Source organism: Vanessa atalanta, chromosome 19 (genome assembly GCF_905147765.1).
Source record: "Vanessa atalanta chromosome 19, ilVanAtal1.2, whole genome shotgun sequence".
In the NCBI taxonomy this organism is placed as follows: domain Eukaryota; kingdom Metazoa; phylum Arthropoda; class Insecta; order Lepidoptera; family Nymphalidae; genus Vanessa; species Vanessa atalanta.
The window spans coordinates 7,241,770-8,395,202 of NC_061889.1; the positions used below are offsets into that span (position 1 = coordinate 7,241,770).

Genomic DNA, 1,153,433 nt, shown 5'->3' on the forward strand with positions numbered 1-1,153,433 from the left:
CTATGAGTAACTTCTAATTAACCTAATTGCTAAATTTATGTATATTAATTTTTTTTTTTCATTTTGATATAATGACAATGGCAAAGGCATACCAAAATAAATCCACAAAAAATGCTAAAATATAAACAATGATTGTATAAGCACATACATAACACAAAGTTTTCTATTTCGTAAAGTTAATGTTTATTTTATGGGACAAGGTATTCGCATCTATAATAAAATTCCCGCAACAATTTGCCACTTCATAAAGATATATAATGTGTTAATAAATAAAAATTCATTAAGAAAATACACTTGATAGATTTTTAATGAATTTTTATAACGCAACTTTCACTTCAAGTAATATAATTTTTAATAGTCTAAGAATACATTTAAATTACGCCTGAAACTTAATATTTAGTATATAAGCAAACATATAATTTTAAAAAGTTAACATAATACAGGAATAACATAACGTATCTTTAAAAAAAAACTGATGATAATACTGTTGGACACGAAATAAAATAACGTTTCATTAAAAAAAAAACTGATGATTGTTTATTAATAATGCATTTTACTTTTTGTACCTGGCAACATCATAGTTGTGGGAATTTAGGCGACCTATGTTTTTATAATTCCTCGAGTATTATTCTCTCGATTTATGCTCGATTTTCAGCAATAACAAATCGGAAAAGTTGGTTAAAAAATGTTAATATTGTTGAACAGTACTGGCTTGTTACTAAGCCAGAAAACCTAATGACGATTGAATTAAATCGTCATTAGGTTTTCTGGAATTGAATTAAATCAAAATCAAAATATACTTGATTCAAGTAGACTTTTACAAGTACTTTTGAATCGTCATTTAAAAACTATATTAAGTAAAGCTACCACCGGTTCGGAATGTAGATTCTACCAAGAAGAACCAACAAGAAACTCATGTTAGTTAAATACAATTATATATGTATGTTATATATCCTGCCTGGAAGTCAACAAGCATTAACTCCACGCCTTTTTATCATCTATGTAATCTTGTATTGAATAAGATGCCCTCTATACCAATGATTTTTTACAAATGATACAAAGTACATATTATTATCTTCAATCATCATCACATACCCTTAATTATATATATCCGTTTCCCATACTATAAGGATTAGTTTAGAAGCTATCATACACATAATATAAATCGAGATAAATTTTCCTTTAATATTAATTTATTTCTCTACAAGCTTTAATGTCCTTGCCTTCTTGATATTCCATCTTGTAACATCTCTATCATGGGTACGTTAAAATCTTATTACCTTTATAGCTGCCAGTCCTGATTCCTACAATTAAAATTCATACAAAGTTACAAAGCCCGTTTACCTATCCTGAAATTTTCAAAGGTCCCTTACTAAAGTTATTTAAACCTATGTTCCAAATTTCAACTTTCATAAATGTTAATTACAAACATGACTTTTATAATATAATAACATGACAACAAAAAAAATCAAAAAGTTATTAAATTTGAGTCTTTTTAAAATATTTTGAAGGGCAATAAAAAAATAGTTTCTCCGAATTGAATTAAGTGTAATCAGAAAAAAGTTTATTGATTTCTTAGATTTATTATTTTCTGATTGTGTAGATTACCAGTCTTTGTCTCATTCTCGAATATGAAATGATGATTTCTGCTTAGATTAATTAATTATTAATTATGTCTAGATAGTGTTGCACTAAAAAAGAATTAAAATCGAGTTCCCATTGACGCGATCTGCGTGACAGCTACGTTTGACATTTACAAAACGTCATTTTACATTACAAGTGTGTACAAGAATAAAAATTACGAATTAACAAGGAAATTACTACTACTATACTTGGCTTTAAAATTTAATTGAGTTTGTTATCTCAACCATACCGATCAATCTCATTCGTGTCTTCTCCATCCTACGTGACATTGGCGAAATAATATTCTACTAATTTAATAACTAAAAGCCATTAAACTAAGAATTTAATTGAATTGAAGAATAAAAATAATCACCAAGAGTTGCCCACTTTTTTCGACGCATTCTAAGATTTGACAGTCTATCATATATATCTATAGGATATAAATAATCTAAGGATGACAGAAAGAGTGCGTAACTACCCACCCAAGTTTCTTAGGAATACAATTATATATATAATTATTAAATAGTACCTATTCAGAATTGTATGTTATAAGGTGTTAACAAGATCTATGTTCAAGATATATTACAAGATGTCGTGCAGCACTCCACGTTGACATACAGTTTCAATCATCACTCATTTACCTAAGATTTACGATTATCCTATTTAGCTGCCACGATTAAACATACAAATCATAAAATATACAATCAAATATGTACTTTAAATACAAGTAATACAGTTCATTTTTAATTGGAGCTTGAGTTCTAAGGTTACTTCAATTCAATTCGCGATGAGCTCATAAATTTGACCTGCCTTCTAATCAGTTGTCAACTATTAGTAAACTTTGACTTTGACTGAAAAAATATTTTGTGGAAAATGAGTATTACTGATCTCCTTCGTGTCTTCTTTGCCCTAAATGGCATTGTGAATAACAAAAAATCTGTACCTTTGGCTTAAAAAAAAGTTGTGGCAATTTTATAATAATTAGCATCTGTGATTAGTATTCTGGTTTGTATGAACCAGTGTAACTACAGGCACATAACATCTTAGTTCCCACGTTTGGTGGCGTATTACTGATGTAAGGAATGATTAATATTTCTTGAGGTACCAATGTATATTGGCAGTGGTGACTACTTACCGTCAGGTGGCCGATATGCCAGCCCGCCTACCTATCACATAAAGATACAATAAAATTTATGACGGGCAATGAAAATGGTATGTAGGAAAAAGTCTTAGTGATCGCGAACATTTAGCCTGTAAAGAGGTAACATTTTTTTCTAGAACAAAAAGTCTTATCGAAACAGCGTGGTTTATACAGATGCTTAGAGAAGTAGAATATTTTATTTATTATGTAAAACAAATTTAAAAAAATAATTTTTCGACAAGAGTTATATTTTTTAGCAGTTATCCATAAGTTCAAAACAAAAGCCAAAACTCCTGAAGTCAAAAAAAATATTGGGATTTGTTTCTATAAATTATCAGTAGCTCCTGGAGTCTGGAATTTGATAGCGTTTACCATCGCGTGCCGAAGGCATGATGCTCAACGCTGACGTTGCGCGGGGAGCACTGGCGCTTGAACTGTTACTAGTAGTATCGGATTTGTAGTTCCGTATTACGAGAGTGACGGAATTGTAAAATGATAAACATTATATTATATCTCTCGCAATTGGAAATTGGTAAGCACTTAATTAAGGAACATATAAGAAAAATTAACCATAAATGTCAACATTATTTAATAATATTATATACTAAACCTAAACCTCTACAACTCGTAGCTTCTTTTTTTAGGTTGGCGGACGAGCACGTGGGCCACCTGATGGTAAGTGGTCGACACCGTCCATAGACAATGGCTCTTTAAGAAATATTAATCAATCCTTACATCACCAATGCGCCACCAATCTTGGGAACTAAGATATTATGTGACTTGTGCCTGTGATTACACTGGCTCACTCACCCTTCTAACCGGAACACAACAACACGAGTACTGCTGTTTGGCAATAGAATATCTGATGAGTAGGTGGTACCCAGGCGGGCTTGCACAAAGCCCTACCACCAAGTGAGTAAATATAGTATTCTTTTAATGATTTCTTCATTTAGGCATTGCATAAAATGTTCTCCAAATTTATTAGTATAGATTTTTTTATAACTTTAAGAAATATGCCCTTGCGTAAACAGTCAAACGAACATTCATGTTTTATGTATAACGATTATAAAGGATGTACATTGTATTTGGAACGAATGTATCGTGATTTTGTTACGTTGATTACTGAATATATTTTGAAATCAGCCCGTCTCAATGCTCAGAGCGTATCACGAAAAACAAATAATTATATTTCGAAATTATTGTGAAATTCCGAATGAAAATAAGAATAGTTGATAGATATACTGTATTGTATGTCCTTACAACAATTAATTAAAAAAAAAAAAATGGTGGACACTTTTGCGTCGTTGTTGAATCATAAAATAAAAAGTTAATACAATAGAAACTTTTCTTCGACATAAATAAAAAAAAAACCAACCAATCACAGTCAAAATCACACAAACTCGTGAGTGGACATAGGTACCTATTACGCATTATGCTGCAAGACTTAAACATTTCTCAAAGACATCCCAGGAAAACATTAAGTTCTCATGGAAAATATATTCATACTATACGATACGTTATTATATATTTTGTTTCAAAACTGTAGATTATTTTATCATTTTATTGTCTATTTTAAATTATTAGAAAAACATTGTAACTTTTTTTTTATTATTCTTTAGTTCATGGTAAATCATCTCTAAATCATAAATACCAAATGTCTTCGATACAATAATGTAATCGTAAATAATTATCCAATCTGCAACAGATCTACAATCGATTGTCATCTTTCACGGAGCTGCGCAGGCGCACCACTGAATTGCGTTCACTAACACCTGATTAAAATACAATATCGATTATTTAATTAACAGCTTTGTTAAAAACTCTATACTCAGCCTGAAATAAAAAAAATATACCTTTTTGTAAGGCAATATTATGAGGAATACGTCTGACTAGTTAAAAAGCAGTAATTGTTTATGGTATAAACAATTATTAGATATACGCTTTACAAAGTAAAGTGTTTGTTTTGTTGATCCTGAGGGTAAAAGCTATGGCACCTCCTTGCCTTCCAAAATCGAACTGTTTTGGATTAAATGAGTGACTTTCACACACACACTTTGGAACACTATAGTATCTACTTTGTAATTGTATATTCTCCAAAATTGCTGCCGTGACTGAAATCATCCAGAAGATATAATTTAAAAAAAGAACAGATTTTTAACACTATCGGAACTAAAATGACGGAACATCGGAATTGTTTTACATAGGCAACGAACTTAAAAATTTTCATACGTATTTGGCAAAATAAGTCTGATGTCTACATCGATTTGAATGGATGACATATCTAAAATGAAACATCAGAAATGATTGTCGCTTGGAACCGTGCTCGAGCTTATGTAATATATCGTTACTATTATTATAGATTTATTATGAAATTGTTTACTTATAAGTATTTATAAAGATATAATATTATTAAATCTAGATTTAAATATATAATAATATCGATTTAAATATCGATTTTGTTAAAAATATAAGAATTGGTTATGAACAAATTAGTAAGGATATGGTCCAGTAAAAAACTGTCTAGCGGCTGTCAGTTCAATTTTCATTTCAGTAAATTAAGTTTAACTTTTCTAATTAAGTAAAATTTTTCTTTTGTTTTTTAGTTAGTCAGATGAGTACATGGAATATGGTAACCTTCGACACAATACATACACTGCAATATATAAAAAACGCTCTCTTATTATATTTGCGAATGTAACTTTGGGATCTTTGATGTTATGTCTAAGCCTATAATTATCCGACTAGCTCATACGCCAATTCATTCAAACCCTATTAAGTTTCCTCACTCTTTCAATTCGATATAAAGTCAATCCGACACGAGTGGACTCTCTCCACTCACTAATATTTTTTTAAGTCCTAATTGCTACAGATAATATATAGACAATACTAAACGTCGACTTCTGCAATTATTTATAATCTACCCACTAGACTAACGCTTCGCCAATGTCACGTAGAATAAAGATGACAAGATACGGCGACAAGAGCATTTGGTTTCTTAATATCCATCTGTCGAATGTATTTTTATTTATCGCTTTCTTGCCTTCTGTAACATTGTGCATTGCATGCACTTTCAATACTTATACTATCTGACACTTGAAGCTGATGTATGTCTCTATGATTGAACCAAATCAAATCCATTGTTTCAATGATCTTGTAATAGGAATACGATTGCTTGCGGAATGTTTTACAAATTATATTATTTCAAGCAACAAATGTTTTTATAATTTATTTAATTACTTTTGGTAAAGTAAAGTAACAGTCGGTAAAGTAACACACCGCTGGGCTAAGGTCTCCTCCCTGAGAAGGTTTTAATCAGAATTAAAAAAAAAATTGCTGTCAAAAAAAAATTTATCATTCTGCCCGTCCTTAAATCAACAAAATGATTAAAGCTACATCGCGTAATTAACCTACTATTCAAATATGTTATATTAAATAATTGTATTCTACATATATCGTATAATAATACGTACGATCATAGTCTCATATTATAATTTGGAAATTCAATGTACTATAATTTTAAGTATGAATAATCAGAATTGTTTATCTATGTACATTATAAAGCGTCCTCTACATTGAGCAAGCTAATAAATGTAAACTCTAGCTTAATTTATTATCTCAATGTATAATACCTACACTTTAAGATGTACCTTGGTTCATCTGTTAATAATTATATGCTTAAGCCACGTACAAAGCATAAGGTACCTGACCCAGTTATTTTGCAAAATCGCTTACATTTATTTCAAGTGCCATCCATCCCTTTGAGGTGGTGGTGACTATTGCAAATACATATAAGCGCGAGTAATGATACTAAGGTACAGTTTGCGCAGACTCGCTCGCGCTTCGTACGTACGGTGAGTTTAAAATGTGTTCCAAATATTAAAAAAGTTAAGTTTAAATATTGTGTGGTAAAGAAATACACTTAAGGTTATAATACGTTTTTTTCAGTGTTATGTGAATTTTAAGTGATTTTATTAATTGTTTTTTTTTTTGTTTAAAACATAGTTAATTTTAAATTAAAATGCTAAAAACATTTTTATATAATTTAAATTTGTATGACTTTAACCAACGTTTTAAATTAAATAAATGAATATCACTTTCGCAAAAAATATCCGCCTCCGTGAATTATTAATTTTTGAAAAATCGGATACAGACCAGAAATGTTCGTTTTTTTTTTTAATTTTATATTGGAAAACAATCTATATTTTATACAAACTGCATAAATATAAAAAGAAGTAATGTCTTTAAAAAAACCAAAGTCATTATTAATATTTTTAATAGGTACCGTTAAATTTTTTGAAACATTTAATTTACCTTATTAGTGTAAATAAGAAATAAATATAATCAAAAGAAGTAACCATTTGAGAATAAAACAATTATCACCTTTATCTACATATTTTCAAATAAAAAAAAAAGAGTTCTCAGCAATTCCGCGTTCAATTTTCTCAACACAAAGATCCAACAAATACATCTCCAATCAATTCAATGATAGTAATTGATGATTTCCATCACTTTTCTCTTCTCATTCATAATGTGAACCAATTTAAGTGGTAAAAACTTGCCATTATGTAATCTCATTAATCTAATCTAATCAAACACTTAATTTTAAAGCACTGGAAAACTCCAATAGCGGATATCGATAGTAACGACAATATATATATATATGCATATATTTAAAATTCATTTTAAATTATCCAATCGCTTTCTTTTAAAACAAGTACTTTTTCTTCTTGGTAGGTACTTATTTTTCTATTTAATCCTTCAATCAAACGTGAAAAAATCAAGCGGTCAAGATAGAACCTGTGGTTTTTACATTCCGGTTCGCTTAATATTTAGTTATGACTTTTAGATTTAATAAAAAGGCGTAACATAGGTATATATTAAAAGGAATTAACTCAATAGTAATATTTTCTAAGATTATTTTATTAATATTTATTTTAAATACATATTATTTGAACATATTAGTTCTATTACAAGGAATATTATATAAGCTTTTCATAGATATGAATGATTAAGTTCTTTAGATTCTTACAAGTTACAAAGAATCCTTACAACATATGAATGGATCACAATATAAGCTAATGGTCGTATTTGTTTAGTGCACTACGAGTATATTATTTTATTCGTGTTCCAACTTTTATGCTACAATATTTTCTGTTCATATTTTATTAATAAAATAAATAATAATTTTAAAAAAACATTATATTGTTCACGTGACCCAAGGGCATCACTATTATAAGGTTCATTACAAAATATTCAATATATATATATTATAATGGTAATTGTCGATATATTTTATTTTTGTTCATAATGTATCGATATTTGTATTTCTAAATGATTATCATCTATTTCATTTAATCAGTATAGTTTTATTAATGGAACTCTGCTGCACTTTGTTTATTTAAAAAAAAAAGAAGCTAATACCAATGTTTTTTTTTACAGATTTAGTTTAGGGTTTCCAAGCGACACCAACAACATGCTACGTTTGTCAACGTTTTGCAGTAAGTATTAAAAAAAAATGACACTTCATAACACACAAATGTAATACCGCCTAAAATAGTTCCACATATCTTATATCGAATTGATAGAATAAACAAAACATACATAAACGGGTTAAATTTCTTTTCGAGTTTTGTATGTCGTACTTGAATCGAATCGGACCAATCAGGCGACAAACGGATTTTCCCGTAAGGTTTTAATATTTTTGTAACGTCTCTTAAAGTTAGGACACTAAAATGATCGAAAAGATATAGAAGATTAATATTTCTCAAAACTAGCCCGTTCGTTTTAAATGATGAATTTACTACTGAATCTCTAAAATTAAAGAACTCTTTATGAGTTTGACGTTCTTTTATTATAACGCATTACTTCGATAATTTTGGTTAATTTTGTATAAATCAATAAATAAACGATATTAATACTAAAACATAAATAGCAATTTTCTAATTTTACTTTAGGTACATTCCGAGATAATGCTTGACAAAGAAGTCCGGCAATGACCTTATAAGCGTTCCTTTTTATTCATCCCGATAAACTCAATCCTAAAAATTATAACTTTATAAATGCATGGATTTTAATAGACCTTTTAAAAGCATCAACGTTGTTTAGCAAATAATGGACGTGCACACATTTATTCTTTTAAGATTAAATGATATATCTTAAACGAAACACTCAACAGGTCCGCACCTGTGAACCATTTTTTTTTAAATTTTGTATATATAAAAGCAAATGCCATTTTTATCAAACCAGCTCAACCTGCGGTTTTAGCCGCACAAAATTTATAAAAGATACATAGCCACATAGCCACATATTATAGCTCACAAACCGTCACTAGATTTAAATATCTTTTGAATTAAAAAGTAACCATCTTTCCTTTGACTCAAACTATCTCTATACCAAATTTCATCTGAATCGTTTCAGCGGTTTGAGCTTGAAGAAGTAACAGACGGAGTTACTTTCAGATTTATAATATTAGTATAGATTATCAACTAGTGTCTTCAATGCTATATGCTATGGGATGCAGGTCACTGCACGTGTTCCCTTTATGTATTTACATAACATAATTGGCAATTAAACCATGCGTGTGATGAACATAATTGCACCTTTCCAGCCTTTACTTTAATATCCAACAAAAGTTAAATTCTATTCAAAATCGTCATTTGTTAAAATTGTAGATGGACCAATGGTTAGAACATGTGTATGTGAGTTCAAACTCGGGTACTTTGAAATTAAATATGTCTAATTTGTTAATATAAATTCGTCTCATTTTCGGTGAAGGAAAAGATAGTAACTTGGTGGTAGAGTCTCCAATCCGTGTTCTCAAATTAAAAGAGGAGGATATTTCCAAATTGGTGCTCAAGTTTAATTACGTATTGTTAAATGTTACCTCCTTAATTTGGCAACGTAACCCTGAATTGAGTTTACTTACTAATTCATTGTGATTTTAATCTTCACTGGGCAAAAAAATCTTACAAATTGTACATTTGCTTTAAAGTTCCAACTTAAATTAAGTTTGTTTGTTTGTGGTAATCTTTCAATCTAAGTGATTTTTAAGCTGTTGTGTAAAAGTTAATAAGGAGAATTGTTAGTACAATTAGGTATATTTAAATATTACAGCTCAGGTACTGAGTCTACGTTTAAAATTATTTATTTATTTACAAAACTGGAGGGAAGGCTCAATAGTAAGAACGCACATAAACATACAGTCGCGGGTTCAATATCAAACAGCACCACTTAAAACTTAGATGCTTGCCCGATGGTACCACATTTATCAAATCTCCAATAAACAATAAACTCCAAACTTTGACCCAATGAGGGGAGGAACGAGGTAGTATGCGTAACCAGAAATCCTGGGGTCTCTACTAAAAAAAAGGTATGATACATACAATTCGAGGAATGTATTGTACCCTACAGCACAACATAAAAAAATGATAACTTTGCGTATATTTAAACCAATTCGAAAATATCTTCAATTGTTTATGCATTTATCTTTCATTAGGCTCGAATTAAATAAATACCTATAATATTTGTCAATTGCATCTTCAACGTCAATCTCAATCATCCAATCAAAATCTTCTCTTTTTTCGAAGAAACAATGTATGTATAAATACACCAATAGCTAAGTCTCATCGTGTTAGCAATTAACGCTAACGATCAATTTATTATAATCATTTAATCGGACGACTAAATGCCTTTGACTAAAATATGAGACATGAAACGCCTGATCTCTGATAATACCTACTAACTTTATATAAAGGGAATTCATTAATTTAATGAATTACCTTTATATATACCTCGGCGGTGAAGGAAAACATCGTGGGGAAACCTGCATGTGTCTCATTTCAACGAAATTCTGCAACATGTGTATTCCCCCACCCGCATTGGAGCAGCGTGTTGGAATATGCTATAAACCTTCTCCTCAAAGGGAGAGGAGACCTTAGCCCAGCAGTGGGAAATTTACAGGCTGCTAATGTAATGTAAAATTAATTTAATTATTAAGGACAACTACTTTCATGTTATCCAGTTTAAATCCCAGGTCAAAAAAATATCTAATCTAAAAAACATCACCACGTATCGATTACAAACTTGATTAATATGATTGATAATATTACATTTATAGCAACATTTTCGTTATAACACTATAATCAGTATGCTAAATAACACGGTATAACGTTACATTCTAGTATTACCTGTAACTACACGTAGGTAGCCCTTTCGTAAAGCAATGTAATATGAATCCACAAAACGTCCAAAGTTCTAAACTGTTAATCATAATGTCCAATTTAAAAATAAACGTAATAAATATTTGTGTTTGATAAATTGTTATACGATCACCTCATCTTCAAATATGTATATTAATATTTATTAACGGTTTTAAAATAACTTTAAAAGTTAAAAGGTTCACTGTTAAATATTATTTTCCGAACCGGTGCTGATTACTAGTTAGAATATATACGTTTACAATACGTTAGAGTAATATTAAGTCAGGATTACTTATAATAAAAAATTAAATAATAATTTGTGTAATATTACTATCAGACAAAGTAAATAATATATAGAACGAGTATAACATTAGCTTCGAGTAGGTCTTCTTTGTTCTAAACAAACGGTGGCCGCCTTAAGAAACATCGGCATTCACGCTTTTTGAAAACGAACTAACAAACAAGATACGCAAACGCAAATGATTGAAGCGTCTAACAATCTTTTGTGTACTGCCGACTATTTTGAATAAAATCAGTAGTAATGGATTTAAATTGCATACATTGATTACTACACTCACAGATTATAAAATAATTGGCAGTTAGAGCTGCACGGAATATTATAGTAAAGCATCAAATGTATTCTCTATATAAATTCGAAAGCGAAAAAGAATACCTAGGGGTCAATTTTTCTTCTTTTCGATTCAATTTCGACTATTCCTCACAAAAATTAACCTCAGTTTAATCGAAACTGAAGAAAAATTTCACTTATTTATATCGTTTACGATACGATCTCGATTATACTCCGATTCAACTTTGATCGAACCGCAACTGGTTCGTTTGTAGAATAGGAAAATGGTTGAACGTCAATAATAATGTTTGCGATAATCCGACAATTTTTTAGCAGATTTGGAGCTCTGGCAGCGCAAAATGATGTATTTTTATTAATAATTAAAGTCATAGCAGTTTTGACGTAATAACAAAACGGGAAACGCACTACAGGGAATTTGAATTCGCTTTTGATGTTTCATTTTAATGTACTGCGCGCTCCATCCAACTTTTGTTTTAGAATTTGAAACCGATTACATTTCTGCTTAAATCCGAATCACTCCCTGTGGCAGTGACTAAAGAAGCGTATTTTATGTCAACATAAGGAACTGTCAACAAATTAATAATTAAGTTACGTAGAAGTCCAGAAAAGGTGGTCATAAATACACATTTAACACTAAATTAATTTATGATTATTAATGAATACTCCAGGCTTCTCAATGAGAAATGTGTTGTATAATAATTCAAGTAACAATAAACATTCATCCTTAAGAATCATTTCAATAAGCTCAAACAGACGCTCAGTTTCTCAAGAATACGGTCAAATCATTTTCCAGTCTGAAATAAATGTGGACCCGATTTATACAGTTCTTATGCTTCCTAGTGCATTGTTCTATATCGTGAGCTCACAGCACGAGTATCCTCTACGTGAGAAACTATAGACTATAGACTTCCCTATTCTAACTCTATTTACTAGCAAATATACGAAACAATTATGAATCATGTCAATTTGGAATCGTGTGAATGTAGCTTTAATTGAAAAAAAAAAACAAACATATACAGGTTAAAGTTTCAACGTCCATTTATCGATTTTAAACATAATGTTAAACCTAATATATATATATATAATATATATATAGCTCTGACTTTGGTGAAGATATTTATGTCATGAAAAACATACAATGACTGACCTAAAAATATTTAATAAGTAATTGCAGGCACAAAAACACTTAATAATATTTACATAAATATAACTAAATCAGGCTAGATTTCACTGGTATTCTATTTCAACACGTATTCTGTACAGTATATAAAAAAATTCGAGATGAGTTTATTTTCAAGAAAAAGTAATGGAAGAACGCTGAATTAAACTCTGATACTGAATTTATTAGGCCGTTTAAATTTTATTTTTTCATATGACGTAGCGAGTTTTAATTGGACTATTGGTGTAAATCTATCTGCTATCTCTATGATATTCTCTATCAACGATTATATACCTAACTATAATATATTATACCATAAAAATAGACATCTATCAAGTAGATTCTATAGCATCGTAATTCCCTTAAGGTATTCTTGCTAAATAAAACCTGCAATTAAGGAATATAATTGAAAAATATATAGGCATAGTTTAGAGTTTAGAAACAATCTAAATAATCTTTTTTTTATATTTAGGCAAAACACCAATTAAAAAAAAAAAACAAAAATAATACGTAAACTATAAACAGAAATTTAAACTAAGGAAAATTTAATTATCTTCGTATAAATTACTTGAAATTAAAAAAAAAAAACATGATTACCTGTCAACGTGCAGTATAGTAATAAAGTTGCAAATTCTTATTATGATAAGTTTAAGGCCTTTGCCTAGACGGGAAACATTTAATAATAACTGTCAAATATTACTATGATGTAGAAATAATCAGTCACCAATTATTTTATTCAACATATACAAATTAAATTGAAACGAGTATCCATCGTATATTTCATTAATTTTAATGATAAACATTTACCGTGAATCCTTTCTTAATATTTATTTTATATCAAGCCTAAATTATAGTGATAACGATAGCTGTTTTTTTATTAGAAATACGTTTGCATATAACAATATTTTCTATTAATAAAAAAAGGTTTTATTACTTTTTTTGAAAAATGTGTGTCTTTGCATTAATGTCATATGATAACTAGGTACTGGGCGGTTACCGAAAGACGTTCATTACGATTACAACAATTTCCCCATTATACGTGGCTTGCGCAAGCGCCGAAGCCGGCCGGTCCCACGCGATGTCATCTGCGGTCCATTGTGCCAGGGGGAGGAAATTAGATAAAACGTTAATAAATACTTAGTCCATTTAACTTATGTTGAAATCAACCTAAGCATTTTCTAACAACTTTGCAATTGACCTTAAGCAGACCTTGAAATCTTACGCACATTTAAATTATTTTATCGTACATAAACAGATGGTGCAATAATGGTGGACCTTACAGACTTTGTCTGACTGTGCCGATGTGCGCTTTCAATTTACTTCTCTCAATAAAAAAAAACACTACATAGCATTCATTTGTAATAACCCTTTTATTAACAATATTACCAGTGTATCAGGAGAATTTATAGCCTTCTTCTACAACGCTGCAGAATACCTATCGCATCATATATATATATATATATTAAACATGTCTTATAATTTATTAAGGCACATCGATTTTATCACGTTATCCTTTAATTGCTGAAAATGTATACATTATAATAAAACCTTTTTTTTTTTCAGTGTTACTGTCGATAGCAGTCGCTCAAAGTGGATATGAATATAACAAACCAAATAAACCATACAGTCCCTCGACGCCAAGTGGCCCCGGCTACCAACCAGGACCCACAAGTGGATATCCTGGTACACAAACCTCTCCATCATACCCAAATACGCCACAGCAAAATGGATACCCAGGAGTCGGTTCGGGCACAACACCAAGTTACCCATCTGGACCTTCAGGCTACCCTTCAAATAATCAAGGCTATAATCGGCCATCAACGAACTATCCTGGTCAATCTTATCCAGGACAAAGTCCAGGCGGACCAACGGGTCCTTCTGGTGTTCCAGGACAGGGTTCAAATTATCCTGGACAGAACTACCCAGGGCAAGGTTCAAATTATCCTGGACAAAACTACCCAGGTCAAGGACAAAACACCCAACGTCCGGGATTTGGACCCGATACTTCCAATTTTGGCACAGATGATAATAGTGGTTCTGAAGGTGGAGATTATTCAGCAATACCCGGTGAGCCAGATAGAGATTATCCCATACTTTCAGTCGTCCCCGAAACATCGTTCAGGTGTGACGCTCAATCTTATCCAGGTTATTACGCAGACGTCGAAGCTCGATGCCAAGTATTCCATGTTTGTGCCAATAATATAACTTACGACTTTTTATGTCCCAATGGAACAATATTTTCTCAAGAGTTTTTCGTCTGCGTCTGGTGGAATCAATTTGACTGTGACTCTGCCCCTAGTTATTATGGACTTAACGCAAATCTATATGATTATTCCATAATGGGATCTAATCATGGTGGAATTCCTCAAAGCCCTCAAGGATCTTATCCTAGCAGTTCTGGACCACAAAGTCCATCAACAAACTATCCAGGAAGCACAGGACCTCAAGGATCTTACCCAGGCAATACAGGTCCGCAAGGACCAGTATCTGGCTACCCCGGTAGTACAGGCCCGTCAGCTGGTTTTCCCGGAATTCAAAAACCAAGTTATCCAGGATCTTATCCTGGTGCTCAACAACCTGGATCTCGTCCTAGTGGTCCTGGAACACAACAACCGGGCTCATACCCCGGAAGCCCTGGTCCGCAACGGCCTGGATCTTATCCTAGTGGACCTGGAACACAACAACCGGGCTCATACCCTGGACGCCCTGGTCCGCAACGGCCTGGATCTTATCCTAGTGGACCTGGATCACAACAACCGGCCTCATACCCCGGAAGCCCTGGTCCGCAACGGCCTGGAGCTTATCCTAGTGGACCTGGAACACAACAACCGGGCTCATACCCTGGAAGCCCTGGTCCGCAACGGCCTGGATCTTATCCTAGTGGACCTGGATCACAACAACCTGGCTCATACCCTGGAAGCCCAGGTCCGCAACGGCCTGGAGCTTATCCTAGTGGACCTGGAACACAACAACCGGGCTCATACCCCGGAAGCCCTGGTCCGCAACGGCCTGGATCTTATCCTAGTGGTCCTGGAACACAACAACCGGGCTCATACCCCGGAAGCCCTGGTCCGCAACGGCCTGGATCTTATCCTAGTGGACCTGGAACACAACAACCGGGCTCATACCCTGGAAGCCCAGGTCCGCAACGGCCTGGATCTTATCCTAGTGGACCTGGATCACAACAACCGGGCTCATATCCCGGATCTTATCCTACTCAGGGATCTCAAGGTCCGAGCTCAACGAACTATCCAGGATCTCAAAGTACACCAAGCTATCCTGGATCAGGTAACCAAGGTTATCCGTCGGGAAAACCTTCTGGACCGAGCTTCCCATCTGGTACTGGAAGACCTCAAGGACCCAGCGATAATAATTATCCAAGTTCTCAACCTAACAGAGAATACCTCCCACCTAGAAACTGAATTTTCCACTTGGATCTAAATAATGAAAATCTTAGATTTATTCGTTAGTTTTAAGTTTCCAAAATGCCACTTATAATATTTAACAAAGAATGTTTGAAAATTTCAAGAGAAAACGTTGACAAATGTGAATGTTGGTGTAAAAATTCTGAATCGCTTAGTCTGTATAATGTCTTTACATAAACTCTCTATCAATCTATATAAAACTGTACATTTAGAAGAACGTGACCTTGATTTGGAATACATTGTATCATATATTTTAAATTTTCATAAATGTGGAAGTTTGTTGCAAAAATAAGTGTTCACAAAGTACAAATACTATTTGATTAATGTTTCACGATAGTTTTATCACTATTTAGTATGTAAAGTATTAATAAAGCATTTCATTTTGTAAATAAAACAAAAAGCTAATAATAAAGAAATATATTTCGAGCAACATATTTATATATTTTTATTTAAAATAAACATCTTACTCTTTCTCTATTTTATAGCCCGACTTCTCCGACGAAGTAAATCTAAGTTCTCACCAGTTTGTCCGGTATTTTTCGCCATTAAATCATTTATGTCTGTCATTTCTGTGCAACTTATAGGCATATTGTTCCCATCAACTACAACCTTAACGAGACCACCATTTATTCTATTTCTTATTGAATTTTGATAAAGTATAACTTTATATAATTTTTTTATTGTAATATATGATAAATTATTATATGCCAAGTTTAGTGAAGCAAGCGTCATATTGCCGAAGCAGTATTTGTAACCATCAACATTCTTTGTATAATGTGGATGAAATGGATCTTGAAAAGGTCCCATTACTTCGGCAAGCATCATTTCAGCCTTTGTTTTAATAAAGTCTTCAATTGCACTTCCGCTGCTAGGTCTCTCTTTTTCTTTTCTAGCACTGGATTTACTTTTTAATGTTGTCGTCGATGTTTTTTTTCTTTTCGACGAGATACTTTGACTGATTTGATCATACGATCTTTTACAATATCCCTCTAAGTATTTTGAATACAGAGCATTTCTACATTTAAAATAATCTAACCGCCTCCGACGCATATTTAATATTTCGTCATATGTTAGAGGAAATTCAATTAACACGTCTAATAAGTAACAGGCACCGTCGTCGGTGATGTGGTTGTCGGCCAAATTTAAATACCGCAAATGTCTATTAGTTCTCAACGCACCTCCGAAATATTTCGCTCCCTCATCTGTTATGTGGTTTGAGGATAGATTTAAAAGCAATAAATTATCAGCAGCGGCGGCGTGGTGTAGCTTTGAAGCGATTATTTCGCAAGCCTCATCATTTACCTTACATCTGCATAATGAGAGATTTCTGAGACTGCTTCTCAATAACATACTATAATCGCAGCTTGCTAAAGGTGATCCGTCAAGCAATATTTCTGTAATTGTTGACACATTAAGCATTTTGCCCAATTCGTGTATAATGTACATATCAATTCCACAATTGGTAATACTTAATGGCACTAAATTCTTGTAATATGGTACTAATAAGCCGATTATCTTTAGCAGAATATTCGGTACTTGTGACACTTTAGTTATTTTGATTTCTGTTAAAGTATGATAATTATCATATACAAATGTCGTAGCTATGTTATTTGTGTAAGACACAGAAGGAGCCACAGATGAAGCTTGATCCGAAGGTGCTGGAACGTCAACGGTTGATTCCGGTACCTTGTGCTCTGGCATTAAACTTATTCTTTTAGACTTAGTTTTATTATCCGCCTGTTTCAATGCCTTATAATAGTCGTCTAAAAATTTACATTTTTAAATTACTTTTTTTACAAAATTCCTAAATTGTCGTTGATTGTATTTAATATATTGAATGATGTTATGAATGCGAAATTTGTATGAATTACTGAAAAATATTATGTAACACGGTAAATTAAAAAATAATTTTGAACGCGGATATGGACGTGAAATAATTTCCAAAGATGATATTTTTTCCTTTAATCTTAAAAGCAAAACAAGCACTCATAATGAGTGTCAATTTGCACGTTTAAATATTTTACAGATTCTCAGGCGAATCCATACGATAAAAATCAAAAATAGATAAAAAACAACAAAATTAAAAAGTATACAGGTATGCCAAAATTATGTTTCGATTTGATTGCAATAAACTGTAATTTTGATACTTTTTCGCATCATAACATCATTTCATGTCACAAAATCAAACATTAATATGGGAACAAGCATATAAAAATAACACACCTTGTCTTATTTCCTTTTTCACACTAACTGCATATGGACAATTAAACTTTGCGCATGCCATAACTAGCATATTATCCAAGTCACAAACATCGTCGTGAAAAATGTTTTCAGTATTTCCAGACCGAGCCGACCTGATTGACCGCAAGCTCTTCGTTGATTTCGGAGATTTCATGTTTTATACAAAATTATTAAATAATATTATATATAAAAAATACAACTTTAAAAATAATAAAATATAATATATAAAATATAATAAGAATCGTAACAATAAATAAATAAAAATACTAGAAATAAAGTATTTTCATTTTCAAAATAAGCAACCTTGTCAAAAAGAAGCCAAAATGTAACATTGACAATAAACAAAAGTAAAGATTTGAATGCCAAAGAGAATTGTGTGATATAGGACGGTAGAAAAACAAAAAAATAAAAATGGTTTTACAATATTTAACATTTATTTCAAAACTATTCAATGAATGATGATGATATCTTAACCAAAACTCTTTCAGCCGGGTCTTTCTCTCTACCTCACACAATTGTGTGTAACCAACTTTACCCAGAAGATATAAGCACATACATGTACGTGAAGATAGGCTTGGCTATTTCAATATCATAATTAGTAATTAGTTATCGTAAATATTAACTGTAGAAAAAATATATAAAACCGTTAAGATTAATTTGTCAGTTATTCTCAAGACATTTATTTCCAAAACACAAAAAATTATCAAAATTGTTTAGATCATTTGGAATGAGTTGGGTGACATGCATACTTACAGAATATTTATTAATATATAAAAATTTTGGTCGTATAGTGTATAGAAGCATCACGGAGCAAAGTAAGTATTAGATATTTGAGGCAATCGTCTAGAATACGGCATGAGAAATACATACTCACATATGTTATTTGATGATGGCAAAGATTTTATGTTACATAATATGTACATTGATAAAATCACAAATAAGTTGCCTAGCTAATTCATAGGCCAATAATGTTAAATAATATTAACTTTCACAAACCCTTCTTGATCAACTTCCCGAATTTTTATTTATTAAAATCGAACATCAGTCGAGATAATATTACACGAGGAATTGGAAAAACGTCGTCTACAGCCCAATAAGGTAAACAGTGTTAACATAACAATAATACGCTGTTAATATTTCAAATTACATTTATTAAATTTTTAAAAGACAAACTAGACTATCCGTAAATTAACAATTGATACTTACACATGATCCAATCCTAAACCTAAAATTAGCTTGGATTTGTATCCGGATGAGCAGCACTAAATTTTCATGTGCTCATTAATTAATCTTTATAGTAAATTAATTAATTATGAACGATTGCACTTATGACAATAACTCAAAAGAAAATTAACTGTTGTACTTATTCTTAAATCATAACTAAAAACCATATTCCTTGATAAAAAAAATGTAATAAATTAGTTTTTTTAAGCTGTTTTAAATTTATTTTAACGTCAAAATAAAATAATTTAATAGTACTTAATTTATAGGCTAATATGAATTATATAAAATAAAGGTACTTAATTTATACACTCCTTCTGAAGAAATAATAATCATTCTACTTCTTAGCGGTTCTACCCAGAACTTCTAGAGGGTGATTAGTTAAACAATAATAACCGAAACACCTGTGATACTTAACGTTTAACTGAAGCTAAACTAACCTCTGTTAAAGATATGAAGAACATTTAATCTACTTAACATATTTATCTTATATTAGAAAAAGTTATATAGTGGTTAATTAATATTTAAATTAATATTAATTAACCACTTAGAAAATAGTTTTAATGAAAGTAAAAAAAAAAAAAAATTAATTATGTAAATTTTCTTTTTTTTTTCTATGACTGATTTTATGTGATTCAGAAAGCGGTATGTTGTCTGTTATTGCTGCCTTCAAAAAATATTCGATAGCAATCAGTTCGTTGCACGATTCGGGTAAATTATTTCCTTCTAAGACGAGTTTTAGTAATCCTTTACACTCAGCTGGTTTGTTTATTTTGTTTTGATATTTCAATACATCGTATATTTTTCGAATTGACCAATATCCTAAATTATTATAAGCGATATTAAGGTAGCATATCCTTAAATTACCGATGTCGTACGTTTGTCCGTTTTCACGTACTATATTTTGATCATCAAACACGTCCTTAAATTCACCAACTATTTCTGTAGTCATTTTCTCTGCTTGTTGATTTATCGACGAACCTTCGAAATGAACAATAAGTTTCTTCATTTTGTCTATATCCTGTTCTCGACCTAGCTTTGTCAATCTTCTTATATACTTTTGGTTTTCTTTATTTTCCTCCTCTTTCAATTGGTTAAGGATCGTGTCTTTACATCTATTGAATACTTCTACTCTCTCGGTGAAATATTTAAAGTGTTTAAAATTTTTTGCAATTTTTTCGTCTTTTGTTAAAGGAAATGAAATGAGATGAGTCAGAATATAATTTGCGCCAACATCGGTAATTTTATTATCAGATATATTCAAATATAATAAAGTACGGTTTTGTCTCAACATCATACCGAGACACTCAGCGCCTACATCGTTAATACAATTCGAAGCTAAATCTAAAGTAAGAAGTGTCTTAGACGCTGGACATGCAAAACACAACAAATCAGCGATCCGTTTACATACTTCGTCGTTAATATGACACCTTTTCAATGAAAGATTTCGAATACTATTTAGTTTTTCTAATAATAAATAATAATTTCCTTCGGGTAAATAATTATCATCTAAACAAACATCCGTGATATGTGAATGGGGAAGAAGTTTACTTATTTCATAAAGCACCGCATGTGTAAGGCCACCACGTTTTATTTTAAGACTGTGCAATGTTGTATGAAAAGGTAAAATTAGATTAATAACCTTAATTATTTTGGTATTAATGTTAAACGAACAATTTATAATAGCTATTCCCACCAATTGTCCTTTATAATTATAGTAAGTCGATACAGGAATGTTTTTTTCATTATTATTTAAAGCTACGCTACCTAAAAAGCTATTTTGCGAGCCGTTGATCACATCAGCACATTCTAATCTCATTTTTGATTCTTTTGAATTTGTTCTGGTTGAACTTGTTCTTTTCGAGCCATGTGACGTATGATCTTCTGTAAAATCATTAGAAAGATGGATTATAATGACTAATCTATACAATTATAATAAAAAAAAATGTTTACCTTGTTTACATCTTCTAGTAACAATTATAGGAATATTAAATTGCAGGCAAATCCAAGGTAAAAAAATGTCCAAATCTAATGGAGTCAGTTTTGTGCTTTCATGCGAGTTCTTTGAATTTGTTCTATTTTCTTCAACAATCGGGGACTTAAATATAATATTTTTCATTTTTTTCAGTATACCGTAAATATATTATGGTACATATTAGTAGTAATAGTTCAACAATTCAGATTATGTCGAAATTATCTATACAATATATATGTTGAAATGTCAATATTTTTATCCAAAGAGGTAAAAAGCCCTAAAGGATTAAGTTTTTTTTAAGTTTGTCGGCTTCATAACCATTCCGTAAAAGTTTATAAGTTCTGTGAACTACAAAATATTTTATTTATAAGAACATGTTTTTATACTAAATTAAACTTCATATCTATAATTTATTAAACAACAGCAACATCCATATACAAAAATATACAAAAGATAATGAAAACGAAGAAACGTCCGAATACCTGAAAAAACAATTTTAAATCTTGTATGTAACCTTAATTTCTTTAATTGAATTATTCATTTTCTTTTAATAATTTACACTAGCAGCACTTAGCCTTTGAATATTTGCTAGTGGCAACTATATGTAAAATTGTCAGTTGTCAGTCATGAGTGATGTCATTTGTCATGTTCAACCTCAAGTACGGTTGTTTTGCCTTTTTTTCTCAGTCGTAATGGTTTTTTTATGAGGATCTATAGTTTTAAGTTAAAAGCAATACAAAACATCAATAATATTAAAAAAGATAGTGTTTTATTAGTGTAAAAGTGTTATAAAAGTGTCATTGTTCAGTGTTTTAGACGTAATTCTTGTTTATGAGTACTGCGTATCATGTAACTCTTTGATCTTGTGGTTTATTTTGTGGCTGCTGCATCTATTTCCGACCAAGCATTCTTCCATAACGTACGTGCACTCATGTTTCTAATCCTAATATGTAGATATTATAATATTAGATATATCTTTTCTGGCGTCGACGGGACGAACATCTGTAAATTGAGAAATTTTGTAATGTCAAGGTCCAAGAATGTCCTTACGATAGTGATGACATGTTGCTTGTAGGACGAAATATTTTTTCTGAATCATAAATAAACTGACAGTTGAAATTAATAAAAAAAAATGTTATTATTAAAAACTAAATATTTTTTAAATCATAAATAGTTAAAAATACATTTAAAAACAAAATGAATAAAAAGTTAACAAATGAGGTTTCACTGTTCTATTATTCTGCATATTTTCACACAGGTTTTATCAGATGTACCAACAATACAATGTACTCATAACTGTGGAGTTCTTGTTTTGACAGATAGTGAAAGTTCCTATCTATTCAAGCTATTGTAAGACAAACCAATTACAAATAGATATAGCTTGAATCATAATATTATTTTTTATATATTCCATCCTTATCAATATTAGAAAAAAATACTAATCCTACTAATCCTCATCCTGTTTATTAATATACCTATATATTATAGAAATATCCTTTAATGCTAGAAACCTTAAGAAAAAATTTAGCACATTTGAATATATCTTGTTAAGCTTTCATTTTATTAAAGCAATGAAAAAATAATACATTATTTTTCTTGACAAAACAACAGATACTCTACTACTATAAATTAACAAATGAATATTATTTTTAACAAGTAACAAAATATACTTTTTTTTAGAATAATTAAAATCAATGAAAATATTCATATGTAAATTATATTTAATCATCAAATATTCCAATGCAAGTTATCTTATTTGCCAAGTTTGGTGGTGCATTGGCCAAGTAATGAATAGTTAATATTTCTTACAGCACTAATGTGTATCTGCAGTGGTGACCACTTACCATCAGGTGGCACATTTGCCATCTGCCTACCTATATCTAAAAAATACTGTAGTCCTTAATTTTTCTGAATCCATTAATCAACTATCATTAGGCTAAATTTATAAAATTTAAATATGAACACTTTCTGGGGCAGTGAACACCTGTGTCATTATACAATTACTTATCTATTGTAATCTTAAGTCCTGTCATGTAAGATTTATTTAAAAACCGAGTATGCATTGTCTGCATTTCTATTTTAATTTAATTTATAAATCAAATACATACTTGTTTAAAAAAGAAACTTTTAATGCTAAAACTTATTTCTTAATGTTTAATTGAATTTGCAGGATACCATGAAATAATTAAGCAAGATGAGTTGGCTCCGGACAACATCATTGACACTGGCACGCCAGTTGTCGCGGACTCTCGATCCTCGTCATGACTATGAGCCTCAAGCGTGCTATAATTCATTTTGCAAACACTGGCAACAGGCTCATGATATTATTATAAAATCACAGGTAATTTATTTCTCTTATAAAAATAATGAAATGAATAAAGTTCACAGAGGGACAAGAAATGGCAATCCCTGTTAAAAAACTTATGTTTATTTTTTTTTATTTTTGAAGTCCTTTCTTTTTCTAACTACTAATCTTAAAGGCTCGAACAACGCAACTTCAGAAATGTATTAAGCTTGATGAAAAAAACTTGTCAAGTTGTAATTGTTAACAAGTCTGAAGTAATGGATATTAAATTATATGATAATGAGTTGTCCTGTAAGTGTTATACTTTTGATACTAATGATAAATTAATTAGTCCCTCTGGTAATTAATTATATCATAAACAACACAAATAAGCAACACTATTATACTTAAACTAATTATAGTGTTTTAACAAACAATTTCATTAAGCAATAAGTAGGATTTATTATAGTAGGCAATATGCATTACTGCTGAAATCCAGAATGATTACATAATCATAATATATATATACATATATATATATATATATATATATATATATATATATATTATGATTATGTATAATATATATATATATATATGGCGACATTGTTAAGAACAACATATCGTTTATAATGACCAAAATCAAAGGTCCCGGCTGAATGCTATATAACTGTCTTATAAAAAGTATTGCTTTTTACGACATACCGCATTAAACGACCTCATTTGGCTAATGTTTTCGAAAAATTATATCTGTAGAACAACCAGCTGATCCGTATTGTAAACAATTTGAATAGGCACAGTGTAATTATTGATCAATGGCTATTATCGTAAAAGTCGTAAAAGTAAACACGTGTCGAATTTAGCACAAATTAAAGGTTTAGGGTCTTTTGCAATTCTTAGAAACAAAACACACGCATTTGTACACAAGTCGCACCAAAACACAGTGTTGAGTTAATTGTAAAACTGTCAACATGTCGGGAGCAAAAAGAAAGCAGATTAATATCGAAGAAAAGTCGCGTATTATTTCAAAGTTAAGGAGCGATATTAATTTTAATAAACGTTTTGATTGAAATAAACAAAATATAATTTAATTACATACATTAATATATTTTGCCTATCAATACCTATGACCTACAAATTAAATAATACCACTTCATTAAAAAATAAGCTACACCGGTTGTTACGACTATCGGTTTTTACGACTAAATATGAGTAGTACCTTCAATGTCGTTATAACAAATTTTGACTGTATATATAATGTATATATATATATATATATATATATACACTACAATATTTTACATATAAATCTTAATTTTTAGCCTCCTAGAGCATCGCTACCCTATTTTTTATTCATGACTTATTATTGCGTGGTATTTGACCTATGAAATTACTCTGGATAACACTTTTTTTAAACATACGAATAACTTGTCAATAAATATTTTTACATATCATTAACATAAAATAACCCACTAGTTCACGGAAACATACTTATTACTTACCATAAGGAATCGCTGCACTAAGTCAATGCGACTCTGCGTTAGAACATGCCGTATTACATAAAAGTTACAATATGGATACATATATCAATATTTTTCTATCGCTTACAGCCTCAACATTTACACGATGATGTTCTCGGTGTAGTGAATCATCTCGAACAGTTGACCACACTCTTGGTGTTAGAAGCAAGGGCGCGGGAGATCAACCGTATGTCAAGTCCAGCGACATGCCTCGAATATTTGCTCAGTGAGAACCTACTGGACAAATTGTATGAATGGGCGATATGTACGGGCAAGTGAGTATAATCCTACATTATGAAATAAGCAATAAGCTTTACAAATGTAAGAGAAGAATATTAATTTTGTATTAGATACTTTGTAAAAACTGTATATAAAAAGTTTAATATTTAATTATAGTATATAATTTTTTTTAGCAAAAAATGTGCAAATATGTCGTCCCTTTTCTAAACTTCAAATAATAATTCAATAAAAAGGGTCAGTCAACATTATACCTAATCGGAAAATTTGTTGCCTGTAGTCGTACAATAATTTTATTTACAATAGGCCTAAAGACTCAGAAATTCGATACTCGCTTAATACAATTTTGAAACATTTTGCGTTTCATTCGGTAAAACGACATTTCGATCTATTTTAACAGTATATAAAGTAGCCTACGTCACTATCTACATACTACATAGTATCTCATACTCTATCTTAAAGTAAAAAAAAAGTCGATTCATCGGTCCGTTGTTAGCGAACGGTCAAGCCAATAAACACACTTTCGCATCTATAATCTATATTTATATTATACAGCGACTACGCCACTAAACAGCGGAGCATTAATCACAAACGTCAACTAATATGGCGTATGAGACGAGCACGTGTAATCCAAATGAAACTCGTTTGAAATAGGCTATTAGTGGTAAATAAATTAGCAATAACGCGTGACTCGTTTTTGTCGACATACTCAAACCTAATGCTCAGTCTATCCAGCAATGTATTACGATTGCCTGGTCACTCTTTTTCGATTTACCTAATGAACCATCTATTGTTAGTCACTATTAAATTATCACATTTAAAAGAGTAGCTACTGAGTTTCTTGCCGGTTCTTCTCGGTAGAGTCTACATTCCGAACCGGTGGTAGCTTTACTTTAAATAGTTTGTTAAATGATGATCCAAAAGTGCTTGTAAAAACCTACTTGAATAAAGTATATTTTGATTTTGATGATATTGATCACCGAGAAATAAATTTCTTTAAACCGACTTAATGTTGACAACTAATTAACGCTCGGCCAATGTCGCATATGACTTTGAGTGAGTGAGTTCCAATTCCGGTCGTTTTTACAGTATAGGTCTATAAATACAATTACAGTAAAACCTCGATTATCCGAACTACATAATTGGGACTGAGACTTGTTCGGATAGTAGATAGATAGTACAAGTTCGGATAAGATATTGGGACAAGACCAAACAAAAACAATACCTTTTATAAAAACATATAAAACGTTGCAATCTAAGCACCTTTATATTAAAATATAAAACGTTGTCATCTAAAACACCTAAAAAAAGTCAAAAAGGAATATTTTATAAAATCGTCATTTCTTTATTAACGCGCCAACGTTCGGAAAAACTAAGTCTGTGTTCGGATAACCGAGGTCTATTCCACCTTACTATATAAATCTGTAATAATTAATATTTAAAAAAAATCTTATGAACATAAATGTTTATATATTGTTTAACTTGTGATATCATTTGCTTCCTGCGTGAATCATTCAACCCGAAGAATTATATTCTGTATATATTATGTTCGACTGATAATGTATGTTATCAAACGAACCAGACTTGGTATAATTATAATTGGTTAGGCGTCCTAGAAATAACTAGGCTATCGTTACTTAAATTATCACCTCACGCATCATTAACGTTATGCTTATGCCCTTGATAACTACCTCAAGATGATATATGCACTATTAAATCATACAGGGATACTATAATAACAGATAGTATTTATTATTTATAACGATTATTTAGTCATTTAATTGATATTTTTTAATTTTATTACAATCACAATGTTTTATATTGAATGAGCGTATTAATTTATTTAGAATCAGCGGGTTTATGTAACGATTCTAACGACATCCCATATATCCAAATCTAGTCTAGTCTTAAACAAATTGTAATAGAAAAATGCACGCAGGAGGCAGACATACATGCAGGGCAAACTTTAAAAAAAATACTATATAACTTAACTCAACAGTATATGGACTGTCTGTTGTGTGTATGTAAGGCACAGGTTCGATCCTGACACCTTGTGACTAAGATAAGATGTATTAATCTCTCTACTTTTTTAATGCGTTCTTCATCATCATCTTCACCCAAAGTAACTCGATAAATATTAATACTATAAAGTAAATGAATTGTTTTTTTATGATATCGGTAGACGGACGGGCAGGGTTGTCACCAACGTCCTTAGACATTGGCGCTGTAAAAAATATTAACCATTTCTTACATCGTCAATGCATTATCAATCTTGAGAACTAAGATGTAATATCCCGTGTGTCTGTAGTTGAACTGGCTCACTCAAAATATTAAAGTTATCGTGATTTTTTTTAAGAAAAAGTGTTTACTATGGCTATTAAAATTAAGATATAATCCAGTCAAGTTAGATAGATATGTTGTCGTGGACTTCTTGGTTGATACTGACGACAAATTCCACGTGCAACATTTTTTGTGTGTATTATAATTGACAATGTTCGCTTCGATAAATTTACAATCATATATTATTTAACACTAGTTGTCGCCCGCGGTTTCGCTCGTTTTGGGGGTTGGTTGGTTCTACTGATATAATAATTATTATAATATGAATATAAAACAAATATTTCATAATCGGTCCATTTGTATATGAGATAATGATTACAAGTAATATAAAAACAAATAAGCATTCATAAATGGTCAGTGCCAATACGATTGTCAGAGGTTTTCGAAGTGATTATTATCGAGTTATTTCGCTCACGTCTCACATTACACGCGGTAATAGCTAAGTGGCAACAATGTAGTACGGCAGACTTAATCAGGAAAACTCTACTATAAACACTATGCATACTAACTACACCTATTTAGGTTATCTGTATTTTATGCAGATACATTTATGGCATAGAAAATTGTACATTTTGAATTTGGAAAGTTGAAAAATTTGAATTACTTATCAACAATCTATACCATTTGAATATATACAAACCTTAACTACATACAAAGTTTTTTGTAATGAATATGGACAAGATTATGACTTATATCGGTCCTGAAAATATAACCTATGAAAATGTATAGTTCCATATGAATTGGGCCAGTAAATTTTCCGTGATCTTGCATAGTACAAACAAACGATACATACGAATTAATAATAAAAATAATATAATTCATTAAATATTTATTTGATTATTATTTACGTCATGAAACCACTTCATAATGCAGAATCAATATCGTATCATTGCTCTGTGGGAATTTTATCAATTAATCTATATTTAATCAAACGAAATATTATAACAATAAAAAAACAGTGGCAGATAGATAATAATCAATTTATCAGTACTATTGTAATAAATGCAAAAGTATGTACGTTTGTTTCCTCATCACAGCTAAACCGAGTATAATGAGTTTTGACATCAATATAGGGACCTGGAATTGGAGGAAGACTTATTTGAAATTACGGGATCAGTAGATTAAACGCCTACGGACTTAACTAGTGAAAGCATAAAACTATACAGTGGTTTTTAAATGACGTAAAATACTTAGCTCTAAAACATGTATTATAATATATAGGATGATATCCAAATAAATGCAATAAAATAGTTATTAAAAAACAGTGTTATGAATATTTTAAATAAATATTCAATTTAAAACAAATGTATTCTATTCCATATTCTATCTATTCCATGTTTATTTTTTTTCTGTAAACGTAAATATATTTAATGTAATTCTTTTCCTTAAAAAACGGATATTATTTGGAAACGTTCATATGATTCGTTTCTTTTGATATAAAATATATTAAAATCTATTTGGAGACGTTTTTTTTATGACTTCAAATTTAATACTTTATTTAATGTTAATTATATTTTATAGATATTTTTTTGATGGATTGATATACCTATGTACATAACTAGATATGTTATGTTAGTATTGTACACGTGAAGTGCCTACATATTTCACACTGTAATCGGATATATACATTTAGTAGTAATTACTGAGCTATGCCGGATCTTCTCGGTAGAATGTACATTCCGAATCGGTAGCATTAATTTTATCGCGTTAATTGGTACAAAAGTGCTACTAAAGATCATTCTTGAATAAAGTATCATTTGATTTATTTTTTGTACTATACGTATGATGTTGAGCAAGTGGGCTACCAGATGGTAAGTGATTACCACCGCCCATAGACATTTGCCCCGTATAAACATTTCTTTCATTCTCAATTTGTGATCTTGGGAATTAAGTAGCTACAACAGCTTAAGTAGCTAAGTTTTACTGTTTGGCGGTTAAATTTGATATGAATGTGTGAACCTACCCAGACGGCGTCGCATAAAATCCTACCACCAAAATTTCACCATACCACTACTACTACTCCTACCATCAAAATTAAATTGATTTCTCAATTATTATTTTTCTGTTTATTTAATTCTGTATTTGTTTTAGATACGAAAATGCAGTCCGACTGGAACAGCTTAAATTATTTGGTAACCTAGTCGGCCATTACGGTTCACAGGTAATATAAATAAAAATAAATCAATACATACAACTATATATCGATAAATGTATACATGTATTTTTTTTTCTGACAGGTTATAGCTGCTGAACCATTTCTTCGGCCATTATTAAAACTTCTCAGTGGTTTTAGAAACCAGTTGCCCCCACCTAATCTGGAAAGTAAGTAAATGATGTTAGATCAACAGCGACTACTCTTTTTTTAACTCTTTATGTAAACCATGGCAAAGATACAAGATTATTCAGCTCTATGGAATAATATATTTTATAATATTATTATTTTCCTATTGTTGTAATACCTTCATATATATCTCATTAACTTTTTGTGTTTGAACTTTTTAATTTTGTAGATCAATAAAGTATTTCATCTAAATAAATACCGATAATTATTATAACTTTGCCTGTTAAATTTTCACTTATAATTATATTAATATAAATTTATGAATATTATTTATTAGAAATGTATCATGGATTTTATTCATATGTATTTACAAATAAACATTTGGATGTATATATTCTGTATAAACATCTGTTTTGTTAATAACGTTGTAACAATTTCAATAACGCTTCAACTGTGATAATTACAAAATATTTTTTAAAATTTATTTATGAAAGAAATAAAACGCTGTATGAATTATTACTATAAAAGATGAAGCCAGCTGTGATCATTAAATCCATCTCTAAGAAAAAGTAATAATAAGTAATAATTTTATTTTTAGGTCAATTGGTAGCTGTACTAAACCAACTATGTGTGGTACTGATGCAGAATATGAAATTCATAGATCTCTTCTTTCTTATGACGCACACGAAAAACGGTTCACAAGCTGAGTGAGTATTTATTTGACTTCATAGTCATGTTTCCATTTATTTATTTATTTAATTAACGATTACATATCCAAGTCAGGAGACGAAAGTTGCAAAAATTATCATTTGATAAATCGTAATTCGTTAGGTGTCATCTTGGAAAAGATTAAGGTCGTAATACATACAGAATTTCGTTAAAATTAGACACATGCAGGTTTCCTCACGATGTTACCTTCAGCGCCGAGCACGAGATGAACTATAAACACAAATTAAGCACATGAAATGAATGAAAGGAGCTTGCCTAGGTTTGAACCCGAAAGCATCGATTAAGATGCACGCCTTCTAACCACTGGGCCATCTCGGCTCGTTGTAATAAGATCTGCATTTATAAAGACAAACATTGAAAGTCAAAACTTAAAAAGAGAAGATAATTTTAAGCCTTTCCTTACCGATAAGCTTGATCTTGTAAAAAAATAGTAATAAATGTTCCTCTACAGATTTATCATCGGTCGTCTTCTTCTGTCATCCGTGCATATAGAAGGTTCCGCAGGCTCGGTGGCGCGTGATGCGTTTCTACTCTGCGCTAAGATGTCCGCAAAATGTCCACCTCTAGCGCACTGCTTGCTTGCGGGGAACGCATGTCCTATACTGGCGACAGGTATTAATCTCAATCTAGTAAAAATAGTGTTATCGACTGATGCTATCTATCTATATAATAATGACATATCTATCTATATAATAGATTGTTATTATGTCGACACTAAACTCTTCTTCTTCTCTTAGTCTTCTCTTCGTCATAGTTTGTTAAATTTTAAACCTGTTTGCTTACGGCAAAAATCTCACGGACAAACTTTATCACAAATGGCGTTCCTGTCAGCACTTCCTAAGTTTGACTAGGATTTAATGCTTTTATCATTAAACCACCAAATTTTACAATTTACTTGGTGGTAAGTCTTTTGCAAATCCCTCTGCGATGTTCTACCGCCAAACAGCAATGTTTATACGAGTTCCGGTTTGAAGGGTCAGTAAACCACTGTAACTACAGATATAAGGGACATAACATATTAGCTCCCAAGGTTGGTTATGAATTGAGATGAAGGGAGTAAACTTTTAAATATTTCCTACAGCGCTAATGTCTATGCGCGGTGGTGACCACCTATCATCAGGTGGCCCAAATGCCCGTCCGCCTACCTATTCTTAAAAGAAATGTAGAATAGACCAGTCCCGCGGCTCTATGTAACGAAGCGTGGCGCAAGTCAACATTCTAGAACGTCGGCAGGTCTGAGCGGGCTGTACTCGCTGCTGCCGCGCTCGCTGGGCGTGGCGCGCCTCACTCCGGACGACGTCAATCGCGTGCACAAACTCACACTCTTCATCGACTCGCTCGAGTTCTGCAATGCAGTCGCTCAGGTATGAAAATACTCTCCTTCGATTTGAATAATGTGGACTATTATAGATTGTTATACTGCATTTATATAAACAATAAAAATGTTCAAAAAATTATAACACTAAAGATCGAAAAATAACAAAATACAGACTCGATCCAAAAGACTACAATGCAGGTATGACTTTTAATTTATTTTTTTACTATTTAATGTAAATTTATGACTAATTTATAATGATAATAATTACTTCAATAAAAATTATTGTTATTATACACGTGGTTACAATTTTCAACCAATTAATTATATATATTAAAATTATTCTGACAGGTAGCTCACCCATCCATCAAGAAACATCTACTAGACCTACTGTACCAGGGCTTTCTGGTACCGGTGATGGGTCCGGCACTGTTACAGGTATTGTTTAAAATTGGGCAAGGGTTTGTTTGAATGCATATTTCATCGGACTGTGTGTGTGTGTGTGTGTAAATTGCATGTCAATAATCGTATTGTGTTTTTTTAACATATTATTAAGTGGAATTCAAAATCTAATTATACAAAACGCAAAAAAATACAATATGTAAACAAAACGTGTGTGTACTTTTGTGATAATAAGTAATAAAATTTACAGAATTATAAAAATATTGCATAGTACAGATAGCAAAAAAAATGTGTAATTTTTTTCTGACAAAGAAGTTAGAGATCTTCTGAACTGAGCAGAAAGAAAGTATTGTCGTTCCTCCCAAAATCATGGTGATGTTGATGTTTATAATATATATATATATATATATATATCGGCAAAAAGCAAAAGAATGATTTATCATGTTTTTAACTAATTGTAAGCTAAAATCACATGGGGTTCGTGACATATGTGGTAATGGCCAACGATGAAATCTCTCTATAACGTTTCTCTAATTAATTTTCATTTAATTTATGTTGCGAGGTTGTTAAAAAAACAACTGATCTAGTATTGCCAGTGACATTACAGTTGCTCAACGACAATATCCTCAATTTCATGAACAGATTTCTGTTCGATTGTTATAACACTTAAACGTTCAATTCTGTAGTCAATGATAATTAATTAATCATATCAATCGTAGTAACCTGAGATTGTTTTGTGATATTGTCGCCTGTAATATTAAAACTATTCAACTATGAAAATAACTTCGCAACACACAACGAAAACGTGTTCCAAGTACTATACATGAAAATAAAAAAATAATAATCTATGGTTTGATATATCGTTATAGAGAGTTTTCTTTGTTATTCATACATTTATTAGTTTCACGGTTAAGTGACAGTGTATTGTGAACCTTTTGCCAATCATCCTAGAGTCCTTTTTCATTTGTCATTTTCGCTTCCATCAAAACAGCCGTGTGATACTGCTTATATGGTTAAAGGTGTCGTGTAAACGGTAAGCAATTACCGTTTTGTATAATGCTTTCTTTAAAACTTAATTAAATGTTGAATAGCATCATAAGTTGTGTAATTACAAACTCAATAAGACTAATGTAACATCGTCACGGTTCTTTAAAACTAATGTAAGATTATACATTTTAAAGAATGATCGTAATTAAATTGAAATATATCTTCTAACGTGTTCTTAACATGCACTGATTGTATGAGCAAATATAACATCACGCTTCGAAAATACAATAACAAAACTTAACCACATAAATAAACTAACTTTTTAAAACAGTTAAGGTTAACGACCTTAGTTCTACAGACACCACACTTCTACCCTTTAATTTACTACCAGACCCCTGTAATATCCCGAGCGATTAATACATCCAAGTCCCAATAACTGTCACTCGACCGCCATCTACTCGTGACACGAACCACGATAGAAGAGAGCGGCGCCCTTACAGAGCGGAGCGGGGGAGCAGGCGACGGCCATGGCCTACCTCGAGCTGTTACTGCGCTGCGTCACTTCCGGGGGACTGTTGCGGGTGATCTTACACTTCCTGTTCGCGTACGAGTACGATGGTGTCAAAGTTATTGATGTACTACTCGGTAGATTGGAAGGGAATGATCAAGTGAGTAAAAATCAAATCAAAATATACTTTATTCAAGTAGGCTTTTACTAGCACTTTTGAATCGTCATTTAAAAAAACTATTTAAAGTAAAGCTACCATCGGTTCGGAATGTAGATTCTACCGAGAAGAACCGGCAAGAAACTAAATTACTAACATAATTTATATCCTTAATAGTCAACTATTTCATTTTAATAATTCAATGGATTCTAAGACTATATATTTAATTGAACAAATGTCACAGTTTTTACTTATTATGCGCTAATTGTAACCGTGTAATCTGAACTAGGAAATTGCTCAAGATTAATTTAGTTGACCAAAATATACGCTGGTTTTTTTAGAAAATTGGAAAATGAGCCTTACCAAAGAAAGTGTACCAATCTTTACTCTATCGTCGTCAGTGACATTAACTGAGATCTTAGTTCCCTTGTCCATATAATTACAGCTCGCTCATCAAATTGCAAAATATTCTTAGCATCCCATAATATTTTACGTCCAAACAACATTTATGTACTGCGAAGTATTGCCGTTTGTTGGTAGAATATTTTATGAGTGAATGGTGTCCCAACTAGGTAGACTTGTACTATGCCTCACCTTTAAAAAATCCGAGCTAGGAACATTGTCTTATTAACATGGGAACTTTTATAAACTTATTTGTATATAATTTTCGTTACTATAATCTTCTTATAATCTTTTCAGCTTTCCTTAGTAACTTTATCTCTTATTGAAACACTCATCGACCTGAATTGCGAAGATGTTATGATAGAACTAGTCTACAAGTACCTCCTGAATGGCAGCCATTTGATGGCGATGTACAGGCATAAGTTATCCAACCCGGAACTCTACAGAGATTCAGCAATGGCCTTCATAGGACTAAGTCCCAGGTGTTGTACGAGACCCGTAGAGAAGACCAGGGAGTGGGTGGATGAACTGGCCCTGAGTGGAAGGAGAGTGTTGGATTTTAAGAGAGATGATGATAATAGAAGAATGAATGGAGTGCACGGTGATATTGCCATGAACAATCTAGTCCATGAAGTTAACTTTGATTACGGGGTAAGATTTTCACTTTTATGAAACAAAAGATAAGAAAAATATCTTTTTACTGCAAATAATTTGATAAATAATTTTACGGTGAGCGCGAAAAATCCCTCTCGGCTCTCACTCGATGAGAGCTGAAGTTTTAGTACGTATTTTTTGTCACGTCGTTAATGTAAAGTTGTCTTTTTTTTCAATAATAGCCCGGAGGTGATACTTTTGTTCCCAAGGTAATTAGACCTAATCATCTAAAATATTGCTACTGTCAGTTACAAAGGTTTTATGTCATTAAATAATGTCTATTATAAAATTTGATTCTACAGTATTTTTATTCGAGTTGAATGTAAAGTATTTCTATATATCATTCATTATAATAACGAAGGCTATACTACCTATAATTTTGAAGTTATCATTAAAATGTATCATGTACATACGACCTTTGTCATAAGCAGATGCGCTTGTTTCTATATTATTCATTATAATTTTACCTTTTTTTTCTAAATTTATGTATTTGACATAATATTTAAATCTTATACGTCACATAGAAACTTAATCATTACTTTCAGAACCCAAACGAAACACTTTATAACAATTATCATGCATACCTCTGCGACGCGCGATTCGAAATAGTATCACGTTCGATAGCCTGCGCAAACTGGAGCTACAAATACGACGCAATCCCACCGAAACGAGAAACTAACAACAACTCAACTAAAGAAACGAAAGAGATAGATGCTCAAACCCCTTTGCGAGAGCAGGACAGCCTCGTCTCAGTATGCACGAGCGGCTATGATACTCTCAAAAACAGCGATACTTCTGAAAAGGAACCGCATAGTTTGAACTCCTTGAATGAAGTCGCTGAAAGCAGTAAAGTTAGTGAACAGCAATGCAACGAAACAAAAGATCCTGATAGTTTAACATCGTTCGGTGAAAGTAGTGGATATGATAGCTTTATGTACAGAATTGATGAAAACGAGGACGAAGGTTTTGCTGAGGATTCGTTCATGAAGAGTTTTGTGAAAAGTACAGTTACAGTTACAAGGGAGTACGATGAAATGTCGTCCGTGAGGAATTGGCGTGCCAGTGCTGAATCAATTATCGGTATGATTTTATTTATTTTAGTTAAATATTAAACTATTTTGTGTTAAAGGACTAAAAGCTGGAAATCCTTATCTTACCTATTTTCGTCTCATTAAAAAAAAATTAAAGCTGAACACTACCAATTACTATACAGTCTCAGCTTTATTAAAAATGGTGAAAATTGTAGAAATCTGATATCTTTTGTAATTAATATCTATATTACTTACCTCGTCTGAGTGAGTGAGCCAGTACATGCAAAAGGATCATAATACATTATTTCCCGTTATTAGCGGTGGATTAACGATACAGCATACATTTATCTTTAAATACCAACGTCTATGTTGCACTTATGATATTATAATAAATAATTGTTTATTTCAGGCCCCCTTCTGCATAGTCTTCTAAAAAAAGCCGCTAATTTCCTCGAAACCGAAGTAGCTGTCACGTGTCGAGTATCCAGCATATTGAGTAAGCTCGCCTCTCTGCCGACGCCGCTGTTGACGGCGCTATTGTTGTGTCCCGGCTTCGTGTTGCAGCCGAATGTGCCTTCATTGTTTCAGGTAAATACTTCAAACAAATTAAGTTAAATATTTTTAATGCTATTAAGAATTTACCGTCTAATTCTTTTCCCCACCAATTAAGCGTAATCTTGTGTCTTAATCAATGTCAAATGAAAAATCTTACAAAATTAAATTCTTTGCAGATTCTCTGCAGGTTAAAGGAAGAAATCGACGAATTGACGAACGGCCTGGACAACACGAGCGAGTTAGTCGATAAGGCGAGAGTGTTCCTCATACAAAGGGAGATGACGTTGGTCAAATCGCGGGCGCAGACAAACGAAGATAGTGAGTATAAAGAAAAATCAGAATTCGCTACAAAATAGGCGTAGGGAACAAAATGGTGGGAACATTTGCTGATAACACTGCACGCCTTATCAATGGTGTCGGTAGTTGACAATTCAAATTCTCAATAAGTTTCAACGCAACTGCGATTCGTGTTACGTACAACTGCAAAATATACCAAGCATTTCAATACTAACCAGCCATGTGTGGCGTGGCGCATGCAAATGTTGATAAGGTAGTTCATATTTTCACACATTCTGATATCAACTTTTATTACCTATTGTAAACTGATAAAATATTGATTATTAATATCAATTAATATCATACAAGATATATATTATTTTGTTCAGGTCAACCGCGGTCAAACTCTCCCGCACAGAAAGGAGACGATTCCCCTTTCCGACGAGTGGAGGCCAAGCGTCGTAGCTTCTCGTCGAGTATATCAAATATGTTCAACAGGAAAACTTCATGTGAGTATATCGATTGAACGAAGAATTTATATAAGGACTTTCATGTCTTATAAGATACTTTCAACAAAAGGTAAAGGAAGTGCAGCAGAGTGCATAGTGTAAACATTTTATTTTCCTCGTAAAGTACATATAATATTGACTTATGATTGTTAAGTCCGAGTCTTCTAAACGCGAGACTTATCAAACCTAGCACATGGTACACTTGTCTTGCGAATCGAAGTTATCGTATTCAACATAAAAAATTATTATATTTCAGTATCACCGACACAAAACAACTCTCACAACCTACAAAACTCAGTCCATACTTCCCCCGCACAAAGGCATCCGATCTTCACACAAGAAGCCTACTGGAACCAGTCCATCACACTCCGTTCCGTCCTAAACGCAGTGATATTAGACGAATGGCTCAAGGAACTGTCCTCGCTATGTGAGGAACAAGCCTTACGATTGTCAGCAGATTGCTACGAAAACGACACTTATATACGAACTGTGGCATTATGACTGTTAGCTTTCGCCTCTGAAGGCATATTTAAAAATAATAAAGTCGTAACTGACACATTTGTATGAAATGCCTTAAAACGTTAAATGTAAATAGCAATCATATTTTTATAAAGAATTTTTGTCTAAGGCCAAGGCAAAATTTAGTACAATTATAAGTTCGGTAAGTATCATTTACTCTATTTTCGGTTAGGTTACATTGTAACACTGACTTTATACCTTATTTTATAGTAAATAATCTTTTGTCTAATACTTTTAATTATATCGGAAGAATATGCTCTACCTTGGCCTTAAAAATCACGTTCAAATTTTTTTTATAAAAACAATATTTCTCCTAAAGTAAATCCTAGACTAGATGCCTTAGATGTACCTAAATATCACATACTTAAATCTAAGTACCTAACTTTATATAAGGTTTAAGTGTAGTTGCAATCGTATTTTTAATCATCGAATGCCATGATCGTAATTTTGAACTGTGATTTATAATGTTCAAAAAATTAAATTGGAATATAATTTATTTTATACAAATTTAAACTATTTTTTAAATTAGTATTTAAAGTAAGATGCGTTGTTTGAAGTGTCACCTTAGGCTGTGGAGAGTACATCATAAACTCGATGCTCGTGAGAAAGAAGAAAAAAAAACGATCGACGATAGATCAAGAAATGTTCAATCCGAAAGTTTCATAATTTTATTGCGTGTTTTTTTTTACTATTACAAACAAAATAGTTTTTTTTAACACTGAACTCGCATTATTTATAATTATATTTAATTTCATAGATTTTATTTCTGAATTTAGGACAATTTTAATTATTCGTTTTTTCTAGAACAATAACATTGCTGTGTTAATTTTATTAATATTTTAATTTTTAATTTTCGACTTAATATGTAATTATTTTACAATTTAATATTGTTATGTTCGTGCAACGATTATTATGTTTTAATTTGTAAGATTAATGAAAATTTTAATTGATTTAAATATGCATTTTTTATTAACAATTTTAGAATATGTATCATAACATTTTGATTGAATTTTTAACTTTATGAATAATATTTTTTGTAATTAATAGTATTAAACGCGGAAATATTTGAACAAAAAAGTCTTAATAATGCGAAAACGTCCTTATCCGTCCACGGGATGAAGCAATTCGATATTTATATATTATTTTGCTACATATATTAAGTATCAATTACAATATTTAAATTTCAAAGCTTTTTAATGGACATATTTTTAATATCATAAAATTTTATACAAGTACTCATAGTTATGTATGTAGAAATCAAATCGCGTGGTCAATTATATTTCAAAAAAGGTTTTTGATAATCAATTATTATTAAAAAATTATAAAATTTTTTGTATTTTACCTGAAATTGTCTACAATACTAGTGGTTTTGCAATATATCAATGAAGCGAAGATTTGCAAAATTGGCAACATACTCAAGTTCACAAATATCCATACTCATTGTTAAAAAAACGATCATATCGTTAGCTTTAAAAATAAAACAAATCAATCAATTAAAAATGGTTAATGATGGTCAGTATGTAGAACGTTAATTTTAAATTAAGGACCATTTCAATTTTACCAGTGTATTGACAATAATATATAATTTATACGTCAATAGCTTACCACTATATATCTATTCAAAAACACAGGTTCCACCCGGACCCCTTGGACATAGTACAGGACAGAAATTAAAAAAAAAACTGGAGCCTAGATAATAGGAATATAAGTAATTATTTGAAAACAGGCATTATGTAATAAATCAATAATGCAATGCCGATTTGAGTAAATTTTTAATAATTTAATTTATAAAACTGATATTATTTATTTTAATCCGACCCAGTTATTTATTCAAATTCCTCTAAAAACCAGTATGAATACATTTTGTACAAAAATTGTACTATTAAATTACTTGCCATAGATTCAGGTCATATTGTAGATATCTTGTGTAAACCTTTTCTACTAACTATATTTAAAAAAAATGGAACAATTGGATCCATATATATTATTATTATTAATTAATCAATCTAGTTTCACTGAAGTTATTTTTGAATGCTCTATTCACAAAAAGACTATTGTTGACTTTAGTGAAATGGATAATTTAATAATAATAATAATAAAAGAACATTTGATTTCTTTTCTATCAGTGACTAACAATGACAACTTATTATGTTGTATTTATTTTTTTAGCGAATTATGTCGATATAAAAAGGTAAACCAAAATATGAATCGGTAGAATTAAAAAACGATAAATCTACAATATGTACCAGATCATCTCTATAAAGCAAATTCTGTAAATATAGAGATTTTTGTAAACTTTATTTGCACAATTTTAGTTGTAAAATCTTCAATATACTTAAATAAAGTTGTGAATAGATATTCGGCTTTTTCTTTCTATACCTTTTTTATATATTTAAATAGTTGTCATATTACAGAAAAACAATTATAATGATATTACACCAATCCTTATTGAAGCAGCTGGTTAAACAAGCTCCAAAACCACCTGAATTTGAGAAGTCCTTAGCCCAGCGGGGTCATTTACAAAATGTTAGTTATATATCAGATAGGTGGTAGGTTGAAATAACTAATACATGCGTGGTCCTCTTTCTGAACTAACAATAACAAATAAAAAAAAGCAATCTAATTGATAACCTATATTTGAAGCGTCGTAGCCGCGCTATATCTTTAACGAGAGACTGCGTACGTAGAAAATTTCTACTAGAAAATAGTTTTGTGCATGTGTGGCACGCGACATCGTACGATACATCCTCGTATCCAATTTCGCGTTGCGTTTCAATGTTGATAGACAATTTTGAAAATAAAACCAGTAAATTATAATTCATTGTAATTTAAATAAAATCATATATTTTATTTCGTAAACGTAAAGTATTAACTATTTAGTTTCGTAGATATAATTTTGTAGCATAAGAATGTGCATTTAGCTTGGTTTTCATCACTTTTTTAAAAAAATATAATAGGGATATAAATATTTTTTATTAACACATTCTAAAGAAGGCAATCTGAAATTCTGAACGAGCGTTCATGTAGAGTTTACAGAAATAACTTACAACTCATTTCTTGGGTAAAACAGCGTTCAAATCATACAGAATTGTAGTTTGTTTTAAAACATATATATTTAACAAATAATCTATCAAATATTAGTATTGTTTATTTAGGATTTTTTCAAAAGATTCTGTTAATTAAAGAGTAAAATTTTGTATAGTATTTTTTTTTTTTTTATTTAAATTAGTAACAAGCTATGAGATATTTAATTTGATTATTGCCAGACAATATTGTTTAGTAAATTATTACATTTTTTTTAATTATTCAATATGACTTTATTTACAAGGTTATAAAACATTGACTTGAATATGAAACTAATAAAAATAATATGTATTGAGCTAATTTAAATATTTCAAGAAAATTACAATATGTAAAATTGATTCTGAATTGAATATTCAGAACGTCAAACTCACATTTTAGAAATGTCAAATGTCATCATTTACATTTTAGTGTTGACTTAAGAGACTGGTTTCTGTATTATTTCTGTAGAAGGCTAGTAGCGCATCAAATAAAACTTCACGGTCGATTTCCGTCATTACATCACTTGAAATGCGAAATTAAACCAATTTTCGTAAAAGTAAAAATGTCGTCGTTTGTAAATTACCGAAACGACAGCACAGTGAATGTCGTGGAAGCTTTATCCAAGGATAATGTAACATTTTATAAAATTGTTGTTAAAGTGGGATCAGTGCAATGGGAAGTTTTACATCGGTACAATGATTTTGTGGAACTCCACGAGACGTTAGTGAGTGACCATGGTGTGGCGAAAGATTTATTGCCACCGAAAAAAGTTATACGCAATAAAACACCAAAATTCGTGGAACAAAGACGTGAAGCGTTAAACGATTACCTTAAAAATGTCTTCAAATATTTATTGCTCACGATGCCATCAGAGTTCGCGCATTTCTTACACTTCAACTTGTATGATATATTTTTCCTCTTACAAGATCTGGCTAAAAAACTTTACTTAGAAGGCGACAAGTTATTGGAAAATGAAAAATCACATAAATTCAGCATACTTGAGGTAAATTTAGTTTTTCCCTACTTGTCAAACAAGGAAATTAAATTCAAATCAAACAAAATTATATAACTCATGATACAGCAATTGAGGCAACAAATTAAGGAATAAATTTATCTCATCCTCAATATCTGTAATACTTAATATATTATTTGGAATAATATAATAAGTATTTAAATATATTATACATATTTTAAATGTTATTTCAGTTACATGCTATAAGTGAAAGATTTAAAATGGCATGCCCACCGACAGAGAAAGTGGATCAAATGTTTGACTTCAGCCACATACTGGATTTCTGTTCTCAAGTGAGATCACTCAGCATTGAAGGGAGCTATGAGAAATTGGGAACGAGTAATATTATACCTAATGAACTGTACTTTGATCTCATATCATTTAAATCATTGATTGATTTAAAAGTCCTCGGTGTTCCCATGGGATGTATACAAAGTGTGGGTAAGTTAATGGCTTAGTCGCATTTATTATATATATTCAAATGAATAGATCTACCCTTACCTATTGACTAATTACTACATAGAAATAACAAACTACTGTTTCTAGTAATTTGGTAAAGTGAGTGCTAACTTTGGTGTAACTAGTGAAGTAGGCAGTGAATATCTCTTGTAATGGCCACTGATAAATGCAAGAAGATGATTATGATGATGACCAATGTCAATAATACAACGAAAATATTTATTAAAAAGTAAAAATTGATAATCAACATTATGTATCTATTACTATGCATTTAATTTCTTATGATGAAATTAAAAAAAAATCAACTATGTTGTGTAATAATACATGTTTTTTAGCAAAGATTTACATGTTTATTATATAAATTATGTAAGTATCATAAAAGGAAACACAGATATTTAAAAATGTATATCAGAAGCCATAGATAAGATAATTAAACAAGATTAGGCAGTTTACACTAAAAATACACATTTTAAACTTGACTTTTATGCAATCTGCAACAATATGTTCTGAGACAAATAACGAATAACTGCTCGGACGGGGTTATTAATTAAACCATTACAAATTATATAAGTACTTCAAGTCGTAATATTAATTAAAACTCGTAATCTTATAATTTTGTATAGTAATATTAATTTTTATAATATTTTGAGCTGTCATATAATTATGATACTTTTTAGTATCAGGGTAGATCTACCTATATACAAAATGTGTTTATATGTTGCATATATTTGTAATATAGTTTATTCATGTTACTGTAATATCAGTAGCTGTATAGATAATTGTTGTTTGAAATAACATAAAATTATAATAAATTCCTAAATTTAATAATAATAAATCTATAATCCATATTTGTAATAAAATAAAGATAATTATGAATTTTTGTTTCAGGGTGCCTGCGTGATTCACTTGTTAGTCTGTCTGTGCATATAGCCAGTGTTGTGACTTTGAATGAGTTTCTGCTCGTTGATGTTCTACACAAGGATCAGTCCAGTCTCGCTGACACTGTGGTATGTGAACAATATTTCTTCTTACATACAATCAGACTAATATCGTAAATATGAAAGTAACTCTGTGTTTGTTTATGGTCATCAATTATAGGCATATAAATTTTCACGTAAATTATTTTTTTATAGAAGTGGAGTCACCTGCTAGTACATACATACATGTCTATGTTACATATAAACCTATTTATACTGATACTCACAATTTCAATGCTTAATTATTTAAATTAGAATTTTGTGAAATAAGTCATTCTTGTATCAAAGTCGATGACAAAAATATTTATTTGATATGGAAGTGTTACACTTGTTTATTGATAGTCAAAAATCTAACACCGGTTCGGATATTAACATCTCGGACCTGAGAAGAACCGGCGAAAGAAACTCAGGGGATATTTTTTCTTTTTTAATTTCATTTTTACAAGTATTTATTTCGTGTACAATAACAATAAATATATTTTCGTAATTGGAAACAGTCTGGAGGCGATCATCTCCTTCAATCATCAACTAAGAAGTCATTGTCTTATAATTGTATGCTATTGTCAGTCCCAAAACAGAAAGTGCTTATTTTGTTAAAACTCTTGAAAGTTTCTTGTATGATATGATTGCTTATATGTAACTATTAAGCTTATATAAAAATTGAAAAGTACGTATAACTTAGCAAATGTGACAAAAATAAAAGATTTTAGCTTTAGAAGCGTTTCGCTCGTAAGTTACACATTTAAACGTTGCACCTAAAGTTCGAAGTTTCCATTGTATATCATTAGTTTTGACACCACTGTTTTCTGTCTATTTTTTAGCTAAGCAACAAGTCCTCCAAATCTTACGCATGTCTAACTATATAATAGACCAGTCAGTTGTGTCAACAATAAACGACTATCGTTTACGACAGTGCTTCTCAATCATTATAAAGTGGGGAGCACTAAATTGATGATTTGCGGAACAGGATACATGTAATTTAATGAAGGATTAATTTTTATTAACTTAAAATTATGTAATGAGGAAAAAACATCTTAAGCAAAAAAAGTTTCCTTGTGAACAAGGAAAAGGAAAGCATATCGTATCGCACCCATTGCAAGTAATGATGAAAATAATGTTCTAAAATTAACCTCTCCAACTTTTTTTTATTGTATATCCATTCATTTATTACGTATGACGATGTCTTATGTTTTCTTATAAGGGGGTGGGAAGGAGACTCGATAGTTCTTACGTAATATCAAAAAAATGCGCAAAGTTAAAATCATTTGAAAAGGGTTCGATTGTCGAGGTTCGCTCGGATGCGTATAGGTGTAAAACAATATTTCCAATTCTATGACAACGGGCGGGACAAACAATAAAGATTATTAGTACCTTTGAAATTATAAATAAATACTTCTAAAAATTGAATCCTTGAAACATTAAAATAAACCAAACGTGTATTAATTTTTCATTTCCTTACGTAATAATGGAATGAAAAATAAATAAGTATGGGGCATACTTATTTAATTTTTCCTTAAACATTAGTAGTGAATTTAAGGTAAAATAGGATTCCACGGACAACAGATTGAGAACCACTGATCTACGTAGCTGTACTATTATCTATTGAATATTATAAACGAACAATGTTGATTGCAACAGACATATTTAATTAAATATATGAATAATAAAATAAACATTACCATCCTAGTTTATGACTAGGTTATCGGACATCTGCTTAGTCATTTCAATGATTCAGATAACATTTGTTTTCATTATGAATTAGGTTATATCACCATTTAATAGGTTACAAGTTAAAATAATTTTATATCTAATATTTGTTATACTATCGATTTATTCCGCCTTTACTCGTATAATTAAGTATGTATTTATATTTTCATTTTAATAATTTTATTGTACATAGTTTTCGATTATTTCGTTGTATTTGGAAGGTTTACCAAGTATTCCTATGCGGTCAAATCAAGCTTCCATTTAAAAGTTACCTCTTTGCTCGTTTGACATTTTAAATACAGTAGTCTAATTATATCAACTGTGTATAGGTGTATTTAGTTACTTAGCTATTTATTTTAAATCGTTACTTTATCTATACATAAAATAAAATTGATGTGTCTGTTTGTAATATTAAAATAACCGCATTTTACTAAATGCATATATAGGTATACACGGTACATATTTACGAAAATAACATTTTGTCTGTCTGTCTGTTTCGGCTAATCTCTGAAACGGCTGGGCCGATTTTGACGGGACTTTCACTGGCAGATAGCTAATATAATGAGTAACTTAGTCTGCAACCATAACATTTTTGTTAAATTCAAATACGCATGAAGTCGCGTTCACAGCTAGTTCATGTATTTATATGACGTGTACAATATGGTAATATTATTAAAAGACGTAATATAAATGTGTTTTACATTGTAGTTATTTCGTAATTTATTATATGTGTAAAGATAAGTTACATGTGCTGTTTTTAATGAGAATTATATAATTTTATTAAAAGCTCCTATAACTGATCATTCAGCAGTTTTAACCTGTTTGAATGCTAATTATAAATTTACCTCCAAAGAAAATTTTATTAAAAACAAACTAGATTACGAAGCATTACTAACTGATATAAAAACCTAACCTAATTTCAATTTTATTTTAAAAGCAATTAGTAAATCAACTCTCTACTTACCTTATGAATCATACAATCAGGGTCATAGTTCCCAAAAAATACCAATATCTAAAGCCTTGGATAACACCAGGACCCGTTTGTTGCATACAAAATTGTATTCGCATGGACCTTAAGTGCAAGTCTAATCCTTACAACGAAATATTGATCATCTCTGACATGGAAAAAATATTCAGTTAATTTCAGAAATAACTCTGAAACTAATTTAAAAGTTATTAAAACTGTATATTATGTAACTGTATATTAACCTAACCTAACCTATGCATTAGCGCAATCGATTCTAGTGTACTGCTTTATGCCTTGGGTTGGAGCCAACGTGCTCTTAAAATTAATGACTTTTAAACATTTTTTCATTTCCTACAAGCGAGTTATACTCCCAATGTGATGTTCTTTGTGTATGACAACATTTTGTTTTGCAAAATATCCTTGCACAAGACAAAAATTAACCTTTAATCCGTCACAGACAGTTACGCGGAGAAACAACAGAATATGTCCGATGTTAGGTTTTCAAACTGCCTTCATTAAACGGTTCCCGTTTTTTATCGATCCAGTCCTATACAATAGAATAAACAAAATTTTGAACATATCTATCTTAAATCATTATACTTGCAAGCATAAAATGAATAATTTGTTTAAGTCATAATCATATCAAATTGAAAATCTCTATGAAATATCAAAATAAAAGAGCAGACCTACTAAATATATTTGTTTTCGTATTTTCTTAATATTAACCTCAAATCAACATGCATACACAAACGCACACATACACAACCGCACACATACACATTTAAAAAGTGTAAGTTGTGACTTATAATTAAATTAATCATTAATATATCAAATAATTGTACTTCTATTCTGGTAACAAAACATACAACCTACTATCTCTTAAGTAAATAGCCTGATAATAATAATAAGGAAATAAATCAAATACCTACGCTTATCCTTTATATAAGAATTGCTTTATCTCAACATTAATTTAGATATTCGGAAGGAATAGTAGCTATAGTACTGGCTCGGCCTAGTTAAGGTACTAGTGCAAATTGTACCTCTTCAAAAATATTTTAAAAAAAATCAACTAATGAAATAAAATTTGTAAAATAATTTTAGTTCATAGTTTTATTGGATAATGTAACATACGATGTAATATCCGCATGAATTACTCTTAACACATATATTTATATATGTTAGTAGATATATGGTTGACTGACAAAGTGACACTGATAACTATTAATCTAATACTAGTTGGTAACCGATTTTACAAATTTCCGAACATATAATAGGTTTTGTTTTGATTTATTGTTATTGTAAACTCACAACGTCTGTTCGCACTTTTACATTTGTATTTTTTTTTTTAATTTATATTCATAGCGCCTCTCTCTACCCGGCCAGTAACTCATTCCGCTCTCTAAAATTAATCTTTGTTAAATCGTAACAATTTATTAACTTGCAATTAAGAATTCTCTTTAATTTTTTTACATATCTACGCCTGTATAACCGATATGTGCAGCTATCGTCCCGTAATTCGCTATGAATATAAAAAACTTACGTAGTAATTATTACGTAGTATGTAATATTAAAAACTTATTTTTTACAGCCCAGTACATATAATTTCTTTCTTGCTCGTTTGCCACCTATGACATAAAAAAATTTAAAAAAAAATATATATAAGCAACGTGAAACAGAATTATATGAATAAAATTTACATGCTAAATGAATGTAGAAAGTATATCTAAAATTCCATTTCACAAATTACGGTATGTCATCTGATGGTAAGTGGTCATCAGTGCTCGTAGACATTTTAACAGTAATGTGTAAGAAATATTAACAATTCCTTACATCATTATTGTTATATCGTTTCATCATCGTTTAAACTGGAACAAAACAACTTAGTATTGCTGTTTGGTGGTGAGATGACGTATATGTGACGAGAGCGTGGAGAGACCTATTCTAGAGTCTACTAATAAACAAATTCTACTGACAACGATTTGAAATGAGATTTTCATTAGCTCTATTTCATCCATTTTTAGATTTGTAGTTTCTTGGTTACAGTAAATTATATTAAATGGAATGATAATCATAAAATAACTTTTTAGCTATAATGAATATACTATTTATTACCGTTATTAGTTATTATTATTATATAATTGTTGTTTTTTTTTCAGATATGGAAGAAATTGACAGTTATAAACTTTGCAAGCAACAACATTGACAACGTCGACTGGGCAATTAGATTAGTGCCAAAGTTACAGCAACTGAATCTGTCTTCAAACAAACTGACCGAGTTATGTGATATATCGTGCCTTCACGATTTACAAGTACTCAACTTATCTATGAATCGATTCTCGATGTGTTTGAACTGGCACGCTAAAATAGGCAATATTGTTAAAATAGATCTTTCACAGAATAAAATCGAATCTCTACAAGGTTTTTCTAAGCTTTATTCACTAGAAAGTTTGGATCTCGGCTGTAATCTTATCGATGATGTTGAAGAAGTACAATACATATGCAATCTGCCGTGCTTAGAGTATCTGTGGTTAACGGCTAATCCGGTAGCGTCATCCATAGACTATAGAGTCAAAGTCATCGAACAGTTTAACGCTCGTATGTCAGAAATTTGTTTGGACAACGAGAAGGCTTCGGAAAAAGAATTGGATACGGCTAGGGTCTTACAGGCTTTAAGAATAGTTAAAGAAGGTAAGACTCCAAGTTTCTTGCAAAATAATAACTCGAGTCATAGTTTTAATAGAAGTTGACGATATCTGACTAATTTTATAAATTAATTGCAAGTAAATGGAATTTTATTAAATTATATAACAAGCATGTTACATAGTAACACGTCTTATTAATGTATTTTACATGTAATGATGCAGGACATTCCATAAATGGGTGCTCAGTTATATTTAGAATAGTTTGTAGCGTAAGAGACACGGTGAGATGTGTTAGAATTCTGGTTAAATATATTTGCCATAATTTTTAATGAATGGAAAAATGTTGTATGACGAATTCATTTTATAAATAATAATATTAAATTATATGCGTCGTTGGTTCTAGTAGCTTTAAGAGACGAAGGGTTGGGTTTAAATCATGAGTGATTGTAACACGAAGTAAAAAATATGGAAGCATTTCACCGATGCCACGGCGACACGCACGACCTACACCTGATTACTTAGTAAAGTGATGTTGCGCACCCTCTCTCATTGCTGTTCATCTAGCTAAATCGGTTACTAGAACCAACGATATATTTAATATTCTTTTTGTTTTTGTACATATCTGCTATAAAATATTTAATTTTTAAACACTTTACAAATAAGTGGTAATTTGACTTAAATGAATAAAGCAAGTTCACACGCAAAATTTTCCTAAGACACATCTCATGGTATTTCTTAACAGTCATGGAATTGACTCTGTATTTGTATTGTAGACTTACATGTCGTTTTGACCCTTCGATGTGATAATGATAAGCTTTATATGTGATACTTATACTTGTAACTAACTATTGAAGCTAGAATAATACATGTGTGATGGTTTACTAAAATATTGACTGTGTTTATTTTGTATTTATACTTTTTTGTTACTAATTTGACAAAACTAAATGATTCACTATCTCTTTTTAACATTATATATGGGAAAGAGATGACACCTATTTCAATCGAAGTAAAAATAAAGATTTACATATTCCAAGCAATTTCTAATAGCTCTACTGTATGCTACTTTCACGAATCCATAATGAATATTAAAGTTTATTCAATCAATACTAATCAGTTTATTTCCATGTTGTTTATTTGTCTGTACCCCCCTTTATTGAAAAGACTAAAGTTTAATGTTACTAAATAAAGTCAAAATTGTCTATTGTCGTATCCACTCCTATTTACGCTTAATTGGAGATGAAAATATGGTCATTCTTTGAAACATTATTAGTGTAGAAAGGATACTGATTTATTTTTAGTTCTGTCAAATAGTCTAGTTAAATTCTAAACCTTAGCACCACTGATGATCATTGTTCAACCAATACTGGTGCAAGTTTGTTACTCTAGAGTAATTTATTTATAAGTTTTTCAATAGTATTCTTTATTTAAGTATTATTTTATGGCTGTATTTAAAAATATAGTACTATGAATTAATCAACGATACACTTATTTGTAAGTTTAACTTTATTTCGAGATATAATATATAAAAATAAAAATATCAAACATTTTGTTAACACTATTTATTATGAATTATCATATAACCTATTATTATAATACATTAATCGTCATAACATAGAAAAAATAGTTTCTACTGGACTATGTAGAAATAAATTTACATCTTTTCACCTTACACATTAAAAAAATACAATGAAAAATAGCGCTGACATACGTCTTAATTCTTGTATATAATATTTGGGTTATTTATAATTATTAGTTATGTATGAATAATTTTTCTCGTGAAAATGAAATATTAAGATGATATGAAACTCATTCAAGACAATAAATTATTCAAATAAATTTTTTACGTTCATTCAATGAAAATAGTTTTTCAATTCAATGATTCCTTAAGTTATAATATAGTATTTATTTTAATAAAAATACAAAACCCTTCCAACACCGATTCCAGTCTTTTCCATAATTAATACTTAATATTATTGCTTTAACAATCAAATAAGGCAATGAGAAAGCCTCAAAAAAACAATCTTATTAATATCACTGGCTTTTTGTCATTACATTATTTAATATTACTTAAAACTATTTGACTTTCAATGAATTCCACATAGCTCATACATATGAAATGCTTTTAGTGTACAGTAGAGTCCTGCTGATTCCAATATTGAACGGTAAAAATTTCTGTTAATCCAGACAAATTAACAACAAATTATAATTTGTTAAGCTCTAGAAGAATCATCTTACACAGAATTCTGTTTGATTCAGATATGCCTCATCTTTTTTTGCCTTTTAGTTGTGTTAGCAATAATTTATCTTGACTTCAATGTGTGCCGATTCTACAGAACTTCTTTTTCTTTCTTTATTACTATTAGCAGCAGGACTCTACTGTACTTAAATTAAGTAAGTTTTCTTGCAATATGTATTAATATAAACTAAAGTAACAATTAACCTGTTTATTTCATTGTTTACTATTATTTCTTCATGATTGGGTTTTTCAGAAATTTATTTTCTATTTTTAATATTTTTTACTTTTCTATGAGTTGAGTTGAGTCGTTATCTATATAGCAGAGGATAGTTAATTACATTTTATTTGTAATTATTTTTTTAATTCATTTTTGGTTCCAAATATTTGATATAATTATATAGTATTTATTAAACAATATATAGAGTTGAGATTAGATATAGTGCATATTTTTATAAATGCATATTTAACATATTGCATATGGAATGGGTAAAAAAAAACTAAGAGAAATTATAAATAAAAAATGTTTAAACCATTAAAGTACGTTATCATGTGATGAGAGTAGACTTTTTTTGGTGTGAGAAATATAATTTCCGAACCATAAGTAGCCATTGATTTAATATATAAACAACACTTGTTTAATTAAACCGGCTCTTTTAGAATAAAAAAAACCACTATATAGTTACCATTATAAATGATGGATGTATAAATTGCATCAATAATCATATTAATCCATCATTATTAATAACAAAATTATATATAAAAGTACTAAGGTGTCAGTCACAAAAAATAATAGCAATATATTATGCTATAGAACAAGAGCCTGGATAATTCATATTATTAATAGTACTTTGGAAAAGATTAAATTTTAACCTTTAAATTTTTTATTTCAGATATATATTTTTAATTTGGGGCGAATAGCTTGAATGATTACTTTTAGTAAAAATATATATATTTTTTTACAGATTAATAAATTTAACTTTTTCATGATTAGGTTAAGGAAGTTCAATATTTATAGATACACACGTTAATTCATAATCAACTTTTAAAAAGTCATAAAGCGGTTCAAACCTAAAGGCAATTTATCATATTGATAGATTAGAGTTTTCTATAAACTGAGATTTTTTTAATGTCTTTTATAAATTACACACTTTAATCATCCATTTTATATATTACATTCGGAATTTAACCCAACCCACTGACCCACCTCATGCAAAAAGAGCAACTCTAAATGTCGAAAAAAATAATAAAAAAGTACGATTGTGGTCAAAAACCAAATACAATATATAAAAGCTATAATTTTGTATGTACTCTGTAGTAATTTTTGTATCAGAGATCACTAGCGATACGTCACAGCGCCGCAGTCAGCAGGAGACGAGGGTGGGCAGCGTGAAGTGCCACTGCTGGTCCGTGCTCTGGTACAGCGGCGCGCGCGCCCGCACCCCGCTGGCCGTGGGCCGCCGCCTCGGCTCGTCCGACAGCATCAGCTTCAGCACCTCCGTCTGGAATTTGTTTTAATTTATTACCCTGCGTCACTCGTCAGACAATAACCGATGCGCACCCGTAACCGTTACTAGTCTTTTTATTTATATATATTGGTAATATTAAGAAAAAGTACCTCATTAGGATAATTCTGCTGGAAGTTATGTGGGTAGTGTCCATTTCTTGCTCGCATGAGACAGGCCACCCTCTCCGACTCCGTACCGAATGGATGTAACAACTCAAAAAGAACCAGCCCTAGCGAGTAGATATCAACCTTGTAGCTGTATGGACGACCGAGTAATTGTTCCGGAGACATGTACAAATGTGTCCCTGAGGAAAGAAACAAGATGTATTGTGAAATTATATTCATACAATAGGGTTTTATACATTAATAATAATACTTCTTATTTTACTATTAACGCTTATTAACATAGAAGGAGTGCTGGTAAATGAACAACCATGACATTGAATTGGCTGTTACTTTACTAGTTAGTAAGGGAAATGTTTTCACACATAATCATGATCATGTATTTTGTTAGGTATAGATAGACGTACCATAAAACTTTTGATTGTAGTATTTGTTTAGAATTACTCCTCCTGCCATTATAATGGACTATATTATGAAATTGCATGCACAATTACTTCATAAATGAAACATAATTAATTGAAATCGAAGAATTTATGTTTGGATTTTTGTTTAGAACAATTGAGGACTAAGAGGTATAACGAAATTCTACTAACTATAAAATATCTATTCCTTAAATATTGTACTCTGCATGACTCTCGCACAGTCGCGAGATACTGACCGACTCTGTGCGTGTGCCTGGCGTGCACGTCGAGCTCCTCAGCGGGTCCGTCTTGCGAGTTGTCCGTCATTGCGGTGACTAGGCCGAAGTCTCCGACCTTCACCTTCCCATCCGGTGCGAAGAAAATATTGCTCGGTTTTAGGTCACGATGAATAAGTCCCGCGAGGTGTACATACTCCACCGCGGAGACTATTTGGCTGAACAGCGTCTTCACCTGGGACGAGATAATGTCTGACGTTGCACCGTCGTTACAATTTATAGGTCTATTACACCAGGCGATATTCAGACTATCTAATTCTGATTAAGAGTAGTCTAATGGCACGTACCTGGCATAGTACACGGCCAAAACGTTTTTAAGATATGTATGTATATTATTCGCTAAATGTTTTGGCGGTAGGGTTTTGTGCAAGCCCATCTGGGTAGGTACAACCTAATCATCACATATTCTACCGCCAAGCAACAATACTTAGTATTATTCCGATTTAAAGGGTACAAGCACAAGGGACAACATCTTTGTTCCTAAAGTTGGTTGCGCACAAGCGATGAAAGGAATAGTTAATATTTCTTACAGCGTCAATGTCTAAGGCCAGTAGAGACATCTTGTCCGTCTGACTAATTATTCCTCTGAATATATATCGTATTATATAATAGGTCTTATATGGAGATTTATGATTATTGTATGGAAGTTATATAGAAAAATTAGAAGTAAAAAGACCTTTATTCAAATTAATACTACCATTGCATTGTTAAAGGTATTTTTTTTTCTTATTGCTGTTTATTTAAATTTCTTTACAATGCATAAAAAAACATATATAAAGTTTGATACCTGGTCTCTCCTAGATTCCCAGGTACGGTTGTTCCTCAACCAGTCGTGGAGGCTGTCCCTCCTGCACAGCTGCATCTGTATGTAGAGGTACATCTTGGAGCCCGCCGCGCCCTCGTCTGGCGAGCGGACGCACATGTCCAACGACCAGTGTCGGGTGTGACCCTTCTGGAATTGAGATTTGTTTATGTACAGAATTATTTCATTTTGAAATGCAATAACTTATAAAAATGCTAGTCTAGTCACTGAAGAATATAAAACAATACTATATTATTTTTATTAATAGAAAAAATTCAAGTAAACTACTTCGACCGTCAATCTAAATGTTTTATTAGAGAAGGAAAGTACTAAATAAGTTCATCGAATGACAGAAATTAATTTTAAAATTAATTCTGTCATATTTTTTAGAAGAAAGTTTAAGAACATTTTATTCATTATTTTCTTTATTTTAATGTAGCAGAATTATCCGAAATAAATAAAAATATTCACTTTTAAGTTATTTAAATTGGGGATTATATAGTTATATTTTAACTTTACAAATATGTTTAAACAAACTTACCTTTTTTTTCTTATTATAACTTTGGCTATCTTGAAACGTATCGCATTCTTTAATTTTCTCCAAAATCTTGTTAGACACTTCCTTCCTGGCCTCTGAGAGTCCACTGGAGGGGTCCCCAGTATTCGCGAATACAATAAACGAGTCATCGTTGTCCCCGCTGCCGTTATGTTTGGAGAGGGTACTTGGTGTGACGTCACTGAGCTTAGGGGTCTCAGTGGTCGAGTGGGGGTCTTTTGAGGCGTTTTCGTCGAAGATGATGCTAAATGAGTCGTTGCAACTCAAGGATCTGAGAAAAATATGTATATTATAATAACTTGACCACATCTATAATGGTTGTATTTATTTATTATCCTCTTTCTATATTTAAAGGTTACACTTACGAAACGTACAAACATTTTAAAATTAAAAGAAATAAAAGAATTAATGTTAAACTTTATACATTTTAATTAATTTAGTGGCTCCATCTCTGTAAGTAGAATTTAGGTATATTATTTGGAACATAATAAAGGGTGCTACTATATATTTTTTTTAATTTATTCAATTTAGAACATGTAATGTGAACAAAAATATATTTTAGAAAAATTACGTAAAATACAAGTTTTCTATGTGAGTTTTTAATGTTAAATAATCATCAATTAATAATATCCATTGTTACATACTCGAGTCATATATTTATATATGTATAAAAATAAATAAAATACCTATGTCTCCTAGGCTCGGATAGCTTTTTCTCGTAGTCGAGAGCGTCAACACATTCGTCAATGGACTTATGCAAGTTCAACATCACACTATCGCCCTTTGCGGGGGACTTTTCTGGAGGGGGAGATATGGGCGTGGGTGACGTGTAATCCTCGGACATCGCTACTGATATCCCGCCTAGTTCTCTGAAACACAAAACAAAAGTATTGGCAAGAAAGTAACGCTATCACTAATGGGTTCTGTGCATGTAGTCTAAGTGGGTACTACTCTCACTACTAACATTTCATCACAAACCAATGATACTTTTTAATTTTACTTCCAAAGTTCGAATAAAATATGTAGTTCCGAATATCATAGATTATTCAAGCTCTCTACCAATGAGATCGCATCAATTCAAGGTCAAATGTCGTTTACTCGTCTTTCATCCTCCTGCGGTTGGAATAGACCATAAGAATAATGTTTGACTAGTAGCGTTAGAGGGAGCGGGCGGGCAGGCGGGCAGGCAGGCGGGCGTCACCTCATCCAGTGCGCGTCGCGCTGCTCCTGCCAGTGCGCGGGCGGCTCCTCGAGCCAGGCGTTGAAGTAGCGCACGATGTGCTCGTGCTCCAGCTTGGCCAGCGCGCGCACCTCGCGCAGCACGCGCTCGCGCCGCGACTCGCTGCGGACGCGACATTAATGCATTGTGAATGCTGAACACATAATATTCATGACATTGACGTCCTATGGAAGGGTAAACCGGTGCGCTACGTAACGCGTTACGGTGCCAGTCTGCCTGGCTTCTCCTTCTCTTACTTAGACGGTAGAGGCAGGCAGGCAATAACGATACTAATTATGTACATATATACACAAAATTATAATGTACATGTTCAAGAATTGTGACTTAGAGTAAGAATAATTTATTGATGACTCAAACCAAATTATACTAAAATCCTAATTCAATATCGATTCATTACACTTACACATCCATAATCAAATTAAAAACTATCATTCTAATAAAACAAAGGTAAATTAAACTAACATACCGTTTCGGCAAAGTGATTCTCTTCACAGCATACGAACAGTGATCTATATTGTTCCTCGCCTCGAAAACGACACCAAAGCCACCTTTACCGAGACACTGTAGAGGTGTGAAATCGTTTTCGTATCTCCCTGAATACTCAGTATTATTATTCGACGGCGGTCTCTCGTAGTGACGTTCCACGACGATATATTCTTGGTTCATCGGTAATGGCGTCGGAGGTCGGAGTTTAGGGGCGAAAAATCTCGGCCAGATCATTAGATTCATGAGTAGGGCGGAACTTATCGCTATCAATAGAACCTCCTTCCACCAAAACCATAGAGAATAGACGTGGACGTGCACGTGGTGGTGGTTGGGTTGGTCATCACTATTGTTGGGTAGAACTACCTCTGGTCCCTCGATGGAATCTTCGGTTACTTGGACGGCTTGATCACATGTGTCTTGTAGGTAGAGGAAGAAGCCGTGGTTTTCTGTAATAACAATATTTATTTGAATATATTTAATAAGTTATCGACGAAAATTGTATGTACATAAAAATTTCAGTACTATTGCATGGGATTTGCCTTAAAAGTGTAATATCGGTTGAGTAATTAGCATTGCTTGCTATTATATTGATTTATGAATCTCCTAAGTTTTTAAGAAAAAATATTTCCAGATTTATACACCTGACCTGACTTAGTCTAGCGCTCTCACTGCGTTGATGTACTAAATTGCCATATTGAAATTTCATAATTACCAGGATAATATTACTTTTAAGCACTTCTTAACTTACCCGTCCTGCCAGAATTTCCGTGCAATGTAATCACAGCTAGAGTTCTAGGATCTTCAACTGGTTGTGATATAGCGGTGCTACCGTCGGTGATGAGAGGCATAGACTGTTTCAACTTCCACGGCACCGGCTTCGTTGAAACGGATGTTTCAATTTTTTGTGCGTACAAAACACTCTCTTGAATATATAGCTGAAGTAGAAAAAAAAAACATTAAATAATAATACATAATTGTTTATAATTTCATTAAATTTTTATTACTAATTAAATTAATCATATATATTAATAGTTATAATAGTTATATGCCACAACCACCCGTTTGATGGGAGTCAACATTCTTACGCGGTGCATTTATGTTTATAACTTATTAAATCGTTTCATTGCATTTGACAAAGCTATATTTTAATTGTTTCATAGTATAAATAAGCGTATTATCAAAGAGTGTATCAAAAACTCGTAGATTAGTAGTTGGTCCTTCGAGCCGGAAGTTCAAAGTTGCAACACTATTTATATTATTTCAATAAACGAATGTCTTTATAATACAGCCATGAATTCCGCCATCGTTTTAAAACGCCATAATTTACCTGTGTATTATGAACTCCCAAATACAATGAGGGTGTACTTTGAGTATTCGAATCGGTTAAAGCTCGCGCGGCTTCCCACAAAACGTCCATGTTCTCGAGCGAACCGTCCTGGAGCCTCCACATGCCGGCCACGGGCGCTTCGAGCTAAAATTGTTATCATACATTATCAAAGCGGAACAAGAATATAAAAAATAATTTCAACCTTGAATTAAAAACTATTAATTAAAGTTTTGTTAATTATCTATATTATTATATAATAATAAAATTAGCCCGTTTCTCTGAACACGTTAATCTCGGCTTATAGTAGGGCTTTCTGCAAGCCCATCTAGGTATGTATCACTCGCTCATCAGATATGCTATCGTCAAACAGCATTACTTAATAATTATAACATCTTAGATCTCAAAATGGCGCATCGGTGGTGGCACCAATGTCTATGTCAGTCCGCCTACCTATTTAATAGAAAATAAAAAAGCCGCGTTGTTTTCGGGCGGATAATTTTATAGGGGGCCATACGAAGTTTTGAATAAATATGTTAGCGGAGTGTTCGGACCTTGTGCTGCCACAGCGGCGCGTGCGAGTCCTTGGAGCGCACGAGCACGACGCCGTCGGGCAGCGACACGCCCAAGGCCAGCGCGCGCCGCGCCGCGCCCGCGCCCGCGCACTCGCGCCGGCTCAGCGCCAGCTGGTGCTCCGCCACGCTGAAGTTCCATCTGCGGAATACCACCACACCGTCACACCTCCCACTCTAATATTCGATACATCACCGCCTAAAGAAAAACTACCAGTGGGCCATCGACTATCGAAATCTCGCGAAATGCCGCTTTTCGTCAAGGCCGCAGGATTGTCAAACGTACTTATTATTTATTATGCTTAGTATGTTCCGTATTTGTTTATTGGCAGTCCTTGTATGTAGGGTACCAGCACCAGGCATAACATTTAATCAATATTTATGTACACGTGAATCGTCTTGTTATAAATAAAAATATAATACAAAAAGGTAATCAGAATATTTATATAACACGATGATCCCGTTTCGTAAATTAAGGTTTTTATACCCTTGAACGGTATGTCCATATCGAGAGTATGACAGATTGGGCTCGATACCGCCCTCTCTCGCCCGGATCACACACGATTGAGCTGTCTAGACGCGTCAACTGTTCCAGTGATCGTTTTGCTTTACCCTGTGATATTAAGTCCTGGGAAGCGAATGCATTCCCGCGTCAAAATCGCGAGAGGTCACGAATTTTATGAACACGTTGTCAAATCATTCATTAATGTGGCTTTACTTTGGGGGACTAATAAATAATCACCGATATTCGTTGTCTGATTTGTATGTAATAAACAATATTGAAACATAATGAACTATATGACTGAATGATTTTGGAGCAGTGCGGCCATCTTTAAGTTCGTAATTTTGACTCGTGGGTTTAAAGTAATAACTAATTTCCTCAATCACTTTACAATTTACATTAATTTCATTAGCAGCCTGTAAATTTCCCACAGCTGGGCTAAGGCCTCCTCTCCCCTTTTGAGGAGAAGGTTTGGAGCATATTCCACCACGCTGCTCCAATGCGGGTTGGTGAAATACACATGTATTTAAAATTTAATACACATAATTTCGCTGTAGGCTAATTCAACTAATTTGTAACGATTACGATAAGATCCCGATTTTATTTCGATAAAGTGACAATTCGTTAGTAGAATTGGCACCCTGATTATCAGTAATTTAGCCGCCACTCTGAACTATGTATGCCTTTATTTATCTCATATTAACGATAGAGATGATTCAACGTGGAAAAATGAACCTTATTACTAATAGTAATAAACCAAAGAATAGCTCTACAACTCACTTCTCGGTTCCGGAACGTGGGTCCAGCGCTCTCACTGTGTTGGAGTGTCGCCTCAACACGATGATGTCTCGTCCAGCGGTAGCTGTTTGCTGTTCACTGTTACACCCACTGGACGAACACTCGTATATAACGGTGCCGGTTTGCGCGTCCAAACCCACCCATAGGGTCTCTCGAGCACCTAACAGAGAGCAATAATAAAATCATAAATTCATTTTTTTTTTAATAAACCTTAAATAGGCAAAGGCCTAAAGTGTGAGTCAGATAAAATTAAAACCAACTTATCTTTGTTTTATTATTATAATTAGAAACCATATTGATACTTGATGTTTTGTTTGTATTTTAAAATGATAAATTATAATATAGATAAGATAATTGTACTACACAATAATTAGACCTAAGATTTTTTTTTATCTGGTATCCAATAAAAAAAAAAGAATAACAAATTAAATAAACATTTTTAAAGACTAAAAAGTCAAGGCTGGGTGAATAGCTTTGGACATTTTTATGTAATAATAAGTGCAATCGATTCGCGTTCAAGGTGTTATTATTATACAAATAATTTCATTAAAATTCCTTTTAACAAGCTACAATTTGTATTGTATATAATAATCAGAGTAAAAACTACCACCGCTTTAGAAATGGAATTACCATCACATAACAAGAGGTTCGCATTGCCCATTAGACATTGTACCATTAGATTTTAAACCAAAAATTTCTCTCTCTCTTCTCTAATTGAAAAGTGATACCTCCGTAATACCATAAAAAACATCAGAATACACTCCTTCTAGTGATACCTTCGTAATACCGTAAAAAAACATCAGAATGTTAAAAAGGAACGTTGTGCTCTAGGAAAGAACACGAACCAAATAACCCCCCTCCCCCCCCCCGAACGTGCTGTGACTGTAGGTCTCGACATACGTAATCCAGCCCTGTCTAAGAAGATGCAAAAATAGCGTAATGATTGCAATATATTGCATTTCAATTGTAGATTTGAAAAACATGGTATAATAATTTAATCAATGAGTATGTTTAATAGATAAGATATACGAAGGTAAATATGACGAATGTTAATTACGCATGCCACTTCAGTATTGTTAATTTTGAGATAAAACATTTATCAGTTTTAGTTTTGTATTAAAATTATAATTTAACTTGACACTAAGTATATTTAAAATATACGTGGTATTTATAATACTAGTAGTACAATAATAGATATAAAATATATATACATATAAAAATAAAAAATACTCGAACTATCATATAACTTTTGTTTTACATACAAACACATTCACGAATTCAAATTAAGGTCTCATCAGCCCACTGCTGTCCAACCTAACCTAACTTAACATGTAAATCCTAAGATTAACCAAGTGAATGATGGTAAAAGTTTGAATCCCAAAGTTTTATGGACATTTACCATTCATAATCGGTAAATCTTAGGTTTTGCTGGAAAATCTTAAGATTTACCGTTGTTCGAGCTTTTACAGTAACATATATATAGTGTTATGTAATTTGAGATAATTTTAGCACATATTTTAAATATAATTATGACTGATTGTGGATATTGTAATTACTTGAAATCAGTTTGTAATACTTTGATTGTTATCAATAAACAACAGTCAACTTTTTTCTATATGATATATACATATATATGTAACTAAACTATTCTAGGTAAACATTGTGATTAACAACTCAACAGGTCGTCTGGTGACGAGAAACCAATAATATAGCAAAAACACTCCACGATGTATAGCCAGCCATAAAAGTATGTCAATCCTAATTACTAGTGTCACAAAATACACTGTCTATTCCAACGACAAAAAGGACAAAAGCCAAATAAACAACATTTGCCATCGAATCGACGCGATAACATTGGTGGAGAGATATAATCTATGATATTTATTATGGTATACGAAAAAACACTTCATTTCCAAATGTTAGGAATGATCACCTTTTTCTATGGTGGTGACCGCTTACCATCAGGCGGCCCATGTGCTCGTCCGTTGTCGGAACTTTGGAAGTAAAATTGAAGTGGATATATTTAGTTAAATGGAAAAGTGTTAAATAATAACTATTTGATACTTCTTCGATACGAATACGAATATGTTATAAGATTTTATGATGATTTGGTAAAGAAATTCATGTAAAATCCAACTTACCAGCTATCACCAGGTCATCCGAGTATTTGAACGATGAGGACAGTAGTTGCTCCGCATCAAAGGGCAAAGGCTCTATGGCATCTCCACTCAAACTGAACAGAGTCCCACGAAGGGATGGAACTAGCCGAACCCATTTGCCGCCTGACGTGAGCTGTGACATATTGTTTTTTTTTTTAAATAATTTGTTTATTTCTTCTTTCTAAGGAGAAATCTATAAGATCAGATAAATATTCTTCAAATTATTTTCAAGTGAAAATTTTGTGATACATTTGGTGGCAAGTCTAAGTATCATTGTACTTCTTGAATAGTTTTTTTTTGGATCGGTCCAATGTTGTTTATTGCGTAAGTTTGCTTAATTAAATATATATAATATATTATTAGAGCAACTGTAATCTTTAACAAGGTTTGAAATGCATGTGCTTGTGCAGGACAGTAGATAAGAAGCTTGTATTTCCGGAAGTATAAGTACCTGCACTTCTATTGAAGTACATACTGTACTGTAAAGTCATTTTTAAATTTTTAGCTGCATTCTAATTAACAGCATTGCATACAGTCAAAATAATTAAAATAAAATAATTAAATATTAAAGTAACATTTGTCAAATAAATAAATAAGAGTTATATTTAAGAAATAAATTAAAAAAGAGAGACACAATAAAACTCACACTAACATATTTATTACAAATACACATAATTCAAAACAAATATTTTATTTGAGTATCACAATAATGAGGAAATAACAAGGCATTAGACAGAATTATTAACGAATATATTATGAGTTCTAGTAATTGTCTACAACCATCATGACAAGTTCAGACATGTCCTCGTTTGACTCTGTTATAAAACCAGATAGTATGCCACAAAGCTTTGAAATAATTGAAAGAATTTCAATATAAAAATACATTTAAAACATCTTGAATATATCCAATGACTTAACAACAAAGTTATGGATGCAAAACTGAACTGAAGTTAGTGACAGATTTGTATCTATCTTTTTATCCCCATAGTTATTCATTCCATAGATATTAAGTCATTTACTATTGCGAGATGTGAGTTGTGAGAGCAATACTAAGCATACTATGGGTCTTGCTTATAACCACATTAAAAAGGATGAAAGCCAGCAACAAAGTCAACTTGAGAAGCAGGATGGTTGTATACCTTTAAATTTACTTAACAGAACTTGTATGTATATAAAAAATAGGAATTCATACAAAAAATATTCTAAGACTTGGATAAGATTAATACACATTTTTAGAAGGCATGAAAGAAATTGAGAATGAAAGTTAAAACAAATTATTGACAGCTTATATCAAATTATATTTTTTTATTGTATCTAGTTATTGTAAACACCTAACATTACTCACTTCAACATGATGTAAATTAGAAGATAACAGTGGCTGAGTGTCCAAAGACCATGCTTTGATGCCATTCTCTGAAGAGAACGCTGTAAGACGTCCATCCAGAGTGCTGACTATTATCAAGCTGAAAATATAAGTTGCTTCAATGAATGACTATGACACAGGAAGCTAGAAGTATAACATAATGTATAAAAAAACATTTACAGCGTATTCATACATACTAAATAAATATGCTTTAAGTTGACATTAGTAAAAGAATTTGGTGAATTGTTTACATAACCGACTTTTTTGTACATAAAATTTGTGTAGGCTTCAACTTTCGAGATATAAAAGCAAGGTCGTGATTAATTGGATTAGCAGTACATAGCCACATTCATTCTAGAACTATCTAGAACTAATGTTTATGACATTTTTTTAGTATGGCGTGTTTATGTAAATGAAGCAAACATATTTGTTTACAAAATATATAAAAAATAAATATTTTGTTTATACCATTAAAAACTTTATATGAATGTTGTATAAAATATTGATATTAATAAATTATAATAACTTACTCATTAAAAGCAGTATCCTTAGATGCGTGAGGATTACAAAACGGTAACTTCTGAATAGTATCATCAGTCCGAATATAAGATACAAAACATGTAAGTACAAAAGCCGCTTTCAAAGCAATCACCCGCCAATACCAATTCGACATATTATTTTTGCAAAATTATAAGTAAACATCTCAACCCCCTTAACTCGGGTTTTTATTAAGATTACGAAATTTTGACAAAAAATTACAACTCTAAACAGAAACGGTAAAAAGCAACAAGAATAACCACAGATGATCACTACCACTAGTTAGTTGCAACTCGCAGACTTCCACGTAAACTGTCAAAAATCAGACAAATGTCAATTGACCAATAGAAGTCAGTGCTGCCAATGTAAACTATTTATTCCCTGGAAAATAGAAAATTGCGGACGCTTTTCCTTACTGAAACGTTTTTCACTACCTTTCTTTTCACCGAACTTATTGACTTATAAATCAAATTAAAGAAATAAATTTTAGTTTTTTAATTTAGGCATAATTGTCTTTACTAATGTTTTAAAAGCATAAAAAATTATTGTTATGTCTTTTTATCACGTAGTTACAATGGATTACTAATTATCTTGCTTAATATCTCAAACTGTGAATTTCGCAGCGCACGAAAGTCACTCTGATCAAAAATATTACTATATCGCTTCACAGTCTCAAAACCGGTAGCAGCAAATAACGCCTCTCTTCAATTTGGGGTCTTATTTCAATTTGGTTTATTTTCGTTTGCGCCAATCTGTTAACGTTTGTCTCAGTGTGTTTTCAAAAACTGTAAAATTAACTATCAAGAAATATTTATATCGGACCGAGTAAGTATACTTTCGGTAATTAAAAGCATATCATTTTAATTAAAAGAATAAACTACCCAACTATTTTAATGAAACAACATTTATTTCAGCTAATTAGCCAATGTTTGGCCAACACATGGTTGCCTTAGAACTATTAATCTATAGAATAGTTTTATACTTTATATATATTTTTATTTATATGTTTTTTTTTGACTGCACTGTTGATGTAACTGACTGCGATAGCGAGTGTAGTGGATTCGATGCCGCGGCAGGCAAATATTTGTGAGATGAATATTTGTATTTGCCTTCAGTCCGGGTGTTTTCTATGTATGCAGTGTATGTAAATCATTAACTAATATAATGAGGTCATAAATTAGTAACTTTTGTTAATAAAAAATAAAAAAGGGATAATTTTATGTATTTGTACCATGTATGGACAACACTAAAATACCTATCGTCCTTGCGACCCCAAAATAAAATGTAAAAATGAAAAATAAAGTGTTGTGCAATTAGTGTGACAAGAATGAATATATATATAAAAAGTGGTCGAGAGCTTGATTAATCTATGATATTCACAATGGATTTGCGATTTTTAGCGTTTTGAACGTCGACGAAACTGTTATCGGTTAAGTATGCTGATACTCGGCGATTATTTTTCGAACAATTTTTTTAATTAATGCAAGGTATTAGGGACAAAAGTATTATAGATCGCGACAAAATCCCAGTTCTTAATAATGTTGTATCCGAATTTGAGCCATTATGTAAAGAATAAACTATTGATTCATGGATTCATAAGATAGAAGATTCGGCTCAAATAAACAAAAAGCAAATCGTTCACTATGTTTTGCTAAAACTTACAGGAATAGCGAAATCATCAGGACGGACTGGAAATTTAAACTAGGTCATTTCCATCGCGAGAAAATTGTGACGAACTTGTTACCTGTTAGACAAAAAAGCTCGTTATTACGTTGGGATATTAAAGGTAAACAAGCCGTTGACTGTTCAATTAGCGGGACATAACTTCTTCCGTTTTCCAAAACCCAAAATACAATAATGTACTAACTTTTATTTAAGGGGCCATATTTTTTCGAATTGTCCAAAGAAAAATCGAAGTAGCCCTGATGATACATCATCATCATCCTCCTGCCCTTGCCCCAATTTTACTTGGGGTCGGCGCAGCATGTCTTCTTCTTCCATACTTCTCTGTCGGACGTCATCTCACAAGCAACATTCTTTCTAACCATATCGTCTGTCACATATCTATGCTAATATTATAAAGCTGAAGAGTTTGTTTGTTGTCTGACAGTTTGGTCGTTTGTTTGGTCGGTGGAAGCAGTCTTCCAGAAGTTCGGGACGTCGCCTAATGCGTAGGATCGCCGGAAAAGACACGTTAAGACCATGCCAACTCGAGAGCACGTGACCGTAGCACGATAATATCCACGGAAAGATGTGCTTTACAAACTGCACTTTGCCGGAATTTAACTTCCGGCATCATGGTATCACTCCGCGTGATAGGGGTTTCCTCGGTCATCGTCCCAGTGCAGAGATGGAAAAGAATGCTGACAGAAATTCACTAAGATAGCCTTTGCAAGTGACCAGAACGCACGTGTTCCTTAAGGAAGGCGCATCAGTCTCTAGCCAACTCTGAAAATATACCCCGATTTCCCCTTAGCAATGACGTTTTTGAAGGGCCTAGAGGCAGAGTTATATTCCTTTCTGAATGCGCTGGTATTTACATCATAAGACGCCGATGTGTTAGCCCAATCTTGGTAGCGTTCCCATTTTCGGCGTGAAGCCGTTTTGCAGAAGCGACCAAACCAGGGCTGGGACAATTTTAAATTACCAGCTTCACCGGCAGAAAGTTAGCATAACACTATTTACTAACACTAAGCACAAGATTATTATTTAGTGTTTTTCAACGCGATACTGCAAACGAATTCGTTTTAATTAAATAAAATAAATAAATTAAATAATTATTTGCTAACCATATTTTTAGCAAGATAAACCAACTGTTAGCGTTCGGCTTTAATTTTTTCAGGAATAACGTATGTTTATGACGTAGATACTAAAAATGACAATACAAAATGGCTTTAGGTTACAAAGACAAACACTTCAATTTTATTAATATGTTTATATTTTAATACTAAAAATATATTACAATTTTATTTTAGGTATTATATTGTTGTGGTCCACCGATATTTTCACACGACTATCAGCAAAACGGCGAGTCTAAATGCACACTTTGAATGCGAAAAAGAAGGGCAATTTACTTTTCTTAGCATTCCTTAACAGTCCGAAAACCTCCGGGTTTTCTAATTGGAGTAAATTTCGAATTTAAATTTAAATTACTTTCTCGGTTATGGTCACTATCGTCAGCATGTAAGATTTGCTAGTAGGTATTCTAGAAAAAAAAAATGTTATAAATAAAGTTGTTTTATGGTTGTATACAAATTATTTCTTCGCTAATCACACCCGATAACAGACCAATACAAATGTGATATTAAATTATTGTGAAAATAACATAGGATTTTAGTAAAGTTCGCATAAGTATAACATAAAAAATCCATGGTCTACTTTTTTTGTGCGAAGGTTTGGAACTTTTTTGCCACGGTTTTCTATGCTGTACGCCGACATTACATTTAAGGTAGAATTTCAACTGACACGTGCAAGTTTAATTTCACCATCGGATGTTTTCCATCACCAGGTGAACAAATAGGCGTTTACAATAATTTACTGTTAGGACATGTGTGTTAAATGAGGATGAGGGTAAATAATATGTATATAATACGAATTAACAAAATAAAACAAAAGTCTAATAATTTATAAACATAAAACTCACTCATGAGGCTTATGGTGTCGTTGTTTGTGTATTCGTGATTATTTTTGTGGCCTTACGGCAGCATGTCTTCTGTCCCTCACAGATAGCGTCGTTATCAATGTCATCGCAAAAAAATGCGTTAAGAGTGGATACACATTCTCCTGTACAATTCCAACTGGAACTTTTTTCAGGAATCGGTGTTGTTGATAACTGAAAAAACGTTTTATCACGTTAAAAATGCTGAAATGCAGGATAAAATAAAAATAATATTTTATCTCTTTTAATGAACTCACCGTCTGTATAGAGTGTTTAACTGTTGCAGAAGATATTCCTTTATAGGGCACGACAAGGTCTGATGGAAGGCTATCTCCATACGAGGAAATGGGAACGCAACAGAACTTGCCAGATTTACAGAGTTCGGTGGAACTAAAGTACGCCTCACAATATTTAGTAAGACGTGACTCTATGCATACACCGGAACAGGATATATTATCTGAAAACCACAATGATTTAAAGTATTATCTGTTGAAAATGCTGTTAGGATAAGAACTTCAAAAATGGAAGATTCGAGTTTTTACACATCATTATGTTTTTCACTACTCCGTGCTTTAAAAAACAAGATGTGGTGAACTCTGACAACTCGGAACTTTTTATATCGTCAAACATTCCTACCCTAACAGGGTCTGTAAGAGTTAATTGTCATTTTACCTCTGCGATACTCGTTCTGCGTTCAAGTAAGCCGCATTGATTAGAATAAAAATATCAGACTTAATAAATGGGATAGTATTTCTGTCTATGTGTGTGTTACTTTAAAAAGATAAACTACATAAGCGATCGTTATGATCGTGCAATTTGAAATATCTTTATTTCAAATTTCACGATTGCACGATTGTCTTAATTTGGGTTTCGCTGTCTTCAGCGAAACCCAAATTAAGACACAGATATCGTAATTACGAATAACAAACGCTTCATGAGTATATTGTTAAGCGAAACTAATTATAGTATAATTATTTATTTACGGAGATTATTTGATTAATATAAGCATATTATAGTAGAGTATAGCCAAGTTTTCACTTTCCGAACTGGAAAAAACAGGAATTTTTCTTTTTATGTTTTTATTTAATCTAATGAGCCGAGATGGCCCAGTGGTTAGAAACGTGCATCTTAACCGATGACTTCAGGTTCAAACTCAGGCAGGCACCACTGAATATTCATGTGCTTGATTTGTGTTTATAATTCATCTCGTGCTCGGCGGTGAAGGAAAACATCATGAGGAAACCTGCATGTGTCTAATTTCAACGAAATTCTGCCACATGTGTATTCCACCAACCCGCATTGGAGCAGCGTTATGGAATATGCTCCAAACCTTCTCGTCAAGGGAAAGGAGGCCTTTAGCTCAGCAGTGGGAAATTTACAGGCTGCTAATGCTAATTTAATCTAAAAGTTGTATATAGATCTTTGTGTGTGTGTGTGTGTGTGTGTGTGCGTGTGTATGTGTATGTGTGTGTGTGTGTGCGTGTGTGTGTGTGTGTGTATGTGTGTGTTTAAGGTGCGTGTGTGTGTGTGTTAAATGAATAAAGAATACCTTGTTCGTCGTCTTTCTTCTCGATTACAGCCTCTGTTTTTTCTAAATCCAACGCGTAGATCGTTTCGTATTTTGTAGATGGTATATTTGTTGTTGTTATTATTATATCATTCTCTGAAAGTTTGATTAATAGAATAAGATAAGATAATCATTGTTATCCAGTTGAAATATTATTGCCATATTCAATGTTGCCATAGTCATAGTTGGCCTGTAAGCCTTTGCGCATATGAGGCTACGAATCGAAAGGTCTTGATTGTTATGAAGCTGAAATACCGAGTAGTTTCAAGGGCAGTACACAACAGTAAGCGTTATGTCTATGGGCGTTTACTGTGTGTATTTTGACACGTTTTGGTGTCAAAATGTTTTGAAGAATTAGTTCGTGTAATATTTCGTATACTGTTGCTGTAACTAATATATAAACTCAATAGTTACCACTAGACGTTTGTATATCTTTTATAGTAGTATCTTCCGGGTTTTTCACGGTAAATTGGAAGTCCGTTAGAGTAGTGGACTCAGTTGGGTTTGGCGCTGAAAACATCATTTTTATTGAATTATATTTTAAACAGGTGACACGTATTATCGAATTATATTAAAATATATAAATGAATATCAATTCATATAAATGAATAATTTAATATTAAATTAAAACCTGCTTAAATAAGATTTATTTATTTTGGTTTTATACCTAACGGTTATACGATAACCTAGCACTTTCATTTAATAAGGATGATGTCTATCATACAATTTACCTCCATTAGTCTCATTTTAAAATTAATTAAAATATAAATACTTTATTCAACACTCACGAAAACTGAACTGGGTGATCACGCGTAATCATATATTTACTCCAAACAAATTTATTGACATTTCATTCTACATTATTGGCGTTATATTTTAAAACAGCTTTCAAATATTTGCCGCCAAACAGCAATACTTAGTGTTATTATGTTCCGGTTTAAAGGGCGGGTGAGCCAGAGTAACTACAGGCACTATGGGCATAATATCTTGGCCCGAAGGTTGATTGCGCATTGATGGGATGTAAGGAAAGCTTTTTTATTTAGCTTAGCTCAGTTAGTCCATTTAATAATAATGATAATCTAAAAAAACGCTTTTTATAAGTCTTAAATGGTTTTTTTTATATACATATTAATTTCAGAGAACTTGTTTTTGGTTAAATTGTACAAAAGAACGGACAAACATTTTGATTTTTTTTTTGTATTGAACAAATTTTATTTTATATAGAACACCTGAAGGCTTTTTTATATTAGGTTTGTTTTTACACACCATTTATAAATGATAAGATATTAAAGTACTTACAATTTAATTCAACACGCACTGAAAACACGCAGCAAAGCTTAGCCATTGGGCATCCTCCATTGTCGTATACTAATGGACACATGTGTCTAATTGTTGGTGGAAAACAAATTCCAGGGCAAGTTGGAACAGAAAATTCTTCTAGGTGACGGTTTAAATAACCTGAAAACACAATTTTAAATTTTAATATTGTATGTTTCTTTATTCCGGTTGCATTTGAATATGTTTTAATTTATTAATTTATAAGAGTAAAAGCAGAGTAATTTTAAAGTAATGTTTTACGTACCGAATCCAAATAATTTAACGTAACTTAAAAAGTATAGTAGACCATGTGCGACGCCGAGATCTGCAGTTACGAGAATCAAAAAAGTAACACCTAAGATATTTTTCATGTTAGTCTATGTGACTGTACTTTTATCTCAAACTCTATCAACTGTTAGGAGACGAAGCAACGACCGATCGGGGAATGATCTCTAAAGAAACTGAGAAAATAAAATTCTCATGATTGCTTGGTGGTGATAATAACAAAGATTATGGAACACTATAGAAATGGCTAATGGATGAATATGTATTTTTTAATTCTCTTAATTATTAAGAAGGCGAAGCAACAACTGATCGGGATAATGATCTCTAAAGCAACTGAGAAAAGAAAAAAATATCATGGCAACAATTATAACAAAGATAACGGTAGAAGTCGATATGGCAATTAGAGTACTATGATGCCTATGTCCACTAGTCGTAGTAATACAAAATTATAAATTCAGTTACTTATAAAGTCTACAATATGCCACTACTTGTGACTCACCTGGCTTCGCACGGGTAATATTTTTTAATAGAGAAAATGAGAAGTGCACTTAGCAAAATTAAGTTACTATATTTATTTAATAACTTTTATGTATTAGTCTATATGAGTAGTAATAATGTGAAATATGGCTGTTAATATACAAATTCCGAAAATTATTCGACCACCAGTTTCGTACCATTGGTTTTTTTTTTAAAATTGGAAACGTACATTCTCTTGAAATGAAATGTGTATATGTGATTTGGTACTTCAAAGAAGTTTTAAGGTGTTGCCAACAAAATTCAATTACAACTTTATCTCCGAATTTCAAACGCATAATGTAAAAATCAATACATACAAATCTTACGATTGTATTTATTTCTTTAGTCGCACATAAATAAGAATGTTATCGAAAGTTACTTAAATTAACGTATCAGCTCCGCCCGCAGAAATAATGAATTTAATAATATTAATTTTTGCATGACACGTTTCTCGGACTTCTTCAAAAAACCTTCAAGGCATTACCCCCTCGACCTCAATGCCTTTACCAATGACCGTGGAGAGAAAAAAAAACATTATAGCACGCTCCAAGATTTCATACTTACCTAGATCATCATCGCCCCAATCTGCCAGCAAGGTCAAGATAGTCCAAGCAAAAATCAAATCGAGCAATTGCGGAATTACTTCAAGCGGCCAAATAACGAGGAATCGAGATAGCCTTGTAGTAGGTTGCGTAGGGACTCTATGTGGGAAGTATATAACTTTTACATGGTTCTAAACCATAAAGCAATATCCAAGCACATAAAGCGTATAAATTAGGATTACCCTAAGGATATCACTGCATTAACAAAATTAATCAAAGAAAGTATATGTACAGCAAACCGCACAGTGCGAGCAACCAAGTCGCCACTCATCCAAGTGCAAACTCTTACAGGTCATGTCCAGTGCGTCCAAATGATCACAGAGTCAACTTAGCGAAGAAGCGGAAGCCACCATTTACACGGGTGACACCTCAGAAGTCTTAAAAGGGTAACAGAACAGATGATTTATCGTATGCTAGCCTTTAGTGCCACCGGAGACATCATAACCCTGGACGAAGATGAATCAAGCCACTCGGAAAAATCAAATTCCACACCCCAGAAAACAATTTTATCATAGTCACAATCGAAGTCACAGAAATTTGGCTGTAACCCTCCATCTAGCAAGGCTAGAGCCAATCGATGGATAAAATTAGTACCAGGGAGCGTAAAAACAACTTGGATCATACGCAACTTTAATATTAAAGAAGACAATGTAGCTATAACCACAACAGTGGCGAAGGAAGACTTAAGAGATACGATAACCAACTGGGTAGGAGCATTCGTAGCGAAGAACTTCCTTTTCAAGCTCTTGAACCAGTTTGGAGCCATCCTGATGATAAATGATATAATCAAAGCTCTTACTCATCGGAGACGTCAATTCAATACATTGAAAGATAGAATCTCTTTAAGGAAACACATATTCGTCCAAATTTCGTATCGACTATATCAGAAGAACTGTTGTGGACAGACATATGCCCAATAAATGTGGCGTAACTTTAGTGAAGTCTGCGGAGGCGTATATTCATTCAGTAAAGTAATAAAGTTTCTACGTCTAAGCATATACAAACAAGTAGAGACAGCGATGGAGAAGAATCAAACACTCTCATAAAACATAAGGTGCAGGGACTGGATAACGAGACGGACATCCTTAAATATACGACTAAAAAGCGACAATTGCGGGGATTGCAATATCACGTCACAGGAAAACATTCGTATTTGTGCCCTCTTTACCAGTGTTTCCAATGCATTTCGCTGTCGTCGGTGAAGGAAAACATCGTGAGGAAACCTGCATGTGTCTAATTTCAACGAAATTCTGCCACACGTGTATTCAACCAACCCGTATTGGAGCAGCGTGGTGGAATATGCTCCAAACTTTCTCTTCAAAGGAAGGGGAGGCCTTAGCCCAGCAGTGGGAAATTTACAGGCTGCTAATGTAATGTATGTAATGTAATGTACGGGATGTCTACAGAGATACAAATTTAACAAAAAAAATGTTTAAATTTCAAAAAAATTAATAACGTTTTCATCGTTTGAGTTAACCCAAGACCTGAAAACAAAATTTTCAGACCGTTCAGACCAATTTTACAAAATGCTTTACGCATTAGGATTAAGAATATATGAAACATCTCTAGAATGGCTTATTTTTCATTTCTGTTATTATAAATACTCTTTGGTAGTGACGCTACAATAACGGCACATTACCACACAATGTTCTTCGGCCTCTGTTTTTTTACAAATATCCAAAACTACATTTGTTTATTTATCGGGTTTTCCCGTTTGAAAACCAGTTTAATTAGTTTCGCCTGTAATATTGTAAAAAAAAATACTACATACTTACTTTTGTTAAAAATGACAGATTGAAACTTTGGGAGCTTTGCAAATCTGGTGATAATATAGTTTATGTTTATTTATTTTTCAAGTATATTCCTTTAAACACCGTTTACAATAATAATTGTAAAATATTATGAACAATCGTATAATTTCTATTTGTCTACATATTGTAAAAAATGTACATGTTTAACAGGAGGTAATTTTATTTAAAATTTAATTATAATAAACATACTGCATACAAAGATATTGAAGCGCAATTATTATGCATTACATACACTACATACATTACATACATTAAATTAATTTGTTTACAGACATTCCAGAAATATCTATCATACAAGAAAAATTGTAGTAAGTTACTCTACTACATACTCCGGCAACTTACAATGGATCAACTAGCATAATATATGCGGGGTCTTCATAATCATTCACAATCAACTATTGAAATTACAGAGCGGGATCTTATTAAGCGAGCAAGGCAGATTAACATCTTAGACTTGAAACATTTCTATGATAGCAGAATATTTAAATTAAACAGCTTCAGCGTAAAGTCATTAATCATACACTTCATTTCATTTTAAGCTTTCTTCGTTGCTTAATCATTGACAATATTGACATATTTTTTCTTATCATTTATATTAAGTGTATATTCCCACAGACGACAGTATTCACATTTTTTTTATATATATTAATGATAGTTTTAAGCATTAATTTTAAAATTTGGTATATTCGCATATACTTTTTTTTAATTAAAGATTTTCGAATAGCTTAAGTCTGATCTGAATCGGTTTTCAAGGTATTCGGTAGTTTTCTTATTTTAATATAGTCCAATTAAGTTGGTAATACACGAGGTGTCTGGTAAGGTGGAAGATAGTAACAAGGACCTTTCAATGGATTACTTCAGTTAAAAAATAAAAACTACTTAAAAGTTGAACTAAATATAAACATGGAAAATTATCGATGTCCATTGCAAATGCAATTCAAAATCAGGACCTTCCATTTCCAAAAAGCCAGAATGAGGAGCTTTTAGGTGCTAGCTAGTTGCTAAGTATAAAAATTTGGGCCTCTAAAACCTTAACACTGCGTAGGTAATGTTAATTTTTCTTATGGTCACAGAATTGCTATCAATACGCTAGCGTATGGTTAGCAATAGTATAGTATAGTTCAATATATCTACATCAAATATTATTAGAAAGGACTGAAGTCCTAATAAAGTGCAACAGGTATAGATATCAAAGGCACAAGGTAGCCCTTGTAAAAATGAAGTCGTTGTTCAAAGCAATGCAAATGCAGAAATTGAATTTTCCGGATATAATTGTTAATTAAGTGCTAATAAGGTTTTTCCAAAAACACAAAATAGTAAGAGAGATAATAAAAGTAGAGAATAATAATCGGAAACCCCGTATTACACTAACAGTATTGTGAGCTAGTTTTAACATTGCCGTTTCATAATTTAAAATCATTTGCAAAAAATACATTGGTAAAGAAGGCATATTATTCGATACAAGAATATATAGCGTGTTAACTTCCAGGCAGGATATATTACATACATATATAATTATATTTAACTAATACGACTGTATTTTTAGATATTGAAAAAGAGTTACTAATGAGTTTCTTGCCGGTTCTTCTCGGTAGAATCTACATTCCGAACCGGTGGTAGCTTCACTTAATATAGTTTGTTAAATGACGTATATTTGGATTTGATTTGATTAATAATACATTATTTATCTTTTGCCTGTTTTTAAATAATTATTAATGGAGTCCACATCCAAAAAGTTTTAGATTAAATTAGTTTTACGAATTATTTCCTACCATAAGAGTCGAACTGCTAAAATCACGTCCTTTTTTTTCAGCAAAATATTCGAAATATCTCTAAATTTTAAACTGATTTCCGAAAGCTTCTAATATATCAATAGTTTATTCCAACCACAAGAGGACAAAAAAATAAAAAACATTGACATCGAAATAACATAATATCACTGTAATCTAGAGCTCAAATAAAACATGATATTAAAAAATGGCGTTATGAATATCAACGAAACTTTCCAAGTTTCGATAACAGCTCGATAAATTAAAGTGGATCAGTACGAGTAGTTAAATTGCTGTTGTATAGTAAAAAAATATATGTAACTAAGGTTAAAGTGAGCATTACATCTGAGCTATTAACAAAACACTTGAATTACCTTAATCTAAGGTTTGATTATCTTTTTATATTTCTTCTGTGATTGGAATAGGCTGTATAGTATTTGCTAGAAGGTAATAATTTTAATATATGATTATTATTATTTACAGAACGAGATTAAATTTAAAGGAAATTACAAAGATTAGCTGTTTGTCATATAGGCACAAAATTAGATTTCATATGTGCTCCGGCATCGCCGATATTGTAGTAGTAGGCAAAAAAAAAATCCGAGCCAATATAAAATTATTTATTTTTAAAATAACACTATCTATTACTTAAAATATCTTACAATTTTAATATACTAGACGCATTCCACTAATATTTTCACAGAACTATTAGTAAAATGGCGTGATCACTTATATGCACACCTTGAACGCGAAACTGAAAGGTAATTTTCTTATCTTCAGTCAGAAAACGTGTTATATAATCGGCTGTTCAGATAGCCAATTCAGATTTAGGTGAATGTACTCTGTAAAAAAAAATATATTCAATTAGATAAAAATATTTTTGGATACATCTTGTTGTTGTTTTATTGTAAATAGTAACAGGTCAAAACAAACATAGTAACTATCATGTTCTTGACGGTCTCTTCCGGTAAAAACTTTTATCAGAATGAAATCTTTTATGGGGCCAGCGGGAAGTGTATCCTCCCAAAAAAAAATAATTTTACAAATTCTGTTTTTAAATGAATAAACAGCCAAAGTGGTAACCTCCTCCTTAAGTCGGTTCAGATCAAATGTCCCTTCTACTAATTCTTGATGACAATAAACGTAATACTTACTAATTAGGCTTTCTATCTCGTTATTGGTCATCTCGTGGTCACATTTGTGGTCTTTTAGTCAAGACAACATTTCTCCTGTGAGGGACAATTACCATTTGTATCAATATTTTGACAGAACATTGAGAAAAGACCGAAGAGACATTTTCCTTTACATTCCGGACTGGAACTTTGTTCAGGATTAGATCTTACTGATGTCTGAAAATACGTTAAGAAAGTTGAAATCCAGGGTGAAATAAAATTTACATTTGATTATTCCTTCTAAAAAATTACCGTCGTTGGAGACTCTCCTGTGGGGCGTACAGTGGTAGTGGTTTCAGGGATAACGATGAGGTTCGATGGTAATGGATCTACAATCGAGGTTATATTGACGCAACATCGTTTGGTTGAGTGACAAAGGTCGATGGAATTGTAGTATGCCTCACAATCATGGATAAGATGATACTCAACGCATACACCGGGACAGTATATATTATCTGAAAAACTAATTTTTAAGTATTATCTTTTGGAAAGGCTGTTAGGATAAGGCCTTTTAAAAAAGGAGTTCCGAATTCAACTTACATTTGAAAAAAATCAAAATTCAAGCATAATATTTTTGCGTTGAAAACTTTTAATATTTTGGCAAAAATAAATGCTTTTATTTAAAAAATGAGATGTGCTAAGTTTCAAAAGATCATATCCTAATACATTTTGGCAATCAGTTTTGATTAGAAGTTTGAACAAAACTATGATATTAAAACATAAAATAGCCTGGAACATAATGTACAAGAATTCTTATTTTACATTAGACTACATTATCGACACGTGGATTTTAAATACCTTTGTCGTGTTCGTCGTTTTTGTCTTTGATTTTGCCATTTTCTTCTTCGAATTCCATCACATCAGTCGTTTTATTAGTCGTAGGATGTATATTTGCTGTTATTGTTAGTTTATCACCTGAATCATGGATAAAATATATGTAATTATAATTCACTAATAATATTAATACTAGTATATTATGAAGATTAATTATGAATAGCACAACTTATTAAATTAAATCAAATCAAAATATCCATTTATCTTCTAAATAGGTATATTTTTTGTTCCTACGTAAAAACTAACAAAATTTACTCACTATTCATCACCGTACATACTTAGCCAAAACTTTTTTTTTAGTGGTGGAATCTTCCTTGATTATTATTATGAATTTTATTTATATTATACAATTTTCTCTATTAATAAATTGCACCCGTGTAAAGTCGAGGTGGATCGTTAGTTATGTATTTAAGCATTTTTAGTATAACATTTGAAACACTAAGTATTCGTTCGGAAATACATAAGGAAGAGAGGAAAACAAATGAGATAAGAATTTAAAAAGGAAAGATAAAGTGACGAGGAAAATTCAACACATTCCGTTAAGTACGATAAGTTTCTCCATCCAATAACTTTTCATTTAGCATTGACCTTTTCGTTTTAAACGTTCTACAAGTGAAAAAAAAGTTTCACGTATGCAGAGAGCATGTATGAAGAGAAAAATAGGATATCAATTACAGAGATCAAAGGTTTCGAGAAACAGATCCAAATTTCAAAATCGAAATCATCTCTAAGCCATTCTTACTTGGTAATTTACCCATAAATAATACCGTATATAATATGATTGTGTTAAATAGACATTTCATTTTGAACTACTTATATTAATTTTATGAGGAACTCAGAATTACATAGTACTATTTTTACTAGATACGTTGAGAAGTGTGTTACATCACACACATCAAAAACGCTATAATTTGGCATCTTTAGGCGATGATAAAATTTATGTATTAACTTTTTTCAGAACGTGTTGATTTAATACCAGAGTTACCAGATCTTCGTCACATTAGCTAAATATAAAAATAAATAGGACAAACTTGCTTTCGTCTAAGTCAAACGCGATTAATGTCAATAGTCCAAGCGGTTGCAATAAAATTGAATAAGCGCTTTTCGTAAGCGGTTAAGCGCTATGGAAGCTATGAAACGAGAGATCATACTATCTTGAAAATTACGCTTTAGATTAGCTATTAGATATGGATAGGTTGTTAAAATTTAAATATAAACTTAATATTTACCAACAAATGTTTCTATATGTTTTAACGAGATGTCTTCTGGGATATTCAAGGTTAAGTGGGTAACCTTCAGAGGAACGGGCTCAGTTGCATTAGGTACTGAAAATAATACTTTTATTAAATAAAACATTTAAATGCTTATTAAAAAGGCTATATGAATGCTTGTCATAGATAAATATATATGTCTTGTAGTGATTTGTACGCGATATAATGATGAGGATTTATTGCAATACTACGGATCTTTTTACTTTGGTTGTATACTGAACTGTACACAGTTTTATTCAATTTGGATACTAGCTACTAGCCCGTACACGCTTTTATGCTTTTTATCACATCGTATAACCGTTTGTTAGCCTCATGCCAAAATATATTTTATTTAAATGAATAGCTTAATTTAATTCTCAAAAAAACTGTCAAATTAATGATCGCGCATAATCTCCATCACAAGAATCATAATTAATATTAAATCTATTGAGCGTATTTAATGTGTACCCGAGAGGACCCACAATGAACTCATTATTATACACCTATATCCAATACATAGTGGAACGCATAATATAGAAACGTTATGCACAAAATTGTCGAAAAACAGTATATTATATAAAGTAAGTACTTACAATTTAGTTCAATGTACATAAAAAACACGCAGCAGTGCCTCATTGCTGGGCACCCTGAGTTGGTATATACTATTTGGCACAAATTCGATACGGTGTGTGATAAACAAACTCCAGGACATCCTATATGAAAATAATCTTGTGCCCAGCTGCTTGCATAAGCTAAAAACATATTACAATATTATTGTATGTCTGCAAATTCCGTTCTATGTAAAAGAAACGATAAGAAAGTTAAAGATGTTTGTATTGTGATCATGTTAATAATTCATGCAATTTAAAATAACACGAATGTTTTACGTACCAAACCCAACTGATGTAATAATACTATATAAGTCATATGCCTGTGAATTTCCGAGATGGGCGGTTACGAGGATCAAGAAAGCGACGCCTACTATATTTTTCATGTTGATCTGTGTGATTGCACTTTTACTTGAAACTCTGTAAGCTGTTAAGGAGGTGAAGCAACGACCGATCGGAGAATGATCTGTAAAGGAACTGAGAAAATAAAAGTCTCATGATTGCTTGATGATGATAGTAACAAAGATTATGATAAAAAGTAGATGTGACAAATATATTTTCAATAATCCAAAATAGTAAATTATTTTACTTGTAAATTTAAAAATATAGGTATCTTATTGCCATTTTAATTTCAAATATATTATAAAAACTTAAACGTTGTTTTATTTTTAAACTAGCTGTTACCCGCGGCTTTGCTCGCGTAGAAAATGAATATATTTACAAATTAACTTAAAATTTTACTTTAATGTAAGACCTCTTTGTATACATTGGTGTGTATTTCAGCCCTCAGGGTAGAATATTCAAAAACGCTTAAATACGTATCAACTCATTTTTAATCAGTGGCACAAAAATAAAATTTCATATTTTTAGCTTAAAAAATGACGACTTCCATAAAAACTTTCAACCCTTATATCACCCCCTTAGTAGTAGAATATCAAAAAACACTTAAATACGTATCTACTCATTTTTTATCAGTACCCCAAAGTAAAGTTTCATGTTTTTAACTTATAAAATGACTGAATCCCATAAAAACTTTCAACCCTTATTTCACCCCCTTAGTGGTAGATTATCTAGAAACGCTCTATTACGTTTCTACTTAGTTTTGATCAGTATCGCAAAAATAAAGTTTCATGTTTCTATCTTAAAAAATGACGGACTTCTATACAAACTTTCAACCCTTATTTCACCACCGTAGGGGTAGAATTTCCAAAATTTGCTCTATGGTGGGTGTCATGATATGTTAGTTTATAAGTGTACAGCCTAAAAATATAGGTTTTATGCTTCTAGTTCTAAAAATGACCATACTTTGAACAATTTACAAAATTTCATCCCCCTTTTCAAACCTTTACAGCACTTTTTCCAAATAAAAAGTAGCCTATGACCTTTCTCAGGCTCTAGACTATTTGTGTACGAAATTTCATTTAAATCGGTCCAGTAGTTTTGGCGTGAAAGCGAGACAGACAGACAGAGTTACTTTCGCATTTATAATATTAGTATAGTATGGATTATTTTTGATCGCAACTCTGCAGAATAAATAAATATTTCCTTCAGAATAAATAATTCCTAGGTTAGAAATATCGTACTTTCGGAACTTTTCTAGAAAAAATGTAAAGAGAATAAATAGAATAAACTAATTGCTCGCACCCCTTCTTTTTCCGGTCAAGACAGATTACCTATCGTATTACGAGAGCAAGGGAATTATGAGCGCACCGTATTTGTGCACACAAGAGAAATATAGTCATACCAATGTGTTTCGGCGTCGGCCTTTGTCAAATACAAAAAACGTTGACAATAATATTTATTTATTTAAACACTTCCATCGGGTACGTTAGTGCCTCTTTAAATCAAATAGAAAAAAATTAGGACTGAGCCTTATGAAACGCCTTTATAGCTCTAGTGCTTCGTTTCTGTTATTTTAAATAGTCTTTGACAAATAGAAGTGAAGCTTCCAACGGCACTTGGCCGCAGTTACTGTTCTTTGGCCTCTGTTATTTTTTATAAATATCCAAAACTTTGATTGTTTATTTTTCATTTTTACCCGTTTGAAAACCAGTATTTTTATTTTCGCCTTTATTAATATTTTAAACAAATTATAACTTGCTTAGCTCTTTCGAACTTTGAAACTTTGCAAGCACGGTAGTAGTATGAAGATAGAGAGAAACAAGTACTCCTTAATTGATTATTTGTGTCACTAATAAATTTATATTGTTGCTTGAACATTTGAAATAAATTGACCAATTAATCTATATATATATATTTATATTTATTTTATTTTATTTTAGGGATCAAAACAATGAGATGACACTTATGACATAAAAATATACAATTTTACATACATCACCTAAGTTTGCACTGACACAAATTACACAATTACTTATTAAAATAAAAAAAAAGACTAACATAGATAAAATCAAATAGGTAACATTATACAATTAATAAGATCAATAAACGCATACTAAGGGAAATCTTAAACAATTATGAACAAAGTTAAATATAATTAAACGAAACAAAATTAAAAAATTAAACAAAATCTAAGGCATTAATGGCTACATTGGTTAATTAATTAACAACAGGCTAAATATTTATACATGTCAGAGCATATTTTATAAATTAATACATAAATTTATCTTATTTACTTTATTTTTAAAAGAATACATTTTATCAAATAAAATATCAATATCTGTATTAGCATTAGCAGCCTGTAAATTTTCCCACTGCTGAGCTAAAGGCCTCCTCTCCCTTTGAGGAAATGGTTTGGAGCATATATTATAATTTTGGCAGCTACGTTATAAGAAGATATTATTCGTACTTTTTGTTTTACAAATCGGCACATTAAATAATGCCATATATCTAGAATTCATTCGTGGACAGTTAAATTCTATATTAGACAATAGGAAAGGTGATTCTATAAAACTTTTACGTTTTTAAACGTTAATTACTTTATATAAGAAAAGTTGGTCTCTAGCTTGTCTACCTAAAATAGGAGGAGACAAAAGATGTATGTTAGCAGAAAATCCAGCTCTATAATACATATGTTTTTAGAATTTTCTTTGTATGGAGTCTAAATCGTTTATATAAGTTATATACTGAGGGTTCCATACAATAAAGGCGTATTCAAGAGTAGACCGAACATTTGAGTTAAGAGCAGAACCAAAGTTGAGCACTGTCTGAAATCCCTACCAACTCTTAAAATAAATCCAAGCATACGATAAGCTTTGGATGTTATGTAGCAAATGTGAGAAGCATAAGTAACCTTGGAGTCTAAAACTACGTCAAGGTCTTTAACTTCATACACCCTTTTTAAAGAAAGTTTATTTAAATTGTACACATAGATTTGTGGAATTATTTTCCGGTTGAATGATATAGTGTTGCATTTTATAACATTTAGAGTGAAAAAATTCTTATTACAATAGTTCCAAAAATTATTTCAGTCATTCTGTAAGAAAATACAGTCGTTGATGGAATTGATTTCTTTAACAAAATTTAAATCATCAGAATAAAGGATATTACTATGTTGAAATATTAAACTAACATCGTTTATAAAAATATTGAAAAATAAAGGACCAAGGATCCTTGTGGTACCCCGGATGTAATTGGTACGAAAAATGAGCAGTAACCTTTGACAGTTACCGCTTGGTGACGATCTCTTAGGTAAGATTCAATCCACTGAAGCAAATCACCGTGTATACTTAAATTTTTAAGTTTTTTTACTTATGAAGTATGAGTGATTTATCAAACGCTTTAGACGATTTAAATATCTATATATATAAACAAAATAACGACATTTCTTCACAAGCTATATGCTGTGAAGCCGCCGGGCTCAGCTAGTGTTTAGATAAACGGTTCAACATTAAAAACGCTCCCAAAATAAGGGCTCAATTTCGGAGAGAGATTCTAAAACGGAAATTAAGTCAAATCAAATCAAAATATTCTATATTCAGTTTATCATAAAAGCACTTTAGAGTCGACATGTTGCTATGTTAAACGAATCGGAAAGTAGATACCGAGAAGAACCGACAAGAAACTCAGTAGTTATTCTTTTCCACCATTTTAATTGACGCCATTTTTATATTTAATATTGGTATTCTTGTATCGAGTATTGAGCCTTATACTTAGTTTATCAACGTATTCATTTGACATGAGCTTTTAATTTTTTAATCGGCCAAGATGAAAATAACAGTGTCATTTTATTATATTATTTCTGGGTGCTTCTATATTACGTACTATACCTATTATAAGGTCATATAATTTTATATATGGTGAAATCACATGAATTAGAATCTGTCTGCCATGGGGCAGAGCAGTCTTAAGGAAAGATAAAAACGGTTATTTCATTTGTGAATCGCGGATGGGTTAGATATTAAACAAAAAATCTGAGTTCAATAAAAAAAAACATTTATTTCATATTACAAACATATATTTGAATTTGATTCATATGTTTATCTATTAATGCAAAAAATATCTTACAATATTACTTAGTACTTTACGCAATTCGCTGATAATATATTCACGCAACTATCAGCAAAACGGAAAGAATCTTATACACACACTGACCGCAAAACGGAAAAGTATTTTCTTGTTTTCCATTTTTCAGTCAAAAAACCTTTGTGTAGTTTTCATTTCAATTGAAGCATATTCGAATTTAAATTCCGAAGACTTCATCGGTTGCGGTACTTTCGTCAGTTCAGTAGATTTGTTTGAAGGCACTCTGTAAAAAGTAAATAATAAACTACATTAAAATTAATCATTTTACACTTGGATACATAATTCCTATAACTTGTTTGTCTTCATAGCCGTTAACATTTACCCTTGATCGATACGATCTTTTTAAGTAACAAAAAGAACATACTACTTTTTATGAGATAATTTGGAACAAATACAACACGCTGCTTCACACAACCGTACACGGGTGCCCATAAGACAGAATTTCATCCTACACATATAGATTTACTCACGATGTCTTCCTTTACCGCTTTTAGTTCTTCACGGCGTATTTCAGTCAAGGACAAGATTATTTATTATGTGTGCTTAACCAGATTTTTAGCCACACTTTTCCAATATACACATTTTCTAGCCATCAGGCTATTTCGCCTCTTATTCTCTCTCTATCTCTCTCTGTTTATTATCTCAGCAGCAGTTGTCAAACATTTATTGCGTTCAAATAGGGTAACAAGCTTGTGCTTACAATTGATATTAACTAGACTTGTTTGCTAAAATAAACAAATACATAGCAAGTGAAAAATATAACAATTAATTTTAGGGGTACTCTTTCTTGATGACAACAAACGTAATACTTACTGATGAGGTTTTCATTCTCGTTGTTGGTCAACTCGTGGTCACATTCGTGGCCGTGGTCTGAAAATATGTTAAGAATGCGGAAATCCAGGGTGAATAAAAATTACATTTAATTATCCATTTCAAAAAATTACCGTCGTTAGAGACTGTTCTGTGGGACGTACAGTTTCAGAGGGCACGACGAGGTCCGATGGTAGGGTACATGCCTACATATGAGGTTATATTGACGCAACATCGTTTGCCAGACCTACAAAGGTCGGTGGAGAGGTTGAAGTACGCCTCACAATTATTGGTAAGATGATTCTCTACGCATACACCGGAACAAGATATATTATCTGAAAAAACCAATTTTATGTAATATCTTCTGGAAAGGCTATTAGGATAAGACTTTTTAAAACGGAGTTCCAAAATCAACTTACAATTCAACAATTCAGGCATATTATTTTTGCGTGGAAATCTTTTAATATTTTGACAAAAAGGAGTGCTTTAATTTAAAAAAACGAGATTTACTAAGGTTCAAATGATCGTATCCTATTAATGTTTGGTAATTAGTATTGATTAGAAGCTAGAACAAAACTATCATATTAAAACATAAAATTGCCTGGGACGTTTGATGATCTAGTAGTAGGCTAGTATTTTTGTTAAACCAGACTTTTTATAATGAACAATCATTTTTAAACTTTATAGCGTGCATTTTAGCTACCTTTATCTTTTACGTCGTTTTTCTTCTCGATTTTATTATTTTCTCCTTCTAATTCCAACACGTCAGTCGTTTTATGAGTCACCGAAGGTAAATTTGTAGTTATTGTTATACTATCATCTGAAAGTTTGATAAATGGTATAAGATTGTTATATAAACTGAAAATTATTATTATATAACGAAGTTTGACATTAGTAGAACAACGTAAATATTCAAACAAACATTTATATAAAAATACACCTCTACGAGTGTTGTTAACGTTAAGCATATTTTGCTATTACATTTTATATAAATTTACATATACTTATGCATGTTAAGTAAATTTATATTTAAATTATAGAGTAGTAATAATAAAACCTTTGAGATTATATCATAATCTGAAAGGGTAATAATAACGAGGAAAAGTATAAGACTCCATAGCGTACCGAAGGCTTCTCCACCTAATGAATTTACACACGAACACTGACATTTTCCTTTTGAAAGGTACTTCTTCAAGTGACCAATAATGAACATTTCTTACAGGCAGAGAATTTAAAAAGAAGAAATTACAAAATATTAAGTTACACGTGTAATTTAGATAGAATTTCGTAGAACATGTTGCTGTTACAAATATAAAAACTCAATACTCACCAAGAGATGTCTCTTTATCTTTTACTGTTATGGTAGTTTCTTCTGGAACGTTAAAGGTCAACTCGGAATCAGTTAGAGGATAGGTCACAGTTCTGTTTGGTGCTAAAAACAATACTTTTATTAAATTATAATTTTAAATGCTATAACAAATTCTAAAAATTATTAAAAAATTAAAATCAATTTAACACTTCTATGACAATCTTTAGAACATTTACTAATAATTTATAGTTATACAGATTGTAGAATGCGTTATATGATCGACCATGCAAAGTCATGGAGAGTCGTTTAGATATAGGGACCTATTTATATGCATTTCATTTTGTCCAAATAACAAGTCCAACTTTAAATATAAGGAATGTATCAAATTAGTTACAAGTAGTAAAATCGTCTATGTCTAATCTCATTGTCTTTGAATAGTATCTATTATATTTGACAGTACGCCAGAATCCTATATGTAGTAGGTTTTATGGCGAATATAGGTAATAACAGTCAAGCAAGACTTACAAACTTATTAGAGACTTCAAAACATTTATGTACTTACTATTTATATGAATACGCATATTATTCACGCAGCAACGCCTCGACGACGGGCACCCTGCGTTACTATATATTATTTGGCACACGTACGATATAGGTTGCGGTAAACAAAGTCCAGGGCAATTGTCATTAAAAAAATCTTGTATAAAGCTGCTTACATAATCTGAGAACATATTACAATATTATTGTATGTCTGTACATTCCGATGTACGACAAAAAAGCACATAAGATATTCTAAGATATTTATATTGTGGTCATATTCTGTAACATCCCATTTTATTTAACTGATAACATAATAAATATAAAAAATGAAAAAAAAAATCGAACGTTTTACGTACCGACTCCAATTGCTTGAATCACATTAAAAAAAGGCACCGATTCCTGCGCGGTGCCGTGATGGGCAAATACGATGATCAAGAAAGCGATGCCTTCTAAATTTTTCATGTTGGTCTGTGTGACGGCACTTTTATCTCGAACTCTATCGACTGCTAAGGAGGTGAAGCAACGACTGACCGGACAATGATCTGTAAAGAAACTGAGAAACTAAATTCTCCTGATGACTTGTTGATGATAATAACAAAGATTATGGTACAAGATAGAAATGGCAAATGGATGAATGGAAATGCCTATTTTATTTTAAAGAGAAACTATCGCTACTCATTTTTAAGTATTATGATAATATATTCTAGGGTTAATATACTTTTGTCCCCCTCTTCGGTATAGTCAAGTGAACCAATTTTCCTGCGCCTTATTTTTGTTTAACTAGTGATATCGTTTTGAAAATGACTCTTGTTTCGTGTCTGTTTTTTTTTTAATTCTCTTTGAGATATGAAACATGCTCTTATGACCAGTTATATTTTTGTTTACACTGAACACAGTGAATCTATAGACCCTAATGATTACGGTCATTGTTCTTTGACCGACATTAGCGCCCGGGGAACTTTTGAAAACCCAGTTTTAACTGCCCGCAACCAATCCAGTTTTAAGTTTCTTCGTTCATCGTTATACAAGTAAAAGCTTCACCTGTGAAAAGCAATAAAAGATATATTATCATCAGCTATGTATAAACATTTGGCTAGTTCTTACTCTAAAAGGAATAAAAATGAACGTTTTTGTCCACAGATTAATCTAATAGATTTAGTATAGAAAGTGGTCAGAGATCAAGGTTTGGTTTTAACCATAAAATACAAGCTTGTTTTGTAGCTCATATTGGTAAATATTTAAATTATACTCCTTTTAATTATATTTTTTAAAAACATGTAAGTTATATATGGCGTAGGAAAATGAAAGTCAACTTTAATCATGCAACTTTTGCATACACGATAACTTACGATTATATATTACGATAATATACATTTTATGCATCGACTGAAAATTGCTTGAAAATATTTAGATTTGAAAGTTATTTTTACTGTCAGGATATTGAGAAATAACAGAAAAAGTGAGACTATTTAACAAAAATTGACAAATACATGTTTATTTAGATATAATAAATAATAAAATTTAAACAGTAAGATACTTGGAATCACCACAGTTTTAAACTTTGTAATTTTAAATTTTGTCTTTGTGTCATGATAATATATTAATATCTTAAAGTAATCACAAATCTAACAGCCTACAGCAGTGTGTATTTTTATAGTATATAATGGTTCCTTACAATAAATAAATTTGCTTATACAAAAAAATAAAGGTATTGTAAATTAATGGTTGGTATAAGGTCAAACCCAAACGCTCCTACCGTCGAAGAGATCCTCATCTCAAGTACCTGGTTGCTTGACACCTGAACCGACATTGAGGACAAGGAAAATGTTCTCAACGTGTTTTTAGGTGACAGGAATGTGGTGTCCAGCCAAAGGTCGATTTACACCATTGGCATATGTTATTGGCACCATTGGATTATTTTATCTGAAATTTATGTAAAATCGCATATCTATACAGATAACCCACAAACATCTGAGCAATGGGGAGTGTTTGATAAATAGGGCGTGTATGGCGTAATCTGTGCTATGGGCAACAGGGTTTGGAAAAGTAAACCAATTTGAAACGGTAATGCTTTATTCGTAACGTGGTGGACAATGGTTCCAAAATGGTCAATGAGCAAAAACTTCACGCTGATCCTACAAAATTATCATATTTAAAAAAAATATGTCAAATCATCTTATTCATTTTTGTATTAATAGCATTTGCCTTTCGGTTTTACTAGAAGTGGATCCGCCAAATATTACGATGCGTGGTTAAAATCATGTAGTCATTTTTCTAAAGCATTCGATTGTGTAACGAAACCCTTTTGCATAAACTGAAGCACTATAGTATTAAAAGTAAAACTCTTGATAATATCTATGTCAGAGAACCCAAGATGTTTTTATAAAAGGGATAAAGTCTGCTGGGTCTGGATTAAAAATTCCTTTCGGCGTTCCACAGCGATTAATTTGGGTCCTTTCCTATTTTTGGCATACATAAATTATCCCCTATTATAACAGGGGTCCTTGTGATATTGTATTATTTGCTGATGATACAACATTACTTTTTCAAGTGGACAGTAAATAACCATTAATGGCGATGTAATCAATGTATTATCACGATTGCAGAATTGATTTGCAAATAATAATTACGTCTTGTATGTAAAAAAAAAAAACGAAATATGTTGACGTCGTCCAGCTGATATTAGATAATAAAGATTTCGCGGTAAATGATACTACGATATGTTTAGGAATTACTTTATATTCAAAGTTACACTGGAATTATTATTTACCATCCCTCAGCAGCATACAGCCTAATTATTAAAGTTAGACGACTAACTGAACTTCACTTGAACGAGTTACTGCTTTAGATATTATAAAGGTAGTAAGTCGCATAAAAAGAACTAGAAGGTCAATAGGGGTCTTTCCGTGCACCTCTTCAATAATATTATTTATGATATCGTTCTGTATATAACCTTAATATTTAACAAGTGTTTGGAAATGTTTTTTTTTTTTTTTATTTATTAAAATGTTGTAAAATATTACCAGTTTTTAAAAGCGATTCCTGTATTTATAGGCCTATTTCTATGTTGCCGCCGTTGAGCAAAATATTTGAAAAAAGTTATGTTAAATCAACTTCTAGACCACTTTGGTATAAATATTATTTTTCATAGTGAAAAATTTGGCTTTAGTAAGGGTCACTCAAAAACTGATGCTAGAATAGCATTACTTAAACATATGTATGTGATATATTCAAAGCATTTGATCGAAATTATTCATACTTGAATCAAAGATTTCAGCAGGTGTCTATTAATGGAAAAAGTCTTTTGGATCTGTACTAAGATGGGCGTTCCACAAGGAACGATTTTAGGTCCCTTTCTATTTTTATTGTATATAATTGTATGATCGTTCTTTTTATGTTAAAGGTATTTGTGATATTGTATTGTTAACAGGCAACAACCTAATGATGATTATGTAAACAGTCATACAAAATTGGCTTACAAAGCATAATTTAGTTCAAAATGCTGTTAAGACAGATGCGTATTTTTTGCCTTACTTAATGTAAGAAAACAAAATTTCAAGATAACTTTAAACAATAGTGATCTGACTATAACCAACACCACAGTATTTCTAGGAATCAATTTAGACCCAAAACTTCAGTGAAATCCTCATATATCGTCCCTGACAGAGAGACTCAACCTCGTACCATACGTGGTTAGAAAAGTTATACAACTAACTGATGTTGATACTGCTCGATTAGAATACTTTGGTTACTTTTATAGTATTATGTCTTACGGCTAACCTGTTATCATAAACCTATTTTAAACCTATTTTATCATCAATTATTGTATTGAGACGAGGAGGAAATATAAACTATTAACACCTAGTTTCTGACTTCGCAAAGTTAATACATTCCTCCTCTGAATGGTATTCGTTTCTATAATAAGTTTGCACTGTTATTTTTAACTGGGCTTATTAAAAAATTTAAGGCTCATGACAAAAAATAAACATCGATAAATAAAGCATATTATTCAATACAAGATTATATTATAAATAAAAAAACGTGGACGTACTATTAATTATTGATTTTTAGACGGTATGCATAAGACTTAAATGTATTTTTCGACATACTCTGTAATTAAAATGGTGGAAAAGAGTAACTACTGAGTTTCTTGTCGGTTTTTCCCAGTGGAATCTACTTTCCGTAAAGGCAGTAGCTTTATAATTAATTGAACACTGTAAAATGATAATTCGAAAATGCTATTATAAGCCTATTTGAATAGAGAATATTTCTTTTATTTCACTAAATTTAAGTCTCCTTGAATAACCAATTTTTGTGTTTGAATTTGACTTTTGGAATGAACGTAAGGTGTTTCTTTTTTTTTGTTTATTATTATGACTAAAACAGCAACGTCCTAACTTATAGAATCTTTAAAACAGGTTCCTTTCACCCGCATTGATTAATCATTATTAACAGTTAAGGACACCGTAATATCTGTATTACGTCGTCAAGTACTTTTGCATGAGGTCATTGACACATATCTAACACAAAAAGATCCCATTTATATAAAAGGTAACGGTATCCGACAGCGGCCTTACAAAAAATATGTACCGAGGCAACTTCGCAAAAATGTGCCTGTCAGCTTTTTTGATACGCACCGCTCTTTTTAATTAATATAAATTCAGAGTTCAGGTATGACGACCTCCGTGGTCAAGTAGAGTATACCGGTTTTCATGGGTACTCCACTCCGAGGCCCCGGGTTCGATTCCCAGCCGAGTCGATGTAGAAAAAGTTCATTAGTTTTCTATGTTGTCTCGGGTCTGGGTGTTTGTGGTACCGTCGTTGCTTCTGATTATCCATAACACAAGCGCTTTAGCTACTTACATTGGGATCAGAGGAATATATGTGATGTTGTCCAATATTTATATATTTATAGGTTCGCTTATAAACTGCTTTTTATAATAACTTAATAAAGTACTAATAGTATAACATTTATTGATTTTTAGGTGCTTTTTTAACTGTTTAACTTTATTTTTTGTACATGATGAATATGAAGTCATCTATGTTAACGGTCATAACATTTACCATTAATGGACCATTTATGGTAAAAGTCACTTAATATTCTACTCTTAATACAGGAAAAATACATGTGTAAACTACTCCAATTTCAAACGGTGTAACGCACAATAAACAACTTTGATTTTGAATTGCCTCAATATCATTGGTCGAAATCTTCAATAATAATCTATGGCTATGTTTCGAAAATGACGTTTTGAAAGTTTATCGGCAAAGTTGTTACAAACTTTGGAAGTATTGTAAAGTGTACATGAACGGAATGCTGTTTTGTTTTATTTAAAATATATTAATTAATAACTGTCTTTAATGCATAATATAGTAGAGCTAAAAGCAAATCGCACAAAATACTTAAATATAAGATTTTTTATTGTGGGATATATCTGATTCTTTGTTATTCTCGAATTATGATTTTTTTTTATTACCTGATCGCCACTGCTCATAGATGTTAGCACTGTAAGAAACATTAACCGTTCTATATATATTTATATTCATATCACCAATACGTCACAAAACTAAGGAACTAAAATGTTATGTCCTTTAATTACATTTAAAAAATATTAGGTTTTTTTCGAAAATTCCCCACATAAATTGGCACTATTTTCCCGTGCCAAGGAAAATACAGCAAGTCCAGAGCCTGAATTCTTTTCGTTTGGATTTAAGAGGATTGAGTACACAAATTGTTTTCGCACACAATTATGTCTTATATGTGAGAGTTAGCTAGTATAGTCAAAGATCTTTATTCAATATGAAAGTTTTACAGTTGCTTATTGATCGTCAAAAATGTACCACCGATTCGGATATTAACACCTCGAGCCTGAGAAGAACCAGCAAAAGAAAATCATCAGGATTTTTTTTAATTCCTTTTTTACAACTAATGATTTCATCTACAATAACAATAAACATATTTTCGTTATTTAAACATCCTGGAGGCGATCATCTCATTCCCAAGAAGAAGTCATTAATGTTGTAATTACCTTTAGCAGGCAAACGCTCTTTAACAATTCTTTTAAATTTTAGAATTGAATATTTTTGTACGTTGTCTGGAATCCTGTTGTAAAAACGTATACATTACCCACAAAAGAATAACTCACTCCTAGTATTAATAGTATGTATGTCAAAATTTTAGGAAAACTCATTTATATTTTTACATATTATCAAAAACAAATTGAGAAGCGAGTCATTATTTTAATTTCTTTAAATTTACATCTTAACGAATCTTTTGGAATTATAGTTTATGAATGAGTGCCATGGCCGTGATCTCTCAGGAAGACATCATCATCAGTAGTATTTAGTAAATATATTTCGATATAAATAACATCCCCATTACGTCACCGACCTTGGTACCTAAGATATTATTTCCCTTTTGTCTGTAGTGACACCAACTCACTCAATATTGCTACTTGGTAGTAGAATATAATTATGAGTGATCAGTACCTCCCCAGAAAGCTTTGCACAAAGCACTACCACCAAGTAAACATTTAACGAAAGCCATTAAAATTAGAGGTAAAATAAACACAACACTACAAAATTGACCTTTATTGATAACAAGATAAGTTATCCTTAGTATTAACACAGTTACAAAACACAACAAATGGTTCTAGCGTGAATTGTAAATGAAATAAAATAACTGCAAACTGATAATCTCGTAACATAACACTACTAAAATTACTAATAGTTAGTCATTTCCACCCTATAGACTATTCCACCAAGGACTGAAGACAAATAAACAACTATGACATTTAATTGACGCGATTTCATTGGTCGTTTTGAATAATCTATGATACTAATTAGGGAAACACAAAAAGTGGTGTCTTGGGTGTCGGCTATGTTGTTATCGGGATAGCCTATTCCAATGGAAGTAGAACTAAACAAACCTTAGATTGACATATTTCATGCGATCTGCTAATAAATAGGCTATATTATGCACTACTATGAGTTTATCATTAGATATCTTTATTTATAATACAACACTATTACACTTACTTCCACAATAATTTTACTTCCAAATTTCCGATAACAATTTCGTCGACGATCAAAACGTCATTTTCGTAAATCCATAGTGAATATCATAAATTAATCATGCTCTCGACCAATGACATCGTATTAATGTGCTGTCAAATGTTGTTTATTTGGCATTTCTCTTCTTATCGTTGGAATAGAACATACGTTTGAAGTTAAAAAATAGAGTGGAAATAAATAGTACTCTATTAAAAATAAAGATATATTAATAAAGAACAATATGAAGTACCTATATAATATACCAATAAGTAAACTAAGGTTTGCTTAAATCTTCTTCTTCTCGGTTTGGATTAGGCTATATTTGACAGGATGAAAGAGTGTGGTTTGGAGAAGAGCGGAACCCCCTCCTGCAAGTTATTCTCTGCCTTTACGCGCCCGTTGTGTTAACTTATGCTTTATTTCTATAACACGAGGAGCAAATATTTAAATGTTACTTACACATTCCATAAGATTTGCTATAAACTACTAAACGATTCTTGATTAAATACTTATATCCATTAAAACTTCACTTCCAAAGTTCCGATTCAAATTTCACCAACATTTAAATTTTTTTTACGTATTCATAACACCATATTATATTAGTTTAGATCTCGACCGATTAATCAGTCAGTTATTATTATTAAATACGACCTCTTTGTTAATGTGATATACATTTTTTTACACTATTTTGATGTATTTTGTATTCCAATAATTATAAACTCGTATGTTTATATATATATATATCTTGGAGCTTAAAATCTCAAACAAAATGCAGATGGAACGCGCGTCCTCCAGTAATTGGAATAGACTACAGGGATATTAGTACACTCAAAATCACACATGCATAGTTACTATTTACAAATTTATCACCGGTTTCACATTTGTAACGGAGTGTCTTATATTATCACTAATTAAAAAAAAAATCTTTTTTTTATATTTTATTTAATAGAGGTAAGTAAATGCAAGCAAAACAATGCAATATTTTGCAATAAATGATATAGGAATTGACTCAACGTTAGTATTTCTTACACTCTGTAATAAGTAAAATAAAAACAACTGAGCATATTTATTTTTGCTGAATTATATTTTTAAGACATCTTAATTATATGTCGAAGTCCGAATTCCGAAGTCTCAGTCAAATGTTCATTTAATTTTAAAATCTGTTAAAATCTTTAAAATGGAAAATCAAACTTGTTGCTTTAATTATATTCACACTTAAACAGCAATAGATAAAAAAAATAGAAAAGCAATTTAGTTTAAATGTTTGAAAAGCGGCCAAAATTATAAAAAAAAATTACTTCCTCTTTCTATCATCTTAGTTCGACATTTGAAAGAAGATAACACAGGTGTAACTAATAACTCTCTGAACAACATTAATTGACCAATCTGTTATTATCGCATGCGTTGTCGTATCCAAAGAACCTGACAGTTTAGTACTCAAAGAGAAACCAAAATAGTTACAAACATTAAAGAAAAAAAAAAAGAGTTATTCAAATGTTAATTAATAATTACGTCCTCGTAGACATTGATTTATATATTCTTCTTGTATTTTTCAAATATCGACATTATGACAACACTATAACAAACCAATAATATCGATATGATACTGTAACTAATGTATTTTCGAACGAATTAAAAAAGGAACTTCGAATATTTTACCTGCTCTTTGTAACGGATTTAATTTTATTTATTGGGTTCATTTTAATCTTAAAAAAGTTATTACAAGAGATGTTTCGATCATCAACATTTACTATTTCCCATAATTATCTGATCTGACTAGTGATCATTCTTTTATCGTTATAGTAAAATATTTAGCTAGTTAGAATAATATCTAAGCAAAAAGCCTGTAGGTATGACCTTGAACAATACTATAATAGCAAGTCCATATTAGTAAATTTCAATGATCGTAATATCATTTTTTAACATTATTTTGTTTGTTTACGTATCATTAAATGTATAATAATGGACTGGATGAGTTATGCTTAATATATCACTTTGGTCAAGAATGTGCACTACCCGTGAAAACTGTTTTTGCTACATCACTGAACATATAACTATCTCTTTCTCATATGTGGAAATGAAAAGGGAAAATGAAAGTGAATCGTAAAAGCGACTGAGGTGGAAGCATCAAATAACATCAAAAACTTCAACTCTGGGGCTTTTAAAAGATTTATCCAATGCAACATGAGACCTTCATTTATAAATATGAAACAATGACCTTACACAAAAAATTCACAGCCTTTATTTCTTCCTTGACCAAGAGGACTGTCCCTATTCTTAAAAACAGACTGCTATTGTTAAAATTCAAATTTTTTAATGTTGTATTTTATTTTCAATGACGAGTAAGTATAATTACTGGCACAAGAATGATCCAATGGTTGGCATTGCGTAAAAATGACAAGAATGGTTAATACTTCTTAAGATGCCAATGTCTATGGACGGATTAGAAGCCCTTTTATTAAAAACAACTAGTTATATATACCTGATATACAAGACTTTGTAACAGAATGAATCTAATACACAAATAGTACAGAAGATGATTATGTTATATAAAACAAACAAACTTGTTATTCTGCCTTCGTTCGTTTAATCTTTTAAATATGTTCACTCATCTGCTTAGCATACAGATAATATATTTATAGCAAAAACCAATTCACTGGATCATGACCTTAAAATTAAAGAAAAAAAAAAACGATTACTAACAAAGTAACATTCAATCATGTATCTGTACCTGGTTTTACATATTCCTACTTTAATCAATTTAACACAACAATAAATTGAATCAACATCAAAAATTTATCATTAATGTCTTTAAGTTGGACAAACTTTTGTAACAAAATAGAAAATAACATAAAATTGTTTTAACACTATATTCCACAATTGTGAGAATAATCTGCATGTCCACATATCACACACATATCTCTGTTACTCAAGGTCCATTGCATTCTTCATGTATGTGTCTAGTTCCTTGTCGAGAGCAGACTTTGTGCTTGCCATGTATTGGTCAAGTTGCAAGTCTAGCTCTTCCTTAGTTGGAACAGTTTTTTGCTGCCTAGTTACACCACCTGGAAGTTGAGAAGGTATCGATTATTATACTGAACGGAGATCGAAGTACTGAATAGATACACCATGTAGTAAACTTTGCTATTGACTTGTTTAGTCAGACACACGTAATCTTGACTGTCTGGGTTTCCTGTTTCAGTTCTGTGTTTCCATTATATATAACCAAAATATCTATATCTAATTTATTTGTAGTCATGGTCATGGTCAGTGTGTTAACAGGATGAAAACGATTTTACAGATTTGTAAGGTTGGTCACTTATCACACACTGACACAATTCAAGGAATGCTTTAAATTATAGGTTGTTTCCCCATATAGGGTGATTGATGTGTTAAAATTTGAAACATTGGCTGAGATAGTTTGGCTTTTGGATAGTCAGTAGAACTTTATGTATTATATGATCGTATCACAATACCTCTGCCTCGTCCCCTATTTGGCGTCACCGTCCGTGACCGCGACATCACCGGCCGCCCCGCCCGTCCCGCGCGCCCACCTCTTCCTCTGTGGTTAAGTACAATATTAAGGAGATGAGAATTGTACCTAGATAAGTAACCTACAATATTCCACAGCAGCTCAAAAGCCTCTTCTGCCAACAATTTTATTGAGATTAATTTATTTAATTGTTTGTTTGAATTGCCATTAATACAGTTGTGTGCCTTAATATAACTGTCATACAAATACTGCTGTACAATTTTTCATTGGAAGCCGACGGTATTTAAAAAATTGGCAATGTAGCAATTCTGTCATACAGCTTACAGACTATTCTAAAACCAGTTGTGTCTGATTAGTCTCTCTCTTCTCTCTCTGGCTCTTTGGAAATGAAAAAAAATAATTAAGAAAGAACATTGTGTAACAGCATTCATTTTACATCTTGGAATGAAAATACCTAGTTCTAAACTACATCATTTGACAAATAAAAAACTGAGTTTTATTTTATTGATTCTTCTTTAGTTTGGATATATTCTTTTCCATTTTCTGAAATGATATTAATTTCTACTGTAGCTATCATTTATGTATAGACTTATTCACTCCGGAAGGTACAGACTGTGTCAGGCTAAATTATCAGCGTGCATGTTTGAATGACTCTCCTGCTCACAAGTAACTGTAGACTATGAATATAATATTATAAACTGTTTATCATAATAAATACCTCATCCTTCCTCTCATGACACCCATCCTACCTCCGCGACGGCGGAACCCACGACCGCGCCAAACTCCCTGTGATAAGTTACTAAATGATGCTGACCGACTGCAAAGAAAAATAGTATAAACTACTGGTATCAATTAAGAATTAAAATATACTAAATATTTTAATGGACTGGACAGAGGCCTTAAATCAGTGCCTCTTTTCAGTGATTCAGGAAGGCCTTAAAAATTATTAGCAAGTCCAAATTAACATATTTAATTAGTGTAAACTACTTATACTATTAGTCCTTACTAATAGTATAAATACAAAAGTTTGTTTGTTTATATGTTAATTGATTATTACATCTTGTCACATCTGGGTTAGAGAAATTGACATAGGATCCTTAATACAGGTATGAAGTAACCGGCCTTCTAAATACCCCCACAATACACGATGCAAGCAGACTCATGGGTCGAAATAAACAAATAACCTAACTCACTTGTAAATTTACAATATTAATTAAGATCTATCTAAATAAAGTATTAATTGTTTTTGTACATACTTGAGATTCATGTTTGACTGTCTCCATGCTACTCTATTCTTAATGCTGTTTTGATTTAGGTTATTAAAACTATTGGAGCGCTGAAGGCCTATAAGACTGCTTTCACTGCCAAAGCGTCTAAGCCCTGGCATGCCAAGACGTTGTTTCACTGCTTGCTGTAATGTAATAAACAAATAATACCATTGTAATGCATAATTTCATATTTATTATAAATATTTTAAATAAGATACAACATAACTTATATTTTAGCTCTATTTATTTATAAACTCTATTCAAGATAAACACATTAAATAGCACAGGATATTGCAAGTTAAAAACATGCAAAGCAGCTTTTTTTGTAACAGAGGTCCCTTTCAGGTAACCTTTGACACGGTAACTGCACTAGTAAAGAAACGAATTATTGTATTATTGTAGCCTACGAGATTCGTGTTGTTAGCGTTTGTAACTTTAATTAAAATATCAATCTTGAATTCAAATAGGCAACCATTGCAAATATTTGTCATTTCAAGTTTAGTTGCAGAGCATAAGTAAATTTGTACATAATTATTACCTTTCTTGATTGCTGGCCTAATCGGTACGCTATTTGGTCCATAAGAACTCTGTTATTAACATTATGATTAAAAGAGAACAATCCAGAAGGACGCCTACGAGGCTTCATAACATGAGCTACGGTCGCTGCAGATGCTAATATTGTAAACCGATCGTTGAGACTTATCCTAGTGGCTTGTAGACCGTGCACTTTTTCAATCACCATCTTACCCACACAAAATCGCACTAACTTTAATATGTAACATAAAATGTAGTAGTTAACCAAAGTAAATATTGCATTATATTTAATATATTACAATAAGTATGTGCCTTTTTTCCTATATCTAAGCAAACCAAAAATCTAGTAATAGATTTTTTTACGGGTAAAACCGCTTAAAATTCTAAATCACAAACGCGGTTAGGATTTGTTCTTGAGATTTGAGCTTGACGTTTATTTCTTTTTTTTTGTAGTTTTTTCTTCTTGGAAATGGCAAAGGTGTTGCACCAAACAGCTATGATGTATTTTTTTTATCACTAACTATTTTTTACGAGCGAGGGCTCGTACTATACTATATATAATTTTAAAAAATAAAATAAACAACAACTAAGAAGTTGAAAGGGGTTTTATAAAAGGATATTATTAGTGTCCGACCGAAAGTTCGGTTTCGGTTTCGGTCGAGTTTCGGCCAAAAATCAAGTTTCGGTTTCGGCCAAAATTGGCCGTTGAATTCGGAAGTTGTCGTGCACGCTCGCCTAACTTCGTTTCTCGAAACCGAAACTACATTCGGGAGTTCTGAATATTAATAAGACATAAAAAATACAGATTGCTGCTTGAAATGATTAGAATCAAGTCTACGCGTTTTGAAATATTATGATTAGTTTATAATTTAGTAGTTTAGCTATAGTTATTTGTTGAAGTGTCATACAAAATGACGAATTAAGTTTAGAAATAGTTTATTTGTTTTAAAGATAAATGTGATTTATATTGTTTTATTTATTACTTAAATATTAAGTAGCTACCTATAACTATTGAGATATTAGGTAACAACTTAAATAAGGATTTAAGTTATTATTTAACGCATTTTTAAAACTATGTGAATTTAAGAAAAAAAATAAAAAAGACTGATTATTTTCATTATGTTTTCTCTGTTTTCCCTCTAAACATAATTCTTGTAAAAAAGTTTCGGTTTCGATTTCGGCCGAAACTGAGACCGTTGCCGAAATTCGGTTTCGGTTTCGGTCGTAAAACCAGTTTCGGTCGGACACTAGATATTATATATAAAACACTGGTTTATATCAAATTATATATTGGAGAATTTTAAATTGTCAAATAAAATTGTCTTACAAAATGAAATATTTAAAAAAAAAATGACAGTATCATATAGTGTGATGTTACATCCAATAAAAACATTTACAATTAACTAGACTTACGGGTAATACCTCATTTGTTCTAGTTTTTTTTTGTTGTCTTTAAAGTAAAAGATTGTAATTCACTCGATTATTTTGGTTACAAGAAATTTAAACTTTATATCAAAACCATTAAGACTAAAATTGTAAGAACTGAGTTAAACCGCTATCAAAAATATATGTTTTTAATATATTTAATGAATTGTTGTTTTTTTTAATATGACCTTCAAAAGTTAAATATAACTAATTGTCATTTCTAAAGAGTGCAGCATTATCATTGTTTTAAGTTTCCAGGCCTATAAAGTTCAAAATGTATGTCGCATGATTCAATATTGTGTATATTATATATAAATGTTGTATTTATTTATTCTAACAAATTGGACAAATTAGTAGGTAACTAAGATATTATTAATTTAATATACACGAATAAACGTTTTGATCAGAATCGTTCCCGAAAATAGTTTTGTTTTGTTTTGTGTAATATTTATTTCTTTATGGGGTTTTAATTTAGAGTGTCATATAAAACTTGTAAACTCATCGTTTTTGTTATGTATCCATAAAATATTTGACAGGAAATCTGCAGTCAGTCATGTTATTTTACAACATAAAACGTGTAATAAGGCGGATCCCAATTAAGTTTCAGTATTTATAAAACCAATATCTTATGACAAACATTGGTTCAATTTTCCATTACATTAATCCTTACAGAAAAAAAGAGAAAGTAGAAGTAGAAGTTGTATTCGTTCAGTTGTCACAACATATACTAACCTAATTGAAGCTGAAGTTAAAAAAACGTAGTACAAATACTTATTGATTTCCAGGCAGGATACATTATATACATATATAATTGTATTTGCAAACATAACTTTGTATTTTAAATTTTGTAAAAGAGTAACTAATATTCTTGCTGTTTCTTCTCTGTAGAATCTACATTCTCTACCGGTGGTACCTTCGCTTAATATATTTTGTAAAACGATGATTCAAAAGTGCTTGTCAAAGCATACTTGAATAAAGTATATTTTTATTTCGATTTTTTTTTGTAAGTCGACAGAACTTATTATAAAATTGATTAATGGTTTAATTTCTGGAAACTATAATTTCCCCATCAATTGGGGAAATTCTTAGGGGAGAGGCAGTACTTTTTATTAATGACATTTATTGAAGGTGAACCCTTCTGACTGTTTGTCAAATCGATTTTATAATCGATATATTTATGCAATACAAAACTTCCTTCCTACTTTCCTAGATAAAAATTAGAAAATGTCATGTTAGAAATTTCAAAAATCGAAAGTTGTTTACAATCAAGTAATGTACTTAAGTTGAAATTATTAAGTAAGTCAATTAAATATATTTTTCTAAGAGAAATCAAAGGTTTTTAAATAATAACTAAATCATTCTCTTAATCTTACATCAGTCAGATGTATCAAGTGTAATGTCAATAACATCTTTTATACCTCACCGGCGCTTGCAGTGTTCATGATTCACGAATTACACAATTTTTTGAATGAAACCTAAGTTTAAACTGTCTTACGTCTATCATTTATAGGAAAAGTGATAATTAGTTCGAAAGTTTTGAAGATACAAGAAATAGTTTCCGAGTTATATATTTTATAGTTTCGTGAAGGCGAAGTGTTTGCGCAACGATGTTGGACTGCCTTATAAGAGAGCGCAGCTTTAGCTGCGGATTCAGTTCGATCCAACCAACGATGTCGGAGGTTGCTAACGAATTCAAAGTGGACGAAAGCTGTTTGTTCGATATGGACGCCTGCTATGAAACTTTTGACAAGGATGGGTACGTGATGAGATTAGTTGATGCTACTTCATCCGAAATCATTATTAAAATACTACAAAATAACAAAAAAATACTTACTCAAAGAGTTTTTATCATATTCACTTAAGTTTCCTTGAACATTGAATATAATGATAATAAACTAAATCAACCAACAAATATTATTAATATTTATGAAACTTATGTATTTCATTTATTCATTAATCATTTAATAAGTAATTAAAACAAATATATAATTATAGCAAACAATCATACTTCTAAAAGCATTACTCTGGTATTTTTATGCGAGTGAAATTTCAAATCACATTCATACTAAAAAAATGTCTCGAATCAACAAAACTTTTTAATTAATACTGTTAAGCTATTTAACAAGATTTATTTTATTCTATGAATACTATTCAAAAACTGGTTACATTAGTTATGATGTGTCGCTGATTAAATCAGTTTTATTTTTTGACTGATTTTCAAATATAGAATAGATTATATTGAATTATAGATAATATGAATTAAAAATTTAAAACATTTTCACAACCAAGTGGAGATTTTTTTGTTTAGAGTTTTCGAAAATAAGAACAATATTTAAAAACATAAGTTTCTATAATTTGTGGTGTGACTATATGGACTGGCTATCTGAAACTGTAATTTTTTGCTAAGTTTTTAAATAATAATTTATTACAAATATTACACATTTGAAAGTTGTAATTAGAAATAATTCTTTTTTTATAATATGTTACATTTTAATTTTTTTTGAAAAATAATAGAACCTCTACTCTTGTATGATTAATGACAATTTTATATATGCACTATTAGGTAGGCTTTACATAGAAAACAAGTTAAAGTTCTACATTATCAAAATACCTAGTCAGTCTTTTGAATTAAAAAATATTCTAGTCATATAATCATGTTAAGACTCAAATGGACAAATAATTATTTGGTAAAAATATTTTATTAGTGTCTAACCTAAATTGGTGTATTATTTTATGTATACAATTTATAGATAAAGATATAAAAATAATCAATTTAAGTTACATACAATATAAAGATGTAATATTACCTATTAAAAAAAAAAAACATGAATGCATACAAAATTGCGCGCAAAAAGATTTACCTAATATATATTTTTTTTTTTTGGGTTTTATTTGTGCAACGATTTTATAAAAGTATAATGATACCTATTTCGTTTGTTAAAAATTTCATTGACGAAAATGCTCTAATTTATAATTAGTGTTTACGATAATCGATGACGTTAATCATATTTTTAAATTCGTATACGTCAAAGAGCAAACACATACTTTATTAAAAAACCTATTCCATATTCAAATTTATGTGATTAAAGAAAATTATTATGCAATTATTTTAAAATGATAATTGCACGTTGTTATATCAGCTGTAATTTTATTATTTTTTATTAAGACCAAGTCATTCCAAAGAATAATTACTTGTGAAACCATCATAGTCTTTCTGAACACGGGGATTTTCTTGCACATTTCAAAACAATGTAACTATTATTATCACGTAGGTATGCCCTTCAACTTACTGAAGTACTTACCTAGCCTTTTATAGGTAATCTAGAATGTTAGTTATTGAGTATAATTATTTTCTATCTATTTGAATCATTTAGATATTTTTGAAGCTTACTGTTACGTAAAAGATAAAACATAAGTACCTATTACGTCAATACAAACATGACGCTTGCGAAAGTTTTCGAGGAAAAGAGGTCTGAAATAATCATTCCTTAAAATAGTTATAAATTTATAACGCTTTAGTAAAATGAAAAATATCGGAAGATATATTTACACAATTAAACTTAGGCCTTAGCCCAACAGTGGGAAATTTACAGGCGGGTAATGTAATGTTATGTAAAATTAAACTATTTCGTATAGTCAGCTTTCAGACTATATTACATATCTTTTTAAATAAGTTGCCTTTCCATTTTATCTGATTAATCACGAGCTGAGCAGTCGGATTTTTCGGTGAACATAATACATAAATTCGATTAATACGTACATCGCGAAAGCTTAAAGTACCTACATAAGACTTAGTTACGCGTTTAAAGCAGAATTTATGATTACGATGATGGAATTCATCCTTCCTTGGGCAAAGTGTTCGCTTCTATAATAAAATTACACAAATATTTTTAGCTTTGCCAATTAATAAATTTCAATCACATGTTAGAAAAATTTTAATGAATTAATAAGGCGTATTATACGATAAAGGATTATGTAGATGATAAAAAGTATGAAGTTAGTACTCTTTGGTTTCAGTAGTAATAACTCAATAATTGTATTTAACAAGTAACTTAACCTTGTGTACAAACATTTTTATCAAAATCGAAATGTAATTCAATTAAAATAAGTACATACATACGAGTAAAAACTACCATAGGTACCTAAAATACTAACGACTCTGAAGTCTGAACGTAACCAGATTCGTTGGTATTGTCAAATAGCTCTGCCATATTAGACTTCACATTTATAACATAATATGACAGAGCTATTATGAATACTCAAGTAATCTAAGGTTTGCTTATTTTTACTCCTGCGATTAGAAAAGGCTTTACGTACCTATATCATTATTGCTGGTTCTCAGATACGGCTTAATAAATATCTGTTAAAAAAAGAACCAAATTTACTTGTAAAATCCTGAATCGATCAACAATTTTTTTTTAAGCTAACTTGTATCTCCGGTTTTAAGGTAGACTTCTTAAATATATTTTTTATACAAATTACGATACATTTATTACCTACTTTTATAAATATATAAAACCTCCACGTAATTAACGTACTATTTACTAATTAACTAGGTACTCCGATCCTCGTAAATATAATATTAAGTCTTGTCTATTAAGATTATTTTTTTGCGTTCGATGTATGCTGTAGCCCCTTTTTTCAACAGGGATGGTCTATTAAACCTTGACGAGTTCCGGTTGATCTGCAAGGCGTTATTCCGTAATGATAAGGGTCACATTTACCCAATATCGGAAGAGAAGGCTCGTCACGTCTTCCAGGTGTTCGACAAAAATGATGACGGCTTTATTGACAAAGAAGAATTCACCTTCTGCTGGAACCATTGGATCAAAGTGGTGAGTAAATGGATAATATATCCCTCCGCTAGTATTTCTATTCTAGCTTTTTGTCCGGTTACAATATTCAAGAAACTATAAGTTTTGTCAAGAATGTTAGGATTGTCTACGCGGCATACATAATTCAGAAGCTAACAATGTCTTCCTAAGAGATACGGCTACAAATAACATATGCATAAAGATGACAGATACTAGAATTTCAATAAAAAAAAGTAAATGCCACTAACACCAATTCGTAATCAAAACGTGTACTTTTTTAAGTATATAAAAGAGGCTTTAATAAGTCCGTAGTAGTCTAATTATTTATTGTTATACTTATTAGAATATATATCCAGAATTCTCGTGTTGTATTTGTTTTCTCATCCTTAATTATATCAATATATGTTGGAACAGATAGTGCGTCCAGTGAGCGCCTTCCTGATAGTAGACGTGCAGAACGACTTCATCTCTGGCACTCTAAATATCAGCAAGTGCAACGCACAGCAAGACGGCAGCGAGGTAAGATTAGTTGTCATAACGCATGTTCTACAAGTATTAGATATTCGAATTACGAGGCAGTCACGGGAGTTTTCGTATGAGGAATGAATAGACTGCTTAAATTACAGCATCAATAGATGTCAACCGAAGATCCTATCATTTGCCAACAAGGTGAAGTCACTGCAAAAAAACTCGATGCTTCTTCACATATATGCCAATAAAGTGAAAACTTATTAGCCCATTATGTGAAAAACGAAAATTGGCGCCGATATATATATTATAAAAAAAACCAATGCCCCCATTATAAGGAATTACTAATATTCCGATTCAACCTTCCAATTAAGCTTAAAGTTTGTGTTAGGAGTTGGACGACAATAGCCAAGGGGTCAGGAACGAACCAACGGTCCATAAACAATTGCTATTGACGCCTAATTTTTACTTTTTTTCATGTATTTAAACATCATAAATGTATTGAAAAGGTTTTTATTTTCGTGGGGCGTAAATCACCCAAAGTGCTGATAAGGTTAATGTTTATATTCAAGAATTTGTTCGCATTAGGGTTTTATGGCCTCGCGATTGAAATAAATCTCGATAAAACGGCATAAAATATCAATTGTTCACTCTTTAATGCCGAACTTTCAAAATGGACATCAAGTATTTATCCGACGATGTGACAGTTCGTGTCTTGAACCAATATTTCTGATATTAGCATAAACCTCTGCCGCATTGACTTCATTATTGTTAAATTTAGACTCCTGTGTACGTTGAAATATAAACAAATAGTTGTCGCGCGGCTTCGCTCGCGTTTGAGCAGTTAGTTTTCAGGTGTTAAGTAAATAAAGTAGCCTATGTCCTTCCTTCGAGTACAACTTCATACCGAATTTCATCAAAATCATTTCAGTGGTTTGGTCATATAAGAGTAACAGACAGAGTTACTTTTTTATTAATAATATTAGTATACATTGATTGATTGTCAGCTTTTCTTGCGTCTTTTATGTCGATAAATAAAATTCTAATTAATATTATAAATGCGTAAATTGATTGTTTAATTGGTGGATCACCCACACATCATATATTCTACCGCCAAGAATTTGAATTATTGTGTATCGGTTTGAAGGGTGACTGAGCCAGAGTGTTTACAGGCACAAGGGACATACTAACAATTCCCAAGTTTTTGCCGCATTGGAGATGTAAGGAATAATTCAATTAAAAAAAAAAAATCGCTTTAGAGTCTTAACTAACCAATTGATTATCATGAAGTTTAGCCCACACGTTGGTTACGGTTCAGGATAGGATCTAGGGTACCTGACACCTGGGCGTACGCGGGTGGTGAATCTACCGGAAACGAGTTTTATACATTTTGTATAGTAAAATTTTCGATCAATCAATTAAATTGACTTTTGCACGAAAAATACTAAAATAGCATTAATTGTTGCGAACTCATTGTTACACGTAAACAATACGAAAAATGCTGATCCACAAAAATCGATTTAATGAAATTATTGTTGTGCCGTGTGTGTTGAAATACAACATGGCCGACTATTGTTTGGTGTTTTGAATAGCCTTTTATTTGTAATAAAAAAAGTTTAATCAGAATGATAAAAGATTTCGCAATGGCAATGGCAATAAACAGATGAATATCGCACATCAATATAATTGGTACTCGCTTTATAGAATTACCTAGGATTTGTATCAACCGCACATACAAAAGGTATAAATAATTCAAAAGTACTTTGAGCCAACTTAAATAAAGAATATTTTGATTTGATTTGATTAATAAACAATCTTATATATTAATAGCGTAAGCCGATTCTTATGAATATGGGACGTACCGTTCGTCCCAGTGAATATGGGACGAACGCTGTCCGTTGAAGATCGGTTATGGTCTTATTTTGAAGAGCTCTAGCCGTAGATGTGCAGAAAATTAAAGAGGATTCTTAATTGCAATTGCTACTAAATTGTTACGATTTAAAAAAATAATAATTTTAGAGAGCGGAAAAAAGTTACTGGCCGGGTAGAGCAGCGTTATGGCTGAATATATGAAAAAAAAAACAAATGTAAAACGTGCGAACAGACGTTGTCCGTAATGAAATGAAATAAAAACAAAACCTTAATATTAAATTGCTGTTCTACTGCTCCGCGCAATTCAACCAGCATTAAACGAAATGTCCGCAAGGGTCATAGCGTGTTGAAATATTTTCTATACCTTTCTTAATAATCAGTTTATGCATTTTTTTAATTAACGCTTTCGAACAAACTAATTTAAATATTGTTTTGTATAATAAAGCATAGTACATAACGTACTGTTGTTGCTGTAATTTTTTTTTAATCACAGTTTTCCTATAGCAAATAATTTCTTAATAAATTGGTTTGCCATGCGATCCAAAATCATTTATCCGATGAAATGACGCTATCGATAGTCTTTCCTTTATGTGTGTTCGTCATTGAATAGAAAAATTTTACGTAAACCCTTATTTTACTTAGTGTTCAGGGCCGGATTTACCATATGGCGTTTTGGGCTCCAGCCCATGGCCCCGTGGCATCAAGGGGCCCCCAGCTAAGTCAAGTCAAAGTGAAAAATAGACGATATTGCGAAAGAATCCATATCTTTATTAAATTAAACAGATCGTATCGTATGTAAGACCTGCGAGTCCTGCAATTAATCAAACCCATTCAATTAATTTAATTCAAGTCTACGTTCAGATATGTCTTAAGTGGGTCCCTAAGTAGTGATAGACCAGGGCCCCTAAACTTACGGTCCGGCCCTGTAGGTGTTATATTTGAATATTATTGTTAGAAATATTAACAACCTCATGAATTGACTAATGGACGCTAAGATTTCAATACGCACACCGATAACATAACATTTACCGAATAAAAGTATTCAGAATGACTTGTTAATTTCGATCGCGAGTCTTGATTAACATCAGCTGGTTGACGGTACCAAAGCGATCGATATTATAATCGTGTTTGTCTATTGCAACATGCCCTATTGTTGTGTATAGCTGAATGCGTGTATCCGTATTCGCGTCATCATGCATCGTTACGACGCCCTACGTTACGTTTGATCGATTGATAGCACGTTATCTTAACGAGAGGCGGGATCATTTGTATTTTGTGTTACGAATTTACTGGTAAATCGAATTTTGTTAACTATTGTATCGTTGAAAATCGACTATTTTATCGATAAAGTAACGATTATTTGTTATGTAGGCAAGTAGAATAAGAAAATTTAAAAAAAGAACCATTAACTGACTGAATTCCGATTCGAATGAAATGAACGAATACATTCTTAATAATGACAAACATATCAATGCTTAATTAATAAACTTATTTAAATTTAAAATCGTACAATTTCACTCCATAAAACTTGATTCCACGTATGTACATAACTTACATAATAAGAATACTGAAAACGCTCATGTCTTTTATAAATTATTTCGTTGTTTTCGTAAAGCTTTGCAGATTTCATTACAGTCGAATATAATTATATGATTACTAACTTTATACAATAGTAGTTCTTGGCTGCGGCTTCGCTCGCGTTCTAGGGTTAAATCGATCGGAATTCGGTAAAAAAGGTACCCTATATCCTTCTTTGGAGTTCAAACTTCCTTTATATATTATTATATGTACATACAACAGCCTGTAAACCACTTCTGGAATCTCCTCAATAACCAAATCCTTTGGGTTTGTTAAGTGAGAAAAAAATACTTATTGTATTTTTAGTACATAAAAATAAATATACAATAATGACCCAAAACTATAACCAAAAACGATTTTATAATTAAAAATAATTTCTAAAAACAAAACGTACAAAAGTGCGACGCATAATATGCAAATGAATAATAATAATAATAATTGTTTGCAATTATCATTGAGCTGTTTTACATCATACAAAATGACCGACAGTTTGAAATGTCTAACGATTACAGTTTCAATATTTACGGTCCTGATTTCAACATTCGCATCTTTTCAATAATGTTGCCGTTTTATCCGTATTTTTTTTGTCTGTATTTATAAGAAAAAAAAAAAATAACAGAAGTACTTCAAATACGCACATTAACAGCCTATCAATTTCTCTCTGCTGGGCTAAGGCCTCCTCTCGCTACGAGGAGAAAGTTTGGAACATATTCCACCACGCTGTTCCAATGCGGGTTGGTGGAATACACATGTGGCAGAATTTCGTTGAAATTAGACACCTGCAGGTTTCCTCACGATGATTTCCTTCACCGACGAGCAAGAGATGATTTATAAACACAAATTAACAACATGAAGATTCAGTGGTGCTTGTCTTGGTTGGAACCCGAAATCATTGGTTAAGATGCACGCGTTCTAACCACTGGGCCATGTCGGCCCAGTAGTACTTCAAATACGCGAATGTTTTCAATTTCACAACACACGAAAGGCTCGAAAGTCCGCGAAATGAAAGAGTTTAATATGACAACGAAACTATTTTTACGCTGGAAATCAATACTGTTAGCAGATCTCTAACTTTATTAAAATTCATCAATTTTAATTTTGTATGTCTCAATAATTGAACTCCAAAGGACCTCTCCTAGGAAGATGAATGCGGGGCTAAATTTTATTTTTGTATGTTAAAATATAACGAAAAAAAAGGATATTAATCGTTACTCCACAAGGACAGCAAAAAATAGATTGCAATAGCAAATTAGTTAGCTACTTTTGGAATCGGATCAATCAAAGCAAGGATAAAAATATGTATCGATACTATGTATTCATATATGTAAATATTTAATTTTGCTTTCTTTTGGCATGAAAATAATGGTGCAGTATACGAATGAAGATATTGCATGTTTAAATAGAGCTGCAGTAACCACAGATAATGAAGTAAGTTAACCGATCGTTCGGAAATTCACAAAAGGTTTGAAATGTTTAAAAAAAATATATATTTTGGCTCATTTCCAAACACTTCATTTCTTTTACAATGGCCTAAAAACTCTAGTTGAGGCCGTCAGGCTTAATGCAGAAGAAATATCGACTCAATCGTTTAGAAGGATTTACAAATATCTCTAAATCTAAATAAAACAATGGCCATGAATATAATAATATTATATCTTAAAAGAGATTACTTCGACGAATGTACTTGGTGTGTTAACTGTGTCACAGTCAACAAATGTTTTGTATTAATGATTTAATAGTTTAATCATTGCCGTCTATTAATCTACAAAATAGAAGAAATACTACGAACTTCATAAGTTCCATTGAAACGGATGAATAAGTCAATTTAATTACGGGGACAAAGGCTAGGGAGAGGCAAGACTGCGATCGTGCAAGGCGGTCTCAGTTTTTTGATAAACAATTTTTTTTTTTAGTAAGGCTGATATATTCGTCTGGAATACTAAATAAACTTGTACATACTTAATAAATGTTATATTTAGAATGTTTTCTCATGTTAGTAAATTAGTATTGTTAATTAGAAATAAAGATTTACTAAAAAAAAAGATTACAATTCTATAGCAAACATTTTTAATAATTTCCTTTACCAAAGACAAGATTATCTGCAGAGGAAGCAATCAGTTTATCCAAATCTGTATGGTTTCGCTTTATATCAATAATAGTTGCAGTATGTGAATAATAACGTAAAAGATGCAATTTTCCGGGGATTCCCAGTAATACAGGAAAATATAAGATCGATTCGCACATTGTTCAGTAATAAATATATAACTTCTAGGAGTAACATTGAATCTCAAACAACGTAGTCTCACAAAATGAATTTAAAATCGGACGTTAGTTGTCTAATAACTTAGTTAATAATTAATATGTAGTTTTTTGCATAATATAGGTCATAATTATGTTTTAACAGATGCCTATGCGTTAGGGGCCCTATCTTTTATTCCCCCTAGCTTTGTAGTACTGAGATATGATTATACAAAAGTAAGAGAGAGTCAGAGATATTTTTTATTGATGTTCCTTATAAATTTAAGTTCCTTATAAGTTTTTCTTCCATGTAATATCCTTGTTAGAATTTAATTAATTAAATTGAAAACTTTGCTATCCATATCACATAGGTATAGTTCATTATTCAATTTACTTTGATAATGTTAATTTTATAAAATATTGAAATGAAATATATTTTATTGTACACCACAAACAACACGAAACACACAGAAAAAAAAACAAACCAATATTATTGAATACAAAAACGAAAAATAAATAAATGTTGATTACAAGTGTTGTACAATGGACGGACTTATGGCTAATTAGTACATCACTTCCAGACAACCCAATCTGAGAGAGAATTTTTAAAACCATCAGCGTAGGCGGTGCAGTCATAAACTTACATCCAAATATTTACACACTAACACTTATACTTACTACGTATATACATATGTATATGTAATGTATATCTCTATTATACACTAATACATATTTAAAATACTAAAATGTTATATATAAAGGAAATTAATTAATAATAAAAATTATAAAATAATAAACTATGTTTATAATTCGAAAAATTAAGTCTCAATTTTGTAGGTTTAAACATAGTATACATAACATATTAAACATATCTTATGTTTAATATAAAACGAAATAATAATTTCCTTATTTTAATAATAAACACAATACATAAATTAATGTTATTATTAATAACCAGTTTTGATTTGATTAAGAATTTCTGAATTTGACTGATTTACTTAGTGGTTGGGCTTTGTGCAAGGCAATCTGGGTAGGTATCACCCACTCATCAGATATTCTACCGCCAAACATTAGTACTCAGTATTGTTGTGTTCCGGTTTGAAGGGTGAGTAAGCCAGTGTATAGGGAGAGCAAATGCGTAGTTGGCTGGTCTTCCTTGAAATTCGCCGTCGTGACCGAATTCCAGGCCAGGAAGACAGCACCATAATTTTCTTTGTTGTTGACATTGTTTATATTTGTGATAGAAAAGAGATCGCAGACGAAATTCACTCAAGAGCATGCTATATTTTTGTGCTAAGGACAAAAACAATACGCCCCACGCGCTTAAATAAGAAGAACAAGTTTACCTATTTTTTTTTAATTTTATGGTATCTAACAGCGGCTTTAGAGGGTGGCGAACGGGGCAATCGCCCGGGACCTCGCTCTTGCAGGGGCCTCGCGCAAAAATCCAAGCAAAATTCAAATAGATTTTTTATTTAAAACGTTTGTTTTTGATCTCTAGTTATTTATTAAGGTTATAAAATAACAGTAAATTAAAATAAATTTAGTTAACTAATTCATTAATTCAGAACGTAATATATCGCGCCTCGAAACACTTGAAGATCGGTTTTTTAATCGCATAGTTTCGGCCCATGCTTTAATTAAAGATTTTAGTCAAAGGAAGACGCCAAAAACATCAATTTAAAAAAATATAATTTCTTTATTTGTTTTTTTGTTAGTTTGTTGTTTTCTTTCGATGTAAAATATTTTAAAAGTACACAATTTTTATTTATTTGTGTAACTTTATCATCTCTCGTCAAACATAACAAATACCTTAACCAAACAACCAGACGTACTTTCGAATCACATATATACTTTTCACCGAGGACAGGGGGAGTCGCAAAGATCTACCGCCCCGAGCCTCGCAATGGGTAAGGCCGCCGCTGGTATCTAATGATGTGATATTTGATAAAGCCTGGTTGATGTAGTTGTTTTATGGTTGGTTTATGAATACAGATCTCGAAGTCCTGTCTCCCTACCAAGAAATTCTCAGTAGCCTAAGGTACGAAACCAATTGAAACTGCTTTAACTGTGTCTGACGGATTGCCATCCCGTCAGATTACAATAGACCATAAAACGAACATCTATGTTTACATTTAAATTGGTCAGAATAACATCAATCAGACGCATATTCATATATCAACCAAAACCTTAAGAAGAAGTTGATTTATGTGTTTAACATGTCAAGTAACAAAATATTTGTAATATTTAGCTATCTGTGGTTTTTAATAAAAAAAAATTGCATAGACATTAATCCTCCATGACGTAACCTCCAACAACTCACACGTCCAACACAAATAGAACCAGCATTCCAGTTTTGAACTTAATAATTATTTTTACCAGACTATTGAAATGGGCTGTCAAGGCATTCAAAGTGTTCAAATTAGATTTTCTTCGAACATTCACACGTAGAGGTGGCAAATTCCAATTAGGCCATCGAAACGATAGTACCAGGCACCACCGCGGCCGAAATGGGGTGGTAACTTTGCGATTTGGTACCGTTTCAAATCAAGTTTGAAGTTGTTTTAATAAGTTTTACCGGTTAAGCAATTCAATTGAAAATTAGTCTTAAGTATGAGAATGCGGTTATCATTACGTACAGTAACGAAGGTACTTGTAGAAAAAATTACCACATACAATAATTTGAATATTAAATGCTTTAAATTTATATTTCATTTAGTTTGTAATAATCTATCAATCGTATTTTGTTACTGTAATTTCAGTAGTTCGGGATGGCAAAATAAAATTAAGTTGTACAATAATGTTTCAATCTCTCTCTCTATATTTTTACAATGATCCCAATCATCCATTGTTTTCCTTATGACAGCTCAATCACTTTTAAAATAAGAAATAGTGTTACATGCCAGTATTAAATGTTATTCCATATAAAATAATATTAACTAAAGTTGTACAAATTATTGATCAATTAATTACAATAATAATTGTATATATTTATAATATGTAATAATAATAATAATGTGATATTAATAATGATATAATTAATTATGATATCCTATGACGTAGCACCGTATTGGAGGCTAGGGCTAGTCTCTAACATTACCTATTTTTTTGACAAGGAGTTTTTTTACCGATTGCCCTGATTAATGTTGCATAATCGGTGATTCGTATAATCGATATTCTTGTATTTGCATTGGCGAATGTCAAGGTCGAGATTTTCGCGCGCAAAGTGCATAGCTTCAGGATAAGACACGAACAGTATTATACTGACAATGATTAAAACTTTTTTATTTTTAAAATATTTTGTTGTTTTTTTTTTTAATACAGATATATTGTGGCCAGTTTTTTTACTATCGACTTTTCATTTTTCAATAAAGATGCTGACTCTTAATGTATGTTGTTTATGTATAGTATCTTAGAACTGGGTAAGGCTGGACCTTCGTTTTTCATGCGTCATTCTTTTTATACACAATGGTTTGATCAGACTATAATAGCGCGTTGGCACAATAGCTTCGCGGTTCAGCGCTCATGAGAATCGGATTACTACAGTTGTGGTGAATAGGTAGTTTGAAGAGGCATTATATATTGCTTACCTAGTAACTACAAACCTAAATCCAAGGGGTTACGTGTAATTTTTTTTTTATTGTAGATAGCCCTAATCCTTCGTATGTTACACAGGATCTGAAAATCAAATTACATATAATTATAGCTTATTGTTACCTTCTGTATATAAATATGTATCGAAGCGTCAATAGCGCAATGGGTTACGGGCCGCCTAGCGATGTAAAAAGTCCCAAGATCGATTCCGACCCATTGGGCTATCCCAGTCGTCCCCACTCATAAAACGAGTGAGCTTAAAAGGTGGGATATAAAAAAATATTAGTACTTCCTTAATTTATTTATTATTCTTTAAAAAAAAGTTGCCTCAAACTTTGACCTTTATTTAGGATGACTAGTACGTGAAAAACACACACCCGAGTCCGCAATATAGCTATACAAGTTATAATCGAAAATGTTTTCCATTTCTAGGTGGTAGATCCGATCAACAGGTTGCTGGAGACGGTGCCGTTCGACTGCGTGTTCTACTCTCTGGACTGGCATCCACCGGATCACGTCTCTTTCATCGACAACGTGCATATGCGAGAGCTACATCCTTCTAGTCCGGTTCGTCCATCACTTTATCTTAGTTGATTTTCGATGAATTTAGGAATTTATTATCATTTTAGTTTAATTAATAAGCACACATTCACACCGAAGGTCCGTATTTATAGGATCGTTTTTAACAGATACGGTGTTAACTGCTATTGGAGGCTATATTTGCACCGTTTTTGATACATCGGATTGCGTGTATTCGGGATCCGGATACTAACATCTGTGTAAACTTCCTCCTACAACTATATATGTACACCATCGCCGCCGCCGTGTACGATCAAACAAAACGCTCTGTGAATGTAGCCTAAGATATGTTCTAAAAAAGAGAAAAGATTTCATTTGTGTCTTAATAAACTATAAATAGCGTAAGTGCGATGTGTATTTGCACTCTTTATCTTGTTTATGTATTTTAAAAAAGGTTTATAATAAATGAACTAGAGACACGTACATATTATGCGTAAAATTTTCCCTCAATTTCACGTGGGTTGGATAAAAACCGATTCCCTTGAAAGTAATGAACCCTTTTAAAAAAAGTTCGTTTGTCAATTGCACAATATTTTTCAGCCAACAAATGCGTAATTTTATTTACGCCGCGTCATTTGTTTCGTATAAATAGAAGCCTAATTAATATAACGTTTGAACATTACCTAATCAATCCTCAATCCTGTATGCAAAAATTGTTTTCGTTCATAGTAAGTTCTAGTAGAGATCTATTAACTTATGAAGGCATTTAATTTATAATGGCGTTTTAATAAAAAAAAAAAAATAATATAAACAATTTTTTTTGCTATCTCCACTCTTAGTCGTCTCTAAGAGATCTCTTAAGCACGAACGTCACTCACTCATATTAATATAATAATATTTTAACGTGCCGGGTCGCGCTTTCATACAAAGTTGGTGTACGACTATGCTTGCCACTCTATGTTACCTACCTTTTTATTACTTGATTTTTTTTATATATGATATTATCCATCTTAAATTATGTTACATTAATATAACTCTCGATACTTTCCAAAAAGGTTTTTATGTATATATACATATGTAATAAATATGTGTAATAAGTATTTATTAGATATAGTATTCCGATAGTAGTTGTTTGAAGTAAGCTGTTTTTATATTAAGTCCCAAAAATGTCCTTAAAATAAGTATTATTTTTCATTCCAAATTTTCGTAACGTTGTTCACAAACGGTTAGTTGAAATAATTGGTATCAACAGGTTTCAGCTGATAAAGCGCAGGCCTACGACACCGTGGTTTTCGCTGGCCCTCCTCCCATGAAGCAGAGGCTCTGGCCGCGTCATTGCGTGCAAGATACCTGGGGAGCTGAACTGCATAAAGAACTTAAGGTGTAGTCTCAGTATTCTTCTGTATCCCTAGTATTTAATCTCTGCGTAGAAGATAAACGCTTGATAAAAGTAGCTACCAATCACATATGTCGCCGTTTCGTGTTTATTAAAGTTATCCCTACTATTTTATATCTGTGGTATCTTATAATTTTTACTTATATTTCCCTTCAAAATCCAATCGGATATTATAATTAGAAACTTACACTGTGATAAAATCTTGAAACTTTTTGCGTCAAAGTGGAACGGCTGTTTCTTTCTGCAATAAAACGTAAGAGCCTGTAAATTCTCCTGCTCGACTATCGTTTTGTAAATGAGCTTGTGGTCAGGTGGTGGAGAAGGCGGTCAAGGTGTATAAGGGCACCAATCCTGAGGTGGACTCGTATTCCGTGTTCTGGGATAACAAGAAGCTGACGGACACCAGCCTCAGCACGCAACTTCGTTCACGAGGAGCGACCGACATCTATATATGTGGACTGGCCTACGACGTATGTGTGGGTAAGTCTAAATCATCATTCCAGTGCCCTCGCCTCAGCAATCATCTTTATAATCCGATAGGATAGGATTCTTATCCCACATAAACGAAAAGAATACAGACGCAGGACCAGTGACGTTACGTGGTTTAGTTTGCACTGGATTGGTAATACTTGATAGGAAAACCCACTAACCTGAGATAGTATCCATAATACGATGCCTGTGCCCCCAGGAGCAACAATAGCGGACGCACTCGCTATAGGCTACCGCTCGGTGTTGGTGGACGACGCCAGCCGGGGAGTCGACCTCCAGGATATCGAGAACACCAAGCGAGCCATCCTCGATAACAACGGGGTCATCGTGGACTCGCATCAGGTACATCTCGATATTACCTATTATATATATTACTGGCAAATGGACCACCTGATGGGAAGTGGTCACCACCTGATGTCCCCTGAACTGATGTCCCTTGTGCCCGTTTCATGTAATCTAATAAAAGGCTATCCAACTAACCATCAAGTTGCAACGTCACTTTCATGATCTAGTCTAACTCTATTATCTATTAACCAATATTGATAAAGCTTAAACATTTGAGCAATAATAATCATAGAAATTCAAACAAAAAGTTACATATTATAATATTATTACACTAAATACCATTACAATAATCTCTTATAAATTTGGTCATCATTATATTCGCTTGCCCTTCAGCTATTCATGATTTGTGTGCTATAATTCTGCTAGAAAAAGAAGTATGCCACTCACCATCCCTCATTTTGAATGCTTTTGGTGTTCACGTGTTACTCTAAGACCATACAGGTTATTGAAGAGCATAATGCTAATGCCAAACCCTTAAACAACTTTAAGCACTCTTCTCTTCTCTGTCGGAAATTTCACGATGTTTATTTTATTAGTATAAATATTGTTACAGGTGCTAGCCATGGTGGAAGGTCGTGATCGTCGACCGGAACTCGGCTACAAGCTCGCCATGGAGCTGAAGGACGCTTTGGAAGATCAGTAAACAAACAATTACATACAAAAATTCAACACAAAAACAAAACATCTTTTGGCCAAGGCAATATTGGAAGCGTATAAAAGCCAGTCCCGTCCAGTAGTAAGACATTAATCGGCTTATACTAGTGTACCTATAACGATAGCTAAGATATCAATACCTTTTTGCCCATTCGACAAAATGATCTTCGTCAATAATCTCTTAACTTAACTTATTAGGCAGAACTAAAATACTTGCCATATCTTCTTTCTTTCAAATCCCATACACGAGAAAGAGATACCAATAGGTTAGAGATCATATACGACATAATCGGTAATATCTCTTAACATATCATGACATGAACAATATAATTAGATACGAAAATACGATCTTAATGCACCATAGAGTTTAAAATATTTTAGAAATCTCACCCAAGGTCTGTACAACTACAGTAAACAAACAAAAACAAAGACGAAAGCACCATAAGTACACAAATAAAAAAAAACTCTATAAGTAAATATATATAATTTGGGGTGACCCAAGGGGATTTTGGGATTTACTCGAGCTCGGTAGAATAGCATAAGAGGGATTCCTTGCATTCTATATCCTATATACTAGGCATGCGCGATATCCGAATTTTCTGACATCGGTTGTAATACGGAAATTTGGATTTAATATCGATGCTGACATCTGATTTCAGATGTCGTGCTGTCTTTGTTTTACTTTAAATTGTACGGCCTGTAAGAAAGAGATGAAAAGATGTGATGTGAAATATGTTTCAAATTCGTCTCATCTCTTTCTAACAGACGGGTTACCGTAAAGTTGAGAAGAGACAGGACGAATGTTTCATGCGTTTAATGTTATCGTACTTAGAATACATTGATGTACCAAAACGATATACATAGTTTTGAGTTCTGATATTCCGACGACGTCCGATTTTAGATTATTTTCGGTATATCGGACACATGCCTAAAATATATTATATAAATCCTCAATTATCAACATGGGCTCCTCTTTTAATGCGTGTGTCGCAATCAAAACTCTTCCTGTGGTAGCCCTTCCTCTCACTTTACCTTCTTCCCTCCAAATACCAGTTACTAGTTTTCAAACTGTTTTTGTCCGGAGTTTTAAGTTATGACCGAATAAGAGTCTTGATTGTAAAATATAGATTCAACATATCGTAGGAAAAACTCGTCGTTAGATATATACATATATATAATAATAGACCAGTCTATTTTATTAATAATATTTACTTTAAAATAGACAGCGGGCATTGAGACTTCATTTTGAATTCCCAGTAAATTATTTATTCTTTAGTTAATTTATGGTTATAATATATACATATGTATTCCAAATTAGAAAGCGAGTTAAGATCTCAAATATTATTTGAAGTTCCTGTAAACTTTATTTGTTTGTCTCTACTTTTAGAAATAATAGAGCTTTTATTCAAATTACAAATTAATATTAAGGTAGAATACAATAAAAATAATTAAATAGATTTAGAATTGAGGGTAAAAATTAATCAAGACAAATAACATCCTTATATACCTATATAATTTTCGATTTCAAATTAGATATTATATCGATTTCAAATTAACACAATTATATTTATTATAACTATATTTACTTATAATTTTAGTAACAACGACGAAGTTATTACTTTTAATTTAGATTAATATTATATTTTATTTTCAGTGAAATATCTATTGATCACGATTTCATGCTAAACTACTTGATTAATTTTTATCCCATAGATAATAAATATCAGAAATAGATAATATAAAAGATAGTTATTTGATTAGATCAACGGTAGTATGTAGTTTATACGATGACAATATTTAAATTATTTATTTATTTATTTAGATTAATCGAAATAAAAACCTATTTACTTAGCCATTCGAAATACAAATAATTGGAACAAAACTATTCAAAACGGATTTGACATATATGAGAAAAATATTTTTAATTTAGTATAAGCACAGCCGTAGTTATAAAAGTTGTTTTAAGTTCATTTCTCTATTTATGTCATGTTTAGTTTAACATAGGAAAGAAAAAGACAGCACTACTTAAAAAATCACCTCATAATCAAAAATGTACAGAATAAGGCGCCTATGATTTATTAATATGCTTAACATATTTATTTCTAATAATAATAAATCTCATATTCATGACATTATTTAATAAAAGACGGGTCGAAAGTATTTATCACTTTAATCTGTACTTAATTACATACATAGACATATTTTAATAATTATTATACAATTTAAATTTCTTTCAAAACCAACGTCAATATTGAAATCACAAATATTAATTTCGCTTTTATTATTTATTAATAATGTTATCCTAATTAAAATAATTTTCATAGTTTTTGTGGTATGTAAAGGTTTTTAGGCACGTAAATAATCATTCCTATTAGAGGTAAGAATTAACTTATTACACTTAGTGAGATGTGGTTGTTATAAATTATATTTTGTAGATGTCTTCTGTCTATGGTTGCATTTTAAATAACTTACGCTCAACTCTTGATGAAAGCAAACATGGCTCAGTGAGCCTGTTAAAATCCGGACGAATATATCTGAGTTAGATGTGCTTTTTTTGTATTTAATCCTATAGACGAAGAAACCCATCGTGAAAAAAATCTGCAGTGTCGTATTTAACTCTGTCTAGAGAAGTGTTGCCAGATGTTTGGTGCATAAAAATGTGAGAGATTTTTAAACTAGCAGGAGGCTCACCTGATGGTAAGTGATTACCACCGCCCACGGACATCTGCAACACCGAGGGCTTGCAGGTGCGTCGTCGGCAGAAATGTGTACGCTCTTAAAGGTTCCGGTGAAAGCTTGAAAATGCCTTAAATAAATCGGATGAAACTTCGAATTTTGGTGCGATGGTCGAAGGTGTAATATAAAGGATTAGAAACTCAAAATAAGCATGTGAATATTCAGTGAAATTGGTGCGGAATTTAACCCAAAATCTCCGAGTTAGATTCACGATCTAGCCGCTGGGCCATCTTAGCTCTTATTCTGCTTTATATATCTTGAATACCTAATAGACTAGCCTCTAGTTGTGATAGCCAAGTTATTGTTTCTATTATATGACATGTTCACAAATATATGATTTAAAAAATATGGATTTTTCATTTTATTCGCCTTTTACAGAAACCTATACTCGTGTAAAAAATACTCACAAACTCTAGTTTAATCTGTAAATGTATATAAGAGAGTATCTACTGAGTCTTTTATTGATTCTTCTCGGTAGAATCTAAGTACATTTCGAAACGGTGGTAGCTTCCCTTAATATAGTTCTGTAAAATGATTTATAAGCGCTTGAATAAAGTATAATTTGAATTTGATTTTAAATAGTAAAGACCAATACCAAAAATCAAATATTTCTATGGATTGTAGATATATTCAGTCACAAAGGCGCGTCCCTCTACGATAAATTATTATCATGATTTCGATCATAGCGCCTCATAGCGGCATACATTAGCATGATTAAGTATCTGCGTAAGACGATGAACAGAGCAGTAAATACAGCATAAAGTATATAAATTAGATTAGTTATATGAGCCTAACCTTCGTTTGAAGTTTTTGGAGTAGTTTAACGTGGAAGAGCGCACCTTCGTAAGTGAAGATCTATAATTCGTTTATGAGTCACGATGCAGGAATATTTATATTAATAATAATAATAAATATTTTTTGACTTTACTATCTAGGATTATTTTTAATTATTCTATTACATTATCAATAGTTGTCCATGTTTCATCGAGAAAAGATGTTACACATCAAATATATTGTAACACTGATAGGGAAATAAAAAATAATAATAATAAAAATATTTTTAATAAGTTTCAAGCTTTACAAAAATGGTATTAAGCTAAAATCGTAATATCATTACAGTACCTAATAATATAAATTGAGCAAAACCAATAAATAATCACATGTCACGATAAATTCGTAGAAAATAGGAACAAGCATCTATACATACTAAAATGTTAAACAAATAGTAGTCTAAGTGACATGCTCTTGTAAGTAAGTGCATTTAAGGAACCCATAATCAATTAACTATAAAAATTTAAATTAATCTATTTACTAAAAGAGCCTACTGTAATAAATTGCAAAAATACATTTGATACAATATTTTATATATGTATGGAATACTTTATACAAAATTTTGGTGTATTTTTTGTTAAGCCCATTTCTACTCACATAGGACGGATTGATTACCCTATTCTTTTAGAAATATACACATTACAATATTTTATGTTACAATGAGTATTGTAAAAAGTCATATCTTATACCCTAACCTGTATTAATATCATAAAAATATTAAAAATCACCAGACCCATTTTTAAAAAACATAAAATTCTTGCATCATCCTGAGACAGATGAACACAAAATCAAAGATTCAAGCCACAAATTCAAAAAACATTTCAATAAGCATAATATAAAAAAAACATTTCCACTACTGCAAAAAAATTAGATCATTGAATGCACAGTGCACACAAACTTTTTGGTACTAATAAGATCCAATGACTATAAAGACAATTGAGTTACATTTCATTAGCATTATTAAGCAGCAGTGATGCTAGATAATACTTGACGTCCTAATTTATCTGCAATAAAGTCAAGAATTGTGAATACAAGTTCCCTACGGCTAGAGGTACATGCCATTAGAACTTCTATGGCCCGAACATAATCTACTGGATCTAGTCTTCTTAGGTAATTAAATACAATATAAATAAGTTCATTCAATTTCGATTTAACACTTTCCCAAATATCTCTCAGGTTAATAAAGGCTGAAACAATAAAGAAAATTATTATAGTACTTAATATTATTTATACAGTATAATTATACTGTATAAAAGAAGTTATAAAAAAAGGTTTATTGGATAAGTTTTTATTTAATTTTTCATGGGGACAAATTTATAGGATATTGACCTTTATGGTAAATGAATACTCACCTCTAAAGGTGTCATAAAACATTTAATAATTCAATGAATATAATAAATTTCTTATTACTTTTTATTAAATGATACAAGTTTAATAATTACACTTACCAACTCCAGCTGCTGCACCTATGCCAGCACCGATAGCTGCACCTACCCTTCCTCCTGCATAACCACCAACAAGACCACCAGCAACAGCAAAAGCTCCGGTCAGAATGACTGTCTCTTGATCCCATGATATTCTTATTTGAAATTCATCAGCTACAAATAAAAATAAAATTTTAGTATAACATTTAGGAATTTTGATGTCTATATTTAATATTAAATATAATATGATTTAAAGCAAAATTCCTTTTTTTCGCCAATATTATAGTCCGGTTTCCAAGGCCAATTTTCCAATCGTGTATAATTTCGTATGTATAGTTGATAATTATAGTAAAAAACAATATGAAGAAATATTAAATGCGTCGAAGATTCAAAACCATAAAAAATTATATTATATGCATGATTATTTATAAAGATAACTTACCCAGATCGAATATAACACTCTGTATTAATACTTGGTCGAAGCCCGTTTCTGTTGGCATATTATAAGGCTCTAGCATCAATGAAGACATGATGAAAAATTACAGAACTATTTCTTAGCGGGCAGATAGTCGTTAACCATTTGATATTTATTTACTGTACTTTGATTTAACGTCGTCAGTCGTCACATTAAAAAGGCGAAGTTTCGTATTTTAGGACAAATGCCAAGCAAAACGTAATAATTTTACGTTTCGTTAAACTAATGTCATGTAATAAAATTTGTAAACAAGTTTGACAGCAAATAATACAAAAACAAACGGTTTGAAATTATTGTGGAAACATTTTATTTGTCAAAATTATAATAAAAAAAGCAAAAATATAGTTATATCTATTTATTTGATTTTAAATCTTAATGTGTAGTTAATATTTTAATCCTTAGTAGTCGTTGATATTTTTTTGTCTAATGCGTTAAAATTGTAGAATTATATCGATTATCGATGGAACTTTTCTTTGTACAAGACTACAAGTGCTAAAGTGGCGTTTTCAATTTTCATTAAAGAAGTTACGGTCGCCAAAAAAATATTAAAGGTAGAACATAATAAAGTAAAACGACAGTGCAGATCTTTTAAAACAAAAAATCTAAATCTAATCAGCTTAATTAAACAACTCAAGACTAAATTATAAAGAAGTTCCTGTAGAAAATTTAAAAGAAAATGAAAACAAGCTTTTGCAACAAGCTGTAGTTATTGAAACATACATGAATGCATTGAAAAAAATAAAGCAACCTTAAAACTCATATAAACTCGCATACCCCTTATGTATTCGGAAGTTTTCACTTACACTAAATTATTATTCACCATGCCTATATGTTTGTAAGAAAATCTTACAATAATGCCTTACCACACCCTAAGGCGGAGCCCGGTTTCACTGAAGAAGCTTTTAAAACTTTAAAATAAATGTCTAAAAAATCTACATCAGAAAAACCCGTTTTGTGTTCGCTTGTATTTGATAAGATAGATATTCGTCAGGAAAAATTTTTTAAAAATAAAAAGTTCGGCTTTGTAAATTTTGGTACTGGTCCTCAAGAGGAAAAGGCTACGCAGGCATTAGTATTTATGTGTGTATCCTTGATAGAAAACTTGAAATTTCTTATTTTTTTTTAATTTATAGGGGGGATATATTATTTAAACGAGCAGGAGGTTGACCTGGTGGAAAGTGATTACTACCGCCCATGGACATCGCCAACACCAGGAGGGTTGTTGCCGGCCTTTGAGGAATAAGTACGCTCTTTTATTGAAGGTTTCCAAGTCGTATCGGTTCGGAAAAACCGCCAGCGAAAGCTGGTTCCACAGAGTGGTTGTGCGAGGCAGAAAATGCCTTAAAAAACGCGCTGTTGTGGATTTTCGCACATCTAGGTGGTGCGGGTGAAATTTAGAATTTTGACGAGATGTCCGAAGGTGAAATTCAGCTGCCAGGATTCATTCAAACAATTCCTCGAAACATTCCCCGTGGAAAATTCGATGGAAGATGCAGAATGATCCAACATCTCTACGCAGACCCAAAGGATTAAGCAGATCAGAAAGGGCTTGATCGTCAATAATTCGAGCTGCTCTACATTGGATACGGTCAAATGGAAGGAGCTGGTACTGGGGAGCATCCGCCCAGAGGTGAGAGAAGTACTCCATGTGAGGCCGAATTTGCGCTTTGTATAATCTTAGGCGATAGGCCGACGTGAAATACTGTCTTGCCTTGCTGAGCACACCGAGCTTTTTTGATGCCAATTTGGCTTTGCCTTTTGACCGCGGAACTAAACGAGGCTCGAAATATCAACGCCAAGTATTCCGATATTAGCTGTGGCGACTATCGGAATGTTCACAAAACGTGGAGATACGACGAATGGTGTTTTTTGGCAGTTAACGCGCAAACTTGCGTCTTTTTGGGGTTGAAATGGACTAGGTTTAGCCGGCACCAGTTCGATACTTTTTTTAGCGAAAACTCGATTTCAGACACAAGTTTGTTCCCGTTTTCTTCGACGTTTTCCCAAGAAATATTAGCACGGCCGGTGTATGAGGTGTCCACGGTACTTTCGTCTGCATAGCAGTGAATGTTCCTGATTTGCAACAAGTCATTGATATGCAGAAGAAACAGTGTGGGTGATAGAACGCAGCCTTGTGGAACACCAGCATTGACGAATTTTTGGTTGGAGCATGCACCGTCGACAACGATCTTGATGCTCCGATCTGCCAAAAAGCTGGCAATCCAATTGCATAATTTCCCGGGAAGCCCATAGGAAGGAAGCTTCGAAAGAAGCGCTTTGGGCCACACATGATCGAGGGCCTTCGCTATGTCCAGACGGGCTGCTGATGCCTCCCCCTTACTCTCAACTGCTTCCGCCCATCTATGAGTAAGGTAAACTAGAAGATCACCGGCTGAGCGACCCCGACGGAAACCGTACTGGCGGTCACTAATTAGCTGCTACTCCTCTAGATACCGCAGGAGCTGGCAGTTTACAATGGACTCCATTACCTTGGAGAACAAGGGGGTGATGGGTGATGGCCTATAATAATTGGACGGGTCTGAGCGATTACCCTTTTTAGGAATCGGATGCACCAAAGCAGTCTTCCAGGAGAACGGGACGACGCCTAATGTGAAGAATTGCCAAAGGATTTCCTGTTGGATATTTCTTGACAGCTGATGTTACCGCTGAAACTACAGCTACTTTAATTAAAGTTTGTTTGAATAAGTGTCACAAAGCAAGAGTAAGAGTCATTAGCTTAACATTTGATGGAAGCAAAACAAATTTGATTTCTGTTTGGAAACTAGGCTGTCAACTTTCTGATGTAGCCAACATGAAGACTCATTTTTCCCATCCGTCAACATTTGAAAATCTATGTATGTTTTCGTTGATCCTTGTCACGTTATAAAACTTATAAGAAATACATTTGAAAACAAGAAAATATTTTTCGATAAAAATAATAAAAAAGTCAAATGGCAATTGCTTGTTAATTTAAACAAATTACAATTTAATGAAGGATTCAGATTTGTAAATAAACAATCACCCAGGCATATACATTTTCGTAATCAGGTCATGAAAGTTAGGCTAGCTATTCAGTTACTCAGCAGAAGTGTAGCTTAAAACCCTTAAGCTATGTGATGAAATGTTAAAATCACCGCAATTTTTTGACAGCGCTGGTACTGTTAATTTTATCACTTTGATGAACAATCTCTTTGACGTTTAAATTCTAAAAAGTGTCACATTAATGGTAACAAAAGCCCCATATGCTGCGAAAACAAAACCACTATTTTTGAATTGTTAAACGAAGTAAAACGCTACATTATTTCATTACAAATTCGTGTCAAACAAACAAGGGTTATCAAACGACCAAACAGAGATGCCAGAAATGTTATAAATATTTTGAAAAAAAATGTTATAGAGTACCAAAGTTACACTGGGTTTGATGGGGCAATAATATGTATCGAAAGTTTAAAAAATATGTATAATGAGATGGACGAGGTAAAAAAAAATTGGCTTATATATCTACATACCGTCTAAGCCAAGACAATATTCATCTGTTCTTTGGATTTATCAGGAAATACGGCGGGAATAATAAAAATCCCAACGTTATTCAATTCCAGGCAGCGTACAAGAACATATTTAGCCATCTCGAACTGAGTTCCTCATTCACAGGCAACTGCATCCCACTGGATATTTGTTCCATTTTAACAACAACATCAGTCAACATCATAAACAGCACTAGTGGAACTAACCGACTCGAAGATGAAGACTATCAAGTTCATGAAAACGAAAACCAAATTTTAAACTCTGCCTATCGAGGCCAGCATCAATTGTGAAATTTTGAAAAACTTAACGACGAGAACTTTAAAAGTGCTTCAAAACAAATAGTTGTTTACATTTCTGGGTATGTATCGCGCAAATTGATAAAAATACTGAAATGCGAAGAGTGTGTCACAAATTTAAAGACCAGTATAAAATTGTCGTACCACAAATTGATAACTCTAAAAGACATGGGCGGACTGTGCTACCCCAGTAGAAATGTTTTTGAAATTTGTTTAAAGACTGAAGCATTTATATGGTCATTGATCAGAGAACATAGAGGACAAAGTATACCCGCAAAATACAGTAATACAAATTACATAGTTGCTAAGACGTTGAAGGTTTTTATAGATTCAGATATTTTCAGTTCTATGTGTTTCCATTCCTTGCAACATTTAATCTTCAATCATCAACAGAACATTTAATACGAGCTATTATTGAGATGTATTCTGTTATAAGGTTACGCCATAAAGCTAGTACTGACCTAGAAATATCTTTTATCACGAAACGTCAAAAGTTAACTAAATTGATTTTATTTGATGGAAAATAATTTTGTAAAATATTTAAGTTTTTTTTTCTCGAGCCTTCCATCGAATATCACCCACATAATTGCCTTAAAAATGCCTCATATTGGCCTATTCTATTTTATGCCTTCGTTATGTTAGTTAAGTCAGAAATTATTTTATTCCATCAAGTAATATTTACTTGTTGCAATATTTAAAAACTTAACACATCTTAAGAGAAACTACATTGACAAGCAATGAGGTAAAAAAAAGTCTCGCCAAAAATTCCACATTTTATTTCAATAATCACAATAAATGAAAGGCAAGATAATTATAAAATAATTATTTTCTTATATTATTTGATTAAAATTCATTTATTTCATTAAGACATATTTTATATATTGAAACATTTCAAAACATTAAGTAAAATAATTTCCATTTTATATTTACTAGTACTACTATACTAATGATTACTGTATTGTTGATTATATAATTATAATTTGAGCAAGAAAATATACAGAAATAGAAAATAATAGTGGAAAAAAAATGACAAAAGAAAAAATAGACAGTAAAAAAAATATATTAGTAGAAGTAGTCCAAAAAGTATAAGTTACTGCATTGAATGTATCTTACATCTAGAATAAATATTAAATTATTATAACATTAACTAATCCTATGTCATGTCATACATTAGTCACAAGTAATAGTCTAAACTCAATAGTCATAAATAAGTCTACAACTCAGTAGTAGGTACGTGTGAAGAAGTCACGTAAACTAAACAATATAAATTAAAAAACCTTAGCCTACAGTTAAACTGGACAAAACTTTTTTTCCAAGAATATCCGAGGTAACTTGAAGGACAACCATAGCGAGTTGAGAGCTATCACCGCTGTGTTGCATTAAAAATTTAGCAGCTTTCTTGTAGTCGTTGATTCCTAGACCCGCCAGATAATCGTAGACGATATCGAATAACTCCGACAATTTTTCTCGTATATCCTTCCATATATCACGCATCGATACAGCTGTAACATTTATTTAAAACAATTATAATTTAGAATATGGGAAGGTAGGTAGTTTTAAATTTGATGTAGGTACACATATCGACATTATTATATATTACTAGATGAACCTGAGGCTTTACCCGTGCGAAATTTATATAACACAAACTTCCAAACCTGCCTTAGTTTTACCCCCTTAGGGGTTTAGTTTCGTAAAATCCGTTCTTAACGGATGTCTAAATTTAATAAAGTTTTCAAATTTCTAGTTTGTACGTGTTATAGTTTCTGAGATTTCGTGATTACTCAGTGAGTTTTATTTCGCTTTTATATATATAGATAGATCGATTTAGCCAGATTATAATTTACTTTATAATTCGTAAAGAAACGAAAAATGACTACCGCCGTAATTTACAGGCATATATGATATAAACGTTACTGTTTAAGCATTTTGAATACTAAAACCGTTATAAATTATAATTTTGATTTTGGTGTATGTTTATAAATTTTGATATGTGTTGGTTATTAATTTGGAAACAAAAGTTAAATGATCTAACTGTTCCAGTAATATTGCTTACCTACGACTCCAATACCACAAACGCCACCTACTGCGCCTCCGACAGCTGCACCAATCTTGCCTCCATAATGTTTGCCAATCAAAGTTCCAGCTAGTGTTAATCCCGTAGTAACAAGAAGAGCGCTTTTTGTTCTGCTATCGTTCAAGAGTATACGAAAATTAAATTGGTCGCTTATTGTTAAAATAATATTTTCAAGGGACGTTGGATCGAACGGTAGACCACAAAAATTAGATTCATTTCTAGAACAAAGGTCGTACTCATTTTCTGACTCTGAATCGGAGTATTCTGAACTGGAGCCCGCTTCGAAATCCATTTTGACTGAATTTAGTATGAGGAAGTTCTCACTGCGCGGTTTTAATAACGACTATCATGCAATTTGCCGAAAGCCCTTTTGTTACGTGTCGATTATCTTATTTCTGTAATTTATTAATAAATACCCTCAATTTTTATTTTAAATTTTTTTCTTCGGGGTCTAAAGTGTCTATGGATTTTATTTTAATTTGAAATGACAGTTACCCTTAACATTACATATAAATTATTTAATAGATATTATATTACTGTATTAGTTTCATGAAATATTTTTCATTATATTTCCATTAAAATATTTTTACCACCTAATGCATCAATACTTTATGTAGGATAAGACATTAAAAGAAAAGGAGCCCGTGATCACCTGTCTAGAGCCTAGATTCTTGTGTTTACTTTTTGGTGCGAAGTTTGGGTATTTCGGATATACAATTTCCGATTCATAGAAAATTTGTCAATTTAGTTGGCTTTTGTTTTTATTTAATATTCATTTAAAGTAACTAATGGTATTGTTGATTGTTATTATAAAGTCAGATAGTAATTAGTATTTTTTTACTAGTAAAATATTTTTATTAGTAAAATAGTTTTAATCTGCCATCTGTTTTGATAACTATATGACATCTGTCATTAACAGTTGATTCTTGTTTACGGCCAAAGTGTATTTTGTAAACATTATACTTTATGTTCTTATTTATAAAAATATTTAATTCAATTAGATGTTAATGAATATTGGAATATAATTAATACTCATGACGCATAAAAATGTTTATCAAAAATTGGGATATCGTGTATCAGAAGAAGTTCAACTTTTAGCCGAAGAGAAATGGATAGTTGATGCTTTAACGAAGATTAAAAATCAGCGTAATTGTTTACAGGTAAGAGCAATAAATATTTTTATTTTAAATAGTGATCATGACATATTACTAAATGTATTGGAATATTTTTAACTTATAAGGACAGAGTAAGACTAATAATTTGTAATTTTTGTAAAAATTAAGATAGAGAGGCTGCACCTCGAAAGTTTAAAAGCAAAACTAAAAGGCAATACAAAAAAAGATGTTCCGGGAACAATCGTAAAAGACAATGAAGATAGTATAGCCACAACTTCAGCAGTATATATGATGCAGCATGTGAATACAGGGAAAAGTGATGTGGAAACAGAACAAAAGGTTTTCTCAGTTAACGAAACTTTCTGCAATGATGAAGAACTTGATTTGATGGTCACCGAACCATCATTGAGTATGTCTTTTTCTTCTAATTTTGTTTTAAAATGATCTTGTAAAAATAAATTAATTGTAATCTTGCAATCAATCAATTAATCTATGTAATTTTTATGTAGTGAATAATGTCATGATGCTTATTTGGCTTTTAAGACATAATTTAAACCATTGTTACAGTGCCAAATCCCAACTCAACAGACTTTAATATGGAGGAAGACGAAGATGAAAGTGATGATGACATGTTTATTGATATGAACATGTTGATGAATGGGCAGACTCAGTCTCGCAAAAATAAATAAATTATTATAAAATATTAAACAAATTTCTTTTATTTAAATTTTGACAATAATTTAGGTAATTGAAAATATATTTTATAAAAGCTGTTCTTGGTATGTTATATTAAGTAAATATGTAATTTTTTTATGATTTCCCTTCAGAAATTATTTATAGGATCCATAATCTGTTAGGAAAATACACATTAATTAAAATAAGCTACTTAAATGATTATATTTCTATATTGTTAATGTAAAATAAAATATGCCACTTTGTACTATTTGATACAAAAAGATTATATACTGTTTTTTATATCTAACTAGCAAAAGAAAATTATTATCACATGTTTGAGTAAAATTATAACAGACTTATAAATTATTATGAGACTTTCTCATATTTATTTAATTAGAGGATGAAATAAAAAATACATATATAATAACAAAGAATTTAATAAAGTTTGTCTTACATTTACACAATAATAATCAATTTTAAGTATGTATGTACAATCATTTCATACAACAACATTTATAAACAAAATATTCATTCCCTTTTTCTTATCTTAACAGAAAGGTTTCAGCGAGATGGCACTAATTGATAATACTTGGCGTCACAAAAGCCCACAATAGTTTTCGCTTCAGGCACTAAAATTCGTTATTTAATGTAATAATTAGCGACACAATATCCATTACAGAGAAATAAACCAATACACACATACAAATAGTAACCATATAACTTTTGAATGAGATATACTTTACAAGAATATGACAGATTCAGATTACTTCCAGATTTCCATAGATACTGATTTTGTTGATACATTTAAAAACTTTAGTAATGAACAATTGTGATAACTATGGTTTGTTATATATAAAGTAATTGATTGAACAGTTTTGATATTACCAGCTGTAATTTTTCTTCTGTATGAATTATCAAGTGTGCTGTAAGAAATCTTTTGAAAGGTATGGTATGAAGTATGTTTATTATTTCTTGTGAAGAAAAATATGTCTGATTAAAAGAATGCCATCTTTTCATTTGACATATTTTATACTATCCTACTGTTACTGGTATTATATAGAAATGTGACAAAACATTCGAATACGAGACCATAAAGACCGATCACTTAAGTTTACTTTACTGTCAAACAATACCATATCAGTGCAATGATTTGATTGTTATGGAAATACCAATTTTATTATGTAATGTTGTTTCTATTGCTATTTTAATAGTGAAAATAATTATATTATTTCATATGAACCAGGAGTAGAAATATAATGTTTTAAATGCTTTTCAATAATTTTGGGTGCAATTTCTCTCCATAATAAGGACTTCATCTTCTAGAATATCATGTCCATATAGCACTTAGACCAGTGGGGTTATTACGGTTAGAGCATAGCAATTGTTGCTGTCAAATATTTGCTGCGGATCGATATCGAATCAAATCAAAAAAATAATTCACTATTATGGACCTATGCAGTAGCATAATACTCCATAATATTGATTTATCGATTGCAACAAATATTTGATGGTAACAGTTGTAATGTTATAACCGTTATAGCCCCACAGGTTTATATAATGAATTGTTTTTGGTCCATTTCTCTTTTCTTTTATACGATGAAATTTGCAATAAATACATTTATTTCGAGTGTTTTGCTATAAATTACCACACACTACTCAGTCTTTCTTCTTACCATCAGAAATCTCGCATACAGTTAAATTATATTAATAATAAATAGTTTTATTAAATGGGAAAAGCATTTTATACAGCCAATACTTTTACGAAATACAAAAATATTTATTTGCTTCTAATTTTAGAACAAGCAGATATTCATACAAATTATAAATTTAAATATACTGAATTTACATTATGTATAGATTGTAAGTTTAGGAAGACAAATATTAAAATCCATCAATGAATTTGAAATTATTTGGTACGGTGTGATACATTTTATTTCGAACAAAATATATGAATTAAATAAGAAATAAAAAAAAAGATAATTAAAAATGTAACGCAAGCCTATTCATACTCATGCTAGTCAAACTTGATACTGCCATTACGAAATAATTAGCAGTTTTATTATACATGAGTATGTATATCCTTAATTTTAAAACAAATATTTATATTAAGAAAGACTAATAAGTAACTCGCATCACAAATAAAACCAAGCGAATAAAATAACTATTGGTACTTATTTAAAAACCAAATGAAAATAACGGTGTGTATATTACCTAATGTAATATATATTGACTCGAATATTTGTCATAAAACTATTTGGTTTCATAAAAGAATCGGAAACAGATTAGTTATGTTACAGTTTAAACTAATGAATTGACTAAGACCCATAGATAATAGAAAGATGATAGAGGATAAGGCGGCAGTTGTATAACCTAAATGTTGAAAACATTTTACATCAAATCACAACAAATATTATTATATGGTCACGATACGTAAGAAATTACAAATTATTAGATCACAAATACGTAGCTTAGAAGTTGTTTAAAATTTGAATAATGTCGTTGGTTGTGTAGTAGTCAAAGGCATAGACAACGGACTGCACCGATACTGATCCTCTAAAAAGAGAAAAAACGACTGTGCTTTATGCCGGTAACCATATTCGCACTAAAATGCGAACCTACGAGTGAAGCGTGTCGTTTGCAAATGTATGTAAAGGTTTTGCAGCCTGTGTCGGTAATTTCACGCGAATCTAGAACATTCGCGTAGTGTCGGTACTGTAAAGACGCATACAAAAAATGCCCGAACGTTTTATCTCCGTTTCCCTCACACTTAACTCGAGTTATGGGTAAGGTACGCAAATTATTCATTGACAAATTGAATTAGTCTCACATTTATATATATGTACGTCATGGCCTTTGATAATACTCAATACCAACTATGTACTTGAAGTTCGTATTCTTAGAATGTTTGCATTTCAAGGTCATATCTACATCAACTAGATACGCATGTTGAAAAGTGTTAACAATAAACTGCATATTTAAAATTGTTCTATTTTGGTATTAGCGGAATTACCTAAACAAAAGGGCGACCGTTTTAAGAATCGATGAATTTCATTACACATTTAAAAAAAAGTAGTAACCATAGACTCATCCAACGTATTAAAAGTTAGTAATTCTTCCATCATAAATGCAAAAAAAAATGTCGATCATTTTAATACAATTTACGATATTCGTTTCCCATATAATATATTAATCGAGTACCCCTACAAGTGGTGATCGAGAATCGGTCGTGTGAGTGCGTCTAATGTGAGGAGGGGGGATCACGACCGCGTACACGACGTGTAGAACAGGATGTAGGCGGCGCTGGAGCGGACCTCGCTGGCTGGGATCTCTGTCACCAGGTGGTCGTCGTATTTGTACCATCTGGGAGTGACGACAGCATGAATTGGTTACATGTTTCTTATAAATATTTATACATTTATACGTAAACACGCGGCGTCGCTCACATTTTAGGCGATTGTCATCAGGTATTGGGTATAAAAAGGTAGCCTGTGTCCTTCCTTGGAGTCTAAGCTTCATAGGAAATTTCATCAAATTCGGGACAATGGTTTATAGAGCAACAGACAGACCTACTTGTGAAATTTTTAATATTAGTTTAGATGGATGTTGGTTCGAGATATATTGACTTTGACACCATGACAGTTTATAACCATACAAATGGCAACGTAATTTTTTCAAAGAGAAGGTTTATATATTATTAGCTTTGTAGTAACTCGCCAACAGAGAGCGCTGCAGCATTTTAGCTTTCAGTAATTAATACTAAGATTTTCGTGATGTATTTTGTCAAAAGGACGTTATGAATATTGAATAATTGTAGCATACTTACTTTCCGTATACGCTGCTCTTGCAATACGCTGTGTAATGCCCCCCCTCCATTGACCCGTAATGGTTCGACACCGCATATAGATTATACAGCGGATTTCCTGGACAATCCAGTGAGAACTGCCTCATATCCAGGTCTTCCAGTGGAAAGTCTATATATGTCTGTTTCTTTCTATACGCGTTGCACATGTACTCCTTGGGGTCGACGTAGAATCGCTTAAAATGTATAACCAGTACGGGGGGCAGTCGTGATATGTCGAGTTTTTTTACTGCGTCACGCTTCTCCTTGCAATTGGGACAGTTCCAGCCTGGTATCGTCTCGCCGTTCAGGTAGAGGTTGAGACAGTCCTGGGATTAAAGAATACAGTTACATATTATAAAAAGATTAAAATATATGCTTGTCTTCTACGTTCTTAAATTATTAACAGATATTCTACCGCAAGCAGAACTGCTGTGTTCCAATTTGAAGAATGAGTGAGCCAGTGTAACTACATGCACAAGGGACATACCATCTTAGTGCCCACGGTTGGTAATGCTTTGGAGATGTATGGAATAGTTCAAATTTCTTACAGCGCCTATAACGCCTGTCTATAGGCGGTGGTGACTTACCATCGGGTGGGCCATTAGCCCGTTCGCCTAGATTTGCCATGATAATACTAATATTCACAGGTAAGTTTTGTCGTTTGCCTCAAAAGCTCGTAACCCGAGTGTGAGTCGGGCGTGACATTGATTAAGCTATTAAGCTAACTCACGGCGAGCGTGCAGCGCGCGGAGTGCGGCGGCAGCTCCAGCGACAGGTTGGAGAAGGAGTCGTACGTGGGCGAGTTGGCGAGGCAGACGGTGCAGCGCACGGTGGAGCGGATCTGGCCGTAGAACAGGCGCAGCACCAGGCTCTCCTTGGACTTCGTGTACTCGTGCCACGCGCGCTCCGACGCGCCCAGGGTCTCCTGCGGGGATAGTGCGTCAGTCGTTGCTGCGGCTCACGGTTCGGTTTGCGTGAACGAAGCCGGATTTACAGGGCTAGAGTATCCCTTTGTATCAGTTACTTTTAAAACAGTAATTCATAATATTATTATAATTTGACTATATCTAGATATTTCAACATATAATAACACCAACTTTGTCAACTCTTGGAAGTCTCCCCGGTTGCCCTCCCCTAAATCTAGCACTACGCATAGAAATTGGACGCACAGGTAACTCTTTAACTCCCACTTCCCTATGAACCGACTCATTTTTCTAAATGAAAACGACGTGAATATGTTTGTACTGGTGTAATCGTTTCAATGAATTTCATACAGACAGATAGATAAGTCGACATGTAAATATTATAGTCAACACATAAATGTTCTCACCTTGTGTGGCGGCTTGATGGTGAACTGCAGATCCAGGTGGAGCCAGTCCATGAGGATCGTGAGGAACTCGTGCGAGTCCTGCTGCTCGCTGCCACGGAACGCTCGCTGATGTTTACCAACCTCGTTCTAAATAGAGGAACATTTCATTAATGTATTTAACTTCCCCTCTAACAATAGTGCTTGGAGTTTTGTTGTAATTTTTTACCAATAAATGATGTGAAAACTAATATAGCTACGATGCATCGCGTTTCGGAGAAGTTAGCAGTTACCAGTTTGACACGACAAACGTGAATTTAATTTCTTCATAATAAATAGGGTTAAGGTAACCTTGTATTCAGGAGGTGAGAAACTTAACCGAAGATTAAAAAATTATTACCCGTTGGGTTAAAAACCACAGGTTCATCATAAGTGTTCGTCGGTGTAAGAAAATGTCTTGATCAACTTGTCTCAAACCGTGTGGAGCATTTACAGAATCTTAGCTTGTGAGGCTATATTAGTAATAGGCTGTTTAAACATATATCGAGCGAGGAGTGAAATGTACGAATAAAATTGAAAATTAAATATGAAAATCCGTACCCGTAAATCTTTAGCAGCGATGAATCGGTATTGTCCGGACCACAGCGCGCGGACCACGGCGGCTAATTCTTCCGCTATCGCACCACGCGTACTGTGTGACCTGAGGAATTCATTATTTCTTTCAATTTTATTTGCGATCACTTAGCAAGCAATTTGCAATATATCGCCAGTCACATTCCGCACGAACCTAGACTTAAAAACAGATAAATATCTTATATAATTTGGCTCCAATTAATATACAATCTACAGCCTATTACAATGGAAGTAGGAAACAACGTAAACAAACCTAGATTAGACCTAGACAAACCTTGGTAGATTTACGTATTTCATGCGATTTGCTAATAACTCGGCTATATTATGCACTACTAAGAGTTTATGATTAATATATCTTTATTTATAACACAACACTATTACACTTAACCAATTATTTCCACTTTAATTTAACTTCCAATATTTTGGTAACAGTTTCGTCGACGTTTTGCAAATTCATAGCGAATATCATTAATCATCTCGATCAATGATATCGCGACAATTTGCTGTCAAATGTTCTTTATTAGGCTTTGCTCCTCTTGTGGTTGTAATAGAGTATAGATTCCCTTTAGACGTTAAGATACTAGATAACTATCTTATATACTTTGAATGATAGAAAACTAGAGGTAATAAATTACAAAAGTCATTTTCAATGTACTTTTTACAGAAATAAAGAATACGTAGGTGTGTTTTTATTTTGACCAAATATTTACATCAGTTACTGTAGCGTAAACGAAAACAATTTTATCACTTTAAGACCTTTATTTTATTGACCATGTTGGGTCATATGAGACTAGTTTTGATTAGAATTCTAAGTGTGACATAAATTATGATACATGTAAATAAATATCTTCTCTGGGCTGTATTTCTTTCAACTCTCAATGTGTTCAGATTTACAAACATGTTATTAATTAGTGTTTATTATTTCGTTAATATTTATTTTGTAATGTGATATTGCTTGCTGAGACTATTTGTAAAAAGTAGCAAATTCGCCAAGATAATTTCTAAATGTATTTTGTTTTTTCATGTGATATTGTGTCCGCTGTTGGTTGTCCTACTTAAAATAAGTAAATAAACGTCTCTATAATTCTAATTTTCTACATTACATTACATTAACAGCCTGTAAACTTCCCACTGCTGGGCTAAGGCCTCCTCTCCCTTTGAGGTTTGGAGCATATTCCACCACATTGGAGTAGTCCAATGCGGGTTGGTGGAATACACATGTGGCAAAATTTCGTTGAAATTAGTCACATGCAGGTTTCCTCAAGATGTTTTCCTTTACCTCCGAGCACTAGATGAATTATAAACACAAATAAAGCACATGAAAATTCAGTAGTGCTTGCCTGGGTTGAACCCGAAATCATCGGTTAACAGTAGCGTTCTAACCACTGGGCCGTCTTGGCTCAATTCTAATTTTACGTATAAAATCAGCTTAAACTGACCTGTTAATATGTTCAAGGTATTGTCCGTTGCAGAAATACGTGAAAAGTATAGCCGTATTGTTCAGGCATTGAATTATCGAATTCATATAACACGTATTCCCAAGATTCTTCAGACCTGTCAGCCCACGACCCTGGAAAATTGTCAGTAATATTCTTTATTAACTCTATTTAAATGTTTTATAGGATATCATTTTGTGTGTTAAGATATATTCAGTGTGCAGTATCGTTGTGTAAGTGTGAGAACCTTTTTGTTAGATTTCTAGAAGTATAGCTAGGTAGATATAAATTTAAGCAGAATTAAAGTAAAGCGTAATTCGTACAAAAGTAAAAGTCAAAATAAGATTTAATATTATTATTAATTATTATAACATCCCCATTGGTATACTATTACCATAAAAATATATTTTGGTTAGCTTTAATGTCACGTAGCAGGAGTTTGGAGGAAAAACCAAATCTTGATAGATTATTTTTATTTTTGGGCTTAATGATAACACCAGATAACGCGGACGGTTCATGCAGCGAAACAAGCGACTTTATAAACAATACCCATTAACTGGTTACAGGTATTCAAAATTTTCTCAAAGACCATTCATTTCGTTGTAATGCAAATGGTATTATTATTATAATCAGGAATCAAATCGCAATCCTATAAGACTAATTTTCTGTCGAATTGCTGCTGCCAGATACTAAAGTCAACCCAGTCTTTGAAACTAGTAGAATCCAGTTTGGAACTTGTATTCGCGGGAAGTTTTTAGATTTTGCAAGGGAAAAAATATTTTATGGCTGTTTAGTTTAGTATATAGGGTCGTCTGCTTGTTCCTCCCAAAAGGGGCCAGGTGAAATATTGCGAAAACTATATTTTGTTAACAAAGCATTACCTAACGACACGCAATATAACGGTGCGTGTAATTAAAGCATGGAAGGAAATTGGAGACAATTTCTAAAAAATTTTTCTTTATTAGTTTTTACAAACAAAATAAATCAAACGTTGTCGCTGAAAGTTGGTACGACAATAATAATCGGTGGGTATAAAAGCTTTGTACTACTACGATAGTCGAATAAAAACGATTTTCGAGTTCGAGATGCCGAAATTTTTTATCGTTTTTTTTAGGGTTTAATTTATACATGAAAATGAAAAATATTGTTGAGTGTTAGTGTTGTGTTAACTTATTGAGTTGCAATAAATTAATATAAATAAAAACTCACTCTTTTGAAAAGCCATATGATGTGATTTTGCGAGTACTTGAGCCTGACCTTGACCTTTAACACCATAGTGGCCGCGTCCAGCGGTATACATTTTTGTTCGTAGCGGAGAATGGTGGAAGGTTCTTGTAATATTGCGTTTAAAATTCGACCACTCTTTATTTATTTTTTTCCAAATAACAATTGACAGTTGCTCCGTTCGAAAATAGAACAGCTTCAATGGCAAGGTCTTTCCTATATTTATTGTTTATGCGTTTCAACTTCTACTAATCTTATTAAAGTTTATTAAATTATTTTAATTATAATTTGTGATATCATACGCGGAATAAATCAGTTTTATAACGGTTTCGTTTTGTATTTTGACAAAGGGAACACCAAAACTATCAACACTATTAAATATATCATGAAAATTGTTGAAATAACCGTCGCCAACATTTATTTACGATTTTGTTTTGTTAAATTTAAAATGAGTACAACTCGCACTTTTAATTATAAATTAATTTGAACTTTGGGGACTAATATTAGAGTTTTTTTATCAGGTAAATATTATTTGTTACATTTATAGAGGCAATGAAACAATTCTCGACTGTGTTAACTGATCGGACGAGTTGCTGTGACCATAGTTGTGGTGGAACTGAAGCACGTGTCTAATGCAGGGATAACTAGTAAGTGGAGTGGGTGGCAGGGCGTTAGGGTGACTATGTTTAAATGTAGATTTTCGCACTTTCATAAATATATTTAATTAAATTACTTTTTGCTTTTATTTAAATGCACTTAAATATTTAAACTTCATTATACTCAAGTAATAAATTTGTATTAGTGACTTTTTATTGCTGGTGTAACTAAAATGTGATTAAATGCTTATTAATTTACAAGGACTGTCGTGAAATGTTGTTACCCTATTAAGGGGTAATTGTTCACTGTGGCGCGTGGATTACAGGGCTAAATAGGTTGTCGGTTCGTTCCTCTTTTCAAGGCACTCCTTGTTTTCTTACCGTTCGCTAAATGTATTTGACTTTTACGAAAAGTAAAAATGGTTATCTAGTTTTATTATGTTAAACGTATAATTAGATTGTTAATTAGTTCGGTATTGGTTTATCGAATTGTTGCGAAACTAATCATTGAATTTTGAGAAAATTCATAGAAATTAAGGAGCGCTTTTATTAAAATAACATCTAGTTTTTGGATTGTTTCAATGGAAAAATTTAGTTCGTATCACACGTGTTGTATCATAAAGTAAAAGGACTTTAAAAAAATATTATATTTATTTAAGACGATTGTTAGCGTTAAACAATAGACCCTTATTAAATTAATAGTTAAGATATGTTACATATTATATATTTATTAAAAAGTTGTGGTTGTAGTTGAGTTTAGTATTTTTTGTTAACTGTGTATTTTGTTTGCGATGAGTTACTACTAAGTTTCTCTCCGGTTACACAATGAACCGATGGTAGCTTTACATTCAACTGAATGTGACTCTAACGTGACAAATCAAAAGTTCTTATAGAGCCTTTATGAATAATGTATGTCTTGAAAATCTTTTAATACAAATCGAACTGTTTTTAAAATTTTGAATTCTTCTTAGACTAAATAATAAATATAGATATCATTATTTAGTCAAGTTATATTATATATATTTTTTCTTGGTGGTAGGGCTTTGTGCAAGCCCGTCTGGGTAGGTACCACTCACTCATCAGATATTCTACCGCCAAATAACAGTATACTGTATCTGTGTTCCGGTTAGAAGGGTGAGTGAGCCAGTGTAATCACAGGCACAAGGGACATAACATCTTAGTTCCCTAGGTTGGTGGCGCATAGGTGATGTAAGGAATGGTTAATATTTCTTACAGCGCCTTTGTATATGGGCGGTGGTGACCACTTACCATCGGGTGGCCCATATGCTCGTCCGCCAACCGATGTCATAAAAAAAAAAAATATGTATTTAATTTCACGTTTATTTATTATTATTTAAATACTTACTTACTCTTTGTTTTGTTGGTATAAAAACATTTATTTATACTTCTAGACAATAATTCTATAATATATATTAATTTCGTGAACGTTTAAAGCTGAGTTTGATTTGTTAAATATTATTTGTTATAAATAACTTGAAGTTTTTAACGAAAAATGCAATGTATACCTACCGAAATAGTTGGCAATTCTTGTGTTGGCAACTTTAACAGAAACACCGAAATGGCAACATTATCCTTAGTAACGTACCCATAAAGCTCTTTCGAATTTACATGTTATTCTCTTGTTAGATTAACGATACAGTTATGTTCGTGTGTTCGCGTGATAAAAGTTCATTTCATTAATACTATGGCTGTGGAAGAATTTCTTTCATTACTACGTCGGTTATAGTCCATTAGAACAATTGACTTTTTTATTTGTAACTTCAACTTTCAATTAAACGTCGAATCAATAAATGAAAGCATATAGGAATTATAATAGGAAAATGTTTATTATTATATTTTAATAAAATAAACAGTGATCCCACAGCTGGGCTAAGGTTTCCTCCGTTTGAAGAGAAATTTATTCCACCGAGCTGTTCTAATAAGGATTGGATTCACGTGTCATCTGAGACACGGAAGCTTCCTCACGATGTTTTCCTTCATCGAAAAGCTTGTGTTGAATACTTTCGTTTTCCGGGTTTGAACCCGCAATCGTTCATCAAACCATAAGGACACCTTGGCTTAACAATAACAGTAATATTATTACTAATACCCAGTAATACTAACTAGGCTACGTCAAAATGTTGATCTGTGCACATTCAGTAGGCTTTAAAACACCACGTGCTTGTACCTTTATTTGTACGGTTTCAGTCGCTGGCTTAACCGGACACGGTCAGTTACATTTGACTAGTTCACGGCTTCGGATACGTTTGTTATTATTTAGAAAATATTACAATTAGGAGATGATGTTTGGATTTCATTTTTATTTTCCGGATGCTCTACGATTAAAGTTTTAATCGGATTGCAAGGCGAAACCTCGAAATAAAATTGTACTACCGTAAATTGGCAGAATTTATATATCAATTTTATTCTGTTATGTCACTATGTGTATTGAGCTTCGAAACGTCAATAGCGCAATAGGATATGGAGGCCGCATAGCGATGTCAAAAGTTGCAGGTTCAATTCTGACCCCCAGGGCTATTATCGTCCCCACTCTTTTAAGCTAAATTGGAGGAGTACATAGGAATATTAGTAATCCCTAAGATTGTTACTACTCTTTTAAAAAAGTATTATTTAATGCAATTGGTTTTTATTAAAAAAAAAAAACAAAATTGAATTTAGAATATATTTGATAGACAGTAGAACTAATCAATGGACGACAATGCCTTTTACATGAAATAAAGTTTCCTATTATTAATCAGTCGCCCGGCACTTAACTGATAGCTCAAAGGTTTCATACAAACAAACATATCACATACATACGTATTATAATACTCAATACTACATTCACGAGACCGACAATGTGACTAAGCAGCAATCTTTTCGACATATCGCTGCGGCATGTGGCCACACGTGCACTAAAATTACAAAATTCGCTTAGTTTATTGGTTTAACGACGAAACAAGAGATATTTACTCATTTCCATTTGTGATTTCTATTTTGGATTTTTACTATTTCAAATTAAAAATGGAAATATTCTGACTTTTTTCTGGAGACACTTGTAATTGATGCAAAACACTATCGCGAATTATAATTATCGGCTTAAAGTTGGATGGAATACACTATCGCGAATCATGTAAACATTTTATTATAACTATTGGTTTAAAGTTCGAATTTTTATGTTTTTTTTTGTACGAAGTGATGTTGATTTAGTCACTTGTTTGTTAGTATACATTAGCCGTTTTTGTAATGCATTTATTATCATAGAAATTGCCGTTATGTTAATTACTAATTTGATAATTATTATTCTCCGATTCAGTCTTATAGGCTCATGACCATCAAATGTACCACTCTCGAAATGTCAGGCAGTTTTATAATCAGGACCTTTTTTATGGCATTGGTTGGCGGACGAGCATAGGGGTCACCTGATGGTAAGTAAGAAGTATTAACCATTCCTTACATTACCTATGCGCCATCAACTTCGGAAACTAAGATGTTATGTTCCTTGTGCCTGTGATTACACTGGCTTACTCACCCTTCTAACCGGAACACAGCAATACAGAGTACTGTTATTTGGCAGTAGAATATCTGATGAGTGGGTGGCTTGCACAAAGCCCTACCACCAAGTAAATCATCGATTGTGCTTTTAATCGTCATATTGTATACTTTTATTAAGTAATATCACTTGGTAGCAGGGTAATTGAGTATTAATATTAATACATCAGATGGTTAATACTCTCAAAAAACAAACTAAAATGACAGATTTTTTATAATTAACATTTTTTTTCCATATTTGTATAAACTTGCTTAAATATTTTTATTTTTTAAGTAAGGTAATCTGAACGTTAAAAAAAATTAACGAGAGAAAATGAAATTGTCAATCTAATCACTTTGTACGAGCCCACCTGGGTACTACTCACTCATCAGTACTACATATTTTAATTTTATGTAGTTAGACTGTATTTTTTTCGAAGTTTAGGCCATTATTATTAATATATATAGATTTCATTATAAAAAATATACACATTGCATATGTATAGAGTACTGATTTTTCTTATTAAGTAATATATTATATTAAATTTAAAAGTGTTTAAGTATTATTTAGTAGACAGCTACAACATTGAATCTAAGTTGTAAATATGGATGAATAGGATTATCCGCAGTGTAAGTTGGGATTAAAATGTTAAAAGTGTACATTGCATTTACATTTGATATGTGTATAGAACATGTGCCAACGGTTCTGCTTTTAGAAATAAAAAAAATAATTAATTCATTAAATCATTAATTTTCCCGTCGAAACACGTGGTCCTTATTACGTCACGGTGTGCGTACCACAAACAATGTGACGGCTTGACGGCTTGTCTCGCTTTATTTGTTTCTAACGCCGTGACGCAACGTGCTCCGATCGTGTTCGTAATAAATTGATACTAGGCATCATTTTCAATCAGGGAGGCATCGATACGCCTTTTTGCCGATACAATACCGATACCGATACTCTTAGAAAAATATCGGCGATACCGATACACTCGTTTGCAACGAAAATGACAAGACAAGAGGCGCGTTTACATTACTTTTTTTACTTACATTTTTTTAAAACATGTAATTTGAACAGTATCGTTGTATCCGCCAGAAAAATATCGCCGATACCGATATATGGTTACAACGCCGATATATCGGTATCGGTATCGGATGCATCCCTATTTTCAATATATACTTGGAGATATGGCTTTGTCTAAGCAGGTACCACCCAGTCATCAGATATTCTACCGCCAAACAACAGTACTCAGTATGGCTGTGAAGAGTGAGTGAGCCAGTGTATTTACAGACACAAGGGACATTATATCTTAGCTCGCAAGGTTGGTGGCGACTGGTGACGTAAGGAATGGTTAATATATAACCATTGTCTTTGGGCGGTGGTGACTATTTGCCCGCCCGCTTCCCTATATCATAAAAAAAGATTATTTGATTATGTTTATTTAAATTATTACGCACTACCTTGTTCATTCCGTACGGTAAAATAGGCTAGCTCATAATAATTTGTTATTATTGCTGTTATTTTAACGCGTTAGAAAAAATATGAGCGTACATTTTTACTATGCGCGCGCACAAGATGACAAGAACACTGCGTGAAGTTTGCTCGCTGAGCCGCCAATTAAGTGTCAAATCGTTCAAAATAGACAACTTCAGACCTTATCTTACCTTACAATGTTTATTCTACTACAAATTTAAATTATGAATGTTTAAATTTGTGATTGAGAGAAATTACATTTATCAAATTATAATTTTATTATAATTAATTATTTGTTATTAAAACTTCTCACGCGTGTATGTTAATACAGGCATATAATTAATTATTATAGTTAATTTTATTCTGATCCTATTATTATATAATTCTAATTATTATATCAAATGTAAACGCAATGAAAACTTCAACAATTTAATCCCGACTTACACTGTGGATAATCCTATGCGGACATATTTAAAACCAGATACAATGTTTTAGCTGTCTACAAATAATGCTAAAATATATTTACAACTTAATATACTTAATTATTTAATAAGAAAACTAAATTTTCCACCCATACAATACATTACTCGTAATTAAATGTATTTTAATAAATCCTACGTTATGAACGCGCAATGAAAATTTAATTTATTCGTTGCACCTAAAACAAGCAACTAATTGTCTCCGGGTATGCGTACGATACACGGCATAATACAACTGTATTATTGGAAAGTACCTATGTGTGTGTTCTAAAAGAAATTCCCACGCTTACAAACTACTCTCTTAAGTGATATTTGTTCAATATATATGAATGTTATGAAGTTGGCTAGCTTGTATATTCGTAAATTACCAATCCCATATTAAAATACTTTTTTTAAACATTTATTAATCAATCTTATGGTGTCCTTTCGCCACTATTTTTCGCCATCGTGCTTCTAACTTTCGACTTTCCATTAGATCATTTCTCCATGCAAAGCGGAATATATATAAAGAGAATTGTTGGTATATAGCAGACCAATCAATGAAGTGACTTTTGAAAAAAAGTATAACTAAAAAAATAATTATTTTTTAAAACCAAAACGAATACGTTTGTGCGTACATTATTTTTTTTTTTTTCAGCCGAATATGTTTGCGGAATATAGGTCATATTGAGTCTAACAATAATTATGTCCATATCGTTAATTTCACTTGGGTTGTTTATTATAAAACATCTACAGAAAAACTAAGGCTACCTGCAGATGAACCGGCCCCGGACTGCCAGTTTATATTACGTATTTAAACAAAATCACCTACAGCACTGCCTTTAAGCGAGCGCGTTTGTAATTTGTGTGAAGTGCGTACGTGTGTAGTCACGATTTGCACGTGAGTGTGTAACCTTGTGTCGAATGCTCACGTGTGTAGTCATGTGTTGCGTGCGTGTGTGCGTACTCACCACGTCCCCCCACACGGGCTGGAAGTCCCGCTGGTGCAGCTCGCAGGAGGGTGCCATCTTGGGCGGCGGAGGCTTGGTGCTGCGGTCGAACTGCGGGGCGGCCGACTCGTCCTCGTCCGATGACACCTGTGACCGAGCGAGGTCACTATTATTATGTATTCATTTTAGTTCTTTTAGATTGACAGCGGAACAATGATTGATGATATAGAATATATTAATAATATATTCGGGGTCAAAGTTAAACAGGTTCACAAAATTAATAGTTAAAAGGAAATAGTATTGTGAATTGGATATACCTGATAACTAGTGCGAATGGATGGGGATTTTAAAATGGAAGCCATTCCAATAGAATGTACCAAAATTCTAAAGAATAGTTCATAGAAGAATAGTCACAAAATATATTTTTTGTATTCAACAATCCTTTAGGATTATCGTTGAAAATTATGCCCCTAGAAGTAGTTTTCATAAAAAATATACACGATTTTTAAAGGAATGGTTTCGTTGAGAAATTAACTTTCGTAGATTTAACTCTCACGAACCTTGGCGATATTGGGCGACGACTGCGAGCGATTCAGACCGGTGGCCCCGGGGCTGTCCGTCGGGGAGCCCATGTAGGCGTCGCCGTCGTCCTCCTGGGGGTGAAATCTTAAATATACTCATCAGAGAGGCGAGCCCCGCGCCGGCCCGACGCGAGTCGCGCGAGTCCTTACCCGGCCCGGCTTCCGCTTGGCGCGCGCCTCGGCCAGCTTCCGCTTCCGCTCGGTCTCCAGCGCCTCCCGGCGGCGGTCCAGCGCGTCCCGCTGCGCGCGCACGGCCGCGATGCGCGCGCGCGACGCCGCCGCCGCCACTGACACACACACACACAGCCCGTCAGCTCCCAGCGGGCCCAAGGCCGGCCCCGAGGGTGGCGGAAAATCGAAATATACGGGACGTGCTCATTATGTTACTTCGTCGTGATTTAATTGTTTTGTATGTTTGTTTATTATAAAAATACCCTAAATGTCCTCCCAATAAAAAAATCGAGACGGACTAAGTACTGAAAATAATAAATATATGTGACAGCGATGACGAGAAGCGGCATTTCCCGAGACTTCGAAGGCCATCGCCCGCTGGTAGTTTTGCTAACTTTACGCTGGGCTACAGTTGTCGCACACGCGCATAGTGGACGTGTTTTCGTTTATTTATATTGTTTATTTCGAAAACAAAACATTACTTTCAGAAACATAGGATCGTAGTTCCTACGTTTCCACGTGACGTGTGCGAGCTCCTAATTTAAATTTGAAGGTGAATTTTATTAATTATTATGTGGGATAAATGCGATTAGAGCACTAAATAAAAAAGAAAAAAATATTAAATTAATATTCCTTTCGGAAAACAATTGGAAAATGCATTTGACTAAGTTTAATCGATATTTTGAAAATCGATATTTAAATACAATCATAATTACCCTGTACGTCGTCGTCCACGGGAACGTCCTCAGACGCCTTCACGATACTCTCCGCGAGTTTCTCCGCCTCTTCTTTCTCCCTCCGCTGATACTCTTCGAGTTGCTCGCGGAGAGAAAGATTTTCTTGTTCCTTAACATTAAACGTTATTTTAGTTGAATTTTCAAAACTCGCCCGTAAATCTTCAAATGCTTGACAAAATTTTAATAAAAAAAGGACTTTCCTTATCAGCTCTACATATAAATTTATATCGATTTTTAACTTAAACTTTAAATCAGTTCACGACGGCAGCGTGACAGAATACGATCATAGATGACAGAAGGTAAGGTGCGACAATGATTATAATACAACATTTTGAGGACGCGACGATAAGTCGGATTTCAAGATAATCCAGTGCTAAACAAAAAGTACTACTGTTTAGTTTAACAGTTAGAATTTAAGGGTTACCGAAGCCACCAAAAATCATTCAATTTAGAATAAAAAGTAATAAACAATACCTCTAAGAAATTAAATATTATCGAGCACCATGTATAAGATCGCTGTCATAATTTTTATGTAGCGAAATGGTACAAGTATAAATTGGATATAGATAGATAACACTTAGAGATGTGTAACACTCACACGAAAACACAGAAATAGTTTACGAATAACACGCATAAAGACGTACATACCATGTCGTATTGTTTGTTCTCGAGCTGCATGAGCTGTGATATGATCTCCTGCTCCCTTAGCTTGTACATGGCTCGCATCTCATCTCGCTGTTCCACCTCACGGTGCTGGCGGACATCCTCCCAGTCCTGCGAATAAGTCGATGGAATGATTATATACATTCATATTCTTTTTTATTTCGAATTAGCTGCATTAAAATAAAAAATCGATTCATTTATTTAAATTTGTCGTAATGTTGTATTAATTGTAAACATTTCAGTACAAATGCGAATATTTATTATTTATTTGTGATATGATATCATACTCCTTGTAATAAACAAACATTACATACATAATATAACATCAATTAATTTTATTAATAAAGTAATTTGACCGGTTTCTTTCAAGTGCGGCCTCATAAGGCAGAAAATAGTAATGTGGTTCTACCATCAGTCATTGCAAGTTTAAAAGAGCAATGTGTGCAACGATATTATTATTATTTTCCATTTATCAAAGATGCCCCCCCCCCATGCTCCACGGCACGTACCTGCTCGGCCTTGAGGCGCTCCATCTCCAGCGTGAGCGAGGTGTCCTCGATGCGCTCCTGCTGCTCCAGCAGCGTCTGCACGCCGCGCGCGCGCTCCGAGTACAGCGCCAGCGCCGCCGACTGCCACACACGCCACACGTCAGCCCGCCCGTAAGGTTATTGTATGCGAATGGACCACCTGACGTTGGTGGTCACCGCCGCCAAGTATTAACCATTCCACCCACGATGCCACCAACCATGGGAACTAAGACGTTATGTCCCCTGTGCCTGAAGTTACGCTGACTCACTCACCCTTCAAATCGGAACACAATAGTACTCGGCCCTGCTGTTCAGCGGTATAATATCTGATGAGTGGGTGTAATATAAACAGACGGGCTGGCACAAAGCCCTGCCACCAAGAAAAATCCAATATGGAACTCGATAATATTGATCAATTTTCATTTATTCAAATTAGGTAGACTGACTGGCAAATGGGCTAGATGATGGTCATCACGGCCTGTATAAATTTTACCTATCCTTACGATCTATCTTTTATGTATTTTCGTTTTTTGGTGGAATACGGAAATTTATGACGTAACATGGAAGTTACACATAATTGTGATCCCGTTACAATAGGCTAGTTGACAAAATTTGGAAATTAGTTTAAAACTATAGCTTAGCATCTATTTCACCCCAAAAATATACTATTTTAAGAAAAATAGGTTTTTTATGTTAGTATTTTGAGTTTTTAGAAATGAACTTGAAATTGACCGCGAAAAAGGCCAAGACTGTCATGGCGTCTTGAATGACGTCACACCTCGCGAAACAGCCGTGTTTGTGTATGACAGTCAATTGTGTTTTTTAATAAATAATGAATTCCTCGTATTATAAATACTGTATGGTGCCCCAATGTGAAAGTACAATGATAAAAACGCCAGACAAATTATTCATATACGTACCAAACAATAAATAAATACGAATAAAGTGCTTAAAAATGGCATGGAGGCAAGATGCTCTTATTTTGTCAACTAATTCCACAATTTATTTCTGTGAAGATCATTTCGATGTAAGTATTAAATACAACTTTATATATCTAGTTATAAATGTATCGTAAAAGAAATGAATTTAGCAAATATAATATATTACACATAACCTATAAAATGTTAGGACTAGAATAGGACTTTATGATTTGTTTGAGTTAAAATATTATTTTCGTTTTATAAAATGTAATAATTCAAACTCTTCTTATGTTTTTAGTTGCCAAATGATATGACTAATTATACAGAGTATCATATTATGGGTAAAGACACAAGTGCGCATGAAACCAGGTTGTATACCAACGAAGTTCGAATGCCAAGAAGATATATGTTGAAAAAACAAAGTTTGTCAATAATCGCAGAGTGTTTGAAAGATCCAGAACCAAGTAGTACCCCCAGTTTATCTGCCATAATGATAATTGATAGCAACAACGTAGCGTTCCGCGCTTGTTTCGCGAGGTGTGACGTCACGCAACTCTGATTGGTGTTTAATGTCACGTGATTAAATGCCTCATTTTGTCGATTTTATTTTCCAAAAATATAATTAATCTTTTATTATTTTTGTAGAAAAGTTGTTTTTTTATTTACTAATTATCATGGTTAATCATTAGAAACTCAAAGCCATCCGATTTATTATTAGTGGAAACAAGCCTATTGCTTCTAATATAACGTTTACCTTGCTACTTCGGTCTACGGCTGGTTCTCCAGGTTTGTTGACCCGACTAACGGGAGCCGGCGGTGGACTCAAATCCGAAAAGTTAGGATAGTCGATTCCGTCTGAAATGGCATTATTCCGTTTATGCAATTTCATTATATATATAGTTCATTCCATCTTTACTCGTATTATCTGTCATTGTTTTATATTTAAAACATATGCAGGTACAGAGTTTATGTGCTTAAGCACCAGATTCAATTTTTTCTTATGGCATTCAAAAATATTACTTTAAACGTCATATACATAATCTTATCCTAAGTATTATTAAAATCGTCAAGCGATACTGCTAGCATCGCTTGTTCTTGTCCTAATAATTTGGGATTGTCCCCATTATTACCATACTATGTGAGCCAAGATGGCCAAGTGGTTAGAACGCGTGCATCTTAACCACTGAATTTTCATGTGCTTAATTTATGTTTATAATTCATCTCGTGCTCGGCGGTGAAGGAAAACATCGTGAGGAAACCTGCATGTGACTAATTTCAACGAAATGCTGTCACATGTGTATTCCACCAACAAGCATTGGAGCAGCGTGGTGGAATATGCTCCAAACCTTCTTCTCAAAGTGAGAGGAGGCCTTAGCCCAGCAGTGGGAAATTTACAGGCTGTTAATGTAATGTAAAAAAAATGTAATGTGCGGCACAGCCTATTCAGCTCTGTTGAAACCACGCGACTTGGTATAATTTTGTCAAAATTGGATAATAATGGCAAACATATTACCTAACATAATATCATCAAGCATGCTCTCCTGTGACGGGGGTATCACTTGCGGATTTGTTGTGAACGCGGGATACTTCAAAAGCCAGTCTTCGTATCCGCCGCTTAAAGCGAGCGGTTGTCTTGAATATTGAACTTTAACATCCCACTGAAATATAAAAAGATAAATATGATCACACTCACACAGTGTTATGGACCAAGAAGATATTAAGCAAACTTTGACCTGAATTTACATTACATCATTGGTTGAGATCTTTATAATCTGTGGTATTAGACTGAGTTTGGTAAGGTTTTTCAGATAAAACAAACATCGAACCTAACCGTATCTATTTATTTAGATTTTTACAATAGTGTTTTAGCTTCACTACTCCTACATAAATTGAAGTTCCCCTCCTCTTATAACCTTCATACAAGGCGTGAAAAGACTTGCCGGTCGGCATGGCGAGGGCGACTAGTGCAGTTCAGTCTGACTGCACTGGTCGTCTTCGCGTTTGTACTCCACTACTACTTACCATCTCTACCAGTGGACTGGGGTCATATGCCTACGCGGAAAATATATTAAAAAAGAATTCTATTTTATAAAACAATCTTATTTTTATTTGCTTATAGCCTTTTATTTATAACCTTTGAAAAAAAAGGTAACTTAGTATGGATTTTAGTATTACCTTAAGTAGAATAGTTTTCAACAAATGGAGAGTCATTCCTGGTATGAATGCAGAACTGTTCCAGTCCAACATAACAATGATGTCCATGGAGGCTCGTTCAGCCCACACTGGTTTTGAGGCCGCTGGCAAGCTTTGTTCCAATACATGTGCTGATTGTCTAGTAAAATAAAAAAAAATGTTGTTATATTATTGCTTAAAAAAGCCAAACAGGAACCAAAAAACCAATGAGCAATGATAGACAAAAATATTAAATTCCTCCACATCTGTCTAACTTTTTTTATATTATTTGATCTCCACATACTAAAAATCCATTGTTTAACTTGATTGCTAGATATTGATTAATTTGTTACTTCTTTCTTTATTTTTTTATATCATATACTAACAATAGCAATTGTTTTCCTACTTAAATATATTTTCGAAATGTTTTTTTTGTGGATATGATAAATTCTAATAATCACAAGTATAATTACCCGGGTGATATACATTCCTGTGGTACACTGATGCAAGCTGGGTGGTTGATGTGGGACTCAATGTAGTCCTTTCCAGGCCTGGCGTCCATTATCATAACCTTTAACTTGCCACTTTTTAGTAAAGTGTACAATTGTTCACTTTTTATCGTCACTTCCTCTAGACCTGGGGATAAAAAATAAGATTCTAAGATTCTCATAAAAAGATTTTTGTAGCAAGAGTATTGATTAAAGGAGAATCAAAAATGATTTATAACAGTCACAATTTACAATTTGAAGGTGACTTCAATTGCTATTGTAAACAACAGTTTAGAAGTAAAATTGTCCCATAGCTAGGGTAGTATGAAAAATTGTAATATCAAAATATCTGGGTTTAGCTGAAGAGTATTCAAACTAATTGTTTATTTAGGACAGCCAGGTGAATAATGCAACATATAACTATGCTCCATAATATATTTAAATACATATCAAACAAAAAAAAATGCAATAAATTATCTTAAATATATTCTATAGTAAAGTAAATTAAAGAAACAAAATAAATGATGCAATGTGTCCCAAATAAATATACTATTAAGATTGGGCTTGGCACCCAACACACTACATTAAAGCCATTTTAATGTTTCTCCTCCACTTCCTTGTATGTGAGGCATAATACCATTAAAGAATCAATACTTATTAAGCAGTAATGATTTTATATTACATTCAAATTACATGATTTTTTTATATATAATAAATGTGTAAGTAAATTTTTAAGAAAAATAAAAATAAATTATAAAATGATTCATATTAAATTCCCAGATAACACTGAAGACATATTACAGAGTTGTTTCTGTTATTAAAAATGACAATTTAAAATTGTTTAATACTTTTTTGTTATAGTAAGTAAAATATTTATATGGCTGCTGCAGTTAATCATATTTAAATAACCATAGAAGTGCTAAAATAAAATAAATATCAACTATACGTTGTGAATGTTTAAAAAATTGATGGGTAATATTACTTTTTTTTACTAGCAACTTATAATTAACAGATAACTCTCAAAAATTAGTTGTTTAAGTTAAGAAATAAAATAGCCCCCTAAAATGGTTCTCATTTTCTGAATATGGTGATCTAACCATTATGTTCAAAGTAATGTTAAGACAAATATGAATAGAGTAATATTTCATTTTCTACTCATAAAAAAACTATTAAACTTAATAGCTCAACAGAGCTGCCAAGTGTGATGTAATGTCCTTAACTAAGTTTTGTATAGAATGAAGTCATATGATAGTTTTTTAATGAAGTTTTATAAATCATTTAGTGTAAGTATTGAAAGAAAGATATTTATTTAAATGACAATTCATATTAAAAAATATTTCATAGACTTACAAATGTAATTTATATTTTTAAAGGACCCTTAACAATGATTTATTAACACACTTAAACTTAAATAACATGCAAAGAAAATATTAATAATAATAATCATGAAGTACTTTAGCTCAACAGAGCTCCCGAGAGTGATGTAATGGGTTTAGTTAAATTTTGTATAGACTTAAATCATATGATGAGTTGAAATACAATTGATAAATGTATTATTATTAAAGTGTTACCTGGTACACCATGTGGGTCACTCACTACCACTGTTTCCATTGCTTTCTTTCTGTTTTCATCAATTTTTTGCTTAATCAATTCATTCTCTTTTATGTCTTGTAGGCGTTGCGCTTGTTCTTCTTTTTTATATCTGAAAAATTAGAATATAATCTAGTTCTTTAAATAAATTCAATGTCATTGAAATATTGGAAAATGAAATCTTATTTTTTGACACTTTTTCATTGTATTATGAAAATGAAAAGCTTTTAAGCCTTACATTGTTATTTATATTAAATTTTATAAAATTGTACCTTTTAATAATTTGCTTAATATTCAGTGTAATTGTATAGTAATGTGTTTATTAAGTTAAAAATTTACCTCACAATTAAGCTATTTTTTAAATTCTCTGCTGCATCTATTGCTTTGTTTGGATTTTTTGTTCCAATCATACTGTTAAAGTAAGTCTTGTCTTTTGTATAATCTTTATCTTTGCTTATATATGAAACTACTCGCAGGTATTTCATGTATTGTACATAGGAATACTCCTCATCGCCCTTTTCACGGGCCTCTTCTGCAGTTTCAAAAAGTTTTTGAGCTGTTTTGCATAACCTATAAATGTAATAAAACTTTGCTATTAAAATTGACAAACTTTTTATGAAAATATTTTAAAATAATTTAATTAAAAACTTACATTGTAGCTCTTTTAGATTTAAAGTCAACATTGTGTAATTTATCTAAATCTTCGATACATTTCCCCAGATGGAGTTGTAAACGACGCGTCTCAGTCATTTTAGAATTTAATTAGCGAACACTGCGATATAATGAAATTTTAGAATAAAAGCCACCAGGACCTTAAACATCACATTTATATCGACTAATAACAGGTCCTCAATTTTAAAGTACAAACAAAAATTAGGAATACAATAATAACTCTTCTGAAAACGTCACTATTTTTACATTAATGTCATTTGTCACTTTGTCAATAAAATATTTTCACTCTATGGTCACGACTATGGTCATAACATTTGTTCAATTTTATAATTAGTTTAATTTTTTGTTGAAAATAGTTTTTTTTCTAAAAAATATCAATTATAAATTATATATAATAAATTGAAATGTGTCGACTTCTAAATAATAAACATTATTATATACGAAGGTAAAGTAGTACAGTCGTAAAATTAAAAAAATCTGTCAACGTTGAAAAATAGTCGATCATGTACAACCCTGATATATATATATATGTTATCTATAGTATAGGATTCTAATTTGCAAAATAACAGCGCAAGCTGCGCAAGTTTTCATGCGCAATGAAAACTTCCCTAAATTCACTGGTCGATTGCGGTGTTCCATTTAGTTTTTCAGCTGATCACGCTTTCTACGGGCGCCTCGCAGACGACGCGTGTGTCATGTGCGAAACTGTCGCAGCGTAGTAAGAAGAGTGCTCGTGTACTGTGTAGTTGCTAGCTTGTGGCAGTGAAAATGTTTTCAGGACTCACTAATCAGGTCAGTTCTTGGATGGGAGCAGCTAAAGGCGAGCCCCAAGACGAAGAAGTGCCAACTCCCACCAAAGATGCGACAGGCGAGACTACGGCGGAGGGCGAAAAACAAAGGTTTATAGATCCTTTGTTTACATTTTTATTTTATTTTAAATATATAGATATTGTAATGTTGTAAGTCCGAAATAACTGATTTTATCTTTTATTTTAATTTCGAAACTTCTTTTTTCGTATGAGTATGATTTCGTTCGGGAATGTTTCAATATGAAATTTGGTGTTTAATAGGGTATCTGAAAGCGCAATAAAGGGTAATAAGTATCAGGAAATTGAAAAAAAACCGTAGGGGTAACTTTTCTTCCTGGGTGTTGCACAATGTACTTATTGATCCAACATAGGGGATGTAAAACAAGATATTTAGGTCAAGTGGTATATACCTGATTCAATGCCAAGTTACATTAATCAAAGATTTCTTTATTTTTTTTTAAATTATTTTTAGTTATTATTCTTTTAATTCCAGACCATTTCTAATTTACTTTACAATTTTAATTTTTTTTTAAATGATGCAATAATTTTTTCAAATTGATTTTTTTTACAGCCCAACCAAAGGAGCAGGCAAACTTGATCTCATCACCAATGTGAAGTCACAGATGACCGGTTGGCTAGGATCAGGCATTCCTATTCCAGGTCTTAGGAAAAATGAATCAGCACCTACAGACCCCAATGAACCAGCCCCAGTAGAGCAAACTGAAGTTGCTGCTGAACCTAAGCCAGAAGCAAAAGATGATGATGATAACTCTAGGTATAATAGGTACGAGGGATTGACAGAAGCAATGAGTTTGCTTATGCAATTTTTTTCAATATGGTGTGTCATTTCTGATCCAGTTTCGATAAAATCTATTAATTTCCTTTCATAAGAGGGTTATCTATTTTCTCAACCAAAAAGTTATATAACAGGATAAGAAATTACATACCAGTTAAATTTTACTGTCTTTTCCAAATTTAAACTTTCACAAATAGAGCACAGAAAAATTTAATGCATAAAATAGTGTTAAATGGAAGCTTTTTGTCATCAATTTTTATTATTTTATCAGCTTATGGCACACTATGCATCTTATGACTCTTAATTGGCACACCCAGATCTTGTTTTTTGTCACTTATGTAACCTATGGTTATCATTTTACTTGAGTAAAAGAAAAACTACTCGATAGTTTTCACATTGTTTCATAAATTAATTTCTTGATTTCTTTTTGGATTTTTTTATTAAACAGAATCATGTCTATTTTATAAAAATAGTTTTTAAATCATACTTCTGTGATTCTAATTCAATAGCTACCTCATAAAAGGTTCTATATTAAACATTAAATTAATTTTTATGTGATATTAGCATAGATTTTAAATAGAATATTTGAATGGGATAGTAAACTCATTTATTCTGCTCAATCCCCATTTTTTATCATTTTTATGCATTGTCTTGTATATACTATATTTTATTTTCTTCAACATCTATAGAGCAGTGCATAGAAATTTCTGGAATTTCATTTTTCATTTCATTTTACTAAATAATATAGTGTAAAGTTGTATGCAATGCTCCTTGATGTTTTTGATGTATGCGGATATAATTTAAGCTATATATTTCTATGAGTTTTATGAATTCTCATTAAAATATATGGTTATGCAGATGTTAATGTAGTCTTCAAAAATAATTGTTTATTTTTATGGTAAGAATTTTGTCATATAAGGGGTTATACTTGGGAGGGACCTTATTACATAAGGTTCTAAGAAAAATTTGGTTCTTTAAAAATATCATACATTTTCATTGTGAAATATAATAAAAGTAGTCCAAATATATAAACTTAATATGTAAAAAGTACCAAAAATGGAAGAATATTTGAATAATTTGGTATTAATGGCTACCTACATTACTATTACCTTTTAGTATGGAATTTGTTTTATGACAAAGATATTGCATCTGTCAGCCATTGTTGATAGATGGAACTTAATCCTTTCTAGTAATAATTAAATTTAAAAAAACTATAAAAATTAAATGAAGTAATTTCAACTAAAAGCAAGTTCGTCTTTATATATCTAGTTACACAACATTCCATGTTCGAAAAAGGGCGTGGTCTAAATATCACGTTGGGAATAAAGAACAGATTCTTTAAATTTCGGTTGGATTGGAATGTGGTGACATTTGTATTACGTCATACCGTTTCATTGACGATTTAAATTTGTCGATTGTTTTTGTTTATGGTGAAATTTTGTCGTTGAATTGAGGTATATAGTGATGTCATATAATTCAACGCGTTCTATTCAGATTACGTTTTATCCAGTAATAGTTTGCAAATTGGCCGACTAACCGTATAATGAAACGTTACGATGCCTTCAAATAATGAACGAAGTTACTATCACGAATAAATCGATATTACTACCGCGAACTATTTAACGAATTTTGACGAATACGCATGTCTGAAATTATGAAAATTAATGCAGTTTAAATAATTCCATTGTATCGTCAAATGGAGCACACATTCGTACCAAGTCGATAAAATCATTTGACTTCGAATTTATTCTTTTTTGTATAATAAAATAGACTTTTTCGTAACAGACTGACGCTTTTAATTCGGGAAGGTATTAATTAATTTGCGTTTTCAAGGTTAAATACCTTTTTCGTATCTTGTTGCTAGCGCGACTGGAGGCGCTGACAGCAGACCTGGATCCACCGGAGGCACTCCGACCGAAGAGCAACCCGCCGGTGTTGGTAACGGTAAGCTTATAGATGCATATTGTTAAAGTAGATTTAAAAAAAAATGCAAGTAGATTATTATCGAATTCACCATACATTGCCAGTACTTTTATTTTTTGTTTTATTTCGACAATTCAATAATTATGCTTTTTTCCAAAGAAGTGGTTCTTGTTAGTCGATTCTCCCCTCTTAGTTAACAGTAACGATTTTTGTTTCTGTGTCTGTTGGTTTTTATCATTACGTCAATAGAAAAGAAAATAAAAACATTTATTTATATATAGACAAGGTAATATGATTATTCATAGTTTTTTTTTGTTTTGTAGTTTGCTAGTTTTTACCATTTTTTTCGTTATGCACATTTTCAGGTCCACAGAGTAAAAAGTTATTCAATGTAGACGCCATCGACGTACCAGATATGCAAGAGTGTTAGTAAATTTTATTTTTTTAGAGTAAGTTTTTTTTTAAAATTACATCCAGCTTTTCTTTCGCATGATTTCGCTTTTTATTCTATACGTCATTGGTGTATAATGTTGAGGCTTAAAAATGTTTATATAATCCCTCCCTTTACCGGTTAATACTTTGGAATGGTGTAAGGGGTGTTTACGGTGAAAATTCACTAGGGTGTTTAAACGACCGTGTAAACGTTAAAAAGGGTTGAGGCTTACGTATATTTGTCACAAAGTGACTGAAGCTGGTTTATGATTTTAATTTATATAATTACTTTTTTTCCACCTAAATTTGCTAATTTTGCTAAGTGCACAAATAATGGTCTTAACTCTTAAGTATTTTTTTCATTTTTAAATTCAAAAGTTTTAAATAATATTCAAATTTTTTCATTAGTTATTATATTTATTTCAATGTAATTGAGTTTTGCATTTCAAATTTTATGAATATATTTTTCAAATCTGCGTCATTTTTCTATTCGTTTCCAAGAATGTAGGACAGGGTCTATTGTGCTTGATCGTAGCGACTCTAAAATGTAAAAAAAAAATGTATATCGTAAAACGAAACTTCTTACTTAAACCATTCATTGTGTGTGCTTTAAATAATTATATATGTATATATAATCTAGAGGTGATATGGGTGATATCCGACACACTCTAAAAGATGCCACTCGAGTGAATAATGATTGCTATGCCAAATGCCATTATCCTACATTGTTGAATTGGTTCATTAATTAAATCACTTGACAGATGATTTTTTATTTAGTAGTAAAAAAAAGTTACTTGTAAAATGAATAAAAATAGCTATCTGATATAACCGTGAATTATTTGTGTACATATTGATACCACTTCATATTATATATGATTTGTTACTATCTTCAGCAAAAATAAAAAAAATTAACACAACGTAACCGATTCCATAATTTCTCTTCAAATTTAGATGCGACCAAACGGGAACTACATATATTCCCTAAAAAAGGAATTTTCCAAATAAGTTCATAAACGGAACTCTGTTAGGTAACCGAATTTCTAATGTACTTCGTTGTCTGAAGTCGCTCAAAGATAAGATATACCCTCGTTTAATTGAAATAGTTATATCACAATTCATATCTCGGCAGTGACCACAAAAGCTGTGGCCGGTGCCAAGTCGCTGGGTAACTTCCTCTACTCGGCGGTGAATAAGGCTGGTGCTAAGGTCAGCGAGGCCAGTGCGAAGATCAAGAAGACGGTCGAGGAGAATGTGAGTAGTAGATTAAGCTAATTATAACATTTAAATACTTTTTTTATTTTTTATATAAAACACGGGATTTTTATACATACTCGGACCAAGATATTTAATTTAAATAAAAAAAAAAAATAGTTTCTTACTTATGATTGAAATTTTCTTGAAACGTTTTAATCGGTAACTCCGACAATAATTACATCATTTTTGTATGGAATATAATTTAAAATTGTGTTCCTCAGACTGTTATATAGATATGAGGAAATTGAGTCAATTTATTATTACTACGTAATTCTTAAACACAGCTATAAAATAATATAACATATATAATATACTTCGCCTTAAATGAATCGTCATAGTGCAGACAAAACAACAAAATTTGCAAGATCCGCTCCGCAACGAATACCCGTTAGTTTAATATGAAATAGGTGAAACGCCTTACTTTACTATTCAGTACCCTTACTTTGGTTTACTTGTCTTCCTGCCTAGAACTAGGCCGCAAAAACGCCACTCGGATATTCAGATTGTACCTAAAAATGGTAAAATTTATATTAGTAACGAACCCTCGAGTTGATAATTAAAATTTATATCCTTACTTTATTTTTGGAAATTAGAGTTTCATTTTATTAGACTTTGACTTATCACTTCATTGAAACTAGGCTAGAATCGAATCTCTGATTTATCCCATCCCGTACGTTACGTAATGACGCTTAAACCGTCGCCGTTACATCCCACAAGGCATTTCCAGTGACCATTGTCAGTCGTTAATTACTTACACATAAAAGGATTTGTGTATGTTCATCTAAAGCTAAAAACCTCATTGCCTTCATTACTCGGGTCTTCCCGACGAGAACGGATAATTCAGTTGCTAGTCAACGCTTTAGCACAAACGGAGGAAATTGGATTATTCATTTCAACGTAGTTAAGTCTGTCATTTAGGTGATAATATACACCAATGAAATAGTTTGTGAAAAGTATCATTGTTATTCAATTGAATTAGCGGATGTTTTATAGATTTTTTACTTTAAATTAGATAACTGGATATTTGGACGAACGCATATAAAAGGCGTGGCCCTGTCGTAAGAATTAATATATGTTGAGTACAATCGAATAGATTACTTTATTTAAATCGTTATGTTTAAAGAAAACTCAAAGTATAGTATAGATTTAGATGCGCAGTTATGGGTCAGAAGATAGAACCAACTTGATCTTAATAGAAGATGCCCATTTCATATCTTGACAAACATCTGTGAGACTCAGTTTTTCTTTTATCTTCAGTTATAATTGATGATACGTAATATAATATGATACAAGAACGTATAGACGTGTCAATTTTTTTCTTCATCCATCATGAAATTTAAGTTACCCAAGTTCAAATTTTAAGGCGACTTGGTATTCATATCAAATTTAAGGGCACTTTATATATAACTTCTGACAGAGCTTCTGCTGCTGCTGTTATTGTGGTAGAGGTGGCTGAAATTTTGGTCATTTTAATTTCCTATAGCTGATGTTTTTTATCAAAAATGTAAAATCATATTTTCTCTATGGAGTTTGTACGGTGAATTTGGGTATTTGGTAAAATTTACATATTAGTCAAAGTGGTGCCGCGTCTAGAACCTCTTACTTTTAGTCTCTTCTGTAGGCTTTTGTCCGGGAGTGTAACATTTACAGGACTAATTCATCTGGATATTTCCCAAATGATTTTTGCTACTTTCTATTGATAGCCCAAGACATGTTATTTGAATCGTCAGATAACGTATCCTGGGCTATTGTAGTGTTATAATATCTCCTCGTGTAATAAAAAAGGTAAATGTTATTTGACGTAAATAATATCGTATACAGAATACAGACGTTTTGAGGTACATATGGTAGAAAATGAATTGTATTTTATCTAAGCCTTTCAATTTATTATCCAAACATTACTCGAAATAAAAGCGGCTATCTAAAGGTTGATAGGGAGAAATGTTTCTGGAACAGCAGCTTAGATTTTATTGTCGTGATTTAGAAGAAGTTTAGAGGTCATTCAAGGGTATATAGTTGAGTGGATGTCGTTTTTGCTTCGGTTGATGGGAAATAAGGGAATGTATACGGAACTACTTAATGTTGTGTTACATTACTGTTGTATGTGCATAATAAAACTGCATTAGGTTCGTGTGATCGTATAAAATGTTTTAAGGTTTCATATATATAGGATACATACATTAACAGCCTTTAAATTCCCACTGCTGGGCTAAAGCCTCCTCTGCCTTTGAGGAGAAGGTTTTTGGAGCATATTCCACCACGTTGCTCCAATGAGGGTTGATGGAATACACATGTGGCTGAATTTCGTTGAAATTAGACACATGTAGGTTTCCTCACGATGTTTTTTTTCACCACCGAGCTCGAGATGAATTAAGCACATGAAAAATCATCGGTTAAGATGCACGCGTTCTAGCCACTAGGCCATCTCGGTTTAATCAATACAAAGGCCAAAATTGTTCGTGCGCTTGTACCAATTTATTATGTACATGTAAACGGAGGATGAATTTTAAAATATTGCCTTTTTCAATAACTGTAGGACAGTATTACGTTCATTTTATACTACATCACAAAAAAGTATTAGATAGGCAGACAATCAAGTGGACCACATGATGGTAAGTGGTCAAATACTTGTTACAAATATTCACCTTCTCTTACATAGCCAATGCGCCACCAACCTTGGAAACTACAACGTAATGTCCGTAGTGCTTTCAAACCGGAACACAATGATACTAAATATTGCTGTTTGACGGTTGTATATATGAGGAGTGGATCGTACCTACTCAGATGGACTTGCACGAAGCCTCTTTTACCATGTCATTAGACCACCATTTGGTATTACCTATTATCCATTTTCAAAATATTACCTATCAAATTTGTTTGTGTAAAGGGTACGTCTTCATTGATTTTTTTTCAAATAATCAGATTACAATTCCTAAGTGAAAATGATTTATATATACACTTAAAGCGGTAATGTATTTAGTGTAAAAGTATAGGTATATTCATTTAATAAGTGAATTTGAGCGTGTAGCGTAATGGATGCCACCCGTGGCGTTATTCATGTTTGTGAAGTGGCTGGTAGGTTGTATAATATAATTTCTTAACGAAATGCGTTGCAATTTATATAATAAAAACATTTTAAGACAAACAGACAGTTGCTAATGACAATATCTTATGTAACGGTTGAAGCTGTTGATGTATAAGGAATTGTTCTCTAGTATAAAAAAAACTCCTTTTTCGCTGTAATGTATGGAACTCAACCTTGAAGGTTTACTTAGTAGATATGAATTCTACAATAAATTTACTTCCCTCCGCCTGGCTCAATCATCAGATAAGCCTGGTGATACCCATTCATTAAGGTCATATAAATTGCATATACTTTTCAAATCGATACGACAGTCAAGTCAATTAAAATTGATTGCTGAGATTGGTATACATACATACTGACTAACCACATACAAGTAAAGTTAATATCGTGTTTGAAAATAAAGGTTAAAAACACTCGGAAAGTGTTATTTTATATATATTTGAAAATAACGTGATGTAGAAATGTAATTACAGTCAAATAAATTCAAAGCGTTCGGTTGGATTGACCCAATCAAAATCAACTATGAAAATAAAAACTTGGCGAGAATCATTGTGAGCGTTCCATATGGTACCGGTTTTTCGCAATTTTTGAGGACACTTTTTGGCAACATTAATTCTTAAATTTAATTTATATATAGACTTATTATTTTTAATGTGTAAAAATTTTTCGTAAAAGGATCAAAAATCTTATGGAATAATACATATATGTAGGTATAGAATATGGCAAATAGTATATTTTTGCCTGAATGAAATAATGTTTATAATAACAGTTCTTATTGGTGTTGAAATAAGGACGACATTTGCTACACTGTTGAGTCTTCTAGTCACATTCTATTATAGCTCTTATGTTTACTGGCATAGAGGTGTCTATGCGTCGCAGTTGGAATACAGGCCAATAGATATAGATAGATAGGTTTGCTTCTATTCGGAACGGGTTTCTGGAACGACTTTTAACATGATTAAAGGCATGACGTATGGAACCCGCATTGTTCTTTTGGCATGTAAAATATTTTGTAAGGCTGTTTTTTATAGATAAATAGTTCATACCTATTGTAATACATATATTTAATCGATAAAAAAATATTTTAAGAGAATATATGAGACATAAGTGGGGGGGGGGGGTTGTTGTTGTTAATTGTTGGTTCTACAGTAAAAGTAATATTTTGGTGAATTAAAATGGCCGCTTTTTTCTCCAAACATTTATCACAAATTCTGCCACTAAAAAGCAATACTTGGTATTGTTGTGTTCTAATTTCAAGGATGAGTGAGCCAGTGTAACACAAAGGATATAATATTTAAGTTCTCGTGGTAGACGGCGCTTTTCGTAAGGTATGGTTAATATTTCTAACAGTGCCATTTCTATAGTCAATGCTGTGAACCCTTATGATCCGTCCATCCATCTGACCAAATATATAATTAAAACAAAAGAATATTTTATATGGATTCAATTTAGTTTATTTCATACATTGCACAGTTGTTTTTAAAGCTTGCGTGAAGGCCTCTGACATGTCAGTCGTATCGGATAATTGCTTAGAATAAAATAGAAGAACACATCGCTACACATCATAGTCATTAGCTATGGTATTAAACAGACTTAATAAGGTAATGTGTTCACCGATTAGTCGGAAACGGGACGAATCAGATAATTACACCTTTAATATATCAATCAATTTAATATATCAATCAATGAAAATCAATGATCATATGAAAACTTTGAATTAGCTTCCGTATTTAATGCTGGATATATAAATTCAATTGTAAGTAATTACACGTAGAGTTAAGTGTAGAAAGCCGTGTTGAGCCGACAGGGTAGAATTAAGCCTCCCCGTCTTAACCTGTGGGTGTCATAAGAGCCTAAGAGATTTTTTGTGTTAAGAGCATTTGGTGATTAGTATAAAAATTTAGCGTAGTTTTATTATGCTATATTTCAGTAGGATTTACGTTGAAATTAAACTTGTTGCAATTTGTTGTAGGTTTATGTTTTTTATTTATTAATTTGGATGAATAGACAGTGACGCAATATAACTCTGCGATCAAATTTTACAATCTTTATATTTATTTCCAAATATATTTCGTCTTATAGGAATAGTATCATTAGTGATAAACTAATGATAGAATAGAATAGTCGGAAGTACACCGAGATACATCAATCGATCGCGGTGGATGTGGATATGGGTCGAGTGTTTGGCCAAATGGTTACAAACAATCAATGCCGCTAGTGACGGATTTACATGGAGCAGAAACCAAGTATTATTCGTCACGCAAACGATCAAACGATATACACGTTAATAATACACTTATTAACAGTTTGGCCGGGTCATAGGAGTTCGTAGTTCTTAGCATCACGGTATTAAAATAAACTGGTAAAATTACCTTGAATTTTTTTTTGGCCGTTTTTCTATTTTGTCGCACTTTTTGCTAGATTGGTCGGTTTTTGTATTTCGTGAGTATAAATCTAAATCATGACCCCGCTCATAGTCAAAACAATCTCCGTATAGTTGGTTACTCAAGTCAACAATTAAATTAAATGTTTTTGGTCTTTCAAAATTGTGTGATCGAAATCAGTTAGAAACCACTTTTTAAACACATTCAGAAATCAAACAGAAAAAAACAGACTTCGTTTGTTTGTACAACTTGTAAAGAAGCTTTTTCCGACAAGGCTTTATGCAAATTTGAACTTATAAAAAGTGATCAAAACTTAACTATAAAGCCAAATCAATCGATAAAATTACCAATTAACTCATAAAAAACTCTCTGGTCTTTATCAAATTGAATCGAACTTTGTTTAAGATCTACTATTTAAACGCCATACGATAAATACTAAGATTGTAAGAAATTTTAACACTGATACCCTTTATTTTACTTTACACTGATACGCTTCTATACATTCAGTTACACTGTATGTATAGAAGCGAAATATTACTCATTGATTGACCACGAAATCTCAGAAACTACAACACCTACAAACTTGAAATTTGGCAGGTAGGTTGTTTATAAGGCGTAGACATCCGCTAAGAATTTTACGAAACTCCAACCCTTAAGGGGTAAAACGGGGTTTAGATGTTTGTATGAAAGTCCTAGGTTTTTGAAGTAAGATACTTTGAAAATGTGTGCTCTATAGGTGGTATGGAGGTGTACTAATAATGTGTCCCTAGAAATCAATCCCCTCTAGGGGGTAAAACAGGCGATGGTTACAGTTACAAAATTAAAATAATCCGCGGGCACAGCTAGTTGCAGCAGCTTGTATATTTGATATGGAAATGATCGTGCAATTAATTAATTGCCCTTAACTTAACCTTAATGCACAAAACTTGAATTGTCGCTTTGAGATCTTTGGAGCATTTGAAGAGTTAAATGCTAAGTGCACTTTGATATTTAGGTCAAAATACTAATAATGGAGGTGAGTGAGGCAAGCAAGGGATAACACTAAAAGCTTTGCTGGCTTTCTCTCAGGATATTGCTAACTATTGTAAGACCTTTTGTCAATATAATTTGTAAATATAGCCTATGCTTGATAAGTTGATCGTGTTAAATATATTGATATAAGTTTAAATGTATCAGTTTACGATTTTTTTCCCCACAATAGCGTATTTTTGGTACCTACTTACTGTTACTTTATTTGAATTTTAATATGACGATATTGTTTTGAATTTTGTCTGATTTCATTGAGACAGTTATTTGATATTTTTCGAAGTATTTTATTTATTTTATTTTAAACATGCTAAGAAATCATTGGAGGGGTATATAAATTTGTTTGTAAATTTTGTATATCTATAAAATAAATGCTTTTGGGAGTAATTTGTCAATACTGATCGTAATTTATCATTCGCTGGCCTGTATCTCATGTATTTGCGGTTGGCGCAACTTGTAAATTGCATGGAAAAAATTTGCCAGTTGGCCTATCTACTTTTTTATTGGTTGGATGGTTTTACGTAACAATGCGGTTGGTTGTAGTGCTTATTTACTCGATTGCTATTTGCTGAATGCACTCAATATAAAATTCCGCAATCGGCTTTTATGATACAAACAGGTTGAGATATTTCTTACTTTGTCAAATCCACGCGGCTTAAATTGTCATTATTGAATGTAGAAAAATAAGATGGCATAGGAATGCGACTAGACTCTTACAGACGGTAATTTAATATCTTGGAAGTAAACTCAATTATTGAATCTGAGAATATTGGTATCTATCGGGAAAAATTGAATTAAACTTGAGTACAGGAAAGTAATCCAATTTCAATTCGGTATTCTCAAAGGAATTCGTTTCGCAGAATTATTAAACTTGTTTACACTTTATTCTTTTTATATTTATTGAGAAAAAAAAATATTCTTGAATAATATTAATTATTTATATATACATGTATAGCTACGTTTGAGAAATTTAGCAATTATTAGTTTCGTTTGATCTTTTTTCATCTATTTAATCTTAAAGGAGGAAGTAAAACTTCTTTAATAGATGCATTATGCACGATTAACTCGATCGAACTTCATATTAGAGCGCCTGTTTGAAACTATAAAGCTTCTCCGCCTACAGTAATCAAACTAGCATCCTCGTATTAAGAGGCTTTGAAGAGATTGTAAAATATATTAAGACATTTACTCAGTTTTTAACCGGTATTTTGTCTGCGTCAAATTTCAAACGTTGAATTTATGACGTCACATATACTGTCATGTTTTTGATAATTGTCCCTTATTAAAAAAAAAAAACTTGTCCTTATTTATTGTCACTAATATTTAATTATATATTTATATTTTTTTGTCAATGACGTAAAAAACATTTTTTAAACGACAACGATGCTCAGGTTATAAAAAATATAATTTAACTTACCAAATAAAACCATACATACACATGTATTAAGCCTTAATATGTCCATATAAACTTCTCATTTCCTGACTTTCGTCTCGACATAATTGCTACCTACGCTACAACGAACCTAACGAGATTGAACTACATTAGATAGAGTTAGTTTCAAACGAGGCTGCAGACTCTCGGTCAAAGGATATCATCTGACGCCACAACTTCGTAGCATGCTTGAAGTTATTCAATCAGCTTCAATTTAAAGCTTAAAAGTATTATGTTTCGACACTATAATTAATTAATGTTTATTATTCTGTTATATATATTTATTAGTCACGTCTTCGCTGGGGAGAATATAAGGTTCTATAGAAAACGTTTATATCTTAATGTTCTATTGGTGTTCGCTAGTCTAGTTTTACTTTATCGCACTACAGACGACGACTCCTGTTTCAAACTGTTTGATCGAACAAGTCCAAATGGATATGCGAACATTTCTACGACTAGCAATTTATATTATTTTGTTTATAGATAATCTAAATTGGCATCAAATTTAGGTCATTTTATTTTTAATAAGGTAAAGAACAATTTCAAACGTTCTTCGGGTCTAACAGTAAAAGTCGAACCTGACTTGACAACAACTGGTGAAAGAAACTCAGCAGAATTGATTTTTGTGTTTCAACTATAATCGAAACGATATAAACTCACGTTGTCACAAACACCGAACAGCTAGGCGATAACATACATATCCCTCATTTCTATCGAAGATTCGAATCTATAAACCTTGAAAGATCCGAGCCAGTATTCAATTGAAAAAGGTAAAAAGGTTTTTCAATTAATTCTCTCCGGCATCCGACCGCTATTGGTATCGCATTGACCTAATTTCCTCTCGCCACTGACCTTTCAGCGTTTTATGCAAAGCGTTTTAAATTGCCCTCTCTTATTGTCTTTATTTCAAATTGTCTTTCATTATTTTATAGTGAATCAATTATATACGATTCGGCTATAATTCATTTTGTTCATCGTCATCGTCGAGTTCATTGTGTCACGTGACAAATAATGTTTCATACCTATTGGTTATTATTTTGCAAATTAATATTTGTTATACAAATATTCTCCTTAGTAAATTGTGTTTGAATTTCGAATTAAACTTGAGCTGATAAATTCTGTCATGCATAGACAACATATTCCATTACATGTCAAGTTTTATACACGGTAGCAGTAATAAGAATATTAATGGAATCGTGCGAGCGCAATATTCGTAGGCTCACAAGATCATCTATCATATCAGCAATGTGATGAATATCAAACGGTATTGGATTGAAGGAGATACTGTAGCTGTACTGTTCATAACAAAGTCTTCGCGATTACATTTTCAACAATTTTGTTGAATAATGCCTTTATTTATAATATTGCCCTTATATATATATATAATTTATGAAAACCTCCGAAATGTGCTACGTCATCTGTTATAATTTGTGTTGTATTTTTATTATAAAGAATTACAAAAAAATAAAAACGTCTCTTCATCTATTTATGTATAGATAATAATCGTATTGGGTAATGATCTAAAACCCGTTGTTATAAATTATTCGTATTCACATTTTTTCAGTCTTGTCACTGTATGATGACGGTGATATATATTCACGTTTAATGTCTTCTACATTTATCACTTCGTCGAACTGCTGAATATTCTATTCTCTCGCATCATTGATTCCGAGTAATGGTATATATACTGACTACATAATAACGCTGTAGCTTGTTATAACGTATTCTGCAGTATTGTTTCATTATTATTTTCTGTAATAAAGTACTGTTCGTTACATACATTGTAGAAGTTTTTCAAATGTTATTTTTTATCGTTTTTATGATATTGCAAATTTCGAACAACATAATTATCGTTGATGAATTGTGTTAGTTTTGGGTGTTAAGATATAAGTTATTCAGTAAAAATGCTAGCAGTATTTGTCCATAGAAGCTTGACCTTGTTTCACGAATGAGCCCGTTGGTAAGTTTGAACCGGGTCAAGTGTCTTTTTCGACTCCACTTGGAATACATCAAACTTTCAGAAACGTCCTTGAATGGTATCTCTTGGCATACCGACAAAAGATTAGCTAATATGCACTAATTCCTTTTTTGGTTAAATTTAGCTATTTTTGGTAACTCCTTAAGTATTATGTTTAAAATTAATAATTTTTAAAAAGCTTCTTATTTAGTTGCAGTAGAGTGCGATATCTTTGTCGTTATCATTTTTATTGTAATCGTTTAGTTATCTTGTTACGTGGTATCACTTTATTCTTAAGTTCCTGTTTTAACTATGTTACGTGCCTGTTTAGCTTTGTTTATTCCATTGCTAAAGAGGCTTGTTTCAATGTAAGCATGTTTTTACTATCTTTTCTTTTTCATTTTTAATCTTCAGTCCGTTTTTCTGCCGGATCGTTAATGAAGGTAATGTGCTGTGGGTAACAAATGACTATTGTGTTGTGGCATGAATTGTAATGGTATCATCATCCATTTTCTTCACTGTGTTAAATGTCACTTATTTTCAGTACTTCTGAGCTGTTTTATATGAAATTATTTTAGTGTTATCTAAAATAATTTAAATCCCAAGATTATTAATAATAATTTCAGTTAGATTTCATAATTTAATTAAATTTAGTTGAGGTTTTAATTTTAATTTTAATAAATATTCTTGTATTCATTTTTTACCATAATCAAGTTTTTGTTTTTTTTTTTACATTGTTTATTAATTTATGATTTAATTTGTCAGTTGTTATTTATATTTTTTTCGGCCGTTTCATGAAATTATCCACCCACATACTGGCCTCAGAAAGACTGTTTTGAATTAAATTATTAATTTTAGAAATTATATTAAATAATCGCACGTCTGTAAAAAATATAGATTTATCTATTTCCCTTGAGTTGCAATACCAATCAACATTCGAAACATCCTATACAGGGGAGACATAGATTGGTTTTTATTATAAAACTGCGTAAATTTTCTCCGAAACAGAAATGACTTGTGAACATGAAAATTTACTCGCAGCTAGAATATGTATATAGAGACTCAAGGTTCTCGTATATATCGATTTTGTGTTCCAGATTCGCGGAGTAAGTCATAATCCTAAGTTGTGAGATTGCTTAATCCACTTTATCAATATCTCAGCTCCTATAACCTCGGTGAGAGTATTGATTGATTTGATATATTTATCCTTATTTATCTAACCAGCAGTGCAATTCTATACGAATTCACTTCGTGAAATGTAAATGGTTTGACTTACTGTGGTACGCCATTTTGATTCGTGTATCACATAAATATAAATATAGTCAATGTCATATGATCACGTTCTGACATTTCACGTCCGTGTTCTGCGGTGTGTTCTTTCGAGTTTTTCCTAACAGATGACCTCTAGGGGCGAGTTTTGGCAAAGTTGAATTTAGTGTAAATATTCTTACATATTCATGTGATAAAACTTGTGTTGACGAAATTCGTATTATATTAAAATTTCGAAGCTGTTGTTTCTTTATAATAAGAAGTTATGCGCGATAAATTGTTTAACATCATAATATCTTTGTCGACGGTTTCTTATTATAGGAATGGTTTTACTATTTTAATATGAATGCATGAATCGGTTACTGTATTCAAGAAACGGTTCGTTTTGTTTTCGGATGGTAAAACTGTCTACGAGGCGTAATGATTTTATTGGCTTGTTACTCACGGATCAGTTAGTTACGAATAATTGATAGTAGGGTAATTGTAAAAAAAATATTGTAACATGGTTGTAGATAGCCACGAAAATAGGTTTGTAAAAAATACTTTTGAAAACTGGCGTGTACAAAATTAATAACACCTCAGCCGAATATATACTTTAATTTTCATTTTAATTCTACTAAATCCATATTAAATTAGTTCGTTATTATTTTTTTAACGTTCGACCGTCTGTTTTTGTAGCAATAGGACTTATAGGCAATACGGAGCTTGGTTTATTTGTTTAGTCGGCAAGAGTTTTATTTATTGCGTTTCACGCAAACACTCCCCTGTTTCTAAAGAATTTCTTTATCGACTGTACGATTTCTTTGGATATTTTTCTTTTTTTAATTTTGTCAACCTTTCATAATAATTATTGTTTGAATGAACAATGATTAATGTTCTACTAGTGAATGTACAAGCATAAGCATAAGCAATAAATGCTTGCATTAATAATTTAGTTCTATGGTAAAAAATATCTTTATCGTTTAAATTATTATTTGGATTTGTTTTTGCATTAATAAAAAGGACATTACATTTAACATTAACAGCCTGTTAATTTCTCAATGCTGGGCTAAGGTTTTGGAGCATATGCCACCACGCTGCTCCAATGCGGCAAAAATTAAGCACATGAATATTCTGTGGTGCTTGCCTGGGTTTGAACCTAAAATCATCGGTTAAGATGCACGCGCGATGGGCCATCTCGGCTCTTAATAATTAAAAGTATAATTGTAAATATATATATGTATATATATAATGTGAGAAAACTGTCCTTTCTGAATGTAGCTTTTTAGGGAACAGTACTCAGGATTTACTTCAGTAGTATAATTTTAAAATTCAAATGTAAGATCATTAAATATCCACATGTTCAGAACACTAAGTTAGTATCTAAATATATTTTCATATAACCAGGAAATGTTTTACGTCACTTTATATGTTATACTTCACTGTGACCGATCACACTTAAGTTTGAGTATTGATGCGATTTAAGAAGAAGTGGAAGAATGCCTATCCACCCGTATCTTGTACATAACGCTCAATGAACTCTCGGAAATGCGAAATGTTCAAAGGGCTGAAAAATGCGTAATAACCTCGATTACCTTCAGGATTCAGGAAGGATCAATTGATTTTGTTATCTTGGAATCTTGCTGTTAGCTGATTTTTATTTCAACTGACTTCTTTTTTCAAATGAAAGATCTTGAGTTGAAAAGCAATTGAACAGAAAATGTTTTCCTATAACTTGTTTTGTAATGAATGTCTTAATATCGATTACTATTTACGTTATGTAATGATGTTGTCTATGATGGAGCACTTGCTTAGGAAATGCCTATTCAGTCTTATCTCGTCGATAAAGCTCAGTGACTATAGTCGTAAATGCGAAGTGTTCAAGTGTCTGCGAAATGCGTAGGTAATAATCTCTATTACTTAACTTGGATACTTCTTGTTGTTTGTTTTTTACTTTTTTTTTTGTTTTTAGATGTATATTTAAACGTATCCAGTTGCCAAAACTGAGCTCTCATTCGCTTAATTACTAACATCGCTTATTCATGACCTCCCTGACTTGTATAAATGTCTATTGTAAGCACTTTAGATAAATGCTCCTAAAGCTTTGAAGGTGAAAGCTTTTCAGATAAATTGAATATAATTTTTCGCTTTCAGTGGAATAAATTTGTAAGTTAAATAATTAAACCAATTAGTATCCTTAAAAATGTTAGTTAATACTTATTAATTAATTGTCAAGTTATGAATATACAAATCGTTCTTTCGAATGTGGAGCTTTTCGATGCCCTTAAGTTATATACATTTTTTGACAATACTTTGTACTTAAATTATGAATAAATTTTTCGTGGTTGAGCTTACAAATATAGTGTACGTTTTAATTCATAATAATCATTTTAAGGACTATGTAGTTATATATTTATTTGGGTTTCCGGATATTGGATTTCCGAAGGTAGGTCATCTGTAAGTTCGTCAAGGGTTAGACAAATTGACCCTCGGGCTTCACCTAAACCAAACTCAATCAACATTTTAGCTTATAAATCTAATTACGAATTTTAAATGAAATATTCCTGTAATAAAATATATACTCCATTTGAGATCTTATCAGCTTTCTGGAAATGGGGTATGGACGTCTCATCTCCAATGGATGTAATTAGGAATGTTATATTTACTACTGTTTTGCTGGAAAATACTGTTCCATATATAAAAATATTTTTCTCTTTATATTGTTAAATCAGATAAACTAAGCGAATAAGGCTATAATAAAAATTACATAATCAGATTGAATGACTCAGACTGTAGACTGAAATTAGGCGCCAGTGTGGGCGTTGCGGTGAATTGCGACTTATCAATTCGAGCCTAGATGATGATGGTTTCATTACTTCCTATTATAGTCGTGATTTTACTTTATTTTTATATCTGTAAAACCTAACCTAACCTAAATGATGTTATAGTGTTTTCTTCTTGCGCTAACACCGAATGATTTTTGTATAATCATGGATTACCAATGGATACTAATAAATGCGCCGAGATGGCTCTGCAGTTGCATAATATCTAAGGTGCTATTCTCCATCATAGAATCATCTACATCATAACTGCAGACGTTTAAGAAGCTTAATATACAAGTATTTTTTACGAATGTCTGCCTTTAAGAAATTGAAACGCTTTGAGGCTCTTTACTGTAATAACAAAGGCAGTTGGAGTAACTTCGAGTTTCTGATGTTTCAAAGTTACAAGTTACTGTGAATTTCGTTTATAGAGATGTAAATATAAAAAGTTTAGATCGTTTTAATATGGTGATCAATAATAATTGTTCATTACAAGTACTTATGGTAAGTTTTGTTTAATTATAGAAATTACTATGTATAATACTAGTAAAAACAGGTTAAATGTGTCGTATTGAGTGTTCGCGTGTTTAATAAGCGTTAACATTAATAAATTATTGCTTGTTAGTTTTACAATTTTGCACGCAATAATTCGATATAGGTTGTGGTGACAAAAGTAGGATAAAATACGACAACAAAGGATTAAATTGTACGTATGTATATTAAAATACGTAATGATACGTATTCGCGTAATGAGCTGACGAATCGGGCGACGCGCGCTTCGAACGGCTATCAAATTAAAATTAAATCCGCCTCCCTGATTGGTCGAGCGCCGAGTCGCTCGGTAGGGACGGGTGGGGATGCGATCAATACGCCACGTTACGTAAGCAGTCGGCGCCTTTCAGCCTCTGCACGCACTGTTGACACTGATATAAAATAGCAATAGGTGTAAACGAACTCAAATACCTTACTTAAGATCTATATGTTTTTTGTAAATATGAATGTAATATGTTAACTATGTTAATATTATTTAAAAAATAATAACACTGTTTCATATTATTCAAAATTAAATATATGTATTATTATAAATATTTATCGTAAAAAGTAATTCATATGTACTATATATGTACATACAAGGAGATATATATTTAGCGAAGCATTTTCTTCGACGATATATTTCTTATTATTTTTTATTTTTTTTATGGCATTGATTGGCGGACGAGCATATAGGCCACCTGATGGTAAGTGGCCACCACCGCCCATAGACAAAGGTGCTGTAAGAAATATTAACCATTCCTTACATCACCTATGCGCCACCAACCTTGGGAACTAAGATGTTATGTCCCTTGTGCCTGTGATTACACTTGCTCACTCACCCTTCTAACTGGAAACAACAATACAGTGTACTGTTATTTGGCGGTAGAATATCTGATGAGTGGGTGGTACCTACCCAGACGGGCTTGCACAAAGCCCTACCACCAAGTTAAATGATCTGACGAATTCTTTCGTTCCTGAGATATTATTAGGCTAATGTTTTCATCACAAAAATATAAGTTAGCGTTATCGATTTATTTTTAATGGCCACTTTTAACCTCTTGCGGTCCTCAGATCGCATTACGCGATTTAATTTACGATCTTTGCAACCGACCCCTTTGTTCTCTAGCTTTAAGGCTGTTTTACGAGCTCGCTCGGATTTATTACTATGGCATGTTTTACATATATTCATGATCAAGTATATAACATTGTAACAATGTATTAGTATAATTTATTTATTGTATTAATAGAAAGTACAAATCTAAAATATAGTACGGATTTAATTATTATTAAAATATTCTTTAATCGTGCCCCATTAAAGGTTTTGGGTAATTTAGCGAAGTTAGCGTATAAAACGCCTCTGGGTTTGGACTATGCTCATACAATTCTTACACATTTAGAAGAGTTTTTATTTCTTGTGCTAATGTATTCTATTACTATAGGAAAAAAAAACTCGTCATCGTATTTTATCCTTATTTTATTTATATGAGGCAGTGTGTACACGGCATGGAATAGATTTGGGAAAAAGGTAACTTTTGAATTCATCATGACACTCATGAGTGAAAATGAAGTAAGTACCTTCCTTCCACCATACGGGTACGAAGCGCCTTACGACCTTTTTTGTTAGCGCACAATATAAAATACTTTAATCGTCCTTTTACAACACCTACGGCTTGTCATGGGTCCTATCTTTTACACTTTGCTAGTACCACACTGCTTATATAGGAAAATTCATTTTTTTTTCTGAATATGGAGTAATAATATACGGTAAGTTACATAAACACCTCTTGCTTAGGTATAATAAGTCTATTCAAATTATTCGTTTTAAGATAATTTTTAACAGATTTTCCTGCTTTTCGCCAATATGGAGTCATTTATATTCTGTTATTTCCGGAACAAGATACAGTCCAAATTACTTAATTTTTGTTATAGACGATAATCAAATATTTAAAAAGTATAATAAAAATTCTAGTTTATAAATTGTCTAAAGAAATGAATAAAATTAAAAGTTTCACGGAGCCGCTTTTACATTTATAAATATATTTCGGGTATAACGGACTTTTATTAAGTGTTCTCTAACGAGTTTCCTAAGTCGATAAGGGACTTTGTACCTTGACAAATATACCGCTCGGGTCGAATTTTTTTCTTACAGGCTTTTATAACAAGTAGATATAACTTTTTCCTAGCAGTTGAAACATTATTCTCTTAGTTATGTCGTTATTATTTGTATATTTCTGTATGATGTATATGTCGCAGCATGACTCCTTCTTCCATACGTCTCTGTCTGATCTCAACAAGTAACATTCTTTCCAGCCATATCGTCTTTCACACAATCCATCCAGCGTTTCTTTGATCCTCTGTATATATATATTGAACCTTATATCCCAGGCGCCTATAAACTGGTTGGACGTCTCCATAAATCTCGGCTCCATAAATACCGACGGAAATATTTATGACTATCACTGGTCTAGATGTTCTATTATATCCTACCGAAATCGAGCCAACAAAATACTTGTGACACGAGGGTACTAATAAATTTTATACTTTCTTTTTTGTATTTGATTTTGAATTAGGCCAATTTTATAAAGTACCTTTGACGATATTAGATTAGTCCTTTCATTTTGAACGTGTAATATTTTAAGCGTTTTGAGTGTTTTTAAAAACTCGGATTATAAAATCTTAACTGTTTGTGTTTTAATTCTTAAGAACAATATGATTAAACTTTAACTTGAAAATTATAAGCAAGAGACAGGACAGTCTAGTGTATTACTTTAACCAAATAATTCATTTTCGAGAACTCTTGATCAGGATTCAAGTAGGGCGCCATCTTGTGTCCGATAGGTGTAAGCTGTTAATAATCTGACACACTTTTCAAGTAAATTCCACTGACTAGACGCAATAACAAAAAAGTAGTAATTGTACTGGTACTGCGAATCAGGCGGACTAGAGACGGCTTTATATGGTAATATATAACATATTTATTACAATTACCTATTTTCTAAAATATAAAGAATTAAAAGTGTTGGACAAAATTTATATTGTTTATATAATTTTATTTAAGAGCCGAGATGGCCCAGTGGTTAGAACGCGTGCATCTTAACCGATGATTTCGGGTTCAAACTCAGGCAGGCACGATATTGTACATGCTTATAATTCATCTCGTGCTCGGCGGTGAAGGAAAACATCGTGAGGAAACCTGCATGTGTCTAATTTCAACGAAATTCTGCCACATGTTTATTCCGCCAACCCACATTGGAGCAGCGAGATGGAATATGCTGCAAACCTCCTCCTCAAAGGGAGAGGAGGCCTTTAGCCCAGCAGTGGGAAAATTTACAGGCTGGTAATGCTAGTGCTAATAATAATTTTATAGTGCTTAGAATGAGAATTAAAACAGGCTAACATATTAATTTGATATTGAATTAGGTTGAATCTAATTCAAATATGTTTGTTTGTGATAATACTTATATGAATAAATGAGAAGAGATTCTTTTGTAATGTTTTAACTGAAACTACTATGTTTAGTAGCTTGAACCAATATACTTACATAAACCTTATATCAGAGGGCGTGTTTCCAAGAAAGATTTAGTATATAATTTAAACAATGCCCTTCAGTTTCACTCGCTTTGTATTTAGATTATTGACGTGACAAGCGTGAATTTCATTTTCTCGTGAACGATCAAAAGAAATGGCTAAACTTAGCTAACTTAATTTTCAGGCCCTTTATACGCTTAAGAACTTAATTCGATGTTTCTCTTTTATCCGTGAATACTTCTCGGTAAACTTACTACTCAATTAAGTTTATTTGTGTATTGATTACATTTCTTTCAAGTAACTTTTATTTTAGCGTATCTTAAGAATTGGCAGGAGGAAAAAAGAAGTAAAGAAGGAGAAAGTCGTATTACATATATGGTTTATTAAGTTATTTATACTTAAGACCAGGTAGGTATATTAAAATGTTTGAGTATTTGTATGATGTTAAGAATCTTTTTAAAGATTATTTAAAAAATACAAATCAGAATGTAACAAAAAATCGTAATGATTATTATGAAAGGCCTAGGGCGCCTATCGGGTAAATACGCCACTGAACTTTCTTAGATGTTATTGAAGTTAGATGAGCAATCTTGGCTATCGATCCTGAATCTCAGATATGTTAATAAATATGTTTATAGATAAAATAAAAAAAAATATATTTAAGTTTTTGTTTTATGTTATAATATTTATTTAAGTGGAAACTTATATTTATGAAAAAAAAATCGTCGTGTTCAGATCACCTGAAATATTAAAATTCATTAAAACGATCCGTTTTAATTGACAACCTTGATGATTGTATTTTTGTGACAAATCAGCAATTTTATCTGAAACGCAGTAAAATCGGATTTCCGTTTTATAGGATCGTTACAATTTTTATATTAATTAATTGTCATGTGTACGTAGAACTTTTAAAATAATTAATCTGATAAATCAATTAATCGTTAGTTTTTATTTATTTTTCTTTTTTCTTGTTGTTAGGGCTTTGTGTGTGCTTGTCTGGGTACTCACTCATCGGATATCCATCCACCGCTAAGCCTTAGCATTGTTGCGTTCCATTTTGAGGAAGGCCATTGTAAGTAACTACAGACTCAAGGGAGTCCAAAGTTTGCGATGTAAGGAATAGTTAATATTTCTTTCAGCACCAATTTCCATGGGTCGCGCTGACCACTTGCTATCTTGTGGCGTATTTATTCATCCGCCTATATCATAAACAAAATATTTTTCGTTTATCGATGTATGTGATTGTTAAAAAATTATAATCGATTTTATATCGAGAATTCAAATTATTTTAAACAGCATATTCGGTTTATATGTTACACACACTAACGAATACACTTAACGAATAGTAATATATAATAAAATCGATTACGATATTTTACGTTATTCAAAGCTTAATCTTTTCAAGGTTACAGGAGTTTATAAAGCCCGTTTGGCCAATGTGAATGTCTTTCATAACCTAATATATCTTTATTATTGTACAAATTTCTTGAAAGAAGATACATGTTTGCCGGATCGTTTTTAATAATCGACTTATACAAAACTGACACTGGTTCTGGTTCCGAAACAACAATTGATATAAATGGGGAAAGTTTTATAATGCCTTTTAAGACTAGCGCCGGTTCTGCTGCTAGTGGAAAGTTACGTATAACTTTGTCAGTTTGTTTTGGAGTTATATCGTAATGGCTTTTACTCTATTTCTTATTTACGGTTTTTATGTATAACTTTATGTAAATTGATTCATTTCAAGGTATATATGGCATATATGGCGTAACATATTTTTTTTTAAATGTCGTTACGATGTTTTTATTTTAAGTTGGCGTGGTTGATTTTCTTATTGTTTAAAGCTTCACATTCTATGAGATGTAGTTTCTTTGAATAAATTATAATTTTATCATCTACACAGAAGTTACATTGAAAGGGATTTTATCGAACACCGTCAAAAATATGTTCGATTATGCTCTCGAAATGAGATTTAAAGTTGATTAAAAAGAATCGTCGGAATTTTGCTCGCTCAGGACTCGTTCTATGCTTCTTATATTTGTATGAAAATAATTTTGTTCAGAAAGTACTTGAAGCATTTCGATAAATAAAAAAAAATAATGTTTTGCGAATAAAACTATTAGGTACGATTACTTGCTCGAATAAAACTTGGGTCGAATAAAACCATATATCATTCTTGCTAACACAATTGGCCTCCACAAAATCAAGTCCTCCTTCAGTTTATCCAGTTCGCAAATTGGCAGCGAACCAACTACCAAATTTAACAACATGAACTGTGACAGCATTATTTATGGTTGCAGGCTATTGAAATAAAAGTTAATTGCTTATGTATTCGTATGGTTTTATATTCATTGATTATATTTCAATTCGTTTTCATTAATTCCATTACATGATTTCAGTTTTCTGTAGTTTCCGATTATAGAAAAATATAGTCTGTAATTTATAAATATCGTGTATTTATTGATACAATTTTTAAAGGGTGTGATCAGCTGAGCTAAAGAAATTTGATACACTTTGACACACATCCTGGCAGTCAACGCATGCACACTTAACGAGAACTTTTAAAAAGAATAAAAAAAAAATACGTTACAAAATTATTAAATATATAATAATAAATTTTGTAGGACTGTGCGCAAGCCTGTCTGGGTAACTACCACCCTCTCATTAGATATTCTACTGCTAAACAGCAGTACTCAGTATTGTGTTTCGGTTTGAGGGGTGCATGAGCCAGTGTGTTGATGTAAGATCACCAATGTGCCACTAATGGTTAATATTTCTTACAGCGCCATTGTCTCTGGGTGGTATGACCACTTACCATCAGGTGGCCCATTTTCTCGTCCGCCTACCGATATCATAAAAAAAAATACAAATTCATAAATATTTCTAAATTGGTGTGCATTTTTTTTGCAATACAATGCAATACAAACATAATATTATTTTATTTTAATTAGCAAATAAAGGAAATTACAGTAGCTTTTACCAGATAGGTACATGCGTTTGTTGACAAGACAAGTAGTCTATTTAGCAAAATAGACTACTTTTATTTGTTTCACGTTTATTGTAGATATTCCTCTAGATACGTGATGTCCAATTAAAGGTGTTTGTTGGTGTGAATTGCTTGTGAAACTTTCCTTCAATGTGCACAATAATTGCTTCTGAAACAACGCTTCTACAATGGCGAATCACTCAAAGTAATTTGAACAGTATCTTTTGTTGTGCCAACTCAACCATTTTAACGAGTTTTCCGACATTTCAGAAGATTTCAACAGAACTATTGTTCTTTTAAACGGTATTCGTCAAGACTTTATTGAGCTTCTTGTGTAAATCGATGGCTAACCTTTCGTTATTACATACGTCTTAACATAATGCAGTAATGTTGGTTTACTTAAATCTTAGGCCGATTGGAATGGTGCTATTCTTAACTTGCAGCATTTTAGATTTTTTGAATGCATCAGCCTTCTTGCTCCTTTTCACCATTGGAAATAGTAAAACTATGTATTACGTGCTAAATTAAAACATATTAGATATTATTTTGCTATCGCTTTGTCTTATACTTCTTACAGTGCCATTGGATATGTGTGTGGTATGGGTATATCAAGCGACACATTTGCAAGACTGCCTTCCTAAAATCTTAAAAATAATGGATATATTTTTTGGTAAAATAGAAATGTTTAAATAAATTAGTTTTAGTAGCCTTCATATTTTCGTTTCATTTGTGTTTATAAAAACGAAGAACTTTAAATAATATTTGCAGCTACTGAGCCATTATTGCGGTCCAAGAACATAAAGTTTTACGAGTCTCCTCTAGTTTCTAGTGTTATAGAAGTGCATTTCGAGCTAATTGTGGCTGGAGGTCGGACAATGCCATAATACTGTGATAAAATCCGTCATCCTTTTTAGCTCTAGTTAATCGTAGTTAATTTACAATTCTGTTACAAAAATGTAATTCATTTTTTTTATTATATTAGTTGATGCGTAAGGTTATGTACTCGTAAATATTGATCTAAGGTCCCAGATATCTAAGAGATCCCAGATATTTTAGTAAAAGTAAGTTTTTCCTAGACTAATGTGTAATGTGTATTAATGATACTACGGAGTTTATTAATGATCTCTTTGTATAACAGATATATGAGAACAAGTATACTAAATTTTAATAATTCAAAAAGTACATGCGGACATCAGCACGTTACTGTACTGTTTTACAATGCGCGCAAATCGGTGTGAAAGAAAATTTATCGTTCAACGTGAATATAAATTATACTTCATATGGATCATAAGAAAAGATTTTCTGCTGCTTTGCCCAAGGGTCGTATTTTTATTTATACTATCTTATTATCGTATCTTTTGCGCATTCCAACTTGCAAGTACTCATATATTTTTACCTTCATATTTAACATTTACTGAATAAAAAAAGTACTAAAGTTCCATGAGCTTACAGTACTAGGAGCACTGACATCTTGTCTACCTAATTCTGTACCGTAATTTAGCCATTTCAAAGCCAATAATAATTGGTCTCTCGAGTTTAATCTGAAGATAAGACGGAAATATACTGCGGCTCATTTTCTATCGAATTCACTGAATATATTTTACGATAAAATAACCCTCCAAGCAAAGGTTATAATGCGTAAACTAGATGATACATACATATGTATTATGCAAATGAAGGTTTTACGCTATGGGTGGATGTGGGCTTTTGAAAATATTCATGGATATGAACGTTGGCTTAATTCTGATGTATGATAAATTGCTACATATTCGAAATAAGCTGTGTGCTATGTATACGTATACATAAAATAGGGAATGTCGTGACTGACTGCTGCTAAAGCTAATATACTGTTGAAATTGAATTACAAATACGTACTATTGCGTTGCGTTGCATTTTGAATCGGTTTCATTCACTTTTCTAACATTAAGTCCTTAAGTATATACAAATATGAATTAAAAATAGTTACTGTGTAAATCTTGACGGTATGGAATGGTGGCAAGAATTTCATTCTGTCGAATTGTAAGAGTCATTATTTTTTTGGTCAGCAAGTCAAGCAAAGTCTTAATTACGACTGTTACCGTTTTGTAATTACCGTGTCGTGCCGAAAATGTCCTAATTTATTAAGTGGAGCTTCCCCTTAATGAAATCGCGCTGGCAGGTTTTAATATTTTATATAATTAATTATATGTTTTTATTTATTTAAATCCCGGTTCGTTTTCCAAAATAATTCCAAAAATCTTATATCAGTCAATTGCTATAGGTATAGCTGTTTTAGTTTTTTTTACATATCGACCTATAGCCACGAATTATTGTACAATGATTTTCTGATGTATCAATCTAAAATCGTTAAAGAAAATTTACCTGGAATTCTCGATAATTCAGTCATTTTCGATAAATCAAAACTCATAATATAAATTTTGCATGATTGTGCTTAAAAAAAGGTACTTACACTTACTATAGTTCTAGAAATAGACTCATTATTAAAACAAAGCCGTTGGCTTTATAATTATCAAAGAATGTAATATATATATATATATATATATATATATATATATATATATATATATATATCTCCATAAAATTGTAAATACAGTTAAATTACAATCTATCGCGCGAGATTGTAAGCTGTCGAATAATTGTAAACGGTGATTCAACTTAATAAACTAAACTGACTAAAACGAAAAATTTCGATAGTAGGTATATAATTTTATTGGTTATTAGGTTAGTGTTTATACCTTAACTGAAATTAATTTTGATAGATTATAATCTACTGAAAAAACATGCGTTTAATTGTAAGCATTATGCTACGGGTCACAATCTCGCCAGTTAGATTATAATCTAACGGAAATTACAAATTTGACTGTGACATATATATGTATGTATATTAAATAAAAAAATCCATTTAAGTTACGCCATTCCCTTTACAACCAAACAAAATAAAACTCTGAAAATAAAATATACCTAAAGCGAAATGTGATGAGTCGATAGAAGCGGTAGCTAACGACGATTCTACGCTCGCATTAAGGCTGACAGATTTACCACGTGACCAGCAGCTTTACTCCTTTAACGGTTATGTCTCTTTGATGCTAGGTTTTTGTGTTCTGTTAGCTTGGTTTATGGATTGAAGTTATATTATGAGGGAAAAATTATTGTTATCAACCATAGTATAACCGGTTATGTTCTTTTAATAGAACAAATTTGAATTCAAGGCGGGAGTTTGAACACTCTTTCAGACTGTGCTCCATTAAAATCCATTTTAAAACCTGGTCTTCGGTGTCTGCAGCTTTATATACATATATACATTTATATTAAAAATATTAAAACTTTTATATATATAATTTGTCCATTGTATATGCTCTAGGAGTCGTTGTGTTGCTTCTCGTTTTGTCAAAAGAAAATCAATGAAATATAAACGAACATATTACTAAAGTCATAAGAACTCTTATGATGCCCTGCATAACTAAATAATTATATAAATGTATCCCGCGATATAATCGAATTATATGTATATACCAATTTTAAGTATAAGCAATCAAATAAACGTCTGTAGTATACGTGAGATTGAGACAAGTATGATTTTTCGTTTAATAATACACGTATATTTTTATTCACTAATCTATATATCTAATTTTAACATACAAGCAATGAACAGTCTGGAATATTACCCATTCGGTACTCTCATCGATTATTTATTTATTCATCACATAGCTTAAAGATTTGACCCAGATTTATTATTTATCAACGGTCTGAAACTTCGTCAGCGTGGATTTATGGATTTTTAGCATGGTGAAAGAGTTTTTTTATTCCTTTTATGCGCGAAAAGTATTATTGGATTCGGTCTGGATGCAAGATTTACTTTGCCAAGTTTTATTAAAATTCGCCATCAAAATGATTCAACGAAATGGCTTTTTGACCGTATTTATATAAATGGCAAATATTAAATTTATGACCATGTTCTTATGACAGAAGACTGTCTTTACAACTTTTATATAATAAGGATATGGAATTTTATTCTACTATGTATACATATGTATGTACATTTTTCAAGTGATCGTGAAAGTACAACTCCGAAGTTCAGGAGTAGTACGTCGCATAAATTAAACCTATAGCGACAAGTGATAGCTTAACAAAATATTTAATGATTCAGTATTAATTAAATTTAAATCGGCCTCTAGATCGTTATGTCTTTGTTCTCCTCCACTCATCTGATAAATTATAAATATGTCTTTTTTGCGAATTTAATTCACATTTCAGCTAATACCAAACATTAATAATTTGTAACCATTACATTGGCTATAAATGTCACCATTGCAGTGTTTATCGACAGCTTTATGAGCTATCGAGATCAATATCTTGAACCATATTCATTTTATTGGTCTTGCAGGCTTGACGTTAACTAAGCTACATACTGTTTCACATAAAAATATGAGAATAAAATGGAGCGCCAAGATTTGCCCTAAAAGTTGTTTTTGCCGAAAACATTTAAATGATATCGAATAAGAAACGAACACGTTACTATTATTAAATTTAAATTTGACTCAGCAACAGTCAGAAACATTTGATTGGATCTGTTTAGATGACTAAAGCGCTTTCGAATTAGCAGTTTATCGATTAAAATAGAATTTAGGTGAACGGCTATGTTACAATATTTTGAGAATAACGATAAGTGATTATTTCTGCGTTTTAAAATTGAACTTTCAAGAAGTAGTAATTTGGTACTTTATTAAAATTCTTAACTTGTACAGATCATCTTATTGTATAATTTATTATTTATTTGAAAACAATGTAGTAAACACATCAAAGTCTAATATTATAATGATATGTAAATTTTTATGAAATTGAATCAAATATTCGAACGGGTCGGGTTGACTCAGTGTCAATTATTTTATCATCCCTTCGTTGTGAAGCGACGTTTTTGGTGTGAAAATTTACATTAATATGGTATGAAGCCTTTGGCTTGTTTTCTAAACTAATGACTATATTGCTAATTGAGTCCCTCATTACGACGAAGATGTTAATCTTAGTAACTTAATAAGTTTAAAATATAATTATTATTTTATAGAATTCGAGATCTAATATTATTTTATATTCATAACGTCGTATAGCCGAATCTCAAATACTCTCTTAATGCATGTCATATATTGGTGTACCCTCGATTCCCTTAATTACATAATCGATAGAACGAAAATCAAGCACAGGACATACGAATACGGACGTTCTCTCCAAATAATGGCAATTATCTAAATCTCGGTTGCTATTGAGAATGTTTTGAATTAAAACCTATACTATATCTCAGAGTGAGTTAGGTTAGTCAACTCTTTCAAGGGGGACTGCGGAGGCGTTATATCGCCACGATCCCGCAGTCTCGCCGATCCGTGCCGAGGACGGGTATCGCAGTGGTTTTAGTGAGTATGAATCACATAGCCTGGTTAAGGGGATGTCCCTTTAGTGTTTTATCTTTTTGGGAAATTTACAGGCTCTTATGTCACTTTTTTTTTTAATACGCAGGTAACCTTTATTTGAATAATCGTTACCGGTACCGTTACAGCTCGCTAATTAAAAGACTTTATTAGAATTAGACTAAAACCCAACAAATCTTAATGAAAATATAAGATTAACACGATAAAGAAAATTAGGCGTCCGTTGTTAATGTTATTAATAAAATAATCTTATTATTTCAAGGGATTTATTTAAAGGATTCGCTGAGATTACTTTGCATTCATTTTAAACAGATTTACGATGAGACAATTGATGCTCGAGTCAAATTTAATAACTGTTTAATCTTAGCTAAGTTAGCTGCTAGGAAATATAAAGCTAAGCAACGGTTTTAGAAGATTAAAATTAAGCGACATCGTACCAAACCTTGGATATAAAGGAATGTCACACTTACTTTGTATATAGTGATAAAAGAAGAGTATCGTAAGAGTCTTATGAGGGATTTTGATTTTGATTCAGTCGAGAACGTAAGCGCCTCTACAACCCGTAGCTATTTACTGATGGATAGGAAAATAATACCCAAGGACGGTTGGCATGTGGTGAGTGTAGTGTCCCAAATTGTATCCTTGCAGTTATCATTTATAGAAGCACTAGCAGAACCTACTAGCGAAACGACTAGCGGACTCCATTTTCACGTTCATAATGCCTATTTCAATTATAAACATAAAATATTGCAAAAATAAGAATGCTTTCTAAAAAAAGCAAATCCTAAAATCTTAAAGAGAGTTATTTTGAATTCGCAGATAATGTGTAGGTGTGGCATTAGGTTCACAAAGCCTGGTCAGAATAGCAATTAAAAACTTTTTGTGTTTTACTGTTGAAACTAAATATTAATAGATGAAATATTATTTAAGTATACAAAGGGCTGCATACTGAGTATACTACAATATATTCAGTTGAAAGTTTGCATGTCACAAACTAACGTCACTGTTACACATACAACGCAATGGAAATGCTTTTAAAAATATAAATATAAAATATCTCTCCATTGCTTTATAACGGCAACAGTGTTGGCGTGTAACAGCCCGGAGACAACGCTTTAAATGTTAAACTCCCTTTGTTAAAAAGCTATTGTCTGAACTATTCTTTTTCTGGTCTGTATTTATTTATTTTTTTCAATGCCACGCGCGGTATATATGTGGAAAGGGTTTTACGTTTATTTTATTATCTGGCGATTTATAATTAAGATTAGATAATTAACAAGCGTTTAGTTCAAATCGAATATGTCAATAATATAATCTAAATTAAGTGTCGACAAGAACGATTTCTATATGCCCTATAACTTTTCTAATAAGTTAAACGATATCATCATCAATCATCAGGCTTATATTTTTTAATGTCAAATTTGTTCTTGTCATCTTGTTCTTCTAGCTTATAGTATCAGAAATTACATTGGTGGCTCTACTTTATAGTAATTATACTCAAAGCATCCGTGCATATTTCCCTGTTATGGCTATAGTTCTAAATGTAAGTGGTCACTACTGCCAAAAGAAACTGATGCTGTAGGTTTATGATGAGAACTACATGAGCTATAAATTTTTGATATTAGGATTTAAACAGTGAAGTCTTTATGAGAAGGCGTTTCTTTTTATCGAATCGCAAAACAGCACTATGCGTTTAAATATTGAAGCAATGGCTCTGAAAATATTGTGTTTTGATCATAATAATTTATCTATAACTTTCATTTTATGTATCTGTAGACGATTTTTTATATTTTCACACTTATATATATCAATTCACATGCTACAACAATTGCATAAATAAGATTAAATTTATAATACTGAATTAGTAAAAATGTTTTAAAATTAACTTTACCCCGCTGTTGTTTCGAGTTACAAGTGTATAAAAAGATAACAAAATAACAGTCTCCTCCAGCTCGGTTTGAGCACTTGACATGGGTCGCAGTGATAGTGTGGCAAATTTAAAAGCTTTTGTTCACTACCCTTTGTGAATCATTTCTACGACATTTTTACCGGATCGCCTTTTGCAGGCGTTTAACGTTTAAGTACGATCACAACTTAACATAAAATTTCAACTCCAAACCAACGTAAAAACAAATAAAAATTTGAACTTTGAATTGACGTAATATACGGTATTAGAAAAATGTATGTAATGAAGTTGTAATCGGATCTTTCTAAGTAAAACTAAAGCATATAAGAAGTTAAGTGGAATTGTGTTGTATCATAAATTACAATATATGAATATTAAGGTCTAAAATTTGTTTATGTTTACTCTTTCGCTTGGAGAGCATATTCAAGGAACAGGGTTGTAACGAATAAATGTTGGTGTTGGTCTTGGTCGTTTGATTCTTTTGAATAATTGTTATACAATTATCACGTTAATTAAATGGCAAATAGTATAATATCCGGCAAACTTTGACCAAGTATTTGCAGTAGGAGCTGATGAAATTAGCCCAATGTGAATATTATCCGATAGTATTTGCCATGTATCAGTATTTGGTATCAACTGTATTCGTATTGTCAATAGCACTATTGATATTGCGACCGTTTTCCCGGACCGCAATATTATTGATAACCGTTGAACACGCTCGGAGCGCATATATGTACAGTCAGAGTAAGAAAACCTTTGTCAGTTTTCAAATTCAATTCTTTATCAAGTCGTAAACTCTTATTTCATTTTGAAACTAAAGCATTAAACAGAAAACTGCACATAAAATTAAACTAACGTAGTATGATAACTCGGTTCAAAATAGTGTAAATTGCGTTGACGTCATACTCAATCGGTAAAGCAGATTATCGCGCATACTGAGCACACAAACATAGACCTTAAGGTGACGAACCTTTTCTTACCCCGACTGTACATACATACATTGTTATATGCTTTGCTGCATGTGAAATTATTTTAGTTTTTCTGAACGTATCTGATTTAAATAAACCGCAAAAACATTTAAAAAATATTTTTGTATTATCTATACACGTTGCATTATCTGGTTCCGATAAATAAAAGTTTTGTACGTTTTAAAATATCGCGACGTATGTTATCCATTCCATGCATTATAATCGTTTTAATATACGTTTCTTTATTATATTTTTTTTTTTGACGTTTCGACAAAGTCGTTATACTCTACTCGTTTAAAAACGGTGAGCATCATTAATTGTTGTGAAATGTTGAGAACAAAGCTTTATTTATCTCCTTACATAAATTAATGTAGGTATATATTCACTGTTCGGATCTTCCGAATCTTTAGGTTTCTTTCGGCTGAGTAAGGATTATCTGGACTTTTGTCGCCGATAAGTTGTTATTGTCTACACTTTCCCCAAGTTATATATCACGTACTTTTACAGGATGAAATAGTATATTTATATTGATTTTTTAAGATTAACTTGAGAAATATATATTGAGCTTGGCAATTGAATTGTATATGTACCTCAGTTTATCATTATTAGAGGTGACGGTCGGTGGTAGCGTGATGATACATATTATATAATATTTTTCGATAAATAGGCTATTTATTATTTGCATATACAAAATATAGAGATAAGATTTAGAGTCTGTATGCATTGCTATATATACTATATGATTAACTAATCATAAATACTGATTTGATTTGATTTTGTTGGAAGTAGGTTGATCGATAAATGGGCCACCGTATGGTCATTGATTACCACTAGTGGGCCCACAGACATATTAAGCAGCACTTTAAGATATATGAACCATACCTCAAATCGCCAATGCGTCACCGATCTTGGAAACTAACGTTAAAAAGGAAGATAACATTTTGCCTGTAGGTAAACTGACTGACCATCTAAACTGGAACACTTTAATACTATTGCTGTTAGGATATATAATATGTGTGTGGAGATGGTAAAAGTACCACCGAGTATATAAAAACATGCATTAAATAACAAAAGTATAAATGAATAAAAAAATACAATTTATTTCATAAAACCTCATTCCTTAGTCACATATGTGCACATAACTCGAGGAAGCGGATGTTCCGGCACACATCCGGTATGGGAATTGTCTATCAGGAACTGAATAATGTATTGAACGCAACGTTCTCACTTATGTGTAAACTTATATCTAGCATAGCTCTAAGCGTTTACAATAGATATTTATTTCCAGTTATTATATGTTTGTAATGTTAAAAGTTGTTTTTAAACATTTTTAATTTGAAAGAATATACTATAACATTAAATCGTGATAGAATATTTATAAATGAGGTTTACGTCCTTAACGAATATAAGATATTCAAAAATATTCTTTTTTTAAAGTTTTTATGTACATTTGATACATGATGATTTTTATTTTATAAATGTATGTAAATCACTGATGTCTTTGATATCGATTTTTCGTTGTTGTTACAGTATCGCCTTGACAAGAAAACCATTTTACTTATAAAGATTGAAAGGATTTTTTCTGAACCGCTAGAAACTAGAGCATTTTTTAACGTTTACATTTTTTTGTAATGAAGTATATTATGTATATATTATATATGGTTAATTATTTAATAATTATAACAAATAGTTGAATTGAGAGAGCATACCTCATGGCATGTACGATATTTAAAAGAAGATTAACCCAATAAAATGATTTAGACAAATATAACTTATAAATCGGAGAAGACCTACGTGTGACGTCGACTTTAATCTCCAATAAGTATGCGCACGTGACTCGTCAGACTTACGGACTAACCCGTAAGGGTTAAGTGAACTCGTGTCATCGAATTATATATTAGAACTAGCTGTGCGCGTTGTTTGAATTTAAGTTATTTGGATATTGTAGCGTGATTTTATTTTTATTCTATATGTAATTCTAAAAAAAAAGTAGCCCAAGTTACTCCTTATTACATCCGCTATCTGCCAGTGAAAGTCCCGTCGAAATCGGTTCAGCCGTTCCAGAGATTAGCCGGAACAAACAGACAGACAGACAAAAATTGTAAAAAATGTTGCAGACACTCCTATTTTAATATATGCGTAGATTGAAAATGTTATGAGATACGTCATACAACAAGTAATTATTTTAAACTGGCTGGGGTTTCCCGTGGATAGGTCTAAGTAGATAGAAATCTTCGCGGACTGTGTACGTACACTATACTATATTTATTTTTATTGATTTAAACAGCGCACGCTATGTAAGCTTTCAACCAGCACGGCTTTTATTCGATTTACAGCACGAAATGCTCGGAAATTATATGTACAGACGTTTCTCGTGAATCAATGTGTTTATTGGTGGAAACAAATTCATATTCATATTTTACCTTCTGAGAAGTTAGAAGTTTAAAATGTTGTTAGAGTTAGGAGTGTGCTTTGTTTCTATCAAAATATTAGTGGCTTAGCTCTGATAAGTTGCAAATGCTAAATGGTCACCACTGCCTATTGATAATTGCGCTAATTAAATTGTTTAATTATTGTTACATTGCCAATGCACCAACCCGCCACCAACCCACCACCAACCTTGTACCCAATACGTTATGCTTCTTGTGCCTGTATTTTAACACACTCAGACTTCAAACCTGAACAAAACAATACTAAGTATTGCTGTTTGGCTCTAGAATATCTGATGAGTGGGAGGTACCTACTCAAACGGGCTTGCACTAAGCCCATCAATTGATATTATATTGTTTAAAGTAATTACTTTAGACATTTAAACTCTTAATTCTGCACTAGTGCAACTGTTGATATAAAAAAAAATAGTAACATACTCTTACAATAGCGACGGGTAGGTGGCGCATACGACCTAGCGGATGTTCTTTTCGACATTTCAAAGATAGATTACAACGCCTGCCCGGGATTAATTGGGGTGGTGCAAATTGTATTAACATTATATACACGTTTAGTGCGAATAATTATTATACCTTTGTTGTGACAAAACGTATGATACAAAAATATTATTTACTTATAATTTGTTAACAAAAATGCTTAGAATAATTCATGTTAAATTGTTGCTGATCGAATTGCACACAGTGACATTAATAGAAGTTATCAATACTTTCAGCGAAAACACATTACGACGACTTACAAGTGACTTAAAATACTGCAATATATTTGTATTGGCTTAACGACATAGAGCATGAAATAAAGCTATGTACAGTAATTGAATGGAACCATTCAATTGTTATTGATATATTTTCAGTGCACGGTTAATGACCTCTGTGATACGTGATACCATTGGTCCTCGGTGAAATTTCAAACACATCCATCTCTGTCACCCGTTTATCCGGAGTGTAGCGGTAGACGAACAAAAGACGGATGACGTATCATTCCTGTAGCTATTGGAAATGTAACTGTTTAACTAACCATATACATTGACAAACAATGATATTGTACATTTTTTATTGATAACTAGCTACCCGCCCCGGCTTCGCACGGTGCAATTTATTAATGTCACAATATAAAAATAATTTATACTCTTAGCATTCGACCAGTGAAAACTAATTGAATTGGTAGGTTATGTCTTTGGTTAAAATTGTTTTGGTTTTAGAGTTGTACGCTCGTGTTATAACGCTAATGGGCGTAGATTACAATGTAGTTATATTTATTCTAATTTCTATTCGACTAAATAAATTAATTATGTTATCTGTTGTTCTGTAAGTGTGATTAAAGGACAATTTTCCAAAGAATACCTATACCTTCATATTTTATATGATTTAAAACGTACGAGTTACGCAAAATTTACGTGATGGTTAACGAGCCGCAAAGCAATGTAAAAATCGCAGGTTCGATTCATCCCGTTGAACTATTGTCGACACACTCCTACCACAAACTTGAAGTTTAATTGGAGGGTTGAATATAAATATTACCTACTAATTCCTTAAATTGGAGGAATTAAATTGAAAATAACAATATCCGATGTAACTATGAATGAGACCTTAAAATCAGTATAAAATAAATACAAATGAAAATGTTGATTTATAAACTATGATACAGTAAATAACAAAGTCAAAGATTACGAGACTTTAAGCAAATATATACGAGAAACATTAGCAAGTATAGTTCAGCAGAGGTCAATAGCAAATTTAATCCCTCTTGGATTAGACATCCTTATTTATTTATCCGGGATGCACGGGATATGCAAAGGATACGGCTTAAGTGATAACAATGTTGTGTTTCAAAACTCAAAGATCAGTCTATCCGTTTAAAAATAATAATTAGGGATTATTACTTGTTTTATAAACGTAATATGATAATAGATATTATATTACAGAAGTAAATAATACGGTTTTTCAAATAAACGAATATAAAGAAGGAATAGCTATTAATAATAAAAATAAAAGACATTTGCGGAAAATGAAGTCTGATAAATGTCAATTGCTTGTTCCTTTCTCGAATGTTCTCGAATTATTGCCGAAGATCCTCTTATTTCTGTACTCAATTGCCTTAAGGTATTTATAATATGATATCTTTTAGTCACAATAAAATACAGTACAAAAAAATCTGGGAGACATCTTATTATTGAAATAAACATTTTGTTTTTTTAACGGTAACGTAACGTAATTCATAATTACAAAAATAAAAATATGAAAGTCTCTAAATGTTTCTGGCCGGGTGGATATTATATTATTCATAAGGAGTACTTTAAAATATAATTTATTTAAAATTTGAATACGATAAACAAAAAAAAGCACCAAGAAGTATTTAATAAAAAATATTTTATTGTGATTCGACCGTTTAAATAAAATGTGTTTGATTATTGATTTAATGTGAATATCTTGTCAACAGAGCATCCTCGGTGAATTCAACCGCGAGCAAGATGCTTTTATCAAGGGGCAGGAAGGTCGCGGTGGCGCCGCCGCTCCACCATGGGTCGGAGCACCCAACGAGGCTGCACTCAAGGAAGAGTGCCTTTCTCTTTCTACCGTAAGTCTATCGATTAACATTTCTTATACAATATCTTGTATAGCATTTCCAGGGCGATATAATTTCGATACTAAAACTTATTTTCACCGCCTCAAATATGACGACGTTAGCATTACATTACATTAGCAGCCTGTGAATTTCCCACTGCTGGGCTAAGGCCTCCTCTTCCTTTGAGAGGAGAAGGTTTGGAACATATTCCACCACGCTGCTCCAATGCGGGTTGGTGGAATATACATGTGGCAGAATTTCGTTGAAATAAGTTACCTCACGATGTTTTCCTTTACACCGCCGAGCACGAGATGAATTATAAACACAAATTAAGCACATGAAAATTCTGTGGTGCCTGCCTGGACCCGAAATCATTGGTAAGATGCACGCGTTCTAACCACTGGGCCATCTCGGCTCTGACGTGTATACGTTCTACATCAATTCTAAATAATGATCATGAAATCTCACCTTTTCATTTAATAATTACACCTTATGATGCGCTCATTGTTTATGAATATGTCAACGGTGCACAGGATACGCAGAGTCAGCACTGTTTCGTAAAGTCGACTTTAACGGAGGTTTTGGATGAGGTTCGCTTAAATTGTTCATTAGTGAACTGTGCCCGGCTCATAATGAGCGAAGTCAACTCGACCGAACTAGCGGTGGGCTTGTTGTATTGTTCTATTTTTTTTTCTATCGTGAACTTTATTTAGGTATCGTATCGTTGTCTTGTTAACTATAGTTTTAAAAAAAATGTTTGTTTTTTATCAACTATTATAATAAATATAAAACACATATATTTGAAACGGAGTACATATACAATACAATATTAATAACATTAAAAAGTTAATGATAAATAAACTTGATTTTATCTTATATGAGTTTAAAATTTAAAGTCAGATAATTCTCACTTTTTGTTTTGTTAGTTGAAACGTTTTTGAGAGATCTCTATCATAGGTTTTTCGATATATCTTCTCTTGTAGAGGCTTGGCTTAAGATGTTATACATCTGGCAAGAGAGAAGGTTCTAATTCAAATCATTAAATTGTAACGGATCTTTGAATGTATGTCTTTACGTCTATTGCAAAGTCTTAAAGTTTTCATCTTAGATATCAATGTGTCGTTCTTAATATGGAAATTTGATTAGTCTATGGTTTAACTCTATGGTCTGGCTTAATTTATTTGTACTCGTACTGTTTGATGGCCTTATAAAAAACGGAAAAAAAATGAGTATGATTGTCGGCAATTACCAATAGAGACAATAAAAAAATTGGTTACAATAAAGTCTTATATATAGTCAGACCAATCTTTCTGCACTAGGATGCTTCGGTAAAGCATCAAATAATATTATTCAATAGAGTATTGCTCAGCATCGTGTATTTAAGTGTGAGAGTATTATTCAATAGATTGAAGTAATCTAAATTTCTTGTCTTTAGGACCGAAGGAACTTCGTCCGTGCACCGCCAGCGGGCGTTGAATTTGACTTCGATTACAACAAGATGTACCCAGTGGCTGTTTCCATCATGAACGAAGATCCTAACCTCTCTACGATGCGCTTCGACCTGGTACCCAAAGTGTAAGTTTCCGTTACATAGAATTTATTCGATATAGAATTGTACACATTCTTATATTAGTATGTTTTTATGATATTAACATATAGTAGGGCCGAATTGACCAACTGATTGGCCATACCTTACACCGCTAATGCGCAAACAACCATTGGAACTATTGATAATTCAATGGCTTACTCTTCAAACTGGAACACCACTATTACGTTAATAACACTAAGTGTTGCTGTTTATCAGAAGAATATCTGATCAATGGGTGGTACCTACCCAAACGGGTTTGCACAAAACTCTACTACCGATTTTGAAATAAACATGCTTCACACCTCAAACCTGAGAAGAGGAATCAAAAGATACTCGCCGGGATTTCTTTTTATTTCTAAAATATATAAAAATAATAAATTTAAATATTTATTTGAAATGGTTAAGACGCGAACATTTTATTCAGCGTCCAATACGAAAATTAAAAACTTAACAATTGATCTATTTCTAAGTAGATCTACAGGATTGAGTCAGTAAAACTACAGGCACAAGGGACATACCATCTTAGTTCCCAAGTTAGGTTAGTGACGCATCATCAATGTTGCAAGGGATTGGGATATTGCAGTTCTAGTATCTTTGGGCGTTGGTGACCGCTTACCATCAGGTGACCCATTTGTTGTCGGTCTACTTTTACATATTAATTAAATATTATAGTATTATAATTGCATCGTCACTATTCTGTTGTAATAATGCTTATTATTATTAATGCTAGTTTAAACATGATCGATTCGAATATTTTGAAATTGTTTGAAGAAATTATAATCGGTTATACGGTTGTCTTCAGTATCACGGAGGAGAACTTCTGGCGGAACTATTTCTACCGCGTGTCGCTGATCTGCCAAGCCAACGAGGCCGACGCTGCTGGCGGACGCCAGTCCAGCGCTGAAGATTCCCAAGGTTAGTTGATTCGTTACAAGGAGGTCGTTGATTAAAGTTTGATTGTATTTATTTACAAAAGAATTCGAATGCCTTATCAAACATTTCCCACCTAACATTGCCTTATGTAAATTCTAAATTTGCGTCAAGGACTTTTGTTGAGTTATAATGTTTATTAGTTTGGTTTATATTGATTGATCATTTCTTGATTGTAAAGGTTACAAATGATCGCATTGAACTCTCAATTTAACATTTAAATTATAACTGTAAATACTTTCATATTCATTCTGATGAAAGACACGACTGTTCAGGAAAAATTAAAGTCTTAAATGATTAATAATAATACCATAGGTGTGTTATCGTAACTAATATTATAATTGTGAAAGTGAGTTTGTTTGTTACGAATTCACGTCTGAACACCTCCCTCCCCACCCCCTCACATTGGCGAAGTTGTAGGTGGAAACGAGACATAACTAAGTTAATACATTATTTCATTGTACGTATAGTCGAAGTAGGTCACATCAGATTTTGGATCATAGTATTTATGACGCTAGTGTAATATCAATCGCTAGATATATTTTTTCGTTTACAATTTTATTTTATTTTTTATTTGTAAAATCGTTTCATTTACTTTCATGTTTTTGTTTTTTTTTTACCGTATTCTGTTTTCCCCGAAACTCCCAGAGTCAGCCAGCGAAATTCTGATATCTAAAGAGAAAGCGTCACAAGATGCAATAGCCGATGCGAAGAAACGAATAAAATCTCTAAAAGTCGATAGAGAAAATACCGATGGTAAGATGCCGTGACGATTCTCCGAACTAAACAAATATATCTGAATAATAAAAATTCCAATTAACAAAACTAATTTCCTATATTTATTTCGTTATTTTTTTGTTTATTTTCATAATAAAGCTTTTTTAGTTCCTAACTCGTCTTAAACGCGATCTATCACGTTTACGTTAACGAAATATATGGAAATAGAACGATCAGCGCCCCTAGCGGATGGTTTGGGAAGCGGTGTCTCCATACATTTTTCACCGTAGTAGCGCAAACGTGATAATATGCGTTCGCAGTACGGGTATCGATTAACGTTATTGTTTGTGTATTTTTACGTCCAGAGTTATTTTGTCTTATCATTTATTTCGTTTATTAGTATTCATTGTGTTGTCGAAAATCATTTAAAATTATATACGAATTAATATAACTTTATTTCACTGAACCAACTTTGAGGAATACATGTTATTTTTTTGAAGCATGCATTTCTTATACGCACTCGTTGAATAATGAAGTTTACTAAATAATAATTTCAAACCCAATGATATTTATTTTGATTGATTTGAAACAAATGTTTATATAGATTGTGTTAATGTATTTCTTTCGTTTTCGGAATGCAGCTTAAGCCAGGCACGGACACCAAGGAGCATCGTATCACTATTCGTATACTATAACACCTCGGTCGCTTCTACATACTATCCGTTTAAAACGAATGCTTGACATTTATAACACAGCATCAATAATGTTATATTTAACAGTATCCCTGTTGCCGTCATTCGAAATTGAAATAATTTCTTTAATAATGTGATTTTGTTTATTGGATGGTATTCGAAGCTGTCCGATAATAGATGCTTGCATTCATTATCTAATTCCCTTTAACGAATTGTTTTGATCTTGATAAGGTAATGCCATGATAGTATTAAATTGATGAAATATTAACACCATTTTATCACAATTGATAATCTATGTTAATCTAGAATATATTTGGGTACGAGTATTAATGAAACCAGTAATAACCGGTTTCATACACAGGATGATGTCTTAACATTTGTGAGTTGCAGCGTGTGACGTCATCAAAAGTATTATGGCGGCTCGTAATGGCGTTATCAATTCAAGTGTCACTGTTGATCTCTTTATATTTATATATTGTTTTAAATTTTTTATATATATATGTATAAAATTTATGCCTCTCGTGGCCTATTGTTTATTTTATAAATTTAAAGTTTATGAGCTATACTATCATATCCACATTCTTGTTGTTATATCGTGTGTCGTTTAACTATAATTGGATGTTACATGACAATATATAACTTTTTATCCTAATATCAAGTTACATGTATATATATATATATATATATATATGACGAGTTTTATTTTTTAATATCTTACTCCTGTAGCTTTACCGTAATAGCTATTTTCATAATGTTATTAAAATGAGAGGTAGCCTCTGTTGTAACATTACTCTGTGTGACAGGATAGATATATATATATAACAATGTCATTTCAGTAGCGAACGTTTATTTTTCAAAGTGACTCTAAATATATAGTGTTAAAATTATTCTCTATGGAAAGTACTTCAATGTAAACTGAATGTTATGTATATGCATAAGTAATTAAGATCATATAAAAATAACTTCACATAACACTGTTCTGTAGCTACAAATTGTTATAAGTGGTTTTAACATTGCTACTACGTTTTTGAACTTTATGCCCTCCGCTTAAGCGTGCTTTATGATATAGTTTTTATTTTTTTAATTTGTTCTCGTATTACTCAAAGTTGGTTTGAATTATTTCAAGGCTAATGGTAATTTGTTTTTTTTTTTTTTTTTCTATTTTTTAACGTAGCAATGTTGAAACTATTTCCTTCATACTGTGTTGTCAGAATTTTATCTCCGTTAATATTAGGAAAATATATCCGAGAATTGTTGGTGTCTTTTTTGAATTCAAGTAATTGAATATAATTTGAAGAATGACGGCAATTATGAAGATATTGATATGCCTACTTTGAGTAAACTTTAAAATTGATTGCCATTAACAAATTACAATATTACACTTGACCAGTATTACTGAATAAAATTGCATGGCAATTTGATTGAATTTGGATTTTTAAACGATATTGTACTATGATCGAAAGCAAGTAATTCAACTTTGATAAACAATGGAAGTAGAGAAGTAGAGTATCGCATAGTTCAAATAAGACTTCAACAATGATCAAATTTATAAAGAAATATTTCCATATGTTATAACCGTCACATATCCACTCATGGGTGACAGTCAATTAATACACCAACTGCCGTCTCAGCCGCGTTCTCAATCACATCTGACAACACAATTCGTACTTCTTTTATAATTATTTACAATTTAGGACTCCATTATATGTCTAATAATCCCAGTGTTTATAATGTTGTGTAGATTTAGTTGATATAATTAAGGTGGTAATGTTATTTAACGATGACAGGTGATAATGGCAGGCCTATTTACCCTAGCCGGCTTATCTTCTTCGTTCTCTTTAGCTGACACGTTCGTAGCAATAATTGATGGTTAAATTGTTTCGATATTTAAAAATTCGGTGTCTTAAAAAAAAAAAAAATATTGAATAACAAAAAATGTCTTTATCTTTCGATGTACCTTTTTAGAGATAATTGAAGTTTTTTTAAATAGCAAGTGATAAAGTAGACACCAAAATCATTTTAAAATGCTCAAAAAATAATAAGCACTCGAAAGTCTCGGCGTGTTAATCACGGACGAGACTTGGGTGTTTTTAAATATTTTTGCAACGATATAGAATGTATAATTTTTAAATTTTGAAAATTCCCGATATTTTATCCGTGGAAGTTGTCGTAGATGTTTAGGTAAATCCTCATTCGATGCTTCCTGTCTTTATTCCAATTTTTTTTTAAATAAGTATATTAGCATTTCAGCTGATAAACCCCGCATATAATAGTGACGACATAGGCGTAACACTTTCTATCGTCAATAATTAAGAAATGTTTAGTGAAATTATAACATTATAGATATTAATGGCATTTATAGTTAGTTATTATGAATTGAAATAATTATATTATTCTAAAATAATATTGGCCTTATTATTTTATATCACACAATACTATAATAGGTCCCTCTATCTGAGATTAAGCAAGAATTACTATATTTAAGCTAAAGTATATAAACAGTACTTATATCTTTGTCATTTTATATCCAAAGTCAGATTAATAATATACAATTTTCTAATAATTAGAAGTTAGTTCGAAGATTTTAATATTATTGGGAACGATAGAGAAGACAAAATAGCTCTGCACTTAAAGGTACCAATATGTTTCTTACGAAATAATACTGAAATATGTGGTTGCAATATTTGTGGTCACAAGCAAAATTTATTGTGAAATATTTCCAGGAAATATTCTCTGTTAAATATATTTGCAATATTTGCTGATGAAATGATAAGAGAGAGTAGGGTTTATTATATAAAAGAATAATGGGTTCGACTTAACTTAAATAATATTAATAAAGTATAATAGTTATTATTATAAGAAATTATATGAATGTCAGAAAGTGAGCGAAGTGAGAAATAAAAATATAGCAATATTTCAATCAAATGTTTTGACAGTGGATCGATTTTCTGGCAACACTCAACTGCCAAAGAAAAATGTTTCAAAGGTACTTAATATAGGCGAAATAATCTGTGCCCTCTTGGCATAAATAAAAGCCAAAACTAAAAAAAAACTTAATATAATTCGCTAGTTTGGTGTATGATATAAATGCTTTATATTGTAAAGTTGCTAGCAACACTATTCCAGCCGCATATTGAAGTGAAAAAGAGACACGTTTAAAGCCACATTTACAAATCATAATGCTTAAATATTGCAGAACAATGGGAGAAGGAGTTAGAAGCTGAATTGAATGAATACGAAGTGGTCGCTGAAAAGACCAACGATGATAAATGGGAAAAGGAATGCGAAGACCTGCTCGGTGATGATGTCGATCTCAAATAATTTAAAATACAGTCAGAAACAACAGAATATCAGAGAACACACCTTGACCTCAAAGCATATGTTATCATCATTATCATCCTCCTGCCCTTATCCCAATTTTATTTGGGGTCGGCGCAGCATGTCTTCTTCTTCCATACTTCTCTGTCTGACGTCATCTTACAAGTAACATTCTTTCTAGACATATCGTCTTTCAGCCAATCCATCCAACGTTTTTTTGATCTTCCCCTACATCTGTGTCCATCCAAGTCCATGCTCAAGACCTTCCTTACAACATGGTCCTCATTCCTCCGCATAACATTCCCATATCATGACAGCCGGTTTCCAAATTGCTTTTGCAAAGTTTACAATTTTATGTGTTTAAAATTTATAATATACAATGAATGCTATTTAAATTATAGTTTTTATTGAAATAAAACTAGTTTTTAACGGATTTAATCGCGTATATTAATTATTTTAACATCCCGACGTTTCGAGCACTTTGCAGTGTTCGTGGTCACGGGCAGACTCTGCCCGTGACCACGAACTAGTTTTATTTCAATGTGTAATAATCGCGAAAATCTAAGACAACATTATAGTTTTTATTCCAAGTAAGCATGTACAGTTGTTTCTGAAGTTTGACGTCATCACTGAAGTATTGTTTAACAAAATGTAATTAATGTGTCAATTGTTTGTATGTTTGTAAATATTATGTTTTATAATTGAGGATTGAAGTTGCGTTTGAGACGTTGCATCATCCATACATATATTCATGATAATGTAAAATTATATATATTTATATAAATCCAAAATTGAGTTCCATATTTAAATTACGTTACAGATTAAAAATTTGTAATAGTCTATTAACGTAAAACATTTTTAATAGTGAAACTGAGAAATGTTTCATTTGTAGAATGTTAGTTTACAGTTTAAATAAATCGTATTGATATTATATATAATTAACACTTCTCACTTATTACAATAAAATTGATTATAAAAATTACGCAAAATAAACTTGTTGTTATGAAAATAATAATATAGGTATATTAGTATTATTATTATATATTACTAGTATATTGTAATCAAATCGAATATAAAAACTTCTTATAAATACTTGATATTTCCGCTTGACTTCTACGTGTTTCATGTTATATTAATAAAATAAAAAAAAATTAAAATAATATATAAGATCGTTTTTAGCTTATTGTTACTGTTGTATAAAGTCTGACAGCAGCTTGGACTCTATTCACAATTTTACTAATGCCAACATCACTTAGCTTTCTTTATTCTTTCCAATAAAATTTTTATGAAGGATATTTTTCTACACCAACTTGTTTTTCTCGTCCAAATATATAAAAAAAAAAAAAAACAAAATTCTGCTCTGATAAAAGTAAAAATAATATTATTTATTTGCCTAATTTACTCTACTTTTTAAAAACGTTAAATATGGTGATTTTTACTTGTGACAGGTGAACACAGATTATACAAATTTTAGTTATTTTATTGTTAGCATAAAAGCTAATTATTTTGGTATCTTCTTCCAATTTTCTTAGAATAATTCTGAGCATAATATATTGTTCTAGTTTGTAAGATTCTATTGTTTATAAACATTCCTTAAATGTGTGTGTAAATGTGAAATAAAATGTTTGTCAAGTTTATGATTTTTTTCTTACTTTAATATAAATTACATACGTCGACAAGCTTTAAAGGCTAGGCTGATTCAAATGAAAGAGATGCTGATTTAGATGACGCCATGGATAGATGATGTGGATTTTTTCCAAAGATTTCGAGTTAAAATCTGGGCATCACCATTTACTGTTCATGTGCTTATTTACGTTAATTCATCTCGTGCTTAGCTGCAAAGGAAAACACTGAGGTTGAATTCAGGTCTCGGAGAATTCTAAGACACTATATCCAATCCTCAAACTGAAGTTGAGCCTCATCGTGGAATAAGTTCCAAACTATTTCCTTGAGAAGCTTACTTAGTTCTTTTTGTCATTAACCATAATATACATAAATGACGTAATCATTACATCGAATTACATTTATATAGCCTGTATGGAAAGCAAGCAATTCTCAAAAAAAAAATCAATGACGATAATAATGAAAAAAGTTATATTATGAAATCAGAGGTTGCTGACTGGAAAGGAGTAGAGTTTTGTGTAGAAGACAGCCCCGTCTTAAGCTCAACAACGCCCGGGTGTAAGCAGTGTTCTCCCCTCTTCTGTGTCTTAACATAATATTTTAATATGAACACAGTATACTATTTATATTCATATATATGTAAGAATTGTATAATATTACACGATATAGTAACCATATAACGCAGAATACAAATTACGTAAATTAATTTTCCATTAATAACGGTTTAAGTATTAAACATATATAGTATTTGTTGAACCTTTTTTGTCAGGAATATGCCAAAAAAAGGAACCGCCATTAATACAGTTTTTTCATCGCTTAATTAGTATGCATGAACGATCCGACCTAGAGTAGCCTTTTGTAGCCTTCTGTAGAAAACTCGCAGGGTTCGATCATGGTCTGTTCAAATTGCAATCATATTACGTTCGATTTATGTATGTTCGTTATTTTACAAGATAAATTTAATGTTATCACATATTCTGAATATAGGCTCCACTGATAAGAGCCGGAAAGAAACGCAGTAGCCATTTTCTTGGACAAAAAAAAATTACATAGCCGAGTGGTATTCCAGCGAATACCTACTAAAAACTTACGGAAGTCACTCTGTCTTTTCGGGTATTATCACTGGATCGTTTGCGCTTTTTGTTTGCCTGACGTCTAGACGGTTCGCCCGCCTACGTGAAGCTGTGTGAGAGAACCATCCTAGTTCTGGCGAAGCTTACGGTGGCGGAGAAGGTGCATCTCCTACCCGGTGTTCTTCGTCGGAGCTGATCAGGGAAGACACACTCCTGACTCATAAGAAGCAATAATAATTTGATTACAAGCTAAAACATTAAGGTGTGAATGGTAAAGCACTTGATCTAATTGCTTCAACTTAACAATCAAAGAATTCAACAAGTGTCTAGTAATGGAATAAAGTTTTCTGGATCTGTACTAAGAATGAGCGTCCCACAAGGATATAATTTGGGTCCATTTCTATTTATGTTGTATATAAATGAATTTCCTTTTTATATTAAAGGTATTTTTGATATTGAAATATTTACGGTATATTTTAAAATTGTCATGAAACAATCTAATTATGAAAACGTATTATTACTGATACATACAGTTGGCTTACAAAAATTAATTTAGTTCTAAACGCTAAAAAGTCAAAATGCGTGCGACGTGCGTTCGACTCAAACCTCAGTGAAATCGTCATATATCTTTTCTGACTTTCCTCCGTATGCTGCGGAGTTGAGTCTCCCTCATACGCGGTTAGAAAAGTTAGACATCTAACTGATGTTGATACTGCTTGATTAGTATACTTTTGTTGCTTTCATATTATTATATCTTATAGTATTTTGCTCAGTTATAACTTATTTACTACTTTACTATACTTGTAACAAATTTATTTGTACTTTACTGACATACTATGTAATGAAATTGGATAAGAGTTTCTTGTCTGCTTTTCTCGGTAACTATTTTCCGAATCGGAAATGTAGCTTTACATTTAATTTAATACTTACATGACCATTCAAAAGTACTTTTATGAGCCGTCTTGAATACAGAATATTTTGATTTGATTTGCTTTGATAAATTGACTTTATCGGTGCTGCAAGATTTTCTTTATTTGTATTTGTACATTGTTCAATTAAATCATCAGTGTTGTTCTGGATACGTAATATTGAGAAAACTGTAACGCCACAATTTTTTTTTGTAACTGTGCCATCGTACATACATACATACATTAGCAGCCTGTAAATTTCCCACTGCTGGGCTAAAGGCCTCCTCTCCCTTTGAGGAGAAGGTTTGGAGCATATTCCATCACGCTGGTCCAATGCGGGTTGGTGGAATACACATGTGGCAGAATTTCGTTGATATTAGACATGCAGGGTTCCTTACGATGTTTTCCTTCACCGCCGAGTCACGAGATGAATTATAAGCACAAATTAAGCACATGAACTTCAGTGGTGCTTGCCTGGGTTTGAACCCGAAATCATCGGTTAAGATGCACGCGTTCTAACCACTGGGCCATCTTGGCTCCGTGTGCCTAGGGTGCCATCGTATCTTTGTTAACACATCCCGAAGGGAATGCTACGAGATTCTAAATAGCCCTAGCAGCGTTATACTGTGATGATTTAAAAACCTTGACCTTAAAAAACCGTGGTAAAGAGTTTTCTTTTTATAAATATTTAACTCTTTTTGTTAAAGCCAAATCTAAATAATAATTTAGTTTTGAAAAATTAAATATTTTTATATTGATGCGCTGTTTTAAATAGAGTTGTTTTTTGTTTTTAAATAGAATTAAAATTTGAAATATATAAAAAAAATAATGCAATGTTACTTCTCGCATTTTTTCTGAAAATTGTTGACGTAGGTGTTTATATTTTTAATGTTAAAATTACTGAATATTCATCCTTAATAACGTCTTATACAATGTGAGACAAGTGTATCTCTCTCACTTGCGAAAGGTGTTGAGAAATATATATTTGTCTTTTTTTAACTACAAGGGCATCACACTATAGCAGCGATTTTATTTCTCTGTTTTATTTTTTTAATTGTAATACAATATGATTTGATAACACTTTTAATTACATTTTGTAAGGGCATAACGTGTTATGTAACGTTTAGTTAAATGATTAATACATTTTTGTTACTAAAAATAGCATAAGAATAAAATTACACTGATTATTCTCTTAGCAAAATACCTACAACAATTTATAAAATTATTATTGTGAAAATGAATGCGAAATCTTGTTATATTGTGTTTTTCTTAGCAGGTACGTATGTATATACATTTTTCATTAGACTTTTTACCTACAATATATGAACAGACATTGAAATTTGCAGTTGCAGTTCGTTATATATAAAAGTTATATATATTTTATAAGTTCTTAAGAAAATTTTAATTGAAAAACTGTAATAGCCTGTAAATCTCCCACTGTTGGGCTAAAGTTTCTTCTTTTTATAAAAAAAAGATTTCGAACTTTTCTCAATATCCTATTCCAATATTTGGTAGTGGACAGATTTTCATCCCGTGGGTTACGTCACGATGTTATACTTCGTCAGGCAAGAGATGAATAATAAACCCGAGATTAGTAATAAGTATATGAAGATTCAGTGATGCTTGTTATTTATTTAATTTTGATTTATTAAGATTTTAATGCAAGACAAGTCAAGAAAAACTAGCTATAGCTAGTTTTATTTTTATATAGTTTTATTTTTTTTCATATTTTTAAATATGGTCAGATAATTTAAATTATGTTACTTTAGTGGCTTAAGGTATTAATCGTAGTTAGGACATATGCTTCTATAATAATTCAATAGTTAATATATTATTAACGAAATTAACCATTACTAGTTGAAGTCTCGAAGGGCGATAGCAAAGCTGTTAAATACCTTGAGTTATAGAGTATAATAATAATAATAATAATAATATATATTTTCTAAGATCAGATATTGTCAGCAATCATTTCGTAAATGACACATTTTCAATCCAATAATTGGCTCGAATCTGTAATTACTTTTATGTTATAATATTGAAAACAAAATATATTAGATATTTAGTTACAAAAATATTTTTACAAGGTTATTTTTCATGTTTATCAAATAAATAATTTTAAGATTTATTTATTTAGATTTAATTTATGAATAATAATTTTTATTTTTATAGTGTTATTTTATTTGAATATTTGGATAGCTGTTCGGTAAGTTAATGCAGGTAATATGTATTTTCAGGGTTAGGGCCGGAGGCGGATAGTTACCGAAGGTCGGGCCTTCAAATACGGCCATTGTTGAGTTCTCATGCGTTTAAATTTTTTGATTTTAATCTGGTTCTTGGTGTAATTGAGTACACAGTTTTCGAATTCAGTTCGAGTAGAATCTGTATATAGTAAGTAGAGATAATGCAGTGCTGTCAGGAGATCGTTAATGTATACGAGGAACAAAAACGGTCCTAAAATGCTCCCTTGTAATACGCATTGTCCATTGATCTCTTATTCTTTTTATTCTCCTAATAATTATATTTAGTTAAACTACTTAAAACATGAATATATTATTAGACTAGGACTTTGCATATTATTTTTCCTCGTCTAGCGATGCAAAATGATAGATATACTTATATCTACAGACAATAATTAAGTCTGTATACAAACGGAACGATATGAAGTGATTCATATTGTTTTTTGTAATATTATCCACACAAATATTATAAATACGAAAGTAACTCTGTCTGTCTGTGTGTCTGTCTCGCTTTCACGCCAAAACTACTGGACCGATTTAAATGCAATTTGGTCCACAAAGAGCTTGAGAAAGGACAAAGGCTATTTTTTAATTGGAAAAAAGTTCTGTAAAGGGTTGAAAAGGGGGATGAAAGGTTGTATGAAAGTATTGTCATTTTATATTTAAAACTTATTTTTTAGGCTGTACACTTAGAAAATAACATGTTATGACGCACACTAAGGAGGGAATTTTGGAAATTCTACCCCTAAAGTGGTAAGATAGGAGTTGAACATTTGTATGGAAGTCCGTCATTTTTTAAGTTGGAAACATAAAACTTTATTTTTAGACTGATTAAAAATGAGTACATAAATATTTAAGCGTTTCTGCATATTCTACCTATAAGGGGTTCAATAAGGGTTGACGTTTTTTATATAGGTTAGTACAGTCTGGAAGTATGGTGTCATTTTTGAAGTTAGGTGCTAGAAGTTTTATTTTTGGGATAACGATTAAAAAAATGAGTTGATACTTATTTAATCGTTTCTGGATGTTCTACTCTAAGGGCTGAAATACACATCAATGTGGTATACAAAGAGATCTTACTTTACCGTAAAATTTTAAGTTAATTTGTAAATATATTCATATTCTACGCGAGCAAAGCCGCAGGTAACAGCTAGTATAATATATATTATAATACGCAGTATTTGTATTGTTACTAATGTCGGGTGTCGGACACGTTTTATGTATATTTTTATTTAAAATGAAAATTGTATTGTATTTTGTTTAAAATATGCTTACATGTGTGGTTATTCAAATTTTAATTAGATTTTTCCAAACAACATGTAAATCCATAGAGATAGCGTATGTTTGTTTAAAACAAAAGATGGTTTCAGATGATCTTTTGTTGTATTTATCAGTAAGGATGTTAAAATTGTAAATCTCTGGAATATGGGTTGAAGGGCATAATTAAAACAAATGATACATCATTAATATCGGTTTATTTTGCAGTATCTATTCTTATCAAATGCCGGGCTAAGACAATTCTGGCTTTGTCTCAGAATAGCTTTCGTCAGATATTGCGTAGCTTAACGCCTGGTAAGATTTCTTGTATTATTTTCTTATAAAACATTGTTTAACTGTAAATAATCACATCACAGATTAACTCGCTAATCTTCGCGCAGGCCTATCCTCCCCTAAGAGTACGATTATGAATATTGAGTATATAAATTTATTGATTGTCAAATATTTCTAGTTCCAGACGGACGGACATCGAACTTAAGTGATACAAGAATTATTTATGTTAAGTAAGTATACAAGGTTCTATATAAAAAAATTGTCAAATGTCGTATCTTAAAAATAACGTTAGATGTTAATTCCAAGCTGCTAATGTGGGTTGGTGGATGGAACCAGCGATCTTTTTACAAAGATAAATAGATTAAAGCATTATGGATATTTCCCTTGCAATGAGAAAAAGCGGTTACAGTAAAATATTTGAAATTTAATACTCGATAACTACTGGTAGTTCTATACTAATAAATTAAAAAAAGAAACAGCCAGATACAGAACTGACTGACTTTGACTTCGACTTTGTAAATAATTTACAAGACGAATAAAACAAAGGGAATCTCTCCTGGGGTAGACATGCTTTGTTTTGTATTTACTTCTCATTTATTGTATTTTATTTGTTAGTACGTATTTTACAAGCTATAACATAATTCATAAAATAAAGTACATGCCGTGACAGTTCCTACTTAAATAAAACAACAGAGAGATAAAAAAGACAGACGTCGAGGGAAGTGATGATCTCACGATGTTGCACTATTCGAAAAAAGAATAAATTGCTTGACATTTCAATGATAATAGGGAAGCCCCCGGCAATAACTAGTTTACAATATGTAAAAAATCAGATAATAAGTTATTTGTGACCTTACTGAGTTCATTACAAGGACTCTCTGTACCTTACCCCATTAAAATTATTAAAATCGTTAGTAAATATTAAAATTACAGAGTATGTAGTTTTCTAAGCTTAATGACTTTGACAATGACCAATATATTTTCGTACAGGGTTTTTTTACTTCAAAAAGTTTTTTCCATATGGTACTGATAGAACCTAAGATTATCAAACGTAAACAAACGTTTCAATTTATGCCATTATCATCGCAAAATATTAAAAAAGTAGAGACTAATTTATCGATAAATAATTTTTGACATTTGAAATATTATAATTCATGGTGTACTTAATACCGAGGCTCAATTTTGCTATATTTTTAGCTTCATATAAACTAATCTAAATTCAAGGTTATTCAAGGTTTCTACCAAATTTTGAATAGTTTTATTTTGTTTAATATTAACTATAGCTTTATTGTTTTTGGTATTTTTAGTCGTTCCGTTCAGCAACAGATTTCATTTCGCTTTGAGAATATAACATCACTATTGGATCACCCTGACTTTGACCTTCAGAAACCGACAGTGTTTTATATTCACGGGTGAGTAAATTACATGTTACTTTTTGCTTACATTTGAAACGAAAAAATGGATTTTGATGATGATATGATAAATACCTCGGAATAAGCGATTAATTATGAGAAGTATTATAGGATAAATAAATATTAGCGAATAATATAAATTAATTAATAAATTCAAGGGGTATAAAGGCCCTTTGAATCTATAAAAAAATCTCGTGAGTAGTCTACAATTAGGGAAATTGATAATGTTACAGTTCTGTGCTTTGGAAAGCGCGTAAAACACCTGTTTATATATCCTGTTGGGCTATTGTTCCGTTGGACTATAACAGTGTAAATATTGAGCGCAATAAAATAACTTAAATATAATGAATCTTTACTTTGCTTAGTACTTTATTAGTAGTGTCTAGTTTTTGTAGATGTCGGGTACGCCCAAGTCGCCTATTTATGTATAAGTTACTCAATAGTATTTTAATTTAAAGTTACGTCGAAATTGCCAGCGATGCGAGCGTTTTGCACGTGATGGACGCTTATGTCAAACGCGGTGATCACAATATATTGGTGCTGGACTGGGCGAACCTTGCGTTCGGAAACTATTTGAAAGTTGTGTTAAATGTTAAAAAGGTGAGTGTGCTTATTATTTATACATATCACACACACACATACACATACTATAGATTTATACTATGCTACGATGATTGATAAATCATTTTCTTACGACTTTTTGTTTTCTTTTCTCTATATTTTTTTAATAATATTTAACATGATTGCATAGTTTATATTTAGTATATAGGGCAATATATAGAGTAGAAAACGTACAGAGTAATTAGAAAAAGGGATTTTGTACAGTGGTATGATAAGTTAGTTTCAAGATATGATATGACATTAGATCTTATGAATTAAACGATAAAACCTTGGACGTGCCAGGACATTATGAAAAAAGTATTGACAAAAATTGTCTTTCTTTTGTCGGTTTAGCTTATATTTATTTTTTTGCCAGAACCGATTTTGCATTTGAATGTAACATTTTTTAGAATTGTTACTGTTTGTATTGAGCCACGTCGCACATGAATCATGTCGAATCGCAAAACATTATTCAGATTTTATGTACTTTCGGGTATTTGCTATGTTAATAACATGTTAAGTTTTAGAAATAAACTTTTCAAACTAAATTCTTCATAACTTAGACATGAAAATTGTATTTTACAAATTTACACAACGTCAGCAAAAAACTAGTAAAATTATCTATTATAACATATTTTGGATACTTTGGAACATCATTTGTAGAATTATGTTGTCATTGGTAAAGAAACAAATTGCCTTTATTTTTAGGTAGGAAAAGAGTCAGGAAAAGCTTTAGGCAAGTTGCTGAATAACGGCTTGTCTATCGATGGCTTACATGTGGTCGGGCATTCAGCTGGCGCCCATGTAGCGGCGGTTGTCGCGAGAGTTTTGAAAGAAAAGGGATTGACACTTCTTAGGTATAGACGTTTTATTCATCGTTTTAAAGTAGAATTATTTAATCGTTATGGCAACTCTTCACTTGGGGCGGAGTGTTCTCGTTTTCGCATTAATTGTCCGAACATTACAATTAGTCGTCCTACATATCTGATTATATTTACTTTATTTGCACAAATATGGCTAATAATTACCCTTTTTTTACCCATGTCAGGCATCAGTTAAACATCAGAGTCAATTGAGGCAAATATTTGCATTGATCGTTCAATTTGCTGTAGATATTTTTTGGAATATTTGAGTTATTTGCGGGATCAGTTTCGGTATAGTATAGGAATAAAATAAATAAAATTTGTTATCATTACGTGAACACACTAATCGAAGTGAAGTGTTGTAAATAAAAAAATAACAAGTTCAAAATTTTGGTTTCTTTAACATTTCAAGTTCAATATTTTTGTAAGGAGTTAGCCCATTTAGCGACCCTTTGCCATCGAGATATATACAGTCATTGTTGTAAGTAGGGTACTTAGACATCTGAGCTTATATGTTTAATTTATGTTCTTTGTTTTCTATCAGACCCTTTGTCAAATTATATTTATCAGTATGATCACACAAATAGCGAGTGTCTATTGAGTTTCTATCTTCCCCTCTTTGCATGATCCATATTTTGAAACACTAATAGTTTTACATGGAACTGTTATGACATATTAGTCGTAATAAATTCAGTAGTTACTCAATGTAAATTATTATTATAATTTTCAGGTTGACTGGTCTAGATCCTGCATATCCCGGTTTCTATCCAGCGATCGATACACATCCTATCTCTTCCAAAGACGCAGTGTTCGTGGACATCATTCACACAGACGGTGGCAAGTATGGGACTCCGTTTAGCACAGGACACGCAGACTTCTGGCCGAACGACGGCAAATCCCCGCAACCAGGCTGTCCGACAGTCACTCTTATTTTAACTAAGGAAAGTGAGTTATCTTTTTAATTTTTAATAATCGAAGTTCATGGCAATGGTCTACATGTATATGATATTTTTTTGGAAATTTGCATGTTACTAAATGTTCTCTTTCACCAAGATATAGTATGTAATTGTTTCAGATTTCTGCAGTCACTGGCGTTCATGGCAATACTGGGCGGAATCAGTAGTCGGTGGCAACTTTGTCGCTAGAAATTGTGCTAATTACAATGCCTTTCAAAAAGGGAACTGTAGTGGAACAGCTCGCATGGGTCTTCAAGCTACACCGGAGTAAGAATTGTCTCTTTTATTAATATATTATCGAAGCATCGACGAAATTGTTATTTCTGAATATATCGGGAAACAAAGTAAAAGTCTTACGACGATTTTTATAAGGCGCGGACGAAGCCAAATTTCAAACGTAACTACTGCCCACATTATTTATTATAATAACAGAAAGGAAACTTCATATTTTACGAATAATCTCAAACGACTCGTATCATAATTTTATGTATTTATTTTAAATTATTTTATATGTCTTTCAGATTACGTGGCGATTTCTACTTGCGCACAGCATCAAAAGAGCCCTTCGCTTTAGACGATACAGGAGTTGCATGATAAAAATCAATCAATAGAATTATAGGTATTGCATCATTAAATAAACGCTAAAAGACAAAAAATATGATAATCGTTACAATGTTTATGAAGAAGATTATGAATGGCCCATTATCAATTCTAGCCATAATTATTTTTAAGAACTTTTAAAATAATGAAGGTATATTCTTAAAATAATCCGTTCAATAAACCCTATAGCGTATGATTCGGACAAGGCATGGATGGCAACCAGCCTTTGCAACAGATAATGTAGGTATAAATAATTTCCTCATCACGAACGGCGCCATTTTTTAATATGCTCTATACGAGAAATATTTGCTATCTTAACTTATCAATAGATATACATTTTTCCTTAAGACGTAATCGTTTAATATCATTTTAACTCAAAAGTGTAGCCAAAGTCGAATAATATAATAAAGAAGAGAAAATATCAATAAAAAAGCTGATACCATTGAAGTATCTAATGCGTATGCGTCTTATGTAATGTGTGGGTCATGTCTTTGCTTGTAATTCCAGTGACTCGGTCGTAATTCCAAAAAGAACATAGCAATACAAAATGTATGTGATAGAATAAATAATTAACCCACCCAGCTGACCTACATAAAAGCCTGACTTGCTACTATTAATATTAGTGTTAGGAATATTTATTTATGCAGTTATATTCATATTTTTATTTAATAAACAGATATTTTGTTATTGTATCCGATTTCATAAAAAAATTGTAATCGATTTCAGAACGTTACTCGTTTTTTAAAAATGAATACAATAATTTATCCCGCGTAAAATTTCATATTAGAAATAAAATGACGGTCATCATTTTAATGTAACATTTGTCAATTTTGATATTATTAGAATTAGGTATAAGGTTTATAAAATAAAACAAATAATTTAAAAAGAAAACCGTGTACGGGTGTATTTATTATATTTACTTATTTATTATATTCTAATTACTTAGTTCTTAGTTCTGAACGATTAATTTAGTATAATTTTTAATGATAATCCTGTTCATACATATATCACGCAAAATTAAAGCGTTATTTTTTTTTTTTTATGTCATAAGGTGGCAAACGAGCAGGAGGCTCACCTGATGGAAAGTGACTACCACCGCCCATGGACATCTGCAACACCGGGGGGCTTGCAGGTGCGTTGCCGGCCTTTCAGGAAAGAGTACGCTCTTTTCTTGAAGGTTCCCAAGTCGTATCGGTTCGGAAAAACCGCCGGCGAAAGCTGGTTCCACAGAGTGGTTGTGCGAGGCAGAAAATGTCTTAAAAATCGCGCTGTTGTGGATTTTCGGACATCTAGGTGGTGCGGGTGATATTTGGAATTTTGACGAGATGTCCGAAGGTGAAATTCAGCAGCCGGGATTAATCCGAACAATTCCTCGGAACATTCCCCGTGATAAATTCTGTAGAAGATGCAGAGCGATCCAACATCTCTACGCAAAGCCAAAGGATCAAGCAGATCGGAAAGGGCTTGATCGTCGATAATTCGAGCTGCTCTACGTTGGATACGGTCAAATGGAAGGAGCTGGTACTGGGGAGCACCCGCCCAGAGGTGAGAGCAGTATTCCATGTGAGGCCGAATTTGCGCCTTGTATAGTCTTAGACGATGGGCCGACGTGAAATACTGTCTTGCCTTGCTGAGCACACCAAGCTTTTTTGATGCCAATTTGGCTTTGCCTTCCAATTGACCGCGGAACTGAACGAGACTCGAAACATCAACTCCAAGTATTCCGATACTGGCTGTAGCGGCTAACGGAATGTTCTCGAATCGTGGAGATACGACAAATGGTGTTTTTTTAGCAGTTAACGCGCAAACTTACGTCTTTTTGGGGTTGAAGTGAACTAGGTTTAGCCGACCCCAGTTCGAGACTTTGTTTAACGAAGACTCGATTTCAGATACAAGTTTGTTCCGGTTTTCTTCGACGTTTTCCCGAGAAATATTAGCACGGCCGGTGTATGAGGTGTCTACGGTGCTGTCGTCTGCATAGCAATGAATGTTACTGATTTGCAACAAGTCATTGATATGCAGAAGAAACAGAGTGGGTGATAGAACGCAGCCTTGTGGAACACCAGCATTGACGAATTTTAAGTCAGAGCATGCACCGTCGACAACGACCTTGATGCTCCGATCTGCCAAAAAACTGGTAATCCAATTGCATAATTTCCCGGGAAGCCCATAGGAAGGAAGCTTCGAAAGAAGCGCTTTGTGCCACACGCGATCGAAGGCCTTCGCTATGTCCAGACTGGCTGCTAATGCCTCCCCTTTGCTCTCAACTGCTGGGCGTTAGCCCAGTCTTGGTAGCGTTCCCATTTTCTGCGTGAAGCCGTTTTGCAGAAACGACCAAACCAGGGCTGGGACTTGCCACCGATGGGGACCGCAGAATACGGAATGAATAGTTCCATACCCTGAAGTACCACATCGGCAACAGAGTCAGCAACAACACTCGGATCATCCGGCGAGAAACAAACCTGCCCCCATGGGTAGGATGCAAAGAAGGACCGCATCCCATCCCAATCTGCTGACCTGTAGTGCCACACTCGGCGGCAGCCCACGAAACGAGGTCGTGAGTAACGCGCAACCGGCACTGTACTTCGGACGAGACAGTGGTCCGACGAGCCCAGAGGGGGTTCGACGATAACCTGGTAGCCGTCCGGATGGGAAGTCAGCAGAAGGTCCAACAGGGAAGGTGTATGATCCTCCACGTCTGGTATTCGCGTTGGCGAGGGGACTAGTTGTGTCAAATCATATGCTAAAGCGAAGTCGAGAACAGATCTACCCGCATGATCGGTAGTGCGCGATCCAAGCCATTCGGCATGGTGGGCATTAAAATCGCCAAGAATAACGATCTCTGCGGATGGGATCTGCTGCAGCACGGAATCTGTAGCCATTTGGACGTGCTCAACCAGTCGGTCGGTTTCGGCATTACCGCTATGGGACCTATAAAGGCACGCGTAGATTCGCGGATGGTCGTCGCAGTCTACACGCAGCCAGATAATCGATAGGTCCTGCCCTTCAAGGCTGCCGAGGCGTCGAGAGCAGATATCATCTCTGACGTAAACGCACACTCCAGCTCGTGGTACAAAGGAATGTTCCAATTTGTACCCGGGGTAAGAGAGAAAAGTCGTATCGGCAGGAGAGGATATCTGGGTCTCGGTAAGAAAGAGCAAGGCCGGCTTAGCCGTCTCAAGGTGAAAGTGAATGGCGTTCAAGTTGGAGTTGAGTCCCCTTATGTTGCAGAAGTCCACGGTGAGGGTGGTAGGGGTTGCCTTATGATGCCTGCTCCGCTTGCCCCGAACAGTGGCGTGCGCAAAATTGCCCCCCCCAGAATTCGGAGGGCAGCCTGGGCATCCCTGCTCAGGTTGTGTACGTCCTGAGCATGGATGCCCAGAGAGGGATTCTCCACCGCAGTCACTGATGGTACCCTCCTGGGGTAATAGAACCAAATTCTGCACAACCATTATGATTTGGGGGGGAGGGGGATCGGGCCTCCGGGACTCTCACATACCGGACGAAACGCAGTAGCATAGCTACCACTTCACGCCGATTTTAAGTGAGAGAGTGGTACTTCCCCGGGCGTGCCGGCCCATTCGGCTGCAACTCGAAAGTATGCAGTGTGGCACTACCACTTTAAAATAAAAGATATTTTCGGTGTTTAAATTTTATTTGTAACATATATTTTTTAAAACATTTAACCTAAATTAATATAATTTAACTATATACACATAATCTTAAAACTATTTAAATCACAACACATATAATTTATAATATCTATTTGAAAATAATAAATTTTCTCTTTCGGTTTAATCAAACAGATAAACAATTTGTTCATAAATCAAGATTGAATCTCGTAATACCATTTATCTCAAATGTCACAATTATGTAATCATTGTATATAAGGTGGAGTATAATCTGTGAATTTGATGTCAAACGTGTAAACGTGTGTTTTAATATGTTCAGATGTTATGGAATTATACTGGCTCACTCACCCTTACAATCAAAACACAGCAATAAAAAGTATTAATCTTAACGGAGCGTGAACAAAACCTCACTATCTGTTAGAATATTTATTTTGACCTTGAATACTGGCATTATCGCCCATCTACCGATATATGGAATGGTGTTTTGGACAACGTAACTTTAACCTTTATTCCAAGATCGGTCTGAAGCTGTAAATCAATTCCGTGTCAAAGGATGATGACGTTAGATGCGTTAACGAACTCAAAAATGTCAGCCCTGAACCCTCCAAACATCACAGCTTGTAGGTGTCAAATGTTAATTGCAGAGAGCGTATAGATGTAATATTAATGAGGTACAGCGAGGCCGCATCGATGCCATGATTATGAAGTTCGTAGTTAGCTCTCGCTATCCGGTGGGTCGGTATGGAACAAGGTCTAATTCTCTCAAGTTTGAAGTTCTTTTCAATGTCATCTGAGGTGTTTTATTCGGAAACAAAACCGCATCTGCCAGATTCCCATAGCCCAGAAAAATAGGAGGGGAGATATTTACAAGTATCGATTATTTTAAAAGTTAAAAAAATATTTAAAAAGATGTTTTGCAAAAATAAATCCAAGGTTCCTTTAATATTAAATTACTTAATAATCCGATGTAAGGCGTGTCGTCTTCGCGGTTTAAAATACGGCATGTGCTAGGGGCTCAGTAGATATTAGGATAAAAGACTAATGACGACGAAATTCCGGTAAGGATTTTGCAAGCAAAAAGCAACGTAACTCAAATTTTGCTATTTCACGTATAATTTCAATGTCACCTCTCATATTTAAGATTTCGAATTAATTTAATATTGTTTGCCATAAAAATGGTACAAAATTCCATGGTGATTAAGGAATAAATTGATGGACTTACCACCAGGCAGCTCAGCTGCTTGTCCATTTGAATATATACAGTGGAAGATTAAGGAACGCTATTATTAAGGAGTTTCTATAGTATTTCATTTACGAGAAAATAACTTTTAAATTTATCACAATCATTGAGATAAATTAAAAACTATCCATGTATAGAACCAAACTATTTATTGTATTTTAAAAGTATTATGATTTTGCATTAATACGTTTCAAATACAACTGAACTTTTTAAGATGCTAAAAGTCTCTTTCGTGAACTTTGGTCTTTTTTGGTAGATGTATTATAGATGTAGAGCCACCTGGCTGTAAGTTGTCATCAACATTTCAGATATTGCTGCTGTTGCTGTCAGAAATATTAACAGTTGCAACTATTTAGATAAAAATGTTTTTGTTTATCATTGAACCTAAATTACATAACAAGATATACTGATAAACACTGTGATTGGTTTTAGCGATATGGTCCAGTACAACCACAAGTACATCTTCACCTAATACGAGTTCAAATTGTCAGGATGTGTCAGTGTGTATGTACCTGCGTTATCAAGTTTATCAGCATTTGTTTATAATTTATCTCGGTTTTGATATCGGTTACATGATCGAATAAAATCGGAGGAAATCGTCACATGTCCGTATCCTTCCTCATTTAAAATAATAATCGCTATTGTTTAATTAATGAATTGGTATTTGGCTATTATTATAGGTAAGCTGTTTACACATTCAGGACTATAAAATTTAGCATTGAAGTCGAGGTTTGTTACTATTTCTAATATCACTACTGGCTTATTTTATTTACGCGGTATCTTTTACTTCCTTTAAACTATCAGGCAAAGCCGTACCTTTAGTCTCTGGGAGCAAAAGACAAATCAACGCGGCGACAATTGGCGCCAAACCAAATATAACATTCGGCATCCATGGTACGGTTGTCGATAAATTTGAAACAAATGGAGCTATCATAGATCCCACTCGCATTGAAGTTGAACAAGCACCCATTCCCATGTTCCTAACAACAGTTGGAAACAATTCTGACGTATAAATATAAATGCATGTAGTGACAAGTGATACACAGCTGATGCCGATGCATCCCAATGATAAAGTCACCCAGAAGGTATCTGGCATTACGCCTAACGCTAAAACGCAAAGCCCTCCCAAGATGAAGAAGCCGATGACTACCAACTTGCGCGCAAAATGTCTTAGCAGCCAAATAGATACTAAAATCGATGGCACCTGTGAACAAAACAATTATTATAGAATTCAAAGGGTTATCAACGTGTATATTAAGTAATAATATTTTTTTACTTATTTTCCCTGTTCTGATTTTAATTATATCGTAATATATCGTTTGTAAGAAACAAAGTGGTTATTTTAGGAACAGGTGCAAAAATGCAAGATGAAGATATTTATTTTTATTGCAAAGCGAAATAAATATATATATGTAGGATTTTGTTTATTCTTTTGACCATTTAGGTTTGGCGGCTATTATCTAATTTTATTGCGCACCAGTACGTGACTAAACACACATATAAACCGACGGAATGATAATGTGACTTAAGACAAGATTATTTAAATTGACAACATCCAGGTTTCAAGTCGCTTATTTATTGGCCCGACCCAGGGTTTTTTTTTTATGACAGAGGTGGCAAACGAGCAGGAGGCTCACCTGATGGAAAGTGACTACCACCGCCCACGGACATCTGCAATACCGGGGGGCTTGCAGGTGCGTTGCCGGCCTTTCAGGAAAGAGTACGCTCTTTTCTTAAAGAACAACCATTATGTTTTGGGGGGGAGGGGGATCGGGCCTTCGGGACTCTCACATACCGGACGAAAGGCAGTAGCATAGCTACCACTTCACGCCGATTTTAAGTGAGAGATTGGTACTTCCCCGGGCGTGCCGGCCCATTCGGCTGCAACCCGAAATTATGCAGTGTGGCACTACCACTAGTAGAAGGGGTTTGAACCCAAGATCTCGGGTTCTGAAGTATTATAAGATAGGTACAAGACCAACGAGGTAGACAAATAGATATTATATAACAATGTAAACAATCAACATTTTAGATTACCATAACAAGTGTACTTGAGACTTATCGATTTTAATCTTACCTGAATAACTCCCATCGCCCCCACAGTCAAGAAAGGGTCTGGACTAGTCTGGCTAATATACTGGTTGAAACCATAGTACGTCAATCCTGTGATCATCCAAATAATACATGAGGTCACGGTCTTTATCAGCATAGAGCCTTTGAATAGGTCACTATAGTTTGGTTTTACGGCAGTCGATTCCTCTTGGATTTTTTCAGACATTTTTTTCAATGTCTCTTCTACTTTAGAAGTTGGAAGACCATTTCTGAAATTATTGAGGTATTCTTAAGCAAACTCAAATATTATCAACATCATATATAAATTTAAACAGTCAGAATAAGCAATTCGGTAGTAATTATGTGATTGAAATAATTTAATGTGAATTACTAATCTAATAATATGATAATTTAATTAGAATTAGATCATTTTTTTTCGAATATAAATTATTTTAATTGTTTAATATCCGCTAAAACTATCTTGTTCATGTCCATAGCATTGTCCTTATTTTATTTTCCTCTAAGCTTTATTTTCTTGATTTCCTCTTGGGATTTATTTATATATCTATAAGAATATCAAAATTTCACATTTTTTTTAAAAATAATATTTAAATTAAGGTATACTTACAACTTAGCAGCTCTTGTCACTAGTTTAGTTGCCTCGTCGACTTTACCAACGCTGACGAGCCATCGTGGCGATTCGGTCAACACGAAAAAGTAACCCAAATAAATAACGGACGGTATCGCCAAAGCCAAACTGTAATCGTTCCAATTTCTATAGAAATATGCGAACACAGGTATCAATATGAAACCAATGATGAATGGCATCTGAAATAAACAGCCGCATATTTCCCTGTAATTCGATCCAACCGTTTCCATTACGATCACGAATGATATAACCATTGTCCCTGCCGTTGCGATTCCCATAAGAAACCTTAAGACAGTAAAGGTTATGTAGTTAGGTGAAAATGGAATACCGAATCCAAATGCGACAAGTGCGACGACTGATACTAGAAATGTATTTTTTCTGCCGTATCTGAAAGTATAAATAAAACTTCAATTACAGAAATCCTATAGCTAAATTGAATCTTAACTAGTTTAAATTGCTTAATGTTTAAGATTTTTTTTTTATGGCATCGGTTGGCGGACGAGCATTGGGCCACCTGATGGTAAGTGGTCACCACCGCCCTAATATTAACCATTCCTTTCATCACCTATGCGCCACCAACCTTGGGAACTAAGATGTTATATATCTTGTGCCTGTGCTTACACTGGCTCACTCATCATTCTAACAGGAACGCAACAATACAGAGTACTGTTATTTGGCGTTAGAATATCTGATGAGTGGGTGGTACCTACCCAGACGGGCTTGCACAAAGCCCTACCACCAAGTAAATTACGATGTTCTTTGTTAACAAACAGACTAGAACTAAGAGAAATTCATCATCATAATGAATTATTATAAGAAAGTAAGGTATGTTAATCTCTCATCGAATTCAATGAATTTGTTACCGCTAAGAAAGGTTTTATTCATAGTTATTTTGGGTTTATTATAGTTCTTTTGAATACTTTCTAAAGAATCGAACCCAAATGGGACTATGTCGAAATTGACTGAATTCAACTGTTCATCACTTATTAGAACAGTGGTTCCATCTTCTCTCACTTCTGTTTGTGATAAATGTATATAGCATCGCCTTCATTATCTTTATCTAAGTATTGAGTATTTGTTAAGTATTTAGTATTAGTTTCAGTCAGTCTGTTTTCTTATTAAAGTATTTTCCCTTTTGCTCACGTGTGTATAGGTTTCAAGTGCCAATTTTGTCTTATCAATGAAATGTGATTGTAATCTCTCAATTCAATTGTCAAAGTTAATCTTTTGTCTACGCAACAAATTTACCACTTATCATCCTTATATCTTACATATCTTTTACGTTTGTTTATATTATTGATATATCTTATATAAAATATAGTTCGATCGATCAAAAATAAGACACAGCGTGTAATACACGTGAATTTTAATCGTAGATCGAGTTCAAATTCAGAATTTGCATTACTTTTATGTGCTTAATATACGTTTGTATTTTGTAAATATAAGACCTTGTGTGTGGAAAAATGTGTCACCCGAAATGAAGTGGCATAGTAGAAGACCGAAAATCCATCAATGGGATCTTTCAATCAATCCAGAAATGGGATTTACAGCCCTTTAGAGTTCCTATTAATTGACCATGAAAATAAAGGTCACCGTAATTAGATTTTCCATATGTTTGCTTCTTAATATTATCGTCATCGAATATCATCATCAAAATTCACAGATATCTTTTTAAATCCAACGCCTCGAGTATGTATGAGACAACGAAAATATTTATCTGATACGTTTGACACCTGTGGAGTGCTTATCAAGTTTTCGTACAATATCAAAAATCTAATCTTTTACTTGTATTTATAATACAATATAGTAAATACCAAATACGCTGTTATGCATCGTGACAGTGCAGGATGGAAAACATGAAAACATGATGCTAGCGTCTGAAGATTTCTTGGTACAAAAGTGGATATTGCGATCCTTTATAAGACCTAAGACCTACTTAAGCGAGTGTTACACTATCTGAAGGGTTTCCGCAACTGAGTGGTTATACATATACTTATTTTTAGTATTGGAGCATGGTATTGACATTCTTAATTTATCTTTGAATGTTGAATCTTTTGGTATGATATAATTTCTCAAATCAAAGATACTAAAAGATTATCCCATTGACAATTGGTACTTTATAATTAGTAAGACATATTATTTTTATTTTGCAAGTAAAGATGGCTGAGAGGAGAGGATCTATGAAGATTATCTTCTTAATTATTAGGTTTCCACAAAAACTAAAATATAATTTCTTTACATCCGAGAGAAAAGCATGCTGCAAGGTTCAAATGCAGGTAATTACCATGAAGATTTGTTGTGTTTAACTTGTAATTATAATTTATGCATGCTCAGCGGTTATTTTTTTATTATACTGGTAGGCGGAAGGGGAAGAGACCTCTGATGGCAAGTGACCACCATCGCTTATAGACATTAGTGACGTGAGAAATATTAACCATTCCATAAAAAACTAATGCGCCACTATCCTAATATGTACCCTTGATTGCATGGATGATTGGACCTACCCAGATGTTACAAAGCTCTATCACCAAGTGCTGGGTATAATCGCAAAAAACCTGCACGTTTCAGATTCAATTCCGACGGTTACATTTAATAAACAAGGGAATACCCAATGTACTTCGAGTTATTATAAAAACAGTTGATCAATAAAACGTTCAATTAAATAATCTTTATATTGTTTGCGTGTATCAATAGAATACACACACCTGTCACGTTTATATACGTTTTAATTTATGTACGAATGATTTAGATAACTTATGATTCGACGTGTAAGTGTATCTATTGCGATTATAGGAACCTGACAGGATGTTTTTCTATAAGCCAGGTGATTTATCGATCCGATTACTCTAAGAAACATCATAATTTTATTCCTGTGCTCTATTACAAAAGCTGACGCAATATTTAATTTTTTTTTGGCAGTAGAGCAGATCAGACAAGCTTAACTATTCAAAAGTACTTTAATAAAATATGCTTATTTTTTTACCATACAACACTCCATCGCAGTTAAGATTTACATATATTGTAATAATAATTACTTACTTGGTGGTAGGGCTTACTTGGTGGTGGAGCTTTGTGCAAGCCCCTCTGGGTAGGTACCACCCACTCATCAGATATTCTACCGCCAAATAACTGTACCGTGTACTGTGTATTGTTGTGTTCCGGTTAGAAAGGTGAGTGAGCCAGTGTAATCACAGGCCCAAGGGACATAACATCTTAGTTCCCAAAGTTGGTGGCGCATAGGTGATGTAAGGAATGCTTAATATTTCTTACAGCGCCTTTGTCTATGGGCGGTGGTTACCACTTACCATCAGATGGCCCATATGCTCGTCCGCCAACCGATGCCATAAAAATAATAAGAATAATAATATTTACCTGTCAGAGAGAAATCCGAACAGTATGCTGCCGATTAAGATTCCAAATTGCAAGACCATTTGGGTGAAGCTCGCCAACCATGCTCGATCGCATACCAAATCCCATTCTGATATAATCGTATTCCCAAATGGAGATGTATCATATGAGTATTCAATACAATCGTCATAGCATGTCATATTTTGACCAGTGCTGGTCGTATTATCACCGAAGTTCGAGCACCAAAATGTCAAATTGGGCGTGAGAAACAGAATCGCCATTTGCGACCATGCTGAGGATAGCTTCACGATCGAAACCGTCGCCAGAACTATGAACTGCCATTTTCCAAATTGTCCGATTAAATCTGCTAAGCCGTCTTCTTTCTTGATTTGGGCAGGTTGTGTGATAATTCTTTGGACCATTTTTAGTTCTTTTATGTGTTGTTTTGTTATGCGGTCATCGTTGGTATCTGCAATGGTAAATATTTATCTTAAATTATTTATATATTCGCGCACGAGACCATAAACATCAGATAATGTGTGATATTACTAATCTCGAATGTGACTTATATAATATTTTTGGTCTACTAATAATAAAAATAATTTTAATGATGTAACTCTTAAATTTTAATTTTTAACATCATCATAATTTATTACATATATACGATGATTTATGCACTACATATATGATGATGATATATGAATTAGATTGTGCATATTGATAGAGTCCGCAAATTTATTCACACTCGAAGTTAAAAAAAATACTTTTTTTTTTGCAATAAACCTCAATTGATTGAGTCTCAGTGACAGAATAGGAGAATAAAAAACTGAGTGAATAAAATTTATGAACTTTTGGAAATAACTTATATAAGATTTTGATTAGCAAATCTCGAGTTTCGATTTCACAAAAGTTTCGGGACTTCGGGTCATGAGAGTCCAGAGACCTAAACACTAAATGGGAAGCATTGAACCTCAATTTTCTACATTGTTGAAATAATCACCTAAAATATTTGTTAAAGAACAAATTTAAGGTCATGAGTTTTACAGAAAACTAATTCCTTTTTATGTAAACATATTAATCTTATTTGTAAATGTGGCTGCTTTTCTTTTAACAGTAAAGGCATTCGCATAAAGGTTTTTTCTTCAAAACTTTGGTTACATTCTAAATATTATTTTAAAATGTTTAATTATAATTAAGGATAAATGTAAGAACCTTTTTGCATCACACAGATAAATTCAAACAAAGTCATTCGGCATTTAAAAATCGAACAACGCCAGTTTAAAAGAGTCTATACACTAAACCCGGCGACCTGCCGACAACATCAAAACCATCTTTCTATAGGCGGCTGGACATATCCAACTCCTTTGTCATTAGACAGATTAATTACGAATCGAAAAATTTGTTATATTGTCGTATTATATTGTCGAGTTAGTAATTTATTTTATTAAAGTATTTATTTTAGATCTAATTTGAGTATATCTTAAATAATCAAATCAAATAAAAATTCAATAATAAAATATAATAATATCTAATGATAAAGGTTGATATCTAAGTGCAATTTTGTACAATTATTTATATAACGGCTATATAGGGCTTTATGTTTATGCCATTATTGAAGTGGAAACTACAGCGTCACTACAGGTCGGCTTCTAAAGATATGTCAGTTCAAATCATCGACAGGTGATCGCCACTTCAATGATAAGGTTGCAAAGAAATACTACAGTAATAATATCCCACATAACAAATCATTTTGTGTAAGTATATAATATGTTTTGGTTTTGACTTGTCTCGTTGGCCGACTTATAAAAGTCTTATAGGTCAGTAAAAAGTTATTCGTATTTTTCCGTCAAGAAATTCTAAGTAGTAGTCCCAAGTTTGAAAATTGGGAGTGTTAACATTTCCGTGCTACAGAAAGCATGTGAAGCCGATGCTCCTCCCCCCGAACTCTCTCTAGTCGTTTCAGATCGCCGTTAAGTCAGATTATGGGGATGAGGGATTGAACAGTGCTTTTGGCAGACGCGCAATTCGCAGACGCTTGAACGTTTGAATATATAATATTCAAACGATCAAGCGTCTGCGAATTTATTTAGTCTCCATTATGATTTATAATGACATGTATCTTATTTCTAATACCAATAGTCATATATTAAACATGAAACAAATTGAGATTTAAACATATTTGAGTCTTTGAATAAAAATTTACATAATCATTTAAAAAGTTAATTAAGCGCAGTGCAAATATTGTTTTTTTAATTTCCTTATTACATTAACATATTCATTGTCTTCATTAATCCGGGAATTAAATGTATTAACTCAATAAATGTTATTATATAAATAATGTCTGTGACGTCTCATTTAAGTATCTTTAAACAAAATCACACAATCTGAAGATTGTACGCTCAAATGACTGAATATTAATATATTTACAACTAATTGTCGCCTGCGGCTTCGCTGGCGTTTAAGTCGTCAACCGTCAGGCATAAAAAACTAGCATACCCTACGTCTTTCCTTGGAGTTCAATCTTGCTTCGTATCAACTTTCATCAAATTCTGTTCAATGGTTTGGCCGTGAAAGAGCAATAGACAGACAGAGTTACTTTCGCATTTATAATATTCGTATAGATATTGAAGTTTTTAATTTTTTGACATTTTTTTTTTACAAAAATCTGAATTAATATATCGTGACCATAATCGTGACTATAATAAATTGAGTATTAAAACTTGGAGGCTTTATTTGCATTTATTCACACTGTCAATCTCTTTATCATACAAAGACAAACAAAACGACAATCTTAGGTTTTTTGCATAAGCTAGACGTATCACGCCGAAAATGCATATATTTTTATTTAAAATGATTAAAAGTCGCATTGAGTAAATAGTAAACAGTGCTTGTTATATATTATAGTAAAGTTTATTTTTTAGTGCAGGTAATAACTCCTGTTTAGAACAAATTTTTTCAAGTTGTCGTATCCCACGCTGTTCTAAGTTGGTAAGATCAGATGATATATAGGCTTTGTTAAGATATTTTCCTTCTCTGTTGAGCACGAGATGTATTATACCCATAAATAGCGCATAAAATCGATGGTTCTGGCCTAGGTTTGAAGTGGTAACCTTTGCTCTAAAATTATAACATATCTGTAAAAACAATGTCGCGGTAAGTGGTGTGCAAACTAACCTACAACTTCACACTAAAACCGCTAAACCAATTTAGATTAAATTTAGCGTGACGATAGATTGAGTCTCGGGGAATAAACTATGTTCTGCCCGGGGACTCAAACTATCGCTATTTTTTTAATTCACCTCTCGAGGGGTAAAATTGGGAAAATTTATAAATTTCGCGCGGGTAAAGCCGCAGGTTCAACTAGTAATACATATAAATTGCATCAACAAAACATTTATTACTTAATGTTTTGCTATTTTATTATGCAAGTACTAATGAATTGCCCATAATGTTTTCTTACTCTCCTTGACTTCATTTGCAACGAGAGACTATGCAGAGAAATTGTTATAGAAGCATATGATTTGATCGATCCAAAGGCTTAGGAAAACTTATGAATCGCCAAACTACAGAAATAAATAATCTAAAATTAAAGCTATCAATTGTGCGGAGTGTACGTATTACCGAGAAGATCCGGCAAAAAAAATTATAGTTAGGTACGTCTTTCAACTGACAAAGTAATAAATCAACTAAGATTACTATTACATTTTATATCCTGCACGATAATCAACAAAAACTAAGTCTAAGTTTATTATCAAATTTATTATATTGTATAGTTATTATTATTAGTAAATAAATAAATAAATATAGTTGTAAACTACTACTTATACTATCACTGCGCCGCTAATCATCGAGAACTAAGATGTCATGTGCTTGTAATTACACTGACTTAATTTTCCACGTGAAACACTGCAACACACATTACATATTTGGCAATAGAATAATTATTTAATGATACCCAGGCTGATCTAAACAAAGCTCTACCACTAGTCTGTCTCTCAGTTAGTCTAAATTAAATAGACAAGATAGATTTTATAATCTGCAAGAATCCATTTTATTTCGATTGGTAATCGAGGTTCACTAACGTGCAATCTTTAATACGTTCGATATTTAAAATCAATTACTGGAATAATTTTATAACAAGATTTTGGTAATCTTATTCTCAGTAATTGTTTGAAGACAGACGTTTTAATTGGATATTTAATTGGTTGTAACGGGGCAACTCTGTCAAAAGATATTGGTATGATAGAGTGGTAACCAATTTATAGATCTGTGGTTGTGGTTGTTATTTTCATAATTGTAGTGGTTCATTCACCTTTTAAGCCGGTATACAATAGTACTCAATATTGCGTGAGTGCGAACTCTAAGACGTTACATAGCAAAATAAGCAAATGTTGTTTCCAGATTTTCGGCATTTAAGGTCTCATAAGGCCCTTGGTTCGCGAACAGTGCGACAGATTCTCTGTATTGGCCTCCTGGAATATGAAATGAATTTGTTTCGACATGTCGTATTTAAAATGACTTTATTTTAACAATTATGTTTTTATAATTTCTGTACCCTTTATTTAAACGATTTTTATGTAACCCAGCAAAACATTTTTAAGAAAGATTAACGGCAGATCGTGTTATTTATCTGTCATGTCAATTCCATGATTGTAAATATACATTAAAGTATTTTGTTTATTTTTTGTGATATAGTTTGTATATGGGCCAAATGATGGTAAGTGGTCATCATCGCCTTTCAGACAATGGCGCTGTAAGAAATATTAACCATTATTTTCATCGCCAATGCGCCACCAACCTTGGGAACTATGATGTTATGTCCCTTGTGCCTGTAGGTACCAGTGTGGGCCAAAGCTCACTCACCCTTCAAACCGGAACATTACAATACTGAGGACTGTTATTTGGCGATAGAATATCTTATGACGGGCTTGTACAAGACCCTACCGCGAAGTAAGTATTGATGTATGTCGTGTGATGTTAGTATTAATTTCGCAATTCTCTTTTCGTCTCTCCAAAATTCAATTTGTTTTAACATTGAACATTTCATAAACAGATATAAATTGCATCACTTCTCTGTATATGAACTTAACGTTGAACTTCTAACATTTAGGCTCTACATGGATTTAACATCGGATCCTTTTACGTCAACTTTATTCAGAAACACAATTCTTATAACTTAATTCTACGATCTTGACCTGCAACGACAACGATTACGTTATCGTACTATATTCAGTGAATATAACCTTATAATTATTTCATAACATTCATCCAATATCTTATTTAATAAACGTATTAAGCGCAATTTCGTATGTTTTAACGATCGGTTAATTATATTTTGGTAATATTGAACTGGGGCAAGATTTTTTTATGTGATTGGTAGACGTGCGTGGCGTGTGGTGTGGTCACCACTACTCATAGACATTGTTGCCATATAAAATTTTAACCATTTCTATATATCGTTAATGTGCCACAAAGGTACCTTACGATAGATATGTGTTTTATTTTATAATAATTGATGACTGTAATAGGTTTTAATGTAATCCTAAATTTAGATTGTAGCTTTGTTTGGTTATAAAAATGTGCAGACAAATTAAAATATAGTAAATATAAATTATTGATAAGATCCACCGAAGCGACAGTCAACATGTCTGTGGCAATACGTAATTAAAAAATATATATATATTGGGTTGAGATGTATCCATTCCACGCACATTACGCAAAACATTATTTAAAAAATACATTTAACGACGTCACGTTTTTGGGACCCAGCAATGAGTACATGCTCTACTGGTTTACTTCATTTATTTTAACAAAAGACTTTGAAATATAAACTAGAAATAATAATATTAGTATGATGACAGACCATTTATTTTATATAGATGCTTCTACAATAGATGCTTACTGTAAATGTACTCGGCTCGGATCCTTTCCTTGCGGATTTTGTTGGGGTAAATCATTGAAACAGAGGGCTTTATAGAACCAATCACTGTGAGTGAATGATGGTAAGGCGTCACCTCTACCAAAAACAAATTGTAACCTTATACACGCACCTTGAAGCCTGGGTATTAATTCATTATATTATTAAGAATTAACTAAATGAACACTTTCTTGTAATCTTATCTGATTTATGACATTCAAATACAAGTTTTTATTTTCGTTTACGCCATAACCGAGTCGTTACAAAAAAATATAACTTTATTAAACATAAGGGTCGATAACCGGTCAAGTGTAATGAGTTATATGATATTAACAAATAAAATTTGTTGACCTTATATGATAGAATTAAAATATAATATTTTAATTTATAAAGAAGAACAGAGGTAAACTACGAACGTAAAGTCTCGGAAAAGCCTTCACACAGCGATTGGTCCTGCATCCGAATTATTTCCAGTCCTATCAGATTTGCATGATTGTGCTCTATCATAAGTCCTTCGCAACTGTCTAGATCTTGACAGTTGCGATCATTTATAGGTCATTGTTAGGTAATCTATGGCCTTTGACGACCTCCGTGGTCGAATAGTGTACACCGGTTATCATGTTTACGCCACTCCGAGGTCCCGGGTTCGATTCCCGGCAAAGTCGATGTAGAAAAAGTTCATTAGTTTTCTAAGCTGTCTTGTGATTGGGTGTTTGTGGTACCGTCTTTACTTTTGATTTTCCATAACACAAGTGCCTTAGCTACTTACATTGGGATCAGAGTGATGTATGTGATGTTTTCCAATATTTATTTATTTTATATGACCTGTCCTGACGTATATGCAAATTTAAGACGATCGATTGGTTAGTAGTATTACGTAAAAGAGAAACAAACAAACATATAAACATACTACTTTATCATTTACTAGGAATGTCCCTGATGATGAGAACTGTGATTTTCCGAAACATGTAAGATTAACCGACAAAACATATACAAATTAATAAAGAACATTTAAACGATAGAAAAATATGAGTAGTTTTAATAATGTTTTTGCCAGTATTTTATAACACTTTATTATATATTCGTTGTAAATCAGTAAAGAAAAAACAAAAGCGAATAGAAACTTTTATCTTATTGTAAATAAAGGATATGAAAATTTTGTGTATTATTTTCCTTAGCTGGTTTGAATGACCAATCTGTACGTAACCAAAGTTTGCAAAAAAAAAACTTTATTGTCTGAGAATTATCATAATATACGGAAATACTTAAAAAACATCCAGTTTTATATCTTAGCAGAATAACTACAAACTTAACTACAAATACGACCCGTATTTGTAGTTAATAAAGTTAGTATGAAAATAAAAATGTATTTCAAATAGGAATAAAAATACGTCCTAGTTTTTGACTGATCACATCAGGTCGACATTTTTTTTTTTTAAAAAGTTACAGCATCAACTTATCACTAAGTACTTAAAATTAATATCTAACGTGGGTAACATTCAAAGTGATACGTCTTTAAAGGTGCAATTTGACTGTGTTATTTATGACTGTGCCTTTTTTGTATTCATTATTTTATATTGTCATCATTTCTATTAATATATTTTAATTTAAAATATTTTAAGTTAAGATTTTAATTCATAATATAATAAAGAAAAAAAAATATGATAGTTACTTATTACTCAGTAATACGTGAGAGCGTAACAAAATAATAAATAAATTTGAGCGAAAATTAACAAAAAAAAAGAAAACGATTTTGCAACTTAATAAAAAAATACTTACAGAAAATAAATAATTAAACACTACGAAGTAACAGTTAAAGAGGAAGCCTTCCGAACAATCCGGCCACAACACAATCACTGAGCTAAAGAGTCGTTTTCAATTCAAGAATATGTTTTTGCTACGGCTAAACTAATATCACTGACTAATTCTTAAACGTCCAATTCGTCATTTGACAATGATGGAATTAAATAAGTCCTTAAAGAAGTATATATTTCGACAGATTTTACTCTAAACGACATAAAAGTAGGATATCTTAATTCGTTTGAAAATTATTAAATTTCAAGGCAACCTTCTGTGATAGGTACGAATAAAAATATATACGATAAAAACGGTAATGAAACTTTCTCTGAGTTATATTAACAGTGTTGAGACTATATTTCGACGGCGAAAAGTCAGCGCCATTTTGTGCCGAGGGATATGACTAGTCATAAAACTGAACCCTGATGAACCCCAGATCTAATACACTACCAAAGTAGAGTTGGATGGGACACCATCCGCAGAACTTTCTTGTCTTTGAGGTATGGCTCCAGCGGTTAGCTCAAAATGGCTCAAAAAGGTATTTAGATCTAATAATTCTATGAAAGCGAAGTGCTTCTAATAGTTTATCGAATGAAAAAAATGTGCCAAAATTTACCATAATTCATTTTCTACGCATATATTTTCAATTCCTCTATACTAACACGCCACACTCATTCAATAATATTATCTTACGAAGATTTTTGATATCCTGTGTGATTATTTCTTACTTTATTTCGTTACATTTTATAAACTAAATCTTTTGGGTAATAGATAGCATCCCCGGTGACTTCCAAGATTATCTTGCGCTCGTGCTAGAAAACTCTAGAAATTTAAAATCCCTTTAAATCCCTTTAAAATCCGGTGAATTACTTTGCATTGCTTGTGTACTAGTTTCTTTTTCTTTTTTGTCTTTTTCCTTTCGATGCTTAGACTATTTCATAATTAGGAAGCCGGCTGAATATTGAGTAGTAGCCGAATATTCGTGGCGCCTCTAATAAAGATTACAAGGTAAAAAGTACTTTGCGTCAATGTCATCTGCTTATAATCACTCAATAAATTGTGATTAGTCCTTACTATAAAGTTTTCCGGGTATATCGTTAAACGAATGGTTCGGCTGTTCACCAGTAGCATAATAATGAGCAACTTCTCGCAAGGACGGACAGTTGACGCTGATAAGTTGTGAGTTTATATCCAAAACGCTGAAATATTTTTAAGAATTATAATAATACATTTGTATTTATATTTTTATTATTATACTTTCTTAATTTTTTTTTAAAATTTTGTGACTTCGTACTCCAAGAGACTTATTGGTCCTTTTATCCTTCGCTATATTTCGCTCGTATCTATGTCTTTCTGAAAAAGACACAATTTTTCCCACAAAAGGGGTGCTGTTTGTCGGATCGTCAATGCCAAGATTACCTGGTGCGCCCTAACAGACTGGGATATTTATTAACAAAGCAGCGTTACCAACTTCTCTTCGGGGGGCATCACAGGATCGCTTTAGCATGACGCGGCGCTATGACGGTAAGTCCACCTATATGGTATAGAAAACCTTCCTACATCCAGGCATGCTTACGGCGGGAGAGTAGACGCTTTTAGCGCCGACGCCATTTCCCCGATTTTTTTCAGCGGACCGGTCAGCGGGGCCTTCTCCTCGCGCTCCCGCTCCTCGTGCTCTTTCTGCGACGTGCTCATCATGATAATCACGATCATCTACCCAACAGCCCTCCATTCCCATGTGTGTGCGCGTCAAGTACACTAAATACTTTGCTATGTATTGATAAAATAATGAGAAAAATGCGATCATTTCACAAACGATATTTTATTATTAATTTTTTACTCCATTTTTATTAATTGTAATTTTTTTTAATTATAAATTGTCTTAATAACTATTAATTTTGATGTTGTATGATGATATACACCAGCCGTTCACAGTGAAATTCTTCATTATTTAAATTTTCGAATTATCTACTAGCTTTGTAAACATGAAAAATCACTATTATCGATTATCGAATTTGCCCTAGTCCGAATATCGATTGGGACGTCGTAAGTCATGTCGTTTTTGTTTGAATTTAAATCAAGACAGTACCTATATATTGATTTAAAGTCGAGATATTAAAATAAGTAAAATAAAACAAGGTATTTATTATTTCAACTGGATTATATATGTAATATATTTACTTTGACCTACATTTCTAAGTAAATACTGATTTTAATCATTTGTGTATGATAAATTCTAATCGCTTTAAACTAAATATTTGGACGAGACTAAATATTATCTGTAGGCGCCTAAGCGTGCTTAAAACGTGCGTGACAAATCTCTGTAAACACTACTTTGATTATTTATATAGTATTAAAGATTAGAAGAGGTTTTTTTAAAATTCATAATTAGACTTTTAGTTTCTATTACAACAGTAAACGCCTGTAAATTTCCCACTGCTGAGCTTAGGCCTTTTCTCCCTTTGTGGAGAATGTTTTAGGCATATTCCACCACGCTACTTCAATGCCGGTTGGTGGAATACACATGTGGCAGAATTTCGTTGAAATTAGATACCTCACGATGTTTTCCTTTACACCGCCGAGCACGATATAAATTATAAACAGAAATTAAGCACATTAATATTCTGTGGTGTTTGCTTGGGTTTGAACCTGCAATCATCGGTTAAGATGTACGCGTTCTAGCCACTGGGCTAGTGTAGGTAGTATTTAATATATACATATATGCCACTTGATAGTACGTGATCACCTAAAGTCCCTAGTGCAGTATGTGTTCCTAGTGCTCTATTAACCGTGAATCGAGTGTTGGATAGAGTCCATGGGAGTTTGTAGGAGACCCTTTTTTGTTTATCATTTACACAACCCGCAGTGGAGCAGCGCGCTAGAATTAGTTTCTCCCCAAATGGAAGATGGATCTCCTTAGGTCAGAAACAGTGGGACATTAACAGGCTGCTACTATTACATCTCAAAAAATTTACTTGAATGGAAAGTTGCTTATGTACAAAATCCTCACAATTTAAGACTGGTTATTTTATAGGAATGACAATGAAAAAGAAAAAATGTTCGAAATACAATTTATTTCATAATTATATACAGCGTGTATAATTTGTATTGCTAGAAGATTTAACTGTACTGATTAAAGGGGAATACCCATTCTTCATAGTGTCCTGGATTCAGCATGTTTTAGTTTCCCAAAAAAAAAAATTAAACCGAATTCAAAATAATATAATTTTAGACTTTTGTATCGACTTTATACAAGAACATAATAACGATACAACTACCTAACTCCTTTTTTTTACGAGTAATTTACCTACATCTCTGATTCCACTGAACCGATTTTAATGAAACTTACACTTCCCTAAGTTAAATTGTATCTAACTTTGATTTGTTTTCGAGAAAATCGTAAATATACATACAAACATACACTTACGAAATTAAGCACCCACGCTTGAAAGCCTAAATACTCAAATATAATTCAATTGAACTGATAACCTCCTTCTTTTAGAAGGCCCCAATTTTGTGGAATAGGAGAAAAATTGTTTTAAAAAAGTATTTATTAGGTTATTTTACAAAAGTAGAATATGACAATATAACTGCAATGAATCAAATATGTCTCCTTTTTTATATGTTTCACGTGTTAAAATATGAAAAAATATAATTGTAGGTATAAGGAGGAATATGTAGATATTGTTTACATTAATTATTTCACAAGGTTTTACAATTTTAAAATTGATACATCTGTCTGAGTTGCCAATTCTTATCAATTCTTGTTGAAGGGTAACGAGGCTAGCTCAAATCCATAATTTGTGATAAACATGAAACTTACCTTAGCAAGGTTAAAACTATAATGTTTGAAGTCTGATTACAAATAAAATGAAAAAAAAAATCATTAAATAGATGCATCGAATTTTAGTTTAGTAATACATAGCAAACAATTTGGTCTTTCGGTTGCTTTAGGAAGTTCAATAAACGCTTCCCCTAAACACACATAATGTAAATGTCTTCGATGCGTAATAACTAATATTAGTTCCATGTCTTTCGCTATTTATATTAAAAAATATCAAATAAATATCGTTTTTTAAGAACTATTGCTTGCGTTGTAAAGTGGCGGATGTTTAATTATATATACACTTCGTATATATATTTTGAAAATAAGATTAATGCATAAGATGGCTTCAGATGGCAGTGTGGGCTCAGAATGGGCACTCCCTATTATATTTCGTGGTGATGGATAATTTCCCGAGGATCATCGATCTATTTTCTGAAGACCAATTTATTATTTTATCACATACGGTATTGTATTGTTGTATGCTGTTTTACAGATTGGGTAAGGTTAAGACACTAGGTCCATGACGGCGTGGAAAGTGTTTTTAATTCAGTTAGAATGGATAAGAGTGGAATTTACTATAGCGTTTTTCCAATCAAAGTAGGAATAAAGATGAGTAAATCTTAGATTTACGCTTTTCATGCAAATAGCTAGTAACTCGGCGATATTGTGTACTAAGATTTTATGATTAATATATCTTTATTTATAATACAACACTATTACACTTCTTAATTCCGATAACAGTTTCGTCGACGTTCAAAATATTTTTTTTTTGCATATCCATCGTGAATATCATAGACTAATCAAGTTGATCAAGCACCAAAGTCAAAGTCAAAGTCAAAATTTCAATATATTATAGAAATGTTTACACTTTCTTATTGATAGTCAATAATCTACCACCGGTTCGGAATTTAACACTTCGGACCTGAGAAGAACCGGCGAAAGAAACTCAGGGGGATATTTTTTTTTTCACCAATGATATCGCGTCAATTTGCCGTCAAATTTTGTTTATTTGGCTTTTCTAATGTTACGGTTGGAATAGAATATACGTAGGTACTATATGGTTGACTATTTAATTATTTTAATTCAAAACATGATTTTAGCGTGTAACACTCACAGAACAGCATAAAAATGTTTTGTAGGTATATATTTTTATACGAAGGCTAAATGAGCCAGAATATTTAAATTCACAAGGAAAATAACACGGATCTCATGGTTGTTAACGCAAAGTAAGTAATTAATAATTTAAATTGGAAAGAAATATCACTTGATTTATACAAGATTATATTATATGTAAGATAAAATTAAAAGGTTGCAGGAGACAAATCGTAAATAGTTTTTAATAATAATTTGTGAATATGCCGATGGTGTTTCGAAAATCTATAAATAAAAAATAAAATAAATAAATTGTCAGAATTTTAGCTGTCTATGTCATTATTGATAATAACACTATTTTTGCGTACAGAAGTGCAATAGACTGAAAAAAGCAAGAATTTTAATTACTTAAAACAATTTACTAACAAACCAAAAATAGTTCTAACTTCGAATTTATCTTAACATAAATAAATCACCGAATCATACACATTGAAGTAAACTACTTACTCAATTGAGCTTAAAAAGCCAAATAAAACACAAGGAACACTTTTAACAAATTAGAAGTCGAGCCAATATCGACCTTACAGTCCGCGCCCAAAAAGAAAAATTAATGGCGGCTTAATTCAGTTTCGCGCGCTTTTGTTGTTTTTTTTTTTGGTCAAGTTATATGGATAAAGGAATCTTCTAAATCTATATACTTATTATTATTATTACAGATTACTTCGGCATAGATACTAGTCATACATAGCCTTCTGGTGTACCGTCCAATCTAATGGATACTGCTCAAAGACAACCAGATTTGACATAGACAATTTCTATTGTTGTATTCCTTGCAGTCTTTTTTTAAGTATAATTATTTTGTATTGGTTATTTTAAAATTTGTACTTTTTAAGATATATAATGTTTTGCGAGTGATGAGTTCACACAGACCAAACTATTTCACAATGATCTACGATTTTGTAATAGGCGTGTAAATTTATTGTTGGTGTGCAATAATATTAAACATAATGGGTATAACGATCGCTTAAATATGACCTCAACTGTGTATGACTTTAAAAAATCGCTTAAAATATCGAGGGTTCATTTGTGACGAATTCACCAACCTGTTTAAAACATTCTATTCTGATTGTGAGTTCACAAAGTACTAAATTAATAAAAGATTATTAAACAGTTTTAATTATGCAAAAATAAACGAAATAAGACCAAAAGTCAATCATCGGATGATTATTAACATCTGACTAAACTTGAACTTGTTTGAAAGTTAAAAATAGTTTATCAACACATCAAATAGTATTGCCCAATGTGATCTTAAACTAAGAACCGGTGTGTGTTGAAACAATAGCCAAGGTCAATGTGAAGCTGATCTAATTTAATGTCGTTTCTAAAGTAAGCTGGTCTGCCCACTTTTTATATTAACTAAACATATAAATACTTTTTGGTAGAGCTAGGGCTTATAGGCGTCAAAACAATTACTTAGTTACTTACTATGTACGTGTTTAGTAAGTTGTCCTTAAATTAAAACAAAATTATTTCATTTGTATTAATTAATTTTCATAATACTTTTGTTTGTGATTTCCGATTTTACAAATGCTTCATATTTTTTAATAATAAATACAGTTTCAAATATGGTCAATCACTATTGAGTTTTAACGTGATTTATTTATTTTAATAAAACATTCATGTTCAGCGATAATGTCGTGAAAAAACGTGCATGTGTAGGATAAAATTGGCCGTCAATAGATTCCAAAAAATTCTTTACAAGATGAGACATTTGCTAACTTGACTATGATTTTTTACTAACTACTTAGCTTTGAGTAATCACAAGAAAACTTTATATATTTACTATTGTTGTGTTTCGGGCTTGCAAGGAAGGTGAGCCAGTATAACTACAGGCATAAAGGACATAACATCTTAGTTCCCAAGGTCGGTGTCGCATTGACAATGTAAGCGATTTATATTTGTTGCAGTGTGAAATAATAATTAGGCTAAATAATAGAAAAAATATGAAGTTAAAATGTATATACCTACCTCGTTAAATAGTGACCAAAACAGTTAGCCTTGGTTCTATTTATAAGTGTGATCATAATATGTCGGGTATCTCAAAAAAATAATCTGTTAAATAAATTTAAATAAAGAATAAAAAAATACTTTTGTTCGACAATAATGATAATAAGTTACGTCGTTCATATTTTTAACGCTTTCTGTGACAGTAAACGTCAAAAGAACTGTACCTTAAAGTGTTTACCAGATTTTTTACTATTTTAATTTACGAGGAAAACACAAGACTTGCAGAACTTTGAACAAACGCTAAGGCCATAAATTATAATAGCAATCTGAATTGATCTGCTGAATAGGCAAATAAGATATACTTAAATCGGTATAAACCAATTTATGTTGGGTTTATAACTTCAATTACATTAAAGACAGATGGATCTTATGATATTTTCTAATGACCATGACAATATTTTCAAGATTTTTAATTTCCCCCGTACACAATACTAATATGTTTCTTTTCCACAACTGTCGTCCAACGATATGGTTTTAATGTAATATCAATATATATATATATATATGTGTTCAAATAATACAGTATCGTCCCCACTAAGTTAACTACACCGAGATATTGGTATAATATAGGATTCAGATTTGCGGATAAATTGATACTATATTGGTTTAGAATACTCATTTCTTACTGAAAGAAAAAGACCAAACATATTTCACAAAATGTAATGGGTATATTCGTCATAATAAATAGTTACCCAGAAGAGACACTATACGTATACAGTATTGATACTATATAAATGGCTAGAGGAGGGAGGGAGGTTGTTTTGATGACAGTGGGTACTCGTGCCTACGCTGGCATTATGTCAATGACGCACGTTCACTCTCAATTACCTCACTCCTATAATCCGAGAGGACAGCAATCCGACATAAGACCGGAGGTAGATCAGGTATAGAAACTTAAAGTACTAAAATCACATAAAAATATTGTAGTATCAAATCGAAACTAAAGATTAATAAAATTAAGGCACCTGCAAGGGCAGATGTCCATTTGTGGTGGTAGTCACAGTGGTAGTCACACCAGGTGAGCCTTCTGCTCGCTGGCAACCAATTATATAAAAAAGTTAAGATACCCTAGCACTATCAATTTAGTTCTTTTGGAACTTAAATTTAAATTATTTGCTAAACACAAATTATGTATTAGTAATAATACTTTGATTACAGTACTATATCCATTTTTAATTCTTTTAAATTCAAAACGTACTTAACCTTAACGTCAACAAACAATACAACATATAAAATACCAAAAATATCATTTAGATATACCAAGAATAGAAAAGGACCTAAAATTGTTCCTTGTGAAAAGAATTTATGGTGTAGGATCTAATAACCATTATAGTATTGTCATATACGTGCTCATTGTCACTTTTTATTATATATCCTGTTGTACGCCTAATCTTAACACACACGTACCTTATAGGGCGTTTATATATTTAGAAACGCCAAATGATATCATACGACTTTCTATATTCACGGAAGAGTGAAATTTTTGCGACATTTGTGTTTTTGAACTTATAGTGTGAAGACTTTGCAGAGGTAAGTTTAAGTTACGATTTTATAAGGACTTGTTTTCTTAGATGGTGATTAAACTATGTTAATTGAACTCAAAATGAATATTCACATATGTACGTTATATTAGTGGAGTTATTACGTTAAATCAGATCCGTTTTTTATCAGCCTTTTTGCATTGATGAACATTAAAAACATGAATATAACTTAATATAATTCTACTAAACCAGCCGTAAATACGGCCGAGAACTACTTTGCAAACTTATGATACAATAAATTAACTATTGCTGGGTGACATATAAAACCTTGAAAAGACACAAATTCAGGTCAAGATCTATTCAATGAAAAAAAGATTAGAAAATTATAAAAAAATATAAAGAATTTTTTTAATCGTATAAAGAAGCAAAAATAAGCATACCGGTCATATTTAAACAATCAGTTCTACGTTAAATTCTTCATTTGATTCACCTTTTTTTCTTAAAATATCCATGATAGTTTTTTTATTTATATTAGTATGTTAAATAACACAATACTAGGGGAACCTTCGGCTCATCGATCACCTAATAAATCAGTGCGGGACGGGACGTTGTGCTGAACGGATTTGGTGCACTTTTCGTCGCAATTACATGGTACAGGATGTCTGTGACGCCCAATCGAGCAATGTCCAAAACGTATATATGCAACCTTTTCATTGCATTTGTGTCACAAATTGACATTATTTGATTAATTTGTGTTTAGGAGAACATGTTTGTCTTATCAAATAAAATGTAAAGTTTACAATAATCATTGTTGAAAACAACAATTTCTTGCGTTTTTAATGATTACGAATGTGTCTTTATTTTATAACTTTTTTTTTTATTATTGTTGGTAGCAAAATTTTTAAATTGCAGGAATAAAAGTCATAATAATGGGTCGATTTATTTCAACATTTGCATTTTTGCATATATTAACATTTGCAATTGGTAAAGCGCCTGAAAATAAAACTATAGCAAGTTATGATCCAAGTGAATTGCTAGCGTAAGTATTTGAAGGATTACTTGAGGTTGATAGTATAAGCAATACCAATTATGGGTAAATCCTATATTTATTTCAGACAAATTTTTAATCACAATGATTCCATCCCTCGAGCTCGATTTGGTTCAGTACAATTTGAAGGTGACAATGTTGACGACAATGATCACTTCTATAAAGGGACTGTGAAGTTTAAAGATGACTCAAACATTAATTATTCTGAAGACAGCTCTGATCAAAACGTACAAAACAGTTTTGTTAATTTTCAAGATTATAATAAAGAAAATTCAAAAAAAAGGCGACGCAGGAGAAGGAAACCTAAACAGCAATATTACGGCCTACAAAACCTACCTATACGACCTGATTTAGCGCAGAATAATGGTATACCGAATTCTGGTTTTGGAGAGCATTATTATAGTGAGTACATTATGTATTTACGTCTTTAAGAATCATAGTAATCATATATTAATATTGTTCTTTTATAAATGCTGAGATTAAATATGGAATGGAATGTTAGTGATTTTCCTTTTTTATGAAATCATAATTATTATAAAAATTATAATATAAGTTTTTCGTAACATAGATTTGATATACCTATTTTTTATACTTTTAATGATGGTAAACATTTTTGCTGTTACTTTGAATCAGGCGCTAAAAGACTAAATATTTTCCAACATTGATTGTTTAAAATTATTAAATTAAGTTTTTTATTTTGTAATATCTGTGATTATTAACGTTTTATTAGGACCACCACGACCTAGACCTTCTATAGCATCTGACGCTCTATCAGCTGTAGCAGATGCATTAACTTCCATAGCGTTGTATGACGATCAACAGTGTGTATCGCGACTTTTATGCGAAGCAGCAGGTGGAGGAGGTTTGGGCAGCTCGGGAATCTTACAGACGCTGACGGGAATACAGCCATTGTTAACGTAAGTGATTTGAGTGTATCTTAAAAAGTAAATTATGATAAAGAGCATATAGATTTGTCAACACAGTTATAATACGATGCTTTTATAAACAAATTATATTTAAACAGTCTTATTAACTTGTTCAAAGTTTAATGTATCATATACTTATCAATAATACTACGATAATGATGAAAATGAACGTCGGTGTGTTTAACTATTCTATTGTTTAACAAGTTTTTGACACACATATATAATATACTAATAATTTTGAACATCCATGAAATAATTTAATCTGTAATAATGTAATATTATTTATATTAATAAATCAATAAAAGCTAATATCTATTGAGTTAGTGTTAGGTTTACCTGAATATAAACAGATTGTCTTGAAAAAATTGATTTATCTTATATAGCTAACTATCACAATCATTCTATTTAACTATAAATAAGAAAAATATCGGTAAATTTATAGTTATTGACACTCAAAGTACTTAAAGGTAGAGTATTTTATCTGCCACTAACAATTATCATTTGTTTTAGACTACTGTCGGCTTATAATGGTATAAGTTCGAATCCACTTTTTGTATTTGGACGGGCCGTTTTTCTGGGGATGTCATCGAACGGTAACACGGCCTCCTGTCGTTACGCGTATCCCTTATGTCCTACTGATCCGGAACAGCTTGTCTATTATCTAAATAACCATAATGGAGGTTTCTTCAGGTATGCCTTCAAAATATTTCCAAGCCTATTTTTTAATCAATAAAATATAAATGATGATGATTTTGTAATTTAATGCGATTTTTTTTTTTAGGTTCTTTAACTCACCTCAGCAAGGGCAGCAGAATGTTGAACAGTTTTATAACCAACTTACGCAGAACTATGGTCTCTATCAACAAGGTCAACCACAAAATTATGGATTTTATAATCCTAACCCTGCTCAAAATTATGGTTTTCATAAACCTAATCTTTATCAAGGCCATAAACAAGGTCTTCAACAGAACTACGGTTTGGCTTTTCCTTATGGAAATAATAATATTCGATTTAAAAACTCTCATAATCTCGAAATATCAAAAGATACAGATAAAGTCCAACGACGTATACAAAATAACCCAATATCACAAGACTTCGTTCATTCCGGAGATTTTAATACGAAATGGATGTTTCCAGAAACTGTTGAGAATAGTAACACGTACTATGTTAATAATGATTTATATAAATATAAAGATTTTTATGAAGATAATGTTAATTCCGGTAGAGATGTTAATGTGTTAAAATTTCCTGATAGTAATCAAGACAGTGTAACGGAAATACAAGGATATGATAGAAAAATAAGAGGCTTTACATTTCCTGAAAGCAGCAACAGTAACACTCATTATAATGATTATAATAATGTAAATTCAAATGAAGCTTACAATGATAAGTTTACATTTAATAATAAATATTATGAAAATAAGTATGTCTATAATGAAAATAAACATGCTGATGATTTAAGAGGTGTTAGGACAGTTTATATAGTTAGAGGTAACGGCGATCCGAGTAATCCCGAAATAATTAAACTAAGGTCAGGGGAAACAATACAATAAAGTTTTTTTGATGTTATATATGTAGGCGGGCTGACAAATATGGGCTGACAGGTATGGCACCTGATGGTATGGTTATCGCTGTTCATAGACATTGGTACTAAAAAATATTAATCATTCCTTATATTACCAATGCATCACCAACTTTGGGACTCAGATGTTATGTTTCTTGTGTCTGTAGTTACACTAGCTTACTTACCCTTCACACCGGAACAGAACAATTAAATTGTTTACTTACTTAGACTTATACTGTTTGCCTGTATAATATATCACCTGGGTAGGGTGCAAGCCCTTGCACAAATTCATCAAGTAATTTACGTTATTAAATTAAGGTAACAAAGTACGCTTTGTATTAACAAGTTTATGGATACGATTGTAATATTATAACGTGTCATTTGTTATTTTATATAAATTAATTTTATGTTTATAATATGAATAACAACACTATTATTTTGTAAGCAACAATATCGATGTATTGTTTTGCTGCGATTATATTTGAGATTGTTGAAATGTCTGAGACTCATTTTTTAAATATCGTTCGATGACAATATTATTTTATACATTTAACTAATTCATACTTAAATAAGTGTTGCAATGCAATGTACCAGACCGCTTTTGTTCCAATTATGGCTAAATGCGTCTTCCCCTTAAGAAAAGAGGGTTTCACGTTTCGACAATGTCGAATTGTCTGCAATGTCGGAAATGTCTATTTACATGTGACAGAATTTTATGTGAAATATGTTTGTTTTAGCAGTAAGTCATTCATTTTATTATGAATAATAATTTGTACATATAGAGATTGGAATTCAAATATATATTTCTTAATATTGTATTTGTTAGGTATTGGTAACATATAACCTGTACTTTGTGTCTCGATTTAGAAAGGCTCGCTAATGATGGATGAGGTTTGAGTCATGAATATCATGCATTATTAATATTAAAAGTAATGTATATTTAAGTTATTTATGCTATGTATTGAATGTAGCACGAGCAACAATGATAAGAAGTTCAATTATTTAACAACCAGTATGGTTCTTTATACGATAAGGAGTTTGCTCTGAACCTAAAATGGTTAATATTTAAAAGGACTAACGATTAACGATGTTTAATATATGCAATACGATAATTATAAACCAACAATACTATATAATGTAAACGTTTACAACGTACACTATTATATAATCGTTTAGTAAATAATATCTAATGATACAAATAAATAATGTATTTTTTTTTTATTTATCCATTTATTTTGTTAAAAATTTATGCAGAATTAAATGATCATATAGTCCTGTCAAACAACCTGTTCAGGGTTGATTTCACAAATTTAGTTACTTAGAACGAAAATGTATTTTTTTTTTCTATATATTAAATGTAATGTTTATTAGTATTTGTCTTACGATAATCACTCAGACGGATATTTCCAATACGTCAAAGAATAGATGCAATAATTTTGTTTCTTTGAAATGCTCTTTTGATTGCTATTTTAAGAGCGATATCGTACCTATTATAACATTTTCTTATAAACTTTAGGTTAATGATGTAGAGGTATATTTTGCTGCAGAGGTATTTTCGTATAAACGTGGATGTATTTTGCCATGAAAAAGTCCTCCATATAGATTTATTCTATTAAATTATCATACTAATTTTACAAATTTTGTATATCTTCTTTACAACCATATTCTACCCTCCAGTTTTTTGAAAATATAAATCTAAAACTGCAGCTGTGATAAATGTATAAAATTCTCGTTGATAACATCATAAGAATAGGATTTAGACTAAATATCTCATAAAAGTTTATGTACGGGGACACTTTTTTCGATAGCTCTCGTATCTTAATCACAGAAGTTGAACATTAACATTGTCAATCGAGAGTATTTTACCTTCGTTTATTCGAATTACTTATATTGTACCTCAGGGGTCATACCTGGGTCCCTAATTATTCATTGTTTTTATAAATGTCGTCCACAAAGTTTTTAGTCTTTCATGTGCACTACTGTTTAATAATTACATGAAAATCTTTAGACTAATCATTATAATTACGGTATTTAGCCTCTTACAAGACTATTTCGACAAGTTGTGTAATGATTGTCACGAAAATTTTCAATATTAATAAATATAGCATAATTTGTTTAAGGCGAAAGCCAATTAGAATAGTAACATTATTAGTCGAGCAAATGGGGCGAGAGGCTTGGGTATATATCTTGACGATGAATTAACATTCAAATACCGTATAAATTAGTGTCGCAAAGGCATATTGTATGCTCGGTTGGAAAGTATTTTATGACACCTTCAATACTCGTAATTGCTTTGTCTGATTCTTGATTAAATAAAAAATCTAAATCAAAGTATACTCTATATAAATATATTAAACATTCAGGTTTAAGTAATTTTACAGGATCTTATTAAATGTAGAGCTACGACGGACTTGGAATGTTGACTGTACCGAGAAGAACCGGCAAGAATCTCGAAGTGGTTCCTGTTTCAACTAATATGCTAATTAAAATACAATTTTACTCAAAATTCCTGCTCATACTTATTTATTTTTAAAAAAACTAATTTTAAATCTATGTCGTCCGTTCCTAAAACATTACCAATACTTGATTGCTTCATTGAATGCAAATTATTTTTATTTTATGTCGTTTATTTTTTATAATTATATTGTGGCTACTTTTTAACGACTATAAATTCATCTCTTTAATATCTTATTCAACTTTAAATCTTCTACTTGAGGAACTTTCTAGTTAGAAAGAGATCACTCGATAAGTTCGTTTTTTTATACATACTTTGTTACATTTATTAAATCTTTGTTTGTTATTTAATCTTGGGTGTACAAAAAAGGATATTTGTATTGTATTGTAAAATATTCTAAGTATTCTTGCTATGCAACTTATTACTTCTAAATGATAAATTGAATGGCTTAGGTTCAACTTAATTAACATTTTAATGCATATTGTTTAGACCGTTCGTTTCCTTAAAAACAAAAAAAACGTGTCTTAAGCATTGGCATATAATATATTTTTTTCATAGACATTTTTGATATTATTGTTTACTGTTACGATTTATTCTACAGTATTCTCTGAGGAATGTTCTATTGTATACGATTCTTGGAGACCACGGATTGTTCATAACTATTTTTATTTTACTAAAATAATTGTATTTCTTACGATAACTTTAATCTCAGTTTCGTACATAAGTAATAACTTTAATTAAAGTGAGTATAAAGCAATATCATAAGTCATGGCCTTCGTTTGTATTAAACTGGTCACCCTTTGAAAAAGTCGAAAGAGACACGACGACAAGTCGCATAGTCTTTACGACTTTTTGATCTAATGGGATAATCTTCTGATTCATTAAAATACTTTAATTTATTTGCGTCCTTTGAATCGAATTGTTACATGTTCTATTTAATGTAAATTACCACCAGTTCGGAATTCTCCATTCTTCTTCTCTTGTCTCTTCTGTTCTCGCTTCATCTTCATTCTCCAATGACATACCAGTATACTTTATTTTCTTTTATTAAATCCACAAATGAAACGCTAGTATTATCGACTTGTGTTACCTAAAAAACAATAGTCTTATATCACTAAGTTCCTGCAATTTGAGTCTTAAGTTCTTTCGGAAAAGAGTATAGATATTTTTATTTTTACCGTTTGCTTCTGCGCTGTAGTCGTTTAAGCCATTAAGAGTTCAGTCAGTTCGATTTCTTCTAACCTGTATCTCGCATCAATATCCAGTGCCCCTGTCCAAAGAATTATTATCAGTTGTTTAAGTTCTTGGTCATTACTCCAACAGCAAGAAATAAATCCAAATGCAAATAAAGATTTTAAGATCCTATCTGTACACTCTTTTCTAACTCATTACATAGCAAGTAAATTTTTTTACCAATTAATTTAATTATACATACATTCTTATTTATGTAAATTATCAATGAATATTTTCGTAGCATGTATTCTTTTAGAGAAAAAGGGGTAGTCAAAGCTCATTATGTAACCAAAGTAACACGTTATCTTTTGTGTATTTATGGCCTAAGTAAGCATGGAGATCAAGTGATGAATGAAACAGGAAGGAAAATTGATCATTAATCTCGGTTGGCTTTATCTTACCTAGACGATATAAAAACCGAGGCGACTTAGATGATACATGACAACTGACATGGGAATTGACAAGCGCCATCATCATACATACATTCATAAATCAGACATAAGAAATAGATATCAGATTGTGATCATGATTATGATTTTATTACAGAAAAGATAATATGATCGACTGTCTATTCAGCTATGCACATAATACTGTATATGAATAAATGCATACAATATATTAAAAAGTATACCATTCTACATAAGCAAATTCTACTCGAATTAAGGTGCATTAACTCTAAGTTGATTATTTTTCCAATAAATAAAGTCGTAGTTTCAAAGGTGGGTGGCGTATTGACTAAATATATTTTTTTTTTTTAGTTTTGCCTTTTATTTGTGCCAAGAGGGCACAGATTATAAATATTTCTTACATTGTCAATTGACTTGATGGATGGTGGGGACCAGGTGGCTCAGCCTGTTAATCATATTTAAATAAAATTTTATAAATATAGTCTTGAACTGACTTTAAATTGTAATAAAATATTAAAATATGATTGAAATAATTTGTAATAAGTTTATTTGTAACAGTTTTTCCTAGAATATACTCGTATGTTCTTGTTTTTGTTGTGTTGTGTTTGTTTTTTATTGTAAACCACGAACTCATAAATATTCAGAACATTTTATTCGCTAAGTAAATTTCCAACTTTTTGCGCGAATTCACATTCCTTGATAATTAAATCTTAGTAAGTTAGTTATTTAATGCAGCTAGTGATCGATTATTTATTGGTCGAAAGTGTACAATGGTGCAGAATGATGCAGTATTTCATACTTCTTCCTCCGCTTAATTTTCGAAAAAAGGAGTACAGAATTTTTGTTTCACGTATGAATAAATATATATTATTCATATTATTTAAAAGCTGTTTAAATATACGTGCACCCGAACACTATGTTGTCTCCTTCTTCCTAATGTCAAATTACTGAAGACAGAAAGAGATAAAGGGTCCGCGTGTTTGAAATCAATGTCACAAAAAAAATACCTTGCCTTTATCATATCCTCAAAAGTTTAAATAAAAAAACATCGAGACGACGAAAATATCGCACAGTATAAAAGACTACGTTCATGACATTCGCCGTTTTTGGGGAAGCAAGGATTTATAAGGGTTCACCTTGAACTTTAATTACTTTATGTTGCTCTATTACGCTTATATTTACAGGAATTATGAACAGGTATAATAAGAATACTTAGGCTTTGTAAGTAATTAGTTCTTATATAGTTACACTGTTGATAGATTATTTGACATTGAAATCCACGAAAGAAAAAATGGCAACATTTGTGTTGTTACCATAAGTTGGACATCTGTTTTTTTTTAATTGTTTTTATAAATATATTTGTATATAGTATGATGATTTAATATAAAAATTCTTCAAACCATTATCTACTGAGCCCCATTTTTATATATTTTTTTAATAATTTATATTTTTAATGAATACTTTATGGAAAATTCAAATGTAAGCGATATTATCAATTTTTTTTATGTTATACAATTGCCGTTAATCGTGTTTTTATAACTTTCTTCTCTTCAATCATATTGGCTTCGAAGAATTGTTCAGGCTAATATCATGAAGTAAAAAGACCAGCTTGTAAACGTTCCAGGGCAGGCCTGAGACCTTCACGCCTCTCGAGGAGAATTGGAGGGGCTATGAGGGGCATCATGGTAAAAACACATGTGGCAGATTTTCATCCGACATATCCAACTTTACTCACGATAAATTCATTCACCGCCAATCACGACATATAACACCTTTCTTCAAATCAAATCAAATCAAATGTATTTTATTCAATTAAACTTCACAGTGAAGCGTTTTTGAATCGTCAATATTCAAACACTACCACTGTTTCGGGAAGCAGCTTCCAGCAAGAAGAAACGTCAAGAAACTAACACTCGAACTCGACCTGTTTAAATATATTTATTAAACAGTAATTCTTAGTTAAAATGCCAGTACGTCTGTCTAAATGTGCTATATACTTATTTAATCATCGTGACTCAATACCTATAGAATAATAGACAGATAAGCGTAGGTAACTAAACTATTTCCGTTGACAAAGCGTATGCAAATTGTAAGGTAAATATGCAGAAAACATAGTTATATAACGCAACGCGTCCTGCATTGTAAGGAGTAGCGGAGTTCGCATTCTTTACACATAAAAGCGGTCTCTCTGTTCGTTTGCGTGTATGATTTGTCACATCGGAAAACGCGTTGGAATTCTTTTATGTGTTTCCGCGTGGCTTATTTGGTTCTTGCTATTTAAAATATTTGAATTAACTACTACCTAAACCGTACGTAACTACGAGTGAACCAGTGTATCTAAAGATACATGGGATATAATTCTGATGATGTAATCGATGGTTAATATTTTGTATCAATTCCAATGTCGCTAACTTACCATCACTTACCACCAGCTGGCTCATTAACAATCAGACTAACGAAATGAATAAAAGTTATACTTATTAAGCCATTGCATGTATGATAATTGTTTAATACTTTTCTAATTAATGAAGTCTATTGAGTTTCTTGTTTTAATACATTCAAATTCGGTGTAAGTTTTAACAATTGAAATTCTAAATTGACGATTTAAAAATCTATGTAATAAATAATTTGAATAAAGTATATTTTAATTATCATTTAATTAAATTCTTCATTCATACTTCTTTGTTTTTGTTTTTTTTTTTTTTAAATATTTTTAATTATTTTGTTAGGCATTTGGTATACGATGATCTTAAAAAGAGGTATTAGTTTTAAAGATATATAGTTTGAACTTTATTTGTTATTAATGTAGAGCGTACTAATACAAGATAATCTTATTTGTACAGTACGTTAGTGTCGAGTTATATTGGATTAACGAGTAACTTCGTTGCGCAAATGGCGCTTAAATTAATTAGTGCATGCTGATTATAATTTAGTTTAAAAAAACATCTTCAGGAGACCAGGGTGCAAACTCTACTAATGCAAAATGGTTACGATAGATTTTTGATTCTATTTTGAGCTAACTACGAACGAATCGCAATTGGATCGTTGTGTTAGTAGAATATGAAAACTGTTAAACTACAACAATTACGGTTTGATTCGGTTGCGAAAAGTTGACAATTTGTTACTGGAATAAACCCACAAGTATTTGTCAAAAAATTAGGATGGATATACCTGGCAGCTTAGTGGTCGCTCGGTGCAATCAGAAATACTCCAAAATCGATAATTCCATCCACAGGACTCACCTTAGAATTCTTCGATTGAGTTTGATATTTAAAGTTATTTACTTTAACTACTTCGTTGGTTAAGTCTTTAGCAAAATGTCACCAGTTTTCGATTTCCAGATTTGTAATCCGGGTTAAGTTACCGTACTCCCGAAATTACGATGTTGGCAGCGACAAAGCCGTGTCCCGGAAAACAGGTAAAGCTGAGGTCGTGCGCCTGATCTCAATATGAGTATGGGGATAATGTAATGTGAGTGCAGGCGCCTGTGCACTATAATGTCACATGTGCTAGGCTTGTATTTAAAGTGGACTCATACGAGTAATAAATTCATCGTTGGATATCGATATAGATTATTTCTTTCTATCTTCTGTTTTTGATACCATTACGGATGGGTCCCAGCTACACTCAGTATTATACATAGAAGGCAAACATTTTACACGAAATGTGTGTGTTTAATAATTATAGGTAAGTAGTTGTCGTCTAGAGTTCGCTTGCGTTTTAGGGTTGTCAGGTGTTTGCCATAAAAAGCCAATTTGCCATCCTTGCTTATTTCTTAGATTTTATTCAATGGTTTGGCCATGAAACAGCAACACACAGACAGAATTCCTTAGAGTTCAAGCTTCATAACGATTTGATTTGTTTGGTCGTGTAAGAGCAAGACAGACATACAAAGTTACTTTCGCATTTAAAATATTAAGTATAAATGTTCGATATTTTTCCTTTTTATTAACTTACATATCACGTTGTTTACTAATGATAGATATAGTTATTGACTGTTTCGTATTGACAGCTTAATCTTCATTCAATTATATTTTAATAATACAAATAACCACGTCTAAATAATGCTAGATTAGTTCATTGAGTTTCATCCACTTATAATTTTATGCTTATAAAATACCATATATATATTGGACAACATCACATACATTATTCTGATCCCAATGTAAGTACCTAAAGCACTTGTGTTATGGAAAATCAGAAGTAACGATGGTACCGCATACACCCAGACCCAAGACAACATAGAAAACTAGTGAAATTTTTCTACATCGACTCGGCCGGGAATCGAACCCGGGACCTCAGAGTGGCGTACCCATGAAAACCGATGTACACACAACTCGACCACGGAGGTCGTCAATATCCTGATTATCTATCAGTGTAACTTATAATCAGATATATTATGGAGCTCCGTAACCGTAACCGAAACTATCGGATATCCGGAATAAAATCAATCCGAAACCGTATCCAAATCCGGTATAAATATAAAATGTTGTACTTCAAGAGTATTCCTAATAGCAAATAATAACCGACAAATAAATGCTTATAATATGTAGACTAAATATAGGTCTTGATTTTTTTTATTTTGACAACCTAGTATGTAAAGCGCAACTAGGAAATAGTACTTCAAGAGTATCTATATCAACTTTAAAAATAGCTACATTTAATATTTATAAAACGGGATACCAATATAAATAAATAATGTTACTTTTATAAGTTTTTGGTAAGGACGCAAAATATTTTATAGTTCACAAGTGTGAGCACAAACACAAGGAAAGCCTTAGTGCTAGTTTATAATAAATTGTTGAATCAATTAATCATAGTTTCAAACACCCAGGTTTCGCTGCAAAAATTAAATGGTACTTAATATGTCATAGTGATGATGATGACTTTCTCTAGAATCTCAAGGGAGATGCAGGACATATTATAGTGCACAAGTGTGTGCGCAAACACACAGGTGAACTCTCTATTGCGTCACTCTCATAATCCGATGAGACAGACAATCCGACCATAAAGAATTCAGGCACAGGACCACAGGCTTTACCTGTTTTTGTGGTGGTTCAAGTGATTATAATAAATAACATTAATTAATATTATTATAGGCATAAATTACCCCATTTATTTTAAGAGATATTTGAGAAATAATCTTAATGACTCAAAATAACGAAAAACTTCTAAACTCAATGCCTAACTGAATAGAATACTATTTGTTAAAATATTTATATATGTAATTACTTATGTAATTCATTGTCAAACTACAATACAAACAAAGCAGGTCCAATTAAATTCCATCACTTCAATTACTTATAACAATAACAAAAAAAAAAAATTAACCTAGGCATTCAGACCGCGCCTAAGCTAAACTTAACTTAGCACTACAACTAAGTATTATCGTTTAGACGGCTATAGTGAAAGTCGAAGGACGCGCGTCAGTGCGCTCACGACGTTCGAACCGTGTGCATGTGTGTCGAGAAAAAAAATAAAATCGCGCGGTAAATTTGACATTTGATGACTTTGACGTTACCGAAAATCTTCTGATTTAAGTATGTCACTTTTGTTTTTATTATATAAGTTTCGGAATACGGATGTCAGCGTTTGCCTGAGTTTTAAATTATGACCGTTACAAATTCGCGCCATTGATGTTTCTAGTGTGAATATAATTTTGTTTTCTTTTTGACTAGTGTCCTGCGCTGAAGTTTAATTTTTGAGATGTGTTTATTTATTTATAAGCAATTTTAAAAATATTTCTATTGGTACAGGAATTGTGAAAAATATTAAGCTCCATGTTGTGAGTTGCAAGATTTTTATTTTTTTAAATATATATTTTTTTTAAATATGTGTACGTGAGTAAATGACGAAGAAAGTATTTGTCACCGTTATATTAATTTATCAATAGATAATGTTTTGTCAAAAACAATCTATCGATGTAAGCCTAAAACGTTAGATAGCACTAAAATATAATAAAAATAAAACAAATTCAAATTTCTCTTTTGAATTCATATTCATTTCAAAAAATATATTTTCCAAATTCTTTCATAAATGGCGAATTTATCGACCTTCGTTTTATTTTAAAATGGTTGAAACATACAATTAACTAAATTAAAATATTTAATTAGATAGTCTGTCTTTTTTCGTGGTCTAGTTTATATATTTAAAAAAAACGTAAATACAATATTCTTATATTCTAAATTTATGCACATATTTGAGTATAATTAGAACATTTAATAATTAAATAAATCACAGTAAAATCACCAACTGACAACAATAGTGCCGGTGTACAGTGGGACTGTGTTTGTAATTGTCTATTATAGATATTACGTCTCTACAATTTAATAAAAATACATAAATATTCCTAATTAATTATAGGATAAGTGTATTATATAAAATAGCGTTTAATTTCTTGTAATTGACAATAAAGATAGCGATAAAAATGTTTTCAGATTTGTGTACACATTACCCGCTATCAACTGATAAGGTAGTTTATTTAAAAATCTGATACGAACGTAATGGCTTTTTTAGGATTATCTTAATTTTTTTTTAATGTGTACTTTACTATATTTGGTAAAGATACGAGACATTCTATCATATTCATAAAAAAATATCCTGAGTGACTATTAACTCACAACCAAAAATTATGAATGTAGAAATTAAAAAATTTGGAAAATCGAAAATTTGGATTTTTGGAAATTTCATTTTTAAAGGTGGAATGATAGCAGTGGTGACGGGAGATCAGTGACTGTTTTATGGGGACTGATCGGATTTTGTAGTTAATTTCTGTTTTCCTATGTTAATTTTATGACCCTTAAAGTGCGTTAGTTCGAACGAAAACGATCCCAGATTGCGGATGTTATTATACGACTGCTATAAAACTCTAATCATTAGAAGATAGAGCTTTTGAATTTATTACCATAACATGTATGCCAGTAATTGAGTAATTTGAATATGATTGAGAAAAGAGGCCTGAAAATAATTAAAATAAAAACATGCACACAACTAGATAAAATAAGATTTAGTGATTACAGTGAGAAAAAAAAGAATGTGTTTTTTTTTTCTAAATTGTTTTTACTATGAGGCTGGATTGACAATAATAATGTCCCACTGATCGGATAAAATTCGACCCCGGCAGTAAATCACAACGGAGGCTAGTTAACACAGGATATATTGTAGTGGTGCACCACTACAGTGGTTCGTTCGGTAAACTCAAGTGCAGCCGCTTTTCAAGTGCAGCAGTTGTCATTTATGGCAAATGGTCCGATGCCGAATCGTACATTCTATTTTCAAAAACCTGTCCGAGAGCTAGAGTAATTGTCAGTTAAGAGTTCATCTCCTATATACGATTCTCGAATGGTATGAGTCTGGATTAATGTATTCTATTTTCAAAATACTGTGTGGCTATAATCTCGCCCAATTGAGCGTCCGGTTTTACAATTCGTAGATAACATTTTAATCGAATATGAACCAGAATATTGCATACTTGTAACTTGAAGAGGATTATTGAATGGTCTCTACCAATTCAATATTGCAATAATTATAATATAATGTAAGTAAGTAGAAGATTGTGATAAATGTGAGGACATTTTCATTTTAATTCTGCGACAGGTATTTGAGATTTGTTATCTCTATAAAAGGTATATGAATTATTTTTGGAATTGCGAAATATAATTAATTATTTCATATTTCAATCAATCAAGCTCTAAGTGACCTTTACTAGTCCTTCGTTGCTCTCAGCAGTCAGCTGCTGTACTGGATTTAAATCATATGATTTTTTTTTATATTTAATTAATATGAGATTCTTGCTGGTTTTCTCGATAGAATATACATTCTGAACCGTTGAATAATATTATTTAATACTGTAAAATTGCTTATAGGAGCCCAATTGAATTAAGGATATTTAGATTTGTATTAAGGGCAACATGTCCAAATGTGTTTGTAATGGAAATCACATTTTCGCCACAACGTTAAATTGATTCATTATAACTTATTATTTTTAAATGACTTTTTTATATATAAAAAATTGGCAGGCGGTTGGGCCTCCTGTTGATCAACACTGCTTATGCACCACCAACCTTGGGAACTAAGTTCTTATGTCAACAGTACTTGTAATGATTACCCAGATTATGTAACACGAAGCCCTACCACCAAGTATATTAAATTAAATTATTCAACATTTTTCACAATTATTCTTTATGAATCTTTGGAAAAAAATTATAAAACAGTAATCTGTTTCATATACTTAAGCTCTATATATAATGAAATAGTATTTTTTTTTGTCCATAATAATTATATGCATATACATATAACCTATAATTATTAAAAGTGAATTATAACTATGTAAATTTTATTTATATTTATTTATAAGTATTTAACTATTGTGTGGGTGTGTTGTATTGATGTTTCTGATTTTTAAAACCATTAGAATCGAGGCCATCAATTTTGGCAACTGTTAAACTGGATTCAGAATAATAAATACATAAAAACTTAAACTGAGAAACAATATTTTTAAATTAAGGCACACCTAAACTTTTTTTCAAAAGAGTTGGTAAATGGTCACCATCAATTACATCGCCAATGCTTCACCAACGTTTGGAATTAAGATGTTGTGGACCATGTACTTGTTACACTAGCTCATTCAGCCTTCAAAACCGGAAAGCAACAATACTTCGATTAGGATTGTTGTTTGGCGGTACTATTTGATGAGTGGGTGGTACATAATAAGGCGGGTTTTCACAGAGTCCTACCACCAATATTCTCATCTCTGTTGTATTGATTCGATGTGTTAGTGACCGAACACTGCGATCCACAAATGACAACAGGTTTCGTGGTATGGATTGCTTGAAGATTGATGTTGAATTTCCTAATAACTTTCCCACCGCTGGACAATAGCCTTCGTTTATGTCAAAAAATACATCAAATGAGGCAGTTTCTGTAACAATTAAAATAAATCGGTGCGTGGGTAAAATTTTAAACTGGTTTATCCATAGGCACGTTCGTGACAGTCAATGTCAGTCTTATAATAATAATCGGACACCTACATTTGTACAACTGTTTGTATATTTTTTTATGTTGTTAAATATTACTATAGCCTTTAAATGTAATGATAAAATTGTTTCGCTGTACTTCTGAAGTACCAAATTTGAATTATTAAAAAGATGGGGTTAATTAAAGTCATTAGTCACATGCCTTGGAAAGCCCGTCGTGTTCCTGTTGAGTTATGGCACTATTTGAGTAAGGGAATAAAGACTGCACCCTTGTTTGCACACACAGATGCAAAGGCTAATCTTCGCACATTTTTTCCTACACCACTTTTATCTAATTTCATTACGTCCGGTTCAGTGATTTTATTATGAGACAACAGTCAGACAAGTCTGACTGAAATAGACTGATTTTTTTATCGCTTTTATAATATTAGTTTTATAATATAACAAAAATTAATTCGTAATATCCTACCGTCAAGCAGCTATGCTTAGTATGAGTAAACTAGTATAACTAGAAGCAAATTTTAGTGGCTCGTTGAAGATTTTAGGGATGTATCGTATTTCTTATAGTAACCCCGTAACATCAGTGGATTAAATGCCAGTCTGCCTACCTATTTTTAGTTAAATAAGAATCTGTAAAATATATCAGAGAACTTACATTAATAAAAATCGATTGCCATCACTTTTAAAACGAAGAGAAATTAAAAGTTAACCAATTTTGATAAACGATCGCACGGGTACGTCGAACTAGGCCATAAAAAACAGATGCATCTTTGACACAGTTAATACTAGTTCCGTAAAACTTTACCATATCCAAAAGCAATTTAAAATGGTCACCATTAAGTATCGTACTGTCATTCAAATTCATCGGATTTTAATGGTGAAACGATTGATCTCAATCGAAGGGCTTCATGAATAATTCAATGGCTATTTGTTTCTCTAAATGTTTTAGGTTAGCAGGTCGGAAGGTTTTGAAGATTTGGGCCAAATTGTTTGAGTAGAGATCATTAATGGTTTTGTATATACCATTAATAACAAGAAGACGATTTCAAATTACCTCCGTATTGATAACGTTCGAAGTTTGAACTATTCAATAGATTATAAATTACAATTATTGGATTTAAGAAATCCCTCATGCATATAAGTACTTTATTTCACTCCAGTGTCTATTCCACCAGAATTTGACATTGTAAAGTTTGATTATTGGGCGGAAGAATAACTGATTGTTGCTTGTAATATACCCATACGAATTTTGACAAAACCCGTACTTCGCTGTTATTGTCTTTATAAATTTAAGATTAGTCAAATCAAATCAAATCAAATGTATTTTATTCAAGTAAACTTCATAATGAAGCGTCGATATCTAAACACTACCGTCGTTTTACACATTACACTACTAGTGTTCAATCATTTATGTGATGGAACCCCAGGCCAAATTCAAGCGATTTTGCTAAAAAGAATTATTTGAATAAATAATAAGATTTATTGATTAATTAAGTCTTAATAAACTTTTTAAAAAAATCTGCAATAAAGTACTGATAATATAAATGCACCTTCAACAAAGTAACATAAATTTCTATTGTTAGCAAAAGTTTCTCCTATTTAGAATAGGTGTATTTCCTAAGGTTCCTTATTAAAATTCCTGAGGGGAAAATAAAAATGGATTGTAACGACGGATGTTGGTCACAAACGGAAGGTGTTCGTACGTTTCGCTACGTGGAACAAATATAGCTGGGTCACATTCTAAGGGCCATCGCTTCCTCGTCGGGAAATAGATCAAACGGCGCAAGCTCAGCCAAATATTAATTTTCACCACAATTACATTGATAACGTCGTTAAATTACGAAATTTACCTTCACGTTTGTGACATAAAAACTTTTTAAATTAATGCATTACTATTTAATATTACTTTCCCGGTGTGTTATAATTTTATTTATTTTAAGGGGGTGAAAGTCTTACCTATAAAATGTGATGTACTAAAAATAAAGTTTATGAGTTTAAGGCGTACATACTTACTTATACTACATAAAAAATACAATAACATACATACATATATAAATATAATTGTATATAAAATAGGAATGGCATAAAGCTCCCCCCCTCCTTATGTAGCATATTATGATGTACTTTTTATCAAAACCAAATCTTAAATAGACTTAATATTTATGTATAAATATTCGAACCTCATAATCTTAACTAGATAGCCGTCCCCGCTTCGCACGGGTACAACCAAGATCTATTTTCAACTTTTATTTTCAAAACAAACATTAAAAGAAAAATTCTGATTTTTTTCGGCTAGGAAAGGTGAAATTTCCGGCTTTTCTCGACTGTGATACACATTTATACCTTGCTCTTGAATCACAGTTTATTGATGAAAACCGCTTTAATCCTTTGCGTAGTTTAAAAGATCTCAGCGTACAGACGGCGGGAAGCGACTACGTTTCATACTATGTTGTAAAAACGACATATATAAACTGAAGTTTTCGTATAAAATGAATATTCTCCATTATTCAAAGATGGTTTTAAAATATTATTATGTGTATTATGTTGATTGATTATTGGCAAACTTTAATTCATATTATCTAGATTAGATTTTAGATTTTAAATCTAGATATTTTAGATAAGGTTGATTATTTTCTGATTATTGATCTCGAACATAACTAGACCGAATTGCTGTTGCGCAATGATTTGGCGCCCTCTTCAATATTCTGTAGGCTTTTATGAAGGCGGCTATTATTATTAACATAAATATATAATGCATATTATAATATCTCACATTAAATCATTGATAACATTTTATTTTCAAATTTATTTTTTGAACGATCGCGCTGTGTTTATACTATTACTAATATGCGATAAATTGTGACGCTTTTATTGCCGTTTATTAATTCTTTTGTTTTAAAAGATTCACTATTATATTCTATGTAGTTCTAAAGAATATAATGCTATTATTGGTACTTTAAAGAATACATCATAAAATTACAACTCTACAATATTTTAAGGTAAAACAGTATAAGTTTATTTGGTGGTAAGTCTACCATCAAACAGCAGTACTCAGTAGTGTTGTGTTCTGATTTTAAAGGTGATTGAGCCAGTGTAACAGGCACAAGAGACATAACATCTTAGTTCTCAAAGTTATTGGTGCATTGGCGATGTAAGAAATGGTTAATATTTCTTACAGCGAATCGTGTTCTTTGAGGACCACAGAGTTGTCTGAAGGTTCATATCTTACTGATATACAGACAGATATGTGTATCTGTATTGAGAGCATGAGCTCTAAGTACTTAGTAAGGCTTTTTGTATCTGACCGTCTGTGTCGGAATATCACTGACATCTATTTCATGAATATCTGTACATAATAAATAATGACAACGAACTCCAAGTGAGCAAGTAAGCATATGCAGTTGATATGCTATTCTAAGCTATAACTTTCATCAATCGAAAAGAACAGGTTTTAATAATTCGTTCAAATAGATAAAATTAAAAAAGAATTACATCGTTTTATTATTATTGTATGGTGTTAATGAAACATTAAGTAACTCAAATTTCACAATCACACTAAAGATTCCAGTAGTGTATAAATATACAGAAATCTTTTTCTGTTGCGTTTCCTGATCCAATGTTGGGAACTATAATGGTAGCTATCAAATTCAACGACGACCAAATTTCAAACTTATTATTACGTGATAGTGATCACTTTTGCGTATTTTTAAACTTTATCCATGGTAACGCGCGACATATTAAACTGTTGGTAATGTATATAATAATAGCATTCTTATTTTTATATTATTAGGGATTAGAATTGTGTAAATATGATTTAAAAAACGGTAAAATTGTTTGTCTTCGAACGGATGCGTTTCAAGTATCGAACGTGCGGAGGGTTTTTAATTGTTTCTTTTTTATTTATTATTGACTGACAGTTATTGTGAGTCCAGAGTTTTATGTTATGTGATATTAAATTTAAAAAGAAGTATCAATTATGAAAGTATTTCTAAAAACGTTTTTACGAAGTGATTACCGATTTGTATAACAGTTATATTCATTAATAAAAAAAAAATTGTCCGCAAAGTAAATGTAAAATTTTGAAATGGATGGTTATTGAAAGATTTTGTAATTATAGAAAACTTATTTTATTATTAAATACAAATAAAGCAAAGATGTATATAATATACAATACACTAAGGATAAGGGGTAAGGTGGAGGGGGCTATAACGGCAAATTAGATCATTATGCCGTTTCCCGTCACGGCATAAAAGTCAGCCATACCCCCAAGGAGCATTAATACATATATATTTCAAAATAATAATTTTGAAAATAGAACACTTATAAAATGGAGGATGATTATTATTATTGATATTTTGATAAAATTTATTTTAACGCTGGCAATAAAATATAAATAAACAGGGAAATATTTTTAGTAAAATTAAATGACTAAATTTCAAATAAAATAAAAAGATTTTACTTTATTTGAGATTTAGTCGTTCATTTAAAATTTTATTAAAATAATTTATTTATTTTGCATTGTATTAAATATATTTTAGTAACCAATTTCAAATAATACAATACGAAGCTAAGCTAATTCTAAGAATCAATCGTAGCTGTCATACAATTATAACCTTTAACATTTAAATAATAAGGAGCATAGTTAGTTTATCTGTTTATACGTGTGTTCGTTTAAGGCGTGCGACCGTGAGCATTGTGACTAATGACGAGGCTCTGACCTTAGTCAGGACTAGTTGCTAATCGCGGCTTTTGTTGAGAAGTTAAGATGAATACAAAATTATATAAATTATATATTAATAATAGATATTATGTACTTGTTAATATAATGTACATACGTAAATTATAAATTATACTGATATTATAATTGTGTGAAAATTTGGGTTTTGTTAGACTATCGCGTAAAAACGGCTAGACGGATTTGCATGTAATTATTTATTTGGCTATTTGCACCTGCGACACTCCGAGCGAGCGAATCTGACGGAAGCAAATATGTTAATAATTTACGAAATAGCCGAGCCGAGCAAATTATTATAAAATTATTTTTTAATATGTTTCTTTATAATCTGTTATGAAACAAAGCGTCCGTATTTTTTTTTAAAATATTAGTGCTAAATTTTATTAAACTTAATTTATGTATGGATGGATTCAAATTGTTTTATAATATGCTAAAGCTGTTTATAATTTTTGTATCGTAAAAGGTTTAAAATTATATGAGATTGACTATCTTTTAACATCCCGTTACATTAAATGTTTTTTTTTTTTTTTAAATATTTTTTGGCATTCTGTACACGTACGCCGTCGTCAATTGTCATTTAGTACTAAATTAAAAAAAAAATAACATATAGGTAATCTTACGCATAATCGATATTTGAGAAGGGATTAGCTACTAGCTGTCGTCATCGTAATAACGTAGAAATCTTAAAAAGACCATGTTTTTTGACATTACGATTAACACTTATAATTATTTTATTTTTTTGAATTTATTTCGTTTTTATTTATAGGATCAAAAGTCTCTTGGGGACCACATGAGGCTAAAACACTAGATATATCTTAAGAAATTTAAAAAATATTCATTATACAATTTGACACTTAAATAATAATGATAATCAGTCTGTCAATCTGTCTTTCATAATAAGTACACTGTGTACGTAACGATGATATAGATGAAGTATGACACTAAGTAGTCGGACTGATTGCCTCTTGACGGATGCAATGATTTACTATTTTCTTTCTTTATATATATACATATATATACCTACCGAGCTTTATTTGTCTTGTCTTTTGATTAAACTACTATTGAATTTAAAAGTTATACATTAATATACGACTAATTTATAAATTATACATATGAGTGCCTATATGTATAATAACATCTGTCATGTATTATATCGATATCTCTGTTCTTAAGGGCTAGTTTTATATCCTATTTAACTATATCTTTATATTCAGGTTATCGAATTTTTAGTCAGTAATAAGGCATAATACCAAGTAAGAATGACATGTCGAAATTAACTTTATAACTTATAAACAAAACCTTCAATGAAAGTAAAAGATCTCGAAGGGCGTTAACAAGTGAAATCACGACCTTGCCTCGCTAACAACTAAGTTTATTACAAAGTAAACGGTGTTCGCTTATCATACTTTCGATTTGGAGATATACAAAATATAAGTATTACATAAACTATTCTCAACTGCGTAGAAAGTATTAGGAATTAATTTTTAATTTAAAAAAAATAATTAAAGAACTGAATCGTATTACTTATAATACATTGTGCGAAAATTTTGTTTTTAAATTTCGAACAGTTTGAAGTAAAATTATGTATCTGTGTAATATGTATTAATTGTATGTATGTATGGATGTCTGTATGTGTGTATATATGTATGTATGTATGCATGAGTTCTATTTTTTTTTGTTGTTATATTAATTTACATTTTTTATACACGCCCACATGTATACCTTCTTGCACTTTCTAAGGTTGTAATGCTTTTAGCATTAAACCTGCCTATTGTACCATATATGTTTTGATGTGTGTGTGTTGTGCAATAAAATGTTAAATAAATAGATTTGCAGGTAAATTATATTGTTTTAGAACGTATAATATTACAAATTTAATTTAGTTTTTTTCGATTGTTGTAAAACCATAATCCGGACGTGAGAATACTTTCAGCTTTAATTTTTGTCATCTTTTACAATTGATCAAATTAATTCCATCACGGTTTGACAAAATAATCTGTTTATTTCACTCTTATTACGTGACAGTTAACTCAATTGCATTTGTATAAGTGTATTTCAATCGATTCATGAGATCAAGGATGGCTGTCAGTTGATATTCTGACGTTTTGGTTCGAATAGTCTGTGGAGTGAAATGGAAAAGGAACATTAAAATTAAAAATTCAAATTCATTAGTTTTCTTTTACATAAGCGTAATAATTTTACATATTTTGTTTACATAATTATGTAAACAAAATATGCTCGCAATAGTTTTTTCTTTTTTTTTTTGCCAGATAATAACTTTAATAAATCCTTATGCAAAAGGTGTCCATTGGATTTTAATTCGAACGATAAGATATATTTTCGATAATTATTATGATTCACACTTACCTTATTCGAAGGTTGTCTGGAGAAATAATTGATTAGATAAAAAGGGTAACTGTTCAGATCGACCCTTGTTCTGGTTATTAAAGATAAAATTATACTAAAAATTTTGATAACTGACAGCAGATTTTAAGGTTTGGTTTCAAATTGCGGGTTGGGTTTTTTAAAAAAAAACTCAAAGAGTTTTTACGTACTCCGGAGACGTTGGTTCAGCGACAATTTTTCGGGTCAGGTTAAGGAATACTTTTGTCAGTGCTCACGGGTCTTGTGCTCTATAAAATATCTGACGCAGTTGGACGATATTGAAATAGAGCTGGAAAGTAAAACTTTGGCGAACGACCACCCAAAGACAACGGCACTGTAAGAAATATTAACCATTCCTTACACCCCAATGCGCCACCAAACTTGGGAACTAAGATATTATGTCCCTTGTACCTGTAGTTAAACTAGCTCACTCACCCTTCAAACTAGTAGTACTACTGTTTGGCGGTAGAATATCTGATGAGTGGGTGGTATTTACCCAGATGGGCTTGCACAAAGCCCAAGTAAATCTTATTTAAAACACCCAAAAGATAACTTAGCAATGTTTTTCAAAACACAAACTTAAAGAATGAAGTATACTTATTTACACTTTCAAATCTTTTTCATAGAAAGTGTTAAATATTAGTAAAGTTAGAGCGATCTCGGAAACGCGAGTGTTGGCGGGCCAAGGCTACGCGTGGGATGCGCTGGCGCACCTTACTGCTTGAATATCGGAAACTTGACTAACTTGTTAAATTTTTATGTTTCCAAGTAGCTATAAATTTATAATATTTATTTTGCCATGGATTCAAAGTTGCCATTTTGACCTTTTCCCTTTTCAATATTAAGTAATATGAATGATTATCTAAATATAATAAAGATAAAAAAAAACAGAAATTATATTAAGTATATATAAAAAAATGTAAAAGATTAATATCGATTTAAATATATTTAAATATGGAATACGTTTCGGTCGTTTATTTTTAAATACATACTTTAAAGGATTATATTTTGTTGATCTAAATAACATAGATAGGCTATAAATTATCAGATTGGGTTTTATTAGTTAGCTTAATGAGAAACTTGTTATGAATTTGACAATTTATTGTATTGCCTTTTGCTATCTTTTTTTTTTATTGAGACAGTTGATTTCTTCGAAAGATATCTAGACCCTGAGGGTTATGGGGGGATTTTAAAAGATTATATAAATATAAAAAAGGATATAATAGAAAACGGTTCGTGGATACTTATGTATAAATTTTCCCTACCTAGGGAATTGTTTCTATATAGTAAGCCGGTTTGAGTTTGAGCCGGTCTAATAAGACAGATCTTTCGTGATGGCCTTTGGTTTGTTATAAAGCAAAGAGTGAAATATCTTCTAAAAAGCACCTATTACACACATGTGTGAGAATCGAAACAGATTATAAATATAAGCCACTAAATGTGAAGCCAAAAATTTTAGGGGTTGGTCCTTAGGTATTAAAATAGTATTATAGGTATAAAGTAATCCTATGACCTTCTTTGGAGTGTGAGCTTACTTTTACATTTATAATATTCGTATTGATAATATTCAAACTCAAACAATTGTAGTTTAGTTAACGTTATTGTCATTTGTCATTGGATATTTTTTCGAATCGGTTCTAATTTTGAAAATACAAATTATGTGAAATCTCTCCATTCAATGATTGATTTTGTATTTTTATCTAGAACATGTGTGTTTGTTCGTATATTCGTTTCGCGTTTGCTGATTATAAATTACAATATTGCCTCCAGACGTTCGAAACTAATTGGATGTCTTTAATAATATTGTTTTTTTTTTTTTATATACAAAACTGATCAACAACCTAAGATATTATCTTAGGTTGTCGGATAAAAAATATGTGTCTTTGTAATTAAAGGCAAGCAGTTGAGATTATTTTTTACATTATCTTTTGATAGGTTTAACTTTTTAATATATCGTTTTATAAGAGCCAGTTTAGTCGATAGGATAATGATAGTCTTGTAATCATTTGAACGTGCTTATTCGGTAGCTTATTTAAAGTGAGATTAGTGCTCGTTATGGAATAAGGAGCGAACGTATATATTTGATTTAATTTTCGAACAATTTCATCCAACAAATCGATTCTGGAACAGATTAATGGGGTATGTCTCAAACCATATCCTGAATGGGATAGACCTTTGCCTTAAATAAGATATTTACAGGCATTCGTAAAAGTACCAGACTGTATTAATTTAACTGTTTGCAACCCGTGTGCACATGTTTAGGAATGTAATCTAGCTCAAAATTGTGTTAGTTCGTAATTTTATTTATTCATTATTGCATCATAACTTAAAACTAAATTTTACATACGGATTAAACAAAAGTTGCATTAGTGCGAAAGGCGGACTTATCGCTAAAGCAGCGATCTCTTCCAGGCAAATTTTTGGCATGAAACTGGTTGTAAAATAAATACAATGTACGTTCTAATGTTTGTGTACCTATGAATAAATAAATTAAAGTTCCATAAATTATTTATTACAAGCTTCTTTATTCCGTTTCCGAGCACAAGTGCATCGATTATCTAAGAAATGTCGCCTCTATGTCCAATCATAAACAACACTTCCCATACCATAAACGATAAAACGCGTAACGCGACAAGTAAACATTTTTAATTAACAGTATTTATCGGAGAACTTCATACTTAAAAATAACAGCGCTTTATAGAAGCCGCAGTATTTATAGAAAGCTGATAACATCCATATGGGTCGGTGCATGGATAAAGAAAATTACTATATAGGCAGAGATATTTAATGGTCCGGCTACACAAAACTACTTCGGAATTCCGGTTTGCGCAGTCAAGTTGCTATAGGAATAACGTTCTTTTTTTAAATTCTAATAGGAAAATAATCATTTACTTTTTTAAAACTTAGCTATCGTTCTATATTTTTTTATTCAGTTTTGGTATTTTGATGTACCTGTTGATATTTAATTACGATGTTCTTATTTCCAGCCACTATCATAGTCGAAATTTCATGGATTACCATTTTAAATACATTGTATGGTTAATAAATGCAAAAGTTACTTTGTCTTGTGTCTGTTTGTTTGTTGATATTTTATCGGCAAACCAGTGAACCAAATTTGATGAAATTTAGTATGAAGCAAGCTTGAAGTTCAAAGAACTACATAGGCTACTTTTTTATGGCGTAATCCTGACGACCAATCACTAAAATGCGAGCGAAGTCACGGACGACATCTAGTTTTTAATAAATGGTTTATCAATTATGATATATAGATCATACTCTTCAAATTATCTTTAAACAAAAACTCTTTAATTAATTTTAGTCGATTGCAATTTTTTGCTTTTATCGACACGAGAACCTAACTAGTTACTGCGGACTCCTTACATACACAGTAGGGATATATATTCACACACTTACACACACACACACACACACACAGTTTAGACAGTCATCGTCGTCAAGAGGTCTTTAGGCTATGCGTGAGCTGTACTACAGTTCACAGACGAGCTTCGCTAAGTAAACTGTCATCAAGTCAGTTGCTTGCTTATTGTAAGTGCGAAAGTTTACGCGGGTACCCGGGTATGAGGTCGAGACACACATATACATATTTACCCTGATATATAATATGATAAATGTGGGAGTTATAGATAAATATAATTATGATACACTTAGTTAACATTTAACAGCCTTCTCACTTTCTTCTTAAGAGAAAGGGTTTTTGCCCATCTTAGTTCCCAAGGTTGGTGGCGCATAGGTGATGCAAGGAATGTTAATATTTCTTACAGCGCCTTTGTCTATGGGCGGTGACCACTTACCATCAGGTGGCCCATATGCTCGTCCGCCAACCAATGCTACAAAAAAAAATGGGATATCAAAAGCTGTTTCTAAGATATGCTTTTGTAAAGATAAATTTTATATTTTTATCTTGTTTTAATAATGGTAATATTTTGTTTCAGGTTACGAAACAACTTAAATACAGTGTCAGTGCTTCAAACTCGATTCGATATGTATAAAAAAAATGTGTGTGCCGTGCGTGTGTCCATGGTGACTTTAACGGTTCAGTGAAAATTATTGAAAACGGTAAGTGATTTTTGTCTTATTGAAAAACGTTTGTATATATAATACACGTATATTTCGATAAAAAAATAATGTTTGTAAATTACGTAAAGCCTTAAAGTAAAACGTAAAGGTATCATATCACAAAATCTACCGCCAGATAAGAACACTCTGTTGTGTTCCAGTTTTAAGGCTGAGTGAACCAGTCTAACTACAGTCACAAGAGACATAAGTTTGAAGAGTTGGGGGCACATTGGCGATGGAAGGAATTGTTAATATTTCTTACTGCGTCAATGTCTACGGGCCGTGGTGGCCACTTACCAAGTAAGATGACATGTGACATTATTAGGTATTCGTGATTGGGTAATCAGATTAACATGTTAAAATTAATCTTTTATATTGGTCTAAGAATCATCCAGACAAGAACTTGTATACTCTATTCCAACCTTAAGAGGAGAAAATCCAAATAAACAAAATTTGACGGCAAATTGACGCGATATCATTGGTCTATAGTTTGATTAATCTTACATAACATACATAAGCAGCCCGTAAATGATTAATCTTATTAATGAAAAATTTTGAACATCGGCGAAATTGTTATCGGAATTTTGGAAGTAAAATCAAAGTGGATATAATTAGTTAAGTGTAATAGATTTGTATTATAAATGAATATATATTATTCATAAACTCTTAGTAGTGCAAGATAGCTGAGTTATTAGCAAATCGTATGAAATACGTAAATCTAAGGTTTGTTTATCTTTTTTCTTATTGCGTTCGGAATAGTCTATAGGTAAAACCATCTCTTAATCGTATAGTTGCAATAATGGCATTGTTTGTATAGTCACGTTATGATATGAAGAATGAGTGAGACATCGTTACTTTATAAGGGACACCATCAATTTAATCAATCAAGTATACTTCACTCGAGGTCCTAACAAGCACTTTTTCATATCAATTTTGTAGTTACATGTCACGTTCCATTATGAAGAAATTGCGAAGAAATTATACTTTTCAATTCATTTCTAAGCTGACAGTACACTAATATATATATGTTTATCTTAATAAATATCATAAATTATTATCTGACTAATATAATAAATAAATGAGCCGAGATGGCCCAGTGGTTAGAACGCGTGCATCTTAACCGATGATTATGGATTCCAACCCAGACAAGCACCACTGAATTTTCATGTGCTTAATTTGTGTTTATAATTCATCTCATGCTCGGCGGTGAAGGAATGTTGTTAATCAATCACCCCAGAATATTACATAATACTTAAAATTAATGAAATAAACTGTATTAATAGGAAAATGTAATACTCTTAATAAAGTCCAGGAAAATGTTTCGAACAACAAACATCGCAGATTTGTATAATTCGCCAGTAACATTTGTAATATTGGCATTGACCCAGTAAACGACAAGATGTACTTAGAATAGCAACTCGCCGACAGCGAGAATCGAACTTGCGGTCGCTCGATTGATAGAAATGACACAATTGCTCTCACTTAGCGATGGTTGACCAATTTTCTAATCGAACAAGTTACGAGCGAAGGCGGATTTTTTTTTTTTGTAATTAATATCATAAATACTCAAATTCAGTAAATTCAGTACTCTAATCATATATTTTTATATTGAGGCTGAATAAGGGTTTACATTTTTCTTTGCGTTATATATCAAACAAAAGCTTTTTGTTAAGACAAAAGATAATAAATTCGATATTTACAGAGTTGTGATAACAGTGAGATTTTATCAAATGGCAATTGCTATTTATTGTAACGACTTTTTGGTGTTATACTTTCGGCACGTTATGAAAAAAATATAAGTGATTTTTCAAGATGCGCGCGGTCAGGGTGATATAAAAACTACACGAAGTCGCTCGTTTGCCCGCCATATTACGTGTCAAGTCAAATAGATAACTTTATCTTATTTTAGAATGTAAGTGATTTGTGATAGTAAGTGTAGTGGTGGTGAAGTAGTGCTGAAATAGGAAGAAATGACTGAGACTATGAATTTATCACAATAATAATAATTTTATTATTATTAATTAATAATTTGCATTCAATTAAAAAGTTTTTTTTTATGTTTATTAAAACGCTCTCTCTTATGTATTGAGCCGCTCATAAATAAACAATTTAGTTATCAGTGAAGAAACAAGCCTGTCAAATACTAATTGAGTTATTGCTTACCGTTCATATTTTAGCTTATTTTGTTCGTCTTTGTTTGTATTTAGATATCTAGTCTATACTGTACTAGATACCCGTCCTGGCTTCACAAGAGTTCAAAATATATTTTTTTTAAGAATAATAGAAATGCCCCAAGTTAATTAAGGAATTACTAATATTCCTATTAATCCTTTTAAGCTTATCACTTGTGTTAGGAGTGGTTACGACAATAGCCCAAGGAGTCAGAATCGATCCTGCGACTTTTTTCATCGCCTGTAAACCATTGCGCTATTATATATTGTCGCTTTACTTGTTAATTGTCTATAACCAACATAAAATTGATATTTTTCCGGCTAGAAAAGTTCAAATTCATGGCTTTATATATAAATCTTTCTCTTGAATTATTCTGTTTATTGATAAAAAAATTAAAATCTGTTGCATAGCTTAAAAGATATAAGCGTACAGACGGTAGAGACTTTGTTTTATACTATGGAGAGATGATATTTATGTACGAATATGTTATAAGTTTAATGGCAAACATTTCTTAACTTTGTTGATTTAAGTGACATTTGTTTTGATTGAAAATTATAGAACCTGTGCCTTTATTAAAAAAAAAAAACAAGACTTTTGAGTAAATAAGATTTTCGATATTTCAGCTCAATAATTGATTTAATATTTTTGTCATTTTTATATATACTTATCTTGAATCTCAAAATATTTATTGGAAGTGACTATCAAATATATTTACAAGATTACAAGTATCTTTAAGAAACGTTTTCTTTGAATTTGATTGAATGAAAAAAAAAATAAGCCTAATCAACCAAGTAGGTAGTAACCTTAACGAACATCTGTTCGCGGGAATGTTAAGGTGGGTTTTCGCAACCGCGTACGTATATGGCGAAAGGGGTCATTGCTAGCCAAACTCGACCTTAAGATACGCGCCTGATTCGCGATCCTGACAACATTGTACGTAATATCATATCTCTGTATGTGTTTAAAAGATCCAATTTACTTCAAAGTTACATTTTTTTTTATATTTATTTGCACACGTTACTTAAAAAAGAGACGAGCGTGATCGTAGAGGGGGTAGGTGAAGAGACGAGGTAAGAAGACATGGGTGGAGTGTATAAGGAGGGATATGAGAGAGATGGAAGACACGGGCAGGGAAAATGAGATTCATTGCACGGAGATAAAGATTGTCTCTTTAGTAAATATGAGGTCAATTTCTATGAATCTTAAATAGCCGCTTATCTTAATAGTTTAACGCTTTATTGATTGAATAGCGATGCAAAAGTCGCCAGTTCGATATTTCGTTGAACCACGCTGACCTTACACAAAGGTCGTCGTTCAAGTCAGGGCAAGAAATTCCTACGCTAAGTGTATTTAACTCTAAACAATTTTTAACTGATTTTCACACTCGGCTTTCTTCTGTTTGTGTGCAGGTGTTACCATATTATGTCCTTTCGTGTACCCCTGATATTATGAATGCAAAATTTCGGAATTGTTATGACGTTTAAGAATAACAAACACACATTAGAATTTATAATATTAGTTATGATTTTTGTTGAAGCTCTAACGACGCAGTGATATACGGATTGCATGAATGTGATCCCAGGGCGGGTCGAACTTCTTGCGATATCGCCGTAAGTTAGTTAGCACTGAAAGAAGAAATGTTACTTTGGAACATATTGTTATGCTAAGTTTATTCCACGTGACATTATAAAAGTGGTAAAAAATATCACGTAAATATTCCACTGCTATGCAAAGGCCTACTCTCCAACGGAGAAGGTTATGAGATACAAACATGGACACATGCAGGATTCCTTACGCTGTTTCTCCTTAGCCGAGCACGACTTAACATATAAACAAATTAATTATGTGAAAATTCAATTCTATATGTCCGGTCTTGAACCCATATTATTCTTTTAAGATTCAAATGTTCTCTCAAATCTTTTATATTTATTTAATTGGATAAAAACACAAACAACAAAATTCTTCATTTTTAAATAAGACTCGATACGACCTGGGAACCTTTAAGTAAAGAGCCTCTTCCTTCCTTAAAGGCCGGTAACGCACCTGCAAGCCCCACGTTGTTGCAGATGTCCATGGGGGGTGGCCACTTTCCATCAGTTGAGTCTCCTGCTCGTTTGCCAGCTATGACATTAAAAAAAAACTTGAATCTTTAAATATTTTTCACGAATATAGTATCAATAAAGTAATAAAATTTATACTAATAGCACAAAACTGAAAAGTTCATTAATTGAGAATATAAAAATGATTGTTTAATAGTCTTCGTTAGGCTATAAAACAACACGCTATGATTCATAAGGTCGGAGTAACATTACGAACACGAATACAACAGATCGCTTAACATATAAATTTACTGAGATATCAGTCAATAAATTCTCAGTAGCAGTTCTCAGGAGCTTGTAGGGATTGCCATGCACGTGAACTTGTTGGTCCTGTGACATCATTTCCGCTCCTCGGATTATGACTTCGAATGAAAAGGAGTGCACTAGTGTTTATGCACATCCATGTGCACTATTGTAGTATTTTATCCAGCTAGAAAGGCCGCCCTTTGATAAAGGCCGAAATTATCACACAGTCAAACGTCACGTCATAATACAAGACTGTAAAAAATGTTAATAAAAGCCTACTTAATAAAAAATAATTTGTAATAAAAGACTACCTACTTAAAGTATAATTTTACTTGAAAATTGAACCTTATTTATATAGATTCGTGGTGTTAAGAAAAATATAAAGAACTATTAATTATGCCAAGGAATCGAATGTAATACTGAGCCACAATTCACGATAAAAGTAAATTTGCCATATGGTGTTACGTGTAAACATTTCGATGAGACCTTGACCTAAAAGCGAACTACATACTGTGACCTTATATTGAGGAAAATTAAATAATAACATATAATTTTGTTTACTTGTTTCATAAATATATATATATTCATATCGATATGTCAATTATATATTTGTGTACGTTAAAGTTGATCGAATTCAGTTTTATTGACATTATTCTTTTAAATCGATGAAACAAAAAAAAAACAGTGTAGTGTGTAGTGTTTTGCAGTGTGGGGATTAAACACATACACATATAATTTAAAATAAACTCTACAATTGTTATGTTCATCCCTTTGGTATATATTTTTATTATTTTGATTGATTTAATTTTTTTTGTTTTTATTTCCAAGCAACATAATTGTATTATTACTGATATAAATGTTATATTGGATGTTTTTGGTAGGCTTTGTCATACACAAACCTGCTTGGGTACCACTCACTCGTCACCTATTCTACTGCCAGACTCTCAGTATCGTTGTGTTCCGCTTTGAATGTCATATAGTCTGCCCGACTAAGTCAATATATACAAAAATAAAATTTTATTTTTCGTCTGGTCTTATTTTTTTTTATTTTGGTGCAATTTAATTATTGACTCAGATGTTTTCTGTCATTTGTCTTCATACTGTATCATATTACTTGCCCGTTTTGAATGTTTTTTTTTGATTCACAGTAGAGTGAACTGGCAGAAATTATCACGTAAGGAGATCAGATTCATCTCCAGGCGACATTTCCCGCTCCTTCTCTTTTTAGTTTATACGGTTTTATTTAATATTATTTAAATTAAATTTTTGTTACTGTCGTTAAATTATATACCGAAAGCAAGTTCGTTTCAAACGGGTGTCTCACGGCAACTTTCGTTTTTTTATTATTAATATATTTAACTCTTAATTATAAATACCAGAAACAGAATAAAAAAGAAGGATGAAAAATATAAATGAATAATATATATGAGCCGAGATGGCCCAGTGGCTACAACGCGTGCATCTTAACCGATGATTTCGGGTTCAAACCCAGGCAGGCACCACTGAAATTTCATGTGCTTAATTTGTGTTTATAATTCATCTCGTGCTCGGCGGTGAAGGAAAACATCGTGAGGAAACCTGCATGTGTCTAATTTCAACGAAAATTCTGCCACATGTGTATTCCGCCAACCCGCATTGGAGCAGCGTGGTGGAATATGCTCCAAACCTTCTCCTCAAAGGAAGAGGCCTTTATCCCAGCAGTGGGACATTTACGGGCTGCTAATGCTAAAAAAATGAAAAATATCCCTTAAAGATGTCCTTTATTCGCGAGCATTTATTTTGTATAAAATAGAAACATAACAGCGTAAAAACGATTTTTCGTTAGTCGATAAGCTATTTTTATGCGCATATCCTTTAAATGTTTTAATTATAAAAATGTTAAGCCAATGACGCACATCCGTTCTGAAGTGAGTTTCGAGTTTGTCCCTGCGGAATAGCTTTACAGTAGTGAGTTCATTAGCTCGCGTTTACATTGAGAGTTGTAATTGTAATGACAAAAGAAGAATCAATTAATGATATTAAAAATTATTTCATGTCCTAAAACGTAATCGGACTTCTATTCCAAAGTTTACCGACTGAGTGACACAATTACTTCCATTGTCTTTTGAAATTTCGAATAAGTTAATTGCTTATGTTTTTTATAAATAAATATTTGAATTGAACTTTTCTATAATTGTAATTTTATGAATTTATAATTGAAGCCGCTGATTTAATTCAACTTAATATAGTATTATAAATTATTTTTTTAATGTCATAATACGAATTTTTTTTTTCTGAGACAATTAAAGATAATATACAATGTGTATGTATGGTTTTCAAATTATTTTTAATGTATCGCTAAACAACAAATTATATTTTCAATTGAGCTGTTTCCTGCAGAGAATGCTGCTACCACTAGAGAGAGAGCTCATTCAATTCGTGTCGGACATATGAAAGAAAAATAATTAATAATAAATTTCAGTCATTTTTATCTAAATAGATCGATATTACGGAACGGTGTGTTAATTAATTATAATTTAATTATCATTATTAAGTAACGATTGATTTAACATTGGTCAATATTTATTTGGATGACCTAGTGGCTTTAACGCATGTGTGTTAACATGCAACCAATCTGCATTGCAACAGCGTGGTGGAATAAACTCCAAACTCTTTCAAAGAAAGAAGACTTCAGGCCAGCAGTATAAAATTTACAGGCTGTTTTACTTTCCTTTGTTTAAGTTTGAGAAGCTCTGTCGTTATGCGACATTTGCATGCGTTTCTTCAGACACTACAGTTATTTTATCTCGTGTAATATAAATGTAGATGCTTAATAAATCATTGTTTGATAGGCATAGGAAATAGCATATTATTTCCCCGGTGGTAGAATCTGGTCAAAGTCTACATCACTACTAACCATATAATCCTATTAGATATATAAATATTAAAAATAAGTCGGTTAAAGGAACTTATATTTACTCAACATATATTATATATGTAAACTTTATTATCCAAATATGAAATTAAATTAAATGGTTAACTTGTCTGCCATCTTAATATTAAAAAAACAAATCTCAACTCATAAAGCCAAAGAATGTTAAGTGAATCAGCAAGTGCCCCGGCACATTGTGGCTTAATATAGAAGCAAGTGATTCCGAGAATATTTGTCATTTTAATAATATTTCGGATTGAAGGATAATTTAATAGATTCGTCATAATAACATTTAAAAAAAAATAGATTTTTAATGTGATAAGAATGAGTTTTTAAGATTAATGGATTCGATGTTCTATTACGATTCTGTTTCTTTCGTCGGTTTTTCTAATGTTTGAAATATTTCCCTCCGAATCTGTGGTAGATTTTATCATTGACAATCAATAAGTAATGCTTCTATATTGAATAAATATTTTTGACTTTAGCGAATTTTGATTGGCTCAATGTTATTGCAACTTCATTTTTATTGGCTCAATCTTCTTATGCGTCAATAGTACAAATAAATGTGTATGAATTATTTCCTTTACTTAAAGTATAATTCTATCGTTTTAAGACTTTTAGAATTCAGTAGCTTTAATTTATTTTTATCTCTTCTTAAATTTCAATTATCTAAAACGATCAATTTTATTGGTTGACGTTATATTTTAACTTTAATATTTTAAATTGTAATCCTGTTCATTAATTTCACAGTGTGGTTTATTTTTAAAGACATTCGGTTTTATTTAGCCAGTAGTAGTCGTTAAATTTTATTTAAATCTAAGTAAGACTGTTATAATTAAATGAAATAGTCACTGTAATTGCACATAAACAAAATATTTATTTAACAAAAAAAAAAACGCAACGAAATAAACTCGATTTTTGCTTTGCTTTTGTTAAGACCGAGAAGTTCCGAACCGATGGAGCTTGACGATTCAAAAGCACTTTGTAAATGTATATAAATAAAATTAATTTAATTTGATTATAATCCAACCGTAAAATATTTAAACAAATTGATGACAGATGGTTGAATCATATAAATAAATCAACGTTAAGTTCCACTACGTAACCAGATCGTTAGTTTTTTTTTTATACATCGTTACAGCCATTTCACGTTTTTTTATTAAAACCATATTTGGTGCAACGCCAACACAGTTTCAAAGAGAGAGATGTTTTGATCAATCTTAAAACATGTGTGAAATAAATATTAGCGAAGGTTCCCACCTTATAACAGGTTCCACCAGGTTATAATTTAATTGAAAAAAAGCCTGGAGTGATACTATCAGGAGAATAAATTGTAATACGGAATTTTATTTAACTGACACAATTTTGTATTTCAAATCTTAGAAAACAGTAACTGAGTACATCAGCTGTCTGTAACTCTTTCAACCCCAAGGAAAGATGGTTATTTTTTCATACCCAAAACCTACGACACCCTCTCCTCTAAACCAGTGTAAACTAGTTTTATATATTAAGTACAAAAGGAATAGTTTTCTTGAATTTAAAGTTCGAAGATGTCAGCTCCGTATGTGTTACGTCCTCAACCAATCCCAAGTCTAGTAACTTAATCGTATTTGAACAACACAAAAGTTTCAATATCCAAAATAACTACTAATGTTTTTGTAAGACACCTGTGTTCAAAATTTACACAAGACTAAATATATATTTCGATTCCCGACCTATCCTCACGTCCCTTCTGTACCCAATACGAGGATTATATAGGATTTACAATATTTAATCCGTACCAAATAAAAATAGACAAGGATAGTTATATTAATAGTGGTATGAGGAAACGAGAAGGAATAATATTGATATTTTTACGCTGATTTGTTCCTGCAATTAAACATTTTATGGGTAAATATGTTTGAGGTCGATGACTTGGATTGGTTCGTTTTTGTTGATTTTATTCTATTTAAATATTTAATTTATTAGTTAGTAACGCTTGGTATATAGTAAAGCCAAAACGCATCATTACAAGTAATTTCGAGCCCCCATCAGTCAAAAACGGAATTAATTCTCAAGTAACTTTTTAAATATATAATACCAATGAAAGTTACAATACCCATATGTTTTTAAATTAATTACGTTTAAGTAATTACGTCATATTGGTAGTAAAGAAAATATTTACATAGTAAAATAAAAACAGCGAGGGCTCCTTCTACAGGGAATATTCGCGATGTTAATTATAAAACGATACTTAATAATTTATGATTATACCAAGTAATTGTAGGCGGCAGTTTATCCTTTTTTTGTCAATATATTAATTAATTGTTAATCTTTTTAGTGTATTAATACTATTTTTTTCTTTCATAAAACGCTACACTGATATCAAACATGCGGTTATATATCGTTCAACACTCAATAAACATTTCACTCACTAAACCAATCTCTGAAACGCTCGTTATAGTAAGATTAACTAATTTGACTTGAATCTTGATAGTGATTGGTCGGTAGCAGGTAATGACGCAATAGGCAACCAATCAGCGTTCAATATTTACATAGATTAGAAAATTTAGCTTTAATTACAATTTTAGGTGTTATATTTATAAATGTTAAAATCTAATTACAGATGTCGACCCCTTGTAATCAAAATATTGTATAGCTCAATTATGTAGCTTGAAATTACATCATCGCCATTCCGTACCTAATGCAGTGACATCAATACGACTACAAAAATAAATCACGGAGCCCTATTCTAAGAAGTATGGCGTGGAATGCACTGCGATGATGGCTTCTGATCGCTACATTCCAAGAGTTTGATCAACTTTATTATTATTTGAGTCAATTTGATTGTCTCTTTTAAGCTACTGCGAAATATTCGAATTGAAAAAAGCATGTAAATTACGTGATGAATGTTATTGTAAATAAATTATGACCGATAGAAAAATATATTGCATTTATTTCTTCCAAACACAACACCTTTATTATTTTCTTATATGTTAGGGTATAACTTTTTTTTTTTGACAATTCTTCTTGTTTGGGTTCAGTATAGTTCCAATGTAACAAATCAATTTCATTTGTATCAGACATTGCATTTTTATTTAAAATGATCATTCAGGCAAAATTTTGAAGACGATTTTTAATTTTTTGTCCAAAATATTTCAAAAAACAAACTCTCACTTTGACAATCAACATTCCTATGTTTGGAGCTATTATATATTTTATAGTTTTAATATATCTACATTTGAACATTATTCGGTACATTTAGTATTTATTAAGTTACTTTCAATTTATATTTAATAAGTAAAATTCAATTTACATTCATAGTTAATAACCCTTCCTACACTCTTATTAAAATTAACTTCGGACAAATAGTTCACTTATAAATTTAAAATAAAACCGTCAACAAATTTAAACTGGCCAACAAAAGCTAAATCGAAAAAAGAGAGTAATCGTACTTAAATAAGTCTTCTAAGAAATGCTTTAATGGAGAGTTATTCATTGATGTATCGCTTATAGGTCATGGGTTAATTCGACGAACTGTCGCGTAATATAATAGCATTGGCATATTGGCATAAATTTATCCTGTTCAAATAACACGAGTGTTTTGTCTAACTAGACGGAAGGATAAGTGGCATAAACATAGTGACTTGATGGTAAAACTTTGGTAGGTAACATCCACTCATCAGATATTCTGTCGCCAAACAGCAATACGTACTACGTACGTGTTAAGATTTGAAGGGTGAGTGTCAGTGTAACTACACCCAGGGGAGATAACAATATAACCAACGAGGTTGATGGCGTGCTGGCCATTTAAGGAACGGTTAATATTTTTTACAGCATCAATTTCTATGGGCAATGGTGATTTACGGTCAACTTTATTCACAGTTTCTATAGATTCAGAAAGAAATATAGAAGTTTCTCTTTGTTTAATATTTGCTATGGCTTATGTCTTAATACTTTTTTAAAATAACTTAACAAAATAACCTTTAATAATTTTTATTTATGCAATTTGTATTTATATATTAATTGTTACAGTCTGTGGTCGATCTCCATTCATTAATTACGAAACAATTACATTAAATCCTCATTTCTGTAACACAGATACTTAACGAATGTACAATTTCCGTTCAGTTCGTTATATATCAATATACAGAGTGTGAAGCTTAATTAAAGATATCAATTTACGCTCAACAATAGCTGAGATATAATACAATATTTTAATCAATTCTGACAAGTGTATGTGTGTCTGCGTCGCATCATATGATATAGCTTCTTGTCCTAGACAATGGCGCGCAATTCGTTAAGTATTAGGGTTGACAAATTCATGAATATTTATAATTAGCACAATACTTAATATCAAGAAGAGCTTTTTTTGTTTAAACTAGGTAGGCAGGCTGGCAAATGTGCCAACTTATGGAATATTAACCTTCCTTTACCTTACATTGCTAATGCCCCAGATTTTATAATAAGTGAGGAGTAAGTGGTACCTAGACGAACCTGGGCGTTATTGACTTGAGAATAGTAGAAAACGTAAGGAAACCTACTTGTTTTTAATTTCAATAAGATTCTGCTACATGCGGATTACCAAGGAATTAGCTCCAAACCCTCTTGTCAAAGGTAGAGGGCCCCACTTAACTTAATCTTTACTTTCTAAGCTATTTTGTTATAATTTCGGCGTCTACAATCCGTGACAGCCCTAAGTATAACAAATGTCAGTTATCTCAATGTGTCGTTGGAAGCGGGCGTCCTTGGTTCGATTCCTAGTACGGACAATAGATTAATAATACCCCGCTGACATCTTGTGTATAACGATCCTTTTCGATACCTATATTTTTTACGCTTGAATGTTTGACGGTTAAACATTAGATCATGCGTATTTGTCAAGAATTTCTCTTAAAGAACAAATAGACTATCTGTGCCCAATCGGCACGAATAAAAGACACAATTACAAAAAAAAAAAACAAATAGACTTTTAATTTACTTTCGTTAAGAAGTTTTTGTAGTAATACTAAAAATCAGACGGTGTATATTGTTACTTATATTTAAATCAATGTTTCCTTATTGGTAATATATATGTTGTTACCATACATCCGGTTGAGTTGGAACTTTTTACATTAAGTTGTCTCTGGCACTTGCGTGACATTTGCTATCATATTGGTTATTTAAAAAAATAATGCGGTACCTATCTTGTCGCCGAATATTTGCTTAGTTAATAATGTGAAAATAGTTAAGTTAATAATTTAAATAAAAAAATAAAATTATGGACTCACGCCCACAGCAACCAGTCGAAGCCCAAGGGTGGTCTTAAGGATTGGACTTGTTGTTATAATGATTATACATATTAATAATATGATTTGATTGATTCAATAAAGATTACAATTGTGTGATCTATCTTTTTTTATGATATCGGTTGGTGGACGAGCAAATGGGCCACCTGATGGTAAGTGATCATCACCACCCATAGACAAAGGCGCTGTAAAAAGTATTAACCATTCCTTACATCACCTATGCCCCACCAACCTTGCGAACTAAGATGTTCCTTGTGCCTGTGATGCACTGGCTCACTCACCCTTCTAACCGGAACACAACAATACAGAGTACTGTTATTTGGCGATAGAATATCTAATGAGTAGGTAGTACCTACCCAGGCGGGCTTGCCCAAAACCCTACCACCAATTTTATACTTTATAGAAAAGCATACGCACACACGCATATATCGTTTTTTAAAATACAGACAATAATAAAATACAATATACTGGGAACAAATATAAACTCAAAAAGATTATTGTAGTGATATATGAGCGAAGTTTGTGTGTCGTTGCATTAAAAATGGCATACAGTACTTATTTTTACCAGTTTTGTTTATAGATTGAAAAATAAGATTATAATATCCGTTGGTTCTAGCTAATCGGCGGTTCTTATGAATTTTATTACAGTTCATTGACTCTAACGGTCTTTATAGTTACGGTGGACATATTGTGTGAATATTAACACCATAACAAAACATTGTATTACTTTAATTGGCAACACTGTCGTGACAGTGTGACGTCTGTCTTTAATAAACAGTAATATAAAAAGTAGGTTAATATTGTATTATTTACTTAGAAAACATAAACTACCTTTTTTTATTTTGCGTTAAATGTAACAAATGTTAATCATATTAATATTCATTGTAATACTCGTTACCGGAGTTTTATCACAGATCCCATGGTTGGCAATGCGTTCAGTTTACGTGTGGAGGTAATCGCTAGCCATAAAGATACGCCTGTCTACCCATATAAAATAAATAACTTACATTTGCATTTCTTATATACAAGTGCTTTAAATTAACTAACTAAATTTCATTGGAATATATTTGAAATTGTACTATATTTAATATAATATTAAATCAAACCGTGTCTAGTTGCGAAAAATTTAGTACATTTTTACAGTATGAGTTATAAATAGTCACATATAATTTTTTTATTATAACCTCAGCGCGAAACTTCACAAACGTACCTACATTAAATAGTTTTAAATAAAGAGGTTTCTCGTTAACGATTTTGTATTTCCCACCCGTATCCTCAAAAAACTAGTAATTTATTTAGTTGGTAGCCATCTTTAATGATAACACATGTGTAACTAAGTTTAAATTAGTTTTATGTAGCTATAACCATTAAGTTTGTAAGACATGCTTCACCAACTCAAATTTCCATCCCGTTGTAAGGGTCTAGGGCACAAGCTACCTAACCATTAATATATTTGCTATGGGTAAGCAAAACTAATTTCAAGACAAATGTGACAAGTTATAGGTCTTCAATTTTGGCAAACAAGACGTAATCGTTTTCAAAAAATAAATCATCTCAATGTATAAGAATAAACCAAGAATATTTGTACAGAAGATTTATGTAAATAACCTAAATTAGCAAAGGATTTCTTTTTCTTACTCATAATTGTCTTATTTAAATTATATCACAAAGAATGACGTTATACAACCATAATTACGAAATGCCCGTTTTCGTATTTGCTATTGCTAACATAATTGGCTCCAACATTTGTTCCAACATACCAGAGACAAAATAGTTTGATTGGGAGCAAGTGTCAGTCGGCTGAATGGGTGGCGGCGTTATATTCGTATAAAAAAAGACGATCCGAAATAGTTGACGGGCGCCGCGTGCCGCGCGTGGCGACGCGCGCACCTGTCAAGAGTGCGCCATTTTGAAAAAAAATAATTGTTGGGTTTTGGCGGGAAATGTGACGGCTTCTTTTTCTAATATTTTTTTCTGTGAAGTGGAATCGCGACAAGATTATCTTTATCTGTGTTAGTATATTATCAAAATATATTTGTTTTAGACAAACAATATTAGATGAGAATATTTTTAAATAAAATATGAAAAAATAAATAAAAACGCTATTTACTTTTTAGAGAATACAATATATAAAGTTAGCCGCAAATAATATCTGTTATCTGTTATTTATCTGTAATATTTTTATTCTACTCTTTTTACTACTCTATACTCTTTTAGTTAGTAGTCCCCCATAACAGATTATAACAGGAAGAGATACAGATAATAGCTAACATTAAGATTTATTTGACAGGCTGCATTAAGGGTCAATTGGATAATGCTGGACAATGCCCTTGCACCTTTAACTGTTTTGCAATGGATTTATATATTTTTCATATATAGACTATTATTTACCAATGTAATTTACCAATATACTATTTTCTAGAATGCTTTCAACATTAGTACATAATTATGATCTAGAAAAGCTTAACTTTTCGCAAAAAATTTTTTATTGGGAGATTTATTTAAGCATACAACCTGTCTTACATTCGTGGACTTGAATGATATAAGCGATACTTGTCTACTATAATTGCTGTTTTGTATGTTTTAAGCGTAGCTTTAATAATAGTGCAAAGATTGACAACTGTATCTGTAAAATCCACATTGCTATTCGTGAGTCCGTTCGTATCTGAGCTATCTGTTTCAATACGAGAGACAAATTAATATTTATTTACATTACTTACTATTATTCATTGATTTTGACTTTATTCTTTTTTTTTAATTGGTTTCAATGTATGGAATGCCATTATGGCAATGTCTATGATAGACAATATATTTTAGTATTGTACCAGAAATATTAAACGAAATGATCGTTGGATTGTATGCAAAAAATAAACATTAACCTCATTACCGGTCTGCTGAAATATTAATCAGGATGTGGGTACTTACGAGTATGTGAATGGACTGATCTATAACTGGGTCAGTTTTCACGATATTCGGTTAGACCGTGTGCGCATACCATTGCTTGCACCAATATTTAAAAAAGTATCAACTCATGATGGGCTTTTAGGTTCAACGCGATATTTCTTTAATTGAAAATACAAATTACAAGTAAAAAGCAATACTTCTAAGGTAGAAAAATCCATACAACAATTTGGTTAAACTTTTGTAGGTAGTTATTTTACAAGTTTAGTTGCTTACCAATAATATGAATGTAACTTTTACCAAAACTGAATTATAGTAGTAGTATTATAGTAGTCAACGAGGGAGTATTTACATATTTTGCGTATACAAAGAAATGGATGCATCGAATAATAACTTCTAAATAAAACTTCTAACTAAATAAAATTTTTACTGTTTGAGATAATTAAAATCTCATAGTTTCAAAGCTAATTTTTTCCCTCCATTAGCCCTCGGCCAAAACTCCAGTTAATAATTTAAATATATCGCTATGATAGAATACACATATCACATTTCAACCACTGCGGTTAAACCACTTACAGTTAAGAGGTTTAACCGCTCGGCTACTAGTTGTAGTTAGTTATCTTTATTACAAGAACAATCCAATATACCATTAAATGATTGTAAAAGATTTATTACAATAATAAAAGATCACTTGTAACATTTAGCTTCGAAACCGTTACGCGTGGGCAACATATATGAAATATTATAATACGTATGGTATCTGTGTTGATTGACATATTTTGTTTGATAGCTTTGTAGTTTTCAATAAACAGAACAATATGAAGATGAACTGTAAGGAAAATGAAATGCTATTAACTTCACTCCAAGTCGTTGGTGGCTTTTGTGCTGGCTAGGGAGGGCCCAAAGTTCTTGCAATTTTGATCTTTTTCTAGGCAGCGCCAAATTTAAAAGCGGGTTGTGTCTACCCTGTCTGTCTGTGTGTGTATCGGGCTGTTGATTAGTATACTTTCATTGAACTGCTCCTTAATAATTTAATGAAGCATTCAAATCTATTCTTAAAAAACCGTCACACTCAAAACAAATTAATCTAGAAAGCTAACATTTGGGACTTAAGATTTTTTTATTACGTAAGCATCTAAAAAGGATAAAATCTAACAAGAAAATTACACTGAGTTTCTGTCGCCAGTTCTGTTCCGAGATTTGTTTTTCGAATAAACTCGTCTGTATAAGATTTTTTGTTTTACCAATGTCATCTGAAAGATGTCTTAGTGTTGAAAGATCAAATGATACCATATTAAATAAAGACATCTGTTACATGAGGTTTTTTATACTTAAAAAGAACTGGGCTTCGTTTTTATACTATTTCATTTTTTGTACCATTATTTTGTCAATTCAATTTATAATTTATTTCCGTCAATGATTCATTGATTTGAAAGCCAATTGCTTGTTTGAGATCGCGAGCTTCATTTGTTATAGTTAAATTGATTAATGGTACAATAATTGATTTTAGAGCGAGTTACAACTAACCGCTCTATTATGTGATATAGAGAGTGTGGGAACGTAATGACTGTCGAGGTATTGTAACAAATTGATTGCTTATTGTTTATGTGTAGATAAATGTTTATTTTCTACATAATTAGAATTTTAAGATGAAACTTTTATGTAATATGTAAAAAAGCATGCTATTGTAAGCTGAACTCTCGCATTCTAAGCGACGAATTTTTTTTTTTAAATATTGGTGACAACCGAGCAGGAGGCTCACCTGATGGAAAGTGACTACCACCGCCCATAGACATCTGCAACACTGGGGGGCTTGCAGATGCGTTGCCGGCCTTTAAGGAAGGAGTCCGAATTTTTACTGGTATCACATAAATTATACTGCTGTTTAATTGCCTAATTAGTCACTAGACTAGAAACTGGATTCGTATAAGCTAGCAGATTCTGAGGTCAAGTCATTAAAGAAGTATAAAGCCCGGTGTCTTGACTGTGGTTACCTTCCATCTGTCCGGCTTCGCCTAGCACGTAGAGTATTGGTATTGGAGTATTGACTTTTGCCTTACTATATATGTCCTGCGCTGCTGGCTCTGTTAGAAAAGGCTGGTGTAGTTGAAATTGGTCACCATTTATGTACGTACTTACACTTTGTAGAGTTACGTATGATAAGGGTCAACTCGTTGTGTATTTTACTGGAATAATACCTTGTATCGCTGTGTTTCGGTATGAACTTTGAGTGACTAATAGTGTCATTACACGCAAAAGGGACATCGACTAAGAAGTGGTTCCTGTGGGGCGCTGATGACGAAATAGTATCGTGAAGTTTAAAAAATGTAAACATTTCCTTATAACTTACTAAACACTGTGATTGTGACATGTTACAAATGTAACATGTGTAACTGAATAAAAGTTTGCAAACAGCAATTTTTTTTTAATAACGTTTTCATCAAAGCACATAAATTCAAATGAAACAACGTATTTGATAATAAAAATCATGACTCATTTTGCGCCATCAAGCGAGACGTAATAACAAATTCATTTAAAGCATTTATTGTTAAAATCGCATGTTTTATATCTTCACGGGTAAGTGGCAGAACCGTGAAATCACAGTCACGCCAAATTATGCTGGAGTAAGAACGCAATTAAGGTCAATTTTGCTTCCTTAATCAATTCGACCCAAACACTCAGTCTGCAATAGCTACTCTTGATACACTTATGTATCACTCCATTTTGTAAAACATAGAGTAATTACGTAATGGATGTTTATGTTGTGAAAGCATGCTGTTGCTTTGTTCTACAACGGAATGTTAATATTGTTAAACTTTGCAAATACATTTAAATCGTGCCCATTCAATGTATACGAAATAATATTTTACTATTATTATTTTTAAGCCATTATTCGTTGTCGCCCGTGGTTTTGCTCACGATTTAGGGGTTGGTCGTTTTAAACATAAAAAGTAACCTATCTCCTTCTTTGGAGTTCAAACTCGCTTCAGTGTTTAAGACGTGAAAGAGCAACAGACAGAGTTCCTTTCGCATTTATAATATTAGTATAGATTTTGCATTTTGTTTAAAAGAATCAAACAAGCGTATATGCCTGGTGGTATGTGGTGACCTTCGCACAGATACTATAATCTCAAGAAGTACAGACCACACCTTACATTTTTATACATCTTTACTGACCTTGAAAACATTACCGGGAGTATTGAGATTCAACCGAGTTAAGGTAAAGCTACGGACACATATCTCTCTGAGTCCTCGGTTCCGACTCACACACGAATACAACCCTTATTTCATGTGTTTTGATCCTATGGGTGAATACTCTGGAACTAAGATTATTGCCTTTCAAAATAATTTAATTTTTACACAATGCCATTATATTTTAGTTTGAAATAATATTTTTCGTATGATTTGATAAAATATTATCGATAGCTATTTATCGTTTGAGACTTCACCTTTGCGTCTAAGATTGTAAATTTCCAAAATGTCTGCAGAATTATTCACAACAGCATATTCTTATTTTTATTACATAACTTCTAGTTTTGTTTATAAAACTGGTAGCAAGTATGAAATTAAAAAAGAATTAAAAAAGAAAAGAATTGGGTATGTTATACTTACTATGTTAATGTTGACCAATAGCTTAAGAAATATAACAAGATATATAAATAAACTAGTCATATAAATTCGTCTTGATAGCTGAGCAAAGTTGGGTATAAAAACAAATAAAATTTTAATGGACCAATTTGTATTAATGAATTTATAGAAAAACACGAACAGTTGCCAATGAACTTATTCAATAAAGCTTCTTTTGCTCAACGCCATAGAGTCTAGCGAGATAAAAGTTGCAATCTCTGTATTTTTTTATCTTTGTACATTTATATGAAACTTAATACCAAACATAAAAATTTAAGTGATATTATTAATTAATTTCTCTATACATTAGTTAATCTATGCTTAATTGAGATGAGTTAATATACATGAGTAATACTGATCGAAATGGCATGACGAATTGTATCTGAACCGGTAATCTAAGAGCTGTTTAAATGATCACTGAAATACAGGTCCAAAGAACTTATTATATCGTGTGAGTGTGTCATTATGTATTATAGAACATATATATACTAGATGTTCCTGACCAGCGTAGATACAGTAATTGGTGTTTATTTATGGGTTAAAACCTCTTTGGTCTAGTTTGTTCAAACCTGAAAAATGTTATTGAAAAATCGGGATCTGTTATCTCGTAAGCCCGCTTATGTGATCTTATAACTAGAAACCATCTATGTGTAATAAATTAAAAAGGCAGTTATCTCGGAACTGGTCAGTAATCTATTAAGTTAATCTATATAGAAAACTGAGCAGCCCGGAGTGGGAAAATGTTCTACACTCGGGCCTCGGAAACCACGTAAACCCGTTCATCCTAGAACTAACTCTATCTTGTCAAATTATATTTTCATTCATCGGACTATGAAAGTATGCGAGAGACTGTAATTGTATTTGGGGACACATATGTGCACGTGGTTCTTCGTTTCGTGGCTAATCTCAGAACGTCGTCATAAAAAGTATTACATCATCATCAGCCCGCTTTCGTCCACTGCTGAACATAGGCCTCTCCAAATGCACGCCACTGTAGTCTTTCTTCGGCAACTCGCATCCAGCTCCAGCTAAAGTATTACGTAGGCCTTTAATTCATTGACAATTAAAATCGGTGAAAATTACGTAGCGATAAAATATTCATATCGTGATAACGTACGACCTTCTCGCATACCGTCGTGATATAGTGTTGATGAAATCATTGATAGGTTGATTGATAATATTAAATAATTGCCGTTATGTTTCTACTGTTTTCTTGTTTGTTGATCAATTGCTAGAGGAAAACTTGTGAATTGGCATTTTAATAATTCAACACAGAATTATACTTATTTGGAAGTGATCATTGTTTTACAAAGTAAATATATTTACTTTTTTGCAAGTAGATCTAACCTTGCTTCATGATTAAAACTATCGTGCACAGATAACGATTTTTGTATTTGTTTTGTATCTTTGTGTTGCGTGAAATATTTTATTTAAATTTTCTTCTATAAGTTATACTTACGTACAGAATATATTATATTTATTATTACCCATAATTTTGGCATATTTTTTTTACTTGCACAGCTTTGCTAATATACGGTTACATATGTATATATTTATGCGATAATATTTCAAAATAATTTAAAAGTATTCCTTACTCGGCGGCAAAGAAAATATAACGAGAGAAAAAACACTGAACCTTATCTAATCCTTTGGCGGTAAGGTTTTGTGCAAGCCCCTCTGGGTAGGTAGCACCCATTCATCATATATTCTATCGCCATAGTATTGTTGTTAGTATTGTTGTGTTCCGGCATAAGTAAGCCAGTATAATAAGGACATAACATCTCGGTTACCAAATTGGTGGTTTAATAGTTATATAAAAAATATTAAAATTACAAATGGCGCCAATGTCCATGGGCAAGGTGTCCACTTCGCATCAGATGGCTCATTTGTCATCCGTCTACAGTACAAAGGCCTTTTCCCATGAGTGTTAATATAGTCGTTAATAAAAAAAAAAACTTAAAAATTCTATCTCATTCTAATTTGCTTATTCATTTAATTTTATTACATAATAAAATTATGAATTTTAATAACCAAATTAAGAAACTGTCAGTCCGTCTTTCGGTCAATATGACACGCTTAACATGTAAGTAAGCATAGATTAACATAATTTTAGTTGAATTATTGCAATTTCTAAAGCTATTACAAATGTTTATATTATATACGTAAAAGTATATTAACTGCCTCTTGGTCTCGTGGCTCAACCACGAAGTTCTCGGTTCTCGGTCCGGGGTTTAGTTCTACTATTATATTTTATCAATGTCATTTTTTAAATCAATTTTTTTTAAATATTATATTGCCTAAGTGCCATCAAGCTTTGGAGCTTAGATACTATGTCCCTTGTATCTTTAGTTACATTAGCTCACTCACCCTTCAAAACGAAACATAAAAAAAAACCCAGTATTGCTGTGTAGCGGTAGAAAGTCTGATGAGTGGTTGATACCTACTCAGACGTTCTTGTACAATACCCGATACAAGGATATAAGGATTTTTTATTTTTTTTCGACGCCAATGTCGATGGGCAGTGTAACCATTATCATGAAATAACCACAAGAGGTACACACACCATGTTTAAATAACTAACAAGATAACTTTTTTTTATTAAAATCGCGGGTGGATTATGACCATAGCATAAAATTAGTTTTGTAATGATATATTAAGCCGTATATAAATAGAAAGAGAAACAGATAAGAAAGGATCGCCTAGAGGGGGCATAACGTTTTTTCCTTACGTGTTGATTTCGAAAAACAAAAAACGTCTAAAATTACTGGACTGTTGTTATACCGCCAAACAACAATACTTAGTATTGCTGTGTTCCGGTTTAAAGGGTGTGCCTGTGCACAGGGGATATAACATCTTAGCTCCCAAGGTTAGTAGCGTATTAACGATGTTAGGAATGGTTAAAATTCTTACAGCGCCTTTGTCTATGGGTTATATATAAAATAATAATAATAATAAAGTCTATATTATTTTGTAAACAGACAGACAAGAGATCGGTCCGTTTAATCTCAGCCATTAAATCACCAGATTAATAACTTTTATACTTATATATCTACCAGTATTTTAATTTTGAAATACTTAAAGTTAAAGATCAACAGATACAACACAACTATTAAATTTTAATATTACGTTATTTATTACAAACTTTGAATATATAATTCGCGACTACCGCCTTATCTTAACAAACGATGACATGTGTTTTTTTTAATTGAATCAATTAATTATGTTTTAATTGGTTAGGTAGATTAATATGCATATTTGTGTTAATTAGCTCTCTTTATATTTATTTTTACATGTAATATAATAATCCATTATAAAACTATAATTGTTTTATATACATACATATATGCATAGACATTAGACAATGAGTAAAATCATTCTATTTTTTTCAGATAAAAAATTGTGTTATTTTTTTAGTCTCTATTAAAAGTCTGGGCCAAGTCTTCCAAGAAGACGACAAGCTTGAAGTCCAGCGAAAATCTGCTGATTTTCAGTAAAAATATAAAATAACGCCAAAATTTATAAATGTAAAATGTAAAAAAAGGCACGGACAACTGTGAGCCGTGGATGTTGTAAATTAAATAAAAAAAAGTCTATTAAAAATATCTGATATGATGGTTTATTTCTAATTTTCAGTACTTTTATATTTCAAAGTATTATTTTAAAAATTAGATGAAAATCCGTTTTCTCGGGTAAAATAAATAGATACAACTAAATAAATACGGCTTATCGTAAACGTCAAACAAGTTGAACTTCATGTCATTGAATTTAAATTTTGACACTGTTTAAGGGTACTTAACTTAATAAAGAATATTATCCCTCATCGAAATCTGACCCATGTAATTACATAAACTAATTATGTATATACATTAAAGTTATTTAAACAATACGTTACGCAGCTGCAGTATGAGTAACTCGTTGCAACGAACAAGTGATTCAAACAATATCGGGTTAGTACTTCATCGCACAATGAGTGTATATGACTCAAGCTTTCTTTTTATTTTATTTAAACCACAGTTATTTACGAAGAATCATATAACGTCATGCTTATGTTTAATTACTGTAGTTAAACTATAGTTAAATATAATTAAGCATACAATAATATATTTTTTCATTTAAATCATAATTGGAAACGTTTAAGATGGCCATCCGATGGTCAGTGGTCAGTGGTCACCTTATTTTGATAACCATAAGTATATCTCGACAGAAAAATTAAGGAGTGAGTTGGCTATCATTGTAAGATTTATTTTGACAGTTTAAAAAAAAAACGTACTATGATAAAATGCTTTACTTAATATTATTTATATTTATTTGCTAAATCACTATTAACAAATAAATAATTACAATAGAACAGTTAATCTGACAAATTCTCAAGACATTATTTAACTTTATTAACATAATATATTTTTTCATCCAATCGATAAATAATAAAATTCAAACATTGAAAAATATGGCTTTGTTTTAATTTTTATAGCAATTAATTTAGTTGCTAAATTAAAGATTCAACCGTATTAATAATATATCGTAATATCAAAACATCAGATGAACGATGCTTAAAGCTTAATCAGATTATCTGCACGAGTTAAACTGTTGTTAACTATCAATTAGCGCCATCTATTGGTATTAGATTAAATAGAAAAAATAACACAGCTTTAAAACTAGAGACCAGATATTTATGTAATAATACCTATGTTTATTATTACTAATAATTTCTCGTGATTTCATTATTGTCTAGAACATTTGTTTATCAGCGACGTCAATAAACAATACTTAAGTTTAGACTTTTGCCTTGACACAAATGTTGTAGGCAGTTCGATGTAGGGCAAGCCCGTTTGGGTAGACCGTACTACCTACTCAACACATATTCTATCATCAAGCAAAAAAACAGAAAGACGCGAACTACGTTTCATACTATTTAAAGATACTATCGCGTAATCTGAAAAACAGCTGTGTATTATCTAATTCTTGCCTTGTTTACACTTCCTTACAAACCGACACCGCTAACATTATCATAAAAACACCAGAAACGTTCGTGACAAGCGTGTCGGTTTAACTAAATTCCATGAAATTATTCCGCCTTGCATAATAGAAACAACCATTGTTCTTTGAACTTTCATTCTCACATGCTTCTTCATAAATAATACTACAGGAAAGTTCATAATTGACTGGATGTATGACGTGTGATCCCTACATTTTCACGTCCAATTTGTGTTGAGCCGTTTTTGCTTAGAACTTTAAATGTGTTCGAATAAGTTAAGGGGTTCAATAAGAAAAGCTAGAAAAACCATTTTTAATAGAACTACAATATTATATGGTGAAATATCAGAATGAATAATAGGGTGAGTTCAAGTTATATTAGTTGACGTGGTAGTGTTATGCACTTAAGCATGCGTTCTGCAACTAGGTATTTATCGCGATGAAAAGCTAGACACGCGGAGATGGAATAATAATTAGTGGAGATCGACTAAGCAACTGTTTGCGGTTGTTGTTGTAACATTAATTTTAATTTAAATATGTTTTGCACAAAGTACACCGTAAAGTAATGTAAAAAACTGGAGCATTACCCACTCAGCTCCATTGTTCTCCATGGGTCTCCACTACTCTCTTGCCCAGGGCCTTCTTACCTTTGTGGTCCCAGATCCTGCAAATCCATACAAGTCCTGAGAAGTTAAGACGAGTTAGAGTAACAGACAAACAGATAAACAGGCACGTAGTTGGAGAGCATAAAATTACAAGTTCACAAGTCAAACCTCATATCTTCATGTGTGTAATCAAATGAAAGTTTGAAGGTTAACATTCGGAGGCTGACGAGAATATTGTAGGGAGTCGATAGCTAAATGATCGGTCACGCTGGTTGTGCAACCGTCGCTACTGCGGGATTACAAACCTATACTTATTATTACACGACGAATAATTGCCGTTTCGTAATAGTCCTTACTATATGAAAGCAGATATGTCCTGCGTTCACATTTTAACGCTTCAAGATATTTTGTATTGTTTACTAATAATAAATTAAGTAGAGTTAATAATTAATAAAATTAAATTTATGTTACTGTCTGCAAACGTTCTGTTGTTTTAAACCACGGATCTAGTAAGATTCTGAAGAGGTTTGTGCAAGCCTACCTGTTTAGGTAGGACCTACTCATCAAATATTTAGCCGCCAAACCGTAATACTAAATACTAATGCGTTTCCGCTTAATGGATGAGCGAGTGCAACTGGGATAAAGAATACTGTTAGTGGTCTCAAGGTTATTGGCGTATTGATTTATATCTTATAGTGACAATGGATGTGGTAACCACTTTAATTGTAGTACTTAATTGTTTGGTTAACTGAATGTCATTTAAGCTACTGAATGAACGGCGCCACTTGGTTAAAAGGCTAGGCTATGAACTGCAAGATATATGTGTACTAATTAATTCCTAATTACTGTTACATTTGTATTTTCTAAAAAATAAATTTGAATTAATTTCATCGTTCTATTGTCATTGCGTTACAAATATTCAAACAACATAAGTACATCTTTCGTATTTATAAATAATAAATTTCAAACAATAGTAGTAGTTTCATGTTTCAAACGTAATATGTTGTTTCTTAATAATATTGTAAATGCGGAGCGTATTTGCTGGTTTGTTCTTTATTAACGTAAAAATTCAGCAACTGATCGATATGGTATTCATAGAAATTACTCTATGGGCCATAGAGTATCATCGGACTTTTATTGAACGAACAAACACAAAATTAAGTTTATAATAATCTAATCAGTAATAATATTATTTATATGATATAACACTTAGATAAAATAAACACAAAAAAAAATGCAAAATCTACCGTCTGCAATTCTGAATTCTAAGTCACGTGTCTTAAAAAATAAATATATATACTTTACTTTGACTTATAGTAACTACATTTTAGACTTAATACAATTATGTACAAAAATAAATGCAATGCAACTCAAAACAAAAACCTCTGAGTTTCCTTAACCGTTTCATCTCAGACCCGATGGTAGATTTTAGTCTGTCAATAAGCAAGTGTAACAATTCTTTTATAAACGAAGATTTTGACTTTGACTTCGCGTAAACAAATGACGATCATCATCGTTTTATATCGATCGAATAAGAAACTGAATCGACCTTGAACTTTATGCTTTGAATAATTGCGTAACTTGATTTAAAAAATAATATTTTCAAATATATTCAATAGTACTTAAAGTAACTTTTGAAAGAGAAAGTAAACGTTAATATTAGTTATACTGGAACATAATGTATGCAAATTTATGCCTTTTTAAATTTACAATACGAACTGTTTTTCTATAACGATACGTTATTTAAACAGTTTGAAGTATTACTCTGTAAAATGTGACATTTTAAAGTGCATTAAATATTTATTAACATATGACGAAAAACTTATTCAAATATGTACAGATGGAAATTAATAATCATTATTTTTCATATTATAATCGCGTTGAACGGTGGAACGAACGGTAGCTTCTCCATTATCATTCATTAACCAATCATTCAACAGCCATCTTGGAATAAGAATCAAAGAAACTTTAGTTTATACGAAGCTATAGTTGGCCAATTTATTTGTGCTTATAAATGAGATGTTTTTATTTTATGACTAACAGAAAAAACAACTAAACTAAACATTTTTTTTTTATTGAGTATCTAGTATAAGTAGTTGCAATTTCGACTGCTTTTAATTTAGACTATTGACGTGATGTTTCTTTTTAAGATACAATATATCGATAATTGAAAATTGCATTATAAAAAAATTAAAAAAAAAAAATATTACTAAAACTGACACTAGCGAATACTAGTTTGTATAAGGAACGTTTCGTTTCGAAATGTTGCGTTCAAATTCGATCTTCAATGATTAACACTAAAATGTTATGTAGGTACTCTTTTATGACCTAGATTTATTTTTACATTCGTTTACACATAAAACAATTTATTAGACTCTTTCGTCGAAACATGTGATTAAAACGATGCAATTGGAATCGTTGCACCAGAAGATTTGCTTAAAGACTATTACATTTAATAAGTATTTTATTTAAGTAATTCACAGTAACTAATATGTAGATTTTAAGAAAACGTCTAAATGTCTAAACTTTTGAGAGTATATAACTCATACAAACTGAAATATTAAATAGGTGTGAGCTACAGGTACAAGAGACACAGCATCCTAGCTACCAAGCTTGTTGGCGCATTGGCGTTGTTTCCATTTCTATTTAATAATAAGTATATGGATGATCATGACCACACCCTACCAAGACTAGCATTTGCCCGTCCGCCTACGTATATAATAAGAAAGAAAAATCTATATATATATATCGAAACCAGCATTGAATTAAGCTCCTACCATTACCTACCACACCTACCCTCAAGCAGTGTGAAATTTTTGAAAAAAAATTTTCTCCAACTAACAAATATTTATAAATTGTTGCTAGAATTTGTTTATTGCCTCGATATTGCAATTTTCGCTTAATTACACATACAATATTTACAAACACCATAAACACTGTCCGAGGCATGTTAATATCTAAACATTGTGAAAGTGTCTGTTTGTTTGTGCCGACCGCGTGACCCTAATGACCTTCACAGTCCCACTGAAGTCGAGCTACCGTGAGAGGGAACAGACGAATGCATAAATTCGAGTAAACATGTATTATAACGTCAATTGACTAGAGTTAATATTACCCAACTTAAATGTCCACTAATTTGTTTGGAATCATAAATCAAATATTGTAGTAATAGAGCGGTTCTTAGTTGTTAATGCTTTTGTGATAAAACTTTAAACTTCATTGGGCACGATGAAAGTAAAATTTCAAGGTCGAATTTTTGTAACGTTTCTATACGTAACGTCTGTGTTCTACGTTTCTATGTGTATGTGTTCTACGTGTGAAGCGTTTTAGTGTATTTTTTCATGTGTAATATTACATACCATATTACATGTGTAATGATTGCATGCCAGTTAAATGTGACGTTTGAATGCAACTTTTATAAGTATCATTTACGTGGCATCTTTTGGCTAAGCAAAAAGTTTCTGATGAAGAATTGCTTGTTTCTTTCACATGTATGTAATATTCACATACTCCAATTTTCGAAATCGAAATAAAAATAAATAAGTAATTGATATGTCACATGATCAAAGAGTTGGAAAAAGAAAGAAAAGAAGAAAGACTATACAAAGAAGATAAGAAAGACGATATAGATTGCTTCGACTCCTATCGAATGCATTTGTCTAACCCCGGACAATTTTTAATCACTTAACCCATCTTCAAGTCTTGATCTTACATATCTTGGTTATCGTTGCATTTTAAAGAACAATCATAATTTAAATTAGGCTAAGAATGCCCAGTATCGACCTTGTAACGCTTTGAGCACAACTCAACTTCACATGCACTTAATTTGAGCTTAGAATTAAGTTCATGTTACTCTGCCATTCATTTCTCTACTAACGAAATGGACAGCGCATTGAAAAAAGCTCTAATTCTTTTCCTCGAAGGAAGAGGAGATTTTTGCCCAGTGTTGGGACATTTAGATTTACTTCACTTATTACATTAGTATGCCAAACAAGATTGTTGTTCCGCTATTATTTAATAACTAGTTGTTAATGTAAAAAGCAAACATTCATCTTATTACCAATATAGAGTTATTGAAACTTGTACATATTTTTTACATTAAATGAAAAAAAGTATGTTAGTTTTACCTGTATGAGAATCACATATTGAACAAATACAGAAAGTCGATTTTAATCTACTTCCCATTATGGTAAGACTTGAAACCTGCTAAGAATATGAATTTCGGACGACAGTATAATACTAGGGTAAAACTCTCGAATTTGGGTATATTTGGTATCTTTCGAAGAGTTCCGTACATTTCACTGGTAAAATAGAGAGTTTTAGTATGGGTTATAGTGATGATGACATGATCAATGACTGGCGGAAGTATAGGAATAGAAGACGATAGGAATCTCTTCGAATCGAATCGAATACATTGTAATCGTCGATACGCAAACATCGTATCGAAATTCCGCGATAAACGAGGACCATGTATACATATATCTGCGCTATTTTTCTTTTGTGAAAAAGTATTTTCATCCTGTAATTTGTCACTGTCAATTACCTAAAAACTACGGAACTTATCGGTTTGAGACTATGACCAAACGACGTGGAATCGTCCGTAGATGGTTATACGAGTCCTGAGTACCATTCATTGTCTGTTTTATTTTTGTCTGGAAGAGATAGCTGGGAGCAATAAGACCGCCTTGGACTTATATTCATTGTACTATATTCCAATATGAAGGTGATCTGTGTCACATCTAGATAGAACTTGTATCGACAACCATATTCGAGACTAGCCAACTACGCAGAACATATTATAGTGGCCAACTCTTTATTCTTGCACTTCTTTATTCTTGCACAATTTTCACACTCCTGGCTCCTACAGGTTGTCGACCCCAAACCCATTAACTTTTTAGCCCAGGAGTCTGTGTTCTTATAAATTTTAGTATCTAGAACAATGAAGCAGTCAAAATGTAATTATATTTATTCTATGACTAATGAAATAGAATGAAACGTTTTATTGGTATCAATCAAAACGCTACGGTCAGAGGCATTGACCTCAAATCTGTATTGAATTACATTATAATTGTAAGACTAGTGACGTGCGACGAGGAAACTGCCACTTGACGTTTTAGGGCTGCTGATGTAGAGAATTTGTTTTTATTTTTAACGAATATGCTTAATATTTAATATATATATATTGATAGATACACTTGATACTCTTTTATCTTTAAAAATCTTTCTATAATAAGGCGGCCATATTACTTAGTGATGATTTCTGACATACAATTTTTAAGTGGGAATTATACAAAGAATAATACGGACGATATAAATTAAATCGTATGTATTTATACATATTACGTATATACGAAAACATATACAGTGCAATTCCACATGAATACATTCATACATATGAATTAAAGTGAATAATATATTTGAAGGGCAAAATAGTACAGATGATAAATATCTGTCTTTTACCACTTAAACCGCTGAACCGATTTTTTTTTTTTTTACCGCTGAACCGATATGAACCGATATTGATGAAGTTTGGTATGGAGTGACGGTTTGTGTGTTATAGGTAAAGTTTTATGAATTTCTCGGGTAAAGTCGCAGGTTCAGCTAATATATATAACATACATAGTCGTACTGACCGAGTATCGAACAGGACAACAAATTTTGAAGGGCGGAAATTAGCAGCCAGATGACATTATAGAGCACAGATGTATTGGCAAATACATAACGATCTCATAATTCGACGGAACCACGATCTACATAAGTAAATAATTATACATGACTAGCGACCCGCTCCGGTTTCTTAAGGGTGCAATTTTATATATTTTATAAGCTCACAGACCCTACTAGAAAACCCGCTTAAACTGCTAAAGGGGCATAAACCTAACATAAACCTAACCTAACTTTTCTTCCCGTAAGAAGCTATTACAGAGCATTAGGTAAACTTTAAAAATAAATATGAATGAGATAGGTAAAGTCGTTTTTTAAGTTATAGGGACTTAATTATATTTAAAATGAATACTATACTTAGTCAAGGAATGTTACAAAATTCAGGTTTTTCTTTTTTAACTTAAAGAATAGAAACATAAATAAAGCAAAGTATTCTTAGCTTTACCTATATACCTTTTATTCTGTTAATTCTATATTTTTTAAGTATATGTCACATATCTTAGATCCCATACTTAACGGCACATCGACCATATGAGTAGTTTATAATTCTAAAGCGACCGCATCTATTGGCAAAGTGGATAACTATTAGAACATTAATCTCTGTCGACTGTCCGAAAATATTTATAAAAATTTTTCGTCAACCCTGCCGTACGCGTATGAATAAATATGGAAATCGAATTACATATAACAGTTCGATGATGCGTCAGTTTGTTAAATGTACCAGTACCCTTATAACGCCTTCATTCCTGTTGCCATTGTATGATACACATGGCTTAAATATCAACGCTATTGTAAGTCTTGTATGCTTTCTTATATATAAAGGAACACTCTGTTAATATCCCACTGCTGGGCGATGAGGTTTGATGGATAGTTTTCTCAAATATTTTCTACCACTGCTGATCTCGAGAGTAATATAATTAAATTAATCACATAAAAGTTCACTATTGCTAAGGCAAACTAAGGTATGATATACATACATATAAAAATTTAATTTAACTTTACTGAGATACTATGTAATTAAAATGGTGGAAAAGAGTAATCTATTACCGAAACGTTAGTAGCTTTATATCTAATTCAACATTGTTACATAACGATTCAAAATTATTTGATAAAATCAAATGAAAAGAATTTATTCAATATAGAAGCATCAAACTTACCTATTGATTTTTAAATTAAAAACTACCATCATTCATATGAAAATACATTTATATATCTCATTGGGTTTGTTTATTTATCCGTTTATTTTGTGTTTCTGTTTATGAAATGACAAAAACGTCGTTCAATTTGCATTTTCTTAAAGCGATCTATTGTTTGTGACCTTTGATCCTGTGTTTAAAATACAAATACATATTTAAATACAAAAAAAATATCTTTAAGTTTATTTTACTTAATGTATCCCACAGAGTTGCTATCAATCTATTTATAGATATATATGTATATAATATGTTTAATCTTAAAACATGAGGTTTGAAAGTGCTCTTAAGAACCGTCTCGAATAATTTACCCGGGCGAAATTGATAAAATTTTACCGATAGCACACAAACAGTTACCCCTCATTTAACATTAATTGTTATCCTATTTGTTTATCTGGGATTCGAACTATTTCCATAGGAAATTTCATCTAAATCGGTTCAGGCGGTTTAAGCGTGAAAGGGTAACAGACAGACTTACTTTATCAGTATAAGTTGGATGACGTATATTTTAGAAACTTACTTATATTTAATTTATTTATATTTAATACTAGTTGTCGCCGCGGCTTCGCTCGAGTTTTTGGGGGTTAATTGTCATGTGTTAAGCAAAAAACGTGCTTTGGAGTTAAAGTTTGATTCATACCAAATTTTGTCAAATTCGGTTCATCGGCAGTGAAAGAGCGACAGACAGACAGAGACAGAGTTACTTTCACATTTATAATATTGGTATAGAAATATGTATTTTTATATAGATATATATATTTTTAATATAATTATTATAATTCCAATATAAATTTGCTTTTTAGCTGAATGTATACAAAATTTGCTTATTGTAAGCGCATCCAATTTCCATCATACTCGGAATCAAACCTGCAACATCTGTTTATTTTTTTTAAATTCTATGGACTGGACAGACGGTCCAGGCCGCTATATGTCTAATAAGTAAAGATAATAATTGACATTACTTAAACATTTATTCAACTTAGCAGGAAGTTAAGTTGAATGGAGCTCATTGTCACTTCGCATGTGAATATATACTTGTTTGTTGTTACAACTAATGTAAAGCATATAACATGTGCTTGTTAATGCAAGAGTGCATGTCAATTTGTTTGTAAACACGTTTAAGAGTTTAAATTGCGTAAATGTGATTTTAGTTGCAACATACTACGCTATATACCATAAAGCTATAATTGTTCAATAAATACCTCTCAAACTTCACAGATTTTTCTTGAGTGAGTTTCGTGTTTTTTTTACAAAAAAGCCTTTACTCATTCGAACGAAGAAGCAGTAAGGATAAACCAACTTTAAATTACGATTTTCTAATAGCTCTACTACATTATGCAATGAAATAGTTCTTGATTTATAAATCGTTATTTGTTATGCTATTCCACTTAAATATTAATAATTTTTTTTTATGATATCGGTAGGCGGACGAGCAAATAGGTCACCTGACATTATCTGGTCATTACCGCCCGTAGACAATGGCGCTGTAAGAAATATAAACCATTCCTTAAATCACCAATGCGCCACCAACCTCGGGAACTAAGATGTTATATCCCTTTTGTTTGTAGTTACACTGGCTCACTCACCCTTCAAACCGTAACGCAACAATACTGAGTACAGCTGTTTGGCGGTAGAATATCTGATGAGTAGGTGGTACCTACCCAGACGGGCTGGCACAAAGCCCTACCATTAAGAAAATATATATTATGCACCACAAACACGGTTTCTTATATACAAACACATCCACGTGCACAATAAGATGTACATGCACACACACGCACTTATAAAAGCGTCAAGCGCTTCGTTTATTAATTTGCAGTCATTTATTTGTAAGTTGTTAAATACAAAAGTCTGCAATGTTAATTCGTAAATATGTGATATCACAGAATAGGTCTGTCAAAAATTATTTAAAACAATCACGAATTTAAAGTCAGTAACAATAATATTAACATACAATGAAGCGGTCGAAACGAACTGACGGACAAATTGATTAAACACAATATCGTGTTAATGAATTAACATACGGTTTTATAGCGGCCTGCGGACATTTTGGTTGCTATTTGGCTCTCGTTTCGTACCATGGACTATTGAAAGCGCTATAAACGTACAATAACAATAGTATTTAAGTACTCGTCTAAGTCAAGTCAAAGTCACAATATTTGTTCAATATAGAAGTATAACACTTGCATATATATTGTTATAAAAATACCAATGTTCGAAATATAAATACTTCAGATGTGAGAAACAAAACTCCTTGATTTTTTTTTTCTCTATCAATTGTTTGTTTTTATAATGGCCTGGGGGTTTTTGTTCCCAAGTCGTGTAGTAAAAAAGACGATTCTTCTCAATGACCTATGACACACAAACGTTCAAAGCCTTTTTTATTCAAAATTTATTTCAGGGATTTAAAAAAAATACTGCGCGTACTTATTTTCCTTCTTAGAAAGAAGTTAAATTTCTTCAGTATAATCTACTTATTAATAAATTATTATTGTGATAAATTATATTTCTTCTGTTTTCACCACAATTATGAAACTCACTCTCGAAAAGCATTCATTGTTGTCTATGACGAGCGACTTGGCATCTAACTTCCTCGTGTAGTTTTTCTGTGCGCTTATCATAAGGCCTCATTATTTTATACGCGCCAAAAGAAGTGTAGTTTAAAAAAATTAAGAATTAATCGCGAACAGAAACTTTGGTAATATCGTGCCGAATAAATGTTGTTTATCTTGAATTTTGTTAATTTATAACCTGCCTGCGAATAATCTCAGATAATATAGACCAGTTATTGTCTCTGGGAATGCTGTATTTGAAAGCAAATTACAATGTGCTTTGCGAAATTAGTTGATTTTTTATTAAGTTTTTCATTTAAAATAGGTTAGTTGTTTTTTTATGAGACTTAAATATAAAATCGAATAAAAACTTTTTATCTATTTAGTTTTTCTTATGATCACTATTATACTACAATAATAATATGTTTGTATGTGTTGTAGTGCCAAGTACAGACTGGTACTGAAATTGTTTTGGCAGTAATATCTAAATAACTTCAATTGGTCCTATTTACTAATCATGAACCTCATGATTTACTGTTGAAAATATAGCCACAAACATATATGTTTAGTTATGTTTACAAGTATAATAACAGAGACAAAACACATAAAATAGTAGCAAAAAGAAAATAAAGCGTATTCAGCGGCTTAAGTTAGCAGCAGTAAAAATATTTACAAGCTGACCATCTAAAGCTACCATCATTATCTATGATAATATTGTAAACGCGAAAGTAACTCTGTCTATCTGTTGCTCTTTCGCAGCCAAATCACTGAACCAAGTTTGATAAAATTTGGTATAAAACAAGCTTGAACTTTAAGGACCTAACACCTGACGCCTAACCGCAACGCTAGCAAAGCCGCGGGCGATAACTAGTTCTTTATAAAAGTCAAATAAAACAACTAAAACAATAAATATGTGCAGTACAAATAAATGCATTACTAAATGAGATAAGCGTAGCCTTTCATCATCCAAGTTTCATAATATCTGGACCGCCTTCCTGTTATCATTACAAGTTTTGAATCTGAGTAATATTGCGTCTCTGATAAGAACTAAAATAGGACATTGAACTTTATTGTGATTCGTTCGAGACTTGTAACAAATCCAATTTTATAGAAGAATAAGTATTGTTCGTCAAATAAAAACTACGAAATCGTCTGATTATTTTTCATTGGCATGTCTGGGTACGTACTCGTCACATACTTCCTTGCCAAACAGCAATATTGAATATTATTCTGTTCCGGTTTGAACGGTGAGTGAGCCAGTGTACAGCCACTAAACGCCCAAGATCTCAGTTTCCAAGTTTCTTCCAAGTTTATTTAGTAAGCGAATTGGCGATTTAAGAAATATTTTACGTTTTGGGCGGTGGTGACCACTCACCACTAGATAGCATACGCTTGTCTAACTACATTATAAACAAAAAATAGTTTTAGGAATGATTTTGTACGATTCAAAGTCCGAGTGTTCAAGTACAGACGGAACATTTGTATACATTTCCGCTTTTCGTTTATATTTAATCTCGTTAACGTCTACATATTTAAGGTCTACGGTATTTTAGATATAACATATGTATATGTAAATATATGCAATTTGTTTGAAGGATACGTTCTTCCTTTTATTTATCTTTTAAGGTAGCAGATTGCGTTACCTTACAGTGGAGGCCAAGATGTTGCCTTGTAGTTGTTATTCTAAACGTAATTATGCTAGAGAGTTTTCACAATTATAACATCACATTCGGCCCGAGATGGCCCAGTGGTTAGAATGCGTGCATTACTTAGCCAATGTGCGGGTTCAAACCCAGGCAAGCTCCACAGATGGTTATTTATGGGTGAACACTTACCATCAGGGACGAAAGGACCTATTTTTAAATTTAAAAATATGGCTGTATATTGCTGGTGACTTGATTTTGCTCTTGATTGTGTTGAGAAGTTCACGGCTCAAATTCTCTTAGGACATCCGCGGGTTGAAATAAAGATGCGTACCGTGGACAACTACCAGTCCAAAGTTTATTATAATTATTATCGTAATTGATTGACTATTGAGACTTACATTACTCTTAATCTGATATATGAATATACAAGTATCGTTAATGCATAATCGAATATTACATAAAATATATTATATTATTAAATATGAATATAGACAATTTAATAACAAGAGGCGGCCGTGAGACGCGTTTTTGACCTACATGTCCACATCTGGCACTTTATAAAGACTATGTGTTCTCTTCCACAGAGTAAAAGCTATATTAAGATATAATTATAAAACAACGTAAGATATTTTTAAAATATAAAATCGTTAAAATGTTCTTGTTACATAACATGTTATTTTAATAATAGTAATCACACCTACTAAAAATATATATACAAATAAACCAGTATTACCACGTGTCTATGGAAAGACTATCGCGTCTGTGGTAAAGAGGCGGCCATTCTGATTAAGAAGATATCGGAAAGTCACCAGCGCGCCATGTTAGCTAATAATAATAATAATAAATATTCGACAACATTACATACATTACTTTGATCCCAATGTAAGTAGCTAAAGCACTTGTGTTATGGAAAATCAGAAGTAACGTCGATACCACATACAACCAGACCCAAGACAACATAGAAAACTAATGAACTTTTTCTACATCGACTCGGTCGGGAATCGAACCCGCAACCTCGGAGAGGCGTACCCATGAAAACCGGTGTACACACTACTCGACCAAGGAGGTCGTCAAAGCTGCAATTAATCATCTTTTGCTTAATTACTAGAAGATTAATATGTTTGTTAATAACCGTAACTGAAAAATTGTAATACTTTGTCGTGGAAGGGTATGTTTAACAGTTTTGTTAATTTCACATACATATGTACTATGACAGTATATCTAGACATAATTAAACAAAGCCTGCGCCTTTATATTTTTAAATGTAGTTTATTCATCATTTGTTGCGTATTTAATGTTTATATAGCTGTCACTGGACACAGACTTTATACTATCATTAAGACAGTCTCTGTTAAACAATTTGCTTTTATGTTTAGCATAGAGTTTAAACATAGTCAATACTGTATACCAACAACTCATAAATGTCCTCCTCCTGGATAAAAGTCTCCTTTACGTTAAGGAGGTATTTGAGCTTATTACATAACAGTAGCCCAGACCAGTGAAGTCTTTAATGTCCAGCGAACCGGCTAAATTATAAACGATAATAATAAGTAATAATTTCCGGATTTGAACCTGTAATCGGTTAAGGTCCAAGTATCCTACAGAGCGATCATACTAGTTAAACTTTCATTTTTATGGCAAACACGTTAAATATAAAACTCTTCATACTTATTTAACCTACTTTGCCGCAATTAGAGGTACAAATTAAGCGGAAGTATTTATTTGATGTCTGTCTGTTTGCTTCGACCTAGTAAACTTGAAGGTTGTATTTTGCATATCATCCGTATGTTTGTCTGTACAATGTCACTTGTATAATTCGTGTTTATTTTTAATTTGTTTTATCTAACATAATGTAATATGCATGAATGTATTATGTACATTTTGTAAATTTAATCGTATACAATAAGTTATATATTTTGATTATATATTGATCGTGTATCCAATAACTTTTATGATTATTATAAACAATTTCACATATCATTTCACGATCGTATTCTGCGGTGAGTTTCGAGCTTATTATTACAGAATCTCATCTCATAAATCTCTTTGGTAGACCCCTTCTACTTCTAGTTGCTCTTCGACGAGAATGACTGTCTCGTAATTTAATCTTATATTTATGCTTATTAATATACTTCTGATATTAATTGCAAGGATAACGTAACATAAAAAAATATAAAGCCCAATTTGTAACTTAGTTAAAAATAGGTGATTACCTAATATTACACTTTGCTCACCAAGAATCATGCAGATAAGGAAAATTGGTGAAAGTTTCGTAAGTCGTTGTATCCAATAACGTTGGAGTTAAGATAAGCAGAAAGTAGATTTTTGGAGAAATCAGTTCAACAAAACATAACGAGAACATTTTTGTAAAGTAAAGTAGGAAACTATAAATGTTTTACTTGTGAGTTGAGGACCATTTGAGGAGTAAGATGGAAGCTTTTTCCACAATGCTGTTCCAATGTGGATTGATGGATGTGGCAGGTTTACAAGACATACAGATTCTATTACGATGTTATCCTTCAGTACCAAAACCGAATGATAAATATATATTGAGCACATTAAAATTCAGTGGTACTTGCCCGGGTTCAAACCCACAATTTGGGGATGGGATTCGGATCTTCTAGCTACTGCTTTATCGCAGTTCTCATCAACGTTGTTTTACAAGTTTATATTTGTAACAAATAAGTACATAGTACATATTAACAATCATCACCATCTTTTGGTCTTATACCATTTTTTATTTTGGCCAATAGACATTGGCATCGAAAGAAATATTAACCATTCCTTGCACCAAAAATTGCACCACCAGCTTTGGACTGACTTCTGACTGGACTGAACTTCGAATCGAGACACAAAAATACTGAGTATTGTAGTTTGGCGGTAGAATACGTGATGAGGGGTAGTATCTCTTCAGACGGGCTGGTACAAAGTCACTAAGTTACAGAGAATTTGAGCAGAATATTATAAAATATTCTTCAGCGAACTTGGGCAGCTAGATCAGGCTATGCGTATTTTTTCAAAATAAATTATAATATTATTTTAAATAAATGACTGATTCAAGATTAATGTGTTTTTTTTTTGTTACAGACTATCTCTGGGACATGATATAATATAGGTGAGTACAAAAAATAACTTAGAATACAAAGTTTCTAAACAAAGTATTCATTCATTCATCATTCATTCAAACATACTATATTAAATTCCACACATATATTTACATTTGCTAATGAATAAAGCTTATGATAGAAAAATAATAAATAAATCTATACAGGCTTGATACACGATAAACACAGCGAAATAATAGTTGTTTTTTTTTTAATGCAAAATGTATCCAATTAATATCAGCATATTTTCAACAGCAAAATAAATTACCACAAAGTTTGCTGGTCGTTCACAATTGAATCAATAACCGATGTTAAAGATTTAATTGACGCAATAGACTAAGTTCTACTACTATTTCATAAACTATTTTAAACCTACTTGATTTTTCATAATATAATTATTTTTAAACCACTAAAATATGGGTACTATACAAGTTGTCTAAAATATAAGAATTTTTAATTCAAATAAAGATATACATATATTACTAATAGAAACGAATGCGCGACTGATACCAGCTATTTGCGAAGTATTTTGGATGCTATTACCCTGGAAAGGAAGCAATTTTACAAGCGATCGATTATACGTCGGTGATTCCATAGAAGTAGTAATGTTAAATTTGACAATCAATAAGTAAATGTAATGCTTCTATATTGATTAAAGGAATTTGATTTGATTTGAAACAATCTTTCTTCAAACATAATATTCTCTCTAGATGTTTTTTCAACACACGATTCAACGAAACTAAAAGGTGCTAAGAAACAAAACAAATTTAAAATTAATCCTTAATTCAAACCAAAAGATAAGTATCAAACTGTTTCGAATAAAGCTGGATTGATCGAAATATTTAAAATAGCTCGTTACAATTTATACAACTTGACAGGAATTCCATTTCATTCCAACTTGCAATGCTGAATAAAACAAACATCAACTAATATGATATCCTTCTTTTGTTATAAATGACACGTTACTCGAGCGTGATTGATATCTAACATCAATGTTTAACTACTTAAATGGTAAATCTACGCATTTCTCGCCATAATTACACACAAGGCCCCCTCCGCCATACCTCAAATGGTGTTCACTCCATAATTGGTCATACCATGCTTCCTACATTGAAGATTGTTGGTCGAGACAAAGGCTCCGGGTATCCTTTTAATTTTTGCAACGCCATCTGGTTGGATGACAAATTTAATTTTTGGCAACTTTTGCATTGAAGAACAGCTGTGACAGAATATTTAAAGTTATTTGTTACAAGGAAGCGATCGTAAGTATGTTATCGTTTGAAAGCTGTTATTTATCCGATGAGTTAGATTAAACTCCATAAGATTGAGACACACAATGCTGCGACTATTAAATTTCATAAATTTCATGACTCAACCCCTAAACGGTCATCATACTTACGTAAATGTCTGGGCAAGTTCTAACTTAACTTCAGGTCTATAATGTTCTAAAAAGTACAAGACAAAACTTGATCTAAGTTAAAGAACACATTTGATATTTATTTCAAATAAAATTAATTCAATACCTATGATTAAATATATTAATGACAACATTAATCAAAAATTTATTTTATGTCAAATACGATATTACTTGATATTACCTGTAAAAAAAGCGTCCCTTGAATTTAATTATCAAATTGCATATCTATTTTGTTGTACGTACCAAATTGTATCAAGTTGCCATTTAACTTACTTTGTAGAAATAAAAATAATAAACAGTATACGGCTTCAATGTCTTGTCTACTTCTGAATGTCGAAAGATAAAAACGTTTATAAGCACGCCCTTTAGTTAACAATACTAGGCTTCATCTGCCTATTAAGGTTTAGGTTTAAAAAGTAGTCTATATCCTTTCTTGGGGTTCAAGCTTGCTTCATACCCAATTTATTCTTTGGTTTAGTGTTTTAGTTCTGAAAGCATAACAGACAGAGTTACCCTCGTTTATGATATTAGTATAGTTCCACAAATGACTGCGGCTTTGTTTCAAATTAAAATAGGAACACTAAATCAATTGTAAGTGTAATGGCGGATTACGGACGATAGTGTAGGTCGTCCACATCCGGTCCATGCGAATGCAACGCGCGTTCGATTCAAGTGTACGTTTCCGGTCATGTTTAGGGTTAGCTGTGATCTTGAAAATTTATCGTACTAATTAAAATATAATTTATTATATGTTTGTATATTTTTATTAGTCTTTAAACGAGCCAATATTATTAGTTACTTAAAATTTTTGATCTTTAACGAAGGTCGTGGTTTAAGAGAAACAGCCATGAGTTTCAAATACATGATATAAATATCGATAGGAAAACCTTTGTGTGATAATGAAATTATTGAATATTCACTAAAATTGTACTGCAGCAGTATTCAAAAGCTCCAAAACTTATCCTTAACATGAAGGACGAGTTACATATATTAGCAATGGGACACTTACTTAAACTTAAACTTAAGTAAATATTTTCATATTGTCAATGGGGGAAAAAGCTCAACCAAAATGTTACAATTCGTAAATGAGGTTTAGAGAATTTATTTTAAATCTCATTTTTCAAAAGTACCAGTACGGCGTTATAGCTTTTCTTTTTCTACTGAAGATATGTATACAAATATTATCTAGGTATGTATCATGCGCATTATATTTGATGGACATTGAAAAACCTCATTATTTAAGTTTATTCTTATATAAATATTAAGAAAGTCTGCTGTAGATATCTTAAGTATGATATAAATATCTAGTACTAACTCTTTTCTACCTACATATATATGAGTATATTTTGAATGTTCAAATGATATAATCGACTTCTATGCCATGAGTCCATTAGAGCTTAACAAGTATCGTAATATTTTCTTTCGGATCTACCACAAGACATCAAAACAAATAGTTGTATAAAAAACATAAATCAAACATGAAACTATAGGACTTGTATTTTAGTCACCTGTCCTTGTATCAATATATACATAAAATAATGAAGTGTTAAATCACTATGAATTTTAATAACAGAGTCTAGTCAAAAATGATTAAAAGGAAAATAAAAAAAATTGGCTTGAAAATATACTATATCATAACATCACGCTACGACTTGGGCTAAGCAGAAATGCTTAACGTCCTCTACGTTAGATTAGCAAGAGAGAACGTGTGTTACATAATTCTTATTTTACGTATTTAAGACGATTCACGTCGTTAATTTTAGAGAAGAAAAAGTCCCTTTGAGAAGAACGGAACTAGACACCAATAAAAGTAATAGTCGAATCAAATCCAATCTAAACATTCTTTATTTAAAGCTCATAAAATCACTTTTGAATCGTCACGATACACACATGTGTACGGGATTGAATGTAAAGCTACCACCGGTTCGGAAAGTAGTTTCTACATAGATGAGCCAGTAAGAAGCTCAGTAGTACTCTTTTCCACCATATTCCTTACAGAAATTATGATAAAAAAGTACAATTAAATTTATCGTTATAAATTTAATCTTATCAATATCTTATACTGCTATATTGAGTAATATTCCTATATAGTATATATAATGTTTTTTTTTAAATGATATTTCATTTTTTTTTGCAAAAATGCCAAGCTATATGATTAAATACAGACGTAATTTGATTGTTTAACATTTAAAATTTTTTTTTTAAAAATAATTATATTTGTATAAAAATATAAAAATATAAAACTAAACCAAAAACTAGGAATGAATCAGCGACCCTATGAGCACGTTCCGTTTCATTAAACATTTGATATACAGCATCATACTGATACATATTAAAACTCGCTGATCGATTAACAAGTATTTTTGCAAGGCAATTAGTCTATTTGCATACCTGTTTGGCTTGTAATGTGGCGTTAAATGACTATTAATGATATCACTTAACAAAGGATTAAAACGTGTACCATAATGTTAAGATAAACATTTAGTTTGACTGACTTACTTACGCGGAACTCACAGTTAATATATTCCTGACTAATATTCCTAACACTGAAGACTGAATTTCGAGCAAGCTCAAACTTGTACGTGTTTAATTAAACTCGTGCTCAGCGGGGATGGAATCGTCACACGTAAAACCTACACGTCGGATGAGAAATCAGCTGAATATGCTTTTAAAACGCATGAAGTGTGGTGGAAACTCGAAAAGAGCAAACTTCAACTCACAGAACTATATTAAAATTCGGTTACTTTTCTATTGTAAAAGGAATTATTATGTTATTTGCCGAGATGGCCCAGTGGTTAGAACGCGTACATCTTAACCGATGATTTCGGGTTCAAACCCAGGCAGGCACCACTGAATTTTCATGTGCCTAATTTGTGTTTATAATTCATCTCTTGCTCAGCGGCGAAGGGAAACATAGTGAGGAAACCTGCATGTATATAATTTCAACGAGATTCTGCCACATGCGTATTCTACCAAACCAACAGCAGCGGAGTGGAATATGCTCCAAACCTTCTCAAAGGGAGAGGAGGCCTTAGCCCAGCAGTAAGAAATTTACAGGCTGCTAATGTAGGTTAAATGAATAAAATGCAATACTTTTTATTGAAACACAGATTTACATGTTTAAACTCCGTAACCGGTTGTGAACAATACATGTTATAAACAAATTATACGTTTATGGTATATTGTTGTCTCGTTGTCGTGAAACTAACCCATCAACGAAAATATCGCCAATGAAAATTTGCTAACTACTTGAATAACTTTGAAATCCTCTCCATCGCAGAGTTTAAAAAAACTGCGTCGAAGATTGGTTATGGGGCTTTTTGCAAGGCCTTCTGGGTAGGTTAAACAGCAATGCTCAATATTGTTGTGTACCGGTTTGATCTTGATCTAAGGAATGGTTAATATTTCTTATACCGACACTGTCGGTGGGGACCACATACCAGGTGGCCTATGTGCTCATATATACATAATAAAAAAAACTTATTATAATTTTTATATTTATTTTGATTATAATTTTTAGCTCGCATTGTATAAATAAATATGGCATCCAAAAAATAAAGTTTAATAATTAATAAAATACATTCAATAGCAGCCCTATTCCCTCCCTAGTAGCAAAACAATGGGCTCTTGTCCATCCAAGAACCGTTAAACTCGGAGTGCTCATTGACCGCGATGCGTCACTTCGCTGATTATGGTCAAGCCAAACGACCTCTGGCTGAGGTTTCGATTTTACTGATAAGAGATATCGGCGCCATTGATAAAGACCTAGTTTATATACAACATAAACATATAATTTATACACTTATCGTCGTATCTGTACAAGTTTTTTTCTATTAATTGTTGATTTATTATCTCTACAGGAGTTATAACTTAGTTTTTTTTTTTATTAGCTTCATAAACATTCGTTCTTGTTTGTATTTTAAGTAACACGTATATGTCAATTATTCTTCAGTTAAATATTTTATTGCTGTTAATCGTTTAAGGGTGAATGAGTCTGTGTGAGAGTGTCAGACTAACATTTTATATAGATCATTACTAGCGCAAAACAAGGACAGCAATAGCTTATATTTAAAACCGTTCAAATAACCTGTGGATAAATTACTCGTCTGATTTATTGAGAGAAAGAATAACAATTCGTAGTTCGTCTATCATCTGGCGTCTCGATCAGCGGTTCAATTCGTCTGGCAAAGACCTTGGCTACCGGTTCGTTATGCAACTAACCCACTTTACGATGGCCTTTGATGGAACCAGTTTAGGGGTCCATATGAAAAATGTTGAATATTGACGTTGTTTGTTTAGACGTTGATTTATTTTAAGACTGACAAAGCTAGATGTACTGTACTAAAGTTGATTTTATATTTGCGTATACTAAACTGATTTTGATATAGTTTCTCGTTATAATTAAGATATGCAATGTTTGTTACAACAGAGCCGAGGTGGACCAGTGGTTAGAAACGATGATTTCGGGTTCAAACCACTGAATTTTCATGTGCTAAATTTGTATTTATAATTCATCTCGTGCTCGGCGGTGAAGGAAAACATCGTAAGGAAACCTGCATGTGTCTAATTTCAAGGAAATTCTGCCACATGTGTATTCCACCAACCCGCATTGGAGCAGCATGGTGGAATACGCTCCAAACCTTCTCCTTAGAGAGAGAGGCGGCCTTAACCCAGCAGTGGGAAATTTACAGGCTGCTTATGTTGTAACAACAATTCAATATAATTAAAATTAATCAATTGTTGATTTATATTGAGTATTAACATTGTAGAAAATAAAAATATTTGTATACCTAATTAACACAAGGAGTACACTTACTTTGTAATAGTCAAAGTAAACTTTTTCACCAGTTTGTAAAAGAAAATATTCTTCTTAGGTCAGGGTATTTTCGTTATCTACGTCTTACAACTCAACTCTGCAAGCTCAACAAATTATCAATATGGTATATCTACGTCTTATACAACAAAGTCGCTTCCCGCCGTCTGTATGATCAGATATTTTAAGCTACGCAACGGATTTTAATGCGATTTTCATCAATAAACAGAGTAACTAAAAATTAAGGTTTACAGGTATATTATAATGCAGTAGAGCGGAGAATTTCTACTTCCCTAGCCAAAAATAAATGATTTTGTATTTTTTATCATGACTTATCAATTCCCTGGTATTTTAGGTAAATGAGTAACACTAGAAAACACTATGAATAAACTTGCGTTTCATACGAACTAACATTAGCGTATGTTCCGTCGGAAAATCCCTTCGATAAGAATACTTAGAATAATTTTACACTAGAAATAGCGTCATTAACATCGTTCTATTATGTGTCATTGTTTTCACTTAGTTCAGACTAAGGAGTGAGTTCAGATTTCGTCGTATTTAAGCTGCACTTATAATGTAATTCTAATTTCAACGAAATTCTGCCACATGTGTATTCCACCAACCCGCATTGGAGCGGCGTGGTGGAATATGCTCCATACCTTCTCCTCGGAGGGAGAGGAGGCCTTAGCCCATCAGTGGGAAATTTACAGGCTGTTAATGTAATGTAATAATAAAATATGTCAGACAAAATATTGGGCATGGCAGTCTATCCCAATGATTTATTCGGTGGTAAGTCTTGGTGCAAGCCCATCCACCACCAGGGTAGATACCACTTACTCATCAAATTAGCCTCCGCCAAACAGCAATATTTAGTATTGTTGCGTACTGGTATAAAGGGTAAGTTAGACAGTGTGACATGACATCTTAGTTCTCAAGGTTAGCGGCGCATTGGCGATGTAAGGAATGGTTAATATTTCTTAATGCACCAATGTCTATCGGCAACGTTTGAGTAACGGTGATTTACTATAACTTTATATCTATATTAACTAAATAGAAATCCTATAACTTCTTTAATATACGGCTTTCTCCTCATACCAAAAATTTTAGATCAATGTCTCTCGCTAGCCATGTTTACATGCAAAATTGACTCTCACATACATAATGTGATGACAAATAAATAAATAAATTTGGAAACCTATATCAATATCCAATTCTAGCAATCCATAAAGATAATATTGTTATCTTTTACAGAATTTATCATGTTTCATATGTAACTCGCATAATACAACTATATACTCCCAATATGACATTAAACTAAGCCTAAGGTGTCCATTGGTTGCGTTCACTATCTGAAATACCAGGTGACCATGATATATACAGTAATTATTTTAATTTGTTATCTAGTTGCGCGCCTTGGGGGTACGCGTATGCCGTCATACTCCCTATCCAGCGCCGCGTTCAACTCCCTATCTGAGTGCTTGGCACGTATACTATTAAAATACATTTCTTATACTAACGAAGCTCTTCGTATTCATCCTGCCGAGCGTCCTGTGAAGTTCACTTTTTTAATTATAATACCATATAAAATTATATATTATTAAAAAAAAAAATTCACCACCATTCACCCGATTGCGATGTAACTTTTGGGATGGTTCTGCACCCGTGAAAGTTCAAAGACAAAAATATAATAATATTTTTTTTAAATTAACGTTCTATGTAGTAACTAGCGTTATCACGTAATAACGTTAAACGCTACAATCTCCCTGGAAACATAAGAGGTAAATCTGATCTGTCTTCCTCGATGTATCGTTGCAATCCTCTGTATTTGCGTCAACGAGCTATTTCCTCGCTACAGTCAATGTATTAGTTACAAGATAGTCTGTCTGTACGTAATGAGCACTGTGGGCAGATGAAACTGATATCATATAAGTTCAATGATCCGAATAAAACACATGTTAAAGATATTTGTGTTATTAAATATATGTAATTGTTATATTAAAAATCATTTTTAAGGCTGACTGACTGACTGATGCATGCAAAGATTAAACTATAAGATTTAGATATTTTAAATTTTAAAGATAACTTTATTTAAGGGGATAATATAAGTATTAAGAATAAAAACAAAATTAAAACGATCACTATAATTATATATGTTATTTTTCTAAAATCTAAATATTGTTTATTTAAGGCTCGGTTCGGAATATCGATTCTGTTCAGAAGAACCGGACACAACTCATAACTCATTTCCAACAATTTACATGTAATTAAATATAATTAAATTATTATTATAAATGAAACAGCAATGATATATATAAATTCGGATTACCTTGGGGTGATTAATTACGATAAAATTGTATTAAGTCATGCGGAAGCAAAACATTACATAACTTTAAAAATGATGGATACAGTGTCAATCAACATAAAAATTCAATTTAAAATTAACATAAAAAAATAACGTTATATTTTTTTCTATCCATAATAACGATAAAACGATTACAGATAACGGTAGTTATTTTTATTGTTAATATCATTGTGATGGATGTTTCATATTATGCATTGTATCAAATCCTAGCTTAGACAAAAATCAAATTTCAATTCGATGTAATAAATAGGAAAGAGATGTATTTAATACAACACATTATCGTTAAGGCAATCAGGACACTGAGCACGAGAAGAAGCATGTTTGAGTAGGTATATGAGTAGGTATGTAGGTCTGTTTGTAATATTAAAATAACCACGTTTTACTAAATGCATATGTATGTATACACGGTACATATACCTAAATAACATTTTTTTCAAATTTTTGTCTGTCTGTCTGTCTGTTTGTTCCGGCTAATCTCTGGAACGGCTGGACCGATTTTGACGGGACTTTCACTGGCAGATAGCTGATGTAATATGAAGTAACTTAAGTTAAACTTAAACTTTATTTTAGAATTATATGTAAAATAATAATCACGCTTTTTTATTAAATTCAAAAGCGCACGAAGTCGCGGGAACATCTAGTATAATCTATATCCTAATACGAAACAACAATACTTTAAATTATGGTGGTCCGGTTTGACGGGCGACGGTCATTGTAACGACAAGGGACATAACGACTTAGCTCCCAATATTAGTGGCGCTTTGGCGATGTTAGCAATAATCAATATAAAATAATTCAAACAACATTAATATCTATGCTAAATGATGACCACTCACATCAGCCCTGATAACCTATTTTCAATACTAATAAAAATAAACATATATGATACAGTTCAGTTAATAATCATATTTGAACACGAGTAAGTCTCATAAACAGGCAATTTAATTTCGCTCATAATAATATTCATTTATTAAAATTACAAAATACAATTTCCAGTCCTTCTTAATACGCTAATCACAGATATGGAGGAAGTATAGTAGTGTCGTGTGACCAATAAGGGCATGTGAGTGGACCTGTCGACCCCACCAAATTTGGGGGACCTTGTATAAAGGCCACGAAATATAAAAAGGGGTATAGGGCCGTGTATCACTGACTAACACTGGCTTTGTTAAATTTAAACGAAATATTAATCTTTCTACTTTTAAATATATTCTATTTTTAAATAGCATTCTAATTTTAAATAGAATTAAATATATTGTGTATTTCCTTGATTCAAATGTCATCTTACAAATATGTATAATTCTACTCACACAGAAAGGCGCGCCCCTCGTAACATTATCGGTATGCATTAGTCGAGTGATGCATGTGTTTACAATATGTCTTAGTGTGTGTGAGTCGATTAAAATGAAGTTAAAGTAAGCAAAAAATACAAATTTGATTTTATAATTAAGATTAGTATGATAATTCAACGTGGAGGGGCGCGCCTTCGTGGAGGATAATACTATACTGTGAATCGTAATTTTGCAATTTGTACGTGAACTTGTACGCCAATTCTACTAACAACTTCTGTTACCTACGGACAAATACCAACGCAGCAAAAAACAATTCTATATTGGCTTTTGTTTTTATGTTTGCTGTTGTAGGTTAGGTTTTTTTTTTAATATGTTATAAATAAATAAAACCTAGGTTACGTATCTAATCTATAGCCTATTGAAGTAGGAAAAAAAATAAGCAAACTTTAAATTCACGTTTTTCATGCGATTTGCTAATAAATGAAGTGTTTTTTATAGAGTAGCGTTGCTCTTATGTAATGTATATGTGAGTAAAATCGTAAATAAAACGCATTCATTCAATAATTCTTAGTAAACTGGTATTAGGAGCGACCACACATGGCGACCTTGATAGACTTGACTATCGATCGTAGCTGTGGTATAATTATACGAAACTGGCGCCACGGTAGCAGTCGATTAAAGTACTGTTAGCAGCAGGATAGAGAACGGAATATGCGCCGGAAATTCCATAAAAATTACGAATTGTATAGACTGTAGTAATGAAGACTTTTTTGTATGTCCTTCTCATTTTTTTTTTATATTAAAGTACTAATCTTAGCTAATCATAATTATTGAATAAATGTACGTTGATTTTATTGTAGTGATCTATAATTGTGTTTTTTATAATAATTTACGTGGGCAGAAAATGGTACTTATGTTTTTTTTAGTAGGTAGGCGGATAAGCAAATAGGCGACATTAGCGCTGTAAGATACATTAGACATTCCTTACATCGCCAATGTCCACCAATCTTGGGACCCAAGATGCTATATCGTCTGTGCTCGTAGTTACTCTAAGTCATTCACCATTCAAATCGCAAAAAAATAATACTAAGTATCGCTGTTTAACGGTAGAATAAAATAGTTTACTTATGAACTTTTACAAAGCCCTAGCAAAAAGTGCTACAAACAATAGACTACTCATTTTTGGCAGCGGCTTTATCTAGGTATGAGGTAGAAGTCGAGGTAGCATGCTAAAGCGATCCTGTGGTGTCCGCTGAATAGACGGAGAAGGTACAGCTTGTGTTTGAGTGAGTATTCTAGTGTGCTAGGGCGCATTAGCCGTCCTGGGCACCGGCGAGCACCCCCATTTCACGTGGGGGAATGGGAAAACAAAACATGAGGTAGAAAAAATATGAGGTAGAGAGTTGTTGCTTTGTTTGCGTTTCCCAGTGTAACGTAAAAATTCTCAAGAAGAAACTTTGTAATTAACTTTACAAATAATAGTATTGTCTACAGTACATATTAATTAACTGCTTACGATTCCACACCGTAGTCGAAATAATAAGAAATCTCAGCAAATGCGTATATTAGACGTTTACTAATGACCTTATAGAATTAAAATGAATATTTATGAACGTCTCCTGGTCAGGTGTAGATATCAAGTGTTCACGAGCATGAATACGAAACGCTATTACATGAGTCAGTTTAATTGTTATAACATCGCCTTATAAGGCATCGGATCTGAGATTTCAACGAGAAGATTATTCAAAAGCAATTAATTTATACTTTATGTCCTGTAACGGACGTTTTAGATGTTCTTTTTTTAAATATATTATCGAAAACTTTAATGTAACAACATATGCTTAATAGTGATTAAATTTATTGTTTATTATTAAATAAGAAGCAAATGTGTTAATGGACCACCTGGTAAGTAGCCACTTTAGACATTACATACATACTAATCGCGTTGCAGGTGATAGGTAGTAGTTGATACCTGCAAAAATGAGCAAAGTATTAAAATATAAGATAAAATTAATACCCGATCTGCTAGGATAGGTCATAGTCTAACCGATACGTTCAGTAGTTTTCTGGTGATTAGCGAACAAAGAAAAATAACTTTATATATATTTATATAGATTGATAGACCACTTCTTATACAGTCCATACATTTACAAGTCATACATACAGCTTTACAATACAGCGATACAAGGTATTACTCTCCAGCGAAAAGAGTGTTAAGGAAAAGGTTCCTCTCTGTAAGGCGTACAGGACGTATTATGCAGATTTACTCGTAATGTTGTCCATCTTCCCCGAACACGGTGTGAATAAATTCAAATAAGTACCGACAATATCCAATGTGCCGTAACGACTTTACCTTTTAAAAAATAAAACTTTATATCAATAAAATATTCTTATTAACGCTTGACACGTAATACGTTTTTTGTTGTGTGTAAAAACATCGAAACATACGAAGCTTCGGTGGAACAAATTGAATAATATGAAATTAATTGAGGCAATAGTCCATAGATCATAATATTCTATACACGAACATACATGATAAATAAGACCTAAGAACGTAACTCCGTAGAGGTGGCATACGCATTAATTGTACGAAATAATAAAATATTTTATACTGAAGACTTTTAAATTATGGAAAGATCTAATGCCTAAAAATGAAAATCGAGTATCAAAGCTATAATTTTAGCATAGTCTGTTGCATTTGCCACTTTTTCCAAGTAGAGGAAACCTTCATAAAGATAACTTGACCGTGACCGTTTTAATTCGAATTATTTATTTAAATCTTCCCCTAATACTTTAATGACTCTAATATACATTTATTCAGTACAAATAATAATAAACATGGAATTGAACGAAAAGGGAAATGTTAGTAAACAAAACGTTTCACTCCACGAGCGCAGGAGTGGAGGGAACAAACAAACGTTGACCTTTCTCTTTAAATTACTGCGACGCACTGATTTGTATTTTTAAATTTAGAAGGAACTAACGCGGGAGGAATGTGTTTTCGATTCGCACTGGACGTCGTCGCATTCGTTTGGGCCTTAAGGGTGGCAGGCTAGGCATGGCATTCTATTCTCACGACTATACGCGCGATCAAACCACTTAACCGAATTTGATGAAATTTGATATGATGAAATCTTAAGTTTTAAGTAAGGAGTTTTATGCCTAATACCTGAATACCAACCCCCTAAAACGCAAGATCTACCAAGCGACAACTAGCTATTTATATTTGCATCACAACTTATCACGTGCTAGTCCTCCATGCAGGGGCAATTCTACTAACATATAAAGCTTATAAAACGTTCACGATTCTATACCGATCTAAGGTAAACTTTTCTTTTTTTTTAAATTAACCTGAACAAAATCGTAACTGTGGGCCGATTCTACTTATTAATACTGTTATACAAACCCGATTGGTTTGAGTAGGTTTTAGGTATGAAAAGTAGCCTATTTCCTCGTTTGGAAAACAAATTTATTTCATATCGACCTCCGTGGTCGATTAGTGTGTACACCAGTTTTCATGGGTACGCTACTCTGAGTTCCCGGGTTCGATTCCCGGCCCCGGTCGACGTAGAAAAAGTTCATTAATTTTCTATGTTGTCTTGGGTCTGGGTGTTTGTGGTACCGTCGTTACTTTTGATTTTCCATAACACAAGTGCTTTAGCTACTTACATTGGGATCAGAGTAATGTATGTGATGTTGTCCAATATCAGATTTTGATTACAATCAGTTTAGAGATTTAAACGTGATACCGTAATTAGACGGATAGACAAACATAGGTATTTCGAATTTATTATATTCATGTAATTAAATAATTTATTTTCTTAATTAACAGTAGGAATAAATCTGAATGATAAAACAAAAATTATATTCGCTAACAATAACCAGAAGTTCCTAAGAGTTTTTAAGGTTACGAATTAAAGTCACCAGCCCCTCAGTACGAAGACATTGACTAAACATTACCCAAGCGTGTAGGCGTTGATTAATTTCCTCAGAGTTTTTATATAGTCTTTAATTAATGTGTTACCAACCTTGATGGGTAACGTGTCACGCAAAATGTTTGTTTTTAAACGGTTTTAAAATACTATTGTTTTTGACTTGTCTGTATATATAAATACATTGTATTTAACTAATTTAAATAGTAAACAAATTAGTCAGTTAGTGGTGTTCATTTGGTATTCGAACTAGCAATCTTCTTAAGATTCTCGTGTTTTGATCACTGGGCGATTGGGACTGAAAGCTTAAACAAAGCCTCCTTTACCACGAGGTATACGGTGGGACACTCAACCACCACAATACAGAAAATGTCTCGCAATATAATAACAAAATGTATGTTTTGTTGAAGATTACTACCGAGCTCATCAACTTTGTCTTAAATGATATGCTTCGGGATGACTACAGATTCACTCATAATTTAACAGTCAGACGGTGACGCGATTTTGTGATGAATCATCCTAATTTCATACATACGAAAGTAACTATTTTGGCAGTGGGACTTTGTGATAGGTAACAATTTATTATTCACATATTATATCTCAAAACAGCAATATTTAGTATCGTTGTTTTGAAGGATGAGTGAGCCAGTGTAACAACAAGTACGAGATACATAACATCTCAGTTACCAAGGTTCGTGGTACATTGCCGGTTCGAGGTATAGTCAATATTCTGATACATGTTATGTGCAGTAGTGCTCGTTTTTTTTTTTTTAATTTACATTACAGTATATTTATTATAAAAGTATAAAGTAGACATGTTAACAAAATACATATTAGAGTATTAAACATTAAAACCTTAATTTTACACAAATAAAAATTAAAAAATAGTTACAGATCACTTTATATCAGGTGGCCGTTGAAGTAGCTAAAGCACTTGTGTTATGGAAATCAGAAGTAACGACGGTACCACAAACACCCAGACCCAAGACAACATAGAAAACTAATGAACTTTTTCTACATCGACTCGGCCGGGAATCGAACCCGAGACCTCAGAGTGGCGTACCCATGAAAACCAGTGTACACACTACTCGACCACGGAGGTCGTCGTTAATAATAATATAGTTACATGAGACACCTATAATATATCCTCAATATTATCTTGAAACTTTGATTATAAAATAACCGAGTTAGTGGAGTTTAGTAATAGTGTTTAGTAAGTAAATGGACTCGACATCTGTCAGTTAGTTACGCTTGCGAAAATTATTTAAATTTTTGTTAGGCAAGCATTCGGTTCTCATAGTTATATACCAAGCCATTTACCTTATTATATTTTTATATAACAGTAGTTAACTGGTTGGATATATCTAATATATCTTATCTATTCTAAATCTTGGATTACATAATATATAATAATTAATTTGTGTGAGTCGCTGGAAATTCTATCTATATATATAGTTGTTTAGTTAGTATATGTATAGTGAGCTGCATTGGATGGGCAAATAGGAATATTAGTAATCCCTTAAAATGAGGCATCAAAGTAGAAAAAAGTTAGAAGCACGAAAATTAATTTATATTGTTTCATATAATTTACTTCGTAAGGCTTTGTGCAAGATTGTCAGGGTAGGTACCATCCACATCACATGATGTTGTCCTGACCAATTTCGTTAACGCCAGCCAATCTCAGGGAAGACCAGCCAACTACGCAATAGTACCTACACGAGTGTGTCAGATTAAGTAAGAAATAAATAAATAATTAGACGTTACAAACAAGGCTTACACTATGTATTGCATGTTTTAATCAATTCTGTAAAAATAATATTTTAATTTAAGTTATTTTTGAATTGTATTGATAACATTGATATTAAATAAGAGGGTACTTTGACATTTCTGTTCAATATTGTGAGTCACGTGATTCGTAGTGAGGTCTATATAAGTGATGGAAGCTCGGTTCAGAACACTTTAGTTGGGACTACGACTTTTTACTATTCACTTTGATCCTGGACCAGCAAGGTGTTAACAATTAAGGTACGATATAATTTTGTGATATAATATAATTGTTATTGCTTGTTAAATTATTGATGAATAGTTGAAGTGTCTTTTTGTAATTATCAATATCAATATACAAAGTTAGTATTATATATACAAAGTTAGTATAATTGTATTTAACTAACATGATTGTATTTTTGGATATTGGAAAAGAGTAACTACTGAGTTTCTTCTCGGTAGAATCTACATTCCGAACAGGTGGTAGCTTTACCTTTAAATAGTTTGATAATTACGATTACTACATCTATTATAATGGCCAAATAAATATTTGTGTTTCATATATAATCTTTTATTGTCTTATAATCTTAAAATATATTAAAATAAGAAAGAAAGAGAAATTATTCTTAAAATATCCTGACATAATGTATTAAGGCTGTTTCTCTTATAAAAAAAATCTAACAAGTGCAAACACAAGTGCAGTACCTATTCCCTCAATCTAATAATCCGATAGGACGGCAAGTCCTATACGACCGGATTGAGTTCAGGTGTTCAGTTCAGTCCAACGGCTTTACAAGCTCTAAATATATAAAAACATTTTTATTTACAACTAAATAGACCAATAAAAAAACAGATCGGTGCCCTTTTCTCCTCTGCTTGTCAATTGTTTACTTTTTTTATTGATATTTTTGGACTATATATTATAAAATTATATGTCATAATAAAAAAAAGTGTGTTACCATCCAGCTCCATCATCAGATCAGCACCATATTGCATTGTCACGGGATTTACACATGTATGCAAAATTTCAGCTCAATCCGTAACTGGGATGTTAATCAAACTTATTTTACAAGATATGATGAGAATCGAATCGGGTCAGGCGAAACTAAATAAAATTAACGACTAACTTCTATTATTTCATACCCTAAATATTGATATACCAAGTAATAAAAATTAATTAACAGTTGATATTGACTTATTAAGCAGAACGCTTACTTCAAACATTCTAGGTATTATATGGCTTGTGTTACATTAGTCGGTATAAACAATTATGAGTAAGCGTACTAATATTATGATAAGTTTTAGACATCTGTCCGTCTGAGAGTTGCAAATCAATATTATATATATAGTAGAGTAACTAAAGTCTCCTCTTCTTTTAAGGACATTTTGCAGTACTCCGATCCAAGTTGGTGGATAAACATGCAGCAGAAATTTATTGAAATTAGACATGTGCAGGTTTCCTAACGATGTTTTCCTTCACCTTCAAGAAGGAGATGAATTATAAACCCATAAGTATACGTTTTAATTAGCTAGATAAGTTAAATGATGAACTAGGTAACCGTCACGATTTCGTACCTGTAAAATTATTACAAAGTTACTGAACGATATTGTGTGAAATAGTTTGGGTTAAGATTTATTAAATTTAATCATTTTAATTTTATCCTTATTCATGTACCTATGGCCAACTAAAAAAGAAAAAAATCCAAATAAACAACTTTTGATATCGAATTGCGCTATTATTGGTCGTGGGGTGGACGAAGTTGTTATCGTTACTTTGGAAGTAAAATGAAAATGGATATAAGTAGTTAATTGGAATAGTGACGTATTATAAATAAAGATGTTATAATCAAGAACTGTTAACAGTGTATAGCAGAACTTTTAGCAAACTGCATGGAATACGTAGATCTAAGGTTTGTTTATCTCAATTCTTTCTTTGATTGGAATGTAAGATGCATTAAAGTAACATAACCTTACTTTTATTGAAACCATAAAGAGCTGAGTGTTAAAAGATATTTATGCTATGAGAGGAAATATTTTTTCGCGTATTATATGGCGAAGTACAGTAAGTCGGGTGTTGGCATTCATGGAACGCGTGGGCCGACAGCCTTCTCTAAGAAATGCGGTCCAAGTCATAAGCGTACGAGTTTAAAACGACAAACGACTTTTATTTTTAATACGAATTTTTAAACCGAAATAAAGTTAGTGATTATTATAAATAAATTACCTACTGTTTATATTTATAAAGTTGTTAATTGAATAAGTTAATTTAATTATAAATGTCCACGCCGGTACGGACGACGCTACATAAGCCCTGACGCACATTACCTCTTAAAAGATTATTAAATACTGTTAATTGTATTGCTAGTTTGATGATAAATTCAATTAAAATTAATATACCATCTTATAGTAAGAGGTTACCGCACTACAAGATATGTCCCTCGTTCCTGTTTTACCAAATTGGAGAATTGATATTTGATTGGATTGGGGTCGTTATCCCCAGGACGTACTTGCACTTAGCGCGACTACTGAATAAATGAAGTGACAAAATTTACACTTAGCTAAACCGGGTAATATATTAAATAATTATATTATGAGGTAATTTATATTACATATCTTGTAATATATGTATGTATGCTTCTATGTGTGCTATGATAGTGCTATGATATTAAGTTGTACTGTGTACATTCAAGTAAAGTACGATATATTTTACCCGCTTACGTTTACGCCTTGTAACGGATAGAAAGAATCGTTATGTTGCTCGCATTGGCGGTAAGGACGACCGGATAGCGAAACTACGATGAAATTTAAGAATTTACGATTATTTTGTAACAGGAAATAAATTGTTGTCTCAGTTTATGTAATTATTTAAATCTAATAGCATTTATCGACATAAAATTATAATTAAACAGTAATTATTTGGAGTTAGGGCACCTTTGATTAGATATTATATTTTATATACTACTGATCTGTACATACATATATGAGCTTAACACGGATTCGTACTATTTTTTTCGAGATGGCTATACGTAAACAATTACATATTTCGATATAATGAGTATCATCCCAAATAGTCTCGCTTCCCAATAATTGGTCATCATCCATAGTTTTTTAAAATAAGCATTTCAAGGTCATACCGAGCTATTTACAGTAACTCGAGGTCTTATTTATACGTCGCAGGCAACAAGTTTAATTAGCCTTTTAATTTAGTAAAATGGCTTTTAATTAAAAGGCTAATTTAACTAGTTGACTAGGACATATACAAACCTATTAGATTACTCAGCTTATTACGATTATGGAGGAAGCAATTATAGACGTTTTTTAACTGATGATTGTCAATTAAAAAAAGTTTAATTTTATTTTTATGATATAGTAAGTGGACGAGCAATTGGGCCACCTGGTGGTAAGTGATTACCACTTCTCTACAGGCAATGGTGCTGTTCGCAATATTAAACATTTCTTACAACGCCAATCCGCCACCAAACTTGGGAAATAAGATATGTCCCTTGTGGCTGTAGTTACACTGGCTCACTCGCACACTCAATACAACAATACTGGGTACTGCTGTTTGGCGGTAGAATATCTAGAATATCATTACATTGATATATAAAAATCTGAATTGTAAAAATATTAAAAGTCTCATTAGCAGCCCGTAAATGTCCCACTGCTGGGATAAAGGCCTCCTCTCCATTTGAGGAGAAGGTTTGGAGCATATTCCACCACGCTGCTCCAATGCGGGTTGGCGGAATACACATGTGGCAGAATTTCGTTGAAATTAGACACATGCAGGTTTCCTCACGATGTTTTCCTTCACCGCCGAGCACGAGATGAATTATAAACACAAATTAAGCACATGAAATTTCAGTGGTGCCTGCCTGGGTTTGAACCCGAAATCATCGGTTAAGATGCACGCGTTCTAACCACTAGGCCATCTCGGCTCTTAAAAGTCTCAATGTGTTTCAATATAATATATATTTTATTTAGATAACTAGACGATATTGCTTTAAGAAATACGTTGTTAGATGAGTCTCAATTAGAGTAATTATTTAAATCATCGAGCAATGAAATGTTCCTCAAAATGAACAAAGTATGCGAACTTAAAAAGGTACACGCAAATGTAACTGTTGTCTTTTTTGTCTGGAGGTTTACTTTGTTCTAACGTGGCCATGTCCGTTCTGCTCATGAGATCAGATATTATTTAATTATTATGTTTTTTTTATTTTATTTTTATTTATAAAAATACAAATTTCTAGATGTAAGTATTAGTACGTGAATGGATACGTGATTATTTAGTTACTAGCCGAACATGCGGCTTTACCTGCGCGAAAATTATAAAATTTAACGGTACCGTTGTGAACTGTCAATCGTTGTTATACACTATAAAATCGGGTAAATGTCGTAAATGTACAAAATAAACTAACGGACAAAATAACCTTTTTTTATCATATCAGTATCAAAATATACACTTTAAATTTCGTTGTGTAATAAAAATTTTAACACCTTATTTAACGACCTGCCATTTTTAAATGTAAATTTAAACTGATAAAGTCAATTTGTAAATTGAAACATTTTTGGAAATGTAGCGAGTCCTTATCTCAAAATTGACATTCAAATAGTTTTTATAAAACATCCATAAAATACAAAAAAAAAAAAACTTTATCAAATGTGTCTTATACACATATAATGTCGCTTCGCTTAGCATAAATTAGATTTTATTGTATTTTTTTTTAACGTATCGATTGAGTATTACGAGCTGAATATTTCGAACGAAACAATTTCGAATTTGTACTTCGTCTTTACTATTAGAAAGATTTTGACTAAAATATCTTAATAAGTATATTGATTTGATTTAATATATGATAAAAATTAAGTATGACAATTAGTTGATTATTTTATGTTTGCAATTCTTCAGAAAGCATCATTTCAACCATCGGTGTAGAACTTAAAGCGGCGTTATAAAAATTTTTGTAAGCAAAATGGTCTCACAACACGAACGTTAGTTTGGTTAGCAACTTTATTAAGACTTAAGGAAGCAGTATGACATTTACAAGCTATCATCATAATCCATACTAATATAAATGCGAAAGTAACTCCGATTGTCTTTCTGTTAGGCTGTAACGCAAACTAGACCAATGTTGATGAAATATGAATACGAAGCAAGCGTGACCTCTAAAGTTGAACGAAGTTCTGGAAGATATTTCGTCACAAACTGAATATAACGCAAACGATCCCGCGGGTACAGCTAGTATCTAATATTTATTCACACCAGCATTGCAGAACTATCGATAGTTTGAATATCGATAGTTGACCTCGAAAACTATTCAGGATATCGAGATTATTATCGATAGTATCCCTAGCTCTCTGTAAGCAATACTACTACTACTACTTGGTAGCAGCGATACTATTGATACTATCGATATTATCGATAGTTTTGGACTGTCAATAGTTTAAGTTAAAAGTAATGGTTTTTGCAATACTATCGATGGGCAATACGCTCATGGGGCTACACGTTGTACAGCTATCGATTCTATCGATACTATCGCTAACACCTTAACTATCGATAGTCTATCGATAGTGGACTATCGATATGCAACACTAATTCACACGTCTACACTCATTGAAATCAGAACTCTTTAGTCATTTTGCATTCATGCTTCTCTTCCGTCATTCAGTCATTCCTCGGTATCATAACCTTTCATTCGTCTTGTCATAATCAATCATTCTACCACATAAAAGTCAGTGAAGCATTTTATGTATACAGTATATTAATATTATTTATTGACTTTAAAATTGTCTCTTGACATTCTTTTATATCGTGTTAAGACTATCAGAAAGTTACAAATTCTGCGTATCTTTCGTATGTCTGTCCGTGACTTAAAGTCTATACGTGGCTTCTAATCTACTTGACCAAAAAAGTTTAAAACGATACGTATATTGTGCGATGACCTTATTGAGGATATAATTAAATGAATTCTAGTTTAAGGGGTTCACACAAATTAACGAAAATTTATTTCAAAATGGACGAGTATGCCAGTGTAACTACATGCACAAGGGAACTAACATCTATACTCTATTGCAACGATAAGAGGAGAAAAGCCAAATAAACAACATTTGACAGTAAATTGACATGATATCATTGGTCGAGAGTTTGATTAATCTATGATATTCAATATGGAGTTGCGAGAAATATGGTTTTGAACGTCGACGAAACTGTTATCGGAATTTTGGAAGTAAAATTAAAGTAGAAATAAGTAGTTAAGTGTAATAGTCTTGTCTTATAAATAAATTAATCATTAACTCTTAGCTGAGTTATCAGCAAATCGCATGAAATACGTGAATCTAAGGTTTGTTTATATTTTTTCCTACTTCCATTGGAATAGGCTATAAGTTCACAGCGCCCGTAACGCCCCGACGATGGCTGGGTTTGCGTCTAAGTTGGATACATAACGTCATTACATAATATGTTATATCAAAGGGGAATATTAAATTGATACACTTTCTTTAGAAAGTCCATACAAAGGGACGTTGCATACAAACGAAATACTAACGTCTTTTGTGTATTGCGTGACGTCGCACTGCGCCAAGGGATCAGCGTTACGGCCGGTTGTAAAAATGAATTAATTTTTGTTATTCAACATAACAATGGTAGAGCGGAGATGGCCCATTGGTGTAAACACGTGAATCTTAACCGAAGATTTAGGGTTTAAATCCAAGCAAACTCCACTAAATTTTTATGTGCTTTATTTATATTTTCTTTATCGCAAGACTTAATAACGTCGCGAGAAATCGTACATGTGTCAGATAAAATTTGCCACGTGTGTCCAACATGTAAACAAAATAAATTCCAATCCAATGCAATGTATACTCTGTTGGTACATAAATAAATAAATAAATAAATAAATTATTATAATTATTTTATAAAAAAAAAATAAAAACTATATTTGAATTAACAAGTTCAATTATCAAGAGCAATTAATCCAACTATAATTCTAAACAATGAATATTTTGTTCACAGAGCAAATATGGAGAGTAGAGTGGGTCTGGACTATATCGTGGAGCACGCTGAATATGCTGGGAAACTTGCAGCTGCTCTCACATCGCCCACTGCCGCTGTTAAAAAACAAGTAAATTATGAACGATTTATTTGTTAGATAAACCTTCAAACATCATTCTTTTTCTCTTATCCCGTGTATTTAAAGTCAGCAGATAGTGAAAAGTGCACGAAAGTAATTGGCAGATTTATACGGTAGGCTGCTTGACGTCATCCCTTCTGGGTTTTGCTATTGGATGTTTAGCCGCTATCAAACGTGTATCTGGGCAGCTAACGTGCTGGATTGGTCGATAAGATTAGCATATATTTCCTTACTTCGTCACTCACGGATTAAGTTGTAGCTTTATGCTGACACCACAACTCATCCAGATACTTTTTTTTATCAATAGTTTTTGTCTTATTAAATTTTTGAGTCTACAATAAAATTTTATTTTATTTTAATTATCAAATATCTTATACCCATATATATTTTACATTAAAAGTTCAAATCGCCTCATACGTTTAAAATGTCTTATAATATTGTTATAAAAATTAATTTCTATCGTTAAGGTTTTTTCAAATTATATATAATTTTCCAGGTTTTCGAACTCCTGTCAGCTCTGTGCGTTTATAACGCTGATGGCTACGCAAGAGCCGTGGACACTCTCGTCAGATACAAGGTTAGATTGATTTTGTAATATTATCAATAATAAAACAGAGCACTCTTGGTCGTTGGAAATTGTTCAAGCCCGTCGTGGTACCACCCACTTGTCATATGTTCCACCGCCAAGCAGCAATAAATAATATTGTTGAGTCTGTAACTAGAGGTACGAGGGACATAGCATCTTAGTTTCCTAAGGCATTGGCAATATAAGGTACGGTCTCATACGGCGCCAATGTGTAAGGGCAGTTATTCACCTTAGCTATAAAGAAATAACTATAACAAATAGAAGCTAAAACATGTGAATGTTAAGATAAATATCACAGTTTCAAATGCCCAGACCAGCACGAGGAAATAAAGTCACTAATTCCTTGTTTTCAAAGAAGTATCTTATTTTATTATTTAACTTTGCTTTTTTATTCCTCTGTATATTATATTTAAGTCAATGTTATAATAATGACGTGTGATTTATCTTATATAGGTTCTCAAAGGTGACCGTTACCGCCTCAGTGTGGTGGTAGAGGAACTGAAGAACGCTACCACCATCGATTACAAGACCGCACTCGTGGCATTCATCAACTGTCTCATCATCTCCGCCCCTCGCTTACCGGATAGGATTCGAGTGAGGAATGAGTTTATTGGTGAGCATATACCGTGACTTAATTAAGTATTTTTAACTTTTTTCTATGTAACTTACACTCAAAATTAGTATCTTGTGTTTTTGAGTGAAGAACATCTAGAGACATTTGTTGTATAAAAGTAAAATAGAAAATTGTTTTACAAATGACTTAATTTATAATTATTGATTTCGAACTATTTTTTTTCTTACAGGACTTGGACTGCTTCCAACACTTAGTAACCTAAGGTAAGACGTGAGTCCAGTAACTATTTGTAGCGATGAGTGCAAGAGGAAAGCACACTGACCCAAAATAAATAGGACTGAGAAAATAATGTTGATGACGATTGAACTACTAAAGTGACTAAATGTATTTAGTATTAAATTATATATATAATATTATGTAGAGTGAATTACATTTTAAACCCCAGCACGACCATAAAAAGTAGAATACAAAAACAATCCGACTCTAACAGTAATATTTCATTGTTTTTTGCAATGAAATTCGAATACATCGTCTTGGTAATTTAAAACAAGATGGTCGTGACTCAAGTACACTTTTGCTTCATCATTATAAATACGTTTAAATAACATAACTAATGCGTTGTTACTTTCTTGAAGACTATAAATCAAAAATAAATTCCGATTAAAATGCCTTAAAAGTATTTTAGGTGGTAGATTTTTTTCTACCAAAAAATTTGCAGAATTTAAATTATTAGTATTAAAACAGTTTCGGTATTCATAGTGCATATAGCTTCGATATATTAAATAGAAACATATGGTCTTTATATATGTATATAGTGGACTTCATTAGATTCTGTACAAAGAAAAGTAATTTAATGGTAACTATATAAACTATCTAAAACAAATAGAAAATTATTCTGAATTTTAATGATAATATGTGTTGCGGATTTTAAGAAGCATATGTCATGAGTGCTTGACCGTTTTTGAAGAACATTTCTTTAATATGTGTACTTAATCCCAAATTTCTTAATTTCCTTTTATACCGTTGGCTAAACGATATTTGTACGGATAGTTCGCTTTCACAGAAAAAAATATCTGCCATTCAATTTTAAAGGAAATCTAATTATTCGGGTATCTGTCGTTATTTTCACCACTTAGACGACGTCTAAGACTAATTACGAAATGTACCTGAATTATTCAAGGTATACTAATAGTTAATAAAATAATGGCGGTGTATATATTTAATATATTTTAAGAAGTTGGAGCTAATGGGCCACCTGTACTACCTTCGCCCTATTTCAAGTTCCGCTATTTGCGGCGAGTAATTGACAAATTATTTTAATAACGTTGTTATTCTTAATGAAATGTTTGAAGCAAATCGAACATCAAATAAAATTAGACGTATAATCAATCAATGATCTCAAGTCTAGTGTTTTGTAAGAGAACAAGTTAAATAAAGCAATCACTAACTGGAAACTTAACTAATAGATGCAGCGGCCCACCGAATTATTTTAACGAAGCAGACCTATTAGTCAACTGAAATCTTAGTCCAGTAACGAAACCGATGTTTTGCAATGAAACATGTTTCTGATTATCCGTATTACAATTTTTAAACGATAAAATTATCAATAAAAACGACTCAACTGATAAATAAAGAAATTTATTTATTTATTATAAAATTAAACAAGATGTAAATTTTATAATCATGATATTCGCCAAACATTTGGATCAAACCCGTTCACATTTAGTTACTTGAATATTATTTTAACTAATTACAACATTTATGCTAATAATTATCGAATTATGTTATTTATAAAATTATAATGGTTATAGTAATGATTATCTTTCCACATTTCCTTTCAATTAAATTATATTATATTAAACTTGCCAATTACTTGTTCCGGTCTAAAGTCTGAAGCTCTGTGTCCAGCGAAACGACAAAAAAGGTTGTGCGTGGGCAAATCTGTCTCGAACCAAATATGGCGAGTTGGAATTATGAATAATCTTACGCGGATAACAGAGCATGATTCGTTTAATAAGCATTTTATATAATATGTAAACATCATCAGCGTTTATTTAAATAGATCCATTGATTAAACTGAAACTACCATTTAAAATGGTCACTAGATTTTATAAAAATCTTATGCTATGAATTTTTGGTGTCTTGGTTAAATTGTGGGTATTTTTGATTTAATCGATGTAGTAAGTTTAGAATTTTCTGTTTTCAGGCATGAAGCTGCCAGTCATCCAAACCTTGGCGTGCAACTCGATGTTTTCGAGGAGCAGAGAGAGAGCGATGAGGCGCAAGGCCCCGGTGGTATCAACCTTAACTCACATTTGGATGTTTTTTACGCTATATTAAAACAGGTAAAATAATCGATATATTTTATATTTACTATATTGTTAATATGAATAAATATCCATACTATTGTGTTTTGCTAGTTAGTTGTCTTAATTGTTAAAATGACTTTATTTTCTTGTTAAGAAAAGTTATCTTTCTGGTATCAAGCGATTATTTTCAACTGCATCACTTTTAACATACTAATACCCTGCATACAGACTACAGCAGTGTTACAGACTATCTCAGTTCCCAATGGTGGCATATTGGCGATGTAAGGATTGCTTAATATTTCTTGCAGTCAATGTCTATGGGCAGAGGTGACCACTTGCCATCAGGTGGCCCCTTTACCAATAAAAATAACATAGAAGCTGTTTAGGTTTAAATGTACAGTGCGATTTTATCTTAACTTTACCTTATTGTAACCATTTTTTGTCCAGGTATCAGACACACCCCAAGAGATTCCATTCTTGAGCATACTCCAGCACTTACTTCGAATAGACCCCAAAGAGCCAGTCAGTGATATAGTTTGGGATACAGCTGAAACATTAGTCCACAGAGCAACACTTCTAGAAACGAGGGAAGATGCTGCGAAACTCCTGCGAGCGCCAAGTGTCCAGGTAATTGTGAAATTTCAGCATTTTAGTGACATTGATAGATTGTAAACAAAATTCCATAACAACTAAATTCACTTATTGCTTAAACGACAATTAAAACAAATAATCAAAAAAAGAATGAACGATCTTTTCAACGTTTTCAAGGTGTATCAAATATATTGTTTTGTTGAATATAACTTTGCCCATTTCATTGAAATTTAAATAACGGCTATTTCAGGCTAAAATGGGCTGCACTTGTCAACATAGAGATATGGCAGGATCGAACCGTAAGCAAAGCTTGCAAAGAGCGTTATCACCACCACCACCACCGCCACCGCCGGCCCCTGCGCCGCCACCTGGTAAATTGCTTATTATATATTTATGTATATTTTATAGTTATTTATCAAAAAAATATTTTTTGAAGTCATTAATTTCTACTGGCGTAGTATATCTATAATAATAAAAAAAGCGTTAAGTAAAGTAATAATATTACTTAATTTTTTGATTATTCATAATTATTTACGATTCTCTCTTTTAAATATATTTATTTATTTTTCATATTATATGAATAATTTCATAATCAATGAAAATTACAGCTATACCTCCACCGTTACCACCAGCTCCACCAGCTCCTCCAGCCCCACCGATACCGCGCGGTGCACCCCCTCCACCGCCACCAGCAGCCCTCTCACCGCCACCACCCCCAGCGCAAAACATCAAGTTACCACAACAAGAGATACCACTACCGAAGACAAAGATGAAGACCATAAATTGGAACAAGATACCAAATAACAAAGTTAGTTTTTATTACAATTGGGAATAATCACTCTTAATTTATAGAGCCGATATATAAAAGGCCTTGATAATAAGAACAATTGAATTAGAAACAACGGGCCCAATAAATTCCTTCCATTAAACAAAGCTTGTGTTTGATGTAGCGACGAGAATAAACCCAAGGGGACAGGATCGATGCTGAGATTTCATTGCGAGGCAGCCCACAAATCATTGAGCTATTGCCGCTATGATATATTTTTTAAAAGTTTTGCATAGTGCATAAAATGTCAAAAAAACATTTACATTGTACGACAACAATTTATATTATATACATTTGAGGACCTCATTGAAAAGTAAATTAAATGGTATTAAATTAAATAGATGCTTAATTTCTTTTATATCAATAATATATTTTCAGATTATTGGCCAAAACAATATTTGGTCAATCGTAGCGTCGAGTCACAAGCATTCACCAAAGTCGGAACTAGACTGGAGCGAAATTGAAGGACTATTCTGCCAGCAGGTATTTATTTATAAATCTTTTTTTGTTATTCATAAGACTTTACCTTTAGGATTCTTTCAGCAAAAAAAACTAACATGTATTATGATTTAAAAATTAATTACGGTAATTTCAGGTACAACCTCCAGGTTCCGCCGGATCATCCCCACGTCTCGGGCGAAGTCCTATATGTGACAGTTCCGGGGAAAGGAAGCCGAGGAAAGAACCTTCTGAAATCACACTTTTGGATGGAAAGCGTAGCTTGAATGTCAATATATTCTTGAAGCAGTTTAGAAGGTACTATAGATTTCAACTGATTCATATTTTGTTGTTGTTTTGGTTTTCCTAGCTTATATTATATACTTTATTATTGACGACCTCCGTGGTCGAGTAGTGTGTACACCGGTTTTCATGGGTACGCCACTCCGAGGTCCCGGGTTCGATCCCCGGCCGAGTCGATGTAGAAAAAGTTAATTAGTTTTCTATGTTGTCTTGGGTCTGGGTGTATGTGGTACCTTCGTTACATCTGATTCTACCCAACACAAGTGCTTCAGCTACTTACATTGGGATCAGAGTAATGTGTGTGATGTTGTCCAATATTTATTTATTTTATTTTAAATAATTTATTTTTCTTAGTTCCAACGAAGATATCATACAATTAATCCGCGAGGGGTCTCACGATGATATCGGTACCGAAAAATTGCGTGGTCTTCTCAAAATTCTACCCGAAATTGACGAATGCGAAATGCTGAAAGCTTTCACCGGTGACGTCACGAAGTTGGGCAATGCTGAGAAATTCCTTCTGCAACTCATCCAGCTGCCCAAGTAAGTGACTTATTTGACTTTAACTATTTAATGTTTTATTAATAAATGTCATTGTAAATAACTTATTTTATCGAAATAATATTTTATTGACCTGTTCCATTTTCTAGCATTGCTTCAAATTATTTTAAGATTAATAAAGAGATAAGAATATATATTCATAAAAAATCGTAATTTTATTGCAGTTACAAATTAAGAATCGAGTGTATGCTTCTAAAGGAAGAATGGTCATCTACCGCTGGATATTTGGAAAGCGCTATCAATGCCATCCTGGTAGCTGGAGACGATCTTATGTCTTCCAGAGCTATACAGGTAATTTCACAAGCATTTAATGAAATATTTAATTCTTGATATTATATCATTGTCAATATAATTGTCTCTGTATTCTTTGGTCTGGATTTTTGGATTTGCAAGTGGATATTTTCTTCGGTTGATTAAATAAGAAGTTATTTATTTAGCATCTTCAAATTAATTTCAGATTAAGTATTTTCTAAAACATCCAATAAGAAACATAATACTTTTTTACAGGAAGTACTTTACATAGCTCTAATAGCTGGTAACTTCCTGAACGCCGGTGGATACGCGGGCGGTGCTGCGGGAGTTAAGCTATCTTCCCTGCAGAAACTCTCGGACATTCGCGCAAACAAACCTGGCATGAACTTGATGCACTATGTCGCTTTGGTAAGGCTAACCTTATGAAACTGATAACCTTTGGTTGACATATCTATCATTTTTTAAATAATTCTTTATCTTATACTTACTTTATGTGATAACATAATTCTTCTTATTTTTACTCATGCTGAAGGTCGGCGGCCGAGCAAATGGGCCACCTGATGGTAAGTGGTCACCACCGCCCATAGACCACAGCGCTGTAACAAATATGCGCCACCAACCTAGGGAACTAAGATGTTATGTCCCTTGTGCCTGTAATTACACTGGCTCACTTAACCTTTAAACCGGAATACAATAATACTGAGTATAGCTGTATGGTTGTAGAATATCTGATGAGTGGGTGGTACCTACCCAGATGGGCTTGATCGTGGGATTAAAAGAGTGTCAGATAATTGTTATTGTATTTTGATTGAGATTGAGAAAATTGATGATTAAAGCAGATTTTACAACAAATATTTCTTTAAGATTTGCCATCGTGAGGTTTAGTTGCAAGGAAAATAACTATAATACGGAATAAAAACAATGGAATATATATTTATCGTGTGTTTGATGATCTTTGTTACAATAAATGTCTGTTTTCAGCAAGCGGAACGCAAAAACAAGGAGCTGATACACTTCGCTGACGATATAAGAGTTTTAGAAGAAGCGTCTAAAGCAAGCGTCGAACAGCTCCACAATGAGATCAACACACTCGCTCAGAGGATCAGCAATCTCAAGAGAGACATACAATCAACTCATCAAGATATTAAGGATCAAATGGGAGACTTTTTGCAGGTAACTTTCTCATAATTATTATCTCCAAAGACGTTCACAAACATGTTTTTTATAAATATTTAAATGTTTTCTTACATGATATTTCTATACTGACAAAATAATCTCGTAGTTATTTAAAAATATAGTTCATACAAAAAGAAATAGCTAAATTATAAAAGAAAGTCTTATTTCGGTAAATAATTTTTCTTATCTTTAAATGACTGAAAAATGACACAAAATTTTGTACGATAAATAATTCTTTAAAATGTTGTGTTTATAAAGAGATCTAGAAATCAGCCATCTATTTGTAAAATTTTATTTCCAAATCGAACAGGTCGCAGAAAGGGAGGTATCAGCTTTAAACAAGGACATGGAAGAAGTCGAGAGCATGAGGAAGCAACTCGCAGAGTTCTTCTGCGAAGATCCCGTCTCCTTCAAGCTCGAGGAGTGTTTCAAGGTACCTCATGACAAGACATTATAAAATACTGTAAATCATTTCCGTGGCTTATCAAAAGTAGAAGACATTCCTGAAAAATGTTTTCAATTGAAATATTCTCAATGTAATTCGGAATGAATTTGAAAAATAATCTTAGGAAAACAATCGCGAAAGGATCGCTCAGATACAGAGTATTTAGTATAGAGATATCACGTCGTATGCACTTTCGTTTCAGATATTTGTGACGTTCTGCAGCAAGTTCCGCTCGGCGGTCAACGACAACGAGCGGAGGCGGGCGCACGAGGAGCAGGCCGCCGCGCGGCGCCGCGCCAGGGACCTGGCCGCCGGCAGCGCCGCCGGCAGCGCCGCCGGCAGCGCCGCCAGGGCGCGCGCAGGTGCCTCTTCACCTCAGTTTTAAAGATATTAAAAAAAAATGATATATAAGCATATCAACATTCGAAATTTATCGAGTATATATATAGTATATACTATGTTGTGATGTACAGCGTAAAAATTGACATATTTTTATTGACTTTGTTAAAGGAGGAAGTGTGTGTAGCACCCCAGCATCAGATTGTGAATCTCTAATGGAGTCACTTCTTCTGGACATACGCAATGGTCTCAGTAGAAGATCTTTGAGGAAACCCCATGATTTATCACCGTCACCGGGTAAAGATACCTAAACTCTATATACACCTAAAATATTGTAAAAACTGAGTATGATTATAAAACTAATACGAGTCATGGAATTTCAGATGTTACTCCAACCGGAAGCTTAAGAAGACGAAGCAGGGCGAGTCCGGGTGACGACGAGGACGGTCTACTCGAGTTCCTACGGCATTCTTCACCTGCGGCTAATGAGATGCGCGAGCGGAACGCCTGGGGAAGCTTGGGTATGGGCGAAAAACAGATACTAATTAATTTAAAATTTTGTAAAAAAATATTAATTTAAATTAATTTACAACATTAGCCGTAATTCCAAAAAAAGGAAATTTGTACTAGAGTTCTGTCCCTAACTCGCTGCCTTCGGCTAGATACTTTGAGTGCCCTATGGCTATCACACACTAACCCCCTCCCCGCGCCGCAGACCGCTCGTGGTCGCGGCGCGCGCCGGTGCGCGCTCGCCTGGAGCTGCCCGAGCGCGAGCGCGCGCCCTCCCCGCGCGCCTCGCCGCCCGCCTCGCCCGCCGCGCCCGACGCGCCCGACGCGCCCGACGCCGGCCCCAAGTGAGTTCAGCTCTCTATTTTTGTAATATTAATCCGACATTTTAAATGCTTATGAAAGTATTTCCGTCCTGTTTCGATCTTCAGCTGCGATATAAAAGGATGTTACTGGTTGAGTTTGTTACTCGATTAAAGACGATCAGGGATCCCGAGTCGAATTCACAGTGGAAACTAGGAATGAATATATTTCGAACGGGGCCTGTACGAGATATGCTACTTACAGGGAGTGGCGACAGAAGATCGAGTCGTGGTTGCGCGCCAGCAGCGAGGAGGAGCGTCGCGCGCGGCCCGCGCACCCGCGCCGCGCGCACGCACACGCGCGCGCCTCGGAAAACGACTCCGGTCGGTACACGCGGATACGTCCGCTTTCTGCTTTCCCGTTTACTTCCCTTACCTGTATAACTCAAACCTAAATGCTCCATAAGTGATTGGGACTGTCTTAAATGTCTTTAAATATTTGATCTATGGAAGTTGTCCTAAACTAGAAAAGTATTTTTATTAGTAAAGATTAAGTCTGTCGTATCGCTGTTCCGATTTGAGGGGAACTGTAACTGTGTATAGGCACGAGGGACATGACATCTTAGTTCCCAATTTGTTGTGCATTGGTAATGAGTAATGATTAATATATTAGCGATCACCTGCCTAAACGACGTAAAAAGACTTGTTGATAATTAAAACTGGCCTACAGAGAGCGAACGTAGCGCGGCGCTGGACACGCTGGCGGAGTCTCGTGCGGAGTGGCGCCCCGCCGTGCCGACCGACACCGACCTCGTGCGGGCCATCGAAGCCGTCGAGGGTGAGTGACTACATACTTACAGTGTCACATTTGTGACTGCATGAGCATTGGCATAAGAAAGTATATATGTGTCTAAATCGGATTTGAATTGAAGTATGCATTAATTACTCATTTTATATTTTATCATTTTCAGACGTCCAACCAAAAACGAAAGATAACAGGTTGCCGTGGAGAAAAACGGAAGAAAACGAAGAGATGAGACGACTGAGAAGACAGAGATCACGCCAGCAAGTGGATTCCCCTCAGCTACTAGTATCAATAACCGAGGAGGAAAAACGAAAACTACCCGACATAACTGTTACCAGTGCTAAAGAGACTAAAGCTGCGAAATCTGATAGAGTCGAAATTGATTCTGACAATATAGAAACACCACCAGTACAAAGGAAAATGTTCCAACCTCCTCCAGAAAGGGAACCATGTCGAAAATACCAACCGTTTGTTTCGAATTCTAGTGCTAACGATAAAGCTACGACTGAAATGAAAGATTTGTGTCAAGAAATTTTGGGAGATGGACAATTCGATAGATTTTCTGCAGCTAGACGAACGAGAAGATATAAACGTAATGCAGAATTGAGTTCGCCAGAAGAAGAAAAGAAACAAGAGAGTCAACCAGAATTAGTTGCAGAAACACAAGTAATGAGACCGTCTAAATTAGAGATTCAAGCTTCGTATCCAGTTGACTCTCCAAAAGAAATAACCGTAGCCAAGCCTGTGGAAGAAACGGTCAAAGAAGATAAAGATTTTAGATTAAAACGTTGGCAGGACAGATTAAAAAGTCAAAGCGTAGGAGGCGCAGAGAAGATGCCAACCAAAGATAACAAATCGGTACCCTACTCGAGAATGAGGAGACAAACTTCGATCAACCAAGAGGATGTTCAAAAAGCCATCCGAGAATTAAAATCTCCAACTCAAACACCAACAGGGGTGTGGTCAAGGAACGCGTATAGAAAATCTATGAATGCAAAGTTGGAAAAAGTGCCCTCCACGACGGAAAGGACAACGTCACCTCGAATCCCCAAAGTTAAAAGCGAACACGAATTAAACGACGAAGGATTCGAAGAAACGCAAAGCCTTAATTCGGAAAGTGCGTCACAAGGGGCGTCGTCCGGATGTAACATGGACTGCGAATCTCCAATTCCGAAAAAAGTTACAGAAATTCCAAAGAAAATTTCTACCAAAGAGACACGGACGCCACCTCGGACACCCTTAGATCCGAAACGTGGTCTACCAAAACGAGCCAGCTCTTTAAGAGTTGAACGATCTACGTCTCGTGCGTCATTAAGAAGTTCTCGAAGTTCTTTGAATAGTTCTGCGTCAGTGGCAACTGTGAAAAGGGCACCTTCATCTTCAGTCAAAACCACCCCTAAGCCGATTCCAAAGCCAGTTTCCAGGATGCCTGCATCACGGTCCTCATCAAGTGGAAGTTCAGTAGGCATCTCGAGACCGCCCGTTAAAACAACTAACAGAACTTCTGGATTTATGAGACCGACCCAAGCCTCCAAAGGCAGAGGAACATCTCTTCAACCTGGCTTAAAACCTTTTGTTAAATAAAACCAAATATTGGAATGAGAGAATTTTTCGGCGCGTAATCTACCATAATTTAAACATATAAAAAATATTTGTGATTATTTTTAAGTTGTACCAGTATAAAAGTTTATAAATGAGATAGTATTAATGTAAGAAATAACAATTTAATGAAAAAAATAAATTATTGGAATCTTCAGATAAATCAGATAAATAAGGTGCTCGAATCTCAAAATATTATCTGAAGTTTTCAATGACTGAGTTTTGTTTTAAGTCTAACGTCTAGATCTGTTTAGAAATGGAAAAAAAAACATCGGTCTGGTTTATCGTTTCGGCCCGTACGTTACTTTTGACGTCATTTATAAGTTTTTTTTTTTTAATATTAATAAAAAAAATATCCAAATGAGAAAACAAATAATTTTACGTTTTGTAATTATTGTGCCACGATTTGTACGGGTAATTTAATCTTTTTAATGTTAGTTTAAACCAGTTTCTTTTTTTTTTAATATTTTAGTGTGATTTTGGATATAAAATTTCAACATTTATTTTTTCAACTTTTGTAATGGTCTTAAAAATTTTTCAAAATTTTTCCGTCCAAGCACCATTTCACAAGATTACCCTCTATTTATATTAGAAGTGTATAAATATATTTTTACGTACCAATTTTGCACAAGTGCTATTATATCTTAAACTACTATTTTCACGTAAAAAAAATAAATATAAACGATCTGATTTTTATACGTTATAGTTATTTTTATAGATCTTGAATTATTTTATCGTCACAAAGTAAGCATGGCTCTATTGAATAACTCTAAGTTAACACCAATGTTTTATTTTATGTGTTTATTGTTTACTAAAATGAATACATTAAATTTATATCGGAAGAGATATTACTTGTTATTTCATTTCCTTCCATCTACAAATAAACCTCAATCAAAATAATTTACTGGCACGCATTTTATATTTTATCTATAGCCAATTCCAACCTTCGAATAAATAAATATAAACATATCTTAGATTTACGTATTCCATGTGTTTTAATAAAAGTTTTACTATATTATACACTAAATAAAAAAAATAGTTATATATACAAATTTAATACATCTTTATTTCTCATTGAAACTCATTACAATTTTACTTTTAACTATACAATGAATATCATAGTTCATTCAAGCTCCCAATTTGATGTCAAATGTTGCATAATTGTCTTAATGTGGTTGAAATAGAATAACACATCATAATTTCCAAAATTTTGCAACGTCTAATATTATATTTTATATTTTTATAGACACATTTTATACACTATGTAGTTTGGATAACAATACAATAATTTGATCTAATTATGGAAACACGAAGTGGATAGGCTTTAATAACTATGAGACAATAGTTTATTATTTAACCAATTCCAAGTTCTTTTACGCGGCTTACAGTCGAGTGCACCGATAGAAATCGTCACGATAGCAAAAGTTATCACCTCTTTTTCTCTGTCTCTTTCTACTTTACTGATATTATATAATATTAGTTAAAGCTATTTTTTTATATGGTTTTAATTTAAGCTGGATCCTTCCTAATAACAACTTTGTCATTGTCAGTAAACTATCTACAGGTGTCGTTAATTTATTTCATTGTGTTTATTATTTAATACTTAATATTGCGAAAGCAACTTCATTCCAACCGGGTATCCCAACACCTCTTGCTTCTGTAATATACCGTATAAGCAAAAAAATCGCATTGAATTTCCGGACACCATTTTTTCATAAATACGAATAAATTTGAATTAGTAGACTAATTTAAGTGATAACACAATTTCTATAACAGAAGTTTATTTAATAAATTCACTTTAAAACGTTTAAATATAAATTAAATACAGTATTATGTCGTTAATATAGTTATATTAGTCCTTCATCAACGAGTTCAATAACTAAGTCGGTCATCTTCTTCCTGCAATCAGCATTGGATGTCCATACGGGCTTGACGCAATCATGAGACGGAGCAACTTCACTCTCCTGGCCAAAAAGAATAAATTAATTGTATTTTTTTATGGAAAAAGCAAATGCATTTGCATCACTTATCAGCACACCTTTCATCAAATCACTGAATTTAATTTTATGAAGCCAGCTTTAACCTCCAAGGAAAGACTATTTATACCTAAAACCGACCGCCTTTATAACAAGTGGGCGAAGCCGCAAGTGAAAACACTAGTCCTATTTAAAGATGAAGGTATTTCATATTGGTTCTTGATAATTAGGTTATTTGGTGATACTATACGATAGATAAACTGAGTTCCAAAATAAAAATGCATCTATATCTGAGATGAAAATGAATGTTGTACCTTTTCTTGATAAAGATTTGGTGCTTCGTTGCTATCGCACGTCATAATGGGGTACATATCCAGAGCTATGCCGAGACCGAAGCGACTGCTTCTCTTGAACTCGTCTTGCAGCCTGAAGATGAATTAGAATAAAAAGTTATATTATTTCTTTGACTTTTTTTAAATAGCGTAAACCATTCTCGCTTAAGAATAAATATTGTACAACATAAATACAATACGACATGAAATATAAATATAAAAACTATAATTAAATAACTAGTTTTAGCGTAGATTTCACTAATTTTATCTGTGGTCTTCGGTTATGGTAGAACACGTCTTTACGTGGGTATGGTATTATTATTAATTTATTAATATTTTGGCGTGTCGCTATAATTATAATTAGGAGATCGATTCTCATCAAAGGTATTTGTCAGTCTATCTCACATGTCAAAAAGTGTATCTCTGTCCAATATATTTCCGTCGCCCATCTCCATTAATCTGGCGTGTAGCTCATCCGCGTAGTACTCTAACAGGGCCGGTGCGTGTTCAGCTCGCTGTTGCCGTTCCAAGCAAAGATAGATGAGAAATGCAAGATCCAAAGCTGGTGACGCGTAGCGAGCCAACTGAAAATCTACTATATACATCTGAAAATAAAAATATACCAATTTTATTTTAATATACATATTGTATAAGAAGAGTACACATCAAAATTGGATTGGATTGGACAATGAAAGCCAGGCCATTTCTTTGCCAATCTATGAATGTGTTTTACACCATCATGGATCTTAATCCGAATAAAGATTTAAAGTTCCGATTGTACAATTTCATACTTTTTACACAAATCGGTAACTATTGATTTTTAATCTCGCATCCCCTAAATAAAATAATATCAGAAGAGATCAGGTTACATAAGTTTTTTAAAAATCAAAATTGTACCAAAATAAATCTATTTTATTTCTTACTTGAAATTTATTGTTATAGAAATAAACATCAAAGTAATTTCCGATATTTTAAGATTATTGTTGCGGAAACATTCAGAAATATTCTTACCTCAGCAATATCGCCATTTACAAATTTAAACAGCATATTGTTTGTCCAACAGTCGCCATGACATATGACTGCTAATGGTTCCTTTGGAGTCACCATATCAACCATGGTCTGGAAGAAGGTATCCTCATTGCAAAACCGTTTGAAAGGACCCAAATATTTCTCCTTATCCTTTGATTCTTTCAGCTCTTCCTCCACCATAGCTATCGCGTTACGAGTTGCTTCGCTGTAGTAACTTCGATAGTAGTCTTCGTTTTCAGCGACGAAAAAGACTTTAAAGAAAAGTAAAAGGTACAGACTACAAATGCACCTATACTAATTTTGCAAACTTTAACGCCTTAAAGAGTCTAATAGGTTAGACTTAAGTTAGGACTTAACCTAACCTCTTTTAGATCTGTTATTAATATGAGATCCGCACTTACAACACACAACATGTAGCTGTTATTAATAATAAAGAATAATAATAAGAAATCTTTACTTTCAAAAATGAGATAAGTACACCAGAAATGTTCTTAACACTAATGCTAACTTGAGTATTATATATAACACAGCGTTTGCAGCTGTGGAAACTAAAACTGGGAGTACAAACTAAGAGACCTGTGCATCAGCTGTCAGCGTCTTAACCCCACGGTCATTAGTTACATATTTCCTTATAAAGGTTTGTTTCAAAACAGAATAAAGAATTGTGTAAAAATAATTAATAAGCGTCCATCTTACCCTCAGAAATTCCATCTTGTATATTCAGTAGCTCGTAGAACCCTTCAGGGTCGTAATATTTCATAGCCAAAGAAAGCGCGTGGAAGTGGGACAAATGCTTCAAAACAAAATAACACTGTTCTAAGCTCAAGCCTTGCGTCCTATCCGGCATCACAAACCCGAGTGTCTTCAAATCTTTCAATATAACCAAATCATTTTGTGCCAAGTAGCATTTCGGTATAGATCTGAATGGATGGGTAACCTTTTCCCATTGACTCTGAAATTTGGACAGAGCTGGCCATATCTTGGTGTAAAAAGCGACTTCATTGCAGAATAACTCGTCACTTTTGAAAGCTTCTCGGCGTAAAATGCTTTCTGGTAAGCATTTGTATATAATAGATCCTTCCCAGGGTTCAATGATCTCGGTTGTGCCATCTGAGTCCAAATGTTTGCGAGAGCCCTTCAAAGTTATTCTATAAACCATTGAAGTGTAGTTGTCTCCTCTTTTTGATCCTGGAGCTCCCTAAATAATTATTACTAGTATTAAAAAAATACACATTATTCAAGATATTATAGGTTTTTTAACGCACTTATAAAATATTATTTTACAAGATTATATTCAATGAAAAGCACCGTGAAGACACTGATACACTGATACGATACACTAAGTATCAATTATATACTCAGATATACCATTAAATTTATGAATCCTGTATGAACTAACACCCAAGCTTTTTTATCATATATATAATCTAGCACCTTTTAACGTGAGTTATACTCCTATATTAGTTATACTTGTTTGTAAGACTAATTCGCACGGTACGGACGAATTTTATTTTATCTACTATTTAAATAAATAACTAAAATATTTTATACATACTATGATAGGCCTATGATCAATGAGTCTAAGTAGCAAAAAAAATCTCCGCCGTTCGTTCCGTTCGTTCGCCGTTCCGCCGAAGATAAAAGCAATACTCGGATTTCAAGTTTAATATTGCGACTTGCGTTATCATTTAGGAAAGAGTACTGATAACACACTATATAGAAATGTGAAAATATTAAGGGGGACGGCGCGTACGCAGTCCCCACTACCAAAAATTACGCGTCCGAGTTATCCGCATTAGGGATAATCGCAGAGGTCAACCCATTCGCAGTGCAATGAATAGGCCTCGCTCTGGGGGAACCGCCTTCATGATCACGGTGTCCCCTACGCCAGGTAAGTATGCTTTCATTTGGTTATCGGTAGGACGTCATTAAATGGCAAGAAATTTAGCCAGCGCGATTTAGATTTTGACTAAAATAGTACAGCGACATCTAGCGTATACCGTCAGAACTATGACAAACGAAATAAACATTTAGTGAAATGAAACGTTATTATTAATTTATATTTAAGAAAAACATTTTCATATTCCTATTATTATAATTTTACTAATGTACTATGGTAAGATAATATACTTTGAATTGCTTAATTTCAAAATATTTTAAAACCAGATATCGTAGAAAATTTAAGACTTATTAAAATATTATATTTTTTAAATTTTATACTAAACTTAAAATATTTATAACTTACCTCAAAATCCTGAATGGTAACATCAGGATATTCATCCTTCAGAAGATCCTGAAGGAATTCCAGAGTAATGTATGACATGTCAGTGATGGTGTCGTTCTAGATTTAGGATATCAACTGAATTGCCTGGATGTGGAAGCGGATCGCTACACTACCGGTTTGAGTTGCAATCATTGTTTATTAGTAATGGGTAACAAACTGTAACAATAAATTGAAAAGAGTTCGGACATTATTCAATTTAAAAAAAAAACATTTTTCAACTGAATTACCCTTGCAAAATTTGCTTCGCTTGTAAAATTGTTTTTATTAGAATAAAACTTTCTCTAAAATACATACATTGATATCTTTATTTTTAATTAACTATATAAGTTTTTCAATGTATAATATTCGTAACATATTTGTTTTTTAACTTATTAAGGTCATAATTTTTAAATAAAGTTTGAATTTGTGTTTTGTAAAAAATAAGTACCGAAATGTATATTTCCAAATTTATAAACATAGTGTCTCTACTCAACAGGGACTTATTATTGAATTGTTGCAACAGTGGGGTCGCTTAGATTGAATAATGTTCGTTGCCGCGTCGTTAGCGAAGTTTACCGGGCCTGTTTGTGTATAAGTGTTTCCGCACTTTTATTGCTTATATAAACATTATAGCTTATACTGATTAAGTATCTACATCTGTAAACTATAGCTTTCTTGAAATATAATTACTGGTTTGCATTCATGCACAAAATTAAAACGAAAAGTGTTTTTTTTATTGTAATTTTGTTTTACAAATTTATATTTTATATTTTTCTATGTAAAGTAACAATATATAATATCAATATATTTGTAACATAAAAATGAATAAATACATTATATAATTAAATTATCTGTCCTCATCATAATATAAGCTTCAATTATTACATTTAAAAAAAAAGTTCTAATTGGTTAAGTTCACGTTATGATAAAATGAATACATTTACAACAATACATTTTTGAATATGGCAATAAATTTTTGAGCGCCAATGTTTTGATTATTTTGACAGATAAAACAGCTGGGAAGAAAATCAATTGCACCACGTACGATAGAGAAACACGCATTTTGTCTTATGAAATAGTCATAATTTACTAATAAGCGTATTTGTTGGAATTAAACAGTGCTTTGTTTGAATATATTTGATTTAAAACATGCCAGTAGACCAGATACAGTATTCAGAAAGGTACAACGATGATGTTTACGAATATAGGTAAGATCTTCGTATAATTCAATTAGTCCTTGTTCAAGACAAATTCTGCTGAAAATGATATGGTAATAGACATTGAATTACATTAGTTTATTTTAAAAATGTTGTCACAAAGTCATATATTAATATCACTACGTTTACATATATACAGAATACAATTCTTAGTCATTCGTTTAAACCATGTGTCAATATAGCTTTAAAATACTTTTATTACGTTAGATCGAGATTGTATAACTTTTATCTTAAAAAAGTAGGTATTTATTTAACTTTTTTAGGTGATAAAACATGCAAAACACATAGCAACTAAACAAAAAATCCAGGATAACAAATATATTGAACCTTATTGTTTAGGTAATTAAGAACTAATTTCTTGAAATTTTTCCTCATAGGGTATTATAGCGAAATATCCACTGTTACATCATTCAATCTTTTTTAGGATATACTAGTCATAGTATTAAATATGGGTTTATAATGAATACAAATATTTCATAAGCTGTGTGGCTCTGGTAAATTTGATAGAATAATTTGTGCTTCGGTTCATTAGAGCTGATCATGGAAACTTTTGTTACATACAAACATCGAGCCTCAATCAAAGACTTGATGTAAACAATAAAAACAATTGGTAAATGTATCACTAAGATTAGTGTAATGCAGGTTGACAATAAATGTTGTAAGGGCAAGAATGAACATACTGAATTCTATTTGCATAAGTCAAAAAAAATAATATTAGTCTTAAAAATACTTGACAATGTTGACTCTGTAGGGTCTAAGATGATCAGATGGTATTTATATTACAAAAATGATCAATGCATACTTTGTTTAAATGGTGTAACCACAGTAATAAGGAAGTCGGTATTAATTCGTTATTATCAATCTATATAGAAATAAGTATTTTATTTACTATATTAATTTTTCAGACATGTAATACTCCCACCGGACATAGCCAGACTAGTACCAAAGTCTCACCTTATGACAGAAACAGAATGGAGAAACCTCGGTGTCCAACAGAGTCCTGGCTGGTTACACTTTATGGTGCACAACCCGGAGCCACATGTCCTTTTATTTAGACGACCTCGAACCGACATACCAACTCCTGTTAATGGCTTAGATGCAAGTACTTCTTCTACAGTAAGAGTCTGATGAAGTGGATTTCATAGCATATAGGCCACACCTTTAACTTATTATCTAACTCAAGGAACACATTTATAGTTATGATAATGTAAATTTTCATGATAAATATAGATTAATAATTTCTTAATGAGAATAAGTATTCGCGTATAACAGCAATATGCAGTCTTATATTATCTAATATAGATATAGTTAAAAAATATACAATATGTTGTATTTTGTGATATAACAAACGTAATTCAATTTTAAATTTGAATTGCATTGAAAAATGTCAATAATTGTTCCTAATGTTAGACTTGTTGAACACGTATGTGTTATTCAGCTCACGATTGCTCACTGAAGTGCTTGTTGAAGAAAATGTTTATTACAATGTCGTTGAATATCATAGACTAAAAGGTGATATTAAAAGTACTAGATGTGATATTCTTTAGCATACTTAATCAGTTATACACACGTATATTTAAAGGTGCTTAAAACTAAGTAAAGTGGCCTTCGACTGATGTACCATACCTGTTATTAATGCTAAGCTCATACACAATGTATAAATACAAATTATATTTAAAATGCAATGGATTTATTTAAGAACATTATAAACATGCTTGACATATTGTTAACCAAATAAAAATTATTATGTTTCTTTTATGTGTTGTGGTTTTTTTTTAATTTAAATGTTGGGTATTTGTTTGATACATTTTTATACACTTGACAGCTTTGGCTTCATCTGTCTTGTTCAATATTATGAAATATAATACAAAATTTAATCAAGGCAAAATAAAAAAATACGTAAATTTTATTGTTATAATCCTTTTGTCACGTTCTATTACAAAACTGAAATTTTAAAATGTTAGATTATTATTATTGAACCTGTCATTACAATTTACATACAATTAAAACAATGTTGACGCGAAATTATTATAGGCGTGCACTAGTGTGAGTAGGGTTGCCAGGCGTCATGATAAAGCCGGCCATAGTTAGACTTTTCGATTGCGTGTCCGGCTAAAATAAACGGTGTCCGGTAAATCCAGCTAGTGTTGTTTGTTGTTTATTTCACAGACGAGATACATTTGATTTTATTTATATTTAATTAGAATTTAATAAGATTTATGTTAATAATCAGAAAAGCTTGATTTTACAGATACATTTATTTATAGTACCTATTAATACTGAGACATAAAATATTCAATAATGTAGAATGTCCAGCTTATTTACCCAAATGGCCAGCCAAACTGGCTGGTCTGGTCGGCTATTAGTTTTGGCGACCTGGCAACCCAAAAGTGTGAGTGGGTGAATTAGTGTGCGTGTGACGACAAAGAGTAACGAAATCAAAAAACTACAAATTAGATTATGTTTGTTAAGTTTATTTGATTAAAATATATTTAACGGCGGTGGATATCAGTGGCGTAAATAGCCTTTTCGGGCTCCAATGAAAAAAAAAAACGGTTGAGCGTTGGACGAAATGTTAGTCACCTGGCAGGAGCACCTAAAAGCTGGGTTGTATAATTAAACTGAAATTGCAATTGTTTTATATTTTCAAGTTGTAGTTACACTCAGTACAACGAAAAATAGGGCTTGCGGCTATAAAATTATTAAGTCAATTTTAATTAGAAACGTAAATACAATTGCGTTGCTTTCTCGTTCTCTAGAAATGTTTTTTTTTTTAGATTTTTGCTCATAGTCAGCGATGAATTTAAATACATCCATCCTTTTTGCTTTTTCAACCTCGATGCGCAGGAATTTCGAAAGTAGTTCTTTATTATTTTGAGATTTGAAAATGAGTGTTCCGCACGAAAACGGAATGAAAACGCATGAAAACGGTGACCGGAATCCTAAAAAAACAGAAGCAATAAGGAGTGGACTTCGTAGAAAATCGTGATCATGTGTATGTACATACACAGCAAAACCCGAAGGGCAACGCTTCTGATATATCTGTTTGATATTTTAATTGCACCTAAGAGCCGAAATGGCCCAGTGGCGTGCATCTTAACCGATGATTTCGGGTTCAAATCCAGGCAGGCACCACTGAAATTTTGATTTTTCATGTGCTTAATTTGTGTTTATAATTCATCTCGTGCTCGGCGGTGAAGGAAAACATCGTGAGGAAACCTGCATGTGTCTAATTTCAACGAAATTCTGCCACATCTATATTCCGCCAACCCGCATTGGAGCAGCGTGGTGGAATATGCTCCAAACCTTCTCCTCAAAGGGAGAGGAGGCCTTTATCCCAGCAGTGGGACATTTACGGGCTGCTAATGCTAATAGAGCATTTGTTGTAGTTTCTTCATCGGTCGCAAATAGTAATCATGAAGGAACCACAAGCGGGTTGAGTAAATATTAGTAAAAAAATGTAAACTTAGAGTACCTACCATTCGTCATTTTTTATAACATAGGTGCGGTTCAATTCCGCGGATTCCCTGTAAAAAATAGTGCAGTTTCAAAAGCATTTGCCGAAATTTAGTACACTTTTTCTTTGCGGTTATTTTCATTTTTATGAGGGTCCTCCTCGAAAAAGTATTTTGAAATATAAGTAGAATTTGTAGCCCGCCACTTGCACGCCACCGCATAGCTACGTCACTTAATTTTAAGTGCACAGATGATTTTTTAAATTATCTGAAACTACGTGAAATAGGAAAAGGAGGAAAAGGAAAGGAGCTTTTGGTAATCGATAAAATCGATTTTCATGGCCGAAATTCAAACTTGATTTTGGAAAAAAAGAACAAGGACGTGTGTATATTCCTCGTAGTTGCGGACCAGTTGAAAAATACCTATTCAGGGCGAGTTGAAAAATTAATTCTGTATATAGTAATGTACTGAGAAAATAATATGCGTATGAAATGTTTGGATAAAAATCAAAATGAAACAAATATTACTATGCAGAACGTTTATTTGGATTTAACTTCTAAAACATTATAAACACAGTAAAATATACAAATAAATGCGGAAGTAGTATATTTTATATAACTTTGCCAATATTAAAGAAACAAAAAAATAAGACTCGTCCTACACGTTAAACAAATACATTAAAATTATTAACAATATATTAGTGTTGATTTAATAATAATTTTCCATTCGATAAGTAATAAATTGTGCTTTTCGTATTCTTAAAGTCTATATTAGCCAAATTAAAACTAGGATTATTCGTCATAAAACGAAACGGAATAATAACGAGTTGCCAGTTAAAAAAAACATAAGTAAATAATTGTGGTCACAGATATAATAATCCACAATAGAAATATTTCATACATAAAAATCGTAAAATGGATTATTAAAATCGATGAACGATATAAAGAATATTGGCCAAATTTAAACGAAACTTGATATGGTTAATTGGAAGTACTTATTGTAAAGTTAGCGTCAACAGTTACTTAACATTCGTATAAAAGTCATCTCTCCAATATAATCTTATCTAAAAAGGTAGGCATCATCTTATAAGTAGACACATTACAAAATATCCAAACGTACGAATGGGACAGAAAATGTCACATTCCATATAATAACTAGAAAGGAAGGTCAAGTGTTATGCCTTTGTAATAGTGAAAAAGTTTGGTTACATGTTTTCATATTCGCTAAGAAGAGTTCCTACAATGTCAGACCTCAATACGTAACAGAAAATGACTAATGAATAGAAGCTGGATTATTCATATTTTCATCTAACGATACATTTTTTTTGATAACTCGATATAATTATGTAACATACAATATGCACATATATAACATGCTCGTTATTTATTTGGCTACATCTAATACTACTGTAAAAACCGTTTAACGAATTCTTTAACTACCGTCATATTGTAATGACATAATATAATACGTTGATAACGGGGACTTTATCTAATAACGATACACTTTCCACTAGAACGTAGGCCCTCTCGTCGTAACGGTAAAAATGTTTACCGGATTGCATTAAACATGTCAACGTAGGGTATATTAAAGCTAACTTTGTGATATACTTAAAGCTTTAGCCCTTTATAAGCTGCCTTAGAAAAATTTCGATATCAAATTCTGATTAAAAATGGAGGCGTTCGCGCTTAAATTTTTTTCGTGACATTTTATACATATGTCAATTTATTTTTTACACAGCAAAAAATGATATGATAATTTACAAGAAGTGATATGAAATGGAAATTGTACTAATAGATATGTACTTAAATAATTAATAAAAAGTTTTTTTTTTATCAAGTATTGATAAATTTGGTACAATTTAATAAAGTGTAAATGCTCTTTACATTGTCTTTTTCGTTGAATCGCTTCGCTTCGACAGCAGTGCTGAGTTACCATATACAAATATAATATTAGAACAAGGTTAGGACTCAATCACGATACGTACTGCAACAAAGGCATGCCCTTATCTATACAATAAGCGTTGCATACGAATATCGTCTCTACGAAACCGTAGCTATCATTAATTGTTCAGCTTAGGAACTGATCAACTTGTGGCTCCGATCCTAAGGATTAAATTCCCGTGACCCGTTTAATGCCAAGTGTAAATAGGAAGCTCGGTTCGATATTAGTGTTATGGTAATGAAGTTAGCTCTTGTATAGTTTGTACAGATAAGCACGTGCAGGTATTGTTAGTGATGAGTCGAAAATTAGTAAACGGTTACCGTAATTATCGGTAAATATATTTAAAATTAACTTGAGAAATAAGATCTTATTGTGCATATAAATATTAAAATACAGGTGTACAGTAAAGCAATCTTTGGTAAGTAATTCAACAGTGTTGCCGAAGCGATATAAGAATCGGTTACAAATTGTTATCAATATTTAAATACTGGTAACATTTGTCCGCTTCAGCACCATAGCGCGTCGGATCGAATGTTTTCGAAGGAGAAACCTATTTGTCTTTGTCTTCTTGTTTCCCGTTGGTATATTGAGGAGGTGCGTTGGAATTCTGATTTTGATCCTCCGTCATAACTGATACTAATTCTTCAACAGCTCGGCCAAGATCATCTGTGTACAAAATTAACAATATAAATAAAAAATATTACACTTAAATTGATTGGAAACAATCAGATCCTAAGGGATATGTCAGAATATAATTATACTTCATTTAATTTTTAATGTCCAAGCGTTACTGTATGTATAGTATATGATTATAATGTTTACTTATATCATAAAAAGATTAATTTACCTCACGGAATGCGTCCTGTTTGGTTTGCATTAAGAAAAATAACGCAAAATTAATAATATTATATTTTCATTAACATAAAAACCATGCATAGCTCATGCAAAACATCTAAGTATTAAAAAAGATTAAAAATTGACATACAAATTAATAAAATACACAGCAAATAATAACGAAATACATGGGTCACGTAAAAACATCAATATCATTTGAGTGTCTGAAAATAAGCAAAAATAAAAAAACAACGACTCTCCTAATTATTACACACTTGACGACAATTGCTCAAACATCAGTAATTATTTAAAAAAAAAAAAAATGTACTTATTTAATTTTTAAATTTGAACGAAGCAATTGATTTTTTTTAATAAAACCTTGTCAGAAATATGAATTTGTTGGATGTCAAAAAGAAATGACAGATTCCGCTTTTTTTTAGTACTGTTATTGTTGAGCAATGGTCTGTCTCAGCCGACTCAGCTGACCTGCGCAGTGCATGAGCGAATGCACGGCGTGCGGCGGCGGTGGCGGACGCTCCAGTTCGCGCGTCTCCCTCTCTGCACGACCGCCATCTTGTTTTATACAATAAGTCAATGTCGGACATATTCTTGCGTAGCTTTTTATTTTATAAATCCTATTTGTATCCTATAAATCTTATAATTATAGAGGTCACTCTAGGTTTCTTACTTTTCTATAAAAGTATAATTTTGATATATTTTCAGTCTAGACTTGGATTTATATTATATAGACTTAGACTGTACCTCTGCGATTAAATTTTATTTTTATATTTTTATTTCATAAATATAATATATATATATATATATATATGCGTATTATACCGTTATTTAATTAAGTTCGAATTTTACATTGGAACAAAGTAGTTAAGTTTGGGAGTAAACATGTTACTCAAATTCACTTTAACAGTAAAAAGGTACAAGTCATAGGTTGCACGGTAAGTAAGAGTATTTTAGTACTGACTGGTGTCGTGGTAGAGGCCGTTGTGCAGCTTGGCGGGCGAGTCGGTGGCGAGCTGCGAGGCGGTGACGGAGCGCGTCTGCAGCGTGCCCGTGCGCGCGCCCGGCGAGCCCTGCGCCGCGCCCGGCTGGGGGGGGGGGGGACGTGGGTTCACTTGGGTTCACTTCTTATTTTATATACTTAAAAGAGCAGACAAGCTGTTTTGACATCTTCTGGTAAGTCAATACCAGTCATTTAGATTACGAAGATTTGGGAATCAGATTCACTTAACTTGGCGGTATGAGTCTATGTGACCTAAAGGGTATACTTCCCGCATCACCTTACTGTAAGCTACAGCCAAACACTGGAACTAATCCAGCGTACGAATTGTACATTTTTCAATTCAACCCATAATTGATAGTTATCGTACCTCGTCCAGCAGTCTACGCAAGCGTTGCAGCTGCGCCTCCAGCTGACGGTTATGTTCTTCCAAGATCTGCATGCGAGCCTCCAGTCGTCCCTTATGCTGTCGGAGGAGACGAGCTTCCGCCATCATATCCTGAAAAAAACGTTTATTTATGATCTTAAGTATTATATATCGTGTGAACAGTAAATATAAATTTAAAAACTAATATTTTTAACAAATTGTTTAACTTTTTGGACAAACTAGTGTCTGATCTTTAGAAACGCTCTAATTACCTGATCAACAGGCGCATTCCTGTTGTCGGTGACCGCATGCTGTTCTTCAGGAGTGGAGCCTGGTGTTTGTTTGGCCTTAAGCCGTTCGTACTCTGCTTGAAGACTAGCATTTTCTTCTTCAAGTTCTCTGCAATTAAAAAATAATTAAAACAGTGAGAATACATCGACCGCCTTAAAAATACCGGTGTTTTAGTACAGTGAGTGTCTTAAATATTATTTCATTACATATCCTCCTATAATTTCTATTACACATTACCTGATCATAGCCTCCAGTTCGTGTCGTTGTTCCCGATGGATGACCGACACGACGTGCACGGGAGAGCGTGGCGCATCTTCGCCATCACCTTCTCCATCCACTCCCTCCGAGGCTCCGTTTAGCGAAGCGCAATATTGAGCGATGAGGGCGTGCTCCTCATCGCTGTAAAAAAATATGATTTATTTATGTATAATTATAGATCCGGCTCGAAGGACCGAAGTCAATAACGGTATTCTGGCGATTTATTTGTAAATTTATCAGGTCACCTGTCGGGCGTGTCGGCGGCGCGCGCGCCCAGCTCGACCTGCGCGAGGCGCGTGGCGTACAGCTCGAGGCGCGAGTGCATGTCGTCGGCGCCCGCGCCGCCCGCGCCCGCGCCGTGCTGCGGGGACGGCGCGGGGGACTCCAGCGCGTCTCCTGTGACAAACGGGGGTGTTGATTTAGTGTTTGCGAGGTAGCCGGAGCGTCGAAATCACACGGACCGATAATATTATTCTTTGTAAACCTTTAAACATTATCACGAAACCGTTACTTTGTAACTTTCTTGCTTGGTTTTTATTCAATATGGCAGGTTTTCATAAGTGAATTTACCTTCGAGTACGGTCTGGACCGGCAAGTATCCAACTCTGGGGTGTTTCTTGAAGTATCTCGCAGATTTGAATTTATTACGGAGAGCCCTCGTGAAGTCACGCACGTCTTCACCTGATGTCGTCTGAAATGGAATTTTGAATTTTTATGTTGGTATAGAGTAATTAATGAATTTTTTCTCGGTAGAATCTACATTCCGAACCGGTGGTGATACTGGATATCGTTTTGAAAAAGACGATTAAAAACTGCTTGTATTAAGTATATTTTGATTTTTCATTTTAAGCAAAGGTAGGAAGAAGAAAATTATTATTTTAATCCATGTTAGAGAAAACCGACCAGCAAATTGACCTGTTTGTAAGTGGTTAGAACCACGAATAGAAAGAGGCATGAAATATAAATTCCTAATATCAAACTCGAGCTGAAATGTTCAACCTCTGGTCTTCATCCTTCAAATCAACAGTTATTATGAAAAACTTTGACTCGTCTGACTTGCACAATAATTATTTAGGTACACCAGCACTTACAGCTGTGCAGTATTCTTGCATAGGATGTGTCAGCTTGTGATTTTTGGCTTTGCGACCGTTGAAGAAGCATTTCTGACACATATCGAAGTTGAAACATTTTAAACAGCGGTATCTGAAACATAAAACCACAATAAGTTTGTATCTAAAGAAATAACTAAATATACATACACATTATATAAGTAACAATTCATTTAGAACTAGCTACTAGATCCGACTTGGCACGGGTAGAATATTACATAAACGCCATACACTATTGATCGTCATTGTCGTCATTTTAAACAATTTATGTAAAATCTTAATGAATCTATCTAATCTAGTTAAGCCTTCCTCATTAATTACTCCATTAGTGAAAGCCGTATTAAAATCCGTTTGGTAGTTATCACATAGACTCGCCGGGCGGACTTTCTCTTTTAAGCAATTGGGTTACAAAAGATTCTTACCTAAATCCAACAATTGGGTATTCTTTACAAATATTGCACTTGGCCTGGTGTTTCGCACTTTCTGCAGCAGCAAGCCTGTGTAGTACCGGCAGCCAGACCATGGACTGTGGCTCCTTCTGTAGCCATTGGAGGAAGTGGAATGCCTCTATAAACTGAAGCTGGCCATCTGCATCTCTCTCTAACGTCTTCTCTTTGGTGTCTTCTTTTTCCTTCTCTTTTTCCACTAAAATAAGGAAGAAATTTTATTTTTTAACACATTTAATTAACTGTTTGTCTTATGCAAATGTTTTTTGATTATATCACACAGTAAGAAATTTAGATATATATTTTTAATATTTTTATTCCTTCCGATTGTTATCTTACCTGCTTTTCTATCAAGCGTACTTCCTCTGTTACCCTCCTTGGTGGCAACAGATGCTTGTTCGAAGCAGCTCCTCACTGAGGGTTCTATATTAGAGCCGCCAAATGCCGCTACTTCTCCTAACTGTCTTGGAACCTGGGAATTAGCGGAAATGTTTTTGTCAAAACATTGTACTCGTGGTTAGACTACTAGAGCACTAACATAATTTATAGTTTAGCATATATCTTCTACAGCGAAATAATACTCTATTATTGTCCTTTTATTTTAATTTTCTTTCCTATATTCGCTTCAAATCGTTTAATTACCGTAGTAGATTTTTTTAAACTATTGAGGAGATCCGATGATTGAACTTACTTGTATACAATCGTGTAGAAGTAATCCTAGTTTTCTTTGGTCAGCGCGGCAAGATGGGTCAGCAATCAATCGGAATAAATACCTGTAAAATATATTAATTATATTTAATTATATTTAAGAATGCTTACATCGTACCAAAGTTAACGCACAGAAAGTTAGAAAATTATTATTAATTTAAAAAATAGTGAATCAAATTTACAGGCCAAAATTGTCAGAAAGATAAATATATCGAGGGCTAAATAAATAAATAAAAAATGATAAAATTTACATATAATAATTTATCTAATAAAGGAAATTACCTATATTTCTCTTCCAAATGTCCCTTACAGAGCAACACCAACCCGACCTTGAAACTCAATACCCTGATCTGGCCGGTTCGCTGGCTGTCATACACATTAAGCAACCAGTTGATGGACAGGTCTAGACAAAGTGGAACATTCACTAGACTTGGATTTTCTGCTGCAATGACCTGAAAATTCAAAAATATACAATGAGACGAGGATTTTGGAGATTTAAAGTGAATACAATGGCATTTAAATTAGCATTCATAACGGCCACTTGGTTTTGATATTCTGCGAAATAAACTATTGGCGCCAATTGTGTATAAGTATTATTAAGTCGGCATACCTCATATAAGGATGTTAGCACGGTGATCATATCAGGAATATCGATGAGGCGATCGTTTTGCGCTCGAAGTCCGTGAGAATCGAACGATTCGAGAGCCGCGGGTAGTTGCAGCATATGCACTAAAAAAAGGACACAATTTTTGGTCAATTTAAGTATATTTTCATATTAAGGAAACTATAAATACAATATCCTCGTATATTTTTTTTTATCGGTATAAAATAATACAAGGAATTTTCGTCGTCGGACTTTATTTTGTTTTCAATTATTTTAACCACTTGTTATTCGACGTCTAGCCGCAGTATCATAAACTTGTTGCAACGTATCAAATGGCAGAAGTTGCGGTCGCCGCTGCGTTGCTACTGTGAAACAACTCGAGTAAATTCTATAATGTTTTTACTTTCTTTTTTCTCGTTAGTCGTCCAGTAACAACCCACAGAGCGACTATAACACTTATATAAAATATATTTACATTAAATAGTAACAAAAAGGTATTTAATGAGTATACTGTAAAAATAATAATTAAATTATTTAAAAAAAAACTTGAACAGTAAGAATTTAAATTAAATTAAAATATGATGAGTAAGATATCGATACAAATTTATCGATAATTTTCTTTTTTTATGTAAAGCTCCTTCTTTTTGAATTATTTTCGTACCTACTAATGCAAACTTAGTGCTAAGAGGCAAATTGGGATATAAGTTATGTAGTGAGAGATATAACCGACTGCCTCCTGATCTAGTGATCTAGTGGTTAGATAGAAAGGTCGCAGATCTCGAGCTCTTGGGTACGAACTCCCGGTCGTTATAAAAAGTTATTGGCACTTTCAGGTAAAATTTCTCAGTAGCAGCCTGGAATCTGATGCACATTAAGTCGTCGGCTATGCGTCTGGACTCATTCCGTTTGTATCAGATTTGCCGTCCCATCGGGTTATGAAAGTGAAGAAAAAGAGATGTCATATTATAATTAACAGATAGGCAAAGAGCTATGTCACTTACTACAAAGAGCTGTCTGGACAGTTCTCAGTTTGAGAGCTGTTCTGTAAGCTGAGAAGCGCACTTCGTTCAGATCAGCCAGTGAGTTCATCAGTTCGATCATCTTTGGATGGTCCCAGTGCGTCGTTTCCAATTCATGGCTGAAAAGTAGATAACGTTAGTGAATTTATATGGATAGCTTACTTTTACAGTGTATGGATATTTGTAAGTTAAAACAATCAATACTTTATTTGCTATCATAACACTAATAACCCATTTTACAATTTTATAAGTAGAACATTAAAGAATATTTTCACAGGTAGGTGAGCCGAGGTGGCCCAGGGCTTAAGGTGTTCAAACCTTAATACGAATCCCGAATCAAATGCTTCTAAATTAAATTCAACTTTGTCACATGTGTATCCATCAACGAGCATTGGAAAAGAGAGGTGAAATGTCTTCCAAACCTCCTTGAAGAGTGAGGCCGTCATAGTCCCGTACTTTTTCTTCAAAATCTATTATTACACGTATTGTCTGTATTCATTATCAAATCACTCACTTTATATAATACGGTACGTTGGCTGGTGTGACAGCTCGCTCCCAGGGTGTGCGGACAGAGCCAGCTAGGAATCCTTGAGCTGCTCCCGCTCCGCCATCCCTGGCTACGCCAGCAAGCTGGCGCGCGCGCTCTTCTCCACCGGCGCTTAGACCTGATACTCTGAAATTTAGATTTTACTTATGAGACACGTTATATGAATCCGAAATAATAGGGATTTAGTGAAATCAAGTTAACGATACAGTTTTTGTCTAATATTGTTATATAACGTACCTCGTGTTCAAATCCTCAAGTCTCGCAACTAAATGTTCAGGCAATTGGATATTATCCCTCGCCATCGCCTGAGTTTGACCTCTCAGCTCGTCTACCAATCTCTTCAGCGGTGGCAGCTGTGCCCGCGCACGCGAAACAGCGTCGAGCTGAGCGCGCGCATCCCGGGCGTCGCCGGGCGCGCGCCATGATGCACGCGCAGCCTCCGCTGTTTGCACACGCGAAGCTAGCTCGTCGAGCGATGTTGTGAATGTTCGGACACGCTGGAAATAAAAATACAAATTATTAATGCTGTAAATCTAATTACAATAGTAATACATAATTTATATAAAAATTAAATCTTAGTTGAGAAATGATTATACTTTCATTATAATTTTTTTCAATCGATGATATGACTCGTGATGTCCGTTTAATGTAAGGCCAAGGAATATTTATTTTTGCAAACTCGGTCGATATACATCATCGTTTGTCTATTTAAAGTTTAGTGTTTCGGTTTTACGATGATAGAAAACGTAAAACTCCATCATAAATTTACTCAAAATATATACTATATAATCTTATGTAAACAGCAATATTTAATTTGAATTCTAAATGTTCAAGATTATTTTTAATAATTTAATTAACAATACTTATTAAATACTTTTTCGTTACTATTTAATTTAAATATTTATTATCTATTATACCTATTTAAAAAAAATCAGGGCTAATGATATTGTACAGATTCCTGTTTCCATTTTTTTAAAAATGGAAAAAAGATGTGTTAAAAAAACACCATATTGCTTTGTATAGTAAGCGTGGTTGTTTAAAAGATTTAAAATTCCCCGGATCGTTAGGACTCCCGGCAGTAACCTTGCGAAGGAACACGACAACCTTGGCAGGACGACTCTGGTTACCAAGGTTGTTCTACTTGTAATACAGGTATCATGACGTATGGCAAGATAAATTTAGAATCATCTATTCATTATCTATAATATTTGTTTCGAAATTAGTTTATTAATATGAATATATTTAATCGTTAAAATAGTTTGATGCTAATTTTTTTTTGAGGTTGTTATAAATGTGATTTATTTTGTTGTTAAAAAAAGCCCATAAATGTACCGTTAGTAGAAAAATATCAGTTTTATCATTTAGGTTACAACACACACTGCTCCAGTGTGGGTTGGTGTTAAAATTTTATCCAGCAAATGCAGTCACCTCCTGCTCAAAGATGTGAGGTGTCTGTGTGTTCTTAGCCCAGCAATGGGCTATTTTCTTTACTTTACTTTTTATGCATAAATACCGCTTGAGCTCTCGTTCCACCGTAAAAAAAATACATGATAATTTTAACTCTTAAATACGTAACTTATTAATAAAGTTATTATGTAACGGGCGATTAATGTAACTGGCCAATGGGAGAATAAATTGCCGCCTTCCTGTTGCAAAAGATATTTGTTAATAATTAATGAAACGATTTTAATTACGTCACTTTGTGTTAATAAAATCAACACGTAAGGAAATTCCATTGTCAGGGTTGTGGGGTTTCTTTAATATCCGCGAATCACTAAAAGTGAGATTTGGTGAACTGATTCTTTAGACCGAGTATACAAAACAAAATAATATAGATCTATTCGCCCATGGATTTTATAAGTAGAGATGATATGAGTTTTAAGTATAATTTCGTTATACATATTGGTATGGTAATTGTATAGAATGAATAAAATCATAAAATATTTTTTTTATATATTTTAAACCGACATTACATTAACGGTATATCTTCGAAAAAACGCCACCATAGCGGTACTTTCGTATTTTAATAATGACATAATATTTAAACTATTTTCAAGGTAATATCGCGAAATAGAGTTAACTTCAAGGTAATTTCGCGACAATACTTTTTTATATCCAATAATCTTTAATTTCCTAAAAAATTTATTAGTATTTTTCGTATGAAGCCAAAAGTAACAATAAAAATAAGTACTATCGTGTAAGTTAAAAAGTATACGCACACAAAGACTGGTCAATATGCCAATAATTCGTCAACCAATTGGTCAACATTTATATCCAGATAAAGGCTATGTGTATATTATACAGAACCGCCATTAACTGTCAGATTTGTTTCAACGGAACCCGAATAGACTTTTCTCTTACGATTGCCTCTCACGTTGCCATTACGGCCGTAATCGACGCACTCGACTTGCGTTACCCGCATACCATAACAGACAAAGATATAGATTATACGGTATCAAGAAAGGACAAGATAAGATGAAACTGCAGTGTTTATTAACGATTTAGTATTTGTTAATAAATATATATTTAATTATGTAATGATTGACCTAAAATAAATTATAATAGTTCATCTTAAAGTTTTATAAACTGAACTTCCCTCTTTTTTTAAAACAATTGTAACTTAAAAGTCACAATTATTATAAATCTTCTATTATTATAATATCTTTCGTTATAGTGAGAAAATGGAATTAAGTTTAGAATGTGGATTCCAGATCGAGCCGCTTACAGCGTCAATATAATTTAAAAAAATGTTTTAGTACCTATAGAATAATAATTGCTACTTGGTGGTAGAGCTTTGTGTAGAGCCCATCTGGGTAGGTACCACCCACTCATCGGATATTCTACCGCCAAACAGCAGTACTCAGTATTGTTTTGTTCCGGTTTGAAGGGTGAGTATGCCAGTGTAACTACAGGCACAATACATAACATCTTAGTTCCCGAGGTTGGTGGCACATTGGTGATGTAAGGAATGGTTAATATTTCTTACAACGCCATTGCCTATGGGCGGTGGTGACCACTTACCATCAGGTGGCCCATTTGCTTGTCCGCCTACCGATAACATAAAAAAAAAAATTGCGGATATCACAGTTGATCATGTTAGAATTGTTGAACTAAAAATCTTGAAGTTATTTGTTGTACGCAGACACGAGACACATCCAGAAAGCATATAGCAAGTATCTTCTTAAAATTCAGGGTTGGATCGCGTGTGACGGATTGGGACTTTTATACATCGTATTCGAATATACCTTGTACCTTATTCTATGGTAATAAGGGTTATTTTTCTTTGAAATATAATCTCCCTAAAACGATCCAGGTCCCAATTCTCGAAGCAATAGAATTATATCGTTTAGGGAAATTCTAGCAAACTTTGAGTTTAACATACTTCCATTGTTAGACGGATTAAAATATATCTTAGTATAAATATTTTATTATCCAAACTGAGTGCAGTCTGCTATTCATTATATTTATCATGAATTCAAAATAACAGGCAAATAGCCTACCTGGTGGTCCATCACCGAGAAGTCCAATCTGGGTAGTACGACATCAATACTTAGTATCGGTTTTTGTTCCGGTTTTAAGGGTGAGTTAGTCAATAGACCAAATGCTTTTATCTAAGATCATTTTTATACGAACAGGTTGGAAGTAAATTGGCCAATTCGCGCTCCCTTCGAACATAAATGCAGTGAAGCAATTAATTAATTTAAACGATATTTTAAAAGGGTGTCAACGCGTCTCTATAAAGCGGACAAGCTATAATTAAGAGGTAAAGGAACTGTCTACAGTTTAACGAAGTAATTGGTACGTATTCTGGAGCAATTTACAAAAGGGACAGTACTGTGAATCGAGTTACGTACCGACTTTCGAACATTAATTGCTTTCAATAGTAAATTGTACAGGAAATTGAATTTTATTTAGTTAAATTTGAAATACGCTTATTTATAAAAAAAAGAACTTTCTTGAAATAAAAACAGTTTATTCAGCCACGCTGTTCAATTGGTAGATGTATGTTCAGTTCCTATCCCCCAACTGGGTAATCGAATTCGACGGTCTTTTCGGTTTCTTATCATGAATCAACAGATATAATTTTAATTAGAGCCGAGATGGCCCAGTGGTTAGAACGCGTGCATCTTAACCGATGATTTCGGGTTCAAACCCAGGCAGGCACCACTGAATTTTCATGTGCTTAATTTGTGCTTATAATTCATCTCGTGCTCGGCGGTGAAGGAAAACATCGTGAGGAAACCTGCATGTGTCTAATTTCAACGAAATTCTGCCACATGTGTATTCCGCCAACCCGCATTGGAGCAGCGTGGTGGAATATGCTCCAAACCTTCTCCTCAAAGGGAGAGGAGGCCTTTATCCCAGCAGTGGGACATTTACGGGCTGCTAATGCTAATGCTAAGATATAAAATAAACAAGGTTATTTAAATGTCCAATCGACTCTTCATTGAATTGTGATTTCTAAAATATAACTCCATCTTTAGTATTTCGTTAAAGCGTCGTTCATTGGTCGAATTTCAGGCAAAAGAAAAAACTAGTTCTATATTATTAAAAAAAATCGATTGTGGATTAAGTAGGGCAATTGTGTATACAGGATGGACGAGTGTATATGCAAACATTGCGGGACTTCCTAATCCATTTCCCTCTTCTAGCAAATCAATGTACTTTCTTCGAGTACGTTCCTACAAGCACTCAATCGTTATTTAACAAAATAAAATTAAATGATAAGCTACTAACAGTTCGGAATTTAGATTCCACCGAGAATAACGCATTCAGTAACCGCACTTTCCACGAATTGAGTCCGATGGAACGATTATAAAGACCAGGGAAAGACCGTGCGCAGGACCAACGGCTTTACTCGCTTTCTGAGACACTGGATCGTTACACTGGCAGCTTTCTAACTCCTTTATTTTTTTAAGTAATAAAAAACACTTATATAATTGTATAATGTTCTATTTTTAAAAAGTAACCTCTGTATTTAAAGAAATAACAACAATCTTCTTTGACATATAGAGATTTTTTTAATTTTCTGAAATAGGTAAGCGAAAGGGTTAATGGGTCTAATGGTAAGTGGTCACCACCGCCCATACAAATTATCACCGTCAATTTTTTTAATCATTTTTCATCTTCTTTCATTCATCTTCAATGCGCCACTAGCCTTGGAAACTAAGTTATTACCTCGTGCCTGTAGTTGCACTGGCTCACTCAGCCTTCCTGAATATAATAAGGCCGCTATCACATAAGTTTAAGATATATTAAATCACAGATCATCTAAACGAGTTATATATCTTAAACTTAACAATGGTTAGTATATTTGTTTGTGATTAATAAACTTCGACACGAATTCATCAAATTGTTTTAATTCTCCAATACATGGCGCAGCGAGACATCAATTTCTATAGCGTTCAACCGATCGCCATGACAATTATTATACAGCACGGACATATTCAATTGCAAATCGATTCAAACAAACTAAAAATACACAGTAAAGACACGCGCTGGACATTAAGCTGGTAGATTAAAGTAAACACGCTATCAAAAACGAAAGTCACCCGCAACGTTGATTTCACCTCTAACGAGGAGTTCTTTTATTCCCAGTAACGTGATCGTTAGGAATAATTTCTAAGAAAGCTCAGTCTTTTGTTGAATTGCACTTTCATTGTTTTAAGGTTAAACTGTTATAGGTATGCCATATCATTTAAGGTTATGTGTATTATATAAGGAAGAGTTTGTTTATTAGCAGGGGACAGTCTCAAAAAAAAATGCTTTCGTTATTTTGCTGCTAGAGGTTAAAAAATAAAACTTATCGACTACTTCTTTCTCCCTTTTTAATATGATTTTTTGATATTCGAAAGAATAAGACGGCATTGTTTATCTAATAAGGCCGTATACGATCATAGGAGAAGAGCAGTAACGTTAAACACTGAAATTGCGCGAAGCAATTAGTTTAAAGTCTATATAGTTATAAGATTATAATTTAAAGTCAATAGCGCAATGGTTTAAGGCCCGCCTACTAAAGGGTCACACTAGGATCTATCCTGACCCCTCGGACTAATGTCATCCCCACTCCTATGACAAGTTTTGTGCTTAATTGGTGGGTTGAATATGAATGTTACGTATTGCATATAACGGGGCGCTACTTTACTTAAAAAAAAAACATAAATTTAAAGTCCTATTTTAGTGCTGCGTCAAATAGAGCGCACGCATATTCCATATTCAAATTTCACAGTTCGATGTGATTGAATGTAAGGGTACTATTAATATATGTTTTTATTTGTTAAGTATATTTCTAAATTTGAATAGGAGGAGTGAGCCAGTGTAATTAAAGGCAGTATGTACATTTATTAGACTTGTTTCATTCTCGTTACCTATAAAAATATTTTAAGAAATGTAGAAGTGTTTTAAGTTTTAAACGAGATAAGGTCAGTGGGACGCCATTTTAACTTCCTAGTTTTACGTTTATAGCTTTTACGGATAACTCTACTACCGTGTTGCCTATTTTTGGTTCCGTACTAAAAGATTCACGAAACAGATAGACAGACCACACAATGTGTTGGTCACGACTATTAAGATATGCTAACTAAGTGAATATTTAAAATATTTCTTCATCTATATTATTAATAGAAATTACTGACTTCCTTGCCGGTTCCTCTAGGTCACTACCTTCCGAACCGGTGGTAGTTTAACATTTAATTCAACTGTAACATGGCGATTCAAAAGTGCTTTTTCAGCCTATTTGTTTGAAGAATATTTTTATGTTATTTTATATATATATAGTTGCTACTTTATAATATTCTCGAGGTACTTGTAAGTCGTGTCCAATTAACGTAAGTGGATTTTACTGTCAATAATTTGTTACTAGCAGCCCGGAAGGAAATTGGTAATGATGGAAACCCACGCCTCTAAAAGCATGAAAAGCCGTTGATCTTAAATTCGCACTTAGAATGATGTGGTCACTATACCTCCAACGCAGGTGGACATTACTATGAAAAGGTAGCGGTTACTGATCTGCTTCGCTTAGTGTATGTATTAGCATCGTAATAATAGAGCACGTGTTGTGGAATTTTAAAACTATCTCAAGATTAAATGCCTAATTATAATTATTCGTTTCCTGTCTCCATATTTTCTTGAAATTTGAAAGTCACTTAAGCAATCATGTAATTTATCTAAAATCCTCCACTGTTTTCATATTATAAAGAGTTTTAGGTACTATTTAAAACGACTGTGGCTGTTTCGATATTAATCTTTATCATAGCAAAACTTGCTACTTAAAAGGCTGACATTGCGTGCGCTCATTGGTCAAATCAAATAGCGCGCGCTTTCCCGGCTTCCCTGTAATACACTTCCGTTCCCTATTCACGAAATTACTCCCACAGATTAGATCAGAGCGAGAGGCAAGATGTAGAATTGTTATTTTAATTGACGTTTTATTGACTGATTGATCTTCTTCGCGATATAGAAAGTCTTTGTGATTGAAATATATTGTGCTTAATTGGAATGAAAATTCGTCGCGTTCTTTTGAATATTATTGGTTTATTGGTAAATCAATATTTAATTATCAAAGTTTATTTATAAATTGAAATAATTACGAGAGTTAAAGAAACTGGTATTATATGGGATGAGGATCTTATATATTAATAGCGTAAGCCGATTTTTTTCCCAGAGATCGTGGGATGGCTGCGCATAAAATCGGCTACGGTCTCATTTTGAAGAACTCCAGCCGTGGATGTATAGAAAATTAAAGAGGATTCTTGATTGCAATTTACTAAAATGTTACTATTTAATAAATAAAAAAATTTAGAGAAGGGAATAAGTTTAAAAAATGAAAAACGTAAATAAATATAATAACTATTCAATTCTGCCTGAACTAATGTATGAGATTTGACATTACAGATTTAATTTTAATAATGTTTCATCGTTTAGTCGCCGAATGTAGATGAGTAACTCACAGTATACAATGAAATGGAATCAATACAAAACCTGTCATAGGTCTCAAAATTCCTAAAAAATCCTTTGAATAAACGCGAATTTTCGCGGGATACTCACTAGTATATATTATCAGAATGTTGCCAGTATTACAAGCGTTTTAAGAAGAAGGTTCTGTTCATATAATAGCTTTATACAAAGCTATCTTTATGGTTCTTTATCATAATACGTCTCGTGGGAATCTCTGATATTCAGTCGAAATTTCTTATTTCATACCAAAGCAACGCTGTATAATAATATTTCAGTATTTATTTTTCCCTTTCGACTTGCTTTGACGACTAATTGAAAGACTATTTATGTACACGACTACAAAACATATATGTCTATATATTATTTTGAATGAATAAATTGTAGTTTGTTCATAAATAATGTTTTATAGTTTTCTTTTATTGAACTGATTGTGTTCTTGGCCTCGGTTTGGAATACTGGTAAATGGGCCACCGGATGTTAAGTAGTCACTGCCACCCATAGAAGCACTTTAAGAAATATTAACCATCCCTTACATCATTACATTACATTAACAGCCTGTAAATTTCCCACTGCTTGGCTAAGGTCTCCTCTCCCTTTCAGGAGAAGGCTTGGAGCATATTCCAACACGCCGCTTCAATGCGATTTGGTGGATACACATGTGGCATAATTTCGTTGAAATTAGACACATGCAGGTTTCCTCACGATGTTTTTCTTCGCCTCCGAGCATGAGATGAATTATAAACACAAATTAAGCACATGAAAATTCAGTGGTGTCGCAATTATCGGTTAAGATGCACGCGTTCTAACCACTGAGCCATCTCGGCTCTACCACTGAGCCATCTCAGCCATCCCTGACATCGCCAACGCCTTATTAATATTATGTCCTTTGTGTCTGTAGTTACACTGGATCGTACCTCAAACCGGAATAAAATATACTGAGTATTGCTATTTAACTGTAGAATATTTGATCATAAGTGGTCGGTACCTACAGAGAAGGGCTTGCAAAAAGACATATCACCAAGTTAAGATAAAGCATGAGTTGTTTCATGTGAACGATAATGTCATAGTCATGTGTATTGTACCCAAATTAACAGTACAGTTTGCTAGAAATTTTAAAACAAGAGATTTTTATTTGAAGACGGTGGGTATAAGCCCGTCGGGAGCCTTATATTAGAAAACATAGATTGATTTCGTAGCACTAATTAAGAAATGTTTTTGTGTCTTCGTATCAAAAGTAAAAAAAAAGTCAAAAATCTTTATTCAATATAGAAGTGTTTACACTTGCTTATTGATTGTCAAAAATCTACCACCGGTTCGGAATTTAGCACCTCAGACCTGAGAAGAACCGGCGAAAGAAACTCAGCAGGATATATTTTTTTTTATTTTTTTTTAACCTTTTTCCATGTACAATTTTAGTTATTTGAGACAGCATCATTTGTTTAAATTATCTTCGAGAGAGCTACAAGGAGATATTGTTAACATTGAGACAGACATACGCTTTCAAGTAACAAACAGCCCCGGAAACGGTCGTAAAACTTGTAAAATAAAAAGTCAACACCCGATGAGTTTGAACCCAGGAAAGCACCGCTGTGTTTTTATATGATTAATTTGTGTTTATAATTTATCTCGAAAATATGGTGAGGAAACCCGCATGTGTCATCTGTCATTTCAATGAAACTCTGCTACATGTTTATCCACCAACCCCTATTGGAGCTGCGAGGTGGCGTAGGCTTCAAATCTCCTTAAAGGAGAGGAGGCTTTAGCCCATGAGTGGGACATTTACAGACCGTACTTATCAAGATCTTGATCGTGTTTACTATGACTGGTTATGAAGGAGTTAACGTGAGAACTTCAAATTGTAATTCACCTGGCGAGACAGTTCGGTGTAGAACGTCAAAATGTAGCTGAAGCAATGAATAATAAAAAATATATATATATATTTTTAAATAACAATCAAAATAATCTTTATTCAAATACTCTTATGAACTCTTCTGAGTCATCAAGTTAAAGCAGTAAAATTAATTTTTAAGTAAAGCTATTTCCGGTTCGGAATATTGATTCTATCAAGAAGAACCGACAACTCAGTAGCTGAATAATAATTTGATTGTTTCGAAATTTAAGATCCGGACAGTAATTAGATATAAAATTAAGAACATCAACTCATTACGTTTTATTAAATTTGCTTATGAAACGAAAAATATGTCCACAAAAAAACAAAATAGGTATAAAATCAAAAACTTAATCATTATATCAAATATTTTTTGCCATAAAGTATAATAAATGGAGCGCACTCTTTCACGGCTCAGTATGCGCTACTCATTATCGGAGGTCAACGACCGCACGGTAGGCTGGTTACACACCACAGAACTAATAGTAAATTAGAGGTGGCATTAAAAATTTTGAACACGAAAATTTAGAGAGAACAATGACCGTCTTCTCTATTTGAAATTAAAATGTATTTTATGATGTTATAAATTCCATACAAGCCTATGGGATATAAGATGAGATGTACCCTACCCTATAGATGTACCCTACGGTACATCTCATCGGAAATATTATTCAGAAACCCACCGATTTTTTTTAAATATGACGAACTTCCATTCAAACTTTCGTACTTAATTTAATGCAAACTTTAGGATGTGAATTAAAAAAAAAAATCATATGCTCTCCTACTTTCCAGAAGGAATACATTTACAAAATCGCATTCTATTACCGTGAGTTGCAAGGCATCATTTATAATGTTATTAAGTAGATTGTACGAAGACAAACTATCTTATAAAAAAAGAAACTTTACATTTACACATTACAAAAATATTCGAACTCAAAAATTTTACCCCTAAGCTTCAAGACGCCATATTAAAAAAAAATACTATATTAATTTCACTTCTATATTTCTAGTTCTGTGGTAAGGTATAGTAGATACATGGTGATTAATATTATCGAATTTATTGACACGAAAACGTTATGACAGTTGAAGTGTTTTAATGTGTGTTACGATACTTAATCAATTTTTTTATTGATATATAATAAAAAACGTATTTAGTTTATACAAGTCTATCTAGTAACTTTTTACGGGTGTATGGAAACAGTTAACATCTTCGAAACTTTTATTATTAGAACAGCATGCATGAACTAAATTATACCTTAGCTAAGCCATTTTTTTTCAACAGTAAATTTGCCAGATAATAAGTTTTTATTTTCTCTTCTCTTGTACTAACATTTTGTATGGATAAACAGAATTCTGAATCACGCTTACGTTTGGTTAGCTGGAATATATATATATATAGGGTCTCGAATTTAAGAATATAAATGGCATTTTTATTTTGTCTTGTTTCATTTCAATCATTATGTCACGGTAAGAAGTGATGACTAGAACCCGGAATCCCGGTGTGCAATAAAATATATTAAACGTGTAATGTCTATCCGTTACAAGTCACTGGATCTGAGAAGTTATATCTATGAGCCTATGGTTACACTGGCTCACTCACCTTTCAAACCATACCATAATAATACACAAAGTATTACAGATAATACTGGAACTATTCTACTAGTGGGTGGATCCAGACGTTTACATAAACCCTCGAAACGGGTTTATGCGTAGTGCGTGCATACAGACAATTTATCGTATTACATGTTTTTCTGTATTCTACATGATGACGACCTCGCTGGTGTAATAGCTAGATAATACGGCTGCAAATCCTGCTGTCCTGGGTTCAACATAGGGTTTTTCATTTAAATTTGATTGAGTTTGGCGGACCGGAGTTTGGAAGTCGAAGGAATGGAGAGTACATCTGTGTTTGAGGAAGCATTTGTGCACTGCAATTGTTATATTCTACGCTGTTAACAAATCTGCCTTGAGATTGGCTACCGTACCCGAAATCGATCAGAGCTCAGATTACAAAACAAAAAACAGATGGAGCACACGTAACATTATAGTGAAGCCAGAAAAGCGAACACAAAATCAAAAGCGAATAACGTAGTCGTTACATCAATATTTCATAGAATAAAATGACATCATTTTTTGCGTATTAAAAAAAACAGAAATCGAGAAAGTAACGCCAAGAATTTGTAATCGCTTTGGATTTTGTATCCGCTTTTGTTGCTTCACTTTAACGTTCCGTGCACTCCATCTGTCTTTTGTGATGTAATTATGATTCTACATGAACTTTATAAAAATAGTATGCAGCGTACGAATAGTAGGTTTTTAATATCCCTGCTTTGTAAATATCCGTCTTACTTATCTCGAAAGAGGAAATAGAAAAGGAAGGAGGAAGCTGATGTAATCTTAGAATCGGTTAATAAAATAAAATAGTAGTTTAAACTAGTTTTCAGAGATCGTATGATTAAAATTATGGGCATTTTTTCGTTTTATCTGAATAATTAATTTACGCATCCCTTCCATGTGATGCGAGGAAATATATGGGGGGTTCTGGTCAAGTGCCATTCCCACTAAAAACTAGCGATACATACATCACACATACACGTACGAGCGTACTGTAAAATATGCCAATTGTTTTCTTTTTTTATTAAATTCGTTTTCATGGCCAGGCAAGAATAGAAATATATAAGTTTCGAAACTTAAGATAATAAACTATTTTAATTAAGTAAAGATAAGTTATTGAAATACAAAACGTGACCCCATACTTTATCTAGATTAAGTAATAGAAGTAATTTAAGTTAATCAACAATTTCTCATATGATATCTGTCGTGTTATCAAATACCTTTAGATAAGCTTGTAATAGTTACTTAACTAACAATCAAAGCTACTCTATATAATCTAACAATTAACGTCACTGCATTGCCCACAGAATGTTCCATAAATAAATTTGTTTAAAACGTTTTCAGAAAAAAATATGACCATATTTAATTTGACTTGGTAGTTTATCATTTGAGAAAGTCTATGTATAAAACTCAACGTAAGGCTCTACAGCTAGGAGAATCGATGACCTGGTGCAGGTAGCGGGACACGACTGGACGCAGAACCCGAAGCTTTGACGCTCCTAGCGTGCTTTTGTCCAGCAGTGGACTGCCACTTTATTCAATACAAATTTGCTTATTGATTGACAATCTACCTCCAGTTCGGAGTAATATACCTCAGAACTGTAATGACTGAAGAGTCCCTGTGTCTGTTAAGTTAGGAAAAACGCCTTGAAATTATGAAGTGATCTGTCACAAATTTCAACTACCTATGTGTTTGATTGAAGCTATGATAGTCAATCAGGGTTATTGCCTTATATTATATATAGATAAAAAATTGCTTTGTGTGATTGTATCCCCATTCCATTAACTTTCTATTACCCCTAGGGACAAAGTTGATCTACTCTTAATATAGTTTTATTATTATAAAAAAAAATGTAGACACGAACTTAATCAAAAAACTTATTCAGTGATATGAAATTACGCGTCGGATGAAATTAGTTTTATGTTAATATCTTTGTTTAAGCTGAGATGGATCAGTGAGTACGGGTTCCAACCCAGGCAAGCATCACTGAATTTTCATATGCTTTAGTTGTGTTTCAATTCATCTCGTTCTCGTAGTTGGGTCGGTCTAATATAAATGAAATTCACCACCACCAAGCCGCATTGGAACAGCGTGGTGAAATAAGCTTCAAATTACTCTTCAAAAGGGAGAGAAGGACATAGCCCAGCATTGGGACATAATATCTTCATTTATATGAAAGGTATGCGATAAAGAACATTCGCGAATATACAGGAACAGCTTCGAGCAATACTAATACCACTGGTTTTATCTATTTTTCGATGTGATATGTAAAAACTAGCCGACGTTACGTTTTTAAACGTTATGTCTCCTTGGTCTAGTGGTTAGGTAACGTCGCAAACCCCAGGCAGATCTGGTAAAAAGTTTTTTTATCTAAGTATGTACACTCCGTTGCCTCGGAAAGTACATGCAGCAGTTGGTCCTAGATCGGAACTTTTCCCGATCGTGACGGATTTGGCATCGCATCGGATTATTAAAATGAGGATACAGAGAGAGCACCTGTGTTTTATACACACTTATGCAGTATGCACTTAATATGCTTTGAGTTGCCTAGTCTCCTGCCTGCCTTTAGATTCGCCGTTGCAGTCGAAATTGGTCAGGACGACATTATCATTTATCGAAATTTATTCCATACATTATCTATGATGTATATGTATGTAAATGTCATACTTCCAAATTCAACATTTAGATTTTCAAAAAAATGTTTAACCGCAGAACTGATAGTTGTGATTTATACATAACCAATATTGTGATACATACGTGCGAAATAATTCCACAATGCGAGTGGAACCAGAAAAACGAAAAACTTGAAAACCTTTTCCAATTTCGTTTAATATTTCATACGATAAAGGTGAGTAAAATTGACATTTATATTTTTCACCGAAAATAAAAACTTTTCTGTTAAAACCGAGAGTAATTCTATTTTACAATTTCAGTGAAAATCTTTTGAAATAGAATATAATATTTAGCGAGATTTTTACGGCCATTTTGTTATGATAGATAGGAGAAGTTAATAATTGACTTTTTTATTTATTTAGAATGTTAGAACCACATTAACTCTAAGCCTTCTACGTTCGGATATTGATCATTTTAATTTTTCTCGTATAAAAGTCGAAGTGATTGGAACTTATTTGGGCTGAATATTGATATTGATGAAATGACGATTCAGAAACAAAATTATAATTATAAATGGATAGATAGATATACAAAAGGGTGGTCTAATAAGGATACGATGATGGTGGATGGTTTGTGCCTGTCTGGGTAGGTACCACCCACTCATCAGATATTCTACCGCCAAAAAGCGGTACTCAGTATTGTTGTGTTCCGGTTTGAAGGGTGAGTGAGCCAGTGTAAAAGGCACAAGGGACGTAACATCTTAGTTCCCAAGGTTGGTGGGACATTGGTGATGTAAGGAATGGTTAATATTTCTTGTAACGCCATTGTCTATAGTGGTGACCACTTACCATCAGGTGGCACATATGCTCGTCCGCTTACTGATATCATAAAAAAAATAAAAAATTAACTCCAAAGGTTGTGAATACATTCACTAATTTAATGATATACCTACAGATTAATCTTTAAAATATAAATATACGTCATCTAAGGTCAATAAAATGATTGTTATAATATCTGGAATTTTAACTGTGTTTTAATACATGTATACACAATCTTTCAATCTTATATCCATACACACATAGAGAGGCTCTTCTACATATGGTTGTAACGGTAACATGCGGGTAAAGCAGAAAAAACTAGTCAAGATGTTTATACTTAGACCTTGAGGTCATTAACACCTAAATCTTTCGACTACCAGTCTAGAGAAAAATACACGCAGACTTTCAACTTTGTCATATATATTTTTTTTAATTAAATTTTTTAACTGAATGTAGGTATATAGAAAAAATAATTAAACTTTATTGCTAAAATCTTAAAGGTTTCTTGCGTTTGTTCGTATACATTGATGGTGATTAAGGAGTATGGGGGCACTATGCATGATACTCTAATCCCAAAATCGTATATGATCAATATTTTTTTGTCTCCGTGTATAAACAGAATACACGATAAGACACTCCCAATTAAAAAAACGTTAAAAATTTAAGGGATGAATGGAAAAAAAAACTCAAACATACGTCTTCCTTAAATCTGCTTATAAACTGTTTCTTAATAAACACTGTAATTTAGAGCATAAATTTTACAAAAAAACTCTATCTTTTATGCAACTCCAATGAGCCAAATTATAGCGCGATTTAACTGACTACTAACGCCATCTATTATCAATTAGAAAAACTTAAAAAAATATAACAATATATTTTTTACCAATTATAATGAAAGTGTTAACCTTTTTCTTATCCATGTCGTGGATTCGCACTAAGCGTGCATGGAAAAATTCACCTTGTGCTTCATATCGTAGATATATGAACCTCAAAGCGATTACCGTTCGTGTCTGTTCATAAAATGAGGTTAGATTAATATCGTAGCGGGCATTATCTGTAAAGAAATATATTATTTTGTCGGTTCAATGTTTGGGCACGCATCACGCGAATCCTATTGGAAGTATTATAATGGAATTTGGGGAAGGCGTAGCTGATATTAGATCAACATACATATATATTTTATTAAACATTGGCCCAGCTAGTTCCTGGGTTCAATGATCGGGTCGGGCTAGTAAAATTTTAATGATTTTTTCTGTCTATATTTATTCGGAAGTGCGTAAAGTCATTGGCCTTGCACCTGAGATCTGTTTTTTTGTGTCTAGTTTGCGGTTTCATTGCGAAAGTACAGTACTATTTGCCAAATTTTATTGATTCGATTCGCGTTGAAATCAATTCGAACAATTAGTTCATCGCGTTCGATTCGATGATTGGTGATGATTCTATGTGTGTGTATCACACTATCGAGTACGTGTTCATGTGTGTAATAAACTTATATAAAAACTACGATACAGGATGTTTTGAAACGCATATATTATTTTTCACAATTTATCGTTATCTGTATTAAATGATGAAATACGTTAATTTCGATATCGTACATCGAAACTGTGGCTGCAGTAATAAAGATAAGTTTAAACCAATTACAGTAAATAACCGGCTATCGTTATGAAAGCGGTTAACATCACGTTGTAAAGTAAAATGCGAAACGGCTTTGGAGTCATTCTAGGGTTCCGTAGAGGATCTATAGTAGTACAGGACGTTATACTCAATTTTTATATTATTTTATAACTTGCACGTCAGTAAATGGTGATACAGCATATAAACTTCTATACTATTCGACCGATCGTAATGAAAATTGGTTTCAAATCAAATCAAAATATACTTTATTCAAGTAGGCTTTTACAAGTACTTTTGTATCGTCATTTAACAAACTATTTAAAATAAAGCTACAGCCGGTTCGGAATGTAGATTCTATCGAGAGGAACCGGCAAGTTAAATATACTATGTATGTTATGTCTCCTGCCTGGAAGTCAACAAGCATTAACTCCACGCTTTTTCATCATCTGCATACGTTTGCCAGGTATGCTCGTGATGATGTCGTCTCGAATATTAATATTTCAATATGAAGGTAGACCAGCACTATTATTGCCCACAAGTGTGTGCGCAAACATTGGTGCACTGTTTTCCTTTACTATCATAATCCGATGGGACGATACCGATACGACCGGAAAGCGTTCAGATACAAGACCAATAGCGTTACTTGCTTACCAAGACACGAGAATGTACACACTCCTCCAGACTCCGCACTGTTACAGTGAATTTTTGACAAGAAAACCCAGTAACTCATCGGCTCGATCAAGGATTTTAACTCAGAACCACTAGATCAACGAGTTATCGAGGTATGCTAGCATTACACGGAAGAGTTTGTTTGTTTATTTTGCGATAATCTCAGGAGTCACCAGACAGACATCACATGCGTTAGTTATATTAAGGAAGTTTGTAGAATATACAACGATATACATATTAGGCTAGGACAAGGGTTAAGGCTGTAACGTTCTACGTGTATAAAACCGCGCTAGTCTTTGTAGTCTATTGAAAATTGAGCCGAGAGAGATAGAGAGATATTTTTATCCATCAATAGAGCAAGATATCATTATCCAAAGATAGAGATGAACACCCACTTAGTAAAAAAATAAATTGTATATCTAACTTCTTTGTGATTCGTATAGCAACTTCGTTTGAAATATCTCGTACTGGATCGACAAATAAGTGTTTCGGACTTTTCTTTGAGAACCCTTTGAGATGTACGATTCGACTTATTTATCATATAACTTTATCGATTTACACAACGCCCTTAAAACTCTCCGGCACGCTTAGTATTATTTTTTTCATACGGATTATTTTGTATTATAATCATATAAGGGAACAGAGAAAAAAAGCTATACATTTCATACAAGCTATTGGCTAATAGATCTGCTATATTATGCCACAGAAATAAATCTAACACAATTTCACTTAACTACTTATATCCACTTTATTTCACTTATTTTTTTTTCGAAATTCAAAACGTTATTTCTTAACACGAATCCATAATAAATACCACAGATGATTTTAAATTTCGACCAATGACGTCACGCCAATTCAAGGTCAAAGTTGTTTATATATTTTCTAACTTCTGTCATTGAAATCGACTTTAACTACCTATTCGTTCATTATTTATTTGTGCGATACAGGAATATAATAAATTAAATTATTAATTCCGTTGTCAGTTATTTACGTCCTAAACTGGACGAATACTCGAAACCTGCCAATCCGAAGTGCCAATTAGGGGATCGTTTTCCAGACGTGTTTTATTCGTCATTCGTCTTATTAGTGATAAGTTAAAACCAGCAGATTGATTTCAGAGTACTTTCTTACTAATTTGTTTTAACCAACTTTGAAAAATGTTTTATTAAAGAAGGTTTTATATATTTTTTATTTTATGGTCTCCGTTATGTTTTTAATAACAAGATTGAATAACGAAACGGAAACAGTTTTTTATTGTTTTTTTTTCATGTAACTGGTGTGTGATTTGAGTGCTGAATAAGAGTATTTATTATTATTATCGGCTGAAAAGAAGACCAAATGAAACAGATATATGTATAAAAATGCGAGTGTGGAGAAAACAGCTGATTTGGACAAAAATTACGAGGACATACAGACCGGAGGTAAATTTGGAGAAGGTGAACGGAATGATGCTGATAATGATTTCATTGTTCTGAATAGATTTTTTAGTTTTAGCAACAAATCAACAACTTTAACAAATCAAGGGTTTCGAGTATTCGAGTAAATAATCATTCTAATATTCCATTTTTATATCCGATAATAAATATGGTAATTAATTAAATTTAAATTATTTTAATAACTAAATAATTAATTTTCAGAAATATTTCTTATAACAAATTTAGGCATTTATCAATAATATTTTATGGCATTCGCTAGCTGTTTATGCGGTCAATTGAAATGTGGGGCACGACCTTACTATTGATATATCAGTAAATACTCTACTTTTTTTAGTCGGATAATCATAACAAAGAATAACTTGGTACATACGAACAATATAAAATTTGCGCAAAGATAATCTCGGGGATTTGTTGGTTTATTCTCGAAGCAAATCCGTTTCGAGACAGCAATATCCGGTTATAACCGGCTCCATGTTTTTCGGTATATGACCCGGGCGAAATTGACCGGGTTTGGTGATATATTAAAGAAATAACGAATTAATACCGAGTTTAGATGATGAATAAATCATTATCATATTGCGCCAATGTCATACAGTTGGTAACTACAACGCCGAGCTAAATTAATTGAAAATGTTGATATAAGAATATATTAATTTTATACGACGATATTGTAGACGTACATACATACATACTAAATAAATTAGTGCTAGTAGTCGATAAAATCGATAAATTTACATTTGTGTGTGTGAATTTACATTTGTGTTTGTATTGTTATATTTATTATGAAATATAGAAATGAAATTGAACTAGAAAATTGGTCATCTTGTGATATGTGGTCACCACTGCCTATAGACAATGGTGCTGTAGTAATTATTATCTGTTTCTAATTTCACCAATCCACCACCAGAATTGGTAACTGAGCTGTTTAGTTCTTGTATCTGTAGTTACACTGACTCACTCGCTCTACAAACCATAGCACAAAAACTAGGTTTTGGCGATAAGGTATAATGGTGGTAACATAGACGGTTTCGCACAAAGCTCTACCTCCAAATTTATTAAGATTATATATATAAGGTTAGTTTCTATTTATCTATTTCTTTTTATCTGTTTTTCCTTATTATCAATTTACAAACGTATTAACACGTCCAACGCAGGTCAAGTCTTAAACCTTTCTCAAATAAAACTCAGTTATATATGATGAGAACATAATGAGAAAGATCTCGAGGGATTTTGGTAATGTTACTTTTATTTTCTGATTCAATCCCTTCGATTGTGACGTGTCATGGAATATTTTTCTCATTTAAAATGACAGAATATAAATTTAATTCAAATAGATATTATCTTTTATCTATTTTTATGGAAAAGTCTGGATAGATGAGACTCTCCCATTATTTGACGAACAAACAGAAATAATTTACCTATAAAGTTATGTTACGGTTTGACTTTTGAGTTAGGTTGTAAGTACTACTATGATATAAGATTTTATGACTGATGGTGATTTATTTCCATAAGGGTGACTGATAAGTCATTCAACTTTCCTTTATAAATACAACTTACTATATATATTATTATAAATCGCAAAAAATGTATATATATATATATATATATATATATATATATATATATATATATATATATATATATATAATCTTTATATATGTATATGTCAAGATTGCCTAGTGGTTACACGCGTGCATCAGTCGCTGATTCCGATTGAGCATAGTACATGAACCTCCTGAGCTGAAGGCGAGGCCTAAGCAATGAGATATGTCAATTTTATATAAAAAAATATATATTAAATTTATATAGATCAGATTATTTACAACATCATTAAAATAAAATGCAAGCCGTCGTATTCACAAGAAAGGTCATTCACCCGTTATCAGCTAAAGGATTTGTAAAGAATGTATAACAAAAAGAAAAAAATCTGCATATTTCTACGGAACCACCCACAAAGGGCCTGACTCATAGTCAATGTGGAGCTATGAGTGATCTCGCAAATATTATTTCAACAAGCGAAAACATATCTTATCTGCATATAATACAGTTGACAATTCGATAACTATATATAGAATAAAAACATCTTTAGTATTTCATTTTTAATCAAAACGACCGAAGTACAATACATTTTATAGTAAAAAGGATTTTATATAATGGATATAAAGATGAAATTACAATGTAGTCTGAAATTGGTATCCTTCTCTGCAGGAATGCTAAACCTTTAGGCTGCATTTTTAAAAACGGTTACCGTTTTTAATCCGACTTAAGAAATATCTCAATTTAGTTTGTATTTTTTATACCATGTATATCATAAGTGAACCCGTTTTGTGGTTTCGAAAGCGTGGCATTATGTGCGATTCTTTGAATGATACTTGCAATGAATAAAGTGTACTGTGTGTGTGTGTGTGTACTTTTCTGTGAATAAAATATATTTTGTAATAAAAATATATATTTTTACAAAATCGGTAGGAGGACGAGCCAATGGGCTACCTGATGGTAAGTGGTCACCACCGTGTAAGAAATTTTAATCATATCATCATGACGACTATTGAAGTTGCTCGCTGAGCCGCCAATTAAGTGTCAATTCTCTCAAAATAGACATTTCTATATTACAAATCTTTAAATTTAAGTTTTATAGTAGCAAAAAAGAAGGTATTACATTTATCACAATAATAATTTTATTTTTAATAAGGAGTTTAGCGTTATTGATCTATTATTATTACTTATTTGCATGCAATTTCTTTGGTACTATTACATTATGATAACTTCATAGAAATCAATTATTAGTTAAATAAAATACAAACAAACCGTCGTCTATATTTGAAGTTGATTAAAAGGAATGAATAAAAATAGCGATAGTTCGGATGTATTCAAGCGAAGAGATATGTATTGATATGAAAAAAAAAATCACAAGATACTTATATTTTGACATAAAAAAAAGTAGTAGTCTGTGTTTGAATTGGACAAGGCCGTACATTATTTAGAGGATAAGCCTTGAACCCTTGTCCATACTATTGTTTCAGTTCGGTGTAGATATATATATATATGTTGTTTTTCTTCACCGCCGAGCACGCGATGAATTATAAACACTAATTAAGCAGGTTTGAAGGCGGTTTTTTGGTTAAGATCCGTTAAGTTGCGTTCTAACCACTGAAACATCTCCGTTCCCTTGAATAAATGATTTCAGCAAATAAGTGTTAAGTTTAAACTGTAAGTTTCCGACTACGCATACGCACTACGCACTAATATACATATTCCTGGGGTGTTTGATTTTATAATAATATCTCTTAGATTCGTTTATATTCAGTAGCGTTTGAAACTTGAATTAAAAAAAAACATCCATGAACAAGTCATAGAACTCCTACATAGTATAAAATAAAGTCGTCCCGTTCCCGTCATCTGTAGGATTAGATCTCTTAAACTACTTCAGTTTTCATTAATAAGCAGATTGATTTAAGATGAAGGTTTATATGTATAATTCACGCTTATTATAATAAAGTAGCCGAGAATTTCACTTTCCTGGGCGGAAAAATCTAGAATGTTTCTTTTAAATTTGTTAGTTTAATAATAAACCCTGATAATATTCGATTTTGTTATCATCTCACAGTTAACATTAAAGCTCATCCATAACAAAAAAAATCAAGACAAATCGCCAGACAAACCTACCAAAGGCATAGTAGTATTTTGTCTTTGCCTATTTGTTTACAGATTTGTTCAAGCATCTTTCAATAAACATTTTTTTTTTTATTTTGCCTTATCTGTTACAATGAAAATATTTATAAAATGTTTGTCTTATATGTACAGTCAGCGATATTTATGTACTTACCTTTATCGTATAAAAACATTCGCTCCGTGTTCAATTGTTAGATTTTCAATAAGTAGAACATTTGAAATATATATTTTATTGTTAAGTTACGATAAACATAGGAAACCTTTTATATGGAAACCAGCTTTTAGTAGTTTTACCTGTAACAAGAAAATAGCACTTGGTTAGTGAGTTCAAATTTTAATATAAAAATATTTAATAATAAAATGTATAAATATATAAATTTATAATTTTAGCTTTGCCAATATTAAAAATGCATAAGTTACTCTATCTTTCTGCCTGTTACGCCTTTACGGCTAAACCACACAACCGAATTTGATGAAATTTGGCCTGAAACAACCTTGAAATCCAGGGAAAGACGCTTATTTTATTACACCTAAAACAAGACGAATAACACCAAAAACGCGAAGGAAGACGCGGGTGACAAATTGTTTTATATATGTATGTAGATTAATTTAGCATTACAAATAAGTCTTGGTTAGTTTGGTTTTGGAATAGTGATTAAAAAAAACCTTTTAAATTTCTGTATTTAAGTATGTTTCTGTTTTTTTTGTCACCACCAAAAAGGATTTGAACGTATCAGGCTATTGGATTTACTACCCATCAAAGTTAAATAATAACTTGAAAAAAGGCAATCCTATTAAATCAGGTACCATCTTAAAATACACTGCTTTATATAGATTTCATTGAAAATTAATTTTAATATGAACAGCTGTCTGTTACTAAGAATACTAGATATAATTTTCACTTTATAAAGTAACACTTAACACCATCAACATAAGGCCTATTAAATATGTTAATGTTAAATCTAAAAATATTTACAGGAATTTAAACCTTATCCCGTTGATTTAAAGGTCACAAATAACATAGCGAAATGTGATTATTATGGTACGCTAGTCACGTGTGGTGCGTATGAGTCATATGGGAGTGATTGGACATCTCTTTGTTGAAGATAGGTATGTTCTCTATGGAATTGAAACTTGACTCTTTCGTACAAATATACGCACGATATATATTTTGGCGGAAGTTTAATGAGTAATATATAATAATAGATGGTACCATAGACATAGGCATTGTGGGCTAATGTCTTAGTCTATTTAGTTATAAATAATATGAACTCTTTTTTTTTGTAACCTAAGGCTTTAGTCGTGTTTTAGCTGATACCCATAAAAATGTAGCCTTGTGTCGTTCCTTGGAGATCAAGCTTGCTTAATACCAAATTCAGTGTAGTCAGTGGTTTGGCCGCATTTTTAAATTTGTTGAAATAATATATGCAAATATTCCATTTTCTCGCCTATATAACCGGAAGGGGAAAACCCGATGTTTAGTGATGATAATTAATAATTTAATATATATTGGGGCTGTAAGAAATTTTACCAATTCCTTACAACACCATAGCGTCACGAACTTCGGGAACTGAAATGATATATTCCTTGTATCTGTAGTTGCACTATCTCAATCACCCTTCAAACTTGAACACAACAAAATTAAGTAGGTATTGCTGCGTGGCGGTAGAATATATGGTAACATGATAGTATACTGGGTAGGTACCCAGACACATTACATTACACAAAACTACTCTACCAAGTAAAACTCGAATTTATGGAAGATAGTTTGATCATAGAAAGGATATCGGGCGCCTACATAATATTTCTAATGTAGTACAGAACAAAGCATCGTTGCTTGATTTCGCAACAGCTGGTGACTGTACGTTACAAGCCCAGTACTATCGGTTACAAAAGAAATTAGGTACAAAAAGATTGAGTTTAAAAAAAAAAAATTCAACACATTTCACGTTTTTATACAATAACTAAACATAAAATAATTTGATACACCAAAAAATATATCTATCTCCCTTATAAGTCTTGAATTGAAAAAAGACAATATTTATAATTGATGTGCTGTCAAATTAGTTATTAAAATCGCCATCAACACCAATGGCAGAATATTTTGCACCTTACTACAGCAGAACATGCCATAGCGAAAAAAAAAACAATGCTGACGTTTGACATAGACTCAAACACGAATAAATCTAAAATTGTCACAATCAAATCGCTGACTATGAAATTTTATGCAGACTGCAGGAAACGTCAGCATACAATCGTACCGCGACATACAACTATATTTATGGAACTGTGGCCTACAAGCGTAAAGCGCTGCAGTTATATTTCAGAAAACTACATTAAATTACTTTCATAGTATATTGAGGTTCTGGTACAAGTTACAAGATGAAAAAATTGTTAGGATAAGGATAGTCTGAGATGGATTGAAGTTTTATCTCTCTCTCTCTCTCTCTCGGCTTTCTTAGATATTCGTGCTATTAAATATTTAAATAATAATTGTACCCGCGTAATAATCTCTTTCATTCTAGCCGGGATTTGATTACTTGGAATCTATGCTTACGCTCTCGATAGTAATTTCCGACCAGTCAACTAGATCTAGATCGTGTGTATTATTGGCGGTACTTTTCAATTTTGCTTGTCAAGTGTTACAACAATAGAAAAAAGGGGAATGTTTCGCTTTTAAACAGCTCAGCTTTATGCCAGTGTCTTATAAAGTCATAATCAACACCATTATTTGACACTTAAAGGTATTAATTATTTTTTTAAATTGCAATTTGTAACCTTGCTTCGATTCAAACAAAAAATATTTTTATTGCAACAATAATCCGCAAAAGTTGTTTTTTTTAAATTAATATATTTTACAACCAAATTTGTCCAAACACCGAAAATCGATAAACAAAATTTAATTCAAGTCAAAAAAGTCAAAAGTCAAAAATCTTTATTCAATATAGAAGTGTTTGCACTTGCTTATTGATTGTCAAAAATCTACCACCGGTTCGGAATTTAGCACCTCGGACCTGAGAAGAACCGGCGAAAGAAACTCAGCGGGATATATATTTTTTCATTTTTCATTTCATTTTTCAAGCAATGTTAAAGCGAAAAAATACGCTAATCTTCTCTACCATTGTTGTACCAAATACGCGTGCATCATGTATAAATAAAGCAGAACCCAGGAGCTAGTAGAAGTTGTTGCTTTATTGACACTTGTAAAGTATCCGAGTTCCGACATAATATACACCCGTATGTAAACTTAACTGTCATCACAAATGTAAATATAGCAGACGAACATTTTGGACGCGCAGTGCAAACATTTAATATTAGCTCAGACAATAGAGGTAGTCAGTTATTCTGAAACGAGTTTTTAACTTTTCGTTTGATCTAGTCCATTAAGTTAATAAAGTTTAAACTGATTTAATTAAACTTTTTATTATATTTAATAATTCATTGTTTAATTGTACCTTAACTAATATAATAAATGCTGAAGCATGTTTGTTTGTGAAGCTTGTGCAAACAGATACTTAATAGTACAAAGGTATACGACTTGTAAAAAACAGTCGCAGTATGCGGAACCATAGAGCTATCCCCACTTCTGTACAAAGAGAAGAAAGTATTAATACCTAGGGCATAATTAATAATTTCTTTAAAATTGGCATTGATACGTTAAAAATCTTCCTTGAGATTCGTGTGTTTTAAGCACGGCCATTAGGTTACAAGTACTAGTTAGGTATCAAAGATCGCAAGAGGAAAAATATATGGCCTGGGTGACTAAAAAAATAAGAGTTTATCGCAATCGAATCGAAATATAATCGTTGCCGTTCAGCCCTTTCCCTATTCTACGATCGAATAAATTCGGGATAGTATCGTAACCCATATAAATAAGTAGAATTAGTCCGATTTACGATTGAACTGAGGGGTTGTGTAACGAGCCGAGATGGCCATCATCTTAACCGATGATTGCGGGTTCAAACCCGGGCAAGCACCATTTACTTTCCATGTGCTTAATTTGTGTTTATAATTCATCTCATGCTTCGGCGGTGAAGGAAAACATCGTGAGGAAATCTGCATGTGTGTAATTTTATCGAAATTCTGCCACATGTGAATCCACCAACTCGCATTGGAGCAGCGTTGTGGAATATGCTCCTAACCTTTTTCTCAACGGGAGAGGAGGTCTTAGCTCAGCAATGGGAAATTTAAAGATTGTACATGTTGTTGTTAGAATTAGCTCACTTTCTTTATTTTATTTATATAATTTATTGCACAACATAATATGAGTAAACGTAAGAAAAACCAAAAAAAAAGTTAACAAATGGCCCACAAAGGAGGTCTTGTCCTCTATAGCGATCTCAATCACAGACAACCTTTGGTGATAGTAGTATTTGAAGATATTACTAATGAGAAATGGATGGAAGACGTGAGTACTGCGCCGACGCCATATAAATGCTTTATGGGCTAGCGAATGTTGATGAATACTAATATCTATAAATAAATCAGCCGGTTTCTAAGTGGCTTGTTCAAATAAACAAAACGGCCAATTAATCGCTTAATTGCCAATTAAATTAAATTTTCTTAAAACATACATGTTTTATATGTATATACTACAGGTTCAAAAGTCTAACACCACCTTAATTAAAGTAAGAGATGAGATGGCTTAGTGGTTTGAACGCGTGGAACTTAACCGATGATTACCTTATACCTACTGGATTTTTATGAGCTTAAATGAATGCTCTATGGTCAAGGAAAACCTCGTGAGGAAACCTGCATGTGTCTTAATATAATGGCTAGAATATTGTAAGCCGTGTCGTTAGTTTTCTAATTATTTTGTATTGGTTTTTAGCTTTTAGTCGGCAATGTTTATATTTCCGTAGATTTAAAAACATATAAATCAGAAGAGAGAGAATTTTAAGTGGCAACATTCAATCAATTAAGCCTCATTTAAGCGACGGGCAATAATAATCCTTAACTGATATTAAAATTTATTTACTTAAATAATAATTATAAACTTTTAAATGGTAGGTTAGGTAGGTATTTTTTTTTTACAAATCATCTATAATAATCTATACTAAAGTTATAAATGCTAAATTTACTCTGTATGTCTGTCTGTCTGTTACTCTTTCGCTGCCAAACCACTGAACCGATTTAATTAATTATTTTGTTTTAATTTTGGTATAAAACCAAAATTTAATCTAATTCGGTTTGCAAGTTTGAATTCCAAGGCTACTTTTTCTATCCTAATTTTGCCTAATACGACATATATTATACCATAATACATTTTATGTCAAACTTTTTTATTTTATTTCAAACACCTGACGACCAATCCCAAAACCGTGAGTGAAACCGCGGGCGACAACTATTATAATTAATATATCAATTAATTTAATTATCTAAATAGTACAATTTTATGCTAATAAGAATGATTAGCGATATGTCGATGAGCTAAACGACTTGGTAGAATTCAATAATTAACATAAATTAATAAATCTTAAGAACGCTAAACCAGAATGTCAAGAAACTCAAACAACATTTAACGGTGCATCCGGTTTATACCAATAACAGTTTCTTATTTTGTTTGTTTAGATAACGAACTGATAAGCTAATTGTATGGACTTTTGCCTACTTCTTTTCCTAAGAACATTATCTATGCTAGGGTTTATTGTATATTTTTTTTATCCTCTAATTCGATTTTTAATTTAACGCTATTTATTTCTTTCTATTACAATGGCATAATTTGCAAGGACCTTTGTCCATTTTTTTGTTCGAATATTATCTATGCTAAAGGAATAGTGTACATTTATTGCACGTTTTATTTCGTTTTTTTTTTTTTAATTTCACATTCGGTTTTTAATTTAATATACAACGCAAATAGCAAGGCTTTAAGTCACAGCTATAATTGTCGTGGAATGTCGTTTTGTTAATTTTACTGACAGTACAAAGAATATAATTTCAAAATAAAATTTGTATAATTAATTGTAAATATTTCGTAGCTTTCGGTAAATTATCGATATTTTTCCAATATTAAATGGAGAATAAAAATCTTGGACTTTGTAATCGTATTGGTCAGAAATATATTATGCAAGGCGAGCAATTGGTCCAGTTCCTTCTCTTTATAAAACCTGTTCCAATGCAAAGGATCCGTTAACAAGTTTTTCCATGGTTCGTAAATAAATTTGTGAGTGTGAGTAAATAAAACAGGTCATTAACTCTGTATACAGATTAAATATTTACATGCGTACCAAATCATATTATATTATTTGTAACCATGTGTGTGTTATGGACATTCGAACAATAACCAAATTCCTTTTTTAAAATTCTGTTAAATTTTGGGAATATGATAAAATAATTCGAATTCTAAATTTAAAATTCGCTTAACTGAAATGGAACGTAATAGTTAATTATTTTTATTATAAAAGCTTGGAATTTAATTAATTATAATAAATATTTATTTATTTTTGATTATAAATTTAGATTGTACATTAAGATAACATAATTGAAGAAAAAAAAATGGAAGCTAAAATAAATTAATTTTAGTTAATTTGTTTTTAAATTAACAATTCAATTTCATACATGAATGAGGTTTAATAAATGAAAAAAAAAATGTAACAAATTATGATTACTTGATGTGTACGATTAATTATTGTAACATTTATTACTTCGCTAGTCTTATTTAATTCTTCATATTTTATTTATTTCGGTTTTAACTTTAAGTACATTTAGTCTTGTAATATTTTAACAATTTAAAAGTGCATTATAAAATAAATATTTTGTATTGTTATCTATGTATATTTAGTTTGTATGTTTTGTATTAAATATGGAAAAAAGGTATCTTATATCCTGAGTTAACACATAGGCTCCCACCTGATGCCGCAGACGTGGGCGAAGCCACTGGCGGACGCTAGTGTATATATATAATAATCAACTAACACATTCGCCTCAAGTCTCCGTCCGTCTTGTTTATTTGTTTCGGAGAGCTAATGAAGCACTTGCAAACTTAGAGAGTCAATGTTTAGTCAGCAGAAGTCTAACTTGAATTTCGCTTTAATTCTGTAATTATTGTGCTTTAGTGTTAATTATTAATGTATTTGAAGTGTTTTCGTTTAGCTAACGAATTTGTCCACTAAACGTTTTTGTATTCAATTCAGGGTTGAGGGCCTGGTGACTTGATGTACGGGATACTTTTTAGGCGCCAGTTTACGTATACATATAAAGCTGAAAAATAAATTCAACAGGGAGACGGCTTGGAGCCTAAGCCACCACGCTGATCCATAGCGTGGTGGAATCATATTCGACATGCATGAGATATTTGCAATCGAGCACAAGAATTATAACAAATAAAGCCTAAGTGGTAATTTTTCGAATTTGAACCCCGATCTTCGGTTAAAATACACGTGGACTAGCCACTCGACCATCTCGGCTTAAAACTTGAGGCATTGTTTTATATGCCTCAATTCTTGTTCGAGATAAAACCGCTGATTATTTTGTAAAAAAAAAGCCGAGTATAGATGGAGCCGTGAGAACTATTTCGGATATTTGATCCGAACGGATGAATGGATAAAGGATTTTTTTTTAGATCGATCAATTTCTTGGCAAAAAATTAACACTTTTTTATGGCCATTATATATTGCACGCGCCTTTTGTTGTGTTAATGCCACGTTCGGTTTTCGAAGTGTTAATCAAGTACAATTTTATTATATTTTTTTTATTTGAAGTGTGTATTTCATTTTTAATAAATGTATATGAATTACTACGTCACTATTTTTTTTAATATACTCACAAGAAGAGTCCAATCTTGATAAATTTAAGAATTATAAATTTCATCAACAAATAAAACATTTTTTGTATTTTTCTCACGTTTTATTCTTAGTACCCCCAGTATAGATGATTTTTTTCTTTGACTACATACAATTAAACATTGCTAATAATGTTTTGTCCATATTACGGAAGTATTAAGCTTGATTCTAATTTTAAATTTAAATATGAGCACGATTTAATTTAATTATTAAATTTATTTTTCATATATTTCAACGATTCACGATGCAGTTCTTAAGGTCGTGGGAATGCCACTTAAATAACGAAGGCCTAAATACAGGATAAACGAACTCATTGCCTAAGCATTTGTAAGTATATTTTGAAAGATATTGCCGTTGTTTAAATAAAAATATTATCATGATTACTTATTTCCTCTGCTAATAATTGTTACTATCGTTTAATAATCGGATCTGATCGCTTTAGCAGCAGTGAGCCACGGCTGTTCAAAATTGCAGTCGAATTTACCAGACAAAATTAATTTAAAACATATGTGTCATTTTAGGTCGAAAAAAACAATATTTTTTACTTTCAATAAAAATCTTTCGTAAACATTTTCCACGATTCGGAAAGAAATGCCTCAGACCTGAGACTAACCAATAGCATAAAATCAGTGGGCTTACATATATATATTTATCGAATTATTTTAGCAAACAATAAAATTAATTCTTTTCTCATCAACATTCTTTACTTGCAATGACCCGGAGGCGATCATGTAATTTCCAAAATGTTATCATCTAAGGACGCTGGTTGTGCGATATCCTACCACCCCACTTCTTAAAGATTTTCTAAAATTTTACCATCGACAATCTTCAAATGTTACCATAAATTACAAACACTACCTACCCTTTCTTCTTCCTCCAAGGCTCTCATCAGCTCGTAATACAACATCTCAGCCTCCTTCGAGATCTCCATCTTCTCCGGTTCATAGCTGATCTCACACGCCAGATCAGTTTGAAGATGCATTTTGTCACTTTTACTGAACTGACTCACTCACAAATTGCACAAGTATCGTCACATCGGGTGTTGTTATTTACATTATTTGATATTATCGTGTTTCGTAATACGGTTTAAGATTACATATCTGTTTTGAGTACTGAGAAAGAGTTTGCGTAAAGATTTTATTCGAATTTTACCAAATATGGGTGTATTTTATGCGCGACCTATTTCTTATGTAGGTTTGTTTACGTTGATTAATTTAAAGGTCACGTTGAAACGTACAAAAGACATTTGTGACGTCATTAAAAATATTTTCGTGAAAAAAGTATTTAGTAATTATGTCGTCACATCAATTTTGATTATATTTCTTGTAATCTTTATAATAAGAGATAGTGATTGGATTACTTTTAGACATTGCTGATATTGTTTTGTCCATATTACGGAAGTATTTTTTTTTGCATTAGCAGCCTGTAAATTTTTCCACTGCTGGGCTAAAGGCCTCCTCTCCCTTTGAGGAGAAGGTTTGGAGCATATTCCACCACGCTGCTCCAATGCGGGTTGGCGGAATACACATGTGGCAGAATTTCGTTGAAATTAGACACATGCAGGTTTCCTTACGATGTTTTCCTTCACCGCCGAGCACGAGATGAATTATAAACACAAATTAAGCACATGAAAATTCAGTAGTGCCTGCCTGGGCTTGAACCCGAAATCATCGGTTAAGATGCACACGTTCTAACCACTGGGCCATCTCGGCTCATCGGCTCGGAAGTATTAGTAAGCTTGATTCTAATTTTAAATTTAAATTTGTGCACGATTTAATTCAATTAAACAATTTATTTTTCATATATTTCAACGATTCACGATGAAGTTCTTAAGGTCGTGGGAATGCCACTTAAATAACGATGGTTAATGTTATGGGGGTTATCTCAGACGTAGTCGTTAAATGTCACTTGAATTTATCTACACATACTAGCTACCCGTCCCGGATCCACCTGGGTACAATAAGGGTCTATATACAAATTTTAGATTGAAAAACTAACATAAAAAGAAAAAAAAACTTGTCTTTTTCCATCTAGGAAAGTTGTAATTCTCGGCTTTTCTTTACATATATTATACATATAAAGCTTCCTCTTGAATCACTATGTTTATTGATTAAAATGCGTTGCGTAGTTTAAAAGATCCAAGCGTACAATCGGCGGAAAGCGACTTTGTTGTATACTATGTATACAAGCATTGGTACTGATACAGTGCGATAATTTTAATGAAGCAATTTAGTCGTGTTATTCTGATAGAGTAGAAAAGAGACGTCTTAACTTGGTGTCGTTAAATCAGACCACGGATTTTTTAGTATTAAGCGCTTACAATTGTATAAGGGTTTGGGCCCAGCTAAAACAAACAGCAAAGTTAAGGAGGGTTAGTTTCAGTTTGTCGTATTCTTGCCATGCAGATTTTTAACAATAAAATTACTGCATGACCTTTTCATCATTTAGTAATTTTCTTATAGAAGGCTCCACTTATCTAGCCTAAAGGAAGAGGTATCTTTCTTGATAGGGTTTTTTATGGTTTTGCTATATGGTAGGTGGACGGGCTAATTGGCCACTTAATTGTAAGTGTCACCAGAAATTTTAGCTATTCCTTACGTCGCCAATGCACCACTAACCTTCGGAACTAATTTGTTTTCAATATATATTCAAACAGGTACACAAAAATTCCAAGTGTTGCTGTGTAGCAGTTCAATATATGACGAGCGGATAGTTTCCAGGCGGGATTACATAAAACTCTATGGGCATGACTCGAATACGACTTCATTGTAAATGAATACAAACAAATTATAAATGTTTTAGAGTATGTCACGACCTATGCAGGTTTCCTCACGATTTTGTAATTTACCGTGGAGACGATGTAAATCCTACTAATTATTAAGCACGCCTAAGATATAAGCTTGAATGTATTTGAACCTGTGATCTTTTAACTACAACACATTTTCTATTAGTTATTCCGACACTCGTGTGTTGGTAATAAAATGATACAAGAACGTCATACTATCCATAGCCTGTGTATATATTTTATGTCTGATTTGTCTAAGTCCCATTTTTGATGTTTGGAAGCCGTTCTATTTTCTTGTTTTTTATGGTATAGGTTGGCGACCGAGCATATGGACCACCCGATGGTAAGTGGTCACCACCTTATCTGGTACATATTTTCATTTACCGCCGAGCCCATGAATTTAAAAAAAAATTAAGCTACTGAAAATTCAGAGGAGTTCAACCGGCTTTTAACCCGCAATTCTCAGTTAATTTTCACGTGTTTTCAAAATTCAGTCAGACAGTAAAAAAAACTCTTGCTCTTGAAAGAACTACGAGTATATCAAATCTCTATCTTTTTCTCTCCCAGGGCATGTACCTATTTTTGTCCTTTTTATTTCAGTTATGTTTAATAAACGTTAAAGACAAATAAACAGTAACGCAATATGTGCACATAAAAAAACTTAACGTAGCCGTTTTATTGGAATTCTTTAGGTAAGTAAAATCTCGCTAAACTTAGCACTTTTTTGGTCTCCTAAAACATATGTCTGAGATGTTATTTATCGCCAACGAGTAAGCTGTCAGGATCGTCTGCAGGAATTCTCAGACGAATCTTTAAGAATTGCTATTTTGTGCTTTTGTTTAATACCATGTTTAATTTAATTACTCACTCATCATTAAAACATTCCGTAATACAGGAAATGTATGGAACTAAAATAACTGGTGAGCGAATGGTATACACCCAGAACAGCTTACACAAAGCTAATATCTCTGGTAAAAATGAATTATCTTAAGCCCTAATTTTCTTCGACGTTGATATCAAATTGGACGGAACTGAATGCTTCTTTATCATATTGGACCTATGAGTGTGTGTGTGTGTGTACTTAATTGTTCTAGTCAAATGCGTAAGGAATTTTATACAAAAGTAACTCTGTCCGTTACTTCTTCACACTTAAACCGTTGAACTGATTTAGTTAAAATTTGTCGTGGAGATAGGTTGAGTCCCGGGGAAGTTTGTAATGGTGATGATTTGTTGTGTGTGTAAAATTTTATAACTTTCGCGCGGGTAAAGCCGCAAATTAAGCTAGTAAAAATATATGTGATACTTGTGAGTCTCAGTCTGTCTAAACTGTTTTGAATTTCGCTCCCCATTTATCAAATAGAAAACTTATTACCGTAGGGGTTTAAATAAATCCCGTGACATATACAAAATACTGTTTCCATATTCAAAGTGCACGCTGAAGATAGTGTAAGTTTAGATATATGTTCCATTCTAGATACTAACCGCAAAGGACGATTTAATAAGAGAATGTTGGCAAAAGCCCAGCTTCTATAAGTAAGGGAGTTTGCTCTGATTCGTCTTAACATTTGTTTTATTGCTTCAATGTATAGAACTTAGATATCTTGCGTCTCTTTCTTACATATTAAGTCTTTTCGTGCGTCTCTCTCACACACATAAGTCGTTATTTATGTTTGTAAAGAAAACAGTTAGGGTTAGAAATGGCATCGAATTTTCAATATCTTCAAGTAAAATGTTTTGAAATTAAGCGTATTTATTTGTCGCTGAAATTAATTGGTTTTTATTATTTTATTTCTTTTGTTTCAAGTGGAAGAATCCAGTACTACTATTATATATTATATAACATTCATAATTAATAAAGGAAGGAATTTTAAAAGGAATTAATCCTTCTGACGTCATAAGACAAAAGGAAAACTGTATTGCTTTAAGGAGCTGTTCAAAAAAATAAATATCTAACATCTGTGTAAGTTTTATCGAAATAGTTTGATGTTAAGATTTCCTTACATATTAATTTGATGGAAACTAATTGATAATATTGATGCCATTTCTATAGAATCTGTAGTCTATGGGAGGCTCTTTAAATAGCCTAAAGCCAGCCTTTATTTCATTTATGCAAATTCACGACTGGTCTTTTTTTAAATTTCGAATTGATTCATTGTGCTAACATCCCGTTTTATATTTATTATTAATAATAATAATAACTTAAACTATCTTCGCTAAACACAAATATGTTAAGTTGAATACAAACAGATTAAATAAAATTATTTAAATAATATCTACGACCTTCGTGGTAGAGTAGTGTGTACACCGGTTTTCATGGGTACTCTACGTCGTTGTAGAAAAAGTTTATTAATTTTCTATGTTGTCTTGGGTCTGGGTGTTTGTGGTACCGTCGTTACTTCTGATTTTCCATAACACAAGTGCTTTACTTACATTGGGATCAGAGTAATGTATTTGATGTTGTCCAATATTTATTTATTTATTATATAAATTTATAAATAAGAAAACTTTGCTCAGGTATAAAACATTTTAGTTCGACTATAGGGTACTTTTTAATTTGTCTTCCTAATTTACAATAGTAGTATTAATACATTCATTCTTCGTACCTTGTTCTGGCATAACATTGCTTAGCATTCTTATTTGGGACTCGAATAGCTTAATAGTATTTTTATTATCCTTTGTTTGATTCTTGTACTATTTAGGATTAGTAATCCACAGTCTTAATTAAAGCGTTCCATATCATATGAGCCGAGATGGCCTAGTGGTTAGAACGCGTGCATCTTAGACGATTATTTCGGGTTCAAATCCAGGCAGGCACCACTGAATTTTCATGTGCTTAATTTGTGTTTATAATTCATCTCGTGCTCGGCGGTGAAGGAAAACATCGTGAGGAAACCTGCATGTGTCGACGAAATTCTGCCACATGTGTATTACGCCAACCCGCATTTGAGCAGCGTGGTGGAATATGCACCAAACCTTCTCCTCAAAGGGAGAGGAGGCCTTAAGCCCAACAGTGAGAAATTTACAGGCTGCTATTGATATCATATGACGTTTATCCCTAGTCCATACCTTAAAATTGAATTTCTATTAGCTGTGTCATCACGGAAACTTCTAAACATTCATTTGCATTCAGTTACTCCCAATAATCCAAAATAAATATATATATATAAAAAATCCAAATATACTCTGTAACATTTTGTATGGCAAATAAAATGTCTTAGTATTTTTCGAAGAAAATTATTAATACATTACGTTGTTGTTACTATGAAGTTAGAACAGTCGCTAATTTAGCAAGCGTTGGACTGAGTTAGTGTAATTTGCGACGCGTCGAGCGCAACTCTAAACAAATTATGCGTTCACTTCCCGTTTAAATGCACTTACTGTTGTAAAATTCTATTTTTAAGAAAGACAGGATGTTTGAAATAAATCGTTTTAAATATAATTAAAATGTTTAGTGCTTTAATTTCTTAATTTCATGTGTGATTAATGGCATTGATCAAGAAAGTTTTATACGTTCATACCATTTTTCCATCAAAAACAATTGAACGATATTGTTGCGGAAAGTAGCGTCAGCATTAGCATATTCATATCGTAAAGTTTAAGACTTCATTGGCTCACTAACTATTTCCATCAATAAGTTGCTATCAAGACTTATTTAAACTTTGTAAATTAATAAATGAAAATTATCTTTTAAATAATCATTAATAAATAAAGGATATTTCTAAATACAAGATTATGTATATGATAAAAAACCGTTGCGTTGGTACATTTTGATTTTCAAGTAAGATTGGTATCATATTAGTTGGTGGTAACCCACTCAACAGATATTCTACTGCCAAACATACATACTTAGTATTATTGTGTTTCTGTTTGATGGTGGGTTAGCCAGTGCTATTCCATTAATTCCATTCATATTCCAAATAATTTATTCTTTTTTTCTTTTTTTACAAAACTCGTGCGAAGCCGGGATGAGTCGCCATATTACTATAAATTTGTAAAATTACAATTCAATCATCGGCGTAATCATTGACTTAGCACCAGAAATATATTTAATTTACTAGTAAGCTATATATTTTCGATAAAGATTCATATATTTAAATAATGATAGGACTGTTTGTTGAAGAGAAAATGGCAACACTGACATTAGTCACTTCATATTAAGAACCAGTTTATTTTAATGCGGCTAATAACATCGGTATTACATTACGGCTTTTTGCGAAGCGATTAATTATGATAGTCTGACCTGATGTTACCCGTTAGGAGCTAATCATTGCTATGATTATACCAAGTCGTTATTAATGAGTTAATGTAAAAGGAAAAGGACTATCTAAGTCCGTCGTCTTAGTGAGAATTAAAAAAAAAAAACGGACCGCATAAAAGAGATCTATTTAAATAAGTCACTGTACTAATTTAAAAATAATAAGGTTTCGAATCTTGCCAAACACCATCAAGTGTGTTCAGGTGTTCTGTGTGGTAACGGAATCTGAGTTAAGTATGCGTGATAGGTTAGATCTAATACTTCACCTCCTCTGGTTTGAAAGTTTTTGGCCAGCCGTGGAATTGGATTGCCAGCAATGATTTTTGTATTATTATATACTTGTTACTTTTATAAAGTTTGTTCCGGGTGATACTTGTTAAATCAAACATATTTTAGCCTAAATTTCGCTTAGTAAAAGCTTAAAATAAGTCTATTATTAAAAAAATATTAATTTAGTTAGCAAAAAGGTAATTGTTTTTAATTAGTATATTCTAATTTTAAATAAAAATAAATGTCAACGAAAACTTTTAATTCCGTTGTTTGTCAAATTAATTTAAAAAGAAATATTTTTTTTTTTCGTTTCCAAGACTAAAACAGATCACGGCTTTCCAAGAAATATTTAATTAAAAATAACTCTTATAATACAAAAGGAAAGAACATTACCAACAACGAAAGCTGAAATTGCTTATAAAATGGGCATTTATTGGCCGTTCGTCCCTTGCCTTGAAATTTATTATCTGTGGTAATTAACAATCTTAAAAAGTTGCAGCAGGTCCTAATGTTTTTTATACATTCGGTTTAATGGCTTAGGAAATGAAACAAGTAACAATTAAACTGGCAGGGTGGTAATTTTGGAACGTTTTATTTCAATATGGCAACACTGTCAGTTAATTATGATTGACGAGAGATATTGTTGCTTTTTAATCAAAATAAATCAAACGTATTGCCATTTTATGATAATTGTTTTAATTTAATGATTAATAAACCATTTTTTTTTAATTTATTACTGTGAAAGACAAACGCTTAATTAGTTATGCCACGACCACACTAGCTTAAAATATAGTGATCTCTACTAACTAACTATATTAAGGGTTGGTTTAGCCAATGTGGTTATAGGTACAAGGGCACAGGCGCAAATTAAAATTATACGCTAAGATTAGCAGCATATTGGAGCTGAAAATATTCCTCATATCCTTGCTGCCATTGTCCTTGAACAGTCTATCTATTCTATACTCACTCACATCGTATATAACTCGTGAAATGTTGAAAACTTATGATAATACGCTATTCTGATGCAATGTCAATGTCACATATTACCTTCTGGCTTTTCACGATCGTGTTCTGCGTTCCGAGTTTGTTTTTTTAAATATAATATATTCGCGGTAGAGAATGCCGGATTTTTGCTTTGAAATAAATAAAAAATATATTATCTTTATCATAAATTATTAAAGATTGTATATGTTTATCCTCTATTTGCTCCAAAACTATTCATCTGATTGTGATGCTACACTTTTTTATTTGGACCAATGTTTCTCTACTTTAGGCAAAAGTCCTTAAAAAAGTTCTGCGTAAGGTAGAGAACCACTGGTCCAAAAAATATAACATATTTTTATGGTTGTTATTAAATATAAATAATTTGTATATACTCTTAAATTCTACCCGAGACGGATATCTAGAATATATCGAGATTTCAATTAAAATCACTAACAATGTCATTTTTACTGGTTTTATTTAAGCTATTATTTAAATTTTATTTCGATTGTAAGCATAAAAAGTTAAATAAATTCTTGTTTGTTAACATTTGAAATGGCTGTAGCAATGTTTTGTTTTATCATGAATAAATTCTAGTTAACGTGAGATAGAAAAGTCGACCTAGTTGGCACTGACCAAGCAATCTGTCAGGCCTTCTTTCCAAGTGTTTATATTCATACTGTTAATTGTGTAATGTTTTAAATAAAAAAAAAATATTTAAGATTAAGATTAATTTTATTCACCTACTGTAAAATTTTGTTTTTTTTTTTACATTACATTACATTAGCAGCCTGTAATTTTTCCCACTGCTGGGCTAAAGGCTTCCTCTCGCTTTGAGGAAAAGGTTTGGAGCATATTCTACCACGCTACTCCAATGCGAGTTGGCGGAATACACATGTGGCAGAATTTCGTTGAAATTAGACACATGCAGGTTTCCTCACGATGTTTTCCTTCACCGCCGAGCACGAGATGAATTAATTAAACACAAATTAAGCACATGAAAATTCAGTGGTGCCTGCCTGGGTTTGAACCCGAAATCATCGGTTAACAACAACGGTCAACACGCATTGTTACGACAAAAATTATATTAAAAAAAAAAATGTAAGTACAACTTTAATTGCTATGTGAACAACAACATTAAGTACATTAAGTCAAAATAATTTAATAAAAAAAAAGTTTTTTTTATAGCGATAATTAAAAAAAATTATAACCAATAAATTATATCAGTGTAAAAAAATAAGAGAGAAATCGCATTTATTATTTTTTTTATTTCTTTTATTGCATATTGTAGTTAGTGTACAATGGCGGCCTTATTGTTTTAAGCATTGTCTATCAAACAATCCTTTTCAACGTAGCTTATTAGGCTGCAACGGCTAGTTTGTAATTCATTATCCAGTATATTTTTTCCGATGATAAAATTACATATAAATCGTTACATAATCATTTTTCTAAGAATGTTCACATATTATAGATTTATTTTTGTGCAATACACTTTTCCACGTAAATGAGGCAGAAAGTAAGTTTCATTTGAAACACGAGTGAAAATAAATCGGTCGACATTTGAGACGCCTGCTCTGAATAAAGATGGCTGACGATTTGTATGCGGCGAGGGGCAACACTGCGGTTTGCGCGGGAAAACTGACAGTCCATCCCAGTTTTTTTGTCTGTGGAGTGGCGCTTTCACAGACGAATGAATTTCTGTTAGATTCCTTTTGTGTTCCAACTTCATATTTTTTGAAGCCTTTTTTATTCAAATTAACTTTATATATTGCAATAAAATATAAAGTTTTTTTAAAATAAAAATATTTTTCGAGTTATTCTTTGATAAAATTGATATGAATTATTTAATAATTAAACAAATAAAAATATTATATTTGACATAAATTATTTTTAATCTGTCAAATCTGTAATTTTCGATATTTGAATTCGATGATACTTCAACAAATCTATCATGTCAGCGTAGTGCTACCACCAACGAGAATCGTATTTGCACCGTTCCTACCGTTTCACCGGACACAATGTGGTCATTGTAAAGCCGACACTTTCTCGTAAACCGTATTCAAACGTCAAGTGCGGAAGTTTTAGTGACTCACTTTACCAGTTCATGGACCTACTACGAAGGATTGATTTAATACGCATATTATTATTTATTATAGTTACGTCATATGATATAATAGTATTCAATCGTTATTAAATACCTAATACGTATACAAAGCCGTGAAGAAGTGGTTAGAATACGGGAATCTTAAACGAAGATAGCGGGTTCAAATTCAGGCAATGCTTAATTTGTGTTTGAAATTCATAGCGTGCTTTGTGGTGGGTTTAACCAACTTGCAGTTTAATAAAAAGAAGAGGAGGCCTAAAATTCAAACTATTTTTTTATTTTTTTTTAATTCAATATGTAGTTGCTGATCTTGTTATAAATCACGTAGTTTGTTCACAAGTTATCAAACAAGCAGTAAACTTAACTATAAGAAAATGAAAGTGTACAAAGACGAAATTATAGTATCCACAGATCTCCTTCAGCAAACATACTGACAAAAGAATTAACCAAAAAGGTTTTCTCTACCTTGAGTAAAGTAAAAAAAATTATTAAGTTCAATATATTTTCTATTTACACAAGCTTTTGTTTAACTTCAACTAATGTATGTTGGGGTCAAATACACTCGTTTTTTTTTTCAACAATTGAGCTGAAATTTTATACACAATTTTAGTGTTGGTAAAAGCTTTCAGGGCTCTGCACATATTAGTCAAAAACTGATGAATTTTGCCACTCGAATAGAGTTCGTTGACCAATAATCACTAATGAGTATCGTAACTAAGTGAAGCGTGTTATTTGAGTTTATTAATTATTAGTTTTATTTATTATACATCAAATAAATTTTGTCATATTTCAATAAATGATGTCCAGGGACCTCAAATACTGGATTCTGACATTGTATTCAGACAATTATAATATTAATATTTTTATTCAGTTTCAGATAAGAATAAAATTTTAGGGTCAAATATCCGTAACGGTTTAAAATGAAACGTTTTTGACGCAAATGAACGGCTAACAGGTTTAAATTTGTCACGTAATTAATTTCCGAGCGAACTTTTTTATTTTTTCTTCATTGACAGACCAAGATCTTATGTCGGATATTCAACTGTAAAATCGTTAAGTACAGAAGTTTAGCTACGAAAATATCTCAGTCCTGCAAATAATCGGCTCTTCGGTTATTATTTTTTTCTAATTCTATCTTCTTAGAGCAATTTAGTAAACGAAAGACTAAGCTTAAAAAGTTAAGAGTTATCATTTTTCTAATAATTCCAAACATGTGTTATCGTATTTAAATATTTATATGCCTTCATACACAGTTAAAGCGAAGAACGCTTCGGAAAAATTGTGTCTAACTGTTGGCCGCTAAGTACACGCACACTAGTAAAGTCACTCACACAAAAATAATAAAGTTGGTTCGTTTGTTTTAGTTCTTTTATAGTGCGATACTCTATCTAGGTACATAAATAAAGGCTTTCACCAGCTATAAACTAAATAATGAAATCTTTAGCAGTTCAAGTGCATAAAACAAGTCCATAGTAGTTTTTCAGGCATAAAACCTACTTATCAAACTCCTAAGGCACGTGTAAATCAACAGAGATTAAAGTTTATAAATATCGTAATGTAAATATTTTTTATAATGTTTTGTAAATGATGAATGATAAAAAAAAATCTTACACTTATACTTTGCTGGATATTAGAAGATAAGATAACACTGACGTTGCCAAAAGTTCCGCTGGTAAACCGTTACGCTTTTGGCGATCTAAAAATATTAAATTTATTTTAATATCAACTTTTTTACATTATTAATAATCTGTTTATGAGAGAGATAACGAATGATAGCTTTTGTATAATATATGACTAATTCTTCGTCCCGACTTCGTATCCCACCCATTTCCCGCTTTAAAGTAAAATTTCCAAAAATCCTTGAGTGAACGTCTACGTCGCGAAAGTGATAGTAGTAGTATCTATTCTAAATTTCATGTCAATCGAACCTTTAGTTTTGGATCTTCGATCAGTTGTTACGCCTATGAAGAGACCATTATATTTATAATATTCGACAACATACAGTCGATATATATAAATATATATATATATATGTTTCATTTAGTAAATTTATGAGGAATATTCGATTAATGCATAATACATCAATTAACCTATTTTCTATTTATGTCATATTTGACGACACCAGTTAAGTAAATAACTGCATCAGCTGATGAACAGCTTGACAATGGATACGGATAAATATTGAAGCGTACTCCATCAAATATATATTAATATGGATATACGTGCAAAATTTTAAGCACCTCGTACTTTCCAGATTATGTTTTCCGTCATTACTGAGCACGAGATGAATTATAAACAGACATTAAGTACGAGAAATTTATTAATGTTAATCGAATTTGAATCCGCGATCTTTGGTAAAGAAACTACGAGTGCTACCCACTGGACCATTCCGGCACATCAAGTTAAAATATTCCACCCATTTATTATATTACGGTTATTATTATTATTAATAATAATAATATCAAGTCAATAATTATGAACGCTATATTGTTTTAATTTTATTAGTATAGATAATTATTGACATAAATCCCATTTGAAGTATCAGCGCTATGAAAGCTGATATACCGTACAAATTGTGTGAGTAACATGATAACAAGAAACCAGACCACTCAGAACATAATCCTGGCAACACAACACAAATAACAACACACATAAAAAAAGCAAAAACAGTCAGTATCCGAACGGTATGCAAAAAAGTTCGCAGATAATTAAAAAAAAATGAACTTGCTTTTAATTAATAAATATGTTACTAAAAGTATCCGAACTTTATATTATACACAAAAATTGCAATTAACATTCGCGATATACATATATTTTTAATATATGTACGTATTTACGTAAGGCGCGAACGCGCGGGCGCCTGGCAGACGGCCGCCATTACACTGAACGCGTCAAAATGCAAAAGCTAACGCGCCCTGCGCCGGCGCATGTATTTACATAATCATTATTGTACTTGGTCCTGCCATGCGTGATCTTAGCGCAGAGTAGTGTTATCGTTTATCGATAAAAAGCTCTTTCGTAAATATTTTACTATTTATATTGTAATAAAAACGTTCGTTCGTAATTATTTCTATATTCTATTGCAACAAATAAATATTTATTATTATAAAATAGCTAGGCTTTCGTAATGTATGTCAAGTATAAGAGATATATTGTCAAGTTAAGATATTAGTTTAAAAAACGATAAACAGTTTTACGCAAATTTTGATCGAATAAAATAAAATTTGACATCGATAATCAATTGATACTTGATAGTGTGTTTGCACATCACTATCAAGTGTTGTTGAAGACAGGAGCGGTGATTTTGTGCGACACAAATAAGCGGGCGAGGTTTTGTTTTAAATGGTCTCTCGAATTAGAGTATTTTTACATCCAGACAAGAGGAGGGAGTAATGAGTTCACCCTTGTACATATATAGGGGTCGAATGATGCGGGATGCTTAAGACTTAAAAACATTTCGATATCATTTTTTTATTAAAATTCAATTTTACCAAAATGCTCTAAAAAGTTCGGAAAAAAACCAAGAAAAATAACATTTTTTTAAAATTTTTGTCTGTCTGTCTGTTTGTTTCGGCTAATCTCCGGAGCGGCTGGACCGATTTTGATGGGACTTTCTCTGGCAGATAGCTGATGTAATAAGGAATGACTTAGGTTACAACTTTAACTTTTTTGTTAAATTTAAACGCGCACAAAGTCGCGGGCACACCTAGTTAAAAATATAGGAGATACGTCAATTCGTTGGTCCTACGCTATACTCTTTCCGGACGTGTCCGTATTGACGTCCGATCGGATTACGAGAATGTAGGTATAATTATGCATAAGCTATCCGCAGTTGATAATGTCTCTTGAGAATCACCATCGTTAAAATCGGTTTGGAGGTTTACGTTATTATTATTTTTAATTATATTCTGTAATTACAGGCACAGGGGACATAACAACTTTGTTTCCAAGGTTGGTGGAGCATTGGCGATGTCAGGAATGGTTTAAAATTCTTGACACGCCAATGTTTAGGGGCATTAACCATTTACCAGGTGACGCCTTTGCTAGCCCTCCTAATAATTTTATAATAAATAGTATAATAAAGTGATTCTATACTCAACGACTAAAATATTAAATTAAAATTGTCTAATATTTGATACCGGAAATCGAAGTCGCAATCTGACGCACTCAAACCTATGACCCATGACATCCGTGACATACATACACGCCTCAGGTCAATGACCTTGCCAGTATATAAAACAAATTAGAAATTTATAACGCGCTTTCCGAAGCTAATGAGTGTCGCGTCCGGATTCAGGGATAGTAATGCGAATACGAGAGAATCCCGAAAAAAATAATATTATGCTATGATCCTTACAAACCTGAGACATAAGAGTTAACAGCATCATAAACAATCCACTAATCCAATGAGGCAGTTAAAACGATACATACCTACATACATACATAAATACACACAGATTATAGAAAACTAAGAACCAAATCATTGGAATTACATATGTACGGATTTATAATAATTTTAATGGTAGCTTCGAAATTTAATTAAAACGCTATTTAATCTGTTAGACATATTAATAGAGATATTCAAAATTATTTTATAACAAATTCAATATTCACGAACTTCAAAACGAAATTGACATTTTAAATAACGTTTGTGTGAAACTTACGTACAGTTAGATTTACGCGTAATGAAGCGGTCGGCTCGGCTCGTGGTCATCCCATCGATGTATTTATACGCAAAATGGCTTAGGTACTTTTTATTTAAATAATTTTATATATTAACAGCGTGATTATGGTACGATAGCTGTACGTAGAAGATCGGTGAAGAAGATGTGCAGAAAATTAAAGAGGATTCTTGATTTCATTTTACTATTTAACAAGTTACGATTCAACAAATAATTAATTTTAGAGGACGGAAAAATGACTGGCCGAGTAGAGAGCGTAGAGGCTGTATAAGAAAAATGTGCGCACAGACGTTGTCAGTTTACAATGAAATTAAATCAATAATATCTAATAAGGTTTCGAAATTCCTAAAAATCTGTTGAATAAATGAGAAGATTTGCGGGCGATCTACTAGTAATATGTAATTTAAACAAGAATATATAAATGAAAACAAACTTATTTCTTACCCATTTCTTTTTTTTTTGGGTAATGGTTTGTTTTTTTTTAGCAAAGTATATAATGTTTGAAGGTTTTTATTAATGACCAACTGTGCGCGTTTGAATTTAGCACTAATTCTGAAATAAAAGTAGCCTAATTTACTTTAATTTACATCAGCTATTCGCCAGTGAAAGTCCCGTCGAAATCGGTCCAGCCATTCCAGAGATAAGACCGACAAAAATGGTTAAAAATGATATTTCAGATATTCTTTCTCTATTTGTGTGTTAGTCAAATCGTTGTTAGTTAGTTATATATCCAATTTTTTTTTTTAGCATTTGCATCCCGTAAATGTCCCACTGCTGGGATAAAGGCCTCCTCTCCCTTTGAGGAGAAGGTTTGGAGCATATTCCACCACGCTGCCTCAATGCGGGTTGGCGGAATAAACATTTGGCAGAATTTCGTTGAAATTAGACACATGCAGGTTTCCTCACGATGTTTTCCTTCACCGCCGAGCACGAGATGAATTATAAACACAAATTAAGCACATGAAATTTCAGTGGTGCCTGCCTGGGTTTGAACCCGAAATCATCGGTTAAGATGCACGCATTCTAACCACTAGGCCATCTCGGCTCATATATTATATATCCTATGTTATATAAATATATGTATATAGTTTTTGTTATGATAACATTTTCAATATGTTATTGTATACAAAATGCATCTTTTTAAAGCATTAAGTATATACATAAAAAAGGGTCAATCTTTGCATTTCAAATTTCGAATGTATTAAAATATAAGTCCGTTTTCAATTACAGTACCGAAAGTCCTCGTATTGAAGTAACGCCAAAATAAGTCATTACTCTTAATATCACTGGTTTATGTAGGACGCTTCGGAAACAAAAGCTATTGATTTTTTGTAAGTAACTTTGCGTCTTAAAGCGTCGTCTGTAATACTACCCATAATAATTTATACACTTTGGAACTATGGAGCTTACGAACTTAATTAAGTTAGCTTTTAAGTGAGGGACGTAAAGTGAGCTTTTAAGTTATAAAACTGAGCTTTTGCTGACAAAGACACATTCTTAAGTGCTGAATCCTTATGATAATTGATAATATTTTTCGTATACAGTTTTTAATTATGATCGATGTTATTAATAATACGTATCATATTATAATAATGTAATATAGTTGTATTACAAAAATAATAAGCTTTATGTATTTGATAATTATTAGAACATTTCTTTTCATTTGTATATCTTATTTATAAACATTTTTGTTCAATCGTTGATGCTTGATTGAGTAACAGACATTAAAACACACAAACATTCGGTATTGTAATATGACTAGCTGAATCCTGCGGCTTTATCCGCGCGAATTTTATAAAACTTTACTCATGGCATACAAAACGTCACCCAAAATTTGGCAGCTTGAGGGGTGAATTAAAAAAGTGACCAATGTTCTTATCCGGGTCTCGAACTATCATACCAAATTTAATCTAAATCGGTTCCGCGGTTCAAGCGTGAAGAAGAAACATACAGAGTTACTTTCACATTTATAATATTCGTATCGATTTAGATAAGAAACTTATTATATTTTAAACATAATATAAAATGAAAATATGTGAACCGCTCGCAGTCGGACCACACCTCGTTTTATAAATTTACAATACAAATAATTTTACAATATTATTCGATCTCACAGCTCAGCACTGATAATATTATTGTTTAACTTGTCCAAACATATGTATTTTATCGTTCTGTATTGTGTTTCAGGATCAATGTTGCCGTAGAATAAATATTAGTACGTGTAGAAGCTGGACTCCTGTATAGGGAGTCATCATTTCACAAGCAAAACATCGTGCGTTCAAGTTAAATTGAACTTTGATAGAACGTATTAGAGTATGTTATTCGTCAACTCGGATTGTCGCTAATACTAAACAACAATACACCAAAAAATATACAATATGAGTTAAATCTATGAAAAGATAGATATGCTAAAGATATTTTTTTGGAAAATGAGATTTCATATTTTTACTTGAAATCTCAATTTGCAACAATACAGTTCTGGCGCTTAAGCTTTTCTTCCTTTTCAATGACGATTTATTCTCTTACTGGCTACGCCGCGCGGTTGCCGCGTTAAATGCGTGATATTATATGACTATCTAATCTTTAAGAAATAATAGGTACCATGTGCAAACAAACAAACATAAGTAAGTATTGGTATTTTCTAATAAGGAAAGTAGGACGTGGAGTAATAATTTTTTTTTCACATTAAACATTACGTTGAAATTTAGATAGCCTTATGTAACAGAAAGCGTCCTTCCAGAAGTTAAGTTTAAATTTATTTCAGTAAATTCGTTAATTACTATACCATTATTTGATATCGAGTCAAAGGGCTTAATCTTGTATGTTCGTTAATACCGAGCGCTGAAACTGAGAAAGTCGGCAACAAACTCACAGAGGGACCGGAGGGAGGAAAAATTAAATAAAATCCTCCATAACGAGCCAAAGCCGTAGTTCGCTATTTAATTATGAATTTATGAGCAGCGGGGAAAATGCAAACCTAGGCGGTCGAATTGGTACACGGGACATGAGCGAGCGATAGGCGGTAGCGATTATAGTTCAAACAAATGTGACTATTATTATTATCATTATTTTGTATGGTATTGGTATTGGGCTTTAAAGTCTTTCATTAAGTTTTAAACAGTATTCATTTAAGTCAATTAAATAATTCTTTGTTACAGCTGAAGTCCAAAATGAGAAAGACACATGTTTTTTTAAACTACAATACTACATATCACATTAATGGTGTTTTATTCAGTAATAATAATAGCATTACATATTTCACAATGTTTACTGAATTTGCATTGATTTAATTTTTTAAGAAATTTCTTCTATTTGACATATTACAGCGGAAAAAACACAATAACCGCTTAAGCTTATGTCTTTAACCTCTATACATCAGCTGCACCGTCTCTCGTCCTGTTTCTGGTTAATTAAGACACTGTTTTGAGTGGCACTTACAGCGGGCTACATAAATAATGGACAAAGTATTTGAGAACCGTATTTCGACGGATTAATTATGAATTTCGCTCGATATTAGCACGTGGTGAATATTATGTGGTATATCGTACGACGTGGTCTCACGCCATGATGCGATAATCTACTTATAATTGCATAAGGACGTAAGTTCACGCGGTGTCTATTCGGTTTTAAGCTCTATTGATAAATATTTATTTTTATCGTTTCAGTACAACAAACATACGTATAAATTGAATGCATTTTTTTGCAGTAATGCCTTTAATTATATGCAAACAAATCATTGTATTATAATTAAACATAGCATTTAGGTTTCCGTAATATACGTAACATATAAAACGAGATTGAATAAACTGCAAATTGTCTCCTTACTTGGAGTGAAGGACTTTTCCCAGTAGTAGAACATATACAGGATGTTACTTATGTATCGGACGTTACCTAGATATATAAATTTTAAATAAAATTTAGTTTAGAAAAAAAACGATAGGTGTCGATGGGAACCCGTTTGGAACGAAATTGCTTTCGTCATATATTATATATTAACAGACATAATAAAAAAAAATTAACAACTTTTGGGATTTTTTTATTAAAAATCCCGTGTGAATTGAAATAGAAAGAGACGGACGAAGAGAAAGAGAGGGAAATATCGCTTAGAGAGGTTGTAACCTTTTTTCATTACGTGACGTTTTCTGTCAGTTCACTCTACTGTAAGCCGCGTAAAAGAAATTTGGTCCAGAAATGTTCTTTCGGAATATTCATTCAAAATGTAACATGACAAGATGTAAAAGAGGCAGATAGACATAATTCTGTTTTATTTTCACTATGTATATACTGCGTGTCGTTGTACCACAATAACCGTCGTGGTCAATACTAATTAAGTATTAACTGTGATTTGATTGCTCATTGGTCGCTGTGGTATTCCGATGTTGTTTTACTAATTACCACATACCCTGGTTTGATCAATCGTGTCATAGTTATTTAACAGTTAAAAACTTTGATCTATCTATACGTAACGCTATATTTAAACGTAATTTTATTACTGTCGGAAAACATATTGGTCAACTAGATTACGAAAGATTTCAGATTATAAAACAAAAAAAAGGATCGCGTGAAACATTATTGAGAAGCAAGAAAAGCGAATACAAATTCCAGGTAATGTGTGTAGTAATTAACAAATTGTTATGAATAATTATGAATTAAAGTGATAGTACTTTTTATATATTAACCGAAATCCGCTAATATGGCGCTAATAAATGTATTCGTTTTTGATTTTTTTTTTTTGCTTCACTAGTAATATTCCGTGAGCTCCATCCGTCCATCCAATAATTTTAAGGAATTACTAATATTCCAGTCTTTTTTATTCTCTAGCACTTATAAAATATATTCTCGTGTTGCGTATTTATAAATAAAATAGCCTTTTGTTATAGCCATGTTTATTATATCATATTACGTGTGATTATCGAATGTCCTTCTAATGATAACCGTTTTGTTTAACTAATTGATCAATTAAATACAGGAGGATGTAAACAATTCAGTTATTAACTATATGACATTATATTGTAGTCTTTGGACGTTATTAAAATTAAAAAAAAAAAAACGTAACTTGTGGAAAGGCGCCTAAGATGCCTGCCAAATTTCATGTTTGTAGGTATTATAGTTATTGAAATTTCATGATTAATCAGTGAGTTGTATTTCGCTTTTATATATGTATATATAGATTAGTAGAAATGTATATATAGTTAGTAACTTTGTCTGTCTGTCTGTTGCTATTTAACAGAACCAAATTTGATGTTATTCGATACGAAGCAAGTTTCAACTCCAAGGCAGGTCAGAGGCTACTTTTCTGTACTTAACACCTGATGACTATCCCTTTTTTTTATGGCATTGGTTCGCGGACGAGCATATGGGCCACCTGATGGTAAGTGGTCACTACCGCCCAAAGGCAGAGGATAGACAAAGGCGCTGTAAGAAATATTAACCATTCCTTACATCACCTATGCGCCACCAACCTTGGGAACTAAGATGTTATGTCCCTTGTGCCTGTGATTACACTGGCTCACTCACCCTTCTAACCGGAACACAACAATACAGTTTACTGTTATTTGGCGGTAGAATATCTGATGAGTGGGTGGTACCTACCCAATCCCTAAAACGCAAGCGACAACTAGTGTACTTATTTGTTCGCTCAGAGATGTTCAGCACCTTCAATTGCATTTCTTAAAGACTACGTATAATATCGATAAGTATAGAGGCAGAGTTAATAGAGTCGATATTGTTTTAATTTTACACACTAATGTGTAAGATTTGTGTGTAAAATTGTTAACACTTAAACACTTCTTACACAAATGTGTAAGAAGTGTTATAGGAATTTCCAATTAATTTCCAAAATTAGAGTTTTCTCGAAAATTCCGTTTATCGAATCACCCTAGGACATACAGTTAGTTTGTGGTAGGGCGATGAAAAAAAGTTATTAATATTCCTTACAGAGCCATTGTTTATGTGGTTATCAAATACCATCTGTTGGCCCTTTTACTCGTCTGCTATAATATACTATAAAAGATATATATTTTTATATTATCATTGGGTTAGTAACACACAGAGCCACAGAGTTCACTGAGTTACCCAAACGCGATATCATAAAAAATGATTTCTAGAAATCGTATTAAAATCTAGTTTTCATAAAATGCATTTGCATGTTGGCTTGGATCCAGCTTATTACCATATTGGTGCTATTAACGGTTGGTCGATTGTCTAGGATTAGCTATGTAGGTTACCTACATTCTAATGGACGAGATCAATTGCAATTTGTAATGATAGACCTTGATATTACGATTGGCAATGGTGTCATTTACAACTCGGCTAACATTGAAATCGTTTTGTCTTTTCACTCGTATGAAGAGAATATTTTAAACGATTCTAATTTAATTAAGAATGAAACTAGAGGAGGCCCTTCCAATGGTAGGTCTTTGAAGCTCTACCACCAAGTTAAAAAGTATAACATTATTAATATTAATCTATCTTGTATAGTAAAAACAAAATAAATCTTAGATCCACAATCTTCAAATTTGTTAGATAGGTTCCTTGTAGCCTAAGGGGTAAAACGGGAGTTTGTCATTTATTAATTAGGGCGAGGAAAGCCGCAGTTTCAGCTAGTAACCTAATAAGCTAACGTATCTTTTTCAAGAATAATTAAAAGGGAAAACGAGCATTATGCCTTTGAACTTTGGCACGAACTTTGTCAACTAAGATGTTATGCCACATGGGACAGTATATCTGTTACACCAGCTCACTCGTACTTCAATCCAAAACACTGTAATACTAAATTTGCTGTATGGCAGTAGAATATCCTAATTTAGTAGGAGGTTTTACCCGGATTCGCTTGCGAAAAAAAACGTACATACATATATACGTAAAGATTAAAATTTTAATAAGTGAGTCATATGTAGCCATATGACAAGGCATATTCGATATTTGTTACAATGCTTGGCGGTTGATGGTTTATTTTGATCAAAGTCGTGTAGCTTAAGGGCTAATGTCTATGGACAAAGGACAAGGTCACAAACAAACGTCCTCTTTTTCTTAAGTCGATAAAATATAGATACTTACAATTTGTCCACAGTAAAAAAAATCATGTGAAAAATTGGATGTGAAAATTACCTGAAACAAAAAAATATACATTTAATAAACTTTGCTAGTAAAACCACAAACGTTAATAGAGTTAAACTAGTAAAACAAATGCATGTTCCCGATTTTCCTTTTGTTGTTGTATAGTCATGCTGAATGAATGCGCCGGCGCCGGCAAGCCCATTTATCTGTCAATTGAAATATCACGATCCCGCGAGAACTGGTTTTGGGCGGTTTGAACTTGTTTCTTAAGCGAAAGAAAATGAAATGTGCAAATTTAGAATCGTGTACTCATAAAAATATATATTTGATTAAGATATACTATATATTGTTTATTATGAATATTGTAAGAAGGATGTCCTTACGTAACATTATGATTCGTTATAATATTTCTCTTAATTTTTCAGTGAATTTTGGCAGTTTTTTTTTTTGTACAATATATATGATATATTGGCAAAGTGGTCTCTATCTGACACTGACATTAGTTTACACAGTGAATTATTTCTTTTTTCTTGTCAATGTGAACCACAATAAGCTGCAAGTATAAAACTGGCTCCGCCAATAGCAAAGTCAGATAATAAAAGCGACGTCTTATCAAACACCTGTGAGACAAAATTAGATTGATTTTTAAAAACTTATGGTCGCCAAGAACAAAAAACTATACTGTATTCTATAAATAGATTTTACTTCCTGATATGCTCGAAAGGGGTAAGCGATCTATTCGCTCAGGAAGGCACACTCCCCACGTTAAATAATTATCGGCGTTATTTTTTTTTTAATAAATACTTATAAGTTCTAAGCTAGCCAGCCGAAAGATCAACGTGGTACTTATATTAATCACGAATGCTTAAACGGTATTATGAGCAATAGTGCGATTCTGTAAGAATTCACATCGTATCTCGTACGCCTTTTTAATACGTGTTGACTATGTATACGTCTTTTATGGTGAGTTTCGAGTTTCTTATCACAGAATAGTTCTGCATTTCGTCTTTTATGAATTAATTACAATATACGATTCAATTTAAACCAAAATCCCGATACGCTCGGACATGACTCACAGGCCTTTGTGGTGAGGATCCGCTTTACAGGATTATGGAGTTTAATTCCATGAAATCTGTTTGAGGTTTTCGATGTACATCGTTGGTTATATTAAGGTTGTTTGTTGAATATTATTTACTATTTATAAGAAAGATTTATATGTAATAGTTTCTTAATAAGAATAATATGTAACGCATGATTTTATGTAATAATTTTCAGTGAGATATTTCAGACTAATTTAAAACTTGATGAACGTGTTTTATTGAACTCACCCAGTGACTGAAATACGTGAAAATTACGGGTTCAAGCCCGGGCAGACTAATTTTTAGCAATTGAGCTGATATGGTCCAGTGGCTGACTAAGTATACATGCTTTTAATTTATCTTTAATGTGCTGAACGTTGAAGGAAAACATCGTGAGGAAACCTGCATGTGTACAATTTCAACGAAATTCTGCCACATGTGTATTACACCAACTCGCATTGGAGCAGCGTGGTGGAATATGCTCAAACGCTCTCTTCAAGGGAGGAGGAGGCCTTAGCCCAACAGTGGGAAATTTAGAAAATGTTATGTTAATCAAATAACGGTAACAGTAACATGCATTTTCATGTAACTACTATGCCGTTAAACTATTCAAGCAATGGCAAACTAATACATACAAATAAAATTTGATTTATTTATATATAAATATATTTGATAAACTTTCCAATATTGCAATAAAATATTGCGAAAATAAATAATATAGAAACTGAAATTCAGCACATAAAATTTAACTCCAATTAACGCACCGTATATTTTAAAATTCATATATATTTGAACACCTATTCTTCACACGAGCGGGTCGCGCGGCGTCACATGTTAATTTATGCGTGTACACGTTTCTGTCCGTCTCTGCTTTAGGAATATGCATGCTACGCAAATCCAATGTGGTTCACAAACACGCCGTACGAATGTGTTTTTATTGAGTCGTGAGATAAATTCGTTGCGTTGTTTGAATTTTTTTTTATACTAACTCTATCACGAAACTTTTGTCGGCGGTTTTTCCGAACCGATACGAATTGGGAACACATCAAAGTAAAACCTATCGTACATTACTTCGATGTATGCTAGTTAAGTAAAAAATATCAACCAACATTGGGCACTATGCTGTTAGATCCCTAGTGCCTCGAGTTCTTCAGACCGGAAGTAAATAGTACTGTTTAGGAGTGAGGGAGGAATACATACTCAGAGGGATTCTTAATGGGCAAATTATGTCAAAATACTTTTTAATTATATAAGTTGCGTTTCCCTCTATTTAATGAAATATTAATAGCATATACAATATATATATATTGTGGAGTTGTCTATGCTATTATATGAGATGTTTTCTTGACCGCTTTGGGCCTCGGCGGCCGAGGGAGACCAGCCAACTACGAAGGGCATATCAAAGCGCAGAAGTGTGTGTAAATACAGGTGCACTAACTATTCCCTTATCTTAACTTCTCATAATCCGATAGGATGGCCAATCGGACACGATCGGAAATGGTTAAGGCGCAGTACCAATGGCTATACGCGCTTTCCAAGGCACGGAAGTGTACATACTTCCAACTTCAAGACTCCGGGCTGTTATTGAGAATCTTTCGATAGAAAAATCAATAACTGTTTGTCGGCCTGTTCTGGGGTTTGAACCTAAGCCTGGATCTGCGGTCATATAACTAGCCACTAGACCGAAGAGGTAGTCAAATTGTATGTTACAAATAAACAAACTAAAACAAACGTTGATGTATATATATTTTACAATAATTGTATCAATTTATGTGTTTTAGGAAAACGGGAAGTAGAATAGATTATCTGGAGAAGAATTCAAAATGGATTCTTGTAAAGCTAACGAGCTGCGATCCTTTGCTGAATCTTTTGTCTAGTGACGTGTTATTTTATCGATATAGATATTATTATCGATACTTTTTAATCGGTTTTTCTATATAATAATACTAGTTTAATTTATTTTAATAACATTATTATTATATACATACATAACAACTTAACTTATTTACAACAAAATAATGGTAACACCTTTAATAAATATTTAAAATTATGTTCTAAAAAACGCATCGCACAAATCAGACTCACGTTGACTTACATAATGTTAATTCAGTAAAATACTTCAGCTATTTTAAATTCGAAATAAAAAGACTAAATAAGCTAAGTTAACTAGCACTAAACACAGTTGTGAGTAAAGTTGCTTGTTTTTGATAAAAAAAAATATTTACAATATGACTGCCTTTCAATAAATTTTTAAAATATAAAAAAAAAAACAAATAGGTTAACAGCAGATATTTATAGTGCTCAATTAATCAGCACTACACGAAGCTATCGACTTTGTCAGTACATGAAATCATCGACATTGTCACATCACTAGTGCGCACTCATCGCAAGTGGTCGGGTAACGACATCGATAACGAAGCCAGCATTGTTATCGGATGCAAAGCGAAGCTGACTTGCCACAATTATATCTCATTTTTCACTGGCGTATTCGGATTTGGCATCGATATATTTTGTGGTAATATTTTTAGTAATCATTTTGATTGTTATTTGTTTTTATTTGTTTAGAGTTGTGTTTGTAAATGTAATAGAATGGTATTGCTTGGTATGGCGCACGATATGTATCACTATTAATAAGTACGTCGCAATATCCCATCAAAATATATCTACACGTATAAAATATGCGTTTGGTTATTGCTGTATTTGTCAAAATTAAAGATTTTTTTTCTTAACATCGTTTGTCCTCACGGACCATTAACACACACAAAACTAGTGAGTCTAGAAAACTGAAATTTGGAACATATATACATACTCCCAAAAACTAAAACTAACGAGCCATCTTCATTATCTTGGTGTGCGTGAAAGCTACACTTGACTCTCGCCGAACGTCATCTATTTTTTTGACGCGTTCTCACTTTTGACAATCTATCTGGACATATAATAATCAAACCAAGCTTAGCGTAAGCAGAGAAGATTTTTGGAAATTTCAAGTTTAAAGGTGAAATAGAAAAAGGGGAAAATTTGAGCGAATTTTACCCGCAATGTGTCAGAACACCTTTTAGTAATAAATGTATTAAAAATTTGACTACAGTTTCATACACAAGGGACATACCGTCTTAAATAAATAAATAAATAAATATTGGACAACATCACATACATTACTCTGATCCCAATGTAAGTAGCTAAAGCACTTGTGTTATGGAAATCAGAAGTAACGACGGTACCACAGACACCCAGACCCAAGACAACATAGAAAACTAATGAACTTTTTTCTACATCGTCTCGGCCGGGAATCGAACCCGGGACCTCAGAGTGGCGTACCCATGAAAACCGGTGTACACACTACTCGACCACGGAGGTCGTCTAACGTCTTAGTTCCTGAGTGTGGCGGCGTTGGTGATATAAGATCTTTTGATATTTCTTACAGTACCAAAGTCTATGGGCAGTGGTTACCAGTTACCATCACGTGGCACATTTGCTACACCGCCCATTATTAAAAGACATGACCATTCTCGAGCTAAAGAGCATAAGATATGTTCTATCAGTAAAGCCATATGGGCACATTTTCATAATATTTTTCCGTACTTAGTAACTTAAGCAATACGGTGAATTTATAGTCCTAGTTTAACTAGCTAGTGTAATTATTTATAATTAGTAGATGTTATAAAATAGTTATGAAAGCGGCGACTACCGTGTCTATGTTTATTTTATATTTAATCGATTTATGGTACTCGTTAAGATCGAAGGTTTTATTCTGATCATGATTCAATATTTGTTTCGTCTGAATGATATTATGGGGATGTTTTTCTCTGAGATTTAATTTTAAACGGTGAATTTTACTTGGTGGTCGGGTTTTGTGCAAGCCCATTTGGTAGCACCCACTCATCAGATATTCTGACGCCAAACAGCAGTTCTCGGTATTGTTGATTGAGCCAGTGTAACTACAGGCACAGGGATATTACATCTTAGTTTCCAAGGTTGGTTGGATTGGCGATTTAAGGAATGGTTAATATTTCTTACAGCGCCATTGTCTATGGGCGGTGGTGACCACTTACCATCAGGTGGACCATTTGCTCGTCCGCTTACCGATACCATAAAAAAATGATTCGGTTACGTTTTATGAAAATCTGTATAAACTTTTTAACTCGTATCAATATAACTATTTCTTATTAAATTGTTGCTCCAATGCGGATAGGCGGCAAGGTTTCCTACCGACACATATATTTTCTGATGATGAAATACCCTGACCGGGCATGGATATTCAGAGGGTTTTTCTGAGATTACACTTTTAATCTTCCCTTTATATTCAGTTGTTCTAACCACTGGGTCATCTCGGTTCTATGTGAAGCTCTTCAAAAAGAGAGCCCTAGCTCAGCAGAGGGAATTGCAGGCTTCACTTTACTATTTTTTTATATATTTCTGTTGTATAACAATTGTATATATATATTATTTTTTAAAACGCAAAGCTATTTTAATTACGTTTTCTGAGAGTACTTGAAAACTTCATTTTATGACGAGATTCCTCGGTTTGAGAAAAAAAAATGCTCACGAAGTATTTTTATTATAACGAATGTTCTAGATTAAAATTTCAAAAACCTACTTTTTATTTATAGTATTTCTGAGACGTACTTGGTTTCGACATGTATGTATAATTATTTTGTATAATTCATAATCTAAGTACATACATATATAAAATACAAAATTAATATTTTAAGTCATGTAATTTTGTACCTCAAGTATGCCAACTAATGGTAAGTTGTCACCACCACCTTTAGACTTTCCTTATATAGACAATGCACCAATTTTGGGAGAAAATATGTCTTTCGTGTCTATAGTAACTGGCTCACTCACTCTTCAAACCGGAACACAAAGACGGACAGTAGAGTTTACGATGAGCGTGGTATCGACCACCTACCAAGACCACTAGTTATCATATATACATGAGTGTTGGAGAAATTTCAAACTAAGAGCATAGATTAGGGCGAAGTCACAATGGCCGATGTAATTAATCGGAACACGCCTGGCAATTACGACATAGAATTTATAGAAGTGACTTGTGAGCGAAACTAGAGCTCATCAAACGAAAATTTTAATTGATAAGTTTTATGTATAATCAAATTTAAATGTTCGTTAAAATGATTTGTTTTTATGACCTGTTTACATAGGATATATGATATAATTTAAGTTTTTTTTATTATTTTGGGCTTTGTATAAGCCCTTTCGAATAGAACCAGTCTAACATTTTTGTATTTTTGAAAAAAAAAAAAATGTTTATTAAAGAAAAATATCTTAATATTTCGCAGGGCAATAAAAGAAAGGAGGTCTCACAGCAGTGGGATATAGCAGTACTACTTAAGTGACATTGTCTATGGGTGATGTGAATTAAAATGTACATCATTAACACTACGCCAAGTTTCATTAAAGTCTATGTCACTGAAGATTCACAGGTAATTATTTTAGTTTATGATGTACTAAATGTATTTAATTATTATTTGCTGTAATTATTACAAATTCTATAATATATTAAGAGCTTCCTGGACACTTCCAGGTATTTCTATATCATCGTTGATTGCATATTATTAAGCATTCATTGAACAGCTGATATTCAGGTCAGCATGGGCGTGATCTGGACTTCACGAGGGATATAAATCGTTTGAAAGCAGTCGCATACTTCCTGATCATCAAAGACTAATAACATTAATATTAAATACGGTATTTTTAGTTTTATGCCAAATTTGTCATAGCCTTTAAGATTTTAATTTCACAAATAAAAAACAATAATGTTTTTTCATACGTTAATAAAAATGTAATAGCCTCTAAATAAAGCATACGGATATTAGTGGGCTACAACCACTTTATGATACTCAGACCTCGGTCCGTAGGTTGTCTGGAAAAGATCACCGGTTAAGTGATATTCCCGTACATTGTAGTTCATGCAACTTTTTGGCAATCCTTGTGTATATTTTAGATGTCAGTTTTGTTGGGCAATAAATTATTTAAATAAATGAATTCGTTCCAAATACAAAAAGTTGAAACTGGTTAAAACTGGTATGAGTCGATCGTCTTATGTGTATCTGCGTTGAAAACGAATCTTTGACCAGTAAAGACTTATAACGCATGATCACGCTCAGTGGTCCAATAGTTCTTTGTATGTTGTAACTCATTTTGTGCAAAGCCGGATATCCGGGACTATATCAATGTGATGAATAAAATTTGTTTAAGCGGACTCCAGTAGTTCAGATGAGAAACGTATAATATTATATGAATGTTGAATACGTTTAAGCTGTTATAGCATTTCATAAAACAAATTATGCGACGAACATTCGGGGATAAACTATTCAACAAAGTTTTATCACAATCAGATTAATTACATTAACTGCTTGTAAATTTCTCACTGCTCGGGCTTGCTCTCCCTTTGAAGAGAAGGTTTGGAGCAAATTCTACCACGCTGTTCCAATTCGTCTTGGAACAGCGTGGAGTACACATGTGGCAGAATTTCGTTGAAATTAGACCCATGCAGGTTTTCTCACGAAATTCCTTCACCGCCGAGCACGAGATGAATTATAAACACAAATTAAGCATCTGAAAATTCAGTGGTGACTGCCTGGGTTTGCGAACGACATCACGTTAAGATGCACGCGTTCTGACCACTGGGCTATCTCGGCTCATCAGATCAATTACAGTATATAAATCTATACTAATATTATAAATGCGAAAGTAACTCTGTCTGTCTGTTGTTCTTTCATGTCTCAACAGAGAACCGAATTGAATGATATTTTGTATGAAGCAAGCTTGAACTCAAAGGACGGACATATTTTTATGCCTTATACCTGACGACCAACCGTGACCAACGGGTGAGAATTCATTTTGATATAAGTATATGGAAGACCATGGAATAAATGTTAATGTGTGTTTTATTATTTAGATTTTAGAATGTATTAGTTTCATCGTTAATCGACCTCCGTGGTCGAGTAGTGCGTACACCGGTTATCATGGGTACGCCACTCCGAGGTCCCGGGTTAGATTCCCGGCCGAGTCGATGTAGAAAAAGTTCAGTAGTTTTCTATGTTGTCTCGGGTCTGGGTATTTGTGGTACCGTCGTTACTTCTCATTTTCCATAACACAAGTGCTTTAGCTACTTACATTGGGATCAGAGTAATGTATGTGATGTTATCGTTATAGGGTTAAGTAAAATGCACGAGTTTTAACACATACTTTAAAAAGATCGCTCGGTGGGTTGCGAGATAATTGACTCAGCTTTTCGTATATCTCTCCGTATTAACACGAGTTGACTTGTGTTTAATCCTCTGATGTGGATTCAGCTTAACAATTTGAGAGACAGTATACTGTTATTTTATAGTATAAGACTATAGAAGAGCTAACTAACGCCCCTTGAAATTGTAGCTACCATCGCTTACATCGCCTTCGTACCACCAACCTTGGGAACTCAGATGTCATATAAGTTAAACCAGACCACAGTAATACTGAGCTTTGCTGTTTTTAGGTGCAATGTCTGATGATTTGGTACCTACCTAGTCGCCTAGCTTACACCAAGTAAACGTAATGACATCCACGTCTACTATGAAGAAAATATAAATCTTTATTTCGTCGCAAATACTTATTAATAATAAAGTATTTTACACAAAAATATATTTCTAAATAAATATGTTAAATTATTTAAACGCAGTTAAATTCTAACTCAGAGCACTTTATACGAATTGGATTTCACAAGCACTTTTGACTCCTAGTTTTACAAAACTATTTTGTCAGTTTAAGTTAAACTTTAGCATCGGCACCGGTTCCGAATGTCTTCCGAATATAAAAGGCAGGAAACTCATTAGCAACTCTTAAAAACTCTTTTGATTCATCAATTAGATATAGCTTAAAAAATTGTTAAAGAAAAAACTACTTATGAATCCTATGTTTTTACTAATAATGTATTATCATACCATTATTAATAATATATTATCAATGTTTTTGTGTTTGTATGTTTGTATTGTATCATTATTTACCGACAGGATAAGATCTACCAAAAGATTTATAAATCATTTAAATTTTAAAGTAATATTAATAATTCATTTATTTATTATGTGCCTCAATTTTTTTAGAAATTACCATACGCCATCTATTGGGAGTTAATTGGAACTTATTGACCTCCTGATGTGTCGAAAACATAACTAATATATTTTTAGGATATTTTGTTTAACGCCCTCTACACTTTTTAACGTGAACTACGTAAACAAAGATTATCTATTGATCGTCTCGGCGTCTAATACCGTTTACCGGTAGATGGCACTGATACTGTTTGAAAAAAAATAATAAAATATATAAAAATGCTGACGCTTTATCAAGATTGAATTTGTTTTATGAATAAAAAAGTAATTAACAGATCTCTGTAGTTTTTTTACATCCAATCATTGTAAGCTATCCAATTATTTGAAAGATCTTACCTGTACAGCGTCATCCAAGCATCGTCCCCACGCGTCGCTCCTGTCCACCAGGGTGTTCCATTTATCGGCTAACTTGGCGACTTCTCGACGAATGGATCTCGACAGTTCCCGCGCCTGCTCCTCCGCTGTGCGATAACCGCGTGAGTCTCCTTCGCTGTCTCTGCTCACTATTGAAAAATATATCGATTTAAGATTTGTTTTTTTAATAATAATCATTATTTGTTAAGTTGATGATAGTATTTGTCAGATTTTTACAATAGAATGCCAAGGAAGATGATGGCCTTAATTCGTGGGAATGCTTTCTCTAGAGAAATTTGTACCGTACCGTACCGGTACCGTAATGTTCACAAACTAACCATTACATCACTTATCGTGGAATTAACATTTTTTCCAATTTTATTATCTTAGCTGGCTCCAAGCTTGTAGAAAATTCTGATTGCTAGTATTATTTTTCCAAAAAAATCTCACTCCAGTTATATTGAGTCTAATATTTCGTCTTTATAATTCCATCCAATTTTCCATCAGTATTACTATACTCAATGGGTTACCCTTATAGTAATAGCTTCTGCCAGTAGATGGCAATGCTATTATTTCACGCTCCCCTAATGTAATTTATTTACCAGAGAGTATAGACTACTTAACATCTATAATAGTGCAATAATTGCTTGAAGACGGAAATCTTGATATGTTACTCGAAGATTATAGATGTTAATTTCGTTAAACATGTGCTGTAATCAATTTATATATGGCTGCGTTTATTTTCAAACAATATTGGCGGATGTTTTTTCATTATTTATTATCGAAAAGTGGAAGATAAATATTTGAAAATAGTCGTCAACATTGAATGTCAGTCAGAGGTACATCAATGTTAAATTATTATATAGCGCCTATTAATTTATTGGTCGCTCAACCTTAACGCTATTTGGTAGTAGAATATCTGATGATTCGGTAGTATCATCAAAACGGATTTGCAAACAGCCCTTATAACCAACCATTATAACCCTACTAAAGCGGTTGTATGTTATATCTCTTAGTTTATTTATTTTATTCAATGACCTACTATAATTGATCGGGATTCAATATCTGGATCGCCACTAGTTTTGTTATTTAAATTTCGAATTTGTATTTAATAAACATCAAGAGAAATTTTCAATACTAATAAAACGTTCTGAATTTTTCTTCCGTTCCCGGAACGGCAGTCGAGGTTCGTTTGAACGCTCTTAATATTTAATTTTCAGTTGAAAATAAAGAATTTAATAATTCCATCGTTATTTCCGCTGGAATCTCTCTGTGATTGAATTTAAAATTGCATCTTTGTATTTGTGAATTCCTGGACATAGAATTTGTATATAATGTTTATTAACGAGAATATTTGTCTCAGATGGCCCACCCTAATGAAACAGAATATTGTTGCTAGTTTTTCGTATATCAACACCAGCCAACATTGAATGCTTAAATCCTGTCTACGATGTATTAAAACAAGGATTGAAACTCTTGAAAATGATCTTTGCTCAGATTTGAACATGAAATCTTCGAATACGATCCGCGTGTTCTCATACATTACATACATACATTAGCACCCTGTAAGCCTCCTCCCCCTTTGAGGAGAAGGTTTGGAGCACATTCCACCACGCAGCTCCAATGCGGGTTGGTGGAATACACATGTGGCAGAATTTCGTTGAAATTAGACACATGCAGGTTTCCTCACGATGTTTTCCTTCACCGCCGAGCACGAGATGAATTATAAACACAAATTAAGCACATGAAAATTCAGTGGTGCCTGCCTGGGTTTAACCCGAAATCATCGGTTAAGATGCACGCGTTCTAACCACTGGGCCATCTCAGCTCTCAGATAAATTCTCAGAAAAACTATATTTCCCGTACTCTTAAATGAATCCTCGCTATTTTCTCTCGTATTTTGAGACACGGTATACTTCTCAAAGAAAAAACCCTAATGATCCGTTGTATAAAAACGTGAGGATTTTGAGAATTGACGGTGCCGTACCTTAAGCGACTCTATATACTTGGGGGAAGGATTACGGAAAATAAATTTAGGCATTTTTGTAATATAAGGATGTCATGTTTCAACTATTATTTTGACAAATAATAAAATTTCGCTAATTTTATTAATAGTTATTCTTTCGAATATTAGTTTTTAATTTAATTTAATTCTTATTGTATTCTAACATGTATATTCTTAATAAAATTTTATAATGGCTAACAGACATCTAGCGCATACGTAACTTTATGTCTAACAAGATAAAAATATCGCATAAAAAATCTACTGGAACGTATGTGATTACTAAGGAATTATTTTTCTAAATTCATCTGCTAGGGAGTTAAAAGGATGACGATGAACGTTTTTACGGATTTTAGATAGTTGTTTTTTGTAAATACGTCACGTAAGAGGAGGGAACATAGGATGAAAGTCTGTTGGTCATTTCTAAAAGTTAGAATTATGCAAATCAGGCTTCTATTTATGAGCAAAAGACAATTCTCATATCTATCACCCATATTCATCACCCATATAATCTATCACCCAAAAAGGTGAAATTTGGGATTACATTTTTTAAATAAGTTAGAATTGAAGGAGAGTTGCGTAGAGAGCGTATAGTGATCAAAGTAAACGGGAAGAAGGGGTTCCATTTTTGAATTATATTTTTATTGTATGAGATAATAATAATGATGTATAGATTTAAAAGAAGAACACTTTGGCTGTCTGATGTCAGTAGAGTAGTGAATATAATGAATTAAAAAAAAAAAATCAATAAATTCAATGGAAGTAAACGAGGCATAATGCCAACATCATTTTAGGAATATTTCATCATCCCCTCTGCAATTTTTACTTATGAAATACCTATTACGCTTTGATTTTATATTTTTAAAACGATTCCATGTCTATTTAAGAAGAAGTATGAGTAGATATTTGAAACAATAATTTTAGTTAAAAAGAATTAATTAAATCCACGTAGTAGATATTTTTTACAAGTTAATTATAGATTAATTTTACTGGTAACATTTATATTCGACTAAAACTTTAAAGCTGACAATTTTGTTAAACTCAACGAGCTAATCTCAGGATCTCAGTCCGATTTGAATTTAATATTTTTATTTATGATATATAGGTAGGTGGACTGATGATTGGCATTTACCCATTCGTCTCTATCTATGCTATAAAAAAATTACGGGCTTCCGGATGATCGCTGCAGCTACATTGGTATCCGTCCTATCAAATAATGACAGTAAGCGAATAATGAGTTAACCTGTGTTTTTTACACTTGGAACTATAATATATCCTTCGCAGCTAGCTAAAGATAAAAAAAAAGATAAAGATAAAAGATGAGCCGCCGTGGCCGAAATCGGACAAGACGACATTATTAGGTAATAAAGGTATTTATCAATTGTTAAATACAAAATTGAATATTTACCATGAATACAGATACAAAAGATTTATTATCTTAATTCGAAAGCGTAACGGATATCCATTAATCAAGTGCAAAATTCATTAATACATTTCATAACACTCCATTCGAACCGGACCGGTAATTTTATACAGAGTAATCAAGATTCTGAAGCGGCTCTTTACTCTATCCAAAGGATTCCTCGAAACCTGGTTTAATTAAAGAGTACTCGTGATTTCAAAGCATCCATCGTTTTTGTGGTTACATCGTTACTCGGTTGGTTTTTATTTTGTTTTTAGTTCAATTCAGAGCAATCGTTATTCCAATTATAATTTTCATAATTTTCACTTTTGTGATAATATGTAAATGGTTAATTTATTAATGGTGCAGTATGAGACCCGAGATGGCCCAGTGGTTAGAACGCGTGCATCTTAACAGATGAGTTCGGGTTCAAACCCAGACAGGCACCACTGAATTTTCATGTGCTTAATTTGTGATTATAATACATTTCCTGCTCGGCGGTGAAGGAAAACATCGTGAGGAAACCTGCATGTGTCTAATTTCAACGAAATTCTGCCACATGTGTATTCCACCAACCCGCATTGGAGCAGCTGGAATATGCTCCAAACCTTCTCCGCAAAGGGAGAGGAGGCCTTAGTTCAGCAGTGAGAAATTTGCAGGCTGCTAATGCTTAAAAAAATGGCCCAGTATTACTTTACGTGCTCTATTAGCGCGAACGTGGAAATCACGACGACACAGAGATTTATTTTTATTTACATCTTAGTTTCCATAGATGGTTGCATATTGTTACGTCATTACAGTTGAGTGATTAAGAAGAAGTAAGAAATACAGACCGAAACAGAAAGCGATTATGAATATAGAAGTTACAATGGCTGATTGAACCGTTTCTGTGTGAGTTGCGAGCACATACATTGTTATTATACGAACTATGTGTAGTGCATGAATTTCGTAGCAATATATTCAATTAACTATGCATAATATATTCAAGTATATGATAATATTGCTTAACGAACTGAAATTCAAGCAAACATTTCATGTATAATTTATATATAATTGTATTTAACAAGAAATAATAAAAGCTTGTTAAAAGAGTCCAGATGAAGGATTCGTAACTTAATTTCTGGGATGCAGCTGAGTTTGCTTCTACTGTGTTTCTTGGGCTGAAAAATCCTGATAACTTTGGTCTCCGCAGCGATCTGATTCTTGATTTTAGCCCAGGAGCCTAAGCTACCCACCAGATCAATGAGATAGCTCAATCGTGAATCTAATTATTATGTCAATTATGTAACATGTTTATTAAAATCGTATCCCTACAATATTAAGTTTTGCGTTTAACCCTAAATAATTTCGTTATTGTTAAGGCTAAGACCTCCCCTATATTTTGGGAGTAGTTACGGAATTTCCACAAAGTAAGAATACGCATTTGTAAATATATATGTACCAGATTTTGATCCAAGACATGCAAGTTTTTAAAGATGTTTTCCTTCACCGAGCACGAGATGAATTATAAACACATTTTAAGCTCATGGATTGCTGATAGAGTAGACGAGTTCTAGAAGGAAGATCGTGGTTCGGCAAACGCAGCAGAGGGCGCTCTCCAGCTAGGTAGACCGGTATGACCTGAGGGTAGTGGGACCCGAATGGATGCGGAAGACGGAGAACCGAGAGCTTTGGTGCGTCTTGGGAGAGGCCTATATCCGGCAGTGGATGACGATTGGCTAACGACTTACTACGTACTTACATACACTACTACATAATAATTTATCTTCGGTTAAGATGTAGGTATTCTAACCACTGGGCCAAATCGGCTAATGTTAATTTCGTGGTAAATACAAAATGTCGATTAGTTTCTATATTAATCTTAGAAACTCTAGAGCAGAAGTCGTAATTACAAAATCAAAATGGCGGATGTCAAAGAGAATTCACAAGTTAAAGTTAATTCCAATTAAAAAATAAACGAAGATTTGCTAGTTGACTTTAGAAATCGTAATAAAGCTGTACAAACTATCCGTTCTATTTGACAGCACGTTACCAATTCCCTCATTGCACAGAGGGAATATGGGAGAAAGAGGGCAATAGGTAACAATGAGAACGTCAATTAAAGTCAGCGTTCCCGGTAATTGGCTACGAATGTTGACGTACGAATCGATCACGTGATCACAAGGAGTTTTAATTGAACACCCGGACATAGCCGTGCCCATAACTATTTTCGTTAGTCGTTCCCTTTTAACACGACAAGAACATATTGGTAAAATTCTCTGAGAGTATGTTACGGCTAGGAATACTTTGGTTCAATTAATTACTCTTTTGAAAGATTTTTTTTTTATGAAAGAATCGTAATTTACAGTTTATTTGATAAAACCACGTATCACGTTGACGTCACCTATTATAAGTTGCAATATGGTTGGTTTATAAGAGTACTTAATATAGTACTAGGAACTGCGTTGGTATAGCAGGTAGATATCATGCCCTAGGAACAGTAAGTTATAATAGTTTAAACACATGTTTAACTGGCATTAGTGTTCTGTAGATAACGAACTTAGATTTAACTCTATGTTAGCATTTATTACAAACCTGGGTGGTTTTCTGATACTAACTATAAATATTTTGTTTTGTAAACTTTTATGTATAAATAAATAAAATAAGTCAAACCCCAAGTCGGGCCGGTAAAAGTTATAAGGTTTTTCAGTAGACTTATTCTAAGTAGCTGGAGTATGGAAGTAGGAAGTGTGAACTGTCCTGTACCACGGAAAGCAAGTACACCAGTTGGTACTGCGCCTGAACTCTTGTCGGTCGTGTTGGATTTGCCTTCCCATCAGATTATGAGAGTAAGGTCAGAGAGTGAACCTGTGTTTGCGCACATTTGTTCTATAATATGTCGCTAGTGGTAACCGTGGCTGGAATTGATCAGAACGACCTTATAGTAATAGTTGTCTATTCATGTTTGGGGAAGACTTACAAACTTTTCATTATAATTCGTCTAGCTCAGCTAGGCAACGCTAGGTGATGGACAACATCGTGAGGAAACTGCGCGTGTTAGTAAAATTACAAGTAATTTGACAGTCTACTAAATAATGATAAAGGTTCATTTGTATAATTCAATCAATTGCAAGCAACTCACGTTCTGTGTCGCTAGTGTCGGAGAGCGCAGGCTCGTTGGCTACATACTGCCTTCCACTGAGGAGATTGCTCTCGACAACCGGCCTCTTGTCTTCTAGCTGACGTCTGAATGCTCGGTGATCATCCTGGAAGAAATTTAAAATCGGATAAGCTCACAATAGTATGAAGTAGCAGACACGTATTTTATTTCAGTTTTCTCCCACCAATAAAATAAACTTAGTTTTATTTTGAAAACGAATACTGCTACGTCTATCATTCAATCAAAATTATTTTGTCCCGATTACATTTTTTAAATTTAATTTTCCGTATGGGTCAACGATTTGTCGAATTGAAATCGGCTTTATATCAGAGTATTATCGGAAATTGAAAACCCTCAAACAAACCTAAATCTATACCACAGATTAAACGTGGATAATGGAGCGCACAGAGTATCAATAATAGATTAATAATTTTTTTTTTGTTCTGACTGACTATGATCTGATAGATCTGATTGGCGGTAGAATATGACATGATAATTAAATGGGTCGTACGTATACGAGTACGCCGTCGTACATTGTACAAACCTCTACCAGCAAAATAATAAATTAGAAATGACTCTGTTTTAATAATTAAAACAGGAATATCATCTATATATAATTTTGTTTATAGAACGTACATGAAAATCATAATTTTCCAACTTACTCGCGATTTATTCGAATAAGTGAGCCAACAGAAGTATGCCCTCCATAAAACAACATTGCGCTATAATTATCGTAAATAATGCTTCCAGAATATTCGCAATAATGTGAACGAAATTTTGTACAGTTTGCAGAACACTTCAGTTTCTTTCTATTTTTCAATTCGTTCCAATTGCATTTCGTTGGATGTCAATTTGCATAAAATAGTAACACTCATTGAACTGTTTTGCAACGAGCTCTTCAGTTAGATATTTTCTGAAATATAAAAGAATTCCTAACCTATTCCATATATTGAGTTACTACTTAGTTTCTTGATAGTTTGTTTCAGTGGAATATACATTTTGTATCTGTAGTAACTTTACATTGTGTACAACTTAAAATATCTTAATTTAATATTCTTTAACAATTCTAGTGATGATTTGGAAGTCAAAGAGCCTACTGGAATTAAGTATATCTATGAATATTTTAAACTTTATATACGATGGGGAATTATCACGATCAAGGTTTAATTAATAGTAATTATATCTATATTTGAATTACATCATCTACAATACTATTCTATATATAAAATTTTTGTTTAATTGGTCGAGGTTTGAATTCGAACAATTCAAGCACTTGATTTTGATTTTTACTTGAAAAATTACATCATAGATTGGTATATTGGTCATTCCAATTTGTGATAGTCGCAAGTTTATTTGGAGTAAAGGAGAAGGCTCCTGTTTCATATAATACTTAAAGGATTCAAGCAGACATAGACGTTTCTTTACATAGTGGTTCTAATATCAACATTGTCGAAGTAATGTGTTTACTTGTTCGCTAAAATATTGTATCAAATATCAAAGTCATGAAAATACAGGAAGACTTCGTTCGTCGGAAGTAAAAAAATATGTGTTCAGGTATAAACGTATTATTTTTGTGTAATATATTGACAGACAACAAAATATTTAATGATAGTACGATGTGCAAGGATAAACACTAAACCCAAGACACTGGAACTATTGTCTTACTAAATAGCGGAGCTCAGTCTGAGCTGGGAATCAACGTCGGCGCTTGGATCAACGTTGACCATTCATGTGAGAAAATCTTTTAAAATGTTATTTAAGCTCTAAACTAGAGTTCTATATTAATAGTCGTTAATTTAACTTCTAGATAATAGTATGTCAAAACCATAATTCCTAGAATTTCGGAATATACAAACTACACTGAGAATAAATCTTATCCGTACGTTACAGCCGTTATTGCAACGCATCCGCCATTTTGTGGTGCGACCGAAACCAAAATGGTGGCAAATCCAACGATTTTCATCGTCTGATTTAATGTGTTGTGGTTTATTTTTATTGTTCGTTACACGATTGGATATCTTTAGTGGAATTTATTATATTATGTATTTTATTTTTTGCCATTTAATTCGTCGTAAATATTCTGAAATAAATTTATTGACGGATGCAATTTGAATAAAAATGTAATCAAAAAATTCAGAGCTATTTTGATAGTACAAATAAATGTAACAATTTAATCATAAGCCAATAGAAATTCACTTTATTTATATAAAACTATTTAATGCATTTTGTTTTGTAAACTTTTTATTTGTTTGACCTGACGAGTTTTTATTTAGAAGAAAAATCCTGGTTAAACACGTCCTCTCTTGTAAAGTGAAAGGATATTGAAAATATTTAGCGTAACGAATCAAGACAAATACATTCCTCAAATTCCTTGGGATAGACACAGTTAATTTTCCGAATACTTTCGTTAAGAAAATTTGGTCGTTGTCCAAATTTATACAATTGACATTAACTTCGAATTTCTCTATCCATTAAACCATCTCGTTTCATAACCAATAATTATAATTTTAATCATCGTAAGGAAAATGCAATAAAATATATTTAAAAGAATGTAGACGACTCAATTTCTCAAGTCTAAGAGCCATTAATATTGATACTGAGGAGAAAAAGATACTTAACAAAGCACCTGAGTTAAGAAAATAGCCTGGCGATCAAGCTCCACTTCACGGCAACGTCGGTAACTAATCTGTTTTTCCTTGCTATCGGCATTAATCCTTTTTGTTGTTTCTTCCGCTAGAGGAAGTATTTTCATTGCATTTTCTCTTTCTAGTAGACCTCCAATAGCTTCAGTGGCAATTCTAAGTTGTAATTTATTTAGAGCTTAACTTGTAGAACTTGGTTTATTTTAGTCTTCTAAGGTTCTTACCATTGACAATTTTCTAAATTCTTTTTTCGAAGTGGATGTTTTAATAAGAACGTTATTTTTCAATTTATGCGTATTTTGTGTTTAATATTGGATATTTTCAAAATTGAACTATATCATTTTGAATTTATGATTCAATTTAGAGTTTATATAGAAATAAATTAAGATGTAATGCTGTAAATTTTTAATGAGGTACAACTGACCATCAGCTAGAACACCTTCTAAGTTATAGAATAAACTTGTAAACTTATAGACACTTCAATCTGTAAGTTAACCTAAAAAATAACTCAACCTATTTCAAATATCGTGTCTTTTTCGAAACCCAAAATTTGGATAGCAATACAATAATTTGATACCTTCGAGCTAATGATGACGTGAGCTGAACATCAGTACTCTTCAAAAGCTTTAAAGACCTTCCAGTGAGAGGTCGGATAAGAGTATTTGTAGTTTTTAACAATAATTGTAAATACTTGCAATAATTACCTGTTGTTTGATGAGAGCATTTAGATCGCCTCGCGGCGGTGCCAGCGCGTTCAATTCAGTCTCTTTGCGTATGACCCATTCAGTCAGTTCGCGTAATGATAACAGCAACGCCGACCAATGTTCTGCATTGCTTTCTAGACGATTCCTGGGAACAAGAAATTACATAATTAAAATTTATTAAAGAACAATATTTAAACTATCAATAGTTTATTTTAAGGAACCTGTAACTTAGTCTAAATAACATTATGATTAGGAGTTAAAACATTTTTTTTTTAAATAAATGTTGTTCTTGGGAAAGGTTATGAAGAGATTGATAATGGAATATCAGTGATATTCTGTACTTATAATGTTACCCGTGAAACGTTCAAAACAGATTTATTGTGAAACGCTACTTTGATGTGCGTATGCTTGAAATATCAAATCACACCTTCGAGTGCGGTGAGTTTCGAGTTTACAGCTCTACATTATTGTGATTTAAGATAATACCGATGCTAATATTTGACGATGAATCAACTTGCTTGACTTCAATTACTTAATTAAGGGTGATAGACAAATAATTTTATACTAGTGTTATAAATATTAAAGTAACTTTGTTCGTCTTTTAATCTAGTCAAGACAGACTGGGTTACGTATAAAAATATAGTGTATTTATAACGAGGAAAGTATAATATGTTAAGATAAGGACTTGGTTGTGTTCATAATTTGATATATATGAGTTATACACTAACATAGTATTTAATTGATAGTATTCCTAAAATAGATATACATTTTAATATTCACTGTATGCTAACGATCTACTTAAATAGTGTTGTTACGAAAGCTTTTCATTACGATCAAACTTCAAAGGACGATATATTTTATAACACCATGTATAAACGTAATTGTGTAATTACTCACTAATTACATAAAAGTAGCATGCTCAACTTCAGTAGCGAAATCGCGGTACTTTCAATTACGATCAAGTTTCAAAGCATAACATAATGTTATAATATATGATATTTCGATAGAAGGATTGGAGGTTAGACCACCATGCCGCTCCAATTTATAATGTACACATGTTTCCTTACGAGCCAGTGGCGTAGCTAGGTGGGTAAGGGCCCCGGTGAAAAGGAATCGGGCCCTCGCCCCCTCTTTAACATATATAGGCTTTCAAAATTATAGATAGTTATAAAAATGGGATACAGGATACAGTGAGTTGAACATATCATTAGTAAGTTAAATCCATACTTCATCTCTATTCAAAGCTCTTTTCATAGCTTAGGTTAGAGGGCCCCCAGAGCTCAGGGGCCCTGGTGCACTGCACCACCTGGCCCTACGATAGCTACGCCACTGCTTACGACGTTCTCCTTCACAAATAAACATAATAAAAATCCTTGGTGGTTACTTGTTAAGACAAACAATCATTGGTTAAGGTTTAGTTGTCCAAATAGTCGACTATCCTAGTTTCCCAACATATATATCATATTGTATTAGACACAAAGAACTTAGTATATAAAAGGTTAGAAACCAAAACCTACTAGGTTTTACTTAGTTACAAGTAAGGGCGAGTACTTTCATCAGGTTTGCCAATAATACATAATTTAGACCAAAACACACTACATACACACTATACGCTGATTTTTTTTATTAATGTAATAAAAGCGAATAGTATAATTTCGAAAAAAGTATGTTAAAAGCCATAGCGTGTTCTATTTTGGTTAGAGGCTTTACTTTATATAAGGATCAAGTTTCAAAGAATGATATAATTTTACAACACCATGTATAATCTCCCATAAAGTATAAAGTCTTAGCATGCCCCGGTGCCCTCAACACAATGTTCCAGAGTTGGCTGTGGTGTACGAGATGACTACAATTGTCGAAAATTGGCCGACGCTCAGCTCTTTAATATGTTAAGACAAGGATTTAGATAATAATAGTGATGGGATGTCTATCGATAAATTTAATTTATGGTAAGTAATGAATCACTATTTTATAAAACTGTAGATTTTTTTCTTTTTCATATTGTAAAACATTTTGAATATTAAGAGTTTTGTTATGGTACATATTATATACCTTATGAAAATATTCATACCCAAGCAACATATATAAGTATACTTAGTGAAAACATATGTATATGTATATTGCAAATTAAAATAAATAATTTTGATAGTATAAATCAGTAGTAACCATTTAAAAAAAAATGATATCGACATTTTTATTTTATCCTATCACATCACTATGCAATTGTATAAATCTCGCTAGCAAAGAATTTTACTCTGGCAACGCTTTAAACTTTGAGGATAACTTGGATATACAACTACGAAGTTAGATGTATCTTATTGCTTGGGATTAAGAGTTTTAATCGCATGGCAATACATTTAAGATTTAAATCTTATAACGAATTTGTCTCCAGACAACTTTAAATCATATAACAATGATTTTAAGAGCTGTTTCACTTTAATATGTCGCATTAAGGAGATTTCTTGTGTAATAATGTTAAATATTTCGTCTTATGGTTTAGTTAAAATTGTTTTAGAATTATTTTAGTACAATCAAGTAGTGTGTAGAGTATATAAAGTAATCGGAGTATATATTTTGTGTATTTCGGTTGCTTTGTTACAAAATATGTATGTATGTTTTTGTATTAAAAAACTTGTAAGGAAAATGCTTGAATATTATGTAAATTTTCATATATTATGTGTATTCCCCATTGGAGGAGTATGGTGGTGTTGGTTCAAATTATTTTAACATTGGATGAGACTTTAGCCCAGCTGTGGCCCACTCAAAGACTGTAAACTTTTGCTTTAATTTTACTTTTATGTATTGTAATTTTACTTAATGGGATACAAGATCCACATTAAAAAAATAAATTTATTGACATGAAAAGTTAACATAGTCACAAAACATCCAGTGGTCCCGCACTAGGCAAGCCTGTCTTGCGGGTACCAACTACCGGTTACAATTTCAAATGTTTAAACGAGAGCTCGGACGATATACGATCCCATTAATAATTATAAAATAGTATTTCGTTATATATATATATATATATACATATATATATATATATATGAAAAATAGTATAGTGTGTAATACCTAAAAAACATTAAAAAGTTAAACTAAATATATAGGTCATTTAACCGACTGACTTGAGTATAACCTACGAAATAAAAAAGAAAACATTATAAAATATTGATTAAAAAAAAATTGAAATCCTTTACAAGTCGATATAACTGAGATTAATAGTAAAATAAAAAAAAAACTTTTTAAAAATCAAACTTTAAGGGTAATTTTAATATTTAAATAACATTATATACATGTAGCATACAAACTCTGATTAAGAATAGAAACTGGACTTGTCTAGTTGTCAAAAATTATATAGTATATCTACGAGCTGACCGTCCGACTACAGGTAAAATTTATACGTCAAACTGAAGGTGAAAATTCAAAAGTACTTTTTTATAGAGCTTCTAAGTTGCGAAAGGAGTAACTTTGCTAAATTTCAAGTCAATCGTACCAACAGTTTCATAGATCTCGTGTCTAGTAGTAAATATTGTAACATGTTTTTAAATTATAAACATGTATCTATTTAAAAAAAAAAAACAATTAAAAAAAAGTCTATTTGCAATAACGAAATAAAGTTTAAAATGCGTTCGAAATTTGAAATAAAATAGAAACGAAAAAACGTTTTCCCCGCAATCCTTTAGGGTCTACCCGCCCACATACCTTCCATCCGTCGAGGGATCAAAGTGTTGACCGCGGGGTGGTACCACCTGCGCCCAGACCACATTAACTCAAACATGTAAATTTTGCATTAGTTACACGTAATATAATTCTGTTATACGCATTGTTTGAACACGACCGTGTACTTTGGTTATAGCCTTGATTTAATTCAGGTAATTGTTAAGTTTATACGTCAACGTGGAAATTGTAAAGAACTTTATTTTATAGCAAACCTTGTACGAGACAATACGAGATGAATTATAAACACAAATTAAGCACATGAAAATTCAGTGGTGCTTGCCTGGGTTTGAACCCGCAATCTTCGGTTAAGACGCACGCATTCTAACCAATGGGCCATCTCGGCTCTATTTATCAACACAATATAATTTTGCCAGATATATATTCATATTACGAAAGTCTGTCCGTAATGTTTTCACGGACGAATTGCTGAACTGATTTTGATGAAATTTGGTATCCCAAGCCCCAAGGAAGGACATTGACTTTTTTATACCTAACTACGTCTACCCTACTAGTTTATTATAAACGTCCAGCATTTACAATCCGGTAACATGTATTTTTAAATTTTAACATTAGAATCGTTCAGGAACGTCTGTGTTTTTGATGATAACATCGTGAATGAAACGATTGCCTGTGGGTTGTTTGAAATCATACTAATATTATATGGAGGTGAAGTCTGTTTATTAGTTACGTTATTTTTATGGAAATCTGGTTGAAAGACTTATTTCTTTTGCACCCATTTTAATGATAGACAAATTGGCAGTTGGACTGATGATAACTCACCACCCATATAGGTATAATTATAAACTATTCCTCCCATCACCAATGGGAACTTATGTCTATTATGTCCATAATTACACTGGCTCACTCGAGCTACGGGAACTAAGTAACACTAAGTAATGCTGTTTAGCGGTAGAACATGAAAATACCATAAAATGTCAATATTGTGTATCACGAATAAATATAAAAATGTAATATATTTCGCATTGGGTAATAAAATTTTACAATAAAGATGTCTTCGCCATTCCACTTTTATATCACTATCAAATCACTAAACATTCCTTCTTTATAGCTCTTCGTATGCAAACTAGATAAAAGTGTAGGGTTATAAAGCTAGCGTGTTTATTATATACTAGTTTTTGCCAGTGGTTTCGCTGACTTTTTAGAGATTTGGTCATCAGGTACGCCTATGTCGTTCTTTGGAGTTTGCTTTGTCGTTCGGACAGACAGACAGAATTACTTTCATATTTATAAAATAAGTATAAACATTTATTCAATACCAATCAATGGAGTAAAGGGAGAAAACTTAGACGTACTCCGTGTGTTTTATAAACAGCTTTCCTTTATTATGTCCTAGACTATAAACTGTATATAACCTGATTGAAACGATTAAAATTCATCATACTACGAATTAAATTTATTTTAATTATACTGTCAATCCGCTAATTTTATGAAGTTATTTTTTTATTGATACGATTTAATTATCGCTCAGATACCGTATAAACAGTCAGTATGAATCTTTGGTAGCAGATTAAGTAAATATTATTTACAATCTGAAAAGGATCGCATAAAGCGTTATTACAAATATTTATACGTGTAACAGAGTTCAGTTTGAAAGTTCCATGTGTAAGGAAAATTATAAAGTACAAACGATTCTTTTGATAGTATCTGCTGAATTATAATATCAAAGAGATCGATTTTTACATTAACAGCCTGTAAATTTCCCACTGCTGGGCTATGGACTCCTCCCAGTTTGAGGAGAAGGTTTCATCTATCACCCAACCCGCATGGGAGCAGCGTGGTGGAATATGCTCCAAGCCTCCTCGTATACATTGCCACCATAAAAATTATTTACCATTCCTTAAAACAGCAATACGTCACCAAGCCTGGGAAGTAAGATGTTATGTCCCTTGTGCCTGTTATGCCGGCTCACACAGCCTTCAAACCAGAACAATATTGAGTACAATTCGAAAGTAGTATTTGTGGTAACTGGGTACCAACAAGTAAATTTAAAGGATATTGCAATGTTGATTGAACATATTTGAGTTTCATTGAATTATATTAAAATAATATTATGTCCTCATCGCTGTATCTAACACCATACCCTATAAATCTTTTATATGCAATTCAAGAGTAATAAAAACCACTTTAGCCATCCATCTATCTCATCCGGGGTATAAGCCTGCAGCTGGGTGTTAAAGGGTTGTAAAACAGTTTTATAACCCAATATTCATCACATATAAATTACGTATGTCTGTCAAGAACAATGATACAAGTTTTTATGGACATTTCTGATGTAAGATTCGTTCTTATTCGATAACAATTTTTTTTCAATCTTATTATTCACTTTCAGTATTCCAAATTTTCGTATGATTTCTTAACACAAACAGTTGCTCGTGCTATAAAACTTTACCATCTCAATAACGTATTTATTCGTTTTTGTCGGTTAGTGTAAATATATCTTGGATAAATAAACTCAAATTTTCTATCAAAATATTTGCAAGAAACTTAAACGCCTTAAGACAAGTAAAGTATCTAAATAAGCTAACAACGTACAAATCTTCTGAACATTTTCCTTATATGAATTTTGTAACAATTCCGAGAGGAATGCCTGCCTGAATTCAGCCTCGTGAGGCATCCATGCTCAAAGGCTTTAGCGAATTGTTGGTCAAATAATTATATGAATTTTTGTGTTAGGGTTCACCGATGTTTTGTTTATGAAATAGTATGTCTGAAGAGTGCTTTATTTTTTTATTTTTTAATAGCAATTTTATCAGACAGTTAATTTTTCATTTAGATTCGAAATTCAATCTAACACACCGCTATATAACAACCCAATATGGGGAATGTATGTATAATGGGTCATTTCCGGTTAAGTAGTTGGTAATAACTATATTTGGAAACGTTTTCAGTTTTTCAGAAACTCGCCAACGAATCCACAGTATTGTACCGATAACTATATTCGCTTATTGGGTACAAAACAATACCAATTTTCTTGTTGTGGATACGTAAAGAGTAAAAGTAAGCCTATGAACGTCCACTACTGAACTTTTTCCCCTTTTTAGAAAATATGGATTCTTTTGAATGCGAGCGGCAAAACACATGAAAATTAAGTGATACTTGAAACCGCAATATTCAGTTCGCCGTTAAGCATACCAGCTTGGCGAGAACTTATGTATATTATATAATTTTTTTTATAATAAATAAATAAATAAAAAAAAAAGTTAAGTCTTTCTTCGAACCCCTGAGCCATGTAGACGTAGCTCTAGAATATTATTAATTATTTAAAAAAACAAAATTATATTAGATCGAGTCATAAACATTAATTACATCATTTTATTTTGATAAAACGGGAAAATCTCAAACATCAAAATGAAATTTTTACTATTAACGTACCTACTCAAAATCAAATATAATTTATGAAAATCTATTACCTGAGTTTCTTATTTGCTAACTCTCAAAAAAAATCTTATAAAGTTTACTTAGAAGTATTCTTCACCAAAAACCATAACGAAAAAGTAACAAAAATAGTCCAGGAAATTATATTTTTCTCATATTGTAGATAAAACATTGTTAGTGATTTTGCTGCTAAAATACTTTAAAACTCATTATAATGAAGATTGATCCCATCTCCTCAATTCTCCAACACTGCAAAACCGTCTGCCGGTAAAAATGGCCGCTCAGAGGAAATGAAATTTCTGACAGATATTTATCGAGCTGTCAATGGGTGCTGCTCGCGTACAAATTGCCTAATTTCGGGTCCAGTTAATTGAAATTTACAAACGTCCTCTAGGTTTCTTTGATGTTTTTAAAGTGGTATTTAAAAAATCTTTAAGGATTTTAGCTTAATATTAGGTGGACGACATTGACCTGTACATTAAGATAGTATGCACTATTTCGTATTTAGCTACATCTTAGCGGATAGTATAAAAATATATGTATCATAATGAACGTCAAACATTGTCGAAGTATATTCATCTAAAATACCATGAAATATATATACGAACATTTTTCATACATAAGATTGGAGTCAAATTGTTATTAGAACTCGTTATATCGTTAGTGGAGGGAATGAAACGCTGTAACACCAAAATGGCACTATTGAAAAATGAGGTTTACTAACTTAACTTTAAACGTAATTTCCCAGACGTACCATTTGGCGTTTTAGCCTTTCTTTCCATTGATGATATGGATTTGTCTGATGCTCGTTTAGCGGTTCGTTGTCAACTTCTTCACCAATATTCAAAATAAATTATTATCAATTTGAATACCTTAATTTACGGATGCCCTGGCTCTTTATTTTTTACTACTTTATTTGGTGGTTTGGAAGGGCGAGTGAGTCAGTGCTACTACAAGAACAATGGATATAATGTCTTAATTTCCAAGGTTTGTGGCGCATTATCAATAAAATAAACGGTTAGTCTTACCGTGAGGAGTCTATGGGTAGCCCACTCATCCAGTTACACAAGAATAAAACAAAAATGTTGTTGCCGTTAAGTCAAAAGCGTCTATTTTTTACAGCGAGGCAGACGGGAAAATTGGTCGTCTGATGAAATGGCCTACAACGGCCTATACACATCGGCACTATCTTATACATAAAAAATAATGTTCTTTTTTTAAACCGTATTTCATTCGTTCACGAACGTTTAATTTAAAACTTTATATGGAACTGTGTGAAGGTGGTAAGCATCCTTAAGAAAATAATAATTAAAGAAGCGTTGCAACTGATGAAAGTGAGATAATTTGAAATATAAACGTCAGTGCATTTTATAAGTAAAGATAAATATAGATAGATAAATTTGTAAGTACAAAACGTTCTTTAAATTTGATCACAGTAATTGAAAACATTGGTGTTTGACGATAAAATAACTAATAAGTAGGTGGTACTTATCCAGAGTTTATTTAAAATGGGACTCCGTAATTAATGTATACTTTTAACGTTAATGTTACATTTGGTAATTAACATAAAAAATATTGAAAATACGTATTTTAATGAAGTCAAATTAAACATTTTTTAAACACGGTACAAAATTAAAAAGGTCCGACTTCGCTTTTTTTATATTTGGAAATCAGAAATCTTGCGAAATATTCATACATCCAATAAATTCATAAACCCAGTTTTATCACGCTTGTACGTGCGAGCGACATTAAAAATGTCATTAATTTACATTTTAAAACGCATGCAAAAACATCGCTACAAGCTGAATACTGGCCACTCAATATGAGATGCCATTTTTATTTCAAAACAAACGTAAAACTGTTGAAGCGAGTCGCTTTGTTCCCGCCATTGCATCTGTCATTTTTAGCGCGTAAAGTGACGTTTAAAAATGCGTTCAGTAACACGTTTTTATGTACGATAGATAACTGTGGTTACAATACATGGTTTAAAAACGAATTTATTTTTATTTATTTAAGCGGAATTGAAGTCGATGGCTTTCGTTTTAAAATATTTTAAATTTGTTTAAATTTCAAAAGTTGCAATTAGACTAATTACAAATTCAAACATTGCAAGAGAATATTAACTATCAATGAAATGTACTTTTGAATTATATATGTATAATATTTAGTGATTAATATAAAAAACATTTTATATAAATTATATTCAACAGATAAAAAATCACCATTGCGTTTACAAGTTAAATATTTACAAAGAAACGGTTTAGTAACGAGGTAAGTGTAACCGAATCCCTAAACTAAGTTAGGTTGCGGTGATCAGTCAGACCGCGGCTAAGCCAATTACGATGCAGCTCTAATTGATATTAAGCATCGCTCGATACCACTTCGGTCGCAATCTCGTTAAACGAATCAGCATAACGATACATCAGGACAATTTACAAGGGAATAGCTTTGAAGCAAATCTTAATTATAAACGCGAATGCAATTTTCATAGTGGATAATTTATTTTTATTTAACATAAAATTAACTATTTATTTAAATTATTAAATTAAGTTTTTAAGAAATAAATTATTTTTTATATGTATTTTGATAGTATTCTTTTTTATACCAGTATTTTTTATTCCTGTTTAGAGGAGTTACAATCACTCGATAGATATTCGATTTGAGTCGATTATTCATCGCTACACGTCTTATAAAAAATTATGATATTGGGTAATTTTAGTTTAAAGGACACGATATCTTCGTTTAGTCGAAGTGCAAACTTAAGCATTTCTACTTTTAAAAATTTCTTTATGAGTTAATCTTTGTTTTATTACTGCTGACAAAATTGTAGGCTTTTATCTAACAGTATCAACTTCCGATAAATAAACTAAACTCGTTTTAGCTTAGGTTATCACAGAATAATATCCTAAAGTTAATGTTAATTATAAAAATAAACATTTACCTGATAGCCATACTCTTTGCTTTCAAATGGTGCCATCTCTGGTTCATTTCGTCTAGTCTTCTTTGTAGCATAACGGCGTCTTCTTGCGATGACAGGGAGCCGAGCAGGCGCCGCCCGGTTCCCGTGAGCGATGCATATACATCGCGATGAGTCTCGATTTCTGATTGTAAGTCCTGAAACAAAGAAATTATGTATAAATATTGTTTATTATACAAAATCATTTTCGGTCATACATTTTGCGTTAATGACTAGGAATTTGACGTCATTAAAAAAGGCCCAGGATTTCGGATATCTCTTTTGGCTCTGACCATGAGCTCTTACCGGAGAGACGAAATAAAAAAAAAATTGTTGTAATTGGTCAAGTATTCCAAACTACATACTTCAAATACAAGTTAGATAATATCTTCTCAAGTTTAAACTCTACGGGTATTCTTTTAAGTTTCGAAACTGACCCAAAAAGTGAACGAGATGAAAAAATAATAATACCAGAATGCAAATGAGGCTAATAACAAAACCTAAAAGACCTATAATGATATAGTAACTACACTGGCCAACTTATAGGACTAAATAATAAACATACAACGGAACATAACTAGGAAACAGTTTGTTTTGTCCTGTTTCCTGTGAGAGAATCAGTAAGCGTACACAAACACGAATACAATCAGATCGTGGCACATATCTGCATGATCAATAACAGGAAAACAGAATCTCTGTATCTTATGAGGAATGGGAATCCATTTAGACATTTTTATAAGAAATTGTCTTCTAAACTTAAAAGTGTTAACATTAACATTTAGTCGCATAATATTTTAATTTAATTCTCTACATGAGAAAACAAAACCACTAAATACAATTTGATTAAGAATCGAGTGAGTACGTACACGATTTCACAAGATTTCTCAGCTGAAATAAGAAAAATAATAAATCTCGAGACGAGATCTCTCTAAACCCCTAAACCTTTGTAAATGCGACATAATTCAAGCCATAGTAGTTACAGTTTTGTTTTCTTCATATAAGTGGGCCATTCCTCTCGGAGTCTTGGATTTGTGGACAAATTGCTGTTCTTTCAACTCTGACGGGGGGACTTATTCATGAGATGCTGAAATACCGCTATCGACAATGGGCTATAATATTTGATGATGGACTCAGCAATTTCCGCAAGGCTTGGCTTAACTGTTCCATTCATTTCAGAATCCTAATTTGGCCGATTTTTATTTCTTTGTGAAAAAATGTGGAGGGTTATTTCCTGAGTTATGTGTGATACTGAATCTCTGCTATTATAATATGTTTGTTGGTTTGTCTGTTAATTCGCAGTAATGGAGGAACTGATTTGCGTTCTTATTTGCGGTGGAGTACCTTATGGACCTTGAGGTTTGTTATCCCTGCAAATTATACTGGGGTGAAAACGGGGCATAACTTTAATATGATATAATAGGAAGGATAAAGAATCAGGACGGCATCGTATTATGCTGAAGCGACCCATTGACGCCCCCCAAAAAGACTGAGTGGGTACCGCTGATTTTTAGTGGGTATTCGAATGCAGTTGACGCCGATGATTACCACAAGGCGATAAAGACTACTTAAATGAAAATTATAGTGTATTTTATCTATAATAGTCTATAATTCATCAAAGAGTTAATAATTTACGTACGAAATTCCCATCTGAGAGATCACAAGGTTTTAGTCCTTCAAGATAATGTCTCACTAACCTCATTTGAAGGTGATAGTCTTAACACGTTTATAGATTGGATATTAATTATGTTAGTAATTAAAGCTTTCTAATTAGATGATGATAATTTAAAAAAAGGAATTTTATTTAATTTTTTTTTTATTTCTGAAATATGTCTCAAAAAATGTTTGATTATTAATCGAATACTTTGTCTTTGTGACCTAATTTTTTTTTGGTTATTATTTATCTAGTTGTGTAGCAGGACAGGTATGTGAGGAAACATACATGTCAAATCAAAACTCTTTAATAAGAGTGGAAGTTTTAGATTGGAACATTAATTTTGTAAATACATTGCTTTTTAGTTTAATACATGTCACACTTGATTATACGCGTAATAATTTTGAAAGCGAATTTTTTATGAACTTTTGCTTTGTAAAAAAAAATCAAATTTTTCTTATATTGAATTTAGAGTGTTTATTTTTTTGCTATAGTTTTATTTTTGTGTTGCACTACACTATCACCTGCGAAGTTATCAACTGTGATTAATGTACCTACCACATTTTGCTGGATATCAATGTATTTGTTTGTATTTCTATAATAATCCAATGAATATATACGCAAATAGAAAATTGTATGCAAAACATTAAAATTTAATCTCAAGTCATACAATTTCAAACAAAGATTACATTTCCACATAGGCTCCGCGATTAATACGGTTTAATTAAAAAGTTTCCTGAGCACTTTCACAGTGAATCCCAACTGGGGTTGGAGCTCACAACTCTTCACTTTACTTAGATTTTCAGAAAATACTTCAGCCTACAAAATTTGGTTGTTTGTTTCAAGTTATACTCGGATCCTTGTTTTGGAGTTTATGAATTTATTTACTTGAAACTAAAATAAGGACCCATTCTTCTTTAAAACTTATAAAAAACATTAATCGAATGATTATCTAACTCTGGAATTAACAATTACTTCAAAAAATATATGTTTTATTAATTTTTACATAAAATAGATAATATTTTTGATGATCGTACTTTTTAGAATTTTTTTTTTGATATACACATTTAATACTAAAAAATAAGTCATTAACAAAAAATACTATTAATTTAAATTTAAATTTCAAAATAAAAACAATCGATGCTTGTTTTCAGTCTTAGTAAAATAAAAACAAAGAAAACATTTCCGGAATGTAATCGCTGTAGTGTAAACGTGGAGAAATAGGGAGGCAGTGCCCCTCATCCCTCTGGATCAGAAATGGGAAGGTTTTAATTTCGACGTATTCGTACACATCGTCAGGTTTTAAAACATTTCACAATCAACGCTTTCGCGCGTCGGGAGTCCGATCACGTTTAAACAATTGTGTGTTTTAATTAATACTCCGCTATTGTATTAAAATTCGTATTTTGGGTGTGATGGCCGTTTTTCGGGCTTCAGAGTTATAATTTTAAATGGAAAATCACGATGTAAACTGTTACGTTGATTGAAATCAATGATCGTTGAAATGGCAATGCTAGTCCACAAAAATCGCGTAATTTTAATCGCTCATTCCATTTCAATAATTTTGTTATGAAAGAAAAACAAAAAGTTTTGAAGCAAAATGTTCAAGAGATTAAGCAACTTTCACGATTTATATATTGTTATTTGTTTGAAAATATTTCTATACCACTTAAAATTGTTTTCAAGTGCTTAACAAGACAAGAAGAAAATAATGCTGCTTGTAAATCAGTTTTTTTTTTTTTTATTTAATGTCTTGTGGCATACTGAAAATATATTATTTGAATAGATTTTTCTAGAATCATCAAAAAAAAAACTGAAATCAGCCTATGCATGGCCTGTCTGGGTCAGCTACTTATATTATTAAAAAAAATAATGTGGAGTTCCACAATACTGACTCAACAATTGACGGATACAAATTTTTAATTTCTTCTGGTTTATACCGAATTTATCATGTTTTTTCTTAAGATTCCGGAGAACTTTTATAAAATATAATAATACATCCGATTCAATAAGGTTCGAGATAGCTACGTGGTTTCAATACATGAATTTCAAGCGAAGATATTAAAGCAGAGCAACTCGTGCTCAACCGTGAAAAAAATTCGCATGGAACCTGCTCATCTCGGAATTCTGCCAAATTTATCTATTAATCCGCATTAGAGGATTGTGGTAGAAAGGTACAGGCCTTTTGTCGAGCCCAACAGAAGAGGATTTGCCCAGCTGTGCGACATTTACAGGAGTTACTTTTTCCGTTCAGGTCTTCGGTCAAGTAAAATTATTTTATTATAGTGAGTATGTGATTTCGGGTTCAAACCCAGGCAGGCACCACTGAATTTTCATGTGCTTAATTTGTGTTTATAATTCATCTCGTGCTCGGCGGTGAAGGAAAACATCGTGAAATTCTGCCACATGTGTATTCCGCCAACCCGCATTGCAGCAGCGTGGTGGAATATCTCCTCAAAGGTAGAGGAGGCCTTTAGCCCAGCAGTGGGAAAATTTACAGGCTGCTAATGAGAATAGTGAGTATCAATCTTCGGTCAAGTTAAAGTATTTTGTTAACTGAGCCTTCATTATAGAGTGTCCCATTTCACACATAATATCATCAATATATTAAAGCCTAGACAATAACTCATTTGCCTTCGTGTGTTAAAGGGATGTTACAATTTATCTCAGTAATGATAACGTTCGTCGTAAACGTGGTTTCCTTTAACGAAATTAATTTCGTCTTGTGACGGCTACTCTCCAAGCTCTCATGAATATTAATATAGTGAACACGATGTTCTGGTAATTTGCGATGAATCTGTTAAGGTAAGGGTTCAAACATTATTTTTATGATAGTATTATTTTACATATACATATATATATATAATCGGATAAATGAAATAACAAGTATATGCTTGTTTTTACTATTAATAGTAGCATGTACTTCACAATTTATGGAAAAATCGTTTATCTTTTTGCTTACATACACAACGTTATTAACATCAAATTGAGAAGCGACAGTCACTATTTTAATTATTTAAATTTATACTTTAACGAATATTTTGGGCCCAAAGTATAGATTGCACGAATTGCCCTATTCTGCTGTATATTGAGTCTTTGTTAAATTTTAATGATTATGTAATTATTATTATTATTAATTTAATTAATTATTAGTATTATTGTTCATTTTTAGGCTATAAGTATCATCTCATTGCTCGCTTCCCTAAAAAAATAGCTTTTGCATGTATTTTCTTTAATGACATTTTTATTGCAAATTACTTTTATGGCATTACGAGTGTTTTGAGAGAACGTGGGCAGTTTTTTAGGCTCTCGAATAACCCAAACAGTTTTTCAAAACTCGTACATTTTTAAAAAGGTTAGGTTAGAATATTCGGAGTCGAAATTTCAAATATAGAACAGTAGATAAAAAATAATATTCAATAATATTAAATGTTACTTCATCTGAAATAACTCAGCTACAGTGAAGAGAATTTATGAGATTAAGTTGTTAAGCTCTAAGATTGACATGGAGTAAGATTAATGAGTTCGCTAACTGGGCTCTTAGAACAGGAAGAAATGACAACTTCATGAGAATTGGAGATAACTGGAGTATTCATTAGGTGACGTACAAAACATTATAACACATGTACATCTGTTTGTGTATTTTTTTATATTATTAAAATTAAGGGAATGAAATTAAAATATAGATCGAAGGTATCAAACGAGCTTCTATTTCTAGGAGGGACTAACGCTACTACTAGGCTTTTTACTCCTTATACCTGACCCCTAAAATGCGAGGGAAGCCGCGTCCATAACTAGTTCAGAATATATTAATGTTACGTGAGCAACAACAAATCTTTTACTCCCATCACATCATCAGAACCGACACAGCAAGAAGTCTACACTAACCTTTGATAAATTCAACAGCAAGCTAAAATATAATGGAAACATAATCTTGATGGCAAATTAAATTAAACCAAGCGAGCATTTTCTAGCCAATTAATTAACAAGCCTTTTGAGAAAAATTGAGGTGCACCAGAAGCTTGCTTAAAACTTTTGGTAAAGGAATATTTTCGGTATATGTGAATATGTAGAATACAAATTTGAAAGGCACAGAAGGCGGTTTAGCCACGAATATTTGAGCACTGTCCAGATAGAGCACGTCCTCTGGCGTATGCCGAGTTGAATACTAAACACTAATATTGAATAACATCGAGAAATTTTTAGATCCAATGAGAGTCTTTAAAAAACTCCATTTTAGAATTGAAAAGTAAATATATAAACATCGTACCAAGTAGTGTTGACGTACAGAATTGCTGATTTCGTCTGGCATATAAATTTATATTTCGTTATGATCCAATCATAGTCGTTAACGTCCTCTAGTAGTTAGAAAATTAAGTAGAGGAAAATGTATAAAAAATCCTTTTTTTCTGGTTTAATTTTGACCATTTTCCAATAGTGTAAATACATATTCAAATAAGTATAGACTTTTCAGTCTAGGTCGAGATGATCAACCTTGTAGGACAGAAAATACTTTAACTGGAAAACAAGAAAGCTATCGTAGGTGTTTTTTTAATTTATTTATTAAATCTATGAAAGTCACGCTGATATCTCTAAGACAGCAGAGGCAGACATACAAAATCTATACTTACAATAAGAAATCAAAAGGACACATGAGCCATACTAAAAATAAATAAAAACATACTTTATTGTATGTGTTAAAACAAAGACAGACAGTGCTCTTTCAACTTTTCCTAATTTATTTGTGTAAAGAGAACGGCAGTGATATCTATAGTCTCGTATTAAGGAGTCGAAAAAAAGTCAGTAGAAAGGGATGAGTCTCCAGTTACAAGTTGAACATTGAAACGGCAAGGAGAATCAGGTAAATGCAAGAAAGTAAAACGCTGTCAAAGGTGATTAAGTGACAAAAGATTAACAACAGGATATTACAAAGAAGACGAATGATGTGTGTATCCCCGCGAAATCTAAGCCATTTGAGTTCAGCACAAAATTTAGAAACTGAGCCTAAAATGAAACAAATACACAAATCATGTGACCTCTTAAGTATGTTAAGGATATTTTTAGTACTGACAGAAAAACATGAATCAATATTATCCAGAAGTGGATAAGATTTTTAGCATGGTTTAGCCAATTTTAATAGTAAAAATTATTTACTAATTGAACCTGCGGCTTCACCCGAGCGAAATTTATAAAACGTTGCTTATAGTACGCAAACCGTCACCACATGCCCTTTACCTCCTAAAGGGGTGAATTAAAAAAAATGCCTTTGTCCTTCCCCGTGACTCAAACTATCTTCACGCCACATCAGAGGTAACAGACAGAGTTACTTTCGCATTTATAATATTGGTATAGATTTAGACTTTGACAAAATAAACTCTATCGTTGCAAAGCATGTCAACAGATATTTACAGATTGTTCGAAATGGATTTATCGCATTAAGACGATTACAGTGAGCTGCTACAGCCTCACAAATACGTGATCACTGTCGAGTGAACATTCTGAAGCACGGCAGGCATTGAATATTAACAGCTGAATTGTATTAAATAGCTCCGAAATTGGTAAACGTGACGTAATTTCGTCGATTTTAGGTAAACTCACTTGAAGTTTTTCTGTATGAATGCGGAAATATATTTAAAAATCATATTTGTCAGTTTCGTTTGGACATAATTTTAATGTTATGAAATATGATTACTCTTTATTCTTTAATAACCGAGAGAGAATATGTATATAAGTGATGTCGTTAATAGTGAAATGTTTTTTATACAACTTTTGAAACAACTTAGTTATTAGGAGGAGTCATTTACCAACTGAATGACTCCTACGAACGAGCCGAGATGGCCCCGTGGTTAGAACGCGTTCATCTTAACCGATGGTAGCGGGGTCAACCCAGGCAAGCACCGCTGAATTATTATGTGCTCAATCTCATGCTAGACGGTGAAGGAAAAAATCGTGAGGAAACCTGCATGTGTCTAATTTCATCGAAATTCTGCCACATGTGTATCCACCAACCCGCATTGCAGGAGCTTTAGCCAGGCAGTGGAAAAATTTACAGGCTGTTAATGTAAAAAAAAATCACCAACACCTTAAAATATGTAATTAAATAATTATTATTAACATTGAAACCCTACTTAAAAAAAAAAAAACATAACTAAACTAATGAAACCGCAATATGAATATTTAAAAATTGCCTGCACTATTGATAAAAAATTATATATACTAGTTATCACCGACAGTCTCACTCGTGTTTTCCGGGTTGGTCATTAGGTAAAACCTAATAAGGTATAAAAAAGTAGTCCATGTCCTTAGAGCTTGCTTTTATCAAATTCTGTTCAGTGGTTTAGCATTGAAAAAGCAACAGATCAACAGACAGACAGTTATTTTCGCATTCATAATATTAGTATAAATAAAAAAAAATATTGAAACGAAGTCAAACATTTATGTTAAAGTAAAAGACATCAATTGAAACTCTCTGCTACCTCCAACAGATTGAAAGGAACGAAATCGCGAAGAACATAAATTCTTACGGAACTAAAGATAGTTGCTATCGAGGAACTGAATGAACAAGTTAGCAAACTAGCGCATCTGTGGTTCAAGTAGGGTTACCAAAAATACAGCACGTTTTTTTTAAAATCGATTTTAATATAATGCAATGGTAAATTACATTCTGCCACAATGTAACGAAATGATGATGTTACCTTTTAAAAGAAAATATTTTTTACCTCAATGGGAGTAAAATTTGAAGGTAACATAAGTTATTATAAGAATAAAATACTATGTAACACTAATTTGTAATTTTAGTCGCATTTATATACCGCTCATTAAAAGCCTGTGCAAATATCGCACTGGCTTAGATTTTTATTAAAAATAAATTATGGAAATACTTATAACTAATATTCATAATTCTCTTCCAACTTGCATAGATTATGCAAGTGGTGGTACAATAATATTCCTAGTTCTCGCAAACGTACCCCCCAGCGCCATCCCGACATACATTGTCCAGTTATTTTAAAATTAAATTCAAATGTGATTCTAGCTATTCATGTGAGTCTAGTACATCGTACGTCCGAGTGAGCCTACTAAATAAATCAACCTCTAAATAACAGTAATTTATAATTACTCTGTAATCACAAGGGACACTATTTTGGTCCCATTTTTAACTCTTAATACTAATAGCTGGCAATACGACTGATATACCTTTACAAAGAGTTATCTTTATTTATCTTGTGTGTGTAAGGTATGAAAGAAAAGCTTATGTTCTTACTTTGGATTCAAGCTTTTCATAACAAATTTCATCAAATTTGATTCGGCGATTTAGCCGTGAAAGCGTTGCAGACTGACAGAGCTACTTCTGTATTTATTACATAAGTATAAAAGAATAAATTAAGGAAAATAGACGTAGAAAGTTTTTTTTATTATTAAGTAACATGACAAATATGTTTAAATTTTAGTTATTATAATTTCTATAAACGTTTGAAGGATTTATAGACTTGTGGTAAATTACGTCTGACACAGCTGTCTGGTTAGTTCTGATTGCTTTCTCAGCTATTTTGACGTTCTGTCACGAAATCGAGTTACGTCAGTCTGGCCACCCTACGTCCAGGTCGTTATCGCAGGTGCCCGGGCCGGTTATATCCAGTTAAATCCTGTTACAACCGGTTACCAGGGTAGGGATTACCGCCTTGATCCGGTTTTCAGTCGTTTGCGACTTGATTTATTCACTCTCGGATTTTTTTGCTTGTCGGTTAAGAATGTTTTTTTTTCAGTTATTTTTCAATTTGATTTATATCTTCTCTTTTAGATACATTTTTATTTAAATAAATAATTTGCAATTTTCATGTTATATTTTGTTTTGAAAATTAGATCTGCAAGCAGTTATCAAAATATTTTGTTAATCCACTTATTTATTTGACGTGTAAGCTATAATAAACAAGCTGAAATTGTTTCGAGCTATTTCTATGAATATGAATTGAATATTTTATCATTTTGATCTTTATCTTTTTAAGCCGAGCACGTACCACCCGTACCCACATTTAAATCGTCCGAAAAATGACAAATGTGACAGTTGCGTTCGTGATTTCGTCGCGTCCGCCATTTTGTCCGGTCGACGTCCGGCTGAAACTGGTTTAATCCAGCTCATTAACGATTCGGCTCATGGTTGACAAATACCGTTTCCCAATATTAGCTTATGACTGTCATATCTAGTTTTCGTAATTTGCATAATCTTGTCTCGACATGCCGGCTTCGGTCTCCGGCTCATTAGTCCGTATTTAAGTGACGTGGGTCAAATTGCGGGAATACGATCATGTTTAGATTAGAGCGGTTAGGGGGAGCTGGAGGGGGAAATTAATAAATTTTTTATTTCAATCGGACATCGGTATTTGATTGTATTATGATAAAACAATACTTGTTTTTGTTTGTATTATATGCATGCACACGTCGTTCCTCAAACCAAGTTGGAACTTTGTTGTACCCTCGGTGTCGGGTGTTGATTTCTGACGTTTTACTATAAACGTATGAATTGATGATTCTTATCTTAAATTTCATGGTCGAGGGCATTTTAACTGAAAGAATATGCTGTACTTCGAATAATATCACAGAACACAGTGATTATTATATGAACAAATATTTATGCCATAATACTTCAATTATCCACGTCTAAAGCATGTATTATAATTTATGTGTTTCACATGCTTTGCTATGCTTTTTCATATAACTAGCTGCTCGTCCCGACTTCGCTCGACATTGCAGACTCTTTTAAAAATGATTTCTGCTTAACTTTAACCGTTTATACAGCGCACGCAACGGAAGCTCTCAAAAATAATAATTTCCACCTGTTTTTGCAAAAATTTTAATTTCATTTCACTAGTAGAATATTGTTTAGCCTATAGCCTTCTGCCATAAATAGGCTATCTAACACTGAAAACATTTTGAATATCGGACCAGTAGTTCCTGAGATTAGCGCGTTCAACGAAACAAGCTCTTCAGATTCATAATTTTAGTAAAGATTATATTTTGATGTACACGCATTTTATCGCTAGGCAGTATCAACCTGAATTTTTGGATTGCAAATGATTACCTAATATACTTATAATGACTTACTTAAAAACAATTTATGAGAATCAGGAATTAATTTAGGCAGGTTCCCTTACGACGGGCGAAGTTCGACAAAGTAAGCGTACTTTTATAGGCGTTATTAAAAATGCAGTCAAAATTATTCCCGACGTAGATATTAAATTTTCACTTCGCCCCAATTTTTCATTTCGAAGCCCATATATTTAAAACTAAAAGTAACATTTTGTGGCGCACACTCTGCGTGAAAAAGGCTCGTGTATATATGTCTATTCCGCGCAAATCTCTGAACAAATATGGCGTCTCGGGGGAAACTAATAACTGTTTCAAACTCAAATAGCACTGCAACAGACGTTCCTTCGCCTTTTATTGTTTTGCATTTCTCATGTTTGCGTTTAATATTATAAATATTTAACTTTTACAAAGTGTATTTGTTGTTCATGGGTATTATTTTCTTCATCATCGAAACCACTACAACCGTAGGGCGACATATTTATAAGTTGATTGTAATTGAACTAAGCCTATGTATTTTTATTTTCAATTTAAATCGTATTTATTCATACTTATGGCTGTGATGATTGTAAGGAAAAATTAGACAACGTATCTTTGAACAATCTTTTACAGTAATATTAAATGTTTTACAGTATAAACAATCTATATTGTAAACAAAAGTATCTATAAAACTAAAATCTATACTTTTATACTATACTAATATTATAAATGTCAAAGTAACTCTGTCTGTCTGTCGCTCTTTCACTACCAAACCAATGAACCGAATTTGATGAAATTTGATATGAAGCAAACTTTAACTCCAAGAAACGACATAGGGTACTTTTTTTACTTAACACACGACAACCAACCCCTAAAACGCTGGCGATAACTAGTAATAAAATAAAACGTTTTTTTTTTGTAACTATTTGTCGTCCACGGCTTTATGCGCTTTTAGGGGTTGGTCGTTAGGTGTAAGGCATGAAAGAGCAGCCGAAGTTTAATCGTTGGTGTTTAAGCTTGTTTAATACTAAATTTCATCAATTTCCTTCAATAAAAAATATATGCCAATTCTTATGATAATCAACGCATTTTATACATTTACGTAAGATGTATTTAGTAAATAAGTAGACATGTTATTTATAATTCATGACTACGTGGAATGGCGGGAGAATGCATCATTTCCCAGTTGAATCGTAATTCTGATTCTCTAGGCGAAAAATTAACCCCTTTCGCCCCAGTGAAGGCAAAAGACCGGAATTAATTTAATTAATTAACTATTAATGAAGCCATTAAATATTTAAAACTCATACACATTACGTCGTATGTTTAATGTATGTTTACTTTAATGTCAGTAATAGAAATATCATTATAATTCCATGTTAGTGTAATTTTAAATAAAAATTAAATGTTAATTTAAAATTTTTGTACTAAATAAAAAAAAAACAAAGACCTAATAAAGGAGGTTATATTATTATTTTAAATACCTGGCTAGCCTGTCACAATTAAAAAAAATATTTTTAATTCTTTCATTAATAATATTTTTCGATTTTGAGAATTCGAATTTGTTTATATTGCTAAGTGACATGTAATTATTCTATACATAAAAAAGTAAACCGTTTGCAAATGTCCCCCTTTGAGGGAAAGGTTTAAAGTGGGGTAAGATACATATGTGACAGAAAATCTTTCAAATTGGAAACATGCAGGTTTCCTCACAATGTTTTTCACTGAGCACGATATGAATTATAAACAGAATTTAAGCACACGAAAATTCAGTGCTCTCTCTTGGTTAGGATGTCCGCGTAATCACTGGACCAGCTTAGCTCGTGATACGTATAAAACCTCCAAATAAACGCCCTGTATGCCTTTTATTTTATAATAAAATCGGTTAATTTTAATTATTTCCCCAGAATAACCACACAAAAACAATAAACTAATTATACTGTTTGCGAAACTGAAAGTTTGTTCTGGTAAACTGTAAACTGTAGCCGGTAGCGCTTATGCAGGGATCGGGCCGGTATCAATTTAACGATACCTGCCGGCTTTACGTGCACCTGCGCTCACAGATTAATGAAGATGTAGATCGTCGTTATACGAACAGTGACTTAATATTAAATAATTTTAAAAGTTATACTTTTATTAATGGCGTCCATTATTTTTAAAAATACTTATAGTCATTGCTGTTGTTGTTATTATTTATATATAAATAGATATGTTGTTAATAATGAAAGTATATACTTCTTATCGTACTAGATGTGCCCGCGACTCCGTGTGCGTTTGAATTTAACAATAAGTTATTGTTGTAGCCTAAGTTACTCTTTATTACATCAGCTATCTGTCAGTGAAATCCTCGTCACAATTAGCAGAGATTAGCCGGAACAAACAGACAGACAGACACACACACACATCAGCCCGCATTCGTCCACTGCTGGACATAGGCCTCTCCAAATGCACGCCACTGTGGTCTTTCTTCGGCAACTCGCATCCAGGCATGGATGCAATATCCAACAGACAGACAGACAGACAAAAATTTAAATAAATGTTATTTTGGTATATCTACCGTGTATACATACAAACATATGCAGTAATATATAGTTAGTAAAAAGCGATGCTACAAGAGTTTATATATTTTTATGATATAGGTAGGCGTACATATATGTTAAGTGGTCACCACAGCTGTAGACATTGGCGCTGTAAGAAATATTAACCATTTCTCACAAAGCCAATGCGCCCACAATCTTGGGAACTAAGTTGACCCCTTGTGCGCGTGTAATTACAATTGCACAAAGCCTTACCACCAAGTTATAATATGAGATCAAATTTAGCTATTCCGGAAGTCCCATATTACGGTCACACGGTGGCAACGCCTTGTCAACTACGGAACTCGCCTATTTTAAATATTTCGCTGTATAAATAGATTCATCATTAAAATATGTATATCACCTTCAAGATAATCATTAATAATAACCCTTAAACCTATATCCATTATATATAATCAGATAGATAGGCTAGTCCTTATTAATATCCGTCATAAAAGTAGCCAGGTAAATGTTCTAGATAATAAATCGTTCTAAATAACCTCAGCCACAAGATGGATGAGGCGCCGGCTTGCCAATAATAATGAAGCATGGTACGAGAAATTGCGTTGAAGTTTATGAAAAATAATAAATTATGATTAGTTGTCTATTCGTACGTTATTATCCTGAGATACGATACGCCTACGTTATTGGACCCTTTTCTTTTGTGTCACTACACGAAATGTATAGAACCGCACGAATTAGATATTATCACTGTATGTATGTAGTTAATATAACTGTTCTTTTTTAGGGTTTCGTACCCAAAAGTATAAATGGCACCCTATTACTAAAACTTCGCTGTCTGTCGGTCCGTCTGTCTGTCTGTCACCATGCTGTATCTCAAGATCCGCGATAGCTGAACAGTTGAAATTTTCACAAATTATATATTTCTATAACAATGAATACTAAAAAATTATCTATTTTTGCTCGATATCAATAAATGTAAAGGTACACAACCTACTGTTGTTTTCCTATCAATGATACAGAACCCGTCGTGCGCGAGTCGGACACGCACTTGGCCGGTTTTTTGTACTATAAGTACTTACTAATATTATAAGTGCGAAAGTAACTCTGTCTTTCTATCAATCTGTTCCTCTGTCTCGACCAAACCACAGCGTGAACTCCAAGGAAGAACCTGGCTTACTTTTTATGCCCACAGCTGATGATCAACCCCTAAAAACCTAAGAAGCCGCGGGCTACAAATAGTTTATTATGAAGGCAAAATTAAGTATTATTTATTTTAAACTGCTTTGTGAATATTTTTATCTATTTGTGATTTATTAATTGTATATTTTGTTTATATGTAATAAAAATATTTGATCTAATAGACAGTAGAATAACGAAAAAAATGATTTTTCTCTTCTAATACTGTTACTTTGTTTAAGAATTTACAATAAAGCATATTTTAAGTATTATAATGTTTGGAAATAACTTAGAAAAGGACATTTTAATATTATTTTCACTAGTTGATTTCATTTGTTGAATTTGTCTTTGTATAAAAAAAGGTGCGTGCACTCCTTTGTCATAATTAAAAATAGTTTTCAATTTCACGCAAATATTAAATTACAATAGAAAAATTAATGTTATATAAATGTAATTATTTTTTTAAATATAACATTCACTCAAAAATTTATAATAAAGCAATATTATAAAATAAAATAAGGTGTGAAGTTGTCTATTACGAACGACTTGTCGCTTAATCATCAACAGCGAGCAACTTCATCATGTAGTTTTCATATCACTCTGTGCTCGCACAAATGTATGTATAACTTCAAATATCATATTATATATAAGAAAAAAATACAATCAATAACGTAGCGTAAAAAAAACATACTCACGTTTAAAAAGAAACACGTAAACAATTTGGTATAATCGAAAATAAACCAAAACGTATTAATATTAAGATATATTTTACATAAACAATTTTAATCTTTTATAACTAGCAAAAATGATCTTATAAGCCGCTGTATCTCTCCTTAACGGCGGCATCATCAATCACCATTCGGATTTGTTTATTCGGGATGCCGGAATTTTACGAACCGATCATAAATTATTTTTAAAATATACCGTCCAATGAGACTCGGTAGAGAGATTAAGAAATATTTCTTAATAAAATATGAATAATGAATTGATATATTCCACGACCGAATATCTAATCAAACATGTCGCTCTAATGTAGATTGGTCGATACGACCAACTTTATTATATCCGACAAATACAGGAATCGAGATTCATTAAAATTTTACTCCTAACGCGCCTTGAAAAGTACTAATATTCGGGTGATTTCAGTTTCCAAAATATCTATTCCTTATTCCTTAGTAACGGTAAACTAAACATATATTTACGGATTCCGTACAAATCGCTTATTGCTGTTCTGTATTATGCACTACATACATTGCTCGATTAATATATCTGTTTTTTTTTTTTATTACTATTATTATTACATAAGTATACGGACGGACAAATGACAACCTGATGGTAAGTAATCACCATTTGTGCCATTGGTGTTAAACAAACTTAGGAACAGATGTTATGTTCTTTTGGGCCTGTAGTTACACGTTGATTACAGGGTGAGTGTACCAGTGATTTTACAGTGGCCCACCCAACAAAAACCGGAATAAAACAATACTAAGCATAAATAAATAAATATTGGACAACATCACATACGTTACTCTGATCCCAATGTAAGTAGCTAAAGCACTTGCGTTATGGAAAATAAGAAGTAACGACGGTTCCACAAACAGCCAGACCCAAGTCATCATAGAAAAATAGTTGATTTTTTTCTACATCGACTCGGCCGGGAATCAAACCCGGGACCTTGGAGTGGCGTGACCCTTGAAAACCGGTGTACACACTACTCGACCAAGGAGGTCGTCAACTAGCAGAAGTATTGCTGCTTGGAGGTAGAATACATGATGAGTGGGTGGTATCTACTCAGATGGGGTTGCACAAAGCTCTACCCGGTATATAAATATAAATATTTTGATATAATGCAATATTTCCCTTCACTACTTATATATACTTAAATTTTCTTTCAAAAGTTCCGATAACCATTTTACCGACATTCAAAACTGATTTTTTTCGCGAATCCATTATGAATAACACAGATCTCGACCAATGATATCGCGTCAATAAAAATGTAAAAGTTGTACATTTTGCTTCAATCCTCTTGTGGATGGTTTATACCTACTACATACATCTCACCAACATTTTCATGTCAAATGTTACCAAGAAGAGAGCATATGACTCGCACTGTCAAAAATCTATCAGATCTCATGTAGAGCCAAGGTCACTCACGACTTAACTCTACAAGGCCTACTTCACCTTCACCTTAGTCAAAGTATGCGGCTGGGCCATTGTTCTATATGTATCCACTGTTCATTACTTTTCTGCTATACAATAGTTCTTGTAGTAACGAAAACGAGAGTTCAATCATTATAATTGAACGGAGCGACTGAAATTTACAAAATTAATATCCGAAAATAAAATTCGTATTTCATTCAAAGCGATGCGTGGCTTACGCAGATATACGTGACTCGAATGTTAAAAGTGTATTTTTATCTCGTCTCCTTGAAATATATTAAAATATTTTATCTATTAAAATTAATATGATTTACGACGAAATAAAACGGTTGGGAATACTGAACGCAAAATTCGGCATATCTTTATGTGTTTAGCCTATCTTAATACACAAAGCCCTTGATCATAAAGGGATGTTATCGAGGGACGAGCGAATCTGTGATTCTAGACAGTGTTGTGATGAAGGTTTTGATATTACTATAATTTATTATTTATAAAATTGTACTATCATGAATTTTAATGGTACTATTTTAATTGTGTCTTGTTAATTTGCTTTAATTGTATATTTAAAAAAAAAATATATATATATAGAAGTTTATGACCAGGTCTTCCGTCCGTTGTGAATTAATTTATGTTACAATGTACATAAATTATTCTTCACGAGATGTCTATTAATTAACATCAAAAATGTTGTATTTATTAATAATTATATTCAATTAAATTTTCAATAAAAAATGCAATACAAAACTTATTTTTATATAATTAATAAAACAGTATCGATATTCATTTTACACATCACTATAACTGATCGGACACAGAACGTTGATGATGTTTACTCGCTATCGGTAACGAAAAACCTCGTAATATGACTTTTGGGAGTGATCGACGACGAAGGGATTTGGTCGATCACTATTTTTTTAGTTTAAATATTTTTCGTACATTAGATAATTTATCGATATTTAATGTTGTCACAAACGTTAAATATTACCTATAGTATTTTAAGATACATATACATTCAAGACTCATCTTTTAAAATTTCGACAAAATAGTTGCTATGATATTTTGAAAAATCGCAACAATGGCCTTTGATGTTAGCCATGTTTATGGATCTCGGCGTTTGGTAGATTGACATACTAAAATACAATATAAAGAAATAACAAAAAAAAACTCACCGCTTCAAACTGCTGTATTTCAGCTAAAAGCACAAAATTGATGTGTATAAACCTCGCGTCTTCACACGATCGAGCTTTAACGCGATAACCCGGCCTATTAAAGAAGTACTTATAACCCGTATACTCCGAACTGTCTATATTCACTTTTAAGGCACCTTTGTATTGGTAATCACCACCACAGCCGAGACAGAGGCCTTCGGTGATGAACTTTTCTAAGCTCTCCGGCCAGGCCAAGGCCGCCCCCGAGCGAGGGCGGCCCGGCCATGTTCCTGGCGAATATTGCGGCCCAAAGCCTTGTGAGGTCTTTAGCAGCTTCCACTCTTCGTTCGGCTTATCAGCTGCTTGTTCCGGCTTCCACTTCCATTTCGAGATCACCGATTCTGATTATGAACGGTTGGTTAGGGCAGTGCTAGCATTATTTGTAGCCTTTGATGGTGTTTATAACTTTTCTGTCGTAGCATTTATTCCTGTTTGCAGAGATTGGCGTTGCGTTCGAGATGTGTCAATGGAATTTCGTTTTGATGACAATGGTTTTTTAAATAATTAAATTGTATTATTCGGGTCACTGGTCTGATATTAACGGGTTGTTCATAAGATGTGAAAATAACGCCAGTATTTGATGAACGTCTGTTGATTGTTTATTATGGTATGTTTATTTAATGTTTGATAAAATTTTTAGTCATATCACCGCAAGTCTAATAGATTTAAATAGTCTTTAATTGTACTTACAAAAACTATTCTTTGAGTTTATTTGTCAGAAAACTTTTTTTGAATGAAACTTATAAACCATTGCTAAATTTATGAATCTAACCCTAACTCAGCTAAGATCAATATCATTGTATTTAAATCGATGCTAAAATTAAAAAAAATTATGTACCTAATATTTTTTATAGATATACAACAAACAATATACAAATATACATACAACGAGATAATAAATATAAAACTATGCTTTGACATTTGATAATTGTAATTAAACAATTACTGAGCACAAAAAATATATAATTAAAAGGTAAACTCCATTTATTAGCGACTCTTCTTGTCGAATAACCTTTTAGCAAATTCACTAAATCATCGCGGTAGACCCCCCCCCCCAAGAAACGCCATCCGATGCCTATTAATCAAACCCCCTTGTGATTAATTAGAAAATCAGCAATTAGATGAGAATCGCCAAAATTAAGGCTGACAGATTCAACGATGTTTAAATATAAGAAAAACGAAGTAGATATGTATACACAGGATCGATTCTGATCCCTTGGACTATTGTCGTCCCCACTAAGGAGTGGGGACGACAATAGTCCAAGGAGTATTAGTAAATAGGAGTATTAGTAATTCATTATAATTGGGCATTGCTATTATACTCTTTATATTTCGCTGTTGTATGTTTTGGTGAAATAACAATACCTATTTTTATTACGACAAAATCCGGGTAGCCTGTTACAGCACTATCTATTGGGTCGAATGTAAGCCATCCATTCAAATACACACATACATAAGAATTATAAATGTTTTTTTTTTTATGTTATATAATTGCACGACGAGCAATCCATCCTGATGTTAAATGGCAATAAAATTTTATCATTTTATTAACAATGAATAATAAATTCACGCACGTCTCTTCAAAAGTCTAAATTGTAAACGAGTGTTACTGCGAACCGCAGCTGGTGTTCTAATTATTATACTCGTATACTAGAACCTTCTTATTCTTGTTTTGGTGTAGATTTAGTTATTTTTCAGTTATGAATTCCAAAAAAACACCTCATTGATCATCGTAAGTCGGTTTTCAACATTTCACAAGTGACATTACAAGGTATGTTCCTATTGGATAGAATAGCAAAAATAAAGATATAAATAATTCAGACAGCGCGTTATATTAAACTAAACGAAATTGATACTTCACCGCATCCGCACGAAAACAAATTTCGCGGCTCGTCGATCTTACCGAGTGAGAAATGAATTTCATACTCTAATTCTCATTATTTTGGATAAATTACTTGTAACGAGATTTTGCCCGGAATGATTGGAATACTACACGGTTTAAATAAACTAGTCAATTGGAAGTCGGAATACGCGCGGTGAGAATTCCGATTCACCTTGTGATTTTACAGTCTCTTATAAATCTTAGAGTCCAAGTTAATATTTGATTATTGGGTATATTTTTTAAGTATCTTTCAAAATCTTTATTATAAATAATAATTCATTTTTCGTAACGGATTATTTTATTGGGTATGCCTTAATATCTTCCAATAGATAAAATTGCTTTGAAAATTAGTAAAAAAATATTATTAGTTTACTAACTAAAAATGCAGATAGTAACGAATGGACATGTCCAATTAAAAAAAAAAAATAGTGCAATATTTATTATTATTTTCATTAATTAAATCGAACAAAATATTTAGTGTCCCATAACTATCACATGAACACAAAACAGCGCTTTCAAAAACAGGATAATTGAATCACATAACCATAAAACAAGCATGAATTTTAAGTGCAGCGCTGGCAGCACTCCAGAGGTATAATTACTGAGCAGTAAGAGACAATTGTAACCTTTCTATTTGTATGCTTTGGAAGACGCTTAATTAAGTACCCCACTGAATACTCTTTTGTTCAATCTCCTTTGTGATTTATACAATGATTATAGTTTGTTCTTGTTGCTGGTATGACTCCATGTCATGTGTTTTGGGATGTTTCTGTAACATTATTAGTTTTATAATAATAAATATTGGACAATATCAAATACATTACTATGATCCCAATGTAAGTAGCTAAAGCACTTGTGTTATGGAAAATCAGAAGTAACGACGGTACCACGAACACCTAGACCCAAGACAACATAGAAAACTAATGAACTTTTTCCCGAACCCGGGGTCTCGGTGTGGCGTACCCATGAAAACCGGTGTACACACTACTCGACCACGGAGGTCATCTAAGCTCAAAAGTGTTTACTAACAGCTTTCAATTAAATTATCATTATAAAAAAAAATCTATATCTGTTATTATATTGTTTTCAGAAAGCGAGTAAATTCGGTGATCTTGTATCGGAACGCTTCTGGATTTGTCGTTCCTTACCATGAGATGCAGATCATGCACTTGAGTTTGAACATATTTGTATGTGTATTTTATAATGGAGGCTGAACAATTGACCACTCTACTTTGAAAATAGTCATCCTGCAAACATTTTCAGCGCTGGTGGAAATATGATCCGTATTTTAGATTATATAAAATATAATTAACTAAAGTTAGGATTGTTATTTAAAATACAAATTTAAATTTTATTTAAAAAATATATATTTATAGTAAAACTATATTACATTACATAATTCATTTGATAAGTTTAATTATTTGTAAAAAAATATTCAATATTGTACGTTTTAGTGCTTTCTAAATTGCTTTTCCTTGAATAATTTAGAATAAAAAAATACGCATAGAACATAAAGTAACTCCGTACCCTTTTTATGTCCTTATAACTGATTCCATTTCTGTCCCCCAAGTCTACCGAAGTTGAGTTAGTAATGTATAAGAGGAAATTTGCCTCTTATAAACCAGATAAAGGGGTAAACGTTTGCTAAAAGGATTTTGGTTAAGAGCGGTTTTTTCCGGTTATAACAGCTTAATCTGATATCAAGTTTTTAAGACCATTTTGCTTAGTAATACTTTGGTTTATTGATATACTAGATATCCGTCCCAGCTTCACAAGGGGCCTATACATGTAGTCTGTTACTTAGAAGACCAGAAAAGTTGAAATTGTCGGATTTTCTCTACTAAAATATGCATGTAATATACATATAAACCTCTCTCTCGAATCACTCTGTTTATTATTGGAAACCGCATTAAGTTCAGTTGCGTACTTTAAGAGATTGAAGCGTACAGACGGCAGAAACGACTTTGTTTTGTACTATGCAGAGATTATGGTGTAGTCTATTTTATCCACAGATATACTAATATTCCAAAATGTACAGTCATTAAGAAAACAGAATTCGATTTCCAATTGACTTTTGATTAAGCGCATAATAGCATCAAAAGTCCTTAAAGATTATCCTCGAAAAGCAATCTCTGAAACGTCCGAAGTCAATTCTGTTTGCAAATAGAAAAGTACAAATACAAGAATCTCTCTAGAAGTGTATAAAGTGGATCGTTTGGGGTGCCTCGGAAATGAAGAAATCCGGTTTGAGGATGGCTGAATTAATGGAATCTTGTTCCAGCCGTCTAGTGATGAAAAATGCCGCTGGGGCCTATCCCTCGAATTTATATAGGACCGGACAAATTTTCGAGATTATGATATTCATTTCGTTATTTACGTGATGAAATATTTAATTTGTTATTCGAAATTGACAATTTAAAGCAATATCAACGCGGAGTGATTTTAATTTTGAATTTGTTATTAATTTTAAATTAAAATTATGATGTGATTTTAAATGTGAACATGCAAAATTTTAACCGAATGCAAATATTTTCGTTGTTATTGCGATAACTGTAATATTTTACGTTGATAACTAAATGTTTAAAAATGTTTTCTGCTATCGCTACTACATGTAAATGTGTTGATCTATATTGGCCATTTATTCAAAAAGGTTGTAGACTAAATTCTCGCTACGATTTATTATATATTATACTTGACGGCGCGCTGATTTTTGATTAATTTTAATGATAAAAATTACGAAATTATTATTTACGATTTTTAATAATGTTTTAGTTTTAGTTAATTGTGTTATAGTATTAAAAATATGAGCGGGTAACTCCGAATAGAGTAGTGAGTGTCGCCTCGAGGAAGAGCGGCCGGCATTCGTTTGACAGCTGCCGCGCGAGGTGCACACGTGCTAATCTATTGGCTCTAATCCAATTATAATAAAGTGTTAATTGTGTACCTTTTGTGAAAAATTGTAGAACAATAAAACGATAAGACTTTATACAATACGAGTGTGCTTTTATTTTCAAATTCCTGCCGTTACAACGCCCACTATGGATAACGACACCCAGGATCGCTATGAGGCTCCTTCTGACGCTCCTTTATACTTATTATCTTTCTCAAATTTGTATGGGTATAATTCATAAATAAAATGCAGTAGGACGTCAACAAGCTGTTAAAATTAATTCATTTAATATTTATTTTTGATGAAAAAATTTGTTAGTACATTAAAAAAAAACAACAATACTATAAATATAAGTTCCAAATTTGAACGGATTTAATCTCGGTCAACTTCAACGGATGTTCTCAATAAAGTTATTTCAAGTCGAACTAGCGACGTCTCTTTCAATAATTCAGCGAAATCAATTGGTTGTATGACAAAGTTTAAAATACGACTGGGTTCGAAGGTTTAAGACAAATACAGAGGGTGGATGAGAGGACTTAATACTTCATTTGCAGCGATAAAATGTTATTGAAACTGACCAACAAATTCAATTGGAGAATTGAACTATATTATAACAAAAAAAAAAGACAATCTACTTAGTTTGAAACATTGAAAACATGTATATATATATTATATGACATTATTTTCGTTTTGGGCAAAAATATATGTCCTATATAATTTTTTTATACAAAAGTGAAAAAAACAATACATTATAAATTATATCCACTTAAACGATTTAACTTAGATTATGCGTCTTTATTCTCGAAGTTATTATATTATTGACTAGCTGTTTCCGCGACTTCGTGCGCGTTTGAATTTAACTTAAAAGACCTGAGTTACTCCTTACTACATCAGCTTTCTGCGAAGTGAAAGTCCCGTCAAAATCGGTCCATCGGTTCCAGAGATTAGCCAGAATAAACAAACAGACAGACTGATAAAAATTGCAAACCTACGAGAAGAACCGGCAAATTCAGTTACTTGTTTCAACCATTTTAATTACAGTCAGTCATTCAGTTACAATTACCTTTTAATATATACTGCCTACAAATCAATAAATACTAAGTTCACACTTTTTATCTTTAATGTTTTCAAAATAACTATGGAATTTTATTATAGAAAACCGCGGCCCAGGAATTATTATCTTGTATAAAATTCGAAACAAACTTATACAAAACATATAATTAATTAAAGCGAGGAAGTCTAATGTTTAATTATTATATAAATATCGTATTGAATCATAATTATAATCTTAATATTACTTCAACTCAGAATTAAATCAACTTCTGTTGTTGTTAAACGAAGTTAACTCAAGTAAATCTAATTCAAAACGTAACTCGAGAAAGAATTGAATCAAAAACTTCGTTAAAATAGAATTGAAGATATTTTGTTTTGATTTATACTTATACATACGGATATTATATAATTCTGACTCGGTGGTCTAGTGCCTGGATCTCGAGGTCCCGTTTTCGAACCCCAGGTCGGGCCAGTACAAAGTAATCACGTTTCTTATCGAAAGATCCTCAGTAACAGCCTGGTAGTCTAGAGTGCGTAAACCCCCGTGCCTCAGATATCACATAAGCTTTTCCTGCGCCTGAACTCTTTCCGGTTGTGTACGATTTGCCGTAAAGCCGTAAGGAATAGTTATTATTTCTTACGGCAATAACCAACCTGGGAAGCTAAGATGTTAAGTCCCTTGTGCCTGTAGTTACACTGATATCACCCTTCAAACCGGAACACAATAATACTAAGTATTGTTGTTTGGCGGTATAACATATGATGAGTGGGTGGTACCTACCCAGACGGGCTTGCACAAAGCCCTACCACCAACTGTGAAGAATAAGTACATATTCATTAATTTAAAAAAAAGCAACACAGAGCTCTTAGGTATATCATTTGTTTCGTAATTGATATTTTAAAACATCCGATGCTATGTATAATCATGTCTATGTATATATGTATATCCGCCCCCGTATTGGAGCAGCATTTCATATATTCAAACACGATACTGACAGAAAAATCAACGGAACTATTGTTAAAACTTATCAAGAGATGCACAACTATGCTGGATGCCACTACAACTGGATTGTTTGACCCTTTGTGATATTCTAACAGATGAGATGCTAACTTAACATAACAACAATTATATTTTATAATTAAAATGTCACAGTAATATAATTGATCTTCGCTACAATAAGGCATTTAACCGATCACGAATTCGAATCTCTTCTTCTTCACGATCGGTTGGAATGAATTTCCGATTCGCTAACTAGATTTCTGTTCAAACTATTACGGAATTAACCTTCTAGATGTGTCAAGCTATCGAAGAACTTCTATAATGTATTCGTCTTAATGTAATTTAGTATTCGATACTAACTTTTCCTCATAGAATTGCTTTGAGATAATATTCGTCGACTGTTATTCGTTGTATGTTACTATTGTTATATGAGTTTAAATTTAATTTAATCAATAAAATTTATAGATCTGTTACTCGTCAGACTAATTCGTTTAGAAAATATATTGAAGTACTCATCGTTTTTATTTTTAAAATTTTGAGTTAATATTACGATATATATATCCAAAGCTATAGACTAATCGCTCCGTGCGGTTTCACCTTCATTAAACATCACTGTTCCGTCCCTGTGGGTCGCAGTGATGTTATATACATTTAACGTTTCTCGATAAATGGGCCATCGAACGCAAAAAGTTTAATCAAATCAGGCTAATAAATCTTGAAATAAAAGAAAGGTTCGCGTAATGCGTATTCAATGAATAGAACAGGATCTCGTTAAAAATGCTATTTAATTAAAATGGGATACTTTAAGTGTTTTCATTATTTGTTTATCCGTGTACTTCCCTCTCAAGTCTGAAGTGATATGATCTAAACAGCGTTAAGATAAACCATACCTGCTTTATCAATGCGGTTACTTACCTCGAACTTAATCGGATTTCATTCGACTTGAACTCGATGAGTTTCACTAATACATCTACCGATACTCAAATAAGTAAAAATTAGACTACGTTTTTGTTGCTTTTTCGCGAATTGACAGAGACATACAAAATATCTTATATTATATTGATTATACAAAAGGCACTTAAATTTATTAAATATTGGATTTAGAAATTAAAAGAAACTAAATTTTCCTTTTAATCTCTGTCTATAGGATTAGGCTCTGTGCAAGCTAGGTTGGGTACGAATCACTCATCAGATATTCTACCGCCGAACTGCAATACTTGGTATCTTTGTGTTCCTGTATAAAGGGTCAGTGAGACAGTGTAACTACAGGCACAAGGGACACGTAACATCTTAGTTTCGAAGGTTGGTGGCGTATTGGAATGATTTTGTTAATATTTCTTACAGCGTCTTTAGGCCCATCTGCCGTCCGGCCAGCTATATTTTAAAGATAAAGATTGTGTCCAGCACCTTACCAACATAACGTAACTATTGGAACGCTCAGTTTAAGTATTCTAATAGTGATGACATTTACAAAAAGGTAATTTAAATTGTAAACCAAATAACAGACACACGAAGGTTCGAATCAAATCAAAATACTGTTAATTGTAGACCAATAAATACATACATAAGTCACATTCGAGAAAGATACACAAGAGGCGGCTTTATCGCTAAAACAGCGACCAAGAAGGTTCGTCATTTACTGACGATAAATAAATCTTAATCACGATAGGTAATATTACTTTTAAGTCCAGACTTAGCTATTTAGTGAGAGATTATGTATTACAGACCGGAAACGTCCAAAGCACTCGAAACATAAGTTCTGATCACTGACCAAGTTTTGGATTGGAACTTCCAGAAACTCCGATGTGGGCCGGTCGGATAAGCCTTTGAAATCGATTGCTTAATAGAAAACTAGATTTTCTTAGATGAAAACTTGTGACATTTGAATTAATAAATCTTTAAATTGACCGTTTAAAGGAGAATTTATATTTCTTCACGAGTAGTTGAGGTTATTTTTTAAAAACAAATTCGAAACTTTATACCGGTTAAAAAGGGCTTATATTATATGGTTAAAACCAGTAAAAAGTTAAAAATTAAATATTGTATGTATGACTACATTATAGTTTAAGGTTGTGTTTGATCAAAAATATAAAAAAATTAGAAATCTTGATACAAAAAATATCCTCTAATATTTTTTTATTTTATTTATACTCGTAGTTTTATCGTTTATTGAGACGAAAACTGGATGATTACTTGTAGATATAATATATAATCACGAGAATGACATTGACGATGATATGTAAGTCAATTGCGTTTTTGAACAATGATAAATATCTGGCGTTTAGTTCATTATATTTTCGAGAATAAAACTGTTAAAACAAAACACGATTGTGAAATCACAAAAAGTGATATGCGACATTACTATAACAATTAACTATGTAACATTACCATCCACGTATCAAAATAAGGCGTCACCGTTATTTAGTTTTCACATTTCACAAGTGAAATACGAAATGAGATTTTTCAGAATAATGCTATCCTGATTCTATACATTTAGTAAGTATTTTTCTTAAGTTTTCTTAAGTTATTTATAGAATGTTCTTCATGTTTACGCACTGTATATCTACTATCTAGGTACTACCTTGTAGGTAGGTAGTCTGCGAAATTTGTCGCCTTGGCGAAAATTCGCTGAGGATAATATTCTACCTCGACCCGATCAGGACAACATATCATTAGCCTCCAAACTCAGGGGACATGTTTTGAGAACTTGGTGATTACAAACTGTGAGCAATTAGATCCCCGAGCGAGTTATGTTAATAACGGGACAGGCAGATTAACGTCTATACCTCCTACATACATTGACACTGTAAGAAATATCAATTGTTCCTCACATCACAAATGCGTCAACAACCTTGGGAATTAAGAAGTCGTACCATTTATTACACTGGCTCACTCATCATTCAAACCGAACCACAACAATACTAAATACGGTTGTGTAGCGGTAGACTTAGCAAGGGGTCTTGTATGAAGCGAAACCGACAAAACCCTACCACCAAGTGAAAGTGTGCTCAGAGATTTTCCAATGGTTAAGCCAATGGTGGTTTTTTTTTTCGAATTCCGAGTGAAAACTTGTTACGGATTTATTTGATAACGATCATTAACAATATGAGTATAAATAAACAAAAACTGAACTCTAATAAAAACAGAAATCCTTAGTCACCAGAAGTTTAAAGCGAGCTGGTGTGAACAGTTCGAAATAACCAACTCTCATAAATAGCACGTGTTACGAAACGCGGAGCCTTAGTTATTATAATATTAAAATACAAAATTCTATTATGTTCGAGTTTCGAACGAGGATGTATTTCAATATTTTTTTTTTTACGTTACAACTTAAGGCCCTGTTTACACTTGCAAGAAATATAAAACACCGTGCACCGTAAATCACGAACGGAGATCTTAAGTTGGTAAGTTCTTGTAAAATAATCACGCAAATGCATGCGTAATATTTTTTTAAGATTGATTTATTCAAATAGTGGGGAAAATCTTTCAGCTTACGAGCTGTTCTGCCTTTGAGCAATAGAAAGAGAAATAACTACTTTGGGCGCAACTAGTTAAGCAACTAATTTTAAGATATCATTCTTAATTATTTTTTAACCATCTTACGTTTTGACGTCATTCAATTGCTCCTGTTTACCGTTATTTAAAGTTGATTTGTACAATGTATACCTGAAACAAATAAAAAAACAAAATTAGTATTGTATATAGGTTCAAGAATTTATTCTCAAAAAGACAGATTCACTTACATGAGAACAGTACGAGAAATGTAACAATAAAAATATTCGCCTTATAGGTACTTAGTTAATGGAATGGAATATAATTGATTCTGATGTATATAATTGAATCGCTACAAAAGTGGGTATTCTCTAAAATATATTTTGAGGGTTGAGATTTAAGTCTTAGGGCAGTCGGAATATTGTGTCCAGTTTTATTTTGAATCTGGTCGTATCAGCGGGTAGGGAATCGACCGCGTGATCTGTTGCCTTCGATTTTCCCTACTACAACCAGTTTATCTAGACTGTCTGGTTGTCTCCGAGTAATATGACCAAAATATCTTAGAACTCGTTGGTTGCATATAGTGGATAGCCTAGATGTAATCTTCAGTTGGCATACTACATAGCAATTAACTCTAAAGGTACAATGCGTATAATTACGGATACACGCTATAACGATCTTTTTATATTTCTGAGGTAAACGACTATATTTTATAACATGGAGGTTACCTCACAATGTTATCCTTCACTGCGGAGCACCAGACGTATTGTAGATTCATATTAAGCACTCGAAAACCTGCGAGTATGCACTCGAGTCAAATTTGAATCAGTTATCATTTGCCTTAGAAACTAGCTTGTTAAAGAGATTTCTGGACTACAAGTACAGAAATCTCTTTTATGTTAGTTTTATAAAATGATTATTGAATAACACATTTGTTTGAAGGTTACTCTTGTTTATATTCAGCATATATGTTATTACTAAACGAGTTGTCGCACGCGGCTTCGCCTGCGTTTTAGGCTATCGGTAATCTTCAGTTGGTCGAGAATAGACTTGTTGGTTCTTTTTGCTGTCCAAACTTGTTATGCCTAGATTCTAAAGTCTACTAATCTCGAACAGATATCACAACGTTTATTTATATAGATATAGATTATACAGATAAATATAATTATGTAGATATAAATTCATAAATTATTCATTTATTTTCTTCCAGAAATGTAGACGTCGAATTCGTTTTCGTTAATCTTTATTTCGATTTGTCATCCAATCTTTTTGTTAGGTCTTTCTTTGAATGGTTCTGTCAATACATTTCTTTTACAGTACAATAATAATCTTTTACGCAAAATATTTTTCATGTGCTTATTTACGAGCTTTTATATAACTTATTGTAACAATGTTTGATTAAGTCAAATCTTGAAAACCGAATTAAAACCTTCCTCATATTATGTTACGGGGCTGAAATTTTGCAAGTTGATTTCGTGCACTGACCATGATTCCTAATTCTGCACCCAGGATTTGTTCCAGATAGAACTTCTTAACGCCCAACAAAGAAATGTTATGTATTTATATTGTATAATGTAATATGAAGGAAAACGTCGTGAGGATACGTGCATGTGTCGGACGAAAATCTTCTACATGTATAACCAATCTATATTCTAACGTCCCAGTAAACTCTAAACTTTTTTCTCAAATTGGTGATGAAGTTTTACATCAGTAATAATCCATTTACGTTCACGAATTAAAATGCGAATATATATGTATGTATACGCGAATGATAAATGCGTTATCAAGATTTGGCTCAGATAAGTACTCGCCAAGCAGTTTAGGGAAGTGCAATAGAGCCACATTTCAATTTGCAGGTGTTGTAGGAGCTGAATAAGGGAATTCCTGGGAAGCGTATCCAGTCCGGCAAGAACATTCTCAATTAGTGCTGGCATTTTATAGGGGGCTAGCTATGCTTTTGTATTATACATATAAATAAAATAGGTGTGTAATAAAAACAAGACAAATATATCTATTAATATATATACTATTTTCAGTTTGTATATAAATAATATCCCAACTTTCATCAGGTATTCATTAAAGTTCCAGAAATATATTTTTTGGTACTAAATTTGTTCATATTATGTAACTTCGCGTGCTCACTCCCTAGAACAATTTTTATAACAAATATTTCGTTCATCAATCATCAATCAGTAAAAAGCAGGTCGTCAGTATAAGGTTACGAAACCTTCACATACAATTGAAATCAAAATCCCCAAATTATTTGAATTTACAACATTTCACCGCATAGTTTCGGATTAAAGATAATTCGTCCAAGTTCAATATACATTTGAATTCCTCAAGACTGTTAATGAATCTCCTAAACTTGGGCGTGTAAATGTTTCTATTACGGAACTATTTCAGGAATATTTCTGGGTACGATGTTTGTGAGTTTGGTAACCGTACGACATAGTTTATAGCAACTATGTTGCATGTATTTATTGTTATATTTAAAACTTTAGTGATTGATACTCTTTGTTTTGCCCAAAATTCTTCTTTGAATTACTAGTTTAATTCTAGTATTTCGGCAATGTCCTAGGGCTGGGCATGGTGCTAATCTGGGGAAATGATGTAGGTTATTACACGGTTATTACATTGGTTCAAACATTCTATCACCGCCATAGACAGATCGCCATGCGTCACCGACTTTGGGAACTAAGATGTAGAGGATTGTGTCTGTATTCACATGGGCTTGATTTCCCTTCAGCAAGAGCTCAACAAAACTACAAATTGCTATTTATCGGTAGAATACGCGATGAGGGAGTGATATATATCGGGCTTATTATATTTGGATGTTCTGAGAAAACGTTAAGCGAAAGACTACATAGCAATTAACTCTAAAGGTACAATGCGTATAATTACGGATACACGCTATAATGATCTTTTTATATTTCTGAGGTAAACGACTATATTTTATAACATGGAGGTTACCTCACAATGTTATCCTTCACTGCGGAGCTCCAGACGTATTGTAGATTCATATTAAGCACTCGAAAACCTGCGAGTATGCACTCGAGTCAGATTTGAATCAGTTATCATTTGCCTTAGAACCTAGTTTGTTAAAGAGATTGATGTACTTGTATGTTAGTTTTTTAAAATGATTATTGAATAATACATTTGTTTGAAGGTTATTCTTGTTTATATTCAGCATATATGTTATAACTAAACGAGTTGTCGCACGCGGCTTCGCTCGCGTTTTAGGCTATCGGTCGTCAGGTTTTAGGCCTAAAAAATTAAAGTTTCCTTTATACCAAGAAAGAGTAACGGACAGACAGAGTTATTCAAAATTATTCAATTATGTCCAAAGATAATTGAATAAAAATACATGATTGTCATTTAAAGAGTTTCCTTCTAAAATCATTGAGAGGGATTGAATTTAATGACACACACTGTCAATACCTCATACGTTTTTATTTCAAAACATTCTAGACTAGTATGCTATAAAAATAGCTGAAAAGAATCGATTCCAGACGGTAGTTATAAAAATATATTCACTTAAGTCTAAATATATACAACTCGAAGAGAAAGAAAACTAGAATAATTCTTTGAAAACATCACAAAGCTGTTTAGGGAGCATTCAGAGTGGCACAATTTCGGAATGTATTCCATCCGAATGAAGAATAAAACAAATCTGTCTTCGTAGCGTTTAGCTCTTATTTCCATCCACTTCCAGCTATTTCCTGTTCCGTAAATGGTTCAAGTGTGAAGAACTTAGCGATTTTGAAATACAATGCTTATTTATGGATATGGAAAATATGCAATGGAGGATATTTTTTGAACCAACATTTCGAACCATTGTTATTTAGTTATTAGTTTTATAGGAATTTAAAACTTTTTTTACTTGGTGTTAGGACTTTATGCAAGCCCCCCCGCGTAGGTGCTACTCACTCGTCAGATATTCTACTGCCAAACAGTAGTACTCAGTATTGCTATGATCCAGTTTGAAGGGTGAGTGAGCCAGTGTAACTACAGGCACAAAGGACATAACATTTTAGTTCCTAGAGTCGATGGCGCATAGGCGATATAAGAATTATATATTTCTTACACCGCCATTGTCTATGGGCGGTGGTGACCACATACCATCTGGACCATTTCCGCGCCGTAAAAAAGAACTCTACAGCATGACAGTTCAAACCACCTTTAGAGTTTGCTTGAATAAAGTATGTATTTCGTTGGATAAGTTTTGATAATATAAATAAGTTTGCAAAGTTTAGATATAGTCTATGACGGTAAATGTCTGTAACTGGGGTATAGATATCGTTTCTTATTGAGAAGCTTGTGTATTTATTCCATTTCAGGATGGTGGACAATTGCGACATATTTAGACGTTTACTCAAGACGTTACCCTTTAAAGATACCTGCCAGGATTTAAATAACAATTTTCAGTTCACGTGACCTAACCACTGAATCCATCTGAATCACCACAATTTTTTTAATTTGCTATCTTCAATTGCAACAATATTGAAGTCCCTCGCTGATATTTTGTACCCTATTTCTGTTTTTCATTGTTATCGCGCGACGGAATGTGAGTCGTTCAACTCCTTAGAATCTTTCCACCTGAATACTTTATATGATCGAATACTTATCTTTTAAGCTACAAATTGTTTTATGTTACATTTGTTCTTGTTTCACAGATTTCGTCCCTTTCAATAATTTAATTTACATATGAAATCGTAAGAAACATGATCGAATGATGAAAGAGATAGAAGTATGGCATTATGATCCGCGTTCCTTTTTAAAAGAAAATTTATACATTATTATTGTATAGAAATGAATTTCTATTATTTTAAAAATCGGAGGCTTTTTATATTTTGAAATGTATGCTTGTTTTGTCTGTCATGATTATTAAGCGCTCGGCTACAACTGAAATAGAAAGCTGAAATTTTGAACAGGATTGTTTTATATGGTAAGATTTTTAATGGAGGATTTTTGGAAATTTTAATTTTAAAATGGAAAAGGGGTGACTTACTTTAAATTTACCCGAACATTATTGAAATAGTCCCTTACAAACTTTTTAAAATCATCTACGTCTTTTTACGAGATCAATTTGTAACGGTTCGAATTATAGATTCTACCAAAAAATATTAGATTAAGATTTTTTAATTAATCAATAATACTATAATAATAATTAATTAATTAATAATACTATTAAATAAGAAAAATATGCATATTTTAAACAGTACCATGTCACATCTCCCGACTCCTATTAACTGTGGCCATTTTGTACTTGCTTGTATTCGATATATTTAGAAAAATATGATTCACTTGTAAAAATATTTACTTTTTAGTATAATTTTTCAAATTTAGAAGGTGGGTGTGACGGACCTTTTTATGGATCACTTCTGCTTAAAGACGTTGTATGTATATATACAGATAAGTGGACCTCAGCCATGGGATCTAAGACGATCCTTTGAGCCTGTAGTTATCGCACTGTATTGTCTTACTTACAATCCAAACCAAAACAATTCATTAATATTGACGTTTATCAATAGAATAATTAATAATTGTGCATAACAATAGACGCAATTGCACGAAGCATTGATCAAGTAAATACAGGTATACCATTGTTACAGTTGTGTAAAAAATAATTAAATTTTTATAACAATTTATTTGAACTAATTATAAAAATAAACACCACAAGTGTAATAGAGAATAACATAAAAGCTTTATTATACGACTGTGATTGTCGTTTGGACATATCCTTTGGGGCAACTCCATATTGAGACCTTCGTATATGTAAACATACATTTAAAAAAAAAAACAGAATATTCCCCATAGTCGGAACATCTCGTGCCTTTAACATAATAGTCTACATTCATTAGACAGCATTCATGGTCTTCTTTAATCGGTCGTATTATAAGATGATATTGCTTTTTATATGACGAATGTTATCATTTGAACTCTTAAGCTTGTAAATCGTGGCACACGTTGCCATTTACAGAGTCGAGTGAGACATGCGAGAATTCGCCCGTCGCATTTCGACCCCACGTATTACAGCTCACATCAGCTACGAGCGCATATTTTTAGTGCATGAAAATTATCTTTGCACGATTGTCAGGTTTTAACCGAATCTTCACTCTTGCGGACTTCGTTTTATTTGACTATCTCGTTGATTTAGTGGCCAGTTTATAGGACCTCAGAAGCTGATGACTTGGAATTAAATCGCAGCTCAGACTAATAATTAATTGTCGTAATAATTCTCTGTAGCCTGAAATTCTTGTGTATTGAAGTTGTGTTTACGCTACTGTTTGTTGCAAATCTATTGGTTCTACGCTTACGCTCCTTTCTGCCTCATCGGATTTTCCATCAGATCATGAAAGAAGACAAACAAGCTTTAAAAGACATAATTATTATACTGTCAAAAGTCTGTAAATAATTCCTAAGCACAAAAAAATATGTGAAAAAAACTAGTTCACAAATTGTTTTTAGTTCAAGGTCAATAACCTTTAATTGATATGTATGAATAAAATATATATTTCTCCTAAAGCACCTCTAATAGCCATCGTTCGTTGTAACATAAAGACTTTTTTCTTACACCCAAAACAAAAGAGACGAGACGGTTTAATCAAAACGAAGTTGTTTAGGTATTATAATCAAAGGGTACGCGTTGGAAATAACTTGAGTAACTATTCCGAGTTAATACATAGCTTAGAGAAGCATTGCTTCTGCTGGTGCAAATTTAGTTGGTGCTCATTTGTTAGAATACTTTTATGATTAATACATACTTAACAATATATAATTTGATTTCCAGACAAGAGTACCGAGTTTCTTAACATTTCTTCTTGGGATATTTGATATACTTATGAAATTGAATCCGGCCGGTCTCGGAATTACTGTTAGTATATTTACAGAGTGAGATATGAGGTGAGTTCTTAGAGAACTACCGACGCTAACCGATGTTGTATGTAAAATTTTATTTAAAGCGGCGAGCAAATGAGGCATTGATGGTAAGTGGACACATTCAGCATAGACTCTAGCTATGGGTTAAGTAGACGTTGCTTCTAAAATATCGTCTTTGGAGCTAGTAATTAAACACTGGGTCACTCAGCACTTAAAACCAACTTTGTAATATATTTATCGACATAGATCATCGATATACATATCATCAATTACAATGATGGTTCTGTATAAAAAAACCACTACAAAATAAAAATAGTATCTATATTTATATTATATATGCGAAATAATTTTGTCTGTTGGTCTTTCACGGCCTTTCAAACCACGGAACAGAATTTGATGAAATTTGATATGTGACATGCTTGAACTCCAAAGAAAGGCATACGATTATTATGGCTAATATGACCAACCCCTTAACCGCGAGTGGCGTCGCTGGCAACAAATAGTATTGTATATAAGCAGGCTACGTAAGTTCTGTGTATAGATTAACACATTGTATACGATATTGTTTCTATGTCTTCAAAGTAAATTCTCACAATCCTTTGCCTTGTCAACTATTCTTCATTGCACATTCAATTCACCCCCAATGGAACGAATTTTGCTAACATGGTACCTCAGTAGTTAGGGCATCCCTTAGTATTTTCTATACCCCAAACAATGTGCACGCAAAATTTCATTATGTTCGATTGAGTTAAGACGTTAAAGCGTAACAAACAAACATACTAAAATTTGCATTTATAATGTAATGAGATATAGAGAAGAAACAATTGGTATAAAAATAAATCAAATAAACGATTCATCAGTTAAGCTATTTCTCAAAACACATTGTAACACTATCTTTAAATGTTAAAAGGTAATAAGCAACATCGACTATAATAATTAAAACACTTAATTCTATATCCGATGCATCAAAATAGCATACCTCTGTAAGTTGATTTACAACATTTCACGTGTAATTTGCGTAATTAGTTCTTATACAAGATGTTATTGTATTGCTTGTTACGTCAAAATATATATAGTTTTAATATAATATATATTTACATATTATATAACTCAAGAGCCGAGATGGTCCAGTTAGAGCGCGTGCATCGTAGCGAATGATTGCGGGTTCAAACCCATGACAACCATGTGCTTAATTAATGTTAAAATTTCACCTCGAGTTTAATAGTGAAGGAAAACTGCACGTGGATTTATCAATAGGAGCAGCGTGGTAGAATTCGCTTCAAGTCTTCCGCTCGAAGGTTGAAGCTTTAGCCCACCGATGGGACGTTTTCAGATATATGTATGGCGCAAGTTGCGTCGTAATTGAATCGGTTACGTGTCTCTAACTATCCGTGCAAACTCTGGTACTATAGGATGATGTACATACGAGTAATGTAATAAGCAAACAATTTCAATTTCGGAATTAAACAATACCTATCAAGATTTCAACTTGAATTAATTAGAACGATAATTAAATATATATCGAATTAATCAAATTATAATATGTTAAATTTAAACGATTTGTATATGGGACCAGAAAAAAATCGGTTCAACGTCGGAAAAAGGATTTCATAGCTCAATTTCGAGTCTCATTATTTTAGGCACACAAAGAAAATTAAATAATGTCATACTGTTTTGGGGTTAGCATACATGACGCGCCGGAAAATGCTGAAGTTGGTGCTACGACTTGTCTGTTTACAGAGTTCCGTTTCACTAACACAAATAGGGTTAGAACGCGTGCATCTTAACCGATGATTGCGGGCTCAAACCCAGGCAAGCACCACTGAATTTTCATGTGTTTATAATTCATCTCGAGCTGAAGGAAAACATCGTCAGGAAACCTGCATTTCTCTAATTCTGCTATATGTGTATTCCACCAACCCTCATTGGAGCAGCTTGGAGGAATAGGCTCCATACCTTCTCCTCAAAGGGAGAGGATGCCTTAGCCCAGCAGTGGGAAATTTACAGGCTGTTAATGTAAATGTAATGTAACACAAATAGCTCATAAAGTTGGTAGCTTTAAATACCCAATAACTTTTAATAAATCGACACTGTAGAAATCTGTCTTATAAGTTACTTGATGCACAAGGCAGTCTGAATAAATGCTAATTCCTAAAGTGTACAAAAGTTCGTGTCACACAAAGATAAAAGCCAGATACTGTAACCTCTCTTACAAGTTTATCGAGGCGTTATATTCATGCGAATTTCGTGTATGCATTCGTGTAGAACACGCCTAATGAGCGCTCCGATCCTATAAAAGTAAATTTAAATAATGTTATTTATAAAAATAAATTCAAATTATTAGTATAATTTCTTTTCTCAACGCATAGGTATCTGTACCGTATCTGTTCTACCTCTTGTTTTATTAATAGCATTGGATCAGTTGAATGTTGGTTATAAAATATGTACCTAATATTATAATCATTTTTCCATTGAAATGATTATTTTCCTTATTTAGTAGCCAATAATGTATATTGGATTAGAAACAAGAGGCAACATCTGTCTGTCTGTCTTATCTGATTTCTTACTACCAATATAATAAATAGATTAATACTCAACCGATACAGCCGTGAAAATCCTGGCAAATTACGCCGAATTTTCATGTCAAACCCTCCTAAATATGTGTAATGATTTTGTTCGACAGTCGCGTGAAAATAACTAAACGCATCAGTTCGAGAATGACCCATCGACGTCTCATTATCCGTAGTTGATAATTAGCTGATATTTTTTTAATTCAATCGATCCTTTCCCCCTTTTTATTTAATGAACAGCAATGCGAGCTGGAAACAGTTAGTAGTTTATTCCTCAATGGTCAAAACGTCGTAAGGAAACTGTATGAAAATCTACATGTGTATTCAACCAACCAATATTGGAATATACTGTGGAGTAATATTTAAAACTACAAAAGTGTACTTACAACTTAATCAAATCTAATCAAAACGTACTTTATTCAAGTAGGCTTCTATAAGCACTTTTAAATCGTCATATTAAACTATATTAAGTGAAGCTACCACCCGTTCGGAATGTAGATTCTACCGAGAGGAACGGGGCAAGAAATTCAGTTGTTACTCTTTTTTTAACATTTAAAATACGAAGTTATGTTAATTAATTCTATATGTATATAATATATACCCTGCCTGGATGTCAACAAGCATTAGCTCCATGCTTTTTTATCATCTATATATATCACGCACCAGCTTCGGTTAAATGAAGCCGGTTCAATATTCAGTTGCCAGAATTGATCCACACTTACTAATTATAAGTTTAGTACCGCCTTTAAAATGTACGTTCTAAATTTAAGCATCAAAAAGTAAATTTTCATTTCGTACAGAATGCTAGATGATTATGACTAGTCATAAACGATGAATACCAATAGCCTCAGTACAATATAGTTCCACGAAATTCAGATTTTCAGCATATAATTAAATTACCGATAATTACATTAATAATGTACGAGTATTCCGAACAGTAATTAATATGTATAATTCTCTATATTTATCTGTGTTTATATTTCCCAGTGGATTTTTATTAATTTTGTGGTATCGACCACAGAGTAATAAACAACAGAGGCAACATTTAAATGTACCATAGACACATATTTGTATAAACTATATGATACACGAAATATTCCTCTTGCGATTTTCTTTGGTTTAAACTTTGTAGTCTTAGATGAGTTTCAGCTCACGTTTTGTTTTATATAAAACTAGTTATCACCCTCGGCTTCGTTCGAGTTTTAGGGATTGGCTATCAGGTGTTAGGCATAGAACATAAAGCCTATGTCTTTCCTTGGAGTTCCAGCTGGCTTCATACCAAATTTTACAATTAGGCGTAAAAGAGCAACAGACAGACAGTTACTTTCGCATTCATAATACATGACATATGTATATTATGTGTGTTCCACTCTAAGTGGTTTTAGCTGTTTATGTGTAGAATATGTGATGAGCGGTACCTAATCGGGCTTGCACAATGCCTTACCACTAAGTAGCCCTAAATATGATATTTGTAAAATGTTGTCAGAATCTGTTTGTAGAAGTCATAGTATATAAAATATCGCGTAGATAAACTTTACATCAGTTATACTGGGTAAGATGCTATGATAACATTTCTATAACTTAAAGACCCACAAAGCAAAGAGAAACGACATCTTGCGAAAGTTTACGCGGGGTAAGGAACGGAATTAACATATTGACACAGCATCTCGCTGGAGTTTCATCAAACTTTCATTGATTTTTCTTACAGGTGAATATATTTATTACTCCGCTCACTTATTATGATAATTAATGATAAATTATTAAATCAGATGTTTATCAAATAATGCTTCTTGCTTACGAGTAGTTAGAAGTGTCTTATTGACGATTGCAGATTTGATATTAAAATTGTCATCCTATACGTTAACCTTAGTGGGCGTTATTCGTAGCCTTTAGTTACGTGTTAAAGGCAGTGTTAGCTTTTTTAATTACTCGTATATACTTGTAGTATTCATAAACAAAAAAATCTTGTTCTTAATTTTATATTAGTACATTAAGTCATATGTATTTTCGAAATCAACGAAATAATGTAACAAATGTTAACACTTTAACAAAGTTCGATTGTAACTATTCGTACCAATCAGTTTTTTGTGTATCGAAAACAGTTTCGACAAATACAAATAAGAAATAAATAAAAGCGTGGAATGAAAAAACAGAGCCAACTGAAAAACATCGTTTCGCATGTTACACTCTCAACAGGAGTGGAATGTTAGTTGAAACTTCAAATAATTTCACATCAAAAGCAGAAAACGTGAATAACGGAAAATTTGAATGAGGGTTAAAAATTGCCACGTTGACCGTTCACCTTTCAGCGAATGCTGCGCTGTCAAAGGCTTGAAGCGCTTTTTGTTATATGTTCATGGAAGTAGGTTAAAAGATTCTGTGACTGGATTAATGTCCTTAATGTGGATTGAATGGCTGTCGAGGTTCATATTTTTTAAATACGAATAGCTGTAATGATAATTTTTGTTAATTAGAACAGCTCAAAGTAGTCTATTTAAAGTATGAAATATAATTTTAGAGGTATATTTACAAAATTCAATCAAACATAAAAGTAAATTTAATTTTTAAATTAAAACATTATTGCAAGACGCCTTTGAAATAATAATAGCATCATATCAACCAAATTTATTGCTTTTCTTTTTTATCAGGCTCAGTTTTACTTTGAATTAGTTATTTCTATTGCAAAGAAACTATTTAAAGCTAATGAGAATTAGTACGAATCAACGTGTACCATTAACCAATCAAATAAAATAAAAAAGATTGACTATTATTTAAGATTTGAATAAAAGGTAATACTTAGTATGAAAATATCTTCAAAAAATATAATTTAATATATTTTGCGTATAAAATATATATTTTAATAACGTCGCTGTGAATCCGCTTAAAATTAATCCCTCGAAAGCACATTATATTTGTAAGCGTCTAAATATGAAAATGTTTGGAATCATTTTTTTATAATAAAACCATATACTTAATACCTGATTTTTTGTAAATTCGAAGATGAAATCCGCTTTTAAGTCTTGAACCATTGCAGAATTCGTGATTTCGTGCCATAAATAATTAATTATATTTTTGTGTAATTTCGTTTGAATTTTGTTTTTTTTTTCTATTAATGGTATTATTTTTCACCTACATGTCATGAAGAAGTACATACTTGTTAAAATTGTACTATTTTTAAAAACAGTCTGGACGTAGAAATTTAAATTGAAATAATATTTTCTTATACATTGGTAAGGTTTTATGGTCACTGAATTATATGAACATATTTGTTTATTTATTATTTTTTTTTATGTGTGCCATTATTAACACTTAAACGAAAATATTTCAATAAAAAACACGACTAACTTACAGTTTTTATCTAGCACGACTATAATCGTAGGTTTAACAAAAGGGCTTTTTCTTGCATCCCTTTCATGGAACGAACAATTTCCGCAATATTCCTGTACAAAAATCGGAAAGTAATTCATGAGTGAACATATTGATAGTACGTACCTGGCCTTATTTAAAAAAAAAATCTGAGATACATAACGGAAGAGGAACAGGCAGGCGGAAATAAAACCCGGGGGAGATAGAAGCGGGATTCAGTCCGGGATAGCTCTCTAATCCTGGCAAATTCCGCACTGTTTGCGCTAACCACATCTATAAACTCGGAGGTGTATTTTTTCTCGTGAACAAAGAGGTTTTCGTCTTTTTTCTTTATCTAACTGACATATCTTATAGAGAACAGTTTTATTATTATCCTTGTTACGTATTACAGAAGCGAATTTGTGTTTGTTAGTTTGTCCTGGTTCAACGCAGTGACTGACCGTCATGATTTTCTGATGACTTTTCGACAACCTACATATTAAATATAATTTGTTGAATATTATCAGTATATTTACGTAAAAAAATTGTTAACAAAATTTTAAATCAAAATTTATTCGTCGATTTGTTATTTAAATGTTGGAATGGAATACTACTGAGTTACTTTCCTTCTCTTTCTTTTTGGTATAATCTACATTCTCTATCGGTAGTAGCTTTATATTTAAAACTAGCTGTGCCCGCGAGTTCGTGCGCGTTTTAATTTAAGCTATTTGGACATTGCAGCGTGACTTTATTTTTATTTTATATATTTTTGACAATTTTGACATTTTCTGCTTTAAGGGACAAAGTTGCCCACTTTGTATCAATTTTACCGGAACGGGTAACCTTGTATAATTACGATTCAAAGGTGTAAATGTTTACCTACTTGATGCTATATTTTAATTTTGACTGTTTTAAGTCGAACTTTATTAATTTTCAACATATTTTTGGCACTTAATACCTTCATGATATTGACACAAAATATCGATTAAACATAAAATCAAATCTAGTCATTTACGTTATGATATCTGCATTCCGCCAATGCACACGCTTATCGACTAATTGATCGCAACGACCATCTGTGCACCTGATTAGTGTTGTAATGAGATCAAATTATCGATATCGATAGTCGATAATTATTATTAGAGGTAATTTGGACGTAAACGAGTTTAAATCAAAATACTATTTAATGCTATAATTAATATTTGATTGTCTTATGAAAGTTTACAGTTTGATACACTGTTCAGAAATTGTATTTTTTTAAAAGCTTAATAACAATGAGGAAGTGTAACTTAAAAACGTAATAATATTATGTGCAGTTTGGAAAAGATTACAATAGGACATTCATTAAAATGTTTTTAAAGCAAATATTTATTATATAAAATACATAATTAAAAACCTTTTTTATATTCGTACTACGATTTAAAACAATATGGTTTTAAGCGTGACTGGGTCAACCAGTTGTTATGTTGATATAAAATAGACTTAGTAGTACTGCAACAAATAGTGTACATACATTAAACTTACTGTTTCATGTGGTTATGCGTTAAATGAAAATTATCAACCACAAAACAATAGAAATATAACTAAAATTTTAGTATCGTTAGTGTATAGGTGGCCCTAAGCGGACAAGTTGTCAGTGATTTTATTTATAAATACATATGTTGTTAGTAAAAATATTTTATTTTAATTATAACAACTTTCATCTTTGTATAAAATTATCGAAAACCAGTTAGTCAGCAGCGCCATCTAGTGGCGAATTACAACGTGAATACCATAAAAATGTTCTGCACACTAAAGAATGCTATATTTATAGTCATCAACAGTGTGATCTCAAGCAGAAAAATATGAATTTTATACACAAAATTGTATTTATTTTGGTCGCTCGGGGCTTCTTTAGTTCGTTTTAGAGATCGTCATATGTCATTTATAAAAAAAGTATCATATGTTCTTCCTTCAGGTTAAAGCTTTGCAAATTTCATCAAATTCTGTTCAGTGGTTTGTCCGTGGGAGAGTAACAGATAGATAGATTTACTTTCGTATTTAGAATATTCGTATATATTACCAATTTATATAGCTCGAATTACATAGTAACCGTGTGCGACAATGTATAATAATATTGACATTAAAAAAAAAAAAAAATGTAAGCAGAAGCCGATACCGTTGACCATAACGCAACAATCAACGCCGTAAATTTAGCAATAATATAGTAATTACAATAATTAATCCTCGAAATCATAATTTTACATCACTAACATCCTTAGTTTAGAACCACAGCCCATTACACTAACCAATAACACATTACTAGTGATCTAAGTATCGATAAACGATACATCACATCACTGGCGATAAGGTTTAATTACAGCATTAGTGGTGGGATGAATGGCCGAAGAATTTCTATTAAATAAATAATGCATCATACTTACGTTACTTTTATCGAAACTCCAATTAGATAGAATATTGTGAAATAATTAGAAAGTCTTAATTATATTAATTAGTGTCAATTCATGATTTAGCAACATCCTCCAAGCTGTATTGGAGTCGAAAGAAAAAGAGGGGGAGAAATAGGACACAGCACTTTTTAAAAAAAGTATAAACACACCAGACATAAAAATAGACAAATATATACTTAATGTAAAGAAAAAACGCAAAAATAAAGATGAAGAAAAAAAGAGATTTGAGAAGCAATGACAGCAATCGTGGTAAAACAGGTGCACCATTCAGATTCCAAGTTGGATTCCAAAACCAAACAGTAATTTTTAATCTCTTTGTTCCTGTTTAAGGCTGTGACAATCTGACAGGTACGTTAAGATGTAAAATAAATAAATAGTAACATTTAAAATTAAGCTAGTACCTTCGTAGACTAGAGTAAAGTAGAGTAGCATGGTATGTTTGCTAAGCAGTGAGAATAAATATACTAAGTACTGGTGTTGTTTGGTGTTACTGTAGAATATATGAGTGGGTGATACCAAGTTGGAAGTGTACACTCTCCTGCTTTGGGATAGCACGTAAAGTGTTCCTTTCTGAATTCTCTCCGTGGAGGATTTGCCGTCCCATCGGATTATGAGAGTGACAGAATTAAGTGCAACTGTGTCCCCCCCCCCCACACACACACACACTTGTGCACTTTATTATATCCTGCGTAGTTGGTTTACGATGGAATTACTTAATGAATAATATAAACTATATATTTCAAATCTCTATAGTCTCGTATATATTATTGTATATAATTAATTGTTTCGTGCTAAGTGAGGAGCCGCTTGCAAAATGTAAACAGGAGTCTCAAGTCACAAGGACTCAAAGCAATCTGCACTATAGTTCTCATGAGATGTATTGTCAACAAACATTTATTACTTTGATGTAGGGTTGTAGACATATGGGTACATTGTTTCATAAATTACTACCCCGGGGACCGACCCGAGTTTGGATTTGAGATGTGACTAAGTATGTAACTTTTTTTTATTTTCAAATCATAAGATAAATCTTCGCTTACTAGTTAAGTTGTAGTTATATATATACGACGTGTATTTAACACATTTGTCAATTTAGTAAAAATGAATTTAATTATACTGTTTAATTTAGTAGCCATTCTAAAATGATAAAATTTAATAGAAATATGGTGGAGAGATCTTTGCTAGATTGCTATTTATCAGTGATATGAGTGAGCCAGTGTAATTACAGGCGCAAGGGAATTAATGTCCTTTAGTTGGCTGCGCATTGAGGATTAAATGAGTTTATACTGCCTACAGCGCCTGTTGTGTCTACGTCTATTAACGACGATGACGACGTACCGCAAAATGTAGACTTTTAAAGACGTGGAAATTAAATCAAATACATTTTATTCAAGTAAATTTTACAATGAAGCATCTTTGAATCGTAAATTTTTTAAATCTACCAACGTTTCGGAAGCAATGAGAAAAAACGACAAGAAACTCCATGGTTGCTCTATTCAATAATAAGATTTACAATTATGTTAGTATTCATAATTATTGTTCTTATTCAGTCCTGTGTTGGAAACCAAGCCCAAATTTTTGGACAAAATGCATGGAGCGTTTTTATCCTAAAATATTATTTTACTGAATAATCAAATTCGTTTAAATTTGTTAAATGGTAAATTGATTATATTTGCCGATATCTTATTATACATATGCACATACCATTGCCCAAAAACTATTTTGCTGTATCTTTACCCTGTACTATTTGCAAGGGCAAAGCTGGGGTTACAAGTTTTTTATTTCTTGTATAGTATACAATGTATAAAGGTGAAGTAAAAATCAAGATATCTATAAATAAATGGAATATAGAAGTATTCTTTCCTACACATTATTACCGGAGTATGCTGCATTGAAAACTTGCAAAACTCATCCGAGGAAAGGGCAGTACATTTGCGCCATCATGAAAATTCGCCGGGATTATAAAGGATTTACGAGCAATTTATTCTGGATGGAGTCCATTGGTGATTTAGTGCTGGCGAAATTGGCACATAAGTTAGCGACGCGCAGTGGACAATTTGACAATGTATTCCGATTCAGTAGATATTATTTTTATGTATGGGTAAAGGGATTGAAGATTTTGTTCGCTGGAATTGAGTTTGAAATAAAATTATAATTTTTTAATACTTTGTGATAAAAGCCAGATCAATTACCATTGCCATTTTTTTTGACAAATTTAGAGAAAAGCGATAGTAATTTTTTTAAACATAAAACAAAATTTTAGATTATAACACACACACACACAGTGGGTGACATCACATTAAAGACGAGTGCATGCTGGGTGTTTCAAATACAAATATATAAATAGTTAACAAAAAATTGATCGAAAAATCCCCTTGTTTTTCACCGATTTTTTTCAGATCTGTGGTTCAGTGCGATTCTGTATGAATTCACTTTGTATCTCACTTGTGAAATTTTTGAAAATGAAATTTGACTTACAGTGAAACGCAATTTTGATACGTGTATTATATACCTATAAATTGTATAATTACTATGTTATGTTCAATGTCACTTATAACATTTTGACATTTCACATTCGTGATCTGTGGTGAGATTCGAGTTTCTCGTTACCGAATAGCTCTACATAAGTGTTTCGTTTCGGTGGTAGATTATTGACAAGTTTAACACTTCTATATTGAATAGAGAAAAGATCTAGACTTTGACTTTTCCTATTAAATATTCTTTGTCCCTTTCTGAACACCGCAGTCCGGTCTGGTCCGGATAATTATAAATTCAAATGACAACTCATATTATGTAGCTACTAATAATTCTCATGAATATAAATTCTAAGCTTTCCTTATATTTATTATTATAATTATTAATTCATATTATTATAAATTATTGCTGTTGTTTATACGTACAACAGCCGACCTTATATCTAACAAGTGATTACTTCCAACGTCAAGTCAGCAAGTTTTAACGTGTTTCATTAAATTTATTTATTATTATTTACACGATAAATCTATACATATAAGTAAATTGGAGTGTCTCTTTGTAATATTAAAATAACCGCTTTTTACTAAATGCATATGTGTGTATACACGGTACATATAGCATAATAAAAATAATAACGACTGGACCCATTTTGATGGTACTTTCACTGGCAGATAGCTGATTTAATATGGAGGAACTTAGGCTAATCTTAGTTTAGATTTATATATATAATTTCAGTTTAATTAAAAAGCGCACGAAGTCGCGAGCACAGCTAGTCCGAAATAAAATTAAACTTGTTCAATGCCATAATCAAGTCAACATTACTTTACGTTTATTGAAAAAATAAATAAAGCAATAACGTCTTTGATACGTTTTAGATAAGATCAAACAAATATAGCGTCCAAAAAACGGACCTTCAATACAAGTGGTATACTGAATTCAAAGTAGGGAAGTAGGTTACCCAGCCGTAGAATGTTAGTACAGGCCATCTACAGCAGATTAAGTGGTCACCCGATACAGGGTGTTTGTAGTTAATAGTGCAATACATTGCAAGGGTTAGCCGGAATTATTTCAAGTTATCGAACGTAAGAAAGAGATAATGATATGACAACATTAGAAAGGCAGAGAGAGACAACAATAGTATTTTCGATCTACATTCTCATTTTTTTTTTTCAAATAAATAATTTTGACGTAGTCGGAGAGATATTGTTGGAGCAGGCGTTCATAAACCAAAAAACAACAAAACGACAAGACATTAAAAACATCTAATTATGAGAGATTTCGTTTTCAAAATTTATAGAAAAATCAGTAACAGTATCTTTAATATACATTACACATTATTATTAATTTTTTTTTTAAACATGATTTTACTTGTATCAAATTAGGTTGGAAATAAGATCGACTTCAACAACGATTAAAATATAATTTGTACCATCGTACTATTCCAAATATAGATGTTCACATCTTAGATAAATTTATACAGTACTTTTTCACGACCAATCCCAAACAAACATACTCCGAATAATCCTAAACATCACACGCAGACCTTTTCACAGCAGACACTCATAAAAGCCGTGTCTGCATCAGCTTCACCAACCAAGCCCTAACTCGTAAATCGTTGTTACGCTTACGTAAGTTTCGTAACGCCTTGACATTTATCTATGATAAATTGTAAATACTTGAGCAAAAGTAGCAAATTAAACAGAAAAACGTAACAAAAATTAAAGGCGCCACTGTTGGCTCAGTCTACTTTCGAGGGGAGGCGGTTTGGATAATAGAATCGCCATACCGTATATATAGATAATGATCCATAAATATAATGAAATTTGATGCTTTATTTCCAATGAACATTTTGCGGTATACAAATTGTGTCTTATCAAAATAATTACATACTTTTATCGCCTCCGGTAATTAAAGTAAACATACATATATATTATATAATATACACAGTCGAATTGAGAACCTGTTCCCTATTTGAGATCGGGTATATTCACAACATATATAGAAATTCTATCAGAATATTCTTAAACAAACATGTCATGACAAATCGCGATCGTCGGTCGTGATGGATGGCGGGTCCTCCTGTGTGCTCTCGAAGTGATTCGATGGCATGGTTTACACACGCCACTATAAACAAGTATCTATACAAATAATCAAATCGGTTTTTTTTGATATTGACAAAGATATCGTATTATATTTTTTTATAACGAAACGTGCTAAAGTCCCGGCATGTGTTGCAATGTCCAATTATTTAAAAAAAGAATTATGATTTGTGGGTCCACTTTTTTTTTAGTATAAAATAGACCGCGTGAGCCACTAGGTGACATTTACGCTGTAAGTAATGCTAGTGGGTCTCCCGCGAAACTTCCCGTTTTTCAAAAGTTTATTTAAGAAGTTTGAAACCTATATCAGATTTTGTTTTGATTTAATTTCATTGTAAGCTGCAAGTCACTCATCTACATTCGTCGCAAAAATAATTAAACCTCTTTTAAATGTTTTTTTTGAATATCGAATAGTATACAATAGTTCAGTTAGAATGTTTACGTTTCCAGTTTTTTTTGCTTATACAGCCGTAGTGTCGCTTTCTAACCGACAAGTGACTTTTTTGGCTCTCTAAAATGAATTCTATGTTAAGTTGTAACAATTGTGCACATCCACGGCTGGAGCTCTTCAAAATTAGACTATAGCCGATTTTTTATATGCAGACATCGTCATAATCACTGGGACAAAAATCGGCTCGCCCTATTAATATATAAGATTATCCATTCTTTTATATCTTCAAAGCGCTGCAAATCTTGAGAACTAAAATGCCCCCTCGTGTCTGTAGTCGCACTGGTCTAATACATTTAAACTTCATGACAAAAAAACTGATTTAAACATGCCTACATTACATTTTACATAAGCCTGTAAATATCTCACTGCTGGACTAAGGCCTCCTCTCCTTTTTAAGGAGAAGGTTTGGAGCATATTTCACCACGCTGCTCCTATGCGGGTTGGTGGATACACATGTGGCAGAATTTCGTTAAAATTAGACACATGCAGGTTTCATCACGGTGTTTTCCTTAATCGCCGAGCACGAGATGAATTGTAAACACAAATTAAGCACATGAAAATTCAGTGGTGCTTGCCTTTGTTTGAACCCTCAATCATCGGTTAAGATGCACGCATTATAACTACAGGGCCATCTCGGCTCATAAAACATACCTAATATAACTCAATACGTGGACGCGTGAACTTAATATTTGTTGATCCCAGACACGATATATATAAGTTTTATTGTTCTTTATTGGCATACACTCAGTAATTAAAATGGCGAAAAGAGTAACTACTGAGTTACTCAGTGAAATTTAAACTGGTGACAGATGTAGATTTAATTCAATACTGTGACCAAAGGATTCAAAAGTGCTTTTATCAAGCTACTTAAGTAAAAATATTTTTATTTTATTTACAACCTTTTTCTAAATTAGTTATCTGTCGCAGAAATATAATTTCAAATAAGACTGACAGATTCTAGGATAAATACGTCCTGAGAGATTATCAGCTTTAATGTACAATAAAACGAGAAAAGAGATCATACAATTGTACAATACAGTAATACTAGCTGGATTATTGAAATTCTGCAATATTGTAAAATATTTTATCGTTATTTGATATAATATTGACAAATTTATGTAGCAACATCTATCGTATATATTCGCAAGGAATTTAAACGTTAGTTTAAAATTAACGAGTACTTTATATCTTATCGTTTATATACAATGTACACGGAATAAACATATTTTAAGCTTAATGTATTAATTTTAAAAGATGAATACTGAGCTCAAATTGTCTCATTCCATATTATAATTTGTTAAGTAAAATGACGAATATATATTTTTTTGTATTTAACATTAAAACTTGTCAACGCCACCAAACGAGAAAAATAAGGAATACAGGTTGACAAATAGATATATAGATACTATTCTAATTTTATGAATGCGAAAGTGATTCTATCTCTGTCTTATATTGTCTGTCTTGCTCTATCGAAGCCAAACCACTGGGCTGAGTTTGATTAAATCGATATGAGGTTTTATGGGGACAGGGCTTTGTGCAAGCCAGTCTGGGTAAGTACAGCCCTTCGGATATTCTACCGCCAAACAGCAATGCTTAGTATTGTTGTGTTCCGGTTTGATGGGTGAGTGACCCAGTGTAATTATAGGAACAACGTCTTAGCTCCCAAGGTTGGTGCCGATTGGTTTTAAGAAAGAAATGGTTAATATTTCTTACACCGTCTTTGTCTATGGGCAGTGGTGACCAACCAATCTACTACATAAAAAAGGCAAGCTTAAAATCCAAGGGACAGGATTATTATGCCTAATAAAACGAAGCGAGGCCGACAACTAGTATACTAGATAAAAATTCTGTATATGTACAATGAAAACAAGTCCAATACATTAACAATTTTGATTTGATTTAGATAAGGGAAAATCGTAACAAATACGACAGACAAATTGAATCCGTCGCAGACGTGATGAATGGTGGACCCCTCCGAGGATCGGACGCTGTACCACACATACTTACGAACCCTTATCTACCGTTGATTGTTAATGGGCAGACAGAATATTTTAATACGATATTTGCAAGTGAAAGTCGTTTATTAAACTAAGTAGTATCAGTGAGTAATTGTTATATTTTCGTTTATTTATTTATTTCTACTAACAAGCGTAAAGCTCTACATTATTCATCTATCAGTTTTGTCAAGCGGTTTTAACCGCTTTAATTCGCATTACACAGGTCTGTTTTATAAAAACTTAAAGCAAATTATAAAAACAAATCAAGCCAATTCAGTTCTAATTTTCTTCCGAAATAATCCTTTGCTATATAATCACCCTTCTTATTAAGTATATACAAGCCTTATCTCCAAATCACCTCATATTACGTACAGGCAACCAGACTACCTCATTCGTTATACGATAAAAGTGATGCATCACTAGTTGAATCACAAAATCTTTCTTTGCACAATCCTTTCAGCGCTCGGAAATCCGTTTCAAAGATTAAGAAGTCACTGGGCGAGCTTTTCCCGCTTTTGTTTCACTAATGTATTTAGGGTTGTCGATTTCCGTTAGATGATTAAAATAAAAAAATATTTATAAATTGAGTAGAATTTGTAAATATTGTTCTAGGCAGAATTGAGGCACAATGTGTTATTTATCTTTCTGAGTTAATAAGTCTCTATATGATAATTTAAACTCGCTTTTTTTTATACCATATATTTTTTGTATCAATGAATAAAATAAATAAACTGTTTAAATAAAAATATGGCGAAAATTCGAGGTTAATAAACGTAAAATTTCAGTGTTTTGCTATCAAATAGAAATGTTCATATTTTCAAATCTCTTCATTTGGAAAAAAAAGTCGGTATGACATGTTTTTCGCTGGTAACTAATTCATCATGCGCGAAAAATATGGTTACAAACGGCTGCCCATCAACTTTTGTAGTATCAATCGATCAACATCAGTTAACAATGTAAAAATGTCGGAATAAATATCAGCGACGAATCAACGATGAATCAACGAAATATCTGGGGAACAGGGTTTATAATTTTAAACACGAGTTGAAGTAAGGTATTCCTGCAAACCCTACCCCCTAAGACTACCTAGGGCGTAGGTAAATATCCACTCATCATGTTATTATATTCTATCGCCAACTTAGTATTTTTGTATTCCGTGAAGGATAAGAAAGACAATCTAACAGCCATAAGGAATTAAATAGTTCTCAAAGTTTGCGGTACATTGGCGATGTAAGGGATGATTAATATTCCACACAGTACGAATGTCAATGTGACTACTCACCATCAGATGGCATCATATCATATCTAATTATTTTATTAATAACCCACGGTTAGGTCACGTGAATTCCTGTCAGTGGTGTTGGGAAAAAATAATTATTAATAATTGCTGACAACCCTAGGCCTAACAGTTGTGTTCAATAATATAGTATGTCTGTTTGTGAACAGGTCAACAAATAGGTTATATTTATGTTTTAAACAACTTGAAACGACCATTTCAGATATTCTTATAATAAATAAGTAATAAACTATTTCATAATAACAAAATATTATAAATACGAAAATAAATTTATCTTCAAATATGTCATACACGTTGTCAAGGGGACAGTCTAGTGTCATCATCATCCTCATCCTCCTGCCCTTATCCCAATTTTACTTGGGGTCGGCGCAGCATGTCTCTTCTTCCATACTTCTGTCAGACGTCATCTCACAAGTAACATTATTGCTAACCATATCGTCTTTCACACAATCCATCCATCGTTTCTTGGGTCGTCCCCAACCTCTATATCCATCCACATCCAATCTCAAAACCTTTCTCACAACATGGTCCTCATTCCTGTGCATAACATGCCCATACCAAGACAGCCGGTTTCCAGATAGCTTCTCGGTTACCGGTGCCACTTTTTATATATTCAGTTTTCAAGTATGGTACTATTATTGACATGGTGGTATCATTTATATGGATAAGACAATTGGTACATATACACAGATATCCTAACTACTAGCGGGTTATGCTAAGTATAATATATATTTAAAATCTAAATATATAACTAACAAGTTGTTGCCCTTGTTTTACTCGCGTTGTAGAGATTATCAGTTAGGTGTTAGGCATTAAAAAATATACCAAGTCCTTCCTGGGAGTTCAATTATTGTCAAACCAAATTTCATCAAATTCGGGATAGATCAACATACAGACAGAGTTACTTTCGCATTTATAATATTAGTATATATTGATACAATTAAAATATATACAAATATATAGATTGTAAGTCTCTGTTACCAGCCCTGTAATAGTCAGCTACGATCAATCAGCCTGTCCGTCCGTCTGTGAGCGACGTCGCTGTGTAAGCGTTATTTTAGCTTATGTGATTTTATTTTTCAAGGATTCCCTTTATATTCATCAATTACACTTCAACACGTGACCATTTATTTTATGTTTCCTCTATAAGTTGTACATGTAATTATAATTAAGTGCTTTGCAATAATTATTATTACATTATGGATTATATCAATTCTTAAATACATATAGTCGATTCCACACGAGGACAATATCCAACAAACATCATTTGACATCGGATTGACGCGATATTATTGGTCGAGGGCTTGAATTATCTATGATATATAATGGCGATAATAAAGTGAGCATAAACAATAAATAACAGCTCCAACAAAAAGCTAGTATCATATACCGGTACACTGCCATACTTTAATCAATGACAATTATATAATTACTCCCCACTTGGGCTGACTTCGCTCGGGTAGAATAAGGATCCAAAATAAGGTTTACCTTGTAATACATGTAACTCTAAGAGCTTAAGAGTCACATACCAGCTCTCAGTCAGGATTTCTTTTTTCATTTAATTTACAAAAAACCTTAACGAAGAATACACCCTCATATTGGTAGTCGTGAGAAAATCCATTCGGTAAGACCCTTTGTTTTATGAAAGTCGTGATTAAGATAAATAAAAATGACAGCTGGTATTGTTACTCAGTTCATTTCACAAAAGCCTTACATGACACTTCATTAACGATTTATAGCAGAGTCAATGAATTAATTTAAAACCAGATAGACCGAAGACACGACTCGGTTACGAGGTATTCCTATTTCAACGTTACCGAGTAAATCTCATCTAGATAACTACGCACTTCGCTGTTAACGTTATTTAGAAAATCCTGAACAAACAAAGTTTTAGATTCGCTAATTATTTTATGTTGAACAGTTCACATGAAGCCGTGCTCTATCTTGTTATCTTTGTCTGGGAGGCTGTATTACATTTGAGGTCAAATGTTTAAATGCTTCGTTAGAATATCCGAATTATATTACTATGAAGTGTATTCATTATCTCACCCTTGTTTTTTTTAGAATAATTTCCTATAGTAACAGCCACAGCTGGAATAAGGCCTCTTTTTCCTTTGAGGAGAAGTCGTAAAGAAGGTTTCTTCACGATGTTTTCCTTCATAGCTGACCACGAGATGAATTACAAACATAAATTAAACACATAAAAATACAGTGGCGCTTGTCTGGGTTTGAACCCGCAATCATCTGTTGAGATACACGCGTTCATAAAGTCTTATGATATCAATGAATCATGTTCACTTGAGTTGTATCCCAGTTTAGCTTCTCAAGGAAAAATTAGGAGATCTTAAACAAACTGTTCCCACATATGAACTATATCAACTGATTAGATATAGTAAAGTAGCGCAATGGAAATTACCCTTTACACTACTTTAAAAAAAAAAACTCTAGTATAGAACTATATATGGAACCTATGGTGGCCCATCTTACATTGAACTACTGCAGATTTATTACTACATATTATTGAAACACTCGACAACAGTATTACTACATATATTACAAAGTCTTTATTTGGTATCTGTCTGTATATACGTAATAAACTCAAAAACTACCAAATAGATTTTTACACGGTTTTCACTAGTAGACGGAGTAATTCACATAGAAGGTGTATCAATAATTCATTAGGGTTGTGGATAAATCCGCTGAAATATGTGGATTATCATCATGCCGACTGGCAGCGACACGTGCGCCGCGTAAACGTATATGTTTACGGTATAAACGGATTATCTACACACTTATTGTACCCTTGCGAACCAATAGATAGTTATTATAGTATAAAAAATCGGTTCGAATCGGACTCACGCAGAAAGGGTTCCGTACCATAATCTATAAAATGTGTTCGCTTAGTTAGATTCAAATATACTTTAATATAGAAATTTTGAAAAAGACCACGTGATACTCGTACAGCAACATATGCTCGAAGCTATTTTGTGTTTTTTCAAAACGATTTTAAACCATAATGAGCTAACTGAGCGTGCCTTATCTCTCTCATCTAAACTGCGGCGAGATGTGTTTAGAAATAATGGATTACATTGTATAATGTAATGATACTTTTAAGTATGACAAGGTTTCCGTGATAATTTATCAAGGCTGTAATGATATAAGCATTTCGCAAAGTGTATTATTTGAGGAAGATGTATGTAAAATATCTATCGATTTGGAATTAAGTTCGTTTACGGAGTGTGGCAGAAATCGTCACGTAAGGAATAATGGTTATTATCTCTAAAGGGCGACTTTTTCTCCCTTTCTCTTTCTCTCTGTCTTTCTATCATACACGGTTTTATATAATACTTTTTAACATATATTCTAATAAATATTAAATAAATATTTGACAACATCACATACATTACTCTGATCCCAATGTAAGTAGCTAAAGCACTTGTGTTATGAAAAATCAGAAGTAACGACGGTACCACAAACACCCAGACCCAAGACAACGAAGAAAACTAATGAAATTTTATACATCGACTCGGCCGGGAATCGAACCCTCAACAACATGGGGACCTCAGAGTGACGTACCCATGAAAACCGGTATACATATTACTCGACCACGGAGGTCGTTTTTTATTGTCATTTCATTATTCTCAAACATTATTGATTCATTTTATCGTGTCTGATATTTAGCACACGTGAACAGCGGAAGCAACTTCGATTCAACCGGGTTTCTCACGTTTCGTTTTTTATGAATTCGTTAGGCGGACAAGTAAATGGATCACCTGATGGTAAGTGGTTACCGATTCTCATAGATATTGACACCATAATTTTATCACTAATGTACCATCAACCTTGAGAAGTAAGATGCTATATGCTTATGCCAGTAGTCATTTTACGTTTTGTAGATTATCTTGAAAAAAAACACGACAGAAAAATAAAAAAAAAGGCGTTGCTTTTTTGCTTTGTTAACTATCCACCCAATCACGGACAGACGCCTCAATTTCATTAGAACAGATAAGGTATTAAATACTATTGATCTCTAGAATTGTTTTGGTTTTAGTAAAAATCCGTATAAATATCAAACACCTGTGCTAATTGAACAGTGGTAATTCAAATAATCGCGTTAATTTTGGAGCAATATGTGACAAGGGCGTGTATTCGCGTATACATAATATTAATTAAATTCAGAAATTCAATGACGTCATCAGATAACCAATGTAACAGATAGTTTCAACCACATTCGATACAAGTATAAACATATTTACGTTCCGACTTTATGTTCCTTGGGAATAACACATAAGGGTGTACGCTTATAAAATAGACTGTTATTTACCAATATTTAATCTTCCTGTAACCTAAAAATACTAGGTATTGCTACTTTGTGGTGTATTTGATAAGTCGGCGGTACCTTCCTTTACCTTGGCTTGGCTCTTGTAAGTCACCGTTAAATAACGCGACACACTTCAATACCGTTCAATTGATCACCATAAGGAATGGTATATACGAGTTACCAATTGACATAATCACAACAGACGAGACAAAATCATATTGAGTTTATATATTGAGAGGTATTATAATATAAATTATTACAACGGTAAAATTATAACAAAAAAATAAATCAACTGTAAAAAATACACCTAAATAATACACCCAGATAGGGCAACACCAGTCTGGTATTGCTAGTAGTAATATATTAGGACAGATACAAAATAATTTTACGCTTACAGCCTGTTTATTCGCGCTAAGATATTTTCCCTGACACCTACTTCAGCGTATTTAGATTAAATGTCATAAAATCTATTGTGAATGGACTAGATAATTTCCAATCAATTCAATTCAATGGATTGTCGGTCACTCCTAGAACCGGAGAGCCACTATTTAAATCTATACATATAATAGCGAAATACCACTCACTGATCAATCTCGAAATTCCAGAAACTATAACACCTATAAGCATAAAATTCGGCAGGTAGGTTCCTTGTAGGGTGAAGACATCTGCTAAAAACGGATTTTAGAAAACTCAAACTCAAACTCAAACTCAAATTCCTTTATTCAATATAGAAGTATTACACTTTCTTATTGATTGTCAAGTTAAACACTACCACTGGTTCGGAAAAAGAAAACACCCTGACCTGAGAAGAACCGGCGAAAGAAACTCAGCGGGACTTTCTTTTTATCCTCAAATTAATTATATACATAATTATATATGAGTAGAAACAGCCAGGAGGCGATCGTTTCATTCCCAAGGTGTGCTATCAAACATAAACTCACTAATTGTATAGTAACCTTTCGCACACAAGCGTTCCTTAACAATTTTTTTAAATTTCGCAACAGAAGCATTTTGAACGCTTTCTGGGATCCTGTTGTAGAAGCGTATACATTGCCCCACAAAAGAGTTACTGACTCTATGCAGTCGAGTAACAGGAGTAACAAGATTGTGTTTGTTCCTTGTACCAACGTTATGAGAATCACATTTTCTCATAAAAACATTAATATTTTTCCGTACATACAAAACATTACAGAATATATATTGAGAAGCAACAGTCAATATCTTAATTTCTTTAAATTTATACCTCAAAGATTCCTAAATTCCTAGAAACTCTACCTAAGGGTAAGACGGGGTTGAATTTGTGTTTTATAAATTTAAGAATAAGTAATAAATCTTTATCCTAAAATATTTTATACCTAAAGTGGAATGGTCGATCTCATTCGCATTTAGGCACACACTTGTAACTGAATGAAGCTATCAGGCTAAAGTAATAAATGTTAAATATAATCATCTACATTAAACATTTGTAATACATTAACAAGAAAAAAAAACTCTACCATTAAGAATTTATACACTATCGCTAATCATGCACGCTAATGGAACGATTAGAGCACTTTCATATTCCACCTTGATCTTTTGATAACTCTTGTGGCGAGTGCTTATGCTACACTTATAGAACACTAGCTCCTCGTCACGACTGCGCTCGGCTGTATTGCAGATTTTTGTCATATACGTTTTTCCCGAAACTTTAACCGTTTACGCAGTACACGCAACAGAAGCTATCAAACGGAATAATGTTGATAAAATGATTTATCAATAGATAATTTCATAATTCGAAGTGCGTTCTTACAGGAGACAATCTTATGACGTTCATCATCGAGCTGTCATACGGGCTTGTTTTTTCTTATCTGTTGTTGTGTTGGGATCATCAGGAATACACAATTCTAAAAAGTATACAATGTTCAATTTATTTTATTTGTTTCGATGATTGAGGCTAAAAATACAGTACGAACTCTCAGACCACAAAGGTCTCATGTCTCCTGTTCGAGACAGATCGGAGAAGAAAGGAAAACGAAATGTGTACGCGCTGACATACGCACTAATGGGTTCAAATCCCTATACCACGGTTCCACTCCGAAAAGAGTTTTTGAGGAATTTCTCGAAGTTAAGGTAAAAAAAACCTTACAGGTAACAGGCGAAGTGAATAGGAACTGATAGTTGGATATTAAACAAAGGTCACTTAGCCTACTTAGAGCCTGACGTGGTAATTTAATTTATGGCTAATTTATGGCTAATCACGATTTTCTGCGAGCTGGTAATTAGCATTGTAAACATTAGCTTATATTAGTCTTCATAAAAACTTGGTGGTAAGGCTTTGTCAAACCCCTCTGGGTAGGTACCATCCACTCATCAGATATTCTACCGCCAAACAACAGTACTCAGTATTGTTGTTTTCTGGTTTGAAGGGTGAGTGAGCCAGTGTAACTACAGGCATAAAGGGCATAACATCTTAGTTCCCGAGGTTGGTGGCGAATAAGTGATGTAACGAATGGTTAATTAAATTAGTATTCATTACATAAGGTTTTTGTTTTTTTTAACTTTAAATTTTATATTATTAATTGTCTTTATTTAATTAGGCTCGTCTAAGCACTTTAAAACCGTGACGTTACAGACTTAAATTAAACGTAAAAGTTATCACCGGGTAAGAACGTAGATTCCACCGAGAAAAACCAACAAGAAACTAAGTTTGTCTCAAATGAAAGACGTCAACTAAGAAATTAGTTTTATAAGTTTTAAATTAGTTTCAGTTTTGATAATGTATAGAGTTTTTAAATTATTTTATTGCATAATATTATCCGAACATAATAATAATAAAAAAAAAAACAAATCGAAATTGTTCTAATTTTGAAATTTTAAAAATAATGTTGCTTAACCGTTAAATCACAACAAAACAATTAGAAGACAAATTACCACTAACAATACACTTGTCCCGGAATCCCGGCGTCCCGGCGTCCCGCGTCACGGTAATCCGGGTTGCGGACAGGTTAATCTCATTCGTTGTCCTGACAAAAATCCAACCCGTGTCCATTATAGGAAATTTATTACTCGAAAGATACAAGTGAATATTCCTTAGGAAAGTATCCTAACATCGTTTAGAACATTTACGCGTGATATACTCAGATTTAATCCATTAACTCATTCAATATAATTAATTTATAACAAATAGATATAGATAATAGCTTAAATTGAATGAACTGAATTAAAATTCGAATGAGTTGATGCAATGTTGTTTAAAATGAATATAAAAATGATTATAGTTCAATCTCTTCTTATCCATCTGTTTATAAGAATGAATCGATATTACTTCCATTAATCTCCACTGCGGGTCGAACAAAATATATGGTACATACAATTTTGTAATTCTTTATGTAATTTTGTTAATTCACAGTAAGCACAACTCGTTGATAATAAAACAAATTTCTTAGTTTTAAAAAATAAACATTAACTTTAAATAATACACAAATTTAAGCCTTACGACTTTTACTATAAATGTTATTTAGGAGATGATCAGCTCAACAACACTGTTATCTTCTGATCAGAAATTAAGCCGTTAGTTTTCAAACATAAGACTGAAAATATTTCAAAAAAAGAACAATCGAACTTTGGAATCCGTTTAAAATAGCGGTATGGTATGGCGACCACAATTAATCGTATCAGGTTTGATGCGATCCGGCTATTATTGCCGGCAACTAGAACAATTATTATCGCCGGTAGCCGGCGGTTAAAGTGCGATTATCACTCCAGTGATACCGGTTGGATTGATTCCTATCGAGAGTGAAGATGGTGTCACACTAGGTCTTAATTTATATTTTATAACTTGATATTTGATTAAATTTTATGTAAGGTTTTATAATGAATAAAAGTTAAATTAATAAACATAAAAGTACTAGCAACCGTAACTATCTAAATTAACTATTTTAAGACGAATAAATGTCATAAAGTAAACGTACAGGGTTGTACATGTATACAATTAATATTTATCAAATAACACTAGAAATAATGAATAATATCAAGTGTAGTAAATCTTAAGTTATTTCTAATAACAAGAACATAAGTTAATCATTGCTAAATTAAATTCTTAAAAGAAATAAAATACACCCGTTGTACCTCAGACCTAAACCGTTGTGGTTGGCACCATATTACAGGACTCACTGACAGTTCCAACATTGCGTGAATATTTGATTAAAAGGCTAGTTGAACGACCTTATACTAACTTTATTCAGTTTCCGCAAATAAAAAAAAACTTATTATATTGTTTTGAATTTCGAAATCATTCGAATCAGAACGTTATTATTACAATATCCGCAAATAGTTAAATAAGCAAATAAAATAAAATGAACGATAAATTATATAATATTCATAACGTTAACACAAATGTAAAATGTTTAATACATTTCAGAATCACTCGATACTGTTCAGCCGTGAATTAATTACCCTCATTCAAACAATTATCAGTCCGTTCGTTCGTTCAATAATTGATCCATTCACTCATACGTTCAGTGCGTTGAGCAAATGAAACCGATTCAGAAATCACCACAAATAATTTGCAATTGTTTTATATGGAACTTTATCGTAGAAAATTTAAATTGAAAGTTTAAACAATTATTGTTAGAGAAAATATCAGACATATACAGTTCAATAATTTTTTCGTTGATACGAGACGAATATAAAAAGGTTTAACCTACAATAAAATACATTACCTAAGTATCCAAACGAATTATAAAGAGGTTACTATAATGACGTCATCAAATATAACACGTAGTACATTTCTGTCCCAAAGTAATGTCAGACAGAATCATCCAGAACCATTGGAATACATAGATTTTACAGAACCCAAAATTCCATTCACTTCAGTTCCGGAAAATTCAATAACAAAACCATACAGTTACATAAAAGGCTGTCATCGTTGTTTTATCATTTTGATATCTATGATTAAGAGTTAAGGATCAAAATAGCGTGTACTGTTCGGGTTTGTAGTCCATGAAAGCGTGGATATTAGTCAGTTTGTGGTAGGTAAATTAAGCCAGCGCGCCGCGTGTTGACGGCGAGTGACGGTGAGTTTTATTTAATACTGAGACCATATTGGGCAAAAGGTTTATTGACTCTTACACAAATGACAGTTATAACACTATTGAATTTTAACTACAATATATTTTTTGTACAGATTCCCATTTCCCCTCTGGATATTTTTAAGTCTGACCTACCTGGTAGCTGATAGCGTTAGAAATTCTCGGTAGGATTATTTTTAAGATTCGTTCTCGTCTTATCTTTCAGGAAGGATAGGATAAAAAGTCAAATTTTATTCAAATGAAAACTCCTCATATGATTTTCTCTTGGCTACCCGCATCATATTAAAGATAGATTGGTCGACTAACGTATCTGCATTAGAGAACTTCGCCTCGAAATTTCATCCTTCGGGCTATGAAAGACGTCCATCCTAAAGCACCTATAGGATCGTGCCTCGGAAGTGTTTATTTTGTGTTTGTGTGTCGTTTAGCTGTTGGTCTTACTGGCCTGACCGGTACAGTATTAGTACTCGCCTCCAAGCCCGGTATGTGTGTGGCTTATACTTAGCCTTGAAGTCCTAACGTTCGTCCTGAGGGTGTCTCCTATGAAATCACACCTCGGCTCAGAAAGTAGTCGGTGGAGTGAACCGCGCTTCTGGTCGTAGCCCTGATTATTTGAAGCATTCGGATGAAACTATAATATCCAGTACGTTATACCTTGCCTGCGCGATTCAGTTTCGATTTTATTAATTACTAGCTGACCCGGCAGACTTCGTACTGCCATAATCGATAATTTATTATTATATTTTATTTTTGGGCTACTGTATTTGTCTTTCATGGATCACAAATGAAAAGATACGTCAAATTGCTTCGTTTCTACTTACATAGCGACCCATCTGGTACTGTGATACTTCATAATTTGCATCGGTTATAGCGAAGACGGCCATATCGCTACCTTTGCTAACATTACATATGTACTTTAGACTTCACAGAGTTACAATGTTCTACATTAATGTGAGTTTCAAAAGCTTTGGACAATATTGGCGAGTATGGCACAATCCAACGATTGTCTACATCAACATTTTGTCCTTTTACCCTCACAACTTCCAATCGACCATTGTCCGCAACTGATCGCCGACGATACAATGAGTATCCATCATTTCCCGTGATGGGAATCGCTTGGAACACTTGCCGTCGACCATACAGTTGAAAACTCTATAGATACATGGGTATTATGTGTTTTGGTAACTACTGCATGCAATTTTGTGTCAACTGTTTCATAGCATTTATAATTAATGTATTTTTCAGATCGAAGCTGTCTTTGGTTCAATCGGATGTATGTCAATCGTTCAGTCTCAATTGACATGCATGTCAACTGCAAACTGATGGAAAAGCACCTCAGAATATGATAATAATAAGATTTACTTCACCTTCACGGATCATGAGTCTTTATGAATAGAAATTCATAGCAATAACTTTTTGGGGGCACCTGTTTGGCATCAGCGCCTGTTACTTGTGTAACCATTTTTATATTAAAATGGTACCCATCGTCACCCTGCCAGACGATCAAAGGAGATTGTAACACATCATAAGTCCTGTGTGTTTCAGATACATGTTTCAAATCATTATTCCGACGATGAAACACAATATCTCTAGATTGTAAATTTTCTCCTACAATGACATCATCCATTTCGTCAATGGTGAGCGAATTAAACCTCCTTGTGTGTCATCGGCCTCATCGGCATCGGCTCATCGGCAGGTGTTTTGTCAGCTCGAACGACAATATTATGGCTTTCGGATGGCATTCGATCCAATGCTTTTTTTAACATGTTTACTAAATTGTTGTTCCGATGAAGAAAATTTTGTAATTCATGAACAATGGTCCTCTTCACTGTTAGATTGTGAGCACAACGCTTACCAACTTCCGCATCTGAATTGCCCATAAAATAAATTTGTAAAAATAGATGATCTGCATCTGGTAGTGGTAATACCGCCCCCAAAAAGTGATAAACTTGTCCTTGTATCGGTATTTTTTAAAGATTTGTATATAATTATTTCTAATACATATTCCAATACAATTCCAACTTGAATATTATATAAAACTATTATAGCATAATACCTTGAAAGTGGGCATGATGTCATCGGGAAACTGCTGTTATATTTTTGAATGTTGGCCAAGAAGAGTTTAGAATCATTTCTCATTCCAGAAACTAAAGAGCGTAAGGGATCTGGTGGTGCGACCAATTGTGGCAATTTTACTTTGCCTCCAGCACAACATAATCCAGCAGATTCACCACTGTATTGTAATATCTTACAATATTTACCAATTAATGTTCCCCAATTTTTACCGATTTTTCGGCACAATAATCTATTGCTGGATCACAGTGGAATGCAGGATCGTTTTAAAATCACAGGAGCACTGAGTCTGCGATATGTTTAAATTTCATTATGTTACTAACATTTAATTTTATACGACTATTTTCTCGATCTGTTTCTTTCTGGTCATTAGTACGGTTAACACGTGAAGTAGCTCTTCGCATATTTGATTGACTGCGACGACCTAAGTCAGCTCATGTTCTCCTCAGCATCGTAAACAAAGTAAGAAAAATTCTCGCGCACTTTGCGGTAAAGTGTCATTATCACAAAAGTTAAAAAAGAGCACATCGCAAAGGATCACCGAAGTAAAAAAAAGTTCTCGCGCACGTAGTAGTAACCGTCACTCACAAAGATAGAAGCAAAGAGTATAATAATATATAGGGGGATAGAAGGATGCAGAATGCACTCTTTGTCATAAGAGAAATCAATCGACAGTAAAGGTTCGATCTATTTGTTGGTTGGTTTGTTAGTTACCATGTTGCAAAAATATGATTATGGCGTCGATAATGACATAAACTAAACGCACTAAACATCGATGTTAATTGATGACATCGGTGTTTTTTTGTAAACTTTACGTTGTCCTAAAGGGAAGAAATTATTAAATTTGAGAAATAGATGTAACGATGTTTTAAATAAACCAAAATCAATTTTAAAACATCTATGTTTTATTGTCTAACATCGAGGATCATCGAAAATCAATGATAATCGACCATCCCTATTTCTAAGGAAAAACAAAGCTGTTTTTATTAAATTCCTAGCATTATTATCATACTTACTCACCTTCTAAACCTTCCCTGGACTTCCACAAATAATTCAAGACCAAAATTAGCCAAATCGGTCCAGCAGATCTCGAGTTTTAGCGAGACTAACGAACAGCAATTCATTTTTATATATATAGATATATTGTGCTAAGCCGTAACATACAGTCGCTGATTTCCTGGTACTCACAAACAATAATAACCAGTGTTTTAATTGTAAAATATTTAACAAAAATATTTTCTGTTATAAATATATTAATTTACACTTTAGTAAACAATCAAAATTAAACACAATTAACGCGAGAACAAGCACTTTATAATTCAACATAATACCAACAGCAAATATTTGCGTGCAAAGTTAATTTGAATAGGGTTGGTAACACCGTACAAGCATTTACATCGCCTATTATTATTTGGGGATTAGTAAGGGTTTTTGTGGAACAAGTTACAGGCATACAGCGACGGAATATGTAGTTTTTGTCTAACAAATTTTATATGTTAAATTTATAATAATTGTTTTTTTTATGTATAATTTTAAAGTTTATTTGAAAAAGGAGTCCAGAAATCTAATATTTTCATAAAATATGCATTAGAAATACATGGAAAAAAACATTTAGATACGTTTATCTACATAATATTCAATATAAAATATTCATTTACGTTCATACTGCCAATGACATTTCACGTCATATCGATGTTGAAAGTCAATCACATTTTTTTTACATTTGTTTTTTTTTTTTATTGAAGTAGTGACAAGGTATCGTCCAGTTGAGCCTCATCATTTGTAACTAATATTTCATTAGCAATTAATTAGGGAAATACTTAAAAAAATTACGTCATTTCCAAGCACACGAATATAATTTACGTTAATTTCATTTTAGTGCTAATATTTCTAGGGTTTGCCACCTATGACATAAAAAAAAAGAGTTCTGACTTTATTTGATCAATTATAAAAAATCAAACCGAGTTCGCAGCTTCGATTCGCCTTAAAATCAATAAATAAACATTTAATACATATATATATGTAGTTTATTTATACATATTTGTGTCTTGCACCAAACAGGATACCTTGTTACCGCGGCGCAAACGTTTTCGTTAATTAATTTAATTAAAATCATTTCGTTTCGCGATGCTTCCACAGATTTATAAGGGTTACGGTAATTGTTAATCAAATACAATAATTGTTTTCGTTAAAGCGGTTTTACCGCGAAAATAAATTAGATGAATGTGTATCAATTGTTTTAATACGAAAATCGTTTCGACAACGATATTAAGATAATTTTTCTTAAATACGTATGGTTGACAAGGATCAAATTCAATTATATTTTCATGGTATTATGAACCTTATTGTTGTTAACACTTACCTCAAAAATAAATTTGATTGATGCATATTTTGATTATTGTGTGCGTCCTTACCTGTAACAAAAAAAAAATATTAGGCGTATTTTTTTTTTATAATCTTAATAAGTATGCGGACTGACATGTGCGAGGGGGGGGGGAGGGGGCGGTGCTAAGCCCTATATTCACTATACTTCTACCTCTAATGCGCCACCAACCTTGGGAGTTAAGATTTCATGGCCCTAGTGTTTATAGTTACACTGGCTCTTAAACCGGAACACAACTATACCAATTATTTGCTGTTTCGTGGTAGGATATCTGATGAGTGAGTAGTGTAGGGTAGTGTCTACCCAAATTGGCTTGCACATAAGCCCACGAAGTATATAAATGTCTATTTTCTAGAACCATATTTTATTTAAAATAAATTGTTATAGTTTAGTTGTTACATGTTTATTTTGTGTTATAAATGTATCTCATTCAATGCGGGTTGGATTAATGTATTTAATCTCAAACTTCAACAAGACAAACCGATGTAACGAACTTCATTTTTATATTTTCAACTTTATATATTATTTTGTAAAATATTGTAACTAGTTATAAATATATTTTAGGTTGTATTTATTTCCTATTTTATGTAAATGAAAAATATATTTACATAACATACTACACAGTTGCACAGGAGAAGTAAGGGACTGTTAAGTTAGGTTAACAATATTGTTTATTATCGGTTTTTGTTAGGGTCGCGGGAAGGTACTGGATGCTGGTAGCGCAAGACCGGCTGTTGTGGAGATCTCTGGTGGAGACCTTAGTCCAGCAGTGGACATTTTTAGAGACGACGATAATTATAAAGATGATGATTTTGTGCAAGCCGGGCAGGTATTATTTATTTGTCATTCTACCACCAAACAGAATTATCTACTTGTATTGTGTTGATAGACCCCATGGTTAGTGACTCCTTCGTTTATAACATAACCTTAGTAGGAATATTGAATATTTTTACAGTGAACATTCGCCGGATTTACCACTAACCAATGGGTAGACTAACGTCTGCATTTATTATTAAGAAAGACAATTCAAGTTAAAATAAATTGATTTATAAAATTTGTTAGAGCTGAATAATAGTAACCCAGTTCTAGTTTTGACCCTAAAATATATAATTAAGCAATGGTTCAACTATGGTTGGTAATAAACTGCAGGATATTCTGTCTAGCTGTCTGTCTCGCGTCGAGTTACTAGCCCTGTGGACATTACTGTACGAAAAGTTTACGTACCTATTAAATTGTTAAAGCCAAGAATTAGTTATTTTTGCACAATAATTTAATTGGCAGAAGAAAAATGTACCCGTTTTATTAAAAAAATATATGCTTTTAACGATTGTGTAGATTATTATTTTAGTTTTGGAAATAGTTAAATTCGGAATTATTATATTCATCGGGTTTCATACAAAAAAGTAATTATATATTATTATAGGTATATGAATGATAAAAAAAACGCTTTAAGTACTGAGTTCAGTGCCGCGTACTTTTGGTAACATTCAGAATCTTAGGTAGTTTATAAACTTTTTTTTTTCTCTTGAAATTATTTAGAATAGATTATAATTCAAGTGTTCGCAAAAGTCTATTCCAATGAAATATATTATTGATTTTGGTTCATTGAATTATCATTAGTATAGTAAACAAAATAAACTACAAAAATTACCTAAATATATAAGCCAGCTCAATAAATAAGACATCTTAAGATAGGCGGCGTATAATCCCGCGACCAGATCGCGGCCTTCCATAATCTCTGTGATTAACAATGGCGGCCGTCCAGAGGGAATCTAATAAGTATCGCGCGGAATCATTTGCGGGATTGCGAGAGGGGGCGTAGTGTTAATTTTTGTAATTGCCTCCGGCGTCCCGGCTAACCTATATTAGGTTAGTCGGGATTTTTCGGGTAAACGCCCGCTTTCATTACTGTATTACAGAGACGAATCCCGCGGGGCACGGTCTACTTTTACGTGTCACGCTGGATGTAAGATTAAATGAGAGTAGGCGCAATATTTTATGGGTAAGTGAAAATACATAGCGATTTATGTAGAACATTTCTAAACGTTATGTATTAATTTATTTCATTCGAGATGGTTTAGTGGCGAGAACTAATAGACCTTAAGGGTTCAAGTTCACGCTTGTAAGTTTTTCTTGAATATGTGTTTATTGCGCAACAGCGAGGAAAGCATTATTATATCAGCTCATTAGGTCATTTACCGGCTCTTCATTACATTTATATACCCAAATAAAACGATACATTTATTAAAATCAAACGGTTGTAAATAAATTATCTTACACTAAGTTAATTATTTTAATGTTTAACCTCCTTATTAGATAATTTATTTTTTATAAAGATGATATAGCGGACAGTTGTCAGAAAATGTAAGAGAATGTAAGACGTGTTGATTTTAAATCCAAAATTATTAAAGAAATATTACTTTTTAAAACGTTTTATTAATAAATCAATACTGGATGATTGTATCTTATTACTGATCCGCTTCTTACGCCCATAAAGTGAATTTATTTACTTACGTTTATAAATAACCAATAACTTAGTTCCATGAACTTACATTAACATAAAAATAATTTTATTGAAATTGATTGCCCTGTTCTGTTCCTTCAACCGTACAATTTTATTAACCTCTATGATACTAGCGACCCGCCCCGTTTATGCACGGGTAAAAATAAAATGATATTATATAAATATAATTTGACCCTATAGCATTAGAAATAAGGTCGTATTTAAAGAGAAAAACAAATTAAAATTGAATCATTAATTTCAGAAATTAACTACTACATACAAACAATTTTTTCGTCTTTATATTATTGGTGTATTATAATATAAGAGTGGATATAATATAATATTTTATATCAATATTAATGGCAACACCGCTAGATCGAATTTTGTAGGAATTCCTTATACAAATGTCACTTGAAAATGACTAATATTACACTCTAAAAACAACCAGAAACCAATGAGGGATCGTCGTGAAAAATGGGAAATCTCGGAATACCTTAACGCTCGACTATGAAATTCAATCATAATACCTTTGAAATAAAGTTCAATTTTCTTGTTTTATAAGTAGAAAGGGAACAGTTTTCTAGATGTAAAACCATTTTTTCATATTCAATTTCTGATAGCAGGATTTATTGTCTATCCTTTGATGAAGTATGTTTATTAAATCTTCATATCATATATAACCTCTTACTGTGATTGAGATACTATGATAAAGAGGCTATATGATGTAGCCATGAGTCCTTGGTTTTTATTGATCATATACATATACTAATGTTATATGTCTAAAGAGTTTGTTTGTTTGGTTAAGCGCGCAAATCTCAGGAAATACTGGTCTGATTTGAAAAAATGAATTAAGTATTTGATAGTGCATTCATCGAGAAAAGCTATAAAGTATCAAGATACGACCCATAGGAGCAGAGTATCAATGAAAAATGTTCCAAAATGGGGGAAAATTATTCCTTATGAAAATTATTTCTTTTGCGTGCTCATACGTAAAGTTTCGTAAAAGCTAGTCTATGCAAATATTATAAATGCGAAAGGATACTCTGTCTGTCTCACACGGCAAAGTACTGAAATTTCGTATGATGCATGCTTAAACTCCAAGAAAAGAGATACGCTTTTCATGCCAAACAACTGACGATCAGCCCCTAAAATGCCAGCGATAACGTCGACATCTACATAAACCAAAATGTTCATAGTTTACACGGTCCGAATAAAAGCATATTGAATTTATATCTATTCAAAATTAACTCTGATTATACAATATTTACAGACATAAAGTAACGAAGGAGACACTTTTCCAAAGATTATTTTAAGCGGGCTTAATACTCAATTATAAAGATGATTCATTCAAAATGTATATTTACATCTTAAACTTATAATTTATCAACCCTCCTAGTGTCGTCACGGCTAAATCTCCCTTAATGCTATGGTGTCAAAGGTCGTAATCGTTTGAATTTGTCATATCATTAATCACTGTCGTATGAATGACGAATATGACAGGGTGTAGAGAATTAGCTTATGAAATTCAGTGAAGATTATTGAAGTTGCTGTGACGTGTGAATGAAGGGTAGATAATGTGTAAGAAACTAAATGGGGGTAGACATATTACCTCGTATATATATATTCAAAATAACTACAGTACGTCTGGTACCTACTTGGCTGCGGATTCCGCTGCGAATCCTGACTTCAAATCCAACTACAACACCTTTATAGAATTTTCAACCATAAATCTACAGTAGTAGATCAGTTTTTGGAAAATCGGAATTTTTTATCGAAAAACTTTGTACCGTTGTACAGTATTATGTCGTACATTCTGCGCCTGAACACTTTTCGGTATTGTTTCGTATCAACCGTTAATGAGACTGAGGGAACAAACCACTCTCGTGTATGCACACACTTGTGCAATATATATCTGTAAAGCGCAATTGGTTCTTTTGGGCATGGCCATATAACACTTGCCTTTCCCCATTTTACACTATTTCTGACCTAAATTTTAAACCTAAATTTATAAAACCCAAATTTTGAACCCCTTATTACACGCCCCTCCTCCAATTTTAACGGATGTCTACAACCTATAATGAACCTACCTGCCAAATTTTATTTTGTAGGTGTTATAGTTTCTGAAATTTCGTGATCAGTGAGTGGCATTTTGCTATTAAATAATAAATAAATAAATATTGGACATCATCACATACATTACTCTGATTCCAATGTAAGTAGCACTTGTGTTATGGAAAATCAGAAATAACGACGGTACCACAAGCACCCAGACCCAAGACAATATAGAAAACTAACGAACTTTTTCTACATCGACTCGGCCGGGAATCGAAACCGGGAACTCGGAGTGGCGTACCCATGAAAACCGATGTACACATAACTGTAAGACTTGTAAACTATGTTACATAATTAACAAATTGTTACCAAAAAAACAATTGAGTAAAATACAGTTAATGTGTTGATATATTCAATTAAAAGATCCTTGATACTGAGATATAGTTACACCATACATTACAAGCCTACTGCATTCACGTCGGCTAGAGAAAAGTACAGGTCTGCTTGATTCTCTCACATCAGATATTTTGCTGCAAGGGAACAATGCTTTGTAAAGGCTGAGTGAGTCAGTGTAATTACAGAGTATAAGGACGTAACAACTTTCCAAAGAGACGGTATCACATTAGATTTCCAAAGTGCACTTATCTAGTAAAATTGAATCAAATATCTCTTTTCTACAAGATAAGCTGACTTTATTATTTATATCCTATTGGATTTGACAGTCTAAAATATATCAAGATATGAATAATCATTAAAAATTTATGTCGTATATTTGGTGGAAGAGAAAAGATTCTGAATATTTAATCAGTTTTTCTCGGTAGAATCTAGCTTTCGAACCAGTAGTTGCTTTCAATTTAATTTGATCTTGTTCGTGATTTAAAAGTAAGTACTTTTGAATTATGTATATTCTGTATGTTATATCTTAGAAAACACGAATAATGTACTAATTAGGAAAATACAATAGAAGTATTATTACCTCTTATTTTATATTTGACAAAGCATTTAAAAATTTTACGGATTTGTGCAAGTATAGTAAAGTACAAATATAGACCTCGAAGATATATCTTCATTACGGTAGTAACTTTAAGTTTAATTTAATTTTGTATGATGAACATTCAAATGGTTTTGTAATACCTTGCCTCTGTCTTTATATACTTAAGTATGTACAAATGGCTACAAATTTAAGCAGGTAAATTCAGAAGTCACATCATTTTCCAATACGATGAAATAATTACATACTCTCTCCTTTGATTATATTATATTTATTAAATTGAAAACGTGTTTTTAAATCGTTCATCACAAATTCCTACGACCTTATACGTGGAGTGATAATTTTCGTATCCCGTTGGACTTATTGTGTCAAATGCCTTTCCCTATAAGGGAGCGAGTCGGCTTGTTATTAGAACTTGAAACTTAATAAAATGGGATAAGGTTTATGTTGGTTTGTTTTGTGTAATTGTAAGAATATACAGTTACAATAATATATGAGAAATATTTGTGACGTTGGATGTAATGAGTTCGAAGCCATTTGACAATCAAAGAATCAGAAGCAGTAAGTTATGAATATAGACGATTTTCTTATTCCAAATAAGTTGGTTTGTTTTTTTTTTTTAATGCATGTAATACTACTAATATCTTTTTGTGTTTAGTTTAATTGTTGTGTACCGCTAGGAAGGGTAAGTGAGCCAGTGTAACTACAGGCACAAGGGACATAACATCTTAGCTCCCAAGGTTGGTGGCATATTGGCGATGTAAGGAATGGTATATATTTCTTACAGCGCCATTGTATATATTAAAAAAAAGATCATTGCTCTCTTTCTTTCATTATTGATATTAAATTTAAGACACAACGCTGTTTAACTTGTCGCCCCCTAAGCAATATTTGCTGGTAAATATCTTTTGTATAGCTTATTACGTCAATGTAGACGAAGATAATTTTGGATCGGGCGTTTCCCAGGCGACATCTTCTACATACAAAAGTGTATTTCAATATAAATAAATTAAATATATGTGTATAAATTCTGTTATGCTTTTTAGATATGTTTAAAGTTAATTTCTCCTATATTGTGATGGTGAAACAAACCTTTGCCACCCATGACACCCATGTATTAGAACATTCGGAAACCTATCGCATCGAGCGGACATCTTGACAAACGAGTTTCCCGCCATTAATCTACGTCTATTGTGTGTGATGATAACCGTTTAACAAGGAAGCGAAGCATTATTTATTATCTATGGTAATTTATAATTAGTAAACAAATAATTGTCAGTTGTGTAATCGAACGACAAGCTAAAGAAAGAAATAGGTAAGACAAAGGAAGAGCTTATATATTACTCGAGTAAAATAAAAATCACACTTGACTCAACGTAATAAAATTTTTACTCGACTTTTTTTTTACTCGGCTTTTTTTGTTACAACATTCATATTTTCCGAACCGATTTCAGCCACGGCTACAAAAAAAGGGAGATTGTCCAACTACTCAGGATATACTAGAGGACAGGACTATTCCCTGACACACAATTCGACGGTAAGGAAGAAATAGTTCGACTGCAGGAACAACTGTTGTACGGGCTGTCTGAGGAACTGCGAACACGTTTCCAACTTACAGACATAGGGCTTCACTTTTGATCGGCTAGACCTGGGATTTGAACCCTGGACCAAGGGATCTGTGGCTTTATATCTAACCAATAAACTAACGAGGCAACTTACAATATAACGATGTGATAAATAATAATTTTACATAGCGTACCTACTGAGCATTTTGCGGTGTTTGCGGTATTGAATTATTTAAATAATTCAAGCTCGATAGCGTCAGACCGCGCTGGGTTCCGTATTTATTTAAATCACATTAAAATAGATGTGAATGATTTAGTTATTATATTTTTACTTACCTGATTTTTATGTAATTGTAATAAAGTTATAGATATTTAACTCGGCAATATTTCTTTCGTTAAAAATTTTTGACAACTAGTTTGACATAATATTATTTTTAATGCGAAAACCGTTATGTGAGTCAACATATAAAATGAATAACACATCAGCGAAATATCATATTACTAAAATTTAAAAATACATGTCAAATAAAAACAAAACACAAACAAATAAAATCAGAGTTATTACTTTAACAGATACATAAAACTTGTAGTTTCTTGCAAAGACGCCATTAAAGTGTGACAAATAAACACACGGTAAGGTTTTTATTATAAGGTTTTACGGAACCCTAAAAAAGTAATAAAAAAGAGATTGTAGGCAATAAAACGATTTATAATTTAAACTTGGTACCGCTGCCAGTGTTACGCGTAATCAGGAAGTGTCGAGGATACGCGGTCGTGCGGTATGCGGGTTTGATTCCCGTCCTAATACAATCTGCGGTTAACTGTCTGTCTATTTACGGAATGCGATCGATAACTGTCCGACTGAATTTATGTGGACTGAAATTATTTTTATGTGCATTTCTCGTAATAATCTCTCTCTCTTTTAATATAATATATATATATATTAATCTTTACTTTAATAATAATACAAAGCAAAGCGTGACAAAGCAGGTTTTCTATTTTTAATGATGTGCCTATTAATAATTGATTATTAAGCGTAAATACAAATAAATATTAAAAAAAAAAACAACAAATACACATACATTACGAATATATTTTTTTCACATTAGTAAAATAATTGTATTTTTATTCTACTTTATTAACCGTTACAATTAATAATAACAATAAAAAAAAAAACTAAATTCAAACGAAAAACGAAATCTATAGGTATTATTTTAATGAAAAAGGTTCACTTTGATCTTTACATATAAAAACCATGCAGTCAATATGACCCTTAAAAATTTGATTCCCATCGCCCCTAAAGATGTTTTAAAAACAATTTCATTTCTTGCATACCTCAACCAATAAAATTATAATGAACCCGCGAGCCCAAGACAATGGAAATTTATCAAACTGCCATTTGTGTAACAGGATACGGATAAAATGGGTATTATATGCAAATTAAATTATTACAATTTCAACCACAATAAGCGAAATTAAATTATTTTATTCAATAAGTATTAATATTTAATAACAATTTGGTTAGTATGATGTTACTTCAACAGATAAAGATTTCCCAGTGGTTGGATCAAATGAGTTTAAATCGGAGCAACTGAGTTTCAAGATAAATATTTGTGAGTTTAACTCATTTCGTCATCAAGATAATAAAAAACATCGTCAGATAATCAAAGAGCAAAAACATGCATATCATCCAATATTGGTGTATTTGTATTGGCGTATTGGTGAATAAGTTCCAAAACCTTCGACCAAGTCTAGAGAAGTTCTGATTTCATATTAATAGGATAATTTTAAATTTCGTAACGTTAACGGCTATACTAATAAATATTCTTTAAAAGTGATCGTTAAACAATGTTGTGTCTTCTTCTTTCGAATGACTATTCAATGATGATAAAAAGAGAGAGAAAAAGACGATACTCGTGTTAACTAAACTTTCAAACCTTTATAAGTAGGGCCGTAAATGCTTAAGAAATATTAGAAGCACTAAGATTCTGCCACTGATCAATCAAATTGTAAATGGATAGGAAGATATCCTGCATCCAATTCTATATACGAACTTATATAATTAAACACATAGTTAGAAACATATATTAATATATACGCTCGCATACATTGAACTGGACGAATGTTCCAGATCAAATACTACTACTAACAAACAAATACTGAAAAACACAACGAACATTGCATCAATGGATTTATTCAATTAAAATAATGGAATGGTAACGGATCATTGATCCCACTTATCTATGTGATAGTACACGCACACATGTATGTAGAAATATAAATATATCGTAAGCGCAATAACGCTTGTCGTGGACGCGAGACCGTCCGAGCCTGAAATATGTTCGCCATATTTCAACAGATATAGCCTCGCCATCCGACTGTTACATGTCTGCTTGTATGTGGTCTCAACAGAATTGTATTATAGACTACAGGCGAATCTATCTTCGCCTCTATTTAGTCTTTGATGTCTGTATTTATGTATTCAATCTTAAGTATATATTCTAGCCTTAATAGTCAGTCCATTGATATATTATGATAAATCAAAATTAAGATACCCATTCTTAGTACGAAAACAAACTGTGGGTTTGAATGGATTTGTCATCATCGTATTTAGTGGAAAAATGTTATTACGTATTAGCGGAGTCGTTTATTTATTTGCTACTTGGTAGGCAAGTATTCATTCAAAAATATCTAAATTTATAATTTTGAATGAGTCTTTCAACTGCAGCATTTTCAATATGCGAATTAAAAGTTAACATACTGTGAGAAATTTCGGACTTTTTCTCTAAATATTTAATTTATAATGGCATAAGTGTCATTTTTAATAAAATTAATCTAGCCAGTTCGGAGTTCAATGAGATGACACCGTCTGGTATTTGCAAACCAGTGTTAACTCTATACCATATATAATTACCAGGTATAACTCTTATGAGAGAGTAAAATAACATCTCCAATATTCACCAAACATCAACCACAATATAACGGACGCTCGCTTCAGCCCAAAACTTGGGCATCCTATGAAAATACGTCTCTAAGATGGATGATCGCAAAGTTAGTCTTGTTTATTCTAATATTGTCAAAATTTATATAGGAACTAAAATATAAGATGTTTTACAGTTCTAGTAATACTTTAGTATTTGATTTCACGAGATAATGATTTTGACAAGATGTCAAATGTCCATTTAATGTTTATATAATAGTTGAATCGAACTCTCTAACGTATATTTGGCAAATTTATTTCCTAACGAAATAAAATAAAAAATATATTTTCCTTAAAGTCGCCTTTTGATGTCATCTTTGGACAAAGCTATATAAATATGGGAGATATTGTCAGCTTAACCCTTGAATAGAAAGTTTCTTTCAGGGCATGTGACCCTCGATCATTATCGTGATAACATAAATTTGCCATTTTTCACAAAGCCAGCGACAGAAATATACATTCTAAGACGAAAACCAACATTTTCCTTTTTTTTTTAAACAAATAAGTAACGAATAAATTCAGCTTTATTTAATAATATACATATATAGTCTTTATTTGTTTGCATATTCTAATCGCAGAATCTTAGATCAATAGGTCTAAGATAAATTCTATGTCTATAAATTGGCTATCTTGTATTTTTTTTAAATTTAACTATAAGTTAAATTTGAAAAAAAAATACTATATAGATTATAAAATATATATCAGTAACTGCGACCTAAGAGGAAGAAGGAGTAATGTTAAAGGTGATGAAACCACACGAAGCGATACAAGCATTAGTAGTAATAGCACCTAGAAAGGAGAAATAAAGGAGGGAAAAGTATCTGATGATGAATCAGATCTATAGACCAATAGGTACTTCCCAGTACCTGTCACAAGTGATATGGTAATAATGAGTAATAGCGACCATACATGATCTATAACATAACTGGTTATAACTGGAATTCTAAGAGATACACCTTTACGTGGGAAAGTAAATTCATAGCAAGAGTCACCATAAACAAAATATGATACAAGGGTGTCTTGTTGCAGTATTGGTAGTTTTGTATTACAAAACTCGCTCTCCTAAAGGGTATTGTACACAGAATGCGTTTAATTCCTAACCATTACATATTAAAGATCACGATAACCATATTTAAGTGGACCCTTAAATGTTGAAGAGAAAACTAATTCTGAACTTCAATCTGATTACAATGATTGTAATAGCACAAGGTACGGAAATAATGTTACTAGAAGTGGCAAGCGCAGCCTGTATGCGTCGTTATCGCAAATGACTTAACTTGTCGCAGTATTTATTACTTTTGTAGAAAAATAAACTTTGTTATACTGACGATCGTTCAATTTTCGATATTATAGACTGTAATTAAATACGTCTTTAAGAAATTTAACTAAAAGTCACCTAAAATTTCCTAATGTTGGTAAATTCTCTAATTTAAATTAAAAAAAAAAAAGAATGATTTCTCTTCCTCTATCCTGCCTTCCTTTTCTTTTATGATAATTATTCTTTTGTCCTTTATATTTTTAAAATGAAATTAAAAATTGTGTTATAAATGACGATAATATACTCCCAATTTTCATTGTTGATTTCGATCTATTTCTCAAACTTGGCTATAAACTATAGACTTTTCATTGAAAAACTCATAAAAGTGTTTAAATCCCTCACTCTTGATGGTCGTGATAAATCAAACGTGGAGTCGCGTTTCGGTCGTAAAATACAAGTTGCCTTTTATTACACTTTCAATCTTTTTGAAGAACCCACAAACATAAGGATTTTACGGTTGTACGAAGCTATTAAAAATATATAAACCTTTATCTTTTACTGATAGTAGAAAATCAGACGAGCAAATGAACTCGTTTGTATCATTACAAGGTCTCACTCAATCTTCATTGATAACGATTTGAAGGCAGTAATTATGTTTGGCGGTGAAAAATCTGGTTATGGAATTTTTTTATCATTAAAACCTTACAAAACTACAATTATACTTACATACTCAGCCAGAAAATCAACTAATAATATACGGTATTTATTTATCATCTATTCAATCGTGTATGAAGAATTATGGCTCATTATTCAACTTACATTTATCACGGTTGAATTAAAAATATATGCAAAATTTTCGCAGGAATTATTACAGTAACTTCTCAAATAGGTCCGCCATGTGCCCCAGCATTATATTACGAAAGCAAATGATAGGTATAATAAATTTCATTCATAGAGTTAGGTATATATCACGAAGCTGAAAGAGCGTGATTTGTAACAGGTGGTCTCTGCACAGACGGAGTTTCAACGATTCTTATTACCAGTAAAAGCAAGGATAGATATGATAAATCCCATTCACAGAGTTAGGAACTAGAGAAACTAACATTAACACGTTACTAAGATTCCGTTTTAACTTGATAATAACGCTATACTGGCGATGCAGTTAACAGTGCAGTTAGCGGTCGATCCGACCATATACCGTATTCAGATATACATTTTTATTTAAATTTCAACTCTATTGTAAGTACAATAAGGGCTACATGTACATGTGTTTTGTAAACACTAATCGCTTGGCAAGTTTCCAGGTCTAATCTCAGTTAGTTCATTTGTTTATTACTATTCGCTATGTAGTTGTGTCATCGAAGCATGGTTTAGGAATATTAGTGTTACTTATGTGATATCTGAAATCTAGTGTTAATAAGTAACGAAGTTACTTCTAAACTGTTTTGAATATCGAATGTGTTTTTTTTTTATTTTTCCTAAAGCAATTGAGCCACCCGATGGTAAGCGATTTACGCCCAGAGACTTTGGCACTTTGGTGGCTTTTCTAGTAATTACACTTCCAAACTCACTAAGCAATACCAAGCATTTAATTTGCCTAAAAATTTAAATTACGATAGTAATTACGTTCTTTATACCATGGGAATTTAGAATAATAAAATCGTTGCTGTCTTGGCATGACTAAATTGCAGTTGATTGGAATAGAACACGTTCTTTTTTCAAATTAAAAAAAACACTTAAAAACATCTCATCACGTCAAATATTCACTTCCTTTTTTAAACGTCTTCATGCCTAATTCTAAAATAATAAGTCCGTTGACCTTTTAGACTATTCATCGAATGATTGTGTAATGTCATTTCTAGTTCATATTAATCTCCGTTTTACGTCCATCGTATGTCAGTGAGCTAAAAGCTACCGACAAGTTTACGACTATGAACATTTCATTGGTGTAACACCTTTATTTACGAGTTGCTGTTCCCGCGACTTTGCTTTTCGGATATAGTAATCTGATTCAAAATCACCTGTGAACCTTCATTGACCATCAAAAATTTTGCCAACGATTTATTGTGACATGATAATATTTATCTTATATTTAAGAAATATGCGACTTTTACTATAAAAATTGTCAACATTTCAGAACTGCACTGAAAGGCAAGCGATTTAAAATGAACAAATATATCATAATTTATTTACGAGTTGCTGTTCCCGCGACTTTGCTTTTCGAATATAGTAATCTGATTCAAAATCACCTGTTAACCTTCATTGACCATCAAAAATTTTTCCAACGATTTATTGTGACATGATAATATTTATCTTATATTTAAGAAATATGCGACTTTTACTATAAAAATTGTCAACATTTCAGAACTGCACTGACAGGCAAGCGATTTAAAATGAACAAATATATCATAATACAATAAATATTCAATACTTAAACTTTAGGTTAAGTATTTTTTAGGGTTTGCAAAGCCCTAAGTATTCAATTCAATGAATTTACTTGTGATTTGCATTATTTATTCAATCTGATGATAACACGCTAAGGAATACATCTCTTACAAAAAATAAATAATAATTAAAGAGGTGAATTAGGGATCGAAGTTTTAATAGATTCACAGATTTAAACTATTCTCTTTATAAATAACATAACAGAGTAAAAATAACAGCATGTGAATGTTGGGCAAAAGCCTGCTCTCCTTTTGAGGCAAAGGTTGGACAAATATGCCGGGGGCTTGAACTCGCAATCTCTTTTAAAAAATCACGTGCTCTGACTACAACGCTCTTTCGATACGATGCGTAATAACATTTTATAATGCTTAGTATAGTATTCAAGTTCAGATCCAATTACAGAATTGTATCAAGTAACACAGCAATGACCGAATGATTGAATGAAAACACAATATCGACGATCGTAAAATACAGTTGCACAATAAAACTATTTGTTGAATTGTACACAACCTCGATTTCTCCTTGTCCCTTCCTTCTACTCGAATCGATGAAAAAATATACGTACGTTAATAGACCCGACGAATTTGGAAACATTATGTTATCCATTTATTTCACGGCTTGTGGTTTTATATATGGAAGGGATTCGAACGATCCATTTAGAGGGAACGACACGACCACGACAGCTTTGAGTGATATGTTTTTAATCTCATGTCTTTGAATGAATGTGAAAAATGATGTAGATTAAAAATATTTCTTAAATTGTTCAACGAATAAAATTGAAGATTACTAATTTTTATTTTTAAATTAATAATAATGTCTTGGCCGATTTCAGCAACGGCTGCTAATCTAAAGAGATTAGCCAGAACATATTCTAGTTGAAGGGATTTGTGCTAGCCCGTCTGGGTAGGTACCGCCCACTCCTCAGATATTCTACCGCCAAACAGCAGTACCCATTACTGTTGTGTTCCGGTTTCAAGGATGAGTTAGACAGTGAAGTAGCCAGAGTGAGAGTTAGCCAGTCATTGGCATAAGAAATACACAAATCCGCCACAAATCTTGGAAACTAAGTCTACTACTACTACTATCTTATGTACCTTGTGCCTGTTGTTAGACTAGCTCAATTACATTTCAAACCGGAACACAACGATACCTGATCAATGGGTGGTACCGCCCATCTTACCACCAAGTAAAAAAGTTGGGATGGAATCTGCATTTAACTGACTTTCACATGTTGCCCTGTATCATTGAGCCGTAGTGTGATTTCAGATCGTTTTCGTATCGTATAATAAGAAAGATCAAAGAACAATGTCGATCAAACGGCCGACGGTCGTTTAACGAGCCCAAGTAACGTAGGAGGTAATTGCTTGGAGATAAAGCGACCAATGTCGTAACAGCATCTAATATAGGATCAGAATGCGAAACGAAAATCTAATTTAAGATGTATGTTAATACTAATGTTCTCTCAGTGGTTGGAATTCAATTATTATCAAGAAGATTGATAAATTCTATCAATATTGAATTGAATTGCATTTTTTTGTTTATTTTTATTAATAACTAAAGCTGGTGATTGTGTATATCTATTAAACAATTAAAACGATCGGTTGGGGAAATATATATAGGCTAGCGACCCGTCCTGGCGATGCATGGGTTTAATTTATTAAAGTAATACCCTATGTGCTATAGGGTCAGGAATTATTTAGCTTTCTGCCAGTGAAAAAAAATAAGATTGGATCATTAGTTACGAAGATTACAAACATACAAATTTTAAGTTTTTATATTATTTGTATAGATTAATTATTATTAATATGAAATCGATATCCGTGCAATTTAATTACGATAAATTTATTTAGTTTTTTTAGTTTATTTATTCCAAAAAATATCAGTATTTAAAAGTTAATTTTATTATATAATACAATAGAGGAGTAAATACCTTCTTTTTTTTCAATTACGTTGGAAGACTTTTATCAGAAATGTAATGCTAACTTTGGTACCATCTTTATAAGAAATAATTTTAATGAAATATAAATATTTAAAAAACATTGGGGAATATATTTATTCTTGATAAAAAGTAGGCAAAATATTTTCAAGTATCATTGCTTTTGTAAAATTGTGACCTGAAGTAAAATAATTAAAAATTTGTAATAAATGTTTTGTATTGTAATAAATGTAAATAAAGGTAATAACATCACATACATTACTCTGATCCCAATGTAAGTAATACAAGTAAGGAAAACCAGAAATAACGACGGTACCACAAACACCCAGACCCGAGACAACATGAATGACTAATGAACGTTTTCTACATCGACTCGGCCGGGAATCGAACCCGGGACCTCGGAGTGGCGTACCCACGAAAACCGGTGTACACACTACTCGACCACGGAGGTCGTGTTTAACTAAATACCTGTTCAATGTTTGTAAGCAATGCCGTAAGTAAATATGAAAATATTATAAATAGAAGTCAAACTTTCATAAAGCCCAAGAATGTTCAAATTAGTTTTGGAACTTGATAATTAAAACAAGGAGAAAATTCTTATTATTTTTAATTACGTAGAAAAACTTTAAACAGAAAGTTAAAGTAATTCCAATTTAGAGGCACTACTTTTAGAAAAAAACTTAATTTAATATAAGCAATAGAAAAAAAATACGATTAAAAATAGTATGGATTTTTTACTTTTTTAAATGAATTTATATATTAAGAATCATCAATATCATCAAAAACGAAGGTAGTTGTCGAAAAAATTTATTTGCTAAATATAAGATAATATATAAAGACGTATGTCTTTAATATATGTCATTATAAAGTACATACAATCTTTACCTACTCTTGTTGAATTCCATGTTTGTGAATGACCTTGATTCTTGGAAACAAACTCAACACGAATACATAGAAAATACAAGAACGAAAAGCAAATGCTTACTAGTCCGGTCGAGTTTGCCCGAAAAATAGGGGTACCCATGCATAAATTCCCAAGAAGCTGAAAATTTACATGAACTTTCGGTATACCATGTGGAGAATAAAACTTTAGCAAATTTCAAAATCGCTTTAAATCAGAAACCTTGAATCATTGGGAAATTGTGTAACTATCTACCAAAAGACATTTTTGGTAGATAGTTGGAGCATGATCTACGATTATTGTTTCATATATTTCTATCATAAAACTAAACGTTAAATTAAAAATATTAAAAACGCATTTCTGAAAACTTTGATCATTCATAAAATTTTTTGCACACATGGCACAAATGACAAATTTACACAATTTTATTATAAAGGTTCATACACATTTTCAGCTTCTTGAAAATTTGAACGTCTATTTTGAACAGACTATGTGTACTATTGATACTTATGCTTTTAATTATATTATTTATATATCTGCTTTTTTAAAAATAGAATACACCTACCGGTGTTAGTAGAGTATAAAATTATTGATGAATACGTGCCTAAAGTTCGTGAGATTAGTTGATGTTTCTGGTTACCGCTTCAGATTCGTAACAAAAAGTTAAATAGCCTACAACCTTCCTCAATAAACAGACAATCTAAAGCAAAAAGGTCAGCTTTGTAGTTCATAAAAACTTTTCAGGATAATATATCAAAATAAAGATTATGTATATATATATATATATGTATATATATATATATATATATATATATATATATATATAATGTATACGTATTTTTTCATAAATGTATCACTGCTAGGTAATTATTTTTTTTCTATCAAGAGCGAATACTCGTCCTACACGTATAAACATCCCAATTTTACTTGGGGTTGGCGCAGCATGTCTTCTTCTTTCATACTTCTCTGTCAGACGTCATCTCACAAGTAACATCTCTTTCACACAATCCATCTATCGTTTCTTGGGTGGTCCCCTACCTCTATATCCATCCACATCCATACTCAAAACCTTTCTCACAACATGGTCCTCATTCCTCCGCATAACATGCCCATATTCATTCAATTATACAAAAAAAAAACATCTAAAAATTTAAACAACTCGACAGCTCTGAATGTATGAATTAAAAGCCAGTGCCAATTTATAGCCATGTCACTCGGGATGATGTAAAGATTCTAACGATATCCAATCCATCAAAATCTGTTCCGTCATTTCAAAGGTATCTTTGGTTGCCTGGAAGAGATCGCTACGTAGCGACAAGGCTGGATCTATATTGTATTTATTTATTTTCTCCGTGTGGTGTACAATAAAGTATAAAGTAAAGAAAGTAACTATGGTGGAATAAACTGACACATGTTTACATTAAGACTAATAGTTTATATCCAAAGATTCAATAGATTTGAACGAAACGTACACAAAGATTAATGTGGACTAAGCTTTAAAGCAATTTAAAACAACCGGTGCTCTACAAACAAGATACAGCTTAGAAGTTAACATCAGGTGTTGTACAAATAGTTTATCAAAGGTAAAAGCAGATTCTGGTTAACGACTTGCTTTTGAGCAGGTCCATCAAAATAGCACCTTTGTAATTAATCCTATGAGAGTAGTAATTTAGACGGTAATGAAAGTAACACTATCAAAGCACCAACTATATCTATCAAAAATAGTTGAAAATAATCTTTTCTTTAAATATTTGTTCAAGGCTGTATTATAATAAAAATCAATGTTGTAATATTCTATCAATCAGCTGTTGCATTAATCATCTGATTAGTTTTTAATCAAAACTATATAAATAAATAAATTAAAACCTATTGTTGGTGTAAAAATGTTGCTTTTTTATTGTTTAAAAAAAAGGCAGATAGACTAACAAATGCTAAATGGCCATAGACATAGGTATTAAAAATATTAACCAAAACTTCCAAAGCTGATACGCCACTAACCTTTGGAATTAAGATGTTTTGTGTTCCAGTAGTTACACTGGCCTTCTCAACCTTCAAACTAGAACTCAACACTAAGTTGTTTGGCGATAGAATAAATATAATATGATGATATATCAATGGAAAGCGTAGTCGTTTTATACAGTTAATACAAAAGACGACGACATCTAGATTTAGTCGCCCTATATGAAGACAGCGAAGAAGATAATTAATGCTAATTTATACTTCTTGCTCCAAATTCAAATTTAAAATGTATGCTCGTATAAGCATGAATATTCAGTGTACATGTTGAAATAAACGTTGTAATAGTGCACTTCAATCAAAACCATCAACACATCCTGTATATACTCAAAGTAATAAATCTCAACGATTTGACTGCATCAATCAACTCTACAGGATGTACCACCCAAACTGTGTACAGGATGTTCGGAGACGCGTAATAGTGTCACGATGAACTAGACAATTTGTTTTATTAGGATGTGAATATATTACAATTGAAGACATTACAGTAACTAGATCACATTAGATATACAGACACACAGATTATATAATTTTCAAAAAAAGCTAGTTTTTAAAATGAGAATGAACTGTTCGATTTGAAAATTAATATAAAGGGATATTTAATGTAAAAAAGTTGTAATATTTCGAAGGCTTTGTGTGAAATCGTTGAAAATTTTATGAATGGAATATTCATTGAATGTTACCATTTTGATGCTCATATAAAGATGGGAAGTATTTAATCTTTTGATACACATCGCACCGCATTGAATATGCTTCAAAAACCGGATCCAGATATTTCCGGATGAAAGCGGTAAAAACCGGTTCAAAAAAGCGTAATGGAAGTCGAAACTAATGATCACGCGAAACATAGTCAAATCTATGACGGGCTTTTACAAACCCAACGTTTTCAGCTTAAAAAAATAACAACAATCCCTTTTCAATCTTGCTGCCAACAAAATAAGACATAAATTGCTAGCACTCAGCGCAAAATATTATGGTAGCTCTACAACGCATGCCTTTGACAGTTACTGTTCTATAAACTTGGCTTGAATTAACATTGTGTTCGATTTTAGTCTCTAGCCCTGTGGCTTTATGGGGTAATATTGTCTGCAATAAATGTATAGTAAGCAGAAGCATTATTCAAAGTGATCTGAACCGCTCTGCGCAAATAAGATAATAGAATTTCGTGGATAGATTTGACATACGATATTTGGTTCTATTATGGCGAAGTAAGGCATCCTACAGACTGAAGAATATCAATGAAGAACTTGGGAAATTCACAATAGTTTCAAACGCTTTGATCAAATATTCCTTTTATAAACAGTTTCCGTGTCGAAGCTTTTATATTTGTTTGCTTCAGAAATATTGTGTCGTGTGAAGTGTAAAATTTTGTTCTATCTGCCTTCGAATAGTAATGTTATTTGAAATGGATGAATTTCAATGTTGTGACTTAAATATGTTGCAAATATTTTTCAAACTACATCATATACTTATTATTCAATTGCGTAAAATTAAGATAGACGAAGTTTATTTGCTAGTAATGTTACAGGAAATAATTTTATTTAATTTTTCAATAAGAACTGTTGAGACCTCCTTGTAAGAAGGAACTTTGACAGGACTTACATTATATAGGTATTTATGATATGTAGAAATAATAAGAAAAAAAATTAAACATCTTTAGCGTGATGGGGGTTAAATAATTATTTTCATATACAGTTGCTGATTTGATTCAAAAAATAATTGAAGAGATAATACACAACAAGATTTAAAGTTCGTTCGTATCATAAGATAATAGTAGAATAGTTAATAAACTGCTTACGTGTGTCAGATACCTTAATTTTGCTTACATTAAGATCTTATTAAGGCAATAAATTAAGGTATTTAATACGTCTCCTCTAATAAATGTTGGATGATAATACTGACTGTTACATTATTGATATATTAAATATAATACTCAAATGTAAAGCTGAGTTTATATAATATCATTTGAATAATAAATTTTGTATTTCAATGACATGTCAATCGCCTTTATTTTTCAATGATAAGTTTAATCAAATATCGAGGGTTTTTTTCTCGTTTATGATTTTCGTCGTCTGTGCTCTGTTACTGACGTAATTAGTAATTGGTAAAATGGAACAAAACGCTGGTCTCCTACATAAAGTTCAAACAGAACTTCTCAATAAGCAACTGCTTACACAACTTGGTAAACGAAATAAATATAGGTACCATCCAATATCAGTCTTTAAACACTATATATATTCCGGTTTGAAGGATGTGTGAGTAACCAATCGAACTTATGTGTGTGTGTATGTACTGAACGTATTGGTATGAGAAATAGCCCGTCTTTAGTTACAGGCTATTATGTTTTTAAATGATATTGATCTTCCTCCGTCAGTTTATTTATCATGTTCAGCAAAACGCCGGGTAACAACTACTACAGACATATGGGTCATCTCAGTTGCAATGGTTGGCGGCGTATTGTATCTACATCGGGTAGCTCGTTTACTTTTTTGCTCAAAAAATATATCTATACATAACAGTATAAGGAAAGATTTGGTTGTTCGTAATCGATTCACATTGAAACTATTCGATCTAGATAATTCTTATAACATAAGAACTTGAAATAATTGTATTCCACGTGCTGGTGTGTATGTATGAATTATAGCCACAGACTGAATTCCAAGCATGCGAATCTTCGGGCACAGCTAGTCGCTTATAAAATCAAATATGCTTTGTTCAAGTAGTGTTACGAGGGCTATTCAATCGTTACAGGTTTTTTTTATACAGCACAAATTCAATTGGATTTTAAAGTATGTATTTTACTTTATAACATAATAGTATTAAGTAAAACCTTAACTGATATTATACGTGGTTAAGAATAAGCTCCATCCCCTTCTCTTCAAACGGAACGGAAGCCTGAGCCCAGCAGCGGGATATTTACAGGCGATTACAACTAATAAAATTAAAAAATCAGTGTGAGTCGTTGACGGCGCCAACCTCTATGAAATGAAAAAAGACACTTTCATTGCAATAACACAACTGCAAACAGCAGCAGCAAGCACAACAGCAGACGACACTTTGCCAGTAGCAAAAGGCAGATGGAGCGTAGGTAACATTAAACTGAAGCAACAAAAGCGAATACCGTATTCGCTTTTTTTTGCTTCAGATAAGCAATAACAAGATAATTTTCTCTACAACATTAAAAAACCTCAAACGACATGAACAATTAATATTTTAATTAATTTCATATCAATCATGAATCGTTAATCTTATCTATAAAATAGTTTTACTTGTTCAGACAAATAGACTTTAAAAGTTTTTTTTTTTATTACACAGTGAAAAAAGTAGACGGATTTATTATCGACATGTCATTTATGTCACACGTCTTTCCGAACGATTTTTTTTTATCGGATTTTTTGCTCGAACATAATTTTAGGTTAACATATCGGTCGTGTTTCAGCTAGTGCTGTACAATGGCGAATTTTGTCGATTGTGTCTTGCTCGTTTATCGAGGTGCATCGACCCCGAGCGTGTCGAGTTTTTTGTTGAACATGCTGGATGGGTTAATTTGTCATGTCAGGTATTCAGATTTGGTATTTACAAAGATTGGTAAGATGTGCGTTCAGTTAATAAAGTTCATAGCATAATAATTTTAAATAAAAAATATGAATTTAACGTTTTGCTAAATATATTTTTTGAGGATATTTTAATATTATTTTGAAGAATCTAATTCATTGATATTAAATTATTTTGAATATATAATTACGATGAATTCATCTCGGTAAGTAAAATTGGCCTAGTTTATTGATGTAAATAAATTTACAATTGCTGACGGAGATCTCATTTGTTTTTCCGTAAACTAAAATATAATTAAGTTTATGTACCATCTCAGGATATAGATCTGGAAGAGGAACACTTCAAAAGTCAATCTTATGTACTTCTCTTCTACGTAGCAGTGTAAATGCAAATATTAAATATTCAGGAGTCATTATGACGGTTTTTTAAATTAAACTATCCAGGTTCAAACTCACGACGTTCAGTTAAAATTCTGGTATTTTTATCCACTAGGCTATCTATAGCGCAATTGACTGTTATCGTTCTAAATATGACATGATCGAAGCGTCAGTAACAAAAAAGAGAAGCGTAAAGCAACAATGCGATCGTGAAACAACAATATTCCACCCGTATCGGCAAAAATGCTGTCAGAAACATTCGACGTCGAGGGTATCGATGATTATAAAACAACGTTTTAATAAAACCGACATGAAAAGAGAAATTCATCACAAATAAAAGATGAAACGCCTTGGCGTATATATACCTTTATCTATAGTAACTTCACGCTTAAACCACTGTACGGTTTTGAAATTTGGTATGAATAGTTCGCATCTCGGAGAAGGACATAGGCTACTTTAATTCCTCTATCCTCTGGGGGTGAGGTAAATGGGGATAGCGGTTTGTATGATATAGGTTCAGCTCATAGTACACTCATATATTTCAATCGTGGTATGATGTTTGTTGCTCAATCACGCCAGGACAGCTGAACGGATCTGATTGAAACTTAGCGCAGAGATAGATTATATATCTGAAAAGTAGATAGGTTTTTATCGAAAGACTTTATAACAAATTAAAGAGTGTTCGGATACAAAAACATCATTAACGAAAAATTCGATATTCAAAAATTTTAAAATAATAATTAAAAAATAACAAACCGGCAAAGACCGATGATCGGAAAAGCAAGATAAATAGAAAACAAGTTGAACAATTATATTATTTGAATCATAATTAATTCATAAAATCTATTCTTACGACAATAACTACGCGTATTTGGGACTGTTTGTAATTTTTTTTTTTACAACACCAGCGCAAGGCCCATTACAACATCACAAACATCACAAAAAGTTTTCAATGTCAAACGTCGTTAGTTTAATAGTGATTTTTTTTTAACTAGAAATTACATTCGCATGGCGTAATCACTACTTTTAAAGAGTATTGATACATTGTTAACATACATTATTATCGAAATATTTAAGAAATTGCATACTTGACTTTCACGGTGGCCATGTTAAGGATGCATTTAAACTCGTCCACTCGCAAAAAGGGCCAATTATCGATTTCTGATATCGATTTTTTTTTATGATGTTCGCCGTAATGTTAAGAATTACATTTAAGTTTGGTCGTATTGTTTTTTTATCTGTTCGACTGATCGGTATCGAGAACGACTTTCTCTCATTCGTTACGAATCGATTAATTATAGTTTAAAAGCAATGTTAACACTTAGGAGATATCATTTGTCTTGCCAAAACTTGTTAAAGCGTGACATGTTTTTGTAGGATCCGGAAACTAGCTTTTAATGACAGAACAAAATGCCAGAAAAATTTAAAATGGAATGACAAAGTATATCAGAAGGTACGATTTAAAAAAATCTAAATTTAAATTTAATTAGAAATAGTCTGATTGTCGCCTGTACCTAATGGAATGATTCAAACAGATAACCTACTCATTTTAAAATACCCATTAATTACCGATTTGGTAAATATATTGACAATATATTTGTGTATGTGTGTTAATTTTTTTCTTATATGTTGGCTGATATGTGATTACGTATTTTAAGGTAAACTAAAGTAAAGGTAAAACTACATACACTTTAGTTTTTTTTTTAATTCATTACGAATTATAATATTATCTATCTCGTTCTATGAATAAATGATTCTATAGTTTTATTACGATTAGTTACGTAAGGAGCACTATGATAACTTAATTCAAAAATTCAATACAAAATACGAATTAAAAAAAAAACATATCACACACTCTTTTAAAGTGATATATAATTTTAGTGTCGGTAGAAATTCTAAGAAATAAATTTGGATTAGCGAAGAATAGCTCTTAATTTTTAATCTCAATGGGCCAACTCATGGCATGTCACCAACGCCCATAGACATTGGCTATAACAGATATTCCTTATGTCGCCAATGCGCCAACCTTACGAACTAAGATGTTATCCCTTGTGCCTGTAGTTAAATTGACTATGACACCGTTCAAATCAAAACACAGCGTTACTTAATATTGCTGTTTGGCGGTAGACTGACTGGTATCTACCCAGACGGGTTCGCATAAAGTCTGACCACCAAGTTAGTTATAACTTCGATCGCCACAAGCACAGTTAAGCTGGCATATTTTGTTTTATATGGCACAAATTGGCTCAATATAAATCATTACATCCAATAACCGGTACTTCCTAATTGATCCATTGGAAATGACTTACGATATTTAAAAAAACAATTCCGTATTTAATAAAACAAACATGGCGGAACAAACGGCCGTTCTATAATTACATGTAATGTAACATTGATGTTATTAAAAACGTGTTATGTATGGTAATATATGGAAATTCAACGAAATTGAAAATGGAACGTTCGTTCCATTTTCAAATATTGTTATGAATTTATTCGATTATTTGATGTTTTGATTTTAATTTTGAATTCAATGTTTATTTTGAAAGAAGCGTATGTATTATTAAAGTATCTTTACATTATTATTTTTTTTGAAATTGTGTTGTTTTGATCATTTTAGTTTGATAGTAGAACAATTTTAGTAATTAGTATTTATATATCGAAGTAAAAAAAACCATTTTAAAACTTTGTTTAAGTAAGTAATACCTGTTAATTTAGTAAGTTTATTAAAACGACAAAATTATATATATATAGAAAAAGCTTGGAGTTAGTATAACATGAATGATAAATAAATAATAATTTCACTGTATTTATTTAACATAAATATGTAATTAAATTTGGACGATAAAGCCGAATAGATGTAATTTACTAAAGGTAAAATTAATTGTCTCTCTTTTAATAAAATAAATATGATATTAATTATTATTAAATTAGTCAATACTAAATTTGTCAAAGGTTTGACTCGATAAAATTTATTTGGTGGTAATAAAATTGAAAAATATATAAGAGCCTACTTAATTTTTTTTTTAACATCAAAATTTATTACGAAGCAGAAATGAAAAAAAAAAGGATTTTTATTTGTATTGAATATAAAATGAAACTCAAATTTTCGAAGAGATTTTCTACTATTAAAGAAAAATATTCAATATATTATAAATGTTTGTGTGTCTCATAATATTTTATAGCAAACATAGGTAACAAATTACTCAGAACTCTTCAGTAAATAAGAACAAGGACGGCCTTGCGAACATCGAAATGACGTAAGTTCACATAAAAGCCTTAATGCGATTAGCGTTGATGCGTCATTATGAAAAATACATACATACCTAATGTAACTTTATCAATGGCCATGCGCTTACGCACGCGCTCAATCCATTGACACATCCCATTCAACAACGCTTTAAACCACCAATGCACCAAATAAACACGTAGTACACTAATCACCTGGCATAAAACACAACACCACATCAAATTCAAATTTCGAATTCGCGCGTTTTTCAACTGTCACACGGTACAAGCAAGATCAGAAACGTTTTTGATTTTTTGTTTTTTTTTTTTTATTCACGCGCTTGCCGTTTCGACCGATCACATTGACTGAGTAACGGCTCGATTGTCCGTCCGTGCGTCCCGCTCTAGCGTTGCGTAATGCTAACGGGCCATAGAGTAAGTGGATTTTATGTACAGAACGGTAATCTTACGTGTGAACGTATTGAAGCGATGCCTTTGAAAAGCCTATTTACAGTCATTTTTATATTGGAAGCGAAGATGAGAACGTCTTTAGTTTTATATCAATAAATTTTTAACTACGATGACGTAACCACTAAAACGATGATATAGATGCAAGCTAATCAACTTATAGGAGTAGATAAATGTCCAGCATTTATTACTCAATAAGGAATAAACGGCTACGTTCTGAAATGTTATTTTATTTTCATACTGAATATATTATTGACAGTTTGACAAGTCGTAAATAACAAGTATTAATGGTACAGTTCAGTTTATTTCTATTTCATTCGATTCCTAATTTGAAAATGTATTTAAATTCTCTATTGTACTGTTCTTTGTTAAACTTGATCGCCACGGTCTACCGCCCACTTGCTTGCGCTTTGTCCGTGTCACATGCTACTAAATTATGGTCATACGCATTTCGAACGACTGTACACGTCAAGCTGGAAGTGCATTTTGTCTGTGACTGTACATGTCATGTGGGTGTCAAGAATGTGCATAGATTAAAAATAATTACAGTGTTACAATATGATTAATTACGAGTTAGATTTTAAAATACATCGGCACGATAAGAACTGTTGTTTTAATAATAGAGTGCGGCAATTTGTTTTTGTTTAATATATTAGTTAATAATACCCATATTGTATTTATGTCACACAAATATATATTTTTTAATTATTGTCTATGACTTTGTGTTCTGTTCATTTAGAATGACAATCATTTTAAATGAAATTCAAATTCTCAGGGTTGGTCACTGCGTTTAGGTTGTATTCGGCTGTAAATCTTTCGATTAAAGGTTCCTAGAAAAATCATAAAAAATTGGTTCTACTAACAAATTCTTAGAAGAAACCCACAGTTAAGAAGTTAACATATTCTCATGTCTAGGCAAGAGTATAAAGCATTTACATATAAATAATATCAATAATTTCTATCGCTATGTTCCTGTTCGAACCCTGAATGAGCCAGTGCAATTAAAGGCACATAACATCTTAGTTCCTTTTTACTTGTGTTTTATTTTAATAAAATAAATAAAAAGATCACCTTAAAACTTTGACTAAAAATTCTGCATTGTTTAAATATGTTCCAAGAAGGTTTTTATGAATTATTTTCGATTTTTATAGTTTTTCTAATGAAAACATTGACGGTGTAAGATGTATAGCCTATACAGAATGTAGAAAAAAAAGGAAAAAGAATGACAACATTCGTTGATATAACATACATATGCAAGTACTGATTTGAATTAATATTAAATGCTTATTATATTCTTACGTATGCGTCAGTTCCTGTTATTAGAAGCAGAGCAGATCAAACAGAACCGCGCGCGGTTCCTAGCGAATGTTTAAATGGGTATTGAACCCGGAACATTACGGAATGCATTACAATCTGCCACAATGTTATAACTAGGTAGAAAATGTAGCAGGCTATTTCAGTACTTACACGTAAATAATAAAATCTATAATTGCTTAATGGTTTTGCTGTGAGAAATCATTGTTGTATGTTTTCTCTGGATTAAATATTTATTATAACGTTAAAATAAATGAATACTTTTATTCATAGCCTTTTTTTAAGTAGCAACGTATTGTATTTAGTAGGATTATCTTTATATATACTTCACGATTCCCCTGTGATTGTATATTTTAATGGCCAAGTTGTGTGTGTGGTAATTATGAAACTGCTTTTTAAACTTGTTCCGCCCAAACGATTCAGATAAAATTATGCACTCACTTCTAATTCTGGTGACAATATAATCTAAGAGAAAAGGAACGCAAATAAATCATGATTTAGCATTAGCATTTTTTTCTTAAAAAAAAAAAGTTTGTGTTTATAATTCATCTCGTGCTCGGCGGTGAAGGAAAACATCGTGAGGAAACCTGCATGTGTCTAATTTCAACGAAATTCTGCCACATGTGTATTCCGCCAACCCGCATTGGAGCAGCGTGGTGGAATATACTCCAAACCTTCTCCTCAAAGGGAGAGGAGGCCTTTATCCCAGCAGTGGGACATTTACGGGCTGCTAAAAAAAATATCTATGATACATTTTAAAATTATTTTTAATAAACTCCAATATTAATCCTGTGTTAATATATTTTATTTACCTTTGTCATTTGAGTGATTGTTTTCAAGTTTTTTTTTTCTCTATGCGATGGTTTTTATGACGGTCTTGTGAATTGCGAATCAAAAATGAATAAGCTGCTGTATTCATAGCTACTGTACTTTTCAATATTAATGGAAACCTTTTGCCTAGTATTATTTGGTATACAATAGACCTATGAAAATCATAGATGAATATATCCAAAATTTACATAAATAATACTGAAGAAAACGAATCGGTTTCATTAATGGGCAAAGTTTCATGTGTCAGAATTTCATTCGACACATAAACTGGTACCGCAAAAAGAAAAATTAAACACATGACAAATTACAAGAGATTTTCGGGATCCATGTGTTCGCTCTAGCCCTTTATTTCTCAACGATATAAAATACATATATACATATATTTTAAATTTAATTATAATAAAACACCAGTTATGTTATTAAATTAATGAACGCTTCGGCCTGTATCCACTTAATGAGATAGCACGTATGCGATAATAGTATGGTAATCTTAATAAAACCAAAAACGGGTTTATATTTGGACGTGCTTTCAACCCACTACATATTTCGACGCTAAAAGCAACGTAGAATCTTCTATATCGATAAGGGTGGACTTCTACATCAAAAAATGTATACGAACTAGAACGATCGCAGCTTTGTCCACGAGTAAGGGGTCAGAGGGGGTTCGGTATGTTGTAATAGCCGTCATGAGTTGGGTAGCCTATTTGTTAAGGGTATAAGCTACTTCTATTCCAATACACCAAATCCGTCCACATAATTAAAAAAAAATCAAGCATGCAATGCGAAGGTAGATTTGTCTTAATTTGTCAAAGTGAAACCTAAAACGAATTTGATTTGATTTGTTTGTATCTTGAACACTAAGGACATAAGGTACTTTATGGGTATTTACATTATTATTTTTATTCCGAACACCTGACGACCAACACCTAGACTCTACTTTCTAATTATTTTAGTATATTTTTCTATATCTAGAAAAGAACTTTGCTATGTATTTGAGAGTTTAACTCATAAGGTGTATTATCAAAAGAACTAAATTAAGTTTGGGTGGTTTATGTTGCACAATAGATACAGGGATCAAATATTTTAAGAACAAATGCATTCCTTATTTTCTCACTCTCTTATCGGATGGAAATCGAACAAACTGGCCAGAATCCTTGCGCAAACCCACAAAGGTTTTACATATTTTCCGAAATATTTGGGCGGCTACATGCATTTTACTAACCGAAAAACCCAATAGCATTTGATTGGCCCACTCGGAGTTGAACCGATATACCAACGAGGCAGGTTTTGTAAATGCGTGCTGAGAAATATAAGTATCATGCGCATTTAAGTATAAATCGTGGTCTTGAGAAGAATTATCGGTGCTTATCTTCCCACGTCTAGGTGCCTCTCATTTTACACTACTCTACATTATGTATGTTTTGTAATACAACTTTGACAAAATTAAAACTCTATGATGTATGACTTGATGTTGAAAGCCACAGTGCAAAGAAGATAAGAAAGTTATTTAACGTGTATAAAATTAGTTGGTCTTTCAATAGTATCAACTCACCAGAAATTAATGTATTCTAAGCGCTGATTGGTTAAAATTATTACCTGTAACAAAAAACAAGAACTTTATTGGCATATATAATAAAATAAATTCATAAAATATTTGTAATAAGAATCGTATAATAGTTTACATAACTTAAATAAAATGACATAGCATTCCGTTTTATTTATATTGAAATATTTATTGTATAAAAAGTATTACAAGCCTGTACTTTGTGGTAAGGCTTTGTGCAGCTCTGGTAACTATTACAAAACCAAAGTCTATTGGCAACGATGACCACTTACCGTTGAATGAGCAAACTCAATATGCTTAGACACAACTATATAGAGCTCTATCAAAATTTCCTCAGTACGAATACAAAGAGCTTTCATTAGAAGAAAAATATTTAAACGTATAGATTATATATATTATATACGCTTAGATCACGGAAATACTTCAAAAGGATAAGAATCTGTCCTTAAAAATTTAAGATGTTTATGACAAAGTACTTTATATTCGATATCACAATAGTCCTTAAAGCATACACTTAAGGGTGATTTTTGCTTGTACATATTTAAGCCTTGACTTCAAAGGTTGAGGACTCTCCTCTAATAACAACGATAGGTAGTTGATTGTTTGACCTCGACTCAAGACATACTTTGCGTTAAGAATACTGTATATATATAATGAAAGCGTCAATAGCTCAGTGGGGGGCTTATGGAGGCCCAAGGGGAGGTACGAAAACCAAATAAAGAAATCGAATTCGAAATATAATATTATACAAGTAAACTATTACGTGCAATATTGAATCGTTTTAACCTAATCACGAGATATATTCAATTTATATCCAGTTCGTTATGTAAATTCCACTGAGAAGAACCGGCAAGAAACTCCGATTTTTAATATTATTTAAAATACATAGATAATGTGTTAATTAGATACAATTTAATTACTGTATATCCAGCATAAATATACATAAACGAATACATGCTTTTTTATATCTATCTTTTATTGACTAGAATGCCTTCTTTCTTGATTTTTAAAATGGTATTTAAATTTATTAATTAGCAACATTAAAATTATTTGTGACTTATTTTTTGGTGATCGGTTTTGTCAAGTCAATAGTATAGTAATGACAGCCTGTAAATTTCCCACCGCTGGGCTAAGGCCTCCTCTCCCTTTGAGAAGGTTAGATTATAACCTAACCTCTCTCAAAGTTTATTTTAGTTAGTTTGTCGACTCGATAGACTTAAATTTGTTAATTCGAAAGCAAGTTTATTTGTATGTTTGTTTGATTGTTATCACGTCTTAACTGCTCAACCGATTATCATGAAATCCTGCAATCACGTTGTCAGTGGTACAGATGAGGGCATTGAAGATCTTACATCTGGCTCCCTCCCTTACAAGAGGAAGGAACGGCCGGAAACTAGTTAAATATATAAGAAAAGTAATCATTTTCATTGAATTTACTTTAAACATAATCATAAAAGTTAATAGGCAAACCTTACATAAAAAAAAAAATGTTTTAACTCAAAATCGTAATAAAAACTAATAATAGAGATATAGGTATACTTATCTTTCAAATACCTTTTAAAAATTTGCTATGGAAATAAGTCTTGAAACTGTAATATCATTTTTGAATTTCGAATTTTATGTTTGACCAATAGCCAGCCATTAAGCGTATATATAAAAAATGAGGCCGTTACGGGACGCTGAGCATTTGTAGAACATAGAGATTCAAAGTTATTGACATAATTAATTAATTAAATAATTCAGGTAAAATTAATAAATATATTGCTTCAGTTCATAATAAAATAAATACACTGAGTTTACACACACATACACTATTATATATTTTACGTATTTAACTAATCTCAGACATAAGTGCGCTGTGGTCGAAATTCGGTCACGAGGATTATCTCGTTAAAAAAGCCAGGGAAAAACCGAGCTCTTTTAATCTGATATCTAAACCAGATAGTGATCCAAGGCTTTTATGTGAAACATTGACGAAATTTTCCAAAATGTCTATCGAGTAATTCGTAATATTGTGCATCATATAGATTAGGTATTTTGTTCAGTAAAAAAATCAAAATATACTTTATTCAAGTGGGCTTTTACAAGCAGTTTTTGTTGTTTTTACAAACTATATAAAGTGAAGCTACAACCGATTCGGAATGTAGATTTGTAACGGACTATACTATACTATTTACATATATACGTGAGAATGTATTATTGTTATTTTAATACATTTTTTTAATATATAACATAACATCGGTCGCAGCGCCACCTACAGGGTTCAATATAAGCCGAACCGATATTTAAATATAAGAAATTTAAACGTAAAATTATATTTTAACTATGATAGGCAGGGAATAGTCACAGATTCTACAGAGTAGAACCGGCAAGATTATCAATATTTAAAAATACAGTCATGTTAGTTAAATACAATTATATATGTATGTAAACACTAATTTGTAGGATGCTACAAATTAGTGTATTATTGAATAATTATAAGATTATTTTAAAATAATTATATAATAATAAATAAGTCAACTACATAAGATGGTATGTACGTTTTCAGCGTGGTTTGGTTTTTGGTAGGTTACTTAATTAATCATGTCTTGGGGCTCGAACAAATGGTCCATCTGATTGTAAGTGATCACCATCGCCCGTAGGCATTGGGGCTATAAGAAATGTTAACCATTCTTTACATCGCCATGTGCCACCAACCTTGGAAGCTAAGTTATGTCCCTTGTGCCTGTAGTTACACTGTCACTCATCCTTCAAACCAAAATTAATTACAGTAAACTATCGATTCAAATATCGATAACTCATATTCTTATTACGATATCTATATTAAAAAAACAAAAAAAAAAACATTTTATTATTGTTTAGTAGTTTTGGAGATGGTATAATAAGTTTGAATGAATACTCAAAAATGCATAAGATTCCGAATAATACCAACTATAACTAGAAAGACGCGGGTAGGCACTAAATTAATAACTAATCTGTACAAGAGAATCAATTAAACAACTTCAAACATTTCAAATCAAAATACCCATTAACTTTGAACATATCGATATAAAGTACTCAGATTAAAACATTGCGCGGGAATCAATTAAAATTCTTGAAAGTGAACAATTCAATTCCTTTGCTTTTAACAGTCCTTGTATCCACTTATAAGAGCTACCAGTTTCACACGACACTCCTATTTATAAGGATCTCGTTCGACAGAGCGCTATTTTTATGTTGATTATATTTTAGATATTTGTGAATTAAACGTCTAAGGAATTCGGTGAATTAGGAACTCGGCGGTTAGTATTGTAGTGCAAGCCCGTCAGACAAAGAAATAATACGATTTGGATATAAAGAAAATGCTATTTGAAATTTTATTATATCACGTCTTATAAATAGGTAATGATAATATATCTTAAATAAATAAAAAAAAATTAATTAATTTTGTAAAAAGTAGCAAATACTGAAGAAATGTTGGCAGTGAATTTTTATATAGCGCGCGCACAGAGTGGCATAAAACTACATATGTATGTATGTAATGAAATTGATCGCTTATTGTGTTATAGTAAACGCACATTGTTTTCTATCTTTTCATAGCTTGATATAGCGCATGGTTATATGTACAAGTACAACAGAGACCTTATGTTGAAATTACGCGTAGGAAGTCCCTGATAGATTGATGACCACTTGACACGCCGACATGTTTGTATGTTTGACCGAATTCTGTTCTGACTTTTACTTTTTCTTTGTTTATTTATTTCATGAGAATGAATGCAGTGGTGGGCTTTGCGTGGGTACTTATTTACGATTTGAAAACTAGCATAATACGAGCTGTACGAACGCTTTAAAAACTACACGTCTTTGTATTAGTTCCTGATGATATTAAAGGGAATGTTCAACTAGATGAGTGGCTAGTTTATCCTGTATTAAATCATGAACGTTATCTAGAACAGTTATTATCGATATTTTTCTTTTTATATTCCTTTCTTAAGCCTACATAATATCAGAAAAAAGGTTATAACAATCCAAGGGTTCAAGGCGAACTTTGTCGCCTAATAAATCATCACGTGACAAGACGGTGTGCCGAACGGGCCTTCGATACTTTTCGCAATTACAGGGCATATGGTTGTGAAGTTTCCACGGCATATTTGGATTTCAACTGCCATCAATCTGCATTGGAGCAGCAAGGTGGAATTAGCTCCACGACGTTTCGATCAAAGACAGACAAGGCCTTAGCCCAGTAGGACATTATTTTTTTTGTTATAGGTGGCAAACGAGCCGGAAGCTCACCTGACGGAAAGTGACTACCACCGCCCATGGACATCTGCAACACCGCGGGGCTTGATGGTGCGTTGCCGGCCTTTTAGGAAGGAGTACGCTCTTTTCTTGAAGGCCACATTTACAGGGCCTTACTATATTTGGATTTATAGGTTAACATAATTACTTGTCTAAAATAAAATATATCGCCATCAATGGCAACAAATTTGATCAAGGCATTATTATTCGCAAAATATTATAACGTATGTAAAATTGTGTTTTAATTTCTAACATTACGTATGGTTACAAACACCATCAAATAACATCTATACTACTAAGCTTTCAAAGTCAATATAAATTTTAAAACATAACAAATATTGCGTTCATTGTTTTACATTTATAATGAGTCAACACAGGTGATTAAGAATAAATATAGTCGTAAAAGAACACATGCTTTAAAAGAATACCAAACAAAGGTTGTATTTAAATACGAAACTAACGGTACAAGTGTACGCTTCGAACTCCCACACTATTAGATACTGAATGAAGACTTTTCACCGCTACTATGCATCCACGATCGAAATCTCACTTTAAACTCGATCGATATGATTTAAAGGCTTTTTGCGGGTGAGTCTGGATATACCAATTACTCATCATATATTATATTGCTAAACCGCACTATTTGGTATTGTTGTGTGTTTGAAGTGAGCCAGTGTAATAACAGGACCTTCACTGTTTACTTTCCAAGTTTGATGGCACCTTGGCAAACTAAGGAATGGTTAATATTTATGCAAATATTACAGCGATAAAATCTAAGGGCAGTTCTATAATAATAAATTTTATAAGTACTTAAAAAAATAAGGTAATCGTTAACATAAACAAAGTACACAACTACATTCATCATTACATTTTACATTAGCAACCTGTAAATTTCCCACTGCTGGGCTAAGGCCTCCTCTCCCTTTGAGGAAAAGGTTTGGAGTATATTCCACCACGCTGCTCCAGTGCGGGTTGGTGGAATACACGTGTGGCAGAAATTCATTGAAAATAGACACACGCAGGTTTCCTCACGATGTTTTCCTTCACCGCCGAGCACGAGATGAATATAAACACAAATTAAGCACATGAAAATTCAATGGTGCCTGCCTGAGTTTAAGCCCGAAATCATCGGTTAAGATGCACGCGCTCTAACCACTGGGCCATCTCGGCTCATCATTCATCATATATATGGGTAATCACTGAGTGGTAATTCCATTTTTAGGTCACAATAATTACAGCGAACAAGTAAGAAAGAGCTGTAGAAAATAGCAGGAGGCCTTAGTAACAGCAAACACTGAAGGTACGCGTTCACTCAATAAATATATGAACAAGGAAAGTTACCAAGAAAAAACAAATCGTAGGAGTAATCACCGCATCTTTCATTGACTATTTCGTAAACGAAAATAATATTTCCATATAAATTATTCCGTAGGCGTTAAGTGGTTGAATAATATAATTATGTAGATTGGCTATGTTGTGATCGATGTCATATCAAAACTGGTATAATAAAACTGATCAATCTTGAGGCTTAATTGAAATTTTGAATGAATATTTACTGCTTAATTCGAGTGTAGTACAAATATTAAGATTTCTTGGCAGGTTCATGACAGATGTTCATGACATGTATAAATATGAATAATTTATTTGTTCTGTTTTGGTCATTTGTATCAATAGTAATTCTGTATGACGTCACACAGGAGTTCTTAGTAAGAGCCGATATTTTTTTTATTTTATGTAATAGGGTGGACCGGCAAACGGGCAACCTGCTGTTAAGTGGTTAACACTGCTAACATTGGCGCTGTTTGAAATATTAACCATCCTTTACTTCGCCGATGTGCCACCGACCTTAGGAACTAAGATGTTATGCCACTAATGACACTAGTTTTTAACACTAACACTAGTTACACTGGCTCAGTCATCTTTCAAACCGGAACACAACGTGTAAATGCCTTTATGTAAATATTTTTTTAGTAAAGAAAAAAAAATGCGGGAAATGAAATTACATACACCCGGTAAGTATATTTTTCTGGTCCCTGCTGAAATCATAACCATAATTCATGTGTATTTTTTTAATGCCTTATTGGAATGAATTCGATGGCATGGAATTTAAATATTATTAAACTTAACTATACAGTTTATCTATTCAACATTAATCCTCCATGGTGTAAAAAAAGTAACCGAATGCTTTTGTTTTTTTTTCTCTATAGAATACAACCTCGAAACCCCTAAAAGCTCTAAAGCTTAGAGCTAACCTTAAACTAATCTTGTTAAATGACGTTTCAAGGGTTCCGTTAGAGTCCACCTTCTATTTTGATTGTTTCTCCCGTATTTTCTTTTATAAAATTATCTTATATTCAATGTAAAATTCATAACCATTAGATAATAATATTATCATACTAATTAAAGTTATTAATACTCTATAGTAATTAAAGAAACGTAACTTTACTGGGATAGTAAAGTTGAAAGTAAACATTTTCGTTTCATTAAAAGAGTATTGTATACAACTAAAAGGATACAGAACATTTTGTACATAATACATAATTAAAAAATGAGAGCCGAGATGGCCCAGTGGTCAGAACGCGTGCATCTTAGCCGATGATTTCGGGTTAAACCCAGGCAGGCACCACTGAATTTTCATGTACTTAATTTGTGTTTATAATTCATCTCGTGTTCGGCGGTGAAGGAAAACATCGCGAGGAAACCTGCATGTGTCTAATTTTAAAGAAATTTTGCCACATGTGTATTCCACCAACCTGCATTGGAGCAGCGTGGTGGAATATTCTTCAAACCTTCTCCTCAAAGTGAGAGGAGGCCTTAGCTAAGAAGTGGGAAATTTACAGGCTGCTAATGTAATTTAAACATAATTAAACTGAGAATCATTATCATACCCACTGTTTATTTGTTAGAAAAGCAGGAATAGCTTTACATCTAATACTAGCAGCTTATCCCGACTTCACATAATTATAACAACACAAGATTTTTTTTCTACGCTACACGACCTACTGAGTGTAATCTTAACTATCCATTCAAACAAACACAAAAAAAATAGGTCTTTCCAGCCCTTTAGGATCAGTTTAGTGATATGATGATGATGATGTCTTGACTGATTTCGGTGATGGCGGGCAATCACAAAGAAGACCAGCCAACTATACAATGTAGAAGTGTATACGGCTGGAAGAGTTCAGGAAGGATAACGGCTTTACGTGCTTCCCGAGGCACGATAGTGTAGATTTCCAACTTCCAAACTCCAGTTACTAACAATCTTTCGATAGAAGAACCCAAAAGCTTTTTCGGTCCGACCTTAGGTTTGAAGTCAGAACCTCGGGATCTGTGACATTATATCTAGCCACTCGACCCACCAAGCAGTCGGTCAGTAACATACTTAAGTACAGAAGAATATATAATGTTTTAAATGTGACATGTCGACTCAAAATTTCTTGTTAAGGCCTACTTATATTATATATAATTAAAATAATAAATATTGGACAACATCACATACATTACTCTGATCCCAATGTAAGTAGCTAAAGCATTTGGGTTATGGAAACTCAGAAGTAACGACGGTACCACAAATAACCAGACCCAAGAAGAAGACAACATAGATAACTAATGAACTTTTTCTACATCGAGTCGGCCGGGAATCGAACCGGAGACCTCGGAGTGGCGTACCCATGAAAACCGGTGTACACACTACTCGACCACGGAGGTCGTCAAATATTCTTTTGCAATCAAAATACATATATTCCTTTGCAACTTACAAAGAAAAAAAACAGTGAAACAAGTTCAATTGTAACATATATTTTCAGCAAAAACACACACAAGTTCTCTAAGAAGTAATGATGCCGAAAAGTTGTTCTAAGCAATAATGAAGTTAATTCAGTTATGACAGGTGCGAGCGAGACCGGATATATCATTTTAATTGAGGGTTCAGAGACAGCAATAGAAAATATAGTGCAACGTGTTCTTATTGGAGAATTTTGGAAAAGTCGGTCACGATACGTATTTATTGTGTACGAATGATAAAAATCAATCACAGTGCAGTGACATGATTAGTTTTACATAATAATAATTTTTTATCATATATGTTAAGTTATTATTTCATTGTAATGGTTTTAATATTAAGTCTATCAATATGTAATTTTAAGATTTCACGTGGTCCGACTTATTGTCATAATAAACCTTTTTATTATTTCATTTCTAAAGCTATGAGTTCAATTAAATTTCACAATATGCTGTAAAATCTTTGGTTATTGCTGAAAAACTCGAATCGAAAGCAAATAATATCGTGCACTGCGTTGCTTTAAAATGCAATACAAAAGAAGCGAATCCAGGCCACTATACTAGTGCGCCGAATCGATACACTTTCAACGTCAAGTGTCGAATCGTCTACATATGACGCCAGAGCCTGTTTTAGGGTGACTTTAAATTCAGGCGCAATGTGGATATTAAAAAAAAATCTTTAAAAAAATATTGATTAATTATGAACTGATATAATTACTTTAATCAATCCTTCCTTGGAATCGAGATTGCCCAGGTATTCAGGATTCAAACCCAGGTAAGCTGCACTGAATTTTCAGGTACTTAATTTGTGTTTATAATTCATCTCGTGCTCGGCAGTGAAGTAAAACATGTATCTAGTTTCAATAAAATTCTTCCTACACGCGTACCTAACTCTCATTCATTCAATAGTAAGTTCACCAAACCCACAAAGTACATTTAAAGGGCAACGGAGACCATTCAATATCAGATATTAAGTTGATTATTTAACTGACTTAAAAATGTAACTAACTTTTTTTTTCAGTTCTTCTCAGTAGAATCTACTTTCCGAACTGGCGGTAGCTTTACGTTTTATGTAACACTTTAACGTCACGATTAAAATGTGCATTTATGAGCGTACGCAAATAAAGAAAATTAGGCTTTCGATTTTGAACTAAACTGTAATTGTTTACATAGAATATATAGAATCTAGAAAATAGTTCATACACCTATAAAACGTATTAAAGGCGCACGCACGTACCTCCCTCCAATACAAATCAACTTCAGCCAACTATCAATTACAACGAAGACAATTACTAGAATATGATGACACCCACCAAGTGAAATGAGCCGGGAACAAGCAACCCATGGTCCCCCTATTTCCTTTCATCACCCACACAAGTCAGTAGCCACGTCGAGGGTTCTCAACGAATATTGTATTCTACGTGCCACTAATAAAGCAATAGAACCTTTGTATTGCACAGACGCAGGTGGTGTAACTAATAGATTTACACTTAGAATGCACACTGCATGTGCAGGTGCAAGGCATTCAGGACTACGTAAATTATATTTGGTTTAAAAAACTTCATAAAGGTCAATTGTAATTACTGAAAATTAACTTATATGTTTTGGCAGTGCCAATGTCTAGGGGCAGTGGTGACTACCTACCATCAGGTGGCCAATAAGAGGTCAATTACCAGTCTGACTTACAAGATTATATACATACATGATATAGATGATATAAAAGGGTGGCCAATAAGAGGTCAATTACCAGTATGACTTACAAGATTATATACATAGATAATATAAAAGCGTGGAGTTAATGCTTGTTGACTTCCAGGCAGGATATACCATGACTGCATTTTGAAATTTTGAAAAAGAGTAACTACTGAGTTTCCGGAATCTACATTCCAAACGAAATAGCTTTACTTAATATAGTTTATTAAACGACGATTTAAAAGTGCTTGTAAAAGCCTACTTGAATAAAGTACATTATGATTGATTGATAAAAAAAAAAGTCTGACCGATGGAAAATACGTTGTAGAAATCTGAAATTGTTAAGTTTTTATTTAGAAGGAAAGAAAAAATATAATAAATTTTATGAAACGAACTTTTACGCAGACGCACTACTTTTAATTTTAGTTTATGGTTGAATTTTAGAATCTCTGTAAATTTTTAATCGTGTGTATGTGTACATTGTACGTGCACTCGTGATTTTAAATTCGCTCGGTAAAAAAAACTCTGATCATACAATTTTGATATGGTGTGTATTTAAATTTCATCCACGGGAAATACGGGGCGGTGTTATTTTGTTCGGTTAATCTCCATTTACAGAGTAGAGACAAGATTAGTCGAGCGAGAAAACCTTGTATAGAGAACGCTTCACATATTTAAAATGATGATTTTCGTAAATCTGAATATTTTAATGATTTATTATAAATAAGTATTTATTTGACTAAAGTATATCCACTGAAAAAATACTTTAGCCACGTAAGTTGTTTAACAAAAAAAAATAATTTAAAATCATATATTAAAAATCTAGCAGGCATCGCGATTGGCTTGTAGATATTACAGAGTTCCCCCGTTTCGTTGGTTCTGTTTCGAAACGAATCATCAGACCTTTACGAAATATAAATGAAACAGTTTCCAAACAAATCTCTTTCGAACAAAAAAAAAAAAATAGCTTGAAAATCCGTTTATATATGAGGGAGTTACAACCAAAGATAGATAAAAATGTATCAATATCCATTAAATTTAAATTCAAATTAAGATCTATTTCCTTCTTTGAAGTCAGATAATAAGAAACAAATGTGTGTAGGAAGTTTACGACACTATAACATAAGCAGCCCGTAAATGTCCCACTGCTGGGATAAAGGCCTCCTCTCCCTTTGAGGAGAAGGTTTTGGAGCATATTCCACCACGCTGCTCCAATGCGGGTTGGTGGAATACACATGTGGCAAAATTTCGTTGAAATTAGACACATGCAGGTTTCCTCACGATGTTTTCCTTCACCGCCGAGCACGAGATGAATTATAAACACAAATTAAGCACATGAAAATTCAGTGGTGCCTGCCTGGGTTTGAACCCGAAATCATCGGTTAAGATGCACGCGTTCTAACCACTGGGCCATCTTGGCTCACGACACTATAAAACTCACAAATGAAATCTCACAGTAACGAATTTTATTTTCATTCCAAGATATTATACAAAAAAAAGGTGTTTAATTTAATCGCTTGGCACGAGACTGGCATCAGAAGATCAGATGATCTATGCTATATATTTATTTAATAAAGTATCATAGGATAAACAAAAAAAAATCATTTCCCCCACTAGGTCAATGACATTACGTAACATTTTCGCAGTAAATGGACGAGAATCTCTCAGAATAAGACAATATTTACGGGAAAAAAGATACGCCCAGACTTCCGGGTGTCAGTTTCCGAATCTATTATTTGTAGTGTGTCATTCCAAGGTGGGAAATCAAGTGACAAATATAAAAGACGTGCTAACTTTTTTTGAAAAAATATATAAATAAGATGACTGTACTTAGTAGTATATATTACATGATAGTCATGTAATAAGCTAGTTCATACATTTTAGTTTTTTTTTATATATATATGGTATAGGTTGGCGGACGAGCATATGGACCACCTGATTGTAAGTGATCACCACCGCCCATAGACAATAGCGCTGTAAGAAATATTAACCATTCCTTACATCGCCAATGCGCTACTAACCTTAGGAACTAAGATAACGAAAACGGAGATAACAATATCCGTTGTGCCTGTACATACACTGGCTCACTCAAACTTTAAACCGGAACACAGCAATATTGAGTACTGTTGTTTGGCGGTAGAATATCTTATGAGTGGGTGATACCTACCCATACAAGCTTGCTCAAAGCCCTGCCACCAAGTAAAAAGGATCAATTGGAATAAGCGATTATTGGAACCCTGTTTAACATTTACCATGCACTTAGTATCATAAAAACAATAGTAAATACCAACAACATATTAGTCAATAGAACTATACCGTAAGTACGAACTGAAAACTTATCGTTCATAGAAAGCGATCGTGAATTGTCAGAAAGTGATTTTGCTATATGCGTGTGTAAAGTGTGAGAAGGATAGTTTGATTTCAAGTACAAAGGATTTAAAATATTTATTCCATAGTTTATGCGTTGTAGAATTGTTAATATTTATTACAGTGCCTATGGGTAGAGGTGATCATTTACAATCAGGGTTTAGAAGTCTTGTTATAAACTTGCTCCTGCATGTGATTGTATTTGCGTTAAAAGCGCTCGTGGGTCGAAGCATTTTCTTATAGTTTATAACGTTTCCCAATAAATGGGCAAACATATTCATATCGGACTAATCATTTCTTAAAACTTTCAAACACACAAACAAACTCTTCATGTTTCAAGGAATAGGAACGTAAATAGGAATATTAGTAATTCCTTAATTCATTTGTCACATCGCTAGTTTTTTTTTTTTTAAAGAAATAAATGAGAAAGTGTATCTGTAAGTGTGTCTGTTTGTTACGCTTTTTCGTCTTAACTACACCATCAATTATCATACATATTGGACAAAGGCTATCGTCCCTAATGCCCCCTTACACGCAACGCTATGCACTGAAACCAGTAATTCAATCTCAAGCTTGCTGCTTCTGTCAAATCTGCCAAACATATATCAAATATAGCCTTTTCCATTTAATTTACTAACATATAGACTTCCACTAGCTGCGAATGTATGTTGTATATTTGCAACTATATGTGTACTCAATTCGCCAATGCCATTCGACCACGCCGGAAGAGAAAAAAATATTCAGCGGACGGGAAATCAATCAGGTAAGTAGAGCGTTTATATTATATAAAAAGATTAACTTTGAAGGGTTCTAGGATAAATTTGAAAGGTAAAAATAATTTTCTTGATAACGCCGTTCCTAATCCATATTACTTTAGAGATGTATATTTATAATATATTTGATAATATAAATATCTGTCTGTCTGTTGCTCTTTTGTGACTAAATCATCGTTTGTAAAAATTTGGTAAGAAGCAAGTTTGAACTCCATAGGCTAGTTTTATGAGCAAAGCCGCAGGCGACACCTAGTTATTAATATATTGAAAATAACATTTATAAAATATCCATAATATTTTATAAGTTTAACTGAAATCACTGTATTTCTAGAGCTTAGAATCTCGTTAGATATGTTATATTCTATCGATATTTTTAATTTTACTTCATATAATATTTAAATAAATTATATTAATAATATATACATATATAATTATATTTAACTGACATAACTTTGTATTGCAAAGGTTGGAAGAGTAGCTAATGAATTTCTTGACTTGCTCTCAGTAGAATCTACTTCTCTAGAAATAAAATGACGATTCAAAAGTCCTTATAAAGACTTACTTGAATAAAGTATATTTTGTATATGAATAAATTTTATATGACAAATTAATTCGACATAAGCTCTAGTAGACCTCTTTACATTGCTTTTAAATAAATATATATCTTTTCACTCCCCCCAGCACAACGAATAACACTATCGGAAACTAATCAAGAAAGTGGATCATATATTACGAGGCTCGTACGGAATCGACTAGAAAATCGTATTAATGCTTGTGTACTGAAAATAGCTTCGAACGAATATCTAAACAGACAGGCAAATAGGCCACTTGATGCTAAGTTAAAATTGTAAGAATTATTAACCAATTTTTAATCTTCAATATCGCACGAAACTTCGGAACGAATATATATTTTTGGTATAAGATTTTTATATAGTATCCCTTACACTGGCTCACTCACCCTTTACACCAGAACACATCAATACTAATTGTTCTTTTGCAATAGAATATTATTGGTTATATTTTTCGTAGTATTTGATTGACATTTTTGATTGAAATACTGGAAAAGAGTAACTACTGAGTTCATTGCCGGTTCTTCGCGGTAGACTGTACATTCGGAAATGGTAGATTAAAAGGTGCTGGTCTACTTGAATAATTTTTTATTTAGATGTTTTTATTATCCGAGGAGTGCAACTACGCAGACGGATTTGCACCCAAGCTCTACCATCAAGCAAATGATTTTGTTTTTCTTATAACACGCAAAAAATGCGTTCAAAATATTCTAGCCATAGTGGTATATTAAAGTTGTGAAAAACCATACATTTATATTAAACCTTCCACGGCCACAAGTTACAAAGTTAGTAGTACGAGTAAATTCTGTAGAAACGATGACGGAGCGGAATTCCACATGGCGCTCCAGATCTAGTTCGAAATAAGACACTTCCAATATTTTAGCTTCAAAATAGTCGGAATTCTTAATTTAAGGCTGCATATTTTTCACAATGACTATTAAATAAAAAAATAAAATTATATTATAGAAATTGTACTATAAATCATTTAATCGTTCGAACTCTTGAATCTTACGAACATTATTGGCTCAAACCTACTGAAAAGATCAGTCCAAAATTTGATTATTATGTAATTTATTGTAATATTTTCATTTTGATCAATTACTTCAAAACGAACATTCGGTGGAATATTCCATTTTCATTAACATATATTCCAAATATGAAAAATGGAACGAAATATTATTCGTATTCCATAGATTGTACGGTTGAGATGGTGTGTGAATAAAGAATTAATAATTCATGTATAGATTGATAATCTTATATGTTATTGAATAGTTTTTTTTTATTATTTTAAATTCTTTAGATACGGTAGTTATTAATGTAAACGCGTTGTAACTTACGGTTACGCGTTTTATGTTAATGCATGTATGTGAATTTGTGTTTCGTGACTATCGAATATGTTTTTTTCCAAAATATAATAAATGAGAAACTAACTTTACTTGTCTGTCTGTTCCTCTTTCACGGCCATTTCACTTTAATTTAATTTGATACGACGCAATCTCGAACCCTAATATCATAGGCTTCTTATTAATCCTTAACACCTTTTGACCAAAACCTAAAACGCGAACGAAATCGCGATCGACAACTAGTATTATTATATGACTATCATTGGCAGTTAAATTAAGATTATTGACGTGACAAGCGTGCATCCGTTCTTATACAAACGTTAGATATAAGATTAAATTCTAATTAATTAAAATAATAAACATCTAAATATTCTTGGATGAAAATATCTTCAATACACTGTGTAGCACATTCAACGTGCTATTGGACGCCATGTTAAAAAGGCACGCAAGTATTAAGTGTACTAGTAATAACACAAACAGAAGTATACAATTGCATTCATCTTCATTTCATGAATACGTTGTATTAATTAATCCTTTGCAATAATATAATCAAATAAACATTGTACGTAAACAAAGGATTTCCAAGCAAATGAAATTCGGGCACTTCCGGAAGCTAGAAGCGGATGCTCAAATGATGATTCCGAACCCCTCTGATTGTAGCTTGATTGCGGATATTGGGCCTTTGTAGGCTCATAACACACTAGCGTTGAGGAAATGGCACGATACACACGTACGACATTCAATTTTTTTTTATATTCTTAAAAGTAATTAATTATTTATATCGTTACTATTTTCATTCGTCCATCATTGATTGATTAAATAATATTTTATTTAAAAAAAAAATTTGGAGTACAACAAAAAATATCTCACAGCTGCGAGTCTTTTGTACGTTTTTTACTTGTTCATGGAGTTAATTCACATCTTAGTTCCTAAGGTTGATCAAGAAGTCGTGTTTTTTGATTCCCCTAAGTGGAAGGGGATAGTGCCCAGGAAGCTGAGTGCGCGCAGGTACACCGCACCCACTAAAAAACCGGTACCCGATAAAAAGCGGTACCCTCTCCCGTTTCATCGGGATCGCTTAAGAAGCCCTAACCCAACATAGGGATATTAATATACACTTAGTCAATATCCGGTTAAAAGTTAACCGGATATTGGTACTCCTATAATTATTCAATAATTAAAATATACATTCGATGCCATAAATAGTTTTATTATTTAAGTTACGTTTCAATAAGTCCAAGTGTTGATTATATTTATGACATTTTTAATCGAATCGAAAATTTAAACAGATAACTCCAATAATTTCTATATTTTTTTATGACTATTTGTATCATACAGAGCGTAAGAAATAAGAGTCAATTGACTTACATAGGTGGATGACAATTGTTAAATACCAGGCAGAAGTAGATATATAGTAAAGACAAAAAAAAAATTTTTTTACTATTTACTTTTAACCCATATGCACAAAATCTTTACTCATAAGAGAGGATACGTAATTTTATATACAGCTTAATGTCTAACTGAAAATTAAATTCTAAAATAATATACATAAAACTGCAGCACGTTCGAAGAAGTTTATATATACTATAAACTTAACTTGTAATTGTATGCTATTAAAATAACGCCCCACAGGTGCACACACTTTAAATTTATACTATTGACGTATTAAGCATTTAATTTTTGTTATTATTTGTTTCGAATAAAAATATCATAAGCTTTATTATTGCAAACTAGCTAAAGTCTTGCTTTGTTTAGTTACTTTATATAACGATGAAAATACGACTGATTGTAGGATGTCTAAAATGAATAGAACAACCACCTCACATAGTGTAGGCTGTAACTCTGCGTGCCCATTAATGCCGACAGATGGCGCTTATAACTTAGAATAGAAGTTTAAATAGAAATGCCGAGTAAATTTACCTTGTGATAGGACTTTGTTCAAGCCCACCTGGGTACCATATAATGGTAGATTGGCAATGTAAGAAATGGTAGTGACCACTTACCATCACGTAACTAGTTTGCAAAATGCATTTTTATGACATAATAAAAAAATGGTAGGCACAATTATTCTTCAATGATGGACTTATAAGAATATTACGATGTTCGTATAAAAAATATTGCTTTGATATTTATATCGACTTTCTTTATAATAATAAAATAGATTATTTTATCATTTTTCCTTTAAATTTATAATAAAATATTCGTAATTAAAAACAATCGAACAATGTTTTACATTGTTTACGAGTTGAGCTAGTAAATATTTTATTTGCAACCCGTATACCACTTCTGAGATCTCGTGTTCTGCAGGTCATGTTTACACGTATCTACTCAAACACAATGCAATATCAAACTTATATCTGCGGTACCAAAGTTCAATTTCGCACAACGTTTCACATATATACACCCAAGTTGAAATATGAACTATATTTCTGACTTAATAAAGCTTAAGTTGCTATGGAGGCTTAACTGTGAGTAAAGCGCTGAATTCAATAAGGCTCTTTTGAACTGGTTACGGTGTTGCGGTTACGAGAGCTCAGTATATGTGTTTCAACCCATAGCTATATTATTCTCAGTCTATATTCTATACTATTCTATATAGAACTGTTTTCATATTTAACATAAAAAAAGGTTTTAATGTCCATCTTAATTATCTATAAATAAAAATCAAAAGAAATAGTATAATTGGCTCTGATAAAACCTTATTAAATATATGAGCAAATAGTTTTAGTATTGTGATTACTTGGTGGTACAGAGTTCGTTTAAGCAACACTACCCCACCACCCATTTACATTATATTACATTGACAGCCTGTAAATTTCCCACTACTGGGCTAAGGCCTCCTCTCCCTTTGAGGAGAAGGTATGGAGCATATTCCACCACGTTGCCCCAATGCTGGTTGGTGGAATACACATGTGGTGTGTGTGTAGTATGTGGCTAATTTCGTTGAAATTAGCCACATACTACACAGCCACAAATTAAGCACATGAAAGCTCAGTGGTTCCTGCCTGGATTTGAATCCGCAATCATCGGTTAAGATGCACGCGTTCTAACCACTGAGCCACCTCGGCTCGTTCCCAAACGCTGGCAAAAACTATGGACAGTGGTGACCACTCAACATCAGGCGGCGCATTTACCGACACCCTCGGGAATTTGGAGATTAATCACTTGAGATTATATAAGGCGAATGAATTAACATTTAAAAAAAAAAGTGTCAAAAATCACTTAAGGAATATCATTGATTGTGAGTAACGTATAACAAAAACAAACCAATTCAACAAACAAAATGTCATTTCGAATCGAAACGAAATCATACAGTCGTTTTTCTATTCTACTAACACAACAATTCAGTTGCGGTTCCGTCGATGTTGTATAGGAATAGAATCGGGAACGTACGACGTTATAAATTAATAGAATAAGCCCATCGTAGCCCCTAGTTTTAAAAAATCACCTCAAGCGATTTCAGTGATACACACGAACGAGCAACATCGCTATTTTGTAATAACTCACTTCGCATCTCACTCGCGAAATATTGAAAACAGACTTAGTATTAAACGGTATTTTGATGCGCGTATCCCTTAAATGTTATGATTATATTTCTGACATTTCATGATTGAGTTTAGAATTAGTTCTCACATTCTCCTATTGAATATTACCATTCGAGTTTTCTATTATATCGGATAAAATTATTTTAGTCAATTTAAAATATTATTACTTAAATTTAACTGAGTAAATTTGTTCATACAATTTATTAAATTTCAGTCCGTAATTGGTATGTCGTTTACATTGATTGGTTTTATTCACTCAAGTTAATTGTAACAAATAATTTTCACTTCAAGTTATATTTGCGTACTTAGTTTTTGATTTTTGAAAGTAAATAAATAGCTTTGAAACATGAATAATTAAAATAAATAAATAAAAATGGCGACGCATTTGAATAATAGTGTTTACAGGGAATTAACGTTAATCAATATTTTGTAGATTCGTGATTGCATTCCATCAATCAATCGAACAAATCTTAATACGAACATCGATAATATTACCAATAAATGTTTCAAAGGACGAATTTCAGCTAAGATCAAATCTCAATGACTAGCCACCTACGTATAGGAACCTTATACTGAACCGGGATGTGCTCATATATAGCTACACTTTTTAGTCCTTAACTCTCATAGCCCAATAGGACTGGACTTTTAACATCAGCTGCAAAAACAAAAATGTTACATATTCGAAACTTTAACTAAAACTTTACTACACTAGCATAATATTTAATTAGGATTCAAACTGAGGGTTTGTCAAATGAAAACCGTAACAAAATTTTAATCCGATGCATGATTCGAACCTGTGAACTGCAGCCTTCTAAGTTAACAACTCCATAATGCTTTCATAGTTGAATCAAAACGGATTTTAAGTAAAATGATAATATAAACAACTAAATCAACCACAAGAGACAGTGAGAACAAAATGACTTCAATTAAAATTAATTATTGAATAAACAAGTCATCAAAAACATAGAATATAGTAGAAACTATGCTGCAAATTACTTATCGTGTCCACAAATAACCTCCCACGGGGAGTGTTTATCTCGTTACGCGGTTTCCATGTCCGCACTACTTTAGCCCCTGAGGGCGTTGCGGTGCAGGTGCGGCAATCTAATCTAAATCTCACAACTTCAAACTTTGCAACTAAAACACTATCCGCAACCTTTGTAGTGTTTGGTTAATGTTCTACGTCTTATTTGGAACAGGTCTCGAAGGTTATTAGCACGAATTCCTCCTTTAGGGGACATGATACAGACGAAATGCTATTCTTCGTGAATTGTGTTATATTAAATTATTCAAGTCTTTTGATAGTAACTTACCACATATTAATTTATTCTAAGCGCTGATTGGATAATCAGCAATAAAAAAAAAATAATTAAAAAACTTAATTGCCATGTTAAATAAAATAATGCTAACACGAGGAATTTATGAAATATTTATATAAAATTTGCGCAAACTTGGTTAGGCCTTGACAATCTTGAATATGAAAACCCAGTGCTTGCTCGGGTTTGAACCAGTAGTCTTTGGTAATGATTTACATATTCTAGACACTAGGGTCCACTGATGAGTCTTAGTACAAGATGATATTTCGCTTACACTATCCTTAATACTAATAATAACAACATATTGCATTTATACTTAGCGTTGATTCTTTGCCGGATGAATGTCTACACAAACAAGCATTAATTGAAACAGCGCTTAAGCACACGTTCCCCAAAACGTTTCCGTACTAAGACATCCATTATACTTAACAATTTAATACTAATGATGTAATTTATTTGCCAAAATAATCATAACAAAATACGTTACATGATCTATACTAATATAATAAGCGTGTAAGCGTCAATAGAGCAATGAATTACGCCGCCTAGCGATGTAAAAAGTCGCAGGATCATTCCTGACCCCTTGGGCGATTTTCGTCCCCGCTTCTAACAAAAGTGGTAAGCTTAAAATATGGGGTAAATATGAATGTTAGTAATTTCTTAATTAATTTGGGGCAATGCTACAATTCCTTTTTTTTTTTTTGAAAATGAGAAAAGATTGAAAGATTGTGAAAAAAAAAGATAAAAAAAAAGAAAGTAACGCTGTCTGCGTTTCTGTGTCTGTAAGTTTCTATCGAAACTGGTATGAAGCAAGTTCAAACCCCAAGGAAGGACACATGCTTTATGCTTAACTACTAAAAAGCAAGCGAAGCCGCGAGCGACAGCTGGTTTATCATAAATTTTAAAACTTAATAAAATGTAAATGACTTCAGACTTGTCTAAAATTTTGGTAAAAGGTATAAGATAATACAAAGTGTTCCTGCTGTTACCGCCCTAAATTATGTCAAATTTCTAGTCTATAATTCAGCGTCGTATGTCTGAAACAGGCCTTGCTGTATTAACGTTACACGTAGTTGAATAAATAATCAAAATGACAACGCCAAGTTATTGCTTTGTCACCTTTGTTTAGGGTTCCGTTCATATAATGCTAAATGTTAAATCCTTACATGATAATTTCCGTGTTTGTGTGTGATCAGCAATTTTTTTTTTTTTTTGTGATATAGGTAGGCGGATGGACAATTAGTGACCGATGGTAAGTGATCACGAAGGCTCATAGACATATTGAGAAATATTAACCATTCCTTACAACGCCAAAACGCTACCAATCTTGAGAACTAAGATGTTATGTCCCTTTAGTTACACTGCCTTACTCAACCTCCAAATCGGAAGCCAACAATACCGAGTACTACTGTTTGGCGGTAGAATATCTGATGAGTGAGAGTTGATCACCGAGTGCTGGTTTAATTTCGATACAGACTTTTTAGTTTTAGTTTTCGGTATAGACTTTTTAGTTCTGGTTATTTTGCTAAGAAAATTTTAATTAATTATAAATACGAAAGTGAGTTTGTTACGCATTCGAACAATCGTTCGGATTGTAGATTTAAATAAAGAATAAAGTAACATTCTAAATTCAAAATAACCTACAAATGTATTTGAAATTTTAAATATAATATGAAACATTTCATTTTTTGCGACTATAAAGCTCATAGAGGGCGCGACCGTCATTAGCGGTTCGCTTCCGGTTCCGCGACCCACTTCCGAAGGCGTGAAGGATCCATTGTGCGCGACTGTTATATGTTTGTTTGCTTTTTTTAGTTCAAACTCAGATTAATATACAACCGTATATACAGAACCCTCTTTTAACATTTAATTAATTAATTGCTTATTTACTAAATCACTTTAAGAAATTGCCTAGAATAATTCTCAATTACCTTTAGAACCGCTAGATTGTTGACAATCAATAAACTCTTATTAATTTTTGTATATTTAATAAATAATTTAGGTTTTTTTTTTGTCTAAATATACAACGAATACAAATCATTGTCAACAATTTTATGCACTTGTAATAATTTCGAACTGACTACTGGTAATGATTTAAGAAAATGAAATTATATTGAAAAGATTTAATGCAGAAAATTACTTATATAAATTAATTAGTTCAGGTAATCATCCGTTTTATTGCGTTGTAATTGTAAATAATATTATAATGTCTGTTTGTTTTACTATGACAAATACTTATCGATAATAAATCGGAAGAGAACCGGTATTTTTGCAAGCACAATTAAAATAATTTAATAATTCAGATATCAAATAAACAATAAAACTATTTACAAAATACTTGATTACATAATTGATTTAGAATACTATTTAACACAAGCCTTAAGGGCTTAAAATAATAGAATCGTTTTCAAGCAATTCAGAGGACCAAGGAAAGAGATTATTGTGTGGCAGTAATTAAGGAGACCCCGTAACCTTAAACGCATTGGAATGAATTATTTCCTAATAAAAGTCAACTAGATTATATTTCATATGATTATTATGTCTGATTTCTTATGATTAATGAAAAAATTAACTACTATGTTTCATGCGGGTTCTTCTTGATATAATCCACATTATGAACTAATGTTATGGTTAATATAAATGAGATTTACTAAAATAAAGACTCCAAATTCTCGTAGGAGACATATATAATGTATATAGAATTAGATTTGATTTAAATTCAAAATTGACCAAGTTTATAGTCTTGTCTCATATTAGAAAAGTAACTCTGCCTGACTATCAGTCTGTTGCTAACGAGTAAACCAAATTTGGATAAATTTGGTATAAAAGAAGTTGACGACCTCCGTGGTCGAGTAGCGTGTACACCGGTTTTCATGGGTACGCCACCCGGCCGAGTCGATGTAGAAAAAGTTCATTAGTTTTCTATGTTGCATTGGGTGTTTGTGGTACCGTCGTTACTTCTGATTTTCCATAACACAAGTGCTTTAGCTACTTACATTGGGATTACTTACAGAGTATGTGATGTTGTCCAAATATATAAAAAAAAAGTTCGAATTCTAAAGATGGACTATTTTTTATGGTTAACACCTCACGACCAAGCCCTTAAATGCAAGCGAATCTACTGTAGACAAATAGATTAAGTATTTCAATAATTAAATTTGAAAAAAAAGAACCAAGCCCGACACCATTGGATATGAAGACTCAAGTGATTAAGCTATATAATATATCTACGTAAGTTATCTAAACGATATAAGTACATATATATCCAAAGTGAACAAGAAACCTATGGAGTAACTGAAAAAAATATATCATATTTGTTATTATATCAAACGGAAACAAATTTCAAATTAACTACGAACAAGATATATGATATTATTTATCAAATCAAATCAAAATATACTTTATTCAAGTAGGCTTTTACAAGCACTTTTTCAAATCGTTATTTAACAAACTATTTAAAGTAAAGCTACCACCGGTTCGGAATGTAGATTCTACCGAGAAGAACCGGCAATAAACTCAGTAGTTACCCTTTTTCAACATCTATATTTTCTATATCTTTATACAATCAGATTCAATAAATGATTGGTTAATTTAATTTATATTTTATTAACAAACACCTGAATGTTTTTAAACTTTATTTTACACGACAAACACAAAATAAATAAATAAAACATGGATACTATCTAAATAAAAGAAACGTACAATTTTGGCGACCTTATCGCTACGTAGCGATCTCTTCCATGCAACCAACAATATAGATAGCTCATTGATTACGAGATGGGCGGTGCTGTGATAATAAATAAAATAACACAAAATTTATTTTATTTATAAATAAATTTAAATATAGAATACACATATAAATAAATAAACTTACAAAATTAAATACATAAAACGAAAATAAATTTTATAAATTGATCGATATGATTTATTTATTTTTATTTTATCTCGTCGCGGATATCAAATACGCCAAGGCTCGTTTGCGGATACGAAACAATGTTTATTAAATGTTTTTAATAACTAAATTGATTTATGACGCATATCAATGCGTAAAAAGTATTTTGTTTAAATACGCACGTTACGGTATATTTTATATCTTTGGTGAGTGGTAGTTCCCCGCTCACAGGGTCCAGATTCCATTTAAAATGACGTGGAAGATCTGGTTGTTGTGCTTGGCAGTGGTCTCCACTTATGCCGATGGTAAGTTTTGGGGACAATAAGTGTTTTATATAAAACTATTTTAAAATCAAAGTCTATGATATATCTAATTCTGGAAGTACGGCTTCGTGTAAGTCTGTTTCGGAAACTACCAATTCCACGCCAGTTATTACCCAACTGAACAATGAAAACATTGCTGTGTTCCATTTGACTACTGAGTTAGTCAGTATTTTTATTTCAGTTCTACAATTACAGTAGCTAACTCATATTACAGTGGGAACGATAACATACATGACTGGCAGAGTATTGGTGGTTTGCGAAGTGGTTTACATTTCTTATTCTTATATACATATATAATTATATTTAGCTAACATGACTGTATTTTTAAATGTTGAAAAACAGTACCTACTGGTTCTTCTCGGTAGATTTCATTCTCATTCCGAATCGGTGGTAGCTTCACTTAATATAGTTTGTTAAATGACGATTCAAAAATAAAAGCCTACTTGAATAAAGTATATTTTGATTTTTTTTATTAATAATAATAGTTCGTGGGCGACGGTTCATCGCGTACTGGTCAACCCATTATTCGTTTTTATTCAAAAATGTATGATAATTTAATAACCTTTCCAAAATAACTGGCGATTCAAACACTATTCGTAAACAAACAATGCAACGGTCCAGTGTGAATAGTTAATTGACGCTTTTATTGCGGGTTTAGAATTTGACGAGGTGAATTTTAATATTGAAAAAATATAAAAATAACCACACGATTCACTGTTAAAGAATTGTCATTGTAATTAATATGATTACTAGTGATATCAACGAAGATAATCCATGTCAACAAATGACTCGAATGAAGAAAATTTCATCAATAAATTTAATGATTTAGATTGTAAATAATCGAGATTTAATTCCAAGTCCTAAGCATATTGTTGTATTTTTAATAGATGATGCGATATTTTTTTTAGATTTGGATAGATCTGGATACGCGCAAGCTTCCGCATCCGCAAACGCACAAGCTGAAAGTTATGGAAATCAAGGTAATTTTTAATATATAGAATTTATCAAGTTCGCTGAAAACATAGTATATAAAGTTAGCGATAGGTTTTAATAATATAATCAAATTTTTAATAATAATTTATCATTTTTTTATATTTTTGAATAGATCGTCTTAGATATCACAATATTAACTTTCCGTTTCTGTCATGAGATTAATTTAACGATTTCAAAATTCAAAGTTTCATTCGCGTTTTTACATATAATTAAAGCGTTAAATGATTGAGTTTTTGAAAAAAAAAAATCCAGTAGTTTCTCTAAATATATCAGACGGGAAGTGAATATCACGTAAAGACAAAAACACACTGACAATATTTACACTCAAATACAATAATATGAATGAATATATGCAGCAGCCAGGAGACGCAACAAAGATGGAGATATGTACTATATATACCGCACGGTCAATGGCGACTGCCTCATCTTCGGTTGTTTTACCATCTATGGACATTTATACTCAAAATGCGCTCCGTGCAGTCTTCCATGTATTACACTTTTTTAACATCACTCTAAGCATCAAACTTAACACAGTATTCAAAATAAACATATAATTGACATTATTAACAGAAAATATTTATCATTAAGGTTTTAGCTCTAGAATGTATTTTGTGGGAAAACTAATCAACTTATTGAAGCCATTACTTAGCATTGGGAAACGGGAAACCGAGAAAATTTAAAATAAGATTCAATATAATTCATAAAAATTCATAAAGAAAAAAAATGTGAAAATGAATATACTATGATTATGATAAAAAAATGTCCTGCGTCTATATATATATATATATATATATATATATATATATATATATAGACGCAGGTCATAAAGGATATGTATATATATACGAGTAAAAACGCCTTTTTTATTCATTTAAATTTTATAAATTTATCTTATCTCTTTGTTAAGTGCCACTACCTGTTCCACCAGTATGGCCACGACCTGTTCCTGTACCTCAGCCAGCTTGTAAGTAATCCAACAGGATCTCTCACTACCCAGTGTTATTTTTGTATTCTATGGTATTATGTTTGATTGATACAATATATATCAATACCATAGAGACCAAAATATTTACTAAAGTATCTAAATTCATTCAATTGAAGTCAACTTTAAACTAAGCATAAGTAATAATCTATCAATTTCTTTATTATTGATTCAAATCCATTAATCTTAAATTATAGTATTTTAGTCTAAGTAAAGATATTTTTTATCTATCGCAATAAATAAATATTACTTTGTGTTTGCGGTAAAAAAAGAAAACGTAAATACTTTGTTTTCAGGTCCACCTCCAATAGTCCTCCCTGGAAGAGCTTATCCAGTACCGGTACCTGTTCCTAGTGATCCTGTTGTAATCAGAGTACCAGTACCCGTTCCATCGCCACCAGAAAAAATATATGTACCGGGTCCCTCGGTACCTATGCCATATCCCGTTAAAACACCATACCCAGTACCGTATGGTGTGCCACGTCCTGTCCCAGTACCATCACCTCCAAGATTGATTCCAGTGCGAGTGCCTGAGCCAATTCCAGTACCAGGACCGACAAGAGATGTACCAGTCCCATACCCAGTTCCATCACCACCTATTCGCATACCTGTTCCATCCCCACCAGTACCTGTTCCGTACCCAGTGAACCGCTACATACCCGTACCAGGCAAGGACAGATTAATTCCAGTACCAGTACCCATCAGCCGTAAGTTGTCATTGTAATAAATAAATAGCTCTATCTGTTTATTTTAAAAAGATCAACCAAAAATATTTGCATTAAAAATTTAATAGCTAATTAGTAAAAGTACACACTTACAATCATAAATTCACTATCATTTTTTAATCATATAATTTTTACGTTGATCATTCATCAATATTAGAAACATTTAATTATTATATAATTCTTAAATCATATCTATGAAACGAGTGTTATCCCATCGTTGGTACCTCCTGCAACCGATTACGCAAAATTTTGTAAAACTTTGCTGACACATATCTAATAGGGCTATCTCGTGGATATTTTGTCTCAATCGGGATATTGTCATCGGTTTATTGAGGTACACTTGCCTCTTCAGGAACCCATGATCCCATCATAATGATCACCAGGAAAATCCGCAATATGCAAGAACTCCTTGGAGGTCATAAGTTCACACCTCTGTTTGAAATGAATTCTTTCGGAAAAAAATCTTCGACATCCGTTAATGTCACATCGTAATCTTAATTTCATTCCTTCCAATTTATGCAACTGTGGCATAAAAAAACATACAAAACATTTTCTCGTATTGCAACAAACAGTTACGTTATTTTCTTGATAAAACAAACCAATTTGTCCTTAGCTTTTATGACAGCCCATGCTGTCTATTACGTAAATGAAGTGACTTCTTCCTTGGTGAGAGCGTAGTCCAATTTATTTATCTTTTTAATTCTAGAGAACTGCTCCAGCATATTAATTATCCTAGAGAACTGCTCCAACATAAAATAACTTACGTTGATTAAAATCGATGGGTTCTCTGCACAATATGAAGATTATATGGATCCAGCTGGAGATCCACATGCAAAATTCGTTGTAGAATATTTCATGGTATTTTAGCATGAGCCACGGCTTAAAAAAATTCAGTTTGTGCAAATATTTTTGGACTATAAAGGATATTATACAAATATTAATACTATTTTTCATATTCCAGAAACGAAGATTTACCCAGTGCCAGTAATCATCTATTTAGGTAAAATATTATTTACGTTTTCTTATTAAGCCGAGATGTCTTGTAAGTATCACTTATTGTTACATGTTATTAATTTTTTTCACTTTTTATTTCTGAATAACGCAGATCCGTTATGTAGAAGGAAATCACCATTAGTGCCATTCTTCTATCCTGGCGATTATTGTAGCGTACACGTTTGTAAGGTCAAATACAATTTTGTATACATCGAAACGAGAGTCGTCGAAGGATGCAGTAAGTATAAATGTTTTATTTTTTACAGCTATATTTTTAAAATGAAAAAGGCAAAGAATAAACATTCCAATAATTTTTCTCCGTTATTTATCTGCTGATATGTTTTGGTTGATAGTTTTGATTGACGAGTATTGACAAAAAATATATTTATAAGAGAAGAAAATAATTCAAAACATACTACGTTTTCCTCATAATTTCAAAAGTGATTATGGTTTAATTTCGACCAGTTGGCAAAAACTCGTAATATAGTTTTTTATAAGAAAAATAATCTCTTTAATGAAGTATCTCTTTAGAAGGTTTTTAAGCAATACAATTGAACTTAACACACTTTTCCCTTATTTCTTCTACATATGATGGGATACGTCTACAAAATATAAGAATGACAGTTTTTATTTTATTTCAGATATAGGTCTTAACGACATATCAGCTCATGCCAACGCTAACGCAAATGCCGGCTCTTATGGTGGTTTCGGTGGAAGCTCCGCTCAAGCTGATGCTTCTGCCAATGCTGCCACTGGTGGATGGGGAGGTCTAGGCGGTCTATCCTCCGCTCAAGCAGATGCTACTGCCAACGCTCTTGCAGGTGGATGGGGAGGTCTAGGCGGTCTATCCTCCGCACAAGCAGATGCTACTGCCAACGCTCTTGCAGGTGGATGGGGAGGTTATGGGGGTCCATCATCCGCACAAGCAGATGCTACTGCCAACGCTCTTGCAGGTGGATGGGGAGGTTATGGGGGTCCATCATCCGCTCAAGCAGATGCATCTGCCAACGCTCTTGCAGGTGGATGGGGAGGTCTTGGTGGTCTATCCTCCGCTCAAGCAGATGCTTCTGCCAACGCTCTTGCAGGTGGATGGGGAGGTTTAGGCGGTCTATCCTCCGCTCAAGCAGATGCTTCTGCTAACGCTCTTGCCGGTGGATGGGGAGGCTACGGTGGTCAATCTTCCGCTCAAGCTGATGCTTCTGCCAACGCTCTAGCAAATAGATTGAGATATCTAGGTGGCCTATCCTCCGCTCAAGCGGATGCTTCTGCCAACGCTCTTGCAGGAGGATGGGGAGGTCTAGGCGGTCTATCCTCCGCCCAAGCAGATGCTTCTGCTAACGCTCTTGCAGGTGGATGGGGAGGTTATGGTGGTCAATCTTCCGCTCAAGCTGATGCTTCTGCCAACGCTCTTAGTGGTGGATGGGGAGGTTATGGCGGTCCATCGTCCGCTCAAGCAGATGCATCTGCCAACGCTCTCGCAGGGGGATGGGGAGGTCTAGGCGGTCTATCCTCCGCCCAAGCAGATGCTTCTGCTAACGCTCTTGCAGGTGGATGGGGAGGTTATGGCGGTCAATCCTCCGCTCAAGCTGATGCTTCTGCCAACGCTCTCGCAGGTGGATGGGGAGGTCTAGGCGGTCTATCCTCCGCCCAAGCAGATGCTTCTGCTAACGCTCTTGCAGGTGGATGGGGAGGTTATGGCGGTCAATCCTCCGCTCAAGCTGATGCTTCTGCCAATGCTCTTAGTGGTGGATGGGGAGGTTATGGCGGTCCATCATCCGCTCAAGCAGATGCATCTGCCAACGCTCTCGCAGGTGGATGGGGAGGTCTAGGTGGTCTATCCTCCGCACAGGCAGATGCTTCTGCCAACGCTCTCGCAGGTGGATGGGGAGGACAAGGCGGCTTATCTTCCGCTCAAGCTAATGCTGCTGCTAATGCCGCAGCTAGTGGTTTAGGCGGATGGCCTTTAGGTATTGGTATCAAAAGTGCAGAAGAAGAATGAGATTAACAACGAATAACAATTAACGCTAAAAATGTAGGTTTACAATAGTTTTGCAAAATACTTTAAAATATTTATATGTTTTTGCTTGATAAGTGTTTTTTTTTTATTACAGATAAACCGGGAAATGGGATCTCTACGTTGACATGGCTTGTAAACAGGATTTGAAGATTTTAAGATAAGATTAATAGCATTGTAAAATAGATATTAATGCACGTTTTTTACTTATACAAATAAATTAGTGGGACAAAAAGGTTTTTTTTTTTACTTACTTAATCGTTCTTCTGAGCAAAAAAATACTTGATTCCTAGTAAATTTCATTCTACCTAAAACGCTGCTATGTAGTAATTTTAAATGGCATCTATAGCTAATTATATTGATAGAACGAATTTGGAGTAATCGTTACAAATCGTATTTTAATTTCATTTATATTCCTATAAATCATTGTCTCAAGCAATTTTCACGGAAATTTATCATGTATTTATAATAAGGAACGCAATAAACATCGCAGCAGTTAGTGTAATCATTTGAATAACATCATTAAGATCTCTAAGAGGTGGACAAAAAACAATAGGCATATTTATAGAGATGCAGGGGGGCTTTGTTGGAGGTATATGCTTCCTTGCCTGTCTGTTATCTTTGGGTGTCAAAAGTCAAAATGTTTTAAATTCCCAAGATCGTATTGGTAAGCTGAATTTAGATATAATATTCATATCAAAACAGGATATATAGCTATGGATAATTACTTCATAAATGACAAATTTTAGTTACTTCTATTACTTATAATAAAACCATTGCTTGATTGCTTATTTGTAATATTAAAAAAATATTGGTTTACTGCCAGATGCTACAACCGAACGAGCCAGTCAATCATTATTCTACACCGATAAAGATGCCCAAGGGGAATTAGACGCAAGGAGTTCAGCCTATGCTAGTCCAAGTGCCTCTTCAGAAAGCGCAAGGGATTACGGAACTAAAGAATTACCTTACAATTATCCTCATATAGATCATAAATCTCCATTTGCAAAGGTTCTTGCAGGGGCAATAACCCCTTATGTTAATGAAAATGATAAAACTGAACATCAAACTGAGAATTCAGAAAACGATGAATTGGTTACCCACGGTTTCGATTATAAGAACGCTAGACCTGAATCCCTTTCTCAAACTGCAGCAAATAACGAACAGTTGGGGTAAGATAGAATAATAAACGACGAATAAATATACTCGTGACATCAAGTACATTATTTTTTAATAACAACAAAGAAAACACTTTTTTATGTAGTCAAATTAATTCTAGCTTTTTATCTTCGGGGTCAGAAGCAAATACACAACTTACATCAAGAGAAGACACTATATCTAGATCAGCCCAAGAGGAAGACGAAGATCTAAGAAGCAACTGGGGTGATAATAATTTATTATTATTTTATTTGAAGAATATATGGTCAATTGACTGTCTACTTACACAAATGCTTACATTGAGAAATATATATTTATAAAATACAATCGTTGTGTTTGAAAGTTTATAATGTTAGAGTTTTTTGGAAATTATTTTTCTAATTACTTATATATTTTTTTCTCTACAGGACATGATGCACGTGCTTTTACAGGTATAACATTTTATCCATTCGATTCTACATCAAGTAGTTTTATTTGTCAAGATAACATAAATTTTAATAATAATATATTTATAGGAGCTGTTTCCAGAGTGATTTCGCAGAAAAATTTTATCATACCAAACACAATACCAGGTACGCAAACATGCATATTCGAATATTAATGCTTAAAGTGCCTTAAATTGACATTTCTTAGGTAAAGGTAAATATATATGGTTCCAATGAACAAAAGTGGTCATCAGTGTTAATATCAACTATTATTTTGATATAGAACTTGTAGACAGTAGGGCAAATGGACCACTGCCTATAGATATTGGTGCCATTAGAAATGCTTACTATTCATTCCATACTCACTATTCAAACCGGAATACGGCGATACTAAGTATTCCTCCTTGGCAGTTGAGTATATGATAAGTTGGTGGTACATACCCAGACAAGCTTGGATAAGGTCCTACTACAAAGAAATTTAGTTGAGTAGCAATACCAAAATACATAAGAAAAAGCAAACATGTAGGAGAGATATAAAATAATTTTGATACCTCAGGTGGAGAGAACATCATCGCTTGTACTGAAGAGAACCAAATTCACACTCTTTGGACGCCAGTTTTACAGTGCTTGGTTTGTGTGTGCATTAGAGAAGGGTGGTATTTAAAAGCAGTGTGTGTCAGTTGTAACAAATGTGAGGAACCGGCACCACCCATGCCAGTTCCACCGCCATTTATACCAACACCTCCACCACAACCAGATTCTCAAGGTATTATAGAATTTATTTTTTATATATTTCAATTCAGTTCCAATTCAGACTTCGACTACTTTATTTTTCAAATAAAAAAATAATCATTATATGATATACATGCAACTCAATTTTAATTGCAAAAGTAATTGGCATCGTAATTGATAAAACAATTCTTATTCCATCTTTCAAACTAGGCAACAATAAAATCGTTATAAAAAGATAATTTGTATCAAAATATCGCGGAAAAGTTCCAACGTCATTTTCGCGTTTTAGCTTTTTTTTATTATACAAATTTAATTAACGTGGATGTCGTATGTTCAAGTGTTTAATATTTCCATCGTATCCGCATGATAAAGTATTGTATAATGTATTGCTAGCTGCAAGACACCCGACTGCTGAGTATTATTCAAATAATTGCTTCTACATTTGTTAATATACTGTACGTTAGAATGTATCAAATGAATTTCAAATTGATTCCTTTTATGCACGAAACTTAGTGAGTCTATCTTGATTCTTAACCAAATTATGTATCGCAGATATAAGTATTTATTATACGCACACGTATTAAATATTGGTAAAAAAAAAAATCGGTACTAAACTACAACTATCTATAATATACGTGACAGACGTGTTGTCCGTTGTTTTAGGAGTTTTTTATCGGTTTAATTGATTTTAGTTTATTTAAAGGCAGTATCACAAGAATTACTAATAAATCTGTACAATTTCAAATTTTATACATAATGTTCGCTTATATGACTTTCTAAATCTTTCACTTCTTTTAATTTAATTCAGCCTTGCAATCGTATTTATTAAGATTATAAAGTCTTATCTCTAAGTCTAATCCAATGAAATATATATCGTTTGAATAATGAATTAAAATTGTAGCGTCCTGCGCGCCATTACCTGAGAACGTCCCGTTCCAAAATCCGTTGAATCAATGCCAAATATGCATATGCAAGAGGAGTACCAACGTGTTTGGTCAGCCCGATGTTCTGATTCAGTGCGAAGAAAATCCTCAATGTCGTATGTGTTTTAACTACCGTCTTAATATTAATTCTTTTGTGACATTTTCTCCTCATTTTTCGCAACTTTTTTTTTATAGCCGTACTATAAAACTTTTTAAATATTTTTTTTTGCTGTTATAGTTTAAAAATATTTAAATCTGGATGACGTCACAATGTTCGTATGTAATTTTCGACCTTGTAATATTCCCAATGCCTGGAAAATCGCTCTTTAGAAGTATGGCTGCCTTTTATAACATTTACTAATTTATTTATTGGTTTAAGTGCAATTGTCTTTGTATATAATAAAGCGTATTATTATTACCTAAATATACTGGACGTACTAGTAGTATTATAGCTAGTAATTAAACACCGCATTTGTCTGTTACAGTACCTCCTCAACCTGATGTTAAGCCGACACGTAAGTGTGTATTAAATTGAAAATGTTCAAATTCAACGTTCAATATAATTGCTTTTTTTTAATATTCTTTGCAGCCCCTCCACCATTGCCGCCTCAACCCTTACCGTGTATGTATAAATATATGCCAAATTTTTCACATAGTAAAATATTTTTTTTATAGTAATTATTTGGGTGAACAATATACAGACTCATATTATAAGGAGAGTACGCAGTTTTCAGTTGTTCTTCTACTAAACAGTCAATCCGTTTTAATAAATAGTAAATAAAAAAATTAGAACAACAGATTCAAATAGATGTACACTATATATAAAAAAAGGATTATATTATGAGTAAATGTAAATATATTTAATGGGCATACATAAACATAAACATACATAAGCAGCCCGTAAATGTCCCACTGCTGGGATAAAGGCCTCCTCTCCCTTTGAGGAGAAGGTTTGGAGCATATTCCACCACGCTGCTCCAATGCGGGTTGGCGGAATACACATGTGACTGAATTTCGTTGAAATTAGACACATGCAGGTTTCCTCACGATGTTTTCCTTCACCGCCGAGCACGAGATGAATTATAAACACAAATTAAGCACATGAAATTTCAGTGGTGCCTGCCTGGGTTTGAACCCGAAATCATCGGTTAAGATGCACGCGTTCTAGCCACTGGGCCATCTCGGCTCATTTAATGGGCATAGACCATTTTTTTCCGAAATACAAAGATATATATGAATAAAAAAGAAAGATGGAACTATGCTTAAAAGAGTTATCATACACCTTTTTTATCTCATTCACTCGGAGGACTCTTACTTAAACTTTATTTTAATTTAATATCTACTCGAATGTTATTTCATCCATTAAGCTCTTCCTGGATTTCCTGTTTGCCACCTTTATAACTAACACTTTTCTTAAATAAAGCAGAATAATAGGAGAGCCCAGCATTAAGGAAATCATTAGGTAGAATACAGATTCTATGATTAATTTATTATCATCATTTAAAAATGTATTATGGCTTGAAATATGATTTGGTTTCGTTTAAAGACCCGCTCTGAGAATGTTGTAATCTCGTCAAACAAGGATATTAAGGTTTTCTACGGTAAAACCACAAAGATAAATTTATCGGCATGGTTACGGATTAAAAGTATATTAGACATTGTATCACGATGTTGATTCAGGTAGAGCAATATTTGTTCCCGTTGAACAATTTGTTTGTTTAAATTAATTCTCAGGATCTACCAGTCCAAATTGAAAATAATCTTAGCCCATTTATTGAAAAAGTTAATAGACATCACGTAACAATATCAGTGGAACCGCGCGGTATATACAATGCAAATCACAATTCTAAAAAATATGATACCGAATGAATGCGTGCTTATTAGTTATTTTATAAATAACTTCAAAATTAAATTTATATATAAAATGTGACGTTTACTGCTCACGTAGATTTTCTATTATTAAACCAATACGAAAGTTCAGCGACTTCGTTTACATAGTGAGTTAGCCTATCTTAATGAGCCAATTGACAAAATTTAGATTTGTCTTGAATCGTTTAAGTAATTATCAACGGTTGAGAACATGCGTAAGTATAATTCGAAGCATAACAAATTTAGTCCATGAATAATTGATTCGTGAAAACGATAATAGAATTTTTAATTGCATTGTATTGTATTTATTAAGTTTTTTAGTACTCATAAATATAATAAGACTCATATCTCTAAATTATTTACAATTAAATATTATATATCTTTGTTTTCTTTCTATCACGAATATTTTCTCAAATAAGATTTTTTTTTATGATATAGTTAGGCAGACGAGCAAATGGGTCATCTATTGGTAAGTGGCCACCACCGCCCATAGACAGTGGCACTGTAAGACATATTTACCACTCCTTACATAACCAATGCCCCACCCACCTTGGGAACTAAGGTGTTATGTTTGACGACCTCCGTGGTCGAGTAGTGTGTACACCGGTTTTCATGGGTACGCCACTCCGAGGTCCCGGGTTCGATTCCCGGCCGAGTCGTTGTAGAAAAAGTTCATTAGTTTTCTACGTTGTCTTGGGTCTGGGTGTTTGTGGTACCGTCGTTACTTCTGATTTCCATAACACAAGTGCTTTAGCTACTTACATTGGGATCAGAGTAATGTATGTGATGTTGTCTAATATTTATTATTATTATTTATTATTATTATATATCCTTGTGCCTATAGTTACACTGGCTTACTCACTGCTGTTTCGCGGTAGAATATCTGATGAGTGGATAACACGGGCTTGCGCCAAGCTTACCAAGTAAATTTGTCTATCCATGATATTTCAAACTCAATTTAAACTTATTATTTGCCAAAAATCCAAATGTATGCAGGATTGTTAATATATTTAACACGTGTTCGAATTTACACGTAATAACTGTATAATATATATCGCTCACACAGTGCCACTCTGCGAGAGATATCCACTGGACACAATATTCCCGCATCCCATAGAAAAATGTATGATCTGCAAGTGCGTCATGGAAGCAAAGCCGTACTCACCACCTGAGAAGAATTTAGTCTGCATTCCAGACCCTCAATGCAGTGAGTAAAACATATATATAGTATAATAAGACGTTGATCTTATCAAAGTTAGTTGCAATTATAGACGCTATAAATGAATATTCAAGTGATTAGAATTATTGAAAATTAATCAATGAAACTAAATTGATGTAAATGACGCGTAAAAAATTTACTTACCAATTACTTATTATCTATCATATATTTGTCTATCCTTACCTGAAAAGAGAAGAGAATACATTTATTAGTTATGTTTGATAAAACATTGCTCCAAAAATCACGCTTCGTTAAAATATAATATTTACATGTGCATTTATTGAATCTTGTAAGACCTCTGTATTATTGTATTTAGTATTATTAACTCTTAATCCGTAATCACACGAAACTAACCTTAAAATTATTGTACAATGTCAGAAAGTGTTATGCGACTTTGATTAAGATAATTATAACTTTTAATACACAGACGTATCAAATTTGCGTATCACTGTAAGTCGATATCGAACGTTTCGCAAGTAAGTTCTGACAGACTGGTCAATAATCCAAACCAACTAAAAATATACGGCAATTTCAAACTATATAAATAGATAAAAAAAAAAGAAAAGGCTTTGGTTACATGAGAATTAATAGACATTGTAATTTTACAGTTATGCCTGACATCATACCGTTACCACCATATCCCGACCCCTCGCCACCACCGGCGCCGCAGCCGCAGCCATTTATACCACCGGATATTGAACCAAGTGAGTTATTTATTTAAATTTTTATTATACTAGAAGCAATAGATACAAATAGATAGATAAAAATAGACACGTATAATCATATAACATATATAGTACAATGTATAAATACAATCACCAGTTATATAGCTTTAATACATATTACACATACTAAAGAAGACTTTGAAATTATTTTAATTGGCGATAAAAGTTTGAATTGAATTTATTTAATATAAAAAATGGTAGATATGCTACAGTTTGTAAAAAGGACTCATGAGTAATAAGCCTTATGGTCGATAAGTCTTTTGTAACATTATAAAGATGAAGTTTAAAAGAGCTAACCTTAAGAACTTCTAGTCCGATTTGAAATTTTTCTTTTGCATTAGATAGCCAGTTTACTAAGAAGGGGAGCAGTAACCATAAGCGTCAACTAGTCTGGCAATCTGTAGGCAAGTACTTATAAAGTGTATGAAACAGGCGTTATAAAAAATTTAAGACGGAAGAAACAGTGAGACATGGCTAGTTAAGATCAGAAATAGTGAAACATAGCTAGTTAAAATCAGTTGAGGTAAATAGACATCCTCTGACTGAACACCATGAATCTTGGCATATATGAGTAGTTTTACATGGACACAGAAGGTTTAAAACTATATACATAGTTTTAACTACATACATATAATGAAATTCAACCAATCGCCGTAACCGTTGATATATAAACAGTCCAGGCAACTTCCGCCGGATTAGAACGAAAAGCAATATTACATACATTTTGGTTGATAAAAAATCAGTTGATCAAAACAACAAGTCCTCAAAAAAGATTTTAGTATACAGCCAACAAGATGAACATCAAAAAATGATTTTTCTTTTCAGTTCCGTGGCCACCAATAGTTCCAAATAAACCGAAGCCACCTAGCCCTCTCCCTGGACCTCCGCCACGTGAGTAACTAACATAATAAGTAAACAGTGTGATCTACTGTTCCCACTATTTTGGAGAAATTTGATGATGTTATCTTGCTGATTGATTTTTACCGTTTTCAAAGAAATGTCAACTGTGGAGGAGATGAAAGAACTAATGTTTGTGGACAGATACCGAAAGTACTCTCTATACCTCTACTCGTAAAATCCATTGGGACGGCAATGCACAGGATCAACAGCTTAACGAGTTTTCCAACAGTCAATATCAAAATTTCGTTGCATAACTGTTATTTAACGTAAAAACTCATTCGCTATTTGATTTGTCCAACCCGGAATTTGAACTCAGGACCATAGAGTAGAATACAATCTGTAGCTTTAAAAGTATTCCATAAAAAAGCCACCGGTCGTATTCAACGTAGCGACTATTCTAAATAAAAAAAATCAATTAAGGGATATGTGCTGTCATTATTGTGTTATAAAACGACATCGTCATCTTAATAAAGTGCGAGATTTGTGTATCACAAATAAATAGTTATGACCTATATTTTACCAAATAAATAACACTTTTGTTGAAATTTGCCGTCCAGGTACCCAGCAAACGAAAAACGATGGTAGATTTATTTTCTATTGTGAAATACGGTGTCGATATTTCTTATAACTTTATAAGTATTGCTTTTTGACGGTAGAATTTATGATGAGTAGGTACATACCCAGACGGGCCTGCAGTCCTAACATCAAATTATATAAAATTTCAAAGGCAAATTTATATTTTTTTACAGATGAATCATGCAGGCCCTATCCACCAGACCAACCCTTCCAGCATCCATGGGACGAATGTCAAATATGTGTATGCAGCGAGATCTACGGAACCAACGTCATAAATATTGAAGTGAACTGCTATACGAAACCAGCTTGCTGTAAGTATCTAACAATGATTGTTTGGAAAAGAAAATCGTTTCAAAGAACAAAAATATTAATTGAAATGTAAATAAATTAAGCCAATCCCAAAGTAGAAAATCTTAATCACATCCTAACAGAATGTGTCATGAATAAAATAGAATGAGCTGAAGCAATTACCAAATTAAATATGAATCCAATAGATAGAAGAACCGACCACACTATCGTCTAAAACTATTTGTGATATTGTTCTGGCACACATGCGGCCTCTAAGAATATAGTTTATGATATAGCTAATGAATACACACGTAATTTCTAGAAATAAATTGTAATTATATTATATTAGATGAATAGTATGAGAACATTGAGACTGATGTTTTATATAAATAAAAGTTCCTTTAGTTAAAAAAGGAATTAAATTCAAAAATGTGGTTAAAACATTTCTCACTTCTTCGTTCCACTTTCTTTATATAATTAGTGGACATCCACATTTTAGACATTTGCATCTGATGTTTGATAGAATCATTGGTAAAATATTAAATATTGTGCATGCTCAATGGGTTTTCAATGATTAGATTTTTTTAATTTTATTTCAGGTATCGAACCGCCTATTTCAGGTAAAATGTTATAATTTTATTTCTGTATTTTTTTTTTCTCATTAAATTTTTACACTCTTCTTGTAATATATTTTTAAATGATGCTTATGTACACTATGTAATTTATTATTTTTAGATCCAAACGCATTGCCATTCAATCGTAAGTTATTTTTATAACATATTTCTTTGTGTAATTTTGTTTATAATTTATATAAAGTATTTATTGTATTTTGAGTTCGATATAGATTCCGATTGCGATAGAAACTTTTGATAATTTAATACAGATATATTTTGATTACATTTTCTTAGTTCATCGGAAGTTATATATCTTTCATTAGGAGTTAATGTAGTTTGGAATTACGAATGATTTAATAATCCGTTGTAATAATAGTTGTTGCTGTTTGTATTTCGATTTATATCAATGAATCATTTAATTATTACATTTATTAAAACGTGATTATGGCATATTTGAAGACAAATAAATACTTTTTTTATTTCAGCTGGTCCGCACGTAACGACTTTAGGTTTGTATGGAGATATTCAACTTTGCTCATAAAATTTATTATCAGTATTACACAGAAATCGGTGTGTTCTATAACTGTTTCAAATAATACGGTCATGAAATTTATCACAGCAGTATTTTATTTTTTAATTTTTTATTTTGTCATCAAAAATATGCCTGAACATGCTTCAATTAAAATTTTAACAATGTCCAATGCCAAGCGAATTGCATTGATTGAATCTTGGACCTATGATGAACCCAACAAAAAATATCATAAAAATCGGTACATTAACAAAAATAGTTAAACCAGTAAAATAAATAAATATATTTGTGCAGACGGATTGACCACTTTCTCTTTTGTTTAAGCATCTCAATAAAATTACATAACAAACCACTCCAATAAAACATATTTAATTTTTCATAATATATAAAATCTTATAACTGAACAACTAAACTGTTGAGGTTTACTAATTAGGAAAAAAAACTCATTGAAAAACGTCGTAGACATTTATGTAAACTTATTTGAAATAATATTTTTTCCAGATCCAATATGCGAATACCAAAGTCTGTCCGTTGACTTCACACATCCAAAGGATGTGTGTAAGATCTGCCATTGTGAAATGTTTGGTAATATGATTGTCCCTATATGCAGACCGACAAAAGACCCAGGATGTGAGTAAAATATTCTTATTTTAACGCTAACTTTTTGGGTTGGAACACACCTGCGCGCTGGAGCGAATTATTATATAAAAGAGACTTCATTTGCTCGCACAGATGTGGCTGTAACTTTTCAGACGATTCCGTGTCGTCGTTTTTGTTGAACTATGAGGCGCAAGCTTCATCATATAATGTGACAAATATTGTCTCTTAATCACAAACTTTAATCTAACAAACTTAGAAAAGACTTGAGTAAATATTAAAAAGGGAATAAAATTACAAAAAACAAAATAAATAAAAATTATATAATTATCATTTGTATTGGTCCAAGAACTTGAAGAAAAACGGGTAAAGATTTGAAACGCAGGTACTTATAAAAATAAAAGTATTATGATATAAAACCTTCTTCGTAACCCTTTTTTTGGTTAGGCATTATGAAAAAACGTCTCCTAAATTATTAGTTTTGATCTATTCTTTTTCTGCCCTACAATAATTTCATAACATTCCCCAAAAATGGTACGAAGTACTAACATAAAAATATTTATCGTCGCCAAGCGGTACCAAGCAAATAAAGTAAAAATTTACGGCGCGCAAATCGACACGACCGTCGAAATTGACAAACGAGTCGAAAAAATAGGTCGCGCCGCAGCCAGTATACAATCGCCACAGGTGTCATTAAAAGCGAAAACATGGCGCGGAAATTTGGGAGACGAGTAAATATCGAAGCTTGGCAGGCCTTTATAGCAAACGTAATAAAGGCAAAGGGTCTAGCAATCGATGGCCAATCATCGTAACAATCAAGCGAGCAAACCTCCATTGATTGACCGCGGACTAAGTGTATTGCTTTCTCAACGCCCATTTGTCGACCTGAACCCCGAGGGTACCGATTCCAATGGCTATTTATGTTTGTTTTCATTGTTGTATTATTCGTTTCAGGTAACGTCGGGCCTGGTAAGTTATTACCGTGAAATAATTTATTTGTATCGTAACAAATAATAAACATTCGTTTGTTTTTTTAGGTAAGCCAAACATACATAAGGATGTCGTTTACATTGGTAAGTGGAATATTTGAATTCGTATCATTTTTTTTACGATGGTTATAAATAAATATATTATTAATATATTATTATTTTAAGCTAAAATTATGTTATTTTTTTTAGAACCAAGATGCCGGTACCGAGCTCCACATGAAAAGTTCGTCATAGACTGTCAAGTATGTTCTTGTCAGGCAGTCTTCCAATATGTCATCTCCAGATGCAATCCAATACCAAACTGTGGTAAGTATAAAAAGTTTTCTATTTTCAAATATTTATTATTCTTTTAGTTTTTTATTTTCAACGAATACTTTAATATTAAGCGATAAGAATGTAAACCAAATCACTCTAATTGTATATTGTATTTTTTTACTGATGCATAAGATATAATTATAAATTTTGATATAATGCTTTTTTTTAATAGGTGTGCCATCTTATCCATCGATTACACCAGACGGTAACGCTGATGCTTTTGCTCAGTCCTTTGCTTCATCCAATGCACAAGGTTCAGAAGCTTATTCTGACGCATTAGCAACAGCTATTGCTCAATCAGGAACTGCCAGCTATCCTCAACTTATCAACTCCTTATATAATCCTGATGATATTTTCATTAAGCCAGCAGGAAATTTAAATTATCCACCTCATCCTGGTAGTATGTCTAATGCACAAGCCCATGCCGAAGCAATAGCAAATACCCAATCTGGGGGGTTGTATGGTAACTATCCTATGTATCCGGGTAGTAGCGGTCAATCTATTGCACAAGCTCAAGCTGAAGCGTCCGCAAATGTGCAAACCGATTGGTTATCACCTTTTGGACCATTAGCCGTTGTTCCCGGCAGCAGTGCTCAATCAAACGCACAAGCTCAAGCTGAGGCGATAGCTAATGCACAAAATAGTGGATTATATGATAATTTTCCTTACAATATCGGAAGTCAATCAATTCCGCAGGCTCAGACAATACCAAACGCACAAGTGAATGAATTATCCCCTTATGGTATAAATCCCTATACTTTTGGAGGTAATAATCAAGCTGGAGCAGCAGGCTTATCTCCAGCTAATAACATGTTTCCTTATATAGCTTCGGGTCCAGCGCAATCAAGTGCGCAAGCTCAAGCTGAAGCACTAGCAAATACCCTAGGTAGTCAATCTTACGCGCAAGCTGAAGCTATTGCCAATGCACAAGCGAATATTTATGGGCAAAATCCATCTTTTCCCTATTTTCCGAGTAGCAACCAAGCCTCCCAGTTGAATCCTAGTATATATGGCTTCCCGGGTAGTAGCGCAAATACTTTACATCAACCTGGACTTCAAGGATGGGACAGCTCATCACAAGCACAAGCTCAAGCACAAGCACAAGCACAAGCGCAAGCAGCACAAGCGCAAGCAGTAGCTAATGCTCAAAGCTTAGGACAATCATTCGCACAAGCTCAAAGTAGCGCAAGTAAGTTAATTGATTAATAGTAGTAATAATTGTTTAATAAATTTATTATATACAATTTTTAAAGTTAATAAAAATAACTTGAAACCGTAAAGAGTAATATAAATCAAATATAAATTAAAAATCTTCATTAATTGTAACGTATTAACTCCCAAATTCCATTAACAAAACATATACAGAACAAAATAACTTATAAGCTTTAATATCTTTACAAGAAATATGCGTTACGAAAACAAAATGATAACCCTGAATTATGGAGTCACGCTGGAATGTCCAACAAAATATACATGATTTGTAAATTTTACAAGAGTTTTTAAAACAATTTTAATTAGTAATACCTTGCCGGTCCTGGAATTTTATACAATCCCGCCTTTATAGGTAGCTCTCATTATATATTTTGCATCTATAAATGAGTATTGTTGCAAAAAGTATAATAACTAAGACCGTATAGTCCAGAGACCTTACCAGAGATGACTTACGATATTTAAGCGTGTGGCTCTGAAATTAGCAGTAGATGAAATATATAAAGATTTTTACTAGATATGAACACTTTTCTGACTAAATTTAGCCACGACGAACACCTAGGCAAAAGCTCAAGAGATATTATAGCTCTTTTATTTTTCTGGAATATGAGATTACGCTGAGATGATAATCTTACAGGACCGCTGCCCCAACGGAATAGGACCAAGAACTTTATGTTACCTTATCTACATCACGAAGCACTACTCTATGTCAGTTGACAGCAGCCCAGAGTTGGACAACATGGAATTTTGTTAAATTTGTGATTTTTGTATTTTTCAGCTGCACAAAGTCTTGCACAGGAATCTATTCTCACGGGAAGGCCATTAATAAAATCAGGTAATCTTTTTAAATTCTCTGCATTTTTAGGTATTTTGAAAATTTTAAAGTTAAAAAAAGAACGTGCGATGTTTTTTTAGAGTAATTCATGGTGAAATTTCGTCTAATTTTTAACAAGCATAGCTCTGTAAAGCCCTTGTGAGCCCTGTCAACTTTCCGGATATAAATTAAAAATATATTACTAGGGCAGATGGCGTGCGGATCTCATGCAAATTCTATTTAATCAAACTTCCACTGACTCCCTTAGGTCGGAGCTTACTACTTATTGGATTTTTCGTACACAAAGTATATTCGAGAAAGAATTTCTTAGGACGTTCGTCCTTGGGTAGTTCATATTTTTTATTACAACAGCACAAACTCTAGCAGTGCGTAAACCGATGTAAATGAAAAACGTCGGTTAAGGTCGCGTTTAATTAAATATTCGTGGTCGTGATGACCGTGAAATAAATTTTTAATCTGTTCGACAAATAATAAAAAAGTTGAATAGTTTAAATTGACAATTATATGTAGAAAAAAAAAATTTTTTACTCTCGTAGGGAGTCAGTTATTATGGCTTTAAATTACGAAATCATTTTAAAAATATACGATGTTTATTAAATGATATAGAAGTGAGAACACACCCATTACACAATATTATCTGGTCATCCATCACCTCACTACTCAACATAACAAATATTTTATAGGACCAGGCCTTTGCCAGTACGACGGCGACAAATATCATCTCAACTGTCAAGCTTGCTACTGTTTTAGTGACAACATTGGGGGCCTTTACACTTTATGTTTGGGCAACTCTTGCGCGTAACTCGGATCAAAGGTTTAGGTTCTAAATGCAAAAAAATCTGTTTTATTTTTAAATTAAGCAAATACTTATAAAAATATTTCTGCTTTCTATTGGGATTTGACGATTAGAAGCAAGACATATTGGTGGTCGCAAAAAAAATGTCAGGTTACAAATAGAGACACAAGGATTGATCAATAGAAAATTGGAACTTTTCCTAATTTAGAGGTTAGAAAAAATTCCTGCGCTACAAACCTAAGCTACGAATGAGATATGCTCTAATAGTTCCATACTTTTAAACCTGTACCCGAACTGATCTCGGTTAGTTGGAAGAGCTCCACTACAAACAGAGTGTAGTAGATCAAAAGGAATATGGTATTCTCTTAATTGTAAATAATTAATAAGCAAATTGAACACCAGTTTAACTGAAATTGAAAATTTGAATTGGACTGATTTTTTAGGTGTTGAGCATAAATTTTGTAAATTGTTATTTTACAAAATCATAATTGTAATATTGTAAATCAACTATCTTTATCAGGCCTCTACGTCAGATCCCAATATCACTTACAATATTATTTTCTGATTCATTCACCACTTTACCCTTGTCGTCTTACATTACCTGCCACATCTTAAATAAAAAAATAACGTCGAAAATTACGATCTTCTTGATCAGCAACTGAAACAACTACAATGTGAAGTACTTCAAGATCATTTTAAATAACATTGTTATTTACAAAACGATCAAACAACTCAATCTCAAAATCTGCACAGTACATTAAGAAAAAATTATAATCAAATTTATTCAATTCTAATATTGCTTTTATTTCAGCAGATATCGGAGAAGATGATACTCTTGCGGCGGAGAAATAAAAAGTTCAATTCAATTAGACAATACGACAAAACAAATATAAAAAGGAAATGTATACGATCTTGACTACAACAAAACAATGAATAAGCCAGTAATAAAAATGTTTTCACGATATAATATGACTATGAGTTTTTTTTTGGTAATTTATTTTTACCATATGCCTTACATGACACAAAATCTAATAAGAGGGACTTAGGTTATGACTAATGTATTAGTTGTTTTTCATAATATGTTTCCTATTTGTTTTGGTTAGTATGATATTTTAAAATAAGAATCAGTGTAGGCAGCTAAATTTTTTTTTTTTGTATATACAGGCGATTAAAGATACGCAATGTAGCAGAATCGATTACGAACACAATTTTAGAACAATTCGTATAATAGGAAAGCAATAAAAATCTATCGCTAGAAGTTTTATATTTCTCTTATATTTAGCGATAAAGATATGTTTTTTTTTTTTTTACATTGAAAAAGGTATGAAAAGAATGCTTTGGATTGTTTTGCTCATAATTAGTGGTAAGTGTTTTAATAAGGCCTCTCATAAAACTGTGGTTTATTGTGGCAGCTTTTTGTTCAAAAAATGGATCTGAATTTTCATATTATATTTTTGGAGGATCGTTGAAATGTGGGTTCATTAATAAGACAAAGACGAATAAAACATTATTAAATATTATAATGAAACGATTCAATCAACTGCGCTAGTAAGTACAGTTTACACAAAATAATAAGGAAGGAAAGAAAATTATTATAGGCATCTAATTAATTACAGAAGGAATTTCATTTTGAATTTACTTTCACTTATACCCATATTAAAATTAACAACATGAATTAAATGTTGTTCTACTTCGATTTATTTAAATTTAATTTCGTAAAAATTACTGATTGATTGTAAAGCAGCGTCTCCACTAACGAAAAATTATCAACCGAAAATGTTAGTATTAATAAAATTCAGATATATTATAACGTTATAAAAACAGAGCTTAATTTTGATAATTGAAAACACTAATATGAACGCAGTTAGTAAATTTTATGTGCATAATTCCGAGTTCTTGTCCGAATGCGCATTTAAATGCAAATGTATGACTGTAACTCATTTCAGACCTCAAACCGCTAATACTGTTATAGTAACTAAATTTGTATGATTTAAATTTGTATTTCTTTGTATTGAGTTTAATATATGTGATTTTACCAAAACTAAAATGCTGCTAGCGTTCTTGCAATCATTCCACACGGTCAAGATTTACAAAGTAATTATTTTTAATTCATACATGTGTATATATTTATGGACTTAATGTTAATAATTCTTATGTAAGTTTTAAGTGTTAAAAAAATCTGGTATGGGATTTATGATAAAATATTATTTTACTTTTATAATTCATCTCGTGCTCGGCGGTAAAGGAAAACATCGTGAGGAAACCTGCATGTGTCTAATTTCAACGAAATTCTGCCATGTGTGTATTCCGCCAACCCGCATTGGAGCAGCGTGGTGGAATATGCTCCAAACCTTCTCCTCAAAGTAGAGGAGACCTTTATCCCAGCAGTGGGACATTTACGGGCTGCTAATGCTAATGCTATAATTTTACTTGGTAGTAGGGCTTTGTGCAAGCCCATCTGGGTAGGTACCACCCACTCATCTGTTATTCTACCGCCAAATAACAGTACTCTGTATTGTTGTGTTCCGTTTGGAAGGGTGAGTGAGCCAGTGTAATCACAGGCACAAGGGACATAACATCTTAGTTCCCAAGGTTGGTGGCGCATAGGTGATGTAAGGCATGGTTAATATTTCTTACAGCGCCTTTGTCTATGGGCTTACTATCAGGTGGCCCATATGCTCGTCCGCCAACCAATGCCATAAAAAAAAAAAACATTTTTTAATTTTTGTGAGATAATAAATATACCGATTATGGTACCCGTGTTTCGTCATCAGTCCCGACTCTCCATCGTATTTACATATATAACAATACTCAGTGCTTATAACATTTATTTGTAGGTCATTCATCTCATTCATTCATATCATTATGATATATTGAACGCAAATATTTTAATTCAGCCAAATATTGTCAGCCAAACATTATTTCGCGATATAATTGATTAATATTATTAGACAAATTTTATTTTCGTCCTCAATAAATGATAAATAAATTCTTAGGTGTAAAAAATAAACGATCAAAATATATACTCAAATATTTTATGTAAAATAAATCTAAATAGATACTAACTATATAAAATATATCCAAGATAATCTACCGTGTCATTGAAATTATTATAATTATTCAGTATCACATTGCAAAGAAAATGGTCTCACAACTCATGGCTTTAAATATATTGAAGAAGTAAAGAATGTAGCGGGCTTTGGAGACGCCCAGCATAGAGGTCCTCAGTGGTATGATTATGACTCCAAATCTCCAGGAGAAAGCGGTAGCTATTTAAGGACTAGCGATACTGATGATGAATCGAGGTAAGTTAGTTTAAATTTGAAAAAGTTATTGCATAGCCTTCGCAGAGCTTTTTCTCAGTGAGTTGGTGGATATGAGAGAATTGTATCTGATGCCTAGAAGTTTTCTTACAAAAATTAGCTTTTTTATAGAAAAATAAATAAATAAAGTTATACATCTTCATAATCACAATTGAAATTTAAAGTTGGCTGTGAAAACTCGTTAATACGTTTTAATTTATTTGCCATTTCATTGCCTGTCTTTTGTATGAGCAAAAAGGTTTTTTCTTGTTATACTTTGTCTTAAATTTTAGCTTAGAAAAACATTATGATAATATTCATAGCAAATGTATTTTGTATTTTTAGTTCATTATCAGCAGATTCTAGTAGCATCTCATCGAGCCAGTCCTCTGAAGCATCTTCAATAGAAACTAATGAAGAACGAAAAGCGTAAGTTTCCTCATTAATATTTTGTTTTAACTGAACTTCTGTTGTTTTGTCTTATACATACATTGGTTGTCAGAATCTTATTGAATCTAATTAATTTTTAAGAGTTCTTTCGCTGAGGACTCGCGGAAACATTGCAATGAAGATTTTTATTCAAACACCATATTCACAATTGTCTTATTTTCCGAACGTCGGCCTTTAATGCATTTTTGACTTTTGATGACACAAATCTGAATAGGAAACGAAAATTTCTGCGTCACTATAATAAAGATTACATAATTTGGTTCAACCAATAGCATTGCCGCCTTTTGCGAATAATTAATGTGGTACTTTAATGCAATATTAACAAAAAGTATCAAAGTGAATTATTTTCTAATGCACTGTTAATTTCAGAACTAAAACCTATCGGACATGTACGCCTTGTCCACACGATATGATGAAAAAGTACAAGAATTTTGGAATCAAATGGATATGCAGTGGCTATCAACGTGCAAGACGTTCTTTTAAAAGCGAATGCATGATGAGGTACAGAAATTGTCAAGATGGAACAAGTAAGTCTACATATTAACATTTTAAAATTTGCCAAACGCCAGTAAAGTTAGTCTTGAAATGATAAATCGGCAAATCGTTCAAGTAAATCTGAATAAACTTCATACTAAAGATTGTTTTAAACTAGTTCGAAAAATTACCGAAGTCAAGAAATTTTATTAAGCAATTGAAAATGTCAAATTATTTGATTAAAGACATAGATTTTTCAAACCAACGGACCAAGCAAATGACGGATGTATAAAACTTGACCAAAAATTTAGAAAAGACAAGGCGGACCTAAGAGAAGATACTGTCTTATGACGTTTTATATTTATATATATAATAACAAGTTACATTTAAAAACATTAAATATCATTTTTTTATATCCCATTCAAGAATATAAGCGCTCTAGAGCTCAATTCACGCTAGCTTATAACCGCGATGAGTAATTGTGGGAATATGCAAGTAGGTTTTTCTATTCATGAGATTTTTTTTCAATTTCAGTGTTCGTGAAACTGTACGATCATCGCTGTAAGGATAATCCGTATCACGGCAGACACTGGTTTTATATTTATAAAGTATAATGTTAACTACGATGAGGCTTTTATTTATTTATAATTAGGTACTTAAACTATATAAGATCAGAAGACAATATAAAATGAACAATATCGATGGTGTTATTTAATATTAGTATTGAATATACTTTGACGATTTTAAGTCTATTCTTTTTTTATATTTATTGTACTTAATTATGTGCTAATTGATGCATTCATTCAACAAAAATATGAGAAAGCAACACACTCAAACTTCATCCAGCACACCCTTATATATAGATTTGAAAAATAAATAACTGTATGACGTATCTATTTATCAAGATGGACGTGAATTATTTTATTGAATATAATTTCAATTGTTATTAATGTGAAGTATTCTACTAATACTTTACGTTTTCGACTGTCGACGTAGTAGCGAAACATTTCGATCATAAATAACCTAAAGGTTATTAAACAGGAAAATTACTGTTACTGAAATTATAATTAAAGACTAATTCATCGGCTTATAAATAAATACTTTAATCGCAGCAAAAATTCTTCTAGCTCTGCTAGTCCAATCTGTTCAATTCATTTCAAGTGTCAGGGTGTTATTATATATTATAAACAAAATCATAAATTGTATCTGTCAAATATATTTTAAATTTTAGATCAATTTAGTTTTGTGGTTAAATTCTCGTTTTGCTGTAGAATTGCAAACACCACAAACACAATTCCCACATGTTCCCAAATATCAAATTATTATTCATGGCTGAACGCATAATTTGTCACTGTTCTACGAATATTTAGTTTTATTTAATAGTTTTGTAAATTACGTGCAGTTTTATTAAGGGTATCAAAAACTAAGCTGTTTTTATAAAATTTAATTTTATTATTATATTATTATTTTAAAATATCGTTTTTGGAATTTATATTTTCGGAATCATTCATGACTTAAAAATTCATTCTGCATTGAAGTCAGATGGGTATAGTGATGCGCAGTTTAATTGCAGTCACTGACGAGTAGCGTCCTCGTTAAAGGTCTTTGTGGGATATTTCGTAAATTTTTGGATCTGAAAAAAATCAATATCGCTCTCATAAAGGTAAAATAAAGTAACGTCCATAACGACCATCATCAGCAACATCAAACACTACAGCTTGGACAAAGTATTCTGATGTTAGTTATTTCTCCAAGCGATTACAATAAAGGATCTAGATCGTACATCTAGATATGATATATCGTATCAATTAAAAATCAAATCAAAATATACTTTATTCAAGTAGGCTTTTATGAAAAATAAGTAGTGTTTTTCTAGATTCATAATTATTATATTTCTGTGTTATCAATTATGCAATCATATTCGTTTATTCTTAAATAATGACTAAATAATATTCAATTTAAAATTATCATCAAATTAAACGATTATACTTTTTATTCGATTTTTGAATTTAGAACAAGAAACTAACACTATGAGTCAAAAGTCTAAAATTTTGAAAGTAATATAGAAATAATATCAAATCTCTATTACTCATATTCTTGATATTTTCAACATAACTGAACTGTCGAAAACATTCCAAAATACAATTTCTAATGTAATTTCGCTCAATCACTTTAAACTACAAAACATAATGGTAGAAGAAGTAATTAGTAAGGTAACCTACCTAAATGGAATTGCACAAAGTACTACCAAGAAATAAAAGTTACAAGTAATTGCTGGAAAGCCCTTCTTTTATAGATAAAAGGTGACGTTTATGCTCAAGTCTATCAACATCAGCCGAGTTAAAAGTTTATCATAGTAATAAAAGATCATATTTCCGTTTGCTTTTCAATTAGAAGTAGAAGATGAATCTCGTATATGCCAGTACTTTCAGACACCAAAGCCTTTGCAATATGAAATGGTTATATCGAAAAATTCAATAGCAAAAAGTCGAATGGAATCTCAAGTCACACGAAATGAAATACCTAAAGATTGAATCAGAAATTGAACGTTTCGTAAAACTGTTATATTGAAAAGCCATAAACGCTGCTACTAAACGGATTTATGATTTTTCCAGTTTAAAAGTAAAAATATAAAAAAAGCATTTTTGCAATGGTGCAATTTGTTTCTTCTGACATCATAGTTTTACTATTTTTACGTATGCATAAGTTACTAACTATTTATTGAATATTGAAATTTTAGAAACTCTATATCTGAAATTCTATTTTTTCTTTTGTTTTTGTTTTATTTAGGTTATTACTGTAATCTGTATTTGATAAAATTATTTTCATTTTACAGTAGATGTCGCTACCACTTTTGTTCCAAGCGTTTCCGATATTAGAAATGATCTTAATGGTGTAGATACTAGAAGAAAGAAGAGCAAAAAAGATAGATCCACATCATCTTCAGAACAGGCCAAAGGTAATTTCCAATAATAAGAGGTCACATAATCAAATTGCAATCAAAAAGTTTTCATTTGATACTGTCTGAAAATACAAAAAAAGTTATACATGCACATTAAAAGAACATATATAAGACGTAACTGGCATGGATAACGCGTGTGTAAAAACTTTTTTTTTTTAAATCCCTTCCATAAATTTACGTTATTTCAATTGCACCGTTTTAATAAACAACACTTATAATGATCGGAATTTGTTTTAGCTGAAGTATATGATTATTAGACAATTTAATTAATTAAAAAAAAAACATGTAAGTTCCGAGTAGAAATACGTCCATATGTCAATTAGTCAGTTCATGATTAGAGTAACAAACAACGCATTATAAAAAACTAATCGATACCACTGAATTAGGAAAAGACAGCAAGAGTTCGGATAAAGAAAGTTTGGATCTATCGTCTCAGGAATTCACAAGTTCATCAGAAGATTTAAAAGGTCGATCAGATAGACCGAAATCATCAGAAGAAAGAAGAGGATGGTAAACATTTACAACTTATAAATTCCAAATAAAATTAACCTAAAAAATTACTACATATAAAGGTACCGATGGTAATTGCGTGAAGGATTATTATTGACAATATTTCAGTTAAAATTATAATAACAAACGAAATGAATGAAATTATTATGGCCATTGTAAGACCTAACTTCTTTTCTTCTTTATGTATTAATCTATCGCGTAAACAGCCATCTTTACGGTATCGGAGTACCAGCACCACCTGCAAATGTATCATTCCCAAGTAAAATTGACAAAGAGAGACTATAGACAGCGATTGTCAATGAATAGTTAGTTTAGTAAACATTAAAAAATCTAAATAGGCATCGAAATGATTTAGTTCCATTATTTATTTACGCAATACAGGAGAAAATGGCACCGAAAGTGTCCACCATGCCCAGAAGACATGGCGAAGAAATGGCGAGACCCAACCATCGAATGGATCTGTGGGGCTTACCAGAGAGCTCGAAGATCCTTCAAAAGCCTTTGCATGATGCATTACAGAAACTGCCAAGATGGAACCAGTTAAGTACCTAGTTTATTAAGTATAGCAACCGCTATGCAAAAGAAAATATTTTCTTCCAGTATTTCATTTGGATTTGGATGATAAGATTATTTATCTAATAAGTAAAGTTTACTGAGCAGTCACTTATTCAGTCAGAAATATTTGACATGTCTGGTGTTAGACGATTATACATAATACGAGTAATAAATGCTATTCTAGCATATTCCTAAATAAATCAAATATACAAACGTTATGTGAATGAAACCTTTAACTACTGGAATTTCACTCAAAGCATATCAGATACAATTAGAAAATTATTTCCATTTTTTTTCTGTGATTGTTAATTTTATCTTTACGAGTAACTATGACAGCCGAGTTTTTTTATAGTATAGATGGAAAGTAGCTTTCACCGCCCATGCGTTGCCGCCCTTTAAGATATATATTAGTTCTTTTTTTGAAGGTTTGAAGTCTTATCGGTTCGGAAAACGCTGGCGGTCGTGCGAGGCAGAAAATGCCTTAAAATTCGCGCTGTTGTTGCAATTTTAAAACGGTTTCGGTAATTGTCGTTTTGTTCGCATAGTGTTCGTCAAAATACACGATCAAAGATGCGCGAATGACACAGGCCGCGATCAGCGCCGTGGGGTTCATTTCTTTTACGATTATAAAGTACTGTTGAGTGAAGATTCGTCAGAGAGCACTGGAAGCTCCAGCAGCTTTACCGAAGACACCTCTGATTGGTAACAGAATTATGAATATGAAGACTTAAAAAACCTATACAGGAATGTTTAAATTTGATAATCATTATATTAAACGTTGATATCTCGAAAAGTTTTTTTTTTTATTTTATTTCATGTATTAAAGAAATTTGAATTTTGAAAGGTTTTGGTATTTGTCTTAGGTCAGTAAATTTAATCTTATCATTATTGTGTTATTTTAATTGTCTCGTTGGTTTTGGTAACTAGGCTGCAGATTTCAAGGCTACATGTTTCAATCCTAGTTCACAACAAAAACTTGGTGGTTATTTTTTAGTAGTTTATTAAAATAATAGTTTTACGAGCTTTCTCTCCAGATAGACAGTTAATAAAGAAAACTAATCGGGAGAGGGAGAGTATATAGAGACATATTCATAAATAGTAGTTCAAATAGACAAAATGTCAAACAGGGATTCCGAAGAGTTTCAGAAATAAAAGACTCACTGCAATAAGTGAGTAAGAGTGAGTCAAAACCTTAACATTACACTCTGAAGAAAAGAGTAGTTCCTGTCAGACGTATTAGTTATACAGTGTGCACTATTATTATTAATGAGAAAGTAACTCTATCTGTCTGTTGCTCTTTCACGGTCAAACCACTGAACATAATTTCATGAAATTCGGTATAAGTCAAGTTTAAAATCCAAAGAACGGCATAGATTACTTTATCATGTCAAACACCTAGTATTGAAACGCGAGCAAAACCACAGGGGATATAAAAATATTATAAATACCATTACAGCTCACAGACTAGAAAAAAATTAAAAGCCTTTTATTAATGGCGACGTCTACCTTTACGCAGATAAGTATTTTTTAAACATATCTATTATATCTCGCTGTCATAAATCTATTATACGTCACAACTACATTAATCGTGTGATGTAAGCAATTTGTCATCGAGACGGACAGACAGACATACTACAATGAAACGTTAAGTGCAAAACGCAAGCCAAAATAATAGTACGCTTTCAAGAGACTCTATTATTAAATACACAAAGGGCTTTTTACTTTGTAAGGAGGTTTTAGTTAAATTTGTATAGTGTGAAATGAAGGAAGGGTTATATTTGCAGTTGATTTGTATTCTATTCACTTGTAATACAGGCGTATTTCGCTTGACGTGAGTAAAATGAGTGGTATGAGCGTAAATACACTGGTAATGGACTGGCTAAAAGAGTTTACGGCGGTTTCTGAGATGGTTTGTTTTGCAGACGTATTTTATAGTAGTTTCACGATAAATCATTGTGATATTTATCCGCTTTAATACTGGAATCCTTTCAACAGAAGGTGCGACTAAAATTATACTTAGAAGTAACTCCCGATATCTGCAATGTTGGAATAAGCTGATCTCCCCTCCTTGTTGAGGAGAATTTTTTAAGGTTACTCCACCACGCTGCTCCATGCAGGTTTCCTTACGATGTTGTCGGTAATCACTGAATACGAGATGAATGTTAAACGCAAATTAAATTATTCATGTACTTTGACATTTTTTGTGTTGCTTCTGAACTCTGAACCATTGATTAAGATTAACGTCTTCTAAGCACTGAAACATCATGGCTAACTACGGCAATACAACGATATTTATAATGAAATTATGTACTTCGTTGTCAAACTCAAACTCAAACTCAAATTCCTTTATTAAATATAGAAGCATTACACTTTCTTATTGATGGTCAAACTAAACACTACCACCGGTTCGGAAAAAGGAACACCCTGACCTGAGAAGAACCGGCGAAAGAAACTCAGCGGGTCTTTTTTTTCGTCAAATTAATTATATACATAATTGTATATGAATAGAAACAGCCAGGAGGCGATTGTTTCATTCCCAAGGTGTGCTATCAAACATAAACTCACTAATTGTATAGTAATCTTTCGCACACAAGCGTTCCTTAACATATTTTAAAATTTCGCAACAGAAGCATTTTGAACGCTTTCTGATCCTGTTGTAGAAGAGTATACATTGCCCCACAAAAGAGTTACTGACTCTATGCAGTCGAGTAACAGGAGTAACAAGATTGTGTTTGTTCCTTGTACCAATGTTATGAGAATCACATTTATATTTAGTGATATAGTATTTTTTACTACAGTTACCTTGCCAACACAATCGATCCAATCATAGCATTTAGGTTTATCTGATATTATACTGAGTCACTTTCAATCCAAGCAACAGCGTAACAATGAAAAAGATTATTATTTGTCGGTTAAATAAATAGCGAGCTAATATTAAACCTACAATACCCTGAGATGTCAACTTCAATGATCTTTGTGAATAATCTATTGTATCGTGTCACGAATATCAAAAACTTGGCTAAGGTGAAAATACTGTAAATACATAAAAATGGTAAGTTTTATAAATGAATACAAAATCGTATGCAACTACATTTTCATTTGTTTTCTGTATTTGTCTTTACGATATTACTCTTAGGCCTTAAGAAATTTTTACTTTAATATAAAAAAATACATTATAAAAAAAATGTAGCATGTGTAATTCAAACACGGTAGAATTGAAACTTAATATAGATATTGATTGATATCTATATGTTTGATCGATTTCTAAATCATAACGATTCTAAAGAATCTAGAAATATTTCGAACGAATAACAAAAAAAAAATAACTTTTTAACATTATTAAGAATCGTAAACAATAAAATAAAATATTTCATTAACAAACTATTTATATAAGAAATAATTAATGTGCACTTAATCGTCTCATTAATTAATTATTCAAAGCAGACAATTAAAAAAACAGACATTGTTAAGTATTCTTTAGAGAAACACACACTTAACAAAGCTGAGCTGTTGAATTATAACCTAAATGTACCGGAAGTACGGTCGGTAGTTTTGATATAAGCTGTTATCATACAAGAACGGTTCATTTGCGCGACACTCGCGGTTGAATAATATCATACATTTGATAGCGTACGTTTGTCATGTCAAAGATAAAACTCGAAGAAATAAATTGATTTTCGTAACAAATGCTTTTTAAGATACGGTTTAAAGGTTTTCCGGAAAAGCCTGATACAATTTATTTGATGATACATTTATTTAAATACGATGTAATGTTTACAATTCCTAAATTATATTACATTACATACACTAGCAGCCTCTAAATTTCCTACTGCTGGGCTAAGGCCTCCTCTCTCTTTAAGGAGAAGGTTTGGAGCATATACCACGATGCTCCAATGCGGGTTGGTGGAATACACATGTGGCAGAATTTCGTTGAAATTTCACACATGCAGGTTTCCTCAAAAGATTTTTTAGGATTTTTGAAACTGAAAATTTATGACAGGTTTTATTTTGATTTCATTTCATTGTAAACTGCAAGTAACTTATCTATATTTGGCGCCAAAATGATGAAACTTTATTTAAATGAAAGATTGAATGTCAAATAGTTCAGTTAGAATTGGAGTCTGTCGATAACGATTTACTTTAATTTTGTTTACATTTTTCATTTTTATTCTCTCTTAAATTAATTCTTTGTTAAACTGTAATAATTTAGTAAATTGCAATCAAGAATCCACTTTAATTTTCTGCATATCTATGGATGGAGTTCCTCAAAGTGAGACCATAACCATTTTTACGTGCAGCTATCGTCCCATAATCACACGGACTAAAATCGGCTTACGCTATTAATAAACAGGATTTTGTCGTTTTAATTCGAAATTTAAAATTACCAACAAATATGTCAAAACAAAACTTCGGAAACAAAAGAATTGAAGCACAAAATAAATATTAATTACATTACCCATTTTAAAGGCAACATCAAATACAAAATGTCCGTATAATTCTAGCTATATTAACAGCGAATTTAATTTAGCTGGGTAATCAACAATGCGCTAACCCTTCCCCGTCAACACTTTATACCCTTCGAAGGTGACTTCACACGAAATCATAAACGCATCACGACGCATTGCCGCGGTATTGATGTTTATATTTATTTAAGCGAAACAAGTTCTTATGTTACAGTACTAAAGGCCAGAATTGTATAATATAACTCTTAATTTGTACATTTTAATTGCATTTCAAGAGGGGAAATGCCGCAATGTACTTAATATTTGAAATGAGAATGTTTTAATTTATATCGTTGTGTATTTTATTTTTGTATTATAATAAAATAGTTTATGTTATATGTAACATAAATATGTGTCTTTTATTATCAATAACTTGTCAAGATATTATATTTTAGTAACCCACACGGCCTATCTTGTTATGAAATACGTAGGTAAAGAGTAAATTGATAAATATATTATAGATATACTAGTAGTCGCCCGCGACGTCGATCTTGGTTTAGGGGTTGGTCGTCAGATACTAGGCATAAAATTACGTCATTCCTTGGAGTTTAAGCTTGCTTCATAGCAAAATTCATCAAATTCGGTTCAGCCATAAAATAGTGACAGACAGACAGAACTGCTTTCGCATTTATAATATTAGTAAAGATTATGAAAATAACAAAAATAATACTGCTGTTACAAAATGGCTGTTTGGTTAAAAATTCTAAAAGTTAAATAATTAAATAACATTAATTTATATGTATATATTCATAGCATAATTAAATGTTTCGTATGATAGGACTCTAACGCGTCAACGATCTGACCAATCAACGCTCTCGACGTCACAAACCTCAATTATGGCGGACAATTCACAATGAGTACCTGTCTCTGGAGAACATTTTTCATTAGAACGTGACAATATTTTTATATTATTATTATCATCTTTATTTTATGATATGGGTAGGCGGACGGGTCAATGTGCGATGGTAAGTGGTCACCAGCATCCAGACATTGGCGCTGTAAGAAATATCAACCACTGGCTCACTTACCCTTCAGACGGAAACACAAGAATATAGGTAATAAAAACGATTACGCCATGTACTCACATCAGCACCTCAAGAGATATGGATTGTTTGAGAAACATAACATATATCGGTAAATAAAAAAATAATAAAAATAATTTCAATTACTCACCCATTCTGATGATATTTTTAAATATAAGTATGTATTATATCTTCTATACTTTTAACTTAATTAGCCGGAGTCCACTGATATATTATTTCATAGCTTACCTGTAACAGAGAAAATATCAATGAGTAAATACATATTTGTTCCCCTTACATGTAGTCTTTAGTTTGCACGGTTAGTTAACGTTTATGATTAATATTTGCAATGGACGTAGTTTTATAGCATTCCTCAATAAATTGAAGAGTGGAATGGATCACAACGCTTTAAAAGACCGTTAATATTCGAAGGGAAATAAACTCTAATATAATAGGGTTAAAGTTTAAATTGGAACGTGTTTTATGGTACCATATGATTTTGACGTACTTCTCTTCTCGTATATTCTATATCGTAGCTTGTGTTTAAATGGGTAAACAACATGCGGTCCTACAAAGAAATTTCCACGAACGAGAGGCAGAATTGAGAGATAACGTACTGTTTTCCTCTAATAAATATAGTCCTCTACCGTAATATTATTGGAATGAAGTTTTTTACGCCGCTTACAGAACGTTTGCACAGACGACCACTCTCTGTCTCTCTCTCTCTCTCTCCCTGTCCCTTTCTATTGTATCGGAGATGTTTAATATATAAAATTGCTGTTTACATTTTTTTAATTTACTCTATTGTATATTTTATTTAATAAGCAATATAGAGCGAAAACAACTTCATTCTGTTTGTCTTTGAAATCTATCAATAGATTTTTTTTCATTTATACATCGCTCATCTCGAAATCTTATTTGACAATTTAATTTATAATAATCACACCCTGTAAATGAATCTAATATATTTCGATTAAACCACATGAAACTGCTTTTAAGGGTCATAGCTTCATCATGTTACAAAATTTGACCGATTTTACTAACCCCAAAATATTAAATTGTAATTTAGCGCCAGCTCTAGATACCTGTCTTAGAAACTAATTACATTTTATTAAAACTTAACTCACGTGGAAATCAATTAAGGCAAGATGTTCGAGCTCACATTAACTCTAACATATATAAGCGTAGCAACAATACACATATATTACAAATATATTAATTATTAGCTGTGGCCGCGACTTCGCACGCGTTTGAATTTACCAATTTAAAAAAACTTAAAATGTTAAAACACTAACTTTATTATTATTATTATTTAAATTCTAAAATAAAACCCTACCCTACCCTACCCTAAGTTACTCCTTATTACACCAGCTATCTGCCAGTGAAAATCCCGTCAAAATCGGTTCAGTCTTTCCAGTGATTTGCAGAAACAAACATACAGACAGACAAAAATTGTAAAAAATGTTATTTTGGTATGTGTACCGTGTATATATACACGGTACACATATATATATACGTGCATTTAGTAAAAAGCGGTTATTTTAATATTACAAACAGACACTCTAATTTTATTGAATGTATGTATGTATAGAAGATATAGATGAGAAACTTTATGTTAAATGCCTGAATAGATTTAGATGATATCAATAATAACTCATCAAATGCACTTCATGTGCAGTATATTATTTGGCTTAAGATATTCGTGATTTATTGAAAAAGGTTGTATTGTTATAACTTAGTTTGTGTGTTAGTTTTGCCAGCGTCCGCCAGAAGAGCCCCGAGGACTTTCCTTAAATTTTCACTCCGACTACGCTGAAATAATTTCTTACATAATAAATCTCGTACATTGTCCTACATACAAAGAGTTTAGTTTAATTAGTAGAGAAGCGAACTACTGAGATGTTAGGTTTAAATATTTTCACAAAAACATACAAAGTTCTATTAATATTAGGAAAACTATATAATAAAACCTTATCTAACTACATGTAGTGCTACTGGATTAAGTAAACCTGCCCTTACATATGAGCGAAGTCATATATATTTTATTGTTATATTTTTATCTCAACAGACATGTTTTCCGTACCTATGATGTACCAATCTTTAATTTTTGTTGTTGACTGCAATATTTTACTACCAAGCAGTATCACAATTTAAATTTGTAGTGGTCGGATTTGTCATCTTGGGATTGGATTCCTTGGCCTGTCTGGATGGTATTCGGCCAGTTTATTTATTATCAATTCGTCTCTACTATGGATCGTTATTTCAAGTTCTAAAACAGAATATCCTTGGTAGTCGCCATTTTTTCGCTTCACCAGTGAATGTCTTACAATGTTTGCCTTGATGTAACGTTTAATTTAAATAATAATTATTATTTGAAATACAAATAAGAACTTGATTAATAAAAGGTTATGAAACAAATTAACAGTAATAATACTCAATTTACAAAAAGGATGCGTGGTCCAATAAATCGTCTCGTGGCATTGTTCTCGAGACGTTGTCGTTCTTTGAATACAAATCTCATTCTTTGAACTAGGTAAGCGCCAACTGTTAGGTCACTAGAAGTGTGAACCTGCTTAGAAAGGTCTTTGAAGTTTTAAAAGAAATAAATTATACGAGCAACTTCCGAAATCTATACGTCCTATATATTTATTTATTTATTGTATGTATTTTTGAACGTTGTAAATTTATTTTCAGTTACCATTAATACAGGTCATATTACAATAACATTGAAGTGTGAAGTTGGCGTGGTGACCAGGTGTTCATGGACCCGGCTCGGTAGCACGTGACAGCGATCCTGTGATGCTTGCCGAACGAAGAGGATGACGATGGTTTTTTAGTGGGTATTCCTGTGTACTAGGGCACGCTAGGCGTACTGGGCACCGGCGAGTGATATTCACCCCCCCTCCCACTTATCGTGGGGGAATGGTTTTTCCAACGAGAAAAAAATTGTAGAACGCATGAAAAGAGATAAGAGTATCAAGTAATTGAGCTTTATGGTCCTTTAACTCTTTCACCTGATCATTTCCAATTCTGTCTGATTTGTCGTCTCATGGGACTGCAGAAGGTATACAGAGTGCAGTGATTTCGTTTTTTTTTTATGTAAATAGGTAGGCGGACCAGCAAATGGGTCATCTGATGGCAAGTGATCACCACTTATATCTTCCGAGGATCAGCTAATGTATGTAAACTCTTTTATGAAAAATCAAAATCGGTGCGTCCGAAATCGATTTGGACGACATAATAATTAGTAATCACATATATAATTTCTATTAGTCCAATCAAGTCAGACATAGGTTACAAATTTAATTTTTTTAGCCCCTGTTTTTTGGGCGAACTTATATTTTAATTTTCCTAATTTTTTTTTTTTTATTATTTATACCTTAGGTAACAAATAAACTCTAGTCGTCATCATAGCCTGTATACATAAAATGAAATAAATATTAGCTTTATCAATGTAAAACATGTGGTGTTTATTTACAAAATTATAAATTCATACGAAATATAGGTCATACAAAGGTTACTCTTTTATCAGCATACGGCAGGCAAGTGTGCTCAACTCTAATTTGCACAACTGGAAGTGATAAAAATTTATAAAGGTGGTCCTTGAATTTAATGTCACACCGTAGCTTAAATTTTTTTCGTTTTTTTTTTTAACTTTTTTATACTATAGCTAGTGATAACGAACAAATGGACCTGACGGTATGTGATACCGCTTATAGGCATATCCGATTTAAAAATAACCATATTGCACTTTGCCAATACGCCACCAACCTTGGAAACTAAGATCTTTATCTAATCTAAACTAAAAATCGCTTCGAAAATAATCCATTATTTCTCTTAAAAAGTCAATGATAAAAAAATGTAATTTTTGGTTATCCCTAAGAGATAGACATTACCATCGTGGACTTTTTTGAAGACCTTTTTAAGGTGTACAATACTGTAGTACATTATTTTGATCTATCTCAGAGTGCTGAACCAGCATTTGCAATGTAAACGCAAAAAATGTGTATATTTACGACATCGCCGTCAAACTCCGCATCAAAATCCGTTGTGTTATTTTAAAGATCTAAGCATACATAGGAACAGACAGCGGTAAGCGACTTTGTTTTATACTTTGTAATTATAATTACAATTTGACCTAACCTTTTTTACGCGAATAAAGCGATGGGCAACAGCTCGGGTCAAATATGGCCATAAAAACTGAGTATTATTCGTGACGGTGTGATAGTCATCACTTCATTTATATAAACCCTGATTTCAGCGGGTTCTGTTAATTTTTTGCCGTTGTCCGTCCCCTGGGCAACGGTGTTCAACCTTTATGATCTCCTCCGGGATTAACTGTTTATTTTATTTTGACATTAGTTTCGTTACGGTCGATGCCTTTATCCCTGATGTAGCTTTTGGAGTTCTGCCGTTATTTGCTAGTTTAATATTTAGTTATGACTGTCCCAGACCCTCGATCAACGTAAACTATATTGCTAGTCATTATTATTATATTTTCATTCTACTTTCATTATTTGGGTATACCTACGAATTTACTTTTAACATTTTCAATAGCATAAAAAAATTTTTTTTACAAGACATACAAAATCGTATGTTTTTTTTCAAAGAATATTAGCAATGCCTTATTGTAAGGATTTATCTAGACACGCGGTAGCGTGTCAGCCAAGTTGTAGTAACAGAACTGGCGAGCAGCACCGTGTTTAATATTACATTCCTATTTACCCTTCAATTCAAACTTAAAACTTATGTTGGAAATGACAATAGCCCAGGGATCAAGATCGATCTTGCGACGTTTTATATTGCTAGAAGGTCCTAACCATAACGATATTAACGATATTACAAATAAACAAAAGAAAATTTTTAAGTGTTCCAATTTACAAAATATCGGTACAGATTCGCTTGACAATTATTATAAAAAAAAAACATACTTGATACCAAAAATTCTTTAAATTAATATTTGAAGTTATATCTCTCACAATATATAACTTTAATATATTTATATGAATCATAACGGTCTCCAGAGTTATACAAATCTTATTTATAAGTCTAGAATAACAAAACACAGAGTTCGGGACCGCATAAATAAAAATTATACTTCAACTGCATCAAAGAAAATAAACGTTAGAACTTCGGAATACATAAATAACAGAAAAGTTTCTTAACGTTTATACAAAGTTGGTAATGACCTAATTTATTTAAAAAATAAAAAACTCGGAAAAATGATAATACTTTACTGTACAAAGTTTCCTATAATACTTCAGTCATAATCTATTTTAATTTTTAATACCTTGTCATTTTAAAAATTAATAATAAAACTTAGTTGTATGGAAAACATCGTACATACTTTTTTTACTCTCATTGTAATAATGTCAATTCTACTTGAAGCCACTAGTTCAAAACGTCAATTATATTGATAACAAATAGTAAAATAGGCTTTAATCTAGACATTATATACTTAACTTAAATTTATTTTTTAACATAGAAATCAACAAGTTTTCAATTGCATACGGCTTCGCTCGCCGCTTTAGATGTTGAGTATAAAAAATAAAATATGTCCTTTCTTATATGTTTTTATTTTATGATATAGGTAGGCGGACGAGCAAATTGGTCACCTGTAGTAAGTGGTCACAACCGCCCATAGACAATTTTATTTTTTATTTATTTAAATACTTTATTGTACACCACAAATTAAACAGATTAGCCTTATAGTAAGTGTATATAAAGAAACGATGGTACAACCGGCGGTCTTATCGCTTTAAAGCGATTTCTTCCAGACAACCGAGGTGATATGGAGTAGTAGCCAACAGACAATGACGCTGTAAGAAAAATAATAACCATTCTTTACATCGCCAATGCGCCACCAACCTTGGGAACTAAGTTATGTCCCTTGTGCCTGTAGTTACACTGGCTCACTCACCCTTTGAGCTGGAACACAACAATACTGAGTACTGCTGTTTGGCGGTAGAATATCTGATGAGTCGGTGGTACCTACCCAGAGCTTACACAAAGCCCTACCACCAAGTAAAAACAGTCAGACAGACACAGTAACTTTCGCATTTATAATATTAAGTAAGTATAGATATACACATAACCTTGTATAAAACTAATCTGAAACAATATATCGGAGAATATAATATTTCCAGAAAAATTGACCAAGCAAACAAAACACGAACAGGGATAGACGTAAAACTGAAGGAAAACATCGCAAGTTTTCAGTGAACTCGGAAAATTCACTTGTGTAGCGTGATTTCCGAGGATCTTGTCCAACCTAACTTTAATCCGTACCACTTGGGCTTTGCTGTGGTCCATGCAACAAAAGAAAGCGATTTTTTGCACTTGTATGTAGTCTATTCCAAACAAAGATGGGACAAAGATAAACAAATTCTAAATTTACGTATTATATATTTTTTGGCTTACATCAGACGACCAACCCCTAAAACGCAAGTGAAATTTCTGACGGCAATTAGTATTTTAACAAACTTTCTATTTAATAGACATTAAAATTAATTAATTTTTATTATTACCCTGTTCAAGTTAGCTTGATCTTTTTGACAGACGGGCTAGTGATGAGAAACAGAAAATATAACATATATAACAGTCGATGGAACGATGGAATGCATAATTCAAATTAGAATAAAAAAAAAATTAACTTATTTTTCTAAAAGAGTTATACCAGCTACAGAGACCCCAACCACTTGCCAAAGAGACCCCAACCAAAAGGACCCCCGTTCGTAACAATAACTTAACAACGATCTTTAATAAGAATTTTTATAATCGATATTTGTAGCAGTTACTGCCTGTTATTCGCGTCCCTATTGTCCGACCGATGTAACATTGTACAAGCGTTTATTATTTTCAGTGTTTCTATTTAAATTTAACTTTGAAGCAATAATATATAATAGAAGAAGTCTTAAAATTTTCGGATAACGCTTGAATCTTTAGGAACTTTTATATTATATTTATTTTTTTTAAATAATATTTAAATATTTAAAAAAAATTTAAAATAATTTAATTAAGAATAAATATGTCACAAAAATTTACATCTGTCAAAAAGATCAAGCCGTCTTGTATAGGGTATAATAGGATTTCGAATTAAATGTGCGACGTGATGGTATGATTGTCACTGTAACCCATGTCTATGACATCGGCGCTGTATAAATTATTAATAATTCCTTACGTCACCAATGTGTTATCGAATTTGTGCCTGTAATTACATCGGCTCACTCACCCTTCAAAATAGACTTACAAATATTGCTGTTTAGAATATTTGCTGTTCCCTGCCGATAGAATATTTGATAAGTGAGCGCTGCCTCACTAACATAGAGGGCCCCCAAATAAGTCCTATATTAACACGGCTGTGCATCGGTTATTTATTGTATGAAGTTTTAGTTTAACGTTGAAATTTAATTTAAATATATCTGTATTTTTTGTTTTGTACCATCGCACACGAAGGAAGGATCTCATAAATATTTTATGCGATCTAAGAGCGAACGTTCGGGGGCGTTTTTGTCGGTTAATAGATTGCCGAGGCATGACGAACCGACCGGCTCTATCATCACAACGCCATTGTGGCCAAACTTACGATACCGTATATTATCGAACTATTGGGGTAATTTATTAGTCGAAACTTAAGTTCTTTCAACAACATTTTCAAGCCTATAATAATAAGACCGTAACAAATACAATATGTTTAGTAGCGATTTTTCACGTTTAGAACGTGTATGTTTAATATTGAGTGAGTTTTATCTGTAAATTGTTTAAGTGGTAATAAGTTAAGCAATGCTGTATCTTCTTCCTTTAAATGACAAATCAATGAAGACAGAAAGAGATACATTTTATATAAACACCATAATATGATTATTTTAAAATGATTTTTATAAATAAATATTGGACAACATCACATACATTACTCTGATCGCAATATAAGTAGCTAATGCACGTGTTATGGAATATCAGAAGTAACGACGGTATCACAAACACCCAGACCCAAGACGACATAGAAATTTATGAACTTTTTCTGCACCGACTCAGCCAGGTATCAAACACGGGACTTCGGAGTGGCGTACTCATGAAAACCGGTGTACATACTACTCGACCACGGAAGCCGTCATTTCGAGTAGCTTTGAAGGCCTACTTGAATAAAGATTGTTTTTATTTGATTTCATTTGGCTAAATTAAGTAATACTATACTGTGTTTCCTGACAAAGATATTATCTCCTCGTGGGGAAAATGATAAGAACTAATTCCACCACCCTGCTATAAAGGGGGTTTGTGGATACATGCGGCAGAATCTTATCACCGTCGAACACGAGACAAATTAAACACGCGAAAACTCAGTGATGAGTCATGAACTCTAAGCCATTGGATCGTTTAAGATCCTGGTGTTATGATTATTATTAATACAGTAACTGTTACCCGCACACTTCGCTTGGCAAAAAAGAGAGACCCATTATAGAAATTAAAAAAATTAATAGCTATTATTGTTTACGGACGATTGTGTGTTGATTTGAAAATTATTCTATATATACATTTGTTTTACATTGGCATATAGGTAAATTAAAATCTTACGTCAATAAAATAAACAAATAAGACATGTTACACTATACAAGAGCCGAGATGGCCCAGTGGTTAGAACGCGTGCATCTTAACCGATGATTTAGGGTTTAAGCCCAGGCAAGCAACACTGAAATTTCATGTGCTTAATTTGTGTTTATAATTCATCTCGTGCTCGGCGGTGAAGGAAAACATCGTGAGGAAACCTGCATGTGTCTAATTTCAACGTGTGTCAAATTCTGCCACATGTGTATTCCACCAACCCGCATTAGAACAGCGTGGAACATAATTAATCTTGTAAAATAACTATTCAAAAGTACTTGCAAGAGCCTACTTGAATAACGAATATTTTGATTTTATACTAACTTTATAATTATTTGAAACAAGTCACTGTATTAATAAATGATAAAATATCATTGTTAGTTATTCATAAGTATTTAACTCTAATGTAATTTTATCAACATTAATTCAATCAAAAGGATCCCAAGCCTTTGTGGTATTAATAAACGTTTTAACTTTGACAAGATAATCCGTGTCGAGTTAATTGTCCGACGTAGCTTATAGTTAATGTCTGTATTAAGCTGTGTTTCATTAAACATGCACATGGTAGATCTAACATGTACAATATCTGTCATCGATGAATATATAATGTAGAATGTAATGTACATGTTATTTAAATAACTACTAGTATAGTAATAGTAAGTATATAGGTCGAGGCAAAACAATAGAATCTTTTTTTATAACTGCTTGTCAACCAATGTTTTTTTTTTTTTTAATTTTTGACAATGGAAATGTTCCAATTTAATTTATATAAATGTCTTCCTTATCTTTCCAATAATGTATTTGTTTGAATTACGATCAATGAGCGAATATTGGAGTTTTGAATTGGCTGGTATTTTCTTTTTTTTTTTTTTTTTCATAATACTAATATTGTGTTTGTGACAAAAAGTTCAAAGGATTGCTGTCTGACGAATATCTCATATGTCGTACCTACCTACCTAAAACACTACCTAAGTATTTCGCATAATCACCAAACACATGATGAATTATATGAAAACTAACTAATGCTTGCACGGGTTTGAGCCCGTAGTCGGATAAGATCTTAAATGTTCATAGAAATTAAATTAATAATCCATCATGACATTGCTATCGAAAATTATCTCAACAATTCAGAACTAAGTTAAAACTTTAAAGATCGTAACCATAGGGGAAGCTGGAAGATCATCAAGCTGCTAAGAATCCGCTTAGGCACAGAAAACCGGTTAAGTGTCGGCAAGGGCTGTAAATATTTTAGCACCGTTCCAGTTTCCAGCCCTTAAGTAGGTTACGCGGATAGCCCTACGTGACTTTTGCCCTGCGCCTTATTCAAACGGGCTCAGTGCTTAGACGTATGTATGTTTCCTCTTTGATAAGCGAGGAATAAAACTGATTTATACGTTTAAAATCATCTTAATATAAATGTAAAAGTTTGTATGGATGGGTGTTTGTTACTCAATCAATAGTCTGGAATAGCACATAGGTATGTGAAATGTATTACACCCCTTGCAATTACGCCCCTTTCATACGCAGGCGAAGCAGTGAGCGTAAAGTAGTTCAGAATAATCTTCAGTTCAAAATGAATGATTATAGAATTAATTTGAATGTTGAACAAAAGCAGTCACTCTAGTATACTCGATTATTCTAAAAAATATAATTAAATAGACAAAATTTAAGGTAGGTTTATAATTTCAGAACATATATATGTTATGTTATGAGCTCTTTCATTTAATACCCAACACCGGAGATTTCAATATATATTTTTTAATACTGCACCTTCTTGAAGACGCCATATTGATGACGTCAAGAAGCTTTAAATTATACCTCATCTGTCGAATTACGATAAGTAGTTTAGAAGTTATGCGGGAATAGATGAACATCCTTACATATATAAAAACTGAAACCATATAACTCCGTAGTCAGATTAAAAAAAACAAAGGCGGCGTAAATCTGTCTATACTGATAATTTTATATGAAATAAGCATAATCTAAGTATACATATCTCTATCTCCGTGGTCGAGTAGTGTGTACTCCGGTTTTCATGGGTACGCCACTCCAAGATCCCGGATTCGATTCCCGGCCGAGGCGACGCAGATAAAGTTCATTAATTTTCTATGTTATCTCGGGGCTGCGTGTTTGTGCTACCGTCGTTACATCTGATTTTCCAATACACAAGTGCTTTAGCTACTTACATTGGGATCAGAGTAATGTATGTGATGTTGTCCAATATTTAGATTATATTTATATTTAAAGCACTCAGAAATAATGTAGCTTTAATCCAGTGAAAATATTTTTAGAATCGGATTTTATTCAATCCGGAGCTTACCCTACATACAGACAAGCAAATATTACCCCTTTAATATTTTAAAATCAAATGATTTAGGTCGTAATCTATTGAAATAATTCGTGAGCTAGTTCAGATCCTAGAATTGTTCACATTGTTGCTAACTTTGTTTTAGTTTTCAGTGCTCATTTCGGCTTTGTACCGTTCGCCAATTCCCTTACAGATAGTTCTTGCTTTGAAGTTGATAGTAACTCGAATATTCTGTTTTCGTGTTCACTTTTAATATAAATACATTCGACATTAGGTACATTACTAAAGGCTATATTGAAATGAATGTTTGCATAGCAATATGTACGTTTCTATCATCAGCTATTTTCCATTAGACGGAAAGAGATAGAGCATACACGTACAAGAATTTTTTATTACAGTTTTATAAATATTGTTTTTGAGTATTTTTTATTTATATTGTTCATTACTGAATATTAAATTTCTAAAATACTTACTTTTCATAAAAAAAATATCTAGCACATTTTATTTATTGAACGACCAAGTAGGCATATAAAAACACTTAAAAATCATTCATTTGGAGTCATTTAACCGTGTTGAATTAAATGTAAAGCTACTACCGGTTCTACGCGCAAGAAACTCGGTAGTTACTCTTTTGCGCTATTTAATTCCAGAGACATACTCTATAATTGAAATGGCGCATTTTTAACCTTTAATGTAAATTTTTTTAATAAGCCAATCTAATACTGACTCATTCTGATAATATCACCAAATTAATTAAAATCCATCAAACAAATACCCCAAGAACAAGATTGAGATAAGACGATTTCCTTCTTGCCGTTCTATTATTTCTTTAAAAGCCATTTCTCTTTATAACCCGATCTATAGCCATCTAGAGCGCTTTTATTTCATTTTTACGAGACAATCCGATTTTCACACTAGTAGCAGGTTATTTATAGTAAGATAGAGGGTGCTCGATGACATCGAAACCTAATAACTGGGTATCGCATACCGCGAGATAGATTTTCTATTATTTATTTATACTCGGGGTTGCTCGCGACGAGATTTTTAGAGGTCTTTGTCGTTTCACCTTTACGGATACGTCGTTTTGTTTTAACTTTTTGGATGTATTTTGCGTGGGTTTTATTCGTTTTATACGAGGGAAAACATCGGCAGAGATTGTGGGACATGTTCTATATACTGAAACAATCTCGCTTGCTTCCTTTACCAAGACTACTTTTTAAAAGTTTTACGTATCTCAGTTTAGTAGTTTTTATCTATACACATAAAAAAATTGGAGTGTATGTTTGTTATATTAAATTAACTACTTCTTACTTAATGCATATGTATGTATACACGGTACATATATCACATTATCATTTTTTTTTTCAATTTTTGTCGGTCTGTCTGTCTCTCTGTTTGTTCCGGCTAATCTCTGGAACGGCTGGACAGATTTTGACGGGACTTTCACTGGCAGAAAGCTGGTGTAATAAGAAGCAACTTAGGCTACAACAATAACTTTTTTGTTAAATTCAAACACGCACGAAGTCGCGGGCACAACTAGAGTTATATAAAAAACACTCCTCGATTATTATTAACAGAAATTATGAACAGTGAAAAATAAGGATTGAGATAACATACCGAACATCGAGGTGAGAGGTAGACTAATAATATAAATGCGAAAGTTACATCTTCACACCTACAACGCTGAACCTATTTAAATCAAATTTTGTCTAAAGATAGTCCCGGGAAATACATAGGCTCTTTTAATTCACCCCTTGAAAGAGTAATATGTGGGATGACGGTTTGTATGCTATAGGTATGTAGGTAAAGTTTAATAAAAAAAAAACGGGTAAAACCGCATGTCCAGCAAGTTGTTTGATAAGTACATTTACAAAACTGTAATTTTTAATTAATGTTTAAAAATTTAATTACGATTGCTCGATTTTTAATATTAAGATAATATAGTTATACATAAAATGTGTTCAATAAACATTGCAACCATATCAATGGTTTATTTTTGTGTAACACACAACTAAATATACCAACATATAAGTATAGAACAAAAGTCAGAATCGTTACAAGCTTCAAACATATTGATACTGAAATATATCAGTATGTTTGAAGCTGGTAACGAATTAAAAAAAAATGTTGTCTGAAACGAACAAACAAACGTTTCAATCTATATTATTAACGGGGGCGGATTATGTCGATGGGGTTCCACTACCTTCGTTATTATTGTAGGATAAGGATTACGGGTATAGAGATATATACCTTTTATCTATCTGGGATAATGTTTTTTATTATATTTCGGCGCGGTCATTAATACGGATTGTCACATGACTATGAAGTGCGTGAATTTGATACGCTTCGAAATAATTTAAGCAGATGTTCGTGCGTATATAGCCGGTTGCTTAGACTAGCTTAGACTCTCCGAAAAACTTAGCGGCTGTGGCAAACGACTGTGCTCATTCTGTCCACGTATGAAAAAGTTTTATTTTGGACTATTCTATATTTAAAAAATGTAATATTTTGTTCGAAAATCGTATCTATCTCTCTCTCTCTCTCTCAAACGTTATAATATATCTAAATACCTATTAAAATTCTTAAAACCATTTCTCTGTAAGGATCCTTAACGCTTATTGTAAGGCCAGCATCCGAGCTATTTTTTAATAAATTCGCCGGCGCCGCAAAGCGGAAAATTATCAATAATAAGGAAAACAAAAGATCTCAAGAAACTTCGCATTATGAAAATCTTTTGTTTCACTCATAGAAATCGTAGAGATTCTTTGTTCAAGTTAAACAGTATTAAATAAATAATCATTTATCACTTTAATTAATTAATACTCAATGTTATATCCCTGGAAGTTTTTTCTCTTTAAATTCAACTTAATAAAAACTACTAGTGTCTGAGCGTGGCTTCACTAGCGTGGCTGTTGGGTCAGGTGTTCCATACCGCAATGCAAAATTACACTCTAATCAATTTAGAAGATAAGACGTGAAATTGTAACAAACAAACAAATAAATGAAGTCATTTTCTCATATACAATATTAGTAATATTTTCTTAACTACATAATAAAATTCAATATATATATAAATATCCATTATAGATAAGACGTTGAAAAATTTATGATAATTTCTATAACGTTCGAAGCGAACACCATATATAAGACTTGCTTGATAATGTCATTTAAATATAAAATTTTAACGGCTACTAAACTAAAGACATCAAACGATCGTTAAACTAAAAGTCATCTTTCTCGTAGAACTTTTATATGTATCTATTGATAAAACGTTTTAAGATAATAGAGAAATTCAACGATTTTCTCCGTAACACCTTCAAGCACTATTGGGTATAAATTGCCCTACAAAGCGATTGTGAGCTGACGTGACGCAGCGGTACTTGCATGTAATCGTGTGTTACTTCAATTTTATGCTACGATTTTATAGAAAAATATCTGAGAAATCTTATTTCGACGGAACGATGGAACGTCGGTGTTTGGTATCGAAGAATTTATTCGAAAGAAAAAGAGAGTCTCTTTAAAATAACTCAAGATTTTTAAATTTTCTTTCTCAGTTATAAAAAGAAATGATATTTGTTCTAGTAGCCACAGGCAACATTCTATAAGTTTATTTAATTATTTAGACCTTATGTCGTCTCTTTACTTTGTGTTTGGGTTTTGTGCACGTACGTCTGTGTGAGTAGCATCCACTCATCATATGTTCTACCGACAAACAGCAATGTATAGTATGTTTTGTTCCGATGAGTAAGTCAGTATACAAGGCTAGGGACATAACATCTCAGTTCCGAAAGTTAGTGATGATCATTTATAATATGAATAATGATTAATATTTTTTACACTAACAAATGGGAAGTACAGTATTTACCATCAGGTAATACATTCGCTTGTCCTTCTACATATTTAAATTAAATTTATATAATTGATTTTCAATATAATTAGAAAAATTGAGAAACGTTGTGCAATCTTAATTATCTAAATAAATTAAGTTTATCCGTATTAGTTGGCTGTTGGCCTATTGTCCTTTGCCTACATAAACAAGCTAAAAAAAAAACAACAAATGTCTATTATTTATATTTACTAAAGAAATCTTTATAATGCTATTTTGTCACCTCATATCGTGCAATGTCTTGGTGAACGTAGAATTTAGATTTTTTTCCATCCCCCGTCACCTATCCAATAAGCCGTAAAGAGGCATAGCTTAACATCACGCAGCCTCATGGGATCGTCTACTAAATCCTATTAGCATTTATGAATAACGTTCCTCGCACGTGGCGTTGATTCGCCGTCTTTTTCAAAGAAAGAGATATTATCAGACCACGTGTGTCCATTTACATAATATTACTGTAATACATTTTTGTAACTGTGTGTGTGTAATTTAAAATTATTACTAAAACCGTAATCGATACAGCGGTGAGATTTTATAAGAATTCACTTTGTATATCACTCGTGAAACCGACTTGAAGAGCCATTTTCATACAGGTAGTCCTATTTTATAAATAAATTGTCGCATATCACATTCTGATATTTCACGCTGTTTAACGGTGAGTTTCGAGTTTCTTATTACAGAATAAAACTACAGTTCACTTGTTGGAAAGTCAAAATTACGAATATTTTTTCAATAATGACGTCTATTTTAAAAACCTGTCTTAATGGGAGGATGAGATTGCTTCTAGCACATTTAAGAAGGAAAAATGAATTCAGATATATACGGGGTAGATATATATATATATATATATTGTTTTGTATCAAAAAATTAAGTCATACAAACTCTAAATTTCTATTAACAGTAAAATCAGATAATAATCAGATCTTTGGAAAAATAATTCATAATATACATTTTATATAATATTTGTAAAGCATTACGCTTAACTATATTTTCTTTGAGTGCTAAGTACATTCAAGTAAAAGTATTTGTATGTTTTTGATATACATATATAACTTCATGGGAAGAAGCTAAGTTACTAAATTTCATGTAGGTAGCTTCCTATGTAATCTCGATAGTGGACAGTTCAAAAGTGCTTGTAAAAGTCTCCTTAAATAAAGTTAATTTTCGATATGATTTTATGTTAAATGGTGGAACTCTAGAGGTCAGTAGAGGCTTGTAGAACGGCGTACTACAAATTAAAACAACCAGGAGGAACATTATTTTCAGTGCGCTCCTTTTTACGTAAATATTCCGTTATATTGTTTACGGGGCCGTTATTATAATGAAAATTTATGCTCATACTGTAAGCTGATGAAACAAGCTGGAAAAACACTGATTTCATAGGTAAATAAAACGCTGGTACTTGGTTGAATTTTGTATTTTTTTTTTCAAAAATGGAACACACGAAAACATTAATTCAATTTTATAGCAAATAGTTTTTATTTGAGATTTATCATCGACACCTTTCATGAAAGGTTTCTTTAAAAATGTAATTATTTGTGTTCTAGTTGTACTGAAATATACCTACTCTATCTTTAAGTCATATATTATTAAAACAATCCTCTAGTGGAAGCTTGAAGTATAAAACATTTATCACAAAAAAAAAACCTTATTTTATTTTCATTCTTTTCTCTGTTCATACTTTCAACTTGATTAATTTGATATAACATTTATATACTCCTTATATAAATAACAACAAATAAAAATTGCCTTTAAAACGATACGATCGATATCCAGCCGCTTTGAAGATATTACATAACAAATGAGAACTATTTATGGGATACATCGAAGCGAATCAAATGAACCAAAATTTTAAAAGCTTTTTGGAACCATTGTTAAGACCCAATTGCTACCTTCTTAATCTAGTTTCCACCTTAACACAAGGTAAGCGTCCTCTTTTATAATCCGACAGTGGTTGTGAAAAATTTCACGATTCTCGAATAAAATTAGCTACAATATCAAAAGTTATTAAAACATATAGATAGAACAAACTAGGGATTTAGAATATGACCCAATATACATAATATACAATTATAATACATAAGACGTTGAAATATATAGTTTTATACGTTATGACATTCGAAAAGTTATTAAACCTGAGAAGGAAAATTAGGATATCTTGTCCTCGTTAATAAGGTTTCACAATTCCAAACTTGTCGGAGAAATGAAGGACTCACAATTTTAGTTATGATTGTTAGAGGTTTTAATTTAATTTATTTATTATATAAATGTGCCTTTGATTTTGTATAATAAATATAGAATTTTTATATATTTGGATAACAAGTAATTTCGTTTAGACAATGGTCTGGTCTGTGATTTTTGGGTGAATATACATTGGAATGAATCATAACTAACTTAACTATTTACGGATGCTTTTACACGGATTTTCATTAATCAATTAATAATATTACATTAAATATTAACGTTCAAAATGAAGATTCAACTACGACGAAACAGCAAGAATTCTAGTTCTTGTTCTTCTTCATAGATGTAATTTTATAACTACAGTAGTTATATTACAAAAACTTTAATGTGTTTCCACTAAAATTGTTATCAACTGTGTAACTTTGTGTCAAATATGAAAAACCCGAATGGTTTAATTTTCCTTTAGACGAATCCCTTTTTCCTGGAGACGCTAACTGTCTATCCTTAGGAAACATCAATCTGTCAATCTGTATAATCTGTTTTTACGGTTCAGTTACCGTGAAAAGGTCAACGCTGAAGGAGAATTTTTTCACGCAAAATAATCCATTCTCTTGTAAAGACAAAGTTTATATCGAAGTTCTATTCGTTCTAGGATTGGTTGATTTTTTTTTTAAATCACTTACTTTTAGCACAAAGACTTTGAACTTTATAAAAACGGAATCTACTTTGATTGAAACTTTCATCGCTGATTTTGCCGATCGTAAACTTGAAAAGTTCAATTTACAAAGTATATCTCTATTTTATACCTGTATATATATTTCGCACGTATAATATATATATACTTGGTTAAGGCTGCTTCTTTTGGAAATAAGCCTTGAAGCAAAATCTACGACACTGGCAGCTCCAATTTGTAAATTTGGTGATGTGGTAGATTTTTACAAGTTTACTCGCACCACTGAACGCGAATTGAATAAAACTAAATTATAGACATAAAAATTCACTGATATTCGTCTGTTTTTAGGTCTGTATATATATAAATATATATGTATACATAACTACTACTGAAAATCCTGAAATAATCACAAATCAACAATGAGTCCCTGTACATCACGATTATCATAAAATACGAATGTAATTTTTCAAGCGTACATTAATCACGGATGTCAAGCAACGCCGCGGCACGACGATACATCAAAAACTAAATCAGCCATTGGGCGAAGCGCCAAATGAAAATATCAATACGGGACAACGTGTCGCGGGAGCATCGGATAATAATTATTTGTTTGAAATATCATCCGAAGAGATATTGAAAGTATTATTATTCATAACATTTTGTTGAATGAACCGAAATGGACCAGCAGTTGGAATACGTGAATATTGCTGACAGGGCTTTGTGCAAGCCAATCTGGGTAGGTACCACCCACTCACCAGATATTCTGCTGCCAAGCAGCAATACTTCGTTATTATTGTATTCCGGATTGTAGGGTTAGTGAGCCAGTATAGCTACAGGTATAGGGGACATATCATCTTAATAACCAACCTTGGGAGGTTGGTGGCGCATTGGCGAAGTAAGGGATGGTTAATATTTCTAACAGCGCCAATGTCTATGGACGGTGGTCCACTTAACATCAGGTGGCCCATTTGCCGTTCCGCCTACAAATTACATAAAAAAATTAAAATATATATTATATATATATATAATATGTTTAAACCCGCTAGTATCACTGAATTACATTGAGCTTAAGTTTTTATAATTTATCTCGTGTGCAACGCTAAAACAAAACATTGTGAGGTAAACATGCACGGAATGTCTAAACCTTTAAAGAGCTGCAGATAAGTTCTGATCCAGATCATTAAAGCTGATTGTGATTTTGCAGAGACATTGACACTTCTAGATAATTTGCCACGAGTGGTTTTTTTTTAAGTTGTTTAAGTTTTTTTTTTAATTTACTGCTGGTCTAAAGGCCTCCTCTCCCTTTGAGGGGAAGGTTTAGAGCATATTCACCACGCTGCTCCAATGCGGGATGGTGGAATACACATGTGGCAGAATTTCGTTGAAATTAGACACACTTTCACTACCGAACACGAGATGAATTATAAACACGAATTAAGCACATGAAAATTCACCGGTGCCTGCCTGGGTTTGAACCCGAAATCATCGGTTAAGATGCACGCATTCTCACCACTGGGCCATCTCGACTTCTCAGTGTAATAGTATCAAATATATCTCTCTACCTTACAATTAAAGCTCAAATTCAGCAATACAAAACATTAATAAGTAGTGATAGAATTACTGATGGTAGACCTAGACGGGCCTGAACATACACATATTAACATTGGTGAAGATAACAAAGACTTCTAAAAGTAATATAGAGTACTTTTTTTAATGTATCATCAATAAATAATTTATCTTTTAAGACTTTTCTTCGAAAAGAGGGGGATTGGTGTATTGGATAGCCTCAGAGACCCAAACTTAACTTTGGTCATTACGCGGGACGGATTAGGGCCTGTTGACAAATAGCGACGTCCTAATTGATGGGGATTAATGTTTATTAACAAATATGTCATATGATATATATTATGTTTCCTATTAAGTTTAAACGGTTTAGTTTATGACTTTAATTTATATTTTACATTTTCTCATCTCATCAATTTAATTCAATTTCAACTTTAATGGTTCTTAGTTATATTGAGAGACTTTGATAATTTATATGTCTACATAGACTGTAAAAACTGTAACGCGTCAAAAATATATGGACACTAAGTACACGCACACTAACGTAGCTGTCACGCACACCAAGATAATAAAGTTGGCCTATTTGTTTTAGTTATTTTGTAAATTGTTTTATGTAAATTGTATTTCTTTCGATTATTACTAGTTTTCGCCTGCGGAATCGATCTCGCTGTAGGGATTGTTTGTCAGGTATTATTCACAAAACATATTTTTAAATTATAGCCTATATGTTATACTGACGTATAATCTGTATAAATAATGTAAAAATTAATTAAAATTTTTAATTTTTTTTGCGTGAAAGTGTAACAAACATCCATACATAAAACTTTCGCTTGTATAATATTAGTAAGGATTTTGGATGTAATATTAAAATATATATTTAACGAAGAGATGGGTATTAATTTGTTATCAGACATAAGTCTCGTCGTTTTTGTTCATATCTTTTCTTTCATATTCAATCAACTCTGACACTTTTCGATTCTTTTCTTTTAACGTCATACTGACGTCGCCAGCACGTGCGATAAAAATAAATAAATCCTAATTAAACTTTTTGATGCTCCGACATATATATATATATATATATATATATATACATATGTGTATTGTGTAGGTTAATTCAATTCTAGTTTTTGTGTATTACAATGTAACCATAAAGTCCTTAACACATAAATCGTAACTACTGAATTTCTTGCTGGTTTCCCTCGGTAAAATCTTCATTCCAAACCAGTTGTTCTTATGTCGAAACACGACGAGTGACTTCCTTTCAGTAACTTTATCATTGAAATAACTAAACAGGTGTTACGAAAAAGAACGTATAAGTAAAATATGACAAAATTATTCAGCAGAAATAATTTTACAACCTCTTTTAACGTTGTTCGCTAAACATACGTACGACAAGAGATAATGCCAAAAGCCCGTTCCACATAGAGACGTGTAAGACAATCGTAAAACAGTTTTGTCTGTACAAAATGGTTTGAATTTCTGCTGTCAAGATAGTTGTAGGAGCTGTATCACACTGAACTTTTGAAATTGCGGTTTTCTCTGCTAAATAAACTTTAATAACATATAGGTTATATATTTTAGATGTTTCTTTTTTAATTGAGCAATATATAAATGTAAAAATTCATTAGCAATAGCATCATTTAGCAAATAAAGGAAATGTACAGCATATAATATGAATAAAAACAATGTTTTTTTTAGTTGAAGTGCCTGATAATTTTAAATAGCAACACGTCACAAGTTGAAATAGCTATATCAATTTGTATAGTAAAACTTGTGCTAATTCTTTTGATCTTTTGTATCTTTTACTTCTTTCAATATAAATGTTTTTTGTAGACCCTTTATTCTACCCGCGCGAAGCCGAGACGGGGTAGAAACGGGAAGAGCTAGTTTTATAGAAAAATATAAATATTTTTTAAATTCTAAGCAAACTACAAGATTATTCACTTGTTTAATTACTCAGAATAAAACATTGCATTAAGAAATCACAAAGGCAATAATTCCAACGGAAAGGGTGAATTCTTAACACGCTACCACAATGTAAATCCGAAAAGACTTTTATTTCAATTTAATTCTTATATCAAGTGCGAGAAGGTTCATAATGACGCGTGTAATTACGTGTTGCCGTGTTCAATTTGAGCCTTCATTAAAATACCTTCCTTTAAGAGAGGTCTTTGTTTTCCGCAAATAAAAGCAAGTTCTCCCATTTCATAGAAACATCAAAATACCGATTATAGCTAAATGCGATGGTCATAAGGCGTTATTAAATTTATGGTGTTTGTTTACTTTATTGCAGTAATTTAAATTAATCACGCAGTTCTTGAACATTTCATTTTGATTCACCTACTTAGAGTTGTATTCTCTATCTGATATTTGATAATGATGGCCTTGAAATGAAGTATGTCAACTGGAGATACGTATAATGCACAAATATATGTGCTAACTAAGATGCACTTACCCCCGATCTTGTAATACGATAGGGTGGCTATCTGACACGACCGGCACCGGACTGACGGATCTACGTGATTCTCACGGTTCTTCACGGAGTTGTGAAAGACTGAATCATCAGACAAGACTGCAAATTTCTAAATACCATCTTGTAGCTGATAATAAACACTGAAAAACTCTTATTAATAATAATGAGTTTATTATTACTACTATGTGTTTGAGTTTACTATTACTTATAAATAATAAGAGTTTTTTTCGGGGCAGACCATGAGGTGCCACCCTGGACGTCTGTATCTGGTACCTATTGTAACTGGCCATTTTAGGCGGAAAATTTAAAATATAACAAATCTCACAAGTAACTTTGATAACTTTAAACAAGTACATAGACCATCTAGATAATTTTATATTATGCGGTTTTGTATAACTTACTTAAAGTTTATCGAGTCCGAACTCAAACTTACAAAGCAAACGTTAGCATCGAGTGTCTGCACTTCGCGCGAATTCGTTTATCACTCTCAACATCAACTGAAATTGAACTCTACCCTTCAAATAACAGTGTCTAAATTCAAACAAACTTATACAAATACTCGAGATAACTCGAAAACCTCCACAACTTGTCGAACTAATACTCTTCTTACCTCAAAATGGCTAAAGTTGGACGTAAGCTTTATTACACCGCAATCCATTTTCAACTTTAAAGTTCAACAGGTTGGATTCAATTTCGCTTACAGTGATTTCAATGTTGAGGACGGTCTTAATTTAGTAAATTGTGTGTGAATGACGATCAATTTGAAACGTATTTATATGATAAAAATCTAAACATCGATACTATTATATATTATGAGTATCATTGTTAAAGATACTTTTTGTGCAGACTGTACAAATATAATAATCTATATATATTGAACTTTTTTTTCTGTCTGTACCTGCTAAAACAAAAATAATTAAGACTCTTATTTGTATTGACACTGTTTTGGGTTACAATTGTGTACGCAAAAGCTCCAAGATTTAATTTACACTTTACAATGGATAGTTAAATAGAAGTCAAGGTTGAACATTATTTGTCTGTCTGTATTAGCGCCACTTGTATATACTTCAGCATAGTTACACACAATAATAGCTTATAATATAAACCAGATTGACGTAATATGTTATCTTTATACTGTTTGCGGTGATCGATTAGTAGACCACGTAAACTGAAAATAAGGAATTTTAAATTGGACAAGTATTATAAATTAATGTTATTTTCTATCATGTTAAGCGGTGAAGGAAAATGTAGAGAGGAAACATGCATATACTGGATTAAGTTTAATACATTGAATATATTCCTCCCAATTAGAAGGAAAGGAGGCTTTTGCCGTATACTATTACAATACCAGCCTTTGAGTATCCCATTGCTGGGCTAAGGCCTTTTCTCCCTTAGAGGGGAAGGTGTAGAGTTGATTTAACCGCGTTGCTCCAATGCCGGGCGGCGAACACACATGTGGTAGAATTCATTTAACATACGAGTATGCAGGTTTACTCACTGTATTTTTCTAACCGTCGAGCGCGTAATTAATTATAAGCCACAAATTAAACACATGGAAATTCTATGGTGCTTGCCTGGGTTTTAACTCGACCAACAATTACGATGCTCGTATTCTAACCACTGGGTCATCTTGGCTCTCTCGTCTATACCCAGCATTGGTAAGCGTATGTACATTATACCATTAATAAAAAGTCAAAACAACTCGAGACTTAATTAAAAATATTTACGCAAACTAATTACATAATCGACCTAATTTCAACTGTTTAACAATCCGAAGTTGTGTTGAGTATCGATCTTTACGTGAAGTCTCAAACAAAAGCTTGTAGAAACTACAATTTAACAAAAAATATTCAAGCTTGAAGTTTAGCCGGAAAAACTTCATCTCAAGTTTTTTGCTCCGCTGAACTTAGCTTGGTTCGTATTTTTACTCTAACTGTAACAAACTTTTAGTTCGGCTTTTTAATTTCATAAAGCGAGTAATTGAATATTTGAAATGAATGGAAATTCATTTGTTTTTAACGTATTATGGCCATTAAAATTTCTATGATTTACTATTGCAATGAAAAAATTATATTGTGTTTATCTGTGGACTTGATACGTACACAAGATACGTCTCATATTGGGACGACTTATTGACGATGGACATTTCCTTAATTTTAATATATTTATCTTATTCGGTTTGTGTTTGCTGTTGTGAGATGAGAACATGGCAATAACCAAAGGAGACAGAAGATAAGGAGCCCGTATATGTATACGTATATATCATATTTCAAGACATTAAAATAAAATGTAAAATACCCTTTAACCAAAATCAATAAGAAATATGCCCCGGCATTTAAGGAGCATTTTTATCTCATGTCTATCAGACAGCTCGTTAGAGCCCCTCCGAAAGATTTCCCGAAACGTACCGGAATATTCTCGAAATTACCGACACCTTTCTGAGGGGATCAGAGTGGCATTTTCACTTGAATAACTAATTTAAAAGATTTCACAATGAAATATAAATTGAATTTTGAATAAGTTTATGGACGTTATCTGTTTTTTTTTTCTCACAATGACACTGATGCAAAATTTAAATTAATACTTACCTGAATGTGGTATGCATATATTTATTTTAAAAGTACAAAGTTTGACGATGTTAGATTCCTTCCTTTTATTTACATCTAACAACATGTATGCAACATTTGTTGCGATCAGTAGAGTAGTTAAGCCACGAAAGACGAGCAAATTAATGAAATGATTATATACTAGATGAAAACCCGGCTTTGCTCGGGTAAAATAAATAAAACTAAACAAATAAGGTTAATCAATTATTGATATTTTTTTTTGGGTAAGTTTCCTTTGTGTCCGCCGTACCCCTGCACGAAATTATTATTTGGAACACTTACTGAACGCATCCGTTAACATCAAACATGGCCGCCGGTTGAAGTTCGATCGATCGAAATATCGAAATCTCTCGATTATAAGAATTTTTCGTCGATGTGTTGTCGATTAAAAAAACATTATTTTTTAACGATCTATCATTGTGGATAGGTATCGATCATGTCTATCGTAGACCTGCATGAAATTATTAATATAGACAGGATATAGTACTTGAGTAAAAAGTATAGATTTTTGTATATCAGCTAGAAGCAGATAAATTTTATCAGATAAACTTTTCTCCGTTTCATTAGACGCTTCAAGCCTAAATAACGAGTGAGGATGATTTGCGCAATGCTCAAATTACTGAACCCAAACAGATATAGATGTCTCATTGTAAACACAAATAGTGAATTGACACATTTTCACGAAGCTTGCAAATGGGAATTTCTGGGTAAAACGAAGGAAAAAAATATGTGTAAAACTTATTCGAAGGGAAGAGCACGTTTCTAAAGTAAGCAGTGGATGTGTTATTGAATTTTTTTATGTATTCGCTTGACGGACGGGCAAATGGTTCAGTTGATGGTAAGTGGTCACTACTGACTGCACCGCCAAGCTTGGGGCTAAGATTGCTATTTGGTGGTAGGATATCTGATGATTGAGTGATATTTACCACCAAGTTAATATACATATTTTTTTAAGAGACGTTTATTTATTGTATTTTATAAGACTATTTATATGTCGAGGCATCAAAAAGTTTAATTAGGATTTATTTATTTTTATCGCACATGCTAGCAACGTCAGTATGACGTGACGTGACGTGAGCAAACGTGGCAGCCGAAAGTGTCATAGTAAAGGGAATATCAAAAGGAAATATATTACGAACTTGAACGAATAGACTTACATTTCGGATATCATAATGTCTGATAATGAGTTGATGCCTAATCCCTTCCGATATATATATAAGCTAATCTAGGAGGCCAACGAACAATAGAGTTAACTGAAGGGTTACCATAGGCCCTATCGATACACGCCAGCTAGAGTATCTAAGGTAGATTTTAATTATACCAACTCACTCTTCCTTCTAACCGCAAGTAATACACAGTATTATCGTTTGCCGATAGAATTAATTATGAAATAATCAATTAGTTTAAGAGCGATGTAAAAGTTACATAGGTAATAGTAAATAATCACAATTAATCCTGATAAAATCATTGACACCCTACATCTTTATAACCACCAAGCAGTGTCGACGACAGAATGAATTGTGGCTACACCACATTTGTCTAATAAATGAAGACTCATTTTGTGGACCAAACAAAAAAAAGGACAATAGCTTCAGTATTAGGGCTGTTTGTTGTTCACGGGGCTTTAAGCATTAATGCATTGTTGAAACATATTTCTGACCCTTATAATGATTTATTTCCCGTTTAGTTTAGAACAGACAAGTTAAAATTTTATGATTTCTTTCTTTTATATTTTTCATATAAATATTACACGGTGAATTTATATTACATTTGAAATAGTTTACTTACTAATTTAGTAAACTTGCTAATGTTCATAATTCAAGAACAAGAAACGAAATAAAAAATATAAAAAACATTTTTTTTTTTATATTATGTTTATATCATGTACACGACGAAATACTGAATTTAAAAGCATTCATTGAAGACTGCAGAAAAAAATACGTATAACGTACGCATAGATACGCATATTGTTCAAATATTAAACGGTATACCTGCCCGACGGTACGTACCGACGTATGTTCCCCAACTGCCGCTTTACATTAGCCGACAATAGTAGCAATTTGCGACGAATCTTTTTGTTAACCACCCTTTGTATTCGGGATTTGAGTTTTATTAGTATTAGGCAAAAAAATACCGGGGAAATGTCACAGTAATATCGTTGCGGATGATAATATAAAACTGGGATTACATACAGCTTATCAGGGATTTTTCCCTTAAGTAAATGGTATTATCGTTTTAATTTTCTAGAAATCTGAATGGTTGGTTACGGTCGCTAAACTCAAATGGGGATCTTTAATGTTTTCAATGTAATCTTCGATTTTGAATATAGATTAAATTAATGTGAAAAGCGTGACGATATTTTTATTTCGGAATATTTTCACACACATACAAGGGGAATAATCGATCAAATATCAAATAGAAAACGGATTTGAATCCTCTAAGCAAACACTCAATCAAAATAAATGAATAAAACTTTCCAACTTTTTTAATTCTATTCAACGAAACGATTGAACGAATTGACATTCGTTTAAATTTTTTTGTTAAGCATCCAATTTTGGTCGAATAAAATCGAACCATATGCACTTGCTAATGGGTTACATAAGCACGAACCTAACCCCATTGGGAGCAGAACTGTTGCAATGGTAACAAAGCACAGAGAATAATGTTCGTCTATTTACACAAAATAAGATATTATCTTACGCTCATTGGTAGCATACAATAGTTTTCTTTTAGAAAACCAAAAGCTACTAAAGGAAATTATATGGAAAACGTAAGTATCCCCTGAGGGGGTATCTAATATATACAAATGTTGTTTTTATCGTTTTGTAACTTATCGTTCTGTGATAAGGTTCAAATTGGAAGATCAGTTTGTTTAAAATATCAGCATAATTATACATACATCATATACCTTCTATTACATAATGTTTTTTTTTTGTTTTTCCATAGCTGTATAAACTTTTTTTTTCAAGCAATTAGTTAACGCTACAAAAGGAAATCCCAAAATCATTTAGCACAATGAATATGAAATTTTTAATAACTTTTTTCTATCAACCCTCGAATGCAAACAGCGTTTATCCGATTTCGCAGTATATCCAAAACACCGGCACTCAATTAGCCACCGGTTTCATTACTCTACTGCTTGCCAAAATAAAATAAATTTTATCTATATTGACATAGAGTTAATTTTTGTGTGTTCTACGGTTGAATATGTGTAAAACGTATGTAAATAAAAATGAATCCTGCTACACTTAATTAAGATTCATTTTCGGTCGTTCATCAAGGGAATTTGGTACCGCAGTGAGTCGACCAAAACGCGGTGGGATTTGAATTTTTAAAGAGATTATTTCGAAGCGGCTCTCGGTAATTGAGGCCGCCGTGTTACCCGCTAACTATGTCAGGGAACTTAGTTTGTTCAAGATTGCTTGCAACTGTATAGTATACTTTATTTTGTACAGTCAACGTTAGAAAAATGTTCTTGAAATGTTTCGATTCTTTCAATACGAAATGATTTATTTTAGTTCAAGACTATTTATTTTTAAAACTATTTACACTTGTGAGGCTTTTTTTGCAGATGTTAGACTTAAAGACGATAAAGTTACAGCTGGAGTTACAATATGGCAAAGGAACAGCGTTGATCAGGGACAGTGGGAGGATTCAGAACTGGCCTATGTTAAGTAAATAATCTTTACCAAAACAGAAAAGTATCTTATATACATATGCGTATTGTAAGTAAATATAAAATGGTTTTGAATGTAAGATTGATAATAAAAGCTATTATTGTAAGTAGCCTCTTAAGCATTCTCCTACTGATCGAGGGAGCCATTTTGAATTTATTGAGCCACTTCACAAAAGTCTTTATTACCTATAATGGTAACCTTTTTATTGACCCGTTAAACTTGGGAACTCAACAGGTGACGCTTGTCAAAACTTATCTTGCAAGGAATATTATACTCTAACACTCTGTACACAGAGTGTAATTGCATTTCTTCCATCAATTATTTCGATTTGAGACGGTTAATCTAAAGTTTTTATTCAATTTTAATACAACGAATTCCTTTAGATTGTTGAGTTGTTTTTAATATTCCATAAGTTACAAAATATAGCTGAATAAAATGTACTCCTCCTCCACATAACCTCCTATTTTTTAAATCGGTCGCACTTAAAGTGTGGTTTAGATAATATTTCGTATCAAATTGTTCAGCACAAAAGAGACATATCCGCCAAGTAAACAGATAACTCATACGACATTTGTATATTGTATTACTTTGTATATCTTGGAAAAACTGTTGTTAGTTTATTGGCTAATAAATATTGGAGTCTCGATGTGTTGGTCCAAACCACGGGTCAGGCGATAAAAATTTACAACTGAAATCTTATCGTTCGTATTAAAGTCAAACTCAAATTCATTTATTCAATATGGGAGCTTTAAGCTTACTTATTGAATGTCAAATCAAATACTACCACCAGTTCGAAAAAGAACATACTCTGACCTGAGAAGAACCGGCGAAAGAAACTCAGCGGGTTTTTTTGACAATTTTTTATATATAAAATTATTAAAATACGTATATTGAATATGAATAGAAATAGTCAGGATGCGATCGTTTCCCAATGTGTGCTATCAATCATAAGATTAGATTCGCCGTCCTATGGAATTATGAGACAAGAGAAACAAAGGTTATACTTGAGTTTGCTTATAATCTCGTTCTAATGGGCAGTTTCCTTGGTGAGTTAGATCCTATCTCAAAATTACGTGTCAAAATTAATAGAATTTCAATATTATACTCGAATGTAATCTGATATTAGTATTAATCCCTCAATCGATCTGGACAACCGACTGAGTTCCGAGCGAGATAATATCGCCCAGATATGAGATAAAAGCGCTTCCATCAACATGATCCAATTAATTTCAATGATAATAATAATTTGCTAATGACTTCAGGACAAAGGGACTGATCGTTGTCTATGTTCTTAGCTGAAGGGCGGTTTGTCATAGATTTGTCGAAAGATATTTTCAAAAAACGTTAACAAATTAAAAATACATTTATCAGCGTTTCGTGAATGTGTTCAGAATTTCAGCGTATCATCATTCTTCATATATGCAACGCATTGTAAGCTAATTCGAGATCACATTCATTTCGAAAAGTTGAACTGCGGTTGAAGTGATGGCGCAGTGGTTGGAACACGTGAATCTTAACCGAAGCATGTAGGTTCAAACCAAGCAAGCTCCAGTAAATTTTCATGTGCCTAATCAATGAGGAAATTAGTTGAATAATTATGGTCGAAATCTATTGACTATATACAATAATGTGTTCTTAAGCCTTATAGTAAATAATAATACCATTAAGGAACATAGTTTTTATAAGCAATTAATAAGTTCGTAAAGTTATAAATACTTTAAGATTATAATCTAACTCGCGAGTTTGTAAACTGTCGTAATATTGTGAACGTTGTTTTAAAACACATAAAACTTCGATAGCTTAATATAATAATAATAAGCTTTCGATAAGGTTAGGTATTTTTTTTAATAATTTACATATTATAATAAATATATCTAAATAATAATGCGTTAAACTGTTTAAGGTTCTGTGTATCTACAATTTTACGATGACATATTCAAAGCTATAATCTTATATGTACAAACTCTTTCCGCAAAGAGTACCCAAGCCTAAATATAGAACTGAACTGGACTTTATATTTAGCGAACCATAAAATCAATACGAAATTTAGTCAGAACAAATCGGTATGCCTGATAGTGTGACTTACGATGAATTCGACATTTATTTAATAATAATGTTTTACAATAACTTACATTCAAAGAGGCCCTTCACCCCAAAACTAGGAGACTAGTGGCCAGAGACTCCCATTCAATGCTTACATTTGTTAGACTTATTATTAAGTTAAAATTTTATGTTTATATAAATATATTAAGAGAAAAAAATATAGAAAAAAATGCCGGGCTAATGTGGTAAGGGATTTTTTGTATTATATTAAAAAGCACAGAAAATCCCTTAAGTTTAACTATAACATATTAGTTTAGTAAATTAATTCCAAAATAGAGGCAATTTGAGCCGTATGATTAGAATTTCAGTACAAAATAGATTTAATACATATTTTTCAGTCAAGTTTTTGAATTGAAATCTATTCGACCTGTCCGATTCTATTGTTATATATGTCTAAGAACGATGCATGTAGAGCTATTATGTACGATCAACCTTAAATCCCACCAAGGATAATGATCGTGATATGTCAAATTGACAATAATTAATTAAAACACTTAAAGGACACACGCATAGCGTATCATATCAGCAGTCATCAACATTTCACAGTGAGATATGTAGATGTATTCTTTAAGAAATTCGAATTTCACCGAAAACGAGCGTTAACTGTCAGATTGTGAAATGCGAAATTGATTGTAAAAATTACAAATTTTATAGGAAACACACATCAAAATGGCGTATCACGGTAAATCAGTTGTTACAATTTGGAGGAGTGAGAAACAAAGTAATTTCTTACTTAGTTTTGACTCACACTAATGAAAATAGTTCTATACCAATGTCTGTGTATATATATATATATATATATATATTAGTAAAAGCAATACATTACCGTCGTGTAGTAGTATCATCAGTATCGGTACCAGTACAGCGTATTGACTTACCTGAAAATAAAATAAAGCCTTATAATAAAACTCTTTAAATAAAATATATAATTAAAAACAAAACATATGCTTATAATTATTATTTCAATATTTAAAGCGGAATTGATGAATACCTGACGACCAAGGCCTACAACGCGAGAAAAGCCGCGAATGACGACTAGTTTGTTATATACAAAAAAAATTTTTTTTAATATGATATTGAAAAAAGTAATCGATTTAAAATTACATTAGACTAATGTTATTGTTTAAATTGCAATAATGTAATGTTAGTAATGTTATTTACTTTGTGTCAGAGATTCGAATAAGCCTGTCTGGACAGGTATTCACCAAATTCACCAAATAGTTATACAGTATGGTGTATTCCGGTTTGAGGGGTGAAAGTGCCAGCGTAACTACGGGTACAAGGGACATATAATCTTAGCTCCATTGAAACGCCAATGACTTACCATTTTGTGCCATTTGCCAGTCCATCAGTCAGTACATTATTAAAAAAAAAAACCTTTAATAATTTTACCGAAGATATAATGTATTTTTCTTTCTAAATGAAAATTGTAACAGACAATATTGTGTGGATGAATAACGGCCTCACTTCACTTTACATAAGTCTGATTTTTTGAGGCGCGTCACTTTTTTTTTTTAAGAATGATACATCACTCACGGAGGGGACAAGGTGAAAAATGTACGCAAAATTACCGCATCCACTTTAAATTGTAACGAACACCTGGGCTTGGATGAGAAATATGAAAAAAAAAATACCCTTTTCGTATTGTAAATTTGAACTTTACGGGTAACTGCGTACGGTGCCGTTAAAAGGGTATACCGATCGCTTTTTCTTTTTACACAATTTATATGACTAGTTGTCGTCTGCGGCCTCGTTCGCGTTTTAGGAGTTAGTTGTCATGTCATGTCATACTAGGCAAAAAAAAGTAGCTTATGTCCTCCCTGGATTTCAAGATTACTTTATACCAAATTTCGTCAAATTCGGTTCATTGGTTTGGCAGTGAAAGAGCGACAGACAGACAGACAGAGAGACAGAGTTACTTTTACATTTATAATATTAGTATAGAGTCGTGTTCGTATTTTAAATTAACGAATAATGACATTTATAATCTTAGAACGATAATTTTATTGGAATCAATATCATCTAATTGCAATAATGAAAATGAAAATGAGTTCTTGTCGTCCTTATCGATAGTATCTAATAATAATCCGAATTGATAACTTTAAATTTAATTTAATCGTGCAACTAAAAATTGCCAAAAATTTTTATTTTAATATATAAGCAAACTTATTTTATCACAAAATATCGTGCACTATTATTGATAGCCCTAAAAGACGAAGTCAAAAAAAACTCCTTTAAAGTTGAAATCCACCCACTAACTAGCCTTTCTATATCCAATAAACAAATTAAAAAAAAAAAGTGATTTATATTCAAGGTGAATGAACTACATTGAGCTGAAACTGAGGCCTGTTTATTTTACGTATTGAAAACCTTCAGAAAGGACAGTAAAGAACCAGTTTAACCACTAAAACCACTGCGACAGTTAGATAAGATCCTTACCCACTAAACTTGGAGCCCTGGCGCCTTATTCCAACTTAATGAATAAATAGAGCGAATTATAACGGTTGCAATAATATCACATTAGAAACTAACCTGGGCTTCATACGGTTGCTATATTTTATACGGTTTAAAATTCGTAAGGCTCATTCCAAATATCCGGTTAACCGGTTACGGGGTGGACTTAAGCCGGCTCAGCGTCGGTTTTGGCAATTACCCGGTATTTGTAAACGTCCGCAGAATTTGTATAACTTTGTATTAATTTAATTTAACATGATTAAAAAATGTATTAGTACATTTTTTTTTTAAAAAAAAGGAACTTTATTTATGAAATGTCACGAAAATCAAACTCGGCGAGTTGGCCATCATGATATAGCAAAGTCTTAAAATTTCTTATGTTTTTTTTTATAGTATTGGTAGGCGAACAAATGAGACCACCTGATGGTAATTGGTCACCGCGGCCCATAGACATCAGTACTGTACATATTAACCATTATATACACCGCGAATACGCCACCGACCTTGGAAGCTAAGATGTTATGTTCCGTGTGCATGTTACCTTTTCAAACCAGAACACAATAATACTAAGTATTGCTGTTTGGCGGTAGAATATCTAATGAATGCATGGTTCCTTCCCAGATGGAATTGTACAAAGTCCTACCACCAAGTTACATACATAATTAAATATTTACTGTTAATATTTTTATAAAGGTAATTCGAATCGTTTCGTTTCTAAACCAGTTAAACTCGAATCGAATCGAATAACCAGTTCACCGGGAATAAGGGGAGATTATGTGGGATCAACGTTGGTTTTCGTAATTAACTGGGTATTTGTAACACACAGTTGTTTGTGAGAGGACATGTGTACAATTAATACCGAGCTTTTATACGAGCTATTTCTTTCACGTCAGATATAAAGTCTTTGACAATTCCAAATACTCTTTGTAGCCCAATTACATTTAAAAATAGAATACACTCGCGATCTTAACATTAGGATACATAATATGTTTTTATTCCGTATAAATACATGCAATTATAATAAAATGCCTAGAATAGGCCTGTATACTACTATGTATAATTAAAGTAAAACTACCACTGGTTCGGAATGTAGATTTAGATTCTACCGAAGTAACAGCAAAAAGCTCTGTCTTTACTCTTTTTAAACATTTGAAATACATTATCTGAGTTAAATACAATTATAAATAATATATCCTACATGGAAGTCAAGTATTAACTATTTTAAAATATGTATAATAAAATACACAAAAATAAAAACAAAAGTTATAATTTGTTAAGTGTATAAAAAATGACAAACAATAACACTAAAAATGAAAATTAAAATAGACACTAAAGCAAAATAAAATTAAACGAAATCGTTTAAAACTCGTTTTTAATGGATTAGTATAACAGTTCGAAAATAATTGAACAATTTAGGGCTTAAAAAAATACCTAAATGTACTAAAACTTTATCCATTTTCTATTTTCAAATAAGTTGGAATAAAATTCTGGTTGAAGCCTGATCGAATTTTGTATAATTAGTAAGACAATATATATTAACTTCAGTAACAGTAAGTAGTATGTAAGTTTTAAACAATAACAATTATTTGAGAGCATTCTTCTTCGTAGTCAGTTTCAAGCTGTAAAGATATATATAGCTTCAAGCAGCTCTCCTAGACAGATCGATAAGAAGCTAAAATTATAACCGCTCAGCAACACCATTTCCAAATGCACTTCAATGCAATTGGATATATTTTTAAAGCGTAATAATAACACTACGTCGTCGTTTAAGTTAAACATATAACATATCGTTTTATATTTATTTATTTATTTATTTATTGCTTTAGAAATACCATCGGCATATTCACAAATCATATTTAGGAAAAACAAAAAAAGAAAACTTGTACAGTGTGATACACCATTACAGGTATTTACATTTTACATTTTACAACTTACATATTAACAAAGGTAACTAAACACTACACTCAAACATTTAATAGAATCTGTGAGAATAAATTTTAAAAATATGAGTACTATATGTCTTGAGAAGCAGACTTGGTGGTAGGTTTCGTGTTAACCCTTTTAGGGAGGTACCACAAACAATACTTAGCCAAACAGCAATACAGTTTCAGTTTGAAGAGTGAATGAGCCAGTGTTACTTAAGGTTTGTTAGATCTTTATTTCCAAGGTTATTGTCGTATTGTTGTTATAAGGAATGATTAATGTATTTGGGTAGTGGGGGTCTGTAACCATCAGGTGTTCCATTTGCCACTTATATGACGTAAATAACATTGACATGTGAATCTGAGCCAATTCAAACTTAGACAAGCACTTCTGAACATGAATGCCCTTAATTTGTGTTTATAAATCCATCGTGTGCTTGACAGTGTATATGCACCAGATACATATGTATATACATATATATATATATATAAACCTAAATTGGAGCACCAAGTTGAAATAAGATTCAAGCGCTATCTTCAAATTTGGAGTAAAGACTGTAGCCCACTAGTAAAACATGTATAGGCTGGTAATTTAAGTGATGTTCTAAGAATATTGACACTTGAGACGGGTCAATTTGATGGCAGTGGAAAATTGAGTGGCCCAGCAATCCTACGCAGCATGATAAAACAGTGAAGTATTATGAAAGGGTTCAGACATACGCATGGAACCACGTACATTGAACATGAACCAGGTTAATTAAAGCGTACGATGGCTGGTATCGTGCATTAGGCAAAAACGAAACCACAGCTCCAAGGCAGAGCGCAGTTGCTGCGATATTGTATTACAGTGAAAAGTATCTTTTATTTCAGACACCTACAATCGTTCAACCAAAACTTTTGGCCAATTACAATTCAACTAAAGTCACTCCAATATTATAAACAATGAATTATCAAAATTTTCATGTTATTATAATAGCAAACAATAAAAGTGGTACGTTTTGAAAAATAACCTTGTCACATATATAAGTCATATTATTCACTATAATGTTAGAATAAATAATTACATTTATATCAAACGAACTCGAAGCGTGATGTTCTACACACCCATTATTTATCTAAGGTCAAAGACCTCGAGTATTGTAATTTCCCGTATCTGTTGTTACAAGGGGTGAGAATCTAGCAGCATACGTTTTCTATACAGGATAAATGTATACTTATGTTAAGCCTGTGATGTCTTCACGTATATTTATAAGCTATTTATTTAACTTTACTTGTTAGAACGTGTGGGTCTAATCTTATAATTGAATTTTAGGCTGGTATCACATTAATGATTAATCTAGTATACACAATTATGGTGCTAGGTGCTGTATAGGCGATAGACGACGATAGATTTTTTATCATCATCAACATCACTTCAACCGGAAGACTCTATAGCAGTCAACTCTCACCAGATTCGTACTCGCCACTCCAGAACTTTTCTGCCCCAACGCGCATTGGTTCGGTTCTTGGTTCGTGGTTGACATTTTTATATTGTTTTAATTAAAATTAATTCATAAAATATTTAACATGTGATCTTATTATTTTTGAGGATGAATGATTTGTAGTTTGAATTAGCAGTGTGGCTCGTGAGGAGAATTCTTACAACACTTCGATGGTCAAGTTTAACGAATATATCATTTTTAAACATTTATATTATCACAATAATTTACTCATGACGTGTCATCCTATATTTATTGTTTTCAAAATACAATTACACAATTAATAATAATTTTAGAATCTAGAATGTTCTTTTTAGTTTTGTATTATGGTTGATGATTGTTTAATACCTAACATACATATACTACATAATAGCTGTCTCCTTCAGTACGACAATGCTTATATTATCAATACGACTATGTTCGTATCGATCGTATCGACAATATAAAAATCGTTAATGTGATGAATTGTTTCAATAACAAAAACTATTAAGAGATTTTTTTTTATGATATCGGTAGGCGGACGAGCAAGTGGGTTACCTGATGGTACGTGATCACCACCGCCCATAGACTATTGCATTGTAAGAAATATTAACCATTCCTTACATCACCAATGCGCCACCAACCTTGGGAACTAAGATATTACGTCCCTTATGCCTGTCGTTTCACCCTTCAAACCGGAACACAACAATACTAAGTACTGCTGTTTGGCGGTAGAATATCTGATGACTGGGTGGTACCTACCCAGACGGGCTTGCACAAAGCCCTACCACCAAGTAAATTTTGATTCAAAACGTCCGTTTAAATACTCAAACCTTTGAACACAAGACAATCGAATTCACCGTCCTAATTAAAACATCAGAACTAAGGATTATTTCAACATTATTCAAACAATAGAAACCAACGATAGCATTGCTTGTAAGTACTCTTAATGTAACTCTCATTTCAGGATTCGCTTTGTGAAAAGATATAATATTCGTTAGTAACTTAGTTTCGGGCGAATACTAATCTCAAACACCCAAAAACCTTGTTTAAAGTAAAACGAGGAAAGGTAAAAATTTAAAATGCATCGTTTTCAGCGGTCCTCGCGTAATACAGAGCTTACCGTTTAACTACAGACGAGCTTTAAACGAAGTTCCTAATTCTAAAGTATAACTTTGGATTAAAGGAAATAATAAGTTATAATACATTCGAATCATAAAGACCCCTGTTATGTATATTCTTTAATTTTGATGCCAATCGACTTGGCAGCTCTATGGCCTGCCAATGGGCTTATTTGGCTGATTGATATATTTCTGGATAGGCAAAGCCATTAAGGAATCGGTCCTTTCAGTAACAATCTTTGATGGATATAAATGATACTGACAAACTAAGTATTGCTTGGACCAGACCAGAACCTGTCAAAAGGTGTAGTGTTCTGTGTGTCTTTTAAGATATTACAGCATAAAGAGGTACTACTAGATCGGTGGAACACTATCAGATCAGAATAATGTCCATTTAGTAGGGCTTAATTCCATCAAAACGAAGCATGTACAGCCAAACAATCTTTTCCTTGTGTTCTCTACTCTATAAAGTCTACTTGTACCATTGACTAATTAGTCATAAGTTTTTTTTTTTTTTATAATATAGGTAGTCGGATGAGAATATGGGCAACCTGGTAATTAGTCTCTAACGCCCATGGACAATGGTTCTGTAAGAAATAATAACCATTCCATTTATATCGCCAATACGCCACTGACCTTGGGTATTAAAGATGTTATGTCCTTTGTGAGTGTAGTTACATTACTAAGCCTTCAAACTGGAACTAACAATAATGCTGTTTGGTGGTGGAATATCTGATGAGTGGGTGGTACCTTCCCAACGGTATAGCACACCGAAACCAAAAGAAAGTTAAATTCAAGTATACTACGTGTACTGCGTGGAAGTATACTACGGGCTCTTGATGGTTACTAATATTTTCGATAATAGCCATCGACTCAACAAAACTATATTTCATACAAAAAATAATTAGGTAAATGCTATCTGAAATCCTCTGAACCGCAAATAAAGCGTTGCGCGAACAGTCAAACAGTTTTAACATTTTAATTACTGGCGACTCGCTTTGCATTATAATTCACGCAGACGGGCAGAATGAGGAACGAGATCGTGCAGAACGTTTTATTTTTTCGTATTTGTTTTTTTATTTGATTTTATGTAGGTATAACATTGAGTAATACTAAGTTTTCATGTGCGGTGTCAACGTGTGATGGATTCAATTAGAAGCAGCTTGGTAGAAAGAGCTTGAAAATCTCCTCTTGAAGCGGATAATATACGTTAGCAGGCCGTGGACCTTTGACAGGTATTAAATTTTACTATTATTTATTATTATATAGCATTAGCATAGCATTAGCAGCCTGTAAATTTTCCCACTGCTGGGCTAAAGGCCTCCTCTCCCTTTGAGGAGAAGGTTTGGAGCATATTCCACCACGCTGCTCCAATGCGGGTTGGCGGAATACACATGTGGCAGAATTTCGTTGAAATTAGACACATGCAGGTTTCCTCACGATGTTTTCCTTCACCGCCGAGCACGAGATGAACTATAAACATAAATTAAGCACATGAAAATTCAGTGGTGCCTGCCTGGGTTTGAACCCGAAATCATCGGTTAAGATGGACGCGTTCTAACCACTGGGCCATCTCGGCTCTTATTATTATATAGACTATACTTATTTTTTTTCGATTGGCCTTTTTTATTATTTGTATATTTAATGTCACGAACACTTGTAAAAATCGAGGTTTTTTACGATTTGACAAGCGTTGTCACAAAATAAGCCTAATATATAAAATATCATAGCAACTTGTAATTTGTAAGCTATTTTTTCTTTTTTTTTATGATAGTGAGCAGGAGGCTCACTTGATGGAAAGTGACTTCCACCGCCCATTGTTTTTTTTGATGTAAGAACAGGGTCATTGTCTATGAGCAGTGGTGACCACTTACCATCATGCCAATTGTTCGTTCGACTACCGATATCATAAAAGAAATTAAATATTATCACTTGATCTAATTCATTTTAATTAAAAAAATAAAACTCACTACTAGCTGTTGTATCGTAAAATTTGTTGTACATATACATATATTTTAAAATAATGCAATTTTACTTAAAAAGACTTAATATTTTTCGACTTAAGCATAGTGGTTTAATTTCCACGAAGGAATTTCGAATTCACTAAGAAAGAGTTTTTAACAGTATAATTTGCATTTTAACTAAGGCGGCGAAATTTTTCTTCGTTTTGAGATTAACACTGCAATTTGTATGAGGTTTAGCAAAACTTGCATTTAAATGAATAAAGATAAAATTAAATGAAATTCCATTAAATGTGCTGAGATCTGAATCGAGTAATATCTTGGCTTACTCAGAATGTGACCAAGATCTCAAAGAAATGATGAACAATGATCTACTTCATATAAAAAATTAGTTGCAATAGAACCTAATAGAATATCCATACCAGAAGGGCGTATCTGTAATAATTCACTCGTTGACAACAGAATTACAGTGATATGCCATTTTGATACGTATATTCTTTAACAATTATAGCCAATATCGCTTATCACTCGATTACATGCGAACGGCTTTGTGTTGATATCACCCACTCATCAGATATTCTACCGCAAAACAGTAGTAGGTAATCAGTATTCTTGTGTTCCGGTTTGAAGGCTGTGTTTGAAGGATTAGTGAGCCAGTGTAACTACAGACACGAGGGACATCTTAGTTCCCAAGGTTGGTGGCGCACTGGTGATATAAGGAATGATTATTGTTGTCAGCGCCATTGTTTATTGGCAGTGGTGACCACTTATAAAAAATCACATGCTGTCATTCCACATACTTAAAAAATCTACTAAATTAAATTGACGTTTCACGAACATTTTACGTCCGGTTTTAAACTAAAATAGCGCAAGTATGTATTTGCATTATATCGGACGAAATTCTAAGACCAAATCATTATTATTATTACTAAATGTTAAATTTTCAATAACGTTATTCATCGAGGAATATCCGACATCTACGTCATACAGTTGCTTTTTATTTACAATAAAAAAAATATCTTCCAATATTGTTTAACAAATTAAGTCTTTGCTAGATAATGTTGTAACGTGTCATAGCTTGTAAAAATTAAAAAGGGACTTTTAAAAAAACACCGATGAGAGGATGCGTAGTCACAAAAGGAGAACTCCGTTTGAAACGAGGGAAAAAATTAAAAAAAACCACAGAAGAAGTGATTCAGCTCAGCGCAGACTTGAGACGTTTAAAGAGAGCACCGAGCTTTATAAAGAAATGTATGCCTTTTTCTTTAAGGCGTCATTGGTTTTTATAAAAACTTTGTAGCTAGAAATTTTAATTATTTTTTAATTAATGAATAATATTATTAATTTTTAGTACTTTACAAAATAGGAATCATTTATTTCTGTATCTTCGTATTTTTATCATTTTATACATTATTTTTTTCTATCAAACTATCTCCACAAAAACAGGATTGTTTTGAGAACCCAACCTAAGAAAATGTAGGAAACCTAAACTATTTTAATTCAAGATTTTAATAAAACATTTTATAATCCAACTAGAACAATTGTATTTTGGCTTCTACAACATTCGAATCGTACGTTTGTTCAGTATCTAGTCAAACGAAACTCGAAACTTTTTGGTTTGTATCCAAAATAGTTCGACATAGGAGTTGAACTCTTAAACAGAAAACGGAAGTCACATTTAATATCGACGTTCGAATTCTTTGCCTTTGTCCGATTCAGGATATGAATACAATATGAATGCATTTAAGATACAACAATTTGAAAGATCTGACTTGTATGATAATTAATGTTTAGGTAATTGAAAGGCGTTTTGCATCTGATAAAGATAACGACCATAGAGCTCTTTGGCTGGTCTCTTTGATGTTTATGCCCATTAAAAATGATAATATGATTTTAATTAAAATTTAACAAAATGGACTAGTAACCGCCCAGGTTTCGCACTGTTGAATTTATTAATGAGGATAATAATGTTATATTAATACAATTTATAGCACTCGGTAATGATGTAGCTTTCTACCAGTAATTTTTACACACAAACAAACAAATTCTACCTCTTTTTTATATTAGCATAGATTGAAATTTATTAATAAAGAATTATGACAATTTGAAAATTTTATAACAAATTAAAATACTTAGATCATATTTAAATGAATTGATTTTAAATGACATGTGATCACAAAAACGAAATTAATTGAGTATACTTTAAGGTCTACTTCATTGAAATGATATAGGGATAGGCGAAGACATTGAGAAAATACTAATATTGTCATATTTGCTATCTATAGAATAAAAAAAAAGATTATAAATACCTCAATGACTCCTATGGAAGAATGGCCTTATGCTATTTGATAAAAATATTACATAATTTTGTCCGACACACGTAATTTAAATGACGATGTATCGAGTACGATATTGTATTATGATAAAAAATTAACCACATTAGAAATCTGTAATGAACCTACAATTTATAGTAAAGATTCACGTGTTTCCACATTACGCCGTCCCAGATTTTTATAGCAATTTAAGATTATTCATAGCTGACAATTGACATACGACATACAGACGAGAATAATATAATTGGGTAGACGCTTAAAACAATAGTATACGTTGATTCTCAAAGCCATAGATATAATATAATATATTTATATATCATTGAGAACTAACTAAATATATATATTGACAAAAAAATATATATAACACAACTACACTTAACACTGATATGTGATATTATTGATGACGACCTCTGTGGTCGAGTAGTGTGTACACCGGTTTTCATGGGTACGCCACTCCGAGGTCACGGGTTCGATTCCCGGCCGAGTCGATGTAGAAAAAGTTCAATAGTTTTCTATATTGTCTTGGGTCTGGGTGTTTGTGGTACCGTCGTTACTTCTGATTTTCCATAACACAAGTGCTTTAGCTACTTACATTGGGATCAGAGTAATGTATGTGATGTTGTCCAATATTTATTATTTATTATTATTATTATGTAATGATACGAATATAATTTAAGGCAACCCACCAATTAATACTAAATGAGAGGGGAGCAATCAAGACAAATTCAAATTGTATCATCCCAGTGTGCAGAGGGTCTGAATAGGTAATTAACTGTCCGACCGCTAGCTTATTCATGGTGTCATTCACTCGTATACGGTTCCGGAATATTGAAGATATATTGATATAATATAAATCGTAATCAGTAATGTTGTGGTCTTACGAACATCGTAATAAAATATACGAGATTTCAAAACACCTGTCGTTATTTAATAGCAATGTAACGTATTTACCAAATAATTTATTATATTTTAGGGCGACACATATTCCTTACTAGTAATTCCTTTCTTTTAGAAGATATTTATATTGAGGTTGAGTTGTATTTATTTATACACGACACTCAAATACTATAACTATATTACAATATATTAATATAGATCTTTTCACTCGAAGGCGCGACGAAATTTAATTATTAGCGGCTGGCTTTAGCAAGAGTGCGTTAAGAGTAAAGATCTATCTACATATAATAAATTTGCAGTGTCTGTTTGTAATATTAAAATCAACGCTTTTTACACAATTTTTTAAAATAACATTTTTTTTTTCAATTTTTGTCTGTCTGTCGGTTTGTTCCGGCTAATCTCTGTAACGGCTGGACCGATTTTGACGGGACTTTCACTGGGAGAATGCTGATATCATAAAAAGTAACTTAGGCTACAACAATAACTTTTTTGTTAAATTCAAACGCGCACGAAGTCGCGGGCAGAGCTAGTACATTATAATGTAAATTACTTATAAATATTAGATAATACATACAATTAATACATAGTATGAAATTGAAGTATTAAGTTCAGTTTAATTTTAAGGTAGCCCCCCAACCCCAATCAAAGTCATTTTATTTCCAACGTCACGATATAATAAATGATTATATTTCGTAATTTCCGTAACGATTTTTGTTTATCACATCTCAAATTTCATCTTGTTAAGGTGCCCTTAAAATAATTTTGGTTCCGTAGCCTATTCATGTGTCAATAAGAGTGATGCGGTACCGTGCATTCAATGTGCGGCCATCGATTTTGTCCATTGTAAAGCACAACAATGAAATACCTTTAACAGTTTTCGGAAATAACTTAGTATAACATTGTATAAAAAATGTTAAATTATCGCGGCCGATACGACTTTTTTACGCATTTTGTTTGTTGTATATACCCCGTGTGACAAAACCACTAAGCTAGTCATCATAAAACTTAAACGGGAAGACGCAATGCATTTCGGAGAATGTTTTATATGAAGACATAAAACTAGTACTATTTTTTTTTATTGATTAATTTTATTACAATAATAATTTTTTTTTAATCATTGTTAACGTATCACATTGTACTCTTTTTTTTTTGGCATTGATTGGCGGACGAGCATATGGGCCACCTGATTGTAAGTGGTCACCACCTATAGACAAAGGCGCTGTAAGAAATATTAACTATTCCTTACATCACCTTTGCGCCACCAACCTTGAGAACTAAGATGTTATGTCCCTTGTGCCTGTGATTACACTGGCTCACTTACCCTTCTCACCGGAACACAACAATACAGTGTACTGTTATTTGGCGGTAGAATATCTGATGAGTGGGTGGTACCTACCCAGACGGGCTTGCACAAAGCCCTACCACCAAGTAATGTCATCTGATTACATAAATGGATATATTTAGCACTTGAAACAATGAGCGTGCACGGTATTGTATAAAAATAATATCTCCAAATCCCATCGACGCAGTCCAATAAAGATGTACATAATATTAATATAACAATTCAGTATTATAAAGAGCATCTTATTCCACTTTCAAAACATCTAACCTCCAAAGACCATTAACTCCGTATTCCACCTTAAATAGCCGAAAAATTTAGGTAGAGCCTTTCTTTATAAAATATTAGCGGCATCCATTCACCTCAGCATACAAAGTAACACAGGTGAGGTATAATGTTACAAAAATATACTTCACGACGCCCGACGGACAATGTCTCAGGGTTGGGCTTTTACTGGGTATTAAATTATATGTTTCACAACGAATTTGCGGTTATATTTTGTGACTTTTGGTGTCGTTAAATTCACACAATTACATAAAATGCGTTTATTTGAGTATTGCTTTTGATAATTTTTTGTATTTGATTGGTATTTTTAATATTATAGAAAGATTTTTTTTTATAATAAGTAGCTCAACTATGTTAAACGTCACTGTTCTGCAGATGACTGAAGACCTTATCCAAAACATAGATCCCATATCGAACTGATAAATTATTAATAAAACGTATTCGAACAAACAAACGATTCAACTTAAAAATCTTGAAAATAACCAAACCCAACCTTTATTTTCAAATATGGATATTCCATAATAATTCGACTTAGCTCGTGTGAAAACATTTCAAGTCGAATAAAATATATTCCTTAGAAAAAATAAGATACGTAATAAAAAAATATTATTAGTAAACATTAATAACACCCTGTATTGTTCCCAACTGTGTGCTTTTAATAAAGGCCTATGCGTAGTTTTTCTGTGATAACAAAGCGGCACAAAACTGGGTTAACTTAGAGCAAGGGGAGCATAGAGAAACAAAAATTTCCCTTTATGTGAAACAGACGGTCAGCTTCGAAACAATGCGTACATTAGACATTGTAACAAACATTGTATGTGGTACTGGGGATCGATCCTGTGACGTCATTTGTTACCCTTTGAATATTTTATACAAGAGTTTCGATATGTCAACGGTTTTAATTCCGCCTAGCAATGCGAAACTCGTAGGTTCAATTCTGATCCAGTCATTGTCCTCCTCTCTCCTAACACAGGCAAGTGGGTAAATAAGAATATTAGTTATATTTAATACGTAAAAAATCTAAGCATTGTTATGTTTGGAAAGTGGACTTGAAGGAAGGAGTGGAATCGAAAAAAAACCTGTATACACTTTTATACCCATTTTGTCTGGTCTGTCTTGTTTTTGTCAAAACAAAGTCATAAAATAGCATTTACACTTTTTTTTAACCAGCAGTTTTTTTATGTGATAGGTTGCAAACCAGCAGGAGGCTAACCTGATGGAAGGTGACACCGCCCATGGACATCTGCAACACCGGGGGATTTGTAGGTGCGTTGACGGCCTTTGACCAAGGAGTACGCTCTTTTCTTGAAGGTTTCCGTGTGCGTTATTTAAGTGTATTTTTAGCTCCCATTATATATGCTCAATATTTCATCCAAACAAAGCCTTTTTTTTATCTATATTAGACTAACAATTTAAGTAACATAACGTACATTTTCCTAAAAATATTTTATGAATTAAATTGTAAATTATACTAAAAGCGGTCGCTTTTAGTAATTGTCTGACTATAATAATTAATGATTGAAAGATTTAATTATATTCAATCATTTGATTCGGGCAATATAATTGCATGAGGATTGTATATTATTGTTACGATATTACATTTGTTCAATTCGTTATTTTCATATAGAAAATGTATTCAAAATGTACTTATAATCCACATTGGAAACTCTAACCTTCGGCTGATAAAATCTTGAAAAGCGCTTTTATCGCGCCAAACTCCGAAATGGTCATATCGTTAGCTGAATATTACGGATTAAAGCTGGGCAAATACATATAAATTTGTATGTGCTTATTTTTATTTTTTTAAATTCAACTTGTGCTCAGCTGCGATACATTATGGTGAGAAATGTGTGTCAGAAAAGTGCAATAACCTCTAAACGTTTTCGTCAAAATCAGAGGAGGCCTTTGTCCAGCAGTGGGATAGTAACAGTATTAGACTCATATTGGTTAATGTTTCCTACAGCGTCAATGTTACCCCTACCTTTACTATAAAAAAGCCATACAAACAAACCACTAAAATAAGTAGGGTTAATATAATACTATTAAGAAAAACACGCCATTCATAAAGAAAGCAATGATTTTAAAGATAAATTTTCAGCCAATGAAAATCGCTCGCAGACTCCCATTACAGTCGAGTACCCAAATTAAAAGCACATTAGTCTTACTGACATCTTCGTTAAACTTGTTTACAGCGTAATTTGTAACACCTACATTCTTAAATGGCACGCTAGAGTAATTGCTATTTCTTTTTGTAAGGAGTCGATGGTACGACAGAGTAATTGCTATTTATTTTTGTAAGGAGTCGACACGATTTAATGATTAATTGTTACGTGAATTCTATACGGATAGTTTTGTTAATATATGTATGTTAGATATTAGTGTTTCAATAAAAACAAAATAGTGTTTTTGAATACCACTAGCACAAATTATATTAGTGAGAAAATAGCTGTACGTCTTATAATGTTCTAGTTTGTTTCTGTTAAAATAATAAATCTAATAGTAGCGTCTTCGCAACTAAATTAAACTCGGGGACATTATAAATTAAATTACAACTCAAGTGCCAAGAACATGTGAAGTAACGAGTAAAAGTTACCGTGTTATTGTAATGTTACACATAACTATGCAATATATATGTACCTTTTATTTAAATGAGTTTATAATATTAAAACAATTTACTGATGTGATGTTGTTCAATAAAAAAATTCAAGTAGCATTAAAATCGGATACATTATTATTTTTTTATATCATAGGTGGCAAACGAGCAGGAGGCTCATCTGATGGAAAGTGACTACCATGGACATCTGCAACACCGGTGGGCTTGCAGGTGTGTTGCCGGACTTTAATGAAGGAGTACGTTCTTTTCTTGAACGTTCCCAAGTCGTATCGGTTCTGAAAAACCGCCGGCGAAAGCTGGTTCCACAGAGTGGTTGTGCGAGGCAGAAGATTTCTTAGTAAAATAACTATACATTCGAAATTTAAATTACAAAAAAAAATCGTTACAAATGATGCGCAAACACAGGTTCTTTATTCAAAACTTTCATTGTTCGATTCGATACGACCACAGACAACGTTAAGTTTTACCGAGGCACAGGAGAATTAACTGCCTTAGCATTTATCCTAAATGCTCTCTATTATTAAGAAGTAAAAATTCCTTATTTGATTTAACTAATATGTTCTTATTGGTGAAAACAGTCTATAAATCAAGATGTCAGTTTCCTCAATATATAGTTCTTTCTGAGAAACATTTGTGATTTCAATATAAAAGCAAGGGCTCTTGACTAACTGGTTGACTGATCAACTGACGAGTTAACGGAATTTGAGGACGCGTCATTAGGTCGAAAATTTTGAGCAAATTACTCGGAAATATGTTTTCTAGAAAATGTTTCGCGGCAGATATGTATTGATTAATGATATATTATATATTATAATAATTATATATTATTTATTACAAGATTATTTTTAACTCGTACTGTTCGTTTATTTAAGATCAAATCTAGTAAGCTTAATGAGAACCATAATGTTGTCTTAGATTTTCGCGATTATTACACATTGAAATAAAACTAGTTTTTTAACGGATTTAATCGCGTATATTAATTATTTTATTTTAACATCCCGACGTTTCGAGCACTTTGCAGTGTTCGTGGTCACGGGCAGACTAAGGTGACATTTGTCTGTTCGAATTAAATAGAAATATTATTTACAACTACCGCCAACGATTTCTTAATTGGTATCTTGAGTAGCGTTCCGGTTGCACGCAGAAGGCACTAACTGTATCTTTAGGTCTTGCAGTCTGTTGGATTTGGGATTTTAAATTTTTATAAGTGGATCCCAAGTGTTAGAAAGTCTCCAACCATCTTCTCTATTGAAGTTCGGATGTTTTTTTCTTGAGACCTATCAAGAGTAATATCCCTTTACAAACTGCGGGAGTATATAAACTCGAATGTGAGTGTGGTTTATCTTACATAGGTCAAACAAAGAGAAGCATCGGTACTAGGGTCAAGGAACATATAGGAGATGTCAAAAATAGGCGTTCTTCAAAGTCTGCAGTCTGTGAACATGCTCTGGATAAACCTAACCATTTTATTCGATTTGATAAACCACAGATCCTCGCTAGAGAACACAGATTCATTCCTAGAATGATACGCGAGGCTATTGAAATTCAAAAATTGAGCGGAGCGAACAACTATCACCAACTTCTCCTGGAGAAGAAGGATAAGAAGTAAGTTGTTAATAAACTTCTTATAGAACCGCCCTAAACGGCTCGCATTATTTATTTATATATTTAAAAACTAGACATGTGAGGTGCAGAGAGGAGAAACAGTTACTAAATGAGTGATGAGCATGAACATAGAGGGAGGGAGTGGAGAAGGACAACCTAAGAATAAAAGGAGTGTGTGAGGAGGGAAATGTTAGAGACGGATGTGAACGATAAGATGACGAATAAAGGATAGGAAAGAAAAGACAAGGCTGCGGGTACCCCAAATAGATTGGTACGCGAGCAGGGAAAAGATTTTTAAAAACATTATTGATGAATTTATTGTAGTTAGGACGAAAGACGGACTGAATGTCTCATGCCTGTTAAGTATGAAGGTTCAACTAAAGACTAATATATAAATAAAATGAATTATACGCGTAACATAAATAAAATAAAAAATAACAATTTAAATAAATAATCTATTAAGAAACATTATTCAGTAAAAGGCAATGTGCTTGATGAACCAAAATGAACCCAGTGACGAGCCCACGATCAACAATACCGGTCATCTCATCACAAAAAAACGTTTACAAAGAATGAAATGTTCAAGTGAAAATGAAAACGTCCCTTTATTAAATATGAATAAAATTATCGTTACTCATAATTTTTTATATTTATTTTATGATATTTCATAAACGCGCCTAATTGATACGTAATCGAATGTTTCGTTCTAAGACAGAGTCGAGATGGCTCAGTGGTTAGAACGCGGGCATCTTAACCAATGATTGCGGGTTCAAACAAGCACCACTGAATTTTCATGTGCTTAATTTTTGTTTATAATTCATCTCGTGTTCGGCGGTGAAGGAAAAACTACAACAAACTTGCTTTTTAATTTTAAAGAAAGAATTTTGAATTTAAACACTATGCCGATATAAAATCAATTTGTAACTTTTAAATCCATAAAACAATTGAAGTTTCTTAATTGCTTTTTGTTGTTAAAGTATTGTTTTATTCTTCTTGTATAAATGTATACTTCTTAAAGTACAGTTTTAAGGTTGATTTATTTATATTAAAAATTTTAAAATGATTTGTACAATCCTTTTTTCTATAAATCTTAGAAAAACTTTTTTTGGCTTTTAGTTCGTACATCGTATAATTATATTGTTCTATATAAATATTTTTGTATATTTATATATAGGTATAAAGTCATATGTTAGATGTTCTTGTTACTGAGACATGTTTTATTTAAAAATAAAAATAGTAATAATAATAATAAATACGCACGCACTTAGTGCAATCATAATTTGCGTGTGCAGTTAGCACAATGCGTTTAAAAAACCAGCGAGCACATCCGGCATTTATGAGCGAGATCCGCCATTTTTTTTTTTCATCCAATGAAAAAATTTACCCTCATTAACGGAGTGGTTGTCCCGCGATTTCTCCCAATTGACCTAATTATGAACGTTGAAAAAAAAATGAGTTTTAGCGGCTTTAAAAAAATGTAATTTTCTACGTCGGAATTTTATTTCGTCGTTCATTTAATTCGGTAGCGATTATTGATGAAATTTAATTTATTTGTTATTACTAGCTCCCAGTTTCGACTGAGTAGATTGACAGTGATTCTTTCCGTATTTTTTTTTATTAAATTACTCAATTTAAGTCTTTATAAAATCATTTATTTTTAGCTATTAGTGCTCTCTGTTTTATTTTCATATACAAATTGAAATCCTCAAGTTTCATTCGTAACTAACAACAAGAATTTAATTAAAATTATATTAATTAATAAAATTAATATTGTTTTTCTTTAATGTATGTATATTGAATAATATATGAATGAGATACAATTAAGAACCATTCAGGAAAAGGAATTGTGTTAATATTCATCAGAGAATTTTAAGTAATATTATACTCACGGTCCGTCAAATCGTCAATGAAATACTTTTTAATTATTTAACTAAAAATACACGAATTTAATTACGAGTAATTAAATTTTATCAATTCTTCAATCGTATAACTTCGATTTCTTTTATAAAATTTATTATTATTATATTTAATTGACGACTCAAAAGTAATGTTCACAAAGGGTTCACGTATCATATTTTTTAATAATTGATGTTAGCAGACCAATTATATTACAATGAGAATATCTCGGTTCGTATTCAATACCCAGGCGAAATGCTTTGATTGTTAAAATCGATCAACCGTTTGAATACGTAAAATACATATTATTTCAATAATTTCATGATGGAAGCTGTCAACCTATCAGAATAAAGATCAGATAAAGGTTGAAACATAATTGAAATGGAACGACGGCCTTTGGAAAGGTATGTTTGATAATCATTCTCTGTAATATGATATTTTAAATCATAATAATATAATAAATACTTTTTTTAATTAATTAGAACCATAACCAAATATTGTTGTTTGTTTGAGCGAGTTAATCTCAGGAATTACTGGTCCGATTTTAATCATTATTTCAGTGTCTGATAGCCCATTTACCAAGGAAGACTATATGCTGTATACCACCACGCTACGAATACGAACATTAGAAACAAAATCATTTATGGCAGAATATGTAATATAGATATCTATAAAACTGAGTTACGCGTAACTTGATATATTTTTATCTTCACAATCTAAAATGGAAAGTCTCTGTGTTTAATCTCGAAATTAAAAGGTAATGTTCTCGTTTTTAAATAAAAACTAATACTATAATTGAAGTATTACGGTAATACCACATAGCAATTTAACTCCACGTCGGCTCATCTCACGAAAAACGACATAAACTCATACGATCAATTAAGTTTTTTTTTAAACACAGCGACATAAATATTATAAAATTATCAGCGTTCATTCAAACAGCTTAACTCTTTTTTTAAAGAAACCATTTGAGTATAAAAGTGTTATGACAAGAAGATTAATATTCAAATTAAAATGTACTTTTTTCATTCGAGGGTTATTTAAAAACTTTTGAAACGTCATTTTACAAAAATGTTAGTCCGGGATGTCGATTCTACCGCGAATACTTAGTGGTAGGTATTTAATTTACTTGGTGGTAGGGCTTTGTGCGAGCCCGTCTGGGTAAGTACCACCCACTCATCAGATATTCTACCGCCAAATAACAGTACTCTGTATTGTTGTGTTCCGGTTGGAAGGGTGAGTGAGCCAGTGTAATTACAGGCACAAGGGACATTACATCTTAGGTCCCAAGGTTGGTGGCGCATAGGTTATGTAAGGAATGGTTAATATTTCTTACGGCACCTTTGTCTATGGGCGGTGGTGACCACTTACCATCAGGTGGCCCATATGCTCGTCCGCCAACCAATGCCATAAAAAAAAAAAGAATAGCCGACAAGAAACCCAGTGGTTACTCTTTAAACCGAATAAATTATATTATTTTAATTTGACAACCTTCGTGATCGAGTTGTGTGTAGACCAGTTTTCATGGGTACGCAACTCCGAGGTCTCGGGTTCGATTCCCGGCCGAGTCGATGTAGAAAAAGTTCTTTAGTTTTCTATGTTGTCTTGGGTCTGGGTGTTTTTGGTACCGTCGTTACTTCTGATTTTCCATAACAAAAGTGCTTTAGCTACTTACATTGGGATCAGAGTAATGTATGTGATGTTTTCCAATATTTATTTATTTTAATTGAATTCCATTGAATTATTGTGGTATGACAAATCGCGAAGAACAAGTCGTGTTGTAGCGAAATTATTATTTATCGAACATGAGTTTTAAAATTATTAATTGGCAAAGCAAAAGTATTTGCGGAATTATATTATACAATCGAAAACCTCGCCCAAGGAAGGATGAATCCGACTTCGCGGAAAAGGAAACTTCGTATTACAAGTTTTTCTTTACTTGTCGAGTTCATACAATGTTTATTTTAACACTAGCTGCTCGTCCCGACTTCGCTCGGCTATACTACAAATTATATCATTGTGTGTGTATATATGTATATAACCTATAGCTTTCCTTATTTTATAGAATTACATGTGTGTGAACGTATTAGTGTATACTATGTGTTTTTTTTATGATAAAGGTTGGCAGACGAGCATTGGAGCCATGATGGTAAGCGGTCACCACTGCCTATAGACAGTAGTGCTGTAGGAAATATTATACCATACATCAACGTTACCAACGTTAGATGTTATGTCCCTTGTGCTTGTACGCTGGCTCACTCACCCTTCGAACCGAAATACAACAATACAAAGTATGCTGCTTGCCGTTAGAATATATGAGTAGTAGTAGTGGACGTACCCAGACGGACTTGTACAAAACCCTACCACCAAGTAAAATCTAAGTAAATTTAGCGTTAGATTGTCTGTTTAATGTCAATGATCTTTGCTCATATTAAAAAGACGTACAATTTGTTTATATGTGGGGGGGAGGGGGATAATCTCGAACGAAGTATCCAATTCTAAAATTTTTTTTCATAATTCTCTTTATTGATAAACCGCACCCGTGTGAAGCAGGAGTCCCTAGTAGTCTAGAAATCATCACGCCACCACCTACGATGGTAGCATTAGCATTAGCAGCCCGTAAATGTCCCACTGCTGGGATAAAGGCCTCCTCTCCTTTGAGGAGAAGGTTTGGAGCATATTCCACCACGCTGCTCCAATGCGGGTTGGCGGAATACACATGTGGCAGAATTTCGTTGAAATTAGACACATGCAGGTTTCCTCACGATGTTTTCCTTCACTGCCGAGCACGAGATGAATTATAAACACAAATTAAGCACATGAAAATTCAGTGGTGCCTGCCTGGGTTTGAACTCGAAATCATCGGTTAAGATGCACGCGTTCAAACCACTGGGCCATCTCGGCTCAATGATGGTAGAGTACTATATAATAAACCTCAAAACAGTCAGTATATTTCCATAAAATAAAAGTACCTTAAATCTGTTTTAGTCTTTTATCGAGTTGTTTTTTAACAAAAGTGAATTACTGCTACGGCTAATATAACTCAAATGTATTTTATTACACAAATAAATTTAACAGAACAAACAATAACAAGAAAAGAAAAAGGTATTAAAATAATATATATCCACTGTATCTATCAGTAATATCGGATAGAAAAGGCGGCTACGATAGAAATATTAGCCATTGCGAGAAAATTAATATCTTCTCGGTCACAACGATTATTTACGACAATACTTTTCTCTTGTTACCGATATTGACTGTGTTTCTCGGTTGCTTCGGAACATAGAGCACATCGACTTAGTATAACAATTATTTTTTTTCATATAAAAAAACGTTTAATACAATGATTTGTTGTTAGCTGTATATTGTATGTAATATTTTTAATTGAATATTTCTATTATTACCTCGGTATAATTAAGAGAAAATTACGAAATAACGGTGACTCAAAGTCAAAGTCAAAGTCAAAAATCTTTATTCAATATAGAAGTGTTTACACTTGCTTATTGATTGTCAAAAATCTACCACCGGTTCGGAATTTAGCACCTCGGACCTGAGAAGAACCGGCGAAAGAAACTCAGCGGGATATATATTTTTTTTTTTAGCCATTTTCCATGTAGGTACAATGATAAGTATATTTTAGTTATTTGAAACAGCCTGGAGGCGATCATTTCATTCCCAAGGTGACTTTTTTATGGCATAGGTTGGCGGACGAACATATAGGCCACCTGATGATTAAGTAGAAGTAAGTAAGAAATATTAACCATACCTTACATCGCCAATGCGCCATCAACCTCGGGAACTAGATGTTAGGTCTTATGTACCTGTAGTTAACTGGCTCACTCACCCTTCAAACCGGAAAACAACAATACTGAGAACTATTGTTTGACGGTAGAATATCTGATGAGTCGGTGGTACCTACCCAGATGGGCCTATTAAGCTTACCCTACCCTTTTAAGCTTTTAACTTGTATTAGGAGCGGGGACAACAATAGTCCAAGGGGTCAGAATCGATCCTGCGACTTTTTACATATTTTGCTTTAAGATTATTTTTTATCAAGGATACTGAACGATGGATATCTTATACATAATTTTTAGTTGAACACATTTGCATTATTTAATGCAATACCGATGAATACAGTTGAACTATTTCTACCATTCCGCTGTAGTTGTGTTTGCAGGTGTGTACATGTGTGGTTGTTTGCATGTGTGGGTGCATATTGTTCTACGAAATGAAAAGTTTGCGGAAGTAAAGAACTGTTAACGAACCATGACAATACCTCAATATCTATTATAATCGATGTTTCTAAATAAGGAGAGGTATATGTTTTTAACTAACTTATTATTAATAATAATTATTGTAACTATTGTACCTCATGGTAGGTCTTTGCGTATATAATGTTGCCAATAATGAGTATTGTTGTGTTGCGATTTTAAGGACGATAAATTCAGAGTAACTACTCGAAGAGAAAATATTAAAATATTTTAATGTTTTAATTAGCAGACTTTTTTTTTAAATTTATTTTTACGATATGTAAGTGTACTATCTGTTTCCAATGAGAAATCATCCTTAACGAATAATATTAAAAGTGTTGAGACGCAACATTTGTTGATGTTTGATGATTTTAAATAAACGGAATAAAATAGATACAATTCCAATGTCTTTCATTTTAAATCGTTTACGTTCTTATTTTGCCCGACGTTTCAGAATCGCGTCTGCCGTGGTCACGAGCAGACACGAACTCTAAACTTAAGACTTAAAAGTGGAAAATAAAAGATAATCTTGAAATCTATAAGTTTTATTTACAAAACTTACTAAAGAACTTAATGTTAGTGTCTAAGCTGTCATAGTGGTCTCGAGTCAAGCTCTAAGATAAATCATGAGAAAATCATAATTTACTTTATTCAAATAAGGCACAAAGTCACTTTTTCATTACCATTTTATTATATACTAGCTGATTCTGCAGAATTACCCGTGCGAAATTTATAAATCACAAACTTCTAGCCTCCGTTTTTATCCCTTATGGGTGGAGTTTCGTAAAATTCGTTCTTAGCGGATGTCTACAAGTAAGCGTCCAGTTGGACATTAGCTATCTATTACTTTGCTTTAAAGTTAAAACTATCCGCGAAATATTATTACAAAAACGACTACAGGAATAAGTAACGATTCGGCGCAATCAGAAAATTGGTGGAAGACAATAAAATCTGGTCGATGAACATGTCCTTCCTAAAACGAATACCTACTGCATCAGACGCCTCGTGATAATTCATAATGAGATTTCGTAAAAAAATAATTCAATTTTCGAAAGAAACTTTCCCATCGAATTTCAATTACCCTCCAAATGTCGCGAAGGAAATATATAACGTCGTTTCTTTATGATGAACGATGGTGAGCATTTAGTGCTAGCACCCAGTTCTAGATTTTATTAAATAGATACGCTTAATTGCTTCTGACTGCGCAGGAAGAGTAATTTGGTCCAGAAAAACTTCAAGACCACTTGAAATATTAAGTGTAGGGTAAAAAATGTTGCCTCGGTATCTATTTCAACGTTTTTTTTAATGTATTTTTTTATTTATTTTGAGGTTCATTTGGTTATATTCAAGGAAATCAAGTTAAGTATCTTTTTTGATATTATATTAAGAATGGGAAAGATCAAAAGTGTCTTTAATTTCTCTATTGCTGATTTTGCTCATTGCTCATTTTGCTGACCATTCATATCAAAATCAAAATCAAAATCAAAATATACTTAATACAAATAGGCTTTTACAAGCACTTTTGAATCGTCATTTAACAAACTGTTTCAAATAAAGCTACCACCGGTTCGGAATGTAGATTCTACCGAGAAGAACCGGCAAGAAACTCAGTAGTTACTCTTTTTAACATAAACGTATTAGTATATATCTACATTATTTAGTGTCAGCCGTTTGTAAATAAGCTGAACTGTAACACATAGATTCAACGCCCGTATATGGTTTACGAAAGTACATATTTGCTACATATGAGAAGGAAGTCATGTAATCAGTAATGATTAATATGTGAATATTAACATTGTAGGGAAACCTACGTGGATTAGAAAAATGTGCCAACTTTATCCTATCGGTATCTGAACAAAGCGGAGGAAACTTCGAGTCTTCTCCTTAATAGTACAGGGAGGCCTTAGCTCTATGGTGAGTCACTAACAGGCTGCTGTACACAATTCGTTACCATACAAACAAACCTTAAGCAATTTAGAAAGAAATCAACACTCAGAAATTATTTTCACTTAATTTAACTCGTTTATAAAAGACAGGAAATAGGAGTGTATTTTCTAGAAAGAATACCACTAAAATGGAACCGAATGCATCTACTAATTTTAAGCCCCAAGCAACGAAACAAAGAAAATGTAACATGCTTTTAGTTAGACCTCATTATATGATACGACACGGACACGACACGGACGTTTTAGAGTAACGATTTAAAAAGTAAGCGATAGAATTTCATAATACATATAATATTACTTGTCGCGTTTCAGTCCTTACTTGGACTTGAAGCTTGCTTCATAGCAAATTTCACCAAATTTGATTCAGTGCTTTGGCCGTGAAAGAGCAAAAGACAGACAGTTATCTAGTTGTAACCTGTGTACCTATTTGCTTACGATCTACAGATTACATGCACATTCACAATATGAAACAAACGTGTTAATCCATAGAATCGTGGTGGTACCACCCACTCATTATATATGCTACCAACAGGAAGCAATATGTTGTGTCCTGTTTAAAGGTTTAGTGAGCTAGTGTAACAACAGGCACATGGAATCAATGTTGGCGCATTGGCGATATATAAGGAATGGTTACAATTTCTGACAGCACCAATGTTAGTGGATACTGGGTCCACTTCCCATAATGTCATTATTAATAACATAAAAAATAATAAAGGAATAGTATTTATAGATCGATCGGTATTATTTATTGGGATGGACTGACGTACCCTGCCATCATCCATTTAGTTACGTTCACGATACCATAGTTACCAATAAAAGTGTACCTCATGTCGTAAAATTGCACGCTTCGGTTATAAGTGTCCATTATTGAAAACTATACGTGGACTGAATAATATAACAATTTTAGATTTATGTAGGTTGTAAAAGTTCTTGAAATATGTTGTTTTAGTATTCATGAATCGTAGTTTTATATATTTATTCATTTATAACAGTTTCTCCATGTTCAGACATATTGAACTTCGTACACAATTTCAAACGAAGAATTTGTTCTTTAAGGAATAATTCATGGAGGAAATTAAAACCGAAATCTTTTGCAATGTTGAGAATATTAAATATACCGCAAATAGCCGATATATTGAAATTTATTGGCAATGTGAATTTCATGAAGTATTCGTTTCGTATATCCAACATGATGTTAGACAATGAAAGTAACGGAATTTATATTACATATTTACGTAATGATTACGTTAAACTATATCCGTTTTTTGTTGAAATATGAGTGAGCCATTGTAACTACAGGTACCAGTAACATAATACCTTAGTTGTGATGGCGATGTAAGAAATGCTTACAATATTTCAAGCAGTTGTGACCCGTATACCAGTCCAAGCTATATAAAGAAATAGCATATAATATCACTAACTTATCACACTATCTTAATATAACAAAATTTATAACATATAATATGGATGAACCATTAAATTTATTATTATGTTGCTGGGTTGAAATATTAAATCGTACAGTGTAAATGATACTTATAGTCGGCTAATTGTCGCCAACTCTGGACGCGATCGTGCAAGAAGATACAACGGATACTGTTGATATTATTCTTTTAGCGGTTTCCTTTCTTTAGCAACATGCTTTACTGACGTTTTAAAATGTTCGTTTCGCATCGTTCGGTGCGATATTAATTAAGTATATAAATTCTAATTCTGCTTGTGTGAAATATTTATATCAGATTTAAAATATTATTAAAACACTGGAGAATTTGTTTGTTTGAATCTTTTTAATTATTAATCTCAGGACTACGTCACATAGAACATTTATTAAAAAAGATTACAGATTATTAATAAAGCATTGTAATCAAAGCAGACTAGAATAATATATAACGTGGTGTCATTTTTTTTTAAGTAATCTTTCGAGTGTATTTGTTGAGGGTGTCGGTCAGTACTGACTTAAGGATTTCCAAGCTAAGACCAAGGAGGTTGAATTAAAACGAGTGAAATGTAGCGAAGTTACACTCGACATTAAAGCCTTCTCATCCCGATTCGCAGATTTTTCATATTGAAACAAAAGGTATTCCAAGAATGGGGTCAAGTGAGGCTGAAATTCAGTGTACAATGCGGTGGGGGGGCGACCCCACTCTTTCAGAGTAAGTGTTTTAGCGAAATCATATTTTTTAATGGGATGCCGTTCGCAACATTGTCGGGATAAAAAAATGGAAAATACATTTTGTGATTAATTTCGCTGTATAGACACGCAATGAGACACGGCCCGATGTGTTTGTATCTGTTGTTAATTAAGTGTTCTCCAATATTCTCAGCGAATGACGAAACGGTAATTTTCTCATACACAAATTCGGCTTAAGTGACTCATGATCTAGTGGACAATTTATACGGCTGTCAATTCCGAGGAACAAGGTTTGAATCTTACATTGGGTGAAAATTAATTTAAAAAAAAAGGTGTAAAAGCACGGCTGTTGGGTTGGTTGAAGATATCTTCTCCATTAAAAATGAAAAGAAAGTATAAAAACAAATCAAGAACATGAAAATTTGTTGGTGCTTGCCCGGGTTTGAATCCGTAATCTTGATTTAAGATTCATGTATTCTATCCACTAATCCATGTCGGCTCTTTGAAAGACTAAGTAGTGCTACATATAGCTATAAACACTAAGTTTTTGAAAGCCTGATAAGTATTTCTTAAATTTCTTAAAATTCTGCCAATCGTACATTGGTATAAATCTAAAACTACGACGCCTATATGCCCAATAACGAATCGAATGTTTCCCTATATCAATAAAGCGAAAAAGAGATCATTTAATAATACACATATGTCCTGAGCGCCATCGAATATTAACTGTGTTGACGATTTATTTTTTCAGTCCAAAAATTAATCTTTGAAAACAGCTCCTGTACATTTAATTAAAAAATCCATAGTAATAAAGGTTTCTCGTAAGATCTAAGTGAAAAAAATAATACGCCATCATGCGTAAAACTGTTACTATAAGATGCTAAATGTTTCAGAGGAAGTCTTAGTATGTAATTTTATTTGTAAGTAGCTGAATTTCGTAGTTTTATAACTACTATTGACGCTACAAGTGTGGTGATGTCCTTTTAATTTAAATAAATCCAATGGAATCAATTATCGTAAGATTAATGAAGAACAGACGAAAAATTCAGTCAAAAGTTCACTAAAATCATGGATGGTATTAATATAAAAATAAAATAAACCGCCTTTCCAAGAATAGGAGATCAGTCGACTGATGAACGTCAACATCAAAGTAGCCTTATCGCAATTATGATTCCATCGGACATTTCACAAACCGAAATAAAAATTAAGGATATTTTCGACGTTTGACTTTTAATTAGCAACGATAAATCTTAGATATCAAATAGATTAAATACTGGATATTATTTACGAAGAAAGGTTTTCAAATGGTAGGGCTTTGTGAAAGCCAGTCCAGGTAGGTACCAACTACACATGGTTAAGCTTTTTTACGCCGCCATAGGCAGTCCATAGGCAGTCGTGACCACCAGCGTTAGGTGGCCCATTTGCCAATATACGGATAGTTACGTGGGTAGGTTTTTTTATTTTATAAGGAAAAAAGTAAAGAGCAAGGTCTGTTTATACTCGTATTTTTCCTATCACTTAAGTGTAAGATGAGGTTCGAAAATAATACTAGGATCGAGAACGAACCTGCTAATTTAACAAACGCCGTATCGCTCAGCTATTGCGCCTTAACGGTTCTTGTTTCGTATACGCGTGGATTACTTAAACCGACGTTTTTTTTAAGTATTGCAAAGAGAAATTGTGGCTCATCGAAATTGTTATATAAGCATCTTTCGAGCGGAGGGTGATCTATATAAATCTTTATACTCATTACATTAGCTGATCGTAAGAATTAATATATATCTTAAAAATAATTTATTCACCTCGAGTCACTGATTAATCAGAAAACACACTTACATTTAATTACCGCTGAATTATTTGCTATTTCAGTTCGAGTTTCGACTTGATTAAATAACAATTATACCGAAGTTAATCCCGAAAGTTGGACCGAACTGGCCGTGACTTCGACAAACAATGCAAATAGTCTCATGTTCGACTCCTGAGTTCGGAAAGTATGCGAAGTTTCTCGCAGTTCCGTTGAATTTATAATATTTACAACGATTCGTTCTGTAACTTACTTTTTATCATTTGTTTTTTATATTTATAATTATTTCAACAATAAAATAATATAGAAAGTATTTTATGAGAAGGTTTTAATGGTTGTATGGGAGTGTTTTAAAATTTGAAATTAGAATCATAAATATTTGTATTAATCATATTAACTCATAATGTTTAATGACTTAAGGACCACTTTGCGTGAAACCACCTATTATTTAACAGCAATTAAAACGTAATATAAATTTTAATGCCGAAATATATTTTATGGTTAAAACCTTCACAAAAGACGTTATTTAAAATCTTAGTCCAGCTGTACTTATTAATTAACAATTATGTATTTCGAATTATTCGAAATATATGGTTTATAATCATCTTAACCGATGATTTCGGGTTCAAACTCAGGCAGGCACCACTGAATTTTCATGTGCTTAATTTGTGTTTATAATTCATCTCGTGCTCGGCGGTGAAGGAAAACATCGTGAGGAAACCTGCATGTGTTTCATTGAAATTCTGCCACATGTGTATTCCGCCAACCCGCATTGGAGCAGCGTGGTGGAATATGCTCCAAACCTTCTCCTCAAAGGGAGAGGAGGCCTTTAGCCCAGCAGTGGGAAAATTTACAGGCTGCTAATAATTTTTTTTCGTATTTTTCCTATAATTGTTTTTTCTAGATTCCACTCATCTGATATTCTACCGTCAAACAGCAGTACTTAGTATTATTACGTACCGGTTTGTGTTAGGTATGTTTGAAGGGTTATTGAGCCAGTGTAACTACAGGCACAAGGGACATAACATCTTAGTTCCCAAGCTCGGTGACGCATTGCCGATGTAAGGAATGGTTAATATTTCTTACTGCGCCATGTCTATGTGCGTTGATACACTTATCATCAGGTGACCCATTTGCTCGTCCGCCTGCCTATATCATAAAAAAAAATATTCTAATAAATAAATAAATAAATAAATAAATAAATAAATAAATAAATAAATAAATAAATAAATAAATAAATAAATAAATAAATAAATAAATAAATAAATAAATAAATGAATAAATAATATATGAATTAATTTACAAACAAATCACGCATCTAGCTTTCATGATATTAGCGAAAACTACACTATAGTAATTTCAAATTCAGTTATTGAAATAATCACCGAAATATTCAAATTTAAATGTAATCGAGCGCTAAAGATTTTATTAAATTCGCCGTTCGGTCGCCATTTTGATGATAATGTGTAATTTTGAACAACATTAAAATTGGATTAGTTTTTAATTGGATTAACGTATTGCAGTTAGGGATTCTAATTAGATATATTGTGTTTGTGTTTTAGATAACAATTTTACTATATTATGTAAGAATTAATTAGTAATTTATTTAGTGTATGTATTAGATAGTGACTATAAGGATTCCGAATTCATGAGAAGTGCCAATTAACAACAACAGACATACATACATATATAATTGTATTTAACTAACATGACTGTATTTTCAAATGTTGAAAAAGAGTAACTCCTTGCCGGTTCTTCTCAGTAGAATCTACGTTTCGAACCGGCGGTAGCTTCACTTGATATAGTTAGTTAAATGGCGATTCAAAGGTGCTTGTAAAGGCCTACTGGAATAAAGTATATTTTGATTGATTTTTTTGTACCTCGGAAGGTACTTAAAGGGGGTTTTGTGACTGTTCATTTAGCTACCACGCATCAAATAATGAGAATGAGAGATAATCTAATCTATGCTCTAGTTAGTGCACCTGCGTTTATACGTACACCTATGACCCATAAAGTAATATATAAGCTACTGGAACATCGGTAAATCTTTGAAATTCACTATCGTTACAGAATTTCAGACAGACTTCTTATGTTTGCGAACTTATGAAGATTGAATTTTTAATTTAATTTGTAATTTGTAATTTTCCTAAAAAAAGTAACTTTTTAATGTTATTTTCCCAAAAAAGGTAACATAGTTGTAACTTAATGCTTTTTTTATATACAAACATACATACGTACATTTACCGTGGTGCCGTCGTTACTACTGATTTTCCATAACACAAGTGCTTTGGCTACTTACATTGGGATCAGAGTAAAGTATGTGATGTTGTCCAATATTTATTATTATTATTATATTCCTTGTAAAAATAATAACTTAACTTTAGATTTTAAATATTCCTTGAGTAAAACGTAACGTTCAAATAAGTCGTTTTTAATTCACCACTGAGATTACATCAAGTCAAAATAACCCAAAACTATTTACCGAACAAAAACGAAACCTCACGATGTAATTTCTCATTTCATAAATAGCGAACTATACTCATTTAGTACATAATATTTCAACTCTACGAACACCTTTTGAATGGTTCCCGGGGAGTTTTTGATGAAAAAAACTTGTAGTAATACAGCTATACTCCGGCTCGTCGCCTAAAGCGTCGAGTTGAACGTAGGTCAGACTCTTAACCGACTGGCACTGTTTTACTTATTTTTTAATAATATTCAGGTTATTTTTAAAGATTTAAAAGATTTTTCCACATAAATCGCATATTGTTTATTAATGTTAATAATTTAAATGCAAAAGTAAGTCTGTCTGTCTGTTTTTTGCTCTTTCACTGCCATACCACTAAACTGAATGTGATGAAATTTGTTGCGAAGCAAGCTTTCACTTCAAGGAATCTTATGCCCAATACCTGACATTTGACCCTTAAAAACCAAGCGAAGCCACAGACGACAACTAGTCATATATGTTTAATTGATTTCGCGAAGGCCGTCTGTTTAGGTACCTTCCACTTATCATATATCGTCATAGAACAATACTCAGTATTTTTCAGTTTGTTTTGAGTGTTCGACCATCTTAATTATTTTTCATTGATTTTGATACAGAATACGTAATTCAATTTGTTTATTCTGTAAATTATACGAAATGAATACGAAGGAATAGATAACATTAGACGTATATATAAGTACGCGGTAAAATAATTCACATCGTCAGTCGAAAACGAATATTCTGAATCGCCCAAAGTCTTTCTATAAAGGGGTAAACAAAAGAGTTTCCTAAATTCAATAACCTTGAGAGCTTTAAAAATTTAAACTGAGAAAATAAAGTAACGTTCGGAATTTTAAATTTCATTTTGCCTCCCGTATTTTGTTACTTATTAGTTCAAAGTCACAGTCCAAAATTGGGGGGGGGGGGTGATAAATTCATCACCATACACACTTAACTAATTTATATATATGATTAATACATAAATATTAAATTTTATATCATATTAGCAATCCTATCAAAATCAAGTTTTTTTTTTTTTCTGTTTCACTCAAATTTTACTAACCATGTAGATATTGAAGGTCTTCATAGTTTAGTTTATAGTTATGAGCCGGATTTCCAAACTAATATTATAAAGCCGAAAGTTTTGTATGTATGGATGTTTGTTACTCTTTCGTGCAAAAACTACTGAATTGATTTTATTGAAACTTGACAATAGCTTATACAGAATAACACAACTGCTATAAATATATTGTGTGAATTATACCTGACCCCTAAATCGCGATCGAGGCCGCGGGCGGAAATCGGTAAGTTAAAATATAAGTGCTGGAAATTAATCTTGTACACAAACACTACGTACGAGAGATTTATGTATATCTAAAATGTGTATGAAAAGTCCTGGACGGCAATTCTCTCTTTTATATAATATATAAGCAATACCTATTATTATATTGGAAAAAGGAAAATGCAAAAAAAAATATTGTTATTGGGGCACAAAACATGTGCTAATTATACAAATATTCTATTTTTAAATACATTTAGATAAAATAGTTATGTATTGTAAAGAAAAGGCGAAGTTTTAATTGATTCAATTAATTCTTTGCGTAGTGACTTGTAGTTAAATTATTATCATTAAATGTTCTTAAACGTTAATTTATATAAAAACTCTTTATTTTTATTTCGAACAGCATATGATGACAGTATCAAATTTATAAAGTAATAACTAAAACCATGACGAAGATTTCAAGTGTTATATTAAATGTAGAGTATATTTGTCTTGTGAGTTTGATAATCATTGAACTCAGCACTTGGAAATAAAAGTTACTCACAAATGTATCATAATTTAAACTCGAAAAATTACGTTCACATTTTAACTCGTACGGTTTTTTTTACGTATTTACAGACAAGTTAAATAAATAAGAGATGCGTGTGTGTAAGACATAGCGCGAATTACGTACACAGCGTGTTACGTAGTTTTAGTTTTCTAGATAAACCGTTTTACTTCCCAACAAACCCACAACACTTAGCAAACAAGTAAACTTGGGAAGTACTTGTGTGTGTAAACATGGTTTTGAATCGTATTTAAATGAATTTAGCCCTACCTTTTTAAATAACTGCTAACGACCCGTTTTAGAATTATATTACATAGGTTCAAGTAAACATAATCGCGTTTATAACTAAGCTTCTTTTTATGGATTTAAGAGAAACATTAATTTAAGCACTTCACCTGTGAGAACCTCTCCTGGGCGTCTAATATGTCGATGAAAAGTGACAGCTTGTGGTCCATGATCGGGAACCCATTCCTCGGCTGCTGCAGCAGATGCCGCACAGCCTCTCTCACAGCTGCTGGTGTGCTGGGAGTCCCAGGCGTCCCCAAGGTGGGCTGGGGGCCCATAAGCCCCGACAGCCCATGGAACGTAGCAGATAACTTTGGGTAGTTCTGTACCCCACCCGGTAAAGAAAGCCTACGCGACGTCGATGGCGGCACAGCGCCATAACCGTTCGTCATAATAGCAGGTCTTTGTAACTGATAATCACTTCTCGAGGACGGCAAATTAAAACTCGCGCGCGGTAATGTCGAGAGATTCGGTACCGGCCGTCTCGGCACCGGCTGGAGGAGAGGCACGGACCACTCATCGTCAACAGAACCGATCGAGTGCGGTCGACGAGGAACTGGTGGGATTTGGCGCGGAGAGACGACACTCTGAGGGCGACGAGGTTGTCTGTCCGGCTGGATAGGAGCAGGTGGTGTATACGGTGAGAAGCCCCCGAAGTCAGCCGCATTGGATATCGGAAGTGACGGTTTCTTCTGCTCGGGCGCAGGCGGCGGTGGATCCTCCCAACGAGGCCAAGCAAGGGTTAAGGAGTCAGGTTTCCGGGGCGGCGCGGGCCTGGGCCTGCCCGCCCCCTCGGTCATGGCGGGCGCCGGCAGGGTCACATGGCGCGGTGCGTGCGTCGCGCACGGCGTCCGCCGGCCGACTGCCGTCGCGACGCCTCCACCCCGCAGCGACGCCCGTGTTTTGGTTTTGCGTTTTTAGCGCCTGCTTGTTTGGATTTAGATTCATAGGTGGGAATTGCATTGAAGGGTTTTTCTGTATTTCTATTTACACGCCGTGTACTTTTGTAGGTGCGCAGAGATTTTAATTAATGATAGGTACCAAAGGCAATTTTACCACGAAATTATTTTGCCGAATAAAATATAAATTCAAATGAATATAAATGTAATCAAAACGAATACGTCCATCAAACAAAAGGTCAGGGTAGCTTATATAAGAACGCCTAAATCTTGAAATAAATTATTAAATTCACAATGATTAATACATTTATAATTACCTACCTTCTTTTGTTGTTTTCATTTATTATTTGTATTGTAGATATTCGTGTTGATTTATAAGACTTTTAGAATATTATATTTTAGTAACTATATTATTAAAAAATTGAAGGACATTGTGTCTCCAGCGTTTTTATGGATATATGATATTATTTTTGTTTAATTTATTATCATTGGAAAATTCTTAAGAAAGAGGGCCGGATTATATCATGATTCCAAATCAAATCAAAATAGCTCTTCATTTTACGCACTTAATATAAAGTACGTCATCGGAATTAATAATTTAAATCGAATAAAAAAAAATTTACAAAATGGTGTTTTAATTAATATCTTTTAAATTTAAAAATAACTTTATATTTTCCTTTATAACGAGTTAATATCAAAATTAACTGTTTTTACATGATATACGCAGAGCAGACCGATTTAAATAGTTATTTTTGCGTTACGTACCCCGTTTACTTAAAATTTGTAGAGGCTATCACAGACTGAGTTTCTTGCCGGTTCTTTTAGAATGTACATTTCGAACCGAATACAATTTTGTAAAATCACGATTCAAAAGTGCTCGTCAACCAAAAAAAAAAACTCCAAAGAAGTATATTTTAGTGTTCATTTTTTATTTAAATTCACGTAACGACACCAAGGCGCAAAATAGTTACGCTAAGCGTCCACCAATTCAGCAAGCTGTAGACAATTACTCATTATGTGTAGAAACACCGCATAATCCAAAATTAACGCGTAACCACAGGGTTCTATTAGTACTCAATTTAGAGGAAATCCGTTCTATATTACTATTAGAAGGCAGACGGGGATAAAACTCCTTACATAATATTATATAAAATATTTATTTGATAGTACCGCTAAAAAGCATTACTTGGTACGGTTGTGTTACGGCTTGAAGTGTTTAGCTAGTGAAGCAGGTACAAGGGATATAAGATCTTAGTTACTAAGGTGGCGCATTGGCGATGTTAGGAATTACAGCGCCAATGTTTTTTTTTATGGTATCAGTAGGCGGACGAGCAAATAATGTTTGGCGGTAGAATATCTAATGAGTGGGTGGTACCTACCCAGACGGGCTTGCACAAAGCTCTACCACCAAGTAAGTCTATAAGGAAATTCCTTCTCCGTCTGCGAAACTATCTTTTTTTTTGATCCGCTTGTATTTGTATATAACGCTATGAGCATTGTTTGTGATGCTGTCATGCAAAACGGCTTTTCATTGGAGGCATCGCTCAGCAACAGGCTCAGAGCTACTGCTGGTCTTCTAGCTCTAGGATATGATGACGTTATAGGCGTCTCACATGCTGATCTAAGATGAGTTGGCGAGTGAGGTCCGTAGGGTGACTATATAAATAAAATATATATATTTATACTAATATTATGAAGCTGAAGATATTGTTTACGAACTACTGGTACGATTTGAAAAATTCTTTCATATCGATTAAGGCTATATATAGGCTACATACCAAAAGGAGCGGAATATCAATGAAAAATATTGCAATATTGGGACAATTGTGTTTTTTGAAAGCTTACTCTGCCTGCGCTGCGTAATTGGTTAAAATTAAAAAAAAATCTGTAGTACAGACGAGCGAAGTAGCGAGTAGTTAGTGAAGTAATAGCTTATATCGAGCTAATTACTTCATTTAGTTATAGCATATAAGGTCACATCTTTAAATTAATTCAGTAATATATAATTTATGCTTATCAGTGTAAATACATTTGTGTGGGTTGTATAACAAACAAAACACACATACGCACACATACATACATCCATACAATTATTTTAGAAAGCATTCAAAGTTTAACTCGTTCACAGTGTTTTTCTTAGCTTCCGAGTCATATGCTAGTGTGAGTGAATAAATTCATATGTTGAAAATTCCTCGAATTCGACAAGAGATCTTCGTGCAATATTCATAGTCCATCCATTGTAAACCTATTCTATAACATAGTTCACTCCCACGGCAAAACACGATCGTGAAACGACGGAATGTGTTATATTGACAATAATATTATTGAAGGGCGGTCCTACATCGGGAGTATTCTGTAATGTAACAGATTCATTGTATCTGATTCGAGCATTACGAAGGGCTGAGCTTTATAAAGCGCAACGTGTAATGATAATTTGTAACATTACATCAGTGAGAGTTAAGAATCGAGAATGACAGTAAAACAACTGAATCAAGTGCAGGTAAATGCTCAAAATTGATTCTTAGAATGTATCAAATATTTCGGGCTCGTCAATCAGTGTAAAAAATCGAATCTTAAGTAGTTCGAGTCTTCCAAGTATCAAAATTGCGTATCGCCGTAAGTTTATAATCAACATTTCATAATTGAGATACGAAGTTAATTCTTACAAAATACCAATGTTGTATTTTTATATAAGGTACTAGCTTCTTATTCCGACTTCTCCCTTCCGCACTTAAAGTTGAAAGCATAAGTAACCGTACGCTTACTTCACAAAATAAACCTATGTATGTTCCAAATTCCAGCGATCTAGATTCAGTAACAAAGACAGACGATTTTGTAAATATAGATAATTTTAATAATGACGGTTCTTTCTGCAATAGTACTGCTAGTTGAATTTTTATGTTTAATTTTAATGAAATCACAAAAACAAAAGAAAATCAAATGAATAAATTTTAATTGCAATTTTTTTTCAACGTTTCTGAGAAACTTTTTCTAACTCGAGACTTGTGGCACGTGAATTTTTCACCGCGCTTTATAATAACAACCTCGCTAAGCTGGTTAAGTGGAAAGTTTATTATAATTGTGCCCTATTTATAAGATAAATTCGCTTCGGTCTAGAATTCTAGATAATACAGAGGGTTTTTCAACGAGCTAGGAGAACAGCTGAAGATATATAGTTTGACATTACTTTAAAAATAACAAGTTCCGGTCTTAGCTTGACTTATATTAATGTGCATTATATTAAATATTTCAATATTAAATTCTTATTTGAAGCGAGCGCAGTGATGATCAATTAACCCAAGGCGACAAGATCGTACCTACGACCAACACGTCGGTGTGCGGGCATTGAGTTAAACCAATTATTTGAGATATCCTGGAACAGAAAAGTTCGGGTTCGAACCACTAGGTTTCCGTGTGCTTTATTTATTTTTATAATTAACCTCGTGCAGTTAAGCCATAATATCGTGAGGATTAAAATCACATGTGTTTCCACCAACCCGCATTGTAACAGCGTGGAATACGCCTTAAAATTTTTAGCTTCGCCTTACGTATGTTTAACTATGAAGTTAACGGTAGCATGCGAAAGCGATCCCGTTGCTTCCGCCGTAAAGACTAAGTGTACCGCTGGTTTTTTAGTAGGTATTGCAGTGTACTTACTAGGGCGTTCAGGGACAGCGACAGACCCCCCCCCTTCCCCACTTCACGAGAGAAGATACAAAAAAGGTATGTTTAACTCCACCAACGGGTATGAGAGTTATAAGTAAGTTAGAAACAAAAGAGATGCCTGCAACTCAAGCCTCGGTTTTCGTCTTCTGTTAAATAGTGTTCTATCCGCTAGTCTATCGTATCTTTCGATAATTATGGCACTTATATATAAATGATATGCACAAACACGATCCTAGAATTAATTTTATAAAATGTATCGACACTATACTTCGTGGAGATTTATAAAATACTATGCAACAAGGGACTTCGTTTGAACGGTATAATGTCAATGATTTAAGATTAAAATCATTTAGTTCAAAGATGTAGTATGTGATATTCCTTTTCATAAAACCTAAAACATTACTGCTGGAAAATTATGCTCTAAAAAGTATGAAACAAGAAAATATTCTCATTTGAACTCACAACTTAATGAATTTAATACGTATTCATAGTGATGTTCAGAGAATAGCTCTGGCCTAATAGCCTGACCTTAGAATATTCGTTCGTGATGCGGTAGAAAATAATATAGTTTTTTTAACGCATTTGTGAAAAATCTCATACGCACTTGTTTCGTCTTCGTTGCGCACAGACGCAGTGATGCCGGTCAAGAGGACCTCGTACGAAATAAGAGATAGAAACATAAATTAACAATTACAGCCGCTCACTCAACGGCTATTAAGCTAGTAAATTGATACAGTCTTAATTAATGAGGTAGATAATTAACTTAACCTAATTAATGAGTTAATTAAGCACTTACGGCAGCGATTACATTACGCCTTCGTAGTGACGCTGACTTTGTCTGAACTCGACACCACGATAGAATTTGCAGTTTCATAATTTTACCAAAACATAAGCCAATTCTTTCTAATAATTATGTATTATTGCTATCTGTAAACTCAATGTGGTTTTTCGGTTATGGAATTATTGTTAGTAGCTCAGAGATATGAAGTTATCAGTGTTCACTCATATGAATCGGTAAGTTCGTTATGCTGTTGATCTTGCTCCAATTATCATCCCATCAGTTTAGAAGTGAGATAAAAGAGCGTATCTGGTATCAATGTGCGCAATTAGTTAGACTATATATGTCTTATAATCGACCAAGAGCGACATATTTACATTAACAATATAGTTTAAGTTATGCTGCCAGCGCATTGGCTGAACACTTATAAACAACACAATTGGCATGATATCCAATTTGATTGTCTATCGTGCAATCAGACGAGAACAACTTTTTTTTTATTGTAATTTACAAAAAGTCCATATTATTCAGCCAAATAAATTTATTATGATATTTAATATTTAATGTTGTAACAGTGAATGCATACGTACCAAATAAAGGATTACGTCACAGTATTCAATACGAGAAAATAAATGTATGTATATATTAAATTATGTTGAACTACGAAATGTTTCGTGTGTATGATATATGAAATTTAATGAAATCTGATAGATAACTAGTGATATACATATATTCCGAAGATCATAATCAATTTAATCATAAGAATATCTTCAAAGACTTCTTAAAGTAATCAGTTTTCATATCGACAATTTATTTTAAAATGTTGACATACAATATTATTACATATTTTCCGTCCAAAGCTTCATCCGCGTTTGAGCAGTTAGGCAGGGGACCGGTGTTACCCCTAACCGTGACCTTTTCTATATCACTGACAACGTTTATATGAAATTTCATATAACGTAACAGACAGAATCAATTTCACATTTATATTATTGTCTAGAGTTGGAAGATGTTGAGTTGTGTGCGTTACACACACAGAGACACGCGTTTGCGTGTATGCAACGTACCAATTAATAGTCCTTAAGTTAAATTAAATTAATCCATTTGATAATAGAATGCGTTATATGTAATATTACAAAGGTGAAAGCGAGTTGGTTCTGCTTTGATACATTAACAACTCGACCGAAAACCGTGCAGCAAATACGGAATAGACTTTTTTTTCATTTCAAACAAACAAACAATACGAATCCGTGAAATACACCGATTGATTTTTTTTACCTGGTGGTATGTGGTCACCACCATAGACATTGGTTAATTAACGATTATTTACACCGCTAATGCGCCAAATTTCATGTCCCTTGTGTTCGTAGTTACACCGGCTCACTCATCCTTCGAACCGGAACAAAAAATACTAAGAATTGTTGCCAGACGGGCTTGCACAAAGCTCTACCACCATTGAAAAAAAACCAAAGAAAGTCTTAATTTTTAACAGTTTTAATTTTCAAAACACACGCCGTAAAATTTATTTAATGGCTCAATAAATTCCAGTACATTCACCACGATTTATATCGTTCTATGCAATAAATCAATGGCTTACTGTACCTAGTGTTTACAGTTCGAAGCGTAGGTTTTAAGCATATCTACGAATACTAGGATGAGGCTATTGTAACGGCATGTGTTTGTCCAATCACAACGCGTCTATTGTGGTAATTCTAGAATTAAAATAATCGCCTACTTAATAATAATAATAAAAGTATATCATTTGAAATGGTTGTATTTGTCTGAGGAAGCTCACAATTCATCGGTACTCATTACGTATATTTCTTTCTTTATCTATGTAAAGGTATTATTTGTGTATGTAACGATTTAAATTAATGTCTTTGATCGGTTTTCTTTTAATTATTTTATTTTATTGGTAGGCAAACTGTCAACTTGGCAATCTTTAGGAAACAACCGTCCAGGCATAGACATAGATAGAGTTCCACTCTAAGAAATATTAACAGCCCTTCCGTCGCCAATACGCCACCAGCCTTATTTTATTAAGATGTTCGTCCCTTATGCGGATGGCTGACTGGTTCGCTTATCCTTTAAGCCGAAACAAAACAATACTAAATATTACTGTGTGGTACCAACCACAAGTGCTCTTGTGACGAGCGTTACATATTCCTTGGTATACAGCGGTTGCATAAGCCTAACCAACCAAGTAAATGTTACAAACAACCAAGTAATATCCCTAATGTCCTATTTCTTTTTTATTTATTTGGATATGGAAGATTTTCATTTGTTTTAAAGACGCCACCGTAACAGAAGTTATTTTAAACGGAACACAGAACTTAACAAATCAATAACGCTAAAAATTTCTCCGTGAATCATTTAATTTATTTTTAAATGAACGGCTTAGGTTAATCTCTATCGTAATTTGGAGTGGTGGCAACGAACCCTAAAACCTTAATGGCGTTCGAGTGTGGCTATTTTCGTTAGCTAAAAGCGAACACTCTTGTACGTATTAAAGTCCGTCTTGTTTAACTCTATTTTTAAAAACAATTATTACACAACAACAATAGATGTCAGTTATGGATTGTCAATTATCATCATCATCTCCTCTCCCTTTAAGGAGAAGGTTTGGAGAATATTCCACCACGCTGCTCCAATGCGGGTTGGTTGAATGTGGTGGAAATTTCGTGGAATTTCGTTGAAATTGGACACACGCAGGTTTCCTCACGATGTTTTCCTTCACCGCCGAGCACGAGATGAATTATAAACACAAATTAAGCACAAGAAATTCAGTGGTGCTTGCCTGGGTTTGAGCCCGAAATCATCGGTTAAGATGCACGCGTTCTAACCATTGGACCATCTCGGCTCCTTGTCAATTATAAAATATATTTATTCCACAAAAAAAAATGTCTGGTCTAAGTGTCATGGTATTATCATCGTCATCAAAATAAATATAGATCCGGTACTGGATATCCTAGCTAGGCTAATTCAATGACCTGTGTTAAGTATAATCAGTTCACTCCCCGAAAGTTGAAATAGCCTGTGGTTTAAGCTTAAAAAGGGTATTATATATAGGGTTCAATTTCCTATTAAGGTGTTTGTATAAAGCGAGAGCAATTTGTCAATATTGACACATGGATCGGAAATGCGAGCGCTTGAAAATTATGAAGCGTTTACGACCTTTGAAGGGGTAATCCTACATCGTATCTAGCTTCATTCGGTACTTAGGTACAGCGAAAAAATATTGCTTAAATGAATACAAGTTAACTAACTTCCATAGTTTCCGTATATTCGAATTTCCGATTCTGAGAAGTTAATGACGTCTAAGCCGAGGGTTCGACGTAAGGTGGGTTTAAACAACGATAGATCGACAGAGTCACCCTTCACCAAGAATAATTGCAGTAGTATTCGAAATCAATCGTCAATGTACGATTTACCAATAGTCGAGCCTTGTGCAAGACCGTCTGGGTGGGTTCAACCCTCTCATCAGTTATTCCAAACAGCGATACTTTGTATAACTCTATATCGATTTGAAAGGAGTAAGTCAGTATTACAGACATAAGAGACATTTATTCCATTATTCCCCACCATGGATAAGTAAGATAACCCTCTTGGTATCTCTATGACCACTAAATCGAACACGCACAGATTGTTTTTTTGTACGTTTGCGTCTAATAATAATAAATAAACGGTGTTCTTGAATCTAAAGATCACGGCGAAGATTATTGTGTAGACTAATAACAGCTGATGTTTAAATTTAGGTACAATAATTTGTGTAATGGAACCGATGTTACAATGTCCAATACAAATTGATGTTTGAAAACTATGATGATGATACAAATGGACAGCCTTTTTGAATTGATTTGGGAAATCTACTACCATTTTTGTTATTAACCTTTTTACACATCAATCTGTATATAATGACGCAATGTTTTTTTTTTGTGCATTAATAGCGTTTATTAGGAGAAATTACCACTCGGTTTTCTAAAGTAATATGCAACACTAAGGAGTAGTGTGTACATCGGTTTTCATGTGTAAGCCACTTCGAGGACCCGGGTTCGATTCCCGGCCTAGTCGATGTAGAAAAAGTTTATTAGCTTTTTTTGTTGTCGCAGATCTGGGTGTTTGTGGTAACGTCGTTACTTCTGATTTTTCATAACACAAGTGCTTTAGTTACTTACATTGGGATCAGAGTAATGCATGTGATGTTGTCCAATATTTATTTATTATTTGTCAAAATTTTCTTCCTTCTAAGCATCCTAACCAAAAGATCACGCTTGAATCTCACTCGATTTACTTCTCCGAGTCGTACGAACGCTTTATACGGTAGTACACATTAAACAATACAACGTGAATCATTTTTACCACCTTAAGCGTATTAAAGAACAGCCTCGCTTCCAATATATGCAAGACTTTATTGAATAAGAAATGTATAAGTTCTTGTTTATACGGGAAGTTTTTTTTTAAATCCCAGTCGTAAACAAAATGCGTAAGGAGTCGGGATCAAAGCGTCCCGGGATCCCGTAATAACTTAATGGGATATTCGAAATGCGAAGGCAACGTTCATATAAAACTATAAATCAATTTGGTCGATTGTTAGAAAGGGCTGTACGGAACAGTGGGTCGGCTTTAATAGTGCTGCAAAACAATTACTGTTTTATCGATAATCTCGACTACATGAATTAATGACTTGAATTGTCTAATCTTTGATACTTTTTGATAATGATGTCGTTCTGAACGATTTCGGCCACTTTCGGTAGTTAGATCAGCAAAATAACTTGGGGTATACTATTGTGCACAAATGTGTGAGCAAACACATGAACTCTCTATTTTCTCACTCTCATAATTCGATGGGTAGATGGATGATGATTAGACGACCGGAAATAATTCAGGCTACTTCGGAAAGCACGTAATAGGCAGTACACACATTTACAACTTCTAAATTCTAGGCTGGGTTAGAACCCAGGACCACGGAATAAGGGAGGAAAAGATTTATTGAGCCTTTAATTGAACCATCGTGATGACTATACGTTCATATTCCAAGATTTATTAAAAATTCAAATGTCAATATTATCAAAGTAAATGTATTGTCGATGTACGTCACATCACTAAGGTCATTCCGTACAATGGCGCTCGTGCAGAAACGCTATCCGAATGAGAAACAATATCGACAATTCGCCACTGTTAGTAACGGTACCCAGATATCCACAGAGTATAAAATGAACAAGAAAATACAATCCTAAATAGCAAATATAAAATAAACAGCTCGCGTCGTTTAGATTTTCTTTTCAGCGAGTTCCATTGAGGTAATAGATTTTCAGCAGTTTTATATCTTATTTTTTATTATGTATAATAAAAAGCCTTTGGCATATTGATGGTTGGATGGCTAGCTTGTACGGCAGGTGAAGACCCGAAGTAAGAACCAACCCAGTAAACGTAAAACTTCTTCTTTGGTTTTGCTGTTAACTATTTACGGATTTTAAGTTGTGGTCAAATCAGATTATTAGTGTAAATAGAGAGTGGACACGAGATGGTCCAGTGGTGAAAACGCGTGCATCTTAACCAATGATTGCGGGTTCAAGCCCAAGGAAGCATTACTGAATTTTCATGTGCTTAATTTGTGTTTATAATTCATCTCGTACTCGGCGGTGAAGGAAAACATCGTGAAGACAAGGATGTCTAATTTCAACGAAATTTTGCCACATGTGTATCCACCATCCATTGGAGCAGCGTGGTGGAATATGCTCCAAACCATCTCCTCAAAGGGAGAGGAGGCCAGCAGTGGGAAATTTACAGGCTGTTAATGTATGTAATGTTAAGTATAACGTAAACTTATCTTTGCACAGACTTGGACAACATAATATTTATTATTTTTAGGTCTCCCTTGAAAATGATCGCCGTAGTCATCTGTCAATTATTCAAAATGAAGATCTATCGAAATCTATTGCATTTCTAATAATGCCCAGTCAATGAATTGTGTCATGAAGTCTTGTAAATTCAATTTCAGCGTAATTGCTAAGTATGCTGTATAAGGCTAAAAAATTTCATAACAAAATATAAAGTTAAAATTAGTTTTATGTTTCCATACTAATTGTAGAGTTACTTGTTTTGGTTTTACACTTATATGAGAATCAGTATTAGTTAACAAGTGTTTGCATTTAACTTTGCTTCACTTACTAACAACATACAAACAATTGCATTACTTACATTTATAGAGTTATTTTGATCACCTTAATACTCATAATAGCGCAACTACCCCCACGATCAATAATTCTACCAATACGTCTGGTCCAAACAAACAAACAATTTATAGTTACTTTGAAAATATTTAAAAGTATCTTTTTACTGGGCTTACTCCCATCCTTCTTTTAAGAAGGTTTTGAGCTTATTCCACTGCACAAGCACAAGCTCAATAAAATTCAATCATGCTTGCACAGGTTTGTACCGACTTCTGTTAAGAGTGACGTACTTTACCTACAGTGTCAAATTGGAACCAGCCTCGTGTGGTTCTTTAAGACTGGAGAAAATATCTTTCGTCTAACTCTACTAGTAGGATGGTTACTTGACTTTGTTTGTGGCAATGTTAATGCTTAGCAAATTAATTGGCGATAGATAATTCGACTTTTAATTTCGCAGTAAGCAATAATACCGCTAACACTTAACGATTTTTCGTTTTCAATGAAATCCAACTTAGTCCCATCACTAATATGAACTCTACAATTTCTTGTTCAAGTTTATAGTAATTGATTTTTTTTTTTGTGTCCATATGATGAATACCGTGAAATTGAACAAAAATAGGGGTTTAATCGTAATTATTTTACGTTAGGCTTTATTTCATTGAAAGTATAATTGAGCAAGCTTCTAATTAATGGTATTTTTTTTTCTCAATATAAGGCTGCAGCGGCACGAATGTTTTTTTTAAACGTTGGATCCCCACTGTTTCAGCTAACGACTTTTTAATGGACGCAACTTATTATTTCGTGAGAATGTAAATTGTTTTACGGAAACGTCATTATCATCGTGCTAAATAGATAATGTATTTAACTAAATTAGAACTGTTTGTACTATTTTTAATGTCACTTTTTAAATCGATAAAAATATTTTTTTCGTTATTTGATTCGCGTTAACTTGGCCATCGATATTTCGCCTTAACATTAATTTTTTTTATTTCTGTGACGATATCGTAAATATTTTGTCTCATTTTAATAAATCTTTAACTTGTCTTTAGTATGTGTTACGAGAACCACAGTCTTCAACTTTTCTTACAGTATGGGATAATACATATTCCGTTGTTGATATAAAAACATTTCAACGTGACATTGTTAAGACATATTATAAAAGGACCAATAGATATGTAAGTAGGTTTTATATAAACCTCTACACAGAACAAGCTGGCAGCCCTTCTCAACTAAGGAATTATTGCAACGATGTATTCTCAACTCAAGTCTATTAAGAATATGTTAATGTCGCTGCGGAATATTAGAGGATGGAAATATATTTTTAAGGTCGAGTAGATTTTTTCGCTAGACTTCATGAGGTTTGCTTTTATGGACCGCATTAGTACGAGTACATATTTTTGTTTTACATTTTGTTTATAATAAGAAGTATTTGTAAGATATGTTTAGCAAAAAAAAAAAAAACATTTTTTGAGCTTAAGCTCTGATATAACTTTTTCAAGTTTCACTTAAATTTTCTTCTAAGCCGCAATTATAAAATGGCTCTATATTTTTAAGAAATGTCCAAGACGCGACGATAAACTTTAAAAATTTAAAAGGTTATTATAATACACACCAGAAGCTTGCTATTTATAAACATCTTATAAATTTTAAATTAAAATTCAAAAACAAAGGATCGAACTTGGGCGGCAACGCAAGAATGAGTTCAAACGTTTTATCGATAACAAGGGCTTCTTACAACCGGACGGCTTTCTTTGTGTCCATCACAGCGGAAATATTGTAATTTCTCACTAAAAAGGCGAGATTTTTACCCTGTCTTTGATATAAAACGCATTCGCTCGTTTATAAACGAGAAGCGAAGGTCGAATTGTTTTTAAACGACTCGGTAACGATTCCTCTAATCGATGCAGATTTGTGCGAGGCGATCTTCGAACTTCGAATTTGATTCAGCTTCAGGCACCGTTTGGTGTAATTTTAGGCTATATTTTTAATAGTATGCATATAGTTGGTGGAAAATATCGTATGTAAACATTGATTTATATTAAATAAATAATAAAACAAATGTAAAAATGCATAGTAATATTAAAAATAAATATGATATAATACATGATGATGACGATAATGATGTTGATGAGAATATATAAAGATCAAATTACTTTATTCAACAATAAAGTTAGTTATATTACGCTTATATTATTATACTTAGTCACAGTACCGGTAGTATTAAGAAAATATTCTTATTTGAAAGGACGGTTTCTTAAGAATCAAGGCGGAGTTTTGACTGATTTGTAATGGTTTACAATTTTTCAATCTAATGAATTCCAATTTTAGACAATCTATGAACCTATCACTCAAATGTTCCTTTGTATTTTTAGTTAAGCAACATAAGTCCTTTGAATACTACTCTGCTGTAAAATTTCAATTAATGCAATAGAGTAATATACGAATTGCATCTGTGACGACTGTGCTATCTTTGTATTGATAATAAATAATCTGTCCATCAGTACGAAGCAATCCTGGACCCCCGGGAAGGACAAAGGCCGTAGCCATTTTCGCAAATCACTTTTTAGCACGATCTTGTTCTACGGTGTTACGAATTTATTGACTATTAACTTTTTACAATTGTACTAGAATTGTAAAAGAGGGTTAAGGGTAGTACATTTTTTTTTAATATAAATATTGTGATTGACAATAAGATGCCAGAGCGAGTGTGAAATCATCTTTATACGATAGATCTCAACCTATCGAGTTAGTATTTGCATTATGTATGAGGCATTCGTGACACGCCACATCGTGTGTGAAGGGTATCTTATGTAGATTATTATATTGTTGTTTATTTATTTATAACTATACACATGATACAATTAGAATACTTTAAAATTACGGAAATACACAATTAGAGGTAGACTACATCCCTTAGCATATACGGCTTGCTCATTACAATAATTTTAATACAGTCGAGTGCTTTAATGTAACGATCAAAATTTAATACTTTAAAATTACAGTACATTAATTTATTTTAATTAATTGTCTAAGAAAATTTTAAATCAATATAATTATCGAACGTATCGAACATTAATATGTAATCCTAAATATTTTATAAATATGTGAGTTAATTTATTACGCTTTACGTTTCATCAATTCTCTCTTTAAAATATAGGTATGACGGTCAAATGATCCATCTGATGGTGAGTGGTCACAGCCATCCATAGACAATGACGCTGTAAGAAATATTAACCATCCTTTCAAATCTTGGAAACTAAGATGTCATGTCCCTTGTGTCTGTAGTTGGCTTACCTCATTCTTCAAACTGAAAGACAACTCAGATAGAATACTCAGCCAATCGTCATGAAATTTAACATAAAATATGTTGTCTATTTTTCAGTGAAGAACATAAAAGTTCATGACACAAATAAAAATTAACGTTATATATGAGTGATAAGAATCGGTTGTGAGCAAGTATATTCCTTGATATAAGCCGTAAACGAAGATTCTACCGTGAGGACGTTTTTTTGTTAAAATATATAGGCACGAAAAAAGGCACAGACGCTTTAATCATTATTGGAACGCGAAAGTGTTAATATGAGACTCATACGCTTTTTGAGCTTACTTACTTACTTTAGGAACAACGTGACTACCTTACAGTGAGAAAACGAGGTTAAGCGAGGTTAAACGCACAATTATTTTCAAACCGTCAATTAAAATATACAATCTAAAATCATAGTACTTACCAAATAATTTTTAATGCTTGTCCACAATGTACGAAACTTACCTGAAAAAAAAATAAACTGTATGTAAGTACATATTATCTATACATATAATGACTTCCATTGGCAGATAGCGAATATAATAAGGAGTAACTTAGGCTACTTTTATTTTAGAATCATACATATAATAAAAATAAAATCACGCTCTAATATCCAAACAACTTAAATTCAAACAACGTGCACGAAGAGGCGGGCACAGCTAGTTATATTATATTAAAAATAAAATTAGTTAAATGGATATAACTAAAGATAAATAAAACACAAATTCAAATTTGGGTTTCTATTTACACAAGTGTACACAAGTATGGAAGAAGAAAACATGCTACGCCGATCCATCAAAATTGGGATAAGGGCAGGAGGATGATGATATTAATTAAATTAAATAATTGTAATTGATAAATATATTTCCGTTACTTTTAGTTAGTTATTGTTAGAGTATCCCTTCACCGCCGAGCTCGAGATTAATTATAAAAACTAATTAAACAATGATTTATGATAAGCTACCCGGGTTAAGTCAAAATCTTCAGCTAAAATTAGGTTTTCTAATCATTGAGCCATCTACCTCTATAATAATAACTTTTTTTTAATTGGTAGACGGGCAAATGTGCCACCTAATAATAAAAGGTCATCATTGCCTATACACATTGGCTCTGTAAGAAATTTTGATCATTCTATTATGCCTGTAGTTACACACTGGCACACCCTTCAAACCAACACAACAATACTAAGTATAGCTTTTTAGCGGTAGAATATATGATGAGTGGGTGGTACCTACCCAGAAGGGCACTAAGACCGGTAGTAACCAAGCGTTATATCATCACTGAGCCGAGATGGCCAGCGTGCATCTTAACCGATGATTTCGGGTTCAAACCCAGGCAGGCACCACTGAATTTCCATGTGCTTAATTTGTGTTTATAATTCATCTCGTGCTCGGCGGTGAAGGAAAACATCGTGAGGAAACCTGCATGTGACTAATTTCAACGAAATTCTGCAACATGTGTATTCCGCCAACCCGCATTGGAACAGCGTGGTGGAATATGCTCCAAACTTTCTCCTCAAAAGGAGATGAGGCCTTAGCCCAGCAGTGGGAAATTTACAGACTGCTAATGTAATGTAATATCATACAATTGTATTTATGTATAAATAAATATCTTCAAAATTGCTTTCACAATCGATAGCTCACCTAATAAGCCATTACGGAGTTGGCCACGGTTTATTCAACTCGATCGTTTAATTTAAACCAACGTTCAACTTTTGATTATGCTATGCATTAAACACCCTTCTGTTCGGTACAAGCGCACTAAATAATCCTTTCGAATATTAATAAGATCTTGTTGAGAATTGATCAGCTGTACTTGCGGCTTTACCCGCGCGAAATTTATAAAACAAACTTGCAACATTTACCCCTTAGGGGTGGAGTTTCGTAAAATACCATATAAAAGTACCTTATGTCTATTAACGACTTGTGACATTACTCTTCCATTTTAGTACTGTATTGTTTTTAATCCTTTCTAACATTATACAGGCAAATATTTGTATATATGGATGTTACTCCACGCCAAACTACTGAATTGATTTTAATGAAACTTGACAATAATACAGCTTTAAAACAAATGCAATCATTTATAATGATATTGTGTGAATAATATCTGACAAAAAACTCTCAAAACACTAGGTCAAAAATTGTATTGTTCTGTTGATTTCTATACGGGACATAATCCTTTAGTTGTATCGATTTTATGATTTTTAGTTCTATATTCAATTTCATTCTGAACATGACTATAGTAACTTACATTGATTTATTTATTATTTGGTTCACGGTATTGATGTAACAAATTATTATTAAATAAAAACACACAATATATTGTTATCGTATTAAATAATATGAGAATATTATTTAAAATTTTGAATTCTAAATATTTGGTGTAGTTATATTGAGAGGCGAAAACTCAAAAGCGCTGAAGTTTTCTTGAAGATGAAGGCTTATACAATGTTATTGTCTATTAAAAGGGTGACCAGACTTTTTATTTTTTTAATAATCAATTTTTTTTTTTATATTGAAAGTATTGTTTATCAGAAGAAGCATACAATGTATATTAGAAGAACATATTGGCTTATATATGTTTTGAATATAACAAATATGCGTTTATTTATGTACGCAGTGAAGTTATACGGCGGAATTAAAGATTATTATGGCAAACAATTACGTGATTACAATAAAAAAATATAATAAAAGTGTTATTATTATTATTATGAAAAATGTAATTTCATATTTTTCACAACTTCTATAATACGCACACACCATTTTTAAACATTAAAAATATAAACATTGTTACAAGATACGGTGTAAAGTTGTCTCTTTCTAACGACTGACATTTATTTGGCGGTTTGGCGAGTAACATCGCCATATAGTTTAGAGATCACCCTATGTGCGCACATTATAAAAAAATATTTTCTTTTTTTTTCAAAACATTCCAAAAGAAGTATAACAAAAATTGTGGTCTTGGTGGTAAGACTTTGCGCAAGCTCGTCTATGTCTACCATCCACTTACCCCTTATTCTGAGTAACTGTGTAAGCCAATACAATTACAGACAAAGGATAACTTCTTGGGAACTAAGAAGAAGGTCGGTGACGTCTTAGCAGTAGAGAAAGGTTAATATTTGGCTGTGGCCACTAACCAACAGATAACACATTTTCAGACCTATTCTAAATTTTAAAAAAATTAAATGAATTTAAAAGAAAATACCATTGAAATAAAAAAGTTGAATATATATCATAATGGGACGTATATGGTTGTGTTTGTAAGCTTTTGTAGTCTGAAATAAGTCTTTTGTACGTTTAAACCATGCCCGGACGTAACGCGGCCTAAATTAAGACCAGTCAACATTAATTATACATGACATACTCCAACTATGAATACTTAAATTTCAATCTGAATAAATGGGTATATTACAATTATATTTGACTATTATTTTTGTACTATTTAACTAAATATTAGAAATCGAAGTAGCACTTGACCTACCCACACATTTTAAGTTTCTAAGTCGACTTTGAAAGTTATTGTTTGAAGTCATGACGTCATTTTATTTTCACCAGTCAGATACAAAATTATATACCCACGTGTGTAGGCGTACATATGCATGAACACATCACTTATTTTATTTTTACAGAAAAAAAAAATATTTTAAATAGGTTCCCGGACGTACTATTAAAGCTACAGGCGATTCTGAATATACATTCTGCTTACAAAATCCGAGAAGAATCAGAGGTTTTATTTCCTTCCACCGATGAAATATGTGTTTTAACAAAATCGATTCACGTATTCCCGCACACTATGAAAATCAACAATGGTTATCCTAAATAAAACATAAGCCGTGGCTTTGCTACTGGAATATAAACCAGCTGATGCGTTCAAGTGAAAACTTTAAAGTAAGCTTTAAAGTATGCTTTGTGAAGATCAAATACTTTTTTACTTGAACTTTTGATACATATTATTTTAATTACTTAGCTATTATATAAAACATGATCTATCAAAATTAAAATATTCTTTATCAAGTAGGCTCATTGAATCGTCATGTTGTAATGTTGTATTAAATTTAAAGCTACCGCCGATTCGGAGTGTAGATTCTACCGATTAGAACCGGAAATAAACTAATTAGTTCACTATTTTAATTACAGAGTATGTCAATAAAGTAAAATTATAACAAATTTATTGTTTATTTTCTGTTTTATTTTATATTGTATTTTCTCTTTATTCTTCTTTACCACTAAACAGATTTTGATATAGTTTTGATTTATAGAAAGAAGAAGGTTTGTTCGCATATATATGATTTGTAAAAAACTCGCACGAAATAACTCAACAATGTCGGTGTTTCAGTTATTTTTTGCATCAAAAAAAAAAACTGTACTTGTACACTTAAATAGCTAACACTGGCTAAACCTTAAATGAAAACAATGTACTACAAAATTGTCGTTCTTAAAAAGCCCTATAGAAAAATCCGCACAAGCGTAAAATCTTTAGATATTTTCTCAAATTCATCAATCCTTATTCAGAAATAGCTTGAGTATTTAATACAGATAAAGTATGTCCTTTACACCATAAAAATCAATTCAATACTTTATTATATTTTCCAAATTATGCGCAAAGAAAAAAAATGGCGCTCTGCAAAAAGGCAGATCATTAAAAATTGAACTGGGTAATTAAAATTGTCCATTAATTACTATTCATATTTAATGACATACATTGCACACGTGCGAAAGTATCGCAAATTTACAATATACCTAAGTTTGATCGTATATACATTGATGGCACAATCAATATCCGGCTCGAAGGACCACATGTTAATGAAATTAATGCAAGTATACTAAATTTAGCTACCCGTTTTAACCGGGTTAGAATGAGACTACATAGAATGATATATTTGAGACAATGCGAGTCAGAAATCTTTGCGAAGTACCGAGTACAACTCTACAAAGTTTTATTACAACCAGATGAAAGGTTTAAGAACGCATAGAAGACAAACATAAAAAGGAACATTCATTTTTATTTATTAACATTTACTACACACACTAAAAGATATTAAAAAAATACATAAAGTTCTTACAAAGCGCTTTGAACATTAAGATCAAATGCTTAATTTAATACGAAAGTGTGTTTATTGGTTTGGTAGTTCGTTCTTTTTTTAAACATCAACAAATCAACGGTTTTTTATTGCAAATGTTTATTGATTATCAGGTTTCTTAACATCCGACAATATTTGGACGAAAACTATTTTGTTGATATAAATAAGTTCCATGTAAATCACTATCAAGTTTACAATATACCTAAGTTTGATCTTATATACATTGATGGCACAATCAATATCCGGCTCGAAGGACCACATGTTAATGAAATTAATTTTAGATTTATATATATAATATTTATATTTAACGGAAATAAAAATGCCTTGTGTTTTTTTTTTACGTGATAGGTAGCAAACGAGCAGGAGACTCACCTGGTGGAAAGTGACTACCACCGCCCATAGACATCTGCAACAACGGAGGGCTTGCAGGTCCGTTGCCGGTCTTTAAGGAAGGTATACGCTCTTTTCTTGAAGGTTAAGTTTTAAGGGGTTTAAATGATATTTACATAACTTCCTTCCATACTTCATGGATAACATATAACTAAATTAGAGCTATTTCACCTGAATTAAACAATATTGCTCCATATACGTCGTAGCCTTATTATGATATACTAGCATTTAGGTGATTTTTAATTAATAACTCATTTATCGAAAAGTTTTTTACAAATCGGACTGATAAATCTTGAGATTACCGCATACAAACAAACAAAAATCAAACTCAGCTTCATATGATAAATATCAAGACTATACATATTAAGCTAGACTTATTAAATCCCATTTTGAACTGTTGCTCCAAAATTTCGTCGTAGCGTGAATAATTCGGATTTCAGTATTCGCCATTTCACATTTGTTTGCTTTATAAAGTGCTGGCGGCGGTCGTTAAAACTTGCTAGTTTGGAACGGATTTGAGGCGAAAAATGTTAGAAGTTTTTACTTATTGTATGAATTCAAGAAAGATGAGAAACGCTTGCAAGGTTCTTTTTAATAAAGGCGTAAAGTATTGTTATACATCATATAAAAAACTTACATTTTTTTTTAGACTAGCCGTACTACATGTGAAGTCTCACCCGAAATTTTATAAAAAAAATCACATAATTTTATTATGTAATAATATATTTGGAATTCCAAAAACAGCTTACTTCCATACAAACTTTCATCACGATTTTACCCTCAAAAGGGGTGAATTTAAGTACCAACTGTCTTATTCTTATAAACAGAAGCCTAAACACCGATTAATGAAATGACGGATTTTCGAACCAAACTTGGACCGTGTATGTAGCAAAAGACTTGTTTATACAGAAAAGATACTTAAATAAATAATCTATTAGATTTATTAAGAATTCTGCCTACTGTGAGGATAAAGTGTAACATCGTATAATGCGGAAAAATCTTTTTAAGGCAAATGCATAAAATGTACAAACTAAATATAGAGACCGCCCTCTAGTTCAACTTAGTATTTAATTTACGTTCGTGTGCCTACGAAAGGTTCCATCTATGCAATTCCGCCAAAGAAATTTAATGTCTTATGTCTTGTGAATTTTATTAAAGTTCAACCACCCTACGGTAGATGGCGTTATAATCACGTATATATAGACGTATAGACGTACTGTGTGCATGACTACAACGCCATCTACTTATATTGATATAGATATATTTATTTAAATTAGTATATACACGACTGTGTAAAAGTTATACAACCCTCCGCGAGAGGGCGCTGTTTGGGAAGTGTTCCAATCTCACGCTTCAACGACATCTATGTATCATTAAAATAACTTATGTCTATTTTTTGTCTTTATGCATTTTCATAACAGATGGCGTTGCACAAAATAATTTCAATTTAGGTACTTGTTAATTAGTATACTTAAACTTTTTTTTGGTGTAGTTGTTTTTGTGGTTGGAGTTTTAGAGTTATCAGTAAAAACATTTAAATATACGTTTTTCCCAAATTTTCAATATGTTTATTGAAATATTAGACTTTTGGCAAACATTTGTTTTATAACTAAATTACCTTGAGCAGATGAGGATCTCGTTCAGCCGCATCCAGCAATGACTCCGCTTCGCTCAGCCAAGCCACGAAATTCTCCAGTGACCGATCGAAATTTTGCAGCGACGAAACCGCAGAATGTAACGCCTTCCCGCGAGCCACGATACTATAAAGCAAAATATGATTAAAGTTAAAGTATATCAAATAAGAGTTTTCTTGGTTCTTAGAGCTTTAGTAAGGCTCATCAGGTCTCTGTAGCTACTACGAACTCATTATATTCTAGCGAAAAAAAGCAATAGTAATATGGTGTGATCTGTTTGAAGGGTGAGTGAGCCAGTGAACCTACAGGCTCAAGAAAAGTAACATTATAGTTTCCCAGAGTGGTGGTGCGTTGAAGATGGTTGGTTAATATTTCTTAGTCTAGATATTGGTCTACGGTGGTCTATAGTAGTCAGGTGGCCAATATGCTAGTCTGATTAACTATTTTTAATAATAAAGTAAAACAGACAAGATGTTCTTATAATATTTCAACTTCACCAACGATCAGCGCCATCTTTGTATTTTAAACAAAAGTAGATGACGTAGGAGTAAATATTGTTGAGCGCCATCTAACGATTTCTTTCAGTACTCATGAAAAAGCAGTTACGAACGTAATATTTTTATTCATTTATAATTTAAATTTTAACTCTTAAGTAGAAACTCATATGTTATGACTCACTTCTAATGTTAAAATGAATGCTCTTTTGATATGTTTGTAACTTTTAATTCGACTAAAAGCTACGACCACACCTCTGTGACCAAGATAGCTGCAAAACGAGCATTGACGATTATTGAGCCGTTGAAATGACTAGTGTAGGATTTTTTGATTTATCGCTTTGTTCTATTATTTATAGATATATTTTTTTGAAAATGGAATAGTTCTCCAATATGTATTTCTATCTTTAATAAAAAATGTTTTTTTTTTAATTAATTTATGCATAAGTATTAGTAAACTATTTTTCTCTTAAGCTCTTTTTTTTTGGACAACTACACAAATTCTATTCAGCTTTTCCTATGGTTGTTTGGTAGAGTTCAATGCTTTAAGCCCCTCGCCAATATTTATATTGTGTTGTGCTAATTATTAAATAAATAAATTATGTACCTATTGTTCAGTTCGTTGTAGCGATGGTTGATTGATTCAGTAGCACGTTTGATGCGCGTCGTGTCATCGTTTCTGTAAACCGCAATGAGGCGCTGCGTCAGCTGACCGAAGAGTTCGATCTGATGCTTGTATTGATGTACTTCGGCGTGGAATGACTGGGAAAAAGATAAATATCGTTTTTAGTAACGCTGTATAGAGTAGTATATTATATACAAATGGACAATACGTATCTCTAATACAAACTTTTTTAATCAATTAAATTGGATGGCATTGATTAACTGTTAAGTATATTATTAACTTGTTGTCGGTTCAGTAGTTTGGCCTTAACATAGCATCGGACACACAGACAGACAGAGTAACTTTCGCATTTATAATAGTAAAATAATTTACAATAATAATCATATATTAACAAAATTTCTACTTGGCAATTTATTCTAAAATATTAATAAAACCAAGAACTAAATACAATACATTGATATAAAAAAAAATACGTGTCCAGTTCCGTATATTTTCAAAATGTAATGAATTTTATTTATTTATAACATATAAATATGTTAAACGTACTATCTCAGCTTGCGACTTTTCTCGCGCTTCTCTCGATCTATTAATTAAATAACATCTACATCCTTCCCCGGGATTCCGATTCTGGATTTCCATACCAAATTTCATCTAAATCGTATCAGCCGTTTTAGCGTGAAAAGTTATTAGACATAATTACTTTCGCATTTATAATATTAATAAAGATTTTACAACATTTTATGTTTTAATAAAGTCGCAAATAAAATTGATAAATAGCACAATCATTTGTTGTGTTTTGGTTGGAATGGTGAGTGAGCCAGTGTAACTACAGGCACAAGTTCTCAGGCAAAATTGGTGGCAAAAAAGCGATGTAAGGAAAAATATTTTCTGTTGCACAATCCGAAGATATGTAAAAAACATTGGCACAACTACTTGACACAAGATAATGTTAAATGAAATGGTAATCATTGACCACAATGATCGTACAGGTTAATATGGCGACTCTTAAATCAAAATAGCTTCCTAATAACCAAGATTACCAATCCTGATCATTCTATAGCGTTGAGCTGTTAATCAAAGTTATTGTTAATAAAAGTTAAATCAAATTTCTTACCTTCTGTTCTCTGAGCTGCATCTCAAGAACGTCAGCAGTGTGTCCAGGTGGAGTCATACTCGCTAAGCGCGTCTCCATGCGCGTTAGCCATGCATCAGCATCGCGACGCCTCGCTTCGTATCGCTGAGAGTCGCCGAGCATCGCATCCAGCTGAGCTTTTCGCTGAAGGACACGAGCGTTTGCCTCATCCCAGTGTTCTCTGAGCGCGGTTACTGAAATTATATATTTAATTATTTAGCCATGCAAAATATTTTTTCGAATATTAGTTTCAATTTAAATAGTGTAATATATCGATTTCTTGTTGACAATAATTGTCAAAGCAATCGTTTGATCAGTATACAAGCAATTGCAGCGTTACCTAACAGCTAGTTTATCATATATTTATAAAAAAAAAGTATGTACCAAGTTCCGTGTAGATCGGTCAAAAGGTGCCAAAGTCTATTTATTGACCTCAAACTATCAGAAAGTGCTATCAGTCAGAATTGAAAAGTGAATTCATTTTTTAAATACTGACTACCTATAACACCACGATTTGACCAAGATGAGTGGAACAGTATCGCTTACCGCGGATAAAACCGCGCGGAACAACTATACAAATAACTTTGTTTCAAGAATCTCTTTTGGCATACAAAACCTTCATGCCAAGTAAATCTAGTTCATCCTAAGCAGCAGTAACCTATTAAGCAGTCCTGGGCTTCAGAAAGAAAATCTTTGTACATTTTCAGTGTTGACGTTTTAAAAGTTTAACGCAACGCGGTTATTCAAGTTACGAAGGCGAACGATGATCAACTTGTTACGTCACACTGGGTTAGTAATTCTTTTGTAGGACAATGTAGACACTTTTACAATTCTACGAAATGTTCAGAAATATTTAGTAGTGAAATTTAAAATATGAAGGACATCTCATCGAGGTTTTAATAGCGTATTCAGGCGGACTGGTAAATGGGCTACCTGATGTTAAGTGGTCACCACTGCCCTATACATTTTCGCAGTAAGAAATTTTAGGGACTTCTTGCTAATGCGCCACCAACCTTGGGAACTGAGATGTGACATCTCTTTTAACTGATCTTTGATAAATGGTTGAATCTACCCAGACTGACTTAGACCGAGCCCTACCAAAAAGTACCAAGCCTTGCTTTTAAATAATCTTATAAGATGATCTATGGTATGTGTATGGTACAAAAACATTTAAATCTTAATATAGACCTTACGCGCCCTTCCACTTTACATCATCAAAGCCAAGCGAAGTAAAAAGTTTCTAATTGTTCCATTTGAGCTCATTTATCTTGTAATATGTAGAAGTGAAATTACACCTCAAAAAATACTTGATAACATTGCTTTATACTCCTGATGAAAAACTTAAAATTCAAATCGAATAACTCGACATTCAGACGAAACATCAGACTTAATAAGTCTATATATTTATTATTCCGTGCGAAATTGATAGAATTTTATAGCACACAAGCCTTCACCTCCCGTTTTACCCCCTCGAGGGTTTACATTAAATAGACATATAGTGTAAAAAATACTTAAATCATAATAGACTAGTTTTCAACCGCGGGTGCGCCTGCTTGTAAAGGGTTGTGAGTTTTAAGTTTAAAAAAATATTCTCCTATTATGTCCTACCATGGGGTTTAAGCTTGCTTGCTATTTGCAAATGCGGTTCAATAGTTTAGCCGTTAAATAAAGACAGACAGACAGACAGAGTAGCTTTCGCATGTATAATATTAGTCGAGTTAATGATAAAACTTCTAATAGAAAAAGAAATTCTAATGAAAGAACTTTATTGCACTCAATTAAAAATATAATAAGTTTTATAGAAAAGTTTTTATTACGCGCCTTTTTTATTAAAAGTTTTTAATATAATATCACGGGTTCTAACCCGGGCAAGCGCCGCTGATTTTTCAAGCCTTTAATTTGTGTTTATAATTCATCTTGTGCTCAACGGTAAATACGACGGTGGCGTAAGAAAACCAACCGGACGGGTCTGTCTGTCTGAAATCACCCACTAGTGCTATGTGCTAATTTGTTTTGAAGCAGCTACAATAGTTGAACGCTTGAATAAGCTTAAAACCTTCTCAAGGGCAAGGGCAATGGCTCAATAGTGAGTCACTTATAATTCATTGATCGTTGAATAATTAAATAAGTAGGTACCCTTTCATTACATATTATTCCGCTACACAGCAATACTTAGTATGATTGTATTTCGATTTAAAAGGTGAGTGAGTCAGTTTAACTACAGGCACAAGGGATTTAATATTTAGTAGCACATTGGCGATGTAAGGAATGGTTATTATTTCCTACGGAGACGATGTCTATGTGTAGTGACAAAAAACCATCAGGTGGTCCAATTGCCTGTCTACCAATATATATATATATTAAAAAGGACGTAACAGCACATTATATTAAATGAATTCCATCGTATTATGTAAAAACTGTAACAAATTCATACATCTCCCCCAACACGTTACATATAACGTTATGCATTAGCGAAATCAAATTTCAGTATGACATGAAACACGAAAATGGATACGTTGACTGAAAGCATCTCAGGAGGAAAATGTAATCAATATTTTCCTCTTACGGGATGAATAAATACAACGCCGTGTAGATAATTCGGATTATATTTATGACTAGCTGTTACCGGAGGGAGAGGGGGCTTTGAATCACGTATTCTTGGGTTTTAAATTATTTTAGAACGAAAATTTAAATATTTTTGTAATATAAGAATAGGCTGACTTATTTTTTTTAACAACTATCTAACACTGAAAGTCCTGTCAAAATCGGTTCAGCCGTTTTCTAGATTAGCCAGGACAAAGTCAGAAAAACATTTCAGAAATAATATATTTTTGATACAAGAACCGTCATTACAAATAGTGTCAGTAATTTTTGAAATATTTACACTTTTATAAATGTTAGGAGAAATAAATATATTTAGTAGTATTTTCACAATATTTAACTTAAATAAGTAAAATATTACTTAATCCCTATCTCTATTTTTTTATTCTTTTCCCAAATGATTTAAAAAGATCGATTATCATAAAATAACATTCCATTACATGCATTCCAACAAAATAAAACGATTCTTACAAATTGAGTGTGTTTCAGCCGCCTTCTCGTTTACATGAATTATAACCACAGAACAGCGCTTGTACAAATGCTGATCTGATAAAAAAAACGTTACAGATTTGTCTTGAAAGAACTCTCAGTTCTTGGTTGATCTAATAATTAATAACTATGTTGGATTTCAGCCCGAAGTTTGAAATAAGGCAGAGTTTCCACTTCCATAAGTCAAACAGCAAAAAAATCTGATGGTCTGTGCTTGATTTTATTTTGGTTTTGTGCTACATGTGTGTGTGAATTGGATGTCAGGTTTGCATATGTGTTTGCAATATATTACCAGTCGAAAGTGTCATTGTTGACATTAAGAATTAAATTATATACAATTATCAATATCAATTGCCTTGTTGGTGTGTACATTTGGTTATTCAGGAAATTCTCAGTCTTAGTTCGAAATCAGAGAGGGCCTTAATAATTTTTTTTAATTTTGTTCCTTTACTAGAGTACTGCTTCAAATTAATTTTCTTTTTAACAACCTGACACTGGAATTGGTAACTAACTTTCTATTAATATCAGAGTAAAATACATGCCACTTCTATAATAAAATCCGTTCTATGGTCTGCGTTCGGTAAACGGCTCGGCCAGGCGTTAATGACATTTCATGTTGTGTGCGAAATTGACGTAACATAAAATGATTAAGGGTAGGTAATTATTATTGACTGCATGTTGCATTAAAAACTTATCTTTATTTATTAATAAAGCGCTAATAGCTTAACGATATAAATGCCTAGTGACGTAAAAGTATTCATTTCAGTTCGGAGATTAACTTTTCTTATATACTTTTTTATGTAACAATAAAAAATATCTTATCAAAGTTTAAGGAATAACATACATTTTAACTATGAAATCCGACTACAAATAACACACAAAAAAATATGAAAACCGAGCTCGTAAACACAACATTCCGTATTTTTTCAATCTTAGGGTGATGTTATTCTTTCAAATAGAAATAGGACCAAACGAAGTATATGGAACTATTTGGAAGTCCAAATAAAAAGTATTTTTCCAAATCATTTTATAAATGACGTATAGTAGTTCTATGATACAACCAAATTGAACCTTCTTGCTTAAGAGAGATAGACATTTAGTTTTCTTTAACAAAACCCTGTACGTAAATTAAATGAGTTTAGTTAGTTAGAGGAGAAAATCGGAATAGTAATACTAGAAAAAATCAAGCTAACTAAACAGAGAGTAAAAATGCGTGGATCAAAACTAAAGATCGAAAGTTCATATCCAGGCAAGCACCACAGATATGTCATGTATTTAATTTTCGTTTTTAAAAATTATTTTCATGCTCGGTGGTGAAAAGAATAATCCTAAGGAAAGTTGCATGTTTTAAAGGAAATTCTGCCACATATGTATCCTTCCTATCTTGTCTAAAAAACGTATATAATGTAAGGTTTTAATAGATGAATTTGTTAAAATTATTTTATATTCCGCATAACATATAAAACGTTGCAGATTATTAAAATATTTGAAAATGTTTATTAGTAAATTAAGTTAATTTTGACCCCATCAATTAATGTTTCGATTATTGGATGTTAATTTGACTAAATCTGCGATAGTCAATCAGAAGCGTTGGCCAATCACATCAACTACTGAATCGTAGTTGAGCATGGCGGGCTAACGACGGGCACTCTGGCTTGAGAAATCATCGTGGACATAGCTCCAAAGTTAAATAATATATAACAATTATTGAAAGTAATTACAGTGTTTAATGTAACTATTCTAAGATCCCTTTTAATAATTTATAAAATAAAGTGCGCGTCCGTCTCGGGACGCTCGACAGAAGTGATAACTTCCGAAATACGGCTAGCGCTGTGGGTTACTCAGACAGGAGGAGCCTGCCTACCGCAGCCGTAAGCGTAAGAGAAAGGGAAGCCAGACAGATAGCGCCGTAACGCGTTATGTAACGAAGCGGTTTACCGTCCCGTAAGAAGTTTATCACTACAAAAACCTATATACCCTGTAGCTAATCAGACTGCAGTGTATAACCCTTTCCAACTATAAAGTAAAATAACGTGATAATTCCATATTCAAATTCATTATCACGTACGTAATACTTTGCATGAATACTGTTCTATTATTATGTTTTACATAATAAAAACCAAAAAAACAAAATCTAGCACTATAATATTAGAGCGACAAGGCCTCCACGCAACTCACACGCGCACACATACGCACACACACACACCCAAGCAAACACGAACACATGTTTGTTAATCTTTTAGGAAATTGTATATTCGGAGAAGATTTTAGTATCTATTTGTACAATACTTACTTAATAAAATATTTTTGGATTTACATGTTATACAGGTATATTAAAATAGCGCTTCAACTAATAACGTTATTTAAGTTCAAGTGTTTTGAGCGGAATCTAGTAATCTCGACTGAAACCAAGTAATTAAACGTCTTGGAACTTTACCAAACACGAGTCGTTAGTGAGTTTTCAAGATTTTTCGTGTTCCCACTTTTACGGACAAACTTACACGAATAAGTTTTAATGCAACTTTTTTTTTTTAAGTAATATATTAAGCATGTAAGATGGACCTATGGGATCTTATATACTTACTAAGATATTATACCCCTTATGTCTACAAATATAAGTACTAAATCATCTGTCAAACTATACAGCACTACAATATATAGGTTGCTACCTAACCGGACTTGCATAAACACTACCCCAGATATACTTTGACTAAAGTATAATCGCAATAATTACAGATTTGAATACCGTTAAGGTTTGAATATGCTACAGCGATCATTCGATTCCTGGGGTACGGTATTCGTTTCTATAATAAGATTTCATAGCTATTATAACTTGGCCTATTAAAAAATTAAAGCTCATATAAAAAGGCATTGATAAATAAGGCATATTACTCAATACATGAAGATAAAAAAGCGTGGACTAAGTATTTATTGACTTCTAGACAGAAATTATAAAAAAAAATGTTGTTTATTGACATACTCTGTATTTTAAATGGTGGAAAATAGTAACTTCTGAGTTTCTTGACGGTTCTTCTCGGTAGAATCTACTTTTCGAAACGGTGGTAGCTTTAAATTTAATTTAACAGTGTAACATGATTTCAATTTTTGAATCGTAATAATTGAATAAAGTCAAATAACAGTGCTCTGCATTGTTGTGTTCCGTTAAGAAGGGTGAGTGAGCCAGTGTAATCACAGGCACAAGGGACATAACATCTTAGTTCCCAAGGTTGGTGGCGTATAGGTGATGTGAGGAATGGTTAATATTTCTTACAGAGCCTTTGTCAATGGACGTTAGTGTCCACTTACCATCAGGTGGCCCATATGCTCGTCCGCCAACCAATGCCATAAAAAAAGAATGTTTTGATTTTGATTCATTCATATATACATACAATTGCGATTTGTTAATATAAATTCGAATATTATATACTAAGTATAAGATTTTATACATCAAGTAACTTTTATACACAGCGTGTTCAATTATAAAGTAAAAATGTTTGATTATAAAAAGCTTGTACAAAAATAATACCCAATGTTCGGTAATTTGTAAAATGATATATTGAAAATATTATATAACACGGAAAACGTTACATGGCGATGAATAATGATAAATTTATAATTAATATAATGAGTTTGAACGTATTGAGTAATTTTATAAAATTATTTTATTTAATTAATTATTTTAGATTATATTTTTTATTTTTTTTTTATATAAGATTAGTTTAAACTACAGCCACAGATAATATAACGAAAAAACATTAAATATGAAAGCGTTTCGGCTGATTATTTTTGTTAAATAATAAAACACGTTATCGAGGTTAAATTAAGCTTTCACACAAAACTCATCAAACAAGAATCAAACCTTTCAACAGTGACCTTAAGTGCAACAATTGCGGACTTGTCTTTGACACGGGAAATCCGGTTATATCCGCTGAAATAAATATTTATAAATAAATACATACATACATACATATTATAAATGCGTTTAACTGTTGTTAAATTTTCGTATTTCAATTATGAGCACAACTGGTTTTAAAATTTGAATATAGAACGCGATTATATCGTAAGATAGAAGAAAAACAACCTGATATACATATTGAGATATATTAAAAAAAAATATATATATTTTCTAAGAAAAGTTTTTATATGCAAAATTTCGTGTCTTTGACGTTGACGGTTGAAGAGTTCCTTCGTTTAAAGCCAAGCCTGGGTGTAGAATTGAGTCACGCTTATCATCATAATTATAAAGTGAATAAATATAGTCCATTCCAATCGAAGAAGATCTAAAGATAAATAAACCTTAGAAGTACGTATTCCACGCGATTTGATAAAGCTAATAGCTAATAGCTCAGCTATACAGTGCATTACAAAAGTTCTTAATTAATATATATGTTATAATACAAGAATATTCTACATCACTATTTCCGAAATTCCGATAACAGCTTCTTCGACATTCAAAACGTAATTTTTTCATAAATCTATAACGTCATTTCGATGTCAAATGTTATTTTTTTATTCTATATTTGAAAAAGAATGTAGGGGATTTCCTACATATGACATAATATTTCAATCCATGTGAATTTCCATACGTATTTCTTCTCCGTAAAGATAACGAATAATCGAAAATCGCGTTGACGTCAAGCTTATTTGTTTCGTCACAGTGACTCGTAACCTCAAAACCTTCATATATATTTTTTTCTTAAAAAAAACGTTATTTTCTTTTAACACCTATTTCGTTTTTAACGTTACTTTTAATAATATATAAGTTTTTTTTTTTATTTAATTGAAAACTTTAAAGTAGTCAGATTTGATCCCGCGACTTTTACTTTAGAACCATATATAAATGATGATAAAAAAGTGCTTATAAGATAATACTTAAAAGGTGGTATTTAATATACCTCAAAAATAATATATAAACATCCTGATAAATATATTTTTATATTTGAAGACAAATTAAAAGTCTTTGAATTGCCAGTAATTTTCTGGATTTAGGACAATTACGCAACCAAATCCAGTAGTAATTAATCATTACAATGTAATCATCTTGTATAATTTAATGAATAAATAATTCACAGAAATGACAATCGATAACCCACCGCGCCCTGGGGCCGGTCATTATCATACAAGCGTCTCCGCTCGGTCGATTAGACATCGTTAAAAAAAGATTTGTACTGTGGCTCGGCGGTGCCGTTTGTAACAGATTAGAGATTACATTTAAGCAGGATAAATGTACCGTGAATGTACAATACGTTATTGTATTAAAATTTCAATTGCATTTCTTCATATTAAAAAAATACTAATTACAGACCGTGGTTTCCCGTGGTTGGGGAGCGAGGTAGTTTATTTATGCTATGTTATTTTCTGAGAACGCATATTTCAAGATCGTCGTAACAAACCAATAAGAAATCTCATTTACGTATTATAATATTAAAACAAGTTTTAGTGGTCGCTTCTGTCAAAAAAAATAATGTCAAGTATGAGTTGGAAAATGTCCCAGAGATGCACAAAGGGCTTCTCCTTTATATGACAAAGTTTTAAGCTTTAAACTAAGTCCCATAGAAGTTAGATGGTTTCCAATCGTGGTACATTTAAAAATGTACTGATAAGACCGCAAAAGAATACCAAAACGGGGCCTCCTTAATTTTATGGCATTATATCGATTTTATAATGATCAACCGTCAATCTTGTGGTTGGTTCTATCAAATAATTAGTCTTCAAAAAATATTTTAGATCGAAATACATACGGTTTAAGCTTAATTAAATTAAATTTCTCTGCTTGTCTGTTGTGGACGGTAAGTTTAATCTTCTCAGCGCTTGCCCGAAGCGGCTTAACAAGTTTGCGGTTTGAACTCATTATGAAGGGTTTGAACTTCAATAATTAAACTAACACGTCTTTATTTAGTTGAAACGGTTTTATGGATATTCTATTGATTGTATATAATTGATTTTCTATAACGTTCGTCTTTTAATCAAAACAGTGCCGTAGAACTTCAGATTTTTCTTGAACAACTCTTAAATTACTTGGACATTATGGACCATGTGACATTTGTAATTAATTTCAATCTCGATGCTGAACAAAAACGTCGTATATGTGTCAAATGAACTTCTGCGATACATCCACCTAATAAATGGTATATTAGAACTACATAATTTCTTCTCGAGAGGAAAACAAGCGTTTGTCCTTACAAAATAAGCAATGAACTCTTATTGGTAGTTGGTGCAAATAATAACCAGTTACACCATCAATGCGTGACAATGTACAGGATCTAAGATGATATAACCATTCAAAACTGGCTCATTCAGGAGCTACAACAGAACTCGGTATTTAAAATTAATGAGCAAATAGTCTCCAATCCATTTTCTTGTCTCTCCTTTCTCATTGATTAAATTTAAAAGTTATAATGATGTGTTTATTTGGTGGTAGGGCTTTGTATGTCTGGGTAAGTACCACCGGATCATTAGATATTCTTAATATTTTCCGATTTGAAGGGTGAATGAGCCAGTGTAACTATAGGCAAAAGGGACATAAAATCTTAATACTCAAGATTGGTGGCTCATTGGTGATGTAAGGAATGCTTAAAATCTCTTACAATGCCAATGTCTAGGGACGGTGATGACCACTTACCACCAGGTAGTCAATTGACCCGTCTAAGTATATCATAAGTAATAATAATATGGGTTAAATAAAAACTAAATAACTACCTTCTATTTACAACTGAGCTTCACATCTTAAGTTCCTATATTCAAAAGTTCTTCAAAGGAAGTTCTTCACTGAGAGTAAATTACACTGGTTTTCAACATGGCCACTTCCAAGAAAATTGAGCAAAGTTATAATTGAATTCAGTTAGTTTTCAACCCTTGGAAAAAAAAACATTTCAAGAAAATAAATCTAAGAAGCAAATGCTTTTCGCATTAAATTATGATTACGTCGAAAATATGATTTATTACTAAAACATTAAGGTATATAATCCTAATATTTGAGATATTACGATTATATACCTTAATGTTTTAGTAATAAAACGATTCATATTACTTTTCAATTCCAATCATAATTTCCAATTATTTGGAACTGAACATAATGGTTACTAAGCAAATAATAGATAAATTAGAAAATTACCTACATAATCATGAAAAAACTGGAAAACAGATTGGAAAGGACCTTCCTAAATCAAATTGACCTGGAAGAGGGTATTGGCAAAAGCTCTTTCTTTTTTATTAAACCAAATTTAATTCCTATAATCAATATAGAAGCATTATACTTATCAAATGTCAAATTAAACACTGCCACTGGTTCAGAAAAGAAAACACCGATGAAAGAAACTCAGCAGGTTTTTTAAATACAAATGAGACGTTTTTAATTAAATAAGGCGAAACTAAATAAGCGACAAAGGCTAGTAGAACCATTTTATCAAGAATATAATTGAATCCAGAAAAAAAGATGAAGCTTCAATAAGAAGTAAGTATTATAAATATAAATAAATAAAAGTATTGACTGTCGCTATGATAATGGAACAAACATAAACTTGTTTCGCCTGTTACCCGACTACACAGGGTTAGTAATTCTTTCGTGGGACAATGTATACGCTTTTAGAACAAGATCCCAGAAGACGTTCAAAACTTTTCTATTGTAAGATCAAAATAACTATTGAAGAACGTCTGTGTACTAAACGCTATAAAAACCTTAACGACTTGATAGATGAACGAAACGATCGCCTCCAGGCCGTTTCAAAAATAAATAATTTATCATTGATAACATGAATTTTTGACAAAAAAAACGCTTAGTTTCTTGCGACAATTCTTCTCAGATCCGAGGTATTTCTTTCCAAACTAGTGGTAGAATTTTTACTATCAATAATAATGTAATACTGCTTTGTTGAATACATTTAAATTTGAAAGTAACGCCATGATGTAGATGGAAATAACAACTCCATATAATTATTCCCCATCCGTTGCACGAACACGTTCCACATTATTTGCAATACTGATGTTTAAAATGCATTTACGTTTTGCGAGTGATAAGACATTTTACACTTGAATAAAATGAATTATCACGAAGTAAGTGTTTTAGTTTACTTTTATAATGTAATTTAATTTTCATTGTTATTTGTGATGCTAGATATTATATGAATAGCCACACAAACGCCATAGAACGCCTAGTCATATAAAGCAGAGTTGAAGGAATCAGTCCTCAATGCCTTTGCGATGGATTTTACTAAATCAGATCTACGGTGAGCGCACGTTTGCTTAAGAGCACTAGGATAACAGGTGACAGAGAGAGATGATGTCTCATTGTGAAGAAAGTAACATTAGCGAGCTTTTCATGAACACAACCGCTCTACCAAGAGCGTGCCGACTAAGAAGATTATTGGTAAGATAAACATCGTAAGGAGATCTTCATGATTGATGTAAATTTTTCAAATGTATATCTTGGCGAATTTTAGTGAAATAGCCAAGCATCTCGAAAAAAGGAGAGGTTGCCTTAGTCTTATTGTGTAGAAGTTTAAGAAAAACATATCAATTTGTATTAAACACGACATGTCTGAAATCAAAAACGTCCATGTTTTAGTTTCTTATTGTGCAAAGATATAAATAAATTGTATCTCTATTCAATAGTTACTGATATCTTTATTCTTATAATATTGATACGTGGAAGGAAAAATGGGTTACCTGATTATAAGTAGTCATCACCAAACATAGACTTTGGTGCTGTAAGAAATATTAACCATTCCTTACATCGCCCTTGCACCACCAACTTTGAGAACTAAGATAGTATGTCAGTTGTCCCTGTAGTTACACTAGCTCACTCAACTGGAGCCTAACCAGACACACTCCTGCACAACCCCCTATCACCAAGTATCAACGAATCATTTTTAACATTAATTTAATAAATTCTTCCTCAAAAAACTCACAAATCAAGTCAAAATTAATAACAACTGCTATGAAAAATTTTGCGAAATATTTTTAAAACGAAAATTTTCAATAACTTTTTTACTTTTCCATGAACAAGCGAGCGGGATATTTGACGCTTGCAAAAAATATAGCTAAATTATACCGTGGGGTTAATTAGACCGGAGATAAAGTAAAGACGCATGAAGAGGTCGGCATTTAAGGGTTTTTGTTAAAAGTGATAATCTGGAACGCTATATTTGAATAAAAATCGTGATAAATTGTTAAATTACGCTCTTAATAACTTCTTGGATAATAAAATTTTGGTTATAATTTTCAAAAGTAAAAATGTTGACAACATCAATTCAACTGATTATTTAAATCAGTTCAAATAAATTTACAAATTTTCAAAATCTACCTTTTCCTCTCCCCTTCTAATTTTCTTTCTATATCTTTCCTTGTGTGGCTCATATTTTTCTTTTTTTTTATGGCATAGATTGGTGGACGAGCATATGGCCCACCTGATTTTTAGTGGTCACCACCGCCTGCAGACAATGGCACTGTCAGAAATGAACCCATGCTTACATTGCCAATGCGCACCCAACCTTGGTAACTTAGACGTTATATCCCTTGTGGCTGTAGTTACACTGGCCCACTCACTCTCCAAACCGGAACACAATAGCACTAAGTGTTGCTGTTTAGCGGTGGAATACCTGATGAGTGGGTGGTAACTATCCAAAATCTTATCACGAATTTGCGATAGGACTTTGTGCTGTAATCACTGGCAAAAGAGACCATCTTTGTTCACATGATTTTTTATGATTGTTGATAAACTGGCGATAATGGAAATGGTTATTTTTTCCTATAGTGATAATGTCTAAAATTCCGCAGACATTTTTAACTTTGCCGTTTCATAGATTCAAGTCATTTGTAAAAAATACATGGGTAGAGAAGGCATATTATTCGATACACCATTATATAGATGATAAAAAAGCGTGGAGCTAATACTTGTTGACTTCCAGGCAGGAGACATAACATACATATTTAATTGTATTTTACTAACATGACTGTATTTTTAGATGTTGAAAAAGAGGAACTACTGAGTTTCTAGCCGGTTTTTCTTGGTTGAATCTACATTCCGAACTGGTGGTAGCTTATCATTAAATAGTTTGTTAAATGACGATTCAAAATTGCTTGTAAAAGCCTACTTGAATAAATTATTTAGATTTATATATTAGATTTGGTTTGATTTGTGGTGATCACTCACAGGTCCAATTACGTCTGTATATAAAATATAACAGTTTATAAATATAATATTCAGTTTCAAAACATGATAGCAGTATTTTAAGGTGGATCTAATATCCAAGCAATTTATGTTAACCCTGTTTTTAAATATATTCGCATTTAAAAAAAATTGAGTTGAAATTCAAGCAGCTTACAATACAGCGGTTGGAATGATGTGTGACCTCGTTTGATGTTACACCTTAATTAGGGAATTTCGTATTAAAAATATTTTTCTATCTTTTAAAGGAAGGTAGGAATGACGGTTTTTTGAAATCAAAATCAAATACCAAGTAATGCTTTGAATTTAGAATCACTTTAAGTCGTTTGAAACGTAATTTTACAAGATTTTTTAAAACAAAATATACTTTATTCAAGTTGGCGTATACAAGCACTTATGTATCGTCATTTTACAGAAGTATATTAAGTAAAGTTACCATCGGTTTGGAATCTAAATTCGACCGAGAATCGACAAAAAACTCGATACATGTTTCTTGTTCGGTAGATTCTAATCATAACGACGACAGAACAGACGGCGCTCATCAGGTATCATCAACCAAAACATGTTATAATGATAATATATAAATAAATTGATTTAATCTTCATGAAAATCAACGAAAACCAACAATTTATTACTAAATATTTTATCGCTTACAAGATCTTGTGCAGAACAAGCCATTATAACAAGAGCTTTAAATTTGTATATTGGAAAATGTAAAATGATCTCCGATAATATTATATAATCGAATATCATGCCCCAGGAAGAATGTATTGACTTTCCAAAGTTCGAAACTTGGTGTTACGAGTTTATCCGTACTTGTTTATCGAACATATTCGTTTAAAATAATAATGTAAGCAAGATTTCATGCAAATATATTGGTGACCCTAAAGTTTTTTATGAATAAAGTAAAAATGACAGTAAATATACCATTGTCGGGCTTTTAGCAAATATAATCGGGCAAATAGTCCATCTCATGGTAATTGGTCATAGTCCCATAGATAATGGCACTGTAAGAAATAATAATCATTACTTACATTACACCAATGCTCTACCAAACTTGGGAGCTAAGGTGTTACGTCCGTTATGCCTGGCTCACTCACCCTTCAAACCGGAACACAACTTTTAAAGGAATTTTTAACCAAAAAACTCTTACGATTCCAATGTTTATGGCCACTTACTACTACTAATACTTACTCCCTTTTTTGTAATGAACATAGTAAAAATGTCAGAAGTATATAACGACTTACCAGAATTATAAGAAGCGATAATATTCTTATATTATCAAGCAAAGTTCTTTTTTTTAATTATTTAAATTAAGAATATATTCTTCTTCTTCTTCTATAACTTTTCATGAATGTTACGACCATGTTTATGGAGTATCAACGTCAAACGACAAAGTGGATAACGGAATAGTTCTCACGGGACTATTGACATATCATGTTCGTAATATTTAAACGAAAGCCGTAAAAGTGTATAATATTCTCGGTATATTCAGTAGTTCTTAATTATATCTATACTAAAATATATGCGAAAGTAACTCTGTCCATCCATCTGTCTGGCTGTCTGTAACTCTATCACTGCCAAACCACTGAACTGAGTTTGTGGTAATTCAGTATACTTTGCATAGGTTACTATTTACGACCAAGCCCTAATACGCAAGCGAAGCCGCGGTCGACAACTAGTTAGTAATAAATTTAAAAATATTTTTTTCTCTCTTAAATAAATAATAAACCTGTAATTATTATTATTATTTCAAATTGCCGTCGGCGTAGCGTGTATGTGTAAACCTCCCCGACTTATATATAATGCTCTCACATTGTATATTAAGACTAATGAACCTTGGAGCCATCCGACACTTAATTTCAGCTCATAAAAGCATTTTTCAAAGGTATGTCGTAATGTTTAAATATATATAATTACGGCATCGGTTTGGAATGTAGTTTTAGTAAGAAGAATCTCAAAGAAATTCAGTAGTTACTTTTTTCCACCAAATTACTCACATAAAGAGAATATTTTGCTTGAAAATCAAAGAATAAATAAATTCACGCTTTTTGATAGCTTTACTGGATATTTGTTTTGATGGAGTCATAAGCCTTATTAATAGATATTTTCAACATCAACACTGATAAAGCATACTATGTCTTATTAACATTTTGAATACATATATGTATATATCTCATTTTTATGTATACAAACATAATTTTCTCAACAATATAATTAAGCAAAGACAAAAATGAAAAAAATCCATACAATTAAACGAAATATAAATCAATACGTCTACAAACATCGTGTTACAAAATACGATTTGAAAATAGAATACGAATAAAAAAAAACAGACATGTAAAAAAATTATGATCATTATTTTTAACAATAATGAAACCAGTGTTCCTTTTTTGAATATTAATTACAAATGAGCAACGGTTTCTGCTTTTGGGTTCGTTATCAATAGCGGCAGATATCATGCTATCCCTCTTGCTCACGATGTAATTATACGCGGTTTTATTATTAAACGCGAATCGTTATTGATACTTACCAGGGCTGCTATATCGTATAATTTGAAACATTATATTACATAATGTGTATAATTGTGTATCTAGTGTATATAATAGATTATCTAGACACGCGGTAGTGTGTCAGCCAAGTACAAGTAACAGAACTGGCGAGCAGCAGCGTGTGTAATATTACACGAACCATTTGGAGCCACTTTTGACCTCCTCATAACTCAAAAACTATTTGACATAAACGTGTCAAATTTTTGCGTGCTTAATTTGTGCTTAAAATTTGTAACAGGCTTAGAATTTGCGAAGGCTATAATATAATTCTTATATGAGAACTAGCCAAGTCAGATCTTAGGCAACAATATATTATCCTAAGTTATATAGTGATAAATAAATTCAGGAAGGACCATTGTACTTGGCACCCATTTAGATCTCACTTCTTTTGTCGTTGAAGTCAGCAACCTAGGTATATCTATGTTCTAATCTATAACATCCTATAAAAATAGACTAAAATATTTTAAAATGATTAGCTTAGAACAAAGAAGAGACTTACTGGACCTTACGTTTCTATATAAACTACTTCATAATAAAATTGATTGCTCAAGCTTACTCTCTAAATTAAATTTCAGGGTGCCTTACAGATATCCTCGAAAACCTATTACGCTTAGAGAGGTGGTACTAACGTACCACCTCTCTGCAGAACTGTTTTTGCTCAAAACTCAATACTACCACGTTTGTGTAAACTATACAATGGGCTTAGTGATTTGCTCGATATCAATACGGACTCACCTAAGACTTTCCGTAAAGTTATTACAGAAAGAATGTTACAATAGCATATAAATGTAAATATGTAAACTTATAGTACTTTGTAATGTGGTTTTTGTTATTTCTGTTCTTCACTTTTCTTTTTTTTTTTTTTCTCCTTTCAATGTCGAAATATTGTTACTTAATGTTAATCAAGCACTTTAATATTTAATTATATAATTGTAATCGGAGCAAGAACGCTATGCATGCAGTTTTTGCTTTTGAATGGGTGTACATAATGTATCTTATTTTGTACATGATTTCATTGGTGTGTAATTTATGTAACATCCGCTAGCAAAACATAATAAATAAATAAATAAATAAATAAATATTGGACTTGGCTCACATTTTTACATTTATGTTTTTGATGGGATCTTGTATACCGAAATTAGATATCTGAAACTGCGTAACAGTTCGTTAGTATATATTTGTTAAATTGATATTTCTTCTTTTTTTAAATGTCGTATATAGCTTACGGCAACAGTGCTTAACAAGTCTTAAACTTTATATAATAAGATTTAATTCTGTATAATTTAAATGAAACAATCGTAAAATATGTTAGCTATTACTAAAGTACCTTTATCATAATTTCGTTTTGTTCGGCTTTTATAATTTTATTTAATCGTTAAATATACTCCTGATCAATTATTATATTAGAAAAAAAAATTAAAAATTAACATTTTATCTGGCAACATTTTCTATTTTTAAACACTAAAGATTATTTCAATAATTGTAAAACACGTATTAAATTTGATATAATCATTTTATAAGTAAACGAAATGAGTTTTAAAAAACGTACAAAATACAAAAATTGGTCGAGCAAATAAAATTACGTAACAGCTGAAATATATTCGTTATTATACAGAGCAATTAATTCGGCCAACGTTTAGACAAAGCGAAGGAAAATCCCAATTCGAAATTCAAAAAGAAATTCGCGAAACAAAATTTATAAAAGAAAGAAAACAGAACGTTCAACAAAGATAACCGACAAATAAAAAACCTTTGAACTATGAATACAATGAAAGAAATTCTTTGAGCAATTCCTTCCGCCCTATAATGCTGAATTCTTCGACCCCTGTGACGTCACCTCAGCCGGATCGCGCTACACTCTTAAAATATGGATGTATATCTCAAGTAAGAGATGCTTCGCAAATTTGACGCTACGTAAATTGTTCGTGTTTAATTGAGCTTTTTTATCGTTTCCTATCTCAATTGATCTTGATTTTTATAAAAATGTATTAGTAATGAAAATATACAATTACCTTATAAGTATTTTTTTTAATAATATTTTCAATTTACAGTTAATTTAAATTGTAACGATTTAACAAAAAAATAATTTTAGAAAGCGGAAATGTTACTGGCCGGTTAGACAGCGGTATTATGGCGGTACAAGAAAAAAAAAATCGTAACAAACAACAAACAAACAAACGTAAACTATTTTAAAGTAAATTGTTATCGACAAACTCCAACTCTAACTGAAGTAATGTATACTACTCGAATTTGACATTTAACATTTCATTTGGAAGAGTTTCCATCAATTTAGAGCCAAATGTAGATGAGTAACTTACAGTTTACAATCAAAATGAAATCAGAACAAAACCTGCCATAGGTATCGAAATTCCTATAAAATATTTTGAATAAACGCAAAATTTAGGGGGAGACCCACTTTTATATATTTAATTGTATTTAATTAACACAAGAAAATGACACGTCTTGTGACGTCAAAAGCTAAAATTTAAAACGGGACACGCTTAACGCGCTGAACTTACGTCTACTTACGTACCGTACTTACGTGTGTAGTGTAAGTACTTAGGGTAATGCATATATTGAAACGTTGATAATTGTCCATGGTATGATTTTGACGTATGACGTACTTCCCTTCTCGTGGGGACCACGCCAACTCTGTATCGTTAGTGCGCCGCGCTTAAAAGATAGCTAGTGTAACGAACTATTATCCTTCTCCTATGCTACAAATGATATCACGCATCCCTTCGCTTGTTTTCTTCAAGTGTGTGTGAACCAAGAGCGCTCCCAATAAGAATGTCTTCAAAAGTAAGAGCTCGCATTTCGAGGTAGCAATTCCCCTTTTTACTCATATATAGTCCACTTATCCCTCGCGCGTACACCATGCTTCGTGAATATTGGATCATTAATTCGTTTATTATTTCAGTTAGGCATTAAAGAAACATAGTCTCCTCATTTACTAGTACAGAAGATCTAAGATGAGTTTACAAATTAACAGTTGATTCTATTTTATTTCCTGTTCTTGCAAAAGCAAAGCATATTTGGAAAAATGTTTTTCCTTTGATATTAAGGGTTTCTATACTTCATGCCGTTCTCTATACCTTCTTATTTCCTGGATAAAATCACTCTTGATAATACGTGAGGTCACGTAGGATGAGCAATCACATTAGGTATGGGTGAAAGAGGTCCTAGTGGTCAAGAAAACTCGCATATAAAAGTTACAGAATGCTGATAGCGTTGAATGTGGAATACATTCTTGATTTAAATAGCTGATATTTGAATTACGAATTTAGAATGGAATCGTGATTTTAACATTTGTGTGAATATGCGTGGGTTTGAAAGTGACTACACTTCTTTATTTTGCACTTACAGATTGTGAATTTTAGAAAATTATAACAAATAAATAGTATATTTTGTGAAATAATATTGGACAGACACATGACACAGGTTTACTACTTAGAATAGCATTTAATGTTAATGTTATCAGAATTTTATCTTCTTGGGATATCTTTTCTTCAAATACTCAGGATACCATTGGTGAATGGTTAATATTTCTTAAAATGTCTATGTGCAATGGTGTCAAGTTACCGTCAGGTTACATATTTGACAGTCCATCAAACTTTATGGTTGAAAATATATTTGGATTGAATTGGCCGCCCATCACGTTTTTACGTTTTGACTTGACTAATCTTGAGCTTTGACAGTAGCTGTCATGGCCGTCATAATCAGTCAGGAATGACGTCGATATCCGTTTCTTCACAAGCATTTAACTTGCAATATAGATATGTACAGGTGAAATCTTGCAACTCAATTTAGTAGCAGATATCTTTGACCGTCTAAGCTGAAATTTTGTATAGACGTTCAGTTTGGATGACAATGCATGTTTAACTGTGTGACGTCATTCTAAATCATGCATGGCGGAACAACCAAGATGGCGGATATTTTTTTTAAATCATTCCTATTATATGGGTATCAATTGAAGGGGCTTGCTGAGAATAAGTCTACTTAAAGTAAATTAAATCATTTGGTAAAAACAATTGTGAGTACTTAAATCTCACGACAAGCTTATATATCGTATAAATTGTGTCAAAGGTGAAATGTTGTGCCTTCATAAAATATTAAAATTGTTATAATTTCTTTTTAATTTATACTCTTATAATTATTAGTTTTAATTTTAATACATTGTATATATCTACATAATTACATCTAACATACATTAAATACTAATATAACTATTTTTCTAAAATACTTTACGTCATTGCATGTTAGTCGTTAATCACGCACCGCGGAGATTAAAAAAAAACGAAAAGAATAATTAAAAACAAAAAAATGTTTAATGTTGAAACATTGTTGAATGTACAAAATAAATAATTAGTTTTCGTTAAAAATACTGAAACACACTTCGTAGAAACAAAACATTTAAGAAAGTTTGAATTAATGTTAACATTCCAGGAAATTGATTTTAAATTTGATTTCAAATCAAAACTCAGAACTAAGCAATTCATTAAAATCGTTACGCTGGCGAAGTTCGAGAGTACAATCACAGTGATACAATGATAATTCAACGGACAAAACATACGAAATCATGTATAATAAATCTTCTATCATATAGCCTACGTAAATAAAGTCGACGTCACAGGTCGTATCCTATTCAAAATAAATACAGACGTATAAAACTTTTTACTCCCTTACTTTATAATTATAATTTAAAAGATATCATATACATATATATATGCCTTAATGACGCAACTATTGTACAAAACTAATCACCTAAGCTCTCACGGTAACATTAAAATAAGTAGAAATAGAAAAATGGAAGCATTTATTAAAAGCGTCTGACGTCGTATAAATAAAACAATCCACGGGAAGAAAATTGAAATAACTCTGCTACAATTAAATTGCTTGAACCAACTGTTATTTGATTCAAAGTTAAGACCAAATATGAACTAAGCTATTTATATAGTGCTGTCTACTAACTTTACTAAAGTCAATCGGATCTTTAGTTTCAGAGATAGAGTTCTCGTCATGAGGGTTTTTTCGCTCACATGTTCATATAATAAATAGTTTTTAAGTATGTTTAAATGCCTGGGAGTACGTTATAATTATTGTTGTTGTGCCTACCCGAGTAGTTCTGTGGTTAGAATATGCTAATCTTAGACTAATATACGTTAAAATCGGAGCACCAATAAGCTTTTTTGTGTTAACTTATTTTGTTTTAATAATTTATCACGTGCTTCTCGGTTAAAAACGTGATGAAACTTGCATATTATATTGGATGGAATAGTGCCACATGTGTATCCAGCAAATAACAGTGGCAGAATTGCTTAGTGTAAAAATAGCTTTGGTAACAGCCTACTGCCGGGCTAACATCCCCTTTTGAGTATATTTCCACTTTATCCTGCCAAGCTAAACCAATGCAGGTTGCTGGGTGCTTAGCATATTAATTCTTTAATTTAGCAGTTTCTAGAATATATATATTAAAAATAAATGACGTCATAAATATATAGCAATGAATTCAACTGCAATCTCCTTTGTTTCAGTTTCGGATAAAGAATGGTGTTATTAATATCAACCGCAGTAACTCATAACTCAAGGTAATGTACCAAGTTGTATCCGGACGAGGGATGAATTACAATAAGGGTGTAATGACGTGAGAAACATGACAAGCGATTTCGATTTTTATCTCTATAGCATTTTAGATTAGAATCAGTTGATTGTGAAATAAGACGTGTAAAGAATTTACGCTTTTATTACAGTTGTGATAAAGTTTAAATTATAGCGCCGACTTATCGGTACGTTTTAAGTACTTAATTTTTTATAGTTTTAATAGCTTTTATTTTAGCGTTGTAAGTAAAATAAAGTTTATTGATAATTAGTCTTTTAAATTTTTTTTTTTTTAGCATTAGCAGCCTGTATATTTTCCCACTGCTGGGCTAAAGGCCTCCTCTCCCTTTGAGGAGAAGGGTTTGGAGCATATTCCACCACGCTGCCCCAATGCGGGTTGGCGGAATACACATGTGGCAGAATTTCGTTGAAATTAGACACATGCAGGTTTCCTCACGATGTTTTCCTTCACCGCCGAGCACGAGATGAATTATAAACTCAAATTAAGCACATGAAAATTCAGTGGTGCCTGCCTGGGTTTGAACCCGAAATCATCGGTTAAGATGCACGCGTTCTAACCACTGGGCCATCTCGGTTCTCAAATTTTATTATAATTAGTAAATAAATATCCTCTATTACAAATACTCTTAAGGCAATAAAAAATATGATAACTTGTTTAAAACTAACGCGCTTAAATGTCCCACAAGTGGACAAAATTTGGTTTCTCTTTGTGTGTCGTAGAACAAGAAGTAGATAAGACTAGGAGTCAGGGAGACACGTATAAAACGGGACGCCATACGGGTATCTCACCATGGAAGGAGGTTACTCTATCGGTTTATTTTTCGAATAGGTATTCGATTTATTATTCGCAGTTTTCTTATTAGTGTTCTTTCAATATTTTTTTTTTAAGTAAATTACGTTCGATTTTCAAAATTATTTTAAAATAGTCACTTCAGTAAGACTATTTTGTCACCAGAAACTCGAATCTCTCCGCATATAACGAGCGCTAAATATCAGAATGTTGTGACTATAATAATTACAAAATTTATAAAATACACGTATCAAAATGGCGTATCACCGTATGTTCATTGTTATCATTTCACTTTTCATCAAAGGAGTGCCATAAGTTGATTCACGACAACACCCATAGTTTGATTTCAATTTATAACAAGATCGCCTACAATTATCATTAAAAAACATGGAATCTTAAAATGGTATGTTTGACATGAAATCTGAAATTATGATCGTCCTATTCTTCTTTCAAATAACAGCCATACAATTCATTTCTGTTTTGCGGTAGAATAACTTACACGTACCACTCATTGGAACACACAAATAAACTTAAACAAGACCCTACCACCGTTTCATGACCATGTAACTTAATGGAAGCAGTTGAGTTGTGACGTAGTTGCTTAATTACTTCAAGTTTCTTATTATACAATATATCTTGCAAAATTTATCCACGCACATTCCCAGACAAACAGTACTTTCAAGGGGAAATAAGCTTTAATCACCTCTAATAAGGTTCGTAATTCAACAAACACTGTTTCGTTGCTTCACTCAAGCAATAAGAACTTGCTTGTTTATGATTCAATATCTTTCCTAAGCAACCATTAACCCTAGGATCCTTTAGGAAAATATTTAGCATTCAAAGGGAAGCTCCATCCCCCGTAATATTGAGAGTCGTTCGTCATGTTGAGCGGCTAATTGTATTTTTATGATAAAAATATTCTAGAGAACAAATTAGTGTATTTTATTTAAATAAATAATAGCTTAACCTATCCACGCAAAATTTAGTAATTTAGAAGGCCTCCTCTCCCTTTGTGGAGAAGGTTTGAAGTATATTCCACCACGCTGCGCTGCTTTCCTTCATCATGCAGGTTTACTCACGATGTTTCCCTTCACCGCCGAGCACGAGATAAATTATAAACACAAATTAAGCACTTAAAAATTCAGTGGTGGTTGCCTGGGTTTGAACCCGAAATCATCAGTTAAGATGCACGAGTTCTAACCACTGGGCCATCTCGGCTGAACGTCTATAAATGTCACGGTTATCACTCAGATAATCTAGATCCATTGTAGTGTCCCTGAAAAGAACTTACTATTTGAGTTGGATAATTTTTCAGGAATAATGATGTCTTGTTCATTATTAATCACAGCGGTTAATTTAAAGGTTCAGAGAAATTCGCAGGAAATATCATAGTGTACAAATTGTGTGCCACAAGTGTGCTCAGTTTCCTCGCTCTTATAATTCCATGGTCAGGAAATCCCATACGATAGAAGGAGATCAAACGCAGTAACCCCCTTTATCCTTGGATTTGTGAAGAATCTTAATATAAGCTTATTATTACGTATATAATATATTGACTTGGCATTATTAGGAGCCGCCATTTATTAAAATTAAAAATACTAGTCAAACCAATACAAGCATACCTAAAATCTTACACAGTACTATTAAAGAAAAAATCATTTAAAAAATATTCGTCCCTAAAGACTAATGATCGAACCGTTAATTAATCAAAATAAATTATAAAGCTTACTATGTTGAAAACAGCCAAAATTACCTATAACAAAAAAAAAAAGATTAATAAGTAACATATATTACAACTAGTAAGAAATGTTTATTTGTACAGAATTTCTTATAAACAAACCTAAGATTTTATAAAAACAACGATAACAGGAAAATCTTTGAACATGGATATGGTATTTGATGTTCCTACATGACAAAAGATTTTTTAGCCAACCTGCTGTTAAACTTTACACGGCCAACGTTCCACGCCCAACATTCACATCCAACTTTCCAGACCCTTTAACATTAACACTGATGCACTAAAATAGTATACATTTCACGTAAGTTTTAAACATCTCTCACGTGAGAAACGAAGCGAATCTTTACAGAATAGCTGCTGTAAAGTTCTTCGGTAAAAACAAACTTGATACTCACTGCGGATGACGCTCGTAAAATACCAGAATGTAATATGCAACATTGCTTTACAAATTATACGATTTAAAGTCACGTATCAAAACAAATTAATAAGACTGAAACCTAATACATTCTACATTTCACAAGTGAGACATTAAGTGATTTCTTACAGAATTAACCTGGTATAGATATTTTGTAAGAATAAAATCGTAACTCACCGCAAAATAAGATTTGAGACCAAGGAGATTATAAAACAAAAATAAACGCATATGGAGCGCGCAGAATATAACATTAAGGCAACTAACGCGAATACAAAATCAAAAGCGAAAATATAGCCCTGACAGTGCGATACGTCAAAAGTGTATTCGCTTAATACAAGTCCGTATGAGTAGGTCTTACCTATTCATTACATAACACCTATACTTAGTATTATTGTGTGTTGGTTGGAAACGTGGATGAGCCAATGAAATTACAGGGACATCTTATAGCAGATATAAGGAATCGTTAGTACTTCTAACAGTCTATGGGCGGTTACTTACCACAATATTTTTTACCCCAATTAAAAAAAAAACTCGAGTGAGATACGAAATGTTTTTTTCCAGAATAGCACCCCTAGACACAGCACGGTGTGCTAATGGATGCAAAGCTCTATGTTAAATTTTCTTTTGTTTTTTTTTTTTTATTTCACTGATAAGAACCATTTTACATTCGCTATCTGGCAGGGAATCAGCACGAAAACTTGTAATTGAGTTAGTTTGGACTTCAGATCAGTTTGTGTGTATGAACTTTAATGATAGATATCTTATTTGAGTTATTTTATCTTTTATATATTGCTTTATCTATTTTTATAAATGACTACTCATTGGAGTTTTGGAGGTAAAATAAACATTAGATATATAATATTAGAAGCGTAAGCCCATTTTTGTCTCAGTGATTATGGGAAGATAGCTGCACATAAAATATCGGTTATGGTCTGACTTCGAAGTACTCCAGCCTTCGATGTATAGAAAAAGAAAAAATATTCTTGATTACAATTCGCTAAATTTTTACGACTAGGGGAGGCCTATAAAGACAACCTGACCAACAAACGCGTTGCTGTAGATTTTACATACCACCTAAATTTATTAAATTTACCATGACTATTATTTAATATTATAATGTTATAAGTTATTCATAAGTATTTGGTCAGTGAATAAAGGGTTTTATTATTATTATATTTTTTTGCGATTTAAAAAGGATTCATTTTAGAGAGCGAAACAACTACTGGCCGGGTAGAGAGCGTTGCTATGGCTTTATTAAAAAAAAACAAATGTAAAACATGCGAACAGACGTCGTCAGTTGACAGTGAAATTGAATCAAAACAAAACCTGTCATAGGTTCCGAAATTTGTAAACATCTGAATAAACGCGTGTACTCTCTAGTCTATATTGAAGAGCAAACATGACCGCTTCCAAGCGGTATGTAACAATACAAAGTTGCTCCTAATTGTAATAATATTTATTTAAATTCCATATCAGTACATAAAACTTAAAAATATAACTGAAAAACTATTCATGATTATACCTGCTCTTTATGATTCCGTAGAACCAATATCCTAGACGTAAACAACTTATTTATTTCCTGTCCGACTGTCACAACTGTACAAATATTGCTACTTATTTTATATGATAGATAGACGGACGGACAAATGGACCATCTTTTGGTGGACCATCATTGGCGCTATAAGAAATCTTTAGATATTGGGTATAAAGATGTTGGGTATTTTCTTATATATTTTTATTTTATGTTATAGGTAGACGGATGAGCAAATTGGTGACCTGTAGTAAGTGGTCACAACCGCCCATAGACAATGACGCTGTAAGAATTATTAATCATTCCTTACATCGCCAATGCGCCACTTACCCTGGGAACTAAGATGTTATGTCCCTTGTGCCTGTAGTTACACTGGCTGTTTTTAGAAACGTCATCGAAACTGAAAAGTGTTTTTACGACCAAATCACTTTGGTCAATCGATTTTGTAAATCACAATACGATTGTATCAGAAGTTTTCCAAAACACAATACTGATTCTGAAATACCTAGATTAATTATAAGTGGTCTGTTTAACGATAAAATGATTCTATAATACCTAGATTTAATCTCTCTCCCACTTAGATATATACATACATTAACAGCCTATAAATATCCTACTGCTGGGCTCCATCTGAGGAGAAGGTTTGAGCATATTCCACCACGCTGCTCCAATGCGGGTTGGTGGAATACACGTGTGGCAGAAATTCGTTAAAATTTACGAGAAATCATTGGTTAAGACGCACGCGTTCTAACCACTGGGCCATCTTGGCTCCCCATTAGATAATTATACACATTCATCAAGACAACAAAATAGATATGATATTAATCAATAAATTACATTAAAAAAAATGTTTTTGAATACCAAACTAATTGCTAACTAAACACTAAAACAAGTTATTAACAAGCTCGCAAGAAAAATTGAGCCCAAAAATTACTCTGTGCTATTTAAAATACAAAATCATTCGAGATTCCAGATGTACCTATTAACGAATTCGAACATCTGTCCGACTCTTAATTACGTTGATCAGACATTTGCATTATGTTCCAATGAGTTTGAAGCGTAATTAAATTTATCCGAAAGCATTTTGAAGGACGTTCTTAAATGAGTTGTAAAATAGACTTTTTTATTTTTTTATTTTAATTGAGTTTTATTCAACGATAGTGATTACAATATATATTTTTTATATTTGACTTTTTTATTGAAAATTATTGGGGAGAATACTTGATGGTAGGGCTTTGTGCAAGCCCGTCTGGGTAGGTACCATCCACTCATCAGATATTCTACCGCCAAATAACAGTACTCTGTATTGCTGTGTTCCGGTTAGAAGGGTGAGTGAGCCAGTGTAATCACAGGCACAAGGGACATAACATCTTAGTTCCCAAGGTTGGTGGCGCAAAGGTGATGTAAGCAATGGTTAATATTTCTTACAGCGGCTTTATCTATGGGTGGTGGTGACCACTTACCATCAGGTGGCCCATATGCTCGTCCGCCAACCATATGCCATAAAAAAAGAATAGGATATGGGTCATAAATGTAAGTTTTTATCTATCCTATTCATCATCAATACGTCACGTAACCTTGAGAACTAAGGCCTTTTGTCCTTTATGTCCTTTGTGCCTGTATTTACACAAGCTCACTTACCCTTAAAATTGAAACACAGCAGTACAGCTGTTTGGCAGTGGAATATTATGATGAGCGGGTGGTTCTTACAAAAATAGGTATTTATTATTCATTATTGGTACATTATATTATACATATATATACAATCAACATTGAGTGAAGCGATCAATCCATCTGTAAATACACGTCGTTCTTTTTTCCTGTGTTTATTCAAACATCTTGTAATACCTCTAAAAGCCAATTGCCTTCGACAAACATCGTCGGAGACAATTGAAGATCTCTAGAAATAAATCTTTTTATATTATATTTATTGGAACGTATTCCAATTAACACAATACGGTTCGATTTTAACTGATCAATGAAATAAAAATGTAAATAAAAAAATATTTAATTGAATCAACTAATGTCGAAAGATGGCAGGAATTATTGAAAAGATTATTGTGGCTTCAATTTGATTTATATATACAAAATTAGTGTCATAAAAACCGAATCCCAATTGCTTTAAGTTTAGCGAGTCAATTACACGTTCCTTTATAAAGCGCTTTCTACAAAATAACGTATCAAATATCATCAGCTATATAGTGAAAAATCGTTGTAATAAAGGATATGATTGGAAATGGGAGCATCTTGGGGTAATGACCTTGCTAAATTGAAGGGGGTGGTGACACAAGCGTTTTTCCTTTTATCGTCGTGAATAGAGTGAAGTCAGTACGTTCGTTATGTTGCCTTTTATAGTTAAGAATTTTATATATCATGCTGACTTTGAAAAACGATGTATTCCGTTGATCCCGTTAGTTTTTTTTTTTTATTATTCGATAAAATGTAAATATTTATTCTGTGATTTAATACAAAATGGCTGATCGTAATATGTTTGTGATTAAATATGTAGGTGGAACTGGATATGGTCACTATTGCTTATAGACGGTGCAGTAATAAATATAAATCGTTGATCATATTAACGATGAACCACCAGTCTTGGGAAATAAGATGTTATGTCCCTTGTGCCTGTAGTTACACTGGCCCGCTCACCCTTCAAACCGGAACACAAAGTATTGCTGTTTGGCGGTGGATTGTGTTGACTGAAAAAACTCTACCACCTTATAAAAGATCAAGTAAAATATTTATTGTCATGGTCTTGATATAATCTAAATGTAATGCTTCTATATTGAATAAATATTTTGGACTTTGACCAAAACTAAGATTATAACTTTAATACTTGGTTATAATAACTATCGAAATTTTTATCAGCGTTATGTTATTACGCTGATAATTCAAGAAATAAATGAGCCCACAAAAATGATAGAACTCCAAACTAAAGAACCTAAATGGATTCAATAGATATAAAACAAGGACGTATCAGACCCATGTGAAACGAAGCGTCTTCGATTATATTTATGTTTAAATGAATATGACACTTATATGTATGAGGATAAGTGTCAAAATTACGTGTTAACTCTACATCTTCAGATTGTAACTTGTTTGAAAGTTTGACGAAGATATATAGTGTATTTGAGTGAAAAATATGACTGAACTCCTCTCCCTTTGTGAAGAAGGTTTAACGCTTACTCCACCACACCGCTCCAGTACAGTATAGTAGATTACACACTAATTTAGTCGGTAATAAGCTTGTTACGAGCCAATCTGGGTAGGTTCTTGTCATTTACCACAAATCCTATGGCCAAACAATAGTATTTTTGAACTCTAGTTTGAAGAAAAACAGTGTAACTACATACATACATCCAGTCACATCTTAGCTCTCAAGGTTGGCAACGCATTTACGGTGTAAGGAATTGTTAATATTCCTTACAGCGCCAATATTTACGGGTATTAATGACCACTTAGTCACTACCGTATCATATTTTCATCTGATACTTTCTGCGAGGTTTCAAGTGAGGTTTGAATCAGAAATTTTCGATTTAGATTTACAATTTCTAAGTACTGGCAATTATGAATTTGACAAGATAAACATTGTGTATTTTGTTTTAATGACGTTTTTTTTGTTTTAATAATTCATCTCGTGCTCGGCGGTGAAGGAAAACATCGTGAGGAAACCTGCATGTGTCTAATTTCAACGAAATACTGCCACATGTGTATTTCACCAACCCGCATTGTAGCAGCGTGGTGGAATATGCACCAAACCTTCTCCCCAGATTGAGAGGAGGCCTTGGGCCAGCAGTGGGAAATTTACAGGGTACTTATGTTATGTTATGACGTTTAAAAGCATTTTATTTTGTCCAATTATCTTGCAAAAAGTTTGACGAAGATTGACGTCTGAAGTTCTAAACAGAACATTGTGATTTTCATAACACATGCTACATATTAAGCAAGAGATATATTATACTCAAATAATCGTTTTAATGTATTTCCGATCCAGAGAAATAAGGTGCTACACCATTAATTAGAAGTATCGCGGTATGCTAATCACAGCGTAATGGCTGCAGTCAGGCGATAGAGGTCACGCAAATATACGAAAAAATGTATACAACATAGCTTAAAAAATCTATTGATATTTATATAAATGTATATATGCATATATTTATAACCTCGTTGGTCTAGTAGTCATGTTATAAGGCTTCAGATTCTAACGTTCTATGTCCCGATCGTGAGTCGGGCTAATATAAGTTTATAGGATAATTAAGATTGTCTCTTTCAGAGTAGAAACATCATTCAAGTTCAGGTGATGTGCATTAATTACACAAAATCAAAATAAAGCGCTAGTACGAAAGAAAATCAAAATAACAGTTTTAACAATAACCATTACCGGTTCGAAACGTATTTCGTAAATTTTCTCAAATATGCACCCCTACTGCTTGTATATATATATTTGTATGTATTACCGTGTGTTTCCATCTACCCCTGTTTCCCCCTTACCGTCTGTGTCCAAAATAGCCGCGCCTCCCCGTGACTGAGCGAATTTATCTCGCCTTCCTGTTTCATATCGAACTATTTCGTGTTTGTAAATTGCTATCGTCAATTAAAATATTTACACGGTATAATTTTTGTAATTCGTTTTCATTCGTTGACTGAACTGAGAACATATATTGCTAACCAGAAAAAAATATGTTTAATTTTTTATAAAATGTTTAATATTTTTTATCTGAAATAATAACAAAATTAATTCATCGAATATTACTATTCGAGTTAAAATTAATTTCAATGTAAGTTAATTATATTATATTTTCATGACCAATAGCGATCAGTAATACGTAATAGACGAACGCTGACAGACGTAACGTACTAAATGCCTGAATAGAGTTATTTGTTGTGTCAGTCAGATTACGTAAGTCACGATGTCCCGACAAATTACACACACGGCGGCCTTTCTAAAAACAGACTAGACAAAGAGGAACATATTATTTTGCACTAATATATGCACTCTCTCCCTGTCTCGCTCTTTTAAACCGATGAACTACTCACTTTCTTGTTGATTGATTTTGGTAGAATTTACATCCTGAATCCGGTGGTATATTTACGTTTAATACTATTATGTAAAATGTCAATTCAAAGGTACTTGAATAAAGTACATTACGATTTCAATGGGACTTGGACGGTATATCCAAATTAGCAAGACGATTGGAATGTGTTAACTAGTGTAACTACAGGCACAAGGGACATAACATCTTAGTTCCAAAGGTTGGTGGAGCAATGGCGATGTAAGGAATGGTTAATATTTCTTACAGCGCCATTATCTGTGGGGCGATGGTGACCACTCACCAACATGTGGCTCATTTAGTAGTCCACCATCCGATATCATAAAAAAAATTCGAATAATTCCTCACTGTAAAAGAACTTCGTACCAATGATTAAACTATTACGTATATTTTAGAAATATTTTTTTTTTTTAACCGGGAACTCACTATATCTTTGATATCAAAGCTGCTTGGTACGAGATAATTTCTCAAGTCTAAAACAATGAAGTACAACATACATTAGCATCAACAGCAACAAATTGTATCACTAATTCTATAATTTAGGTAACAGCCTTTATTTGTAATGCCGGTTTACACATTGCGGTACTATTAATTATCTGTGCTCATTAATGATAGCAATAAGTCACCACACGTAATAGAAACACGTACTTGACAGCGGATGTAGTACACCGAATCGAATTTTAAGCTATGTCAGTCAAACTTCGTAAATGACACCTGATTTTTAATACCGAGTTAATTTAAACTGAATCGGCTATAATAAATTTTGAATAGGTGTTGAATTAAATGATTTATCTCTTTCTTTCATAAGTATTTTGACATTCGAAAGAAGAAGACAACAGGTTGAGTTTATTAGTCAAGGTAACTATATTTTTGAATGTTGAAAACGAAGCGCCGCTAACGGATACTTGGTGAATTTATATTTTAAGATGACACTATAAAGCCCCATAACCCTAGGTTAAAATCCGAAATCGAGCTATTAAAAAGTTATTTTATCAAGAAATTGTTAGTCTTGGTCCCGAAGTCAAGAAGTTGACAGTGCTTACAGTCCTAAGTTAACAATGTGGTTTAAGCTCTCTCCAGTCTCGTCAGATTGCTCCCTCCTACTGAATTGTGACAGTGGGGGAATGAAGACTACGATTGTGTTACTACACAAATGTGTGCACTAAAATAAATATAAAAAAAAACCTTAAATATCGGACAGAATGATATCATCATTATTATAATTGAAGCTTAATTATAAGTTAAACCGGTTTTAAGAAAACACACCAACAAACCTTTTGTTGATCTTGTATGAGAAACCACCAAACTTGCAGGGATTATATGAAAATCTTACTTTAAAAAGTTATGTTGTATTAGTAACAATAAATTAAAGGTGATGATCGACTTGTGTAATGTAACCATAACAGAAGAAATATCAAATTAACAAATTAAGTACGGTGTTAGCAACTAGTAGCATGCTAGTTGCGAGCACCGTAGGTATGACGTAGTACTTACGTTTACATTCAAACTCAAACTCAAACTCAAATTCCTTTATTCAATATAGAAGTATTACACTTTCTAATTGATTGTCAAGTTAAACACTACCACCGGTTCGGAAAAAGAAAACACCCTGACCTGAGAAGAACCGGCGAAAGAAACTCAGCGGGACTTTTTTTTTTTTACGTCAAATTAATTATATACATAATTGTATATGAGTAGAAACAGCCAGGATGCGATCGTTTCATTCCCAAGGTGTGCTATCAAACATAAACTCACTAATTGTATAGTAACCTTTCGCACACAAGCGTTCCTTAACAATTTTTTTAAATTTCGCAACAGAAGCATTTTGAACGCTTTCTGGGATCCTGTTGTAGAAGGGTATACATTCGACAGAGATGTTATGTTACGATAATATTTTACGTAAATAAGCAGCTTAAAGTACATTTTTTACGCTTAGTAGCCTCAATTGATTGCCGTGAAATTTGTCACATGCAGGTTTCAAACATTTATATTCCAATCAAATCTAACAAGTATCAAATATTCTACGAAAAAAAAACGAGTATAAAAATTGACAAACATCACTTTTAACATTTTTTTGAAATAAAAAATGTTTTGCAATTACTTTTGTTTATAGCGAAGATTTATAATCGGTAATGATGTATGATGCCAGTGATCTACCAACTGCTGCCTAAAGAGTCATGTATACAACGGTTACGATTACGCTGTAAGCCAACACCTGACGTTTACTCGCTTGGCAACGGCGAGTGTATTTACAGGGTTCGCTACACAATAACCTACATCTAAACAACATACCTCGAAAATAATTAAATTAGTGTAACGTTAATTTTTGTCCTAAGGTTAAATTTAATCCACTTAGCTAAGCAGGATTACCATCAAGCTTAATAGACTGAAACAAAAAACATTTGTGTTATACAACGGTACTATATTTAAAAATCATTCAAACGTCAGGAGCAATACCTTTAATATTCTCAATACGTAAAACCTAATTTGTATTGTATTGTCCGCAAAATGAAATGAAAAAATATTTTTAGGACTTTTCTAGAAGACCTACATACAATTGATTGTGCACTTTCTTGGCAAATGTCACCTTTATTCAAAAACACGTGCTTATATTTAAATCGTTTTTTTATCCGTCAAATGAAACAAATCAGTACAAATTTTTGGTGTTTTATCAAACATCATCGATAAGTGAGCGGCAACCCAGAAAATTCTGTTTAAAGTTCACCGGGTCAGGTTTATTTATACTTCGTAGTCGTTAAACATTTCTATCAAAGTTAACAACTGTTGAAAAAGAACAACAGCGAGTTCCAACTCAGTTATGCCGTATTTTTCGTTTGCAGTATCGTTAACAAGTTCAACAACAAAATTGGCAATTCTTGAAATTCGAATATAAAAACGGACTTTTTGTGCTGCTGTTAAGGAAATCTAGATGTTTGAAAAAGATGAACGAACATAAAGGCCAATTTGGTTAATGACTCGGCCAACATGGCCACCACTTCGCACCAACAGTGATATTACAGTGTACGTACACAAGTTTGTGACTATACAAAAGAAAATATTTATTTCCTCATTTTTATTTTCCAAAGGGACGATAACATGTGCAGAAAGGGAAAAAAAGCGAGAGAGATCGAGAGCGAGGTACTAGCGAGATTTCCAACGAACAGAATTGTAACGCTTAAATCGTAATTTCAAAATGGAATAAGCAATTTTAAGTGACAGGCTCACATTAACAGACCAAGTGGAAAATTGTAAGTACAATTCGTATTTTGGCAGAACAATGGTCGTTTCAATTGCTTGATGTAAAGAGTCACTAGTAATACCGCTTTGGACAATATGCCGTGATTTTTTTAAGCCCACCACTCCAACACAGGTGAAGTGTTAATATATTTATTTAATACGACCTTCCCCGATTTCGATTGGGATATAATGTCGAGATATTTCGGTTAAATCAAATCTAAAAATCATTATTAAAATTTTCTATCAGAGAAGCCTTTGAATCGTGTGGTTATAGGACTAAATTGAATATAAATTTATTTCTCAATCTATAACATCTAATTTTCTATTATTTTATTAATTATAATATTTACACTTTTCGATTTGGTATTACTTGGTGGTAGGGTTTTGTTCAAACCCGTCTGGGTAGGTACCACCGACTCATCAGATAATCTGCCGCCAAGCAGTAATACTTGGTTTTGTTGTTGTGTTCCGGTTTGAAGGGCGAGTGAGCCAGTGTAACTAGGGCACAAGGGACATCACGTCTTAGTTCCCGAGGTTGGTGGCGCATTGGCGAAGTAAGGGATGGGTAATATTTCTAACAGCGCCAGTGTCATTGGCAGTGGTGACCACTTAATATCAGATGGCCCATTTGCCGGTCCGAATGGCTATCTTAATTGGTGTTGTTTAATTACAATAATTCAAAAAAATCCTGAGACTTGTAATGTATGCGAATGTATATTTCTTTTGACGACTTTGTGGTTTGGCTATACTTATTTTTTATTATAATTATTTTTGATTCGATATTTGAGTGATGATCCGAAAGTAGACCCTTTTGGACATCAATCTATTTACGAGGATTTGTTCCATTATTTAAATAAAATATCAAATTTAATATAAAATATAAGAAATGTTTTGTAGCGGTTTTTTTTGTAATATAATAAAGTTAATAATCATACATATTATTGAATTTATTTATATTTCTCGGATTGTTTGTTTTTAAATAAGCGTTCTAAAGATGGATGAAGGGAATGACTGATTGAGTTTACATTATAATATTTCCAAATCATTAAATATTTAGATTTCAACTTCCTCCTGTGCAATGTGGTAATTGTGAGGGGGGTTGCCTTTTTATGATGAATCTATCGTCTTGCAAGGCGGACGTGAAAACGGACCACCTGATGGTAAGTAGTCACCACCACCCATAGGCATTTGCGCTCTAAGAAATATTAACCACCACCAACCTTGGGAACTAATATGATATGGTCCTTGAGCCTGTAGTTACATTGGCTAATGCAGGGCGATAAATTGTCTGATGAGTGGATGGTATTAAACTTATTATGAGCAAGCACAAAACTTAATACATTTAAAACCTATTCAAAAACAAACATACACACAAAACAATTGAGTCGTAACTTAGCTTTTATACACGATTTATAGAAATCATATATACTTATCTACTCTGTCAAACAAAAATAAATAATAGTCTTTTATTCAGATCTCTATTAGTAGGTTACAGTAAATTTGAACTTAAAAAAACTAACACTAACTCTTACTAAATAAAAAAAATTAAACTAATATCTGTTTCTTGGTTATCTGTTTGCCTCTGTTTGTTGACCTGTCAAATATCATTGCCACATATATTTTTAAGATACCCGTGAAATATTAATTCTATTTATTTACCCACTTAAACACAGACACGATTTCGGTGTTTGTTAATTGAAGCACACGCACATACGCAAAAACATACGTTAAGATAAAAACGTCCAAAAACTTTTATCAAACAAAACCATCAATGTAGAATTCGAATTTCAAAATATATACCTCTAAACTCCTAAACGAAAACCCTTTCGATGTTTTCGTAGTCGCATAAAACTGGAACACAAACTTCAATAAAACTTCGATGTGTACTTTCCGTTCTGAAACGGACGGTAGGACCGAGCCAGGTTATTCAAACAGAGAAAATAAACTATCGTATAATTTTTGTACGAATAAAAGATGTAACTGAAAATTAAAAAAATATTAGGGTTGTCACACACAACTGAATTCTTCATGTGTGACGTTACAATTTAAGAATAATTAAATCACTGTTATCTTGGTCACGTTCTAATCTTCGTGAACCTGATCCTTATTAAATTTTATTGCTGTAAGGAAAATTCCTTCGTTTTTAGACGACTTCAAACAAGGAAGTGTGTCAATATTATAATTTAGTGAATATTTGATTGTTTGCCCATAAAATTATACAAGAAACGATTCTGAGATTTATTTTTTGGGATTGGATATTGATTTGTGAATTATTACATGGTATAAAACAAAGTCGCTTACCGCTGTCTGTCCCTATGTATGCTTAGATCTTTAAAACTTCAAAACGGATTTTGATGCGGTTTTTTTTAATAGATAGATTGATTCAAGAGGCAGGTTTATATGTATAATACATCACCATATAGTAGAGAAACAGTGATAATTTGAGAGGTTAAAAGGTATTCGTAAATAAACACATTGTTTGCGCTTTCATTGCAAACGCTGGCTGAATGTCTGAAAAACTATGATCGTTGTAAGACAGTCTGTAGTATATTTAATATCATCATTGCACCCGTGCGAAGCCGGGGCGGGACGCTAGTTTAATATATAAAAAAATGTTTCTGATTTCTGCACCAACATCAGATGAATAAATGATTATTTTTTACATTTATGGTGATAATCCATACTAATATTATAAATTCAAACGTAACCCGGTCTGTCTGTTGCTTTTTCCCGTGCAAGCTACTGCACCGAATTTGATATGAAGCAAGCTTGATCTTTAACTTTTTTTGCCTAACGCCTGACGAATAACACTTAAAACGTGAGCGACGCTGCGAGCGACAACTAGGTTTAAATATAAGCCGGAGTTTATTAAAATTGTAACAGTAAGTTGCAACTATTTAGTTTTAGCTCTTTTTGGCAGATCTTCATTCAAAGCTGGTGTCAACTTTGATCCAAATATACTACGTAATACTTTCTACAAAATTAATTCGAAAGTCTACTTGAATAGAGTATAATTTTTATTTTTATTCAATTTGTTAGGGTAGGGTTTTGTGCATGCCAGGCTGTGTAGGTATCACCCACTCATCACATTTTCTTCCGCCAAGCAAAAATACTTAGTATTGATGTGTTCTGGTTTAAAGGGCGTGTAAGCCAGTGTAACATAACATCTTAGCTCACAAGGTTGGTGGTTCATTGGTGTAAGTAATGGTTAAGATTTCTTAGTGCTTATGTCTAGGGGTGATGACCATTTACCATCAGATGGCCCTTTTGCCCGTCTACCTATTCATATCGTTTAAAAAAAACCTGAATAACACCAGTAAAGTTGAGACTGTCGGCAAAATACCTTTTAACCCTTTACGGAAAAGGTTTGAGGTTCATTCTACCATACTGCACCACTGCGATTTGCTGTATACAAATGCTACATATTTGTATCAAACATAAACAGGTTTCCACAAGATATTTTCATTCACAGTTAAAAACGAGATGTATAACATTGAACAAGTGAAAAATCAAAAAAAAATTCTTCAGACAAAGGTATACCATACAGTTAATTATAATGAATTTTATTCAACAATTGTTGTGTACAACAGCAGACATAATTACTATACATAATATGATTTTTGCTATAGGCTCAATTATTAATGTACAGTAACATAAAACTAGTTAATTTGAGGTTCGCTTTAAAGCAGTTAATAATTGTTAGTGACATTAAAAGTGATTGGATGACGAGAAATTAAATTGTTATTAAAAATCTCGTGTGAATTTAAAATATTAACAAAAATTAAAATTAAATAATATTATTTGAAACCGTACACAATAGAAAGAGACAGAGCTATTTTTCCTTAGGTGACAATTAATGCCAGTTCATTCTACCATAAGCCGAGTAAAAGAACTACGTTCCAAAAAAAAAATATGTCCGCAACAAATATTTGACCAAAATACATAAACGCGTTTCGTTGTTAAAATATTTACGTAAAACCGTCACAGTGTCTCTTTATAAAAAAAAAATACCTTTTCCATATAACTGGGCACACGGTTGAAATGCAAAAAAAAAATGTATTTCAATAAAAAAAGGTCCTTTCAGACGAATAAATCAAACAGATAAACACTGTGACAAATAGCACCCAATCCATAAATTATATGGGTAGCGGAATGGACTCGGTGAAAATTATTATGCTTTGACTATTTCCTGGTGTTCGATAAATGATAACGAATCGTTAAACCCCGGTGGTACGGTTTTGTATAGCCTTCTGGGTTGACCACCTCTTCACCACCCACCTGTCTGTTATTCCGCCAAGCTGGAATAAATACTCTTAGCCTTTATCTTGTTTTCATTTGACATAATGGAAGAAATCTAAGCTAATTACTGTTATAAAGGATACCGTCAAGATTTCATTATTGGTACCGTATTGGCGATGTAAGCAGTGGTTTACACTCATGCAACTTCTGACAATGGTAATTATTTCCCAGATGTTTATTTAACTTAAAACAAACATCGAAAAGAACTAGCCTTTTTTTAATTGTGAGGTATGAAGTTTTTGGGCAAAATTTCTGGAATTTCATGCATTTTTTGGTTGAAATCTTGTGAAACACAATATCATTAATGTATTTAAGTGTTATGATACTAAATTTATATTAATAATTCATCTCGAGTATCTGAAACACGATTTAGAAGATTAACGATTGATACCTGATTAAACAAGAGGATTTTCCGAATCATTGAAAGCAATTACCTGCCTTATCCAGTACAATTCAGTTTTTCCAGGAAAGTCCAAAAATTAGGAAGAAGAAAGATGAGAGCTTTTTACTAGACAAGATTACACGATCTATGTTTTTGAGGACCGGTTGAAGTGGTAGCTGATGTTTCCGGGGTGGCAATAGAAAAAGCGAATTGACGTTATATGTTTGCGTGTGTTTTAACTTTTAAGACATATTTTAAGTTTAATGTAAATAAAATAAATACGTTCTACATTGTCCAGTTTGGAAAGATTTTCAACAATTTACGTATTTCTAATCCCGTTAATATTTCCCTTGACCCCGATCGGGACTAATCCGTCTTAAGTACGCTTGATCCTAAAATACGTGAAACGTCAAAACATTTGACCTTATTACTCATAAATTCAACGGTTTTTTACGTTCTTCCGTTATTTCCATAAATATTTATTCATAATTTAAATTATTTAGATGATTAAAAATTCGTAATATTTTATATTTATTTTAATAAGACAACGACGTTGAACAGGATGATTGGAAGATTGAACTAGTGGTAAGGTCAGGCTATGTGAGTTTTAAACAAAAAATATTTTATCACCAAACAGTAACACTTAGTATGCTTGGTGGTAGGAGTTTGTGCAAGCCCGTCGTAGGTAGGTTCCACCCACTTATCAGATATTCTACAGACATTGGCGCCGTAAGAAATATTAACTATTCCTTTCATCGCCAATGCACCACCAACCTCGGGTATTAAGACGTTATGTCCCTTGTGCCTGTAGTTTCATTGGCTCCCTCACCCTCCAAACCGGAACACAACAATACTAAGTATTTGTGTTCAGCAGTAGAATATATAATGGTACTTACCCAGAGGGACTGGTACAATGCCCAACCAAGTAATGTTATTCAGAAATGTCCTTCATAATTGACAACATCGTCAAACTTATATGTGATTTCATTTGGATGCCTTCAAATCAAACTAGCTGTGCCAGCGACTTCGTACGCGTTTGAATGTAACAAAAACGTTATTTTTGTAGCCTAAGTTACTCCTTATTACATCAGCTTTCTGTCAAAAGTCCCGTCAAAAGCGGTCCAGCCGCTCCAGAGATTTGCCGGACAAACAGAAATACAGACAGAGAGACAAAAATTGTAAGAAACATTATTTTGGTCAATGTCCCGTGTAAGCATACATATGCATTAAGTAAAAGCTGTTATTTTAATATTACAAACAGACACTACGATTTTATTATATATGTATAGATTTGGCTTCACTTATCTTGCTTTTATTTATGGAGCCCTAAATATTGTACAGATTTGATTTTTTTATATAGTACATAAATCGATAATATTATATCGATTTTTCTGTGATCGATTAATCTTTTTCACTAAATAATGATAGCTTGAAATCAAGGTCGTCTTGTAGGACTAATTTATCAACACATATTATTCATTGAAATAATTAAAATTTATAAAAAGTAAATTGAGTTTCTTGCCGTTATTTCTCGGCGTTCGAACCGGTTGTCGCGTCAATTTTCATTTAAACTTTTTAATCGACAACAAGTGATTAATTAATTTCATTTTAATTAATATTTTCCTTCAAATACCAATTATTAAAATACACTTGCGGTTATCTTTGTCTCTTTCACGTATACTTTTATAATTAATTAACACGACGTTAATTGCGAATGCCCAATGAAATGGAATTGTTTGTTTTTAACGATCGAGTCGTTTAAAACCGTCGTTCATTTACCGGTTAATTTAATTTAACGGACGATTATTTACAAAGGATATATTTTATCAACTGTGTGTGACGATTTAATTTATTCAGTCCGAAAATTAATATTTAAAAACGCCTAACGTATGTACGTTTTGTTAAAAGCATGGACGTATTTTTATAATGCCTAACTGAAAAAACTACTAAAACAATATGAAATTTATATCAGAAAATCGAACGCATTTGGAGAAGGTTTTTGTTTATGTTATTATCAAATATCACATAACATATATAACATTATCAGCCTGTAATTTTCTTACTGCTGGGCTAAGGCCTCCACTTACTTTAAGGAGGAGGTTTGGAGCATATTCCACCACAATGCTCCAATGCGGGTTGGAGGAAAGTGAATTAATTAGTTTTATTTATCGACTTATAGGCTTACGCGTGACAATGATACATGAAGGGAGACGGTAGAATATAGCCTATTCACTCTTGCTCTAAAGATACTCGGATTGTAACGCTCAAGAATCTCGATATCTTTGAATAACAATTGTTTTCGATGCCTACTTGTAGGCGGTATGTTTTATTGTTTTTTTTTTAATATTAACAATGATTTTTATTATTTAGATATACCTATTTATTTCACCGCGTGCATCTTAACCGTTGTTTTGGGGTTCGAACCCAGGCAAGCACTAGTGAATTTTTCATGTGCTTAATTCATCTCGTGCTCGGCGGTGAAGGAAAACATCGTGATGAAACCTGCATGTGTCTATCAACGAAATTCTGCCACATGTGTATTCCACCAACCCGCATTGGAGCAGCGTAGTGGAATATGCTCCAAACCTTCTCCTCAAAGGGAGAGGAGGCCTTAGCCCAGGAGTGGGAAATTTACAGGCTGCTAATGGTACTATTTAACTCTCCTATTGAACTTAAAGCTAGGAGTAGGGACGATAATAACCTAAGGGGTCAAGATTGAATCTGCGACTTTTTACATCGCTAGAGAAACCATTGCGCTATTGATGTTTAAATGTTCTCTGATATCGCCATGCTAAACCTAAGCCACTGCCCCCTACTTTATTACAGAAGTAGTGGTAGTAAAGAGCATTTAATATTTATTCATTATATTAACGATACACTATTCTTTTAATTTTCCTTTAGATTTATTTATTGATTGCATTTAGTGCATACCTTCAATTTCGTTGTTTCATTTGCTGCTTGACGTCCCGTGACGACTATAATATTTTTTATTTTTGAGCTGACTTCGTCGAATCAACGTAGATGGTTACGGTTAAAAGCACGATCTATATGTACATACGTCATAGATATATTTTCACCTATTCCCGCGTAGCGCACGTATTATATTTTGACAAATGAGGTGTCGTTATCTGATGTCGTATTGAATTCAAATGTCGGATATAACGTACACAATAGTCAAGTAAAATAGGAATTTCACATATATAATGGTTTTTCATATCGAATGAATAGTTTGATACCACATATTTCAATAGCGTATAAATAAATAAATATTGGACAACATCACATACATTACTCTGATCACAAAGTGAGTAGCTAAAGTACTTGTGTTTTAGAAAAGCAGAAGTAACGAAGGTATCACAAACATCCAGACCCAACTTTTTCTACATCGACAAGGCCGGGAATCGCAACTGGGACCTCGGAGTGGCGTACCCATGAAAACCGGTGCACACACTACTCGACCACGGAGGTCGTCAAATATAGTTTATATATAAAATTTAATTTTATTCAATGACAAGCTACACATCCCTTCTTCACAAGAGTATAATAAGAGTCTACATGACTTATAAATTAAAGAACAAATATACAAAGAAAATCTCTTGATTTCTTTCCGCTTTTCTCTACTGTACGTCGGCTTCTCTCTACTATAATATGCATGTATACATCTAAACATTCCACTTGAATCAATCTGTTAAATAATTAAAACCGCAATAAAATGCTTTTGCTTAGTCTAAAAGATCTAAGTGTAGTATTAGTAAACATGTTTTTTTAATTGATGAAATAATTACTTGTGCTAAATTTAATAAAGACACATTTAAATTTGTAACGCATTCGATAGTAAGTGCATATATCAAACGAAGTTGTAACCAAGTTTATAAAAATGTAAACACACGTTATAAAATCTCTAATAAAAAGAGATATCAAAACGCTTCAAAAATTTCCATCCACTAGCCATCGTTAAACTGAATTGAGTCTAATTCCGTCGCAATAAAAGGAAAAATGCAATAAAACGCTTTCACAGTGTACGGTTTTACAGCTGTACTGAATAAGGCTGCCCGCACACGAGAGGAAGTCGAGTGTAAGTCACGTGAGTTTTGAGCAAGTACGATAAAACCGTTATGTCATTCAGTAAATGATATTCAGTATCTGCGTTGTACATATAAATTACAATTACTTTTTGGAATAATTTACCTCCTTAAATCTTGTTATATTTTAATTCAGCTGCGAAAAAGCATCTACAATAAACAACGAACTGAGAAAGTGAAAAGCATATGGCAGTTAAATTAAAAAAAAGCAAACTGTTAGACCGTAAATGTTCATATTCTCAATGTAAAAGAAGCAAGATATTTGAAATAAGAACAGGGTGAAGCATGGAAAATAATGTTCAAGTATTTTAATAAATTAATATTTACTTATTATTTTGTAATGTACTGAATACTGTCTGTCTGTCTGTTAAAGTTCTGATTAAGCTATAAGACAAAAACATTTGTATTAAGGTTTTTGTTATGTGATAAGAAGGAACAATATGATAGGGGGCGATGGGGGGCGCTCAGTCTATTAAACATTTATTTACATGTTGTTTAAATAGCTTAAATTATATTACAATATTATATTTTTTACGGAAATGTGAGTTAATACAAAAAAAATACTGAAGAAAACATTTATTATCTCCTTGTTAGGTAACAAACTTGCAAGTGCAAGATTCGGATTATTTTTTATTGTGTCTTGTGGGTAGGCGTACTGACAAATGGGCCATCTGAAGGTAAGCGGTAACAACTGCCCACAGTCCAATGAGTTATCAACCTTGGGAACTAAAATGGTATATCCCTGGTGCCTGTAGTTACATTGGGTCACCATACAAACCGAAACACAACGCTACTGATTTTTTTGCGTTAGAAATATGAGGAGTGAGTGGTACCTACTCAGGCAGCAAAGACCTACCGGTAAGTTAGTTTAAAAATAATTTCACTAGTCTAGTAATTTAATGTTCTTGGAATATAACGAATCATATGATAAATTATTTACTCTCGTCTGTAAATAACCTTATTAAGAACAATGCAAGCCAGCTAAAATAACCATTTCGTAGTCAAATAGGTAACTGTAAAAATTCCCAATTTAATTTTTCAATACGAAAAGCTTTACAAAGATTTTTTTACGTTTTTATTTAGAGTAAAATACGTTAATTTTGTGAATAAAAATTATTTAAAAATAACGTCTTAATATAAAATTAAATTTTTAATTTACAAAAATATTTGAATTCTTAATATTATGATAAAAACGAAAACTCAATAGTTAATTTTTTTTTCATGCATTAATTTACAAATATAATTTAACTATATATCTAGCTTGTGTTCCCACATATATATTTAATAATAATATTAATAGATGTATGTAATTAAGCTTATTGATATCGCCTGTAACGTCTACAAAACTATTTACTAAATATTTATATACAGGCGAAAGTTTATATGTATGGGTGTTTGTTACTTATTAATCCAATAACAACTGAATGGATTTTGATGAAAGTCTACAATAATATGCTATAATTAATAAAAATATTGACTGTGAATTGTCCAAAATATACTGATATGTCGAGTAAGTATGAAAATTTGATAGAAAGCAAACTAGAACTTCAAGGAAGGACATAGGCTACCTTGTCTACCTAATTGACTTGACGAGCAAAACCTAAAGAACGACTGAAGCCGCGGACAAAAACAAGTACAAAAAAAATCGTATATACACTGATAGTTCGTCTGTATAAATTTATATCACATTAACTTCTATTTAAATTTCTTATCCCATTCGTATGGCCGTCAAAATTTAACAAGATATTAAAACACAAAATAACCGACCGAGCATAAATTTTCACGTTAAATAAGTACGAGGCGAAACGAGTTCAATTCATTTTTTATTAACTTCCAATATTTTTATATCATTCATAAAAAAATGTTATGCTTTATTGAAACCCGAAAGTTCCTTTAAAATAGAACGTGTTTTGTTATTTGTTTATTTTGTCACTTTGTGCAAGCCCGTCTGTGTAGGTACCACCAACTCGACATATATTCTACCGCTATGCAACCATACATAGTATTGTTGTGTTCCCGTTTAAAGGGTGAGTAGGTAAGTTTAATCACAAGAGATAGAACAACTTAGTTTTCAGTTTGGCGCATTGGCGACGTAAGAAACGGTCAAATTCAACAGGCCAATACTTTTTTGTCTGCCTACCAATTATATAAACGAAAAGTTAAGGTTTATTTCGGACATTACAAACTTCACCAGGCTACCGACAAATTAACAATGACCCCAACCGATACCTCTATTCAGCAAATGTAGGCAATCAATAGCGTGTGAAACATTTATGCCCGAGTTGTTCATCATCATACTTTTTATATTGAGGTAAGCAGTTTGTAGGATATAGCTACGAAATAAAAAAACAAAAAACACGAATGCCTTGAATTAATTTAATTAATTTATAAAGAATGACTCTCGGGGAGACGTAATGATTCTAATGATGCCCGATCCAACCGAAACTGTGTAGGAATTTAAAAGTTATCGTTAAACAAATAAAGACATAAATATATACGTACGGTCATGTAAAAATATGTTGGAATTAATTACGTTGATCAACCGTAACGACTATTGAGATAATGTTATTATCAAAGATAGAAATATTATTATATATAACGAAGCCGTATGAATAAATGTATGTGAAGTATATTATTTTATTTTTAAAATATTTAATTTTAAATAATTCTCATTATTATTAAAATTTCACTTTCTAAACTTTCGTTCGCGTACTTTTAATAGCAATAAATTATCAATTTTATAAAGTTTTATTTGAAGGTTTACTTAATATAGTTCAGTCAAGTGTAATACTATTTATCCATAATGATACACCTTAATTGAAATGAGTCTTATGGAGTCGATCAAACAGAAGTTGCACAAGTCGTAGCCAGTAATAATACCTATTGATCTTATCGTTCCTGTGTTTCGTGAGATGGCACTCTTGAATTATCGTGAACAACTCGGGTTACAGGTTAATTAAGGTGGTATAATTTTTTACGTTTTAATATTTTAGTATACTTTAATCTTGATATTTTAAGCAATTATTACACTCACCGGAATATGTTTAACAGTTACAACGTACCTGGAAAATAAATTTGATTGTTAAACATAAATAAAAATATGAAACATATTACATGTAAAGTTACAGCGTCTAACTTTCCTAATGCTACATATATATAATATTTTTTTTTTAAGTGATAACTTTTTAAGGGTGGGTACACCGCTTCGTTACGTAACGCGTTACGGCGCCAGTCTGTCTGGCTTCCCTTTCTCTTGCGCATACGGCAGCGATAGGCTTACGCTCAAAAGATTCTTGTACTACAATTTAACTTACATCTCTAAAAAAATATTAACAACATTTAAAAAAAAAACGTAGCAATGCCTCATATTAATTACTTATAGTCCTATTTACCCCTCCTTATAGGCTTATCACTAGTGTTAGAAGTGGGGGTGACAATAGCCCAAGGGGTCAGGATCTATCCTGCGACTTTTTACATCACTAGGCAGCTCGTAAACCATTTCGCCATTGACGCTCCAAATATTATGTTAAGCTTTCAATGCATACTAATAGGCCTTTATTATTTTTGAAGCTACAACGTTTTACCTAAAGTATCGACGATAGAAGGGGGTTTAATGTAAATGACGTCAAAACATAATTGTGAGGCACTATAAACATCCATGATTGTTCGCGAGCAGATAATGGATGCGCATTTAATTACATGTTCTATGAAGTCGGTCACCGCGATGCTGTTTTGATTAAATTTCGGGGTTTGATGACAGTGCTGGAAATTACATTTTTACAAATAAAAAAAAAATTATACTACCAGGTGGAATACGGTCGCGAGGAAGTATTGTGAACGGTTGCAAAGAACTGATATAATATACATAGATATACTCTATTCCAACCATAATAGGAAAAAATCCAAATAACATTTGACAGCAACTTGACGGTTGAAAACTTGATTAATCTAAGATATTCACTGAATGTTTGTTGACGTTTGTGTTTAGTCCATTTTGTTCTTTTTTGTGTAAATATATTAAATGTAATAAAATTAAGTTGTGAATAGTCCAATTCAGTGATATATCTTATTATATATAGTTTAGTTTAGTTTCTATTACTAACCCTTAATGTTTGTGTTATTCTAGGTTACGGATTAACAAGGAAATTACTACTACTATATTTGGCTTTAAAATTTAATTGAGTTTGTTATCTCAACCATACCGATCAATCTCATTCGTGTCTTCTCCATCCTACGTGACATTGGCGAAATAATCTGTGCCCTATGGCACAACTAAAAGCCATTAAACTAAGAATTGAATTGAATTGAAGATATTCACTATGGATTTGCAAAAAATGGCGTTTTGAACGTCGACGAAACTATTATCGGAATTTGGGAAGTAAAATTACAGTCGAAATAAGTAGTAAAGTGTTGTATTATAAGAAAATATATATTATACATAAACTCTTAGTAGTGCACAATATAGCTGAGTTATTAGCAAATCGCATGAAATACGTAAATCTAAGGTTTGTTTATATTTTTTCCTACTGCCAGTGGAATAGGCTATATTAACATCAATATCGAGTAATTAATTAAAGTTAATTACGGAACCTATACTTTTATTAAACAGGTATATCGAAAAACTACCATACGATGTATTAAATAACAAACACAGTCTTAAATTGACGCTTCGAATGTCTTATTCATGAGGCAAGTTGTATAGAAACACATAAATATTTGATATGTCACGTGACCAAAGTTTATTAAAAAGTCGATAGAAAACGCTTCGATTCCAATAAAATTTCTCTAAGCCCGATGTTCTTGAAGTCGATGAAAGGAAGATTGCGAGTCCTACAATCTATTATACGATTAGACGTCAAGTGGTTCGTTTGTTTTCAAAACCGTCCAATGATTCGTCCTGCTGCTATTCAATTTATTTCTCTAAGCATGGTCGTTTTCGTTTCAAAATCAAAACCACAATATACTTCAATCAAGTATGCTTTTACAAGCACTTTTGAATCGTCATTTAACAAACTATTTAAAGTAAAGCTACCACCGGTTCGGAATGTAGATTCTACGGAGCAGAACCAGCGGTGTAATCTTAAAATACAGTCATGTTAGTTAAATACAATTATATATGTATGTTATGTCTCCTGCCTGGAAGTCAACAAGCATTAACTCCACGCTTTTTTATCATCAATATAATCTTGTATCGAATAATATGCCTACTTTACCAATGTATTTTTTACAATTGTTAATAAACGGCAAAGTTAAAAATATCTGCGGAATTTTATTATAGAAGCGGATACCTTGCCCCAAGAATGATTTATTGACTTTGCGGAGTCGGAAACTTGGCGTTCTATCCTTATCCTTACTTCTTGTGCACATACAATGATTATCACTGATTTTATCAAAGTGATCAATGCTACTGTGAATATAAAAAATATTGTTGTAAATATATTGTGACGCAACAGTGAGTATTCCTAATTCGTTGAAAACATCCCGAAGAGAGTCTCTAGCTCCAAGATTATAAATAGACCGGATTGCTCTTTTGTAAAATAAAAACAGATTCTATATCTGCAGCATTACCCCAAAGTAATATGATGAGTTTAATAGAAGAGAAATTACGATCTGCTTATTTCTTATTAACTAACTTAATCCTGCTAAATTTAATGATAAGACTAAACTCAGTTTCTATTAACATTGATTCCTGTTGCACATTATTGATACTATGACAGAAATATTTGGGCAAGTATCAAAATAGATTGGTCAAAGTTTACCATCAATATATCCTACAGCTATACTTATGTGAGTCGAACTCGGCTTAACCCCTTGGGTTAGTATCGTCTCCGCTTCTAACACAAGGTACACTTATTTGAAGTAAAAAATCAGTAATTCGTTAAACGTATGTCTAGTTTCTTGAAAAGTATAACTTTCTTAAAGATTTTTACTTAAGCAACTCTTCTAGAATCGCCTGGACTTTTTCTCACGACTTTTTCCCTTCATGAATACTATGTACCTTCTGAATTTACATAAACTGACTACGTAGTTCTTAGAGAGAACTTGATAAAAGTAATACTCCACAAACATTTCTTAAGAGCGTCGCTATACAAATTTACAAGCGTAAGAGAGATTCTAAAAAGATTTTCAGTTAAAAAATGTTTAGGAATTCACGGCCGTGGGCAATCTTAATAGACACTAAACGGCGCAGTAGATCGAATTGGATCCACATTACAAACATTACACCTTTTTTTTTATAAAAATGAATGCTTAACATTAATTACAATTTAAATGGATGATAAGATTTGAGGCAAGCACTGCGTAGCAGTAATACTTAGTATTATTGTGTTCCAATTTGAAGGGATAGTGAGCCGGTGTAACAGGCACAAACATCACATCTTAGCTCCCAAGTTTGGTGGTTATTAGCGGCAATGTCTATTAGCGGTGATGATCAATTACCATCTGGTGGTCAATATATCAGTATACGCAATTAAAAAAAGCTTTAAAAAATCTCGATGTTAAAGTGCTCATACTGGAATAGACTATAACAAAAATTTGTTACTAAGAAAAGGCATTCCGTATCCAGTCAAAGCGCCGCCAATAATAAGTACCTAAGATTTCATGTCCCTTATGACTAACTACTAACCTATAGATAGTATAAGAGTGCTCTTTAAACCGGAAGTGCAATCCCTCAGTGAACTCAACACCTTTGAAGATAAAAAATCAAATCTCTTTAGATATTTAAAAAACATTTTTCACAAATTTAGAAATATTATATATTTTTTATTTAGGATTAAATAAAAATTTGTAGATATAGTAATTAAGTTTACTCGACTTATGTCAGTACGTGTACAAATTTATACTAATATTAGAAAGAGATAAAATTTGTTTGTTTGTATTTAATGCTCTCTCTCTCTCTCTCTCCCTCTTCTGTGCATTTATTATTCCTGAATGATATAAGGTATAAATTATATTTCTTTCAAATCATTTTCTTTACAAATAAATTAGACCAATGGGAAGCCGGGGCGAGTCGCTAGTTCAGTATAAATCTCTTCTATTATTGAATTGTGTGAAAGAGATGGATACATAGCTGTTTATCATATTACACAATAATCATTATTGGTCATAAATAATTTTCTATACGATCGTTATACGATATCATTAAAACCTGATCTGTCTGTGTATCATATACCTATTTTCATGGCGATCAGTTGAACGGATGTGATACAGCTCCATTAAACAAAGCGTTACGTTAAAGTGGATAGTATATAAAAAAATCTCCATGACACTAACCTCACCACCTCAAAACGTATATAGCAAAATCCACGTCTATACGTAACTTTAAAATATTTTTGAATAACGGAATAATAACACAAATCAACAACGATGAATAAAATTTAGAAAACTTCATTTCTTAAGGTACGCTAAGTACGCTTCTATTTCTTAAGGTCACTACTACACAAATACTAAGAAACGACAATATTAAACGATGGTTGTTAGGTTTAGCCGTAGTGCATTAACAGACAGACATACAGATCTACTGGCGCTTTTTTATGATCTCAGGTGGCAGACGAACAATTGGGCCGCCTGATGGTATGTGGTCACCATCGCCCATACATTGGCGCTGTAAGAAATATTAACCATTCTATACATCGCCAATGCGCTACCGATCTCGGGAACTAAGATGTTATGAACATAACAATACTGAGTACTGCTGTTTGGCGGTAGAATATCTGATAAGTGGGTGGTACCTACCTAGACGGACGGATAAAGCCCTACCACCAAGTAATACAATATGTTTAAAATACAATTATAGATAATATGATATAAGTTTATAATTCTATGTTTATTATATCAATAAAATATATTATAGTTTGAAAGTATCACTGAACTGTTAAATATTTTTAGACGTCCCTGTACAAAGTCATAGTAATCTCAAGGTACTATATAAGTATCTGCAACTAATACAGAACTGAATTTTGCATTATAATAAAATATTATTTAATTGCAATCATACAAAGAACTTTGTTTATGACTAAAATATATTTAAAATAAGAATGACGTAAAATAAGTATATTCATCCGCGCGTACTTCAGAAACATTTAACGTCTTTGCATTATAAACTATATTCAAATAACACTCATACGCCGAAACACCCGTTTTTAAATGTCAAACAGCTGCCACTAATTTTACCGTCATACATCATTTACGAAAAAGTCTAAAAATAATCACAAATTAAAAAATGCGTCAAAACAAATGCACTTTAATATTAACCCAAAAGACTATAATAGCATAACTCATTTTAGTATATACCATCAAAATTCGAGATCTCCAATATAGTCCAGACTGCAGCTCAGTAAAAGTGTACAATATTCATAGGGCAAAATTTAACGCAGAATATCAAGTATTTTAGAATGACATGTTCACATAACGGCTTTGAGTTTTAGGTAAAATTGAATCAGATAACTTTAAGTTACATTAAATGTAATTACTACAAGGTATTTTATTTATCAAAAAATATTTATGTTTTAATTTTAAGCTTATACTTAACGGTGGTTTCCTGTTTGGCGACCATTTTCCAGATAACTACGTAGACAATATTTTAGTGAACAAATTTGTACCTACGATAATACAGATACATTCTTTTTCTTCATCCTCATAATCCGGTGGGGACTATTATCCGACATCACTGCTATCAAGAAATTTCAAAGGGAATGTTAACACTACCAACATCCAAACTTTAAGCTGATACTGAGAACCACGTGACAGTAAAACATCTTATATTGTTACGAACCGGAGTTTGAACCCGGGACCTCAAATAGAGCTTTAATAAATAATTAAACTTATGACTTAAATAAGACAAAACTCATCAAGAGTGAGAACCACTATGAAAAAGTGAGTTGAGAGCAATAGTGCAAATTAAATACTAAAAGATACAAGATACATCTTGTTGTCTCCACTGGTAACGGCTCTCCTGGTTTATTCTTCGCCCAGAATATTGGAATTGCGATTCAACAGGCGATTGCTTCCTAACATTTTCGATACCATTCAACGCAGTCACGATTTGTACAGTAGCTATTTTTAATGTTTACTTGTATATATTTCGTTCAGATTTCAATGTAATGAAACAGTTTCTCGGTTACATAAATATACATATGTATATAAGAAACGAACATTTTCCAGATACATAAAAAAATTCGCATTTACATCGAATCTTTAATTTATCAAACTTTACTAGTATCACAAAACCCTGATAAATGAGGCATATTACTTAATACCAGATCATGTTAATCCATACTAATATTATAAATGCGAAAGTAACTCTGTCTGTACCTTATTGACATACTCTTCTTGTAATTAAAAAGTTGGCAGAGATAAACTACTAAATATCTTGCCGGTTTCACTCGATACTTTCCGAACCGGTTTTTCAATCAACACTGTCTGTCAAAAATACTTTCAAGAAGGAATATTTTGATTTTTATTGAATATATACTCTTTTATTGAGAGTTTTTAAGGTTCTTTTAAAATTAATATTAATACAAATTTTATAAATTATAAGTATTGTTTAAAATTAACTTGTCAATTCGCAAATAAAAAAAAAATATATATTTTTAAAAGCAATATAAATGTTAAGACTTATTTAACAGATTCATTAACATACATATTTTAAACGAGAAAAATAAATACTGAGTTTAATGACGTTTCTTTTCGACATAATGATCTTCGCTTAAGGTTAAATAAAAAAAATAAAATATTCCTTATTTAAATTAAAATAGGTTATTTATCGTTATTTTTCAGTCAAAACTGAAAAATCGTTTTTATTCCGTCTACTCTAGATAAAAAACTACTCATTTCAATTTGAATAAAGAATACTTTTACCAATAAATATATTTTCAAAATAATTCGCATGTTTCAATCGGTTACAATACAACGTGTAAAACTACAGAACCGTACACAAATGGCCATCAAACACTCGACATGTTCCTTGTCTTTCAACTGAATATAACGCTATTAAAATCATTTACAACGGTGTGCTCACGTGCCTAGCAGCATAGTATACTACCGGCCTTACAACCCACGCATGAATGAAATCGATAGCGCTTAGTTCAATGACCTCACAGCTGATACCTGGTCGCGTAAACAAATTAATTGAGTAAAATTGTTGAATTATTAACTTTAATGTTTATTTTGTACTTTGAAATAAATTAAGTTAATCATTGGATTTATTTTTGGTTATAGTAATGTGTGTAATGTGTATTTGCCACTTAAGTAACTAAGTTATTTGGCCTTTAATATCATTTTTGGAATCTTGTGGTCCCGTGTTCGATACCCGTTTCATACCAGCCCGAACAGCACGTGAGGTAATTTAACTGTCAGTCTGATTATCTTCCCATTACTATATGATTATATATATTTTTATAACATGGATGAACAATCGGTCATCTGATGCTGATCATCACCACAAACATTGGCGCCGTAAGAAATTAACCATTCCTTACATCGCCAACGAATCACCAACCTTGGGAACAGAGATGTTATATTTCTTTTGCCTGTAGTTACACTGGCTCACTTATCCAAACAAAACAACATATATGATGCGTGCACTTTGGTAGATACTATAACCAACCTATCATCGAGTATTATGTTTATTTTGCTTGCTTTGCTTTGATATTGACGGCTGGGTCAAAAAATCAAACAAGAGATATAATTCACTAGAAATGTTCATAATTTGTATGAAACAAATTTTCTTTGCTATTTCAGATGTATAATCATACATTTATCCAGGATAAAATGAAACTTATATAATTATTCCAGACTATATAATTTATCTCTCTGGCAAATTTAATTCGGATCCGTTCAGCCGATCTTGCGTTATTGAGTTACAAACATTCATCAAAAATTTTGCATTTATAATATAATTAAAATGGTAATATTTTGTTTTAAAATTTTTGAATCTTCTAAAGTAAAAATCGATATAATTTAGACAAAATGCAAATTACTATAATCACAAGCATCCCTCTCGTGAGCCCTGCCTAACCCTTCAATTTGATTACGAAATTAGTAAATTAAATTTGTAACTTCGACAAGGATTCTCGAGACAGACGGTACGAGATTTTATGACAAAATTCTAATGTTTTTTTTTTACTGAAAGGGTTACTTTAATTTTGAATATTCATTCTTATTGAAAATAAATTACATTACGTATAAGTATAAATTTGCGTTGATTTATTCGGAAAAAATATATCCAATGTTACGTACGTTAAGAGTAGTGTTATACGTCTTTGCCCTTCAATGGAGCGTAAAGCTTGGTGATGAGTGCAAGTTTATATATCAATTCGTACATATTATAATTATAGCAATGTAACAAAATACAATAAAAATCGTTTAGGCTCACGTCCCTTGAGATTTACCGCCGTAATCAAACTCGGTCAGGATGACATCATCATCATTACCACCATCAAAAATACATTTAATTATCTGTATTGTAAATAATTTTCGAAATCTTCCGAGTATTTTCCCAGAACTACCACGAAGCTGACAAAATCGTCTGTAAATAGTTTCACAATACTACAGACAAGATTGAGATTAACAAAGCCTTAGAAAGCTCCATAAATTTCGTGTAAATATATCGTTTTATTTCTTAGATTTAACAATAATAAATGAAGATTAAGACCTCTGAAAAAGAGGAAAGGCACGTGTCTCTCTAAGGATAACATAAAATATTCAGAACGTCGTGAAATACACACTCGTCTAAAGAAATAATGGTATAATACTTATTGGTAACTAAGGCTTCGTGCAAACCCGGCTGGTTAGGTTCCATTCATCATTTATTCTACCACCAAGCAGTAATACTCAGTATTGTTGTGTTCCCGCTTGAAGGGTGAGTGAGCCAGTGTCAACAAGCACTCGGGACATAACGTTATGTAAAAGATAAAATTTAATACAGCGGTTAAATAAGCACAGAACCGAACTCTCTTCTCATAAAGTAAAGTAAATTACCAGTCAGTTAAAATCTGGCAAAAACCTCCTCACCCTTTTTTAGGTTTAAAGCATACTCAACCACGCCACTCCAAAATGGGTTGGTGGATACACAAGGCATAGTATCCACCATGTTTTCACACGCGATGTTTTCCGTCACCGCCGACTAAGAGATGAATTATAAATACAAATAAAGGACTTAAATCCAGGGGTGCTTGCCGAGACATTTAATTAAGAATCATCATCACGTTTCCTAGCCACTGAGCCATCACGGCTCTTCGTGTGAAAGTGAGGCCACGTTTTTGGGTATTCTTTAACTCATACTACTACATAAGACATTTAGAAAATGGTTTTGTAATAGATATTATTTTATCAGTAACTGCGTTTCGTTTGAACGTATTTAATTAATACCATTGACGTGACAAGCGTGTCATGTTCTTTAATGATATAATTGCATAACTGTGTAAGAATATAAGCGTTTTAATTTTATTAATTGATTTTCAGTCATCTGTCAGCTCATCTTAGGCAATTTCACTGACTATTAAAGCAAGGCTTAAACTATAAGACATTTATTAGGGTTCCCTCATCCCATCCAATCGTCATCTACTCTATTCGTTATATAAAACGTGTATCTCTGTAAAAGTACCCATATTTTTATTAACTTTCCTCGAGCAGGGCGCGAGTTGTCTGAGTTTAATATTATATTTCGTTATTATTTTTTTTGCTTAATTTTCTTTATAAATAAAAATATATTTTTTATTTTTAATATATTCCTTTTATATAAATGTATAGTAAGTATACTAAAGTATTGATTTCAATGTGATAAATATTTGTTTAATTCTTCTGGTAAAGTTGGTAAAGATAATTTAGTTCGCAAACTAATTTACCAGAAAATAATCTTAGTATTTTCATTTCCATTATTATAAACTTCTTAGGTACACCTTATTCTACCCGTGCGAAGAAGGAAAGGATACCTAATAAAACAAATCTAAATTGATTATTAATACACAAGTGATTAAAAATTACAATATAACGATACCTGATTCGGGGCTATGTCCAAGGGAATGGAGGTCTTGTTGAGATCTTCGACGCTGTCTGTATTCAGCTCGATAGTCGGGCCATCTCCCGTATTGCGCTGGAGCATTCAAATACTCCTGCGAAGAGAATCTCGAAGCTCGTGGTGGCGAAAAACCCACTTGTCCGTAATAATCCTGACGGAAAACCACATCTGGGTGGTTTATTCCACCCGGAACAATTTGACTTCCATAATGACTTCTATGACCCAAATATTCAGGTTTCATTGCAACAGGTCCATCGGTTAATTCATGGCCGTGAATTGAAGTTGACCTTTGAGGACCATAGTCTCGGAGACGGTTGGAGTATTCTAGTCCAACACGATGAGGAGAATAGTCTAAGCCTCGTGGACCCATTTCGAAATGTCCATGAGGTCGGCTGCTCCTATAGAAATGGGGCGAGAAAGGGTTCTTGCTATCCTGACCTTGACGAGCTGGACTACTCGTATCTGTCTTAAGTTTGTCCTCAACCTTCGTTTTATCGTTCGGTTTATCTATTTCGTTCAGTTCTTTCTTAGAACCATCTTGAGGATTACGCTTCGCTGAATCGGTGACGTCTTGCGACGCTCTTCGGTTGAATTCCTGAATTTTCTCAGGCACAAAACCCTGCTGCGGCATTTGAGACATTTTATCTCTACGTAAATGACATCAAAATGTTTATAAACACTATTTAAATATATAATACACGAAAAGCACGAATATCAAAAGTGCGTTATACACTAGACACGTTCATCATATATGTAATACTTTTTTATATATTTAGGAAAATAATCACAACCGTGTACACATGGGCTAAAACATTATTTAAATCGTGAGTATAATTGTGATAGAATTTGTCGTGTTGCATAATTTCAATTGATTGATTGATTGATTGATTGATTGATTGATTGATTCATTGATTTTCAAAATTAGGGAACAACTTATAGAATTCTTCAACCGTACATTTTATGAAATTTGTATTAAATACTGTACTTATAACTCAGACAACGGCAAGTTAACTGACGGAAGAGAATCCTAAAATCATTATTCTACACAACACGTTGATTTTACTTCCAATTATTATCGAAATTATCAGCGCGAACAAATTGCTATTTTCAGACACCGTATTTAAGAGCGAAATTACATTGTAGCCAATGTAATATTCATAACTTCCTTTATGTTTTCATTGCAATATTTATTATACGTGGTTTCGTTTTCACTTTTATGACCGTTCAAATAAGGTTCATATTTGAATACACACCTGAAACTCCATGCGTAACACTGACTGTAAAAGATTTTACAATCAAATATAAGTTCTATAGTTAGAATTTTTAGGTTCATTTTATGTTTTGAAATATTTTTTTATTCGGTTACGATTCGCGTTTATTTTCCGTGCCATCCATTTGTGTCCAATTTACTAATCTGATACTTATGTCTTATGAAATAAAGTTCGTTTCGGCTTGGTAAATATTTCGAACACTTCGTTAAGTTACCCGAGGCGTCTGCTATAATCTACTTTATTTATTTGTAGAGCGAAGTCTGGATATGAACTATGTATAGAAATTGTATAATGAAGCCATTGTGATATAACGAGAGTCATATTTCTATTTAATCTATTATTAAATACTAATGATCATCCATACTTTATTTATCTGCTATAAATAAATATATTGCCTTATATTAGAAATTGATTTACATCATATTGATATACGATCCTGTTAGATAGGAATGTGAATTTTTAATTATGTAAGGTATGTTTTTGTGAAGAGAAATAAACCTTATTAACATCATCAAAACTTCAATGGTATAGAGTCCGTCTAGCGATGCAAATTTGTATGTTTGGGGGGTGTCTATTGTCGTCCCCATTCCTAACAAATGCTTTATTAACTGAAGGGTAAAACAGGAGCATTAGTTCTAGGATTAAGAAAGACGCGTATTTTAAACTTTTGTTGTTTTTTTTTGTGTGCGTCCTGAGTGACGCGCACGAAAAATCTGCCACTCAGGTAACATTCTGAAATATTTGTACGTGTTCGGTCTGCGAGCGGAGGCGCACACAAACAATTGTACGCTATCAGTAGAAACACGCACAACCCCCATAATTATGTCGTTATAATAGTTGATGCCAAGCTTTCATCTTCAAATTGTTAGTACTTCGGTTTTAGTACAAAGTATCCCAGTTACGCATAAACCCGCTAAGTAGACTTCAATTTGTAATTAAAAATAATCTCATCATCTTATCTTTAATTCACATTTGAATATACAAAAGGATTGAACGATTGCAGGATCACGTATAAGATATTAACTAGTAGTCTTATTTATATAATAAAAAGTAAGAAGGGGATTTCTTGCCAGTTTTTCTCAAATGAATCCAATCGTCGGTAGAGATTGACTTAACAAAAGTACTAATAAAAGTCAATTTTTAGTAAAATATTTTGAATGAACATCGATATTATAGATTGCGTGGAAAAATACGTTCTCATAATGTAATAAATTTAATTGGTTTAAATTGATAAGTGGCAACAATTTCTGCAATCTCAATAACGTAGAACGTCTGCACCGCACTGTGATCTCAGGTTAAACGCTTGGCATCCGTCCAGATTGTACCCGTTACCCTATTAAATCTTATCGACCAAAACGCTGACTAGACCTGTGTATACAAGTTAAGTACATATTAAACATAATATGAAACAGAAGTCGCTTTAGACAGACATTTATGTAATGAAACATAAATTATGATAAAATACTAGATTTTCTTTTTTTGCAATCAAATATGGAATTAATCGTGGATAACGGTTTATTGTATAAAATTTTATTTTTCTTTAACAATATTTTGACTTACGTGATTTTTTAAACAAGGTTATGTCCTCTTATTTTAAAACAGCTATGCCCGCAACTTCGTGCGCGTTTTAACAATAATTTTACAAAAAAGTGTTTTCTGTGTTTAGTTCACAGATTTTACTATAATTCTGTATTTCGTATCATGAAATAAGGTTTAAGGTTTAAAGAAGTTTATTTCCAAAAAGAACAAAGTTCGCTTACAAAGGAAATTTTAAAATTATAACTACAATTAAGATATTACAAATAATAAACAGTAGTGATATTAAACAAGATCAGTGAAATCCTCTAATATATGGGTTCTTAATCGTTTTTTAAATATATTTAGAGATTTTGAATTTGCAACACTTAGAGGCAAAGAGATATACAGCTGTACTCCTTCAAATAAAATAGTTTTAATGCCGTACTTGGTTTGAGTTTTAGGTGTTTCTAGTTTATATCTGTTCCTTGTGTGGTAAGAATGGGTTTTGGTTTTAAAGGTAATTTGAGAATGAGTAAGTTTTGTTAATATTTTTCGAATAAGTATACATAATTTATATTTAAACATTTGTTTAATAGATGAAATACAGAATTATAAATGATAATTTTAATGAAATTGTTCTATTTTGTGAATCGATATTTTGTTTTTGTTTACTTTATTTTCGGTTTTTATTATTAGCTTTATTGAAAAAGTTCGTCATACAATGTTTTGAGTCCGATTTTCTTGTGCTAAAACAATAACACTACTGGCATTCCTCGCACGTAAACACGTGACCTATAGTTGCCCATGGGTACAGCGACCCTTAGTTAAATCTATACCAGCTTTGATTAACGTTTGCTTGTGACTTGTTGATTGTCGTAGCAAAACTAACAGATTTTGTGACATTAAGTCGTTGGTGGGAGTAGTGGTGGCGCGAGGGCTGTGCGTGGTACTAGACAGCATTTGGACATTGCAGCGTGACATTATTATTGTTTTATATATAATTCTAAAATAAAAGTAACCTAAGTAACTCCTTATCACATCAGCTATCTCCTAAAAGTCCCTTCAAAATCAATCCAGCCGTTCCAGAGATTAACCGGAACAAACAGACAGATCAACCGACAAAATAACATGTTATATCCAAAATATATTATAATATGCGTTAAGTAAATCGCGGTTATTTTAACATTACAAACAGACACTTCAACTTTATTATATGCATATGTAATCAATAATGACGGAGATACAATAATACAATAATTGTTGAACATCAACTAAAATAATTTTATAAACCTGTCCGTAAATTATTATGAATATAATTTAAATAGATACTCAGATACATGTTACAGCCTCTATATTCCTTGAGCCTTTGAGATGAACCATCTGTCCCGCTATTGGGCAAATGCTTACACTCCTGTTAAGGCTTGGATCTTCTGCGCCGCTTAGCTACAAGTTATCGGATATATATGTAACAGATATTGATCTAACAAATCAATGCACTAGCTCAGCTTGCTTGTGTGTGGTCTTTAGTTCAGATCTACGTATTCTGTCCACTGAACCTTAGCTCTTTCGTTATGAAATAGTTACTCATTTTCACAATGTCGAGCTAACTATTTGAAGTTATATTCTTGGCTGACTTTAGACTAATTATATGGTAACTAATTTACGCAACGACTTACGAGTACGTCTTTACAAAGTTATATCCACTTGACTGACTTACGTCAAGACTGCAGAAATTATGAGTACATAATTGCTCCGGGAGTAATTCTACTAAGTTGTAACGATTATGATACGTTCCTGAATCTATTTCGATTCAACTTCGACTATTCCTCGCAAGAAGAAACCGACAAAATGGGCTAATTATACTTCTCTATTTTGTAATCTATTCTACTCTCTATCTTACTCTGTCTTCTTCTCTCTATCTATATAATATTAGATCGTTGGGCTACTAGAATAGGAAATCGGTCGAACGGCAACGATTCCATTTCTATTCGATTGCGATAAATTACCATTTTTTTTGTAGATTTGTCGCTATGTTAATTTTATTTAATGACTCTATATAAATTCAAGTAAACTATTAATGAAATTTCATATATCATTCTAAAAATATATGAAGGTATTAAATAGGATGATCTCCCATTCAGTGGATAATCTATTGAAAAAATCAGCAAAAAAACCCGGTGTTACTTTTTGCTAATTTAAACAATACATGAAAATTACGATTACTGACCAGTACAGAATAAGACCTCTTGTAAAGCTGAAGATCAAAGCCGAGTCAGTCGAAAACATTTTCAAAGTATATCAAATCCGTTCTCCTGCAGTGCCATAAAATGGTCTGTGCAAATCTCAGGTCAACTTAAAGCAAGCGAAAGATTAATAAAAGAAAAACACCAGAAATTTATACTTACTAAATAAAGTAGCGTCAGAGACGTATGTTCGGTAATTATAGCAGTTTATGAGCTATGAAACCGACAATAGATAAACAACACTAAACGTCACCTTGCGTGAACATGATGTTACGCAACGACAATAAACGTAAGAAAATTGTAAGAAAAATTAGGAATACGGATTTATGACGTCATATTTCAAAAAGGGAACTTTAATTACACGTGCCTTTTGAGATAGTCATCAAAAGTCCAGAAATATATCAACAGGTTCACGTGATATTACAAAAGAATACTATACACAATGCATAAAATGATTACGAAGTTTTCCTGACCGATTCGCGGCGGTCAAGCTCAAAGAATACTAGCCAACCAGCAGGACATATTAGACGGTACGAATGTTTTCATAACACATGCTATCTCTATTCCATCACTCAGAACCAGATGAGACGGCAAATCCTACACGACCGGAAAGATTTCAGGGACAGGATCCAACGGCTTTTCGTGCTTTCCAAGGCACGTCAGTGTTCACTTCCTTATTTCCAGACACCGGACTGTGTTGAAAATTTTCAGAAAAACCCATTTTTTTTTTGGGGCCGACCTGGGATTTAAATTGTAAGACTCGGGGCCTGTGACCTGTGTATATGTATCTATTTATCTGTGAGTTACAAAACAAACGAGGCCATAAAATATGTAGAATAAGTGATTATAAAACTGACTGACTGAATTGAGATTTCATGCATTTATGTTATTTCATTTCATGCTCAGCAGTGAAGCTACAGCATTGAATGAAATTCTACTATATCTATCAACCCGTATGAACAGAATAGTTGCCACAAACCTTCTCACGAAGAGAAATAACCTTTGCTAAGGCGTGGCAAATTTACGCCGTTACTTTTAAGTTTTACTCCAGGAAATACCTAAACTTTTTCTAGTAAACATATGTACGAATATGATAGTGACAGATAGCTTGATCGATTTTAATTTCGCCTTCATAATCTTTTTCCCAATAGCTTTAGAATTTATTATTGCTCCATTTACAGTAGGCCTAATAAAACTTAAGTGAATCATTCATTTACCGCTAAATTTGAACGATAGTTTTTGAATTTCATTGTATCTGAATCATTCATTTACCGCTAAATGTGAACGAAATTTTTTTTTACGTTGACGTTGAATAATAAAATATGTCCCAAATATTTTTCCTAAATTTGTGGTGTTAGTTTTATTGAAAATATATATTTACATACGTGATACAGTCGCATCACTCGAATAACAAATGATTATCATGCAAAAATAGTGCACAAATAACTTATAGAATCACATCACATCCTTTGAGGTGCGAAGAGTTTCGTAAGAGAACAGGAAAGTGCTTTTAAATTAAAGATAAAAACTCCGTTCCATAAGGTCTTCATATTTTATGATAAAGTACTTAACTTATCCTAGTATGTTTTGTTTACATACCCCAGGGTGTTTTTCCGATTACGACTAACATTTTCAAGACAGACGCTATGGGACTCTGTGACTCCCCCCTTTTACATAGTTTGAACATAGGGTAGGAGTCGTAACATAGCCATGAAGTGCACCATATCCGGCATCGAATTTGCGGCTACCGATTTTCAACCTGACCTTCACATTCCAAAAAGCAGTAGTACTTCTATGAGCAAGAGTCGTACATAGAAGGCTACTATAAATTATAGGGAATAGTAGAAACTGGAAGAGGCCTCTACTGAACAGTCGATATAAGTCTGAAGTATTATTGAAAAAATTACACGTATTATTTAAAAAAAATCTATAATAAAACATTATTAATGGTTACCCATGCGAGTCTCATTTCAGACGGTTCAGAATTACGAGGCTTTTACAGGACGCGTTTGAATTTATGATTGTAACGTCGGAATTAAAAATATTTTAAAATTATTCTCCATTTTTATAGTATTAAAAGTATATTTTCCTAATTAATTGTTGTCGTTTTTAATTATTTCTTAAAATTAAGACTTCTTTTAGTTTGATTTAACACAACTCGTGCAATTTTTTGATAATATTTACAAAAAGAAACGGATAAATTCGAGTCGGACTCGCGCACCATGGGTTCCGGATTATAAGGATTCAATTCTAGGTATGTATTTGATTCGTCCATCACAGGAATCGAGACCTATAATCATAAATTAGATTGGTAGTTACATTACACATATATATAATATAAGCCTATTATGTATGTTAATTAAAATATTCGTCATAAATCGGCCATGAACAGGCGTACATTTTGATTAGGTTGATATAAAAGTATTATATTTTATTGATATTCATGTCAACTCGATACCTTCATACGGGTCCGAGAATAAGGGTCCTTCCAGGCGGACAGACGGACTACGAAATGACACTAAGTGACCCAACCGTGAACGTAACCTTGAAATGACCCGTTTTTCGTTTTAAGCTATAGAACCCTAAAAATAATAATAATTTCCGTAATGCTTTATAGAAACAGTTGTCATGAACGAAAATAAAACCAACTAATATTAGCAAAGCATTATAACGAATATGATAATTGTTAGTACTTTAATTATTCTTATAATGAAACGTCTCGTCTGTGGGTTTAATTTACCGTGGTAAGCCCAGACAATATACCAAACACTAGTCTTTCTACCCGAGACGGCATTTAGATATTTTTCTAAGGGTAAGAAATTGTTGGTACCGTCAGCAGAAACATACACACAATTATTAATTTTCGAATTATTTTTAAGCTACTACGTAGTGTTTTACACACGGAAGAATTATTTATTATTGATTGTAATATGAATATGGTATTATCGATTTTTACTTTGCCAATAATTTTTGGTGTTTTTTTTTTTAAAGTATAAATTTTATAAATATAATCATTTTCTATCGTGATTAGCCTTAGCGTAACCTTCTCCTCTAAGGGATTGGAGACCTAAGCCCAGTAGCAGGTCATTTACAGACTGTTACAATATTTTACCTTAATTTAATTATTTAATACAATTTATTTGTTGTTTTTTTTTTAGGTTGTATGAAAAATTAATTAATTCATATTATTCATACACACAGTTGTTTCACTACGAAACAACATTAATTATTTGTAAATGACAGTTTTTTTTTCTTTTTTAAATAAAATAGTTTATGTTATTGGTTTAATTTAAAGGTAGCAATATTAATGCTTCCAATTGCGAAAGATTTGTTTTCAGCAAAAACTCGCCATCGTTTATATTAAAGATTAAAAATATATCGTGTTTAAGTTTATTTTCAGTATGTTTTTGCGGTAAGTACGGTAGTATCGCTACCGTAGTGTATTCACGACGCGTCACGCCACGCCAGACCCTTTCATTGCACGCGTCTTGTCCCGGTAGTAAATAGACGTGTCACCATTCATGCGGAAGTCTAGGGAACCTATTAGGAGTGACTGGTTTTTTTATGAACTCATATTCTACGTGTTAAATTCAAATACATATGAAAAATATTATTATGCCTAGTAAAACTAGAATTTCATTAGTTTTTTTTTATTTACATTAAATATTTTAATTTTAGATTTTTAATTTAAGCGTGTGTTTGTTTATTCGAAAATTTTGCTATACGCTTATCATTCTTGATATTTAATAATACATTAGTTTTGTTTAAAACTATACACAAACTAAAATACGTTTACTTGAAATTGGATTGAATCTTTAAATAATTTATTATATATTATTAAGAACTACCAGTTTGATCTTTATAATTCTATTTGCATGTCAGATAGTCCGTTCATTGAGGAAGGTAATAGTCTATTTCATTATCACACCAAATTTAAAGCAGCAAAGCAGTATATAGTTGAGAAATACTGATAATTTTAGAGGTTTCTAATGTGATGTCGTAAATAAACACCTTGAAACGGTCTTCAAAAATGTGAGCGATGGTATATGCCTATCTCTTAGGGATAACCCACGTTGCACCCGTGCGAAGCCGGGGCGGGTCGCTAGTTACTTCATATAAATAAAAATGTCTGATTGTTTATCTATGCGTTCTTAATGTATAGATCTAATTGTGATGAAAATTTCGAGGGTTCTAATAACGCCCACGAGTGCTTTGAATCCAAAAATATATTCATCTTTGACCTTCGAAATAAACGTTTCAAAGACGACCTGTCTACCAAAGCTGAAACGAGTTGTTAATATCTAATAATATTAAAAGTTACTAAGGCAAATGAAACTCCACGCGAAGCCTCTTAACGAGTCAATAACATTAAACGTAACTTGTGTAACTATAAATCGAAATAAATTGCTAACGCGTGAAAAAATCTCAAATCTCAAAACTAATTTGTCACGCTACTCGTATCGTGTTTTTCGCGCCAATGCACAATGATTTTTCAATTACATAAAATTGTTGAAAAGAACATAATATTTATATATATATATATATATATATAATACGAATAGAAATTAAGGTGGTTTTAAAATATACACTTGGTCTTGGTGGTAGGGCTTTGTGCAAGCCCGTCTGGGTAGGTACCACCCACTCATTATATATTCTACCGTCACCAAAAGCAATATTTATTATTAGCATTTTTTGTTCCAGTTTGACTACAGACATCAGCTATCAAGGTTTGTTACGTTTTGTCAAAGGAATGGATAATATTTCTTACAGCGAATGTCTATGAACGGCGTCGACCACTGATCAAGCAGTCAATTTGTTCGTCCGCTTACTTATACTGTAAAACAATATCCTCGCTATTGAAGAGTGTTTGTTATCTACCAATGAAAACATGCGGTTCCTGAGACACAAATATATGGCAAAAGACGGGCGTGATGTTAAAAGGATTCACCGGAGCAAGACTTTAAATTTTCCTCAAAAATCTCTGAAATAACGTTTTGTATACAAGTATCTGTATGGATTCCGGTATCTAAATACGGATATACGAGTACTCTTAAGAATACAAAGTACTCAAGTTGTGGCATTTGCTTGGGATCTTGGGACTCTGTCAAAGTTTAGTATCACAGAAATATAAAATGAAAAGAATGTCGCTTAATAAACTTTTTCCATACTTTGAGATGATGAAGCTTGACTCTTAGGAACAATACATTTTTAAATATAAATTGTTAGTACGAAATTAAATTTGTTAAAATAATTAAAAAAAAATCGTCAGTATATTCATTTTTATATCTATTTGAAAGACGCTTTCTGTGTGTATATTTTAATTTGAAGGATACTTTTTTTTCAAATGGTATTATTTTATAATTTAAGTAAAGTACAGTTATAACGCTTTAGTATATAGTCTCAAAATTAACATAAAAAATTGGCTAAAATTAATTTAAATCACCAACCTTTGCCGGGTATACGCCCCTCTAACTGACCCCAGTTGTCTAGCTAGCTTCACCGATATCAAGTATTTGGTATATTGAAGTCTTAAGAAAATCTAGAAATAGATTTAATTTAACATCAGACAGATAGACTGTCATTCAGATAAAAACCATAAACTTCAATCAAATCCCGGCTGTTCCGCTAATAAAGTATTTTTAATCCATAGTATTTACGTTAGAAAACATCTGTCTTCCTGTCCGTTATGTTTGTTTTAGTCGTACTAATTTCTAGTGAACCGAATATATATTTCTTAACAAAAACGGTTTTATTAAATTAAATACGAATTAATCTGTAATCAGGTTTCTAACGTTCCGATTTTAAAAATTATCAACGCGATGACGTCACTGTTACGTTAACGTCCATTTGAAAAGCGGTTATATTCTATAAAAATCCTCATTTTTTTTATATCACGAGACTAACTTTAATATTCCACATTTGAACCTAAGCCTTGTCTTCTTTTATAGAAAATATAATAAATAATATAATAATGTATGCACCTATATATATACATATGTGCTGCGCCTTGTCCAAACACGATCTAGTTAACTTCATCTAAATTCCATATCCATCGAACTAACACGTCTTTTCATAATTACACTCAGTTAATGTTACGTTTTATTTTCTAATTCAAATATTCACAAAGACAATAACAAACACACGGAACGATAGAAAATCATCGTTCAAAGTTAACTTAAAATAATTTTATACACAAAACGGAATCTCGTATCGACACAAAGGCATAACGGCTGAAAACAACCGTAACAAAGTTAAAAGACATCGTTCAAACAAGAACAGTTTCAATTGTGAACGACGCTGTAATTAATGTCAGACGTTTGTGGTGCAATTAGTTTGAAGAGTTGTGAATTGAAAACAAGAAATAGAATGTCCAAATCTAGCTCGGTCTTAACTATGAATTATGCACGACAGGGCCAGCTAAACATCACTACAAACGTACACGGATAAACTCTACACATTATTCTCTTACGCGGCGTACATTAAAAAAAAGTATTATAAAGTATTTTTCACCATAGACAATGGCGCTGTAAGAAATCTTAACCATTCCTTACATCACCTATGCGCCACCAACCACGGGAACTAAGATGTTATGTCCCTTGTGCCTGTGATTACACTGGCTCACTCACCCTTCAAACCGGAACACAACAATACTGTTGTTTTACGGAAAGAAAGTAGAATATCTGATGAGTGGGTGGTACCTACCCAGACGGGCTTCCACAAAGCCCTACCACCAAGTAAATATTGTGTGTTAGTTTACTAAGTATAACAGTTATAATAAAGTATCAAGGAATGTTTTCGTTCATTTGAGCATTATTGTTACTGTTAACAAATATTGCATTAATAATTTTCAATTTAAAATAGTATCAGAATGGAATTTTAGTTTTATGACGTCATAGACATTTTCTGTCACTTGCGGCGCAGTCAAGCGTTACGTCGCTACAATGCATGTCCGTATAGTTGCAATTTATTATTTGTATTAACACGAAACTACAATTACATTTGAAAAATTATACGGAAACATTAATAAATGTTGACGTAGTACAAGTCGGGTTATTTACAATACGCGCAATTTAAGTTGTCCAGGCGGAATTGTCATACGCTGATATTTTCTTGCGAAACGAAGAGTTCCAGCGATAAGTTAGCCTAGAGATATTAATATTCAGAAGGCTATTCTAAGTTATCACGGTTATGATGCGATCCAACTTGGACTATTCCTCACAAAAACAAACCTCAACTGAATCGTAAATGAGGGGTAATTCTACTAATATATACACGTTCTGATTTTTCTTCGACTGGAATTGAACTAAATCGTTCTTAGTAAAATAGTAAAAAGGCTCATTGGCAACGATTGAGTTTTGATTTTATTGCGATAGTGACAATTTGTTAGCAGAATTGACCCCAGTAGCGTAGTTAGAAACTAAAGATATATATGCGAATAAGTCTCGTAGGGCCTAACTTCTGATTCCGATGCCCTTGACGATGACTATAATGTGAGGAGCAGTTAAGCATTTCCTATTTTAGTTTAAATAGTTTAATATAACGGCGTCGATTAAATCCCAGTTTAAAATAATCATATATTCTTAAATGTGTAGTATTAGTAATACAAATATTGTGTATTTGAACGCACGTTACTCAATCGCGCTTAAGTGAGAGCCGAAATTAATCCGAGAATAATTATTGAAACTAAAGGCCGTGCGAAGTGGAGTAGACTTAGTCGGAAGGCAGACCCTGGCAATAGCTGGGATTAAATAAATGTCAGGCAGAAGATGAGTTAAATCTACGTTCCAATTATGAAATGAAACTGTCATGAGTTCACAGCATCAAAAACTACAGCAGTGTGATTCTGTAAGAGTTCACTTCGAATCTCACTCGCGAAATTTCGACGTGAAATCTTATCTGGCAAACTGTAATACATTACATTAGCAGCCTATAAATTTCCCACTGCTGGGCTAAGGCCTCCTCTGAGGAGAAGGTTTGGAGCATATTCCACCACGCTGCTCCAATGCGGATTAGTGGAATACACATGTGGCAGAATTTCGTTAATACATATCTGGATAATATTTTCGAGGTCGATTATATCGTGGAATAAGATTATATAATACTATATACCAACTCGATATTATATAAATGATTGCAAACCCAAGTCCGAAGCGGTCTTTCGAATCATACAATCTGTAGATATTTATTGCGTCGACTGTACTGACTGGATCTATTCCAAGATAGGGATGGTATTCTACTTATAATATTATCGATAAGTTATTTTTTCTTTTAATTCAAATTTAAGATGAGGTTTTTTTTTTTACATATTTCATATCAGTTACATGAGAACACGCAAAATATCAACAAAATAAGAACTATATTGAAAATTCGATAGACATTCTATTGTTTGTTTAAATGTTGAATATTTTTAATTTATAAATGTAACTAAATCAATAAAAATTTGATACAACAATAAGCTTATTTTTTATGTATTATATTTTGTTGATTCAAAAATGATTCCTAATTATACAATCAGAAATCTTACGAATCACGTTAATAATGTCACAAATCTGATGCGGTCACTTAAAGTATGTACATAGCCGTATTTATTGACGTCTTCTGTTTCCAATCTAGGCATAGAGTAGCGATATAATTCACGATGTTGATGATGACGCTATTAAACTATTATTTCATGAACTAAACTATTATTTAGTTCCCTTAACTTTTCACATTGAATTCTTGAACTGTATCGGTTACAAATGTAATATGCGGAATCAACAGTCAACTTTTATTTTCTACTAACTGATTAAGGGTGTGCCCACTAAATATATTAAAATAAACGTAAAATCTCAATTTCATATTTTATTCGGTTTTGGTTGAAATTTAATAAAATTAATTGAATTATTTTAAAAATATATATTCATTATTTTGGAATTAATTTTGACATTAAAAAAAAAGTTTATTTATAGATTAATCCCTAATTTCATGCACTAATTTCACGTTTAAATAAACCATCATTTTAACTGAATCAATACCCAAAAGATACATTCCTTTTTAATTTACAAAAAATAATAATAATCGATATATTCACATCACTAAAATCGACACGCGAATGGGAAATATTGTACGAATACGCCACAACTCGAGCTCTCGATATTCCAATAGTAATAATATTATTAAATAAACATACGTATAACTGGTATAACATCAAATGAATTCGCATTACTCATATTCTTAATAGAAATTATGCATTGAATATATCCACTCCTCTCCCTCCTCGTCAAATTATCGGCATTTTTGTTAAATAAACTTAGCAAATCTAATCGAATCTGTATTTTTTCCTATCTTTACTCTCAGTCGTCTCACGCACACTAAGACATCTTATAAGCACGAACGTCACTCGTACAAACGCAAGCCGATAGTTACTTAACGTGGAGGGGCGTGCCTTCGTAAGTGAATAGATCTATACTTGTACTGATTTTCTTGATTTATTATGTTCTAGCAGTATGTGCAGTCACAGTGAGTTAAAAAATTACTTTGACAAATTAAAAAGTATGTTACTTACTTAAACCATACTCGTATTTGCCTCAAACAGTTTTAAAATGATGTTATTTAAAAGGAAATAAATAATCAATCGTAAATGAAACAAATCAAGGTTTTAGACATTAGAAACATTTTTAGACTTTAGGCTGACGTAGAGATGATACTGTAATAGTATGGTGGTTTATATCTATCAATTCTCATTGAAGCAGAGTGATGGAATAATCTCCAAGCCTTCAATTGTAGGCACGAGATTTCATTGAAATTTAATACCTACAATATCACAATATACAAATTTTAAAGTTAATAATTGGTCCTTCGAGCCGGATTTTACAATTAATTACAGTAATGAAGAACATAAGCTCGAAAATTAAGTGTTATAAAAGGCTTCCGTGACGCCTGCAATGATTTGCCTCACTTGATGTTATCTGAGCTAACATTAATACTGATTCTGGGGTCTATGGAAACTAAACTCAGACAGCGCAATAAGTAATAACGATTACACCACCATTAAACGTATCGCATTCCTAAATGTAACACGCTATGAATGAAATGAATCTGTTTTAAATCAAATATTTAGTTTTGGAATTAAATTGAACAATATATAATAATACCTCGTGATTCAATTTACCACTTTCAAGAGCAGTATACTAGACATGAGACAAGAGCCGAGATGGCCCAGAGGTGCATTTTAACCGATGATTGCAGGTTCAAGCCCAGGCAAGCACCACTGAATTTTCATGTGCTTAATTTGTGTTTATAATTCATCTCGTGCTCGACGATGAAGGAAAACATCAATTATGTTTACAAAATAGACACATTGTATTATTTCGTGAGTGAGCTAGTGTACACGCGCGTTGACGGTACAAGGTATATATAGTCAATGTTATGTACGGTGGCGATGCCTATAGGTCATAAAACACTTGTCCTCAGGTAGTCCATTGGACCGTATTATTATTTTTAGTACAAATATCAATTTAATTTTGGATAAACAAAGTTATTGCTACATGTAATTAATTTTAAATACTTGTAACGTATATTCGATCGATTTCTATAGTGAAATGTCATATAAAATAAATGTATTTTACTATTAAAATACATGTTTTTTTTTTTTGTAATAGGTAGGCGTTCGGCCAATCAAGGCAAAGACCACTAGTACTCTGTAAACAATACTAAGTAGTTATGTTTAGTTAAAAGAATTAATAAAATTAAGAACAGAATTTTCAGAGGCAGGCATGGAAAGTATTAATTTATTAATAAAGAAATCTGTCTTCTATTTCAGCATAATAAATAAATATTACGAGTATACAAATCTATAAGAGTACGTACTTTATTATTAAGAATATTAGCCTTTATATAGTCATGTTCGTATATTCGATACGACTATTCTATTCAAATATGCGATATGACTATGAAACTGATAAGCTAAACTTTTTTTATAATGTAGGTAGACTGACGTGTAAAGGCCTTATGGGAAGTGGTCATCCGACGATAGACATTGGCACGGTAAGAAATATCAACCACTCCTTACATCAATGCGCCACAAACCTTGGGAACTAAAATGTTATGTCCCTTTAGCCTGTAGTGACCAGCTTTCACAACCTTCAAACCGAAACACTATATTATTAAGTATTGCTGTTTGGTGGTAGAATTTCTGATATGTGGATGGTACCTACCCAGAGCCTGCCCAAATCCCTACCACCAAGTATACGTCGTCAATCTAAAGCGTATCATCAAAGCAATATACATTTTAATGTAGTCAGGCTCTTAAAAGTTCTTTAGAATTGTCATTTTCGCAATATATTCTACCGAGACGAACTAGCGAAAACCAATGAAATCATTAATAAAATACAGTTAAATTTATATATCAATATATAAAGACTCTCGCACTTTCATCACCTATGTAATCTGGTATTATATAGTATGTTTTATTTAATTGAATTTTTTACATAAGATTAAATAGCGCTAATTGATTCATTAGCAAAGTTCAATTAATTGCGAAAATTTTAATTAATCTGTATTTCTTTCCGTCTTTTATGATAATACTACTACTAATACTACTGAGTAACTCTGTCTGTCTGTAATATTATAAATGTGAAAGTAACTCTGTCTGTCTGTCTGTTGCTCTTTCCCTGCCAAATCGCTAAACCATTTGAATGGTAAACTTTGATGAAATTTGGTTTTCAGCAAGTTTGGACTCCAAGTAAGGATTTTAATAAGCCTAACACCTGACGTCAAACATCTAACCGCGAGGTAAGCCGCGAGAGACAACTAGTACATTATTAGTGATCTTCAAAACTATCATTATCATTTGCTTCCTATTCTCAATTAATTTAAGGTCAAATTGCTTTACAACACTGGACGACAATAATTTAGAAGATTTGTACGTTCGAATTTCTTGGGGCACTTCTTGGTGGATTAGAACGGATATCGATACGCATCAATGTGGCATTAAGTAGTGATGATGTCGATGTATTTTTATGACATGTAAGCACTGCTTTTTTTTGTAATTTTACACGCAAAAAAAGAAGAGGCAAATAAGACATTATTTTCTTTAGTAACATCGACCACTGAAAAATGGCGTTAGACATGCCAAAAATTACAAACGACAACCATATCTAAGTACGTCACGTTCCTCGTTCCTGTAATTACTGTAATGTATTATTTATTGTGCCATAAATCATAACAACTGTTCCTTGGTTGAACATTAGTTTGCATGTTCAGGGTCGAAGAGACCTTAAATAAAATCATAACGTTAAACCCGGGAAGGGTTGACCTGATAAACAAAAAGCCTCGCATTTGACCTCGTGCCCAGGTGATAACTTATTTAGACCGGATCTTGACCCGGGGATAACATTTAAGGATCCTGGGCGTTACGCATATTTTTCCGTTTCGATTGATAATGTTCAGCGCTCTGTCATCGTGTCTTTTGTTTTTTTGGGACCTTTGATTTGAAATATTGTTTTCTTTCACATATTCTGAAAGACATTGCGAGTTAAATATTCAAGCGTCAGTATGTTTATATGTATTTTTTTCCCCTTTTTATTTCTTTTAGTACTTTGAAAAAATATGAAAAAATATCTGTGCAAGCTACAAACGCTTATTACAAGCAAATAAATTTTCTTTAATGTAATTTATGTACGATTAAATTAAATTCATTGCTTTAGTATTGTCTAGATGATACGTTATTTGGTTACTGTTAGTGATGAGTATATTTTGATTATAATAAGAGTGGCAATAGAAACTAAATATATCTTAAGATGAGATTTCTGGACGTAATGTATTTTTGCATTAAATTTATTAACCTTTAACGTATAAGTTTGATAACACCATTTTAAATCATCGATAAATCTACGACTTCATGATTTAAATTTAGAACTATATTCGTTTATATTTCGAATTAATAACAGAAATAAACAAGTCAAAATGGATGACACGTACATTAAAATTATCCACGTGATTCAATCGATAAATAATTAGCATAATTCATCACATCACTACTTTGATTGCCAGTATATTATTAATACATTCACCCATATAATCCGTGCACTTTAAAAATACGTATTTGAATATAGAATTCGTTTGTTCGGATATTTATTTTTTTACAAATATGTTTTGATAGACTTACGGTTACGACGTTTTTAAATAATACCACAAAATTTAAAAGGCAATACCGTGACAAAAGGTTATACCGTCGAAATGAACTACACAATTTACCATCACAATTAAACTCACGCTTATAAAAAAAAAACACTTAGAAACACTATGATATGTTTGAATCAGGCCTCAATACGTGTCGCCGTCAGGGCGGGCGGGCAACGACTGCCCCTCCCGCTCAAATAGGTTAACGATCACGTTCTCCGCGATAAAATGCCTGAATGTCTTCGGGACTTGAGTTTGTGACCAGAACATTGGTATACCTGTCCTTTATAAATAGTTAACTATTATAATTTTAAATTATTTATTAAATCAATCGAAATTTATTCGTTGATATATATTTTAATTTAATAATAGTTTGAGTTTGATAGTATCTCTTAAGGTTTCTCTATTCTGGGTTAAAGTCATTGTACTCACTAGAAAAACTTACCAAAAAAGGAAATATATATATAATAATAATAAAATCAAAATCTCAGAGAAATTAGACATCTCATTATATAATTATCGACATAAGATTTGACGATTAAAAAAAATTTTAAAAAGTCCTGATTTTTATTTTAATCTCATCATAATAATTTTTTTTTTTTATGAAATGATTGGCTTCATACGCAATTGCAATCAACAGAAAAACAATTTGTTACAAAAATATTGAATAATTTAATGAATAAAAGAAATTATTTACTAAACTAATATTAATAGAGAGTCGTTTAATATACTACATGCCATCATGTATCACGAAGAGTACCAATCACAAACGTAAACAAACAGTTTGCTGTTCAAAAGAAGCAACAGATTCATAGCGTGTCGATATAACGATTCGCATATCATAGACATAGTCATTTTTTATTACTATGCTGAGCACTGAACTTGAGATACCATAAGTCAAAATAAATCCTTACGGAATGATATGTTCGTTGTATCTTAAAGGATACTTATTAAGGCTTACTTGATTTTGAAACTAGAATACGCAAAATTAAATTATTCAGTCATTTGATGATTGGCTTTTATTCAACTCCACAAAGTCTTTTAACACTAGTGAATGTATGTGATAAAATACCTTTACCTTTGAAGGTAAGTTAACTAAAATCATACAACGAAATAAAATAAAAATTAAAAAGCATGATTATTCTTTAATCCGATAGACAATTACAAATATATCAATTTCGATGTTATATTTACAGTTCAGGTTCAAAAATGAGGAAGCTTTATATACGTATATATTTAGTATGAAAGAGCAAACAAATTTAACTAAATTGGTAAACTACCAAAAAATAAAATTAATATGTCTAAAATTCATTTAATTAATGACAAATAAATTACATCTAAAGTAATATAATAAAAATCTTCAAACGATAATAATTCAAACTGTAGTTTAAATATAAATATAAAACTATGAAGCGGGTACGTTTTTAAAAACAGCTTTATTGAATAAAAAGCGTCCAGTGCGGTGTTATGTTTGAATATACAATGATATTATAGTCCCTATTGTTTAAGTGGTAAAGTCTATGAGGCGTAAAGCGGAATTGTACAATGAGTGTTCAATGGCAGTGTACGGTCGCCACCGTCCGCTGTTCATATTGACACGGCCACGCCTGCAGCGAGTAGTGAGGAGATTGATCTATCGATATTTTTTTATTATATCCGTTTTTTACATTATTAACAAACATATCCATCATAAACTCAACAATAACGATATAAAATATATCAAATGGACGGACTATTATATACCCGTTATATTAATATGGATATTTCTTTGTTTAAAAATATAGTCAATAAATACATAATTATAATAAATACGTTCTGCTTACAAACTTTTTATTAGTTATCTAACAAAGGTTAAATATGAAGATTGTAATTAGAAGTCAATATGTTTGAATATATTATTGATTTTCGTAAATAATGAACACTTTGAAAGATACATAATAAAGATTACATATACTGAATTCGAATTATTTATTTATTATTAATGAAATTACGATAAATAACTTGTAAAAATAAATATAAGTGCAAATTATATTTATTCTAACGAATCACGTCGATAATTTAACTTGTCGATACTGTTACATTACTACAATACGCCCCGTAGCCGTCTACGCGTCTCTTATCTCTACAACCCTCCGTAGTCCTACGCATCTACGAGCCCTCTACGCTGCGTTATTCGAAGGGGACTTTCGAATGTAACGTCTAGCATATATTTAAGACTTTCATTCACAAGTTTAAGTTTTTATATTAAAACAACCCGTTATTAAATACAAATACAAAGCTATATAATACGCTCTTTAGTAAAGTTATAATCTCATTGCTATTATTAAATTAGGCAAATTATGTATAAATATACAAAAAATATTAATCATTCATTCAATTCGAACGTTTATCAATGAAATGTACAGCGTATAGCTAATCTACGTTCTGAATTTGAATGCGTTCGAGAAAATTATTTAAGAAAATCGGTGATTATTATATACAGATCAGAATCCAAATGTCTTATGTACAAGTCGTGATCGTGTGACTAGAATACCAATAATACTTTCTCGCTGAATCGCAATTCTCTCTGGACGGAATATCAACCTGACTTATCACCAGTGGAGGTAAAAAGGCGAGGTGTCATACCTTTTACAAATAGAGAACTCTTTATTGCGCACAAAATATATAAAAGGAAAGTTAAATACATAATAATTAATTCGATTAAAGATGTTGAAAGGCGGCCTTATTTTAAACAATCTCTAATATTTTAACATTAGCAAGGAATCGGGTTAGTGCAATTATGACAATTCTTCAAAAAACAAACACAAAATATCTTTACATCATATAAATATACGTATATATACATTTTAGTAAATATAATATTAAATGAGTACAAATATAATAAAACTATATATAAATACGATGGTTCCAATCAAAAATAATCTTTAAGATTTTGTTTAGACTATCTTTCCTAATATTTTATTACTTTCAAGATAATCCACAGCCTACCAAACGGTGTATTAAATATCATAATCCCTACTAATATTATAGATGCGTAAGTAAGTCTGTCTGTTACTTCTTCGCGTTTAAGCCTCTGAACTGATTTAGATGATATTCGGTATACGGATAGTTTCAATCACGGTAAAGGAAAAAGGCTACTTTTTCAATTCACCCCTCGAGGGTGTATAATGGGAGGTTGAAGGTAGGAATATAGTTTTATAAATTCCGCGTGTGTAAAGGCGTGAGTTCAGCTAGTTATAGATACATATGAAATGAAACAATATGTTGAGTGATGTATCATCGAGTCGAAACTAGTGAAGCTCAGGGAATTATGTTTAGAAAGTAGGTTACCTCATGCCGTAGGCAATCGCTGAGAAGGGATTTTGCTAAAGTACTCCTTTAGGGCGACAATATTGCCGTACTATTTAAAATAGAAACCAAAATCGAAGTAGTAGGGATTTGTGCAAGTCAGTCTGAGTAGTCACCACCCGCTCATCATTTATTCTACCGTCAAGAAGTAATACTTAGTTTTGTTGTATTTGAAGGATGAGCGAGTCAGTCTAACTTGTGTTCCCGAAGTTCGTGGCGCATTAGTTATGTAAGAAATTATTCAAATTTGATATAGTGCCAATGTATATACCGGGTAGTCGGGAACACTTATCATTGCCCAATCCTCCAACCAAAGCCATTAAAAAAAAAACAAGAAAATGGACACTGAAGCATTTGAATATTTCAAATTATCGATCGAGTTCCTGTCGAAAGTTTATTAAATATTATTTCATTAAATTATTGTTGCATTTGTACTAACAATAACGTTAATAAAAAGTAACATTAAATATAAATACACAGTTACACGTATCTATGAACGTGTAACGCAGTTTGAGAATGAATAGTTTTGTAGGGGTACGTCAGTTTACTACTAATTAACGTACGTAAGTGGGGACACAACCTCTAACGTCAGCATAACAGCCAGTTAGAGTAATCACAGCTTTAGGTTTACGCTTGACTTGTATGAACTGATGAGCGCTGATTTATTTTAAGGTGGAGTATGCTTGCTAGAAAGTGTCTATTCGCTCTTGCTTTAAAAACACCTGAGTCATGATTATTAGGGCCATCTTTGCCCTTTACACATCTTGGTCAACATGAGAAATTTGTTAAATAAAAAAAGCGCTTTAAGCATTGGCCCTCCCATGGCACGCCACCAGTTCACGCCAATCTTCAGCTGCTCGGCAATAACGCCCAACACTGCGTTTACCAAGCGTTCACCACTACGAAACAGTCTACTCCAACGGCCATCGATTCTGCGGCACACGTGACCCGACACTTCAGTTTGCTCATTCGCTGAGCTATGTCGGTAACCTTGGTTCTCCGATTCATATTTTCGTTCCGTATTGAATCCCCAAGATAGGCTTATTTGTACGATGCTAAAGTATTAAGAAGGAGGGGGGGTGTTGTAATATTTATGCAGCTCCTGAGCTCGCCATCCATCTCACTCATTTGCTTGCCGAATAACATATAGAAGACCAACAGGCGCGCTATTTGGTGTCGATGTTCCAATCAAATATTGATTTTCTACAGCACCATACATTCTTCAAGTAATTTTTCTGTACTACAAAATGACTGGAATCAATTTATAGTACTCTGAATAATGCTAATTATTCATTAATTAACAATTCATAACCCATGTTACGTACATCCGTTCAAACTATTTTAATCTTTTATTTCTACTGCATAGAGTTCAGATTCCTGTAACCGTTGCTATTTTTGTAGTTAGAATGGCTACATTGGATAATGCATTTTAGTGTCTTGAAATAAAACTCATTATTAAAATTGTAAAAACTAATGTATACAGCCTGCCGTCTCAAGGGAAAGGATTCAATTTCGTGAAGGCAGCGTAGTCAAGACTAATTAGCAAGAAAAAACTTTATCTGGAAATATGTTTAAACTATATAGACAAGAAAATGAACAACTACAAGATAAGAAAGAAACGTTTTTTCATGGCTGGTGTATAAATACCAACCGTGAATTACTTGAGTTATTGATATAATATTGATATTATCTCGCAGAAAATTGAATGAAGAAAATGTAAAAACAAAGTTTCAGTAATGGATTGACAACACATTAAGTTAAAAATTAATATTTATTTATATTATGTCCAAAAATCAGATAATGAACTTATTTACTTGGTGGGTGGGCTTTGTGCGAGTGGGTAGTACCTACTCAGACAGAATAGGTACCAACCAGTCATTATCATAAGAAAAGCATGTAGAAAAAGTTCATTAGTTTTCTATGTTGTCTTGGGTCTGGGTGTTTGTGGTACCGTCGTAACTTCTGATTTTCCACAACACAAGTGCTTCAGCTACTCACATTGGGATCAGAGTAATTAATGTATGTGATGTGTCCAATATTTATTTATTTATTCATTTAATTATATATTCTACCGTCAATCAGCAATACTTCGTATTGCTGTGTTCCGATTTGAGATGTGTGTGAGTCAGTGTACCTACAGACACAAGAGACCTAACATCTTAGCTCCCAATGTGGCATTGGCAATGTAAGGAGTGCTTCATATTTCTTAAGGCGCTTATGCGCTTATATGAGCGTCTATAGACAGTGTTCACTATCGAGTGGCCCATTGACAGTCCGAAAAAAACTTAAATAAATAAAACTTAAACTTAAATTTTCTTTAGAATTTCAATATTGCTAAATGTTCGTCGAAAAGTAAGTCTAAAATAAACCTAAACATTTCATATCCAGCTTTCATTAAGAGTTCAAATCCTATTCGACTCTTGATCCTCAATTCTTCGTATATTTTACGACCTACATCATATGATGCTATCAAATTTATCCTGTGTAATTAAAATTCAAATTAAAACCCATGAAGATAATCTTCGTATATATTCTATGTATTTATATTTTAAAGTAAATGATATAGAATATTTCATAGTAGGGCTCTATCCAAGACCATCTGAGGAGATAACATCGTCGCGTGACTCATGTGATGAGTGCCAGTTGCAGTTGAAAGGGTGAGTGAGCCAGAGTTACGTCAGGCATAAATAATGTAACTTATTCTTCAAGCATGTTAGCACATTTTCGACGTAAGGAGTGGTTAACTTATTTTTTCAGTGTCAATAGGCTCATGCATTTGGTTTATAAATACAGACATACATTTTTACATTACATTACATTAACAGCCTGTAAATTTCCCACTGCTGGGCTAAGGTCCCCCCTCTCCCTTTGGAGGATATACCACCAGGCTGCTCCAATGTGGGTTGATACACATGTGGCAGAATTTCGTTGAAATTAGACACATGCAGGTTTCCTCGCGATGTTTTCCTTCACCGCCGAGCACGAGATGAATTATAAACACAAATTAAGCACATTAAAATTCAGTGGTGCTTGCCTGGGTTTGAACCAGCAATCATCGGTTAAGATGCACGCGTTCTAACCACTGGGCCATCTCGGCTCTCGTACATACATACATACCAAAAACTACTTACATAAACGCACACTAATACCAACACACAATCACAATTTATCCACACGAATTACAATTGAAAAAATTACAACGCGTTTTTTTTTTATAAAATTCACTGTTACAAAATAATTTTCTAATGCAACACGAATAAAAACAATTAACGTAATAACGGGTAAGGATGTGATTTATAACAGAACAGAGCGCCGTGAATTCGTACCAATTAATTTCTGAATCGTTTAAAAAGATTAATGTTGTCCCCGATAAATCTAGATACGGGGGTAGAGCGTTTAAGCGAGTTCGTCTGTTTTACAAATACATTGTTATCGCGTTAACGGTCCAATGGAAAGATCACGTTGTCATTGTTGTGGGTTCGAATCTGTTTTTATATTTTATACACCTGGTGGTCAGTGGTCACCTTTCTTAGCTATTGACGCGCTAAGTGTCAATCGTCCCTCACATCGTAATTAACTTTGGAAACTAAAATGTTATGTCCCTTGTGTCTTAATTACATTGGCTGATCATTTAATCAGGAACAGAATTATTTGAATATCACAGTGTAACATGACGATTCGAAAATGCTGTTATAAGTCTACTCGAATAAAGAATATTTTGATTTTGATTTTATACTATGTATTATTGTTTAGTGTCAGGATGAGAGTAACCAAGTAAAAATATAGTTAAATTGAAATCTGAAAAGCATGGGATTTAAGATACTTAATTTATAAAATTTAATATTATTTATTTAGGTGGAAGTCATTGGGAGAGGCCTATGTTCAGCAGTGGACGTCCTACGGCTGATATGATAATGATGAATATTATTTATTTATCTAGTAGGTCGGTGGATGGACGAATAAGTCACCTGATCATTTGGCTTGATCTGATAATTTATCATCACCCCCCATAGATACAGGCGTTGTAGGAAATATTAATAATTCCGTGGTGTTAATACGTCACTCACCCTTCAAACCGTAACACAACAATTCATACTTTTGTATTAAAGCATATATTTACTTTATATCGAATTGACCTAACGCTAAATAATAGTAATAATTCAAACGTCTTATGACGTTTACGTAGGTAAATAGAAGTTATTTGGACAGTAGAATGTTTTCAAAACGTAAATTCATCAGCTAGACAAAAAACAGAAATTGGTCCTGGAAATTTCGTCAGTCCACATTTGAAGGTTATATCAGAAGTATGTTATCATCTTGTTTATATACTTACATGTTCGTTTGATTCGTAACGATAACTTAAAAATATATATCGATACAGCTCACCATACGCCTAAATTTAATATATGAACTACTAAAAATAAACTTGACTAACTCTTCTGTGATTTATCATTCGTTACGCGTTAAGCGTTTCTGCTCCCCTGAGCCGTACCCTGTTTTTAATAGTCTATAACCTTCCTCAAGTATCCTTCAAGAATTGACCTATCACATGCAAACATATTTTTTTCTAATCCGACTCCACTCCGTTTGATGTTCCAGTGATGAGCACGTTTAAACAAAGATCTTCAGCTTTGTTATAATACAATAGATTCAAGAAAGCGTTAACAAGCACTGCTCCTTAACTTCTTAACATATTCTGAATTTCATAGCATTGATTATTTATTATTAAGTAAAAAAAAAAACATTCCTGATAAGACTACTTACCATTAGGATCTAACTACTGCCATAATGGCTTAAAGTATATGTACAGAGATTCCTAGCATTTTTTATCTTATACGTATCACTACAAATGTTATAATCGCTTGCATCTTAATACCCATTATACTTCGTTTCGCGAGGGTCGAAGATTTACAGCTTTACAGACCCATAAACAAAGTGTTTGATTATAGTCCCTAGGGTTGAGTAAATAAGGTTTTAAACGCGATAGCATCAAATTCGAACGGAGTCGTTGTAACGGTAGGGTTATATAAAGGAATAAATAAAAGAAAACGTCGAATTTAGCACCCCTTCAAGTGAAATCGAGATAAATAAAAAGGATATATTAAATAAAAATAAATAAATTAAATTGCTGCATTCAAGACACAGATTTTTTTCAGAAACATTATCAAATATAATCTAAAAAGATTCTAGAACATTCGAAGAATTTTATAAACACAAATTAAGCACACCAACGATAACAAAAAAATATTGCAGAAATGTATACAAAAAAGATAAATTGAATTATATTAGTATTCAGTCTCGAATTGAATTTACAATACACTAGCTGTCAGTCTCTGGGTGAAATAAGAAATTTATTTACTGATCGCAGCGCCCCCTATCTAATAAGGACTAATTTAAACCAAACAGGAACCAAAAATGTTATCAAAATAAGTCATATCGTTATAAGGTCAGTTACGTAGTCAATTGCAGAAGATTTATGTATGTAATTATTATATATACATACAATAGTCTAGTATATTCTAGTCTAGTCTAGTCTAGTCTAGTCTAGTCTAGTCTAGTCTAGTCTAGTCTTGACTAATTCAGTTATAGTAGTTAAAAATTTACATAAAGACGTAAGCTATGTGTTGATGGGTTTAATAAAATTCGATTAAATAAGGAAGAAACACAATATTGTTGTCTTAGATTTTCGCGATTATTACACATTGAAATAAAACTAGTTTTTAACGGATTTAATCGTCGGTCTGCCCGTGACCACGAACACTGCAAAGTGCTCGAAACGTCGGGATGTTAAAATAATTAATATACGCGATTAAATCCGTTAAAAACTAGTTTTATTTCAACACAATATTGGAACAACGAAAAATAATTGACCCAAAGATCGGTCGTTGGTTAGATTGTTTGACGCAAATGTCTTTGGAGAAAAATTTTAATTAAAGAGAAACATCTACATCTACAAGTTATAAAGGAAGTAACAGTTAAAATTGATAAAATAATTATTTTTAAATATACAATAATAGATAATCATCGTCTTGATAGACGTAAATCAAAATGTTACGATCTATCTTTTTTTTTAAAGAAAAATGTACTAATACAGTCAGGTTTAATTGGAACATTCAATTTAAGCCTTTCGGATTTATAATAGATTTAAGATTTAGAAACTTTATTAAGTTACAGAGAAGTTTAAGGTTTACAGGTTTTTGGCGGCAGAATATTTGATGAGTACCCAGACTGGCTTTCGAGAAGTCTTATACAATAGATAACCCTTTATAAATTAGAAGTGGCTAAAGCAACTTGTAGTCAAAGTTTTTAAATTAAACTACCAATGACCAGTAAAGGTTAGAAAGTTATAACATTTCTCTAGAAAGTTCTCCAATTAAGGCCGTTCATTAGACTGACCCTAGCTAATTAAAGCGCGTAGACTTTACGTGAAGTGTATATTAAAAACAAATGCATACCTATTATTTACTAAGACTTATTGTTTAAGAAGTCTGAAGCCATTTTTTCAAGACAGAAAGACGAAAATTTGTGTTAAGACTTTCGATATTAGTGTTTTAGATAAACTCGTACAACACAACCGTTTTTCGAAACGAATATCTCTGATATAATATAATAGTTTGTATGACAGATCCATAATTTTTTATAGAAAATATAAAAATAAAAGTCACTTCCGACATTCATCCTCTAGAGAATGAAAGTTTATATGAGAGATCTACAGAAGAGTTCCTTGGTTCCTTCCTCTCTGTTCATATATTCTACCTTGTGCCTGAACTATAGGCACAAGGGACTTAACATCTTAGTTCCCAAGGTTCGGTGCAATAGGTCGTCCATCAATACATGTTATAAAAAAAATATAAATAAACAATGGTCATTGTTGTAGTCAAAACATATCTAATATGGCGTATGCTTTAATATTTTATTGGGTACGCGACAGATATCCCCGGTTTCCCTGTGATCATATTTCTTATACATTATTTTACCAAATTTGCAAGCCGACATCTAATAATTTTATACTCAATCAGTATAATGAAAATCATTCTACGAAATCGATATTCACTTTGGCTAGATCTGACGTTACCTCAAATCTATACGTACGAATTCAGACAAATAGTAACGACCCAATTATAAAACCACTAGTCTTCTGTAATAACACACTTAGTATCTCACTTGTGAAATGTTGACAACCGACTTACGGTGATACGTCATTTTGATACGTAGATCCTTTAAATTTTATAATGTTTATAGAGAATGTCGCATATCGTATTATATCGCTGACATTTCACGTTTTTGTTCTGAGATTAGTTTCGAGTTTTTTTTAACAGAACAGCTCTATTTTTAATGGTGGTTGTCAGTTTTAGAAACAAATTTAAACTAACATGTCGATTATATTCAGACTTTCCGTTAATTAAAGCCATATTAAGTTTTATTCAATGAGAGTAATGTTTTTATATACATATAATATTTTTTTAAACAAAGAAACATTCCTACCAATTTCTCGTTATTCGTCCAAACATTCGTCTCCGTCTGCATTAAACGCTAGCAACACTGGTATCCTTTTCTTTCCTCTACTTTAAGTTTGTCTGGGAAAGATCGCTATCTTAGCGATGTGGTTGCCCCTTGTACATTCCTGTCTGTTTTTATGATTTTGCTTATCGGTGTACAATAAAGTTATTGTATCATATTTAAGAGTATGAAATAAGATCGTTCTAAACATAATAAAAGTAATAAAGCTAAACCTTTTTAAATTATGATATCAGTCTGACACAATCTTTACAGAATCGCTGCTCGAAGGCTTATTCTCTAATGAAAACTGATAACTAATACGAATTCGCATTATTGTATCGGAGTCTGATATAAAATAACATACCTTTGCCATGAAGTTGTTGCCTATTTTCGGTGCCTTTCAAACTCTCGGCCGTGTGGAGAAGCTCGTCCAGTTGTGGTTTCTTTTGTTCGAGCTCTCTGAGAACACCCTGGAACAATATCACGTGATATTTAAATTCTAATTCGAATTGTAGTCTGGATCGATTTTGGAATTCGAAATTCAAAGCTAGTTTTTTTTTTTTATTTCAATGTAATGTTTAATATGTGCAAGACTAGAGTATATAAAAATAAAAGGTTCTATTTTCGCTATATATTATGACAGATACATAAATCGACAACGTTTGCAAAATAATTCAATTAAAAGCAAAAAAAATATATTCATTAATCCGCGTGAACAAAAGCAATAATACAAAAATCTAAAATAATATTTTTTAAACCTTATATAATAGAAAGAGGCAGAAAGAAGGAGAAAGAGGGGGCAAGGTCACCTGCAGGTGGTATATATTTATTTAGCCAGTTCACACTAAAATAACTTTATTACAAAAATAAAATTGATATTAATTATCAAAATTAGTTAAATAAAAGAATTTTATTTCTATTTTTATTTTTTTTTTTTAAAATCATTTATTAAAATTATTGGAAATCATCAATTAAAATATTAACGTATTTTATTCACGTCTTTTATTAATTAAATTTAATTGGCAAACATATAAGTGTGTCTACACGGATCTGTGTGCGTGTCTCATTACAGAAACAAACACTTTACCCCTCTTTTAGAAGGTATTAACTTTTCGGTATCGAAAACTTGGTTAAAAGTTTATCTGTACTTCGTGTTAATAGAAAGTACATAAAAGAACATAAATTACGCGCTTGTCACGTCAATGGAGTAAATTTAAAGCGGGGGTAACTGCGCAGTTACTTCTAAGTTTTACGTACATTGTTTTTGTTTACAATTTTATTTGTAACAATATATAAAATACTAGTTGTTGCCCGCGGTTTGGCTCGCGTTTTAGTGGTTGATTGACAATTCAGACACGAGTAGTTAAATGTGAGTGATGCTTTGTGTGCTATAGGTAAAGTTTTATAAGAAAGGTAAAGCCGCAGGTTCATCTTGTCATATATATATACTTATCTATGTATTAGCGTTTCTTTAGTCTGATGCCATTTCTATTTTGTATTCCGCTTTAGTCCAAGATATGTCTATATCTCATAGTCGTTCATCCTTGACATTGTGTACATTTGAGCAAGCAACTTAATTACTTTCTCGAACTATATTATTATTTTACTAGTTGTCGCCAGCGGCTTTGCTCGCGTTTTAGGGGTTGATTGTCATGTGTTAGGCAAAAAAGTAGTCCTTGCTTGGAGTTCAAGTTTGCTTCATACAAAATTTCATAGAATTCGGTTTATTGGTTTGGTTGTGAAAGAGCGACAGACAGACAGACAGAGTTACTTTCACATTTATAATATTAGTATATAACTATAAATTAGTATATATTGTGAAGATAAAAGTCACCAAAACGACAAAACGTTACTGTAAGCCTTTAGAAATAAAAAAACTAAGTTCGTCTCGAACTCTATTGTTCGAGTACTAGTCGTCACTCGCGGCTTTGTTCAAGCTTCACACGAAATTCCATCGAATTCGATTCAGTGGTTTGGCCGTGAAAGGTTAACAGAGACAGACGGACAGATAGACCATTAGAGAAAGTTACTTTTTGATTTGTAAAATGAACGCTGATTATATCTTATAAAACAAAATCAAAATATTTTCCATTCATAATGACTCCAATTAGCACTTTTAAATAGTACTTAATAAAAATTACCTGCAGATTTAAGCAGGCACTTCATAACGTAGATTCCACCGAGACAAGGAACAAAAATATCCATTACACGTGAAGCAACCGAATTTATATCAACGTATTGTTTCATAACTTTATCATAAGTCACGTTTAAAACCCGATCATATATGAATATTCAAATAATTCAATAAGCAAAAGGTTAAACTATACAATGTAAACTAGCAATCTTCTCACGAGAAAGTTTTTGACCACCATCGATTCCATTATTTAATAGAACTTTAAATGTGTCTATCAACGCTCAACATATTAATCGATCGAGCTTATTCAGTACCGGGCGAGCTCAGCGCCCCGGGCAGGAATTCTTTATAAAATCATATTTTGCCTTTAAATAGTCACTAAGCTCTTATTAAATTATTATATATATATATATATATATATATCGGAGCGTGGTTACTTTGGTTGTTGATTTGGATAATTAATGAATCGAATAGTTGGCAATAATGTTTGATGGCTGATTTACTTATAAGAGCGGGTCACCCCGAATGGAGTTGTTTTGACAAGCTTCTCGAATGCGATGGTTGCTTGCAAACCCATTTGCTCTTAATCGAGATGAATTATTGTAATCCTTTGATATTATTGTGGTGTACGATTATTGAATCAATGAATACAGTGATTAGACGATATTAAATACGTTTTATTTTATGAATATCTCCATTGCACGCCCACATAGTTTTACAAATGTCGGATCAATCCCCGAACTGTTCGGCATCCTGCTTCTCCGACATATATATATATATATATATATATATATATATATATATATATATATATATATGTTTTTAATCACTGTCCTTGAATCTAGACGATTTTTAGAAATTCTAGAACATTAACCAAACTTAATGGTTTAAATCTAGACTGTACTGTTAATAGGAATGATTTCGCTCTAAAAGATATAATCGTAAAATTTTAAACTAAAGTGTTTGTACGTTATCTTGAATATAGAGGACGCAAACCACACTGAACAGTCAGGCAGATATGCCAGACGACATTAGAGGGGCGTCTTGTATACTGTCTCGGAAGAAAGTAGTTAGACTTGTTTGGTCTCGGAGTTACAAAGTCTTAACAAATAAATAGAGAAGTAAGATTTAAAAGTACATTTCGTTAATTAACTGTGTTGCAACTAATTGTTGATTTTCTATCACTAAAATCAACAATCTTTAGTAATATTATAAATATGAAAGTAACTCTGTTATCTCTTCACGCTTAAACCGCTGTTCCGATTTTGATAAAATTTTGTATGGAGATTGTTTAAGTTCCAAGGACGGACATAGGCTACATTTTTTCAAATCACGTTTCGAGAGGATAAATTCGGGGGTGGAGGTTTGTGAGCTATAAGTAGTATTATAAAATTCGCAGTTTTTTACTTAAATATAAGAAATATAAGTATATTTGAATTTAATTATTTAGTAGAAATTGTTTAATACACGAATATAATATTATACATATATATTTGACGACGCCACATGTGTGTACACCGGTTTTCATGGGTACGCCTCTCCGAGGTCCCGGGTTCGATTCCCGGCCGAGTTGATGTAGAAAAAGTTCATTAGTTTTCTATGTTGTCTTGGGTCTGGGTGTATGTGGTACCGTCGTTACTTCTGATTTTCCATAACACAAGCGATTTAGCTACTTACATTGGGATCAGAGTAATTTATGTGATGTTTTCCAATATATACAGCGCCATGCGGGTTTAATAACGCGGATATTAGTTTAAAATATTCACACATCTATAGCCGCTATCAAAGATTTACTAATATATAATCTCTCGGTACTCTCATTGCACGAGTCCCGTTTGAAACATGGCCGGTCTTTTAATATTATTAACGTTCACGTCAAAAGGCAAAATTGAATCCGACACATGAAAAATAACATCACATACATGTAGGTTAACGATGTTTCGCTGCACCACAGAGCCCGTTGAATTTTAGTTGGTGGTCGGGCTTTGGGTTTAGCTTTTAGTTGAATAAGTATTTTTTATTTTGGTATGCGGACGAACAAATAGGTCTCCTGATGGTAAGTGGTCCCTACTGCCCATAGACAATGGCGCTTTAAGAAATATTAACCATTCCTTACAATACCAATGCGCCACGTAGTTACACTGGCTCACTCACCGATCAGTATTGTGTGCCGGTTTGAAAGGTGAGCAAGGGACAGGCACAAGGGACATAACATCTTAGTTCCCAAGGTTGGTGGCGTATTGGCGATGTAAGTTTAAAATTTTTATAGCCCCCTTGTCTATGAGCGGTGGTTACCACTAACCATCAGGTGGTGGTGTACTCGTCCGCCTAACCATATCATATAAATATACATATATAAACACAAATTAAGCACATAAAATCTTTGCTTTCCCTATTAAAACCAGCAGATAGCTGGTTTAAATAGTCTGCTAAGATTCAGATTTCCTAGCAGCACGTCAGTCGAGCTTAAATTCGTCGGCTATTTTTAATAGTAACAAACTCTAATCATCTAAAAGTACAAGCCGGTCGGGATTTTATCAACAAAACAGAATCATCAATTAATGTCGGATATGATGTCACAAATAGAACAAAAAGGGATGAACCTAGGCAACAGAAAGGCTTTGAGTAATCGATCTAGAAATTGGGTTTCACGTAATCAATCAACTTCCAAATGGTAGAAAATTTCAGACAATTTTAAGATTATCAATGTAAAATGTCTATTGTCTCAGAAGACTGGCTCATATGGCGTGACGTTAAACGTCATGTGGCTCTCTAATAGCGTCATGTCATCCCTCCGCCCCTCTTTACGAGCTTGTGTGTGGTTGACGTTTATTTTATAAATAGTACAAACAGATGACCCAAAGGTAAGAACATATCAATCTTATGAGATGATTGCAGGTTCAAATCAAGGCAAGCGCTAGAGAATTTTTACGTGCATAATTTCCATTTATAACAATTGATCTCGTTTCCGGTAAAGGAAATCATTGTGAGGAATTAAATTAATTAATTATTTATTTCACTGAAATTCTGTCACATAAGTATGATGATATCTACGAACCTACATTAAAGCAGCATGGTGGAATAAGTTCCGAACCATCTCCTCAAAAGAGAGGAAGCTTTAATGAAGCGGTGTGCCATTTATAATTTCCTTTGTTAGTAAGAAAAAAATAGTTACCTCTTGATTCTCTAATAATTTTTAATATTAAACTTAATTAAATTTCTATTTTATACGGCCGATGTCAAGGCGGGCTGCTAGTGTAGTATTTAATTTAACACTCAGCGTAACGACACAAGCTTAATGGATTAAAGTAGTAGTCTATTCTGAACCTATATTGGTAAATGTTTACCTTGACTGGAGGTTTATATAAATAAATAACTACATGGTTGGTTTACGCCAAAATTAATAAGCAATCTCATGTAAAATCTATCGATTAAAGATTGAAAGTGTTGAAATGATCAGTCGAAGAGTTAACACAACAATGTATAAAAAATATCTTTGGATGAATGACGTAGAAAAAAATATATTTGTATTATAACATCAATGTATGCTACACGCACATATCTATTTCGACAACATTAATTGTATTAAAATTTTCTCTATTAAGTAATTGGATTAAAAAAATATATTCTTGTTACTAGGATCACATGACTTCAGAGTTACGCTTCAGAGAAAAAGGATTGACATTTGACGGATGTCCGTAGTGTGACGGATCAATTCCGTTATTGGGACGCAAATTGATAATCGATATATCGATAGGTACTTGTCTAATATCGATTTAAAATATAATATTAATTTGGTACTACCTAAATTGGTGGTACAAGCCACTTATTACAGTGCTACCAATAACAGCAAAACTCATAATTATTGCGTTCAGATTGAAAAGGCGTATGAGCCACTGTCAACTACATACACAGGATCTAAGTTGATCGTAAGTGGTCATCATACCCATTGTCGTCAAAAATAATAATCATTCCTTAAATCGCTAATGCGCCACCGAACTATGCTAAGATGTTATGCTTTTTGTGCTTGGCTACGCTCAAACCGAAACACAACAGTACTAAGTATTGCTGGGCGGTAGAATATCTGATGAGTGGGTGGTACCTACCCAGACGGGCTTGCAGAAAGCACCACCAAGTAAGTATTTAGTTAGTTACATTGATTTAAATCTCAGAGTTTAATTCTAAATATAATTTATTAGTAGCTATCTTGTACGACTTGATATCGAACCACGGGTGTGGCAAATAAAAGTGTGTGTGTGTTTTTTTTTTAAGAAATTCTCTAGTATTGGCTAATAAAATGGCTTGAAGGAAAGCTGTACGTTTCTTTGATCAATACTTATAATATAAAACGTGCAATTATGTTTGTCCTAAATAATGGGAACATTTCTCAATATAATAAAATATTATAGCATTTTAAATCATTAGAGTCCAACTTTGCGCCCAGGTACTATATTATGTATAAATACAAGCATTATGATAAAGACAACTATCAAGTATGTTTAATTTTGCTAACAAATAAACATAATATGCACACAACCGCCCGGCCCGGTGACCGTGGCCACATTGCTACGATTTTACGATAAAATTTAGGTGTAGGAACAGCGTAACTAGCCGGCGGTTGCCTAGCAACCATCCCCGCCAAGGCTTACACTATTGGCTATTATAATAACACGCATGCGCGAGTTCTGGTGGGGATAATAGTGAAGCCGAGATATTTTATCGATAACTTGTCGATATTGATAATATTAGTTCCTTTTTAGGAATTTTACTTGAAGTTACTGAATACTATTGTTACTACTGTTTAAAAGCAAAATAATAAAATAATGATTATTTTATTAATTAACAAATGATAATGTTATAATATATACGATCATATTTTATGTTTATTGATAAACTAATTAGTAAAAATGTGGTTTTTTAATTCATAATTTTAGTTTGTAATGAGTTTAATACGCGTCAAGTCTTAACTTATTCTTCGCTCATTACCTGAGAGTTTGTTTAAAGAGATCAATTATTGGAATAATTCCACCTTTGTGCGCTTTTATTTCTTAACATGTTTAGTTTTTAGAATCGAAAACCACAACGGGGTAGTATTTGACAATATTTTCTAAGAAAACTCTTATATTTGTGCGGCATATACGCAAGATCTATCATAAATCACTAACAGACACGACCGATCCAAAAACCCAAATTTGAATAAAATTTGTAGAGAGAAATGGCGGATAAACTTCACAGAAACATAAAAATATATTATCATGAAGATAAATCTAATCAAAAAGGAAACTATATTTTACTATAATATTTTAACATATATATCTATATCAAAATAACAAGCATTTCCGAGTACTGGAATTAGTACTTCAAAACATCGACTTTTCGCATCTCTAAGTTTAGCGCATGCGCTCCTTAGTCTTAGCAGCTCTATATAAGCAAAGTCTTCAGCTAAAATACACATTTGCTCCTGAACACTCATAAGAATGAGACCGTTATAAATTACTTTTATATGTATAATTTTTATAAAATTAAACAAGAGGTATTATAGAGGACGATTTTAGTAAATTATTATTAAGCCGACTATGGAGAACAAAGAAATAAATATATTTTTTTTTATAAAAATATGAATACCCGCCCCATTACAAGGAATTACTAATATTCCTTTTTTTCCCTCCATTTAAGTTTACAGCTTTCGTTAGAAGTGGGAACTTCAATAGCCCAATGGTTTTGATCCTGCGAATGTTTACTTCGCTAGGTGGCCCTTAAACTATAGCGATATTGACACCAATGCCATATTAAAAAAATAAAAAAGTAGAGTTTCCATTTTAGTTTACGATTTATTTAGTAATTATTTTAGTGAATAGACTTTCATGATTTTTTTTTCAATCTACCATCAGTTCCGAATAGCGCTTACGTTTATTTTAAATAATTTTGTATACAGTATCGATATCCTAGGCATATCACATAATTGGGTGTCATTAATTGATATTAAAAAGACCCTTTACTACAAGGAAGTTGTGTATTGATTATTAATGTACATAAAATCCCACCACCGGAATAAGTCAGATAATTTTACGAAAAGGATGAAAATATTTTTAGGTTAACAAAAAAACCATACAGATGAACACATCACTAATAAATATATAAGAGCCGTGATGGCGAAGATGTTACAAGACGTGTCATCTTAACCGATGATTCTGAGTTCAAGACGGTTCGAGACGGTCGAGGCAAATATCGCGAGGAAACCTGCTCGGTTATCCACCTTACACACACAATATGCCACATATATCCACCAACCCACATTAGACCAGCATAGTGGAGTGAGCTTCAAATCTTCTGCTCAAAAAGGGAGGACATTTAACTGCTAAAGTCTGCAGGGCAAAATCCTTGTTATATCAAGTAACATTAAATAGGCATCATAACCAGAATAATCCTTATTATTATTCACCTTTCATTCATAAATTCGATTATGAGAATACTTTCCAACACGTGGTACAATTTGTGTCTATTACGAGCTAAGTGTGAGACTAATTATCAGTAATTCAAGTAGCCTATTTGTTCAAAAAATAATCATATATCGTTAACATTATTAAATCGTAAACGATTTATGTCCATACGTATTTCACTGAATTATGTATTTTATTTCAATATGAATAAGATTTAAATTACTTTAAACAACAACAAAATAGAAAATATTGGTGGCAATATTTTAAAGCGATAGTGCATTTGACTTGTAGATTAAGTTATAAGTTTTACAAACTGTTATTCTAAATCGAACTTTAACATTTCGATAATAAGGATTATAGTCGTGTGTTTAACAAATGCAATTGATATAGGGGCGATAACACAATACGTTGTTAATGAATGAACATACGTCTATATTATGAAATGGTCAGGATAACACTTACGACTGTAAAAATATGTTGATTTGAAAATATAAAACACTATTTGTCGCTTGCGGCTTCGCTCGCATTTTCAGTGGTGTGGCCGTGATAGAGCAGTACAGATACACAGACGGACAGACAGAATTAGTTTCCCATTTATAATATTAGCATAGATTATTCTTTTCTTTAATTAAAAGTTAATAAGTAAAGAAATAAGATTAGTTTAAAAGTTTATAATGTTTTTAAGTCAAATAAAGATTGTAAATCTATTGATTATTTAGTATTAGTGATTTATGTCATATATTTCTAATACGTTCATCGGGACAATTGGACAAAGTTCTAATTTCGCTAGACAGAGAGTTGAAATAATACTATTGTACCCGCACTAATATCTTGGTATAATTAATTACAAATAGTCCCAAGTGTCTTAACAATGTTGAATATATGTTTGACTTTTAGGATTAGTAGATACATCGAATATGATCGATTGAGAAAACCCAGCTAAGCGAGATGCAGTATACGTGCGTCGAATAATATTAATTCCACCCTTACACGTACGAGCCGAGACGACTCAGTGGTTAGAACGCATGCATCTTAGCCGATGATTTCGGGTTCAAACACAGGCAAGCACCACTGAATTTCATGTGCTTAATTTGTGTTTATAATTCATCTCGTGCTCGGTTTTCATGGGTACGCTACTCCGAGGTCCCGGGTTCGATTCCCGGCCGAGACGATGTAGAAAAAGTTCATTAGTTTTCTATGTTGTCTTGGGTCTGGGTGTTTGTGGTACCGTCGTTACTTCTGATTTTCCATAAAACAAGTGCTTTATCTACTCACGTTGGAATCAGAGTAATGTATGTGATGTTGTCCAATATTTATTTTATTTATTTATACAAATTTTTAACATCAATTTCCACATACCCAGTTGCTATTTAGATTTTTTTGCCATAAAAACCCAACAACTTACAATTGGCTGGTCAAACAACCTCGCTTTGAACACAGTACCTCGCTCTCATATGCTAGTTACTACACCGACGACGCAGTGAATAAAACTGGTTTTTTTACAATTTATTTGTAGACAATCAACCAAAGTGCTTGATTTGACTTATGTCTGCTCTTCCCACAACCCTTCTTCAAATTGGCCCTCGCTTTGACAGCTTATTTCCGTTCAGCGACACCGTATGAATACTTATTATGTTTACGTTAAAGTTCTATTTTCAATATCAAGATTTATGACGGCTCCATGCAATGCGTAAGTTGGATGCACTAAGATTTATTGATATCGAAAACTGTTGGTGAAAAATGAACTTTGATTTATTGCATTAGAGTATGTTTTTATTTAAATGGTTTACGAGATTTTGTATTCTACGTAAAATAGGTTTGAGCTTAGGTTTGCAAATGCCATTGATTTTGGATTATGAGGGAAAAACGATGGATTGCGTTTATTCAACTACTATATGGTGAGCTTTCTCTTAACGTAGTGTAGTGTACTTCGTGCGTGAAGTCGCGGGCACTACTCTTTTATAAGATTACATTCGACAAATGTCAGGAAAAGATCCTTTGAACAAAATTTGTATTGAAAATGGTTTTTTTTCCTAACAGACATATCATCCGCGTCTTCGGTGTATCTTATATTAAATTTGTTATTTTCGTGTGTTTACATGTTTTATATGGGTCTGGTTTAAGCCTCACCTTTTATTAATATTGACTTTTCTATCCAACGGGACTCATCGTCGTTTCTGACAATGTTTTATGCAACATGTGTTCCTCAAAAGACTACTAATTTACGATTCTGCGTTCGTTCTATATAATCCAAGAAATATTTTAAAAACTTTTCAACTTCACCGGTCTGTGGTATACTTAATAATTCAGATTCACGCGTCGCGTTGGACTCTTGTTTTTTAGATCTCATTAAAATTCACGACGCGGTTTCGGAACGATCGATCCATTATTATTATTAGTATTTCTACTAATTAGTCAAATATGATATTTTGATAATTTATTATATATGACTCCAAAATTTCTATAGATTACTAAGTACTGTCTTCGATGAGCGAGTTTTTTTTTTTTTTTGAGCCACAAATATTTTATCAATTAACATACAAACTGTTTCTTATTATTATTATTTTTTTTTATAAATATTGGACAACATCACATACATTACTCTGATCTCAATGTAAGAAACTAAAGCACTTGTGTTATAGAAAATCAGAAGTAACGACAGTACCACAAACACCCAGACCCAAGACAACATAGAAAACTAATGAACTTTTTCCACATCGACTCGGCCGGGAATCGAACCCGGGAACTCGGAGTGGCGTACACATGAAAACCGGTGTACACACTACTCGACCACGGAGGTCGTCAAATGTTTATTATATTGTCAAAATTTTTGCTTGATTATATATTATTATCTGTGCAGATTTAGAATAACCGTGGACCTCGTATATGATAATGACGTTACTGGCGAGTTATACTCGACTTAGCAACGAAAACGGTAACAATAACCAAGAACGAATCAAGAACTACTTATATGAAAAACCTCTTTAAAATACATTACATAAACAGTCTTTAGCGTTAGTGACGTTTTTTTTTAAATAGATTTATGTCTTTAGTTAACTTGTTGGATGCGATGATGTGTGTGAGTCGACAATGGGAAATTTTATTATTCTGATTCACGAATACCTTAAGCATTTAGCGTATTAAGAACACGAATGGTGGCGGAAAAACAACATACCAATCAGATCATCGTATAGAAAGGTTATATTGGTTGTACTTGGCCGCAAGTGTTTTGAGTACCACAATGGGCCATTTGCCTGCAAAATATTTCGCGTATTCTTTTTCGCTCTGTTTGTTTTCCTTTACCGAACAACTTGTGTTTTTTATTTTAACTATGAGTTATTGTTATTATTAGGACACAACAAAATAAGATTTGAATTTGGAATTAAAATAATCTTTTTTTTTATTAAATAGATCAACAAGATCACATTAAGTTTTACCGTCCGAAGTAGTAAGTACATGCAGTAGTACGATTTTGAAATGTAGATTAGACAGTAGATTCTAGCGAGAAACTTAAAATTAATGTTTAGTAGTATAGAAGTAGTGATACGAGCTCGAAAATGTAGATTCTAGCTAGAAACTCAAAATTATTGTTACAAGGAACAAGAAAATAATCATTTATTTCATTCTTAACATTAAGGCATTAATTATAAAATAAAATTACTGGACGGAAGTTATGCATTTTAAAGTTATACAATTAACATAATTATATATTTTGTTAATTATATTTTACCAACTATTCGTCCGGATATATATTACAGATTCTCTAATACATAATTTTTGCGTAACTTTGATCACAGCACGCAACAGAAACTCAAAAGTCGTAATAATTAATCCTGTTTTTTCTCCTATTGGTTGTAGCGAGACTTTATATAGCCCAAACCTTCCTCAATAAATTGGCTATCTAACTATGAAATAATCGAATCGGACCAATAGTTTCTGAGATAAGCGTCAACCAAACAAACTCTTCAGCTTCATGATATTAGTATAAATATGCATTTCAAATATCCTAATCGTTAAATTTAATATAGCAGTGAGATTAAACATCAATAGCCCAACGGTAAACAAGCTTAACACTTAATTGGAGGGGAAAGGAGTATTACAGACATTGCTTGTATTGTTTACGTCAGAGATATAATGAAATTGGAAAATTAGAGGAGTGACGCGATCCTAGGTTATAACCAACTTTGATTTACAGGTTATATTAGTTTTTATAAATGAATAATTCTTTCGAGATGAAAAGGAATGTTATAACGAAATTTTCAAATCTCGAATTACTTTAATTTTTTATCAGTTCTCGAGCAATCTTGGATTTAATTCCAGGTCGCGCTAGTAAAAGTAATAAAAAAAAAATTATCAATCTCAACTTAGGTTTACACTTCCGTGATTCGGAAAGTACGTAAAACTGTTGATTCTGTTTTAGATCCCTCTAGTCTAGAGCGAGAAATAGCATGCATTCTACGTTTGCGCACATATTATCTGGTGGCAAGGCTTTATGCACGTCCAATCACATATACACACCAAACAACAATAGTCAGTTCTGATATAATTCGGTTTGAAAGCTTAGTGAGCCAATGTACAACCAAGGTTGGGAATGAAGATGTTAATTCAATGAGCGACCAACCTTGGTAACCAAGTTAATATTTATTCCCTAGAGTGTCGCGCATTGGTGTTGTAAGTAATGATTAATATTTCTTACTCTGCCAATGTCCATAGACGCTATATATAAGCCTGGGAAATTAGTTAATCCTTGTGTTTAAGCGCTGCAATTCAGCGAGATAAATATTTATTTTCAATTACGTTTCTAATTGCTTACCTTTTGTTTGTCCAATTGTTGTATGATGTCATCTACGTCGCCAACGGCGACAGGCTGCGCGCGCAGCATATCCACTTCAACTGACAACCAGTCACGAATCTGTAATAATAATTGATGTATTTACTACACTATTAATCATTCAACTCGAAACAAAATATATATTAGATACCATTTTAAGAACCTGCTGAAAGGTTTGACAAAGAAACACTATTCGACTACAGTACTGTAAGGCTATTCTGAAAGAAGAAACTCGAAACTAAGCTCAGAACACGAGAGCGTTAAATATCTGAATGATATGCGACATTGTCTCTTATAGTCATAAAACTTATAAGATACGCGTATCAAAATAGCATGTCACCCTAAGTCGATTATCAACATTTTTCCCTGCATACATAAGGCTTAATATTTATTGGTCGTCGTTTCATTAATAACTGCTTATTTTATAGTAAGTGTTACTTTGTTATCCTTTGATTATAAAAAATATTGTATGCTGTATGGTTCCAGCGGTATCTAGACACTATGTCAAACCCTCACGGGTTGTTTATAGGAGAAGCCGACCAAGGGATTTCGTTAAGCGCATCTTTCAATCTCATCGAGCATTTAAGCGCCTCAATCGGAGGTTTTGTTGGTGTCAAGCGGATTGCGGGTAGGCCTGGCCTGATTGGGTATAAAATCCTGTCATAACACTGCGCCGACCTCAAGTAAATGGAATTTATGTGATTGGTTGTTTGATAGAATTAGGTAAAACTCAAAATGTAAATAAATCAACACGAATTGGATTCATGATTACATGATGGTAAGGCTTTAGCAAACCCATCTGGGTAGGTACCACCCACTCATCATATACCATCGACAACACTTCACAACAAGGAAAATGAGCCAGTGTAACTATAGGCACTAGGAATATAGAATCTCAGTTCCCAAGGTTGCGCCTTAATGATGTAAGAAATGGCATTGTCCAGCGGTGGCCACTTACCATCAAGTCAATTGACCGATCGCCAACCTATGCATTAATAAAAATATATATATACAATGTAACACAAGTACAAAAATCACATGTACGAATTCTTCATAGTCAGCGATAAAGCCATCGCTAAAAAACCCCCACATATATCGGATTTCGATAACAATATACGAAAACAATACCGGCGCGGGATAGCGTCGTTTCTAAAGGCTTCGCGGGCAGTCATCTGGGACCGCAGTAACCCGAAGCGCTTAGAATAGCCACCATTCCAAATACTGATTTACAAACCTCGTACTTTAATGGAAACACACGTCGATCAAATTGACTCTAAAACGCGACATTTTTAAAACATTTTATCTTACTGAAGATTACTTTACTTTTACTTTACAGGAAAAATATTTAAATATTACAATAAAAACCATATAAATCATTCAAAAAAGTTTAGAATTTCTTGAATAACACACCGGTTTTAATCTTAACTAAACGTCTTTCTCATAGATAGTCAGAGAAGTCATTTGGTAACTATTTTATATGTTTTCCTAAATGAAATATTAAAATTCATGTATAAGTTTATGTAAGCTGATGATTTAAAATTAACCATCAAAACATAATTTCAAAAACCTTTTATCTTAGTGATAAGAGGCCTTTAATATAAATTAAAAATAATATATATTATTCTTATATGTATTGAATAATAATTACTTTACAAAACAAAAGAAAAAAAGTCAAAATTGACAAACACTCGCAATATTGATCTACCCCTAATACTTAATTATATGTTTATGTACACGAGACGGAAATGTAACGTCAAGACATTTAACTTCGAAAAACAATAAGATGTCACTCAAATCTAACAGCGAAACTTTGAGATCAAAAAGTTCCTAAAACTTTCATCATTAGCTTTGTCTTCATCTCCTTTATATTATTTATCGTGTTTTTTTTTACGTCAAGATTAACGTGAAAGCGGAAAATTTAGCAATTTCTCTTAATATTCACGATGATGTAACTAAAAAAACCGCTGTAGAAATTCCATAAGTTTTATATGATCAGCACAATAATCATTCTAAAACGTATACAATAAAATCTTTTACGAATTTGCATAAATATAAGATCAAAATGTATAAAATTAAAAGTCAAGAAAGTTCAAAACTGTGACTTTATTTTCTCTAAGTGGCCAATATTCGTTGAATCGGGAGAACTACAATAGTCGAACGTTGTTTTTTTTTTAATATGGCTATGTGGAAAATGTGCACCAACGCCCATAGACACTGGTGCTGTCAGAAATATTTACCATTCCTTACACAACGAATGCGTCACCAACCATGGGAGCTAAGATGTTATATCTCATTTGCCTGGCAGGCAGGCAGCGTTCCCGCTCATTTTATATGCCCGTATGTTTTATACGTTTCGGCATCATGATTTTGTCGAATTTGGTCGTTTGCTGGGTGAAGGTTGAGCTGTTCGGGCCGTAGATGTATAGATTAAAAACATATCGATTGGGTGTCTGTTGTCGGCGTGACAGCCGCGTTGACGTGTCTGGTCGGTAACTATTATCGAATATCAATTGTCAACTTTGTAGCTATTGAATATTTACTATTTGAAATCGTATTTTTCTATAACTAAGATAGTAAAATAATTTAAAGAGAATTCGAGTTTAAAGCAAGATGTCTTGTATAATATACTTATAAATTTGCAACGGTTTTTAATTCGTGTTGTGTTTATCCGTGTGATCTTTATGATTTAGTTGATCAACATTGAATCTTGAAACTTTTTACATTAAATTAGCAGCCTGTAAATTTCCCACTGCTGGTCTAAGGCCTCCTCTCCCTTTGAGGAGAAGGTTTGAATTATATTCCACCACGCTGCTTAATTCGGGTTGCTGGAATTCACATTTGAACCCGAAACCATCGGTTAAGATGCACGCGTTCTAGCCACTGGGCCATCTCGGCTCATATTTAAGCAGCGTTATTTATTTTTTCTTTAACAGTTTTTTGAACAGCGGATCATTAACAGTATGTTACGTTTTGAAAGAGAGAAAGACAAATTGTTAATTATATTGATATTTTAATTTAATATTATCAGACGTTTTGTTTTTGTTTTTTGTTTAGGCCGCAACGGCTGTGGTTCCCGCGCCATGGAATTTTACGTGAAGTACGATTAAATTAACCAACGCCACCCTTAAAGTCACTTTAATGAACATATTTTATTCATAAAAGTGTACTTGTAAATAAAAACATTATATTTTAAATTTATTTTGTACCCGACTACGTACATTAACGCGATATCCATAAAAAAACAAAATTAATTATATATTATAATATACTTTATTTTGATATATATTTATAAAGTAAGTACTTTTTAAACTGTCTTCAATTTATAAAATAGTTTCTGTCTCATATAGATTTATACCACTAGTCATGGCCCGCGGCTTCGTCAGGTGCAAGACATAAAAAGTAGCCTATGTCAAATTAAGTTCAAAAGAGAAACAGACAGACGGACAGGCAGAGTTAATTTATAGATAAGCCTACAGATTGTCATGAAATTTGTGATTATAAATTTTTAATAGCCGTAGCGAGAAATACTTGTAAGATTTTAAACGAAAAACGTGGGTCGCAAACAATAGATACAAGGAAGGTACGAAACGGTTCGTTAATTTTAAACAATGTTTGAAGGTCACAGGTTTAATTTTATACGTGCCGGGACTTCTGATGGATATTTATTAATAAATTTTGCCAATAGGAGAAAGTTATAACAAAAATACTTCAGACTTCATTTATGACCATTTGAGCGATCGTTCATAAGGTTTTTCATGAGGTTTTTAACGTTTTAATAGAGAACAGTGGCAGTGGTCAGGCAGGTACAGGCCTCTAGGTAACCTTACTGACCCGCGCAAATCCTGAACGGTAGCCTCGGCTACCGTGTCAATTCTTCTGACCTGTAGTCAATCGGTAATTATCTAATTCAGGTGGTAAAGTCGTCCTAAGTCGTCGCTTATGTTATGTCATGGCGACATCTACCCCGTTGCAGGCATTCTTATAACTTGCCATTAGATGGCGCTGCAAGACTTTAACTTTTAATCAACCGAACGTATTACTATTGATATAAATATTATTGTTTTGTATGAAAATATCACTTTCACTACCCCGTTTTGACATTAACATACATTATATAAATGTAAATGTTGGACGTCACATACATTACTCTGATCCCAATGTTAGTAGCTAAATCACTTGTGTTATGGAAAATCAGAAGTAACTACGGTACCACATACACCCAGACAACATAGAAAACTTTTTCTACATCGGCTCGGCCGGGAATTGAACCCGAAATCAAAACCTATGAAAACCGGTGTACACACTACTCGGGCACGGAGTTCGGTATAGGTATAGTTAAATTGTATAATTATATTATTAACTAATTAATTATTTTGCGATGAGTTTCGAGTTTCTTGTTACAGAATTGCCTAACTCGACAAGATCGTAAAATGACAGAGTACAATACGCGACATTAACTTTAACAATTAACACGTAAAGGATCAACGTAAGGCGGTTATCGCGAAGTGAGATGTTAATAGAACTACAGCCGAGAAAAGTCACGTACATATCTTGTGTGATTCGCGCAACTCATTATCACTTCTCACACTGACGTTAACTGGCTTATCGCGGAACTTGCAACTTTCCTCGCAAGCTACAAATATAGGACGATCATAGACTTTGGAACTTTTATAACGTGATAGCTTTAAGTTTGAAGGTGTTGAAGATGACACAGTTTATTAGTATTACGATATGTTATACTAGAGTCAACAGCGCAATGGTTTACGGGCCGCCTGGCGATGTAAAAAGTCGCAGGATCGATCCTGACCTCTTGGGCTATTGTCGTCCCCACTCCTAACTCAAGTGAAGCTTAAAAGGACAGGTAAATAGGAATATTAGTAGTTCCTTAATTTATTTAGAACAGAATACAAAATAAACATAAAAGCTATATCTTTGCTAGGTGAACTTCCGTCTTTCGGGACAATATATTAATATTTCATAGTATGTAGAATTTGGAAGAAATGACGTTATATGTACGAAATTAGAAAGAAAATATGAATAGGCAATTATATTTATATTATTATTAATTATTATTTAAATGTAGTAGTAGCAGCCTGTAAATTTCCCACTGCTAGTCTAAGGCCTCCTCTCCGTTTGAGGAGAAGGTTTGAAGCATATTCCACCACGCTGCTCCAATGCGGGTTGGTGGAATACACATGTGGCAGAATTTCGTTGAAATTAGACACATGCAGGTTTCCTCACGATGTTTTCCTTCACCGCCGAGCACGAGATGAATTACAAACACAAATTAAGCACATGAAAATTCAGTGGTGCCTGCCTGGATTTAAACCCGTAATCATCGATTAAGATGCATATTTAAATGTACAACTTTTAAAATATTAGTTACGATTTAAGTAATATGAACCAGGAGTAATACAGATTGAAAGAGTAAAAAAATATTAAAGAGAGTAGAGCAAGGCCGTGTTGACAGGTACCACCTACTCATCAGATATTCTAATACCAAACAGCAGTACTCAGTATTGTTGTATTCCGGTTTTAAGGGTGAGTAAGCCAGTTTAACACAAGGGCCATAACATCTTATGATGATGTAAGGAATGGTTAATATTTGTTACAGCGCCATTGTCTATGGACGGTCCACTTACCACCAGGTGGCCCATTTGCTCGTCCGACTACCGGTATCACAAAAACAACGAGAGTAGGGCTTGCGGCAATATCCATTATTTCTAGAAGGATTAACTGGTTCTACAAAATAGAGATCGCTTCGCTTGCAACTGAATCACGATATGGAATAGTAAAGCGAAATAATGCTTTCACTGTACGAACTCTTGACTGGGTAAAAATATTTTCAACTATTTCTGAAGCAAAATATAAACGTACACGTATTCAACCAGTTTTAGTGTTATATATTAAAAATTCTGCAGAGAAATAATATAAACATATATACATATATGTGCTGGAACTGTCTGGTACGCTTTGTTAAACTTTCCTTAAGTAATTAACTTTATTTAATAAATGTAATGGGAATCTTTAACATCATAGCTACTTAAAGAGATTAATTTATGTTTTTTTTTTTTTTTTATACTCGCTCATTGGTCGAAATTCGAACGCGTTTTAAATATAAGTTACAGTGATTGTCAAATACCAAAATTAGTCTCAACTGGACTACACCTTGTCGTTAAAACAAACCCAAAGAACTGTCAATAATTAATTTTTAGTATTAGCAGCCCGTAAATGTCCCACTGCTGGGGTAAAGGCCTCCTCTCCCTTTGAGGAGAAGGTTTTGGAGCATATTCCACCACGCTGCTCCAATGCGGGTTGGCGGAATACACATGTGGCAGAATTTCGTTGAAATTAGACACATGCAGGTTTCCTCACGATGTTTTCCTTCACCGCGGAGCACGAGATGAATTATAAACACAAATTAAGCACATGAAATTTCAGTGGTGCCTGCCTGGGTTTGAACTCGAAATCATCGGTTAAGATGCACGCGTTCTAACCACTGGGCCATCTCGGCTCCAATAATTAATGTTTTATTAATATTAATGTTTGACGACCTCCGTGGTCAAGTAGTGTGTACACCAGTTTTCATGGGTACGCCACTTCGATATTCGATTCCCGGCCGAGTCGATGTAGAAAAAGTTCATTAGTTTTGTATGTTGTCTTAGGTCTGGGTATTTGTGGCACCGTCGTTACTTCTGATGTTCCATGACACAAGTGCTTTAGCTACTCACATTGGGATCAGAGTAATGTATGTGATGTTGTCCAATATATATTTATTTATTCTACATTGTAAGTATAATACAAATTTTACTATCGTTGTTAGGTATTTGGCTCTTCACTATCGTGCCTCGCAGAGCGCGTTACGCTGATGGTCTTACGCTTGATCTCTCCGGTCGTATATATTTTTTATTCCATCGGACTGTGAGAGTTTGACACGCACACACGTATATACTGTTCTGTACTGTGAAGCCTTCATTAAGGAAGGCCAATACAAACGAAATTGGTTACAACATAAATCAATGTGTATCAATATGTTTTAAATTTACCTGAAGCACGCTGGTATCGAAGTGCGCGAGCAGCGCGGCGGGCGAGCCCTGCGCCGAGCGACGCCGAGACCCTACCCGCGCGCTCCACTCTGTAACAAACAAAGTAAATAAGTTATTAACCAAAATTAAATTAAAATACTTTCAAGAAAATTGTGTAGTATACTCGAATCATTTTACAAGGTTATATTAAACTTAAACCTATCACCGAGAAAGAACTGATATATAACCATCATCAACTGAATTACTAGTAGGAATTTATGCAAGCCTATCTGGGTGGACCCCTCATCAGAAATTCTTCCGCCAAACAGCTTACGTAGTATTGTTGTATTTGAAGGGTGGTAAATGCCTTTCCAATGCTAAAGAAATATGAAAGGGAGCTCAGTCAGTCAGTCAGTGGGTCAGATGTCCCAAAATGCGTCAGACGATAGTATCCAATCAGTGTAACGGATAACCGTGCCGGAAAATATTCCCAACTTTATCAACTTCCGGTTCAACAGTTTTGGTATGACGAATTTCTTCCATGCGTATAAATTACCAACTTCCTATATATATAGGCGCTGTAACTGTCTGGTATGCTTTGTTAAACTTTCCTTCGTTTGAATTCGAGTAACTTTTTAAACTCGTTATCGATACTTCAGTGGATGTCACAGCACTACTCTAGTCACAATAGATAACGCGAGTTTTGTATCGGATATTTATCCCACTAATGTATTTAGTACTAGTTGACGTCCGCGGCTTTACTCGCGTTTTAAGGGTTGATCGTCAGGTGTTAAACATAAAAGTAAATTAGGAGTACCGAATTTGATGAAATTAGGTACTCCTTATTTCATCAAATTCGGTACAGTGGTTTGGCCGAGAAAGAGCAACAGACAGACGGAGTTACTCTCGCATTTATAAATTTAGTTAAATTTAATGTATAAAACATGTTTCTCTTATGTGTCAATGAAGTAAATATTTTTCTGTCATGTGTCAATAAAGTTCGAAAGCACACACTCTCCTCGACGTTTATATCGTCAATCAACCTTCGTATTAACGAAATGCTTACAACGTTTTCTGTCATACCAAATGGAAATAACATCACTAATTTTAGTATAAAACACTTGATGTGTTTTATATACACTAAAAATACATTTAAATTAAGAGAAAAATGAATATGAGGAAGCTATTAACTTCTATTAATCGCAAATTCTCCATTATAAAATCTGATACGATCAAATGCTAAATTAAAAAGGTACGCAAATAAAGACGATAATTTCTACTATGTTCTACAAATTTAAGAAGTTAGGAAAAGGGCATTACTATATACATATATATATATATATATATATGACTTATTCAACCGACTATTAATCGTTTAAAAATACGAATGCAATATGGTAAATCCGCTTAGCGCAGTGTGTCGATGCTGCGAGTCGATTACCGCCTACTGCAGCTTACTAGCACGACTACAGGCGAATATATCGTTTTGACTAACGAAAATTAACAACGTGAACTGAACACAAAATCGATATCGATATATCGATATTTGATGCGATTTTATGAAGCTGCCGTCTGACCTAAAATATCATAACGTAACGTCGACTACGAGCGTTATGCGTTATGGCATATATGAGCTATATGACATATATACTATATATGAGCGTGACATGCGTTATGGAGTGCTCAGCTGCGTTCGAATTTCGTTCGTAGTGACGATATAAAGCTGGTGACTGACATAACATCGTAAAATAACGTAACGTGACCGTGACATATAACTACGTCTGATACATGTGCGTAACATTTTCATTTCAAGCACCGTTCAGTTATAATCTTATTTAATGTTTTGTGAATATATTCGATAATATAAATATTACACAGAAATTACAAGCGATTAATGCGTGTATTCGGAACAACGTGTTGTCTTCCAATGGTTTATTATTTAACGAGATTTGGGAAATAACCGACGGTCGGATTGAGCTCGTAGTGTTCGGGACGAGCTGGTCGGCATGCTGTTAATACTATACGAATCGTATGAATACATACAAACATACATAAGTCCCTAATATGTTACTTTAAACAGGTTCAAATGACGTTCAATTTTTTAAGTAAGCGGTCGGGCAACTTTTCACGTTCAAATGACTTTCAATTTTTTATTAAGTAATCGATCGGGAAAAATGGCCACCTGGTGGCAAGTGGTCACCAGCAATCATAGACATTCTAGGGAATATTAACCATCCCTTATATCACCAATGCCTCAGCAACCTTGAAACTAAGGTGTTATGTCCCTTGTGAATGTAGTTACACGGGCACACTCACCCTTCAAACCACAACACGACACTTCTAAGTACTGTTTTGCGGTAGAATATCTGATGAGTATAACCTACCCAGAGGAGCAACCAGTGCTTACAAATCAGTGACCAGTTTTAGGCGAAAATATTAATAAACTCATATATCATATTCAACATATGCGTCTTCGTAACACAACACACAACAACGGGGCGAGATGTATTGAGTTCATATCTAAAGTTTCTTTTAATCTTATCGATAGTTTGTGTTACACAACACTAGTTCTGTAAAGGAACGCCGTTCCATTCATCCTCTAAAAGCAAAATACAAAATGACAGCAACTTGAATTTATAATGGTATAAAAACTAACGCTATTGAAAAAGAGAAGGATAGTACATGGCTAGTCATTAACGAAGTCGAAATCTTTATTTGACATAATTAAAAGCATCCCTTGCTTCTGTAATCAAAATTTAGCACCGTTCAAAAGGAAAATCTGTAAATAAACGGGCAAAAGTCAAAAGGTTTTATTCGAGTTTTGTTTTCAAATAATATATACTATAAAATTAAACTCAGGTTTGTTACGTTTATAGTCTAAATATAAAGCGAGAAAATGCGAAATGCGTCTACTATTGTATTTATATTATATACTTAAACGTTCTCCGCAACGCGCTATTGTAATACGTCATTCGAAAACTCATAACAGAGGACATGTAAGGAATAGTAGAGTAACAGAACGTAAATGTCTCATTATTGGTTGCCTGTCCCTTTGAGGATAAAGTTTAGAGCTAATATCACCACGTTGCTCCTATGGGACTTCGTGTATACACATGTGGCAAATTTTCATTGAAATAAGACATGCAGACTTTGTCACGATTTTTCTTCATCGCTGAACACGAAATGAATTGCAAACACAATTTAAGTTCATGAAAATTCTAGTGCTTGCCCGGGTTCGAACCCGCAATTGTCGATTAAGATGCACGCAATCTTACCACTGGGCCATTTCGAATCTCATCTAGTATGAGTTTAATGTACATTTAACAGTTTATTTCAAGCCCTATAATATATAAGCTTCTCATTTATTATTATCATAATTTTACTTATAAAGCCTTAAAATTAAACCTCCGCTGAAAGGAGTAACGTTTTGTCTTAATCAACACGTATTCAGCGCAAAGTATTTAACAGAGTATTAGGATTATTACGAGGATTAGAACCTAATACGTGAATCCACATCCCTACTAATCTGGCGGTTCACTCCTTTATCCCTTTTAATGGAGGGTGTATCTAAACCCTTTGGGAGTGGATTCGGATTATTGCGGTTTGTTAAATCATTGTGTAAACAATGAATATCTCGTTGGTCTAATGGCTTTTGTTTTAATTTTTTTTATTTAATTGATAAGGAAGTTTTACATAATAGCCACCTGATAATATTTGGTAACCACTGCCCGAAGACATTGGCGCCAATGTATACCAATTATAATGGCGGTCGGTTAAAGATATATCCTTTGATGTGCCGCAGCGCGTTACAAAAAAACAAAAAATATTAAACCAATTCCATACACAAAAATACAGTTGAAGTTTTTTAATCTCAAACATATATACCGACGTTCTTTTTTTATGGTATCTTATTTATCGAACTTTAAAAATAGGCTCTAAACTTGTGATTACATAAAAGTTATATGTAAAAATTGATGTTTTGTATTCTCTTTGAAATTAGCCTTCGATGTCGTTTGATTAATTACTTAAAAAATGTAGCATATGTGTTTTTCAACATTACATTACATTAACAGCCTGTTAATTTCCCACTGCTGGGCTAAGGCCTCCTCTCCTTTGAGGAGAAGGTTTGAAGCATATTCCACCACGCTGCTCCAATGCGGGTTGGACCATCTTGGCCCAGTGCTGTGTTTTTCATGGAAGAAATTTTTATATTACTTTTGTTGCTGTAATCCACCGCTAGATGGCGCTGTATCGAATCAACTTGTACAACGTTCAACCAAGGAGACAGACTGCTGTAGCCCTTATACTGCCGTGGGACCGACTTAGGCAGTATTAAGACCGCGTATTTTGTTTATTAATGGCGGTGCCTCAGTAAGAAAAAATATATGAAATCTTTATCGCTATTGGCCCTGATGACCTTGATATACTGCTTCACCGAATAACAAGCCTCAGGCGAGCAAAGGGTAGACGAGGGGTCACACTTCGTCTTAACTGTCCCCTGGGAGATCGCTTCTTTAAGTAGGGAAAAAGGGATGTGTGATTCGGAGCGCGGTCGACAAACGACATCCCTACGAATGACGTCAGCATTCAATGATATGAATTTTGTGTCGCAAGCTTAGGAAGTGTAAAAACAATCACTAATTCTCCCGCCAAATCCCGGTACGGCGGTTGTTCTCAAATACTTTAAAAAAAAAAACAGTTAAAGTAACAATTACTATCATATGAATTTCATTATTTAAATTATTCAAATTTTTAACCCGAATGTGATTTTAATTATACTTTAAACTAAATTTATTTTAAAATCCACGTTGAACTTCTTATGAAGTCACGTATCTCATTACAACCGTATAATGTACAGTCAGCAAAACCCTTTTTTACAAAACATGCATACAATCATAGTCTTTAAGTTTACTGTAATAATGCCCATATTCCTTCCTTACATTTCCTGTAACTTAAAGGTGAATATAGAAAACTTGTACTCGAAAATCCGTTCAAGCGATTACAGTTATAACCTTATTAGTTAGCTTTAGTACGGTAGGGCGAAATTCCTATGATTATTTTTTGTGCTCACCGTACATGATTCGAGGTGAAAATGGCTGAAGTTAGGGGAACTTTTATTCTGTGGTATAACTCGATAAGCCAATTCGTATGGTACCATCTGCGCTTATTAGTGAGTGAGTCGTGAGTCGAAAACTCAATATCTCGAATACATAGAAATAGAATTTAAGCAAATGCAATAAAACCAAATGAAAAAAAACAATTGAACCTCGTGTACAAACAAACAAACTACACGTCTCTACAATTCAGAGCACAATATCTAGACTTAAAGGCAGTTATAGTTGTCCGAATGTTGCTCCGAATATGGATTTAGAAGTACTAAGCGTTATTAGACGTCTTTTTCGGGTAAGAGAGATGGGGTTGAATATTAAATAGGGATTTTAAAAATCACGATTTTGAAAAAAGTTTATATATTTATATACTTTACTTCTAAGTAAGCCATCCTTTAAAACATCGGTACCCGCTCTTTATTTTATCAATGATATCTCTCGTACTTCTATTTACACAGATTAAAAATATATAATCTACTAGATTCCGCGTGTGTTACTCTGTGTCCTTTCCAGAGCAAGACAGCTTGCATGCACAATGTCATGGTGATCGGTTGAATAGTTCGCGTGAAAGAGGTAGATACTCACTGTATCATTTACAATATTATAGTTAGGATTATGTAATGACTCATAAATATATATATATATATATATATATATATATAATTATATATATACAATAGAATAAATAAAAAATATAAAACGTTTATTTAAATGCACTATAAAGAAAAGAAAAACTTTTACTCCAAAACTTTTGCTGTTTACATATAACGTCATTTCAAATTTGACACAATTTATCTGATATTTATTTTATTTATTTATTAGATCACCAACAAAATACATACTAAAAACAATCCAGATACAAGAATAAAAAATAAGACTAGTGGTATCTTACTTATAGGTGATAACAGCATGCACAAAATAAAAGTTAGGCGATAACAAAAGGAAGGTAAAAAATGCTAATTAAAGACTATTACAAAACAACAATAAATTAAAATAAAGATAAGAACACAATAAAACTATCTAAACTAACAATTTTGAATAATTATAGTTAATATTTTATTTTTAAATTTATTCATATTAACGAAAATATCTAAATCTTTGTGTCTATATAAAAACTTGTCGCGAGATTTAAGAACTCCTATTTACTTATTCATAATAAATTATTTAAATTACTTGTTTATCTACACAAGTAATAAACTAGATATAGAATACAAAATATTATGTATGATGTTCTTATAAGTATCAGTTTAGACTTGTTCTCATAATATATGATATCGTTCCTATACAAGAGTCTCAAACAATATCGAATTCTCTGGATTCCTGTTCGTAAGAAATTAATGAGCATTCTTCCGAGTTTATTTTTTAATATCTAAAAAAACAATTCTATGTGAACAACAATTATGAAATTCAACCATAAAGACATGTAAAAGATTATCATGCTTACTGTAAGTTGACATCAACACACCATTCTATTATAACGTCTTTAAATAAATAAATAAAGCTCATTTTCGTGTGTATTTTACCTTCATCATTCAGCCCATTGGGTTGAAACTTTTTAGAGGTTTTGTATCAAATGAATATTCCTGTGTAATTAAATTATCGGAAAAGAGTAACAGAGTGAGGTTATCTTCGGTAGAATCTACATTTGAAATGTGTAAATTGTTCTTTAATTAAGTCTTGTTAAATGATGATTTAAGTGTTTTTAAGGTGAAATGGTCTTAGAAAATTGCGATCGCATTCACGAACTGGCTTTTAATTTCATTTTAAAAATAGTTTAAATGCTTTTATGACACTGAAACATATACACTGGTATTCCTGTGTTCGTTTGTTTGTTGGTAACGCTTTGATCGTTCGTTACGGGTCGCTGGATACATTTAGAAGCAGAGTTTCATTCGATACATGCACGTTTTTTCAGGACGTTTTTATATTAAGTAAGTGAAAAAATCTGCGATAAAAACAATTGAACCCGTAATCTTCGGTTACAATCCTCTATTTCTTACCACTGGGTCATCTCTATCATATATATTTTATCAGATATTTATAATATTAACTTGTACGTTTAAAAAGTATTTTCATTATTAGCTAAAATGTCGTTACACAAATATTTGTCGTAGTATAAAAAATAACGTTTAGTCCTTGTACGTCTGACGTATAAATACTTTGAAATATTCAATAGGTCGATTAAAACGCGTTAAAATCGTAGCAGAGCCAGTGAGTCATGGAGATAGGGGTGAGCCAGCGACCTGAATTCAAGATATCTATTTAGAGTGTGAACTGATACACGAAATTGACCTTTATAACAATAGATACAAGATTCCTTTCTAAATTCACCATTTTGGCGTAACAACGATTGAAAAAAATAATGTTTCATTTTTGTATTAAAAACTTATTTTTTACACAAAATTTCGTTGTATATATGTATTTATGACCACGTGTTTGTTGTCATCCCTAAAATAAATATCTAAGATTTGAATTTTACGGTTGGTTAAAAATCAGAACATATGTATTAAAAAAAGACACTTAAATAAATAAATAAATAAATATTGGACAACATTACATACATTACTCTGATCCCAATGTAAGTTACTAAAGCACTTGTGTTATGGAAAATCAGAAGTAACGACAAACACCCAGACCCAAGGCAACATAGAAAATTAATGAACTTTTTCTACATCGACTTGGCCGAGAATCGAACCCGGGACCTCGTAGTGGCGTACCTATGAAAACCGGTGTACACACTACTCGACCACGGAGGTCGTCGTATAGATAAATAGATTTATAATGAATAAAGGTTCAATGGAATTCAATAATAATAATTGTATTTGGACCCGGGCGCGAACTCTCGCGAGCCATACGACCGTCCGTAAGGATTGCTAAAAGTGACGCGTGAATTTGAAAAAACCTCTTATCTAGGGTTACCATATATTTTTTTACATTAACAGCCTGTAAATTTTCCACTGCTGGACTTAGGCCTCCTCTCCCTTTGAGTAGAAGGTTTGGAGCATATTCCACTCGTTGAAATTAGACACTTGCAGGTTTATTTACGATGTTTTGCTTCACCGACGAGAACGAGATGAATTACAAACACAAATTAAGCACATGAAAATTCAGTGGTGCTTGCCTGGGTTTGAACCCGCAATCATCGGTTAAGATGCACGCGTTCTAACCGCTGACCCATCTCGGCTCTTACAGGGCTTACCATTAGTCTAGATTATAGATTCTTCCATGAGGAATCGATAGACATCAAATAGTTATGCTTAATTGTATAGACATACATCTACAGGATCGTCACAATAATAATTAAAATGCATACCTATTTATGACGTCACCGGCGTTATTTAACCCAACCAATGCAATAAACTGTATTTTGCTGGTATTCAGCTTTGTGACAGTTAGACATACCTACCCAGACAAGACAGTCTGGGTAGGTACCACCCACTCAATATTTACTCTACCGTCAAGCAGCAATACTTAGTATTGTGTTCCAGTTTGAAAGGTGAGTGAGCCAGTGCAACTACAGGCACAAGGAACATAACATCTCACATAAAACCGATCATTATTGACACATTAGTGATGAAGTAGATACTATTTCGTACAGTAACAATGTCTATATGTAATGGTAACCACTTACCATCGGGCGGTCAATTTGCCAGTCCGCGTGCCAATATGTAAAAAAATAAACTACCTATAAGGAATACACAACTAACAACTACGACGTACACTTATTCAAGTTTATAATGATGGATTACAATGAATTTGAATTTGGAACCAAAGTTACTATAAACTTCAATATAGAAGCGTCGAACTTACTTATTGATTCTTAAAAGATCTACCAAATTGGGACTGTCAGTTAACATATACCATGGAACATTATTTTTAATTTGAAATCAACTCATTCTGCCAGTTGCATAATTAAAAGAAAAAATAAATAAATGAAAGAAAACATTTATAAGTCGGTTATTGTTACAGAGTTTTTAATCACGATTACTTCATGAACTCCTATAGAAGTATTATATGTAAGCGGCTCGTACGTTTTCATTATAGTGTTTAGATGAAATTCATCAACTTAACAATAGAAAATTACGAACTGGTTTTAAAGGAAGCGCCGTGGAACTACTTTTTAAAAAAAGAACATTTATTTTTACTTCAATAAAATTTAAATAATTTAAGTATTTATACTCGTAAATTTACCAATTAATAAATTTAAATATTTGATATATATAAGGCACTCTTTGAGGACCTCCGTGGTGGAGTAGTGTGTACACCGCGTTTCATGGGTACGCCACTCCGAGGTCCGATTCCCAGCCGAGACGATGTAGAAATAGTTCATTAATTTTCTTTGCTGTCTTGGGTCTGGGTGTTTGTGGTAACGTCGTTACTTCTGATTTTCTATAACACAAGTGTTTTAGCTACTCACATTGGGATCAGAGTAATGTATGTGATGTTGTCCAATATTTATTTATTAATTCTAAGAAAGTTTATTATTGATTATTCTCGATAGGAACTGTATTCCATACCGGTGGTTGCTTTAAATTCAATACAGTGTAGCTATAGTGACGATACAAAAGCGCTTATAAAAGTCTACTTGAATAAAGTACACATTGAACGTGTAGTTACAAGTTATCATTAAGCGCTTCGCTTTCCGGTTATTAAAATAAATTATTTCGTTTAAGGCATTTTGGAACAATGTTATCAAAGGGCGCATTTAAAGCGCTCAAACGTCGCGTCGCTGCTCTTAATGCAAATTACACGAATACGAGCCGATAAAATAGGAGAATGTCGGCACTGCTAGTAATAAGGCCATTGGTACACTGGGAATTTATTTTATTGGTAATGTTATTTTGTAGTAGCGACTCGCCCCGGCTACGCAAGGGTGTAATATATAAGGGCTGATGCTAAATATACTACAGAATGTGTTTATATACAACGTTCATAGCTTTTTTGATATTAGACAATACAAACTGATGTTTCATTCTAATTCTAAAATATCTTCGAAAATGTTCGTTTAAATTACATGCTGTATGGGATCATATTGATCTATATTAAATGAACAATGTATTTAAGGTATTTAATTGGATAAGGACTAATGGTGTATTGTTTAAAATCACTTCATAAATAAGCTATTATTTCTCGTTAAAAGTAAGAAAATGATTATTGTGCGCTACATATACCATCGCGGACTTTTATGTAGACATTTTTAATGTGTAAAATAGTGTAGTACATTATTTTGATCTAGATTGTATACACAAAATGTGTCTATTTACGACATCACATTATAAACCTCTAAAATTATCAGTATTTTTCTACTATATTATGCATGTATTATACATATAACTTCCTCTTGTTTCACTCTATCTATTAAAAAAAAAACATCATCAAAATCCGTTGCGTAGTTTTAAAGATCTAAGCATACACAGGGACAGACAGACAGCGGGAAACGACTTTGTCCTATACTATATAGTTAAGCAACATTATTACCACAACAATTTAGTCTAAGTCATCAAAGCCATTATTTAGTCTCATCAGTTACTCTACTTTTTTTTTAAGTGTTACTAGTATTTAACAGACAATAATTTTGAACAAAATTCTCCTCAACATTTAAAGAATTTATTCCACTGCGCTTATTAGTTGCGACGTGGTTGCTGAACAAGATAATTTTGATCTTTGGTAATTTCCTCGTTATTTTTCCATCAAAACCAAATACGAATTGAATTTTCATCATTCGATCTGCGACCTTTGGATCTAAATGTGTTTTGATTCATTCAATATAACTGAAATGTACTCTCATTATACCCCAAACTCAAACAATCCACCCGAATGGATTCCGGAGCGGTAAACAGCCAGTGGAGTAAACGTTATCCGCACTTAATCGACTCGACCGGCTGCAGCTGTTAACGCATTTGTTAAAACATTATTCTGTAATCTAGAACCGACACGGTCCAGTGGTTAGAATGGATATTATAATAGTATTAAAGTCGTAATCTGTACACAGTTTATTTTTGTAACGTATGTATTCACTAATATATAAGACTTTTGGTATTCGTAAGAAATCGGAACGGGACAGCTAGAACATCTAATGAACAAGGTCTATCTCACCATGACAACATCTTTAAATTGGTTGCATTATAATATAATTTTACAAACAGATATAAGATACATATAAATATACTTAATAACCTTTACCCTTTACGCAATCATACGAAAACAAATTCAGAAGTTACTCTTTCACTTATTAAATTATAAATTTAATGCGATTAAATTATTATACATTACCCATGAATAGGTGACTTTGTATGGGTTTAGATTGACGTATGCACGACTAGCGAATCCCCTATGAGATCGCACCTCGTCTAGGAGTAGTCGGTAATAATCGGTGTGTCTCTACCATTCTACAATTAAAACAATTTAACAAATCAAAACTATACCTGTCTCTTTTTAACAATAACATAATCACCATAAGTGCAAAGAGCATGATCTAATACTATCCACTAATTTGCTTATTGGTTGTTATTTTTGATTACGCTACATTTTAAAATAGCAATGCAATCCAATATAAATCCCTTTTTGATTAAGCTATTTAACACGTTCGTTTAATAATTTGTAATAAAACGTTCATTTGTGATTTATAACTAATTAACACCTCTAATACAAAGCTTGAATGAATTAAACCGCAACGAATGCTTTTCAGATTTATAAATGTCTGTATAAACAGCAATTGATTTCTAATCTCGTGAAGTATTATAGTTTCTAAAACAAAGCCTTAAGGGTCATAATCATTTGAACAGTAAACAGATTCATGCTCTATTTGCATAAAGACCGCGCGTCGATACATTTTCATCTAAGCAGAGTTTTGTTTTTTACAATAAAGTCAATTACTTGCAAAGTTAAATCTAAAATAAATTAGGTAAATAATGATAATGATTATTACCTGACTGATTTCGAATACAATAATTATGTTAATAATTATTGTATTCGAAATCAGGACGTTAATAATTATTTTGCTCAAATGTGTGTGTGTATTTGACCCTGCGCTATTTCTTCCCGCACTATCAGAGTCTGAGAGGCAATCCAACATTACCGAAAAAAGATCAAGTGCCGGATCAACGGCTTTACACGCTAACTGAGGGACAGTAGGGAAACACGAGTTGTTTTCCTATATCATCAATCTATTTAACATAAAATATCTATCATATTTTATTGAAACGGTTTACCTATAATTTATTTCTTTACTGAACGATGATGATATAATCATAATTGATAATTAGAACCCACAAATCAATATGAAAATCAAAATTTAAACTTTATTCAAGTAGGTTTTTACAAGCACTTTTGAATCATTTTGAAGCAGTCATTTAACAAACTATTTTAAGTAAAACTACCACCGGTTCGGAATGTAGATTCTATCGGGAAAAACCGGCAATAAAATTCAGTAGTTACTCTTTTAAATATTTCTTCTTTAAAAATGTATTTTTTACAAATGACTTGAATGTATGAAACGGCAAAGTTAAAAATGTCTTCGGAATTTTATTATAGAAAGAATCTCTTACTCCTCTACTTCTTATCTATGCATAATTAAGCAAAGACCGGTGGTTCCTTTTCTAACCTTTACTTACTTGCAACCTTAAGGCTCTTTAAAGCTGCGTCTCTACCAAATCAAAATTTACAACATTTGTGACACTTATGTAGTAACGAAAACGTCAATCATTATATACATATAGTTAGGTAGCTAGATTATACATAGTTAAAATCGAAAAATATATCTGATACTTTCAAAATACTCCACTTTAAAAGGATTCAATGACGTCACGCGCCCTAATGGCGTAGCCATCACCCTACCCAAATTGCGCGGACATTTACCAACGATGACAAAAAAATATTACAGAATATCAAACCTTATGTCTTCGAAGTAAGGACTATTCATAACGAACCGTTATAACGTATAGAGTAATACCGTTATAGAGATTTTGAAATAATTGGAAAAAATGAAATACCCAATGTATTTCAAGGGAAGGCGTGATCAAATCAAATGGAGGCGTAAAATACATTATCTCAGTCCGATTTGAATTTCCTGATCAATTTTCTTTTTTAATGGTATAAAACCGTGGTAGATATTACTAAGAAATCGATTTTCGTGAACAGTGATAGTTTACTTGTCTTAGTATCTCAGGTGTATTATTTTTTGTTCATTTCAAAAACATGACTTTAATCTCTATCTAATAAAGTCTATAATTGTGCCAAACAAACATGTCCGTACGTCCATTCTCTCTATTTATTGCCTCTTGTTTGGAGGTAAAACTTGCTAAAGAAAAATTCTAATTTGCGAAAAATATCTTTCTTTTCTTTACGAATTTTAATACTTAAAGATTTTGAGCTTTGCGACCTATTAACGATAAGAACCTACTTTAGAATGCTAGGTCACATAATAAAGTACTTTAATTAACAAAATATTTTGATAGAAGATTTAAAATAGATTTTACGTTACTCAAACACAAATTACTTAGGCAATTAAAAAAAGTATGGAGCGCGTTGAACTTTTTACCGCCATTAGTGTGTGACGTCATAACATCGCAAACATGGCGGCACAATACCTCTTCATTATATACTAACGAAAATGTCAGATTGGCCTTTCCGTTCATTGTTATATTTTATTTTACATTCGACGTATAACCTTCTCAGCTCGCTTTTCATAAAAAAAAGGTTCGACTTATAAAAGCTAAACAAAGGCAAGCTTTGGTACTGGCATAAAGTTTCATAGACATTTAGTGTCGAAGGCCTAATCTCTAATTGAATTGCTCTTCTGGTATAATTTTATACATTTCAATTAGGTATAAAAAAGTCTCATTTCTTAGTGTTTGTTCAAATGTCGAATTTCAAGTTCAGCCTTTTTTATGTAAAATGTAGGCCCTATGCAAATGGGCCATATGATGGTAAGTGGTCAAACGCTCATAGATTTTGGCACTGAAATAAATAATAACCGTTCCTTTCATTTACAAATATGTTACCAAGCTTGGGATTTAAGATGCTTTGTCCCTTGTGTCTGTAGGTAGTCTATCGGAGAAATTGCAATATACAAATGAATTAAAATATACAATTAAAAAAAAATCAGCTATAAATCAAAATATAATTTAAGCTTACATTTTTATCAACACTGCGAAACTGTTATTTTTATGAATAAAAACGAGAACTGCATCATTATTGTAATTTTTAAAATAAATAAAGATTGAAAGACAAAAGAAAATAGCTCTTATAACTTAGACCATAAGAGACATACGTTTTAAAATAATTATAATAAGACAAGGTGAATTTCCACACGACAATATTACGTGGAATTCGGTGTCCGGACGGGGAATTTAATTATAGCTCGACGTGAAAAACGATTATTTCCAAGTAAAATGTACCCCCGTTGCGTATCACGAATACATATTGGACAATTAACATTGAAATGTTTCTAATGAGGTTATCATTAAATATATAGGATTGAATTTCACTACATGAAGAAACGACTTTGTTAAACTCATTCTTTTAACTCACTTGGTGAGTCAAAGTCGAAAATCTTTTGCAATTTTAAAAGATTATGCAATATCTCTTATAATGCATAAAGATTTTCGTTTTAGGTTTCAAGGTTTGTATCTACAAGCTTCCCGATCCTGAGATCCAGCGAAAGAAACTCATTGGGTATTTTTATGTAAAATTTTAGAATAACAAAAAAAAATATTTTCGTTATTTAAAAGAGTCACCACCTCATTATCACCTACTCCTCACATATTCTACCACAAAACGGCAGTACTTAAGTACTGTGGTGTTCCAGTTTCAAGGTTGAGTGAATCGGTGAACTACATAACATTTCCGTTCCCGAGGTTGGTGATTGGCGATGTAAGTGATGATTAATATTTCTTACAATCGAAATATCTATGGGTGGCGGTAACCACTTACCATCAAGCGGTTCATTTGCCATCCTAAATATTCTACTACTAAAGTCAAGGTCGAACTTTGACCGAAAATTGCAGGTTCAAAAAACTCATCATTTACTTTTCATCGTAATTGGTAAATATAATTAATCTCGTGACAATAAAAAATAATGAATAAAGCTAGTATATACACCACACGTATGTGAGCAGCGTGCCGCTTGCGGTCCAAGCGGTCGGACGTTTGCAGACTTTTATTATATTGAAACTGGCAGAAATCGTCACGTAAGAAAAAAAACCTGTCTAAGCGTTTTTTTACTCATTATCTATCTGTCTCTTTCTATTAAATACGGGTTAAAAATCATTATTTTAACTCAATTTTTGTTATTGTCAAACATTGTTGATGCGTATACCATTGCCCAAAAACGTTATCTGTACCGTATGCAAACGTAAAGTAGGGGTTACAAGTTTAATATAAAGCGATGACTGACTGACTGAGTCCTGACTGTCTTTTACCACAGTGAAACAGACTTAAAAACAGGGAGGACATCATAGTTTACCAATAATAGTTCCATTAGTAGCAGCAGTTCCAGTAACATAAAGATTTGCAATAAAATCGTCATAAAAATCCACATTTTGTAAATTCCATAAATTATATGTTATTATAATACACAAAAATACTACAATACAAATTAAAAAAAGGGAAATATATCATACAAATATTGAATATTAACCGTAAACAATATCGCAAATAAATGTTTTGCACAGTCGCCCATTTCATCAAATGTAGCCTTAACTGCGTTCTAAACGCACCTGCGCCAAAAGTATAATTAATATAACAGACAGACAGGGAGAAATACGAAAATGTTTCCAAACAAATTGTTGCTTTCAAGTTAAATGTTCTTCAATAGAATATTTTTCTAATTTCCTGACAACAATGGGAAATAATTCAAGCATATTTAATGTACTAGGTAATCAATCTACATGACATATTTTTATGAAACAGTAGCTGTCGTCCGCGGCGACTCGTGTTTTAGGGGTAACCTAGAGTTCAAGCTTACTTCATACCAAAATTTCATCAAATTCAGTGCAGTGGTTTGGCCGTGAATTGTAACAGAAACAGACAGACATAATTACGTTCGCAATTATAATATCAGTATAGACTAGCTACGGGTCCGGCGTCGCGCGGTTAAAATAAGGCAGGTGTTAGGGAACGTTTGTGTGAAGACATGCTATATATCGCTATTCCAAATTTGATCCAAATCCATCCAGACGTTATTGCGTGATTCATTAACATACAAACAAACAAACAAACAAACAAACAAACAAACAAACAAACACATTGACATACATTTTGCATATAATGTTGATTGGAAGACAAAAAGATTAGCTTAGTATTATTATGACGCGAATTTTTTCCCCTTGTCAAAATTTTTTTTTATGTCATATTGGTAGGCGAATGGATCACCTCATGGTAAGTAGACACTGTCCATAGGGTTTATTAAGAAATATTAGTAGTGTCTTATAACCAATGCGCTTCCAGCCTTAGGAACTAAGATGTCCCTTGTGCCTGTAGTTACATAGGTTCATTCACCGTTTCAACCGGAACACAACAATAATTAATATTGATGTTTGTCAGTAGAATATATAGCGAGTGGGTGTTACCAACGGACAAAGCTCTATTCAATTAATAAAATGTAGTAAATTATACGCAATATGCATAAATTTTAAGCTTAATTATAAGCCATAATTAAAATTATAATGAGTTTAGCTTAACAACGAGACATTCGGACTGTTACTACGACTAAAACATTGTTCGCTGAAAATATATTGTACTAGGTGAAAACCCGACATCGCTCGGTTAAAATAAAAAAAACTAAACAAATACGGTTTTATTCTTTGCTTTTCATTAATATATAACTTTGTCATAATTATGTCATACTTCTGCACGAAATTATTATTTTGTAACACACTTTCTGAACGCACCCGTAAACGTCAAACATGGCCGCCCGTTGAACTGTCATGTCATTGAATTTTATGGATTTAATATCGAAATATCTCGATCATACGTATTTGCGGATATATGTTGTCGACTAAAAAATATTTTTTACCGATCTACCATTATAGATAGACCTGTACGAAATTATTAATACAGATTATATAATAAGTAAAATGTTTATAATAAACATTTTTAAAACGGATCTCCTAAAACAACCTCTGCAAATGTAATCGCAATATCTATCTAAGGAACACAATGGGCTGTTTTCTCGACCACCGCATCCTTTCAGTACAGAACCGATCATTGTAAATGGAAAAAAATTCAGGCCAACGGATGAAAGAAAGAGGCCATTTTTTCATTATATTTTTATTCAACGTTTGTTTTAAAATCAAGAAAATCATACGCATGGCAATATTGTGCGATTTTCACGAATGCCAATTTATTTGATAAATTGATATTTAGTGGACGGAATGTTGACATTTTATCCAAAGATCGCAATCTCGTCTCCTCTTCGTCGGAAATCAAAGCGATTTTTTTTCTTGTTTTTTGTCTAAATAAATAATATTATATGCGATATTAGAGGCAAACTTAGAACCTCAGGTTCTGTGGCCTTAAATCAAGCCACTGGACCAATGAAACTCTAGATTGTAAAATAGCAGTGTATTCATATAATATTTGGAATAAAGTGATTTGAAGACTTAAGAACTTTCCACTCGTTTTAACCTTATAAATAAAAAAGAGATAGATATAAGAATATTTTTTTATAATAAAGGTAAATGCGTGCAAATGGGCCACCTGATGGTAAGTGGTCACCACCACCCATAGACATTGGCGCTGTAAGAAATCCTAACCATTCCTTAGGTAGCCAATGCGCCACCTTTGGGAGCTGAGATGTTATGTCTCTTGTCTGTCGTTACACAGGCTCACTCAAAAAAGGAAAGTAGATCAAATTTACGTTAGTTTTAAGCGAGATGTTACTGAGATATATTAAACCTATCAAATAATCAAGAAGATCAACCACTAGGATTTAAAATGACACGGCGTTGAGTCGAGCATTAAAATAGGTCGCCAGGGATAAAAACAATTCCAAGTCGCATGCTTTACAAACATCAATTACTAAGATGCGCTCTACTTTGAAACGATTGCTATGTGTACAAGAAGCGGATGTCACTTAGCTTATTTGCGTTGAAATCTCTGGTATTTTCCAGCTCTCTTTATTGCAGTTATCTTCTATTTATGAATTGGCAAAGACGAAACAGTTGAGAACATTCTTCTCCTATGTTTTGTCAACCGAATTTATCGTCTTTTTATAGCTATTGACGAACACTACCAACATTAGTGTAACCAATTAAAAAAAACGGATATAAGAAATAAAATATTCGAAATGTTTCTAAAAATGTCACAAAACATTAATGAAATATACTCATAAACCTTCTTCATAATTAAGTCAGTCTATGGATGAAAACCGTATGAAAATCCGTTCGGTAGTTTATGAGTTCACTACATTCAAACAAATAGAGATATAGAAGAATTGGCGTCGGAACCTTGTTTCATAATACGTAGTCTAATATTTCGTCATTAAACCATTATTGTAAGTCTTCGATCGCCAATAATACTGGGTAACTGTTAACACGGTGACGTAATCGAAAACAAATAAAAATTGAAATAACACTAAACAAATAACGCCTCACTTTAAAAAGTGAGGCGTTATTTGTTGCTACCGTTTTTGAGATGGCTACTCGTTATCTAGTGGTATTGTTGATCGAAGTTGTAATCACGAAAAATCATTGTTATAAATAAAATTAAATATACAGTTTTATCGATAAAAATAATTGAATAGAATACAACAATATTTAATGCAATGCGCAAAAGAAAATTGTAAAGTAACGGAAAATCCCCATTTCCTTTAAATAATTCGAGAGGTGATAAATTTAAAAACCTCGTCGAGTATGAATTACTGCGGATAATCCGGGGATTTGGACCCGGACCTTTAATATCGTGGATATCACCTCGATCCCGCGGCTCAGACGATGCTCATCCAACGAATCACACATCAGCTTTATTAATGTTTAAACTTCGGACATGTTGAAAGACGTTCGTGATATTTATTCTACCGCCGAATAACAATTTCCATGTCATAGTGGAGTGTGTCCGGAACGAAGTTGAAAGGTCGCTTATGAAATTTGAAAAAGGAATCAATTTATATGAGGTTGGAAAATATAACAGCGTTTTTAGCAGCAATATATACCTATATGTTTTAGAATTCATATTTTTTTTAATTATTAATTAGTAGAAAAACAGTTACTTCATGTTACAATAGTGTAGTGGAAACATTATACAATCCTTTGCCGTATTAAAAGTCGTGGGCCTAGCAAGATGGGAAAAACCATATTATTCAAACTATGAACTTATTGGGAACTTTTCTTGTATTTACACGTAATGCTATTTCATGACTACTAAATAATTAAAAACATTTACTTTATCAAAAAAAAAAAATCATAAGCAAAATATATTCATCAAATAAAGCTCATAGTCTAAATGTCCTTACCAAGAATTCTAACTGAAAAGACCACAAAATTCCTAACGTTATTACGTTATCAAATCTTCCCTTACTTCAAATACCAGTGTCTAGTCAAAGGAGGAATCCCTCAGACCGTTTTGGTTGAAACCTCAAAGGGATCTAAAATCCTAGACAATTTTTCTGCCACATGTCATGTATATTTCAAATTTGACTTCAAAAATTATAAAACTTTTTTTTTTATATAACTGAAATACTACTTAATCAATATACATAAAAGTTTAAACAGAAGGCGTGTATTATTATATATATATATATAGTTTGAATCGTTTAATCTAGTATGATAGATCCCGAAACTACAAATAATAGAATCTTTAAGAGTCTGTTTTGGTGAAAACTAAAATCTCATTATTACACCATTCAAATGTCTATATTGATTTTCTAAACATGAAATCATCCCGTATAACAACTATTTGTTTTGTCTCAATATATTTTTATTTGGATGAGGTAAAAAACTCAATCGTAAACGAACTAAGACCGTTGTTAAATAATGGAAAAGTTCAAGCTGTATCCTGTTTGAAATCGAAAGCAAATATTTAAAGTAAACATTAAAAAGCTGCAGAAGAAACTTTTTTAGCATTGGAATTTACTTAGTGGAAAATCTTTGTGCAATCCCGTGTAAACGGGTACCACTCACTCATATACTACCGGATTTTTTCGCTTGACATATTACCTTAAAATTCAAGTATTCGGGAAAAAAAAGTTACCTATATACTACTCCAGGCTGTAATCCATCTCTGAGCCAATTATCATTCAGACCCGTTCAATCGTTTTGACGTAATTGAATAACAAACAATTAAATTAAACTAACATTTATAATCATCCTCCTGTCCTTATCCCAATTTTACTTGGGGTCGGCGCAGCATTTCTTCCTCTTCCATACTTCTCTATCGGACGTCATTACACAAGTAACATTCTTCCTCACCATATCGTCTTTCACACAATCCATCCATCGTTTCTTTGGTCGTCCCCTACCTCTATATCCATCCACATCCATTCTCAAAACCTTTCTCACAACATGGTCCTCATTCCTCCGCATAACATGCCCATACCATGACAGCCGGGTTCCATATAGCTTCTCGGTTACCGGTGCCACTTTCAAACTTCCTCCTATGTACTGTAACTTACATTTATAATATTAAGAGTAAATGAGATTTATCAAATCGTCAATGCATCACATATACGAGATCTAACATATTTTGTCAATCCTTGTAACGTTGACTCGTTCCCCCTTCAAACCGGAACACAGAAGTACTAAATAACTAATTACGATGTCGTACCTACACTTGTTCATTAGATAAAGAAGACAATTTGAAATCAAAATGGAGTGCTCGTAACATAATTGCTGCCCGAAACAGACGTCATAGACTTGTCACATGTTTCCGCGATTAAATACCTACAAAGGGACGCCCCCTCGATCAGCCCCACCGTCAATAGGTTTACACAAAGACGTTATTATTTGCCGGCGCTGATTTTTCCGTCCCGAGTAAACATCGATATGCAAGTAAAATTTTCGGTAGCCTCGGAAATGAATAATGGATTTATTTTGTATTTTTTATTAATGTAAGGTAAAAGCCTGTTCATGTTCCACAGTTGGGCTAAGGCCTCCTCTCCCTTTGAGCAGAAGGTTTTGGAAATCATTCCACCACGCTTCTCCAATGCTGGTTGATGGATACAGATTCATTGAAATTAGACACATTTCTGTAACGATATTTTTCTTCAAATTAAGCACATTAAAATTTATTAGTGCTTGTCTGGGTTTGAACCTGCGATCACGATTAAGATGCACGCGTTCTTACCACTAAGCCATCTCGGCTCTTATTATTAATGTATGTGCATAGTGAAGTCATAACTGTATGTAGACGGTTTTTTTATATTTATTTATTGTATATAGATTGTTTATACCCGATGTTTTAACACCATGAGAATGATTAGAATATTATTTTACAATTAATATTTTTCTAAAGAATGAAAACATAAATACTTAGCACCGAAAATTCATTTGTTTATTTCGTTTTCGCAACTCACTTCAAGCAACAGGATGGTGAAAATCGAGAGGAAACTTGCACGAGTCGGAAAATAACACTGACACATGTCAATGTACCATATGGACATTTACGAAGTGGAGTTTCTTTTTCATTCATTTGAACATAATAATCTCATATACCATTAGAGAATTACTTTTTAAACACATTTTACACTGAACAGTACATTTAATTACATACGTTCATTCATATTAAACATTCATTCAAAATTGAATGGTTTTTAAATTAAATTGCGAAATAAATTGCCTAATCAAGGGGAAATGGGGAATAAACGGTTTCAACATTTAAATTAAGCTCAGCCCTCGTTTGTCGGGTTTGTTTAAAGCTAAAATAAAAACCGACATTTCGGATTTGTTTAATCCCGCCATCCGATACTGCCGCTCGTATGTTTACGGACTCTTATTTCAAATTAAACGTATAGTAAGAAACTCTTGTAAAGGTTTTCTCTCTTTTTCTGAGGAGTTTGGAGTTTACTCCACCACGCTGCACCAATGCGAGTGAAAGTGTGAATGAGACGAATATGTATGTATATGTGTAAGAAAAGGATAGAATATTCTTTGTCCGCTCGTGTTGGACTTCGCATCCCATCAGATTATGAGAGTAAGGGAATAGAAGGTTCACCTGTGTTTGTATCCTGCATAGCTGGCTAGTCTCAATCGAACTTGATATTGACCGTCGCGGCCATAATCGTTTAGGACGACTATACCAAGAGCCGAGATGGCCCAGTGGTTAGAACGCGTGCATCTTAACCGACGATTGCGGGTTCAAGCCCCGGCGAACACCACTGAATTGTCATACGCTAAATTTTTGTTTATAATTCATCTCTTGCTCGGCGGTGAAGGAAAACATCGTGAGGAAACCTGCATGTGTCTAATTTCAACGTAATTCTGCCACATGTGTATCCACCAACCTGCATTAGAGGTGGAATATGCTCCAAAAAACATATTCTCAAAGGGAGATAAGGCCTAAGCCCAGCAGTGGGAAATTTAAAGCCTGTTAATGTTGTTGTATTTAATGTTGATTTACCATCTCATCAGATTATGAGAGCAATGGAATTGTGTCCTGCATAGTTCGCTAATATGATACTGACCGCCGTAACCATAATCGTTTAGGACGACTAAATAAATAATAAATAAATATAAATAAATATTGGACAACATACATTACTCTGAACCCAATGTAAGTAGCTAAAGGATTTGTGTTATGGAAATCAGCAGTAACGACGGTACCACAAAAACCCAGACCCAAGGCAACATAGAAAACTAATGAACTTTTTATACATCGACTCGGCCGGGAATCGAACCCGGGACCTTGGAGTGGCGTACCCATGAAAACCGGTGTACACATTACTCGACCACGGAGTCCACGACTATACCATGATCAAAATCAAAATATACTTTATTCAAGTAGGCTTTTACGATCACTCTTGTCATTTAATCGTCATTTAACAAACTATTTAAAGTAAAGCTACCACCGGTTCGGAATGTAGATTCTACCGAGAAGAACCGGCAAGAAACTCAGTAGTTACTCTTTTTTCATTATCTAAAAATACAGCCATGTTAGTTAAATACAATTATATATGTATGTTATGTCTCCTGCCTGGAAGTCAACAAGTATCAACTCCACGCTCAACATCATAGATAAATCGTAATATGTCTGTAATCATAAATTTTTTTTCGTAAAATGTTATCGTAGTCTTTCTCATCAATATTGGCTACATAACCTCGTATCAAAACTTATGGTCCCGTCTAAATTGTAATAAACGGCCACCTAATAGAATTCCCAGCTCGGAGCCTTTAATTAACAGTTAGACAAGGGATAGTCGAGGGATTTCGTTACATTAAACCCGGTGACCAATATTTACTTGAAAGTAAGTGCCTATAAATACCGTATTTCTGAGCTCAACTCTTAAAAAAATAAATATTAGACTATAATAAATGAATTTCCATTGACACATTCAGGTTGACCCACGATAATCTCCTTCAACACCAAGCACAAGATTAATTAAAAAAAATTAGCGTAATATTATGCTGCGTGTTCTGGGTTTGAACCCGCAATAGTTGGATATTCACGTGTTCAGACTGCTGGGCCAACTTAGTTACTTATGATACAATGATTTTAACCTTTTAAAATCCTATTAAATAAAGTTATTTTTTTGATAAAACAGATATTAAACAAAAAAAGACATTTATTTAGTTTATATTTGAACTATACTGAGTTGCCTTATTGTATATACATTGTATGAAAAATCTTGAGTCTTTCTTGTTTATTATGAAGTAATCACGAGACATCTTACAAATATTGGTTTGTTTAAGAAAATACTGAGATATATATTCTTTGATATCCATATAACTGTTTTATTTATAGATATGTTATTCTATTTGTATTCCAAAAACAATATAAGCGCTGCTCACTTAACGCGTTGGTGCCACGTGTCAACTCGCTTTTGTTTCGAATAAGGGACGAAATGAAAATAGTGTCTATCTACACGCGTCTTCTTGTCTGATATTCCCTTTATAATACGACTATACGATCAAAGCACGGATACCATATAATCGATTTGAGATCAATGAATTATAGAGATTGCTTTCTTTCTCCCTCCTATATACACGTATCTTCTATCTCTGTCGCGAGACGAAAGTTTCTAATTAAAACTTGACGCGACCGTGTAATTTTTACTCTTAATTAGGATAAGAAAACTACTCGTAAATAAGTGTTTAATGTTGAGTTATTTTTTAGCCTTAATATTCTTTTATATATATATATACGTATATGTTTTTGTCCTCTTTATTTTCCTAAACTATACAGCCAATTGTGATGAATCTTTGAGTTTATTTAATTACGTCTGCGGAGGTCATTGGTCCTGGAAATAACTTTTTTTCGAGATGTTTGTTCTTTAATATAAATTACGTAGATCCTTATTTTAAGCGTAAGCCGTAAGTAAAATTAATAATTAAACAGAATAACTTTAGTAACTTGTTTTAATATTTAATTCAAATTGTAATCACTGTTATCTTACCTTACATATAATAAAATTGAAGTGTCTGTTTGTAATATTAAAATAACCTTTTTTTTACTAAATGCATATGTATGTATACGTAGTACATATAACAAAATATTATAAGCATTAGCATTAGCAGCCTGTAAATTTTCCCACTGCTGGGCTAAAGGCCTCCTCTCCCTTTGAGGAGAAGGTTTGGAGCATATTCCACCACGCTGCTCCAATGCGGGTTGGCGGAATACACATGTAGCAGAATTTCGTTGAAATAAGACACATGCAGGTTTCCTCACGATGTTTTCCTTCACCGCCGAGCACGAGATGAATTATAAACACAAATTAAGCACATGAAAATTCAGTAGTGCCTGCCTGGGTATCTACCATCATCATCTTACCCGAAGTCATCGGTTAAGATGCACGCGTTCTAACCACTGGGCCATCTCGGCTCTTATAACATAACAAAATATTTTTTTTTTAATTTTTGTTTGATTTTCTATTTGTTCCGGCTTTCTCTATTAGCTGGACCGATTTTGACGGGACTTTCACTGGCAGATAGCTGATGTGATAAGGAGTAACTTAGGCTACAACAATATTTTTTTTGTTAAATTCAAATGCACCCGATGTCGCGGGCACAACTAGTTTCATAATAAATCAAACATTCATATTACAACAAAATCTCGGTCGATTTTTTTTATGATATATATTATGTAGACGGATGTGCAAATTGATATATGATAGTAAGTGGTCACCATCTCCCACAGACAATGGCGCTGTCACACATATGAACCATTCACATATCCCTTGTGCCTGTAGTTACACTCGTTCACTTACTCTTCCAACTGGAACACAACAATAGTAAGTATTGCTGTTTGGCGGTAGAATAAATAAGTAATGTTACCTACCCAAATGTACATGCACAAAGCCCTATCAAGTAAAAACTTTACAAAAAGGATATAATTATTTACGTCATGTTATTAACAGTTTAACTGAGGTGAGCCATTCAGTATTAAATAAGATTAAAAAGTTTCTAAGATAACTTTAATATCATCTTGATGTTAAAAATTAAATTTCTTAATAAGATGGAACGAATAAAATACAATTGATATTTGAAAAATAATGGAGTCAAAATATGTACGATTAAGTCGACGACATACTGTTGTGAAATTTTATCTCTGATGATAAGACGTCACATGGACCAGTGGATAGAATACGTGTCTTAATCTGTTGAGATTGAAATGGCGAGTTCTAGTCCGAGCATACAACACTAAATTTTCATCGTCTTTTGTTTTATAAAAAAGCAAAAGTCTTTCGGATGATATTCGAACACATGTACGAAAAATTTCGATAATAGAGGTCTCAGCCTCTATAACAGGCTGCTAATTTTAACTGTCATATATATTAAATATAAAACCTTTTTAGGACGATGAGTGGAAGTTACATACATAAACTAATAAGCCAGACATGATCCAGACGTGAAGTGGTTATCGAATGTTATGCCGCATTGCAGGTAATGGTCGCTCGGAGGCGGGAAACTTGAAGTTTCATCATTAATCTCCCTAATATTTCAATAATCAAAGATTTATTTCGATTTAAAAATGTTTGTTTTGTTTTAACGACCTCTGTGGTCGAGTAGTGTGTACACCGGTTTTCATGGGTACGCCACTCCGAGGTCCCGGGTTCGATTCCCGGCCGAGTCGATGTAGAAAATTTTCATTTCATTTCATTCAGTTTTCTATCGTCTGGGTATTTGTGTTACCATCGTTACGTCTGATTTTCCATAAAACAAGTGCTTTAGGTACTTACATTGGGATCAGAGTAAGGTATGTGATGTTGTCCAATATTTATTATTATTATTGTTATTGAAGTAATGAAACTATAGATATGCTATGTGAATTCAATTTATAAATAACGTAGGTATTTAAACAAGCACAGAAACAGAAACTTTATATATACATATAATTATCCTAACCGATTGTATGTAAATCCGTTATGATTTAGCCAATCTAAATATAGATCGAGTTGCAAGATTAAAAAAATAATATTTCAGTCATACAAAGGCTACATAGTATATATATATAATGGTATAATAGTTTTAATGAAGTTTTCTTACTCGTTGGAAGATCAATTATGTTATGTACAATTATATTATAAGCATTCAAACGAATTAATCAACAAGTACATATTTTATGTGGTATTTATTTAAATAAATTACACATCGCTGCCCATGATAAAGTGCAATCATCCATCCATCCGCGATTTAAGGTGTTCTATTGGAAACGGACTTTCGTACATTGGCCCAACTTCAACCACTCATGTGATCACTGAATGCATTATTTTAATGCGGTCTTTTTCAGGCTGTCAATCCCAGAGACTTTGAATTAAGTAGAGGGCAAAAAAAATTCCCTAACCTGGTTTACGCAGTTGTCACTCTGCACCGTCACCAAATCAATGTGACAAAGGCGAGAAAATTATAGGGAAAGTGAAAACGGACAGATTTTCTTTATATTGTCCTGAACTATTTGTGCTTTATTTAAAAAAATCAACTACAGAACTTAGGTACGCGTACCAACGTACGTGATAACGATAAAGTACAAAGAAGGATCAATCTATTCTTTTGATTAGTTTTTGGCGCCCCTTCCTGCTTGACGCCTCCAGCCGTCATCCCTTTATAACGCAAGAAACAACTGCGAACTTTGACATTGTAAAAAAAATGTAAGTTCTTGTCGAGTAAGTAACTTATCGTGCGAAGATAAATGAAATTTATTCTTATATCTGCTAATGTTTTATTTTTTATCACGAACTTGAAAATCGAAAATGAAATTGGGTCACGTGACATCATCGTGAAAGCCTGAACTAATTCAGGCTTGAAACGATTACGGTAATGTTATCTTAACGGCCCGGAATCGAACTCGCCACCCGTGGCCGTGATTTATGGGTTCACGTGACAGGTCACGCACCGCATCGTGCTGATTATTTATGCTGATAATTTAATGATGAGTTTTTGCAGTGATATTTAATTTATGAAGTGATTCATTTCTCATCGACGATAACGAAATAACGGTCGTACCGGAAATTTTGATAGCAGTCTTGACAATATTAAGAAGTTTCAAGATTTTTTCATATATTAAGAGCGTAAGCCGATTTTTGTGCCAGTGTTTATGGGACGATAGCTGCACATAAAAAATCGGTTCTGGTCTCATTTTGAAGAGCTCCAGCCGTAGATGTGCAGAAAAATAAAGAGGATTATTGATTGCAATTCTAACTGAATTATAATGTATACTATTTAACATTTCATATTTCATTTAAATAAGGTTTCATCATTTGAGTGACTTGCAGTTTACAACGAAATGAAATCAAAACAGAACCTGTCATAGGTTCCGAAATTCCTTAGAAAATATTATGAATAAACGCTCAAAGTTTCGCGGGAGACCCACTAGTAAGTGATTATTGAAGGTTTTATACTTGGCTACTTGAGAAAATTATACTAATATTATAAATGAGAAAGTAACTCTTCACTTTTAAACCTCTGAACCGATTTAAATGAAATTTGGAATGGAGATAGTTTAAGTCCCGAGATGGCACACAGTTGTCGGACGAGCTGGAGGATGGGCCACCTGACGGTAAATGGTCACCACCGCCCATAGACAATGGCACATTGAGAAATATTAACCATATTATTAAATATTTCCTTACATGGTCAATGCGCCACCAACCTTGGAAACTACGATGTTATGTCCCTTGGTCCTGTAGTTACACTGGCTCACTCACCCTTCAAACTACAACACAACAATAATGAGTACTGTTCTTTGGCGGTAAAATATCTGATGAGGCTTGCACAAAGCCTTAGTAAGTGTCACCAAGTATTCTTTAGTCGGTTTTTCTAACATTTCACGACTGGAATCCAATATAAATTATTAGATAATAACACTGAATTGAAAATATGTGAATAGTTTTGTAGTCTTCATTTGCTCACACCGACAGACACACACTTTATTTTAAAACTGAAACATCAAACAATTCTCGTACAAAAACTAATGCACTCTACTACTCTTACTAATTTCTTTATTGTATTTGTTAACGCAAAAGTGTGCGTTGTTAGTCTGTCCGTGTAAAAAAAATGTACGAACGTAGAAAACCAATTTATAAACATTTAGTTTCCGAATAATACCATTAGAATAGATACAAACGGGAATCGAACCGAGGTAATAAATAAGACAAATCGTTGCACATCGCACGGAAAGCAATAAAGGCCATAAAACTGTTTATTTGCTTTGATTTATGTTATATATTGTTTCGTTATAAAAAAATATAAATAAAAACGAAAAAACATGCTGCGTTTCGTGAGCAATTATAATTTAACATAAAACGTACACACATAAATATATTAATGTTGACTTTAATTAAATATATTATAGGACCAAAAAATACAAAATTCAACTATTATTTATTTAAACATTTAAATCATGTTACGGCGTTAAATTAAAAGTAAAGCTACCGATTCGGAATGTAGATTCCTTCGAAAACAACTTAAATTATATTCTTAATTAGTTTTAATCTCGATTTAACGATACTACTAAGAAATTAAATTCCGAACCGGTGTTATTTTATTTCACGAACCCGAATTGGAGTAGCGTAGTGGAATATGCTCCAAACCTTCTCCTCAAAGGGAGTGGAGGCTGGGCAGCAGTGGGAAATTTACAGCTATGTATGGTCAAATAATTAAAAAAAATTTGATTGCAAAAGGAAAAATAACAAATATGAAATTATACAAATTTTCTTTAACGTTCTCAGTTCTCAGTAGAATCTATATTCCGCACCGGTAGCTTAACATTTAACACAATTCTTCATCAAATTACGACACAAAATTGCTTTTAAAAACTACTTGAATAAAGTACATTTTGATTTTTTTTTATTCAATTTATTTAAAAAATCAACTAAATATCTATATATACATATTATGTATATAGTCAAGATATTACCGACTTTATATTAAAAAAAGTGTTCGAAATAAACTCGAGTGAATCTCTTTTTGAAATCGACGTGATTAATTTCATAAACTTTATCATTCAAAGCGAATACGATTAACAAATACAAAAGACAGTCACTTAACTCGAAAAGTCGACTTTTGTATTTCGTAAACAAAAGGATTACCAACATTATAATGTACTAGCTAGCGGCTTAACGCGGGTAGAATAAGGGTCTACATTATAGAACAAACGTTATATATGTGTATATATGTACCATATGTGTATATTAGTAAAGGCACGCCAGTAAAGCTCCTCACATGATTTTATTCCAAAATCTTCATCAAACCCGATCGATTCATCGAGCCGAGATGGCTCAGTGGTTAGAACGCGTGCATCTTAACCGATGATTTCGGGTTCAAACCCAGGCAGGCACCACTGAAATTTCATGTGCTTAATTTGTGTTTATAATTCATCTCGTGCTCGGCGGTGAAGGAAAACATCGTGAGGAAACCTGCATGTGTCTAATTTCAACGAAATTCTGCCACATGTGTATTCCGCCAACCCGCATTGGAGCAGCGTGGTGGAATATGCTCCAAACCTTCTCCTCAAAGGGAGAGGAGGCCTTTATCCCAGCAGTGGGACATTTACGGGCTGCTAGTGCTAGTGCTAGTGCTTCATCAAACATCATCACATTTTAGATACTTTACTCAAAACCTAGACCAGTGGATAAGCCGCGTGCATCCAAACCGATGATTGCGGGTTCAAATCCACGAAAGCAGATGAATTTTCATGTGCTTTTGAGTTTATAGTTCAACTCCGTGCTCGGCTTTTATAATAGAAACCTATATGTGTCTAAGTTCAATGAAACTCCAACGACCAGCATTGGAGCAGCGTAATGTAGGCTCCTAACCTTCTCAAAAGGGAGAGGAGGCCTTAGCCCACCAGTGGGACATTTACTTACAAAACTTGTATGATCTATACAGTTTATCATGTAACAGAAAGACCGATGTTTTATAATACATTAATCAATATAATAAAAAAGTTTTAAAACATATTTATAGGAGGAAATTTTTACTTTATATTAAAACTAGCTGAACCTGCGGCTTTACCCGCCCAAATTTTTAAATCATTACCTATAGCACACACACCGTCAACCCTTATTTTAGGTTTAAGAAAGGAAGAAAAAGAAAGGAAAGACTTTACTTTCGAATTTATAATATTTGTATTTATTTAACTGACTGTTTCAATAGCCTATTTTTATAGCAAGAGGAGTCAACAAAAATAAACAATGGTGACCTTGAATAACGATATCATTTTTCACGATCTAAAATTATCTAACTTAATAATTATGCTTATGAAAAACTTTGTTTTTAATGTCGGCTATAATCGGTAAATAAAGATTCTAGCGCCACCGACATATCTGATCAGGCGGACAAATTGAGAACTAACAGCGGCATTCCGCTGTCAACTCTGCCAAGCGTCGAGTGTTCTCATTTTAAATAAGATCTGATCTTTAATGCATTGACCATATATGCCATAAAATATATATATATATCAATTTAGATGCACCCTCTGTTGAACTACGAAGTGATACTGAAAGCGAGGGCAGTGATTCTGAAGATTGTATTTTTTATATGTTATAGGTGGCAAACGAGCAGGAGGCTCACCTGTTGGAAAGTGATTACTACCGCCCATGGACATGCAACACCCGGAGGCTTGCAGGTGCGTTGCCGGCCTTTAAAGAATGAGTACGCTCTTTTCTTGAAGGTTATAAGTAATTGTAATATTAAATAAAATCATAATACTTATTTAAGTGTCGTAAAACTCATGTTCCCTATTATAGTTTAAAAAGAAAAATGTTGACTTTATTGTCTATTAACGCTCTTATTTCGTGTAGACGCTTATAATATAATAAATGTGTGGATTTGAATTAAATCACTTTTAAAGGCACTCGATTAGGAAAAAAACTTTTTTTTTAAGTGAAAAATTGTTTTGACACGTGTTGTTTTTTGTCTATGCTCTTGGGCATACTGGTCTTGACAGCGCCACTTTGAGCGCACAGGGTGAGCGAGTACTAAGGGCTGAAAGAAATTAAGATCGACCAGAATGTTGTTAATTAAATTTCGTGTGTATATGAAACGTTTCTTAACGAAATAAGATTACAATACTCATCTCCGGCTTTTTTAACTGAACCGGACGTAATTTGTTTTGCTTACGTAATTAATTATTAGAGAGTGAGATGGCCCAGTGGTTAGAACGCGTGCATCTTAACCGATGATTTCGGGTTCAAACTCAGGCAGGCACCACTGAATTTTCATGTGCTTAATTTGTGTTTATAATTCATCTCGTGCTCGGCGGTGAAGGAAAACATCGTGAGAAAACCTGCATGTGTCTAATTTCAACGAAATTCTGCCACATGTGTATTCCGCCAACCCGCATTGGAGCAGCGTGGTGGAATATGCTCCAAACCTTCTCCTCGAAGGGAGAAGAGGCCTTTATCCCGGCAGTGGGACATTTACGGGCTGCTAATGCTAATTAATTATTATCTTTTGTTTTAATACATTTATTTGTCATTTTGTTCTATGTTTATTTTAGGATCATTTTTAATAGTTATTTTTAGAACAATTTTTTTTTTATTGAAAAGATTTGTAATCCTAATGGTACATCACATTGTATCAGTTTGATTTGAATATATATAGAGTACGTTTAGATAGTTTATGAGAATATCCAAAATGCGTTTTGATTTTTAATTTAGAACCTCATTATGAAACTATTGGCGTAGGTGCTAGTATTAACATAAATATACATATTCAACTACATATGAGGCTTCTCTTCTCTGAATAGTGTTAAGGTTTTAAGGAAACCTTAGCAGGTAATACTTTCTTTAATTTTGTACATATATAATAAATTTAATGTAAATATTATATAATAGTTATAAAATCACAGCAAAATTAGAAAATCGACAAGGACGACAAATTTTGAGAACTGATAGCGGTAACGCCTTCAAATTAAAAAAAAAAGATTTACTCCAAATAACTAGAGGAAACAGTATAACGTAACAAAAATATAAAGGGAACGTAATTCCGTAAATGAAAGTTTGAAAAACAAGGATACATTTATCCCCAGATGAGATTTGTTCCAGACAAACTTAAGTGGACCTTCAATTGTCATGGGTTTTGAATGTTATAATCGAATTGGGGCGAACGAAACAATATTGTTTTGGTTTGGGTACTGTCTCAAAAGGTACCTCACTGGTACATGGTCATAATAAGCACGAGATCATGCTATTATTGAGCAAATACTATTAGTTAAATCTGTGTAAGAACATTGTTAATACTGCTTACTGAATTTTCAAGTCTGGGTTGATTACATACAGTCACCCCCCCCCCCCCCAAACAGCAATACGTAGTCGGTATTGTTTTGTTCTGGTTTAAAGAGTGAATGCTCCAGTGTAACTACAGGTCAACATAACATTGTCCAATGTCAGTGTCGTCCCATTTGCCTGTCTGTCCTTACCTTTATATCAAAAAGGACACTCATGTCGGGTACACTCAAACATCAAAACATTTTTCGTTTCCAAGCGCGCTACATGAACGGCGGCTTGAAAGGGGAGTGCTCAGTCTACGCGTTTGACCACAAACAAAACACTTAAAACTAGTCCATCCATCAACGTTCGTACTTTTAGGTTAAATTTAAATACTTTAAATAATTAATTGTTTTATTGTTTGGCTCATTTATTTTGATCGCCCGGACATTATAAGTATAGAGCTATTAAATATTTGAAACACAATAGACAATTATGAATGTACACTATTCCCTTTATCTTCTGTTATTTTGAATAGAGATCGCGTATAGATGATAATAAAGTGTGGAGCTTATACTTGTTGACTTTCAAGCAGTATATATTATATATAATTGTATTTAACATAAGTTTCTTGCCGGTTCTTCTCGGTAGAATCTACGTACATACTACGTACATAACACAACATATTCGAATGTGTGTGTTCAAAAGCCTAAAGTACTTCATTATGAATTCCGTATGAAAAAGTTAAAAAAATATGAAGTAATTCATTGAAATGCGGTTTGAGACAGTAGAAGAGAATTCGAAGCTAAAAGAATTGGACAGATTTGTTACATTGTATCTAAAAGTTAAATTAATTCATTCAAATACGTTCATTAGATAAGGTAACTAAAGGTAAATTAATCTGTCTGTTAATGGAGCCCTTTCTAGACCGCAGTCGCAATTGTGCTTTAGAGAATACACATGTGATGTTTTCACACTCGTTAGTTTGATTCCCGTGTTTTCCTTCAACGTCGAGCATGCGTACAATTCTAAACAGATAAATTAGGCACATGAAAATTCAGCGGTGCTTAACCGGTTTAGAAATCAACTTCGTTTGAGATAAACATGCTTAAACCATTGGGCGACCTCGGCTCCGATCAAGTAAATATACTACTAGCTCTGAGCCGAGGCAGCCCACATAAAAAAGGTAACAAATGCAAAATATACTGGACATTTATATATAAAACACGTAGTACCGTAGGTCATTTACTTGTAAATTTATAGTTTTGGTATTTTGGCATACAAATCTTAGAGAAATATGTAGTTTAAATTCGCAAGGGTTTGAAGGGGGTATCAATAGTTCCAAGACGGGGAGTAAGGTGATAAATAATCAGGTAATAGACGTAGGGTGAGCCTACGAGGGTCGGGTGCGTAGCAGTAGCTACGATTCGAGTCAAATACGTAGGTTATATTTGAGAAATGAGAAGTGAGTAAAATAAGTTGAATTCATCTCGTACTCGGTGATGGAAAGTTTCGATCTTAACTTAAATGTTGGAGGACGCGTCAGACACGTGTAGCCAATACAACGTCCCCAGACCATTCCACTACATTTTTACGCGGAATACGCTTTAAAATCTTTTAACAAACAGATAATTATTTATTAATTATTACTAACAATTCTACTTAATTCACGTATCAGATCCATTGGAACAGCATTTTTCCGTAACATGTCAAGCATGATTGGATTAATAGCGTTAGTTAAACCGAATAGTTCGTAATACTTACGTTAACACTTAAGAATAGATTTAATATTAAAATTTTAAGGGAGATTTATAAACATAAACTATTAGTTTATGATAAAATTTTGCAACTGATCCTGTTTTTAATACGTTTAAATAACCTGTATGTGTGATTGAACAATTTCTAAACGGGACGACCGATTTTGATAACATTTTTCGAGTGTATTTGATTGGATGGCTGGTTTACGAGCAGACCCTATAGATGGCGCTGTGATGGGGGAATTTTTTTTTTTTTAATTCAGTCATGCTTTTACAATGTTAGAGTTCCACTAAACTAAGTTGAAGTTTTTTATACACGTTTTTGAAGGTCAACACACGTGTACTTTTAATTAAAAATGTAGACTAATAGTTTTATTGGTTCACACATCGATCACGACGGTTAAATATTGTTGACTTAAATACATATAGGAGTAATTGATTTAAACTCGAACATACGTTGAAGGGATAATAATATGTTAAGTAAACGCGTGTGGAATAATCCGCCCTCGTTGGAATGCAGAGCACGCGTCTGAGTAAGTTTTAATAAGAGTTTGCCTCTGATAATATTAAAAGCCAATGAATAATATAACTAATTAACTTATTTATATTCTTTGGCCGTGTCTTTAAGGTAACCAATATTATTTCATGAACCATAATTTTTTTTCGATGTGTTAGAATTTTTAACAGAATTCAAAAAAGAGGGAAGCATTGTATCAATTCGGTTCGGTTGTTATCTCAGATCTCTGTCATAAGTTTAGTCTAAGTTTTCATTAAAATTTGAACACAAAAAAGAATTCGTTCTTATTTTGAAAATATTTATTTTATTTTGTAACTGCAAACTTCTAGAACCGCATACGCAAATGGAAAAAAGAGACCAAAAAGCCTCGTTACAAACTTTTATCTTCTATTTAAACAGTAAGTTTTTAAGGAAAATCCTTAACAACCTCCAGCGGCTAGGCTGTGCCTTGTCAGTTATACAGTATTTGACTTTTAAGCAATTTAAGTATTAGTAATTTCTTTAGGCCAGCTTTATCATTTTTAAAGAACTATTTAAAACGTTCTAGTATTTTGTTCGAGTCATACAGAGTGATAACTTCACAGGTTTATAAAATATTAATAATTAAAAAAAACTGTTTTTTTTTTTTTAATTTAAATTTCTAGAGTAAAATCATATGTTTATTTAACTTTTCCAGTTATGATAAAAATTATAGCTTTAATAAAACTTTCTCGCAACTTGTAACTGAAGTATTTTTCGTTTCGACACCTCTTTCAAAGTTGAGATTTATGGGCGTGTTAAATGCTGTTTAACTATGTATATTTTAGTATCTTGAGAACTTGTACTAAACTTATTGCTTGAACTTGAATTGTACATGTCGAAGTTATGAATAGATAGGCTTAAGTTATATATAATAATTATATTTCTTTTTTTATGTAATAAATATGTTTAAACAAAACTTGTTGAGCTTTCGATGTTTCACACAAATTACGTTAAAATAAATAGTATTGTAATCTCGAACGTAATAAGTCTATTTGTATAATAATGATCGTTGTTAAAAACTTGTCTTAATACTAAAGTTTTTATACAGTTAGTTCGAAGAACATAATATATTTAGTAGTTATTATTTTTTAATTTTATAATGAACTAAGTTTAGTCTCACTTTTAAACTATTTATCGTTTAGCTTTAATGTAAATCATTTATTTCCAAACCTAAATTTTAAAGTATATAAAATTTTCAGATTTATTTGACTGAATTTATGATGTTTATATTTACAAAGTTCAAAGTCAAAGGTAGCAGCGTATACTGTACGTTTACTTTCGCTTCTGCGGTCAAAACAACTTTAACAATATTTAAAAAAATTCATTGCTAACTCAAAAAGTTTTTGACATTTATATTCGGGTCGGAAAATAATCTTCCGAAATTTATAGCGGTAACGAAAGCGCACAATATTATTTTTTACGTAAACTATAGAATAATAAATGTAACGTATTTATTACTTTTGCAACCTACCTTACAAATCTACAGCTGAAACTTTTATTTCAACTCCCTAAAAGCACACCACAAACACAATACACCACAGAAATTACGAAAAAAACACGTGGTTAGCACTAAACCTTTTATCACACAAAACACGTCCGCTACCCTCGAACGCTGAAGTATTACTGACGCTTACAGTCTGCTCAAACGAGAGGGAAATTTTCCCCTCCGTTTCTATCCCTTTTTGGCTTTGAATACTATAATATATGTGTCTCATTTTGACTTTTCCCGGCGAGTACTTTCAATGCGCCCACCGTTTCATTGACGCTGGAGGTTTAAACGGATGTTTTCTTTCACGGTTGTTTGAAAATATGGAGTGTAATATGTTTCCTATTGCTCCCGACTTCATATTACTTCAAGCACATCTTTTAAATATGCTAATATAGTTTATAGCAAAAAGTCATAAAGTCCATATTTGATCGCGCTTGTACAAGACATTTATAAAGGGTAAAATTCTACGTCTAATTTTGCGGTGTCAAACTTCCATCATGGAATATAGCTTTTGTTTTTTTATGTGAATTCTTTTGTATGGTGAATAGGGTTTTTATAGACTCAATCTATAAGGGGTGGAATTTGATTTTAAAACGCAGAATATATAAAAAGTTCCGAATTATTCTTTTGATAAAATTTTCAGTGATTTACTTTTTGAGTAATTTATTCAAAAGTTTTATCATATGTGCTAAGTATACATTATACATATTTTTTTTTATTAAATTATATAATTAAATAAACTGTAATTATTATCTATGTATCATACTCTAACTATTTGATCAAGGGACTAAATTCAGTTTAAGATTTGTGTCTATATATTCTTAATTCACTATACTAAATTTTTTAATTTAACAATCGTACTGGCAACAATATTAACTTAGTGCGAAAAGTAAAAACGAAGTGTAATCCGATTAATCAAATCAAGCCTCATACGCGCAATATAAGTTAACCGGTTTGAAGTTAGGCTTTTCGCTCCTTTAACGCAGATAAAATTGTACAATGTTATACTAGATAATATATCCGCATTATTTGTTTTTTTTTAAAGCTCGTCGTGACTTATATCAGACCGACCAAATCATATTGCGCCACTAATAAAAATATATAGTCAAATGTGCCTGTAATTCCTTGTCTTGTGACCTTGAACTGCGTCATCGCTTGCAAGCGTGTAAACAAGAAGGCTCATTAACAGCCTAAATGTAACACAGTCGTTCATGACAGCTTGCTCTAACGTTCTACCAACAACAATGTACGTTATATTTAATACTGTATAGTACTCGGAGATAATATGTATGTTAAAAATTTCGTTTACATTAATTAAACTGTACCTATTTTATTAAGACAAATTACACTAAACATATTAACTATTCATTTCTGATATCATAAAATATCATAAACAGATATAGTATGATCGTTTTAAAGTCGATGGATAAAGTAGAATATTATTTATAATTCCTTGAACATTAACTTTAAAAAATATAACATATTTATCTTAATTAATTATATAACTAGCCGAACCTGCGCCTTTACCCGTACGAAATTTATAAACACAAACTTCCAACACACGTTTTACCCCCTTAGAGGTGGAGTTTCGTAAAATCCGTAGCGGATACCTACAACCTATAACAAACCTACCTGCCATGTTTGTAGGTAGTTTAATTTCTGAGGTTTCGTGATTAATCAATGAGTGATAATTTGCTTTTATATATATATAGATTTTGTAACTCAATTGAAAAAGGAACAGAAATTTTAAAAAGTTGAATTATGTATATATTTTTATAAAAACACTAAAAAAGGTTCGAACTAAATTTTTTTGATTAAAAAGTTATTTTAAAAAATTTCAATCTTATACATGACGTACATAAATAATGTTGTTCAGAATCATTAAGTCGTACAACGAAGTTTCGCTAAGCTTGTTTTGAATAGTTTACCATAACGCTAAAGTTGGCTACGAACCCGCAGACCTGATAAGAGTCGCCTTCGTGATTTTCACGCGACGTAAAGCGTCTCAAACCGATTTATCATGTCGGGACGTTTAAGGAAAAGGGTTCGCTTTTTTACCTTTATCTGCTTTCTTTAGACATTTTTCAATTAAAAAAAAAAACTGTGAAGTTTATTATTACACAAGATTTTACTTGCAAAGTGATTTAATGTTTCCTTAATTAAAACGTAATTAATTGTGGGTTTTGTTAGGTCTGTTTAATTAAGATTCGTTTTAACAAACGACTTTTCCTTTTGTCTGGTAAAAAAAAAAGTTTTATTTTATTAATTTTATTATCAAAGAAAAAACACACACCTGTTATACTTATGTGTGAAATCATTATTATTTATTAATTTCATTTCATTTATAAATATATATTTTATATATTTGAGGACCTCCGTGGTCGATTAGCGTGTACGGTTTTCATGGGTACGCCACTCCGAGGTCCCGGATTCGATTCCCAGCCGATGTAGAAAAAGTTCATTAGTTTTCTGTGTTGTCATGGGTCTGGGTGTGTGTGGTACCGTCGTTCCTTCTGATTTTCCATAACACAACTGCTTTAGCTGCTTACATTGGGATCAGAGTAATGTATGTGATGTTGTCCAATATTTATTTATTATTATATACATGAGAAAATTATGGAATTCGTTTCGAAACGATTTAAGCAATAAAATTTAGATGTATAAAAAATGTGTAATGTTGCGTATGAGATTCTTTCAATGTGATAATTACAATTTAAAAAAAAGAAATGTATGTGTGCGATCAATCAATCCATGAACACACAAGCGCTAAATTTATTCTTCAAATAGTATGACAAAGGCGAAAATTCGTGAATGATTCACGCAAAAACTACTGAATAGATTTTGATGTTACTTTACAATAATATAGCTTATACATCAGAATATCACATAGGCTATAATTAATCTGACCTGACAACTAAACCCAAAAACGCGAGCGATTCTGCAGCCTGAAACAAGTATGCTATAATTGTTTAGAAATTATTTTAAAGACCCTGCGAATGCCGCCCCGTGTAGAATAAATACTCATAGTATCTTCAAAAGAATAAAAAAAAATAGACTTTATTCAAATAGGCTCTTTCGAGCACCTTTGAATTGTCGTTTCACAAGATTAAATTAAATTTGAAGTTACCATCGGTTCGGAATGTACTTTACCGAGAAGTACCCGAAATTTATTTGGACTCTTTTCCAGCAATGAAGTAACATAAGTAATTAATGAAAGGCGATTGCATTATTACTTATCCTGTATGGAAATCAACGAATGCTAACTCCATTAAACAAACGTTTTTTTTAACGCGAGATTTGAATTTATTAATTGGCTAAACTAAAATAATAATCTTCGTGATATCTTAAAATAGAACAATTAATTTAATTTTTAAACTATAAAATGAGTTTGCCCAGCACGTCACCCTTAAATAACATTAATAACTAGTGGGTAACCCGCAAAACTTTGCGTATATGTACGTACGCACGTTTTCCTGTGTTTTTTTTCAGCCATAGTGCCGCGCTCTACCCGGCCAGTAACTTTTTTCTTATTAATTAAAACTTTTTTAAGTTAGTTATTTGTTAAATCGTAATAATTTAGTAAATTGCAATCAAGAGTCCTCTTTAATTTTCTGCACATCGACAGCCGAAGCTCTTCCAAATAAAAAAAAAACCGATCACAAAAATCGGCTTACGCTATTAATATATAATATATGTTACATACATATACTGTCGCGTTATGTCAATCCGAAACAATATTAAGAAACCAGTTTGGTCCACTCAGACTGATCCTCAAAGTTCTCCTAGACAAAATGCTGGTTAAGTCAATGTGCACAGTGAACCTCAACTCAGAAAAACGACACCCACCAAGAACCCTCACGCCCTTGAACACAAAAGCTGACAAAACAAGATCCCTCCGGCCTTCTTGAGGGCTCTCAGGACATTCGCTGCAGAGCAACGCACTTATTTCGTCGCTCAAATATTTATTTTATATTTAAAATAATATTTTTTTATTAATTTTATGAACTTAATTTATGCATGTAAGCATCGCTTATAATAAAAAGGCTGAATTCAAATTACAAGAAGTTTTTGTACAGACAATTAAATCAATTTGGTTAGATTGGGGGTCAGTGTCCATTGGAAAACAGTACAAGTACTAGTACGGCTTTGGTTCGTCGTCTGGGAAGTTACGTCTAGGAAATAAGATAAGCAATACTGTACTCCTGCGTTCAGGTTCGAAAGGCGAATAGCTCAACATTTCAACGTATGCTTTATTTTTATAATTAATAAAAAGGTCCTGTAGAATTGATTTCATAAACATTTACATTACAATATCGTGTATATTGTTTTATTTCTGATAAATGTGTTATTTTAATACAAATTAGTAAAACCAAATGATCTGTAAGCAGTTTTTAAAATAAAAGCCGTTAAATATTTAAATATTATGTAAATCTAACTAATCTCGTTTCCTACTGGGGAAGATGTAGTTTACTAGGTGAAAATCCGGCTTTGCTCGGGTAAAATAAATGGAACTGAACAAATATGAATATACTAACTACCATATCTCTGGACGAAATTATTATTTGGAACACACTTTCTGAATGCACCCGTAAACGTCAAACTTCGCCGCCCTTTTGAACTGTCATCTCATTGAATTTTATGGTTTTAATATCGAATTATACTATATATATATATATATCGACTAAAAAAAACATTATTTCTAACGATCTACCATTATAGGTAGACTCGCACGAAATTATAAATAAAGAAGAATAGTATCATTGTAGATATAGTTCGTCCTTTATTGTATATTTTTAAACTAACCTTCTTTTGGTGCGTTATAAAAAAATATATTTAGTATTATAGAGTGAATTATTATGATGCGCGCGAAAAGGTTGACTCGGAAACAACATAACGAAGTTGCTCGATAAGCCGCCAATTAAGTGTCGAGCCTTTTGAAGACAACGTCACAACTTATTTTACAATGTTTATTTTATAAATTAAAAATGTTAATGTTTAATTTTGTGAGTGTTACAGTAGAAATGAAAAAAGACGAAATTACTTATATCATAATAATAATTACTATTTTGTTATTAAAAAATAGATTATTTTTATTTTATTGTAATTAATGGTTTGCACGCAGTCTAAAACTATTTTTAATTACGCCGAAGAAGTATAATTTCTCCAGCATGTGAGTACATGTGTCGACTTTGTATTTACGTTACCTTACTGTCCCTGTATGTATTAGTCTTATTCCGTTAAAGATTCACGTATTCTATCGTGTTTTCTGGGCTTACTGCAATCCAGTTATACCTCAGAAACTATTCATTAAAGATATATTTAAATAAACAAGCATTATAAATGTAAATTGATTGGTATAATATAAAAATCATCATCGAAAAACCATGATATTTGTACGAAGTTAAATGGTCGTTTCTATGATAATCAAGTTCTATCTTTGATCGAGACAATGTAATGATAGCTAAGTAAAGTGTCGAGTAGAATATTAGAAGCACACAGACGCAACTGGATGGGTGACAGCGATTCGGTTGCCTTCTCTTTAATTAGGAAGCTTAATGTTGAATCGCTTATCTGAACGAGTTTATACTGTAAAGCGTCATGTGTAAACACCTATATATTACATCACATTAAATATTCTGTGTTGTGTGGTGTGGACTATGTGTGATAAATACATACGCGTTGATTACCGTCTACAATAATTCTTTAGGTTGGTTAGATTATATAAATATAAAGTAAAAATTCGTAATTACTGGGCTTAAGCCTCCCGTCCCTTTTGAGGAGAAAGTTAGGAGCCTACTCCAATAGGGTTTTGATGGCAGAATTACATTGAACTTAGCCACATGCAGGTTTCCTTACTCAGATGAATTATAAACACAAATTAAGAATATGAAAATTCAGCGGTGCTTGTCTGGGTTTGAACCCGCAAAAATCCATCTCGACTCTACATTACATTCATTCATTCTATTGCCAAATACAACATTATACAAAGGTAGGTTTGAGTTTGTTGATAAAGTAATGTTTGCAAACCATCAAAGTTCTGCAAATGCTGCCTATACTTATCGTGTGGTTGATAGTTCTTTTCAATGGAATTTACACGCGATTAAAAATCGCAACGATCTCATATGCCTATATGATGATTTATATTATCCGAGCTTCGACTTCGCACGGGTAAATTTAGTTAAGAAAATGTTATGATATAAAAATAATTTATACTCTGTTTCTAACAATGAAATCGTTATTAAAATTGGATAATTAGTTCTTGAGATTACTCTATACATACAAACAAATTAATTTTATAGGTTTATAATATTAGTATAGATTTAAATGTAACATTCATCAATTTAAGAATATTAAAATGATATTTAAAATGAAATTTATCAATATCACTCGTTAATAAACTAATAATAATAATATAATACTATGTTCACATTGATGTACTAAAAGTGAAATCAAAACGGATTTTTATTTATTATTTAAAAATGTATATCAATTGTAATGTGACTGTTGCATGAAATCGTTCAGATGAAACTCGGGAGACTTACCATACACAGACAAACATACACAATTCTCAAGCAACGAACAACACCGTCATCAAATAAATCACACACATTTGGGTCTTCGTTCATTTAACGCTTTAGAAAATATATCTTTAAAAACTAATCAATACTTGTTAAATACGAATATTTATAAAAATGTTTTCATCGATTTTTTTTATATGGTAACAAATTATATTTCTAAAAAGTAAAGTGCGCGATAATCGAGTTAACACTATTCAAGATCTTAAGACGAGGACATGTAAACATGTTCCGACTAATACAAAGTCTAGACGTATTATGGAAATCACTGTTAAGTCAGCTTAGCTTCTTATTAAGCAACATGGAATTGATTAATTAATTCATATGTTAAAATTATCAATTCTAATTATGACAAAACATGCAGCCGTTGCATACAGACACTGCGATTAGTCAAACTGAATTTCCAAGATGGAAATTTCCAAGACGAATAAAATAATCAAAAAAAAAAAATTAACCCGTAATAACATCCGATATACTACCACCAAACAGCAATACTTACCGTTATTTTGTCTGGTTAGATGGGAGTGAGCCAGTGGTTAGTGTCGCGTTAAATATGTAAAGGATATAAAATCTCAAACTCTGCCAATTCCTATTGGGATGGCACCACACGGGTGAAACATTATCCAGATTTGAGATAACCATTTAACAACAATTTTATAACAAAAGGGTAGACGGAATATCACAGGTTTGACCCTTATCCCTTGAGTTGTGCCGTCCTATCGTAAGAATATTAGATGTTGATCAACTGCTTACAGTAAGTAATTATGGTTGATTAATAAAATGTTATACTTGAAGCGATCCATACTATAATCTAATATTTGCGTAACAGACGGCGTGCAAGGTATATTTCTTACAGTGCCAATAAGGTGGTAAGTACTTACTATCTATATAGGTGACCACAATACAAGAATGTATTGATGATCTAAAAGCGTTTACCGAATATAATATAAGCTTTTTTATTTATTACATCAATACGCATACAAAAATAAATTATTTCATTTTTTTTTAGCATTAGCAGCCCATAAATGTCCCACTGCTGGGATAAAGGCCTCCTCTCCTTTGAGGAGAAGGTTTGGAGCATATTCCACCACGCTGCTCCAATGCGAGTCGGCGGAATACACATGTGGCAGAATTTCGTTGAAATTAGACACATGCAGGTTTCCTCACGATGTTTTCCTTCACCGCCGAGCACGAGATGAATTATAAACACAAATTAAGCACATGAAATTTCAGTGGTGCCTGCCTGGGTTTGAACCCGAAATCATCGGTTAAGATGCATGCGTTCTAACCACTGGGCCATCTCGACTCATTAATTCATACTAATAATAAATTGCGATTAATATTAGTACGAATTAGTCTGTTACGCTTTCGTGGCTAAACACATTTCGAATGAAGCGAACTTGAACCCCGTGGAAGACATGCTATTTTTTTATACTCAAAACTTACGACCACCCCGTCTAAAAAACCGACAAAGCCGCGGGCGAAAACTAATAACACTATAAATTATAAAAATGTATTTATTTAAAAGACGTAAGTTGGTATAATAATAAAAACATGATATAAAACTATTATGAAAATTGAAGGAGTTGCAAGGTTTCCGAAATAATAATACTTTTTCATATTTCATCTTTTATGAGCTGTTGGAAAAGGAAGACGCAAGGCCGTGCAGTGTTCGTAGAATGAGTTCACCCACTATTGTTTGTGACAAAAACATGTGCTCTGACCTTGCATGCTGTACTTTAATTCAAAATTAAGTATTTTTTTACAATAATAACTGAAAATAATTTGTATATAATTATTCAAACCCGGGGAAATAACCTGATAACTTATCGATGTAAGAAAACTAAGCATTGCGGTATTTACAAAGACACATGGCCTTATAATGAAACCTATATACATTGCCAAAAATAAAATCTCGGGCTCTAAAATAACCCAGGAGACAGAACACATTCTTAATTTACGGTTTCAATGGGTGAGGAGTCCAATTCTACCCATGACAAATGTTTAATGTATATATAAGTAGGTATATCGTTTCTTACATTAATAAGTGATTTATATACATATACACGTGACCACAATATCATATGCACGAAGTTTTAGAAGAATGCCATCAAACATCACAAGACGCTGACACCACGCTATGAAGTACACTATGAATAATTCATTATGGAATTAAGTTTAACGATGAATTAATTGTCCCACGATCGAAGCATATGTACTAGATCAAAAAATATATATACGATACGTTATTAAGTTTAATCTATACTAATATGTATTATAAATGCGAAAGTAACTCTTCTGTCTGTTCGTCGCTCTTTCACGGCCAAACTACGCGACTGAAATTCATTAAATTTGGTATGAAGCATACTTTAACTGAGTCGAGATGGCCCAGTGGTTAGAACGCGTACATCTTATCCGATGATTTCGGGTTCAAGCCCAGGCAGGCACCACTGAATTTTCATGTGTTTAATTTGTGTTTATAATTAATCTCGTGCTCGGCGGTGAAGGAAAACACCGTGTGGAAACCTGCATGTGTTTTATTTCACGAAATTCTGCCACATGTGTATTACAACACCCCGCATTGGAGCAGCGTGGTGGAATATGCTACAAAACCTTCTCCTCAAAGGGAGAGGAGGCCTTAGCCCAGCAGTGAGAAATGTACAGGCTGCTAATGTATGTAAAAAAAATACTTTAACTCCGAACGATATACACTTTTTTTTTTAAATCTGAAGACCAACAGCTGACACTAAAGCGAACCCGCGACAACAAGTATACTATAAATTTAAAATGTTAAAGTAAATTCCCTTGAATTTAAAAAACCCGTCCATTCCGTAGTGTGCGAGTAGAAGCGAAACGCGACCATCCAGATACTTATGTCAATCAAGTCGGTGTTGGTCCGCTTTGAGATTTCACATCAAAGTGATATAGGTCATGTCACAAGAGCCCCTTGTTCAAAATCCATTTAAAAATCGCGATGAACCAGCACGGTAATGAATGGCTCATGAATTACAAAGTGGCTCAGCTTCTGACACGCGGCGTTATAACGCTTATTTACATGCACATGTTATTAGTCAATTTGATTTAACGAGCGTATTATGCATTTTTCTGGAAGTGATCTTTTAGGGTGTGGGCTAATGATATTCGAGTTTTTTAATTTGAAATAAGTCTTATGTTTCTGCTACCGAGTATATATTGAATGAGGACTACTATACAAAAAAGAGAGCTCTATGTTTATATGAATATTTCAATCGCCCAGGTAGTGTTCTTTTAATACAAAAAAAACATAATTTAGGAAAAGTTTAGTAGCCATTTTACCTAGATCGAGGTTAAAGGCTTGTTTTTTTTTTTATTATTTTGCTTCACTTATAGACAATATTTTTTTTTAATAATCTGCTTTGTAGAATCGACGTTATACTTATGAGCAGAAAAAATTTGAATTTAATAGCAATATTTTATCAAATTAATACTATTGTTTCTAGAACAAATCTGAATATTTCAATTCAAACAGAGTAATTATATTATATATTAATATCTTATTTTATTAGGGTTATTGTACATAGTGCCGTAACCGCACCGGACCGCAAGTCCTAATCCGAGCCTCCTCGGATACCGTGGTTTGTAAATAGTAATATTATTAGAAGTAAGTTACTTATAGCATTCAGACTCAGATCTGGACACATTCCATCAGGCAAGTTTAAGCATATAATGAGGAAAAGTGACACTTCCAATTGTGAAGCATGTGGTGTATTAGATGTCTCACACTTGTTATCGGCATGTGTCCGTAACCACAGTTTGAGAGAAACACTAAAATGTGAACTAAATTAAAATTTGTTTAATAGTGATGCTTTTAATTCTATTCTCAGTAACCCTACGAGTATTTCAGCAAATAAAATTTATGAATTTTGTTAGTAATTCTCTCAAACTGATTTAGTCATACTTTTCGAACCAATTTTGATTGAACTTAGCTTGTATCGATGGGGCCGACATAGGGCGTACAAAGGCCCCTCAAAAATACTAGAATAAAAAAAATAAAAAAGCCTATATTTGTGTAAGAACCGCACAGATGACGCGTCGCACTTCAGTGTATGTCACGAAGGTCAATGACATGTTGCCTAATCAGCAACCTCGGACATTTAGCCTTAAGTTTTTATACATACGTTCCAATATGGTTAACAACGTTTATAACTTTGTAAATTAGTTAAAAAAAGAATACGGTTACTAACAATTGTACATCAATAGTTATCCTTAAAAACAGTCCTTATCACACACATTGATCGAAAACCATTTATTCATAATATTCAATGCGGATAACACGCGGCGGCTTTGTTTGGTACGGCCGCTACTTTATTATTTTTTTTCAGTCAATTGCCTGCCGTACCACGCTATTCAAGGAACCTTAGGACTGTTTAAGATTCAATGTATGGTCGTCAAAAAGTCATCTACGATAACAGGTGGTCGAAACTACCGATATAAAATGCGTTATCCATTACATCCTCTGTAGATTATGGTTTACAATACTATCAAATTTCATTCGGATTCTTATACTACTTAGTGGTGATGAATCGCCTAGGTGTGTATTGTACCTCAAAGCGTCTGAGACTTTAAATTATTCCATTGTTTTAGTACGAGATGGGGGAATTTCGCTCACAACAATAATTATAACTTAAGTTTAAATGCCAGCATAATGGCTAGTAGCAATTTACAAAGAGGCTCATTAAATAAGCGTCTACATTTCTTGTAGAGAAACAGTAGTTTCTGAAAATTTCCGACTGTTGCTCAATGGGTACACGAACATGTCCAGCATGCCCCAATGCATAAAGAGAAATATCTTAATTAAATGAATATTTAAAATTTATATATTACTGTAAGAAATATTGTCACATAATACGGGCTAAGCCTGCAATAAATTGATTTATTTTATTGATTATTATATTATTATTATACGGCATATTTTCTAGATATGATTTTGGATCTTATTTCTGAGCGCTCCTACAATATGGGCGGCAAATGCAAACGTATCCATTTTTATATGAGATTCATTATAGATTCAAAATAAGACACATTAAAATCAGTACTGCTAGGCCAGGTTTCAATTAAAGAATAAAAACTAGCACTATGTCAGAAAATGTAAAAAAAATCCCTCGACATATAAAATATCATAGACAATAGTGGCATTAGTTTCGATTATATATTTTTTATAATTAACCATTTAACATGATTTTTAATTTAACCGTAATTACACTACTCAACTCGTAACGAAAAGTTCTGACTAGGAATTTACCGCGTGCCCAAAGAAATTCAACTCTCATATATAAAAGGCTTCACCCCGATTTAAAATTTTAGTTGAATTTTAAAGTCATATTTCATTCGTACTGCCGTGTAATCCTTCATTTCTAACCGGTTTTTAAGTATTTAATTCATATGATAAAAATATTAAAGTTTAATTTTACTCAAATTTTAGATATTAAAACAGTTGAACTCTATTTTAGATTAGATTCATTGCGTTCGTTGATATTTTGATGACGTATACGTCATCTCTACAGCCTCTGACCGGCAACTGGCAACAGAGGAACTGACAAGAATTTTGTTGTTTTAGTTTTGAATGGTCGTGTAGTGTTACCTGTTCCTTACTTGTATATAATAAATTAATATATAAATATACTATTATTATTTATTATTATATACTCTTTATTGTACACCAGTAAACAGTGTTTACTGGTGTACAATTACTATGTATGTAACATTTATATTATTAGTTTAAATATAATATTAATGATTTTTTTTTTTCAACGAGTAATTAAAACGAATTTGAAAAGCATCAACTTAATCGTAATACACGTAAACCATTAACATTTATAGTTGCTCTTAGTATATGTCCCAAATGCTTCTAGAACCGGACAGTAATTGTGTAGAGTCAGAAAAATTATCAGATTAATTTGATGAAGTAAATAATAATTTTATTATTCCTTTTTTTAATTGCTTGATAGGAGAATAAGGATCCAAGAATCATATGATAAAAATAAATAATTCGAAGCGCACATAATTGGTATATTCCCTCCTTTACGACTTATGGTCAAATAAGCATAGAATCAGTAGTCTTACAAATGCAATTATTGTCAGAATTAAATATATTTATTGTTACAGAACAAATACGGTAGTGTATAATATTAAAAATAAGCAACATAACATGCAATGGATATAATACAAAGACGTAATTGATTCTTAAATAATAATAAGTCGTGCACTGATAATTAAGTTACCCTATCTTCATAAAAAATATTACAAATGATTTAATTATTGCAAATAATCATAACGTTATTAATAACATTAATTTCAGTTATCATACTTCATAAAATTTTAAAGTAAGGATAGAAAAAAATAGAATATTTATTTATCCAGTAAAAAAAACACTTAAATAAAACCACAAATAAAACTAGTAATACGGTTTCACTGAAAACTTAAAATAGCCCTCCTAGCGTTAGAATGCAAGACTAAACATATTAACCTACGAGGCTACGTATCTCGTAGCAGGTCCGTAGCAAAACATTGTAGACCGTCGTAGCCAGGTTACGATACCTCAGAGAACCAATACTGCGGGGCATTGAATCTTTAACTACGCCTGCAAGGCACAATTCTAACACTTTCGCCTATATTATTACTGTACTAAGGTTGAAAATTTAATAACATTTTTATGGGAAAAGATGGAGCTATAAAGCGTCTGGCCGATCCCGAAACAATCTGCAGATGGCGCTGGTGAGTTATATTTTATGAGTAATTTCATTCACTACTTTTTCAGTTTTAGTGTTTTTAGTTTTACGTTCTAATCTAAGGCAGGGTTTAGAAAGTCGATATTTCAAACTCATTATTGTAAGACTACCGCCGGTTCGTAATATGGACGAAGAACTTTTCATTCTGTATTCGTCAAAATAATAATTTGGAAGGTCACGATAATAAAATTACTGTCAATAAATACCACTCGAACACGACAACTGTATGTAGGTTACGTTTGATGGTCTGAATATGTTCACATTTCCTTTCCATCCGACCCATTTCCTATCTACTATTAGCAGCCTACTCATTGCTGCGGCACAGAAACGCCTTTGTGTCCCAACACGAGGCATTGTTTGTCATTTTAGTTTTTTTTTTTCGCCTCCGATGTAAGTAGGTCGGTCTTTTAGACCTTTTCCCGCGCATTTCTGGCATTGTGCTTTGTAACGTGCACGAATGTGGAAATTCCGTAAATTCCTCGCCTTAGACCGTTAATAATGGGATATTTTGTCGCTTTTCAGCGTAACTGTATTAAGGGTTAGTGTATTCTTAAAGTCAATTATAATTACGTTTTTAAATATGTTATTTATTTAAAGACTAAAATGGAAAAGAGTACTGTAAACATATACCTGACGTTAAACATCAACAAATATGTCCAATAAATCGTATGCAAAAAAAAAATCTATTTACAATACAAAATGGTAGAACTATGTTAAACTAAAGACGAAAATCAACATGTCTCAAAAGAAAATGTTATGATATTCGCAAAGTGTTAAGTAACTTGGTAATTAAAGCAAAAAGGTTGACTCTTGAACAGAAGAGATAAGGATGTTATTTGCTCAACAGTGGAATATTAAGAGGTTACTATGTTGCGTACAATACCTATAAAGGTACAATCCTGATGAAAATATTAGGATCAGTGGGTTCCTTAAAATGAAAACAATTCATTCTAAATAGGGAAGCAAATTTATATATCCATTGCATGAAGAAAAATTAATAATATTTAACACCGGCTGCGGCTAACAGGAACGAACTTCTAATGAAAAAAGTTATGGTCGCTAATTTTGCCGTCAAAGGCGGGCAGGCGCTTATGTTTGTTTAGTACCGCGTGTTGCATGGGCATTCATGAGTTGTTTTTATAAGTAGTACTACAACATCAACAACATTAAATTATAAAAAAAAAACATCTAACACGCAACTGGTGCGTCAAATTCTACTGCTTAAAATTTTAGACAAACGCCCCCTTGCTGAAACTTCTGCGCTTGAAAGTTATAGAACCACGCTGCTCCGATTGGGTACACATGTAGCAGAATTTCATGTAATATTTTCAGAGACCACGAGATTCATTACAAACACAAATTAAGCACTTAAAAACGCAATCGGCACCCGGGTTTGTATCTGTAATCTTCGAAGATATATGTAGTATCCACGTCACGGGCACGTCGGCTCTCATCATTTTTCAAATCACTACTCAGATCAAACTAAGCCGAGGTTGATTTGAGTTCAATAGTAATTTAAAATGTAATTTCTTTGAGACAATTTCGGCGGAAATTGTGAATAAGTTTATAGCTGATCTAACTTAAAAGTAGTAGTCGCTTGTAAAAAATGAGTTCCAGATTTACTTTTGGAATGATTTTCAACTCATTTTATAAACTTTACATTATAAAATCAAACGATTATTGCATTAAGCATAAGATATACGTCATATATATAAATTTATTCACAATTTTTAAGCTTCACATTAATGAAGGACACTTTAACGAAACCAATTCAACATAACGATACTTTACCAACAGATACGGTTGCTAGGTCCTGACTAAATCATCTAGCCGGTATCATAGCGAAACTACAAAATGGTTTTGCGGTCGAGGGAACATCAGAACTTGGTTAACTAAGTACGATTCAACCATTCACTGTACAAATTTATACCAAAATACGCTTTAGTTTTATACAAATAAAGAACAAAGTCCCTTAATATTTGAAAGCAAAATTTCTAGACCAATTCCTAAGTTACTCAAGACAATTTCAAAGTTATGGTTTATGTTCATGTGATTTGCATCGACACTAGTGTCAAAAGCACAAAATTTATTATAGTAACCATTCAAATAGATCATCGAACTATGATCCCGTTGATACACAAACATTTAAATAACCAAAGATTTCTCTTAGCAACGGGACAACTATTGCGTCGAAGCTAATGATAAATTTCAAAATCCATATTTAGATGATATATCATAATAACATGAAATTCATGTTTGTCACGTCAGCGCAAAAGCGCAGCCAATTACAATAATACTAGATAAAAAACCGCCACGCTCGGGTAAAAGAAATAAAACTAAACGAATACGGTTATATAACTTATTCATAAACGTTGATGAATATTTTATCGTGAATAAGCCTTCCATCGAGTCTACCGTACCCCTGTGCGAAATTATTATTTGGTATACACTTACTGAACGCATCCGTAAACGTCAAACATGGCCGCCCGTTGAACTGTCATGTCATTGAATTTTATGGATTTAATATCGAAATTTGTCGATTATTCGAATTAAATTATATGTTGTTGACTTAAAAATCATAATTTTTAGCGATTTCTACTTGTGGATATGTTTCGATCGTAGACCTGCATGAAGTTATTAATATAGATTATATATTATACGTATCTTGCTTGAGTAGTTAATTCAGATAAGAATTACAAAAATATAGGTTCCGTCATCAATTCGTACAGAATTAAATTGAGAATATTTTAGTTGCTTTCTTTATATCAACTTACAAATTTCGTTTAAAGGGTGTTTAGTTAGACAATTTCCCTCTGTCATCGTTATCATTGATTTTAAATTACTAATTACCACGTAAACAACATTTATAGGTAATATCGTTAGATTTTAAAAAACGGAGAGAAAATGTTTGTATATAATATTATTAATCGTAAATTGTAAAAAATACGAAATATTTTTTTGGGGTGTGGACTTTTATACTATACGAATCTTAGATTAACCTCTTAATAGAATGTTTAGTAAATAATTTTAGTTTTATCATTCTCTTATTTTAGAAGTTACAGGGGGAGGAGGGGCACATTTTACCTCTTTAGAAGTGTCTTTCGCGCAAACTATTCAGTTTAGAAAAAAATATCCATAGATAGGGTTTGATGAAAAAAAAAATATTTTACAGTTCTAAGAATGGGGAACCCCCAAAATTTATAGTTTTTTTTTAAATTTTTATGTGAAAATCTGAATGTGGTTCACAGAGTGCATCTACATACCAAGTTTCAACAGTATAGTTCTTATAGATTCGAAAAAAAGTGGCTGTGACATACGGACGGACAGACAGACATGACGAATTTATATGGGTATATAATTTTGCCACTTGGCTACGGAACCCTAAATAAACGAGTCAACGTTATTATCTTCGTGTGCGTGACAACCACTTGACATTCGCCAAATGTCATACTACTTTACTGGTGTGCGTGTACTTAGTGTCCAACTGTTGACCACTCTTATCGTTCCCGTGACAGTCTATCTAGGCTTAAATAATCAAAAATATAAATATCTATCGAAGAATTTAATTTATATACCTATGTATATAAAGATACGTTTTATAATTAAAGCTTAGTGATACTCCCGCGCTAAAAGCATTCCGTTGTAGTTAACATTGCAAAGTCGACACCAATTTTATGCAACAAACGAAACGGTTGTTGCGATTGCGGAAAATGTACAATTTCACTTATCAAATAACACATAATTGTGGACGGAAATGTTTTACAGTCAACGATTATTTACGTTTAATACCGGTTCAGTATGGGAATCCTGTACGTAACATATGCCATTAAGTCATTATATTTTCCTCTAAAATATAAGAGGTATTTAATTCTCTGAAACAACATTTTTATACAGTTTTGTGTAATCGATTAATTCGAATCTTCGAGAATAACTCGAAGAGAATAAAAAACGAATTTATTTTACTAAACACAACTTATCTTCTTTTTCGATTAAAACTAAAATAATTGTCATTTAAAAATATCCTGCAAAATGTTTTACACAAGATTATATATATTATTAAAGATATTTAAGACTATTTAAGTAAAAAAAATAACGAGCACAGGTTAGCGAATGAAACAAGCGGTTAGTAAAATCATTTTATTGCCCATCACCATTGCACAAATATGAAATTTTATACAAATGTAACTTATGATATGGAACAAATGTCGAAAAAATAATTTATTTTATTTTATTAATCAAAATAGTTAATTAATTAAAGTACTTTAATTGATTGCACATCAATTTTGTTTTGTTTTTATTTTTAGTAGTTTTATCGATCGAAAATAAATACGAACACCACTTTTTTTTTGAATTAGGAATGATATTTGATAAAACATTTGCTCCAATATAATGTTATCAATGAGCCCTCACCCAACATCCAATGTTAGTAGCCAAACAATTTCTAACTACGTGTTATTAAGTTACCGCCACACGCAACCAGAAACACTCACCGAGCTGCGAATCTGACTTGTCACCGTCCGATTGTCGTTCCATAGAAAAACGCGGTGTCGATGGCGCCCGAACTGGGACATCTTGAGATCTTCTAGAACTATCGCGAATGAACGCCCAGTCGTCTTTTAGCTTTAACACTCGTTCTCGGACTTCGGGTGATACGGTTTGCTTCGCTGCGACACATTCGCGTTCTATGTTGTTGTAATTTTCGAGAACCTCTCGAATTTCCGTTTCTTTGTCTTTTATTATAGTCTGTAGTAAGTCAAATTTTAAATTTATTAATAACTATTATTTTAACCAACATTATTTTAACTTGCTCCATACAGATAGTAAAAATGAAGTTAACTAATTGAAATCAACAATAACTATGTCTATATGTCTGTGTTCTAATGTTAAAATTAATCATTATTATATATTAACGAAACGTTAACCTTAATAACGTTAATATGAATGGCGCATCAATTGGATTTGATACAGATCTAGCCATCTAGACTATACGCGGTCAAATGCCATCATTATAACTCACGTCCAAATCCGTTGGCGAAGCGGTTGGCAGGTCGTCTGCTAGAGCGAGTCGCGCACGTGTCTCCATTGCCCAGGCGAGCGCTGCGTCCAACCGTGTCGTGTACTTGCCCAGTGCGGTCAGCTTGCTCTTTACGTATTCGCCGTGAGCTGATAGACTTGCTTGAGCCTGTTAATTATATAATGAAAACTTTGAAATTGAATGAAATGAATAATTATTGAAAATTAACCTTGCATAAGTTGCTATATTATATTGAACAATTGTTGAATGTTGACTTTCGGGCATAGAACGTTTCTTATAAGATAAAATTAGCTCAAAAAGCATGATTTTTTTTAATCCATGTACACATTTATTTTCTTTGTGAAAACAACACAAAGCATCGGTATTCATTTGTTGATTTCTTATTTGATCGATACGCCGTTTTTTCAGATTTAAAGTTTATTAAATGCTCAGCGAAGCGGCCGTGTACCAGTTTTTGCTGTTCTATCAATCAATTGTAAACGAAACAATATTTTTCTGCCCTCATATACATTCACTACTCCACACTTTTGAGTATTTTCTAGTATGCCTCAAAGTTTTGGGTAGGCAACTACGTTACTGGAATCCAAATATGTGCTCGAGAAAGAATAGCTTACTGCTGATATTTACTTAATTTCATTCAACTTTTACGGACGAAGTCTGCCAAGTACAAAGAATGCTTTAAGAACTCGCGTCTCTAAGGATAATGGTCTTTTTTATGAATTTATTTTCTAGTAGCTACTAATCTTCCTAAAGTTAAATATATATTAAGCTAATATATATTATGTAGAATTAAACATTATTAATTTTGGATAATTAACAAGTATCGGAGGACAGGATTAAGAAAGCGTTAAATACAAAGTAAGTACGAGTTAAATACGTCTTTACTTAATATGAAATTTTTTTGTATTTGAAATAAGAAATATCAAATTGCTTTAGATATCAGTTTATAGATAAGTCAGTTGTAAAAGCGTTTTCTAAAAACTTGATTTTGTTATATGTTTATTTGTATGACTTTAAATCAGAACCTTAACGACGGAAAAAATGCATATATTTAATATTCAGTGTGAGAATAAATAATATAGTCAAGTAACAACTTCTAACATCTCGTTAAGTTTAAATTCTTGTAACAGGTAAGTTAAACATCAGCTATGAACATGAGACATTAGCTCGGCAATGAGTGCGATCACGGACGCAGACGGAGGGCGGTGAGTGCAGTCGAGTCTCGCCGCTAGTACGTACCGGGCCCACTTCTGTATTGTGAGTGAACTACTAATTAGATCCACTAGAGTGTTGCTGTTAACATTATCGCGGTGAGGGATATTGCTTTGCTATACAAATGTGAAGATAAAACAAGAATATTACGAATAGTATCCACGAGTTCCCAAGAACATATACATTTAAAAAAAATGAACTCATTATTGCTTACGAGACAGAATTATTATATAATTGTATACGTTAACGCAATTTCTTATAATATTTAATGTATCACTAGATTGTATGTTTCATTTTAAGCGATTGAAAGGAACAAGATTGAAAGTCACTTGCAATATTTTATCCCAAGTTAAACTTTTATAGTAATAACCAAGGAAATGTTTATTTTATTAAAATATTGGAATATTTAATTCTCAGATTTTAAAAGAATTGGTTTGAACTGACGCTATTTCACAACATCAATTTTAAGCTCAATGTCAAATAAAAAAAATAAAATGCAACACATAAAAACAATATAAAAAACTTTACATCAAATTGCGTTTAACTCACATATCCCAGTCTACTCTCAAAGGACAAAGACATTGCACTATAAAAATTACAAATTTATCTTAAAAAAATATTTTACATATTTTTTTCCACATTAAGATCATTGTAATGTAATTGCAATTAACTGGAATATAAAATGATAACAAATTCAAATAATACACAAAAGATCAAAACTAACTAACCCATAAAAATAGCAACGAGAGTTCTCCGAATTCCCGCTAAAATTACCTGTCGAGATACAACAAAAAAAAAACGGGACCGAACGAAATATTTAACAATCGAGATTAAGTTCTGTCCCGTCGAGCGACAATAGCCGAACGGGAGGACCTCGCTAAATCAAGGTGGCACTCTCACCCCCGGGACACGCTCACAGTCGGCCTACACGGCGTATTTCAAATACGAATACGACTGATCAGCTGATTCCTTGACGTTTTATTTAACTGCAATAGAATTGGACCAAAATGTTTAGTAACGTGAGTCCCCATAGACTTTATACTAATTTAATTCTTTGCATATTCGTCAATGATAAGATCTATGATATCATGTCCCTTGTGCCGGTAATAACAGTGCTACTTTCAATAATTCAAACTAAAACACAGAAATACGGATTCGTATTTGACGTCAGAATAACCGATGGCCAGGTAATACTGCAGACAATTTCGTAGTAATTCAAATTTGGATTGCTCACAAACATCAATATTGATAGGAGCTTGACGAAAAGTCAACATCAAACGCTACAATATCCGCATAGAGACCCAGAAGAACTTACTCTACAAGGCCCTTATGCTATACGTCAGTTTATTAGAACGTACAATACAAAACGAACACAAATTACCGCTATCGTACAACAAAAACAATTCTTATTACTTTTATGGTATTGGTAGGCGGGCGGAGAAATGGGCTACCTGATGATAAGTGAATATCACAGCCTATATGAACATTGGCGCTGATAGAAATAATAAACATTCCTTATATCACCAAAGTGCAACCGGTTGGTTGAGAATCACAATGGCTCACACACCTTTCAAACTGAAACACAATAATAGTAAAAATTGCTGTGTTCGGTCGGACTGCCATCGGTCGGAGTTACAAATACCTCTTTTTAAAGTCAAAATATTGTACATTTTTACATTAGCAGCCTGTAAATTTCCCACTGCTGGGCTAAGGCTTCCTCTCCCTTTGAGAAGAAGATTTGGCCCGTATTCCACCACGCTGCTCCAATGCGGGTTGGTTGAGTACACATGTGGCAGAATTTCGTTGAAATTAGACACATTCAGGTTTCCTCACGATGTTTTTCTTTACCGCTGTGCACGAGATGAATTATATACACAAATTAAGCACATGAAAATTCAGTGGTGCCTGCCTAGGTGTGAACCCGAAATCATCGGTTAAGACGCGTTCTAACCACTGGGCCATCTCGGCTCTTAGTCAAAATATACTATGTCAAAATGAAGAAAGAACATTAAAGATAAAACACTAATATAACGCATTGTTACGAAATATTCCCCTATGTAGACGAACCATTAAAATCCCCAGCTAACCCCAAAATACAGCCGGGGGCCGAGGCGACCCCCACTAATTTACGTGTTCGCTATAATGTGTCGTCAGTGCAGACTGCACCCGTGCGTGCTAATTCACTGCTGCACGCTTGCACGGGTGCACTTTTAATCATTGTTGTGGCATTCAATTGGCAGTGCGGTAATTCCGTCTGATAGCTGTCTCTACGGTTAGGCTCGTTGTTTTGTGTTAGTAGCATTTTACAAATTGTTTTGGAGTGTATCGATTGATTTGAAAGCACGTGACGTTTAATAAGTAAGGTAGTAATAATAAAGACAATAATAATTTTAAAGCGAAAGTAACTCTATGTGTTTGTCTGTTATGCTTTTACGTCAACCAAAGCATTGAACCACAAGGAATGGATAGGCTGCTTATTTGATTAATACCTGTTTAACAACCCTTAAAATGCAAGCAAAACCGCAGGCGACAGGTAGTAACAATAAGTGGACGAGAACACATACGTTTTTTCTTTAAATAAACAAATCCCACAGACGTGCTGTCCGTGCCTCGTCTAACTTTCTATTATTTCGATTGAGTTCATTTTTCGTGTGCACGTTTTTATTTACGGGTAGCATCACAATCGCAATTTTAAGAATACAATCGTATTTATATTCGGTGCCTATAATTTTTTATATTTAAATTTCTGTATTGACCCTGCAGTATCGTGCTAGTTGTATTATTTGTGAGGGGAGGGGGGGGGGGGGTGATTAAGTCGTAAATGTGTTGTTGTGACAAATGGGCCATCTATGGATTTGTGGTCAGCAATGATAATAAACATTGTCGCCGTAAAAAAATAACGATTCCTTACATCGCCATTGCGCCACCAGCCTTGAGAACTGAGATGTTATGCCCCGTGTGCCTGTAGATACACTGCCTCACCTTCCATTACGGAACACAACAATACTAAGCATTGCTACCCAAAGCCCTGCCACCAAGTAAGATCCTTGTAGAAAAAAAAAAATTCTTATCACACAGTACTTCACCACATTTAGGTATTCGATTTAATTTCAAATATTATCATGAAAACTCTAGAAATTCTCATCTCTCATCTCATCTCATCTCATCTTCATTCTGATAAAACTTTGAGCAGCGAGTCATAACAAACTAACCGACTTATTCAAAACAATCTTCCTAATTGATAGTTAAATATAATAGAAAATATATTAAATGTTATACAAAACATCCACAGTACTGAGAATCTGTTATCTCCTGTCTACAGACAATCATTAAATATTCGCAATAAATTAACTACTTCCAGCGAAACTTGAAAAGTGTATTACAGTTCTTTACCGAGACTTGGAACACGGCCAATATCGTGATGTGTATTTTAATTAAACAGCAAAAATTTTAAATGAGAAAATTGGAAAACTGATTTTCTTTCTCCTTAAAGTGTAAGGCGACGCGATAGTATACCTGTCACGTCGCCTTACAGACACACTTTAAGGGTTATTAAATATAGATGTTAAATTTATAGTCGGAATTATACCACTACGAGCAAGGCAAGCAATCCGTTTATTGCTCATTCTCGGCCAAACCATTGCACCGATTTTCTTCGAAAAGTTAAAATGAAATTTATTCATCAATATACATTTGTCTCCATCAAAGTAATACCCCTCTGATACACACCATTTATGCCAGCGCTTCTTCCAATCCTCGAATCACCTCTGAAATGAGCTTTTCGGTCATCAGCTCGTTCTTCGATTCCGACTTTAACTCATCAATTATAGCAAAAAGCTTAACAGTATCAGCTTAACAGCTTCTTAACAGTATGACCTGTTGGCAAGAACTCATGATGTATTACGCCATCGCCACGCAATCGAAGAAAGCAGTAAGCAAAACCCAAAACCTTCACATTTGATCGAATTTGGCGTGCTTTTTTGATCTTGAATTTTCAGGCCGACTCCATTGGGATGATTGGGCCTTGGTTTCGACGTCATAACCATATACCGATTCGTCACCAGGTATGAGCAAATCTGAGCCTTTTGAGCAAATCTGGATCGTTGTTGGCAACAACAACTCCTGAGCGATACTAATGCGACGTTGCTTTTGCTCAAAATTTAGCAATTTCGGAACAAACTCCGCTGCCATACATTTCATGCCCAAAACATTCGAAAAAATTACATGGAATTAGAACGAATGATATGCCAACATCCTCTGCAACTTTCCTAATAATGATTCTACGGTTTTCAAAACCATTTTCTTCACTGTTTCGATGTTTTCTTCGCTTGTTGACGTGGCTGCAACTCCAGGACGCTCATCGTCATCAAAATATTCTCGGTCTTTTTTAAAGCGTTTGTACCACTTATAAGCACTTTTTTGTGACAAAGTAGACTCGACAAATTCCAGTCAACATTTTACGTGCGTGGAGCATTTTATTCAATTATTGACGCAAAATTTAATTCGGATTCTTTTCAATGGCTGATAATGTCAACATATGAGAAACATGTGTACCAACATAACAAAAAAAAATCGATAAAAACCCGCGAAAATTCAAAACTCACCTTTTCTTTTGTACAAAGCCCAGGGCTACTTTTTATGCCTAACAGTTGACGACAGTGGCAACTAGTATTTTGTAAATTAATTTTGCTGCCTACAGCATATATTAAAACTCTTATTAATGAAATTACATCCTTTCACTGTTGATATAAATTTCAATTTCCCATACAAATCGACTACCAATCCTTGCACTCCGCGTATCAAAATCTCCATACGAAGTTAACCGCGGTTATATTTTACATTGCAACGTTCCATCGATCGTAAACTGTACCATAATTCTCTAGCACATGTTACTGAACACGTTAATAGCTTTCATATTAACGAACTCGATGCTAATAATACAAGATTATCGGTTGTTTATACTTACAGCAATGTACTAAGGATATTTGCATTTGAACTAAAGACGCGATTTCAATTGATTTAAATTTCTAAGATAGTTGCCAGAATCTACTCTCCAACAAGCTAGTTTTCATCATTTTAAGTAGTAAGATTCATTCGCGTTAAACGTTACTACACCCAAGGGTAACGTGACATTAGATTATAGACTAGGAACTATCACAATAAGCGCAAAATTAATAATTATCTAACTCTTTATTATTGTAAACTATCTATATAATAAAATTGGAGTGTCTGTTCGTAATATTAAAATAACTAATTTTTACTAAATGCATATGTATGCATACACGGTACATATACCAAAATAACATTTTTTACAATATTTGTCTGTCTTTCTGTCTATTTGTTGCGGCTAATCTTTGGAACGGCTGAACCGATTTCGACGGGACTTTCACTGGCAGATAGCGGATGTAATAAGGAGTAACTTAGGAGTAGCTTAGGAGTAACTTTATTTTACTTTTATTTTAGAATTATATATAGAATAAAAATAAAATCACGCTACAATATCCAAATAACTTAAATTCAAACAATGCGCACGAAGTCGCGGGTACAGCTAGTACAATATATAAAGACAGATACATATTAGTATAAATTTTTAAACAATTTTATTTATTCTGAAAAATCTATTCGAAGATTTTATGATCTTTTATTTACAAGCAGGAAGCCGGAGAGGCGGAAAGGAAGCAGAAAGGCAAATGGGTCATCTTATTTTTTCTTGTGCTTTTATAGAAAGCATTTCATTCTTGAATAAAAAAGGATTTTTAAAACTATTTTAAAGGAAAGAATGTTTCGAAAACATCGTTCGCTAAATACTATTTTATACCCTACCGTGATAAAACTTTAATACTAACTTTATCTCTTTTTCATGAAATATTAACAAAGAGAATTTCAATTCGTATATCTGTCCATTTCTTGATAAATTAAAACACAAAATTAACTATTATTATATTAGAGACTTTGATATTTCAGTTCGGTGATATGAAAACTCTAAAGTTACAAGAAAATACTTGCTTTAAAAATAACGACGAAGACGAGACAGAGACATCTTGATATGATATTATTGGAATAATATATCTGAGATTATTGGAAGCATCGTTGTATGAATATATTTTATTGGTTTTTATTCATAAAATATTCATATACGATTTACGATATAATACTTATTTTTATTCGTTGATTTTTTATATTTATTCCCTTATATAGAGCTACTCTTTCTGACTTCACGCGATTTTTTATAAGATATATTCAATTACTTTTATTCAAATATTGTATTTATACACAGTATTGATAATGCTCAAAACTGTGGGACATATAATTTGTTAAGGTTTATAGTTTTTTTATTTAAAAAAATCTATAACAATAATTGTTATTATTCTTGAGACAATTATAAGGTCTGTAACATATACGTATATACATATAGTTTTATATATAATTTGGTATATTTTGACAGCGGCCATTGAAAAACGTAACCATATACGATACAGCATTGACCATCATAAAACTCAAATCTATCGTAAAGCGAAAGTTCCATATCGACTGGATTAGTACAGTATCACCACAGCTGAAAACTGACAAACAAACAGAATTACATCCTTATAATATCAGTATGACATGTTTTACCTTCTCCAACTCGTCGCGAACGTTGCGCAAGCGCCGTGCGTCCTGTGAGTCGGGCGCGTCGTGCGCGCGCAGCTGCGTCTCCGCCTCACGCGCCGCGCGACCGAGCTCTTCTTCGCGGGCCTGAACGAAAAAAAACACTTAATTTAAACGCAAAGTTTACACGTGAAAGATTGAAGTAAATGCATATTTATCTGCATTTACTTTGGACTAGTAAATATTATTTGGGCAAGCGAATTGTATTCACTTGTAAACTAACTATACAATAGTGTATATCAAATCAAATCAATATTCTTTATTCAAGTAGACTTATAAAAGCACTTTTGAATCGTCATATTAAACTGTTGAATTGAATTTAAAGCAACCACCGGTTCGAAAAGTAGATTATACCGAAAAGATCCGGCAAGAAACTCGATAGTTGTACCTATATCTGTAAACAACAATTTTTTTTTTTCTCTATCCTGCTCAGAAGTCTTTAAATACAAACTCCACACTATTTTAATCTTTAATATAATATTTCCATTTTTAATTGAAAACTCATACAACCGATACGTAATGTCTCATCTCAGTTCACAGCGTGTAGTGCAACGCAAGGTCTACAGTCTACACAATAAATTTGTTTTACGACTGTGCAAGCCGACGCCGCCGGCATGCAGCATTTTCGTCCAAGTCCTGATGTAGCAATGCATAGCACACAAACAATTTATATTCTAAACTACTCGTAATATAACACATATGCTTTCAAGAAACACGGCATCTTGCATTTTTAACTCTTTGAAATTTACTTACATTATAATCATTACATAGTATAAAACAAAGTCGCTTACCGCTGTCTGTCACTGTGTATGCTTAGATCTTTGAAATAACACAACGGACTTTGATGCGGTTTTTATAATAGATAGATTGATTTAAGGGGAAGGTTTATATACATGCACAATATAGTAGAGAAACGCTGATAATTTAGAGGTTTCTAAAGTGATGTCGTAAATAAAAACATTTTTGCGCTTACAATAGATAGATCAAAATAATGTACTACAGTCTTATACACCTTAAAAAGGTCTTCAAAAAAGTCCACGATGGTATATGTCAATCTCTTAGATCCCTAAGAGATAGACCTACACTATAACAAACCAACAATAACCATTTTTTACCGTTTACTTGTTACGAGAAATAATGGCTTATTTTTGAAGCGATTTTTAGCAATACAGCATAAATACTTATCCAATTAAGTACCTTGAACACATTATGATTTAATATGGCCCTTTACAGGCTTTACTGTGATTTAAATGAATATTTTCGAAGATATTACAGATTTAAAACGTAGGGACGAGGTTTGTATTGTCTAACGACTGAAAAGCTGTGAACGTTGTAAGACATTCTGTAGTATATTAATTAGTTTCAGCATTGCACCCGTGCGAAGTCGGGGCGGGTCGCTAGTGCTTTATATAATGTGAACGACGGTATAAAGAGATAAATTTCAATAAACCTTTACTTAACGTTTCTGTTACCAGTTTAGTTATTAAATACAGAAGTATTACATTCTTATGATTATCTACTTAATGATTGACTAATTAAGCACTACCACCGGTTCGGAAGAGAAAATGACGTGACCGGAGAAAAAACTCAGCGGGTATTTTTTGGCATTTTAAAGCATCCAAAATTCACATAAAAAATACAAATGTATTAATTTTAATTATGTGGAATGGACCACGAAATCTTTCTTAAATAGCACCATCAACCATGGTGACTTAGGTGGCATGTATCATGGGCCTGTAATTATACGGGCTCACATTTCACCCACGAACACGAAACAAAAACAAAATCGAAATAGAACTTTACGATTAATATAAATTTATGTTACAAGAAACAACCCTTATAGACGAAGGAAAAACTTTATTCAAGTAGGCCCTTAAATCGTCATTTACAAGATATCATTAAAACAGAATGAACTGGCGAAAAACACAATAAATACTTTTTCTAGCGCTAAAGCTACACGTATTTTTATGTAAAAGTATTTTTTTGCATGATATTAAGTTCGTATTGTGAGATACATCAGCCATTTCCCCATAATACAGACGAGTTTCCGATCGCGACATCTATAGAATTGGCTCACATGCAATGATTACACCGGACCGAGTAACACAGGTATCTATAAGATATAAAAGCATTAAATAATTTACAAATACGTATCTACTTATTCATTAGAAAGAAAAAAAAAATGTAAATATTCTTAATCAAATAGGCTGATTAGAGAACTTTTGAATGGTCCTGTTACAGAAATTAAATACACATCTACTAATTCGTTAAGGTAAAAATTTCGATAAATAAATAATTAATTAATTACGAATTGTAAAAGAAATATACAAAACAATCAAAGTGAAAATAATCTTTATTCAATTAGGATCATAACGCACTTTAGATCGTCATGTCACAATATTGAATGCAAAGCTACCACGGGTACTGATATTAAGATAAACCAGTTCTTTGCGAAATATACATGCAGTTTAATAAACGGTCCGTTTTAATTTCGATTCAGTCAATTTTACGCAAGGAACCACAACCGTGTTCAAATTAAAAGCGAATGTTTGCGAAAACGATGAAGCTGTGTACGGTTTATTTCAAACATAATACGTTTGTGTCCTCGCCGAATGCGAACGAACCGACGAACTGTCAAATAATGTCGAATAGAATGAGTCCTCAGTCTCGATTTCCTAAAAAAAAAAGGTGTGTCGTGGGCACACGGCTGTAACAAAGTTACTTTCGCTTTATGTATAAAATAACAGACACGACCAAATAAATTAACAAACTTTGAGAATAATTAATGGCAAAAAAATAATATTCTTATTAAACAATTACAAAAATAAGTTTAAATATTATTAAACCTCATATAATAAAAGGAACTAAGAGGGGTTAAAAAAACAATATGTATAATTTTAAATAAATATGAGTTTTGAAAAGGTTTTGTTTTAATATATAAGCAAAAATGTTCGTCTTACAGAACAGATTAAATATAGAGATAAAAGGAGTCATCAAAAATGTTTTTTCAAATAAACGCTCACCTATAATCATGTTTATTTGCTTTTTTAATTTTTCATTAAACATATTTTTGTTTGTTATGAATTAATAAAATTGTTACTTAAAAATATTCCGTATAAAACGATGAACTTCTGGACTTGATATCAGACCATAGGAATTAACCTGATTACACCACTACTACACTACACTACAATTAAAGCACTAAACCTTAATCAAAACTTTATAGTAGATATAAAGGCGGGTGTAACCGCGTGACGATTACGGAAAATAGCCTTATCCGCACCCTTTTCCAACCACGCCTCATGTGAAAATTCCAATTTTTTTACTAAAACTTTTCCAGCTTATTTATCTGCGTACGTTACAACCTGGTACCGGTAGACATCGACTAGCGTTAATTCAACACTCATATCGGCTACTGGACGTATATAATACTAGTTCCGACTTCGTACGATTAAAATTCATATATATTTACATTTGATTTTACTAACGAATAGGTTCTAATTCTTTTAATTGAATTCAATTAATTAAAATTTTTCATTGAAATAAATCTTTTAACGATCGTATATGTCTTTTTTTTACTTGTTAAACATAATTCCAACACAATTTCGACGAAACTTTGCATAGTGCACATTCTTCTTTATCAAACTATATAATTACTAGTGGTACATCGCGACTTTCTCCGGGTGAAAAAGTCTCATTTACTTTGCGATCACATCGATTCAATGGTCTAATCTAAATCACCTAAATCACACTTAAAAACACACAAACAATTTCATCAAAATCGGTCCAACCGATTAGTTGCAGAACAGTTACGTACTCACGCATACTTTGTATATATAGACCAAAGAAAATAATATAAAAATTGTCTTTACCTTAAACTGCTTTGATAAGGAGGAACACATAACATACATAAATATTGGTTTATTGCTACACCTTTGCACACTTTTAAATAAAAATAATAAAATAAATATAAATAGATCTACACTAAACCTTTCCTTCGAAAATTCACTCGTGAAATATAGAAATCCTTAAACAAAACGGACACTCTCCGAAAAGCCGTACGAAAGACTAAGACCGGTAATATGAACAGATTTCATTGACTCTATCATCTGAAAATTTCGACAAAAACAGGGAATTTTGGCTTTTACAGCTTCAAGCTTAACGTTGAATATTGTTTACGTTTTATATGCGGATAAGTCTTTTACGTTTCAAAGTAAAAACAGAAGATAGGACAGGAATATTCTCATGGTTTCAGAAATAGCTCGCGCGTGTGAGGTGTTTTAATTAATATATTTTTGTTATGCACAAATTAAATTTTGGCTGACAAATTGAAACAAGCTATCTTTAAGACAAAATAAATTTAGGCAAGATATTTATTTCGAGTTATAATAGGATTCGTTGATTTTCATTCATAAATGTTAGAAAAAAAACTTATAGGTAGACGGTCGTTCTAATAGGCTCCTATTGGTGGAGGGTCATCACCGCTTATAGATAGACATTGGTGCTTTATAAAATATTAAACATTCCTTACATCGTTAATGCGTCACCAACCCTTGTGCCTGTAGTTGCACTGACTCGCTTACCATTCAAACCGGAACACAACAATACTAAGTATTGATGTTTGTCGGTAGCTGATGTTGTACCCAGGCGGGTTTGCACAAAGCCCAACTACCAAGTAAAATTAATTGTATTCAATGAATATACTTTTGGAAATTGATGAAAAAGAATTCGTTACTGTTGAATATCTTGCGAGATATTCTCGGTAAAACATTCCGATCCATACAATATCAAAAATACATTTAATAATTTTATATTTTGATATAATTTTTGGTTCATACTTACTGAGCGAGAAACGACCAGTTCACAGTCATTGCTTCTCGGATATGGCAGTAGCTTTACTATTCAAACGGCTTCACTTAGTCATGCACTTTCCATCCAAACAATAACGTTACGTTCTACGTTAGGAACTATACTATTTCAATCATCGCACCACATAACACTAACGCATGATATTTGCCAGAGCATTTGCGTTTTCTCTAAATCATTTGCTAACATGCGTTTGCTGTTTACAGAATTGGTTTAGTTTGTATTAGGTAACAGTTTGTCACGTGTGCCAACCATCACTGAAATATCTCTTAAGGATTTCCTGTACTACCAACCTTTGCCCAGGAATGGTAACTTTGTGTTACCAATTGAAGAAAAACCAGACACAATCCAAAAACAATGCATAAAATTCTTTTAAGCTCGATAAATTCCATTGTGAGTTCTGAAGATATGTATGTAATTTTGGATGTTGAACATAATTGGCTTACATCGTATAAACAACGTAAGAGCTTTGAAATGACTGATGATATGTGATGTTTTATAGAGTGTTGAAGTGGACAGGTCTGAATATAAGAAAAATGCAAATTCCTTCTCAGAATAAATTGTTTCAATATCAGAATCATGTGAGCCGAGATGGCCCAATGCTTAGAACGCATGCATCTTAACCGAAGATTCGGGTTCAAACCCAGGCAAGCACCACTGAATTTTCATGTGCTTAATTTGTGTTTATAATTCATCTCGTGCTCGGCGGTGAAGGAAAACATCGTGAGGAAACCTGCATGTGTCTAATTTCAACGAAATTCTGCCACATGTGTATTCCACCAACTCGCATTGGAGCAGCGTGGTGAAATATGATCCAAACCTCCTCAAAGTGAGAGGAAACCTTAGCCCAGCAGTGAGAAATTTACAGGTTAATGTAATCATGTGAAATAAACGTGAATTAAAATTGACAAAACGTGTAACGAAAGTTAGTTAAGCTGTATTACTAAGAACATATCAGAAATAATACAGAGAAGTTGATTTGGAAATCCTTTTTATTTGATTGATAGTAAACATAAGTATAAATAACAATTTATACTTATGCATAATATTAAAAATGCAAAAGTAACTCTGCCTATCTGTTGATGGATAAGACGCTGATCCGAATTTGATGAAATTTAGTATAAAGCAAGCTGCAACCCAAGGAAGGACATACTTTCGTATACCCAAAATCGAACAACCACGCCCTACAAAGCGGACAAAGCCCCGAGTGACAATTAATTATCCATATATTTACGTTTTATAATTTTCAACGTCATTATTTTATCTCGATTTGAGAATACATAGAAGTCATATTATAAAAATAGAAAAGTACATCGAATACGACACAATCAAAATACATTTATTTGTATGAACAGACCAACAAATTCAAAAGTTTCAATATGAAAATTCTACCGAGAAGAACAATAAAGTCCTACACAATCATTCTTAAAAGAATCGCTACTCTAAGCTCAGTGGAGACACTGTTCTCTTCTCTGTTACGAACATTATTCGAACACTTTTTTTAGATCGACGTTTCTAATTTGATTTATATAACTCAAATTAAGTGCATGACAATAATGCGTTTGAGATTTTCTGTTAAGAGTCACGTTTTCTAGTCATCTTCCATCTCCTTCTTTTATTGCCTAACATTATTGATTACTATAAATTATAATCTAGGTATTGTACACATTTGTATAAAGAAAGACCGTACCAAATTTCTTTTTGATCTCACAGCGGCAAGGCAAACGTACAAATGTCACAACAAACAGCTATTTAAAGCGCTCCAGAAATAAAACATTACTATTAATAAAATTCCATTCACATTCCGTCTGTTCACGTGTGCTTGGATTCAATTTGCTTTTATTTTATAACGCGTATTGCCAAAATATTATTTTTATAATATTAGTATAATAGCTTTATCGATAGGTTTAACGTATAGATCCCGAGGTCCTAGGATCAAATCCTGGGTCAATAAATTATTCGTTTGACTGAATGGGAGTTTTATATAATTGAGAGTCATACTAAAGAGAACCATCGTATCCCAACAATACGTATATACCTTTATACTAACAATATAAATACAAAAGTAACTATCTCTGTGTGTTACGCCTTCACAACTAAACCACTGAACTGAATTTGATGAAATTTGTTATGAAAGTAAGCTTAAAAGGCATAGGCTACTTTTGTATTCCTTAAACCTACGACAGCGGGCAGAGACTAGTATTATACATAAATTAATGACTGTCTTTCTTTGTGTCACGTTCTTTTGCTATTCATTAATCTTATTGAATTTAAACTCTGTCAATTATAATCGACACTTGCGTGAATATGTTTGGTATAATACCATACAATATCTAGAAGGTAATTTGAATTGAAACATGTTAAGCAAAAAAATTCAGGAGGCTTTTCATTGCAAGCAAAGTATTAGCTAGTATTCTACTATACATATTATACGGGTAATAGATCGAGGGCCGTAAAGAAATAACACCCTTCATGTTCGCATAGGATATAATACCGTGCCCCGATCCAAATAATTTCCTGCTACCAATTCAAGTCATCAACCCGTCCCCATGGGCTCGCTTCCGTGAACCAGACGAACGAATGAACCGTATCGCGAATGAAAGTTTATCATTCGTTCGTCGCTAAAGTTCAGCAGACTTGGATATTCCCGACGGTAAGACGTTTACAACAAATTTAAAAACGAGGAAATGGTTTTAACAAATTAACAAATATTATTTAAATATATATATCATATTTGCGATTTATATCGGTATAATTTGAAACATTGGTGTTTTGCAATTTGGTTAAGTGGTTGTTGTTACTCAGACGTACCACCCAACCTATAACCCGTAACCGGTACTGGTCTCTAACACGTACAGTATAAAACAATATCGAAGTCATATCAATTAGGTAGAATTTTTATTTTAGAATAGAATCAAACATACAAGTCGTAAAATAAAAATATATATTTTTCATGTAAATCCAAAAAGTATCGTTCAAATCTCAGACACAACTAACGACCAGCTTAACGGCTGAATATTCCTTCGTTTCAAGTTCGAATAATATCGAGCCAATATAAGTTATCGAGTTTTTCAGTCGAGATATTCACAGTAACAAGACCGAAGTTAGCAGTGTTATAATCTCTTGCCTCGGTGCGCACTTGGGCTATCGGTTCTGTGTCAGATATCTCTCGAGTAGTATCGGATTAACGTCCCGTTGGATTGTTATATACAGTGAAAAAATAGAGTGCATCTGTGTATGTATGTATATAAGAGCCTAGATGGCCCAGTGGTTAGAACGCGTACATCTTAACCGATGATTTGGGGCTCAAACCCAGGCAAGCACTTCTGAATTTTCATGTGCTTAATTTGTGTTTACAATTCATCTCGTGCTCGGCGGTGAAGGAAAACATCGTGTGGAAACCTGCATTTGTCTAAATTTTAACGAAATTCTGCAACATGTGTATTCCACCAACCCGCACTGGAGCAGCGTGGTGAAATAATCTCCAAACCTTCTCCTCAAAGGCAGAGGAAGCCTTAGCCTAACAGTGGTAAATTTACAGGCTGTTAATATGTTATGTTTATGTCCCTTTGGATTATTATATAAAGTGAAAAATTAGAGTGCCTATGTATGTTTGCATGCACACTTCTGCATTTTAATATGACCTACTCGGTATTCTCTATTTAGAATGGCCGCAATGGCCGAAAACGGTTGATGACATCATCATTATCATATACTGCGCAAAAGAAAATAATCCAATTAAAATGCCATTAAATTTTCACCAATTACCATCCAATCTCACACTCAAAATTTTGTATAAATACGAAATTAAAGTTATTCATCTATCTGTCTATCAAATAATATAAAAGCAAGTTTAAACCCCTACTTTTTATCTAACACCTGACGATCGCTGACACCGATCGTAACACGCGAGCGAAACCGTGGGCGAACACTAGTATATGTATATGATGTAAAAATAGAGAGTGCATCTGTTCTAAACACATGAGCGCAGAAATTATACATTTTCCGTTACTGCGTTTATAATATGGAAAATGTAATTCTAAAGGTTGTTTATCTATAGTAAAACTATTAAGACCAGACAGTTGAATAATAAATACAGTATCCTTTGTTCTTTGATCACGAATAACGCAAGAATTATAATGATATCCATAGACAAGGTTAGGGAGAATATTTCGGCGAATGAAAGAACGAACGAAATTACGAAGGAAATGTTATCTTTTTAATTTAGCTTCGGTACTTGAACACATAGCGTTCTGCCAATGTCACGTACGAGGGCACGAATAAGGATGATTGAGGGAAAAAACGTTTAACCGATTATGTTTACTGAAGAAATATACACTGATATTATAAATGCGAATGAATTGTGTTATATTATTAACTCTGTCTGTCTGTTACTTTTTTACGGCCAAACTACTGAACCGAATTCGATGAAATTTGGTATAAAGCAAGTTTGAATTTGAAACAAGGACATAGGCTAAACGCGAGCGAAGCCGCGAGCAATAACTAGTTTAAATTAAACCTTAACGTGTGCCAGGTACCTATTGTATTTAAGTTATTGTTAGTCAACCAATCTTTGCGTATTCATGATTACTAAAGTATTTTCAGACTGCTGGTATACGTGTATAGGGTACATGTAGTCATAATCATTAGTATTATTTATATATTCAAAGCATGAATCTCTATTAACGTATTGTTACTTTCTATTCGCATTAATGGCTGTACTGATTTACTTTAAATACATATATAGATTTGGTGGTTTAACCTAATGAGCGGTATGTATTTATTTGGTGGTAGGTCTGGGTAGGTATCTCCCACAAATATTCTACCGCCAAATACTTAGTATTGTTGTGTTACGCTTTGAAGGTTGAGTAAGCACGTGTAACAACATTTACAAGAGAATTACATCTTAGTTCCAAGTTTAGTGACATATTGGCGATGTAAGGAATGGTTAATATTTCTAATAGCGCCAATGTCTATGAGCGATTACGACCACTTACCATCAGGTAGACCACAAAAAAATACATAGGGTTCAAACTCCGTAACAGACAGACATACAGAGTCACTTTCGCATTACAATATTAGTAAATAATGCAGTAACAACAATACACGACGGCAAGTGAAATGATTCAGTACGTAACGCCGTAAATCAGGCCGTTATTTTTTTTAAAAGAAACATTTGTTGATAATAGTTATTTTGTACTACGGAACCGTAAAATCACACGAATAAATGAGAGTTCCCTGAAACGTCCCGATCGCAAGAGACAACTTCCGGCGGCGCCTTTCACTTCCTATCTCGCCTCAGTCGAATATTTCGTTTCCAAATCATATTTCGTATTTTTGACTTGAATTCTTTCGAAAAATATCGTTTCACCAGTAATATTTATTAAACTGGCAACCCGCATCATTTTCACGCTAATATTTACCGTTTATATAATAAAAGCTTTATTTGACGTCAAAACAGCTATCTGGATGAAAATGAATTTAAAAAATCTTATATATAATAATAATACTATCAAGAGGTAAAATTTGTTCATTTGTATGTAGGGAGCTCCGCCAACTCCGAAACTAATGGTCCAATTAAAAAAAAGTTTCACTGGTTGAAATCTACTTTATTCTTGAGTGCTACTATATATAAATTATATTTATTTCATATTATTTTCTTTATTAATAAATTGCCATGTGAACCCGGGGCGGGTCGCTGGTAAAAAAAAAAAAAATATAGAAAAACGCAAACCGACACCTTATCACACAATATTACAGTCTAGTTTTAAATATCAATACTTCAACAAAAACCTACTTTACAAATCCCTGGAAAGGACATTCAATGCAAAATGATTAAATTTACGACGTCTAGTCAGCGGACGGACAAAGTTTAGGAATAACGTGCAAAGTCTGAAACGGACGCACAGAATGGGCTTATCCGTAGCGGGAAACGGAGCGAATCGTCCATGATACGACATTTACCCTTTACAAATAAAAACAATGCTTGTTTCAACACGGCCGCTAACTTTAAACTTTATAGACTCTGTAATACGAACTAAATAGCTGTAAAGTTTGTTCAAATATTTGTTTCCGACAAATAATACACTAATATATTATTTCGAACTCTATTGTTTGTGGAATAGAGTTGATTTTTGGACGATTCGAGTTTTATGTACTCCTGGCGTACAGCCAGAGTCATGGGTAAGCCAAAACTGTGACAGTATGAGTTTCACATTGCAAATACACAATACTGCCGTCTCGTGTTGTCAAATGACCATCTTGAGTTGTTGAGTAAATATTTCGCTGCACGGAACAAGTGTTTGTTCTTCTTATGAGATTAATTTATATACTGAGAAATTTTACGAGACGTAAAATAGCGTTTTATAAGTATCAAGCTTTTATCTTTATGATACGGCGCTAATAAATCTTAATTTATATTAAAAATGATTGTGTGTTTGTTTGTTTGTTTCACTGTCAGGTCTAATACATAGTGTGCCATTAAGAAATATTACATACATACATACATGATACAATTTACAAAACTTTTTTAAAATACATGTTTATAAATTTAAGGCACACTTGTTTTGTCATTTTCGTTGCAAACGAGATAATACTTTGTTTTTTAAACAAAAAATTGACTAATGTTTTTTTAGTCACTAACTCTTATTAATGAACCTTCATTACTAAGCTTAATTACCAATATTCACATTCCAAGTCTAATCTACGTTTTATTTTAATATATATTTTTAAATAAAGACAATCAATCAATTAGTCTACTTACATTTATTTTACGTTTATTTAAATTCGATAAGTGTATCGGAATCGGTATCGGTATCGCCGATATTTTTCTAAGAGTATCGGTATCGGTATCGTATCGGCAGCAAGGCGTATCGATGCATCCCTGATTAAAATATACTTTTTAACGTTGAGTTTAATGCAAAAACCGTGTCTCGAACAGACCGTTTTCTTAGTGTTATTGATTAATTTGACAACATGCAGACACTTACTTATTATGTGAAAGAAACTGGCAACTATAGTAAAAATATATCTTGGGTGAAGTTGCAGGACTAAAATAGCTTATATTAAAAAACTCACTTTAACGAGACTGAGTCGTATGGCCAGACTGGTGTGGTCGGAGGGGTTGGCGCTCGTCGTGAGCAGCAACTCGCGCACGCTGCGGAGAGCGGACTCCGCACCACCCGCACCACCCGCACCACCCGCACCAGTCGCACCAGTCGCACCAGTCGCACTAATCGCACCGACTGCGTTGTTGTTCTTAGTCGCTTCGGAGAACCTATTTTTAAATAAAATATCGTATTAAACGTAAAGTACCATCACTTCGGAATAAAGATTCTACCGAGTAGAACCAATAAAAAACTCAGTAGTTACTCTTTTCCAACATTGGATATACAAAGTTATGTCAGTTGAATACAACGACGGTAATCTATTTAATATATCCGTCCTGAAAGTGAATAAGTATTAACTCCAAGCTTTTTTTTTCATCTATATAATCTTGTGTCCAATAATATGTGTATTGTGTAGATGTTATAATAACAAACGGTTTGAATTTATAAATTGGCAAAGTTAAAAATATTTGCGGAATTTTATTATAGAAACGAATATCACGTCGGAAACTTGGGAGTTCTAACTTCTCGTGTTCACGTACATCACAATGTAAAGTGGAATCATAACCATTCAAGTGATGTACACATCAACACAAAGGTTAACAATAGTCAGCGGAATCCGGGCGCGCCGGCAAGGCACGGGAGGAGGGTACGGTGGGTACCTGTGTCGCGCGGCGTGGCGCGCGCGCAGCGTGTGCGCGTCGAGCTGCTCGCGCACGGCCGCGGCCAGCGCGCCGCCGCACGCGCGCAGCACCACGCGCCCCAGCGCCGAGATCTCGTTGGCCTCGCGCTGCCGCGCGCGCACCTGCGCACGGGCATCGTTGGAGACACTGAGTCACGCCAGTCTACTCGGAGTGGGCACGGGCATGGATCATTTCCATCTCATTCCATCCTATCGCATCGTACCGACACTGCGAGGCTTACGGGCTCACTCACCCCGCAGACCGAAATACACTAATTTATTTTGATGACCTCGCAAAAAATTAAAGCCACCGACTCTAAGGTGAGGTATCGTTTGATGTGTTTACATCAAAGATCTGTTCTGTACATTTATAATAATAAATAACAATATTATCACCATTTATATATAAAATTAGCTTTATTTAGCGGAAATGAATTCAAATAATAGTTAAAGTTGACAAATTTATTGAAGTTAAACTAGAACTTATTTTCGTTTTGTGAGGCATACGTGAAATAAAGATATAAAAAAAGGATTAATAAAAAAAACTGTTTTAAAAAAGGAGCCTCTTGTATCTTGAGCCTGTCCATGTATGAATCTGCCCTAAATATCATTGAATATACCATAAATATTATATATTGATAACGTATGATAAACCTGTTTATCCAAATCCTCCAGCTGTTGTTGTGTGATATTCCCATTAGCGGCTGTATCCAAGTCTCGTTCCAGAGCATCCAATGCTTCTCCCCCTTTTTCTAAAGCAGCATAAAGCGCCGCCCAGGACGATTGGCAACGCGACCATCTATGCCATTTTAATTAAGGTATAATACTTTAAAAATATAAAATATTCATCATTTTGCACAAACGATTTAAGCGTTATTTATTGAGCAATAATTGTGCTACACTTTACTTACTCTTTATTACTTCTATGAAAATAGTCTACTCGTTAAGAACTACCCTGAAAAAGGACTTTTCAATTCAATCTCCAACTACATCCAATCGACTTGAGCAGTAAATAAATGAGGGATTCGACAACACCCTAATAAATTTTTAGGGTCGACAGATATTGATAGTTAAACATAAAAATCAAACTGTTGTTTCCCTGTGCTCGTTGAAAAAAAAAACCTAATGAATGTTATATACATTTACTAGCGAGGAATGAGGACCAGGTTGTGAGAAAGGTTTGAGTATGGATGTGGATGGATATAGAGGTAGGGGGCGACCCAAGAAACGATGGATGGATTGTGTGAAAGACGATATGGTTAGAAAGAATGTCACTTGTGAGATGACGTCTGACAGAGAAGTATGGAAGAAGAAGACATGCTGCGCCGACACCAAGTAAAATTGGGATAAGGGCAGGAGGATGATGATGATGTTATACTAGCGGCCCGCCCCGGCTTCGTACGGGTGCAATGCTGCCACTAATTGTAAAATAAAATGTCTTACAACGTTCACAGTTTTTCAGTCATTAGACAATACAAATAAAATTGCTTTGAAAATAAGCCATTATTTCTCGTAAAAAGTAAAGGATAAAAAATGATTATTGTGGCCTACTGGTAAGAGATAGACATATACCACCATCACGGACTTTTTTAAAGACCCCTTTTAAGGTGTATTTGATCTATCTCGTAGGGTTTAGTCAGCGTTTGCAAAGTAAGCGCCAAAAAAGTGTTTATTTACGATATCACTTCAGAAACCTCTAAAATTATAAGTTTTTCTCTACTATATTGTGCATTATACATATAACCCTTCCTCTTTAATCAATCTATCTATTAAAAAAAACCGCATCAAAATCAGTTATGTAATTTTAAAGATATAAGCATACATAGACAGCGGTGCGTGACTTTGTTTTATACTATGTAACGATTTTTCGTGTATTCGTTTCGTGTGTCGAATACATATTTTGAACATTGGGATGTCCAAGGAAAGTTTATATAGAATTTGCATGTATAATTACAGTTTAATCCACAAACATACCAAGTCATTTATTTTATAGTCGGGGCATTCTGTCCTCCACAGGGTCATAAACTACCCAAAATGAGATATTTAACGTGTATATAATACCTTTCGTGTCTCTCCTTGTAAACTTCAAGCAGCGAAGTCCACTCGGCGCGCAGTTTGTCTCGCACGCGTTTGACCTGCTCGCTCGCGGTCTTCCGAGATGCGAAGGAGTATGAATTTTCGATTTCCTCCACGGACGTCTGTATGTCCTCCATCGACGCTTTTATTCTCTGTTAATAAGAATTTAAATGTTACTTTGATATACTGTATTATATGTTTTTGCCTTTTCTTGTCAACATCTAAAATTAGTTAAAATTTGATAATGCAGGTAAGTATCTAATAACAAAACGTTTGATATACATCATCATTCGTATCAAACACAAACCATCTATTAAATCATAAATGCGATGTAATGCTACGAAACGTTACAACTGGGTGGTGAGGAGAGATAAGGAGATTGCTGCCAGGTGGCCCATGTGCCAGTCCGCCTAAGCTATAAAATAAACACGCGGGCACCCACCGCCAGCGCGTCCTCCTGCAGCGGGAAGTCGTCGTAGTCGCGTCCGCAGAGCGGCGGCGCCCGCAGCGCGGCGAGCGCGGCGGCCACGGCCTCGCGCGCGCGGTTGGCGCGCGTCACGAACTCGCCGTTGCGGGCCTCGTTGCTCTCCTGCGTGCCGGTGGCAAATTAATTATAATAAATATAATATAATAAAATATCACATACATTACTGTGATCCCAATGTAAGTAGCTAAAGCACTTGTGTTATGGAAAATCAGAAGGAACGACGGTACCACACACACCCAGACCCAAGACAACATAGAAAACTAAGAGTGGCGTACCCATGAAAACCGGTGTACACACTATTCGTCAAAAATGTGTTTATTGTTAATTCAATCGCTATACAGCTACAGTGAGTATTGAGTTTATTACTGGTTCCGTTTTGGTTGAATATTCCGTACCAATGTTACATTCGAGCATTACATTTTATTGAATGTTGTAAAATCATTCAAAGGTCTTCTAAGAAAAGTCCATTTTGATAAAATAAAAAGCTTTTTCTAGTATTTTTAACGTTAATCTAAACATGATATAAACTTATCAAGGAAATCTAAATGTAAATCTTTCAGCGTTCAACTCATTGACAAACGTAAAATTAGTAAGGGTGATAAAAAATAAATTATAGAAATTAAACTCACCGTTTTCTTTCTATCCTTCTTCGGCACTGTTGCCTCATAGGCGTCTCTAATCCTATTAAACATGACACCCACATCACTGGCCGCTCTCTCCGGGAACGTAACTCTTTGCACGCGTAACTCCCTGCAGAGATCGTGTATACGCTTTAAATCATTCTCCCGATCAAGCAACTCCTCCTTCATCCCATCCCCTCCATTTTTGATCTTGACTTCGAAATCTTTGCTCCATTTCTGCATGCTCTCGATCAAGGTGTTCAATTCCTTAACGTCATCCTCGGCTTTGAGGGCCGCGTTGCGTTTCGTTTCGATTTCCGACATCACAATCGACCATTTGTTTCGTAACTTGTCTTGGTAGTGAGTCTGTAAATATTCCGCTAGTTGTGGATTGTCTTTGTGTTTGTTGTAGACGAGGCTGTCACCGCGCGATATGAGAGCTGCGGCATCGGGCGCTACAGATCCGAGCTGGTTCTTTAATATCTAAAAGTAAACAGTTCAAGATGAGCACGAAATCATAAAGTTATTAACTCGTAGAATTCATCCAATCCAATTAACAAAGGTGGCTTGGTAAATATTGTTTATGGACAACTTTAAATTTACCAATTTATTTTAAATCTAAATATTTAGATTTGAAGCTAATTAAAGATATTGTTACATTGATTTTATTTTAAACATTTTTTTTTATAATAAATATAAAGAATGTTCAATTTCATACGAATGAAATGTGTTGTGAAATGAATTGAATGTGTTGCCGTATTCAATGTCATACGAATACGGCAACACATGTCTCTTCCCCGGTTCTTAGTCCTACAAGAGTCGGTTCCCTGTACTGACCTCCAACCTCTTGGCGGGGTCTCGCTCGCTGGCCACTCCCCCCACAGTGAGCAGCATGACGTGCATGCGGCGCGCCATCCGCTCGGCCTCGCCCGCGAACTGCTCCAGCTCCTCGTCACACGCGTTCGGGAAGCGGCGCTTCAGATCCGAAGGCGCGGCCCGATCTAACGATTCGCTCGTGTCGTCTGTCTCCGGCGAGCTCTCGGTTATATCCGATATCTAAACACACCGAGTGGTTTTATTTATACTATGAAGTCTGCTGTTAGTAATTTTACACCACTACCAAAACTCACACTGTAAACTATCGAACACGTTATAAACCGAGCTGACCTAACCGAATATTTCAACCACAAAAAGTATTGATATTTGGCAAAACAATAGAAGATACTATTCTTAATGTTTTTTTAATGGTTTCATTTCGCTATGGTTATAAACCTTATTTTTTATAATTGATTTCAATTTCGACGGTGTAGAGTGTAGACGGTGTAAATCGTGAGGAAACGTACATATTTCTGATAAAAAATTGTCACATGTGTATCCACAAGTCCGCAATGCAGAAGAGTGGTAAATGACCACAAAAACGTTCTCCTCTAAAGACGTAGAAACCTTAGTCATATTATTTAGATAAAATATGATTAAATTTGCGTTAACAATATAACTAATTTATAAAATAATATATACATCCATACATATAGAGCCGAGATGGCCCAGTGGTTAGAACGCGTGCATCTTAACCGATGATTTCGGGTTCAAACCCAGGCAGGCACCACTGAAATTTCATGTGCTTAATTTGTGTTTATAATTCATCTCGTGCTCGGCGGTGAAGGAAAACATCGTGAGGAAACCTGCATGTGTCTAATTTCAACGAAATTCTGCCACATGTGTATTCCGCCAACCCGCATTGGAGCAGCGTGGTGGAATATGCTCCAAACCTTCTCCTCAAAGGGAGAGGAGGCCTTTATCCCAGCAGTGGGACATTTACGGGCTGCTAATGCTAATGCTAAATATACATAACTTTTTTTTTGTATCACAAATTACGTACTTGGGCATAATCATCAGTCCGCTGATATTTTTCGTTCGAAATTTTCTTATCTCTGGTAACAGGTATTTGTGACTTCAGACCAAATAATGGACTCGCTGAAGCCCTGGATTTCGGCGATGGAGGAATGTCCTCTTGTTCTTCATCTTGACCGGGCTTCGGTGACATGGCTACGACATGAACCTGTTTCTTATTCTTGTCTTCTTTAATAGGTGTCGATGTTGACAGTGGTTCTTTAACATCGAATTCAGATGCAGAGAGACGAACCTATGAATAATTATTATACAATGAGATTCATGTATAAATTATTACTAAAATATATATTAAATTAACTAATTATATATTAAAGTAAAATAAGATATAAATTTATATAATTATTTATTTTTATGTTCAGATAATATAATGACGTTTTCTTTTTTTAATTTTTATTAATAGTATACCTGTTGAGTGTCTTCGACTTCTGAATAAATGACTTCATCCACATCACTGTTAGTCGATTGGCTTTTAAGTGTTTCAGGTTTCTTTGCAACATCTTCTTTCTTTAGTTTTTCCTCCTCTGATGCATCACTTGCTAAGGTAACGGTCGCAGAAGGCTCTGGTAACGCTGCTTGATCTTTAGGAACCTCATCCAGTATCAAATATTCGTTAACTTCATCTCTCATCAAATGCTTTTGAGCTTCTTTTTGCCTTACCGCTAAGTCATATAATAAAGGACACTCTTTAGCTTCTACTCCTTCTGCTGGAGTAGATGGTGGTGTACTCATTGAAACATCTTGATCTTTATCTGAAAACGGTATCAAATCCGGAACATCCAGAGTCACTTTCATTACTTTTGATCTTTCTTCATTGAAACCACTTCTTCTTTTAAGTATACCTAGGGTTGGCTTCATTCTATGATCAAGTGTTTTAACTTCAACGACGAATGTTTTAGGTTCTGAACCTAAATCAACTGAATTTCGTTTAGAATTAGGTTTTTCATCATCAGATTCTTCTATGGATTCTCCTTCTGTATCGTCAATAATCTCAACCGTCTCTACCGTTTGCGGAATAAACTCGACTACAGTTTCAACTGCATCGGATGGATATATCTCCATTGGTTCTACTGGACTAACAGTCGACTTGACAATCTCATGTTCCTTAACTTCCACGACATGAAACGGATCAGGTTTAGATGTTTTAGCCTGTGCTACCGGTAATTTAGGCTCGATTTTATTCTTAGATATTTGCGTAAACAAGTCACTGTCTTGTAAGAGATTGAATGTACTACTATCTTTGCGTGGCGTTTCCGGTGTCGATGGTAAAGAACCCATGATAGAAATAGATCCTTCAATTGAGTCGGTGGACATGGTACTTGTTATACTATCTGTCATGGGACTGCCGGCTTTCTTATTTCGTCTTTCCAGCGAAGAACCCCTACTTCTATTACCGCCCTCCTTAACTTCTTTCTTTATTGGCACAGGACTCTTTAAAGCTAAGGGTATTCTAGACTTCTTGAACTCTGGTTTCTCAGTCTCAGGCGAGTTTACCGGACTCTCTAATCGTCTCTTAATAGTATCCGTCACATTCTCATACTCAACAACTACCGCGTCATTGTCATCTGTGTTTGTTTCGGCCTGCAACCACAAACGGTCTTAGGACTGTTACGTTAATATTTGTTATTGGCACACGTTTGTTATTTACATATTAGTCAATGTTTAGTCCTGTTCAGTAAGACGGAGATGATCTTATGCATGAATCCCAAAGCGTCGCATGATGAGTGAAAGCATGATCCCTGTGAGTCCTTAAAGCCTTGTGATGTAAGATGTGTATCTAGGCCGTGACGTAAGCGTTCTGTTTACACCACACGTTTGCACCAACACCATGTCACTTATTTACACGTGTATAGTATAATTACAAATGAAAAACTTAGTATGATTGAAGAAGAAACATCACGTATCGTAGTGTATTGTACATCCCATTGTTAGGTATGAGGGTCACACAACAAATATCGTAAGTACTTTTAGTTTATTATAATATAAATCACACACTCAGGCTGAAAACATCGCGATAAACAATGCGGCTAAGCGTCTACGTGCTTACGTGTATAAACAGTGATTAGGACAAAGCAAAAAAACGGTTGAAAACTTACACTAAACGAAAAAAATATATGGAAAATTTGAAATGAACTCGTGAAGTACTGGAAGTGTACATTGTCATATGAACGTTACTTTTATAAACAGCAACAATGTATAAAATCCAGTTATATATAATTTTGAATTATTTCCACTATAGTATAAAACGATTTGAATAAATCGATTACTAATGATCTTAATTTTATAATAATAACATAAAAGCGAAATAATAAATTTGTCACTTACGGTTATTTTCTCTAAAATTCTCTCCCACTGTTTCAACAACGCTCTGTTGTCGATGGATTCCACTTCAGCCGCCTTCAACCGAACTTCAGTTTTCAACAGCTTTAATTTCGCCGCCGACATCGTTTCAGGACTGTCCAACTCTTGATCTATATCATTTAAGTATCTCTGGAGACTCTCTAGCTCCGTCTCCTTCTTTCCAAGACCATGGCGTTTCAAATTATCCCAACGAGAGTTGATATCGTCGATTTGTTCACGTAGACTCGCTAAATACACTGGGTCGGAACCTTTCGCGAATTCAACATAGTTAGCGTTTAGTTTATCTTTGATGGCTTCCATTCGGGACATTTCTAGTTCGAGCGTCTGTTTCCCGACGTTTCCTAAGCCTTGGAGCCAGGAGGTCAGAGACTGCAAATCGTTTTGTATCTCACGCGCAGTAAGCAGAGCAGTTTCTAATTTTGTCTTTGATTCGGTCACGTGTGCTCCAAGCTTGTTGTATAATTCCTTCAACATGTCTATTTTTTTGGAGAACTCTTGCGGTTCGGGGACGGCCTTCTCTTCGACCATCTTCCGACCAGTTTTGATAATTGATTCAACTTCGGATTTGATTTCACTTAGAGTGCGGTAAAATCTCTGTAATCAAATATTTATAATTAGATCGATGTACTTAAGTTTTTTTTTGTGTATTTTGTATTTATAGTTTTAATTTAAATATCTTACAAGCCACTTGTACAAGCTGACACTAAATACAAGTATCAAATAGAGAGTGTCGAAGTACATCTCCATGTAAGTAAAGCGGTTAGTACCGCGGTGTGCGAGGCGGACGATGGGAAGTGAATCAATCGCGTTACTCTATTGTGCCACGCCACTGATTAAAACCTTCATGTACGAAACTATCAATGTCCGAGTTATTTGGACACGGTTAAAACATTAATTATCATTTTTATTTAATTGACCAAATATATAATTTTATTGACTATATCCGACGTATAAATTTAAAGTATATTATTTTTGACACCTCTATATTTATTCTTAGTTTATGTACGCATAAATCTTTTATATTTATAACTAGATTCTTCTAGAAAAAAGAGTTTTCGTCCATTTCATAGCTTAATGAACCATATGTATTCATAATATTATTATATTATAAACTATTTTAATACTATTAACGAATTTTGTCAAAGTATGTCCGATGGGTCAGCCCAAAATATTGAATAATAGTAAAATCCCTATACTAAAAATACCGACTCCAATTTGCTTATTGGAACCGATTTGACGACACAGAATCCTTTCAACGACCGACAGCAGCACGCGATACAGTTGCGACAAAGCGGTCTACAATAGTTTATTGAACTACACATTCCATGGTACGTACGATTGGATTATTGACTACGCTGTATGATTATACCCTAATCTATCTTTGTTTTAAATGATTAAACGTTTTACTTTGTGATGTCGTCCTGACCGATTACGGCCACGTCGGTAAATCTCAAGAGACCAGCCAGCTACGCAGGAGAGATATTTTTTTTTTATTTTAATTTTACAACATCCACGGTTTACAGTTGCCCGTGATTTTTTAGATTTTATTTTATTACATTTTGGCGTTTTATATTTAATATGAGCCAAGATTGCCCAGTGGTTAGAACGCGTGCATCTTAACCGACGATTTCGGGTTCAAACCCAGGCAGGCACCACTGAATTTTCATGTGCTTATTTTGTGCTTATAATTCATCTTGCGCTCGGCGGTGAAGGAAAACATGTGTTTAATTTCAACGAAATTCTGTCACATGTGTATTCCGCCAACCCGCATTGAAGCAGCGTGGTGGAATATGCTCCTAACCTTCTCCTCAAAGGGAGAGGAGGCCTTTAGCCCAGCAGTGGGAAAATTTACAGGCTGTTAATTAAAAACATAACTGTATTTTTAGATGTTGAAAAAGAGTAACTACTGAGTTGAGGCTCTTAAAAAAATATATCAAAATAATTTCAAAGTTCGCAACAGAACGGAAATATATCTTCAACGGAATAGTAGCATAATTAGCGCTCGCTACAGTTGCAAACGAAGCTGGCGCGACAAAGTTGGCACTATTGACGCAAACGACAGTTTACGACGCCAATTATAGTTTTAGCATAAGTTTGACCTAGGTTAGGGATTTCGTTACGTTGCTTCGAATTGTTCAATTGTATTTGACGAACAAATTTTCACAAAGAACTGTTGTTCAATTTTTTTTGAATAAATATATATATTTTTTGAATAACGAGAGGTGTTTTTGCACACCCGGTTGGAACGAAGTTGCTTTCGTTATACATCTATACTTATAAAATAGCATGTCCTGACTGACTGATTCATCATCGCCGAGCGTAAACTATCAAAGTTAGGGCTATTAAATTTGGTGGGGTCGTTTTATTGAGTAAACACCCATTAAGGAAATAATTTTGGAAATTTTACTCCTAAGGGGGTGAAATATCCAAGGGGTGAAAGTCCATTTTTAAAATGTTTTAAGTTATTACGAGATACTAATTAAAATGAGTAGATACGTATTTACGCATTTCTGGATATTCTACCCTATGGGGTTAAATACATACCAATGTGGTACACAGAGTATACGTAATATAACAAGTTAATCTGTAAATATAATCAACTTCCCCGCGAGCAAAGCCGCGGGCAACAACTAGTTATGTATAAAATATATATAATAGACACAGTATAATAAAATTGATATAAAAAAAAAACCTGTGTGAATTAAAACAATAACCAAAAAATAAGTTTAAATAAATCCGTTTATAAAAGAAAGAGAAAGAGAGCGCCTTGAGGGGACATAATTTTATTTTTGCTATTTATAGCCTCTCTCTATTTTAAGCCGCGTAAAAAGGACTACGTTCCAAAACAAAACTTATCTATTAAAATTAGTATCAAACATATGATAAATTTTTGTTACATTTACATTTACGGTTGAAAATACATATCGACTTGCCTTGATTGTTCTAATATTAGCATACAGATAATAAAAACAAGGTAAACGTTACATATATATACGTCTCATATACAGTCGACCTTGAAATTTTACTTTAATCGTTTCCAAAGACAAAAGACTTATTTAGAAGGCAGAGATGTATGTGATCCTGTTGATGGTAAGCGTTCATCCATTAAACCTAATATTCATATTTGACTAACATGTAAAGATGTTGGAATTATATACCCGCCTCAATTTCACTCACACTGACCGCAACCGCTAATTGACGTATACCACAAAGCATTAACTGGAATAATTCCTGTGTACGAGTGGCTTATTGACATATCGTAATTAGTTTGAGGTAAAATATAATACATATATACATCTGAGGAGGCACAGGCCAGGTTGTTTTACATCCGATAGTCGGCAGACATTGAGATCGTAATTAGATAATGCGATCAAATCTAATTTTGAATATTATAATAAAATATAAAATCAAACAACCAATCACAACTTGACTCAAATAGGATCGGACGAAGTCTTAAAATTTGGAGTTAGTTACTTTTTATTTTAAGAACAAAACATAATACATCCACTGAATATTTAGAGATGACGTCCGAGATGAGTATTGCAACACTCGAAAAACGAGTCGAGTATCTGTACGAGTGCAGTGAGTGCGGGTAAGAATGAGCGCGTCGGACGTACCAGGCAGGTGCGCAGCTGCGCGCGCACGGCGTCGGGGTCGGGCGCGCGCAGCTGCAGCGCCGCCGTGGCGCCGCGCTGCACCTCGCGCAGCACGTCGCCCGCGCGCGCCAGCCGCCGCGCCAGCCGCGCCGCCTCGCCCTCGCCGCCCGCCTCCTGCGCCTCCTGCGCCTCCTCCGCCTCCGCCTGCGCGGGCGCCGGGCTGCGCCGCTTCGGCTCGAGGAACTGCTCCTCGGCCTCGTTCAGGTTCCGCTACGAGTGAGAAAAGTTAGTAAAATGTACCGCGCCCTAGGTATTATCCTATCAAAAGGTTTTCATCACTGGATGCACGAAGCTTACCTCCGCGAGTTGCAGCTGGTCGCGCAGTCGCTCGGCAGCCTCTAGCTTTCCGGCCTCTCGGTACGCCTGCACCTGCTGCTCCACCTCTTGCAGCACACCGCGCTGCGCAGTAAACTCCGCCGACAGCTATCACATAACACCATATTGATAATAATGTCCTTCTATATAATAATAATAATTTCAACGACGTCGGACAATCTTAGGGACAAGGCTTTAGAAGTTGGCTGCTGCCTGCTGATTGCCCATCGAACTATGAAAGTGACAAAATAGATAGTTCGTGTTTAATCACACAATCGTGTGATCTATCTATAACGCCTCCTGAGCAGTCGTCTAGTGTCCGTTAAGAAAGGGCGCCATGGTGTACAGCGGTAACGAGGCAGCGGGTCGCTCACCTGCTCCGAGTGCACGTGTTCGTCGAGCAGCGCCCGCTGCCGCAGCGCGAGCAGCCACTGCTGCAGGTTGTCGAGCGACACCTCGCAGCGCGCCGCCTCGCGCGCCGCCGCCTCCAGCTCCGCCGTGCGCGCCGCCGCCTGGTGCGCACACACATATTATGAGCTCGTTTTTGTTGGACATAAAGACACAACCAGTTAATATGTGGAATTAAATTGACTAAATGTAACACACACAGTTCAACTTATAGTATAAAGAACTTTATAGTACCTGCTGTTGCAGCGTCTCCCACCGCTGAGTGAGCGCATCGATCTCTGCTCGTATCCAGTTGGGCATGATATGCGCGTCTGCGAGCTGACGGCCGACCGCCTCTATGCGACTCATGCGCTCCTCGCTTCGATTGGACACGTAGTTCTCCAAATCCTTTTTTTAGATTAATTTTAAAATTAATATTATGAAAATAACATTAAAGAAAAATACACAACAATGTTGTTCGTCTGTTCGGTATGCCAAGGCGAGCCTGAAGCATTCTAACGCCAACTCCGGATATTTTGTATTTCCGTATATATTTTTACGACTGAGGAATAATTTAAGTTGAAGTTTAAAAAACATGAGTAAGCTGTTTCTCCTATAGTCTACATGATAGATATAACTTGATCTTATGGTCGTCAAAATGATGACGCTCGAACACGACATATCGTCATAAGACATCTATGGTGGGGGTTATAACAATGTAGAGTATTTGACATGGCTCGTGACGTACGTAGAGCTCGTCGGAGATGTCCTCGGCGTCGGCGCGCGCGCGCCGCTCGCGCGTGAGGCGGCGCTGCAGCCCGTCCAGCCACGCCGCCTGCTGCGCCAGCCACGCGCGCAGCTCGCCCGACTCGTGCCACGCCTCCGCCAGCACCCTGACGTCGCGAACAAGGATAATAACACGCCGATTAGAAGCTCTATTCTTACGAAGCTCATTACCGGCAGATCTTTGGGTGCGCAGAATCCAATCGGTCACTCCGGTTTGCACCCTCGAGTACGAGACGAATTATGAACTTAAATTTGATTCAGCGATCGTTTAAGGTCGACTCGTATGCATGCATGGAGCCATCGCGGCTCAGTTAAAAGATGATTAAACTTGAGAATGTGATTAAAATAAAAGTATGAAAGCATGGGCACGCACTTGTAGCGCTCGTACACGGAGTGCGTGGCGCGCGTCCAGCCCGCGTTGAGCTGCGTGAGGCGCCGCGCCAGCGCCGGCGCGCGCTCCGCCGACAGCAGCGCCTCGTTGCCTGCGCGGACGTATACAGTATACAATATCTGCCAGATCTTTTTTTCTTCAATTTTAGAACCGTGCATTCAAAGCATTCACTTGAGAAATATACAAAATTATATATCAATTTACTAAACTCTCATATACTGAGAAAAACTTATTGTCTGCTCGGTGAATAGAATATTCAATAGTTTACACCTACTCATTACAGCAATTAGTTTCGCAAGAAATTACTGAATCGAAATTAGTATAAAAAAAACTTCGCGTGAAAGGTTCAAAGACATACATAAATTATCTTAACTCTAATTATACTGATCTAAACAAATCTCACCATCTTCGTTCAGATTCCTAAAATCGGGCGTCTTGTCATCGCACTTGTCCTTCAACGCCTGGAACCGTGTCTTCATCTGATATAATTCTGCCGAGTCTGATATGTTACACTCGTCTTCCTTCGGCATTTCATCTTCGATCTTTACAAGCCACTCCTCCATTTCGTCGATACGCCGTATCAATCCCTCCGTCTTCTCTAATGCTCGTCGTAAACTCTCATTGAGTTTGAGAGACGCCTCTGTAGCGGCTTCGTAGCGCTTCCGTAGATCTTTACCGTCGGCTTTCAATTGTTTTGATAAAGTATCATCGCAGTCTTCAAGTATCGTTTCGTTAGTAGCTTCAATGCTTTCTAACATTGCTTTGTAGTTAGATTTTTGTTCATCGAATTTCTGTAAATAATGTAATTGTTGTAAACTTGTAATGTCTCAAAGCGGTGCAAATGGTACATTAGGCTCATATTGCCATACATGTTAATTGAATCAATTGTTATTCAATTCAACATATAAAATACGACTAAAATTTGAAATTAAATAATAAAAAACCATAAAACTTACGTTACTAGTTTCCAGAAGTTTCTCTAACTCCGACACATCACCTATGGACACCACGGAGTTTTTATCCACGAATGTCTGCACACCGTCTAGCCACTGTTTCAGTTCACTCTGTTCTCGTTCCAATTTATCCACAAGCTCGATGCCTGAAATATTAATAATTATATGCATACAATATCATAAAATTTTATTGGCATTCGCATATTACTTTGAGGTTTATGTAAATTTATTATCTTATACATCCGTAAATTAACAATTTCAAAGATTTATTTAAGTACACATCACGTGAACCTCATTCCGTAATTCTAAATAAAATCACTAAATTACAATTTAACTAAAACCATTTTGTAATATAAAGTTACAAATTACTACCAGTAGGATGGTTTATCGCAATTAGTTTACGATTTAGCATAAATGTTAATACTTATCATATACTTGACCGATACGAACGTTAAAAACAAAATGTCAATGCAACCGCAACATACCTTTCTCTAACTTATTAATTTTCTGCTCGAGAATAGTCTTCGAATCGGAGAACCTCATGACTAGATTCTCGACGCTGCTCCTCAGATTTAATTCTTGCACGCTTCCTTTCTCGAACTTCTCTCGTTTCTCCTTCACGACGGCGTCGTACGACGCCTGCAGGTCGTCGAACTGCCGACGCATCAGCTTCAGCTCCTCGAGCTTCGTCCCCATGTCCTCCTTGGACGATATTATCGCATGTTCGCTGATAATCTGCGATTCCATCTCCTGTATTTTTCTTTGTACGACTTTGTACTCCTCGTCACTTTGCAATGTGGGAACTCTTTTATTGAGAGCGATCTTGATTTCCACTTCTCTCTTACTTAAATATAGAAGTAATTCTTCGAACGTTTCGTTTATTCGTTTCGCGTCCCTCTCGATTTCGTCCTTGTGCGATTTAGATATCGCTTTCGTGAGTAGTATTATCGACTGCGCGTTCAATTCTTTCAATTTCATTTCAAGCTGTTTAACCGCGCGTATTTTGTTTCGTAAATGTATTAGTTGATTGTTCGTTGCTGGTTCTTTCAACATTTTGTCTTTCCACGAGTGGACGTCGTCAAGTTCTCTCTGCAAGGCTTCTACGTTCTTGTAGAAGTTCTCTTTATCTTCCAAGAGGTTCATCATGTTTCGTATTTCAAGGAGCGTCTTCTGTATCGCCTCCCATCGTTTCTTTAATTCTTCGATACTGTCCGCGTGTAATTGAGCTTCCTCTGAAAAAGTAATTGTTCATATTTTTATTGTGTATATTTATTAGTATCTATTAATATCTCTTATATTTAGAACTAGTGGTCGCGCGCGGATTCGCTCGCATTTTAGGGGTTAGTTATCAGCTATTAAGCATAAAAAGCCTCTGTCTTTCCTTGAAGTTCAAGCTTGCTTCACACCAAATTTCATCAAATTCTGGTCAGTGATTTGGCCGTGAAAGAGCAACAAACAGACATGCAGAGATTCTTTCACATTTAAAATATTAGTATAGTATAATAAATATAAATTGAATGTTAATTCTATACTGACCTCGAAGCGACACATCAGCAGCGAGCCGGCGTTGTATCTCTTCCACGTTAGCGAAATCAGCGCGCTGCTCCTCGCTTTCGCGCTGCACTCGCTGGAGTAAAGCCCTAGCAGTCTCGCGCGACGACTCGCTGGAGCTCTCGCTCAGGGCCCGTAAACACTATAACGAACATTTATATACAATATGTAATAATCTTTTACAACCGTGACCTTTATTAGAATAACTTAACTGATGGTATTACTTTAGTAATAATAGAAAGCAAAAAATATTGATTTCTTCACTTGTCAGAACTTACTTCACTCAGCGCCTTTTCCGTCGTCTCTGCCCAGTTATCAAACACTTTATAACCAATCTGGAAATCTGAACTAGACTTGTCACTCAGACGAGGTTTCTTCGTCCGATGGTCAAGATCGAATGTCGTTGTAACAGTGCTGGTCGTAGTGATGGTACTCGTTCCCCCTGTGCTTTCCTCGGTCATCGTTATATCGAACTCGAAACCTAATTCCTTGATCTGAAAATTTATTATTGTTAATATATCCTGCTTGCACCACGTTTAAATAGTAATTTTGTAAGTAGCAAACGGTTCTAAATTATACTCTGCGGGAGTCCTAGGCACTAGCCAGCCGTTATACCATTTATATGGCCCGTTACTTCACACTTCTAAATAGATTTGATTACATGTATAATTTCCAGCAAACACTGTATATTGATATGATAATAAGCATGCTTAACTGGTGCATACGAACTTATAGACATAAGTTTGCCACGAATATTAGTTACAACTGTATTTGGCATATTTTTGTAAGTAAGGTAGATAGACATAACGCAAAACACATATTTTATGTACCTTATATATATGTAATACTAAATCTACTTATGTATGGTGCAGTATGATGCACCAAATAAAAAAAAAATCTGATGATCAATTAAACAAAATATAATCTTGTTTCTAATTTAGAAAAACTTTATCAGACACCAAAGATGAACACTCTCTACTTCAAACAGCCCTTATTCAAAAAAATGTATTCACCCGGTCTCCCTGTACACGTAGTATAAGCTCCAACGCCTCGATTTTGTCATGTAATTCATCAACACTATCCGCCAGTTCTTCGGCTCCTTCCATGTCTTGTAGCTGTTGCAGCAACTCTGATAAACCGTGTCGCTTAGCTATTAGAGATGCACTGCAGCGCTGTAGCGCTGATATTCGTTCTAGCACTTCACCGATCTCACTCGCTGGGTATGCCTCCATCTAAAATTAATTTATACATTTTTCAGCTAACTCACATACAGCCATTTTAAATTTTAGCAGAAATGGCGTTCAAAGCGAATTTAAGAATTCTGTCGCAACAAAAATTTTGCAATACAAAGGCAAAAATCGTATTTAAATATACTTGACAATGTACCTGCTTGAGGTCTGTTTCTAGTTGTTGGATGTCGGTACGCAGCTGTGCTTCCTGCTGGTCCATCGCGTCGCAGCGCTGCATGCGCTCGAGTCGCGCGAGCGTCCACTGACACGCGTGCGACCAGCGCTCGCCCAACGCTCGGAGCTGATCTTCTATCTCCGACACACCTAATCGACACAGACAGTATTCAATTTACAAAACACTCATCTCTTATCCTAACCTCTATCGCTACATTATAACAGTGACCTCAATTCAAGACGCTACTAGTAATTCTTACCTACTACATCTAATTTAAAACATTATGGATGACGTGTAACCGCAATTATTTTTTTATCATTTTAAGTAACCCAGTTGCACTGGTTATCCTCGTGACAGGGAACCACCTTCTGCCGAGACACATCTCATACAACATATTTTAGATTCAGATGCACCGAATTCACATCGGTGCTATTCTAAGTCTCGGTTATAAGTCACACTGGTAAGTCTCACTGGCGTCGTGCGCGTCGTCGTCGTCGACCACGAGCACGCAGTCGGCGAGCGCGTCGACGAGCGGCTGCTGGCGGCGCAGGTCGGCGTGCAGCGCGCGCGTGCTCTCCAGCGCCGCTCTGGGCTGCTCGTGCGCCGCCTCCATGCGCGACATGCGGTCCTCCGTCGCCGTCAGCCATTGCCTGGGACGGAGTATATGAGACGTTAATTTTGAGATCAATCTGGTACCTGTCTGTGTATGTACACATTATAATAACGATGTTGTGAAAAAAATGTACACATAGGCTCAAACTACATCTCAGTATATAAAGTTCCAAAACATATCGCGCTAAAACATATTATTACTAGAACTTGGCTGACACGCTACCGCGTGTCTAGATCATTAGTAATGACAATTCGTCTCGTGTATTGACGTATAAACGATGCCACGTGAGCGTTACCGGAAAGCGTTGAGCTGTCGATGTTGCGCGCGCATGAGGGCGCGATGCACGCGTGCCTGCTTGTCCATCGCTCCGAGCCGCAGCTGCTCCCAGCGCTGGTTGAGTAGACGCATCTGAAGACGGACCTGCACGGACGCAAATATCGATTCGTGATAACTTATTTTTGATATTGATATCTGGCATTCAGATTAGCAAATGGGATATAAGTAAAGGTATACTTTACTTTATTGATCTAATAGTTCTTATAACAAATGTTTTTGTTAAAAAACAATATGACAACAACACGAACAGCAATTATAATGTGATCATAATTATTTTGTAATTATAATTTTAGCCCAACATTGGCCATTTTACCATACCTACTGGTGTCAGCTGTACAATTACATTCAACACTATAATATACTGATTAGAAAGTACTTTTATGAGCCTACTTGAATTAAGAAAATTTTGATTTTATCGAACAGTTTTTTGTACAGCTCAGACTTCTGCTCAGCGGCCCACCACCGATAGCATCAAGGCCATATAAGGAGAACAAGGGCGCACGATCTGACCTCGTTGGCCTCGTCCCGCGACAGCGCCTGGTCGCGCACGAGGCGCGCGCCCTCCTCCAGCACGGCGCCCACGCGGCACTGCTGCTCCGACAGCTCCAGCAGGAATTTCTGGAAGCGATACGAACCATCATTAGGAGACCAGCACGGAAAGTGTTACCTTCTCGCTACAGTTCCTGCCGATCGACAAATCGACAAATGATCGATTTTTAAATTATGATTTAAACAAAAATACACAAAAACCTACTTGGACGAGTAAAATTATTCAATTCGTTTGCTTGATGGTCGTCAACACTATCTAAAAATCTAATAATAATTAGAAAGCACTTACACATATATTTCATTAAATACATTTAGTCCTATCCTATAAATATTAAGACAAACATATTTTGGGGTGAATCAAACGATAGCGTTATTCAAAAACTATTTTCAGTATCACATAAAAATTTTCAGTAATTTTTTTTCCAGTTTAATGACCATACCTCATGAGAGTGGAAATGTTCTTTAAGTGCTGCTAAGTAAGCGCCAGGCTGGTCGACTTCGCTCTCTTCAGGTAGTGGTGACGCGTGCAAGCGTTCTTCGCCGTCGAGTAGGGCTGCGAGTGCGTCTTCTAATGCAGCACCGTAAGCACCTAGCTCCACTGAGCAAGTTGTAGCTACGGATACCGGACGAGACGCTGCTGCACTTCCTCCACAGAGTACCTGAAATGTTGAAACAAACCCTAGTTAAAAATCATGAAACAATAACTCAAACACCTAGAATTATAATATGCAAAGTAACTTAGCGTTTTTTGTGTAATTCAAAACTTTCAATACAAACAAGCAATAAATACATAAATCGTTAACAAAAGATCTATTAAAGATTAGCAATAGTATAAACCAAAGGTAAGTGCCAGTGACAAAATATCATCTTAGATGACATTCCTTCTTAGAATGCGCCTGTATATAGGCTAAGGTGGCCACATACTTACATGTGGCGCATTTTTTGTTCAATCAAAAAAAAAATATATATATACGACCTTTTTTGTAATTATATAGTTCTCTTAGCTAAAGGCCTAGCCTATCTTCCTTCCTAAATATATGTGAATATAATTCAAAACCTCGGGACTAACATCAGTAGGACTAGCCGGCTCGTCCATGTCAGCTGATTGTCCAACGCCGTGCTCCGAGCTCTCCACGTGCTCAGCTGGTTCCATGTCATTGTTCGAGTGAGGTAGAGATTGAAATAAGCACATCACATACATCATTATGGATTTCTTGTCAGGATTCGGTGTATTTACATCTGAAACATGGGTGAGATAAAGATCACAATCCAATCATGAGTACAATATTATTGCAACATTTATAATTTTATTAATTTCTATGTTCGTGCCAATATCTATCAATTATCAAACATCTAGAACAGCTTTATGGCTTAAACAATTAACAATTTCTTTTTTATAAATAGAACATCAATTCAAAAACCAGCCTGAACAACTTATGCAAGGCCAGGACAAAGATTTTTGTCAGCAACATAGGTTGAGACGTCGAGTACAGTCTCAGCTGAAAAAGAGCTGTCATCTGCGAAAACGCACCCCAGTTGAGCACATTGTCTGATTGGAGGTGGGGGGGCATTTTCTGAGACCATACCGTGTCTTTTATACCTAATAAAAGACACCTTATTAATAGATTGTTTAGCTCAATGGCATGATCAGTGAATGTGTTTTTTACAAAATACAAGTTACATATAGGTATATTAACTAATATTTCATAACATTAACTTACCTTCAGGATCTAACAACCGGTCAATTGATAGATGGCGTTGCGCAAGCGCAAACGCATGTTCCAGTCTCTGAGCTGGAGTCAGGTTGAGTAAGCTGGAGTAGTCAAAAAGCTGAGGTCTCCAGCGATGCAGCAGAGCATTGAATGCCAGACCATCTGACCATGACGACGTGAAGTTTTCTACTTTAACGCCCATATAATTCTGTAAAAATAGTTCTGTTAATGATCTTGTACAAATTCTTAAAATCAAATCATTAAAGAGCCTTCAAAGTTATAATTGTTTTTTTTTGTAAGGGAATGTTTGAACTATAACAAGGAAAGATCTCATTCCCCTTCAATGGGAGATTCTCAACAGAAAACCCCAATTTTTTTATTGGACATTTTTTATTCGACAGAGGCTTTAACCCAGGACCTCTAGACTGCTTTATAAGCCAGCCAATACACTAACGAGACAATTAAATAATAATAAAGTTATAATAGTGTAATTTACTTGTGTATGAGTCCGGCACCAGGCTAGCAATGTCTTCTCAAGATTCGTCTGCTGCAATTCCGACATCAACTCTTTCAAGTGATAATGGACTTGCCAGTGCAAAATAATACTCCACACCAATCCTGTAATAATAATAAAACACATTTAGAATATTGATGTCAATTTCTGAACTCTTGAACGGCTTACTATATCAATACACAGCTACTTTTAAACAGATTTGGAATTTTAAGCAGTCGTTTGTATTGGAATATAGAGGCGAGCTGTAACACCTCATTTTGTTTATTCTACAATAATCGTACAATTACAAACGGCGAAATGAATTAATAGTAGCTAATAGTTAGTCGTTGGCTGTCGGCAGTTGTTTTCGTGTGCACGCATACACTTTTTTACTTGGTGGTAGGGCTTCGTGCAAGCCCGCCTGGGTAGGTACCACCCACTCATCAAATATTCTACCGCCAAGCAGCAGTACTCAGTATTGTTGTGTTCCGGTTTGAAGGGTGAGTGAGCCAGTGTAACTACAGGCACAATGTAAGGAATGGTTAATATTTCTTACAGCGCCATTGTCTACGGGCGGTGGTGACCACTCACCATCAGGTGGCCTATTTGCTCGTCCGCCTAAGGATATCATTAAAAAAAAAACAGTAGTAAAATAGTACATTTGGTGAGTGTCAAGCGTATCTGTCACGCACACCAAGATAATAAAGTTGGCTCGTTTATAGTGCAACACTCTATCCACACTTGAAATTTACCGAGTATGAGTTTAGGGTTGCCATCGACGATGTCTCCGCTACTGATGTTGACGAGCCGGACGCCGGCTGCCGCGAGCGCGCGTAAAGCTGCGTTTACATTATTGAGGTGGTGAACACGCATGCGACCACGCTCACGTTTCTGTAATTAAATGTGTATATAAATAATTAAACGTCAGCATTTAATTTTTAATATATAAATATTGTGGTTTTACAATAATCAACACTCACTTATCGCATTTAATTTCACTATCATTTTAAAGTTTGAAACACCGTAACAAAATTCATCACTTTTCTTGTGCTATTAAATGATCGGTCGACATATTACTTTTTTAAACATAATAGCTTAATGGGCATATTATTAATACATATAGCACTCTCATTTTCAGAGACCCGTACATATTATGTATTTATTGTTAATAAATATTAAAAAAACAATAACTTACAAACTGTTGCGCGGTGAGGATCTCCAAGAGTGACAGCAGAACTTCTCCATCGCGCAGATCTTGAAAAAGATCTTCTACGAGCGGCTTGCCGTGCTAGAAATGTAGAAAAAAAATATAAAGTATATAAACAAAAAAATCTCTAAGTATATATTTTACATATATGTAACATAATAGTAATTCGTTCAAGCTTTGTAAGGGTGCAATTTATTAATACAGAAATAACATGATATTTAAATATAATTTATACTCTGTATTCAGGAATAATGCAGCTTTCTACCAATGTTTTTTTTTTTATTATCGATTCATTAGTTCGAAATATTACACTCTATATACATACAAAGAAATTGAACCTATTTGTAATATTACGTTCGATTCAAACGATTCCAAAAGTTTACTTGAATAATATAAACAGAATAACAGAATTGTTTCTTCACACAAACTCGGCCAATATGTATCACATGCTGCCCACGCATTTTCTTTCACAACATATTAAAACTTTTATAAGACCATACCCAAATATCAGTGGGAGTTAGATTTGCAATTACTTCTTCTTAAGGCTGTTGAGTATCGAGAGGACAAATTAATTTAATTTTATATACTTGCCCATATATTTTTTTATACGAGAGCAACTAGTGTTTTTCTTATTCTTATTCCGAAGCAATTCGAAGCGGGTGGTAGCTTTACATTTATACTTCAACATGGTTAAAAGTTTATATATGGAATACTAGTTTTCAGGTGTTAAGTTAGTGATGTTATTTGTTAGGAAGCAAGTTTGATCTGTAAGGAAGGACAGGCTATTTTTTTATGCCTAACTCCTGACGACCAACCCTAAAACACGGATGAAACCGTAGCGACAACTAGTTATTATATAAGCTAATAAACGAATAAAAAATCATTATGTTATTGTACGCACGAAACATGAGCGCGAATTATGTAAAATAATCAAAAAACTTGCCGACGATACTATTGGTAATAAAACGCGTAAATTTACTGTAATGAAAACATCGTGCCTTCTGATTTTTGATTGTAACACTCGTCCAATGACACGAGCTACCTGCATTGTTTTTGACGACCTCCGTGGTCGAGTAGTGTGTACACCGGTTTTCATGGGTACGCCACTCTGAGGTCCCGGGTTCGATTCCCGGCCGAGTCGATGTAGAAAAAGTTCATTAGTTTTCTACGTTGTCTTGGGTCTGGCTGTTTGTGGTACCGTCGTTACTTCTGATTTCCACAACACAAGTGCTTTAGCTACTTACATTGGGATCAGAGTAATATATGTGATGTTGTCCAATATATATTTAATTATTGTATTTAATTATTATTGTATTTTGACTTCCAGGCAGGATATATTACGTACATACATAAACAATTGCATTTAACTGATATAACTGTAATTTTAAACGCTGAAAAAAAGTAACTACTGATTTTCTTGCCGGTTCTTTTCAGTAGAATTTACATTCCGAACCGGTGTTAGCTTCACTTAATATAGTTTGATAAACAACGATTCAAAAGTGCTTGTAAAAGCCTACTTGAATAAAGTATATTTTGATTTTGATTTTTGAAGTCACTGCGTACGTAATGTTATGTGGGCGAGTACTTTACACCCAGAGAGAAGTGTTGATAATGTAACCTTGAATACACAAGTGTTTCATTGTGTGAAAATGCGAATCCAAGAATTTTTACTTTCACACTACCAATCGCTTTCACACTTTAGACCCAAAGAGATGGAAAATTAATGTTTTATTCATATATGACCACGTGTATTCAATATACCGTAAATTTAGACAAATATTGTGGCGAAGGTTTGTATATATGAGAGCACAAATATCAGGAACAATCAGATACCAGATAGCTAGCTGGAGAAGTTAACTAACAATACATCATACAGCGGCATTAAGAACCTGAGAAGACATCAGAAAAGCCAATCAACCTGACAAACATAGCGCTATGTATGAACACATATCGTGTTAAACTCTAAAGATACGACATGTTAAAACATATTTAATTAATTCATGATGCTAAAATTTTATAATAATAATAAAAATCTATTGTTTAAATAAAATTAATAAACTTGGAACAGAAAACTAAATGGTAGATCTGATAGCGTGAGGTCATTTAGACGAACAATGATTTGCCGACCGTGAGAAGACGACACTCAAGTATGTTAACTTAAATCAATAATTAAATCTATCTGGAAATTTATCAGACAAATTATATACCTCATCATGGATTTTGACAATAGATATGATGAAGTTAATAAATAATTTGACTTGACTTTGACTTCCACTAAAAATATTGTTTTAAAAAGAACATCAATGAATTGTTAAATCAATGAATGTTGATTTTGATTTATGTAATTAATGTTTATTTTTTTTTTTTTGATTTGATTGATTTTTGTTTTGCAATTATTATTTTATATCATTAAATAACTATTCTAGTCCTTATTACTTCCTGCTTCTAATTTGTAATAGATATCAGTGGAAACTTGATTGGTTTATGTATTATTTTATTGTTTTTTCATTGTACTTTTTGTTTTCCGAAAATAAATAAATAAATACTGGACCTAAATATATATAGTACTTGTAGCCCATCCCGACTACCTTACCGCTTCCTTAATGTTGAAATTTCCAAAAATAATTCTTTGTGAGCGTCTGTCTGCGTCGTAAAGAAGTAACTACTAAATGCTAAATTTCAAGTCAATCAAATCGAATAGTTTTGATGATGTCGTGTTGAGTCAATCAGAGGTATTCGCTTATATACAAATATATATATATATATAAACATATAAAAAAGTGTGTGTAATCAATAGTGTAGTAAGTATATTTGAAAACATACAGCGTCAAACAAACGACCGACCGATCTTACTGTACAGCTTTAAAAGACTTCATATAACATATGAAATTATTTTTATATCTAACAAATACATATATCCTAGTTATGAAGATAAATTATTAAGTGCGACTTATCAAAATAATCCTTTAATTGAATACGAGGTGTCAAATAATTTGGCCTAAAGTTATGAGGGTGTGGGCGAACGTCAGTGAGTATTTATGTTAGCGCCATAACTAAAATTAAAAAAGTACTGAACCTATTTTGATAAGAAAAGATTTATACCGATGTTTTTTAAATATAACGCAGTTTTGATCATCGACATCAGTTGTTATGTTTTTAAGAAATAAAATTAAATCCGTGAAAAACTAACATTATATATAGTGTTACAAACACATAATTTACAGATTTTTTGAAAAAATCTTGTTTTGCAGAAAGCTCACAACTATTAACTATTATTTGAATCGTTCAATTAATTTTCTCGTCACATATATAAAACAATACTTATATAATTAGATTATGTCAATAATGTACGAAATAAGATAAAAATATTATTATTACGTAACAAATAACGGGATATCCGTAATTCAATTCCAGCAAAAAACATTCAAAGAGTTCACAATAAAACGCAATGTTAAGCGCTTCTATACAAAATGTAATTGTCCTTAATTGTTGTGCGCATGCGTCGATTAAACAAAAGTTTTTTCACGCTATCGCCGAGTTAGAGCAACACGCTCTTCGGCCCCATCAATATTAATAAAACTGAGTTAAATTCCAGTTAACTCGATACAGTTAAATTCTTACAATATTATTCTACTGTTAGAAATGGTTGAAATTGAATAAAGGTTTAACGAATTAATTGATTAATCCGATTATCTTCAAGCCTGTTCTTCAAACGTTACTGTAACTTTTTATTGAATATCAACAAGTTAATAAGGTATTGGTGAATTTATAGATGAATATTAATCTTACTGATATCATAAATGCAAAAATTATTACGTAAAACGGAACTGAATTAAGTTTTCATCTACCTTTTGTTTTATATTTAATCAGAGCCGACACATACCAACTAACAGTTTTGTTTTAACGCTCGTTGTGTAATGTTGAGTACATTACCCAACTAGCGTTAAAACTTTAGTCAGTTGGAATGATCTAGAATAATTACCTTTTCTTTTATGAGTCCCTAACTGGAATTACGTCTTGACTTCTAATCTTAGTACTAGGTAAGACTTTTATTACATGCAAAAAAATATGAAATCATTCTCTACGTTACCTTTGCAAGTTGTGAATTTATCCATTTAGCGAATGTCTTCTTTTGTACGTCCTCCCGCTCGTCTGCAATAGAAAGAGGAAAGATTACAATCATTGAAATACAATGTCATGACGTCATCACACATATATCAAGATCGACAGTAGAGCTATTCTGTAAGTGTTTTCTAAAATGATAAAAATGATACAACATTGCCCATAATAATTGTAACATACTCTGGTTCTGATTGCGGTTTCGTTCGCGTAAGAGGTACAGGAGGGATAGGCGTTGTGCATGTATTAATCAATTTGTTACTTCAGGGTTCAAATTTTATCCCAATCCGTTCAACCGAATTAAAAAAAAGACCCACTGAGTTTCTTTCGCCAGTTCTTCTCAGGTCAGGGTGATTCCTTTTCCGAACCGATAGTATTTAATTTGACTATCAATAAGTAAGTTTAATGCTTCTATATTGAGTAAAAGAATTTGAGTTTGAGTTTTGAGTTTACGAGACTGAGCAACAAACATTTAATCATATAAAATTTCACATTAAATAATTTAATACCAGAAGAATATAGTTGAAATACAATTTCAAACTGCGTATCAACGTATGTCGGTATTCGACATACCACGTTTGAGATTCGCGAAGTGAGTTCATACAGAAATGTTCATACCTAAATGTTAATTTTTCGAAACCTGTAAATTGGATAAAAATATAAAATATAACACGAAACATAAACAAACAGTAAATTATTGTACAAAAAAATAACATTTAAATAATACAAATAGGAAATTGAACTGAATGCTTCAAAAAATATATTCATTTCACTTAATTTTAAATATTTTATGCGAAACATAATAATCTCCTGTGCCAGTAATAAACATACCTTTATATATAACAGTATATTTATTTAATCTTTTATTCTCAGTAATTAGCCAAGCTAAACAGATATTCAGCGTGGAAACATAATAACTCTTCAATATATTCAAATAAAAAGATGGGTTTGTAGTTAGTATACGTCAATCTTAACCTACGATAACGCATTCAACCCATATCAAACACCTCTGAGTTTACATATCCTTTGTTTGAGTTTATAATTCATCTCATGCTCAGCAACGAAGGAAAGCATCATGAGGACACTTGTATGTATCTAAGGAAAATCTTCCATCTCAAAACCTACACAGTTCACTGAAAAACTAAGATATTTACAAGCTGTTATTTACTTTAATTTATATAAGTAATAAAATAACCACCCAACCGCATTGGAGCAGTGTGGTGGAATATGCTTCGAACTTTCTCCTAAAAAGGGAGAGGAGGCCTTAGCCCAGCAATGGGAAATTTACAGGCTGTTAATGTAATGTAATAAAATAAATTTTAGTAATTATACACGTAGCAGATTTGTCTTTTAGTATGAACACTCTCGGATTTAATGTAATGTGTTAGACTAGTACATAAGTTACATAAGAAACGAAAATATCTAGTTACATGATTCTTCACAATGGTATGTCGAGCCAAATAACACCTCCCAAGCCTTCATGAGAGTCAACATTACACAACGTTAGCACTTAACACTTGGAAATATCTAGAACAATTTTCAGAATGGCTCTCATGTTGAGGCCTCATTGAATAATGCTTAGAGTTTCGACTAACCAATATTGCGCACTATGACAATAGAATTCTATATTAACAAGAAGCCGTTAGTATTAACATATGGGTACAATTAGTGGAAAAAGGTCGTATGTGAAAATTCAGTACATTAACATAGACTTAAAACAGACTATCTGTAATCAGTTAAACAACGCTGTATTTTTCTATCGAATGTTATTTTTAATTATTTTTTTTTGTATTGGTAGGCGAACAAGCAAATGGGCCACCTGTTTGTCAGTGGTCACCATCGCTTATAGACATTGGCTTAAGAAGTTTATCACCAATGCGCCACCAACCTTGAGATGTCCCTTGTGCCTGTAGTCACTCATCCTATAAACCGGAACGGAACTATACAAATGTTTGCCGTTTGGTGGTAGAATAAATGGACGCAAAGCCCTACCACAGGGTAAAATCTTTGATGAGAAAGAGAGATCAGAGTTTAAGAACTGTCTTACTAAAAGTTTTATATATGACATTTGTACTCACAGTCAAGTTGTAGTTTATCTATATAACTATGTTTAACTGAATCATTGGTCTACTAATTAGTTTATTGAGCCGCAGATCCAAAGTTTATGGATTCAAATCTCGCCAAAAAAACTATCCAATTTTTGGGTAAGCCAAAATCCCCGAGAAATTTCAATAGCAAACACAGATAGTGTCTATTATTAAATTTCTTTATTTTTTTTATAATTAAATACAATATTTACAATTTGAGAAAAATACCTCAACTTGATAGTTTTTTTAATAAGACTCAACACGCGTATTAAATTCCGTCATGTGCATCCAACCAGCATTGGTACAACAGTGTTTTAGTCGAATAAGGTCCAAACATTCTCTTCAATAGAAGGGCAAGTCTGTAATCAACAAAGACATCTGTAAGCACTACTAAGCGCATATATTTTCACAAAGAAAAAGATCTCGACAGATAAACGCATAACTTTCTTAAATATTTTATTGCTAAAATTTAATAGCTAATTTAAGAACTAATATATTTTTAATATAATACAATAGTACAAAAACGCATAAAGAAAGTATCTGATATATTTATATCATATGTATTAATACCTACACGATCTCGAAATATAATCAGTAATTAGGTATTAACGCCCGGTGAAACTTACGCAGGAAATGTGACTCGGAAATTACATTGACAGACGTGCTTGCCTGTTATCGCTTCTACTTCAAACGAATTTAATTTCAACTTGTTTCATAGTAAAGCTTGAATACATAAAACCTTTTACAAACGATGAAAGAATATTTATTAAACAAAGCTTAGATTCACGTATTCCAAAAAATTTGATACTAACAGTTTTTGATTAACATATTTTATAATACACATATTTTATATTTATAATACAACACTAATCTACTTTACTGCTTATATCCACTTTAATTTTACTTCCAAAGTTCTGAACAGTTTCGTCGGCGGCAAGAAAATACAAATTAGATTATATTTGATAAATTAATTCTATTAAAACGTCAATAGTGTAGTGTAGGGGGGCTCGCTTTAATGAGTGAGTAGATCTATAGCCTATTCCAATGGAAATAAGAAAAAAGATAAACAAACCTTAGATTTACGTATTTCAAGCGATTTGCAAATAACTCAGCTATATTGTACACTACTAAGAGTTTATGATTAAAATATCTTTATTTATAATACAACACTATTATCCTTAACTACTTATTTTCACTTTAATTTTATTTTCAAAATTCCGATAACAGTTTCGTCGACGTTCCAGACGCCATTTTTTCGCAAATCCATATTGATTATCATAGATTAATCAAGCTGTTGGCTTTTTCCGGTTATGGTTGGAATGGAGTATATGGATATATTTAAGTACTTGCTTCGGAAAGTTTAAATAAATACTGTTATATGAGTATGCTATCAAACCATAGCAGATTCGTATACATTTAATTATTTGAACGAATTTATTGGAACGAATCATTATCGTATTCATATTTATTTATTTACGGTTTTATAAATGTCGTTTCACGTGTGTTAAACAGTGATTTCTCTTTCTGATATAAAACTTTTGACATGCGAGGGAAGAGGACATCACGTTGTTCAACTATTCATCCCCTAAATATATATAGTTCGTATTTATTGTAAAAATAAATACGAACATGACAAACAACTTATCAATGTCAGAGATACATCTTATGTGTATCATTTCCAGACAATCCTTTTTTTTAAATTAAGGCAGGACTAAATTAGGTTATAGTGTGCATTATCGAAATATTATTGTTTATATAAATGTCAAAAAAACATATTTTAATTATTATCTGACTATTAAAATAATGAGTCAAAATGACTTTTAACTTTTAATGAACCTTCGCATTGATAAACTTTTCTAATGACGATATTGTTTAAATATTGTACGATAATAAACACGTGTTAAATAAAAACTGGCTTGTCAAAATCAGCTGTTTAATGTCACTGTATCCACCGAATATTGTTTTATGTAAATAATAAGACACTCTCACTAGCAACTGTACGAGCATGTATCGTTAACTAATATGGAGTATGGCCATACTGATTCCGTTAGATATGCTCCAGCGATCATTACTGCTCCGCTCCTTCACAGCCTTGACCTCGACGAAAGCAAATAAAAAAAAGATTTATAAGATGAATTATCATATTTATGATTGAATTGTCTACTAAATTTTGTAGTTAGCCGATGTTGCTAATTTTAAACAGATATTTCCTTCTAATAAGGAAGCCAGGATGTAGAAGAATGCCTGTGATATGTATCGAAAAACAAATGTAATATGTTGTTATAAATAATGGGAAAGAAGCACAGGTTTAAAAAAAAAAACTCAACTCCAAATTGGCCATTTAACTTTTTTTTTTTGCATAAATTATAATCCCCATACATAATATTAAACTCGATAAATAAAATAACCATCAAAATCGATTCGCAATTGACAGAGAAAACGAGTAAAATTCATATTAAACAAAAAGCCATACATTTAAAATGACAATCTTATATATTAATAGCGTAAGCCGATTTTTGTCCCAGTGATTATGGCACGATAGCTGCACATAAAATAATCGGTTATGGTCTCATTTTGAGGAGCTACAGCCGTAGATGTGCAAAGAATTAATTTTAGGGAGAGGAAAAAAGTTACGGGCCGATTAGAGAGCAGTACTACGGCTGTATAAGAAAAAAAATTAAAATCCTAAACAAAATTAAAGTTAATTGTTATCGCCAAACTCCAATTCGAACTTAAATAATGCATACTATTTGACATTAAAAATTTCATATAAGTAATGTTTCATCATTTTAGCGTCAAACTGTAGATAAGCGACTTGCAGTTTACAATGAAATGAAATCAAAATAAAACTTTCATAGGTTTCGAAATTCCTAAAAAATCAACAAAATATACCAAAATTAGATTCAAGTATCATAAAAGCGTAAGTCGAGATTCAATCAAGGTGATTTTTTGCTTAGTAAATAAATCATTATAAGTGAATTAATTACTTCAAGGAATTCTCTGAGATATTATAATCTATTTACTATAATAATAATAAAACGCTTCGATATGTTTGCTGTTTTAATAATAAATTCAATATTTTAGCACGAATTAGGTATGTTCAGTCGTCTTGGTATATTAAATATTATCGTTTAGTTTGCATTATTGAAGTTTTACTTCTCTGAGCGTGTTAAGAAAAAATGTTGAGAGTGAATTTTAAATTTGCACAGGATGACACGAAAACGACATGATGAAGTTACCCGGTAAACCGCCAATTAGGTATCAAGTCGCTCGAAGTAATCTTTACACTTATTTTGCAATGTTTATATTATTAAAAAAATAAATCTGTATGTTTACATTTCTGCGTGAATGTTAATAGTAGTCGAGAAAAATGAAGAAGAAGAACGCACGTACATAGGTACACACACACACCCATTTTTGTATACGTATATTGATCTAGCATATTAACAAATTTATTTGTAATCCACGAAGTCACATCCAAACCGTAAATACGTATATACTCTATTCCAACCATAAGAGGAGAAAGGCCAAATAAACAAACTTTGGCAGACAAATTGACGCCATATCATTGGTCGAGAGCTTGATTAATTTATGATATTCACTATGGAATTGCGAAAAAATGTCGTTTTAAACGTCGACGAAACTGGAAGTAAAATTAAAGTGGCTATAAGTAGTTAAGTGTAATAGTGTTGTATTATAAATAAAGATGTATTAATCATAAACTCTTACTAGTGCACAATATAGCTGAGTTATTAGCAAATCGCATGAAATACGTAAATCTAAGGTTTGTTTAGGCTTATTTTTAAGACGCGGTACAAAGAGTAATAAAGGGTTTCACTGTGTTTAATTCAATGAATCTATTAGAGGAATTCATGATTTCAATAGTAATAAATTAATGGATTTTTTTTTTGTTCTCTTGATAGTGACGAGACGTTTAGTCACGTTCGATTCTACAATCATAAATAAAAATGGCAGGTCCCTTATCTTATCTTCCTCTTACTCTATCTTTTTTTTCCTCTTTTAGATTTCGTAAGCTATTGCACAACTCGAAAGCGAAACGGCATAGTAGTGCTAATCTATTATCGACAGATAATAAAAATAGAGATTCATTAATTCCTTCTAGTATTAATTGACACAATATAAAATTCAATAAAATATATTGACTAATTTATGCAAAGTTATACTTCAGAAAACAGATATTAACTTAATATATTGTCTAGTAACACATTACTTCCTTAATCTTTAAAAAACAATTTATTTTTAAGGCAAAGGTACAAATGGGCCATCTGGCACTGTATGAATTATAAGCACACCACCACACATAACAATACGCCACTAGCAACGGGATCTAATGTCCCTTGTGCCTATAATTATACTGGATCACACTCAATTTAAACGGTAACATAGCAATACACCGCACAAATATAATATAGGTATTATATATGTATTGTAGTTTTTAACTGGGTTAAAAAAAGCAAGAGGTACTTAATTAGGTATGTATATTTAAGTACCTATGTTCAAGTAAAGCTTATTGGTTTAGGTAAGCTTTAGCTTCAAAGACGTCATGTCTTAATTTAATTAGTATTGGAAATTATTAAGTTTTTATTTGAAGGGTTCATGTAGGAAAATATTTTTGGAAAAATAAGCAGCATTAATTTGTAGTAACGTAGCTAAGTATAATGTGAAGCCGATCACGTTCTGAATGCCATACATTCCCCGCCACGCTGCGCTGCCCGCAAGCCGGCTTCAAGTCCGCTTGATTTCTCCAAGCAAAAAAAATCTCGATTCCATAAACGTCTTGGCTTAACTTTATTTGATTTGAAAAATTCAATTAAACATTTTTTTATTTGGTTTATAAATTTACTAACAATATATTTTATTTCATTATACAAAATATTGGGAATAATATTTGTAGATCTTGGACATGATTAGAATAGCAGCGAAGTTAAAAAAAAGCAAGTATTTCAAAGTATTAATGCATTATGCATTGTAAATCACTAAGTCCATATTACTCGATGGCATTATGCATACGCCATACTAACGGAGCAGGCGTCAGCTTTATGTCGCGTCATCCGTCCAATTTGTCTATCCTTTAATCTAGTACTTGGATAGACCACTTGATTAAGTTGTCATATTAAAATAAGTAAATAGGTCCTTAAAGACAATATAAATATGTTTATTTTTTATTTGGATGCAAGAAAACTTGTAAAAAAACTGTATTTCAATCAATCAATCAAAATAAATTTATTCGAGTAGGACTTTGAATCGTCATTTGATAAACTATATAGTGTAGTATAGTTGAGCTACCACCGGATCGGATTGCAGATTCTGCCATGAAGAACCGGCAAGAAACTCAATAGTTACTCTTTTTAACATTAAAAAATACAAAGTCATGTTAGTTTAATACAATAATAAGTAATACATCCATGCCGAGAAGTCATTTAACCTTCCATAATCATCATAAGTTTAATCTGATTTCAATAACAAAAAAGAGTAATTTTATGATACTGATAAGATAATAATATGTCATTAATTAAATATAAAAAGTTTAGATCCAAAGAGGTTAGTTATCCGCATCTAACGGCCCAACGTAGTGGTCGCGTCGTAAGCAATCTGTCCAGTATTCCGTTAATGTATTAATCAATCAAGTCTCTACCCACAATCACCACTCGGCATCGTCGTAACACTAAATTGATGTATTACGAACACAAATCGTTTTGACAAACAAACTGAAACCACTTTTAATCAACGAATTATTTGGTAACGTATTTAAAATTCCAGTCCAATTTATTAAAATAATTTGTCCAAGAACAATTATAATAATATTTATTCCACAATAAAAATGGTTGATCTAAGACAATATATGTATGTATCACTGTATAATAACATAGTCATCAAACGACATATAGACCAGGTAATATATAGTATAATCAGTCTAATCAGTCCTATCCTTAAAGTTGAAAATAATCGAACTATAACATATATTGAAAACAACAATCTCCATAAATTGATGTCAGTTATTATATAATTAATGACTTAGTTCCTCTCTTTCCATAATAAAAAAAACGGTTACAATAAAACGAACACCGACGCAGCGTCTTCAATTCTGTAGCTACAAATTTGGACATAAAACATTTTAAAAGGCACGGCAACTTGTATTTGGAGAATGAGTAAATAAAGCCCGTTTTGTTCGTGAAAGTCAAGTGACATATTGAGACATGTGTTTTATTTTATACCGTCGTCAATGAAAGACAAATCGCCGATTACAATCTTAAATTATACTAATTTGATATTTTTCGAGACCTGCCGAATTATTCAGGAATAATACTCGAAACACACCGCAGATGACTATCGTGAAATGATATTTAAAATATTACTAAATTTAGCATTTCACTAGTGAGATACGAAGTGAAACCTTACAGAATAGCAATAATGCACAACACTTTATCAGCCAGGGCCGGGTTATCCATTAGGCAGTGTACGCAACTGCCTAGGGGCCCCTAGGCATGCCAAAGATAAGAAATTTAAATTAATTGTAATGAAATTGTCAAAGGCACATATTTATGCTACTTGTATAACGTTACAACATACCTTCGTAATAGTACAAACATTGTAGTTATGTTTTTATTGCATTGTGATAAGAATATATCGTTTAGGAAGTTCGAAAAGGGGATCCCGAAAATATTAGTGCATTTTCAGTACACTTTTTTCTTATACCAAAAAGTATATGGGGATAATTATTTTTCCTTAACGTGCTAAAAGGGAATTTAATCTAAATATATATAATCTAAAAAATAGTATATATAATTAAAACCTGAACGTCCACAGCGTTAATTACGAGATAATTACAATCTTATTAATAATCCAAGTAAAGTCATCGTTTTGTTTTTTAACTAAAGTAATCTAATTTAAATAATTTATTGTCGATAATAATATTCAAATCACCAAATAGTTTTAAATGTTAACATCTTAAAAATAAACTAAATCACATTTTACAGCCGTTATCTTCATTTCAATTTAAAAAAAATGTTTTGTATGTATAAAGTTAGTCATAGTTACGTGTCGATGCGGAAGCACGTGTCAAACATCGGGGAACAGTTACGCGCATCGTCGGAAGAGTGGAGCTGGTTCACATTAAATCGAACCGACAATTTTTCGGTGACTTTGGCTCTTTATACTCAAATAATAGTAGTATTAATATTGTTTTGAAGAGGATTATTTTTAAATATAATAAATAAAAACTTTTTTAAACACATGAAATAAACTTATCCTAATTTAAAAGGCTGCTGTTAGTAAGAATAATTAAAACAATCGGTGTCTATCAATACATCCCAATCTGTTGTAAATTTCAGATATTCAATAATGCTTAAATGTCAAATTATAGATTTTAACATTGACTAAAATCATTCGTTACAAGGCCAAGACTCTAATGTCAAATCTTGGCAGAATGCACTCAAGACAATATGGTTATTAAAATACATTTGAAAAAGTCGGTACGATAAATATATCCGTCGGAACTAATGTGGACGAACTCTAACGTTGTGAATAATGAAAGATTTTTATATCACAGAGAAACATCGGATCGTTTATTTATTCCTTCCAGTGTATTTAGTAAGCAATGAACGTTTACAACCACGACTTTTTACAATTGGTTCTTGGTGTTTTAAAATATAAATACGGAACTCCAAACGGACACCTGTGTACTGTTGAAAATAATTTCGTCTTGAAAGGATATACTCGTAGTACTAAAAGAATTATATATTATATATACTTATGTTTTCTTATAGGTAATAAAATAAACCGATTGAAATAGCCGTAGCCTATTTCAAACAAATAAAAAAGAAATATAAATTAAATAAATACATATTATATCTCAACTATATTTTACACTATTTAACTTTTCTTGATTAGTATATATCTTTATTTACAATACAATACTATTCCACTTAACAACTCCTATCCTTTAAATTAACTTCTAAAGTTCCGGTAATAGTTTCGTCGGCGGTCAAAACGTCATTTTTCCGCAAATACATATTATGAATTAAGTTGCTTTTTACAAATGTGAGATGTCAAATGTTGTTACATGCCGTGTACAGCATTATACAATTACGATAAGGCTCGCTCCTTTATCTTTTACTATTAAAAAAATCAATATCCGACCGTGACCGTGGCTACGCTCGCATTAGAGAAATTGGTTGTCAAGTATTAGGCATAAAGAAGTAGCCTATGGTTATCCTTCCTTTCGGTTCAAGCTTGCTTTATATCAAATATTATCAAATTCGCTTCAATGGTTGACGGTTTGACGACCTCTGTGGTCGAGTAGTGTGTACACCGGTTTTCATGGGTACGGGTTCGATTCCCGGCCGAGTCGATGTAGAAAAAGTTCATTAGTTTTCTATATTGTCTTGGGTCTGGCTGTTTGTGGTACCGTCGTTATTTTCATAACACAAGTGCTCTAGCTACAATGGGATCAGAGTAATGTATGTGATGTTGTCCAATATTTATTATATTTATTTATTATTTATTAGTGGGCGTGAAAACAGACGGACAAACAGACAGAGTTATTTTCGAATTTAGAATACTTTGTAACAGAAACGTTTCTATTTTTGACAATTTTAATACAACGAGAAGCAAGTAACAGCAATTCAGGCGAAAATATATTATAGTTAAGTAAAAAGCAATGTTTTCTTCGACTTCTGCGAATTTTATGAACAAAAGTTAGAGCAAGATAATCATTTTAACCTTTATAACCTACATTTAATTTTAACTTGCAATATCAGAAAGAAAATATATATATACTTTCATACAATAATTTAATATAGATTACTAAATAAAATATTACTTAAACTTTATTTAATTCACGAGTCTCCAACAAAAGATACACACTAAATACATATTCTTAAAATTAATATAAGGGTTACAAGTTGTGTGCTCCTTCAATTATAGGAGACCACAGCAAGCACTAAGCTTAAGCAAAAAAAAAAATTAAATACAATTAAGATAAAAAGTGAAAAAAATATACGAAGCAGTAAAAAACAAATATAAATTAGTAACTTATTAATTAAACATTTAGAAATATCTTTACGCAAATAAACTATCCTCCTAATATTATAAATATGAAAGTTTATATTTTTTTATACAACCACTAAAAAAAGTCTAGACGGATTTGAATAAAAATTTAATTGAAAGCTTACATCCTGATTTAACACTTAGGCTACCTAACACCTGCCTCCCCACAGACGCGGGCGACTGCGGGCGGAAGCTAGTAAAATACGTGAGGCAATGCAGAATTCAAGTATTCTGCATCCCACACAGCTAAATAGATATTAAAAACATTAATTTATTAATACATTAAAAGAACGATAAAAAATATTATTTAAAATTAAGTGCCTAATAAAAACGAAATCTTCAGGGACTCGTGCAATTTTATCTTTCGACATACCTGTCTCCATATTAAATATAAAATTCTTAGTAATTAAAGATTTTAAGTAACAAACTGTTCATGTTAACGGTACTTAAACATCAGTTACACCGCCTGCCATAACATCCAATTTCCTGCTATAAACGTCGTAGTTGTGTCTATTTCTAAAACGCATTTTGTTTTATAAATGCAACGCACGCACTTAAAAGCGGGTTCACACGTATCTATTTTCGTTAACCGACATTTGTTGATCAACCTAAATTGATAACGATTTAAATTTATAAAATGAATCATCAATGTTGAAAATTGGCAAACTTTTATTTAATTTTATTGCAATTTGATTGAAAGCGTGTTAGAACGGTACAAATTGATCTCAATTTAGTAGTCGTTGACCAAAACTCGTGTAAACGCGACTTTTACACAAGTGCCTAGACTGAGACCCGTGTTACCCCGTTTTAGGAACCTTAATTGAATAAAAGTGTCTAATTAAAACATAAAATACATCCTAAAGGACACAATTATTCTTGTTTTATATTTTTCGAGATGAATTTACCTTTGCATACACTAGTTCTTTTATTTCCCACGTTGTGTCATTGTTCTCACGAATAAAAGCTAATTATACAATTTGTTATACTATTTTTCTGTAAGAATAAATATATATTTAATAGTATACCTACGTATGTCAATAGTCCATTAGATATCTATTTATTATATATTTGTTTTGTATTTTTTTATATTGTTTGGTATCCGAAAATCGCGAGAAACAGCTTCTGTGCTCTCAAGTACAAAGGAATTTAATAAAAATTGAAATAAAATAAAAGGAGAAATAACATTGCACACGAATTACAACTAAAACACGTTACAAGCGACGCTGCGTGTTATTAAAAGATTGATCTCTATAACCACCACATAGCACACTAATACGCCTTCTGAAAATCTCTCATGCGTTTCCACTTTACAAGCGATAAACTTAATAGTATCCATGGCAACAGACGCTTTACTTCACCGTCTCATAACTTATTCTTTGCAGTATCTAATTTACCGATTTGTGCTAAACAAAAGGTCTCAACAAAATTCAAATTTTTAAAATGCAATATAGTCATTTCAACTGTGAAGCTGATGACATCTACGACCGACTGCCGTCACGGCTACTAGCGGAGATTATTCTATCGTGCGGGATATATTATAATGCACAATGTGACTGCAAGCAGAGGTGTACTGTATTTCCCCCCAAAATTCGACGAATATGATACGATCGGAGCCTCAACGAACTTTCAGAGACACGAAATGTCTCTGAAATATGAGCCCAAATTGGGGTGAACCCTGGGTCTCGAAATATATAATCTTGTAAGCTAACCAGTCTAGATTAAAGATACAAATGTGTTCGGCTACTTTTTAGCTTTCCTTCGCCAGTATTCTGAAACAAAAGGACGAAAAAAAAAGGCTACGAAAGTATAAGTAGAAATTACGAACATTTATTAATTCTAATTGACGCTAGAGTTGTATAAAACTCGTCAACGAGCCTATGAATTGTTGGAAAGAATTAGTGTCATGACATCACCCTCGTCAATTGTCAGACGCGCACAGAACAAGAAGTCATAGGTCTAAGCGCTTATCTGGGGACTGGAATTATGTATTGTTTTACGAGACAAAAAATATTAACACGAAATCAATTCAAGTGGAAACTATGTATTAATTTGTAATATTTAGTATTCGATATCGAAGGTTATAATAATTAGCACCTTTATTGTTTATCTTCTATATAAATTGGATGATGAACAATCTGTTTGAGATGGATTGGCTTCCGTAATATTTGACCGATTAACGAATGACAATTGGCATATATCATTATGTATTTGTTATTGTACTATGTAATTTCATGGAGAAAATTTAATACTATTCCTTGGATCAACATAAACCCAAAAAAATACTAGGTTTCGCTAGTATATTAATATAAAAATTATGTGTCTTCGTAACGTATACTGTCCAAAATGATTACGATTAAATTATGCACGGTTGCTTAAAGGCTTCTTTCATATTACCATTAAATCCGTATTAATAAATAATTACATAAGATTAGAGTTATTGTAACGCATGCTAGGCATAAGCTAGTTAGAAATGAATAAGATACCTACTATTATCGTCACAACTTATTTCCTTTAAGATGTTTTTATTTTTTAATATTCCATTGTTTTATTTTTTACCGGAATCAAAAAGATTTTACATTTAAACACATTGTAAGCAAAAATAATGTAAATTTAATTTTTTAATAGCTCTGTATAGTAGAATAGCTGAAGACTAGATGGTACCAAGCCAGATGAACCTGGATGAAGCAATTTATGACAATTCTTTATTTATTTTTTTACTAATTCATTGAACGAATCAGTCATAGTTATTTGAATTAAGCCTTCAATTAAGGAGATTTTAATAAATATTACGAGTATTACTAGTAATCATGATCTCTATTTTTTTATTTCCAATTGAAAGCTGCATGAAAATTGCTTTTGAGGAGCGATATTTTTTTTATTCAAATAAGAACACTTCAAATGCAGTTGGAACAGTTAATTTTGATATTTGTGAATTTATAAATGCATAAAATACAAACAGCAATGTGTATGTCATGCCCCAATTGTGTTGAAGAAAGCAATGCGAAATCTTAGACTTCTCGCCTTTCAGCAGATCATGTTAGCTCGCTGTGTAGTGTAATAAAATAACCACCTTGTTTAGAATTATGTTATGTAACTAGAGGCTAGATATCCTTGTTTCACTTTCAGCTTGACTTTTCATTTCATTTTACACCTGTGCTTTGTATTTATGTATCTATTCTAATATTTGGAAGCTGAAGTTTGCTCATTTGAATGTGTTGGTATCAAAACCTATTGGTCCGATTTAAATGTTTTTTTTTTTTGTGTATGTCAGATATTTATTGAGAAAAGTTATTTATTATGTTACATCACACTATGACTTGTGAGTCTGGGGTAGAGCAGTGACTTTTAACACAGGTGATAGCACAAAGACCAAATATGTATTAATATATTTAATACTAAAAACTTTTATAACTAAATAAAGGCTTTTCAAAATCATAAACAAAATATAGTTTATTTAAGTAGACTATTACAAGCACTTTTGAATCGTCACTTTACACAACCATTTTAAATGTTAAGTTACCACTAGCTCACTATTGATTTATTAATTTATAGAAATAAAAAGAATAAGTTCAATATGAAGCATAAGTGAGTATAAGTGTTTTACGTGTTTCTTAATGGTAAATATACAACATATCTTTGTGAAAAATTATGTTTTCCATCATTATTCACTAAATGTTGGGGAATCCCACGAAATATGTTGAACGAAAAATACATATGGCATATTAAATATGATCATATTTATGATAAAAAATTATTGGATGGATATAGTATTTGTTGCAGGCAGGATATATATAAACTGAATTATACTTTATTGACATACTCCGTAGTTAAAATGGTGGGAAAGTGTAACTACTAAGAATCTTGCCAGTGATTCTCGTTAGAGTGTACTTTCCGAACCCATTGTAGCTCTTCATTTAATTCAATACTGTAACATAACAATTTAAAAGTGCCATTACAACTCTACGTGAATACAAAATATTTTTATTAAATTCAATAATCTCAATAAAGATCATGAGCAAAGAGAATTGTCACGAGTGTGATGGGAATGTTTATTACAATCAATAATTTTGTTTAATTCTCGGTGTATTTACAATTTACACAGATAATAAGTAAGAAATAAGATAAGCAGTAATAAATAAGTAGTTAAGATAGCTAGTTATATCCTTAGTGAATTTAAATATTGAAACATTATGTTACTAATATTTATCTTAACATCAAATTATAAATATGATTGCCAGACCCTAGGATTCAAAAGCCAGACACATATTGAATTAGGCTGAATATTTAAAATCTACAGACAATTTTTTTTTTTTTTAAATTAATTTATGTTTAATTTAAATTTATTTTTAAAAATCACTTAGTAATAGCTGCGTTTAATATATTGATGAAATATCTAAGAAACGCAAAACTCAACCGACAATAAATGTTTGGCATAATCACTTACCTCATAATGTATTTATTATTCAAAGCTGTTAAAAAGAATAAAAAATCTGAGTAGATCTTTGCCAGTTTACCTAATACCTAAAGTATAAATTAAAAAAAATATTATAAAATATTTATTGATGATGATAGGTCATGTTAGTTTAAATTCCGAACAATCATTATTTATTCTCACAGAAGTATATTATATAGATGCTAAAGTTTTTAATTTTTTTTATACACATACCATTGATTAAAAAAATATATATTTCATTGTATAATTTATTTATAATTAGTGTCATTTATATCCAGTAATTTCGTTGAAAATTTTATAAGTTTTTTTTTTTATAGTATGTATAACTTAGATAAATCATGTTAACTATGACCTACTTGTAGGATTCAGTATTATGAAAGCTGTATAATCGCGGTTTTCGATAATCCGTCGCCTGTAAAAGTATGGAAGAAAAGTCTATTTGACTTTATCAAGTCGGTGTACTCAGCTAGATAAGATAACGTCGCCTCAAAATTACCTAAAACTGAACGAGAAAAATATTTCGAACTACGTAACTTTTGAGGCGCGATAAATTGCATCATAATTGGAATCAAACAATTCATTCAAGGTCTTACTTAAGTATTACGATTACATAGACGAGACTGGCGCCTCAGAAGTCTCAGAACGCCCGCCCCCGTCCGATACGTACCTACACAACTGGGCTCCATTTTCCCACAAGATTATCTCACACGGATGATCTGTTTTCAATCAAGTTTCTGTGATGATACCAACTTTCTTAGACATGACAACACACACACACCGCCACTCCCAACTAGAAAACTTTGTCAGAACTTTTCAAATATCACAAAACTTTTTATAAACAATGTTTAACAGATCTAACACCACTAGTATTTAACTTTGAAAAACTTTTTTAACTTTCAGACACGAGTTATGTTAAAAAAGTTATAAAAAAAATTAAAACCATTATCACGGACAGTAGCGAAACCAAACTACAAACAACTTCAAACAACTAACAAGATGACATGAAGGCAGCGGCGCGCACGACGTGCGGCTTACCACAGATAACATACTGTAACTTCATGAAATCACAGAATCAATAGAGCGTAACTATTAATAATTGCCAGTGGCGCAAAATTTAAAATCAATCTAGACGCTGAGGTCGTGAAAACTGCACGCAATTTTATAAAAGTTACAATATATAATAGAAAAGCTGTAGAAATTATAAATGTCTCCACTGCAACCAAATTTTAACGTCGGGTCCTGGATAGCATCTTGGTTTTAATAACTGTTGGTTTAACCATAATATATATTTTATTAATGTGCTATGGTATATTATAACAGCATAATATTATTTCAGCTGCCTACAATTCTAAGCCCTATTGTAGACTCACGCTGAGCACCAATTGCTACATTACTAAGTATTATTATCAGCGGAATACATTAAAACCCACTTTAACAACAAATGATAATTTTACTTGCTTCCTATTCAAGTTTTCTTTTATACAATACAACATTTAATACAAGTTGCATACAACAATTAATACAAGTCAATTTGTATACTATGTAATCTTTTTTTTTTTAATATCACGACCAATTTTATAATATGTTAAATATATATATTTTTAATTACACATTTTATAAACGTCAAGAACAATTTTATTAAGCTCTCCATAACTTATGTAGTATGAATAATACTTACTTATTCTTTAAATTCACCATGTTTATATAAGAAAATGTTGTAATTATACTTACATTTGCTATGATTAAGGTGTATTTCATACGGGCCAGTGCGATATGGAGGCACATCGCCGATTTCGACAATCCATGTAAGCTGGCGTTGGCGTAGCGGTGACGGTAGTGCCATCTCGTAGTAATATTGAACATTACAATGAACACATCACTTTTATCTTTCACAGCACAATTTCTCATCCATACTGGTTTAACACTAGATGTCACTACACAATTTAGAATTCACATTTCACGATTTAACAATATTCAATTTAAAATAATGCAGAACTGTAAAATATAAATATTATTAAACAAATAAACAAAAATAAAACACTGTAATGTCGAAATTTAAGTAATTTCGGGGGTTATATTATATGCTGCTAGCATTTTGCCCTCATTCCACGCAGTCAAGATTTATACAGTAACTATTTTTAATTCATATTTGTACATATATTTAAAAACTTAGTGTTATTAAACAAAAAAAAAAAAAGTAAACCCCGTAGTAAGACGTATGGGACATTCTTTTATCTAATAGATTTATTACCCCCATTAACTATTGATTTAAACAAGCGCAACATTCCATTTAAGATGCTAAAATAAAGTTTTTGTTATAAATTCAATTATTTTTGCATTTTTAAAAGAAAGTCTACCGAAGAAGTATTATTTTTTTTACATAAATGCTTATACATATTAATATTACGTTATAACATTTAATTTTTTGTAACATTTATAATATTGTTTGACTATTTGAAGCACGCTATGTCGCATGTCCCTACTCTCTAGCGCTCTCGCAAAAATATAGGCACTTTCGCCGATGGCGCATGGCGGCGTGTTTAATAAAATGTGGCCCTTTGCTTTATTTGTGCTATTTTATCTGCTATCCGGCTATTTTAAGCGTGGTTCACCTTGAGACTGAATCCTCGAACCCGAAGCTACTCCTTGCTCCTACGAAATTACTTGTGTCTATTTGCATGGTATATTAATGTTCGATGCGATTCCTCTTATAATTTCTAGTTGTGTTATTCAGAAGTTCATATTAATTATTATTTTTTTATTAATGATTTAGACTAAGGATTAAAACCACTACATTGATCTAATGTTTAAATAATTTCGTTACGATATAAATGTAATTCATATTCTTTTTATATAATACCAAAATTTACGATAACGTTTGATGTTTGCCTATAAGTATATAAAGGTAATAAAATAGTTTTATTAATAATATTTTATATTATATCAGCTTATGATATGACCAGTGGGCCTAATAAATTCCGATCTTGATCTTGTTATAATAATCCATACCGTTAGAGACCTATAATAAAAGATGGACTGTAATATTAAATACAAGTTTGCACTAACAGCTTCACTTCCATACATATTTCTGACTGAGCCTACTGTCTACGCAAAACTATACTTAAAAAAAAAACACGATAAAAGTAAATGGAAGCAAAAACAGTTTTTCCTTTTTACGTTGAATTTTTTTGAAAGGAAAAATTGTTTATGACACTGGCTAGGTTTGCCTTTTCAGAGCCGGTGGAAAAAAGTTAAAGGAATTTTATCTTAGAATAGATCAAAATAATAAGTATGTTCGTATTAACTAAAAAAAAAAAAAAAGTTTCAAGGTAAATGTTCTAGATTCCAGAATTTATACAATTCCTCTGTAACCTTAACAATACCAATGCATTGCGAATACTTGAATGGGAAATACCTGATAAGATACAACCATTGATAAATTCTTAAGCAAATATCTCGAGTCTAAGTGCCGTATTTAAAACGTTCTAGTGTTTTCGTTACAATTGAATATTTGAATATACATTATATGCATATTATATTTTAAAAATAATAAAAGTATTTATACTTTTATTTTGTTTACGTAAAATATTTCACCGAGAGTATTGGAATTGAAATAAGACGGGGATATGTTGCTAGCATTCTTGGATGGTTGCAACCATTCCAAGCGGTTCTGATTTGTACTGTAGATATTTTTATATGCTTGTTTGAGTCTTTACGTAACATAATTCATAAACATGTACACAGTATTAAAAAATACTCAAAAGTTTATTAAGGTAATTAAACAAAAAATACCAAATAAAAAAAATAAAATTCTGTTTGTGTGATATAATTGAGTTACTACTACCATTATATGTATTACACAATTATACATAGTATCAATTTGAGCTACAAGAATTATGATGCTATTTCCTCATAATATGCATGACTAAATTTTTCATTAAATATGCATACTCCTTGTTTAAGCGTTTAAAAATATTAATAACAAAATATTTCCATTTATTAAAAATGTTTTTTTTTTTTAAATGTCAAACGTTATTTTTGCCGATGTAATCGATCAGGTTTACATTTATTTTTACGGTCATTTTCCTCAAACTAAGCTACTCCAGTGTTAGAGGAGCTAAGTTGATCCGCAGCAACATTTGCGAACTGTTTCTTTTTAAGTTTCAAAATCAAATATAAATTACAAATTGATAACGAACTGATTAAAACTCGAAACTCATTACATAACAATTATCATTGACTATTTCATCAGTAACAGCAATAAAATTCTAGTATCAGATTATGTTTGTGTATGGAACGGTTTTTAGTGAAATAGAATTGGGTCATCACCTTTTAATTTCTGGGGTACTCTGCCGACCTACTCTTAAATTACCATTGATCATCAATCAATGCCATCAAGACTTAGCTTTTAAAAACTCAGATGATGACATAAAACAATCTTTCAACAAAAACATTCCCAAAACGTTTGACTTTAAGCAGACCAGCCATAAAAACTGCCAAATTCTTTACTGGCTTTACTGATTAAACGTGACATTATAGACTACTCTGGAGTGTCTCTACATTTATCATAGATCATATGGCGAATTAGGTAGTAATAGTAGTAGTATTTTATATCAATACTAGCCGCGTGACCGATGTGACATCCCATTGGAAAACTCTGTAAAGTTGGTCTGTCATTTATAAACAGAAGCCATATATCCATATCTATACCAAACATAAAAAAGGCGTATTTCCATACAAACTTTCATTCTGAGTTTTACCCTCTTAGGTGATGAATTTTCAAAATACTTTAACATATTTACTCATTATCATAGGCTTGAGTACCGTTTTTCATATTTCTAATATCAGTAATGATGAAGTTGTCTTAGATTTTCGCGATTATTACACATTGAAATAAAACTAGTTTTTAACGGATTTAATCGCGTATATTAATTATTTTAACATGGGGATGTTAAAATAATTAATATACGCGATTAAATCCGTTAAAAACTAGTTTTATTTCAATGAGTAATGATGAATATGGTTTTTATACGATTCATGAGTTAATGGATGATAGCACTTTTTGGGAACGGAAAGATATCAAAAGGAGCGCTTAGCTCGCCTCCTGACTATTTCTTTTTGATATTGAATATATGTAAACAATCATTAAATGACAAAAAAAAATTACCGCTGTGTTTCTTTCGCTGGTTCTCAGGTTAGGGTTTTTCTTTTCCGGTGGTAGTGTTTAATTTGACAAGCAATAAATAAGTTTAATGGTTCTATATTGAATAAAGGAATTTTATTTGATTTGATAATTTAGTAATACTCTATCAGTCATCTTATACGTCCCATAAGGAATTCTTGTACAAAATTTCATCTTGTTAGTCTCAGTGCGTGCCTGTCAATAATTTTAAAATTTTGTTAAGTAGATTTTTCTGTTATGAAAGTGTTATTTTGTTCTGCTGTTATGCATCAACGGAATCTATGTAATTGTAGTCAACTTTAAAAAAGAGAGAGGTTCTCAATTCTCGTATTGTTTATCTAAGTATACTAACAAAATTAGTATACTATCGAGTTGAAACTCGTTTCCCATAGAAAAATATATAGTACGGAACTTTTAACACGCGGATCCGATGAATACTTGATAAGTTTTTTTATACATTTGTGTTACTTGTTATATAGAATTAACCCAATTAGTAGATAAAATATATTTTTTAATTAAAAACGAATAGATTTGCTGTATAAAACCAACATGGGGGAAGGTGTTCTGTCGTTTTCTGTACCCCTATTTATGTAAAATTTTACGATGGTTGGTTAAGTCGTTTAGGCTTAAAAGCGTAACTAACAAACAAATAAGCAAGCTCACTTCCTCATTTATAATAATATTGTTATATTCTTTAGAACTAGGATAACCTACTATGCTTTGTATATATAACAAAAACATACAATACGAATATCTCACGCAACAGTTCTATATGTTCGCCTATTAAATTGAATGTTGTGTTGTATGATTGTGAAGACGCAATGCGCTTGAGAGCTATTAGGGACAGTTGTCTGCGCTTGCGCAACTGTCTGTAATAAGGAAAATGTTAAAGGGAAATGTTTTGACAATTTTGTTTATCGTTATTTGTTTATACCTATATCTATACATTGTGTAATCAATGTTCGATTATCAGCTTTAAATTGTGGTATATTTTACTTTATAATTAATGGTGAGGCATTTAGTAATTACATACTAAGTGCTACAAAATATATATTTAGATTTAATATTTGTTTTGAGATTATAAAATATTACACATAATTATATATATATTAAGTATTTGGTTTAGAAAATATAATGCTTAGATCTTAGCAAATGTGCAGGATCATACTTCAAATCAACAAAAGCCCCTTTTGATATACTTCTTGTAAAAGTGCAGTGCAGTGCAACAAGGTAAAAATCGTCTTCTTAGGCCTTTGTAGTTGTTCACATACTGGCTGTTAGTACCTACCAATTTACGAAAAACAATAAATAAAACGAATTCGACGAATTAGCTGCAAAATACGCACAGATAATAGAATTAGGGTTGTCATGTCAGTCTTTTGTCCTTTTTTTTATCAAAGCGAATATTAAACAAATTGTAACTATACCTACCTTGACCTTGAGTCTTATTAAAATATTAAAAAAATAATTAAAAAAACGTATGCGTTTTTATGGAGTTGTTTTTTCTTATGAGTACGAATTTGTTTGCACCGTTGATATATACAACATAATCAAACTCATATGACAGAAGAGGGACTGAATTTTCTGTCACGTGTACGGATTAATCGACTGACAGCCCTACCTTGCGTATACGCCGAACTCACGAGTGCAGTAATGAGAGTGCGGGAGCAAGGGGGGGCTAAGATTAACTGACATTTTGTGCCTGTTTTAGATCTGTGCGACAGCAACACATGATAGAACTTTCCAATTACAAGAAAGTTTAAATTATATTATTATTTGGACTATAATTGACTTTTTACTTATTTAAATTTTTGAAATTGGAATTCTACATTCTTAAATTAATATGACTTATATATACTTACGCTTTTTGTATATGAATTTATTTAGGATATGACAAGTAGGTATAAACTTATACAGTAATATTAATAAGACATTTTACCTAAACAAACATCTGATATGTGTAATTTCATTTACAGACTATTCCGAATCGATTAGCGTAAATTAAATAGGATAGGTATGTAATTGTTAAGTGTTTTTCTATGATATAATGGAGACCGATGCCAAATTTCATTAGACAATTTCTAGCCATCCGTGCGTGATTAAATTAAAATTAAACAAATACAAATATAATATTGTAAAATAATTCTAGTAATATAAGTATTTTTCTTAAAGCATATGGAATAGTTACACTGCCCATAGACATTATACTGTAGGAATTTTTAAATATTCTTTAATCGCCAATGCGAAAGCAACCTTGAGAACAGAATTATCCCTTGTGCCTGTAGTTACACTGGGTCACTCATCCTTCAAACCGAAAAAAATCAATCCTGAGTATTGCTTCTTGGCGATAGAATATGTGTTGAGTGAGTGGTACCTAACCAGAACCAGACCAACCAGAACCAGAACTTGCATTAAGACCTACAACCAAGTAGACTAGTGTGTTTCGAATATTCCGATAATCAAGTAATTTTTTTATAATTATAATTATATAATTAGTTTTTCTGAATTTTATTTGATAAAATAAACTATTCTTATAATAAATTAAATGAATTAAACGTAGCGATTGAATTCGTTTTAATTCACATCTATCATATCAAAATCTATCAATAGTAAATCAAAATTCCTCCAATTATTATTATTGTAATCTGTATTTATAACAGCAATATTTAAATTGAACAATGTAACAAGCTATTTAGGTTTAAGAAGAGTAATATATCTAAGTACGTTTGTAACTACAAGTGTAATAAATATTTATTACTTTGCTTTTTGTAGTAACTACAAGGAGAGAGCTAGCAAGACAGTGAATCACGTCATATGCCTTATTAGTCAAGAAAGTACAGAAATATTGTGTGGAACTCGTCACATACCAACTACATATACAATTATTATCATCATATAAATATATTGAAGTCTGTTCGGGACATAGAGTTACAAATTAAACACCATGTATACTTCTTAGGCGGGAAATTAAAAAAAGGGCTTTTATTTTACATTAAGTCGAATTGCTAGAAGTCTAGCTGATAAAATAATATTCTTAAGCGATGGAGGTACAAATTCAGACAAGCACCGATAATTTTTTTTCTGTATTGAAAATATAAATCATACTCGACAATCAAGATGTCATGGCGGATCTCGGATGTACATATATCCATTATCCACCAACCTGCAGTCGAGTTGCGCGGTAGCATAATCTCCAAGTCGAAAGATCATATCGCGCAGAACATTTACGATCTAATAATCTAAGTATTAATAAAAACTTAGTTTTTAATTTTTCTTAGATAATTATAATTAATCGATGGACGTAATCGTCCATCGATTAATTATCAACAATCAGATTTTTTACACGTTTTAAGGGCGGGCAATTTGACCGACTGACGGTAAGTGGTCACCGACGCTTATTAGCGTCGTAAGAAATATAAGACATTTGTAGCACCGTCAATGCTCCACCAACCTTGGGAGCTAAGATTATGTCCCTTGTGCATGTAGTTACATTGGCTCACATACCTTTCATTCGGAACATATTAATATATATTGCTGTTTGACGGTAGAATATTTGATGATGACCAAAATTACACACTATCGAAATTCGTCAGAGTTTTTTTGACAGTATTGGCCCAAATATGTTGGTACACATATATGATAGCATCTATCGAAACAAATACTATACATTATACCCTAGTTTTATTACCCGGCATTTATAATAAATATTCGATGATATATAGTGCGTTAATAGTCGACAAGTGCTTAGAAGTTGTAAGTAAAAACTTCACTAGTGAGATGCGAAGCGATTTCTTACATAATAGCACATTCGATATTTTTCGTTCATCATCCGATACCGTGGGAATTTTTTGTTCTTTAAATAATAATGTAAAGTTGTGTCACATACATTCTAGAGATACATTAAATCATAAGTATAACTGAGTGGACTCGTTCAAGTGAAGTTAACTGTGAAACAACGAGCGCTAGAATTCCGCTAAGTCAGCGCAGGTTACTTTGAAGAAGTTTGTCATATTTTAACCATACATATCTCTAATATATTATTATGTATGCATGTACAGTTGAGCTTTACTTCAATGCAATTCAATTGCTGTTAAAATTGATTTATATACTTTATTTACGAAGCCAAATAAACAATCGAAATTTCATAAGTCGTTGTTTCGATGTTGATACATCTAAACAAGTTTATATTTTGTTTATAATTTTTATACATAATTTAAATAAAACTTTACATAATAATATGTTAATCATTTATGTCGTGACATTAATATTATACATGAAATGAATACGTATTTTGTAATTGTTTTTTTTATGGCATTGGTTGGCGGACGAGCATATGGGTCACCTGATGGTAAGTGGTCACCACCGCCTATAGATAAAGGCACTGTAAAAAATATTAACCATTCCTTACATCACCTGCGCCGCCAACCTTGGGAACTAAGATGTTATGTCCCTTGTGCCTGTGATTACACTGGCTCACTCACCCTTCTAATCGGAACACAACAATACTGAGTATACTGTTATTTGGCGGTGGAATATCTGATGAGTGGGTGGTACCTAACCAGACGGGCTTGCACAAAGCCCTACCACCAAGTAGGGTAGTATTGTATACGATGTCATAAAAATAAGTTTTATCGATTTCAGACTGTGATTCGTATTGCTTTGAAATTAAGACTAAATAATTGAGAAAATATTTTCCCGCGTAAAAATTACTGTCGCCGAATCAATGGATGATTTTTTATTAATATGATTTTATTCCGACCTAAGATTTGTAAGGTTAATAATATTAGACCAATAATAAAAGAAAATATTATGTTTACTGGAGTATTTATTAAATGTAAACTACATCTAAAGGCAGCTGCGGGATCAAGGTCAGCACTCAGATACTCGTTTTTAAATTTATTCCTTAAGTGGGATTTTTGATAGATTTCATCTTTATTGTCCATGCTCAAGAACAATCGATCCTTCGTTACGACCTTCCACCCACCAGACATTGCATGCCGCGTACATGCAAAGTTAAAGGTTGTGAAAACCTACGCATTTATATATTTCTATAATATATAATTAATCTACAATTAAAAAACCTGCTCAACAAAACGTGTTGAACTTTATAAGACCAAAAATAATATTATTTATTATTAAATATATTCTGTCGGTCTATAGCGTAACTTGCGGTTATAATTGGTTATATTTACGTATAACTGAATTTACTCTAATCTCTTAAATATGTATAAGTCTTATTTTGGAAGTCTAGGAAATACGTCAATAAGTATTACATATTTATATTTATAGTATACTTTGTAGTATTCGTTTTTTATTATTTGTCTATTTTTTAAGTTATAAGATTTTAAGTATTGTTTAGGTACGTTAAAAGGAACACAAAAACAGACCGATAACAAAAAATAATGGAAAAAATGTGGAGTTTCTACTTAAAATAGAGGACTTATAAAAACTAACAAGTGCCGTATTATGTAAATGTTATATTAAAAAAAAAGAAATAAGTATCTATTATAACGCAATCACCGTTTATCATATTGATAACTTTTCTTATACTTATCGCAAATATGATAATATTATAGTAATAAAATAAGTAAGTCATTTAACATTTAATCAAGGATAATTTTAACAATATTTAAAAAATACTACGTATAATTGCATAACGCTAGTTACTCAATCAACAACAGAATAAAAAAATATATACTTAAATAATAAACAAAATGTCACTTAATAACATTTCATAAAAATTAATTATGTACACAGATATGTTAATAATGTTTATTGTTTTTGTGTTTAGTTTAAATAGAATATAGTGACAAATAGATCGATATGAATTTTATCTAATCGTACTCGGCGTAGTATGTGGAACACAAGAGGTAGTAAATTTCAATTATCACTGGCACAGTGCACTATATCAGGCCACAATTATATTGTTTGCACTTTGCATCAATTTGTCAACTAACATCACTAAAGAGGACACACGATGTATGTACACGATGTTTTTAACACGCGTTCAGCGGTACGTGTTCGCGCTTGACTGCGCGGCGAGCAACTGTCAAAAAAGGCGGGAATCGGAATTTGGAGTCTGTGCCACAGTGGGCTATATGTATATGGCATTTGCGATTTAATTTTACTAAGTAATTCTTGAAATCCAACGCTATTACATTAAAATATGCATATAAATTAAAAACAAAATTATCATAAGTTAAAAATAGTAAAAGAAATACTTAAGATCTGTTAAGTTTAAATTAGTGATTTGTTTTAGTACAACATAATTAGTATCAGCCACCAATGATTGCATTCAATATTATTGACGATATCATGATCAATTTATCTAAATAAATAAACACGTGTGGGTTTCTTACTGTTTTAACATTTGTCTGATTTTTTATAAACATTTCATCATTTAGTTTTCACTGCAAGGAAAAGATAAAGGATTTTGCAGACGGCCGACTCTCTGCTCTAAATGACACCAACTCTCTTTTCGAATGCTTTTATTGGGGCCTGCAATGGGTAGTTGTAGTTACCGGTCACCATAAAGAATGTCGAAGCACTGATTGCTAATGGTATTGATGTCGGTGTTTAACACAATAATAATTCTGAATTGATACCTTCATACCTCACAACCAGTTGGTGTCGTGCTATTCTAGAAAATGAAACAAAAAACTCGTTTTAAAACACAATTTTATAAATATTTTCGTTGAGAATTATCTCTTCATTAAATTAAAATGAACTTAATCAAATAAAAGTATCAATAGAAATACCAAAACACTCGACTATTATTAATATTAAGTATCATTCTTCTTCCCATATGTCGTTTATCGACGTTTTTAAGGACAATCTGCTTAACAAATGTTTGAAACGAGATCGTTGCATGTATAAAGATACTTATAGATTAATTTACGTTATCTGTGTAACAGTATTTGATAATAAAACATAAAATAGAGATAGGTTAATTGCTTTTTAACAACGATGTTCGTTTTATTGTTTCCTATTAATTATCTTAAACATTACAAGTTGAATTGTACTGTAATAAATATTTTCCATTTCGATTAGTTATACGATACTTTTTTATTTTTATACTATTGTAACAGTTTTTCTCGGAATTGTTATTATAAACAAAATCGCAGGCCCGGATCTACCATATGGCTCAGGGCCCCGGGGATTCAAGGGGGGGCCCCAGCTAAGTTAAGTCAAAGTCAAGAAATTAATTTAATTCAAGTCTACGTTCAAATATGTCTTAGGTGAGCCCCTAGGTAGTGTTAGCCCAGGGCGCCCTGAACTTACGGTCCGGCCCTGCTAAATCGTGTAAATTTTTTCTAATCTCTCTGAATTTTCTTTAAAATTAATTTCCATGGGTTAAAATTTATATTATACCAGTCTGTTTTATACATTAATACAGTTATGAAGAGCAGTATTAGTTCTCAGTAGCAGTCCGAAGTCTAGAAGTTCTGTGCTCCGGCTCTCCTCGGTCGTGTCGGGTTGTCCTGCCATCCGACTATGAGAGGGATCCGATGTATAGAGAGTGCACCTGTGTTTACGCAAACGTTCAGTATCTCCACACAAATAAACACAAATTAAGCACATGAAATTTCAGTGGTGCCTGCCTAGGTTTGAACCCGAAATCATCGGTTAAGATGCACGCGTTCTAGCCACTGGGCCATCTCGGCTTCATTTGTGTTTATAATTCATCTCGTGCTCGGCGGTGAAGGAAAACATCGTGAGGAAACCTGCATGTGTCTAATTTCAACGAAATTCTGCCACATGTGTATTCCGCCAACCCGCATTGGAGCAGCGTGGTGGAATATGGTCCAAACCTTCTCCTCAAAGGGAGAGGAGGCCTTTATCCCAGCAGTGGGACATTTACGGGCTGCTAATGCTAATGCTAATCTCCAGCTATTAGTTGACTAGTCTCATGAGAATTGCCGCCGTGACCGAAATCGGCTCAGACTTCAGAGGACATGATCGTGAAGTTAATTTTATGTAAAATATAAAGATAATATCATTGATCAAATCTATTTGTCATAAGTATCTAATAAATGATAACGTTTGAAATTGTTATACCTAATTCTTTTTTTGCGTTTCTTATCACCAGCCTTCTACAGCGACTACTTTTACTTGAGAAATATTTGAATTAATTATGCGTCTTATGCATAAATAGAGATCAGGAGAACGATCAAACAAAGCTGGAGGAGGTTTTTTCAACAATTTATTTACAACTGATACCTTAATTGATTATACCTTTTGAAACAGTATTCTTACTATACTTGTCTTTATGTAGATATAAATACACATATATTGAATTAAAAATGTGAACCCGTTAAAATTAGGTTTTTTTACAATATTTACTTCTCCTTACTTGAGGAGTCCCGGGGCTACTGCCCCGGCTGTTTTTCCCTAAACCCGAACCTAATTATGCCTATAATCCCACCACATTTTAATACTGTTGTATTGGGTAATTGTAGCACAAATGAGTTTCGTGGTAAAACAATTGCTGTCCCACACAAACGCGGGCCTGCCTAAAGTCCTAGAACTAAGTGTCTTTCGTCTTTGTAACAAAACATAAGTATGTAAAAAAACTAAGCTCGATTGACAGGTCGATGCACTTGACATACGTGCATTGATAACCAGGATCACACTGATAAGAGTATTATATCAGCCCGCAGCCGCTTTGGTACATATAACTATTAATCTCTTAAGATTAAAGGCGTTTAATTAAAAACAAAATTAAATGTAATAAAGATATTAGAATTATAATTGACGTTTAAAAATTTTGAACAGTAATAACTGTTTTTAAACGAATCAAATCGTTTTATCTAAATAATAAGATCATTAGAAATTAATTAGGTATATTTGTTATTATGAAATAGTTGTAAACAATAAAATCAAATGTTTACATATATATATAAGTAAGTTCAGTTAAATAAGTAGGTACATGGAACCTTGTTTAGTGGAGATTAATAATAGTAAATCATAAAAAATTAACTACGCTGCTCTTCAATCAAGTCATCTCGTGGAATTTATTCCGCAAAATGCATATGTAAGTTATAATTTATCACAGATCACGAAACAGATAAAATAATTTAGTCACATTATATTATAAATTCCATACTTATAATGTGACGTGGCGTTAGTTTAAATCGACCGATTGAATGCACTCGGTATGGATAGCATCTCGGTTATTTTTTTGTAGGATTACACGTAATGTGTGCATCGCCACAGATTCGAAAAGCAGATGTTATCTCGAAACTTCAGGCGGTTATCGACCCCGCATCAACCTTTGTTAGTCATGCATAATACTTTAATTGTAAATAGAAAAATTTAGGTTGAATTTGTTATCAAAAAACGTATTTCAAAACAAATGACTGTTTGCGCAACAGGCGTTAGAAGGCAATGGTCACAATGATAGTGCATATATTATATTAATGGTTGGCCTACATAGTTGGGTTTTAACGGAACGGCTGGCGGCAACGGCCTCATCGCCATTGTGTTATTTCATAAATATTAAAAATGCAGCGAAGTGTCTGTATTGTCTATATGGGTCAAGTAAATATTATGAATGGACCGAATGAAACTGGTCTGGATTTTTTAGCGGGATTTTTATTAATATCTGGTCAATAACTATAACAAAAAGTACCTACTTTCCAAAGTTTAAAAAAAATATTCATATTACCTATTTTATTTTATTCAATATAGAAGTGTTTACACTTGATATAGTTCCAGTCCAATCGAGACCAGAATAATTCGTTTATTTTCGATTTTATACTAAGTATTATGAATAGTAGTATGAATTAAATTTCCTACGATTTTAGTCCTTGTATTTTTTTCAAATTAAACCCGAAAATGTGAAGTTTTGTGGTTGTTATCACCTTTATTTTTCATTTTACGCGAAAAACGGTCACTAGCGTTTTTTTCGATTCGACCCCGTTTTTTATATAATTCAATTTAACTAATAAACTATCTCGACAATTTATTTACCATTTTTTTACAAATCAATGAATGTTTTTATCCAAAATCAAACTCAAACTCAAATTCCTTTATTCAATGTAGAAGTATTACACTTTCTTATTGATTGTCAAGTTAAACACTACCACTATCCTTTTTATGTCCAAAGATAAAATAAATTAAACTAAAAAATTGTTATAATGTAAACAATTATAATACAAGTCACTCAAACCGTTGTTGATGGTCGCGGTTCAATACCCGTTCATGACAAATATTTGTGTTTGTAGTCGTTTGTTTATGGTTGTATTTGTATGTGTTTCCGGACATCCGGTACAGTACCATAGTATATTAGTGGTCATTGAGTCGATTATCTATATAAATGAAAACATACGTTCCTGTATTTTATAAAGTTAGAAGTCAAAATAGATTATAAACGATAGGTTTATTACGGAACGACATCGAAGAAATAAGCATTTACAGTTCGCATAAAATAGAGACCGAGCCCGAATCCTCAAAAAAGAAAAATATCAAGTGTGTGACGTCAGAGGCGCTCATTAAAATAACTGGAAATGAGTAAATTAATATTATGTACATTGTGTTATGTTTATAATAAAGCGAATAGTAACATTAATTTTATGTAAAGCTTGGTATTTGTTAATGATAAATATTAACAAATAAATTAATCGTATGTTTACTTAGGATAGTTGTGGTTGAATCAAAATTAATAGTAACTGACTTGTTAGAACATGATATAAGCGTGTGTTTGTTCTATTGTTTTAATCTGTGCTGTCGAATACCACATGCGGGGTGCTCAAGTCAATTGGTATCAATCTAATAGCGGCCGATGCGGTTGGCTACAAACATTCCATATTAATTAATCGTTCAATAGCATTACGAATTACAATAGACAACAATCTTGATGGCACGTGCGGATCGATAGCCTCTTACTTAACACGTTATATATAAAAAAATAAATTTGTTCGAATTGTTTTGATATATCTTGTGTATATCGATATTATAAAACTTGAAAATGTATTTGTTCAAAACTTTGAACGTGCTAATCTCAGGATGTATTATTACAATTAGATAGTCTTATTAGTAGCATTAAATAGTCTATTTATTAAGAAAGGATAGATATATAACATCAAGCCACGAACCAATAGGGCGAAGGCTCCGTAGCGGTAAAGTTTAGCGAGTTTGATACAGCTCAGGATGCAAATCTACTAATAAATTGTTTAAACGAATAAGTTGCCGTTCAGTCGTTTCATTTGCGTAGTACACAAGGGCCCATTCATTTATTACGTAAGACGATTTAGGGGAGGAAGGGGGTCGACCATGTCTTTTGTTTTGGTACAAGGGTGTAGGTAGATGTCTCGATAGTTCTTACGTAAAATCAAAAAAGGCGCAATGGTAAAATTATTTGAAAAAGCGCAAGTAACCGCACGATTGCCGAGTTCGCTCGGATGCGTATAGGTATAATACGATATTTCCATGACAATGGACGGGCCAAAAAATAAAGATTATTAGTATCTTTGACATTACAAATAAACAAAACGTGTATTCATTTTTCCTTTAGTTTCTTACGTAATAAATATAAAACAGGAGGGGGGGGCGAGATCGGCCTATTCTTATTTTTTCTTATAATAGAGGGGGGGGGGGGGGTCAAAAACTAGCTAAAATAGTCTTACGTAATAAATGAATGGCTCCCAAGTACACAACGATTCAGTTGTTTCGGTTTGGTTCGTTCGAAGTTGGAACGTAATATAAACGGGATCGTATCGTAGCACATATAAATAAGTAGAATTAGCTCTCAGTTACGACTAAGTTAAGGCTTGTGTCTGTGAGGAATAGGCAAAGTTGGATCGAAATAGAATCAGGAACGAGTCCATTATATGTTAGTAGAACTGCCCAGAGCAGATAGTGATTAATATATGCAAGCAATATTTTTTTTTAAATAATAGTAGCAGCGAATGAACAAAGGAATTAAGTAATGACTAATATTCCTATTTACCCCTCCTTTTAAGCTTATCACTTGTGTGTTTGTGGGTACGACAATAGCCCAAGGGGTCAGGATCGATTCCGCGAGATTTTACATCACTAGGCGGCCATTGTGCTATTGACACTTCAAAAATAACACGACCTAACTTCCATAACACGAAAACTGTGATGTAAATTTATTATTATTGCTATTATAACCCAGCTTCGCAAGATTGGAATAAGAGTCTTCGTTGAACGTTAATGATATATCAAATTTTTCTTAGGCTCTTCGTCAAAACCTTCTTTCGTTTGCCTAATGCAGTTTATCGAAAGTTACTTGAAGAATTGATTGAAACGCTTCAACTGGTAAACACAGCTTCATTTGTATTTCATTAGCTAATCTAAACAAATTACGATAAACAAAGTTGAGTAATGAGTTCGTTTACTAAGCGCTCACATTGATGTAATATTTTTTTGTATACTAGGTAGTAATTTGTTGAGAAACAGATTAATACTTGGGTAAACTAAAATGTATAGTTATGCAATAAAGACGCATCAAAAGTTGTCAAATAATTAAAATAAAAATATACTACTTAATATATTTTAATGTTTCTAATGAAAAACGGTGACGTCTTATTTGTCTGAAAGTTAAGAAAAAAATACAAGTAATATTTAAGAGAAAGTCCTCAAACCCATCGACCTTCAAATAAATTAGATATAAGATATGGAAACAAAATAATTGAAGGAGACCGTTCGTTTCGCAATGATAGGCAAATTATGAAAGGGCTTTGCATTTTTTTTTAAATAGCTCGATCGTCCACTTGATACCTAACTTTATTTTGTGGGATTCTTTTTAATTTTTAGCACACAAAAACATATAAATTTACTCAATCAATACGTATTTAAGTAATTGCAAACAAAAGGTAGATTTTATTTAAAACACGACACATAAGCAGGCCCGGACCGTAAGCTTAGGGGGGCCCTGGGCTACCACTACTTAGGGGCCCTCCTAAGACATATCTGATCTGAACGTAGACTTGAATTAAATTAATAAATAGGTTTGATTAATTGCAGGACTCGCAGAGCTGCAAACCATACGATCTGTTTAATTTAATAAATTTATGGATTCTTTCGCATTATCGTCTATTTTTGACTTTGACTTGACTTAGCTGGGGCCCTCTTGAATCCATGAAAATTATAATTAAATTATTATTGCAAATGGAAAAAATAATAATTAAGAAAGGTATTATTTAGACTTCTAGTTAGGTATGTTTGTTAAATAAAATAGGTAATGTCAATTAAGTATCGTTATTTTTTTTTTTCAAAATGGAATAGTTTTATTGCTTAAATGTAACAATATTTTAAATGTTATTAGTCAGTTCATTATATGTAGTAATTGTGTTTTTTTTTATTAACACATTGACAAACCTAGTAAGCAAGCGTAAGCTAGTTACAATGCGTAATGTGTTAAATTAGAAAGACAAAGAACAAAGTGGTGAAGTCCTGAACTAATTATTATCAAAGAAATAGTTAACATGATACTACGATGTAGTTCAACATTACGCACAGAGATGGCGTTGCAAAGTAAAAGTAACATGACTTAAAAGTTTTATCAGTGAAAGCGTAACGTGTCGATTTTAGTAAAAATGGGAAAAAGGGAACACTGCGACCGCACATAGTACAAGTATTTTTTTATATAAACGTTGATTATCTGTGACAATTATTAAATTCTATATAACGGTTAATTAATTATTAAGTTTTCTTCGGCGAATAATAATTAATTACTTAGACTATAAATTGTCACAATTGTTTAAATCTTGTTTCCTTTGATCATTTCTCTTATTAAATTGTAGAAAATTTCTTTGAATCCCTTATAATTTTGAGTTGTTTGATTACTTGATTGTTTGTTATGATTGATAGGTAATATTTTTTCTCTTATTTTCCTTCATTCCGTGGGAGTAATTTCGTGAAAAGAGACGGAAATGGTGTAAAAGGAAACCGGGGAAGCGAGCGCTTCACGCGGTGCTAGAATACGCCGTCAAATTGTATCAACCTACCTTCAGGATATAATGCTAATGTTGCTTATCACCAAGATGAGTCATGGTGATAAAAAACAGCTCAGTTGCATATGTTAATAAACAAATGTTACTTAGCATATGCGACTACTGAAATATTCGATAGTTTCATATATTTTCTTCATATTTGGGAAAACGCAAAACATTTAATGACCAGAATTTTTTTTTTTTACTTTTTTATCATAAAGCACATTGATGCGTCATCAATATCATGCATAATCAACATTATCATTCGTCATATCAACAGCGGACTATGCCGAATGCCAATCCCAAGATCTAGGCTCTAAAGCTCCCAGTCCCACCAATTTTCTCACAATTTTGCGATCCGTTTACCGATACTTGATGGCCACTCTAGGACTCGCCTACTTCAAAAGGCATCGATTCAACATATGTGACCAGCCCCAATTCAGATTTTGGAAACAATCTCGGCAACTCGGGGTCTTATCTACAGATTATCGCTTCTGATTGGAAATTAAATTTGTGGACTAGTCTTCCAATTATAGTTTTTAGTTTGTCACGTATTGGATATACATACATTTTTATTGACTTGACGAAGGTTATCAAATCATAAACGAATCGATTCGATCAGTTTACTACTTCTCACTTTTACATGTTATGTTGATGTCTATAGCTGCATTTAATCAAGCAAATAAATATTAAACGTAATAACTCTTTTTCAACCTTAAATCATATTATAGTAACTAAAATGTAGGTGAGTATTATTTTATTAATGACTTTTTTGTAATGACTAATTCTAATACTACAATATATACAACTAAAATATACTACTACTACTAAAATATATACAACTTATATCAAAAGATACAGCGCGTTATGGAGTAAATTTTAGTATATAATATAACTATAAACTATTAACGTTACATATTTAACATTATTCTTGTGTTGTAATATAATTAATTATTTATAAAAATCAAATTAATTGATTCCTGATTTAAAATTAATTTTGACATGACGTTTGATGATGGTGATGACTCTGTTGTCTGTCGAAGCTTGAAAAGAATGAAGGATAAGAATTAGGCGACCTGCGATGTCGCGGACTTGCACCGCGTCATTTAATGGCTATTTCAAATATCATAGGGGCTGTATTTGAAAAATATGTATGATATTCAAAATGAATGACGTATTTTGTCGAAAGAATGTTAAATAAGTATATGTTTTATCCATTTGATTAAAAATAATTTATTTTAAGCGGTTATTTTTTTGTTGTGACTACAAAATAAGTGAATAACGTGTATGAAGTGGATGAACATTTTTACAGAAAAAATTACATTCGAATATAATTGATCCGATTAAGAGATCCGAAAGATTAAGTTGGCTTTGAATATATATTTGAAATTTCTTGTTTTATCCATTCAGAATATAATGGAAATTAAAAATTTAAACCAACAAAAGAGTATTTTGTTTTTTAATAGAAGTTCGATTAAACAAATGAGTCCGTCCCATGCGCTGTAAAAGAGCGCACGGGGCGTGCGCGACGCGTGCCAGACACCACCACGTTCGCAAACAAACAAATTTCAGTCCATGGTTTTGCGAATATCAGAGCTCAACAAAAGCGGATCCTATATTCTAAAGCTGAATTTAATCGAATCGTGACATCGCTTTTGTTAAAAATCGTTTACCTCTTACTTTCGAATTCGGGTCAATTCACTGAAGATTTAAATATACATGCAATATATATATGATGATGACTAAATTAGTAACATATCTTCAGTTGTTTTGTAGGGAACCTTTTTACTGTGTATTATTTAAAAAGGTTATTTAATCATGAATTCTGGTAGAGCAGATGCATCAACTTCCACTGATGATGTAAAGGTTTGTGTATCGTTTATTTATTTTATTTATATTTAATTATTAATGTGATTTGATAAATAATAATCTCGTTTTCAGGGAAGGCCACTGTGCCTATTCTACTTCACCCATCCATTTGGAGTGCTGTCACCTGAACCTCCAACAGTCACAACAGCTCCTCCCAACATCGCTCGTACATTCGTGAACATGGAACCCGTTCCGCCTTTCTGGACTCCATCTTCTTCCCAGGGCTATGATACAACATCTACCCGCCCTAGTTACGATCTTGGAAACGCGACTGTTCATAGAAACCCAGTAAGTCTCGTGCGCAATTATGAACTTGATTTCCGAAGAGATTCCATGTCATCTTCATTGTTTTCGAGTGAGATGTGGTTTAGCTCCAGCGCCGAATCGCGAAACGTCGGATGTGAAAGACGTATCATCCCGTACAATAGAATATTACCACCACTACAGTTGCCAATGCCGAGGGACTTACAGTTTGATTACAGTTCAGACGACGTTTGGCCTAAAAAGTGTGTGCAACGTGAAAAGTTTTCATTACCTCCTATCGAATTCCCTGTGAGTTCTGTGAGTGAAGATTTTTTTGATGATAAAGTGTCAGGGTGTGAAAGTGATGTCGCGAAACGACGTAGACGTGTGCTTGGAGTGAAAAAACATAAACGAAGAACTCGTCTCAGCAGTGTTAGAAGGATGGTCACACGTCTGATGTGTCGTAACATTAAGGGTAAGATTGACATTTTTTTATAATTATAGAGTTACATTTACACAATGCTATTTTACAAAAATATGCACAGACAATAAACGAGATGTAAAAATATGAAATACGCTGCGTGACCTAGTGAATTATCCTTAAAAAGATCCAACTGTTGTATCATCTATTTTACTTTCCCGTAAATGATTACTCTTTAAGTCATAATTGTCACATATTGTCAATGGAAGTTTTTTTATTTTTACTGAAATATTATTTATATGTAAAATTATGATTATCGCATCATATCTTTACCAAAATAATTATAAATATCGTATAGAAGAAATACTCTAGCATGGGATACATTTTAGACAACTGTCCACATTTGGAGAAATGCTGTTTCAGTGTACCATTGCGCATATCGTTGATCGTTATAGCCTTATTGGGTTTATTTGGGGCAGCGTTTTTCATATATGCCTTTACATCTTCTGGGAGCGAGGCCATTGAAGATATGGGAGTACCGAAAGCATTTACGAAACCATTACGTTACATAAATGGAATATTTGGTGTGTTATTATGTGCTGTGAATGTTCTCCTTATTTTGGCAGCTGTTTTTGAAAGCGATGAATTTTGTGAAGTATATATTTGGTTCATGGTGATATTCTGGTTATTTTACATCGTTATATTTATTGCGATTGCGTTTAGTGCTATCGTCGCTGATCAATTTTTATTTGGAAGCATGCTTCTGTTTGTAGTTTTTATTACAATGATAGTGTCTTTCTATTTTATAGCAGTTGTCGCCAATTATAGAATGATGCTTCCATGATGGAGTTATTTTATAATCATGATACTTATAAATTTTATTGCATATTTAAGGATGTTTTTTAATTACATTAAGATTATTGTTTTAAAATTTTATATGAAGTATTTATTGTATATATTATTATAATGTGCGAGAAGTAATAGTGAGGGAACTGGCTCATTTTCCATTAATTTGAACTAGCAGCTCCATTAATGACATAGTGATGCTTAAATGAATATAAACTCGCATTACGCCCTAATCTAACTGCAGTTACATTTAACGTGTTGTAAGTTTGTAATACATTTCAGTTCGTTTGTATTAGAGACCTTATGTTTGTATTTGATAGTGATTATAAATAAAAGAAAAAAGAAAGAAAATGTCACATAGAATTATTTAATAACTATCTGTGACAACAATTTATAAAAAAAAATAGTATGTACCTATCACTTAAATTATAACATATTTTTTGTATATTTTTTCCATAGATCAAGCAACAGTTTTAATTTAACGATGATGTTAATACAAATTCAAATTCAATGGAAATTATAAAGTTAAACTGTACTTTGCTTCATTTGAAATGTACTATGTATGTATATACTTTTGTTAAAACTGGTTACAAACATGACACCTGAAATGGCACGTCTTCAGTTACAGTCATATAGGTCGCCCATAATATGTACACTTGTAAATGCTTTAGAAATTCCTTACTTTATTTCCTTCTGAATAATTTTCCTTTTGAACTCGACAGTATCTTCTTTATGACTGCTGTTGGCGTTTATCATATCAGTTAAAATAAGATGGTTACAATCTCAGTAAAAACTGATATCCTAATCAGAGTTTTCACTATCGGCTGAGTCAGAATCATTTGACGGTGTTTCGTTAGCTTCATTCTGGAGCATTTCAACTTTAATCTCCCCAACATCTGTATCTTCAACGTTGTATGATAGAGAGTCCGCAACAGGCATGCATTCCATTATATTGGATTTTCTCCGAATATCTTTGATTACCTTCAAAATCCTCACCTTAGCGGATAGCTTTTCGTCGTCGCTCATCTTTTTGAACGACGGTACGAGTGACATAAGGAAATGTCGATCTTCGTCGATTTCTTCTTGTTGGACGGATTGTGATAGAGTTGTAGGTATTTTTTTTCTCTTGATCTTTTCTTTATCCTTTAAGGGCGCTTTTCTCTTTTCTCGCTTATTAAAATATTCATCGAGTTTGGGTTCCAAAATCGGATCAGACGTTTCATTTTCGGAGTATGAAACATGAGGCAGTAAGAAAAGCATATGTTTGAAATAAACGTATGTTTTCTTCTTTATATTGTAACCTTCTCGGATCTTTTTCTCAGTTGCGAGTTGCCGTTTGAACGTATCGCGGAGATTACGCCACTTTTTTATAAGATCTGAAACTAAAAATGATACATAAATTTTCTGTTTTAAATGCGCGTCTATTATAAGTTTTTATTTCTGGTATTTCAGTAAGCAAAATCTGATTCCTCAAATGAGCACAATGATATCTCTCTCAACTAATTGTTATTATTCAAAAGTAATAAAAACGAGTTTTAAACTTGTCAAGACTGAAAATATGTTGATTTTTATAAAAGTTTGCAATTTTTTCTTATCCTACAAAGTTTCTTCAATCGTGTATCGATTTCATAAAATAATTTAAACAAAGCCTCGAGAATCACTGTTATGAGAATATATGTTACTGAGAATATTTTTTGTGTCATAAAATATTTAAACTATTTTTAAAATGCAATTTAAAGTAATTTTAGGCGGCCACGATCAAAATTTTTAGGTCCTTTTGATACTTTAAGTCTTGTTCTGTAAGCAATAAAAATATCATTAAGAAACATTACTAACATGAACATGCAACACGTACGAATTCCTATTTTGATCAAAACTACAAACTTATTAAGTCTGTATAAATAATGTATTTAAAGCACCTGCCAATTTACGAGTGTGCTTAACTGATCTTCATGTATAAATTAAATTGATATTATATAGGTACCTTATATATTAAAGTAATCGAAAAGAAAATAACATGAGCTCATTATTTAAAGTATTAAGTTGACATATATATTGTGAGTCTTTATTTTATTTTATTCATAAATAAACTTCTAATTCTTGTTCTGTTCAAGCTCGTCTGGGTACGTTATCAGATATTCTACTGCCAAAAAACAATACTTAGTATTATTGTGGTGTAACTACAGGCACAAGGGTATAACTTCTTTGTTCCCCTGGTTGGTGGCACATTGTTGATCTAAGGAATGGTTAATATTTCTTACATTGCCCAAGTCTATTGACGGCGGTGACCACTAACCAGGGCCATTCGCCTGTCCTCGTAAAAATAAAACCTATATTTTAGGTAGCACTTTAGATTTGAACAAACCTTTGCATTCCTTTTCACTCTCACTGTACGAATCCCAATCAGTGAAAAGTGCCTTCGCGATTTCATTCCAAATTTTGTACTTGAAATGTAAATTTGCCCGTTCGGGATTATCTTTAACGTATAGAACGGGCCATTTTTGTACTTCCCGAATTATATGCAACGGATGTATATCTTCTAAGATCTTCTTACTTTTCGACGTCATAATAAAGTTTTAATAACATCAAATGGTTTATGTTGAACTATTATACTTTAACCCTGCGACAGGAACCGAATGAACACGAAATAAGACGAACGAAATTTACAATCCAATTTTGGTTTTACACTCGCTTGTTTCAACTAGTTTCTGCACATAATAAGCTGTAGTATGTATTATCATACTTTAAAGATTAATTTCACTTTTTATATAGAGTTATTTTTGTTTGAAAAAGTTGCGAAAGTTGGCGACTAGCGTCCGTGCGTCGCGAGAAGGTGCGACGTCATGCGAAGCGAAGCGGGACGAGGCACCCTCTGCACCCCGCCCCGCTCGTATTCGTCCGCAATCGAGCATTCCGAACGTCTCTGTTGCGTTGCGGTGTTTTGCGAATATCTTTGAATATGCGTGATCCAATGTTTGCTCAATAGCAAGTTAGTACGAGCAGAGCCAATGCTCTGCTCGTACTAACAATAATTTCCCCACTTTATTTGTTCAATAATGTGTTCAAATCGAAGTTTTTATTATAAGAAACTATACGAACTTTTTACTCTTTCCAATAATCCGGTTTTTATATACAACATAATAAATACCAGGAATTTTAAGAAAAATCAATAAAATAAAATGGTATAATAATGTAATTATAAAGTTTTACTAAAAATTTATTATAAATGATTTCAATTTGTATAAAATAACTATTAAATGAATTACGATAGTAACGCCATCTACAGTAACCTACAGTTAGCAAGTCGCATTTCGTGCTAATTTTCACAATAAAGTCTAGATGGCGCTATTGTATAAAAAAAATATACTTTACAATTAAAAAATATTACTTAACAAATACAATATATTTGCAAAATAAAGGAAAATAAGAATATATTTTTCAAATTGATATTTATAATATTTAATAAAGATTTTTTAGTAGGTTGTAGAATGAAGTCAAGTCCGTATTACCGTTGATAGGGTTCATCCTGCCATCATTCATATCGTGGCAGACGTGAGAGCGATTTCTTGATATAAATAATTGGTATGGGAGGCGAGCCGACAATGGCCGAGAAGACAATGCTCAATAACATTAAGGCACGGCCCGATTACATGTTATCGTATTCATTATATCGTTTTTAATATAATATTTCCACCGAACTTGTTTTTCGAATATACAGACTACAAAGTCTGCAATAATACCTTCTAAATAAATTATTTATCAAATTAAAAATAATCTTAAGAACGCGTTTTTATTATCATAATTATAATCCAACTTCTAAAATGCACAGTCTATTATGTGTAAGTAGTTTTAAATTGACTTGCTAGCAAGAAAAGAAGTTGGCAAGTGAACGCATGGTATGCCAAAATGATTTAATTTTTTTTTTATTAAAACTCATAATTCAACATTTCGAATCTTTGTAATAGTTTGAATAAATAAATCGATGTTATTATTTTGTGGTTTGAATGATTCCAAATATATTTTTAACGTATTTATCTCTATCAACAAAATTTAATGATGGTTGAAATGTTTTCGTAAAAGTGTATGGTTTTATTGTACAGTGTCGTTAGTCACTTATTAAGTCGTTAAGATAAAATGATGCTTATATTTACGACGGTATTTGTCGACGGTCGCTACTCGTAAACTCATAAATTACCTGTACAGTAAGCTTATAACTCTGTACTTACTTATGTCCCATACTTTTGTTTACCAGCAAGCAATTTTAGCGAGCATAATTACAAATAAATTGCAAGAATATATATTTTTTTATGATTTATGTAGACGGACGAGTAAATATGCCATCTGATGGTAAGTGGTCACCACCGCCCATAGACAATGGCGCTATAAGAAATAATAAACATTCCTTACATCGTTAATGCACAACTGACCTTGGGAACTAAGCTGTTACGTTCCTTGTGCCACTCACCCTTGAAACCGTAACATAACAATACTGGGTACTGCTTAGGCGGTAGAATATTTAATGAGTGGGTGGTACCTACCCAGACGGACTAGCACAAAGCCCTACCACAATGTAAGGTAAGTATTAATTGAATAAATTAAATGTGACATTTTTAAGAAATCTTAAATAGGCACAGCTATGATATTCCGTAATCTAGAATCTAGATCAAGAGTATCCATCGTATCTCAATCTCACCTCGTCGAAAATCGACTTACGGTGACAAGATAAGAGTGGATAAAAGTAGTTAAGTGGAATACTGTATTTTAATAAATACTTTTATGTTAACTGTTAGTAGTGAATAATATTAGCAAATCTAATGGAATCTGTAAGTCTAAGGTTTGTTTATCTTTATTCCTTCTTCGATGGGAATAGACTATAGTCTTCTGGTGTATCTACTGTCAAATATTATAACTGAATCAAACATAGTAAATTTTACAACTTTTTAATGATTTCATAAATTGACAAGAATATTGTTACAAGCTTTCATTTAAAAAGTTATATTTGTTGTTACTTTGACTTGGTCAAATATTAGGGTCAGAGGTTAGGTCATTTCTACTAACATAACGGCTATGATACGATCCCACTTCTATTCCGATCCAACTTCAATTATTCCTCACAAAAATAGTTTTTTTTACCTTTCGGACCAATTAAACTCATTTATATCAGTTATAATTCGATCCAGATTTTAATGCAATTAATCTTCATCAATTAAACGCCTAAACGGCAACTATAATATTTCGATTCAATTGCGATAAAGTGACAATTTGTTTGTAGAATTAACCACCTTTCTTTTCCTGAATTGAAATGTTGCTTTGGTTGCGATGACAATGCATTTTTACGGCAATTATGACCTGATTCGACGAGATTGGCAAACAAAGGATTAATGATCGACAACATAAACACGATGTGTATATAATTTACTACATTTATATAATTCCACCAGTAAGAATACTGAGCCGAGATGGCCCAGTGGTTAGAACGCGTGCATCTTAACCGATGATTTCGGGTTCAAACCCAGGCAGGCACCACTGAAATTTCATGTGCTTAATTTGTGTTTATAATTCATCTCGTGCTCGGCGGTGAAGGAAAACATCGTGAGGAAACCTGCATGTGTCTAATTTCAACGAAATTCAGCCACATGTGTATTCCGCCAACCCGCATTGGAGCAGCGTGGTGGAATATGCTCCAAACCTTCTCCTCAAAGGGAGAGGAGGCCTTTATCCCAGCAGTGGGACATTTACGGGCTGCTTATGTTATGTAAGAATACTAACTAGGAAAATAATTCTGAGAAATATATCCGTAGTAATGTTGACCTTAACAAACTTTTCCTCGAGCGGTTTGGTCATATTACAAGACTGTACGGATCTGAAGTTCTCAAAGTCTGAGTTAAATTGTTTTGCAAACTTTAATTCTTAATTGGATCGAGTTTTGCAGAAATATTCGAATCCAGAGAAACACAAATAAAAAATATTTCGATTTAAATAAATAAAATAGTTTCAATTTTATGATATAGTAATAAATGTAACGAAAGTTTAAAATCCATAATGATAACAGGTGACGCTATAACATTGGTTATCTTTTATTTGCGTTTCTGTGGTTTGGAAAATTTCTGTAAAACGCGGTCAAATTCGTCTCGTGCTTGTTGACGAAGGAAAAAATCATTCGGAAATCAACAATACAACGTATACTCCGATGGAAGTAGGAAAAAAGATAAACAAACCTTAAATTTACGTATTTCATGCGATTTTCTATTAACTCAGCTATATTGAGAGTTTGTGATTAATATATCTTTATTTACAACACTAAACTACTTATTTCCACTTGAATTTCACTTGAATTCACTTGAAATCAATTTCACTTGAAATTTCACACCAAAATTCCGATGACAGTTTCGTCGATGTCCAGAATGCCATCTTGTCGCAAATCCATAGTGAATATTATAAATTAATCAAGCTCTTGACCGATGATATCGCTTCAATTTTCTGTCAAATGTTGTTTATTTGGCTTTTCTCCTCTTATGGTCGGAATAAGGTATTATATGAAATTGTATTACATGTATGTTATCCACTAACATCATGATGATAACTCGACGCTTTCCATCAGTAATTTCGGAGCATTAAAAACAATAACTTTCCTTTCATCTGGATAAGATATCTACGTTCTGTTGGTGGCTTTGCATACAAATGATCAAAATACACATTATGAAAAAAAAAAAATCGAGGGTAATGATCAAGGGTAATTGATTATGGGTTGCTTAAAAGCCAAACCCCAAAAAAATTTACAGAAAAAAAACGATTTCCTAATATGTAAATGTTTTACATCAATTTAGTACATTAATAGGTATCATCTCACAATTAACACGAAGTAAGCTAGTAATTACTTAATCGAGATCAGAGGTAGACTTCCTTCATCGAGACCTCGGGCCGAGGTCGCAATGCGCGCCACCGCACAACCCGCTGTGTTGCCAATTATAATACATTCCGCCTAAATTATACAACACTTTTTTTAACATAATTGTTTTATTTTATTTTTGTAAAACTTTTTTTCATTCGAACTGTTAATCCTTTATACGTTTCAAAATATATGTACATAGATTATATGGATTTATTGCCGACTAAGTTCGTCTAATTATTAGACGAACATTATTATTAACTAAAGTTACTTATCGACAAGCATTAATACTCTGTATTGCTTTAATTAGAAGTGTGTGAGTGTAAGTATAAACACTAGTATATAGAATTTAAGATTTTAAATATGTTCAAACATGACAAGAATCGTTTATCTATCTTATAGTACACAATTCAATGAGTGACCATTCAGCATCAGATTATCCATTGCAATCCTGCAGTGAATTAAAAAATATAACGTATGTAAAACTTATTAAATAGATGCCGATATTTAAATGGGATAGATACCAATAATTATGTCAAACTTTTCGACTAGGCTAATAAAATGGGAAGTATAGGTAACAATCAAAATAATAGTCTATTAAAAGGGACAAATAGGAAATATATTTTATTTAATTTTAATGTCAATATGCAAAATTACAATTATAATCAATGTACAAGAGTAACTTATATACGATTCCAGATAGATTTTCTCGGTACATAGATTTACTAGCTAATCCTAGTTCAATTTGTCCTTAATAAATATTTTAAAGTACGATACAAAAACGGTCAGAGTAAAATATCTTAGTTGGTCAAGCCGATTTTGAGAAATTGTTTCTTATTTTAATGTATGTTTTTAAAAAAACATACCTTCGAACATATAACCCTATTTAATAGTCAGATGTCAGTGCTTGTAAAAATAACCTTGAAAAAAAAGTTGTAAATATTAATAATAAAGATTAATAAGAAAGAAGAGAAGAAGAGATTTGTCCAAAAAGTACATTAATGAAAATAAAATAAAATAATATTGATAGATTTATTGTAACGTGATTCCACGATTTAGAAGAAGACTTTTTTTTCGATTCATCTTAAATTGATTAACATAATTCAGGAAAATTTGGACAATTATGTAGCAACTTGGGAGTTGGGAATTGGACAAGTCAAGTCGGTTAGTGTTAGCCGGCCGCTGTCGCGTGCCGCACGCGTAACGTTCAACAGTTAGAGCCTACACGGCTGAACTGATTCGAGCGTACGATAAATAAATTAAAAAAAAAGAACAACAAGGAAATCCCGTAGCGGAGTCGCGTATCTAAAATCCCCTTAGGGAGTCGAACGCTTCACCGAATTCGTAATTTCTTATATAATTTTTTTAAAACAAAGTTGATTAATATCATAAAAATCTCAAGTTTTCTTTAATCAACGGTGGTATAAGGTGGTCGACGGTCATCGCTGTGTAGTAGTGGTTACTGGTTAGTATCGATTTTAAGTTCCAACTGTTTAATAATGGCAACCGTGCCGCGCACGATTTAAATCATTTTTTATTTTTATTTTTAACTAAGCCTCTCCGTTCCTTTGTTTTGTAAGGCCGGCATACAATATGTATGTGGATTTCATATGTTTGTTATTTTTATTTTCAGTATAAAATACTTCTATTTTTCATCTTCATTGTGCGGTTTTAATTGCAACTGTGTATTATATTTTTAAGACCACTTTTTTTAACTCTTAATGATTTTCGCCTTGTTGGTTATGATTTTTTCAAAAATCGAATTCATTTTAAGGTACAGGTAGAATTTAATTTAAGAAAAAAAGTTATAAATATTTTGGTATCTATTGACCTTTATAGCGATAGAGCGCTGGATTTGCGCAAAGTTATCAGGATGAAAAAGAAAAATATATTCGCGTTACAAAATAATATATAATATAGAGTATAAGAACTACTATGTATAAGTCATTTTATTTATTTAAATGATGTGTATCATAACTTTGTCAACTTGTGTAAAATTTCGTTATAGGGGCATTTTTTATAGTGCCCAGGGGTGACGGTAATTTTGAATGCGAATCGTTTTCGCACCTAATAATATAATTAAAAAAAAACAACCGACAAAGTATTCTTTTTTTAAACACTTATCTGCTAAATAATAAATTACAGATATATAAATAAATAGAATAAAAATAATAATTTGAAATTAAGTCATGAAATCGTGCATTATATAAAGATGATGACTTGTACCTCTAGTCTATAGTCTTTTCCAATCGAGGAAGGAAATAAGATAAACAAACCTTAGAATAACGTATACCACGCGATTTACTAATAGCCCTGCTATATTGTGTACTACTAATAGTTCTTGGTTAATTTATCTTCACTTATAATACAACACTATTTCACTTAATACTATACCTACTCATATATACTTTAATTTTATTTCCAAAATTCCGATAACAGTTTCGTCGACGTTCAAAGCGCCATATTTTCGCAAATCCAATCGCAATTCGATGTCAACAACAATAGTAATTACTTATTAGCTATTCCTCATCTCTTGTGCCTGTTACACTGGCTCACTTATCATTAATTTAAGAACTAGTTGCCGCCCGCGGCTGCGCTCTCGTTTTAGGGGTTGGTTGTCAGGTATTATAAAAAGTATTTATCAAATTTCATCAAATTCGGTTCAGTGGTTTCGCCTTGATAAAGCAACATACAGACACACAGAGTTACTTTCGCATTTATAATATTAGTATAGAAGTATAGAGAAGGCTTTTGAACGGTCATTATACAAGATAAAATGTAATCTAAAGCGACCACGTATTTGGTATTCCTTTAGAAGAACTAGAAACTCACATCCAGTTATTTCGTTTTTACCAATGAAATATACTTACAGGTAAATTTCAAAGAAAAATTAAATTTAAAGGAAATCTTTTCCGAATACATGCGCTTTGTTCTCTTTCGTGTATTTTATCTATGGTAGGGATAATAAAGCGTAAAATAAACTGTTCAATAATTAGATACCCGATAAAAGCTTGGTGCCAATCATAATACACCTGGCCCTGAGCTTGGCCTTATCGATAAGTTGTTTTATGTTTAAAAGAATGTATTGTCGCGGCATTAGACTACACGTGTATGACGCCTTTGGTTCAAAATTAGTTTATACGATGTATTGCTTACTATCAATTTGTATTTCATCAACAAATAACAGTGAGGAATTGTTAAAAGACTCCACGCATCGTTCTAACTAACACATATCGTAATTAAATTTTAATATATGAAAAGTTTTATGAACAGTATTTTATCAATATTTTTTAAATTATTTTTGTTATTCTTTTAATATGATTCAGTAAGAAATATTAATCATTACATCGCCAATGCGTCCATAATCTTGGGAGCTTTGATGTTCTTTGTGCCTGTTACACCGTCTCACTCTTCCTGCAAACGGGAACACAACAATACTAATTATTGCTGTTTGGCGGTAGAATAGCTGATGATTAGGTACTACCTATGCCGACGTGCTTACAAAAAGCCTTACCAACAAATAAAATATAAAAAACGAAAACAACAGTATTGTTGCTTCATTATACATAGTTAATTATAGTACTTGAAGCGGCAATAGCGCAATGGTTTAGGCCGCCTAGCTATGTAAAATGTCGCACGTACCACTCCTAACACAAGTGATAAGCTTAAAAGAAGAGGTAAATAGGAATATTAGTAATTCCTAAATTAATTTGGGCATTACTAGTATCCTTTAAAAAAAAAAATAGTACTACATTGTATCGTAGTTTTGGTACCTTCCGAAATGGTAATGTGCTATATGTTATTTACTTTAAAAAATACTCAAAATAATAATCCAGAATCAAAAAAGAAAATAAATGGTCTATGACCTCTGATCAAACTATAGACAGTAGAATTACAGATTTTTTTTTTTTTTTTTTATTGCCCGGGAGGGCAAATGACTCTGCTCCACCTGATGGTAAGTGGTAGCAGAGTCCAAACGCGACGACGGCTAGTGCAGTTGGGAAAGGTGATCTGCTCTAGCCGCCCCCGCCTTGCCGGCCCGCAAGATGCCTCTTCACGCCTCGCTTGAAGGAACCCAGGTCATAAGAGGAGGGGAATACGTGCGCTGGTAAAGAATTCCATGTTTTGGAAGTGCGACAAAGAAAAGAGTTGCCAAATTTCTTTGTACGCGATGGAATTGATGTCACAGTTAGGCGGTGACATCGAGAACCAGCACGCGTGGACTTGTGAAGGAAAGGGGAAGCAGGAATAAGGGAGAATAGTTCCTCTGAGCACTCGCCGTGACACATTCGATAGAAAGCGCTGAGTGCCGCTATCTCTCGACGCAATTGTAAAGGCTCGAGGGTGTCGGTGACCTTTACATCGCCAATAATGCGAACCGCACGTCGCTGCAACCGATCCAAGGCCTCCAGTAGGTACTTAGCGGAGCCATCCCAGAGGTGCGAGCAATATTCAACGCAGGACCGTACCTGTGTTTTATACAGCAGGAGCAGTTGAGCAGGCGTGAAAAAACGCCGCACCTTGTTCAGGACTCCGAGTTTACGTGAGGCTGTTTTTATAACAGCCTCGATGTGATCCCTTGGATTGAGGTCGCACCGAACGTCGATTCCCAGTATGGCGACTTTGCTATGTATCTCCAGCGTGGTGCCACAGAGGGAAGGAGGAGGGGAAAATGGTGACTTTTTCGCTGTGAGAGCGCACACCTGTGTTTTCTTGGCGTTAAACTCAACAAGATTGTCAGAGCCCCATTTGGCGATGAGTCCTAACGTCCTATCGAGCTCAACAACAAGATCCCTCCGTCTCTCCTCAGTTTCCGCCCGTCCAGCCGCTGCGCGTCCGTGGTATCCCCCGTGCACTGTACTGTCATCTGCATAGCAATGTATGTTCCCGAGAGAGAGCATATCATTGATATGCAGAAGAAAGAGCGTGGGGGATATCACAGACCCCTGGGGGACTCCAGCATTCACTACATGGGATTTTGAAGCGCAACCATCAACTAGAACGCGAAGGCTGCGCTTGTGTAGGAAGCTAGCAATCCAGGTGCAGAGCTGAACCGGCAGACCGTATGCCGGCAGCTTGGAGAGAAGACTTCTGTGCCAGACTCTGTCGAAAGCCTTGGAGATATCGAGGCTGACGGCCAACGACTCTCCACGCTTATCGATAGCTTCACCCCAGAGGTGTGTTACGTACGCTAGAAGATCACCTGTGGACCGTTTTGGTCGAAACCCGTACTGACGATCATTAATTAGACAGTGATCTTCTAGGTAATGGATCAGTTGGTTGTTTAAGATCCGTTCCATCACCTTACAAAGAACTGAGGTGATAGCTATTGGCCGATAATTTGCCGGGTCAGATCGATCCCCTTTTTTGGGAACCGCTTGCACATTAGCTTCTCTCCAAGAATCCGGCACACATCCTGTAGAAAGAGACAGCTGGAACAGGCGCGTTAACACAGGAGACAGCTCCGCTGCACACTTCATCAGCACTATGGCTGGTATTCCATCGGGACCGCTAGCTTTCCGCACATCAAGTGATTGTAGCTCTGCACGTACATCACGTTGCCTGATTTTGATGTCAGGCATCGTGTAGCCACATGAAGGAATTGTTGGTGGCAGCGCACTACAATCATTGATTACGGAATTATCCGCAAAGAGTTTTGCCAGAAGATCAGCTTTCTCCTGCGGACTGTGAGCTAGCGATCCGTCCGGATACCTGAGCGGTGGCAGCGAAGGTTGACAGAAATTGCTTTGCACAGATTTGGTCAGACGCCAGAAGCTACGGGAGCCTCTAGGTTGTGAAATAAGGTCATGGCCAAACCGCGCAATGCGCTGTGCATCCGCTCTTGTGTATGCCTTCCTACAAGACTTGGAAGTTTTATTGTAGGTTGCTTTCAGTGAGTCAATGTTAGATGCCCCACTAACGCAGCCATTGATCCACGCGCGATAAGCCGCCTGCTTAGAAGACACAGCATCGGCACATTCGCGAGTGAACCAACGGTTACGCGTACCCTTACTGGCGAGGTCTGAGTTAGGAATGTAGTATTCCATCAATAGATCTGTCAAAGCTGTCGAGTTCGAACTAGGTCTTTTTTTGTTCAAGTTCTTAATTCAAAATCTTTTTATAAATAACATACTTGATACTTGCAAAAGGCGCGCCTTGGTGAATGAATACACAAGTTCAATTATTTTGTATATGTATGTATGTATATAGTACAAATGTACATAATACAGCTTGTCCGCCTTGATGATTGTGTTAAGAAGTTACACTTGTTAAGAAATAAAACCAGTATTAACGTAATCTGTACAATATTTACAGCGAATTTTTAATTGTATTGTATAATAACAAAAGCATAAAGGCTTTCTTGGAGTTCAAGCTTGCTTCATGCAGAATTTCATGTAATTCGATTCAATAGTTTGGCCGTGAAAGAGCAACAGACAGACAGACAGAGTTACTTTCGTATTTATAATTTAAATCCGCTACTATCGGGCCGAATAAAAAATAATATTCATTCATAGTTTGAGGCAAAATTTTATCTTACACATGCAGTTTTCCTCATGACGCTTTCCTCCTCCAAGTACGAGATGAATTACACACCCAACCGTTGTATCCAGTGTTCTCGGAAATAATTTATTTACTTTTAATTCACATAATAAACCTAATAAGACACGCTTTAAATACTGTTGCCAATTCAGTGCTTTGATTAAAAAAAATCGTAAAATATAGAGAAAATTATACATATTATAGCTTGGAAATTCGTAGTATTTAATGTTTTAATTTGAAAGATACTCATTTATTTATTTTAAATTGACCTCCGTGGTCGAGTAGTGTGTACACCTGTTTTCATGGGTACGCCGCTCCGAGGTCCCGGGTTCGATTCCCGGCCGAGTCGATGTAATAAAAGTTCAGTAGTTTTCTATGTTGTCTTGGGTCTGGGTGTTTGTTGTACCGTCGTTACTTCTGATTTTCCATGACACAAGTGCTTTAGCTACTTACATTAGGATCAGGGTAATGTATGTGATGTTGTTCAAAATTTATTTATTTATTAAGTCTTGCCAAAGAAAAAAATATTCGAAATTATTCAAAAGTTTATACATTTTATATTGCTATAATTAAGAATTATTATTATTAACATTAAGTTCTTAATTTAAATAATAAATGTAAATTATTTTGAAAACATTTTATTTCATTTATGTGCATTGTGTGAGTGCATTATGTGCATTATGTGCATTATGTGCATTATGTGATTTAACAATACAAACACATCAAATCACTCAGATTTTTCCGCATAGCATGTAGTTTAAAATGCGATAATTATACACACGTTTTTATATTATGCATGATATAGAAAAAGCTTTGAAGGCTAACGAATTCATAAAGAGGTCATTATGTAAAACATAATGACCTCTTTATGAATTCGTTTTAGTCTTTTTCGTATTACTTAATAAAGATGCTAATCCAGTAGTAGTCTTAGTCTGCGTTACTACAGAGTAAAGAGCCTGGATTTTCAGAGACCCCGAGATTTTTTTCGACACGATCCAATGAAAAGTTACCATGAACACTCCGAGACAGTGATGAGACGAGACGATACATGCCCTCCATCCAAAATGGACGGGCCTCATGCACACATTGCTCAATAATAACTAACCATAACAATATAACGTAATGACGATCTCGTTAAAAGTATTTACAGTAGATTTGTTGCAAAAAAGAGATAGCAAATATTATTATATTCGCTATTCACACGATAGAAAGAAACGAAAATATAATAACTGTTTATCTGTGACTTTGAACCGTTTAAACATTAAGACTTCAAAAATCTTTATCTTGCTGTTCATATATGTGTGCATACCCTGGTGTGTGTTACTACTTTTTGACATAAGTTATCGCGGCAGAAATTGAACCAGGAGACAGGTGTTTGTATATATTTAATTATAGTTTGCCTTTGATCACATTTTCACATAAAATTGTGTCTTAAATATGTATTTTACATTTAAAAATTAAGTCATGTGCAAAAGCATTTATTAAAAAGTATAACACCTCGTTCAATTGCCTCCACTGGTGATACGAAGGCTGGTTAATTTTTTGCAACTTCAAATAGTATAATAACAACATATTCTACCGACAAATCTCTAAAATGTGTCTGTAGTAGCGTTGCATATCGATAGTCCACTATCGATAGTTACGGTGCTAGCGATAGTATCGATAGTCTTTTTTTTATGTCAGAGGTGGCAAACGAGCTGGAGGCTCACCTGATGGAAAGTGACTACCACCGCCCATGGACATCTGCAACACCGGGGGGCTTGCAGGTGCGTTGCTGGCCTTTCAGGAAAGAGTACGCTCTTTTCTTGAAGGTTCCCAAATCTATCGATAGTATTGTTACGTGTCAATACTTTCGATAGTATCGATAGTATCGATAGCTCCCCATGAGCAATACTATCGATAGTATTGCAAAATTTTTTTAACCTAAACTTTCGATAGTCCAAAACTATGGATACTATCGATATGGATAGTATCGCTGCTACCAATAGTATTGCTTACAGAGAGCTAGCGATACAATCGATAGCATCGATAGTATTGCCGTAATCAATAGTATTGCTCACGGAGAGCTATCGATAATATCGATATTATTGATTAAACGATACTAACTCGATAGTAATATCGATATCCTGAATAGTTATCGAGGTCAACTATCGATAGTCAAACTATCGATAGTTCTGCAACGCTGATCTGTAGTTGATACGTTTACAAAGCACGTTGCGAATCTCGATGACTCACTAATATAAATGCTAAAATAAATTTATCACATGTCGTATATTATTAATAGTAGAATGAATTATTATAAGTGCATTCACGACTTTACGCGTTCTTGTGTGATTAATCCTTAACAGATAATAATGTAAAAATAATTGTAGTTTTCCTTTGTTTAACAAATTATATATTTTTTAAAATCGAACGTTTAATATTTATTATATATTGGCGCCTTTTTTTAGCGTTTTCGTTCGAATTTTAAATGAAGATCACGTGGAAACAAGAATGTTTCGGATGACATTTTTCCATGGTGGAATAAGTTTAGAAAGCTTTTAAAACAGGACAGGGGGTTTTTGCGCAAAAGAAACTGCCTTTTTGACCTTTTATAATTACTACATAAATTCTCATGGTAGTAATATAATATATACCTATCAAGACAAAACACATTGAGCTATTTCAAAAAGGTTGAATAAATTCGTAATAAAAAAAACGTAATTGTTTTTGCAAAGTAAAGTAACATTTTTTTTATTCTTTGTTGCATACACTGTATAAAATTTATCCTAAGTACAAAAAGATGTGTCAGATTAAATATAAATCGTTTAAAGCGGCATTATCAATTACAATTATGTCTTCTAGACGATCTCGTGGCCAATACGCAGTACCAATGTTTGTGTCATTACCGTAGTTTTTTGATCTCCGACCAATAGATAATTTATGAACTCAATTATATGAAAATCCAGTATATATGCCAAACTCAAAATCATCGGTTTAGAACCTATTTCTAAACACTCTGCCTTCCACTTATTCTCCTTTGCCTCCTATTACATAAAAAAAAAACCTGGCTACTTAGTTGGTTTTAAAACGCCTAGACAAACATTTTGAGGAAGCTTACCTATACACCATCTCCATATTAGGAGAGTAAGAGGACTCGGTATGGAACTTTAACTAAACCTTAATCTTAACTCCGTGTATTATTTAGTTTCGGTACAATGATTCATATATAAATACAGGGTCGATTTAGTACCATCTGGTGTTTTTGTATTATACTTTAGATGCCAACACTGGATATCACTTAAGGTCACATTTGCTGTAGTTGAGACGTTTTGAGATCAATACCATACTTGTTGATGAATACACGCGTTGCCTTGATATTAAACTAATTCTACATACATGCATATTAATACTTAAGTATCGTATTTTTCGATACTACCAAAAGTATACACCTGTTAATATGTATTTTGGTATAAAATATATTATTGTTTTTGAAATGGCGAAATTTCTATCTTAACTAAAGAGCATGTAAAGTATGTACAAAATTGACTTATACGGTACATGCTGTACCGTATAAGTCAATTTTGAAGAGAATATTTGGAGCTGTTCCATGCGGATCCAATGCGGGTTATGATAATCTAGTGTAAAATTTTCATCCGTCACATTCAGCGTTGATTCCAGAAACCCAACTCCGTTCTAGCATTCAGGTTCCCTAAATTTGATAAAGCGATAACTTCGTGTAAAACATTTGTCGGCTAACAGAGCGTTTACAGTACTCAACTAACTACTACTTACAATTCATAAATAACGCAAGCTACTTTTATTTTACGAGTCGAAATGGCACTGTGGTTAGAGCGCGTTTATTTTAACCAATGATTTCGGGGTCAAACCCAGGCACACAACACAGAATTTTCATTTACTTAAGTTGTGTTAATAATTAATCTCGTGATTGGATGTGAAGAAATATATCTCGAGGAAGTACCTATATTATCGCAATAAAATTCCATATGTGTATACACCAACTCAAAGGGAGAGGGCCTTAGCCCAGCAGTGGAACAATTACAGGATATTTTTTTCTTTAACTTTAAATAGAAAAAAAAAAACTTGTATTTGGATTTCGCTAAAATAGCCTTTTCATCGCTTGTTTTAACGTTCATTCGCTTTAGTATAAACCTCGTTGCTATAGTTACAGCGATGGTACAACCCGTAAACATATCCACATGTCATTGCCCCGATGTTAGCATATTTAATTAGATTAGGGTGCAAATAACCTCTCTTACTAATCTTCATTGTTTCTTTAACCTACGCTTAAAGCGCTTTATATTTTTCTAGCTAATGGTCGATATGTGTTGCAATATTTTGTATTTATGTATTTCTTATTATTTAAAACGATTTGCGCTTAAATATTCACTGTGCTCAAAAGTATAATAATTGTCATGATAAATAAATAAATATTGGACAACATCACATACATTACTCTGATCCCAATGTAACTAGCTAAAGCACTTGTGTAGCTTGTGTTATGGAAAATCAGAAGTAACGACGGTACCACATACAACCAGACCCAACACAACATAGAAAACTAATGAACTTTTTCTACGTCGTCTCGGCCGGGAATCGAACCCGGGACCTCGGAATGGCGTACCCATGAAAACCGGCGTATACACCACTCGACCACGGAGGTCGTCAATAATAAAAAGTTGCCACGCCACAGATGCCAATGAACCAATCTATTAACTGAATATTTTTTCCTTACTCGTTATTATGAACTAATTTTATGTCTGGGTTGCTACATTCGCCGCCATATAATTCGTTTAAAAATTAAGGCGACAATTCTACTAATAAAGTGTCATTTTATTGCAATCGAATCGAAATGTAATCGTTGGCTTTTAGCCGTTATCCTTTTCTAATTACACAAGGTTTCAGTTGCGTCTCAATATTATGTATCTTTATTACTGTACCATTCTCATTTCCGTTGATGATCCCAAGAATAAAATCTGTACGCGCGAGAGATGAGTGGACTGTATTAAGATTAGTAAAGAGAGAAGTTGTTACCTCAAAATCCGGGTTCTTACTTTCGAAGCCAATTTCTTCTTGGGAGCGCTCCCTTTGTCTTCACACACTTGAAGAACACAGGCCAAGGGATGGGTGATGATATTCCTAGGATAGGAGAAATATAGTTCGTTACACTAGTTAACTTTTAAGCGCGGCGCACTAACGTTACAAACGTTACCGCGGCCCAAACGAGAAGGGAAGTACGTCATACGTCAAAATCATATCATGGACAATTATCAACATTTCAATTTATCCTAAATACGCTACAATATCAATAAATAAATCGATCTGGGATCGGATTAGAATAGGCATCGTAACCATTACAAACTAGTAGAATTGGTCTCTAGTTACGATTCAGCTGAGATTTTTTTTTTTTTAAATAATAGTCCAAGCTGGATCGTATTTCAATCGGGAACGTATTGGAAACGTTTTTTATAGTAGAATTACCCCCTACACAATTTAAAACGTAAAGGCTTTGTAGAAAACACCTTGAAATTCTCAGACTCGATACAATAATTTACAAATCGGAAGTTAATTATATTCAACGCTATGTAGAATATAAAATAATTAACCAATGCAATGGGTTAATTATTAGTTCATAAGCAGTTGTCATATGAAGGTCAGATCGATGATAATCGCTTTGATATGTAATTAGTAATCAGTCAAATCCGATTGAAACATGACAGGATTGTATTTAGTGGTCTGAAATAAGTATATAAGTCAATTAATATGAATTAATAATAATAACATTACTAATATAACGTATTTTTATGTATTAGTATTGTGTTACTTTTTTTAAATTATAAAAATAACTTAAATATATTCCAAACTTTGTAATTGCAAATGGTTTGATCCGAATCAGCCTCGATCATCGTCTGATGTGGTTTGGGTTCCGTAGAAGTTCCCTGCAGCCAAGATGTTGCCAGATTCGGCTAGGATAACGCACCGACTCCTCAACCTGTCTCCATGTTTCCGGCGACCTCGTACACCTGTCGCGGCGTAATGTTCCGCCCGCTAAAATATTGGTAAATAACATGGTTGACCCCACAATCATCACACATATGTACATATATAGCATAATTTTTACAAACATCATTTATTACATTAATAAGTTGAATGTTGTTACCATTTATATTTATATCAGCATGAGTAACGCTACACCGGATGCGAATAAGATTGCAATCTCTAGTCTACACAACGACTCATTCTGGGCAAATGTTAACAACCTCGGGAGAGGAAATTATCGCGGCCGGGCGTTTTTTTTGCGCTTTTAAAGAGACAAGAATATGCATTTACTAGTTTCCGTCCGCGAATTTGCCCGTGAAAGAAGAGGGATGTAGATGTCATGACCTTTGTCCTTTTATGTACCCCTGATAACGTGTATTAAAAATGATATGATCTAGTTGAGATGAGAATGGTTGAGACGTTGAAGAGTAACTATTTAATTTATAACATTAGGATTAGTTAGAATAAATTTAAAATTGGAACGTGAACAGATTATAAATTATCTGTGCTCTTAATTGATAGAGACAACCACGGTTCGATGAAGCCGTGCAAAGGCCTCACGGCAATGTAAGTCTTGACCAATTAAGTGGAGCTTTAGACGGGCTGGTAGCATTAGGTGGTGTGGGGCTCAAACACATTGCAACTCAGAACAATAGATAACGACTATTTTTGATAATTATTGAATTAAATGACATACTATTTTTACAAACAAATATTTTAAATAGTCTGAGGCTTTAGACTTATGTTGCACATTTTGAGCAAAGACGGAGCTGAATATAGAAGTTTGTTTTAAGAGGCAAGACATCGTGTTACAATCTCGCTAATTTATGTAATATACGTATTTGTAGGAAATTACATCTCTGTCAAAATGGTCTACATAAAATTAAAACTACATTTTATACAATTATTTTTTTTTTTTTTTAAATTTGTCTAACTTAGGACTTAATGTTAATAATTGTTATGTGATTAAAAAAAGTTTCATATTTATTAATAAATAAAAAATAATAATTCTAAGAATATTTCGTCGATAATTATCGTTTTACATGTATTTTTGTTGTTTCATAAATTAGGAAGGCTGTGACGAAGCGGCCATTAAGATAATAAAATTCTACAGCGCTTTGAGTCTCGTCTAAGTTTAAACGTTGACTCATGACGACCGTATGTTAGTTCCTTTCACACTTGAGTTGAATAAATGTCACCGTAATACTGTAAGGACTGTTACTATACAGATTGTGAACAGTCGAAAAAATTCTGTACGGAGCATACAATTTTCAATGGAACGCTTAAAATTTAGATAAATACATTTTAATTTTATTATTTTATTTAAATAAAAACAACACGCCTTATTTTTCAACAGCGTATCTATATTAATATTATAAATGCAAAAGAAATTCTGTCTGTTGCTCTTTCACGACCATACAGAACCGAATTAGATAGAATTTGGTATGAAGTAAGTAGGCTTAAGGATGGAGATAAGTTCCTTTCTTACCTAACACTTGACAACCAACACCTAAAACGCGAGCGAAGCTACCGGCGACAACTAGTAATCTATATTTACAATAAATCGAACTAACGCTCGTTAATTATACAGTAAAGAAAATATATCATACATAATGTTTATACATTGATTTATGTTAAGCTTCCTTCAGAGACCTAATAAATAAAAATGATATACTAAATTGTTAGACGTATTGGTGAAATATACATTTTAAAGATTATAATTTAACTTGAAAACGAAAGTCATTACCATATTAAAGTTCTGTGTCCAAGGAAAATCACTTTTTTATCATAAACGTCGGGAAAATAGACCAAATGGGTCACCACCGCCTACAGACACTAGCGCTGTAAGAAATATTCACCCTTCCTTACATCGCCAATGCGCCAATCTACCAACTTTGGGTTACTAAGATGTTATGTCCCTCGTTCCATAACATCTAGCTCCCAATAATACTAACTACTTTTGTTTGACGGTAAAATATCTAATGAGTCTCCGTTACTTACCTAGAAAGTAATCTACTTTTAACGTAAATATTGCAAATTCCTTTATTCTCAATAAAACAAATACCTGACTAAACTATATTACACAGCCAAATGCGACCAATTTTAGTTTGTATTTAAAAGTAGAACTAAATCAATATTAAAAAACAAACAAAAACAATTTCCTCGTAATATCGCTAAAAAAATTAAGTTCATACATGTTGTATTGATAAAATTCTCATTAGCATTTCAAATAAGCGTGACAAACAAGATGACGTGTCAAAGTACCGCATAAAAGCTCCGGAACTAGGTCAAACCTAGATCACCCACGCTCAAGCATTGATAGAGACGAAACTGAGAGGAAAAGAAACCGCTTCTGTTATTATGGAACAATGGCACAGTTAGGGCGGCTTCTGACTGTTGCAATGATTCTTGGAATACTTGCGATATAAACCAAAACACAGCTATTTTTTACCTTAGTAATGCAATGAGCGAATAGGTCATTTAACGGTAGTCACAACTGCTAGAATTATACCTTGGACAGTCAATACTAACGTAAAAAAGTAACTACCTGTAAATGTCCCAATCTTGAGTAAGTCCTTTTTGAGGACCTTGAAGTTTTGGAGCTAATTTCAAAACGGTTCTACTATGTGTGTATTTCAATTAGACACGTACAGGTTTCAATGGTGAAGATACGTTCTAACCACTGGGCCGAAAAGATAATCGTGGTTGTAGTTTAAATAAAAACAAAAACTGTGCATCTCGATTCTTAATACAAACGTATTACATTTGAATTCTGCGTCTATACTAAAAAATGTTTTGTTTTGTCGTAAAACTCGACAACAACCCGGATTTAGAATTTTGGGGGTTTTACCTCGGCGCCAAAAAGCCGTGGGTTGTGCTGGCGCGTGTGGGCATTAAGCCGAATCATTATCATCAGATTGGTGTATCAGATTATCTTCTAAAGTGGGAAAACAGAGGCTGCATCCTTGTTTGTGCACTGAATGGAATGGTCCACGGAGTGAGATTAAGTCTAAAGGATCATTGTTATCATGTACATACATATAAACCTACTTTGCAAGTTTGCAATATGTGTAGGGCAACATCTTAAACTACAAAGTCGACCAGATTTTCATCAACCGGCGAAAATGTACGGATGACTCATTGTTCAAAAATAAACTGTAAAACTCTTTGAAAGTACTTGGCGTGTTAATGATATATTGTTTAATGGGTAGTTAGTTTATTACTAAGATTACGTTTTTTTATTAATCTGGTTTGGTTGTAGATAAATAAATATCGATGTATTTGTTGTCCATCGTGGCTTTGACTTCATGCAATAATTATGTAATGTTTTGTTGACACGCAATGTAATTTAATGAAATCGATGATGTCGCGTGTACATACGTTTTGAAAAACATATTGTTGTTTATCTGACAGATGTAATTAATAAATCTTTTTAATATGCGATTTTATTAGCGATAGTCAACGCTTTTGGATTACCTTAACTTTATGAATCCTTATGGGAATCTTTACTTCCTAAAGGCTTCTGTTTCTACGTATAATAATGTTTTTTAATTACAATTTAATTTTACACGATCCTTACCGTACAGTAATAAAACAATAAACAAAACAAAAATAAAATAATTGTTTCCGTACAAAATATAACAATAATGGATTGGTTTTACACATTGATAAAGCCAAATGTTGAAAAACGTCGACGTTTTTCGTACATGTGCTGTGCTAAATCTCAATTGCCCTAGTGACGTCATATTGGGTACAAAAAGAGGTAGGTACACTTGGCTTTCATTTAACTTGACGCACTTGCGTTTATCTCTATATGTAAATGTATGTTTGTACATTTGTTCGTGTGTTGCTATTGTCAATTTGTCAAACGAATATTAACTTAAAAAAAATACCTGAAGTGAACAACTGATTAATTAGCTTCATTTGGCGATTTTTCAATGTTTTATTTGAAACTAGTTTAGGGGTACTAGGTTTTCAATGTTTTATTTGAAACTAGTTTAGGGGGACTCAGGTGTGTAAGGTGTTACTTACATACCTTTTATTCTTAAGTACCCCAGAAAAAGTGCAAAATGTCATGATGATTGGCTTAGTAGTTACGACGTGAGAGCAAAACAAACATACTAAATTTCGTATTCATAATATTAGTCAGGATTACAACCAATACAACTTTTTTCAACCAATTCTGCTGTTCGTGACAATACAAAGAAGAAAAATCAATTATAGATAACGACCAATGAAGTGATAACTTCTTATGGGAGGTTAAACCGCTTCGTTATGTAACGCGTTACGGCATTAGTCTGTCTAGCTAGCGGTGGGCAGGCTTGTCCTCTCTCATTCTAACCCACAGCGTTTCGGATAGACTTTTTTTTATTTATCACTTCTGTCGAGCGTCCCGAACGCACACGTATTTTTTTTAAATATATTTCAGCTAATCTTTACCAATATTATAAATGGGAAAGTATTTCTGTCTTTTGCCTCTTCCTGTTTTAAACTGCTAAACCGATTTAGATGAAATTAGTACCTATGGATATAGAGTCCAGGAAAAGGACATAGGCTATTTTTTAATTCACCTCTTCAAGTCTTGAAATAGGGGGCGACTGTTTGTGTGATATCGGTAAAGTTTCATAAATAGCGTGCAGGTTTAGCTAATTTCATTATATTTTATGTAAAAGTCGATAAATATGTAGCAAATGGCATTAAATGATATTAAATGCCGGCAAAATCGCATTTGGACATTTTTTATCCAATGTAATATGAATTCAGCCGTTCGAATACTTTTCTATAAATATCAACTTCAGCCTAACATCTTTGACCTTTGATTTGAAGGTCTTTACATTGTCACCCGCCTACTTGAATATTGGTTAGATAATAGAGAAAAACCTGGTGATGTTTTAGCAATATTTATTGGATTTTCTTACATTAAGAAAGTTTTTTATTACGATTTAGGTGATAGGACTTTGTGGGAACCCGTCTGGATGGGTACCACAATTCATAAAATATTCTGTTACCAAATAGTAAAACTTAGTATTGTTGTGTTCTGGTTTGAAAAGTAAAAATAAGATTGGTGATGCATCGGTGATATGAGGTATGATTAATATTTCTTACTGTACCAATGTCATGGGGCAGCGGTGAGCACTTTACATCAGGTGACTGATTTCGTCCGCCTATCTAATTGATATAAAATACCATCGAATGATTTATGCGACACCTTGTATAAAATGTTTGTACTTAGTTTTAAGCAGTTCACTTCAATTCAATATATTTATTGCATTTTTTTTTCATTTTTTATGTAATATTTAGGCGGACCGGCAAATGGGTTATCTGCTGTTTAGTGGTCACCACCGCCCATTGATATCTTTCCTTCCTTCGCCAATGCGCCACCAAACTTGGGAACTACGATGTTACTCGTATGTCCCTTGTGCCTGTAGTTACACTGACTCACTCACCCTTAAAACCGGAACACAACAATAAACTAACCTAACCTACCCAGGTACCATTTGCAATGTAAATTCAAAAGGCTACGTTGGTAAGAATTACTACGTCTAAGATAGTTGTATAATTATAATGTTTTTAATGTTACTCATATGTGACTAATCGTTCAAACTCCATTTTTATACTGTTTATAGATAACAAAGCTGGATTAGTGCATTATACAATTTATACACACATATAAAAATGTATAGTGCGCTAATCTCATGCACCATAAAGTCCGATTTATTTATTATTTACATTACATAGATTATACATAAAGAACAGTTAAAGTTTATGTAAGTTTATGTTAGCCGAGCTGTTACCATAAATGCCAACCAGTATGACAAACGATAAAACCTTAACTCATCTTTCCATTGTTTTCAACACATCAAGACCGTCTTTCGGATTAGGCAAATTTTACTCTAAAAACCAAACATATATATCAGTGGCAGCGGTCGAAATCCAATCGAATGGTAGTAGGCGTTAGTCATCACTAAGTTAATGTTTATCGTAATGATATATCTTATTAAAAAAACATTTCATTACTCACCGACTCATGTTTATGTGGTTTATTATATTTATTTATGGAAATCTTGGAGCTGACATAATTACGTTACATTACATCAGCAGCCTGTAAATTTCCCACTGCTGGGCTAAGGCCTGCTCTCCCATTGAGGCTAACTACTTGGATGGGCTTGCACAAAGCCCTCACATCAAGCAAAGCAATGATTGTTTGCAAAATGCAAGGACAATTGAAACTCCTACCTATTTAATACCTCCTATATTTTTATATCTTTAATTCATTGAATTGTAAGAGAGGCCACCCTGACAGAGTTTGGTCAGGAGCCAGAAGAACAGCAACATCGTTACCAAGAATTCATATACTGCGTTAATGTTTACTTTTTAAGATTCAATATTTTTAATCAATAACGATCCAAAAATGCCTTTAGATAAAGTATTGTTATATATTTTTGTTATTTAAATTTAGAAGGACTTTACCCTTTCAACTTTCTTTCTATAAAACTATATTTGTTTTTAAATTATATTGTAAAAAATACACGTGTAAATTAAGTGGTAGTTACCTACATGAGGTATTTGTGTAATGCTATGTTACTTGTCAGGGTAATTGCCGATAGCCAGCCGACCGGTTTTCTTAATAATTCGTTATTTAAATTTAATTACTGAGTCGCGATAAAGTAAGCGACGTGACTGCCGTTTTAAATACTAATGTGTAATTTAAATTATCTTACGCGACATTGTATTACTCCATACGTTTTACTGGATATATTGGTGGTTAACTACTCCTGTCCAGGTAGAGTTAAATACCGGGGTCGGGATGATAAAAATTAATTGGGTTTTCGGTCAAGGTCACGGCAAGAATTCAGTAAAAGCGTGAAATTTAAAAGTTGGCAACACACAAACATAACAATATTGGAAACAAAGATGTTATGTCTCTTGTGCCTGTAGTTACACTGACTCACTAACCGTTCAACCGGGGCACAACCATACTAGTAAAATAACAATATTATTTGGTGTATGGTATCTACTTAGCTGTGTTTTTACAAAGTTAAGCTTTGTAAATATATCGTCAGAAAGCCAAAATGTTAGTTTTTAGAAAATAAGGTTTAAATTTCATACATTAAATCTCATTTCTCAATGGTACCATTTTGGCGTATTGAATGTTACTCTTCATGTATTACAAATGGAAAATGTCTATTTAAACACCAACCGTATATTAGCTCTTTGAGTATCTGTAAATAATTATAATTACAACAAGTAATTTGAGACAAGTTTTAGAAGTCATAAATCATTTTTTTTATGTAAATTTCATAGATTTAGTGTCCGTTAAATGTCAAATAGAATACGAATTAATTACTGATGTTAAGAGATATATAGCGGGTAGGGATTAGCAGATTATTATATACAAAGGCAAGTTAAGGTACGCAATTCATATGTTGTCTAACCGCCAAACAGCAATACAAAGTAATGGGGGTGAGCCAGGATATAAATGGATTATAATCACAAGGGGGAATACAGGAAGCGTTAATGAAAGCTATCTTAGTAAATACTTTTGAACCGATTTCAATAAAAACATGATATTTTGTTAGTAAATTTGTTTTTCTTTGTTTTAAAATAAAAAGTATTTTTAAGAGCCAAATCAAAGTTTATTTTGAATTTCTCATTAGTTTATTAATGTATAAGAGTCAAGATTTATCCAATAAAAAAAAAATATTTTAAACGAATCAAAACAAACTTAAATGGGTTTAAATTTTTTTTTCTTTAACCAATTTATGGATGTATTTTATCATTCAATATATCAAAGAAAATAGTCAGGAAGAAAACGTTTAGTTCACTAGAACAACAAACAACTATGAACGCGTTAACTGTATAAATTTAACACAAGGATACAATATATATATACACTTTTGCACACAAGCATTCCTGAACATATATTTTAAATGGACAACAAAAGTATATTGAACGCTTTCTGGAATTATGTTTTTAAAAAACTAATGCATATACCACAAAAGAGTTTGTTATTGTCTGTAGTCGAAGGATGAATATCTTAACTAAATCGCGTTCTTTCAATAAACGATGACTAAGTTTTAATGAGTTTTTAATTCATCTCGTGCTCAGCGTTGAAGGAAAACCGTGAGGAAACCTGCTCATGTCAGGTAAACCAACATTCATTCATTGAGACCCTGATATCCAAGGCTAGTTCGTTTGGAAAAACGATGTCAGTATGGTTTCTTACTTTAATTATACGTCTAGCCTACCCAGTGTTTAGAATACGACATTCTTAACAAAATATTGCGGGTTCAGAACAGGGAAAGTGCTACTATATATTACTTTTCTTATTTTTAAAGCTTCATTTTTCGGGTTAATGTCTTACTGTGGTGTGATTTGTGAGGACTGGTTAGTTTTTTACCCTGAGGATCGGAATTGCGATTCAACGGGGAAATGCTTCTAGCATTCTTGCCAACATTCCACGCGGTGATGATTTATACATAAACTATTTTTTGTTTGTAATTATAAATAGTAAGGTAGGTAAGTATGTGTCGAATTCACGATTTGAAAAAGTCTTTTTAATTATTCAACATTAAAATTAATTGTTGCGAAAATAACTATTAAAGTTTGTACAGACCTTTTTTAGTAAGTACGTTTAGTTATAACGTGACGAAGTGTTACAAAATAATAGCAGTTCACTTTGGTGTTATATTCGAGTGTGATTTAGAGTGAGGTCGAAGGGCCCGGTTATCTCGTCACGATCATCTAACATATCGTTAGGACCAGTAGGGTAACAGTATTATAATTAGATTTATTGCTATTAAAATGAGTTTAATTTCTTATGACTTGTACTTCATTGGTACCGCTAGTCAACCCCCGAGCCGCATGCGACTCGCCTAGCTTTTGTGAGTGACCCAGCTGGCAATGTTCCCTAATTTATATAAATTGGCAAACATTTAAATTACGCGGGATTCCAGAGATAGTGTGCGCGCTGAGAAAAATAGCTACGACCCTTTTTTTTGGTTTCACGGGAAAGTCGCATTTGCACGATTCTTACGTCATGAGGGACTCGCCCGTGCCAAGTGCACTCACTAAAAACCAGCAGTAACTACTCGGTCTCTTAGGGGACGTCACTGGATCGCTTCCACAAGCAATTTGTTTTTGTATAAATAAAAATCACAGTTTGCAAAATTGTGGTTTTTCCCTTTTAATCCAAGTCATTATCTGTACCATTGGAACTATAATTAAAAAAAATATAACAACTTGAATATTTTTTAATGAACAGACTCTATATATATTAAAATATTTTTTCTGTCGTATTTTTATAAATAAAATATAAAGCACCTTGATTTCGAAGCGAGTGGAAATCTGGCTATTCGCTCTGCTTTCACTATTTTTTATTTCTTTTATATTATATTTATAGTTGGATGTAAAATCTTCCTCATATATAGATAAATAGAAAAGTACTCTATACTATTATATAATTATAACTTCTGCTTAACGTTTCAACATTTAATATTTCGTTTCAAGAATCTCAGTTCTTGTCCTCTCTGACAGTGAACTTGTCGAGGACAGTTGGACCAATAGCAAAGTCATGTCGAAAACAGGGCTAGGTATATGTACGCTAAAAAGGATATATGAACACTTTAAAAAAAGATTTCAACATGAATGAATGTTGTTTCAAATAATTTAAAGCTAAAAAAAGTTACAAAGACAAATGTCGGGCGTACGATTAAGAATCACCGCAGCGGCTCTGAATTGTTTTTGGATATGAGACGGGACCAGCGTATCAACGCATGTAGCGTCCCACACAAAGGCCCGTCCTCGTTCTCAGGAAGCCAATATCACTCCATCAGGTCCCTTATCATCATCACGACCAATTCCAAGGGGGTCAGTAAGAGCAGGAACCACAGGAGCATATTTATTTATTAAACAGAAAATTACTAAAAAATAAACAGAAAAAATACAGTAGTCACACCAACTAACTAAATTGAAGTAAATATTACGCTTACAAACACTACTTCTGAGAAAAGGTATTTGCTAACGATTCTAGGCATTGTGCCAAAAAAGCTGACAGCGTTTTCCTGTGGATAATGTAGCCTATTTTGTATATACTAAATAAATAATGAAAAGTCTACACAATCGTATGTATTGTTATTTTTATTACTCGAAATATTACTTAATGTTTTTGTATGACATAGTTCTAGATGTTGCACATAAAGACATCTTTATCTTATGTATTAATAGCGTTAGCCGATTTTTGTCCCAGTGATTATGGGAAGATAGCTGCTCATAAAAAAACAATAATGGTCTCATTTTGAAGAGCTCCAGCCGTAGTTGTGCAGAAAATTAAAGATGATTCTTGATTGAAATTTGTTAAATTGATGATTTAACAAAGAATTAATTTTAGAGAGCGGAAAAACGTTACTAGCCGGCTAGAGATCGGTACTACGACTGTATATGTAAAAAATAAAAAACGTATACAAAATTAAAGTAAATTGTTTTCAACAAACTAAAATTCTAACTGAAGTATATAAGTAGTAAATAATAGTAGACATTAGGTCTACCATTTGACATTAAAAGTTTTATTTAAAAGAGGTTTTAGTTGCAGTTTACAATTAAATTAAATCAAAACAAAACGTTGATATAGGTTTCAAAATTCCTAAAAAATCTTTCGAATAAACGCGAAGTTTCGCGGCAGAACCACTATTGTTTAATAAATAGTACTACCGAGTAAATTTTCCACCGTTAGACTGAAAACGTGGTACAGTTGGCACCGCTCGGTATAAACTCGTCATATTTATGCATGTATAGCCTATTCCAATTCCTTGAGGAGTTAAATGAGAAAGTATAAATTGAATTGAGATTATAATTAAATGATTGTTCGTATCTTCGAATCGTTCGAATCTTGAATAATAACTGGTATTTACAATATCTTCTTGAAAAGAGTTCATTTTTATGTCTTCGAAGTCGTAATCGGCATTTAAGGCGTTAAAAAAATTTGATTTTTCTTAGTGCATAATATTATATCAGAGCTATTAAAAATTCACATACAAAATGTCAATCAATATGAAGATTAAAGAAATCCACATCTTCTTTGATTGAAATATGCTTTAATCGCTTATGTCCATATATAATATCCTTACTAATTAGTAGATTAATTTCAAGTTTGGAAAATTTACAATGAAACCTCGGATTCGAACTCGCGTCATTCTGTTAAGCTCACTAAGTTCTGTTTACTTTGAAATCTCGGGTAAACCAAGCGCTGACCCAATTTCCATGATACTGATATGAGCGTCGCGCCGTCTGTTGTTTTGGCATTCCTAAATAAACTTGCTCCAATGTACTTGGAATATTAAATATGGAGGGGCAAGGAATGCTCTCTTAAAAATCAATAAGGGTTACTTCTTACATATTCTTGTTTCAGTAATAATTCTATATTACTGGAAGTTGGACGTTACAAACTTCTTCTACATTTAGGGCAAAATTTCCTTGACAATTCTACGTTTCGCAGCTATACCTTCAAGTATAATCTGTCCGTAAGAAAATATAACTGTATTGATTTAAATCTTACAAATATTCTACAGTAAAAGATAATACTATTTTTATATATCAAATTATTAAAAATCATAAGTACTATTGATGGCATTTCATTTACAATGTCACCTATCAAAATCAACAAATCCGAAATATGTAAGAATTATTGAATCCTGCACTTTATTGAATTAGCCTAGCTAGGCTCTATATTTCGTTCGATGGCTATGTTATTATACACTAAGACCCATATCCTAGATGACCAAATGGTCAGATTTTTTTTTATAAATTACATTACAATACACTTTATTCAAGGAGGCTTTTACAAGAAGGTTTCAATCGCCAATTTACAGAACTATATTGAAAGTAAAGATACTTGCGGAACGTAGATTCTACTCAGAAGAGCCGGCAAGAAATTCTTTAGATATTCTTTTTCAACATTTGAGATTCACTATGTTAGTTTAATACAAATTTTATATAAAATATATCCTGCTTGAGAGTCAACAAGTATTAGCTTAGTATTGTTTAATATGCTTCATTTACTAATGTTTTTTTAAGAAATGAAGAATCAACTACGACGAAAGCAAAACTAAATCAATAAGACGCTCCATGTCAAGAGAAAGAATCGCAATTTTGTCATATGTCCTCTCTGGTATATGAAAATGGTACTAGTACCTGTTATATGAACATAATGTTAAGTAAGGTACTTGGAAGGCTGTACAAACCGGGTATCGCGTCACGATGGCTACATAATGTGCGTTTTGTCGGCGCCGAGTCGACGTGACGGCTCCACCGGGCTAGGGTTGATTAATCTAATAATATATAAAAGTAAAGTTCAGAATTGCCCCACTGCCGGGTAAATGTCTGTTGGATAAAGAGTAGGATTTAAAGGTCATTTAACATGCACTTGCTGTCTTTGATTGACATAATTGTATTTCAAATATTGGAAAAGAGTGACTGTTAAGTGCGTTGCCGGTTCTTTGTAGAGTATACATTCCGAACCGGTGTTACTTTACATTGAATACAATTCAGTAAAATGTAGATTCAATGTTTATGCCTACTTGAGTAAAATATCTATTGATAGATTGGCTTTACTTTACGGTTTTAGTGCGTACGTGTTTTGTGTCATATTTCGATACAAGAGTTCAGACATTTAATAGTTCAACAAACATATATTCACTGATAGGATCAATCGAGCAACCGAAATAAAAGACTATGTGGTTAACAGTAAACTCAGAAATGTCAAATTGCTTTTAACAAATATGTACATATGTAAATATGTATTTATATCTACAGAATATTAAAGGCGAAGAACTTAAATTGTATTGATTTATTTTTTGTACATAGGTGGACTGACAAATGTGCCGTTTTATGGTCATTTAGTCTGCACATATACATACATACGTATATGACAAATCTATAATATTGTTAATATGACAAATCCTTTCATCACCAATGGGCTATTAATCTTAATTACGAAGTTACACTTAATTTATTACACAGGCGTATGGACTCCTTAAAACCGGGGCACAACAATACTGGATACTATTTGGCGATACAATATCTAATAAGTGGTACCTCATTGGTACTCAGACGTGCACAAACCCCTAAATAAGATGCTTCGATTTAAAAATTAATCGACTAAAATTGACTCGTACAAACTCGCGAATCAGTACATCCCTTGTTCTTGAAATTAGTCACCAACCGTACTCGCCTTTCACACAGAGATCAAGGCACTACGAAAAGTTTATATTTAGATTGTGACAACCCTAACTGGCAATCGAGACTGAGTCAGGCCCTAACCTTACTGTCGCATGCTAATAAAGCCATAAAGTTGTTTGTGATAAAATAGAATATATTATATAACATTAAAAAGTAAAAGTTGTTTTACTGGCTCTCGTATTTATAAAAAAAAGACGTTTTTGTTATTTTTTAATGAGTATATTGGAAAGTCTTAATATATGCCATATTTTAGTTCTATCTATGTTTCAAAACAAAATATAAATTAAATTAAAATTAAATTTATTGAAACGAAGAATTTCTAATCAAAACATTAAGTATTTTTTTTAAGGAATTGTGGCAGTACCTCGAATTATTTAAGGAATTACTAATATTATTTAGTTCCAAAAATTGTTATGAGAGGTCCAAAAGATTCTAGAAAGGAACTCATTTTCCATTTCATGTAGAAATCAACTTATAAATTTAGTCTTGTAGATATTTTGAACAAGCAAAATGCCTTGCAAAATTAACACAATACGATCTTCAGCACACATGCCAAAAGAGTGCTTAGACCCCTAAAATCACTGTTGATTTCAATACATCTTGCACTGACTTTTGGCATTACCGTCTTTACCATAGGGTATAGGTTTATACATGGGGCACGTGCCCAGGGCCCCTGAGAGGACCCCGAAGAACCAACAATTTCTTTCACACGTTTGTTCTCACGTTGACTGCTATGTATATTTTCGAAAGTGTTATACTTGTAACAAAAAACTAACATATTCATCAAAAAAGGCTATAAAATAGCCATAAGATTGTACAAACAATCAGATTCCTACGAATTTTATAGTTTATTTGAAACTATACTGGCCTGGCCAAAGCGAATTATTTGTACATGGTAGTAAATATCTACTAAAAGGGCCCCAAATTCATGTGTGCCCAAGAGCCCCAGCATAGCTTGAAACGGCTCTGACTTTTGGTATACCATTTCAAATGGCTCTAGGTTAATATTTTTTTGAATTATATTGCATTTTTTCAGGTACATTTTTTATGACTATATATCTATTCAGTCATGAAGGCGCGCACTTAAGCTTTAAATCAATTATTGTTCAATAAAATAAACTTAACAGATATAATCTTATATGTATTAATTCGTAGTAAGTGAATAGTATGTAGAAAAAAATTTATAAAGTGTGCGCTCTCCAAGTGAATGCTACCAAAACTATAACTGCTATACGCTTCTTTGTCTTCTGAAATATCTAAAGAAAAGTCTGCAACAGTATACGTATATCTGTACCAATAGGCAAGTCACAGTAATCTATTTATTTTTCTCACATTATAAGACCTCATAAAAATAAATACCAGATTTCAAAGTATTCTACAAATAAAAATGATAGTTACGTTTTTGGGTCTTTCGGAAAACTCAGAAATATTTCAAGATACGGATATGGCCATTACAACATTCACCATAGGATGAAAACAGTAAAGTGAAAAAGTTAGCACGGTCTAAATTATGCCATGGGATCTGTTTTATTTAATTAAAAAGATATTCCGTTGCTTCTGTTTTTATATCATTATTACCTTAAAGGTTAATCTTCATTTTACCCATGTGAAGTTAGGACGGGTCGCTTGTTAAATAAACATGTTCGCCAGGATATAGCGTTAAATTTTAATTAACTTTCTGTAGCGTGTTTATAAATCGCGGTTAAAGGGTCTTGTGACTCGTGGGCCACTTCAAGTAATTAAGGAAATTCAGCCTTATAACACTTAAGTAGTTTTATGTGAGTCATTTCTACGAATACTGAATACATTTTTTGAGTTGCTTCTTTCTGGGAATATATTTATTTAACAGAGTCGTAAACAAGCTTTCTGCTCTGACTTCGCAGGGGTATTAAGATTTAATATCGACTTTTCTGAGTGCTTTTTTGATTATTGTCATAGGACTGGGCAACCTGGGCTTTGTGCAATGCAACTGGCAAGGCCGCGGCTGGCAACTCACTCATGTATTCTACCACCTAACAGTGATATTTAGTATTGTTAGGTTTCGGCTTAAAGGGTGAGAGATCCTTACATCCGGTACAATAGACGTAACCTCTTAGTTGCCAAGGTTGGTGAGGCATTTACGATGTAAGGCTGGGTTAATATTTTTAACAGTCTTAATGTGAGTTGTGACCACGTACCGTCAAAGTAACATATTTAATTGCCCTTAAAATAAAAATGTATAGTAAATGTTTTCATCATTGAGGTTACCTGCTCATCTGTTATTTTAACCATAAAAAGTATTACGAGGTAAATTGGCATTACTATGTAACAACAAGTGACCTTCATATCTGTGCGAGATCTTATCAATTCAGAGGAGCTTGGAACTCTTGGAAATTTATTTTGAGCGTTATCAATACTTGTGACATCAAGACCTAATTAACCCAATTTAAATTACGAGTTTTGTATTCAATATTAACGTTTAGTTTGGTGGTATCACTGGATCTAATACCTAATCTATTTTTTTTATTTCACGTAACTACGTGTCCTCTACACATGTGATGATGTTGACGATAAAATATATTTTTGTAATAAAATATTTATGTAATTAATATTGCAGGTTCAAACTTTACGTAGCTTGGTGTTAGGGCTTTTGTACGTTTGCCCCCAGAGAAGAGCTCACTGCGCTGGAGGAGTTGCAGATACGTTATGTCGAGACGATCCCGTGGCCTCCGATCCGTATCGAGGATTACCATCGCAGATGTTTTAGTGCGTTTTAATCCCAAATAACCCGGATACATTACTGGAGGTTTCCACAGCGTGAAAAAAACAAAAAAAATGGTGGTGTAATTGGCTATATACCTTCCTCAAGAGGAAGCGTTTTGTTTATATTTGTATACCTTATTAAATTCTTAATTGACTTATTCTTAAAAAACTTATTTTACTTCGGGGCTATTATGCCACATAAAGATGTATCCGGGGCCTTTGAAGTCTGGAACACATAAACTGGAAGCTGGATTGTCCCACACAAAACGATAATAATTGGTCACCCAACAGGTGCACGTTTAAGATTAGCTTGCTTTATAATGTAACAATATTTCCCAAAAATAATGAGGACAATTGTTAGGTATACGTTATGTTAGTTTGTTTCGTGTCGAAAGTAAACTGTAAAATGGCTTTGTATTGCGTGTCGTTGAATAAATGCTGCAATTTAATAATACGCTTATATTTAACGACTTTTATTGCTTCACGTGCTTCTGTTTTCATCGCCGGTAACATTCTTGTTGCAGTACAAAATACACCGAGTCTTATTGTTGTGAAAACAAAGAACTTAATTGTGACCACATTTTGCAGACTTACACCGTAAAAACAAGTTCACTCAAACTACAATAACATATGAACAATATGTTATAACATCTACAACATATAAAGCATAGTATAAAACTTTCATATCAATTGAACATTTGTATTAGGATTTTTTGTACAAACAAAATCAAACAAATGAAGCTTATAATAGGAACTTTACCTTTTCACAATAATAGTAAGTAGGTATATCTCATAATATTAGGATGACCGTACGTTACCTCGTTAATAATACTAGCGACATCGCCAGGTTCCGCACGGGTGCAATTTATTAATGACTAGCGACCCGCCCGGCTTCGCACGAGTGCAATGCTGATACTAAATATACTACAAAATATCTTACAACGTTCAAAGTTTTTCACTCATTAGCCAAAACAAACCGATATGACCCTGCGTTTTAAATTTTTTTTTTTATTTTTTTATTTTTTTTTTTTTAATTTGTTTATTTATTATATAAAAAAGTTTTTACAAAAACATAAGTTCTCGCCAAGCTGGTATGCTTAACGGCGAGACGCGCTCGTTATTACATAAAAAAATTATAATAATACAGTATTCACTTCACATTTGTTTAAATATCACAATGGCGACATTTTTTCTTCATCGAGAAACAAATCCCTTAACTTAACCTTTAACAGTTTTCTGCTTATTTCATTTTTTTGTCTTAACATAACATTTCTATTGAATAATTTTGGTACCATATATTTATTTGTTCTATAGTAATTATTTATTTTTGGCTGATATAACTTTTTGTCGGTAACTCTTCTCGTGTTATATTTATTATTTAATAATATTTTATATTTGTCCTTGTAATATCTTCGAAAATAATATCTGTAATATCTTCGAAAATATTCATTTAAATGACATGCTATAAAGGGCCATATTGATCTATATTAAATCCACATTGTATTTAAGGTACTTAATTGGATAAGGATTAATGTATACCTTAAAATCACTTCGAAAATAAGCCATTATTTCTTGTTCGTATACATCATTTCTCGTAATCGCGGAATTTTTTTAAGACCTCTTTAAAGTGTAAAATATTGTAGTACATTATTTTGATCTATCTCCTTGCGCAAAAAAAATGTGTTTATTTACGACATCACTTTAGAAACCTCTAAAATTATCAGTGTTTCTCTACTATATTGTGCATGTATTATACATACAAACCTTCCTTTTGATCAATCTATCTATTAAAAAATTGCGAATCAAAATTCACCCCTAATCTACCTCAATGTTGCCTTGTAAAATTTCTAGGAGTCGTATATTTTGTAACGCTGAAAAACCTTTCTGACGCAGTTTTGTTTTTTTTTTTTGTTGTTAATATGTGTATTAGTTATATTATACAAGAAGTTGAATCTTCTCATCGTAGTAAGTATGTGGGTAATATACTATTTATTATTGGACTAGATCCTCCGTGTGGTTATATCTGTGATGAATATCAGTAACCTAACACGTGAATCGAGTGTATAATTTTTATATTATTCTAAACCCTTTATACACAAGACAAGAAATAAATTTATTTCTTGTCATTGTGATTTAGTGTCTCTTAATTGAAATATAATTTAAAAAATGTTGTACATGTTGCTGTGATTGACCTGGAAGTAGGTCTCGAGTCAATGACCTAGTGCACCTGTAATCAAAAGCTATGCACTTACAGCTGCATCTAGATCACTAGGTTAATACCCGAAGTTGTAAATATATTTTTTTTGTTACATTTGAAATTTTGAAGGCTATAGAAAATAATTTTATTTTTAAATTAATCATTCAAAGAAAAATCGTTGCATTGATCGTAATCTAAGTACACATATATCAGTCAAAAATGGCGAATGAATATTAAATTCCTGAGAGTATTTATTTATTATATTACCTACGATAAGTAGTACATTACTTTTTAAATATTTTTTACATTCTTATATAATATTTTAAACTACCAATTGATAACGCGATTTAATACTTACTTTACTTGGTGGTAGGGCTTTGTGCAAGCCCGTCTGGGTAGGTACCACCCACTCATCAGATATTCTACCGCCAAATAACAGTACACTGTATTGTTGTGTTCCGGTTAGAAGCGTGAATGAGCCAGTGTAATCACAGGCACAAGGGACATAACATCTTAGTTCTCAAGATTGGTGGCGCATAGGTGATGTAAGGAATGGTTAATATTTCTTACAGCGCCTTTGTCTATGGGCGGTGGTGACCACTTACCATCAGGTGGCCCATATGCTCGTCCGCCAACAAATGCCATAAAAAAAATAAAATAAATAAACACTCAGCGCCATCTAGTTGCTGAGATATAAAACTTCTTTTGAAATTATAATAACATGTAGTTCAATGTTATTTGAAATGTGAAGTAACTTTTTCTTTTGCCGTCAAGAAACTCAGTAGTTACATCTTCCACGAAATAAATACTTTTTTTCCATCTTTATAGTAGGTATTTTATTGAGCAATAATCCTTATTCATTAAAGATTGTTTAACACGTGGGTTCATTCGAACATTCATTCTGTTGCCGTAATACATTGGGTATTTGGGATCGGCGCAATTAATGAATTGAATGAAAATAATTAATAGAATTCTACTTTTAAACCTGCCTGTCGCGAAGTCGACGAGTGCGTATCTGATACGATCAGAAATAAAAATTCCCTTCAAACACGCACTGATCAGATATTCTAATTCCAATCAGCAACACTTCGTTGATGTGAGGGGTCAGTGAGCCAATGTTCCCAAGGTTGGTTGAGCATTGGCTTGTAAGGAATGGTTAATATTTCTTACAGTGTCAATGTCTAAGGGCGGTGGTGACCGCATACCATATGCGCGGCTGGTAGCTTATTTTCCCGACCGCCTATCTATCATGGGTTGGTTGTTTGAGCTGGGTATATTTTATGAGTATTTTAGTGGACAGATAGAATGGCTCAAATGTTTATATGATATTATATTTTATCGTACTTAACAGTTAAAGATGTTAATTATATAATTTAAAAAATACTGCTGAAAAGAGTTTCGTATTTGTAGAATTCTTATAATAGAATAAGACTTTGTTTGGGCATATAATGCTAACAAATTGAAAAGTTATGTAAAAAGCAATTAAGAAAACTTAAATGGCTTCTCTAGCCCCTAGAGCTAGTAAATTCTTGCAAAAGGCAAGCTCTCTACTTCATGGTTTCTAAGCTCAAACTTAGTAATTTTTTCTGAGAACCTATGCTAATTAGGTATATTTTAATGAACTATAACAACTTCCAGGTGTTCGAGCAAGACACGCATCTCCAGCACTGCGTGAAGCCCTTCGAGTTTTACGCGAAGCGTGGACAGAGCCCCGAGCGCTGACAGATCGCTGGTGAGAAATTGAAGTTAATTAATAGTTTTTATAATCATTTATAACACACGCACACGCCCATATACAGATACGGATACCCGCACACGCAGACACACATAAATTTCAGATACAATAACGTCAAAATGTTATATTAGTAATAAAATATATATCGCAACTAATAACAAAATGAGTAATTAGTTTTTAAGTATCATGACCTTTAGGTCGAGGTATACTAATTTAAAAACCCTCACTAAACTACGTAAAATATGTTACTTGTACTTGGCTGACACGCTACCGCGTGTCTAGATATACAACAATTTTTTAATTTACAACATTTAAGTTTTACTTATTTGAATGCCTTGTAAGACAGATGTCTGCGAATATACAGGTTTCACGCGAATCACAAAACAAAGCGAACCTCTTAACCGCAACAGGAAACTATATCTCAGCTGTCTTGGAGTAGTATTTCATACTCGGCCTAAGCTACCGAATTACGTATAACGTAATTTACATACTACGTACATCTGTACTTCACTAATAGTGTATGTTACTTCACGCTTAAGCGACTTAACAGTTTTAAATGAAATTTACTACGGAGTTTGAGTCCCGGGGAAGGAGAGAATCCTTTTTAATATTTACTCCTCGAGGTGGTAAGTGACGGCTTGTGTGATATTTGTAAAGCTGGTATTTGGTAGTTTTTGTACTTGTTTAGTGTTTATCTCAAAATGCTTAAGATCACGAGTAACTTGGTTGGGTTCTACTATTCGTTCGGTGCAATATAATTATATTGTTATTTACTTGGTAGTTTGGGTTTCTTGGTAACCACTTTCACACAGGTTTCGGTTTGAAGATGTATGGGATGGTTTATATCTCTTACAGTGTCTATCGGTAGCGCTGATGAATCACCATCAGATCATCACCCATTTGACAGTCTGTCTATTTAATTTTAAATATAGGTACATCAAGTTGGTTGAGAATTCTCTATTTTCGATTGTATTGTGTAAGTAAATAGTGTGCACTTTAATATATCCTGCGAAGTCGTTTAATCCCTTTTTGTAAATATTACCGTGGCTGGAAACGAGCAGGACATGTTATCTTTATATAAATAAAGTTCTGTACGTGTGTATGTCACATATAATAATCCTAAACGCCAGGACCGATTCTGATGTGTTTTTGTTACATTTGAGTGGTTTCCTGCATGGTTTAAAAAGGGCAGGCTGGGTATCGTTACGATTAGAATAAATATTTATAACAATGATTGAGTTATTATTACATTATAATATTACTAAAGTAATACCCGAACCAAGATGAGCCGAGATGGCCCAGTAGTTAGAACGCGTGCATCTTAACGTATGATTTCGTTGTCTAATTTCACCGAAATTCTGCCACACGTGTATTCCACCAGGCCGCATTGGAGCAGCGTGGTGGAATATGCTACAAACCTTCTCCTCAAAGAGAAGAGTCCTTAGCCCAGCAGTGGGAAATTTACAGGCTGTTAATGAATGAAATTAAAAAATACCATAGTATTATTATTTTATACATATACCCATTATATACGTAATTTAATAATTATGCCACTATCAGCCTTATATATTTTCCATTTAAAGAATGGAATTAAATTGGAATTTTTTTTTGCTGGCTAATATAAAAAAGTCACGTGTTTTGAAATTAAAAAATAAACTTGAATGAGAAAATTAATTATTTCTTGATATTATTTTGTAATTCTTAACAAAACGCACAAAAACACTGACTATCTCGTGGGACTCGTTCCTCGGAACCCACTCGATGGTATACCGCCTTAGTGCACACCGAATAACCAATCATCTTAAAATAAAACAAAGTGTTCTATAAATAAACGTAGGAAACGAACAAATTGTATTGCAATCTGTGGGTTCCACATGTAACTCTTGCGACATGCACACTGCACATGCTTGCATTAGTTCAAGAGCTGTAATTAAACACAAGAACTCGTCTCGGAAATAGTGTTGTTCGAACGCTAGGGATGCACTTGTTGTTTCAGACTTTTATTTACATTTAGATGGATATATTATAGGTCGTTTGATTCAAAGACGTCACTACTTATAACAAACGAGTTAAAAAACAGTCGATATCTGCCTGCTTGGTTATATTTCATATAATAAAACCGGCTCAGAAACACGCTGCATCTTTTCTTAAGAGTTTTATATCTATTGGTTTAGTATTTGTTTTTCATAGACGTTACAAAAAAAGTTATACGTTTATTACATTATATTCATCACATTGTGTTTGTTATTTATTAATGAATACATTTATTCAATAAATATATGCATCCGTGTTGTTAATATTTTTGCTGTGTTCCGTAAATCTCAGAATAAAATTTCATTTATTCTGATAGATTTATTTCATTTGGTTAGGTACCACATACTCATCATATAAGAGTAACTACTGAGTTTCTTGCCGGTTCTTCTCGTTAGAATCTACATTCCGAACCGGTGGTAGCTTTACTTAATATAGTTTGTTAAATGACGACAAAAGTGCTTGTAAAAGCCTACTTTAGTAAAGAATATTTTGATTTTTGATTCTGATATATTCTACCTCTGAGCAACAATACCTAGTAATTGTTGTCTTCCGGTTGGAAGTGTGAATAAAATGTTTTAAATGTTAGATAAATGATAAGACATGTTTTGTTCGATATAAAACGACTATATACGTCATCGACATCATTCATTTGGTCCTAATCTATTTATTTGAATTACAGAAAGAGGATTTGCCATTCTTATGGTTGGCAGCTTGCCTGACTGAACGTTCCTTATCAAACACTTCACACTTGCAACATTCATCATCCCAAATTAGATGAAATATTTTCAAAGTCAAGAGTCAAAACTATTCAATATTGAATCATTACACTTACTTCAACTGTAAGAAAAAAGGATCTATGTACAATTCGAAAAAAAAAAACAATTCAGACCTGAGAAGAACCGGCGAAAAAAAATTCGTCGCGACGTTTTTGGTTTTTTCAACATTTGAATTTCGAATGCAAGTTTTCATATTTATATTTAATTTCAAAGATATGTTATCGAAGAAGTCATTCGTTTTATAATACCTCCGAAATCACATAACCAAAATCCACAAATAATGCTTTAGTTATTTTTGTTTGAAATACATTTCCAAAAAAATAAAATTTTGCATTCAATAGCCCATTTATTGAGAAAACGTCATAGATATTACGCGGAGCGTTTTAACGCCAATGAAAATATACTACTAGGTACTTTTAAATACTACTAGTTAAACCTACGGCTTTACTCGTCCGAATATAACTTTACCTATAGTACAGTAAGAGTAAGAAAACCTAAGTCAGTTTTTAAATTCATTTCCTTCATCAAGCCGTAAACTCTTAGTACCTTTTGAATCTAAAGCATTATTATAGCTTTTAAACGCTATTATACTCTTTGCTAGATGCGACTTATAATGACATTGCGACGCAATATGTCATACTCGATCGGTAAAGCTGGTTATCGCTCATACTGAGCACACGAAAATAGATCTTAAGGTGACGAACCTTTTCTTTCCCTGACTGTACATAAACTGTCAACTTTAATATTATCACCCCGAAGAGCGAATAAAAATGTAGCTTTTGTCCTTCCACGGGAATCGTAATATCTCCATACCAAATTTAATTTGAATCAGTTCAGCAATTTAAGCTTTAAGACGTAACAGACAGAGTTACTTTCCCATTTATAATTCATAGTAGACTTCAGAATACTTCCCAAGCGCAAGTTTGGGGATTCTTACGGTCATTAGGTGTGGGCAAAACCACGGATAGCTTTCAAACTACCGTGGACCTCAATGAACTAAATCAGCACTTCAGCACGCCACCTATAACATTAGATCCTGACACTAAGTCTGCTACTCTTTCGTATCTATCTAATCTTGTTCCACCAGACCTGCCCCCTTTCACTTTTGAACCAGTCTCGGAGGAAACTGTTAAGAGGAATTTCCGATCTATCTCCACAAAAGCCATCGGTAGCGATAATCTAAGCCTGGATATGATACTTCCTGTGCTGGAGGATATTGCACATGTGATCACTCACATTATTAATTTCTCACTTTCGTGCAATATCTTCCCAACACTTTGGAAGAACGCCTACGTTATTCCGCTACCGAAGACCACCAATCCTTCCTCTTGTTCTCAATACCGTCCCATATCTATACTGCCAATCCTATCAAAAGTCCTAGAATCTATAGTTCACAAACAACTGTACTCCTACTTTACCATCAACAACCTCATGTGTCCTTTCCAATCCGGTTTCCGTCCATCTCACAGCACTGTTGGAACACTGCTGAATATAACTGAGGACATTCGGTATGCTATGGATAACACCAAGCTTACTGTAATTGTTCTGTTAGACTTCAGCAGTGCTTTTAACTCTGTAGATTTTGACATTCTTCTTGGTACCCTCCGAGCGGTTAATATTTCTTCCTCTACCATTGATTGGTTTCACTCTTTTCTTTTCGGGCGCCGGCAGTGCGTGAAAACAGAAAATTCATCGTCTGATTGGTCTAACTTATCTGCCGGTGTTCCTCAAGGCGGCATACTCTCTCCACTTCTCTTTTCTGTTTTCATTAATAACATTTCACGTGTCACCTCTTCTCCCTTTCATCTGTATGCAGATGACTTACAGCTGTATCGTCATTGTCAGTTGAGTGAGTTGTCTGAGACTGTTGACTGCCTAAACGAAGACCTTTTGGCTGTTCAGTTATGGGCCAAATCTTATGGCTTACTGGTTAACCCTGCCAAATCACAAGCAATGATCATTGGTAGCAGTAGGCTAAGAAGTAAAATTGACTGGCCATCTGTGCCCTGTATCAAGTATGCTGGGGTTCCAATAGCCTATCATGAAAACGTAAAAAACTTGGGCCTGATCATTGACTGCAACATGTCTTGGACGTCTCATCTCAACGATATTAGTAAACGTATGCATTTCACGTTTCACTCTCTCAAACGTCTCCAATATTTTCTCCCTTTCAACACCAAAATTATGCTCGCTCAATCTCTTCTTCTCCCTATTCTCGACTACGCTGACGTTTGCTTTCTGGATGTGACAGAGGAACAGCTTAATAAGTTAGAGCGCTTACAAAATCTTGCTATTCGCTTTATTTTCGGGCTACGTAAGTACGACCATGTGTCTCTTTTCCGCGCTCAACTTAAATGGCTGCCTATCCGATTTCGCCGTGATATGCACATCCTTTCGGTCCTTTTCAATATTCTCACAAACCCTAATATTCCTGAATACCTCAGCTCCCGCCTCAACCTGCTTCCTCCTTCAACACGCTCCAGGCGTTCTTGCATCACTACGATGCTCGATGTGCCTCGGAGTAACAGCAAATTTCGACTTCAGTCGTTCACAGTACGAGCTCCGCTACTATGGAACAAACTTCCTAAATACATACAGGACAGTACTACTATTGATATATTTAAAAAACGATTAAGACAGCATTTCCTGACACAAGTTTACCCTTCATCATAAACTTTGATATTAATATGTGTGTATCTATGTATATTATATATTTATTTATATATATATATATATATATATATATATATATATATATATATATATATATATATATGTGTATTGGTGTATATATTTATATATATATGTGTATGAATGTGTATTTATATAAATATTTTTTTTTTTTTTTTATAAGCAATGATGCACTACATTGCCCGCTGATTGACTCTTATCACTCACCTCCATAGGTTGACTGGAAGAGATCACTTTTAGAGATAAGTCCGCCTTTGAGTCTCGTATCGGTATTCGTGCGAGGTGGACGTCTATTGTATTGAATGCATTTTTTCTTGTTTACAACTCATTAGTTAATTACTGTGAAACCGGTTTGGCGTGCGGGCCGACCGGTGCCGCTTATCTATCGAACAATTTACTATTAAATGATTGTAGCTGTATTAATTCTACGTATTTTTTCATTTATTATACATGGATGAAAATGATGCTCCGATTGATGAGAACAGTGTGAATAATGAGTTGAGGACTCCAAGCCCGACTATTTACTTAAGTGAGATGATACGGAAAGAAAAAAAAGAGCATTGTGAGAAAGAGATAGAATATATACCCATGGAAGATGATGTAGAACAGTGGTCAGCGCGAGTTAATAAAAGAGAAAGAGATGATAAAGACGAAGACGAAGGTTGGCAGACAGTTATGAAAGAAAAAAAAATTAAAACTCAAGACACAGAGATGGAAATGTACATTTCATGTAAAGAAAAGTTTCCCAAACAATTTGCCCTTGCAAAATTATTAAAAGAGTTGAAAATTACTGATATAACTAAAATAAAATACTTGAGCCCCTACAAAATTAGGGTTGAATTTGATAATGTCAACTGTATGAATAGAATGATGACTTGTGAAGATTTGTTAAATAAGGGGTGGAAATTTCAAAAAGCATTTCAAGTCAATTTTACATATGGCACAATCAAGGACGTGGACCTCGATTTAACGGAAGAAGAAATTAAAATGCGCATTAAATGTGATAGTCGCGCGGAATTAAGTTCAGTGTGTAGATGGAAACGACGCGATGCGGATGGTAACTGGATTGACTGCGAAAGAGTCCGTCTCTGTTTTAAAGGTTCGTATTTGCCTACACATGTCTTCGTGGACAGTCTCCGCATTAATGTTGACTCTTACACATTCCCGGTATCTCAGTGCTCCAGGTGTTGGAAATTAGGACATACACTATCTAGATGCCCATCAGATAAGATTATTTGCCCTAAATGTGGTGGTAATCATGCAAATTGCGAGACAAAGACGTTTGTTTGTGTTAACTGTCAAGGTCCACATATGGCACTCAATAAAGGATGTCCTGTTTTCTTGAATGAAAAAAAGATCCGCGAGATCATGTCTCAATTTAATTGTACATACAGGAAAGCTCGTACAATGTTACCAGAGTCTCCAAACCATAAATACAAAATCCAAACTGTGAATACTACCGTTGATCAAACATACATTCACCCAAATCGCACGTACGCAAATATTGTATCACACGTGTTTCCTCCTACTCAAGTGGATTCAGAAGAAGAACAAAACGTAAATCACATCTCTTCGGCACAAGTTTCAAGTGAACAGACTAAAATTCCAATCGAATAAATCGAAAATCCGAAAATGTACTTAAAAAACATAAAGCGACTAGAACCGAAACTACAAACTTATCTAAAAACTATAACCTGCCTGATTCTAAAAGCGAATCTGAAGAATTACATCATGGAAACCTCAAAAAACCATTAGATAGAGACATCAATTTCTCAGAACTATTAAATAGATTAAAAGAAATTTTATTTCTCAAAGGCGGATCTTTTCAACAGAAATTAAAGAATTCAATTAAGTGTTGTGTTGAGTGGTTGATTTTAATTGTTGTTGAAAATATTTCTGATTGGCCTATCTTAAAGTTAATTTTAGACTATTTAAACACATAAATTCACAAAGCTAAACATAATTCAGTGGAACGCACAAAGCCTTAGACCTAAATTGACAAGCTTTGAAAATTTACTGTGGCAGGAGAAGATCCATATTGCTGCCGTATGTGAGACTTGGTTAGAGCCAAATAGTTACTTAAATATTAAAAATTACAATATACACCGATGTGATCGTGTTGACTCGTATGGAGGGATAGCCATAATTGTACATAAATCCATCAAATCTCAGATATGCAAAGTGCGCCAAACCAATTCATTAATCCAGATCATCCACGTTAAGCTTTTGAATTGCGGAGACTTTGATAATGTAATTTCTGTTTATTGTCCATCTTCAGCCCGAACCAGCACTCATGATTGGGACGCCATTTTCTCGATAGCTAATTCTAAAACAATTATAATTGGAGACTTTAATGGGCATCACACTAACTGGTCACAAAAAATTGATCAAAGAGGCCTGCAAATATTCGATGCGCTTTCTGATAATCAGCTTGTGACCTTAAATGACCGCACACCCACTAGGGTAAAATTAGTTAACGGTGCTCTTCAAGAGTACTCTCCCGATATTTCTTTAGTAACCTCTGATATTGCGCTAAAATTCACTTATTCAGTTCTTAATGAAACTTTGGGCAGTGACCACAGGGTTATTAAAATGTCAACCAATTTCAGTCATTCATATCCATCGACATATAAAAGAAATTTTAAATTGGCTGATTGGAATTTATACACGCAAATACTTGAAGACTTGTTCAATAATTTTTCTTGGCTTAATGACCCCCAAAAAGACTACGACTCCTTCGTAGATTATATAAATATAGCTGCAGAAATATCTATCCCTCTAATAAAATTTAATGAAAGCCCCACTTCGAACTTCTCCCCCAAGCCGTACTGGAATCAGCATTTATCTAGAGCAGTGTCTGAGAGACGTTTGGCTTTATCACAACTCCGGCGTAATCCAATCCCACGTAATTTGGATATATTGAAAGATAAAATTAACTCTGCACAAAACCTGATGCGTAACTCTCAAAGCGAATGCTTTCAAAATTTTTGCTCGTCTGTAAATCAAAAAACTACATCAACAGAGTTATGGCTTAAAATGAAGTGGATAAAGGGCTATAAAACTCCCAAACAACAAATAAATGGAAATCTAGTAAAAAAACTTTTGCGTAGCTTAACTCCCGATTATGTTTCCCCTATGTGCCCTGTGTTACGTTCTCATAATAATAAAATAGGTTCCATAATTTGTATGACTGAGCTAGAAAGCTGTATTCCATCTAAAAATACAGCACCTGGTGATGATGGAATTACATACTTAATGATAAAACACCTTCCAAAAAATAGTAAATATGTATTAACAATCCTTTACAATTTATTTTATGAGAAAGGCTTTCTTCCTAGCCAGTGGAAAAATATCATCGTCGTCCCAATTTCGAAAGTAGGAAGAGATTCAGAATCTATTTCGTCACTACGCCCAATTGCTTTAATGTCTTGCTTATCTAAAATTTTCCATAGTATTCTTAATAAGCGATTGGAATGGTTCTGCGAAAAGAATAACATATTTTCGATAAATACTACAGGATTTAGAAAACCATATCAGTGTGCGGACAATCTTTCTTACTTTATAACTAAAGCTTCAGTTGGATTTTCGGAAAATAAACCAACCATCGCGTGCTTTATTGACATCCATAACGCATACAACAATGTCAATATAGCTTCACTCATTTCGATTCTGGATTCGATTCAGTTTGGGGGTAGGGTCAAAATTTTGCCGTTATCTGTGGAATTTTTTAGATAATAGAATTCTTAAAATTCTTATTAACGGAAACACAACAGCAAGAAGTACCAGCCTAGGATTGGCTCAAGGAGATCCATTAGCGCCTTTGTTGTTTAATATCGCGACCCATAAAATATGCAAAAGTACCAGCCCAGTTTCTATATTGCAATATGCGGACGATTTTCTTTTATTTACTTCATGTAATAATTTGACAGAAAGCTCTGAGAAACTACAATCGTCTTTGAACACGATGGCTGTCCACTTATTAGATATAGGGTTAGAGATTTCGACTACTAAAACTAAAGTTTGCATATTTAAAAGGGGGCGTAAAAAATATGCAGTAAAGATAGTATTGAATGACAATATAATTGAAGAGGTTAACGCTTTTAAGTATTTAGGAGTGTGGCTTGACAATTCATTGAGATGGTCAATACACATTAATTACTTAAGAGGCAAAATTTTTAATTTATTAAATATTATTAAAATTCTAAGAGGACCGGGCTGGGGCGTACATCCAATTCATTTAAGGCGGCTGTATTTTGGGTTGATTCGTAGCAGAATAGATTATGCCAGCTTCTTATATGATAATAGTTGTAACACAAATTTGAAAAAAATCGACGTATTACAGAATCAATGTCTCAGATTTATTGGTGGCTTTGTTAAAACTACACCGATCCATATAATGGAAAATGAGCTTTGCGTACCGCCATTGTCGATCAGAAGGTATTATTTGGGAGTTAAATTTTGGCTAAAATGTAAATCTATGGCTAACAATGAAATTATCAAGTTGTTAAATATATTCCAAAATATGTGTACCAACTCTTACTGGCGAAATAAAAAACTACCATTGCTTATTATGATTCACAATGATTACAATGCTCTCAAAATCCACCAAAGTAATAAACTAGAAATGTTTAGTCTAGACACGTGGGTTAGCAGTGTGGATTTATCCTCTCACATTAAATGTTCTTTAGCGTCAATTGACAAAAGTAAAAGTAAATATAGTAATGCAGCTTTAAAATTATTATCGGAACGGGAAATTTCAGAAACATATTCATCATTTTATAAAGTGTTTACAGATGGCTCAAAAGATAGCTCTGATATTGGTGTTGCTTTTTATGACCCTCAAACTAATACTAGTTGTCAACTTAGAGTAGATTCTAAGATATCTGTGATGCGTGCAGAGTTATTAGGCATTTTGGAGGCTTTATCATATATCAGTACAATAGATTGTGATAGATTTATAATTTTTTCGGATTCCAAAAGTGCTCTCCAACATGTGGCTCGGTCTACCTCGACCTTTCGAGGAGCTCCGATAGCCTATACTATCTTAAAATCTATTCTAAGTTTCTCTCGTCAAAATAAAAAAGTGATGTTGCAGTGGATTCCTGCTCATATTGGTCTAGAGGATAATGAAAAAGTAGATATATTCGCAAAAAATGCAGCACGAAATGGTATTTACTACCATTGCCTACCATATCATACGGAATTATTATATCTAGCTAAACAAAAATATTACAAATTTTGGAGAGAGTATTTTGATGAGCGATCGCTGATTAAGGGGATCTGGTACAGAACTATGCAGCCCGGACTACGGAAAAGTCTTTGGTTTGATGGAGCCAATATGAGCAGGTCTTCAATTATCACAGCTCTTCTACTTCGTTCCGGACACATTCCATTAAATAACTTTGGTTTTCTTATGGGTAAAACACCTTCACCTAACTGTAGTGTATGTAACATCATAGAAGACACGTACCATGTAATAATGGAGTGTGCTCGGAATGAGGCTGATAGAGTTTCTTTTTTACGCTTAATCAATTATTGCGGGGAGGTGGGGGCATGTAATAGTGTCCTCGCTGACCCTACATCAGAACCAGCGCATGTTTTGTACAAATTAGTGGATGGTGTTTTTAAGAATCGATGTAATTAATTAATTTGTTAAATTTAATGTTTTATAAGCACTATGAGGGTGGCATTTTCTTACAGAAAAAACCCTCTTTAAAATAAAGGATTAAAAAAAAAAAAAAAAAATGTCCGCCTTTGCTTATGTTTTCTCTATTTTGTTATTTTCTGTAATGTCTTTTTAAGTGCAATAAAGAATATATATATATATAAATATTACATAGTATAAAACAAAGACGCTTACCGCTGTCTGTCGCTGTGTATGCGTAGATCTTTGAAATTACACAACGGATTTTGATGCGGTTTTTTTTTATAGATAGATTGATTCAAGAGGAAGGTTTATATGTATAATACATGCACAATATAGTAGAGAAACACTAATTATTTTAGAGCTCTCTAAAGTGATATCGTAAAGAAACAATTTTTTGCGCTTGCATTGCAAACGCTGTTTAAACTCTACGAGATAGATCAAAATAATGTACTACGGTATTGCACACCAGAAAAAGCTCTTCAAAAAAGTCTGCGATTGTATATATCTATCTCTGAGGAATAGCCCATAACAACCATTTTTTATCCTTTACTTTTTACGAGAGATAATGATTTATTTTCGAAGCGATTTTAAGCAATACAGCATCCTTCAGCAATTCTTCATCCAGCAATAAGCAATCCTTATCCAATTGTGTACCTTAAATACATTGTGGATTTATTATAGATCAATGTGGCCCTTTACAGAACGTAATTTAAATGAATATTTTCGAAGATAATACAAATTTAAAACGCAGGGACATAGCGGTTTGTATTGAATAATGTCTGAAAAACTGTAAACTTTGTAAGACATTCTGTAGTATGGGTATTTGGTATCAGCATTGCACCCGTGCGAAGCCGGGGCGGGTCGCTAGTAGATTAATAATGTAATGTTCGGAACTGTTTTTGTATTAGGTATAGTTGGAAATCTCTTCTGTTTGTCGTCATTCAATTAATTAAAAAAATATGAAAATAATGTTCCCTGGAATTCCGGTCGCGATCAGATGTCGGCGCGGCTCCGGGGCGAAGGGGAGGGCGGGGCTTCGGCGAGCTAGCAAAGTTACCACGCGTGTGGTTCGCGATACGGTTTTAGAGTATCGCAGTTAAATATAGACAACGTACGAAAATAATTAATGACAAAGAATGAGATTTCGACGAATATGATAATTAGAAAAAAGATAAATTTTTATATCTGTGTCAATATATATTATGTTTTTGTATTAACCCTCATTCACAGTCATTCTCAACTTAAGGACTGTTTTCGATATCAGGCATAGTTCAATTAATCATGTACATTGTTCTTAATTAATCAAAATGAATTTACATAATATAAAGCGAGTTTGTTTGTTGAACGCGCTTATCTCATGAAAATTCTTAGATAGTCCATTTATTGAGGTAGGCTATATGCCATCACGCTACGACTAAAAGAAGCGGAGTATGAAAAATGTTGCGTCCTGTCGAAACGGTTGAGGTTTCGCAAAAAATAATGACATAATTTGTAACATAGCCGATGAAGTCGGGCTGAACAGCTATTATTTCATATTTGAATATCATAAAAAAAAAACAAATATTTTTTATTTATTTTAATAAGAACTTTGGTCAATAGAAAATAAATAACATAATGGATTTGTTATAGATGGCGTTGCTGTCGCTGAAAACCTTTTTATATGCACAAAAAAAGGTTTAAAAAAAATTTTTAACCTCTTTGGTATTCGGCCTAGATATATAATAGTGCAAGCGGTGTCTGTCACACAAGAAACCCTAAAAAAATATTAATAAAAGCTACCTCGAAACTCACCTAGAACACGATCTTAATATATCGGAAACTCATATAAGCATCATTCATTATAACATTTAAACGCTTAAATATAAATAGCTTATTACTATCATAATATAAAATACTGAACACCACTTATTACTATTAATAATACAAATTACGGTATTCTAGTTTTGTTCCAATTGTAAATACGGAAATAGTTTCCTTACATAACAAGCCGTTATATATTGATAACAACCGCAGTAATTCACGATGTCCAATTGTATAATTGCGTATCATTACTGTTGGAGCAAAAGGTCTTATGTAAAACGCGTATATAACATTAGAACATTGAAATAGATTCGTTTCTCTAACAGATGATACAAAAACTATTACATTTAATCGTGCAATAATGTTTTAAAATGTATGTCCAATTATAATAGGAGACCACATCAAACATATTAAATATAGTTCTTGAAAAATATATGTGTAACATTTATTTATTGGTATTTAATTAACTAACTAAGAATTAAAAAAATTGAGCCCTGATGGCCCCGATGATTGCGGGTTTAAACCCAGGCAAGCACCACTGAATTTTCATGTGCTTAATTTGTGTTTATAATTGATCTCGTGCTCGGCGGTGAAGGAAAACATCGTGAGCAAACCTGCATGTGTCTAATTTCACCAACCCGCATTGGAGCAGCGTGGTGAAATATGCTCAAACCTTCTCCTCAAAGGGAGAGGAGGCCTTAGCCCAACAGTAAAATGTAAAGAAATGTAAATTATAGATAGTGTTATGCAAATGTGAAATTAAACTTTAAAAATAAATATAAAATGTAAATTAAATAAAACTTAACAAAAATATATTTAAAAAAAAATGGTGATACATTTTATAAACTGAGTTAATTCAACTCGCTATTTAGAAAGCTTAGAAAATGTAAATATGTACGTATTATATATAAGTGCAATAATATGTAATATGTTTATATGTATATAACGCCTTGACTAATGAATAGTTTTACGTATTTCTATAGCTTATTTCAATCACAAAAATTAAGACAAAAATAGACTTTGAAATTCAATTTTTTTGACATAATTGGCTTAAATAATCTGTGGTGTTTATAAGAAATAAAGTGTTTATTAGTGATTATATGGTATTCCATAATATGGATTACTATTCACTATAACACTATTGTGTATAAACAGAGATATGTGTATTCATCACTAGCGACCCACCCCAGATTCCCACGGGTGCCGTTTGTTAATAAAGAAAGTGATATGAAATAAGTATTATTTATACTTAATAGCACTTAGGAATAATGTAGCTTTCCCCAAATAAAAACATCTTTAGAATTGGATTTTTAGTTTCGGAGATTGCTCCTTACATACAAACAAACAAATTTGACCTCTTTCCAATATTAGTATGAAACAATTGTTTGTAGTGTATGTATGTCGTATGGAAAATGTAATTCTGAGGTACATCCCTAGTCTTTTCTCGATTAGAATTGTTTTTATTATGGCATTAATAAATACATTGATGCAGTCACATACGACGTTTTTATATTAATTAAGAACTAATGTCTACTTATGACTTACTAACAGTTTGTTTAAGGAAGCGTTTAAAATTTTTCTTTAGATCTTTAAAACTGTTTCCACTATGGTTATTTATTATAAAGCCTTTCATGGAAACAGACACTGCGCGAGTACACTATAATAAAAGGAAAAAAATATATATATTAAGAAAATGCGACCTATTTCACAATTGTATCGTCATCATGTTATTTGTGAATTGCTTTTATTGTATCAACGTGGAAGACATTTTATTTAGTTGCTGTAAAATACTTAAGTTTTTTTTTTTTAAATTGTGCATTGAGGTTATTTGGAGAAGGTTTCATATATCGTATCTATACGTTTAAAAAGATTTTATTTAATTTTACTTGGTATTTGTGTGTCAAAAAGTTCGATTAGAATTTAATTCACTTCCACTTTCAGTTTAAATGCTTCTTTGGTCTTGTGGTTAAATATGAGGCTACAGAACCCGAGGTCCAGGGTTTAAGCCTCAGACCAGACCATAAAAATAATAATAATAATAATAAATAATAAATATTGGACAACATCACATACATTACTCTGATCCCAATGTAAGTAGCTAAAGCACTTGTGTTATGGAAATCAGAAGTAACGACGGTACCACAAACACCCAGACCCAAGACAACATAGAAAACTAATGAACTTTTTCTACATCGACTCGGCCGGGAATCGAACCCGGGACCTCAGAGTGGCGTACCCATGAAAACCGGTGTACACACTACTCGACCACGGAGGTCGTCTAAAAGTTATTAGGTTTCTGTCGCAAAATTCTCAATTAGTCTAAAGTCTTGTCTGTAAGTTGGAAGTGTGTACACTCTCTTGTCTGGGAAGCACGAAAAGCCGTTGTTCCTGTCCGTTAACCCTCTTCAGTCCTATCGGATTTTCCGTCCCATCGAATTATATGAGTACACTAGAATAAATGTAAAACGCCGATGGTCACGATACTTTTTCTACAGTGAGACTGTTTTATGATTATTTAAATTTTTATTATTATATTTAAATTACTCTGAAACGTTGTTAATTTATTATATTGCGCCTGTTATTTAATAATTCATATTAGCGAAGAGAACTTCGTTCCAACTGCGTATTCTACGACGCAGCACCGACGACCTACTTTTTTCTATTATCAGCTGTTACCGTAAATAAAAAAGCGAAGGTCACGGGACGCCCGGCAGGTGTGAAAGATCGAAACTTTCATCATTTATAATTAAAGGAAATAAATAAATAAATATGCTGTAAAATAAATAAAATAATATATAGCAATGAAGTAAGGTATACGCGCTACGCCCACCGAAGATAATAAGAGGGCATCATGACGTTTGCCGTCGTGGCATAATCGTCCGTCCTAATCCCGAGGCCGATAGGTATTTCGCATGAAAAATAAAAAAGTCAAACGTGAATTTTATACGGAGATTCTAACATACATACTCGACAGTTTTGTAATGAGCGTAACCCAAATAGTGTCGACGCCATATTCCACTAATTGCTGTGAAACGGGAAATTACATCAACGTTAAAACACGTCTTCGGAATAGAGATGCCATTGTAAAAGTGATATTGTGTTGCCAGGCTCAATATTTTCTCAGAATTTCCTTACCTTGAATATGAATAAGATATTCCTAAGATAAAAAAATAGCCTTGCGTTTAAATTAAACCTAAAGATTCTATTACCTTTTTTTTTTCTTTTTTTTATGGCAAACGTGCAAAAGGCTCACCTGATGAAAAGTGAACCAACAGATTGGGGGACGTTTAGTTTACATATTATCCAATATAATGCAAAGTGATTGTTTCTTACGTTTTTAAAACTAAATTGCTGAACTGATTATTCCGAAAGACACCGTAAAGTGGGCTGAATTAATATATGATCTACTCTGCCAGAAGACACATCTAAAATGAGTCAAATTTCCGCTATACTATTCTATTAAATGTAATATTTCTATCAACAAATTTTAATATAAATATTTTAACAAACTAGATCTTCTTACCTGATGATCTACCTGTTTAAACACTTCGAGATCAATTATATTTCATAGTGTACTTACTACTTTTGTTGTTAATACTTAATATTGTGTTTAAAATTAATATTTAATCGATTGGTCTGGTTTCGTGTCGATTCTACTATGCTAATAACATGGGATTTTACTTAATTAATTGTCCATTGCGGCTTTTACTACACGTCAAAAACTTAGCATATTTTCTTAAAACGCAATGAACATAAAATCAATCGATGGTGTTGTTGACGCTTAAATTTTTAGGTAAAGAGGATTTTATAATTTCTCAGCAAAGTATCGTATATCGTAAGACCATAAGTAATAGATATCATAACAGAAGCAGAGTAACGGTTATGTTTTGATATCTGGATGTCTTTCATCCAATAATATAAACATTGATGTTTTGTGATATATTATGTATTATCTTCGTCGTGTGTAATGTTTCATTAATGGCGAGGGATATTTATCTTAAGAACCGAGATGGCCCAGTGGTTAGAACACGAGCATCATAACCGATGATTTCGGCTTCAAACCCAGGCAAGCGCCGCTGCATTTTCATGTGCTTAATTTGTGTTTATAATTCATCTCGTGCTCGGCGGTGAAGGAAAACGTCAGGAAACCTGCATGTGTCTAATTTCAACGAACCCGCATTATAGCAGCGTTGTGGAATATGCTCCATACCTTCTCCTCAAAGGGAGAGGAGGCCAGCAGCCCAGCAGTGGGAAATTTACAGGCTGTTAATGTAATGTAATTTATCTTAAGATATTATCGTGTGCGCCAAAACGTTTACATCACATCGACTACTTCCCGCTCTTTCACTTTCCCGCAGAATACGTAGACTGATATGAACGAGATATTATGACACAAAGGCAAAGCGTCAATGGCGCAATGGTCTACGGGCCGCCTAGCGATGTTAAAAGTATCGCAAGATCGATCCTGAATCCTTAAGCCAGTCGTACCCACTCCTAACACAAATGATAAGCTTAAAAGAAGGGGTAAATAGGAATATTTGTAATTCCTTAGTTAATAAGGCTTTGTCAGATGAAGGATTCTAACGTAACTAAAGTCTTAAATTACGCAACTATTTTAATACGGTTTTCATCAATAAACAGAGGAATGTTTATATGTATGTATATATGCATGTAAGCATGCATTTCGTAGTAGCGAAAAGCCAATAATTTCAACTTAAAAAATATTGTTTATTTTTACATTTTTTAAGTCTCAAAACTGTATATAGATCCTTATTGTAGCTAGTTAGTATAAAACTGAAAAGTTCCTTTGAAAACGCTTATCTTTTTTTGTCCGATTTGAATTTTTTTCCCAGACAGATAGACCTTTTATTAAAAAGGAACTTTATAACATCTCGGTTATCATCGAAACAGAGCATAGACATTACGTCATTATAACGACTATATGTGGATAGATACCTTGAGGACCTATTGTGTTTGATAGCGTTCTATCATAAAGAATAAAATCACCCTGAGGTATTATAAAATATATACCAAAAAGTTGTAATATTTATGTACATATTGCTTGTTAAAGTCAGCGGCTTCGCGCGCGTATTAAAGGTGTGTCTTATTCTGTTCCATTTGACGTGTTTGCAAATTCATAAAAATACAGTTTTTCATTATTTGTAATATTATCAATTTCGGTCACAACTACGCAGGATACACAGGTCACATACATACACATACACAGGGTAAATATCAGTAGAAATCATATCAAATACATTTAGACAATAATAAAATATGTGTATCAAATTAAGTAATGGTGCAAAAATCTTCATCAAAAGTTTAACACCTCGCCTTATTGCCTCCTCTGGTGACAGGAGGGCTGGTTCGTTTTTAGCCCAGAGGATCGGAATTGCGATTCAACGGGGAAATGCTGCTATCTTGCCACCATTTCACGCGGTCAAGATTTATACAGTAACTATTTTCAATTCATATTTGTATATATATTTAAGCACTTAATGTTATCAATAAAAAAAATATAAGGTATTGAATAAGACTAAGAACTCAATATTGATAATAAAATAGTTATTCCTGTGCAAAATATTTTCTAATCGTAAAAACGTATATTTGAATATATTTATTGGTCTTAGTGTATTTAAACGCAATATTATAGACACTTAATGTGTTGTATAAATTAATTAATTCACTATTTTGAAAGATTACACGATCCAACTGTTTTTTTTTTTTTTTTGATCATGTAACTGTAGGTGAAGTGATTCAAAAACGAAACATATTATTTAATATTGTAAAGGTTTACATTGTGTGCTTGTATGTTAGTTCAATATATATGCAGACTGGGGTCTAAAGTGCTATATGTCAAAGAAAACGATTGTATAGCACGTCAGTTCACTAGGCCATATATATTTTTAAATATAAAATATATATGTGAAGGGCTCGTGTAGGGATTTCACTAATACCTTCGAGTATTAAATGACACGCAACGTTATAGAAACCCTATGAACTCAGTCTCAGTATGGGCTCATTGTTTTTTAAACTTATAATCTTTTTTTTTTCGCTGGAAAAACGCTTTACTCGTCAGCGCTGAAGGCACGGGAATACCCACTAAAAAACCAGCAGTACCCGTACCGTATTTACGGGGGGCATCACGGGATCGCTTACGCATACTACCGTGTCGCCCCAACGATTAGCCTCCAAGTTAGAGGAGTTCCCGGGGTACAGAGAACCCACTACTTCTGGCGACGCTTACAGCGGAGGGAGAAGGTACGCATAGCGCAGAAGCCTTCTCCCCAGTCTTCTTCGTCGGAGCGTATCCGTGGAGGCACTCTCCTCACGCTTATAATCTGCTGGTTGTCGCGCGCGGCTTTGTTCGCGTTTTAGGGATAGGGTAGTAAAATATTAGGCATAAATAAGTAGTCATTGTCCTTGCTCCATCTCAAGTGTCTTCATACAAAATTTCATCAAATCTATTAACTATCCCTAAGATCAAGGCGAAATTAAATATGCGTTTGAACCATTGAATGTTGATTTAAAGTTAAGCTGGGTTATAAAAAACGAGATGTTTCTTGGGACAATCAGTTGGAATGAACTCGTTTTTGCTATTTATTGTGTAGTAAATAAATGATACAATGGAATAAATTAACGACACGAAATGTTAATAAAAATCCCGTTGAAATTAACAAAAAGTATGTTTAAATAATGTTATATTATACCGCATGTAATAGAAAGAGACCGAGAGGAAGAAAAAGAGAGGTAAAAGTCGTGTGGAGGGGTCACGTGACGTTTTCAATCAGTTCACTCTACTTTAAGCCCCGTAAAAGAAATTCGCTCCAAAAGTCCTAAACTTTTACCGAGAATAACCGAATATAATATTTCACCATGTAAGGTAAAGTAATGGTGTCAAAAGGTAAGAATCACAGACAAACAGCTCATAATGATAATGAACTTTATATACCAAAAACACACACACATATATGGTATAAGTACTGACAAATAGGAAGATCTATCTATAAAATTTTGGTCAAGCCTTCATGATCAACTGCTTAATTGAAAGTGATTTGAATCGTGGAAACAAGTTTGTAAACAATTAAAGCAACAAAAATGAATTCCATTACTTGGAACTTTGACGTTAGTTGTTTCAGTTTTATTTGATTGATTCTTGATACATCGCGCCAAACAGCAGTACTCAGTATTGTTGTGTTCCGGTTTAAAGGGTGAGTGTGCTAGTAACTACAGGCACAAGGGACGTAACATCTTAGTTCCCAAGGTGCGCATAGGTGATGTAAGGAATGTTTAATATTTCTTACAGCGCCATTGTCTATGGGCAGTGGTGACCACTTACCATCAGGAGGCCAAATCAAATTCCTTTATTCAATATAGAAGCATTACACTTATTATTATTGATTGTCTAATTAAATACTACCGGTTCGGAAAGAAAGAAGAAAATACCCTGACCTGAGAAGAACCGGCAAAAGAAACTCAGCGGTCCATTTGTTCGTCTGCCTACCTATGCCATAAAAAAATTAAAATTAGCCATATTATTATTCTATAGCCTATGTATTTTAAAACGCAAGCAATGACTGAATAAGACCGAGCGTTGGCGTAAACCTTTAGAGAATATCTTAAGAGCTGTTATCAAACTAAACGCCTGCCCAATCAACTTAAGTGCTCTGTAATTCTGAAACCAATGGCGTGTTTATCTGACTTACTTTCGTTTAACATTTGTATATATCAGATACAAAATGCTTAAAGTATTTACAAGATAAATATGCTTAAAGGCTTAGTTTAAAATTATTGACTACTAGGCAAAATGACCGGACTTATCTTCCATTGACATTCTTTCTTCTTAAAAACAAAGTAGACATAAAACTTGTTACACATCGCTGCTTGTAAGCGGGCTGGTAGATAAATATTTATCAGAATTTCTTCCGACGATATTCTAATTTACTAAAATTTTAGTAAATGGTAACTACAAATAAAGCTACATTTAAAAAAAACCATGTAAAGTTGCTGCAAAGGTTCCAAACTGCTTGGCACCTCTCACCTCTCTCTTTTAAGGAGAACGTTTGTAACTTACTACAACATACTGATTCTCATTCGTAAAGTGCAGGTTTCCACATCATGTTAACCTTTACCACCGAGCACATTAAATATCTGTGGTGATTGTTGGGTTGGTTCTGTTCACTTCGAAACACAAATTTGTTAAATATAATTATGGGCGAAATTGTTAAATGTTCAATAACATTAACACGTCAATACGTGCGTATGGTGATCGTTTTAAGGGATTTGTGCGACTGCGCAGGAGATGTTTTAAAGCACAAGTACTTATATGACTCCTTCACTTTCATCAGTCAGGGACGGTAATCAGACACAATCAGAAAGAATTCTGACACAGGTCCAATTGTTTTTTTTTAGTGTTCTTTCCGAGTTTGGTTCGGTCTAACTACAACATTTTATTGGACTGACTGCATTGGCTTTTCTACCTTATAACATCACTAGACCTATGAGGTCAAAGGCAAAATGTCTACTTAATAAAGCATATCGCTTATTATGCATAAATATTATTAAAAAAAATCTAAATAGTCTCTTATATAAAATACAATAAAACATGTCTTCCGGTATAATTTCTTTCATCTTTACGGTTCTTTAACAGGTTTATCCGCGCAAAATATGTGCATATTTATATGTGTGAAATATGAATGAAACTAACGCGTATCCCGTAGCCCGCAGTCGACAGCCAGCGTTTGGAACGACTGGACGTCTGTTAATGATTAAACGAAAACATACGAACGAACAAAGTGCTATTTCGATATATTATTTATATCGTACGAATGGTGTTGTATTAAATATGAAACGTGCGTTTTAATTTTGTGAAAATGGCGCGATTGTGAGGTGAGGTTTGTATTATATTACTTTTTCTGTTTTTATTTTTGTATAAATTCTTCGGAAGCTCATGGGGTACAATGTCTAAGGACGCTTGATGATCTATTTATTTTTTATTAATTGTCTCGTGTTTTATGGGTTGATCGTCTGGTGTTAGGCACAATAAAGATATGAGGTGATTCCGAATGGGCTTTTTTCGTCCTGTGAGTCTGTCCAACTATACGGGTCTCCGTTCATAATTATGTTGGCGGACAAGTCTCTCCAAGGAGAATTCAATCTCCTACATTTTAATATGTTGTATATTATAATACTAGTTGTCGCTGCGGCTTCCCTCGCGTTGTAGGCTTGGCCGTTAGATGTTCCTTGGAGTCCATGTTTCCTTCGTACCAAATGTCATCAAATTCGATTCAGTGGTTTGACCGTGAAACAGCAATAGACAGACATGACGACAGAATTACCATTTATAATATTAGTACATATCTGTTCTTTGGGCCGTGTAATTTTTTTCCAATAAGTCCGTAATTTATATAGCTATCCCAGGCAGCTTTAATGTCAAATTTCATTATGTTCGGTTCAGTGGTTTAGTAACAGATAGACAAGAGTTACTGTTGCATTTTATATAAGTATTTTTATTTTTATTCCATACGGGCATGGGCTACCTGATGTAAATGGTCACCACCGTCTAAAGAAATCACCGCTTTTAGAAATTTTATTAATACCTTACACCACACCAACGCGTTACCAATCGTGGGAGCTAAGATGTTATGACCCTTGTGTCTAAAAATTACACTGGCTCACTTACAATTCAAATCAGAACACAACAGTACTAGGTATTGCTGTGTGGAGGTAGAATATCTGAGTGGGTTGCACCTACCCAGACGAGCTTTCTGATCTGATCCAACAATTTTGTGACTCAGCGATACAAACTCAGCAAGATTTTGGTATAATTTCCACGATGTAAACATAATTTTGATTATGATAAGCTAATTGCCAATTTTTTAAGGTGCATTGAAAGACCAGCAATGGAGTAAGTTCTATCAATCGATTATCCAGCTGATTCGCGCACTTTACCTGTTGTAATTCAGGCATTCGAAGGAGTTTTACCAGCTTCTATTGCCAGGAGAACAAAATCAATATAATGGTGATCGAATCAGTCAAATCAGAAATTTGTTCTATAAAATGTTACCCCGACGCACTATATTATTCGAGTAATTTTATTTTTCTGTTCTCTCAAATAATTGGAGGAATTTAAAGGAGGTTGTACGCTTTGTTTGAACCATGTTAATTGTTATCTAGAAGAAATGTATGTGAGTCGTCTGTAATTAGTACAACTAATTAAGAATAGCTACAGGGTTCAAATGTCAAACAGTTGAATTTCGGTCGTTTGTAACGCGTTACTAATGTTAGATATACTTTTTTTAAAATTTTGTAACAGTATAATTGATTTTACAGGTTTTAATGTATCATTAGTCATTACAGACATATCGAAAAATTCCAATTTGAAATTTAAAGTTCTGCCATATTGTATCTGCTAACCCGAATGTAAATAGAGTAAATTGATCTCGAAACTTCCTCCTCGAAATTTACCTGTTGCAGACTAGTTTATATTTATTTTTATTCAAACATAAATCTCATATTAATATTTGTATGCTAACTATGTCTACGGCAAAATATAAATTTTTAAACACAGATAAGACCATAATTTAAATTTTAATCAAGAACTTAACTTTAATTTAGAAAAAGCATGGTATCCTCTACTTTGTTTCATTCAAACCCATCCTCAAAATGGCGAAAGTAATTCTCGTGGAATCCTGCTTGTATCCACATATCTATCCACCAACCAAGAACATAGTGGTGATATAACCTTCGAATCTTCTCTTCAAGGGGGCCGTAGCCAAATCACGAGACATTTACAACCTATCACTATACCGTGAAGTAATATCAATACCACATAAATACATTCTGATAACGAAACCCGCGCATTGCATGCGTCTTAATTATGCGCGGAAAATATTTCCGTTCACACTTGAACGGTTTCAGAACACCAACGGTTGTTGATCTGAGCTCGATTGGAAACTGCATCTCGTAACGAATACCATCAGCATCACAATGCCGTGAAACTCAGACGTCATTAAAAGATAAGCGGTGTCAAAGACGATTTTTGTACGCACAATTTGGTATTTTAGTGATTTTTGTTACTTTATTAATTTATAGTAAGACTTATGGTAAGTGGTGATCATCTTGTCGTCAAGACAACCAACATTGGCCCAGTTAACTTTGGGCTTTACTGGGGTTTCGTGCTGACCGTTTGGGTAGGTACATTCATTCATCATATACTCTACCGCCAAACAACAGTATCAAGTATTGTTGTGTTCCGGTTTGTTGGTTGAGTCATTGTAACTGCAGGCACAAAGGACATAACATCTTAGTTTCCAACGTAGCTGGTCCATTGGTGATGAAAGGTATTTTTAATATTTACAGCACTAATGTTTATGGGCTATGGTGCTTACCATCACGTGGCCCATTTGCCCGATCGCCAACCTATATCATAATAACCTTCAAACAGGAACAAGCCGTTGTATAATATGCGTACGGTATAAATAAGTTTTTTTTTTCTAATAGTTGACACCACGGCCTTATAATCTTATCATTCTAACATTAAAAAAAACGTTAAAGACGTAATTAGTAATTAAACAAAACTTAGCAAATAAAAAACTCATATATTAATAGTCCCATAAACGTCATATATCATACGTTTATTGATAATTTATATAAGAGCGGCATTTAAATCTGTCCGTCTGTATACCTTTCATGGCTAAATCATTAAAACAATGATGAAATTATGTATCAAGTAAGCCTGAATTTCAAAGACATGGACTGCTCTTTTAATGTATCCATTCAAGGGGGTAAAGTTAGGTTTGAATTGTTATACATGCAAGTTCTTCAAATTTAAATTTTGAAAATGTACTTACATGAATATAAAGCCCTCGCGGGCGATACTGCGAACGGAAAACATGTAAAATATGTATGATTACAAATACTATCATATTGATTATTACTGGAAAATTTTTCTTGCCAAAAAAGCAAATATGTCATCCTTCTTGCTAGAATTCTAAGTGACAATGTTTGAGATATTTAATACACTTATCCTAGATAACGGTCGTATCGGTTTCCGGATTTTGGCAACGCATTCGACAATCGCAAATCTTGGAAAACTTCCAAATTGCCAGATAAACGGCGTCAATTGATTCCTTTTATCTTAAGAAGTTTTTCGTTTCGTTATATCAGAATTTACGGAATTATATTTGAAGTTAAATAATTTGTAAGAGATTAGTTTCCTATCTCTCGTTAATGTATTTATTTCATTTGGCTCAGTTAAAAACGATATCACAATTCGATTATCATTCAGGTAGGCTTATCAAAATTTGCTTACAAATTTTGCAGTTTTAAACGTCACTGTTCCGCCTCCGTGATACTTAGCGTGATGTTATGTTCAGTCTATAGCTTTCTCATTGAAGGGGCTATCTATTGCTTTTTTTTCTAATCGTACCAATAAGTCTTGCGATTTGCGTGTTCAAACTCTTTAGCTTCATGTAATAGTAGGTAGGTACTAGTCGTCCGTCTCGACTTACTACGGGTGAGTTTAGTTTATTATAAACATAACATTAGCCTGTAAATTTCCCACAGCTGGGCTAAGGCCTCCTCTCCCTTTGAGGAGAAGGCTTGGAGTATATTCCACCATGATGCTCTAATGCGGGTGGTTAATGGTTGAAATTAGACACAAGCAGGTTTCCTCACTATGTTTTCCTTCACCACCGAGCACGAGATGAATTATAAACACAAATTATAAAGCACATGTAAATTCGGTGGTGCTTGCCTGGGTTTGAACTCGCAATCATCGGTTAAGATGCACGCGTTCAAACCACTGGGCCATCTCGTTTATTTAGTTTATTATGTTGAAGTAAAAATCCTAGATGCTTGTCCCTGGGTGCCACGAAGTCTAATCTAAACCATTCAAGGATTCGCTTAAACACAGACCAAAACATCAAAATCGGACCAGCCGTTTATGAGTTCAAACATACATACATACAGAAGATTAACGTATATGTTTGTATATTTTTAGAATTAGATCCGCCAGAATTATTGTAGTTGATATTGTCGCTCAATTAAATAGGTTATTTTATTAAAAATATTCGATGTCTGATATTACCGCGCTTAAACAAACAAACAAACAGTTAAACAAAGTTATTGGAATAAGTAGTTTTATATGCATATAACAGATATCTTAATGTCGCCTGCATATGTTAGACGCGACAGTTTCAACCGGAATGCAGTTATAAATATCACTGCAATGGTTTGCAGTGCTCCCTATCTTAAATCTTTATTATTTACTAGCGAACAACCCAATTTAATGTGCTATACTTGTATATAATTCTATTTTAGAAAAAAAAAATAGAAATATGTTATATGTATAGGTAAAAAAAAAGCTTTAATTAAGATAAATTTTTGGTTTTAAAATCGTTTTTGTTGAAATTAATTTATGTCATTTTTTTAATCCTGGAGCTGAAGACCGAACAACTTTTCGATATATCATTATCCCCAAGAAAAATGCCGTAAGACATACCATGTAAGTTATCAAACGAGCAGTAGTAACTTTGCAAATCGCGTATGCTGCGTCACCCTGTCAGGGATAAATGAGGATTCTACTTAAGTTTTGAGTATAAAATCGCCCATGCACACACAAGGGAGAAGTGAATGGTGTAGAGTGGGTATGACGACTCCAACGGCATAAGAGGGGGGTCATGCAGTTTATCGTCACGGCTTACGAGTCCTCTTACCCCATATACCCCAATTTCTTAGAATTTACAGTTCCAGGAAGTTCATTTGTCCAATAGTTCTTACATATCTTTTATTAATAGCGTAAGCCGATTTTTGTCCCAGTGATTATGGGACGATGCTGCACCAAAAAAATCGGTTATGGTCTCATTTTGAGGAGCTTCAGCCGTAGATGTGCAGAAAAATAAAGAGGATTCTTGATTGGAATGTACTAAATTAATTTTAGAGAGCGAAAAAAAGTTACTGGCCGATTACAGTATAAGAAAAAAAAAATGAAAAACGTAAACAAAATTAAAGTGAATTGTTATCGACAGACTCCAATTCTAACTTAACTAATGTATATAACGACACATTGCCATTATCATTATTTTCTGTATCTATCTGTGGCTTCCGAGCGATCGTGGGTAGGCGGGCGAGGAGAATCAAAACCACGTGTTTGAAGGTTTTACAATATAACAGTAATACAATCAGCACTTTCTGTATTATAATAAAGTAACGACGCTCCACCAGGCACGTCTTGCTTACACGATATGCCAATGCATTACACAAAAGAGCCTGAAGTTGCGTCAGAGTGAAGAAACGTCCAACCGCACTATATCCAATGTTACTGTCAAAAATGTCATTATTACTTTTTTTCGTTTCTTGACACTCTCAAAACACAGTGGCCCGTCATATACTATTTGTTATTAAAAGTTTCATATCAATAAACTTTCATCATTTTAGCGCCTAAATCAAAACATAATCTGTCATAGGTTTCGAAATTCCTAAAAAAATATTTTGAATAGACGCGAAGTTTCGCGGGCTACCTACAAGTTTATATATGAATGGAGTATTTTCCAATGCCATCTATATATATTTTTAGCTTCAATAAAGTGCCACACTCCACTGACGTTTGAGTGACGTTCATTAATCCCGTTCGAAATGAAGTTTGAACAAAACTGAATTGAGCTTGCAATGTTGCAAATTGCTTTCAACACAATGAACGTAAAATCACGACGGGTTTATCGCCACACGGTATCGCGATAATACTGAAATTCAGGTCACATAATTGTCACTTTGGTTTTAAAGTTACATATTTGGTAGCTTTGCTAAGCGGTTCGATACACTATTTTTTTAACCAGCCCATTGAGGGGCTACAATTGGGGTGACAGATCGCTGATGGTAAAGTTTTATCGTAGGTTTTGCTAATAAAGAATATTTTTTGAGCAAAATTAAAAAATATATACTTATTGTCTCAAAGCAGAATCGGATTTTTTAGCTAGAAGCTATTAAATTTGATTTGTATCTATTTAATTATTATTATAGATAGAATATTTAATATGATTATGTCGAGTAGTCTACGTAGCATTGCAATCTGGATGGACCTAATGTCAGCGGTATTGTTTTGTTTAGAAATCCGCAGGAGACTTCTATTCCTGGCGCGGTGATGCTGAGTGTACACGCGTCTTTACGGATAACTCACATTGACGGCTATAAATCTTTCTGGCTATAAATTTGTTTAGATAAAATAAAGGGGGTTCCCCTTTATTTTATCTAAACAAACTGACTTACTATAAGTAAAGAAATAAATGTATTATTCTTCAAAATTGTTTGTTTACGAAGTTTATTTAGATCTTCGATATTAATATGTATGTTTGGTTATTTATAGTAGGAAAATAAAAGTTTTGTAGTCACGTGTTGATTTATTATATGATATTTTGACTATAACTAGTAGAGTTTTGAGTTTGTAATTTTTTGTCCCGAAAAAAATTTAATCCGAAAACATTCAAATTTTTGTCCGAACAAACGCTTTCCGTGGATTTAAGATCGGATCATTGTCAATCAATCAAAAAATCGGTTCTTAAGCAAAAAGTTATACATTTTTTTTAGAGACAACTTTTATTTGAATTGACTTCTTACTTATTTGATGTTGATTATAATATAGACTCAAATTATTTGTTAGCAATCTCTTGAAATAGATTTAATTGTTTTTTTTTAATTGAATGAGAAATAAACATAATTGATGAAGATATGCGGATAAATGTTTATTAATTTATATATGATTGTATGTATCTTTATATTTAGCTAGTATAAAATATAGTCGCTTCCCGCCGTCTGTGCGCTTAGATCTTTTAAACTACGCATCGGATTTAATGCAGTTTTGTATCAACGAACAGACTGATTCAAGACCTATGTTTATGCGTATAAATACATGCATATTACAGTAGAGAAAAACCGAGAATTTCAACTTTCCTCGCCGGATAATAACACTAGTTTTCCCTTTTACGTTTTTCCTTCAATATAGAATTTGTATGTTGATTCTAAACAATAGTATATGATATATTTATTTTTTATATGTTTTTCCTAGTATTTTAGTTATTATTTTTGATTCCTCAAGCCGTGGTATATAAGGGCGGTATCTCACCGGCAGCGATAGGCTGTAAAGTACATTACATTGCATTATTTACATTAACAGCCTGTAAATTTCCCACTGCAAGGCTAAGGTCTCCTCTCCCTTTGAGGAGAAGGCTTGGAGTATATTCCACCATTATGCTCTAATGCGGGTGGTTAATGGTTGAAATTAGACACATGCAGGTTTCCTCACGATGGTTTCATTCACCGCCGAGCACGAGATGAATTATAAACACAAATTAAGCACATGAAAATTCAATGGTGATTGCCTGGGTTTGAACCCGCAATCATCGGTTAAAATGCACGCGTTCTGACCACTGGGCTGGGCCTGCAGTTGAGTCAGTGGTTTATTTTGTAATGCCCGATTCTTCTCTCTCACTGATGTAATGTTACAAATGGTATCATTACAGGTGCGCACTGTAATGCTCAACTCTACTCAATCACGTATTTAATGATCAAATCTAAACTGTTACAATACAGGTGTACGCTCTCGATGAGACATTGCCCTAACGATGCACATTTCTGTTTATTAGTACACATAAAAGTGTCGGACACGTTGCAACGCGTGCTTTTGACACATGAATAGCAGCTGTTAAAATAGAAATGTTATAAGTTTAAAACTTATTCTTAAGAGCGTAGTTTGTAAGCGTGGGAATTTATTTTAGAACACACACATAGGTACTTTCCAATAATACAGTTGCATTGTGCAGTGTATCGTACGCATCCCCGGAGACAATTAGTTGCTTGTTTTAGGTGCAACGAATAAATTAAATTTTCATTGCGCGTTCATAACGTGGGATTTATAAAAATACATTTAATTACGAGTAATGTATTAGGTATGAGGTTGTCACTCGTAAATACAATTATAAATTATTTGTCCTGTTCACTTAATATTAACAATTGTTGACCGAATTTAAAAAAGAATATTTTTTTTTTTAAATAATTTTGTTTTCTCAGAATTCCGTCATTGATTACCCGATTCGAAAATTCCTTTTCTGTTTAAATATTGAGAAAAAAATTGAAGTCAGTTTTTTTGCAGTTAAAATTTTATATAAGGCTAGTTATCATTTTATCTTAAATCTCTTTGATTCTTTGCTAATTCACTGTTTACGGCTGGAAAATTGTTTTATGCATGCATGCATAATGAGGGATTGTAAAAGGGAAGGGGTGAGCGGTATGTTGGATCTGGTCGAGTACCAAAAACTGACGGTACGTTACTATATCTTCAGTCTACATTGTAGTATTCTATATATAATATATATTCTACTAAACATAATGTTGAAGTACATATTATTACAAATGCATTTTAGCATTAGCATTAGCATTAGCAGCCTGTAAATTTTCCCACTGCTAGGCTAAAGGCCTCCTCTCCCTTTGAGGAGAAGGTTTGGAGCATATTCCACCACGCTGCTCCAATGCGGGTTGGCGGAATACACATGTGGCAGAATCTCGTTGAAATTAGACACAGCAGGTTTCCTCACGATGTTTTCCTTCAGCCGAGCACGAGATGAATTATAAGCACAAATTAAGCACATGAAAATTCAGTTGTGCCTGCCTGGGTTTGAACCCGAAATCATCGGATAAGATGCACGCGTTCTAACCACTGGGCCATCTCGGCTCTTTCACAAATGCATATGAATATTATTCTTAACCTTCGAGTGCGGGTACAATTATAAACATAAATAAAGCTAAATTTAATTCAGAGTTACTTGCCTGGGCTTGAATCCACAATCCTCTCGCATTCACGTGTTCTAACCACTGAGCATACTGTTACAAGTTCGATTTGCATATGGGTTAGATAGTCAGTTTTTTTTTTATTCTAGTATTCTTAAGGGGCATTCATAGGCAGCTTATGTGTCGGCCCCTTAGATAGTTTAATAAGCAATATAGGCGACCATAAGTATTAACCAAGCGCAAGAATATCAAATAATATAAATTTAACGGTGCGATACAACGTAGCAGCTAAAAACAATAAAATTACTTTTTATATTCTCTAGAAACATACTCTCCATGAATCTGAACTGTTGATATTTCCACTTTCCCCATTAACTATAGTTTTATTACTTGAAATCTTCGTCTTAAAGCACAATGCGCACGCAACGTACTCGTACATACCTTTTCGTAAACAAGAAAAATTTCCTACCACACACACATGATATAATATTCCACCGCCAAACAGCAGCACTCATTATTGCTATGTTCCGGTTTGAACGGTGAGTGAGCCAGTGTAACTACAGGCACAAGGGACTTAACATCCTAGTTACCATGGTTGGTGGCACATTGGCGATTTAAGAAATGGTTAATATTTCTCACAGCGCCATTGTCTATGGGCGGTGTCACTTACCATTAGGTGGTCCAATTTTTGTCCGTACCTATAACATAAAAAAAGTTACACCGCCGGATGATGAATTACAAATACAAATTAAACACATGCAAACTTCGTGCTTATTCGGGCGTGAACCTGCGTCTACATCTTAGATTTACACGTTGTGTCAACTCAGCCGACGAGTCTTTTACTAACTTTCTTTTATTATAAACAAAGAAATATATTTTAATTGTCTCAGTGAAATCTCCTCGAAGATATCAATGAAGCGCTTATATTTTTTTTATGTTAATACAAGCGCATACTTAGCATGTTTTCTACGACTCGCTCTGCTTCCCGCTATATCGTCTTCGGCCGGTTTCCATGAATTATTTATTCAATTTTCCAACGTGATATTCATTGGCGAACGCTTGCAGACATAGGTCTTCAATAAATATATAAATGTAATAAAAATAAGATCGTATAAAAGAACATTATTATAATAATTTAATTAAATAAAATATATATACAAATAATTTAACTAGTTGTGGTCCATTGGTTGAAATTTGTCTGTATTACATTGCTTATAAAAATATACGATACTAAGTTCGAAAGATAGGATTATTTAATTTTTTTACGGTCGAAAAAAGCGTTATGATTTTTTAAGTTTGAGATGACGAGTGTTGTAATTTGCAGAATGAACGTAAACTACGAATTTTATATATAATTCAATACTAGCGATCCGGCCCGGATTCGCATGATGGAATTAATTAATAAATAATATTATTTGATATAAATATCATTTATATTCTTTACCAGTCAGAGCTTTCTAATAGTGCAATTAGCTCCGACATACAAACAAACAAATACTTCTTTATAATATTAGAAGGTAAAAATAATGTATTTCTAATTCTAGTATTTTTAAATATTTAAGTCTATTAATAGTACCTGCAAATTCTCGATACTTTAGTTTACTTCTTACAAGCTCTGACATTCTACCTCTAAATAAAAATACGTTATGTTATCCAATGTAATTACAGCTGTATGGAATTTCATTTGAAGTAATAAACATCGATTTTATTAACATCTTCAATGTATATGGGCGACAACAGGTAGCCTATTTGCCTATCTGCCTTCAAAAATATTGGTTTTATTATTTATTATTTATTATGTAATAGTTGAAAAAAAATTCTTATCTCTAATCATTGATTAAGTTTAATTTATATTTTAAATACATATTGCGCGATGTGATGGTACATGGTGAGACTAGCTGTAAATATTAGAACATTTGCCGAGATAATTTTGAATTTTTTATTTTTTATTTTGATGCTCAGATGGAGCTCAGATACAATATCACATCTTAACCAACGAATGCGGGTTCAAACCCAGGCAAGCACTACTGAATTTTCATGTGCTTAATTTGTGTTTATAATTCATTTCGTGCTCGGCGGTGAAGGAAAACATCATGAGGAAACCTGCATGTGTGTAATTTAAACGAAATTCTGCCACATGTGTATCCACCAACCCGAATCGGAGCAGCGTGGTGGAGCCCGTGGAATAGGCTCCAAACCTTCTCAAAGGCAGCTCCTCTGCCTTAACCCTTAAATTTACAGGCTGTTAATGATGATGATGATGAAGTGTATCTACTGTTGGTTGTCCTATTGAAAATAAAAAGAAAATGTAGTTTGGATTCTTTCTACGTTGTATATAATGTTCAGGCCTTGAAGAAGCTCGTACGAATTTTTAATATCCGATATGTAGTCGATTGAAGTGGTGTTCTTATGATTACTTCCTATCATAAAGTATAGATAATCTTCACTTGTAAATTTATTGATATTTCATAACTAATTTTTAGGCAAAGGTTTCCTTTTCTGGTAAAAAGATTTGGAGAATTTAACACCATTGTTAGGCGTTACTGGATATATATGTATTCTCGGTGATCGGTCTTAGTGTTAACCTTTCAGGGTAGGTACCGCCCACCCGTCAGATATTCTACCACTTATATGTATATTGAGTAAAGATGGTGACTGGAACATCTCAGCTTAGTCTCTGAATACAATATTTGTGAGACTAAACGTTGGAACATTCAGATTGAGGAAGACTTCAGACAGAAAAGGGAGACTTCATTTCACCATTCAGTGGATTTTTGTAGACGGTACAATGTACCAGCCGCTGCAGCATTTGTGTCTGAAATTTTTCGTATCATGAAAATATATCTGATTTGTGAAGTCTTTCGCCTTAAATTACAAATTGGAATCATATAAAAGAAAGATATTATAAGATTCCAATTTCAAATTTCATGGCTAATATTTGATTTCTATTTCTTTTATGTCTTTTTTTTTAAATTTATTCTTTACCACAGTATACATAGCATATTTAAGGTTCGGTCTCTCTAGTGAGCACGATACATACTTGGGGGTTATGGGTGTCATTTAAATGGTCTGCTAATTTAAGCGCTCGTATGGTCCAAATGTATTTTTTAAGTAAACAAAGTAAATTAAGCTCCTTCTAGTAAGCGGCTAAAACAACTTAATTGATCAGCAAAGCTATGTGAAATTGGCAGCTTTCAAATTAAGTTTTATTAAGCAGTCAGCGGATAGGGAGATCCATAAAAAAAACTCTTATAACCTAACCTGACAAACTCAGAGATTATAAATATTATTTTTAGGCCAACCGATTGTATAATTCTGCTAATCAACATTATTGTTTCTTACATTAACAGCCTGTAAATTTCCACTGCTGGCCTAAGGCCTCCTCTCCTTTTGAGGAGATGGTTTAGAGCATATTCCACCACGCTGCTCCTATGCCGGTTGGTTGATACACATGTGGCAGAATTTCGTTGAAATTAGAAACATGCAGGTTTCCTTCACCGCCGAGCACGAGATGAATTATAAACACAACTTACGTTTTCCAGCACCGTCGAGTACAAATTAAAAAAGTACGTGAAAAATAAATGGTACTTACTTATTCAGTAATGTTTCACTAGTCATAGTAATTACAGCATACATTTTTTAATTTCAATTAAGACCAAGGACTGTACGAGTAATTTCTTCCTTCAACGTTTTATTTATTCAAGAAAAGCCTTTGTGTTTTCCTCTTTATAAAATGTACGCTAGTTTCTGGTTATATCACGTAATTTCTATATTGTGTACTAGCTACTCTTTCTAAGTTCACACGAATATGATAAAGGTTTAAACATAAACATAAATATTCTTGATTTATTTTTTCTGGCGAGGAAAGTTGAAATTCTCAGCTTTTCTCTACTATATATATGCATGTATGAACCTTCCTCTAGCATCACTCTGTTTTTTCTTGGAAGACGCATTAAAATCCGTTGCGTAGTTTAAAAGATCTAAACGTCCAGACGGCGGGAACCGACTTTTATATACACTAAGTAGAGATATATATGTCACCGTTTGATTACAATCTGACGAGACAGATTGTAATCTGTCGAAATATTGTGAACTGTGAAATATGATTGCAATTTAACGCATTGGTCGCTCTTACATTAAGACCGGCCAATCAGTCGACAGATTGTAATCTAACATTTTGACTTCGACAGATTACAATATAGCGAAAAATAATGCGTTAAATTGCAATCATATTTCACGGTTCACAATATTTTGACAATTTACATTTGTAATCTAACGATTTTGTAATCTTACGAAGCTAATACATACTATATACCAGTATAGTATGTATTAGCTTCAAGCTCGGAATGCTTTACAAATGCCTCTTTAAATTTGTTAATATTGTTAAATACGATTGGCGCTACAATAATCTCCGTTTTCAAACGTATAGCGTTCATCCATCCACTTCATGGCAATCGGTTGAACTGTAGAGAAATTGATTTGTTGCAGCGCCATCTAGTGGCGACTTACAGGAAGGTTGATAGTATAAAATTCTCCCTGAAAAAATACAAATTTCTGCCAACTTCCATGATCATTTCATTTGACAAACTGAGTCTAAGTTAAGCTGAAAAAAACATCCATATGTCTTTTTTTATGTATAGATTTAAAATGAATATACGTTTTTGTGTTCGTAATGTGTAAGCTTTTAAGTATCGTTAATCACCGTTACCCACTTAGGCTGAAAATACTTCGTAAATATAATACACGTTCGTGTATATATTATTGTGTTTGAGAATATTATCTTAAACATATAATAGTTTCAATTTCTTTACCGGCGACAAAAACTGAATGCCTGGTTCATTATTCCTCTAGGGAATTGATAACGGAATCCGTTCCATCCATTCAACGGAAAAAATCTAATCTTGAAGTAAAACATCTGTTAGCGTGATTTGGGGGTAAGTTCGATTTGTATGCCGTGACGGGAAACGGCATCACACTCTGCTATGTCGTCATTCTTCGTACTTCTCCGCCACTTTCGACTTCCTTGTGTGTGGAGCGTATACTATATATTTTAATGCTCATAAGAAGAACATGTACTTATATATTATTAAGGAAGTTACTGTATGTTTTAATTTATTTTACCTAATATATATATATTTTTTTTTTAATTAATAATTTTATTTATCAATTATTTCGAACATTATAGGACGGCCATATTTTTTTTTATTAATGTGTATAAAATAATAAATTATACAAAAATAAATGATTTATTTGTTTATTTCAGGAAAGCGGTAAGCGACGATTCGTGCGCGTCTTGCGAGCGGACAAGTGTGGACAAGATGTGGGGGAATGAGGTACCGGCACGCGCCGCCGCATCACCTGGGTTGCTGCGCCGGCGGTATTCCATGCCGGAAACTATCATGAGAAAGTAAGAAAACTACTATATTTAATTTGGATCTTCAGATCGGTACTGAAAAGATTTTTTACGCGTATTAGTTCCTTTGAAGAAATATTTATTATTTCCTCGTCGTACTTTGATGTTGGGATACCTTATTTTTACTTGTTTAATTATTCATTTGTTGTAATTACAGATACAGGCTGGCTCAGCAGAGATCTGAGGCTGAAGGCGATGAAGGAGGACGTTGGAGTGCCTCTGGAACGGCAGCTGGAACGAGAAGTTCATGTGCTTGGTGTGGTGCTCGAGCGGGTGGTGCGCGGCGCGAAAGAGAACATATGCGAAAATCTGCCTTACTACGGCTATGGGGCAGAGCTGGTGCATCTCCAGCTCGAGCTTGTCCTTGTGTTCCCTGTGGTCCTTGCGGCACGCGTTCACTCGATGCGTCACATTCAGAATTACGTACTTCACCTAGACGTCTCAGACTAGACTCCTCTCGAGATCGACATTCCGACTGCTCATCCAGTTCTCCAGTTAGAGGCGCATCCTCCTGTACCGACCCTATTTCAGACTCAGCGATTGCCATGGAAATATCACCAAGACGTACCGGCAGTGTAGATAAGACACGAATAGTTTGTACACCTCTCAACAGTCCCGTTCTAAACGTTGAGACCACTGACCGATCTCTTACTGATTCTTCTGATGCATTTACAAAATCTATGCCAACAATGAAAGAAGTTACATTCAGAAATCCCGAACCGTTCACTCATGTTTCAACAAGCGAGTATATAGACGGTCGAGTGAGCGAAAGGTCAGTTAGTGCAGAAAATGAGGAAAGCAATGTCGTTCCATATAATAAACCTCTAACTTTGGAGACGCCTCCTTATGATATCCTAGAAATCGTCGTATCTGAAACATTAGACGTAAGACCAGCTCCAGTAATAAAGAGCAGTTCACCTGAAAAATTACTTTATAAAAGTCAAGTATCCAATTACAAAAACTCTAACATAGATATAGATGAGTACGTGTCTAATATTCTGGTTGAGAGTTTAAATTCTCTAACCGATCAGCTCGAGTCAATGAACGCGTCAATTGGGAGTGATCGGAAGATGAGCATCGTTGAAAAAGAAATCAAAGTAAAATTACAAAACACCGGTGTTAATACAATTGTCCATTTGAGCCCAACGTCTAACAATCAAATCATATTTGGTAACGAAGAGCTTTACGAGAGTGATGGAAGGCGGGACAATTGCAATAATCCGCGTGACTCGTGTAGTGTAAATATTCGCGATGAAGCACTTAGTGTTGAAACTAATAATAATGTTACTTCCGCTGATAGCTTGCGACACGAAGAGGTAACACATAACCATAACCAATCTAAGTCTGAGAATTTCTTGAATATACCAAATGAAAGTGTAAACAAAGCAGTTTTACAACAGATACAGAAACTTTTTCAGGAAGAGCTTAAGAGCATTGAACCAGATGTACATTCGCCAGATGGAAAACGACCAGGAATTTCGCACATTGAGATTTCAAATGTTGATGTCTTTATAGAAAATAATGATAGTTCATTTCAAAATACTGAGACCATCGAAATGCAGACGACAAGAAATTCAGCGGGCGGTCAAATGCTAGGGGGAGTTGTTTCTGGTAATTATTATCAGGAAGTAGACGATAATGCTATCGTACCCCGATTTTCTGCCTTTCCGCACACCGAGTCGATGGAAGTCAATACATCGTCTTCCGAGGATGCTGAACTTTTGGGTTCAGAGTGCACAAGCCTTGTTGACAGTCTAGATGATCCAAACTCTCCGCGATCGGTACTTTTAAGAAGATCCTTTAATAACAACAAAAGAAGTGAACTTGTGCGATCAGCTATAGACGTTTTAGATTTACTACCTGAAAATGCCAATCAAACTATATCACCAAAAGAAAAAGGTGAATCATTCTTTATAAGAATAAAAGACGACGACTGCGACTGTGAAAAAGAGAACATAGTAGTAGCCGACCATATGCCTGAAACTATAAAACAGAGATTATACCGGCGTCACAGAAAACGAGAAATGCGCATGGAATGTGCGCGTCGTAGTAAGGTGAAGCAATTGAAACGAGATATTGAATCTCAAAATCGACAAGAACTCTATAAATCAAAGAAAGAAGTGGAAAAGGAATGTATGATTATAATAAACGCAATCATAGATGATGTTATTGCGAAAATAGCACAAGACGAGTATAAATGTATGCGTATAAGTCAACGATCAAATAAATTACTTGCTACAAAATCAGATGAAAATTTATTGAAAAAGCAATGGAAGAAAGATAGTAAAAATAATAATAACAGAAATGCACGGAAATTAGTCAAAAATATCGTTTCTCATTCGTGCTCAGATAATCTCGATAAAGATCATAGAAAAAGTGAAAGACTTATACGAGGCAAACTTTCTCTTCAAACGCATCCACCAATTTCGTCAGATGAAGGTGGTCCTAAGCGAATATACCAAAAATCGGAGATACATGACGGGAATAAATGTATTGAAATACTTGAGATAATCGAGTATGTGAATAGTTCACAAAATTCTGACACGACCACTTCAGATGAAAATCATAATCTAAATTCGAGGAATAGAAAATCAAGAATTCCTGTTCCCGTGAATGAGAAAGTTCAAAGGATATATGATGGTAATACACAAAAGAATAAAAGTAACAGCAGTAGAAGAACTCCACCGATCCTCTCGCGAGAGAGAAACGGCAAACCGAGCCATCTGCTAGCTAATATGTTGCTAGAGGCGCTGGGAGACGAAATTCTCACGGATGTTCAGGATGCGCCCACACGTCGCGCTTCCGTTCCTTGCGAATCACGTGCACGCTCAAATTCATTACGCTTTAAAAATGTATTTGATATTATACCGGAAGAAAGAAGTAGCCTCAGCATAGAATCAACAGGCGATGACTCCGCTTACAACCGTCGAGCATCAGCTCCAAGTCTAAGTGACGGCTTATATTCGACCGATCAGGAAGAAAAGAGAACCAAACCGACCGAATCTAGCCAATACTACGATAATAGAGGAGTATCTAGAGAGATACGATGTGCAGAGATGAAAAGTACAGGAACTTCGCCTATTCACGAGGCGTACCGCGCACCAGTACATGTCAATGTGGGAGCGATGACGTCACCGATCCGCAAATCGGCTTGTACGAGTCCGATACGAATATCGAGCACCGAGGCGCGCGAACGAAACCACTGTCAGCAAACGAGCCGCAAGCATCTGACGCAGCCAAAACTCGCCAAGCGGGCGTCGTCGCAGAGACACGAGGAGGAAGGTATCGCGCGCACGCTTGCACCGCCGCTCCTAACCCACCGCACTGCTTTACCATCTCTGTAGTAACTCCGAACGACTGGACTTTCACGGAGTTATAGTAATAGTATGTTTAATTCATTGTTAAATTAAATCTGATTTATATTAGCGATATCCTGCAAAGGTTGAATTTACTAAATTATATTATATTACGTAAAGTTAAATATATTGTTATGTATATGGATTTCGATATCACTAAAGTTAAATCTTTGGCGGAAATTGTTATGTTACATGTTATATCGTAAGAGATAAAGTTATGGACACACAGTTACAAACACCCGTTGTTATGACACTTGTAATACGTTTATCAAAACATCACAGTATTTCGAGAGGCACGCGAGCACGTAATCGTTTATGTAGTACGTAGTATATACAGTATATTTATGATCGAAGTCTAATAAAACATATGAAAATTGGATGTTCGTTTTATTTATGCGAAGGTTCCACCGTCAGGCGGAAGTCGATCTCGTCGCAGTGCGAGCCGACCCGTCGGTTACGAGGCGGGAACAGCGAAAGAGAAACAATTCCCTCAATATTTCGCCTCAAGCGCGGCAAAAAGGACGAGGAAAGTCTGGGGTCGAACTCGCTCTCCGAGAGACGATCTTCTGAGGTCTCGTCACTGGGAGATAAAGAGCGCCGAAAAGAGCGCTTGAAAGTTCGAAATTTGCTGGGTGCGACTGGGAGGGAGAGACGGGGCAAGAGTCAGGTGAATGTAGATGAGGAGAAGAGACAGAGGGGAGGGTGTGGGAAGCGCGAGGGAGAGGACGGTGAGGAGGGATGGAGCTCGAGCGAGTCGAGTGGCAGTCTGCTATGTTCGCTGGCGCCCGCGTGGCTAACAGCGCGCCGCAGACGACGACGTGCCGCCCCCCCAGGTTCAGACCACTCGATATCGTAACAAAAGCTTGTAGATTACACATGTTCATAATTTATATTTAATATGCTTTCACCTTTGAAATTTATGTCACTGTCGCGTGTTCGCTTTATAATATATTTTTCTTTCTAAGATTAAAAAGTTTCTTAATTTATGGTTCTAAATTTATGGTTTGCAAGTGGATAGATATTATAAAAATACATACATAACATCTGTCGTATAAAAACTAAATAGTGCGACTATCACATAAAGAAATCGTAAGTATTTTCGTAGGCGAGTGGGCGGTGACAGTCGCAGGTTCTTGTCCGGCTGCGTTACCCAACGATGTCGAGATGCGCCTGCGCTTCCCGGATCCACGGCGGCGTAACTCCGTGATATCCGAACAGACACCGCGCCCCCCGCCCTGCGCACGCGCTGTAAGACGATCTTTGCATCATAGATTTTATTAAATTGTAATTATAAAAAAAAAAATCTAATAACGATTGATACAAATGGCTCTTATAATTAAATTAAATATAACTTTCATTTTATTGATTAATTAAATAATATTACCTTACCTTTTAACGTAAAATAAATTTGGTCGATAATTTGGAACCGTTAAATAACGAATAAAAGATTTTCTATGAAACAATTACGTCACTTTTAGGGTGTTACAGACACCCTAAAAGTGACGACCAAACCAAAACGACAAAGATTAAAATATAAAATATATATTCCTCAGCATTCAAATCAAGTAAATTTTTTGTAGGAAAAAGAAGGGTACTTTAATTTTTTATTTTATATCACATCATGGAGTTTCCATCACCAGTTCTCCTAATTTAAAACCGGTGACTTCATTTGCTACAAATTTGTACGTCACGGTTCAAAAATAATCTTGTGAGTCTTAATTTAAGATGTAGGGGCAAGCATTTTGATTTTTAATGAAACGAAAAAATATTTTTAAAAACATTTGCGGACTAACTTATCCAACAAGGTTTGTTTACACAACATTAACAGCAGTAAGCTTGGGGCATAGTAGCATAGGACCACGGCTATCCTCTGAACTTATGTATTTCATTAAAATATATAACTAAGTTGACTACTTATTGGATACAAGTTGAACCTGCGGCTTTACCTGCGCTAAGTCACAAACCGTCAACCCCATTTCATCCACTCGAGAGGTGATATGAAAAAAATAAAAAAGTAGTCGATGTCCTCAAAACTCAAACTATCTCCGTACCAAATTTCATCAAAATGGGTTAAGCGGTTTAAGCATGAAAAGGTAAGAGACATAGTAACTTTCTCAGTTATAATATTAGTATATAAAAAAGTTGGCAACGAATATTTTCTTATTTTGTACTTTTCAAAGCGCAATTTTTTCCATAATCAGGTTCTAGAATATTAAAATACTTTTATAATGATTTCATTAGTAGTGGGTAATGAATTATACACATAAAATAAAATAGTCATAAAATGTTATTATGTCACGAGAAGAGGAGAAACTTATATAATACATAAAGTATTAGTTTCTCATTTCGATATTGACTTATGATGTTATGGAATTGATTTCAGGTTGATTGCGGCGCGCAATGCACGCAGGGGCATACACGCCGTTCCCTCGACGAGGCGGGCAGACTCACGCTTACCGTGAAAAAGGAGGCTTCAGGTAAAATTATTTTTGAATAGTTTAATGTTGGTACCATAATTGAATACCTATGTGTGTATTCCCTTAGTATTGTTTCGAGAATAGATACGAATTAGTCTAGGCTGTGCTATGCCGTCACAACTTATCATTTTATGAGTTTTATGAAAACAAAAACTATACTTTTTTTTCGCTTAGAATTAAATCGTTGTCTATAGTGCAATAAAAATACACACTTGTACACGCAGACGCACACACCCTTGCACACGAACACACACACACACAATAATAATACTAATATGTGTACTATATTGCATCCTTGTCGAACTTATACAAAATAGTTACTTATCCTGCTCTTATAGTAATATTACGATCTATTTGACATATTTCCGCGTGTATAGGTTATGATAGTTTTTCTTAATTTTCTCGAAAATGGTGCAGTTTCGCAGGACGCGAGTGGTATTGTTGTAATCAGGGACCAATTCTCTAACATATACAACAATTTGTTTCCCCAAAATCGTGGAGGATTATTCTAAACCCAACCCGTATTCACTACACCGCATTGGAGCAGCGAGGTGAAATAAGCTCCAAACCTGGAGAGGGGGGGGGATTTTGTGTTGGCCTTAGTCCACCTGTGGAATATTGAAAGGCTGTTAATTTTGAGCCAATAGCTATGGGCAGAGATAACCACGTGAAACACATTGTACAATATTACCATATTGTTATTTTTTAATTTCAGACTCTTCAATAGTTGCGTCGAAGAGTGTGAATAAGTCATCCGAGATGCTGCCTGATCTCCACACGTACCGCGCTTCACGCAGCAAAACGAGAAGCTCTGTGAAGGTAAAGCTGCAGCTTAAACGATGACATCTTACGTCATCACGGTCTCCTAGTACCTATTACTATCATGAACCCATTAGCGTAACCAGGGCGGGGTATGGGAGTTCAAGCCCAAGTAAACTAGGTGCCCCCCCCAAAAGACTAGCAAATCGTATTTTTTTCCAAATTCTTTTTTTAGACGCCTGGGCCCTCCGAGGCTACACCATAATAAAGCCTTGGCTACATTAATGCACCTACCATAATATAATCAAAAGACAAATTTTTATTCATTGACATTTTCGTTAATTTTATTCAAAAACATCAAAACCGATTCGGATGATTTTAACTTATTTAGATGAGTCATCAACTTCAAATAATTTTGTAGTCCAAATCGAAATGTACAAGAGGATGATTTTTTATAGTTACATCGAAATATAACATTATTAAGTTTATGTATTATAAGTCGAGCAACGCTTATTCTATTAATATGTCTTTCGATCATAATGAGACGTGAATTAGTAAGCATATTATTTACATCGAGAAGGCCGTCGTTTCAGACGCGGCAGGGGTACTCCCTACATTGCTGGCTTCCAGAAGAAGATCCTACGCCGATAAGGTACATTGAAGAGCATGAATAAAACTTAAAATGATGTTTCAAATAAATATATATTAAAAAAGTTTTAGAATGTGATGTCAATTATTTTGTTATATGTAAGTTTTTTTTTAGAATATGTTTTAGGAGTTATGTCGTTATTTTATAATTTGAGTTATTAGTAAATTTACAATACGCTTTACAGAGCACGTAACGGGCTGGCCGTAGAGGGCAGCGCCATTGTCCCGCGACGGAAGCCCCGCGCGCCATCTATGAGCGAACGTGATCTCACGCGCACCCTGCCGGCCAGACACCATCTACCGTTGAATTTACGAAACATTTTCTAATTTGTGTAAAAGTAGCCTTAGCTCCATCTATTATTACTAGACAATATTATTTATCGCATTTAACACAATTCCACGGATAGAGACAAAATGACAAAATCTTATAAACTGATAAAAATTTTGGCATAGTAAAAAATATGAACGAGTTTTAATATGAAGCTAAGACTGGATATATTCTAATAAAACACAAACATAAACGTGTCTGTGTATCTTCACCCTAAATACTAGATAAATGTAAGGGAAAATCCAAGTACAAAAGTGAAATAGATAACCACAGGACATACTGCAAACATGAACATACATGAAATGCATGAAAATATTTACAAGCCAAAATGATAAATTCAAAGTTATGCCATTTTGTCTCATATACTATCATGGTGTCAATTATACAATATACGACAATCATAACTAAAAGGTTGTTTCAGGGAAGTATTTTTTTTTAAATGTTTTAAAAATATCTGAAACAATTTCATAATAATAACGCGAGATTTAAATTTTAATTTCTTGTAAATTTGTAACAAAAATTACGAAGTTTAAAATATATTCAGTAGTCTTAATAGTTTTAGATGCTGGTATAAATAATAGGTACTTAATTAAAAAAATGTACTTATAAATAATTTGAGTTCACTTACTTTTTATTCGTTCCACAGAGTTCCGCTTTTGCATTTGTCTTAAATGATTTTCAAGTTTATTTTAACATATAGTATTCATAGATTTCTGTTGGAGGTCGTAATAAATTAAATATTTATCAGCCACAATTAATTTATCTTTATTTAAAAATTAAAGTAAAAGAAAATTTATTTTTAATTGCCTATGTTCAAATTAATATTAGAAAAACAACTTTCATTACTCCGTCCACAGTCTAAAAAACTAAAACGATAATCTAGTTTATTTAATCTGTGACAAAATTTTAATATTGAAGGAATTTAAAAAGTTCAGTCGAACTAGCATCGAAATCTAAATTTAAAAAACAAAATCTTTATTTAATCTGTACTAAATAATTACAGAATATAAAAATATTATTTATTACATCAAACTTTTTAATTATTGTTGTTGTATATTATCATTGGTAAATTTTTTTTAGATCTTATACTTTTCACTTATATGGCGGAGGTGTGATTCTTAAAATCACATGATACAAAAAAGTAACTCGTTTGACTGGACTATAATTAAATAGGAAATGTTATCAATATTTTAATTTTATTTTCTTATTAATTTAAAGGAAGTGAATAAAGTAGTGAAAATATCATAATTTTTTTCTTTTTTTTTTTAATCCTGATGAATGATGTCCAACTTGACATTACATCTCGATTTATATGGTGTGAAAAACAGTTGGTGAAGGTTATGTATATATCTTTCTCTTTCTTCTTTATTTAAATAAACTTTGGATTTTACTTGGACTTTGTGCAAGCCTTGCAAAACTCATTCATGACATATTCTAGTGCCAACGGCCAAACAGTAATACTTGGTATTGTTGTGTTACGGCTAGAAGCGTGAGTGAGCCAGTGGATCTACAGACACAATAGACGTAACATAGGTAAAAAGATAATGTTGATTTTTTTTACAGCGCTAACATCTGCGGTGATGACCACTTACCATAAATAATTTTCTCATCTGTACCAAAAACTGTGCATCGGTAGTATATTTTGGGTAAATATCAATTACGTTGTGAAAATTAGTAAAATTGTCTTTGTCTAAATCTCGTTGTCTTTGCTTTTTTAACAACATTAACGAGATGAATTATATTAAGCACACATTAACACAAATTAAGCTCTTGAAAATTCTGTGGTGCTTGCCTGGGTTCGAACCCGCAATCATCGGTTAAGATGCACGTGTTCTAACCACTGGGCCATCTCCGCTTATTAATTCTTCGTCTTTGATTAATTCTATAATATTTGACAGGACGGCAGACGCGTTCCATATATTCAGCCGCTGGTGAGGCCGCGGTTGCATGCCATGCACGATCCCGCTGCCTCACCACTCGGTATCGTGGAAACCCGAAGATGATTTAAGTGGGTAGGACAGGGCATTAGGCCCTGGCACGAGTCTCACATACCCGTCCCGGTCCCCCTACCAACACAAAAAAAGGGTATACGTCGGAGGAGTCTGTAATAATAATAATAAGTATATAGCGTAATTAATAGTTGAACTGACTGACAGTCTTAATTATTAATAAAGATAATAATAATAATACACTAGATAAACTACACTAGATAAACTTCTTTTTTATTCGTCGTTTAGTTTTCGTTAGTTTTGAAATAGTTGTTAAATAAAATTAAATGAAAAACGTAACGTTCTGATGAATATAATATATTTGCTAATTTAATAATTAAAATTCTAATGCTTTTTTTTCTTCTGATGAGTTTCGACTTGCATAAAGGTAAACATATATTTAATGATCACGAAAATCATCATTAAAGCGATTACTACAACTGAAAGTAGATCTAGATACATTTTCTTGTACCAGCTGACGTGCAGCGCTGCAGAGCGCAAGTGTGGAGCGCCATTTGTTTTTATCACGTGCTCGATCCAATGCACGAGCTCTTTGCCTGGAGGGACAATGTGATCGTTGAATTGGATTGAGAGCTCTTTAGCCCTTTGTTGGTAACTGAAATATTAAAAGGAGAAGATTTTCAACATATTTATCAATTATTTACTTTGATTGGTGATGATGCTATGACGAATTAGTTGTTCGATACAGGGACGTCTTTAATCTCAAAAATTTGGGCACGTGGTGGCTGACACTTTTTTTTCTCAACTCCCTTTACTCGCCATTTCAAAATAATATTATTAAATTGTTTTTATCATATGCCCCGCACCGCCACTTTAAGACATCATCAACGACCCGGAGTAACCTTAGTTTGCGCAATTGTTAGTGTCATAAGTCAAAGGTCACGATAAAACCGGATTTCTTGTTGATCGTTTCACTTGTAAACCGTAATTATTTTTTTTATTGTTATTACACATAAACACTATACATGCTACACCGAAGCCGAGATGGCCCAGTGGTTAATTTGTGTTTATAATTCATCTCGTACTCGTCGGCGAAGGAAAACATCACGAGGAAAACAGCACGTGTCTAATTTAAACGAAGTTCTGTCACATGTGAATTCGGCAATCCACATTGGGGTAGCGTGGTGGCATATGCGCCTAGCCTTATCCTCAAAGGGAACGGAGGCCTTGGTCCAGCAGTAGGAAATTTACAGGCTGTTAGGTACTATTATATATGCAAAGCCGGTGTTGTCGTTATAGCAAACATTCGTTTTCTTAAATAGACAAACATTCATTTTATCCAAATTTCTTTAAAATGATATCTCAATTGTACTCGGCAGTATAGGAGAACCACCACCGCATTAGAAGGAATTTGACTGAACTCGAAGACAGCGCGACTCTTAAAAACTGCGAAGATTGGGAAAATTATAATCGTAACGTCACTAGTAAAAGTGTAGTGTATTGTAGTTTTGACAATAGCCCATACTATTCGTAATAACTGCCTTTAAATGTCCCCCTTCTAAGTGTAAGGCTCCTCTTAAGATGTCTTGGAGTTTAGTCAACTTCCTTCTAATGCGGTGGTTTCCTCACCATATTCTCCATAACCGCCGAGCACGAGATTAATTATTAACAAAATATATTAAGCATATCAAAAATTGGTTCTGCTAGACATGAACCTGATTTCTTGGAAATTACTAGATGATCTAGCTAGATCCAGATCTATTGGCAGACGTATCTTTAGTTATAAAATATATTTTTATTTCTATTTTTATATTAAGACTATAGAAAACATACCTCGGATTCTCCAGAATTTCCTTAATGGCCTCTTTCAGAGGTTGAATGACATTTTCGTCAAAGTCTATTCGTTTTGCAAAACCTTTAGCAACTGCTCTGTTGACATTCAGATATTGATCAGCGAAGAACGGTATTCCTATAATTGGTTTTCCAGCTCGCAATGTCTCGAGGAGTGAAAGCAAACCTCCATGGGTTATGAAGAGCACGCATTTTGGATGAGCTGAAAATATAGATTTAACAGTTAACAAACCTCCGTTTATCATCATTGTTGCTTTCATTAAAAAACTCTATTACAAAACACGGTACATGGAGCGCACGTAATATTCAAGTGAAGTAATAAAATCGAATACAAATTAAAAGCGACAAGTCTTTTTGTTAATACTTTAATAAAATTAAATGACAGCACCTTGATCATCCATACGATCCATATCTTGTTTAATAATTTGAGATTCATACGCTTATATTCAGGGATATATATACAAATAATAAATATATAAGTATATTTGCTATTTCAGTGAAATTCTTAAAAAAATACCAGTTTTGTTTACCCAATAGGCTTTGTTGAGGTACCCAGGGAGATATATGGACATTTTTCGGTAAGTCTGTTATTGTCTTTTCCAATTTCCAAATCACGGTTTCTTTAAATTCACTGAACATATCAAGAAGCTCCCTTTTCAATTTATCTGGTATATTGCTGCTCTTAAGATTACTGCCCATGCTGAAGTATATTACGCCATGTGGAGCATTATCGACGATTTCTTTCAAGTGCTATAAATAGTTAAACATAAATTAACATTGCTATTTATTATTTTTAGATATTTGAGCAAAACACAGGTGTAATGGAAGGTCTACCGGTGTACTGTCTAAGGAAAAAAGGAAATACAGGCTTCCCTGTCACAAGGAGTCAGCTCTAGATTCGGTGACGCAAGATACCATAGATTGCCATGCTAAGATTGCTTTTCGCACAGCTGCAGTCGTAATTACGCTGCAGTCAGAAAATCGGCTGATAGGCGTCTTCGATACCCAATTCCCGGAACAAGCAAATCAGGGCATTTATTGAAACTCATTATTATTGTGGGACTTAACATGTGCTACAGAGTTGGAGGAAGCGGAGAAAGTGATCAAACATATTTCTCAACAGTCTAAAGGTAGTCCCTACAGATGTCAGATCGTGTTTTAAATGCTAAATAGCAGGGACATAACACGGTACTACGCTGCACTGATGTACTGAATAGCCTAACCTGCGCTGTGCAGCTGTGAATACTAAACTTTCCCTGAAATCTCAAACTATGCACTTATTTCTTCTAGAATAGTGTCATACCTTAGGCAGGGGCTCAATCTCCTCTTTGAAGTGATAACCACCAATATGCTTGTAGTTTTGTGGTAGAGCTATACCGTCTCCTGCAACAATATTTGAGTTCCCAAGCATAAGTGACGCGTTATATTTCACTTCATCAAACTCGGGCAGTTCTCGCCCTTTTTTTGCAACAATAGGTCCGTATAATTGTTTAAATAATTCGTTTTCATTGTTGGAGTTCGCCCTAAAAACAAAAGTTAGGTAATGTTATAAAGACCACCCTCATTTGTACTATATTGATTTTTTATTATTACTTTTTTAAAAAAAAAGAATGGTATTCTATTCTAATAAAACTGAAAATGTATGTTAAAATAATTAAATTTTGCAAATCAATATGAGAGTTCATGTCAATAGTCTTAATTTAAAGGTGAACCTCCATTTCCGCAGCTACCTATGATATAAACTAAAATCTTCCCTTAAACGTGCTGCATCTACTATACCAGAGTGTAGTGGTATAGTTCGATGTACATTGCTTTAGTAGTTTATTCACGCACGTAAAACCGTTTGTTTTCCTCCTGAACTCTTCCTAGGCGTGTCGGATTTTTCGCTCCATCGGGTTATGGTAATGAGGAAGTACAAAATTCATCTGTGTTTGCGTCTGTATTGCAGGACTGTTGGTAGTCTGACTATCGATAGTTGACCTCGAAAACTATTCAGGATATCGATAGTAGTATCTATAGTATCGCCGTTGTCAACAGTATTGCTCACGAGAGCTATCGATACTATCGACACTATCGATAGTATTGACACGTGACAATACTATCCCCTTAACTATAGATAGACTAACAACTGTCTATCGATAGTAGACTATCGATACGCAATACTAGTTTGCGTACACAATTGTGCGCTGTAATATGTCCTAAATCAGCTAGCCTTCCTTGAGATTTACCACCTTGATCGAAATCGGTCAGAACGATATCAATTTCATCGACAAATTAATATAGAGAGGTATAAAGTGGTAAATAGTCCATATAATGCCTTACCATTTGTAGTACCGCACTCTAGCCAAACTCCACAATTGATAAACTCTGTCTAGGAACGAAAAGGAGTAATCCTTGGACATATGGTGTACAGTGTACGCTGGATTTAAGTGTTCATCTATCAGGGACAGTACGAAGGTACTAGGATCCATGGAGGAAGACCAGATGAGAGGGCAGTTGAAAACTGTAGCGAAGCTGAAATTAAGATATTAGAAAAAGTAAATCTCTTTTCTTCCTAAATTTAATCAGTTTTGAGTCTAAATTCTCCATCGCAAGACATCATAAGCAAGTTTCCATTTCCATTTTTTGGCTGTGAGAATTGTTCCCTTCAATTATAATAAAAATTAAAAATAAATAATATTTTTAACCCACGCAATACAACACCTCAAATAATCTCATTAATTTTGTTTTAAGAGAACCTTGGACATGCCCCTAAATCTTACTAAGATATGATAATGTATATTCAGAAGATTTTAGTAACTTTTAATATACAATACCCAGAACCAAGTTCACTGTACAGCCATTCAACTACAACAGCATCGAATTTCTCATTTTGATCATGCAAAAATCTTTGCAAGGCTTCTATTTTCAATGTACATTCCCAAAAGTTTTCCATGATCGGTATTATTACGTTTTGGTCTTGCAAATTTATTTCTTTATCCATAATAACCTTTATGTCGAAGGTGCCTGAAAAAAAAGATTGTTCCATTCGTTTTAAAGGAATTTCAGCTTCATGTTTGGAAATAGTTCGAATCATAGTCTATAATATAACATAGCTCTTCAATTATGCTGTAAGCTAACGGGTGCATGAGTACGTCGGTATTCCAATAAAAATGTTTATAAATATATGTACATAACTGTCAAAAGTGTAATTGAGTGCTATTCGAATAACTGTACATTATGTATGACCAATTATAATCGTAGAAAGACTGAAATAAATAAACAACTATGACTTCTGATAGACATCAAATCAATATCGGGATCAACACTTTCATAGTGTTTGTGAAAAAAATACGTTTTGAAGTTGTTATCAGATTATTGGAACTACGCGCCTCTTTCCAAAGAGTAACCTACATGATTGAATAACAAATATAAATAGGTTAACGATTGCATTTACGATATTAGTAAGATTGTTGAGTTTCGGCTTGAAGATCATCTTTCGAAAAGCGCGTATATTTACACATACATACATGTGTCAAATCGTCATAGATTTAGTAGTTGGCAATGCAATGAAGGTAAGAAGAAAAGTAACTGCGCCATCGGGAGAAGATTACCGATTATCATCAACTGGCCTATTTGTTAGGTGACCACGTTATCGTTTCTTTGTTATAGGATTTCTTTCGACGTATGCCGCCGAGCACAAGTGACTTTCGGTTCAAGATTTAATAAATTATATCATTACGTTTGATGCTTACTTCATTATTATAAAATAGTAATCAAAAATATTACCCATGTTTAAGCATTTAGTATTCTCTGAAACATCTATATATCGAAGATTCTTCGGTGGATTCTTCTCCGGAAATGGGGTCACGTAGGTAACCTGAAAAAAATAAAACACCTTATAGTTTAAAGACGACAACTGCCGAGAAGGTCCTCTGCTGGTTAGGTAAATCTTGACCGAAGATTGCTGGTTTAAATCCAGACAAGTACTGACAATCTCAACTTTCATGAGCTTAATTTGTGTTTATAATTATTCGTGATGGAAAAAATCTTGAGAAAATCTCAGACTATATAATATTTTTTCATATTACAATAGCGACTATAAAAAAAAATTTGGTATCTTAAAAGAATTAGGTAATGAATCAATTTGTGATTCTTCTTCAGTTCAATTTATTTGTTATATAAATGACCATGATTAATAAATACTTATGCAAAAAACGTAATCAAAATGTTTATTCGAAAATATAGACTACATTGGTTACAGAGAAGATCACAAACGGTCACAGTCAGTTAAGCTTGATTCATCTTATCACAAAACCATCAGGAAAACATTGACCCATAAAATATCGGTACGGGTAGTTAGATAACCTATTACTTCAGAGTGTTTATACTCATATCAGAGTGTGTAGGTATATATCACGTACATAATAATGTAAGGTCTTATTTTTTAATCAAGGTCCTTCTCGCACGTTTCACTCCACACACTTGACGATGAATGAGAGCCAGACGGAAATAATCGTAATACCGGCTGTACAAACTCGTCGTGAACCTCTTACTGAGAACCTCTTTGTGCAAACCCGTCTGGGTAGGTACCACCCACTCATCCGATATTCTAACGCCAAAAGTACTCAGTATTGTTGTGATCCGGTCTGAAGGGTGAGTGAGCCAGTGTAACTGCACACGGGATGTAACATCTTGGTTCCCAAGGTTGGTGGCGCATTGGTGATGTAAGGAATGGTTAATATTTCTTACAACGTCATTGTCTATGTGCGGTGGTGACCACTTACCATCAGGTGGCCCATTTGCACGTCCGCCTACCTATATCATAAAAAAAATGTTTTTGAAGCCACCAAGCACACCGTCTACACGCTTGATGTATCATTTGAGCTAAAGAGACTAGCGAACTAGAGCTCCATGTACATAGATACTCGCTCAAGGACTGTCTGTAATGTCTCGGCAAGTGTGACTACGACCGTCATAATATTTTTGCTATATATTGGTCAAACACGTGTAGCTTACAAGCGTCTGTTTACAAAGATTGAATTTACCCACGGATAAGTTTATAATTAAATATTTATAAATAAATTAAATTTTTCAAGTAACAATTTTAATAATAATTAATAATAAAATGTATATTTATATAATTATGTTATTAATAATTATACAATGTATTTTAATTACGTAAATTAAAATTATATTTATGGCAAAATGATAATTGTAATTTGATAACAATTACAATTAGTATCTCACGTTTTTCATTTACTTTTTTATACATATAATAGCGAAACAGATTTTGTTCTAACTCCATATCCCGAGACACGTATTACTTTTATTTATGAAGGCAGTGTTGGTAGAATACCTGCAAGGATGGACACAGGAATATTATATTCCTTGCAGTCGTCCATCCCATTTTAAGCTATGTGATACATGCGATTTATTTTTTGAGCCTAACTCAAAATACGTAATAACTAGCAACCCGCCCCGGCTTCGCACGGGTGCAATGCTGCCCCTAAATATACTACAGAATGTCTTACAACGTTCACAGTTTTTCAGTCGTTAGACAATACAAACCGCTGTCACTGCGTTTTAAATCTGTAATATATTCGTAAATATTCATTTAAATTACATGCTGTAAAGGGCCATATTGATCTATTTTAAAATATGGACAATGCATTTAAGGTACTTAATTGGATAGGGATTAATGCTGTATTGCTTAAAATTGCTAAAAAATCGAAAATAAGCAATTATTTTTCGTAATAAGGATAAAAAATAGCTATTGGTTATCCCTAAGAAATATACATATACCATCGTGAACTTTTTTGAAGACCTTTTTATGGTGTACAACCCTGTAGTACATTATTTTGATCTATCTCGTAGGGTTTAGCCAGCATTTGCAATGTAAGCGCGTAAAAAATGTGTTTATTTACGACATCACTTTAGAAACCTCTAAAATAATCAGTTTTTCGCTACTATATTGTGCATGTATTATACATATAAACCTTCCTCTTCAATAAATCTATCTATTAAAAAAAAACCGCATCAAAATCCGTTGTGTAATTTCAAAGATCTAAGTATACATTGGGCCAGACAACGATAAGCGAGTTTGATTTATGCTATGAATAACCCACTCAAAAATATAAAATTAAAATAGTGTAACTACAGCAGTAAGCGGTGTAAAGTGTTATTTCAAAACGGTAGATCAGCACTAATCAAGTCTATAATACCAATATTGATTTTAAGGTTCAACGAGAACGTGAATAGCGCCTGGTAGGTTCTGAGAACCAACCCGAAACTCAACGAGCGTGAAGTGTCACAACGTTAAATGCGACATTTATTAAAATAATTAGAAAATGTATACGATACTCGTATCAAAATGGCGTAAATCGAAACGAAGATACGTGACAATATAATCTCATTTTAATTTTTTTACATAAAAAAATGTATTTTCTACAATAGTAACCAATATATATTCTTTGTTGACAAACATAACTTTATTAAGTACGAAACTTCTGTCGTATTCTTGTTTTTATTATAATTAATCTGATGAAACATAAAGACAGTGAGTCTATTAATAAAACATATCAATTTTATCAGTAAAAAACAATGCGTTTGGTCTGTCAAGATTGTCTTGTATTTAAAAATAAATTATTGTTTTTGTGTATATTTTTTGCATTCAAGTTATGTATTTTTAAATTTGCAGATGCGTGGAGTTATTTATTATATCAACGTCTTAATGACGTCACAGATTACGTGGATGTATCGGATAGTCATGAAATAATTTTAACTGTATATATAGGTGCATGTTTTATTTTAAATTCTAAATCCAACATATCGTTATATAACAATTTTACATTACATTAACAGCCTGTAAATTTCCCACTGCTGGGTTAGGCCTCCTCTCCCTTCGAGGAGAAGGTTTAGAGCATATGCTACCACGCTGCCCCAATGCGGGCTGGTGGATACACGTGTGAAAGTATTTAGTTGAAATTAGACAAATGCAGGTTTCCTCACTATGTTATCCTTCACCGCCGAGAATGAGACGAATTGTAAATATAAATTAATCACAGGTGCTTGCCTTGGTTTGAACCCGCAGTCATCGGTTAAAATGCACGCGTTCTAACCACTGGGCTATCTCTGCTCTTATCATCATTATGATGATTTTTAAAGAACTGTATACCGTAACGCTTCCTCATGAATTAATATTGATAGCCGTATGTATATTGATTTAGCGGTTTATAAGTTTTTTGCGATTAAACAAACACACAGAAAGGCGGCGGAGGACTTTATTTTCTCATTATAACACTAAATAAATCCGTAAATTATATTTAATTAGGATTGAACAATTGTGACGTCACTAAAAACTCGATAACGATAAACGATATTACACTACGGTCTTGTCTTGTATACTAGTGGGCAGAATGCGAAACTTCTTTTTTATTCAACAGATTTTTACAAATTTCGAAACGGTCATAGATTTTGATTTAATTTTATTTCATTACAAACTGACGGCGTCTTGTCGCACATTTTTTTTTTTAATTATTTATTTCAACACAGCTATAGCGCCGGTCTCTATCCGGCCAGTTACTTTTCTCCGCTCTCTAAAATAAATACTTTGTTAAATCGTAACAATTTAGTAAATTGCAATCCTGAATCCTCTTTAATTTTCTGCATATCTACGGCTGAAGCTCTTCGAAATAAGATTATATATAATCTTTTATGTACATCTATCGTCTTACGCTATTAATATATAACATGTTTATAAATTTTATAACATTAATTATATTTTTAACAAGCACTTAACATCGTAATAACTAGAAGCACTTAAATTCATAATAGCTTATAAAAACATCCGGATTTTTTTTTGCAAATTGTATATTTTTCAAGGATTTTAGTCCAGGTCGTAATTATGTGATATTTATACCAAACATGTTTGAAATCAGTGATTGTACACTATACACGTGATGTTGTTGTTTACTGGACGATTTCGGTTACTCCCTCAAGGGAGACGTGCCAACTACGTCGGACCTATGACATTGAACAAGGATTCAGGCGCACCAACAGTTTGCTAGCTTATTTTATTTCCGAGTTTATTCACTTCTAATTTCAGGTGTTTAAACATAAAATGACGCAATATTGACTATAATAATAATAATAAAACTTATGTGATACACTTGTCCAAATCACCGTAAGTCGGTTGTTAACATATTTATTTAGTGATTTCACATAAAGTAAAGACTAGTTAATGTCTTATTTCCGAGCAGAAGCCTCCTTTAGTCTGTCCTTTTTAGGAGAACCTTCGAAATTTGAAATTGATTTGCGCAAATGGGAATTTTTCATGTATATTTTTTTTTAATTTAAATTGTAAAAGGCTGATGGCTAAACCAAACAAATAAATAAACTATAAGATTTTATATTTAGATTGAAAAACGAAATTGTTCTTCGCATCTTACTTGGTCGAATGAGACAGCATAATTACAGACTTAACTTATTATTAGTTTAAATTGTTAACGTAATACAATCGTGGTGATCACGTGACCACGTACCGTAAAATAATATACGCAATTAACAAGATTCATTTACTATATTTAAGAAACGATTATTTTAATTCCTAAAGTGGCTGTGTATGTGGCGTAATACAGGAGCTATAATTGACTAGTAAGGAAGTATTACTGAGTCGGTTACGAGTAACGAGTTTAGTACAGGAGAGAGTATTAATACAAGAAATAAGAATAAACTTGTAACCCCTACTTTCCGTTTGCATACGGTACAGAGAACGTTTTTGGGCAATGGTATACGGATATATAAGAAGATACCGGGAAATGTAACCAATTTACCATTTACGAAATTTAAAAAGTTTAATAAGACTAAATTAATAAATAAGTCTTATTATTCATTAAATGAGTACTTCTTAGAAAAAAAACGCCTGGATTTAGGCTCGGATTCCATCACAGGTCACTAATTTATGTAAAAAAAACAGTATTGTAAATCTGTTTATCTGGAAAGAGCAACTATGCGAGTTGCCGTTTCTTCTCGCTGGAGGCTGCTTTCCGAAACGGTGGTAGTTTGTTAATATCGAAGATTCAAAAACGCCTCGTTGTGAAGTTTACTTGAATAAAATTCATTTGATTTGAGTAGTAGGGTATAGTTTTGAAAATGATCCATCGTTAATTACAAATATAAAAGGGGTATCGCGGGATCGCTTGCCTTTGCCCCCTTTTCCCGGCGATACTTATGGGGAAAGGTACGAATAGCGCCGACGTCATTACCCTGGTCTTCTAAAGCGAACGAGTCAGCGGAGGCACTCTCCTCACATAAAAAATTATTCGGTTTTTCTATAGAAAAAATCTCAGTAGCAGCCTAAAGTTGTAAGTCGGAATTGTGTTGATTCCCGTGCCTCGATTAGCACGTAAAGCCGTTGGTCCTTTATTAGCATTAGCAGCCTGTAAATTTTCCCACTGCTGGGCTAAAGGCCTCCTCTCCCTTTGAGGAGAAGGTTTGGAGCATATTCCACCACGCTGCTCCAATACGGGTTGGCGGAATACACATGTGGCAGAATTTCGTTGAAATTAGACACATGGAGGTTTCCTCACGATGTTTTCCTTCACCGCCGAGCACGAGATCAATTATAAACACAAATTAAGCACATGAAAATTCAGTGGTACCTGCCTGGGTTTGAACCCGAAATCATCGGTTAAGATGCACGCGTTCTAACCACTGGGCCATCTCGGCTCGGCCGTTGGTCCTGCGCCTGCGATTTTAACTGATAACTATTTTAGTGGAAACACAAATTTAACTAACGTAAAATATTTAACTATAAAGGTTCTATATTTTTATTCAAGTGATTGTCGTTTGACAGGACAGTTTTAAGTTCATTGAAAGGATTATCATCTGTCTTTTTTTTCTTTCAAAAATCTTTAAAAACCTGAAAACAATTCTATTTCGCTTGATGAATTCAATTAAAAAAATATTCTTGAAATATTGAACTAACCTAAAACTAATGTCCTGCTTCACACAGCAAAAAGAACAGGCTTAAGGAGATAAAGTTGCAGATTCTTGACTTTTCTCATAAACATTCCTCTTGAATTCAAAATCAAAATATACTTTATTCAAGTAGGCTTTTACGAATCTTTTGAATCGTCATTTAACAAACTATTGAAAGTAAAGCTACCACCGGTACGGGATGTAGATTCTACCGAGAAGAACCGGCAAGAAACTCAGTAGTTACACTTTTTCAATATCTAAAAATACATGGTTATTTTTATTACTAACAGTATTTAAAACGGGATATTTACCATGTTTTTTTCACGAGACTCGTGAACAAGACATTCGTAGATAATGTCGAAATATCGAGCTCCACCAAATAAAAATAAAAAACATGGGAAATATCCCGTTTTAAATACTGTTAGTACTAAAAATACAGTCATGTTAGTTAAATACTATTATATATGTATGTTATGTCTCCTGCCTGGAAGTCAACAAGCATTACTCTGTTCTGATGAAAACGGCATTCAAATCCGTTGCCTAGTATTAAAGATCTAAGAGTACAGACGGCGGGAAAGCTACTGGTATGGGGGTTCCTATCCAGACAAGCTAGCACAAAACCAGTGTAAAAATGGCTCCTATTAGTTAATTTAATTATTAAATTCTAATTCGTATTTGATTGGTCGTAATTCTGACTATGAACAGTTGCTAATTGGTAAAAATTAAATTGACCTTCCCATCTTCGTCGCAGAAAAAATTCTAAAAGGCTTCCAGCTTTACTCTCTCGTATACCTAAGCATATATTATTAATTCCAAATCTTTAAATTACATAAAAATAAAATAAATTCAGTATACTCAAAATTTTCAATGACAGATACAAAAAAATCGGAATTTTAATAGAGGTCACCTAAAAGCGGTTCCTTAATATGACGCTTGTATTTGTTTGTGAGTAAGCATATCAATAATGATAATTAATTATTATTTTCAGCGATCCGTTCCTCTTGTTTATCTCAGATCAAACAACTCATTTGATGTGACAATGTCATGATCATCTGAATGTTATGTCATCATAATATAGGCATCATGTGGTTATATAAAACTTTGTATGTGTGTGTTAAGTGTGTTTTAGTGTGTGTTAATTTTTTTTTCTTTATTACACTTACAAAAGCGCTTTTCTGCTCTTTTCAATGTTATTCAACGCACACTTTATTTTTAGATGCCACGGGAAGTCCAACGCCAAGGCCGTGGCTAGCTTCTAAGAGTCCAAATACATTTTTTCGTTATTATGGTTATATTTGACGACCTCCGTGGTCGAGTAGTGTGTACACCGGTTATCATGGGTACGCCACTCCGAAGTCCCGAGTTCGATTCCCGGCCGAATCGATGTAGAAAAAGTTCATTAGTTTTCTATGTTGTCTTGGGTCTGGGTATTTGTGGTACCGTCGTGACTTCTGATTTTCCATAACACGAGTGCTTTAACGGATCAAAGTAATGTATGTGATGTTGTCCAATATTTATTTATTTATTATTTTATTTTTTATGTATGTTAAACAATGTTGAACAATTTTTGAGCGAAACTTCTCTGTTCTAATTTGCAACTTTCAAAATGAGGTATGTTTAACGTTTTATTATTGCATTCTTATTTTAAAAAGTTTTTCCTAATTTCAAGACATGCGTACCATATATATGTATGTATATAGTTAATTCAACTGAGCAAGGAGCTCAAGTTGAATTTGAATCTCAGAAACGGTTCCGACTTCTAGGAATATAACTTTATTACTTTGATTATTTATATGTTGGGTAGACAATGAATGTGTCGTATTGGTGACCAACAGTTGGCAGTTGGGTTGGTTATGAAGTAAGTTCGTTTGTTTTAGTTCATACATTCTATCTACACGTATAATATACTAAACTTTTTTTATTTGTACTTAAAATGAAATGAATTAAAAAAAATCATATTTATTTTTTAAAAAATCTTTTTTTTATAATATCCGTTGTACACTATGTAATTCTGTATTTTCACTTTTTTTTTTTTAATTTTCTTTTATTTTTGCCGAGAGGGTGCACAGATAATTTCGAAAATATTTTTACATTTAATAATATTAAATTAAGTTGTCAACTGACAATCGGCTAAATAAAAACGGTTAATTACAAAGCCTTTAAGTGATTTATTTTAATTTAAATTTAAACAAAGTAATTCAATATAAATAAAAAATAATGCACGAAAATATGTTTATTGAAATAGACTTACATTATATTTAAAACAGTACCTACAGATAATGCTATACGATGTGACAACTGTATAGTATATTTATAAGGACTTTTACATATAAGTTAAAAATATAAGAATTTATAACATATTTAGAAAATCAAGTCGGCCAAGCGTGAAATAAATTTCAAAACTCCAGTAAAAAAAAAATCAAACAATTTTTAAACCTACCTCATGTCCAGCTTTTAAGAGATGTCTGACATAACCCTCTCCGAGGATGCTGTGACTCTTGCCCGGCAAAGTAAACACTAGAAGGACTTTGTATCCATAACAAAAATTAACTAAATATATCGTTGATATTAAATATTTTAGTATCATTATTGCTTGTTCTTTAAATACGATACCGTGACTGACTGATCGAGAATACACAGAGCGATAAGTTGAATGTGGGGCTTACTAAGTCAAAGTGTGATCGTGTATGTGTACGTACATATTGACGTTAAAATGACGTGCGTTAAAATTGCAAAAGGAGACTATATCATTGTATGACAAGGCTGAATATTCAATGTCTTCGTTTGTTGAATTTTGTTAAATAAGAGAAGAGAGGAGTGGTTCTCAATTCGCTCGTATTCCCATAGATCTCAGATCTCTGCCATTTATTAAATTTTTAATTGATTATGACTTTTTTTTATTGTAAAATATATGACTGTATTGTGTAATTTAATATGGAGAAGATCAGGGCTGTCTGGGCCCATTCAGGGGCCCAGGGCATACGACGATACTGGATACTAGAAATGAATGCTAGCATTGCCTTTTTAAATATATTTATATTGTCCATTTTTATGAATGAATGAAAAATATGAGTGCAAAAATATATTATAAGGTTAGCACTTAAATTACAACCAAAAACGTCAGAGCTATTATTAAAGTGTTATATTTTCCGAAAATTACTATAATTAATCTTTAACCTAAACTATGAGTGCGCGAGGCCCCACCGCGAGGGCCAGGGCCGACCCACGTCCCCTACGCCTTACGCCACCTCTGTATACAGTATTAAATAAATGTATTATTTTCTTTCTTATGTTCTAGTTTATGCGATAAAGATTGTGTGTATAGAATTTTTGTAATGGCTATATGAGGGCTGGATTATAAAGATGGCCAACTGTCTAGAGGTCCCATATCGAAATTCAAGCTTGTCACCCCAATAGTCTTAATTTAAAGCGTGCTAAACTGCGAATCACAGCTTATACGGAGTTATTGGTAATTCGACGTATTTCCGTTAGGAGGTGATAGGGGTGATTATTTGCGATAATTTTAACCCCCATGTGCATGATGCAAAAGTGAACCATTTTTGAGTTATCACGTTTTTTAGATTTTTTCAAAATACGTCATAAATGCAACTTCAAAAATTTATCTAAAAAAAAGGTATCAATAAAAATTTATGTTTTTTTTCTTCTGATCTATAATAAACACTGGTTATTTGTCAATATTAAAACAATAATTATCGGTACCTATGACCTCCTAACGGGAATACGTCGCATTACCAATAACCCTGTATAATTATATTATACACTAAAACCATCGAAATACGTTGCATCTTAAATTTTATATATAAAGTGGTTTTGTAGTTATCTTTCTATTAGGGCTTGGATCTATTTGGAATAGCTATATTAGAGTTCCTGTTTTCGCGTTAAACGTTACCAGAATAACTTATCGGTAATGCCCGCGGCAAATTAATCGGTTACGCCCAAGAGCAAGGTCAACGACATCAAACTCTTAAGTAACAGACGTAACGTTTAAATGTAACCAAATGAAAAATAAATGTAATAATAATTATTTATTTATATATTAAAAAAAGACTTGTACTACACACATGTTGTAGCAGTGTCGTGAAGGTCGAAACGCAACATTTGCTTCTCTGTCTGCCTCTCATTCGCCAAATGTATATATTTATATGAATATTAATATTGAGATATAGCTGGGGCCCGCGACTCCATTCGCGTGACTTTTTTTTACGAGGAGGAAATGCATTTACGCATGCCATCCGGTCGGGGGACCGGGACGAGTATGTGGGATTCACCAGGGCTTATTGCCCCGCACCGGGGCCGAATACGCCGTCCTTCCCACTTAAAATTCCTCGAGTTTCCACCACGCCGCCTAATGATGAGGCTACGGGCACGCCCGTGGCTTACAACCGCAGCCCTACCAGGGCGCCTAGGACCGCCTTCCTCTTCTGCCTCTGTATCGCAGTGAGATGAACTCCCCCGAGTCTTCCACTGGAGGCCGGGCGTCAAGGGCTGACGCCCTGCGGTGGTTAACATGACTGGCTCCGCCGCTGACCCCCGGGGTAAACCACACCTCCGAGGCTCATAGCGAGCGTCACCGACGCGACGCTCACCCCTTCTTGCCGATGAGACCGCTCACACAGTCCGTGGGTGGTACCTACCTAGACGGGCTTGCACAAAGCCCTATCACTAAGTATAGTGCGTCTGGGAACCTGGAACCTACCCATTCCATTCTCTAACATCAAACAGTAATACTATTATTGTGTTGTTTTTGATAGAACTGGTTGGCGATAGACGTGCACGTGGTATCTGTTAATTTTTAATAAAATACCTTAAAATATATTATTTAATGTTCATGTGTACGTTGTTTAAGTGGCATGACATTGCCAGTCGTATAAATTACACAAAATTACGGCAGCAGAGATAATGGGCATATGTTTAAGTCTATTTCAATGGTAGGAGGAGTTGAGAAAAATAAACAACTTTGACCGTGAATTGACGTGAGGTAGTGAGAACATTGTTCGAGGTCTAAAATAATCTATAGTATTAATTATGGATTATTATAAAGATGCTGTTCTTAACTTGAAAGAATTAAAAGTGGTTGTATTATAAGTAGTCAAGAGAAATAGTGTTGTATTATAATAACAATAACATCTCAAGCAATTTACTTAAATAGTATTACAAACTAAAAAATCTCCCCCACTGAGATCGTTCACGTGCGAGACTAGTAACGATTGATATTCGTGATTAAGAATATCTTTAAGACGAGCCACTGTTATTATAGGCATAAGGGACATAACTTTTTCGATCCAATAGTGGGAGATTTATTTCAAGTGGTTACATATATATATATATATATTATGGTATAGGTACGTGGACATGTGAATGGGCCATCTAATGCTTAGAGTACCATTGCCTATAGACTCCGATTACACAACTAGACTTGATATTTAGTATTAGATTAGAAAGGATTGGGAATAATTCTAACTCATACGAAATTGGGACATGAGCTAGTCTATTTATTGAATTGAACGAAATGTAAAATAATGTACCTATTCATAGGTAGCCCGCATGGAAAAACCAAAGGTCACGTACCAAATTCGAGCAAAAACTGTAGTTTTTTAGTGCTGCTGGATTTAAAATTTCGCATAGCGAAACATTTATATATTAAAATAATTATTATTTACTTGGTGGTAGGGCTTTGTGCAAGCCCCTCTGGGTAGGTACCACCCACTCATCAGATATTCTACCGCCAAATAACAATACTCTGTATTATTGTGTTCCGGTTAGAAGGGTGAGGGAGCCAGTGTAATCACAGGCACAAGGGACATAGCATCTTGGTTCCCAAGGTTAGTGGCGCATAGGTGATGTAAGGAATGGTTAATATTTCTTACAGCGCCTTTGTCTATGGGCGGTGGTGACCAATTACCATAAGGTGGCCCATATGCTCGTCCGCCAACAAATGCCAGCGAGTAAGTTAAGTTACAGGCACGAGGAACATCTTTGGCGCCAAAGTTAGTGGCGCATTATTGTGATGCCTATTTTTTATATATAAAAAGAATAGTCATCTCTTAACCAAATTATGCCTTTGTTTCGTTTACAGTTGAATCACTTACATGTAAGTCTAAGAAATTATATTCCAGTTGCCAAGCGACCTCTACTGAGATCCTTGTATGTAATGAAAAATAGCACTTATAAATTAACAAGAAATTGTTCTAGGGAAATATTTTTAGTAGAAACATTTTACTTAATGGTAGTGATCACATTTTAGTCCTGTTTTGAAAAAAAGATTTAATTTTACTAAGTCGTAGGGCTTCGTGCAAGCCCAGATACCCAGAAGGTATGTACCATTCATCATAAATTTTACCACCAAGTAGGATTGCTGTGACCTTGTTTGAAAGATGAGAGCCAATGTTAGCACAGCCAAGATTGGTGGCGCATTGGCGATGTTGGGAGTAGGCATTGGTGACCACTTACCATTAGGTGGCCCATTTTGCCACCCGCCTACATACGATATTATAATTAATAAATTTGAAAGTATAAGGGAGTCGGACCTACAAAAGTTCTCTGTTTTGACTATTAAAACATTGCGTAATATTTTAATCTGGTTTATAATTATTGTTTAAGATATTCACGTCTCGTCAACCCGTTACTGCCGTCGCTGTCGACTTTAATATTATCTGACGGCGTGCCATAAATTATAAATAAGCAGATGTACGTGAATATACATCTATTATCAATTCGTTGAATCTAAAACTTGTTTAACAGGTAGGTTTTTTTGAGCCCAAATGGCCCAGTGGTTATAACGAGTGGCCCAGTGGTTATAACGAGTGGCCCAGTAGTTATAACGAGTGCATCTTAATTGTGACTGTGTTATTAATTTGCACTTATCATTCAACCCGTGCTCAGTGGTAAAGGAAAATATCGCGAGAAATAGAGAGTATATCTAAATTCAAATTTTGCCAGAAGTGAATTTACCAACTCACATTTTAAGCAGTGAGAAATAAGCTATTAACGTTTTCATCAAAGGAGGCCTAAAGCCAATTGCATTTGCATCCTCTTACTGTAGTTTTTTTTTAAAAAATTAATAGAGGGAATACATTTTTTTAAATAAAAGTTGATGGCTATTAATGAAAAACGATATTATTTTTAGAATTAATTAATTAAACATATATCATAAATATTTGCGTTTATGAACTGTTTTATTTAACTATCTTAGTTTTTCTTCTCTTTCTTCGCCTTGGAGGCTCTTCTACATCTTTTACAAACAAAACGCCTTGTTGCTAAAACTAACAAGTATAATACTAACATAGACACAACTAACAAATCTAAGTATATTTTTTTATAAAAAGGTATTGATAAAGCTGGTGATCTTAAATGTGGAGCTCCACGTGTTTTAACAACGTATTCTATCCAGAATATAAGTTCATCTCCAGGCTTTTGTTGGCGACTGTGAAAGATGTGAGATAGTTCCTTTGCCTTTGTTCTGTATCTGGAAAGTAAGAGAAAAATTAAAAACTAATATAATTGATCGGTTTGTACAAAAATAAATTTAGTAAGGAAATACCGATTTCAAAGTCCTTTAAACGCCTTACCAAATTTAATAGCAATTAATTAATACTACTAAGTTTTGCTATTAGAGTTTAATCCATTATTTCCATCCATTATTTCATACGATTATTAGTTTAGTATTTGTATTTTCAATTTGAAACAATACAAGCCAATAGATCACCTGATCGTAAGTGGTTACCACCGCTCATATGCATAGCCGCTGTAAGAACTATTAACGTGCCCTTGCATTGCCAATGTGCCATTCAGAACCAAGATGGTATGTCCCTTGTGCCTGTAGTCACAATGGTTCAGTTACCCTTCAAATTGGAACATAACAATACTAAGTATTACTACTTGGTGGTAGAATGTGAGTAGTGGTGGTACCTACCAAGACAGTCTTGCAATTAATTAAATATTAACAATAATAATTAATTACTTACGAAGTATTCTCTAACATTTCCTTTATAGCTATTTGCAAATTTATCGCCATATCTTCAGCTAAATTGACCAAAATACCAAAACCCTTCTTGGCAACAGATCCCATATTCACGTGTTGGTCTCCCGCCACTGGGATGCCAATAACTGGCACACCGAAATGGACAGCTTCAGTTGTAGACAATTGTCCTCCATGAGTTATAAAAAACTTGAGGTTTGGATGAGCTGAAATAAAAAAATAAAATAAAGTAAAAGCTTGTAAGTGCATTTGCGTTTATTAATATTAATATTTATGATTTAATTGTCAAATCAATATAAGAAAATAAGTCTCAATACGTACCAAGAATGCTTTGTTGGGGCGCCCATTTTAATAAATGGACGTTTGTTGGAACATTGTCTAAATCTCCTTCGAACTTCCAGATCACGGTTTGTTTTAGTGTACCGAACATTGTAAGCAGAGATTTTTTCATATAGTCTGACATATCCATGCTTTTCAGATTACTGCCCATGCTGAAGTATATTACTCCGTGTTTCGCTTCATCCATGATACTTTGGATTTCCTTTAATTGTAATGTGGACAAAATTTTTGTTAAACTAGGCCTATTACTAATAAGGCATATTCCTCAATACAAGCATAGACATAAATAAATAAATATTGGACAACATCACATACAATACTCTGATCCCAATGTAAGTAGCTAAAGCACTTGTGTTATGGAAAATCAGAAGTAACGACGGTACCACAAACACCCAGACCCAAGACAACATAGAAAACTAATGAACTTTATCTACATCGACTCGACCGGGAATCGAACCCGGAAATAAATTTATTGCTATACTCTGTAATAAAAGTGGGGAAAAGAGTATTTACTGAGATTCTTGCCGATTCTTCTCGGTAGAAGTTTAGCTTTCCAGTTCGGAAAGTACATAATTTATGTGGTGGTTTATCTTTGTAACATGATGTTGACATTCAGAAATCCTTTTATGTGACTAATTGATTAAATAATATTTTGATTTGATTTTGCAGTGAAAATCCAGTCACTGGCAGGGTAGTTAGTTATGGACAATTGCTCACCTTTGGTAAAGGTTTAACCTTCGTGTCAATATGATATCCAGCTATATATTTAGCACTTTGTGGCAGTCTAAACGGTGTTCCAATGGATGGATGTGAATTGAGGAGCAACATGGAACCATTGTATACAGCTTCATCATAGGAGGGAATGGTCACACCCCTCTCAGCCGCTATTTTGTTGAACACATTATTGTAAATGGTCTTTTCGAATGGCGTTATTAGGACACTGGAATTTGGAAAGGTATTTTTTTTAATTGAAGATGATTACTACATGCTTATACTTAAGCTATTAACTACTCAGATTTACGATTTTCTACTGGCTGTGTTTGATGAGAGTGTAGAGCCGAGATGGCCCAGTGGTTAGAACGCGTGCATCTTAACCGATGATTTCGGGTTCAAACGGAGGCAGGCACCACTGAATTTTCATGTGCTTAATTTGTGTTTATAATTCATCTCGTGCTCGGCGGTGAAGGAAAACATCGTGAGGAAACCTGCATGTGTCTAATTTCAACGAAATTCTGCCACATGTGTATTCCACCAACCCGCATTGGAGCAGCGTGGTGGAATATGCTCCAAACCTTCTCCTCAAAGGGAGAGGAGGCTTTTAGCCTAGCAATGAGAAAATTTACAGGCTGCTAATGCTAATGTGATCCTAAACCAACTCTTTACGTTAGCTTAATAAAAGTAAAACAAACTTCACAAATTCCAAATTTCCCCGAAACATCAACGAGGAAAAATGATATTACGACGATACTTAATTGAGTTTTACTTTAACGCTTTAAGAAATGAGATTATCAAATTAATATCGGACTTACCCAATAGTTAACAATTTCTTTACAACTTTGTACAATTCTCCGATTCTTTCCCAGAAGCTAAGAGGCGGTGTGCTGGTAGAGAATAGGTCCACGGTGAACGATGGGTTTGGAATTTCATCGATCAGCTTTAGAACTTGCCAATGAGCTTCTGTTGAGCCAAACCATATCAAAGGGCATTTAAATAACGGAGCTATCCTATAAAAAATAATAAAGGCATAGTAATTAATTAATTACAGGTTTGTATGCTTTTTGATATAGCAAATATTTTTAAGATGATTAAGTTTATAGAGGGATATTACGAATTTGGGGTGCATAGCTGTTCATTCTTTTATTCAACTGTCTTCACAAAATTAACTTATAGTCTGTTCATATTTGTAGATGAATTATTTATATTCCTTATTCAATACAGTATATGGTACAAATATTCTTACCCAGCAATTTCGTCAGCGAAGAACCACTCCAGAATAACAGCGTCGAACTTCTCCTTTGGATCACTGAGAAACTTCACCAAAGCGGGGTCATCTAATATCTGTTTATGTATTTCGTGTGTAAAGTATATAAAGAAAAGTGAATCTCCAAAATTTCCTTTACCAACGAGATTCTTTAATTTAAACCTTTCAACTGAAAACAATAATACGGAATGAAGTTTATGTAGATGGTTTGACAAGTTTTGATACTTTTAATTTATATTTGATATTATGATCATAATTGGATCATTTATCCGTTCGCCTATATATTAAATAAAATAAAATCTTCTGTTATATTGATTTGTTATATAATTATCGTATAAAAAAAAAAATCACCAAAATTGATTCGAAATCTGTCAGCAGTCGAAGCAGTTAAATGAAAAAAAATAAAAAAGGACTGCATTAATTGTTAACACCATTCTTATTGAAACCTGCTCAGGCACTTACTTTCTGTTTTGGCCTTAATCGAAGCCTTACACTTTAAGTAAGTACTTTTTTATAGTTAATTAAATATTAAAATCTTATTTCGTTAAATAAAATAACTGGTTCTGACAAAGGTTGTGTGAAGTTTTGTTTTAATTTTACAATTATAGTATTCCAATAACTTTTTATTTACATGAATAGCAAGAAGTCGAATTTCGTTTTATGTCTGTGCGTGCAAAATGTGTAGATGCGAAGACACTGATATTTAAGAATTCGTCAATTCGTCAACGTTCATTTTAAAAAAATACTATCCTAACATGAATGTATCTCTAACAGTCTAACATTATATTTTTGTGGTATACAAATATTCTTAATATTATTCAGTTAAAAAAATATTTTTATGTAAAACTTGCTGTCGCATCGGCTTCGCTCGCGTTCAAAGGGTATAAGATACTTTTAAAATGAATTAATAACTTACACTTTTCAGCTTCCGCTTTCATTTTTACGCCCAGAGACTGTAAGTTGATTTCTGTTAGGTTCGGTTCTGATTTGTCACGAGGAAATGAAGTTACGTGGACTACCTGAAACAGATTTGACACCATTAGCAGCAAATATATCCGTGAGTACTTCAATAAACTATTCCCAGTAGATAAACATACAATAATTCTGGTCTTAGATCATATAAAATTGTAGATTAATTACTAAACAAATCCTTAAGAAATAACTGGTAAATAAGGTGTTGATATCCTTAATATGTTTGGCGATCATGTCTTATAGACTGATTTCGTTCAATAGTTTCTCAATGGAGATAAAAGAATTGCACAGGAATTCTCAAGAGTAATCAGGTGCACTATTCTCTATTCCGAATCAAGGGGAGTGAGTCCAGGAAAACTAAGTGGAAAATTTACGACCTGACGAATTTAGTGATTGAGAATGTATTTAGTTTATTTTTTTTAAGAGATAGATAGACGGATGGGCATATGGGCTGCGGGATTTTAAATGTTAACCTCCCATAGACAGGCTTTGCAAGAAATAACCATTCCTTACATTCCAATATGCCATCGACTTTGGAATATTTTACGTCCCTTGTGCTATAGTTACACTGGCTCACACATGTGCGGCCTAAAAATTTTTCAATGCTGGGCCTCCTCTGCCTTTAGAGAAGGTTAGGAGCATATTCCACCACGGCTGCTCCAATGCGGGTTGATGAATTCACACTTGGCAGAATTTCGATGAAATTAGACACATGCAGGTTTCCTCACGATGTTTTCCGTCACCGCCGAGCAAGAAATGAATTATAAACTCAAATTAAGCATTTTTATTTCGTTTGAAAATCACTTAAAATCTTAATATACCATAAATTTGTCCTTGGTTTACGGAGACGTACCTCATGGCCAGCTTCCAGCAGTCTACTGACCATGCCCTGTCCCAGGATGCTATGGCTTTTTGAATAAAGTGGGAAGAACACTAACAGCCTTAGTGCTTCACTCGAAGACACCATTAATATGAGGATGACATTGAGAATCATCTTTCGCGATGCCATCTGTAAACATATATATGTACATATATTATAAATAATAAAGTTCATAAAGATTTCAGTATTGGTGTCAAAAACAGGTTGCAAATTATATATATATTTTTAATAAGATTATTTAAGTAGGGTAATGTTTGTTTCTTTAAAATGTTTAATTACAATATATTTTTTTTAATTGTGGAAGAACTAATGCTTGGGTCTTGAATCCCATAGACGGCCACTGATTAAAAATGAACACAAATACTATAGAAAACATTAATATATCTATCATTAATAATCATATATTGTATGTTAAAACATCATTTATATAATAATATAAATTTTAATAAAATAGATAACTTTTTACGAAATATTTAACGAATTTTTAAGAGACCTTCTATGGTCTTAGAATTGACGATACTAATCCGAACCTGGATTGAGACGAATCTGATTATAAATGAAGATAAATTAATTAGGAACGGTTTTTAGTGCACAATATATCAGAGTTATAAGTGAATCGAATGGTATATGTAAATCTAGGGTCTGTTTATCCGCACTCCTTCTGCTGTTAGAATAAGTATGAGTATGCATATATTAAAATTAATATACATCATTCGTAATATGTAGTGAATAGATAATATATCATTGGTGAAGTTCATCACGTAGTTTTCAAGTGATGTTTGTTATAATCAACAACACTGAGTACGTATATCTATTACAATGCTTGTCTATTGAAGTGTTTACTGTACTTTATTAAGGTGTGTTGGACATTCATTATTTTTAATATATTTGTGTGACATTTTAAAGAAACAAAGAATATATCCTTTGATTATTTCGTGTGTATTTAGATGGTCAAAGTCATTAATAAATCAGTCTTATTACTCAATAAATAACTAAATAGATGATAATCAGCTGGTGTTCTTTGGTTTTAATGTAGGTTAAAAAACTAATAATTTTCAATGAAGTTTCAATAATAGTTTTCAATGAACATACTTATGTAAGCTAGTGGCAAACAGTAACTACAGAATTTCTTGCCGGTTAATGTTGTCTTAGATTTTCGCGATTATTACACATTGAAATAAAACTAGTTTTTAACGGATTTAATCGCGTATATTAATTATTTTTAACATCCCGACGTTTCGAGCACTTTGCAGTGTTCGTGGTCACGGGCAGACTGCACGACCACTGCAGTTTTATTTCTTGCCGGTTCTCGGAAGAATCTACATTCCGAACCAGTGTTTTATATTTAATTCAATACTGAACATACCGTTACCGGGATGACGTTTAAAACGTGTTTTTATGAGTCACCTCGAATAAAGAATATTTTGATTTCGATTTTATACTTTTCAATAAAAAAAGTGTTATATTTACATTTTGGTATTTATTTCAACTGTAAGACGCAGAGAAAAAACGAGTTTTTGTGTGTGAGTGAAAGAAAAAAAAGTTAAAAACTCGGCTCGACTACATACGTGTAAAGTCGCGTCTATATACCATCGCTGTAGACCCATATAACAAAAAATATATCTGTCTATGATATATCAAATTCTCAATTTTTTCTCTATTATAATATGGATAAATCTCTTCATATAATAAAATTGGAGTGTCTGTTTGTAATATTAAAATAACCGCGTTTTACTAAATGCATATGTATGTATGTATACACGGTTCATATACCTAAATAAATTTTTTTACAATTTTTGTCTGTCTGTCTGTTTATTTCGGCTAATCTCTGGAACGGCTGGACCGATTTTGACGGGACTTTCACTGGCAGATAGCTGATGATTTTTGATTGATATAATAAAGTCACGCTTTTTTATTAAATTCAAACGCGCACGAAGTCGCGGGCACAGCTAGTTATAACTATAAACCTTCCTCTTAAATCTAAAGTTTATTGATGACAACCGCATTGATGTCCGTACAGACGGGCGGAGAGCGACCTTGTTTGTTTGTACATATATAATACGTATCTTAAATCACAATCACTAACTTAATGTATATAATGTGTGATGTAATATTATTTACAAACGCTTTAAGTTATCTTTATTGTTTTAACTCTGTTATCGCTTCGTATTGGTCGTATGTATTTACTTATTAATTATATGTTTATGATATAACATATTATGTCCTTTGTACAAGTAATATTCATATAAAAATACCTAAATAAATTTTACATTTGGCATAAAACTAACTTAACTTTAAATCTCATTTTCTAGACAAAAACAAGGCACAAGAAAACTTCGCGATCATGACCGACTTTGAACCCGAAATAAACCTGAATGGTAAATGTCAGAAATATTAACCATTCATTACGTCTCCAATACACCATCAACTTTAGGAGATATGATGTCAGGTCCCTTGTGACTGAAGTTACTTACTACTTAACTAAGCTTACTTACGATATTTATTGTTTATTGATGTTTCGCTGTAGAATATCTGATGAGTTTAGTTTCTAGCCTAACCCCACCTAATTGACTTAAAGAATGATCGTCAACATCTTTGAAACAAAATCAAACCAATTAAAAATTAATGATTGAAACTAACAAACAAAATAGTTCCATTTAAATTTCACAAATCACGAGAAAGCACTTTTGGATATACATTTATAGTACGCATTGTATATTTATTTTAGTTACTTTTTTAAATACAGTAAAAACCGTTTATGCCGACACCGTTTAGAACAACATATCGGTTATAATGACCAAAATCAAAGGTCCCGGCTGATGCTATATAACTGTCTTATAAAAAATATTGCTTTTTACGACATTTAAACGACCACATTTGGCCAATGTTTTCGAAAAAATATATCTGTAGAACAACCAGCTGATCCGTATTGTAAGCAATTTGAATAGGCACAGTGTAATTAATGGTCAATGGCTATTATCGTAAAAGTCGTAAAAGTAAACACGTGTCGAGAGGCACAAATTAAAGGTTTAGGGTCTTTTGTAATTCTTAGAAACAAAACACACGCATTTGTACACAAGACGCACCAAAACACAGTGTTGAGTTAATTGTGAAACTGTCAACATGTCGGGAGCAAAAGAAAGCAGATTAATATCGAAGAAAAGTCGCGTATTATTTCAAAGTTAGAGAGCGATATTAATTTTAATAAACGTTTTGATTGAAATAAACGAAATATAATTTAATTTCATACATTAATATATTTTCCTATTAATACCTATAACCTACACATTAAATAATACCACTTCATTAAAAAATAAGCATCACCGGTTGTTACGACTATCGGTTTTTACGACTCAATATGAGTAGTCCCTTCAACGTCGTTATAACAGATTTTGACTATATCTCTAAACATCATCACTGTAAGTACATGTATTTATAATGTATATTAATCTATCAATATTAAAATAAAAAAAAAAATTACAAGAAATTATTTCATATAGAAACATTAACAGTTACCGTATCCGTTCAATATTGCTCAGTATACAAATTTTAATGTCCCAATTCACAGCATTTTACGCAAAAAACACTCGACGAGTCGTCGCGCACGCGCACACTGAACTTACCTTATGAACAAAACTTTGAGTCTCGATACACAATTATCAGGGTTATCAATCATTAAAAATATTACCAGTTCAATAAAAAAAAAAACGTTTTTTTTTTTGTTTAATATAATACTAGAGGTCGCCAACGGCTTCGATCGCTTTTTAGTGGTTGGTCATTAAGTGATTGGTATAAAAAAGCCTTCCTTAAAGTTCAAATTTGCTTTACGCCAGATAGACACTGTTGTTTGTTGTCATTCTTACAATATTAGTAGAGTAATGAATTTTTTTTAGTATTTCGTTTGCCTGTCCTTTATTTATATAGCGTTTGCTTGTCATAGATTACATTAAATTAAATCTTATCGATATATTATATATTACAAAGGGGGCTCTTAAGCTTTATACTTACATTCTAATCACTGGTTTGAAATGTAGATAAATGTTCAAGTTTGTATTTAGTTACTTTCTTATATAATATTAAAATCAATTTAAAATGCTTAAAATATATAACATCGGACTGCATGGCGAGCTGTACACTCGATCAAGGTTTGCGGTAATGACCATAAGGCGTGAATCATGCTTGAGGATAAAGGCGTTTATAAATAAACTTAGCTAGCCACTTCGATTCGCTGTCAAAAATAAGAATAATAATTAGGAAGCATTTGCTAATAGGTAGTCTAAAATTGGCAAACGGGCTACTGATGGTAAGTAAACTCCAAAGAATATAAAATTGGCACTTAGAAATATTAACGATTTCTTACACAGCAAACGAGCTACCAACCTTGGTAGCTAAGAAGTTCCTTTGTTCCTGACATGGTACCTACTCAAGCCTAACTAACATTGAGTTTTTTTTTAAATATAATCTTGTATTGAGTAATGTGACTTTTCTATTAATGTTTTTTTGACATGAAATTTAAATATTATGACAGAGGGAATCACACTTTGAAGGTAAACTTGTCGTATGTGAATTACATATCTTTTTATTCTAACAATTAAACAATAAGTACAATGGAACATCGGAGTCAGATCTAAAGGCAAATAATAATTGTTTACATAGTAATATTATTAGATGTGAGTGGATAAAATAACTATTGAGACTGTGTAGTATAATTTTAAAAGTACTACATTTTATGTACGATATGTTTTTTTTTTTATATATACTTGGCATTGTTCTTGAGTCCTAATTTATTGCGGTCAATTTTGGAAAGTTGTCAGCCCTAGTTACACTTCATTACATAACGAGCGAACTTGAATCACTTTTCACTCTACTTTCAACACTTATTTTTGTTTCGATTTTTTTTTTAATTCTTAAAATGTAAATTAAAAATTAAAAACTCAAAAATAAAGTACAACACATTTCGTAAATCGTCGCTGCGCCTGAAAAAGTCGCTATGTGTTTTTTTCTTATTTTTAGATTGTTATACCGTTTTAATCGTTATTTCAAAACTAACTAACTATCACAAAACTCTTTTTAAAGTAAAAAGAGTTTTGTGATAACTTCAATAATTTTTAAGTTTTAAAATTTAGCTATGTGACGTCATATACATCATACATCGAAAGCTACATAAATTGAAACGATTGAATTGCTAAATGTTATAATTTAAATTAATTATAAAATCACGATTCACAACTTTAGTCATGTTTATTTGGACTGAGTGGCGTCGGAACTGATTATGTAATCTTTAGTTTATTAATTTAGTCCTAATAGCAATTGCCTAGTTTATCACTTATCTTATCCAGCTGCAGCTTGGGTTTGAATCACAGATCCAGGACATTAAAAGTTTTTCGGGTACATTATGCAAATACCTACCAAGCAGCAATACCTAAAATTGACGTGTTACGGTTTGAATGTTGAATAAGCACGTGTAATAGTAAAACAGGTAAAAGGCACCTAACATCTTAGTTTGTAAGGTCGCTGCCTCATTTGTGGTCAATATTTCTTAAAGTGTCAGTGTCTATGGGCAATTCTGTTCATTTATCATCAGAAGACCCATTTGCTGGACTGCCTTCTTCAATAAAATTGTTGTTGCTTTTTTTTAAATATTACTATTGTATTGAGTAGTTTTTCTTGGTGAATAGTTAGCCTTTAATCTCTCTCAGGTCATGTTAGATGATGGTGATGGAATATAGTGCACTAATGTGTTTCCATATGCCTGAAGCTAATATATCCTGGGCTCGGATTCTACTAAAAATTTACAGTTATCTCGCATATCGAAATCGAATCGAAAAGTAATCGTTGCTGACGGGTATCTCTTTTACAAACGCAACGATCCAGTTGCGGTTTGTTCAAAGTTGAATCGGAATATAATTGAGACTGTTTCGTAACCGATATAAATGAATAGAATTGGTCATCTATCTAGTTATGATTTAACTGAGGTTAATTTATTGGGTGGAATAATTTGTTAGCAAAGTTGGATCAAAATAGAAACGGTAACATATCATTACCGTTTTAGTTTAGTAACGCCGAGATGAATTATAAACACAAATTAAGCATATGAAAATTCGGCGGTGCTTCCCTGGGTTCGAGCCCGCAATCACCCAACCACTGGGCAATCTTATAATAACTTAAATCTGACTAAGAAATGTAAATTATCCTCGTCGTTTGCAACCACGGGGAATTACTGAAGTATGTTTTCCTTATTAATAAACAAATATGTGACAAAATAAAACAGATTTTAGCGACGCATATATACCCAATACAATTAGTGTTGGTGTGTTTATTTATTTAAATCGTTGCTCTAAGTACCATGCCATGCACAAAGTGCGCGGCATGCCTCACGCGAAATGGTTACGATGGGTAGAATTCATTTGAAGCCCTCATCTCAATAATTGAATAATAAAGAAAAATTAAGGTATTTCGAGCAGGAGCCATGATGCGTTTATAGGTATTTTATCAAAGTTTTTAAGTAACCTGTTCTGACTAATACCTTTTTTCGTCTTATGGTAATAAGTGGTGGTTGTGGTGGTAAGTATAAATCATTGAAAATACAGGATACTTAATTTTGAACCCTTTTTGCGTCGGTATTTAAAACACCATGCAGATAGCGACATCTGTGATTGAAGCTATGAACTTGCTAAGTAATTTTATCTACCATTGGTTAACCTTGACTACAAAGAACGTATATGTTCAACTAGATGGAGTATTTAAAGTAAAAGTAAGAGTATTCTTTAAATATTGCATGTAGCATATTATTCTTTGAAAAGATAACATTGTGACTGAATCCCGCTCTATTTTTGAACCAATGAGAATTACACATTACCTCACCGATCTACTCTTACTGTGCACCAAATACAGTTTGCGCATGTTTTCAGACATTAATTTAAATATCTCGGTATATTTCTAAAAATGACTGAATCGGTTCGATTCGGAAAGTATATAGGTAATACATATATATATATATATATATATATATATATTATATATATAACGTTTTTGTATTAATATGTTATTTATTATGATGTTAAATAATACTTATAGTTGCCATACTGCATAGCTAATAATACTTTCTTTTCTAGCTGTACTGTTGGAACTGCGACTACAAGCCGCCATTAAAGATTATTTTCTCTATTGACTCATCGTACACATTTCTGAAAAACGTAAGTAATAGTAAGGAACTACTTGGCGGTTACGACTATAATAAATAAAAATTAAACGCAAATCGTGATTTCGACTAAATTTATTCACATTGATCAGGTACAGTGGAAATATTGGTTTTATTTTAGTACCAGAATATCTTCAATTTCAGACTTTTTCTGGTGATTCTTTGTCTCAATTAGCCAATTGAGGCCTTGTCTCCGAGTTATACAAATACAGACATAATATATTGCGCTAATTTTGCTTCTTTTTATAACTAGCTGATACTTTGTTTCCATTTGAACAACAAATATATCTGAATATATATTTTATCGCGATTATTATAATCAGCAGAACAATTACAAGGTCCAAGTAGACCTTTTGATACCAGGGCGTCATTAATGCTGGAGTGCGCAAATGCCGTGCGCCCCCAGTTTTTATAACGTGTTCCACCCAATGAACCAATTCTTGACCCGGAGAAACAGTTCTGTGATGATATATGAAGGATAATTCCTTAATTTTGGTCATGTATCTGAAAAATAAAAAAGGCCCTTAATTATCAGCTTTATATTACATTTACATACATTACATTAGCAGCCTGTAAATTTTCCACTGCTGGGCTAAGGCCTCCTCTCCCTTTGAGGAGAAGGTATGGACCATATTCCACCACGCTGCTCCAATGCGGGTTGGTGGAATACAAATGTGGCAGAATTTCGTTGAAATTTGACACATGCAGATTTCCTTACTTGTTTTCCTTCACCGCCGAGCACGAGATGAATTATAAACACAAATTAAGCACATGAAAATTCAGTGGTTCCTGCCTGGGTTTAAATCCGAAATCGGTTAAGATGCACGCGTTCTAACCAATGGGACATATCGGCTTTATTGAAATTTATATTCATACAATTAGAAAGTACTTTGGGTTCTTTCCGTCTTACTTGACATTGCCTGTAAACTTTGCAGATATGCTTATGAACACAAATATTTTTGCTGTATTAATTGTCATACTAACCTTGATTCATTAATCATTTCTTGAATAGCTACTTTTAAATCTTTGGCCATCGTATATGATAAGTCTACTTTCTTAGCGAAACCTTTTTTGACACCTCTAGCTACATTTACAAACTGATCAGCGAAAACTGGTATACCGATAATAGGAACTCCAAAATGTATCGACTCAGTAGTAGAAAGCAGACCACCGTGCGTGATGAATAGGAGACATTTTTTGTGAGCTGGAAAAGTAACATTGAATATATTAAAATACTAAATGATTTTAAAGCGTTATAAAATTTCGTGTTTACACATTGGCGCCTTAAGTCGATCTAATCAAACCGGAACAATCGCTTTTTGACGGTAGAATATATCAGACAGGGTAGCACAAGGTCCTAAACAGCCACATGATGTTTTCATTATCTAAATATAAGTGACCTTTTGATTCTGAGTAAAAAATTACAACGCAAACGTACATATAATTTATATATGTTACTGTAAAGGATCGAACTAAGGTAAATCTTAAGATTTTCCAGTAAAACCTAAGATTTACCGACATGAGTTGGTAAATGTAAGTATTTATTATAAAGCGACGTCTTTTTCGTACTTTTATCATTCCATACTAACCTAACTTAAAATGTAAATCCTAAGATTTACCATGTAAATGATGGTAAAAGTTCGAATCCCAAAGTTTTATGGAGGTTAACCATTCATAATCGGTAAATCTTAGATATTACTGGAAAATCTTATGATTTACCGTAGTTCGGCTTATCCAGTAACATATATACAAAAAATTTTATAAAAAAAAAATTATAATGTATACCTAAAATGCTTTGTTGGGGGGCCCATTTTAGAATATGAACATTGTTTGGTAGGTTGGGTAAATCTTCTTCGAATTTCCACAAAACAGTTTGTTTTAATTCAGCGAACATATTTAGTAATTCCTGCTTCACTTCGGTGGGAAAATGTTGACTTCTCAAATTAGATCCCATACTAAAGTAGATGATTCCGTGCTTTGCATTATCCATGATGTTTTGTAAATCCTAATAGAATAATAATTATAAGACACTAGTTTTTAATAGTTTTGCGCATTTTCGGGGTTGGTTGTTGTTAGTTATATTTGCGTGACAAACATTGATACACAAAAACTTTCGCCTTTATAATATTAGTAAGGCTTTTGAAACCGTGATAAAAAAAAATGAAATAAACATAGATAATTATGACTTAGCTATGATTATAAAAGAATTTGAAATTTTGCAGTTTCTCGTGTAATTTCAATTAAATTTTTTTTAGGAAGAATTAACATTAAATATTAATTATTTTAAAAGTACCTTTGGCAATGGCTTGACGACAGGATCGATATGGTAACCTCCGATCGGAATAAAGTTTGGTGGTAATCGTGTTGCAACGCCCATTGAGACGTGAGAATTGCTCAAAACTAACGAAGCATTATACTTCAACTCTTCGATGGGTTGTACGGGATAACCTCTATTGCGGATATGTGGTACGAAATGATTTTCGTAAATTTCCTGTTCAACTCCAGATGTATAGCTGTACCAAAAAAAATAAAATTTAATTTAGAAAGTATAAATGAACTACGATTTTTATATTATATTATAAATTTTACTTACAAAATTTGAATAAGTTTACCAAAAATTTGAAGACCTAGTTCCAAAAGTCGTTGGGAAAAAGTTAGCGGTGGAACGTTGCTAGATAAGCTGTCAACGTTATATGAAGGATTAGGAATTTCATCCACTAATTGTAAGACCATCCAATGAGGTTCAATTGTTGAAAGCCAAATCAATGGACAGTTGAATACACCTGAAAATCTGGAATAAAATATTCTAAATTAAGTGTTGTAACAATCTACATACTACTGACTCATCACGAGATCTCCAGACAGACTCTCATAAAGAAAGATTTTTCGAAAATTTTCGGAAATATCAACTCAAATATTATGAGAGCATAACACAAAGTTACCCGTTTTGTATTATTTTTTCTGCACGTAATTAAGACAGGCAGCTGCCTAGCTAGTTATAAATATATGTTTTGCTTAAAACTTTTATTTTGATATAACTGCAAATTTTATCCAATATAGATAGTATATTTCAATTTCTCACCCAGCATAGACTTCATTAAACATCCATTCAGCAATAATGACGTCAAATTGTTTGGTTTTATCTGATAGAAGTGTTTTAACGCCGTCATTATTTATTGTGTTTCTACTTATATTCATTAACGCAGGCATAACACTTAATAAATCGTTGCTTTGTTTCTTATCCATTATTGTTTTTAAATTCATCAATCCACCTAAAAAGTAAAAAGGGCTTTTGGTTTAATTTGATAAGTAGTAAGCAAGCTTCTATATTGAATAAAGACTGAGAAACTCTATAAGTGTAGTAGCAGCTACAGAATCTTGCATCGCTGTTAGATAGAAAATTATCTATTTTTATTCGATTTGAAACAGATAAGTTTCTGTTAACAACATGTATGTTTATTTTCATATACATGTGTACGCTTATTTTTCAGCTTGACCGATTGGTTGATTGTTCTGCCTTCGAGAACTATTCTAAGGTGGTATGGTGTTGGTATGGTATCAGTCACGTGAGAAGCAATAAAGTTTATTTCACTTGCGTTTTATTGCAGATATCGATAAAATTGCCGAAATTTTATCGATATCTGTGCAGTGATTTCTTAGTTAATACTTGCATTAACGCCTACTTATTTACTGATAGATTTAATTCACATTATTATTTGACGCAGAGTCTTCCTCCTCATTCATCATCATTCATCCTCAACATTTTGATCATGAATTACTTACTTGGCAATTTTACACTGTCACTTACGTCTATAACAGACACTCCTTTTATAGGTTTTTCCGGAACGATGCTTGCTATATATGTTACCTTAAATAAATATGAAATAAAAAAGTTAAAATGCTAAATATTAAAATATCTAAACTCGTCACATTTATAAGCTTCTAGCCAGCTTGGTTAGATAGGTCAAATATATTCAACGTCTATATTAAAGGTAAAATATCCAAAGAAAGATTTTTGTCATTTTAACCAGGAACTATACGAAGACCAACTCACTATAATGCCGCGGTCCGATGATTGGTAAAGGAACGCATAGAGAACCAAAATACGAACATTTTCATCTCTTATAAAAGAATAAAATATTTAGAATATAATACTGTGATCGTGTGAAGCAATATAAATAAATGACATATTTTTCCATAATTACCTCATGGCCAGCTCGAGATAAGTGATTCAGTACTCCTTCCCCTAAAATCGAATGACTCTTTGCTGGTAATGGAGTTATAAACAGGACTTTGTATGCATTCGATAAATATAGAGAAGATAGAACTGACACCAAGACTAACGCCCATTTCGACATTTTCTGTAAAAAAAAACAGGATGTAATTGTTACACTGCTGGGCGAGAAATCGTCTCTTCTTCAGGAAATCTTGGAGTTACACGACACAATTCCAATGTAGATTTGTTGATGCAAATGTTGGCAAAATATCCTCTAAATTATGCAAGCCCCTTCACGATGTATAGTTTCACCGCCGAGCACTTACATGAAAAGTGCCGAATCAAGCACATGAAAACTCAGTAGTAGCGCGGGATAGAAGAGTAATCTTTTGTTAACGTAATTTTTGTTAACGTAATTGATTTACGTAATTGAGCCACTGGACCGTATTATTAAGCCTAAGAATTTATTTTTACAAGACTAAGTTTAAGATATTCCAGTCATGAAATTTCTTTTGAAATTCAATATTTATTATAACTTAAGTTTGTTTTTAGACTGAATAGGCCATTGTAATCGGAGATACAAGATACACAACATGTATGATAAACGATAACCAGCAGGTGTTCCCTACAACCCAATGCTATGACAATATTTACAGGCAAACTCAGTTAGTGCTATTCTGTGTGAACTCACTTCGTATCTCGAGTAATATTCAAAACCGACTGACCATGATTTGTTTGGCATTCAAGTGTTTAATTATGATAAGTCATATCGCTTATCATCCCATCCTGAAATTTCAAGATCGCGTACATACGTGCGTACGTAGTTTGGTGAGTATCGTGTTGTTCACCTGATATTATTTTTCTCACAATTAGCGATGTTAAGAGATTTGTTTTTATACGTTACTAGCTGAACCTGTGAATTTACTCGTGCGAATATATTAAAGTTTACCTATAGAGTTAACCATCCTCCCCATTTTATCACCTCGAGGCGTTAATAAAAAAAGTGGCCATACCATACCAGATTTCATCTAAATCGTTTCAACGGTTTCAGCGTGAAGAGATAACAGAGCTACTTTTTCATTTATAATATTTGTATCAATTTGTTATCTAAATGAGCCGAGATGGCCCAGTGGTTAGATGCATGCACGCGTGCATCTTAACCGATGATTTCGGGTTCGACCCAGGCAAGCACCAATGAATTTTCATGTGCTTAATTTGTGTTTATAATTCATCTCGAGCTCGGCCGTGAAGGAAAACATCGTGAGAAAACCTGCATCTGTCTAATTTTAAAGAAATTCAGTCACATGTGTATTCCACCAACCCGCATTGGAACACCGTGGTGAAATATGTCCAAACCTTCTCCTCAAAGGGAGAGGAGGCCTTAGCCCAGCAGTGGGAAATTTACAGGCTGTTAATGTAATGTATGTAATGTAAAAATGTTATCTAAATGTATAATGACATCAAGCTCTAAAAATAAAAATACATACGATAAGTTTTGATTGTGAATTTCTGTTGCATAATATTAATTTAGATAATATCGATAAAGATAAATACATCAGAACACTGATTAGTCATATAAATTTTCATTGCAATAATTAATAATAATGTTTTTAATGCACATAATAAATTTATAATAAATAATGTCTATTTAATCGAAATTTGTATTATTTTATCAAATTTACAATCTATTTAAAGTGTCTGCGCGACGGATTTGTAAGATAACGTGATACCTAAAGATATTTGAGACTATTTCTTTAACTTGGCTGCCTGTTTAATTCTACGTAATAAATGACGGCTTTATTTGTAAATAATTTTACAGTTAAATCCGTTTTCCTTTTTTTCAAACGTCAAATCATTTATACCAGAAAGAGAGAAAACTGCATTTAGCTGAACAGCCATCAAACAACGTTTATATAGAACTAGCTGAACCTGCGCCTTTATAAAACACATACTTTCAGTCCCCGGTTTACCCCTTAGGGGCGGAGTTTCGTAAAATCCGTTTTTAGTGGATATGTACCTATAAGGCACCTACTTGCCAAACATAAAGTAATCAGTGTGTGGTATTTCGCTTTTATATATATATAGATTAAAACATCATTAAAGAAATTAACGTTCAAATAAAACAACGATATAATTTATTCTACTAATTTAAATTTAATGATACCACAGGTTCGGAAAGAAAATTGGCAATAAATTCAGTAGTTACTCTTTCCGAATATTGAATTACAAAGGAAATTAAATAGAATTGAATTATTATTTATCCGTAATGGAAATCAACGAATGGAAACTCCATGCTTTTTTATCATCTATACAATATTGTATCGAGTAATAATACGCATTATTAATCAATGTTTACAACAGAAGATTTAAATTTATTTATTGGAAAAAAGTTTTTGAGGTATTTTATTATAAAAGCGAATAACTACCCATTATTTTTCTTTTTCAAATCTATGAATATTTCACTGCAAGACTATGACTTTCTGTTTGAGGAGTAAATTCACATGTGACAGACAGATCTTACGATGTTTTCTTTAAAAAAATAATCACATTAAAATCCAGTAGTGCTTGGTAAGTCTGATCTAGGGATTTTATGGAATAAACTTTAACCGAAACTATCGGATATCGGAAATAAAAATCTATCCGTAACCGTAACTGAAACCAATAAAAACATATTCATTATACTGTGTTATACTTAAAGAGAGTAGTTAATTGTATTATAAAGCTAACAGTTTTTTTCTGTGATTATACTTAATTCTAAATACAATAAGAATATCTTTTACAATTTCTTTACAGTCTAACATTCGTAACAATAGCTCTACAGAAACGATCGGAAAATCCGTAATCGTATCTGAAACCAGTAAAATACTATTCATATATCAGAACCATACAAAATAATTCTATAAAAAAATCGTGTTCTTGGACTATCTCAGCTTAATTGACTTTGCGGAGACGGAAATTTGGTGATACATCCAAATAATCAATATTTTTATCCCTATAAGTAAACGTACCGCTATTACCGTTTAAATAAATACCTTATTATTAATATTTACTCTTTCACTAAATTGCACGATATTTATTTAAATGACACTATGAATTCAACTACATTCTTCTATCAAATTGTAATGATTAATGATCACCGTTCGGTTATGTAATTATAGTTAGTGTCTTGAGATTGTATGTTATCATTCAATTGATATGATGTTATCACAGTTAGGCTATTATTACTACAGTCAATATCGCAAGTCAAGATTGCAATTTATAAAAGTACTTAACTATTATGCCGAAATGTCAGGATGAATCAATAAAAAGTATGATAATTCAATTATGTGAAGGTCACCAACTGTTTCGGTAAAATCAAAGTTTTCTTGGTCGTCTTTTCTAACCACATTTGCGGAACTATCAACAAGAATGTTCGCTAGCGAGGGAGTGCTGAGGCTAGAACAGGAGATTGCTGAGCTCTAGTGAACTTGTGTGAGGATTTCGACGCTGACGACGAAGATGCTGATGATATTTAACTGAGAGTTCTTCCGTATTTGTATTTTTCGCCAACATAAGCTAGTGCGGACTGTCTCGTTAGTTCTCGAGATTCTGGGCTGGAATCCGAGATCGTGGTGTTAAATTAGGCCGAATTATTTGGTTTTCAGTCGATTTTTTTTAGTAGGAATCCGGAAGTTGGAAGTGTGTCCCGTGTCACGACAAGCACGTTGCAAGCAGTTGGTTCTGCGCCAGAACTCCTTCCGGTTGGGTGGGGTTTGCCGTACGGTTGCTGCAAGACCTGCAAGTGCTCCACCTGTTTTCTTCTTTCCTGTCTCTATTAGACCGTTAAGAAGCACTAAAGCTGGACTTTAAAACTTTACATAACAGAGGTAGGTTAAAAATATGTCGCTTTCGAGGCTAAAATCAGTGATGTTAGCATTTCTTATCGAGACTTGGGCATCGATGTGACAAAAAAAGTCGACACCCAATTTTCAGCGTCCTGCATTCATATGTGCTCTGCGAAAACTAAGCAATTAAAGTTCAAGATATTTTCATATTTTCTTAGACAATCAACTTAAATTATTTGAATATAATTACGTGATTACAAAAAATCATTGTTAAGTTATTGTTACGAACGGGAGTCCTTTTGGTTGGGGTCTCTTTGTCTAGTGGTCGGGGTCCCTTTAGCTGGTATAACTCTTTTTAGAAGAATAAGGTAAAAAAAATAATTGAATTTTAATTAGAATTATTCAATAATCTATGTCTAGTGCAATAAATAATTTCACACATAATACACCCACACCATCTCGTCACAGTTACAAGTATTTTAAAACGTTTTTATTTAAAATAGTAGATATTTTCTGTTTCCCATCACTAGCCCGTCTGTCAAAAAGATCGAGCTAGCTGGTACAGGGTATAGTAGTAGGATTAAATTATTGCTATTTATTTTTGTTAGGCGGCGATAACTTACATGATTCATGAATAATTTTGACGCTTTTCACAGATTTACTTACAAATTGTAAGTATAAAATTAGTGTTAATACTATGAAAGTAAAGAAAACATTAACTTCACATTAAGACGTAGGTGTTTCTAAGAAGTGATTTTAGCTTAGCAAGAGATTCATAGCGATTAAAAAAAAACATAGAAATTCCTATTTATTTTTCTAGAAGCAATTTTAGTAACGTGGGCGCTTAATTCAAATTTCTGACTAAATACATGAATCTTGAGACGAACTCGATTAACCTTTCGATCCAAAGCATTCCCAAGGAATCCTTCTAAATGGTTTAGCGCTAGCCTTTATCACCCCTACGCCATTTTCGAGCGTCCAATATCCATCCAACCATAAACATTTACACGCTTAACCAGCTCTCTGGACATTTAGTCAGATAACTGGGCACTGGAGAAGTGATGTTTAAGACGTCTAACATCTTTGGTATATCTTAATAGGCAAATTTTGAACGTCTTCGTATGTTCTAGTTGGGACGAAGTTTTTTTACGCGGCTTAGTAGAATGAAATGGCAGTAGTCGTCATAATTTTTCGTAACATTTTATTTCTTTTTTATGTAAATGAATATATCCTTAAGCGTTGTTTTTTTATTTAATTGCATCATTTATTTTATACATCTTGTCTTTACATATAATAAAATTGAAGTGTCTGTATGTAATATTAAAATAACCGATTTTTACTAAATGCATATGTATGTATACGGTACATACCTAAATCATAATATATTTTTTTTAAATTATTGACTGTCTGTCTATCTTTTTGTTCCGGCTAATCTCTGGAACGGTTGGACAAATTTTGTTAAAAACCCATTAAAGTATTTATTACTAGCAAAGGTCCACGTGATTTCGGAGTCAAATTGTTTTTTTTTATAATTCCCTTTTAGGCGGATTGGCAGGTGAACACCTGATGGTCAACATCGCCCAAAGGTATTGCTATTGTAAGAAATATTAACCGTCTCTACTTTATTCCAAATTCCTAAAGAGCTTTTAGCAGGTACTCCTATGTGTGTGTGTGTGTGACAACATTAACAATCTGTAAATTTCCCACGGTTAGGCTAAGACCTTCTCTCCCTTTGAGGAGAAGGTTTGGAGCATATTCCGCCACGCTGCTCCAATGCGGCTTGATGGATACACATGTGGCAGAATTTCGTTGAAATTAGACACATGCAGGTTTAATCACAATGTTATCCTTCACCGTCGAGCACGAGATGAATTATAAACTCAAATAAAGCAAATTTAGTGGTACTTGCCTGGGTTTGAACCCGAAATCATTGATATAAATAAATAAGAAACACCATTGAATTATGGTTTTATTACGAATAAAATTAGACACATTTGAAAAGATAACAAATGACATTCATTTACTTTTAAATATTATATGTCATTCACCCCCTCCCTCAAGACACAACGTAATCGTTTAAATAGTTCGGCATTCTTCGCTGCCGTGTCGAACGACGTTCTTTGAATGACGAACTCGTGGAAGGGAGTTCAGGAGGTTGATTGTATTCATCAGATTCTTGGTTAGGAATGGGATTTTCATCTTGAATATTTTCAGAATTTTGGATTTCATGTTCTTCATTACAATCTTCTAAATTTTCTGGTAGTGGAGCCAATTGTCTGTTAGAAATTGTAGTTTCTCTTCCGTCTGGCAATCTAACATACGAATATTGCGGGTCGGGCTGGAGTAATTCTACTTCTTCAACTATAGGATCGTACTTAGTAGCTCTCACGTTCTTTTTCATTAAAACAGGTCCTGGATTTAACATCCAAGAAAGAAATGATTCGCCATTTGAAGTTCTTCGGGCATGGTTGAACATTCTTTCGTGAGGAGTTACATTAGTACTAGTACATAAAAGTGACCTGATGGAGTGTAAAGCCACTGGTAAAGCTTTTTCCCAATCTGATATCTCCATATCTTTAGATCGGAGGTATAATTGTATGTTTCTCCAAAGAGTTCCATTAAGTCTTTCAACTTGTCCATTACCCTGGGGATTATATGGAGTTGTTCGACTACAAGCTATCCCAAGAGAGTAAAGAAATTGCTTCAATTGTTCAGACATAAATGTCGCTCCTCTGTCTGAGTGTACATAAAGCGGAGTGCCAAACGTAAAGAAAAGATCCTTTAAACATTTAATTACAGTCGTTGCAGTCATATCTTTGCAGGGATAAGCGAATGGAAATCGGCTGTATTCATCAATAATCGTTAACATATATTTATTTTGCGTATTGGACGGCAAGGGTCCCTTAAAATCGATGTTCAATCGTTCAAATGGAGAAGTAGCCTTAATGAGTTGATATTTATTTTTATTAAAACGAGGCTTGATTTCAGCACACACTCTACAGGAAGTAGTTATAAGTTTTATATCATTGATAGAGTATGGAAGGTTTTTCGTTCTTACCCAGTGTGCTAATCTTGTTACACCGGGGTGACAAAGAAGTTCATGAATTTCTTTCAACTTACTATTATCAAAATTAACATGAGCACATACTCTAGATAGAGTGTCAGCAACCGTATTATCCTTACCAGGTCGATAAATAATTTCAAATTTAAAACTGGAAAGTTCAAGCCTCCATCTTTCAATTTTTTCATTTTTTATTTTGCTTAAATGTTTTTGATTGAACATGAATACTACAGACTGTTGATCAGTTAAAAGCAAGAAATGCCTACCCGTTAAATAATGCCGCCATTTACGCAGAGATTCAACGATTGCACTTGCCTCCTTTTCTATAGAAGATTGTTTGCACTCCGAGTCAGTCAAAGTTCGCGAGAAAAAGGCAACCGGACGACCGTTTTGAGAGAGTGTAGAAGCAATGGCAAATTCTGATGCATCTGTTTCTACCATAAATGTTGCATTTTCGTCGACCACTACCAAAGTAGATTTACAAACATCTGACTTTAAAGAGTTGAAACATGTAACAGCCTCCTGGTTTAAAGGAAAATGCTTAATACCAATAAGTGGTTTGATCTTTTGAGAAAAATTTTGGATCCACTTCGAATAGTGAGCAAATAAACCTAAAGTCCTTTTTAAGGTTGGTAAATCCGTAGGAATTGGAAGATCTAGTAGTGGTTTGAGACGGTCATTGTCCGGTTTAATCGTATTATTATATATTGAGTATCCTAAAAGATTTATAGAGTCGGTTCCAAAGACACATTTACTTTCGTTTAGAGTTAATTTGTATTTCTTAACTGCATTCATAAATTTATTAAGTTTTCTGTCGTGGTCATCTTTACTCTTACCACAAACTGTGACATCATCTAAATATGCGAACGTTCCTGCTAATTTTTCTGTATCGATAATGTATTGTAATGTTCGCTGGAAGGCCGCGACGCCGTTTGTTACCCCAAAAGGTATCCTTGAAAATTGATGAAGTTTGCCACATGCTTCGAATGCTGTATATTTTCGTTCCGACGACAAACTTGGTACCTGGTGATAAGCGCTTTTCAGGTCGATTTGGCTAAAAAAATTAAATTTCGCAACCTTTTCAATTACAGACTCGATGCTAGGTAGAGGAAATGCATCTAGTTCTGTAAATCTGTTTATGGTAAGCGAATAATCAATAACAAGCCGCTTTCGATGTAAACCACCTCCTGTAACTAATACTTGTGCTCGCCATGGAGATACGCTGGGCTCAATGACGCCTTCTTCTAGTAATTTAGATATTTCATTGTTTATAAATTGTAAATCTTCTTCAGAGTAACGTTTGGATTTTATAGATATCGGTCTAATATTAGGAGATAAATTACTAAATAAAGTTGCAGGAGGAACTGATGCTTCTATAACACTGCAGACTTTCAGCGGTCCTTGGTTACCACCAAACTGAAATTCAAGCACTGAATGATTTTGTAATAAGTCATGCCCTATAATAAGGTCTGCACAAAGATTGTTTACAATTAAGAGTGGTTGACGTTTATAGATATGTTGACCAATTTTGATTGTCGCTACGCAGGAACCTTCCACAAAAGATATGTGATTAAGTGAGGCTAAAGTTATGGCCTGCTTACAAGGGTTTCTTTTCAGGTTTATTGTTTGCGCTAAAGAACCGCTTACGAAACTTACTGAACTACCAGTATCAATAAGTGCATCGGCTTCGTAATTGTTAATTGTTACTGATACCGTAGCTCTTTTTAAACTAGAAGGTGAGGCGGCAGAAATCATAGCAACTTCGACAGGTGCATCTTCGTTTACAACGTTGTTAAGTGTTTCTTTGTTACTACGGCAGACATTGGCGAAATGACCTGTTTTGGTGCAAAGTTGGCAGGTGGCATTACGAGCAGGACACTTAAATCGTCGATGAATGTTTCCACCACAAAAGAAGCAATGTTTCTTTCTTGGATAATTTGCTACAGCTAAGTTTTGTTGAGTTGGCGTTTCTTGCTCCTGCTTAGAAAGAGCGTTTAGATTAAAAGAATTATTATTTATATAGCCTTGAGAATTTCGTTCGGCAGTTTCTAAAGCAATCGCTTGATTCAGGGCCTCATCTAAACTTAAGGTATTGTTTTCTAAGAGTCTCTGTCGTATTGTTTGGGATGTGATCCCAGCAACAAATGCGTCACGAATGTATTCACTCTTATATTCTTCAGGGGTCACGGCTTTAAAATTACAATCATGTGCTAATAATTTCAGTGCGCGTACGTATTCTGTAATAGTTTCGTCCTGTCTTTGCTTTCGAGTAACTAGAGTATATCGAGCAAAAATTTCATTTTTAGGCTTTAAATATATGTGATCTAATAACGATAAGGCATGCTCGTAGGATTTATTATCGCGTATATAGGAGTACACGGTAGGAGATAGATGATTTATTAATAATTTGAGTTTCATTTCATCAGTTTCGTTACAAGCTTCTTCTGAGATAAAATTTATAAATCTATACCGCCAGTGTAACCATCGCATATCTGCAGACGCCGTATCAGGTTCCACATTAAAAGTTTCAGGACGAAGATATCTTGACATGGTCGATATGTAAGATGGCATAGAATATTCTTCTGACATTGAAATTATTTATTCGTAATAAATTGATATAAATAAATAAGAAACACCATTAAATTATGGTTTTATTACGAATAAAATTAGACACATTTGAAAAGATAATAAATGACATTCATTTACTTTTAAATATTATATGTCAATTATCATTTAAGATGCACACGTTCTAACCACTGGGCCATCTCGGCTGTGTGACTTATAATTAAATTTAATAAATGTTTTTCCTTTTATTTAATTTAAATTTAGTTTTCACTCCATAAAGAATAAATGGAATGTGTGGCCGGATCAAATTGCATTCAAACCAATTTACAAAATAGGTATCTGTTTTGAATGAAATAAAAAAAAACAAAAATCATATTCCATGCGATTATTATAAACAGGTCAAGAGCTAGAACCCTGTTGAATTATAAGCTCACGACTCACGCAGCCTTGCTGGGGGATTCGTTTATAAATATGGAGATTAATGAATTTGTTGAAACTCCAAAACGTGTTAAAAATAATAAACTACATAAGCCAAATGCAAATGTAATTTTATAAAGTAAATGTGTTGATGTTATCACAATACGAGCCGAGATGGCCCAGTGGTTAGAACGCGTGCATCTTAACCGATGATTTCGGGTTCAAACCCAGGCAGGCACCACTGAATTTTCATGTGCTTAATTTGTGTTTATAATTCATCTCGTGCTCGGCGGTGAAGGAAAACATCGTGAGGAAACCTGCATGTGTCTAATTTCAACGAAATTCTGCCACATGTGTATTCCGCCAACCCGCATTGGAGCAGCGTGGTGGAATATGCTCCAAACCTTCTCCTTAAAGGGACAGGAGGCCTTTATCCCAGCAGTGGGACATTTACGGGCTGCTAATGCTAAAAAAATGCTATCAAAATAAGAATAATATCCAAGAGGAAATGTGGCATCGAGTTTTTTTGCGCGAATTAATATAATCATTCACATCGCAGCGATCAGTAGGTATTGTATTACCTTATACCTAACTGTTTTCTTGTTATACTTACGTGATCAATAATATTTTATTATTCATTGAATACAAGCTGAGAAGAGAATATTCGTCGTTTTAATATCCTTGTGAGAAATAAATTCTTCGGTTACCGTGAACATTTTCGGCATTCCTTTACGTGCTGGGCATTCTTATATCGTGATGAAGCTATTACTTTGACCTGGTTATTTTGTTCAACGAAGTTTAAATAAGCAACTTAAACCCTACTAGGTAGGAATTAATGATAGCCCGTGGGTAGGTACCATCTACTCATCGGATATTTTACTTTATTTAGGTTTGAATAATGAGTTAGCCAGTGTAACAACAGGCACAAGGAACATAACATCATTACTAAGTCTGGCACAAAAATACTTTTATACAAAGCCTTAGTACTTAACATTTCGGAGTATTGCAGAGTCGTGAGCCGATCACACACATATGCTTAGGATTTAGTGAGTTCAAAAGCTTTCTTTGGAGTCTTAGTTTTGCAGCTAGAAAAACAAAATTTTACGTAGCTATAATGAAAGATTAAACTTCTTTACCAAGGATTCTTTAGAAAGTCGTCGACAAAAATTTGATATGATATTTTTTTAAAAAAAATCTATAAATAAATTGATTGTTCGTTTCTTTTTAATAGCTTTAGACGAAGGGTTCCGGCAAAATATCCAAGAAAGCCAATCAAATCGTTGCTGTATTGTCCAAGACGGTCAACAGTTATGGGTGCTAACTCGTTAATTCCAAGAATAGGTCAACTTTATAACAAGCTCTATATACTTGATTTGAATAGCAATTATTATAGCTCTCTTGATGAATTCCGAGAATTAATCCTTGTAGCTTTAAGTAGAGTCTAGAGTGAAAGAATATATATTTGGTTTCTTTTTTTTTTAATTCAATATATTTTTTTAATTAAGTTCAGCGTAGGTATAGTTTGTATCGTTACTTATTTTCCAATATCATTATTGCATGCGGTGTTTACCTATAGTTAACTTATCATTTTTTTAGTACTTTATAAGCTTAAAACTGTCTTAGATATATACAAATGTTATGTTGTTGGTAAACCATAGAGAAAAAAAAATCTTAGGTCCCAAGGTCGATGGCGCATTGGCGGTGAGGTATGGTTAACATTTCCTATAGCGCCAATTTCTAAGGTTTTCCATTTGGCAGTACTAAGTGACGATTGATAATATTATTTGTAAGCTTATACTAAGCAAGGGCCATTGATAAGCAAGATGAGGTCAAGCACATACATACACATATAAAATAATAATTATATTAACTTCTCTGCTTTCATATAATGTGCAAATTTTAATTAAATGTCGTTAAAAACTAATTATTTGACCCACAAAGATTTCATTTATTATAATATATAATTCTGTTAATCAAAAACATTTATCAAATGAAGTAATTTTTTTATTAATAACAATATATGTAGTATTATTAAAAACATTAAAACCGCCTGTTCATTTTATACTAGCAATATATCATCTATATGTTATATATGCCAATTCTAATGGCAAAAGGAGTAAATTAACAACTTTGACGTTAAATTGACATGACATTATTCATATACCTCTTTTGAAGTAAAATATGCAATGATTACCCATCATTACCATAAGTGATGTACCACCCAGGTACATACCGGTAGGCGGTCGGTAAAGCCATATCTGTCACCGAGAATTATTTAAATAAACGTTGACAACGAAATGCCTGTGATGAGCGGTGATGATGACGGCGGTGTGATGAGGACTTGATCTAACGATAACGATTGTAAAATACAAGTAAGGATGTCGTTATTGCTTTAGTTTTAAATTTATAATTTACGTCGTTGTTTTAAGTTTATTATATTGTATTAGGTGTGACTGCTTAAAAGTACTCCGTACTTGGCCATAGAGGAAATCTGAAATAGGTTCCATGAAGTTCAGTTCATTCACCAATCTATTTTAGAATTGTGGTGTATTGTCTAAATGGTTTTGAAATTTTTATTATTTGGAGTCAGTTTAGCAATATTTGAGTTTGGATAAAAAAATGTGAAATCTGTATACATGGAGCAAGGCATACTTCGGGTAACGTTATCGATGAGGTTTCGAATTTCTCGAGTATACAGTCTTGCCCCTATATACTTTAGGGCGTAGCTTATTTATTGTACGAATAGCCCTATTATGCAACACAAAGATCTTATCGTTATCGGTTGCATTAACCGATGATAACTCCAGAGCACCATAGGACATAACGCTGAGGAAGTATAAAATAAACAAGGCAAGCCGTATTCACAATAGATTATCAATTTACGAGTATAGTCTTAAATTGATTGGGGAGTAGACTGGGTCCCGTTGCGTCTTAGTATATATAGCGTTACCCAGAAATTTTGTAGTGTTAATAAGGTCTAATGCTTCCCCATTTAGTTGTACATCAGATACACACATTTTATATTTGGAGTAATAAATTTGATAAATTTAGACTTGAAGACTTCTCTACATGAAGTGCCGTCAGCAAACAATACTATTGTGTGCGATTTATCAAAAATATAAGGTGAGTCATTGATATAAATGAGGAAGATAAATGGATCAAGAACAGACCCTGCGGGACCGTTCTAGCCAGAGCCCCGGGAGAACTTTCACCATTGACTGAATACTCTGAATTCGATACATTTAGTATAATAGTTACTTAAATTATCAAAATTCTTTAGGGTTACCAGTTACTATTCAAAAAGATAGATTTTCTAGTGGTTAGATCACAATAATATTCAAACCAGTTCGTAATTTGTATTTATATTTTGTGTCGCACCCAAATTAATTATTGTAGCCATAAGTACACATAATCTAATTTATATTTTAATTTCAAGGTTATTGACATACGAAATCAGATAACAAATTCAATATTTAGTATGGCATCTGTGGGAAATCCGATATAATTGGAATTAGATTTGATATTCAACCAACTAACCAATTAATACTAAATAATCCTGGTTTAACAGCATTACAAATATATGCAGTTTAAGGAACACTTCTTCCAAAGATACTCGAATTATTAAAATTTATTTTAGTTGATCAATAGCAGGCCAGTGGGCTCTTTTTAAGAATGTAAAGTTCCTGCATTTGACCCTCTGCTAGACCCGAGATTGATACCTGTGTATGGGTAGACGCTTGTGTATATGCCCCACGCTGCTATCTAGATTCTCTTGGAAAAGGCGATGGGCTAAAATAGATCAGGAATATATCATAAGCATCTTTACCACTTTTAGATTATAGCTGACTGCGATTTATTGTTGATGACTCTAAAAAATATTTTATTGTTATAAGAACTCTTTTTTGTATGTTGCGTTTGCTTTTTTTATTTATTGTGTTTTCTTTACATGCAATTCTTATTGCACACTCCGAGTATCACGCAAATATTATAACGAGTAGGGGCGCACCTTAGTATGTCAATAGATCTATACTACTTATTATTAGGAAGAGCGAGACCTCCTGCCATAGATATTTTATGATTACTAGGAGATTTCAATGCTGATTTCAAATAAAACTAGTCGTGGTTGAAATATTATAGATTCAACTTCATACACATTCATAAAGAGGTGTTGTGGAAACTTATTACATGATTTTATGAATACAAGTTTTAGTAACATTCTTACTTTTTTATATAAGTAATAAATAAAACTAAATGAAACAATAAATAAATTAACAGAATTTTAAGAAGTAACATATATTTTTTTTTTGGTTATAAAATCTTACAATCATTAACTTCTAATTTATTTTGATTCCTATAGTTATATTTTTTACTATTAATGTTGATATTCTTGAACCAGCTAATAGTGCTATCATTATGTGGAATAAAAATTACTCAATTCACTAGTCCTTTGCATGTGAAATCATCAATATCTATGAGAAGAAGTCCAGAATCAAGCAAGCTGTTAATAATATTGATTACTTTGAAAATATCTGCACAAAAAACACAAAACTGTTCTTTATTACGTCACTATATGTCATTTATAAAAACATTAAATAAACAAGGTCCCAAATGTGATGCCTGAGGAACTCCAGAGAATGTTCTGTAAAGATTCGAGCTAAATTCCTTCAAATAGGAGTCAGAATTAAAAAAAGTTACTCGATAGATAGAGCCGAGATGGCCCAGTGGTTAGAACGCGTGCATCTTAGCCGATGATTTCGGGTTCAAACCCAGGCAGGCACCACTGAAATTTCATGTGCTTAATTTGTGTTTATAATTCATCTCGTGTTCGGCGGTGAAGGAAAATATCGTGAGGAAACTTGCATGTGTCTAATTTCAACGAAATTCTGCCACATGTGTATTCCGCCAACCCGCATTGGAGCAGCGTAGTGGAGTATGCTCCAAACCTTCTCCTCAAAGGGAGAGGAGGCCTTTATCCCACAGTGGGAAATTTACGGGCTGCTAATGGTAAAAAAAAATGCTAATGATAGAAAGATAAGGCTTCTTGGCCGAATCAATTCTATGCAGGTCAAGACGCGGTAACATTATAGTATAAAATATTATATTCGTTTCACTAACGAAGTTTGTTCAGTCGCTAATCAAGTTGGGATTTAGGAAACGCTTCGAACAATCAATGAAAACTAATTTCAGAACTACGAGTCTGTGATTTGGACATCGTTATTGTTGTACATAATTGTATATTGCCGATAGAGTTAAAGTAAATATATTCGTTGAATATTTTATCGATTTTTTATAAAATTAATTCAATAGATCAATAAAAACCATAATATTAGTCATCAGCCCTAATCTATAATTAATTGATTGTAAGATATTTTATTAAATTTAAATTTATTCAATAAAATATTTTATCAATTATAATATGTAAAGAAATCAGAATTTCTCTAACAATGATTGCATTGCACGATACAGTAATAGTCTATAGTGGGTTCTAATATTGTAGAGTTGTTTGGAATCCCTTTTACAAAATCAATGTACATAGACTTAAATGTGTCAGAAACGCATCATGTACCATTTAAATCTAATTTGGGTTACAAAACTGTTTTAAACAGAATCATGAGAAGTTTATTAACTTTTACAATAAAATTTGTTAAAAAAAGATTTGGAGATTTTCAGGTGAAATGAAGAGTTCATCAAGTGTTGTAACTAGGTAAATTATTTTTGCTTTCTCTATGAAGAAAACTAGACGTAAACGTAACTTGAATGTTTTATTTTCTTTTGATTTGATTTTTGCTAGTTTCGGTTGATCAGCGATATTACCTATTATTAAGATACCGCTTAGTTCTTAAATGGATGTGGATCTAGTATTACCTATAATGTGTTTTGTTGGTGATCTAATATATCAATAAGTAAATATAGATTTTACGTCATGTAATAGCTAGTTACGGCAGTATTACGAGTAATAATTCAAATTCAATTGGTACTCCTTTACAATTTTAATGTTACATTAATAATAATTTAATTATATTTTATTTTATTCGATTATTCACACAATATTATATTACATTTTTTTCTAATATGCAATTAGTTTGACTTATATTGGGAATAATATGTAAAGCAATAAAGCTGATAGAATTGTTGAATGAGTTATACATCACTAAAATTAACAGCAATTCGGTAAAAAAACAAGCGTTCTATTCGTTGAAAATCATTAATTTTTTTTAATTTGTTTCTTGTACTTATTCTCTTTTTATTTATTAAATCGGTAAGTGGAAAGTGGTCACCACCGGCCCATAGATGGCGCTGCAAGTAATATTAACCATTCCTTACATCACCAATGCGCGACTAACCTTGGGAAATAAGATGTTATGTTCCTTGTGCCTATAGTTACATTGGTTCAGTCACACTTCAAACTGGAACACAACAATACTGAGCACTGCTGTTTGGCGGTAGAATATCTGATGAGTAGGTGGTACTTACCCAGACGGGCTTGCACGAAGCCCTACCACCAAGTAAATTTAAATGTAAAAGGGGGTTAATAGGCATTAAGATCACCTGATGGAAAAACGACTATCTTCGTCAATGGACACGTGCAGCACTAGACGGTTTCCAGGTGCTGCGCCGGTCTTTAAGGAATAAGCAGGTTCTTTTCTCGAAGGTTCCTGAAGCCATTTGGGTTTGAAAAAACCGCCAGTGAAAGAAAATAAAAAAGGCATATTTCACTTATAAAATTTAATGTTTGTTTTGTGATACACTCCGTGGTTTTAATAATAATTCATCATAGCACGTGTGATTGTTGTGCATAAAATTCTATCAGCTATGTAGAAGTTATATCATCCAAACCTATAATTAATGCATCCATCTATGCTTTTGTATAAATGTTATAATTATTGCAAGATAGGTAGTTAAAAAGGCGACAGTCTGAAACAATTATGGTTGGATGGCTTTAAAAAGTAAAAATATATTTTGGATATTCGGTATAAAATACTGATGACATTTATTTGTAGACAAAATAAGCAGTCTTGAAACAATTTATTGTTTGTTCAGAAATATAATGCTTGATTAATATAGATGAAATTCGGGAGGTATAAAAAGGTCGGGACATTGAATTACGATGTATGACTGAAGTAGGTTGTACGAGCTTCAGATATATAGTAGACGAAGTCAGGAGTTTGTAGAAATGGCAACGAAGGATGGAACATTATAAATAAACAAGTACCTTTGGAAGAAGTGATCGTTGAACGGTATACATCCGCAATGGTGATATATTTGGTTCGTTAAGTTTTAATTGTTTGAACATCAAGTCTAGTTCCAAAGTAATCGGCTTCCCCGCTGGCGTCATACTAAACATTAAATTTGTTAGTTGATTTCGTATCTCAATCACCTTAAAATTTAAAAATAATGTCGGTTAATACAATTCTGTCTTTCTTAGAATAAAGGAATTCAAAATTAAGAATTATGATATCCTCCTGACCGATTTCGGTCACGCTGATTAATCTCAAGGGAGAATAGTCAATAACGCTGGACATTTTGTACTGCAAGTGTGTGAGAAAATACAGGTGAAATCTCTATTCTCTCACACGCATAATCCGATTATCTGACACGACGAACTTCCACAGAAAAACTCATTTAGTCTTTGTCAGTCCGACAAAAAGTAGGCGGCGTTCGTTTTAGGACCACGGGATCTGCGGACTTATCTTATTATCGATCCACTAGATCAACAAGGCAAAGAATGTTTTTATATGATGTGATATAAAGAAAAAATACCTTGTAGGTAAACCTTATGATCATAGTATTCTTTGCAAACTAACAATCATTTATGATTGAAAACAGGAATAACTTTTACGTGTTTAGCTGTTATATTCTATATATAAACATAATCTTACCTCTGCAGTTATTTTGTGACCTGACTCAACAAAAATCACAGCGGTACTGAGATGGATCGAAGCCCAAATTATTTGTAAAAATATGTTCAGCAAAATACTCAAATCTATGAAAAAACGAGAGAAAAAGAAAAAACTGAAGCTCTGTTAAAAATTTTCAAACACATATTTAATTTTACAGGAATATAAAAAAAAAAATCAGACGCGAAACTTAGTGTTAGCGAAATAAAAAGATTTTCACTTAATTTTCACGGATTAGTCTCAAGACCTACTATTATTACGGAAACAATTTCGTCAGGTAGCCCATTTATTAAGAAAAATAACGAATCTTCGAGCAACGATAAGAGTATTTGAATAAAACCAAAACTTACCAAAAACAATAAAATCAATAAAGCTACAGATCGTAATCATGATGTACATAATGGAGATGGAGATCAGCAGAAACATGGTGCCACCCGTGTTAGCATTGACAGCCGATACTAACTCACATATCGTTACATAAGATTTCATTAAATCACGCACAGTCTCTGATTGATATCGGCTCGTAATTACTTTTGAATCTAAAATTAAATTATAACATTATTACTTGGTGGTAGGGCTTTGTGCAAACCTGTTTGGGTAGGTACCACCTACTCATCAGATATTCTACTGCCAATTAACAGTACTCTGTATTGTTGTGTTCCGTTTTTAAGGGTGAGTGAGCCAGTGTAATCACAGGTACAAGAGACATAACATCTTAGTTCCCAAGGTTGGTGGCGCAAAGGCGATGTAAGGAATGGTTTATATTTCTTACAGTATCGTTGTATGTGGGCAGCGGTGACCACTTATCATATGGTAGGCCATGTGCCTGTCCAGCTACCATTAAACGCTGGATGTTAGGGATTTGTGTAAGAGTTTTTATCGTATTTTCTACCAACAAACAGCAACACATTATGTTCCAGTTTAAAATGTGAGTTCCAAATTTTCTAGCACATTTGCCAGTCTCCTAACTTTCAAATAATAATTACTAAAACAAAACTAAAAGACATCTTTTACCAGAATTTGATTCGTTGTGAAGTTGAAATAGTTTATTAGTGATTTTCTTTAAAGCTTCACGAATTTCTAGCTGAATTAATGCTATTTCTGTTCGTATCAATACTGTCTTGTAAAACTCAAAAAGGCTCAAAATAGCGAGCAAATCTGCATAAACTGAAAAAAAAAACATTTTTTTTAAAACACTTGTCCATTGAAATCCATCTTCTATATGAATGGAGCTTTGTAAATTTTTCATAATGTTATCGATTAATTCATTTCAAAAGGAATTAATTTTGTCAAAAATCAAACAATTCTTTATTGAAGCAGGTCCATAAAAGAACTTTTGAATCGCCATCATTGCAGTTGAATTTAATGTAAATTATCCCAAGAAGAACCAACAAGACACTTAGTAATTACTCTTTACCATCATATTTATTATAGAGTTTGTCAATGTTTGCTATATAATATAATCATTCTAAACGCAGAAAACACAATAGCGGAAAACCAATACTTCATGAAAATACTTAAATAACCACCTACTTACTTGTTTTTATTTTAAAAAAAAATATTTCAGATGTAACGAGGAAAATCGCCAAAGATATTAAATACGCTAGCATTACCATTGAATGTTTCTGATTTGTACTTTTGTCGCCACCACTTATATATTTGTTGTTTATCTGCAATTAATATTATTATTTTTAATTATATATTTTTTGGGTATATTTGTTGTATTTTAATTCAGTTTAAGGCTGGACTTATTTCCAGGCATCATCTTTGAAAAAATTGGTAGGCTTATTCGCTTTACCTTTTGTATGGAACCTTATACAGAACCGTTTGTAAATGCCTATTTTTCTACACTGATGTAATGTTCAGTTAATATAATTATTAATATGTCTCCGAGTTACAACAATCTGACACGTGGTGTACAAATGACATCTTGTTCGGATAAAAGAAGATCACTCAGCACTTTTTTCCAAATTGTGTTAGCAAAGTAGCAAATGTTATGTCCTAACATTTGCCCCGGCGTTGTATGTCGAACATTCAGTAAAATTTGTCCATTACCAACTAAGGATAACTCTGATTGAAAGGTGAGCTTCCAACGCGCAGAGGGATGTTTAGTTAAAGGAAGGAAATTAGAGGCAATGTAATTTTCCTGTTAATTGTTGTTAAATGATGTATCTTGTAAATTCATTGTTTGTTTTAATTCGCGTTTTATCTCAAACAAATTAAAATCTTTTTTTATTTCTTTCTATCTGGATATTTTTCAACATATATACATACATGAGGTTTCGTCAATATGTTAAAATTCACGTACCTCTGGGAATCTTGGACTACGTTCTGGGAAATCTGCGATATAATTTTATGACGAAATAAGATTACTCTTACCTTTTGTAATGTAGCAATGTACTTAAATGTATTTCTCATGCATCGAACTCCATCATAAGATTTTATGCCAATAATCAGTGTAGTAGTCAATATAATTGCATAACTCAATAATGGAAAAATTAATCCAACCAATTTGTACTGAGAATGCAATATCTGTAGGTAAACACTTATCGCCGTCGAAAGATCTAAAATAAAAATAAAAAACAGACAAGGGTATATCACACTTTCGTAAAAAAAAGAAGCTCAAAAAATATCAATCTTCTTATATATTAATAGCCTAGGCCGATTTTTGTCCCAGTGATTATGTTACGATAGCTGCATATAAAAAATCGGCTATGGTCTCATTTTGATGAGTTTCATCCGTAGATGTGCAGATAATTAAAGAGGATTCTTGATGGCATTTTTCTAACTTCTTACGAATTAACAAAGAATTTATTTTGAAAAAAAGTTATTGGTTCTCTAACCGGTAAAGACCAGCGCTATGGATGTTTTCGACAAACTCCAATTCTAACTGAACCAACGATACTACTTGATAATAAATAGTTTATTTTAAAGGGGTTTCATCATTTTGGCGCCAAATGTGGATGAGTTGACTTGTAGTTTACAATGAAATGAAATCAAAACAAAACCTAACATAGGTTTCGAAATTCCAAAAAAATATTTTGTACAAACGCGAAGTTTCGCGGGTGGGTCTCCCGCTAGTTTTAATAAATAGAGGGGCTTCAGAAAGGCTAACTTAGATACCATCCGCATCACTCATTATTGGTTTCCAGTCTAAAGGGTCAGAAGCACGTCTGGGTACCACCCACTGATTAGATATTCTCCCGCCAAACAGCAATACTTAGGATTGGTGTGTTTCGGTTTGAAAGATGAGTGAGCTAGTGTAACCGCAGACGCAAGGGATATAACATCTTAGCTTCCAAGGTTGATGCCACATTGCATATAACGAACGGATAATACTTCTTTCGAAACCGCTCATCATCAGGTGCCCCATATGCCCATCTGCCTATTTATAACATGAAACAAAAATCAAAAACTATACTCTTTGCTAACTATAACATGATTACTTACGAATGATGAATGTAAGTACGTAACCATAAACAGCAACACGATGGGATATTGTCGCTATGCATTCACCGTGCTTGTATTCGAAGTTCAGAGGAGCAAGCCCGCATACTCGAAAAATACGATACAAAATTGCCAACGCTCCACGAATTATGCATTTATTATGCTCCATGTTCATATCTCGCACATATTTTTCCATTGGCGAAAAATAAGCACATATACATTATTTAGAAATAATGAGTGCCCATATTAAGATGGCGTTGTCATAATTAATGTCATGGTCATAACATACATGTTCACTCGAGTGGATATTCAATTCTTTTGAATGCCAACGAATGCCAATATCAAACATTATTGGATCGATTAATTAATTAATTCATGAGTCGTATTGACTAATTTTTTGTTTAGAATTGACAGTTTGATAGAATGAGCAAAATGAATGAGATAGGAACCTTCAGATTCCTTTCCAGATATACATATATAATTATTCTAAAACTATTTTCTACTGTGTTATGAGTATACTACGTATTACTCTAGCAATCTTTTATTAAATTGCCTCGGTACTGTTTGAGAAGGCCACCATAATAAGCTTATCGATTTACTGGAACATCATTAATAATGAGGTTATGTGATTGTAAAATAAATAATGTTTCACTGATTTTATCGAAGATTCAACTTGCGTGATTGCTAGAATAGCATTGATATATAAAATCATAGCCTATTCCATCATTGGTCTGGTTCAGCGATGTTAGCACATAAATGTCCAAACTCTCGAAGAAACAATTTACTGACCACGTTTAAATAAAATAATTACAAATGTAATTTAACAACCTGAAATTGAGTGATGCTTGGATTTCAACAATCAAAAGTTCTTTACATGATAATTCAATAAAAGTTAAATTCCTAATGACGTACATGACATATTAATTTTAGATTATTGTGTGGTACGACATCAAATGGATGCTTCATCTGATGTTACAGTTCCGGTTTGAAGAGCCAGAGTAATTACAAGGGATACATCATCTTAGCTTCTACAGCTGATTAATTATTTATGGGCCTATTTAAGGTTTAAGGATTGGTTTGTATTTTTGACAGTATCAGCGTGACCACTAACCGACAGGTGAGCTAATTAACTTTGTGACATTTACGTAAAATTGTGAAAGAATTAGATTTACACATTGCAAGTCGGGCTTTTAGTATCGGAGGTTATTATTATTTAGGTTTAAGGTTCTTTATTTAAATATCTACTTGTCTAAGGGATTCAGGTATACTTTGCCACCAACCGTGCTATTTGTAATATATCTGATGGATGTATATATATATATATATATATATTTACTTGGTAGTACAGCTTTGTGCAAGTCCGTCTGGGTAGATAAGATTTCATATATTCGGCCTCCAAGTATCAGTAGTTAGATTTGTTGTGTTCCAGGTTGAAGTTTAAATGAACCAGTGTAACTACAGGCAACTTGTTTCAAATTATGCAAAAACATTTATAAATAAATTAATATAAAATACTCCATCATTTTACTCTCACCGTTGACAAAGGTAGTTTAATTTTTTGCCCATTTAATCAGAATTTGAATTGGCATTCTTAGCACCATACCATATGACCGTCAATGATAATATGTACATATATAAGAATGCATGAAAAAAGAACAAGATACTTTCAAAGTGGGAAATAATCGAAGCAGTGTTTAATCGATAATGATTACACCCGACTATATAAAGCCACGCTAATAATTACGGCCCCCTCCCCATTCGAACTAACATCGCAGACGAGAAGTTGGTTCCAATTCAAATATTGAAATAAGGATTATTCAAATCAACCATGACGTACATCACAATCCATTTATGAGTTGTGCGTGGTTAAGTCATTCTTGGTAACTGCCACTGTTTTAAACGACTAATATATTTCGAACATACATCTGAATTATATAGCTAATATATTGGAGGTATAACACAATTTCTTCTACTTTTAGCTTAAGTTATGCAAATTATACAGATGATTAATATTTGTTCTTATATCCGTTATTAAATAGAATTGATTGGTGGAAATCAGCAAGTCGATAAATCCTTTCTTGGTTAAGTTTAGTTAAGACAAGTTTAGATATCTGTGTCTTTGAATTAGTGAAAAGGGTAAACTATATTTTTTGCCGGTTTAGCTCGGTAGAATGTACATTCCTAACCAACAGTAGCTTGACATTTAAGATTATCGTGTAAAATGATGATTCAAAATTGATTGTAGAAACTTATGTGTCGGTTTTGGTGAGAATCATGTTTTTGCTAGTATTATATCAGAATCTTCAAATGTGGGTCGAAAGAACATACCAGGATAGCGTGTTAGAGGCTAAATCAAATAAAACAAAGTAAGCTTCAAAAAGTCCTATTGCTTTACGAGATTTCAATGCAATACCTAAAACATATATTAAAGCAGACAGAACGCACTTGAACACGATATAACACAGTTTTGTATTGATATATAAATTAAAAAATATCAAAACACTAAATTTATTTTGCTTATCTGTGGCAAGATTAATCATAACATTCTACTTAAAATATTTGACCGAAAAATTGGCCCTTTCGTCAATATTACAATCATTGGATCACTTAAAAAAAAAACTTAAACTTATAATATTATACGACTGGTAAGTTAGGTCCACTTATTGCTTGCTTATCATAGATTTTTTACTACTTGAACCGAAATATACTTCAGTGTTACTAACTTCCAAACTGTAATTACAGAAGATAATTGTTCTCGAATGTAGCTTTTTAGTTTTTATGTATCCAGTTATTATTAAGTTCAGAACATTGATAAAACGGAAATCCATAAAGGTTTTTACATTGTACACTTCATTTTCCATAATCCGTAGATCACTCTAAAAATAATTGTCCTTTATCACAATTTGTGTATTCCGATCTGGTAAGTGTACTATTTCATATTCGAAATGTATAATCCATACTTAATATTATAAATGCGAAAGTAACTCTGTCTGTCTGTCTCGCTTTCACTCCAAAACTACTGGATCGATTTGAATGAAATTTGGGACATAGGCTACTTTTTAATTGGAAAAAAGTGTTGTAAAGGGTTGAAAAGGAGGATGAAAGGTAATATGAAAGTATTGTAGTATTTTATTATTAAAAATAGAAGCATAAAACTTATATTTTAAACTGTTGATACTTATAAAATAAAATATCATGATACCCACAAAGAAGAAAATTTTGGAATTTCAACCCGTAAACTTTAGTTTTGGGATACTGATTACAAAGGAGTAGAAACTTATTTAAGCGTTTATGCATATTCTACCCCTAAGGGGATGAACTAAGGGCTGAAATTTTTATGAGAGTCAATCATTTTTTTAAGTTAAAAACATTAAAATTTTTTTTTGGGATACTGATTAAAAATAAGTTGATTCACATTTAAGCGTTTCTGAATATTCTACCGTAAGGGCTGAAATACAAACCAATGTGGTATACAAAGAGGTCTTACATTAACGTAATATTTTAAGTTATTTTTGTAAATATGTATATTCATGTTCTCCACGAGCAAAGCCGTGGGCAACAGCTAGTGATATATAATTTCCTAAGGCAATTAGATGTAATGGTCACCAACGACCATATACATTGAAACTGGAAATATCCTCTACCTCAATGCTCCTTTCACCACAAATATGCTTTAAGTAATGGAAATAGTAATGAATTAAAAAAGCTTAGAGAATCTTTGATGGTACCAGATTTTTTTTAAAGTATATAATTTGAAAATGTAAATAGTTTACATAGATATGCTATGGAATTTCATTTTTGTGGTACGGCAACTCAGTAAGCCTTTCGGTGAAAATATTCTAACAAGGTAATGTAATTAAAAACACGTACGATAAAAACCAAAGGATTTTACCTGGACTAGATTAGTGCACTAGAAAACTAGCCAGGAATCTAGTATCTCTTTTAAGTTAATGATGTAATTTTAGCCTGATTCGGTTGTAAGATTTTAACTATGGTGTACTTATAACAGAAATAAGAGGGATTAAGAAACGTTTTTAGTAAAATGGCTGATGTGTCAGAAATCAATATGTATCCAAATCATTAAGTAGGAAATTAATGCTTCTTACTAAATAGATTGCAGTTTTGGAAAAAACTTGGGGAATGGGTATTTGAAGCATGGATATCTGCATTGTACGAGGGGCAATAGCGATTTTGTTTTATATTTCTCGACTATTCGGTGTCGCACCTCTTAAATTTGAGTACATGGACGGTGGATTGAAAGCAACAGTGTCTAGCTTTGTTGCTATTTACTGCTACGTTCTCACATTCGTCGTTCGTAAGTACAAAATGTGTATCATTATAATGTAGTGTGTTAGTAATATCGGAGGAAATATTAAAAGAAATTTACTAAAATGTAAGCGTAAAAAAATAACAGAAACACAGACTTCGAAATGATTGTCCGCATGTATATCTAAAGTCAAGACTAAGAAATAATACAATCATACAAATACTTACTCAAATAAATAACCAGACAAACCTACATGCATGAGTCACTTTGAAGCAGGACGTTACTATATTTGAATTAAAAAAAATATATATTTTACAAATTTTAAGAGTAGCCTATCTAATAAAAATAATAACATCAAAATCAGTTTACCATCAGTGAATCTACCTAGGACACTTACAAAAAATAAAATTTAAAGTTGAATTGATCCACCTCCTCCATTTTTGAAATGGGATAATAAAAGGTATTATTTTTTGAACCACCACGCACTGCTAAAAGCTTTGTAGCAGAGAAAATTAATGAATCAGGATAGGTCCTTCAATAAATGAACTGAGATCGAAGACTCAGCGATAAGTACGGAATCGTCGGCAGCTTGTATCGCCTCTAATTTGGCATAGGTAGTTTATGTTTGAGCAAATATATCCGGCCCTTAAGCATATTATGACAAATGTCAGATATTTGCAGCAGCAAATGGCTCATGATCATAGGATTAATCGTGATGACGTATTTATGTCGGGGATAATTGGTAACCCACTCGATTTAACCGTTTTAATCTACCTTTGTTTGAATTTACTTATAGATTCTTCGGGGATATATTGTTTATGTATGGCAAGCTTTGTTCAAGAGGCAAAAGCACTTCAGGACTTAGCACTTTTTCCATTATTAAATTATTTTGTAACAATATGCACTATACTAGCATCTGGGACGGCTTCTTATGGTGGAGTTCAACGCATCAAAAGGACATTTGCGTACTTTATTATATTAAAGAAGGTTGGCATGGTTTTCATTATTATTTAATAGTTTGTTGAAATGAAACATTTGATTTTTAAATTAGGTACTATTATTTATTTGTTGTGAAAAAAAGATAATTAGTAAAGCAGATCGAATCTGGCTTTATAAATTGTTATTAGACTTGAAATCAAGTCGACAGAACGGTAATTAATACCAATATTATTTTGGGAGCACATGTCGCATACTTAGGCACACAGTGTGCCTAAGTATGCGACAATGTCAATAATAATGGATAAAGCTGATCTAAAACTAAGTGTAAACAGTGTTGCTATTTCACAATAACTTGGTAGTAGGGCTTTGTGCAAGCCCGTCTGGTTGGGTACCACCCACTCATCAGATATTCTATCGCCAAAACAGCAGTACACAGTATTGTTGTATTCCTATTTGAAGGGTGATTGAGCCAGTATAACTACAGGCACAAGGGACATAATATCTTAGGTCCCGAGTTTGGTGGCGCATTGGTGATGTAATGGTTAATATTCTTTCCAGCGCCATTGTCTATGGCGGATAGTGACCAATTACCATCACTTGGCCTATTTGCTCGTCCGCCTACCGATATTATAAAAAAGACATTAAAAAAACTATAGACTAAATTATGTCATAGTATAAATATAGGTCGCATCAATTGTTATTAATGCGGACGTTGTAAGGCGTTCTTTATATTTTATCACCGGATAACACAAGTCCCCTGGTGGTGCTGTACTGAGCCTATCTAGTGGTCAGCTTGCTTGCTCAGTGAACGTTGGCTGTCAAACTACCTGCCTTCAGCCAGCGTTCAGTAATTTATTGTCATTGTGATTATTTGTACTTTTCGTGACCTTAGATTGTAAAACAAAAGGCGAGGGAGCGAAAAATTATAGTAAAGCAAAAAAGCGAATTAACAAATAGACAATTACTACACATACTACCGAAAAATTGCGGTCTCTTGATTTTGTATTCGGTTTTGTTGCTTCACTATAATTTTCTACGGGCTCCTTCTGCCTTTTAATGTGACCAAATAATCCTACATATATTTATTTCAGATATGTTACAATATTAATGATAATGATACAAATCCAAACCACAAACGAACAGTGATGATGCTGATGTACTTAACCTCATACGCTATTTATATTATTATAAGCATAATGTTTATTTTTGCTGTTAGTATAGGTAAGAAGTTTTTTTACTATGTATGAATATATACACAATTTATGAAGTTTACACTTTGAATGTCAGGGTACAACTGAAATTTAATACAAGTCCATATGCGTTCTATATTACGAACTTAATGTTAGGAATATTAAATGTTAGTTAAAAGTAAAATTTTCAATGTCTGAATACTATTGTCTTTGATAGATAATATTTGACAGTACGTCAGAAGGCTATGTAGGGTAGGGAGTATGCAAGGAACTCTGTGGTAAAAATCTATAAATACAAAATCAAAAATTCATCAGTGATACATGTAATTTGTCTGCCATCGTTGCAAATATTTCCTGTATGAAGTGAGACTGTGTTCACATCTATAATAACTTGTATCTTAATACTATGTATAATAACAACGTAATCTATAATAATATAATCACAATTATTAATATTAAAATGCGAAAGTAACTCTGTCTGTCTGTCCGTCTATTTGTTACTATTACACGGCTAAACTATTGAATCGATTTTGATGAAATTTTGTATGAAGCTCCAACCCCAAGGTTCGCCTTTTTAGGTCAATATTAGAGATAAATCGTTGCAAGCAGGTTCTTGATGAATTTTCATCAGAAATTTAATACAAGCGGGCGAAGCCGCGTTTTCTGCTTGTCTATGGTAAGTAATGATCTCCAAGCAACGAAACAATAAAAGAGGCTAATTCTAGTAGGCCAGTAATAAATCATAAACATCCTTTGCCATGGAAATAGCCATAAATTTGGGATCGGTGTAGTGTGTTTAGAACATTGAGAGAAAATTCTTCAGAGATTATTATTAATGTGCATTTGCCTGATACTAACTATCCTTGAATACTTTACTGACGGGTTGATTTTGCATCACCACGTGAGTTCACGAGATGCTAATCACTGATGATTAGCGCTTAGTGCCAAATATTTCAGATTTTTTTCCAATAGCGGGTTGAGATGTGGACCTTATTACACTCGGCCAGGATTTTACGACTTAAATTTTTGCCTTATCATAGTCAATATAATCTATGGCATTGCTTATGTTGTTATCCACAATCGGATATATTGACAATCAAAATTTCAATTTCGTCTGAACAATAAACTTTTATTTTCAGTATATATAAACTGCATGGTCTTTTGCTTTTTCTTGGAAATATACCAAACATTACTGATAGGAACACAGAATGCTTGTATTCAATTAGAAATTCAGCAAGTTTTGAAGAAAATCAGTAAAAAACTAGTTCAACTTAATGACGGACTGAATTCTGGTAATAAATTTGGGCTACCCACGTTACTATGTTTCTTAAAATAAGTTCATTCAACTGTTTTTTATTTTTCATTACAGATTCCATAACAGTCAATAATATCCGTTCTAAATCAGAAGTCGTTCGTGTTCTTACAAATTCTTATGTAACAATTTGTGAGTTAGTATCAGCTGTGAATATAAATAGTGGTGGTACTTTGTTCCTTTTATTCTGTACCAATGTTATCTGCTTAACGATTTCCTTCTGTACCTTAATCGATGTCATTGTACTTGGTACGTGTTTTTTTTTTATCGTGTCATCCATTTGACTTGTCACTGACAATAGAAGCATTTATATAAAAAATATATATTTAGATTAAAGAAAATCTACATTCACTTGTTTTAGCAGTTTTACTTCACTTGTTTTAACAGTTTTACACTTTTCCGAAAAGTGAAGACTTTTGTCCACTGCTTTGCTGTTACTTTACGAATCAAAATATTGATTAAGAACTGATTTCGTTTATAATACTACCCTTTTTATCGTTATTTAATTATAATAAAGGTTAAAATTGTTTGTATAGATTTATGTTAATTTGTTTTCTTAGCTACAAATGATAAAGCTTTGCATATTTTGCTTCAATTGATTTGGATTACATTGTATACGAGTACAACGCTGCTATTTGTTGAACCATGTCATCGGATAACTGAGGAGGTAAGATTTGTTTAAATCATCATGGTGGTAGGGCTTTGTGCAAGCCCGTCTGGGTAGGTACCATCCACTCATCAGCCAATATATTTTACCGCCAAACAGCTTGATTCAGTAGTCTTGTGTTCGACTTGAAGGGTGAGTGAGACAGTTTAACTGCAGGCACAGGGGACATAACATCCTAGTTCCCAAGGTTGATGGCGCATTGGCGATGTAAGAAATAATTAATATTTCTTAAAGCGCCATTGCCTATGGGCGATGGTGACCACTTACCATCAGGTGGTCCATTTGCTCGTCCGCCAACATATATTATAAAAAAAACAAAGACGTGATAAGTTTGTCAGTAGCTTTATGGTAAGTAAATGGAATAGAATGGATTCTGATGTAACCTCATCATCCTGCTGCCCTTATCCCCATTTTTATTTGTGGTCGGCGCAACATGTCTTTTTCTTCCATACTTCTCTGTCGGATGTCATCTCACAAGTAACATTCTTTCTAACCATATCGCCTTTCAGACAATCCATCCATCGTTTCTTTGGTCATCCCCTACCTCTATATACATCCACATCCATGCTCAAGACCTTCTTCACAACATTGTCCTCATTCCTCCGCATAACATGCCGGTTTTCACATAGCTTCTCGGTTACCAGTGCCACTTTCAAACTTCTTGACAATCCTTTTACCTATACCTAATACCTATTGTTACTTTATACCTATGAGCTGCAAATTATCTTACTTACCTTATTCTGTTATGAATCCTTGTAATGATTCTCTTATCTTTGGTATTAATAATGTGACATAGTATTCGTGTAATGGTATTCTTTGGTCCTGAACAAATTTCAAATCTCAAATCTAGGCAACTACAGGTCATTTTATGGTGCAAAAACTGGTGCTCTCTTCATTCCCTATCTCTTGTATCTCTTTGTACTATCAGAATAGAGTCAGTACCCCCAGTTTACTGAGGAACAGGAATGTGAATTATCAAGCTTTTCGCTCTAGCTGTTGTTTCGTAAACTCAAAAACTTTTACTTTTCCCAATGCATACCTGGAATATTCACCAAATTAGCTGGCCATCGATCAGCGAAGTAGCTGTTTCGGTAGCAAGGCTTTTTAATATATAATTTATATATGTCACGTTAAACCGATATTAGAATATATAGTTCAATATTATGTTGACAAGTTAATGTTGTGAATGTGTTATTATAAAAAAAAAACAACCTTGTTAAACAATGTGCAAAGTTTTATATTCAAAATACCTTCATTATTTGTTTTTAAGGTTATTGAGATACGAATTCGGTTGACACGTTTAATATATGGAATGACTCCTGTGGGGAGACCAATCAGGCTGGAACTGGACTTGATGTACAAGCAACTAATTTTAAATGAACCAATTATTTCGCCTTTGCAAATGTTTACAATCCAACGATCTCTTCTGTCAAAGGTATTTGATTATTTTTCCTTGAGACAAAGTTGGAACTTATTCCATCATGCTGCTCCAATGTCGATTTGTAGAATAATACACGTGAAAGATTTTTATACAAGACATGCCGGTACTCCATTTTTTGTATGTGTTCATAAATACAAAATATCTTAAGAATATGTTTATTTTTCAGACTATGGCATTTGTGACTACCTATCTTGTAAGTATTTTGCAGTACATACAAAACGAGAGATGGAAGAAACATTGATATGTTTTTCGAGCAATATTAATTACTTTATTCGGAACTATGACAATTCTTTATAATATAGTAAATAATTATATAAGTCAAAAACATGTAATTCAAATATTCTCTGATATATTTACATGTTTGTATAATGAGGAATGGTGGCATAAGAAAGTGCGCAATTCGAAGATTAATGACATCACGAATTAATTAAACATCAATTACGCGCTATAATAAATCACAAATTTTCAATAAGCAATGTTAAATACTGCGTTTCATTAAATCGTTATACTATAAAATAACATTTTCGAATCGAATATAGACTTTTAAATTAATTTTTCGTTTTACAAAATTCCACTTAAATCTTTTTGTTTGTTATCATGTATAACATATACGATAATATTAAAAAAAAAGTATCTTACTGTTGAATGTAGGTTGGTGAATTCACATGGGCAGAATTTCATTGAAATAGACATATGCAGGTGACATGACTATGGTTGTGTTCACGGGTACGAAATGTATCTATACTTATAGTAAAATTGGAGTGTCTGTTTGTAATATTAAAATAACTGAGTTTTACTAAATGCATATGTATGTACACAGTAAATATACCGAAATAACATTTTTTACAATTTTTGTCTATCTGTCTGTCTGTCTGTTTGTTCCGGCTAATCTCTGGAACGGCTGGACCGATTTTAACGGGACTATGATGGATATAATAAGGAGTAAATTAGGCTACTTTTATTTTAGAATTATATGTAAAATAATAATAAACTCACACTTTTTATTAAATTGAAACGCGCACGTAGGCGCGGGCACAGCTAGTTATAAAAACAAATTTAGCACATAGTTATGCAGTGGTGATTGTCTGGGGTACAACCTAATCAAGATGGCAACTGATCTATTTTATACATGCCACGAGAGATCAGTTTGTTTTGATAAATTTCGACGCAGAAATACTACTTATCTCTATCTATGTCTAATAAAATTGGAGTGTCTGTTTGTAATATTAAAATAACCGCTTTTTAATAAATGTAATATGTATGTATACACGGCACATATACCAAAATGAAATATTTTTCAAAGTTTTCTGGAATCCTGTTGTAAAGGCGTGTATAACGAACAAATCGCCTTACCTATGCTTATTAAGAATCTATGTAAATGGTTACCAAAGAGTAACTACCGAGTGTCCTGTCGGTTCATCTATAGTCCGAAAGAGTGGTAGATTTTAATTGAATTGAATTCTGTAAAATTACGATTCAAAAGTGCACCTTGAGCCTACTTGAATAAAGTATGTTTTGATTTGACAATTTTTTTTTTTAATAAATCATTAATAGAATACATAAGCTTACAAGTCAAAACTTTTTAATAAGGTTTAATTTTCGGATCGGCGGTAGCTTTGTGTTTGGTATACAATTTTTTGACAATGTAAACCTTGAATGTGTTCGATATTTAGAGGATATGTATATTTTGATACAGTTCTTTGATTACACTAGCCCTTTTTAAACACTTGAATGGGTTTTAGTTTGAATATAATAAAAAAAAAACATTTCTTTTTTCATTCGGCTCAGATTTTACATCTTGGCTCTGAATAAAATCAGAACGTTATTGAATAGTAATTTTAATAAAAAATAAGTTTCAAATTGAATATACATACTATTGAAACTTAAGATCTTAAACGAAGGACACTGATTTAAAATTTAAAAACTTGTTTTATTTAAAAAAAAATATGTTGGTGAAAATAATACGTGTACATGTTCGTATTTTCTTTCTTATTGGTCTTTTTGTGTGCAGGCTTTAGACAGGTCACAATTCGGGTCAGTGATTATAATACCAAACATCAATTATTGGTATATTTTTTACAATTTATCTTTATTGGCAACTGCAGCTACTGAAGATACATCTACATTTCTGAAATTAAATATGGCGAGCTGGGGTAATGGCCTAAAATTACTTATCTTTGACCTACTGCTCTGCTTATCTGCTCATAGTTCTTCAACTGATTACAGATTACTTTACTTTATTTTATACAGAGAAAATAAATAAATACAACATGGACACATATCCGACCAACCCGCATTGGAGAAGCATAGTTGACTAAGCTCCAAGTATACAGGCTCTTACTTTTTACTTTGTGTAATTATCAGTTATTTAAATAAACACTGACAAAATAAAATGATAAGGTTCACTGAAATTGTACACAAAATTATTATTATTAAAAGAGGTACGTTTGGAACAGACTGTTTAGTACAGCTAGTATATATGTTACTGTAAATGCTCGAACTAAGTTAAATCTTAAGATTTTCCAGTTAAACCTAAGATTTACCGACATGGGTTGGTAAATGTAAGTATTTATTATAAAGGGACGACTTTTTTTCCAAAAAGTCCTTTTTTTTTGTTTTAAGAGGAGGAAATGCATTTAGGTATGCCGCCCGGTCGGGGGACCGGGACGGGTATGTAAGACTCAACCGGGATCTAATGCCCCGTGCCAGGGCACGCTAATGCTAATGCCCTGTCCTACCCACTGAAACCATCCTCGGGTTTCCACCATGCCGACGAGTGGTGAGGCCACGGGATCGCCAAGGGCATGCAACCGCAACCCCACTAGCGGCAACCGGCGTAAGGCGGCAGAATATTCACGGAAAGCGTGCCTAGTGCGCGCCTTCCCCCTCATCCTACACGTGGGAATGTGGTGAACTGCCCCGAATCCGCCACTGGAGGCTGGGCGTCAAGGAAGTTGACGACCTGCGGCCCATAAGATGGTAGGCTCCGATGCTGACCGCCGGTGTAAAACACCTGGGAGGCTCGAGTAGCGAGCCTTCCCACTTCCTCCTAGCTAACGAGGCCACTCACATGGTCCGCCCTGACGCTGATCAGGGACGTACCAGGAGCAGCCCCGCGGCATCCCTCCCACTAGTCTTAGCCGTGGCCGACGAACAAGTTCAAGCCGGCCCCGTTGCCCAGGGTACACCACGAGGTGGTGACTGACATGTACCCCATTTCAACCTAACCTAACATGTAAATCATAAGATTTACCAAGTGAATGATAGTAAAAGTTCGAATGCCAAAGTTTTATGGACATTTACCATTCACAATCGGTAAATCTTAGGTTTTACTAAAAATTTTTAAAATTTACCGTAGTTCCAACTTTTACAGTAACATATATAGTTCATCAGAGTGATTATTTAATTTTGAGAGGTACACCTCCCAAATTTAAATAATGTGTTTTTATATTTTCGTGTACGTCGAAATTATGAGGAAACCTTATCCAAAAAATAATTATGAACATAGGTAACAAACATAGCGATCAAAAAAGTATTGTGAAGACATGAAACTTTATTAAAGAGAAAAATGTGTTCAAATCATTACATCATTACATAGTCTAAAACAAAGTCGCTTACCGCTGTCTGTCCCTATGTATGCTTTTGATTAGATTTTGATGAAGATTTTTTAAACATTTTCGAAGATATTACAGCTTTAATTACCGTAAAAAAATATTATTACAGTCTAATGATTGAAAAACCGTAAACGTTGTAAGACATTCTGTAGTATTAATTCAGTATCACTATTGCAGGCGTGCGAAGCCGGGGCCCGTCGCTAGCATTTTATATTTTTAACTAAAGAGACCGACGGTAAAAAAATTATCCGGAAAATCTCGGACGGGGTCAGCTATTATTTAGCATTGTGGATGCTAATGGACTTTTCCTTTAAAAGTCGCTTCCACGTTGCTCTTAATTCATTGCGAAGTTACTAAGTATTCTTCTCACGTACACGACTTTTGCTGGCTTCGCAATATGTCTCTGTTACAAGGGCAAATAGGTGTAACCTCCATGGTATTATGTACTGATTATAAATGCGGTTACTCTGTCTGCTTGTCTGTCTGTCGCTCTTTCAAACCACCTCATCGAATTTGTTAAATTTTAATATGAAGGCTTTTTTAAAAATAACAGCTGACGACGAACCCCTTAAAACGCGAGCAAAGCCGCGGGCTACAACTATAATATACGATTGTAATATTTCGTATTTTAATATATATTTTTATGTAAACCGTATAATAATTTTTTGACACACATCAGCTTACAATTGAGCAGGATGTATAATATGAGCACCTTTACGAGCAAACCAGGAGTTAATTGATGATAATCATAACAGACAGTTTAAATTAACTTATTGGTTAAGAGCTGATATTAATTTATTAGCTTTATATAGCGCTATATATCTACTACACAACCTGTTTTATAATCCATTCTGTTTTTATATAAACTGCATATCTTTACTTGATTCTGTGAATAGTATATCAAGGTTACGGTGTTGAAATATCGTCTAGTGCTTAAATATTTACTTTGTGGTAGAGCTTGGTGCAAACCCCTGTGGATCTAATTGACACAGACCAAAAGGCAATGCTTAGTGTTGTTGTGTTCTGGATGAGTCAGTGCTACTGCAGGTACTAGTGACAAAATCTTAGCTACCAAGGTTGGTGGCGCATTGGCAATGTAAAGGATAGATAACATTTCTTACAGAGCTAATTTTTATGGACGGTGATGACCACTTACCATCATATTATAATTTATTTATAAGTCTACCTCAATATTTAAAAAAAAATACGTAGCAAGCTAGGAATACACTTCAGGTCAGCTAGGAATATTGGGTCAGTGGTTTGACCTTGATAGAGCACCAGACCGATAGAGATACTTTCGCATTTATATTATTAGTATAATATATTAGATAAGATAAGTCCAATCCAGTCCAACACAGCGTCAAATAATACTATTAAATATCAGTTTCAAATCCAACTTCAAATCCAATCGTGTCTATGCTGTTAACGACCGCCAATACTTGATACATAAGCAGGTCATCAAGCAGGAACCAACAAATACAATTTTAACTCTGAGGTATAAGGTAAATAGTTCTAGTGTCTGTAGACACGTTGGCTAACGCACAATTCAAATTGGAACACAAAAATATATATTGCAATTCCATAGAGAATATGTGATAGCTGAAAGCCAGCAAAGAATGAAACATATCGAAATTGGTGGTAATTAATTCTCAAGGCATGGACATTTTAAGTCTTTTTAGGATTCCGTTGTACAAAGGAATTACTAAGACCCCGCTGTCTGTCCCTCCGTCCGTCTGTCCGTCCGTCGTCAGGCTGTATCTAATGAACCGTGATAGGGAGATACTTGAAATTTTCACAGGTGATGTATTTCTGATGCCGCTATAACAACAAATAACAGAATAAAATAAACATTTAAGGGAGATCCCATACAACATTTTTTTGCCATTATTATAGAAAATGGTACGGAACCCTTCGTACACGAGTTCTACTCGTACATGGCCAGTTTTTTATCTAATGTTACAAGCTATCTGATATTGTATTTTGTCAACACGAAAATCGAATAATGGAATGTTTAAATATATATTTTTTCGTCGGTCCATTAAGGGCAACAGCAGGTCCAAAACACGTGCGTCCATACAGATGCTACGTGTAGATCGCTATAATGATGTCTACGATTTTTCCTGTCCGTATTTACAAATGTGAATTTTTCAAACGATGTTGATATATACCGAAATATACCTTGTTTAATATGTATGAATTGTAGATGTTTTTTTGAGATTTATAGACTTCGAGGTCGTTTGGCCGATCACTGTGTAAGTCGGGATGAACTATTTTCATCAAGAGGGTTTTTATGAAACTCTACTACACTCTGTTATAATTCAGCATTGGATGACGCTGCCTCACTCTATATTCTTGAGTTTTAAATGTTTTAGTGTTATATTTATTTTATTTTTATTATTTTTCACAGTTAAGCGATTTCATCTGTTCAATAATACCAGAACGCCCTTTACCCCTTTTTAAGAATACTGTCCGATTCGGCGTTGTTTAACTGTATACAAAATCTATAATACAAATACTTTTGACTAAATGAAGCCGCGTGTACTTATGTACTAATATAAGAAGAAATTGTATACACATGAAAATAATAAATAGTTATTATTATTATGATAAATGTAATTCGTTCTTTTTTCACCAATTTAAACATTCACAATAAGATCAACATTGTAAAATAAGGTAAGGTGTGAAGTTGTCTATAGATATAACACTTAAATGGCGGTTTAGCGAGCAACTTCATGTCGCAGCTTCAGAGATATGCGCGAGTATCAAAAAAAATCGCTCTCATTTGTTTTTCCTAACGCCAAAAAAGTATAACTTAAAAACATGGTTTACGTTCATACAGACAATATCAAAAATTTCAAATAACAAAAAAAAAATATCTTTTTTTTCTAGTTTTCAAATTATTATTATTATTCTTTTAGTTTTTACAATGTATATTTTACTGTAATTGTTCAAATTTATTTGTTTTTTTTTAGCATTTTTTAAATAACATTTCAAATATTTACGATAACTAATGAAATTTTAAATCAACATTTCCTGGAGTGTATATTCTGGGAGAGAATTGTCATTAAGCCGTTTTACGTCGAACGCAATCAGCTGTTGATTTATTTTTAAGTAACAGAGGCAACGTAATATGCTTATCATTGAAAGCTCAACGATGGATCGAGAAATTCTAAAAATACTAGTTTCCGTCCCCGGTTTTGTCCGCATGTGAGAGAGGGGGGGGGATAAAGTTAGACTGCCTTTCTCTGTGACAACATGTATGTAAAATTTAATGAAGATCGGTTGTAGAATTAAGTCGTAAAATTTTCATCATTACAAGCCAGTACTCAAACCGACCATAGCTTTTATAGTATATATTAGCATCTGTTGATCAGCGATATTACCTATTATTAAGATACCGCTTAGTTCTTAAATGGATGTGGATCTAGTATTACCTATAATGTGTTTTGTTGGTGATCTAATATATCAATAAGTAAATATAGATTTTACGTCATGTAATAGCTAGTTACGGCAGTATTACGAGTAATAATTCAAATTCAATTGGTACTTCTTTATAATTTTAATGTTACATTAATAATAATTTAATTATATTTTATTTTATTCGATTATTCACACAATATTATATTACATTTTTTTCTAATATGCAATTAGTTTGACTTATATTGGGAATAATATGTAAAGCAATAAAGCTGATAGAATTGTTGAATGAGTTATACATCACTAAAATTAACAGCAATTCGGTAAAAAAAAACAAGCGTTCTATTCGTTGAAAATCATTAATTTTTTTAATTTGTTTCTTGTACTTATTCTCTTTTTATTTATTAAATCGGTAAGTGGAAAGTGGTCACCACCGGCCCATAGATGGCGCTGCAAGAAATATTAACCATTCCTTACATCACCAATGCGCGACTAACCTTGGGAAATAAGATGTTATGTTCCTTGTGCCTGTAGTTGGTTACATTGGTTCAATCACACTTCAAACTGGAACACAACAATACTGAGCACTGCTGTTTGGCGGTAGAATATCTGATGAGTAGGTGGTACTTACAAAGACGGGCTTGCACAAAGCCCTACCCCCAAGTAAATTTAAATGTAAAAGGGGGTTAATACGCATTAAGATCACCTGATGGAAAAACGACTATCTTCGTCAATGGACACGTGCAGCACTAGACGGTTTCTAGGTGCTTCGCCTGTCTTTACGGAATAAGTAGGTTCTTTTCTCGAAGGTTCCTGAAGCCATTTGGGTTTGAAAAAACCCCCAGTGAAAGAAAATAAAAAAGGCATATTTCACTTATAAAATTTAATGTTTGTTTTGTGATACACTCCGTGGTTTTAATAATAATTCGTCATAGCACGTGTGATTGTTGTGCATAAAATTCTATCAGGTATATAGAAGTTATATCATCCAAACCTATAATTAATGCATCCATCTATGCTTTTGTATAAATGTTATAATTATTGCAAGATAGGTAGTTAAAAAGGCGACAGTCTGAAACAATTATGGTTGGATGGTTTTAAAAAGTAAAAATATATTTTGGATATTCGGTATAAAATACTGATGACATTTATTTGTAGACAAAATAAGCAGTCTTGAAACAATTTATTGTTTGTTCAGAAATATAATGCTTGATTAATATAGATGAAATTCGGGAGGTATAAAAAGGTCGGGACATTGAATTACGATGTATGACTGAAGTAGGTTGTACGAGCTTCAGATATATAGTAGACGAAGTCAGGAGTTTGTAGAAATGGCAACGAAGGATGGAACATTATAAATAAACAAGTACCTTTGGAAGAAGTGATCGTTGAACGGTATACATCCGCAATAGTGATATATTTGGTTCGTTAAGTTTTAATTGTTTGAACATCAAGTCTAGTTCCAAAGTAATCGGCTTCCCCGCTGGCGTCATACTAAACATTAAATTTGTTAGTTGATTTCGTATCTCAATCACCTTAAAATTTAAAAATAATGTCGGTTAATACAATTCTGTCTTTCTTAGAATAAAGGAATTCAAAATTAAGAATTATGATATCCTCCTGACCGATTTCGGTCACGCTGATTAATCTCAAGGGAGAATAGTCAATAACGCTGGACATATTGTACTGCAAGTGTGTGAGAAAATACAGGTGAAATCTCTATTCTCTCACACGCATAATCCGATTATCTGACACGACCAACTTCCACAGAAAAACTCATTTAGTCTTTGTCAGTCCGACAAAAAGTAGGCGGCGTTCGTTTTAGGACCACGGGATCTGCGGACTTATCTTATTATCGATCCACTAGATCAACAAGGCAAAGAATGTTTTTATATGATGTGATATAAAGAAAAAATACCTTGTAGGTAAACCTTATGATCATAGTATTCTTTGCAAACTAACAATCATTTATGATTGAAAACAGGAATAACTTTTACTGATCATGGAATATCAGAAGATATCATCTTCTGATATTCCATGATTGTGTTTAGCAGTTATATTCTATATATAAACATAATCTTACCTCTGCAGTTATTTTGTGACCTGACTCAACAAAAATCACAGCGGTACTGAGATGGATCGAAGCCCAAATTATTTGTAAAAACATGTTCAGCAAAATACTCAAATCTATGAAAAAACGAGAGAAAAAGAAAAAACTGAAGCTCTGTTTAAATTTTTCAAACACATATTTAATTTTATAGGAATATAAAAAAAAAATCAGACGCGAAACTTAGTGTTAGCGAAATAAAAAGATATTCACTTAATTTTCACGGATTAGTCTCAAGACCTACTATTACTACGAAAACAATTTCGTCAGGTAGCCCATTTATTAAGAAAAGTAACGAATCTTCGAGCAACGATAAGAGTATTTGAATAAAACCAAAACTTACCAAAAACAATAAAATCAATAAAGCTACAGATCGTAATCATGATGTACATAATGGAGATGGAGATCAGCAGAAACATGGTGCCACCCGTGTTAGCATTGACAGCCGATACTAACTCACAAATCGTTACATAAGATTTCATTAAATCACGAACAGTCTCTGATTGATATCGGCTCGTAATTACTTTTGAATCTAAAATTAAATTATAACATTATTACTTGGTGGTAGGGCTTTGTGCAAACCTGTTTGGGTAGGTACCACCTACTCATCAGATATTCTACTGCCAATTAACAGTACTCTGTATTGTTGTGTTCCGTTTTTAAGGGTGAGTGAGCCAGTGTAATCACAGGCACAAGGGACATAACATCTTAGTTCCCAAGGTTGGTGGCGCAAAAGTGATGTAAGGAATGGTTTATATTTCTTACAGTATCATTGTCTATGGGCAGCGGTGACCACTTATCATATGGTAGGCCATATGCCTGTCCAGCTACCATCAAACGCTGGATGTTAGGGATTTGTGTAAGAGTTTTTATCGTATCTTCTACCAACAAACAGCAACACATTATGTTCCAGTTTAAAATGTGAGTTCCAAATTTTCTAGCACATTTGCCAGTCTCCTAACTTTCAAATAATAATTACTAAAACAAAACTAAAAGACATCTTTTACCAGAATTTGATTCGTTGTGAAGTTGAAATAGTTTATTAGTGATTTTCTTTAAAGCTTCACGAATTTCTAGCTGAATTAATGCTATTTCTGTTCGTATCAATACTGTCTTGTAAAACTCAAAAAGGCTCAAAATAGCGAGCAAATCTGCATAAACTGAAAAAAAATATTTTTTTTTTAAAAGACTTGTCCATTGAAATCCATCTTCTATATGAATGGAGCTTTGTAAATTTTTCATAATGTTATCGATTAATTCATTTCAAAAGGAATTAATTATGTCAAAAATCAAACAATTCTTTATTGAAGCAGGTCCATAAAAGAACTTTTGAATCGCCATCATTACAGTTGAAGTTAATGTAAATTATCCCAAGAAGAACCAACAAGACACTTAGTAATTACTCTTTACCACCATATTTATTATAGAGTTTGTCAATGTTTGCTATACAATATAATCATTCTAAACGCAGAAAACACAATAGCGGAAATCCAATACTGCAAAAAATTCATGAAAATACTTAATTAACCACCTACTTACTTGTTTTTATTTTAAAAAAAAATATTTCAGATGTAACTAGGAAAATCGCCAAAGATATTAAGTACGCTAGCATTACCATTGAATGTTTCTGATTTGTACTTTTGTCGCCAACACTTATATATTTGTTGTTTATCTGCAATTAATATTATTGTTTTTAATTATATTTTTTTGGGTATATTTGTTGTATTTTAATTCAGTTTAAGGCTGGACTTATTTCCAGGCATCATCTTTGAAAAAATTGGTTTATTCGCTTTACCTTTTGTATGGAACCTTATACAGAACCGTTTGTAAATGCCTATTTTTCCACACTGATGTAATGTTCAGTTAATATCATTATTAATATGTCTCCGAGTTACAACAATCTGACACGTGGTGTACAAATGACATCTTGTTCGGATAAAAGAAGATCACTCAGCACTTTTTTCCAAATTGTGTTAGCAGAGTAGCAAATGTTACATCCTAACATTTGCCCCAGCGTTGTATGTCGAACATTCAGTAAAATTTGTCCATTACCAACTAAGGATAACTCTGATTGAAAGGTGAGCTTCCAACGCGCAGAGGGATGTTTAGTTAAAGAAAGGAAATTAGAGGCAATGTAATTTTCCTGTGAATTGTTGTTAAATGATGTATCTTGTAAATTCATTGTTTGTTTTAATTCGCGTTTTATCTCAAACAAATTAAAATCTCTTTTTATTTCTTTCTACCTGGATATTTTTCAACATACAACATTTAACATTTTACATTCAACATTTTCAACATGAGGTTTCGTCAATATGTTAAAATTCACATACTCTAACCTCTGGGAATCTTGGACTATGTTCTGGGAAATCTGCGATATAATTTTGTGACGAAATAAGATTACTCTTACCTTTTGTAATGTAGCAATATACTTAAATGTATTTCTCATGCATCGAACTCCATCATAAGATTTTATGCCAATAATCAGTGTAGTAGCCAATATAATTGCATAACTCAATAATGGAAAAATTAATCCAACCAATTTGTACTGAGAATGCAATATCTGTAGGTAAACACTTATCGCCGTCGAAAGATCTAAAATAAAAATAAAAAACAGAAAAGGGTTACACTTTGGTAAAAAAAAGCTCGTAGAATATCAATCTTCTTATATATTAATAGCGTAGGCCGATTTTAGTCCCATTGATTATGGGGCAACAGCTGCATATAAAAAATCGGTTAAGGTCTCATTTTGATGAGCCCCATCCGTAGATGTGCAGAAAATTAAAAGGATTTTTGATGGCATTTTACTATATTCTTACGAATAAACAAAGAATTTATTTTGAAAAAAAGTTATTGGTTCTCTAACCGGTAAAGACCAGCGCTATGGATGTTTTCGACAAACTCCAATTCTAACTGAACCAACGATACTACTTGATATTAAATAGTTTATTTAAAAGGGGTTTCATCATTTTGGCGCCAAATGCGGAGGAGTTGACTTGCAGTTTACAATGAAATGAAATCAAAACAAAACCTAACATAGGTTTTGAAATTCCTAAAAAATATTTTGTACAAACGCGAAGTTTCGCGGGTGGGTCTCTTGCTAGATTTAATAAATAGAGGGGCTTCAGACAGGCTAACTTAGATACCATCCGCATCACTCATTACATATTTTACCGTATTATTGGTTTCCGGTCTGAAGGGTCAGAAGCACGTCTGGGTACCACCCACTGATTAGACATTCTCCCGCCAAACAGCAATACTTAGGATTGGTGTGTTTCAGTTTGAAAGATGAGTGAGCTAGTGTAACCGCAGACGCAAGGGATATAACATCTTAGCTTCCAAGGTTGATGCCACATTGCATGTAAAGAACGGATAATACTTCTTTCGAAACCGCTCATCATCAGGTGCCCCATATGCCCATCTGCCTATTTATAACATGAAACAAAAATCAAAAACTATACTTTTTGCTAACTATAACATAATTCATGATTACTTACGAATGATGAATGTAAGTACGTAACCATAAACAGCAACACGATGGGATATTGTCGCTATGCATTCACCGTGCTTGTATTCGAAGTTCAGAGGAGCAAGCCCGCATACTCGAAAAATACGATACAAAATTGCCAACGCTCCACGAATTATGCATTTATCATGCTCCATGTTCATATCTCGCACATATTTTTCCATAGGCGAAAAATAAGCACGTATACATTATTTAGAAATAATGAGTGCCCATATTAAGATGGCGTTGTCATAATTGATGTCAAGGTCATAACAGACATGTTCACTCGAGTGGATATTCAATTCTTTTGAATGCCAACGAATGCCAATATCAATCATTATTGGATCGATTAATTAATTAATTCATGTGTCATATTGACTCATTTTTTGTTTAGAATTGACAGTTTGATAGAATGAGCAAAATGAATGAGATAGGAACCTTCAGATTCCTTTCCAGATATACATATATAATTATTCTAAAACTATTTTCTACTGTGTTATGAGTACACTACGTATTACTCTAGCAATCTTTTATTAAATTGCCTCGGTACTGTTTGAGAAGGCCACCATAATAAGCTTATCGATTTACTGGAACATCATTAATAATGAGGTTATGTGATTGTAAAATAAATAATGTTTCACTGATTTTATCGAAGATTCAACTTGCGTGATTGCTAGCATAGCATTGATATATAAAATCATAGCCTATTCCATCATTGGTCTGGTTCAGCGATGTTAGCACATAAATGTCCAAACTCTCGAAGAAACAATTTACTGACCACGTTTAAATAAAATAATTACAAATGTAATTTAACAACCTGAAATTGAGTGATGCTTGGATTTCAACAATCAAAAGTTCTTTACATGATAATTCAATAAAAGTTAAATTCCTAATGACGTACATGACATATTAATTTTAGATTATTGTGTGGTACGACATCAAATGGATGCTTCATCTGATGTTACAGTTCCGGTTTGAAGAGCCAGAGTAATTACAAGGGATACATCATCTTAGATTCTACAGCTGATTAATTATTTATGGGCGTATTTAAGGTTTAAGGATTGGTTTGTATTTCTGACAGTACCAGCGTGACCACTACCCGACAGGTGAGCTAATTAAATATGTGACATTTAAGTAAAATTGTGAAATAGATTTATACATTGCAAGTCGGGCTATTAGTATCGGAGGTTATTATTATTTAGGTTTAAGGTTCTTTATTTAAATATCTTCTTATCCAAGGGATTCAGGTAGACTTTGCCACCAACTGTGCTATTTGTAATATATCTGATGGACATATGTATATTTACTTGGTGGTAAAGCTTTGTGCAAGTCCGTCTGGGTAGATAAGATTTCGTATATTCAACCTCCAAGTATCAGTACTTAGATTTGTTGTGTTCCAGGTTGAAGTTTAAATGAGCCAGTGTAACTACAGGCAACTTGTTTCAAATTATGCAAAAACATTTATAAATAAATTAATATAAAATACTCCATCATTTTACTCTCACCGTTGACAAAGGTAGTTTAATTTTTTGCCCATTTAATCAGAATTCGAATTGGCATTCTTAGCACCATACCATATGACCGTCAATGATAATATGTACATATATAAGAATGCATGAAAAAAGAACAAGATACTTTCTAAGTGGGAAATAATCGAAGCAGTGTTTAATCGATAATTATTACACCCGACTATATAAAGCCACGCTAATAATTACGGCCCCCTCCCCATTCGAACTAACATCGCAGACGAGAAGTTGGTTCCAATTCAAATATTGAAATAAGGATTATTCAAATCAACCATGACGTACATCACAATCCATTTATGAGTTGTGCGTGGTTAAGTCGAACATTCTTGGTAACTGCCACTGTTTTAAACGACTAATATATTTCGAACATACATCTGAATTATATAGCTAATATATTGGAGGTATAATACAATTTCTTCTACTTTTAGCTTAAGTTATGCAAATTATACAGATGATTAATATTTGATCTTATATCCGTTATTAAATAGAATTGATTGGCGGAAATCAGCAAGACGATAAATCCTTTCTTGGTTAAGTTTAGTTAAGACAAGTTTAGATATCTGTGTCTTTGAATTAGTGAAAAGGGTAAACTACTATATTTTTTGCCGGTTTAGCTCAGTAGAATGTACATTCCTAACCAACAGTAGCTTGACATTTAAGATTATCGTGTAAAATGATGATTCAAAATTGATTGTAGAAACTTATGTGTCGGTTTTGGTGAGAATCATGTTTTTGCTAGTATTATATCAGAATCTTCAAATGTGGGTCGAAAGAACATACCAGGATAGCGTGTTAGAGGCTAAATCAAATAAAACAAAGTAAGCTTCAAAAAGTCCTATTGCTTTACGAGATTTCAATGCAATACCTAAAACATATATTAAAGCAGACAGAACGCACTTGAACACGATATAACACAGTTTTGTTTTGATATATAAATTAAAAAATATCAAAACATTAAATTTATTTTGCTTATCTGTGGCAAGATTAATCATAACATTTTACTTAAAATATTTGACCGAAAAATTGGCCCTTTCGTCAATATTACAATCATTGGATCACTTAAAAAAAAAACTTAAACTTATAATATTATACGACTGGTAAGTTAGGTCCACTTATTGCTTGCTTATCATAGATTTTTTACTACTTGAACCGAAATATACTTCAGTGTTACTAACTTCCAAACTGTAATTACAGAAGATAATTGTTCTCGAATGTAGCTTTTTAGTTTTTATGTATCCAGTTATTATTAAGTTCAGAACATTGATAAAACGGAAATCCATAAAGGTTTTTACATTGTACACTTCATTTTCCATAATCCGTAGATCACTCTAAAAATAATTGTCCTTTATCACAATTTGTGTATTCCGATCTGGTAAGTGTACTATTTTATATTCGAAATGTATAATCCATACTTAATATTATAAATGCGAAAGTAACTCTGTCTGTCTGTCTCGCTTTCACTCCAAAACTACTGGATCGATTTGAATGAAATTTGGGACATAGGCTACTTTTTAATTGGAAAAAAGTGTTGTAAAGGGTTGAAAAGGAGGATAAAAGGTAATATGAAAGTATTGTAGTATTTTATTATTAAAAATAGAAGCATAAAACTTATATTTTAAACTGTTGATACTTATAAAATAAAATATCATGATACCCACAAAGAAGAAAATTTTGGAATTTCAACCCGTAAACTTTAGTTTTGGGATACTGATTACAAAGGAGTAGAAGCTTATTTAAGCGTTTATGCATATTCTACCCCTAAGGGGATGAACTAAGGGCTGAAATTTTTATGAGAGTCAATCATTTTTTAAGTTAAAAACATTAAATTTTTTTTTTGTGATTCTGATTAAAAATAAGTTGATTCACATTTAAGCGTTTCTGAATATTCTACCGTAAGGGCTGAAATACAAACCAATGTGGTATACAAAGAGGTCTTACATTAACGTAATATTTTAAGTTATTTTTGTAAATATGTATATTCATGTTCTCCACGAGCAAAGACATGGGCAACAGCTAGTGATATATAATTTCCTAAGGCAATTAGATGTAATGGTCACCAACGACCATATACATTGAAACTGGAAATATCCTCTACCTCAATGCTCCTTTCACCACAAATATGCTTTAAGTAATGGAAATAGTAATGAATTAAAAAAGCTTAGAGAATCTTTGATGGTACCAGATTTTTTTTAAAGTATATAATTTGAAAATGTAAATAGTTTACATAGATATGCTATGGAATTTCATTTTTGTGGTACGGCAACTCAGTAAGCCTTTCGGTGAAAATATTCCTAACAAGGTAATGTAATTAAAAACACGTACGATAAAAACCAAAGGATTTTACCTGGACTAGATTAGTGCACTAGAAAACTAGCCAGGAATCTAGTATCTCTTTTAAGTTAATGATGTAATTTTAGCCTGATTCGGTTGTAAGATTTTAACTATCGTGTACTTATAACAGAAATAAGAGGGATTAAGAAACGTTTTTAGTAAAATGGCTGATGTGTCAGAAATCAATATGTATCCAAATCATTAAGTAGGAAATTAATGCTTCTTACTAAATAGATTACAGTTTTGGAAAAAACTTGGGGAATGGGTATTTGAAGCATGGATATCTGCATTGTACGAGGGGCAATAGCGATTTTGTTTTATATTTCTCGACTATTCGGTGTCGCACCTCTTAAATTTGAGTACATGGACGGTGGATTGAAAGCAACAGTGTCTAGCTTTGTTGCTATTTACTGCTACGTTCTCACATTCGTCGTTCGTAAGTACAAAATGTGTATCATTATAATGTAGTGTGTTAGTAATATCGGAGGAAATATTAAAAGAAATTTACTAAAATGTAAGCGTAAAAAAATAACAGAAACACAGACTTCGAAATGATTGTCCGCATGTATATCTAAAGTCAAGACTAAGAAATAATACAATCATACAAATACTTACTCAAATAAATAACCAGACAAACCTACATGCATGAGTCACTTTGAAGCAGGACGTTACTATATTTGAATTAAAAAAAATATATATTTTACAAATTTTAAGAGTAGCCTATCTAATAAAAATAATAACATCAAAATCAGTTTACCATCAGTGAATCTACCTAGGACACTTACAAAAAACAAAATTTAAAGCGGAATTGATCCACCTCCTCCTTTTTGAAGTGGGATAATAAAAGGTATTATTTTTTGAACCACCACGCACTGCTAAAAGCTTTGTAGCAGAGAAAATTAATGAATCAGGATAGGTCCTTCAATAAATGAACTGAGATCGAAGACTCAGCGATAAGTACGGAATCGTCGGCAGCTTGTATCGCCTCTAATTTGGCATAGGTAGTTTATGTTTGAGCAAATATATCCGGCCCTTAAGCATATTATGACAAATGTCAGATATTTGCAGCAGCAAATGGCTCATGATCTTAGGATTAAACGTGATGACGTATTTATGTCGGGGATAATTGGTAACCCACTCGATTTAACCGTTTTAATCTACCTTTGTTTTAATTTACTTACAGATTCTTCGGGGATATATTGTTTATGTATGGCAAGCTTTGTTCAAGAGGCAAAAGCACTTCAGGACTTAGCACTTTTTCCATTATTAAATTATTTTGTAACAATATGCACTATACTAGCATCTGGGACGGCTTCTTATGGTGGAGTTCAACGCATCAAAAGGACATTTGCGTACTTTATTATATTAAAGAAGGTTGGCATGGCTTTCATTATTATTTAATAGTTTGTATCCTTCTTCAAAGGTCACAGATGAAACATTTGATTTTTAAATTAGGTACTATTATTTATTTGTTGTGAAAAAAAGATAATTAGTAAAGCAGATCGAATCTGGCTTTATAAATTGTTATTAGACTTGAAATCAAGTCGACAGAACGGTAGTTAATACCAATATTATTTTGGGAGCACATTGTTAGTGTGCCTAAGTATGCGACAATGTCAATAATAATGGATAAAGCTGATCTAAAACTAAGTGTAAACAGTGTTGTTATTTCACAATAACTTGGTAGTAGGGCTTTGTGCAAGCCCGTCTGGTTGGGTACCACCCACTCATCAGATATTCTATCGTCAAAACAGCAGTACACAGTATTGTTGTATTCCTATTTGAAGGGTGATTGAGCCAGTATAACTACAGGCACAAGGGACATAATATCTTAGGTCCCGAGTTTGGTGGCGCATTGGTGATGTAAGGAATGGTTAATATTCCTTCCAGCGCCATTGTCTATGGCGGATAGTGACCAATTACCATCACTTGGCCTATTTGCTCGTCCGCCTACCGATATTATAAAAAAGACATTAAAAAATCTATAGGCTAAATTATGTCATAGTATAAATATAGGTCGCATCAATTGTTATTAATGAGGACGTTGTAAGGCGTTCTTTATATTTTATCACCGGATAACACAAGTCCCCTGGTGGTGCTGTACTGAGCCTATCTAGTGGTCAGCTTGCTTGCTCAGTGAACGTTGGCTGTCAAACTACCTGCCTTCAGCCAGCGTTCAGTAATTTATTGTCATTGTGATTATTTGTACTTTTCGTGACCTTAGATTGTAAAACAAAAGGCGAGGGAGCGAAAAATTATAGTAAAGCAAAAAAGCGAATTAACAATAGACAATTACTACACATACTACCGAAAAATTGCGGTCTCTTGATTTTGTATTCGGTTTTGTTGCTTCACTAGAATTTTCTACGGGCTCCTTCTGCCTTTTAATGTGACCAAATAATCCTACATATATTTATTTCAGATATGTTACAATATTAATGATAATGATACAAATCCAAACCACAAACGAACAGTGATGATGCTGATGTACTTAACCTCATACGCTATTTATATTATTATAAGCATAATGTTTATTTTTGCTGTTAGTATAGGTAAGAAGTTTTTTTACTATGTATGAATACATACACAATTTATGAAGTTTACACTTTGAATGTCAGGGTACAACTGAAATTTAATACAAGTCCATATGCGTTCTTTATTACGAACTTAATGTTAGGAATATTAAATGTTAGTTAAAAGTAAAATTTTCAATGTCTGAATACTATTGTCTTTGATAGATAATATTTGACAGTACGTCAGAAGGCTATGTAGGGTAGGGAGTATGCAAGGAACTCTGTGGTAAAAATCTATAAATACAAAATCAAAAATTCATCAGTGATACATGTAATTTGTCTGCCATCGTTGCAAATATTTCCTGTATGAAGTGAGACTGTGTTCATATCTATAATAACTTGTATCTTAATACTATGTATAATAACAACGTAATCTATAATAATATAATCACAATTATTAATATTAAAATGCGAAAGTAACTCTGTCTGTCTGTCCGTCTATTTGTTACTATTACACGGCTAAACTATTGAATCGATTTTGATGAAATTTTTTATGAAGCTCCAACCCCAAGGTTCGCCTTTTTAGGTCAATATTAGAGATAAATCGTTGCAAGCAGGTTTTTGATGAATTTTCATCAGAAATTTAATACAAGCGGGCGAAGCCGCGTTTTCTGCTTGTCTATGGTAAGTAATGATCTCCAAGCAACGAAACAATAAAAGAGGCTAATTCTAGTAGGCCAGTAATAAATCATAAACATCCTTTGCCATGGAAATAGCCATAAATTTGGGATCGGTGTAGTGTGTTTAGAACATTGAGAGAAAATTCTTCAGAGATTATTATTAATGTGCATTTGCCTGATACTAACTATCCTTGAATACTTTACTGACGGGTTGATTTTGCATCACCACGTGAGTTCACGACATGCTAATCACTGATGATTAGCGCTTAGTGCCAAATATTTCAGATTTTTTTCCAATAGCGGGTTGAGATGTGGACCTTATTACACTCGGCCAGGATTTTACGACATAAATTTTTGCCTTATCATAGTCAATATAATCTATGGCATTGCTTATGTTGTTATCCACAATCGGATATATTGACAATCAAAATTTCAATTTCGTCTGAACAATAAACTTTTATTTTCAGTATATATAAACTGCATGGTCTTTTGCTTTTTTTTGGAAATATACCAAACATTACTGATAGGAACACAGAATGCTTGTATTCAATTAGAAATTCAGCAAGTTTTGAAGAAAATCAGTAAAAAACTAGTTCAACTTAATGACGGACTGAATTCTGGTAATAAATTTGGGCTACCCACGTTACTATGTTTCTTAAAATAAGTTCATTCAACTGTTTTTTATTTTTCATTACAGATTCCATAACAGTCAATAATATCCGTTCTAAATCAGAAGTCGTTCGTGTTCTTACAAATTCTTATGTAACAATTTGTGAGTTAGTATCAGCTGTGAACATAAATAGTGGTGGTACTTTGTTCCTTTTATTCTGTACCAATGTTATCTGCTTAACGATCTCCTTCTGTACCTTAATCGATGTCATTGTACTTGGTACGTGTTTTTTTTTTATCGTGTCATCCATTTGACTTGTCACTGACAATAGAAGCATTTATATAAAAAATATATATTTAGATTAAAGAAAATCTACATTCACTTGTTTTAACAGTTTTACACTTTTCCGAAAAGTGAAGACTTTTGTCCACTGCTTTGCTGTTACTTTACGAATCAAAATATTGATTAAGAACTGATTTCGTTTATAATACTACCCTTTTTATCGTTATTTAATTATAATAAAGGTTAAAATACTTTGTATAGATTTATGTCAATTTGTTTCTTAGCTACAAATGATAAAGCTTTGCATATTTTGCTTCAATTGATTTGGATTACATTGTATACGAGTACAACGCTGCTATTTGTTGAACCATGTCATCGGATAACTGAGGAGGTAAGATTTGTTTAAATCATCATGGTGGTAGGGCTTTGTGCAAGCCCGTCTGGGTAGGTACCATCCACTCATCAGCCAATATATTTTACCGCCAAACAGCTTGATTCAGTAGTCTTGTGTTCGACTTGAAGGGTGAGTGAGACAGTTTAACTGCAGGCACAGGGGACATAACATCCTAGTTCCCAAGGTTGATGGCGCATTGGCGATGTAAGAAATAATTAATATTTCTTAAAGCGCCATTGCCTATGGGCGATGGTGACCACTTACCATCAGGTGGTCCATTTGCTCGTCCGCCAACATATATCATAAAAAAAACAAAGACGTGATAAGTTTGTCAGTAGCTTTATGGTAAGTAAATGGAATAGAATGGATTCTGATGTAACCTCATCATCCTGCTGCCCTTATCCCCATTTTTATTTGTGGTCGGCGCAACATGTCTTTTTCTTCCATACTTCTCTGTCGGATGTCATCTCACAAGTAACATTCTTTCTAACCATATCGCCTTTCAGACAATCCATCCATCGTTTCTTTGGTCATCCCCTACCTCTATATACATCCACATCCATGCTCAAGACCTTCTTCACAACATGGTCCTCATTCCTCCGCATAACATGCCGGTTTTCACATAGCTTCTCGGTTACCGGCGCCACTTTCAAACTTCCTGACAAACATTTTACCTATACCTAATATCTATTGTTACCTTATACCTATGAGCTGCCAATTATCTTACTTACCTTATTCTGTTATGAATCCTTGTAATGATTCTCTTATCTTTGGTATTAATAATGTGACATAGTATTCGTGTAATGGTATTCTTTGGTCCTGAACAAATTTCAAATCTCAAATCTAGGCAACTACAGGTCATTTTATGGTGCAAAAACTGGTGCTCTCTTCATTCCCTATCTCTTGTATCTCTTTGTACTATCAGAATAGAGTCAGTGCCCCTAGTTTACTGAGGAACAGGAAAGTGAAATTATCAAGCTTTTCGCTCTAGCTGTAGTTTCGTAAACTCAAAAACTTTTACTTTTCCCAATGCATACCTGGAATATTCACCAAATTAGCTGGCCATCGATCAGCGAAGTAGCTGTTTCGGTAGCAAGGCTTTTTAATATATAATTAATATATGTCAAAGTATCAGTACAGCATTTATTTACGTTAAACCGATATTAGAATATACAATAGTTCAATATTATGTTGACAAGTTGATGTTGTGAATGTGTGATTATAATTTAAAAAAAAAACAACCTTGTTAAACAATGTGCAAAGTTTTATATTCAAAATACCTTCATTGTTTGTTTTTTAAGGTTATTGAGATACGAATTCGGTTGACACGTTTAATATATGGAATGACTCCTGTGGGGAGACCAATCAGGCTGGAACTGGACCTGATGTACAAGCAACTAATTTTAAATGAACCAATTATTTCGCCTTTGCAAATGTTTACAATCCAACGATCTCTTCTGTCAAAGGTATTTGATTATTTTTCCTTGAGACAAAGTTGGAACTTATTCCATCATGCTGCTCCAATGTCGATTTGTAGAATAATACACGTGAAAGATTTTTATACAAGACATGCCGGTACTCCATTTTTTGTATGTGTTCATAAATACAAAATATCTTAAGAATATGTTTATTTTTCAGACTATGGCATTTGTGACAACCTATCTTGTAAGTATTTTGCAGTACATACAAAACGAGAGATGGAAGAAACACTGATATGTTTTTCGAGCAATATTAATTACTTTACTAGTTCGGAACTATGACAATTCTTTATAATATAGTAAATAATTATATAAGTCAAAAACATGTAATTCAAATATTCTCTGATATATTTACATGTTTGTATAATGAGGAATGGTGGCATAAGAAAGTGCGCAATTCGAAGATTAATGACATCACGAATTAATTAAACATCAATTACGCGCTATAATAAATCACAAATTTTCAATAAGCAATGTTAAATACTGCGTTTCATTTAATCGTTATACTATAAAATAACATTTTCGAATCGAATATAGACTTTTAAATTAATTTTTCGTTTTACAAAATGCCACTTAAATCTTTTTGTTTGTTATTATGTATAACATATACGATAATATTAAAAAAAAGTATCTTACTGTTGAATGTAGGTTGGTGAATTCACATGGGCAGAATTTCATTGAAATAGACACATGCCTGCATGTGTCATGTCACCTGTGACATGACTATGGTTGTGTTCACGAGTACGAAATGTATCTATACTTATAGTAAAATTGGAGTGTCTGTTTGTAATATTAAAATAACTGAGTTTTACTAAATGCATATGTATGTACACAGTAAATATACCTAAATATCATTTTTTACAATTTTTGTCTATCTGTCTGTCTGTCTGTTTGTTCCGGCTAATCTCTGGAACGGCTGGACCGATTTTAACGGGACTATGATGGATGTAATAAGGAGTAAATTAGGCTACTTTTATTTTAGAATATGTAAAATAATAATAAACTCACACTTTTTATTAAATTGAAACGCGCACGTAGGCGCGGGCACAGCTAGTTATAAAAACAAATTTAGCACATAGTTATGCAGTGGTGATTGTCTGGGGTACAACCTAATCAAGATGGCAACTGATCTATTTTATACATGCCACGAGAGATCAGTTTGTTTTGATAAATTTCGACGCAGAAATACTACTTATCTCTATCTATGTCTAATAAAATTGGAGTGTCTGTTTGTAATATTAAAATAACCGCTTTTTAATAAATGTAATATGTATGTATACACGGCACATATACCAAAATGAAATATTTTTCAAAGTTTTCTGGAATCCTGTTGTAAAGGCGTGTATAACGAACAAATCGCCTTACCTATGCTTATTAAGAATCTATGTAAATGGTTACCAAAGAGTAACTACCGAGTGTCCTGTCGGTTCATCTATAGTCCGAAAGAGTGGTAGATTTTAATTTAATTGAATTCTGTAAAATGACGATTCAAAAGTGCACCTTGAGCCTACTTGAATAAAGTATGTTTTGATTTGACAATTAATTTTTTTTTTTTTAAAATCATTAATAGAAGACATAAACTTACAAGTAAAATCTTTTTAGTAAGATTTAATTTTCGGATCAGCGGTAGCTTTTTGTTTGGTATACAATTTTTTGACAGTGTAAAGCTTGAATGTGTTCGATATTTACAGGATATGTATATTTTGATACAGTTCATTGATTACACTAGCACTTTTTAAACACTTGAATGGGTTTTAGTTTGAACATAATAAAAAAAAACATTTCTTTTTTCATTCGGCTCAGATTTTACATCTTGGCTCTGAATAAAATCAGAACGTTATTGAATAGTAATTTTAATAAAAAATAAGTTTCAAATTGAGTATACATAATGCTATTGAAACTTAAGATCTTAAACGAAGGACACTGATTTGAAATTTAAAAACTTGTTTTATTTAAAAAAAATATGTTGGTGAAAATAATACGTGTACATGTTCGTATTTTCTTTCTTATTGGTCTTTTTGTGTGCAGGCTTTAGACAGGTCACAATTCGGGTCAGTGATTATAATACCAAACATCAATTATTGGTATATTTTTTACAATTTATCTTTATTGGCAACTGCAGCTACTGAAGATACATCTACATTTCTGAAATTAAATATGGCGAGCTGGGGTAATGGCCTAAAATTACTTATCTCTGACCTACTGCTCTGCTTATCTGCTCATAGTTCTTCAACTGATTACAGATTACTTTACTTTACTTTATACAGAGAAAATAAATAAATACAACATGGACACATATCCGACCAACCCGCATTGGAGAAGCATAGTTGACTAAGCTCCAAGTATACAGGCTCTTACTTTTTACTTTGTGTAATTATCAGTTATTTAAATAAACACTGACAAAATAAAATGATAAGGTTCACTGAAATTGTACACAAAATTATTATTATTAAAAGAGGTACGTTTGGAACAGACTGTTTAGTACAGCTAGTATATATGTTACTGTAAATGTTCGAACTAAGTTAAATCTTAAGATTTTCCAGTTAAACCTAAGATTTACCGACATGGGTTGGTAAATGTAAGTATTTATTATAAAGGGACGACTTTTTTGGACTTCTACCATTCCAACCTCGTTAGGTTGGAATGGTAGAAGTCCAAAAAGTCCTTTTTTTTTGTTTTAAGAGGAGGAAATGCATTTAGGTATGCCGCCCGGTCGGGGGACCGGGACGGGTATGTGGGACTCAGCCGGGATCTAATGCCCCGTGCCAGGGCACGCTAATGCTAATGCCCTGTCCTACCCACTGAAACCATCCTCGGGTTTCCACCATGCCGCCGAGTGGTGAGGCCACGGGATCGCCAAGGGCATGCAACCGCAACCCCACTAGCGGCAACCGGCGTAAGGCGGCAGAATATTCACGGAAAGCGTGCCTAGTGCGCGCCTTCCCCCTCATCCTACACGTGGGAATGTGGTGAACTGCCCCGAATCCGCGACTGGAGGCTGGGCGTCAAGGAAGTTGACGACCTGCGGCGCATAAGATGGTAGGCTCCGATGCTGACCGCCGGTGTAAAACACCTGGGAGGCTCGAGTAGCGAGCCTTCCCACTTCCTCCTAGCTAACGAGGCCACTCACATGGTCCGCCCTGACGCTGATCAGGGACGTACCAGGAGCAGCCCCGCGGCATCCATCCCACTAGTCTTAGCCGTGGCCGACGAACAAGTTCAAGCCGGCCCCGTTGCCCAGGGTACACCACGAGGTGGTGACTGACATGTACCCCATTTCAACCTAACCTAACATGTAAATCATATGATTTACCAAGTGAATGATAGTAAAAGTTCGAATGCCAAAGTTTTATGGATATTTACCATTCACAATCGGTAAATCTTAGGTTTTACTGAAAAATTTTAAGATTTACCGTAGTTCCAGCTTTTACAGTAACATATATAGTTCATCAGAGTGATTATTTAATTTTGAGAGGTACACCTCCCAAATTTAAATAATGTGTTTTTATATTTTCGTGTACGTCTTAGAAATTATAAGGAAACCTTATCCAAAAAATAATTATGAACATAGGTAACAAACATAGCGATCAAAAAAGTATTATGAAGACATGAAACTTTATTAAAGAGAAAAATGTGTTCAAATCATTACATCATTACATAGTCTAAAACAAAGTCGCTTACCGCTGTCTGTCCCTATGTATGCTTTTGATTAGATTTTGATGAAGATTTTTTAAACATTTTCGAAGATATTACAGCTTTAATTACCGTAAAAAAATTTTATTACAGTCTAATGATTGAAAAACCGTAAACGTTGTAAGACATTCTGTAGTATTAATTCAGTATCACTATTGCAGGCGTGCGAAGCCGGGGCCCGTCGCTAGCATTTTATATTTTTAACTAAAGAGACCGACGGTAAAAAAATTATCCGGAAAATCTCGGACGGGGTCAGCTATTATTTAGCATTGTGGATGCTAATGGACTTTTCCTTTAAAAGTCGCTTCCACGTTGCTCTTAATTCATTGCGAAGTTACTAAGTATTCTTCTCACGTACACGACTTTTGCTGGCTTCGCAATATGTCTCTGTTACAAGGGCAAATAGGTGTAACCTCCATGGTATTATGTACTGATTATAAATGCGGTTACTCTGTCTGCTTGTCTGTCTGTCGCTCTTTCAAACCACCTCATCGAATTTGTTAAATTTTAATATGAAGGCTTTTTTAAAAATAACAGCTGACGACGAACCCCTTAAAACGCGAGCAAAGCCGCGGGCTACAACTATAATATACGATTGTAATATTTCGTATTTTAATATATATTTTTATGTAAACCGTATAATAATTTTTTGACACACATCAGCTTACAATTGAGCAGGATGTATAATATGAGCACCTTTACGAGCAAACCAGGAGTTAATTGATGATAATCATAACAGACAGTTTAAATTAACTTATTGGTTAAGAGCTGATATTAATTTATTAGCTTTATATAGCGCTATATATCTACTACACAACCTGTTTTATAATCCATTCTGTTTTTATATAAACTGCATATCTTTACTTGATTCTGTGAATAGTATATCAAGGTTACGGTGTTGAAATATCGTCTAGTGCTTAAATATTTACTTTGTGGTAGAGCTTGGTGCAAACCCCTGTGGATCTAATTGACACAGACCAAAAGGCAATGCTTAGTGTTGTTGTGTTCTGGATGAGTCAGTGCTACTGCAGGTACTAGTGACAAAATCTTAGCTCCCAAGGTTGGTGGCGCATTGGCAATGTAAAGGATAGATAACATTTCTTACAGAGCTAATTTTTATGGACGGTGATGACCACTTACCATCATATTATAATCTATTTATAAGTGTACCTCAATATTTAAAAAAAAATACGTAGCAAGCTAGGAATACACTTCAGGTCAGCTAGGAATATTGGGTCAGTGGTTTGACATTGATAGAGCACCAGACCGATAGAGATACTATCGCATTTATATTATTAGTATAATATATTAGATAAGATAAGTCCAATCCAGTCCAACACAGCGTTAAATAATACTATTGAATATCAGTTTCAAATCCAACTTCAAATCCAATCGTGTCTATGCCGTTAACGACCGCCAATACTTGGTACATAAGCAGGTCATCAAGCAGGAACCAACAAATACAATTTTAACTCTGAGGTATAAGGTAAATAGTTCTAGTGTCTGTAGACACGTTGGCTAACTCACAATTCAAATCGGAACACAAAAATATATATTGCAATTCCATAGAGAATATGTGATAGCTGAAAGCCAGCAAAGAATGAAACATATCGAAATTGGTGCTAATTAATTCTCAAGGCATGGACATTTTTAGTCTTTTTAGGATTCCGTAGTACAAAGGGTAATAAGGAATTACTAAGACCCCGCTGTCTGTCCCTCCGTCCGTCTGTCCGTCCGTCGCCAGACTGTATCTAATGAACCGTGATAGTGAGATACTTGAAATTTTCACAGATGATGTATTTCTTATGCCGCTATAACAACAAATAACAGAATGAAATAAACATTTAAGGGAGATCCCATACAACATTTTTTTGCCATTATTATAGAAAATGGTACGGAACCCTTCGTACACGAGTTCTACTCGTACATGGCCAGTTTTTTATCTAATGCTACAAGCTATCTGATATTGTATTTTGTCAACACGAAAATCGAATAATGGAATGTTTAAATATATATTTTTTCGTCGATCCATTAAGGGCAACAGCAGGTCCAAAACACGTGCGTCCGTACAGATGCTACGTGTTGATCGCTATAATGATGTCTACGATTTTTCCTGTCCGTATTTACAAATGTGAATTTTTCAAACGATGTTGATATATACCGAAATATTCCTTGTTTAATATGTATGAATTGTAGATTTTTTTTTGAGATTTATAGACTTCGAGGTCGTTTGACCAATCACTGTGTAAGTCGGGATGAACTATTTTCATCAAGAGGGTTTTCATGATACTCTACTACACTCTGTTATAATTCAGCATTGGATGACACTGCCTCACTTTATATTCTTGAGTTTTAAATGTTTTAGTGTTATATTTATTTTATTTTTATTATTTTTCACAGTTAAGCGATCTGTTCAATAATACCAGAACGCCCTTTACCCCTTTTTAAGAATACTGTCCGATTCGGCGTTGTTTAACTGTATACAAAATCTATAATACAAATACTTTTGACTAAATGAAGCCGCGTGTACTTATGTACTAATATAAGAAGAAATTGTATACACATGAAAATAATAAATAGTAATTATTATTATGATAAATGTAATTCGTTCTTTTTTCACCAATTTAAACATTCACAATAAGATCAACATTGTAAAATAAGATAAGGTGTGAAGTTGTCTATAGATATAACACTTAAATGGCGGTTTAGCGAGCAACTTCATGTCGCAGCTTCCGCGATAGGCGCGAGTATCAAATACATTCGCCCTCATTTGTTTTTCCTAACGTGTCAAAAAAGTATAACTTAAAAACATGGTTTACGTTCATACAGACAATATCAAAAATTTCAAATAACAAAAAAAAATATCTCTTTTTTCTAGTTTTCAAATTATTATTATTATTCTTTTAGTTTTTACAATGTATATTTTACTTTAATTGTTCAAATTTATTTGTTTTTTTTTTAGCATTTTTTAAATAACATTTCAAATATTTACGATAACTAATGAAATTTTAAATCAACATTTCCTGGAGTGTATATTCTGGGAGAGAATTGTCATTAAACCGTTTTACGTCGAACGCAATCAGCTGTCGACTTATTTTTAAGTAACAGAGGCAACGTAATATGCTTATCATTGAAAGCTCAACGATGGATCGAGAAATTCTAAAAATACTAGTTTCCGTCCCTGGTTTTGTCCGCATTTGAGAGGGGGGGGGGGGATAAAGTTTCTCTGTGACAACATGTTTGTAAAATTTAATGAAGATCGGTTGTAGAATTAAGTCGTAAAATTATTACAAGCCAATACTCAAACCGACCATAGCTTTTATAGTATATATTAGCATCTATATCTAATGGTTTCGTCGAAGCCTTCGAATTAAAATTATAGTTTTATAAAGATACAACATCATTTACAACTTGTTATATAATGCTTAGCTATATTTACATTTAAGTAATAAAAATACTTAGTAATAGAAATATTATGAAAACGTGACCGTCACGACACCGATGGTAATTGACATTATTTTATTAGTAAAGAAAAACATTAAATGAACATGGGGTAAAATATATGAAAATGTTACGTTAGTAAAATAAATATATTATTGCTATTATATTAATGATAAATAGCAACGAAGTATATTGTATAATTAATATCAAAATATTTTTTTATTCAAGTAAATAATAAATAAATATTGGACAACATAACATACATTACTCTGATCCCAATGTAAGTAGCTAAAGCACTTGTGTTATAAATCAGAAGTAACGACGGTACCACATACACCCAGACCCAAGACAACATAGAAAACTAATAATTTTTTTCTAAATCGACTCGGCCGAGAATCGAAACCGGCACCTCGGAGTGGCGTACCCATGAAAACCGGTGTACACACTACTCGACCACGGAGGTCGTCAAGTACATTGTTTATTTATTTATTTAAGTTTTTCCGAACCGATACGACTTGGGAACCTTCGAGAAAAGGGCGTACTCCTTCCTTAAATGCCGGCAACGCACCTGCAAGCCCCCCGGTGTTGCAGATGTCCATGGACGGTGGTAATCACTTTCCATCAAGTGAGCCTTCTGCTCGTTTGCCTTCCTATAACATTAAAAACAAATTAAGTCTTTATTTATTTATAATTCAAAACTGTATACATATCAATACAGGACATGATTACCCTAATTCGATATTACAGCACGTTAAATAACAATTTTTAAAATAAGTCTCTACGTTATATACGATATAGTCCAAGTGGCTATAGTCGTGAGTTCACTCAGGCTGCAACGAAACAAATCTTAAGTTGAATTATATGTAAAGCTGTCACCGGTTCTACCGAGAAGAACCGGCAAGAAACTCAGAAGTTACTCTTTTCCATCAATTTAATTACAGATTATGTTAATAAACTTCAATTAAATTTATATAGGTATTATCCTGCCTTGAAATTATATATTTACATTACATTAGCAGCCTGTAAATTTCCCACTGCTAGGCCAAGGCCTCTTCCTTTAAGGAGATGATTTGGAGCGTATTTTACCACGCTGCTCTAATGCGGGTTGGTGGAATACACATGTGGCAGAATTTTGTTGAAATAAGATACATACATGTTTCCTCACGATGTTTTCCTTCACCGCCGAGCACGAGAATTATAAAAACAAATTAAGCATATTCAATTCAGTGGTGCTTGTCTGGGTTTGAACCCGAAATCATCGGTTAAGATGTACGCGTTCTAACCACTGGGCCATCACGACTCAACAAATCCACGCTTTTATCATGAATATAATCTTGTATTGAGTAATATGCCTTAGTTATCAATGTATTTTTTTTATATGACAACTGTGGAATTTTATTACATAATGATTACCGTGGTCTGGGAAGGGTGGTAATGTAAATTACAAATTTTATCGAAAAGCACACGTAAACAATCTTACAAATTATCGATTTTCTTTTACGAAGCGTAAAATAAAATATAAACAAATTCAATCAACATTTTCAAAGAAGATTCAGCGTCCAATCAACCGCGATGCGGGGCTGAGCTACGACTACATTATTAAGAAATACGCTTTACTATCGAGCTCTATAACAAAAATGTTGCCAGACGTCAGTTCGTAAATAAATTTTAAATTATTTCCATTATCATAATATACTATTTGGCGTTCGGAAACAAATGTTACAGTTTAAAAACCTATCCAAAGTCAAATTTATTTATTAAGAATATTTACAATACACACCAACAATGTATTCAACAGGAAATATTGAAAGTGTCAAAATTCAGCTTCAAGATTTGACCTAGATACAAATAAGTAAAGTCTGCAAAAGCTTGTAAAAAAGATTCTCAGTCTCTCGACTGTCTTGTCACAGATAACTCTTAACGCAAAGTTTATTTAACCGACCTATTAAAGTGCTGAGTGTTTTATGGCGAGAAAATGAAAAATAACGACAAACCAGACGATGGTTTAAGCAGCTGGGCTATATGTGACATTACAACTTAAATTTAATTGTTGTTTAGAATACAATTATTCAAATAAGCCATTGCTATGAAAGGAGTAAAAATATGTATGTGCCACTTTCTGCTATTTACGTACTTGCCTAGTATACCTTTGTTAAGTTGGTGGTTGGGCTTTGTGCAAGCCCGTTTGGATAGGTACCATATGTTCTACTGCAAAGCAGCCATACTTAATATTGTTGTGTTCTCGTTTGGTCAATCTGTCAATCAGTATAACTACAGACACCTGTAACATAATCTCAGTTCTCAAGGTTGGTTGCGCATTGGCAATGTTAGAAATGGCAAAAATTTCTTACGACACCAATTTTTATGGGCAGGATTGACGATTAATCATCAGGTGATTCATTTAGTCGTCCACCTATCAATGCTTTTTTTTGTATATGTTCTAAAATTAAAGACGGAGTCACGAACGAAACTTATATTTTATAAATCCCCGTGACTTTATATTACATAGCTTTTCCATTTCTTCTTTATATCTTCATTAAATCACAAAGGAACAGTTTATTCAGCTACGAACCGATAGCTACCCCATACAGCTAAAGTAAATTTCGTTGCACAATGCAACGCAATATCGAAGTCTGTCCGCCAAGATCTTACGGCTACGCTTTACAATTGTATTATTTTGAAATAGTTCCACGAGTAGATGATTGCTGCAATTTGAAGGATAATTTTCAGATGTCTTTGTTGTTTGGAAAACGAAGATGATAATATTTGAATTATAATTGAAGATTTAAGGCTGAATTGAGTTTTTTTTGGGCTTAATTTGTAAGTTGTTGATATAAAGAACGAGGTTCGCAGAAAGCCTGCAGGTGCCGAGTGAAAGCTTAATAAATGTTTACCGAGTTACATTGGAGCAGTTTAATGGAATAATCGCTCCCTGAGGAGAACTCTGCCGAGCTACAAGCGGAGTACAGCATAAGAAGGACCGCGGATGCGTTACATCGACACAATCTCGTATCCTCTACGATTCGCGCTGAATTCGGCCATTTAGTGGGTAGGAATCCCACATAACAACCGCCTACCCTCTGTCGGGTTTAAGGTGGGTGTAATACAAAAAAAACCTAGGTTGAATAAACTTGGAATCATTCCTCCTTCTTGATAGGATATCCTGTCCATGCAAGTTGATGAAAAATTTACAGATATTATGAGTTCATGCAACAAATTCTTGAAAGCGCCTACTTGAATAAAGTTACGCCCTATAAATATTCAACTGTTGACCTAAAGTGTCTAAAATTTGGAGCTTGTTCCACGATGCTGCTCAGATGTGCGTTGGTGGATAGAACACGATGTTTTCCTTAACCCATATAAACTAACCTTTACAAACTATAAACTAAAGCACATGAAAATATAGCGTTTGAATTTGAACCTGCGATCTTTGGTCAAGAGATTCAGGTGTTCTACTGTACTTTGCCGTGTCTGCTCTTATAGACAATATTCAAAATTTGATTTCTTGCCTTTTTATGTTATCATTACAATATTTACTTGGTGGTAGGGCTTTATGCAACCCCGTCTGGGTAGGTACCACCCACTCCACGCCAAATAACAGTACACTGTATTGTTGTGTTCCGGTTAGAAGGGTGATTGAGCCAGTGTAATCACAGGCACAAGGGACATAACATCTTAGTTCCCAAGGTTGGTGGCGCATAGGTGATGTAAGGAATGGTTAATATTTCTTACAGCGCCTTTGTCTATGGGCGGTGGTGACCACTTACCATCAGGTGGCCCATATGCTCGTCCGCCAACCAATGCCACAAAAAAAAACAAGTTGAACAGCCAGTTCTATCTCATTATCTTGTTTCAACAATATCAGATTGATACAAGCTATGAAATGCGTATAAACAAACAAAATAAGAATGAAAACATCCAGGTATAGTCAACTAGCTTTTCTGTCGTCTCATATATCAAAGTAGAAATGGTTGTTGTTATGAGTTGATGCGAATTATTTACGTACATTTAAGGATGTATTTCTGTTTCAAAAGCTGGTCGTCTACACGATCAACTGTATCTATGGCAGTTCCTTTATGGCCTAGAAAAAGCAAAGGCACAAATAATAAATCCGTAGTAGATTGACTTTCATAACCTAAAAAAATCAACAATGGGAAATAGAAAAAAGTAACATGAGACCTTAAATATCATTACATAGTATAAAACAAAGTCGCTTACTGCTGTCTGTTCCTATGTATGCTTAGGTCTTTAAAATTACACAACGGATTGTGATGCGGTTTTTTTTAATAGATTTATTGAATTAAGAGGAAGGTTTATATGTATTTATAATACATGCACAATATAGTAGTGAAACACTGATAATTTTAGAGCTTTTTAAAGTGATGTCGTTAAATAAACACATTTTTTGCGCTTACATTGCAAACGCTGGCTTTAAGATAGATCAAAATAATGTACTACGGTATTGTACACCTTAAAAAAGTCTTCAAAAAAGTGCGCGATGGTATATGTCTATCTCGTAGGGATAATCCACAATAATTATTTTTTATCCTTTACTTTTTACGAGTAATAATGGCTTATTTTCGATGCGATTTTAATCAACACGGCGTTAATCCTTATCCAATTAAGTACCTTAAATACATTGTGAATTTAATATAGATCAATATGGCCCTTTACATAATTTAAATTAATATTTTTCGAAAATATTACAGATTTAAATTGCAGGGACAGCGGTTTGTATTGTCTAACGACTGAAAAACTTCGAACGTTGCGAACATTCTGTAGTATATTTATGCTGCCAAGCATTGCACCCGTGCGAAACCGGGGCGGGTCACTAGTGAGTAATAATTACGGCATTGAAATCGGCATTGACTTATCATTTTAAGAACATTCTCAGTTACAACTGTATCGCTGTAAGTCAGAGTTACACTTACAAATGTTTATAAGTAAGATGTTAAGTTCTTATGAAATAGTATTGTTAGATTCCTTTAGTTCTAGGGTTCCTTTAGTTCTTAAAGTTACAGATAGATTCTTTTAAAAAAAAAATTTATTGATTCAAACAGCGATTCTCTTTTCTAATCCAAATATTCCATTCACTGGACTCTATCTATGTAAGTCGTATATATTTGAGTATATATTTATATTAGTATGTATTTCGTCATATATAGTTGTATATATTTAAGCACTTAATGTTATCAATTCTTATGTAAGTCGTCATACAAAAGTGGCTCCAAATGGTTCGTGTAACACACACGGTGCTGCTCGCCAGTTCTGTTACTAGAACTTGGCTGACACGCTACCGCGTGTCTAGATATTATATAATACAGATAACAATTCGAATTATCTAATGATGATAATATTTGAATTATAGTTAAATTAGTACTGTACAAATAATTTTCTCACAAAATGTAAAATGGTGGTCAATTGTCGCAACCAAATACGTATATAATTTTAACCAATACACAAGTTTATAAATAGGGGATAGGGGGATTCTATTACGTTAATATTGACATAGTTTATATGTTAAAATATATTGATAATAATCGTATTGAAAAAATTTTAATTAAAATCGTTAGTAGCTCTGTTTGTATTTGATAGGTTTGGTTTATATAATTAAAAACATTTGAGAATAATTATATGATAATAACAAAATTTGTAGTAAAAATCCCATCAAAATTGAAACAGTAACGAAAAATAAGTTGCGATAATATGATATAAAACCGAATGCAATAAAAAGAGAAAAAGAGAACGAAAAAGACTGGGAAAGATTGTCTAGAGGAGGCATAACGCTTTGTGCTCACGTGACGATTTTTGCCAGTTCTACTCTAAGTCACGTTTGATTGTTGTGCTTATCGTCACAAGCTTGCTTATAACATCTCTTTGGTCACTCTTGAAAGGTTCTACATGGTTGAACAAGATACGCTATTTTATGTGACGATAGTCGTGACTTTAATGTGTGTCCAATAATGGGAGTGACAAAGACGCATTATCTATACATATAATAAAATTGGACTGTCTGTTTGTAATATTAAAATAACCGCGTTTTCCTAAATGCATATATACATGGTACATATACCTAAATAACATTTTTTACAATTTTTGTCTGTTTGTTTGATCCGGCTAATCTCTGGAACGGCTGGACTGATTTTGACGGGACTTTCACTAGCAGATAGCTGATGTTATAAGGAGTAACTTAGGCTACTTTTATTATAGAATTATATGTAAAATAATAATAAAGTCACGCTTTTTATTAAATCCAAACGCGCACGAAGTCGCGGGCACTGCTAGTGACATATAATAATAGACTTATCAACTCCATTTTCAGTAACTTTTCCATCGACAAACTCATTATTTTTTATTGTTACGAAGCAAGACACAAACTTGATATATACGTTTGTAACCATACAAGATAAACGCCGGACCAACGAGCTATCTAATCTGAACTCAAAGAATGAAATTTGCATTGCAGTTGAGTCCAGCTTGTGTTTCTTATAAAGAATAAATAAATACAGGATGGGCAAGACGGGTCTTATTGTCTCCACCGTTGACAGAAGGACTGGTTTAATTTCCATCAAGTGACTCGAAATTGCGATTTAAATAAGTAATCCTGCTAACATTTCTTCCACTTCCAAGCGGACATGGTTTGATGATGATGACTAGAACTTAAAAAATATATTATCTGATTTTATAAAAGGAAACTTCCTCGTGCGTTACTCGAAATATAATTTAAGTAATTTAAGTATAAGGTTAGAAGACTTTTTCTCACGCTGCTATGTACACGACATTTCCGAGAATACGATTTATTCCCTCATTTGGTTTGAACTCGTTTTGTCTTTCTAGTTGTTATAGCGAATATGAGTGATCACTTTTTTCAAAATATTCTTTATGTGTGTGTATTTGTTGTTATTTTTATTTTTACAAGCTTTTGTTTACAAGTAATTTGCAATGTAAGTACCAATGTACGGGTGAAGTCTTGCAAATCAATTTAAAAGTTAAACTATACCCGATATCTTTAATCGATTAAATTGAAATTTTCTATACACTTACATTGGTAAAAATTATTTTTTTTTCTTTCTAGCGCTTTTTAGCTAAATAAAAGCTTGTTTATAAAAATATTTTTTACTCTTGTTTTATATATTATTTGTGTCATACAATTTCTGACTAACAATTTCGGGGAAAGTAAATAAATATAAAAAAAATCCATAGATATACATAACAATTATTTATATATATATATAACTGTTTGTTTATACGGTTGCACGATATCTTTCAATAAACTTGAAGAATATCGTTTTATAAAATATATTTAAGAGATATATCTTTTTATCAATAATAAAAAAAAAAAATCCAAAATGTAAAATGCTAAGAAATGCTTTTTTTTTAAATAAGCTTACGAGTTTCCATTTAAAAAATTGGATTTAAAAAAGTATGATATTATTAATTTTATGTATGTACTTATATCAGTTTTAATTAAACACAGTAACCATTGCTTTAATGTCATTAATTACAGAGATTTAGTCTCTAACATGTTTGCATTTCACTTGAAAATTAGCAATGTATATAAAAGGCTCTTCAGCTAGGATAACCATAATATTATGTAAAAATATTTTTTATTCCCTTCTCAGGACATGTGTATTAGAACGGATATACAACTTTTTTTTGAGAAAGGTGTTGAAAATGGATTTGGATGGATATAGAGGAAGGGGACGACCAAAGAAACGATGGATGGATTGCGTGAAAGACGATATGGTTAGAAATAATGTTACTTGTGAGATGACGTCCGACAGAGAAGTATGGAAGAAGAAGATATGCTGCGCCGATTCCAAATAAAATTGGGATAAGGGCAGGAGGATGATGATGATGAAACTTTTTTGCGAGGCTCTTCTCTTGTAGATCATCAAGTCAAGTCATATTGGTTTGTACAACTGATCTGATATGATCTGAATTACGAATCGTAAATTAATTTAACAATCGACACTAACATAATCAGAGTTTTAATAGTTTGCTCATTTTTTTGAGACTGTTTTATTATCAACGAATTTATGGTTACCGTACGTTTGTGTGAACTTTTAAGCGTGTGTTTAGGATTGTTGACTTTTGAGAAGTCCTAGTTGTGTTTATTATTAAAATGTTGAAATGTTGATAGCCGTCCCTTAGTCTACACCCTTTTCCTAAGCTAACACTTATTAAGTACTACTTGAACGATTACAGGAAAACTGTAGTTTGAGGATGCCGGAGGCCTGACAAATTTACGCGTTACATAATATCTAGTTAATTAATAACAGTAAGAATCTGTGTGCCTATACTTAAGGAGATATATACCTTTTTATTGTATACCACACACAATCAAAAGAAAAATAATCTAGCTAACCTATTTCAGAAATGGTGGCCAATCTTAAGGAAGAATACGCGTAGCCTAATACGCAGGACATAATATAGCGGAGAAGTGAGCTCTCTATATCCTCACTCTCATAATCCAATTTGACAGCAAATCCGATACCATCGAAAAGAGTCCAGACACAGGACGAAAGGCTTTGCGTGCTCTCCGAGGTACGGGAGTGTTCACACTTCCAACTTTCAGACTTCGGGCTGCTACTGCTAATTTTGTAACAGAAAAACTCAATAATTTTTTTGCCGGCCTGATATAGTATTTAAACCCAGATCTGCGACCTTACCAAGCTACTACACCAAGACAGTCATAAATTAAATATAGAACGATCATTATGTAATTAGTAAAGAAGCACACAGCGTGGCGGCCGTATCGTTTATTAGCGATTTTTCTAATCAACTTCAGGGATAGCATGCAGTGAAAAAGATGAGCAGTAACCAGGAGTTGCTAGGAAGTAATTACTAGTTAGTCATAAGTAATACACATTAATTAATCCTCAGCATTAATTGTTAAATGAATGAACAATAAAATGAAACGATTTGAAGAGTTTGAAGAAATATTTGTAGTAGTTTCGCCTATAATTTATCATTACATACACGGTATTCCGCTGTTCCCACACCGTAACGAATGCTCTGCGCCAGTCAGCGTTTAATTAAGCCCTCGTTAAACCGCAAATTTTGTGACCAAAACTTTGCCGCTTTGCATTACAAACATATTGGTTTGTTCGTTGGTGGTTACTTTGTCACTACATGGCTTGTATTAGATCAACTGTAAATTATTAACCTTGAACCTTGGATAACATGCCCAAGTTTCATTAATTAACAATTTGGAGGGTCCAATGACATATATCTATTCCATAGATGTTGTAGTCTAACCTTCTTGTAGCCTTTAACGATTCTATTTGAGTATAAGTAGTTTGTTTCCTTTTTTAAATTAATTTCAAAGTTTTTTTTTTTTAAATTATTTTTACGAGAAGACCAACTAATGATAAAACACAGCCAACGTATTTAATATCGAATTAATTTTGTCGAACAAATGCTGAGTGTTATTTTAGTGTTCGGCGCACGGGCAAATAGTCATTGGCGCCGTAAGAAATATTAACCATTCTATAAGCTAAGTTTTGCTGATTGACGTTAGAATGTGAGAAATACCAGTCATAACATCAAGTAAGATTATTTGATATAATATGATAAATTGATACAATGAAAATGTCATAAGCAGTTTTAAATGGTATTTAAAAAATATCTATGTCTTTTTTTAAATTTATTTATTAATTTATATTTACGTAAACCGATATAAGTAATTACCTTGAAAATACTTTAGTCAAGGTATTCCGAAGATAAATTCGTGCGTATGTGCAGTAATCTATCTCCGGTGTCTAAACAAATTGCAATCATTAAACAGAATCGAGATAAAATTAAATACTGATAATTACCGTGTAAGGGAGATAGCGCTCGTGTAGGTCATAATGGAGCTTATGAAAGTTTTTGTATACTGTCGTCTTATTTCCAAGGGAAATTTTACTCTACCCATAAAACATCACATATAATCCTTCGAACGAACTCTGCTCTGTTGCAGACTCTATTTGTGTGGGACTGAAAAATTAATTTACAGTGGAGCGTGACTCCTTGGTATTTAAATTCAGATTCGGAATGGATTCTTGGTTCTGTGGCCGTTTGATGTAGGTGGGGTTGGGAATGAGTGTACTATACTTTTGTCGACGTTGATTCGATCCTTCATCCTAAACCAATCGCCTAGTACGTTATATACAGATTGGAGAAGCCCAGTTATGAAAGGTTTATATTTGAAAAGTCGTGACCTTATATATACTGTGGTGAACCAAACGTTAGCGTGATTTAGAAACTTGTTTATTTTTTATGACCCTGCAACAGATGGGAGGATGAAATCAAACGCACAGCGGGTCCAAACTAGATGCTAACAGCGAAGTCGAGAGAAAGCTGGCTCAATTTGGAGGAGGCCTTTACCTGCAGAAGGGTTCCTACAGAATAATTATAATTTAATAATTATTTATAATTAAATATTATTATAATAAATAAATAAAATATTATTATTTATTTATTTATTATGCAAAAAAAATATTTTCTTTTTAGAATAAATATTTTGGCTTCGATTAAATAGTTCGTTGTTAGTAGCAAACGTAAATTGGTACTAACGCTAAAATACGTGTTAGTGATGCGTTGAAATGTTATTGGAGAATATTTTATCGCAAAACCATTTCGCGTGATCTCTCGCTTTAGGTTGAAACCAATGATCGTATTTCTATGTAAATCATATACTTACTTCATGATTATAATTATATATGTATTTTTCAATGTTCCGACAATAACGCAACATTAATATATAACGAAATACAGAGCTGCGGAAGGAACGCTGTTTGAGTACAATAATTTTAACTGAAGGATAAAGGTTGTGGGTTCAAACCTGGGCAAAGACAATTTCGTTTCATATTTTTAAACTGTATTAAGGAAACCTGTATGTGTTATATGAATTTCCGTCTCATGTTTATTCACCAAACCGCTTTAGAGCGATCTTGTGGAATAAGCTCAAAGCCCAAAGACAAGACGAAGCTTTTCTCCAGTATGGTGACATTTCAAGTTGATACATTTAATTTCTATATACTAATTTAACAATATATTTTTATTGGGAATGATAAAACATTGTATTAAAAACCTTGCTACCCTATGTTCTATTAAATGATGTACTAATGAGTTCAAATTATTTGATTTTTAAATATAATATATGTTTTAATGTAATTACATTTTATGTGCCTGATAGTACGTTTCATTTGAAATTTCATTAATTAATTAATTATAATTAGATATATGTCATTATTACGAAAAAAATATTGGTTATACACACATATAGTTAGGATTAAATTTATGTATATTATTTGAAGCGTCAATAGCGCAATGGTTTACGGGCCGCATAGCGATGTTAAAAGTCGCAGGATCGATCCTGACCCCTTGGACTATTGTCGTACCCACTCCTAACACAAGTGATAAGCTTAAAAGAAGGGGTAAATAGGAATATTAGTTTAAGGGTAAAAGTTTATATATGCATCGATGAACTTATTATATACTTGTGTGTCTACAGTTGTTGCTGCGAGGTAATTATTACATACATTATTTATGTATACATATTTACAATAATGTTTTAGTCCAGAGTAATTAAGATTAAAATAGCATGTATAATTTTATAAAAATATATAAACTAATTTGAATAATGAATAAACTAATTAAAATAATGAGCCGAGATGGCCCAGTGGTTAGAAAGTGTGCATCTTAACCGATGATTTCGGGTTCAAACCCAGGCAGGCACCACTGAAATTTTATGTGCTTAATTTGTGTTTATAATTCATCTCGTGCTCGGCGGTGAAGGAAAACATCGTGAGGAAACCTGCATGTGTCTAATTTCAACGAAATTCTGCCACATGTGTATTCCGCCAACCCGCATTGGAGCAGCGTGGTGGAATATGCTCCAAACCTTCCCTTCAAAGGGAGAGGAGGCCTTTATCCCAGCAGTGGGACATTTACGAGCTGCTAATGTTAATGTAATGTAATATAAACTAATTTTACGAAATATTAAAAGTTGTAATTAAAAATATAACATATTCAAAATTTAATTTTTTTTATAAATAAATATATATATAATTTTAATTTGCTTTCTATAACGATCGATCTGTTATTGGTATGATTTTGTTTTTAAGGAATCTAAACACAAGAGAAAACGTAGCCTAGTTCCCATTGGACGAAATAAGAAATGGTTAAAGATATCCTGGAAGAATTACCGCTGAACACGAGCGTAAAATATTACTATTATATAATTTATAATATGCTAAAATGGTGTATCCATAACTCGGTGGTCAATACGAATAAGACAGTCTAATTGAGTTTATATACGTGTCAGTATATTTCCGACGATAACATAATATTGCCTGTATTTTAAGTCAGGGGAACTTGCCCGTACTTCAGAATCGAGCATTACATGAGTGAGTCAAAATAATCGAACATTACCTGGGTATACTTTATAGTGTGCAGCCTGCGATGATACAATTTGTCCGATATTGTAAAAACAAAATAATTGACTGGAGGCGATTGGTCCGAATCAATTCTATATTTATATCTATAAATATATACATATATAAGTCGTTGACTGATCTGGATGATTGCATCCAAATCAAATTTATTTTTTTCTGAGGATCCTGTTATTTAGATCCCTACGTACGTTTTTATCCAGATCCCACGAAAGCTTTCTAAAATTCTTCAATATCGATTCTTTGGTTTAGTCGAAGATATTTAAATATAAACCGACATCCCTAGCCATAAACGTCTGATGTTTAACCGTCGGTTTAACTATTAGAACAGCAAACAGCAGTTAAGCTGACCAAGTTGGTTATCAGTACTGTAATATTGTCATAGTTAAAATCTGTTACGTTGGACCGTAGTTACGCCTATCTAAATGTTTCGTAATGTTTTGAAAGGGAACTTACTGACTTAAGTTTACTAAATAAATATGAAGTTTTGATACGTAATGCGTGTATAATTATTTGTGTAAATTATTATACTATACTAGCTGCGTGCTTCGTGCGCGTTTGTATTTAACCAAACGTTATTGCTGTAGCCTAAGTTACTCCGTATTACATCAGCTATCTGCCAGTGAAAGTCCCTTCAAAATCGGTCCAACCGTTCCAGAGATTGACCGGACCAAACAGACAGACAGAAAGACAAACGAAAATTGAAATAAACGTTATTTTGGTATATGTACCGTGTATACATATGAATTTAGTAAAAAGCGGTTATTTTAATATTAAAAAAGACACTTTTTTATTATATTTATATATTTATATATATATATATATATATATATGTATATATATATATATATATATATAGAAAAAAATATTAAAAAAATATAATACAACCAGAAATATAATAGCAACATATAATACTTGCCTTTGAAGAGATTTCTTCCAGCGAAACCGGCTTTTTCGCTGCCGCTTTCTTCTCTCTTGTGACATAAAAGCCTGTAAATTTCCCACTGCTGGGCTAAGGCTTCTTATCCCTTTGAGAAGAAGGTTTAGAGAATATTCCACCACGCTGTATCAATGTGGGTTGGTATATATGTGGCACAATTTCGTTGAGATTAGAAACACACAGGTTTCCTCGCGATGTTTTCCTTCACCGTCAAGCGAAATGAATTATAAAAACGAATAAAACACTTGATAAATCAGTAGTGCTTGTCTGTGTTTGAACCCGCAATCATGGGTAAAATCAAGATGCACACGTTCTAACCACTAAGCCATCTCATATATTATTATATAACATTTTAATAATTAGAAATATATATTTATTTTCTAAAGTAAGGAATTCATTAGTTACTTATATGACTGTCTAGAAATATTAATACGGAAAATAATATTTTTGGGTTTATATGTGTGTCAGTTTCTTTAATCCACTGTAACTATTAAATGTCACATAAATAACAAATTTGGATATATTATTTACCAACTAACACTGACTATAAATCAATTTCATTACTCATTTAGGCTTGTTTTTGTTTTAGGTAAAAACATATTTAACTAATTAAAAAATTATGTTTCAATTAAATCTGAAAAATGTCTGATTCAAATAGAGTTCATCGAAATTCCATTTATTAAAGGGAAATTAAGAAACAATTGATTTTAGGTTAAAAATTATGTAAATACTAAATTCATATAAATCGTTAAGCAGCGTTTGTGTGTTTTTGATATTATAAAACGCATGTCTTCTTAATTTCAAATAGAAATATAAAAAAAATATATGTAAAAACAATTATAAAAAAAGTCCCGCTGAGTTTCTTTCGCCAGTTCATCTCATGTCTGATAGTTTCTTTCCGAACCGACGGTAGATTTTTTTTTTTACAATAAATGAGTAGAATGATAAGATGATTGGATAATTAATGAATCGAGTAGTTGGCAATAATGTTTGATGGCTGATTCACTTTTAAGAGCGGGTCACCCCGAATGGAGTTGTAAGTGTCAGGGCAACGCGAGTCGTTAGGTTTTGACAGGCGATTCGAATGCGATGGTTGCTTGCAAACCCATTTGCTCTTAATCGAGATGAATTATTATTAAAGAATTATTAGTATTCCTTTGATATTATTGTGGTGTACGATTATTGAATCAATTAATACAGTGATGAGACGATATATATATTAAGAATATTATAAATATATATATATCGGGGATTGATCCGAGATTTGGAAGACTATGTGGCCGTGCAATGGAGATATTCACAAAATAAAATGTATTTAATACATATATATATATATATATATATGTATATGTATATATATATAATATTGAATAATTTTTTGAATTTGACAATTTATGTTTTATTAAAAAAAGTATTTATCATATAAAACTGGCCTCATCATCACGCATGGACGTTTTTTTTTAAATATTCTGTTAGCAAATATTTGAAAGGAGAGTTGGATTTTAAACAATGATAAAATCGCTTTACCGTTTAATATTATGCAAACACAATCGACGCTAACCAAACAATGGGTTCGATTTCAATTGGAATATCGTAAAAGTTTCGAAAACACTTTACTTGTGAACGATTTTTGGAATAATAACAAGTTTTTATAAATAATAATTACTACTTGCTTTATGAAGATCTTTCTTTTCAGCTTATAAAAGATGATATATATTTCTGGTATGCAGTATTAAATAAAAAATAAAATCACACAAATCAAGAATTCATTAATAGGGAAAATGATTTCCCTAATTATGAAATTAGTAACAAAGTCAAAGTCAAAAATCCTTATTCAATGTCTTCTATATTGTTACGCTTGCTTATTGATACTAAAAAACCTTTCACCGGTTCGGAAAAAATAATTCTCGATCTTGAGAAGAACCGGCAAAAGGGCTCTTTTTTTAAATGTCCTATTTTACAATTTTAGTTTCCATATTATATGAATAAATAAATATATTTTTTGTTAATTGACACAGCCTGGAGTGATCATCTCATTCCCGAGGTGTGCAATCAATTATCATAGCAGATTGTTGAAGCAGTATCAATTAAATCGTTGAATTAATTAAAATTCCATGCAATAACCACCACCAAATTAAAAAATACAAAGTTGAAAAAAAAAAGTAAAGCTTTTCCGGAAACACGCATCCGCACTAACTCTTTAAGTACAGAAGAGTTAAATATGACAACAACGATACTAGAACAAATCGTAAAAATATTTAAAAAATAAATTATGCAAAAATAAGCAGTCCGCCTATCTATTTCAAATAAAAAAATATCATCTGTCCTTTTCACGGTAAATACGTAAAATAAGGACAAAACATCAAAAACAGTTCCACATTTACAACGCATTCATTGTAATAGGATTCACGAACTTTACGTAAAAGATATTTTAAACACACAAGGATTACAAGCAATAACAATTAAAATAACACATTGCAAAGCCAGTAATTGGTTTAAGTTTTGCAATTGCAATTTCACGGTATATTGCGCCGAGTGCAACTTTGCAACTTGCGCTTTGCGGTAAAATAATAACGAACGGATAAATGAACGGAACGAATGTCCTTAATAATCCGTTGAAAACTTTATTTTTTGTTTGAGTCGAACATTCGGAACTGCTCTTTTACAGAGTAGTTGCAACTTGCAACGAAATTTCGAAGGGGGTATTGTGGTTACCCAATAAAACGTTTCTTTATGAATCTAATAAAAAGAATCAATCTAAAAGAGCCGAGATGGTCCAGTGGTTAGAACGCGTGCATCTTAACCGATGATTTCGGGCTCAAGCCCAGCCAAGCACCACTGAATATTCATGTGCTTAATTTATGCTTTTAATTCATCTCGTGCTCGGCGGTGAAGGAAAACATTATGAGGAAACCTGCATGTGTCTAATTTCAACGAAATTCTGCCACCTGTGTATTCAGCGTGGTGGAATATGCTCCAAACTGTCTCCTCAAATGGAGAGAAGGCCTTAGCCTAGCAGTGGGAAATTTACAAGCTGTTAATGTAAAATCTATCAACTTACTCTTTATTTATATAACTAAAGAAGCTTGTCATGTATAAGCGAGTCCGCCTTCGTCCCGTTTTGTATGGTTGTTCCCAAGTCTAATATTACTGAGTTTTGTTATAGCGACTGACAGATACTTCACTTTTTAACATGTTGATTTGTTTATGTTATAGGTAGGCGGACGTCAAAAATAAGCCACCCAATCACAATTGAACTCAGATACATTGGTGCTGTAAGAAATATTTACTATGGACGTCCGCCATATCCATATCATGGGGGTGGATTTCAAACAGCCAGTTCGCCATCTTGGGTAGGCCGCCATATTGGATTTGTAATGACGTTTATTAGCTAGTCATGTATTGTCATCAGAAATCAGAGCGTGTGCAAAATTTCATCCTAATCGAAGTCGAAGACCGGGAAGTGGGTCTAATTAAGATTCCAAGATTTTCTTACATACATACACAGTTACAAGTGAAGCTAATATAAGCGTGTTAAAAAAGATATACATTTGCACAACATCAAAACAAATACGCAGTATTGAAATAAAATGTAAAGATAAAAAGTTAAATTTATAGTTTATGGTATTTAAATGTATGTCATATTTTCGACAATTTTAATGTGTTGTATTTATATTATTTAAACTACGAAAGTGTTATTAATATTGACTGTACGTTTCCGATGTAGATTTAAACTTTGTTATTGAGCTGCAATAAGCTTGCGGGCTTGCACTCGATTTGTTCCAGACGAACAGTCATTATAAGTAATATTTGTCATTGCTTCGTTGCTCTGCAGAGTACGGGCCAGCTCCGACTCCATCCTAGACAGTAGAGATATGATTCTCCAATTGTGCGTCATATCGTTCGTTTATGTATAACCGGCAACCAACTTGTGACGAAAGATTAATCTTTACTTAATATTATAAATGTGAAAGTAACCTTGTCTGTCTGTCGTTCTTTCACTGCCAAACCAATAAACCAAATTTGTCGTAATTTGGTATGAAGCAAATTTGAACTCCAAGGAAGGACATAGGCTACTTTTTTGCCTAACACGAGACAACCAACCCCTAAAACGCGAGCGAAGCCGCGGCTGATAACTAGTTAATAATAAAGATTTCACTAACAGACTTAGTAAGCTTTTAATTTTATTTTTATTAACCTACTATGGATGCTACTTATCTGAAATAAAGTTTATTATTATTATTCTTAACAACTCAGCTTAAAGCCGGTATTAACGTCATTCTCACGTGCCGAAGCCTAGTGGTAAGACAGTTCTTAAAAATTGAAAGCTTTAAAGCAATTCCCGTTTCCCTTCCCCAAGAAATTTGCGTACAATTCTGCAAGTATTCAAAATCATCGTCTTCTGCATATTTACATAAAGAAAATTTGGAAGATTAAATGATTTTAGAGATACATGCATTTGTTTATACCCCAACAAATGCATGTATCTATAAAATCTTGCCTTGCCAGTAGTTGAGAGAATTATTGGGACTATTGTAACTTTGTGCGAGTGCCACATACGCGCTATTTGTTTTAGTTCCGTGTATTTTGTAAGTTTTTCATTTATGGTGCTTTGCAGATTGTGTGTGTTAGGTATGGCAATGTCAATTAAAAAAGCTGCTTATAGTATCTTGTCAGCTATTGATATGTCCGGTATAGTGTAGTGAGCTGTTCGATCTGTAAGTATTGCCCTGTCGTAGTATAGTTTGTGAGTTGTTGTGATATGTGAGTTATGTTGTAATATTGTACAAAATCCAACATTATATAAATCTCATAAAATTAAAGTAAAGTTGAAAAGGTTTTTTTAAATTTATTCAATTTAATTTATTCAATTTTGAAGATAAAAATGTACATGCATGTTACTGTAATATAGTAGTGAAGTCATACAGCAATTATTGACAGCTGAGGTACGTTCTTGATGGCTTATATGATGTAGATTTCCAATTGAATGCGTCTTATATGACGATTGTATATAATATATATCTACCGATGTAAATATTCATAATATTACATGATGCCTAGTTAAATTAATCGTTTAGTAACATATATAAAAATATTTTTTAATCACAATCACATCTGAACTTAATATAAGAATAACAATCATAAAATGATTGGAAATAAAATAAATAGACAAAAACTTAAATTATTTATTTGCAAAGATAATACAATAATTATAAATATTGTTCAACGTAGAGGTGGTGTTTACGACTCTCTAGAAATACACTGTAAGAATAAACACGAAACTCGTCACAAAACACGATCGTGAAATATCAGAATATCTTAAGCGACATACATGTCAAGTTGCATGTTACAGTCAGTCGGTTGTCAAACATGTCATAAGTGTAATACGAAGTGATTTCTCACAGAATAACACTATTGATCAATATTGAGTGTTAGTAAAAACTTTAAGTTTATTTTCTTGATAAAATCTGTGTATACTATTTCAAATCATACTAACATTTAATTTCAGTAGAACTATTCTATAAGAATACAGTCGAAACTCAACATTGAATACGATAGCAAATTCTCATTGTGATAAATGCATATAAATAAATATTGGACAACATCACATACATTACTCTGATCCCAATGTAAGTAGCTAACGCACTTGTGTTATGGAAATCAGAAGTAACGACGGTACCACAGACACCCAAGACAATATAGAAAACTAATGAACTTTTTCTACATCGACTCGTACTCGACTCGGCGTACCCGTGAAAACCGGTGTACACACTACTCGACCACGGAGGTCGTCGAATGATATTATAACAATTATAATTTTTAAGGGATGCATGGCACAAAAGCGATTTTAAGAATTTCTCAAGTGAGATACGAAGTGAGTTTATACAGAATAGCACTGTCGAGCAATCTTGAATGTTGCTGAATCTTACATTTGTTTTCTAATACATCGACTCTAATTACGTATACAAGGATCTGATATCTGAACACGTCCATCCAGGTCCTTAATAACTGGCGCTTGACGTCTCATGTACTGCATCACGACGTCATAATCGACACCAATTACTTCAATGTTCTGACGGTTATTTGAAATCATCTGAAATAAAATTAATTTCTTTAAGCAACCATAAATCGTTCAGTGTACTATCTATCATAATCACAATCACTGTCGTTTTCGACAGCTATTTCTGGATTGTTAAGAAAAATAACAGCTAGAAGTTATAAAGATTTTTTAATAACGATAATTATATTAAAGATCATATTTTTCAAACATTTAAAAGAACAGATAACTAAGCTACTGAAATTCATTTTTAAATAGCTAAGCCGATGATGCTCGAGTCGACGTCGAATATTTTGATGATGATGTCGTCCTGACCGATTAAGGAGGCCAGTGTCATTGGAGACCAGCAACCACGCAGGATACACAAATGTTTGGACAAACATAGCTGTATTCCCTATCTTGTCATTCGCATGGAATGGTAAATCCTATACGACGTAAGAATTTCAGAAGTTGGATCAAATCAAAGTGGTCATAAAATTTTAATGGTCCTGGGGTTGGAACATAAACTTGGCAACTGAAGCCATATCATTTGACCGAAGTAGAAGTCCAACCACCGTAACTATATGCACACGAAATAGAGAAAGTGGGCAAACTCTACGTATAAGAATATTAACCCTTGCGTCTCCAATGCGCCACCAAGCTTAAGAACGATGTTATTTAATGAATGATTGTTATTGCTGTTTGGTGTAGCATTCATCATGACTGGGCGGTATTTACACAGAAAGATTTGCACAAAGGTAATAGAACCCCCAAGGAAATGCTTATTATATTTTGGTAGATAACTCTTCTATCTATAAAAAAACTAATCGTTTCTTGATTGCGAATTGCTTTGAACCGATTATCAGTCATACAGCACAAATAATTCAAGATTTAATGTAATTTACAAGCTTAAATTGTATCCGAATTCGTATATTCGTTACGCTCATGAATCGTCTCTATACCCGTATATCGGTTCATTGAATCCGAATTCCCACTAACATAGAACGGCTTAACGTAATATTTGATAGTAAATATCCACAGTAGTCTTGCTTTTGGTTTCACATTGAAATCACGCTGAGATAGCCAGGCATTTACTGAAGTTTAGTTCATATGTTGATTTTCATTCGTTAAAACCTTTGATGTGACCGGATGATAATGATAATTTAGTAACATTTTTTTTTTATGGCATTGTTTGGCGGACGAGCATATGGGCCACCTGATGGCCCATATGCTAACCTAACCGGAACACAAAAATACAGTGTACTGTTATTTGGTGATAGAATATCAGATGAGTGGGTGGTACCTTGCACAAAGCCCTACCACCAAGTGAACATGTTTTGATATGATAAATTCGGGTAGGTTGGTGAATTGTTCGATATAAAATTGAATACGGTAAAAATATCTTAAAACGAAATCTTGTAAAACCCTGTAGAGTTCGATAATTCTCGTTTGTTTGAACGTACTAATATGAGGATCAGTCCGATGAAATAGCCAATTTATTGAAAAAGGTTAAGGACCTTATCTCAGAACTCATCATCATTTATAAATCGATTTGTAACATTTTTTTTGTTTGGAAGAGTGTCGTTGACGATGTGGAATCATTTAAATTTGAAGAACAAATTTTGAAGTAAGTTTCTTGTTAGTATATTACTCTTATAGTATGAAGTAGACACGTCAAATAGTGCGTTCAAGTTGAAATATTCACTTACAGTGTATCCACCTCCACCATTTCCTATGAAATCTTGTGACACAACTTTGTAATACTGATCCTGTACTAATGGTAAGTACCGAGGAACATCACATTCGATACAGCGAATAGAAACATTAGCAACACGATTGCCTAATGGTCGGGAATTGTCAAATATTACACGTAGACCTGGAATTAATGCAATTGTTTTAGATTTTGGTATGTCTTCTTCTCTGTCTGTCTCTGTCTATCTTCAGGGATATTTAGTTATTAAACAAATAGTTGCCTATCATTAGATTTATAGAATAACTAGGAGGAGCCCGATGCGATATTTCGTCAGTGACATTATAAAGAAATCCACAAAATTGTGTGAAGTATCAGTTTTTCGGGAAATTGCAATGCCTGTAGACTAATAGTGGAATTAAAAAAAACTTTTGTCTTAATTGCCATCTCTTTCTAATTTTTGTTAGGCGATCATTTAAAAAAAATAGTAAAATTTTATCAAGTAGCTCCATACCAAAGTACAGAGGCATTTATCGGAGCAAATTTGTTATAAAATATCTTCCGTTTTCTTTCAAAACTTTTCTCATAACAACCGAATCAACAATACGCGTTCACTACGTTACGATAACGCGTTACATCGCGTTACTTGAATTGTATTTTATGTCCAATTAGTTTTGGTCTTTACAGGAACTTTATTTATCTATTTTTGGTTTTCATAATAAATGAAAACATATTTGAAGTATTTCATATACGAATGCAGATAGTCTAAAATATTTATGTACCGTGAAACAAATGTTGGATCGTGAAACGTTACGGTCGTTCAGTTTTATTCTGGAATTTATAATGCTTGTTAAATTTTATACAAAACTGTAACACAAGATATTTAAACAACAATCGTTACCCAAAACATTTGCCAAAAATTATCATTCAGATATTTTTGATTCTACTGAAGATAACAACGAGATGTAACTTATTATTAGATCCTACAATTTAGATAAAATACATGATGAATGAAATAAATTGTCTTAAGATAATCGCTAAAAGTGATATATTTATATATATATATAGTCAAAGTCAAAGTCAAAGTCAAAGTCAAAAATCTTTATTCAATATAGAAGTGTTTACACTTGCTTATTGATAGTCAAAAATCTACCACCGGTTCGGAATTTAGCACCTCGGACCTGAGAAGAACCGGCGAAAAAAACTCAGCGGGATATATATTTTTTTTTTTACCATTTTGCATGTACAATGATAATTATATTTTAGTTATTTGAAACAGCCTGGAGGCGATCATTTCATTCCCAAGGTGTGCAGTCAACTAAAAAGTCATTAGTGTTGTAATAATTAAATATATATATATCACATTTAAGGATAGTATACGTAGATAGATTATTAGTTGCTGCTCTACCGGTATTCACAGTCTTAGAATTATATACATAAGCCCTCTTTTTATTTATTTTTAATTCTATTTTACTAAATATTTATATTATATTATATAGGTATGTAGTATTATAATTAAATAAGTTTACATATATTAGACCTAGTTATGTATGCATGTATTTACGGTTAAATTTATTTATACTTATAGTTATATGTGTATTATGTATTATTATATTTTATATGTAGTATATGACTTATCAGAGTAATTGTACCCCTTCCGAAATTTGTTTTGCCTGTAAGAGGTCGCTGTAAGAAAGGGGCGTCTGTTGCATTCATGCAACTTTTGCTTAATCCCTATGTATAATTTAGTTTTAAGTATTGATGCAATATGGTATAAATAAATAAATCCCACAGCTCAACCAACCGGTCCGAGGAAGGCCATCGCAGTGGTTATAGTGAATAAGAATCCCATATAATTTACAACCAATAAAGCATCACAGAATAATCCTATTCACAGAATGTGTAAGCGATACAATAATTTGGAATGTCATTGTGATTTGTTTAAAGGCAGCTTTAATTCTTTTAAATTGTCTTTGTATAAATTGGAATTAAGTTGTTAGATCTTATTTTTTTTTTGTTTTTTTTTTTTTTATCCTTTTGTAGTAATTTAAGTCATTTTTATTTATTTTTTTTTATTTTTTTCCCTTTTGTTGATTGCGTCTAGTTGTGTTTACATCTCTTACACACTGAAGTGCTGTGTACAGTTGTAATTGGAAAACAGATTTATTGTTAAATTCTGTTATCTGTTACTGTACCAAACAAAATAAAATAAAATAACCCAGTGTCCCGATCCCAGGGACCCGGATGCTTTCTGAAGTTTGTTATAGCATAAAAATAAAAAAATAAAGAAGAGAAAATAGTCTAGTGACGGTCTAATAACGATTTGCTATGAGATTGTTGCCTGATACACTGAAAAAAAATAATTATAATGTACACAACTATGTACTGTTTTTTGTACACAACTCTAACAGATTTCCTGAATTGTTTTAGAAAACGCGTTAATATTTAAAAATAATGTTACGCGCCTCTCTGACGCCCTCATTAAATTCAATATCTCATATATGCTTTTAATCCAGAACTTCATTCAGGACAGTTGAAAATATACTAATAAAATATATTTAGTGTCTATGCCCCCGTTTTATGTCAAACTGTGAATAAAATCAGTCATCAAATAAGATAAAAAAAATATAATTCATTTCTGATTCCAGCTATAGCGGTCATTCTCAACGGAGCATGTCCAACAGTGCCTAAGCTATTATAAACGTACAAGAGTATGCGTCAAATACATATATATTTGGCCTCACCTGGATTTGAAATTAGGGTTCAAGATCTGTAGCCTTACTAACTAGCCACTAAACCAATGCAGTAAATATTAAAAATATAAAATTTCACCCTCTGCGAACTTTTATAATTACATTAATACTCATTTTAAAACCATTAAGTTCATAGCGTTTCCATTAAAACTATTCGTAGTTAGTACGGTAGAAGCAATATCGGTTAAATTATGGAAACAATATTATGCTAATGGCTAAACTCAGAGGAATACTTCAATCAAAATATTATTCTCAGCCGATATAATCTCTTAAATTGTATAATAACTAGCAATTATTTGTTACAAAACTTAACATAGACAACAGATCAATTTATATTTGACCTAAGCGAAATAATACATAAATAAGAATCTACTTAAAATGATTTTTTGGGCTTCAAACTTTCTCGGTCGTACGAACAACTCATCAAATTTTAACTAAAATCAGATCAATGGTTTAGGCAAACATAGCAGACAAATATAAGTACCAATTTTTATTTAACTAACTGCTTCAACATGATATGAAGTCTTGAGTTCAAGGACGTGGAAGGAGTTGAACGAAAGCGCTTCATGTATAAATGAAATTTCAATGATTAACAAGCGAAGACTGTCCAATGAATTTGACGGTAAAAAGGATGTTTGATAATGAAATGACAAATAGATATTAATAATGAACTCTTCTAACTAACGAACTAATCTTTTGTTATTAGTAAGTACCATAATGGATGTGTTGGTAGAAATTTTACTATTTGTGTTACATGTCAACCCGCTTTGGATCGGTCAGAGGAGTAAGCGTCAAACCTTCTTCTCTAGAAGACATGGGATCTTTGAACAGCTGTGGAATTTACTAGCTGATTGACTATACTTCTAAGATTGAATCAACCAATCAAAACTAAGAGAAAATGAATAGCTCATAATTAAATATAATTTTCAACTTCAATGTTGGAATTTGTGATTAATTGACAAGATCAACGAGTTCAAGTATCCACTGAGCCACGACAACCTATAAACTGAAAATGTTTTTCCCTAATCAAATATGTACAGTTGATCGATGATTGCTGATGGTACCTACGATACCTATCATACGGTCTTGTAATAAGCCCTACCATCTGATTGAGCTATTATTTTTCTCGTATAAAGTTTTTATTAAATAATAAATAACTCACTGTAAATCCGTCACCACCGTTCCCAATGAAGGTTTGAGTTACCACTTTGTACATTTTGTCCAGATCTAATGGCTCGTAGCGTGGTATCCTACATTCGATACAACGAACAGTTGCATTGATAACTCGACTATTGATTGGAAGAGCTCCATCGAAAACTGCTCGTAAACCTGTGTCCAGAAACAGTTTAGTTACAAGCAGAAGTGCGAACACAAAAACTTTTTTTTCTTTCTTTTGTTAATTGAACCAGTATGTCAAATTAACAACTAATATATTACATAGACTAAAATATATAAAGACTATCAACATAATACATTGTGTTAGAATTAGGAATAAATGAATACATTACCAGAAACTTGGACCATTCTTGCGCCAGGCCAAGGGTCGTTCGCAACAGCGTACTCCAGCATTTCTAGGACATGTTGACCTTTCAAATCGAAAACTTCGACTCTGTTCTCAAAAGGTGTCGATAGCAGTAAGTGCTCGAACGTTACGTCTGGAACAAGCCCTAGTAGTTAGATTTTGAAATAATCTTTTCATTTAGAGTACTCGTTTGTTATTATAATTTATTTCCAAAATATATTTATATATTTTGGACATAAATTATGAATTTTAAATTATATCAGATAAATTATAAAATAAAACTTAGATTAATTTAGGAAATATGAATGAGGTCCATGTGAAAAACGACCGTCGTCAAACCGATACCTGTGAATGGACTGACAAGTGGAACTGATATGTTATATCCCTTGGGCCTTTATTTAGATTGGCTATTACACTCTTCAAGCCGTAATATAACAATGCTAGTGATGCAGTTTGGTGGGAGATTCCCTTGAATTTAATAGTATTGATACTAGCACACACAAATCTTCTAAGGATGATGTGGCTCCTATTCTCTCACATATTTCATAACTGATCTAATGCACATTTACATATATTATAAATTATTATTGCCATTATATTCAATTTATTTAAACAAGATTTTTTTATGGCATTGGTTGGCGGACGAGCATATGGGCCACCTGATGGTAAGTGGTCACCACCGCCCATAGCCAAAGGCGCTGTTAGAAATATTAACCATTCCTTACATGCGCCACCAACCTTGGGAAGATGTTAATTCCCTTGTGCCTGTGATTACACTGTCTCACTCACCCTTCTAACCGGAACACAACAATACAGTGTACTGTTATTTGGCGGTAGAATATCTGATGAATGGGTGGTACCTACCCAGACGGGCTTGCACAAAGCCCTATCACCAAGTATATTTTAGCGAAGAAATAAATTAAAACGAGATTATAAATTAAGAATAATGACACTAAAGGAAAAATGATGACGCCATAAACATTTACAAATATATATAAATTTAAGCTACAGTTCTCTTTAAATAACAAAAGAAAGCGGCAATAAAAAAGAAACATAATTACTTCCTGGTTGAATATCAGTTCTGACGCCTCCCGTATTTATGACGCAAAAATGAGCGTAGTTCCATTTATCACCTTCAGCTCTATCAATAGCCTGACGGACAAAAGGGAAAAATAGAAGAAACCTTAAAATTATCCTTAAAAAAATAAACGTATTACTTTTCATTCTAAATTGGAGAAGAAAATCATTTGCATTTTTTTTTGAGTATTTCTATAAAAGTAAAGCAATAATAAAAAGTTTTGTAAATAAGATTTTATATAACCATGGTTATTTTTATTACTAACAGTATTTAAAACGGGATATTTACCATGTTTTTTATTATTATTTGGTGGAGCTTGATATTTCGACATTATCTACGAATGTCTTGTTCACGAGACTCTCCAAGAGCTCCACCAAGTAATAATAAAAAACATGGTAAATATCCCGTTTTAAATACTGTTAGTTTTGTAAATGTCCAATTGTTAGGTAAACGCCTTCTCTCCTCCCGATGTGAAGATTTGCAGTGTATTCTATCACGCTGTCCAACGTGGGCTCATGGATGCATATGTAATAGATTTTTTATCGACGTTTTATTATACCGCTGAGCATTACATGAATTACAAATCAAGCACATGAAAACTCAAAAGCTCCTAACCCGAAATCAAATATGCAGTCTTTGATTAAGATTTGATAATTATTCAAGCTATTGAGCTACCTCGGGTCATTTTGGCCATATTCCACGAATAGCTTGGCGTATCTTTACACGTCCAAATATATTATATGTGTTATTTGATAACTTTCTTTGGATGTATTTAAAAAAATACTGATAACTCACATGGATGCTTCAATTTAAACTAAACAATGTTTAATACCAACGAAATTGCAGCATCTTGAAGATGTACTGAACCAAACGCAAAAAGTATATCGTATCTTCATTAGCAATAAAGTTATAAGCGGATCACCTCCTTAAAAACGATAAATACGATGCATGTATACTCACAGCATCAAGAAAAGCATCGCAAATAAAACTTCCAAGGTTACATTCTGCGCAGGAGCAATCCGATGATAAGTGAACTTTTGATACGCCAATTAGTTCATTGGCTCTTTCATTTATAATTGGCAAGTACTCATTTATCTTTTGCAGAACATCTGGTGCTAGAAAAGAGACGGAGACTCATTTTAAGTTTAGTAGAGATTACGAAGACGAATAAAACCTAAAGATAGCATTTTTTTTTTACATTCAGAAGTGATAACGACAAAAAAATCTGAAGATGTTAAAATCTATTAAAAGATTGTACATTTATAGTGTATTCTGCTGGACTGATTTTTCCACGTTGTTCCAATGCCAGATTGTGTACCTATGTTTCAATGCAGCGATATTTTATTCGATATGTAGGCATCCCTTACTATGATTTATTTTAACGCAGCATTAGCAGCCTGTAAATTTTCCCACTGCTGGGATAAAGGCCTCCTCTCCCTTTGAGGAGAAGATTTGCAGCATATTCCACCACGCTGCTCCAATGCGGGTTGGCGGAATACACATGTGGCAGAATTTCGTTGAAATTAGACACATGCAGGTTTCCTCACGATGTTTTCCTTTACCGCCGAGCACGAGTTGAATTATAAACACAAATTAAGCACATGAAAATTCAGTGGTGCCTGCCTAGGCTTGAACCCGAAATTATCGGTTAAGATGCACGCGTTCTAACCACTGGGCCATCTCGGCTCTTTTAACGCCGAGCTAAGCATTAATAAGCTATAGACTCATATTTTTCACTACGATAAACTTGTTCTAACCATCGGGTCATTTCAGCACCTTAATATTTCATTTTGGTAGTTAATAAAAACTATTTGCTAAATTACCTTGAACAACATCATTTCCAACGAAATGAGGATTACCGACCCAGCTCATCAAATCACCTCGTTCATTGAAATAAAGTTTAATTTCTCCTAAAAATGCCGTGTGAGCAGCAGCTTGGACGATAAGTACCTTTAAAAAATATAAACTGTTACAACGAATATATATTAGTATCATATTCTAATATCAAAAGTTATCAGGTTTACGACAATTTTTGGAGTACGTCCATTATCGCTTGTATTGTAACATATAGCAATTCAGTATTTTGTAATGTAGATAACGGCTTGTCTATGACATACATACGTCTTTTTCGACGGATGGGATAAATTCTAAATAGTGGAAACATCTCTCTAAATTTATACCTGAATATTATAATAAAGTTATTGGCTCAGAACAAAGGTTAGTTTTTAAGCTCTGAAATAACCTTTAATTGTATCTTGAAGATCACAATTTTGTCTGAGTGAGATACAAATAAAATATGTCTGTACAGTCAAGTCATAGATCAACGTTAGGTTCTTCCCCAGTTACGGTACAATAAAATTAAAAGGTGATGAATTGTTTTTGTACTCAAATATTAACAAGATATAATGTATTATTATTTTGTAGTATATTTCCTTACAGTTCTTGTCTCCTGTTCTACTATGACTGGATAAGGGCCTTGCCGTGGAAACTCTGAGCCCTCTGGAGGATCAGAGTTACTTAATAATGTGTGACTATGACCTCCAACGATTATATCTATATGTGGACCAGCACGCATTGCTATTTCTCTGTAAACAATAAATAAAAAATATTTATCAAAAGAAAGGTATCTTCAGAAATCAAATTTGAATGTACACAAATAAATATTTGTACTCGAAAGCCTATGTTATAATGAAAATCTTTCTGTATTAACAAGGATGTCAGTTTTATTAAATTCTCTGTTTCTTATTGATATTAATTTACCTGTCAATATCAAGTCCACAGTGGGATAAGACAACAATAATGTCTATACCCTGTGCGTGTAGTTTCTCTGCCTCCCTTTTAACTGCTTCGACTTCATCCGTAAAAACCAATCTGCCGGATGACGCTAATTCCTAAAATATTTGTTGGAGATAAAAAAAAAAACAATTCTACAGAACCAGATATTTTTTGTGGATTATAGGTTTTGTTTATAACAAGCAACCCGCCCTGGCTTCGCACGAGTGCAATGCTGATACTAATTATACTAAATAATGTCTTTATATACAACGTACACATCATCTTCAGACAGTTAAGGGCCATATTTATGTATATTAAATGCACAATGTATTTAAAGTTTATTGGTGAAGGATTATTAAGGATGTATTGCTTCGTTAACAAGCCATTATTACTCGTAAAAAATAAAGGATAAAAAATGGTTATTGTGTCCTTTATAAGGTGTACAATAATGTTATGTTGATATATCTCGTAGGGTTCAGTCAACATATGCAATGTAAGCGAAAAAAAAATCCTGTAGTAACCTCTAAATTAATCAGTGTTTTTCTACTATATTATGCATGTATATCTACATCAAAATCCGTTGCTTAGTTTTTTAAGATCTAAGCATACATAGGGATAGACAGACATCCAGAAATGTCCTTGTTTAATACTATGCATTTATCACTGCAGTATTATTAATGTACTATGTCAGTTTACTTACTTACGAGTTACTGGGTAAATCTTCTACGTGTGATTTCCTTTTTGTAAAATCAATACGTGCCCATAATACGTGTAAATGATGTATACGAGTATGTCAATCAGAAAAATACAAAAATGGGATTACACGTGATAGGCAATATATACTCAAGCTTTTGTAAATTTAAATGTTATCTTGATGATGTCCTCGTAACTGATTTAATCCACATGCCCATAAATTTATTTCCATTGTTTATTTGTTAATACTTACACTGGTCGTAGCTATTATGACGCCTATAATACCAATTTTGCGTCCTTTCTTCTCCACAATAATACTTGGTTGGTACAATCCTTGGATAGTAGGTTCCTCATCGTCGATAATGTTGGCTGTCACTACTGTAGAATTTAAATGCTTAAGATATGGTACAACACCTTCAATACCATTGTCAAATTCATGATTGCCTAGTACCTGAAAATATTTTGTGCAATATATGATTGTCATTTGTTTTGATTCTTTAATATCTATCGAATGACTTGATATTTAATTGCAAAATATGAACGGTCTTACTTATAAACATTTTGTAATAGGTGATTAGTTCAACATTGGTTTCTCTCTTTCTGTCATCTCAAGTAAGAAGAAGACAACATTGTACATCACCAAAGTTTAGCACTAGCCTTAATTTGAATTCCTTATAGACAGATTTTGTTGTATTTGGTATAGTCTTTATTACAATTATTAAAGATTCAGTATTTTTACTTACGTGTGCATCATGATGTACCATATTCATGAAGTCTTGGGTAACATTCCATCTCAGCAAGTTATACCATATCGTACCCTGGAAGCTATCACCAGCGTTCAGCACTAAGGAATCTGGTTCCTCCCGCAGGGCCTCTCTGATGAGAGTTGTGAGTCTCGCGAACCCACCAATACACGGTAATACTGATGGATTGCATACGTTACCAGATATACTCGTTTCCACGAATCTGAAACCCAACGAATCAATTTACGTAAGTGCAGATTTGGAAACAGTTTAGACATCAGAAATTTTTCCATCCTTTCCTTTTTTCAAGTTTTCAAGAAGAGTGGTCATCTGATGGTACGTTATCACCACCACTAAGCAATTAGAAATAAACATAGCCATTGAGAAAAATATTAACCATTATCTACATAAACATAAACCTTTGGAGTTAAAATTTTGCCTTCCTTGTGGCTGTGAATACACTAACTTAAGCTGGAAATCAACAATAGGTATTCTTATTTGGAGGTAGAATATTTGCCGAAAGCATGACTAACCTAATCACCTGGGCTTCTACAAAGCCCTACCACCAAGCGATCTTTCTGACTTCTTGTGTAAATATTAGCATTTAAAAATATGAATTTAATTGTGAATATATATTATATTTTAAGCGGCACAAAATGTTAGAAAGTTTGACAAATTTGTGCCAACTTTGCTAGTTAACGTATTATTAACTACATATAGAGTATTATTATTATCACATTTCAAACGAAAGATCGATTGTCATATCTTATTAAATCAGTAGGAAGAAATCTCGAGAGAATAACTCTCAACTAAAGGTCTTACGATAAGAGATTGTATTATTTTTCATGATTCACGTGTGATATACACATGATTCTTATTTTGTGATTGTTGACTTAAAATAAAATCGGCCTAACCTAAACTGGGGAGTGTTTAATTTAATCTTTACATTTAAAATTTTACTTGGTGGTAGGGCTTTGTGCAAGCCCGTCTGGGTAGGTACCACTCACTCATCAGATATTCTACCGCCAAATAACAGTACTCTGTATTGTTGTATTCCGGCTAGAAGGGTGAGTGAGCCAGTGTAATCACAGGCACAAGGGACATAACATCTTAGTTCCCCGGGGTTGGTGGCGCATAGGTGATGTAAGGAGTGGTTAATATTTCTTACAGCCTCTTTGTCTATGGGCGGTGGTGACCACTTACCATCAGGTGGCCCATATGCTCGTCCGCCAACCAATGCCATAAAAAAAATACAGGACAATTTAAGTAAATATATTTGCAAACGCAAACGACATACTCGAACGTTTAAAATGTCCTGTAATAATTACCTCTAAAAAAGTAGTTTTTTGATGACATCCTCCATTCGCTTTCCTTTATAATAAATACTATTAAAATCTATGATCGTGGCCCATATCATGTAGATTTTATTGATGAAATATTTCATTGGATTGATTATCAACAAAATACAGCTAATTGTAAAACAATAATAGATAAGTAGCCATGTTACGATAAGAGACCAAAAGTAAAACAAATGATTAAGATAAATTAAAAACATATGTACACCTACATACAATTATATATATGAAACTATTTTATATAATAAATATTGTTATACGAAATGTATATTTTTGTCTATGAAATCAGCTGTTTTTTATATTTGCTACCACATAACTACGTTATTTATAAATGTATTTTAAACTTTTTTTTTTAATTTATAGAAGTACCGTTTGGCCTCATTACAATTAAAAAAAAAGAAAATTATGTCAGTAATTTTTTTTTATAATATCTCGTTCTTTTGCTGAAACATTGACACTAAACTCGACACAAATAAACACTACACAAAAATTACCTTGCATGGAAGTCATTATAATGTACAATATTCAGTTCATATAACTGAGCACTCACTAAAGTAGGTACTGACAAACAAATAAATAATTTACTGACGAACTCCATAGCACTCGTCACACATTGAGAAAATACACGAAAGTGACTTGAGGCCAACTCGTCTCACAATAATATAGATTACGCAAAGATAAGATATTAATATACGATATACTTTCAGTCTAAATATTGTATTAGATCTCACACGTGAAACGACGGAATTCAACTCACATTTTACATTACATCACATTAGTAAATTTCCCACTGCTGGGCTAAGGCCTACTCTCCTTTTGAGGAGAAGGTTTGGAGCATATGTCACGCTGTATGTAATATATAAATGAATACACATGTGGCAGAATTTCGTTGAAATTAGAAACAAGCAGGATTCCTCACGATGTTTTCCTTCACCGCCGAGCGCGAGATGAATTATAAACACAAATTAAGCACATGAAAATTCAGTGTTGCGTTGCTGGGCTTGAACCCGAAATCATCGGTTAAGATGCACGCGTTCTAACCACTGGGCCATCTCGGCTCAACTTACGGTACACCATATTATACTTGTATCATATCGGATCTGGATAATACCGGAAATGAATAATTGTGCATATTAGCTACAAATATAACACACCAATATAGAGTATATGGTGGTAGAGTACGTGGTGAATGGTGCCATCCTAAGCGGGCTTTGACAAAGGAAAACGAACTAAACACAGAATTCCTCAGCATTTTAATAAGCGACGGTAATACTCGTATCTTCGTGTAATAAGATGTTTACTGACTTCATAAAGCTTTATTAAGTGTGACAACTGAGCTTAGTATGACTTTAAAAGCTGATTTATCGTTTGCAGTTTGGTCAGTAAATTCACAATATTAAAAGATTATTTTTCATAAAAGCTAACAGTTTTAAGTTAAAAAAATATTTTTTTTTTTTTAGTGAAATGATTTATTTATTTATTGCTAATTTTACTTTACTTTAGTGACAGTGCTTTGTATATGTCCACCTGGGTAGGTAACACCCACATACAATTTTTTTTTAAATATTTTAATGTATTTGCATGTTTTTATTGCCATCTAAAATAATTTCAGAAGTTAATTTTTGCAAATTGCTGTCAAAGAGTTTGCATTGAACTCTACGACGATGACTTCTTCCTTGACTCGGAGTTTGTCTTTGTTGAGTAGACTTTGGTGAGATTCTTCAGTTGGTCTGGATTGCATTTTTCCAAAATATCCATACACTGGCCATCTCTTTAATGGATCGGAATTTTTAGATTGTAATTCAGAATCGCCTTAATAGTTGTCATTTGTGTCCTCCTCACTAGTGTCACCAACGCTGTTGGCGGTAAAAAATATGAAGGTATGTCTTGTCCATATACTACCGCCAAACATCAATTATAAGTATCATTGTATTTCACTTTGCAAGTTGCCAGTGTAACTACAGGCTCAAGGGACTTTACAACTTAGTTACCAATCTTGGTGGCGCATTGGCGATTTAAGTGATAGCTGATACGTTCTCTTATAGTTTAAATGTCCATGGATGGCGGTAACCATGTCATCAAATGTTCCATTTACTAATCTAACTTTTTAAACAAATAATAAAATCAAATTATAAGTATCTGAAAGTTGATGACGTTTTTTAAAGTTTAAAATTTTAGTCATATTTTAATTAAATTATTTCAGTGTTCAAGTCTATTATTTGTTACGTAATAATTTTAATATTAATTAAAGTTACAACTAAATTTCAGAACTAAATTCAGTTTTGTGCCGTTGAATGACGCGCGCCGTGAAGTGACATCAATAGTTGTGGAGTTATTTCATTCTCCTTAATTATAATTTGTTTTAATTATATATATATATTTTGGTTTCAAAGCTATTCCGTTCATATGAAACTGCCAACACTCAAAACCTATTTTACACTCTTAAACTCTTCAGAGACGGATGATTTCCAACATATACTAAGTTATTTTTAATCAAAATTCCAGTCAGACGAGATGTTTTTGTTAGGAGATATTATATAGAGCAAAGTTTAGTGCACTTGATAGAAATAAACCCTGATCATTGTCACGGATCCAATTCTAGTCTTAAAATTACACTTGCACGATAAATGTCCCATTGCTGGACTGACCCCATCTTTGTCTTTAAGAAAAATATTTCAAGTTTATTCCACCATACTGTTCCTATATACATTTGCCACATGCAGGTTTCTTCACCCACTTCATCCTATTTTTGGCTTACAGTATTGGACCAGACGGTATAATTAATAATTATTAATGTTGTTTCGTACTACAAGGAGTACGAATTTGCTTTAGAATTTGTATGGGTGCACACCCACTATTCCACGCAGTCCTTTATTTTATAATCTAAGGATCCGTTACGTTAACTAGACTAGCTAAGCAGATAAGCAAGCTAATAAAAAAAAAGAAACACGTTTTATTATTTTGTATTCCACACACCAAACCACAAACAGCAAAGAATTTCTCGCTTAAAAGCAAGTATCGCATCAGCTCGCTGGTCGCGTGATTGGCAGCAGTCCAAAGCTTTATGCGAGCTTCAGATATGAAAGGCCTGATTGCATCCTTATCATCTACACATCAGCTTGTAGTGCCAAAAATGTTTAAAATAAGCCTAGATTTTTTGTTTTTTTTTAGATTAGCTCTGTTGTTAGTTTCACGAAGTCAAAGAACCGAGTCATTAGGTTTAAAAATGTATTCCATCCTAGCCGTGTACCCGATGAAATATCTCATCGGAAACATTATTCATCCACTAAATTTATTGACTATTGACAATTGGCTATTGACAATGCAGTTTACGAAATAACCCGCATTGCTCATACCCTTAATTGATCTTTTTGACTATCTTGTTGGTTGAATGTGCTTACACTTACGTGCCTCGGATAACACGTACCGCCGTTGGCCCTGCACCTGATCTCTTTTCGGTCGTGTCGGTTTTGCTAGCCCATAAGATAATGAGAATGAAGGAATAGACACCTGTGTTTTCGCACACACTTGTCCACTGTTATATGTCCTGAGTAATTGGCTGGTCTAGTTTTAAACAAACTTCCTTGTTCCTTAACCAACTGGGAGGTGTCAGTCAGTCATTTTTATACTAGATTGACGCTATAATAATTGCTCACTCTCACATTCCCGCAAACTCCTTTGAGTATATATTTTTGAAGATTATTTATGTATATATATAAGTATATATATATAAGTGCCAGATATCCTATGGTATCCCTGCATTGACATTGATTTGAGCATACATTTCTCTTTTAATATCATGAAACTGTGAACTTTTTCGCCTAACAACAACTTTTATGAAAAAGAAACAAATTGATCGAATTTTCTGTTGCCACTAAAGGAAGGATAAACTAAGAAATACATTGGATTATTAGGGTTAAGAAGGGGTTTATAGAAGATCCACTATCCATGTATATTTTTACATTTTCATTTGATAATGTTTTGATCTATATAATATATGTTTTTCTATGTGCGTGATTAAGGACTCGTTCTTAATATAACGGTTACATAATCTAATAATTAGAATTAATAGGATTTTAAACGTCAAGCTGAATATACAATTTACACATAATATTTCATCATCTACACAATCTTATACAGAATATTGTGCCTTATTAATTTATATTTCTTTCGCATAAGATTTAAATGTATTCATTGGTTAAGTTAAATGTATGTATTCCAGTGATATATTCTTTTGCATGCATAGAGCTAAATTTAAAACGGCCAAGATGTAATCCTTTTTAAGGCACGTACCGCATCAGCTTGCAGGTCATATTCTTGGCAGGAATCCAAGTTTTTGTACCAACTGGAAATATGCAGGGCCTGATTGTATCCTCTTTTCATATCATGATCTGCTTACGAAATTAAATTAGAAGTAGAGTAAAAATATTTTAGTTCTAGAGTACCTTTAAAATTATTTATTCTAAATTAATTTCTTTGTGTGACTTTACATTATGCGTCAATAACAAGTCCGTCAGTCAAAGCACCCACAACCTTATACACATAAGAAACTATCAAAGCGTAATAACCGCCACGCTCGCTTTTAAAGTAACTAGCTCTACCTGCGGCTTTATTCGCGTGAAATTTAAAAAACTTTGCCTATAGCACACAAACATAACCCCCCCCCATATTACCCCTTAAGGGGTTACTTAAAAAAAGTAGCCTATGTTTTTCGCCGGAACTCAACGATCTCCATACCAAATTCCATCTAAATCGGTTCAGCAGTTTAAAAGTGAAGCGGTTACAGACAGCATGTCAGTGACAATACATTCAATAAAGTCCGCCATTATAACGTTATGTTTAAAATTAAACCAACTACATTAAGCTATCGCATTGAACAGCTTCCGAAGTGTAATCCTACTTTGAAAGTTGAACCGCTCTCGAGATTCTTCGGTCGTGTTCACACAGTCAATAGACCTCAAACTTTTCCCGTTATCGCCTTCGGTTTCCAACCGTCACAAACTTCGTGGTATAGTATGGACAGGATTTTATTGTGTATTTTATATTATTATAGATAGATACTATTTTTGTTTAATTTTACTTAATTAGTTATATGGTATGAATTTTTCCTGATTTTTGTTATATTTATGATATGGATACTTCCGTATCTAGCACACACGATTACTCTGCATTTTACGCCGAAAAGAAGTAAATTAAATAAAAAACCTATGTCTTTTTCCAGGATTCAAACTATTTTTATACCAAATTTCATTGAAATTGATTTAGCGACTTAAGCAAGAAGAGGTAGTAGATAGAGTTACTTACGCATATAATATTAGTATAGATTAAAAAAAGTACAAAATTTAAACGCAGCTTGGACAAATTCATTAATAATAATCTACAATACTAAAATAAATCAAATAATTAAGCTACTAAATATTTCTACTTTTAAATAAGCCTATAAATATCTGTGCTCAGACTTGGTACTTTTATCTGCTATCCAATTGAGCGTAAAGCTTCTATCTATAAACGGAACATCGATGACCTAAGAGTTCAGGATCCAACCAAAAAGTTTGACATCGCTAAGCGGTACCTAAGAGACTCAAACATTAATTTTATATCTTTACTAGATCCTAGTACCGACTTCGTATGGGTAATATCTCCCCACTTAAATTGGAAATTTCCAATCTCCTTTATAAGCGGATGCTTGCGTTATAAAATAGGTTATGTTCCAGTTTCCAAAAAAAGAAGAAGAGGAAGCTTCTCAGAAGTTATGTTTTAAGATAACATTTTATAGATCATGTATTATTTTGATATATAAAAATAAAGCCGCAGACAGTAACTAGTTTGTTATTCCTATTGGCTTCTGATAAGAAACTCAAGTTAAAGTGTTACCATATTTTTTCGCGATTGTCATCTCCCGGATGCAACTTCAGAAGATAAACGTTGAAGTTTTAAACAAAATGCAATACCATTTTCTTGGATAAATTTTCCGATAAACTAAGTTTTCCCGTTTTAAAATTTATAACAGTGTATTGATTGCATTTTGATTTTTAAGTTAGAAGGAAGGGAATAAGTGGAAGTTCAGACAAATAGTTTATATTACTAATAGGATACGGCGCCGTGCTAACAAAGCATAGAAAAGGAAGCCAAAGAAATAGGGAGCTTGTCTTTCAGTGCAATGAAAAACAGTACAACCGGACGTGCTTACCGTTATCACATAAAAGAATAATATTAGTAGCTCTTTTAAGTTTTACGATTTAGTATCAATTTGCTAACTCACAATCTCCAGACAATTGTCTTTCAATCGTCAAACTGATCTTGACTGGCACTTGGGCAAGGCAACTGACATTGTTTACTGTTTTAAGACAGAAGATTGTATTTATTGTTATTATAATATTATTACTAATTAATTATGTCCAGCCAAGGTAGTTATTTTGGGTACTGTCAGTTGGGTTTTCTTAAGGACAACAAAAGGCGCTTATATTATATCATATCCATGTTGCTAAATTGGCATACCAAGATAACAGTAATACGATAAAATGCCTTCTGATATTTTCGGTTTTAATAAAAAAAAATTGATAGGCCGACTGGCAAATGAGTATGATTGTGTGTATAGACAGTGACACAGTAGAGTACATTGACAGTGTTTGAAACAAGATTAACCATCTCCTACGTCACAAATGCGCCACCAACCTTGTGATGTTATGTCCCTTGAGTCTGTATATGAATTGACTCGCTATAACGGAATGAAATTTTGCACAAGAATTCTTTGCGAAACGTAAGTGAGTAAGGAAGATTATTTTTTCAAAATTAATTTCCTTAGTGGATTAAATATGGTACGAAAATTTTTAAAGTTTTTATTAAAACTTCGTTCGTATTTCAGATATTACTAATATGGAAATGGATATTTTGGCTAATGATAATGAATTAAAACCTTTTTTTTAAATTTATTACACAAAATAATGAAACTGAGGTTGAAAGCCTGCATAGAATTTTTTAGGTGAGAAACACGAAAATCGACATTTGGCGTTCTTTTTATAAATAAAAGACCAACGTTACGGTATTTTCTGCTACGATATCTCATCGGGAAGACGGGTAATTATAAAAATAAGAATCACATAATCGATATTTATCACTCAAATATTGCCTTAGAAAATGAGCAATTCAGCTGAATAATATCCAATAGAACTCAATATGTGTATTATTAATATTATCTAACGTGATTTAAGCGTCCTCTACATTAACGATGGCTTTGTTGCTTTTTACGACGTCGTAAAATGTTAAGAGGAGGACTACTGCTTATAAACTATTAAGGATTTTTATAAGTACTAGTATAAGTAATTTGTTGCAAGAAGGGAAATTAAAATTGGGCTGTCGAGTGAAAAATAGTCAATTTTCGATTCTGAGGAATTTATTTTAGTACTCGCTTCGGCATTTCATATACTTTATTTTTTGTTTAAGAAATAAATAGTCGGACTTAAACATGGGCAGCCTAATGGTAAGTGGTTACAACTGCACATAGACATTGGCGCCGTAAGAAATTTTAACCATTTCATACACTTCCAATGAGCCAAAACCTTGGGAAAATAGGTTTTATAGTTGTGTCTGTATTTAAACTGGCACACTCACACTTCAAACCGGAACACAACAATACAATAGAATATATAGTTAGTGGTTGATATCTATTTAGACGGAATTGCTAAAAGTTCTAACACCAAGTAAATTATAACAGTAAAGAAAAGTGCCATTATTTTTTGAAAATATGGTAGGTAGATTATAGAAGGTATTATGTATAGTATAATAATATAATATATATATTATATTGGTGGATCTACCGTTTTTCTTATGAATATCAATAAAATGATATGATATATTTAATCCTCAAACAACTATATATATTTAAAAAATAAATAAATCTTAGTTCAGTCTTAATTAGAATTTAATAATAAATATAAACTCAACATAATATTTGTGACATAAAGTCCAAATTGTATTATATATAATAACACGATTGGTCCCTTAAGTAAGCATCAATATGGATTTGTGGACAATATCACACTTGGACACATGATAGACTCACATGGGTCGTGTAATACGGCGATCATTTTAGATATTAGAGAATTGATGTGAGACGAAAATCGTTATGTTTTACTACTAACAAGTAGTATAACATACAATAATAAAACGTGATTTTAAAGCCTATTAATAAATGTAATGTTAAAGAAAACAATCATAGATAATGTATATCTAAGGTAAATCTTAAGATTTTCCAGTAAAACCTAAGATTTACCGACATGAGTTGGTAAATGTAAGTATTTATTATAAAGGGACGACTTTTTTGGACTTTTACCATTCCCACCTAATCTAACTACCATTTATCAAGATTTACCAAGTGAATGATGCTAAAAGTTCGAATCCCAAAGTTTTATGGACATTTACCATTCAGAATATAAAGTAAATCTTAGGTTTTACTGGAAAATCTTGAGATTTAAAGTAGTTCGAGCTTTTACAGTAACATATATTACTAAATACAAGATTATATTCATGACTATAAAAAAAATCTATAAATAAAATGGTGGTTTTTCACCATTTTGATTAAAGAGTTATTATCAATAGAATCTAATGTCCGAGCCGGTGTTATCATGTACATTTAATACATTTAGCATTTTTTCAGCATTAGCAACCCGTAAATGTCCCACTGCTGGGATAAAGGCCTCCTCTCCCTTTGAGGAGAAGGTTTGGAGCATATTCCACCACGCTGCTCCTATGCGGGTTGGCGGAATACACATGTGGCAGAATTTCGTTGAAATTAGACACATGCAGGTTTCCTCGCGATGTTTTCCTTCACCGCCGAGCACGAGATGAATTATAAACACAAATTAAGCACATGAAATTTCAGTGGTGCCTGCCTGGGTTTGAACCCGAAATCATCGGTTAAGATGCACGCGTTCTAACCACTGGGCCATCTCGGCTCTCACATTTAATACAACAGTGTATAATAGTGATTCAAAAGTTTTGTCTTTGAATAAGAATATTATGATTTCGATTTGCTTTTTAAAAATAGTAAATGCAATGCAAATTATACGATATTCCTAATATTCCTAATTACCTCTCAAATTAAGTCGCAGGCTCGTATTAGGAGTGGAAACGACAATAGCTCAAGGGCTCAGGATTGTACTTGCGACTTTTTACAACGCTTGGCGCATCATATTGCGCCATTGACGCTTCCCTGATTTGTGTTTTGAAATAATTCTCATCTGTTTAGTTATATTATTGCTTAATTTTTTAATATAATTATTTTTTATCTATACACTCCTTACATTCCTATTTTAACTTTATTTACGAGTATTTTTTTTTGGATAATTGTTTTATTCAATTATAACCGATTTAAAAAAAGAAGGAGATTCTTATTCATCGAAATATTTTTTTTAATGTTTTCTTTTTAATGTCTCACATGAATTTCAATTACTTCATTATTTTAATTTATGTTTTTAATTTTAATATATATTTATCATTTGTTGTCAATTTTCAAACAGATTATAACGTTCGAGCCTAATAAAAACACATTTTTTTTTTTTATATTTCATC

At 32.8% G+C, this 1,153,433-nt stretch overlaps 30 protein-coding genes, 1 long non-coding RNA gene and 1 other non-coding gene across 53 annotated transcripts; 16 read left to right on the forward strand and 16 right to left on the reverse strand.

Annotated features, from left to right (window-relative positions):
• The first annotated feature begins 6,585 nt into the window (after nt 1-6,585).
• LOC125071449 (spidroin-2-like) lies at nt 6,586-16,556 on the forward strand. Its single transcript, XM_047681704.1, has 3 exons — nt 6,586-6,615; nt 8,204-8,262; nt 14,274-16,556. Exons 2-3 carry the CDS (start codon nt 8,238-8,240, stop codon nt 16,130-16,132), a joined length of 1,884 nt encoding a protein of 627 aa, XP_047537660.1. The 5' UTR covers nt 6,586-6,615; nt 8,204-8,237; the 3' UTR covers nt 16,133-16,556.
• An 8-nt stretch (nt 16,557-16,564) lies between these two features.
• LOC125071451 (leucine-rich repeat-containing protein 71-like) lies at nt 16,565-18,530 on the reverse strand. The gene is made up of 2 exons (XM_047681705.1): nt 18,359-18,530; nt 16,565-17,898 (listed from the first exon to the last, which is right to left on the reverse strand). The coding sequence occupies exons 1-2, from the start codon at nt 18,528-18,530 to the stop codon at nt 16,610-16,612; spliced, it is 1,461 nt and encodes a 486-aa protein (XP_047537661.1). The 3' UTR covers nt 16,565-16,609.
• Nucleotides 18,531-22,217: 3,687 nt separating this feature from the next.
• LOC125071339 (FHIP family protein GJ17503-like) lies at nt 22,218-39,117 on the forward strand. 2 transcript variants are annotated; one of them, XM_047681543.1, is made up of 16 exons: nt 22,218-22,491; nt 23,743-23,913; nt 25,467-25,651; nt 30,045-30,114; nt 30,191-30,275; nt 30,833-30,941; nt 31,415-31,575; nt 32,197-32,327; nt 32,630-32,716; nt 34,147-34,335; nt 35,032-35,385; nt 35,934-36,468; nt 36,829-37,007; nt 37,151-37,292; nt 37,640-37,759; nt 38,016-39,117. In XM_047681543.1, the coding sequence occupies exons 2-16, from the start codon at nt 23,767-23,769 to the stop codon at nt 38,258-38,260; spliced, it is 2,739 nt and encodes a 912-aa protein (XP_047537499.1). In that variant the 5' UTR covers nt 22,218-22,491; nt 23,743-23,766; the 3' UTR covers nt 38,261-39,117. The 2 variants fall into 2 exon arrangements, with proteins under 2 accessions (XP_047537499.1, XP_047537500.1); XM_047681544.1 differs by having other exon boundaries at nt 34,168-34,335.
• Nucleotides 39,118-41,770: 2,653 nt separating this feature from the next.
• Nucleotides 41,771-50,807, forward strand: LOC125071235 (nischarin). The gene is made up of 4 exons (XM_047681353.1): nt 41,771-42,344; nt 42,548-42,794; nt 43,701-43,819; nt 48,620-50,807. The coding sequence occupies exons 1-4, from the start codon at nt 41,904-41,906 to the stop codon at nt 49,208-49,210; spliced, it is 1,398 nt and encodes a 465-aa protein (XP_047537309.1). The 5' UTR covers nt 41,771-41,903; the 3' UTR covers nt 49,211-50,807.
• A 1,436-nt stretch (nt 50,808-52,243) lies between these two features.
• LOC125071234 (eukaryotic translation initiation factor 2-alpha kinase) lies at nt 52,244-64,296 on the reverse strand. Of its 2 annotated transcripts, XM_047681351.1 has the most exons (15): nt 63,998-64,296; nt 63,450-63,567; nt 62,087-62,237; nt 59,928-60,105; nt 58,628-58,787; nt 58,077-58,220; nt 57,498-57,684; nt 56,730-57,195; nt 56,225-56,365; nt 55,710-55,892; nt 55,009-55,294; nt 54,453-54,617; nt 53,627-53,840; nt 52,957-53,150; nt 52,244-52,840 (listed from the first exon to the last, which is right to left on the reverse strand). In XM_047681351.1, the coding sequence occupies exons 1-15, from the start codon at nt 64,138-64,140 to the stop codon at nt 52,703-52,705; spliced, it is 2,868 nt and encodes a 955-aa protein (XP_047537307.1). In that variant the 5' UTR covers nt 64,141-64,296; the 3' UTR covers nt 52,244-52,702. The 2 variants fall into 2 exon arrangements, with proteins under 2 accessions (XP_047537307.1, XP_047537308.1); XM_047681352.1 differs by lacking the exons at nt 52,244-52,840; nt 52,957-53,150 and having other exon boundaries at nt 53,743-53,857.
• Nucleotides 64,297-84,047: 19,751 nt separating this feature from the next.
• Nucleotides 84,048-85,011, reverse strand: LOC125071510. Its single transcript, XR_007119921.1, has 3 exons — nt 84,823-85,011; nt 84,692-84,748; nt 84,048-84,101 (listed from the first exon to the last, which is right to left on the reverse strand). It is a non-coding gene; the product is annotated as an uncharacterized LOC125071510 (long non-coding RNA).
• Nucleotides 85,012-94,322: 9,311 nt separating this feature from the next.
• Nucleotides 94,323-99,306, reverse strand: LOC125071505 (chromatin target of PRMT1 protein-like). The gene is made up of 5 exons (XM_047681786.1): nt 98,890-99,306; nt 98,340-98,494; nt 97,802-97,900; nt 97,067-97,152; nt 94,323-96,655 (listed from the first exon to the last, which is right to left on the reverse strand). The coding sequence occupies exons 1-5, from the start codon at nt 99,091-99,093 to the stop codon at nt 96,516-96,518; spliced, it is 684 nt and encodes a 227-aa protein (XP_047537742.1). The 5' UTR covers nt 99,094-99,306; the 3' UTR covers nt 94,323-96,515.
• Nucleotides 99,307-101,480: 2,174 nt separating this feature from the next.
• Nucleotides 101,481-118,749, forward strand: LOC125071330. Its single transcript, XM_047681528.1, has 9 exons — nt 101,481-101,606; nt 101,821-102,066; nt 104,959-105,145; nt 105,539-105,643; nt 115,307-115,441; nt 116,646-116,774; nt 117,101-117,269; nt 117,478-117,620; nt 118,177-118,749. Exons 2-9 carry the CDS (start codon nt 101,918-101,920, stop codon nt 118,264-118,266), a joined length of 1,107 nt encoding a protein of 368 aa, XP_047537484.1. The 5' UTR covers nt 101,481-101,606; nt 101,821-101,917; the 3' UTR covers nt 118,267-118,749.
• Nucleotides 118,750-122,059: 3,310 nt separating this feature from the next.
• On the reverse strand, nt 122,060-123,976 carry LOC125071340. The gene is made up of 3 exons (XM_047681545.1): nt 123,711-123,976; nt 123,293-123,442; nt 122,060-123,031 (listed from the first exon to the last, which is right to left on the reverse strand). The coding sequence occupies exons 1-3, from the start codon at nt 123,796-123,798 to the stop codon at nt 122,805-122,807; spliced, it is 465 nt and encodes a 154-aa protein (XP_047537501.1). The 5' UTR covers nt 123,799-123,976; the 3' UTR covers nt 122,060-122,804.
• Nucleotides 123,977-128,502: 4,526 nt separating this feature from the next.
• LOC125071285 lies at nt 128,503-130,039 on the reverse strand. The gene is made up of 2 exons (XM_047681463.1): nt 129,618-130,039; nt 128,503-129,066 (listed from the first exon to the last, which is right to left on the reverse strand). The coding sequence occupies exons 1-2, from the start codon at nt 129,928-129,930 to the stop codon at nt 128,843-128,845; spliced, it is 537 nt and encodes a 178-aa protein (XP_047537419.1). The 5' UTR covers nt 129,931-130,039; the 3' UTR covers nt 128,503-128,842.
• Nucleotides 130,040-130,568: 529 nt separating this feature from the next.
• LOC125071582 lies at nt 130,569-131,442 on the forward strand. The gene is made up of 3 exons (XM_047681904.1): nt 130,569-130,798; nt 130,922-131,162; nt 131,321-131,442. The coding sequence occupies exons 1-3, from the start codon at nt 130,673-130,675 to the stop codon at nt 131,440-131,442; spliced, it is 489 nt and encodes a 162-aa protein (XP_047537860.1). The 5' UTR covers nt 130,569-130,672.
• A 437-nt stretch (nt 131,443-131,879) lies between these two features.
• On the reverse strand, nt 131,880-155,627 carry LOC125071284 (ubiquitin carboxyl-terminal hydrolase 8). Of its 2 annotated transcripts, XM_047681460.1 has the most exons (19): nt 155,379-155,627; nt 155,066-155,296; nt 154,708-154,838; nt 153,122-153,284; nt 152,652-152,808; nt 151,990-152,134; nt 151,231-151,331; nt 149,539-149,658; nt 149,015-149,140; nt 148,346-148,475; nt 147,609-147,745; nt 147,438-147,530; nt 146,899-147,024; nt 138,648-138,778; nt 137,176-137,275; nt 136,600-136,725; nt 136,000-136,194; nt 135,252-135,595; nt 131,880-134,788 (listed from the first exon to the last, which is right to left on the reverse strand). In XM_047681460.1, exons 1-19 carry the CDS (start codon nt 155,474-155,476, stop codon nt 134,686-134,688), a joined length of 2,757 nt encoding a protein of 918 aa, XP_047537416.1. In that variant the 5' UTR covers nt 155,477-155,627; the 3' UTR covers nt 131,880-134,685. The 2 variants fall into 2 exon arrangements, with proteins under 2 accessions (XP_047537416.1, XP_047537417.1); XM_047681461.1 differs by lacking the exons at nt 146,899-147,024; nt 147,438-147,530; nt 147,609-147,745; ... (8 more) ...; nt 155,066-155,296; nt 155,379-155,627 and adding an exon at nt 139,854-140,470.
• Nucleotides 155,628-155,936: 309 nt separating this feature from the next.
• LOC125071273 (synapse-associated protein of 47 kDa) lies at nt 155,937-202,513 on the forward strand. 9 transcript variants are annotated; one of them, XR_007119910.1, is made up of 11 exons: nt 155,937-156,297; nt 156,779-156,991; nt 158,868-158,947; nt 159,292-159,351; nt 160,488-160,609; nt 194,793-194,930; nt 196,354-196,493; nt 197,309-197,421; nt 198,085-198,192; nt 202,042-202,273; nt 202,304-202,512. XR_007119910.1 is itself a non-coding variant. In XM_047681431.1 (10 exons), exons 1-10 carry the CDS (start codon nt 156,167-156,169, stop codon nt 202,164-202,166), a joined length of 1,230 nt encoding a protein of 409 aa, XP_047537387.1. In that variant the 5' UTR covers nt 155,937-156,166; the 3' UTR covers nt 202,167-202,512. The 9 variants fall into 9 exon arrangements, 8 of the variants coding, with proteins under 8 accessions (XP_047537387.1, XP_047537392.1, XP_047537389.1 ...); XM_047681431.1 differs by having other exon boundaries at nt 202,042-202,512; XM_047681436.1 differs by lacking the exons at nt 202,042-202,273; nt 202,304-202,512 and adding an exon at nt 198,795-199,449.
• Nucleotides 202,514-208,938: 6,425 nt separating this feature from the next.
• LOC125071583 (pancreatic lipase-related protein 2-like) lies at nt 208,939-214,588 on the forward strand. The gene is made up of 9 exons (XM_047681905.1): nt 208,939-208,960; nt 209,490-209,576; nt 209,734-209,785; nt 210,863-210,967; nt 211,426-211,567; nt 212,276-212,424; nt 213,161-213,375; nt 213,506-213,653; nt 213,908-214,588. The coding sequence occupies exons 1-9, from the start codon at nt 208,939-208,941 to the stop codon at nt 213,978-213,980; spliced, it is 993 nt and encodes a 330-aa protein (XP_047537861.1). The 3' UTR covers nt 213,981-214,588.
• Nucleotides 214,589-217,710: 3,122 nt separating this feature from the next.
• On the reverse strand, nt 217,711-232,673 carry LOC125071478 (organic cation transporter protein-like). Its single transcript, XM_047681740.1, has 5 exons — nt 232,604-232,673; nt 224,932-225,376; nt 221,539-221,946; nt 220,936-221,179; nt 217,711-220,062 (listed from the first exon to the last, which is right to left on the reverse strand). The coding sequence occupies exons 2-5, from the start codon at nt 225,327-225,329 to the stop codon at nt 219,628-219,630; spliced, it is 1,485 nt and encodes a 494-aa protein (XP_047537696.1). The 5' UTR covers nt 225,330-225,376; nt 232,604-232,673; the 3' UTR covers nt 217,711-219,627.
• A 9,343-nt stretch (nt 232,674-242,016) lies between these two features.
• LOC125071584 lies at nt 242,017-245,331 on the forward strand. The gene is made up of 6 exons (XM_047681906.1): nt 242,017-242,126; nt 242,203-242,537; nt 242,866-243,052; nt 243,572-243,751; nt 243,843-244,393; nt 245,264-245,331. Exons 1-6 carry the CDS (start codon nt 242,017-242,019, stop codon nt 245,329-245,331), a joined length of 1,431 nt encoding a protein of 476 aa, XP_047537862.1.
• Nucleotides 245,332-254,139: 8,808 nt separating this feature from the next.
• On the forward strand, nt 254,140-342,620 carry LOC125071282 (inverted formin-2). 2 transcript variants are annotated; one of them, XM_047681457.1, is made up of 25 exons: nt 254,140-254,260; nt 268,769-268,892; nt 307,837-307,864; nt 330,446-330,554; nt 331,060-331,140; nt 331,603-331,762; nt 331,953-331,986; nt 333,930-334,068; nt 334,480-334,659; nt 334,874-334,994; nt 335,256-335,431; nt 335,828-335,932; nt 336,045-336,205; nt 336,545-336,733; nt 336,916-337,042; nt 337,259-337,411; nt 337,985-338,176; nt 338,490-338,612; nt 338,827-338,986; nt 339,135-339,260; nt 339,347-339,484; nt 339,679-339,817; nt 340,038-340,156; nt 340,503-340,610; nt 340,744-342,620. In XM_047681457.1, the coding sequence occupies exons 4-25, from the start codon at nt 330,453-330,455 to the stop codon at nt 342,159-342,161; spliced, it is 4,251 nt and encodes a 1,416-aa protein (XP_047537413.1). In that variant the 5' UTR covers nt 254,140-254,260; nt 268,769-268,892; nt 307,837-307,864; nt 330,446-330,452; the 3' UTR covers nt 342,162-342,620. The 2 variants fall into 2 exon arrangements, with proteins under 2 accessions (XP_047537413.1, XP_047537412.1); XM_047681456.1 differs by having other exon boundaries at nt 335,232-335,431; nt 340,744-342,617.
• A 1,368-nt stretch (nt 342,621-343,988) lies between these two features.
• On the reverse strand, nt 343,989-347,893 carry LOC125071440. Its single transcript, XM_047681688.1, has 6 exons — nt 347,759-347,893; nt 346,210-346,711; nt 345,496-345,764; nt 344,890-345,089; nt 344,467-344,578; nt 343,989-344,140 (listed from the first exon to the last, which is right to left on the reverse strand). The coding sequence occupies exons 1-6, from the start codon at nt 347,834-347,836 to the stop codon at nt 344,024-344,026; spliced, it is 1,278 nt and encodes a 425-aa protein (XP_047537644.1). The 5' UTR covers nt 347,837-347,893; the 3' UTR covers nt 343,989-344,023.
• Nucleotides 347,251-347,412, reverse strand: LOC125071623. The gene has a single exon (XR_007119935.1). It is a non-coding gene; the product is annotated as a U1 spliceosomal RNA (small nuclear RNA).
• Nucleotides 347,894-348,783: 890 nt separating the features above from the next.
• Nucleotides 348,784-350,751, forward strand: LOC125071441 (cyclin-dependent kinases regulatory subunit-like). Its single transcript, XM_047681689.1, has 2 exons — nt 348,784-348,984; nt 349,899-350,751. Exons 1-2 carry the CDS (start codon nt 348,926-348,928, stop codon nt 350,119-350,121), a joined length of 282 nt encoding a protein of 93 aa, XP_047537645.1. The 5' UTR covers nt 348,784-348,925; the 3' UTR covers nt 350,122-350,751.
• A 2,236-nt stretch (nt 350,752-352,987) lies between these two features.
• Nucleotides 352,988-910,146, reverse strand: LOC125071227 (dystrophin, isoforms A/C/F/G/H). Of its 3 annotated transcripts, none has more exons than XM_047681335.1 (64): nt 909,998-910,146; nt 892,629-892,690; nt 888,527-888,619; nt 888,084-888,222; nt 887,335-887,456; nt 886,848-887,046; nt 886,196-886,365; nt 885,567-885,785; nt 885,088-885,195; nt 884,537-884,661; nt 884,100-884,278; nt 883,611-883,777; nt 883,238-883,456; nt 882,503-882,718; nt 882,210-882,366; nt 881,159-881,905; nt 880,677-880,819; nt 880,124-880,511; nt 879,703-879,811; nt 879,292-879,436; nt 878,799-878,951; nt 878,531-878,668; nt 878,139-878,264; nt 877,803-878,051; nt 874,150-874,779; nt 872,233-873,405; nt 871,796-872,059; nt 870,754-870,972; nt 869,926-870,399; nt 869,252-869,398; nt 868,795-868,961; nt 867,388-867,532; nt 866,714-866,856; nt 866,023-866,221; nt 854,047-854,166; nt 846,202-846,366; nt 845,675-845,927; nt 791,176-791,264; nt 784,112-784,210; nt 771,089-771,194; nt 685,697-685,908; nt 684,565-684,719; nt 683,448-683,589; nt 443,277-443,449; nt 433,220-433,364; nt 429,856-429,979; nt 423,313-423,479; nt 361,826-362,085; nt 361,556-361,714; nt 361,024-361,160; nt 360,029-360,147; nt 359,701-359,870; nt 359,402-359,483; nt 359,050-359,182; nt 358,687-358,909; nt 358,247-358,358; nt 357,726-357,846; nt 357,401-357,551; nt 357,135-357,296; nt 356,879-357,005; nt 356,610-356,738; nt 356,204-356,327; nt 355,711-355,797; nt 352,988-355,056 (listed from the first exon to the last, which is right to left on the reverse strand). In XM_047681335.1, exons 1-64 carry the CDS (start codon nt 910,107-910,109, stop codon nt 354,941-354,943), a joined length of 12,408 nt encoding a protein of 4,135 aa, XP_047537291.1. In that variant the 5' UTR covers nt 910,110-910,146; the 3' UTR covers nt 352,988-354,940. The 3 variants fall into 3 exon arrangements, with proteins under 3 accessions (XP_047537291.1, XP_047537294.1, XP_047537293.1); XM_047681338.1 differs by lacking the exon at nt 909,998-910,146 and adding an exon at nt 908,934-909,233; XM_047681337.1 differs by lacking the exon at nt 355,711-355,797 and having other exon boundaries at nt 352,990-355,056; nt 909,998-910,145.
• On the forward strand, nt 562,554-568,607 carry LOC125071229 (spidroin-1-like). The gene is made up of 8 exons (XM_047681344.1): nt 562,554-562,653; nt 563,580-563,651; nt 564,572-564,628; nt 564,943-565,353; nt 566,333-566,371; nt 566,477-566,602; nt 567,006-568,396; nt 568,476-568,607. Exons 1-7 carry the CDS (start codon nt 562,599-562,601, stop codon nt 568,361-568,363), a joined length of 2,118 nt encoding a protein of 705 aa, XP_047537300.1. The 5' UTR covers nt 562,554-562,598; the 3' UTR covers nt 568,364-568,396; nt 568,476-568,607.
• On the forward strand, nt 568,869-584,049 carry LOC125071228 (histone-lysine N-methyltransferase 2D-like). 5 transcript variants are annotated; one of them, XM_047681340.1, is made up of 24 exons: nt 568,869-569,045; nt 569,205-569,550; nt 569,658-569,761; nt 569,944-569,967; nt 570,052-570,108; nt 570,518-570,727; nt 571,595-571,732; nt 572,102-572,131; nt 572,206-572,238; nt 574,552-574,692; nt 575,313-575,408; nt 576,255-576,320; nt 577,079-577,216; nt 577,793-577,813; nt 577,929-577,952; nt 578,293-578,316; nt 578,838-578,966; nt 579,888-579,902; nt 579,971-580,006; nt 580,112-580,228; nt 580,410-581,426; nt 582,225-582,281; nt 582,965-583,101; nt 583,892-584,049. In XM_047681340.1, the coding sequence occupies exons 1-23, from the start codon at nt 568,949-568,951 to the stop codon at nt 583,081-583,083; spliced, it is 3,039 nt and encodes a 1,012-aa protein (XP_047537296.1). In that variant the 5' UTR covers nt 568,869-568,948; the 3' UTR covers nt 583,084-583,101; nt 583,892-584,049. The 5 variants fall into 5 exon arrangements, with proteins under 5 accessions (XP_047537296.1, XP_047537295.1, XP_047537297.1 ...); XM_047681339.1 differs by having other exon boundaries at nt 582,965-583,095; nt 583,892-583,944; XM_047681341.1 differs by having other exon boundaries at nt 582,965-583,095; nt 583,889-583,932.
• On the forward strand, nt 589,933-592,065 carry LOC125071230. The gene is made up of 5 exons (XM_047681345.1): nt 589,933-589,999; nt 590,140-590,262; nt 590,652-590,775; nt 591,157-591,314; nt 591,876-592,065. The coding sequence occupies exons 1-5, from the start codon at nt 589,954-589,956 to the stop codon at nt 592,034-592,036; spliced, it is 612 nt and encodes a 203-aa protein (XP_047537301.1). The 5' UTR covers nt 589,933-589,953; the 3' UTR covers nt 592,037-592,065.
• Nucleotides 910,147-931,321: 21,175 nt separating the features above from the next.
• LOC125071264 lies at nt 931,322-933,612 on the reverse strand. Its single transcript, XM_047681407.1, has 2 exons — nt 933,151-933,612; nt 931,322-932,167 (listed from the first exon to the last, which is right to left on the reverse strand). Exons 1-2 carry the CDS (start codon nt 933,350-933,352, stop codon nt 931,587-931,589), a joined length of 783 nt encoding a protein of 260 aa, XP_047537363.1. The 5' UTR covers nt 933,353-933,612; the 3' UTR covers nt 931,322-931,586.
• Nucleotides 933,613-938,854: 5,242 nt separating this feature from the next.
• On the forward strand, nt 938,855-1,010,162 carry LOC125071263. Of its 3 annotated transcripts, XM_047681405.1 has the most exons (5): nt 938,855-939,139; nt 970,067-970,160; nt 1,006,156-1,006,299; nt 1,006,463-1,009,689; nt 1,010,063-1,010,162. In XM_047681405.1, exons 3-4 carry the CDS (start codon nt 1,006,211-1,006,213, stop codon nt 1,009,647-1,009,649), a joined length of 3,276 nt encoding a protein of 1,091 aa, XP_047537361.1. In that variant the 5' UTR covers nt 938,855-939,139; nt 970,067-970,160; nt 1,006,156-1,006,210; the 3' UTR covers nt 1,009,650-1,009,689; nt 1,010,063-1,010,162. The 3 variants fall into 3 exon arrangements, with proteins under 3 accessions (XP_047537361.1, XP_047537360.1, XP_047537362.1); XM_047681404.1 differs by lacking the exon at nt 1,010,063-1,010,162 and having other exon boundaries at nt 1,006,463-1,010,038; XM_047681406.1 differs by lacking the exons at nt 938,855-939,139; nt 970,067-970,160; nt 1,010,063-1,010,162 and adding an exon at nt 991,860-992,000 and having other exon boundaries at nt 1,006,463-1,010,038.
• On the forward strand, nt 976,115-977,281 carry LOC125071585. The gene has a single exon (XM_047681907.1). The coding sequence runs from the start codon at nt 976,115-976,117 to the stop codon at nt 977,279-977,281; it is 1,167 nt and encodes a 388-aa protein (XP_047537863.1).
• On the forward strand, nt 1,010,029-1,014,292 carry LOC125071587. The gene is made up of 6 exons (XM_047681908.1): nt 1,010,029-1,010,494; nt 1,010,767-1,010,909; nt 1,012,045-1,012,138; nt 1,012,854-1,012,957; nt 1,013,491-1,013,549; nt 1,013,731-1,014,292. Exons 1-6 carry the CDS (start codon nt 1,010,029-1,010,031, stop codon nt 1,013,870-1,013,872), a joined length of 1,008 nt encoding a protein of 335 aa, XP_047537864.1. The 3' UTR covers nt 1,013,873-1,014,292.
• Nucleotides 1,014,293-1,016,163: 1,871 nt separating this feature from the next.
• LOC125071238 (UDP-glucosyltransferase 2-like) lies at nt 1,016,164-1,030,303 on the reverse strand. Its single transcript, XM_047681356.1, has 8 exons — nt 1,030,074-1,030,303; nt 1,021,442-1,021,532; nt 1,020,490-1,020,679; nt 1,019,996-1,020,187; nt 1,018,977-1,019,196; nt 1,018,204-1,018,423; nt 1,017,656-1,017,875; nt 1,016,164-1,016,477 (listed from the first exon to the last, which is right to left on the reverse strand). The coding sequence occupies exons 1-8, from the start codon at nt 1,030,218-1,030,220 to the stop codon at nt 1,016,207-1,016,209; spliced, it is 1,551 nt and encodes a 516-aa protein (XP_047537312.1). The 5' UTR covers nt 1,030,221-1,030,303; the 3' UTR covers nt 1,016,164-1,016,206.
• Nucleotides 1,030,304-1,034,785: 4,482 nt separating this feature from the next.
• Nucleotides 1,034,786-1,043,423, reverse strand: LOC125071236 (UDP-glucosyltransferase 2-like). The gene is made up of 9 exons (XM_047681354.1): nt 1,043,321-1,043,423; nt 1,039,778-1,039,933; nt 1,038,869-1,038,971; nt 1,037,932-1,038,121; nt 1,037,501-1,037,695; nt 1,036,689-1,036,911; nt 1,035,954-1,036,173; nt 1,035,619-1,035,838; nt 1,034,786-1,035,119 (listed from the first exon to the last, which is right to left on the reverse strand). Exons 2-9 carry the CDS (start codon nt 1,039,931-1,039,933, stop codon nt 1,034,843-1,034,845), a joined length of 1,584 nt encoding a protein of 527 aa, XP_047537310.1. The 5' UTR covers nt 1,043,321-1,043,423; the 3' UTR covers nt 1,034,786-1,034,842.
• A 3,641-nt stretch (nt 1,043,424-1,047,064) lies between these two features.
• On the reverse strand, nt 1,047,065-1,051,925 carry LOC125071237 (UDP-glucosyltransferase 2-like). Its single transcript, XM_047681355.1, has 9 exons — nt 1,051,913-1,051,925; nt 1,051,211-1,051,366; nt 1,050,789-1,050,873; nt 1,050,088-1,050,277; nt 1,049,599-1,049,796; nt 1,049,299-1,049,518; nt 1,048,791-1,049,010; nt 1,047,990-1,048,209; nt 1,047,065-1,047,509 (listed from the first exon to the last, which is right to left on the reverse strand). Exons 2-9 carry the CDS (start codon nt 1,051,361-1,051,363, stop codon nt 1,047,233-1,047,235), a joined length of 1,563 nt encoding a protein of 520 aa, XP_047537311.1. The 5' UTR covers nt 1,051,364-1,051,366; nt 1,051,913-1,051,925; the 3' UTR covers nt 1,047,065-1,047,232.
• Nucleotides 1,051,926-1,131,023: 79,098 nt separating this feature from the next.
• On the reverse strand, nt 1,131,024-1,144,498 carry LOC125071335 (apyrase-like). Of its 2 annotated transcripts, none has more exons than XM_047681537.1 (11): nt 1,144,358-1,144,498; nt 1,142,509-1,142,731; nt 1,142,019-1,142,216; nt 1,141,058-1,141,188; nt 1,140,735-1,140,882; nt 1,140,121-1,140,247; nt 1,139,258-1,139,412; nt 1,138,281-1,138,371; nt 1,137,206-1,137,352; nt 1,132,964-1,133,130; nt 1,131,024-1,131,311 (listed from the first exon to the last, which is right to left on the reverse strand). In XM_047681537.1, the coding sequence occupies exons 1-11, from the start codon at nt 1,144,459-1,144,461 to the stop codon at nt 1,131,171-1,131,173; spliced, it is 1,632 nt and encodes a 543-aa protein (XP_047537493.1). In that variant the 5' UTR covers nt 1,144,462-1,144,498; the 3' UTR covers nt 1,131,024-1,131,170. The 2 variants fall into 2 exon arrangements, with proteins under 2 accessions (XP_047537493.1, XP_047537492.1); XM_047681536.1 differs by lacking the exon at nt 1,132,964-1,133,130 and adding an exon at nt 1,136,860-1,137,026.
• Nucleotides 1,144,499-1,153,433: the final 8,935 nt, after the last annotated feature.

What these genes read in the sequence shown, in the direction of transcription:
- LOC125071449 (XM_047681704.1), top strand. Translation starts at nt 8,238, where the DNA reads ATGCTACGTTTGTCAACGTTTTGCA. An exon ending in ACGTTTGTCAACGTTTTGCA is followed by an intron (nt 8,263 to 14,273) that starts GTAAGTATTAAA and finishes TTTTTTTTTCAG; the next exon opens with TGTTACTGTCGATAGCAGTC.
- LOC125071451 (XM_047681705.1), bottom strand. Translation starts at nt 18,530, where the DNA reads ATGAAATCTCCGAAATCAACGAAGAGCTTGCGGTCAATCAGGTCGGCT. An exon ending in GAAAAAGGAAATAAGACAAG is followed by an intron (nt 17,899 to 18,358) that starts GTGTGTTATTTT and finishes GTAAATTTTTAG; the next exon opens with ACGACTATTATAAGGCATTG.
- LOC125071339 (XM_047681543.1), top strand. Translation starts at nt 23,767, where the DNA reads ATGAGTTGGCTCCGGACAACATCATTGACACTGGCACGCCAGTTGTCG. An exon ending in ATGTCCTATACTGGCGACAG is followed by an intron (nt 31,576 to 32,196) that starts GTATTAATCTCA and finishes GAACGTCGGCAG; the next exon opens with GTCTGAGCGGGCTGTACTCG. An exon ending in TGGGTCCGGCACTGTTACAG is followed by an intron (nt 32,717 to 34,146) that starts GTATTGTTTAAA and finishes GAACCACGATAG; the next exon opens with AAGAGAGCGGCGCCCTTACA.
- LOC125071235 (XM_047681353.1), top strand. Translation starts at nt 41,904, where the DNA reads ATGTCGTCGTTTGTAAATTACCGAAACGACAGCACAGTGAATGTCGTG. An exon ending in GGGATGTATACAAAGTGTGG is followed by an intron (nt 42,795 to 43,700) that starts GTAAGTTAATGG and finishes TTTTTGTTTCAG; the next exon opens with GGTGCCTGCGTGATTCACTT. An exon ending in CCAGTCTCGCTGACACTGTG is followed by an intron (nt 43,820 to 48,619) that starts GTATGTGAACAA and finishes TTTTTTTTTCAG; the next exon opens with ATATGGAAGAAATTGACAGT.
- LOC125071234 (XM_047681351.1), bottom strand. Translation starts at nt 64,140, where the DNA reads ATGTCGAATTGGTATTGGCGGGTGATTGCTTTGAAAGCGGCTTTTGTA. An exon ending in TGGGAGTTCATAATACACAG is followed by an intron (nt 57,685 to 58,076) that starts GTAAATTATGGC and finishes TTTCTACTTCAG; the next exon opens with CTATATATTCAAGAGAGTGT. An exon ending in GTTATAATAAGAAAAAAAAG is followed by an intron (nt 54,618 to 55,008) that starts GTAAGTTTGTTT and finishes TCTCAATTCCAG; the next exon opens with AAGGGTCACACCCGACACTG.
- LOC125071505 (XM_047681786.1), bottom strand. Translation starts at nt 99,093, where the DNA reads ATGGTGATTGAAAAAGTGCACGGTCTACAAGCCACTAGGATAAGTCTC. An exon ending in TAGGCCAGCAATCAAGAAAG is followed by an intron (nt 98,495 to 98,889) that starts GTAATAATTATG and finishes ATTACATTACAG; the next exon opens with CAAGCAGTGAAACAACGTCT. An exon ending in CAGTCAAACATGAATCTCAA is followed by an intron (nt 97,901 to 98,339) that starts GTATGTACAAAA and finishes TTTTCTTTGCAG; the next exon opens with TCGGTCAGCATCATTTAGTA.
- LOC125071330 (XM_047681528.1), top strand. Translation starts at nt 101,918, where the DNA reads ATGTTGGACTGCCTTATAAGAGAGCGCAGCTTTAGCTGCGGATTCAGT. An exon ending in GGAACCATTGGATCAAAGTG is followed by an intron (nt 105,146 to 105,538) that starts GTGAGTAAATGG and finishes ATGTTGGAACAG; the next exon opens with ATAGTGCGTCCAGTGAGCGC. An exon ending in AACTGCATAAAGAACTTAAG is followed by an intron (nt 116,775 to 117,100) that starts GTGTAGTCTCAG and finishes GCTTGTGGTCAG; the next exon opens with GTGGTGGAGAAGGCGGTCAA.
- LOC125071340 (XM_047681545.1), bottom strand. Translation starts at nt 123,798, where the DNA reads ATGTCTTCATTGATGCTAGAGCCTTATAATATGCCAACAGAAACGGGC. An exon ending in GAGTGTTATATTCGATCTGG is followed by an intron (nt 123,443 to 123,710) that starts GTAAGTTATCTT and finishes TTTTATTTGTAG; the next exon opens with CTGATGAATTTCAAATAAGA. An exon ending in AGGTGCAGCAGCTGGAGTTG is followed by an intron (nt 123,032 to 123,292) that starts GTAAGTGTAATT and finishes TTATTGTTTCAG; the next exon opens with CCTTTATTAACCTGAGAGAT.
- LOC125071285 (XM_047681463.1), bottom strand. Translation starts at nt 129,930, where the DNA reads ATGGATTTCGAAGCGGGCTCCAGTTCAGAATACTCCGATTCAGAGTCA. An exon ending in TTGTGGTATTGGAGTCGTAG is followed by an intron (nt 129,067 to 129,617) that starts GTAAGCAATATT and finishes TAAATGTTACAG; the next exon opens with CTGTATCGATGCGTGATATA.
- LOC125071582 (XM_047681904.1), top strand. Translation starts at nt 130,673, where the DNA reads ATGACGCATAAAAATGTTTATCAAAAATTGGGATATCGTGTATCAGAA. An exon ending in ATCAGCGTAATTGTTTACAG is followed by an intron (nt 130,799 to 130,921) that starts GTAAGAGCAATA and finishes GTAAAAATTAAG; the next exon opens with ATAGAGAGGCTGCACCTCGA. An exon ending in GGTCACCGAACCATCATTGA is followed by an intron (nt 131,163 to 131,320) that starts GTATGTCTTTTT and finishes CCATTGTTACAG; the next exon opens with TGCCAAATCCCAACTCAACA.
- LOC125071284 (XM_047681460.1), bottom strand. Translation starts at nt 155,476, where the DNA reads ATGACTGAGACGCGTCGTTTACAACTCCATCTGGGGAAATGTATCGAA. An exon ending in CCGTAGACCGAAGTAGCAAG is followed by an intron (nt 149,659 to 151,230) that starts GTAAACGTTATA and finishes CGTGTGTGGCAG; the next exon opens with TCGGCGGCGCTGGCGCTGTA. An exon ending in CCGCGCGCTGCACGCTCGCC is followed by an intron (nt 135,596 to 135,999) that starts GTGAGTTAGCTT and finishes CTTTAATCCCAG; the next exon opens with GACTGTCTCAACCTCTACCT.
- LOC125071273 (XM_047681431.1), top strand. Translation starts at nt 156,167, where the DNA reads ATGTTTTCAGGACTCACTAATCAGGTCAGTTCTTGGATGGGAGCAGCT. An exon ending in GCGGAGGGCGAAAAACAAAG is followed by an intron (nt 156,298 to 156,778) that starts GTTTATAGATCC and finishes TTTTTTTTACAG; the next exon opens with CCCAACCAAAGGAGCAGGCA. An exon ending in AGTGCCTTTCTCTTTCTACC is followed by an intron (nt 194,931 to 196,353) that starts GTAAGTCTATCG and finishes TCTTGTCTTTAG; the next exon opens with GACCGAAGGAACTTCGTCCG.
- LOC125071583 (XM_047681905.1), top strand. Translation starts at nt 208,939, where the DNA reads ATGGTGTCATTTTTGAAGTTAG. An exon ending in ATTGCGTAGCTTAACGCCTG is followed by an intron (nt 209,577 to 209,733) that starts GTAAGATTTCTT and finishes AAATATTTCTAG; the next exon opens with TTCCAGACGGACGGACATCG. An exon ending in AAGGGATTGACACTTCTTAG is followed by an intron (nt 212,425 to 213,160) that starts GTATAGACGTTT and finishes TATAATTTTCAG; the next exon opens with GTTGACTGGTCTAGATCCTG.
- LOC125071478 (XM_047681740.1), bottom strand. Translation starts at nt 225,329, where the DNA reads ATGGTCCAAAGAATTATCACACAACCTGCCCAAATCAAGAAAGAAGAC. An exon ending in TTCGGATTTCTCTCTGACAG is followed by an intron (nt 221,947 to 224,931) that starts GTAAATATTATT and finishes TTATACTTTCAG; the next exon opens with ATACGGCAGAAAAAATACAT. An exon ending in GTGACAAGAGCTGCTAAGTT is followed by an intron (nt 221,180 to 221,538) that starts GTAAGTATACCT and finishes CAATAATTTCAG; the next exon opens with AAATGGTCTTCCAACTTCTA.
- LOC125071584 (XM_047681906.1), top strand. Translation starts at nt 242,017, where the DNA reads ATGGGTCGATTTATTTCAACATTTGCATTTTTGCATATATTAACATTT. An exon ending in GATCCAAGTGAATTGCTAGC is followed by an intron (nt 242,127 to 242,202) that starts GTAAGTATTTGA and finishes TATTTATTTCAG; the next exon opens with ACAAATTTTTAATCACAATG. An exon ending in CATAATGGAGGTTTCTTCAG is followed by an intron (nt 243,752 to 243,842) that starts GTATGCCTTCAA and finishes TTTTTTTTTTAG; the next exon opens with GTTCTTTAACTCACCTCAGC.
- LOC125071282 (XM_047681456.1), top strand. Translation starts at nt 330,453, where the DNA reads ATGGAGAGTAGAGTGGGTCTGGACTATATCGTGGAGCACGCTGAATAT. An exon ending in CGCCGCCAGGGCGCGCGCAG is followed by an intron (nt 338,987 to 339,134) that starts GTGCCTCTTCAC and finishes ACTTTGTTAAAG; the next exon opens with GAGGAAGTGTGTGTAGCACC. An exon ending in GCGCCCGACGCCGGCCCCAA is followed by an intron (nt 339,818 to 340,037) that starts GTGAGTTCAGCT and finishes TGCTACTTACAG; the next exon opens with GGAGTGGCGACAGAAGATCG.
- LOC125071440 (XM_047681688.1), bottom strand. Translation starts at nt 347,836, where the DNA reads ATGTCATACATTACTCTGGAATTCCTTCAGGATCTTCTGAAGGATGAA. An exon ending in TAAATGGCGATATTGCTGAG is followed by an intron (nt 345,090 to 345,495) that starts GTAAGAATATTT and finishes TTTTATTTTCAG; the next exon opens with ATGTATATAGTAGATTTTCA. An exon ending in AGAGATACACTTTTTGACAT is followed by an intron (nt 344,579 to 344,889) that starts GTGAGATAGACT and finishes ATTCATCTTCAG; the next exon opens with GCTGCAAGACGAGTTCAAGA.
- LOC125071441 (XM_047681689.1), top strand. Translation starts at nt 348,926, where the DNA reads ATGCCAGTAGACCAGATACAGTATTCAGAAAGGTACAACGATGATGTT. An exon ending in GATGATGTTTACGAATATAG is followed by an intron (nt 348,985 to 349,898) that starts GTAAGATCTTCG and finishes TTAATTTTTCAG; the next exon opens with ACATGTAATACTCCCACCGG.
- LOC125071229 (XM_047681344.1), top strand. Translation starts at nt 562,599, where the DNA reads ATGACGTGGAAGATCTGGTTGTTGTGCTTGGCAGTGGTCTCCACTTAT. An exon ending in GGTCTCCACTTATGCCGATG is followed by an intron (nt 562,654 to 563,579) that starts GTAAGTTTTGGG and finishes TATTTTTTTTAG; the next exon opens with ATTTGGATAGATCTGGATAC. An exon ending in GCCAGTAATCATCTATTTAG is followed by an intron (nt 566,372 to 566,476) that starts GTAAAATATTAT and finishes TGAATAACGCAG; the next exon opens with ATCCGTTATGTAGAAGGAAA.
- LOC125071228 (XM_047681340.1), top strand. Translation starts at nt 568,949, where the DNA reads ATGCAGGGGGGCTTTGTTGGAGGTATATGCTTCCTTGCCTGTCTGTTA. An exon ending in GCAAATAACGAACAGTTGGG is followed by an intron (nt 569,551 to 569,657) that starts GTAAGATAGAAT and finishes AATTAATTCTAG; the next exon opens with CTTTTTATCTTCGGGGTCAG. An exon ending in ACCACCGGATATTGAACCAA is followed by an intron (nt 575,409 to 576,254) that starts GTGAGTTATTTA and finishes TTTTCTTTTCAG; the next exon opens with TTCCGTGGCCACCAATAGTT.
- LOC125071230 (XM_047681345.1), top strand. Translation starts at nt 589,954, where the DNA reads ATGGTGCAATTTGTTTCTTCTGACATCATAGTTTTACTATTTTTAC. An exon ending in ATCTTCAGAACAGGCCAAAG is followed by an intron (nt 590,263 to 590,651) that starts GTAATTTCCAAT and finishes CCACTGAATTAG; the next exon opens with GAAAAGACAGCAAGAGTTCG. An exon ending in AAACTGCCAAGATGGAACCA is followed by an intron (nt 591,315 to 591,875) that starts GTTAAGTACCTA and finishes TTGTTCGCATAG; the next exon opens with TGTTCGTCAAAATACACGAT.
- LOC125071227 (XM_047681335.1), bottom strand. Translation starts at nt 910,109, where the DNA reads ATGGCACTACCGTCACCGCTACGCCAACGCCAGCTTACATGGATTGTC. An exon ending in ACACCTTAATCATAGCAAAT is followed by an intron (nt 892,691 to 909,997) that starts GTAAGTATAATT and finishes TTTCTATTGCAG; the next exon opens with ACGAGCGGGAGGACGTACAA. An exon ending in GGTGCCGGACTCATACACAA is followed by an intron (nt 887,047 to 887,334) that starts GTAAATTACACT and finishes CTATTTTTACAG; the next exon opens with AATTATATGGGCGTTAAAGT.
- LOC125071264 (XM_047681407.1), bottom strand. Translation starts at nt 933,352, where the DNA reads ATGACGTCGAAAAGTAAGAAGATCTTAGAAGATATACATCCGTTGCAT. An exon ending in GAGTGAAAAGGAATGCAAAG is followed by an intron (nt 932,168 to 933,150) that starts GTTTGTTCAAAT and finishes TATCATTTTTAG; the next exon opens with TTTCAGATCTTATAAAAAAG.
- LOC125071585 (XM_047681907.1), top strand. Translation starts at nt 976,115, where the DNA reads ATGGATGAAAATGATGCTCCGATTGATGAGAACAGTGTGAATAATGAG.
- LOC125071263 (XM_047681405.1), top strand. Translation starts at nt 1,006,211, where the DNA reads ATGTGGGGGAATGAGGTACCGGCACGCGCCGCCGCATCACCTGGGTTG. An exon ending in CCGGAAACTATCATGAGAAA is followed by an intron (nt 1,006,300 to 1,006,462) that starts GTAAGAAAACTA and finishes TTGTAATTACAG; the next exon opens with ATACAGGCTGGCTCAGCAGA.
- LOC125071587 (XM_047681908.1), top strand. Translation starts at nt 1,010,029, where the DNA reads ATGAAAATTGGATGTTCGTTTTATTTATGCGAAGGTTCCACCGTCAGG. An exon ending in ACGACGTGCCGCCCCCCCAG is followed by an intron (nt 1,010,495 to 1,010,766) that starts GTTCAGACCACT and finishes GTATTTTCGTAG; the next exon opens with GCGAGTGGGCGGTGACAGTC. An exon ending in AAACGAGAAGCTCTGTGAAG is followed by an intron (nt 1,012,958 to 1,013,490) that starts GTAAAGCTGCAG and finishes CCGTCGTTTCAG; the next exon opens with ACGCGGCAGGGGTACTCCCT.
- LOC125071238 (XM_047681356.1), bottom strand. Translation starts at nt 1,030,220, where the DNA reads ATGATACTAAAATATTTAATATCAACGATATATTTAGTTAATTTTTGT. An exon ending in TACTAAATGCTTAAACATGG is followed by an intron (nt 1,020,680 to 1,021,441) that starts GTAATATTTTTG and finishes CTTTTTTTTCAG; the next exon opens with GCACCTTCGACATAAAGGTT. An exon ending in ACCTCAACAAAGCCTATTGG is followed by an intron (nt 1,017,876 to 1,018,203) that starts GTAAACAAAACT and finishes CTATATTTTCAG; the next exon opens with CTCATCCAAAATGCGTGCTC.
- LOC125071236 (XM_047681354.1), bottom strand. Translation starts at nt 1,039,933, where the DNA reads ATGGCATCGCGAAAGATGATTCTCAATGTCATCCTCATATTAATGGTG. An exon ending in TGCTGGAAGCTGGCCATGAG is followed by an intron (nt 1,038,972 to 1,039,777) that starts GTACGTCTCCGT and finishes AATCTGTTTCAG; the next exon opens with GTAGTCCACGTAACTTCATT. An exon ending in AAGAAATTGTTAACTATTGG is followed by an intron (nt 1,036,912 to 1,037,500) that starts GTAAGTCCGATA and finishes TCCAAATTCCAG; the next exon opens with TGTCCTAATAACGCCATTCG.
- LOC125071237 (XM_047681355.1), bottom strand. Translation starts at nt 1,051,363, where the DNA reads ATGTCGAAATGGGCGTTAGTCTTGGTGTCAGTTCTATCTTCTCTATAT. An exon ending in TGACAGTGTAAAATTGCCAA is followed by an intron (nt 1,050,278 to 1,050,788) that starts GTAAGTAATTCA and finishes TTTACTTTTTAG; the next exon opens with GTGGATTGATGAATTTAAAA. An exon ending in TCGTCAAGCCATTGCCAAAG is followed by an intron (nt 1,049,011 to 1,049,298) that starts GTACTTTTAAAA and finishes TTATTCTATTAG; the next exon opens with GATTTACAAAACATCATGGA.
- LOC125071335 (XM_047681537.1), bottom strand. Translation starts at nt 1,144,461, where the DNA reads ATGGAGTTCGTCAGTAAATTATTTATTTGTTTGTCAGTACCTACTTTA. An exon ending in TAGAACAGGAGACAAGAACT is followed by an intron (nt 1,140,248 to 1,140,734) that starts GTAAGGAAATAT and finishes TATTTTTTAAAG; the next exon opens with GTACTTATCGTCCAAGCTGC. An exon ending in GCGATGCTTTTCTTGATGCT is followed by an intron (nt 1,138,372 to 1,139,257) that starts GTGAGTATACAT and finishes TTTGTCCGTCAG; the next exon opens with GCTATTGATAGAGCTGAAGG.